The sequence below is a fragment of the Alligator mississippiensis genome, chromosome 5 (genome assembly GCF_030867095.1).
Source record: "Alligator mississippiensis isolate rAllMis1 chromosome 5, rAllMis1, whole genome shotgun sequence".
In the NCBI taxonomy this organism is placed as follows: domain Eukaryota; kingdom Metazoa; phylum Chordata; order Crocodylia; family Alligatoridae; genus Alligator; species Alligator mississippiensis.
Window position 1 is genome coordinate 25,886,550 of NC_081828.1, and position 1,153,433 is coordinate 27,039,982.

Consider the following 1,153,433-nt stretch of genomic DNA (forward strand, 5'->3'; position numbering starts at 1 on the left):
CTCTACAGAATGTGTGCTCTGCAGATCCATAGAATTTGGGCTTCAGACCTGCTCAGCCTCCAGATAACTGACAGTTTCTGGTTAAATAGCCTCTTACTAGAGCTTTGACTGCAGCTAAAATTTGAGGAGATTTTTGGAGTTATAAAGTTCCTGATTAAACCATTTTGCCTAAAGTAAAAAGAAAATTAAAAACAACATCTAATACTAAAACAAATCAGTTGCAAAATAGGTGTGAATTCATAAATATTAACACTGTCCCCTGTGTACAATCTCGATGTGCTTTGTAAGTCATACTTAATTTCTTGTTATGTATGACCTCTTAAAAGTCCCCAGAACTCTTCCAAGTGCAAGAAGTAGCACTAACTTGGGGTAAGCATGGGTTTATCTGCCCCTTGTTAAACCTTATGAAAGTAAGCTTTAGCTGCTGGATCCCACCAAGGCCAAGGAGTAGGAGTTTGAACACCAAAGATGAGGATAAACAATCATGGATAAACAACCTTGAAGACAGTCTTCAAGATCCTAACCAGGATCCCCTTACACAAGCAGCATCAAAGCCCACTGGGTGCATCTACACATGAGCCCGACTGCAGTTTTAACTGCTCAATCCTGGTGCCACATGGGACTCTAAGCAACAAGCTCATTGCTACTGTGCAGTAGCAGCAGTGTCAGAGTTCATGCCCACCAACACTGTGTAGCCATAGTGATGAGCTATGTCACCGTAGCTCATTGCTTTGGCAACAGAGTGTCTTATGTAGATGCACCCAGTAGCTTCCTAACAGTATTAATGATTATCAAAGAGTGCAAAGACAAATTCAGATCCCAACTCCCACTGAAAATAAAAGAAAGTTAGAGTGTGATTCCTTTGTTTGAAAACACCTTTCTCCCTTGAACTACACTAGTAGCCTTTCAATATTTTTTTTGTTATTTCTGCCTCTCCTTTTCCTGTGAACTGTGATCCTCTCAATCTCCTTTACAGCATCCTCTCTTTTTTAAACTGATGTCAGTATTTCACGTTTCCACTTCCTTCTGTCAACTTTTCTTCTCATTTCTTTGCCTGTCCATTCCATCCTTTCTCTACCACTGCCCTAATCCTAACATGTAAAACTCCTAATACCTCTGCCAGGAATGTAGATATTTATTATCCCCAATTTGATTAAAAAACAGAGGCCTGAAGAAAGTAAACGACTTCTCCAAGATCAGAAAAGAGCCATAACAAAGATGTTTACACAAGTTATAATTTATGATTCCAAGTCTTGTACCATAACCATTATGTTACTCTCCCTCCCCCATATTTGTGCCCAAAAAGCATAAATATCTGCTTGGACAGCTCTCTTATTGCAATTTTGAAACATCCAATCAAGTTTTTACTATGGCTTAAGCTATCAAATGATCTTTTTCCAGATGAACATCACAAAAGTGAATGTTAGTCTCCCAATAAGATTTGGCTAAAGGCAATGCCAAGTGATCAAAACTGAGATCCATTAGCAACCACACTGGGTTCTGCACAAAGGGGAGAGTCTTTTCTATGAGCTAAACTCTTTCAGGTCTTGTTCAGACATGAAGCCCAATCAGACAACAGCAGCATTTGGAATAATGCAATGCATTCCCAACACCATTTGCCACTGGTTGCGTACCCCTCAATTTGCAGGCACCCAAGCTTTCACAACTTAATTTAGCCTTTTTTCATTCTAACATTTTAAATCCAAGCTAGAAAAATTGTATCATCTATGCACAGCATGATGCCCCATTATACGTGAAATAAGCTTTACTGGTATTACAGAAATGACAAGTTCATTCTTGACTCTTATGTAGAAAGCATAATTCAGCCCTGTAAAGCTTATTGCATTCAGACAACCCAATAGCATATGTGAGCCTTATGTTATTCTGCCCTTTCACAACATTTACAAACTGATACATATCTCTTCAAGAGGATAAATGTTTTCCTAAGTCAAAAAAATGTCAGCTTTAGCTTGGACTGCATTAGCTCTTGAGTTCTTCAAATACATACCAAGTTAATGAAGACTAAACCATGGTGGGCTATGTTTTTTGATAAATATTGAAGTGCTCTTTGATCCTGATAACCCACAAATGTTCAGCATGAGTGAGTTTTCACGGTCAGCATGCAATGATTTTGATATTTGACTTAATCTGCAGCCCAGTGTGGTTTATTTTCCTTATCTGAATGGTATGCTTAGAACAAAAAAAGAAGGAGAAATTAAAAACAGCACAGGAGTGCTCAAAAAGCTTTCTTTCTTGCTTGCTTCCTTGTTTTCTTTCTTGCTTGCTTTCTTGCTCGAACTCTTCATCAATTGACCTGTAGCTTTCAGACACCTATATACACAAGTCTCTCTGATGTATGACAAACAAAGGTGTGTTGTGATGCCCCTTGCTGCGGTGGACAAATCTTTCCTAGTTCTGACAAAAGTTCACCTTTTCATTCACTCAAAAGCTGTATTAAACTGGGAATTAATAATAACAGTATTTTTCACTTATACCAGTGCTTATATAGCACCTTTTTATCCCAGGCTCTCAAAGCACTTTACAAACATTAATTAATTAAGTCTCACAACAGCCCTGTGAGGCAGGGAGCTATTAGGTGAAATAATTCCTTTCGGTGTCTTGCCTTTGCCATGGGGAAAAGAACCAGCATAAAAAGCTTATTTTGTGCCAGAAAAAATATGGCCTAGAAATAATGCTGGCATGATGGAAGTCTCATCACTGTGGGAAGCAAGTACTCAAAATCCTAATGCATTAGGAGAACAATGAGGACTGCCACAATACATGAGCTGGTGGAGATCAGGAAATGGGGAGCCGTTACAAGCTGAGCCCAATATCTTTGTAGGTATTTTTAATAGTAATAAAGAAAAAAAAGTGAGGGGTTGCCTACCTGGTAAATTTTAGAAAAGCATCCCCTTACAAATGGCAGTTAAGGCCATCTAGTAGGTAATTGAAAAGAATGAGAGTTGAAACATCTCTGGGCATAAAGAATTACCAACACAAGCTCAAGTTGTTTCCTGCAACTGATAAAGTTAGCAGTCACCAGGTTATTACGCAGACAAGCCAAACATGAAAGGGCACAAAGATAAAGGATGACGGATAAACATGCAGCCAAATGGTGTTTAAAAATGAGCACTAATGTTGCAGCAATGAGTTCAGAGACTGGAGTGTAAAAACTCAAAAATCATACAGTAAATCTTGATGGCTTCTTTATGGGTACAAAAAATTATCATTTTAAAGGGTATCTAGGAAAAAATAGACTTGTAGCTTGGAAAGAAAAATAATGCCATCTGAATTCAATGTTTAGCCAAGCGCTGTTTATCAGGGTTTCATTCTGTGCACTAAGAACATAAATGGTTTCTTTTTTCCTGGGGCCAGATTTGGATCACTAACTTGAGCTGGGCCTGAGGGAGAAACACAGCGTGTATGATGAGCTGATTAATTACCAGAAATCAAATGCCTTGCAGTCAGGAGCAACGTGCTTGAAAGAAAGCACTAGTACTATAAAAGTGGTGAATATCTACATGGATGCATGGCCAGGCAAGAACACCATGGGGATTAGGTTTCACTGTAGCCTGAAACAAAGGATTTAGGAATGATTGTTTATCCTTGACAGTGTGACCTGTGCCAATCTTTATTAACAAGGGCTTTCTGTATGTGACATTTAAAGTAACAGAACCCTCTTAAATCAACCTCAGGATTTTACCTTCTTAAAACATATCACTAGGATTTCAGCTGCTCTTCAGAAACCTAGGCAGTGATTCATAATTAAAGGTTAGGATATGTCTTATTTCAAGCCTTGTGTGCATAAATATAATCCTTTGAGTCTGTCTCTTAGGAAGAGCTCATTTAAAGTGAAGTGCAAATCTACTAGGAAGGCGTAAATGAAGGCAGACTTATATTAAATATTAGGAACACTATATTGCAGGCTTGAGCAGCTTGGAAGTTGTTGAAAATAATAGGCTAACATGAGATGAGATGGATCAGTTTGGTTAATTTTCTGTACTTCTCAAAATCATGAGCATATGCAGATGCCTAGTACTAGGTTGTGTTTTCTGTTCAGGGTTATTTTAGAATTACTTTCTAAGTCATAAAACTCAGTGAAATCCTACTCTCAGTTGGGATTTCTAATGTGTCATTTAATGCAGTCCTCCAAAACAGACAATCTGCTAGTTTGGGAGATAGCTTTTGTGGTTAATTTAATACAAAATCTCTATTGTTGGACTGTTTTAAGTGTTTTTCTTACTTTTGTCTATCGTTATTCTTTACACAACTTTTATCCTTTTATCTATCCTTATGCTTTATACAATTTGATTTCTACATCACACTCCTATTTAAATATATATTCATTTTTTTCCCCAATTCTCCATATATATGTAGAAAATACTTTCAAATATTTGTCTAGTAAATAGTTTCAAATAGATATAAATGTTTGGTGAGGTCATGCCAGGGTGGCTAATATGACTCAAAAACAGTAAATAAACCAAGGATTGTGCCCTACACTATGGACTCCTACGTAGGGATGATAAAGATACACATCGCTGAAAGGAATGTTTTCCTGAAGAAGACTGACAGGCCATGGCATTGTCTTCATATGCATTCATTTAAAACCAAACCAGTTTTTCTTCTTGTTGTCTTTTTTACCTTTTCCCTTTCTTGTGTTTTTGTGAGGGTTTTTTCCCCCTTTATACTTTAGGCAACAACATTTAAACGAGAGCATTTTGTCCAAACCCTGTCATTTCTCTCTCCTATAATTTCTTCAGATAGCAAACACCTAACCAAAGTGATTTCCAACACCTGACTGTCACAGCTACTGTTCTTGAATCCTCACGTCTACTGTAATAAACAACTACAGATTTTGTGCCCAGATAGATATTTTGAATGGCTGATTCTGAACACAAAGATGATTATACTGCAAGTCAGATGCAGGTGAGAACTATTGTTTGTTATGTCACTATTGGGTACAGGTGTTTTGCTGTCAGCAACAGCGGCCAACATGTTCCTTGACCGGAGCTGAGACTGGAGCAAACTGTATGAACTGTCCCCCCCACCTGGGAGTAAAGAAGCATGCAACTGAATGAATCTGGCAAGTATCACAGAAAGAAAGAAACTGAAGAACAATGGCAGACTTTGAATCCCATGCCATTGCACCCTGAATTCTGGAACTCAAAAGTCAAGTACAATCTGGGCTTTCATTATGATGAAACAAAGTAAAATATTGAAAAAATGCCTAGAAAAGTATTAATTGCATTGTGGTAGCTTCTAAAACTGTGCTGGTGTTTTCCAAATTTTAGCACTTGGAAGGGCTGAAACCAAATTGCAGGTTATTAATGGCATCCCCAGTAGTTACTGCACAGGTAAACGCATGACTGTGGAACCTGGGATGCCCATGTGTGCATCTGCAGATGGAAACAGGAATGGAAAGAAGGTCCCAGTGGTTAGAAGGGTCTACTACCTGGGCTCTTGCCAATGTCTCTGGAACAATCATAAGCTCTTTTTGGGGTACTAGACATTTGAGCTTGCTTCTTGAAAAGAGTGTTAGGTCTGTAGCATAGGTGGCAACACAGTGACAGCAGTATTGACCCTAATTCCATCAAATCACTTAATTTTTCAGCCTTATTTTTATTCAGTTTGTAAAGTAGTAATAGTAAAATAATGCACCATTAAAAGAGTTGTAAAATAGATGAGGAAGAGTACTGAAAGGAAATGGAATACTTCAAAACCAAAGAGAGAAAGAAGAAATAGAAAAGTGTAAGAGATGGATCATTTTATCTGTGTCTGCAATTAAGTGGACAAATCAAACTCAGACAGATGAGAACTCTGACTTAAAAAAACCCCCTTCAGATTAGCAAAAGTATTACTTCCACAGGTATAAAACAGAAGCCTGAGACAAAACCTGCACATTTTAATGCATTATCATGGTTGGCAAGTTACGTATAAGATTCATACAAACCTTAAAAAAATTGCGGAAAAAACCAAAAGAGCCTGATTAACTGGGAATAAAAAATCCCCTCATCCCTGCACTGAGATGCACTAACACAGAAATCTGGGTTTTTTTTCAAACACCAAATAAGAATTTTATACTAAAAGACCTTGGGCTGTGCAAGGAAACTAATATTCATATTTACCTCTGGATCACATAATACAGAGACACACTCTTAGATGCCATTTGCTGATACCAAGACCTGCGATACATAGATAAACAATAACGCTCACTATAGCCTAAATGGCCAAAGTCCTGGAGTAATGTTTATGAAACAGTTGAATTAATTTTTAAAGAAATTAAATGATTTGCTCTGAAAAGGAAAATGGGTTTTTAAAGCAAGTGCTTTCCACTTTTAAAAGTACTTATAAATCATAATCTTTTTTTTTCTTTTACCTATTATTTAAATGTAAATAATTAAGACTGCTAAATACCCATTTCAGCTGTCTGCTTTTCTTTTTGGTTACCTAAGCAGCTGTGGTGATGATGCCTCTCCATGGGAGTTTGATGATGGAGTGGATCTGACTTATGCCATTAATTACCGGACATGTGAGGATTGCTTTCAGCTCAGGCAACCCCTCCCAGCCGCCACCCACTCCTGGCTCTTCACCACCATCACCACTACTTATACTTTTTGGCAAGTTGCCCATTTCACAAAGTACTTTTGAGCCAGTCAGAAATGGTAGGATGATCATGGATACTGCTTCTGCTGCCACTTAGTTCTTGGGGAAATTCTTCAGGAGTAGCAATGAAATGAGACCTAGATCAACACCAAAATATTATTTAAATAGGGGAAATATGTAGTTGCCATAATAAATAAACATTGTTTCTCCCTTATCATTGTTGAATTGTCCTCCCAGACCAGACTACTGGCCTTCACTCCAGTTGCCTGTATCTGGGAGAAGTCACTACTGGCTGCTTTAGAAGAAACTGCCCTAACATAGGAATATTTTAAACAGTGGTCCCACAGGGAAAGTTTTAGTCTGCCCTTCAATAGTTAGAGATAGGAATGAGAAGGTTTAATAAGTTTTTAATCCTAGATGCTATCACTCTTGAAACTGCTATTGTACATATGAGTGACGTTTTTCCTAATCCTACTAAAATGCTTTTGGCAATGAGTTCCACTGTCAACTACTTCACTGTGTGGAAAAATATTTCCTTTCTTCAGTCTTGATTTTCATCTTTCATTTTCACTGAATGTCCCCTTGTTCTTGTATTATGAAAGACTGAATAGAAGATTCTGATGTATGTTGTATGTGTTATACATTTATTTTATATACCCTTATCAGGACCCTTCATATTTGTCTCTTCTCCAAAGTAAACAGTCCTATGCTTTTCAGGCTGTCCTCCTAGAAAAAAAATTCATGCCTCTATTTAAGTTCCTTGACTGTCTCCAGTTGCCCTCAGTTTCTGCTACATTTTTGTGGCTGTTGGGAGGACCAGAACAAAACCAAGCATTCTAGGGGAGGGAATACCACTGATTTATATAATTGCATTATAACCTTTGCCATATTATTATTCTTCCTTTATTGACTGCAATCATGGAGGAGCCACGGGACTGCACAAAAAACGTGACTTGTTATGAGCAGCCAAAAAGTTTCTTTATATTTTGTTGTTGTGACAGACATGCAATCTTCCTACTGTCTGTTCATTGCAGTTTGTCTTAAATATGCTGGAGTTTTCATTGCACTGACTCCATTCATCTCTTTCTAACACTGACTAATTTCAGATGAATAAAAAATTTGCTTTATGTGACTATTGAAGCAGAATTTGATATATGTCTGGCAATCTTTTCAGATACACAGACTCTTAGTTATTTAACTACTTGGGAGTATAAGATCCGGACAGACACACAGACATTCCAAAATTCAGCTGAGAAGTATGTTTCAGTAGCCATATTTTATGCACATATTTTGTCTTTTGGCTGCCTATTGCCATACCCATCTGTTAAAATGGCTCACTGCCTACACACAAATTGGCTGTCCCCCCTTCTATTATGACATGAGTGCCAAGCAATGGCAGCCTACAAAATAAAACAAGTGCCATCTCTTCTGCAGTAGGTCCTTATTGATGTCACTGCTGAAATACTGGCGTCTTAGGCTTCAAACTTGGTTATACCTGTTGACACTGACTTGCCAAATGCACACAATAGGGAGCTGGGGGGGGGGGGGTGAGCGGGGGAAGGAGCTTGAAACAAAAAGGTAGAATTCAAACCAAATAAGTCCTATGGTCCTGAGAAAATAGTCATGTAACTAGCAGGATATGTGTAACTGCTATAGAGGAGGAAACTCTAACTCAGGGGTTGCAACGTATGGCCTGCAGGCCAGATTCAGTCCATAGAGCCATTTGAACTGGCCCTGACATGGGGCTTCAGTGGCATTTGATAAAGGGTCTTCAGCAGCAGTCACTTTCTGTTCCACCATGTGGGAAACATGCCAGCTATGGGTGCTCTTCCTGCGCTGTTAAAGAGAAAGCAGTAGTGATGGCTGGATCCTAGAGCCCATTCATCTACCCATCTCTGACCTGAATTGAGTCACTCTGGCCCACAGCCTAAAAAGGTTGGCAACTGCTGCTCTAACTCAAGAATAAAGAAAGAAGTATGGGATTTTGTATCCCTGGCCCCTTTCTCCCCTCAGTTTGGAAGTAGTCTGATGCAGAGGGCAAAGATAAATTTGTCTTTCAGCCAACACTGTAGGCAGACTGAAATCAGAATCATCTGTGTTTTCCTTTAAAGCCAAATGGATGTACAGTGTACTCTGCAATCTTGAACCATGTTGGCTGGAGCTGCTATTATTGAAAGAGCTCCTTTTAACTAGCATGCCCTAAAAACTGAACTGAATAGGGCTTACCTGATCATTTCCTGTCCCTCAGGGCAATGTATAACAATGATAAGTCATCATGCCAGTATAGGAGGCAAGAAGTGCAACTGACCATCACGAAAACAATGATGACACATAAATCGCTGTCAAATGCACCAAGTAAAGCAATGGAAAAATAGAGAAAAAGAATATACACTACTGAGTTTTGTCATGTGGTGTTATTTATACTAAAAGTAAGTAAACTCTTTCAGAGAGAGATTTGATTTTCAGGTTGATTGTGTTCCACTGATATTTCTCAGAGCAGTTCTAAATAAAGCTTTAAATGGGTGGACCCAAACTGCACTGGCCTATGGGCAGCAAAACAGTAAGTAGGCAACCTCATACTTTGCTCTCCCTATGAATTTCAGTTGTAATTTTCTAATTTCCTTTGGCTACAAGTAGTATCAGAAAGTGTTAAGAGTCAGAAGTAGCTGCAAGCCAAGGTTTGAGGGTTTAAATTACCAAAACCTACTCCTATTTCTGTTAAATAAGTTTTTCCATATTGTTGTTTTACTGGAAAATTAAAATTAACTCCTAAACTTATGTCACTTACTGTTATTGTTGAAGCAGAAAGGTTTGTCAATATGAGGGATTTGTCTATATTTTTCCCCAGTACTAACACTATTGCTAGTCCTGTTTCTCTCTCTCATTTTTTCTTAACATTGTACCCTTTATCTCTGCACAAAGCCAGTGTAACTGATAGGATGTTCAGCAACCATGGGAGATCTATGTATGATGCTAGAGCTAGCCAAATTTTTCAAAATCTCAATGAAAATATTCTGAAACTGTTCTGAAATTGTTCAGGCAATGTTTCTGCTGTTCTACTGCCACCCTTACAGACTGGACCATATTTCAGTTTTTTAACCAAAAGTTCTGCATATTTATATGCATTTTTGTTTATTCCCATTGCTAACTATACTTGCTTGTGTATATTTCCCTAGGAACAAAATATATATTTCATATTTATTCTCTATTATTTCCTTTTTTATTGACACAGCTAGTGACCTTCTATCCTGTACAATCATTCCTAGGCAAAACCTGAAAATGCAGCAACTGGTTTCAAGTTATGTCAAGTGAGGCATTTAGAAATTGGGACTACTTTTGGCTACCACAGATATCATTTAAAACTCAACATTTGCTGCTCCTACTTCCAGACTGCAAAGCCTTGGAGAGTAGTTACTCACTCAAATAATCTCATTGGTTTCAATGGAACTATTTGCATGAGAAAATCCCCAGCAGAGAAAAGAGTCCACAATTTGGTGATTATATGCCCAATTTATGATACCATGGTAACTGCAGGTACCTGGAGAGGTGAATGCTGAGATTTTATGAGCATTTTTATATTCTTCCAGGTCGTTGTAAGACATGGCATTACCTATGAAGAGAAAACAGTCTTTCTTAGCAATAAGCTGAAAATCCTCCCTTTCTCAGGAGGTATAATAGGTGAAAAATCATGACAGTGTTAATTGTTATAATCTACTCAGTTCCCAACACATGCCTGATAAAATGAAACCATCCATTTACCATTTTAAAAACACAACAACTTCACAGCTCAGGGATTAAATGGGATCAAGACATTTTTGCCAGTAATCTGAAAGAAAAAAATAGATAGATAAGGGGCTGTTTATCCATTGTGGTTACAAATTACATAACCTAACACATGTTTTCTTAGACCTGTCTTCTTTGCCTACTTAAAGGCTGAGAGAACTTATGTCTTCCTAAGGGAACAATGGAACCTGTTGATGAACTGTAATTTGCTCTCAGGAAAGGCAAATGTATTAAAATGAGTGAGTGTTTCTCATGAATTTCACTTTCACTCTAAGTCAGTTTTCTTCTTCAGTGCCTTAAAGCTGACTCTTATTTCTTTTGTGGAGGGGAAGTCTCCCCTCAGCAGCATAAGTCACCTGGAAAAAATAGAAGTGATCCCTGCTTTTGGAAAAGAAAACAAGGAGCTTTTCTTCTGCAGGTCAGAAAATATATTCAACCACAAAAAGGGCAAATCTGCTTGCACTTTGGTCATGTACATACAAGACTTCATATATTTTTAATTAAGCTTAAACAGTTACCATGGAAATAGTTTCATCTATACATGGCTTATGAAACAAACTAATAGTACTATTCCTTGAATAGTATATTTTACAATTGAAGTGCTTCAATTATTTCTCCCAGCACCTCTGGTAAGTATTTATCCTCAGATTCTTTCTTCACCTTTCTATAATGGAAAGGGAAATTGAGGCATGGTTCTAAGTTAAGTGGCTATAGGAAAGTTGGTGTCAGAACCTGCATTAAAGCGAAAGAGGTTATGAGCCTCTGTAGAGCTCTGAGAACTCCCTAGACCAGAGGTTCATAAACAGTGGTCTCTAGAGATCACTGGCAGTTTTTGAAGAGCTGGCTGGTTATATAGAGTACTGGCTGTTCGTCCTTGTTCATCAGTGTTTATTTTATCCTCTAATATTATTTCTCTGTATAAACTATTGCTACAATCAATGGCAATTAAGCATGTGCTCAAAGTTAAGCACATACTTAATTGTTTTCTGAGTAGGGCTAAATTTAATCAAACATAAGCAGGAGATCAAGTACTTTGTAAGTAGCAATTGCTAATGAAATAGAGGTTATCTTACCATCCTAGGAAAAATTCTGAGGATCCCTGTACTAAACTATACCTTTCTTGCTGTCACAGTGCCATTCAGTATAAAAAAGTACTTGCAATTAGATTCCATTATGAATTATTTTCAGATATATGAAAGTGGCACATTTTGTTAACTTTATATATTTTTATCTTTTTTACAATTATTTTGCATCAGAAATTTTAAAAGGATACCAGTTGTAATCCTCATCTATCTTTGCGTGTTTCTCTCAATAATTGTACTTGCAGTCTCTAAAATGTTTCTCTTACGCATGTTTAAACATGCTCCTCTAATCATTCAGTGAATTTGTGTCATTATTGTTAGCAATGGTTTTCATGAGATGGTTTTTCCTTGCTATATTTTGATTCCACTGAATACAAGCATAACAAACATGTTTACTTTGCTACATTGCACCCAATACACCCCCCTTGCCCATTCATTCCAAGGATCAGTGATGTTCTGCCAATGTTTTAACAAGGGGTCCCCATAAAAATTTTTCCATCAGGCCATGATAAAACCTTGTTTAACTAGGGGTGCATGTGTCTTTATGCAGCATTGGCAAGGGACTGGCAATCTATTCATTCGTCAAGTCTACAGAAAAAATAGCTCTGGGACCAGCCGCCAGTACCCCCCTCCCCACCCCTTAATGCTCCATGACTGGCCACCGCTCCGGTTTCAAAAATCTGGAATTTTCACATTTCTGGCAGGTGCTCAGTCCCAAGCATGCCGGATTTATGAGGTAATACTGTATATTGTTAGTATAACACATGGGTGCCTAGGTAAATCAAAGTGGCTGGGGATTATCCCCTGATAGAAGGTTCTAAATGTATCCTCCCTTGGGGCACTTTTTGAAAAGTATCTTCTCTTTGGGGCAAATTGATTCATGCCAAATAACAACAGGCAATTACCTTTGATTAATAGCCATAGGGATACAGCATTTGTGGCCAGTGTGATTTAGCCTTACCTCAAAATAGTGAGGAGGAAGGCAGAGCACCAAATCTTCCCTTCAGCTTGATGACAGACTTTTAAGAAGTGGATTCTGGGTTTCCCATACTATCTCACCCAGCACCTCAGCATAGAGATTTCCTAAAAGCACCAGAATTCACCATCTCTGGATGTAGTTCAGACTCTGCATGGAGGTATAGTAGAATAAGTGAGTATAAATGGCAATTTACTGTAGTTGCTTATTATTTCTATTAAAATGACAACTACCGCATCCTAAAGAGGTCTCCATTGTGTGAAGTGTTGTATAAACATTCTGCAACCTGAAAAAGATGCCATTTAAATAGACAGAGAGAATAATATTATCCCAACTGTAGGGGCCTGAAGTAAGGCAGGATTAAGAGCATACTCAATCTCATAACACATCTAGAGTGCACCTTGGAGTATTACCTCCACACCCACTGTGGTCACCACTCTGGCTCCACAAATGTCTAGTTGGGAAACTAGGTAGGAAATCCCACTTGACAGGGCCTTTCCCCCTTGGTAAAAGATCCCGTGAATGATGACTGGGAGCCTAAAGAAATATACAGGCAGGTATAAGTGCTCTAAGAGCTGCTACACTTCCTCATTTCCGTGTGTGTGAAGCAGGAGCAGCTAGATCATGCGTGTTTGTAAGCGGTGCTCCTCATGGGTGCCATGGAAGCAGTATAGCTTGTTCTGGGAGCCGGTCAAGCTGGTCCAGAAGAGTGGTTCGGTAATGGGATCGTCAGGCAGGTGAGTGGATGGAGAAGGCCGAGACAGCGTATTTGGTAACAAGAATATTTTACTTACGCCTCTGATGACACTGGCATAGGTGGTGAACGATTGCTTGGTTACAGGTAACGGATAACAGGCAACTTGACAGAAAACATAACAGGTAACAGGTAACGTAACAGGTAGCGTAATAGGTAGCGTAACGTGATGAGTCGACTGTTCGTGAACGCAGAGAGCATGCAATGGGAACGGGGTATGTCTGGAAGGTCGACAACGGGGAGACGTTGGAGGGTGATCAGGCCACCAACTTGCCTCTGAGGTGTTCTCTGAGGTCTCCGACTTGGGCGGAAGTTGAACGAGCTTTTATACTGTGGGCTGATCAAATGAGGGACTGCCAAGTAAAGTGCCAGATAGTTGACATGGGGCACGCCCATATTTTGTGGTAACGTCAGTTACTCGGGGTGGGGTATGCTGCTCGCTCAATCTATTGTGACAGGAGCACTTAACTATTCAGAGGACTCGTGTATGACATGCCCCCTTGCTCATGGCACAATGGATACACGGTTTCGCTCAGACAACTACTTCATCCACGAACTCGTCAGTGTCGAGGGGTTCAGGCAAACGGGTATATACAAAAGCAGATAACTTTACAAAACAGTCTTTGATAACTTGTAAAACACAACATCCCATACAGACAACCACCGCAATTGTAACAAACGGCAATAATACAGTGATAAGGGGAGTTAACAAATGCATAAGCCAAGAAGACTTATCCCATCCTAGCCAACCAAAGATATTAGCCAACCACCCTTTTCCCAATCCGGAGATCTTATTTGTATCCGCTGCAATCTTTTTTATCATTTTGATTTGCTGTTCTAGTGGAATGGAGACGTTAGGGATACTAATGCAACAGTGAGTTGTAAACAGATTAAGGTATTGGCATAGCCCACCGTGGTGAAGTAGCATGGCGTCTAGGGCTAGCCGGTTTTGCATGGTCATGGTGGACATACTTTTAACTGCTGATTGAGTAAGCTAAAACCTTCCGAGGTAGAATTAGCTAGGCCTTCAACTTGTTCTGCTAATTCAGCTATAGCTATCCTTGCCTTAGCGATGCCTATTCCCCAGAAAAAATAACCTTCAACCGCCCATTGCTTTGTTTCGGCAATCTTTTCGGCCCGAGGGAGAGAACTCCAAACCGGGGCGTGGCGTATAGGGAGACGAAGCACGGTCAGGCTATCTGGGTGAGAAATATTAATGCTTAAGGGAGGACAGAGTAATACAGTAGCTAAGAAACAATTAACATTTGTTATCGTGGCTGGAAGGGTAGTATAGAGGCGCCTGTCTGAACAGGCCCATAGTAAACCAACCGGGGTGGGGGTGTTGATGTCAGTAAAACTTTGCTTCTTCCACCTGTTGGGAGCTAACTCGCTGGGTAGTTTAGTAGTGTGGGGCGGTCGGTCGTACCCATGACACCACTGGCTAAGGGTAGCAGCCCTCTGCACGGGATAAAAGAATGAGGACCGTTTTAATGGTTCAGAGATATTAATGGTCAGGATGGCATCCCACGTAACTAACGTGGCGCGGTGATTAAGGGCAGCGCCAATAACGGGGGTCTTAGTAGCTTTGGTTAGTGGCCCGGGCAGAAGTTTTAGGAACCACGGTGAATTGGACTTTTTCGGGTCCCACACTAAAGAATTATCGGGCCTGGCCCAGTGGACCCCACTAGGGTTAATTCCCCACGGAACCTCAGAACAGTTTATTAAAACCGGAGAGTCGTCTACTGGGTCACCCAAGAGACTTGCAACGGTTTTTGTGCAACTTGTGGTCGCCATACTCCTTATCGTTAGATTTTCAGCCCACATGTAATTGTGTTCTACGAGTGATTGCTGGTGCACCCGGGTATCCACAACCATATTATGGGGTTTGTCACTATTCCTGGCTATAAACCACTCACTAACATTAAAGGCATATACATAGGGGCTCAACACTGGACTGGTAACTGAAATAGGTAAGCATATGCACGCAGTTAGTCCATCCTCGGTTTTGGTTGCCTCAGCCCATGTAGACAGCATAGTTAGTACAGTGTTCGAGTCTTGGGCTGAAACACTCGTGGCATGGCAGATGAAGATTACCCCGAGTACCACCTGTATTCCTCTAGAAGGAAATCTCTTGTCTTCTCCCATCTTGTCGGAACGAAGGACTGGTCGTGAACGCAGGCGGACGTCCTGTAGAGCCGGGGTAGTTCCTTTTACTTCTCGTTGTCGTCGATTTCCTCACCTAAGAACCTGTGGGAGATAAGACTTATAACAGTATTTAGTTATCTGGAGCATTCTTTGGTGGGGTGCGCCGAGTTAACCAGTTATGGTGTGCTACAATGAGGGGGCGGTCGGGCTTTTCTTCTAATAAAACAGAATAAGTGTTTGGATATGGCTCGGATTTACAAATTATCCCCTTATGGACCGCTGGACGGGATTGACGAGGGTGGGGTATCGAGACCCACACTAACTCGTCAGGTTGGAACTTAGGTTCCCAGGGTAAGGGTTTTTTGGGGGCCGCCTCGTCCCATAGAGGTTTTGTAGTGTTTAGTGCGATGAGGACATCATGATTGTATTTAGTCCAATTTTTGTATGTCCCCCCTCCCCTGAGACGAAGTTGTTCTTTATATAAGCCGATATGCCTCTCCACAGCACCGTTGGATTGTGGGTGGTATGGCAAATGAAGGTGCCATGTAACGTGATGGAGGCAGGCAAATCTATCATGCGCGTTAGAGTTAAACAGGGGCCCTCCGTCCGATTGGATTTCATGAGGAGTTTTCCAGACTGCAAACGCCGTGGTCAATGCGGTGATGACGGCGGTCGCATTACTCTTTCGCAAAGGGACGACTAGTAACTGATGCGTTCCTAAATCGACGATGACTAGTCCCTTATTTGGCGATTTCGCCCCCGGTAGCGGTCCTAGTAGATCCACCTGCCACATCTTCCCAGGGGAAAAGTGTTCTGGGTTTAGTGCATCCGCGTGGTGATTGGTACGATGGCATTTCTCTTTCGCGCATGCCTCGCAACTCTTGGCGATTCGCCTCCAGTCGGCTTGGGAAGCATACGGACCCGATTCTTGAGCTTTCAATTTCCATCATCGACAGCTGGCTTGGGGTCCTGGGTGTCCCCATCATTCGTGGAGCCATACTAAAAATGGATCGGCTTTGGGTGATGCTCCTTGAACTGATACCGTTAGAACCACATTGTGCCTCAGAGGATCTTCTAGTAGCTTATCGATACTTGAATGCACTGGGTCGGTGTCAGACCTGTGCAAGCGCGTCTGCTTTACGAGCGGAGGGGTCGTGAAAGTAGAAGTCGCCTCCCTAATATCCTTCCAAACAGATTGACTTTCCGTCTCCGTTGCTGTGCCTGTCACGATCTTATAGATGTAAAGAGAATCAATCGCTATGACTGGAACGGGGAGTGTGCCATCGTGATGATCGAGGCAGTGTTGCACGGCCGCTTTGAATCCCAAGAGCTCACAAAGTTGAGGCGAGTCTTCTCCCGGGGTCGGATTGAACATTTCGGCATCATGGCAAGGCTTACAATAATACCCATAACCCCCCCCGTTCCGGGATGTTCCGTCCGACCCAATCCACACTGGAGCCGTAGTTCCGTATAGGACAGGTAGGTGGTCGTCAACTGGGTCAGGGGTGGGCATGGCGTCCTCATGTTTTCAACAATGCCAGTGATAATGGTGGTTAAGCACCAACGTATTCCACGTTTTGGGCTCCCCTTGGAAATGTGGATCAATTCTTTCTGGTTTCTTTGAAGGTATTAACGTTGCAAGAGGGGCTCAAAGGGTCCCGTGACCCGATGACAGTGGTTCGGCCAGCTGGCCTGCAAGAAGGGTCTTCGCTAAATGTCCGTAACGATTTTGTGCACCTTGCAAGGTTTTATGCGCAGTGAAGACGACCTCATCACGGCCATTATGCGCTGTGGCCCATACTTGGGTGGCGGCATATCCAAGGGTGACGACTAAAGGTTTGTTCAAATTAATAGCAGCAAGTGAGGTGTTTTTGATAGCTGTCAAGAGACGTTGGAGATGGTCGTCATCTCTTGCCGTCCATGCTGTGGATTTTCGGGTCTTCTCACGGAGCTGACGCTGTAACTTTGCAACGATGGGCAGGTGCAGAGGAGAGATGTAATGACGGTACCAGTTGAGGTGGCCCAGGAGTCATTGAAGTGATCTTCTGTCTGTTGGCAGATGGTGTATTAAGGGCTCCAAATCTGGGGGCCCACGTGTAGCATCACGTCTGGTGGTGCCGTTGAAGGTTGTACCCAGAAACGTGATATTCACGGTGGGATGTAAATGCGATTTTTCCGAGTTGACGGTCCATCCGTCCTTTTGAAGGTGGTTGACGAGACGAGTAGCAGTCTCTCTGACGACCGTGGTATTTCGACCCATGATAGCAATATCATCGACGTAGTTCCAAATCTTATACTCTTTGTTCCGTAGGTTATCATTCGTTGCCGCAAATGTCTCTAGTGTGCAATTCATAGCGCTGGTGGCTAATGACGGAGAATTACGATATCCCTGTGGGCAAACCATCCATTTATACATTATTGCCTCAACGCACATATTCAGCACTCCGTTGGGGTCGGTGAGTGGGATTGAGAAGAACATGTTCTTCAGGTCCAGTGTAACTCCGACCCACGGGTCTGCTTGGTACTGTGCCATCTCTAGCTTACATTGCGGTAGGGTTGACTGAGTGGGCTGTGCAAGTGGTTGACATCACTTATTAGCTTCACGGTAGTCCACAACCAGGCGGGCTTCACTGGGCCTGCCAGGCCTGGACACTCCCCACCCTGGAGACAGGTAGGTGCTGGCTGTAACCCGCGCGATACAACCCTGATTTTCAAGTCGTTGCAGGAGGCTGGTAAGCGATTTTCTTAAGGTACCTTTCATTGGAATAGGGCGGTATCGCCAGACAGAGGTGTTGCAGAGCTTGGGTTTGTGATGGTCAGATTCGGGTACGATAATTGGAAGTGCCTGCAGTACACGTTTTTTGAGGTCAAGCATTCTTAGCCCTGGGATGCCCAGAATGTTGATATATCCCAACACTGCTTCTAGTATATTGCCTTGGATCATAATTCGAACTTTGGGAGTCGTGGCAACGGTGTTGAGTCGTTGGACTTGGATCGTTTTTGACGTCAGCGTGTGTGGGGTGGTATTGGTAACAACGTTGACCTGGTACCCGGTGTCTAAAAGAAAAGATACTCGTCTCCGATCGTTCGGGTTCCTTGGATGTTGCACTATGAATTCAGCATAGGGACGGGGGTCGGCAGAGTCCGAATGGAGGGGGCCGCCGGCAGAGCCGCCGGCCGTTACTCATTTTTTGGCTTGTCCCTGAACTTGAATCCCATTGCGTCAGCTAGATGACGTTGGCCTTCATCCCCAAGGGCATGCAGCTGTTGCTTCGTGAGCTTTGTATGGTTAAGTAAGAACCCAAACATGGCTCTCTCCTCGGGCGTTCTCGACAGCAGCTGGCATGACTCTCGTTGAAAATGAAGTTCCGGACGTTTCGGCTTCGGGGTCTCGACTGGGTACGCCAAAGGTTGGGTGTTTGCATTGATAGGAGTTTCCTCGCTATGCTTCATGAGTGCCTGCAGTCGCAGGAGGTGACTTAAGAGGTTCCCTGCTGGTTGACCCGCCATTGGGTTAAGGAGGAGTCGGAGTGTGATAGCGTCTGTCCCTCCGTACACCTCTACACAGGCATCTATGGCCTCCAGAGTCATTGGAATTGCTCCAGGGTTTGGTAAGTGGTGATGAGCCCATCTTTGCTTGCGTTGGGCCTGCACCAGTCCTAGTGGATGTACCCTTGGATTCCATGAAAGGTACGATACTCCAATTATGGCCAAGAGAAGTTGTTCTGCACTGGCCTTCTGCGGGCGACCATCATGCCAGGCGTGGGATTTATGGGTCACTTGTCCCACCACAAGTGCCGGGAGTGGAATGGGCCAATGAGTGTTTTCCGTGATCACGTTCAGATCGGTGGCACGTCCTCCACTCCACACCGCTTGTCGGGTTAAGGCGCTTGCTTCTTCTGAGTCTAGTATGTCAGATCCGAATTCTACAATCAGTCGTCCCAGCCATATGGCTAGAGTTTCTTCAGGTTTCACTTTTGATTCCCGACAAAGTTCTTGTATCTCTGGTCGGGTGCACGTGCGATATGTAATGGTAGTGCGTGTGGTGCCTTGAGCATCTGAGACATGCTTTACTAATGCTATCGGGTGAGCTGTAGTCAGGGAGGGGCGTTCTGCGTCAGACGGGAGCACTGGATACAATTTTTCTCCCTCGTAAGGTGGCGGTTTCACTGCTGGCATTACATCATGAGGTGAAGCCAGGGACGGGGACATGGCTAGCCACTCCCCTTGGGCGGCTCCCATTTTTTTGTGCCCTTTTTCCTCCTTGGCGCCTTTTCCTGGGGGCGGGGCCGAGGGTGGTGATGCGGCCGACCATCCCCCTTGGGGTGGTTCTGCATTTTCGCGCCCTTTCTCATTTTCGCCAGCGCCATTTTCTAATGGCTGCTTGGAGCCCCCCACCACCTGCTCCAGTGACTCCATGCCCACTGTGTGCAACTGAGCCTCTAGGTTGGTGTTTTCCCATAGTAAACCCGTTACCACATGGAATAATGTGTTTATTATCTTTCCTTTATTCCATTTTGTCACCCCCCATTTTGCTGCTTGGCTGCCCTCAGTTTCTAGGCCTTCCCGGAGCTGGCCTAGAAGTTTGTGACCATGCGATCTGGGTGCTAGGGCCAGACAATTAAACCTGTCCGGCGGGGTGGGCTCCCCTCCTTCCCGCAGGAACCGCATGCAAAGGGCGAACTCCTGGGCAGGAGTTGGGCCTTCCACCTTCTTAGTCTTCACCTCCGCTAGGGACAGGGATGATACTGTGTCCACGGGCCTAAAGTGGATCCGGTTGCTGGCCATTACGCAGCTGAACGCCTCAGGGGACATGCTTACTTTCCACTCCTTCATGATCGGCCCTTCTCCCCTGACCGAGAAATAGCCTCCGAAGAGGTTCTCTCCTTCCCCTCCAGCTGCCCGATGGTAGGCGATATGCGCCCAAAGTTCCTCTGCGTTATCCACGCGGCGCCCCCCCCCCCCCATGTGCCATGGGCAGCACCTGATTAAATTCTTCTCCACCACATTGCCTTTTGATCCTGTTCGTGACGCCATGTTCTGGGTACCGGTCAAGCCGGTCCAGAAGAGCGGTTCGGTAATGGGATCGTCAGGCAGGCAAGTGGGTGGAGAAGGCCGAGACAGCGCATTTGGTAACAAGAATATTTTACTTACGCCTCTGATGACACTGGCGTAGGTGGTGAACGATTGCTTGGTTACAGGTAATGGATAACAGGCAACTTGACAGAAAACGTAACAGGTAACGTAACAGGTAGCGTAATAGGTAGCGTAACTTGACGAGTCGACAGTTCGTGAACGCAGTGAGCATGCAACGGGAACAGGGTACGTCTGGAAGGTCAACGACAGGGAGATGTTGGAGGGTGATCAGGCCACCAACTTGCCTCTGAGGTGTTCTCTGAGGTCTCCGACTTGGGCGGAAGTTGAACGAGCTTTTATACTGTGGGCTGATCAAATGAGGGGCTGCCAAGTAAGGTGCCGGATAGTTGACATGGGGCACGCCCATATTTTGTGGTAATGTCAGTTACTCAGGGTGGGGTATGCTGCTCGCTCAATCTATTGTGACAGGAGCACTTAACTATTCAGAGGACTCGTGTATGACATAGCTGTATTGTGAACAGCTTGCCTATGATAATACAGGAGGCGTGTGACAGAACTAGGACCTGAACCCAGTTCTTCTGAGTCTGTCTAATGCACTAGTCTTAAAATACCATTAAGGGAGATGCATTTCTCATTGCACTTTCCATTTTTTCTAACTCTGGCCCCATACCTCTTTCCTCATCTTCTGATAAAATACCCTTTCTGTAGTCTTTTTTATATGAAGACTCAGGATTTCAGAGGGTTTACTTTGTGAAATAAAAGTGTTTCATTTAAATAGTCAAAACACAGCCCAGAATTCTAAAAATTAATTCCTTTTGTTCCCAAACTAACATTCATCTTCTTGAGTACCTTATAATTACATCAACAGCGAACCCTGGGAACAGTAGCAATCTAATGATCAAGAGAGTTAAAAAATGAGCAGCACTTTGGGCAAATTGGTAAATTCTGCATCTTCTATCTCAATTTTAACTTTCTGAAGTTAGAATGGAGATAGGAAAAGTGACTGAAAGCCAAGACAAGAATAGGAAAGCCTACGTATTTAGGATATAGTATTATAGCTGTGTTTAAAATTCCTACAGCAGTCCAGAGTGCTAGCTACGGGATGTTTTCCCCAAAGTACCTAATGTAAGCATAAGCATGTTTCCATTTCGGTAGGTGTGAATAACTCAACTAATTCTCAGTGCCAAGAAAATGAAGCACTTTTTCCCATCACAACAATTGACGTAAGTCATCAACTCACTGTGTGGTGTGAGCAAGGTCTTCATTTTGCTGTCTTGGATAAACAGTATTAATGTGAAAGTGTGAGAGAGAAGTTTGGAACTTATGATCTCTTCTCATCCGAGAAAACCTTTATCCCTCTGTGTATGTAGTGAAAGAGAGTATCCAAAATGTTTCACAGGACAAGTTCCCTAAACATGTGAGCAAACATGAGAGTTTTCAGCAGATAATTCTTAACCTTGTCCATGTTCTGAAAAGATTTATTGTCCAGGAAGTGGAAGAGAGGGTGCAAGAAAGGGAGTGACTGTGGATGGCTCACAGCAAAGAAAATACTTTTAGTAGGCTGTGGAGCTTGTGGCTTTCTCTTCCCCTTGGGACATTGCAGACAGAGACAAACCACAAAGAAAACATGATCTAGCTCTTGATTATGCTGATGACAGAGGCTACAGTGAAGACACAGGTCAAAAGCAGGACTTTTTTTATGTGACAAGATCAGGTGAAATGGACTTACTGTTTGCAAACTTTTTTTATTAAGTTGGATGTTTCTGTGGGACTGAAACATTTAATCTGTAGCCAAGACTGCATAGAAGGGAGGTGGCTTTGTATTTTGTAAGAATAATGAAGCCATAGTATGGCAGCCAAATTTTGAAGAGGATTCTAAATGCTGTTTGGGGGAAAAGATTACTGAATGAATTACTAGGAGCTGTTTGTCACCTCCCAAAGCTCCTCTGCAGAAAGGAAGTACTGAATAGCTTTTCTAATCTTTTTTTCTTATCCTTTTCTTTCAGATCAAGTCAAGCAGAATATAGTTAAAGGCTTTATTTCCACTGAAATCTTCTGTGTGAAATTAGACCTTCTGAATCCAACCTTTCCCAGAAGACATTTTTTTTACAGTAAGTAATCAGTGTTTAATTACTTGACTTTTACATGGTACAACCTTTGAGACCTTTCTGACTTGCTGAGTATTCAAGGTGTATTGTTCAGAATGTTCAACAACTCTGCTTGCCTTGTTAACACTTGCAATACAGGGATGAGAAGGGGAAAAAAAACCTGACCGAGTTTAACCGAAACAAGAATACATTTGTTACATTTACTGAAGCTAGGGACTACGTGTATTGGAAAGGCACTCATGTTTTCACCTCCTGAATGGAACAAACACAATAAACACACACACAATTAGTTATATTAAAATTGCGCGAAAGTTGCTTTGCAGAGTTTTAGGCAAATATTTCCCTGGGTTTCACTCTGTGTGGGCTCACGCACATTCTCCACCCCCTGCCACCAACCCCTGGTTTTGCTGTGAGGTTTTGAATACAAGCAAACTTAAACTCTCACAGCAAAACCAATGAGTTTTACCTGGCTTGGTGTCAAAATTGAGGGAAGCTGCAGATATTGCATGATTTCAAAACACAGGAAAGTTTAACAAGTCTTATTGATCCCTACAAAAAAGCTAGGACCTCATGTTTAACTCTCTTATGCGGGTGTGAATGACAAGTCAACACGTCTGAATCTGACCTTACTTAGCGTAATTCTATTCTCATCAGCTAGGTTAGGCCTGTTTTGCATTTCTCATATGCATATTTCATCTTGAGAAAGGGGATTAACTATGAACACATAAGCATATGCATAAATGTTTGTAGACAGGGGCCCACTAAAGTATCAGGCTCCTAAAATACCCAGTGTAGGTGACAGTCATAAGGTTTCAGTTTTAAAGTGAATGTTTTCCCAGGTTTATGTGAAGTATAAATTATTTTTATACTAGATTTGACCTGGATTCTGAAATATCACATTGTTTGTATAATTACAACTGAAAATTTTCTCTTGAACAGAATGTCATATTCGTCTATTATATCTAATGAGGGAAAAGCATAACTCTTAACAGGCAACTTGTCAATGAAATAACTACTTTTGAAAATCCTTAAGAAGAACATTAATTATCTGATAGAGACCTGAGCTCAAATCTTGTCAAAACATAGATATTAATAACGGTAGGATTTCTGGGGAAAATAGTTATTTTCTAGTATCTTAGAATGACAGCACATACAAAACAAATGAAAGGGTTGTTTCAGTTCAAAGAGCCACAAAACTTTTCTCTCTGGAGGTTTGTTTTCATAAATCTCTGGAGAGAATATCCTGATTCTTTTTTTCCTACTCCACAGCAAAGCAAAAAAACCATTCTTGCTGCTTCACAAAGACAACACGCAGGTATAAACTGTGCAATGGTCATCCAATCAGATGAACCTTAAAACCAGATTTTAAAAAGCGCCTGTGTGATCATATGCTTATCCTAAACTTATTAGGATTAAGCAGTGATAAATTAGCTTATATAGAGAGAGAAATCCTGGCTCCATAGATCTCAGCAGCAAAACTCAAACCAGCTCAAACTCAAAGATTCAAACGAGCCAGAATTTCACCTAAGATGCAATGAAAATGCTGATTCTAAACTTGAACCAGACACAAACTAAAACCTTTCTTATTTTTTTGTCCTTTTCTAAACTGACTACATTCAACTCAGTTACAATACAAGAAAACCGAAATACTACTACTACTACTAATTACTATTATTATTGTTTATATAGTAGGGTTTCTAGATTATATACATACAATGCTGTTGAAATTCAGTGCTTAGGCTGGTGGCCTGGACAGAGAATGTGCAAATGTAATATCCATCAAACGCTCAGAAACTCCAGTAGTGAATTATTATGTAAAACCTTCTGGGACTGGTCAAAAATTCCTTAATATCTAAATAATTTCCTTGTAATAAGCCGGAAAATCTTTTCAAGATTTGCTTCACCCACTGAAGAAATTACCTACTCCTCCTCCTCCTTTCCCACCCAGAAGCAATATCTTCCAGGTTCCTTTGCTATCTGCTCATGATGGATAAGAGCAGGAGCAATTTAGCTACTCAAACAAGCCTGATTTGTGGTCTGAAAGCAGAAGTCATTAGCAAAATACTATTTGGCTAGTGGCAGCTCAAACACTGATATATGATTTTTCACTCATTTTAAGTCATTTCTGCACAATCCTCAGCTCTTTTTAAATGAATCTAGAAAGTTTCTTCAGCAAAATGGAAAGATTTGTGCATTTTTAATGGCAGATTATAAAACACTGTTTTTGCAGCTGTCTGATATTTTGTTGGTTAACACATTTTTTGTTTACTTTCTCTTCTATGGGCTCCAGCCCCTTTCAGACAAACAACTGCAAAAGACTAATGTATTTTTTTCAGTTTAGTCTGGTTTGGAGCTAGAAATAACTTTTGGAAGTAAACAACTGAGCTAATTATATATACAGTGGGGGTATTAAAAATGTAATATAGCCTGTTACTTGACCTCAAAATAAAAAAGCTGCGAAATGCTCTTGTAAAATTTGAGGTCAAACAAAATCCGTTTATTTGTTATAATATCATGGCCTTAATAACCAGAGGCAGCTTTGTTTCATTTCAGGGACTGGAGGGGAGTGAGGGAAGGAGAGTTGGGGAAAGCACTTTGACAAGTTTGCATTCCCATGATTCTCTCTTTTCCTGCACAGGAATGCCATCATGACTAATTATAATACCTTAGATGCTCTAGTTAAATGCTTATCAAATAAGACTATGTGCACTAAAAACAACTTTTCAAAACAATCATACTTTTATAATCATAACTGCCTTGCAGTACCCATAGCTGTAAATAGTGTGACTGCTTGGTCTCTCAGCTAGACATGCCATTATACTAGTACTTCCCAGTAGGCATAGGGAGTCAAATCCCAGTTGAATGCATCAAAAACTATGATGCTGTCATGTCATAGCAGTTATAAAGTGTTATGAGCTTGCTCCTGAATTCCTTGTGCACTTAACAACTTCCATTGATGCCAACAGATTATAGGGTGTGCAAGGATACCATTTAGTTATTTTAAAAGAATCAGTACTTACCTCCCAGCTCTGAAGATACTGTGGGTGGCCATTAAAGGATGGCACTAATAGCACAAGACTCAAAATGTAGGGAATCAAAATCTTTACAGCTGAAGACCATGGATCAGAAACTATTCCACCTATTGGGTGATTAAGTGGATGTAGGCACATACATGAGACCCTATTTTTCTGTTCAAGTCCCTGAACAACCTACTCTTGCATGTCTGCTCTTGCAATGCACCATCATCTCAGCCTGAAAACTAAGTCACAGAAAGCAACAAGAAGGAAGAGGACCTACCCACCTTTCGCAGTAATGGTTCAAAGAAACTTGTGCATAGGTTTTTCCTTCTTGTCTGTTCAATTCACCATTTACCATCTGTTTATCCCATTCAAAAGTGATTAGATCAAAAGGAGAGAGGGTCATTAAGTCCAAAATGTTCTACCTAATGTTTTGTAGATTTTGTGCAAGTTTTGGATCAGAATATATTTGTATAAGGACAGACTTTTAGAAAGGACTTGGAAGCACAGCCAAAAGGTTGAAGAAAGTTTTTGCTGAAGACTCCAGTCAACCACTTCTGCAAAAACAAGGAATTTCACATCCAGGGAAAGTACAGCCTAAAAGAAAAATGGATATTGATCAACCTCTGTAAAATGACTCCTTAATCAAAAGATATGCTTTATTGTTTCCAAAAAATCCCTTTCAGGTTAGAGAGATTTTTACCCCTAAAGAAAAAAGCCTTTGACTGCTGCTTCTCAAATATAAATACTTTCTAAGAGATAGATGTTGCTATTTTAAAATACACCTTGAGATTAAGTAGAATGGAATGTGAAAGTTATTAAGGAAAAAAAAGTCAATCTCAGAAAAAAAGCCTACCACAAATTTAACATTAATAACTTTTTTTCTACTTAATAATGAACCATTGTCTACTGATAAAAAGGAAAACAACTGATAGCACAACTGCATGCTGTGGCAAAGTGGCTCTCTGCCTACTGAAGTAGAAAAATAGAAATGGGGCTAAGAGTTTTCATATAGCCCCAAGTTAAGCATTCAGACCTGTCAGAGGACATATGCAGGGATTCCCTTGTCATTCCTCTTCAATGACTATTCCAGTCACCACTGAAGTCAGTGAAAGGCTTCACAGAAACTTCAGTAGTGTGCGTCAGATCAAGCCCAAGGCTTCAAAGCAATTAAACATAAGTAACTTTAAGAATGTAGCCCCATTAAAATCAATGGAATTATGTGCGTGCCCAAAATTATCTGTTTCAGTGAATTCAGGTTTCATCCAAAGGCAATGAAGTCAACTACAGTGGGGAAAGGACCTGGTCTACAGTGAAGGGGTGCACAGTCTCTAGGCATGAGGACTTCTAAGGACACTTTATCAAAGGAGGCTATTTACACTAATGCCCTGTGAAATGAAGGATCTCCTAAATTTTGTTTTCCCTTATGATAACCTTTATGATATAGTCTATTAATGAGGTAACTCTTTAAAGAAGCACTGAATTTCACTGGAGACATGCAATAATATTTTCTTCAAAAAAATAATACAGCATAAAGTAACAATTTGCAGTCCTGAAGAAAAGTTTTAAAGGAAAAACTGCCTTTAACTACAGATAAAACAGTAGAATAACAGGGCTTATTTGGGTAGATGATTCCTGATGTGGACAAATCACTCACAATTTACCAAGACAAGTCTCAGATTCTTATTAAAAGGTTTTCTGCATAATTTTTAACAGTGTAAAAATAGTTGAACATACCTTGCATGAAGAACCATTCAGGAGAAATATTAGTTTGATTCCTGTCAAAATCAGGTTTAAATGTAGAAAGGTGTCAAAATTATTCCCAAATATTATATTAGAAAACAGTGCCAAAATTAAGGCAGACTACATCAAACTTATGTCACCACTGTTTAATTTATGGCCACAAATTGGATATCAGATACCTGATGTCTGAATTAACAGCAAGTAACTGATCTAAGGAAAAAGTAGTTTCTCCTTCATACCTATCACATTGTATTATATCTCCTCTGTCTCATTACACTATGCAAAAAGAGCACTTGCTTGTGTTACATTGCAAACCCATTTAATTGACGTTATTCAATAGGACAGCTACAATTTAAGGAAAACCCGTGTTTTGAAAAATCAGACCTTACTACGCTGTTATTATACTAAGCAGGATAATAAAAAGAAATATCTCTTTCCTGTTACAATATGCTTTAGACTGGGAGTCAACAACATACAGCCCAGAGACCAGCTTCGATCAGCAGAGCTGCTGTATCTGACCTGCAGAGTAAGATGGCTTTGTCAGTTTTCAATGTCTGTGCCCAAATCAAGTGTGGACAATGAGAAGATGTGCCAGAGTCAGACATCTTCCAGCTGTACCCACATTGCCACTTCTTCCTGCTCTTCTGACTCCAGTTCAAAGAGGGTTGGGTGGCTTTCCCTCACCTGTGCTGGGACCACACAGCTGGGAACTGCTCCTGCACTGCCACCCTTTCTCCCAGCCTCCTGCTCCTCAGTGTGTCAGGGGTTTACCCTGCACCTAATCTGGTGCCAGGCAGTTGGGGGTTGCTGCCACTTGCTGCTCCTGTGCTGCTGCCACTTCTCTCCCCAACCAGCCCAGTCACTGGGAGTTGCCCTGGGTGGAGCAAAGAAGGGGAACTGGAGGGATCCCATGTCAGCACAAACAGTTTACAGATGCCTGGTCCCCATGCAGCTCTCCACCAGCTGGAAGCAGCACCTGTGCTTCTAGGGAGGTGCCTGGTGTCTGAGTGGGTGTGGAAAAGCCCCTTGCCGCTAATGCACCACTAAAGCCATCCAGTCCACATTGGACCAGAGCTGTGTTGTCCCGGCCATGGCTTGTTAAAGGTTGCTGGCTCTTTCTTTACACCATGCCGTGTGAGTTCTATTGCACAGAATTGGCTTTTACAGAGATTTTTCTCAAGGTGACCTGGGATCATATCCAGGTCTGTGATTATCAACCAGGATGCTGCAGCACCCTAGGGTGTCATAAGGTCTTTTTAAAGATGCTGTGCAAACACCTACACATGATTCACAACACAGAGGTTTCAAATAGAAATCCATGGCATCAAATACATCCTGACCTGTTGTGGTCTTTCAGTTCTATTATCTATTAAAATCTATTATTTTTCTACAGTCCAAAAAATAGGTGAAAACTTAAAGCTAGCATTTTCCAAAGGGTGCCTTGTGTCTAAAAATGTTAAAAACCACTGGTCTAGGTCCTGGACACTGTCCATGAGTGGAATGCTCCAACTAACAGCTTTCCTGCTTCAGGACTGTATTCTGTCATGAAGACATTGCATATTTTGGCTGTGTTGGGAGCTATGGTACTCGAGGAAAAGTTTAGGAAGCAGCAATACCTCCTTGAACTTTTGACCATATAGGAAAGTGCTTCTTATATCTACCTTAGAATGAAACAGTCTGTGCTGTCTTCTCCAGATGGCTTGATATGCTCATTAGTGCTAGGATAACCCAGCTTATTTTGGATTTCCTAGATCCCAACTCATTGGATTTCCCTAAATGAGCATACACATTACTATGCTCCATTACTATGCTGATACGCTGATAGTTTCTAGAATTGCTCTTCAGTCTGCTACAGAAACTATCCCAGTTCTGGGGCCTATGATATTCAGTAAAGGCTTATACAGTAAAGGCTTACCAAGCTATCTTACAGGTATTTGTGGGATTTCCTTCCCTTTTTACAATAACTAAGGCATCATCCTCTCTGCAGTTTCTTTCTATTTTTATCAGGCTATTCACCTAAAGTAGACCTCTTTCTATAGTAGACATCTCTAGGGGTTTGTGAGAGATGATATGCAAAGTGCCATAAGTGAATGTATAGTTAAAGTGCATTATTATCTGCGTGATGATGGATGCTGTTGCTTTATTTAGCTGTACTGGTGCTTGATTGATGCCTAATTATTAAGACTAATTAGACACTCACATAAACCAAATATTAGTTTGTTTAAACTAACATTTAGCTTATATGTCTTCCCAATTTTCACCTTAAAATAGAAGTATTCTGTCAATGATTTTACAGAAGTAGACAAGCATGAAATTAATTTTATGTAATAGTAACAGGTAAGCTTGCAGCTCACTAGCATTGACTGGAAATGTTAGTAAGGCTATAGGATCAGATGGTGAGGAACTCCTTCTTCACTTAGCAAATGTATTCACCACCGTCAATTACACATCCCAAAAAGTGCTGTTTTGTGTTTTCCCTCTCCCACCCTCCCTCTGTCCCTTTAATCAATCTCAAGGACCCAACCATGCTCTTGTCCCCTTTCAGTCTTTTCCTCCACCTCCTCCCAATCGAGTTTCAACAAGTCAACGCCATCCCTTACTTTAGGTCTCGATGATGCCCTAAAGAGAGGAAATAAAAAATTGCAACTCAGAATAAACACTGTCCCTGGTCTTCCTAGCAATTTAGAATATTAAGGTCTTCAGAGCATTAATTTTATTTGTCTGTGGACATACAGAGATCTCAACACAATAGGTTACTGACCCTCTCAGGAATTTTGGAGTAACCATGGCATTAATAAGCCATGGTAGTAAGAAATGACATTAGCTGAATCTACATGATATGCTGACTGCACAGTCATTTAGCGCAGTAACTATTCTTACTGCACAGTAGCGCTGATGAATATCTTTTTCGTGAAACTACTGCACAGTTCCACGGTGTGACAACTGTGACACAATGCTATTGCACAGTAGTATTAGGCTACTGCGCGTTCAGCGTCCTGTGTAGACATGGTCACTGTGTCTCACCACTTTCCTAATCTATAATATGAACACAATTTTACAGGGGTCACAAGAAACTAAATTTGCTACTAATCATAAAGTGGTTTGAGACCTTTAGATGGAAAGCGCTAGGTGCGTATGTGCATGACTGAAATATAGATTAGGGCTGTGCAAAGCTTCGGTCCCTGATTTGATTCAGTGGTGATTTGGTCTGATTCAGAGGCTGAATCTCCAAATCTGAATAAAATAAAGAGACCCTTTAATCTCTCCAAATAAAATTGGAATCCTCTGAATCGATCTGGAGAGATTCGGAAAGATTTGGCGATTGGGACATAGGCACAGCTTTAAATGTTTTTTTTACATACCTCAAGGTACCAGGCAGCTCATGAATGCTGTGATGGTGGGGCTGATGGAGCATCCCACAGCAGTGCAGGGGGCTCCCCAGCACTCTCGGCAGCAGACCCAGAAGTGGATCAAAAGCACTTCTGGTCCACTTCTGGGTCCACCGGGGAACAAGCAGGAGGGCCCCCCTGCACCCCCCTGGCTCAGTGACTGGTGCCTCCTGAGGTTGAAGGGATACCCGAGGTCCCCCCGCAGCTGATCACTGAGCCGGGGGGGGGGTGCAGGACAGCCCCCCTGCATGCTCCCCAGTGGACCTTGAAGAGGACCACTTCCAGGTTCACCGCTGAGCATGGGCCTCCCCTCCCCCCCACAGAATGCTCCATCTGACCCAGCATTGCAGCATTCATGAGCCATGCCTGGTACCTCAAGGTATATAGAAAAAAACATTTAAAGTTGTGTCTATGGCCGAATCGCTGATTCTCTGAATCAGCATTGAATCTTCAGATTTGGATTCAGCCCAGGTTCAGGCCAAATCTGAATCTAATAGGGCCCATTTTGCACACCCCTAATATAGATGTATATTGTATAGATGTATAGATGCATGTGTGTGTATATACTTAAATAGACATAGCTACTGATATATATTGATATGCAAGTGAGACACAGACTATATGTATATGTAGTATACTGTGAGAAGTGTTGTTGTTTTATTATTATATGGGAACACAATAAACATAAGGACTAGGTACAAATTTTAGGAGTATGGAATTATGCAGACTCAAAAAGAAATGTGGGTAACATTTATTTTACAATGTAAAAATAAGGATAAACAATCATAGGTACATTTATGCCTCCATTTGGAGTCTGAGCACAACAGTTGTGAATGCTCTAACATATATATTATTCCTGATATGCATGTTCGGAGGATCCCAGAATCACTTGAATCTGTCTTGAGCAGCAGTGATCCATTTTTTTCTCATAAGTACAAAGGGATAAGTTCCCAGAGTACAGGGCCTTGTGTGGCTAGCTGCTTTACATTGTGCCATTGCTATATGATTATTTTGACAGACTCAAGTGTGGCTGATTCAGATTTCTGCCCAAACTGTTCTCCTAGTCACTGTTGAAATCTGCATTACGTTAAAAGTGCCGCGCTGTTATTATATCTTTCTTCACAAGTCATTCTTTATTTATATGATTGTCTACTTGCATATATTCCAGTACAATTAGTCTAAGAATGTGTTCAGCAGGTTGAAAGCTTGATTATCTTTTCATGCCAATACATTTTTGCTATGACGTATTTCTCAGCATAGGAAAAACTGAAAAAGTATTAAGTATTAACTCAAGAATTATATGTAACCTACTGATGCTCTATGCCTCTGAGTCATGCTATTTAAATGGAAAATGACCACTTGTATGGGGCCACCTCTATTAAATATGCTACTATACAGGTTATGATATGGTTCCATGATTTCATTTTATTCCTTCCTGTCATAAAGATAAAGCAGAAGAATCTTTTCTTTTCTGCCTTTCAATGTAAATTACAGTTTTAAGTGGTGTAACTGTCATTTGAATATGCTAATTACATTACATTATTTTACAGACTATTAGACACGCCTATAAAAGACATCTCTTAAGTTCTGATCTCTCTGATTAACTTGTTCAGACTCAGTTAGACTTCTCCCTTACTTGCTTAACACTGGTAATTGGCATTCAGAGAGGTAGCAGAATGCACCTGCCATTCTGACCATTAGTGACCTTCACTGTGAATTAACTGCGAAACCCATGTCAGGCAGTTAATTGAATGAAGCTGTGAACTTGTAAGTGGTAACGGTTATGATTAGTGTATAACATGCCATAACAGCAATGATGTAATCTTGATCTCAAAAGACTTAGGCTTGAAGTCTTAGAGGTTTTTATATTCCAAATTAAAGAGGGGATAAGTGAAACAGAAAATGGGAAAAAAAATTCCTCTTCTCTTCTTTCCAAATGTTCAACAGATAAAAACATTTAATTGGGTTTGATGGGTTGATGAACTCTTTATTCTCATCAGTGTGCTTCATCTCTCTTTAAGGTAGGTTGATATATGTCAGCAACCCTTTGGTAGGCTTTCTTTTGGGTTTGAGGAGGTATTTGTCATTTGCAATTGGAAGTGAGAAGTCGAATTAAAATGACTGGCTTTCGTCATTGTGTCCAGAGAGTCAGGGAATGTGCATGTTTAGATGGGTGCGTGCTGAGCAAGGCATGTATGTGTGTACTGCCTTACAGGCAATTTTTTTTGTTAGATATTTTCATAGCAATTACAATAATAAGATTAGTGTTGCATAAGCTTCTCATGCTTTCTTTAGACATTACATTTTGTATACTAGTGACAAATATGAACTGAGCAGCCAGAAAAGGACGTTTGGTAAGGACGCTGTGAGATGGTATATCTAAGCACGCACTGTGTGAAAGAAGGAAGAGCTTTTGTAAACTGGATGGATCCTGCTGGGCTTTTAGCATTAGAGCCTGTAGATAAAAAGAAACTTGTCTTTTGTGAAATTTCCTTCTGACTCCATACCCTGTTTACATGCTTGTTAGAATATGACATCTTGCAAATAGTCCACGAGGCATGTTGCTGAACCAATAAATGAGAAAAATGAAGCTTTTCATAGCTGCTGTATCAGACCACTAACCAGCTTGCTCATGAACTGAAATTGAACATACGTCCAGAAATGCAAAGTAGTGATCCACAAAGTGCTGTCAGTCTAGTTTAAACACAATGCTGTTAAGGTTTCTGTGGTTCCCTAGTACAACTCTTACAAATTAAACGTATTTCCAGAATCCTCCGGTATACATTAATGGATTCTCTATGTAAATGATACACGATACTGATGAAGAATGGGAACCAGCTTAATGGAACTAAGATTAGGGCTTTGCACTGGTATAATAGTCTCCCTGTTAGAATGATCAGAGATCTGCATCACAACAAATATATTAACCTTGCTAGTACATCATCTAACTCAGCCCGATGTACTTCCAGTCTCTCATCAATAGATTTGAAAGCTGGATGCAATAGAAGTGAAGTTGTGGTAAGAAATTATTAAGGCTTCATCATGTGTCTCATGTGTGTACTTGGTATGAAAGCTATTGTGTGTGTATGCAAATATACATACATATATGTTTGTTTTGTGGGTGTATGTTTATATTCTTATATCCTTTATATAAATATGTGTGTATATATGAGAAAAAAGATATACTGATATAATGTATTTATAATGCATTGGATCCATGGCTAGGATTCCTAGGCACTACATTATATAAATACAAAATGAGAATAAGAATAATGAGATTTATCTTCATAAGTAATGAATGAATTAGTCCTTTGTGCATGTGTGACTCTCAAATAATTTTTGTAATCTGTCTTTATTTTTATTATAGCATCAGTTGTACCATTCAGGTTCAGATTGTGGTGCTTTTGCTTTTCAAAAGTTTTGTGATTTGGTTGCAACACATCTAAGGAAATATTTGTTTTACCTTTGCAAACACCTTCCTGTCCACTACTCATTTACACAAGTGTGATGCTTTCCTTCCTTCCCACAACTCAAACAGAGCTTTGTTGCTTGAGACTGAATCCTTGAGATTGACCCATTCATTTTAGGTTTAATGACATTTTTAGTTCGGGGTTGTCTTTTTTCAGTTAAGGTATGACTTTAACTATGTGCGCATACATCTGTTCCTTTCATCAAGGGTTTGTCCAAGATCATTTAGGGCCCAATCCTGAGAAGTGCCAAGTTTCCTCAAATAAGAAACTGAAGCTGAGAAGAATTAAAGTTACTGAGCTTCAAACAAGATCAGGCCTTCTGTATGCAGTAGCAGTTTTATCAATATCAGAAGAAGTAAAAACTAGAAAAAGAAAAGCTTTAATGAAAAAGGAACTGGCTTCTCAGGCAAATCACACATTTTAAGGAACTGTACAGCTCTCTGACTTGTGGGATTCAACTGAGCTCTTCAGAAAAACATGGCAGATACTTTTCCAATTTTGCAAAACTGCTCATAAATCATCCCATTTTGATTTACTTACATAGGTAAATATTTACAAATTCACAGTAAGAGTCCTTTCTCTTTGGACTTTCAGACAAAACATTCAGATCTGACTTAATAGTTTAATTCTCATGTACACATGATATACACTGGATATGGATATGTCTAGTTAGACATCCAGTTTTGTTGATTCATCTTATTTTTAATCATTTAAGGAAATAACCTTTAGTAGTAAATGCAAAGGGGTAGGTGACACAGTGGGTTAATACAAAGACCATTCACTGCTGCAAATTAAAATTAAAATTTTGATTATTTTGACAATACAAAACTTTTGCCTGTTTGGGACATAGTTTTCAGTTCAGTTCTAGAGGGATTCAAGATACTGATCCTGCTTCTCCTAGGAGCCGAGTTCATCGTATGAAGTTCTGCATTCCAGTGGCTGTAACTGGGATTGAGGGCACTCGGCACCTTGCAGGAGCTAGTGCTTTGAGAACAAGCTGGCATGTTGCATAGCAGGATTGAAGTGCACTAACTGACAGAGCTATTTGAATAAGTTTCCAGTGCACCTGACCATGCTGTTCCTGACTCTGGACTTTCCATCAGTCCCTCAACCTCATTAGCACCAAATTCATCCTCAAAAATAAATAAAAGCAGAGCATAATAGCACTGTTTATTAACTGTACACTAAAGTCCTGTCCAAGCCATATAGCATATCCTACCCTGTCTTCTCAATGCAGCAGCTTTAATATAAACATTTCAAATAGTTTTAGTGTGAATTGCATAGACATCTGCAAGGAAGGTATTTTCACACTGTCCTTTCACAAAGAGAGAGAGAAAAAAAAGCACTAAACATTAGGAGTGTGCAAAGCGGGCTGTATTTGATTTGGATTTGAATTCAGCCCAATTCAGGGGACAGTGATTTAATTTGTCGATTCAGATCATTGTCCAGATTCAATTCTGCCAAATCTGAAGATTCGATGCTGATTCAGAGATTCAGCAATTCAGTCATAGACACAGCTTTAAATCAATTTGGAGATATTTGGAGAGATTCAATGATTCAGCCATGGGCACAGCTTTAAATGTTTTTTTCTACATACGTTGAGGTACTAGGTGCAGTTTGTGAATGCTGAGATGGTGGGGTGGATGGGGCATCCCATGGGAGTGCAGGGGGCCCCCCGCATACTCAGCAGTGGACCCCCCCCCCTGTGACCCCTGACTCAGCAATCAGCCATGGGGGACTCTGGGTGTCCCCCCAGACCCAGGAGGCACCAGTCACCAAGCCAGGAGCCAGGGAGAGGGTCCCCCACATACTCTGCAGCAGACCTGAAAGTGGACTGGAAGGACTTCTGGTCCAATTCTGGGTCCAATGCTGAGCATGCTGGAGACATCTCCCTCCCCCTCCCCTGTGTGCTCCTGTGCAACACTCCATCTGCCCCATCATCTCAGCATTCACAAACTGCCTGATACCTTGAGGTATGTAGAAAAAACATTTAAAGATGTGACTATGCCCGAATAGTCGAATCTCTCCAAATACCTCCGAATTGATTCGGAGGGTTCTGATTCAATTTGGAATATTAAAGGGTCTCGGGATTCAATTCAGATTTAGAGATTTGGCCGCCAAATTGAGCTGAATCTCCACCAAATTGAATCAGTGACTGAAGCGTCACACAGCCCTACTAAACATCTCTTCCCCCACCCCTTCCAAAGAAAGTCTAGTTTACATATTTTCAAATCATTGAGGCCATTATCAGCTTGAAATCTATAGAATTAGACTTGCTTCCTACCCAAATGTGGTTAGTTTAAATATGAGATTTATTTCTCTCAGTTGATTGGTGAATTTGAGTGCTGAGAATATTGACAAGGAACGAGGATCCCTAAAAAAGAGTTTCAAGGCAACAAGCAATATCCTTGCCCAAATAAAAAAAAAAGAAACTGCTTGGAAAATAAAAAGAAAAAAATAGTTTAGTCTATTTTAATCTGGTTTTTATCATCATTATTACTGAACAAACAAAACAGATTGAATTTAATTTAAAAAATAAGTACAAGATCAATATGCACTAGGATTTCATCCATAATGGAAAGAATGAGACCCTCTCCTGCCTACTTCATACTAACACTCAAAAAGAGTATTTTGCCCTAGAAAAGAAGATCTCTTTTATGTAGACCACAATAATTTGCTATTGATTTTAGTTGAAAGGGGATTGTATAATAATGTATATAATCACTATAGGCAGCAAAATAAAATAGAAAAATAAGTATATTAAGACATAGCATAATCATAGCAGGGTGACATTTCCAAGCCAGTTACTTAAATAGGTAACTAGTATTTCACTATGTGTTTTCACCAATATATAAATAAACATTTTTTTTCCACAAGAGCTACCCATATGGGCAGAGAAGATCATTTAAGTTTCATGTTATTTTTTCAGTAGCTGGTGAAGCTGTACAAGTTTGTCCACTGATTGGCTCCACGTCTTCCACTGCATCACTGCATAACTGTTAGAATCAATTTAAATCAAATTACATGCATAAATCTAATTATCTGCTATTGTTTATAGAAGCAAGCCTTCAGGGATTTAACAGACGGGAAACAAAGTGTGAAGCAAAGCTTTGAAGTGGGTGGTTCTATTCCACTGCCCCTCAGCTTTCAGGTGTTCAAAAATACAGGAAAATAACATTATAAAAATGCAGTCTACTATAGGGCATGTGGCATGCACAGTAAATTATTAAAAAGGCATCAAAGTCCTGATTAGTTCTTTTTGCTTGTTTGTTTCCCATTACTAAAGCAAGCTTAAATTTTTAAGTTTTTTCAAATCTAATATCTTCATGGAAAAAAAAGATTCTGAAAAAAATTAACAAGAATAAAATATAACTTTAAATTCCATTAGTTTGACAGTTATTGTTTTTAAATCTTAGTTTGTCAATGGTTAGCCCTTTCATGGTGAAGACTACAATATGGTACCTCTTCATTCTTAGGGGGAAAAAATTGTTCATAAGCGTAATTTAAATGTCTGGTATAATTGGAGCATATTGGACATGGATCTTTCTCTCTCTGCCCTCCCCCTCTCAAGTATTGTAAATCTGGAATAATTCCATTCTAGGCAATATCAAATGGATATAAATTATATCAGAATCAAGCCCATATTTTACTGTATTATCCTGCTTTTACAAACTTTTTTATACATATGTTTCTCTTATGTTTGGGTTGCACTGATTAGATCGCTTTGCATGAATGAGACATATCCATTCTAGTTATGAGGCACAATGCCCATTAACCAATATAAAACATTTTCCACTCTTGCAATCCAATCTTACAAACCCAGAAGGGCAAGTGTCAGTTACAAAATCTTTACATTATCTGGGACAGAACATTAGAAGCTAGTAGATACAATTGCATTATTAGGCTGATAATGTAAACTAAACATTTTCAGACATTATTTTTAAAACCATTTAACATGTATACAGTCCTCCTCTTCATTCTCTCTGCAGTTCCATTTGTCCTGGAACACTACATCATGAACATTTTCATGAACTTTCCTCTAAATTGCCCTATTTGCTATTCACAGAATGTTTTATTATTTAACATCTTTCAACTTTTTTCTTCCCCTGTTGACTGTGGTATTATATTATAAATTACACTTCCCATAAACTGTACTATTCATCCCTTTCAGGAAAAGAATACTTAACACTAATACAGGAATCTTAAAAGGAGTGTTTTGTTTGCATTATTTTCTCATTTGTTACTGTTTAGAGCATAGAGTTGATACCTATTTTTAAGAAAGCAAAACAATAGACAGTCAGCTGTCCTGGATCTCATACCTATCTCTGGAGCTCTCTGATCTTTACTAGTAGTTTTGCTATGCTATAAACAAATTTCTATTGTTTTTAAATACTTAGGTAGTTGTTAACAAAAATGAAATAAGGAATAGCTCAAAAAAAATCTCTGTAATGCTCCTAGCCAGGCTTTATCTTTATGACACTAACGATAATCCCCTGTGTAATTAACTGTAGAGTGGTTATGCATGCAGTATGCAGTCCATGACAAGCCTCATAGAAAATACATCAGTATTAGCCACAGGTGAATTCGTTTAGAAAGATTAATGACTGCACCTGAATTTTAATGTCTGAAAAGGGATGGAACACTGAATCCTTAATTAAAAAGTTGAATGACTGGTATGGTTTGTTTAACATCACAAATTTCAACCAGAGATTTTTATATTCAAATGAAGTCTGCAAAGGAGAACTTTCCTTAGAAGGTGGTGAAGTAAGGGTGAGAAGGAAAAATGTTTTATGTGCTTTGCTTTATGTAAATCGATACATGGATGAGTTGCTTTGATATGGATCAAATGTGGCATAATTATGGCTCCTTTCTGTTTACAGTGAATGAGAGGCAAAGAATTCCTAAGGAGTGCCAGACAGTGCTAGACCAATATAAAGTTTGATGAGAAGAGTAGTAAAATTGACAAGTGATCTTATTCTTTCCTTAATGAGAGAGAGTTTCCTCTTCATTATTACATTACAAAGTTTTTTAATGAAGAAAAAGTAACCTTGAAAAACACTGTTGCAGTCTCATTCCCAGAAGGTGCTTAACTCACTTTTTTCAAAACTCTGCTTTCAATTACTAAGTTAGTTAAATGTTATTCAGAGATGTGTAATCATCAATACAAATAGTTTTCCAACAAATTTCTTGCATTTTTAAAATGTAAAAAAATGCAAAGTAAAATTTTGAGAGGAATAAATAATTTAAGTAGAGTTTTCATATCAAAATCCAGAAAAGCTAACATGATGACCATCTGTATTAAGAAGGTTCTTCTAACAGTATTGTTGCTAAATTGCCCAAAATGCATCTCCTAGCGATTGTTCTCAATTGGTCTTAATCATTGACATGAACTGAAACCCTGGCAAAGCTTGTTTAAACAGCATAATGGATCAAGTGTTTTCACAAGCAAGACTGGCGTATATTTACTGACCTGGAACAGAAACAGAAGGTCAGTTATTTTGCTGTTTTACTGCTAACAAATATGAGTCATACGAACTTTTTATTTTTAATGAGACCTCTTTTTAACTGTGCCAGAAGAAGGGAGCAAGTCTCTAAGTAAAAACAACAACACAAACAGTTCAATCACAGTTTGTCTTCCTAATAATCTAGTTGTATTTCCTGTATCTTAATTTTTCATCCCCTCAGAAAAAGAAAATCTACTGGAAAGTTATAAAAAGGAAATCAGAGCTCAAAGAAAGAGGGCAGGGATTTAGTTTTGGAAGCAACTGTGATCACTACTCTATAGCATAGTAAAGTAGATTTTGATGCTCCTAAGCTTCAGCCCAATGTTTGCTGTATTGCATTTACTTCCAAGCAGAAATAAAATGTGGTTTTATTTCTGACCACTTTCCAAGGGAACACAATTTTAATGAAATGTCATCCAAGAGAATTTGCAACATCCTGTAAAAGCTTCTTTCTGGACGGATGTGTGTTTGCATGTGTGTCCAAATACATCTACATTTAAAAAAAAAAAACATAATAAAAATACTGTAATATTTTTTCAGACTGAAAACAGTAAAAATAATATACTGCTTCCAATTCTCAGATCTATCAGATGCTTCAATATTGGACTGAGGAAGAATATGTTTAGTGAATTATCACCATCTAAATGCACCATGTGCTTGCTACTGCATATTTCCATGACTTGTGTTACACTGGGAGACAATTAGTTTCATATGGATTTTAATTGTAAATATTTACAAATTGTAAATATTTTTTTATGGAGTGTTTAATTCTCTGAAATCTAAGGATAAAGTTAAAATGGACATGTAAAATAATGCTAATTCCTTAACAATCCTTTACTTGATGAACTCCTGTAACCCATTTGACAAAGCCAATCTGGAGGAAACAGCTTTGAACAGGCAAAATAGTGGGTTTCTTAATGCCAATTAAAATCATTTGGAAAGGTGGTACTGAACTTGAAACAAGGATATACTGATTACCTGTAACATTGTAAGTCCTTGGCTTTCTACAGCTATTTACACAATATGCCAGTTGATTTGAGCAAACCCAATATCTTAGCAGTTCAGTCAGCTCAGGTGCTTAACTAAAAATATTATCTATCATGTTTAGACTTGATGAGTCTTTCCACTAACTTTGGGCATTGAGTCAGGCCCATAATGTACTAGGGAAACAGCACATGAAGAAGGTAATCATTGTTGCTGTAATTTTTATGAGGAAAGTTAATGCAAGAGCTGCAGCTTGGTCTATACTACAAAGTTTTGCCTGCTTAGCTAGCCATTTAGAGGTGTGACATGCCTGAGTCAACATAGCTATGCTGGGAAAAACCCCAGTGTAGAAACAGCTGTGACAGCAAAAGAGGGCTCCTGCCAGCTAAACTTTTCTTGCTGGGGACATGGTGCAGTTAGGCAAACAGGGGGGGAAAAAAGCCTTTTTTTGCCATTTGCCTCCACTAAGAGGGGCTCTGCTACCAAACCTGTCCCACAGCACCTATGGTGGCACCAGCCATGAAATGTAGACAGCTTCTAAGATGAGAAACCCAGAGTTCCTGGCTCCAGTACCAAGGTCAGACATTTCTCCATGATTTTGTTTGTTCATTGTTGTTTTTTTAATTCACTGGTCTGGAAATTAGGCTGAAAATCAACTTGCTGTTTTGGCTAGCTCAAAGATATAGCAATGAGAGAGTTGCTTTTCATAAACAATAGGAATCGCACAAACGTGAAAAAAAATGCTGAGCACTAAAGACAAGCTGTGTTTTGAGGAAAGTTTTGGTCAGTTCTTATTTCTCTTTTTCCAGTTTTATTTTCAACTGTGTATTTATTATACGTTCAGCTGAAAGCAACCCTAGCGTGAAAGTTTATTCTTTGGGTTGTTCATTGAAGATCCCTTCACAAGTCACACTTGCTGCGTTGTACTTTGTATGGTTTTGTACCTAGTAGAAAGGAAGGCCTCTAGGGCCACGTCCAGATGAGCGCAGCCATGGTGCTACATACTGCACGTTCAGAAGTTCTCTGTGCTGCAAAGGAGTGCTTCCCGTGTGTGCACTGCTTTTTTTTTTTTATGGGTTTTTTTTTGTTTGTTTGTTTGTTTTTGGGGGGGGTTGGGGTTTTGGGGGGGGTTTTGGGTGGATATCTAGGGGTAAAAAAAAAAAAATGGGGAAAAAAAGTGGGGCAGCGCACGCTGCTTAAAAGCAGAGTCAGGCTACCCAGAGCCACGCTGCAGCTACCAGCCAGGCTCCATGCAGCACAATCACTGCAGCTGCAGCACCGGAAGGCTCCCAGGACCCCAGGTAAGGCTCCCCAACCAGAAGGCTCCCCAACCCCACCCGGAGTAACTGGCCATGCGCCAAAGCATGCATGGCACAGGCATTGCCTGGGGAGTGGGGACAAGTAGCAGTGGTGCAAAGTGCACCGCCATTCCCTGTCTCCAAGGAACTGAATGTCCACACCATGTGTGGACATGGCCTAGGGTTTTGAATTTGTGAGGTCTAAAGTTTCTAGTGCTCTGTGCACATTTAACTTTGCATGAGCACTATCTGGCTTTATGTCATTGGAAATTCTCTTTTAGAATCAGCGTAATTTGAAAAGGGTATATTCTAGTGGACCAACTGCATAGACTAACTGTTAACTCTATCCCAGTTATACAGTTGGTCCACTAAAAAGATATCACCCTAGGAAATCCTTGCCTCTTGCACAATCTCTGGGCCATCACAGCTACAACATCACTCTAACACTATTATAATATGAAAAAAAATATTCTTAATGAAATCGTCCAGTGGTAGGTAAGACTCTAATTGTCCAATTAGAGTCTTACCTACTAGTTGGATACTTTCATCCTGTAAAGAACTTGTTCAGTGTTTCATAAATGTAACAAAAGTGATATGAGAGATGGGGGGGGGGGGGGGAGGTGACTAAGAGTTTGTATGCAGTTTGCATCAAGTCTAAAAACCTGAAAAGGTCTTGCAGGGTTGGTGTCCTTAAAGCAACAACGGCTGATAACCTCTTAATAGAAGACTGTAAGTCCCAAGGTACATTGTAAATCCCCACATCTGCAGTAATCTTAGCCTGTTTATCCGGAAGCCAGACACATGCAGTGCATTAGTGGATCAGATCTGAACCACTTTCCTTGCTGAATGAAGGAATATAATGCTTTCTGCCAGAAACTGATCTCAGCAGTATGTTTGGGCAGTGTTGAGTACAATACAAACTATTTTTTAGCACAGTTTAGAGTTGTAGTTATAGGTTGTAATATCTATAGGGGATTGTTGAAACAGTTATGTTTCTTGAGGTAATCACTTGAACAATATGTAGCATCATAGGAAGAAGTGTAGTCCCAGCTAAAAGCTATTTGAAAACAATGTAGCCCACAGGGCACCCTGAGATAAGCTGATTCTCTTTTCATTACTTCATCTTAACCATCCATTAAAGGCTAAGCAGTCCATTCGGTCCTTATTTAGGCCCTGTGGATCTTGAAGTTTCATGCTATATAAATGAAAAGCTACTACCTGGACCTGTCATTCAAATTGCAATTAGTTAAGGGTCTGCCTGCAGGAGTTTGGCGCATAAAGGAAATATGGAATCAAGGGAAGTAGAGGAAAAAGTAGGAACAAAAAAAGTACTTGGCCCATATGAGCATGTTACACACATTTTAATTTGTAAAATGTTCTGTAGTCTGGGGGGAGGAATGGGTACATAGGTTAACGCAGCCCCAAGGCAATTTTAACTTCCACAACCAGCTCTTACTCAGCAGATTGCCATCAGTATCACTGACCTTGGCAACAGTACAAGAATCAGATATCCATATAAATAAACTCTTCTACAATTTCTTCAATGTTTTAGGAATAAACACACACTACTTCAACATTTGGGATTTTTTCCCTTCAGTCTGCTTTATCCAGTCCCATTTGAGCATTGATTGTTTTCCCTCCAATTCTCCCGCTGTGTACTGTGCATTTAAATTTTCCAAGGCACCAATTCATTGAAGAGGAAAAAAACTGACACCGAATAACATCCAAGAAAGAACTAGCTTATGTTACCCCAAATTGTCATTTAAATTATACAAAAAATATAAGATCCAAGATACGTAATGGAGATTGAAACAGGTCCTGTATATTAGACTGACCTGTTGCTAAAATGTTAGCCTAAACTGTCTTTTCACTATATGACCATTGTTAGAAAAACTTTAATGACACTGGTATAAAACTACGATTTAGTGGCACATCTAATTGCTATATAAATTTAGTCCATACATGTGTCCGCACATATGATTACAATATAAATTTAGATACAATATCAATGTTTTGTTTTGAAGAAAAAAAATGTGTTTAAAACAACAATTTCTTAAGATACCCATAAAAGTGTCTGTATGAATATATGTATATAAATAAATTTAAGCTTATTTATATTACGGATAAGTAGCTGTGACTAGCACTTTGACATTATATTAAAGACTGTCTCAGTATCATTCTTATGCCAGACTGTTTGTATACTGTGTATCAGAGAAGCACATGGTAAGGTATTACTGAAAAAGAAATTATTCTTATAAATGGTGAGATTGAAGTAAGCATTGCCAGAATGAAAATGCAGTTCTTCTGAGATAAGTTACTCTTTAAGAACTTATACTCTAAGAAGTATTCTGAGTTTTTAAAGAGCTGCTACTGATTTAATATTTTTCTTCACAATATAATATATATGAAAAAAATCAAGTATAGCACTTATCAATAAGTCCTTTGTCATATATTTTAATGTGTATGCAGTGTACTTTGTGTACTGCAAAAAGGCATTACCATTTTCATTTTTAGTAAGAATTAAGACATATAGAAAATAAAAAAAATTCCTACAATAAGGTAAATGCCTCCAAAGCATTATATGTAAATACATGTATCTATATAGAGATAAACAGAGATCTAGATGGAAAGAAAAGATATATATTGTATATGCATAAATCCTGTTTTCAAGTAACTAAAATAGTTCTAAACTAACGCAGATGTCAAATGGTGCATAATTGTATGTTTTCTGTATCACACAGAGTTGGAGCTTTATATATTTCACATTTATCATTAATACAGGATTAAGCTGCTGAAGACTGATTAACAACGCTGCTTTTGTTTGTACTGTGTTAAGGTGAAACAGTCCAGTGACAACTGTATTATTTCTTGCCTTTTCAGCTGTCCACACTTGTGCAATAAGCTTAACATCCTGTCAGGTTTCATCATGTATCCTCTTTATTATCACATTTTGTGAATCTGTATAGTTGTAAATCAAATGATTTTTTTTTTTTTAAGTTGAATTCCTCATTGTGGTGAAGATACCATGGTTACAATGTCAATCAGGCATGGATAATCAAGTCCATAATAAGGGATCCCAGGTATGCTTGGTATCTGACTGGAAAATTAAAGTTTTAGAAGTTAATGCCACTGAGACAGTTGAGAAAAACAGCTGCTATGTAGGACCTGATAAGTTTTGTAAAACTCATGGGGAATGCACCAGGCTATATCTGTTACTTAAATATGCTGGTATATTTGATTCTTTCTCTCACACATATACATTTCTATTATCCATCAAAAAACTCCATTTTGGAACGTGCTACTAAAAGTGCAGAGCCACAGATTAGGGCTATCTAAAAAGAGCACCAAGTTTAGTGTCTGTATATTTGAGCAGAGGGTTGGACTATATGACCTCCTGAGGTGAGGTCCCTCCCAGCCCTAATTTTCTATGATCCCACGATTCGCTATCCCGCTGTGGTTGTAGACCTCGGATGTTTGCATTCTCAGCATTCTGAGCACTCCTGAAAAGTAGTTAGCAATGCAGTGCAGTCCCTGAGCTTGTCTTATGTTTGCTTTCATTAGTATGCAATAATACATTTTAATGTGATGGTTGTGTGAGCCAGCAAAAGTGTAAAATGCCTTTCTTGAGTATATTTTCATTTGAAATGCTGAACTAGCTATTTCTTCTTTGAAAGAACAATGAACCTGCTAGCTGTCAGCAGCTTAAGATTTAGATCTTAACTTTTCCCCTTTCATTGCTGTATATTGATCCCTTTTATCCTATTTTCTATTTGTTTGTTATTTGGTTCACTCTCTACGAGTAAGTTAATCTGTTTAGACTTTTATGTATACTCATGGCTGTGGTTTAGGTTTCTGTTTGTTTCTAAGGGGTAGCAGTTCAAGAGTTATGTATGTATCTACCACATGCAGGTGAATGTATTGTGCACGTATCTCAGAAAACACTGGGAATCCAGTAACTGGAACTTAGCTTGGTTTCTCTACACAGTTAGTATTTGGAGGGAGGGGGGCAAAGTACATTTCAGAAAATGACAAAAATGGATAAATGGTGTTCATATAATCAAAGTTTATCTATTTAATGGATATGGTACTGCTGGAACCAGCTCCTGTCATCTTTTGGCTTTTTCTATGACCACACTGATCAAAATCCAGTTCCTTACTGATCCTTTCTGCAGGGGGGTGGTTCTTTCTATCTCTGAGATGACTGATATACCCATCCACCTCATGTTACCTTAGAGTCTGAGAGACACTTTTTTCTCTCTGGCAGCAATTGAACATTTCCCCTGTTTTCATTCTATGAAGAAATTCTGGCTGTCTTAAATATAGCAAAGAGCAGGAAAGAAAGGGTTGTGGCAGGGAATTAAACAAGACAGACTGAGCAAACTGAGGGTATGTTTGTGCTGTGAGGATAGCATGCTTTAAGTAAGCTGTCCACCCAACGACTCCCACTTCAATGTGCCAAATCCAGAAATACGATGTTGAGGCCACTCCAGGGATAACCCACTGCAGGCCCTCTTATGAACTCAATCTCCTGTGTGCTTGGGAGAAAGATCACCCAGAGTGACCACACCAGCATATTTCCAGGTTTGAATCATGTCAGCAGGAGAAAGGTGGTTGGACATGTGTGGGAATAGCCCCATAGGAACATACTGCCACCACAGTATAGACATGCCCTGACAAACTGTTATCTTGGTGAAGTAAAACTTCCCACTGCTGCAGGTACTGATTGGAGTCTAGAGTAGATACAATACCAAAGGTTGTTCCCAGAGATGACCGTAGCAGGGTATGGGCCCGGGGCAATTCAGCCTGTGTGGGGCCCAGACACAGCTGGGGGGCAGGGGGCTGGAGCACGGCCAGATGCAAAGCCGACCTGGCTCCACAGGGTCCCACAAAGTGCAGTGCCCAGGGCAGTTGCCCAGATTTGCACCCCACTAGGGAAGGCCTTGATTGTTGCTGTTTCTCCATTAAATTTTCCCCAATGCTAATTGCTCTAGAAGACTTTTAGGACCTCATACTTAAAGTGCCATTTATTTAAACATATGGTAAAAATCTAATTAGTTAACGAAGTCCTGTTTCTATGGAGCATTTGCTTCCCTAAAAGGCCTAATTTGAGTCGCACTGAATTCAGAAGAGGGTACGTACATGTGCTATTTCAATTGATTGAATCACATTTATCTTCATAGAAATGCTGGGTGTATGCCTAAAAATGGTGCACACAGTGGAAACTCAATCCTCTTGTGATAAGGTTTAAGTCTAGATCAATCTGAGTTAGACAGTTTTAATGAATGCTCTGACAGTTTCTTTACCGGTAGAAGTACTCCACTGTCCTCTGGCATCCCAGTGGGTATTGCTCTACCTCCCTCCCCTCCAGAAAGGGACTGTCTATGACTCAGCTAGATGTCACTGCTCCAAAAAGGTACCTGCAGCACCCTATGAGGCACAAAGTTAGCACCTGTAGTCGTATGCATGGGGCTGCAGGTATCAGCTTGAAGTGCTGCACCAGGGGGCACCCCCCCCCCCCAGCACTTCAGATGTGGGAATGCAGGAACAAGCTTTAAAATGAGAAGGTGAGAAAACCACTAAACTCCATTCTTACCCCACCAACATGGACCAGCTGCCCAACCCCACCACATTCCTGGAGCCCTCCAATGCCCCCCCCCCCACCATGGACCTGATCCAACCCTTCCTATCCCCACCATTGCTGGAGCCCTCAACTCCCTTCTTCCCACACACCTCCAGACCCTATCTGAAGGGATGGTCCCTATCAGTGTGTTTGCCCATATCCAAAGATACACAAAGTTCTTGGGTCAGAGGCAATATATTTCTTAGACCAACTAAATAGTAATAAAAAAAAATCCTTTATTTGCAAGATTTTGGGCACATACACACTTCTTCAGGCTGAGGAGAATTCAAAGATTGCAGAAATCCTCCTAGGTAGAAAATAAATTCCATTTTGCACAGGGGAGGTAGAAGCTGGAAGTGTATTCCCTGGATATCTGAGAGTCCTTTTGTGAGAGTGTTGCTGTGTGATGTGCAGATTAGGCTGTCTTCTTCACTGGGGGTTCCTAATGTCAGAAGCAGCCAGGGAGGTGAAAACATCTTTCTTTCTTGTTTAGCAATGAAGTTTACTTTTCCAAACAGGTAAAATATGATATCTTGCATGTTTCAGGGATCTGTTTTGTAGCCATGTTGGTCTCAAACTGGTCTCAGACCAACAAAACAGATCCCTGCCCATATCCAGAGACTTTTTACTATCCTAAGTGAGCTTTGCTTCAAGTCCAGAGGGAAGGGACAAATGGAATATGAAACAGACCCTTTGTGGTCCATTGCAAGGCTGAGATCAGTGAACATTTACCAGCAGTAACTATTAAAGCCTAACCTACACTTCTTTTCATATGTAAGGTCTAGCTGCCACAAGATCTTTATTGTACTATAACTGAGAGAAATTTTGAGTAAAAAAAATCTTCTTACTCTCTCCCTCCCGTTCCAAAAAAACAGATTATATTTTTAAATAAGTAAGGGATTCCTGTACTGTTCGTCCAATTTTGGGGGGCAAGGATTAAAATCTTTAACAGTTTTAATTTGCCATATTTAAGTGTTATATACCAGCATGTACCACGTCTCACAAGGTACATTATTTCACAGTCAGGCATATCTTGCTCCTAGCACAAAAATTTTGCCTTTCTCAGGGTTGAAGAATTATGTTTGTCAACCAATGAATAGTGTCAAACCCCTTGCTCATATTTTGAATTCTGAGCTGCATATTTTATAACTGTTTTTCTGGCTTCAAAATTCTCAGCAGTTCATGCTTATATGATAGATATTATGGAAATGTCTTAATTATTAAGAGAGAGAAACTTTGATATAATCCTAGTCCAGCAAAATATGCAGCTCTGTTGAAAATTAAAACTCTTTATGAAATAAGAAATTCCACCTGAAATTCTTTTCAGACGAAAACTGGGGGGAAAGTTATGACATCAAAATGTCCTATTTTGAAATTGCGTCTATTTTGAAATGTTTAAAACATTTCCATATTGAAAAAAAAAGTCACATGAACATTTAAAATTCTCTAGGATGTTCAATTCTGAATATATATATTGACATACCCATCAATATATGTATTCAGAAATGACCATCCTAGACAATTTCAAGAAGTTCAGGTTTCATTCCCTTTATGTCTGAAGACTTATTTTGAAATTGCAAAATTCTTCTTTCCTCCAGACAAGGATAATCTTATTACCCTTGCCAAGGTATTTCTTGCAATGAAATGTATTAGGAGTTATATTTAAATACAAAAAAAGAGATATATGCATGCAGGCTAACACTCATTCACACTTTGAGCTGCTCAAATGTTGATCAGTTTTATTGCTAGCTTGAATTTGGAGCAGTTGCACCTGTAGGCTAAAAACCTTTCTTGGCATGTCTACACAAGACGCTTACTGTGCATTAGCCTAATAACATTGTGCAGTAGCATGGTGGTTAAAAACCATGCTAATAGCCTACTGAGCAGTGGTATTAGGCTAATGTGCAGTAACTTTAGTTACCATGCATGTATTAGTTAGTATTTCATTAAGCAAGTACTAAACTAAATACGCAGTAACTAAGGCTCATTAATAAATGTGTAGACTTGCCCTCTGACAGTCTACTACCTGCACATCTGTGACTTGTCACTAGAGAGCTGGTGAGCAGGAGCCTGACCAGAAGCTATAACTGTGCATTGCCAGTACAGGGCTAGTGAGCCAAGACCGTCTTCTACTCTGCTCTAGGTTAGAGGGGGTGGGGAAGGGGGGAGGTTGGTGCATGACATGGGTCGTGGGAGTGGAAACATGAAACTGGGAGGCAGAGAGTCAATGGGATAGGTAATGGAATGGGAGGTGGAAAGGAAATGGGGGTGAAGGAAGGGTAGTGCTATGAAGGAAGTCGGCCACTGCAGGATAAAATAAAAAGTTTAAAAAAAAAGAATTTTAAAAAAAGTAAAGATGAAGTAAATTAAAGAAGGCCACTGTCATAACCCAAAGGTCTGATTTTTTTTGTGTGTGCTTTGGCACTAAGAATTATCCTCGTGGGTTTACCGCTTCGTTGCACGGCGGAGTTCTGCTGCGCAGAGAACCCGCGTGCAGGGAAGTGTTCCCGCCACTTTGCAGCGATCTTTGCAGGGTGCATTTCCTTTGCAGCACAGAAATGCACGGTGCAAAGGTTTCCCGCTCGTCGTATGCAAATTTGCGCCCCGCAATTGGCTAGTGCTAAATTATTCACACGTGGCGGCTAGCGATTGGCCTGCTAGCCATATAAGAGGCTTGAGCAGTTTCCGCCCAAGCCGAAGAGGACTCTGCATCCATCTCGTGGGGACTCTGGGTGTGCGCGGCAGGGTAATAGAAACCCTGTGTGTCGCTCAGAGGGGTTTGGCGGCCTGATCCACCGCCCACCTCTTCCCGTCTTCGAACGGAGCCTACTATAAGACGTAACGACAAGTTTAATGCGCGCTTGTCCTGGACATCTGGAGTTTGTCTGCGTGGAGCCTAGCAACCTCCACGTGATTGTTTGTGTTCTGTCTGCGTGGAGCCTTGCAACCTCCACATGTGTTTGTGTTTTTTGTTGTAACCGCAACTCAAGCAAGTTCTCAGCCTACACCACGACCATCTCGGTGTAAGTAAAATAATCTTAAAATCAACCGTTACGTGTCTGTGCCTAATTCTAGCTCGGCGCCCGCCCTCTCCTATCCGGCCTGCCCGGGCTGCTGGCCACAGCCCGTGTGCAGAGCGACAAAGTGACCCAGGGTCAGACCCGGCACGCACAGCCACATGTTTTGATGAATTGGGATTTGGGTCTGTGGAATGCTGATTATGCTTCCTGGGGTGGCTGTGAGTGGTGAAAGAAGTCACTTTGGGGGGAGTTACTGCCCCTGCCTGGAAAGTAAGACCCAGTTCAGACACCCAATACATCCCCCTAACTTTTTCACCCCCAACTCAGCCCCCTTGACACCACTCTTGGGCCTGTCCATGCCCTGTGACCTGGTGAGCTGGCATGTGTTCTTGCAGGCTGTTTGCACAGGTTTGTACCCCTGGGGGTGGGAAGGTCACACTCCTGGGTGCAGGCGAGGAAGTTGGCTTGGTGCAGAACTGCCCCTGGGCAGTAGAGTTCAAGGGGTAGAAAGTTTATCCACACAGACCATGGCGGGAGGGGGTGGTAACTGTATCCTGGGAGACTAAAGGATTGCAACTTGAGCAGCGGGGAATAGCAACACATAAATGGAATTCAAGCTGGGTAACACTGATAAGAGATAAACCTGTCCTGGAGTGGTGTCACTTTAAGCTGCCTAAAGCATGCTTAAAACTAGATTCAGGTGTTAATGTATGGACAATCCAGGGGTTAAGAGCTGCAGGAACTGCCTAAAATTAATGTGAAACAAGGCCTTCGTGCTCTGTAACACTGCATCTCATTTTGGACTTAGACCTGGTAGCAGTTAGATCTTTATTTAGAAAACAGCATGAAAACAGATTACACCTTTTTCACTTCACTTGTAAAAGGAAATAAAATATATGGATGCAAATAGAGAGTTTCACATACATAGTTCCTGTCTTTGGACATATAAGCAAGTACTGAGCTGTGTTGCTCAGCTTGCTTCTCTAATATGCTTGTGCTGTTCTCTCTCTCACTCATCTCCCTTCAGTTGTTTTTAAACACTAGTATTCAGTAGCAAGACTGAGATTTCCACACCTTCGCAATGGTGACTTCAGAGTCAAAAATCCCTGCAAATGCTTGCTATTAATTCAAGAAGCATGGCCTAGCAAAACAGTGTAAGTCTTAGTTTTAATTTCCTCCAGCATGACACTTCCTTCAGAGCATACCGTGTTAAATTAATCCTACTTCTTTGGGGCTAAGATCCTGAAATTCACTAAGTACTCAGTGTGAAATTGTTTTTTGTGGGTCCTGATCCAATGGTCACTGAGATAACTGGGAATCTTTCCACTGACTTCATTGGGCTTTTAATTAGGGTCCATAAAGAGCTCTGCCACCTTGTGCACTAAGGGCGTATCTACATGTGATGCTATGTCGCCAAAGCGACGCACTACAGCAATGTAGCATCCACAGGTGTCTACACGTGACCAGCAGCTACCTCAACATAGTGGTGTGCTCCCCCATTATAATGTACCACAACAGCAAAGTAGCTGCTCAAAATAACTATGCACTACATGTACAGCACAGTACAGGCGGGTACTGCACCGTGCTTTAGTACTTGCAAAAGGAAGTACAGTTAAAGTGAAAGGTAAAGTATATTTGTCTTTTTCAGTCAAAAGTGCAACATACCTCTTTATTAATCCCATAGCTAGGGTCCCATTTTGCCACATAAATGCTGAATCAGTCCACTGATATCCAGTTACTCAACATTTAAATCAGTAAATGAAAGAATAATTTATAACATTGGGTGCAAAATGAAATCATTTGCTTTCACATAAAATATATTAATGCATTAGTACAGGAAGTCAGAGCTCCAAGAGACAAAGAGTTAATTAGTACGCAGCTGAATATATAAAACAAAATAAATTATCCAGGACGTATTGTGCCCATAGAAGTGGTGCCAAGTGTAACTATTTTGATAAGCTGTCATCTGGTGGTGTTCAGTGACTTGCAGAGCAGATATAGACTGGTGAAAGCCTCCCCTGAGTCTAACGCTGTTGATGCTGTATAACCTTAATTGAGATCTGATTCCAGACGGTTCTCCCACTTCTGCTGTTGGCAGTCACTTCTACCTGTGGGTGGACAAAATTCCAGATGTAGTAATTCAAAACTCTAGTCCACCCTCCCCAGCCTGATGTCCAATGGGAATGCTTAAAATTAAAACTCTTTGGAAAGATTAAAATGGAACTTGTCATCTCTTCTCAGGAAAAAAAAAATAAACTGTATAATTTTTTTAAAGCAAACAAGACCCAATGTGCTTGTGTGACAAATTGAATACCAGATGCACAGCACCAAAGCAAAGCATTTTAAAAATGAGAGCCAAACAAAACAGTCAGCTCTGTCTCTCTTTACCTCCACTGCTATTGAAACAGTCAATATGTGCATAACCAAACATGCATAGTACATCTGCAGTTGGAAGCCAACCATCTTTCTAATAATAATTAGAATACTAATACTAATTGTGAGAATTATGAATACTGTTAAGCTGTACATACCAAGAGTATGACTTAGCAAAAACTACATCCAGCTGCTGGGCTTCGCAGTCCCAGAATGACTGGGTTCAAGGGGCTTACACAATGTGAAAGCCAGACACATCCATTTTCTTTAATGGTTCTTAGATTGTAATTCCATCATGTGGTTCTGACGACATTAACTTCAAGGGGTTATGGTAAGAAGAATATTAATGTCACCAGAACCTCTCAATGGAATTATAATCTTCTGTGTACAGTTTAATGCTTCTTCCTTTATATATTCTAAAGCAAGGGGAAAATACCATTCTTGGGTTTTTTACCACTTTCTCCTCCTGTGCTGCCACTCTCATCACCTTATCCTGACTCCTGCTTACGCTACATCTTTCACTTTTACTAATACCTATAACTTGCTGCTTTGAAGCTGCTAGTTAGTCGTGTTTTCAATAGGACATGTCAGGTTTTTTTCCTCTCTCCTTTTTAATTTTGTTTTAAAAAAACACATTTAGAAGAGAAGATTTTCAAAGGCACAACATGGAATTAGGGGTTGTAGTGGCAAAGTGATAGGGCTTCAAATGCATGAGTTCAAAAGCTGCTCTGGACTCTTGCAAAAGTCTCACCTACTTGGCCAAGGTGTGAATGGGTAACTGGTCATTCAGGCTGAGGAGCCAAAGGCAGTTGGACATGAACGATCTGACCAGCGTCCCTTGTGTGCTGTCGGCTGAGAAAGTGCTGTGCCTTAACTACGCTAATCCAATCGGCTGTTAGGTTTGGACTTTCCAACCACTCTTGACTTTCAATAAAGATTCAACAGGCCTAACTGATTTGGGGAATTGCTACCTGAGAGTGACACATTGTCTGATTTACTTGGGCTTGTTTAAATGTATGGTAAATAATTAAAAACCAGTACCATTCCCAGTAATTTTTACTAAAAGAGGTCTGGCAGGAGTTTACAGTTTTAATTTTTGATTTACAATAAATTAGATGATTTTTTTTAAATGCTTTGATTATGGCTTCTCAATGTATCATAATTACTCACAATCAGTAAACAATATTCAGATTCCATACCTGTTTATATTATATCAATCCTATTTAGTTCATCCTGTGATTATAATACTATGCCCATATTGTGCCATCTATTTAAATGGCATTCTCCCTGAAGTTCCTTGGTGAATGCTTACTTAAAATGGCTGAGAAAATAAAGCCCACATTGAAAGTGACTTCAGTGGACCAGGTCTTGAACTGGTTCAGGTAAATTGGTTTACCTCTATTGGTAGTGTAAGTGCAATGTTATAGCAGGGGTAAGCAAATTATGGCCCACCACCCCAGCCTGATCCAGCCCACCAACAGATTTTATCCAGCCCATGGGTGGGCAGCCACCAACTAATTGGATCTGGCCTGTGGACAGCTGGTGGCTCTGGTGACCCTGTGGTGTTGGGTGGGTGGATGAGACTGCTTCTACCCAACATCATCAGCCCTTGATGCAGTAGCATCCACTGTGGACCCAGGTGGGGCTTCCACCACAGCAGGCAAGTGACAGCATCAGCTGTGGATGCAGTCAGTGGATTTAAAAGCCCCAGTGCAGAACTTTCTGACAGTGTCCACAGCTGACCCCATTACCCTTCCAGAGCAGTGGAAGCTCCTGCCCAGGGCCCTGACCCAGAACCTGCCAGCAGCATCAGCTATGGACCCAAACAGGAGCTTCTACCACAGTGGGTGGGCGTCAGCGTCAGCTGTGAGACCACTGACAGGTTCCACATCAGGCTCCAGAATCTGCCCACAGCTGATGTTGCCACCTGCCCACCATGACAGAAGTCCCTGTTTGGGTCCACAGCTGAGTTTTGGGTCTCCTGCTGAACTACAACTCCAGCTGGGTTCTGCACGGAGGGGGGAAGGGGGAGAGGAGAGATTAATATGGCCCTGAACAGGTCCCCAAAACTCATTTAGTGGCCCTCCAGCAAAAATAAATGCCTGCCCCTGTGTTATAGCCATGGTAGTCCAGAAGTTATGTGAGAGGCAAGGACTCCTTAGGGTGATATCTTTTATGGGACCAACTACGTAGTTGGGATAGAGTTAGACAAACTTTCACATGCAAAACATACTTCATCAGATCTTTACCTCCAATAGAATGTATTTACATCAGTAGAGGATCTAGCTCCCCCTACCTCCCCTTCCAGGATATGTCCAGTATATTTGTTTTTCTAGTAGTGGTCAGGCAGGCATTTATGGTTCCTCAATTAATTATGCTGTAGCATATTTACTACACACTTCTTGTGCTCTCTTTACCATTTGTGAAGTGAGTGTCATTTCTTTAAGTAGATGCCTTTTCTCCAGTGTTAACAAGAATACAGATTATCTTTTTACAATTCTGTCAAAACCAGAAGGATTGGGGGTAGGAAAATGGACTCTTTAATACTGAAGCCCTGTAGAAAAAAAGAAATTCGTGGTTTTCCATAAGTGAACTGCATGATTGAAGTTGGACAGTTACTTAGGTCTCATTATGTGTGGTTAGTTTGGCTAAGAATAGACACATTCAAAGACAGACATCAACGTCTTAAAAGGCACTCATGGGATAAACAACAGCTTCTTTCTTTAAGCCACTTAATTTTTTGCCATCAAATTAATATTTTATTATTCCTTGGAGCCTCTGACATGGTGTTTATGGTTTTAAGATGTAGAACAACACAATATCTACAAATATTAAATGGTGTCTTTCAAGACCATTGAGAGAAGGTGTTAGAACTACATGTTAAAGCATGTACATAACAACAGTAATTATCTATGGCAGTTACTATTAAAATTGTAAAGTGTATTTTAACAGAGTGCAGACAAAAGAAAAATATATAAATAAATAAAATTTCAAAATCACATCTCCCTAGTATTGGCTTCCAGCTTCATCCTAAAATATTGTATTCAAAGCTGTTGATTGAGTCTCCTGCTGGTAAACTCATATTTTATAGCTCAAACCATTCCATATTTCACACAAAAGACTTCATAAAGGAGACAGATTTATAATTTTCTGTCACTAATCTCAAGATTATCAATTATTTCTTTATAGAATTTTTTGCATCGCTTACTAAAATAGGTATTCATGGCTTTATAGACCTTTTCTTTTTCATCAGTCACTCAGAAATAAAAGATTTATGAAGTCAAATATTTTTATCTTGCTGTGATTCATAGAAACACTTTGGTTAAAATTTGTGATGCTTCAATCAAGTAATAGCTCACAGGAATGCACAAAACTCTCATCATTAGAATTTATATTTTTTAATAATCCTACATAGATTAAGCATTGGGATGGCATGAATACATAGACTAGGACATAGAGAGAGACTAATTTATAGAATTCAAAAAGGCCTTTTACAGATTAATTGAATATTCTGTTTAAAATTCTAGTTCTTTTCTTTTTTCTCCTTCATAATAAGACTACTATTAATACTGACCTATTCCAAGCAAAAGTTATATTAAAGGGAAAAAATAATAAATGTACGTCAATACTGAAAATTTTTATAATGGCCAGAGCATGTCAATAGCCAGTGTGTAGGATTACAGTTTTGACATAGTTGTAAAAATGTATCCACATTTAATGTTAATATAAATAGCTAGCCAAACAATTCAACACCTTTGCAGCACTTTACAAGTAGACTAATTAACAAAGGCATAACAATAATCATCCATAACATTCACTATATTAATATATATATATATATATATATATATATATATATATATATATATATATATATGTCTATATTAGTCATATTTTCTGAAAATTTCCTACTACTGCTAGCTTTGTTGCTATTACTAACTTTAGGAATCCATAATGTGATTGGGCCATTGCCTGGTGGAATCTTGTTTTGATAAGAGGTGCTCTTGACCTAATGAGCATATTTTTAAAAGTCCAATCCCAAGCCACCAAATGCTGCTAGGCCACTACTGATGAAGTTTATGATGGGTTTATACAGGTAATTCAAGGTAATGTATAAATGTATGTCCCTTTGTATAATGTGAAAGCAGATGCCTGGATACATCTTATGCGGATCAAATTGTTTCTAACACCTGAGGAATACATACAGACTTACACTGCTTAGGGTTCAGAACTATTTTCCAAAACAGAACTGACCAATCCATAACTGTTACCACTGAAAAACAAGATACTACAGTTTGAAAAAACAGTGGAGAACTGCCTGACTAGGTTTCTTGCAAAGTATTTCAGTAGGATGGCCCCATCAGAGCAAAGAGGAGTATGGTGGGTGTATCTACACATGCATATTAATGTGAAGCAATAAACTCCAGCGCTTTATACAGGACAGCACTTTTGCGCTAGAGTTTATTGCTCCAGGGCACCACATTTACATGTGTGCTCAAGACTGCAACACTTTGAACTGGGTCAGAGCAGCCTCGCCTGACAGAGAATGGGGAGGGAGGCCAGCATGCCAGCCTGAAGCTGCTCCGACCTGGCTCAGTGTGCTGCCGAGGAGCTGGCTGGGGTACAAGGGTGCTCCAGTGTGGGGCTAGCCAGCAGGCAACCCCCTCACTGAACCACCTTTGTATCCCAGTCAGCCGTATCAGTGTCTACATGTGCAGTGCTGCAGAGTCAAAAACTCCGCAGCAGTATAGTACTTCTATTTACAAGTACTATCCTGCTACGGAGTTAATTAGTTTCCTCCAGTCTAATAGGGCCACATGTATAGACCTTTACTACAGATGTTTAGACAAGACATTTACTACAGAACTAATTAGTTTACTCTGTAGGAAATATCTCATGTGGATTCACCTGGTTATTGGGCCAAAATCTGAGTTGAGACCAAGTGTAGCACAGTGATACAGGATATCAGAACAGAACAAAGTTGGCCAGTCATATTGGCAGAGAATAATGGTGTGAGCCAATACTGTTAGAATTTTAAAAAGAAGTGGGAAAAGATGTTTCCACTGAAAGAGAGAGGAATGAGACAAACCTCTTTAAAGAGAGAAGAGAGAATCAAGCCAGGTTCATTAGACTGAAGAGCAGTAAAGCAGTGGAGCGCAAGTGGGTGGAGGTGCTGTGGTAGCAGAACACCATCCTGGCCTCAGTAGTGCAGGCCATGGATGACTGCTGGGTGCTGGACACTGTTCTGGCCCTGGTGGTGACCTTCATGCTCCCCACTGGCTGGTCTCTGGCCCTAGTCCCACCTGATCCCTTGTAGCCACCTGCCATCCAGCAGCAGGCCCCAACCTGGGCCTGGGAGGAGGTCCTGCACTGCCTTCAGCAGTCAGGAGCCCCTACCCCAGACCCCACCCTAGGTCCAGCACCATCCTGCCCCCCCCACCTGGGCTCAGCCCCACCTCTCACCTCAATTCCATGCAGGCACAGAGCCAGAACTGCCTGCAGCAAGGTCAGGACTGCACTCTGGCCCTGCTGGCCTTGGACACCAGCTGCTGGAGAGGGAGCCACCCATGCCAGGGGAACACCAGCCACCATCGCCACTGGACATGTTCCCTACCCACCACACTTGCTACAGCATGTGCACCCATGGGGGAATGACCAAAGGCCAGGGTGCTAACCATCTGTTCCCAGGCTCTGTCCCCTAGCACCCTACCCCACAGCCCCCCACCCCAGCACAGCACACAAAGGACATTGTATAAAGTTTTCAGGGGGAGGAAGGTGTTCTACTGTTGGTGGGTAGGGTGGGTGGTGGAGGGGCTCTGTTTGTTGCGGGGAAAGGGAATGGGGGAATCTGGGAAGAGAAGGGAGCTCTGGTTGATATGAAGAGAATAAAAGCTTGTTGTTCTGAGACATGTGTGAGCATGGTGCTGGGAATGGGCAGAGGGGATAGGGGGGTTCTTGGGTGGTGGTGGTGCACTTGGGCTAGAATGGGGAGTGCTGGAGGAGGTGCTTAGCTAGTGCCTCCTGCATCTGGTGCCCTGGCCCCCACTGATGGGTGTGTGGCTGTCCTGAGGCTTTGGCAGGGGTGTGGGGGTGCTGCTGCCATGCAGGTAGTGCTCCTGCTGCCAGGCATCCTCTACACATGGCACCTCCTCTGCCCAGTCCTAGCAGAACTTCTTCTGGGCCTTACAGATGTTATGCAGCACAAAGGCCACAATGATGACCTGGGGGAGGTTGTTCTCGGTGAACTCAAGGTGGGTAATGAGGGTGCACCAACGTCCATTCAAATGGCTGTGTTACTTTAAATTTTAATTGCCAAATCATGAGCGAGACCTTATAAAGGGGGATAAGGCAAAATGCTGCTTTTCTTGATTACATGAATTAAAAATAGAGGTTTGGACACACTACTAATATAGACATATATCATGCACAAAACTTACACACAGGCACACAAACAAAACAACCATTCCATTTAGACATTATAGTTACCAGCAGCAGTTGTTCAGTAATACCACTGGGTGGCCAGCCCTGGCCTTATTGAGAGAAGATCCAGATAGCAGGTAGGGTGGTTATTATGAGAGAAAGATCCTGTAGATAACAACTTGGAGTGGGGTGAAACAGCAGTGTCTGTGCTCTGATGAAACAGCAGCTGAGAGAGAGACTCACCCAACTTGGCATTTTAAAAGTTCTCTTTTATAGGGGTTGGCATCCTTTGTTTTAGTGTTTTGGGGTTTTTCCATACCCAGCTTCTGTTTTTGCGGTTCTTTTTTTTTTGTTTGTTTGTTTGTTTGTATTCAGCTTATCTCATTCGGAGGTCAGTTTGGTCATCAAAGTTGGTATTTTAGCCTTGGAGTGTCTTTGCTGCCCATCTGGCAGGATGGGTGCATTCCTTCTCTTCGTTATCTTTTTTGTGCCCTAGGCCTGAAAGGGATTCTTCAGACATTTATTAATTAGTTTACTTACTAGTAACTTACGTTTGGCACCTTGTTGCTTACATAAACAGTTACATTTTTTTCCCCCCATCTCTATGTTATTTTCTTACCATTCACCCTTTTACACACACTTATACATAAAGGCTATGCAGAGTTTATTCACTTATGTCAAGGAGAAAGATACAAAATGGAGTTTTCAAGTTGCTCACAGGACAAGACTAACGTGGCTACATTGCACTATTATTACACTCTATATTAACATAAGATACATTACTTCGGTTTCTGCTACAGCTGAAGGCACACTCCACCAGGGCACAAGCCTGGCCCAGGCTTTGGTTAAAGTGTGCCTGGCAGGGGTCCAGGTGGCCAGTGTAGGGCTGCAGAAACCAGGGCAGAAGCAGGTAGGCAGGATCCTTGATGAGGAGAGATGGAACCACCACAGCACCCAGCTGCAGGTCTGGCACCCCTGCACAGAATGCCTAATCTCCACCAGGACCAGCAGGCTGGAGTTCCTGAAGATGAAGATGTCATGTGTGCTGCCCACCCAGCTGGCACTAACATGCTTGAAGGCCCCACAGTGGTCCACAATAGCCTGGAGCACCACAGACTAAAAGGCCTTCTGGCTGTAATAGGGATGGATCTCCATGAGGTGGGTAGGTGATGGGTCTCATCCAGGGCCCCAATGCACTGAGGGAATCCCACAACACAGAACCCCACCACCACTGCCACGGGGTCATGCACATGGATCGTGGTGTCCCTCAGCATGTCTTGGAGGGCCTCAAACATCTCCAGGATGGCCTCTCTGGTGGTGGCTGATGTACCACAGGCTGGCAGGCATGGCCAGCTTAAGCAAGGTGAGGGACAGGTGAGTGTCCATGGTGGAGTGTGGCCTCATGCCAGTGTCCTACCACTCCAGGTGTGGCTGGAGCTGCTCCAGGAGATCCTGGAAGGTAGCCCAAGTCATGCAGAAGGTCTCGTCATCTCAGGCAGACAAGGTTCCTTGGGTGAATTTGGTATCTATTATTCGACCAACCCAAATGGTTGGAGAATCATTATTAAGCAAGCTTTCAGGTTCAAAAACCCTTCATCAGGCTAAGGAAGCTTCAGCAGTTGGTGTGTGCTCTTCCTGGATGGAACGAAAAGTCCTCGTCATCTCGGGTATACTGGACAACATGCTGCCACAAGTTCTGGCTGGCCAGTGGTCCCAGAAGCAGCAGGGATGGACTCCCAGGAGGGCAATGGCAGCCCCAGTGGTGACATCATGGAGTCTGTCACCAGTGGCCCTGCTGGGTAAAAGGCATCAAGTGAGCAGCGGTGGCCCTGGGATGGCACATGGCAGCCTGGCAGATGGTCACTGTACTTGGAGGATCCAGGAGGTGAGAGATGGCCATGGGCCAGGTGGCAGTCAGCAAAGAGGTCCATCAGGATCACCACAGCAACCAGCAGGAGCCCACAGTGTTGGTCATTGCTGCCAGGGGCAGCGGCTGGAGCACTCATAGCATGGAGATGCAGAATGGACAAAGAGAGCACTATTATGTGCTGTCCCTGTGCTGGGAACACTGCTCCTGGGCATGGAAGTAGCTAGCCAGAACAGTGAGCAGGGCTGGCTTTTGAAGAGGGCTGCTGAAACCTGGAGCTCCCCCTAGTGGCAGCAGGAAAATGAGAAAAGATATAATCAAAGATCTTTCAAATAATTTTTCAGAGAGAAATACATTCAGCTAAGGCTTTCATTCTTTACAAAGTACAATGCAAATGACTGGGCTAGATTGGAGTAAATGTTCAGTAGCCAATGAATGGAGTCAAATAGGAAAGGTTTAATCTAATTTCTCAGTGTATCCTCAAGCAAAACATTTCCTTTTGATACCTAAAAAATCTTATGTTAGTGTGAAAGGAGGAGAATGCCTTCCTTTGAACAATGGTTTGTGAGTCTCTGAGTAGTTGATATCTGTATATTACTGGAGGAGTAATGAAAGGAAGATCAATGTACTTCCCTACTTGTGAAACAAAAGGAATGAATAATATCAGTTGAATAGAAATTACTGTGCATTAGTTGAAACGTCCCTCTTTGACCAACTGTTTCTCTTCTTCAGCTTGTTACCCCAGTGACCTTTGGATTAGAATATCCTGGAAAGGAGCGTCCCAGAGATGGCATAAGACTACATACAGATGTTCAAAAAGCCCAAAGTAGAATCAGTCAAACTTATGTGGGTTACTCTAACTGATATAGGTTAGTTCAGGAGCAAACTGAACATATGTTCACCCTCTGGTGGCAGGGGAGGACACAGGCTGCCTGCACTGGCCAAGACCAGCAGGTTGGGGGTGCTCCTGTATGTCTCCCAGCAGGTTCCCTGTGCTACCAGAGACTGCAAAGCACAGCCAAGCGCAGCTGAGTGGCCAAGCCACCCTTGATTGGCTGCTGGGCATGGCAAGACACCTCTCCCCCCATCCCCATCATCATAAACCACAGGCATTTGGCAACTGCAGGCAGGTAGCAGTGGCAACCATGCTTGCCTGTCCTTTGTAGCCCAGTCATGTTCCCTGGGCCTGCGCCCACTTAAGATGGCATGGGGGTCTCTGGGTGGGCTCCTGCACACCACCCCAGGGCTCCCCACACCCTGATGAGTGGACACAGCCTCAGGGAGAGCCTGACCAGGCTGCAGGGCATGGCTCAGCATGCATCCCCTCTCTCCTATGTCATCTTCAGTCACTATGCTGATTCAGCTCTGTGAGAGCCCAGGGGTAGGGCCAGCTAGGCACAAGGTGAGTGCAGGGAAAGTGCTAGCATGCCTTCCTACAAGTGGGGGCTATCAGGGAGCTGCAAAGGCACCTGGGATATCCATGTACAGCACCCTAACTTGAATCAATAGGGGATCTGGTATAGAAGTTTGATGAATGGGTTTAATCTAAATCTATTAAATTTGAGTGTATATGAACCCAAGTCTATCTTAGCCCTGGTTCCACCATTTTTAAACCAGTCTATGTACACTGAGCTTCTGTACTGTTATGGGATCAGACTGGTTTCCAAGCACTTATACTTGTAAAAGTCTGTAAAAGTCAGTAAAAGTCTATACTTGGCCTAAGACACAGAATAGGATTATCAAGTCACTAGCTGTTTAAAAACCTCTATTACTGTCTGCTGTGGCTGGTATATGTCATCTACACTCATGTAAGCCTAATGCCCAGTGCCATGTCTTACTGCTACAGAGCAAAATGCTGGAAGTTTGATGTTTGATTTTTCAAGGAAAAATAATTTGTCATTGCCAAATAACCCATTTTTATTTGTACATTTTTCACAGCAAAGTGTTACTTCATAAATATCTCTCAAGTTATAGGGTGGATGTGGTATATTTCCTCTTTCCTTGTTTTCTTCCTCCTTAGTTTGACCTTAATCCTCAACCTATTATTATAGAAATAATTGATTATTAGGTACTCCATAGTAAGTATATTCCACCTATAGTAAGTATAACTCTCTATCTGGGAACCACAGTGTGGGATGTTTCTCATGATAAAACTATTTGTAATCAGGGGAATTAGTTGTATTGTGTCTGAGAGCCATGCCACAACAGTGCTGCATTGCATGGAGTTAATTACTGGAGCAGGAAACCCTATAATAATACCCCATGCACCTGAAAGTGTTCTGGTTATATAATCAAAGTCCCTTCCACAATCTATTTTCCAGGCCAGGGTTTAGGAAGACCTTGTGTATTAGCACTAGACAGGTCAGGTTGTGTTTAGTTATTCTGGGAGCTGCAGTGCCAGAGGGAATTACAAGTTCTGTCTGTGTCCAGTAGCCTCAGTAAAAAAAAAATCCCATTTGTATTCAGTGCAACTTCCTCTTTATCTCAGGGGACATTACATTATAGACAAATTATTTTTAAGAAATGAGGGAAGTGTTGTTCAGCTATTCAAGTGTAGTTCTGGTCCATCTGTAAAAAAAAAAAAATTACCTATGAAATCATGGCCAATATTTTGAATAAATGTATACATGAAACGCTATAATGAAAAATACTAATCCATTACATAAACGTGTAAAACAATTAACGGCCAAGGAATCCCCCCAAAAAGAAAGAAAACATTTAGTTTAACACTTCTACAGGCAAACAAATAAAGTACAAAACATTGAGAGTTAAGGAAAAAACATGTTAATATGTAGAATGCCCGTATGGTATCTCAATTTAAATCTAACCTGAAAATTTTTCTATTTGCAAGGACTATTCAGATTTGGCTTCTTCCTCCTCCATTTTATAAAGGACTTTGAACTGCTTGATGTTAAAAAACAGTATATATATTGAAACTGAATTATGTTTCAGAGCAGATAAAGATATTGCAAATGCAAAAGAGAAAAAAAAACTTTTAAATGAGACACACTGTAAATGCAAACCACATTAATCCAAGAAGTTTTGTTTTTTAGTTCTGCCAAGGGAAGAGAGAAGTCAAGGAGGAAGTTTTAAAAAATACAAGCAGGGATATGAAACCAAATCACAGAGGACGGTACAATAGTTGAATAGCAAATGAAAGCACATACTGTCAGATGAGTCCAAGAGACCAGGCTCTAAGCCAGCAAATATGGTTGCAATATTAAAACAAGGGATGAAAATCATCAAGGAAATTATAGGCACATTAAATGTGTGCATGGGGGGAAAAAGTAAGTGACACAGAGGGACTCGTTGGATGAATGCATGAAGGGTTATATTTTATAGAGTGTACAAAATACTCCAAGTTTGGCACAGTTTATACAGGACAGTACTCAGGGCCATCCTGTATACTGAATGAAATCCTAGCTATACTGAAGGCAACGTGAGTTTTGCTATTGACTTCAGTGAAGCCAGGGTTCTCTCAATAAGGACAAGCATGTGTATTAGAGCTTGTAAACAATCTATCTTTCCTGAGTACTTATGACCCCATTTCTGCATGTCCCTCAATTGCCAATGCATCATCTTTACAAGATCCCTGTGAAGTAGAGAAGCACTATTATTTCCATTTTACTGCAAAGGAACTGAGGCATTATGACAGAAATGACTTCTGACAAGAAGGCTGTAGCAGACCAGGGAACTGAGCCTAGGTCTCCCGAGCACTGGCATAGTGCCCTAACCATCAAACAATTCTTCCTCTCCGTATCAGGGTTTTTCTCCAGAACATCTGTCCCGGATTCCAGCATTCTCTCCTTAAAGAGTTACTTCCACCTTGAAGACAGGGCTAATAAGCCAAAACTACTACAGTGATTCAGCAGGAATTAATCAGATTTTATAGTTAAAACCCTCCTCCTAGTGGGGATCAACAACAACCCCTGTCACCTTACTACAGTTATGATCGCCAAATTTATTTTTAATGTACACTGTTAGCAATTAATACAGTTTTTGATCATATGAATCATACAGTTTTTGTTACAATTCATACTGTTCCATTTCTGCATCAGTTAAGTAGCGCCATAAGAAAGGACAAGTCTTTGTAAGAATAAAATTTCCTTCAGAAATTTCTTCACTTCAGATTACCGTGCTGTCCTTGATGAGTTACAGATTAGCATTTTATATCTTAAAACCAGAAGGGCCAGATTGATATGAGTATTTTATATCAGTATGAACCTAATAATAACCCCTTTCCAATGTAATACAACAATACTTTCCGTTCTTGGCCTATATCTATTACATGGATTTATAAGAAAATATATACAAGTTAAAAAATATCTTTCCACAACAGTTTTCAAATATATGGTATAAAAATTACATGAAGTTCTATTGTGGTACAAAGATTTTATTAATGTTATATTGGCTGAAGTGGCTCTGGCTGAGTCATGAAAATAATATAGTCCATGTGTGCATGTGCAAATAACTTATCCTTGTGGTAGGTTCCCATCAGCATTTCAGCCTTTTGGCTAAGATCAAGCATTTTTGGCACCAAGAGGAGGGTGTCAGGGCTGGCTCTGGCCTTCCCAGTGCCAGCCTGGTACTGTAGTGCTGCCAGGCCCTGTGCCAGTTCCTGTGAAGGGAACACTTGCCTGTTTGCTTTTAAGGGCCAAAAAAAAAGGTTCTTGTCAGTATGTTTGCCCAATATGGGCTGTGTGTTTTATAGTCATGATCAATGTTGTCTACATTTAATCAGCTTCATAGTTGGTTTCCGTTACTGAACACATACAGCTTTTGGCAGCAGTTTCATGATAGATGATATATTTAATGAGGTGTCCTTGTTTGCAAATATAAGATGGGGGGCCTTTTTTCCCCATGTGGATTGGTGGGAGGACCTCATCTTGTATTTCAGTGAACATGGTACCCTTTTAAGTTCATATACGAATTTAGGAATTGCTTTGGTGTCATTACATACCCTAGCCCCATTCTTGATAGTAGGTACAGAAGAGCTAAAATTAGTTCTTGAGTTATAGATCTTTATACACTGTTACCCACTGATCTTTTCCAAAATTAGGTATTTTAATTTAAAACCTATATATTGAGGTACAAAATCTTTCATATGCTAGTTAAAGATTTTCAGCACAGCATTTTTAATGGATAATATCTATCTAATTATTCTGGATTTTCTTTGAGATAGCTGAAAGTAAGACATAATTTCCATACAGATGTTTGAAAGCCCATGAGATACTATATGTAGTTAAGGTACTATATCTGGATCCATAAAGGCTTGTGGGCACTTCACTTCTACTGAAATAAATGGGAATATGTGTAAATATGAGCTACTTTTACATTTGTTCATCTATGCCTAAAATGTTTTTGAAAAGGTTTATACATAAATCAGTAGATAAAATGATATTTACCTGGAAGTAAAACAAATTACACATAGAAAACAACAAGGTGCTGCATATGAATATAATTGCTATAAATAAATAGTCATTCAGACTGTTTTCAATAAGTCTAGGGGAGTTAGGTGCCCAATTCTCACTGAAAGACAGGCAGATTCCTAAGTTGCTTATGCTCTTTTGAAAATACTGATAAATTTCCCTATGTGCTAAAGCTGAAATATAGTAGAGAATTGACTAGATAAAAGAATCCATTTTTGTGGTAGAACATCAAGATATAAACCACAAAAACATTGAAAGCTTTCTTAAACACGAGTGTCTGTGAGAGATATAGACTAGCTGACAGAGGTGGTTTGTTTGTGCATTAAGGTCAATGCACCAAACAGGTTTATACCATATCATCACATCATAAGCTAAATCTTCTGAGAACAAGGCTTAGCTTTGATGAAGGGATCTTTCACACACATGCAGATGGGAATAAATCACTACAGAAATGCAAAAGCTTCCTTCACATATTAGTGCAGATACTTCATACATTGTAATTTAGGATAATACTGGAAAGTTTTTTAACCTCTTACATATAATGTAGGATGCAACACAAGAGATGATAAAGGAATCCAGAAAACATGGCAAGGATGTGAGCCCATAAGAGAAAGGACAATTATTTTGAAAGAAATAAATATGAATAATATTTCTTGCCACTGAAGTTTTAGCTGATACTTGTCTTTTGAACAGGCACCACCAGATTAATAACTTGAACTTTTTTCCTAGAAGATTTTTTTAATATTACTTAAGCATGTGTTTAAAAATATATATTTAGGCCCCAATCTTGAACACATTTATACACAAAGCTAACTTTTCCCTGTTGATTTCAATGAAAATATTCATAATAGTAAAGTTAAGCACTTGCATAAAGTTTGCTGGATTGGGTTCTTATTGAAACAGAAAGAATCATTGCAGCATCTGGTTAAAATTTACTTGCCAGTTTTCCTTAAATTTGATCAGCCTGGTGTCTTTTTCTAATAAACTGCTCACAAATGTTTGCTGTATTAAATGACAATTTTAAGGTCTAAACCATTTACAAAATAGAATCCATTTAAATCTTTTATTCTGGCCTTTGTGATTTAATAAAGTTTGTTTAGAGATCATCCTTGAAAGCCACATAAGAAACTTTGCACAATAAAGCCAGACCTACAAAAGTTATGCACATGGGGAATTTAAGTAAGTCTGTGTGTTCAGGGGTTTCTTTGCAAGCTTAAGTCCAAATTTTGCAAAGTTAAGAAACTCTGCCCAAATTGTGTTTCTTGTATTTCAAAACTGATTCCATTCTGCAGTCAACAAGCAATGCTTTTTTGTTGCAGAGTCACCCCAACCATTCAAGGTGTGGGCTGATAGGAATATTTTTCCTGAAGAACAAATACAAAAAGGGTGTTCAAATTTCAAGTAATTTTCTGTCTCATGGAAAAATCTGTGATTCTTGTTTTTCCATTCCAAAGGCAACACAAACAAGAATTTTCAAAATTATCAAATTCCAGCAAAAAAACACACTTTAGTTTGATTGAAATATTGTATATCATGTCAATATGTAACATTTATTTTAAATGTAATGCTTATATAATATAAAATAAAATAATTGAAACACAAATTAATTTTGAAATGGAAAACCCTAAGTGTTTCATTTGGCTAAGGAACATTTTGATCTTTTGGAATACTTCATTCCATTTTTTTTAATTGGTCATAACAGATGCATTTCCTTCAAAAGTTTTGTTTTTATCAATTCAGCATTTTCTGCCAAAAAATGTTCTAGCCGATAATTTCCAATCAGCTCTCTTTAAAATATTGAAGTAGTTCCCCTCATATTTTTATGTACTTACATATCAGATCAGTAGCATACATTGCTTTAAACATTATTTTCAGTTAATATCTTAGTGATATACACCTATCTCCACAAAAAAAAAAAAAAATCCTTAGCATTGATATGGTTCTACTGACTGGGAAGGCATTTTTCCTCACCATCAGATTGCTTGGAACAAGACAAAAATCCAGCAGGGATGCTCAGGAGTTGATGTTTAAAATGTGTCGGGTCTGTAAAAGGCACATGTCTATTATATTTCACAGGAGGTTATGTTCCCTAATAAACCAGAGTTAGAAATGAATGAGGGTTACCTACGACACCAGGGGAACAGACTAGAGACTCCTAATATCTTGTATTGGGAAGGAGATAACTTCCCTTTTCCCCCCAGCTCCTTATCTCTCTTACAGGACAGAGTAGAGAGGTTTTAGCAAGCAGCTGGGAACCAGCTGGGAAGAAATTCCACTAGGTGGAAACAATTTATGAAGGAATTATAACCTGCTTTGTGCCAGTTATTGCTGTAGTTCCCAGACAAGTTAAATTAATAAAATTATGGCCTAATTAAGTCATTTCATTATATTTTGTCTTTTCTTTTTCTGTGTGAACTGGCCAACCATGGCATGTCAGCATTAGCTGTAAACTCTTATTAATGAAATATTATTTGATTAATACAGTTCTGTGAGCTATATCTATCTGACAAATATATTTTACCATCTCCTTTTACACCAGAAAGAAAGTAGAGGAATCCAAGCAAAATGGAACGGTCTCCTAGCTTCTGACTTTTCCTAGAATGAGTTTTTTCTCCAATGACAGAGAAGCAAGGGGACAGAGGCACTGAATACTATATTAGTATTGTGTTGCCAACTCTCAGGTTTTGTCTCAAGTCTCACAACATTTGGAGATTTGCTTAAGGCTCCAGATCTTTTAGGCATGGGATTACATGAGAATCTCAGTATTCATATTTAAAACATTAAAAAAAAAAAGACATTTCTTGGTCCTATGGTTGGAGAGAAATGCTTGGAAACCAGGGCTGCCTATATACATGCTTGGAGGTAGAGGGGAGGTGTGTTTTAATTAGAAAGGTTCCTGGAAAGCAGCTCTAATTAAAACAGCTCACCACCATGTGTATTAAGCCCCCACCTCCACATTTCAAAATGGGCACAAGGGCACTTTAACTAAAGCTCACTTGACAAAATGTAAAGTGCCCCCGCAGCTGTTTTCAAACATGGGGAATATTGATACATGTGACGATGAGGAGAAGCTGGAGCGTTGTAATTGGAGCACGGGGCAGACTCCAGGCATCGATTCTGCTCTGATGAGCTGTGATTAGAATGCCAACGAGCATGTCTGTGGGCAACCCAGAACCCTAAAGACAAAGGCAAATCCAGAAGGCAAATGAAGAGGCTGTTACATTTCTTATTTTTAAAAGCTCATGTATATTATTTTTTAAACCTAATGATTTATTACACAATCTCTGTTTCAAGAGAGATCTGGCCCATTGGTTTTTAATGTATGATTTTTCAGAACAGGCAGTAGTGTACTTGACTGACCAATTCCAACCATGATGAGCAGGGATTTTAATGGCAAAAGCAACAGCAATTTGCAAGTGTAGTGAGCTCCCCTTGCAGAACACCAGTGCAAACAGCTATACTGTAGACACATTCCTACAACTGCTTGTTGTTCTTACTTGAATTAGTAGGACTGAGCACCTTAATTCATTCCTAAAATAATTTACTTAGCCTATCAATCAGAAAGCATTTATTCCAGCCCAAGCCAAGTGACAAGAAATATTGAGGTTATCTTGCTAACAAAGAAAACTCCCTTATAACTTGAAAGGTACCTTTTCTTTTTGTTGGACAAGGAAGCCAACATGTTTAAAATGTTCCATCCAAGCAGTTTAAAAGAGATTAAAGGTTCCAAGCTATTCACATGTTTGAAGTTTTTTTTGTATGGACCCTATGAAGAAAAGGCACCCACACACACAAAGCCTCTTTTAAACTCTTGTGCAGATGTCAGACATAATAACTAACCATGAACTTTCCAGAACATTAAGCAACATTATGTTAGCCTCTTCAAAATGGGTGAGGCAAACAGCTTGTTCCAACATCCTCCCACACATACAAACATAGTGACCTGGAGAGCTAGCAGAACATATAACAGCCTTGTAAAGGGCTTAACAACTTCCACACTCCCTATGTGCACCTGGTAGGCTCCTTCCTCTGCCCAAGCAATACACCTTTTCACTCTTTATGATGCTGAGCCTTGAAGGCATAATGCAGCCTGTAACGCAACAGAACAAGACAAACCACGTTAAAACAAAAGTTCTCTTCTGCTCCTGTGCCCTGCCTCCTAAGTGGGAGATAAGCGGGGTTAAATCATAAGAAGAAAATCAAATTAAACATTTGGTCTTGCTCCTCAGATGGCACCTTTATTACAAATGTTAAGTCCAGATTGATGTCTCCTAGCCCCTGAAAATAAAGGGTTGTACCAGAAACGATGACAGATGCTTACATTTACCAGCATTAACAGATGCCACTTTAATAAAGATAGCATCAGAATGAACCCCCTGGCTTGAATTTCATAAAGTTTGTTAAGGAAATATTTTGGAGAGTGAGGGAGAAACTATGTTTTAATGATGTTCACATGTTTCCCTGAAGAATGAAAGCTGATATGTGCGGGCATCGAAAGCATTACATGCTAATTTCATTAAAGTGGGGGAGGGTACTTATAAAAAGCACAAAAGTAAACGCTATTGACCCCACTGGCAAAAGGCCGAGAAGGAACCTGTGCTGGGAAGCTGAGACTTTTCGCCTTTCTGACAACAAAGTAGGTGATGGCTGTCTTGAAAATTTATAGTATCATTTTATTTATAGCAGATGTCCCCTTAAAGCAAACATTTTTGCTTTATGCTACACAAATCTTATGGATAATTGCAAACGTAATGTGGAGTTTCAGTCATGCTGCAGACATCCACAGTATTTTCTATAATGGATTATGAACAAAAAGAAGGGGAAAATGCCCTGATACTGATCTATGGCTGAAAGATAAAGGGATAATCAAAACAAGACTTCTGTCAATGCTTTTTAGAGATTTGTTTTAAGGAGAAAAGGTAAAAGTTGAAGCTGTGTATGGAGTCCACTAATTAAATCATCATTTATCCCCAAAGAGTCTTGCAGTTCGGATGAAAATGACCATATGCCGAAGTAAGCCTTAACTAGTAGTATACTTAGTTATGGCCATGGACCTAAACCCTGAGATTTCATTTGGGATATTTTTACTGTTGTTAATTTTAGGGAAACATTGTTCAAATCACTTGTTCTACCAAACTAAGTAAACCAAGCCCACACCCTCAATTCCATTTGCTCAGTTGAAACTGTGTGCTAAGTCTCTTGTCTCTTTAAAGTATGGTGACCTTGTTAGCTACACAGTCACTGCTAAACTACATTGTATAGGAATTTCAATCTCTCAAGTTTAGCAAAGAAATAAAGAGCAATTAAAGTAGAAAATAGATTCTGCCAGAAAAGTTTCAGTCATAAATATAACTGGATAAAAAGAAATAACCATTTCCTCCATCAGGCTTTTAATTTTCCATGTTACAGCCCATCCAGTTTCAAATATAGAGCCTGATTCTGCAAACCCCTTGTGAACAGAACTCCTGTTGATGAAATGTTTGCTTCTTTAATTGTTCCCCTAATTAGTGAAGTTCAAGATGGAGTACTTCATGAATTTTTGGAAACTGCAATACAAATGGATAAAACCAATACTTCTGTGGATTCGCTGTTCATTATGCATGGATTGTAACAATGCACATTTCAAAAAGAAAGTCATTAAAGTAATGCTGCTGTTCTGTTTTTGCAGGTCTTCGTGACAGTTTAAGCAATAAAATGGTTTAATCTCTCTGGATTGCAACAACACAAATCTGTGACAAAGACAGGAGATTGACAGAATTTGTAATAATATATTTTTACTTATGTCATAAATTTGTAATTTCAAGGACATGATTCTACAATGACCCCATTGCAACATTGTGTAGGCATTGTTCTACACTGATTTGCATTAATGTCTACAGAAGCATTTCCCTCACTAGGACTGCTTCAGAGAGGATGCTTGCTATTAAAATTCTGGTCACAGACGAGGGTTAAAATATCTCTAACCTTTACAAATGTATTATGTGGCACTACTGACTTAGCTTTTATTCCAGATAAAATCTATAACAAATTCTTTGTGTGACAGGAGAAGAACATGATTCTGTATTAAATTCAGATGATAGAGATGCATTCCTCTGCTTGTACTTTCAAAATGTTTTGGATATAATAACAATAGGATATGCTTTCTAGTCCATTACAGCTAGAAAACCTTAACATCTATTCAATTTGTGTTTGTCCTGATTTGCCTTGATAAGTTTTTTCTTAAACAGAAGAAGAGTCTATAGCAACAGTATTAAGAATTCAATTAATTTCCAATGTTGGTCACAACAGTCAGAAGACAAGAAATTCATTTGTTATGGCTGGCAACCTAAAATTAGCCAGTTGCAGTGGAAGTCTGGGTAGATACTGAATAGTTCGCTAAATTTATAGTCTTTTTGTACAGTTTTGTATATGAACATTATTATCATTTGCTTGTTCATCTTTGTTCTAGGAGGGTAGTCATTTGTTCCTTGCTTATGTTACACTAAATTAGGATTCCCAGTGGTCAGCTCAGGTGCACTGCCCAGTGCTTCCTATGAAATATATAGTTTTTATGTAATTCCTATACAGCCTAACATTGTGCAAGATGCTAAGGATAATTTGTGAGGTATAAAAGCATTAATTTTTAAGTTGGATACATAGGTTTAATCCTGAAACCAGGGAGAGAGAGAGTCTAGGGAGAGAGACAGAATGTCTTCATTCCTTGACAATGGATACCTGGAACACAGGAGTTACTAAGACTAGCTTCACAGGTAATCCACTTGGTTTGATGAGCAGCTAGGCTAGATATAAAGAAGGAAACAGCCTACTGATGTTGGCAAATATGTTACCAGAAAACAAAACATGGAGAGTCCTTCCCATCACTCACTAAGCTGGAGAATTGATTCAGAGATCAAGGCAGGTATATTCACCTCATATTAATCAGTTGGTACACCTGTGGGAACTAGCTAGCAGGGTGGCATGTCAAGAAGCTTGGCTGTCTTCAGTTTTCATACTCTGGGTAGTGCCTCTTGGGTGGAAATTTCACACTTTGAAGTAAGATAGTTCCTCAGTCATGGCTAGCGCCTATTTACTGTTAAGGGAAAATTAAGAGAAGGAGGTTTTATTGTTTTGGACAATTCTATAGTCAGTGCAACAAGATTTCCTGAATAGTAGGGTTGATCTTAAACCGAATAATATAGCCTGAGGCCCATAACATACTAGTACAGGTTCTAGTTTATTCTTACATAAAAAAAAATGTGTTGTGTTATATGGGCTGATGCACCATACTAACTGCACCCCCCCCCTTTTCAAAACTGTAAATCCACCCATGCTTATGACTAGTGGCAGCTGAATTCATATAACAACTGCTGTGAGATGAGTTCAGTATTTATTACATACTTGTCACAAACCAACAATATTTTGAAGTGTTCATGGGGTGTCATGAATGTTTTCTTGAGTTTGCTTTCTGATATGACACATATTGCCTCTCTATATGTAACAGCAAGCTGCATTTAGCCTTATCATTATTATGTCTGCATGAATTGTGGTATTTGATATGAATGTACTTTTTTGTTTCATGTTTTGGCCAGGACTGTTTAGTTAGGCAATGATTAACTTAATTTTCCTTCCCTATTTACACTTGAGAGAAGTAATCACTGAGAATTAACGTCTGACATTGGTATGTTTAATGCCCAGTCAAATAGATCCTTGTGGACATGGTGATGCAACTGAGACAGGTCAACCCAGACACTGATGAATCTACATTTTTAAAAGGAGAGACCTGTAGCAAGAAAAAACACCTGGCTATTCAGGTAAGGCCATATTTCACACCGGGGAAATTAAGTGAGAGATAATATTCATAGGATATGTATGAAAGGATGTAAATATATTGCAAATACTCCCTGGGTCATAACTGGATCAGGAAAGACTTGTGGTCTGCTAAACAGATACACCCTTGAAGGGAGGGAGAGAGGAGGGCAGGGAGTTGTATGTATAGTATGGGCTCCCTAAGACTCAAATGCATAATGAATGTAAATGACCAATGTAAGTAAGAAACCATACTTAAGCCTTGCCATAAGGACAAGGGTTCTTCCAAGGTGGGGGGGATGGAAATCTGTCATTTCTGAGCACATGACCAGACAAGTGTGTGGTTTCTTTACCTGGCAAAATCCCCTCCAAGAGCTGGCGAGACTTGGGGGATGTGGTAAATCTGGGGTGCCGTCAGTTAGGGAGGTGACTTCTGGAGCATCTCAGTCTGCTCTCAGTGGCCAAGCAGCAGACAGCAGAGAACAATTGGGGACTAAAGGATGCTCCTGAAGGTGTAACAATACCCCAGGTGTCTCTCTCAAAGGTGCATCTGACTGAATCCGGGGTCAAGGTGAGTCACATTGCTATATGCTTTCTGTTTCTTCCCTTTCTTCTGGATTACATGAATGGGTCAAAGGAGCTAGTGACTGCACGTACAGTAGTACAAGCACGCATTTGGGTCAGTGATGGGAGTATACTACCATATAGGAGTTTGCTGGTGAGCCTCAATAGTGTTGCAGCTCTGTCTTTACATCTCTTGAGTGCTTGCGAAGGGTAGGCTTACTCACAACCTTCTGGGTAGGCAGATTGAGCATCTTGGTTCCCCTCTGCAGGTTGCTACCAGCCTGACATGGCTAAAGCTGACTTATAGCTATAATGAAGATTGAATAGCAACAGATATGTAGATAGATTATAGAGAGGTGGGGCAAAAAATTATGGAGAGCAAGTCCTAGATTGGTGCACTGATTTGCTGCAGGGGATAGCATCTTGCTGCACAGGGTTTGCCCTGCCATAAAAGCAGTATGCAACTGGGAAAGAACAGAGCCCCTTAGTAACCCTCAGAAAATTGCCCTTCCAGCCCTCCATAGATATCTCTGCATAGCTATGTAAATGTAGACAGCAGATAAGTAGATATTTTGACATTAAGATATAGATGAATAGAAGTTAATGACTTTCAGAGGTGCTGAGAACCCACAGTTTCAATCAGACCTGATCCAAACCAATTAAAATCAGTGGGAGAAGCCCCATTTATGTCAGTGAAGGTTGAAAAATAGCCATTGACTTCACAAGAAGTTACAAATTCTCAATATCTCTGCAAATCAGGCCAACACTGTAGCCAAACATGATCTTTGTAAAATAAAGTATTTGATCTGTGATAAAAGTGCAATGTTTTCTGCAAGAACAGCAACTCTTAAGTCTCTGACAGGATGACAAAACCTTTTTGAAGCGAAACTTTTTCTGTTAACTTCATAGGTACTTCTGCCTGAACACTACAGCACTGAGCTCAAAATGGCTAAGAAGTGTCATCTAGACAGAAATATCTAATCCTGCTGGCAGAATTCTCACTGAATTTACCAGCAGTTCGATGTACAAATGGGTTACTGGAACAGATCCAAAATTTGGTTTTTGTCTTCTTGTCAAAATAATATAAAGTCTTACAGCTAGACCATGAAAGAATGAGGTGTGCAAGAACAGACCATTAGGCCCTTGCATATTTTTCAGGGGTTTTGTGTATAAAATGTAGATAATGACACTGACCTCCCTTGTAAAGCATAATGTTATCTTTGCTAATAAAAAAATAATTTCATTCAGGCATCAAGAGCCAGACCTAAAATTCATGAAGACTCCCACTGATTACCATGGACTTTGAATCCACTCCTGATGCTCCTTAAACCAATATCATGAAGAGATTAATAAACTAGAAATGATGCTAATGAAAATTAATGCAATTCTCACCAGAGAAGAAGCTTAAGTTTCTTACCAGAAAAGAATGACTCACTTTGTAAAAATGTAGGCCATGTTTGCTCACACTGTGCCTGTTTGTATGTGTATATATATGTGTGTATAAATAATACACAGAAATAAATACATAGGGATACAGATATAAATTTGTGGTGAAACAGAAGGAGAGAAAATTCAGCCAGCTTTAATCCTCTTTCTGGGGTTGCCCAATTCAGTTGAATCCAATTGGGCTAGTCCGAAATTATAGGGTAATAATGAAAAAGGTAAAAAGATATGTTAGAAATAATATTTTATATGATTTCAACCTCCACTTTTACTGGGGGCTGGTTTTTCTCTCTATATAACAACAACATTCCCTATTTTCATAGCAGTTTGCTGCCTGCTTCCTAGAGGCAGAACAAACAAAATACAATAGAATTGCTATCTACTTTTGGCAGAAAAATAATTATCTTTTAATGTAACAAGCATTATTTATTTTTCTACTTCATTTTCTGTAGCACATTTTTAGTAAGTCCAGTCTATCATTTTATCTACAAGGACAAATTCAGCCCTGGTATCAGTACATGAAATTGTATTGAAGTCAATAGAGTTGTCTTTTTTTGACATGTATTTTTTCCCACAGCCTCTCTGTCTCTCCTTTTGTCATATATAGTCATGTCAGTTTTATTCAAGATAAATAGACTCTCAGTATTAGCCAGATTCTGTGAGGTGCTGGGTGCCTTAAACTCTAAGTGACTTCAAAGGGCAAGCTCATCACCTCCTAAGATTTGGCTCTAGCTGCAGATTTTTTTAAATTCTCCATACTTACTCTAGGAAATGCTTTGAATAGTACAAATATTGAGGTTAGCAAACTGCCAAAGCCAGCTTTAGCAAATTTTGGATGGGTCTCTGAAACAGTTGTGCTGGGTTTGGTCTTGGTTTGGTTTTATGGCCCTCACCGTACCCCAGATGTAATCTTTTTTTTTCTTTTTTTTTTTTTTTGGTCAACACAGTTATGTCAACATACATGAGACTGGCATAAAGATTGTGGGGAGGACTAATGGGGTGATTCTTTGGACTAAATACCAAGACTTTCATGAAAGATAATGCTTATCCCTGCTTGTGCATGCACATGCTTACATGTGTATGTTGAAAAATAGGATTTTTATATCCTACCTGTCCTTCATCATTTTTAAATATCCCAAGCAAGATCAAGGGCTAAAAACATACCTTTGCAAGATCAAGGGCTAAAAACATACCTTTTCTTCCTTGTATGGAAACTGATAACCTCCTTCACATTTCTAAAGGAAAATCTGGGGAATGGGACTCTTCATTGTAGTTTTTTCTCGGGGAAGGTCTAAAGTTAGATTTTGCTCAGTGAAAATTTGTAAAATTTGCCAGCTATTGTATATAACTTAGCCCTATGTTGAAGTAAACTGACTGTGTGGATTTGCATTTCTCAAGCACCGGAAAAGGAGAATAATAGCAGTGGGATGCTCTAAGCTGTGCCAAGACTGGCAGAGCAAAATTCTGTTCTGCATTGCACCCTCCAGCCCTTTTTCCTCAATGTGACCTCTACACTGAGAAGGCACTCAGCTGTACTTCATTTGCTCCTATAGGCAGTTCCCTGAAATACTGCTTCAGACTCAATAAATCTGGCCCAGAGTATCCAAATGATCTTATATCTGTACTGCTGAAAGTATCTATTATTGAGAAGCACAGAATGAACATCACAGGCACGGATGGAAGTAATGTTTTGTCTCATGATCAGCCCCCTGAAAGCACTCTTCAGCCATGCCCCGATAGAAGTGCGCAGCTGCAGAGCACTTTAAATTTGCCTGATCGTGTGACAAATGAACCCTCATTAACAAGTGGAGCACCTTCCTTAACTTCTGTTAGTGCCAGCCCAGGGGCAGGGTTAAGATCATAAAGCCCAGCCCCACCCTGGGTGCTGTCTTCAGGATGGAAGTGGGGAAAGGAAGGGGAGGGAGCTTGGTCTGGGGTTTGCCTTGCCTACACTGGAGGGGGGAGGTGTGCAGATTGGAGGCCAACCAAGGTAGGGGGGACTCCAATCCACCCCCTTCCCCAGTACAGACTGGGCAAACAACAGACAGAGCTCCCTCCACTCTCTTCCCCCTCCCCACCCCGCATCCTAAAGACAGCACCAGAGTTGGGAGGAGCAGAGTGGGGCTAGAGGAAAGAAGCTGCAGACATGCCGGTGGCTCCAAAGTGGAGCTCAATTCTCCACCCCCACAGACACAGCAGAGAACATCTATTGGGTTGGCAGGGGGGAAGAGGGGTCCCTGAAATTCATGGTGCTTCCTGTGAAGCACCATGAGTTACAGTAGGGAGCTGCACATCTGTCAGCACCCAATGTTGCATTTCTTTTTCCAGGAGTTCACGAAGATGAACATCTGCACAAATCCTATCTGACATAGGTTTGTCCTGTCCTGCTTAGGAAAGTATATATATTAGAATAAATATTAATAGTGAAACAATGCAAGGGATATTGTAACCGGAGAATGATGAGGTAACTAAAAGTTAGGTATGCTTTATACCCTTCATGAAGAAATTTCTCTGCCTTACATAATACAGTGGGAAAGGCTAACCTTGCTGCTAAAATTCAATCTCAGATATCGCTTCTCTGCAAAAATAAATGTGATGAATTAAAAAGTAAGCGTTGCATCAGGAAATGTGAAGAATGTTTGAATTCCTGAGCAAACAGAAAACCCTAACCCAGAAAAAATCTTTCAATAATGGTTTACTGATTTGTTTGACCTTAAAGTTCTTCTTTGCAATGTTGTTGATTTCTGCCTATCAGCTCTCTGTTTTAAAATCTGCTTCTAAGCAGAGCATTTTGGCAATATGCAAAGTAGTTTTAATGAAAAAGGGCATCCTGAAGTCACTTTGGGGGCTGAAAGGTTTAATTTATGCAAGTGCTAATATTAGTATCTTTCCAAATTATTCCAATGGCTCCTGAAACAGGGAAGAGGACCTGATCTCTCCAAATGAGAAGTGAGAGAAATGGACATTTATGCTGCAGTTCTCTTCCTTCCCACTTAGTTAAGGGACATCTGTTTTTTTAACTAAAGAAAGAAGAAATGTATTTCATAGACTTCATAGATTACAGAGACATTAGGGCTGGAAGGGACCTCGGAAGATCACCATTTAGGAGAAGCTCAGAAGAAAACATCTAGTCAAAACTTTTAAAGTGAGAATTTCAAAACCAGCAGATTTAGACACTGCATTCCCATTATTTTTATGGTTAAGAGGCCTTCAAATTCCTGACAATCTCAAAGTCTTCTTCAGAGTTCCCCTTCAAAAATTGAGAGAAAAAGTAGGTACTGCAGGCACTTCAGTTTACCTCCTATTCTGTTTGCCTGCATGCAGATATATCAAATGATGGTCTTAAGAGGAAACAAGCAGAAAATGTCAGATACAGACGAATTCCAGAAAAAATACCAAAAGACTAGTGGGTAAGTTGGTCAGTGAGAAAGGTCTACCTGCCTTCCTTCAGAACCAGAGCCTAAGATGAAAGAGATGCTAAGCCATTACAAATCACCAACTAAGGATAAGTACAGACATTCAAAAAGTCCCTGGCGGAAGTGCCCCAGACCCCTCTCCCCACAGCTCCCCCACCTGGGCTGCACAGCAGTGCAGTGCAGCAAGGGCAGCTGCAGGGAGAGACCCCAGAGCCCTCCCCCTACAAGCTCCTCTCCCAGCCAGGCAGCAGCTCGCTCCTGCCTAGCCAGGGCTGCTGTGGGAGGAAGAGACCCCAGCAACAACCCCTCTCCTTGCAGCTCCCCTGTCCAGGCTATGCTGGGTACAGCCCAGTAGGGGCAGCTGCATTAAGAAAGACCCTGGAGCCCTTTCTCCGTAGCCCCTCCCCCTCAACTGGGCTGCAGGCTGCAGTGTGCTGCAGGGCCAGGACAGCTGCAGGGACAGAAACTCCCTTCCCCCACCTCTGCCACTGCCCTTGGCAAGGCTGTGTGCTGGGCTGGAATCAGAGGCTGTCACACACTAGGGTCAGTGACACCCAAGCGGGCAGGGCCAGCCCAGGTTTGGGCAGAGCAAATGAGCTCTGCTTGAGGATAGAGTGCAGCCCTGCACAACACTGCCTGGGAAGGCAGTAATTGCACTCAAAGTTAACCCTCAATGAGATCTGGCACAGACATTCAATAAAGTGCTCTAACAGAAAGTGCTTTAGGTTAGTACACATCCATCCAGGGTTAGCTCAGAGCATGATCCATCATTTTTAAGCACTCTCAAAGCCATGAACTGTTCAGTTACTTCCTTAGAGTGCTAAAGCATGACATGTAATGTCTGTACCCAGCCTAAGAGAAGAAAGAAAGAGCATCAGTGGCAGCTGCATGAGGAGAGAGACTGCACAGATATTCAGGCCCTTGGAACTAGAGGGTTTTTCTGAGGCATCTGGTTCTGCTTAAACTTTGAGAGGGATGATGAACAGAAACTGAGGTATGAGGACATTGCAGATTTAACTTAACTTTCCTGTGCTTGCTATGTACCTTTGGGAAATGGGGAATATATCTGGAAAGAGTAGTTTGAAGTCACGTTAATGAACCATTAGGCACATTTTAGGAGTGAAAAAGGTGCTGCAAGGGCCTGTCCTGTTGCCAAGGTTAGAAACAGAAGGTTGCTACCCTAAAAGAGCAATGAACTGCAGAGTTTCACTTGGAGAGAGATGAAGCCAAACCTGTCTCCTGAGGGCTTGCGCTCATGCAAAGGGATATAAGATATCTTTTACTCTGCATGGGAATGAGTAGAGAGAGGTAGTTAGCTGTTGTGTTAGTCTGAAATCAGGAAGAAGGCAGGATGGGGTAGTACCCTGGAGACTAACTACTTCAGAATAGCATAGAAATCCGGTTTAAAGTGGAGTGAGTTCCAGTTTGGAAAAAGAATAAGTAGATGCCTGCTATTTGAACACAGGAAGAGGAACAAAGGAAAAACTAGAGGACAGACTACAGGTGCAGTTCACCCTTGAGCCATCACAGCAATTAATGTGCATATAGTCAGAGGAAAGGGACCTATTTTTTTAGAAAACAAATAAAATGATGCCTTTGTCTTTATTATTTATTCACAGTTCTAAAGATAGTTACATTGGTAACTTTGAAAATGCAATACAATCTATTTGGTGTTTACAAATCCCCTGCCCTCATGGAGTCTAGGTAGATTTGATCTGTTTTAGTCTGCTGCTCCAAAAAATGATCTGATAAAGCCATACAAGTTGCCACATGGTAATATCAAGCTATACAATCTGATGTGTTTGGTCCAGTTTTAAGGAACTCACTATGAATTTCAATTTGAAATCTGGAATATGAGTAGATGGAATGTCTAAAATTAAGGATTTTTGAAATAGGTATATTAGTTACAAAACTGAATTTCACATAAAGCCAAACTGATTTTTTATTACTTAATATACATTTCATTAGGCATCTTTTAAACTCTTTTATTGATGAACTCATATATGTATGTACATATATTTTATCTCTCTCCATTGAAAATAGTAAAACACTAGGCACTTTATAAATGTAAAGTTATTTTGGTCAACAGAAACTACTACTGGCTCTTTGGGCTGGTTGAAAGAGAAAAACTAATCCAAATTTTAAAATTTAAAGTTCTTTTAAATGTAAAAAGCTCCACAACTAATCCCTTTGTTTTTAAAAAAAAGATTTTACACATTTTCTTCCCCTGACTTTTCTTAGTTTTCAAAAATATTATTGCAAATCATTTTGATAATGTTTCTGATGTTTTCAATAATGTTTGTGTAGATATATTTAAAAAATGCACAGAAGTTTTCATGAAGAGACAAGCCTTCCAAACATTTTTATTTTTCACGTGCAAATGTGAGGTTTTATACATGTTGTGGTGGCATATATATTTTTTTGCAAGACCAACCTATCCTACCTTCCCTTGACATGTGGCCATATACTTACCTTGACAATACAAGAAACAACTAATAGACTAAGAGAGAAAAAGAAATCTTGCAAGCCAGAAAAAAAATTAACATAACAACAATGTTGGTTATAATAGATTCTTGCAGAGATTTCTCCTTATTACTTACACTCTGAAGGGAGTTGTAGATTTGCTCATGGGGATTGCTGACAAGGAACAGAGGTGTCACAATGATTTAATTTCCTACCAACTAATTCTCCATGAGCTTGTGTGAAAACTACTGTTAGTTCTATTCTATTCCAAAGTTTATTGTGCTCATCATCACAGTAGAATCCAAGAGCTTTTACTAGTACATTAAGCAACATGAATGGCATCTGTCGCATGTTTCTTCTCTCATTCTCTCTCCAGCGGGAGAAGTAAGAGCAGTAAAATGTTTTGGGTGTGTTTGTTTTATGTATATATGGTTAACACTGCAAAAGTCAATGTCAAAAAATGTGCCTTGAACTGGGAGTAGGTGGTAGTGCATTATTGCATGGTCCTTAGCTCCTGGGAGAGTTCATTCTAGTCTCAGATCAGCCTGCAAGAAAGTTGCACCCTTACTGTAAAAGCCATTGTGCCAAAGAGTGAAGGTGTTAACTGGTTATTAAGCACAGTCTGGAGCTTTAGTCAATCTTTTAAATATCCTGGGAAAGTCATGCAAAAGACTAAGTTGCCATGTATATTGTTTGTTAACAATAATCGACGATCATGCTATTACAGTCTCTCAAAAATGCCAGAAAGCAGGGGACCCGATTCCAATTTCACTGCCTCATTAACCTTGCAAGTTTAACTCTACTGGGTCCAGTTTGTTGCCACCCTGTATTTTGGGTAGCTATTTCTATATGTGCAAGAAAAGTGCAACTTTTTTACTATTCTAATTTTGTAACATCTTATGCTAACTTTATGCTGGTGTAAATGGCTGCACAAAGAGTACAATGACAAATTAAAACCCTTAACTGTAGCTTTGTCCTTCCCCATTTACAATGGGAAGGGGTAATGGAACCAGGCCTCAGTTTTCCTGCCTGGTATTTTGATGTAATTTTTTGCAAAATACATTAAAATAAGAAAGAGGTTAGTGAAACCCTATTTGTTTAACTATATGTTTAGAGGATTTTTTATGAGGGACAAAATGCTGCTGTTTTGTGTAGCCCACCTATCAAAGCAGAATAGAAATGCTAATACCAGATTTAGATAATGAAGAATGTGCTTTTCACAGGACCAAGCTGAAATTTTCCCACTCGATAAACTGAAGCAAATCTTTATTTTATATTGAGAACAGTCTCCTTTTGGTAAGAGAAAATGACATTTTTCTGCCAGGTCCTTGAACTGTTTTACAAGCTTGTATTTCTCTGCTTGTAGCACCTAATACACCTTAAAATCACTGAGGGCCAGATCCTATCATCTTACCCTTAAGATTAAGTCTCAAAAATGCAACAAAGAGGGAGAAAATCCACCCACCTTTTGTATGAATGTTTTTCAGGGACACAACACAATGGCACCTAAGTCCACTTTGGTTCTAAATCCCTCATACCCTGGGTCATTCAAAATGCCCAGTGCAGCCTTGCTGCAGGTCCTATATTTATGCTGTCATTGGGAACTTGTAAAAGGAAAAAACCCTTCATAATAGGTACAGAGCAGAGGTGTAATGATGCAGCCACACACCTGGGGCAGTTGTAACTTCTGGTTGCCAATGTGCCACTGGTGTGATTGCATGACAACATCAAAAGCCATTTTTTGTGGCCTCGCCAAAGTCCATGCCAGGCCAGCTCCCGCATCATCCTGCCCTAGTTACATCACTGGTACAGAGGGTTAATTAATTATAACATTACATACATGTGACTAAAAACCTTGGGTGTTTATTTTATCAGTCACATTTCTTCTCTCACTTTCCTTCTATCTCCTTCCTTCTTTGTACCCTCTTTCAAAACACATTGTTCACTTTTACTAGACCATAATTCTGGATTTTCTTTAAATCTATTACTTCTGTTCTTTAACTAATGAGACTGAATGAAGCTCTTGCTTGACCATATCCTGTCTCAGTCTGGTAAAAAATGTGTTTTGCTTCTTTTTGAGCTGGGTTATTACCATTGAGCTGGCATTGAGCAATGTGTTGAGGCCATTTATATGCAGATAATCTGCTGTCCTCCTCCTTTCAGTAGAGGCCATAAATTAGCATTCAATTTTTGCTACGTTTTGTCAGTTTTTTAAATTCATTTCATATGTATTTACTCTCACATCAATCTCAGTTGTTCTCCAGTTTGTGCCATATTGTGGCAGTTTTTTAGCTATTCCTGATTATTTTCTCTTACGTTATGCCTTTATTAAAAGACTTAAATTCTTCTAACACTTCTTTGCTTAATGGAATTAAGTTCATTCCACATGCATTGCCTGTCTGTCTCAATGGGCCTTCTTTATACCACACTCTCTGGAGCTCTGATTTAAGTTCTCCCTTTTTTAAACAGAATTTGTCTTCCATTCTTTTACTGGACACACTTGGTATACCTTGAACAGTGTATTAGGAATAGTGAACACCAAATACTGAAGATACTGGTTTGATTGCCTTTAAAAAGTACAGTTTCATTTCTTTTGCTTTTCTCCCATGGTTGTGTATGTTCCAAAATCATATCCTTTGCCCTGTGTTTTTGTGGGAAGAATTGAGGGGTATAATGACCAATAGCTGAAACAGCAAAAATTTCAAAATGCAGATATGGCCAATTAGCCAAAACAGAAACTTTTGGTAGGAATTAAAGGGGTTTTTAATATTTTTGTCATGGGGCTAAGGAAACTTTAAAAGACTTTATTTGGTCATAGTACAGAATGGGGGTGGGGAGTGAGGAGGTAGAGTCTGGTATAATAAGGTTTTGGTGGGGTAAGACTGTTTTCCACCCAGCTCTAGTCTGGACCTCCCTTCACTAGTAGTCATAAAAGCTATCCTGCCTTCTACTTAACCCAGACAATGTATCTACATTAGTCAGAGTCAGTAGTTAGTTTTCCCTAGAGCGGCAGCCCTGTGCCCTTCTGTTAGAGCTGGCCACAACACGGGGTTTGTAATTGACTAGGATGTGGTTGTTGTTGGGTGAGGGGGCAGGGGTCCTGCTTTGCTTCTGAAATCTGTTTTCAATCCAGATTGGTCCAAACCATTTTTTTTTTTTTAATTTCCAGTGAAGCTCCCTGGCCCTGTGGCTGCTCAAAAGAAAGGAAAATGGCTCTTGTCACTTTTAATGCTACTATCAGCCACAAATTGGACAATAATATCAGTTACATTGAGTAGCTAAAGGAAGCTCCCATGATCCTCACCTCCAGAACAGACCTCTCAGGGGCTTACTCTGGCCTGGACAACTACAGCTTTTCTAGATCCACAGCTCTGGAGCAGCCTTGTGCTATGACGTTCCTTCCCCTTCCTTCCAGGTCAGCCGCTAGCTCCCCTCCGAAGTCCTTCCCTGAGAGAGCCCTGCCTTGGATTCAAGGATTCCAAGAAAACTTCTTCAGACCTGAGATATTTTACCAGCTCAAGAAACTAGCATGTTCCAATTAGTCCCTTTTTTGGCAAAATACTTTACTAGATCTGCCTCTATTCTCATCAAACTTTGATCCTTTCCAGAAAGACACCAAGTATCCTTTTACTTGCTATGATGTCTACAGGAAATCAGTCAGATATACATCTCTCCCTTAATCTTTCTTGTGGAAGTAATCAGCTTCCAGACCAGGCTGGATATGCTTCAAGAAGAAACTTTTGATATTTTTATTTCAGCTTTTGATATTTTTATTTCTGCAAACTTAATATGTATGAATATTTCTGAAAAGATTCTAGGGGCTGTTATTCTATTCAAGCCGGTTTTCTTATTACGTAGGTGGGTGAGGTTTAAACTTAATAATAAACTAATAATTATGTAAAAATAATGTTTAATAAGTATGTAATAATCATGTTTAATAATAAACTAATAAACTTAATAATAATCTAATAAATATGTGCACAATAATGACAAAATAAATCCTCTATATGCCTCTATAGATATTTGTCCTCTAAACCAACTTTGTTTTTCTCCTATAAGTTTGGCAACTTTGAGTCAATTTTGTGACTAGTCTTTCTGACATTTTCCTTTTTAGACATCCTAACCTTGGTGCTTTTTTATTTTACTAGACAACTTAATGTTTTTTTCAGTTGCAGAACAAGGACATTCAAATCAATTGTATTAAAATACCTTTTCCAATCTTTGCCCTTTTCTCTGAATTAACTGAACCTAAACCTGTTAGAATCATAGAAATTATAGTAAACTAGGGCTGGAAGGGACCCCTTGCTCAAGACAAGATCATCTCTGTCTGTGTTGTATGTCCTTTGTGGGTGAAGACCACATTCAGCGGGAGAAGGGAAGGGAAGAAGAGAGAAAAGAAGTGGGAAAGAAAAAGGGAAGGAGAAAAGAGAAAAGGAGAAAGAAGGAAAAGGAGAAAAAAGGGAAAGGGAAGAGAATGAAGGGGGCTGGAAGCTAGGTCACATAAGTATATAGGTGACTTATAAGTCCAATCTTTGCTTTGAACAACCTGCTGCAGCAGGGGCAGGAAAGTGATGAGGACTGGATATGGGAGGTTTTCATTCTCCTGGCTGCCCATTTCTTCATTGCTTCTGCTGTGCATTCCTGTTCAAAGGCCAATGCTCCATTTTGGATTTCGGACCTCCAGGATGGATGGTCACAAGCAATTTGCTCCCGCAACTCTGGGTCGATGCTGAAACTCTTTAGGGACCCCTTTAGGGTGTCCTTGTACCATTTCTTCCTTGTACCACAAAAGCGTACTATAGTTTGCCATAGAAGACTTCCTGTGGCAGGCGAGTGGCAGGCGTAAGGCAGGGTCGGAAGTATGATGGCTTTGTAAACCTTCTGATGATGTTTTGTCAACATTCTGATGCCTCTGCAGTCCCAGACTGACTTAGGGAGTCTGCCAAAGGCCATGCTAGCTTTCACGAATCTCACATTGACTTAATCATCAATGTGGACAGCACAGGAGAATATGCTGCTTAGATAGACAAACTTGTTGACCATCGACAGTTGTTGGCTTTTAACTGAGATGTGTGGTTCCCAGGGTGTTATGCCAGGTGCAGCTTGAAACTTCACTTCGGTCTTCATCAAACTTCTAGTGAGTCCAAAGTTGTCACAGGCTAACGAGTGTAGGTCCATGAATCGTTGCATGTCAGCCTATGAGCCTGCACATAACACACAATAATCAGCAAAGAGGAAATCATGAAGTGTGGCTGTCTGGACTTTGGAGCTCACTTGGAGCCTACACAGGTTGAAGATGTCTCCGTCAAAACGGTATCTGATCCTCATACCAAGGTCATCATCTTGGAAGGCGTCCAACAGCATAGCAGAGAATATCATGCTGAAGAGGGTAGGTGTGAGCACATAGCCCTTCTTGATGCCATTTGTGACCGAAAAGGAGTCAAAGCATTTGCCAATCACAAAGATGTGTGCCATCATGCCATTGTGGAACTGTCGAACCATATTGATGAATTTTTCAGGTCATCCGTAGTTCTTCATGATTTTCCAGAGGCCTTAGCAATTCACCATGTTGAAGGCTTTGGTTAGATCAAAGAATGCTAGGAGATGGTCAACATTCTGTTCCTGGCACTTTTCTTGAAGCTGCCAGGCTGCAAACACCATGTCAGTAGTTCTGCATCCTTTTCTGACTCTCAGGCAGTAGGTCATTTAGATGGTTGGTCAGCCAGTTGAGGAGGACTCTTGCCAGTACCTTTCCGGCAGTTGAAAGGAGGGAAATGTCTCTGTAGTTGTCACAGAGTTGGCGATTTCCCTTCTTCTTGTACAGATGGATGATGGAGGCATCCTTGAATTCTTGGAGGACTACTTCTTGTGACCACATACCGCAGAAGATCTCAGTTAGTTTCTCCATAAGGCTGTAACCACCTGATTTGTAGTCCTCCACTGGAATCATGTCAGCTCCAGGACCTTTGCCACTAGACATACTGTTGTATTTCTGTCTAAGCTGTGTTAAACAAATGTTTTTAACTTTAAAGATTACAAATATTCTGATAAATTCTTCTCTGGTTCCTCTAAGTGGATATAGTTTCCAAAATGTAATCACAACATTTCCACCTCAAAACTCTTACTATCCATTTTCCTTCTTCCTCATCCTTTCCTGCTCTGCAATCTCTGTTATTCCCAAGATCTGTTTTCCCTCTCCTTATGTTCATTTTTGATGGTCTTCATGGGACCAAACATGTCAGGTGTCACTACTACTGCTTTATCCAAATCTAGCACACTGTGCTTCTCATGTTAGATGTATATCAGAATCCATTGTGAGCTAGATCAGGGAAAATGCAATATACCTTCAGGCAGCACAGACAAAGCAGTGATTTTCAACCTTAGACTCAAGACATCACTCCATAACTTTTGTGAATTAAGTGGCACCCCTTTAAACAAATTAACATATTTTTATAATGCTTACCTGCTTGAAGAGGGCTGCACCTCCTCCTTCCTAGCCTATCAGGGCAAAGCCTAAGCTTCAGTGAGGGCATCTATACATGTGCTTTACTGCAGAGTTGACCAATTAGCTCTTCAGTAAAGCTTTATTCTCTATATGTGCAGCACTCTTAGGCTGGAGTAAACTAATTAACTCCACCATAGGACTGTGCTGCCCAACACAAGTACTATCACACAACACACATGGAGACACTGATGGAGCTGCCTGGGGCACAAGGGCCCTACAGTGCAGGGCTGCCTGCTGGCTAACCCCTCACTGTAGCATCCTCATGCCTCATCCAGCCCCTCCGCAGCACACTGAACCAGGGTGGGAGCAGCTCCAGGCTGGCAGGTTGACCCCCCCCAAGACCTTTGGCAGCTGAGGTTGTGCTGCCCTGGCTCAATGTGCTGAGGTCCTGGATGTGAATGTGTAAATGCTGCACCCAGGAGCAATAAACTCCAGCGCAAACTGTACCAGACTTTATTGCGTTGAATTAATAGTACATGCAGATGTACCCAGTGAGTATGGGATGAGGATTGGCTGGAAGGGAAGAGCCTTAACTCCTCACAAGAATCTGGATTATCTCACTTATCTCTTCATTCCTGTTGACACCCCTCAAAGCCATGGATGGCACTCTGGTTGAGAATCTCTGCTTTAAGGCATAAGATAAGCACTGTTAGACCTACTGAATCATAAAAGAGTCTTCAAATCTAGTGAAGATTCTGTAGGGGGTCAGAGAGAACAGAAAGGGCTAAAAAGGCTTCAATGAGTTTAAGGTTATATAATAATGGGATATAGGTCTGGAAGGGATGCCATAGATGAGCATGCGATTTCAGGAAGCCATGATATGAATCCCCTTCACAAGGTTAAATGTAGCTACATGTTTTGCCTTCCACTGTCTGATTAGAAGACTGTTCCAGAACTTCATTGCTTTGTTGGTTAGAAACCTTCTAATTAACAAGCTAACTTGATTTTGATAGTTTATAAAAATGTGTTCACATGCCAACTTTGTCCTTTAGCTTAAATAACTCTTTTCTTACTTCGGTGTTTACCTGATACATTATGAACAAGGGATTCTTTCAAGTTTCATTTGACTACACTAAACAAACCAAGTTCTTTATACCTTCTCTTTTAAGATTGGCTCTCCGTTCCTCTGATTAGCCAAAGAACCTTTGTCTGCACCTGGCCCAGTGTCAGTTCATCTTTCTTGATTATAGGTAACCAGAAATATGCACAATATTTCAGATGAAATTTTCCTAGAACCTTCTACAATGCTATTAATCCTTTCCTATCGCTGCTGAAACATCTTTGCTAATACGTACTAGAACTGCATTTGCCCTTTTCACAGCTGCATCACATAAGTAGCTCAGACCCCTCCTGTGATCAACTCACACACCCAGGCACTTTTCCTCCTTAGTCTTTTCTGTCTGATGAGTTTCTTGCTTAGAGAAGAAATTCTTTTTATTGGCCCCCAAATGACCTTGCATTTTCTACTGTTGAATTCCATCCTATTTCTATTACTTCAGGCCTCAAGGTCATCCACTTTTTCTATGTGATATCCCACTCTTCCTCTTTACTCCCAGCTTTGTGTTAGTAGCAAATTTCAGCAGCATACTCCTACTTCTGCTGTCAAGGTCATTAAAGAAATTGTTAAAGAAAATTGATCCCAAAACTGATCCCTGAAGAACTCTACTAGTAACCTCATTCTAGCCTAACACTTCCTCTGTGAACAATATCTGTTGCCATTTCTATTTATCTGGTTCTTTACCAATTTTACAATTCTCATTCTAATCCCCATCTCTTCCAGCTTAATTAATGGTTTCCCATATAGCAGCATATCCACCCTTCCCATTTCTGGAAAATTGGTTATCAAAGAAAGATAAGTCACAACTTATTTTTCATAAATCAATCCATGTGGCATTTGGCCCCTTTTTCCATTTACCTCTGTCTTAAATTATTCTTTTCTTCAAATTTTATTCTCAGGCCTGTCATATGTTTGAGTTCAGGTTATTGGGCCAATAGCTGCCTAGATCACATTGTTTCCTTTCTTAAATATATGGTCTTGCATTACTATCCTCTAGTCCCATAATAGTACCCCAACTCGATCACAGAGCTCTGATTTAATCTTCCAGTTTTGTCAGAATTCTGGAATGCAGATTATCTGGTCCTCCCACAACCTGAATGCATTAAGGTTTTTTGAGTTTTGCTTCTACCTTTACTGTAATAATCTGTGGTGATTTCCATATCTATGGAAATCATCCCATTCAATTATAGAAAAGTAGGTCTGGATGGGACATCACAAAGTCATTTAGTCCAGTCCCCTGATCAAGGCAGAATCACCCCTGTCTAAACCATCACAGCCAAGTGTCTATCCAACCCCTGCTCTTGAAAATTTCCAGGGATGGATATTCCATAGCTTCTCTATACAGCCTGTTCCCATGCTTGTCTGACACATTTATATTCAGAAAGTTTCTCCTAATCTCCAAGCTACAACAGAGGAAATTTAGGTTAATGTCATTGCCCCTAGTCTTATCACCTATGGCCACAGAGAAAATCCCATTTCTATCTCTATAATCACCCTTCATGTATTTGAAGACTTTCATCAGCTCTCACCTCCATCTTCTCTTCTCTAGACTTCTCTTTCAGCCTGTCTTTGTGCTTCCCAGGCCTTTAGTCATTTTGGAAGCAGTCCAGTGAATAGCACCCAATCTGCCCACATCCTATTGAAGTGAGGGGCACAACGCTGGACACAGTACTCCAAGTAGGTCTCACCAGTGCTGAACAGAGTGGAAGGATAACTTCTCTTGATTTTAAAGTGCTGCCCCTGTAATACAACCCAGCAACAAGAGCATATGGTTGGCTTATATTCAATTCATGTTATATTGTAACTCCCAGGTCCTTATCTACAGTATTGCAGCCTAGCCAGTTATTCCCCAATCTGTATTTGTACATGTAATTATTTCATTCCAAGTGCACTGGTCTGCACTTTGCACCTGTCCTTGTTGAATTTCATTTGGTTCATCTGTGGACAATTTCTCCATGGTATCCAGGTCATTTTCGATCCAAAACTTGCCCTCCAAACTATCTACATCTCAATCCACTTGTTGTCATCCATACATTTGCTATGCCTGTACTTGATCCCTTTGTCCAAATTATTAATGAAGATATTTAAAAATACCAGACTTAGGGCAGACCCCTAGGCAGCCCCATTTAATACTTCCTCCTAACTAGATATTGAGCCACTATTGGCTACTTGTTAAGACTGGTGATCCAATCAGTTATGTACCCACATTACTGTATTTTCATCTAGCCTGTATTTTCTTAGCTTGTTAATGAAACTGTCATAGGAGACAGCGTCAAAAGTGTTGCTAAAGTGAAGGTATATCACATCCACTGCTTTTCCCCCAGCCACAGACTCTTTCACTTTATCCTCAGCCTGAAAGAAATCAGGTTGGTCAGGCATGATTTGCTGTTGGTGAATCCAAGCTGGTTGTTCCTGATCACATTGTTCTCCTCTAGACACTTCAAAATAGGTTCCTTGAGGATCTGCCCCATGATCTTGCCAAGTATTGAGGTCAGACTGAATGGTCTGTAAAACCCTGGATCGTCTTCCTTTTCTTTAAAGATGGGCACTATATTTGCCCTTTTCCAATCATCCTGGACCTCACCTGACCTCCACATGTTCTCAAAGAGGATAGCTAACTGTTCTGAGAATACCTCAGTAATCCTTCAGTATCCTAGCTTGCCACACCAACTTGAAAGCATCTAGTTTATCTAAATAATTCCCAATCTGTTCTGCCACTGCTCTAGGCTGTTTGACTCATTCCCTATCTTTGTTTCCAACTGTGCTTGTCATCTGGTAGCTGCCCCTATCTGTAAAGACTAAAATTTAAAAAAAAAGACTTAAATATTTCAGCCTTCTCTTCATCTGTAACTTGGTTGCCATCTGCATTCAGTAAGGGACCTACAGGTTCTTAGGTCTTCTTACTCTTGCCATACTTGTAAAATCCCTATTTATTGCATTTTTATGTCCCTTGCCAGTTGCATCTAAAATTGTGCTTTGGTCTTCCTAATTTTCTCCCTGCAAGTTTCTCCCTGTGTGACACTCTTATACTCTTCCCTTTCAATCTGACCAAGTTTCTACTTCTTGTAGCATTCCCATCTGGCAGAAAGTTATCCCCATTACACCCCAAGAATTTGTCAGACCATGTATGTATTGCTTGTGCATTACAAGATGTGTTTCCCTCCCAGAAGATGTCCCAATAATTAAAGTTCCCCATAAGAACCAGGTCTTTTGATTTGGAAGTTTCTGACAGTTGTTTAGAGAACACATCATCCACCTCTTCCTCCTGATTTGGTGGCCTATAGCAGATGCCTACCGTGCTGCCCCCCTCTGCCCTGCTGTTCTCCCCTCTACCCCTTTACTCAGAGGCTTTCAGCAGGCTTATCACAGAATACATGTACTTCTTCTTTATATGCAAGGCAATAACTCTTCCTTTTTTCCCTTGCCTAACCTTCCTGAACCAGTTATAACTGTCGATGACCATACTCCAGTCATGTGAACTATCCCACCTCACCTCTAATCACAGTTACATCACATGGGTCAACATTGTTGTCTTTAAAGTGAAGTATTAATTTAGTTTTGATACCTAAACTGCATTTAATTTCTGTGCTGTCCTCACTGGATAGTAGATCTACTTCTTTTTTTGTTCTCTTTTTCTGTGTTTGACTGGAGAAGTATATGCCATTTATCTAATTAAGTTTTGCAAGTTTGAACTTGGCATGACTTTTGGCAATCATCACTTTATAAATATATTTCTTGACCTCTAATATATAGCTTTCTTTACTGACCAGTCATTTTTTCCTATCTGTCCTTATTGCAGTTTCTGGGATAGGTATTCATTCAGTTACATAAAGCCCTTTCCTGCATTTCTTTTCTTTCCTGATTTGCAGTGTATACACATTCAGATTTAGTACCTTTGGCTTGAAGAAATTCCAGGGCTCTGCCATAGTCTAGACCCAGAGCTCCTCAATCTTGCTGATTTCAGATTAGGTGTACTTCCACTAACTGTAATACCAAACTACTGTTTTTATTAATATTAGTACTTTCTTTTTTTCCTATCCATCCTTCTACTCACTGCAAGTCTTTTATGCATTGTCTTGCTCATGTATTTGAGTTCTTTCTTCCCCATGTATTGAAACCAAAGTGGATTTTACACAGATCTCTCCCAAATTCTCCCCTCATTTCTTAATCAGTCTTGCCAGCTCTGATCCAAGAAGGATATTTCCATATGTCCCAAAACTTTCTTTTTATCATTAGCTCTTGAGCCACCTGTTAATATTAACTACATGTCATTCCTTCTTATCTAAGAATCAGAAGAATAACACTTTAGGTCACTTGAACAGGGTGGGGTAGGAGGGCAATTCCCCCAGGCTGGTGCAGTCATCCATGACAGATCCCTATCTGCAGCATAATTAGTCCCCAGATGAAAAAAATGAATAGTGGATCATCACTGCATACGTCTTTAGTAAGCCCCTTCACAAACCCTACCTCCAAAAAAAAGATACAGCAGACAGAAAAAAGGTAAAGGAATGGGAGCAGTGATGATCAGGGGTCTGAAAGATCTCTGTCTGAGGCAAGACTAAATACTAGATCAAGACTTTTCAGCTTAACAAAGATGAACTGGGGACAGGGGAAATCATAGAGGTCTACAAAACCATGAATAGTGAGAAGAAAGTAAATAGGAATGAATAATTTGCTCACTTTCACCATACTAGAACTAGGGAATATGTAATGAAATTATTAGGTATCAGGTTTAAACCAAACAAATATAAGTTCTTTTTTACATGCATAATTAAGGTGTGGAACTCTGCTGCAAGATGTTGTGGAGGCAGTTAATTTAACTGAGTTCAAAAGTGAATTGGACAAATCCATAAAAGATCCATCAGTTGGTAGTAAAAAATGACAGCCTTCAAATTAAGACATACTAGGCCTCTGAATACTGGAAGCTATAGGTGGAGAGGGGTAGGGGTTGGATCATTCACAACATGCCATTTAAATACTCTCTTTCTTAGTATTTCACACTGCCACTATGAAAGACAGGATACAGGGCTTGATGCACCAATTTTCTGACCCAGTATGGCATTTCTTATGTTCTTATGGATTTTCTACTACTGTCACCATGTGGGGGGGGTTCAGCCTCACGTCCACACTGGGTATCATTACTTTTGTCAGACAACTCATCTTTCAATCTCTTTCTATAAGTACTGACTCTAGAATAATGTACAGTCAACAGATTCTCCATCAAGCCATCTTCATGGCCTCTGCAGTTCTTGAGGTCTACTACACAACTATCTCCAACATAGTTTTCTCCACCTTTAAAAGAAAAAAAAGAAAAACCTCCAAGGTTACTAATGTCCACGCAAACTCTTCTGCCTACTATCTGCTTTTCTGGCTTCTCTAGTCACCAGGCTTCTGTGGAACCAAATTCTTAAACTGATGTTGAAGTGAAGTAATGCCATTATAATCATGATTTGCACAAGATTTAAACACGTTCTGGGAGCAGAATTTGGTCCATGGTATTTTTCAAATCCTTCTATCAGAAGCACACTATCTCCACCCCTCTAACAAGGATTACTTGTGGAGGCTGGAAGTGTGAGTCACTTTTGGGAGGGTTATGAAAAGAGAATGGTCTTCATTCACCTCCTGAGTGGTCACAGATTAAGAATAAGTGGGAGGAGCAAGGAACAAAAAGAAGACAAGACATACCATATTTACTCAAATACAAGATGACCCTTAAAGGAAGATGACCCCCCAATATGAGTTTCTACATGCAAAAAATGTATACATTTATTATAGTTTTTCCATGTGTGGAACCTAATTGTTAGAGAATCACCTTAAATACAGCCCCTTCACTGCTGCAGGTGGTGGGTGAAGGGGTGATGAAGGGGACAGACAATGGGAGAGGCAGTAAAGGGGGGCAGACATGGAGGCAGTGTAGCAGGCAGTGAGAGAGGCAGGAAGCTTGCCTCCTGCTGCCTGCTCCCCTCCCCCATTGTGCCTGTCCTACCTGCAGCCTCAGCTTGCCCCAACCTGTTCTCTCTTGCCTTGCTCCGTACAAGCAGGCTCCATCCCTGCTGCAGCCTAAGGCATGGAGCATGGCTCCAGCCAGGCCCCATAGCAGCAGGAGCAGCAGCAGGGAACCAGTGCTGGAACAGCAATGCTGGCTCCACACCACTGCTATGAGGCTGGGCTGGAGTCATGCTTCAAGTTTCGGCTCCAGGCTGCGGCAAAGATAGATTCTGCCAGTGCAGAGCAAAGGTAAGGAGGAATGTGGTAGAGAGAGAGGGAGAAGCAGTGTGGGGAAGGGAGACTAGGGGCTTCAAGGGACGAGTGGCAGGGCATGCAGAGGCAGTAGGGGAGGGACAGGCAGGAGCTGCAGCTCTAGCTCCAACCGCAACCCCAGCCCTGGGCTGTTGCTGGAGCTGTCACTGCATCAGCTGCTCCCTACTTTCCTCATGCTGATTGTAATGTGAGGGGCTATTTCCCCTATGTTAAATGGGGGAGGGGGCACACACATCTTCTAACCAAGTAAATATGGTAATTGGGTAGTGAGCTTGACAGGAAGGGAAAGATAGGATTGAAAAATGGTGAGGGATGAATGACATCCAATTGGATATCACATGGACAACATTTATAGCCAGATTCTCAGTTGGTATAAATAGGCACAGCTTGAGGATTTGGCCCCCATAATGAAAATGTGACTGAATATTTTTGAGAGAACCAAATGCATTTTTAAAATCTGTCATTTGTTTATAGGGCATAGACACGTATTATAGTGTCACATAACATTTATTAGAAAATCCAAATATATCCCCCATTACTTGGTCCAGTATCTATATGATCATTTATCTACAGTGAGTTTTACTGTAAGTGTGATTAGTTCCAAGAAGCAATTTCTCATGGCTGGGTTAAGTGTAATACTTACCATATTTTCTGTACAGATATATGCAGCATCTAACAGTCCAGATCACAAGCAAATGCCCACATTCTATAAAGAAGACTCCATAGATGGGATCCCAGTGATCTCAAAAATCTTCCATTTCTAGTACAGATTCCTAATTTACCCAGCCTCTAATTGACTTCAGTGGGGCTCTTATTTGATTGATTCTTTTTTCCTGAAGCAGGCTAAAAATAGGGAATATGGGACTGAATGATATTTACTGTTCCTTTAGACCCTGAAATATTTTGTAACAACCCCAACAGTCATATTTTTATTCAACATTCAGCTGAATCACCTGAAATTGCAAATTTTGACTTCAAATCTCACCGAAAACTCTTTAACGATTTCAGTTGTCTTCCATTTCCAATTAGTTAAGCTGGATGCACATGATCACCTATTCTGTTTGCACTGAATGCTTCTTGATCTAGTTTATGGCCAACACCTATGCTTAATAGTTTGCAAATTTGGTAATCTAGTGCAGGGCAGGGAATTACATGAACTGCTTTGAAACAGAAAAGAAAGTTTAGTTTATGTTCCTCTTGGATTGGGTGAAGGTTCAAGAGGGTTCCTCACACTTCCCTAATCAGCATAAGTACTGCATTTAAATCAAATCAGGAAATTGTAACAGGTAAGGTTTGTGCTGTTCATGGTAATAAGGGAAAAAAATTGAAGTGGCTTCATGCAAATTGTTACAGGCTCTTCACATGTTTCTTATGTCTTGTTACATTTGGTTTGCATGCACAGCACTGATACTTTTGTCAATGACTCGATATATCAACATTTTGAATTCATCTTTTATTCATTCCTTTTAAAGTTATCTTCATACTCGGAAGCAGTATGTTTCTGGAGGCATAGTCAGAAAGCTTTGTCTTAATTTGTACAAACTATTCAGTTCAAACTCCTTCTGTGGTTAAAATTATTTAGAGTTTTACCATACTTCTGCTACATAGCTCATTAAAAATCATATGAAGCTTCCAAAATAGAATCCTGACTGCATGACAGTCCAAATTATTAAGTGATTATAGAAATCGGATCAAATAGATGATCAGAAGTTCGGTAGTGGGGGGGGATTCTGTTATTAGCTAGTCTATAATGACAGCATTTCTTATCTTACAACTGTGACATGAAGAGGGAGCTGTAGCTCTTCTGAGACACAGTTCTGCCTGAACCAGCGAACCCAGCCAAGCTCCCCGATCTCCTGTCTTCTTTCTCTTTCTCTCCTTCTGTCTCCTTCTCTTTCTCTTGTTCGCTCTCTCACTCACTCTTCCATTTTTTGCCACTGTGCCAGTTAATTTAAATGTATCTGTTCAAGTGGAGATAATCCATGCAAATCAGAGTCACTGGCTCCCAGTGCTTGATTCACAAAGAGAACTCAGCTTCAGGAGGTCACTCGTTCACAGCTGCTCCTCCCATTATATTTTTCCCTTATTGCAGAACTGCTGCATGTATACAGTGACTGAGAGGACTCAATTTACTGCAACTGCTGCCTGGTTTTACTTACAACTTTCTGTAAAGGGAGACTTACCTTCTGTCTGTCTTGTTAAGGTAGGAAGTCTGATTCTTCTAAAGACATGTAATACCTCCACTGTTTTCTCATTATCAGATGCCACTATAGTGATGCATATTGTTGTCAGCATTAGGTCCTAACAGGATAATGCCAGGTGCTTGATGCTTTTGTTACTTATATGTATAGGTGTAATTGTTTAAATGACTGTTGTTCTAATGCTTACTTAGCCAGTTTTTATCCTTTTTACAGTATCGGGCAAAGTCTTAATACAAAGTCTCTGATCGTCAGATGCAATCTTCAATCAAGTTTATTTTTTTAATGTTTTCTAATCTATGCGTAAGTTGATGTAGTGCTGTCTTCACCAAGTGCAAAAATTAATATTGTTAGGGATTTCTGGCCTTGAACTTTATTAGACTATTATCTCTGGAGCAGAACAAACTGTTGAAATGTTTTAAACAAAAAATAAAAAGGTCACCTTTTACTTTGTACTGTTGTAAACAAGGGAAACTGAAGGCCTTGCTGGAAATGGGCCTGTCAAATAAATTTAAGCCACAAGATAAACATATTGTTAATAGAATTGCCAGTGGTAGTGGAAGTAATGAAATGGAACCATTACAGTTATGTGTTAATATCTATTGTTTAGAAATGTTGGACATGCAATACTTGCTGCAAAAAAAGTGCAACAGAATCTCAAGAAACTAAGTGAGCATAATTCTTATAGAATGTGTTTAAAAAAAAAAAGAAAGAAAAAGAAAAAAAAGAAAATTTAGGCACTATTTAATTAGTCTCAAAGTGTATGAGGCAAGAAATATGAGACTGACGCATTTGAAAGTACACACTGATTTTATGAAGGAAGACAGTAACTCTGGCATTACTTCATATACATTTCTTAAGATGTGCTGGCAGAATATAGGGTTAAATCTGAAATGTGCCTTTATTAGGACAACTTTAGATATATTCACATACAGTAATATAAGAGAGACATGCAGTACAGAAATTACAGTAGTAGAATGTTTTGCACGCACCCTTGTCCCGCCATAAAAGTTGCTGTTCATTACCTAAAACAGCTGGAATTAGTAAATAACAATTTCTTTTCTTCCTCTCACTCCTTTTCAGTAGAGTTCCTATATAAATAGGACCTGATGAAATCACAGTAGACCGAAAGCTCTGAAACACAACAGAAATGAGATACAAATTTAGTAAAGCAAACTGGACAGAAAGAGGGGGACAGAAAAAAGCCTTCCTTACTTTCTTGAATAATATTGAAGATACAAATCTTCAGTTTCATCATTGGGGAATGGACACTTTTAGGCTTCAGAAAATGTATTTGCTACCCACATTATCTCAGTGCCTAAAATATGCATCTTTTCTCTTTGATATACAGTCTGCTTTTGTAAAAAATGTATTCTGATTTTGGAGCATAGTACAAACCAAGGGAGCCTTGTCATTGTTAGCATAAAGAAGACATCTACACAAGTATTACTGTGCAGAGGGCAATCTTTCTTTCTCTGGCATTTGTTAGGTTACTGTACATAGAATTTAGCAGATAAATATCTTCTGCTTCCTGGCATTTTAGTGATCCTATTGGTATGCAGACTGGTCTACTAGGATGGCAACTGGAAAAAGAAATATGTTTTATAGCAGTGTGTAATAAAAGCCCTTCACAATGATGTAAGTGGAGTCTGACCTTTCTTTCTTACCCGGTAATTAGAATTTCTATTAACTATTTCAAGTGCAGAGTTTTTTAAATAAATTGACATTACCTAGGAGGAAACAGCATGTATGTTTCAGCTATGTGTTCATAAACAATGAATTGTAGCAATACTTCCAGATAGAAACAAAGAAAGAAAGATTTCTTCATGCTACTTCCTGCACCTAAAGTGATTTTAATTTATAGAAAGAAAGGTGCTGTGCAAAACCATTCTGCTAAGGAACAAGAATATTTATACGATTATTATTATTATTATTATTTTAGTATTACCGCAAAAATGGGGGGGAGGTGTTGGGGAGAGAGGGAGACAGAATTATCATTAGGAAAACTAAACTTCAGAAAAGGCATATTGGGGATCTTTTATTTGACTGATTCTCTGGCCCAGGGTAAAGTTGGGGAAGTAAGGGTGATCCCTGTGGAGTTTGGTAATACAGTAAAATGAGATTAGATGAATCAATACTGGAGATATGACAAGGGGACGAAAGGGCCTTTCAGAGGAAGATTTTTTTTGTAAGTGGATTAAAAAAAACCCACTCTAGCAGACAGTTATTTCCTACTTCCTTTCTCTCTTCTACCAACTAACCAATGTTTTACACACATGGAAATATTTCTTGGTGAGTCATAATGATCTTTTCAGAGTTCCAAATGATATGAATGATTCTTTTAAATTCACTGAGCTTACATCATCATGATTTGTTGAATTGATTGGTTCCCTGAAATAAAGGAGATGAGAGTCAGTCTGACATATTATCTATGTCTCTGAATTTTTATTTGCAAGTCTCCCAGGAAGCTCTCCAAAGATCTCACCTTTATGTTAAACTTCAAGTTAGTCTGCTTAACAAAATTATTAGGGTCCTTCTACCCCTAGTTTCTGTTTTATACTGCCAATGGTTTCTTCCTTTTCATCTGTGAGCTTGCCATTGCTATAGTAACTCGCTCAAATGCCTCTCCAAGATAAGTTACATTTTACTCCATTTTAGTGCACCTTGAAGCAGAATCTATAGGATGCAGTAAACTGTGTAGCCATATATAATATAGTGCACTTACTCCCTTCAGACTCTTTTCTGCTAGTTTTACAGAGAACAGTTAAAAAGATAAATTATCATCTTAAAAGGATGCTGTATAGATTCTTAATAAATTCCATCCAACTTCTTAAGGGTCCAGTAGGTCATAGTCTTGAGCTGGTAGGTAAATTTACAGCACTGTGTCTTAAAAATATTTGAGGGGGAGGGAGGTGGTATTTGGGGAAATGAGGGACCGTATGATAGATCATTTAAGAAAATACAAATCTGTATAGATTGGTAAGAAAGAAACTGTCTACAAATTTATCAAGCGGTGAGATGCAATGGCTGATTTGCCATAGCTGCAGAAAAGAACACGTTGCCCAAGTTTTCTCATCAATTTCTCTTTGATTATATCATGCTCTCCTTTTAACAGTACCTTTCATTGCTTCCTACCCATGGATATACTGCTCTAGTATCATGTTCCAAACTTCAGGCCTCTTATTCATGATAAAAAATATTGCTACTGGAAGAAAATAGCTTACTTATACCTCAAGGGGTTAAAAGCTGAATCAGTTTTGTAATTGATGGACTTACCTACTGACAACCTTTGAAGCTCTTCTCTCTCCCTTTTTTGTCTAAAGAACAAGATTGACATTCCTTTTATAAGTTTGGAATTCTTCAGTGGGTGGAAGGTGCTTGGTAGTAACTGAAATTAACCTGAGGCTTTGTCTGCCTACCTTTCCTTGAAACTTCATTGAAGTTTTAGTAACAGTTAACATTTTTATGCAAACAACTGTTCTCATCAGAACACTGCATTCTTCTGTCATGTCATACCTTTCTTTGTAATTTTGGGGTATGTTTAGAGGTGGGCCCTTTATTCCCTTACATATCTATCTTTGTTTCAAGAAGTCTAAATGAAAATTTTCCCAGTTGAAATGCACCAAAGGAGAGACAGATAAAAGAAAATAAATGGAGTGGAAATGCATCTTTAAATGGTTAGCCTGAGAAACATTGAACATGGTTATCTGACATTATGTCAGAAAGTGTTATCTCTAGAGGAGAAATGAGCAAGAGCAGGTCCATATAGAAAAGTAATTGTTACTTTACTTCTGTCTGTTTATTTGGGTTAGCTTGAACTGTCTCCCACTTATTTTTTTTTTCTCCCAGTGTGAAAAGATCAACTATTACAAATGCAGCCAGTAGGAATTTGACTCAAAAGCTATGCTCATTTGACCTCTGGATACAAAATATCTAAGATAAACAAAAATCTGAACAGCTTCCCCACATAATCAAGTGCAGAAATATGCGGAACATAGGTCCATAGCAATTTAACAGTTTTAGAATAAAGATAAAAAAATTGGTACTACTGTTAGAATAGCATTTTCTTCCCCAGATTCTCTTCTAAATAGTGAACACTGGATTTGTCTTGAAAACAGTACCCAGTACATAAGATGAAAAACCCTTGGCCAAATTGTACATAGCTTTTCCTCAGTGAAATTTAAAATGGGTGGGAGCAGTGAATCAGCAAAGAGATGCTATTTTAGCAATGTAGCTTAATATTTCCATTTCCCAAAGATAAAAACAGACCAAAAAAACCCCCAAAAAACTATAGTAGCCACCTGAGAATTAGGAGTTGGTTTAATTTCTGTATGATGCTCCTAGTGACTTTTTCCCAAGAATACATTTGTCACTTGTGCATGTCATTCCTATCACTCTGCTGATGTTGCCACATTTAAAAAAAAAATCCTTTGAGAGTTAAATAAATATGCAGTGGTGTGGCTGAATTTCTAAAAACTATATTCTTCATGAGCTATTCTTTCAGCTTTTTTTCTCTTTGCTACCGGGATCATAATTGTAAAAGGGTGGAAAAAATAGAATGCACCCATTCTAAGACAGATGACTAAGAAAAGTTTTTAGGATCTGTATGTGGTGAAATTCACTGGTCTCAACAGACCAATAGACCCAATACTTAGACATTTAACTTGCCTTTATAGAGGAGCCTGTGGCTCAGAAACTACACTTCAGCTAAGGGGGACAACAACCAAAGGATTAATAGCTTGCTAAAGGGAATATAGCTGCTAAGTAGCCTACGCAATTTTCTATTATCTGACCTTTGCACTATGTTATGTTATGTGAGTTAGTGGACCAATAATAACAATGTAATGTTAACTATGACACCGTGACCTTGTACAATAAAAAGTATATTAAGAAAGAAAGAAATTTCAAAGTTGGCCCCAGCATTCCTGAGCTATTTTATGCTCTGTATCCTTCCAATGAAGAAAAGAGACTTACACAAAGAATTTAGATAATTTCTGAAAGAAGGAAAGCTTATTAAATCTTTCTTATTAGAACTCTCTTATCCTCACCAAGCCCCATTTTGGTCCCTGCAGAATAAGGAGGTTGTTTGTAAAGACAGCTCCAAAGAGGCGAGACCATGCATATGAAATTATTCCACATTCCCCTCATTGTATAGGACTGCTCTGCAGCCAATTTTTCATCTACTAGGCTTGCAGTAGCTTCTGCACTCACTATCCAAGTTGTTTAGACAGCTGGGATGTGTTAATCACAGATCAACCAGGTGTAAATTTACATCTCTGTCCCTTTCTGCCTCAGTCCAGTTCCAAAACTCCCTTCCACACTCTAGCACACAGAGGGTGCAACCCCTCTGTAGAGGATCTTCACATCCTGCCTCTGTCCAGGTACAACACAACTATCCCATTGCATAAGTAGAATTAGGAACATACATCCTTTGTACTTGTGACAAATCCTACAGTCCTTACTTTGTCTGCCCGAGTAGGCATTTCAGGATTTGACCCCTACAAATTAAGAACAATGTTTACAAAGTGGCCACTGATTTGGAGTATCTCTTTGTTTTTCAGGAGCCCATCTTGAGGCACCTAAGGACCAATTAACATGAGTGCCAAGCATTCACAACTCCAGTCAAGTCACTGAGAGCTGAACAGGCTTGGCACCTCAGAAAAGCAGGTTCCTAGCACTTTGCTCAGTTTGTTCTCCCAAAGTCAACAGCCATCTTTGACTGTAAATATCTGAATCAGAAAACTGACACAAACTCTTGAGACTGCTGTTACGTGCCTGGTCAGGCATGAGAGTAGACAGACACATGCACAGAGAACAGCATTGAGGTAATAACAGGGAGAAATCAAAGGCACTGCAACAATACTGGTTGCATGTATAAGGCATGTTTTATGGGTCTGCTCATTTGGTTTTAATTTCTTTTGAAATTACCGAATAGAGTCTGATAAACTAAACATAGCGGGGATTGGCTTGGACTCGACTCTTTATGTTGTTTATTGCGTGTGCTCTCCTGTCTTCTCACCCCGTCCCCAGTCAATCCCCCCCACACCACTACCACCAAAATCCATCATGAGTATGTCATAAAACCTATTTAATTTCCTATGAAAGATTATAGTAAGTGTGCTTTTAATGTAATGATGTCAGTGGTGGATGATAACATGTATTAGGCAGCACAAACTGCTGATTATCTGTCAGGATAAATCTGTTTATTTCAGAAATAGCAGTCTGACAACCCCCTGTTGTTAATCGTGAAAGTACATGCTAATGCCAGGTACTGTTTGGTAGGATTCTCGCAAAGGAATGTGTTCACTAGGCTCTTGCTTTGACATTCTTTACATCTAGTTTTGCAAATTTTTCATATTAAAAAAAAAAAAAAGCATCTGAGGTAGGAGACAAGCAGCTGATGTACCATTTAAGTTTGCAGCTATTCATAGGAAAGATGACTTGTGAAATGAGAGAGTGGATTATAGGATTATGCGGTAGTTCAGACTGTGCCTATAGCTGGGCTTGTCATTAGTGATTTCAATGCAGGCCCATTAGTATTAACCCAGGGAACTAAAGAAAAAGCACAAGGGAATGGAGAAAAGTTAGTTAGGTACTTCACCCTCCCACCAGAATCACTCTTTCTTTTCCAGTAGTCACTGCAGTTTCTAATTATATCACGGACTAAAAAGACTCTCTCCAGATGATGTACAAGGCATTCTGCTTTAATGAGAAGAATGTCAAACTGAACCAAACAGCACTTTTATTGTTGTGAATTTGACCCTGCTTTTGTGTTGCAAAAAATGAATATTATGTATCTGAAGTGAAATACAAATGAGCTATTGAAGCATAGTTTGCCAAACCTTAGGTGAAGAGGTATTTTGTCTGGCTTTATTGCATTTTGATCATTTCATGAATGCCATAAAATGCTGAATAGCATAATAAAAATTGATATTTATATTGACATTTCAGGATTCTAAATAGAAGCTCAGAAAATCTAAACAGTCTCCAGGCTTTCTGCAGCTGTTCCTCCAAAGCCATTCTTGTGCTGGCTAATTCATTTTCCCCCCTCCTCCTCCACACACCCTCAATTGGCCCTAATATAAACATCTCTCACTGAAGTAATTTCTCCCCATAATATTATGCGCATCTTCATCTTAATTCAGAATTTACATGTGTTTTGCATATTTTTGCATCAGTATGTCTGTTTTAAATTAGATAAAGGTCACTGTCATTCATAATCAAGAAGAAGGTGTATGAAAGGTCAGGATTCAATAAAAAAAAACTGATTAGATGTAGAGGTTTGTTCATGTGATTCAGTATATCATTGAATAAGTGGAAATCATGAGTCAACAAATTAACCTCAGTATAATGGGTTACTTGCTTCATTAGGATCAGAAATGAGATTCACTTATTTTTTGCAATATACTATTTGTTTGTCTCTGGGTAATAGGAGGAGATAGTGTTCCATTGGTTCTTACATCGCTAAGAGTTTTTATAATTTGTTTGGGTTTAAAATGTGTCATGAATGAAAATTCCTATGTTTAAAAAAAGAAAGCAAGACTTCAAATTCATTTTATATTAATATAAATATCAATTAGACTAATGTAACTTCCTGTAAAAAGATAAGCAAATTTTAAAGTTAGGATCTTTCTTTTTACACAGGTTTTAACTTGAACATTTAAGGAATGCTCAGTGAGTAATTCAGTTAAGAGCTGGTGTCAGGTGCAAATACAGATGTTTTCATTAACAAACAAGGATGAACTGGAGCAAGGATGAATTTATGGTTAGGGTAACTTCAGTACACATACTGGCTCTACAATAAACCTCCTGTGTGATCTTAAACAGGCTACTTCATCTTTCTCTCTGCCTCAGTCCCCATCTATGAAAAAGGAGAAATACTAATAGTTCTTTATCCCCTGGGGAGATGGATGTTTAATCCCCATGTAGGATTTTTGGAAAGGAAATTTCTTTGCTGGAAACTTTTGGAATTGCTTCAACGTATATTACAGCAAAAAAAAAAAAAAAATCAAATTGAAAAAGATTACAATTAAAATAGTTATACATGTCAAATATTTCAGACATTGTGTATTTCTTTAAGCTTTCTTCACGTCTGTGTAGAATAAATATCAGGTTACTACTAGTTCTTCTGTTTTTTGGGGCACTGTTCAGTGACTATTATACCCTAAGGATGAAAGAAAATTACACTTGCCTGTTAACAGTCAAAACTTAGACCCTATGGTTTTCAAATAAGTTGTAGTCAGTCTTTCTCCTGTAAATATATATTCTTGGGGTTGTTCATAATCAAAGCTGGAAGCATCACAATTTAAACCAATACTTTTGTGCTGCTCTCACACCTTATTCTTTCTGTTTTTATAGTTTCATAGTTTCATAGTAGCTAGGGTCAGGAGGGACCTGAACAGATCATCTAACCTGACCCCCTGCCACAGGCAGGAATGAATGCTGGGTTCACAAGACCCCAGACACGTGATCATCCAACTGCCTCTTGAATTTGCCCAAGGTAGGGGCGAGGACCACTTCCCTGGGAAGCTGGTTCCAGATGTTTGCCACCCTAACTGTAATATATTGCCTTCTGATCTCTAACCTAAATCTGTTCTCCATCAGCTTATTACCATTGTTTCTCGTGACCGCAGGTGGTGCTGGGGAGAAAAGGGCTCTGCCTATTTGCTGTTGATCCCCCCTGATGAGCTTGTAGGCAGCCACCAGGTCCCCCCTCAGCCTCCTCTTGCTGAGGCTGAACAGGTTCAGGTCCTTCAGTCTCTCCTCGTAGGGCCTGTCCTGCTGCCCTCTCACCAAGTGGGTGGCCCTCCTCTGAACCCTCTCCAGGCTGGCCACATCCTTTTTGAAGTGCAGCGCCCAGTACTGGATGCAGTACTCCAACTGCGGCCTGACCAAAGTCATATAGAGGGGGAATATTACCTCTCTGGACCAGCTAGAGATGCACCTTTGGATGCATGACAAGGTATGGCTGGCCTTGCTGGCTGTGGTCTGGCATTGGCAGCTCATGTTCATCTTGGAGTTAATAATGACTCCGAGATCCCTTTCCGCCTCTGTACTTTCAAGAGGGGAACTCCCCAGCCTGTATGTATGCTGTGGATTCTTTCTCCCAAGGTGCAGCACCCTGCATTTGTCTATGTTGAACCTCATCCTATTCTCATCTGCCCATTTTGTAGTGTGTCTAAATCTAGTTGCAGCCTCTCTCTCCCCTCAAGTGTGTCCACCTTGCCCCACATCTTAGTGTCATCAGCAAATTTGGACAGCGTGCTTTCCACCCCCTCGTCCAAGTTGCTGATGAAGATGTTAAACAGTGCGGGCCCGAGGACCAAGCCCTGGGGTACCCCACTGCTCACATCTCACCAGGTTGAGTACAGTCCGTCCACCACTACTCTCTGGGTGCACCCCATCAGCCAATTTTTTACCCATCCAACTGTGCAGGCATCAATGCTGCAGTCACTTAATTTATTGATGAGGATGGGGTGAGAGACAGTGTCAAAGGCCTTCTTAAAGTCTAGAAAGACTATGTCCACAGCGACACCATCATCCAAGGATTTAGTTACTTGGATGATGGAAAGTCAAGAAATTACACTGATCAACTATTAAGTTTTCTTACTTGGGATACCCTTGAAGTTTGTGGTGTAGTTCAGCTTATATGGTTGATTCAACATTTCCTTCTTCAGTTGTTTTTCAAGCACCTAGCATTAGATATAAGGTGCAATAAGGTGTTTTGATGACACCTTCTAAAATAAGATCACACCTGATGCTCCTGGATATTAAAAATACTGTGAATGTACTGAGAATCCTCTCCATTTAGCCAGCTTTGTGGAGAATTTCACTGTAGAAGGGACAGAAGTGGGATGGAGATGGAGGGACTTCCATTTCAATCCTTTCATCAGCTCTGCTGAAGGTATGTCTAAAGGATTTCCACAGGCTACTCCAGTTGTTAAGCTAGAGGAGCCCCAAATCAGTAACCACTCCATTGTCTGTGAGATGGGATAGTTCCTCTTGTCCATGCAGAAGGCTGAACAACCTGTTTGTAGTCATTTTTCACTCCATTGCCTATAGCAGAATACAAGGTAGTAGATTTAGCCCATTGCTTATGTCAGTGACTCCTAAGGATGAAGTGCAATATTAGTATTCTAAGGTGTGCAAATACTTAACATGATTCACAAGATAAGCCCAGAGAATTCAAAGAGGAATCCATAGTGTCAAAATGTTCTGGCCTGCTATGGTCTTTCTGAGTTCATTGCAGAAAAGAATAGCTCTTTTTTTATCCATAGTCCAAAAATGGGTGAAAGCTAGGAGCTGGTATTTTCGAAAGGGTGCCTTGTATCCAAAAGGTTGAGAACCACTGGCTTATGCACTTGGGATGCTTGAAAATAAAAGGCGTTAGAAGTAAGGAACCTGCTGGGTACTATTCCCAGCTCTGCTGCTGACTTGTATTGTGCCATTGAAAAAAGTCACTTATACCACATGTTTTAAATGTAAAGTTGTGAACTTAATTCCATGTGTAAAAACCTAAGTATGTTCCCTGCATTTAATATGTGCTGACACCTACAATTGAATATAACATCAGAGGAAGTTGTGATTGAAATTTGTAGTCCAGGAACTTATTTTGGTGCCTGAAATTTGATTCCAGGGCACATATACATGTTTCCAGTACCCAATCTATGATCATGTGACTTGCTTGTTTAAGCCATGTGATTGTAGATCAGGTATGGCATGTGCACTCATTCACTGGTGCTTGGAGCCCAAACTAAGTAAATTGGGGTGAGGGAAATGTGGGATCAGGGAGGAGGGGCTGGTGGGATGTGGAGGGCGGGGGGGGGGGGGGGGCTGTCAGGTCTGCTGTGAGGGTTGTCTGTCCAGAAGTAGAGGGGGTCAGGGGGCTAAAAACAGCCCAGTCACTGTTGGTGGGGGAGGGGGAGGAAAAGCACAGCTCCAGGGCTGGGGCAAGTAGATGGGTTTTCTGGGCCCTGAGGCTGTGCTCCAAATGTGTACAGATGTTCGTTAGATTGGGCTAATTCATTCCCAGTTTAACTTTATTCACATTCTCACGTGAACTACGTTAGATTGGGCTGGCAACTTTCAGCCCTAACCCTAGTTAGGTTAATGTAAGTGTAACATCTGCCCCCAGTTTTGAAAAGTGTTTTGCTGCTGCTATGATTTGTTTTGCCAGCACTTAGGAGCCCTTGTTATAAATTAAATCCCTATTGTACTTGGCACTGCACCACTGCAGGGGTGTCATGAAGATTCATCAAAGGTCTATTCTGTATTGATCTTTGAAAAATAAAATTTTGTAAAGGCTAGACATCATTATTTATATCATTATTATTTCTTAAAAATGAACCCCATTGATTGCAATATAGTCTGAAGAGCAAACATTAGTACTATGTGCAAACAACATACAGTATATGAGCCACAGGCATAATTTGAAAATAAAAAATACATATAACTTGCAGCAATTTAAACAATAATCCAAAATAACCATATTCACAACTACTAAACACTTCACAACCATATAGAGGAGAAAAGAGAAGTAAAGTAATCTATCCATAACAAACTTCAATCTTATATAAACTTCCATTATTCTCATACTACTTCTCATCCTTTATGGGATGTATTAACAACATGTAATAGGCCATTGTAGCCTGGACCTAAGTTTGTCTGTAAAGCTTAGGTTCTTCCCTTTACTTCCGATAGACTAAAAACTAAGCTGCTTACAAAAACCTTGTCAAAAGCATTTTCTGTCAGAGAATACAGTTCCATCAAACCTAAAATGTTTCACAAAGTTGTGTTGACTTCATGAAAATTTCATTTTGAAGGAAAACCAGGGTAAAAAGTGCTATGTTGACATTTCAGAAAGAAACTATTCCTTTTTGTTTATTTTTTATTTTGCATTAAAATATTATACAACACAAAATAAAGTGTCAAAACTAAAATAAAGTAGTTTGATTTTGTCAAAACATAACATCTTGATTGATTTTAAAAAGGAGCTTTTCTTGGATTTTTTCACATATTTTTGTTTCTGCTTTGTTTAAGATTAGAAATCTTACAAAGATTACAAAGCATAATTTTCATCCTCTGAACATCTCTATCAAGATCAACCTACCCAATGACTTTAGTGATGCTCTTTCAGTCTCATGCACCTCTTTTTAAAGTCTAGATGCAACGTAAATGCATTCAGTTAAACCAAACCTAATCTCTTAGGATGCTAATAGAAATGAAATTTGTTGTGTAGCTGGCCCCTGGAAAGTGCCCTAAAGCCATGCCCTGATAGAAGTGCATAACTGCAGAGTGCTTTAAAAGTGCCTGATCACAAAACAACTTAATCTTCATTTAATGAGTGTTCAAATGAAGGCGATCCAAAGTGGAGCACCTTCATTAACTTCTGTTTGTCCCTGCTCCTAGTGCTTTCTGCAAAACGAGAGGAGAGATGGGGAGTGGTGATGGGGAGGGAGCTCCAGGCTGGGGTTTTCCCAGCCAGTGCTGGGGTGATGGACTGCATCCCCCCACCTCAGATTGGAGCCCCTCACCCCCATCCTGCAGACAGCACTGGAGCTGGGGGAGGGACAAGGCTGGGGGGAGAGGTTGCAGACATGCAGCATCTCTCCGCTGGATTGGCTCTAAAGTAGAGCTTGATTCTTTCTCCCCCTCCCCCACCCCCACCCCAACCAGCCAATGAATGTCTGTTGGGTTGAGGGGGTCACTGTAACTCATGGCACTTTCTGTGACACTCCATGAGTTACATCAAGAAACTGCACATCTGTCAGCACCTTTAGATTCGTATACATAAAACTGAAATTATTTTCTGTATATTTCAATTTTTAGTTGTCACTGGCATTACAATTCTCATTTAGATGCAAGTATTTCACAGCACGTTCATATTAAAAGTGCAATTTTAATATATATATAAGTTTTAATAAGACAGCCTGTTAATATCAGGATACAACTGATTAATAACTTTCTTCAAACAGACCTTTATTTGGGCATCAGGAATAAGTGATTTGTCTCTTTGATAAATTTTCAGGTTAAACACAAATGTTGTTATTTGTCAAATACTAACTATTTTAAAGGGTGATTCTTCAGGATCTTTAACAGCTATACATTGATCTATGGGACTCAGATGTCATAGTACAATCCAGATATGTTCCAAGAATTCAAGTTTGAGCAAACTAGAGTACAAAAGAAGGAAATGCTTTAATTTACCTTAGGGATAGAGTATATTAAGCACAATAATGAGGATTTGCGCAACAAGCAGTGAGTCAAGGATATTATTTTCCTGCAAAGTAGATAATACAATAATCAATCTAGACAGCTACTGTATATCTTTCAATACTTAAGGCTTTAATAAAGGTAAGCTCCAAGAATTCTATTTAGACTTGCAGACCTTTACATCCTGAACCATCAAGAATAATCATAGATGCATTAAATCTACTTGGAGTAAACTGATTGATTTCTTAGTCATAAATCACAAACTCTCAGGATAAGTTGATTTTCAGATTTACCATTTCTAATTATTTTCTCTTTCCTCTTTGTATTAAAAGATATAGATCAATCAGGCACCTGTTCCCAAACTGTCAGTTTTTGCCAGTTAATACAAGTAAAAACTAAACTACATAGAAAAAATAAGTTATGTTTTATAAAAGATCTAGCACAAATGCTTGCATCATCTGACTACAAGAAGAAGTGCTAATTTCCTTTATCTTGAGGTCTCAGGTGACTTCATTAACAAACCAATATTTTCATACATAAAGCTCCATATGATTATAAACCCCAGACTGGATAGCTAAATAAAGTTTGCCCCAAAATGAAGAGAGGTATTCACTATTGAGAAAAAGGCCCCAGTACCCATATATTCTATGAAATCTGTAAAATCCATTCTTTGGAGAGTGCTCAAAGAGATCAAATGTGAGAATAAAGGTTCACAATCATAGCAGGTTTGCCCTAGAATAGTACTTTGGAAATGTGAAGTAGGAAAGAAAGGCAATCTGTGCCAGATACTGATTAAATTTCAGTCATCTATCCAAAGCAGTCCCTAGTTGCTTGTAAAATGCTCCATATAATTACAGTAACTACAGTTTTTAAAGCAATTTACACATTGGCCTTTATCTTGGGTCTCTCTTTGTGGGTGCATTTCTACTTTAAAATCAATATTTTTAAAATAAATTTTAATGAGATGTATTCATCTTTAGCTATGTGTGGACCCTTCAAAAAGTCAGTATCAAATATCTTCCCCTTCATTTCTCTTGGCATTTGAGAGAGCTTAGCTGTAATCAACTGTCATACCCTCTCCTTGTGAAGCCACGATTGTTCAGTGACTTCAGTGTAGTATGCCACTTAACTATATTTAAACTCTTAAGGAGTTAGGAATTGATACCAAATTAAACCACAAAACACAACTAGAATAAAGTAACATTAAGAACTGAGTTATGTCTGTTGCAAGTTATGCAGATGCATATGCCAGACTGCTGTGGCTCTTAATCTATGGGATCTCCGTATCCATCCTGTAAACCAGATTTCTGATAGCAGATGAGATGTCATTGGCCAAGCACCCGAGGGCTGATTCAGTACAATGATATTCCAGTGTTACCACAGTGTAACTCCAGTGGAGTTGTAGTGACATAAAATGGAGTAATGTATCCGTGAATCAGGCCCTTCAGAGTCAGTAAAAATTATCTCAGTGGAGGTACTTTAGCATAAAATGGAGTAACACAGTAGTGAATCAGGCAGTATGTGCAGAAAATAGAAGCCCACAATTGTGGGACTGCAGGTAGCTTTTGTTTGTTTTGCTCTGTTTGTTCAAGGTGCCTTTTCTAACTGCCAAGCACAGAAAAGCTCCTTAGTTATTCTGCATCTTATTGTTACCAAAGCTATTATCATAACTGGAGCTAATAGTATGAATCACGTTCATTTTTGTTTAGGAAAGATAGGGTCACTAGAGATAATCCAAAAGGCTGTTCCATAAGGGATTATTTTAGATGATGTTTTCCAAAACTGTCACATATCATAAAAAGGTCAAAGCACTTGTTAATGCTTGTGATTGATCCTCTGTCAAGTCATGATTGCGGTCACCAACAGGTTGTATTCTTTAAACAAAGCAATAGAAAATGCCGCATTCTCACTTGGCCAACCCAATTAGCTTTCTGGCATTGTATTCTCCTTCCATACATTCCTTCTCTTTCCATACACTCTTCTTGCAAATTAGTAGATATTCACTTAAATTAAAAAGAAATGGCAAGGTGCATACATACAAGAGATGTACCTGACAGAACACACCTGTCTTGCTAAATGTCATAGTCCCAACATGCTGCCCTCACTGTTTACTTGCAGTTCCCAGCTGGATTACATCCAGTTTAGAATCTGATCCTGAAAATGAGTCCAAGCATAGTGGAATGGAGTCTGCATGATGGTAACTATTAAATTGGTGCTATGAGCTTTCATAATTTGGCTTTTAAGTTGTAATACAGAAGAGCACTAAAGCACGTGTTTAAATTTTACCCATGAGGCCAATGGAACTTCTTACAATGGAAAGTTGGAGACATACTTAAATATTTTTGGATTACGGCATTATGTATAACTTCCCCATGAAAGAATGCATCTTTTTCTTCAGTTTATCTCTGAAATGTGGTTTCATTTTTATGAGTCCATCTAAATATTATTAATCTTATTTCTTCCCATCCATAAAAAATTAATTAGGGCAAAAAAAAAGGTTCTGCCATCCTTGTCTATCCTGGACCATGATTCCCATGTCCCCATGGTTGTTTAGTTCCACAGTTTTTCCCCCTTTGAGTAGTGTTCAGCAGAGGGATTCTAGGATTATACGACAGGACCAGCCCCAAAGGTAGCTGTAACATCCCCTAGTGGCTAAAATACCTGTCTCCCTCAGCTTTTCAGGGTAACTTCCTCCCACCTACCATGCTTTGATGGAATTTTATGGAATTGTAAGCTGTTCTCCAAAGTCCCTGAGTATATACCCCTGGTTACACAGGTGGCCTAACTGATTGGACCTTAATGGCCCTGTCTGTGCTCTCAGGCACTAACTTGCTTTAGACACAATTATTTTGGCCTCTAGGTGCCCCCATAGTTACGCCTGTACCTCATAGGTATCACGTAGTATTTTCCATTAAACTTCCCAGCCCCATTCATACTCTTTACCTTTTGGGTACTAATTCTTTATCTGAGCCTTGGCCTTCTTCCAGTCTGGGCCCCTTTTCCCTGGCTGGAGGCCTCAGCCCCACACTACTGTCTTGGGCATAACTGGAGCTCCTTAGCCTCAGCCCCAATGCAAACCTGCCTTATAAAAAGCTTAACACAGAGCACCTGCTTGGCATCCTGCTGCTTAGCCTCCAAACCTCCCGCATAGTCAGAATCTGGTCCTCCATTTATAAACATGAACCAAGATGCCAGGAAACTGCATCCAACTAAAAATCAAAATCTACCCAGGGTCACTATCCTCCCACTCTTCATACTCCCTCTTGGCTGCCTCCTCCTAGCCCTCTGGAGTATAGACCCTCTGCAAACCTATATCCTGCAGTCTATCTTCCCAGAACTCCTCTCCCTACAGAAAGCAAGGTCAGACTTCCTGCTCCCACTCAGGAGCTGAGCTTACATCCCTCTGGGTACCATCCTACTGGTCACATGGCTCCTTTACCAGGCACCAGTGTTTCCTTTACTCCAAATAAGCCTCCTGTTCCTACTGTCTCACTGTTATAAATCTTTCCCACTTTAAATGATGGGGCAGAGGCCCCCGTTACACATCCCTAATATTTAAATCTAACTATTTTTGGAAAAAAGAAAGGTTAACAAATCTTGACATATGTTATATGTTATTGATTTCATAGATGTTAGGGATGGAAGGGACCTCAAGACATCATCAAGTCCAGCCAGGGGCAGGAAGTCAGCTAGGGTCAAAGGATCCCAGCAAGATAAGCATCCAAATGCTTCTTAACCGAGTCCAGAATAGGTGCTTGTACCACCTCTGGAGGGAGTCTATTCTGGGCCTTAGGGGCTCAGACAGTAAAGAAACTTTTCCTTATGTCCAGCCTAAAATGGTCTTGGAGGAGTTTGTGACTGTTGGACCTTGCCATCCTTTGGGGTGCTGTGGTGAACAGATGTTCCCCCAGATCCTGATGCACACTCCTAATTTATTTATAGCCTGCCACCGGGTCACCCTTGAGCCTGTGGTTTTCCAGCCTAAATAGTCCCATGGCTCTCAGCCCCTCTTCATAAGGCCTATTTCCTTGCCCTCTGATCATGTGCATAGCTGTCCTCTGGACTCTCTCAAGATTCTCAACATCCTTCTTGAATTGTGGAGCCCAGAATTGGATTCAGTACTCCAGCTGTGGCCTTACCAAGGCCAAGTACAGCATGAGGATGACATCCTAAGATTTACTTGAGAAGCATCTATGGATGCAAGCCAGAGTTTGGTTTGCTTTACCAGCTGCCATTGGTGGCTCATGTTCATCTTGTGGTCACTCATGACCCCCAAGTCTCTTTCAGCCATGATTCTAGTGAGCATAGCACTGCTGAGCCTACAAGTGTGCTGCGAGGTTTTTTTCCCCAAGGTGGAGTACTTACATTTGTCAGTATTGAGTGTCATGGGTTTGTATCTGCCCACTTTTTCAGCCTATCCAAGTCGGCCTGGATCACCAGCCTATCCTCAGGTGTGGATGCTTTACCCCAAAGTTTGCTGTCATTGGCAAACTTGGCCAGTCCACTTCTGACACCAGTATCCACATCATTGATAAAGAAGTTAAAGAGAACAGGTCCAAGGATGGAACCTTGGGGGACACCACCTGTCACGTAGCTCCATGATGATTCACTTCCATCAACCACCACACTAAGTCTGGCCTCGGAACCAATTCCCCACCCACTGGAGTGTGATGTAGCCGAGGTCACAATTGGCCAATTTTTCCAAGAGTAGATTGTGGGACACCAGATCAAAGACTTTTTTAAAGTCCAGATATATGATGTCAGTCTCTTCTCCCTTGTCCAGGTGATATGTCACCTGGTCATAGAAGGAGATGAGATTGGTCAGGCAAGACCTATCTACAACAAACCCATGCTGGCTACCCTCAGGATGTTGCCATCAGCCAGCTTGTCAAGAATGGTCTCTTCCGTGATTTTTTTCTAGAATCTTTCCAGGGATTGAGGTCAAGCTGACTGGTCTGTAGTTCCCCAGATTTCCTTTCCTCCCTTTCTTGAAGATGGGTACCATATTGGCCTTCTTCCAATCTTCAGGTACTTCACCTGCGCACCAGGAGTTTTCAAAAATCTTTGCACACCAGAGTACTGAAGGAGTTGACAGGAGACATAGCCCAGCCACTGGCAATCTGTCAGGACCTGCTGACTTGAAGGAGTCCAGCCTCTCAAGGTGTTCCTTTACAACATCTACACCAATACTGAGTATAAATTCACCCTCACCCTGGCCATCCCACATCATGCTAGGCAGGGCGGTCCCTTTGGATTCATGAAAAACTGACACAAAGTACCCATTAAGCAGGTTAGCTTTTTTTCTGGGTGTCAGTTGTCCCATTTGGTTTAGCAGGGGTCCAATGTTACCCTTGCTTTTCTTCTGACTCCCTATGTATCTAAAAAAGGACTTTTTATTGTCCTTGATACGTGTAGCCAGATGGAGGTTGGTTGCAGCCTTGGCTTTCCTGGTTCATTATCTACAGGTATAGACTATTGCAAAGTAATCCTCCTTTGTGGTGATTCCTATCTTCCATCCTTTATAAGCCTCTCTTTTTTGGTGTAGGAGGTACACAAGTTCCCTGCTGAGCCAAGGGGTTCCTGTGCCTTTTTGCTACCTTTCCTCTGAAACGAGATGGACATCCCTTGTGCTTTCAGGATCACTCCCTTAAGAAGAAACCACTCCTCTTGGACTCCTCTCCCTGTCAAGTCATGGTCCCTTAGGGCCTTGACAACAATTGCATTTAATATCCAATATTTTTCTTAGGCATCTGTCTGAAAGACATGTAGACATCCATCTATAACTTCGGTGGTTTTCCAGATGTTATGCTCACATATTAAGTCACATTTGAGTTAAAGATCTATAGTTAGGTCTTTAAGGGCACTTTTACGTATGCTTCAGGCGTGGGGGACTCTAAGAGCTACTCTAATTAAAGCACTCAGAGCATCTCGTGTATCAGTGTCACCATACTTCAAAATGGCAGCAGAGGCAATTGAACTAAAGCTCGTTCAATGAGCTTTAGTTCAAGTACTCCCCAGTGCTATTTGGAAGTGCAGGGATGCTGATACGTGAGATGCAGGAGGCTGCTGGAGTGTGGTAATTGCCACACTCCAGCAGTCTGCAGCAGATTACCATGCTCCAGCAGATTAATCAAATCTGCTCCAACATGCTGTAATTATAGTACATTAGAGCAGACTCCATGTTTGTGTACAAGCACCCTAAATTTGTAGAATTTTTTCCAAAACTGACTTATAGCTGCTGTCCTGCCAGCTCAAGACATCATTTTCTTCTGGATGTCCTCATAGATTTGCACATTAGTACCAGCTATATGAATTGATTCATCTGTTGTTCTCATTTGCGTTCCAGTGTAATGCTTGAGTTGGGACTTGCTGCAGTTCTCATTAGATTGTTTTTTTCATAGCTAATTGTTGACCCCTCCTTTTTTTTTCAATGTTGGACAGCCTTTTGGCCTTTGCTTGGATTCTGGTGAGCTGTTACTTAGATCTATGTCATCAAAAAAATCAAAATCATCTAGTTTACTGTGGTTAAACCTAGTTGAGCCTGTGTTATCTCCTACATTTCATCTCAGAATGAAGTTAATGCCAATACCAAACCAGAGTTGAAAGTATTGTTATTAGTTAAACAATAAAAATAGTAGTTTTGTAGCATATGTATCAGCCTAAGGGAAACATTGTAACTAGAAGGTAAGGACATAGGTTTTCTTGCACTTAATTTTAGACATCCTACAAAACTCTGCCATTATATCCCCTACAGAAAGGACACCACAATATAAGATTTTTCAATATATTCCAACTGCTCAGCAGGAAACACATCCCTCTCTAAATGTATACATCTATAAAGAAGTATAAAAACATTCTCACACACTTTTAATAATGCTACACCCCCCCCCAACATAAACGTTTTAAAAGCCTCAATGGCTCATAAATACTAACGTCTCATGCAAACAAAACATGCATCTGTAAATAAATAACATCAATGACCACAAGGACCCTGTCACAAATATAAGCCCAATTGATGTGTATCACTCAACAGCAAGAGTTTCAGCTCATTGTGAGAAAAAAAAGTTAACATATCTTCTTAATGATATAGTTATAAATTATTCTTGGTAGAAAGAATTGGAAAGATTGTGACAGAATGTGTGTCCAGCAAATTGTACTCAACTTTGGTGCATTCAAATACAGTTTCAAACCACATCTTGTGTAAAGATTGCCAGAGTTTTTATCCAGATCCTCTGGAAAAAGGTAGCTTAATGCTAAATTTATTCTTTCCAATCAGCACAGCAGATACTTCTTTTCTCTCTCAGATAAGAAACTAGCACTTAGAGCCAAATTTGGACTTCAGTGCTGTGGTTTGTGTTTTTCCTTTACATTTCAAATTAGCCACAGAAATGTCAACAATAATATGTGACATCATTGACATGATAAAGAATTGATTACCCAGTGTTTCCTATTTTATTTTTGCTAATACTGTTTCCCTAGGAATAACTATTAGATTTATATAAATATAATATTTTCCCTTGCTAAAGTAAAATGCTATTTGACATTAACAAAAGGTCAGGTGTCATGCTGTAGACCACAATGAGTATTGCTTTAAAGGATTATTGAATTAAGAGGTACATATATTTGACAAAGTATAGAATTCAAATAGCTGCCATACTGGCTGTGCCCTTTTACATGCCATAGATTTATTGACATCTGGTAATTATAAAAAAAAGTTAAAACAGTTTGCATTGGATGGGCGCTATCAATTTAAAGCATAAAAATACCGAACTTAAGACTATGCCCATTTTCAACCTTTGGCTCTTATTTTGTACACACAAAATATACAGGCAAAAGTCAAACTGTACATTCCAGTTTGGGTTTGGTTCATTTGAGTGCTCACTTTTGTAGGTACACCTATGCTCACAAAAGTACTCCTAAAGAATCATCAGCTGGGTATTTTGCATACAGTAAGGAAAATCCTACAAGATGTTTTTTTCTTTGAATAAATATACTTATAATATGACTTGAGTGACAAATTAAAACAACTTTGATGGTAACATCATAAATATTGATGGTAACATCCACAAATTTGATGGTAATATCCTCTAAATATTTGTCCACACCACAAATATCTCACATTGTTCAGCATGATTGACTCTCCTTGGCTGGAGTACCAGGTGTTTTGAACTAAGCTATAATATTGCAAGCGCCAGCAGGTTTCATACTGGAAGGACAGATTAAACAAAAGGCAATTGCAGCATTGATAGGTCTGAATAATAATGCTTTGTAAGTGTAGCACCTTTTATCTGTATTTGCAGTTAGTAATACCAGAGCTATACAAAGAAATAGACTTACTGACTGGATATATCCCTGCAGCCAGCATTACAGCTGTTCAGTTCCACAGCTGAATCCCATATTGCCACAATCCCTAGGCAGGGGCAAAGTACAAGTATTTAAAGCTTTATATTATAAAATGAGTTAAGTTTTATTTTAAAAGAATAATGTAACATTCAAACTTGCTTTATTTTTTTAAATTCCTTCCTGTTATTACCAAGTATTAACTTAGATTATTACGCTGGGGAAGATTTAAGAAATCTCATTTTCATCTCACCATTTACATTTTACATTTAACACAATTCAGACAATAAGAATAGACCAGTGAGTTTCACGTTGAGAATTTCTAGATGTTGACTCAATGATGTACCTTTAAAATAATCTCCTGTATGTGTAAGACAGGAATTTGTGGTAAGGACGGCAGCTGTAAAATGGTTTTTCATTAGTTCAACATCTACAAACAATGCACCATGCGTATTTCATAAAGGTAAATCACATTTAGATGGATCCATAGTGCTGCTTTTCAATAACACCCAGGCCTGAATTGTGGTGCGGATCTAGCGCAGAGTGCAGAGCCATGCAGACCCAATGAGAGCTGCAGGAGACATTGCACCTAACTCAGGTGCCAAACCTATGTGAGAACAATTCAGACAATGCTGTCTGGAAAGTTAAAGAAATGATGGAATCATGGGCCTCCCCCATTCTTTCTAGTATCCTTTAAAAATATAATACCACCCCTTCCAATCTCTTCATGAGTCACACTGACCTATAACCTTTCCCCTCACATTTACATCTTCAAAACCTTACTACTAATCTCTTCTTAAAGATGTGCATTTTATTTATACAGAAACAGTTAACATTAAAACTAAAAATGATATAAATCTATAATATATGTGTGTGTGTGTGTATGTCATAGGCTGATTATGTGCAGTACAACAGGATGTGATGTGAGAATTGCGGTGACAGATAGATATAAGTCTCACTTCCATTGAACTGCAAAATAAATAATCACATATCATTCAAAGTCAGCACTCAATTTTCAAAGATGGGTGTCTTAACAATACTACCCTATCCTGCATTTGGTCTATGAAATCAACTCTTAGGCAAATAAAATAGTCATTTGAGTGACAAATTCAACATCTAAATGAGGTATTAAGATGTCAACCCCTGGAAAATTATGCATTGGCCTTTTGAATTTATGCCTAGATTCATGCTGGGTCATGTTAAAGAGCACTGAAGGCTCAACTTGGAATCAGCATCCAAAATGGTTCAGGTGCTGCTCTTAATTTTTTCAGTGTTTTTTGGTCTAGAAATCTCAAGAGATTGGATTTTCTCATTGAATTTTCAGTGTTTTATGGTCTCAACTGAGAATTGACAAAACTTCCCGTTTTACTGTGTATGTTTAATAATTTATGTTTTGATTTATAATCAGCTCACAAATAACTTTTCATTTTCACTTATAACTAAAATTCACAGCTTGACAAAATATACTGTAATAAAATCAGATACGCTGCTTTCACATCACCAGCACTTTAGTGCCATCCATACACTTCCATGCAGCCTTCTTCCTACCTCTACCAAAACCAAGTATTTTGTTCAAAACCAAAAATAAAGTGTAGAAATGCCCAGGGCTTTTTATTTTAAAAGCGTAACCCGGCTACATTGAGGTTCAAAGAAAAGTTTGTGTTGCACATGGGTTTGGGCAAACATCCAGCTCAGTACTTATTTTATCAACATCAATTGCCTCTAACTTAGCCAATATTGCCTGTTGTGGTTTTTTTGTTTTGGTTTGGTTTGGTTTAATTTTTTTTTATTTTATTTTTTTTGGATCTTGTCTTTTCTTTTCATGTCTTTCTCCAGGCATTTTGTCATTGACTTCAATGACAGCATTCTTATCTTCTTAGAACTGACCAAAAAGAGAATGATAAACATCAATAGAATGAAATGCATCTAGGTTTTTGTCTAAAGTGATAGGAGCAAGGGATTAAGATGAAGCTATTATTCTCTTCCTTAGCCCAGGCTTACTCATGAATCATTTAAAAAAATTGAAGAAGCAGTGGGAAGTAGAGATTTATGGAATATATGGAAATGTCATGGAAGAGAAGAGTTCCTTTTGTGGGTTTTTGTTCGTTCATTTCTTTTGTTTTGTTTGGTTTTGTTTCATGTGTTAAGGGGATTATTTTTAAGAAACACTGCCTGAAAACTCTCTCTTCATTATGAATACATCTTTATTAGTTATCCAGAGGTATGAAAATGCATTTGTAGAAATATCTTTTATTATCCAAGAGTAAATCATGATGATTCAAAATCATTAGAAAGGTATGCTATTGCTTGCATTATCATAGTACCTATCAGCTTTAAATATGTACCAGGAGTCTGTTGTGACACTGCCCACACAAATAGCAAAAAAGAGAGTTCCTGCCCAAAAGACCTTACAGTCTAAGTCAAAGGTATAAAGCAAGAAATAGATTCAGATACCATAGATGGAAATACAGAAAAACAGTAAGACAACACTAGTTAGCATTACAGGTATTGGTTACTGCACACCAAAAACGTAACAGTTGTAAAGTTGTGGTAGGCATTAGGGGTGTGCAAAAAAGGCCATATTCAATATGGATTTGGATTCGGCCCAAATCAGGGACAGTGATTCAGTTCGTTGATTAGGATCACTGTCCCAATTTGATTTGGTCGAATCTGAATCTGAAGATCCAATGCTGATTCGGAGAATCAGTAATTCAGCCATAGTCACAGCTTTTAAACGTATTTTCTACATACCTCCAAGTACCAGGCATGGCTCGTGAATGCTGTGATGGTGGGGTAGATGGAAAATCCCATAGGAGCGCAGGGGGGCCCTCCCGTATGCTCAGTGTCAATCTCCCCTGCACCCACCTGGCTCAGCAATCAGCCATATGATGTCCCCCCAGACCCAGAAGGCACCAGTCACCAAGCCTGGGGGCAGGGGGAAGTACTTCCATTTCACTTCCAGGTCTGCTGCTGAGTACACAGGGAGGCCCCCCAGTGCCCCACCATCTCAGCAATCATCTACTTCCGGGTCCGCCGCTGAGCACACGGGGGGGGCTAGTGCCCTCCAGCTCAGCAATCAGCTGAGCATGCAGGAGGGCTCCCTGGTGCTCCCCCAGCTCAGCAGTTGACCCCCCAGCTCAGCAATTGGCTACTGAATTGAGCCAAATCTCCACCAAATCGAATCACAGACCAAAGCTGTGCACAGCCCTTGTAGGCAAGGTAGAGTTTCAAAAAAGAATGTGAAGGGCAACAATGAAGAGTTTTCTCCAAGAAAACTCAGTGATGATACTCTTGGTTGTTCACTGCTTTTTCTAATAATGCAATCCTTTTTAGGTTATCTCCTGGCTTATTGAGTTAGCTGCATTCCAGTTAACTTTATTAATTAATTAATTAATTATAATTAAGTTACCTATTAATCCTGCCTTCAGAAAGTTATTGCACAAAAACTCATAATTGTTATTCTCACATTTTTTCTCTTCCTAATATATATCTGTTTTTTCTCTTCCTTTTCATTTTTTAATACCACCAATTACAACACCTCTGGCTTAGAAGGCATAAAGTATCTTTTTTTTTCCTCAAGTTGCACCAGATCTGGTCTGTAAAGCAAGCAAGCACAACGTGTTCCCTGGAGACAGAAAGCACCCTGCTCCCTCTGTGACAAGCCTTCAGGGCTAGAGGCTGGTGCTTAATAAATTGGGAGGATATTTTAAATGAAGAATTCTTTCTGCCACTTATAGATTTTCAAAATATGGTTCCAGCCTCACACAGAAGGCAGAGAGATGTAAATGTCAAAAGTTTATTTCTGTTTAAATGGGCTCATTATACCACACCAAGTAAATCTGTTTCCCTAAAGGCCTGTTTCCTTCACCATCATATCCTGTAAGCAGTTTCCTTATACCTGTCTAAGGAAACTAATCCTCTATTAAGCCATCTTTAAAGTGAACAAGGGCTAGAGCATCAGCAGTTTCTCTGAAATGAGATAAATCCAAACTTCCTTTTAAAGTTCAGGATAGCATTGGTGAAGGAGATTCTTCTTCAGCAAGACACTTGGCTATTCACTCCCTACTTCAACATGGTTATATGGCTTTTACTTAACTACCTCCCATATGGAGGTCAGAATGTGCCATTTATACACTGGTCAGTAGTGGAAACAGTTTGAAACAACTTCACTCAGGCTCTGGATCCTCTTGTTATAGCTGGAGGTGCAATAAAGAATTGCAGTTGCACCTGGGTCCTGTCTGGAAGTTGTAATTACAGCATGTCAGAGCAGACTCAATTAATTTGAGTCTGCTGGAGCATAGTAATTACCAAGCTCCAGCAGACTCCAGCGTCATGTGTATCAGCATCCTCATGCTGAAAAATGGCTGCAGGGATGCTTTAACTAAAGCTCATTTGATAAACTTTAGCTAAAGTACTCCCACTGCCATTTTTCAGTGTGGGAATGGTGATACACATGACACTCCAGGAGTTTCAAGTAAAGTAGCTCTCAGAACCACTCTAATTAAAACCCACCCCCCACACACCCACACATACACTCCCTGAGCATATGTATAAATGCCCATTATGATTATTTATTTAGACAGTATCAGGAATGTAGATAGCATCTACAAGCCTCCCAAAATCAGTAGTTCCTTCTGAGTTTGTTGTGTGGTCCAGCTGCTTTTCTGATGAGCCATGAATTTCTTTATATAAACTGAAAATACTTTATGCTGCACAGACTGAAACCAGAAAGCTTCAGAGCCTACCAGAGTATTTGAAGTAAAAGAAGACATACTTAAAGTGGCAGGAAGTTGAGATTAACATGACTTCAGAGGTGGAGGTGTTGAAGCAGAAAAGCTTAAGCACTAGAGTTTTGGTGGAAAAGAAATTGGACTTCCAAAGAGTCAGGTTCCAGATGACAGGTAGCTGGATGAATGTTAAATTGGCTGGTTGTGGAGTGTGTCTCACCAGCGGACTTTGGCAAGTTAAAGATAGGTAGTGCCATTTGGCAAGTCATTAAGGCAGTGATTCTGAACCAGGGTGCCATGGTACCCTTTGGTACCTTGTCTGCCTATGTACTTGGACCAACACAGCTACAACCTACACCCATGGTACCCTTTTGATCTTTTCAAGAGTGTCGCAGAGTGCAGTGCAATGTTAGCACCATTAGGTGTGCAAATATTATTTACTAAAGAAACCCAGAGTTTGGGCTGCTTGCAGACATTAAAAAATAACCAGAAGAAGCAGTGCGTTATTTTGACCTGGCTCTGCAGCATCTGTATAGATCAGGCATTTCAGCGGGGCTTTTTGGCACTTTTAGCTAAAGCTGATTCAATCACCTATTAGATAAAAACACCAAAAAAGCCCCCCTAAAGCACCCAATCTATACAGATAGACATTGGGTGAGCTGGGTCAAACTAAAATACTACCTCTTCGGGGCATGTGCTGGGCTCGGCATGGGAGCATGCCAAGTTTAAAGTAAAGCAATACTTTTTTAATTTTTTTTTTTAACATCTGCAAGCAGCCCATACTGTTAAAACACTCTGATCTGTTGTGGTCTTTCTGAATTCTGTCAAAGAAGAATTCCTCTTTTTTTCTGTAGTCAAAAAAAAGAGTGAAAACTAAGAATTGGCATGTCTCAGAGGGTGTCTTGAATCTAAAAAGGTTGAGAACCACTTCACTAAGGAAAGAAACCAACTGCTTCTCTTAGATAAGAGACACCTGCAGCTTGAGGTGCTACGTGGGACAAGCAAAGAAGAGGAAGACTTCACATAGCAGGGTAAACCATCATGGTAGGTATCTGAACAGTACCATTTAAGAATGGAAGTCTCTTAAAAAAGAGACCATGTTATTCTCTATGATCTCACAGCAATAAGCACATGTATGATGCTCAATAAACAATATTAATAAAACTTATCACAACAGATATTGAATATATTGCAAAGTTGAGGGAAATAGCTATTTAATAATACATCAAACTTTTCCTTTCATTGACGAAGACAGTAAATAAAGCAAGACTCATAAGTATTTAATATGAAGACTGACTAAACAGATATTATATTAACAAAGGCATTCACATTTTTAATTTTAGACATGAACTTTCTGGTGAGAATCATTTCAACTGCTGTGTGTACTGCTTCTTTCTAAGGTGATTATGCAGTATAAATTCAGCTTACCTTTGATAGTAAGTGATTTATTACAACAAAATTCATTTGAAAATGGCAGCCCTGCCAAAGTTCACCCCTCTTGAGGGATACCACTTGTGTAGCATATATTTTACATTTATTTTACAGAATCTCCTTATGCAGAGGAATTTTGCTGAGAGTCTCACTGAGAAATTTAAAATCTCACTTATACTTTTTAAAAACCCTTTAATTCAGATTGTCCCTGTGAGAAATTAAAAAAAAAAAATGTGCTGCTCCTAAGAGATGTGTAGCAGCAGCAATGGCAGAAGCAGCAGGTAAAATCTCCTAGTAGAACAACAGTGACTGGTGCTAGACAGGTAGAGATACTAGGAGCTGTAGGACACCCCTTGTAAAAAATAAATAAATAAATAAATAAAATAAAATAAAAAATAATTCAAACAGTTTTAGATAGGGTGTAAAGAAACTCAAGCATGAGCATATTGCCCCCAAATGCCCTTCCGGATGCAAATGTTCTGTTTATATGTTATTTATTGCAGTCTAGCTCTAGGTCTGAGCAGGTCAACTCCATCCAATCTCAGATCTGGCAACTGGTTTCCTTTCACAGTGTCAGGTTAAAATATACAATGTGTTAAGGCATTTTAAATGAGGCAATATAGATTATTTCAGCATTAGTTTGTGACTTAGCATATTTGTTTAAGCGAAGCAGGAAACCAAAAATTCTTTTATGCCACAGCATGAGCTACCTGGACTTTGGATCCAGGTACGTAAAAGTGAAATGATGTTGGTCACCCACTTTTTGCCCCCCTACCCCCACAGAGCAGAAGGCAAAGAAGGGCGGAGTCTTATTTCCACGTTTTCCCTGCTCACTAACCAGTACAGTTCATTGGGCACCAGGGTTGTCTCAATTTATTGCCTATACAGGCTAGCAACAAATTATAACTCCCAAAGCCCCATGAGCAAGGAGAAAGCAGGAGATGAATTATGACTCAACAGCATCTTGCAGTGAATCACAAGGCCTTTGGGGGCTTCTTTTGGATAGGTGCAGGTTACATGCCACTGTCAGCTCAGGGCTGTACCTGAGGACAAATTCTAGCCTGTAGAAATTAATTTGTGGTCTCAATTTTATATATAGTGTAACCTAATATATTGCAAAAGGATCAATGCCTATTATTAGGAGAAGTGTAATGTATGTGAGGCAAGGGAAATTTTTAAGGTCCTGAGAAAAATGCATTCATAAAATAGATTAATGGCAATTTTTCTTTTCTTAATGAACTCTTGAAATCTCTCTCTGAAATGTGAAATGTCACATCTTAACAATGGAAAGAAGAGTCTCTGACTGACTCAGTTTTACAGGCTATTTTAAGGTTATGACTGTACACAAGTGATAACAGTATACCAAATTATTTTTTTCTAAAAAACCTAATAGTTTAACATGGATCTACTTCTAAAATCTCTTCTACGTTTATTTTATTATCTTGCTCTTTAAATACAGGAAACCCTTGTTATTCGCTGTTTCGGCATTCACAGTTTCAAATATTCACAAATGCCGAACCCACATTTTAAATACACTTTAAACACTTACCGGAGCTCCTGGGAAGCTCTGTGCTTGCTGCCGCTGTGCTCGCTCCCACAGCTGCCACTGAAGCCATGCCACCCTGCCCCACAGCTGCCGGGGCCACTGCATTCATGAACGCAGTGCCTTATTTGTGGATTTTGCCATTCGCAGGAGATATGAGAACGTATCCCCCATGAATGGCGAGGGTCGCCTGTGCTTCACTATTTATTATGGGTTCTTTGAGAGCTGTAGAATTTAACACATAGGGCTAAATTTGTCTGTGATGTAACTCCACTAACTTCAGTGCAGTTTGAGAAGTCAACATAGCGCATTAATGTATTTTCTGGTGGTTTTGCACTGCATTTTAATCAGTGCCCTTTCATTTATAAAGTAATGAGTTTTAATATATATATATATTTATCCTTGAACCTATCTGAGTCATATTAATAGCACCTGTAAATAAACAAAACTCATACAATGGTTCTACTACCTGTTTAATATTTCAAATGACAAGTTGCAGACCACACTGAAAGTTATGTACTTCAGAAGATCTGATATATATATGTGTAACTTATGTTATCATAGTTTCATATTAATGTTAATGTATCTCATTTTAAGGTATCACATCTCGTTACAGAGCACAGAGGAAGGGCTATGCAGTGGACCTTTACTCCATGTTCAGAAAGTGCAGGGTAGAAGCAGAGAGGCCTGTCATAGTACCTGCTACAGTTATTCCACAGTTACAATGGCTTGTTATGAGAGAAGTTTTAGGTACTGTCCAGTTTACCTCTAGGCAGCGGACTATTTGGCCTATATACCACTTAAGTTCCAGTTTTGGAGCAATACATTGGATTTATGTTGGTCTTCTGCACAGGGTTAACCTTTGTGTTACACATTGGATTCAGTGGAACTGAGTAGCTTGTGGTCCCACGTGCTCACACTCTTGCTTCAGCCCAGGGTATAAGTCCCTTTCTCCATGCTGTTATATATTTCTATCTTTTAGAGAGCTACAAATACCTAAGCTGTTCATGACTAAGTAGTAGATTGGGAATTTATGCCACTATATATTCTTTCTTAAAGTCCCAGTGTATGGAGTGATGCAAGTATATAATTTCCGCTTTCAGATTTTTAAATAATGTCTCTAATCTTCCTTGAAAACACGAACAAATAAATCCTAGAAAGTGATTAAAAGCCTATATGATTTTTAAAACTCCATGATTTGGGGGTGAAGGGGACCCTGAAACATAATTCTTAAATACATGGGGTTGGCAATTATATTTCTGAGCCATCTTCCCTCTCACCTTTCTCAAGAAAAAAGGACAGCATTGACATGACCCTATTGTTCCTATTATTTCAGAAGAAATGCAGACACATTTCATGTTTCTGATGATTTGATGTTCTCTTTTTTGGTACAGTTTAAGACCTTAAGCATGCTGTCATTAAAGGCAATAGCAATGGGAAGGCTCTGGAATTCTGCCCTGAGCCTTGAAATGTCCAATTGCTGTTATGGAGATTTCATAGACAAATATATAAAAATCAAGTAATAAAAAAATAGAATAATCTACTGAGGAAAATGTTTACTCTTAAAGGACAAAAGGAAGCAGTTGTGGAGTGCCCTCCAGGGGCGTGTTTGATCAGGACCACTGTGGTCTTATTTGGTCTCTGAAAGTGTCCTCCAAAGCTATTTCAGATGTAGCTTCTGGATAGTTGGGGGGGGGGGGAGGGGCATAGCCCTGGTTTGAAGCCTCTTTTACATGTGCAGGTAAAGACATAATAGGACCTAATGCATGATCCATACAGTTGTGCTTCCTGCCATGCCACACATACATGGCAAGAGGCACAATTGTGGGATTGCACATTGAATCCTATTACGTCTTATTGCTGGTGCAGGGGGAGCCCAGCAATCCTGGCAATCCTGGGCTTCCCCCTGCACCAGCAAATAGATGACTCTCAGTCCTGGCTGTGCCCCACATACAGCTGGGACTGTGAGTCCCATCTGATGCAGGATTCAGTCCCAGTTGTGTTGGCGGGAGAGGTCCAGTGCTGAGAGACCTGTCAGCTGTGGGACTGTTATCACCCAGCCATGGGGAGCGTGGCAGGCACCTCATGGCTGGGAGATTGCAGTTGCTATGATCTCCCAGCTGCAGGGAGCATGGAGCCCCTTTGCAACTGGGAGATCACAGCCATATCCTACCATTGCTGGGATAATGGGGTACTAGGGCTGTCCGAAGCTTCAGTCACTGATTTGATTTGACAGAGATTTGACCCACTTCAGTGGCCAAATCTCCAAATCTGAATCAAATCAGGAGACCCTTTAATCTCTCCAAATTGAATTGGAACCCACCAAATCAATTCAGAAAGATTCAATGATTCGGCCATAGACACAGCTTTAAATATTTTTTTCTACATACTTCAAGGTACCAGGCAGCTCGTGAACACTGAGGTGCTGGGGTAGATAGAGCATCCCACAGGAGCATGGAGAACTCCCCAGCGCACTTGACAGCAGACCCGGAAGTGGACCAGAAGCACTTCTAGTCCACTTCTGGGTCTGCCAAGAAGTGTGCTGGGGGCCTCTCCCATGTCCCCCTGGCTTGGCAGCTGGTGCCTCCTGAGTCTGAGAGCACCCCCCATGGGTGATCACTGAGCCGGGGGGGGGGGGGGGAACCACAGGGGCCTCCCTGTGTACTTGGTGGCAGACCTGGAAGTGGACCGGAAGCACTTCCAGTCCACTTCTAGCTTTGCTGCCAAGCATGCAGGGGGGTCTCCCACACTCCTGTGGGACACTTCATCCACCCCACCATTGCAGCATTCACGAGCTGCGCCCGGTACCTTGAGGTATGTGGAAAAAACATTTAAAGCTGTATCTATGGCCAAATCGCTGATTTTCTAAATCAGCATTCAATCTTCAAATTTGGCCAAATCAAACTGGAGACAATGATCCAAATCAACTAATTGAATACTGTCCCTGATTTGGGCCAAATCTGAATCCGAATTAAATATGGCCCATTTCATGAACCCTATAGAGTACCTCAGTTGCCGGGCACTGAAGGGGGCTAAGAATCCCCTTGGCTGTGGGACACCCAGCCCCAGCTGGGCATGATCAGCTGACAGGGCTCCCAACTGGAAGGAGACCCTGCTACACGTGCAAAGTAAAGCTGTATAGCAACCAGCTATAAAGTTAGTATATGTTTTTGAGATCTAACTTTATAGTTGGTTGGACCTTTTAATGGTGTAATAGATGCGTTGTACGTGTACCTGGTCTCTGCTTAATTGTGCAATTGACTTGTCTATTGCTCAGTAGCTGTGGAGGGGACCTGAAAGTGTCCTTCTAAGCCTTTCAAGGCATGGCTTCTTCAAAGTGGAGAGGCATAGCCCAGACACCTTTCCACTCTGTGACCCTGGCCTTTTCGCTTTCTCACCTTCCCTGGTTATCACTGGCTCTGACTATAATATGATCTTCTGTTTGTTGTCATAAAAGTGTTTAAAAATTAGAATACATTGTAAAATGAAAGTCCAACCAAGCTTCTTATGTGTAATACTCAGGCACAGTAAACAATTATATTATATAAACCAACCATCTGAGTAGAAATGATAATTAAAGTAATGCACCAGCATGCTTCATTGATTTATGAATCTGTATAATGATTCCTGTTCAGACTAGCAGAAGCCATTCTGCATTCACTGTTTTTAGGGGACAGTGTACAGTTGTATAACCTTTCCCAACACAACAAAAGAAATAAATGCCCAAGCCATCAAAGAAAGGAAGAGAGGTGTGATAAACTTAACATCTAATTTTGATTTTCTTTATGTAAAAAGCTGTTCTTGTTTTCTACACTGTTCTGAAAATAGTGATAGAATCTGCTCTGACTGGAGTTCTATTTGAATGGCCAAAAATAAAGGAAGTCAGAGTTGGATTAAGGATAAATTGACCACAAATTCAGCCTAACTGGCAAAACAACAATCCCACACTCACAGCTTTATTTATGTTGCTGGCGGCAGCTAGGCTATGTCCACAAAGCACAATGCTGTGCCAGGTAGAGATACTAAGACTAGCTCTAAACATGCTATCTCAGACACCAGGCACAATATTCTGGTGCAGCATTAGTATGGCATTCTGCCTAGGCTAATATATCCTGCTTCTCAGCAGCCTCAGCAATGCATCATGCTAGAACACCTAATTATCACTCCCAGTACCTAAAATAGCTTACTGAAGCTTGCTTAGATATTTCTATATGGCACTTCACAGAGTCCCCAGGCAAGATCATGACCCCATTGGGTAAAGTGTACATATAATGCAGAGTAGGGCCACAGATAGGCATTACATTTGTGCTGAGAAAAATGCTTTTTTCTGAGCACAGAGAGCAAGTGTTTAGGTGCTTGAGTTGTCTGTGGTGGAAGAAACCTAGTGATTCCACCACAAAGTTCTAGCTCTTTCAAAGAGCAGCTTCCCCTTCCAAGAAGCTTCCTAGTGCCATGTGTAATGACTATATGCTTATACATGGGGTAGTAGAGGTCTCTAAAATCCCTAGTATCCCACAGTTCTAGCTCTCCGTCCCCTCTTCCAAGAAGGAGGAAGAGTAGCTGACGTCCTGGTCACCTGCCCAACAGTGAGTTGTCATGTACCCAATACTTCTGCCCCCCCTAGTCCCAGGTCAAGAGGAACCAGGCAGTAGGTCTGTGTGAAGCTTTGGGTACTGATTTGGTTTGAAGAAGATTCAGCCCAATTCAGTGGCCAAATCTCTGAATTGAATTGGGAGACCAATTAAAAGGTCCAAATCAATTTGAAGCGCTCTGAAACAATTCAGAAAAGATTCAGAGAGTTTCAGAGATTTGAGCAATCCCCACTTGCTGCTGCAGGGAGCTGGACCCGGACTCCATGCTGATAAGTAGGGGGCAGGGGAGGGGAGGCTGGAGAAGTGGGGAGAGAATCATGGGGGGGACCCGTGCCAGCCCAATCCCCTGCCTGCTCTGCCAGCCTCTCTGAACACCCGCCAACACCTGCCCACTCTCCCAGCCTCGTCTACAGCTCCCAGCTCTTTAAAAAAAAAAAAAAAGGCTCGCACTCATTGGATGCTGCAGTGGGCTCGGGGCTTCTGGGGGCTCATAGATGTTAGTTAGGGTCGGAAGGGACCTCAATAGATCATTGAGTCCGACCCCCTGCTTAGGCAGGAAAGAGTACTGGGTCTAGATGACCCCAGCTAGATGCCTATCTAACCTCCTCTTGAAGACCCCCAGGGTAGGGGAGAGCACCACCTCCCTTGGGAGCCCGTTCCAGACTTTGGCCATTCTAACTGTGAAGAAGTTCTTCCTAATGTCCAGTCTAAATCTGCTCTCTGCTAGCTTGTGGCCATTGTTTCCTGTAACCCCCAGGGGCACCTTGGTGAGTAAAGCCTCACCAATTCCCTTCTGTGCCCCCATGATGAGCTTATAGGCAGCCACAAGGTTGCCTCTCAACCTTCTCCTGTGGAGGCTGAAGAGGTGCAGGTGCCCTAGTCTCTCCTCATAGGGCTTGGCCTGCAAGTCCTTAACCATACGAGTGGCCCTTCTCTGGACCCTCTCCAGGTTATCCACATCCCTCTTGAAGTGTGGTGCCCAAAATTGCATGCAGTATTCCAGCTGCAGTCTGACCAGCACCCGATGGAGGGGAAGTATCACCTCCTTGGTTCTGTTCGTCATGCATCTGCTGATGCACGATAAAGTGCCATTAGGTTTTCTGATGACTTCATCACACTGACGACTCATGTTCATCTTGGAGTCCACTAGGACTCCAAGATCCCTTTCCACTTCCGAGCCACCCAGCAGGTCATTTCCCAGGCAGTAGGTGTGCTGGACATTTTTCCTCCCTAGGTGCAGCACTTTGCATTTCTCCTTGTTGAATTGCGTTCTGTTGTTTTCCACCCATATGTCCAACCTGTCCAGGTCTGCTTGTAGTTGTTCCCTGCCCTCTGGTGTGTCCACTTCTCCCCACAGTTTTGTGTCATCTGCAAACTTGGACAGAGTACACTTCACTGCTTCGTCCAAGTCGCTGATGAAGACATTGAAGGGTATCGGTCCAAGGACCGAGCCCTGCGGGACCCCACTGCCCACACCCTTCCAGGTCGATACCGACCCTTCCACTATGACTCTCTGGGTATGACCCTTTAGCCAGTTTGCCACCCACCGGACTGTGTAGTCATCCAAGTCACAGTCTCTTAACTTGTTCACCAGTATGGGGTGGGATACCATATCAAAGGCCTTCCTGAAGTCTAAGTATATGACGTCAACCCCTACTCCTGCGTCCAGGTGTTTTGTAACCTGGTCATAAAAAGAGACTAGATTAGTCAGGCATGATCTACCTGCTACGAACCTGTGCTGGTTTCCCCTCAGCATAATTTTTCCTGCCGGGCTCTCACAAATGTGAGCCTTGATAATTTTTTCAAAGACTTTGCCTAGGATGGAGGTGAGACTGACTGGCCTATAGTTGCCTGGGTCCTCCTTCCTCCCCTTCTTGAAAATGGGGACCACATTGGCCCTTTTCCAGTCCTCCGGGACCTGGCCCATGCGCCATGAGTGTTCAAATATTCCCGCCAGTGGCTGTGCAATGATGTCAGCCAGTGCCTTCAGTACCCTTGGATAGAGCTCATCCGGGCCTGCCGACATAAACGCATCCAGTTCCTCCAAGTGCCTCTGCACCATCTCAGGGTCTACACTTGGTAGTTTGGCGCTCATGGCAGAGCCCTCCATATAGCATGGGGCAGTGGGAGGCAGCAGGGATTGTCCCCTCCCCCCCCCCGGGGCCTGGCCAGAGCTGGTGAATATGGGGCTTTTTTTTTTTAAAGGGCCAGGAGCTGGGATGGTCGGGGCAGCCATGAGGTGGTGGGGCTGGGAGAGAAGGCAAGGCTCAGGGGACTCATGCCAGAGTCCCCTACACAGCATGGGGCAGTGTGGGGGCAGCAGGGATCACCCCCCACCCCCCAGCCTAGCAGCAGCCACTGAGTGCAGGGTTGTTGTTTTTTTAAAGAGCCAGAAGCTGGGGCCAGGCAGGGCAGCCATTGATGGGGCTGGGACAGTGGGCAGGGGATGGGGCCAATTCGGAGATCTGGGCAATTCAGCAGCAGCTGAATCTCTGAATCAGATTCAGCCAAATCGATTCAGGACAGTGATTTGAATCGCCAAATCAAATCACTGTCCCCCGAATTGGCTGAATCCAAAGCAAACTAGCTTCTTCGCACAATCCTACTAGGTAGGACCTAAGGACTGACCCATGCCCCATGCCATGGATCAGCCAATTGGTGGGACCACTGGCTGTGAGTCAGGGTGGGATCATATCCAAATCTTTAAAGACAAGGTCAGACTCTCTGAACAAATCAAGGTACCTACCTCCCTACCCTGTCCTGCAATCAGGGCTTCCTGCTTTACTGTTTCCCGACAATTCTGTGATGTGAATCATCCAGTCCCTCCTTCCAAATGCAGCTGTGAGTCTTGCCTAGACCCTGGTGTGCAAAGTAAACAACAGCATGAAATGTGTTAACAAAAGGCACAACTTGACGCATCATGCTAAAGTAGTTAAGGAGATGTCTGGTTTTTTAATTAGTTGTACAGCAAATGGTATGGTCTAAACTTTAAAGGGTATATTTCAGGCTTATCTGTGAATTACCTTGCTTTTGTTATTTTCTGTCACTGTCCTGTCCCCAATGTTTTTATTCGGTAAACTTCCTTGTTTGTTTTTCTGCAGAGTAAAGTTTTTGCGTACAAATTAAAATGCAGCTGGGAAAAGAGGAGAAAGATTGCTCCTGAAATGTGTTCAGTATGGTATTACAGCTACTAGAGATGCTGAGCATCATGAAACACATTTTTGTCTTGCTCTCTTCTCTTTCCTTTTACAATCCCCTTCAGCCCTCCAAACACAGAAAAAGAGAGAGGATTCCACCTTCATGCAACAGTCTGTACACTGTCAAATCAGTTGAATATTTTTACTTTAAGAATTTTGGATACATATATGCATTTTTTACATTGGAATATAAGTCAATATACAAGATCATATCTAGTGCTTTAGTTCTGTCCTGGGCTGATATCAGCCATTTCAAAGAAGTTAACATCTAAATAAGTAAATGTAGAAAAGGAAAAAACTCTTTCAATCTCAGTGTACCAAATGAATATGCTCTGTTAGAGCTCAGTTCTTAATTGTGATCTTTTTCCCTAAATCTAATGTTTGGACCTTCACTCCATGCATTGGCCTCCAAAAGTTAAAGTCATTTTCAGGATGACAGTTTGACACAAATATGCCATCTACATCTTGTCTTATTGCATTTTAGTTCATTCATTTAAGTTTTACAGTGACACACTGGGCTAAATGGATGCTATGGACTTCAGTGAAATAGTACTTCCTGTGTCTGTCTTGAATTTGTTCCATTAAATCAATTTTTGTTCAGGGCTCATTCTGCCATACAAGTTCAATTTGCTTAATAGGTGAATAGCAGTTCAGAAAAAGTGGCTAGCCGCTAGAGAAAGTTATGGTAGGTCAATACTATCATTATCTCAAATCATTTAAACTATTTCAGAATAAATATTATTTATTTTAAATAATGCCCTTATAATGATGTCAGATAGTACTACAGTTAAGGCGGAAGGAATAGGTAAGAAAAGTAATAATGTGATCCATGTTTGGATGTAACTTTCGGCAGGAGTAGCTTAAAGTTGTCATCTGGTTCTTTTACTGTGAAACAGTCTCAAATAATTTTGTAGCCCTTTCTTTCAAAGATGTAAGCACCTGCTCCGCTCTCTGCTTTGTGAGTAGTCTTACTGAAGTCACTGGGGCCAAATAACTTACCTAACCTGCATAGGTGTTTGAAGGATCAAAGTGGAACCACCAGAAATTGTACCACCATTATTAGTGCTAATTAACACCCTTTTGGTAGTATAGAGAGACACCAGGTATACATGGAGGATTTCTGTTCAAGTAATCTTTCTGTACCCGGAAAAATTCTAACATGACTGAAGCTCAATTTTAAATGCCCCAGAGTAATTTGGATCCAGGTTTTTGAATGAAAACATAGTTTTTTAATAAGTGTATGAGTCTGAAATTTAATCAAGTTGAGAGTCCAGGTTGTTTGTGTTGATTAGTGTAGCTGGTTTTGTTTTATTAATGACCTTTCCCTGTTTATCAAAATAAGTCCAAATTTTCAAGCACACATAATTTTGTGCATGGTTGGCTCAACTGAGCACATGCATGTGCACAAATTAGCTTGCACCCATACATTTGGGAAGAGTACATGCATCCCTGAATACATGTTAATCATAATGCAGGGAGTGGTGAACTCTGCCTGTTTCTTCCCCCGCATTGCCCAGCTACTTTCTTCAGAGATGGGATTGTTTGCATGCCCCTCACCTGCTAGAAAATGTGGGCTGTAATGTTTGTAGAGCAGTTAAGTTACCAAAAGAAGAAAAAAATTAGATATTTTTGCCAAGCCATTGCTAAAAACAGCTTAATTTTAACATATGACATTTTACAGGCAGTTAGCCTCATATAATGAGGAACAATGCAGCCTGATTCAGAGATCTCTTAGATGAGTGGCCCAATAAATGAAAATGGAATTTAGTGTAGACAATGTAAAATATTAAATCTGGAAGCAATGAACCAAAATACAGAATACCTATTAAACAGCACAGTCATGCAGCATACTGACAAAAAGAAGATTTGGGAGGTTATTGGAGAAGGAACATTCATGTTTTCAATATATGGCTGTACTGAGGCAAACATGCAGGGAAAAAAGGTCAGGAAGAGAAAATGTATTTGAAGTGAGATATTTTGACATAAGGCAACAGTTGGTGCCTAAACTTCATTAGTTCAGATATAACACAAGAAAGCATAGTTACTTGAAGAACACTCCTTTAAGGCAATCTTCCATCTCTACTTCCTTGTTTTGTGAAAAATTGGCTAAAGGAAGAGTGGCAGTAATATGATGCTGTACCAGCAGCAAATTATGAGATTCACTAGGTTGGTTCAGCTGTGTGGTGGGGCAGAGCTAACCCTCTGCCTATTTAATGCCCCTCTGAACCCATTTTTCCTTTCTAGAGAGTCAGGTGGTTGGTGAGGGAAATATAGAAAGCCACATTCTCGCCTCTCATATTTTTAGACCCAGGGTCCATAGCTGCCCATGAAGTCAAATAACGGGGATAACAATTTTACTTCCCTTGTGTAGACATACATTCTGTGTTACTGTACAGTCTCCAGGTGCATGGAGAGGTCTTGTGGTATTCCTGAAGGATAATTATTCCAGATTGCAGATGTAACCAATATTTAGGTAGGAAGAAGTTCCGCGTTTTAGATAACTGGGGACTTACTGTTTTTAGTACTGCACCTTGAAATTTCACTGGATTTGTATTGAATTGTAATAAACACTTTAAATAATATTTTGTGAGACATCACATTCTGTAATCTATTCTTTTTAACATTTACATTGTAGTATTGGTAATGCAACTTTAGGGTAGTAGTAAGCATGCTTACAAAAGAGATCCATGTCCCTTCCATATGTAAAATGTAGGATTGTTTTTTCTCATTTGTTTATCTTTCCTTCCTTTCTCCTTCCCTTTTTCTTTTTCTCCTGGCATTTCTTCTTTCCTCCTTGCCTCTGCTTTTCCCTTCTTTTTAGCCTTGTTGAATGCAAGTCTGAAGGAAATTTATTTTTGTCTCAGAGGATGCATCTTGTAGGAGGTACTGAACATGGTTAGGGTTGAATTTGATCTAATCTTAGCCCCTCTCAATAGCTTACTGAAGAAATGGCTTAGTTAAAGGAGATAGGCTCTCATCCAGCAAACCACTTAAGTCTGTGCTTAAGTGGTTTGATGGATTGGGGCTTTAGAGATTAATCTTGTGAATTGCTAATTGCCCTCACCTCTGTCTCTTGATATCTTCAAAGCAAGAGAAGATGCCTTTCTGGAAGATATACCTTAGTCAAACACAAATTATTGAGGTAGGTAAAATACGAAGGCCTGTGTTAGAAAAGGTTGATTTATATCAGTGGTTTTCAAACGGGTATGCATGTCCCTAGGAACATTACCAAAAGGTACATGCCTACATTTTAATAAACTCATTGAAGCTTCTGATCGGTCAGTATGTGGTAAGTAATAGCTTTGCCATATGTTGATATCACTGTTAATATTTCCTAAGGAAATCCGCTCCACGGATGCGTTTACACAAGCTACTAAATGCAGAGTAGACTAATTCTACTGTGCATTAGTGCATTGCAGCAAAAGCCTTGCTATTGCATTAATGTGTAGTAGATTTAATCAACTGAGCACTATGGTCACTAAAAAGGTGTGCACCAGTGCTACTAAGCAGTAGCACCAGTTACAGTGCACATTGAGTCAGTACTCCTTATTACAGGTACTAAACTTACTGTGCTGTAACTACAGCACATTAATATATGTGTAGATGAGGATGTGTAAGTCCTTTTATACTCAGTAGCAGACAGAGGTGCTCAGGATCTTACAGACTCTGACCCTCAGAATTTAAAATAGAATAAATATCATTCCATGCCTATGAAGGAAAAAAGATCAAGAAACTTTTATCTGAAGAAACAGGGCACCAAACATATGTCACATCTTTTCATAATGTTTATCTCCACTTGGTTTAACAACAGACATTGGGTTTTTTCCCCTTATTAATAAATCCCAATATTCATAGCTTTTATCTCTCAGCTATTTCAAATCATGTTGCGGCAAAAACCAACATGCAATTTTACAGTACAATTTCAGATATTTCCACCAAAAAGATTGTTTTAATCCTTCAAACTTGTTTTGACTTATGAAGTAGTAGGGAAAGTAAATGAGTGAGAGTTTCTGATGTGTATTTACTCAAGATCAAAATGATGAGTTACAGTTGTCCTTAAAGGGGCTTAGGGCCTTTTGCAATTATACCGGGGGGAAAAAGTCAGAGCATCATTAAATATACTATTATTATGCTGTATCTTTTCATATGATATTATGGCATGTCATTTTCATTATGTGACCTCCCCTGGAATAAATGGGGTTTTTGCACTGCTAATTTCAGTTGAATGTAGTATAGTGAGAATAATATGTGGTAATACTGCATAAAACAGTAAGAATAAAATGTTTACCAGAGCATTTTTGTGTGATTGGAGCTCTCTTTTGTGAGCAGATCTGGAGGTATTGTGGCTTCTCTGTGCATTAATTTTACTATGCATAGTCCTATTGAAATAAATGGGATCATCACACCATTGAGTTCAGTAAAATGTGTGTGGAAAACTTACATACAAATGAGACTAATATGAAAAGCAAATGAAAGTATTTTCAGCTGTTGAAATAGGTTGTCATGTATGCATCTCGAGCTGTAAAAATTTGACTGGCTTTTCTAGAAGGCTGGTTCCCAGATGGCTTGAAGCTCAATGATGATTTGATGAGTGTAGAACATGTACTTATAGCTCAAGGGGGGTGAGGGCGGGGGCGGGAGGGAATCCAAAACAAAAAGGATAAAGATGAGAGCACGGTAACAATTAAACCATTAGACCTACTCAACAAAGACTGAATTTTGATACTGAGGAGGGAAAAGCAAAGTATGTTGCATATGTAAAGTCCTGATGCTGTGACACTCAGCATTAAAAAAGCAACAAGCTGTTTTCTAGTGAAGTGAGCAGAGAAAAGGATAATGGTCTTATATGGAATCCTAGTCCCATCAAAATCAATATCACACTTTCATCCCTGATGATTAAACCAAGGAATTGAAGAGTCAGGAGCTCTGAAGTCTCTGACGAGCTTGGCTAGCTTCATTGTATGACCTCAGACAAGATACTTAAGACAAAATTTTCAAAACCTGTCATTACATGTATGTGCCTCCTTTTTTCAAGTGCACATAGAATCTGTATTAGCACCACTTTGATATTCACTTTCAAGGAATCTGTCAGGCTGAATATATTATTTGTGAAAGCACATTGCACTTCTGTTTAAGGATCCCAGAGTATTACTTTTATTTATGGACAGCCTCTGCCACAGTTATCCTTGTTCACACTGCAGAGAAGAAAGACATGGGTTTAAAACAGAAACATAAGAAGGAATACTGGGTGCATCGACCAGTACTCCACCTGGGATCCTGGGGCCAGCACACCTGAACGATTTTAAACAGCAACAGTGAATTTTGTTTTAAAGGTGATTTTTTCTTTTACATCTTTGTCCAGATTTGCTAGGCTATTGGGTATGTTGGCCTAGACTAAGCTCCTATCCCCTCACACTCCCCTAAATCTGATGCTTCTAGGGCTTTTAGTCAGGCACTTTGATTGTATTCCTTATCAAAATTGTGACCAGGTCTTATATGGAGGTACCCATGATTGGGAAGAGTATTTTGTGTCTTCTCTCCTCTCCCCCCCTCCAACCAATCATCCATGTGTGGGTATATGCTTTTTGTACTTTTTTGAAGGCCAGCCAGAATCAGGGTCTTACCAGTGTTTACCTAAGTAAAAACTTACAGATTGCACCCTGAAAACTCCAGAATGAAATAAAAAGATGCACCACATTTTTCAACAGAGTTAAAATAGGCTCAACATTTGTTAAACAAAATACAGTTAATGGTTCTAGGGAATCCATTCTTTGAATCAGATAAGTGGTGGCAAATTTGCTTTCCTATTACATAATCTCATTAGATACTAGTGTAATTCTCTTTTCAATGTGAATATCACTAATATACTAGTTAACTTGAATATATTTGGTGGAATAACAGGCTAGATGGAAAAAATGTTGATTTTTGGCAGCTGAAAGCTTTGGTTTCATTAGAACTGGCGTGTTAATAAAAAACCACAGACTTTTCTTATTTAAGATTATTGGAGCATATTTTTAAAGGGCCAACCTCCCCTTTTAGATTCAATTAGATGTCTGCTTTGGGAGTGAAATATAGTCATCCTTTTGGTGTCCACAATTAATTACAAGCAAAAAAGTCCCATTAGCTATATATAGTATTCAAGACACTTCAGATGTCTTATCATTTAGACTCTAGCTGACCTTAATTGATTTTTCTACACCATAGGGCACAAATATCTGCCATGTCTGTCATCACAGCAGTGTGTGCTCTTACCCACTGAAACATGAAAAGCTACTGTTTTCATGCCCATGGTTATATGTGTTCCAATTGTTTAATCAATATTTTATTAAAATATTAAGGTTTGTAATTAATCCTTTTTAGATACAGCATACTTTACAGTTGAAAACTCCAAAATGCTTTGAATAGTATTTGCATTTATCTAGTGTTGGAAGAGTTGATCCAGTTGTTAGGATACTTTTGAAGTGAAGTAGCTTTGATGATCCTAATGCTGCACTTTTTGTCATTTAAGCTTAACAAATGCATCTCCCTGGCAATAAGCCATGAAGTTGGAGAATCTAAATCCAACCACGTTTAGAACTAAGAATTCCTAGCCACTAGCATAAATGGGTTAATAGTTCTGTGTAAGAAAAATTTGTGCTGTATGTTGTCCATAAAATACCATATGATAGAATTATGGCTTGCATCATCAAGGAAAAATGAATAAATAACATAAAAATGTCAATAAAAAGCCACTTAGTCTGTAAGCACAGCAATATTTCTTATAAAACTACACAGTACATGTTTTTAAAGTGCCCAGAACTTTTGCAATATAAAATGTTGGCATGATGATTAATAATAACCAGCTACAGCAAATTTCGGCCAAAATCTGACACAGTCTTTAGCAGTCCCAAAATTACTATGGGTCCTACCTGCACAAAAGGAATGCTAATAGCATCTGTACTGTGCCTCGCAACAGCCTCTTCCCTGGTTCAGATTATTCCTGTCACAAGAATGAATACGGTGCAACATGCAAAGGATGAGTTAAGAGCCTTTCTTATCACAGAATTCCTGAGAGAACACTTGCAATAGCTTTCATCACTGGTATTCAGAAGGGTCTGAACCTGCGATGTTGAAGTTGTAAAACACAAGCTTCTATCCTTGAGCTAAAAGGACACTCCACAAGCTGGCAGCAGTAGTAAGCTGTTCTCCTTTATATAGCTAGCCATAGGGTAGGGAGACACAATATTCACTTGGCAAGCACAGTACATACTCTTTTCCCTGAGTTTGAGGGTGAAGAGTTGAGGTAAAGAGCTTGTGCCTCTTAGTCCTCATTCAGCAAAGTCCTCAAGCATGTGTGTAACTAAGGATCTGAGCAGTCTTGCTGAAGCCACTGCATAAAACATTGCTGAGCTTGCATGCTTAAAGTAATGCACACACTTAAGTACCCTGCTGCACTGGTGGCCCCTGGCAGATGTTATACTTAGGATGTGATTAACCAGTTAATCATGTCTGAAATAGTGATGCAGCCACGCATTTCGTGCAATTAATGATGTGATAGAATGGGGAATAAGCCACCAAATTATTCCACAAAATATGTGTAATAAGTTTGTGGCTGGTTTCCATCGTACCTTAAATTAAACATGTGGTCAGTATGCTGGGACCTCTCATCATGTGGTGGAACTCTCTCCTGTGCTGTGCCAGGGCTGAGACTGCCAATGAGCTATGCAAGGTCCCAGCCAGGGAACTGCACTGGAGTGTGGACCAAATTCTTCCGCCAGCTCCAGCGTAGTCCTGAGGCTGAGATTGCTGACTGGCAGTCCCAGCTGCAGGATAACACCAGAGCATTTCAAGACTCCTGTGTGGTCCCAGGGTTGGGACCACCAATCAGTTGATTAGCAGTCTTACCCCAGGAATGCACAGGTTTGCCAGGCACCCAGCTTTCTATTTGCCAGTGCAAGGGGAACCTGGGATCATGATCCCAGGCTCCCCCTGCACCAGCAAGTAGGATGTGATTAAGATCTGATCCCTGCTCCCAAAATTGTGCATCTTGCCATACACACGTGGCACAAAAGGAGGAACAATTTTTCGGACTGGAGATCAGATCCTATCATATCTTTAAATGAATGTCTGTCAGCAATCATTGTTTTAGCTTCTGAGGTCAGGTGCAGGTTTTCTTATTCATGATGCCCTGCCAGTGTCACTGACTTCTGAAATAATCTGTATTGTAAGTAACTCGTCACCTCACCAACTGATTTAGGATGAAGCATATGAGAATTTTTCTCCTTGCAGCATGTTGTTGGTCTTCACATTTCTTAGATGTTTGTGAACTTTTCTAGAACAGGAATTAAAATTTCACAGACAACAAGGGGACATTTAAAACAAAAAAAAAAAATTAGCAAGGTTAGCAGTTTGACAGACTAGGATACTAGACTGCTGCCTTGAAGGAAGCATTTCAAGTCCCAGCACTGCCATTGCTAGGCAAGATTTGTAATCTTTGTAGTGGTTTTCCTGATCCAAGTGTATAAGAGAAGGGTCATTCTTCAGAATAACTGCCCCTAAGGGCAGAATAGAATAATCTGAAAAAAATGACTTTATTGCAACTCAGCACAGTAGTCACCAGAATAACGGTTGACATTGTCAAGGCTGTGTATGTGGAAAATGCCAGTGATATAGATTCAGGTCTTGACTTCTGACGAGGAACTAATATGATAGTGTCTCTTTCTCTGCCAGAATTAACATACAGTCATTTCAGAATATATATACTGTATACAGAGAGAGATCACAAACTAAAATCAGTAAGAGAATAAATTAAATATAGGCTTTTGCCTTGACTGCATGTTCTAAAAACAAGATTAATTGCACTGCATCTTTCTAGGAATGCTGAAAGCCATAGTATAAAAATATCAGTTAAAAGTTCACAGTTAGCATTGTTTCTTCCTTTCTGAATAAAATGCTAAATTTAGGATTCCCTATAGAAAAGGCAAACCTCCGATAAAGTACCAGATACTTCAAAGTAACACTAGTATTTAGTTCACAATCAACTTTGAGATCATAATTTATTTACTCAGAGGTTGATTGCCATTGAGTTAGTTTTACAACTTATTCAGTAAATTAAAGGTTATAGCATGCTTTAAAGGGAGATATTAATGTATTCAAGTGAATCTATTTTTATTGTATTTATGTCATATGTTTGTATAAAGGTCATCTATACTGGGGAATCAAAATATCGTGCCTCCTCTCAAGTAAAATATAGCAGTTTTTGAAACTGGCAAATTATTCTATTACCTAAATCTTGTATCCATTTGGGATTAAACAGGAAATCCAATTTCTGACAAAGCATTCAAATGTATCATCTGTCTGAAAGAATACATGTATCGCTATTCTGGGACTAATGTTCTAACAGTTCTCCTCATGCTGACTAGATGAGCTTATTTTAAAGTGACTAGTTCATCTGAAAGGCCATATGCTCTGAGCATTTTTTTTTCCCAGAGAAGGACAGAGCCAACCTAAATCAATTTTCATTTCCTATAAAGATTAAGAAAACAAATTGTCGCAGAAAATGTGTAAATGAAAACCATATTAAATAAAATAAAGCATCACTGAGATGCATATAATTTACATGCAGCGTATATAATCTTACAGAAAGAACTAGGTCAGATTTCATGTTTGAATTACATATTCTTTTTTTTACTTTTTCTTCCCTCCACTCCTCCCTGCCAGGATCGTCAAGGTTTTTCATATTAGGGCATTGGTAATTGGACAGCAGCTTGTTCTGATTTCCAGAGCCTGTGGAAAGGCCTTGATAATTCTTCATGATGGGTGATGTCATTGGTTAGTCAGCTTCCGCTATACCCCATGTGCTATCAAGAAGTTCTTCTCTGTATTAGTTATACCTTCACCTGCCAAGAAAAGAAAATACATAGCTTCCTTGATTTTGCAGTAAAACAAAGTGATTTAGACACAATTTGAAGAAGGACAGCCAGAAACAACAAAAAAGGTTTAAACTTAATAACAGTTCCATATATTTATGTGCTCTTCTAAAATATATGACTTTAATTGATTTTTAATTTTTTTTCATGGAACACAATTTGAGGCAGTGGAAATTGTCCTTTGGCATCTTACCAGGATTTAATAGAAATAATATTCAATTTTATGAAGGCAAAAACTATTAAATTGGGGTTTTGTCCAGTTATTTTTGTGCCCTTCTGCAAATAGCCCCATGATCACTATTAAAGAAAAATAACCTTAATTTTATCTGAGGTAATATCTCTGTCTATTTTCTGTGAGACAGAGCCAAATAGGAAAACCATACATTAAAGCAATATTGAATACCAAAAAACCTGAAGTTACTGCTATCATTTTCACATAAAAATTTTATTGTGTTTGTAACTTACATTTGATGACTGAACATGTTTTCTTTTTCAAATTATATACCTAGTTGTTGAAGCCTTGATAGATAACAAGTTAAAATATATGTTTTCTTGGAAAATGTTGATCTGTAGTTTGCAACTGGAGCTGTTTAAGATTGATCTTTTCAACAATGTTGCTAGACAGAAGTCTTTGAATGATTCTAAATGACACTACCCATTTTATGGAAGTCTTTGCAGATCTTGCAAGGCTATTGTCTTTTATTAACTATGTTTTTTGCTCCTTGTGCTCTGCCTTCAAATTGTGTTTTCTTTGTGTTTTTAAATGTAAAGTCACTTTCTTTAAAACTAAAATGACTGTCACAATGTTCCAGTATTCTGTTCACTGAGCTAATTCTGGCACTAGGTTAGAACACAATAAAATAGAAATTCAGGAAAAATATTTAAAGCAACATAAAGGGAATTAAAAATTAACCGGCTCTAATCTCTCATGCATGGCCTATGTCCAAATCTACAAAAGCCACTACTGTATAAAAAGTTTTATGAAATGTTGCATAGAAGCTAGGTATCTACACATAAAATCTATACATTTTTATAAAATAGGATCTTGATCTGTATTTGTGAAGTCCCATTGACACTATGGTCTTTAAAGGTAAGCCTGTTAGGAGTTCCCAGCATGGGTACAACTGCTGCCCCTGCTCTGCCCCACCCTTGGAACCTGTCTCACAATTTTCAGATTAAAACTTCCTTTATTTGCTTTGATTTTGCTAAGAATGGTATTTATTCAAAATGGTGGGGGATTAAGAAAAGGGTTTTTTTTAAATAATATTCTTAGGTAAGGAAGGTGTCCTGGGTTGCAATGAAATGCTTATTTAACTATTACATCAATAACACGATGAACAGAGACACAACGAGCAGAACTGGAGCCCTGGACAAACCCTGCATGGCTAAGTACAGGCAGTCAAAAAGCATGAGGCTGAATTGATTTCAATCTTCACAGATTAGTCTAAACTGTGCAGATTGAACGGATAATCAACTGAACAGACATTCACTTTTGATTCTGGCAATGCAGCCACATGCCTGCAGTGGCCCAGGCCAGAAGCCAGGGGGCACTAGACCATGCTTCCCTGATAAGCTAGAGCAGACAGTTTGGGCCAAAGCTGCTCTACCCACCCAAGCGGGGGGCGGGGGGGGGGTGGCCTTAGAGGAGGTGCAATAAATCCTGGGATATTTGGGGGACTGTGAGTTAACTTGAATCTGGAAGGGATCTGGGACAGTAGTTTAATAACCTGATTGACCCTAAATCAGTTAAGTCTGATATCCATCCAGGTTTATTAAACTGGTTTCGGACACTTTAAAAGCAGGTGGTGTGCACTGAATTTCTGTTGTGTTACATATTTGAACTAGTTTCTGATCACTAATACCAGTTTATGTGTAATTTCTGTCCCTAGCCCAGGAGAGCGGGGTGGCGGGGGGGACAGACCACTTCTAAGAGCAAGGTGCCTACATAGGTTCAGAGAGCAGAGGCAGCAGTCTTACCCATGCTGGGATCTCCTAAACAGTCCCTGGCTGAGCTGCGGGTTCCACCACCTCATGCTCTGTCAATCCCAGCTCTTGCTCTTAAAGCAGCAGGAGAAGCAGCCAGGGACTGCTTTGGAGTTCCCAGCATGGGTCAGCTGCAGGGCTTCTCTTGCTCCCTTCAGAGGTGGTGCAATCACCTACCCTGGAAATCTTCAAGATGAGACTGAACAGTCACCTAGCTGGGGTCACCTGACCCCACTTGTCTTTCCTGCCTAGTGCAGGGGGCTGGACCCAATCACCTTGCAAGGTCCCTTCCAGTGCCTAACAACTATGACTCTATGAATTTATGCTACCTGGATGCAGACTCCGCAGGGGTGGAGGGCAATTCCAGTGCCCCTCCTAGCCTGATGCTCAGGGTGGGTGCCCCTTTCGCCCACTAATTACACTACTGACAATAAATTAAACTAAATATAATGTACTACTTTGACACAATCTAATCTCCATATATCTTTAACCTATTTCCTCCTGACCCTGCACTTCCTTGTAGTTTAATGGAGTACACACAAGATGGCACTATGTTGTGTTCATATTATATGAGTATCTTAGTCTTCAATAAAGATGGGTAAAACAGATTGGAAAACTTTGCCTCATGCCTGAAATGAGTTTTTCTCATACAATTTGAAATGTTCAACTAAATTTTTTATTTAACAAAAAAACAGCTTACCCTTTTCTTTTTTGTAGCATTTTTCACCTGGAGATGATAAATAATATATTTTATACCCATGTCATGCTTTATGGATGCAAACTGATGCTATATAAGGTGATCTAAAATGGTAACATAATCTGGCCAGATCATGAAATCTCCATAATTCTTCTATGAAAGACTCTTCTTGCAAGATTTTCAGCCTTATTTTTAGGCTGTATTGAAATGCCCTGTATTTTATGCATCAGTCAAATGCCTGAAAACTAGGTCATCTTGTATTTCTCAAGAACAGAATGCCACTTACGTATTCTGTCTTATCTACTTTCTATCCAATCTCTGGTATTTATAGGGTGTCAGTCATCCCAGTATCTACATAATACACCTTTTTATACAAGACTGAGGCAAAAAGTGTGGATCTGTGTCCATAAATCAATAAAATTAGAAAAGCTCTCCAAGGATTCAGATCCCTGATCAGTTTTGTAAGGCTAGCAAGGGCCAAAGTTATTTCTACTGAAACCAAGGACAAATCTTTCACTGACTTAATGGAGAGCAGGATCAGAGCCTAAACAGAAGGCAAAAAATGTCAAAAGTGTCCATTAATTTTAAAGAGACTTAGGGCTATATCCTTTCTACGTATCAGGTATTTAAGTATTAGTTTGGTGTCTAAGTGCAATCTTCTTCCACCCTCTGGGAGTCTCTGAAAAGCCATTAATGTACTTAATTCCATAAAATGCCTTCATCTTAGCCTTAAAACTCCATCACCAAAATGGAAAGAAGGGAGCCACCCATTGTTTGTGTCAAAAGCTTTCCAGGGATTTGAGCACTATAGAAAAGAATTGCACTTAGACACTTAGAAGCCCAATACATAGCATAAGATCTCTCCCTCAATGCCAACTGAATGAGGATAAAGCACAGTTTTCAGAGCTGCTATATTTTATGCAATCTATTAATTTATTTTCGAGTCTGTTGATACATAGCATGTCTAAATTCTGCCCTATGGTTTTAAAGAATGGATTCCTAAAGTCTGGCTCCTAAAGTTCTTCTAAGGGACCTAAACAGGTGACCAGGTATTCAGAAGTGTTAATTACTAAAGCTCTAATTAACCTTTTTGGAAATCTTGGGAACATCATTGCTTAGCACTGGATGTGCAAATCTTTCCACTCTTTTAGCTGAGCCAATTTTGATTTAGAAACCCAAGTTCAGGCTCCTGTTTTTGAAAATCTTAGCCAGGCCAGCTTTGTATACAAGTACCAGGAGTTAACAGATGCTTTCCAAATAGCAAGGCCCACAGCTTATATTTTCTTAGGGCTGCTAAGATGGTGGACCCCAGGCTCCTACTCAGCCACCAGTTTCTCTGCATCAATCCACTGCTTCTGCAGCTGGGGTCTTTGAGATCCCTCTTCCTTCCCTGGTTGTACTTCCTTTTCCTGCCCAGGGGGTGAGGCACTGCAATCTGTAACACTGAGAAAGCCCTTGGCCAAGCCCACAACTGGGGAGCCAAGGTGGGGTAATCCACATATACAGTGAAGGGGAAGGTCACCTGCATGCCTAGTGCAGAAGCTGCTGGCACACACAACATTATGTGGGGGGCAAAGAAACACCAGTACATGTAGTGAAGTGTCTTCTAGCATGCACAATAGAGGGACAGTGACCACACACAGTGCAACATAGAGAGGGTTTTTGGCCTGGGCACCCATGGCTCATGCTAATGAGGCCCTCACTGATACAGGCTCTGCAGCTTGTAGCCCCTGCTCATTTAGAAGTTGGACAGCCCTGAAATATAAAATAATACATTGCTACAACTAAATAAAATGATCTTGCCAATAGTTCCTTAAATGGCTAGAAAAGTATTTTCCATATGAAATATGTAGAAAAAAACTACACGTATCCCATCTGTCAAATGTTTTTGGGGGATTTTTTTTAGAAAACTACAGTGCAGTATTGTGGACTATTTCAGTGACTTTTTAAAACAAGTATTCAAATTTCAAGGAAAACAAATAAGCTGTTTCAATTCTTTTTAACTTTAAATTAGTCATATCCCATCACTGATTTCAAAATCTGAATAGCACCACTGTAAGCCAGCCTTCAGCTATGTACAAAATAGATTTCCTATTAAAATTGGGGGGGAAATATACAAGTCTTGCCAGTTAAAATGAGCTAAGTAATGTGTGATGCTGTTCTGTGTTTATGTAACTGTTAATGCCTTTTATGGATGTAGGCCTGCTAACTACAGGAAGCATGCACACACACACATGCTACTTTTGATTGTGTTTTACTTTTTAAATAGCAAAACATGGTGGGTTTGTATAACACCATAACACATAGCCACTCATTGCAAAATCCTTTAGCCCACTTCATAAGAAAATAACCACTCTTCATACCCTATAGTTAACCCAAAGGTAAATAAACCAGTCTGAATATTTCTGTGTATAAATTACAGTTAATTTTACCCAATAACTTAATGAACCAAAGAAATAAGCTTGATTTAGTGGCAGCACAGTAGCTGTACAACTAGAGAAAGGTGTGAATTTCTATCTAGCTCTATAAAAGATGGAGATAAAAATCTAAGCTCTGGCCAATAGCACTAAGCCACCTATCAATGAAATTTCTTCATGCTGACTTGAGCCTACATCTATGGTTTTGATTTTTGAGGCCTGGCAGTACAAATAAAGGTGCTGGGAAGATGGCTGAGTGAATATAAGGCTTTTGATTTGAGAACAAAGATTGTTCTAGACAAGTGGGATTCATATGTTTGGCTCTGTGTTTTCTTTAGCAAGGCCTAAAATGATTGGGTCTGAATATAATTGAGTTTTCATCTGCTATCCAATAATACTTTGCACCCCTAGGGTTCTTCTGCACATAAGACTCATCTATTTTCACCAACTTCCACTCACAAATGCCGGAAGACCAACTTAATGCTAACAAAGTATCTAGCTTGGCAGATAAACCCTCAAGGAGGCAGAAAGAATTATCTATATTAGAGTGGTATTTCAGAACTAATCCCACATTCTGAAAAGTGCCATATTTGGGTTTAGCAACCTCCATTAAATAAGCAAGATGTAAATTTGCAACAGAAGACTTATTCTACCCTGGCTGAAGGAACCCGTTATTTGAGAAACCTTGCTGAGCAATATTATGTGGATCTGTAGTAGGGCCTGGTTGTTCAAATCTAGTGGGGAAGAGATAGCAGCACCTTGTTTGATTTTTTTTTTTTAATTAGTTCTGCATTTTCACTTTGTAATACAAGTAAGAATGGAACCATACAGGGTCCTTAAGACCCTGTGGAGGGTTTGGGATTTCAGAGATTTAAGAAGTTAATTTTTGCTTGCATAGAATGATAGCTACATTTTATGTGAAGCTGAGTATCACCAAGTTTAGGTTAAAAGAATTATCCAGGTTTATTCACCCTAGATAAGCTTCTCAAAGGTTTGAACACTTCACTAAGATGTCTCTTATAGTTCCTCTTACGATGTCTGACAAATTATTATCATGTCTCTACTTGTGATCATGTATTGACTAAATGTGAAACCCATAAGATCACATGCTGCTTTCTGTTTGTTTGGCTGTCTGATAACATCAGGAAATGGGAGTAAATTTCAACTTTGTGAAATTTTCCAAGTGGGACTCCAGCTGTTTATTTTCCCTGCTGCCATTAGAAATCTTATGTTACAAGAAAGGAAAAGCACAGAAATAATGATGACCATGGACATAAGATGCACTTGGCCAGCCCAGCCGGCAGGGAGCCAGACTGCTGCCTGCCATCTAGTCACACAGTTTTGCACTTTCAGCACCCTCATGCCCCAGCCAACCCCTCAGCAGTCTAGCACCACCTCCCAGAGTGTGGTGCGGAACCCCCATGCCTCCAGCCCTGGTTCAAATCTGCTCCATCCTGGCTCAAATTGCTTCTGTCCAGGGCACACATGTAGATGATATACCCAGGAGTAGTTTACTCTGTCCCAAAATGCTCTGGAGTTTATTGCCTCAAATTAATTGCACATATCTATGCACCCGCTAAGTAGAGAAATCCATAGGGTTGGAATGTATCTATTATACTTGGGGTGCCTATACCTGAGCAGCAAGCCTGCTTCAATGCACTGTAATTACTTGATTAATCAAGTCTCCTGGAGCATGGTAATTGCTGTGTTCCAGCAGCTTCCAGCATCTCGTGTATCAGCATCCCTGTGCTTACAAATGGTGGTGGGGGAACTTTATATAAAGCTCATACAATGAGCTTTAGATAAAGCACCCCCACTGCCATTTTTAGGTGAGGAGACACTGATACACAAGATGCTCTGGGCACCTTAATTAGAGGGCACTCTAATTAAAGTGCCCCCCCTCCCCCCATGCTCCCAGTGAATGTGTATAAATGCCTATGTTGAAACATATTTACTATATTGGATATATTTATTAATAGACATAATTGGATTTCTATACAGAAATAACCAGTTTTGGTATATGTGTAAGTACATGCATGCCTCTATTATTTATGTGTATGTGTGTATTGTGTAAAATCAATTATTTTCATCACTCTTTTCTCTTTTTCACTGTATATTGCCCTAGAGATTTTTTGATTTCTCAGCATTATGAAAACAAACAGATGTACTATACAGAACCTTTGGGAGAGTTTGGGGAGTCAAATATTAAACAGACAAGGCAGTTCCCATAAAATGAAAGTCAAAAGTATAGATGATGAGAAAATTCTTGTAAAGAAGAACAAATCTGTGATTTAAGGCAGAACTCCAACACAACTGTATTTGATGTTTAAGGAGAATGTTTCCCTTTTTAAATATTCTCTCTTTTCTTTTTATACGCTATTGGCTGTTGTTGTCTCTATAAACAACCAGAAATAGAAGTGTAAAGATGTCAACATAAAATCTGCTTTCATGGTCTTTCTAACCTACATGGAAATAGAGAGTATTGGGAATTCCATGAACAGGAATTTTTCACATAGGATTCCAGTACAGTTGTGCAAGCACAAGTCTGGAAGTTCAAATAAAGTAAGGACTATAGATGATTGGAAGTGTATCTTTCAACGTTCACACAAGCAATTTGATTACTTGTGCCTATAGCATACTTCTCGAGTAGCTTAACAAAGGAGATTATGAAAAAGATACCCACTAACAGTTGCAATGCAGTGAGAGAAGAAAATGATAGCCTTCTCTTGTAGAAGTTATGCCCCACACTTATTGATCCAGCTTGAACCCATAAATCAGTTCAAGGCTCCCTCGTCTGCAACCTCCAGAATAAAATATAAAAGGCTGACTCTTGGAGTTAGTTCTAGTTTAGGTTTGTCAGTCTAGGCAAGTGGAGTGGGATCTTCAGAAACATTCTGGGATGAGGAGGTGTTGAATGAAAATAAACTAAATAAACCTTACTGTATGGTTCATTGAGAACACCAGGCTCTTCTGTCTGAACTCCAGCATTCTTGTCTGGACTCACTCCCTAGAATATGGCTTTCTATGAGATATTACTGTTTCCTACTATGTTGCAAAACACTCACGGAGGGAAAAAAAAATCATAGGGAGCAGCTATAAGTAGTTTTAAATGGGTTTTGATTAATGTAGACCACCCTATTGCTTGCTTGTTTGACATTTGGATATATGTTATTTGTTCCTGATGAGAGAAATCCTGACAAGAACTTACATGAATTGGTCTTAATATTAGTGAGTTACTTCCAAGAGACTTGTCTACCAGCATGTCTGATTAAGAATCAAGCAAACGCGTGTTCTCTTCTCCACATTTATCGCCTCACTAAAATACTGACAGCCAGTAAGTATAGGAGTAAAGTAAAAATGATCGCATTAGGGACAGAGAAAGGAGACCTGATTCAAACACATGAAAACTCAGATTTGTGGAATGTTTTCATGGCTGGAGGCTGCCCACCATTCCAAATCATTATCCTGCATATCAGGAAACAGGGGGAAACGGTGCAAGCAGATAGAAACTCTTTTTTTTTATTCTCTCGCTCAACGATTCTTGCACAACTTAATCTCATTGTTTTCATGTAAGGGTGAACACCCAAATTTAAACATAGCAGGGATGTATTCTCATGATGTCAGTAATAAAAGTATGTCTAAAGCAGCATGTGTACTCTGGAAAGTGAACCTACCACTAAAGCCAAGAAACACAGTCTGGCACAAATCTTATCACATGTCCAAGAAAACTTGATGATTTGCAGATAGAAGGTGTAGTGTAACAGCAGAGTGGGGGAAAGAGAATATGGGGGTTGGGTAGCTGTCTAGCTTTCAGCAAACGCCTGTAGTACAAGGCAATGCTGCCAGTGAGTATTAGACAGGGAGGGGCTGTAACAGGTAGAAATCCAGAAAGGAGCTGGTTTCTGTTTCACTCTGTTTAAGTATGATATCAGCACATTCCATTCCCAGTTGGTTTCTTGAGAGTGTGGCTCTGGCATAAGGCACAAAAAATAAAGGGAGAGGCAGTTTCCACAGATTAGCAAGCATTCAGATCACATTCAGAAAAATGTAAACCTGTTGTGTTTGTAATTGCTGCAATCTTTATCAGAAATGTTAGGTCTTCCTTGTGGTAGAAATACCCAACCCTGTTCATGAGAATTTTGTAGAAGCATCACTGGTGTAGTTTCAAAAGGCCTGGTGGAGTAAAACCTAAGTATTCCCAATTGCTTTTAAATCGGCTCAAACAATAAAATGCAAAGGGAAATAAAATATTTCTTAGTAACAGCATATTCCTAATGGACTTATTTTAAATCTAGTTGTCTTTTTCTTATTATGAGATGCATGGTCTACTAATAATCAGGAAAATCCTTTTGTTTTAATTTAAAGGGCTGTAATATTTCCCCTTGGTTTATTTATTGATCACATTTGGTGTACTAGGGGAAACATAGCATACAACTGAAAAAAAAAACCAACCCAAGCTGGCTTATTAGCAAACAAACATGCAAAGGGCCATTCCAACATGTTGAATTCCAGACTTTTACAGTGCATCAATTTCCGTCCAAAAATATGTAGAATTCTTTAAAAATAATTTCTGTAGATTTGCTGCTGAGATATTTTTGTTGGCCTCACATATGATATGCAGCCAAATCCAAGGATAGCTGTGTCAATAAAGGGTTGCGTGGGAGGAGGGAGAGGAAAGAACAGGGACCCAGCATACTGGGCCAAAACTTTCCCTCCAGACTAAGTTAAAGCAGTGTTCATCTAGTCCAGAGTCCTATTTCTGCTGGTGGCTCTCTACTTCTCTTTGGTTGTCCAGCATTTGGATACCTATTTCGACCAATCACAGCCAAAGTCATATTTATCTAGTCATAGTTTCATAGTAGTTAGGGGTAAGAAGGGACCTGAATAGATCATCTAGTCTAACCCCCTGCCACTGGTTGAAGCACACGCTGGGATCACATGACCCCAGACAGGTGTTCATCCATCCTCTTTTTGAATTTACCCAAGGTAGGAGTGTCAACCACTTCCCTAGGAAGTTGATTCCAGATCCTAGCTACCCTGACAGTGAAATAGTGCCTCCTAATCTCCAACCTGAACCTATTCTCTAGCAGCTTCTGGCCATTGTTCCTCATCACCGCAGGTGCTGCTGGGGAGAATAGGGCTCTTACTATTTGTTACTGATCTCCCCTAATGAGTTTGTAGGCAGCCACCAAATCCCCGCTCAGCCTCCGCTTGCTGAAGCTGAACAGGTTCAGGACCCTCAGCCTCTCCTCATAGGGCCTGCCCTGTTGCCCTCCAACCAAGCAGGTTGCCCTCCTCTGAACCCTGTCAAGGCAGGCCACATCCTTCTTAAAGTGCAGTGCCCAGAACTGGACACAGTACTCCAGTTGAGGCCGGACCAATGTCACGTAAAGAGGGAATATCACCTCTCTGGACCTGCTTGAGATGCATCTTTGGATGTACAACAAGGTGTGGTTGGCTTTGCTGGCTGCGGTCTGGCATTGGCGGCTCATGTTCATCTTGGAGTCAATAATGACTCCAAGATCCCTTTCTGCCTCTGTGCTCACAAGAGGGGAGCTCCCCAGCTTGTATGTGTGCTGTGGATTCCTTCTCCCCAGGTGCAGCACCCTGCATTTATCTACATTGAACCCCTTCCTATTACCATCCGCCCACCTCTGTAGTCTGTCTAATTGCAGTCTCTCTCTCCCTTCATGCATGCCTACCTCTCCCCACATCTTGGTGTCATCAGCAAACTTGTTCAACGTGTTTTCCACCCCCTCATCCAAGTCACTGGTGAAGATGTTGAACAGTGTAGGCCCCAGGACCGAGCCCTGGGAGACCCCACTGTTCACATCCTGCCAGGTTGAGTACGACCCGTCTACCACCACTGTCTGGGTGCGCCCCATCAGCCAATTTTTGACCCATCCAACTGTGTAGACATCACTGCCATAGTCACTCAGTTTATTAATGAGAATGGGGTGAGAGACAGTGTCAAAGGCCTTCTTAAAGTCCAGAAAGACTACATCCATGGCGACACCATCATCCAGGGATTTAGTTACCTGGTCATAAAAGGCCATCAGGTTGGTCAGGCAGGACCTGCCTTTGATGAATCCATGTTGATTTCCTCTGGGCATGATCTCACCTGCTGGCCCCCCACAGATGTGCTCCTTAATGATTTTTTCAAGGATTTTCCCCAAGACAGATGTGAGGCTTATAGGCCTATAGTTTCCTGGGTCCTCCTTCCTCCCTTTCTTATAGGTATCTTATAGATATTATATTGGTTGAAGATGACACAGGCATATTCTTTCCTCAGCCCTTGGCTACCACAGTGAAGTCATGTTTGTCCTCACCTTTATCATCTAGGTCTGAAATTATACTTCAGAAATATCTGGAGTTTTTCCAAAACAATACTTCAGGAAACAAAAGCAAAATGTTAATGAATGGTGTCCATCAAATGGAATCAACAGTGACAACTAGGAAAGTTTCAAATGCCAAACTAAAGCAGCGGAGCAGTGATCAACAAAATAATTTTGTTAATCTAACCAAAGCTGTATTATTGCTCCTTAATATTTTAGCTCAATACTGGGGAGCACATGATGAATGGCTGAGGAAGGACATTCTTATAACTCTGTTTTGGTCTGGAAATTAAGCCAAAATGAATTGGGCAGAAACATCCTTTGAAACCATGTCCCTTGCCCCCCTCCTTTTTCCCCTGAGTGCATTAATGATTACAAGATGTGGGATGAATATATCAAACAGTAACAAAGGCATGCCTCCCAAAAAGCAGAAGAATATGGGAATGCACCCAGAGGAAACATAAGTTAGCCAACAGGCTCTTAACATTAGAAAGTGCTATCTAACAAGGGACTGTAATACCACACATGTATCAAAGCCAAGGTTGGCCTCTGTGTTTTTATTCAGCTTTTTAAGGCACTCAATGGCTGTTTTCAAATTAACAGACAATTTTCTCATTTTCAAACCTTATGTTATAGTTCTTCAGCTTAAATCCTACCTTCCTTGCTGACCATAGAGGTCCCACTGATAGTCATCTGATCTGCGGTTTTTGAAGAGCACTTTATACCTCTAGATCTCAAAGCATGTTATAAACCTCTCTCCATTTTAGAAGCAGGGAAACTGAGGAACAGGAACAGAGCACTCAAGTGCCTTATGCAAAGTCAGTAGCAAAACCAGGTTTCTTGACACATAGTCCAGTGCTTCAGTACCAACCACTTCTGTGTGCCTGAGGAGCAGGATTTGGCCTTCTGTCTTTGCACTGCAACAATTTATTTCCAAAAAAGAAAGAAGAAAACTTACTTGTTTTCCAAAAATAGTAGAAATCTGTCTGCTGCACCTTGTTGTGTCTCTCCTTTGAGACATCTGGAAAAAAAAACATATTTACTGGTTGTTTCTTTGTACTATTAATTCTGTTGTGAATGTGCTTTTTTTGAATGTGGGTAAAGCCACAGTCTCTCCAGACTATGGTTTGGGGCTAAAACACCTCATCTTGCAGATCACAAGGAGCACAGCACTGGCCTGTCTTTTGTTCGCTATTGTACTTATATCCATGAACCCAGAGGATTGGAGGGGTTGTTTAATTATGTACATGATATTCTCCCCAATACATGAAGATGCTCAAGTCTATATTAAAGTCACAGTGCATCTTAAGCATTATGGAGCTGATTCTCTCCTGCCTTGCACTTTGTGTAGATACTTTCTGCTCTGCAAAATGAGCACACATTAGGATAGAAGGTCCCAAATTTGCTATTCCCTGTATTTTTCTCTTCTGATATAAAGGAACCATGCTAAGGACAAAATAGTTCCTGGCAACTTCTTTGCTCAGGGGGTGTTCCTCAGTGATGTTATCAGGGCAATCCTATTATCTTCTCCATCACAGAACCCAGATTTGGGTGTGTTGTGGAAGTGTGGCTGGCTGCATTATGGTTATTCTGGATCTGAGGAACAGCTCATAGGTAGATGAAGGAAGTATTTCTAATGTCAGTCTCAGGAACCATTCTAATTTGGGCTGAGACAGTTTATATGAAGGCCAAGAATACAGAAGCTCTAAGGGTATCTCTATGCTTTGCCTTTCAGGTTCATTTTGTACATATGTAAATGTCTAGGTTCAAGGAAACAGCAAATCAGACCCCGTATTTTGGTACCTATTGACTCACATATTGAACTGGCCTGGTAGTATATCTTTTATTTCCATACAAAAAAATTAGCTGATACCAAGGAGTCTTCATATGCAGCTTTTTTAACTGACTCATGGTTAACTACTTCTCTGTATAACATTTGCATGCAGTTCTATGATTTATTCTGTGGTTGTTCTAGAAACAAGCAAATGAACATTAAATACTGGTAAAAAAAATTACCATTATTAGTCCAGGTTCTGGAAAGTTGTCTTTTGTTATTACTGCCTCCAAAATGATTAGAGGCTGAATTCTTGTACAATCTATCAAATTATCCAAGGGCATTCTATGAATAGCAGCAAGCCAGTGCTAGCTTTGGTGAAGATATAAAGACAGCATATCAAAGTCAGCAGTAACTTTCAGTAATGTGTTCCAGGGTTAGCTAATGCAGATCACAGTATTCATCTATGTGATATGTCAAGCCACAACAAATTATGTTATAGATCATATATCCCCCTCAGCCAAAGAAAGATCCAGCAATGGGTTAGGTGTTTTTTTGACCACATAATCAAAGCTGAATGTGTATTTTTAGGAGGTTCTTGAATTTGCTATCATTTAATTTTGTATATCAGAAAATACTTCATAAGCAAGGGGTGTTATAAATTTGGTGTTTCCAATCCCAATTAGACATCCATTTTTTTCAAAGACATATTAATACAGGCAGATATAATGGCTTTCCCTGACCACTGAATTTTTCTTTATAAAATCTGCATTCATTATCCTCTAGCCTTTCTCTCTCTAAAAGAAAAGAAAAATCTTCTAATCATTTCTATTGGTCATACTCATTTGGCTGTTAGACATCTGCTATTAGCTTCCTTTCCACGTTTGGATAATGGAGATAAGATATAAAGGAACTAGGGCTGCAAAGATTTTATGTTAATTAAGTGTATAAACTAAGGTGTCAGCATAGGTAATCAGACCTGAGTATGTGCATGTATCCATGAAATCTCGGAATAAGAATTCATTAGGTGTTATTGCCACGTGTTAAACTGACCTGACTTAAGGGGAGGGGGGGGGGGGAGAGAGAGAGACATATTTAATAAACCATAGTTTTAAATTATTTTGGATGGCATCCTGGTCTTTCCCTTTTACAGTTGAGGTAGAGATCATCTAAATTAGTTTTAAGCAGAAAGAAGTCATGTACATTCCATGGTACATCAAAATGTTGTGGCACGATCTGGCTTTCATTTTTTTTCTAGCAGTCTAACCAATATACCAAGCTAAAAATCCTGACTCTGAGGCCAAATCTCCCAGTTGTAGCCAAGAGATTAGCTACTAGGCTTCAGAATTTGGATTCAGTGCAGCAGCAATGGGGAAATCTCTTCCTGAAGCCCTTGAAGTTGGTCCTCAAAATATGAGAAGAGTTTTCCACAAAAAATTGCTATGCAGTGTCTGTTCCAGGTTAGTAGCTATGAAAAACTACATGCTTCGCTTGCTTTTCCCCACAGATGGAAACTAGGCTGCTTACAGATATTTAACCCCCCCAAAAAATGGAGCTTTACCGTAAGAAGCAGCATGTTAGTTCAACCCAGTTCCTGAATATCTTAAAAGAGCCGGTTTCTCACTTGAGCTCCTTTCTCTTGCCCATCCTCAGATCAGAGACAGCAGGGCAGCTCTGCACCCTGAGAAGAGGGTGTGCAAGGGGCATCAGTGGCAGCTATTTCTGTGCCCCTTCCCCCAGAGGTCAGTGTTTGGGTCTGATGCTCTGAGTGCCCCCCCCTCTGACTGCCCACCACCCAGTTGTGCTACTGCCTCAAACACAAGAGCCCCTGATGTGTGCAAAGATCCCCTAACTGTTCAATGCAAGTATACTCTTTCCACTGAACTCTGGATAGTAAGGGTAGGATATCCCCAGGGGCACTGCCTCTACTTGAATTTTTGTGAAGTTCTGCTGATGCACTGGCAACACTGCAGAAAAATGCCAGCAGCCTGTTTACACGTGTTTCATGTTTGCCAGCAGTGCTGGGAGTATTTCACAAACTGACAGGGGCATAATAATAAGTCAGTCTACACTGGGCTTTGAACTGTGCTTCCAGTTCAAAACATTTGAAAGCATAGTTTGGCTCAACAGCATAAACAGGACCAAAATGATCTGGGGGAAAAAAAATTCAAAGCAAGCTTAGCACTTGTGTGTAAACTGAGTTCAAATGCCAATTTCAAACAAACTAAACCTGGTGTAGCCATGACCTAACAGTGAGCAAATCTTTCTAACTAGTACATAATAATACAAGCCTCGTGCAAAGCCTTCTTTGTAATTACAATTATGTGGCAATATTTTCTTCTTTGGTTTGTTGTTGTTTGGGGTGTTGCTGACCCACTAAAATAATTCCCTAAAATATGTTAATGTAAAGGAGCATATCATTTCCAAATGATATGATATGGGAATGGCATGTTAAGAATTGTAATAAACCTAATAAACTGCTCTGCTCAAGTGCCAGCTTTAAGAGGCAGATCCTTATTCAGGTAAAACTCCTTGTGGGGGCAGGACCTGCTCAGATATGACTAGAGAATACAGGGTACGAAAGACTGCAGAGGAAATATTTTAAGTATACCATATAAATAGCAGAGGCACAATGATTGAATACCCCCCTCCTTATTTTTTTTTTTTAAATGGGAGCAGAGCACAATTATTGCCGTAAGTTTATAGATGCTTCTGCAAGACCATAATATAGTATTAGATAATCTCAGTAACCTTTTTGCTCAAGGTTAACAGTTCACTGAGTTTTGTCTAGCAAGCGACATCAGTATTTGCTTTATTACACCTTGGGATGCCTTCTTCCTTTAGCTGAGGTAATTTCATAGATCAAGTGCTGACCGCAGTTGGTGCACTGCAATTTGTTTCCTGTTTGGATTCTTTAATATGTGGTCTATCGGTTGCCTGTTGTTATGGCCTTTTGCCTACTTGCACTCATGTGAATTAGCTAAGGAACAGCTCAAACAAAACCCTGCCACATGAGCAGCCTGTTTGTAACAACAGTGGGAGGATTTGGAGGGTCGGGGAATGAACTGAAAGAATCTTTGCCATTCCTTTGTACTCCGAAGAATTTTGAAATTCCAGTCAGTGAAGGAGCACATAAAACTAAATTATTCAGCTGCTCTGGAGAATAAATAGTGGCTGGAGCCTTGCCACCTTTTTTGGTTATGTAAATTAGGAATGATGCAGAAGAGCTATTTGATTCTTGCTTTATTTTTGCTTAATCAGTTGTCAACATGTTTATACAGTTCAGTCACTGTCACTTGTGATTGCTTTTGCCATGACTCTGCATTCATTGTGGAGTTTACCAACAGGCAAAGCATGTAAAGGAGGCTGTCTCTTTAAGAAGCATCGGCATGAGACAGGCAGCAACAACATTCCTCAAGACAGAGGAGTAGAAAAACAACTTGACTTACCGCGTCTTGTCAGGCTGATGGGGCAACAATTAAAACCAAAAAGGCTAACTCAAAATAAATCCATAATAATGGGTCAAATACAGCCAGGATTTATACTGGCTTCTACTGAGGGGCTGGATTCCGCTCTTGAGAAAAGGGGGCTAAATGGAGTAATCCTGATAGCAGTTTCAGCGTAGTTATTCAGAGTTTGCCCCAACCTAACTAAGATCAGAATCTGGCACACAGTCTCTGCTCCAGAGAATGGGTCATGGAGTAGGAGAAAATGGCTGTGAAATCCTTTAATTTGGGAAGCCACCAAGGACAAGATTGGGGGGTATTGGCCAAGAAGGGATGTGACCAGAGCAAATGGGGAGAAGTGTTTCTGTCCGCCAGAAAAATACTGCAGCCACTTCAACCACACTGGCAAGTGACTCAACTAAGAGTAGCAATGTTTGCCCTTTTTAGGGTCAATTAGAAAATAAGCTGTAAGGCTGGCACAGGGAGCTGTTTACATTACATTGCAGTTGTTCTAGTGAGTCTGGCCTATGAGCAATATGAATTTAAAACACTGTTTTGGAAATGTGTAATGCATGTGCTTAAAGGGTTAAAAGCTCTTTGGCCGCTGAGGCTAGGTACAGACATTCAAAAAGCCCAAGGAAGAATCAATCTAAGTTGCACAGTTTTCTGCAAGCAGCATAGTTTAGATGGGTAGCGAACAGATCACGCTTTCATCCTTTGCTTGAGGGATGCAAATCTTAGACCAGGTTCCACCATTTAAAACCAGTCTATGCGTGCCAAACTTCTGTTATAGATATAGACAGGTTTCCAATCACTTATACTGGTAAAAGTGTAATGTCTGTACCTGGCCTGAAAGAGGAAAGGTGCTCTACATAAGTGAAGAATTATTGGTGTTATTCAGCCCCAAATTATATCATAGTTTCTATTATGCCATTATGAGGTGACACCTGAGGAGGAAAAAGGGGCTTAGGGCTTTTTTCCCCCATTCTCCATGCTATGAAGTCAGAGCATCAGGTTGATGACACTCTTTTACTCTAGTTACTACTGGCCAATAATGAATTTATCTCATTGCATTATCTCCAAGGCAACACTCTGTCAGCCAGCTATGGAGGGAAATTGTTCAGCTGAGCACCCTCTGTCCCAACACCCATCCTGAAATCTGGAATATGCAAGCCAGCAATTCCCCTACTACTTTTCCCCCATGATTTGTTGTAATTGGGGGTTACATGCATAAAATGAGGGCAGATTTGCAATCAAAGCTTTTTCCATAGCATTGTGATTTCAGATTTAATGTACAGCACTAGGTATACTCTGCAGCATGCAGTGAAGAAGTGAATGGATAAAGTACAGGTCACATTAATTTTTGCTCATACCACATAATAAAAAGAATATTTACAAACATTAGGAATATTGCAGCATTGCAACACACAAAGCTTTTTGCTTTCAGTGATCATTGCCAAATGCCTTTGTCCACCTGTGGTATCTGTTGTTAAGCAACCCTTGTTTGTACATTCTTACAAGCTAACACTGAGCAATAATAGTTTTGGTCCTTCCAGTTAAAGGTGTGGTCCTAAGCATTAATCAGGACAAATAAATGAAATGAACATGCTGACCTCATTAAAAAATAAGCACTTCCCAACCTAATAGTACTGGAGTCTTCTTTAGGAGATAATCTGATAAGAAGCAGGCAAATATCAGTTCATGCAAACAGTGCGTAAATACTTTGCATTGATATAATTAAGGGTAAAATTCCTTTCTTGTGTTCTCACAGTAAGAGCCTTATTACACGTAAATTTTCGGCAGCCCCTGGAGCTCTTAACCCCTGGATTGTCCATACATTAACACCTGATATTAGTTTTAAGCACTTTTTAGGTGGCTTAAAGTTATGCCACTCCAGCCTAGGTTTATCTCTGATCTGTGTTATCCAGCTTGTATTATACTAATGTGTAGCCACTCTAGGCTACACATTAGTGTGAACGCCCCAACTTCCCCACTCCCCTGCTGGCCCTGATCAGCCCCACTGCCCAACCTGCCCTTCCCACATCCCTGCTTACTGCCCCGCCGTCCTCCCCTCCCCTGCCGTTTACTTGTGGCTGCCCATGCTCTCTCTCCTGAGGGAGCAGGCAGGGAAGGGTTAACCTGCCTGCTAGGGGTGAGCAAAGTGAGCCCTATTCAATTTGGATTTGGATTTGGCCCGAATCAGGGACAGTGATTTGATTCGTTGATTCGGATCACTGTTCTTGACTCAATTTGGCCGAATCCAAATCTGAAGATTCGATACTGATTCAGCCATAGACACAGCTTTAAATGTTTTTTCTACATACCTTGAGGTAGCAGGCATGGCTCATGATTGCTGTGATGCTGAGGTGCATAGAGCATCCCACAGGAGTGCACGGGGGGCCCTCCACATGCTCGGCAGTGAACCCAGAAGTGGACCAGAAGTACTTCCAGTCCCGGGTCTGCTGGGGAGCATGCTTGGTGATCGGCTGCAGGGAGACCCTGGGTGCCCCTCCAGACCCAGGAGGCACCAGTCACTGAACCAGGAAGGGTGCGGGGGGGGGGGCCCTTATGCTCTCTGGTAGACCTGGAAGTGGACCAGAAGTGCTTCTGGTCCACTTCTGGGTCTGCTTCTGAGCATGCTGGGGAGCCCTCCATGCTTCTTTGGACACTTCATGCACCCCAGCATTGCAACAGTCACAAGCCCCTGCTACTTAGAGATATGTAGAAAAAAACATTAAAGGTGTGTCTATGTCTGAACCTCTGAATCTTTCTGAATCTCTCTAAATTGATTTGGAGGGTTCCTATTCAATTCAGAGAGATTAAAGGGTCCTCTGAATTGATTTGGATTCGGAGATTCAGCCACTGAATTTGGCCGAATCTCTGCCGAATCAAATCAGGGACCAAAGTTTCACACAGTCCTACTGCCTGCCCAGCCACCACCACCACTGCTGCTGCCAGGCTCAGCCCAAAAAGTTACGCCTTCTCTGCCTGCTCCCCTAGGACAGACACTGTGGGCAGCCACAAATAAGTGGGAGGCTCATGGAGAGCACAGAGGATTGGGGGGGATTCCAACAGTGGGGTGGGGGGTAACCCTGATGGGCAGAGAGGGAGCCCTGAGGGTGGGGAGGAACCCCAGAACAGGAAGAGGGGGGATCCTTACCTTTCAGTCCTCCGTGCTCCTGCTGGCCTAAATGTGTAACTACTCTAACCTCAAGCTAGTAGTAACACTGATCAACATTTCAGCATCTCACAGTGTAACATTTAACAAGGCGCTAGGTTTTAATTATGGTATTAAAGAGCAGACAAGCTAACAGTTTTATTTATCGTACCATTGAAAAATATTTTTTGAAAAAGAAAAAAGTAAGCACCAATCCAGTGATTTTGCCAATTCTGGACTCCCAAATTTAATTCCTCATCACAGTAAAATAATGGAATGAGTAACCAGAATAAAGATCATTATATTTCAAGAGGACATAGGAAGCAAGAACTTTACTTAACATGGTTCTTTAAAGAATAGTTCTTGTCAGACAAGGTTGACTGTTTTGTCTGTTTGTTAGAATCATTATAGGATGTTAAAAATGGATTTTAGTAAAACACTGCATGTAGTCTCTCAAAAAGAACCCTGTCTTCATTAATTCAAATCAGCTTTAAAGTAAAAACTGATGTAGCTTGAAATCTGGCTGAAGGGAAGGAGAAGATGAAGATAAATACTGGAGTTAATTTGAGTTGAGTTGAAGAAAGTGTCTAGAAAGGGACTCCAAAGATGTATGATGGGTCTCATTATATTTAAATCTCTTCTGTGATCTGGAGGATAGAGTAATCAATATTTCTGTGACTTCACAGATTAGGCTAAACTGAAAGGTGCTGTGAATGCCAGAGGAATTGTACAGTAGAGCCTAAAAAGTTTTGAAACAAGAGCAGGAAATGAAAAATTGAAATACATCTGGGAAATCATAACCTAAGATAAAGATACTGACTAAGTTCAAGAAACCAGGAAATAATACTGTTGAAACAATTTTAGAGGTGCCAGTGAAAAACAAATGAGACGTGAGCATGCAATGAGTAATGGCAGCAAAAAAGGCGTCACAATGCAGTATAATTATTGTCCCTCTTTATGTGTCTATGATGCACCACACCCCACCTTTTTCTATCTATTGGAGATCTTCATCATCATCAGAAATACTTGCAAACTAAAAGCAGTATAGAAAAAATACAAGGAAGCAGGAGACAATATTAAGAGAATGGATATGAAAATAATTTTCAAATTCAAGGATACGTGAAAGAAGAATTAGTGAGGATAGGAGAGTAATGAAAGGAAATCAAGAAAAATAATATTTTTAAATGTTCCTGTAAATCCTCCTGATATTAAGAAATATCTTTTTGTGAAAGTCTCACAAGTCCAATTTGTGATTATGCCCAACAAAACAAAAGAACTGATGTTGAACCCAAATTCACATCCTCACAGTAGGTTTCCAAAGGTTTGTAGAGGAACTGAAGACAAAGGGCACTAAAGGATTTAACTTTTAGGCCCCTCCTGGGCTCGCTGCCAAATGTATGGGAGAAATGGGGTGCCTGTGAATAGAACCTACAGAGATCAGTGGGCTAGGTGAGAAACTTCTTCAGCTAACCAAAAGAGAATGCTACAAAGAAGAGGGTATCTTGCATCTCAGAAATTTTAAATGCCATTCTTGAACCCTCTTCTGAAACTCAGTGTGTAAGCCCTTTCTCTCAAAGAGTGAAGTTGAGCCCATTCTGGTTGTGTCTTACTTCCATCCAAAGAGCTCCATGGTTCAAGCACTTGATATGGGTTATCTGGTTCCTTGAAAAGTTGTCTGTAGGTACCTCAGTTGCCACCAGTCTTTAGGTCATCTAGTGTCAGACAGAAGCTGAATGAGAGCAATTTTAGACTTAGACAATTGAAGTGAGAGGTGGTGAGGACTTAAAAATTGAAATTCGTATTGTGGCTTGAGAACAAATAATCCCACTTGTAAAAAGTGAATACTTCAGGACTCAGAGGATGTCAAAGAGAAGGACAAGGAAGGGGAAGATGTCCCTATGGCAGAACCCTAAGCAACTATGCTCTTTAGTTCCCCCCTTAGAGTTGTTACTTACAAATGAGGTAAAAAGAAGAGACTTCCTGTGCAGAAGGGGAGCTTTAAATTTGAGCAGCTGATGGAGACCATTGGGAAGAACATAGCAGGTGCTAGAAACCTAGAACCCTTTTGGTAGGAAGACCTTGTAACCCAAACACATGGTATGGCCTTTGCTTGTTTGTTTTGCTTTCACATACTACCCTCCCCCTCCCGCATAAAGATGCAACTTACCATCTAACCTGGAGAAGCTCACAACAATTTAGCTGAGTTTATCCTGAAGCCTTAGCTGGCCCTACCAAGTTTTGGTCAGTGGTATGACATTTTGCTTATTTGTTCCTTTGCATAAGAGCCCAATGATCCAGCCAGTTTTCTATCCACCTTACAGTCCATTCATCCAAGCCTACTTCCTTAGCTTGCTTGCAGGAATATTGTAGGAGACCATATTATCTCATGTTATTATCTAAAGTGGCCAACTTTACTTGTAAACACTATGCATAAGTATTTAGGGAGCATTTTGTGACTGAGTTGCTCTTATGCAAAGGAACAAATAAGCAAAATATCATACTATTGACCAAAATTAGGATTGGAAGGAACCTTAGGAGGTCATCTAATCCAGACCTTCATACAGGGGCAGGCAAAGTCTAGCCCATGGGCCAGATCGGGCCCACAACAGACTCCATTTCCCACCAGTCCCTGCCCACATTGCTCCAGTCAGTTTCCATGGAGACACCAGGAACGGTGGGGCCAGGTTCTCCATAGAGATTGACTTGAGCAGCACTGAAAGGGCATGCAGCTGAGCAGGGAAGCTGCTCCAGGGCCAGGACTGGGATTTGGCAATGCTGACTCTGGGCCAGAGCTGGGGCACAGCTGCAATCTGCTGCCTGCACGCCCCAGAGAGGCGGCCCCAGAGAGGGGCGTGCAGGCAGCAGATCGCAGCCGTGCCCCAACTCCACCCCACACTGTTACCACTGCAAGATCCCAGCCCTGACCCCAGATTGGTTCCCCACCCAGCTTTGTGCCCTGCCAGTGCTACTTGGGCCTTAGCCCCATGCTGTCCCTGACCCAGCTGCTCCTGGAGTCTCCACTGAAACCAACTGGAGTGACATGGGTAGGGGCTGCTGGAAAGTGGAGTCTGGCCACAGGCCAGATCCACCATTTTTCCCGCCCTGCCTTAATATCTCAATGCCTCAATTTCTTTATTGATAAAATGGAATTAACAATGCCTAACTCATTTTGTCCTTATTTAAATCTATTAACATTTATAAATGGCTTAAATTTTTCAAATGGAAGATGGGTCTGGGGCTTAAGGAAATGAAAAAGTTATATTTAAGTATAAATAAGCATGGTGCATCATTGTTTCCTCTAATTTAGTCATATCATGCTTGCATTGTACTGGAAAAGCAGCTGACAATAAAAGTCTCCTGGTCCTTTGTGAATAAGATACAAACAAAGAAAACATCTTGGGTCTACTGTGGGCAGTCAAGGGATTAGCCATAATCATCACTAGGCAACAGTTGTTATTCTGTGGCCCTGTAATTGTAATGAAAGTTCATAATCCGCTTGTTTTCTTGCAAATCCTAATTTACAGATGTTGGTAGGAATGGGGGTAAATGTGGTCCCAGCATAATCTACTTTCTGTCACATCTCCAGTAGCACAAAAAATGAAAATAGAAGATTATTGCATTTGGAAAGGCTTTTTGATAAGTAAAATGGGTATCTAAAGGACCTGTTTGAAAAACATTTTTTATCCGTTTTCCGATCAACTTGTTAGCTAGTTATGTGGAAAACAAAATAAAGGCATTCCTGCAGCCTGGTTCTTGCTATTACACTACTAGGATTTTTGTCTATTTTTTTTCCTGTTGCCTTCCACCCTTGGAGCTGAAGTTTAAGTTGGCCCATCCTCTTTTCCCTAAATATGCATTCCAGACAGTAGAAATAGTTATTGAAAGAATGACCCAGCCCCCTGTTTGAGATGAAGTGAATTGTTTTCATCCACCAAAGTTTGAGAGCCATATTAATGCAACTAGTTCTGACTAGAAAGTCCTTACCCTGAATAATTATGTATTCTGTTCAGGACCCAATTGATGGGAAGTAAAACGTTTCTCTTCTTCATTTGCAGTGCTTAAGTGAAGAGCCAGATGAGTCCAATAGCTAAAGCTATAAAAGAAGCTCTCCTATGCCTTTGGTTGGAAGTTCAATATTATTGCATCCCTAATAGCAGCTGCTTCTGTTTGAACTCAGGGTTATGAAAGATGAACTACATTAAATGGTAAATCATTAAATATCAGCTGAGTAAAAGCACTGTGGTGCATTGGCCTGCTTAAATCACCAGCATCTGTCTTCTCACATGCAAAGAGTTGCTCTTTACAATCATGCAGTAAAACACTGACAGAAGGGCCAACTGTAAAGCCACACAAAAAACCTCAAATAATATCTTTTGGGTTTTCAACGAGTGAGTAACTGATGATCAGAAAATATCCAACTGGAAAAACAATTTTTCATTTAACACCCGTCTCCCTGCCTACTATAAAGTATTTAGAGATGGATAATCCCTTTTGTGTCCAATTCCTTTCCAATTGTGTGTTTGTCCTGTTTTAAAATCTGTTTAAATTATGTCTGCCTGATACCTTAGCTTTATTGTAAAGCCTCCATTTTCCTAGTTTCCTTTTGTTATTGATCCTGTTTTTATGTAGGGGAATGTGAAGATCATAGAGATAGTACCATATGCTGTTCCAAAATCAGAGCAGCTCATAAGGGGATGCTGATGGCCTGAGTAGAATCATTTAAAAAAATTAGACCTTATTCATCTGCATGAATTAGGCTCTATAAAATGCTAGATGCAGATTAGCACTGGAATGCTCCCTATTGTGTTGGCCTCACAGTAGTCAAACTGAGATCAGCTATGGCATGATAATCTTTTTTTCTTATATCTCGTGCTGTATGCATTTTGTACAGCTTTGCTTTTTTGTGGAGGGTGTCACTGCTTCCTCAGTGTTTATTCTATCACTTCTTTGTCATTCTGTATTGTTGTATGCTCAAAAAATGACATAATTGTAGGGCATTTTTAACTCAAGCATCTGTATCCTCTTCCTTATTAGAAGCCAAATAAACATGAAATGTCCATTCCCTGATACATTTAATATTTGTTTTAAAAAATTTTATGTACATAGAAGAAAAAAGGATTTGCTTTTACTGTGTTTACAGGGAAACCAATTGCCTTATGAGGTGACATATGTATAGATACCTTTTAGTTTTACTCTGTGATGTGCCATTATTTGTCCTAAGTGCTTAACAAGTTTTTGTCATGTTTTAATTAATCCATAACCCTATAAATGTTTCACTCATTAATATACATTCTTTCCAAGGAACCCTGTGTGGCTAAAGATCCATATGTGCTTTGCTAAACGCTACTTGTAGTAGTACTCTTTCCCTTAGTACAGAAATACAAAAACACTTCTGATGTCTTCTGTATGTCCTATAAATTTAAACTATGAAGTTGTTAGTTATTCCTTTATTTAAAAAAGAGAGAATTTCATAAGTCTTTCTTCTCTTACTCAGTATGCTAGCATAAGAACACCATATTTCACCACCTGACTCTCAGTACAAACATCTATGCTCTGAAGAACTATATATTTTTTTCTTTCTTTTACTTCATCTTATTCCCTTGAAGCCATTATGTTGAGTGGTTAATAAAACAAAATTATAAGATGAATAAAATTCACAAAATGCACGATGAGTGTTTACATGATGTGGAATGGGGTAACTGCTCTAAGGATCTGATCCAAAGAATATGAAAGAAATAGAAAGATGCAAAGGGCTTTGGTTCACTCATTAAATGCATATATTCCACAAAACGTACAAAACGTATCAAACAAAAGCACGCAATTTAGGAAAGGCAGAAATTCATGGGAATTGCTCACTGTACTCTTGGCTTGGGTATATTTTGAAAATAGGATCCACAGAATTTTTAAGCAGTAAGAAAGAAGATTAACCCTCTGCTGTATGGAGTCACCATTAGCATATTTTTCATTTCAAACACTGATCCACAGGGCTGCATACACTATTACATTCACTCTGAACCACGTATCTTTCCCATTGTTCACTCAGGTTCAAAGGATTATTAACTGATTAGAGCAGCTTAGTTGGACCCCTCTGACTGTCCTATGTCTGCAGTCAGGATGTTGTCTGATCATGCTGGCCATGAACAAAACCAGAAAAGCATAGAGCAGTCTATGTTTAAATGCCAGTATTAGGTACCCTTGTGGGTCTGAAGTGTACAGATGGAGAGGTTAGGAATGGAATATGCAATGAGCCACGCTCACAAACTATGAAACTACAATATTTGTATACTTGAAATAAAAATGGATTTTATCCTTATTTATCTTTTATGTGCTCATAGGTATTGAGCACAAAGCTAGACCATGATAAGTCTCTGCCCTAAAGATCTTACATTCCAAAACAGTTTGAGGATAGTGGAAAGAAAAATAGAATGCAAACTGTTCAAAATATATTGCCCCGTCTTCCTGTTCCCTTTCCCCATCATTGCCCTTGAATATGTGAGTAATGATGAAACAAACTGACAAGACTGTTCCAGTGTTTATTACTGCAACTTGTTCTGTTTCATATATTCTGTTGTAGCTAGAGGTGGTCACTGTTAGCAGGTAACACCCATATGCATATGTTATGTACAGTAGTTTTTGCTGAATGAAGTTCAGAGGGTCATCTTAAATATCTAGGACTGAGCTACTTGAAAAATGCTATCTCTACCTGTGCCCTGCCATAATGACTGAAACTAACTGGAGTACTCCTGCTCTTTCTTGTGACAAATCTGTAGGTTGAAGGTTGAGGCACTGGGAGTCCTCTGACTTTCTTCCTTAGCACAATGGAAGGCGTGTCTGTTCAGCCAGACATTTCCCAGGATGCTAGACAAAGACTATCGGCAAACGGATGCCGCTCTTAGGAAAGCAATCTATTTGATCGTCATTAGGAAAGGATTAACTTTGCAATTTTTTAATTTTAATTAAATACAATGTGTAAGTGACATGGTGATAGACACCATAAACTACTGATATAAATGAACAAATTTCATCTTAACTAATTACATTTCTAGACTGCAATATCATTATGGGAGATGCTGCACTGGAATCTGGTTCTTCTGGAAACTCATGGGAAAAATGCAGACTCCACCCCTGGTCAGAAACCTGTACCTGTTTTGTTCTGGGGGTTGGGTTTTTTTGGACAACTCTTGCTTAATCCTGATGATTACATACCTGAACTGTCTGCCCTTTTCTGTTCATCTCATTCCACATTTTCACTCTGTCAGAGCTAAGATGACTGGAAAGAAAAAGTGGGTAACATTAAATTTAGCAATCTATTTTATACAAGGTTCATAGGTAAGGACTATCCTAGTATTTTCATGCTGAAGAAAAGTATATTAGTTGGTAAGCACACAGGTTTGTTTCAGAGTAATGTCAGCCTCTTCCCTCATACAAACATCTTCCAAATCAGATTTAACCATATCAAAAATCCAATATGAATTAGTTTTAAAACCATAATTTAAAACACTAAGCAGCCTTCCCTCTCTGAAAGTCAAAAAGAAGCTGTATATTTTAAAGCGGTCTTTGTTTCTTTTTAAAGCAATTGAATTAATCAATTTATTTTCAAAGCTCTCCAGTTCCTCATAGTTTCCTAAAACTGGAGAGAAATTGCTGCTGTTTGTAAATTAAATCAATCTCTGAAGAGCCTTATAAGAATAAAATAGCTTATGGATGAAACGAGAATAAAAAAAAAGAAGAAAGAAAGAGGAGAAAGAGATCCAGCTACCAATTTATCAGTCTATCTGTTTTCTAACCTTATCTATCCATAATGGTTAAAAGTTTTAAAAGACAATAAATTTAAGTATTTTTATATTGCTTTTCATAAGGGCAGTTCAATTTATCTCTATTTCTTTGGAAGGATTACTATTGTCACTCTGCATTGTAGACTTCTGTGGTTGAAAGGAGTCTGTGGCATGACAGCATTTATGGAAGGCATGAGCTCAAATGTCACAAGAGCATCCAAAAAAGGATGAAGCATCACCCTGCCACTGCCATCTGTTGAGTGTTTCACAACAGATGTATCTCTTGACCAGAGCTGATACAGACAATCATGAGAGGCAGGGAGGAAGTGCCTAGCAGTCAGACACATGCACACAGGAAAATTCCACCTCCAACACTGCTTTTAATTGCACCATAATGATTTTTTAACAGACACTGTGGTATGTAGCTTAGACTCTGGGCTGATTAAAAGCAAACAATAAACCACAGCACAGCTGAAAAGCAATTGAAAATTCCTCTGTAGGAAGGTTTTGTCCTGGATAAATACTTGCTGCTACTTCTACCAGCTACTTTGCCCTAAAAATATTGCCAACTTCATAATAATAAGAGGGGAAAGTTCCCAAAATGTTGTGTCAACAATAGTTGATATTGACTGACTATTGTGGACAGGGGTTTTGAAAACAAACTTTCTCTAATAGAAAAGAGAAATCTTGGCTGTCTAATTTGACATATTTATAGTTTACAATATGCTTAAACTTTAATGCCAGCTTTGTCAGAGAGAGTCCCATTTTTTTCTGTTACCTCCTCCAGTGAATGGATGTATGTTTCCCCCAAAACTACCATCTGGTTTTATCATCTTGTACGCTGGGGCCTTCTCAGATGAGAAGGCAACAAAGTCAGATGATGCAATCAATGGCACAGGCAGTCAAGGAAGGGAGAGGTCAGAATCAAATTTGCACTTTGATTTGAAAGCAATTTTCAGTGCCCTTATCTAACTTCTGCCTACCCTCAGCCATGTCTCGTATCACACTTCAGCAAGGTGAGGTCTGTGTTACTACAACTCTAGGTTAACCAGCAGATGTTGCTGTACACTGATGAGGAGTCAATAAAAGGAGGCAAGTCCATCACCTCCATGAAGTTAACAACCCACCCAGCTCAGGAAGCAGGGAAACTCCCTATGTTATGTAGAAATCCAGGAAAATATGACCTCAGTGTAACCAATGCCCTGACATCAGCCTGTGTCTTCAGGCAATCTTACAGTATAGCTCTGAGATGAGCGAACTGCCCTATTAATGAGTTAATGGTGAAACCTTCTTCTCCCAGTGGAGCACAAGGACAACCTCCGTGTGTGTGTCAGATGAGAGAGTTCTCATTGCCACTATTCTATCATAGTTCAGTAAGGTTTTCCACAACATCCCTGAGAGATGCCCCAGCAGCCATGAATGAAGGGGCAGAGGAAAGGATGGCATTTTTCCAAAGCCACGGTAATGATGCACCTACAAGTCTCAGAAAGTTTTTGTGTAAGTGGTTCTTCCACTACCATCTCCAGCAAAGAGGTCACAGCAATCATAAATCTTTAAACCTTCCAGGACAGGACTATCTATCTGTGTTTGTACAGTGCCCAGCAGAATAGATCTCCAGTCCCAATTTGGAGCTTTTGGATGGTACTGGGATTTAATATAATTAAGAATAATATGTGAGGGTGCCCTGAGGGTCATGATTTGCCTTGGCAATACATCTTTCTACATATCTGGGCCACTGAGCTGACCCAAATCTTTTAATGCAACATTAACCTTAACTGCTAGTTGCCAGTAATGTCCCTATTTGAAACAGGAGTGTGCAGAAGTAAAAAACAAAACATATTTCCATATGATTTAGTTGGGCTGAGAAGCTATGGTGTTGGATTACACTGTGTCACAGAGAATTTATATAATTTTTAATGCATGGGTTAAAACAATGTGGATTTAAAATACCAGCTCTGCTGTTAGGTCAGTGGGAGGCTCTGGTTTACTGCTACATTAGCTTTTACTAAATTGTTTGGCATTTATATCTTTTTTTTATTTTACAAGTTTATTCTGAAAGAAGCTAGTGAAACAAAAGATAAGATTCCCCTCCCCCAGAAAGTCACTTTAGTGTTTTTCTTTTTTAACATGGCAAAGTGGCTATAAAATGTATGCTTGATTCTTAAATAAAACAGCATGCAAGAAGGGCAGGTATGGGAAGTGGGCCCCTCTCTAGACAGTTTATAGACCGCACAGGACTCAAACAGGAACAGAGAGGATGAATGTCGATTTTGTAAGGCTTTAAGCAGGGTGCTTCATTTTAACAGGGGATTTTTAATAAATGCAAATGTCTAAGACTAAGCCAAAGAGAATTGGTTATTGGGAATCAAGGAAACAAGTTGAAGTTTGCTTGCGGTATGATTCACTGAGAAGTGGGAGACTCTGGAACAGGCATTCAGATCCCTGTGAAACTTAACAAGGAACCCTATTGCCACGACGAAAAGAATAGGACACACCACATAATTCGACATCTGGGTCCGGGAAGGCCCCCAGTGTCGTGAGTACTATTGAAATTCAAAACCAACAAAGAAGTTGGGGGGGGTGGGGTGCGGAGGAGAGAATAAAGTAGCAGCAATTGTAATCACCGTCTTATGATTAAGGCTAGTTAAAAATGCAAAACTACTTTTCATTATACACATTAGAAGGAACTGGAAGAGGGGAAAGCAAAGGCCATGAGAATTAATTTTGTAACTTTTAAATCCCAGGTTTAAATTGAAGGAAATAGAATTGCAGTATATGGGGATTTTTCTAAGACTGTGATTTTGTGCTTTTTTTTCCCAAGGTAAGTGAATGTTAAGTACATTGAGATACTATTGCTTCATGCTTCCATGCTAATAAGGCGTGCTTCCCACAGTGTGTGACAGAAAGGATGAATACCATGCAGTGCTAATGGTTAATTTGTAGTGGCATGTGTGTTCCTTGAATGTTTGTGAAGTTTCCTGATTCACCATCACACAATTGAACCTCTCTCTTTCTTTCTTTCTCTCTTTTTTTTTAAGACATGGTGATATGTAATGAGATGAAGCACTGCTGACAGAGGCTTCTGAATGATACATTGTCCACCCCAACCTATTCACTTATTATTATTATTATTATTATTATACTTTGCTCTTTAAATTTGTTAATTTCTCACAATTTAGGGAGCAGAATGAATCCTCATCAAATATTTTCAGCATTGACCCTGATTTAAAATGTTAATTACTGTGGAATCTGTCACAGATAGCATCAAGCCACAGAGATGCTAATCTATGTCATGGATTTGAAACTCCTTTGGGAAGCATATATTTAGACTTACTGCTGAGTGAACATGACTGCTAGGATTATGGAGGCCATGGAGAGTGAAGAAAAGCAGTAATGCTCCTTCTGACTAGAAAGTAAACAATAGGGCGATTGTCTGCTTACACTTTGGGACTAAACAGCCCCACTGCTGAGACGCTCTAGGTGAAAAAAGCCGCTATCAGCAAGGAGTCTTGATGTTTTCTTCACGGAGCTATATGTTGTCAAGGATTCAGATGAGCCACCCTAGTGAGTGTACAGGAAGCAAAACAGGATATTCTTGTTTAGGCCCTGCTTTGTCTCATTATGCAACTCTTGAACTCTTGCATATTCCGAAATGAATAATACACCTCGGAAAAGAATTACAAACCGTCAAGGTATCTGGCTAGTCAGTGAGATGTTGTTATGAGGTGCACTCATGATAACATCAGCTTGGTTATGTTTGTATCAATCAATTTGCACAGATCCAGCCTTTGTGCTCCCTGACAGTGAAGATCTTGAAGTTATTTTCACCTAGTTTCACTTCCTGTTTTTCAGAGAGGATTAAAGCATCTCCAGGTTTGCCTTAAAAAGAGTCACTAAAATAGAGCTGGTCAAACCCCAAATGTTTTCTGGGAAAGCATTGAGGTTAGCTGACTGCTGACAATCTTGGGAATCATTCTGATGGAACCGTGCCTGGTTTCTACCAGCTCACTTTATGGCCTTATCTATGTCCTGCAGCTTCAGGCCCTCCCAGTCTCAGAGCCAGCAGCCCAGGGAGCCTTGCACATGGCTTCCTAGGACAGAAAACCTGGAAGCTCTGAGAGTCCCTCCTTGAACCCAGGGATCGCAGAATTTGAGCTTCTGGTGTTGTATCAGGCACTCTGGAGGTCTTAGGCACTGTTTCTGTTTGGGACCGTGGGCCACGATCCCCAAGTGGGTCACAATGTATGAAAGGGTCACAAACAAACTTTAAAAAATGGATCAACAAGCTTTAAAAATGGATTCTCCTTTCAAGGAGAAAAATGTGGGAAACTGCAAGTTTCCCCTTGCAGGCTGGCAGAGTTTCAGCCTGCAAGGGACTGTTTGGGCTGGGGGGAGTGGGAGGAGGGAGATCAAGTGCCACGTGCAGGAGCTCACGCACACATGCATGTGGCAGCCAGGCAGCATGGAGAGCAGCTCCTGCAGCTCTCTGCAGGTAAGTCTATGGGGCAAGGGGAAAGGCAGGGGCATAGATGGTGTGTCAGGGTCAGGGGAGCACAGGAAATACTGTCTGCCCCCCCACCTCCTCTCTGGGGTAGAGCCATGGCCTAACAGGAGTGGCAGTGGTGGCCATGCCATGGTGGTGGGGTAGAGTCACAACCCAGCACATGGGGGCAATAGGTTGGAAGTGAGGGGCACCAAAAGGGCCCAGGGAGTGGGAAGCTGTGGGTTGGGAGTGAAAGGCACCAGCAGGGCTAGAGGGCTGTTTTCTACTTAAACTATTTACTGGGTCAGGACTGGCCATCAACATTTACAAATGGGTCCTGGTACAAAAAAGGTTGAGAACCACTGTCCTGGGGAATTTGAGGGTTTCCATGGGTCCTGCCATGGGTGGCTGTGTGCGTGGGTATACATAAACAGCCAAGCATCCTCTTTATATTGAATTGTCTGTGTCAGTTCTGTTTCTGTAAAAAAAGAACAAATCACTTCTATTACTAGTGCTCTCTGCTTAATATGTTGAAGTCTGTCTGGTCCGGTGAATTCTGCTGAAATCGGTGAGACTACTCATCTTCTGAGTAAGGCAAACCAGATTGGACTGATGCAGATTTTATATCTATGTTTTGTTTTCCTGACATTTTTTTTTTCATTTTTCTTTAATTTGTCTGGAAAAGAACATTTGGCTGAGAAAGAGCTGGCTAATGCAATGCAATAGGCATACTTATATGTGCTGTGAAGACAGGATCTGCATCAGCTGCCATGAATTATACTACAAATACAGATTGCTGTTGCTACAGAAACTGGAATAAAATATCCCCCCAAAACTACATATGAATAATACTGGGGATAGAACAAAAGTAAAGAAACCCAAAATGATCTGAACACACTGACCCAAATTTTGCCCTCAGGAAGAATTAAACCAAGGCAACCCTACTAAAGTTAATGGGGTTGCAATACAGTAAATGAAGGGAGAATATGGCCAATTGTTTGTATCTTTCCCTGCTGTTCTTTAGTTTTCATGTCCATATGGTACCTAAAACCCTATCTCGATCTGTGACCCCAGCTATATGGAGCTGCACTGTATTGAAGAAAAGGAAAGGTCACCATTAGTTGTTAGCCTTGCCCCTCACCCTCTGCTTGTGTTAGTGCTACTTACCATTCAGTAAAGAGTTCACAATCTTACATATTTGCTTATGTTTTTATTTATTTCTGATTCAAAGAACAATTCCCTTTACATATAAATAGAGGGAACCAGTTTTATAGGAGTGACAGAGTAAATGTAACTACAAACCTTTTCTTTACCCATTTAGTAACCTTTCAAAAGCAGATTGAAGCAACAAACTTCTATTTTATTTCACTTAGAGTTTCAAATACAACAAGCAGTTCTAGCCACTACACAGCAAAACAAAATCCAGGGCCTCTGAAACATGCACTACATTTCTGTGGCACCCTGGGTGCAGACAGAAGGGACAATTTTGGCCCATTTTGGCCATGGAAAGCAGTCTATAGCTATGACCAAACCCAAGTGCATGTCCCTCCTTGCCTGAGGTATCAGATAAAGATGTTTCAAAATGGAGTGTCTTTTGTAACTTCTGTTTGCAGAGCTCCCAGAAGGGAGGGGGGAAAGTAGCCTGAGGGGTTTTCAGCCCCTGCCACAGGAGGGTGGGGCAGGTGTAGTGGAGGCCTCCTGAGGTGGGGGGGTGGGGGGCTCCAATTCACCCCCCAACCCTTCAGCTCCAACTAGGGAGCTCCAAAAATGAGCTGCCTTTGCTGCCTTTCCCCCCTCCCATTCTGAAAACAGCAAGCATTGGCCTGGCCTGGCCTGGCCTGGCCGTTGCTATGGGAATCTGGGTGCAGGCTCCCAGCCCATAGCTAGATTCCCCTCTGTCCTGGAGCCAACAGTGAACTTCTGTTTGGTCTGGGGTCACGTTGTAACTCAGAACGCTTTGCAAAAATTGTTCTGAGTTACAGTTGGGAGCTGCACTTCTGTCTGTATCCTGTAAGGCCAACAAGGATTTCTTGGGAGGGAGGATGGGGGAGGAGAGGGCAGAAGCTAGGGTGACAGCAAGTTGCTTTGAATCTGATTTTCATCTCTGCCTTTTTTTGCTCTAATGCTATAATGACCTTTTTGTTCCCTTTGCCTCCCTGCCCCCTTCCTCTGCTGTCTTTCTCTCTCCCAGATTTTATTGCTGCGTCCTTCTCCCTTTCACCCATGAATCAGACACTGAGAGTCAGCTAACTCCCCACCTACACGCTCTAACTCATGCCGGTTATTCTGCCAGTGTCATTAAATCTCTTTGTTTTAATGCAAGTCTTGTAACTTTGCATGCTTCTGCTCCTGGATTCATGTGATTGCATTAGAATTGGAGCTGGGGAAAGGGCACAATGTACATTTCTAAGCATCAGAGCTGCAGAAAAGAGAAAATAAAGGTTAAAAAGCAGGAGACAAACACAAACAATACTGTGAACTCCTTTAATCCACGGTCTTTAAAGCTGCAGTCTCATGGTTATTGGGGGGCCTTATCATTTTTGAATGCTTGGGATTGACTTCCTCTAGATTTCTGCAGTGAAGCACCCCCAAATGTTTTACATATGCACAACAGATGCTGAGGTGCTTTGGTCTTCAAGCATGGAAGGAAGCACTGGCGGTGAGGTCACACACAGTCTTTGCCAGACTGACTGCAGGTGCATAATGAGGAAGGTTTAATTGACAATCACTCAAGCATAGCAGCCTCAGAACTACTGTGGAAGTTAGAGCCAAGCAGATGCTAGTGGGAGTGTCAGGTACTGTTGGGATCGGAGGCCCTGGAAACAAGGGCTTGTAATGAAATCTTACAGCCATAACAGTTGGTAAGCCTACTCCCCCTCACATGCCCCTGGAGGTATAATGCATGCTACTGTCCAGTGTCTACCATCACCACTTCTTAGTAGAGTACTTATTTCTCACCGCAGGCAGCTTTGACTCTAGCCATCTTAAGTAAGTGTTACATCTTTAGTTACCCTCCCTTAGGTGAATAGATGAGACCCTTTCAAAATGGGTTAATCAGCATCATTAACTAGGTAACTGTTATCTAGCTGTAGGCAGTTGTTAGCAAGTTATTCTCAAAATATGGAAAGCTCACAATGTTTGTTTAACTGATTGAATATCTTATTGTCAGGCATCCTAGTGCCAGCAGAGTTCTTTGGAAACTTCAGAGAAGGGCCCACCTTGATTTGAATAATTAAACTTATGGCTGCATCATCACTGCAGAGTTAACTTGGACTCTCAGGTGTTGATCCTAGCCTCTTCTGATTTCTCTCCAGATACTACATTCTCTTTTCCTTCACTGCACTGTCCTAACTAAGGTTATGAGTCAAATATATGTGTGGGGGATGGGTGGAAAGGGGAAGGGAGTTGTCTTTTGGCCTGGTAAGCTATTCTTTGCAATGAGACTGCGGGCTAAATCACCTGAGTGCCAATAATCCTCTAGTACTTTTCTGAGATTCCCATTCCCCTCTGGGTACCCAGAATGACCGAGTTCTCTTACAATTCACTAGGAAAGAAATGGAAAATGGATCTGCTTACTAAAGCACAAAAAACCATTGGATTTGGTCCCAAAAGTCTTAGAAACACTTAAGAAGTGCAGTATTATGAGGACACTGTAAATCAGACCTTTTGAGTCTGGTGGGTCACACAGTCTAAACTATAACCTAAGTATTCAGACCAGATTAACAGCTATTTCCATCATAGTCCATGACTCCTCACAACCCTGACCAATGTAGCTATGTCAGGAAAAAGTCTGCACTGTAAACCTACCCACAGGCAGTCAGGTTCATTCCCTTTATCTTTGATGTCATAAAATTTATTAGTTCTTCATATACCCACTGAGTCTTGCAGGACAGAATATCTAATGTAAAAATCCAGACAAGCAAAAGAAGAAGAGACCCTACAAATATTCTAATTCCATAGATATCATTAAGCAACAAAGAGTATACAATCTTTTTCTTCAATTTACAAGTAAGTTTTAATTAAAATTTTACTTTTATTATCAAATTTCAATATTATTAACCCCAGGGGGTCAGATTTTGATACTTGCTAGGCAGACCTTCTTCACAACTGATCTCACTGCCTTCAATGGAGCCATTTGTGGTGTAAATTACCTACGTACTGGGAACATCTACATGTACATAAATGTACCACTGTTACTGCGCATTAAGTTTAGTACTATAATAACAGGTACTAATTCAATGTGCAGTAACCAATGCTACTGCACAGTAGCACTGGTGCATGGTCTTTTAGTGCTGCCAATGAGCACTAAACTAATTCTACTGTGAATTAGTGCATTAGCACAGCTTTTGCCACGACATACTAATGTGCAGTAGAATTAGTCTACTGCATATTTAGCATTTTGTGTAGACATGCCCACTATAAGTAAGAAGATCAACATCTGGTCCTATTACAGCAGGTAACATTGCAAGGAAAGTTTCATCTGATTTGTCTATGATAGATCTGCCTTGCTGCTAAATGCCTAGTCTGTTATTCAGTTTCTTTTTAGAGACTTTTGTTAAGACTTCCAAGGAGTCCTAAGAGGACAATTGAACCTTAATGTTTTGGTTTTGGGGTGTTTTTTTTTTTCCAGAAATAGAGAGAAATAATCAAGTTTCTGGCTCTCTGTTGTTCTTGATTTATTTTCTATTTGTCTTGCAAACATGTGCTCAGAAATATATATTTTTCTTTTTCTTTTTTTTTTTTTAAGAGTCATAGGGAGACAGGAAAGAGGAAGGCATGAGAAGGGAAATAGATATGGGCATTGGAGGAGAACTTCCAGATTAATCTTCAGATAAGGATTTCCCAAGCATATAGAGATATTATAATCAGTCCCTAAGGCGGAGAGAGTTATAGCTTCTTTTTCTGAAAGAACAGTTTTCCATCGAGAATGGCTGTTCAGAAAGGTTTAGTAACTAAAGGAATTCAATGGGTTCTCACAAGATGTTATGAAACTGAAACAATCTATTTTAAACCATAAAATTATTGGGCCATAGGCTGCATCTAGTGGTATAAAAGAGTCAAAACATGGATTAACTCTCTACCTGAGGATTCCCTTTCAGCTGGTGTAGCAATAAAGAGATTCCTATGTCTACCACCTACCTTGGGGGCATAGGTAGAAAAAGGAAGTATAACCAAAGCCCCTTCTGAATCTGGGTTATCTGAGTAGTTGGAAGGGTCATTAGCAACTGGACAACTTACTCAGTGATAAAGCCAGTCCCTATCCTGCCATGCCCTTTCCCAAAATATGGGAGCTTAAATTTGACTAAAACCTTTTGTTCTGTTCTTCTGCCTAGCCCTGCACTGAGTACAAATAAGGCAAACCTGGGAATCCTGGAACTTCAGATGTGTGTGGCAATGTTAAGGTGGTTAAAATAGCTGTAGAATTCACAGCCCTTCAAGTCAGTGGGATTTAAGTGTACTCAGGACCAAGCCCTTATTTAGTGCCATGCAATAACAAAATCTGGAGATTTTCTTAGGGAATGCTGTCTTAGGGGTGTTAGAGTATTGATTAGTATAACCGGGCTTGGCAGCCTTCTTTAGCTCTCTAGCCTAATCCAAAGTCCATTGAAGTAAACGGAAAGATTTCCTCTGACTTTTGTGAGCTTTGGCTAAATCTCCCTATGTCTACACTAACTGAATTTGTCTTTCTCAAGCACAGTCTCCCTGAATAATCCCTTTCTTGTGAGTAGATGTTCAGGCCTACTGCCTCCTCCCTGTCTGTTTTAGGATAGATGGGCAGTTCACTTCTCTCCAAGGTACCAAAAAGTGACTCTTCCTGTTCAGACTTTGTATAGGCAATATCAGGCCTCTTAAATAAAAGCAGGCTCCTGTAGAAGATAGAGAATCACCCACCAACTAAGTATTAAAGGGATATAAATAAACACACTATGAAAAGTGCAGCTAGCTAGGGTCAAAGCCTGGTTCTTATCTCAACCTATTGAATCTCAGCACCCCCACCACCCCCCCACACACACACATTCACTCAGCCTAGTGTTACACTGATCTTCAACCAGTGAACAAATTACCACATTTATGGTGAATATCAGAATCTGATTTGTTTGTCTAACCAATTACTTTATTACTATCCTCTACTCTTCTCCTTCTCTCCTTCTCAGCCAAGCATCTGATAGCTAGCATAAAGCATTCACTTCATTTCCAACCAGTTTGGCTCCTTAGCCCATGTGGGTATAATGTTCAAACAAAGAAAGTTATGTGTCTTCTTTCTTCCTCCCTTCTCACACCATTTTCCATAGCTTTTTAAGCCTGAATGCTAAGTTTTCATTAATTTGCTGTCTCTCTCATTCTCTAGCCCAGATATTGTTATAGGGATAATTTCAGAAGTAGTTATATGGCTAGCTTAATTTTTTCTAAATTTCAAGTATAAACTTCAGTTGCCTACTCCTACTTTACATGGCCATATATATGAGCTCTCCAAATATCTTACTGCCATTTTAAAATAAGCCTTTGAACCTTGTCTAAGGACTGAGTCCTTTAAATTTGACACACAAATTTTGAACATAAAAATTATCTGAAAGGACCAAAGGTCTACCATTAACACTTGGGCTCTACAAAGTGTCCTTCATCTCCAGTTGGCAGCCTAAGCGAATACCCTCATATAGAACCGTTTCCTGCCAATGTATTAATAAAAACTTTCCTCAAGGAACTGTGCTTTTTTTCCTGGAATACAGATTTAAAAATTAAAACTCTAAAGATATCTGCAGTGCACCATTCTAAGAAATACAGATTATCTCAGAGAGGAGATACTACACTGTTTCAATGAGAGATCTGTTTTATATGTCAAGTGTAGGATTTCATGAGACTAGAAATGGGCTAACATAGGAAAATGTAGGGTGACCAATAATTACTCTTTAGTTGTACTCATTAGTACAGCCATGTTTTCCATTCCTTCCAATCTAATTTGCTATTTCTTTTATTTAAGTTTGGGAATCTTATTTTTAACTTATAATTAGAAAATTACTTATTATTACTAAAAAATTACTTAACACTAATGAGCAAATGAAAATGCCCTTTCATAGATTTTGGGGGGGAAATGCCCAGGCATGGTCATGTGTTTTGTTTACCTCTCTTGGTCCATGAAAAGATTACTTACCAAGGTAGATTTTCTAATATTTAATTTTAAAGGCTTTCCACAAGATTAACAAAGAGAGTCAATCACAGAAGGCCTTTGGAATTGATTGCTTGGGTTGTGGTTCAGATGTGTGTCTTCTCCTCCCAGAGGAAGTCATGACTCAGGGGCTGAAAGCACTATTGGGCTTTTTTTTTTCTTTCTTTTTTAAACCTATTTTCCAATCTGCAAACTGTTTTGTGCATACGTAGTGAATATCTTATTGAAGTTTGTTCAACAATATATATTTTTTGCCTACTCCAGATAAGCAATAATGCTAACTAATGTCTGCTAGATTAGTTTGCTGGGTTTTTTTACTCCATATCCACAGGACAAGTAGTCACAAGAGAATACCAATGACCAATCAGTTTGTTGGCATTGTGAACAGTGCATCCATAAAAGGTTTCACAGGAGATGAGATAGATGTTTGCAACATCGAAAATCAGCAAGATTTGAAGAGGAAATGCTTATATCTTTATATTCTTTCTTACACTTTTTTTTCCATGTAGGTAGATTGCAACTGAAACAGGTCCCACTAATTTATGCTGGGGAGAGCTGATGTTTGCATTGTTAACTGATCTAATTACACAATTTTTTTTAAGAAAATGGGAAAATACACTAGAAAGTTTTCTAGTGTATTGATTACAAAAAGAGGGTAAAGTCTTTTCCACTCAGTCCTTTTAGAAAAGTTGCGGGTTGCATAAATGTATAAACACTGCTAGCTGATTATTTAACTGAATGGTCAGAATGGAGGGGCGATGAGAACTCTTATTTGCAGTGATTCTTCCCACTGTTCATCCCATAGAGTACATACAGACATTTAGGGAGATTAGGGGGAGGTTAAAGTTAAAAGGTTAGAGTTAAAATCAGCCACCTGATCAAAATCAGGATGGGAGGCAGGGTGTAGCAGGGAGACTTGGAGGAATCAGGGGGGTAAGCAGGGTCAGTGATAGGGGTTGGTGGGGTCCAGGAGGGTTTTGTAGGATCAGGAGGGTAAGCAGGGTCCACAGGGTCTGTGAGTTGTTGGTGGGATCTGGGAGCAGTTGGCAAGATCGGGGACAGACAGGGGTTGGCATGGTCCAAGGTAGGGCTTGGAGGAATGGAGGGCTTTTCCCCACCCAGGACCAGGGGCCCCTAACCCCACCCACCCCTAGGCAAACAACCCCCTCTCCCCAGTGAACCAACCTCCCCCTACCCACCTGCTCCTTCCCCTACCCCAATTTACTTCCTCAGCTCCCAGCACCAGCAAATGCTGGTAAAACCAGAACCAGGAATGGCTTGTGGGATGGGAATATGGGTTCAATAAGTAGACTATAACGTGGATAGAAAATTGGCTAGCACTTCAGGCTCAGAGGGTGGTCAATGGTTCAATGTCTAATTGGCAGTCGGTATCAAGTGGAGTGCCCTAAGGGTTGGTCCTGGGGCTGGTTTTGTTCAATTTTGTTCAATATATTGACCTGGAAAATGGCATAGAGTGCATCCTCAGCAAGCTTGTAGATGACACCAAGCTGGAGGGAGTAGCTGGTATTCTGGAGGATAGAGCTAGGATCAGAGAGACCTTGACAATTTAGAAGATTGAACTAAAATAAATCTCATGAAGTTCCGCAAGGAAAAAATGCAAAGCTCTATATTTAGGATGGAATAATCCCATGCACCAGCACAGGTTGGGGAGTGACTGGTTAACAGCAGCTCTGCAAAAAAGGACCTGGGGGTCATAGGTGACATGTAGGGGGGTCACTGGGGGGCACATGCCCCCCTGAGATTGTTCACTGCCATCTTCTCTGGGTGGTAGCTGCTTGCACCTCCCCCCCCCCACGCACACTACCAATGTGCACAAGCAGCGGCTGCAGGCAGTCCCTGCTCGCTGCCATGGTACCCACCCGAGTCACAGGAGGTACCAGTCATTCATGCTGGGGGTTACGATGGACAATAAGTTGAATATGAGCCAACAGCATGCCCTTGTTGCAAAGAAGGTTAACAGCATACTGGGATGCATTAGTAGGAGCGTTGCCAGCAGATCACAGAAAGTGGTTATTCCCCTCTGTTCAGCACTGGTGAGGCCACATCTGGAGTACTGTGGCCAGTTTTGGGCCCCCACTACAGAAACACTGGAGACAAACTGGAGACAGTCCAGTGGAAAGCAATGAGAATGGTTAGGTGGCTGGGGTACATGGGGTATGAGGAGAGGCTGAGGGAACTTGGCTCGTTTAGTCAGGGGAGGAGAAGACTGAGGGGGGATTTAATAGCAGCCTTCAACTACCTGAAGGGAGGTTTCAAAAAGGATGGAGCTAGGCTGTTCTGAGTGATGGCAAATGACACAACAAGAAGCAATGGTCTTTTTGGTCTCAAGCAATGGTCTTAAGTTGCAGCAAGGCAAGTTTAGGTTAGCTATTAGAAAATACTTTTTTACAAGGAGGGTAGTAAGACACTGGAACAGGTTAATCAGACAGGTTGTGGAATCTCCATCCTCGAAAGTTTTAAGACATGGATAGACAAAGTCTGGCCGGGATGATCTAGTTGAGGCTGGTCCTGCTTTGAGCAGGGGGTGGACTGGCTGACCTCCTGAGGTCCCTTCCAACCCTAATTTTGTATGATTCTATGGAGGGTTTGACAGGCTCGGGAGGGGACTGGCTGGTCAGGGCAGGGGGAGGGGATTGTTCAGCAGAGAGTGGGGCAAAGAGCTAAAAATAGCCTGGTGCTGGATGGGGTGGAGAGGAAGGGGAACAGCAGTCCTGGGGCTGGGGCTAGTGGCTGGGCTTTCTCAGCCCCAGGGCTGTGCTAGAAACCACACAGAATTTCAGTTAGATCAGTCTCACCAGACTTGATTGAAGACTGCCTTTCAGGTAGGGTTAAATTAGATCAGGTTGGCCATTTTTAGAATGATCTAACCTTCCTGAACTTCTGTACAGTTCACACAGATGGACCTTACTACTGACTTAAGTGTAAGGTACATAAATGGACAAACTAAGTTAGATAGTGTGAACATTTTAATGCAGTCTAACCTCCCCCTAACCTCCACAAATGTCTGTATTTACCCATAGAGTCAGTTATAAAATAAAATGAGGCACAACCTGTGCAACAAACAGCTTGGTCAGATTTTTCTAGCATTTTAGAGCATGTAAATGGTAATGTCAGACTTATATGTCTGAAGAAGCTCAGCCTAACTTGTAAAGAGTGGGGTGACTTGCTTTATTTATGGAAATTGTTTGTAGGAAGCAGGGTCAACTGGCACATCCATAAGGCTTCTGTAACTCCTGGGTAATTTTAAGACTGGGAAAGAGAGATGCATGCACCCACACATGTCTTGTAAAGGGATTTTTTCCCCTCTCTTCCTATCCCTCTGTGATTCTGCCCTCGTATAATAGAGGAGTTAGGAATGCATTATATGCTCAGCAGGTTGCAACATGCTGTTTCATCCATTCCAAAATGTTCCATAAAATACACTTAAAATGAGTCTCTTCCACTCTACAGACAGGTCATTACAACCCTAGCTTGAGATTTGTGTAACCTGGTTCAAGTCTGTGCTCTTTGTAATGCAGTGAGCCCTGGAGTGATAGATTCTAGTGCAAATCAGCCATGCTATAGGCTCATGCCAGAATCTCCAGGCTACATACCCACCTTTCCAAATCCAACCAGTACCAGAAATCATATTTTTTCTTGCTACCCCAGTTCCTTGTTTTTTGGAAGGCAGAATGTAGAAAAAAAATGATTTTTTTCCAGTCTCATGGCTAGAGTTGGCTTTCATGAAGACACTGTGCTAAAAGGTGACTGCCAGCTTCTCTGCCCCTTCCAGGAAGCAAGAAGGAGTACAGTTCAGTGTTAACCCTTTCACAGCTGCTCTTGAATTGGCAAGAGTTTTTGGCAATTTTTATTCCATAGCATGGGTATGGGGGGATACATAGTAATGTGGTCAGTGCCATATGCCCTCATTATGGGATAAAACTTGGCAAAAGAGGGTCTGAACTTGCAAGCAGCTGTGAAAATGTTAACACTGGATGGCAACCCATTCTGCTTTCTGGCAGGTACAGAGAAGCTGACAGTCATCTTGTAGCAAAAGGTCTTTATCTTTCTGTGCCCACATACAGTGAAGTTCTGGCCAAAAAAAATCAGCTTACTCATTTTAGTTATGCACCTCAATTGAAGGGCTAATTTTATTCAGGGGAAAGGCACATGTAGTATGCAAGTAAATACAGTACTTAGACACATTTTTTGGTTTTTGGCAAAAAAAAGCAAAAACAAATTTCAACACCTTAAAATTGCTTGGAAACAAAGTCTCATCTTCCCATCAGCTCTAATCACATGACTGCCTAAGAACCTGCACACGGGTCAGGATCCAGATTAGCTTCTGCAAGGGTGGCAAAGTCTGGCCTATGGGCTGGATCAGGCCCACAACAGACTCCATTTCCCAGCAGCAGCTCCTTCTGGCTCCCACTGCCCACTGCACCCACTGCCAGAAGTGGAAGCCACATGGGCAGGGCACACAGCTGGGTGGCTGAGATAGGATCAGGGCCAGAAATGAGATCTTGGCCAGATCCCAGGATCTTGAGACAGTGACAGCATGGGGCTGGAGCTGGGGCAGAGCCACAATCTCCTGCCACAGGCAGGGGCAGCGAATCACAGCTCTGCCCCAGCTCCAGCCCCATGCTGCCACCACTGCAAGATACTGGACCCTGCCTTGGACACAGTTCCCCTCCTAGCTATGCAGCCTGCCTGAACTATTCCTGGGCCATGGAGATCGTGGGAGCGCATGGCCATGACAGCATGGGGCAGAGGCCAGATCCACGGCTGAGGCTGAGCCCTGTGCAGTCATGGGCCCACCGCTCCTGGGGTCTCCGTGAAGACTGGCTAGGAGCCGCATGGGCAGGGGTTCCTGGGAAATGGAGTCCAGCTGCAGACCAGGGATCTACCATTTTTTCCATTTCTGTAAGGTCTTGATTTCAGTAGTAAAACCACCATCTAAATATCTTCATTTATCTGGGGCTTAGTGTCTCATGCAACAGAAGACTTGGATAGATCCAGGATAAGACCTTTGGTTGGTACAGTGAAGGTTATGTCTAGCTCTCTTGCTACACAAGTCAAGGCTTAATACATTCCCTAAATTCAAGTCAACTTGAAAGGTTTTTCTCTTTATTCAGAGTGGGATATTAAGAATTAATTATGGTAGAGGTTGTTTTATAGTAATACATGCAAATGCTTTTATATCTCCTTTCATATATAACATTATGAGATAAATGTAACATTTGCCTTTGTTCATAAAGACATCAGATTATGATGAAAGATTTGCAGTTTGCCTTCATTTTCACATTTTCTGTTCTTTTTCTGAGCAAAAACTGGAACATTAGGTGTAGCTGGAAGCACATTATGAGGTTTCATAGGGTATTTCATTTCTGAGTTTACCTTACCAGATCCCACCAGCTCTATTGAATCTAAATATTGAAATCACAGCCTCCAAAAATCCAGCCTGTGAATCTTTGGGTTGGATTTCTTTGTTCTTTTCATCTGTTCAAGTTGTTCTTTTTAAATTATTATTAAGTCAGTTAACTAAAACCCTATCAATTACTTGTTCCTATTTGCAATTTGATTCTGAGATTTTTTCCTCTTCAGATCAGCTCCAAACTTTAAGAAAAAAGTCAATAGAAAAATTCAAGAGAATTCTATTTCTCTTGAATTGCAGAGAAAGAGTTATATTGTACCCAATATAAAATAATCCCAGAAACATTTCTGTGTTCAGACCATCATATTTCATCATCCTGAGATAAGTCTCTCTTCTTCTCTGTAGTCTAAGAAGATGAGCTTTGTTGAGTTAAAGCTGAATTTTCCATTGTCTCAAACCATGTATGGTCATTTTTGTAAGTGTAAAGTAGGTGTAAAACATGCCCATGTCAGAATGGTAGTGCTTTGCTGTGATATAGGTGACTGCACAAGGGGCAGGACAAAAGACAAGCAGGCCCATGTTTTATGGAAAAAGAGGCACCACAATTTCCAGGACTATGAGGATAAACAAAAATGCATATTTTCCTTTCCCCAAGACCTTTTCAGTGTTCATCTAAAGAAGCTGAAATGGGCTACAGTGATTTCTAGAGCAGAACAATGACAGTTTAATCTTTACTATTTTGAAAAGATGCTGTTTGTAAGCCCCAGACATCCACACCTCAGTAGTGGTAGCTTTCAGTGCAGTGGTATTACAGAATAGACTTTATCTTCCCTTGGTCATAACTTCACCTTGTCATTATCTACTGTCTCTAACTGTAAAAGGATATACAGAAATATGCTGTATGTATTCTGGAATTTTAAAAAACATGTAAGAGAAACCATCCTCTCTGGGCCTATGAACTTAATACTGACATGACTCTTTTATGCATCCTGTTCGAGATAAAGCTACGTTCAAATGAGTAGTTCCCCTTCTGTTGTGTATATTTTAAAAACATAATTGTAATATGTTTTCTACCTTGAATCTATGAAAATGTGTTTTCTGACCTGATAAGCTTTGATCATTTAGCCTTTTTAATTAAAATGTTTGAAAGAGTACTGAAAGCTGTTTGACTCCCACTTTTCCTCCCACCCTCACACATGTAATTACAAAATAACCCATTTTTAAATAACTGACCATTGCCAACCTGAGCCAGAGGGCAGCATTTACCACATTATGATACAATGAAACTTACACTGCTGATGCGTCTCAGCTGCATTTCAACTCCTCTTTCACTGCACCGGTAAATGTGCTAGAAAATGAGTCACTCTCAGGACTGCCTAATACAGAAGCATTATTAAGAGTGATTAAGTAAATAAATGGCATTGCTGCTGCTGTTCAGTTGGAAACAAATTTCAATTCCAACTGCAAATATTCTCCTCCTTTACCTGAAACATACAGTGTTTATTTTTTAAAACTACGCTGCATACTCAGGAATAAGAATAATACCTAGTTCCAAGGATCACAAAGCACTTTGGAGCGGAAGTGCTCCATTTTACCTAACTCAAAGCAGAGACTGTGGAAGATTAAATCTTTTAGTCAAGGCCACAAGCACTTATCTGCACAGTGATGGTGGTGAGTGCAGCCTGGGTACACTTGAGAAAACCTTATCACTTGTGCCTACAAATAAGCTTCAAACCCAGAAGATGGTCAGTCTAACAGCCCTGGTCTCATTCCCAGCTAATGGTAGCTACTAGAGATGTGTTCAGAGTGGGTCCACCAGCATACTTACAGGCACCCTAAGGGTAGGCAAAGCATGGGCAGAGTATGCTTGAGAGTATTGAGACCTCTAACTGTCACTGCCATAGTATATAGACAACCCAGAGTAAACTGGTGGCAGAACGGAGATAGTTCAAGTGTTGTCTCTTTGACGTCTGTGCCTTGTCTATTGAGCTGCACTTATTTCTCTGGATGTCAGTTTCCTGAAATAAAGCTGGTTCACTATGCCCTTTTATTCTTTCTTTTTGGAAGATATTTAACTTAATAGGTCTCCAGTTTTGCACCACTTCGTAGCAAACACTACATTCTCCGGTTTGTTTGGTTGAGAATGCTTTGAATGTCCTGTTGCTCGTGACACATTTCCATTTTTCCCCCTAACTTGACTTTTTCTATTCAAAAACTGTTTTTGATCAGATCATGCATGCTTAAAACATTGTTTGAAAATATTTCTTTGCTGCCAAGTGGAAACTGCTTAAAGGTGAACATAGCTGTAGATGGTGGAGAGTTTGACAGCACTAGAGAGTTTTTAATCCAACCAATAGCTAAAATCATGTCAAATGTACCTGCAGCTAGCCGTTGGTCAACGCGTTTGAAATATAAATAACACCAAATATGTATTTCAGAAAATGTAACCAATCAACCAGAGACATGAAATGAGAGGCCAGAATCTTGCCTTAGCACACTGAAAGTCTGCTCCAATTAGAGGAGCAAATGCCACTTCAGGAATAAGAAATGAAAGAAAGCAAAGACTTACAGATCATAACAATGGATCTCTGGAAGGACCAGATGGCTGAACAATTCCCCCCAGCATCTTCCTTCAAGCTCCAGAGACAGCAACCTTCCTTCAAGATGAGGAAAAAGAATTTATTTTTATGCATAGTTACTTTGCAGTGGCTAACTATAATTTTCCTGATCAATCCAAGCAGGTGGCAGAAATAGTCTCTTCAAATAACTAATTACAGAAGATTGCAAATTGATTTTTTTTATTAACCCCCTCCTTCTGCCAGGTGGGGTTACACAGCTCTCCACCTGCTCTCAGCCCTCCACTCTGCTTCTGCAATCACTCAGCCATCTTCTTCTCCTTTTTTCCCTACACAGCCATTCTGGCATTCCTCAGGGTTCGCTAGCCAAGGAAGTGAAGTCCCCCCACATCTTTCCCTCTGTCAGATAAATATAAATTGAACTCTGGCTGCAGATGTGATTGCGCTTAGCTTGTGTATTATAAACTGTGTTAATGTTCCTTTGTTTCCACTTGAAATATACTAATAAACTCATTTTGTTTTCCTCAGGTGGCAAAATGCAGCTCTTGAGACATCTCCCTGCCTAAGCCAGAGGACTATGGGGTTTCATCTTGAGTAAGTGACTGATAAAATATTCTAAGTCATATTATGGGGCCTTCACTTTGCTTTCTTGCTCCTTCCTTGTATTCCCTCTTCAAAGCTTCTCTTGCCAAATAGGGATGGGCCTGGCATTCTCTGACTCCATCAGTGTCATTTCTTTATTAGCTGGAGCTCAATTATTTCTCTTTTTCAACTTACTGCAGTTCTTCCCCTTCAACCTAGCTTAGCTACTATAGGCTCCCTGACTCACATCCCCATACTGCGATGTGACATGCTACCATTAAGCATTTAAATGGAATCAAGGAGACAATATACAACATTGTACCCTTTACAAAAGAGCCACAAAGAAAAATAAAGTCCAAGTGCCATGCCAGCTGGAAAGATGTATGCCAACACCAGGTGGTGTGAAGAGTAAGTGTGAGGTGACTGCTGGCACCACTGTTACAGCAAGGGTAGCAATTAAAAATATGCTGCTTTTGAGAGGAGACCAGTGGAGTTTGGCATCTGGAGTCAAAGGGCTGAAAAGGGTGTCATGTGGGACTGAAAAGCTTTGCAGGGCTTCCTAATGAACCATTCCTTTCCTTCCAGTCTGACTTGGATGATCCAGCTTAGTTGGCTACTGTGCTTTATTCTCCAGGACTTGCCAACTGGTTATCTTTCTGCTTACATTATTTTTTCTGTACTTACCTTTTTTGACACATGAGATTACCCAGTTTCTATTAAGATTCTCTTTGTTGCTTTATTTGAAAGTCTCTCTCCACCATTCCTTCAGGTTTTTCACCAGCAGTCTAATTCAATGACCTTATTTCTAATACTATGTCTCTAACTTTATTCATGTGCACGAATCACATATGTAGATGTGCCCAGGGAGGGTACAAGGCTAATTTGTGGCATTTCTGCCAAAAATGTTGGCCTCCACTAGTTTGGGAAGTTAGGGTACTGAACTTTTTACTTTTAGTAAAGTCTGTCTCAAATCCAGCTAAAACAGTAGAGGCATGTCTGATAGCTATTCAGCACAGGTTTGGTGTTGAAATACGGACCACCACCAACATTGGTACCTTTCCTGGGTTGCTAGAGGTTTAGAACATCAAGATTTGATTTTGTTTTATTTTTATCCACACGCCCAAAATTCTTTAACATACTGCTTTAAAAAAAGAAGAAGTAGCTTCTATGTTTAGAGGTTTGTTTCTTGGTTTTTTTGTGGGTTTGTTAACAAATTGCATTAATAATAGAAAAAATGTTTTGTTGTTGCTACCCTGATCATGATTATCAAAAAATGCCTCCTCCTCACCCAAAATGTTCTGAAGAGTTTACATGTTCATTTTAGGTATGATATAACAGGACAATAGGGAGCAGGGTGTTTTTGAAAGGAGAAGAATTCAGGCTTCAATTGTATTTGTAACAATGTGATTTACGGTCTCTTTTCTAAATAGCGTGTATGCAAGCATGTTTCACTTGTTATGGTGTTTGAGACATCACACTTAATGCTAATGGTATTTCTGCAGACCAGAATGAAAAAAAACATTCCACGGACTAGCTCTCCCGCTAACTTCCCACTCCCTCCTAACATCCTTTGTCTGTTCTGATGGTCCATGGAGAGCCATATACAATTATGCTTTGCTAGTAAAACAAGATACAATAATATAATCCAATAGCACTGTCACTGAGATAAAGCATATGATAACTTATTATTTTATTTGATCAGCAGGGTGGCTTAGTACAGTGAGTTCCTTCTCCTACTTTGATTTGGCTTTTCTGGTTCCTGAAAGACACAACAAAGTAAAACATGGGAACTATTGCTATTCACCTTTTGAACAAATATTACAACAGTAATGTCAGATGACAGAAAGGATAGAGATTTTATGCACCATGTTACAAAGCTGTAATTCCACATAACTGTAATTGTACACTGGAACCCTAGCCCATTGAGAGATTATATAGAAATAGATATACTTGCACAGTTTAATAGAATACATTCAAATATCTGCCATCTTCCCCTAGTGCAATCATTGCTCTGGACATTGCCATTTTTATTATTTGCATTTCGGAAGTATCAGGGATCAGCGTCCCATTGATCTTGCCACTCTACTTTCACATACTGAGCCTTCCTGCTCAAAATAGAGTTAAATATTCTGGCTAGATTTCATCTTCTGGGGTATTACCAAGGAGTACAAGTACATTCAAGACATTTTCATGAGAAAAGTATCTGGTTCCCTATCTTAACCTCCTTCCAAGGAGACATTAATGCTATGCCATCAGAATATGTTGTCAGAATAATCAGAATGTTCTTCGGGAAGAAATTATAGACATTTCCAGTCTTGTCTGTGTATCCTGACTCTGCCACTAGAAGTTTTGGTGGCAGATGGTGGCTATCATCATGCAGTCGCATGCATATATCCATGTGCTTCTGGCAGCTCCATGTGGTTCCACTGTAGCAGCTATGCCACCAGAGTGTGAAATGTACTCTGGGAAAGCACCAGCTGCTGGATTGCAGCAGAAGCCTCACTTCACTCAGCATAAGTGATGTGATTCTGCTACCAGGGAAGAAATTTTTTTGAGTGTTCTCAAAGTTCTCCCCACACCACTTAAGCACTGCCTTTTAAAACTTGGTAGCATAGACTGAATGTGTACATATTTGTCCAGTGCTATTGCTTCCTTCCTTGTTTGAAGCAAAGGGAAAGCAAACAGAGATCTCCCCCGTGCCTTACTTTATCTCCTTGTGTGAACACATGCTCTGGTAGCTGGGGTTTAACACAGGCCAATGTATACAGTTTTTGAGGAAGCCCCTTGTTACAATATTCTCAAGCACTTTGCTTGGTAATAGGGAATTAAGTGAGAGAACAGATCCGGTTCTCAATACATTCTTTCCCAGAGGTGCTGTGAAAGGAATAATGTGAATTTCACAGGTAGGAATTTATTCAGCCACCTATTTCTGACACCCGAAAGGCAAAATACGACACAAAACATGTGTAGGCCCCTTTGGAGCCATGCATAGGAAAAAATTAATGCTAACTGAGAAATCTACACTAGGGCCCTTTGAATATTCATTACCAATTCAAAGGCAGCGTCTTGTATTTGGTGGTGGATATCATCTGACTGAGATCACTCACAGAACTCTCTTCACACATTGTAGTGGTATCCTTCAAAACATTTACAATACCAGCTCCTTCCCCTTCCCATCTCTCCTCCCACCCTTGAGTAAACAATGCTGGATGGGCTGCCTTTTTGAAGCCTTTAAAGATCAGCCTAACCACTGTTCTTTTGGGGGATCTCTTTGCCCTTCTGTAACCACTGAGAGGCTGCAAAAGCTCTAGTCCTGAGCCTATAATAGATGTAAATTGTACAGATGCAGATGAAGGAGAAGAATCTCTATTAGCCACTGAATGCAGTCTAAACACCACTGCTTCATTTATAGCAATGCCACCTAGGTATCTACACTTAAAAGGAACAACAAAGAGGTGTCAGAACAATCACAAGGCTGAAAAATGTAAACTGCAGTGACGACATTTGGTGGCATGTAAGAAATGATGCTGGCAAGAGGCCTGTTTTGGTTTTTGGATTTGTTGATTTTTGTTTTTTTAATATATCGAAGGCTGTTCTAATTCTCCTTGTTTTGTGCTACTGAATGCTTCGTTTGCCTTCAAAGCCTCAGGGGGTAAGGAGAGAGGAAAACAAATTAAGTAAAAACCATAATGACTAGTTAAAACTACACAAGGTGTGTCAGGACTCTATTGGCCTTTAAATAACATTTCTGTTATACAGGAAGCTAAAAAAATTCTCAAGGATATCACCAAAAATTGGTTGACTTACTAATAAGCCACCAGTGCCGCCACCAAGCTCTAATGCACAGCAACGGGGTAAACAGTATGTTTCATGCTTAACCTTAGGCACAGGACAAAAGGTAATTAGGCCAGATTCTCAGCTGATGTAAATCCCCCAAGAGTTTTAGCTGTATTTGTCAGATGATGGTCCAACTCCTTGTTTTGTTCTCTTTGGTTTGTTGTGCTGGCATAGGTGAGAGATTACAAAAAACCCCCTCAGAAGCCTATCTGTAAATCAACAGAGAGTTACTGATTAACAAAGAATACTAGCCTTGTGTTTAGCGTCCTGTTTAAAAGCACAATAAGCTGTGATTGTGAGTATGATTATCTGTGAGAGGTGCTACTTAGCAGCTGCAAATGTGAAAGCTATGTATATCTAGGAGAAACAAGGAAATAGGTGCATTATGACTGTTGTACCACAATGCAACTGCTAAAAGTAAGTGTCCTAATCCTGCTGAATAAAACTGAATAGCCCTAACAAGGAAAGCAATATGTATGGTTAAAAAGCAATATATGAAGAGTGTTTGCACGTATCTATACCACAGAAAAAGATTAAGGAGTTACGGCTCCTTGAGCTTACGAGGAAAAAATGATCTTGTGACTATAGTATAGGAATTGGCATTATCAGATCTCGTTTCCAAGCTAGCTCTTTCAGACTTCCCTGGTGATCTTCAGCATGCCACTTAATCATATTTTATTTGTATTACTGCAGAGGCTACAACTGAGACCAGTTCCTTAATGTGTGAATACTGTACGAGCACCAAGATAGGTCCCTTCCATGGAGCTATTGCTTTCTAAATAGACAAGTAGAAGGCAGGGCAGGCTAGCATGTTAAGGACTACCTGGTTCACAAGATCGTTTAAACTTTAATAAGTGGAAGCCTACTTTGTCAGATGCTATGAATGAACTTGCAGAGAGTAGGAGTATGAAATAGAAAGGAATAAAGTATTTTAATTACAAAGGAAACAGAAAGGGGGAAAAAAGGATAAGGGGATGGGCACTGCTGAGAGAGGCAAACGTAAATTGAAGATATCAAAAAGGGATAAACAAAGCAGTTAGCCCACTGAGGGACATAAGGGTTATAAAAGCTAGTCCAGGTAATGGGATATAAATCTAAAGTCTCTGCTGAGGCCACACTTTACACAGTCCACTCTTTGATCAGGGGAAGACACAAAGGATGTGCAGTGGAATGGTCAAATCTCCCTTTCAGATCCCTGGAGGAACAGCAGTCCGAAACTTTTTTTTAAGTCCTCAAAGCAAATAAAAAGCCACCCTCTTTCTCCCCCATGTTCAGCAGCACTTCCCTGCCCCTGCTAAAATCTCCTCCCCTGCACACCACTCCCACTGCACCAAGCTGATGAGGGGGCAGGGGGAACTCTAGAGTTGCTCCTGCCCTGCTGCGGTCAGGCCGCACAGGGGGCTGCCCCTTCCCACCCCGCAGATTTTTCCTGCCAGCCTAGGGGCAGGTGCAGTAGAGAAACCTGCCTGCTGCTGCTGTCCTCCTCTGAGGCTGGATTGCCACTCAGCCCAGCTGAAATAGGGCAAGAGAGACTCTGGAGCTCCCCTTGCACCTGTGTCAGCTGGGGACAGAGGCAGTGGTGGATGGGAGAGTGGGGAATGAAATGGAAGGGGAGGGGACACACCACTGATCACAGAGGGGAAGGTAGTGGGTGGCAAGATTGTGGGTGGGGTCAGAGCAGGTTTCTTACCTGATTCAGAGACTCCAGCTGCTGCTCCTGCACCATGATCTTCCCACCCCAGTTGGGGATGGGGCTGAAAACAGGATGTACAACTACATCTGTGGCACCAATCACTGTTCCTGCAAAATCTGTGCCTTAACAAAATCCTGGATCTGCCTATGTCTGCGGATGATTTCTTGTTGTTCTGCAATGTTGCATTCCTGCTGGTTGTTTAAGAACAGCTACTCTGAGGTTGCTGGAACGTCCAAGGAGGTTAAAGTGTTCTGCCATGGGCTTCTATGTCTTTCTAAACAGACACGATAGACAACCAGCATTAGGAGAAACAGAGATGTAATGTGACTTGCCATTGGCTCATACTGCAGGTAAAAAAGTAGAACCAGAAATAGAATCTGTGCCTCCTGGATCCCTACCCAGTGCCATATCTCCTGGACAACACTGCTTGTTACATGGCTCAGTGTCTCAGATTAGGCATAATGCTTACCTATCATGCAAAGTTATTGTGAGTTTTAATTTTACTGATATACTTTTAAGATCATTCCAATGGATATACCTTCATATATCACAAGTTCAAAGTGAAGGTGTTTGTTACATAGCAGATCTGAACTGAGCAGCTGTCTTTGTCTGCCTATACACATGCTTGTTCATGTTCTAATTAGAACACGTTCTATTTAGAACACTCCGGCATCACCTCACTGTCACATGTATTAAGCTCCCACGTGTTTTAAAATGGCCATGGGGGCAGCTATATACAATCCTCATTGAATGAGGTTTAGATAAAGCATCCCAGGGCCATTTTTAAACACATAGGCCTAGGCACCAACTCTGTGGGTGCTCCAGGGCTCAAGCACCAAATTTGCAGGTGCCAAGCACCCACGAGCCATGTCAAGCAAGCCAAATTGAAGTAATGTCCTGCCTTTTCTGGGCATGCACTGGGCTCAGCATGGGAATGCAAAAAAAAAAAAAAAAGAAAGAAAGAAAGCACCTACTAGCAAAAACCAAAGTCAGTGCCTATGCACATGGGGACTTAATACACATGACAGTGAGCCATTTTAATTATAGTGGCAGTCCAGGAACTGCTTCAATTAAAACACCTCCACCCCTGAGTGTGTATATGGGCAGCCTGAGATCGGTGCCTGTCAGGGAGGAGAATATTACCCTGGAAAGCAGGGAAATGACACAAGGAAATAGAGTAAAAGCTCTGTTATCCAGCATCCCCTGGGAATGGGGGATGCCGGATAACAAAATATGCTGGTTAATTGAGTGGGTCCGACTGCCGCTTCTTCCATTACATCCCTCCACCCCTCCCGCCCCTCCTGCAGCACCGCTGCCCCTCCCATGGGCCCTGCAAGCCCCATGGGACAGGGAGGCAGGTCCCACACAGCCCCACGCAGCTTGTTATGCCTCCAGGCCATGGGGGCTCGGCAGCACAGGCTGCTTTGCCCTAGGCCGTGGGGGCTTGGAGAAACTGGAAGTGCCGCAGTGGGCACTTCCGGTTTCACTTTTCCTTACAAGCCGGCATGCCGGTTAACAGAGCATGCTGGCCTGTAAGGTGCCGGTTACCAGAGAGTTTACTGTATTTGTTTTGGTTCTGGCTTTGTGTGTGATAATGCAGGGTAAGACCTTAAATGCTATAATATCACATACAATTGTGTCAAGTAGTAAACACAAATGAACTTGCGAAGTCATGCACTAGTTCAATTTTAGAAAGGAAAAACATCGCTTTGAAGGCAACTAAATCAATTCCTCGTTCAAATTAAATTTGGAGTATCCTGTGTAGCTCCAATACACAACTCCAATAACAATCAGCACTTAAGGTGCAGGCAAATAATGTTTCATTTAAAAGAAATTGAATGAGGATTACTGACAGAGAAAGTTTTTGATGCTGTTTTGTCATTAAAGTTAAATTATGGCATTATTGTCTTAATCCCATATGTCTCAATCTTCTCTCTCTCCCTCAGTCTCTCTCTCTAATGCACACAAAGCCCTGTGCATGGTTGGTCTTGTGTCTTCATCTCATTAAAACCTTGCCATGCAAATGTATCATAAGTGTTGCCTGAAGACTTCTGTCTCATGCAAAATTTAGCTTAAATTCTACTGGCATCAAATAATTTGTTATGCACAAACCTTCTGTTTGGTTTGCTGATATTCCTTCTTAGCCGGCTCTCATGGTGATTCATTATCTTGTGATATAGATTTCCAAGTATCATCTTTGTATTGATTTTTATATCTTTAATAACCACTCCACAGAAGATGGCTCCACTTGGTGTCATTGATCGCATCAAAAATTCAAGGCTTACAGAAATACTAGAGGGCTAATTGGTAGCAGAACATTTCAGACTTAATCTTAATGTAGTCTTAATCTTCTGCACTACACCTACCTGAAGATTCCCTCACTGAGGCTAAAGGGAAAACTTTAGTTTGCAACTGAAAATTACCTAGTGAGAGTAGGAAAGACCTCAAGAAACAGGACTGTGAACATGGAAAATTGAGATAATTTAGACATTAAAATCAACCATTTTACATGACATGCCTATTCCTCTCTTCCCAAATATCTTCCTTAGTTGAAAAGAAGCAATGTGTATTTCTCCCATTGCCATAAGTTGCTGGATAAAATTATGGGTCCAAGTGCATAGTCACCTGGTTAAATGACTTTAGTGGGTTGATAGGTAAGCTCATCTAAGGGAACTATATATCCCCATTCTTCTTTAGTATGTTTGTGATGATTGGAAATTATCTACATCAGCCACTCATAATTTTCAGAAACACAAATTTCAAGTATTGTTTGCTTGGGATTTCTGAGGTTCTTATTGCTCTGTTATCTGAGTGCCTTAATAAATTACTTCCTCTTAGTAGGCAGAGAAATATCACCCCAGTTGTTTCTGTGGTGAAAACTGAGGGGAAACAAAGGGCCAGGTTTTGAAGGTCTCATTCACCTTGGTGAGTGATTGGAACTCAGCATTTTCCTGCCTCTGCAAGACAACTTTTGCAAAGAACTAACACCAGATTGAAAAAGATGTTTACAATCTGGCCTGAAATTATTTGCCTTGTGTCAAATAGCAAGTCTGTGACAGAACCAGGAACAGAATCAAAGTCTCCTGAGTCCCAGCTTTGTATTTTACCATAGAACCTCCTTTTCTCTCTTTGGAACTGGATTCCTTTTAAAGAATCAGGCAATACTCCATGATTTTTATTGTGGACATAATGCACAAGTCAGGTGTGCAATACATGGCTGGTTTATAAACAAAACTAGAAGACGTATGCAGATGTGTGGCAGCATACGGACAGGATTTAGATGAGTGCATAGTTGCACCTGGAAATCAAATATAACCAAAGGAAAACCCCTCCTGTTTGCCTGCAGCAGCAACCTAATAGGGAGGGACTCTGGAAAGAAGTACCAGAGCAAACATGATCCAGATGTCTTCCTTGGAACTCCTCCTTTCCATCCACATAAAATCTTCCTCGATATTTTCTTCTAGCTATATTGTCATGTTGAGGGGAGAGGTGGGGGGTGTTAGGAAATGAACACAGAACAGAATAATGTTTGCAGAACAAAGCAAACAAGTTACCCATGAGCAGTAAAAGCTCAAGAGAGAACTTATTTGTTTTCTGTTCTGCAGAAAGGACTTTTATTATATTTCCAGTGTTTCTGTTTTTGAGAATTTTTTTTGGAAAACCATATGATCTTGCATCTTAGTTAAAACTGCTTTGGTAAAAGAAGGGGTTTTCTTTAAGTATACCTTATCATTTAGTAACTAAATATCCCCCCTTCTTTCCCCAATTTGTGCACCAGCCAATGTTTTGAGTGCTATGACATGTAGCTGTGATTCAAGGGAGGCGCAGTTGTGCTGCAGGATATGAAATCAATGGGAATTACATGTGTCCTGCAGCGGGGGAGTAGGGCCCTTGAGTTTTAATGAATAGCAAATAGTCATGGAAAATCCATGGGCCATATTCTTTCACTGCAGGATGCATTGAAGTCAATGAGAGCTACTCATCCTACTTATTCGTAGGAAAATTCAACCCCATAAGGTAAAGCTTCCTGTTCATTATTTACACTGTCTCTTGTTTATATATATATATATATATATATATATATATATATAGATATATATCTTGTAATGGGGCAGGTGTGTGTGTGTGTGTGTGTGTGTGTGTGTGTGTGTGTGTGTGTGTATACTATCCTCCTTTTTCATTTGGCTCTGTTTCTTTTTGTGGTGTCGACCTCAGAGTCAGCATTAGGCAGGGAGCTACCAGGAAAAAGGAGGAGGAGGAAACAGGAGTTAGGAAATGATATTTTAGTATAGTTTATAAGAAAGAACTTAGCGAAGAATGAGATACACTTTACTCCTCCAGAGATGTTCTGTGCTCAAATGGGGGTAGCATTCATGCTACTGATGTAATCTGATCTCAGTACTATACTATAGCACTATAAGGAATTAGAAATTGACAAATAAATATAAAAATTGCATTCACTGGGCTTTAAAAACTTTTCAAATGAATTGATTTTTAAGGCTGAGTTCCCAATTCAGATGAAAGCTCCCACCCAATGCAAAATTAAAATGCCTCCTTAACAAGCATGCTGTAAAGTTGGCTGAAAGAAACTGCTTTTTCTTTTCCTTCTCCCTGCCCCCCCTCCCCCCGCCCTTGGTACTTTGAAAGCAGAAAAGAATCTAAGAAATCTGGGCAGTCTATCAGTTTGCTATGGTTCATTTTAGCTAATCCAGACATCCAGCACAGCAGGGGGAAAACTGCTGTATCTAGTGAAACAAGAGCATGAATAATTAAAACTCTGTTATTAATGAACTTCCAGTCGTTATGTAAATGAAACTGATTTCAAGTCTAATTTGTCAGCCTGAATTCTTTTTCTGTTCTCCCTTTGTCTAGGACAAGAACTCATCATAATGGACTTGATAATAAAACACTGGCAGACATGCTGTGTGCAGTGCCCATCTGAGTTAGAGCTTTTAGCATGGTTAATTGATACAGTTACTGCAGGATAAGTCTATAAGGCATTTTGTATGGCTTTACGTTTTACAAGCAGCTCTTTTCTTTTGACAGTGCCAGCCATTCTTTGCACATTCCTCATTACCGTTTACCTTTACATGAGGGGTGGCTTGTAATTACTGGCTGGTAAATGGTTTCTTTTGCAATTTCTGTGTTGTTCAAAGACAGCAGAGTTCAGAAAGGTCCACTGGAAGGGAAGTGTGTCGCTATCCAACAATGACAAACAGCAGCCAAAAGAAAAATCTTGTCAAAGCACAAGGACACTAAGCGCCTGTTCCTTACCACATTGTCTTCCATTAGTTGTCAATCATCACACTGCCTACTACATATACCTTGACGGCAGTACAGAGTGCCTTATTATTCAGAAGGGGGAACTACTTCATAGTTAAAGGTGAAACTACTTTCCCATGTCAAGCCTGATAGTTAACTTCCCTTAACCAAAAAATGAAGGATTCCCCTGAAACATAACTTGCCGCATTTTATGCCAGCAGAGAATACCGTGAAAGTCTTGTCGGAAAAACACCAACATCTAATTTAAAAATTATACTATTGGTAAAAAAGTCTCTGTCTAGTGATATTTATTGAAATTTTTCCTAACATTCCTGGCTCATCATCATCAAATGGCTGGCAGACTTGGTTTGCTTGCTGCCCTAGCTAAGGTAAAACACCTAGCCATGGAGAACTGCCAGGACCTAATATAAAGATCCTGTAGTTGGACAGGTCTTCTGCCTTATGTGTGTGTCCTCTGCTAAGTGAGGTACAGAAGGAGTTAACTTAAAGGATCAGTGAAACAGGGACATGAAGAAAAATGGTAAAAGAGGAAGCCTTGTCTCTCTCTCCTTCCAGACTATGGAAGAAACAGTGTCAGCAATCTCCTGGGCAAAGACCCAATCTGGTATCAAGGGGGGACTGGGAAACTGGCCATCTCTCACACAAGAAATTTCATGAATTAAGGACTGTTTGTTTTATCCTCCAGCTGAAGCAGCTCATTCTTTGTTTGCCTTTTGATCTTTTTTTTTTTGTGCCAGGCAAAAAATAATAGCCTTCGTTCTGACTCCCTATGTTTTGCACCTGGGTGGTGAAATACTCTGTTCTGAAGAGCATGTGCCCTGAAGTGGCAAGACATAGTATCTGGTTTCCTTTCCCTTGTGCTTTCCCCTGAGCCATGCTTATACAAAGCTCTATTCATGTATACACAGTGTAACATTTAAAAATGTTTTATTAAGGTCATCTGCCCTGCTTCCAGTTTACTCCAGGTTAGGCTGCTATAGCCAGACTACTGAGTCAAAGGTGGGAGGCTTGGTATTCAGGTAGGAAAATGCTAACAAGCACACAAAGTAAGGGCTGGAGGTGAGAGGCGATTTTTGAGGTGAGGCACATACAGAAGTGGCATGCTTCTCAGACTTCAGTTTTGGGACAGTCAGGAGCAGAAAGCAGGGGAAAGTTGGAAGAGGCAGGATTTAATGAGACATAAAGGGGAAGAAGAGAGGTAGGCCAGAGGATAAGGAACACAGATATGAAGCATGGAAGGAAAACAGAAGCACAGTGAGCAGCTCAGGCAAGGTGGGAAAGGAAGATGGCTGAAGTGAGGTTGCAGTCAGTGACAGCAGGATGGAGAGAGTTCTTTTTTTTTCTTATAGTGAGGGAAAATAGAGAGAAACAGCTGGATTTTTTTTACTATTATTTCCAGTCATCAGCAAAACTGCTTTGGGGGCACCCAGATGGCTGCTGCCAACCACGCTGAATGCAGAGATTTGAAGCTGACTGCAAGGGGCACCCTCAGAATGACTTCACTTCATTTCCAGGTTTAGTATGTGCAGGTGGGACCACATAGACAGCATGTTCATGAGAGAAGCCCTTCTGGAAATGCTGGGACATGGCATAGACATATCTTATGGGCTTGGACACATTTTAGAACAAGCTAAAAGTACTAAACATGGTCTTATCTTTTCACAACTAGTATGCTGTACATCAGGGCTAAGTACACATAGTCAAAAAGCCCAAGGCTGAATTAATTTAATCTTCACAGGTTAGATCGAACCAATAAGCAAGTGAATAGACATTCACTTTTGATTCCAGAAATGCAGCCACATGCCCACAGCAGCCCAGACCAGAAGCCAAGAGGTGCTAAAGCCCTCCTCCTGGAGCAGACAGCTTGAATCTGGAGAGGATCTGGAACAGAAGTTCAATAAGCCAATTTAACCTAAATCAGTTAAGTCCGATACTACATCCACCCAGGTTTATCTTAAGCCAGTTTCAGCCATTTTGAAAGTGGTTTACGTGCACTGAACTTCTGTTGTGTTACAGATCTGAATCAGTTTCCAAATACTTATACCAGTTTATGTGTAATTTCCATCCTTGCCCCAAGGGGGGTGTCACACTTGTCTCCATCCACAGGCCAGGTCCAGCCTGTGAGGATTCTCACAGACCAGATCTGGACTGTAAGGAGCTTCCCATGCCAGATCCAGACCTGGTAGTGGTGCCAAATGAGCAACAGTGGTAGCACTGAGGCAATGAGCAAATGGCAACCCAGGGATTAACACAGCCATTACTCATCTTCTTGTAGCTGAAACACATGTCTATTGGGGCTCTTTAGCAGGCCCCACCACTCCCTTGCTCACCTCTCTGAACCCCCTTTCCCTTTTGGAGCTCTATGGACTGGGTAAAAAAGCTTTGTGGGCCACATCCAACACACAGACCATATCATTGACCTCCCTTTTATACATAACTAACAAGGGCATACATTAATTTGGAACAAACCTCTAGGCTGTCTGGAGGAGATCTCAGTGCTTCAGGGACTGTAAGGGACATAAGGGTCTATTAGGGTTTTCTGCCATAAATCAGGACTAGGACTTGCCTCCAGTTCGGCTTTAGGTAATTAGAAAATGTCACCAGTGTTATTTCCTGTATGCATAATGATAAGGCACAGCTGAAGAATGCTGTGCTGCTGCTATCAAAGGCAAAAGTGGTTTTAAAGGGAAATTCCTTCAGTAGTACCCTGAACTCAAAAGTACTTGATGCTTCGAGCTCTACACCAAAGAAGCTTACTGTGCTCAGGGCATCAGTTAATTCTCTGTGGGAGTACCAGTGGCTGAGAAATATCTATTAGACATATATTTTGGAGAATTTCTTTTAATGGCTGCTAGCCTGGCTTTATTATTGTCACAGTAATATGACCCCAAAGAGATTAGATACTTACAAGAACATTTTAAAGCTTGACTAATATAAATATAATATAAAACCTAATTTAGTTCTAAGACCAAGGTTAGAAAAAGGAAAAGGAAAAAAAAGAGGGGAAAATCTTGTGTTTTGGGAGGCAAGCTATATGTTATAGGAGGGCAGGTGTTTATGGAGTAGTTCATTGTAATTCAATGTAGCTAATATCCAGTTTATACTGTTATGAGTAATCATAGTGTACACAGACCTGTAGCAAAGGTTTACAGATTTCCTTTGGGTCACTAACTATTACTATAAAGATACCTGGCTTTTTTCTTTCTTTTTTGCCTTCTTTTATATCCAGCAACTAGAGGGACTTTGTTTAAGCATTTGTTACAGTTTAGGAAGGTTTCCTTTTGTCACTGTTAAAAAAAATATACACAGGAGGCTAGGTGGCACTGTGGATTAATGTATTTGAGGATTAATGTATGGGGGGGAGTTTGTATCAAAGTAAGCAAATCTCAAGTGTAAATTTGTTACTCCTCCTGAATCTATGTGATTTGGTGCAAGCTGTGTCCACTCAGAAGCTATGAATATTGAGTACTCAAAGTCCAGACTGAGGTGCGCCAATGAACTTTGCATTGTACCTTGCTAGAGCCTCCTCCTGTCTCTTATAAACACTGATCCTGGGAGGTATCAAGTGCCCTCAGTTCCTATTTAAAAGCAGGAAGTACTCAGCGTCTTGTATCTCAGAGTCTAAACCCTTCGGAAATCTAACCACTGGAAACAACAGAAACTTATTTGTGCAAAGCTGCATACAAAGAGATGCATATTGTAAACAGTTGCTTTGTGAAAATGTTACAGGGGTTTTTTGTTTTGTTTTGTTTTTTAAAGGTGGTCTTACCATTGCATAACAGCTAATCATAGCTCTGATTGTAATGATATCTAACCAAAACCAGATGAACCTATAAAACTTAGTTAACTAAGCAGAAATTTAAGCCAATTAAAATGTGCTGCTTCTTTGAGAAATAGGAAGTAAAATGCTTATAACCAATAGAAATCAATTATTGCACATTCTCAGCCTCCTCTAGTAAACTCCAGAGGTAATAATCACTATAGGGATTTCTAAAACTTAATTACTGTATATTGCTTAATTATAGTATATTAAGATCAAACATTCTTAAGTATTTAGGTAATACATAAAAACATAAAGTCTGCATTTAAGTACAAACAGTGCAACCTGCTGTAGGCTTGTTCAAAAATGTACTGTTAGGTTACAGTAGTTTGGATGTCAAGACTACTGAATTAGCCACCTTCCTTTTATAATACAAAACAGTTTCTGTGACCTGAGGCGACAGTGCTTTATGGTGCATGGTATGTACTCATCATCACTACTCCTTCTCTCTAGTAAACTTAACTGTTGTAGTGAAGGGGCACTGCTGTGATGTGGAGTATTAACTGTGAAATATCCTTTCATGAATACAATTAGTCAGATTTACAGAACCAACTTTGAAAAGAACTAAGTGCCTGTAAAAAGTGAACCAATTAGGAATTTAGAAGTCCTAACATTTGGCTAGATCTTTTTTCCCCTTAAAGTGGAAATAAATGCTGCTGCTTGTGCTGAAGGCAAGAGCCCTTGTCACAGCCAAGAGATTTCACAGCAGTTCAGTTGGAGCCTAGCTAATGAATATAAGTTACCTTGGTGGGTTTTAGCTGACTTTGAAATTAAAGTCTGAAACCTTTGGATGCAAGCAGAGCTAGACTGAAGCAAAATGGACTTAATAAACTCCATTGTGCAGTTAGATCCCTAGTGAGATTTCCTTCCCATCCATGACCAATTGGTATTATTTTTTTAGTGACTGGTACTTTTGTCTGCGAGACTGGGATTTCTGGGAGTGATTAGCACTTTTCATCAGTGATTGACAGGTTGTAAGGGCAATGAGACAATAGGAAGAATCATTAGGAATTCAAATGCAGGTTCTGTTTGCATGCTTTAGGATTGATCTGTATGGAAGTGAAGCCAGGGTATATGATTGTGAGTAGAAATGAGCCATAATTGTATTTATTTATATAAAATGAAAAAGAAAGTGGAAAAAGGATGGAATAAAAAGTGAATTCAAAGATTTGGTGAACAAGGATTCCTCCTAATATTTCATGTATTTCCTTAGGAGTTCTCTCCCTTCATCCAGCTGCTTGCACCATAGGTCTGAAAATCTATGACAATAAATGGAATAAGAAGTTGTGAAAAAGTGGTATCAAATTTTCAGGATTTGTAGTTCTTTTTTTCTCAGGCTGAAAATATAAATCACATATAAAACAGCAAAACTGATATTATTTTGCTAAGGAAACATATGTGTTGGTGCTATCATGAAACTTGCTGGAACTGTCTTCATTGCATCCAAACAAGAGACCTTAGGGAAACAATTATATTGAATGATTTCAGCATTGACCAGTAATTGATGGTTGGCCATAAATAATTAGAAAAGAGTGTTCTGTCAGTGGTGTAAATTATGTTAATATAGCAGCTCTGTCCCTAGATGCTGATGCTAAGAGTTCCTTATAAGTGATTTTTTTTAAATTCAAATATGAATTTAGCATACTATACGTGACAATTTAATCTTGTTTGGCATCAAGGATACTAAGATAATGCAGAATTATACACACCTAATCAAAGAAGGAAAAAATCAGATGAACGTCATTATTTTGGAGAGTTGGTTTAATGAGAGCTGACGTTTTCTGAAGGGTAGACTTTTCTTTTCTGAAACAACAATTAATCTGAACTGAGTTTCTGAAGCAAAAAGCAAACAGAACAAAACACGTTGCTGTGAAGAAAATTCCAAATGTGGAAGAGAGCATATTTCATATTTTATAAAGTGTTAATATTTATGTCATACTTTTTACACAGTACTCTTTACATAAAACAATCATTGCATCAGATTTTTATTCATATCTTGTGTGCTTCTCAGAGCAGGGGCTGCATTTCTGAATATGTTGTGGCTAACTTATGCCAAGTTTTCATCAGTCTAGCATTTTTCCCCTTTGAGTTGACATATATAAAAGTCTGCAACTCATACATTTAGCATTTTAATATACTCAGTTTATAATAGGTAAAATAATGCATCACAATAACTAACATAAACTGTCACTGAGCCCCAGTGCATTCCTGTCTGAAAGATGAGCGGAGAGTCGCGTGACTGGTCAGTCTTAAATTCCATTTCGTGCATTAGAGGATGAGGGGAGAAAGACATTAGACAATGCTTGAGGTAAACTACCATTTTTTTTTTAATTGTGATTATTCATATAGGTATTCAGAAATGCTCTTGAATTACTAAACTGTCAGCGTAACTTAGTCTGTGACATAATACCAAGAGAACCGCACATTGTATATCAGATGTCCATTTTAAATGCATACGGCTTTTAAACAGAGAGTGGGCTCTTGTGTTTCTTTTACAAGAAATAATACCTGTCATAAAGCTATCTAGCTGCAGGATATCAATGCAGTATAATTTTCTGACCATTCTTAGAAGGTTTTTTTTTGGGGGGGGGGGGGGTTTAAATACGATTTGTTAATAATAAAAATATCTTGCTATCTGTTTTTGGTCCCAAAGTACCCTATTACATTTTATGCAGGTTCTTCTTCCATGTTCACCACCATAGTAGTTGAATGCCTAAAGAATGTTATATACTATTATGCTACATGTGATGAAAATCTCTTCTTCATTATGGAAATGTACCAACATCTGGGCTTGAATGAATTTACAGTTTAACAGTAAAGCTACCTCACATTTTAGAAAAAGGAATGAGAAGGGGAAAATGCATCCTAACTGGAATAAAGGCAAAATTCCAGTGTAGAGAGTGCAGAATGAGGTCTTTTTTAATATTCTTCTGGTTCCTTCAAAATTTATTAAAGACCTCTGGTGAAATCTCCCTCTTGTCTCTAGCCAGTGGATATTGTAGTTTTAAGAAACTGATGCTTTCGCTTGCATGCAAGATTTTTGGGAGTCATTGACGCTTTTTATTATACTCCAGGAGCAATGAACATGGTATGCAACATGACCTACTGATGGGTGATATTGGTATTAGACCTCTGTGCTATTTGGGCTTCTCATCTGGGATGCTGCTAAGGCAGCCAGGCAAGGTCTCTGCAACCCTGGTGTTTCTGTTAAAGTCAGTGCCAGAAGACTGGTGCAGATGTTAAGATGATGCCAGGTCATGGTATAGCACACTGGTGTATGTAATGGGTGTTGGTTTCAACTCTGTACTTTCTCTGCATGCAGTCTTATTACTCAGACTTCATGACCTGGAATCAGCAAAGCTCTTAAGTATGTGATCAATGTCAAACATGTGTTTATATCCCACTGAAGTCATGCTTAAGTATTTTGCTGATTCTGGTCCTATGTAACGTAGTGAATGTTGGCTTATAGCATTTGTTCACTAGTTAAGGATGAACAGATGAGGTGGAAGTGGCTTGGGGGTGGGAAAGCACACACAGGCCCTTTGTTATAATTCTCCAGTTACACTGCTCTTCCGGTGTCCTGGGAACGGCTGCCCTACCAGCCTGGTACACCTGCTGTTACTGCATGAGCATTAGCTCCTGCTGTTTCTAGGAGTGAAATTCCCTGCCTGCGCTTGCCCATTAGCACCACTAAACATTTCTGCTTTCAGTCTAATTAAAATTAGACACTTACATAAAAATCTGCCATATAGCAGTTAGCATCAGTGCTTATTTTACAAACAAAGTTAACTGCAATCCAAAAGTCAACCTTTTCCTGGGAAATGAGAAACTTAGGCCCATTTCAAAATAGAGATATGAAATTATCTCCCATTGAACTGCAGTGTTTTTTCTTTTATATGGTTTATTCAAATCCCTGAGCTGTAAAGCTGCTCTTTGCTTATTGACACTTTGTATGTAAGGACCATTTTTCCTTGACTGAATTAGTATTAAAAAAACCAACAACCTGGCTCTTTCTGCAATAGGATTTAGACATTTTGATACAGCAAGGGAAGGGGAGGGAGCAAAGATATAAATGGATGTTATAAAATAGGGTATTTTTTTTTAATAAATCCAAGATAAACTGGACATATGGCGAGAGAGAAATGGTAACCTAACCAGATAGATACTTGGATTCACACTTCTTTTCCATGACTTGACAGTGCCCTGTGTTGGGAGATAAGAGCTGACTTATAAGGCTATGATTCTGTAGGGGCTATTTCGACAAGTTTCCACTCTGAGATTCTGTTCATCAACCTCTAATTAGCACCTCATCGCTTTCAGCTTTGTGTCACCCAGCTGGCTAGAGGAAGATGACACCTCCAGCTTGAACTGGGCTTTTTTCCATTTTCTTAGAGCTCATCAAGACATGTGGTGCTTTCTTAAAGTGCAGCTGGTGCTGGCACTTTCATTGTAAATTTAAATCGCTGTGTTTGGAAAAAGGTGATAAGAACAGTTTGTTTCATGTCCCTGGTGTTTAGCCTTAGGCAATTCCCAGCAAATATATTCAAGGCTCCTTCTGGTTTGATCTGCTACACTTTTTTGTATTATTATTATTCTAAATACAAAAAATATGACATGCACCCAAAAGAATGCCCTGCTCTGAGTACGAATTTGTTCCCACCACCCACTGGGGTTGAAAGTTAAAAAACAAAAAACAAAAAAACTTTAAGCTTAAAGTTAGCTGAAAAGCAAAAATGAGTCTGCATTTCTCTCCCCTCCCCCACTAGGACTTAAACGATAAAAAGATACTATTCTTATTTTTTTTCAATTCTTTCTCACTGATATAGGTTATAACATTCAAGGCTGTAAATGAAATATAGCTGAATGCAAAATAGCTATTTCACTTTGCCTACCCACTTATTACATTACTTGTGTAATAATAACAATACTTAATACTTATACAGCACCTTTCATACAAAGTTCTCAAGGCATTTATTTATTTTATTTCAGCTTATTACCTTTAAATTGCTTGGAGATGCGTTAAATTTGCAAGTTACTTTACAAAGCCAAATTTTAATCTTTTTTTTAATTACCTAGTTGAATGTATCTATTTATATTGTTAGAATTTGAGGCTCTAATGTAGGCACATTACATTTTCTCCCTTTTAGTTTATATACTAAAAATAACAAAGAGCAGGTTGCTGGAGAAATGGATGAGGAATCTACAATAATGTTCTATGCTTTATACTTATAAAATCCCAACTCTAATGCTTTCAACTCTGTTCCATTAAATACACACCTAGGGCTTCACAATACTAAGAGACATGGAATCAACCCAAACTGAGAAGATTCCAGCTCAAGAGAGCAACTGTTGCTTATCTACAAAGGAAAAATTGGACACTTTTCAAACCCACTATGTAAAATATTATTTTTGCTACAAGGCAGACATCAGAAATCACAGTAGTTGGTCCCCATCCCCATTTTTTCAATACTTTCTATTATCAAACTCTTGATGTCTCAATGGAAAAAGCAGTATAACCACTGGAAATAGGCCCAATATCAAAAAATCATATCATATTGGAATATTCTCATTGGGTCTGTCTGATTTAGTACTGTGCATTTTAACACAATTTAGTAGCATGACCACAACTGCTGCTGGACCAAAGACAATGACATCAAATTTCAAGGTCATTTTAAAATTGAGCTTACACAGTTAGTGCTTCAAAGCAGAGTTGCCCTCCTTTTTCTCCAGTGAGGAAAAAATGAAAGTGTTATATGAGCTTGATCCAACTTTTAGAAACTGAGCCAATACACTGGCTTAGAACTAATTTTACATTCTGACTAATAGTTCTGGTGGATATTTCCATATTTCTATTGCTATAGAAATTAAACACTAAATTTCTATATGTATGAAGAATTGCAACATATGTAGATAATGCCATGATTCTGTATTTATGATATTCCATTTTTCTATAAATATAGATGTTGGGTAATTATCAATAGAACTGCTCATTAAAATTCAAAATTAACAGAAAATGGCATCATTTTGTATGCAATATTTGAAAACCTAAAAATATCTGTCTCTAGCTATTCCAAAAAACATTCTGTAGATTCCTAGGGTCAAAAAAGCCTGTGCTGCAATGTAGCAGCACAGGGAATGCCTGCAAGTGCAGTGTGTGACACTGCAGGCAGGTCTGCGGTGCCATGTATAGCACATCCGTGCTCATCATGACCAAGGTGCCAAATCCTGCTGCCATTTAAGGTGAACATAGTGCTGTATCAGAAATGTTTTGTTTGTTACTATAGGTATGCTATGATTTTCATTCAAATACATTCCAGTCCAGGAGCAGGTATTGCAAAACTGATCACCCTCTTTTATTGAAACAGTACTGTAAATTATTGAGTATTGTAAACAAGTCCCTTTGGTGATTTCTTGTTGCTATGTAAAAATTCCTTTTAGCAAAGTAACTTTTTTGCACTACCCACTCTTTTTCCAAATCAGGTCTCTCCTCTTTTTTCACTTTCCCTTTCCTTTCTTCTTTAGCTGCCATGGCCTCCCACCTAGTATATGTGCATTCTTCATTCTGAATAATCTTTTATTGCTTCCCTACTAGTCTTCACCATTATACCATCACTCTTTTTGTGTGTTATAATAGTAAGGCAGGAGGCAGGGAAGATTTTGCACTTTACAGACTAAATCAGAAATGTTATAATAGTGCCAATCGCAGACCATGACTTCACTGCACTAGGTGCCGTGCAGACATGAAATGAAAAGAGACAATCCCAGTCCCAAATAGTTTACAACTCCTTCCGTGAGCTTTCCTTACTATCTTCACATTTTCCCCCCACCTTTGCTACTACATTGTCACCCTAGGCAAATTCCCACATTAACCCTCCCTCATGTTCAGTATGCAGTGACCACCATATCCTCCCTGATTGAGTGCCTATGATCAAGTCCCTAGCTGTCATCTCATCTCCTTTGCTTCTGTATTTCATTGTTTCTCTGTCACTGGTAACAAGCAGCACTACACCACGTTTATTCCCCCCAAATGTCTCTTGGAAATAGAAGATTACTTAGACCCATCGTGTTCTTAGAATTGGTGTTACTTTCACTTCACTCTCCCAGCAGCAGGTCAAAATGAAGGTACTTTATAACCTTTGTGGCTCTATAGATAGATATCTGAATAAAGCCATATTTCATTATTGTCACATATTTTGACTCACCATATGTAGTACACAGCAGTTAGTCCGTTTGAGGATAGCTAATACGTTGGATTGGACTGAAAGGACTGTGAGGATTGACAATTGGTGATAAATGAGAGCTTTACTATTAGGTACAGATGAGAGACACCTCCTGGTGAGGACCCAATTCTCCTCATAAAAGCAAGCAGGCATAGGATTGTAGCTTGGACTGTCTGATTGTGTTAGTTGCTAGGTGCTTGATACTGCCGTAGACCTTAAGGACTCAGCATGGAGAGTGACTGAGAGAAGTAGTTAGTTGTGTTTACTGTGTCAGCTATTGTCTTTGTCAAAAAGTGTCAATGCTTTCTTGCTTATTGATCAGTAGCGTTAGTAACAAATAATAATGAAATAGTGGTATGGGTATAAACAAGCATATGAATGAAATGGAAAAAAAAAGGGAAAAAAACCCTGATGATCCTGAAATAGATAACGTATGTGAGCCAAAACTCCATCTGATAAACAGATACATCTCTTTCTGTGTAATTCACCATTGCAATGATAACCCTACAATAAAAACAATATAAGTACAGATATAAAGGTATAAAACAACATATTGTCAGAAGCAATAAAAAAGATTTAGCCATGTGTAAACAGGATAGATCAGCAAGAGGCCAGGCATGGCAGTAGTTTATTATATACACCTACCTACTGAAAACCATATTGAGCGGAATATAAAAAAGGAAGAGATGTTAAATTTGCGTTGACTTTTTTATGACTGTTTCTTACATGGGATCTGATTTGGAAATTTCAGTCTAGAAGAAGGTTGGGTTCTGTGCATAGTTGTGTGTTTTAAAGCACAATTTAGCATGTATATAACTCCTAGTACAACAGTGTATTAAGAGTTCCAACTATTTATGCTGCTTTAAGAATGACTTGGATGTTTAATGTTGCATCGCTGCATGCTGCTGCAGTCCACAAGGAATGAACACAAAAAGATGTGGCTTTTGTTTCCTCTGTGCAAGGGAAAGCCACAGGGTAGCTGAGAAGTGCAGCCACTGGTTTGTACTAGCAACAGTAACCTCTCTAAAGCTGCTGCAGAGATATGAGATGAGGGCGAGACCCGCTGGCTTTCCTCTCCCATGCAGGAATCAGCAAAACTAGGTGGTTGGTAGAACGAGTATATGCTGCAAACCTTGCTATATGTCTTTTACAGCATGAGCTTGCTCGGAGCTCCAGTAGATCTGGGCTCCACCTACCAGCCCCATGCACTCAAACTCTTAGACACAACACCCCCCCCTCTCCACCCCCCAGTTATGGGATGGCTATAAAAACCATTAGGTTTTTAACCATACACATAAATGTGGGGTCCTTTGTATTAGCTTTCTAATCTATGAGCATTTCGTATTGACTTGGGTCCTATTTTCAATTTTTTTTGAGCTGAGATCCTTATGCTGTCAGTAGCCAGGGCTTTACAAAGAAACCCTAAATATTGTGAGACTCACAAGAAGATGAAAACTAACATCAGCCATTGTGGCCGAGCTGGACTAAATTCTACCTGCAGCCTCCACTGCAGTGCAGCCACTTTTACATCCCTTACCATAAGAAAAGCATCTTGATGTCACAGTCAAGTGTAGCCTATTCTGATTTTCTATATTTTCATAAATTTCAACAAAACTATGGAATTTACCATTTGTCATAGACAAATATTTTTTTAAATCACTAAGAAACATGAAATTTGCAGCTTGCATCCTTTTTCTAGCATACTAAGCAAGCCTGAAGGATAAATGTGACTGTCTTGAAAAAATGAATTGTTAGAATTTTAGCTTTAATTGCAAATTTCTTATATCTAGTGATTTTTTTTCAGTCAAACAGGCCAACAGTACTAACATTAGACTTTGATTGTGGAGAGTACTAGGATTTGGGGCACATTTTATCTAAATGCATTGATTTCAAGGCCAAAATGTCATTCAATGGCAAAACTCCCTCTGACTTCTGGGGCCAGGATATCACCAGTATGCTTATTGGCTAGGTTTTATTTCAGAAAGCTGGTAATACATCAGGGCCTGTTCCTCTATCCGTAGACAATATTGTGCCAGTTTTTTGCAACAGTTGTTAAAAAATGGGATGTTCTGCTTAAAAATCAATGGCATGACAGTTCCTGCATGTACACACTAACCTTCCTTTAACTGTTGAGTGCTTAGCTAAATTTCTGAAAATAAAGTCAGTATTCAATATTTATTTGCTGTTTGCATCTATTGTTTGAGAATAAAGGTAAGTGTTCTTAATTCTGGATCATTTTCTTTGTTTATTTCATAATGTGATTGCCTTACAAAGTAAAAACTAGTAGTAGTGGCTTAACTGTGACAGCAAAGCATTTCATGTGGGGTACAGGTTTGAAAATGAACTTCAACACAGACCTTGTAGACATCTGAACTCTATAAATCCACAGGTGTTTAAGTAGCCCTAAGGGCTAGGTCAGATAGCAGACTTGTTTCAGTATGACTTTACAAGGATTTAGTACTGTGTAAACAACACTTGCAAGATTTTCTCTTTACTGCTGAGTAAAACCAGTAGCAGGAAGAGCCACCTCTGAGTTTTGCACCATAAAAGGTATAGTACTTTCTTATTCCATAAACAATGCGTGCTAGACATTTCTAAGCAAAATGAAACCTAAAATTATGAGCAGCCTCCTTGGCACATTTGCCTTGGACAAAAAGATTTAAACCATAATGTTCTTTGAAAGAAAATGCAGGTCCCTTTTTGATTTGTTTGCATTTGTGTTGGGGAAAACATTCAAATCATTCTGGAAAACCTGGACTGTGTTTTTATAAGTGTTTGTGCAGACCAAGGCAATAGAGTTTGCATATCTGCAGGCACTAATAAGAGAATGCTGTTGTCAAAGACGAGGTAAACAGATGCGTTACTTTTTCAGTAAAATAGCCTGAAATTAGAAGCTTGTTCATACATACTCTTGCACAACAGCGGAATTTATGGTATAAACAAGAATACTACACTTAGTGCTGAAGACAGCTAATTGTACCAAAAAGTCTGTTGCTAGAAACAGTCAAGGATTTCACTCACTGCTTTGAGAAATATAAGATAGTAAATTACTCCCTAGCAGAACATTGTAAAACAGCTTGAACTGGGAAACTGGGTTCTGAGAAGATAAGTATGGAGCTGAAAGGAGGGAAGTAGTACTCAGAGAGGGAAAACAAGAATAACCAGAGCCTGATTGGAGTAATTAGGGACTGGGGAAGGAAATTGAAATCCTTAGGGAACTGTCAGTATCTGAGAAAAGAACTGAGAGAAACCCATTGAGGTTTATGAGAGGACAATTACTCCAAAGCTTAATTAACTCACATGCAAAGCTTGGTTAGGACTCCATCTTGTCCTTGTTTTTAGATTACTCTATGGTTTGATAAAGTACAAACTTTGTTATTATTTTAAAACTACCTGATTCATCTGTGCTCTTAACTGATAGGTGTAACAGCAGATGGTTAATGCAATGTATTTTCCTTCAGCACTGATTTCTGCACTTTTGCTTAATGCAGTCAGTGTGTTTTGTTTAAAATATTTCTTAAAGCATATGGGGCAGTGATGGGGATTTAAACCTTACCATTTCCTTTAGATAATTAAATAAGAGCTGAAGTTAGTTAACATTAGTATTTGCCATAAATGATATTTCTCACAGCAAATCTGGAGATGCACAAGAGAACGTTGCAGATATTGAGATGGCTCTATTTATGTGTAGGGGGAGGAGAAACTGGGACGTTTTTCATTACTACTATTATATCAAGCAGTTTTCCAATACTGACTTGCCCTTTTTATGTTCATTATCCGCAATGTTGGTTGAGATATATGACCTTATGTATAGACCCCTAATACCCATAATATACAAGGACCCTATTTTGGGAAAATGCATAGAAATACATACTGGAATGTTATGAAAAAAAAATTGCAACTAAAGGGTCTGTAAATTCATATAAATGAATTATGTGGAATAAACTGGAAAGTCACGATGGTGAAACTTTATATGAAATTACAGCACTCTAGTAATTTTCCTGTTTGTCAGAGAAACACCAACATGACAAAATATGCTGTGTCCGCGTTCTGAAAGACCCACCGCGCTCCCCTCCCCATATTATAATAAAAAGGAATTGCCATCTCCTCTGGAATAGATAGAAGCATATGTCTGGTTATTGTACTCAGGTATGTGCTAACATTTCTGTATTGAAATGGAGAATATCACTTAACTTGCTTCAATAAGTTATCAGGACTTTTTTTTTTTCTAATTTAGGGTGAAAATTGCCCTTGTACAAGAAGTACATGCCATTTAACACCCATTTATACGTATCAATTGATACTAAGGTTGCATTCAGGATTACATTTTTTTCAAAAGGTTCCTATTTTTTCTTTTATTTATCAGTTTATAATTTAACCTATGCTCATTTAAAAATATATAATTGCAGGCATACATATTCATATAATCGGGCAAGTATTCATTTCCAAATAAACCTAGAACTTTGTTCCTATCTGCCATTTTTCTTTCCTTTTCACGCTTTGATTTAAGTTAAATCTGTCTCTTTTCAAAATTGAATCACGCTCATTCACTTTAAATGAGATGCTCTATGTTCCTGTATCAGTCTATGTGAACAATCGCCTTGCATGCACGTCAACTAGATTCCAACTCTAGTTTCTTAAGTTTGGCAGAGGGGTTACCCAGCCATTGACCACAACCATAGTTTGATTTGTGTCCTTGCAGTCTTCAAACAATTTCACATTATACCTCATTCAAATAAAAGTAGATCCTTTCTGTCCCTTCCAGCCCTAAACTTCTGTGAATCTGTTTGAAGGGAAATGTAACCTTTACATTTTATTGATCACTGCCAACACTGCGTTTCTTTTTTTTTAAGTTAAAAAAAATAGAAATAAAATGTTAGCAATGCTTTAATAATTTGCCTGTATATATCGCTGGTTTTGTTGTATCGATAAGCAGAGTGAATTGTATCATAGTAATGTAGGCACAGTATTATAATTATGTTGCCCACTTTCAAAAACTGACTGCCTACAGATTCGTTTATCTGTAATGGTAATGACCAAGTAGTAAACTTACAGCTATAAATATTTTCTAAGTGTGACAGGGAATCTTTATGATTTTACTTTTCCTAATTTTTTCTTCAAAGAGACTCATGAAGCAAAGGTAGCTTAAATTTATTTAGTTCAGGTTTCCAATATTAAGTGCCAAGTAGGACTTTAAAAAAAATTCAAATTCTGGTTAAATGGGGATTGGGGAGTCTTTATTTTTCTCATGATTCTACACTGGCCCAGATCAAATGAGAGAAGAAATATAATTACAATAAAATAAAAAGCATGTTGGTTCAATAGGTGCAGTTCAGTCCCATGGTATTTCATCTGATCATAAAATCTTATTCTTTTTTATGAATTTTTTAGATAAATTTAAACACATAAATTTTTCAACCAACAAGTAAATTCAGCAAAATGGGATCAAATATTCAATAATGTTGCTTCCACATTCATCATTAAAGTTTAGCAAAATGGGGATTTCCTATTACATTTAAAGGCATCTTGATTTTTAGGGGTGGGGGGATTTTTCCTCCCTTACTCACAGACAGAATAAGAATGGCTTTGTACTTTGTACTAGTGCTTAAAGTCTAGCATATTGCATTGGCTAAGGTCAAATCTTTATCTTCAGCTCATCCTCTCCAATGCCTTTAACGGCTCGCACTCTTCTGTGTCGGCAAAGGTGCAGTGAGGAGAAACTGATACAAAGACTGAGAGAGGGCTGCTGGATATGATGATCAGGGCCAGATAAGTACCTAATATAGAGAAATAGAACATTGATAAGTGTGATATTTTAAGTATAGTTAAACTTTATCACTTCTGCAGCATAGTGGGCCAGCCCTTGGAGATCTCATGCAGAGGGTACTTTGCATTGCCCATGTGCTACAGTTAAACGACAGAAGTTGCTTTTGCAGTACAGATTTAGTATTTATTTCTGTGTCTGAATGTTGTTGGCATGCATGGATTTGCTGGCCACAGATTTTATATGGACACAGAAGAGGGTACTGTGAGCTAGTGCCAGTATTTTAACCGTAAGTGACATAAATGCTCCACTCCCTACTGGACTCCGTAGCAGCACCAACTGTGTTGTTTTCCCCTTGCAAAGCTGTTTTACTCTAGCTAAGATCTGGTCATCTTTGATTCATAAATGTCTTGCTTCAGTGGGTGGTCAGACCATTTATATAAAAGGAAAAGACTAAAATGGTCAAAGAATGTGGGGGCATGCTGAAAAGGAGATTAAAATTTGCCTACCACACGCTGAGCCAGAGTATTTAAAAATCCAGTTCTTCATGTGGTAAGTGGCTTTAACCACTGAATAAGCAGGCTGCATCACTTTCAGCTGTAACATTAAAACAACAAAGCACAGTTTTCCTGGAAGGAAAGAAACATGTAAGGACATATACATGCAACAAACAGAACATGAAGTTTACTAAACCAAGTAACTTAACACTGCCCTGTAGACTTTAACTGCATTTAACTTGACTAGCAAACCAAGGAAATGAAATGCAGCCATTGTTTCTATGAATACTTCTCGTCTATACTTCATTGGCTACCTGCCTATCTTTAATTTGGAGTTCTTAAGATTTTTATCTCATGAAATATTTAGAGAGAATTGTGCTTTTCTATTTTTAGTCCCGTTTCTCAGAAGTGTTCTATTTGTACAGTACATTAAAGGACAAATAGAGTTGAGACCAAGTCCAGGAGTTTATGAAGCCAGGACTCATTTTGGTGAAAAAGGACAGCCACAAAATCCAAATTGGGTTTTCTAAGCTTAAGAATCAGTAGTGAACAGAACAGGGTGTTTGAAAGACTGGTATATTTTTAAGGCCAAAAGGGACTATTCGACTAATCTAATCTGACCTCTAGAAAAACACTTGTACCCTGTAATTAATGCACTGTGCCCTATAACTTGTGGTTTGGTTCAGATCCATTTCTAATTAAAAATGAAGACAATTGCATTTTGTAGGTCCCTCTTCTTTGAATGCAGGCCTGTGCACTCTTACTTCCCCAAGTGATCTTTACACTCACACAAAAAAAGGCTTGTAGTTAATGGGGGGGTTGTTTTGTTTTTTTCTGGAGAGCGCGCTAAAGAGAGTGAAAGCAATTTTGAGAGTATTTGGCTCTGGTTAGCTAAAACCTAGTAGTAAGGCCATTACTATTTAGATCTTAGCTTTTGTTGTTCAGTGTGTAATAAAAATCAAAAGGCCAATCAATAAAGACCGCCAGAGATAGAGACTTAAAAAAGTAGACAGTAGGCAGAAGCATTACGGTTAGTGGTCACAACAGTGGAACTGCCAAAGTCTTTGTCTTCTCTGACAAGACAGTCAGCAAGTAGTAACTCTGCATTATGTTAGATCTCACCTATTTAAAAAGTAACTTGAATCATTTTATTGAATAGAGATGCTAATCTACTACTTGTCATTCTGAAGATTATCTCTGCCTTCCCCCCCCCCAAAAAAAATAAAAGTAATCTAACATTAAAAAAAAAACTTCTGAGTTACTTTATGGTACTATTTCACTTGAATATAATCTTTATTTTTTGTGTCTGATTAAGAAAAACATTAACAAAATGTCATAAAGAGTTTTGCCTTCCAAAAGTTTTTTTTTCCTAACATTTTGACAGTGTCTAATAACCTAATCTCCCCTCTCAATGAACGCCGCCTCTGCATTCATCTTCCGTTAACTATCTCGTCTTAGGATGTCAGAACCTTGTTGATTTTCATTCACTATTATGTAAAACTAGCTTCAGTCAATCAGCAATGTGGTTTTGAATCTGCCTTGTACACATAAGGCAGCATAGGATGTACAACATAGGATGTCGATTCCGTTTTAAAAGTACACTGTGCCCATTACCTTCCCAGTGGTACATACTGGGTAAACTAGCCAACTCTTGCTATATGAAGTAGGTACTTTAATTCGATACAACTGTTTAATTGGATTTTGATCTCTTGTTAAAACAAAAACACACAACTACCTTTCTCAACAATATACATTTACCACTGGAATTCACACAGGTAAATATACAGGATAGGAATATAAATGTACAGGAATATATAAAGGACAATATTTTCATGTATTAGATCATAATTTTTCTGTCAAATTTTCTTTCTTGTACTGGGGGGGAGGGAGTTTAGATTAACAATTCCCATTTTAAAAATGATTGTGCTTTATAAATTAGTTCCCTTTCTTGCCGCTTTTATACCCTGCACTCTAGATAATAAATGTGCTCACAAAAGGCATGTCTGAAATAATGAAGCTGTTAAGGAACATTGTAATTTTTTACTTTAATAAAATTAATCTGGTCCTGTAAACCATTGGAAAGCGAACTTGCTCTTAGAATGCATCACTGTACCATATTTGTGACACTGATAGATAACTATTAACTCCTTTTAAGCTTTAAAATGCTTTCGAATGCCAGAGTAAAGAATCTAAAACTGCAGATCTTATTCAAATGAATCAGGATAGAGCAGATGGTTGAAGAAGGCACACAAGCAAGAAGTAAATCTCCTGTTCTCCCTTTCTGATTGCTTTGCCCACAGAGGAATAACGATTCAAAGAAAATCAGTAATCATGGCGGATGTCATTAGCATATTCCCAATAAGGGAGCTTACATAAAAATTCCCAGAGAAAATGAATGGCTGTTGGTAGATCAATGTGCAAACAGCACACTTTCAGCTGCCTCCCAAAACAGGGATTTTCAGGACTTTGAGAAATGGAAGTTTGAAAAACTGAATAAAAAATTGCAGGGTTGCTTATGGAATGGGGGTGAGGGATATTTTATTAATTAACTAAAGCAGATACATTTGTCATTGTTGTCAGTTGTGATGCTTAATAGAATAGTCACAAAAAGTTCTATGCTTGCAAGTCTGCAGTAAAAATCAGGGAGGGCCCTTTGATAATGAGTATCTTGTTTTCTTTTATATAGAGGATTATGCAAGCTGCAGCAGAGCCCTGTGTTTTCTGATTGCATTATTGTGAATCCATGTGGTAAAATGTTTTTTTTTTTTCTTCTTTCTCTTAATTGCTGTACAGAAATCATTGAATCAACAACACATCAGTGACAAACTAAAGTGTTATTTGCAAAGTGTTGTGGAAAAATTATACATGTAGTTAATTTTTCCTGATCCACTTGAAGTAGCGGGCTAGACCAGGGACTGGCAACTTAAACAAGCCATGGGCCAGAACAACCCGGCTGTAGTCCACTGCAAGCTGGGTGGCTTCAGCAGCATGTCAGCAGTAGATGCTTTCCTTACACCCACTCTAGGGCTAGTCAGCTGGGAGTTGCACCCATGCCTCTGCCACTTCCCTCACTCCCACTGCTCCCTAGTGGTGTGGGTATGGTTTCCAGATGATGGGGAGCTGGGCCGGGACCAGATATCTGCACGCTGCACCCATGTTGTTGCCGATACTATCTTCTCCCTCTCCCTCTCCAACCTCCACTGCCATGCAAGCACAATTGGAAGCTCAGGGCAGCTGCCCACTGGATAGAAGCTGGAGGAGCTGAGAGGGGAGCAGCAGCAGCAGCAGAAATGTAGTTTACAGGTGCCCAGCCTCAGTGCAGCACCCACCAGCTGGAAGCTGACCTTTACCAGGGGGAGGGGATTGCACGGGTGCAGCTTCCAGGTATTTGGCCCCATCCCAAATGTGGGGAAAGCCCCCTGCTGCTGATGCGTCACCAGCCTACCTCGCCTGCATCGGGCAGGAGCCAGAAGGGTGGGAAGAAGTGGCAGTGGTGTGGGCACAGCTGGAAGCTGTTTGGCCCCAGCACAGTTCCTTGCTGCCTAGCCCTGACATGGATATGATAGCAGACACAGGCCTCCTGCAGCACAGGCTGGATCCAGTGGCTCCATGGCCAGACCCAGCCCACAGCGCATATGTTGCTGATGCCTGGGCTAAACCCTGAACCAATAGGAATGGGCTTGGCTTTATAGAATCCAGTCAAACGGTCTCCAACTTGCACCAGCTTGCAATCTGGCCCATCAGTTCCAGCCATTCTTCAAATTTTGGACAGCTGAACACAGTTTTGTTTTTCTGAGGGGCATGTGTAGGCAATATTAGAATTGCATGCTGTTGAGAATTGTATTGCCACCATTTATAAAACAGGTCTTTAATGATATATTCGATCTGGCATTCCTCTTCTGTCACTTTAATTCCATAGTGTAGACAAGGCCTGAGAGTGAATTTTCAGTGCTTTGGTCCATGGATTAGACAGTACCCATTGTTGTAAATGGAAAAAGCATGGCTAATTCCTTGTGCTCCAGGCTGAATATTTATCTGCTATAGGTTCCCAATACAACAACAGACCAACAGTCACTAAAATATGTACCACCACCTAGATGGATGATAAATCTCCTTGGTAAAGTAGCCGTGAGACATGATATTGACAGGTTTTGTTGTTATATAGAGAGGGTCTAGGTGAGGGTGACAACATCCCTGCAGATGCCATTATTGATTGTGCCAGCAGGAGGCAGATGGTTAAAAGACACAATAGGAACTGTTACAATAGTTTTAATTTTATTATTGAAACCCAAACTTTCAGTAGCTGTGGACAGATTGGCTTCATTTTTCATCCATGAAACATCTTCAACATTTTCTTTAAAAAATCTTTTAACTAGCATTGCGACCAATAACGCCTTTTATTTATACTAAGGTGGTAGAAACCATTAATAAAATGCCTGTCAGTGGTGCATCTCTCTATTCTCTTTAGCAAAAAAGGGAGAAATCATTAATTACAGTTTCTGTCACACACAAAAGACATGGTGATTGTTCTGGTCTGTTAGCACTTTAACAGCATGAATTCACCTAGTGGCCACCTATTCTACAGAATTTGAAAAGAGATGTGTCCTTATCCATCTCTACAAAACCTCCTAAACACATTGCATGTGTCTGCCAGGGCAACAAATGTGGTATTTTGGGTTGACACTGAAAAGGAAGATTATGAATATGGATAGGATGCAAATACTCCATCTATCTTAATCAGAATACAGGAATTCAAGCTGTTGTAGGAAAAAAGAAGCGGGGGGGGGGGGAATAAGAATTCCTATACAAAGAGTTAAGAGGGCCTGATCCTGCTTTCTCCACATTTGGAGTTTGGTCACTGACTTCACTGGCAGCAGGATTTGCCAGTAAGTTCAGAGTATTCTTTGCAGGATTGAGCCTTAGCCTCTAATGCTCAAAACAGTTACGAGCATTGATTTTAATGAGACTGCTTGCTCAAGTAAGGTTATGTACATACTTAAATGTCTGCAGGATTCTGGCCTTAGATAGAAGCAACACATTCCTTTTATTTATCTTTCACATGCTAAACATAAAACTGGATAGCTATATGTACATAAGTAGAGAAACCGGCTACATGTTGCAAAGTCCAAAGAAATGCATATGAAAGTGTAAGTAATAGCACTCTGTTGGGACAGGCAGTTTTTTATTATTTCAATTTATCTACTTGGAATAAGTCAACAAAAAGGTCTTAGTTTCTAGGCTTACCTCATCTCACTTCACCGTTTTCTTTCAAGTTTTATGGATGCATGCACTACATGGAAAATCAGAATAAGAATAGAATACAGAGGAGATTTCTTTAAAAAAAGGAAGGAAAGAAAAAGAAAAAATCTTTTTTTTCAGTTTAATTTATTTCTCACTTTAAACTGTGAGAATTCCATTTTTATAGTTCTGTGTTTTTGTTTTATGCTAACTAAATATTTTATGAGGCCCATACAGAGGGATTCCTCCCTCTCCCTTTTGAAAGAAGTCATCACTGAAATCTGGCAAATCATAAATCAAAATATGTTTTCATTGTGAGCATATGAGACTTTTTTTTCAGCCTTCAGATATGATAAAACAAAAAAGCAAATACAATACACTCCCACTCTCAGAAGGTAAACATATGTCTGTTAGAGGCTTCTCAACTGTGCCATTTATGAGTTTCAGTTCCAATATGTGTCTCATCAATTGTGAATGAAAGGCCCAAACTGTCTATTTGGGCCTTTATTTATTCTTTGACAATAAAGCTGGCATGAAAAGCTCTTGCTAGAGTAGAAATTATGAGCCAGATTGCCTATGATGTAATATCTGTGTAAAATCACAAACTGCAATATACCTTGATACTGTATTATAAATATAGAATGTGGTGGGCCTATCTCCATTTTTTCCTTCGTGTAGTCATTTATATGCAATTTGCCCTCAGCTTGCATAGGCTGTCTAGGGCAGTGTTTCTCAGCCTTTTGAGAGTCAAGATGCCCCTTGCTGACTCTGGGCATCCCTTGGACAATGCCAGCTCTAAGCTTTCTCTTGTTTCTTGACCACAGAAAAATAACAGAGTGATTCTTCTGTTGCAGAGAATTCAGAAAGATCACAACACAATGGTTTGGATAATATGGATTCCTGTTTGAAATCTCTGAGTTCAGCTTGTGAATCATGCATAGGTTTTTGTACATTTAACAGTGCAGATACTATACAGCACCCCACAGCACCTTTTTAAAGGGTTTTTTAAATCACTGGTCCAGGAGCAAGCCAATGAAAAATTAGGCAAAATCTGGTAAATGAGCATAGAAATAATTTATATCCTAGCACAATCATTTTTTTGTGCTTGGATCTCTATGGCCAAAAAGTAAATAACCAACAGAAATGTGGGGCTTTCAGTTTCTATTTACTTCTTATAGACAATCTATTCTATAAAGCAATGAAGTTAAAAGGCTGTATTTTGCTTAAATTTTCCAAATAGTATCCTTATAGTTAAGCAGTTAAATCCATTGGTAGGGTCAAATCCTCCACAACTAAAGTTTAATGAAAATTTTGATTTCAAAGGTATGAAGATCAGAACTGTAGGCATCTAAATCAGGCATCTGTCCTGATTTTCAGAGGGATTGAATGAGTCTCTTTGAAGTCAGTGGGAAATGCAGGAACCATCTGAGAGTATTTAGGAACCACTTAGTCAGGTGTCTAAATATTAATTTAATTTAATGTTTGTCATTAGTAACATTGAGGTAAATCCTTGAAGTCTTTAGTCTGAGAAAACTTTCATTGACATTGTAACAAGTTGACTTCAAGAAGAGTTTTGCCTTAGTATGCATGTCATTCAGGTCAATGAGTGATGCCATCTGAATGACTCCATTACCATGCAGATGTGGAACAAAGGTAGCAACCAAGCAAGCTATAAGCTATATACACCATTTTTTACAATCTTGTATATTTTTAAACCTCTGGTAAGTAAAAATTCTTATTACCAGTGATTTTAAAAAAGTCATGTCCTAGGAATCTGGCAAGTGTTCAGATCCATTTAATCTTTCATCAAGGTTTAATCAGAATAGTTTTATATCTCTTTTGTGCATTGTCAAGTGCCCACCACAATTTGTCTCCCCCATACTGGAATGACAGATTGAGTGAATAAGCAAAGAACTGGAACATTTGACTGTAATTGCAATGTCAGCACTGTTAACTATATTTATGAGAAGAAAGTTAACACTATGACATTAATAATTTCTTCAGATTACATATGTTTGCTTCACAAACAAGCAAGCTATTCTTTATAAATTGCGGGTGAATGGCATTTATCTGAAGGAAGACTACAAATCCCAGTACAGATTGTGTGTGTGTGAGATCCATCATTCAACTAAATTATATGGAATATCCAGTATGGACTCTTGTGATCATGCATGTGAATCATAGCATTTATGCTGCCTAAGGCACATGTATGCTAAGGAACAGGGTAGACCCAACTGGGATCTACACACACACACACACACTGACTTCATCTTATTCCCCCCCAAAAAATCTTTAAATATTTGTATTGAAGTAGGTTTTAGAAATCCAAGGTTTCTTGTCAAGAAGCTGAAAAAAAAATGGCTAGGAATATACAATAAAACAGGAAGGTCCAGGAAGTGTAATAATTTTCCCTAGCTGTACTTTAGTTCAGAAATAGCTTCAGGCAGATACATGAAGTCTTTTAGTTTGCCATGACTTTTTAAACCACTAGATGCTCACCTGCACTTTCAGTGATTTATGGCAGTGCACCAAATGCTCTGGATAATAAAGACAGTTTGTTACCCTCTAATTTTGGAGGGGTATAACACATGAAGCTTGTGCAGCAATCTCTTACCTATATATTTCATTCTATAAGGGGAAACAGTAAGGGAGAACATGACACGTATTAGAGAAGTAAATTACAATGTTATACTCCTTGGTCCAATAAACCATTGTTGGCTGTCATACTCCTGACTACTGAGGTATTGTTTTATACTACAACTTAATCAGTTGGGTCTACCCTGTTCTTTAGTGTACATATGCCTTAGGCAGCTAAATGCTATGATTCACATGCATGATCACATGAGTCCATACTGGATATTTCATACAATCTGCCACAGAAAATTTAATTGAACGGTGCGTCACATATCTCCCCAACTCCTTCAATTATGAGGCATAAAAAGAAAAAAAAATCATAACATTATCTGAAAATGATCAAACCAGCTTTGTCTTATTAAATATAGCTTATTTCCTAGTTTTGATCCTAGCAAAAGCTATGGGTGTATCCAGGGGTGAATCCAGGATTAGGCAGGGAAGGATGTGGAGCATCAACCCATACTGCACAGCTGGCTGCATCCTTGCTTCCATCCTCTTCCCCTCCCAACTGGTGGAGACAAACTGCCCCATGGGAGCCTCTGGGGACTTCTTAAAGTCACCAAAGCAACTGAGAATCCTCTCTGCTTCCCTCCATGCTCAAAGGCACATTTCTTCACCTCCCCTTTCCCTGTTCACTGCTTTTGCTATCTATGCTGTCAGCAGGTAGGGGAAGCTTCAGAGCCACTCCCGCCTGCTTCTGCTGTGCTGCACAGCTGGGCTCAGCTGTAATAGAGACTGCAGCAGTGGGTATGGACATGGGGTTGGGTTCCCCCAAACTACCTGGTTCCCCTGGGAGCAGGCAAGGGAGAAGGAAACCCCTTCCATCCCCCATCTCAGCTGCTTCTGCTGCTGTCCCAGCTGAGCCCAGCCTCCACCGACTGGCTGCAGTGGGCAAAAGGCTCTGAAACTCCCCCTGTCCTCCCACAGCAGGGAGAGGGCAGGCACAGACACATCGTGCAGATTAATACAAGGCTGCACAGGTGGTGTTGCCAGCAAGGATTTGGCTGTTTCAACCATGGTATGTTCCAAAAAGAAGGATTGCTAGGAAGAGATTGGATCCACCTGACAAAGAAAGGGAAGAGGATCTTTGCAGACAGGCTTGCTAACCTAGGGAGGAGGGCTTTAAACTTGGCTTGCAAGGGAATGGAGACCAAAGATAAGTGGCAGGTATGGAGGAAGCACAAGAAGAAGGTGACAATGGAGGAGGGCTCCTCATTCTTCCTGAGAAAATAGGGCAGTCGGCTAGTTACCTCAAGCATCTGTACATGAATACATGGAGCCTGGGAAACAAGCCAGAAGAATTGGAAGTCCTCGCGCAGTCAAGAAACTATGACATAACTGGAATAACAGAGAATTGGTAAGATAGCTCACATGACTGGCACACTGTCATGGATGGGTACAAACAGCTCAGGAGGGACAGGCGGGAGAGACGAGGAGGAGAAGTTGCACTGTACATAAAACAACTGTACGATTGCTCAGAACTCCAATATAAAACTGGAGATAGTCCTGCTGAAAGTTTCTGGGTTAAGGTCAGAGGAGAGAGCAACAAGGGTGATGTTGTGATGGGTATCCACTATAGACCACCAGACCAGGAGAATGAGGTAGATGAGGCTTTCTTCACACAACTAGTGGAAGTTTCCCACTCAGAGGCCCTGGTTCTCATGGGGGGCTTCAATCATCCTGACATCTGCTGGGAAGGCAATACAGTAGTGCAATCTAGGACGTTTTTGGAAAGTGTTGGGGACAACTTCCTGGTGCAAGTGTTGGAGAGAACAACTATGCTCTTCTTGGCTTGCTGTTCACAAACAGGGAAGAACTGGCTGGAGATGTAGAAGTGGAGGGCAATTTGGAGTAGGCTGATGACTCAGGGGTAATTGGTGGGGGCACAATTTCTGAGCAGGCCCAGGGGTGGGCCAAAACTCCCATAGCCACTCCTATACTTCTGTGCCACAGTTTAGTACCCTTCTCCCCTCCCCTCCAACATACCAGCGGCCTGTGCAGCAAAAAAACCGTCCCATCCTGAGCAGTGCCAAGTCGGAAGCCAATCTCAGGGTGGGGCACATGCCCCCCATACCCATCCTACCAGTCACCAATGGCCGATATGATTTCAGAGCTGCTGCCCATTATCTTTGAAAACTTGTGGCAATTGGAGGAGGTCCTGGACAATTGGAAAAGGGCAAATATAGTGCCTATCTTTAAAAAAAGGTAAGACAGAGGATCTAGGGAACTACAGACTGGTCAGTCTCACCTCAATCCCTGGAAAAATCATGCAGCAGGTCCTCAAGCAATCCATTTCTAAGCACTTGGAGTAAAAGAAAATGATCAGGAGCAGTCAGCATGGAGAAGGGCAAGGGCAAATCATTCCTGACCAACCTGACTGCCTTCTGTGATGACATGACTGGCTCTGTAGATGTGGAGAAAGCAGTGGACATACCTTTACTTTAGCAAGGCTTTTGATATGGTCTCCAACATCATTCTTGCAAGTGAGCCAAAGTAGTATGGGTCAGCTGAATGGACTGTAAGGTGGATAGAAAACTGGCTGGATCATCAGGCTCAATGAGTAGTCATCAATGGCTCAATGTCAATCAAGTGGAGTGCTTCAGGGGCCGGATCTGTAGCCTGTTTTCTTCAATATCTTAATTAGTAATCTGGAAGATGGGATGGGGGCACCCGCAGCAAGTTTGTGGATAACACCAAGATGGGGGGGGAGTAGTAGATACTCTTTAGGGGGTAGGGCTAGAATTCAGTGTGACCTACACAAACTGGAGGATTGGGCCAAAAGAAATCTCATGAAGTTCAACAAAGACAGGTGCAAGTCCTGCACTTAGGACTGAACAATACCATGTACTGCTCTGGGTTTGGGACCAACTGGTTAAGCAGCAGCTCTGCAGAAAAGGACCCGGGGGTTACATTGAACAATAAGCTGGATATGACCCAACAGTGTGCCCTTGTTGCCAAGAAGGCTAACATCATACTGGGCTACATTAGTAGAAGCATTGCAAGCAGATCAAGGGAAGTAATTATTCCCCTCTATTCTGCACTGGTGAAGCCACATCTGGTGGACTGTGTCCAGTTTGGGGTCACTACAGAAAGGATGTGGACAAGTTGGAGAGAGTCCAGTGGAGGGCAGTGAAAATAGTGAGAGGGCTGGGGCAAATGACGTATGAGGAGTGGCTGAGGGAACTGGGCTTATTTAGTCTGCAGAAGAGAAGACTGAGGGGGGATTTAAGAGCAGCCTTTAAGTAGCTGAAGAGTGGTTACAAAGGGAGACAGACTGTTCTCAATGGTGGCAGAAGACACAACAAGGAGCAATGGTCTCAAGTTGCAGCAAGGGAAGTTTAAATTGGATATTAGGAAAAACGTTTTCACTAGGAGGGTGGTGAAACACCGGAATGGATTACCTAGAGAGGTGGTGGAATCTCCATCCTTAGAGGTTGTTAATGCCTGTCTTGACAGTGCCCTGGCTGGGATGATCTAGTTGGTGATGGTCCTGCTTTGAGCAGGGGGTTGGATTAGATGGACCTCCTGGGCTCCCTTCCAACCCTAATTTTCTATGATTGTATGACCTTCCTCTGAGCACAGAGGGGAAGGTAGTGGTTCTCACCTGCTTTGAGGTCTTTAAAAAACTCCCACCATGCAGTCCAGTCCGAAAGCAGGGTGCAGGCACACCACTGTACCCCCTCTAAATCCATGCCTGAGTATATCAACTAAGCATTGACTTTCTGCACAGGGTAGAGAAATGCTGATTATTCAAATCCTTAACATTTTGTGAATCTACTGTTAATCATGCTCTAAAAATTAAGCAGTGTGTTGTGTCCCTATTGCCACTTATGTCAGTTAATATCTAGTGTAATGTTTGTTATTAAAAAATAGTAAAAGACTGATGATGCGTACATATCATCCTTCCAGGAATAAGCACACACTTTTTGTAGCACCTGCCGAAGGGCATGACTTGTCACATCTGCCATTATTTCCCGGACTGTTGTATATTGCAATTTATCAGAAAGTATGTGTAAAATAAAACAAATAGTAGAATTAGGATAGTGATAACATTATCCAATGCCATCCTATGCACTGGTGATTTCCATAAAGACTAAAAATGCTACAAGTTCCCCATCATTTCCTATCTGTGTTTTTTGTCAAGGAAACAACAATCTCACCCAATCCTATGGCAGAAGTTGCCTTCAGGCCCTCTAAATTAGTATGACTTGAGAATCATGGTAAGCTTTTGTGTTCATGCTTAGTCTTAACCTTTCCATTTCTGTCTCGGGCTCCCCTGACAGCTGCTGTACCCAGAAATTTCTTGAAGGTTTCTATAGCCATCTTTCAGTGTCACCTGCTATGTCCCTTCCCAAATGCTTGTCCATGTCCACAGATGGTGTTTTTGGGTTTGAAGCACAGAGAAATGATGCCAGAGAGGCAATATTTCTGGCTTCAAGATTTCCTAAGATTGGGTCAGCTGTGTTTTTATTTATCTTGCTTATGAAAATGAGTTTTGTAATACAACCCATGGACATTAACCAAATAAGAATACATACTTATGCATATACATTAGGCCTGTGAAAGTGACTAGTATTCGCTTTGGATTCGATTTCGGCCAATTCAGGGGACAGTGATTCGATTCAGTGATTCGAATCACTGTCTCGAATCGATTCGGCCAAATCTGATTTAGAGATTCAACCACCACTGAATTGACTGAATCTCCAAATCAAACAGGCCCCCATCCCCTGCCTGCTCTCCCAGCCTTGTCAATGGCTGCCCCAGCGTCCCAGGTCTTTAAAAAAAAAAAAAAGCCCCACACTCACTGGTTCCTGCCAGGTGGGAGGCAGGGGGGCAATCCCTGCTGTCCCTCACTGTCTTGCACTGTGTGGGGGGGCTCTGCCATGAGCCCCCAGAAGCCCTGATGACTGCTGCAGCAGCCGGTGAGGTTGGGACTTTTTTTTTTTTTTAAGAACCAAGAACTAGGGCCAGCTGGGGCCGCTATTGGCAGGACTGGGAGAGCGGGCAGGGGATGGGGACTCATGGTAAAGCCCCTCACACAGTGCAGGGCAGTGGGGGAAGTGGAGATCACCCCTCACCCACCTGGCAGCAGCCGGTGGGTGCGGGGTTGGGTTTTTTTGTTGGTTTTTTCAACCACCTCAATGTTAGGGCCAGGCGAGGCCCAGCCATTGGCATGGCTGGGAGAGTGGGCAGGGGCCAGGGGGCACTCAAGGCAGCTGGGAGAGCAGGCAGGGGATGGGGCCTGGCAGGGGTTCCTCCATGGCCCCCTGCCCCCTCCTCCAACTCCCACCCCCTACTTACCGGCACTGAATCCAGGTCCAGCTCCCTGAGGCAGTGAGTGGGGAATGTCTGAATCTCTGAAGCTCTCTGAATCTTTTCCAGATCAATTCAGAGAGCTGCAAATCAATTCAGACCTTTTTATTGGTCTCCCAGTTTGATTCAGAGGCCAAATCTCTGAATCAAGCCAAATCTCCAAATTGAATTAGCACCTGAAGCTTCGCACAGCCTACATATGTCTGTCAAATATACATATATATATATATACATATATACATATATGTATACACATGTGTGTATGTGTATGTGTGTATATATATATATATATTCTTATTTGCTTAATGTCCATGAGTCATATCACAAGATTCATTACAAGTGCATGCATGCACACACACACACACACACACACACACACACACACACACATATACACATATATTATAACCATTTGTACAAAGGACAGATTTCAAAGAAAGAAAACCTCAGTAATCTGAAAAAAAATTCCCTGAAATGATGGTTAGTTTCAGGATCAGTCTGCTCAGTTGCCAGAACACAAAATTTGCTTATAAGATGAACAAAAAGAAAAGTTCATACAATGGGTAAATCAAAAGAGGTTCACCCCAAGGGGCAGAACGGCTTACTGGATAAATCATCTATCATTTGCTTTCAGGACTGTGAACCATCTTCACCTGATTCTTTGCAGTGCAGCCAGCTGAGCCAACTTGAAATTTGACCACATGGCAAAAACAGTAAAAATGCTGCAGTATCTGGTACAATTGATGTGTTCAGGTGAGGGTCAGACTGAGTAAAGAAGGAATCATTTGTCACTAGTAAAAAGGTGTCCAACAGAAGTATAAAAAAAATATTTTTGGGGACAGTAATGGGGAATTCATGTTGTAGCTGCCTAATTTGTGGCTGTTTTATAAACAAACTGAGGGGGGGAGGGTGTGTGTGTGTGTGTGTGTGTGTGTGTGTGTGTGTAGAGGCTAAATTGACTTAAAGAATTGTTCAGCTTTCAAATAAGTATATACAAATAAGTATTTTTTCACCCAAGCAGTGAGTTCACTGACAGGACAGCGCAAGGAAGCTCACACTGAGAGATATTCTCCATTTCACCTGGCATATGGTAAATAGAGGGTTGCCTCATTTATTTTCCAGCTCTGTCACTGACATAACCTTTAGAAGGTGAAATATTCACCCAAAAATATGAACAAGAATTGCCATAGTAATTAGCATTAGGTCCTGATATTAACAACTTGGGGCCTCTCACATATGCCACTGAGTCCAGTGGAGTTATTCTGATTTAGCTGGCATAAAATAAGTCCTTTATAATTTGAAAAGCTTCCTGTTAATATGCCAGACCAATAGAAGAGTCTAGTGTACTTTCTGTACCTGAAATGTATGTTTTTCATCTACTAATGCTTTACACAATTGTTACGGTAAAATACTTTTTTTCCTTCCCCTGTCTTAGTGGAATAATTGTTATCCAAAGCTACATTTTGATTATGATACTTAAGAGTAGTGGTGGCATCCCTACCACTTTAATTTTTCCAAAATGATTAAATATGTAAAGAGCAGAAGACTGTAAACGTATAAATGAATCCAGGGTTGGTGAAGACAAATGCATCAAACTATCCAGACTCCCGTAATTTTAGCACACAACAAAACTGCATCTTTCCTAGTGCTTGTTGCCATTGTTTCATCCTGTGAGCACAATGTGTCCCCTCTTCACTTCAGGTGTATTGTCTCCCTTTCACAGGAAATCACTAAGAAGGAAAATGTAAGTGGCATGGCAAATGAAGATGCTGCCTGTACCTATAAGAGGGTGTAAGGATGCCTCCCAGTACATTTCTTTCAGTGCCATATTTGCCTTCATACAATTACTTTGACCTTCTGCCCTATTCAGATAACTGCTTTGTAACTGATATGGAATATATAGCCTTTTGACAGACAGTTTATATGAATTTACTCCAACCATCCTGCCTGCATGCATTGTATAGCAGCAGATAGCAGACAAGGAACTATGGTCTGTTTTTTTTAAATCAATCTATTTGCATATTGCTTGGAGGACTATTTAAGCAACAAAAGCCCTGTTTACCCAGAATCATGTAGAGAGAGTAGATTACAAACTGGCATATAGTTGGACTGACATGCTCTCTGTTCTAGTCTTGCTGATCCATTGAATTGTTGAACCAGCCTTTTTCTTACATGCAAACAGGGAGAACGTGTTCAGGCAGTACTGTCACCCCAGAATGGCATGCAGGGATTTAGAAAAGTGCAGGCATAGGACTGCCTTTTTAATCCCTGTTAGACTTTTTCTGCAGCACAGCGCATTCACGAGCAATGAGAAATTAGTCTGACTTTCACAGACTGGAGAGAGAAGTAAGATTTAAAGTTTGTTGGGGTTGTTGTAAGTTTGTTTATACTTTCCTTATGTTAATCTTCCCATTGGCAGTAAAAGCTTGGGTTAACCCTTGCCTTGACATGAACGGCAGCCCCTTGCAGTATGTTGGCAGTAAATGATTCTGTTGTCTCTGAGGTAACCAGCTAATGAACTAATGTTCGTGTTGGTAATGTTACGTTTTCCAGTAGTAGTATCCTTGTCTGGAGTGTTAATGATAATGTGAAGGCTGAATACACAATTGTAATTGTATTTTGTGAATATCTATCCATCAGCTAAAACAGATTAAAGTGTATCTCACAACTACTCCACTCAGATGAAAAAAATGCTGAAAAATGAATTTCTTATTAGAAACAGAAGTGTTAACCTGACAAACATACTCATTCACACTCTTCCTAGCTGGGATTTGTCAGTAATACATATGGTATTCATTTTTCTTTAAAACAAACCATAATAGAAGACAATTTTATATTCTAGGAATATAAATCTAGGGAAGATATGTATTTCTGATCCTATTGATTTAAAAAAAATGAAACTTCCAGCTGAAATGTCATGATTCGGTATAGGTTACAGTGACTGAAAAATAAGAGCTGCCAATGATCTGTCAGCCAGGGGTGGAGTTGTGTTTGTTTCATGTTGTCACTGTCAAGGTGTAGAAAGAATGAAAAATATACTTCTGTGTGTTTCATTTTTAGTACATTAGAGCACTTTGGCTTCTCCATTGTTAGTTTGCCTTTGTTCATGGCTGGCAGATATTTTAAGTCCATTTTTAAAATAGCTTCTTGCAGTGTTAAAAACTCTGTGGTTGTTTGTGTCTTATTGTATTTGGAAATGAAGCATTTCCAAAATAAGCAGTAAAATAAGTGAATAGTTTATATCTTAAGAGTTTAATCAGTGCCAACTTATAACCAGCTGCATTTGAGTAATTAAAAGAAAAATGAATCTTATCCAGTGAAGAATGCAGAGCTATACTTTGATCTTTGACCGATATCACATACTTTTTTTTATGGAAAAGAAGGCATTGAAAAAACATTATTAATTAATACTATGTCCAAGCCAAAGTTATATTCAATATTTTATTTTACTGACAGCCATTGTTGTTCCAACATTTTGAACATGAAATCAATCCTTCAAATGAATTACAGTAGCCAATCTCAACAGTGCTGGTTCCATGGGAATGTTAATCTTCCATTGAGCAAAGAGTAATGTCTTTATGTGGAGCCAGGGTAAAGGAGGAAAAGAAGGGGGGCAAGTAAGAGATGAGAGAGGATATGGGAGAGGATAGAAATCATTCCATTTAATGAAAAACAATGATTGCAGTTTGAGTTTTCTTTCCTGTTATGCTGGAACTCTGCAAACATATCCTTTGTAATAATTACAGCAGCCTTGCATGGTAAGTACTTCCCCACCAGAAATTAAAAAGAGAAACATGATGATAATGCTGCTTTTCTTTCAGTCAGAGTTAATTGTTTAACTTGATTATATTTTCCACTTGCTTCTTAAGTTCTGGCTTATTGTTTAATACTGTCAAAATAAGTGACAAACAAAGCCTGCTTCATGTCACTACTGTTTGGAATGTATTTTTAAATGACATTTTCTCTGGAAATCCTTGCTTTTGAAAAATATTTAGGATAAGGGCCAGATTCTCAAATAGTGTCAATTACCATAGGTTTTCATTATGCCTGGTGGCACTAGCTAAGGATGTGACCCTATACAGTATGCCCCCTATGCTTCCGAAGTATTGGTGGCACAGACTGCCATCTACAACCTGGCTGTAGCCTATATTCACTGATAAGAATTACATTGTTAATAACAACAGTGGAATCAAAGGGGAAATTTTCTATTATAGCATAGCATTTTCAACATCTGGAAGTATCCTGGCTTGGTGGGGTTTGGTTTTTTTTTTTCTTGTTGGGTTTGATTCCCACCATTTCTTTGTGTTATATGTTTCATAAATGAGGTGAAAAGCAAATAATGAGAGTATTTTTGTGGATAGGATTTCGGTGCAGGCTGTTCTTCCCTCTCTAAGAGATATATATGGGAGGATTTGTCTCACATATACATTCTGTAAGTGAAACAGAATCGTTAGCCTCCAGCACGCTCTCCGTGTTTAGTTCTCTCCTCTGGTTTGTAGTGCGATGTTCTACATCAATTAAAAACAGATGAGAGAATGGTTTAGTTGAAGAGTTTGTTTCCTTGTAATCAACTGTAAAGAGACCAAGGTCATGTAACAGATTTCTTTCTCTCTCTCACTTAGCCAAGACGACTATGTGAATGCAAATTGCTTTATTGGAGAAGGGAATTAAAATTATAAAAAGCTAGGCTTAAAGAAGTGCAAAATCAGGACTGTGTCGGAACAGGGACAATATAATTGTGGTATGGATTCCCATATGGGACTAAATTATCTAGATTTTAGTAATGTCAGCAGTTCTGTGTGGCTGCTGGAATGCGGCCAATGTGCCACATTTGCTTCATTTTTTAAGATGGTTCTGATTCTACACAACTTTAAATATGCAGAAAGCTAAATTTGCTGTAGGTGTCATAGTGGCACTTCTGTGATGCATAATTTTGCATTTTAATTTTAGTTAACTGTTAAACATAAAAGTACCCTGGAATGTGTCTTTTCCTTTTTCATAGTAAATGTATCATTATTTGGGTCTGGGTTATGATGTCTTAGAGGAAAAAAAAGCCTGCCTTCTTGTACAAGCACATATCAAGGTTGTCTTCCTTTACAGTGTATGCCATTCAGTAATACTATTTAGTTGCAACTCAATAAAGCTGATAGTTTTTCTGGGTAATTACCCACAGCCCCCTGCAGGACAAATTAGCATTCATGACCTGAATAATGCTTACTAGAAAGAGTTCAATGGAATTTACTTAATCAGAATCATTGCTTTCTCGTGGCTACACTGTTCTTTAACCTAGTCCCCATTGTCTGCTAATAGCAAAAATCCTTTCAGTGCCAGGTCCAGCTTGGCACCACATTTAAAAGGAGAAAAAAAATATTCTCCTCAAAAGTGTGTAATGCATTGTTAACGATCATGGACCATATTCTGCAGTTGTTACTCAGTCCTCACTTAGGTAAAACCCCTGTTGAAGTCACTGGGAGTTTTGCCAAATGAAGAACTATTGAATCTGACCATATGAAAAGAAATGTATATATTTTTCAGGCATTTCATAATTTATAGTGCTTAGTAATAGTGCTGTGCAAGACTCCTGAAGGGCTGTAAAAGGTGATTTTTCTTTTCTGGGGTTTTGAGAGGAAAGAAGGAAAGTCCCCATTTCCAGCCATGTTTTTGCTTTTTAATTATCTCTGAAGTTTTCCAATTGTGGAGAATAAAACTAGTGATTTGTGTCATGATTTGCTAATATTTAGCCTTTGCTATCAAAGTCTCTGCAACCATTCACGGTTAATGCAGCAAAAGTTGGTCCTGGTATCCTTCAGATACTCATTTAAGGTGAAGCAGAGAAGGTTTCCAGAAATATTAGCAGGGTTAAAAAAATAGTTCTGTGACAAGTTGCATGGAGTCGAGCTTTTATTTTAAACGAAGAAATTCTCTTTTCAGCGGCATGTGTCCTCTTCACTGCACTCAGAATGCTACTCACACAAACAATAAGACAGGGAATGAGCCAGTTTCTTACAAAACTCAGTGCTTTTGCTCCCAGTACTACTCTCCAGCAACTTTCAACAGCTTTTCATTCTTCCACCTGCTTCAAAACATGTGCAGATGCCATTTAAGTAACCACATTGCCAAAGCAAGTGTGCTAATAGTAGTGTGTAAAAAAAGAATGTGCCACTAGGTTGTGTGACACACAGGGCATTTGCCACACTGCCATAAAGCCACATGCACTGTGTGGTGGCCACAATCAGAGTTTTAGACACACTGGACATAAACTAAAAATATGGAATAAAGCAAGCTTTCACTCGTTCCGTTGCAAAGCAGATCACTGTAACTGCAGCCAGAGAGTGAGGTGCTGAAGGGAGAGAAATGCTTAACCTTTGGGTGGGGTGTTTTTTTCTTCTGTCCCCCAAATTCTGCAGCATAAAATAGCATCTCCTCGTGAATTTGTCAGTAGACAACTATATTCTACCTAATTTGCACATAAAAATGGGGAAGGTGAAGAGGCAAACTGAAAATTTGCTACAGCTTTCTCCAGCTTCTAACAAGAGCCTGCTAACCCTTTGTGTAATGTCAGTATTCCCTGTGATGTCATCTGGCCATCCAGGTGACTTCACATTGTTCAGACTGGCAGCAAGCAGCTAAACGAACAACGGTCCCTAGAATGTAATGGCACAGAATAAATGTCTTATGGAGACTTCTCTTGCGAGACCAGCTCCCCAGCATGCCACTCGTTCAGCTGGGCTCCTAGCTTTGTTTACTTAGTCCACTTCAACAGTGATGTGAAAGTGGCACAAAGTCAAGAGGACTGGGACATGCTAACACAATGCTGATATGAAACACTGGACTTAAACATACCTTGTTTGGAGGAAAATGAAACACACTTCTGTCCAAAACTGATGGTATGTTGTTTTTCAGGACATCCTGAGAGGCTAAGCTGCTCAGTCTTTGAATACTTAGTTCTTCTGAGTTCTGAGCTATCCATATGCTCTACAGGAATAAACTTCTCACTTAGAAGTTGTGTACGAAGACATAACTAGGAGCACATTTTTATGATGGAGTAATGGCCCTCGAAGTGAGGGTTGGCAGTAGGAATACTGGGATTGCTGGAAGAACCTTCACTACAGTAGCCTTAGTGAGCAGTGACACACAAAAGGGTTTTACCAGCCAACATAAATAGCACTCGTGCACCAAGAAAATAATTTTCAGTGTAAGGATCCCTCTGTCTCAGTCTATAGAAATCAAACTACTATAAAGCTCCAAATGGGAGTAAGTGAGCAATACGATGCATTGGACATAAATTATGTGGACTGTGTTAAGTAAAGTAAGACACATTGGGACCACATTCATCCTTGGCTGTACATCAGTAGAAGCCAGTCAGGGGTGGATTTGGCATAGTAGTTTTCATAATGGACCAGAAATACTAAACAGTGTTTCTTCTTGTGTTTATGCTACAGGAATGAATAAATAGTATCACAGCCAGTGCCATGTTGTATAATTCATAACTACAATTCTTCCAGCCCGAGGCCCAGATTTCTTGGTCTCTCTTGTTTCTGCTTTAATCGTATGTCATATCAGCAAGTTTTCTATTGGATCGGTCCTCTCTGATTCTGCATCCTTTCAACTAGAAGGTGGCCTGTCAGAATAGTGACACTAAGTATTTCCTCAAGCAGAGGCATCCTGTTCATCTACATTAGGTAAGATATGAATAGGTTTATTAGAAGGTGCATCAGAAAGTAACTTGGATAAAATAATATACTTATTCATTTAAAAGTGATTGTGATAGAAAGCTTAACAGTAGCCAAATTGACAAAGAAGTTGTAACCATAGAGGTAGAGTCCATCAAACATATATTGGCTTCTATTTGGCACATTTGAAATGAGACAGGCTTACTTGGAGGGGCCTGGGAACACCCCTGGATAGGAGCCAGCACCACTTCTGGGGGTCTTTAAGAGGAGGGTAGATGAACACCTTGCTGGGGTCATTTGACCCCAGTACTTTTTCCTGCCATGACAGGGGGTTGGACTTGATGATCTGCTCAGGTCCCTTCCAACCCTACCAACTATGAAACTATGAAACTATCTGACCACCAAGCTTCCAGCTGGAGTGAAGCTAAGCTACTGAATGGATGGTAAGCTGTTTGACCTCAGCCAACACCGAGCCAAAACCAAGACCACCCTGACCTCAACCATTGAGCTCCAGTGCGCTGATGATACTGTAGTGTGCGCTCACTTGGAAGCAGACCTTCAGGTAATTATCAACATCTTTACCAAGGCATATAAGAAAATGAGACTGACACTTAACATTCAGAAGACCAAGGTCTTTCACCAACAAGTTCCTAATGAACAGTCCCCAGCTCTGGTAATCCAGATCCAGAGTGAGACTCTGGAGAATGTTGAGTATTTCCGATACCTCAGATGTAGCATCACAGCAAGGAATATTAAGAAAAATGTTGGAGCGACAATGCAGCCTTACTTAACTCCCATTTTAACCTCAAAGGGATCTATATTAGATCCTTTATTCAGAACCAGGCAAAGAATGGTGACGATTTTTGGTGGGCATCCATACTTCAGAACAATCCTCCACAACACTTCTCGGCTGACAGAGTCAAAAGCTTTCATGAGGTCAAAGAAGGCCAAGTAGCCAAGAAAGGAATGTACTTTTGCCTCATTCATGTTCTCTCTGTTCTGTTTCAGAATGGCTCTCTTAGCCTTCCATCATTCCCCTCTGACGTTTGCTAACCTCAAACATTTAAAAAAAACTCATTCCTCCCCACTCCCCAAATCAAGATATTGTTCTAAAAATCATGAGGCTTAAAAATAATAAAGCTGATATTCTTTTGATTGGCTTTCTCTGTTTAGACCTTTATGGTTTATGTTGTCAAGCTCTTCTGTTCAACCATGGGAGCTGAGAAAGAGAGAGAGAGAGAAAATAAATGAAGGCTGCAGTTCTCACATAATCACTAGGCTCCAGGAACTGGCCTTTAAGAACAACATCAGATATCTCAAGACTCATTTAAAATTGCAAGAGTTGGCAACATAGGAAGGGTAGGTAAGGTCTGGGAAACATCAAATTCAAGCTCAAATTCATCTATTAAAATAAAGATTTTGTGAACAAACGAAAAGCTCCCAGTAGGAGGATTTACTATATCTAATATATCAGAATTATAAAAGCATTGGTGGAGTAACAAGTGATGATACTTTAGTGATTTCAAGCACGCTGTTCATTGATTTTTTTTTGGATTCATAAAAGGTGTTATTGACAGTGTTTTGTGTAAAAGAATTATAATTATTCCATAGATTTATGAGAGGAATGGGGAGTACTTCAGACAGTACCCAGCAATGTTTGTCTTTGTTATGTGGTCACAGTTACTTTGCTCAAGAACTGGTTGTTTGTTCTGTTTATAATTATTATATAGCACCCAGGCAGAAATTCTGAATACCCTGACAATAAAGTTGCACTAACAGTGGTAGCCATCCTGCACGCACCTTCCCTCTCTCTCTCTTGTGACTTCTGAATCAACATGCCAATACACCTCTCTGCTTGTCCTTTGTGGGTGTCAGAGCTGTGTTTAGGTTGTGCTCAAGTTGGTGGTGACAGTTTTCAATGTGGTCAACAAGACCACAATTATATATAACATAGATAAAAAGGAAAGAAGGAGAGGAGTGGAGGGGTTGTCAGGGGCTGGGGGCCTGTGTGGCTTGCCACCTGCATGCCCCAAATGAGCCTGGCACCACAACGTGCAGGGTCTGTAGCAGGGAGATGGAAGCATGGCTTTTCAGGCAGGGTTAGAAAAGCCACAGAGATCTTAGGGGAGGCCTAGGAACCACAAGCACCTCCCCACCTCCTCCATGCCCCAGCACCTGGCAACCCCTCCACTCCTCTCTGGAAGTCATGATGGTCTGAATATCTCTACCATCTACCATCTCCTGGGAACGTTGTGGCAGCAGTACAAATATGAGGCTGCTACTTAGACCCTTTAGCAGTGTATGTGCAGACAGTTCTGTCCAGGGACAATTGTGAACCAGTTCCTTATCAATGGCATTTTTGGAATGGTTCAGGTGTTATATCTGTCCACACTCTATGAATCTTTTCATAAGAGTGGAAGTGCATGTAAAATACATGTCAAGGATGCTAGGCCTCAGGGCCAGCCCACATGTTTTTGGGGCCCTTTGCAAGGTATAGTTTTGGGGGCCCCTAATCCATCAAAAAATCAAAATTGTGGTTAACTGCAGTATAAACTCACTGAAATAATAGTCTGGACTGAACTGCATGCACGTGGGCTCGGGGGGGCATGGGGCAAGCACGTGCTGGGGATGCCTGGGTTCCCTCCCCAGAGCTGGGGCCAGGGTCAGGGTGGGAGCAGAGCCAGGAACTCCTCCCCTGCTCAGCCAGGAAGGGGCCCCCTGCCTGAATTGAGCCCTTTAAACATGGCGCAGGCAGCAGGGGGTGAACAGGGCATGGTCTCTTGGCTGTGGGGCCCCCTGGGGCCACAGGTTCTTCAGGATAGGATGGGCTGGCCCTGCTAGGCCTTCAACGTCCAGGGATTCTTATTGGTAAAAATGATACATCAGAAGTTACTTAATCTGTGCTGCTTCTGTCTTTTGTATTTGAGTGCTTATTACAGAGCATGCCAGAATTAATCTATTTATCATTTTTAGGATAAATAAGAACTACTATTACTAATATCTTCAGACTATTTTGAATATTGAGCTAATGTGTAATTATGATAAGAAAGACACAATTATATTTTCATGCTTAATCATGAGAAGACTTAAATTTCCCCCCCTCTCTTTTCAATTTCATTGCACTCCATTACAATGTGCAACTAGTTTTCTGCTAGAAAATCCTATCTGACATCAATCTTCACACAACCTCTCTCCCCAACCCTGACACAAAAACCCTCCACCTCTAATAAGTTGCATGACTAGGGGTGGGGAAAGGGAGCACCAGAACCCAGATGTCCATTTAGTGGAGGCACCAGAATCAACAGCTGCTCTCAGGTAACATCTTCCAGTGCTTGTTCCCCCTAGCCAGAATTGTCAAATATTTGGGCACAACCCCCCTTTCCCTCCTGCCCCCCCCGAATCTCCAGACACAAAAATCACTGTAATTTCAAGTGAGAGGCAAGCATTTTTGTAGGTGATATATTTTATTAGAGCAACTGCATGGTTGGGACAGCCCTTAGACAAGCTTTCAGGTATAACACTACCTTTCTTTGGACCTCTGAAGGAAGCAGACGTGGCAGAGCTAAGTAGCAGATGGAAAAGAAGCTTGTGGAAAACTCCGTATGTAAATAAAGAGAGGAAATAAGAAATGCTCAGGTAGCCAACAGACAAAAGAGATGCAGTAGACATCTGATAATGGAAGAATAAGATCATTCAGGAGGGTTGTTATCACCTGTGAAGCACAGAGAATAGTATCAGGTAGATTATAATGAACCGTTAAGTCATTGTGTATGTTAAGTCCCTGGTTCTTAGTGTCCAATAGGCTAATTAATTTTTGTTCCCAAGCTTGCCTTGGGAAGGTGTTTTGTAGATTTCCTTTGAGCAAAAGAACTGCGAGGTTAGGGAGTATTTTTTTTCTGTGAAAAATGTTCTACCCGTGTTCTAGTTTCTCTGTCTTTTATCTTTTTTTCTTTTTTTGATGATCATTCATTTTAGTGCAAAGCATTTCTCTGATTTTACCCATGTAGTTTCTACAAGGGCAGTTGGTGTACTGGATGAGGTATACCACATTCCAGTATAGACATGTATGATCTACAAAGTCTGATGATTTTGTTGTGGGGAGTGTATATTGTTTTGGCAGTACAGATCAGTTGACAGGTCTTGCATTTATTGTTAAATTAGGGCTGGGACCCATTAGGTGTGTGTTGATCACAGGAATTTACTTCTGATGATGTGTTGGGCAAGGTTAGGGAATGGTTTAAAAGCCAGGAGGGTGTGTTGGGGCTGTGAGAGGAGGGGAAGGAATCAACCTCGGAATATTTTGTTCATAATTTGCTTGTTTTCCAGTATCGGTTGTAGTAGTTTGACCTTTCTTCATGGTTCAGGTGTGGGATGATAGGTGACAGCCAAGGGTCTGTGAGCAGTGGGGGTTTTCTTTTTGTATTGTAGTATGTCGCTACAGGGTATTTGGGTGGCTTTTTCAAACATTTGGTTTATTTCTCTGCTGGAGCATCCTTGCTGGGTAAAGGCAGTTTTGAGTTTGTGAGATGGATGTTACTAATATTCTCCACAGACCAGTCATGGTGGTATCTGAGGGCCTGAATGTTGATCACTGCTTTTTTGGTGTGTTTGGAATCTTTTTCTGTGGACATAAGTGTGGTGGTCCATGGTTTTTTCAGTATGTAGCATGGGGGAAGGCGCAAAATATAGCCCGCAGGTCCTTGACCAGTCCACAGCAGGTCCCTTGGTCCCACCAGGCCCAGGCACAGTCCAGCTGTGGTGCATCCTGCTTCCCCCTGGGCATGCAGTGGGGCTCAGGTGGCTCTGCAGCTGGACTGCCTTTCTCTCCAGCTGCTGCCTCAGCTGGGGCCAGCCCCCTGGTACCAGCAGGGACCTGCGCTGCACAGCCCCAACCCTGCGTGCCCTGCGTGCTCCAGGCTCGCCCACCCAGGCTCAGCAGTGATGGCTTGGGATAGAAGTTGTTGCTCAGCAAGGAAAGAAAAGCGGCCCCTCTCCCTCACCACCTCCAGGCTGTTCCTGCTGCAGCCACCTGGAGCCCGTGCCATGCTGGGCTGCCCTGCTTCAGGCTGCCCAGCAGGGCAGCAGTGGCAGCACACAGCAGATGCAGGGCAGCCTGGCATGGCTCAGGCTCCAGGCAGCTTCAGCAGAAATGGCCTGGTGGGGGGGGGGGTGCACTTTCCCCTGCACTGAGCAACAGCTTCTGTCCTGTGCCGCCACTGCTGAGCCTGGATGGGCAAGCCAAGAGCAGGTGCAGGGTGCGCAGGGTCAGGGCTGTGCCCAAGTTCTGGCTAATCTGCTTCTGCTGGGGTGATTCTGGAGCAGGGGCAGGGTAGGCTGGGGCTGCACACTGCTGGCAGTGGCAGGGAGGCACTGCAGGGTTTTTGGGCTCCAGGCAGTTGTGGGGTAGAGGTGAGTGGTAACCAGCTCAGGGGGGCATGTGCTGGGGGCTCCCATGCACACCCCACGATACGCGCAATCCCTCCCCTGCAAATCCCACAATTCTACCCTCCCCCACACACAATCACACAGTCCACAAACCCCACACACACTCACATGTCTCTGCAGGGAGCCCCGCTCACTGCTATGTGCACACACCCCACCACACACACACACCCCTACTACCCCCACACATCCCACCCCAGACATTCTCCCCCTCCACACACCTTAAGCCCCCCCATAAACCCCATACCCACCACATACATCCATACATCACCACAAATGCACCTCCCCAGAACCCCCAGGACCAACCCACCCACATCCACACACACCCCGCACCCTACATACATACATATCCACACACATATACCCACAGCCCCCCACAACCCCATACCCACCCACCCACTTTAATTCCTATATTTGATAAGCTCACAATGCCAGCCACTATCATCCATTTGCTAATTTTCAAACAATCTCCTTCATGCTTTCCCCCATGCTTCCCATTATGCTTGAGAGAAGGTCCTTGTCATTTTGTGGATAATTACCTAATTATCCTTCTTACAATCCTCCTTTAAAACAGTTCCTTGCCACAGTGCCTATAAAGCACTTGACAACACTAGGCCATTGCTGAATTGATAATACCAATGTCTATCAGGCTGATTAATATTGTTTTTTTGTTTCCTTGGACTCCCCCATATGACTCTCCCCTACAGAGTCTTTTGGCTATGTGTTCATACAGCATTTAGCACACAGGTAACCTGGTCTATGATGGGAACTGCTAGGCACTGCCACATTACAAATAATAATGAAGGCAGGGCAGAATGGTACCTTTAGAAATGGAATGGTTCAAAGAGATGTAATCTTTTGTAGGTAATAGTGTACTACGGCTGTGCGAAGCTTTGGTAGCCAATTTGATTCAGAGGAGATTTGGCCCAATTCAGCGGCTGAATTTCCAAATCTGCATGAAATCAGAAGACCAGTTAAAAAAGTCCAAATTTTTAGGTCCAAAGACCAATTAAAAGGTCAAAAGGAAGCCTCTGAATCAATTCAGAAAAGATTTGGTGCCGCTTTGGAGATTCAGCCATAGACTAAATAGGCAACAGTCCTCACCACACTGACACAGCTGCCTCTAGCTGGTAAGTCTGTTGTGGTGGGTGTAGGGGGGAGGGAAGGGGCATGGAGGGAGCAGATCAATGCCCCCATAGTGAGGGAGGGATTGAGGCTGGGGCTGGGACAAGCTGCCCAGCCGGGGTGGGGGAGGGGGAGGTGGGATGCGGGCATGGCAGCAGTGAGAGTGGGGGGCTCTGCCCTGCTGTCACTTGCCCCCTTACACCCGGAGCAAGCTGCACCTGCATTGCATGCCCCCCCCCCCCCACCCCAGCTGGACAAGCTGCAGCAAGGCATAGCCCCCACTCCCAGTGTTGCCATGCTCACATCCCAAGCCCCCCCCGCCCCCCTCCCTGGGTCCTGCACCCCCCTGCCCCAGCTGGGAAGCTTGTCCCAGCCCCAGTCCCAATCCCTCCCTTGCTGTGGGGGGCATTGATCTGCCTCCCATGCTCCTTCCCTCTCCCTTCCACCCACCACAGCAGACTTATCAGCTAGAGGCAGCTGTGTCCAGCACGGTAAGGACTGCTGCCTGTTTAGTCTATGGCTGAATCTCCGAAGCGGCGTTGAATCTTCAGATCCGATTCAGCTAAATCAAATTGGGACAGTGACTTGAATCTCTGAATTGAATTACTGTCCCTCTGAATCAGCTGAATCTGAATTCAAAGTGAATACTTGCTGCTTCACACAGGACTATAGTCCACCTATTCATAGCATCTGGCCAATTCATCTCTAAAGTGCCACCCTCCTCTGCCTTCTGCCTGACTTCAGATTAACCTGGCTAACTACCTCTCTTTACAAATAATACTGATAAAACTGATTCAGGGGAAGGATTGTAGTCTTACTTTCCACTTGTCTCCGCTCTGATGGCTGTGCTAAGGATGGACAGTTCCTATGCACAGGGAATACTGTTGCGATTGGTCTTTCCCACAAGTTTGTGGGGGCATCTTGGCTGCTCACATCTGCGAGAGCTGAGTTTCCTTTTACAACAGTTGTTTGCTTGCATTCTAGCCTAGAATATGAGATAGAGGAGAAAACTAAGGATAAAGATGGATATTTTCAAATACAGGGACCTGTATACAAATTCTTCTGTTCCTAGTAATGGCAATATTTTTTATTTGGTGTCATTCATGCTCTCTGAAGAGTGACTATATTTAATGTTACAGATGCAAGGTTTCCTCTAGTAATTAATTATCATTGTGTACAGAAGCAAAATTCCTCAACCTTTATCATTATTTACATGTTGGAGAAGGCTTAAAGACATTTTAAATGTGTTTTAGTAGAAACTAAAGCATTAGATTTACAGACAGACTGACATGCTATTATCTTTCTCTTTGAAGCAAATATTATACAGTGCAGAATGTTTTATATAATAGTCAAGTGCAGGCGTTTCATTAATAATTAAATATAGCTTTGCCATACTCAAAGTGTGCAGAAAACTATGACATTAGGAAGGTACCCTTCAGTGATGTTATTCTATAAGTTATATGGGTTTTTGTATTTTTATTTTGGTTTATATTTTCATTTTTGTAGATTATTGCCTGTGTTTATAGGATGTGAATGTGATAATTCCTTATCTCACATAAAAGCTAGATGCTAAGAATGATGTAATTTTGACCCCCTATCCCCAGGTAAAAGTAGCATGTAGTCACAGGGCACTACTTTTATGGTTGTCAGATACAATTTCCACCCCTTTCCTTTCCAGTGTGCATCCAACAAGATAATTAAGCCTCATGATATGAATATATCATGGTACATGTTAATTATAATATTGCCATGTTCTGATGTATATGTTTATGGGAGGGTATTGTGAGCTCTCGATGTTTTATACAGGAGATATATTTTAATATAAAGTAAAAGTTATATAGCATACTATAATGAAACTGAAGGAAGAAATACAGAAGTATTATTAAGGACCTTGAAAATAAAATGATTTGATTGTAGAAAAGATGGGATGTTATGTTTTATATCCATTTTAAGAAAAAAAAAAAACAGTGCACACTTTTAAGATGTGATTTCTTCAAGGAAGTACACATCATATTTTTGCAGACCAAAGTGTATGTACAAATACATGCTTCAAATATAATTATACATCAAAATTCTGTATAGGCATGCAAATAGTTTGCATATACTAGAACATACTGTTTTTAAAATTCTGTGGAATGTGCATGTATCTATATCTCTACATAGATATAGATATACATTAGGATATATAGTATGCTATGTAGAATCTTTTAAACTAGTTATCTGTTGCCTCTACTTTCAAGAGATAAATTACTAAAACAATTACATGAGTGTTAATAAACACATATATTGATTCACATATCCCAGAAATTAAACAATAAATTAATTTCAAATAAATTAAACAAGTCCATACACTGGCAGGTATTATTTTTAATCGCCGTATCTTGTCTTTTATGATCCATTGAAAAGTTTGTGTGTTCAAGTGCTCAATTAAAAGTATTAGTGACTACAGATATTGTAGCACAGGCCTGTACAAGCCAGCCTTTCACTTGTAAAGGGATAAGTTAGATGTCTGTGCAGGGTTTTTTCATCTCTAATTCCTAAAACTCTATGCAGCTGCTCTTCTCAAAAACATGAGGGTTGTGCGAAGAATTTTCAAGTAAGATGCTAGTATTTGAGCCATTTATTTAGACTTAGACAACATTAGCAGTGCTAGGATAGAACAAATGATAAGCTGTTATACTTTTCTGTGTATTTTTATACCATGTTTTTATTGTGTAAAGGTATATAAAAAAACCCAGCATAGCAGCACCCAGCAGCATCCCACACTCCAACATCATGACAACAGTACATACAGCACATAACATGAAGTAAAACAAGTCAGGCAGAGAGCAATTATTCCCCTTGGTCCTTGTGGTGAATCACGTTCGGTAAGCTCTGACCCGCTCTTCCTTTTGAGAGCAGTTCACTTGCATCTGTCCAGGTTAGTTAGAATACACCCTGTGGGAAGTGTTGTTTTACATAATCTTCACAATGGTAGATTACAGTAATATAGACTAACTGAATATAAACCTGTATAATATTGCACACTCTTGTGTAATGAAAAACACTTCCTGCAACTCAGAATATGAATAGAGAGACATATTTCTTTAAATAAAACTGTATCTGGAGAAGAGCCTGACCTTGACCTCCCCTTGTACCCACTATCCCACTATGCCATGGCTTTGATTGTTAGTTGTATGGAAGAAACACTTACACAAGAGGAGGCTGCTTTTGCTCTCTTTGATCCTGGGACAGTATGCACAAGGCCAGTACCACAAAATAACTTAAAACTTTTCTAAGTGTGTGTCTGTACTACAGTGGCCAAAATGCTCTGACTGTGACAGCAGAGCTGTGATGGCTAGATACCACAGCCTTTCCCAGTCTGATCCTTTTACCTGGTGGCAACAGCAACATTGGCAGTGGTGGCAGTACTCTGGTTGAGAACCACTGAAGTAAGCTAAGGCAGCGCAACAGTGGTTCTCAATTGGGGTGTCCCTAACATAAAGAAGTTATAGAAATGTGCTCTGATTCTAAAAGATTGAGGGCTGTTGGTCTAGACTTTACTTTGGTTTGCTTTTCTAAAAGTAAAATTCCTCCCTGAACCAAAGACAAAGACGAGTAAATGTATTTTTAGGTTATTATAAATATACACACCATGTATTTTATCAAGCTTAATTCGTAAGTCATTTACTGCATGGCTTGGTTTTGCTTTCTGTGCATTATTGGTCTATGTCTTTGTTCTCATTTTGCCGTGACATACTTTGCTTCACATCCCAGACCACTAGCCAAATAGAGCCAAGAAATTAAGTAAACTTGTGTCAAAAGTTCACAGAGGAAACCATTTGGAAGCTCTGCCTTTCACTTTGTCTATTTAGCCACAAAGAATACAAATAATTTTGACTTACTCCTAGTAAAGCTTGCTGTTGCATTAACTGTAGACAACTTTTCCCACTAGTTTAATTTGTTAAAAAAACTACCATGGTCCCTTGGACCTGGGTAATTAGCCAAGAACTTCCAAGGTTGTTTCCATTAGAATAAGAAATTGATTGTGTGAGTCAGGTATATTATTAATATAAATATTTTTTTAGAAAAAAATGTACAAAAAATCCTGATACTCTGTGCATGGTCTAAACAATAAACAGCAGACATTTTTGTTGCTTAGAAAGTGAGTCCTTCCAATGGATCACTTTTGTCCAAGAATCTTTATCTCTCTACTTTCTCTTCTTGTCATGCTTGCACTTATGATTTTGCTCTACTTCAACCCTGCACACCTTGCAATCAATATTCTAGCCCCACATTTTTAACCTGGGAAACTCCTCAATCCATATAGCTTTACTCTGACCTGCCTCAGTTGTACTACATCTAAGGACTTGGTTGCTCCTTTGTCTTGACACACCTATTGGTTTTCATAGATGTGTAATTTTACTTGGATCTGATACTGAACTAATGAAACCCATGAGCATCTTTTGGGATAGCACCATTCTCTTCTTTACATTCATACCCTGGACACCAAATTTCTGCATATTTGGGGGGAATTAAATAAATGTGATTTAAAATAATATTTGGCCAAATCCTTCTCCAGAAACACAGGTGTGAATCCAGAGTAACTCTACTGAAGAACATTAAGTTGTTTCAGATTTACTAAGTTTAGATGTAAGCATAGTTCAGGATATCTGAAGAATTATTCACATTACAGAAAATGTTAGGATCTGCAAGAAGGTACATCTTGTAGACCTGTGTAGAACTGTCTGGCTTTGTTTTCCCTTCCATTTTGAATTTCATTATGAAAGCTTCATGCCAATTTGGAGGACAAAAGTGTCATGTATTTAAGATTTAGTTCGATTTAATGAAGATTGAGCACATGGTATCAAGTGTGGTTTCTGATGGAAGAAGTTGGTAGAGCAGTGAATCTCAACCAGAGTGCTATGGTGCCCCCAGATCCTTTGAAGGGTGCCACAAGGTATAAGGAGAAGAGTGAGATGTGAGGAGATAAGAGCAGGCTCAAGCTTGTCCCTGCTGGGCCAGTCTCCTGATCCCTCTGCAAGGATGTAAGTACTATTAATATATAAATTAGATTTTGAAATTGGGTGCCACTCAATTCATAGAAGTTATGGAGGGGTGCCTTGAGTCCAAAATGGTACCATTGGGTACAGTGTATCAAGGAAATCATAGAATTAGTGGACAAGAAGTCTTGGAAAATGACAATCTAGAATGATTAATGTAGGAGGAGGTAATATAATCAGAGAAAGATTGTGAAAGCAGTCCTGGTGCTTGTGAAAGCAGTTTTGGGTGAAGGCCAGGTTAAAAGAATGAGTGAGGTTGGGAAGTCTATGGAATGGCAAATACAGGCAGTGATCAGCCATTTCATAGGAAGATGACATTTTGAGTTATATGGGCTAATAGCTGACAACAAGATCAAAAGAAGAAAAAAGCAGATTTTTACCAGACTGGTTTCTAAAATCTTCAGATCTGCTAGTGAAGTTACCACTCTGCGTACACTCCCATTGAAGTCACCACATTTCCTGAGTATTCAAGGAATGTGGAACAAGGCTCTTGGGTACCTATAGACATGCAGTGAGGCTGCTCTGATGTGCTGTAATTACAGTGCATTGAAGCAGACTCGATTCATTATCGCATTCCAGCCAGCTTCCATGTCTCATGTATCAGTGTCCCCATGCTTCAAAATGGCAGTGGGGGCCCTTTAACTAAAGCTTATCAAATGAGTTTTAGTTCAAGTGGCCCCACCACCATTCTGAAGCATGGGGACGCTGATACACGAGACACAGTGTTGTGTTAATTAGAGCTGCTCTTGGAGCCAAGCCCGCTCCTGGAGCATGTGTCGAAGTGCTCCTCGTTTTTCATTACAGATGAATTAACTTGGTTACCTCTAACTGCACCACAGTGTTGCCCCACTCAGTCAGGGACTCCAAACCCTTCTGCCTGTTTACAGTTATGTCTCTGATTTGTACATGCAATGGGTTTCATTGCGAGTACAGCCCAAAGTGCCCAAAGAGCAGCTGTTAGATGCATACTTGCCATTTGCTTACACAGTTCATCGATCTGCACATGCAAATTGCTGCAATTACACACAAATTAGCCATGCATTATAGAAGCTCTTCTCGTACATGCAGCAGCATGCAGGCAGATTAGAACAGTCTCACAGTGTAAAGTCTAAGAGCACAAATGAACCACATAGATCAGTAAGTAAACAACCTGGAAATGTTGAAGTATGTGAAGTCATTCCTTTGCTGTAGGTCAGAAATAACTTCATGCTGTTAATTATAGGTATTTATCATAGTTTATACGATTTTTGTGGGGCCTTGTCAGTGATCAAAGGTGGTTCTTGAACACTTGTCATCAAGTGAACTAATAATTGTAGGAATAGCTGATTTACTAAATCTAATATGCCATTAAATTGACTTATTTTCCCCTTTTCAGCTGTTAATGTTGTTGATAAAAGGGACAGTTCTCTTTTAGTAAAGCTGATTTGTTTCAGTCAAATAGAGTAATTATGTACACTTAGGTATACTATATGTATGCACATATTAACACATGAAAGCTATGTTACAATAACTTTAAAGGTCTGTCTTAACTTGGAAATAGACAGGAAGATTTGAATTAAGGTGAAATAGCCTGTGAAAACTTAATTTAAAAATAAATAACAAATAGAGAAAGAAGGAAGGCAGTGATGTCACTAACTTATTTATACTGTGCCAAGCTGAGCCTTTAGAATTATTATAAAAACATGAGCAGGGGATTTAATCCTTGTATACATTACATTTGAGAAGTGATGGCTGCTTTTATAAACTCCAGCAAAAACATAAAAAAACAAAACTGTGGATGGACTCTAACTGGAACAGTGCTATGGTCTTTGCTGCTTTAAGATTGTACTACAGGTGGAAACAATTTTTCCTGATTCTCTGAGTCCTAAAGTACTTTTGTACTAACCTTGCACCCTGGATTCAATCCACTTTCTTTGAATTTGCCTGCATTTTTCCTGGGAAAAACGTTTATGTAAAGAATGACCTCTTGCTGGGTCGCACAACTTGCTTGTGGTGTAGATGAGTGTGCCAGTTCAGAGCCCTCTGTTCAGTGTTGACTAAGACCTTGAAGAGTTCTTCAGTCCCACTAGGCCACAGAAGAGCCTATTGAGATTGTCAGCCTTTTTTCCTGCCAGGCCAGTTTTTTATTAGGCTGATAAACTCTTGAATTGTTGAAAAGCAGCTGCTCTGAGGAGGATTTAGCTGATTCTCATGGTGCTTCTGGGTGTGTGGGAGATATATTTATGTCTGGACTATGTAGGTCCCTTACACTGTTAGACCTAGGTGACCTCTTTTTCTAGTTCAAAAAGAGGCTGCTGGAATGCAATTAAGATGCAGTGTTACTTTTGTATAAAACCTTAGCAACCTAATCAATTACTCTTCTCTTTTTCTCCATCTTTGTGTTAGTTTCGCTACACCATCATATTTTTAACCCACTTGGAAGTTTTGTTTGTGCCATAATTTGGTTTTACCTTGTCAGTGCACATCTCAGAAAGTCTTATTAGAGCTCTTGCTTTAAAAAGGTAGATCGTCCTGCCTTCTAACCAAGAATTGTGTCGAGGTTCGAGCTATTAATTTTCACATATTGCTCAAGTAAGCAGAACTACGTGCATTTGATTTTTTTCTAATAATCTCAGATGTAGTTTTGTTGTAATGTAGTACACAATTCATATTGATTAACATGTCTGTAAGTGAGATATGCATTTTATAGACATGTATTCTAAAGTGAAGCATGAAATCGAACTGTAAATAATTGCATTTAAAAAAAATCCTGTGGTATTTTTTTTATATATTCTGCACTTGTGTAGCAAAATTTGTACCTATTGATACAAAGGTTTGATTAAAACTAAAAACAAATTTACATTTGTAGGAGTTGCAGCACTGTTGTTTTCAATTTGTTATATGCCTTTACCTGGCATGCTATTTCACCCTTCATGACACACATCAATACCTTCTTTATGTCTGGCTATTACCACTCATTTAAAAATCTATTTTACATGATTCTTCCAGCCAAAAATGGACCATAATGACACAGAATACAGCCTGTGCTTCATAAATTCTCTAGAAATCAATACTTTGGCTGGGAATTTGTCAGTCTCTCAAAGCCATGCATCATTAAACTTTACTATTATTACAGTGGACTCTGCTTCAAAGTTCACTACCTAGTTGATATTGGATGAACGCTTTTAAGCCAAGGAAAGGATACAAGATACAAAAGCTGCTTGTACTGACATATATTTATCTAGAGGATGTTTAAATTATGAAATATAAGTTACCTTATATGATTCAGCAGAATTATGGTTAAATATTACATGCAGATTTTAAATGATTGGCAAATGGCTGGGACACAAATCCATTTAGCTTCAAATAGGAGTTATTCTGCCCATAGTTCCTTATGTGTATGCTACTAGTGCTGAGAGAATACTGCTCACAAACATTCATTCAAATTTGGGGCCTGTATTTGACTCATTCAGCATTATTTGCTATTCAAGAATATTCATGTGAAGGGGCTTTTCTACACATACATATTTAGGAGGTGGCTGCTTTTTATACAAAATTGCATGCAATCATAAGCAAACAAGGGCACTTATGAACGAGCAAAAGTATTTGTTATTCACCATTCATCATTTGTTGTTCATTATTCTTTTGTTTGAAATGCTGCAGCCCTCCTCTCAAGGAGCAGAAAGAAAACTGTGGCCACTTACAGCATGGATAGCAAATAAGCAAACCAAATGGTTTATGAGCAATCTATAGGATGAGCACTGCTCATGCTCATCTATACTATTCAGACAGTAGCTGTGAACTACAAGTACACACACAACCCAGGAACTGCTAGCAAGAATGTTTTGAATAAAAGAAACACTATATTTGCAAAACATTATTTGCAATTATTATATTAAATGAGCTTTGCTCGCAGCCCACCTCATGTGCTCTTCTGGCCAGCTCCTGGCCCCAATATCAACAAGCATACCGTTAAAACATAGCCATGAGAAGGGGGAAATACTTCCAAATGGCCTTGCTACATTGATTTTGCAATGCTCAGTTTTTCATTAATGGTGAGTATGATTCAGCATCCTTGTTGCCTCCCAGTGCTATTCCACAGTGCTCCTGACTACACTTCAATTAACAGCCTTCACAGCTGAGAATTCTGGCTCTGTCACCTGTCAAGGTACTCGGTACCAGGTGTGTAGCAGCTCAAGAGTAAATGTGGTAATACTTGGTTGGTCCTAAATCTATGCTTCCCACACTCGCTCCTCTTAGAAGAGACCCAAGGGGCTCTTTTTGCCTCCTCAGTATCCCAACCCACAGAGCAGCACAGAAGCACATAGTGGTAACATGAACTTTAACAAGCTTTATAAGAATTTCTAAAATATGTGAACTTTTTTAATCCTGAGGGAAGTCACCTGCAAAAGATAAAGGACAAAATCAGTGGTTAGTTAGCAGGCACACACACAGGCACATGCCCCTAATGTACTTTACTGGGGGTTCCCACAGCTGCCTGTCTGCTGCATCAGCAGCATCTCTCTCACTCCCGAGATCAAAACAAGAGAAAACAGAAAAGGGTCATTAGTAAAGAGGCACAGGTGCAAACAGACATTATAAACCATAGACATTATGCACCTGCTCCAGGGAGCTTTGCTGGGAATTGAGACAGGTGCGACAATCCCCAGGCTTTGCAATGCTTGCAGGGATTGTTGTGTGTGGACACCACACTGTGTATATCAGAACAGGATAGTTAAGGTTGAGTTCACTGCATCTTTGCAGCATGGTCTGGTTCATTCACACCAGTGCAAAATAGAATAGTGTAGATCTCTAGTATAGCGGATCAGCCTATTTCTTTTGGCAAACGTTGTAATTGGGGAAATAACTTCACAGTGTTCAGTAAAATCAAAAAATGAGCTGTAACATAAAACGGGGGGGGGGGATTCTGAATGTCTCAAAACCATTTATAATGCTTTCTATTTTAAGAAGTCTGCTTACTGCTTTGATTTTCTTGGTAGTTTTACTTATTTTAAATTTATAATGTGAGACATCTAAAAGCAACAAAAATAGTTGTATAAATGGCTTGATTTAGGATTCTAGTTAAAGGTTACCAAGTCTCTTACACACATTCACTTCAGTTAGGGGTTTTCAGGTATCAAGTTCCCACTGCATACTTTTTCCAAGTAGGTTGGGTTACCAGATTACCCACCTGTATTTTGATAATATCTTGAAGGTATCTAGCAAGATCAGGCATTTCATTCCAGACATGTGCATTGTATGAGCATGTGAATATGTTATCAAATACAGGACTGCTGGAGTCAGTATTCCAATGATACAAAAAATAAAGATGTTTATTTTTAAATTTCTAAATGCCCCACAAAAAATTTAGTGTGTTTGTAGTGTACTTGATACATTTTTTCAACTCTGCCATATCATGTAGACAAAACCGATAGTCATGGTGAGGATTTCTCATCATGGAAAAGAATGTTCAATCCGTGCAACTGGAGCTCAGGGCTGCAAGTAAAATGGAACATGAGAAATTAGTGAAAAAGGGGAAGACAAGACAGTAAGGATGGCTTATGAAATAAGGGTGTGTGCAATATAGTTGATAGGGTATCCCTAGTGTGTTAGAGGAACTATTCAGCTTTTCATTAATACCAAGCAGTTCCTCTGGGACACAGACTATGCAGAGTTGCAAAGGTAAACATACTCTTTCGTGCACTGTCTCATTCAAAAACTCTCACAGCATTTCCAAGTCAAAGGGATACGTGGATACACAGATAATACAACTGCCATTTTGGCATTGTCTTATTTTATTTAAATCATACATAGGTGGTATTTTAGTCACAAAGAAAGACAAGATGCTGTCTGAGACAACTTACAATCTGATTGTACAGAACACACCATGATCAGAGACGCTATCAACACGTGTATTTTTGTGTGAAGAAAGCCAGCCTTAGTGGTATGACAACAAAAGAAGAGAACAAGAAATGTTCCCTGGAAAAGCTTTTTGAGTTTGATTTCTGTTCGCTTGCTTTGTTTAGTAAATCCTGGCATGGTCACGGAAAGGAGTGGCAATGGACAGCTCTCAGGCAGTGATTAGAAGAGAGCTAAATTAAAGAAAGTGATGAGAAAGAACCTGAAGGAAGAGAATGAGGTCACTGGGTACATTGCAGAAATGTGTAAAAGATTCTCCAGGTGGGGGAGGTAACGTGAAAGAAGGCATGAAATCATAAGGAGACAGAGCATGAAAAAGGGCTGAATTAGCAGAGTGAAGGGTGTATGTAAGGAAGCACTAAGAAAGAAGAGAAGTTGTAGGCGGGTTAGAATCATTATGATAATCCCTGATGGGGAGGATGAGAAATCTGAATGAGCTCCATTGTTTGCTCTTGTCAAATGGTGATTGTTTTATAGAAGCAGAAAGGTGTTTTTGTTTCCCAAGTGCTGATCACCTAGGTACATGCGAGGTGAAAAACCGCTCTACTTGTATGACTTACATAGGAACTTGAGAGACAGAATCCTTACTCGGGCAGCCAAGGGGCATTCGTTACTACATCCTGTGGGATGGAGCAATGGAAATGGTCAGCAACAACCTTCTCATTTTGCCAAATGTGGCATCCATTGAATCCACATTATATACTGCTGCACTCCACAACTTGTGTTCCTCCACTCAGTGTCTGTTTCTGAAAGTCTACTATGGTGAATCATGTATGGGGTGCAATCCTGGCCCTATTGAAATCAAAGACAATGCTCCTATTGACTTTCAAGCTAGGATTTCACCTAGGGTCACTGCTGGTTTGGTCCCTGTACATCAGCAAATCCTGTGTTTTAAAATGTGCATTTCTGCTAATGTGATGGTTCAGGCACAGCAGGCAGGCTGATGTACTACCCTCTGCCTATGATGTGTCTCATTTTCTGTCCTAGTGTCCATTACAACAAGTAAAAATGCAAGTAAACATGACCAAGCCAATTAGTGACCTTTTTCTGTCATTTTTATTCTCGTGCACAGGGTAGTAAAAGCAGCTCTGCTAATGTTGCTTTAGCTTTTTCAAGTTCAAAATTAGGATCAATTTTGTAACTATCTCAAATCTAGCAATCTGCTCTGCTGGTATTTGAAGAAACACACATTTTTCTAAATATATACATCCTACTTCAAGTGGGTTTACTCTTATGCAGAACAGAATAGGGGATAAGTTTTCTGTGAAATTTCTGTGTTAAATTATATAAAATGGTTTTAAAATTCCATAGCTATGATATAATTCTGTATTAAATTTTATAGGGTTTTTTTTTCTATAGACACCTATTTCTAATGTTGGTAGAACTCTGTTGTCATCTTTATTAAATACTACAGGAATTTTTTCACATAAAGATGTAGACATTCTTTCCTTTGATTTGAACTAAATACTCAAGACCCTTTCTCTTGCAGCCTTGTACAAGAGAAACTCCTATTGACATCCATGGGAGTTTGACTAGCATAAGGAATGCAGCAATATATAAATCCATGGTGCAGACTCATACAGTGTATAAATAATTTTTATTCTAAAACTCATTAAGGAGAAATGCTTGGGTGGAACACTTCCATCTCTAAATCCATAGTGCTTGAAGTCCCCCCCTCTTGCTTTTATCATCCTAGCAGAGTTCACCGATTACATATTTGACTTCAATTTACAAAAGCTTACCACTGGGGTAAAGGTAATATATTTGGTGTTTTGATATAATCTGTTTCATGAGCACTACTGTCAATATCTATAAACTTCTTTCAATACACCACACGAATGTTAACATTTTTCTTTGACTATTATTACCTTTAGAATAGCGTGGGTGTTTGTAAGGGGAGATGTTTTGGATGACTCATCTGTTACCACCCAGGGGACTGCAGATGCACTAGTCTTATTTTTATATTTATTGTAAAATTAAATGTTGACATAAGTTCTGAGGGATTTGCATGAATACAACAACGTCATTATTAAGCAGCTGGGATCCTTGCATTTTTCAAACCTAATGCCAGAAGAAAAAAAAAATGAAACTCGAGCTCATGTGATAGAGCATAATGAATAGTGCCTCTTGTTTTCTCAAGAAATTATTCTGTGCTCGAAAAATTATCAGCAGTGGTAATTTCACTGCTTCTTTCATTTAATACTTCTTGCATTATTCACATGAAGTCTGTAAAGTCATATAAAGTGCATGCTGATATCCTTTTTGCTATACCAGGTGCCAATTTTATTGCAGTATAAAAATGTATGCTATAAAGAGGCCCGTTTTCCCCCTCACACAAAACCAAGATAGTTTGTGTTGTTTCAGATAGCATTGACTATATTAAAACACCTGGTTGATCAAAAAGGGAAGAAACCACAGGTCATATTCAGCCCTGGGGTTATGCCAGTTTCTGCTGTCATGTCCCAGAATATAGGCAATGGAGCATCTGGTGAAAGGCACCAGCAATAGTTGCTCCACCTGGAGATTTACGATGATCTACTTTGAGTGACGTGTATGTTGCTTCACTTCCTCTCCCATGAACTATCTATCATCAGGGCTCTTATACAACACTATTGCCTACAAGCATAGCATGAGTGCCCCAGGTTATAGGGAGCTGCAGTGCAAGTTCCTCTTCCTGCCCTTCTTAAGGATGTGAATTTTTCCCAAGGCACAATAATTTCACTGATTTGAGCACAGGTGAATCAATCATTTTTGTGGTGTCTATGCTCAATACAGTACTTGTGCATGGGCATGGATGTTCACATATGTATATACATACAAGACCATGTACATGCATTGACCTAAATGCAGAAGTCATACTATGTGCCTTTTTATCTGACCTAGACTAAGTACAGATGTTACGCTTAATGTGTGTTAAGCATGCAGAAAGCACTTTAAAGCCGTAACAGTAAAGGCGTTCACAGCACTTAAAGCACTTTAAAAATGGTGGATTATGCTCTAAATTAACCCTCGATGAATGTAGCAGCAGACAAAGGACAGTTTTACATATGCTTGGGGGGGAGGGACTTTAATTATAGTGACTCCAAGAGTAGCTTTAATTAAGGCAGCCATAGTGTTTCATGTATCAGTGTTCCCATGCTTCAAATAGTGCCCCCACTACCATTTTGAAGAGGGGGGATGCTGATACATGAGACATGGAGGTTCCTGGAGGCTTGCTAATTAACACTCCAGCAGACTCAATAAATCAAGTCAGCTTTGATGCATTGTAATTACAGTGTGTTGAAGCAGCCTCCCCACACGTGTACAGGCACCCTAAAGTGCTTTAGTCTCCCCCCACCTGAGCCTCCTGACAGCTGCAGCCAACACACTGCTGCAGGAGATTCCTTGACCCAGCTTTTGGCCACTCTGGGAACTGGGGGTGGGTAGATGAAGTCTCCCCAGCTGAGCAGATCCCACCCAACCCTTCCCAACGCCCCAAGTCCTGACTCAGAAATCTGGGGGTGGCCTGCACAGCCCCCCACTCTAACTTGTAGCACTTTAAGTAGTTAGAGAGCCTCCACCAGGGGCTTTTTGAAGATCTATACTTAGCCCTAAAGAACTGTATGAAACTATCCCTTTATTCATTTTTTTCTACTGTTTGCCACTACAAAGTGTTGTTGATTATGTAGTGTTTAGTGCAGGTGCTTTTAAAGAGGCCCGCTGAACCAATCTCATGCATAAACTGGGACCATAAAGGGTCAGTACTACTGAGAAGTCAAAGACAGGTGCCACTAGCTAGCTCCATGCTGAACAATATGAAACACAAACTCTTCAGGCCTGTTCAGAACTGCTAGGCAGATTGATGTGAACAGCTGTTCAGAATTCTATATAACTCTTTTACTGTAGACATGCACCTTATTCTGTAAATGGTATGTATAGAGTATGGATAATAAATGGTTCTCCTTGTCATTAAGACTTGCTAAGATCAGTAGCCATACTTGTATGTTTCTGTAATGAAAGATTTGTCAAAGATTTACAGACAGGTTTGCTTCAAAGCTACATTCAAACTTTCAAAACCTACATTTCTTCTCAGCAGACTGAAGTGATGAAAGATGCCAAGTACCTATTCAAAAAGCTCAGCAGACTGACAGAGCAGAGTCTATTACATTTCTTTTTTTCTGGATATTTTGTCATTCTTTCTTTCCAACATGGTGTATCAGTGCCAACACTTAAAAGACAATGTCACTTCCACTCCCGTCCATGTTAAGGGAGTGTTCATACCTTCTCAGGAGAACTGCAGAGGTGTGAGGGGAAGGTTGGACAAGTGGATCTGTGCCACTTAACAGTCTGGTTTCCTTGAAACAACTTGCAATTTTGAAACATTTGAAAATGTGAAATCTGGAAATTTCAGTTTTCCAAAAAGTTGTTACCATTCCTTGATCAACTTTATTTTTCATAGCAATGATCATGTTTGGTGACTAGGACAGTGCTTGGTAGTACACAAAATCTTGTTCTTTCACTGACTGCTAAGTTAACAGGATCCTAATTTAAGTGAATCTATAGTCCTTATGTTGGCTCCCTGCTCAGGGCTAAATACATTCTCCTATAACACAAATGGGAATAGTATAACAAAAAACTATGGTGTGTGTGTGTGTGTGTGCGTGTGTGTGTGAATAAATATGAGTATATTTGCTAATGGAAACCAGATAGGCCAGATATTAATTAGTCTGCAAATCAATATCCTAACATGAACTGAAGTTAGTCATTGCTGTCATAGGAGTCACAGGGCAGGGTAGCACCTTAAAGACCAACTCTCTTTAATCAAAGTTACCAGAAGCAGTAATCAATTAAATGTTCCTTGCTTATGAGTGCTTCTGAATTTGAAAAAAATGTGTTCTTTATCACAAAGGTGTAATAATAAAAATAATAATACTTTACATTTAATGTGTCATTCATCAGAGGTTCTAAAACACCCTATAAACACTGATAAAGCCTATTAGATTACAGATAGTAAACTGAGCCACAGAAAAGATAATCCTGTGAATTTACATAGAATAAAGAGCAAGAAAAAGAATCTAAAGTTAAAGGCTAACATTTTCATAGGCACCTAGATGACTTCCAAATCCTAATGCTATTTTCAAAACCATCTAGGTCGCACAGGAAGCTAATTCACATTGGATATATCTACAAAGGCTTTTAAGCATGACTAAATTTATGCATCTTAAGCCGTTTTTGGCAGGTGTCCACACATGCAGGGACTTGGCATTGAAGTTAGTACACCTGGCACTGAAGTTAGTGTCAAGTCCCTGCAGCCCTGCCATGTTCCCCAAGTGGCTAGGTAGACCCGGCACTAAAGTTAGTGCCGGGCCATGTCTACACATGCATTAATGCACTTTAACTAATCAAGCCTAAATTTAATACCTGCATTTGCTACTGAGAAGTCAAAGACAGGTTCCACTAACTACCTGCATCAAATTTAGGCACAATTAGCCTAATTTTGCCCTTTTTAATGCATGTTAAGGGTGTGCACGTGTAGACATGTGCCCATAATGCACATTAAATTAGGCTAATGTGCAATAATGTGTCCCATGTAGATGCGCTCATTGATTGTCAATGGGATTCAGGCACTCCTGAAAACTCTGAAATTTTCAGACTTAGGTGCTTCGTGTTAGGCACCTAAATCTACAGACAGAAAAGTGATCTGCTTTCCAGTGTGTTGAAATTCCACAGCTTCCATTGAATTGACTGGAAGTTCAAAGAGCTCAGCATCCCCTCTCCCTTCCCCCCTCCCGCCAAAAAAAACAACAACCAAAAAAACAAAAAAAAAGCCATTTTTTATTTAAGCAATCAAATGTGGATTGTCATTAGGTCCTCAAGTTTGAACTTGACTGCTAGCTCAAGCAAGAGAGTGTACTTTCTCATCATTGTTATGGTTTAGTTTTTTGCAGCTTGACAATGTTTGCCGTATAAGGAGTTCCATAACATAACAAAAGTTACAGCTAGGTGGCATTTGAAATCATTGACATGGCATAGCAAACAAAATTAAATGTTCCTTTTTTAAAGTTTTAGTTTGTCCTCTGTAGGAAGAGAAGGAGAAGGATAATATTTACTGAACACTAAATAAAAAATAGAATTGTTCAAATAAAATCTTCATTTCTAGCTGAAGATTAAGAAGTTGCTAAATAAAATAATAAGCCCAGAGACACAAAGTATAAGAAAAATGCATATAGGGTTCTAAACAGTGCAGCCTTCTCTTTCTTACTGTACTTTGGGAAGGATTTTTTTACACCCAACCTCTATTTCTCCATGTTGCAGGTATAGCATAAGTGTCAGCAATTACAACCCTCCCTGCCCTGAACCCTTTCATGTTTCTCAGGAATGTGAGAATGTGCTGCAAGATGTGAAGAAGTAATTAATTCTTGACCCTTCTGCTGAGAGTGTGAACAAGATTGCAAATCATTTCAGTGGCGAAGCTGTGGTTTTTTTACCTTGTGGGCACTTATCCATTTGAAACTCAACTGACCACCAAATTCACTTCAGCTAAACCACCATATCAGCATTAGGTGCATTAAAAACTTTCAGATGTTTTAACACTGCTACAATCTACACCCCTCTAAATAGGATTCATTTTAACTATTGTTCCACATGTAAAAAAGCTTTGTATCCCATTACCAAAGCCCTTAGCCATTCTGTGCACCCATTCAATTCAATTTAAATTAAGCTTCTCACCTGTGATGTAAAATATAAGAGAAACATTTATGTTTACTTTTCTGTTTGTCTTTTACATAGTGATAGACTGGAAGAGTTTCAAAAGACTTGTATAAATTTTTAAAAATAGCATGTAGCCACTACCACGTCTGCTTAAACATCAGAAAATTCTACTCTGAGGTGTATTATTTCCTGATGTCACTGAAGAAAAGGCATAAAAAGGCAACTTTGCTGTTCTAACATATTTCTAATAACAAAGATCATTGTCTTTGAACTTTTTCAACTTCACTCAGTTCTCCTTTGCTAAAGTCATTAAAATGATTAGAACCTTGAGCAGGGTTACAGTGTTAAAATACTTGACTTTTTCCTTTCTCCAAACAGAACAGCCTGACTTTATATATAGCACATATCACATTAATCCACTCTAACTCGTCTATCAGTCTGACTTTCTTCAACAGATTCCCCCAAAACTGTGTTAAAAAACATAAATCACTGGATTAAACTTGTAGAGAATGATGAAAGCTCGATTCGTGTATATACATGTGGTGGTACAAATGGACCCTTTTATTATTTAACCTGAATGAAAGCAATAAATTTGAAACAGGTTTAACTGATGATATTGGTAATCCACAACAGATTTTGTAAATGTTGTTGAATGAACATTGGTTTTGTTGAGTAATCCCTTGGATTAAAGAAAGGACAGATAACTCAAACAGTCTGTGAAGCAGCAAAATAATATGATTCCTAAATTTGGCTCTAAGTGAGAATTAAACTGGCAATAGCAAATTTTAACTAGGAGTGAACTAGAATTTTTTTTTTTAAGTTTGCCATTTTGATCATGGTAAATTCTGTCTGGAATACTTCATTTTGACTAGTATTCTTGTAATATTGCATGGATATCTCTCTTGGTACATTGAGCAGGGGTATCTCCAAAAGCTCAATTTGTATCATTTAAATGAAGAATGCCAGAAAAAGAGTTTTAGGAAGACTTCATGGTTTCTTTCCTTCCTTGGATTGCATGTGACAGCATTTGAACTTATTTCAATTCTGTCATATATGTGGCCTTCTCATGGCAATTAAGTGAAAGCAGTAACTGGTTGCAGTAAAATATAGCATGCCTTTAGAGAAAATGAATTCCTTGGCAGGAAGGACTTCTGTGTAAGAATTGCTGGTCTGTCGTGAAAGATCAGCCCAGGAGTCATTGCTACACACTTTCCATCCTGTCTCCACGTATTAATGATATTATAAAGACTACATTGAGGACACTAATACAAATGTCCCATTAATAGGATTGAATATCAGGGTGATAAAAAGAAAAGTAAGAAATGATTCCCCAAATGTTTCATCAGCAGATGGTTGGAATAGCATAAGGGGGCAATTTTCTTTCCCTTACATGTCTTTTTTCTTTCACAAAAGGCTGTTTACTAGGGCTGTGTGAAGCTTCAGTAGCTGATTCAATTCAGAGGGAATTCAGCCTGATTTGGTGACTGAATCGCCAAATCCGAATTGAATCGGGAAACCAATTAAAAGCTCTGAATTGATTCAATGCATCCAAATCGATTCACAAAAGGCTTCCAGCTGGTAAGTCTGTTGGGGTCGGGGGAGGGGAGGAAGAAAGGGATGGGAGAGGTAGGGATTGGGGCTGGGGCAAGCTGTCCAGCCAGGGTGGGGAGGGCAGGTTATTTGGGGAGGGGACAGGAGGAGTGAGTTGGGAGTGTGGCAGCCCTTGGAGCAGAGGCCCTGCCCTGCTGCTGCTTGCCCAGCCAGGGTGGGGGGGAGGGGTGAGATGCAGGTGCGAGTCGCTCTGGGCAGAAGGGGGCAAGCAGAGCAAGGCATAGCCCCTGTTCCCAGCACTGCCGTGCCCGCACCCCGCACCCTCCTGTGCTGACTTGCAAGTGGCAGCAGGGGAAAGCCCCTGCTCCCAGTGCACAGCAGCACTGGGAGCAGGAGCTATACCTTGCTGCCACTTGCCCCCTTCCGCCCAGAGCAAGCCACACCCACATCGCCCCCCTCCCCACACACACACACACACACACACACACACACACTGGCTGGGTAAGCGGCAGCAGCACAGAATCCCTGCTCTAGGCACTGCCACACCGACATCAGCACTGGGAGTGGGGACTCTGCACTGTCATTGCTTGCCAGCCGGCATGGAAATGAGAGGGCATGGGATGCGGGTGCGGCAGCACTGGGAGCAGGGGCTATGCCTTGCTGCAACTTGTCCCCTTCTGCCTTGAGCCAGCCGTGCCTGCATTCCCCCCCACCCAGCTCCAGCTGGGCAAGTGGCAGCAGGGCAGAGCACCCACTCCAAGCACTGCTGCACCCACATCCCACATCTCCCCACCCCCTCCCCAAGTAACGCACACCCCCCACCCTGGCTGGACAGCTTATCCTAGCCCCAGCCTCAATCCCTCCCTCCCCCACGTCCCTTCCCTCCCTCCTCCCCCACCCCAACAGACTTACCAGCTGTTTAGTATATGGCTGAATCTCTGAAGTGGTGCAGAAGTGGCACCAAATCTTTTGGATCTGTTTTGGCTGAATTGAGTCTGAACAGTGGTACGAATCTCTGAATTGAATCACTGTCCTCCAAATCGGACGAATCCAAATCCAAGCCGAATACTTGCCACTTCACACAGGCCTACTATTCACGTACAAATATAACATGTTCACTTGCACTTAATTGGATTCATAACTTATGTTTCAGAGGGAAACAAAATCACAGGATCAAATGTTTCTCTTTTGAAGCTGTTCAGTAAGGTATTTAAATGCATCTCCCTGCATTAAAGCATCTGAGTAGTCTCACTGAAGACTCCCAATGTAGCATCAGTGAGGCTGGTGTAAGTGTGGAGTAACTCCACCAGTGGCAAAGAGGCTGCTCTGATTTTGTGTGAATGCCACTAGAGTAAAATTTGCCCCACTTTCTACAATTTCTCCTGCTGCGTACATTTTTATTCCTGTACCATGCAGTGCACATTAGGTATTTCTTTGTGACAATGCTAGTAACATTTTCTAATCACAAAATAATATTTACCATCCTCCCCCATGCAGTTTTGAGAACAGAGGGAGCTGCTGTAGTTCTGTGGAGGTCATGAACCTGCCTGATGAAGCACAGATGAATATAAAGTATTCTACAGAGCTTAACAGGCTTTATTAATGTGCAGATCCAATACACATTTTTATTTAAATTCAGCTAAAGGCTAAAGGACACTTTTTCAATTGTTATTTTGCATTTAGTTTTGTAAGATTAGTTTTGCGTGCTGCTGAAAAAGAAGTGCAGAGATATCCACAAATTACTTTCTGCTAATTATAGCAGCAGCACCTAATAGTGTGTTTAGAGTTTTATGGGAAGAATTGGCCAGCATTTCTATTAGTGCGTAATTTGGACAAACCCGTTCAGCTAAACTAAGAGCTACTTTCTGCCCCCAACCCAACCTTTGCCCTAAGTTTAGACTGACCCCAATTTATGGTTTTTATAACCAGTCTAAAATAATTCAGTTAGATCTTTTTATTCTTTTTTCTTTTAATTGTTCTACATCTCATTATCTAATGAATTTATATTCCTTAGCAAGAGTAAAATGCCAAAATATTACCACAAAAGGTACTATTTCCAAGATTCCCTCACTTAGGCATTTTGGGCTTATTTTCAGAAGTGATTTGGATCTAGTTTTTTTCAAAGGTTTTGTATTGCCCCAGCCCTATTTTCAAAAGTGACTTGGGCATTTTTTAGGATGAGATTTTGTTCACTTATGTAGGTGTTACATTAACAGACTGCTGGAGACATACTACAGTTCAGAATGGTGGCAGAAAACACTGATGACCACACCTACATGTTTGCTTCTTGTGGTAAGGCTCAGAGGGAAAACGGAGCGTTACTTCCTGCAAAAAAAAGTGAGATGCCCGCTCACTCGCTGACCCAGTCATCTGGCACATTCCTGCATGCCTTACGTCTGCATCAGATATCAGGACAAGCTGCCGTGAACTGGATGCAGCATTCCAAAGCCCTTTTTGTTTATTAGTGGAGGGAAGATGCATGAAGAGTATGGTGTCAGTAAGGACTAAGCAGTTGCTCCTTAATTACATAGGAGCTAGTAAGGATAGCAGGATTTTAGTCCTGCATCATCAACCAAGGTGGTCATTTTGTCCATCTGCTGACAAGTTTCAACATCCAGGTATGGGTCAGCTGCTGGGAGTTGTATACAAGCTTCTATAAGAGCTGATACCTCCTATATAAAAACCTTGGGTTCCTATGCACAAGCCTGGAGTGTGTCAGGGCAGACTGGATTAATCAGCATCCCCGTGCTTCAAAATGATGGTGGGGCACCGAATGAACTTTGAAGCACGGGGATGTTGATACCTGAGATAATCTGGGTGCTTTAATTAAAGCGCCTCTGAGAGAGTATGAATGAAACTTTTCTCTCTCAGAGCCACTCTAATTAAAGTGCCCTACCCTACTCCTGGAGCATGTGTAAAAATGCCCTTTGTGTCTGAGGAAGCTATTTTACAATGATGGAGGGAAGGACTTGGTTTATGCTTTCAGAATATCCCAATTCCTCAGAAGATACATTATTACAATCTAAGCCTTATTTTGCAACTGTTCTTTTAAGTGCTACACTTAAAAAAAACAAACCTCAGGCTGTTGCCTATGCCTTTGCAAGCAAAATCAGTGAATTAATATATAGCATCGTAAGGCTGCTAGGCCTTCAAGGAGTTATTTATCAAACCTACAACCCCAGTACATGGATGTTCTTCCATTGACTAGAATAGGACAAGTCATGCAAGAAAAGATTGTAAGATCAGGTGCATCATATATCCTGAAGTTAAAAATAAACATGTTAAGGAAAGAGTTAACCAAACAGGACAAATTTCAAGGTAAGTTAATGATCAACCACCTTGATGTTTTTTTCTTTAGGGAGCTTTAGGGTAGGTACAAACATTCAAAAAGACTGAGGTGGAATCAGTCTAAGTTACATAGTTTTCTGTAAGCAGTGTAGTTTAGATCGGTAGCAATCAGAAAACACATTCTCTATTTAGTTGGTGGGGGCAAATCTTAGGCCAGGTTTTGCTGTTTTTAAACCAGTCTATGTGTGCCAAACTTCTGTTCTGTTATCGATATAAACCAGTGTCCAATCACTTATACCAGTAAAAGTGTAATATCTGTACCTGGTCCTGATCTAATGCCCCTGTGTTTTATCCTGCAGCCCCTTGTGTGATCACTAGACCTCTTTACCACAGATAAGAAATGATACATTTATTGACTGCTGAGACACAGAGGTTTTTCACAATAGCTCAGTAAAAAGAAGCTATTTAGCACGTGTGGTCCTGTAATTGTGATGTATTGGGAAAACTCAGTGTTAAATGATCCTCCAACTAGTTCATATACACAGCAGTGTGTGGGATGGATGACTACAATGAGCACATTGGCCTGTGATATAAATTATGCAAAAATGCTGGTTGGCTCAGGTGCCAGATGGGTCAGATAGATTACACTTGATTAACCAGCTAGGTCAGGTGTCTTGGTACTGATCCATTATTGACTGTAATACTTTTACTACTAGTAAAAGAAGGTGAATTCACAGTTGAGCAGCAGTCTTAACTCACAGTGTCCTTGCTGTTGTCAGTTTAATTCAGACCTGTAGTAGTATATTACAGTGGATCATTGTATTTATGGCACAAAATACAGACAAGTGATATAGTTTATTGTTCATGAAATTAGACTATACTACTAGGGCTAAACTTGAGCTCTGTAATATGCAGCATTATAATGTATGGTAGCCCTTTCCCACTATGACCCAGGCGTTCAGAATGCTGATCCTGCAGACAGCCGGGGGGCGGGGGCGGGGGGGAGTGGAAATTTATTAAGTAGTGTCTCTTCCATTTTCCTCTCTACCAAGAAGTAGTGGTCTTTATGTGATCATGCCTGAACTCCATTTCTTGAATGACATTATTATTCTGGAGTTTACAGCTGGGAAGCTGCCTTTGGCATTCCATCCCATTTGCTTTCCTTGGCTCTCATTCAGTTGGGGAAGAGCCCATGAGGCACTCAAATATTGCAGAGATACTTTCCTTCCTAACAGCCTCTGATTGCAATATGTTGTAGCTGAACCGGACAACATCAAAGCCTCAGCTACTGGTGAGAGAGAACTGAGAACAGATTTCATGATGCTAGGTGTACCTGGCAGCCTTGGAAGAGCAGTGCCCCTCAGGAGATGGGTAAGATAAGGCTTTTGACTATCGTGGTAAATCATATCCTCCCCTCAGCAGCCATGGAATGGAACTAAAGTAGATTCTTGGAGTCTGCACAATGGCTAGCCATTCCCAAAGGACTAGAGGACCCCTTTCATATTGCTATGGAGAAGAGGGTTGAGGCCAGTGGATTCCTGGACCATTTCTCTTCACCTCCAGTGTAAAGAGCAGGAGTTCACATGCAGCAGAAACTGCTGTAGTCCTGAGGCTCCAGAACTTGTTGTGAAGAAGCATGAGGGAAACTCAACTGATCAGAAAACCTCTCTGGATCTAGCTTCTGTGTATTTCTTCAGGCCTACCATAACGTGAGTTAGAAGGGCTATGTATGAATGATTATTGTATTATCTGGTAGTATTATCTATTACTATTTAAAACTCCATCTTTTGTTTATCAGCCATAACCCCAAAATCAAGGGAAAATAGATGCAATCTAGGCCAGTACAACTTATCCGTAGTTCTTGCATACGCACAACTCCTAGTAAAGTCAGTGCACACAGAAGGAAGTTGTGATCTGAGAAGGCCTTCAGGATTTATTGAAATAGTCCCTGTTATCGCAGAACTCGGTGTCTGTTATGATGGTTTATTTCACCACTCCAGGGGGATCTTACATGCATGCAAGAAATATTTGCCCACACCTACAGACAGAATGCCTTCAGTAAAACAGAATGAAAATACACAGCAAGGCAATTCCTGTATTTATTAAGAAATCAAAACCAGTAACAATTAAATTCCAAACAAAGGAAGAACTGGAAACCATAAAAAACATCAGGGCAGTTTTTAAAGCGACCAAACTAAAATCAGTTCAGCATTTCTCTGCTGTATTTAAATACAAATGCACTTATTTTTAAAGTACCCTAACACTTAATTTTGCTTTCAGTTGTATTTTTTTATTTGAATTACATATGGTGCTGTGATAGGATGTTTCAGAAAATCATAAAGTGTTCCTGCTTGTAAAAGCAATGTCCTTTCTTGTTAATGCCAAGAATGCTTTTCCCCAAACACTCGTTCCCTGCTCAAGACACTGTAGCCGCTAATGAGGAAAACACTGCAAGTACCTCATTCAAATGTTTTCTTTTGTTTATCTACAGGGAGTTCACTCTGTAATAGTGAAGAATCCCTGAGTATCAATGAGTCTGAAAGTGCTCATATTCTGCCAAGAATAAAGTTGTAAAGCTTAGTGTGCCAACACTTTAAATTAATCTAAAATAATGCAGAAGGGACTTTGTCATCTTGGAAGGCTTTTTACAGACTCGTCACTATTGTCTCAATTAATAAGAGCATCGCTATCATTGACACGGCTTTCCTGCTCTATTGCCAATTACAGTTGCAATGGATGACATCCCTCTGAGGACATATGTCGGTGCTGATACAGAAGGTGATACCAGCACGGGGCAAAATATTTTTGTATCTAAAGCTTTATAGCATGTCACTGGTTTCCTATGTGGCTTGGCTTGCTGATAATTTCTTTCTTGAATTCTACTTCATGCCCAATGCTAATCAGTCCCTTTAGATGGCTCTTATGAAGTAGATAGCACATTAATTTGGCATACAAATTGAAAGAATACCTTTGATGGTGAAAAAGATTAAAATACCCATGCTTACATTTCAGTTTCATAAATAAAACATAAAAAATGTGGTACCCCTCCCCAGTGTCTTTATACACTCACAGAAATCTTCAGATTTTCCCTGTCGAATGGTCTTTAGAATCTGCATCCATCTCCAACTTAAATAAATAAATGCAATAGCCTGCCTGCCAAAATACTTTTTTATTATTATTTTCCCATCCACAGGCCCTTAGTCACAATTCTGGCCTAGGTTTTTTTCTCAAGAGATGTAGTTTAAGAGCTTTAAAAAATGCTATTTCCATGAAATATGCCATTTTAACATTTGTGTTTCTGTATGGCCAAGCTGTTCTGTTTTGTTATAAATATGTGCAATCACTAGATTGCCCAGGATTCCATTTTTACAGGGGATACTGCATCATTAAGTACTGAAAGAATATAATGTAACTATTCAAACTGCTTAAAATATTTCGTAACCATAAATTATTATCCAAAAATATTTTTTGAGTAGATAAAAAGAGTTGTCAATTCTGCATAGTGAATGCCTCATAAGGGGCTCATTTATGGTTGAAAACTGAATAAAAGCAGTAAATTAAGAACAGACGTAACCATAGAGAAGCTGTAATCCACTGCAGATTTCTTTGGTGAATGAAGTATTGTTGTGTGGATTTATTCTCCTTGCTTGTACAGTTAACCAGTCACATCTGTGGCCAAAGTGCTGTCTGTGCACACAGACAAGTTGGGTTCAGTAACCCCACAGAGGTAAGCACATGCTGGTTTACACTGTATTGATAAAGTAGAAAATAAACTGCACTGGCTGTTTGGTTGGGACATGCTATATTGAAGAGAAAAGATAGTACTGAAGCCAAACTCCTGTGAACTGGAGAAGTAAAAATGATAGGACATTTGAAAACTGGAAACAACAGCAGGGTTCTCTTCAGCCATATATTAATCAGACTTGTTTTGGGGCAGGTTACAATAGACTGTATCACTGACTTGCCAAATTAATGTTTGTACTTTCTAAATATGATAATGAATGGGAGCTGTTTGAGCTCTAGTGTTTGTGAAAGGAAAGCCACTTGTTATAAATATTCATTTGACAAAATGTAAATAGTTTTATAGGAGTGTAAACTGTTACAAGTTGTTTGATTCAGCACTCTTGTCTCTTCTGTATTGTTTGTCACCAATACACATAATGAACCAGCAAAGATGACATGTAGACTTGACAGTGAATCAGTTTAGCCTTATTGCTGTTTGTTTAACTTTGTGATTACACACCAATCAGATAACTGATCTTTTTTGTCTTGAACAAGCCCTAGGATGTTCCATATTTCCTATGTCTTTCTGTTGTTTTGGTGCTTGTTTTAGATCTTCAGCGTATCACATTTAAATTTTACATTTGAAGGATTGTATCTATTGTGAGATCTCAGCACCATCTTATTAACTCAGAACATTAAAAACAATCCTTTAAGTTTCTTTTCATTATTGAGCTCTTCTAATTATAAGTCATGCTCCCCAGACTACATTACTTTTCATTTCAAATAAGTAAGCCTTATTCTAACTCTCTTTGCAATATAATTTTAGAAAAAAAATATTACTTATGACAGGATACATTTTTTTAATATTTAAATGGTCATCTCATTGTCTAAGTCATTCAGAACTTCATCTATAAAGGCTTACTATATATTAAATCACATTAAGATTTATGCCTCCTCTTAACTCTAATTTTATATAAAATATAATAAATAATTATAATAATCTTAGTATTAAAAGCACATTGCCATCCCTGAGTATTTCAGAGGAAGACATCAAAGTCGTGTAACATTAATAGAGTTAGAATGAATGTGAATTGTAACAACCCTGTATATAAAATCTGTCCTCTGCTGTTAGTGTGTATGTGCACGTGTGTACACACATGAACATTAATATTATGTACAAATGCTCATATATAGGCTTTCTGAATTCTTTATTGGCTAATACTACTTCAGTTAGGTGTCAAGTAGAAGACTGGCAAATAAGCCTGGCAAAATCCTTGGTCCCTTTAAATTAGCCAGGAACTTTGAGGAAAGTGTTAATATTTGTTGTTTCACTTGATACCTAACACAAATTATCAGATTTAACATTTCCTTAACTATGGGAAAGGAGGTCATTGACTTCTATGAAGGGAGATGCATCCCTTTATATGCCAAGAATGAATTTATCCTGTTCTTTCTTGGTAGTTTTTCTGTTTGGTTCTGAAATGGCTTCCCTCATACATACTCCCTTGCATTCTGAGATTATCCTTCCTTATAAAACATACCATTTTCTTTATGGGGTGCAAGTAGAAATGATTTGCCTAATTTTTTTTTTCCAAAGATGGTTCCCTCATGACCTAGAGGAAGGTCATGGAGGATTTCACTTAATTGCACTTGAAGGCCTATTCCAGAGATTCCCACTGACTTCAGTTGGCTTTTGATCAGGTTTGTGGTGCGTCGCAGGAAAAAGGGATTTATAGTTTTTAATAAAAAAAAATTACATGGGTTTTTGTAATGTTGAAATTTCTGTGAAAATATAACTGTGAAATAGCAGCAGCAAATTGTTGTTTGGTGCTTTGGAAGATAATTTTGTGAAATGGATGCAGATTCATTTGGAGCTATCAAATGCAGATATGGGATTTGGGTTTTTTTGTCATTTTGTTTTTTCATTTTTGTAAAGGTTTTTTCCCCCCCCCCCCCCCCCCCCCAAGGAGGTCAACAGGACTTTTCTGAAGGGATTTAATTAAGGTTAGCAAGTAATTTTGTGTTCTGCAGCATGTTACGTGTTGTGAAAAGGTTAGGGATTCACTCACTGCAGCGCATCAAAAATGTAAAGGTGATAGGTGAAATTCTCTTTGTTGCAAGTGCTGAGAAATAATCATTTAAAAGGTCACTTGCACTCAAAAAAGAACATTTTATTTAATAAGTAACTTGTTTTGGGATATGCTGCATTTTTAAAGGTTAAAACAGAGTCTTACTGGCCATCAGTATCAGTGAGAAATAAATTACTGATTTATTTTTAAAAATAATAGCTTCTTAGATTTCTCACAAAATTCAAACTAATAACTTCCCTTGCAGTATATCATCAAATTGAAAGCCTGAACTGTTTGCAGTGTTTCACTGACTTATTTAAACATGGATCTAGAGAAGCTTTTAAATGCAAAATTATTTACTACCTCTATTGTTTGTGTTGTGCCACGATGATAGAACTTTGGCAATTTTAAGAGCAAACCTACAGGTTACATGATTTCTCTCCGTACATGGTGTGTTGTTTTGTGTACAAATAATTGTCCTTATAGAGAATGTCAATCATCTATATAAAAAAATCAATTTTTTTTTTAACTGGGTTGGTGGTGAAATGAATTATAGATCTGATATGTAGACAAAAGAGAATTATGGTAAAAGTGATAAATGTGAAAGTCCACCAACTCACAAAGGAGTCTGAAAAAAAAAAGAAACTGTTTATTTCATAAAATTCTCAGATTATTAAAAGATTTTTGCCCAGAGGGGTCAATGTGTAACAAAGAACATGTTGTGAATTTAATAGTTTATTCCCTTCTCTCTGAAGAGTGTTTCAAATTGGTATTAATTTTCTTCATTGCAGTCTTCATTCTAGTTATATAATTTTAAAATCTTTAAGCAACATGGAGGAAAGAAATCTTACTAAACTATTCAGTGCTTAATAAGATGTTATGGTTACTCGTTTCCCAGGTTGTATAGATCTCAAGGCTACAGAATGGTATTTTGTTAGTAATATTGAGCTTTAATACTGCTTTTGTTGAACCTTTATTTAGAAAGAATCCTAACTCTTTAAAAAATACTATTTCACTTAAACATTAACTTATTGGTAGCTTATAAACACTGAACATTATGCGTTTGGGGGGAAGATATGCAAGTGAAAAAGAAAATCCACATGCACATGTGCAGTTAGAAACATTTGTTTCAGGAGAATTTTGTCTCAAATAAAGTCATCTTCCTTAATTTGTCTTGCTTTCCATTTGAAAGAGGGCAAAATCTATTTCCTGGGCAATTTTGCACAGCAAAGATATTAATACTTTCGGGTTTAATTGTATCCTGTGTTTAAATACACTGTGGGTGAAACCCTAGACCTCTGCTTAATTGCTGTGAGAAAATAGCCTGATTTCTCTGAGATTAGGCACACGCTTATGTATACTTTGACCCAAGAGTGCCTCCTTCAGAATTAATCTTCTAAGGTAGTGGGATTTGCTTTTGTACGTGCAGTAGACCCATTCATGACAAACGGTGCCTAATAAACCAACTTCACCCGCCAGACCTCTCTTTTGCTGTCAGAGGTTTTCTTCAACTATTCATTTCACACATCCCTTGTCCAGTTGCTTATTAGCAAATAAACCTTAAAGCAAGCAATAGGAAAAAATTTAATGATTCCTTTTAATTAGAGAGGCTTAGGGTTTAAATAATGTGCAGCGGAAGTTGAAATGTAAAGAATTTCCATCTGAGCTGCTAGACAGAGAATATTTTAAGCCTGATCCAAACGTGCTGCCCTGTTAGAAGACAAACTTGTTCATATTTATTTAATTTTTTTCTTCAGCTGCTATATTTCATTTGATTCATCTCTTCCATAAAAGCACTTTTCTCCCAATCAGCTGTATCAGAATTGTTTCTATAAGATGTAACAAAAAGTTCTGGTTTTCAAATATTTATATTAGTCAAAGTTAGTTTTGTTTATATTTTTTGGCAATAGAACTTTTTCTTTAAAAATGAAGCACTTCAGCTTAACTAAACAAAATGTGTTGAAATGGACTGTCTTATAAACTTCTGCAAAGTAGACTTGGCAGTCAAAAGGAATAAGGCTGCAATCTGCAAAACTTTACTCAAATGAATAGTCTTTATTCTTGCAAATATCCTGTTAGTTGCAAAGAAATATTTTGTTTAGTGTTAGTCTTTGTAGCATCTGGCCCTCATGCACCAATCCTGCACATGGGCTTGCATGCACACGTGTGTGCGCACACGCACACAAACAAATTTTATTCATATGAATAATCCCATGGTAGTAAGTGATAATCATGACTAAGTCAAGTTATGCATGTGTAAATATTTTCAGGAACAAGGCTTAAAAATGGAAGATGCAGCAGTTAGATTCAGCTAATTAGGAGCTGATGAACTCAGCATTTCTCATTTTCAAAACTTTTGCAATGTTGCATTCTTCCCTGTATCTGTATTGTAAGTAGGGAAGTCAACATACATGGATTAGATTTACGACAGACCTGCAGTTTCTTTGCTGCTCATTATTTCTGCTATTGAAATGCTCCTGGTTTTGATGTAACATTGGGAAGAAATCCCAAACTAAGTGATTATTTTAATTAAAACTGTGGATTAAAAAATTATACAAATACAGTTGTTTGACTTTATTTAATTGATAGTTTTGCAAACAGAATTTTCTTCCTCCTAATTGTCACTTATTTGATTTGATTTGATTTTCCATGTTGTTTGCCTGTTATTTTCTAAAATATGTGATTAAAAACAGACTCAAATGAAAAGTTTTTTGTTTGTTTGTTTGGGTTGTTTTTTTTTTAAGTTTCTGTGGTAAACCCTCTAGCTATTGTTATGGCAGTAAGCTTTGGTTGGCTGATATTGAACTAGATGGTCTAGACTCTCATAAGGGAAATGCAGTCTTCATTAAATAAGCCTTTTAACAGCAAGCCAAGCTTGATTAAAATCATATACAGATGAAATCATTTCTTTAGAGTTCCTTTGTAGTTTTTGCATTTCCAATAATTCTTTTGGCTCAGTAATACTTAAGAGACAGCTGGGGTACTACTGAAGAGTCTGTTGTTCTTTCCAATTATTGCTCAGAAGTCAAAATACATAGTATAATTTCTGTTCAAATAATTACAAGTGTATTAATTTGATATACAAATGTGAGGAGGTTCAGGAAAAAGTAAACATTATGGAAGGCAGGAATTATGGCATGCTCTCTTACGTGGGATTCCACTGCTAAAAACCTTAAGGGGGAAAACTTTAAAAATAAACAGGAAGCTTTCTATGTGTTTTGCTCATGGTTATCCTAATTGGTCTGTCACAACAAAAGTGTCTGGCTAGGATCTTGAATTGCTTCATGTAACACTGGCTACTACTCTATCAGCTTCATTTATAATTTGTGCATGGTCTTTATGACACCTCAGCGTTCAGTGTTTGCATATGTAATACTTAAAGAAGCAAACTTTCAAGCCAAGACATCAGATTTTTTTTATACCACTTGTTATACCAAAACAAAGAGAACATTTAGAGCACTAAAATTTGCTGGAAACTATTGGTTATTTTTATGAGCAGGAGTTCATGTAGTCCTATTAAGCTTTAGCATTGATGTGCATTAGCAATATCTTCCTTCTATAATATAAATGTACTGGATGTAATGCTGACAAGTAGGTGGATGAGGAGCCCATTACAAATCATATTTTGCTCCAAAAAAGTGGGAAAACAACAATAATTACAATGTCAAATTCATTTCTGTGGTGATGTTAGAAGGAAGGTGACAGAAGGGAACCATTTCACCGTTTTCTTCCAACAGCAGGGCAGGATAGCAAACTGCGCTATTTAAGAGGACTCGCCATGATCTGCCAATTCGGAAGCACATACTGGTTACAACGGATCACCAGCATGTGATCTGTGGTAACCAGTACTACTACAATAGGATGTACACTGATCTTTTTCAGAGCACCAGGAATATCTGTTCTATCTTTTGCTCCTTATACATACACATGCCCATTCTGCCCACTATTACATAGTGCTCTGCACTGGTGAAATGGCCCATATACCATGGCATGACTAGCACCACTCCATTCCCTACCTTCCCCAGGAAAATCAGTTTCTTCTTATGAGGTTTTGCTCATGATGGTTCTATAATTTTATTTCACTTAAAGCTTTAAAACAGAATTAAGATTCTACCTGGGATGGTTCAGGAACAGCAAATCCTGCAACTGTACAGGCAGTTGTACCAGGTGAACCTTGGCATGACTTCCACGATTCTATTACCACATTATACTTTTTATAACGGTACATTTGTAGTGAATGTATATGTATAATTCCTATTATTCCCCTAATTTTCTCATTGATTGCTGATAATTTATATGGGACTGGATCTGCACTCAAAATTCCCACTGATGTCAGTGTGGTTTCCCTGGGTGAATTGGCTATGGGTCTTAATTAATCCTGAAAGAATCTGGATTCAGTTTGATTTGTCCTGAAAGCAATTTTTGTCACAGCTAGAAGGAATTAGAGATTCAATTTATAGAAGTTCCTATGCACTCTTCACGGGGACCAGAAATAATGCTGTGCTAATGTACTACTCCTGTGAATCCCAAGAGAATATGCTGAAGTCGTGAACAACCAGCGACAAGTCACAGTGGTATAGAGAGCTAGCTATGAATCAATGCAGTTCCATTCAGTAGACTGCACTTTCATGCATTCTTTCCTACCCCACAAATAAATAAGGACATGGGTTTGCATCTGCTAAGTCTATCTAATCTATAGACTCCCACTGTTTCTGTTACAGTATATGAATGCCATTTCTCAGGCACTGCTGTTCATGTTTACAGCCAAAACATTTTTCTGCTGTAACATTCAATAAAAATAAACAAATAAAATAGCAAAAGTGCTAAAAATATATTATGGTAAACTATCAGTGGCTACCTTCAGTGAAACCAATAGAGCAGCACTAGTTTCCACCACCTGAGGATTTGGTAAAAATGCCTGAAGAACTGTGTTTGCCAATAGATGGTGCACTCTAAATGGGTGTGAATTCCATGTTGCATGCATATGAAAATAATATGTTGTCTTATCAGAACTGATTTTGGAGGACTGGTTTAGCGAGGGACCAAACAGCCTGAGGGGGGAAGATGTCTGAACCAGGAAGATGTATCCTAAGGATACATCCTAGTTTTAAGCCTGCTTGGCTTTTTTCCTTAACGTTAGTATGCATTTCATAGTGAGATGAAGATTATTGACTACAAACTGAATTTCTCCCAAACCTGGAAGATGGATCATGATATATATTTCTATGTGTTTGCAACCATCCTATTTTAATAGGCAGTAAGGGTGCCTCCCAGTGTTTAGGTAGCCTGTCAGTGAGGTGCTGTAACACATGGCACATTACACAAAGCGCCATAAGTTAGAGCACCAATGAACCCAGCAGGTGTTGGGTGAGGAGGGCTCGAGCCTGCCTAGACCAGCCCTGGCCAATAGGCAGGGTGTTTCAGCAGCTCCCCAGGAGGCTGCCGAGCTGCCCCTCTCCCCAGCCCTACTTCCCACCTCAGCTCCAGTCATGGCAAAGCTGAGCTTCTGTGCTGACCCTGTCAAGAGGTTCAGATGTGGGGTGGGAGAAGGGAGTTCCCCCCGCTTCACAGTCTGTCCCCCCGCACCCAGGCTTTGCAGTGGCTGGAGCTGGAGTGGGGGAAGGGGAATGGAGCCCCCTTGTCTCACAGGTCCAGGGTCGGCTCCCCCCAAGACTCCAGCAGGGGTGTATCTTCATGCCCCACAGGAAGGAAATTCTCTGTTCTCTGTGATAGCCCCGGGGGTGGGGTGGGGCTGAGATGGTGCTTGCTGATACGAGCATCAGCTCAGCCCTGCAAAGGTGCATGGGATGTGAGTGGAATCACCTATACTTAAGGCTCGCAGGGAATCTGAACAGAAGTTCCCTAAGGTGCTCTGGTCTACAGTGCCCACAGATGATTTAATAAAAGTTCTTTTTTTTGTATGATTGGCTATTTTTAAACTGCTCTGCAGCCATGAATTTGATATGTCATGGCTGTACAGTGCTTCCAAGGGCTTCATCACACTAAAAACATAACTTATGTAAGTGCCCCAAGTGTACCTATGATGTAGCCCAGTGGTGCCCAACCTTTCCAGCCCATGGGCTGGATGAGCAGTCCCAGATCCATCTTCAGGTTGGAATCTGACTGTAGGCTTGATCTGGCATATGGTGCTGGCCCAGCTGGGGCCCAATCTAGCTGCATTGGAATGGTCCAGCCATGGTGGATACCCTGCATGTGGCAAGGGCTAGCCCTGGTCCAACCACATGAGAATAGCCCACCTGGGTCTGATCAGGTCCCAGGGGCAGCTGCATTGGGCCCCAGGTAGGCAGTTTCTATGTGGCTGAGCTGAACCCCAGCTAAGTCATTTCCATGTAGCAGCATCAGGTCCTGGCTTCACAGGCCAGATGTGGCCTATGGGCTAAATCTAGCCTCATGTGCTTTTACATAAAATCTTGTCATTTAGAATTTTTTAGAACTTTCTTATGGCATGTTCTTGTTTTAATGCTCTGAAAAAATGTTCATCTGTCAGCCTGATTCTTTCCTCATCAATAATGCAGTAGTCTCAAAAAAGAAGGTATGGTCTAAGGAGTCAGGCAATTTTGCACAGAAAATGTCGCTATAATCCAAAGAAAACATATTGAATAGGATCATTTCCTCATTGTCTTCCAATAAGAGTTATTACAAAATCTTTTTTTTAATTTCCTATAGAATTGCAATTCATTTAATTAATCAAATCTTAAGTAAGGAAATTTGTACCATTCAGATTGTAGTTAATACACCAAAAACAGCCCATTATAGGAATTTTCAAGCATCGCATAGTAGTGGATCTTTGGGTGAACAAGTAGGGATGAATAATAGGAACTTGATCCTCTGGGTAGAGGAAGACAGAATATTTAAAGAGGGGTGGATGTGGGAGCAACATGGTCATAATAAAGGTTAAGAAACATGAATTTATTAGCAAATGAGACATTGTAGTATGGTTTTCAGGAGGTTTTTGTAATCAAGATAGGATGAAAGCTTAAACAAGAGCTTTAGCTACAGAAACAAAATGAAAAAGACCCACATTTTTAATATTTTAAAGAAAGAAGGAGCAGGTATAGATATAGGTAAGATGTATAAAACAAGGGAGAGAGGAGGTTCAAAGTGGCTCTGTTGGTTATGGTTCTGAGTAACAAAGAGGGTGCCTGAACTATAAATAGGGACAGAGGTTTGGGTGAGGAAAAGATGTTTTAACTTTATCAATAATCACTTTTTCTATTTCTCTCATTTCACAACAACTCTTATTTGGAAGAAATTTTAAACTAGCAGGCTGGTGAACACTGGAGTGAAAGTAGAGGCTATCTAGCACCTGTTCTAGGTTTGAATTGGGACTGGCTCCCAGTCAGATTTACAGATTTATCATTTGGAGCTCCTTCTGAGGCTGTTCCTCAAACTACAGGTGTCAGTGTCAGGGCCGGATTAATGCATAGGCAAAGTAGACACATGCCTAGGGCCCTAAGTGAAGAAGGGACCAAGTTGTGCTCATTTTACATATAATTATTGAGTGAAAAAACTAGGGGCCCATGAATTTGTTTGCCTAGGCTAGGGCCTACAAAAGGGTTAATCCAGCCCTGGTCATTGTCGGGTGGGGATCTTACCCTTTTGTCTAAGTCAAATATTCTGTTTCATACTTGCCTTGAAACCTTCTTTTGTGTTAGTTATCATTTGTTTTGTAAGTACAACGTATTGTGCTGACTTATGTAACTAATACATAAAAACTCATCAGGCGCCCACAGAGGAGTGCACACATACGATACGTGGCACCACTGACCCATCTGTAGTGCCTCACACCACATGTGCCATACATGCAGGCTAGCGACAGCAGTTACATATAAACATATTTAAGTGATCAGAAACTGGTTTAAACCTGTAACAGAACATAAGTTCAGTGTACATAAATCAGTTTCAAAATGGCTGAAACTGGTTTAAGATAAACCTGGTTGAATGTAGTATCAGACTTAAGTGATTTAGGTCAAACTGGCTTATAAAACTTCTGTCCCAGACCCTTTCCTGGTTCACATTAAACCAGAGTCCCCCAGCATCCCAGCATGCATTTCAGCCCTGGGATGGGCTGTGCTGTGCTGTCTGCTCCAGAGAGCAGGGCTAGCCCCACCCCTCTTCTCCGTAACCAGAGCAATGAGGGCTGGCTCACTGTCCACCCCTTCCCCCCCCCGGCAAATCCCGCTGGGGTCTGAGGCCAGGGAGGAGGATTAAATTCACCTTCCCCTGAGTAAAAAGCTATTCTGCCCTGCTGGCTTACTTAGTGCTTGCTGCAGCTGTGAACTACAAATCCCAGAGGCACCTGGTAGCAAGACGAGGAAGTGATAAGCAACCCTACACAGTCCTGTTGCTTTGAGTCTGGACTTCAAATCTCAGAGACCTTGGGGGAAGCAGGAAGAGTAAGTGAACACACAGTCCATGTTGTGTTTATAGTTCTTCAGTTTATAGTTTTTCAGAGACAGAACTATTCATGTTCAAGCTTTTATGAATTCAGTGCCACTACCTTGCCCCCCTCCCACCTCCTCTCTCCTCCTAGGCAGAGTAGGGCTGGGGCCTGGCTAGCACCCCCTCTCCCACACACACACACACACACACACACACACACACTCCAGCAGGGAAGGGGGGGAAGTCCTGGAGGGCATTTTCTCTTCCCTCCCCTTTGGTGGTGGCTAGCCAGCATGCTCTAGGATCCCCTGGCTTCTGGCTTGAGCCACTGCAAGCATGTGGCTGCATTTCCTGAACCAAAACTGAATGTGTGTTCATTTGCTCATTGGTTCAATCTCTGCAGTTTACACTAACCTGCACAGACTCAATCAATTCAGCTGCGGGATTTTTGACTGTCTGTACTTAGCCACAGGTATTTCCTGTGCTGCTAATTTTCAGGCCCCCAGGAACCCAGATAGGCTGCTGGGGCCAACACATGCCATTCTCCAGAGCCATATGCCACATGCTAGAGCATTCCCTAGGGACAAGTAGCAGCGGCCACTGATGTTTGTCGCTGGGAAAATGCATGCCCATAGAGGCCCAACAACAGAGTCAGAGTCAGCTATAGGATTTGGCTCCTCCTATAGCATTGCCAGAACATAAAGGATGACTTTCTGAACTTGTGAAAAGCTGCTTCACATATGTCAGGATATGTAGTGGAAATTGGTTGTCAGCAAGTGGCTTTAAAAGCATGCTTAGTATAGAATCAGTGTGTCCCAAAATTATTGTTGTTATATTAATTTACACTAATTCTAAACAATGTTCTAGGCCATTTCCAACCTTGAAAAAAAATGTTCCTACCCTGAAGTGCTGACAACTCAGAAAAAGGTCTATGGATCTTCTAGTCCCTTCTGCAGCCAGTAGATTGTCTAATACTTCAGTAATCTAGTAAAAATTTAGGTAAACATTGTATTCACAGGGGCCTTCTAGCTGTATATAGATTAACTATAATGTGGCTGTTTACATCCATTTAAAGTGCATGTTCCATTATCTCCAACTTCACTTTCAATACAGCAGTTTATCTATAATAACATTTTTTTAAGTTCAAGCTTATAATTATATTTAGGTCTGAGATCCAAATAAAAGCATAAGCATGTATTTTGAACAGCAAACTGAAAGTATGAACAATGCATTATTTATCTGTAACATCTTAATTCTTGAAAAGTAGGAGTATCAAATTACCTGTTGAGAATAAATGCATTGAAACAACTTGTAATTACATGCCTGTTTTGTCTGCTTTTGGGCAAAGCCTTACCTTTTGCTGTTCCCTCTGAGTCTGATAAAATCAAATCAAGTGCCTTCCTGACCAAACAGAATTCAAATGTCCATGAAGGTAAAAGAAACAAATTAAGACACAGTCTGGGCATGTTGCTTCTACCATTTGTTTCAAGACAGTTGTTTACAATTATCATAATATTGTAAAGGTTACCGCCTGAATGCGGAAGAGAGGGGGTGGCTGCAAAAGTGATTCATGCCGGAGTAATGCGAATGCTAATGCACCTCCTTGGTAGGTGATCACTGCTTAGAGAGGGGCAAGGACAGTAAATACTTTCCTTTGAAGCCTTGCAAGGTTTAGCACAGTGATTTATAAACCACAATACATCCTGGCTGAAAAAATCATTAATTAAGTAGAATGGCTCATGATACCGCTTCTTGTTCTCTCTTTCTCTCCCTCTCTCTTTTTTTTTTTTTTTTTTTTACAGCTTTTTTATAGCTAAAGACAGAGTAATAAATTGCGTTGGATTTAATAATTTACAGAAGGCCCTGTTGTTATAATGTGAAAATATTAACTGTGATGTGGCTTTTAATTTGCTTGTTGTGTCAATAATGCTAACTATTGTTTCTTTTACGGATAAAAATAGCTTTGCCTATGACTGCACAAGTTTAGGAACCTAGTCCTTTTAACAGGCAAAGCTTCCACTGAAGTCAGTGAAAGTTTTGCAGGACTGAACTCTAAAGGATCCCCAGGTACCCTGGTTGAGAATTGCTGCCCTAGTCTTTGAAGGTTGCCACAGGGTGCCACATAATATTAGCCCTGTTAAGTGTGCAGATACAATTTACAACATAAACCCAGGGATTTCAAATGGAAATCTATGGTATTAAAATATTCTGACCTGCTCTGGTTTTCCTGACCTCTTTGCAACAGAAGAATTTCTCTGTTATTTTTCTGTAGTCAAAAAACAAGTGAAAACTAAGAGTCAACATTTTTCCGAGGGGTGCTCAAGTCTAAGGCGGGGTGCCTTGAGCCTATAAAGATTGAGAACTATTGAAGTAAGGCCAGCCACTCTTTTATCCTTAGATTATGTAAACCATTCTGGCCAGCGTAAAGGAGCCTTTGTGTGGATATAGGTAACATTTACATTTCACATCAGGGCCTCTTACTTTGCCAGAGAGATGTTAAAGCAAACTTAGAGCAAAAGAGAATTAAGCTTCCAATATCAAAATGTTTCTGTGGCTCCTGTACCCAACTATCAGTACTTTTAAAGGCCCTCTATTTTAAGGCCCTTCAAACATTGCCACCTCCAAGCAGAATGACCTAGATATACCATGCTGAAGGGAATAGAAGAGGGGATGGAGAGAATTAGTTGCTGACATTCTCAGGCATCAAGATTAGAACAATCCCCTTCAATTCCAATTTCCACATGATGGAGGAAAAGAGTATGAAGAGAAAAGCTGGGTAAACAAGCTGTACTTCAAAGCTTTTGCATTGAGGAGGGTAGTTGAATTTCCTCTGAGATGTCATCAATTTCATTTATGAATGGGATCACTACAATGGTCTCAATAAGTTTTGAAGGAGGATGTTTCACAAACATCTATTATTTTATAATAAAGGGAATAAAGCTTCTTGCTAACTATATTACATTAGGTTTTCTCCTGTAATTTCTCTGTGACGTGTCTGGTCTACTGTCTGTTATGATTAGATTTTACAGGCCTAGAGAACAATGCATGTTATCAGGAAAAAAAGAATCTGTTTAAGGGACAATATGGATGAATTAAACCCCTTCTTGGTCAGTGTTCTTAAGTGGTATACATTTACTCAGACTTCCAGATACTTTTAATCACTTAGATTTTAAAACTTTACCAAGTGGCATCCCATATCCCAGCCCCTTTATTAATGGCCAGTTGTAAATGACTTTAGCAAATGGAACACCATTTGTCACATTTTTAACAAGTGGTGCACTGTACTGTATTTCTAGCCCCACCACTTAATTTAAGCATTGAGATTTATAGCTTGTCATCATCTCCTCTATCTTTCTGTTCTTTCTTTGTGCCTTCTCAAGTGCTAAAACAGGTTGCTGTGGGGGAGGGGTTATGAGAAAAAGCAAAGACATTTCTAAGTAAACCCGTACTCAGAATAGTAAAAAATATCCATTCGGCTCTTCCAGGTTATATACTGGATCCTTTTAATGGCTTTTCTTTTAATTGTTTCGCCACATTTTTCATGAGTGGAGCATCCTATTTTATATTCTCTTGCAAAATATTCCCACCACAGTTCAACTGTAATCCATTAGTGTACACTGGGTTTGTTTACTCTTTTAAAACAAATGTAAAATCTTACATTTTCCAAACTATTTGGGTTGCTGGAGAGCAGCCTGCTGTGCTGCAAACCGAATTCCTTTATTTAAACTTGATACTAGACTTTTCTTCAGCATACTACCAAACTTTGTGCAACCAACAACTTTCACTAGTTAGTAGCCAGTTTCTCTGTCTAGATAATATAGATTATGTTATAGATTACAGAGTGCAGATGTGATTTATATACAGCACAGTAAAAGCAGAAGAGATCTTAAGAAGTGACCGCCAAAAGCTTCAGCTAAAGCTCCTCTGAATCAAACATCTGTTCTGTGTTTATATTCATTTATTTGTTTGTTTGTTTGCATAAGAGACCCAAGAATTTGGCCATGGGCTTTTGTCGCCTTTTCTCTTAGAGCTTGTACAGGAAATGGAGAATGAATAAGATGCCAAAAACATATTTGAAATATTTTTATACTTGGTATTATTCTACTGTTAGCAATCAACACAGTCCTGATCTCCAATGAAAGTAGTGAGATTGCTGGACTTTAAGGCCAGTGTTGTTCTTTTTTATTATAGCCTGATCATGAAATCCGAACACAAAGATTATTCTTACATTATTCTTACTGCAATATTTAGGTTTAATATTCCCATACTAAGAGGAGCTAGCCTGTTTATCTGATGCCTTACAGTCTGTGAAGTCTGTGAAGTCATTTCAACTTGTTTCTGGTAAAGTGGGTGTGTCTACATGTGCATTTGCTTCAGCACCAATATACTCATGAGTAAATTACTCATGAGTAAATGGTGCCAGGCAAGCATCTACTCATGCGCCCACTTCCCAGGCCCGTGAAATGGGCCCCTGCTGCTACTGGGGGGTTGCCCCAGGCAGGCTCCAGCTGCAGCTTCCAGCAGCCAGCAGCCCTTTTGAAAAGGCAGCCCTGCTCATTGTTTTCTGGCCAGTCACTTCAAGGAGAGTGCAGTACACGGCAGCACTCTCCTTGCCTCCTGTGCCATTCCGCACTATGGCTGCTCCAGCTCCTGCCCCTGACAGTGACAACCAGTGCCCTGGGCTCCTGCTAGCCAACCATGCTAGCCCTGCTAGCCAGCCAGGCTGACCACTGCCTGGCCCATAGTCATTTGGGCCCTCCTGGCTTTCCTGCATGCAGAGGCCACCTGCTAAGCCACCACGTGCCATCCCAGGGCCACTGCTGTGCACCTGCCACCTCAACCCCATCCACCTGGCCAGACCCCAGCAGGGTTGCCAAAAATAGGCTCCAGGATGCCACTGCTGGGGCTGCCATCACCCTCCTGGGCCTCCAGCCCACCACCTCTGGGCCCAACAGGCCAGCCATAACTGATAGCAGCACATCATCCAGCATACCTGGGATGATGAGCAGAGGCTGGAGGCCTAAAGGATAACCTAGGCCACCTTCCAGGATCTCCTATAGCAGCTCCAGCCACATCTGGTGCAGCAGGACACCGGCATGTGGCTGGGGCTCAGCATGGGACTGACAGTCATGCGGCTGAGGCAATGCCCTAGAACATATGCAGGCTCCGGGCAGACTACTGGAGATGTGCTGCAGGCAGGTGGAGCTGGGCCCAGGGGTCAGAAGCTGCCTGCAGCTGGGCCTATGGAGTTGCAGGACTTGCTGGAGCCTTCAGCAGCCTGCAACAGCCTGGAGCAGTCTGCACACCTGGATGGCATGGGCCTGGATGGCACAGCAGCTGTGCAACACTGCAATGCCAGGCAGTGACACCAGGGTGCGGGCAGGCTGGAGAGACTAGCCTGCAGCCTGCCCAGGGGGACACAGGGCTTTGAGTCACCTCAGGCTGCCTGCTGGTGTGCCCCAGGGCTCAAAATACCTGAGGCAGGAGATGCCATAGAAGCAGCCCAGCCCTGGAGTAGGAGAGGCTCCCAGCTGGCCATAGGCCAGCCCCCTTCTGGCAGGGCTGACCTGGGAGCAAATTTGCTCCAGGGTCATGTCTACATGTGCATTACTGCGCAGTAACTAATCATGAGTTAATTTTGACACCTGCATTTGCAGGTATCAAATTTATTCGCAATTAGGGGTTTTTACTGCACAGTAAGCATGTGCACGTGTAGACATGCACACTTACTGCATAGTAAACTATGCTACTGTACAGTTAAGCATCTCATGTAGATGCGGCCGCTGAGTACAAAGTATATGTATAATGTTACCCATTCCAATTTCTTCTCGCTTACATCAGTTGCAACATTTTGTACCCACTCTTTACACTTAGTGTGCACAAGAAGAAAATGACTCCAAAAGGAAGAATCGGGCACAATAATAATGTATTATGCCCATGTTCTTCCCACATGGGAAGGAGGGAGTTTCAGGGGCATTTGAAATACTGTGGCCTCAGAACAAACCCTAGGCAGCATTCCATGTATCACCCTGTATTTTCTACACTGAAACAGTTCTTAAACCCTTCTAATATTTATTCCTTGAAATCCTGTAGCTACAAGTTTAAGCAGGAGCTTGTCATGTGAAAATGTTATAAGAAGCTTTCTGAAATTCCAAATAAATAATATCATATGACTGTAACCTTTTCAAAGCAAAACATAGAAAAAATAAGGAAACTTTGAGATAGAATTATAGTCTTAGCTTTCTCATTTGAGAATGGTACAGGAGGGGGAAAATAAACACTATGCACCCATGCAGCAGTCTGTAGCCGCAGTCAAGACTAATGAGCTCTCCATATTTACCGTAAAATTGTACGAGTTGGAGTTGCACTAAAACAGCTCTTTGACATGAGCTTTCAGGTCAGTAAAGCAGGCAGAGTCCTAAAACAGTCTTACTTTCCCAAGGGTGTCTAAAGAATCCAGCTCCTAACCTGGGAAATGAGCCAAGAAAAGAGGTTGGGATAGGCAGTTGGTCATTGACCTACAGACATCTGACTAGGTCTCCTTTAAAGCTCTAGGATAAATTCCAAATACTCTTCTCAATTTATAGGTGCTAAGATATCAGCAGATCATTGCAGAAGACGTAATTAGTTCAGTTCTGAAAAAAGCAGGTGCAATCTCAATAAAGTCAATGGAGTTGCACCTGTGTACACCAAAGCTGAATTATGAACTAATAAGTCACCTTGTCCATCCCTTTAATTCAAGATTATTTCCTATAGCATATTCTCAAGTGCTTTACATTTCTCAGGTGACATGACTTCCATCACTTTGCTTTGAAAGTGATCCCTCTCTATGTGCAGTCCAAAATCACATTTGTTTGTTTTCCCACTGCTGTATCACATTGCAAACTCTTATTGAATTTGCCGTTCAACATCAACCCCAAGTCTTTTTTTCACATTAGTGCTTTCAAAACACTATCTTCCTCTCATTGTATATTTGTGTTTTGGATTATTTCCCCCAAAATGCCTTACTTTGTAATTTTCTATATTAAATCCAATTTTATTTAATTTCCTGCCTGTTATTTCTAACATCACTAGGCTTTCTCTGTATTATTTCTTTGTTCTCATTGGTGATTGCAAAACTTCCCAATTAACTAATATGTAATTAATGTGCATTTTTTTCCTTTCTTACAGACTATTAATAAAGATGTTAAAATCAGACCTAACACCAGTCTCTGAGACAACCCACTGGACACCTCTACTTATATCTAGATCTATCAATATGTACTTGGCATAATACCTCAGATCACCCTCCTGAGGTCTCCAGCTACCTGTATCTGTTATCTTTATATGCAGAAAATCTACTTTGATAAGATTTCTTCTTTTACCACTTTTTAATGTCTACATTCTTCTATTTATTATCCCTCAAATTTTATATGGGCATGCATTTTCAGGTACTGCACAGAGCAATACTGTCTGTATTATACTAGGAAGCACAACAAAAATGACAGCATTTTAGTCCTTCCCAGGGAAGAGTTCTGACTTTTACTTAATCACTGCATTTGCTCTACACAAGGTTAGCAGCAGGCTCTAATACCACAGTGATGTTTCTTAAGCAGTGTTTTTCCAATTTCCTACACAATTCTAAGAGCATAATCTAAGATATTCCCTCTGGATCTGCCTCCATACAGAAACATACTTCAATAGTAAGTCCTTTACCAGGATCATCATGAGCAAAATGAACAAAAAAAAATCTTTAGCAGTTAGTGACCCATCTTTACCCTTTAAATACTGTAGGATCAACATACTGGGGCATAACCTCATAGAGTTGTCATATCACTTTTACTCTGCTTTTATTTTAAAATGTTATGTAACTTTAAAAGCTCAACAACACCATATGTTGAATCTTCTCTCTAGATCTAGTTCTCTGGACTTTGGTAAAAAGGTTTTTTAGTGAGGAGGGATGCTTAATTATTAGCAATTTCCTGTGATAGTCTAGGACAGAGATGGCAAAGCAGGAAAATAAAAATGTCAGAAGTAAATTTTTAGCCAAGGAGAGGTTCCTCAATCTGTATTCAGTAGTTCAATCTGAACTTTCAGCCACCATTTATTGCTGTCCCCAGTCTGCTTCAATTTATTTCTAGCTCAGGCAACTTGTAGGATACTGTGACTGACTATTACAATAGGGATACCATTTTTTTTTCCTTCATGTAAAGTCACCTTCACGTTTTCTTTTTTTATCGTTCTGAGAAACCCTCTTATACGTTGTAAGAAAAGGGAATGTGACCATACTTTCATGATGTTTTTTTCCCCTGGTCTGAGGTTGGAGCAAAAGAACAAAATGGCTCTTTTTGTTCATTGTACCAGGAAATTCCTTCCTGAATCTATCAAGTGTGACTGTTCACCTAGCAAATAACTTGGACATATCCAGACATAAACATGGCATGAATAAAACATGTGGTGATGGTTTGATGGTTACATTTTAACAAAGAACAGTTTCTTTCTTACTATACTTACATAAGTAACCTCCCATGGTAATAACTCATAATTGTACCATTTTCACTTACAGAGTGACTAAATATAAATAGTAATTACATAGACTGTATTTATTGTGACAATGCATGAAGACAAGACTATAAATGTTGCTTATATACTAACTGATATCTCTAGTATAAAGGCAGAATTGCAGATGTGGAATAATACGTTTCAATTTATTGTTCTTTTTCCCTTTACTTTTGTGATGCTTTCATGCAGGCAGACATTTATTCTTTTATTTTATTTTATTAAAACATGGTTCTCTAACCAAAGCCACAAGCCTACTGGGAAGCAGAAACTGAAATATAAACTCTCATTGTCATGCCTAAAGGTTCTGAAGAATACAAATATAAAAGGCCAAGTATCATATAAAAGTTGTTACACTATTACTGACCACTATCATATGCCCAACACACATTAACTGTAACATCAGGGGTACCCAAAGGAATGAGAACTACTGTATCTAAAAATCCAACAAACTTTAATGCATCCAGAGTCCTCACATAGCAGCGCCTGCCTCCCCTACAGCTGTTGAAAGACAGCATTACCAACAGCAACAGCACAAACATTTTCTTTTGATTCTATTCTTCTAGCTTCTTTCTCAAATAAAACCCACCTGCAATATGGGTAGCTCTAGCCTGATACTATACATCTGGAGCTGGATAATGTCCTTTCCTATGTGTTTGGGGATGGGTGGGGAGGGGAAACAGAGCACTGAAGAACCTACAGGCTCCCCTGAGATGACACGTCACTCACAATATGGCACTGGAGAAGAGAAGCTTCATATTCTCTTTGATGCCAGTAGTATTTGCCTCTTTTAAATGAAGATTATTGGGGGAAAATGTGCACAAATACATTGAGAAGCCCTCATTTTGGTTTTGGGATTAGAAAGTTACAGAATAGAAAGAAGGTTAAAGAATTTCAGAAGTGCTTCTCCGGGTGATCAATTGCTTTTTAAGGCAGCTGGCCAGCCCCTGAAACTTATTTTAACCAAATGTGGCTTCTGCATATTACAATGATGTGCTTTCTTCTTTAATGGTTAACACAACCATTGGATGCTATGAGATCCCTTTTAAGGCTTCCATGCAATATTAGCACTGTTAAGTGTGCAAACACCTAGATAAAAATATATCTAGAGTTTTCAAATAGGACTCTCCAGTGTCAAAAAGAATCTAACCTGTTGTGGGCGTTCTGACTTCTTTGTAACAGAAGATTTGCTCTATTATGTTTCCATAGTTAGAAAAATGAGTGAAAGCTAAGAGCTGGCAGTTTCTGAAGGGTCCCTTGAGTCTAATGAGGGGTGCTTTAAGTCTAAAAAAAGGTTGAGAAGTACTGGGTTCAGTGACAATTCGTGACAATTGCATACAGGTGTATGCCAACATATTCACATATTGATTAATACATCTTTTTGGGGCTTTACCTGTTCTGTTTCCATGCACAATTAAAAGCAGTCTCTCTTTTCAAATAGGTCTTTTTGGCTTTTCTTTTTAAGTGTTCACCAAAATGTATAGTCAAACCATTATTAAAAGTAATTGAAATGATTATTAGACATTTTCATTTACTGAAATCCAAATTATGATAACCATTTCAATAATGTTTTTTAATATTTTCAGTAAAAAATAAAAACTTTTAAAGCATTAATTTCTGCACAGATTCTGATTAGATTTCAACAATGTCAGTGGTATGAAATATTCTCTCTGGAAAATATCAGTGAGTTCTACTGATGGATTGTCCTACTGGATAATGGAGAATAAACTTACTATCTCAATAAGAGACCAGTCACCTGTATAATACCAAATAGAAAATATTGATGATGCTCTTTTAGCACAGGTTTATAATCTTATTAAGAGTTGAATGCATTGTGTGCAAACCTCACACAGTACTTTTTTTACAAGAAAGCCTAAGGGCAGCACCTATACAAAATGTTCCGCTTCAGCCCTTTGATAATTTCACATTGAGAACTTCACCTAGGCCACTGTCCTTGTTCATAGATTATGTAATAGCTCATGTAAAAGTAGAGGTGAACTCCAAGGTAGCAGGAACCCAGTCCATTGAAAATGTTACTAATTAGCGTCAGCACCATGGAATCAATCAGAACTGAACTGTGAACCAAAAGAGAGATTGTGAGAATAAGGAGATGATATTAATGGTTGGTTTGTACCACATATTTGAATAAGGCAACTTTGGTGTGGCCTTCTTATGTTGAAGAGAGTTCATCCTGGAGATTTTGAAATTACAGATAATGATGACTAAGTACTATTGTGAAAGAAAAAGGTGTAGTCTCCTTTGTAGTGTCTAGGAAAGACTACTAGTCCAGAAAGATCCTAATTCTCTTACTTTTGTACTGGGCACTGTATGTGATTTCTAGTAGGGATAAAAGAACAGTGTTCTTTGGGATATACTGTCCATTACATGCCTCTAAAAGCTATCAGAATACAGTGAACAGATTTGATTTAAGACCGTTTCAACCCCCTTTACAAGATCTTGAATGCAGATTTGTGGCCATTTCTACACGAGATGCTACTGTGCAGTAGAATTGGGGGGGGGGGAGCACTAACTGTGACACAATGCTACTGTCTCTCTGGAGGCATGGCTACCTGGCAGCATGTGGTTCTGGCCAGAGCTGTACATGGTGAGAAGGGCTAGGGGCAGATATTACACATAGACTGGTTTAAGTGATCAGAAACTGGTTTAAACCTGTAACAGAACAGATGTTCAGTGCACATAAACTGGTCTGACAATGACTGAAACTGGTTTGAGATAAACCTGGTTGAAAATAATATCAAACAACTGATTTGGGTCAAACCAGTTTATGCAAAGTCTGTCCCTGACCACTTCCTGGTTTAAGTTAAACCAGACTTCCCTAGCATACCAGCATGCTCTCTGGGCTGGGCGGGGCTCTCTTCTCCACAGCAGAGCTGGTCCCTCCCCTCTGCTCCCTGGCTGGAGCTCCAGCAGAGACTGCAGGTGTCTGCCTGGCTTTCCCCTGCTCCCCCGCCTCCCCCTACCATTCCCCACTAAACAGGGATCCCCTCTCCCCTCTGCGTTACACAGACACCTCTCAGCATTAGCTAGCATACCACACTCTGGCTATGGTCTGTGCTGTGGGAGACTGGACAAAGGGAGATAGGAGGACAGGTTTAGGACTCTTTGGAGATAATCAACAGGTAATGGTAATGTTCCTCCTTCCTTGGAAAAAGCTGTTTAAGAAGAGCTTGAATTAATGAGAGATCCTTTTGTTCTGCTGATGGAGTGATAAATGCTAACAATTCCCTATGTAACTGCCTGCTGTGTAAGATGACCAGCAAGAGGGGGAGACCACTCCCTAATCAGAGCATCCTACTGGGGCCTGGCCATGCCCCCCATCAGCTCAGAACTATGGAAAGGGAGGAAGGGCTGCTGAAGTGCTCCCCAGCTTCTAGCCTGAGCCCTTACAGGCATGTGCCTGCATTTCTTCAGTCCAGAGGGGATGTCTGTTCAGGTACAAACTTAACCTACAGACTTAGACTACCTGCAAAGATTGAATCAATTCAGGCTCAGGCTTTTTGAATGTCTGTCCCAAGCAAAGGAGTGCAACCAGGCCATCCCACCTCTATTGCATGGGGCTCCCTGTGGTTCCTGGCACTTGTGCGCCACCAGGGGAAGCCCCGCACAATGGACCTGACTGCCTTCCATGCTTCCTGCCACCATGGAAGCAGGGGACAGGGCTCCCTGCCACTTCAGGCAGAGTTCTGGTAGCTGCAAGTGGTGGGGAAGGCAGTCGGGTCCATTTTGTGGGGCTTCCAATTCCCCTGGTGGTGCACAAGTCCTGGGAGCTACATATGTGCTGCAGGGCCCCCCACATGATAGAGATGGGCCAGTGTGGCTGCATTCCTTGCTCCCATGTGCACAGGCCATGAGCACCCTGAGGGCTCCCACCTGCTGCTGCTGCCAGTAACAGAGACTGTGTGCCATGAGGGGACTGTAGGAGGAGTTTCCCATACATCCCCATTTTCCCTCACACCAACACCCTGCCTACCCACGCGCCATGCTCCCGCCACCCCCCTGGGTATGGGTTCTGCATACCTGCCAGCCCCACTCCCATGATCCCTGCCCCCACTGAGCTATAGCTCCTGCCCCCACCACAGCTCCCCCTCTACCCCCACTCCCAGTGCAGCTCCCTCCACCCCCACAGGAGCAAGCGCTGCAGCAGGGAGACAAGAAGGAGGTGCTGGACATCACAGAAGCTGAGCAGGTCCCTTGGTGGCTGCAGGAGTGGCAGCAGTGTCCCTGCCCAGAAGCTGCATGCTGACTGGGCAAGGCCCTTCCATACACTATGGTGGGAGTGAGGCATGCAGGCTGGGTAGGGTACAATTAAGTGGTAGGCACGTGAGAGCTGGATGGAATTGCCTGGCAGGCTGAATCCGGCCCATGGGCTGTATTTTGCCTACCCCTGGTATAACATTATAAGTAGAGGTAGTTGAAAATGTTCAGTGAAAAATATGGTGGTGTCAACATGTTCGGTATTTCTGAAGTAATATTTGAAAACAAAGTGAAGTGTTGTTTTTAGCTGAAATTTTGTTTCAATTTTACATTTGGACTTAAAATATAATTTTAAGGTTGTTTTATAATGAAATGTCAATTAGCAATGAAAATTTTAATTTTGAATCAACATTTCAGAGAAGAAATGTTTCATTTTGAATCAATGTCTTGTTTCAGCTATAAATGTCAGTGGCTTTTTTTTTTGTTTTGATGTTTCCAAAATTGAATTTTAGGAAACTTTTCTTTCCATTAAATTTTCAATATATCCACTTTCCATCATGAGTCAGGACAAAAACTTATGTCAAATGTAGGAACTTGCTTCCTGGATACATTTCTGTTTGTTGAATAGCTCTGATCATAAATAGTATATTGGCTTAGAAAGAATGTAAATCGACAACAGATGAATAAAAAAATCCATAACTTTTTTTTTTTTTGTAATGAGCACCTAATTTTGGGGGCTGTGTTTGCATCGCAGAGTGATTGAAAGAATAGCAACAGTGGGCAGCTTCACAGATAGACAAATAGGTATGTCAGAGAAAAAGTAGAGTGGGCTTGACAAGACTCACCAAAGATAGCGTAAAGTCAAAGAACCTTACTAAAAATAGGAAGTCTCTTTGTCTTACATGTTTATATATTGGCCCTCTTTTCCAAGATGAGTTCTATATATGCCACTTTTGGCTCAGACAGGAATGGAAAAAGAAAGTTGGACTAAACAGGCTTTTAGTTAAATGGATTTTTCCCTTTTAGGGTTAATATGAAAAAATAGTTATTTTTTAAAACTGTCATTTCTGCCAAGTTGTCAATTTGCTATATGCTTTAAAGAATATGATAGCTATCAGGTGCATTTTACTTTATAGAAGATATCCACAAACCTGCCAAGACTGAGTCTTCAGAAGTGAGACTCATTTTGTTCTTTAGAAAAAGTCCAGTCTTAAGTTGTCTTACTTCTTCAAAAAAGACATTCCCAGTGTGGTTCAATAAGGTATTAAAATTTCATTCTTTCTTTCCTTGAAGGTTTCATTCTTCTAGGTGCTATTACCTCTGCAGTCTAAAAACACTTCAAGTGAAGCTAAACCCAAATAAACTCCCATTGTCTGTAATTGTCTTGGGAAACCTGTAATATGTAACAATAGCAGCATGAAATGCAAAGGATTTTTAGTGCCTGAGTTTACAAATTTTTGTTTAAAACTATCACAAAGAAGTTTCTAGAGGAAGTCAGTGTTTTGCTTTTTATCTGCTGAAGTTAAGTTAAAGCAATCCTTGAGGGCATTTACTTTTACATGTTTAAGATAATCATTAAAAATTTTGACAGCAACAGAAATCAAAGGTAGTTGTGTTTCACAGTAATAACATATTTATCTCACCAAGTTCAAGAAAGAAGCAGATGGGATGTATTTCCATTATTATTAAGCATTAGAGGTTGTTTAAAAAAAACTCTTGAATTTGCAGTGCAGTTACCTGAATCACAGATTGTATATTATTCCCTAGTCTCATTAGAGCTTTCAAGGAGAAAGTCATCCGTACTTCTACAAGCTACTAGTGTATCTGCCAATACAATTTATGGTGCAGGAGTGACCATTAACTCCTACTCCTTTGAAGCATATTTCCTCTTAGAGACCTTGACAAGTTAGACATAGGGCAAAAGCTTAGTTTATTGACTTGTGATTGAAGAAGATGAAAAGGTATTCAACAAAGAAACAGTAGCAAAAGTAAAGCTTGAATTACGTAACCTATAAGGTAATAAAGGGTGCCATAGCCTATCTATCGAATCTTAGCTATGGTTATACATTATTTATATTGCACTGGGCATATCTATAAGATGCTAACCACACAGTAGCCTACTAACACTACGTAGTAGCGTGCCGGGCAAACACTGTGTTAATATGGTACTGTAGGGCTATGCGAAACCCTATTATTTTGTTTCAGCTTCTGTTTCAATGTTTTGATGGGACAGTGTATTGTTTTGAGCTTCATTTCATTTTGAAGCACTGTTCCATTTTCTTTTCGTCGAAACGCTTTTGTTTCAATGTTGTTTTGATGTTTCATCCATAAGTTATAATGGGGAAGCACATAATTGCCTATAACGTTGTTATTTTTTGGCAGATTTAGATGAAAACAGCAGAGATGGTAGCCCCTTCTGAGGGCTTGAAGTCTACCAAGTTTCAAGGAGATAGGTGCAGGGGTTTCTGAGAAACTTCACCCCAAACTGCTGACAAGCAAAACTCATGTCACGTGTGTGTTAAGGCACAGTAGGGTGAAAACTGCAGGCATGGTAGCCCCTGATGAGGCCATGAAGCCTGCCAAGTTTCAAGGAGATAGGTACAGAAGTTTCTGGGAAACTGCACCTCGAGCTGCTGACAAACAAAACTTGTGATGTGTGAATCTGTGTGTGCGCCCTGACTGGTGCTGGGGCCTCTACATGACACGATAGTGTGCCCCATTGAGGTCTCCTCCTCCCCTACAGTCTCATCCTGGTCCACCACTTTAAATGACAACAGGTAATAACTTAGTGATCAGTACAGTAGCAGTAGCAGCATCTTAGGCAGCCAAACTGTCACAGTCAATATAAAAGCAGTCTTTCTCCCCTCTTCTGCCTCCCTCTCCTCACTTTCTGTTTCCCTGCAGGCAAGCCCAGCTTTAGCTTCAAAACTCAAACTTTTGAAAGGTTTCGACCGCCCTTGTTTGGTTTCAAGGCTGTTTCGAAGCCCTTTGTTATATTCAGTTACATGGCATCTGATTAGGCTATAGGAAGCCAGAATGATACATGGCAAGAAAACATGAAATGAGTCAAAACAGCATCAAAATGAAACAGGTGGCAAAATTTCACACAGCCGTACTGTGCAGTAGTATTAAGCTACTGCACAGTAAGCATCACTAAAAACCTGTACACACCAGCTTTACTTTGCATTGATTTAGTACTTGGTTAACTAAGTACTAAACTTAATGTGCAGTAACTATGGTGCATTAATAAATGTGTAGACACACCCACTTGCACCTAGAAACCATAGGCATGAAATACAGCCCATTTGGCCAGGGGCCAGACATAGAACAAAAATATTATTTCTGCCTTAGAGAGCTTTCCAAGTACTTCTTGATTACATTGTATATTGTATTGATGCTTTTTAAAAATATCAGTTACATTTATTGTATCTTAATTAATAAAAATCAAATGGAAAAATATATTAGCCTAATTATACTATAGGATAATTTGTTCTAAATCAACATTCAGCCATTCAAGCCTTTGATGACCTAGGGAAAGAGATTAGGGTTTGCAACAATCTGATGTTTATACTTGAAGGAACTTCCAGTATAGCAAATATAATACCTGTATTATAAATTCTTGTGTCTGTCTTAGTGAATTTGAGAATTTCCATTGAGATGTTATATCATTCTAATTCTGACAGAGATGCTGTCAGTCAAAAACCCCTGACCTGTAGATATGAAACAATGTTTTGAACTGTGGTGTGTGTGTGTGTGTGTGTGTGTGTGTGTGTGTGTGTGTGTTGGGGGGGAAGAGGTTAAGAGGCTTGTTTTTAGTTTAGTTTTGTTTTTATTGTTGATCATCAATCCATTGATAAAAATGCTGCACTGGAAAAATGAAACCATTTGAAATTACTGACTTAAGTTTAACCAAAGTTTAAAGGCTACTGGGAGGCACAACAGTAACTTTATGTTTCATTATTACTATGTTGTGTGCTCAAGATAGGAAATTAAATTAGTTTAATCTAATTAGTTTAATCTAATTAGTTTAATCAAAAGGAGTGATTTGCCCATCTCAGAACAGGTAACCACCTAGTTCTCTGAAATTAAATATAGTATCACAAGCCATGAAAGTGGCCTTCTGTATGGAGAAGACAACTCCTTTAGGTTCTCTTCAGAGATTCCTTAGGATCTTTTCCCCCACATTTAGCTTGTGGTGAATCCTCCAATCCTCCCCAAAGAGGTGGCAAAAAAACCAAACTCAAAAAGTTCCATACACATTTTGAAAGAGCTATTGTGATGGTTTGGCTCCAGGGAATCATATTCACTGGGGTTCAGAACACTGTTTTATTTCAAACCATGAACGGCGCATGTGCCTGGTAGCTGTGGGGGGCATGGCTGTGCTGGCGGTGGTGGGAGCACAGCAATGGGAGTCCAGTGGCAGTAAGCAAGGGAGCACCCGCAGACACCACCAGCACTGTTGGCGATGGGGGGTGAGTGGCGAGCACTGACCAGGGGTCAGCAACCACCCGCAGGCATCACCAGCAGTGTCAGCAGCAGCCAGGGATGATCATGGACTGCCCTTAGATGCTGCCAGCGGTGTCGGAGGTGGGGTGGCAAGTGGCAACTGCCCGTAGGCACCGCTGACAATGTCGGTGGCACCTTTTTGCAAGGGGTACACCGCCACACTCAGGGGTGCACATGCATCCATGGGCACCCCGTACGCATTGCCCCTGTTTCAAACCATGGGAACTAGTGGTGTTTAGGCACACATTGCCTCAAGTATTTCCAGAAATGGAAATGCCAAAAATAGGGGTTTCTCTAGAAAATGTTGGTCATTCGGTTTATAATGTTACAAGGTCAGTGACTTCCTGTTCACTGAAAAAGCATCATCAGAATGTGATATCAGTTACACTCCATTTATTTATTTATCTCTCTGGATTGGTTGCCATAAATTGTGTCAGAGTTACAAAGTACAGATATGCAGAGTAGCTTTTGTAAATGGTCCATGCCACTATCCGGTCCATCTCTCTTTTCCTGCCCTTCACCAGCCTTTTCATGATTAATGGATCAAGGATACTCAGGGAACATTTATATGGTACAAGGCACTTCTATGCAAAGATACCCTGAGCAAGGTACACTAAAGCTTGCTGTATTATAGCGGTAGTGTCCATGTGCTATAAACCCTTCTAATTACCCTGGTTACTTGCTTTAAAGTAGCACTTTATACAGCTGCTGGTTCTAGAGCTAGGATGCAGAGAGCTACCGCAGGGTATTTTTGCCTAGGGATGCTTTTCACCGTACACAAATATTCCTGAAGTCTTGAAGCCAAGGCCCTTGGCATTTGTCCCAGTCAACCATTGCTCCCCACCTCACTCTCTCTCTCTTAAGTACCTCAACTCCCCATGAGTGTGCTCTACCAATAGTTTGTATTGCTGTACCACCAGCAACATGGATCTGTAGTGCAGGTCCTGCATCCTGCCTGCCTGACCTGTCATGAAGAAGCATAGAGAGCATCCTTTTAACAAAGATCTATTAGTATTCAGTAGAAATTGCTGGACAGGGCAAGGCTTGATTTCCCATGTAGAATGAGAGGGATTTAAAGATGCTGGAAGTGTATGTATGCGTTGGTGCAAGTACCCATCTCTAACATTTTCTCTACTTTTTGCAGTCCCCCATTTTTTTTGGCATGTTTCCTGAGATGTGATTCAATTGCAAAGATGGAAAATACTGACAGTGCATAATTTAAATGAAAGAGAAGTGCTGTGCCACACTTTCATTAAAATTACAGAAAAATCTAAGCTGCATGGAGTGTAAGTGGGATCAGAATAGAGTCCAAAGTGCTATCATTACATCTTATCATTTTTTCCAAGCTCAATAAAGCAGATGTCCTGTATTTACAAAATAGCTTTAAAACTGTTGGTCGTAGGGGAAGGAACAATGCAAACAATTTAAGTGTTCCTCCTCCCTCCCCCCAGCCCCCAGCATCTCACAGTATATTTCTACATCCCTCAGTTCTGTTTTTCCTTACATGGATGGGCTGGCACTATATACCAAGGTTCCCCAATTCCTCAACTTCCTTTTAAAAATCTCTACTGAATTACAGTGAAATTTATTATTTATTATTTTATTTCATGGCTAGAGGAACCATTTCAGAAGCTGCCTGATTTTTTCCACAATATCTGAAATGACAGACAAAAAAATGGAAATTACATTTGCACAAATTCTGGAAAAAAATATGACTTGTTTGTCATCTCCTGCCCTTCCTTCTGCTTGCAGAGCTACAGAAAGCTGAGGTTAACAGGTATCTTTGCCTAGTTAGAAAATGTAAATAAACCAGTAAGGCCCTAGGAACCCACGTAACTACTCCTTAGGCAGTAAACAGGCACTGGTTTGCATGTTCCCTTCATTAAGCTAAACAAATTGGAACCCAAGGTCATCCAAAGGAGTTTTCACTCATTTCCACTAGCATTTATTACTCAGAAATGCTATGATGCCTGCAACTTAGAACCTGGACCACGTGGAATGTTTATATATGGTTAAAAAAAGGACAGACAATGTAAACCTTTACACCAGAATAACTTCACTCAATCTGGTTTTACCCCAGGAAAGAGTCAGAAGTAAAACTCCACTGGTGTAAATCACTATGGTGTAGGTGTTGTCTGTCCAGTTCCATCCTGGGGCAGTTGTTCCCTTGTTCTCTAATGGTGCAGCAGTGTAATAGCCACCTAATGTGCGCAGCTATCCCAACATAGCTTCATATTTGCCTGCTCCAGATCCTGGTGTCATTTAAATCAGTAGAAAACCAATGTAACTTACCCATGTGTAAATGTATCATCTGCCCAGACCATTATATTTAAGGACAAACTGTAATCCAAATTTCCAACTGCTTGTTTTTGGGGGTTTTTTTATGTTGAGCCAGATTCTCAAGTGACATGTAGGGGCTTTGTTTTATACTACAGACAGAATCTAACCAGAACTCCTTTATAATTATCTCCAGAAGGATGAGCAAAATAAGAGCATTAGTATTATAGAAGGAACATAATGGCTTCTAGGACTTCTTTTCTCCTTGTTAAGAACAGAGGGGAAGTACTTTGGCCTCACCATGGCTACCCTATGCCTCACCAAAATCCAGCTGCCAGTTCAGTCATATGAGGCCATTGGCAAACAGTATACAGACCAGCCATAGACATCCTTTATTTAGTCCAGACCATCAGCGCAGGATTTGAGAAGCCCAGAATTAACGGTACCAAACCATTGTCTTACCCTTTGTTCTATGCTTTATGCTGTATTTAGACCCACATCTCTATATCTTTTTGGAGTACTTTTTTCATGCTCTTACAACTTGGCTGTAACTTGTTATGTCGCATCATGTTTTCTTGCAATGCATCATTCTGGCTTCCAATAGCCTAATCGGATGCCATGTAACTGAATTTAACACAACAGAATGTATCAAAAAATATTTTTTCAAAATGTTTTAGTCTGCCAGCATGTTAGATAGTCAGCCATGAATCTACATTGAATGGGAAATAGAAAGCTGTATGTGTAATGAAATACTTCTGTTGTTTGTGAACTAGTAAGCAGATTTTGCCGTAGTAAAACACTTCCAATTTACAAACATTTGCTATAACTATTAGCATGCAAATGTTCTGTGTTCTCAACAGTCTCAGATTTTCAAGCCACTATTGTCTTCTGCCCTGCCAATGACCAAAGGCACCTGCTATTGTTCTCCTTTTCTAAAGTACTTCCAATCATTGATAGTTATGGGGTCAGTTTGGAATGCCATCAACTAGTAGAGGATGTCATTGTTATCTCTGCTATCTCTATTCTGTGTGGCAATATTTTGTTAAGCATTTTGATGAAGACAGTTCCAGCCCTAAACAACCTATAAACTAAAAGTTGTATGGGTAAACTATACAAATCAGGCATAGAATAACTTTGCAGTCCTAGGATCTCAGGGTTGAGTTGTCTACCCTTTCAAGGTACAGTACTTCACTAATATCCACTGTTTATGGTGCTCAGATACTACTCTCTTTCATGTACTTATTCTCCTAACTTCCCTGGGAGGTAGGTAAGTACTGTTCCTTCCATTCTGCAGGTGGGGAACTGAGGCACATAGGGTGCATCTCCACAAGTGTGCATGTGCAGTTTGCAGTGCCACAAACCCTTTTGCAGCACCACAAACCACACATGGTGCGCATGCAAACATTGTTGTGCTGCTAATTAACATTGTGGGGGAGGGGGGGGTTGACACTGGGAGATTCCAGCATCAAAAAAAATGCTGCAAAATAATGGCATGGCGCACACAGCAGCAGCAGGCTTCACCAGAAAGGGAGCTTGACCAGCCACAGCCATGCTCTGGCTACCAGCCAGCACTGAGCAGCCAGATCACCTGGGGAGGCCTGCAGGACCTGAGGTAAGGCTTCTAGGGCCAGCCTAGATGTTGGGCCCAGCCTGCCCTACCCCACCCAAGGCAATTGGCTGTGCACCAGAGCACGTGTGCAGGGGCATGCCCAGGAACAAATAGCAGTGACACAAATATGCACCAGTGCTGTTTGTCCCCTGGGAAATGCACATTTCCACTCATGAGTACATGCCCAGAGAGTCTAAATGAAGTGCTGAAAGTCATACAAGAAGTCTGTAGCATTGCTGTGTAATAAACCCAAGTTTTATGAGTCCCAAACTAGCATCTTTCCCTGTACCATCCTTCCCTTCCATTGTAAGTGTGGTTCAGTTACAATGTTAAAAGGAAGCATTTATTTTATGCATTGATTGACTTGAAGGTTTTTGTGGAAATACTGCATTTTGGAAGGATTTGAATGAAAGTAGAGTTGTTGTCTGGCACAGTAGGAAATGATGACTGTAGCAAACACTAAAGCAAAATGACCAAGCATTGTTCAGTGAAGCATTGTTCAAGTAACAATGAGAGACGGCACCAAGAGAAGGAGGGTTATGAGAGCCAAGGTGCAAAGATACTTATAATGTTGAAGAAGCTCGAGTTTGATTGGAAAGGAATGGGAAGCCAGTGAAATGATGTAAAGAAGCTTCGTGGTCCAATTACCAAGAGAAAATTATGGGTTTCAACAGCAGCTCTTTTCTTGGCAAGGAATAAAATGTGAAATGGGGAAACCAAAAGAGAAGGTTTCATTAGTGAAGGCAAATATGACTATGGCATTGACATGTGTTTCAATAGTGGATGGAAAAGAATAGATTTTGGAGATTTGTTTAAAAAGTGGGCAGACTTAATGACAGCCCAAATGTGAGAGGGAGAAGGAACATGATCTGAAATTTGAAAGATATGGGAGCTGAATGTGATCTGAAACCTGAATGGTAGGGACAGCAATGCTGTTTGCAACAGAAATGGACAAGAGGATTCCAGGCAAAGGTCAGACCAATTTCCTGTAATTTTCACATAAATTAATTATGGGGACAGATTTTTTTTCTTGCTATTTTTACATAACAATCCATCAACATATTAAAACAACCAATAATATAATCATATGTGTGGATGCACTTGCAGAAAAAACAGTGCCCCCTGGTCCTCCCCAGATTTTTATATAAGGTTTGCCACTGTGTAGTCAGCTTTGAAATGAAAGTCTGGCTCAGGCAGTGCTGCTGTATGCCGCTGTGTCTGCTAAAACACATTTATTTCCAGTGGCAAGCAATAAGAAAACTCCATGTGGCACTTCGATTACCCAAGGAAGCCAAATCACTAAAGAGATGCAACATCACAAATAAGTATTTGTAAAGGTTTGTCAACTCCAATGAAGTTATATTTTTGTAGACTCTGCTTTTTTCGCGCACCTCTGCAATTACTCACTCTACAAGAAAAGGATGATGCCGCTAAAATGATGAAACCTTAATATGACCTTTTCAGCAAGAGATAAAACATATTGATTGGTGACTGCTGAAGGACATCATTAAACTCCCAATCTTTGATTTCATTTCTTCTTTCTTTCCTTCCTTCTTTCTTTTTTTTTTTTTTTTGTATTTATTATTTGGTTGCCCAGCAGGCATCTCTGTACTGACTGACCCTGCCAGTTCAACTATTAAAGAATTTATCTCTCTGAGGAGGCCTGATGTAAACATGATAATCTGTTTGGCGGCCCTTATGATGGCCTATGAATAAAACATATGACAACACAGTTTGAGCTGAAGAGCTCGCTATCTGTTACCAAAGAGAATGTTTGGAAGCTCCCTGAAGACCCGGCCATTCTTAATCCCACAGGCCTACTACTTTATTCTCCAATCAGGCTAACCCACAAGAGGTGTGGCACTGGTTAACTATTTTTCCCTGTTTACAACTACTCTATAATGACTTATTAAGTTGGAACTAATACAGGGGATTGGGTTTTGAATTACATATCTATGATGAGAAAGAAGGGCTTTTCTGTAAAGCCTAGCTAGTGTATCTTGGGCGAGAGGAGGAAGAAAAACTGTTGATTTTTTTAGGGGAAAATCCTAAATTCTTTATTCTAAAATATGGAAATAACTGGTTCAGTCTATGTATAATAATGTGAGTGGGTGTACAGTAGCTGAATATGCAAAATTACTTGTTCAGATGTATTACATTTGTGCACTACATTAGGCAAGTGAACTTTTCCACCTAAATACCTGTTGAGATGAAGGAACTCTGATTCATGGCTGGAACCAAAAGCTTGGTAAATCAGACTCTTGGCAAGTCAAAGAAATAAAACTTGCTCCTGGTTCAGTTGGCTGTTTAAGGTGGTGAAGCCAGTGTGGAATTGTTTAACGTGACCTTTCCAGCACAAGAGAACTATTGTTTTTATATTTCAAGTTTCTTTTTAAAGCCTAGCCATTAAAAAAATGCTTATAATACACTTTTTTTCTGGAAATTTCTCCCTTTATGTACAAGCTTTGGCCATTAATCCTCTAATTATGTTCCTGTATATATTTAATTTTTGATCTTTTGTACAAGGAACCATAAAATGCAGATTTTATATAAAGGCTGTTTTATACTACTGCCTAACAGCTGCTATTGGCCAAACAACTTTCCAGGGACTGTCTCTTGTCCATCAACAGTTTTTCTTACAGCAGCCAGCAACGTACTGTGCAGAACACATTTTACATTGTAGCCACCATCCTGTTTTCTTGTTATCAGATGCATTTATGTCTTTGTGCATTAAAAGCAAACTTAGACCAAAGAGATTAAATGGTGCAATCTTTTTAAAAAATAATTTAAAGCATACTGCTAAACTGCTAAAAGTACAAACTTATTTTGAGTAATTTGTGCAACTTTCTAATTGAATGTCAAGGATACCTCTAATTTACAAAATGTGTAGCTATCTTTAATTTGGATCTTCTCACAGATTCTTGAAGTCTAATTTATTGCAGAGAAAATTTCTGGTGTTAAAATTGTCTAATTAGTATCTTAGATATAAGCCTCCTTGTTTAAATTTTGCTTTTTAAGAACAGACATTAACACATGCAGCCTTAGCCTCCAATGCTTCCTATTTTCATTTTCTCAAGATAAATGGTATGAAGGTGACTCTATCACTCTATTTTTCATTTCATTCTATCATTAGAATTTATTTATTCATTGGAACCAGGGAGGCTGAAGTTGACAAAATACTGATTTTATTGGTACAACTATCAATTACTGTATTTCCTGACATCTTTACAGAGCCCCCTCCTGTAGCCATTATTAATCCTGTACCCAAGCATAAGTCTAATTGCCTTCATTGGAAGTTCTGAAATTAGTGGAAGATATGCTTCAGTAACTAGTGTGTTAGACTTGTGGGATTTTTCCCTACAAAAAAATCAAATTCTGTTGTCACTGAAATCAAAGGTGGGTTTTCCATTGATTTCAATGGGATCTGGATTTGACCTTCAGGGCAGATCCTCAGCTAAAGTAAATTGACTATATGGCTATGACAGTTCATCCCAGCTGAGGATCTGCCATAGTCTTTAGCTGCATCACACCTTACCATCTTCAGATTTCAACACTAGGACTATAGCCTGTAGTGTCTTCTTTGTGGTCTGCTCCAGAAGGCAGACTATTGAGAATGTATTCAAGAAATAATAGGTCTGCTTAAATATGATATGAGGCCTGGAAAGGGATAGAAAAAAAGCATCTGCATCTTGCTTGACACCTGCCATGTTTTTTAAATCTGTGTGGTCTCTTTCAACTATGGAGAAAATCAGTGTTTTGTCAACTTCATAAGTTAAGTCCCTCTGTTTTCTAGTTTCAGCCAAAATCTTGTCTCTGACTCATATGTCAAAAGAATGGCAGTAATTCCCCCATTGCTGTGCTTGGCTGCCTTGGCTGCCTGTTTTGCTTTAAAAAAAAAAAAGTTGTTCATTGGTTTTATCCATTCTCCCTTTAGGATATTTTCACATGGGATTTGACAATGATTTGGTTGTAAAAGCACAGACTGTAGTAGTTTAAAATCTGCCACAATGAGCCTCTGACATGAGGCTAAGCATTTTCACGTACAAAGTTTGTGCTTAAATTTTGTACGTAGAATTCAGTCAGATACCAACCTGACTATATATAGCTCCAGCTATTCAACCTATGAAAAGAAATGAGATGGGCAGAGCATTCACCTTTCAGGTTTGTGACTGCAACCCTTGTGAGCACTCTTTCACCCTTTAAAAATGTATCCTCTTATATTTATTATAGCATGCCCAGGCTTATCTGTCTGATCTCAGTTATGGCAGGACACACTAACCTTACCTGAATGTGAATTCTAAGTAGTATATTGCCCTTTTGCCCTGTAGCTCATAGCGATGTCTGTGTGACATCTATGTATACAGCTCTATGGGAATATACTTGACTCCCCTTACCAGTGTCATAAGGCATAGGCCTGGGAAACCTAAACACCTGCAGCCAATAAAGACTACTTCTGTGAATCAGGAAACTAGTTTTTGGCTGAGAATCTTACTGAAAATTGAGTACTGTTGTATACTTTGAGAACAGCTTCATAGAAAGGAGAAAGTGAAAAGATCCTCCTACATTTATCTATTCATTTGACTCAGGGCTATCCAGCTTCTGGCTCCCCTGACCACACTCCACATGGACAGCACATTTCCCCAGGCAGCAAGCTGCATAGACTGCATACTGTGTATGTGTCCCCAGCTGCACTGTGCCAGCACCCCTGCATCCAGCACGCCACATTATGTTGGGACACTCCTTTGCCACCCTGCATAGTGGACACCCCTCTCCTCCCACTGTACAGTGCCAACAAACCCATACTCACTGCACCATGCAGGGTCCACCCAAGGCACCCAGTTGCAGGATCCATCAGCCCTGCCCCCAGGGTCATAGGCAGGCAGTGCAAAGTCAGAGAAGGGGAGTCTGGAAGTAACAGCAGCCAGGGCAGTGGGGCGAGTGGCAGAACTAGGAACCCAGGGACCACCATTTAACTTTTTGGGGCTGTATGTGGTCCATGAATCACCAGTTGGATGGTACTATAAAGTCAATTAGTAAGTAATAATTAGTATTTATAATAATAGTGTTTATGGATGATAAACATTCTTGCTCTTGCTCTTAGCATTATTATTGCAAGACTGAAAAATGAAATTTTAAAAATAATTTATATTAAGAAAATTTCAAGTGAAAAAAAACACAAATGGAGGTTTCATGCTTATCAGCACCCACTCTAAAAGAAATCATTCAGATCACTTATTGCTCGTATCTGCACCTCTCCCTTCTCCTGATTAATGTATTATCAGCAATGTTGTCTCATCTTTGTGTGAATTAACACAGCCTGCTTCAGTGATATTTTGAGGCACAGAAAAATTTCAGGATACATATTAAAGGCAAGGTAGGAGTACAAATTTAATGGAACAGAACAGTAGTGGGGTTTTTGATGAGATTTGAACAGCTGTCATCTTTGAAATTTCCCTTGCCAAATCATTTTTAACTCTGAATGTGCTTTTTCACAGCCTGGATGATGATGGTGCCACGCATCAAACTACTAATGTTAACTATGTACTGTTGCAGAGAGCTGACACTTATTTTAAAAGAACAGTCTAATGAGCCTTTCTGATTACATCAAGAAGATTAGTGCCGTGGTAATTGAACAGAATCCAGTTCAACTTTAAGAAAACAATAATGGTACAGAATAGCTGAGATATAAATTGGATAGCAAACATCTAGCCCTAAATTAATGCTATCAAGATAGGCTTCACAATGGCTAATGTAAAGGCACACCACACAGATGTTAAGCACTGAAGGGAAGTGTCATTCTTCTCCGGACTCTGAAACTGTGCTGTTCAGAGCAATATCATTTACAAAGAGACCAGCCAGGGCCAGCTACATGGCATAATGTGACAAAGAACATCCTAGTTTTTGGAGGCTAAATTCTGAACAAGGACTGTGCCTGCATCTTTGTTCAGGGATGCAATTGGAACAACTTGTGCCCTGGCTCTTCCCCATCCCTTCCCCATGCAGTATAGAACAAAGTGTAATAGCCACCCCCTGCCCCCGTTCTACATGCAATAGTTGTGTTCATTTCTCTTCTGCTGCTGTTAACTAACATTAAGAACTTGACTACAGATCTTAGGATCATTACCAGGCTCCCTCAATGATTGTATATGATCTGAATCTGAAATAGAAGCAGGCTTGTTAATAACAGGAAAAGTCAAAGGGATGGGGGCATTTTTCGGCCTCTCTGTATGTGGAGTACCTGATTCTGAAGCTACGTCATATATTTTATTATAGACACAGAGCTTCACTTTCTATCATTGAGATAGGTGGTTTAATGCAAACCTGGAGGAGTTCCTATTGCTTTACATAAATCATTCATGTCATGTGACCAGTATGAGTTTTTTCTTCCCCTCTCAGCACTGACAGCACCCTTTCAATTTCCTTGTTACTAGAGAAGAAGTAAAATTCTGTCTCTGGAGCTGTCTCAATAAATAACATATGAAAAAAAAATCCAAAACCAAAATCATAGGAAATTCTTCTAAAACCTGAGGAAAAAATCTTTCTTTGAAAAGTACACAGTAAATAGCAAATATATATATTTCCTAATTGAGACCATCTATTTAAGGAAACTTGAAATTTTTGTATAACCCCTACACACTTTGGTCTGTTTCCATGTGTAAAGCATTGATTAAGTTCTTCCTTTAAGTAGAGTTAAAAAGCATGTGGAAAAGCTTGAGAGAGTCCACAGGAGAACCACACGCATGAGCAGGAGAACAGGCCCTATGATGAAAGGCTGAGAGCTATGGGACTTTTCAGCCTGGAAAAGAGCAGGTTCAGGGGGGACCTGGTGGAAGCCTATAAGTCAGGGGCGGGCAATTATTTCAGGTGGAGGGCCACTTACTGAGCTTTGGCAAGCCATTGAGGGCTGCATGACAGGCAGCCAGGGGCAGATAAATATTTTCTATATTTTTTAGGGGCCCCGTGGGCCAGATAGAATGGCCTGGCGAGCCGCATCCGGCCCACGGGCCACATTTTGCCCACCCCTGCTATAAGTATATAAGGGGTGTGCATCAGGATCTAGGGGAACACCTGTTCACCAGAGCACCCCAAGGGATGACAAGGTCAAATGGTCACAAATTCCTCCAAGACCATTTCAGGCTGGACATAAGGAAAAACTTCTTTACTGTCCAAGCCCCCAAGACCTGGAATAGACTGCCTCCAGAGGTGGTGCAAGCATCTACTCTGGACTCCTTTAAGAAACATTTGGACATTTGTCTTGCTGGGATCCTTTGATCCCAGCTGACTTCCTGCCCCTGGGGCAAGGGGCTGGACTCAATGATCTTCCAAGGTCCCTTCCAGCCCTAATACCTATGAAATCTCTGTATCTATGATTACAGCTGTTGCATTAATAACTGCAACTTCCGGAGCACCTTATCATGCTAGAAAAACTTCTTTGCTCATGCACATACACTGTGATTGATGGAGCCACACTCCTGGAAACAGTATTTGGCAGTTAACAACTGCTATCAAGTCTCTTGAGGTGCACAGAAGCTTGCAGAATTGAATCTGCAGCCTTACTTTACTCAGAGGTGCAGCACCAAAACTGAAAGTCCCCATATTCTAAGTCACACAGGGGACCGACGCATTCTGCATCACACTTTTTAAAGGCTATTGCAGGATAATTCTTCCTTTGTTTGGGAGTGACTAGTGCAAAATCCACCAGGTACTTGGCAAAAGAACATCTCTCCTCATAATGTTACCATGTATCTGACCAACATCAGTAAAGTAATCAAAGAATTTTTCAAAGAGTCAATCAAAAAAAAAAGAGTAGTAGCAATACAAGCAATCATCAGAGCTTGACCAAGATGAAATTTTCCATTTGTTCTGTAAGGCAGAAATAGAAAAGGCACTGAATCAATGAAGCCAGGGGAAGCCTGTAGCTTTGACAACGTATCAACAGAGCTCTGACAACTCCTTGGGAAGAAAAGCCAATGCTAACTATCCATCTTCATTTCCCACATCATATATAAAAACACAATATTTGTGATATGATACAAAGTTAAGGTAATACTTATATCCAAGTCAAGCCATTCTCCAGCAATTGGTTGTAGCTACAAACGCATAGAATAGATGATCCTTCACTTACTATGCCTGTGGTAGAAAAGCTTTTGTGTAATGATCATGCAGACTTCCAACCAAATTGGTACATCTGTGATCAAGTATTAACAGTCCTAAAGTATACAGCAAGTGAGTCTTGAGAAAAAAATTGGATCAGTGCTTCTTGACCTTTAGAGGTGGCTATAAAGTCACCTATGATATCATTTGGGTTTATTTACACATAAATCAATATGAGGGATCAAAAGGCAGTCCAAACTTTTAACAGAACAGAAGTTTGGGCCACAGTGACTGGTTTAAAAATGGCAGAACCCAGTCTAAGTTAGGCCTGGATGGATGAAGTATCAGACTTAACTGGTTACGGTTAGACTACTCTATCGAACTTCTGCACCAGATCCCCTATTGATTCATATTAAATTGCTGTCTGCCAGCATCCCAGGGGCCTTTGTACCCCCCACTTCCCCCTCTGCACATGGAAGCAGGGAGTTTGGCTGGGTTGCTCTGGCTAAGGAGCTAGCTGGCCCCGTCCCTGGGTTGTCACAGAGCCAAGGCAACAAAGCCTGTTCTCCCCAGTCCTGCATCCTGCATTATATGATTTTCAGCCCTGGCTCCTGCCTGCCCCATGTCAGCCAATCCAGGCAGTGCCAGGGGGGATGGGGAATGGCATAGGCAGCAGAAGGGGGCAACTAACAGGGCTTAGCCCCCCTCCCCCCCCCCAAATGCGGGTCAGGTTGTCCAGACTGTGGAATAAACTCCCTCCAGAGGTGATGCAGACCCTGGAGGTTTTCAAAAGGAGACTGGACAGTCACCTTGCTGAGGTCACCTAACCCCAGTTGTCTTCATGCCTGGAGCTGGGGGGCTAGACCCGATGATCTGCAAGGTCCCTTCCAGTCCCAACAATCTATGAATCAATGTTTTTGTGGCACTAAAATGATGCTCAGGTAGATATTTTCAGGTAGCTCTGGGTCACAAAACTAGCATCCAGACATTCTAGAATGGGCTGCAGCAGGGCTTCATGCTTACATCAACCTCATTAAGGTGTTTGGTAGGACACCACCAATGACCTACCAAATGTCATCTCCAGGCAGAACACATATGCCTGTGATATGTGCTTGGCACCAAGGGATCATAATTTCCAAAAGATTGAAGAGAACCTGAATACCAACATGATTGTTATATATGACTACTAGAAGAAATGGACTGAAACCCAATAAGTCATCAAAGATCTTGTTAACATTTCATTTATACCCTGTCCAGAGCCAGCTTGAGATTACAATCTTTTTGAATAGTCAGTATGTGGGATACAATCCAAAACCAGCATATGTAAAATACCACCTTGCTAATGCAGCTTACAAGATCCTAACCAAACTGGTAAGATCTGCTTCTGAAGCCAGTATCCAAACATTACATCATTTGGGGACCTTTTATGCTACTCAGTTGGAGCATATTGTGGCCTGGTTTAATTAAGCTCTGTTCAGATCAGACTATTAGAAACACAGCTGAATCATAATACAAGAATTATCAGAGCTTCTCAAAATCTCTCCTTGCAATATATGTCCTCAGAATAGAGCCAATGAACTGATCACTAATATATAATAAATGCCACATTCAAGGATATATGGGATCCACTGGCTTCTGGCCAAAAAGTAAAAATCTTATTGCAACCTGAACAAGAAAACTGCACCATAATTAAGTCCTCATCAAGCCAGCTTCCAATGTTCAGATGTGGTGTGGCTACTGCGACATAATCATTCCTGTGATCTGTTGAGGATACTGAACAGATTTTGAATCACTGCTCTTTTCTGGAAGTCTTCTTAGACTGGATACTACTGGTTAAGAAGCCATTGAGTAGCTGAAGAGCGTTTAGCTGTTTTCTCTTAACTTTATGCTTTAAACATTGCTTTGATTCTTTTGCCTATACACAGTCACTATGAAGAAGTGTTGCTGTTTGTGCTAACCGGAGGTAGACCTGGAAGGGTCCTTGCATACTAAATATGACTAATTCCCAAGCTCTACTAGGGCTCCAGATGTTCCTGGGATAGAGGAACAAGAGTGGAGAGAAAGGTAGCTCTAGTCCCTTGTCGACTTCCCATTCTCGTGCTCTCAACACTTTGCCAGTTCACCAGATAAGAGTTGGAAAAATTCTTCTTTGCAAGTTTTTAGGTACAAATGCCCTTCATCACGCTGAGACACTTCCTCACCCTGACAAAGAGTGTTTGTACCCGAAAGCTTGCAGAGAAGAATGTTTCCAACTATTTTAGTTGGTCTAATAAAAGATATTGGATTTATCTAAAGAACCTCAGCTGAGGAGGAATTTGTGCCAAAGGGGCATTGCAAAATACCAAGTTACAAAAGGAAACCAAGGGCAAATCATCTTGTAATGAAAGGAGTCCTACTGTGGAATGAATGGAATGTTCAAAAAGGGAAGACTCTATTGATAATCTTGCTTGATCTGCATGTCAAAGGAAACATCCACCACATAGTTGGAAAAATGCTCTGATAAACAAAGAACCTGAGGCCGTGTCATTGTTCTCCTCTTCCATAGCTTTCAGGACAGGTATACTGAAAGCAGAATGCTTTCTAAAAAACTTCAGTTCACAGAAGGGACAACTGGAATAAATGTTATTGATTCTGCGAACAGAAACAGTGTGAAATTCATTAATTCATAACTGCAAAAATTGATCACTAAAAACAAACAAACTAGCCAATAGCATGTTAATTTCTTCTTCATTGACAAGCAAAATGAAACTATTTTATTCCAAGTACAACATCTCACCTGAAGAGCCACCTGCATATATCCTAGCTGCAGGGGGGGGGGGGGGTGTTTGTGTTGAGAAATATAAACAGGCAACAATGGAATTTTTGTCAGCTACCGGCATTACCAGCACACTTAACATGTATTCAGGATTACCTGACAAATAGCAAACAGCAAACAGCAGTTTGCAAAAGGTGTCTTGTTAGTAAAGAATTGTTCGTAAAACAAATACTATATATACTGTGAGTTTTATAGGGTTTTTGGTTCGTTTTTGTTTTTGTTTAGGTTTTTTTGGTATGATGAGTTGCAAGGGGTCTATTCTATAGAACAGTTAAGAAGCATATTTATTTTGTTGTTCAGCATTTTCATCATCTCCACTCACATTCATTAGTTCTTTTCCATTTCACACTGAAATTGTAGATAGATGTTAGTAAGACAGAACTTGGAGCAACTTTAAGGCAATTATTTTCAAGGAATGTAAGTGAGTGGTGGATTCCTATTTCTTACTTTATGGCAACTTAGTGGCTCAGGATCCCTGATTACATTTAAGTAAGCCAGGCCTGATCCTGATCCTAGCTCCGCTGGGTGCACCTACATGAGCTGCCCACTGCACAGTTGATAACCAAGTACTAAATGACTGCACAGCAACTGGTGTTACTGTGCAATATCATCCCAGCACAGTTGCCTAGTGATGCTTACTACACAGTAGCTCATTGCTACTGCTCAGTAGTTCATTACTACTGGGCAGTGGAGTCACGTCACAGTTCATGCCCAGTGGTGCTACTGTGCAGTAGTAACAAGCTACTGCGCAGTAAGCATCTTGTGTAGATATAGTTGCTCAATGGGAACTTTGCCCCTTGACTTCAAGAAGAGGGTTAGTGTTAACAATCATTTGTGTATTAATATTTGCCAATCACTGTGTTTACTGAAAGAATCCATAGCATATTGATTAATTGAAATATATACAAAAATGTGTCACATCTTTAGGTACAAGGATGAAATTCACCTCTGGGCAAAGAACCAGCAAAATGTCTTTGTGTCACTTAAGTTCCACTTAAGTTCTCCGGTATCTGACAGATATATAAAGCAAGTGTCTTTTTGCACTGAAGAAGGGAAATAATCTTAAGACAAATAGCTCATTTGCTATAGTTCAGCAGCAAACAGATTTGTCAGGATGTTTAACTGGAGCTGATAAATGTCATTAGGGAAAAAAGGTTTCATTCAAGAATGAATGTTTTAAGCTTGACACAGTAGACAGTCAGCTAATTTACAAATGTGTTACTCTGGTTCAAATGCCATAATCAATGTTAACAAAGAGACTTTCATTAGTAATAACAGGAAAAAAAACTTTACATTTGAGGTAGATTGACATAACATGTGATTACCTCTGCAGGGTTTTTTTTTCTTTTAGAATTTAAAAGAAACAGAAATCACCAGTTCAGAAATAAGGTGAATAATATTAATTCTTCTGCAAGTGGAAGGGCTAGGAAAAAGCTGACATACCAATACCACGTTTAGCTATTACCAGTTTTGTAAATTACAGTGCTGTGGGCTTCCAGGCTTGATGGCCTTTCCCAAGAAGTGAAGCTTTTGGTACACAAAACTACCAGACATAGTAGCACAAAGGTAAGCCACTGAGAAGTTGGAATGCTTAATTTGCATTCTAGCTTTTTGTAATGATGGCAGTATTCCCAGAGCTGGCACCATCAACATGCTGGCACCAATGCACAAGAGTCAACCAGGTGACACAATACTAGGCTACTATCTCAGTTCATTTTGGAGCCTGGATTTGGTTACATTAGTGATTCTCAACCAGGATAGTGTGAGTTCCTTTGAAGAGTGTTATGGGGTGCCGTGCAATTTAGCGCTGTTAGGTGTGCAAGCATCTACACAATTCACAAAATAAACCCTGGAATTTCAAGTAGGGATCCACCTTCTGATCTGAAATGGTTATTCTGAGCTCTTTGCAATAAAAACTCAGGAGATTAGACTTGCTTGTGTGATCTGAAATGCCTTCAGTCTTGGCAGGAATTTGGAAGTCTGTAGGCATGATCCTTTGTTCCCCCCAAAATGCTAAACAAAGATTGTACCTGCTACTTAGTTTAATGACAATAGCTCACCCATCCCTATAACACATGCAAGTTCTCAAGGTACCAGCTTCCACTGTCTCAAGCTTTTGTTACATTGATAGCCACATCAGAAATTCTCTTCTCTTGCAGGCAGAAATTTCCCCTGAGTTAAATTCACTCCTGCCAAAAAGCATACACAAGGCCCCATGCACCACTTAAGCCCTGTTTAAGACTCACGTTGAGGGCTTAAGTACAGCTTAACTGGTGTTCAGGGGCCAGTAGGGCCCTCTGCTCTGATTTTCACCCTCACTGAGTTTCAGTCTGATGCAAATAATATAAGACAGCAACACAAGTCTAGCACCATATGGCTCACACGTCTGTGCACAGCTCATTTAATATGAAGTTGCTGGGCTAAATCCAGACCTAATATCAGTGACTGCCGCTCCTATTGACTTGAGTGGAGCCACAATATCTCACACCATGTGTGCATTTGTCCTAGTATGTTAAAAAATCTTCAGATAATAAGAGGGGATTTTGAAGAAGCAGCATTTTCTTAGCTAAAACATGAACAGAAGATTTAAATTGAGGCTAAGGATATTTTGCTTTGGATATATTGTTTTCAATTGAACAAAAGCAAGCCAGAGAGACTTTAACCTAGTTAGGAGGAGGTTTGGGGCATTTTTTTAGTTATCAGTCATTAGATAGAGACAAAAACTCACAGTGGGAGACGTGTAAAATGGCTCTGGTGATCCTCAAGGGCATTTGTTCAGTCTTTTCATCAACAGAGCTGGTCTATATCGTAAGTCTTATTTATAAGGAGGCTTTCAGGCAATTTCACACTGCTTTTCTCTGATGCAGCCCAAAAAAACATGTAAACCCAAGGGATTAGTAGCGACTTAGAGGGAAAATAGTGTAAAGTTACACCATGAACTGAGCCAGTGCAGCTGGCTTGATGCACTGCTCCCTTGGGCTACTACAGTGAATGAAACTTATCTAAGTGCCCCAGTCCCCTCCCACACTGCTCGTGTACTAGATCTTTTGTCATATTGTGCACTAGAATTACTCAGTCTCAGGGGGCAGTCAAGTCTTTAATGGCCTGCAGTGTGGAGAGAAAGAAAAGTTCACTATCAAGGAACTGAAAGTTAAACCTCCTTTTTTGTCTTTATTGACAGTAACAATTAGCAGCATAGTAAACAAAATGTTTACTCAGGCAGTGCTAGTTGGTAACCTGTTTTGATTTAATTACTGACAGGCTATAATATCCTAACATGGAAAGTAAATGGTGATATTAACTGCCCATTGTGGGTCAATCTTGAGTTATGTAAAAAGAAATACCAATTACATTACTTCACAACTGGGCCAGACTAATAATTAATGGCACTGCAAATCAGCCAGTCTTATTTTGAAAGCATATTTTCTCATTAATTTAATTTCAGCTGCAAACCAGCTGCTCATAACCTGACCAAAACTTATTTATGTACTTTCATCTCACATCTACTACTTTAACTGACTCATGTCAATTAAACCCACATTTTACTAAACCACTGAATAAACAATTGCCGTCCTGTAAATATTAAAAAGAATACCCAGCCAAATGAAAATCTCAGCTCTGCCTTACAGGAATGAATTGTAATGTACAGCAACTTTATTTTTTAAATCAGAGTCTTCAAAACCCATCACCAATGGAAAAATAAAGGGAATGTATCTTACTCCCATTTGCAAAATGAAGTACTGATTTGTTACAGAGCTGCCGTGATTACAAGCGTATAGATGAGTTCAGCAGTTTTACATGTTTGAGTATCTGCCATTCACCTGTCCCTGTTGAGTTAAGATATAAGACCCAAAATAAAGAAATAGTTATTTAGGTCTTGCCCTTCCTCCTCCTGAAGTCCATTGCAAAATTCTCTTTGACTTCAGTGTTGACAAACTGGGCCCTTATGGTATGGTACCATAGTCCTGAACGGTCTAGATTCTGACTTCTTTGCCTGGTGTAAGTAGTGTTCATTTCAGCTGAAATATTTGCAGGATGTTTTTTGTGAGTAACGATGGTAAAATCTGAAAGATTTGCTTGAGAAGTAGTGCATGATTAGACTATCCCCTTTCTCACTGGAGTGTTATAAGGATTAATTTGTTAATGTCAGTGCAGCACTTTGAAGATATAATAAAGAAAATAAAGTTACTTTGGTGATGAGTGCCATAGAAGTGTCTATAAATGAATAAAGTGCCATCTAAGTGCTAAGTATTATTATGATTACTGCCTGCATTTGGGAAGAAGTGGTTAAATACAGTGGGATGTGGGTGTAAAATTACATTTTAAATGGATCTATTTTTGAGATTACTTATCAGCATGATTAGTGTGATAATAATTACATTTATCATTAATAATACATTTTTGAAAAGTTAGGCAAAAAAAGCTAACAAGTTTGATTTTTATTTTGCTAGAAATGCACAGCGCTTTCCAAAAGCAATCTGTGGAACTTGTCTCTGGAATGCAGCTGTGTAAGATTTCACTAACATCTTGCAGGTGGAGCCTAATTTTAGTTCAGCCTTGAGAAGGGGGAATTGTTTTCCCTCTGATACGCACAGCACCATAACAGCAGCAAAGCAGGTGGAGCCTTAGACAAGTACTTGTTTACTTCCCTGTTTAAAAAAAACAGATGATTCATATCGTTAATCATACAGTTTCTATTTGATTTTAACGAGTCTAACAAAATAGTCTGGAGCACATTTGACCTACTGTTGCTTAAATGTGGAACAAAACCAACGGAATGGAAAATGTTCAGAAAATGAGCATTGAATCCTAAATATAGTGGAGAGGGAGCTAGTAAATAATGGGAAAGAAAATTTAGCAGTACATCTGCTCAGCCACAAAAGAGCTCCAGAATCAGTCTCAGCAAACTCTCCACTAGCTCTCAGCAATCTCCCAGTTAGAAATCTGAAGTTAGGTTTTCATAGGACTTTGAGTGAGTATTACTTAAGTTTCTGGAAAGAGAACTGTACGATGAGCCAAAACCTAAACAGCATCTTCCTGTTGCTAGCTAGTACAGTTGGGAAACTAAATTGAATGTTATACATTTTAGTGATTACTAACACTAAGTAATCACTTAGCACTTAAGCCTACCAAAAAAAGGTTTAATCATTAAGACTGCTGATAGATGTGGGGAAAACAAACAAAACAAAGTAGCAATGTACCGGAAGAGAAAGCATGTTAGTTTGACCCGGCTCCACTGTATCTGTATAGATCAAGTGCTTCAGCGGGGCTTTTTGAATCAGCTATTAGATAAAAGTACCAAAAAGCCCCGCTGAAGTGTATGATCTATAACAGGGTTACCATATCTCCAGTATCAAAAAAGAGGGCACCTGTGTGGGGGAGGGGGGAGCAGGGGAGAGGAGGAAGAGTATATGATGGGGGGGGAAGTGATATGCCCATGCCCTGCCTTTGCCCCTCACTCCTAAGCCACAGTCCTCCCCCCCCCCCCCCCCCCCCAGTCCTGCTGGTGCCTCACTCCCAGCCCATAGCCCCCTGCCCCCACCACTAGCCCTACTGCCCACACAGTTTGCACGCACACACACACAGTCTCTTTCTCTGTGTCTCTCTGTGTCTCTTACCTGCATGATTCCCTGACAACCAATCAACCCCCACCCCCACTCCCAGACCCAAGCAGCCAAACCAAGTGCCGCGGAAAAGCAGAGGCAGAACAAAAACCCAGATATTTGCTCGCATTTTAAAAACCCACCCGGACAGAGGACAGGGGGCCAAAAAAGAGGACATGTCTGGGAAAACCCAGATGTAACAGACATTTGGGTGAGCTGGGTCAAGCTAATGTGATGCCTCTTCTGGGTGTGTGCTGTGCTCAGTGTGGAGGCATGCTGAACTTAAAGTAATGTACTGGGTTTATTTTTTCTATGTCTGTAAGCAGCCTGAGTGATTAACAGCTTGTAATATTGCTGTAATATTTCTTACTGAAGTATCATAGTTTGCATGGATTAGGGTTACCATACACCCAGGTTTTCTTTTTAGGTCCTCCCATCTCCATCCAGTCAATTTTTAAATTATCAAGAAATGCCTGGGATTTTGCTCTGCTTCTGCTTTCCTGGCACTTCCCAACTTGTCCCAGCAAGAGTTGGCTGGGGCTGGGAGGAGCAGGGGCCCTCTGTGGCCCTGTCAGCTGTAGGCAGGTAAGTCTGTGGGGGCAGGGGTTGCATAGCCAGGGCTGGGGACTGTGAGGGGGAGGCACATGCATGCATGTGTGTGTGCCTGCCAGCAGTTGGGGCTGTAGCAGAGCAGGGAGGCAGGGATGTGTCTGCCGTCCAGCAGGGGAAGGGGAGGTTCTTTTGGGGCAGCAGGGATGTGTGTGGGCAGCAGGGTTGTAGGGGCAGGGGGCTGCAGGTTGGGAATGAGGGGCACTAGCAGGGTTGGGGGGGGCGCTGCAGGTTGGGAGTGAGGAGCACCGGCAGAGTTGGGGAGTGGGCAGGAGCTGCAGTTCAGAAGTGAGGGGCACTGGCAGGGCGGTGGGGGCTGTGGCTTGGGAGTGAGGTCTACCAGGGGGATGGGGGACTGTGGGTCAGGAGTACAGGGCACAGGCAGGGCCAGGGGGCTGTGGGTCAGGAGTCAGGGGTATCAGCAGTGATGGGGGGGCTGCGGGTTGGGAGTGAGGGATAGCAGGAGAGCTGCAGGTGCTGTGACTCAGGAGTGAGGGACAGGGGCAGGGCATGGGCATATCACTGCTCCCCCATAATCATATATGTCCTCTCCCCTGACAGATGTCCTCTTTTTTGAAGCTGGAAGTATGGTAATCCTAGTATGGAGTATGTGCTATGGTATGTGCTTCATAGTGCAAACCCTCACTGACACAAATAGCAGTGGAGCCAGTGGGTTAGCTCTGTAACACTAGGCAACTGTGACCCATTTTTTCTCCAGTACATATATCCAGATATAAGACCTGCCTATTAATGAATAATGATCTATCTAGCTATCTATCTCTCTTATATGAAAAAAATATGTATATCACAGTTCTTGGACATTTTCATATCCCTGTTTGTACAGACCATCTCCTGTCCCATTTACAGTTGTACAGCATACCTGGAAAGGGTACATTTTAATAATGTTTTAATTATTTAGTAATACAGTTCATAAGCTAAACATAACCACAAGGCAAGCCAGCACTTACAAATCCATGGGAGACCATCAAATTGTCCACAGCATGGGTATTGGTAATCTATGATCCTGGAAAGCATGGCTTAGGGCTAATATTATGCCCTACTATTAGTTTTGTTGAAGGAAGCATAAAAGTAAGCATGTGTATAAGCATTTCCAGAATCAAGGCCAATATCTATTGGGAAGAATAACTGTATCTGTATGAAAGCTTGGGCCACCTGGCTGGGTATTACATTATCAGCGTAGGCAGAGCGCAGCTCTACATCTTTTTTCAGAACTTTCCAAAAGCACTGAATCGATGACTCTCCTGGACTTTGCAAAGAACTATTGTTTCAACTGTTGCTATTTTCAGGAGTCCTTCTGGGAGTTCATAGTTACAATCTTGTTCATTACCCATAAGTACATAGATTCAGCATTCCAAACACCTCTTTTAATGAGCTGTTAAAAGAGATGTCTCAATTTGTCTCTATCAACCAGAAGTATTCTTAAATAATTTCTAAAGAAATGTAAGCTGCTCCTGCACTGAGAATTAGGTGGTTAATTAAAGGTCTATATTCTGCGCTCTTTTCTTTTCCCTTTCTCTAACCAGATGTGGCATGTCTAATGTCTCCTGAAAAAAGGCAGTAGTTTACTTAATCAACAAGGTTATTGTCCATTTATTTCTTAATGACAGTGGTAATGACATAGCACCTTTCATGCTAAGATGTCAAAATGCTTTACAGATTTTCAACCTGCTGCCTCACTATAACAATGACAGAATCATTTGGGGTGGAGTAGACCCCTAGCTTCTCTTAAAGAAATATTTTCATTGGAATTTTTTATTTGATAGTAGCTTGGCTGTGAAGCTCAGGGAAGTGAAAAAGGCTGCTTTCAAGTGGCTTAGGTCTTGGCGCACCAAGGTCTCACAGAGGTCAGAGTTAGGCAACAGCTCAACTTTCCTGATAGGGGGGTTGTGTGGAATTCCACAGGATTCCAGTTTGACCTTCTCTTTGTTCAATGTGTGCAGGGGCCTGTGAGTAGGGTTAGCAAAAAGGCATGGATTGTAGCATCTTCTGTATATGGATGACACCCAGCTTTATGTTTCTATCTCTTCTGACTCGAATGACACAGAGAATATCTTTTCCAGCAATGTAGAGGAGGATAAGAATGAGTTGGCTGGGCTTGCAATTGATGACATGCTGCTTCAGGGGTATACCAAACAACCAGAAAAAACACAAGAATGTGCAAATATAAGCTCAGGACTTCAGAGGTTTTGCACCCCAAATCCTGTGTGAACTGTCCACAGCAGAATTGCACAGATCATAGAGGCAAGGGCCATTTTAACCACAGGTGCTAAATGTCTTCTCTTTAAATATATAGCACAGACAGATGTGAATGTAATCATAGCCGTTGCCATAAGATTGAGCTTTCACTTTCCCAAGACTGAATAAAGCAGGTAGCATGTTAATTCCCTTTAGTCTATTATTTGTTAAATCTGCCTTTTTCTGTCCTAGGAACAAAGTGGAGCCATATACCATACAGGAAAGAAAGATCAATTTCCCTTGTCTTTGACACAAGGGTACATTTGCAGTAGCAACATTAGTATCCATGTTTATTTATTATTACCCACTTATTTAAGGTGCTGGTATTGATATGGCTTAAACAGAGTTACTTTCATGTCCAAATAAACAGCAACTAAGGTATGTTCACATTTAGCATGAGACCCATTATTACTGGTCCAGTGCCAACAATTCAGTACCTTTCAGCAGTTCAGTACCATTCAGTACCAGCAACTGACAGAATACAAATAGTGATAGTGTAGCCAAATCCTTTAACTTTCCATATTCATCAAGAAAAAATAGGACTATGTAAACAGCTAAAAGGAAAGCTAACATTAGAATTAGGTTTCAAGGAAAGGGGGAAGTATTTTGAATCTGTACCTTAAATTCCCTGAAGTTAATAGGTATTTTGGGTCCTATTGGAATGCTTGGCTTCAATGAGCTTTTAAAGCAAAGACTGAACTGACAAAAGTATTTAAATATTGTTTAATAAAAAATGAAGTTTGATTTCTCTTCAGACATTTGATGGGCCTCATTTTATCTTCTTGCATTTCTGGTATTTTTAATTCTGTTAACCGCAACTACATCTCCCAGGACTTTCCAACACCATAACATTTTTTAAGCAATTTGTTCTTATCCTGGAGCACAAACTTCTGGGTCCTATTTAAAATAAATAAATAAAAGAGGCATCAGAGCAACCCAGATCATTTCAGAATTTATGCTCCTGGTCCACTCCTGTTAGGAAAGTTGTCTTTGTCTTCACTGGGGAAGTCGAATCAAGCCTTAAAACTGAGCTTCTATTGGTAATTCTATTGACATGAATAGGAACTTGGGGAGTTTCTCTCTTCATCAAGGGCAGCCTGTAGCTCCAGGGATATAAAATAATAAATCCTCTAGCAGCACTTTAGCTGTACAGCAGATGAAAAATTCTGTGGGAAATTTTGCAACTGCCGAATACTAAGGGGCTTGATTATATTACTCTTCTGTTTCCAGTGGCCATATAAGTTCAGATCGGAGACATATTTGTGAGATAAAAGATCATAATAATATCTTAATTTCTCAGAGGATGTCTTTACAAAAGAATTGTATGAGAAAGGACTTCTTTCAATGGAATTGTAAAACAAGAGCAGATGAATTTATTGTGAAAGAGCTGGGGACTTGCTGCTGCCCCAGAAGTCAGCATTTATGGATTTGTGCTGCAAAGAACTGTCTCCACTCCAATTCCACTCTATTTGATGAGGATTCCTGAAATCTTAATCAAATCTAACAGTCATCTCTTCTGCTCTGCTTGTCTGACTCCCTACACTTGAATTGCAAGAGCACTGCTTTTAAAAACAAAAAGCCATTTCAGAGAGGGAGAGAAAGAAAGAGAGCAGGAGAGTTTTTAAATTAACATTGAAATCATCAAAGACTAATTGTACGTTAGAATCAAACAAACACTTCTGTTGTTGTCGTTGGTGGGTTTTTGTGTTTTACAAGTTTTCTGTAACCCCTAATCAAACATGGGAGAGTATCCATTGAAACAATGTATGTAATTTGTTTACATTGTTAGTTGAGATAATTATAAAGCAAGCACAATGGAAATAACTGGTTTCTTACTTTTATATGGAAAGCAGTCTAAGAAAAAAACAACAACCAACCAGGCATTGTCAGCTGCTCTGTAAAATATTGCCTAATTTACAGTTGTTGCATATTAGCATTGCTAAGAATGCTAGGGACATAAAGTGTCATGTTGAATATAGGGTGATGACTTCATACTATGGCAAGTCTGGGGATATGACCAGTTTGCAGTCACAGAGAAATCAGCTTTAATTAATTTGAGTGCCAGCACTGTGTATAATTACACAGCATGAGAGTTTGCATGCAAATGCTGAAATGCTGATTGTTCAAATACTTGCACTTACTCATTAATACATTGGGACTAAGCAATGCTGGCATGTAAGTGGGGTATAGCACACACAGTGCCTACAGGCTAATTTGTATTTTACTATAGTTAGCAAACGGAATGTGGATGTTTCTGCTTTTCGAGTAATAAGCACAAAATATAAGTCATTCTCTTTGGTAACATACCTTCTTTTCCCCTCTCAGCCCCAATTAAAACAAAACGATCACCTATTATTTGGGGCATTATAAGCAGACCAGCAGGCTTTGGGCTTCCTGTATTTTACAACAATAGGAACAACTCAATCTTGTATTTGGATTTCACTTTTTTATGTACCAGTTCTTATCGCATGTTGTCAATTAGAGAAAAGAGCCCACAAAGAAATTTAATTTGATAGTAAAGGACATGCGTGAACATAGGATTTGCTGTGGCAAAACCAGCCTCCTATTCTAGTATTCTTTGTGTAACAATGGACAATGTCAAAGCAAGATATGTTTCTCTCTCCTCTGCCAAACTATTACCTAACTGCAATACTATACCTTGGGGGTTATTTTTTTCTGTCCTCAACTGGTTGTCAAACTTGTGCCCTGAGGCATGAAGACTGATAACCATAGTACCATAATTTTATCCTAGCTCATTTATCCAGAGATGTTTTTCTTAGCTGTATGTGACAAATACAGTTTTTAAGCATTTTGCCTCAGTAGCAGCAGTGAGTTTCGCTGGTTAATTATAGGTTGGATAATAGAGTAGTGCAGGTGTTAAAGGTACTGCTTGTTAATTTCATTGAGCATCCTTTTGTTCATAAACTGTATGAGGCAAAAAAACAAGAGGCTCTTTCTTTATTATTCATTAATTTATACATATCTGACACATCTGCTGTTATTTTTCCCTTTTCCAAACTAAAGTGTCCATTTTATTTTAATATCTCACCATATGGAAGCTTCCTTCATACCTTTAATCATGTTGTTGTCCATCCCTGGATCTTTTCCAAGTACATTTATAATTCAGAGAAAAAGGTTGGATACATTTATTCATCATACAATTTATTTTTATATACACACATACAGTGTATGAGGGGCTAATAGATTAAGTGTGTGTGTGTGTGTGTGTGTGTGTGTGTGTGTGTGTGCTGGTCATTTTTTTAAAGAATGTGTTTCATTTGCAAAATGTTACCATTTGTCAGGGTTATTTCCAGCCACACAGAAAAATGTTCCTTTGTGTATTTTGATTATTTAAAGCAATTTTGCTTCTCTAATGCATATGTGCATCCAGCACAGCATGTTCACTGCTTTGAATGAATATATGGGAATGCTGCTAATTTCCTCATGTACGTGTACAGCAGTACTTGTTATTGTCTAATGCACATGCAGGCCTATCATTCTCTGTGTTTCCTCCTTCACATTGTTTATTTAGAGGAGGTTATTTTTGTATATATATATTTGAACTATAATAGCTACTTTGGGTTACAGAATTGACTATTGACTGTATGAGCCAGATCCAATAAAGGACTAGGCTCCTAAAAGTTAGGTGCTACAATGCCATTTAGGAAACACTGGTCCCCAGAACGAAATCCAGATCCCTGTATTAGGCACTTAGGCTCCATATACAGGAAGGCTTCAGAATGGGAGCCAACACATCACACTGAGCAGGGCACATGCACAGAACGAGCTGCCTAGAAATTGTCAAAACACTGAGAAACACGGAGGTCAGTTGGGAGTCTTAAATCCTCCCTGGTTGGGCCTCTTCCTCAGTACTGCAGAGGAACATTCCTCTCTATTTAGGATCCATTGCATGGAATCCTCTCCTGAAGGTCGGCAGCCACAAATTTCCTTGCAAAGAACTAAGTAGAGTTCATCCTTTTCTTTTAAAACACTGCTTGAAGAGAAGGTAGTGGCCTCTCCTTTATGCAGTATTTTAGTGACAAGAGCATTCATCGTGAAGTAGAACTCAACAGGTTCAATTCTCTGCTTTAAGGGATTCTGGCCTATATTTCCCATGTCACAGGGGAAACCCTAGCCATGTGGCTGAAAAACAAATTATTGTTTTGACTGGGGATGCTTTACATCCCTCTTGTTGAAGCTATACAGAAGATAATTCACTGGGCCAGAGGGAGAGTAGGAGAGAGCATGACTGGGATCCAGTTCCAGTCCCCAAGACTGATTCTGTGTGCTACTCTAAAGGACAGAAACAGTCCTGGAGGATAACTCAGGCCTTCCTCACTAAGGAGAGTGCCTTACATAGGCCACAGAAAACAAAAGCAAGAGCATGATTCTGCCTGGTCCAGTGAACCCTGAATTCTGCCCAGTGGCACAGCTTGAATAAGAAAATAAAGAATGCCCCTGCCCCAAACAGCATAATGTGTCAAGCTCCTCAGGTGACTGAAATGGACGAATACCTAACTCCTGTATCCCAAATGGGGTTATGTACGAGCTGGACAATCAGCTGCTCAGCCCTGTCAGACCTGGGCAGTTCTGAGCATGTGATCCTAGGTACCGGGAAAGTTTCAAAGTCAAATAATGAGTCATATGGTGAGTTTAGGTGCATTCAAGCATAGGTTACCAGCTAAGCAGGGGTTTTCACGGGCATAATTTTGGACTTAGATGCCAAATGTGGGACTTGAATTGAATTTCTTCACGTAAATTCTTACTGGATCTCTGTATTATTTAGTGAAAGTATTAGAAGCCTGACTGAGATTGTGGCACATTAAGTATACAAATGATTGATGCTCTTGTGCAGGCTGGGAGCGGTCCGAGGCCCTCGGGGGCATGTGGCGGGCTGTGACCAGCAGCCCTGGCACGCGGGTCGGGGAATGCAGGCCGGTGGACTAGAATTAGGCACGGACGCGTAGCAGTTGATTAAAGATTATTTTACTTACACCGTAGATGGTCGCGGTGCAGGCAGGAAAACTTGCTTGAGTTGCAGTTACAGACAGGAAAGAAGAAAAGCGGACAAGAGTTCTAAACTTGCGAACTCTAGCCCAATCCAGCTGAAGGCTTTAAAAACGCAAGCCCGTCATGTCAACCGAAGAAAACAACTCAGAGAAGAGCTCTGGATACACTCACACGAAGTTTGCTAGGCTCCGTGGACCTTGCGCACAGGGAAGGGGTTCGTCGAGGGATCATTCGGCAACGGGGAGAGGCCAGAGGTTGATCAGATCCTTATAGCCTTCTTAAGGTACACGCTGGGTCCGTTAGGCTCCGCAGCACTTAGAGTTCTTCACGAGACGTGAAGTCCTCTTCCTCCAGATGGTTGTGGAGTCCTCCAACTTGGGCGGAAACTGCTCAAGCCTCTTATACAGCTAGCAAGCCAATCACTAGCCGCTACGTGGGAATAATTTAGAAACAGCCAATAGTGGGACACAAATTTGCATGCGGGTGGCGGGAACTTCTTTGCACCGGGGTTTTCTCTTTGCAACTGAGAAATGCAGCCTGCAAAGAAAGCTCCTCGTGGCGGGAAATAATTTAGCAGTGCCGAAGCACGCACACACAAAATCACACCCTTGGGTTGTGACAGCTCTGTGGAAAGTTTTGAAATGCTTGGTTGCAGGTCACCTGGAAGCCTTATGGCACTATCCTGCCCACAGGAGTAGGAGCAGTACAGTTCTGAGGCATGATACACAGACACAAAGGAATCATGTCTTCTGCTTGTGTTCCAAATGGGCTCAATATATAGTAGCATGAAGAAATATTGTACCAGCAGGATTGGGGAAAAAATTTCAGTAGATTGTATGTGTCCACCTGCCAAGCCCCTAAATATTGCAAGAATTCTGAGCTTGAATTTGAGCCTGCAAGATTTGGAATATTATAGCTCAGTCCAGGAAAACATGTAAACACTTGCTTAAGTATACACATGTAATAGTTTCATTGACTTTTGTAGGGTTATTTTTTTATTTTTGCGGGGGTATTTTAAGACTGTGCTTGATTTATTTGCTGAATTGTGCCAGAGCTGTCTGGAGAAGATTTTCTGGATGAGCCAAGGACAAGGCCAAGAGGTAGCAGTGGTGAGCTATGGTTGCTAAAAGAATCCAACTAGCTCCTGGGCTGTAATTACAATGGAACTTGTGCTTGTGCTATGAGCTTGGATTCAATCTTTGTCAAGTATGTGAGAGGAAGGATAATCAGGCACTGATAATGCAGATTGTTTACTAAATGCTTCATTAGTGCTAACATTGGTTTTGAACAAACATTTAAAAAAAAAACAAAAAAACTAAAGGTTTTCCAACCAGTTTTCCCAATATTTGCAGAATGTAGCAGGGATGGGAGAAATTCCATAGAATTTTGCAACATGTCCAGTAGATATCCAGACAGGCCTGTGTTGAATACATAATTGATAGCACAGCAAAAGTATACTTTCCTCATTCTGAAATACAAGTCAGGCACAAGACTATAAAGGAGAAAGGGGAAAACTTAGAAAACTATAATTCAGTATTAACATTTAATGGATGTGACATCTTCCTTGTTGTGAAATGTTATAAATCACTCATTGACAGAAAACAACAGAATATTTGAGTATTTGTATGGTTCTGAGGGAATGTTGAAACAACGACCAGCTGAAGACAGTTTTATATCCACATGACAAAGAGCTACTCCACTCTGATCATTTTCCAAACAAAGGCTCAGTTCTGTGGGTGTTTCTTAATCCTTTTTATTTGGTTATAATCTTGGTGTGAGGGAGGAGGGTTCTAACAAAAGCAGAATCTTTTATCATAATTTTTGCTCGTTGCCTATCTTTCATTTTCTAAAGGCTTTTTTCTTCATTTCAGTCTTTAGTATATTGCATTTCATTGAATCTGAATATAATGTTAAATGATCTGGCCACTTTCTTAGGATTTCATTCTGACAAGCTTGGTCCAGTTGAGATTTGCTGCTGTTGGGTTTACTTATGCTGAAAACTGTAGCCTCTCATCATTTCATGGGTTTCATAATTTGGACCAGTGAGAGTCCTTACTGATAAACTAATTAGCAGGCACAGACAGAAGAAGTGCAGCTCCCTGCTATAACTGAGAACACTTTGCAGGAAGCGTTCTGAGTTACAACAATCCACCGGACCAAACAGAAGTTCAGAGTTGGTTCCGGGGGGCAGGAAACTGCACCTGGGTTCTCCTGGCAACGGCACCTTCTCTCTCGCAGCCTGTTCTTGTTCTCAAAATGGGAGGGGGGAATGGGAGCAGAGAGAGCTCATTCTAGGGGGTCCCTAGAGGGTGGGGTGGGTGAACTGTAGCACCCCCCCCCGGGGGGGGGCTCCAATACAGCCATCCCTCCCTCCAGTTGGGGCTGAAAAACACTCAGACCAACCTCCCTCATCTTCCTTTCCCCCCTCCTATTCTGAAAACAACTCAAGACTGGGAGATGTCACAAACAAGAGTTACAATAGACACTCTGTTTTGAAACATCTTTGTCTGACTCCTCATGAAACAAGGGTTCAGATTTTCACCTCATTAGCCAATTTTGAAGTGGTCTGCAGCCATGCACTAGTGTTGTAGCTATAGACCACTTTCTGTGGCTAGATTGGCAAAAATTGGCACTTCTGTCTGTGCCCAGCGTTACTAAGAGTATCAGATTTTTGTTTATTTTAATGTCCTTTCTTTCAGAGTTAGTGACAACTTAATGTGAGAATAGCAAAGCTGATCTGTTTTCTTGATACCATTGCATGGTGATGTACTTATTTATTATTATTGTAACCCTTCTGCCAGGCACCAGTCAGCAGCAAGAAGGGCCAGGTTCATATTTCAGAGTACCCCATAAATTATACCAGTGGCTTGAGCCCCCACCCAGAAATACAGAAACACTAAAGTTGCTGTGGTGTCCCATATAAATAAAACTCCCTCCTCACAGGCAGGGTAAACACAAAAACCCAAATTTATTACAGAAAATAAAACCAAAAAAACCCAAAAGAACACACTTAATATAATTTTAAAACACTATTAACTAGAAAGCAAAGTCTTGGAGAGGCTTCACCCATGCCCAGACAGTCTAGGACTTGGGGCTCCCCAAAGGGATAACAGTGCAGGGAATCAATGAATTGGACAAGCCCCATCTGACCCCAGCACCCTTTCCTGCCCAGGGCAGGGGGTCGGACTCGATGATCTAATAGGTCCCTTCTGACCCTAAAATCTATGAAATCTATGAAAGGGTAGCTCTGGTGGCCTTCACCCCTATACTGCCCTTCAGCAATGAGCTGGAGAGGGGGGCCCACACCAGAGAGTCCGATGAGCTGCTCCTTGGGTTCACTGTGCTATGGGGAGCTGCTCAAGAGTGTGGGTCTTTCTGTGTTGCAAGGTACTTTTTTGCTCCTGGAAAAGTGGTAGAGTGCTGACCTCCACTTCTACATGGCAGCTTTGAGGGGTTAACTGTGGCTTTCATCAGCAAACCACACCCCACAATTCCTAGTCCTAATGCAAACTCTGCTGGGCAGAAAACTGCAAAAGAACTCAAAGGAAAGATCAGGCCTATCTTGGCTTGGGTCTGAAGTACAACTAGCACCCAGCCACACCACTTGGTTGGGGCATAAACTACAAAAGGGACAAAGGGAGACCCAGGCCTATCTCACTGGACCTGAACTGGGCAGCAAAAGCAAGGCAGGCCTATACTGCATTGAGGCCTGGATCAACAACAAGAAGTGCCAGGTGTCACCCTGGCTCAAACCATGCCAGGCTTCACCCTGACCCAAATCTGCCAGCCAAACATATGCCTGGTGTTCAGCTACACAGCTAGGCTGAACTGCAATAGCTTTGAAACAGACAAAAAGACTTAGGCCTATGGCTGCAGTCTGGACATCCCGTCTCAGCTATACCACTATGCTGAAACACTACAATTACAAAACATGTGGTCAGTAACTGCCAGGGCTCCATTCCTGGTCAGTCTGCTCCAGGGATTAACACCCCCCCCCCCCCTAGTATTATCCCACTCAAAAGAAAAACAGGGAAAGAGGGAGGAATTAGGGGTCTCAAACTCTGAGACAGACTTTCTCTCCCTGTACCTGAGGTTTTCCCTTTTACCTGAGGTGCTTTAGCTCACCTCTCCAGGGAAGGATGGGGAGGAGACTCCCCCAGGGGGAGCAGTTTTTCTGGCTCCCAATGTAGCTGTGCAGCTCTTAGCAGCCCCAGGAGAAAGAGAAAAAAAAACCTTAAATGAGTTGTTCTTATATACCTGGTGTGACATCACCTAAGCCTTGTCCAATTAGGGAGTGCCATGTTCCAGCCTCTCTCTTACTCAATCTGCCTGGAGAATTGTCTGCTTCCTCTGTCCAATGAGGCCAGAGGATTTTACATACTTTGCCCAGATACAGGCCCCAGCTTCCCACATGTAAAGCACATGGCCAGAGCAACAGGGGCCATCTTGCCCACATAAACGTGCGTGCGCGCGCACACACACACACACACACACACACACACACACACTACACAACAACCAAAAGCACACACTTTACCATACATAACCCAAGTGTGTGTGGGTGTTACATTGCTACTATTATTATGCAAGTTTGGTTAATGTTCCTGCAGAATCAAAATGTGCATGATTATAAACAAACAGGCCACTTGGAACTAGAAAAAATATAAATCCCATTTGTTCATAACTATTTATTTCTTTTTTTGTGTTTTTGTTTTAAAGAAGGCTATTATATTTATCCTTAAGTGATACAATATGGAGCTAGCTTTGAACAAAATCTTTCATGAAAGTCTAATATCTAAACAAAAGGAATAGTTGGTGCCCATATTTTACCACCTTGAACTTTTTAATGCTTTTCTTCACATAGCAACAGAACTTGTAAACTTCATTCATAAATTCACCATTCAGCCTCATAAATGATCATAATGAACCTTAACAGCTGGATGGCCACATGATTCAGGCTCCTTTATTGCTCAGAAATTGGCCTTTTCCTTGCGATATTTGGTGAAAAGTTAGCTGATTTCATGTTTTCATTGTATATATTTAAAAGGAACCCAATAGTGAATATTCCATGGAGATAAGTCTTACTGAAATAAATAAGACCCACTTTTCCAGAGGAAAATTCCCCTAATCCAATTGGATTTCTAATTCATTTAGACATAAACATTGTTGTGTTTTGTAATTTATTTCACTTCTAACCTTTTTCATAACCTTCCTATATTTGTAGATTTAGCCAATTGCTAATACAAATAATTGCTAGTGTCACACAGATGCATATAGATGCACACAGAGAATTTCAGTTGATACTGATAGCAGCTACACAGAAAGACTGAGGACGCTATAGATTTTCAACAGTGTAGGTTGCCTTCAATGTTACTGTGGAGCAGAGCTCTCATTGGCCTCCATGGGAACAGAACTGCTGCTCAGGTTATGGTCCATTATGGATGAAATTCACCCCTGCAAAGAGTGCTACCACAGGTTTAAAAGACTCATGGCATGGTGCTGACTTGCTACACAGGATGAATTTCAGTCAGTGCAAATAAAGGATCTTTCTAATATTCAATCTGATTCCACTGGAATCAAGGGCAAAATCATGGCCCTATTTGAATTTATTGTGAATCTTGCCAATTACTTCTAAGCAGAAGTGGACGTGTCTACACAAGATGCTATGTCGCCATTACTTGTTACTATGGCAACGTAGCATTGGTAGGCACGAACCTTGACGCTGATGCTATTGCACAGTACCAATGAGCTACTGTGCAGTAGTTTATTGCTACTATGTAGTAGTGTTAGAAATGACCTGTGTGGCATCAAGACTGCACAGTAATGTTGGGTAAGCAAGTATTAAATGACTGAACAATAACAACTGTGCGGTCCAGTGTGTGCCCAGTATAACAAAATGGCAAGGCCATCCAAGACAGTTGCCACATGCAGCAGCAGCAGTGACTTCCAGTTACCCCTGCCACTCAATGGCAATTGCACAGCTGTGGCAAAAGTCGACTGTTTTGCTCCCCATCCCTGTCCTTTCCCACAACAGTTGCCCCACAGTAGCTATGCCACTGCTTCTAGGGATCCTGGATTTTAAACATGGTGCTTTGACATCAAACAAGATCAGAGCCTGTGAGAATACTTTTGTGCCAAAAATTATGCTTTACAAATATTTATTTTTTTAGCAGTCAATGGATGACCCTAGAAAGTATGCAGAAATATCAAGGTACTTATCCATGGCTCAACCACGAGTTACTGGGTTCAATGAAGCTGTTAATGGTTGAAATTCCAAATATTGTGCAATTCAGATATGAGCAGATGATTGTCCCTTATGGCCTTAAAGTCTATACTCTTCTGATTTGAAGCAACAGCATAATTACAAAGGCATCTCTACCAGACAGTCATGTTGAGTTGTTGAGTTGAGTAATATTTTTTCCACAAATATTTGGCAATATTTTTGGCAAGTGTTGATATATTTCCTTCAAGCAAACACATGGCAAATGATTCAGCTTATTAGAGTCTAAACTGTGAAAAAGTCTTGATAGCTGATGTTCACACATCACTAATAACCTATAGAGTCACGGGCTTTTAGACAGTAGTATTAAAGCAAATTCCATGTGAGAGAGAGACATTGTACAAATACCAATCCTATTCATAGAAGGGACCAAATGTTAAAAAACATATTAAATCAGTGTTCTGCTTGCCCCTGTTCATTATTTTGCTGAGTTGGAAACCTTAGCAGTGTTTTGTATCCATTTCATTATCTCCAAAAGCAAGAATTGTAATGGAATTTACATAAAAATCCTGCTGGAGAGAAGAGACTTTCCTGCACAGTCAGCTGCCCCTCCTAATCCAATCTTCTCCAATGCAGTTGGCCTGGCAGTTGCCAAACTCAAACAGTGGGGATCTCTTTTGTTCAGAAAAGTATGAATCTGAGCTTTAAAATGAGCAGAAGTCATTTCTATTATCGAGGATGCCTCCTCTTGCTGAGTTTACATGAGCCATCCAGCAGGAGGTATTATTAAACAGCCTCAAAAATTACCCAAAAAATAATTATCTCAGTTTAACTAGGAAAAGGAACACAAGAGGCTTAAAGAAATGAGGATTTGAATTTTCATTATTGAGTAACCATGGGGCACTATACAGCAATTTGAATTTTGTTTTTAACCCTTTACATAAATAGGTTTCATAATTTTAATTAGTTTGAATTGCACTTTGTGGAAAGTGCAGCTGGAAAATTTTAAAAAAAATCTTTATTTCATTCACTGTTATTTTACTGGACTCGTATTAGTACTTATCAGAAAAGAGTGTTAGCATTGCATTAGATTTGCAAGATAATTCCAGGATATTCCTTTACTCCTGAGTTTGTCATAAAGACCATTTACTTCAGTGTGTAGAAATGAGATGCCGGTGTCCTTTGTAATGTCAGGTTGAAATTCAGTTTCCTAAAATCTTAAGAGTGGAGTAGTAGATTTTAGATAGTTTTTACTCAGACAGATGAAATCTGGAGAACACTCACAACCTGGATATAAATGGTTGAAGACAGTTGTGAGTTCAGGAGAGCAAGTTTAGCATAACATCACAATCAAATATACAAAAGGTAATTTAGCAGTAAATGTCTATGGCTCTTGCAGCAGGGAGACGTACATATGTTGATTTAGAAAGATTTGCCGATATCATCTATCATTTTATTAATAAAGCAAAAAGTAACTATGCATACCTTAAGGAAAGTATTTCTTGAAAATTAACTTCTGGATGGGGGAACTATTTCCCTCACCTGAAAATATCACTTTAAGATTCCTTCTTCTCTGTTTTCAAGGCTCCAGTCCCTTACTGTCTGCAATTTATCACAGGACACCTATCTTTTTGTTGTTCAGAACCCATGCTCTCCCTCTTTGTTCCCTTATTCTTGATCCTTAGATACCAGTGCCACCTTCCAACTTTTTGAATTCCTCTTCAAAATCACAGAATTATATAGAAGTAGGGGCGGAAGGGACCTAGAGAGGTCATCTAGTCCAACCCCCTACCTGAGGCAGGATCATCTGTATCCAAACCATTTTATACAAATCCATTTTCTAAACTCTTAGCAAAACTACATGGTCAATCTGACACAACACAAGATATAACACCCTAACCTGCCAGAAATTTGTTTATGATAATCTTTCAAGTATCTGAAGACTGCTATTATGTCTTTAGCACTTTTTCCACAAGCTAAACACTCCTAGGTCCCTCAACCTTTCCTCGTATGACTTGCTTTCCAAGCCCTTTATCATTCTTATCGCCTGCTTCTGGACCCTCTTTAACTCCTCTATGTCCTTTTAAAATGTGGGCCCCAAAACTTTACACACTACTCTAGATGCTACATGAAGCCTAGCCAGTGCTGAGTAGCAAAGCACTATCACCTTCCATGTCTTGCACCCAATGCATCTATTGATACAGCCCTAAAACCACATTCATCTTTTGTGTGGCTGCATCACATTGCAGACTCATATAGAGTCTGTGATCTACCAAGACTTCCAAATCCTTCACCATAGTGCTGCCACACAGCCAGGTGTCACCTATTTTATACTTTTGTTTTGGATTATTCTTCCAAAGGTGTAGTACCTTGCATTTGTCAGTATTGAACTTCATCCTGCTAGTTCCACCCAGCTTTCCAATTTGTTGAGATCCTTCTGAATGGCATTCCCATCCTTAAATATATTCACAATCCTTCCCAGTTTCATGTCACCTGCAAGCTTGCTCAAGATTTCTATGACAACTTCCAAATAATTTATAAATACATTGAACGGCACTGGGCCCAGGACAGACTCCTATCATTCTAACATTAATCCATTTAGAATTACCTTTTGCTTGTGGTTACTGAACCAAATCTGTCCACTTTATGGTAGTTTTGTCTGGCTCACATTTCTCCAATTTGTTTATGAGAAGGTCATGTGGGACCTTGTCAAAGGCTATACTGAAGTCCATATCCACTATATCTACAGCACTCTCTTCAACCACCCAAGTCAAAGGAGGAGATCAAGTTTATTTGACACAATTTGTTTTTATTAAATCCATGCTGGGTGCTTGTGATCAGCCTTTCCTCCCCTAGATACTTACAAGTGGACTTTAGAATATACTCCAGTAATTTCCCAGGTATCAAGGTGAGGCTAACCTGTCTGTAGTTGTGTTTTTTGAAGAGAGATACTAAATTGGCCCTTATCCAGTACTGGTACCTTGCCCATCTCCCATGACTTCATGAATATTATTGCCAAGGGTGCTGAGATCTCCTCTGCCAGTTCCTTCAGTACCCTGGTATGAAATTCATCAGGCCCTGCTGACTTGAATTCAACCATACCCATCAAAAACTTGTCTCTTTTGTTATCTCACCCCTCATCTTGTCCCCTTGCTCATCTAAATAATCCTTATTTTGTGTCTGGCTTTAGCTTAATTTTTTTGTGAAGACTGAGGCAAACTCAAACAGGCAAAGTAGCTGTTGAGTAGTCCACTTTATTTGCATCTTGTGCTACGAGTTCTCCCTAGCTAGTTAATAGTGAACCCATAGTTTCCTTGATCTTTCTTTTCTGACTAACATATTTATTGTTGTCTTCCTCTTGTTGTCTTTAACCTCCATCATACCTGCCCCCTTCCCCCCAAGTGCAGCTCATTCTTTATTTTTGTCTTTCTGATTTTATCCCTGCAAGTTCTTGCTGCTTCCTGGTAAACTTCTTTGATAACCTGCCCATTTTTCCATTGTCTGTATCATTTCCTTTTGCATTTGAGAGCTCCTTGTACAGCCTGTGCAACCACATTTGGTCTCCTGCTATTCTTCTTGTGCTTCTACCATGTTGGAAGACTTTCTTGTAATATTGTGCCCTCCCTGCCCTTTAGGGTGTCTTTATCTTTTGCCGTGATCCCTTAAAATGTGTTATTTAAATTAATTATTTGTAAACAATAAAAACAAAGAAAAAATAACTTGTAGTTAGCAGCTATACAAGCTCATAAAATATGTCACCTTAAGAGCTCTCATTTGGTCTATGTACATACTTTCAAATGACCTGGATTTGTTCTCCTGGTTGAAAAACTTACACAGAGATGCCTGAACAGACATTCAAAAGCTGAGCCCTTGGAGAGCAGAGAAATAGAAGTGTGCCCTGCAGGCTCCGTCAGACTGTCTGGTGACAGATGGTAGCGGTACACAGGACACCACTGATAGGCTGACCTAGACTTGTCAGGGTTCCTTGTATCTCCCTGCAGCACAACATGGGATTGTGAAGGGGGGATGTTCTGCTCCCTGCTTTGCTAGAACAGTAGAGTCCACTGACGTGCTAGCTCAGAGTGGCGAAACAGAAGTAAAGCACCCTGGGATGCTGTGCTGTGGCTTCTCTCAGAGGGTAAGATGTACAGACATTTGCATTTCCAGGTGAAAGTCTCCTGAGAGTGATTCAACCCTGGTTGTTACTAGGTTATTTCTCCCTTGGAGCAGCCATTTTTGCTCTGGGAGAAAAGTTCTGACCATCTGTACACTCCTGATTTCTCCTGGGAAAGCAGCAATTCTCCCAAGAAACTGAATGCCTGTACATGACCTTGGTTTCTATTAGTTTCTTCTAACCTCTACTGAAGGATCAGTAGTCTTGAGAACAAGAACTTAAGCACCTTTTGCTCTATTCCAAAATTCCAGTTGCCAACTGGTACAACTAGAAACTGAACTGAACTGAAAAGTTTCACCTGGAATTTCCAATACAAAAGAAAATGCTAGTTTTCAGTGTCTAACAACTGCAGAACTGGGTTCTTCATCAGTGCATTTAAAGGGAAAAATGAAAATCCAGATAAACTCAGACTACTCTGGACTTAACAGTAGCATTCCTGAGGAAACAATTTGCCCCCCTGATACCAGTATTGCCAACTCCCATGATCTGTGGTGTTGTTCTTGAAGTCTACACTATATATATAATGCTTTCTCTAGCTGGGTTTTTAAAATCTTCAAGGATGGAGCTTCCACCACCTCTCTGGTTAAAACTACATTACATTATTTACAGTTAGATGTGGGGAGAGCACCAGTACTCTGTTGCTCAAATGCTTTTAAAAATAGAAGTCGAGTCTGGCCCTGAGGGAACATGCAGGGCCTTTGTCCGCTAGCAGATGAGTTACTGGTCAATTCCTGGAGAAATATGGATGGAGCATTCAGCAGTTAGCACATGCCTGAGCCTCACTGAAAGCTGTTCATGAGGGCACAGTGCTATTGAACTGAGAAGTGACCAGAATGGCTGTAGATGTTCTGCAGTACCAAAGAATTCACACGATGGCCAACTGTAAAAGAGCACAGTCGTGAAAAGAATGAATGTTCGGGGGGATTAAAAAAAGTTCTACAAAAACTGGATCCAAATCAGCAGTATTTATGATTAGGCAAAGCTTGTCTCCAGGTTGATAGAAACACGCATAATTGGTTCCTGTATTGAAAAGTGTTTATCAGTATACTTTTAATATTTGTGACTCTCATCAGCCCCTGTAAAAGGGTGCAGCTCATTCAAGTCAGTGGATCTATGCTAATTTGCAGCAGCTGAGGGCAGGACTATTTGTTTTTGCAAGCCTGCAGGCACTCCCTTGTAGGAAAAGCAAACATTCATTGTTCTTCTCTAAGTCATACAAAAGTCAGTGCAGAAGGACCATAAAGTGTCTTTATCTCTTATTTTTCTTTTTACAGCTAGCATTATCTACTTAAGTGCCATTGAACACGTATGGTGGGATTTAATGCATCTGCTTCTGAATGTACCTGATAAATCCTGACACCCAGTTGATTGATAAGTAACATTTCCTTTAGCAAAAGGGATACATAGTTTTTGTTTCATACATTATTCATATACCATTAATTCACAATTCATAAGTTGAAAAATTACACAATGTACCTTGTTGTATGAGCAAATTAAATACACCTTTCCTCAGGAGTTACAGAGCTCAGAAGCCAGAAGCTGCCCTTGTTGAAATTCTACAACCAAACTAAAGGTGGTTTGGAGTGATTTCCCTGACTCTGATGAAGTTCATCCTTTCCCTGGATACTGCTATAGCATCCTTGCCAGAGATAACTTATCCCTAGGGCTCATAAAATATCTGAGAGTAAGGGAAATATTTGGCCTTTGGAATAGGCAAGGTTGTGTCAAGGATCAGATATTTGCAAAAATTATTCCCTAGTGTGGGTATCTTGGGACTCACCACATGAGTTTAAAACCTCTCCTATTTCCAAATGACACAAACTGAGCAGCGTGCTATATTGTCCATACATTCAGCACATTACTCAAGAACAATCTATAACTATCTTTAGCAAGTGCTTAATATGTTTGATCACAGAGTGAGGTTGTCTTCCTCCTTTGTAATGCTGGTGAGAGAGGATTTTATTTATGGGTGCAGGACTATGCACAGAACTCCTTTGTAAACCCTATTTTCAGAGAATACATGAGAGCTAAAGGGTTCATAAGTATTGTTTGAGCTCTCTAACTGTGCTGGCATTTTTAGTGTAAATGAGAAAGCAAATTAATGGATTCTTGAGTCCCCTGCCCAAATCCTGCCCCCCCCGCCCCCCCGAATTTAACACAGGTTAAAGGGGCACATTTTTGTGGGAGACCCATATGGAAATATTGGCAGCCAATCATCAGCTAGACTCCAATAGCAATTATTTTTAACTGTGCTGCTGCATCCAACAAATTTTAATGCTTTCTTGCAATGCTGTTTCCAAAAATAGCTCAAAAGATCAAAAAATGAACAAAGGCACCTATTTCTGTGCCACAGTTTAAGCATTTTCTGAGACAATCCATTATTAAATGTATTCTTCTGCACTAGGGTAAGAGATAACTGATGTACTAAGTAAGTGCATCTGAACCTTTGATAGTCCTTTCATCAATTTCAGCATACCTTTTATCACTCTTCCTCTGAAATGTGTTAAGTTTATATACCTTACTCCATGTTCTCTCCCAATTTAACTCCAGAGAAATATAAAAGGTTCTTAGGGGAGACCTGGTTTACTGGGTTTTTTTTACCCTGTCTCTTGGTATTTCAGGGTGTATTTCCCTCAAAAGACAGAAGGCTGTTTTTTTAATAGATATTTCCTCAGTCTTCCTCCCTCTGGGTGGCCATGCCCTAGGTGTTCAATCACTGGCTTGCGCAGGCAGGTAGGCAACATTCTTGGTCTGATTCAGGAAAAAAAGTATCACACTCTTCCTTTCAGAATCCAAGCACATTAATTGCACGATAGGTCTATGGTGTATTGGCTCAGGGAGGGTGGGATCTGTTATTGCTTACCTATGGCCTGCCATTAGCTATACCCTGATTGGCCTCATAAATATTGTTCAAATACCTTTATAAAACATTTTTCCTCTTGAATTATTTACCCAGTAAAACTGTGTTTAAGCATTGCAGCTGTGGTTTCAACAGGAGGCATTTTCTCCTGCTCTCAGCTCCTCCTGATTTATAAGAAAGCCAAGTAATTTGCCCAAGGTCACACATTCTTCAGTGGCTCAAGCATGATTACAACCAGGATGCTCCAAATCACAGTACTTTGCTCTTACCACGTAATCTTTTGGGCTCCCTTACTTCTGACAATATGCAAGTAGATTACATTGATTGTGAGAATTGTTGTAGACAAGAAAGAAAGCAGTATATCACATCTGTATAGCCTGGGGACTTGTGGCAGGTCAAGGCAGGCTTAGCAGCTGGTTATAGGTAATGCATCTTTTTACCAGCAAAGGTCAACTCAAAGTGAGATGTATATCAAAAGTACTTTCTGAGACATTGCTCTAGATCCCCTGGTTTTCCCATGTAAACAAGAATTTCAGTTGCTTGATCCTGCCTTCCTTGCAATTTGGGCATGTTTGGGATATGTATTCTCAGGGGTCTGGATAAGGCCATAGCTAGGTATCTGGTCTGTAAATACAGTTTGGGTTTTGTAAGTGAGTTTATATGGGATTTCATATTATATTTTCCTTATTGTATCTATGGTTAAATATACCTTTCAGGTTGCTATCATCATTAACAATAGTTATTCTTAAATGTTCCTAAATATTATTTTAGAAGCTCAGATGTTTTATTTTAATGACCAGGATGATGATAAGTGCAATGATTAAATAATACAACTCAAGTGTATGCCTGGCATCTTCTTAAAAATCCCAGAGCACTTCGCAAAAGTAGTAAAATAATAAATTAAAATAACAGCTGGGCTAATCATAAGCCAATTAAAAAAAGCCAAAGTCTTATTTTCTTAAGTAAACAATTTTAGCTTGTCCACTGTCTATAGAAAAATCATTCTACCAGTGTGGACTATAGACTAGTTAAGGCCAACAGCACCCATCTTAAGTAAACCCTCAGAACAGCTGCCAAAAAAGATTAGCAGAATAAAAGACACAGAGGAAAAGTAATCTAATCCATCCATAGTATAGGGTCATATATTGGTAGTGCCTTGTGTTAATTATGGCAGATACAGTTCTTTGGGTGAATCTGATATCTTTTATGTTAATTATAGTACCTTAAAATCTATTCAGTATTATATAAAGAGTCAGTGCAATGACCTGAGTAGGAATAAAGTATGAAAAGATGTCTTAATCTGCCTTTGTCCCTTGGTGGAGACAGTTTCAATCAGGGGAAAACAGTACATTTATTTATTAGAAAGTTTTTCAAAAAACCCTCTGCAGTGTGAGTTGTCTATGGACCAAACCAATTTGGTGTCTCCTGGGAAGAGATCACCATGTAATGTTGAAAGTTAATGAGATGAATACTGTTGATGTATTGATACGTAATGTCATATAATTATTAAAAGGACAAGTAGGGATAAGAAATAACACTAGGGGTTTTCACTGCTGACAGATCTCTTTCAAAGAAATACCTTAATACCACAGTGGGCTCAGGACAGATAAAATTATTATTGAAATATACCATACAATAAAGCATAATCCACATGTAGATAATATCCTCACTAAGAATTCTCTGGAACTATAGAAAAGTAGTATATGCGTTGTTCATAAGTAAATAGAAAAAGCCAAAAGGCAAATCATCAGTTTGAAAATGATTGATGGATTTGCTCAATCTGATGTCACAGAAACACTACCTCAATCTTGCCAGTGGTTTTATGACTCTGAGGAAATACATTTTGTAATGAGATTTTTTTTTTTCTTTCTTTCTAAAAGTCTGTCCAAGCCCTTTGGCTTGGCCGGAGCTCAATTCTATCTACAAGCACCTTTGCAAATGCTCTTGGTTTGGTACAAGGATGGTTTATTTTAGTTAAGCTTAAATTTATTTGAAACAGGTTTAAGTTAAACCAAAATTGGCCACTCCTAAACTAAGGGCGCCTATACACATGCAGAGAGGCTCACCGATATGCTGTAATTAATCGAGTTTGCTGGAATGTAGTAATTACCACACTCCAGCAGACTCCATTATCTTGTGTATTAGCATCCCCATGTTGTAAAATGGCAGTGGGGACACTTTTACTAAAGCACCCCCATGACCATTTTTCAATGTGGGGATACTGACACACAAGATGCTCCAGGCACTTTGACTAGAGCTTCCCCCTACACACACACACATACTCCTGGAGCACATGTATAAATGCCCTAAGTGCTCACATAAGGGTTTGCACCTTTTCTAATCTGACTAGTCTGAGTTGGTATATTCAGGAAGGAAGCAGAAAGGAATAGGATTAAGGACAGGATTGAGTGAAAGCATTAGATTGAGAGAAAGCATTAGAAAAAAAAGGAGGATAATGAAGAGACAATCTAGCAGAGTGGAGATGCTAAGAGTGCAAAAGAGAGGAGTCAAAAGAGGGAGCTGAACATAAAAAGAGGTTGAGAATGAGAATAACAGTGACAATTTGCTTCCTATCTATAATTTTATTTTCTTTATATTTATAATACTGGAAGGACGATAATACTTGATTCCCATTTGAGAATGTGAAACTATAGAAAGTAAAAATGATATTACTAATGTCAGAGAAGGGGATAGGAGGGGACATAAGTGGGCAGAAGAGGGAAGGTAGGAGGTAGAAAAGGGAAGGTAAGAGAACAGTTCAGAAAAAAGACACTGAAAAAAAAGAGAGCATATAATGCAGGCTGGTCATGAATGGGTGAGTAAAGGGAGAATGGGTAAATCTGTTCCTTTAATGAGTTCCTAAATAGGCCAGATTTCCAAGGGACAAACATTTTCCTTTATAATTTTAGAGCTGGCTGAAAGAATTCAAAATCCATTTTTATACTGTTGTTGCAACATTTATCATGGGTTGCCTACTTTTTTTTTCATACAGCTTTTCAAATTTCACACAGCTTTCATAAACCATGCTGAGATGCTACTGCACAGTACTATTAAGCTACTGCGCAGTAGCATCACTTAAAAGGCATTCACCAGTGCTACTGTGCAGTAACTTTAGTTACTGCATGTTTATTTAGTACTTCTTTATACAAGTATTAAATACAGGCAGTCCTCGACTTACAACGTTTCGAGTTGCAACGTTTTTCACTTACAACGTTTATAAATTGACACCCTGTTTCAACTTTCTGACATCAGTTTTGACTTTACAACACTTGATCTGATGTCAAACCATGCCAGCGAACATGTTCACCGCGTCACCCATCTCCCTGGAAAGCATCTGTTCAAACTTCCTTGGACACTTTCTTTAAGAAAGCAAACAAGACTCCAGAAGAACCTGCAGCCAAGACTCCTGAGACGACTCCAGCCAAGAACCCTTCAAAAAGTCCAACCAAGAGCCCTGCAAAACATCCAGCAAAGTCTCCTCAAATAAGTCCTTCCAAATCAATATGATTGCTATTTACAATATAAAAACATTAATATATCTATATTACTCATCTATAATTGATTGAGTACATAACTCTGGGTTATTTTTGGTAAAAATAGGGTATCGGGTCTTGGTTCAGGAACCAATCCCCCATTTATAACATTGTTTCCTATGGGAAAATTGGTTCCAAGTTACATTTCAACTGAAGACGTGGTTTTCAGGAACCAATTGTGTCATAAGTCTGAAGACTGCCTGTAAATAGCATCTTGTCTAGACACACCCAGTGTCACTTTAGAACTTGCAACACAAATATGTGTGTTTAGAAAGCAAGAACTTGTGCTCCCTCATCCTTGATGGAGAACAGGCCCAACTTCAATAAAACCTCTTTGTAAGATAGTTACATAATGCCAAGAAATGGGACTGGGTGTGAAGGAAATGCTTGCTGAAGCAATTTATATTGGCAGTACAATGGACTAAGGACTTTCTGGAAACTCCCTGCTTAATTGCTGGTTCTCAGGAGGAGCTTTACAACATTGTTACTAGTCTGAGAACCTGTATCTTTACGAGTGGGGACAGTGTACATAGACAGAACAGGTGTGTCAGATTGTTTTGTTGTCTTTGGATTTTTAAACAGAAGTATAAATGAGACCCTTTTACGTGTCAGATAAGCATATCTTTAGACCACATCTCTACTTCAGTGTGCAGTATGTGGAATTCTTACACTTTCATCAGTAGTATTCCAAGGACAAGCATATGCCATTTCTTCTTTGGGCTCTTTCTAATTTGGTGATCAGGAAGGGATTTATGATTTATGTTTTCTGCTAGATTAAGTCAAATTCTGGCCTATACACTCTAAAGTGTTTTGGGATCTTTCTAAACAAAAACTGCTCTATGACTGCAAATCATTATAAGTTTTCATATATAAATGTAAGTCACTGTATTATATCTATACTGACATGCATGTATGTATTAGATATGATCTCACTGTCCACTTACAAAAAGCAAAGACATATCTCAGGGTTACCATGTCATTGGAAAGATTTCATTGTTCTGAAATTATAGCCTTGAAAACATGATTTTTTTTAATATGAGAAAAACCTTGGAGAACTTACATAGCTTTAATCAAATGGATTTCAATATATTCTTAAAATAAAGTTAATAGTAGATGAGTGGCTTTCATCAGTACTGGCTGGGGACAATGGCTAAGCAGCAGCTCTGCAGAAAAGAACCTGGGAGTTACAATAGACAGTAAGCTATGAGCCAGCAAGTGTGCCCTTTTTGTGAAGAAGGCTAACAACATACTAGGCTGCATCGGTAGGAGTGTTGCCAGCAGATCAAGAGAAATTATTATCCCCCTCTATTCAGCACTGGTGAGGCCACATCTGGAGAAAGGACAAATTAGGGAAAGTCCAGCAGAGGGCAATGAAAATGGTTAGGGGGGTGGGGCACATGACTTATGAGGAAAGACTGAGGGAATTGGGCTTGTTTAGTCTGGAGAAGAGAAGACTGAGGGGGAATTTAATAGGAGCCTTCAAGTACCTGAAGGGTGGTTCCAGAGAGGATGGAGCTAGACTGTTCTCAGTGGTGGCAGATGACAGAACAAGGAGCAATGGTCTTAAGTTGCACCATGGGAAGTTTAGGTTAGATATTAGGAAGGATTTTCTCACTAAGAGGGTAGTAAAGCACTGGAACAGGTTACCCAGAGAGATTGTGGAATCTCCATCCTTGGAGATGTTTAAGACCCAGGTAAACAAAGCTTTGGCTGGGATGATCTAGTTGGGAATGAGCAGGGGGTTGGACTAGATCAGTGGCTCTCAACATTTTTTGTACCAGGATTCACTTGTTAAATATCAATAGCCAGTCCTGACCCAGTGCCCCTCACTCCTGAGTCACTGCCTCCCACCCCCAGGCCCTTTAAAGGAGAATCCATTTTTAAAGTTTGTTCACAACCCTTTTATATATTCTTGTGAACCACTTTTGGATTGAAAAACACTGGAATAGATGACCTCTGAGGTCCCTTCCAACCCTAACTTTCTATGATTCTATGTACATGAGAAAGGACAAAAAGATAATCCCTGTCCTGCACGGACTGGCCACATCCCTATAGTATGTGATAAAGAGAGTTCTTTCAAGGAAAGTGCTATTTCCTCTCCCATGTAATTGGGTGGGAAATGGGCAGGCAAGTGTGAATGGAATCTTGACCAGGGGAAGCACATTGTGTGCACCAACTTGCTGTCTTCCACTATCAAAATTCCACAAATGAATTACTAATATTTTGGAGAATTGAGAGAATCAAGGACCAAAACGCAACTTTTCTGAGTCACAATTCAATTGCTGGGTCCTGGATCCTGCCTTATATTCATGCTTAGTAATGTATTGAGAGTTGTGCCCGTACGCTTATTAGCTGTATCACAGTCCCATTATTCAACAATGATATCTTCATAATTTCATTACTAACAACAGCAAATGTGAAAAGAATCTAAAGATGTTGGTTTTGTAATATTATCATATGTGGTATTCACAAGAATGGAAAGGCTTGCTACATGCATTTACTGTAAACCCTAATCCTTCCATTAGCTTTGCCTGGGCATCAATCAGGTGGGTGCCTACCCTGGTCCAATTGCAAGATTGGGGACTAAATATTTACTTCAGCTGCCTAGACAAATCATAAATGCTTATCTGAGAGAAGTGCTAAGGGCAGCTTGAGAAATGTCAAATAAACAACTTAGTTTAACGTGACTTTGTACACACATTTAGTAAAAGATGTGAAACTGTAATCCTAATTAGCACGCAAAGTTGTTAAAGTTTCTCATACAGTACCTCAGCCAGACTGTGAATAAGTAAATTTGTACTTGGGTGGCATAATTAATAACTCAAGTTTTGATTTTTAACAAATTCTTCTGTGATTGTTTATAGCTTTATTGGTACCATTTTATTAAAACAGTGCCCACAATGATCTGGCAGCTTTCTGAACATGGAATATGAATGAGTCCCTGTTTGAACAGCTAGCACAGTTCAAAATAGTTTTTGAAGTATTCCAACTCATTTGTGCACTCACAATTATGATACATGGTTTTTTGCCAAGCATTTTGGGTGGCACAGCTATATTGATGGATGTGCTGAGTGATACAGTCATGGCAAATACCTCTTCTTTGCCCACAAAAAAACAACTGTAATGGAAAAGTTCAAATGTATGCAAAAGCCTGGTCACTGAAACATGAACAGTCATCACTTACAGTGTTCGCTATGTGAGCATTATCTTATGGGCAGCTGGGCACTTGCTAGAACAGGAGTGGGCAAAATGCGGCCCGGGGGCCAGATGCAGCCAGCCAAGCCATTCTATCTGGCCTGTGGGGCTCCTAAAAAATTTAGAAAATTAATATTTATCTGCCCCGGCTGCCTATCATGCGGCCCTCGATGGCTTGCCAAAAGTCAGTAATCGGCCCTCCGCTCAAAATAATTGCCCACCCCTGTGCTAGAAGGACTGAGCTCCCCAGTTTCCTAGTGGTGCACTTGATGAGTTAAGGGTTACTAAGCACTTCAACTGGCCTGAAAGAAGCAGGACATAGACCCAAAGCAAACTGCCACATCAGACGTATTGCAGCTGTTCCTTCTACAACTTTCCTTCTCTCCCATATGAAATCATTCAAACAAAGGATTAATTTGAGGGTGTGGGACAGAGAGAGAAAGCAGGGAAGAGGGATCTATGAAAAAGAATGATGATAATATTTGGAAAGCTAAAGTGATCATATCAATTGAAAAACAAATTTGTCCTTTAAGTCACACTAGGAGATACATTCCATTTCAGTAACTGTTTGTTTAATGTGTCAAAGAATATCATGGACGTGTCTCAGCTTTGGAGTTGTAATTTAAAGGGACATGTCAGCTTGGTTTTCATCTGAATGATAGATGTTGTTTGTAAAAGAGGCTAGATCAGTACCTAGCACTGATGGACATCCCATGAACTTTAATTTCAATTAAAAAAAACTTGTGCTAAAGAAATTGAATTCTCCCTTTCAGTTTTTACAAATACAAATATGTATAACCATGCAAGTTGCATAAGTGACCAATTGACCTGGTGATTCAAATCCACTTTGGAGTTTTACACCCTTTGCTATATATGTTTAAAAAGTAGCCTCATTTGACAAGGAGATCTCGTAAAGCTTTGAAGTGAATCATGAAAGGGTCATGAATCATGAGAGTCATCAATTGATTTTTTACCTAATATTTAAGAAAGAAAAATCAAAATCTTTCAAACACAGTGTTGTGATTTTTCTTCCAAAAATTCCTCTACCATGTAGAAAGGGTTTTCACCCCTCCCCCCCCCCACCCCATTGATGTTTTGAAGGGTCTTGTGGGAAGCCAGTGGGCACCACCAAATATGCTCAAGCTAACCTTTTCACTTCCTTTCTAAAGAAATTTACCCCAGTATAAAGCATCAGGCAGAGGCCTATGCACCACTAAAAATGTATTAATGACTTTGAAATAGGGCATTAGTAGCACACTGGCTTTGTGTTAGCCCTCTGCACTGCAGAGAGTCTCATTCTTTGTCTACTATTTGTTCATTTTCAGTTTCAGCTGCTTTCTCCAATAGACAACCTGCACCATTAACAAACCAGTGAGATTCACTACATGCAAAGTGCTGAAATGCAGTAACTAAACAAGCGAAAAATAGAGCAAAATAAAAAAGAAATTCTCTAATCTCCTTCAGTTATACTGATCTAACCATTTTTGGATGAGAATGTGACTTTCAAGTTCCAAGTGTCCTTTTAATGACTCAGTGAAATGTATTTTAGTTTCTAAGTGAAGCTGTTAAATTGTGAATATTTTTATCCTAGCTTTTCAAGTTACTTTTTAGTCTTATAAATTGAGTGCAGCATATTTAAATATAAGAGAGTAAGAACATGAGATATAATAGTATCAGACATTTTATAAGGATGTGTTTTGAATCACAGCTAAAGTATACACACACAAATACAGCTGTAGCTTCTCCTCATTGTTATGTAGTATTTTTTTCATAAAAGAAATGAGTGCAAGCTCCTGCTATTCTGAGTAAGGAAAGGGAATGTATGTATTTTATATATTAATCTTTATATTGCAGTGTTGTGATATGTAACATATTGACAGTTCTCAGTCTTAAATAGACCCCAAAGGGGTAGGCCTGGGGATCTATAAGATAAAAAAAATCAAAGAAGTGATGTCTTGACAGAATTATGTAACCTTCTCACACTGTCTCTGAACTTTTTTGAATCCTTGAGGTGACAGAAAGCTGGCAGGCTAAGTAGAAGAGCTGCTTGTGATGGCATGCCAAAGATATATGAATCTATTCAGTGTGATCAATGGCTGAATGCTCAACAGCCAAAGTCATTGATCACCATGATGACCCCAGTTGCTGCCAAATCCATCAGGTTTCTATGAAGGCTTAAAGAAGAGGGAGTGGAAGATAGGGAGGAGGAGGTACACTGGAAAGGGAGGAGAAAGAAAGAGGCACAAGCACTACTTGTAAAAGCTATTCAGGAAATTGCAAAGCCCATTATTATGTGTTGGGTACTTGATAACACTGAGATTTTGCTTTAAGGTGCATGGATGAATAAATGTTGAGAAATTCTATTATATACATAGCCTGGGATTTCCAAAGGAGCCTATCTTCCATGGAATTTCAATGATAATTGGACCCCTGACGTCTTTGAAAATCCCAGCCTTACTATACACATACCATGCACACACCCCCATTATTTTTCAAGGCTCTTTCAGCAAATTTGCCTTTCTATAAACATTGCATATAATAAATAAGACATCAGCCCACAGCACACTTCAAATATTGCCAAAAAAGCAACAGTAATATTGCAATAGGAGTATATTATGTGGACATGCAAAAATGGCGCAATTACTTTTTATTAAATGTGATCTGCTCATAAGCAGTAAGACAAAAATAATCAAACAATTGAATTGTTTCATTGACGGAACCAGTTTAGTGCATTTCTGTTTTAAAAAATGACTGTGACAATGGCAGACCAAGGCTCCATATCTCAGTAACTTCCATATTAGATTTTCACAGTTTTATTAATAAAAATCCAATTTATTGCTTTTAATTTCTGACCCTGCAAACACAACCTGGGCTCTTAAAGGGCCAGTCTAGGATTTTTCTGCCATATGTAGGTCCCATATTAATAAAGAGACTGCAGACCAGTATCTTTACACCTGAACAAATCTACTACCCTTCAGTAGGATTGTACAGTTGTAACCAAGGGCAGATTTTGAACATAACAAGACTGTGTCAATGGGATCATTGATATAATAGGTGATTTGCAACAAATAGAAAGCAGCTTGCTCAACTGGAGCTGTAACAAAAGCATTTTCCCTGAAGTAATCAGATGTGAATCTGAATACGTGCAAGGGGCTAGATCCTGAAGTAAGCCTTTCCATTGACTTCAGGAGGACTTAGATTTTGTCTAGAGAGCAGATACGCAGAAAAAAGGAACATTTTTACACAGGCAGTTTGAGAGGAGAAAAGCACTTTAAGCAGAATGTCTTTGATGCTATTGTTAATTTCAGATTAATATTGTCTCGCGGTGTTCTCTTCTGAGGGAAAGGCACATTCTTATATATAAGTTGTTTCCCTTTTTATATGGTAACAAATGATATCAGAATCTGGCTACTTGCTTCAAGTAGATTAGGTATAACAATTACATTACAAAAACAGAACTTTGAGCCAAAGCGTACATCAGCACAAAGTAGAATTAATTTATATTTTTACCAGTAGAAAGCCACATCTCTCCTTGATACACTACCTTTAATTCAGGCATCAATATTTCCTTTGTTTTCATTGTCAGTGTCTTTGAATTGGCCATTTCTTTTAGTTATTTAGCAGCTGGGCTATGCAAAAAAAAAATTCAATGAAAAAAAGTTTCCATATATACAAAATGAAAGGTCCTGACTTCCACTTTCTCTCACAAGTGCAAATCAGGAGTAACTCCAGGGACACAAATAAAACTACACCATTATAAAGTGGAGATAAATGAAGGCAAAATCATACCCTTATATCCTGAAATGATCCAGATTTTTTGAAAAATGTATCAATAAAGTGTTGTTGAAAGATGCCCACTTGCCAACCATTGGCCACCTGTCCACAGAACAAATGTAAATGTGTCAATGACCATAGAGGTTTCACTAGCGTGCAACCTTTCTGGCAGAAAGAGGTCATGGGAAATAAGAAGAGCTATGCTGTTCTGTGCACACTAGAACCCAATCTGGAAGCAGTGTAGGCACTTTATTGAAACATAAGTGCATTTTAGCTGCAGGGAGGTTAATTAGCTTGGGCACAGTTTTGCACAAATGTGACTATGTTATTTTTGGTTCAAAAGGTATCAGCTCAATGGGTTTCTATATGACAACACCTGGTGAAATAAGTTTATATCCTCTGTACTCTGTTAACAATTTGATGGGCTATCTAGCTTCCTCCTTCTCCATTGCTGATTACTTACTGTCACCTCTTCAGAATGCAAGTAATTATTTTATCTGCATGGCAATCTCTTTCAGCATAGCCAATGTGACTAGGTTAGGCTCAAGTGAAATAGTCTGTCCTTGAATGTAAAAGTTCTATCTGCTAGTCTGTACAAATACACCTTTAACATTTGGAGGTAAATTCTTTTGCAAGTATGTGGAACTTTATTTGCATGCCCAAATTTAGCATTAACACATACAAATGAATATCAGTAATATATATATTGTTGCCTGAATGACTAGTTAAAGGTTTGATTGCAATATCCAAGATATTGAATCACTGTGAGCAATGTGCATTCCTTGAATTCCTTTTGATCACTGTTTACATGTATTGTATTTACTTGAATCCAAAAAGACTTAACATTTCAGATGACCTTCCCCCCACTAATTAAAGATTCAATGCATAGAAAATATATGTTTATTATAATTTTCCATGTATAGAATCTAATTATTGGAAGCTCATCTTAAATTTGTCCTCAAAGACAGGCAGGCAGAGGAGAAGTCATTGGCCTGACTCCATCCTTTGCCCATTTTCTCCCAACCCTTTGTCCCCACTGCTGCCTGCTTCCTCATGCCTGTGTGCCTGGGTGCCTGCCCCCACTGTGGAGCCTGCCTCCTCACCCCCGGCACCTGTTCCCCACACCTTGACACCTGCCCCTCCACCACTTTCCTCCCATCTGCTTCTTATCAACTGCCTTTGACCATAGCCAAGCTGGAGCCCTGATGGAGGGTAAGCAGTGGCGGGGGCAAGGGGGAAGGGGAGGTGTCAAGGGGCAGCGCCTGCAACTCTGATTCTGACCCTGATCCCAAGTCAAGATTGGAGCCTGAACTGCAGCAATTGCCCCCCCACAACTGCCCATCTGTATTTGAATCCAAGACGAGGGGCTTCTCCCTTTGTCTTGGATTCAAGTAAATATGGTATTAACATTGGGTTTCCTCACTGAAATTTACTAGACCCTTACAAGTTAAGTTGAATTCTTGGCATTTACTGTTAGGAATACTATATCAGCATATGACTTTTAAAGAAAGAGAATCACATTTGAATTTCTTCATCAACTGGAATCTCAACTATTCTAACACTTCAGACTCCTTTGATTCTCCAGGATTCTGGATGGTGCTTGGATACTGAGCTGCCTCTCATTAGATATTTGGTCTCCAGTCTTTTACAGTTTCTGTGCTGTATTCTTTTTTTCTCATTCAGTCCTGCAGATTAGATTCTGAATAGCAATTCCCTCCATTTCTTGTCTTGAGGGTAGGCAAAAAAGAGTTTCACATATCTTTCTGCTTGGAGTTCACAGTACCTGATTTGAGCATTTCGCAAATCATTTCCTGCAGCATAAGTGGGAGAATAGGCAGTAGGCCCAAATTGCTCATGGAGACATGCAGTTGGAAAAACTTCTGCTGCTGACTTTTGTCTTGCCTGTAGGCATTTTTAAACAGTTTTTAGTTCAAGTGCACCTTTACCTCTTGTTTAATTTTAATTTGTCTAACAGCTTAATAATCCCTTTAAGGAGCATTGTACTATAGTAAAAGCATGTATAAATTCTCTCTATATAAAACCAAGCAGGAGCTCCTAAAATGTGCCTCCCAACCATTAAGTAGTCAGGTTCTATTCCCTGCTTCTCTTAAGGTTTAAGAAAGAGATAGCGTATGTTCACCATATGTGCAGAGCAGCAAAAATTGTAAAAAAATCTATTGGCTTGCCCTTGTAAACAGATTCTATAGAACTGAATAGGGGTTAGACTCTAGCTTCAAGAGGCACCTATAGAAATTCCTCTAATCCACATATAGAACCAGTAGAGAACTGCATTCAGAATTCGAGGCTCTAGTTTAAGCAAGCTATGATATGGCTATCATTCCCTTGTAAAGAGACACTCAGCTTAAAAATCACCCTTCTGTCTGCAAATATTTTTACTTACTGTTATTACAGGTAAGACCTAAGATTACTATGTGAATGATAGAAAAAAATACTTTGTAAATTTGGCAGCACTTTGTATATATCAGGTTCACTGATTTCTCTGTATAGCCTGTAGAGTTCTCCTATTTTTATACCAGTCTGATAGAGAAAGAAGAGAGCAAAAATATAAAGAAAAGAATACAAAATTATACCCTGGATTCTGTGAACTCTTATGCATGTACTTCACTTTACTTACTTGAGCAGTTTGAATTTATCACTGCTTTGAATTCAATGGGATTAAATAAATAAGTAACATTGAGCATATGAACAAAAGTTTTCAGAGTCAGGTCTAATTGTAAAACCACAACAATTTAATGAGTAGTTACTGAAACAACTTTGAAGACTTTTGAAAAATTTACTAGATTTCAGGTTGATGGTGTCCCTTAATTAATACAGGCACTTTCAATGGAAAAAAATTAATGAGGTTATGATTTTAATTTGTCTGCGCCATTAATCTAGATGTCCTCTTGACTTCTTCATAAATAGCTTCCCCTCTTCTTCTACTTTATAGGTACATGTTTCCCAGGCACTTTTTCCCCATTCATTTTATTTTAATTTTATTTTAATTTTACAATGATACTTGGAGATAGGAAGACAAGAGAGAAAATAATGTTTCATATGTTTTAGTAACTGAGTGAGGATATAGGAACATTGCAGGTATATGCAGTGATGACAAAGACCTTACCTTTGTCCTTTCCACATCTGTTTCTCCACCACTTGCCATCTTTCTCTTCTGACCATTTCCTTTCCCTACTTGCATCTTCATACCTTCCTTGAGCCCCAGCACAAGGAAACAAGTTTCTTCTTTCATTTGTATCATATTTTATTTACTAGTGCCTCTAGTTTTATATAGACTGTTCAGGTCAGGGAACCTGTTATTAGTTTGGCATAGTTCCCTAATTGTACAGGGTCATGAATACTTACAGTGCTATAAAAGTAATACCATAAAGATTATGGGCTAGATTCTTAGCTGGTGGAAATCAACATAGGTTTATTGAAATCATATGAATCACTTTTCATATGAATTCTTTAAGTGAAAAAACTTATATGGAAAACATTGTGATTATCTTTAACTGACATTGGAATTTTTTTCCAAAAAAAAAGGCATAAATGCTTTTTGCATTTCAATTTCACTAAAAGACTGCAAACTCTGAACTTTAAATGATCTTTGCTTTCCCCATAGCTTAAATGCTGTATAACTACTCTATTAAAACTTGTAAATATTCTTTAATAAATGTTGCAGGGAAAGTAGCTGCTTTGGCTCTTGAAGCCCTATCCTGCAAACTTTTTAAAACAGAAGTATATATATATAAATATATATATATATATTTATATATATATATGGGTTTCTTTGAAACATGAATAGCGCATATATATATATATATATATATATAATGTTTCGATAGTCATAAATATGTGTGTGTGTGTATATATATATAACTACAAATAGGCTACTTGTATGTTTAAGGATTATTCATGTGAGTAAAGTTTGAAGGATTTGCTTTGTTAGTTTAATTTTGGAAAACCATGCTATCAACATAGCAATTTGAATTACTTTCATTAATGAAGTACAAGGCATTGTCTAAAAAATTGTATGTGATGTCACAGTTGATTATAATTCAGCAGTTTACAGCTATGGGGGAAAAAACAAACCAAAACTTAAGAGGAACATGGAGTTCTGACTTCTATTGAAAAAAAAATCCACAAATATATATATATATATATATATATATTTTTTTTTTTAACAAGTCTGTAAAATATGTGTCACTAGAAATTAATGAGTGGAGTCCCTCTAATCTCTCACATCAATCTGTCCATCTTGAATATAAAATAATCAGTTATCTAGTAGATTTCTAATGTATCATTCACCATTGAAACTAAGCACTACTAGTTAGTTCTATCTAGTTCCGTCTACTCCCAGTTTACCTTGCGTTACACAGAATCATAAAAAATTAAGGTTGGAAGGGACCTCAGGAGGTCTAGTCCAATGTCTCTCACCCCATGTGTCGTGACCCAAAATTGGCTCTTGCAGGAATACATCAAAGGGTCGTAAACAAACTTTAAAAATGGATTCTCCTTTAAAAAAAAACATGGGGAAATTGTGGCTTCTCCCTTGCAGGCAATCAGAGTTTTAGCCTGCAAGGGAGCCCCCCATGCCTCACCTCCCCCCCCCCCCCCGCTAGCCCCCAAAAGTGGGGGCTGGGACCTGGGAGCAGGGGGTAGTGGGTTGGGAGTGAGGGGCACTGGGTCAGAATTGGCCCTCAATATTTACAAATGGGTCCTGGTACAAAAAAGATTGAGAACCCCTGATGTCCAATGCCCTGCTTAAAGCAGGACCATCCCAGCCAAAGCTTTTTCTAGTTGGGTCTTAAAAACCTCTAAGGACAGAGATTCCACCACCTCTCTGGGTAGCCTGTTCCAATGCTTTACTAACCCCCTAGTGAGAAAATTATTCCTAATATCTAACCTAAACTTCCCTTGCTGTAACTTGAGACCATTGCTCCTTGTTCTGACATCTGCCACCACTGAGAACAGTCTAGCTCCATCCTCTTTCGAACCCCCCTTCAGGTAGTTGAAGGCTGCTATTAAATACCCTCTCAGTTTGCAGGCATTCAACTCATAAATGTTTCTGCTTCTAAAATAGCAAAGCTTTCTATGATTAGAACTTACTAACTTCTACATGCATGATTAGGCTCCTGACACTATCTACCCCTCAAGATGTAGTCCCAGGTATAGATTTGTCACCCTAATTATTTTTACTGTAGCTTTTGTCCCTGATGTTTCGATTAGAGAATTTGAAGAGCTATGGCATACTCCAAGAAGTATCCAATTAAGAGATGAGTAATTAGGCAAAGAGGTTTTTTGGGAAGCAGTGGAAATGGAATGAACCATGTTGTCCAACTAATTGTTGTGTTTCTTGTTCTCCGTTCCTTTGCAGAAACCAGAGGACCTGCCTGTTAACTTGTTGGCTAGGGTTATTGAGAGCTTTGTATTGGGAGCTTGTATAAAAGGGAGTGGTGGGAGCAATAACATAAAATCAATAAAGTAGAAAAGAGTTAAAGTTTGCACACTTTTCATCTCTTGCGGAGTTTGTCATCAGGGTGCAAAAGTCTCTGGAAGTATTGTGTAGGTGGGTGGGTGGTCATGGGGAACCTAACTATTCATTCTTAAGAGATGTTATCAGATGCATCAGAGTTTGGCTGTAAATTTGACTACATTGCTGTGGTGCACAGAGAAATGAGTGAGGAAATATCTGATTAAAGTGTACATTGCTGCTGAGGCAACTGGATGTTGCCATAGCAATTGAGATGAAATGTGCAAGAAGTGAGATAATTAAATCTAACCCCTTTAGTAGTTTCGATAGTCAATGCACTGCCAATAGGAAAAGTTATCTACAGTGTTAAAGATAAAACACATTCCTCATGGAAGTACTCCTTGCTGGTATTTTGTTGATTCCTTTCTAAATACATTGCTGCAGGTACCTAATTTGAATGTTCTCTTTAATAATCAAATACAGTTTTGACCTTGGTCTGCAACTGCCTAGAACTTTTGCTGGCTTATTGTATCATGGGAACTGTCTACACAAAATATACAGAATGGGTTTTTCCCCCTGCTTTCTTTGCTTAGAGTACAGTAAAGCCAGAGCTGTCATGTCTTAGCTTACTATTCAATAATACCTAGAACGTGCTGCCCTCTTCAGGAGCTAGTGATTAAAAATAGTTGATTCTGCTTATTGATTCAGAAAGTGAAATGAGCAGGCAGGAACTACAACATCCAGTGAGTTTTTCCACTTTGTAATGTTCATGCTGAAAGACATAGGCCAGTTGCAAAATTAATAAAAAATAAAATCTGACATAAAAGAGCTTTCCTTATTGGTATACAAAGAACAAAGTTAAAACCTGAGGCTATCATGTTCATATCCTCTTATAGCATTTATTTTGCTGGTGAAAGTAGAAAACCCAGTAACAGCCTTCAACTGAGGTATTTTTAAAGAATAATAAATCATATTCTGAATATAGTCAGATGCTCTGAAATTAATAATCCTGCCTGTCTCATATTAACTGTCAAGCTTAATTACTTCTGTTCTTAGCCGGTATGCTCAGTTGAATCCAGTGAAACATTTAAACCCTGATACAGCAAAGCATGTAAACATGCTTCTGGCTTCAAATACATGAATACTTCAGTGGGTCACTCACATGTGTTAAATATGAATTTAAGTAGTTATTCAATTGGGGCCATGGACCTAATTCTGCAAGCTGGCCCATGGGGGAAGATACTTGCAAATAAGGACATAACCTTCAATCTCCATCATAAAATATTTGATCTGATTTTATGCAACTGCATATCTTTCAACAAACTCACACTGTAATGATGAATGTTGCTTTTCTCAAATATGTTTTGAAATTTCTTTGAAATCAATGGGAGTTCTGCTAATGTGTGTGTAATGGTTGAATTTTGAAGAGAAAAAATAGTTTCTAAAATGGCTCTACTCCTGGATTGTAAGGGGTTAAATGTCCTTCCTCAAGTATGGGAAGGACAGTAACTGTACAGCCTGAAAGGGAGATTTTCAAAGTAACAGTGGTAGTCCAGCATTGTGGAGATGTGAGGGGCAGGGAAACAAGGCTTGAATCTAGCTAAAAGAGAGGTAAGGATGTCTAGGAAGAAGGCTGGAGCAGAAAGAAGAACTGATGTGGCAAATTTCCTTTCCCTCTTTGGAACTTGGCTGCATTGAGACATGCATTTAGAGTTTGTGTAATACTTCCTGAAGTGAGATACTGCTGGCTGAGGGATGCCTTGTTATTCTGTCCTTCAGTAGCCAAATACAGAGGGAGATTCTATAAAACATATCACAGAAAGCACAGCGTAGAATATATTCAGGCCAGAAGTAGAGTGGGTAAAAGTGGCTTGAAGCCATCTTTGTGATGCTCAAATTTAAGGCTGGATAAGGGCCAGAATGGCTCAGCGTAAATTAGAGCAGCCTCTGGGGGTTGTTCCAATTTTCAGCAGCCTTACCCAGATTGCCTGTGTGCTGTGCTGCAACCTGGAGCAGCTTCGAATCTCTGCGGCACTAGGAACTTTAAAGGCTCCTTCTCTGCCCAAAGTAATCTCCCAACACTGAGGCTGCTCCTGTGCCAGGGGAATTCTCCTCCAGCTGGCACTCCCTCACCACACCTATATTTCATTCTGCAAGTGTATTTCACGCACTTCTCCTTAAGTGTATGAGGCCAGGGCTAGGGGGAAAGTAACATACCAGCTTTTAGATTGAATTGTTCCCTTTTCTGCAAAGGTTTTACGTTCCACCTACATATCAAAATCTGCTCTTGTGTGTGTGTGTGTGTGTGCGCGCGCACACCATAGCATCTGTGATTTTTTTTAAAGCCTTCCATTTCTAATTGTCAGACATATCTTTCAAAACTTAGTTTTATATTCTGTTCCCATGCTTCCCCTTTCTTGTACATTTAATATGTATTTTATTGCTGTTCTGTTTAAATAGATGAAAACATAGATTGTGTTTAATTACAAACCTAGTCGGTTTTTGGTATAAACTTTTATTCACCTGTCTGTAAAAGTAAGTACTATCATATCATGCCCTGCTTACTGTAGAGATCTTTAGTCTTCAAATTACTGCACTGAAAACAGTGGGAGTAAATTTCTACTTAATGGGAGGGAAGGCTGCAAAGTCTGGCTCTATTATCCTGCACGACTCTTGTTTTCAAACTTCAGTGTTCAGGATTTAGGGCACTGATCACAGATAGCTATATGAGACTCAAGCTCTGCCTGGGTAGATAATGACCAAAAAAGGGAAGTATCTGTAAGCTCAGTGGTAACTTTCTTTAAAGGAATTTGCAGGCTTAATTCAGTTTCTAGAGGAAAGAAAATAGCCATAATATTTGGAACAAGTGGGAATCTTACCAAAGACTAGAAAAAGGCCCTGGAAACAGAACAACCATTCCTTCTTTAATTCTCCATATATAAAAATAATTATTTCAATAAAAAATCTAAGAGAGATTATTTTTTAAACATGAAATTCGCAAGGAATTGAAATAAGTACAAGAAAAGCAAACAAATAACTTCTTTCACTTTGTTGAAAACAATCCTAACACACTATATCTCTGTGTAATAACCCTTTTGTCAGTTTTGTGCATCATGTTTTTAAGCCTTCCATAGAACAAGGTACTTTATCTGATCTGTCACTCTGTTACCACTGGTAAGGCAGTTTCGTTGTGTCAGTAGAAAGACTAGGAGTACCTCTCCTTTCCACTGAGAGTGAGTGAGTGAGTCATCTAGCATGTATTACTATGTAGAGTTGTACTGTAGAGCCACGCTACTGTAAAAATGACAGTAAGTCCAGGGGCTGGTTTTCAAAGGTACAAAGAGGATGCCAAGAACCTAGGTCCATATTTTCCAAATAGTGTGCTGACAAATACTAATACACATGCAATGCCAAACTGAATACATGTAATGCATACAGCTTTTTCAAAATCTGGTCCCTGATAAGTATATGTAATGTATGTTCAGAACTGCATTAAAATATTGATCTGTGTTTCAACCATAGATTCATTTTACTTTTGTTTTGCTGCTGATGCATTGTGTTTGACATTTAGAATCCCTGTGGATGAAGGAATAATAACTAATAACATTTTCTTTGCTTTCTAGGGTATTTATGGCACGATGATAAATTTCATCTTTCCCAGAATGGTAAGCAGAAAGCTATTTCTACATCTGATAATACTGAATTCAAAGAACAGAAAATAAATTGTTATAATAAAAGGTTGTCAATTTGCTTAAAAATAAATGTACAATCTGATAATTACAGTTTTATTACGGTTTTAACAGCTGTAAACATTTGAATATTCAAATTATGCAAGCCATCAAGAAAGTCCTACAGAACATTACATTTGCTTCTAAAGAATTATAAAAAATTACCATCACTGTTGGAAATATTCCTGAACCTGGAGCATTCAGTACTGTGTTTTTTCTGTATAATTTATACATGCCTACAGACATAAATATGATTTTATTTTATCAGTAGACAGAGTAAGTGTTTCTCTCTTTTTAGACTGAGAGAAGGTGGGTCCTATAGAATGTTTTACTATGTTGAATTGTATAAAAATTGATTTTTATTTATGTTTCACTAGGGCTTTGCTGCATCTGTGAATTTAGAATTGTACATTTTCCAAAAGTACACATCATTCCTTCTGTGAGTGCTACATGCTATCATGTTGTTTAAAAACATGGTTTCCATTGTTATCTCTTATTTCTATAACTGAAAAGCAATATTTATTTTACTCTTTGATCATGGCATCTTTACAATCAAATAAAAGAAAAAATTCATCACATTGTACATGTAAAGGTCATCCTAAAATAACATTTCTAAGCAAACTATACTGAATCCTTTGACTGTGTTGCTAGGGAAAGATGTTTTCCAACAGGTCTTGGGCATATTCTTTATAAAGGGATTTCTTTCCCATTCCATAAAAATGTATTTTGAAATCAGCATAAAGTCATTATGAAGTGGAACTACTGTTACAATGGAAAGAAATATTATTGGGAAAATATCCCATTTGTGCACATATTTAAACATGAATTGCACCTACTTATTAGTGTTACAGTTGAAAAAACGTTGCATCTAATCCCAGAAGGAATTCAAAATCTGTTTTTGAAAGGAGACTATTAAAAAAAATGAATGCATAAGACATACATAAACACAATGAAAGATATTAAATGAGTACCAAGATGGTTTTCTGCTGTCTTTGATACAAACAGAAATGTTCCTGGTGTTCAACAAAACCCAGAGCAAGACACAAGGCTTACAGTGAACTTTAAAAATGATGATAGGGGTTTCAATGCACAAGGCAAGGGAATTTTTCTTTGGAACCTTTTTTCCCTAGGAAAGTAAAAGCTGCAGGTGAAGTTGTTTGAAGAAAAAAGAAAACCAATAAACAAAAACTTGTTTGTAACCTATAGATCAAACCACTTGATAATACCAATGAATACTTTGCTTTGGTTATGTCTATAAGGGAATGTTTACCTGCATTCAAATAGTGGGTGTTTCAGAAGTATCAATGCTAATGAACCTTTTTTTTTGGGGGGGGGGGGGGAAGAGGGGGAGTTGTGATTAAAGAATCAAACAAAAAAAGTGGAACTAACAAATAAAAGAGAACAGTTTCAAGCAGACACTACATTTAACCTCCCTTATCCACAAACAAACAAAAAAAGCAACTTCTCAAGAAGAACTGAAGAGTTATTTTTAATCAAAAAAGATTAACTACATGACAGTTAAGTATGTTTGGGATTAAACCATCAAAGAGCCTGTCTCTTTTGTGTATATTTGCCTATTAGCAGTAGGTACTTGGCACAAGGATCATATGTAGACTGCAGCCACAGACAGACACTTTCAGTACATGCATACTTTTCTACAATATTCATTAAGCAATAATATTGTCAAAGGTAAATGTTTACTAGCAGCTTTAGTCTACTTAAAGCCATGTTAGCCTGAGGCTGAGCCTGTGAAGGCGGCTAGTGGGAAAGACAGGGAAGAGAAATGATGTTTCATTTAGGCTGACAAAAAATGTATTCAGCTAGTATCCTGGTTAGGGTCAATACAGATATAAGTTTGCATGTTAAATAAAATTATTATTATTGGTTCTGTGCCAAGAGCATGCTTTGCACTATACAGAACAGAGGGGACAAGGGCTCTGACCTGAAAGGGTTCTGTGTCTTATATAGACAAAATAATACATAAGTACACTGGGCAATTGGAGGGTGATGCATAGTGCAGTTTTTCTTTCTTTCTTTTTCTTGATAACATTTTGGGAGGAGTTAAAACTGTAACCATGTACCCATCCCTAAATGTGAGGTTTTGCAAATGATTTGCACATACAGGATTATGATGCAGGCTATGGATTAGCACTGTATAAACATTAAGTCAAACATAAATGTATTCCCATATTGGGTATCTTTTGTATAAAGTATGTGAAATTGAGCTTGCCAATAATATTTCCTTTAATACAACTAGATTTTTTTCCTTTGAAAAGGGTGATAAATGCCAGATATCCGAAGAAAATAAATTGTGGAATATAATTAATTTGTACTTTAAGAAAATATACTTTCCTTCTCATTCCTAACTCTAGCTGTGCTTAATGAATAAAAATTAAATGCACGTTACTATAAACAGCACAGCATCTAGTTTTCAATCAAAAGATCCTTTTCTCTCTATATGTTAATAAATTATTTGGTACCTCACATTATTGCTGACTACACACACAGAGTAACATTTCATAAAATATGCAACAATTTTCTCATTTAAACAGATTTTTTTAAATTCCATAAATGTTCTTAACCTGTAGAAAAACATAAAGTTTAGATTAAATTAGATTGGGGAAAAAAACTTAATAAATGAAGACTAGTGTTGCTATGATTTCTTCAAGAAGACAAAAATACAGTTCTCACTTCTCTCTCAATTAAAACCATGCAATTATTCTAGTTGATTATAGATCTCTTTTGGGATTCTGGTTTCATACAACTTTTTGGTTCATTTCACAGGAATAATATTCATCTTAATTAGCAAAAACAATTGATGGGCTTTTCTCTTTTTTACAAGAGGGAGTTCATTCAGTCTACTGATTATCAGCAGTAGATTACCCTGATAAATGAAAAGTTCTTGTCTTTTTTAAACAGCAACTGAATATGTTATCTGTCTTCAATCTTGTAGCTTCTTTGTTAGACATCACCTTGTTGAGACAAAATCGCTTCCTGATGAGTGGTTGACCTGATTTTTTGTCTGGCACCCTAACATTGCTGGGCATTATGCCAAGTTGGATTCTGTAACTATTTATGACCGTGCATTCAAGGTTCAACTATGCAAATCACAAGTATTAAACAAAGAGATGTAGCAGATTTGTTTTTGAAATGTATTACATAGCTCACAAGGTCAAAGCATTTGTTTTCTCCATTTAAAAATATAGTTTTGTCAGTAATGATCAGTAATGACTGAAGAGATCATCACCTTTTAACATTTTTATTTAAACTAAGTGAGGTAGACTATAAACATCTTTTTCCAATCCTGCTAGAAAAATAATCATATACAGTACAGCAAAAAGAAAGAGATATTGGCGGAAGTAAATATATACATATGTATACATATTATCTATATATGTAGGACAATGCATGTATATCTATGGGCTGAAGTAAATGTGTGTGTATGTATGCATGTATATGTATACACATACACATATCATCATCATCATCACCACTACCATCATATCTGCCTCATATCTTGTAGAGTGCCTAGCTTCAGCATATAAGACAACAATAAAAACAAAAAGACAGACACAAAAATGTCTTTAAGGGTGCAGTTCTAAGCCCACTCCCACCATGAAGCCCAGGTTTCAGAAAACAATATGAGGGAAGGCTCTGTAATGTGAGAGAAGGTCCTAGTCTACAGCCTGTGCAGTTCCACAACACTGTAGTGCTTGATTTTTCACTTTTAAGGCACAAATGGGACCTTAATTCTAGTAAAATCTTATCTAGGAAGTTATGGTCAACGGATCTACACTCAGGCCACAATTATTTCCCCCTTTCAACTCCAGCTAGTACCATCTTTATAAGGGAGTCCAGCTCTACTTCTTCTAAAGGGTACAAAAACGCCCTATGAAATACTTCTCCACCATGCAGTGAAACTGTGATAATTTCTTATTTTAGAACATTATTGAGGCTTCTGAATCTTAGGGGAATTGTACTATATTCAGTTTAGTTTCCTGAATACCACACCCATCTGCAGAGTATCTGAATGGCATACAGGAAAAAACTTAATATTATGCAATTGTGAAGGGAAGTAAAGGTAAAGAAACTCTTTGGGTTAAGACCTGCTTCTTAATATTTTGTTTGAAGAGTAACCAGCCTTGACCCTGACTCAGATCTGTAGACAGTACTGTAAATAGGCCACCAATCCTATTGTCTTCTGTAAACTTTTCTTAGGTTTGTCTATTCAAGTACAAAGAAACATATTTCTTTCTTCACAGCAAAAGACAAATCTAAAGACTATCTCATGGTGGTGATAATGATGATAAATGCAGTTTCCAGGTCTTAATGTAAGGGAGATTTTTTTCTTACTCCACAACTATGGCCTGCTAACAATTCTTTTACAACTTATGACACTTTTACTGACCACAATTCATTATAATTAAAAATTTGCCCTTTTAAATATGAAATAGTCAATATCACTGCCTATGAAAACATGTTAAAATTCTTAACGTATTCTGCTGATGAAGCCCAGTAACACTGAACTGTGACAACTTTATTCACTTCTGATTTTACTTATATTTGTGTGGTAGAAAACAGATGCATATACATGTGTTGTGGATGTTCTAGGCTTATCACAAAAGTGTAATAGAGAGATTGGAGTTTGTGGGGAACATTTTTCATACATGAGATGAACAACGTATAGAACATCAAAAATCAAAAGATGAGAAGGACACTTTTCTCATTAAAACCACATTATTTGAATCATTCTGAAAATATAACAATATATACTTTTTTCTGCATGACTTATCACATGTCTTTAAACAGCTTTAGCTTTTTTCTGTGTAGCACTGAAAATTTATGAGAATGAGCTGGTAGAACATAAGGTAATGAAGAAGCCCTTGAGGAAAAAGTTCAACTAAGGAGATAGAAATCACTAAAATAATTTTCAAATATTAAACAAAAGGGTATTCTCTATATTCAGCCTAGCAAAAAGAAGTCCCAGGGATTTCTTTGAAAGCTGCATCCAATTTAATCAGAACTGAATTTTATCTTGTATGTTTAAAAAACAAATGAAAACAAACAAAAAGATGGAAAGTGGCTGTCTATTTAAGGCATTTACAAGAGTGAAACAAATAAAAAAAAAAAGAAAGAAACTCCATTCATTCACATACCCACCATTTATAAAAATCTGACTATTTTGAACAGGCAGAAAAGATCACTTATACAGAAATAATCCTACTGAAGCAAAACTGTTAGTGGAAAATGCTAGAAATTTAAAAATATGTGGCAGAATGTTAATGCTGAACCACAGAACATGTTTTCAAAACACACACACACATATATATATATATGTGTGTGTGTGTGTGTGTCTCACATAAACAGTGTATTACACAGACAAATTTAATAAACTACTATACAAATAGCACTATTTATAACTGCTCAAGGCAGATGTAATTTCCATACTTGTAGGGCCATCTTTAAGAATCGGGTCCATGTTTATAAGCTCCAGGAAGAAGTGTGGGTGGGAACATATGCTTCACATATTACTAATCATGGGTAAAGACCGCTTATTTTATTGCCCATAAAATGGGGTTAATTAACAAAAAGACTGACATTTTAGTATACTCTGTTTCTTTATCCCGCATAAATAACTGTTTAAAAGAGGTGTAATACAATTTTTTAAAAATGCAGTTGTGGAAGGAAGGGAGGGGAAGGATTTCAGGTGATAATTCTAAAGCTCTAAAAAATTGAGATTATTTCAATTTCAGTTTTGTTCTGAATAAATATATTCTGACATGGTAAGATAGTGTACATCATAAAAGTCAATTTTGTGTGTTGAAGCAGAACAATGTCCTTCATCAAAGTTGATGGAATTATGGGAGAAGTGATGGGAGCATTTTGGTTGAGCATATAGCCAATTAAGATGAAGTAATTAGACAAAGTATGATTAGTCTGTCCTACCCAATATCCATTTTGAACAGATGAAGGACTCATTGACTTCAAGTAGGATATTTTTTTTTCTTACTAGAGAGCTGCAAGATTGAGACCATGGATGAAATCTTGGCTCCACTGAAGTCAATTGGAGTTCATCCAAAACTATTTCACCCCAGTGTCTTCCTAAGGGAAAGGGAACAGCGTGTAGGAAAAAACTACCTGGGAAATAGCAAAGGTACATGAGAGGCACAACTGGGGCAAGGAAAATTCTGAAAAGGGACTATAGAGATGTTTCACCAATATCATAGGCACTGGATTTGCACATCTAAGAACAGCCTGAGCCTAATTAGTACTATTCAAGCCTTGGAATTTACTCATAGTCTAATATCATTTCATCAGCCCATTTTGAAAGACATCTTTCTCAAAGAAATGAACAGAGTGCAATCTTAAGGTAATTCCCCAGTGTTGACTCTTGTCCACAGTCAAATCTAAATAAATTCAAGTTAAATTCAAAACAATAGCAATACAAATACTCAACATGTATGTCTTTCCTGGGAACCTAAATGGAAATGAATTCCTTTGAGCTGCACTCACTCTGAACGGAATTCAATTTAAAAAATCTGTCTGGATTCCATGCTGTGTAAAGCCTTCACAAATTTATTTTAAGGATTTCTGTTGTGTAGCCTAGACATAGTTTTGCTTTATTTTATTTTTTTTTGCATGAAATGGGTCTTCGTATTTAAAGGTTATTCTTAACTTAGCTCTGCTGCACTGTTTTCATATATAAGCCAAATGAGGACAACTCGTTATTAAAGAAGTCAGCAGGTGTTCTGTGCTCTGAAACATATTAAATAAAAAAACTCAACAGGATCATGTTGGCTGCAATCTCCAAAAAGAAATTAAATAATGAAGACAGCAGCTCTTCAACCGAGGCTACCTCTGCAGAAATAAAAGGTCTTGTCAAGATGGGAAGTTCTGCAACATTTTGTTCACTAGATTCCCCATTAGCAACAAATCCCCCAATAGGTAAACTGTAAGCAGCAGGTCACAGACATGAGCCATGTGGAAATCTAAATCCATGTCCAAACTTTAATTTGACTTATCTCTACTAGGACTGGAACAACAGGAATTGAACTTACTGTCCGCTACTTACTGTTGGGCATACAAGTTGGAACAGATTTGGCCTGGTTACCTCACTAAAGTTATTTGAAGTAACCTGCACATAAATTTCCATAAGCAATACCTAAAGAAGAAGAAAAGGCATTTCTTCACTTTTTTGGGTTATGCATATATTAATTTGGAGCTGCGCCAAACTGCATGTCCTTACCTTTTCCAGCCATAGTATGATTTAATGCAATTTCCATAGATCTTTCAGCTTGAATTTTACAGAAATAATTCTAAATTGTGTTTTTAAGGATACAAGACCAAATGTAAGCACAGTCTTGAACTTCCCACTGATTCTGAGTTGCTGAATAATCACACAACAAAAATGTCTTAGGAATGTGCTTTAATATAAGGAATCACGTAGAGCACTGTTTTTTCTTTATTAAAAATGTTGCTTTGCAGTGACAATTAATAAGAATCTCTAACTCTAAATTCTATCTTTGACTCTTTTCTGTCAAAGGTTGAATAATATGGAGCCAGATCTAATTCTTACTGAAGAAAATGGAAAGTTGACTTCAACAGGAGCAGAACTGATGCTATAAGACTTACTGGAAAATAAATTATGTTAAATGTATCCATAGTTACAAATGAACATCTTCAAAAAAGCATTTTCACAATGAAGTAAACAGTTTCTCAGTGATTTAATTATATTTAAAAACTTTTCCTAATATGAAAAACTATAAGCCTTTGCCTACCAGTATGTTTGCATCTTTTATCAAAACAATATTGTTCTGTAAGACCCATGCCACTTGTCATAAGAATCTGGTTTAACTTCCCCTTCCGGTGCCAGTTAGACTTGTATTGAATTAAAATAAATCTGACAACCTCCAAGATCAAATTCAATTCTTACTTTTAGATCTACAGTAGTTCTGTACTGGAGTTGTAGAGTTCTTATCTTTAATTGTGGGGTTTTTAAATCTCTAATTTTTTTTTAATTAATGAAACAGGCTCCTGAAACAGCTTTCTGAGCTATAGATGCTGTTAATCAGTAAGTTAGCATGTATTTACAAAACAATTAAATCTCCTTTTTGTTTAAAAAATCGTTTATAATCCAAAATGTATAACTTAGACTATTCCATTATTATGACTATCACAGAGATAAATGTTTGTAATAGTTAATGTTCATAAAACTAGGACTAAAGTCCAGGTTTTTCACTAATACATCTCTCTTTATTTTCACCTGTGAAAGGAGTCTAATTGATTTTGGTAGAACTAATTGCACCTTTACAGGAGAACATATGTATTTGCCAGACTAGGGCCTAAGTTTTTGTTAAGTCACAAGTGGGGAACAAAAAACATCCAGCTTCCAGATTTGTGATGTCATTATTCTTAGTACTGTAACAATGTTCCCCAAATCCAAAGTCATTCTTTCAGTTAAGAGGCAAATAACAATTTATCAGCATAATTTTCCAACAAGGCACAGCTGAAAGAAATCTCATCCAGATAAGTTACTGTACTTACTGATATGTTGCTGTAAGCATGGCATCCTTTATACAAGTAATTATGTCTTTAATAAAAAGAGTTTCCTGAAAGTTCAGTTACAGCAGCAAAACCAGTCTAATTAAAAGCAATTCAACTTCATTGAATGATGAAGATATATTTTGGTTATAACTTCTTTGGAACTTTCCAAAGCTTCTATCTAGTACTATGAAACAAAGATACAAACTGACTCTAACCTTTCCTTCTGCAGTTTCAAAAATGCAGTGCAGTAGGCCTTATTCCACTCTGTTACTCTCATCAAGCCAGTGAAATCAAATGGGGTGTACAGGTATAACCTGGAGTAGAATATGTAATATGTAAATTGTGTTATATTATACAAAGGTCTTGGTTCTTTAATCCCTGTTTAGGAAAAGCTTATTTTCAATCACAGAATGATTTATGGAAGTAGGATCAGGCAGTGTTCAGGATCATTCAGGCTCCAGATAAGTCTCCTGTGTCAAAGCATAAAATGTCTTCTGCTAGGTACCTAAGACCAATATATAATAAAAAATATTATACGCAAACAAACAACTTTTGAGATCTGTCTTCCACACAGACTTCTCTAGATATCTTTGTTTCCCTTTGTGCTTTACCAAAATGCTATCTTGTAATGTATAGGTTTGTGTGTGAACATGTATGGGATTAAATGTTTGTTCAAATGGTAATCCTCCCACTTATACACTATTATTAATAATGAAGCATTAAACATCTTCTCAGAGGTTAATGTAGATACAGATATATTGGAATATAATTATATACCCCTATATATAATACTTAGTTCTTATCTTCAAGGCATTTTACAGCTTTAACAGCCCAGTTCTGCACTCCTTGCATATCCATAACCCTTATTTTGGCTTTACTGAAAGCTCTGTGTATGAAAAGAATACAGACCACAGTCCTAAAAATAGTCTCATAATGTTCTTGTCAGGCAGATATTTATTTAAGTTGTAGTATTATTCCTCTACTATTAACCTTTTATTGATGTGAAAACTTAAATGGTAAATGACTTGCCTTAAGCCACCAAAGGAACTGATATCAGAAGCAGGATTAAAATTTAAAGAAAGTCTAACTCAGATCACACACATCTATTCACCTGATCCAAAACTCATTGTTGCCAGTGGAAAGTCTTCCATTGACTTCATGGGTGTATGGATCAGGCCCTTAATAATTATATTCACTGTACTTATGCCTACTAAGATTTAGATCCTCATTTGGTCTTGAAAAAAAATGTCTATATTCTGAAGTGTCCTACACATTTTATTTTCTAAATTAGGAGGAAAAACAACTATACTCCACATGATACTAACAGCTAGTATTACTGGGATTAACTGACTGATATGCTGTGCTTTCAGCTGCAATACTCATTCCAGTTTTCATTTCTGCCATGAGACACAGTAAATCCGTATCTCCAGATCTAAATTGCTATGAATCCACTGACCCTTTGTCCTGTAAAACTTTATGTATTAACATAGTTTAATAAGCTGAGAAATGCATTAGCTTTTTAAATAAATCTTTAAATTGGGTAGTTCTAAATCAGAAAGATGTTTTGGTCTCAGAAAATTGTGAGGGACTAGTATTTGTCTAACGAGACCTTAAGACCCTGGGAAGAATTTTAAGGATTTTTATTAAGCTCAGTATGCATTCTTCAGCTAGATTTGGGCATAGTTTCAGTATGACTCCAATACAACTCAATTAGTTTATTTTATAATTAAAAACAAGGAAATAGTACCAAAAATTATATAATATATTGTACTTGTGTTTATAACAGAAACATCCATAAAGGAAGAAATATGTTCTAACTCTTCTCATTACCCCAAAGGGAATTGCATCTTTAATCACACAAAGCACAACGGCTTTCTAATTTTGTTTAAAGTGTTTCAGTACTTACAAAAACCAGATCAGGTTATTGTAAATCTAGAGCAAATTAGAATCATTGGCCTCTGCTCAGCTATATTCAAGGGTACTATGTAAATCATAAATTTAATGGCATACTAAGACACACATCTGTTTCTATTTTGTAGAAGTTAATAATCTAACTCCAAAGTCTTTAAACATTACTTTCATTAACTGGAAAATTGAGAAAAAATAGAGACTGCTATAAGTCACAAGATGTTGCTGCACTACCAAGAAATTATTGATGAATTGCAAGTCTAGATAGTTCACCATCGTTCTCCAAGATATTTGTGCAATTGTCTGTTGCTTGACCTTACACTGCATTTTTCTTAGAAAAATGGTCCTTAAACAAACAGAGCTTCATTGTGAACTAGAGCCTGCACCTGCACATGGTACATTTTAGTCATTTTTAGTAAAAAAATGTCTTGCACAGTAGGGGTTAAAGGATGCCTATGTTCCTCTTAGTACTATATAGATCCTAGCATAATGGGATAAAAAATATTTGGCTTTCTTTTTACATAATTAACAATCTACCAATTCCAACATCTTTAAATCAATATTAATTTTGCAAATGATTTGCAGAAGATACTTTTGCAACCAGTACTGTGAAAAAAAATCTTCTGCATTAAAGATTGATTTCTGGCATAAGATTTATAAAAAAAAGATATCTCTTAGAAATGTATCTTCTAGAATATTCAGGATGCCATCTTTGAAGTTTTGGTCTTTACTGAACTTTGGGCTTTGTACATATGTACAGTTATCTTTTGTCAAAAAACCTCTACAGTTTGTGATATAATGCAAGCGCCGATCTTGCAGTATAACTCTGTAGAGTATTGGGGTCACACCTGTATGAAGCTGAAGTGGGCCAGTTTTCAACTACTGGTTATAAAAGATTTGTTATCCCAGAGAAAGCTTAAAATTCATAGCCAAGCAAGTGAACACGTGTATGTACTCTTCCTTTTAAATATTGACTTCTGTTGGGTTGCAAGTCAGTAGAACTTGGCCAACTAGTTTTATCATAGTAATAAAAGATTTGTGTCAAAATTTACTCTGATAATCTATTATCAAATGACAGATTTTAAGTGGTAATTTCCACTGTAAACCCAGAACACAGTTACAGTAAGAGGCAGTGTTCAGACATGTAAAAAATTAAGTTAAACACAAGTTCATGAAAATTATAATGGTAAAAAATGATATCCCAAGAAAGATTTGCTCTCTGAAAAAGATTCTTCCTAGAAAATATCAAGCCCTGGGAGACCACATCTAGCTCCAAAGTTTATGCCAAAATTGCCAACGTTACTAAATACTTTCTATGAAGCCTGGAATACATAGTCTGAATAGGTGTGTTGAATGAGCTGCTATTTGGGAGGAAGTGGGCATGTACTAAAAATATAGCTAACTGTTGAACTGACATTCATTTTATTGCTAAAAATGGCCACTAAGAAAGGTAACTGGGAAGAAAATGTCGATTTGAAGGAGTGTATCTGCATGTGTGGGGGACAGGAACAGAAAGCAGAAAGCCTCAACTGGAGGCTGGAATAGTAAAATGCAGCTCTGTGCTTGTACACCTCAGTGAGGTTCCACGAATGTGACATAAAAGCCTACAATTCCTATGTATATGGTGCCTACTGAAACTAATTCTTGAGTAGACAGACACCTCACTTTGCTTGTCAGACATGCAGTAAAATGGAGCTTAAGACTTGTCTTACTGATATGTTATGACAGAGTACTTTAATTTACTATGTTCAGTTTTAAAAAAGATCATATTTTGGTGCTGATTATTCAACAGACAGCAGCCACATCTCATAATAGATGAGACACAGTATCTTAATTAATTATTTAATGTATTTTAATATTTATAATTAGTAGTCAGTGGATGTTCCTCACAACAGTAGTGCAGTGTTAATACTAGTCTTTTCACTGCAGTGTTTTTAAAAATGCAGAACTGTACCTTCAATCAGAGTGGAGTAGCATATTTGTCAAAAATACTGAGGTGTGTCAGAGGTAAGTTCTCCTTTAAAAAAGGTGGAACATCTTTGATCCTTTTACTTTAATGATATTAAGCCCCCTGTGCTAGAGGTGTTTGTAATGTATAACAAATTAGTAGTGAAAGAGAGGTCTGTCTAGGTATTTTTTGTGAAACAAAATTACTATTATTATAGTTGTTAAGAGTTACATCTTGGTAGACTGACAGAAGCATGATAAATTGTGAACCTGGAAGACCTAATTTTGGGAGACAATTTGGATGTGATTGACTGCAAAACAGCAGTGGTGTGCATAGTATATGTGAGGGTGAGTGACTGGTTCCACAGACTCTGTGACCAGCACTCCACGATACATCTCTGGTATCTGCTCCAGAAGAAGCCAATCATGGATCTATCTGTGCTACAAGGCCAATAATCACCAAGAAGATCCTTGGTTCAAACCACAAAGTAAAATCAAACCAGGCATAGCCAGCCAACTGCTTTCTCTTGGGTGAGGTTTTTCCTAAATAAATTGGGACATCTCAGGAGCTGGCGGGAGTTAACTCTCTTGGTGCTTTGTCTAGATTAGTGGTTCTCAACTGTTTTTGTACCAGGACTCCTTTGGACACACCAATGGCCAATCCTGACCCAGTACCCCTCACTGCTGCCCGGTGCCCCCCACCCCCAGCCCCACAGTGTGTTGGGCAGGGGGTGGATGTGTGGGGCATGGTGGAGTTCGTGTGGGGCCCCAAGCAGCCCATCGCAGGCTGGAACTCTGCCAGGCTGCAAGGGAAAAGCCAGAGTTTCCCTCCTTTAAAGGAGAATCCATTCTTAAAGTTTGTTTGCAGCCCTTTCCTATTTTGTTGTGGCCCACAGGTTGAGAAATGCTGGTCTACATGACAACTGCTACTGGTTGGAAATTTTAAGGGAAAAAATAAACAAAAGCTGGAGAAAAAGAATTTTACCTTCAGTTTAATTCAGTTTTGTTCAGTCTAGTTTGGTTCAGTTTTGTCTGTTCTTTTCCATTCATGACTTCATATCATTCCTGTCACCATGGCCCAGATTTTTAAAGGTATTTAGGGTATTGCTTCACTCAGCATTACAAGGTAGATGCAAAAAAGAAACTGGCAGTCTACAGCCTAAAGTAGAATTTAGGTTCCTAATTCAAAATCGTACTTTTGAAAACCATGTTTTCATACTGCCTATTAGGCATGTGCAAAGCAGCTAGTATTTGCTTTGGCTTTAGATTCGGCCAATTCAAGGGACAGTGATTCAATTTAGTGATTCGAATCACTGCCACTGCCGAATCAGCCGAATCTCCAAATCTAACAGGCCACATCCCCTCCCCACTCTCCCGGCCCCGTCAATGGCTGCCCCACCTGGCCCCAGCTCCCAGCACTTAAAAAAAAAAAAAGAAAAAGAAAAAAAAAAAGTCCTGCACTCACTGGGTCCTGCTCGGTGGGGAGGTGATCCCCGCTGCCCCTCAGGGCCCCAAGCTGCATGGGGGGCTCTGCCCCAAGCCCCCAGAGGCCCTGATGGCTGCTGCAGCATCCAGTGAATGTGGGGCTTTTTTATTTTTTTTTTAAGTCTGGGATGCTGGGGCTGGGCGGGGCAGCCATTGACGAGGCTGGGAGAGTGGGTGGGGGTCAAGGGGTACTCAGGGGGCCTGGAGAAGCAGGCAGGGGATGGGGCCTGCTGGGGGTCCCCCCCATGGTCCCCTCCCTCCTCCTCCAGCTCTCCCTCCGGCCCCCTACTTGCCAGCACGGAGTCCAGGTCCAGCTCCCCACAGCAGCGAGCAGGGACTGCCTGAATCTCTGAATCTGTACAAAGCTCTCCAAATCTTTTCTGAATCAATTTGGAGAGTTTCTAATCAATTCAGACCTTTTTATTGGTCTCCTGATTTGATTCGGATTCAGAGATTCGGCTGCCGAATCAAGGCGAATCTCCTTCAATAGAATCAGCAACTGAAGCTTCACACAGTCCTACTGTCTGTCACTGATGGCACCTGTACTCCATAGATACATATCTTTTCAACATTAAGATACCTGTATTTCTATATCTGCAGGCACCCAGAACTATTTTGCTCTTGATAAGTTTGCCAGCTTCATTCTTATTGCTTGCTTAAGCCTGATCAAGACAAACAATCCAGGCATTCTCCCATCAAAGTCCCACAAAGAAGTCTTTGTAGCAGTCATGTTCTGAGAATGATAAACACACTATACAGGATAGGCCTTCTTACAAAACTTAGCCGGAAGTAACACTTTCTTTTAAAAGTTATTGATTTCCTGTTTTTATACAGTGGACAGTGGTTAGAGACAAACCCAACTAGCCCCTCTGAAGTTGTTCAAAAAACACATTTCTGCCTTCCCTGGAGAATGATTTTAACAGTTAACCAGACTGTAATCTGTTCTGAGGTATAGATATTCTATACCACACCCCTGAAGCTGTGCCATTGTGTTGAAAAGAATTCAATATTGATTAGGCCATGGAGAGTATGTAGTGATTAGGACACTCACCTGAAATGGGGGAGTTCTGGCTTCTGATCCCCTCCTTCAAAGATGCTTAATTATTTTTCCAGTTACTATTTGATTGTTTGCAGCATGTGGAGAAGAAGCAAAAATTTAGGACACTTTGTAAAATAAAGTTTATTTGCATATGAGATTAGAAGTGTTATTGAAGATCGCGCTCTTAAACTCAGAAGGCTAAATTCTGCCTAATTCCACATTGATTGTCCTTTTTTATGATGTTGGATCCTCAGCCTTGTCATGCTGAGCAAAGCAACACCTAAGTGCTTTTAAATAGCTAGGTGGCTAACACAGCTGCTATACAGAATCATAGAAATCACGGTTGGAAGAGACCTCAGGAGGTCATCTAGTCTAGCCCCCTACTCAAAGCAGAACCGTCCCCAGCTAGATCATCCCAGTCAGGTCTTTGTCTACCCAGGTCTTAAAAACCTCCTAAGATGGAGATTCCACAACCTCCCTGGGTACCCTGTTTCAGTGTTTTACTACCCTCCTCTTGAGAAAGTGTTTCCTAATATCAAACTTAAACTTCCCTTGCTGCAACTTGCTCGCTGTGTCATGTGCCACTACTAAGAAAAGTCTAGCTCAATCCTCTCTGGAACCACCCTTCAGGTAGTTGAAGGCTGGTATTAAATCCCCCCTCAGTCTTCTCTTCTCCAGACTAAATTAGCATAATTCCTTGTAAATCATGTGCCTCAGCCCCCTAACCATTTTCCTTGCCTTCCACTAGACTCTTCAATTTGCCCACATCCTTTCTGTAGTGGGGAGCCCAAAACTGGACACACTACTCCAGATGGGACATCACCAGTGCTGAATAGAGGGGAAGAATCACTTCTCTTGATCTGCTGGCCATGCTCCTACTAATGCAGCCCAGTATGCCATTAGCCTTTTTTTTGCAACAAGGGCAGGCACACTTGTTGGTTCATGCTCAGCTTATTGTCTGCTGTAACCACCAGATCCTTTTGTGCAGAGCTGCTGCTTAGCCAGTCAGTCCCCAGCCTGTACTGGTGCATGGAGCTGTTCCATCTTAAGTACAGGATTTTGTACTTCTCCTTATTGAACCTCATGAGATTTCTTTTGGTTCAATCCTCCAATTTGTCAAGGTCTCTCTGAAACCTGGCCCTACCCACCAGGTATCTACTATTCCCCACCAGCTTGGTGTCATCTGCAAACCTGCTGAAAATGCACTCCATCCCATCTTCCAGATGATTGGTGAAGATATTGAACAAAACTGACCCCAGGACCAAGCCCTGAAGCACTCCACTTGATATCAGCTGATAACCCTTTGAGTTACCTGTTTAATTTAAAATCTCTGCAGGTTGTCAATATCAGCTTTTTTTTTTCATAATCATGAATATTTTACTTCTACAGAAACTAAATAAGCCAGCAGACATGGGCTGGTTTGGTGGCTTAGCCCTCCTAAATATTTTCATATTACATACACAGCTATGGTCTTATTTTTAGCTAACATAATTTGTAGTAGCATGTTTAATTGGCCCAAATTTTGGGTCTAGCTCTGCTGCCAAATATGATCAAGTAAATATTGAAGAATTAGAGATGTTAATATTTCTATGGTTATCCAGTGCTTACCACTTCCAGTTACCAATTGGTGGTGCAACCAATTCTTCATAACCACCAGGAGGCAGGTCAGTGCCAGGGGTGGGCAATTATTTTGGGCACAGGGCCGCTTACTGAGTTTCGGAAAGCCATAGAGGGCCACATGACAGGCAGCCCAGGGCAGATTAATATTACATTTCTACATTTTTAGGGACTCCGCGGGCCAGATAGAATGGCCTGGCAGGCCGCATCCGGCCCCCGGCCTGCATTTTGTCCACCCCTGGTATATATAGTGCTTCACTGGTGTTCCAGTTTGGGATAAAGAGATTTAATGCAATCAAAGCAAATTATATAATGCAGGATGATGTTCATAAGTGGGAATATGAGAGAGAGCCTGTCACCTGCAACATAGATTTTTTTTTTAAATAGAGAGGAAACACCCCAACTCCTTGCCCCTGTCTTCTGGATCTATACCGGCATTATTGGAACACACTTTCTGAAATAACAACAGCCTGGATCCAGCCACTGGAGAGAGGGGAATTGGGATATACATAAATTCCCACTGGCTTCCATAAAAAGTCCATCCTGAAAAAGACCCATAAAATTAAGCTATCATGCCTTTTCTAGTTCAGCGTGAACCTAGAACTATTTGGAGTTCGGAATAAACTATTGCTCTTCTTTCCAAGATCATAATTCTATAGTAACACGCTTCTACATTACTTGTGTCCCCAAATTTTATTGCTTGGAGAGGAGAGAGACCTGCATGTTCTTTTCATCATGAACTTCCCACCATAAAAACCTACAACATATTCTTTGGTATCAGTCTTACAGACTGTTAGCCTCATAATCCTATAATAAATTAACATTAGAGCTACAAAAACTTTTCAGATACCTATATACATGCACTTATGCTGCATAATGTTGTTCCTTCTGAACAAAGTTGCTTCTAATATTATTTATTTTTAAATAATGTTAATTTCAGCCTAAGAAACGAGAAACAACAGCTTTGTTGAATAAAATGATCTTCATTTTCTTGGAGTTACTGAAATTAAAACCATGAGTTTCTACAGTTGGAAAAAAACATCCACAGTTAAAATGTTTGAAGCCCATCAATCTCCTTAACCACACAGCTAATGTGTTCCTTCTGTTTTCTTTGAATGAAATCACCATGAGTGGTTAGATGTTGATTTAACATAAAACAAATGGAAATGGGTGTTTCCTTAGTCATGTGTAGAATTTATTTTTAAAAACAATTAGCAAGTATTATGAGTAAGTCAATGATTTTGTAATTTCTTAATAATAATATAGATTATGAGTCGTTAAAATTGATTAGTGTAGTAAGCTGTATGTATAATGCAAATTCACACTGCATTTTACTTGACAGAAACAGCTGCAGAATTTTCTTATTTTATTAATGGATCCTATTTTTTTCCAGTGACATTCAACACAATTATATGGTTAAAAATTGGCAACTGTCAAGATATATTTCCGAAGTTTTAAGATAACTCATGTTTCTTATTGTGGGCTAAATCCTGTTCTCCTTATGTATATAAAGCTCTTTGATTAACCTACAGGAAAGGCAAGTAATATTTGGCCTATTTTGTCATTTAGTATTGTGTTGAAATTGGGAAGTCACTTATGATTTGTGACTTTTCTGTGTGCAAACTAAATTTTGTTTTAATGCTACACAAGAACTGGTGCCAATTTTAGACAGATTAATACACTACAGATATACAAGGCCTTCCAATAGTCTTTGCTTGTATTATGACTAATTACATGTTCATTGACATATTATTCACAGGAGTATGTGGAATGGGAAAAAGTCAGTTGCTAACATTAAAAATGCAATCACTTCTACATGTAAGAGAGACAAAAGTGGATGCATAAAATTTGTGTAAACTTTTTTCTTATGGGAAAATAATACTTGGGACAATACTGAACTATCAAGATATTTTAAGGCAGACAAGGTTCCTTGGGTGAATTTGATATCTTTTATTAGACCAACCCAAATGGTTGAAGAATAGTTATTAAGCAAGCTTTCGGGTTCAAAAACCCTTCGTCAGGCTAATGAAGCTGCAGCAGTTGCTGTGTGCTCTTCCTGGATGCACACAGCAACTGCTGCAGCTTCCTTAGCCTGACGAAGGGTTTTTGAACCCGAAAGCTTGCTTAATAACTATTCTCCAACCATTTGGGTTGGTCTAATAAAAGATATCAAATTCACCCAAGGAACCTTGTCTGCCTATATCCTTAGACCAACACGGCTACAACCTAAACCCCTGCAAGATATTTTAATGTTTTTTTAAAAATCTTTCATGAACAGCTGTACATACAGCACTGTTTTATGGTAGAAAACTCTAGTACAGTCACCACGATTGCAAGGCTATAACTGGCAGCATAATTTGACCCATTTTGTCTGATCTTTGTAATCATTTTGAAATGTACTCTCTCCAAGTGCACAGCTGAAAGTGAAATCTATTTCAAGTGTTGTCATTCACTCTTCCACCAGAAACAGTAAACAGCCTCCAATTCCTTGCGATTCATATCAATAAGCCATAAAAATTTGTTTTAGTTTTCAAGGGTCTTATTCTACAGGGCCACCATATCAATACGTTCCACTGATCTGGCAAGTATTGCATGCATAGCGAGCATACTAAAACATCACAAAGCCTAATATTAAAAGCATTGTGTTAGGGAAAGTATTTTTTTTAATGAAATTTTTTTTTTGTTGGGATTTAAATATTTCTTGCAGTATTTTCAAAATAGATATTTTGCCATATTGTGCGGGTCCATTATAATGATTATAAACAAAAGAGAATCAAGTCTATTTCCACTTTCTGGAGTTCATGTAGAATGAAATGCATGTATTTAGACAAGCTGAACAAAACACAAAAGGTGAAAAGCTTTAGTGGTGAAATTAAAATTATTGGTGAAATGAAAATAATGAAGGATATTATTAGTAGGCAGTTCATTTTAGGTATTATTTTTGTGTGACAGTTCTGTTATTTTTTTGTAATTTTACTTATACATAACACAATGTATTTCTATGTTGTAATCCACCAATTTCTTACTTGGAGATTTATTTACAAAAATTACCAGCTGTAATTTTAAGTGTACTTTTGATATACCCCATCATAAGCAGAAATATTATTTATAAAATAGCTCATTATAAATGTTAGCAACTATGCTTCAAGGACTGTGAGATCAGGCGCCTGCTCTTGCAAAAGATTTATTAGAAATCAGTGAGAGTTTTGCCTGTGTAAGAAGTGTAGGATGGAGTTCAAAATATGCTACGGTTATATATTTGTGTATGTTTGAAGACGTGTGTAGAGTTGTGTAAAGTAAAAATTAAACGCTGAATAATAATAATGTGCTCCCGTGGAGGCAATATGCCTTTCTGTCAGTTATTCTTATCATCTTAATCAGAACTTAATCAGAATTAAGAAACCCAAAATGGAAGCATGCGTTTCAAAACAAATGCTGAAAGGTCTCCATCGCATTTGTACCAGTTGTTACAGTTTTAGTAAGACTACACATTTCTGCATGTAGGAAAAAACTTAATTCCTCTATATTTTTAATGAAGTGGGGGTGGCATACCCAGACCTATAATTCAGTCTAGGTGGGTAAATCTTCACTGACTTCAGCAAATATTAGAGCCCAGCTCTCCTCAATTTTTACCCGGGTAAAACTGTTCTGAAGGCAGTTATTACTGTAGAAAATTATATCCCCCCCCCCTTCTATCCTTCTTATTATCTGTTTGAAAGCTGTTCCCATCATAAGCAGGGGAAGGCTGCCCATTACTCAGTTTCTCTCCTTTTTTATCTGCAGTTGAATTTAGTTTAGAAAAGCTAGGCTGTAAATATTAAATATACATTCAACATGTCAAATGATTTAACTGATAAACATGTGCATATTTAATATACTTATTTGTATGGACATTTGCTTCAGGTATTTAAAGATAACATTTTAATAAAGAAACAATATATGGGAAAACAGTGAACTAACTATACACAAAAGGCTTGCATATACACAAAATAAAATTAAATAAAGGAAACCTCCATCCTGTTAATTTCTTCCAGTTATAGTGAGCAGAACTTGACTAGGTTTTTACTTTCATGTATATCGTATGTACAAACATTTCAGGCAGAAATGTGGGCCTCAATCCCTTCTGTACTATGAGTTTGGCTTTCAGCCAGTTTGCAGACTTAAAGCAGCCTAACTGGCCACAGGAAGATCTGACTCCCCCCACAGTGTGCAGGGAATCCTTCGTTGGCATGCAGCCACCATAACTGCTCCTTTGCTGCTGGCTTCCTAGCCCTAGCACAAGGGAAAACCAGTGGAAAGTGGCCCTGATTAAGGCATCCCCAAGTCTAACTAAATCTTGTATGCCATTCATTGGTGTTTAACAAACAACCCTGAGCCAGCTCCACCAGTCTTGCCACCTTCTTTACAGACTGGAGAATTTGGCCTCTGATTTTCAGGATTAGATGACCTTTCAAGTATGCCCGACTGCTTAATTCATGTTCAAATGTGTGTGCATACATTTGTATGTAGACAAGTCAGAAATATGGTTACCACAACGAAAGCTTAGGCAGTTGAATAAAAGGTAAATTATTGCTGCTGACAACCCTATTTCTGAATACAGAGGCAATGATTCCTTCTTATGGTGTGGTATGTCCTATTTGAGCTGATTTGCCAGTATATTTGGGGCCTGTATGATGTAAAGGGGGACTCGGTGGTGGTGGAGGGCCAGGGGGGTGGCCTTGATGCCTGTGCTGCAGCAGGGAAGAGGAGGAATGGTTGCAGAAAGGGCAGTGATTGGGGCATATTTGTGCTACATCAACCCTTGGCTGTACTGTTGCTTCCGTGTGGCCTTGCAGACTGGCATTAATTTAGAGCATCCCGTAGCTTTTATAGCGCAGCACCAGAGAACAGACCTGATCATGGACCTGCAAATGTGAGCTGGAAGGTACCTTTGCCACGGCTATCTTGACTTTGGCTCTGTGCCACGGGGACATCCTGTTTCCTGTCCCTCCAGTTCTCGTTAATGAACAACCCCATTCTGATGCATGGGAGTGCTCTCTCTCTCACCCCAAGGATTTGGGTGTTTTAAAAATCTACATTTTGAAAGCCCAGCCCCCCTTCTTTGGGGTTGTGCAACCTCCCCTCCCCGCTTGCATCTGGAAGGGGAAAAAAAGGCACGCTACTGAAAGCACAGAAGCATGAGGCTGCACATCACATGGATGAAGTCAGTTCAGTAGCTTCCTCTAAATCAGCACTTCTCAACCCATGGGTTGTGACCCAAGGGCATTCATACACTTGCACTGGGAAGCGGGGTGCTTTAATTAGAGTGGCTCCAAGAACTGTTCTAATTAAAGCATCCAGAGTGTCATGTGTATCAGCATCCCTGTGCTGAAAAATGGTGGTGGAGGTGCTCTAACTACAGCTCGTTGAATGAGTTTTAGTTAAAATGCCCCTGCCACCATTTTTCAGCGCGGGGACCCTTGTGCACGTGATGCTGGAGTCTGCTGGGTAAGCACCATGCTCCAGCCATGCGCTGTCATCACAGTGAGTCAGAGCAGCCTCAATGTATGTGTACAGGGGCCCCAAAAGTGGATCTCAAGAATATATGAAAGAGTCACAGACAAACTTAAAAAATGGATCAGCAAACTTTAGAAATGGATTCTCCTTTAAAGGAGAAAAACATGGGAAACAGTGGCTTTTTCCTTGCAGGTTGGTGGAGTTCCAGCTTGCTTGGGCCCCATGCCCCCACCCCATGCACTGGGGGCAGTGTGTCATGGGTGAGGGACACTGGGTTGGGACTGGCCATCAATGCTTACAAATGAGTCCTGGTACTAAAAAGGTTGAGAACCCGTGCTGTAAATGGTTCTGCAGCACAGGTCCCCTGCCCGAAGGTGCTTTCCTGACCCTACCTCCTTGCTGTGGCTTGCTGCCTCCGACTGCTTGACATGGGTGACCCGGGAGGGGGGAGGAAATGTGCTCAGTGGGCAAGAGCAAAGCCATTTCAATGCAAGGAAATGAAGGAAACAGACCTCGAGAGCCCTGAAGGCATCGGGGAGCTTTCTTTTGCTTCCTTTGAGCCGCTCTGGGGCTCGGGACGCTCGGGCCGGGGTGGGGCGAGCAGGGCAGGCTTGTCTGCTGCTCAACTTTCGGCCCAAGAAGCGGGCGAGCTCTGCACCCAGGGCACGGTTCCGGCCCGGGCCCGGCGCAGCACAAAGGGGAGACTCGGAGGAAAGTTTCAGGGGCCTGAAGCTCGCTGCTGCCCCTGTGCAAGCGCGCGCTGGAAGCCGGCAGCCGGCACGGGGGAGCCGAGGAGACGCCTGCCGCTCTGCGGCGTCGCGCTCGGCTCCGGCTCCAGCCCCCGCCGAGGCCGGGCGAAGCTCAGCTCAGCTCAGCTCAGCTCCGCGGGCAGAGTCCATGGAGTCCCCATTGCCACCCCCCAAGAGCAGGGCAGCGGCAGCGGCTCAAACGGAGCGGAAAATGGGCAGCGGTGGCAGGGAGAGCCCCAGATTATCTGCTTCGCGTTTTGCATTTAGCTGCCTCTAATCTCCTTTTCTTTGCCTGAGCCCCCAGCCGGAGGGTAGGGGGGAGCGCCGGTGCGGCTCCCCGGGGGACAGTGTTGATACGATTAGCCGAGCCCGGGGGTGGAGATTGGAGGAGGCGGCGGCGGCGGCTGGAGGTGACTCCGGTTCAGCGCCGGTGGAGAGTCCGTGTCAGGACTTCGCCATCCCCAGCCACACGCCGAGAGGTGCATGAGCGAAAAAGGAGGCTGCGATACAATTCATTGGGATTTTTTCCCCCTCCGTGTGTATATTGCGTTGTTTCCCCCGCCGCCCTCCCCATTGCTGCGTGCGTGACTCGCCGGGCGCCGGGCTCCGGCCGCTCCCGGGGCAGCAGCGGCGGCGGCAGCTTGCAGGCGAGGAGGGGCCGGAGCGGGACCGTGCCAGAGGCCAGAGTGTCAGCCCGGGAGATGTGAGCGGCAGAGCCCGGAGAAGGGCGCTCCCCGGCGCTGCAGCCCAGCCCAGCCCGTGCCCGCTGCTCCCGGCGCCGGCGCCGTCCTTCCCCGGCTCGCAGCCGCTGCCTACAAAGGACTCGGCGGCGGCGGCTCCCCCCTTTCCTTCGTGCCGGCGCTGCTTGCGGGGAGGGGGGGGCGGCTATTGTACACCTCGGCTCCGGAGCGGAGCGCTGGAAACTGCAGGGAAATGTTGACTTAAGCCTCGGAAAGGCTCGCGGAGGAGGAGCAGCCGCCTCGTCCCAGCTCGGCGTGCCCGCGCCCAGGCCGGGGCAGCCCGCTGGGCAGAGCGCGTCCGGCCCGGCCCGGCGCGGCGCGGAGCGGAGCCCGGCACCGAGGTAAGGGCAGCACCGCGCGACGACGACCTGTTTGCTGCTCGCGCCGTGGAGCCATTGCCGGGGAGGAGGGGCGGGGGGGGAGCACCGCATGCCCCGGCCCCTGCACCGCCGCCTCGCGCCCGGGGCCGGCCTTGTCCCCGAGGACAGGACAGGACGGGACGGGACGGGACGGGAGGGGAGGCCTGCGGGCGGGCCGGCGGCGCAGGTGACCGCGAGATGCAGCGGGCGGCGGGGCGCGGAGGTGGGGGGGACCTCGGCCTGTGTAACTTTGCGTCCGAGCTGCGCTCTGCCGGGCCCGCCGGGGTGAGAGGCTCCTGCCAGGCGCCCCCTGAAAGGGGCCGGGCTGAGCAGCTCCTCCGAGGGGGCCCGGACGGCTGGAAGTCGCAGCAGGAGCCATATGGTTCCCGTTAGCACAGCAAAGCAGCCCTTTCTCTCCTCGGTCTCTGCTTTGCTCCGGCATTCTTTCCTGCGCACGGAGCCGCTCCGCCTTGCGCGCTCGCCCTCCCTCCTCCTCCTCCTCCTCCTCCCTCCTCCCCGGGCTCAGAGTAGTGCCTTGACGTGGTTAGTTCATTCATTTGCCTGCGTGTGTGTGAGTGTGTGTGTGTGTGTGTGAGTGTGTGTGTGGGTGCGCGGAACAGGCCCCGCCAAGTCTGATCTCTGCCGAACTCCAGTTGCACAACGAGGAAAGTTGCATCCGTTTAGTAAATAATTACCTGTTGCAGATTGATTATAACAACTCCTCCTCCGGCCTCCCGAAGAGCCAGATCAACCAGCTCTTAGCCAGAGACATGCAGAATGCTCCCCAGTTGTGGAATAAGGAGGGCTTTTGATTTGTACTTGTAGAAAGCTGGGGCCATCTGGAGACGGGAAACAAAGTAAGTGCAGCAGGGAGGGGGGTGGGGGCGCACCTCGACTGTTTGGGGCTCAGGAGTCACTGTCGTCTTGGGAGCCTGCCTCGGAGAGAGTGGGGTTTGGAGGCGGTTTGGCAGGAAGGACGTGGGTATCTGCTGGGGTTCAGGTGTGTCTTTCTTGCATAGAAATGTCCTGGTGCACGATGGAATTCAGCAGAACAAATGTGCCGTTGTTTGGTTTCTTCAGACACTCTGATTCCCTCCTTTTGTTACTTGCCACTAAAAGAGGTGCCATTTCACATCATTCTGCACAAATTGTTTGAATTAATGCAAGTGTGAATTCTTACCGTTTGAAGGGGGCGATTAGCATATCAAAGGTTTCTTAGCTCCAGCTCAATTGAGAAAACTTCAGCTTCTCTTCCATTTGCTTCCAAGCAGAGGCCCAAAGGGCAGTGGGAATTGTAAAGGGGTAAAATGGGGAGGTGGATTTGGGTTATGTTTCTGAACTTTTACTGTTTTGTAATTATGCGAGTGAAAAACATTGTCTGTTTGCTGCAGAGCCCTTGCAAGCGGTCAGACAATTATTTTCTATTGATTAATGGTTTGTTCCAAGAAAAAGTGTGACCTTTTATGACAGCCACTGTTGCATAGCTTCTGGTGTCCCCTGTCTGTTAGTGGGATTTAGAAAGCCTTTTCTACTGGACTCATGCTTTGGGTATGGCCTACACATTATTGCATTAGGGGGTCTGAATAGGAAAGAACTCCTAATTACCTCAGAAAACAAATGAAATCTTGAAATGAAAAACCTTTAAAATCCAAACCTTTGAAGCAAACATACTTTTGTCCCTAGACAAGGATAAAAGAAAACATTTCATATAGAATTTCTACCCCCCCCACACACATTCATTGCTCCACTCATATGTTTCAGTTTAATTTATATTCTGAGTAATGTGGGATATAAAAACTTGATGTGATCTGATTTAATGGGATATGTTTGGATTATTAAAAAACAAAGTTATGTTGCTGTTAGTATTTGTGCTGTAATACATATGCTTAAAATAGCAAGGACAGGCTGTGCCGGTCTTGTAGTAGAATATTTATCATCCAAGTTGGTTTACATGACTGTCATATTTACACAATTTTTGATTCATTGGATACTGTTGTTTTCCTGTGTTTGCAAAGAGATACGACTTGGTCTACCCTTTCATTATCTTTAAAAATCAATATTCATAATATGGGAAACCAAGGGCCAAGCAAAATGCAGTTATCCTTCAATAAGTTGGGCGCTTTTCCAGAGAGTAGATGGTTCTGGGGGAATGTATTCTGTTCTCTTATCTCTGGCAAAAAATAACTTTCCATCTCCCAAATCTCTTAGCTGAATAAAATATCTAGTTTACATAAAAAAAAATGAATTTCAGTGTTTCATAGGTACATTGGTTCTTTACATCAGTTAGTTTTCTCTTTGGTTTGTTGATCAAGAACTATTACTTTCATTTTAATAAAGAAACTGAACTTCATGGTAAAACAGTCTCAACACAAACTGTAGTCCATTTAATAATTTATTTAGACCATTCATATCCCCAAACAAAGAACATCTCAGTGTTTAGTAGACAGAAGAGTTTAGAGGTCCTACAATTGTGTTACTACTTTGAAGTAATTTTCAGCAGTTTATTTACCTAATGCCTTCAGCTGTCTAAAGCAGTATCTTGTGGTGGTATAAAAGGAACATATTGATGTAATTGCCATTATCACACTTAGGTTGCTGTTAACTAGTCTGCTTTGAATGCAGAGTGCTATAAAGAAAGTATTATTCTTTGGGCTATTAGGGATAATCTAAAAATTGTCTTTGAAAAGGTTGCACTTCAGTTTATATGATGGCAACCCCAAATTTAATGAATCTCTAACGGTATAAAATGCCGTGGAAAGAAGATTTTCAACATTCAGATGACAAAATTGGACCACTTAGAGAAGAAATTAATGTACTGCAGCAGCACTTCAGCTGCCATTTTCAATCACTGTGGGTTACTATGTGTTGGCAAGAGAAAAGGAACCTAGACATTCAGATAGCTTTGGGAGCTGCCATTTGGGGAAATCAGGATATTGAATCATGTGGGGTAGAACAAACCAATTACTTCAGGTTTTGACTTGAGAATTTCCAGTAAACCTTTTTTTCTGGCTTTTGGTTCCCCTGCTCATTAATAAGCCAACATCAAAGCAAGCAACCAAACTTCCAAATGTTATAAGAAACTAATGCAAAGATACAGATCTCCATGTAGTCTTGCAGATCTTAATTTAAGACAAGCAGTTGGAGTTTTTATTGCAGCAATTTTCACAATCAGCAGAGACATTAACACTAGGCTTCTGGGTGTTTCCTTCCTTAAAATGAGCAAGAGGAGAGCTTTAAAAACTGAAGTTTGCTTAGTAGTTAGTCCTTATTTGATCACTTCAGAAGCTTGCCCCATGTTTTATTTATTTCATTGCTTTTAATGCTTTAAATCAGGAGAAGGGGTACTCAGAAGTAATTTTTAGATTGGTAAGAAAATAATGAAAGTAAAAGAATGAAGGTGGCACAGTTTTAAAAGTTTATGTAGGGTTTTTTTAATTATTTTTAATAATACAAATACTAACATTTGATTTTGTTTCTAAACAAGTCTTCTATTAACATGAATTTTTGACTGTGGTTTAGGCATGCAGTTGGTACAATGAAAGGGGTACCCCACAAAAATCCTTGCCTTATACATATTTTCAAGACCATCGCGGTTACATCACTCCAACCATGGCTGTTTTTTTTAATTAAATAATTTCAAACAAAGGAATATTTAGTAGTAGGAACTGATTAATGTATTATAAATTATTTGACAGGTTTCAGTCTTTTTAGTTAAATATTTTAGAAAGATAATGCCATATTTGGGCAAACGTTGCAAATAAAACTTTAAAAAACATTTTTTATTTTATGAAGTCTAGCATAAGTTGGCAATTCTAACAGTGCATATCCAATATAGGTGCAGTACAGGGATATTTACATAATATTCTGTTTAGGGGAAAAAACAGAATTAGAAACAGATCATCATAGTATTTTGGCAAGCTTGACCTGAAAAGCTTATTGGATACTTGTATAATTATTTGTTAGTCATTGCTCCTATTACTTCCATTGAGTCTGTTCACTTTAGTTTAGAAAACAATATTGTTGATGTTTCATAAAACATATCTTGCTGAACTTAGTGTATTTCCTGATAAAGACACTTTTACCAATAAACACTAAAGATATTTTTATATTAAAAATGCAATATATTTTCCATGAGCTGTGGTATTTCCATTGGGAAGTATGCGGGTGACGGATGATACAAGAACCTGAAGTAGCAATTAATGATTTTACCAGGTGAAGTGCAAAAGAAGAAGTTAAACTGTCTGGCGTAAAATTGAAATCATATTCATGCATAGGTAGACAAGTAGTCAGTTATAAAGCAACATGCTTTAGAGCAAACAGTCCAATTACAATCAGTCACATAACATGTTAAAGAGTTGTTTTTTAGATATTTTTGGAAGACTGATATTGATTAAATTTATGATGTGAAAAAGTTTGGGATTGCAAGATATACAGCTTCTCAAGTATTTATGCATAGCTTTTAACCTTAAAGCTAATGTCCTGTCCCATTTCCCCCCCCCCTTCCCCCCCAAATCCTTCCATTTGTAATAACCAAAAGATCTGAACTGTCTTTGAATTGTAACTGGATGTCAGAATAACTAGTGGGGGGGTGTGGAGGGGGAACCGTTTTAAGACATTTTTTACTACTCTTAATAGCGATGTTCATATTTAAATAGTTTTGAAAGATAGATATATTTGCGTTCCAGCAAGATTTAAAGCAAGAGTAGTAGGATAGCGATAGTGTTGTGCATTAGAAAACATCACACATGGGAAAGAAATGTTTTTTTTTTCTTCGGTGAACATGCTACTTTCAATTTAAGCATCTTCACTAAAAAGATTAGTTCAAAATTGTCCCTCTTAAAGCCCTGTTCAATAACCATATTTTCTTAACATGCATACATTTTCATCCATAAGTGTATGAAATTTACAGGTTTCTAAAATTTGGGTTTGAAGTGTGTGTACTGCTTATTACTAGTGAGTTAAGTTATAAAAATGATGCAACTTAATGGCTATTAAAACCACAACACTCTTAAGATACAACTGATAATTTTAAACCAGTAATTGATTCTTAAAGAAAAGGGTCCTTGATCTGATTCTGAATTATAGCATTGCCCAGGTAATGACTCATTTTATTAAATTGAGTACTTTTATGAGACTTGGAAGGAATATATAATTTGCATATGTTATGATTTCTTTCGTTTTTGACTTTCATTGGGTATTATTGCTACTATTGAATTGACGCTAGCCTGTTATTTGCCAAAAATTATTTTGAAAAGCATAATAATCAAAACCATTGCATACTGACTGAAACAAACACAATGCTTAACACCTGCAGGTAAAGTGCAGCCTACAGCAAAATGCTATTGATTGCTTTTGTGGCACAAAGCAAGCTTAAATACAATTTGTTTAATTACAACAAAAAAAGTAGTTTTATGAAGTAATATACTTCATCTTTCTAGAAGATTTTATGTGTTGTGTGCTGGTAAGTAAAATCCCATCACAGTTGTATAAATTTGTTCAATTACCAGAGTAGCTAAGAGAAAAAAAAATCAATTTACACTGCAAAGCACCAGAAATGAGTTTACCTTGGTTAGTAGGAACTTGCCAGCAGTGTCTAAATTGGTTAATATTATCAAAAGTTTGCATATTTCTTGTACAGTGAGAAGAATATTGACTGTTCTGCACATGATCTGTTATTTGGTTATTTCTTTGAATGGTGTATTCATTTTTATTTTTATTCCTACAATAGAAGTTATAGATAAGTCAAAAGATCTAACAATAACTTTATGAAATAGATTAAATTAATACTATTTGCTAAAGAAATCATATTTTCTTTAGATAAGTGATCAAAACTATTTTTTTCCACTGTCTAGCTTGTTGTACTTGTAACGGACAAATGTAAATACCATGGCAGATATTTCAGACTGAAATAAAAAGAGATAAAATGTAATTACTTTTCAGAGTGGCCCTGGTTGTGTCCTTTTTCTCATCTGTATTATATTACCCAAAACCCCCTCCCTTTACTCATCTTCTCAGAATAAAATAGCCGCTGGTACTTTTTAGTACACAAATATTTTTCTCAATATTTAGTGACTCAAGTATTTATCTTTAGCCTTTTCATGTAAACTATATAATTTGAATTTTTGTACCTGCAATTCTAGTGGAAGCCAGGCTACCTTGTGCTTAACTGAACTCCTGCTGGACTATGCTTCTGCATTTTTCCTGATCAAATCACAACTTGCTTTGTTCAGTCACCAAACTAACTTTGCTACAAGGGCAGGCAAAACAAGTTACAATGAGTCAACCATCTGGCAGTCACAAAGTCAGCTCACTGGAACTTGTGAGAGAAACTGGTTGAAAAGAGAGGAGAAATGTCACTTTAAATAGAGATGTTTAAAACAGACTTCTGCTAAAGGGTAATATTTAGGTCTGTTTTAGCTGGATGTAATGTCTCCCTCTACAGAGCACAGCATTAATCACCGTCTGACAAGGGAACTTGCTAAAGAAAATGGGGCCTCTCTTGGTCTTGTCATTGATTTTTCTAATCTGTGAGGAGTACATTACAAACATTAACATTCACACAAAGGGATTAAGTCTCAATAGCTGTATTTCAGGGCTAAAAGCATCTACTTTCAAAGAAATCTGTTGAAAACCCAGAAGACTTCAGGGGCCCCTTATGTAGATGATGATTTAAAATATTCTATTTTAAATAATGTAGCTGTGAATTTTTTCTTGTCCTAGGGATTCTTATCTATGTACCATTTTATCATGTCAACATGGCAGAACCTAAGTCCATCTCTGCTCTGTTCGCTGACTCATAAGTTGCTCCAAAAAAAATGTTCTTTTTATTTTAACTGCATTTTTAAACAGGTGTAGCACCGACACATCTTTCCTTTGCTGATGTGGTGGTATGCGAAGGAAAGACATAATGCAAGGTGATTTTTATATCAAATGCTGTCTGATTCTTCTTAAGGTATATTTACATTTTATGTATTACTTAATATTATATAATTAACTCCAATGTTTAGTTAAATTACAAGGAGGGGTAGTAGTTTTTCTTAAGAGATTTGCATTTGGCTATCACAAGGACTAGTTTTTAAATCTTGACTTCAGATGCTGTACAAGGCATACTGTTTTGTTACTGGATTCAGGCATTATATCATCTGTAGTAAAGATGGGAAATGAACAAAGCTATTCCGTTATTTGTTTTTGGTTTTGTTTTAAAGGAAAGCACTACAGGATAACTAAACACCCAGTTTCTGTACAATCTGTAGAGATTTTTGAGTATAAAATTAGATCTTTGCATACATGTTTTTCAGCTCCTCTAGTATCAGTAATATGGTGTCAGAGCAAATTTACTTTTTGTAATCTGTGCTACCTATTTGGTTGCTTTTAGACATGATAACATCCTCAGGCTTTCATTTAGCCAGGTCTCCTCCTTTCTTTGAGCTGTACTTTGTGTCCTCTGTTAGTATTTTCATATCAATCAACACCTCAAACTGATTATTGCTCTGAATCCAGATGACAGAATAATCTAACACCCATTACTGTCAAAAATTGTTCCTGGCAGCTGGGGAGGGGGCAATTGACCTTGTTTTAGATTCTAATTCTTGCTTTGTTGTTGATGGAGCCTCGTGTGCATTGCAGTGGTCTTACTCTTGAAATTAGTGCTGCGGTGTTGAGGGGGAGATGGTATACTCTAAGAGGAACTTTAACATTTTATCTTTTTTACCAGTCTTTTACAATATTTGCTTGGCATCAAAAGGTAACGCATTATGGTATACCATGTCGTTAGTCTGTCTACCATTTTGAGCATCATTTCCATATCAGTTCTGTAGCAGTGGTCAGTATCAATTCTGAATAAAGAGAATTTTTTAAAAAAATGCAAGAAATAGTTTTGTTGATTTGCAGTTTTTTTTGGCAAATAAATGGCTTCAGTTTGTGTGTGAAAACATGATTGTACTGATTTGACTCAGATGTTGTCTTACTCATTTTACCATCTTATCAGTTAGAGCCAAACTTTTTTTTTTCCTGTTTGAACTGATTGAATAGAAAGCTGAGTTCAGAACATAAGGGATGACATGGCTCTTAGGTCTGAATAAATAAAATGGCTCCTAAAATATCGCTTCACAGGTATTTTGTATGGTAGGTTTTACATTTAAGCATTGGAAGATTGAAGGTATTGGTTTGTAGATGTGATATGGTCCATTTTAACTAAATTGCACCTTGTCTGGTAAGGGTGCTTCTTCTCTCATGTATACCAAAGTAAATCTGAAGCAAATGGTCTTGTTTTGAAATCAGTGAGTCTACAACGGTGTAAAATTGATGGGAGAGGAGAAGCTGGTCCTAATGTTCTGGTGCATTAGTAGCCAGCCGTGTTCAACTGAGAAAAGCGAAGAGTTGGGAATAGCTTAGTGAGGGAAGATGGGAGAGTGACAAGACAAAACTATTTGAGAGGGAAACAAAATGTCCTTTCTCCTTGCCCTTTCCCATGAACAGTAATCTCATACAGTCATTGACAAGATCATCTCTTCAAGTAGTTACTTTTTCCCCACTTTGCCCTACTAGGTCAGTCTTACCCATTTCAGGAGTTACATGATAGTACCTGGTAATTGCAAGCTGTGGATCTAGCTAATGACTTGCAGGAGAAAAGAGCTCAGCACCTGCCAGCCATTGTCCACAAGTGAATTCCCCAAATTTGCCTTATAGTTATCTGGTGTAAATGTTATACACTTACTAGAATATCATTTAAATGTGGTGTTTAAAAAAAATAATATTGTCTATAGTTTTTTTAATACAACCTGACATTGAAACCATTGCAGGTTATATTTTTAGTAGAAAGACAAATCCCTTTAGGACCAAATCTTTCAGTTTTTAATAACCCTTTAATAGTCCTCCTGCAGGAGTAAGGCAAGTAGGATTTGACACTTGAAAGAAAGATTCAACCACTCACTACAGAAAATAAATGAACATTACTGCCACCCTTATTTTCCCAGTTTTTTGAGACCTGAGGACTGGAGGCCAGGTAGGACAACTGTTTAATTTTTGTCTTCTAACCAATGGTTTTGTATAATGAAGCCCTAAGCCATTCTTGTTGAAGTGATTTTTATCAAGAAAGTTCGTGCTTTGTACATTATGAAGAACAAACTAAAGATTTTTCAAGAGGAAGAAGATGCCTGTTGGAAGTCGAGCAGTCTAGTCTGCCTGCAACTGAATGAAAACCGGATATGAAAAATGTACATTTTATCCAAATGGCTGTAAACTTAAATTTTTAACAGTAGCTACTCTGCCGTATTTGTGTTAAGCTTAATTGATTATAAACTGCAGGGGAAATATAACCCAAGGTGGTTTAGGGGCTTATCTTCAATAGTAAATAGAGACACAGTGCTGCGGTCTGTTTGTTTTTAGGTTAGGGAAATGTATCAGATAGGGTGGATGTGTCGTTTTGTTTTGGGTGATCTAATATTTCAGGTTGGCTCCCTGTAAGCGGGGCAATGTTTTTTCTTCCCCTGAAAGAATTTAGATGACTTCAAAAAGGATGCCTGTGTATCTTCATATGTAAAAGGTTAAAGCACCGTGCTAAATTTTTTTGAAGGACAGGAATAGGTGCAAGGAGCCAGTAGCAATTTTAAGGGTGTTGTTTGCAGTACTCTGCTTCAGAAAAGGCTATTTGGGGGGAATTTATTTAAAATGATGACTAGTTGTCTCTCTCTTTTTTGGTGCTGGCTATTACTAGCATTTTTCACATATTTTTGCTAGCTCTACTTATTACCTGCAGAGGGAGCTTGTATATGAGATAATCAGAGTAATCAAGACATTGAGGGCTGATATGTTTCCAGTAAATACAATTTCATTTCATTGAGTACTCTCTGTTACATTGAGGCAATACAGAAAAATGGTTGTAAGAAAGTTTGCTCAAGGGATTTTCCGTGACTAAACAATGAGAAAAATTTAGAAAGTCAAGCAACTAGCCTTTACACTAAAATTATTTCATATAGAAAGCCTGTTTATTTTCTTTATTTAAAACAAATATTGCAGGAAATGTATTTCTTCCATGGTGTGTGTACAGTCGGGCATTTTTGTTCTATACATAGTGGTCCCAAACAACTCTGGGAAGTGGAACACAATGAATCCATTAGTTGCATAAACTATCTCCTCTCTTCATACAAATATCCTGTGGGCATTAGGTAGATAATATAGTTATGTAAGGACTTCAGAAACTTTGTATGCAGTGTACAGTGTGCTAAACAGAAAGGAATAGTTAAATACTTAATATGTTTGTGTTAATGATAATGAGCTCTACATTGTGGATGTAAGGTTAACTCTTACATTTTACAAGAAAAATAAGGATTAATGAATTTATCAGTTTTACCTGCATTTAACCGACAAATGAGTGAGTGGAATGTAAACAAGACAACTAGCAGTAGTGTCCAAGATTAAGCTTTTTAGAAAATTGCTGACTGAAAAAATCAGTGAAACAGGAAATATTTGCGTTAAGCTTACTTTAAAATATGACTGTTTCAAGAAGCAGAATACTTGCATTTGAAACTTGTTTGTTTGTTTTTTAAATCTAGCAGAATGAACAAAATAATTCTGAAGTCTGCACTAACAAATTTGCTTTATAAGTTTGTGGGTGATGAAACTATTTGATCCTGCAAAAAGTTAAGACCTCTCTAGTGTAGAAAATAATTTATTTTTAATCCAGTGTAGCTTGCTGAGCAAGAAACATAATAGATGGTTTTAAAATAAATCCTGTGTTATTTAGTTCTGAAAATGGTGGCAGTTTTTTTTCATTTAAAATATTTTAGTAAGTTTGCAAGCTATTTTCAATGATAGTCTTATGCAGTAAAGCATTATGCATAGTTGCACGTTCCATAAAACAGAAACAGCACTCAATAACATGTTCATTTGTAATAAATTCTCCAGGAAAATTGGTTTGAGAGTGCATTTCTATTAGTTTATTACAGAGCCGTAAACTTAACATATATGTGCAACAGAAAGTAGTCTCATAGTCACATTTTGAGTTATTATTTTAAACACCCAGGAAGGGTTTACCATGTCTACAGCAGCACCATCTCTGTGCCGATTTATTATTTATACTGGCTAATCCTTGCTAATGTGAAAAGTCAGCTTGTTATTGTAACACCAAATGGCCCTCTAAGTAGGGAAACAGTTAAGTAGATCTCCTGTAATAGGTTGTTGTCTAATAAAGAGATTTATGGTATTGGCAAGGGCTATTGTATAGGTATTACCCTCTCACAGCATGATCATGTATTATCTTAACAACTCAGTGCCACATTTATGTTGAGCATTTTCATAACAGGGTAAGAATATTAGCCACAGCAATTACACTCCAATAGGATTATAATGGTAAGGCTTACAGAAAATATATAAATGCTGTCTTTTATAAAGATTTTGACAGGTACCGGGGTGGCAAAGTTGCATTCTTATTTGTTTGTGAAAATACTATTGTATAAACTGATGATGAAGAGGAAGAGGTTTCTTAAATTAATCTTACTGAGGAATAATAGGGAGGTGATGAACATAATCTTTTCTTGCACAGTGTTTTTTTTCCCTGTGAGGTAAGGATTGCTCAGAATTTCAGCCTAGTGAAGATTGTGCTATAAAATGCAATAAAAATCAGGAAGTGTGGGAATAATGCTGGTTGTGGGAGTAACATAGATTGGATTAAGTTCTACTCCTGGAGTTTTACATTTTTGAAGGTAAGACAATGTTTCTAAATGTTATATCAGAAGTTCTTTTTTATAAATCATACTTGCAGAAAAGAGTATTACTTTGTTTTAGCTTTAGTATGAAAAAGACCCCCTCTATACTTACGTTTTGTTAGGGTACGTCTGTGTGATGGCAAGTTAGTTATTTAGCTAGCACCCACCAGTTTTTCCAACTTGTTACAGGGTTAGATTGTATATTGAAATGCAACAACCATTACATGTTTAGCTTTTATTTATTTATTGTAACTGGCTATAGAAGTTATTTAAAAGAATAACAAAAATAAAAGACCATAATCTATAGCGTTTATATTATTTCTCCATACATGGATTTCTAGATTTCAAAACAAAAAAACCCTAAAACCGCTATACTCTTCTTCATAGAAAGAATAAGAGTAGGGAAACATTATCACACTTTTGAGAGGAAGCTATATGCCACACTTCATTCCATTTAATAAATTAATTATGTTATATTAAGATACTTCACATATTTTGTTCAGTCATTCCCCTGAAGTCCTCTACTATATTACCTGCATAAGAATAGAGAATTCAAAATGCTATAAATATAAATTTTACGTTGAGAGTTTGAAATGTAAATTAATGATAATAGAGCAAAGTCCTTAAGCATAGAAAGACCTCTATTTTCCTGAAACATATTTTAAGGAAGTAATTAGATCTTTCTACATTAAGGAAGGGTATGCATGGCTATTTTCATAGCTGAAAAGCCTTCCAACATTATATGTGTATATATTTGTGCATGAACACAGATGTTGTTGTTAAATGTGTAAGTGAATGAAATGAAATATTTGGCATTGGTTGTTGAGCTAGATAATTGTCAATATTTATATATTTTTTGAACTTCACAATTCATATTTCTGTCAAATGATTACAACTAAGTAGTGGAAAAATTATATGCAAGTTTCGACAAGATTTTCCTCCTTTTTTAGCATACACACGTGTAAACACACATGGTAGGAAATAATTAATGTGCAGTTCCCACTGTAGCTTAAACGTTGACATTCTTAGTGGATTATCACTTTTGTATCAAAGGGGGGTTAAAATTAATTATTGGAAGGATTCAAAGCTCAATTTTGTGTAAAAATTGTTTTGTCATTTGTGAGCTACATATATTGTCAGTAATTCCCATATCTCTTCTATTTATAACTTGAGCCAAAAGATCAAACAGCTATGTTTTCTTGGACCTTTATTATATAAAATGGGAATTAATACCTGAGAAATAACATTCACTTTTGAAGACACCTCAGTAAGTGTTTATGTTGACCTTTGAAACACAATAGTAATTTTATTTTAAGTAAAAAATAAAAAAAATACAAAAATACAAAAGGACAAATGGTATCCTCTGAACTGTGTAGTGCTCCCATTGTTTTAAGAGGGAGAGCAACTGTTTGCATTGTTGAGGACTGTATTTGGGCTATATGTATTTAACAAGAATGAAATGAAAAAGAAAAGCTTGTTTAAAATTTAAAACCTAAAATAAGTAGCGAGGGGAAAATATCAAGAGCCAGCCTAAAAAAAATGTCAGTTTTTTAACATAAAGATTGCATAGAAGTTCAAGATTTGAAAGGAAAGGCATCAGGAAGTAATAGGTTGAGTGTATTAACCTGTTCATTATTCACATACATAATTACAGTAAATAGAACTTTCTAGGGAATTTAGTACGATAATGATAGGTATGGTAAATTAAAATGTTTAGCTTCATTTGGGTCTTAATTGAATGCTGTCATTCTTACATTTTTTGTTTAGACATTTTCAAAATATTTGCACATAAATGTCAAAGAGAAGATGCAAAGATTTTTATTTTTGTTTTATTTATTTTTTGCACAAATCTTAAACTGACTTTAATGGCATTCTAATTATTTATAGCACAAAAATAAATAAAATAATTTTATTAGCAGTGTGCATAAAAATGAGGCTGTGCTGGCAGGTTCTTTAACTGCCTTTGGATGACGTTTGTGTGTAGTGAAGGGATTTAGGTTTTGAATTTCTGGGTTTTTCTTTGAGTCTTCAGAAGAGCAGAGTAGTTGTAACTAATAAAACTTTTGTATTCAGCAATCAGAATGTAAGTAATCAGCTGCTATTAGCTTATAAGAGAAAAATCTGCAGCAGAGAGTACATGAAAGCAGTAGAGCCTTTGAAATACACCTAAGAATGAAATTCTTCATTCTAACTGTCATCTGCACAAAATTCAAGTACTTCTACACATCAAGGTATTTTGTTAACATCTTTTGTAACATACTGCTTCTGGTGATAGTGATATTTACGTCACGTAAGCAAAGTAGTGATTATAAACGTTATAAATTATATGGTGAGATATAATCTGTAAATAATACAACAATTTATACAAAAATCAATGTGGTTTTTGTATTGTGCTTGATCAATAATCAACAGTAAATTGTGGCTATATTTGGAATATATTTTTTATCTGAATGCTTTTTGCCTGGCTTTGATTTGGGTTGCCTTCTGTTTGCTTGCCAAAATGCTGTAAAACTCCTATTCTTATAGCATTTACCTCACTAGATATGTATAAAAAAATCAGTATCTACATCTGAAGGCTTTTTTCCCCCCAAATAAGTGTTCATTTGAAAAAAAAGTTGCGTGTTCTACTGATACTAAAAGTAACTAATGGATCAAAATTTACAGTAAGCTGATTACGAGATACTATGAGAATACACTCATTTAAGTTTGTGTAGAAATTATTTTTTCACTATTTAACAGTTATTTTGGAAAAATTAAGAAAATGACATTTGTTACTAAATTAATTTTTTACTACAGTGAAGTTATTTGTAAGAGCTTCTCCTGACCAGTTTCACTGACTTACAGCTATTTGCCTGCTTATAACGTGTTTATTTAAAAAAAATAAGCCTTTTCCTGGATTATTACCATTTTTCATGTTGGTCTTGATTTTGAAAAAAGGAATACATTTTTACATACCACATACCTACTTAGCTCATACATAGCTGAGAAATTTTCAGGTATGTAAATTTATGATTCTAGTCTAATCATTAAAAAAAAAAAAAGAGAGCAACTGTTCAAGTGTATTGTTTGGGAGATATTGTCTTCAGAAACACCCAACTCATTTTGCAGATATGTCCGATAACACTGGAGTTTAGTTGTGATTCTTAAGTACTGAAAAGATTTCAACCAACTGTCTGACACTTGAAGAGGTCGTTTTGCTACTTGGATTATGAACTCAGTTCAGTGATATTTCATTCTGGGCACCGGCAAGTCAAATTTTTTTTTTTCTTGTTTTGCCTATATCAGAACATTTATTTTCTAATCCCGGTTTATGATTTAGAACTCTAAAGAGAGAGAGTTAAATATTAGACAATGTCTCAATATATTCAACATTGTGTATGTCACTTATCTGCTAGAAAGGCTTGATTCCTTTGATGGTGCGAATTTTAATTCGCGGCTAGATTCTTTCAGTTGTTTTATGATAAAAACAAAGGTATACGTACTCCTATTCTAGCTAATCATCAAGAACCAGAGGTAATCCAATCCATCATAAAGAAAAAAAATTGTGTGATGGTCACTATGAATCATTATGAGAAAACACTAGACTCTTAAGAGTGAACCGTCTCCAAATGAAGACGTTTGGTTTTGATGTTGGTTGTTTTTCTGTTGTTCACAGTCAAAAGTCAAAATCTCCATTTTAATGAAGACATTTCAAAGAACAGACAGGTTGAGAGAGACATTGTATTTTTTCTACATGCTCTTTCCTTTTAAGCATAGAATCCTTAGGCTATAAAATTAAAGAGTATTTTAGCTTTTATCTTTGATTTCTGTCTATTCAAGAAAATAAAGAGTTAACATTTAGAAATGGGTTTTAAATTACTGTAGTCCTCTGCTTTTTTACCCTTTCCTTCCTCCTCCCCCTTAGCTATCTGTTTTTGTTAATATTTTTCTTATACCTCTAAAAATTCTAGCATTTGGGAGTGAGTGAAAGTAACTTAACACAGGATGATTATGCTAGAGATGCGCCTTAATTAAATAAAAAACTTTATAATGTCTGAATGTAAACTAAATTCATTATGGAATTAAGGATTTACAAACAATAAATGCTTTATCCTGCACTTTCAAGAAAATTGTGGTTTACCACCTCTAACCCTGCAGTGATCTTTGACTACAAATTGGCCAGATTCCAAAGTATAGGGATGTTTCAGAGAGGACATGTATAGACACAGGGAGCTGGAGACCTTTTTGTACTACTACATTTACGTTAATCGCTAAACCCAGTTGTACAACTGGTATTTGGGGAATGGTAAATGTATAGATCAGGGGTTCTTGAACTGTGGTACATATACTTCTGGAGGTACGTATCTCTGGGGATACACGTGGGATAAATTTGTGTAATGGCAGATTTAATTTTCATTATGATTGGCAGTTAAGGGGTTAAAATATAAAACGTGTGGTGGCAGGGGTACACAGGCAGCTGATAAATCTGGAAGGAGGTACACAATAAAAGGTTCGGAAACCTCTGATATATAGGGTATTACGTAACTTCTTTCTGGGTTTTTTTTTATTTTTTGGGGGGGTATATTTTGTTGTGTTTATTTTGTAACAAGTGAGCTTTTTGGATATTAGTTAAATGAGTAGTAAATGCCAGAAAGAAAACATGTGAGCTAAAACTATAAAAATCAAAAAAGTGACATTTAAATAAAATCTCACACCTGAGGGCTACCTGGAATGGGCTTCTCAGCCTGCCACTTTATTGTCCTTTTTGTGAAAACTTATAGGTGTACCTAGGATTCCTGACTTGATTGCTCCTGACTGTCACGAGTTGTTGCTAAGAAGCAGTAACATCTGATGCTAGTGGAAATCATTTTGGATGTGCCAGATGCAAAGTAAATAGGATTTGGCCCTCCTAAACTGTCTGTCGTCTTATTGTCTTTCTCCTAGGTAGTAGGGTTGAGTAAGGAACCCCTAAGTCACAAGCTGCAGTATGTATCAATTTTATTACTTCAGTGGATATCCTATTTGTATACAAATGACTATACAACTAACTGCTGCTCCCTGAGCAATACCAGAATCCCTGATTTTTAGATTTTTTTTTCAGGGAACAAGAAAAGACTTAAACTCAGCTCCGTTACTCAAAAACGTCATATTTGCAAACGTTCTTGAAGGTTCTTGTAAAATTTTAATTGTTTTGCAGTGTTTGCTACATTCTTAAAAATTAATCATCTTGTTGAATAGTGTTTCCCAATCAACTTGAATTATTGATGCCTTGGTCCTTCATAGAAGGACAGTAGTACTTTTCTTCTCCATACAGTGGCATATTCTACCCCATTTTAATGAGCTACATCCCAGTATAACTAAAAAATATCATGATAAAATTTTAATAATTGTGGCTTATTTAATGGAGCTCAAAATGCAAGTATGTGGCAAGTATACTTTGTGCCAAAACTAGGCCTTAGGAAATCAGTGCTTTATGAAAATTAAAGTAATTAAGGTACATGCTGATTAGATGTTGGAGGGGACTGGATCCTATTGCCAGAACTGTCACTGATCGTTGCAAGACAAATACATTCTTAGAAAAGAAATGTAGTGTTTAACATTGTATTTACATTGTTGAAAAGATTGGTTTATCTACTTTGTTTTGGAATATGTTTTTATTCCTGGCTTTCATATTGTAGTTGAACTAAATACTTTCAAAACAGAATGAACAGAATGAAATACATTGATGGATTATGCATGAGTTCCTACTCATAAATGACTGGTTTTAATAATGTAATGTAATATGATATAACATAACACTTCTTTATTTGAAACTCTCACAGAAGTTTGCATAGATGGGCATATGTTATTAACCCAGTTTTACAGGTAATGAAACTGAATCACAAGGAGAATAAGTGGTTTTCCCAGCTTCGCAGTAACTTAGTGCCAGTATGAGGAAGAGGACCCAGGTCTCGCAGCTCAAATCCCATTTAACTAGACAATATGGACACTTTTTGTAGTTGTAGATAACAGTATTGCAGGAAAGCTTGACTATAATCCTTATGATTTCATTTTCACAATATTGTGTTCTTGGACTAGTAGTGTATTAGAGTTATTGTGGTTCACATCTTGGTTGTTGAAAACTAATACTATATTTATTTTAAACTGTATTTGACATTTACTGTATTCATCTCATGCTATAAATTTGTATTTGTAGAAAATCTGGGACATTATTTTTTTGTGGGGGAGGGTTGGTGAAAAGGCATCAGTTTGTCTCTTGACTAAAGGTTAACTTACTAAAATAGAACAGAGGCAGCTTTCAAGTGTATGTTGGCACATGGTAATGTCACAAGTGGTGTAGTGAAAGCTGACATAAAAAACTAGGCAAATTCCCTTAGTTGGTAGACTTAAGACTTATCAGACACATAATAGGCTTTGAAAATTCCTTTATTTTCTACTGACCCTCACCAACTCCTTCCCCCAACCCCTGAAAAAGACAAATCCCTCTCACCTCTTTCAGTAATCTATTAAAAACAAATTAGACATTTGTTATGATCAAATTGTTACGATCTCTGTTGCACGTTTGGATTCGATTTTGGAAAATAAATTGCCTGGAAAGTGAGCAGGAGTGTTGAAGCACTGTGGTGAACTTTAATGTATTTTTGGCACTGTAAAACCATCAGTTGCTTATAATTCATGTTTCTTTTCGTAATGTTTCCAAGTAAGTTTGTAAAGTAGGCATACATGTATACATGCATCTCATCCTAGCATCTTTTAATACTTACAGAGCTACTTAAATACAATTTAGCTCATGGATTATCTTGCATGTCTGTTGCTGTTTTAGACAATTCTCAAAGTAATCTGCAATTTCTGATGTGGTATGATCACCGTTTAAAAGTAAATATTTACAGTCACTGCAGTTTGTATTTGGTTTAGCAGAAGTGGTAACTGAACTGGCATGTTTGGCTCCAGAGTGGTAATTGTTGGTAAACTCCGACAGCAGTGCATTTGAGTAGTTTCTGCCTGTAGACTCTTTTGCTGTCTCTCCTCATCTGTGTCCTTCCCTTCCTTGTACTATTCAGCATTTCCTCTATTCCCTGTTGACTTGCGTTCCTGAGCCATCAGTTTTCACCTGTTTCCTTTGTCACGGCCGTATTTTGCACAGACTCCTGGACAGCTTCTCCACTCCTGATGCCCTCCTTCCATTGCACAGATCTTTGACAGAGGCTTGCTCTTTCTTCTGTCTCTCCCCCAGGCCATCCTACTTCCATCTGCTTTCTTTCCTTTCACGTGCTACCCAGGAGTTTTCCAGCTTCTGCTTTTGTACTGTCAGAGTGAAGGAGTGTCTTCTTCTAGCTTTCCATGTTTCTTTAGCTGCTTTTGTTGCCCCTACAATATGCTTCACATTTTTGGTGAGTAATTACTAGAGCTTTTGGATGAGCTTGATTATTTTATTTTGCATCTGATTTGTAAACTATTATAAAGGTGCCCAGAAGATTGAACATGGTTACTGTTGCATTTTACTGATATAAATTAAAAGAATAAGTATTTAACACATGGAAAATATGTGTGCATGTGTGTGAGAGAGAAAGCTGCAGACAGAGCAAGAGGCGCTGGGGTAGAGAGAAAGAGTTTATAAAGCAGGACAAGGTGGGGTAGAAATGTAGATATCCAAAGATTTGGATTAACTACAGAGTTTTAAAATTGGTAAATGAGAAACTTCCCTGAGTTCTGAGCTTTTTCCATACTTGCCAACCTCATACTTTTTTGCAAGGCAAGAACGGTTTCTCATCAATCTAATTTTCGCCCATTAACCTGTCATCTGCTCTGTCACCCTGATAGCAAAGTGACTAAATGCTTAAACCTCAATTTGAAAAAAATATATAAATGGTTGGATTTTAAAGAGAAGTATCTTTTGGTAACACAATCTCAATTTTCAACCTGACCTGCTATTGTCTTCCATTCAGTGTCTTTGCCATGCGGCAGATGTTAAAATTTGATTAAGACCTCATTGTGCTCTTTGCTGCCATAACAGAAGACTCCCATAAATTGCATTATATGAAACTGAATAATACAGGTTGATTTAAAGTATTAATAAAATCTAAGTTTGTACATTTCTTGCGAGGGGATTCAAGATTTTAATTTAGTGAAATGCCAGAACAGTTTTTTGTGTTCAGTTTGAGTGTTATGTGAGAATTCCATCTTACTAAATTAGGGCAGACGTATATATTACACCGTTTACAAACTCTAATGATTAAAATCTGTTAAATTTCATATTTAATATTCAGATGTCTTTGTGCAAAGGAGCCACTTAGATTTATTGTCAGTGTTGTTTGATTCCTGTATTAAAGTTGATTAAATTTCAAATGCTAATCTGAGCAACTGTGGAAGGTTGTGATCTGGATTTGAAAATAACCACCAGGCTACTGCAAAGAGAGTAAATCTTTAATAATAAGTAAGGCTAGCATATGACAAAGTGAGCATATGCTATGAGAGATCAGCATGCTCTGGATACAGATTAAGGCAGAATGCCAAAAGTTAAGTGACTCAAGCATCTGAGATGTGCCAGTACTTCTCAGCGTACCTCATCATCTGCTATTTGTCTTTAAAAAAAATAATAAAGAGTCTGTAATTTTATATCACTTCAAATTTTTCATTGTATATCTCCAATTACCTAGTTATTAATAATTTACCATTAATAAAATAATTTAAAAAATGGATATTTAAACTAATTAGAAAAATCTTTGGAGACTTTAAGTCACCATGGATCCTAATCTCCCCATCCTACTGAAAGCCACCACCCTGCAAGCCATTCCTATCTTCAAAGTTCACATAGGAAATTACAGGAGTAGAAACCAAAAGAAATCATCAGCTTGAGGGGAAAAAAGTGCTAAATTTACTTGTACCCTGTCTGCATGCCTTAAAGTTTATTCCCCTGTCTTTCCTCTCCCTTCCCCCATTGACTTCCCCCTCCCCCCCCACCTGTTGCCCCTTGGTAGCTGTGTGAACTACAAAGCCAGATATGGCAAACAGGTTCTGACCTGTTTAGTGTTTGTCAAATAGTAGCAAAACCTAGAACCTTTTGTGATGTTATTATTTTAGTTTTGTTTTTTACAACCATTTTACATTTTACAATTTACCTTTATAAAATTCTTCCTCTTATAAATGAATCTTGTCATGTATTTTGTAAACAGCATTTGTTAAAATTAAGCGCAATTTTCAAGGTCAGGCAGGAATAAGGAATGCAAAAGTCTGAAGGGATTAATACCTTGTAAAAATAAAATTAATCTAAATAAATGGCATGTTGGCTCACCTCCCTCATAATTCTTATATCTAGAGATTTAGATGCAAATTTAATTTTGATTCAAAGAAATAAATTTGTCCATCTCAGCTCATTTTATCCACATTAGGAAACCATTGCATGATTGGCAGCCTCCATTATTTAGCTGTCTAGAACAGAAAATGCTGGGGTTAAGTTGCATTGGCAGGACTGAGTATAGAAGTGTGTGCAGTATTGGCCAGCTATGTTCTTGGCTAAAACCAGTGTGTATGTCTCAATAGAGAAGAACTAAGATTTGTGAAATTCTTCCTTTTAAAACATATATAAAAATCCTAATTAAAATGTAATTTTTAGAATTGTGATTTTTCCAAAGAAGACTGTTATCTGACAGGAAAAAAAAATGGAAGCAGTAAATGAATGCAGATCAATAGCAAGATATGCTAGAGAAATTAACCCTTGGAAAGTAATTGGTAGCTTCAGCTTCTGAAAAGTATTTAACATGTAGATTTTTATAAAGAACTTTTAAAAAAAAATACTTTGCAGGAGTATATGTAGTTTATTTTTTCAAGCAGTTTGAAAGCTGCCCTGCAATAAAAAGGGCAATTTCAGATGGTATGTAATTTTGAAGTTGTTAGTTACCGTTGTTTTAATATACCTCATTGTTGTCATAAATTAAAGTCACCCATTGAACAATAAAGGTATAATTTATACCAAACCAGACTAGAAGCTTTTTTAGAAGACTAATAATTCAATAGAGACTGCTTTTATACATATTGGTATATAAAATGCTTATTAATGTTAGCAGATGTTGCACTTTAATCCCCTAGAATGGTTGTTTGGGACCAGCAGGAGATTTATTAAGCTTGAGTTGTGTGAAATTGTGTATGCATAAGCTGCTGTTTAGATTGTAAAAATGCCATTGAAAACTGCTAAAAGGTTCTAACTGTAATTGTCAGAGAGGTATTAGCTGTTCTAAAAGAAGTATATGTGTACTGTTGGTCCTTGTGTTGTAACCTCTTTATCATTTATCTTCTTGTATTAATGTCACTAAATTATTAATTCATGAACGGGGTTGGATAGGGTGAAGGCACTATTTAAATGTGTGGCAAATGTATCCTTATCGCTGGAGACATGAAAAGAGTCATTTTGTGTTATCTGTAAAATGGAAAGGACATTTTAAAATTTCATTTCCAGTAATCCACTTCACTTCCAGTAAAATACCTAGATTATTACTACCATAATATAATGCTCTTATTAAAATTGTGTAACTCCACTACTCTTTTCACTTGCAACTAATGTTGATAGACATATTCAGACTTCATTTGTTCTTAAAAGGGGCACATCTATCACTTCTGAATTACATTGTTGACTTTAAGTATTTGCAAATAATATTTTCACAAGTAGACAATATGTATTTTAAAATGGTAACATATTACTTGTCTCTCAATTCCAGGCCTTGAAGCTTTAGCCTTTTACATAGTTGAGAAGTTAGACCACAAAAAGCTTGGATAGAAAAAAATGGATTTCCAAGTCAGTGCGGTCATGTCCAGGCATAATTACCATAAATCAAAATATTTAAACTCTAAATATATTGGTGACACAAACTTGTGCTTTGTATTGATTTTTCTGTTCATGGAACTAGGGAGAAATTAGAGAACATTAGGGATTACTTTATTAACAGCTGCATCAGGTTTTGGAAGATGTGTTAAACTGAGGCTGGAGTATTTCCTGAATTGTATCTGTTGTAAGCAGAGATAAATTAATAGTCTAAGAATTCAAATCTACTTCTCTGTAGATTTCCAGAAAAGGTTTTAGAGAACACATTCAGATGTAGTAGTTTTAGCAACTCCGATGTTTAAGATTTATTTTACCGTGCCACCTTATCAAATAACTCCTTGTTTTACAGCGGTCTCTCTCATGTTTGTCTCAAATCCTCATTGTATGTGCTATGGCATTAGTCAAACTTTTGTGGTCCATAGTGTTGGCACTTAGTAGGAAATATTGGCACTTCATTTCCCTCCCCCTCTGAAGCGCTTAAATCTTTTAAAAATATTTGATTCTAGTACCCTTGCCAGAGGGGGAGAGCTTATAACACATAAAATGTAAGGGAGAACAAAAGTGTAAATTGAAATTATGCTACCTCATAGTGTAGCAACTGCTTTAGTTGATGTTTCTATTCAAAATCCTATTTTGGTTACTCTCAACTTTACACAAAGTGCATGTTTGCCAGGCTGATAACTTTCCAAAAATTATTTAGAAGGAAAAAATGAACATAAGTAGTTCTTGCTCAAACTGAGACTTATACCTGAAGAAGTATCTGGAAATAAAAGTTTGAAATTAGGCATAGGAATGGCCTTTGCCGAAAAGAGGAGTTTTGGGTATTCCCAGTAGGGCATTTTTACTTGGACTAAGTTATCACCTACTGACGTCATACTGTGGTTCTAAAGGGTCCATTTCATCCCTGCGCAGAGTGCCGGTACCAGACTAATGCATCATTGACATCTTACTTCCTTATACAGCTAAGCAAAGTCATTCTTTGCACGCCTACATGACTAATTATGCTGCGCACACGCACAAAAAAACTTAGATCCAGTTCTGCAGTAAGATGTGTACAGGCAACCCATGCAATTGCATGTAGAGCATTACAGCAGTTAATATGGGAGTGGTATGACTTATTGCAGCACCAGACTCTTAATGAGAAACAGACCTGTCACAACTCATTGTATATTGTACGAGAAGGGCATACATGATAACATATAAAATGTTCTCAGTCTCATAATTAGAAATTGTAGTGATGTATATGGACAAGGAACAGGGTTTAGGCTGTACGTGCAACTTTTAGCAGTGTCTTTTCCTGGCTTACCATTAATATTTAGTTAGTGTGCATGGATTGTTTTTACCAACCGGGAAAGGAAAAAAGAAAATGGACTGACTATGAAACAAAGGTGAGGTGAGAAAAAAAATGGAAAAAGAGCATGTGTGTGTCTTGGGTTTTTCTTTTAGTTAGCTTAATTGTTTGTAAGCTTTAAACCTTCTAACATGCAACACAGCAGCGGCATGAACTGGAATACCTGGAAGATTTGCTTTCTGGCAGTGAGTGACAGGAGGCATTACTTCCTCTTGCTAATATCCAGAGTGGAGCCCCTGAAGGGTTTTTTAGGTTCAGAGCAGCCTTATAACCGCAAGTCTGCTCTGTGGAATCTCTTGCTTACTCTGACGGTAATTTAAACATCCCATGCTATTGATTGTTTCTTTTAAAGGCAAGGCATTTGTCCTGACTAACATTTTTCTCCTCTCTTGTTCTTTCTTATTACTATTAGTGATAGTAATAGCATCATGGCTTCTGAGTGTATGCAGGATGCTGGTGAGTGTACAACAGCTTTCATGTTTGTCTGCCAAGAGGTGTTCCACTACCTTTTATATAATTAAATGACTTGTAAACTGTTTGGAGAAGATAATTTTATGGAAAGCTCCCTAAAAGTTTAGTTTCTTTAGTTTGGTTGTTTTTTTAGTTTCTCTACTAGTTTCTTTAGTTTGGTTGATTAATCTGTGGTCCTTTGGAGCACTTGGGTACTGCAACCATAGTAAGAAAGTGAGGATTTTTGGTCATAGTAATATTAATGGTGCTTTTAAAAGAAACAGCTTATGGAAGAAAGGGGGTGCTTGAAAAAAAAATAGATGCTGAAGGGCTGCATGTTTCAAAGTATAATTAAAAACACTTAATATAAAAATGGTCTCCTGTAAAATGTGGATTATTGTGATTCTTTGGTAAATATTAATATTTGAGGTCAGAATGAAAGATGAGTTTTTTAAAAATTTTGTAGGTGATCTCTCTTGTACCATCCATTTTCTACATTTAGTTACAGTGTTTTATGTTTACTTTCTAGCTCATCTGTTGTTTTTTCACCTAGATTACCTCATTGCTCCCAAGAAATCCTTTGGATAATTTTGATGATCTAATACATGATAGATCTTGAGTCATTATTATTTCATTTAGTGGTCATATGAATAGACCAAGAGGGAATCTGAATATTGATTCACTGAATGGCTAGTAACAGTGATTTATGAGTCAAGAATTTAGTGCAGTGAGCCAAACACAGAAGAGATTACATTTACGTGCCATCATTGATTTTGTTTCATATCTCGGTGCACAGTGATTAGGCCACGATCTCACAGATGTTAACATTAGAACCATATTCCTTCTTTAAGCATCAAGATATGGCACTAATTACATCTACTGTAATATGTATGTGTATTTATATAATATATTACAACTGGCTTTTTAAAAAGTATTATTTTTTCACTTATTTTTATAGTTGTTTCGTGAGTTAAGGAAATAACCAAAGATGATTTTCTGCCCTTATGGAACTGTGCTAAGAACTAGGGCTGTGTGAAGCTTCAGTAGCCAATTCAATTTGGAGGAGATTTGGCCCGATTTGGCAGCTGAATCTCCAAATCCGAATTGAATCGGAAGACCCGTTAAGAGTTCCAAATTGAATTGGAAGCCACCAAATCAATCTGGAGAAATTCAGGGCCGATTCAGCGATTTGGCCGTAGACTCTACAGGTTTCCCTCACATAAAGCGAGCCCACTTTATAATCTAACAAATAGGGATAGGTTCCCAAGGCGTTGAGGGAGGGAGTGAGGCTGGGACTAGGAAAGGGGCAGGGGGAGGGGTGCTGTTCTTGGGGCAGCATCATGTTTTGCCTGTGGCCCCCCCCCGGGCTCCATCTGCGCCCACTCACCGCAGGGCTGGGCAGAATGACAGCAAGCAGAGCCCCAGGCAGCACGGGATGCATTGCAGCACGCGGCGCAGTTTGTCTGTAGTCACCCTAGCCCCTGCTGCAGCAGCCCCGGGAATGACTGGCATGAGCTGCAATAAAAACTGTCAGTGGGCACAGGAGGGTGGGGGGCAGGGTGCACCCCAGCCTCATTTCCTCCCTCTCTCATCACCTGGGAGCATACCACTGTTAGGGCTGTCCAAAGCTTCGGTGGCTGAATCTCTGAATCTGAATTGGCTGAATTGAAGCGGGACAGTGATTCTAATCATCAGTTTCATAGATTTCATAGACATTAGGGCTGGAAGGGACCTCGGAAGATCATTGAGTCCAGCCCCTCGCCCCAGGGGCAAAAAGTCAGCAGGGTTCATAGGATCCCGGCAAGATAAAAATCCAAATTTCTCATAAAGGTGTTCAAAGTAGGTGCTTGAACCACCTCCGGTGACAGTCTATTACAGGCCTTGGAGGCTCAGACTTTAAAGAAGTTCTTCTTTATGTCCAGCCTGAAACGGTCCTGAAGGAGTTTGTGACCATTCAATCTTGTCATCCCGTGGGGGGCTCTGGTGAACAGACGTTCCCCCAGATCCTGATGCACATCCCTGATAAACTTATAGGTGGCCACCAGATCACCTCTGAGCCTGTGCTTTTCCAGGCTGGAGTCTCATGGCTCTCAGCCTGTCATAAGGTTTGTTTTCAAATCACTGTCCCTCCAATCGCCTGAATCCAAATTGAATACTTTCTGCTTTTTACAGTCCTAGTAAGAACTGTGAACAACATTGTGTATGTTGTATGCATTCTGTAGAAATTTTTCACCAACATAATGTATGGAAGGGCAAAATTAAGCTCTAATGTCATGTTTCAGAAAGCTGTGACAGTGGGTAGCACTTTTACATATTCATTCAACATTTATCCATGTGCAAATGCCTAAAAAAGAATCCACAGATACAGTGTGCTTCCAGCATCTGTATAGGCACATCAATACTTACTTACAGTGGAGGATCAGGTTAGTTAGAGCATGGTCAGCCCCTGACCCAGTTATAATGCAGTTACAGTGTTGGGGCCTCAAGATTATATTTAGCCTAATTACAAAATGTGGTCAAGATATGAGTTTTTGTCTGTTGTTTAAACTTTTGTTGGACTGTAGTTTTTTGCTCTTTGTTGGATATGTGGGTTCTAGCCTGATGTCATTTATTTCTGTGTCAGCTATGAAAGGCATGTATGAACCTCCCTTTTCTTTAATATGAGCACTTTTCTCTGGTCTTATGCCAAGTGAGGGAAGGTCATAAAGCATACCAACTATGTTAAAATTCTTGCTGTGAGCTATCTAAAGGATCACGTGACATCCATTCCTGAGGTATAGGCATGTTTGATCACAGTCCCAACTATTTTTTTTGTCTACCTCTACTTCAAACAGATTATTTGCTGTGAAAAACAACTAGTTGAGAAAAGAATTCGACCAAGTGGCATAATATCTTTCAGCAAAATGGGCCTTTGCAAAGCCTTGTCAAGACTGTCAGCAAACAGTTTACTGACTTACAGGACTACAGTGTCTCTTGTTGATATTAGACTAGTGTTTTTTTTCAGCTGAAAGGAATGATAGCTTTTTAAATAAATGGATTATTCTGAGGATTTCCCTTTTGTGAGATGTAAAAGCCTTTGAATTTTCTTTAGCTCTGATTGTTTCTTTGGTTTGTCATGTGGTTCCATGTTTTTTATAGCTGTTCATTATTTTCTTGTTTATTTTTGATGTTCATAAAATCTATCCTACATAGATTTGAAAATGAGAGCTATTTGTTTTGCACTTTCAGCAGCCTAGGACTCTTTAATGAAGAGAACGGCAAACAGCCTCAGACTGTGCCTCTGGTGTCCAAAGCGATCAGCATATTTAACATGCTCAGCATGACACTAAGATATTACAGCCGATAACAGTTGTAATTGACTTAAAGAATCTCTTCCCGTCTCCTGTTCTTCATGTACTAGGGATTTATCATTAGGGTACCAGCAAGATTCAGTGACACTCTGAGGCCAAAAATGTTAAAAAGACTTAAGCTTAACTATTTTAGTTTGAAGTGTAGTGACTTAGTGATGCCGTGTCAACTGAAATGAAATGGAGAAATAATATAATGAGTATGGGGCAGCCCTCATGATTCTGAGCATCTGAGAGAGGCAAAAAAGAGAAATACAAACTTGGCAAAAGGAGAATGCCTGGAGCTAAAAAAGCTTTTCTGATTAACACTAGCAAAGGTTTACTTTGCTGGCTTATTGAATGAAAACTCCCTAGAGTGTCCAGGCTTTATCCCGTTTTAACAAGAAGGGGCAAAGCTAGCCTGTCAGGAAAGGAACTCAGTATAGACTGTATATAAAAATCTGATAACACATAATGAGGCCAAGCCAAATAGGAACACTGATCAAAAATGAAAACCTTTTATATTTTTAAAATTAAATCCCATTTATATCCTGTGAATAACGGCAGACCTGTGAATAACGGAGATACCTATTGTTGGGCTAAATTGTAACGTTAAACTATTAAGTATTGTATTAAGCATTGCTACTTGCAAGGTGAGTAGATCCTGCTTTGTGAGGTTGTGCTGTAGCAATTAACAGAGGATCGAGGCCACAGGAGCTGATGTTTGTGATCTTTGCTTCAGGTTAGATTTAGGATACATGTATATTTACTCCACACTGTTTCAGGCTTTGCAAAAGCATTGATGTATCACTTCAGAGTGATAGAAATTAAGCTGAGTGCATAGAAATTACTTTTTTATTGTAAGACTGGGTGACCTTGGTCAGATCTTGTTCTTACTGTGCTGTTCCCTTCCCTAGAACTGCATTCCTTCTGTATTGCTCAGAGATGTTTGGTTTTTAGAAATCATTGTTCAAAGTGTTAATTAATGGGGATTGCTTAGTAAAGAACTCCAGTTAAGACTTTGGGGGGTGGGGATGTATCTTTTAGGTTGCAATGTTTTTAATGGAATATTAGTATTTGTTAACTAATTTTAGAGAAGATTTAGCCTTCCTTTTTTGTGTCCTTCTTCAGTTAACAAGTTTTTTAATTGGAAACCAATTATAGGTTGACCACTTACCATAGTATTTAAAGCAATTCCAGTTACAGGAGAGCTGCATATTATTTGTCTCCTAGTTTAACAAAGCCTTGCAAATAAAAAAAAGATTTGTTATACCTTATCTATCATTAATGTAAAACATTTTTCCATTTAAATCTCCTTCTTCTGGTTTAGGGGGTGTAGAGCTGTGTTGCTCTAAGGACACAGGCAGACAAGGTTCTTTGGGTGAATCTGATATCTTTTATTAGACCAACTTAAATAGCTGGAATAAAGTATTTAAGCAAGCTTTTGGGTTTAAAAACACTTCATCAGGCTGAGGAAGTTTCTGTAGTTGGTGTGTTATGGTTTAGGCATTTTCTGAATATTCAAGTGTACAGTATTCAGTAAGTGTAAATAAGTTACATATTGAAAACGATACCTACCTCTTGCATTGTAAGCAAAGTGTAAAACAGAGGCCGTTAGATCATAAAGAATATCAAGTCACATTCCAATATTTCACTAGTGAAGCTTAGAGGGAGTTTTCAGTAGGAGCAGTGCTTTAATTGGATTTTTACATGACATAATTATACGATATTTAACAGTCATTTTTCTAAAACTGTTAACCTTTTGACTGGAAAGATTATGGACACAAGGTTTTGGTGGAGACTAGGTAGTGTATTACATTCTGTAAATGTGTCTCCACTCATCCTTGCTTCCCCACACTTCTTGGGTATCTTATTATTTTTAGTTCATAGATTGAGTTACAAAAGGTGATGACAGTTGTATGCAGGCCGGTGTAGTGCATGTAACCCTAGTGCCTCTAGGATTCTGCTCCTAATCTTCGACTGTGCGGTGTATGACCTTGGTTAATTCATTTTGCCTTTTTGCATTTCACCCTATCCATCTGTAAAGCTGGTTTAATTCTTATTTGCCTTTATAGGGATACTGTGACTTAATTGCAGTATGTAAAGAGGTGGTTGATATATTTATCTGCAGAGTACTAGCTTTGATCAGTATTAGGAGTCTTGAAAGCTGTTCATCAACCCCCCCCAAAAAACAAACACCTTATTTGTATATAGCTCCTCTGCTCCCCAGTGTTTTAAGTGGTTGTAAAGCCTGATGGAACAGGAAAAGGGAGGAGAGAGAGAACTGTTTGGTATCTAGGACCTCTAAAAAAACCATTAGCGTTTGGCTCCAAGAAAATTTGTGGGTAGAGGCTCTAAAGCATAAGGCCTCTCAGACAAATGTTCACCTCCTGGCCTAGCAATTTCAGGATCCATATTTGAAGTGGTGTTTCTTGTCTCTGGGAAGCTACCGATCATCATTGATGGGGAGAGCTAACAACTGTAGTACATGTTTTGCAGGAGCAATGAAGCTAGGGTAGGAAGTTGCAGCAGTACAGAGGAGCAATGGAGAGATTTTTGGATATGCAGGGCTAGGACCAGAGATCTCAGAAATTACAAGTACCTTTGCTCTGCACATGTTTGAATGCTCAAATCCCTTTTACTGCTCCTGTTCTACCCTCCTTCAACAAAAAATATGCAAAGGCAACTTCACAAGGTGAACCTCTCGGTTTCCAGCTCAGGCTTTTCTGTGAGAGACCACAATATAGCTCAGAGGTAGGGATTTAAGTTACAGCTGAAGTTTTCCGGGCAGCTTTTGTTGCATTCTGAAATTCTAGCAGCCTTTTGCTCTAGGGAGTCTCTCTCCCCCACTCTCAGGCCTAAGCCGTCTGTGATCCAGAGAAAAGGTTTATTAAAGTCTGAGGGGAAACAAGTTATTTGCACAGGATAACCATTTGCTATGATCTACTTTTCTGTTTGCAAAGAGGTAACTTAATATGGCTTTTCCTGTCTTGTTTGTTTGTGTTTGGATTTTGTTGTTGTTGTGAGATTCTGATGACTGTCTCCCTATCTCTGGCAATTACATGGTCAGAAAGACAAGGCTGACAGCAACATTTATACCTACAAGTGTCCTTTGGCTCCAGCTTGTGTCTGGGGCAACATTTTTTTCAGGATTAGTTTTGCTGTGCTGTTGAACAGTCGATTCAGAATTGGAATGTTTTTAAATTTGAGCTGAATGTCTTTTATCAAGTATTTGGGCTTTCATTAAAACTTGCTAATTGAAAAGTTGCTGTTATTTTTTATTTAGAACAAAACGGCAATCTCCTGGATTAGTTTTCAAACTGCATTTGAATTATTCTCTGGCCTTTTGGAAACATTTTCTTGATAATTTGATAGTTACCTGATTAGTTCCCTTTGACATTCTTGGCAGCAGATCAAGTCAAATTTTATTTCACCCTACACTAGAACAGTATAAACATTTCTTTTTTTGCATCCTCAACTGGAGAATTGTTTTCTGTGGTATCCTAGAAACACCTTCAAACCATTTCCAAAACTATTATTGGACATTAGGATATATTAAATAAGCCTGTCTAATAACTCTCTCTATTTCACTCTTGTTATTTTTATCTTTGCCATTGCTTCCCCTATCTTGACAGCTGTTTCCTAGAAAGTGGTCATCAATCTCTAACAGTGCTCTGATTCTTTCCTTGTTCCTCACCAATAAGAACGTGCCGAGGTGAAGAGTGACAAAGTACAGAGTAAGGGAGACAGAAACTTCTGAAAATCTGTGCATTTAGCTAAGCAGTCCGTATTATGTTATGGAAATTTAAAAAAGCCATTAAAACTAAATCTCAGGAAGTCAGAATCCTCTGGACACCCTGGGAGCAATCAAAAGGGTGACTTAATTTCACTTGTAGCCATTATTGTGCCTCATCCAGTCTCTCAAATTATTTTAATTGCTTGTTCAAATCATATTGAGCAGTCTATAGTCTGTGAAATAGTTCAGGGATTTGCCTTTTGGGTCCAACGTGTAAAAAATAAATCTGAATTATCTTTGGGCTTTCTGTGGGACAGTCCCCAATTTTTTAGATAACTTTGTAGCAGTGCTTGGGTCTGTACGCAGCAGGAACTCCTTAGAAAGTATTGCAGCTGAAAATAAGATTGCTATGTGGATTTTAGATTTTTCAATATGTAGAAACCTCCCAGCTCAGGCTGAAGGACTCAGAGACGAAATATGACTCCTCTCTGTGTCTGCTTAAAGATACTCCTGCAGCAGCTGCGTATCACCACTAGATTAATTGATGATGGAACTTTCATCTTAGGTACTGGGGCTTGTGCCAGGCAGGAGCTACCCTGCGTTTGTCCTGCACTTTTCCATTGCAGAGGTACTCATAGCTGTTCTTTGTTGAAACATATTTGATGGTCCTACTGCTGTGCGTGAGGAATCGTTGTCAGCTTTATTTGCAAATTGCAGCGAAAGAGCCTTCTTTGCTGCAAGCTCAGAATTCTAGCTTTCCTTCATTTCCTTGTATGTGAGACTGCACAAATCTTGCATCCTCTAAGAGGTATGTGGGAAACATTCCAGCTGTGAAGTGGCATTGCCATTAATGCCACCTCCACAATAAAGCAGTATACTTGACTAGTAATATAATTTGTGTCATGCTTTAGTTTCATTATCTTCCTGTACTCGGAACCAATGCAAGTGTACAGGTCTTGTGGACGAGCAGCGGCAGTATTTTGCCGAGGGATGCACAGCTGTCTGCAAAACTCTGTCTGTTTCTGAAATGGAGAAAAATTGTACCAGTTCTACTGTTTGACAAAGCAGAATATTTATTAGTGCTGCTTTTCAGCAGCAACATCCAATTCATTTAATACAGACTATCTACAGAATTTGGAAGAAAACATTAATTTGATTAGTATTCTCAACCTATAAAGATTAGGGTTTTTTTTAAATAAAGTCTGAAATTTGCAGAAATTATTGGCATGTGGCTTTTATACTTGCTAGGGATAATTTTCCACTTCTCTTTAAAAATCAAATAAATAGATTATTTCAAGCCCTAAATATACCCAGATTCATTGCCTCCTGTAATGGCTTTGAGCTAAAACTGGCTCACTGCATTTCCACTGAGTAGTATCACAGTCATTAATAAGTATTTATATAGTGACTTTGAATCAGCGTCACTGTATCAAGGATCTCGTTCTTTGTCTTTTACAAACTTCTGACAATCCAGTCATTCACTACCCTTGGACAACTCGTGACTGGTTTCAAACAGACCATGACACGCTGGGTGCACTAGTTGACACCCTTTGATTGGCTTCAGTGATTTTGCTGCTTTCAGCTTCAGCTTCCTATGTACCTAGGAGAGAAGAGAAAGGACACGTGGTGTGTGGAGTTTTAGAAAATCAGCTCCCCAAGTTTGAAAATATGATCCTGTCTAACTGAGGAAACTCCACTGTTTGATCTATATTTAAGTGAAATTCTTCAGGTATACATTAGTACTCATATGTTCTGAGGTGTAGTTCTTCAACCCATTCATAATGGAATCTCAGCTACAGGTTCACCCCAGTATTTTTCTTCTTTAACTTTCTAACAAGGTTGATTGGAGCATTTTATAGCTTATGCAGTTAGCTATGAAAAAAAAGATGTATCTGGTATTCAGGTGGCTGGTCAAAGAAGGAAGGCTCTGTTCCACCATAAGTAAGCCTAATTCAGTAACACCAGCTTTGAGCTGGGCAAGTGTAATAGTCATTATGTATCACTGCAGATACATGCTAATAACGTGTATACAACTCTAAGTTTTTCACCTTGATCTTGTAATCAACAGAGCTGGTGCTTCTCCAGCAAATGGTTATTTTAATGGCGATGTTGCTGCTTTTGCTTTTTGTCCAAGGAGGCAGAATTATGTATAATATAAAAGATGGCACTACTATGGGCAACGGAGTAAAAGGGAGCCATGGCAAGAGAAGTCCCGCAGAGTTTTTCTTGCAAAATGTTTTTGTTGAGCTGTATCTTTTGCTGTACATGTATCTGGTTTTTTGGGTCTGTGTTGTGCAAGGTATAGTGTCGTTTAACTCTAATCTGTAAATTCATTTTCTTATCTTCAGAGTGTCTGCTCAAGCAGACAAATTACATTCACACTTTAAAATTCATTGCATTTTGTTTTGTTGGATTTGATCACTGACCTTGAGGTCTCAGATCCAACACACCTACCAGCTCTGTTTTTGTTAAGATTTTTTTTATTGACATCAACTAAAATTTCATATCCTATGTGCATGTTTTGTTTATTTCTATATTTGTTGTGTTTTTTAAATTTGAAAGTAAGTAGTTATTGATGGACTTTTTTCTCTCTTCCCCTCCCCTGACTCTTCTTTTCCAGGTATGAAGATCAGTGATGCAAACCACTGGCTTCGATGATGCTGGGCATTTATAACTGGATTCATTAAGGAATACAAAGAAAATACTTAAAGGGATCAATAATGGTGTCTTCTGGTTGCAGAATGCAAAGTTTTTGGTTTCTTCTCATAATTAGCTTCCTACAGTGTACAGAAGGTAAGTCATCTATTTATATTTCATGTGCATTTCAGATGAAACACCTACTCTGTTATTTTAATTTGCATGTTGCTTTTAGATTGCTCAGGAGTTTTAGGATACCTCCCTAACAGGAATCAATTAAGTGCGACCTGCCTCATTCTAAGTTAGCTGTGAGAGTCCAAATGATTTGTATAAAAACAAAACAGACATTAAAAATATTACATTTAATATATCATATGATGTAAGGATACCAAAATGCGGTGTTTAGACAATGGGAGTGATTTTTATTACTTTATTTTGATGGGTAAGTCTTCTCTCTAATACTGTCCTTGAGCACAAATAAATTACACATTACATAAACGATACCAGGTGATTTGAATATGTTCTAACAAAACTAAAAGCTGCAGTTGAAACGTCTATTTTACTCCTGTCTGCTGGCTTGATGGAAATAAAATTGCAAATATTTCATTAAAATCAGTGCTGTACATTTCAGACTTGTGCAAATGAAACTGAAAGGAACCCCATCTCCTTAAATTTTCTGCTTGTTTCCCTTTTCCATATGAAGCCTAATATAGCTCGAGTATGAACTGTTTTTTAAATTTTTATGTCATGTATTATCTGTTGTATAAGCAGTTTCATCCCCTCTGGTGTTCTGGGTGTTCTTTTACACAATAACACGGGAAAGGAACACTTTAAAAGAATAGGAAAGTATGCACGCACACACACGCACCGCCCCACTCCCGCCCATTCATTTTGAATGTTCATATATATATGTGTGTGTGTGTGTGTGTGTGTGTGTAGTACTAATAGTCACAGGGAAGTTTGGGCTAAGTGTAGCATCCAAAATACTTTAAATTTCGTTTAGGTTATTTGTAGTACACATTCTCCCTTTAATATCACTCATCCACTGAAGCAGATAACTCTGTCACTGAAAGATTTTAACGAGTGTTTTAGTGTAATTTGCAGTGCTTCTATAGATTGTGAGCTTATCACATAAGCAGTGTATGTAAGGATCTCTTAATGTAAAAATGCTCTGAATTTATAGGCCAACTCAGGAAAATTGAATATGGTTAAAAAAAATTCTCTCAAAACTATTGGAAGCTTAAACTATTTTATAAAAGTCCCTTAATTAAATATCTGTTTCTTTAAACATTTATTCTTCTCTAATGCTTGAGCCTGGGGCTTGATTGACAAGCACATTTTACTCAAATATATCAGTAATGTCCATGTAGATATCACGGCATACAAGAATTCTTGAAAGAGTATTCAAACATCTAGTTTTACCTGAATCAGCTTTAAACATCCCCCTGTTGAGAGGGAATATCTTGTTGAAAACAGACTCCCTGAACAGTACCCCTTACTCTTCTAGGGTTTTATTAGGTGCTAACTATTTGTATATATTTCCACGATGTCTTTGTTCTTGAGTGGAATCTTATTTTCATCGAAAAGCCAAACCTCTTTAGAGAAGAGAGGAAAATATTGTTCACCCCCTTAGCAAAATAAGGAGAGTAAAAGTTAACTTTGAGCATTTTGGATGCTGATATTTTTTTTAATATACAGCTAAACAGTTTGGATAATTATTGTTTAGTGCGAAAATTGATTTCCCTTGCCAGAATGGAGGAGCTAGTTTAGAAAAACAGTTAAAATACAGAAGTAGGAAGTAGGGCTTTCATTTTTTTTTCTATTTTATGTCTTTTCCACTTAAAGGTGCCCTATCACAGTTCTAAAATGTTGTTTTATGTTGTTGCTTTTAAAACATTCATTAAAATGTCTTTATTGGAGTTTAGAAATATATGGGAGGTAAAAATACAAAATGAGAGAGGAAAAGATGTATATGTAACAGTAATTTTTTTTGTTTTGTTTATTAATTTATAGAGGTAATGAGCAGTTTGTTGCAACAGGTATCTAATCTGCTTGGTTTGGGCAGGAAAAATTCAAATGAAAGCTTCCGTAGACTGAATTTTCACTGTTCACAGAAAGCTAATTTTCGTTTTCATTTGTAACATTTTAAATTCATTTTGTTCTGCCTGCCTTTTTCTTTCTTCTAGTAGCCAGTAGCAATCTTTTGATGCTTCAGTTCTGAATTCAGTTTCTTTAAAGTCCTATACCAGATTCACTTCAGCTGAAAGAAACAGAAGAAGAAATTGGGAGCAGCAGCTAACAGAATCCTACCAAAATAATTGTAAATTCTTAAAATAAATGAAATATCTCAGCTCTGTATTCTGAAAGTGAATATTAATAAGTTGGCTTCAAGCCACAGAAGCAAAATGAATACGGCATTATTAGACTTACACAAGATTGCATTGCCTTCTGCTTCAGTAATAAGAGATGCCAAGTGCAGCATGCTTTAATAGCACTTCATGCCTGGAAGTATAACCATGCACAAAGGCTAGAATAACAGGATCTAAGTTTTGCAAGAAATAGAAACATCTCTAACTCTCCTACTTGGAACCTAGTGACATAAGTTTGTTATAGAAATGTTTTGTCTAAGGAATTCATACAGTTTGTGGGGGCAAAAGACAGCTATCAAAATTCCTGATTGTAGCTGCACACTTTTGTCTGTTTAAGATGTGTTCTGGGGGGGAAACCAGTGGATCATTAGTCCACATAATGGTTTTTTTCCCCTATCAAGATAGAGACCTCATTGTTGTCCCAGTGACTTAATCCCCCAGGAGTTTAGTAACAAAAACTTTTTCATGAGAGGCTTCAGCCCTATTTGAAGTGTCACCTATTAAGTCAGGAATCACATCTAAAGTTAAGAGAAGTTTGGGGTTGGTGTTTTTTGCTATATCAGACTATAAGGGGTTTTGCTTTTTAAACAGTTCCCTCCCCCCTTCCCCCCCCCCCCCATAGGTAAAGAGTATTTGGAAAGGTCACGTACTAGTATCTGGAAGGAAAACTACAGACAGTGAGTATATGTTGCTGGAACACTGACCAATATTAGTTTGGTTTTGCTTTAGGGAACCCTTTAAGGGCATCATATGCTGCAGAAACTGTAAATAGATGTGTGAGAAACCATCAAGGGGACCAACAAAGAAATGGGAATGAGGAGGAAGTTAAGTTTATATATTTAAGTATTTATAATGACCTTTAAGGCTAATTGTTTACTTCCTTGTACACTACAAGTATCTTCTGTAAGCCAGAGACATTGCAAAGAAATCTCTTAAATTTAAAGAAGGAAAAAAAAAAAGCCCTTGAGAATAGTTGACCAATTGAGAGAAGCACAATATATGTTGTTTCCTAAATATATTTTTAATTGGGAAAATAGAAAGTGAATCTAGAATTCTTGCTTTTATATATGTATATATCAGAGCAAAATGGCATGGGCAGCCTCTGTGTGGCATGCTGCAGACTGGGGAGGGGGCAGGAAGAACAGGAACAGACCAGGCAAGAAGCAGAAAGCAGAGCAGCAGATCAGGCAGGGAGCATAGGATGGGAAACAGAGCACAACAGCAGATTGGGCAGAGTAGGGAATAGCACTACGGAGGGAGCTGGGCTGAATTTGTGGTGCAAAAAGTACAAAGAACGTCTAGTGTATTGCTCAGTATCTTCAGAGCCCTTTGAAGACAATGGAAGTTAAGGGCTTGGAGCACATCTCACGTGGTGCTCAACAGATTTTCAAAACCAGGACCCCAAAGAGTAATTCTACAAGCGGTTATACACATGAGTAAAAATCACACATCTATGTGTAGAAGTCTTAATTGGATTTGGCCAGTAATGTTAAAAAAAAAATATATATATATCCAGGTACCTCACTTCAACTGAGCACTTCACTAGCAAGGAAATAATTTTTCTGCTAAGTAGCTGATTTAAATTTTGATTTGTTCATTTCTATAAAGGTACCTGTGGAATAATATATTGGCAAATGAGAGAGTAAATTGAATTTCTCCAGGCTGAAGAATTAAATAATAGTGAAATATGTGTGAAACGCTACACTTGTTAGGCAACTTCTTGGTTTAGCTGAGAACTCAAAACTCTCCATATATAGAACAAGTAGTTTTAGGCTACCATTGATAGCAAGTCATCTCAGTTAAATAACTTTTTTTTCAGTCCCTGGACAGGTGATTTCTGGGAACTTTGCCTTTTCATAGAGTCCTAACAAGTAATTTCAGACATCTGAATGCTAGCACAGATTGACAGTAGTGACTAGTTTTGAAGTAGCAGCTCTTCAGCGAAATGGGGATAGATTTCAGGATAGATTACTTACCATAGTACATCTTATGGTTTCTTTAACAAATTATTTTTGTTAAATGATTAATGCAGATTATTTAGAGGAGAATAGGGTGAATGATAAAAACAGATGTTGATGGAAGCCCTCATTAATCTTTTCTTTTTGTCTCTGAATAGTGCGGTGCTGTTTATTTAGGAACATCTTTACTTTTTTCCTTAGAGAAATATAGAACCAACAGAGCTTTTAAAAAATAAATTGATATAAATAGTAAAAGCAAATTTCTATTTAAAGAAAAAAATATCACTTAAACTTTTCAAGTGTAGTTCTAGATTAAAAAGCCTGCCAGACTGTCTCTTAACCTCCCTGCATCTCCCAAAAAACCCAGGAGATTCTATAACAGGCATGCAGTAAATGTCTTTCCTTGCATTCCCTGTATGAGAGTCCTGGGGATCACATGTTATAAAATTAGATTTTTAGAAGAAGAACAGTATTTAAAAAATGTAGGAGAAGCAGATAGAAGAGAGACCAGTCTCATGGCCCCAGCTGACTTGGTTCCACTTTAAATACTGCACCAAACTTTGCTTAGAGGACTTTTATGCATGTATTATAAGACATCATTTGGACAGGAGAAATTTCTTCTTGTTATTTGCTAATATTTTATATTCTGCTTATTAAAGGGGAAACGTCTTAAGTTTCAGAGGCTCTCTGTATTCACAAGAACCGAACTCTGAAAATTGTCAAAAAATGTAGAAACAGTTTATTCCAGCTAAGGGCAGATGTTAGATTTCTAGAGCCCTCTAAACTATTGCTTCAATTTACCACTTTACACTGTGATAACCTTGTTCAGTCACAAAGGGAATAGCTATATAACCAGCCACTAGGATGAGGAGTGAATTGACTTATTACCTAGGACTAACCCAGGCTGACACTACTGGCCTGAAATCCTTTTTTGGTGCAGATTTGGCTGTATTTTAGATTAGGTGAAGACTATAGGGTACCTTTTCATAGTGGGGATTTGGCTACACATTAACTATGTAAGAATAATTGGCCTATCAGTGCTGAACCATGGTGCATAGTGTGTGTTCATATACCACTTATTTTATCTTTCTAGGATATGTGTTATACTAGATGCAAACATACACGTTTATTTGTTTATCATAGAGACATCTGTATAAAATTATTGTATATAGATGTCTATGAAAACAAATAATTGTGTATGTTTGCGTTTTAATTATTTTATTTCTATACTATATTGAAAGAACACAATTGTATCTAAGAATTATGGTACTTTATCAGTTTGTCAGTTAAAGCTTTATATGAAACTTATATAACCCAGTACAAAAAGAAATGTTTATGATCCTTAGAATTTGGAGTGAGACTCGTAATGCTTCTGAAATAGCGGATAACTGGTGACTTAGCATTAACATTTCTCTTTGCTTTTATGTGACTTATGATCAGAATATAAACAAAGCTCTTACATAGTATATTAAAAATAAATTTAATATACCTAAGGCCTGATTCTGCAAGCATACTTTAGTTTTACAGTTGCAAGTAGTTTATAATTGGGGTTCATGGACTTCTATTGAGTAAAAAGTTCTCTTATAAATATCTTTATTTTTTATCGATAGATATATTTTGTAATATGTATTACACCATTTACCTGCAAAATATATATCTTACTGAATTAGCATGAGTTAATATGCTTAAAATAACTCACTTGTGTTACTGTTATGTATGTTTCACATGAAACAATTTTCTTGTCCACTTGAAATATAGTTCCAAATCACTTTCCACATAGATCATGAAAATAACCCATTCACAGTAAAATCTGGTTTTGGCTTCATGTCAGCGCATGCTATTTTTTTAAGTCTACTGGATAGTGACCTATCTATCGGGTGGCACGTAGCTGATATAACAATCTTCCACCCAACAGAGGCACTTCAAAGTTGCCTTTAGCAGATTTATTAACACAGTATTTTCTTGTTAGTATGTAGTTAGTTGGAAAACATCTTTGATTGTTTCCTTATGATGATGATTAATTATTTGCATTATTATGCCTAGTAGTTTTGTTCATGGACAAGGGCTGTACTGTGCTATGGACTGCATGAGCATGAAACTAAAACATGGATAAGACTGACAGAGAACAAGGAACAATGAGACAATATATAAAATAGAGTTGTAGAAAGTCAAATATTGTTAATAATGAATGTATACTTCTTTAAATTCCTGACAGTCCTTGCAGTACATTTATTTTTTATAAAACCATCTTGCTGAATTCTGTTTTAACGTATCTAAAGTTAATAAAATTTCGCAATAAAATTCAAGCTGAAGCTATTCTCTCACCCTTATTCACCTTCTTAGGTAGCATATGTTTATCTACTGATAAATCTTAACAAGCTTGTCTTATGTAGGGATGTCTGCATTTACTTTTTGGTATGTTATGATACCTGTAAACATTGGATAGTCTCCAAATTGTTCAGCCTTCTTTGAAGCATGGCAAAATTTCCACACATTTAACACAAGGTAAAATTTGTGCCTACAGTTCTATAAGCAAATCTTGTTTAAATCTACAAACATATTAAGACAAATTTAAACAGAACAATTCTTGCTGACCTGTAGGAGCTGCACAGAGCCCCATGTTTCAAGACATCTCAAATTTTCTGCTGACCCAAAGGAAACCTGAACTACTCCACTAACTTTCAAAAACCAATTGTGCTAAAGCTTTTTGTGTTTCCATTATCTCTATCTCCTGGCTTTCTTTTGAAGAGTAAAGAAATAGACTTGTATAAATGTTAGTTCAGTTGGTGGATCCCTCTTTCAATAAATGGAGACAGTTCATCCATGTCCAAGTGACATTAAGACAATCTATTTAAGTGTGTGGGGTGAGGGAGTGGGGGAAGGAGGGGGAGAAATGTCTCTGTTCATTCCCAATGAGATTGTGCCAATTCAGATGGTTTGGAATTTTTTGCCATTCTTTTCTTTTCTTAAATGATGCTAGTAAGGCATTTAAGTGACGTTTTCTTGCTTGCTTTAGTAACGAACAAGAAAGACCTCCCTCTCCCCAGAAATGTTTGCATGGGAGAGTGGTTGAAAGCAAACTAAATTTTTGTCTTTGTTGCCTAAGCAACTCATACACAGGAGAAAGGGTTACGGTATCAAGACAGTTTTTCTGTAAGATCCTGAAGGCAAACTTTTTTTTTTTATGCTTCCCTGTAAATGGTTTGGATACTCCTTCAGAAGGTAGACATATGTCAGTGAGGTTCTGTACTAGCACAGGTTGTTATAAGTAATCTAAGGCACTATTTTGAGAAATTTTTCCTATTAATCTTGAATTCAGTTAATTCATTTAAAACTGAAGAGATTAATGGAAAGCTATCACTGAGAGCAGATTCTGCAGATGGTGTGTATGTGTGTGTGTGGGGGGGGGGGGTTGTGGATTTTTTTGGTGGTGGTCTGTTTTGTTTTGTTCCGTTTCCTATTACTTTTCTATTGTAAGCATCTTCCTAGCTAGCTTCAGTCTAACTAGTCTTTTACCCACTGATCCCGTTTGACTACTCTGCATGCAACTTGACCATCCTTCCCTCATGTTTTATATTATCATTTCCCATATTCACTGCATTGAGCCATCCCCGTTTTTGTCTCAAATAACGCTGATAGATTATCTTTACTATTTTGTTGACTTTTTACTTTTCTTTTGTGAAAAGATGTTTTTAAAATAAAGATACTTTTTAACCTGTACTATATTATTTAAATTCTACGTAGTAATTCTGTGTGGGAAAATGAGGTTTTGTGGCCATTTAGAACTGATTATGCATTTCAGTGGTTTCCAGATAAATATGCTCTCTATAAACAAAAAAAGAACAGTTTAGTGCTTATAGTTTTTGAGCTGCTTAATTTGTAACAGATGACGTTTTTTCTGCATGAAGACCAAAGACTGGAAAGGAAAGTATTAGAGGGGAAAATGGTGTTTTGTGATTATTAACCCTTAAGGTGTCTGTAACCCACAAAATATTACATATTAAAGACTTGGTGGAAGTTATTTGACTTGTGTATTCTGCATATACTGTAGCTTTAAACACTCAAATTCAAGTACTATTCAATAACCAATAACTTCAATTTTTCTCTATACGATTATAGTTGCTTTTCTATACATTTTGTAAAAAACCCCCAAATTAAAAAAAACCAAAACAACCCAACCCCCAACAAACTACCAACAACCCCCCCCCCCCCCAAGTGAGGTACCAGAAATGCTGCAACACTCAGGGAGGGGAGGAGGGAAAGGGGGGGGGGGAAGAAACAAGCAAAAACAAATGCCTCCCCCCTCCCACTACCCCCCCCACCCCAAAAAACCCAACCAAAACCCCTTAAATGTGCAGGATAAATGTTTAAAAATATACAGGTTATAAAACCCTCAAATACCTCCATACTGTAAATTTGCTGAAAAACTTTTATAGACATAAATGGCTTTGTTTTGCAGTAGAAGCAGTATACCTATGTAAGAAGATTATTCAGGAAATATACCTAGTTGCCAAGTGTTTTTGTTGACTACCTACACTTAATTCATTAATTATTCTGGAATTATTTCTCTATTAAATTGGTGCAGTTGTAGCCTCTTCTGGCAACAGTTACAGTTTCAGTACAAGACCTCATCTACAGCATGTTATTTTTCAGCTTTCGCTTTTTCTGTGTACATTTTTGAACAACAATTTTTCATTGCCACTTATTTATGACAGAAAGCTTGTTAATCCTTTGCTTTGTTTTGGAGTTTAAGCAAAGAGAGACATTCTGAATATTTACTTTCAGAAGCTTTCTTTTGTTGCATTGATGCCATTCATAACAGATTCAATTCAGCTAACTTTATTTACCATGAAGTTAGTCTAAGAGCTATTGTTCTGTTCTCCAAGCAGCCTTTTTTAATTGGCTGAAAGCAAAGGTACAGTGACAATAATGGGGAGAAGGCAGGACAGATTTGCACTTTATAGACTGACTCAGAGATGCGTAGCATAAGATTTCATAAGCACTTTCACAGATTCTGTGAAGAGATTGCAGGAAACAGAGTTACATAGGAAGCGGTGATTAGAGTACAAAAGGTAGGGAAAGGGAGAGAGGGAAGAATGAGGCGCTGCTGCAAGAGGGATGGCGAGTACGAGAAAAAAACCCAGTTAAGCAATAGAGGCACACAGGGGTTAAAAACTAAGCCAGGTAAGAATCTGGTTTTGGTTTAGACCGTACTTAACACAGTCCAGTCTATGGATGATTTCTTGTTCCACAGTTTCCCAACAACAACATTTAAAAAACTAACAGAGATAGTAGAACAAAAAAATCTTTCATAGACTAGATTATGTTAAGTACGATCTTAAACCGAGACTATGGATTCATCCATTATCTGGATTAGTTTCTATAACCTGTGTTCTTCAATGGGTTAACTGCTTTATTTTTTCTCTCTCCCACCCACCTTGTCTTTTGTGGCAGTGCCTCCTTCTTCCTTTGCCTTTCCTACACTTTGTGTTCTAATAGCTGCTTTCTATTTGGAAGCTCAGCTGTGCAGTCCCTTCACAGCTGCTGATGAAGTAAGCCCACTGGTTAAGAAAGCTTATGCTATGCATCTCTGATTTAGTCCTGTAAGGTGCAAATCTACCCTGCCTTCTGCCTAACTCCAGCGTAACATTGTTTACTGTCTGTCTGATAATGGGAAAAAATGATCAAGATCAAGACTTGATCAAGGTGTGGCTGACCTAGCAGGCCGTGGTGACATTCAGACTCTTGATCTAATTTCCATTTGGAATAAAGAATTAAATGGTGAAGAAAGAAGAGGTGCATTTAAAAGCATTCAGAGATGTTAAGCAACAATAAAACTCCGTAACCATTTAAATGACAGCACCTGACTATTTGAATTAACTTTGTGTTTGGCTTAATTTGGGGTCCTAATTATTCCTAACTTACGTGAGTAGATTTCAATTATAGTATACTGCTGGGATTTGTAGCTAAGGCAACAGAAGGAATCATTTTACATAAAGTACTTTTGTTCAACTGATTAGGCAGGTTAAAATGGAATGATAGAAAATTGAAACTCTGGTCTGATAAGGCCCAATGAATTGTTTCGAGTGGCACTATAAAACGGTCTGAGTAAAGGTTTTTTTCCCCCCTCCCTCTTGCTTTATCTTAAGATTTTTGCATCTTTAGAAAAGAAGAAACATATAACGTGTTTTGAACTTAAACGTAGTTTGTTTATTATTTCAAAATAAGGTTGGCTTCATAGCAAACCAGTAGATTATCGTGACTATTGACTCTGTGTCTACAGTCAAGGAACCTATTTACATTTCCATAATGCTTTAGATCAGGCCTCCCTAGGCACTTTTTCCAGAAGCTTGATGCAGAAAAGCTTTGGGCATATAACAATTTTTAACATTTTTAGGGCCACTGACAATTTGTGGCAAAACAGACTAATTGTATCTGTTTTGGACCTGTTATTTTATGGAATTTACAAATATAACTTTTTTTTTTAAAGCAAATGTTTGTTTAGGCATCTAATCCATAATTATGATAGATTATTTTGACTGCCTTATAAAATCACTTAAGTGAGATTTTTCCATTCTTCAAAGTTGCAGCTATGGCATATATGAGGTATCTGCTGCTTTAATTAGGATTTTTATTGCATGTTTTAATAGAAAGCACCTAAGATGTACTTTTGTCAAAGGAATTCTATAAATGTGTCCTATTCAAAGCTAAACCATTGTGAAAAGTTAGTTTTTGTTAATAAATGTCCTCCAGATGCTTGAAAAAAATCATGTCTCCAAACAAAGTCTGCAACATGGTTGAAGTACCTGCTTTTGATGATGATAACATCAATAGATTCAGGATGCTTGCTGTTTGCTTTTTCATTTCCAAGGCTGTTGTACTATCTTCACTCCTCTGCCTTCTGCCTCAATAATTGTGTACAGGCAGGGTATTGGAAATTACAAGGATTCTTACTCTGCTAACGCAAAAAAAAAGCAGCGTGGAACAGACAGCACAACATCCATGCCTGAAAACTAGAACTGATAGGTCTAATTTCAAGCCTGCCAACTTTGACTATGCCCATTGAATACATTTAGTGCATATGTACACTGGCTTCATAAGACTAGGGAGTCTGCATTGTCTGTGAATGCTTTCTTAATTGTAAAGCATAAAAATGTCTTAATTCCATGAGATCAGAGTAAGTCTCCAATTACATAGTATGCCAGCGCTTTAAAAATGATATGCTGTGTTTAAATAAGTTTTGTAATTAAATTTTAGTCTTCTAAAACCTAACATAGCTATTGTAATGGTAAGGAAATTTGTAACTAAGTTTAAACATCACTGAGAAGAAGTATAGTGATTTCGAAAGGTAGATAACAAGAGATGCTCCCAATACTGTGCCCCGCCCTCTTTTTCATGAAGTCCAATCCCCATGTGCTTAATAGATCACATCAGTTATTGACTCTCCTCTGATTCTAGTGTATGGTGCTTTTTAGTCAGCCAGGAAGTGATGGGAACTCAGAGATACGCACTGCCTCCTTCCCTGGTCATTCGTTCACTCTCCAGAATCAAATAGAACAGAACAGTGGTTTTCTCCACTGGGCTGACATGAAGAGGGTGGTCATCTTTAGAGAGTGTAAAAAAAAAAGTCATTAAAGCAATGATAATGATAAATTACAAAGCTTAATTTTTATGAAAGTTTGTTTATATCTGCAGATGTTGATGAAGTTGGAGAATATGTGTTTTTGGAGTTTTGGAGCTCATAAAACCATTGTGTACAAGATCATCCTTACCTGTAGAGAAATTAAGAGGTCATTGACCTGCATGGGGTACCTTCATCACAGGTCATAGCACGGGAGGGTGAGCAGTCTCTGCAAGGCTTCCTCTCCGACATATTTGTGCATGTGGGGCAAAAGGCTAACTTCATGGCAGCGCTGTAACTGAAATAATTTGTGCTAGGTCAGTAGGATCAGATAATTTCCAAAGGAAGAAGACCAGAGTCGCATTTGTGACCTGGGTTACAATCCTCTCCACCTGCTTCTGGACACGCTAGAGGTGATTTTACACATGCTCTGGGGATGGGCACTTTAATTAGAGTAGCATCCCCGTACTTCAGAATGGTGGCTGGGCTATTTAAACTAAAGCTTGTGGAACAAGCTTTTGTTAAAGTGCCCCTGCTGCCATTTTGAAGTATGGGGACACTGATACATGAGATGCAGAGGCTGGTTGGTGCACGCTAATTAGCACACTCCAGCAGACGCTATTAATCAAAGTCTGTTCCGACATGCTGTAATTAGTGTGTTGAAGCAGCTTTCGGCCATGTCTACAGGCACACTAGGTTTCTTTTTCCAACCTGGTCTCATGCAAGGGTTCTGAAATTCAAACATGAGACTTAATAGGTAGACAACCAACAGTAGCTCTAATGGTGTTAAGTATGACCATTTAAGTGCCTAGTATTATTTTACTTCTAACTGCTATAATGTGTCTTTTTATCTTTTATATTCTTGGTCTGTGGGTGGAGGGGACAGAATTTGAGAATATCACTGGTGGAAAAATATTGCTTCCCTTTCAGTTTCCTTTCCCTGACTTTGCAGAGGTACCTCCATAGGAGCTCTGCAGGGATCATGGACTCCTGGTGCAAGTGGGATAGGTATTAACTCCTCATTTCCTCTCAGAGATTACAAAACCTTGTGCTCTGAAAACATTTCCCGAGAGAATTCCTGAAGAAGCAGCCAATGTGGGATCTCTATGTAACATAGCCAGCAGATGTCAGAGGAGCAGATGTCAGTGTAGAGGGTCTCGAATTAAGTCAGGGGTGGGCAAAATGCGGTCCATGGGTTGGATGCGGCCCGCCAGGCCATTCTATCTGGCCCACAGGGCCCCTAAAATTTTAGAAAATTAATATTTATCTGCTCCTGGCTGCCTGTCATGCGGCCCTCGATGGCTTGCCAAAACTCAGTAAGCGTCCCTCCACCTGAAATAATTGCCCACCCCTGAATTAAGTGATTCTTCTGAGGCCTGTGGCCTTACCTTTCCTTTGACCCTTGTCCCATTTCATAAGGGACAAAGGAACTTTACTTACCTTACTTGTTACAAAATCATGATGAAAAAACAGCAGTTTCAGTTTTCTCTTAAAAAACAAAACAAACCTTCAGAATTCTGAGGGTGTTGTCAGATTCGAATGTACCTCAGATTTAAAACAGTCCAATTCCAAAGAGTTGGGAATGGGGATCATGCTTTAAAATTGTCTGGATCAATAAGATAGTACTTTTAAACAGAACCTTAATCCATTTGAGTTTACAGACAGCCATTTCAAGACACCACAATGTAATACATATATATGATGTCTAGTTGTAGCAGTTGTCGTCATTTAGAATTTGTCTTGAACAGTGGTCAGTATCAGATGCTTTATAAGAAAGTACAAAACCTATCAAAGTAAACATAAGTTTGACCTACTGTTCCCAATGTTAATTCTTGATGTTATCAGTTATTGATTTATGCAATGAAATGTGAGTATTTATGATTGCCTTAAAATATCTACTATCCAGTCAGTAATAAGTATTCTCATTATTGGAGAGCAGTTTTTTGTATCCTACTAAGCTCTTACCAATACTGTGGCAGAGAGTTCCATGGTTTGTTCATGCATTATGTAAAAATGTATTTACTTTTATCAGTTTTCAGTATTGTCTTTCAAGTATCATTTAACATCTCCATGTAATAAGAGTAAGTAAGAGCTTATCCTCTACTTACCATTTATTTAATCTATCTGTATTGAATTTCCTTTTTTCTTCTTTTCTCTAAATTAAAGAATTCTAATCTTTTCATTCTCATTTTACACAGAGGTTACATGAGAACTAATAATTTTAGTTGTCTATCTGTGGACTCTGTATTTCTTAAATAGGGTAACCAGAATTGATTCCAGTCTTTCAAGTATGGATTTTCTATCACTTTATATATAATTCTTACAGTATTTACATTTTTATTGTGTGTCCTATCACACTCTTTACCTTTTAATATTTTTTTGCTGCCACACAGGGAGTAGAAGTTCAGTCATTTTAAGTACTTTTCATGAGTAGTTATTTAACTTAGGATACAACAATTCACATAAATTATTCTTTCTAAGATGCATTACATTGGATTTGTCAACATTCAGTTTTTTACCCACATGATGCCCATTCACTCAGCTGTGTTGGGTCCATATGAATTTTCTTTATCATCTGTTCCCTTGACTACACTAAATAATTTCATATCGACAGTAAATTTGCCATCTTGCTGTTCGTATCCTCATTTCTAGATGATTAATAAACATACTGAACAATGCCAGTGTCTAGCAGATTCTTGCTTCTGTCCTCCCTCACATCCTTTGTCCATGTTTTAAATTACCTGGCACATACCAAACATCATTTGTGGTAAGGAAACCATTTATCTTCTTTGCATTGTCTTTCTTCTCCTTAATTACTCCCTTAACTCAGCAGGTCCATAATTTCTCTCGCAGGCTTCCTACTTTTGTTATACTTGAAGAATTTCTTATTATGTGACCACTGGAAAATGTTGTGGAAGAACACTGTGCCGGCTGTAGATATTGTATGGTTTGAGACCCCCTTCCCAGGGATTTCCACTCTACTAGTGGCGACAGGATGGAGCCTAGACTTCGTCACTCAGTCTGCCTACGTGATGTTATGTTCCTTGCCTGCCATGACTTTGATGTAATTTACAGGAGGCAGTTCCCCATAGGCAACCTCCTAGGTTCTTCACCCTGTCCTCTTTGTGGGGCTCCAAACGTTCCCTTTACTCCACCCTAACCACATCCGGTCTTCAACAGAGATGGCTGTTGCCAGGAGTCTCTGACTCTAATGGCACGTGTTCTTTATAGCCATCATGATAGGGCCAGCTGAAAAGATGGCTGCTGGTCCAGCTATGGTCTTGTACCCCCTGAGCCTCAGAGGCTGCCAATTAGATAGCTCAGCCCGTCAAGTATAGTCCTGGGCCCAATGCCCCCAAATCAGTCAAGAAGCCGTGAGTGACAGCCAGTGCTGGCTCACCACACTGGCATGAATCATGAACCTCTTCCCAATCTGGGATCCTCTAACAGTTGTATGTTTCACTTGCCCTAAATCTGCCATGCAAAGTCCCTTTGGCAGTCATGCAGGGCTTTTATCGCCCACCAGCTCTCGTTCCTAGGGTCTGGTCATAAACACCGAAGCCTCCTGTAGCCCCAGTTCTGTTACAGAGCATGGGGCCTGGGAGAAGGGTATAACTTGAGACTCTTCCCTTACTCCTGAGTCCAAGGGGTAAGTACCGACTCAGTACTCAGACCTTCTGTTTGGTCCACCTCCACCCAGGTTCCCTCTGATCTGCAATTAATCCTGCTGTCACTGGGTCAGCTGCATGTACTGGTCCCTGGCTCATCTTCTGCCAGTTGTCCCGGTTGTTGGATGGTGCTCCTCCAAGCACCCTGCTGCTTTGGCTGGGTGGGCTGCTTGGTTTCAGTCTCTGGCTGTCCCCTGCTTGTGTGCTGCCACCTGCTGCTGTTGCTGCTGCTGTGTCCTTCTCCAGGGCCAGAGGAGAAATACTGCTCAGGACATGCCCCACACCAATCCAGAGCTTTACTCTGCTCCGAAAATGCCGTGGCATGTCCAGCATGCTGCTCACGGAGTAGCTTGGTGCCGTGGTGAGTTTGGGAGGCTGACCATCCCTTTCTTTCTTACGGTCTCCCTCTCAAACATCTACATTGTGAGAGATTTTTCTATTACGTGATTTGAGGATATATACATATCATGCTGCATTGTGGTTACCTCTAAAGGTAGTTTATTACATATCCAGTCACTTAAAAAAAAAAAAAAAAAGCATCTGGTATAGTTGATTCCAAATTTTATTGCACATGATTGTAGTGAATATATCCCCGTGCATTAAATTACTGTCCTTGCTGTGGAAACCATGTATAGGAGTAACGATACCTATGTACATATTCTGCTCTCTGGAATATTTGGAAGGTTTGCAATTTTCTCTTAACTCAATTTTTTTTAATGAAAAAAAGCATGACCAATACATGTCCTGTGAGTAAAGAAGGTAGTTGCAGCTGGTCCAGAAGAGGAGGTCTGCTTTGTACATAAAAATTTCATGTCAGCATTTCAACACAGCATTCTTTTAGGGTATCCATGTTATCACTGAATGTGAAACTGTTTCACATTGACAGGCAGATGGAATGTTGTGCTGAATGTGTAAATTGGAATTATCGCATCTAGCATTTCCCTTTACCAGGTGCCAGCTTGCTGCTGCAGCTCTGCACTAATGTGGAAGGAGTGCCAGGAATAGTTTCATTTGCTAATTATCTCTTATCTCCAGTATATAGTTCTTGGGCAAACAGCTTGCCCAGGTGTTTTTAGGAACACCTATCAGGACAGTGCAAGTCTGCAGGTGCTCCTGTGGTGATAGGACACTAAACGGAACACTAAAGTTATCTGTATATATGTATATAAGGGGGTTTTATTTCTTTAGTAAATGCTATGTTTCTAGTTTCTAAAGTAGCAAAGAGAAACCTGCCAGTCTTTTCAAAGTAAGACTTCAGAAAAAATTTAAGAACATGATTATCTCAGCTCAAGTTTTCTTGAGAGGGAAAATATGTACATAGTGGTAAGAGCTGTGGAAAAAAAAATCAAGTTAAAATAAACAGAGCTATGATAGCATAGGGAAGCAAAGGAATCCAAGTTGTCTTTCCTTTTTCCAGGGTCTTGTTTTAAAGAGATTACATAATTTTAGTAATGCTTTGATCTGTCATTTATGAAAAAGGGCCTTCATTCTGAAATGCTTGCCTTACAAGGTCTTCTAGGGCTAGCGTTAATCACCAACAGAATATAACAGAATGGATAATATTTTAAAAAATCTTTAACAATTCATATTACAGTCTTTTGTTAAATATGATTATTTAAAATGGAGTGCTTTGAGCACACAACATTAAAAGCAGGCTTTATACTCATAATCCAATAATCCAAATAGCTGAGTTTCCCCTCCCTAGGCCAGCTAATTAATCAGATGGCCGCTAAAAAAACTAGGAATTTTCAATACATCTTGCCTTTATTCTGCATAACTGAGACCTCCATTCCTCCATAGTTTTTTGCTTTTTTACATTTCTCTTATGGGCTATATTTATCATTCTCACAGGAGCCCTAGAAGCTCTTTAAAGCAAGTGGTCCTTTTTGAACTTTTTCAGTTGGATGGCCCCAGTGAGATGTTATTGCATTATTGTACCATTCTTAGGCTGGCTGTATTTACCTCAGCTAAGTTGCCAGTTAATATTTTGTGGTATTAGCATTAAAAAATCCTCATAAGATTAGTTGCATATTTAGAAAAATAGGTGTCTGCTTCTTTCCCTTTGTATCATCAAGTTTTACGTATGGTCGTTAAATTCAGAACATGATTTTGGAATCTTAATGCAGAGAAATCACATTATACTTAGCATAGGCATTTATAAATGTGTAAATATATAGCCATTCAATATTTATGGAGTCTAACAAATGAATACTTTTTTTGTAAGTTGAAGACATTTCTGTGTAAAACCTTCTCATGTGTTTATATTATCTATAGTACATACGCATATTTGCAACATTCTTATAACATCTATTCATTATTTATTAAATGTTTTAAAACTATTTATAAATGTGCCCTTGATCTAAAGCATGACCGAAAAAAAATAAATTTTTCATGTAGATCTTTAAAAATATGCCTGTGGGCTGATGGAGAGGCTCCCGCTCCTGCTCCTGCTTCCGCTCTCTATTTTAGTACATTAGTGGAGGATGACAAGAAAGCTGTTATTCCATAAGAGGCAACAAGAATATGATATTCTTGGCATTAAAAAAGTGCAGTGGGGGCCAACCTTTTTGGCAGGAATGCCGCAATTTACCATCCTCCCTGAGTGCCAGTCCAATGATCTTCCCCAGCTCCATCTGTTGCTCTGCTTTCTGCTCCCAGCCCTGTGCTCCCAATTTGTTGCTCTGCTTTCTGCCCTGTGTTTTCTGCCCAGTCTGCTGTTTGGTTTTCTTCTCCATTTCCTTCCTGCCACTGTGTTCCCTGTCCCCTCCCCAGTTTGCCATACACACAGGCTGCTCGTACCCCTTGTGGCATGTGTGCTGTAGTCTGGCCACTCATAGTCTAATATAAATAATGTAATTTAGTGCATGCATTTAGGGCTAGCATTCAGCTTGAAATTTTTAGAGGTATTTAGTTACCTAATCTCCATTCCTGTGTATGAGAATTAGGGGTCTAAAATCCTTTAGTCAGATTGTTTCCTTGATTTTGCAATGCTTGTTTACAAGTTAGTGGGTAGCTGCTCTGACTTTGGCTTGACCTGGAGGATTAGTTGAATTTAGGTCAGACTTAGCTAACATGCTAATTAAGTTGACCAAAACACAACATTTTTTCCTATCCTAGAAAGAGGGTAATTGCAGCGGAAGCCTAGGCTATTGCTCAGTTAAATCAAGCTACAATGTGTTAACTTGCATCATCATTAGGAAAATAAAATAAGATTTAGGTCCAGTTAATTAGCATATTCTAGCTGTGCCCCATCTAAACTTGACTCCTTTAACTAATCAAGACTAATGCCTTTGAGTTTGTTACATTCTGTTACCAACTGTCCACTATCGACATTGTCAGTGACCAAGCTACTACAGTGATAACTAGGGAGAAATCTTGTTACCAAGTTAACTGAAAAGGTATTTGCAATATTCTTTCTGATTAAGCATTCCACTAATATCTTCTGCATATGTTTCTAAAGAGCCCTGCTCCTTTGAATCTAAAGAGCAGGGAATAAATTTCATAATAGAAGAGAAATGTTGCATATGATCATGTAGTCATTGCCTAAGTCTGATATTTGCAGAAGCCTAGCCTTAGAAAGACAGATGTGTGAACTGATGCCAACTGAGTTTTTTGAGTATGAAAACCTTTAAGAATTTCCAGGAAAGTTGTAGTTACTTCTGAAACTTGAAACAAGTTTGCAACAAAGTAAAACATAATACTACCTCCTATTAATAGCAGTGTATACATATTAGTATCTGCACAATATCATAAGGGATTAAGTGGCTATTCCTCATTTAACATTGGATAAACTTTGCTTTGAAATAAAATGTGTTCAATAAGCTTTAGTTCAAAGCTTCCCGCCACCATTTTTTCATTGTGGGGATGTGTTTAGGATGCTGATGCATGTGATGTGTAGGTGCTTTTAATTAGCACAGCTTACTAATTAAAGCACATGGCACCGCATCCTAAAACACATGTAAAAATGACCCTATAGTGTAAAAAGGAAAGGAGTTTAAATGTTGCCCAACCTAAAGCTTAAACAAATAAGTATACCAGAAAAATGAATGTTCTGGTTTGATATAATGGATTGGACCTCTCTCCTTCCTCCATTCTGTTTGTTTCCATGTTTATTTTGCTAGCAATGAATATTTTTATGAGTTTTTACTAATCTAAAGTAAAACTGACATGCTTATTAGGTAGCTGTAGCTAACTCCAACTTCCTAATGTTAATTTAAATCTCTTCCATCCTAAACCAAGGCACTATCTATGAGCATGCATATATTTATTCAGTGGTAAAATAAGGAAGAGGTTTAAACTAACTTTTGGAAGCTGTTCTGTGGTCTCTGAGAACAGAGAACTCTTTAAGAGAAAGAAAAAATAATTATCAATAATATGAATGTAAGCCTAAATATGTACACTCACATCCACTTGTATGGCAGAATTTTAAGGGTTATAATTGTTTCAATAGTGTAGCCACAGCACACTACCGGCCACCTGGCTTCCAGAATTTTGGTGCCATAAGACTTGACCTCTCTCTGATCTCTCCTTTTCACTGATCCTTTACAGTGGGTGTATCTACGTGTGTAGTCAGTGTGGCTGAATAAACTCTGGCAGTTTGCACTGGAGTTTATTGCTCCTGGGCGCACTGTAGCACGTTGAGCCAGGGTGACGCAGCCCTGGCTGGCAGAGGGCCCAGGGGGCTAGCCTGCCACCCAGAGCTGCTCCACCCCAGTTCAACATGCTGCGGGGGGCTGGCTGGGGCACGAGAGTGCTCCAGTACAGAGCTGGCCACTAGGCAGCTTCCTCCTCACTGTAGCACCCTTATGCCCTGGCCAGCCCCAGTCACTATCTACATGTGTGTTGTGGCACACTAAATAACTCTGCTGTAGGAACGTACTTGTGTCAGGCAGTACTACTATCTTACAGTGGAGTTAATTAGTTTACTGTGGCCTAAAAGCACCACACGTGTAGATTGTGATGTTTTACTGCTGAGTTCATTAGTCAGCTCTTCAGTAAAGTGCATGTGTATATGCCCCCAGGGAGGCCCAGATTTTTAAAATACTAAGGTGCTTAATAATATAGATAAAGTTTAATTTTCAAAATTGCCTGGATTCCTAACTACCTTTGGGCACCTGTCTACCTCTTAGAGGCTGAAAAATTGCCCCACAGAGCAAATAGCATTTGCAGTTCTCGCTCTGCTTCAGGTTACCTGTTAGATTAAGGTAAGTGGATAAATAAAAGTCAAGAAATGTCCCATAGAAATAAATTTACCTCAGGCCTCTGGAGCACTTACTTTGCACCAGTGGTCACTTGTTTAGGTCTCTCCTAGACCAGGCATAACAGGGTTTTCAGAGAATAAGGGTCTTGTGCCTGGTGACCAGGGTAGGTGTCAGACCCTTCAGTTCTATCCCCAGGCAAGGAAGGTTAATACCAGGGAAACTGGTCTTTTTATTTCCCAACAGTGAGTGAAAAATCAGATCTAGCCTTTTTTCATTTTTGTTCTTTCTGTGTCATAAGCTTGACTGAGACACAGATGGTTGCAAACACACTCAACAGGGTTTGATCATACAGGAGCAAACCTGCGAGTAAGGACAGTTAAAGCAGAGCTTATTTAACTATTCAGCTCCCAATTTCATGCCTGTGATGTAAAATGCCCTCTGTGTTCCTTTCTCTTTTTGTTTGCCCCCCTCTTTCCTCTCTTCCTGCTTTATCTAGTATGGGAGATTTTCCTGCCCAGCCTCTGTCATTGGATTACTGGTGACAAAAGTTTGATAATTCATTGGCTTGAGTTTGTGAGTCTTGAAAGTCTCCAAAAAGTCTAAGGACTTAACTTCCCTAACTCCAGGGGTCAAATTTTCTAAAAGAGGCAAAGTTTGTTTTCTCAGACGCATTCAGCAAAAGTGGTCCTGTACCATCTGAAAGTTCAGCTTGTTCTACTAAGGCTATGAAGGGATGGATAAAAGAGTTGTGGTCTTGTGGTTAATTGAAATACTTGGCTGGGACTCAAAAGATGACTGCTACAAATTTACATTTAACGTTAACTCTTTCATCCTCTTTGACTCTGTCAAATGGAGTTAATAAAACTTTTTTCCTATGCTTTTTCTGTTTTCTTTGAGATAGTAAGCTCTTTTGGTTAAGGACTTTTACTTACTATGTGCATATAAAATGTGTAGCACAATACATCTGTGAGTTCATTTGTAGATAGTTGTAGGTAATAAAAAAAAATTAACCTTCTGCTATCATATTAAAAAAAAAATAGCACTGTGTAAACTGTGTACCAGTTCTTGCTAGGACAGACAGAGGATTTATAGTACATAGCAATATGGAACAGCAGGCAGCTGCATTATGCACATGACTGCTGTTGGTATTTTGTTTTCTCCAGTTTGATACACAAGTTTAGAATAAAATACAAAGTATTTGCATTACAACTGTAAACAGAATACCTTTTAAAGTAATTATAGAAGAGCCTAATTAGCAGTGTACACATGCTGCTAATATATTTGCTTATAATATATCTACTTTGCATAGCACACAAATTAGCACCCTGAGTGCCACTCTGATCCCCTTTTCTTGCTCCATCTCTGCTGCTCTTTCTACTCCCAGCCCTGTGCAACCTGCCTAATCTGCTGCTCTGCTTTCTGCCCAATCTGCTGCTTTTATTAGAATTGCTAATACTTTTAAGCAGCTAAAAGTAGTGATACACATTTGAGTCCACCCTTATGGATCTCTGAATAAATGTTAGGTCCTTAGCAGTAATGATCTTGGGAAAGACCTTTGCACATTTTTTTTCTTACAGAGTTTCATTACTTTTTTCATAGGATGTAGTCATACATTCACTTGCAGCACTTGCAAAGCATTGAATGCTGTAGCTTGTTAACGTTACAGTGAATTACAGTTGGTACCGATAAGCCTTACCTGAATGGGAACACCTTTGAAACACCACAGTTGCACTTAACAGATATTAAACTGCTTGAATGTATGTTTTACTCATGTTTTAATCACGGTAAGCATTAAGTTGACACCATCATTAGACTGTAGTACAGCTGAGGTTCCTTATTTCTGAGTTGTCCACTTGCCCCAAGCTCTGTTTTCTTTGGCATGGTTCCCCATAATTTCAATAAGCATTCTGAGTTGGTGCCATTTGAGTGGCTAGACAAAATAAAGGAGAGTTCTCCATCAGAAGTTCTTATAGCTTGTCTCCTTTGGCAAATAGGCTTACCTTTCTGAAGCCTAGAATTGAGACCTTTATTTGTTTGCTGTTAGTCCCCTCTTTCCCATTTTTCTCTTTAATTTCCTTTTTTTATGAAATTCACTTTTAGTGGTGTACTTTGATTTACCTGACACGGGTGGAGAATGGGAAGGTTAACTCTTTTAATGTGGATGACACCTTTTTATGTTATTTCAGATCTTTTTATCTTGCTGCTGACTTCCTGCCCCTGGGGCAGGGGGCTGGACTCGATCTTCCAAGGTCCCTTCCAGCCCTAATGCCTGTGAAATCTGTGAGAGAAACTAAGTTGCTTTCTAGATGTTTTAGATCTGAGTTGCATATGAGTAAAATGTTGGGGCAAGGACTATATAACCTGTCATCTGCAAATCTACTTGCAGTATGCAAAAAAAAATGGTGTTTCAGTTTTCGGAGCTTTGAAGGATGCCAGCATCTCCTGTAGCAAAATGTGGAAATATTTAGTATTTGGTCCATTTCCTTATTGCTTATAATCAGTTCCTACTCCTAGGTGCTTACTCCTTTGATTTACCTTCCATACTGTATAGTACAGCACACTGACCACATCTGCTACTTAAAAATAGCAATATTTTTGCCTTCAAATCCTACTGGAAGGTTCAGGCTGAAGTTAATAAGGAGTGAAGTCCATGCATCTGAGGACAATAGTGGCCCCTTGGGACTACTTTGCAGCAGGGTCCTTATCATGGCATGCATGACATTCATAAAAAATATTTTCGTGTTAGACTACAAAAAAGCTAATGTGGACAAACTACATAAGGGGCTAATTTTTCTTTCCCATTAATTACCTTTTCTCATTCAGATTGTTTAAGTAATTAGTAAGAAAAAAACCATGCAGAAGCAGATATGTATCAAGAAAAGTAAAAAATAATTGACAGCATAGTGGCGAAAGGAAAGTTACAGAAATGCAGCACAATTTTAATTAAGGCATCAAGTTTTTTAAAAAAATTGCCATTTTTATTTTGACTTAAACGTCATTATATACACGCTCCCAGCATTTCAGTGGAGACATTTTTTTCTGAAGCAAAACACACACTTTATAAGTAGATAAGGTTGTTTGGGTGAATCTGATATCTTTTATTAGACCAACTGAAATAGTTGGAAAAATTTTTCTTAGCAAGCTTTTGGGTTTTGTCAGGCTGAGGAAGCATCTGCAGTTGGTGTGTGCTCTTCCTGGATGGAAGGAATACTAAAGAGGCCAGAGGCTGGTATGCGTGCAAGAAAGGCAGTCAGTGAAGATGTAAATTGAGGAGTCAGTGGGTAAGAGACAGGTGGGTGGGGGGAGAAGGGGGATGAATGTAGCAGGTAAATAGTGGAGAGGTACCTAGGGAGTCAGATGTCAGGCAGGTTATTATGCATCATAAATCCAATGTCTATATTGAGTGCATGATTTTTTTTTTGTATCCAGGAGGTTGATAAAGTGAAGTTCATAGGCTCATCTGTGAAAAGTGTTTTGTAAGTTCCCTTTGAGGATTAGAACTGAGAGATTGGGGAGAGAGTGGTTTTCGTGTGAAAAATGTTCCTCCACAGGTAATTGGGTATTCTTGTCTTTAATAGATTTCAGGTGTGTGTTCATTCTGGTGCACAGTTGTTGTTTGGTGTCTCCTTTGTATTTTCCGTCAGGGCATTTGGTGCATTGGATTGAGAAATGTTACAGGAGTGTAGGCTATAACCTGCACCCCTGTAGCATATAAGCAGAGTCTTTAACATAAAATGACTGCAGTACTGGCATCATCTTTCATCTTCCTTTCCTTCCTCATCCCACACCTACTCTTGCATTTTTCAAAAGGTCATGCCTGTTGAAGACATTCCTGTACAACAATGCCACTAATCATGCAACAAAATAGTGATGAAGAGAAAAATATCGAGTTGTTGTTCCTGTGATTTTACTAATAGAAATTGATACAAATTTGTACTCTTGTAAACACCTTTCATGCTCCACCTTTCATCTGTGGGTTTCTGAGCCTTTGACACAAGTTAAATTCTCCTAATACCCCATGAAGTGACGTGTCCTATGCGACTTCTGCAGTGTTATACAGTGGCTTTATTTCAAGATAAAGCTAAGGATACAATCTACTCCCCTATCTTCCTGAAAAAGAAATCTTTGTTTTTTTTTCCTTAAAGGAAAATCTCAAGTTGGATTTGACTTCACAATCCAGAGACATAGTCATGACCTATATCTGGAGAAGGCCTCTGCTAATAACTTTAAGGTTAATGATGATAAGCGATTTCAATGATAATAAGTGGGTTAATGCTCCTGGAGTAATTGCAATAGGTGGCAAGCTACTATAATGTTATTTCTTCTACTGTCCTACCTCTTAATCACTTTTACTATAACCCTACAAAACTGCTGACGGAATGTATAGATTAAAGTGATACTTTTACAAGAAGGATGAAGTGTTAGGCTAGTTTCACCCTGACATTTTGGGCAGCTGAGTTTTAATTATTTGACTAAAGTTGTTAATTCAGCTCAATAAAAGAGTAACCAGATGATAGATGTAGATGTCAAAATGCCACAGAGTTCCACATCTCTGATTAAAGGTGTTACTATGAAGTTAAACCCAGATTACGAGAACATCTTAAATTCTATTGATTCTGTCAGCCCTGCTTCTAATGATCAGCTTCAGCCTTTGAAAAAAAAAGGCTAAAAATGACATTGAACTCCCCAGCAGATTGGCTGGTTTCTGAGAGACTGTCCCTATGTCTGTCAGTCAAGAAAGGACTCTATGAAATAGGGATATAGTCCAGCTTGGCTGTCTTAAGTTTCATTTTGTTTATACATGCTTCACCCATCTTGGAACATTATATCAGAGCATGTGCTTTGTGGATGCAGTTGTCAAGTATTATTCCAGATAAACAGAAACCAAACTACATCATATCAGAGAGACCGTCCAAGAAAATCAAATACTGCTTTCTTTCAGTTAGCTCAACTTTCTCTCAGATGTAGCACAAAAGATACTTGGAACAGCAGACACAGTGCTTGGCATGTTCTGAGTAGTTGGAAATTTGTGAATACTCTGTATCTGTAATGTTCAACCTTTTGGTCCTACAGGCCAGATGAGTGGCATAGGGCCAGACTGTGAGCTGGATCTGGTCTCACATTGCCCCAGTCCAGCCTTGTGCCACCCCACATGCCCAATCCAGTGCATGCTATCTGACCTGCAGGGCTCCCCACAAGTTCAGAAATTTGGCAGCAGGGGAGCAGCAATTAGTGCTGCTACTGTTCCACCACTGCTAACTTTTCAGACTCATGGGGAGCCCAGTGGGCTGGATGACAGCTCTGCAGGCCACATTGGGCCTACAGGTCGGATATTGACTATTCTTGATTTATATGCATCTTTTGTTTAAGCCTGGTATGTTAGCTGCTGCTGCTTCCTATTCCATCACATCGGCATGATACTTTTTCCCCATAAAACAACAGATGATAATTATAGCATGTAGGTAACATAAATCTTAAGTTTTTGTATTTAATTCACATCAGATTTTGGAAATGAGGAGGATATGAGAAAAAGGTATTAAAAAGTGCTGCAGTATTAGGGTGGGAATGATACTAAAATGACTTGATTACACAAGCTGACTGAATCGTTTTTTTCCCCCTAGTGATGTTGTTCCAAAAATGCTTTTACAGTGGTGGAAAACTATTACCTATTTAAAATAAGTTAAAAAATACAATTGATTGATAATGCATGCACTAACTTCTTGAATTTGGAGTTAAAATTACAGTAAGTACAATGCAGGAGATCAAGCAGAAATCTGCACTTTTTAAGGCAGCAGTCTGGAATCTTTTAATCCTATGCCCAAAATAAAGGGTGGTGTTCAAAACAATTTATCTAATGGACTTTTAATGCTTTAGCTTTGTGCCTAGAAGAATAAGGTTTAGAAATCAGCATGTGATTGATTTTCTCATTTTACTTTTTTAATATAAATGCAGCAAAATCTTTAAGTAAATAGTATGTACTGTGACTTTGCTGTAGACACTAGTTTGCAAAATGTATACCTGAAAATGAGCTGTTTAAATAGAGAATTAAGACTCTTTTTTTTTTTTTTTTTTAAAGTAGCTGCTGGGAACGGGGAATAGTTTGAAAATAACATCTTGTAATCATGAATTAGAATGAATTATGTCACATAGCAGTAGAGACCATTTAGTATTTCAAAAACACAGCAGGGGACCTTTTTTTAAAGACATAATTAAAAACAACAGAAGATATAGGCTGTTATGGATCTTAAATTCCAGGCTTCAAGAATAATTTAAGTTCCTCTGAAATACCTTTCCCTCTTGTCATCTATCAGCATGTGTGTGATGTTTCCCTTTACTCAGTGTATTTGCATTAGTTAGATAGGAGAATGTCAATAGGTCATGAGTATGTTGGTCAATTTTCATAGCTTTTTGGTCAAATAGTGTTTAGTTAATTTTAGATTAAATGATTCCTTGGAGAGAACATTTGAATAGAAATCATAATATTCACTGCTGAGAAGTAAAAACGAAAGACTTTCTATTTTAGTTCATATGTAAAAGCCTTGCTATTTTAATTCATATGCAAATATTAGTGTAAATAATGAAGCTGTCTGACAGACTTAAGGGGCAGTACCTCTCTTACCACACTATCAAGTTGTATGTCATATGTTTTAAATCAGCTCTCGTCCGTTTTGGTCACTGGGAATCATGAATTAAAACAATTCTGCACATTGACATTTGGAGATAGATATATGAACCTTAGATTTAATTGTAATTCAACTGTTTTCAATAGTTACTGACCACAGTATGATGGGAGAACTACTGAAGTTTCTCTTCTAACTAAACAGTGAGGACTTCATGTATATTTTTTGAAAGGCAGAGGACAGAAAAAAGGAGAATTTCAGGGATGTAAAGCTTAAAATGCAACTAAAAATTGAAACTTCCATTTTTACTTAATTTAATATTTCTTTGCAATCATTATATCTGTCTTCTAAGTTCCAATGACATTCACTGTATAGATGTGGGTTAGGTATGCAGTGACACCAACCACTGGCATGTCTAAACAGGATATTGTCTAATACAGTTTGTAGCTTCATTCTCTGTACCATTAAATAAATAAAGCATTCAGTATGTGCATCAGTGCCATCAAGCATGAATACTCTGGTGGACTGGGAATTAAACACCAAGTGAGGGTCAGAAGCAACAAAGGCTGAATAACACTCAGCAAATGTATACATATTAGGTAAAGAATGTTGCCCCTGATGCAGAAGAAATTGAATAAGCACCTTACTACATCTAGATAGAGCATAAAGACTTCTTTTGTTTGCCTGAGCTGCCATCATTGACCCGAGTAGAATATTTCATTATTGAATGAGTAGAACAATAGCTTATTAGAGGTAAATGGAAATCTTTGGATTGTAAATTCCTTGGTGCCATTATATCATTAGGCCTATTTGTTATATTGCCTATAATACCATGCCTTTAGAGCATGCAGAAAAGTATAGTGATTATCAAATTTATAAGACAAACAACATTGATCTAATATAGTTTATAATATGTTCTTTTAACAATGTAAAAAGATAGGATGCTTTTGATAATATTTTAGAGATTCTTTTCTAAACCACATTATAGAGTGTTATGACTGTACAAACAACTATACATTTTAGAGTAATTGTTGTAGGTTCAATTTTTTCCAAATTTCCTCCTTTATGTTTATGAAAACAAACTTTCAAAATTCTGTTTTTTTTTCCCATACCCCCAAATACAGAAGAGTGTGTATAACTGATATTTCAAGAAAAATCCAGCGTTGTAGATTTTGGCTGACCAACCCAGGTGTCCTTGGTCTCTTAATTTTTGTGACCTAAGTTTCTTCTAGGAATTTCAGTTATGTTAATTTTGAATAGTACACAGAAGGATATTTTAAATTGATAAACACTGGGATGGGTTATTTTTCATGGCTTTTGTTTAGTCTTGTTATATAACATTGATAGGAAGAACAAGAAAGAGTAAGGGTGCCTTCAAATGAATGCTTTCTTATCTTTTCTTTGCTGACCTGAAGTATGAATTATCAGCCTTTCCCCCCATATGACGTAGGTTGTTTTATTTTGGCATTGCAAACAATTCCAGTGTAAGCAAGTAAAATGAAATGGCAACATCTGTATTATGACATTCTAGTTAAGACAGAAAAAAACGAAATGAAATAGGTGACTTTTTGGAAAATTGAACCAAGGAGCAATTGTTTCTTCGGATGAATAATACCAGGAATGCTGAAGCACTGATAGCTGCCTGTGTTCCCTTAAAACATTTTTTTTTGAGTTTTATATATGGAAATTAGGTTGCTCATAACTAATTCCCAGGGGATAGAGGAGTAATTCCCTGCACTTTAGAAGGAAAAAGTATTGTTATGACCAATTTTTCCAAGTCGGTTATTTCAAGGACACCTGGTTCTGGACAAAATAGTTCCCTGAACTGCCAACAAAGATAAGCTTTTGATTTCTCTCTGTATTACCTGGCACTTGAATGAAGAAAACTAAATAAAACTTAGTTTGTGCATAAGAGTAATAAAAATCATGACTGCACCATGCTTGTACAAGATCCTGTGCTCCTTCTTTCAGGGTTTGGTAATGTTTCTCTTGTTGCCTAGTGCAAAATCTGTCTTAAGTAGAAGTGTTCTTTGACTTTAGGCACTTTGGATCTAGCCCAAACAGGTTTTGTTTTAAGACCTGACCTTTGTAAACATTTAAGCATGGGCTTATTTTTATCCTTAGGAGTAGACCATATTGGTTTGTAATAAAGCGCATACTGATATATTTCAAAATGGTTGCTAAATTTTTAATTCTGCCCTTGAATCTTTTTATAGATAATCTAGCTACCTAGTTTTGCATTGTTTTGTTTTCTTAAAATAAATCTGCAATTTGAAAATTTGAATGATATATTAGAAATATCAAGGTATTTTTCAAGTGACAGATTTTAGGCTCAATTTTTCAGCTTATATTAACCAGTGACTTGAGTAAAAATACACTAAATTATATAACTTGAATATCTGGCTCCATTTTTTAGAAATAAAGTTTCTTTTTATGAGTCTTGTATAAGGGTCTGAAAAAAATGTCTAACTGAGTTTAGTCCATGAATTATATACATGTATTAAATGTTCATAGTTTCATAGTTGGTAGGGTCGGAAGGGACCTGAGCAGATCATCAAGTCCGACCTCCTGCCATGGCAGGAAAGAGTACTGAGGTCAAATGACCCCGGCTAGGTGATTATCAAGCCTCCTTTTGAAGACCCCCAGGGTAGAAGCGAGCACCACTTCCCTAGGAAGTCGGTTCCAGCTCCTAGCCACCCTGAACGTGAAGTACTGCCTCCTGATATCTAGCCTGAATCTACTCTCCATCAACTTATGGCCGTTGTTCCTTGTTACTCCTGGTAGTGATCAGGGGAACAGGGACTCTCCCATAGCCTGCTGGTCTCCCTTGGCCAGTTTATAGACGGCCACTAGATCCCCTCTCAGCCTTGTCTTGTGGAGGCTGAACAGGTTCAGGTCTCGTAGGCTGTCCTCATAGGGCCTGCCCTGCTACCCCCTGATCATGCGAGTGGCCCTCCTCTGAACCCTCTCAGTGCTGTCCACATCCTTCCTGAAGTGCGGTCCCCAGAACTGGATGCAGTACTCCAACTGCAGCCTGACCAATGTCACATAGAGAGGGAGGATCACCTCCTTGGACCTACTCGTGATGCATCTGTGGATACATGACAAGGTGCGGTTAGCCTTCCTGACTGCGTCCCCACATTTGTGGCCCATGTTCATCTCTGTGTTCACACTCATTTTTAAACATTGCTTGTATACATAGTGGCAATTATAGCTAAGGTATGTGTAGTTTTGGTTGCTATTTGGCTAATTTTAATGGTCTTTATTTGTAAATTCACTAACTCTGAGAAGTGAAAATGTTGATTTATTGACCTTTGAACATTCAGTGACAGTCTCATTGCCTGGGACTATAGTAGGATTGCATCTAGTCTCTTGAGAAAATTCATTAGCATGCTTGTATGGCAGGTTAATACAATTGCCAAAATCAGGATTCTGGGAAAGCAAAACAGGGTGTCAGGGCATAGTTATTAAGTGTAACCCTAAAACATGTCTCTCTTTTAATGTTATCTGGCTCTTTTGATGCCAAATCTGGCTCGTCCCAATGAACAGTATCACTGCTAAGGAGAAAGATGACAGTTTCCTCCATGTTCTGTTTCTTTTATGTAGTCCTTTAATGTTTCTTACAAGAGGCTAGAGAGCTTAATTCCCTCTGAGATCATCCCCAGAGAAAATCAGATGACCTGTTCAGTTTATTTTCAGCCCAATTATTAGATTGTTTGGAAATTGCTAGAGAAAGAGAGACCAGTCTAAATGCATATTGCTGGAATCATTAGTAGACTGAAAGCAAACATAAAACTGAGGAATAATCTAAAAATAATATTTTCTCATTTGTTGTGACAGGACACTATTTCTTACTGATATGGAGGGATTAATGCATATAACATATTCCTTTTGAGAGTGTAGTTGTTGGGTATTTCCCATCTTCAATTACAAGGGAATCCAATGTCTTTCTTGATTGGAATCGTGTGTTTTAAAATGCCATTAAACTCCTGAAAAGCGACTCTGAAATGGCTTTGTGTGTTCTGTACTTGCAGGTCAATAATAATAAACATTGTTCTATGTTCAGTTAAATTTATTTTAACTGCCAACTCTGAAAGCCCAATTTAGGATGAAAAGAGCTGCTCTTTTTGCTAGCCTTCCATTGTCTGAATAACCAGGAAAAATATATGAATGGATCTTCAAACCTACATGATCTGAACCTAAACGTTTTACTAGATTACTCAGACCACTTCATCTGTCACACCCAGTTTCTACATATGGTTGGCAGTTTGTAAACTGACAATTAAGATTTTGTCAAGTAAAAATTCTAACGAAAAGTTTATTGTACAGCTGTAACGAACATGTTCAACTTGTGCTTGTATAGCACAATTACTTTTTAGGCATCCTGTAATCTTTGCTGCATTATCCAGACAAGATTTCGACTTCTCTTTCAAGTACATCTTCATGATTAATTGGTCTATTAACTAGAAGGTGTATCATGGGACCAGGAGGGGAGTCTAGCACTGATGTTTTGGGATGTAGGTGATGTCATCCACAGGCCAAAAGAGCCACCCCAAGGACCCTCTCTTAGACATCCTGTCTGGTACCACATCATTGTAAGTGACAAGAAAATACTTTAGTTCTGAGAAAATAAATTGATGTCTTGCAAATCCATTAAAAGAAAGTTACTAATTTATGCTGTAGTTCTGGATTGAGTTAGCCAATACATAGAATGCTATTCCTATTGAGGAAATAGTAAATAAAACTTTAGATTAAGCTTTTCAAGTTTTTAATTTCTCTACCAATTTTCTCCCTCTGACAAACTTTGGTTTAAATTCTGCCTTCAATTACTGAATTCATTCAGGGGTTGCATGGGTTTAATTGAGGGCATACTTTTATCTCATTGTTATTTTTCCTTATGTTTTAGATGTAATTGAAATTAACATGGTTGCTTTTGTTTAACAATAGTAACAGCTTTAATTTAATGCCTGGTCATGCCAAAATATCTTCGTGAATCACTGATTAATATTGGCATGCCTCTAGAAATAGCAGCTGCAGAGTCTGCATAAATAATAATTCTTGGGTTTTCATTCTTCAAGTGTTAAAAAGAAATGGCATCCTTTAATATTTCTTAAGTTTTGGCATCGAGAATGGTAGACTCTTCCCTTCCCAAAGAAGAAACTTAGAATCCAAATGAACTGCCCTATCAAATTTACATTTATAAATAGTAGTGTGTCCAAATTCTGATCATGAAGAATGACAACTTCCTTTTTTAGATCATGTCCTATTTCAAAATATTTTTATGCTACAGATCATAGACTAAATGCCTAGTTATGAATTGCTGTGCACCTGAATCTCCAATTGACTTCACTCTTACTGAGTTCACTGAAAAGGCATGAAATTCTTTAAAGCTCACTTCACAAAGAGAGTAAAACTTTCAAATTCTGTATAAAGCTGGGGTTTTGGATTTGTGTCCGTCTTAGGGCTGAGGGATTCATAATACATATGCATACAATGCATTGGCCAGTAGATGTAGAATTTCCTAAATTTTAAGACCAGAATGTGCCATTGTTGTACTCTGTCCTGACTTTCTGCACAACACAAGTTACAAAAGTATTAATAGCTTCCTACTGCTACTCTAGATTTTCCATTTTAGACCCAAGGATTATATTTGTTCTCCTATTTGTTCTCCTGTTTATTTATCCCTTAACCAATATATGCATTATTTGTAAACAGTACCACATTCTGTTTTATATTTTCTTTGAGATCAGTGATAAAGATACGAAAAAGCACTAGGTCAGAGATGGGTCCTGTTAGTGCTACTGAAGACATGACTCTGAAAAGTGTATTTCTTCATTTATAATATTTAAAGGTATTTTTGTTAGTTTTAAAATTAATCTAATTGATATTACAATATGCTCATACTGAATTGTGTTATGTTTTAAATCAATATTATATTAAGTTGAACGCATTGCTGAAGTTTACACTAAGTTCGTCTGTCTGTCTGTCTAAATAAAATGCCTAACATAACAAAGTTGTGAACCATGTAAAAATATAAAGTATGGCAAAGGTATTGTATTTTTACATTTTAGTCATAGGATCCAGGAAGATAGCGATCATGTTGTACATGCCTTTGTCGCATTGTAATGCAACGTCATCACGATAAGAAGCATATAGGGAAGTCTGCAAAGAAATTTCTGTTCCTTCTGTCCCCGCATGGAACAGTTTAGAAAAAAAAAATGCATTTTGACTTTCTTTTGGTCCTTACCCAATAATGCCAGGACACAGAAGTTTCACTTCAGTATAAACTGCACAATTTTATTTAGCTATGGTTTACATAGTAACTTTTGCAGCTGTCAGAATACACAATTGTATAAAACTTGAACAGACACAAGTTCCAGTGTTTTCTCACCTTCTGTGAACCCTGAAGAAATGCAGCATTGCATTTTATAAACTAACCTGTTCTTGATCTTGTTGAACTGTAGAACAATAAAATATAAATAGTATTTTGGAATCAGAGTCAAAGAACAAATAGCTTTACACAGGCATACAACCTAGAGTGCTACATTAATTCACTCAGTCTATCCCTGACTGTTCCCTCCCGAGGTGTTCTGTACTTTTGTCTGTATTGTGCCAGCTGGTGAGGTATGCTAGTTGGGGTGAAGCTGGCACTCTGCCAAGCCATATCCCTTCCAAACATATTGAAGAGACTAAAACTTAGATTTAAAGTATTTAGTCGCTCAGAGCCAACTCTTCTAGGTTTTCTTTTTCCCATCCCTAGTGAGGTCCCCTTTGCTTTTTTTTGTTTAAAGATGTAAAAATCATGTGCTGTTACTCTGAGGTTTAAGAAAAGAAGTTATTAATCAGAACATGATGAGGAACAGAACTCCAGTTTTTCCTATTTCAGTACTACAATTAAAAAGACATTTCTGCCAAAGTAAAAATAATTTTAGGGAGGAAAGCCTAGATAATGGTTCTGTTGTAAAAGTTTTTGGCTTTTATACTGATTCCTGGCCTTGTACCAATTCCAGCCAAGTTTTTACTTTGAAGCCCTGTGATGCCTAGCTAGAAGCAAAGTTGAAAGATGAGCATCTAGAGCAAACGAAGAACTCAGTTATAGTTGCCTGGTTTTTGTATGAACAAATATTTTCTAGCAATCAACCCTTTTAATATCATAAAAAGTAAGGAACAGGTGAATTCTTGAAAGAACAATTTTCACATGTTTTGCAACATTAATACGGAAACATCACTGACTAGAGGCATACCTTAGGGGCCTAAACATTTACTAGCCTGTGAAGTGGAGTACAGACCCTGTGTTAGGCATCTATATTTACTATGCAGTGTATAGGGAGAGACAGACATTTCAGACTGGGACCCAAACTAGCCAGCATCCTGAGCAGGGAAATTTCACAGAGTTAACCATAGGAAGCTTATGAGCAGTACCATTATATATTTGAAGTCTTGTATTTTTCTAATTTTTAGGATTGCATATACTTGGGATTAACAGACCAGAATCTGTCTTAAAGATGGCCATCTACAACTAATCCTTCAAAGAACTGAATAGGAGTCGCCTCAGCTAGGGCAGAAATTACACATAACCTAGCATAGGTGGAATCCAGGATGAGTGGAATCCAGTTTAAATCTGTAACGCAAAAGAAGTTCAGTGCACATAAACCACTTTCAAAATGACCAAAACTGGTTTAACATAAACCTGGGTGAATGTAGTATCAGACTTAACTGATTTAGATTAAATTGGTTTGTTGAACTTCTATCCCAAATCCCCTCCAGATTCAAGTTAACTTGCTGTCTCCCAGCATCCCATGATGGTTTGCACCTTCCTGCACACCTTCCCCTCGCAGGCTGGGCAGGCTAGCATTGGTCTAAGCTGTCTGCTCTAGCACCTCTCAGCTTTTCACCTGCTTCGCTACAGGCATGTGGCTGCATTTCTGGAATCAAAAGTGGATGTCTGTTCAGTTGCTTATCAGTTCATTTTACACAGTTTAGACCAAACTGTGAAGATTTGAATTGATTTCAGCCTCAGGCTTTTTCACTGTATGTACTTAGCCCTTTTCTTCAAAGCATAGCTAGTGATGATACTGTCACCACCGTCAAACTTTTATGTAATAGCCTTTATGTCAGAGCACTCAATCAAACAGGCATACCTGGGTTCAATTCCTTCCTAAACCAAGAGTGGTTCAAGACAAGATCTTTCAAACCACAGGAGAGTGTATTAGCCACCAGCCAACCTATAGGCTTCTCTGAAAGGGTGTAATCTACCCATCTTGTAGATTGTAAATTGTACCACTGTGCAGCAAAACATTCAGGATTCCATGGAACAAAAAGAAAGCACATGAATGACCTTCACTTCTAGGCCTGTGGTTAAGAGCTCTCACTTTGGGGAGAAGTACTGGATTCTTATTACTAATCAAGCATTGGATAAAATAACACATTCCTCCAAATCCTAGTTTTATATGGCAGACTGTAGAGGTCTAATTGAGTGTCTGCAGAAGTCTGTCTTTCTGTCTCTCTGTCATGTACAAATCTACCCTGCTTTCTACCAGTCTATATATTGAACTAACATGATTGAAACATTAGGCCTGTCCTTTTCATTGTCCTGTTCCCAACTGCAGTCATTACTTCGTGCGCCAGATGAGAGCACAAGGAACCCTGAAAGAAGCTCTTATGGAATAACCTTACTTTAGGGAAGCTGTCTTCTAACACGAATCAGTTAGTTTTCTTGAAGCATGAAGACTTGCTGCTAGTCATTCAAGAAAAGGGAAATCCTGTAAACAGGTCACCTAGCTCCTTGTCACACCTCTGATCAAAAGACTGTAGTCTGAAGCTAAATTCCAGGCTAAAATAGATTAGTAACTACAGCCAAAATGTGTTTAAAATAAATGGCTTGTCAGCTGCCCCTAGGTTAAATCCTTGTCACGAAGAGCCCTGCAATAACTCGTATGGATTTATTATGCATTTCTGAGGAAATGTATTAATACCACAATGCATACAGTATACCAGGTTATCTTCAGTAAGGGTGAATGCAGAAAAAATTGACCCCCTTTCCCAAAGCTGGGAGATGAGAAGAGATACAGATTTTACTGTGAACTGTCGCATCCCACAGACACGTGTTTTGTGTTATTAAATCTACACTGCATGGGTAGGAAAGAAATATGGAGTACTTATATCTCCATCCTGGAACGCTGACAGAATTGATTAATTTATTTTTAGTTCCCACTAATTAAGGATGCATGTACTATTAAGAACCACACCTCCAAGGCTGTGGGTGGGCAAGTGGGAAGGAAATAGAATTTATTAATCTCTGTTTTGTCTTGACCACAGACCTACTTGCCCTCCATGGAAGTCCCCTAAAAAAGACCTGATCCCTAGAATGACATCTACCATATTTCTGTCAGCTGTAGGATAGGGAAAAATAGATTACATAGATTTAAAAATAAAAAAGATTATATTTTTATAATTTAAATTAGATTGTTATTTCAGTTGGATAATTTGAATATTAATACATAATTTTTGTGTTGTTCAGAAAGCATTGATTTGTCATTTAAATGTTTAAGGCCTAAACTCATTGCCATCTTTTGGAATAGTTTAAATTTAAAAATAATATCAGGCAGTACATATTTGCTGCTGAAATTTTAAAGAAAGCCAAACCACTGAAAGTCACTGGAAAAGTAGCTGGAATCAGAGTTATTTGATGCGCTAAACTAGCTTTTGACACCAAAAACCTTTTTCTGCATGTGCTGCAATGATGCTTTCTTCATGTCAGTTGATTTGGCTCAATGACACTGTCATCCAAAGCTGATAAACCAATGGGGAGTTGAAAAAACTTGGAAAACTACCCCTGCTTCCCATATATGAATAAAAATGTATAAGAGTACTAAACGTATTAATAAAGGTAGCCTTCCCTAAAATCTCTACTAATTCTAAAATTAGTGTTAAAGGGCACGGTGACTGTTCTAGAGAAGTTACTTCAGATAAAGCAGATATACATGAAAAATATAAGATTAAAAAATATATATATTACTTAGTGACATACAACTAATTAAAACAATTCTACTTGTATGCATTTTAATTGAATTCTAATTTCCTTCAAGTTAGAAAATTAGATACAGACCATGATTAAATACTAAAAATAATTTGGTAAAAAAATGCACCATGTAACAAAACAATAGAAATTAAGAATATGAATCAATTTATGGTAAGCTAGAAAACTGCTAAAAACAAATGCATTCTTCTTGTTAGTGTTAAAAAAAAAAAAAAAGAAGAAGGAAATTTAGTCTATGGCTACCTTTATTAATATGTTTTAATACGTACCACCCATTGAGAATCAACCTTTCGTTAGGGAAAGAATAACATCCCTCTCCCCCCTCTGTTAGGGAAAGAATGCCCCCCCCCCCAATCAAATATTTTAAATTAAGTACTCATTCAGGTAATCTAAGTCATGATCAGAATCAGCAATCCAAATCCCTTGGATTTAAATTAATACATATTGCTACCTTAGTAAGCCACGCTTACTAAGAGACTGCTATGTTCCAGAATTCCTTAGCTTTTGCTGCTGTTCTTTGTCTGGTCTGGCCTGGCCCATGTCTGTCACAAGTGTATTATTGTACTTTTCTCCCTGGGTGTGCCTGAAATGAAAGCAGGTATAAATGATCAGTAACAAGAGTTACGACATTATAGAAAGGAGAATACACTTACGTCAGGGGTGTCAAGCTCACCGGGGGCTCTGGACTAGATCCAGACTGCAGTGCTTCTTGCAGGCCAGATCTAATCTATGGCATGAGGGTTGCTGCAGTGGCCACAACAGCAGTGGTGGCAGCAGTGTGGGGTCTGGCGGCAGCAGCAGGAGCAAGAGCAATGCAGCGTCTGGTAGCAGTTCAGGGGAATTTTATTCTAGATGTATGCCAGTAAAAGAGGAAATTGGCTACTGTCACTTAAATGTATCATGATCATGATTGCATGATCATATTTGGAACAGGTTTAACCTTCATCTCTCATTGCTAACGTGTACGTTAAGATGACTAAATATATATTTTCTTCTTCCCTCACTTGTCCTATATAAACGGGGTCACTGTTGCAGATCTTGGCTCTCCACCGGCTTCAGTCATATGTATCTTCTTCTCAACTCCTCCTCTCTCATGTCCCTCCCCACTATATTTCTCCATGTCATCTCATAAATTTATAACATAAAACCTGTTTTTGCAATGTAGATTAAAATGAGCACCAAGCAAGCACTGTATTTATTCACGGTATATTCCAGCCTACAGAAAAAATACGAAAGTTAGGGCTCAGGGCCTGTTTTATAATTCAGGGTCTTTATTGAAAGTTGGATGTATTTTAAATCGTCTACTTATTTCAAAGATAGCATTGATAGACCACCTGCTGCTGACATGCAGTAAGGAAGATGGAAGGATATAAATGAGTATTAGTGATTTGCCTGCCTTTGAATACAAATAAGGCTGATAACCTCCTGTCCTGTTCTCCAATAGTGAACTCTACTAGAATGTGTTCAGCGTACCTTGTTGAAAAGTTAGGGCTGTCATGATAGGTTACCACTAGGCTGTTTTTGTTGTTTGATATTTGTTGACACTGGATAATTCAAATGTAGTTCAGTTGGAATATGCACTATTTAAGATATGTCACTAAATAAGTATTGTGTAAATGTTATTTGACAGTAAAGAAGTTGTTCTGATTGGAATTTGGAAAGACTGCTTTATCTGAACATAAATGACTATTGAGATAAGCTGGATTAGTTGAAACAAGAAAGAGCCTAAAATGCTGACTTTCCCGCGGTTGTAAACATAATCTTCCTCTTTCAGTATTCTGAGACTGCGGAGGGGGGACGCAAGGAAAATTTATTGAGAATTCCCTGCCAGTTTCTTCATTTTTCTATGAAAGGTCATAAAAATTGTGAATTACATGCATTGTTTTGTCAGATTTTGTCAAAGTTTGCAAAAATGTCAGTTGCTTGGCATTTTTACTTTTAATGAAGAGGCAATATGTTTTTGGTAAGTATCACGTATATTCCTTGAATATGCATATCTGACATTCTTCTAGTGGCTTGGAAAAAAAACTTTCGGACACAAGTGGCTGGGAGCAGGCTGATGAGAGAGAATAGAACAATTGGGAATATCCCTTTGGAATAGGACAGGTGGCAGCTATAGAAGGGCTTTAAGACTGATTTCCATTCATTGTTTTCATTGACCCTCCTTGAAAATCTTTCAGTTTCTTTTTTCTTAAGGTAGCACTCCTCCTTCTGCACTCATAAATTTTGAGAACACTACTCTGTGATTCATTCAGAGTTGAAAACTGCCACAAGCCGTCTCCTCCCATCATATCAGCCATTGCTTTGGATATTGGCCATTTGTTCCCTGTTCATTCCTGGCTTCAAAAGCAACAATTGGTGCAAAGGGATGGGGCATCCTAATGACAGATTTCACTCTCCTTGAGATCACAGGTCAAGATGAAAAATCAAAGATGGGGATGATTTCATAGCATCAGTAACTCCTCAGTGGCTTTGGATGCATATTGAGTCTACATTTTAATAACAGGGTATAAAACTAGATAGCTTGGAGCCGTGTATGTGTATATGTGTGTTTCCTATTCATTAAAAGAACAACTTGGACAATAACATTTTGCTTACGAGATGCTTTTTATTACTGGAGGACTAGTTCCTCTGCCTTTAAAATTGGCTTAAAATGGAAATAAACCCTCCCACAGAAACTGGCATAAACCTTTCAGATTTGTTTTTAGTATGTTTGTACAGTGTTTGTTATGGTTTCTGTTAGCTGGAATCACATTGTCTCATATTCTATTATGTTACTGGATGAACAATATAATATTAATCTGGGTTTGTTAATCCTGTTTTGTAATTAAATCCATCTTTTATATAACTTCCATACAGATTTGAATGAAAGGGGATTTATGGAAACATGACTGGCTTTTTATAAGATAGTTTTAGGATTATGAAATCAACACTAAAGAAAAAAGTTTGACTTGCTCACAGAGCAAAAGATTTTCTCTTTGTTATTCTTGCTTTGCTGGTACTATGAAAAAAAATAAGAGCATTCAAGCTGGGTTGCCTGTGGTTTAACTCTAATTCTATAGGCTGCATACTCTTTCTCCCCAAAATCCCCACAGCAAGTGACCTTGTCAAACAAAAGTGTGGAATAATGGGAGGCAGCCCAGGGACTGTGGCTCATTTACAAGCAGCTGTTTGCTACTGTCAGAACAAAGGCAAATCAAAGTTGCATTAACGGGGTATGACAGGCACAGTGAGCAACTCCCCAACAATGCTCATCCTCTAGTGTTACCCTGGTTTTAAAATTGGTTTGCCTGAAGGAGAAAGTAGGCATGAGGTCAAGACAGAAATATGTGTTTTTAAAGTCTTCTTAAACAGCATAACTTTTTCAACTGATTAGGTATTGATGAGAGACCATAAATGTGCATATTGGCAAAAAGGATATACATTATTTTCCATTTACAGAAGAATAAGAGCCTAGTAAAGAACCAATAATTATGCTTTTGCAATAAGATGCACTTCTGATATTGTCTGGCATGTGCCTTCTTTTTGACTGGCTGTATTTTACACAGCGAAAAACTGAAATGGATGCACATTATTAAATTTCTCAATGGCATATTTATAATAATTATTTTTTCTTCTTGGCCTCTGTAATTGAATGGTTAATATCTTGGACAATTACATTAATCAATTTTGCATCTTGGATAGTGGCATGGAGAATTGCTAAAGATGTAGTTAATGATATATCCTATCTCTCTACAGAGTTTCTACAGCTGAATTCAGTAGACTGAAGTGTTAGTCTGAAGTCAGGTAGAAGCATGGCAGCTATTAGAGACAAACTCGTTCAGAGGTGCGGAAGCTTTTGCAGGCAGTAGCATCATCAGATGCTATGAAGTCAGTAAAAGTCATACGTGGAATTCTGTTTTAAGGTATAGTCCATTGGCACCACGTGTTTGAGAGGGAATCAGAACGCTGATCATTGACAGACTAGGTTTATTACTGGAAGTGAAAGATGTCAGAAAGAATTGCTCCTATTTCCACTGAATAGCAAAATTGTGGTTGATGATGAGTAGTGTTTAAACACTATTTTATCATTTTTTTTTGTAATTTTATTTATGCATAATTTTAGCCTGTACAACCGAACCAGTACACTTTATTTATTTCCAGATGAAACCATTCTGACCAATTGATGTAACTTTTTAAGCAAAACTGATAAAGAGACTTTGGAAGAAAAGAAATTGAAGTGAAAAGGACAAGAGACTTATTTGGGACAAAGCTGTTTAAGAAGAAGACACAATAGGCAGAACATTTCTCAGTATTTATTATACTTTGTGTAATGTTTTAAAGGGTGAAGACAGAGTGACTTTAATAGTCCCATAAGTGCAGTATTCCCTGAGAAATACACTGCATAAAGTGTCTTATTGCTGTTATGAAATTTATAAATAAAAATAAAGGAAGCCATGAGACCAATTTATAGGGCAAATTGATGCGACTATCACATCGTTAATGGCTATTCAGAAAGATCAATTTGCGTCTAAAATCACTTCTGAATTAACTATTGGTAACAACCAAATACTACACTGCTAGTATGCAGTCCTATATATACCCTCAGTTACTGCTTTTTTAGGTAGAAATCACTTTATAAAATGCAGATCTTATCTAGTCAAATATCTTTTAAAAAAAAGTACCTATGATTGCTTTATTAATTTTTTTACTTTGCAATATATCTGCAGAGAAAAGTTAATGTGGTCTATAACTACATCTGATAACTTTTGTTTGTTCCAAATGTTTACTGCCCACTTCCCTCCTTATGTGACTAGTTTCATTTATATAATGGGGTTAAGCAAAAGTAACTGTTCACCAAAATGTTTAGTTTAGGCTGTATTTGTTTCTTTTCCAGACCTCGGGAAGAATACTTTGTTCCTGAAAAATTGTCTAACCTTCTTCCCAAATTTATAGTTGATCCTGTAAAATATATTACTAAACAAACCCTCCTTTTCTCACATTTCATGGACCATCATGTCTATGACACTGCAACAGTATAGAAAGTTGCTCAATTATTTTTATAATATAATCTAGTGCCAATCAGGAAGGGGTTTCATTGTTCTAGGTGCTATACCTTGACTGCGTATCCAGGAAAGAAGTCTTTTTCCTTCTGTAACATATAATCAGCAACTTTGAAATATCAAAAATCATAAGTCTAAAATAAATCTAGATCTGTCAATTGTTTCGATCATGATACTTTGCCCTGTATTCAAATTGTATTATACAGTTTGAAGTATAGAATAGAACTTGTTTTTATTTGTATACAAAATGCATTTGCATGTGGATTAACAGTCAAAAGAGCACAAGATTCATGTGAAGTTCAATTATGATCATTTCATTTAATTTCTGCTAATTCAGATGACTTGTTGTGTGGTCCATAATGTCCAGAAATACTCAGTTTTGTCTCATTATCTTTGTCGTTAGTAGATGTAACAATAATTAAAGAAATGGAGACTGCTTTGTGGTAAATCAATCTGCTACCCTCATGTTTGTTTCCCGAATTCCTTTCAGTTAATGGACTTATTCTTGCTGGAAGAGGAGGACATTTTGTTCATTACTTTACTTGAATAGTACTAACACACTAGCAGATGGTCACTTTCCAACTGGTTTGTCTTGAAAAAAGAAATTAAAATATTATAGTGCCAGGGAGAGTTGTTGTAATGTGTCCCTTTCAAATTAACAGGTCTTTTTTTCTACCATTTTATGATTATAAAATAGCTCAATGTCACATAAAAGGTTAAAAGCTAGAGTAAATGGCATCATGGGAAATTTGAAATAAATAGAGTCTCATATGGTTTATAGCCCTATACTTGAACACACAAGGAATATATTTCTTTCCTTGAAAAGACATTTTGTGAGTGCTTGCCATGTTAATATGCAGTGTGGTCACAGTAGATTTTATTTGAAGCAGTCTTAATTCACAACGTAACTTTTTTTGTTTTCTAAATCGCACTTAGTCAAGGCCACTTGGTGAAACACACAAAGAGCATATGAGAAAATTGTAAATGTTTTAGAGCAAATTCACTGAATCATTCTGGTTATGACTGACTGGTTTCTTTTGTATACTTATGTGGGAGTAATTGGGGACCCAAAATGAACATCTTCTTGAGTTTCTGAGATGAAACCTAGCAGGCACAATGGTATTTCATATCAGTAATAAACTAGATTTTTAGTGTAGTGTAAAAGGGTACTGTGTTCTAGTTCTAGCAACCCCTGTTGGACAAGACTTTAATCGACTTGGCAGTGGCTGCGATGACTTCTTTGGCCACAGGCTGAAGTATGGATTATTTATCACCCACACAGAGGGAGAATAAGATGTTGGGAGTGTCAGTAGCTGACTATGAGGTAACATCAGCTTATTCCTTAGGTGCTTTGAAAATGCTATAGTTGGTACAGTGTGGAGTGGACCTACGTGGAGTTGATTTTTCCAAGCAGGAATAGAGTGCATGCTAAGAACCAGAGGAGGCATTCAAATAAAGTTCAGAAATAACTTTAGAACTAAAGAATCCTTCTTCAGAAGGATTGCAGTTTGGTTTATTGTAAAATCGACATAAAGAAAGAAACTTTTTTTTGTTGTGTAGCAGTGGTACCATTATCAATGGTATGCAGTTATCCAAATAATGCCTGTTACCATTGTTATGTTTAATTTGATATTAAACACTTGTATTTGTTTGTTTTTTGCTTTGAATGGGGGATTACAAAATTATTTCTGATTCCATTGGAGCCGCTAGAAGTAGAGTTCAAAAAGAAACATGTCAATTATGCCTTCAGAATTCTTTCCTCAGTATAAAGTGCATTTAATTTTCATGAAGGGGAATACTGTTTATTGCTATTTGGGGGTTTGTTTGCAACAAGTGATTATCTCTTCCAAAACTCCTAATAAAAGGCCTGGTAGATGAGCTGCCAGTAAATTTAACATCTGAGCCCAGTCTGTCCCAGAGCGTCTTCAATTTTTGTTTTTGTTCTGTTTTCAGTAGTTGTTTTCATGAATTGTATGTAATTTGGAACAAAAAGGTGTTTTTATAACATTACTTCAGTTTCATAGGAAGAAAGCTATAGTGAACTGGGCAAAGATGATATAGCAGATATTACTTTACCAAAACTATCTGAGCTATTCTATTATCATTTTTAACTGGTTGTTTCTGCTTATTGTTATATGAGAGAGAGCGATTGCATTTCAGAAAATAGAAGTAGTAGAGAGATCCTGTATATTTTACTCTGAGGTTCATGTCAGTTAGAAGACAGACCTGTCTGCTTTGGTGAACACGGGTTATGAGGTTGTCTTATCAAATAATGTAATGGTGCCTTGCTAAAAACTCGGTGAATATTAGTAAAGGGTTAGATACAATTCAGGAAGTAAATTTTCAAATGTATAAGAAGTTTGAACACTTCTGCTCAGGATTGCAGAAACTAGTTGAAAAACCAAGAGCCTGCAAATGATAATTGATGGATACAAGGATATTCTAACAGAGAATATGATACTTAAAATTCTAAAGCATTGACAAATCAAATTGACCACCTGGAAAACAGTTCAGATTAAGAAGTACTAGGATAGAAGGGCTTCCTACCAAGAGGAGAAGATGAGAATTTTTTCACAGTGAATTTTGAAGGGCAGGGTATGAAACTCCCTGTATAGTGCATTATGTTACTGGGAAAGCCAATCAGATGACACCTAGTGTGATACTAATGGATTGTAAAACTTGGAAGAAGAGAAAAAAAAGAAGAAAGTTGAGTTAATATCTAAAATAAAGGAAAAGACACAAAAATAAAGAACATAAGATGTTCCACACTGTGTCAGACCAGTAGTTCATCTAGATCAGTATCCTCTTTCCAGCAGTGGCTAGAGAGAGAATTGAACTGGATAGATGTAGAGTGATCTATCCCTTATCCATTACCCTCCCTGGCATCTACAATTATTGGTTTAGAGATGCCAGAGGAGACATCTCCAATCATTAAGAATAAGAAATCTATACTATTTTTTCTAATTAGAATAAGATAGTGGGTAATGCTGTGCCATGCTAAGTTAGCTATAAAATTAAGGCAAAGACCGTTGCATCTTCTACCATTGATGCTAAGGCATGTACTGTAAAAGCATGCTTGAAAATGTTCTTTGGGTGACCTCTTATATTGTAAAGTTTGATTTGTCTTAATTTTGTGAAGTTTATGGGTGTTGAATTTTAGGGGTTCATCCAATGATGCAAATAATAGTACTTACAATTAACTATGATTTAATCATGGTCACTCATACTTCTTAAACAGGGAGGCTGAAGTTAAAGTTTTCTAATAGATGGGGAATTGTTCTTCCAATATAAGCAACAGTTGCTATGATGGGTGGGAGTCATTTGGATTGAGTTCTGTTTTGATGAAACAATCAGGTAAGACAGGAAGATAGTAAAGAGCAGCAGGTGTGGCAACTTTGGCACCCTTAGCAGTAGCTTCTAGTAGGTTTAATTAAAGAACTTCAGGCAAACATACTGTTTTAGTTTCAGCTGTTCTACAAACAAAGGTTAAAGATATAACCTGTCACACCAAGTCAGGACAGTGGGCAACCATGCAAGAGATGTGGAATCAGTTTGTTGAGTTCTGCTATCTACAACTGACTGGCATTTACTGGGATAACTTACTATGTTTTCTTTAGCCACACAATGTGGACGGGTTCCTTGTGAAGCCTGCTTTGGGACCAGCTTTTACTCCTCCTTATAATGTGCATGCCTCACTGGCTTACAGATCTGTTAATCAAAGTAACTCAATGTCCCTAGTATCAGTAATTGTGTTGGAATACTTACTGTACAGTACCAAAAAAATGTGTGCTTTGTGCCATATGTTATCTTTAGATAGTTGGCACAGCCAACAAACAAAATATCGCAGTTGGTAGAGCTAAATAAACAAGGAAGTGGACAAAAGGAAGTGGCTGTCAACATGTGGTTATATCACAGCATTTTGAAGGGGGGGTAATTTAATTATGACATTCTTTGTATAATGCCAATTTTTAAATGGAAATCAATAGATAAAAACTAAAATTACAGTAAAATAAGACATAACAATGTAATAATCTATTTGTTATCTGTAATTATATTATGGTAATGCCCAAATTCCATACCAAAACTGTATCCCACATATAGGCTTGTTGGTTTTTTTTTCCTCCGCTCCCCAAGCTTTTTGTCTCTCCCTTCAAATTTTTTGGTGGTTGGTCCTTAGGATTAGATTGAGGGAGAAGGGAGAGTTTGTTGTGGTGACAGAGGAGAGCATGAAAGGAGAAAGACATTGAAGGAACAGAAATTGAAAAGGAATAAGGAGTATGATAAGCAGAGGATAGTAAAGGGTTAGGGTTGATAACTGGTACGAGAGGAGACAACTTGGGTAAGAGAAGTACAAACAAATGGTATCAGTGCAGAAAGTGCAGAAGAGTCATAAGTATTTCATATGTGTGTGTGTGTGTGTGTGTATATATGTATGTATATATTCCCCCTCCAACCTTTCTCTCTCTCTCTCTCTCTCTCTGTATCTTTGATTCCTAGACAAGATCCTTTGTCCTCCCAAATATCCAGAATGGGTCCGGGGCAGGGACAGGCACTGCACAGGTGGGGTACGGGACAGCCGCAAGTGGTTTGTCTAGAGGGTGCAATGGGGAAGAGTTGTGGGGGGCAGCTCCCCACTGCTCTGCGCAATCCTGGGAAAGGCATGGGGGGCCTGTGACCCCTGGATCTACGTGCAGGGCAAGGGTGGGCTGCCTGCTGCAAGGCCAGGTGCTGCGCCAGCCTTTTCCTGGTGGGGAGGCTGGGCTGGGGCTACACTTGGGGTGGGTGGCAGTGGCGCTGGGAGGGCGTACTACGGCAAATTTTGGGGTGGATGTAGTCTACCCCATAGACCGTTCCCAGTGCTGCTGCTGCCCACTCCAACCTGGCCCAGCCCCCCTGCTGGGAAGAGGCTGGTGCAGCCCCTGGCCCACAGCGGGCAGTGCACCCCTGCCCTGTGCACAAATCTGGGGTGAACATGCCCCCCATGCCTCCCCCAGGGGTGCATACAGTGGCATGGAGCTGCCCTCTCTCCCTGTCCCCCCTGCACCCTCTGAACGAGCCACCTGCAGCTCCATCCCCCACCCTGTCTTGCCCTGGCTGGGCAGTGCCTGCCCCTGCCCTTGTCCTAACCCCACTCCCTCACCATGGGGGCCTTGATTTGCCCCTCCCCACGCTCCTTCTCTCCCACAGACTTACCTGCTGGATGCTACTCTCAAAGCTGCCAGGCTGGAGCCCTGGCTGTGCGTATGCTGCGGCTGTATGCATGCATGTGGAATGTATCAGTGACATTATCCACTGGCCAAAAAAAAGCCAGTTATTGATACTATCAATTTTCCTTTTATTGGTGCTGGTCTGATATGGACTGATATATTGGTGCATCTCTAGCAAGTAGTAGTATTGGAATTTCTTCTCTTTGGAAAGGTATGGTGCTTCCTCTGGAAGCTACTACAAAGAATCTTGGAACATGAGGACCTATATTTTTTCCAGACACAGGCACTTGGTGCTGCTGGAACTGCTGCTACTCCAGTTGGCCAATCCCAGTGATGTGTTGACTCTGTCTGAAGGAGAAGAACAGCCCAAGTTAGCTACTTATTCTGATACTTACTTACTTCCATAAAAAGTGACACTAATAGAGGAAAGAGAGAGAGCCTATACAACGAGCCTCCCAAATAACATGACATCAAGTTCAGTTTAACATCTATTGGGTTATGATACTACTTTCTGTGATGTATGTGCTTCACTTTTCCCACTCATCTTATTCATAATCATATATCAGACTTCCTTACTACTAACATCAAAGCTCACCCTCTTCTTCCAGGAGAAGTTGCTCAGAGACGCTGAGAAACTGAAGATTCCCAGGACTTGTGACAGGCCAAGATAACCAACAATAAATTAAGGAGAGCTTTCTAGTAAACACAGCTGCTGAGATCTTCCAAAGAACCATCAAGTAGTTCAGACCCATTTCTGATCTAAGGGTTGATAGGAATATACTGGAGCTTACTAGTTAATTACTGTCTACAGATAGAAAAGGGATGGCATTGAATGCAACGTTTGTGTGGTAGTATGGCCCTGTTCAGTCAAGCTCAATGCATGTTACATGATTGCCTGAGAGGAATAGAAAAGCTACTTTCTCAGTCTCTGACCAGAATGCATGATAAGGCTTGGTGTCAAAAAGGGCAAGATTGGGCTCACAGCAATTATGGCAGAGGCATAGTGGTTTCCTTGACAACCAGATTGAGGATTCTTTGTGATTTATTATTTACCACTTCAAACCCTCATTCTCTGATTTAATTAGGGAGAGGGATTTCCATAAGTCCCTTCCCTTCCAAATTTGAATACCCTAACACTATTGTTATGACTATTCTGCAACTATCCCAAATTGCTGTTGCTTTAAAACAGCTACAAATTAAGCTCAGCATTTAGCTATTGGAATTTCAGGCAGGTCACTCAGACAACAGTTAACTGAAATTCAGTGGATATTATGTTGGGTGATGACTTTGTTAATCTATACTTCCTAACAAAGATAATTGACATCTGTGGTCATTTTTTCTCTCCCCTAAGTTTTTTCAAAAGAAGTGAATTGCAACAAGTGACAGTTTTCAGTTTTCTGTAGATATTTAGGGGGAAATTTACTTTATTCAGTGGCAATTTCTTCCCTTGCTTGGGTGTTTCAGATTATTTTCTGTTTTGTAGAGTAGTAATGATTCTTCAGCCACCAATAAGAAGCGTGTATGGATATATATTTATTTTTTCTTTTGTCTCTTTGGTTTTTCATTAAGATGAATATATAAAGCCTCTTAGCATCTGAAAATAGACTTTCTGCTAAAAATCTAGCTAAATATTTATGGATTTCAGATTACTTCCTTTCAAATGTCTTTAGAAGCACGTTTCCTAAATGTATAAACTTTGGACCAACTTGTGACCTACTGTGAAATTTGAAAAAAAACCCCAAAGTATCTTAGATTAGATGTTTAAATGCTCACATTTATAAAGGCTGTATTTTTATTCTGATGTCATTAGGTCGGTATTGCTGTATGTCAGAGCTGAAACGGTCCTTCCAAGATTATTTTTTTAAGCTACTTTGTTGAGTTTCATATTGTTATTACATTTGTAGCATGAAATGTCTGCTGCATTTATTAAAATAAAATAAAACACAGCATACAGGGTCACTTGTTTTCCCTAACATGTTCCAATAGAGTAGTCTCCTGGAAAGAGCAGTAATGATTTAAATGGCTGGAAGATGCCCTGTGCTAGGCAGTTTAAGAGATGTATGATGTTTTTCAAATTAGTAGGAGGGATTTTAGGGCTTTGACTATGTTCATTTTGTGTGTACATCTTTCAGCCATATAACCTTGGATTATGATTTCATAACTTAAGCAAAGTACCATCTATGTCAACATTTAGATGGGAAAACTTATCTACAGGGGAGTGGTGTAATTATTTTAGCATGTGTGTATTTTTCCTGAGCCTTTTTAGTTAGCCTGAAGAATGCTGAGTTGGAGACTTTAATGGTCTGCATTTTACATCCTGTGTCAGTACTGAACCAATAGCCCATCAAGGTGTTAAGTGGCACAGGCTGCTGAAGATGCTTTCTTTTTAAATGAAATAGAAGATTGAAACTCATTAATGACCCCATTATATTTTTCATGAGAGGCAGTGTGTTGAATGTCTTGGCTAAATTCTTAAGTCTGTGCTGATTGAGGTCAATGGCATTGCTCCCATTGACAGGAGTGGTCTAGAATCAGGACCTAATTGGGATAATTAGATTCTGGTTACATAAAATTTGACTAGTATTTTCAAGTGGATAACATATTCCTAAATTTCTGCTCTAAACAATTATGCAGAGTTGGATCTCACCTCATTGGTGGCTGCAGTTCCTGAATGGAGAAAATAATTTTGAACATTATATTTGGTTTATAAAGTACTCTGGTATTCCTCTTGAGCTGTATCAAAATATAGATAATCGCTGATAAGAATAGGTCAATTTTGATTTTGGCAAATATTATTTCACATACAAAATTCATTATATTGCATATTAAATGATAATGCAGGCGATCTTTAGTGAAGCAGTGCTTGTTTTTTCCTTTAAAGACAAAGTAGGCTAATGTGAAAAATGAATACATTGTTTTAAGAAAGTGTCCATGTTACAAATAAATAGATTGACTTGAATAATGGATATATGGAAAAATCCCTATATGTATGTAAGTTCTTTAGTATTAAATAGAGCAAATGCTGCCTCCAATGTTAACACCTTATCCAAAACACTTACCAGTAAATTAAATGGTGCTCAGTTTAATATGTCTAGGAGGTGGAGCCAACTCTATCGGGATTTATAGTTCCAGGAAGGCAAGCTATTCCATACCTGATGATTAGATCACAAACCATCCCCTCTGACTTGCAAAAGCCATCCTACTGTTTGTAGACCTAAATAATGTATCATAAGAATGTAGTAATTTCAGTAGGAAAATGTCATTTAGTTGGAGCGGAAAAAAGTAGAGCCGTCAGATCTTTTTATACTTCAGAGCTGCCTCCTCCCGAGATATTTGCTTTATATATTTAGAGTAATGTTTTTCAAGACAAAATTGCAGGCAGGTCTGGCCAGACAGCATATGCAGTGTATATTAATATGTGAAGAAATTGCTTTATTTTTCAAGAATATTAATAGCGTGGTAATCTTTTACTTTCTTGTTAGTGAGATTCATACTTGCATTCATAACTACACCTACATTCCTACTGAATGCGCAGCTTTCCTAGCTCTTTTTTTTTTTTTTCTTTCCAGGATTGGTGCACTGCTTTAGAAGCATATTCTGTCAGGTGTTAGAGACATGATCCTTAAATGGAAACTATTAGCATATGCAAACATTTTCTTTCTCTTGGTGTGTCACAGTGTGCGCACGTTCTTATTGTTACTTTCTAATGTAAATAACATTAATTACAGAATGTCTATCACATGCATGCTTAAGGGAAAAACACATTTATGCCTTGGGGATTTGGAAGGAATATTTTTGGGATCCCTCCATTTTCAGTATCTCTCTCTTGAATGCTTCTACTTCCATCCACTCAACTTTTTCTCAATGTTGGGAGGAGTTCCTATATGTCTGAAGCACTCCTCACCTCTGCAATTAAATGCAAAGGAAAGGATGCAGTTATGGATAACAAACAGAACTTGAATTCAGGAGTTCTGGATTCAATCCCTAGATCAACCACAAACTTCCTGTTTGACTTGGGCAAGTCACTCAATCTTTTGGAAGTAGTCAGAATGGCCAGAACATGCGCCAGTAGTTTGTTAAAATCAGGGGTCAGGAAATGGAATGATACATGCTTCCTCTTTTTTACCTGAGAACCATTCCCTCTTCTGTGACACTCACCCCCTGCTGACCAGCACAGTGAAACATGAATTCAGCCTCAAACCAGACTCAGATTGTCACAGCACTTTAAATTGCACCTTTTTACTTACAAGCAATCAAAGTATTTTCACCTCTTCATGCAGTTTATCATTTAGGTGTATGTGCCATTTCTGCTTGTTTTCCCCCAGATATTTTCTTAGTGATAAATTGTTTAATAGAAAGTGGGGTCAGAAAAGACTGCTCAGTCTGGCAATAGGCATTTCCCAAGATTATTCACTACTCTTGTCTCATACTTGTTCTTGGGAATATCTGAAGTGACAGTGCGTTTGCCATGAAGTACATTTTTCAAATTGTTCTTCTTGTTCTAAAAAGGCACGACTGCTATATTCCTTCATATCAATTTGCTTTGTGGGATCTTGCCTCTTGATATTTACAAAGGTTCTTTGTCCTGTTCCTCCCCTTGACCAAGTCCGCTAGAAAAATTTTAGAGACTGGATTAAGTAAATAGAGGTATTGGTATACTATTTAAGAACTTACATGCAGTCTTTAAATCTTGTGTCCTGCTTTTGTAAAAACGAACCCCACATTTTTCATTATAAATTACATGTGTGACAGTATGTTCCACCCTTTCTCTGTATGGCATAAAAAGAACAGATAACACACAGAAATGCACATTGATACTTGACTCAGCCTGAAAATGGTTTTACATGTCTAGAATTAAAAAAAAGAATCAAATGTCCCTATGTAATTTTATACTAATGATCACAAACCTTATTTTGCATTATTTTTGTTCCCTAGGGTAATACATTTTTAGGGATAAGCTCATGTATAGTACTATGGATGAATTCTGGTTTTCAGTTATTTTTTGTGCATGCATAGTATCATAGTGCTTAGGGTTAGAAGGGACCTAAACAGATCATCAAGTCTGACCTCCTGCCCCGGTCATATCACCCCAGCCAAATATCTGTCCAGCCTCCTCTTGAAGACCCCCAAGGTAGGAGAGAGCACCACCTCACTTGGGAGCCCATTCCCGAGCCTGGCAGCCCCAACTGTAAAGTAATGTCTCCCGATGTCCAGCCTGATCTGTCTCTCTAACAATTTGTGGCCATTATTCCTAGTAACCCCGGGTGGTGCCTGGGGGAACAGAGCGTCCCCCAATTCCCACTGGTCCCCCCCCCGGTGAATTTGTAAATGGCCACTAGATCCCTTCTCAGCCTTCTCTTGTGGAGGCTGAATAGGTTCAGGCCCTTTAGTCCATCTTTGTAGTGCCTGCCCCGCTGCCCCTTGACCATGCAAGTGGCCCTCCTCTGGACCCTCTCAGTGCTAGCCACATCCCTCTTGAAGTGCAGCTCCCAGAACTGAATGCAGTACTCCAACTGTGGCATGACCAATGCCACATAGAGGGGAAAGATCACCTCCCTGGACCTGCTTGTGAAGCATCTGTAGATGCCCAACAATGTGTGGTTAACCTTACTGACCGCTTCCGTGCATTGGCAGCTCATGTTCATTCTGGAGTCAACAATGACTCCAAGATATCTAACCAGCTTATAGGTGTGTTATTGGTTCCTTCTCCATAGATGCAGTACCTTGTACTTATCTGCATTGAATTCTATCGTATTCTCATCCGCCCACCTCTGTAACCTGTCTAGATCTAGCTGGATTCTGTCCCTCCCCTCCGGCGTGCTCACCTCGCCCCACAACTTGGTGTCATCAGTGAATGTGGACAGCGTACATTACACACATCCAGATCGCTAATAAAGATAAACAGTACAGGCCCCAGGACTGAGCCCTGGGGGATTCCACTGCCCACATGCCTCCAGGTCGAAAACGACCTGTCCACTACTCTCTGGGTGGGACTATCTAGCCAATTTGCCATCCATCTGACTGTAGGCATCAATGCTGCAGTCACCTAGTTTTTTTAAAAGAATGTGGTAGGAAACCATGTCAAAGACCTGCTTAAAGTCCAGGAAGACGACATCTACCCCAACATCCTCGTCCAGGGACTTTGTGACCTGATCATTAAAAGAAACCAGGTTAGTTAGGCAGGACCTGCCTTCAATGAACCCATGTTGGTTGCCCCTGAGCGTTACCTCCCAGGCTGGGCCCTTGCAGATGTGCTCCTTGATAATTTTCTCAAAGGTCTTCCCAAGGACCGAGGTAAGACTGACTGGTCTGTAATTGCCGAGGTCCTCCTTTCTCCCCTTCATACAAGTAACATGCTGCAATTTAGAAATAGATGCTAATGCTGAACTTCCTTGTTTATAATAAAATCAATATAGAAAATATTTGCCATGAATTATAATATAAATTCAAAATAAGAAATGAACCCAGTGACAAGGTAAATGCAAACCATGGCTTGATACTACCTGCTTTTATCCATGCTGGGTAATGGATTACTTGTCAAAGGTTCTTGTAGAGTAAGGCTCTTCTTAAGTAGAACATGAGGATCAGTATACAATCCTTAAAGTTTATGGAAATTAAAAAAAATTGTCCATCTTAATAAAGCAGGTTATAACCCTTTGTCCAAGGCCAGTGTACATAGTAGGAATGAGGTGCTACTGGCCACCATCCCCTCAAGCAATATTATGATTTTTGGTATGGTGGGTTTATTATGCTGATGTCCATATTTCTAAGGACTCAGTGCAGCATTGTGTGTGTGTTTTCAACTTGAGGTTATTAGTCTTATTTTTTGTATACATTCATTTTCTTAATGATTTTTTTTAACATACAATCAACTTAGTAATGGATTTTAAATAATGCTTATGTAATATTTTTCTTTTCCTCTTTATGAATTCCCAGTTAGCAGATCTCTGCCAAACAAGGACTGGATGGGAGAACTTGAAATATGTGTGTTTAACAAGCAATCGTATTTTTAAAGCAAATAAAGAAAATTACCATATATTTCTATTCTACTACCAGCATCCTGTGTGGAGGGAAGTAATTCAGCAGGAAATCCTGTCAGCACAGAATTTATGAGACATAAACTCTTTGTGTGGCTTGCCTCAGAGGTTGTTCCTAATTTGGAAGTTTCTACTTCCTGATGGGTGGCATTCTCTGGGATAAACTCCAGGAAGACAACTGACAAAGACTTATTTGCTCTGAGAAGCTTTAAAGATACAGTGAGTTCCAGTAAAAAAGTAGAAAGGCTTAGGCATTCTCCTTTAGCAGGCAGAGAATAAAATGTATAGATGTAAAGAAAAAGAGAAGGGAGACCTGTCACCTGAGAACAGACATCAAGCTAGCAATCGGAAAGGGAGTATCATTAATAAATGAATGTAGCTTCATCCCAGGGATGATTTTAAATCTGGATTGCAGAGCTCTAGAAGCTCTCAGACGCACACAACTCCCATAGAAAGGAAAGGGAGAGGTCCGTGCATCTGAAAGTGAAATTTGGTGTTAAGTGAGGACCTTATACCATGTTCCTATTTGTGCAGTGATATCAAGCCTTTCATTTTCCATTCATGTGGTTTCCATCTGCCACACTTTGGTATTGCTCAAAAGTTGTCAGTGTTCAATTGCTTGTTTGGTGACGTTATTAAATGAATTAGAGGTTGTAACATGGTGACATTCTGAGTAAAGAAACCACCATTACAGATTAGTGTTAATTAGCACTGTTGTGGCAGTCTCAGCAGGGAAGTAAAGGATTAAATGGGCATGAAGACCAAAACTGTCTGTTTTCTTCTAATGTTGATTCTTCCAGAATGGAGTTGAGGTACGTTGGGGTAATGTAGGGAAACCTGCACAGCCACTTTTTGTGCTGTACTTGTTCTAGATGATTAAACTTTCAGCTTACAATTCTGTAAGTGTGTTTCTCTTTTATCCCTTGCTGTTTTAAAGAAGAAAACTTAAATCTGCTGCCCTGGGGAGCCAGATTTTGGCCCGTCTGAATCTGGGTCCAGACTGAGAATTTTAATGAGGTCACCACTCCAATTAACTATGTACTGGAGGGATTGGCACAGTTGTGGTAAAGAAATGTTCAGTTCAGGTTTTGCTAAACCACTCAACCAGGTGCACAAACCAGGTAGGCATCCAGTCTTGTTTTGTTTAATGTAACCTCTTGGGGTTGTTTTGAGGAACTGCAGCGACAATGAAGTTGTACAAGAAAGGCTTCAGTGAGATTGGAAATCAGACTTCAGTATTCATGTCAGAGGGTATGATTCAAAGAGACTTCTGGTGTTTATAAATTAGAATGTATTGTGTTGCATATTTGTATAGCCACTGCATAAGTATATAATTATATAAAAGTGCCAACTGGTCTAATTATGCTGTACACAGCCAAACTTGAAATGGACCAAAATTTCATAAAGATTTTAGACTTTAGTTTGAGAAAATCTGTCCTTGTGGAAATATTTTGAATATTTAAAAAAAAAAAAAAAAGAAGAAGAAGCTAGTAAATTCATAGTATTACTTTCAAGGAGACAAGGCTTCCAGAATTAGTCCAGACTGGAGATAATATGAGGTAAGGAGTCAGATGACCCAGTCCATCATAACCACTTGACCAGAGCTGCAAACCTGAACTCACAGCAGTAGTCTTCCCTTATTTGAGTAATTCATAGAAGTGGTAATACTGCTTAAATGACAGTGGGTATGGGTTTGAAGGATCGATCCCCAGATGAAGATTTTTGACTGCTTTGTTAATGTTCAAATAATGAATATGCAGTTGTAGCCAAATAATTTTTTGAAAATGAAATGTTAGATAATTTTTAATAGTAAAGGGAAAATATTAAGAATTACAGTAACTATTTATTTATATTAGTTAAAAATAAATTTTCATGGTACATATGATAGTAAAACAATAGATTTTAAAAAGGGATCTTTTCTTCCCATTTTTATCCAGATTGGAACAGTCAGTAGTCTACAGTGCCACTGATTTATACTTTATCAAGTGGATTTCAGTGAAATGAGAACTGAGCACTGTGAACTCCAGACCTTTGAGCAGTACCAGCAGCTCTTACTGTGCCAATGCAATCTTTTAATAGACATGCTTGCCAGAATGATTTTTTCCTTGGAAGCTAGAATTAGATAGCACACTTGTCATTTAAATTGCCTGTATCTTTGTTGTATTTGGTACTGAAAAAGCATGAACTGTTGGCCAATATTGGATAATTTAGAAGCTGCTTAACAAAATAACATGCTTGTCTGTATAAAGTATAGGCAGCGCTATGAGGGCAGAAAAGGGGATGCTCCTTAATGGTGTCCATGGCATTTACTGAGGAGCTGCAAGTTTTTGAGGGTTTTATGTAAAACTTTTCAAAAGTTTTTCTGAATCTGCACTATGAATTTCCAAAATTTTCAAACAACAATAGTAAATTCAACTGTTTGCAATCCCTCCCCATCTCAGTTCATTTACAAATTGGGTCAGGGGTTCAAAACACACACAGTGGCTTATACAGCTACTTTTTAAAGAATGCAGAATTAGAAATTATTCCTGTATATTCTGCCCTGTTTTGATTGGATAATAAAGTATTTCATTTCTTTAGAAATTACTGTTGAAATTTTGCCCAACATGCATCACTGCATCTTCTGGAGAACTAGAATCATGTTTCATGATTTGGTAAAATAAAAGAGAGAGTGAAAGAGACAACTGTAAACATTCTGCTTGGAAAGATGTGTTCTTTGCAAAAGATCTTTCCATAAGAGCTAAAATAACATAAGAAGTACCATTTCATCACTGACAGAGTTCTACATTTATGCCTGGTTTGATTTATTTTGTGTTTGCACTTCCTTTAGAGTATTCTTTTGCTTGAAATAATGTTATATTTCCAGGGTGACTGACTTGGTGCTTTAAGTTTTACCCCAAGATCTATGCTGCTCACAGTGGATACATACAAGCATTACATTTAGATTGAACTAACCAAGGTTAGGTTGATCTAAATCTCCTGGGATGCAAGTGTTCCCAGGGCTCAAGGCACCCTAAAAATGGCATTTTCAATCTAACAATAGTTCACCTTTGAGGTAAACTTAACTTCAGATTGCAAGGTCTGCTAAACTCTTCATCAATGATTAACCCAACCTAGTTGAATGCCTGCATGTGTTGACAGCATAGGCCTGGGGCTGAGAAAGCCCAGCTACTCACCACAGCCTGACATAGACTCATACCTCCCCAAAACTGACCACGATATTTCCTCCCTCCCAGGCAGCAACACCACCCTGAACCTACCATCTCCTCCTGGACCTGCCAGTCTCCAGACCTGCCAGTCATCCCTGATCCCACCAGCCAAATCGTGTCTGCCTCCCCCCCCCCCCCCAATCCCAAGTTACTTGCTTCAAACTGTCTATGCTTTTTTCTCAGCAGGCAGCAAATGCCTGCATGCACCTTTCCTGGTTTTAGTTTTAGGCAACTCAAACTAAGCTACCTAAACCTGAGTGAGGTACCACAAATGCTTGTTCTAACCCAATAAGATGGGCAGGCAAAAAATGGCATGCAGACTGAATCTAGCCCACCAGGCTATTCTATCCAGTCTGTGGGACCCTCGAAAATTTAGACAGTTATTACCTGATGAGGCACCAGAGGCAGGAGCCACTGGCTGAAGTATCAAGCAGCTTGGGCTCTGATTGCTATGTGACCAATCCCAATGCCAACCTGACCTGCTCCATCCCTTCCTGTCCCGTCATGCCTCCACCTCCCAGAAGCTTCTGCCCTGACAACCCTGTGGCTGTTCCCTAGCCCTCCCTCCATCCGATAGTGGTGAACCACCAGTGGTGGCCCCAGTCTGTGCAGCTCACAGGACTCTGGCTAGATTGCAAGGAACACCATGTGAAGGCACAGCCATCCCAGCCTGATGGCGTAGGACTTCCCATGGCTCCTGGCACTCTGGTGTGCTACTGGGCTGGGCTGGCTCTGTGCCGTGCTGTTTGGGTTCTGGCCATACAGATGGAACTGCTTTCTGTTTGGACAGGATGGGCCAGGCTGGTCCCATGCTCCACCACATGGGTCCCGGCCTTTCAGCTAGGATATGTGCACGACAGGGGAACCTCATTCTTTTGGACCAGGCTGGCCCTGTCTCACTCTGTGTGGGTCCCAGCCTTTAAGCCAGGAACTGCATGCCACAATCAGGACAGGCCACGCTGTGCAGGTCTTGGCCTTGCAGATGGGTCCTGGCTTTACAGCTGGGAACTGCATACTGCAGCCAGGATGGGGCAGGTGAGGCTGGCTCCCCACCTTCCATCACACCCCCAACATACACCTACAGCCCCCATACACACTCCCACTCCCCTACCATAATTTCACACAAACTCACACTCCTACCCCCACACCATACCCCCAAACACATCTACATCTTTTCACAGCCCCACACCATACCCACATCCACATACCCAATTCCCACTCATCCCCACCCCAGCCATACACCCCACACCCACACCCTTCTCCCCACCCTCCCCCACAGCCCACCCACACCTCACATCTACTCCCCAACCACCCCCCCACACACTCTGTTATCTCGCCCACATAATATGCAAGAGTAAGACTATTTTGAGCTATTATGCTATTGCCTCTAGATACTCCAAGCAAATGCACATAAATCAGGACAAAGATATATTTTTAAATAAAATTAAAATAAGTTATAGTAGATTGATTTTTTTTTTTTAGTATACGATTTGGGTTTTTTTCCATTTTCAAATGCTAAGCCTCTCTCCCAAAAGGAGTACTTCTGGTACAGGAGGAGGGACTTCCAGTGGCAAAGGTCAGGGGTTAGGAGGTGGGATTTCAGGTCCCAAGATGGCAACCTGGGGGTGGGGCATTGGTCAAGGGGTGGTGCTACCTTTGCAGGCCTCAACAGCTAACAAGAACTCATTAAGTGGCCTTCCCGCTGAAATAATTGCCCACCCCTGTGGTAAGAAATACTAAAGCTAGCCTGAACCAGTATACAATTTTAAAGGGGAAGGTTTAAATGTAGTGGTTTTCTGTTTTTTTTTTGCTTTGTCTCTCTCTTCCTATGCCAGACTTGGTGCACTTCAATACTTGAAGCTCAAAAGCACTATCTGGTAGTGGTTCTATAGCTGAATATTATTAGTTTATTTTTGTACTTTGACTAAGTTAGCTATTTCTTAAATGGAACTAAATAAACAACAAATACAATAGGATGGGAAATGAGGCAGAATGTGACCACTGCAGACTGCTATAAAATAGTTTTTAACTTAATGTTGATTATTTTAAATGTACTTTAGAAAAGCAGAGTATCTGAATTAGCTTTCTGCCATATGCTCTTCAGCTTTTCAGTAAATAGGTGCAGTTGGGGGGTATTCAATATAATGTTAAATATAAAGTTGCAAAAAGAAACATTCCCCCCACACCTATTTATTGAAAGTTGGTAGAAATCTAAGTAGATTTCTGCCATATGGGGGAAGGTATCTTTCTGCAACTTTATATTTTACATTGGAGGACTGGTAAAGCATAGGAAGTGCATACTACCATTAAAAATCCCCATTAGCTTCTTTCATGGATGATTTTTAGCCTTAGTTGAAATGCTAATGTTCATCTTACCACGGCAGTTTTGTTTATTGTTTCACATACAGTGAGTGCACTGAACTGAACTTTGAACAACTAAAACATGGTATAGACATATGTTTACCATGAAGTTGTTTATAAATTGAGTGTTCAGCGTGACAGAAACCATGTTCTTTTCCTCATTAAGTATTTTTCTCCTTTCCATTTAAGGAAAGAAAGCTGATTAACATATATAAACATAAATGAATCGGACACAGCATATGCTGCAGTTGGTAATAGGCTCTTGCTTGAGTTAATGTTTAAATTGTGCTTGAAGTCACAGCCCCAGTATGGTAAAGGTCCTTGACAATCAGCAAGCTCTGTGCTTTCTTGGACCTTAGACAGCATGAGCAGTGTCATCCATGACAGGGTCAGCCTTGAAGCAATTAGCAAAAACACAAGGAAAGTTGATTTTTCCTTTAAAAATGAAGTCTCACAGAATAGGTTTGTGCATAGTACTGTAAGGCTGTTTCTTCCTAAGCAGCAAAATGAACAGAGATTCGTTAGTAAAGCATAATCTTCAAAACATTAATGGCTGGAACCGTATCTGAGATATAAAATTGCTAGTGACAACAGTAATTATTGACAGAGTAGCATACTTCTGAAAAGCTTTGAAATGATGCAAAACCAGCAGTAGAATTCAGATGTTGGTCTTTCAGATTTTCATCCTGTAGCAGTGCATCTGCTTATCAGGAATTATCTCCTGAATGTGAATGCATTTCAGTCCTAAGTCACTGCACCTGTTGCCGAGAGGTATTTATTCCAATCACTTGCCTAAAGCATGGAGAGTTATTGCTTGACATTTTATAGCTCCAAAAAAAGTTATCTTTTCAAAATCATTTGTTCAGAGAGAAGAAAATGGAGCAAAACAGTTCATTTTACCCTAAGCACTGCTATTTGGCAGTATTCACATTTGCACAGCACAAAGCTGCAATATTGATTTCTTGCTCACAGGGCCTCCCACTAGTTCTTTCTTCGATTGTCAGGGTTGCAAGATGGATTGAATTACACTTTGGTTGTTGAAATGTTTTTTTTTTTTATTTTGTTGATAGAAAAATATTATAAATAAACCTTGGAATAAAGATCATAGCAGCCTGGCTGAAGGACTGCTAATTTATTGAATTTGCTTAATATTCTTTATGGTGATTGTGCTATAAAAACCCACAAAGGGACCATCCCATCTGACACATGCAGCATTGTTTAGCTCAGCTGTTTTCTGTTGTTGCAAAATAGCATCCTACGGCGCAACCTGAGGCATTATACTCTGTTGCTTATGAGGTGACCTAACCTTAGTCTAATATTTTGAGATGTCAGTCTAAATATAGAGTTCTGCACAGATGTGTGAAGAAAAGAAATGCAGGTCACAATGCAGTGATGATACTTAAAACAGTTGTCAGTTGCCTTAGATACCTAAATAAGTATTTCAGGGATCTAACCTGAGTACTTGCAGTATTCAGAGCTTTTCTTCTTTCAAGCACATGGAAATACAGGGTAATCATTCAGATTCTAAGATAACCATTCAATTTTTATTAGAGATATGGGCATATTTTCAGTACTATCTTTACAATGATAGAAAGTATCTTCTAACCTGCTGCTGCAAATACAGAGAGGCTTACTGCACTCTTAGCCACTTCAACCTACTTTAACCTCTCCAGGAAGAACACATCCATTGCCTTTCCACAAGCTGCCTTGAGGCCACAGGTACATTTCTGTACAAAATAGAATCAGCATTAACTAAACTCCTTTTGCACTCCAAGGGTGCACACAAACATAATACTTAGTTCATTTTAAGTGCAGTTTAAACGGCAAGCTTTCAGATGCACAAGCCACTTAATGATTTAAATCTCCTGGACCATTTCAAAACTATACCTGGATAATTGGGTATTTTTTTTAATAGTTCTCCTTGAACTAGTGTTGTGTGGACAATGAGCTTTCCGTGACTAATGTCTGGCTGATCCTCCAGGCATCCCACACTGCACCGCAACTCAGCCACCACCCCCTCAGCTCCAACTAGCATACAGCAACTCTGGTACAGAGCCAGAACTCTACTGCCCCAACCTATATTGCTAGCCCATGACCCAGTCCATGCAATTCCAGGCTGATTTGGGCGGGGGGGGGGGGGGTGTATTCTGGTAGGTAAAAAGCCTGGGCAGTTGCCACAAATGGAATGAAAATGACAAGCAGTTTGGGAGAAAGTTCTGTTTAAAAGTGATGGGGGCCTTGAGCAGCCTGTGGAATACCCAGCTCCTGGGAACTACGAAGAAGGCAGCTTTCTGACATGCGCACATACACGTGGGCAGCTGCAGTCAGGGTACTATCACACAGATTTCAGTACTGTAAAGTGCATGAATGGTTTCTCTTGAATTCAATTGCTCTTTATTGACTTCAGTGTTATTAAGAAAGGGGAATCAGAAAAGAGCAATTGTGGGTAATGTCTTTTTCTTCCTCCTCTTGTGCATTCAGCTGTTGAGAGCCTTCCTCCCTCGCTAGGGGAATACTATGAAAACTGGGGCACTCGCCACTGGGAAGCATGGCTGAACTGGGTATTCACTTCCACCCCTGGTGGTAGTTTGGGAGCACTGAAATGGTGATTATTCGTCTTAGGACCTTTGGCTTTGTTCATGCAGACCCCTCTGAGCTAGGAGCTGGTTTCCAGTTGGCAACATTCTTGGAACAGTTCAAATGTTAAGTCTGTCCACACCCCATTACTTCAGAGTTATAGATTTAGGAATAAGAGCCATAAGTAACATTATTGTTGGTCACTGTCTTGGCAGTAACCATCATTTGGAAGAAGTGCTATATACTTTTTTCCTAGGCGTGTGTATTGTTTTGCTCAGGCACTACTCCCTGCTTATTCACCCCCTCATGGGACCCATAGGAAATGGCCAGTTTTAGTGCCGTCATTGCTAATTTGTTGCAGGAAAGGACGGTATGTGAAGCTATAATAACAATTGCTTTGAATGAAAAGTATTATCTTTAATGTCACCAGCACAAAATAGAGTCTATCTTTTACTTTGGCCCATTGTGCCAAGATACTGCAAAGATCTAATATTCATGTTGTCATGCACCATATGTTCTGCCAAACAGAGGTACATGCATTGATTTCCAGAATGTTTAGAGCTGTAATATGGAATTGCTTCACTTTCGAGGGTTTCTTCTGCTTAGCAAATATTAAATTGTATTGTTTATGCGGAAAGTGACTTCACTCCTAGACTAACAATCTTAAAAAACTGTTCTTTTTTGAGTCCTTTCAGATTATTATCTCAGTACAGTAAAGTAGAAGCTTTAATCCACAGATTGCTGATGCAGTACAACATGAGTGGGGCCATTAATTGGGCCTAGAGGCCACATAGGGTGATTTAATGAGTTGTTCCAGGCTGGGTCTGTCCCCCTCCAATCCCCCCACACCTCTACTATAACAGCCTACCAAAACTCCCTGTGTGGGATGGGGCCGTGGGCGGGCAGGGAGCAGCGTTCAGGAGCGAGATGGGCAGGTGCGGCCAGGATCACGGGTTGACCCTTGCCCTGTGAGGGATGTGTGTTGGGGGGGCTGCCTGGGTGTTGGGTCCCAGGAGCCGGCTGGGGGTGAGGAGAGTGAGGAGAGGGCAGGGGGTGTGTGCAGAGCTTGCCCAGGCAGTGTGGCCCATGTCTGCCCCGTCCATGTGCTTGCCAGCCCAGTCCCAGTCCCTGCTCCAGCAAGTGGACACAGTTTACCAGCTGGGTTTCTCTCAGTGCGGCTGCAGCTGCCTCACTGCTGCTGCTTTGTCTCCAGTGGCAGCTCCTCTTCCTCCTGTTGCACCACTGTGGGCCAGGAGGAAGCTTCAGCTGGGCAGCTTCTGCCCCATCTGCCTTCCACTCACTCTGCCTGCCCATCCCAGGACAGCCGAGAGGCAGCTAGGAGCTGGAGCCCTGCATGCTGGGGCAGGCACCGTGTGGCTGAAGCTTTCTTTCAACCTGGAGCAGTGCAGCAGGGGAAATCAGTACTGGAGGTAAGGGAAGCTGAGCAGCATCCAGGCAGCCGCAGCCACACCAGGAGCAGCCCTTTTGGTAAGCTGTGCACACTGATGGAGGTTGGACCTGCAGGTACAGGCTGGAGCACCACATGGGCTGCTCCAGGCAGGGCTTGGCCCCATGAGAAGTGCCGTGGGGGCAGCCGCGGCCTGGATCCACTCAATTGGTGGGCGCCCCCTGTGGGCCGTATCCACTCAATTGGTGGGCTGGATACAGCCCACAAGCTATATTTTTCCTACCCCTGCACAACAAGAAGTCCTTGGTCCAGGCCACATAAGTCACTGAAGTCAGGATTACTTCCTCACCATCCATCTTGCAAGTTTTCTCATTCTCTGCAATCCTCTTGGTCTCTTTCATGGTCTCCTCTTCTGCCACATTAAAGTGAAGCTCATTTTCCTTGCCTCCAGAACACAGTAACTCTGTCCCCACTTGTCTTTTCTATTGACTTGGCCTTGTCTCTTCTCTGTCATTTTTTGTCTTCAGTTGTTGCTTCAATTACAGTACTCCAGCCCAGCAAAATTCTCCACAGCCATTTTTTGTGCTTTCTTTCCTTTTGTCATTATGTGCAGAGCATTCTTCAGGTGCTGGTCTGGAAGGCAGTGCCTTCTTTTTCAGATTCCTTCAGAAGACTTATTTCTGCTAATAAGAAACTGGGCTTGGGAACTTGTGACCATTCTATATAGATTCCCCTTCCTCCCCCTCGTCCCCACCAAGAGCCCAAAACAATGGTCTGGTGTATAGAATATGGTATTTTCCCCTACTTCCCCTTCGTCTGTCTTTGTTTGATCAGTAGCTTGTTATTATTATAATGTATTTATGAACATGACCTCTTTGATGCAGGAACTGTGCATTCGTTGTACTTGGTTAGAAAGTCTGTAGCATAAAGGTAGTTGCAGTAAACAAATAATGACAACATCAATCCTATTAATAAAGCATATCATATTTAAAATGTAGTATACCCAATAGTTTATATGCAATGCAGCATAAGCATGATAAATGTTTGAACCTAAATCTTTATGAACCTGTAGAGTCACTACTAGGGCTGTGCAAAGCTTCAGTCGCTGATTCGGTTTGGCAGAGATTTGGTGGCCAAATGCCCGAATTGAATCAGGAGACCCTTTAATCTCTCCAAATCAAATCAGAACCCTCCAAATCAATTTGGAAAGATTCAATGATTTGGACATAGGCACAACTTTAAATGGTTTTTTTTTCTACATACCTCAAGGTACCAGGTGGCCCATGAATGCTGAGGTGGCGGGACAGATGGAGCATCCCATAAGAGTGTGAGGGGGGTTGTAATGTAAAAAAAATATATAGCTGTGTCTGTGCCCAAGTCGCTGATTCTGCGTATCGAATATTCATGCTGTCGGTACAGTGATCTGAATCAACAAATCGAATCACTGTCCCCCATTTGGGCCAAATCCGAATTGAATACGACCCGTTTCGCACACCCACAGTCACTACTTGCATAACAGTTGTATGTTATTTCACATATTTTACTAATGGATGGGGAAGGAACGTGTTTTGGTTTTGAAATGAATATAGAGTACAAAGATGAATGAATACATCTTGAGTTCTCTAAACCTTCATTCAGTCTGCGCAAGAAACCTTAATATCATGTAGCTATAATAGTTTGAGTGAGTTGTTATTAGTACTACATTTTTTTCAAAAAGCATCTGTGTTATATAGCTGCGGTACTCCTGTAAATATAAACATATCTGCTGTTTTCAAGAAGTTGTTATTTAACATTATTACAGTATCTAACTATTCCACAGTTTGAAATGATTGTAGGTACAAATGTTTTGTCAGGGAGACATAATACCTGGTCTAAAAACTATTAAGTTGTGGATAGCAAGCTACAGTATACAGTGACAGCAACCTAGTGCAATATATTGGTTACATACAGAATTGATGATAAAGGACCAAGGGGTTCTTATTGAATTAGCTAGCCCTGTTTTGTGCCAAAACTATTGTACAGTGTTTCTAAAACCTTATAGGAGCATTTAGTTTTAGGAATTTTCAGACAGAAGAAAATTGGGGGAAAAAAGTAAGGATTTTCCTGTCTTCATTGTGGTTTGTAGGATTACATTGGATTTATCCTGAGTTTGTACAGGAGCCTTTGTGATGCATACTTGCAGTCCATTCTCATCACACTCGCACTTGATTATAACACTTCATTTTAGTCTGTGTTTTTAGTTTATGGCTGCTTACAGACATTGGGGGTGGGAGGAAGTTAACAGTGCTTTACTTTCAGCTCAGTATACCCAGAAGAGGCATCACCTTAGTTTGACCCTGCTCACTCAATGTCTGCATAGATCCTGTCCTGCAGCGGGGCTTTTTGGTGCTTTTATCTAATAGCTGATTCAGTACAAATGCTAGGAAGCTGGGCCCAAAAAACATTCTTCCTCTCCTGGTAAAGCACAGTTTTGTTTTGTTTTTTTCATGTTTGTCAGTGACCTATGTGCTCAGGTAGGCACAATAAAAGGGAGTTGAACAGATCACCTGTTAAGTGCCATTATATATGTTATATGTGGAAGCAAAATCTGTTATAGAGGCCACTTTGGGGATGTCTAACACCCATGAGAAAGAAGATGCTACTAATCAAAAAGTGATAGAAGTAAAGAGGACACTTTGTCTGGTTGTGATTCTAAGGTGGGGTGGGGTAGGAGCAGTGAGCTAGGTAGTGAGACTTACCTAATTTGGCTAAGGGAAGAAGTACTGAAGGATATCCTTTGCCTTTCTGAATCGATGACATCTCAGTATGACTGCAGGAAGACCCTGGCATCATACAAGATGCATGACACTTGGCAGAGCTATATTTTCCTTAATATGCAACATCAGTATCATTTCTAGCACTATAAATGCGAGTATTTTTAGCATAATGATCTAAGAAACTGCCATTCCATTTGAATTTAGGTATTTTTAAAATGAATTTTAGGCAAAATAACGTGATCTTGAGGTTGAACTCTATCCTCTGTTTCAGGGGTGTCACACTCATTTGGTCCTGCAGGCTGAATAAGTGGCATGGGACTGGTCCATGGGCCAGGTTGGGTCCACAGATTCCGCCCCCCCACCCCCTTCCTATTCCATACTTGATCCAGTATATGGAGACCTTGATCTGGGATCCATGCTGCACATGGTACTGCCCCAGCACAGTGTGTGCCCTTTCCCTGCAACCTGGGATCCAATCCAACAGCACCCACTCAATCTGCACCGCACATGGTGCCTGTACCAGGTTCCAGACCAGCTGGAATGGGCACCATGTGCTGTGTGGTCACCTGGACTTCTGGAGGGGGGCCGGCAGGGTTGGGGGGAGCACTGCATATAGCACAGATCGCAGAGCAGGGGGCTGGTAGACTCCAATCCAGGGGCTAGGGGCTGGGTGAAAATCCCCGGGTTGGACCTGGCTCTATCTTCGACGCCCTGCTGTATTTGGACAGCTCCTGATACCCTTTCACCTGGACCATCACAGTGCCATCTTTGTCACCATAAATACCTTGCCTGCCTCACAAAACCTTGCTCACAAAACCTGGCAGCTATATGAAGGGATTGTGAGAGGAATTTTTGGCTCCATCCCTTTGATTCTGCAATCATTTATTTGGAGTTTTCTGCAAGACTCCTATATCAGAGCAGTACCATGTTGATTGACACTGAGGAAACTCCTCCTCTTCAGCAGAAGAGTCTGGACATTTACCTTTCATAATGTTTTAAAATGGAATGTCATAATTAATGGAAAATGGCAGAAACCAGGAGAAGACCCTGCCATTGTGGGTGCCTCGTGCTGCTTCTGTCGTTTTCTTTTATGCCTGTTATTACTTATTTTGTGCGTTGTTCAGGATCTGCCCTTTCTAAACCAGTTCAGTATATGTTTAGTTCTTTGGAAAATGTTCTGCTCTTTTAAGGAGATTTTGCAGTTAGCCTATATGGTTTAGAATTGCAAACATTTTCTGTATATGCTTGAATATCTGTAGCATCCTTGTGTTATTCTTGTCTCCTTCACTGCAAGATAGGAAGTATAATATCAGTTCATATGTCCAAAAGTGTCTCCCTTTTCTCAAACTTGTTCTCATTGGGTTTTTTGTTTGTTTGTTTGTTTTTTAAGGTTTCAGCCGAGCAGCTTTACCATTTGGTTTAGTTAGGAGGGAACTGTCCTGTGAAGGCTACTCCATAGACCTTCGGTGTCCAGGAAGTGATGTCATTATGATAGAAAGTGCTAATTATGGAAGGACAGATGACAAGATTTGTGATGCTGACCCTTTCCAGATGGAGAACACAGAATGCTTCCTTCCAGATGCCTACAAAATTATGACACAAAGGTAAATATACATATGGTATTTCTAAGACGGCTTAATTTGATACATAATTAGTGAGCATATACATTTTAGAAATCATATAATGTACTTACTAATTTGCATTTTGTCTCATGGAAATAAAATGCAAGTATCTTTATTATTTTCATATAGTAGTACTGGAAAAAACGAAAACCTAGCTGCCAGAAAAAATGTTTAAACTTTTTTCTTGGTCTCTGACAGAAGTAAGAAAGCAGAAGGTGATTGCAAGGAGAATAAAACAATTCACTTATTTGAAGTTTCACTATATCCTTGTGTTTAAGACGTCAGACTGAACTAAAAAATATTCAAATGAATTCTACATCTTTAAACAGTTTTTAAATGTCTGTTCTAAGTTGTATTAATATAATCAATAACTTGAGTTCGTCTTCATCTACAAAAAACACTTGGTACAACTAACATTTTTTTAAAAAAGATTGTACAGTCAAGTAAGTTCTTATGTTGGGATATGGATAGGATCTTCTTAGAGGATAAAACTGCTTTCAGATGGTCTTACTTTGGAGTTATTCTTTTCACTCCAAGGTTTAATTAGTTCTTTGTTGAACCAGTAAAATAATTGTACAAAATAATCACAGAGGCTGGGTCTCCGTTTAGGATTTGTAGAAATTCTCCATCATAGGCCAAGCACTAGTAAAGGTCAGCCTGTGCTAGCATCTTTGGCAAATGTAATATAGATCAGTAACAGGTATTTTTTCCACACACGTATAAGTCTGTTAAGATGATAAATAGAGACTATCTGCAAAATGTCCTTTGGAGGGGGGCCTAATTAATTGGAGGGGGCCCTAATTAAACCACACACACGCATCTCAGTTTTTAGGGGGAAGGAGCTGAAAAAATTACTACAAAATATGACACTCTTCCAAAGATGTGTAATATGTACAATAATTTTTTTATGATTTTATTTTTACTATATTTTAAGTATATTTTTCTGGAACATAAAAACATAAAAAGATGCTTTTGTAATAACACAAAATAAAACCTAAGAACACATTTTCCAGTTTAGCATTTAATTTAGCATATACCTTTTATTTATTAAAAAAATCTTCCTTTTGGTAGCAATACAAGTTTACCAACACATGCCACTTTTCAGCAGTTAGCTTAAGAGGTTTTGTTTCTTTTTCTGCAATTTTATTTCAGTTACTTTCCACTATTGAACACAGCATCTGTCAGAGAGAGAAAGTTGGGGTAGAAATCTGGTTCTTCAATTTTAAATGATACAAGGAAAAATCAAGGAATTTAGTACTATGTTCCATTATATTTCAGCCTTTCTTTTTGTTCAGTGCTCATCATATACCAGTTATATTTGCGATTAGTAATGGAAAGACTCCATAGCTAATCACATCTATGTAATGGAAAGGTTCCATAACTGCTTTGAATTAGGTTTGAATTGTCTTTTTGTGGTTCTTGTTCATTGTTGTTAATTAGATCAATACAGAGTTCCACTGAGACTGAGACAGCAGCAGTGTCATCAGCCTCTAATCTGTCAAGTCCCTTTGAAACCACCTTCAATTGCTTTTGTAAATGTAGTACCTCTCTGTAGACTTTCTTGTTGTGTAAAATGCATGTTGTGTTTTGATCAAAGTCCTCCTCATCCTCAGTGCGAATATCAGGATTATCATAGTTGGATGTAAATATAAAGACACAGGCTTCCTGAAAGTGCCATCCAGCTGAAGCTGAGATCCTTCTTTTTCAGTCAGCACATTTTATGACTTCGGTGGTTGCAGAAGTATTTTTGAATTTCCGTGATCTGCAGAACTCTTAGATGTTTTTCTTTTTGCAGTGAGATTCAAAAATGGTTTTGAACACCCATGTGTCAGAGGTTTAGGAAATTTGAGCAGTGCTTGTCTTTTTTAGTCTTTTTGCTTCTATTTTTGTTATCCAAGGAAACAGCAAACACTACATTTTTTGTCCCTTTGTCTCGCATTTCCAGTATTTGGGAAATGTTTTATTGTACTTTTCTTTTTCAGATATAGAATTAATTATATTAAATAGGGAAGCATTTTTCCCTGCATCTCTCATTGTTTCCTTTAAAATTGCTCAATTCACACTACTGTTAGTGTAAAAGAAAGTTGCAACGTTCTGTTAATTATTTGCTGTTCTTGTTTTCCTTATAAATAATATCACAGTAATTTGTTTGCTTATTTATTTATTTGGATCTTGAAAACACACTGTTGGTGGTTCTCAGTGAAGTGTATTTTAGAGAATGATTGTGTTGTATGACAGGACCATAATGGCACCAGGAGTGTCTGAAATGCAATGCTGTGAGCCCTATCAGTGTTCACCTCTTCTACCTGAGAGAGAAGATTCTTAGTTTGTTGGTATATTTATGTAAGAAGGAAACCATTTTTATCAGTTTTTGAGAAGAACACAATTTTTTTTCTGTATCACAACTTAACAATTCCTGACAACATTTGCTTTATAGTTCAGGAGAATTATCTGTTTAACAGTGCTTGAGGTTAATTAGCCATTTATTTGTTGCCAACGCCTTCAACTTAAGGTGTGCAAAGTCATTAATTTGTAGACCAAGGTTTAGTAATTAGCAAGCATTAATCATGCATTTGCTGTATTGCTCAGCAGCTTTTGCATTTATTATCATTTCAATAAGAATAATAATAGCGAAATCAATACTATGAAGACTGGAAATTGAAAAAAAGATGACCTATCCAATTTTAATGTAGAAACATGTTATCAGAAGCCCTGATTAGGTTATAGAAGATTCTAGGGTTTAGCAAACTATCTGCTTCTCTTCTCCTACAGCACCTAGTCACAGTTGATACTACTAGATAATCATACCAACAACTGTCTTGTACTATTTTCTTTCTCTTCAAGACTACCTTAATACTTATTATTTTTTCTTTAATGTGCCTAGTTCTAGAGCACTGATGTAGTCATTACTTTGATTTTAACATTTTTAAGTATTTATAAAATTTTTACTTGTTGATAATCTTAACCTAAAGATTCTAATATAAAAGCTTTCACATCTTTGTTACATTCATGTAAAGCTTCATGACACAGGAGTTAAAATGTAGCTTAAAAAGGGAGTTATAACCCTTTGTCCTCAAACCCACAAGTTTCCATAATTTCTGGTATGAGATGGAAACATGGATGAAATTGTATTTCCCCAAACCCTGGCATTTATTTAGTTGTGTTAACTGGCAGGTGTAGGGCAATAATATTGTTAAAATACTTGATAGAAGAGGAACAATATATTTGACCAGCACTAGGGTCCAAGCCATATGGTGTTTTTTATGTGTAAAAACATCTGAGCACTTTGATACATATTAACTCTGCCCCCCAGGGACAAATTTACTATTTATACAGTTGTTTTTTCCGTACACTTTAAGAAATAAACTAACAAAGGGAAACACCAGACGTACAAAATGTCTGAAAACAAAAGCTCCAGTTTCTTGCTTGTGAAACAAGCTGAAGCTAGAAACTGTCACGAGACTTTGAAGTTAACATGACTGACTGCTATTGTATTCTGTAGACATATTAGTGCACTTGAAAAATACTTTTTTAAAAGTTACACTTGGAAGACAGTTTTTGTTCTAATTCAGTTTTAAGTAGAATAAAGACACTTTGCTTGAGTTACTTTCAGACTGCCTATTAGTTTTAAGATTTTCTGCTTGTAGTTTCAACTTCAAAGCCAAACTTTGCAGACATACTGAGAAACTGCATATCATCCCTACAGGTTTCTGTCAAGACAGGCACTGAAAGCTATATGACTCCTATTGCTGCCTTTAAGTTTTAATAACTTTCAGGTAATGAAACATTTTAAAATATTTGGAATCATACATTTTAGAAATTAGATATCCCATAACATTTCAATGGGCGTGGCAGTTAACAGCTATCGTTTTCTACTTCAGAGTATGGATAGGATTAAAAAAAAGCCAACTCCTTTGGTTTAGTAGTTGTTTCTGATAATGTGAAAGAGTATATGTCAATTTTTCCATTTATATTTAGAATAACTTTTGGATAATGGTAGATAAGAGTACTGGTCAATAAATACTTATAACAACAGCAGAAGTCTGTAATTTTAGTATAATGGAAATGGATCACTTGTTCTGTGTGTGTGTGTATCTCAAGGACCTTATGGCTTTCTTTAAAAGCTTAGATATTTTGCAGATAGAAATTTTGTATGCTCTAGTGATTATAAAAAAACAAAACAAAAAGCTCAGGAGTTCTGTGTTCAAGTCTTTACAGCTGACTTCCTCTGTATCATTAAATTATTTTGTACATTGGTTGAACTGCTAGCATGAAGTTAACTATTTGGATTTAAGAAATACCCTTTGCTGTACTGTAGCAATGAAAAGTAGTCTTTATGTAGATCCTATTCATACTTACTTTGTGGCCTCTTTTATATAATTGGACTTGTCTTTATAATGAACAGGAAGAAAAAAGGATTCAGTTAAGGAGATTGTCATGATCCATAGCTAAATATTCTCTATGCTTATTGTTTCCATCTTTTAAAAATACACATGCACAAACACAGTGCACCTTAGGAAGGGGTGCAAATATTTAATTCTTCTTCTTAAAATAATGTTTTAAAGTTTATATCTACTAATAAGTTTACTCAAGTAAATTTGTCACTGCCTTTTAAATATGTAATGGGACCTAAAACCAAAAAAATTAAGGGTAAAGATAAAAAAAGATGATAAACACTAACTAAAAATTGTTACATGTGTGAATTCATTTGCTTATTCTGAAAAATAATTCTTTCAAAAAGTATTCGGATTTCATTGACAAAATCTTGATCGTGCAATCAAATACAGCAGAACCTGGAAAATTATATAAATACCACTTAAAGTCTATTTTTTTGAGTGAGTGAGTGAAACCAAGACTCATCCTATTGCCTAGTCTTCAAAAACTTTGACTGTGGGTTAGTAGCCACAGCCATTTTTACATGTGCTCCGGGACATGGCACCAGGTGCTTTAATTAGCGAACCATGCTAATTAAAACACCCGTGTGTCACGTGTATCAGTTTCCCCACGCTGAAAAAATGGCAGTAGCGTGCTTTGAACTAAAGCTTATTGAACATGTTTTATTTCAAAGCACCCTATCGCCATTTTTTCAGCACAAGGTTGCACATGGGCACTGATACACGTGACGCAGTGGAGCATGTCAACTTCCGTGCTCCAGCAGACTCGATTACTTGAGGCTACTCTGATACATCAGGTTTCCAGTGTGTCGGAGCAGGTTCCCTGCACGTCTGTAGAAGCTCCATATGGCTGTAAACATGAGGGGCTAGGCAACAATGGAGCAAACCATATGAAAGGCGTGCTGCCACTGAAGCTGGGTCCTCCAAGTATTTTCTCATATTTGTGTGGAATTCTCCAAATGAATATGAATTATAAGAAATTTTGTATTGAAACACTTGTTTGGTTGCCCCACCTTGCTTAAATGTATGTAACACACAATCTGGCATCTATTATTTATCATTTTTATTATCAATATTACTGTAAAATTTAAGAGCCGAATCATGAAACAGCAGTGCATTGTGTTAGGCTCTGTAGAAACAGAACTTAAACTGTCCCTGCCTAGAGAGCTTATATTTCAAGTAATCATTTTCTTTTCCATGATGTATACTCTTTATCAGCAGTGTAAGATTGCTGCAAGTATATTGGGCTTGTTTAACAGTACTAAAATATATCTATAAAGACATGAACAGAGCCTCATAGGTTTGTTTGTCTGTTTATTCTAGAAAGCATGCAAGATGAAGCTGTATTAGATGACCTCATGAGGTCCCTTCCATCCCTACTTTCCTGTGATCCTAAGATCTAAGACGAGTTCAGAAGATCTAGTAAATCAAATTAGGGGCCTTTCACTTACAAAAACACCCTCTGAAAATGTTCTTCAAAGAGGAGGATGGGGCACAAAAAAGAGCTAAAGGTAGAATCCTTTAATATTGTTATTGTCTGCCTACCTTCAAGCATCTCAACCCACCTCTGGAGAATGGGGACATAAATTAAGCTTATGTCCAGTATGATAACAGAGGGGTCCCTGCTTAAAGTCCTTGGTACTAGGCACTGCGCTTACAGTGTAATACTTCAAACCTTGTGCCCATAACTTATCTTCAGCAGGCACATAAGTTGAGGGCCTGTGAAGTTTAAAAGACCCGTGTCCTGTTCCACAAACAGTCAGGTCTGAGAGCCTATCAATAAGGTGGCCATATGGGAAAATGTGAAATCCAGGACACTGCATTTGCTGCCACCCCCTCCCCTCCACACACACTTCTCCCAAGCCAGTGGTGCTGGTGAAGGAAGAGGCAGGGCTGGGGTGATGTGGTGCAGCTGTGGTATCTAGTCAGACAGCTAAGGGAGTCAGTGGCCAGTTAATAACCCATTGTTCTTTACTTCACAGGTGTTAACAATCATCTCACCTTTTCAACTGCTGTTCCACTAATCAAGCTAACCTATTTTAGGGATATTTTTCTTTCTGCTAGGGCTTCCTATTTAACAGCTCATGGCATACCACTTCCTTGTGGGACTGCACCCTGCACCAAGGATGCTTATTTTAATTTTCACTGTCCAGCTGGAACCAGCCTCCAAAATCCAGGACTGTCCCATGCAAACCAGCATGTATGGTCACTTACCTATCAAGTAGCTTCCGTAGTGCTTTCTTGTGAAGTGTCCTTCTTCCTTTTTTCTTAATCTCTACAAATATGTTGGGAAGTGGCCATTATTTTGCAGGCGTAGAAGATGGTGAGAGAAAACAAAAGAAAGAATGAACATCTTCATTCTTTCTCTAACAGTGAAGCCAATACAAAAAAATTAAATTTCATTTATTGAAAGAAAGCAAAACAAGTTACCCTTCTACTCAAAAGACACATCCTACAAGTGTTACATGTGCTCTTTGCTTGTCAAGTCTACAAAAGAAACATTGGCATGTCATATTATCTTCCTTAGAAGTGAAAATATGACTGGTTCTTTGTAATGAAAATGAATAAAGTAAACCTTTCACCAGACTCGGATGGAGTGTAAATAGCCCATCCCCGCTGATTAATCTCATCAGAGTGAAACGCTCTAGCGTCTTAAGCCCTGTCTGCATTAGTGGCAAGCAAAAACTGGTTTAGAAAACAGTTATAGCAGTGAGCACATTGCACACTACCTGCTGAGAACCATTTCAGAACGTCTCAACATAACTACATTTGACAGGGCTCAAACCTGATTCTGAGCCTTACTGTGCTTCAAAATTGCATTTGTTAATGTGGTTAAAACTATTATTATGGGCAAGGCTTTATCTCCTACCTACCTATTTTGTAGTGAAAGGTGTCTCACGGTAAGACTTGTAACCTGCTTTTTTCTATTTCTGTTCACTGGATACCTTGGTTATTTGCTGTCCTTTTCATGATCAAAAGTAACAGAGTAGTGGTGGTAGTTGGTTAACTACAGTTCCTGAATTCATGTATATGGTAGCTTCCATACTAAATGACTTGCATTTAATAAGAGATCTTGTTTTATTTTGGTATGTCATTGTTTTTAATTGGGACTTCTGATATGCCCTTGACAAACCCATATTGTACATGATCACCAGAACCAGATATTGTCAGCATTTTAGACATTGTTTAAAATCTGAATGACTTCTGCTCTTAAAGTGTCCTTCAGTTTAAACTGAATTTCTGGATGTAGCTCATTCTACCTGCCTATTTGTATTTTGCTTTTTTTCTATATACTAGTCAAAAGACTGAACCATGACTCAAATGTAGGAAAAAATACAGGCTTTATTCTCAATATATAATCCATTTTTTGATAAGGCTTCCCTTTCATAAATATTCTGTACCTTTGATTAAGCAGACCAAAACCATAATAGTCTACTGAATCTATTTTTTTTTATTAAAGGAAAAAGTTGTCACCCTCAGGAGATGGTAAAAACCTGACTTGATAGTGCTAATTTTCACTCTTTCATTCCTAATACAAAACAAGTTTGTGTGTGAAAGAAATATTTTTATTGGCATAATGAGTCAGAGTGCTCTGTCATAACATGAATAGTCTGAATACTAATGCTTTAGTTTGTGACGTACTCAACAGATATTTGAGGCGAACCAGCCATCAATGATATTTCTAATGACAGTGGCTTTCTGCAGAACCAGATTTTTAGATTAATCAATGTTCCTGTAACTGTTTTAAGTAATGGAGAGATTGTAACAAGAAAAGTTCTTAATATAAACTGCCACCTATTTGGAATAAGGAATTAATTTGACTTAAAAATCCAAGGGACATTATTATATTATTAAACTGCCTGTAGACTGACAGTTTAGTTTGTATTTTGAGACCTTAGCAACCCAGCATGCATTCCATATGCGAGTTTTACAAAACATGTATCATCTGTCCTATATATCATATTCCTTACCATATAGATTGACACAGTTTATTCAATGGCTTTATTTGATTTTTCAATAATATAAGTAAGAGCTTGGCTGAGATGTTCGCTATATCCTTAATACACTCAATTTAGAATTTCCCATTATCTTAGATAATTTCTATACCTTTTATTCACTTTGTCATTTTCTGATCTAGCCCTGAGATGTTTCCCTAGTTAATTTATAGTCTGGTATATATAATATAAAAATAGAATATGTTTATAAATAGCTAAGACAGTTTTGTAGACATAAACCATCACTTCAGGAGTTTTGAGACTGTTCATTTTACCTCCATGAACACTTTGTTATATTCACTAACAATACTAGTCAAAACAACCAAATTATCAGATAAGTTGATTTAGGACTTTTATACATCCCTTCACATAACCATTTATCTCAACCTTTGCTGAGGAGACCTTTATTAAGCTGTGATGACGGCTGAATATGAAATGTAACCAAGATTATTTTTTTATTCAAATATAATTTAAATATTCATCAAAGACGAGTTATGCTTGAAACTGACAGATACTATTAACATCAAAAAATATAATTAACTGCACTGGGTATCATGAAACAGAGTTAGCCAAATAGCCGAGAGGTCTAATTGCTCTAGAGTTTGAGAAGCAATAGTTTTATTTTATACTGTTACTGTGGAATTAATAGTAATGTAGTTTCCTGTGTGAGGCAATTAAAAGTTGACCGTTAAGGTTCATTGCTCTATAGGAGGTTTGTTGAATATCACTTAGTAAACAGGATTGACATGTAAAAGGTATGTTAAGATGGGTAGTGGTGGGAAGGTTATAGATCTTAAATTAGGAGAGATTAGTATGAATTAAGTGTATTTTAGTAGATTATGAGAACTTTTCAGTTGCATGAAATCAGGGGTAGCAATGGCATCAGCAACAAAGTTTTAAGTAGTAATAAAGCAAAGGAAATAAAGTGTAGAAAAATTACGACATTGAGTCTGTTTAGCTGTGGGGAAAAAAGAAAAGACTTCTCCCCCCACATCCCCTCCCACACACACCAAGGATTCAGAAATCAAAAAATGGCTACAGTGGGATGCAGAAAAGTACACATTTAACATTCTGGAAGTTTACTTCTGCCACAGAATAATCTCCTAGTTATAATAAAAAGAACCCTTTGACCTTGTGGCTCAATTAAGCTGTTTAGTTGAATGCAACAAGAAAACACTTTTTATTGAACTCCATAGATTTTGCATTTGCCCAAGCTCTATACAGTCTTAAAGTGGGTAGACATTCTAATGGCATTTTGACATTAATGAGGTTGCTGAAATGGAAAGGTTTAAGGGTCAAAGATACAACTAGCACAATGTTGCAGCACTTCTTTTCTCTCTAATAATGAAGTTGCAACTAATTGCTTAATAAATAGACCATGATTACTGAAAGACATAGATAATTCCCTTCTTCATACTTTATTTTTGACATAATATAGAACAATAATTAGCAATATATGTAACTACCAATTAAAAAGATTCTTTATGTAATCTAATTGCCATAAGCATACTAAATGAAATATAGATGGTGGTGCATTTTTAAAGTTAAAATATTAAAATCTGATTTTTTTTATTTTTATTTTTTTAGACTGATGTATACACTTTGCAATTTTAAAATTGTTAATATTAAAACAAAGCTGAAAAAGTCAGCTAGGATTTCACTTTTGTATAAAGATTGGCTGTCTGTGTCATACATTATTTAACATGCTTACCCTGTTTATATCAGTGACATAAGAGTGCATGCTAGTTTCTCAGAAGAGTACTGTCTTTGCTGCTTCACAGCACACTGCCTTGTATTCCCTGGCTTGCACATGGTGTTAGCAGATATTTAAAGCACTTCAGCCTAACATTTTATAGGTCATGATGAACTGAGCCTATAAAACAAGTTACTGCTATGAAGTTAATACAGTCTTAGAGTGTAACATAGACCGAATACTTTACCGAGTACTCAGTGTAATATTTTTAGCTTGCTATGGAAACAGCAATTGGGAGAAAATTCTTATATAAATTTTCAATGTCAAATCTGTTTTATAATACAATTAAGGTACAGAATTCTACACTTCAAATTTACTATCTTCAGTCATTTTTTTTTCAGGCTGTCACTAAAATAGGGCATTTACAGGAGCCCTTGAATTTTCAGTTTGTAATACACATATAAAATAAACTCTAGAAACCTTCAAAGAGAAGCCAGGATATCAAAAGCATTTCCTCAAGCAAACTATAGGGGAAACTGTATCTCTGACTTCTACTACGTGCAACACAAACCCTGTATCCCTGACCAAGCTCATTTAGCCTTAATACCTTGCAGTAACAGTTAATTAAAAACGTAGGTACATATGGTTTGCATAGGTACTATTGTTCTTACAGGTACAAAAACTTCCATATTACATTCTTAGTGACCGATCTTTAACTTTGCTGGTCTTTGCTTCCATTATAACTTCTTCCCTGCGATTTCTCAGTGAAGGGCAAGTGGTTTTGAAAATCTATTTAATCTAAGCACTAGGGAACTATTGTTTCAGCATAAATCAAACTGTGCTCCCCAACCCTAGGGCTTGTATGAGACCTGTTTCTATTTAACAATAACCAAGTTAAGCTCAGTTATTTTTTATTTAAGAGTAACAATAAATGGTTCATACCCATCAGCCTTCCAATGTTAACTTCATTTCTTATATGCAGTGCACTCAACTGTACTGTTATGCTTCCAAAGCTGTAGGTGTTTTCTCATCTAGAATGTAGCAGCACAGATACTGCCTTCAGAGTATTATTCTAGTGCCAGCTTCACAGATGGGTATAAAAAACCATCATTTACTTTGTATATTTAGCTTTCTTAGATAATTTCTCTGCCTTTGTGACTGAGATACAGCAAAAGGACACCTCCTGGAGTCGCATTTAAAAAAGAGCACTTTGGGTAATATGCTGTAGATGGAATACATATGAGTTAGTGTTCAGTTATCACGAATGCCATCAGCAATGCCTTGTTGCTTTCTTATCAGCCTCTTCCTGCTGTCAACCCAGTGCTTATTTCAATAGAAAAGGATTTGCATCAAATGTAATGCAGCATTATGTATAGCTAACATGGAGTTCTTAATTGTGCCAACACATGAGACTCCTACAGTGGTAGGCAGTTTGATAAAAAGGATTAGATTATGAATATTTTTGACATGATTTAAGATTAGTTCTGAGTTGACAGAGGTGATTCAGTGAATTTTCTCATACATTTCTTATGCAGGTGAGCCCACTTGACTTTTTATGTAAAAGCCATAGCACTCATATCTGCAAATGCAAAACAAGCAAACAAACAAAAGAAATCCACCCCACTTTATTAGGTTAAGGCATGACACACCAGGCTTCAGAAAAAACACAATTCAAATAAGTAATTTAATCCACAAACTGCAAATCCAAAAGAAAAAAAAAAAGCACCACTCTATTTCTTGAGTTAGAAGAGTAGAAAGATTGCTTTGCAGAGGAAGTGCTGTACCTGGAAGCCTTGTGAGCTTTCCAGATGATAATTAGATCCAGACATCACTATGGTTAATGAATAACAGTGCTTTTGTGACAGGCTTTCCTCCTTGAATAAAAGAAAGTTCTTGTAGTAGGGTCTCTGAAATACATTTTAATAGAAAATGATACCTCTGTTACCGAGTTGATTACAGACCCTACCAAGGGACAGCACTTCTGTCTCAAGCTTTAAACCACACTGGAAAAAAATCAGAAGATGAAATCAAAAGGCTGTAATTTTGCTATTAGTCATCAGTTCAACATGTATACCTTTTAAAGATACGAAATTAAAACCTAGCAAATGAAAACCTAATAAATACAAGAAAAAATGAAAGGGAGAGAAAATGTTAGTTATCGGGAGGCCTAAAAATTCAACTTTTGCTCTGTATTTTGCCTCTGGAGTTCTCTTGTGCTTCACAATTGAGTTACTGGCCATAACCCTGTGGAATCGACAGATACCTAGCACTGGTGCATGTTCTGTGTTGATGAAAATCATAACCAAAAAGGGATATTCCCAAGGGCAAGTTTATAAAAAACAATTTATTCTTTTTCACCCTGTAAAACTCATCTTGCATGCAGGTTCTTTTGCATTATTACAAACTCTAATCCTCTGAGTGGGTAATTAACGGACCAGAAAAGCCATTTGTGGAAAGGAAGAGCCATAAGGGTGAAAAATATTTCTCCGCTGAATGATCTTTAAGGAGTAAATAATTACAAGAGCGAGAGGTTTGGGATGACCAATCTAAATCTGAACATAATTAGGAAGAACACAGTCTGAAAATCGAAGCACTTGGCATGTGCAACAATTCTCATATCATAAGACTAATTAAATATTTAAAAGCCAAAAACCCCTCACTATTCAAAGAAAAATAACCTGCCACAAAAGGGTCTGTAACTTTGCAGATAATTAGCGAGGGTTAGGGGGGAAAAATCACAGATTGGCTCCAAGGTTCTGCAAGGTCATGTCTTATTATGCTGTATCTTTTATATGGTCTGGTAACAAGTTTCTTGCTAATTTAATCTAAGTAGGGCATCCCATAGCGATTTCCCATTTCCCTTGTTAAAATTGTGATTGTTTCTCTATGTGCAAACTGCAGTAGGTGAACATTTTTATAAATAATTGCTCCTAATTGATACAGGTCATAATATATATTTTGTTAATTATTCAAAAAGCAGTCTTGAAATTGGAGAAATATGCATGTGTAAAGAACAGCTAGACTTTTTTCTTTCTATTTGGAATGATGTTCTTCACTGCACATCGTAGTGAGACCTGATGACCTTTCACTTTCAACCTGGTCTCAGTGGCTTGCTCTGTAAATAAGTCTTACTTTCCTATTAAAGCTAAGCTACATTTATGTTGAATGTGCATTTCTGCAAACAAAAGAGTTGTGCTGAATTAATAAGACTCCGAGTGATTCCAGCCTAATTTGCATTAAACTGACCCAAAGGTCCAGTAAAAATGGAAGGAATTATCAAGGTTTCCACAATATCAGAATTTGTATTAACAAATCACCACTGTCATTTTAAAACTGCTTATTTTACTAATTAAAGTGGCTTTTCAGGCCATGTTAACTATATTTAAGAACTATGCAAATTAACATGAAGGATAAGACTGCATACTTTCAGTAATTTATGACACAATATATAACTCAGAATATCACATTAAAGCAACTAGGTAGCAGTCTTAAGTTATAAAACTTTTAACTACATTATGAAAATGCTAAATGCCAAGCCATGGATAAAATAAGAATTACAGTATTGCAAAAGTGATCTTAAAAGACTTTTTATCATCTTGTGCTCTTTACCTTTGGGTGTTAATTGCAGCACTGTGTCTAACTATGAAATACTCTGGTTGGGATTTTTCCTTAGGTTTGCTATATATTATAGTCTAGTGCTGTGCTTTGGAAAGACTAGACTATAAAGTGTTTAAATTAACATCAAAGGTTAATTTTTTCACCCAAAACCTGTGTAGCACCCAAAAATGGTGCTTCTTTTTATGAAAGTCCCAGTAATCATTAGTTAGAATATCTGTATGTTCACACCTAATTAGATGTTATGCTTCAAGAATCTGCTGATTTATACTAATAACTAAATGAAAGGTTTTTTAAAAAATAAAACTAGAGAAAAAAAAAATTCAGTGCCTATGGCTTAGGGTAAATGAGAATAATGTGTGTAAATTACTCAGATACCATGATGGTGAGTTATAAAAGCTTCATATGTACCTGTGTGTTAGTTCCATCTCGGTGGTAAAATGGCTTACTTGGGCAGTTTGCATAGTGAACGCCACAAAATGTGTTAACCAAGCTCTGCTAATACTGCTTAGTACACTAACCAAACACATAGCACCCTTATTCCCATGTTGTGTTCTTGCTGGCAAAAAATATAAAACCCCTGTAAATGTGTTTTCAGTTTAGTTTCCCCAACTGGAGCTGCTGCAGCAGTATTACCCAGTACATGGAAGGTTCCTTCTGTTTCACATTGTCATATTACTTTTCTCTTTTAAGAAAGAACAGTTTATTTTAAGAAATTATCTAATTCAAATAAAAGACATTTAAAGAAGCACAGTCTTACTTTAGCATTTGTCTTACTTTCTGTACTTTATGTGAGGATGTTTAAAGAATAAAAACATTCTTACAAATAGCACCAAAAATTACTATTAATAGGAGAGATTAAAGAGAAAAGAATACTTCTTTTGTTGTAATTGTATATCTGATTCTGTTAGTTATAGTTTCTTTATATCCACTGCATAGTCAGTTCATCAGTATCTCCTGTTGGTTTAGTTGGTCTTTCACACAGCAGTAATTATAGAAAAAAAAATTTCTGAAAAAAATCCAACTGTAAAGCCACAAAACTCAGTGAAATTATGGTCACATATAGCACCCAACCTACTTTTACCTTTTTTTTCTGACTCAGTTTCAAGTTGATTATTTCTCTGTAATAAGGGTATTAAAACCAACCAATAAACAAAATACTGAATAGGAATGAATGGTTACAAAAGAAGTATGTCTGAGAGCTTAGCTGTGAGTAATTAAGAATAGTTTAAAGTTCTCTCTTTCTAACAGTTGACTGCTTTGAACTTTGAGAACATGAATACTGAAAAGCAGCTGGGTCATAGCTGAATGCATTAAAAATTGTAATAAGGGTAAGGTTGAAAGCAAGAAAAATCAAGCTGTTTAATTACTTCAGTATACAAATCTAATATACTCCCATTGATATTGAATCAGATGGGATAATCCTATGAAGGAGATTGTGGATATTGTGCTTTTTCTTGTTGTATTTAAATATATTTAGAAGTAGACCCACTATTAACTCTTAATGGTTATAATCTTGAGAATCCCCCATGACCACAATGCAATAGGCAACAGGAATGACTTATTACTGCATATATATATTTGACGAATGGGAACATTACTATGGAACACCTTCTTTTGCCGTATTAATTACACAACATTTAGCTTCCTAATGTAATGTTTACTTAGTAATTAGTAAGACTCAACAAATCATGAATATTAATTTTTTTAAAGAAAATTACACTCATTTTTCTCAACCCAGTTGTGTCAGATTTGGGAGGAGGAGTCACTCGTCACAAAACACTTTCTTCCCATTAAAAAAAACAACCTTTCCTACCATAAAGAAAAGTATTTTTTCACTCTGAATGGTACTTCTGAGGCTGGTGCTTCAGGCTGGTCATCTTGACAAAGTGTGTTGTAAATTGTGAGACCAGCAATGTGATCCGCAAACCAATTTCTAGCCTTCCATAATTGTTCGACAGTCACAGAAAAATCTCTAATATTTAAACAAAATGCTTATGGCCAAATTCTGTTCTCATATGTTCATGCATCTCCCCATTTTTTCTTTCGATTATTAAAACTGACATCAAAGCAGAACTAAATCTGGTTTCCCTTTGAGCTAGTAAAATGGGGGCAATTTTCCTTTAAAGTACTCCCCCTGTAATATCTGGCTTGCAAAGGAAAGAATCCTATAGGCAGCAATAGGCAAATTCCTAGTGTGGGATTCTTTAGTGTTAAAAAATGTTTATTAAGTTGCGTTTCTGTCTGAGAGTGGACTTAGTATTGCAGACAGGGGGAAATGTTCACTCTTCCTGCTTGTGGTAACTGTTCCAGTATTACTTTTTCTGTAGCAACATGGATGTTGCAACAATGAGAGGACAAGCCTCCCCAGATTGAAGGCTAATACTTTTTGTTCTTAATGCTGATTTTCGTAACTTTTTTCCTACCTGGATGTTTTTGTCAGGCTCGGATCACTGAATAGGTTTCATTTCTAGCACCTGTAATGTTTTTCTGAAGTGACGACATATGAATCCCTTACATTTATTTATAAAACATCTGTTTTTCCATCATCCAGTTGTATTAATACATATTTTTTAAAAAGCTCTAATCTCTGGGTTCTTCTTACTTTACATGGGGGTTATCTGTAACTTCCCAAGATTAAATTTAAACCTAGTACTGAAAACACTTTTAACAGATGTTGGCTCCCCATTATATAATATCTGTAGATGCATTGAGAGAGTTAGCAGAGCAAATATGCATGGGAAATGTGACTACATCCAATCCGTCAACTGCAGCACTCCATTTTTGGCAGTTTTATGGCATTCCTGATCAGATGTTTCAGTATTTTTTTTTTCATTTGCACTACTGCTGCAATGCAACGTGTTTGCTTCGGCCATGACGTATTCCATCTGCCTCCCCCATATCCATCACCTTAGGCAGTTGAGGAAGGGGATAAGCAGGAGCACCAGTGCTGTACCTCTGCACCTTCTTATTTACCACAAGTCATGCTTAGATGGGCTGCTGCAGGCATAAGAACATAAGAAATGCCATTTGCTGAATCAAACCACTCTTTGTAATTACCCATAACATTTTGTTTGCCTTTTTGATGACTGTTGAGCACTGAGCTGATGTTTTTAGCAAACTATCCACAATGACTCCTAGATCTTTCCTGTGTGGTAACAGCTAATGTAGAGCCCATCATAGTGTAGGTATAATTTGGGTTGTTTCTGCCCAGGAGCATCATGCTTCAATTATCTACATTGAATTTCATCTGCTATTTAGTTGCCCATTTGCTCAGTCATGCCTTGGTCCTTACAATACAGTAATAGAATCATAGAAAATTAGGGCTGGAAGGGACCTCAGAAGGTCATCTAGTCCTACCCCCTGCTCTAATCAGGACTGTCCTAACCAAGGCTTTGTCTAGTTGTGTCTTAGAATCTCCATCTTGGGAGGTTTTTACCACCTCTCTGGGTAGCCTGCTGCAGTGCTTTATTACTCTCTGTGAGATAATTTTTCCTCATATCTAACTTAAACTTCCCTTGCTGCAACTTGAGACTATTACTTGTTGTGTTATCTGCCACCACTGAAAACAGTCTAGCTCCATCCTCTTTGGAACCACCCTTCAGGTAGCTGAAGGCTGTTATTAAATCCCCTATCAGTTTTCTCTTCTTCAGACTAAATAAGCATAGTTCCCTCAGCCGCTCCTCGTAAGTCACGTGCCGCAGCCCCCTAACCATTTTTGTTGCCCTCTGCTAGACTCTCTCCTATTTATCCACATTGCTTCTGTAGTGGGGGGCCCAAAACTGGACACAATACTCCAGGTATGGCCGCACCAGTACTGAATAGAGGGGAATAATCACTTCCCCTGATCTGCTGGCAATGCTTTTGCTAATGCAGCCGAGTACACCACTAACCTTATTTCCAACCAAGGCACACCGTGGCTCATATTTAGCTAATAGTCCACTGTAACCCCCAAGTCCTTTTCTGCAGAGCTGCTGCTTAGCTAGTCAGTTCCCAGCCTGTACAGGTACATTAAATTGTTCTGTCCTAAGTGCAGGACTCTGCATGTGTCCTTGTTGAACCTCATGAGATTTCCTTTGGCCCAATCATGCAGTTTGTCTAGGTCACTCTGAATCCTAGTCCTACCCTCCAGAGTATCTTCTACTTCAGCTTGGTGTCATCTACAGACGTGCTGAAGGCGCACTCCATCCCATCTCCCAGGTCATTCATGAAGATATTGAACAAAACCAGCTTCAGAACCGATGCCTGCAGTACTCTACTTCATACTGGCTGCCAACTAGACATTGGGCCATTGATTACTACCTTTTGAGCCCAATGATCCAGCCAGTTTTGTATCCACCTTACAGTCCATTTATCCAACCCCTACTTCATTAACTTACTTGCAAGAATGTTGTAGGTGACTGTACCAAAAGCCTTACTAAACTCAAGGTATATCATGTCCATTGCGCTTCCTGCATCCACAAAGCCAGTCATCTCATTATACAAGGCAGTCAGGTAGGCCTGATTTGCCCGTGGTGAATCCATACCGACTGTTCCTAATCACCAAGTGCTTAGAAGTAGATTTCTTGAGGACCTGCTTCATGACTTTTCCAGAGACTGAGGTGAGGCTGACTTGTCTGTAGTTCCTTGTAGTTCCTTCTTCCCTTTCTTAAAGATGGGTACTATATTTGCCCTTTCACAATTGTCTGGGACCTCTCCTGATCACCACGAGTTTTCAAAGATGATGGCCAGTGGCTCTGCAGTCAAGTTGGCCAATTCCCTCAGCACTCTCAGGTGCATCCTATCTAGCCCCATAAACATGAACACATCCAGCTTTTCTAGTCTCTAACCTGTTCTTTCACCACTGTTGGCTGATAACCTTGTCCTCAAACTGTGCTGCTAGGTGCAATAATCTGAGAGCTGACCTTGACTGTGAAAACAGAGATGGAAAAGATATTTAGTACTTCAGCCTTTTCTGTATCCAGTTTGAATAATTTTGTGTCATTGGCAATTTTGGCCATCTCACTATTCACCCTCTTTTCCAGATCCTTTATGAATCTGTTAAACAGCACTGGTCCCAACACAGATCCCTGGGGGACCCCACTGTTTACTTCTTTCTGACCTGAAAACTGACTGTACTCATGCTTTGCTTTCTACCTTTAAACCAGTTTCTAATCCACAGGTGGACATTCCCTATAATCTTTCAACTACCTAATTTGGTTAAGAGCCTCTGATGGGGGACCTTGTCAAAGGCTTTCTGGAAGTCCAAATATATTATGTCAACTGGATCAGCCTGATTCATCTACTTATTGAGACCCTCAGTGTATTCTAGTAGGTTGGAGAGGGATGATTTCCCTCTGACAAAGTCATGTTGATTCCTCACAAGCAAGACATGCTGACCAATTTTTTTTCTTTTCTCACTGTTTCTACCAGTTTTCTAGGACCCAAAGTTAAGGCTTTTACTGGCCTGTAGTTCCCTGCATCCCCTTTTAGAGCCTTTTTAAAAATATTGGGGTCACGCTGGCAACCCTCCAACCCTCTGGTACTGAGGTTGCTTTTAGTGGGTACATCTGCATGTGCCCCTGACTACACAGTTGTTACAATTGGAAGTACTAAATGCCTGCACAGTAGGCCTGTGCAAGTAGGGAAGTATTCAATTCAGATTCAAATTTGGCACATGCAGGGGACAGTGATTCGATTTGGAGATTCAGATCACTGTCCTGAATCCATTTGGCCAAATGAGCTTCAGAAGATTCAGCGCTGATTCAGAGAGATTCGGTGATTCGGATCAGGCAGGGAAAGGCAGGCATAGCTGGGTATCTGCAGGTTCTCCCGTGGCTTCTCCAGCTGTGCCTGCCTCTCCCTGGGCGGGGGGAGCTGCAGGAGAAGCCCCCATGGCTGCTCTGCCCAGCCTCATCCCCCGCCTAGCCCCAGCCTTCTGGCACTTAAAAAAAAAAAAATAAAAATTTAAAGTTCCCTGCAGTCATGTGCTGAAGCAGGGGCTGTGGAGGCTCTGGGGCCATGTGGCAGAACCACCCCCACACAGGTCCCTATCCCCAATTTCCCTGCCACTGATGAATGCCCTGCCCATCCCCAGCATCCTGGAATTTAAAAAAGAAAAAAAAAGTCCCGTACTCACCAGCTCTGGCAGCAGCGATTGAGGCCTCTGAGGGCTCATGGCAGAGCCCCCCTGTGCAGTGGGGGGCAGTGGGGATCACCCCCCTCACCTGGTACCCACACGTCAGCTGCCCCATGGCGCGGGTGCAGTGTGGCTTGGCAGGGCGCCGTGCTGTCTGGGAGCTGGGGCTGAGTGGTGTTCAGCTCTGACTGATGGGTAGAGCCGCCCCAGGTTCCAGACAGCACATGGCACCCTGCCGAGCCACATTGTACCTGCACCATGGGGCAGCTGTTGTGTGGGTGCCCTCCACTGCCCTGTGCTGCACAGGGGGGCTCTGTCACGAGCCCTCAATTGCTGCTGCCAGATCCGGTAAGTGCAGGGGGTTTTTTTTCTTTAAAGTGCCGGAGGCTGGGGCTGGACAGGGCAGCCATGGGGGCTTCTCCTGCTGCTCCTCTGGCTGTCCCTGCCTCTGCCCTGGCAAGGGGAGCTGTGGAGGCTATGCCCTGCTGCTGTTTGCCCAGCCAGCGTGAGGGGGCACGATGCAGGAACGGCTCGCTCTGGGCGGCAGCAGGGTATAGCTCCTGCTCGCAGTGCTGCTGCACCTGCATCAGCACTGGGTGTGGGGGCTCTGCCCTGCCACCGCTTGCCAGCTGCTGCAGATGCAGGCATGGCAGCACTGGAAGTGGGGGCTGTGCCCTGAAGCTGCTTGCTCCCTTCCATCCTGAAGTGAGCCATGCCTGCATCCCCCCGTCCCGTCTTGGCTGGGCAAGTAGAAGCAGGGCTGAGCACCCGCTTCCAGTGCTACCATGCCCACGTCCTGTGCCCCCTGCCTCCTCCCTAAGTGACACACCCCACTGCCCTGGCTGGACAGCTAGTCCCAGCCCCAATCCCTCCCCAAGCCCATACCCTTTCCCTCCCTCTCCCCCAACCCCAAGAGACTCACGAGCTGGAGGCAGCTCTGTCAGCTGCCTGTTTACTCTATGACTGAATCTCCAAATCGGCCGAAGCTTTTCTGAATCAATTCAGATGCTTCGAATTGATTTGGAGCTTTCACTTGGTCTCCCAGTTCAATTCGGATTCAGAGATTCAGTCCTCGAATTGGGCTGTATCTCCTCCAAATCGAATCAGCTACCAAAGCTTTGCACAGCCCTACAGCACAGTAACTACCATTACTGCACAGTCTCAGTGGCGTATGGGTCATTTCAGACTCTACTGCGCAGTAGCAATGAGCTACTGCATAGTAGCATCATTGTCATGGTTTGTGCCTGCTGACACTACGTCGCTGTAGCATCTTGTGTAGACATGCCCATTGATAGGTTGCACACTACAGTTAAGAATTTGGCAATTTCCAGTCTGAGTTCCTTCAGGACCCTAGGGTGAATGCCGTCAGGTCCTGGTGATTTGCTATTGTTTCGTTTATCAGTTTCCTCTACTACCTTATCTGTTGAAACCTATTGGGCAAGTCACCATTCAAGATGGAACTGTTTAAAATATTTTATCTATTTTCCATTAGTTGGATACATGGAGTAATCAGAATTCCAAAACATTTTACAAATCAGTTTGTTCTTTCACTATTTGTAAGCAATCTGTACTGCCTGTACAGTGCTGTTCTCTGTTTACGATTTAGTTTACTGTTTACTAATGTCTATTTTTTACATGTTTATCTATGAAGAGTTATGTTCAGAAAAATCTACAGGATTAGAAATATACAAACAAAAATATATAGAGAACCTCTGTAGCTGGACATGAACCTTTATCTTCTTTGACATGACTTTGGCTTTTATAGTGTATTATACTTGGAAGATGATTTATGCTCATAACAAAAGGTTTTAGAAGGCTAAATTGCTAAATGGTATTATTTAGTGTATGTTTCAACTGTGTAAAACAGCAACAAAGCTAAGAAACATCTAAGGGGAACTTTAAATATAACCACCTTCCTCATTCAATCTGTTTGTGCCATCTAATGTTAAAGTAGTTTCAATATCTAGCTCTCAGAATTTCAGTATTACTTCAGCTTCCTGGTCCTGTCATGATATACTGAGCTTTTCATTTTAATGCTGGAGTATTTGTTCAAGTCCGTAGATTTTGCATTTTTAATCTTCCTTAGAACAGTGGTGAATAATGGCCCCTGGCAGGAGATAATGAAATTTTCTTAATTTATATTTTCAAGCAGAAGCCTCAATTGAAAATGGCATCCTATGGCCTGGAGACATAGCTCTAGTGCAAGTTTCAGGGGAGCTGTAATAATAATGCAGTGCCAGCGGTGACGGGGAATGATAGGACAGTGAAGAAGTAATTTAAGGAAGAAAAGAGAATGTACCAAAGCTTTATTGTAGCATATCTAATGATCTGCTGGAGATTCCCAATGGCTTTTGGAGCATGACAGGAGAAACTAATGTTATCTTACCAAAACAGAAGCCCCTGCTTAATCAGCAGAACAAGACTATTGATTAAAACACCTTACACAATAGATTACACATGGAATCTCATCTCCATACTTTGGACTTGGTAAAGTGTAATAATGAGCATAAGATAATCAAAAGAAGAGCAAAAGCAATTTGTTGGGAATTGTACAAGTCAAGATTAGAGTTGGAATGCAGACAAATTAGTATGGGAAATGCATTTGTCCTTAAAGCCAAATGCATGCAACTATATATGCAGTACAGGTATGACAGTGTAGTGGGTACAAGATACTTGCTACAGTTGTGACGCCACTTACTTTATCTTCAATTTTCTCTTGGTTCATTCATCTCGTATGCAAAGGGGTCATTCCTACATTTGCACCGTCATCTTCCTGAGGTGAAAGAAGTTCAAATATTGCACTGAAGTTGATCATTTAACTCTGTGTTCAGTTTGACATTACTGGGGGTAACATCGCTGCATTCTAAAACTTTAATCTTTGTTTATTCATACTAAAATGATGGAGAAAGATAGTGTTAGAGGGCACAGTAAGTTATTACTTTTACAATATAGCAGCTAATTGCACTTATATTTTGTTTTGCAAAACTTTGTTAATATAAGCAACTAGTTTGTCATTGTTTCAGTGCTGCAATTACTCTCTTCCTAACTAGGCTTTCTAATTTAATACATATACTAGTTTTTATAAATCAACTATTACTGCATTTATATAGACTGTTTTACAAATCAGGTTTATTTCCTTGTAAGCGACAAATTCATTGTATCACAAGTCTTTGTAAATATAATCTCTGTAGGCTAAAATTAATTGCCTTTATATGTATGCGTGTGTGTGTGTATGTATATAGATGGGCATGTGTGTATATATGTGTGTGTGTGTGTGTGTGTGTGTATATATATATATATATATATATGTGGGAAGGAATGGGGTTTTGGGGTTTTCTAAATGGTTTTTCTTCTGAATTCATATCTCAGCAAAATAAAAGTGATTATTTAAGAACTCATCCTGAATTATTGATAAAGCATTCTAGTTTTTCATACATGCAAATTAATAAACTAAGGCCTGAGTCTGAGAGGTGACATCAGTGGAAATTGCAGATGACTTATACTTCTAGGATCAGACTCTTAAGAGTCCATTTTGTGGACATTGCTTTTGTTTTTAGAAATTTTAGACAATACTAGTGTATACTTACCTTAATAAAAACAATCCATTAAGGTAGGCACCTATGCCCCAGCGGATAGGGGTGGGGAGGGATGAGGGGGTGGCTGCCATCTTGTGTGTAACTGGAGCTAGGTGGAACAGCCCTCGCTGAGACTACTGCTGCCCTTTGTGCTGCCCTGCCAACCAGCGCCTCCCCTCCCTGCCCCAGGCAGGCTGCTTGTCATGTGGTCGTGCCTCCCCTGCCCTCTGCCCCCCACTGTTAGTGGTGAGGGGCAGAACTGCATGAATGGCAGCTCTCTTGGCCAGTCAGCAGCAAGGAGTAGAGCCACCTGAAGGGCACCTCTCTCTATCAATCAGCAGTATAGTTGGGGGCCTTGCCACAGAAAGTCACAAATTGTATGCCTACCTCCTTGATATTGGTAGGTCCCTATAAATTACACAATTTTAAGAGGTTCTTCAGACCTGATGAAGGATACCGTGTGCCCAAAAGCTTGTCTAAAATCTCTCTCAGCTGTGTCTCTTGCGTGTTTCCTGGACCATCATTGCAGCAAGATCACATCAACACTGCCTTGTTTTTAGGAATCACTAGTACGTGTCCATTTTATCTGAACTAATCTCTTTCCTTTTTCCTTAAATAGCTGGCCAGATAAGTTTTCCACATTTTAAGGGTTTTGTTACTGGTGATAACTGATAAGACTCAGATCTATCAGGAGAGAAAATAAAGGAAAGATAAATAGTATTATTTCAAATAAAAACAAGATTCTACATCTTCCAGTGGATTTGAATATATCTACTCACTCCCTTGATATTGCTTTTGTAAGATCTTCTTTTTCCTAGCTAAACAATCTCTTTCAGTCCGTCTTGGGCTTTTCCACTCAATTTGTGTATGGGTTTTATTGTGACCAGTCAGTATATCTATCTTCTAATTGTCCACAATGCTGATCAGTTAAGTGTAAAATTAAATTTTAATACAGGCTCATAGTGATGGAAATCTTGGTATGAACTTATCCATTATCTGAAGTCTGATTTTAAAAGTGATGTTTTCACTAAAGCAAGATTTTAATTCATTTAATCGAACAAAGAATAGTAAAAATAAATACATAAATAACTACAATTTTATTTTAGAGGTGTTCTCATTGGTTCATTTAGGAATGATTTTGTGTGGCATACTGTAATCTGAGTAGGAGCAAGCTATCACAGATTTTGTACCGCATTCCCTTATTCTGCCCCTACAACCCGTTGCATAGCTTATTACAGAATAGACAACCTTAAGCTGCAAGTGGTGCATGGAGGGCAAAAGGCAGCTGCATTCTATGTTTTCAGAGCCATAAAAAATGTTTTTTCCCTCCATAGTCTTATGTGCAGAATCTCACATCAGTATGAGTCAGGGGCCAGGGAAGATTAAAAATGACTTTGGATAAACCACTCATTGCAGTTTATTTTCTCCAGAATGTTTGTTGAAGCTTGTGAATGATACTTCTTTGGGAAGTACTGTTATTCTGAGCAGCTGTGATTTAGTTTTCTGTTCTTTTCACATACTATACCACACAACATCAATAGCATAGCTGCTGTATGAGTTACCTGCACTTACATTTTGGTGAAGGGGGTAGTGATAAGGGCTAGGAGCAAACATTCAAAAAGCCCAAGCCTGAATCGATTCAATCTTTGCAGGTTAGTCTAACCTGCATAGATTGAACCAATTCGCAGCGTGAACAGACATTCACTGTTGATTCGGAAAATACAGGCACATGCCTATATTTTTATGAGGTTTATGCAGTGACTTATGGTAGAAACTGAGGGATGCTAGAGCAAGCCCTCACTTCCTTTTAGCTTGGGGGGGTGGGGTGTGCGGGCAGGCCTGAGTGTGATTGGGTAGGATTTTAAACCCCCACCCTGGCCTGCAGGGCTGCTAGGCTGTTCAGATGGGGGGGGGGGGAGAGGAAGCATGGCCAGACCCCAGCTCCTGGCTGGCACCAGGCAGCGAGAGCAGGGGCATGACCAGATTCACATGGGGGAGAGCCCTGCCCAACGCAGCAGCTCCTTGACAGCTCAGCCCGGCCTGGATGCAGGGAGCTGGAAGCAATCCAGGTGCACACCTCCTGTGGCCCCAGCCCAAGACCCAGCTCCAGCTGGGAAGGGCATGCCTCAGCCAGGGCAGAGCGGGGCCAGCTGCAGGTGCTCTGAAGGCGGGCATGGAGGGACTGGCCTGGGCTGCGGGGGGAAAAGTCCTTCCCAGCCAGTTGCAGCTCTCTGACAGCCCTGCCCAGCCTGGGCATGGGGAGCTGGGAATAATCTGGTTGCACAGATCTCATGGCCTCAGCCCGAGCTGCAGCCAGCTGGAAAGGGCCCTCCCGTGTGGCCCAGCCCAGGTCAGCCCCACCATCCATCCAGCCTGGAGTGGGAACCAGAGCTCTATGCCCTGGGCAGAAGCTGCAAGGCTGAAGCTTCCTGCCCACCCACTTAATGCACTGTAGCAGAGGCAGCAGCAGCAGCTGGACACAGGTAGAATAGCCCCCTGGCCCTGGCCAGCATGCATTGATGGACAGGGAGCATGGCAGCAACTGTGGGCACATGAGCCCCACAGGCAGCTGTCAAGCTCTGGGGCTGCCAGTGCCTCCAAGATGGCTTGGGAAGCCACGGGCACATCTCATATGACCAGTCTGGCTGCCAGGACACCTGCCTGTAGTTGCTGCCTGGCCAGCCACCACCTGTGCACTCTGGGTTGGGTTGTTATGGAGCTGCAACTGGCTGGGAAGGACCCCACCCCTGGGCCGGCCCCCCTTATCAGCCTGCCTCAGCTGGGGCTGAGCAGGGTTAGCATGTAGGGGCTGGCCTGGGCCACGGAGTCAGGGCCCTTCCCAGCCACCTGCAGCTCCATGACAGCCTGGCTTGGCCTGGGTGTGAGCAGCTGGGAGCAGTCCAGTTGCACAGTTCCTGTGATCCCAGCTTGAGCTGCAGCTGACTAGTAAGGGCCCTGCCCCTGTGGCCCAGCCTGAACCAACCCCTCTGTGCCTATCCTTAGCAGCACCAGCAGGTCAGCCCCGCTTAGCCCCCCAGCCTCTGTCCCCCAACCCCGCCTCTGCTGCAGGTGAGGCAGGCAGATGGTGGGGCCATGCTGGCCAGCCAGCTCTGGCCATGCCCCACCCCTGCCTCTGTAGCTGAGACGGGGGAGTGACCCTGACAGGGGCCAGGCAGACCCTTGCTGAGGTCCCTGGGGGAAGAGGGGAGGGAGGGAATGAAAGGGGGAATAAACCCCCTCCCTGCCAACTTAGCCTTAGGGGGCCATGCTGTGCCAGTGTCTGGCCATGCCCGCGTCCCTGCTCAGTTAGCAGAGGGGCAGGGCCAGCCCTGCTGTCTGAAACAGACAGCACAGCACAGCACAGGGCTGAAAAGCATGCTGGGATGCTGGGGGACTCTGGTTTAACTTAAACCAGGAAGGGGTCTGGGACAGAAGTTCCATAAACAAGTTTGACCCAAATCATTAAGTCTGATGCTACATTCAACCACTTTTAACTTAAATCAGTTTTGGCCAGTTTGAAACTGATTTATGTGCACTAAACTTATGTTTTGTTACAGGTTTAAACCAGTTTTCTGATCACTTAAACTAGTTTATTGTGCAACTTCTGTCCCTAGTGAAGGGGAGCATTGAGATGGAGATTAAAGATAGACCCCTCTTATCAATCCTTATGTTGTTCCTATGGTTTAGCATGCAAAAAAACCTGGACATCTCCTGCTTCTCTTGACAGTCTTAATAGCAAATGTTTAGTGGCTCTATAGAAACCTAATTAGTAAAGTTAGTAAGGTCCTTGTTTGAGAATTTATATGACAAGGAGAATATATATTGTTCATTCAGTCCTGATAGATCTACTCTACTATTTGTAAAACAGTGGTTCTTAACTGCAATAAGAACCTGCCATAACTGCTGCCATCGGGTGAAGTTGTCCCATGCACCTCTGTTTTCAGGAGATATTGCCAGAGGAAGCTGACTAGCAGCTGCTGCAGAAAGGCACATTTGTATGCTTTACATTATTTAGGCAGCTGCACTGTTTCTTCTGTAGCTTTTCCTGCTTTGGTTCCAATGTGCCTCCTGAAAAGGCGCACAGGACAGTTTCACCCTGTGGCAGTGGCAGCCTGGAAATAAATGCCATTGCCATTAGGTAGAGCTATGCCATATTGCTCCATTTTTTAGGATGCACGTTAGAGTTGAACCAAGAAGAATGTGCCTGCCTGCATAATGAAATGCTGCTGCTGCTGCAGCTGCTAATCAGTTCTGTTCCCACTTGACTTCTTAAAACTAAGGCATGTGGGACAGTTCTACCTACCCATGTGCCTGTGTTTCTAGGAGACACCATGCAAGGTCAGACCAGGACTGACTACAGCAAGAGCACATACTCCTGCCACAGCTGCTTCTCAATCTGGTTTTGCAGGAGTGTGACACAGTTCCACCTGACTGGTGGCGATGGTAGTGGGGTGAGTCTGGTAGAATTATAATGACCTATTCTACTGCTAACATTGTTACTTAAAATTGCCAATAGCTCAAATTAGGAGTGAGACCTAATAAAGGGGGATAAGGCAAAACGCCGTGTTTATTGGTGACATGAAGCAGATGCATAAGCTTGGACACACCACTCATACAAACAGACGCACATAAGCATACGTACAAACAGACATAGACAGACATACAAACAGAACTGCTCCAGTAAGATGTTATAGTTACCAGCAGATGTTACTCAATATTAGCACTGGATGGCTGGGTCCAGGCTTATTGAGGATGATAGGAGCGGGGGTATACAGGCATGCATGCCTGTGCTCCATGATGTTGCAGAGAATGGATTCCGCCTCTTGTCTTGTCTGCATCTCACTTTTATAGGGATTTCAAGTCTTTGTTCAGCATTGGGATTTTTCCATGCTCAGTCTTTAATTAGAGGTTGTTTCTTCTAGTTATCTCAATTTGAGGTCATTCCAGTGCATCTCCGATGAGGTCATTCAAGTAAAGTTGGTATCTTTGTTGGTATCTTTGCCTTGAAGCATTGCGTGCATCTCCGAGTTGGTATTTCAATCATTGTGTAGTTCAAATGGAAGGATATGCAAATTTTTTTCTTCTTACTATCTTCTTTGCACCTGATTACGGACGAGTTCTTCAGCCATCCATTAATTAGCTTAATTAGTTTACTGTCTGGTAACTTATACATTGGTGCTTTGTTGCTTACACAATCAATTAAATCTTTTGTTTTCATGAAAATAGTTACCATTTTTTCACCATTTACCCTCTCACACAGACACTCATGTACACAGGGCATACAAAGTTCATCTACTCATATCAAGCAGGGAACAAGCACAAAATGGAGTTTTAGTTCTTCGTACAGTCATAGAGGTTGATCAATTCAATACTATTATCATTTAAACATAATAACTAATATGCAAAAATTCATACTACAGCATATGAATTAATAATAGGTTTGTAATGTATAGATTATAATATGCATAATCTATCTAAATTACATTTTTAATGGTGTGCTGCTAAATTCTGAGTATTTTTGGAGGGGTGCCTTGAGTCTAAAAAGAGTAAGAACCACTGCTACAGAAGAAATGGGGAGAGTTATCAGTTATAGTTATAGCTGATCTTTTATGAGGTAGCATGAATTGAAGAACAGAGTGATCTTGCATCTCTTGGCAATGGGCAGCTGTAAAATCCATTGGTAGCAAGATGTATTACCTTAACTTGAGATCCAGTATTCAGAAGTGTGGGAAGTGGTGGTAAGAGGAAACTTAATATATGACTGGAGTCAAAGGCTAGACTATTATTTAACTTTGGGCTTCTTTTATTCAGTTTGCTGACAAACAGAACTCACCAATGAAATCAGCCAAACTCTCTTTCTTTTAGTCACCAATGTTTTTCTAACCATTTATTTTCACTTCTCTGTTTCTTTTTGCTTCTTTGTAGGAGACTTACAGTGTTTATTAAGTTTCATGCGCTCTGTTGCAACTGTGTGAGGTTAATATAAATTTAAATTTAATATTATTTTTGTATTTCGTATACCTGAGTAATCTGAAATTGATGCCAATTTTAACGTTTGCTATTTTGTGTACAAGGCATTGTAAACTCAGTGGTTTCTGGCTATTGCAGATATTTGCACAAAATTTGTTCTCATATCACAATTCAGTGGTTTTCAAAAGATCTCTTCACTTAATGAAATAGAGATTTTCTTGCACAGTATTTTAGTTTGAATATATTTCAGCTGATCCATCATTTTTAACTGCTTTTCTTATTTCTTCAAAAGGTCTCTCTTTACCTCTTCCTGTAATCCAACAGAGGCATGGCCATACTTGTCTTGGGATGTTTAACAATACAGAAATTTAAGTGTGAAGTTTAATGTTCTTTGTCTGCAGTAACCTTCAAACCAAAACCATGTCTTCCTTTTGGTAGAGGAAGCAAAGCTTTTCTGAGATATGCACACATTGAGCAGTACATACATCTTTAAAAAGCAAGAGAATGAGTTATGGTATGAGCAAAGCCTTGTCAAAACCATTCATTTTTGTTATTACACATTATTTTAAAATGTAAACTTATACCAAAACACTCTGCCATAGGGAGTCATATAAAGCCAATATTTATTTGGGGTGGTTTCTTCAATCAAAAAAGGTGAGTTAACTTTAGAAATAAGCAAAATGTAAGTTAAAAACACCATATTTCCTTGTGTGCAACATGTACCTCTTTGCTAACAAACTTTTGCTGGTAACTGGAATGTGCCACTTACAAGCAAAATCTTGGTAAAGTGTGCACATGTTCCATAAGGAGTAGAACAGTGAGCAGGGTTAGCTTCCTTGTTGCTGCTACTCAGTTACTAAGTCAAGGAAAGATAATTTTTTCTTACACACCTTGTTTTTGACACGCAGAATTATTTTAATTCAGGACACATTGCATTCCAGGTAAATAAGGTATGGATTGACCAATGTATGAAGAAAATCAGCACCATATTGTACTACATTAGCATAAACTTGCAACTTAAAATTTCCTTTAAATTACCCTTATTTTCCCCTCTACAGGTGCAACAACCGAACACAGTGTATAGTAGTTACTGGGTCAGATGTTTTCCCTGATCCCTGTCCTGGAACATACAAATATCTTGAAGTCCAATATGAATGTGTTCCTTACAGTAAGTATACAATTTTTGATCTTGTTCACTTTCCCTAGCCTTCACAGTTAGTGCTGGAGCAGTATTACATGCTAAAGAAGCATATGTTTATGGCCTACAGAACCATTATGCATGCAAAGCACTTACAGACTAGGGCCTCCAATTAGCTTCACGAAGTGTGGAAGGAAGCCATAGTGTGATGCTGGCCAAGTGTCTGTCTGTGTTCTTAAGTGTTTGGCTTTTAAGGCTACTGTTTTTCCAGAAAACAAACTTGAATTAGCTATTCAATAGGCCAGATAGAAATTTGTACTTTTGCCCAATACCAGTTGCTGACAAATTGGTTTGGCTTACAGTTTTCTAAAGAGGATTTGACTTCAGTTTTAATCATGATTTACTTGAAAGGCTACCTGCTGTTGTGGTTACTTTTGGTACATGGCAGAACCCACCACTAAGGTATCAGAGGTGAATGCCTGAATTATTAGATTTTGTAAGAAACTGTTGTGCTGTCATGCTTGAGGGCACAAGTAGATGTGGGTTCAAAATTAATAATTTATCAGTAAACTAAATCATAAAACAAATGTATAGGAGAAAGAATAAGAAATAGATATAACATTTATTATAAACAGAAAATTTGTTTAGTGACTTGAAATGATCTTTTAAAACATACTTTTAAAATTAACTGTGTTTGAGTAATCAGTAGCTTCTGGCTACTTCAGCAGTTTTGCTTAGTATGTTTCTAATGCCAGAATTCACTACTTTTTACAATTGTATCATAATTATTTTAGTGCAGTAATGAATATATTCTTTTTTAATTGAAACATATCTGGTTTTTTTTTAAATTTGTGTTTATTCAGATTTTTAAAACTGTTTTAGGTCATTCTTTGCAGTGGCTTCTCCTTCCTGTGATTCAGCAGAAAAAATGGCTATGCTCGCAATGGGAAATTTGGCAATACAGTTATTGTTGTCTAACCCTAAAACCAAAATCACACTTCCTTTTCACACGGGAGACAGCCAAATCTGAGATGTAAAAATGCTCAAGTAGCAGTACACTTCAAAATAGTAATTGTGTGAGTTCTGGCATAAGCAAAGTCGGTACAAAACTGTCCGTACTGGTTATTGCACACACTTTTATAATGGAAACTTCTTAAATCAAAATGCTTCTTCATAGTGCTTCACTATTTTAGCTGTACTGAGTATCAGTTAAAGGCCAAACACAGATCATCTTTTCTTTTCATCTCCGCTCTGTATTCCTGTGTCATTGTGAACTGGGTGCTTTGGAGATTTTTTTTTTTCCTATGCCATTTGTAGGATTGGAAGCCTACTGCATACACTGATCCTTAGTACTCTCCCTCATGTGTGTAGTAGTGGTGGCTTGTTATAACCATTTTTCTTGTGCCACTTTTGAGGAGTGACATCCAGATCTAACCTAAATTATTTTGTTTCATAAACGGCACTTTTACTTTAGCATTATTTCTGTTCCCAAAAAGCCCAGAAAAAAGGGCAATGCATCTTATTCCAAAGCATGAGATCAGACAAATGCCAAGAGGTTACTTGTCCATGGAGCCAGTTCCGGTAGGCTAGTCCATAGAGAAAGTATTATGCAAATATTATTTTCAAACATTAAAATAATTTTCTGTGCTGTTTTAGGAAGACAAGTATGGATATATTCTACTCATTGGGTATTCGTATCTACAGGAACTTTTTCTTTTTCAGTTATCAGAAGTATAGAGCCACAGCGCGGCCTGACCTGTAACATGTAGTATTCTACTTGAAAATGATTGCTATTGTTTTGTTTTTTAGTGATAATTCCATTGACATACCCCTCGAATTATCCTGTGCTAGTATAATTCAAGTCTTTGGACATCTTTTGTATTTTCAAGTAAAGTTTAGAAAGTTGTAACTGCAGGATGTACAGAGGTGACACCAAGAGTCATTACAGAGTTGTCATAGGAATTATCTCCAGTTACTGACAATTCTCAAAACTTATGGCAAAGCAGTTTGACAAATATTTCCATTTATCCAAACCTCACATTATCTTAGTATTCCAGTTTCCCCCTACCCCACAAAACGTAACCTTATGTTCTTCCAACTCAATGTTCTCTGTTACACATTTCAGCTTGGAGAGCAATGAGCTTTGGGAGACTGTGTTCCCTCTCTGTCTGGCCATCTGAAACACCTAAAATCACAAGATTTGCAAATAGCAGTTAGCCCAACATGAGAACTTCATTAAAGGATTTCAGAAAGTTGGGCTAAAGGGGAGATGTTTGACTGATTCAAACATTTTCAAACCAAACAGTTCAGATTCCAGTTCTCACTTTTCTGAATTGGTCCCTCCCTTCCTCTAATTATTACAATTTTGGAAAACTTACTTCAAATCATGGTGACTGCTTTTTGCCCATGAGGCAGTAAAAAATAGTACTAGTAGTACGGGTTTCATGGGAAAAGGTATGAGCTCTCACATATCAGATTTAACGTGTCACCCTTGTACAACATGTAGTATATTAGCTTTTCTATGTCTTTCTGGCCTCCATAAATACATAGCTGCCTTTCAGATCATGCATATTGATTGGGCGTCCTGGGTTCTGTATTCATGGCCCTCATAAAGAAATCCTCAGTGAGAAGCTTCTTTGTTTGCATCTCAAAATTCAGATCTATTGCTGACATTTTTCTAATCCTCTTCAATAAAAATATTTGTTTGTATGCTCAGCTGAATCACCATTAAAAATGGAATTCCCGACAAATCTGATATGCATTTCTTTGTCCTAAAATAAGAAGGTTATTGATTAAATTTCAAAGAAATTGAAATGCCCTACTTGACATTTCTCTCAATTATGCTGCACAATGCATGTTGATACTTTGAATAACTGAAGTCAGCCCTTTTAGGATTAATAAGCACATCAGAAGAACCGCTTTCTAAATCTGTACATGAAATTTTATTTTAAGCCTTTTTTGGACTCAAGAATTCAATGGAATCCATTTTAAAAGTCTCTCTCTCTCTCTCTCTCTCTCTCTCTCTCTCTATTGATTGGACTTTGAAGCATTTGTTTATTTCAATTAGCCCATCTGTCCCTGAAAAACGTATAGCTGTACACAAATGTACTCAGAGCAGACATGCCACTAATGATTTTTGTTATCCCTGTCTTTTTGCCCCTGTCCTACTATTACTAATTCTAAGCAGGTACAATATTTCTCTTTGCTGAGGAATAAGCTCATGCATAATAGTTCACAGACAGAATCATCTGAAAGTCATTAACACTGAGTTGTGGAGACATAAGAATTCTGTTCTGTTTACTCAGATAACTCCAGAATTGCAAATTGCAGGAAGAGAAGTATGTTATCTGAAAATGTATAAATGAGCAATGTTTAGGAAAACTACCATCCATTTTGAGAACATTAGTAAAAAAAAGTTCTTGAATCATCCCTTAAAGAAACATTAGATGGATCATCCAGTGCCATTCTAAGAAAATAATCATATGTAATTTTGTTAAATGAAACTGGAAACCCAGAATATTTTTTGGAACAACAAATACCTTTCATGGATAATACCATAATGCCAAAGTTGTAATAGCTGTACAAATAGTTTTGATACATGTCCTTTGTATCAACAGATGCTGTTACAAAGAATAGTGCAACTGGCATTATCCAGATCATTTTATGAAACTGACAGACATACTTTTTCAAAGCCCACTAACAATGTGGACTACTTTATATGAGTAGTAATTATTGAGAAGCTATTTACTAGCTGGACTTTGGTTGTATAACACCCTCCATGTAACTGTAATCTATTCCTTGAAGCATCTTTGGAAAATAATTGTTTTAGTAATTTAATTCTGCTAATCAGGTTTGTTTTAGAAAGGCATTTTCCTGTTTTGATGTGTGTCTGGTGGGGATGGGTACTTATTTTAAATGCTTGGTCTGATTGTCTTTGCATACTAGCTTGCTGTTTCGGGCTTAATCGATGATGCTGAAGAATATCTGATGTTAACTTTTTCTTCTCTTTTCCTCTTCCTTACTGTGCTTTTGCTTCTTTCTTCTAGATGTTTTCGCTTGTTCCTCCTAGTCTGATTTTGCAGTTCTAGACCGAGAAGTTACAGTATTTTTCAAGATTAACATGCCAGGGGGAGGGGAGGAGAGAATGGGGAGACAACCTAAGGAAGCTAAAGAAAATGAGCAACTTCCCCTACAAGAAAAAACTAAAAACAAACCCCAAAGGATTAATTGCGGGGAGGGGTTTATAAGCGCACACATTTATTTATATATTCTGTTTAATTAATATGTATATATTTACAAACACACACGCATACACACACACTATATTAATACAGCATTAAAAAACAACTTGATAGGATTTATGCTGTGAATTTGGGAAGGAGAAGAATATGTATATCATGCATTAGTAAAGTCATTCATTATTTATTCAGGCTCACTAAGTGAAACTACATGCCAACATATCTGTATTGCCTCCTTAATCTACTAAAATGATTGATCCATGTTCACTTATGTAACCTTAGAATCTTTCTCCTGCTAGGTTTTCCTGTTGTCTGTTTCTCTTTATCCAATATAGTGCAGTTCTTATTCTCCCTATATTTAGCGTCTGTTGCTAATTTAATCCTAGATTAATAGTCAATTTATGTTAATCTTCTTTCTTTTTTCCTTGCACTTTTTTATTTTTCTTCGATGCTTAAAATAGAAGTGGAGCAAAAAGGTAAATAACGTATACAGTCCAAACCCCAGCTCCTTGTTATGTGCCTTATGGATGTTAACCTCTTCCCTTCCCCTCCCCACAACACTCTGATATAATGATAATCAGCAGGATCTCATAAGTACACCTCATAAAGAAGTCGACTGTTTGCAATAAAGTGACTTGGCTGCTTAAAATAGGTGGTGGGGTATAGTGTCTGAAATACTTGGGTTGGACGGGAGACTCCCTTGCTTTCTCTTTCTCCCTCTCTCCGTCTCTCTTTCCCTCTCTTTTTCTCACCCTTGGGTACTCTCTTGTTAATAAACTGTCATTTTGCCTGGCTTCCAGAACCCTCTCCATAGCATGCCATGGTTACAGGGTTTCCTGGTCTGTTTCATTCATTGCTTTGGTTGTGTTTTGTTTTCTCTGCTCCTAATTGCTTTCTCTATATACCTGATGATTTGTTTTGTTTCTTTATTTTTTAATTGAGGCACCTCCTTTTTCAGCCTCGCCACTTCTTAAAGTTCTAAACAAGTTGATGTGATTTTTTTTTTTTTTGGACTGAAATGACCTAGCACACTGCTGCACACCAGTTAAAAGCTCTGGAGCGTAAATCCTGTATTCACTAAAAGTCAAAGATGAAAATGGAAGAGTAGCTCTACATTTTCAGTTGTACGTGTATGCCATTGAGCCTTGGTCTGTACTAGTGAAAGCAGTTTCCATCCACTTTTTATACTGGTACAGCAAGAACATGGTAACTTTAAGAAAAGTGGATGATAAAGGTAATAATTGTACTAATTATAAAATAAGGTGTAATCCAGTGCCAGTTAAGTTGATGTTTTCTTCCTGACACAACCATTATGATTTACCTAGCATTTTTTGATTGCATGAATGTTTTAATTTGACATAATTCTTGTCTTACTTCTCTCTGTGACTGTTAGTTTTTGTTTGCCCGGGGACGTTGAAAGCAATTGTGGATTCACCGTATTTATATGAAGCTGAACAAAAGGCAGGTGCTTGGTGCAAAGATCCTCTCCAGGCTGCAGATAAAATATACTTCATGCCATGGACTCCATATCGCACTGATACTTTGATAGAATATGCTTCTTTAGAGGACTTCCAAAACGGACGCCAACAGACAACATATAAACTTCCAAATCGAGTGGATGGTACTGGATTTGTGGTATATGATGGTGCTGTCTTTTTTAACAAAGAAAGAACCAGGAACATAGTAAAGTTTGACTTGAGGACTAGAATCAAGAGTGGAGAGGCCATTATCAATTATGCCAACTACCATGACACTTCTCCATACAGATGGGGAGGCAAAACTGATATTGATTTGGCAGTTGATGAAAATGGTTTATGGGTAATTTATGCTACGGAACAGAACAATGGAATGATAGTCATTAGCCAACTGAATCCGTATACACTTCGTTTTGAAGCAACATGGGAAACCACATATGACAAAAGGGCTGCATCCAATGCCTTTATGATCTGTGGAGTCCTCTATGTAGTTCGATCAGTATATCAAGACAACGAAAGTGAAACAGGCAAGAACACAATTGATTACATTTACAACACCAGATTAAGCAGAGGAGAATATGCAGATGTTTCTTTCCCCAACCAGTACCAGTATATTGCTGCAGTGGATTACAATCCAAGAGATAACCAGCTTTACGTGTGGAACAACAACTTCATTCTACGATATTCTCTAGAGTTTGGCCCACCTGATCCTGCCCAAGGTAAGAATCTGCTTTCATTTCTGCAAGCTGTTTATATTTTCCTTAATATAGGAAAATGGTTTTGTTTTTAGAATAGACTTTGACAGAAAGAAGGATTTCTTTGCTAATCAGTACTCTTAGCAATACTACCACATGTTGTTGTGACACAAATTTGAAGTGCCTTCAAGTCACTAGAGAATTATTTTGTTTGGTTGAAATGCTTGTATTGGTATCATCTGTCCTCCAGGAGTTTAGTTACCACTGGTCAGTTTAGATTTCCACAGCTAAAATAAGGCATAGTTCATTCATTTTGAGGCAAAGCCAGTTAGCATTTGTGCTCTTTTACCTGACTTTCGAATTGATTACAATGTACATGCAGACCTTTTAACTTCTTGGCGCCAGCAGTTGAGAGAGATGTGTGCTAGGAAGTCCCAGAGGGCTGAATGGGGTTAATGTGCAATGCCAGGCATAAATATTCTGAAGTTTTGCAATCCTGCTTTCCCTATCTCCAGTACTTGCTTAGACAAGATTATCCAACTTCTTTCTAGAAGATTAGGACATTGTCGAAGTACATATTAGTTTCCATGGGTAAGTCTGAAACAATTGCCGTTCTGTTTATTTGAACTGAACATAACTACCCACAACACTGTGCATTAGCTGCCTTTGGGGACTTAGATCTTCTAAGAAAGGACTTCCAACAGGCACAAACCTCATGTTAACACCTATAGGGAGAGTAAATTAAGAAATTTTCTGTGTGGAACATTTTGGCAAAAGGAAAAAGGAAGAATATTGACAAGCTGCTTTATCACCAAAAGTGAGTACTAAATTTTTCTCATGTCATTGGTGCCTACATTTAGTAACACATTTTTCCACATTGTAAAGGATTTTGCTATGAGCTTCTCTCTTCAAAAGTTATACTGATAAAATCAGTGGTGCATATTCCCTAGTAGCAGTATAAAGGTGTTTTATTCTGGTATAGAGATTTCTGGCCAAGAAAGGTAGTAAGCTAAACTGGCATAAGATACCTTTCTACCGGTATAACTGCATAACACACCAGGGGTAGGACCAGTATAACTGTTGTCATAGGACATCAGACCCTTACTTAATATAGTTATACCTGTACAAAAACTGTGTAGACTAGATCCATGAGATATTTAAAAATATTTAAAATGAAACTTTCATTACTTTTTAAATAAAGATGACTGTCACAAACCTAACTGTGGGCAGAGGAAGGGGGTAGACCCTGAGTTTTCCCCCTGTGTGCTACTACAAAGAAACAAACTGAGGTTGCCCTGGGATAGCTCCTTACCCCAGCAACCCTCAACTCCATTGCTCTTATACCAGAGCCCGCAGATGCAGTGAGGGAATCTCTTCCAGCCCCAGATGACGATCCTGTGGGGTTTTCATAGAATTTTTTATAGATCCTCCTCTCTGTGGAGAGGTCTACCTGAAATATTACTTACCTAGAAAATACGCTTTCCACATGCAATAAGTAGGAGCCAAACTAAAAGATATATTTTATAGGATAAAAGGGTTGCAAATGCAAAACTGACAATAGATCTGCAGACAGAAAAGCAAAACAAAAAAAAAAATTCCTTGCCCTTTCATCTAGCTACATCTTGGCCTTCGAGAGAGTCTTGAGAGCAGCACCAGAAATCACCCTTTCTGTGGACTTCTGTTGGTCCTGACCACTGCCAGCCCACAGCTAACTGCTTAACTCTCTTTCCAAACAGCATCCCCCACCCCTAAAAGCGTTCTCGAAAGTTCTGGTCTGCCTGAGGTACCTGGCATCCCTTTGTCTAGGTGGGCCATTCCTTTCAAATGCCTTTGCTAGCCCTGAAGCTCAAGGTTTTAGTCCTGCAGGCCAAATGAATAGTGCAGGGCCAGTCCATGGACTGGATTGGGCCCCCTGCCACCTCCACATTGCCCTGTGAGCCAGGATCAGGCTCCTGGATCTTGTTCCAGCCCTGTGCCATCTTAAGCACCTGATCTAGCCTGCAGGGCCACAGCCCGCAAGACTCCTCACAGGCTCATGAGGAGCCCTGTGGACTGATTGACATGGTGCCAGGGGCCAGATCTGGCTCCTGGATTGGGGTTTGAGCACCCCTGCTCTAGAGATCTTGTCCTAGAGCAGAGCTTTCCAAACTTTTCATGTTGGTGACACACTTTTTAGACATGTATCATTTTGCAACACAGTAATTCAGTTCTGGGGGAGGGGCCAAGGGAAGCAGACGCGAGTAAGGGAGCTCCGCGGTGCCCTTCCGCAAAATTTTCCGCATTTCGCGCGACACACCTACACACTGCCGCCGACACACTAATGTGTTGCGGCACACAGTTTGGAAAGCTCTGCCCTAGAGTCACAGTAACAAGAGAGATTTAGTCATTCCACACACTCCCTTCCCTTGGCTAAACTGTATCCAAAACTATAAAGTTATTTACAGATAGCTCAACATAATCTATATGGTGATAACAGGAACATAAATAGATACAGGATAACATTGGGTTTCCAATGAGACCACACATCCATATCATTACAACAAAATACAAGAAAACATTCATGACATGCCACAAACACCCCAGGGTTCATGACAGTGATTACACCTGGATGCTGCAGGATGTTTAAAAATGGGTGAAGCACCTAGAAAACAGAGGCACTAGTTCTAAGAAGCTTTTGGTGTTGTGAGGATTGCCCTAGAATCTCAGGGTTGGAATCCTTGTTTGAAAGTTGAGGGAGGCAGAAACTAAACTTTAACTTGCTGAATAAGTGAGTAAAGTAAAGCAGGAATGGAAAGAATATGGAAGCCTTGTTTGGATTCCTTTGCTAACTCCTTCCTTCCTCAGATGGAAGATCAAGTCATTATGAACATATCTAGAGAAGTTTTTTTTAGAGTGGTTTCAGTGTTTCTTTGTAACTACACCATCATAATACACAGTTTATTGGAGAACCCATGACTGTGTTTTGATGTTGATGTTATTACTACAGATATTGCTTAAAGACCTAGTTCTGAGTGTGTTTGTAATAGGTACATACACACAAGTATTTTCCATTTTTAAACCTGTTTATGTTATATAGTGTATCAGAACTCAGAATCAAATTGAAATGTAATACCCTTGCAGTCTAAGCCAACTACTGGTAATTAAAAGAAAGAGTAAACTGAAGGAGAGAATCTGCTTAATAGGACAGTCCTTGAGATACAGTACTATGAATAGGGGTCTACCTAAATCGAGGAGGCAGGCAACAGATTGTGTGGGCAGATCACGGGTCCTGCTGCCATTCTTGTGTGTTTATCATGACAGGCCCCCCTCATGCCTCTGATTGGCTGGGGGGCCACAGTGGTCCCACTCCTCTCTGCTGATTGGTTGAGAGGGCTATCCATCATTTGGCCACTCCCCTCGCTGCTGATTGGAGGGGGGTGGGACCACATGACAAGCAGCCCTCTCAGCCAATAGCTGCAGCAGCCATGAGGACTGCAGGGAGCCTGCATTTTATTTTTAGTAAGCCACCCCTGTTCCCCCCATGGATTTCACAGACATCTCCCGATTTTTTATTTTATTTTATTTTATTTTATTTTATTTTTTGTAATTTCTACAATATCACAATATGAGTAAGTCCCTAATATGAAATCTTAAAGAGCTTAGGAGGAAACCATTAAACCCACACTTTATTTATATAAAATGCTCATGTCACTATAGTGTCAGCATAAAATATTAACTATATATATAAATATACAGATATAATTAAATTATATATATATAATATGACCATGAGGTTTTTTGTTTTTGTTTTTTGGAGTGGGATCTTGGTGTCTGCATCTGTAAAACATCTTTTGTATTTATCTGTATGCTGGAGAATTTGATCAGTGGACCATTGCTTTAATAATTGGTTTATAGCATTGGTTTAATTGACAGATCGTTTTTGTTTGTTTGTGTTGCTCTGTTTTAGTTTTTTGATTACAGAAGATTGTTTATTAACCGTCTATTCCAGTGGTTTTCAACCTGTGGTCCACGGACCCCTGGGAGTCCTCAGACTGTTTAGGGGATCTGCAAAAAATGATTATGATCAATCCAAAGTATTTGAATGCCCATACTTACAATTTAAAGGGGTCTGCACCTCCATTCGAAAAATTTTAGGGGTCCGACAATGAAGAAAGGTTGAAAACCTGATCTATTTATAAAGGTGGGCATTAGGATAATGTTTCCAGGCACATTATTTTTGCTGTCTTGTGCCAAGATATCCTAATATCAGGTATTTAATGATGTCATAGGGTCAGTGCCAGATGTGCATGGCAGAATACTCGATTTTAGGGATCGAGGATAAAATTCCTCAGATCCCATTGCTTGTCCCAGGACCTTTAAAACAACTCAGCTAACAAGTTTAAAGACAGCAGGGCCCATATGGAAACCTCAGGATCTTGTGGCTGTGAACAAACACTGACTATATACAGATGTTTGTTTCTACTGATAAGAGTTTCTCCAAAATTCTTATATAAAATTATCCTGGGAGCTAGAGTGAATGTATGGTCCAGCTTCCTGGCTAAATAGCTATACAGGTGAGCACTCCAGGCAGGGAGCACCAGATGGTTGCTTCCTGCCCACCCTACCCCCCACCTCTGATGAAGCCTGTACTCCATAGGCAGTTCCCATGTTTTAAATCAGTGCTTCTTAACCCATGGATCATGACCCAAAAGTGGGTTGCAAGAATATTTGAAAGGGTTGTGAGCAAGTTCTAGAAAAATGTGGGAAAGCATGGGTTTCCCCTTGTAAGCTGGAAGGCTGCCAGCCTGCAAGGAGCTGCTTAGAGCAATTTGGAGGCAATGGGCACATGTGCCTGTGTGCATGCACACATACGTGGCTGGCACGCAGTCAGGCAGGTTCATGAGAGCAGCCTAGCAGCTGGATGCAAGTAGGTGTATGGGGAGTAGGGTTTGGAGGTCTAAGGCTTGGGGACTGTCCGGGCGTGTGCATGTGGGTTGGTGTGAAGGGGATGGGTATGTGAGGCTGGGTGGGGGGGAAGGCACCTGCCCCTCCAGCAGGTGCCAGGGCTGGTGCTTGTACTCACAAAGGTGTGGCAGCTGGGAGATGCTGCTTGTGGGGGCGGGAGGGGCCATAACCAGGCTGCATGGTGTGGCATGGGAGCCTGGGCGGGGGGACGGACGGACGGTGGGTTGGGAGTGAGGGATACTGACAGGGACGGGGGGCTCTGGGTCAGGAGTGAGGGGGAATATCATTGGTATGGGGGGCAGGAGTGGAGCACCAGCAGGGTTGAGGGGGAGCTGTATTTTGGGGTTGGGGGCATTTTGGGATTGCCTGTAATTTGGGATTGAGTGAGAGGTAGTGGCAGGGCTGGGGGTGGGGTGGGGCAGGGGACTGTGGCTTGGGAGTGAGGGTCACTGGCAGAGCCAGGGGCTGTAGGTCCTGAGTGAGGGGCACTGGCAAGGCTCGGGGGGGATGGGGGGTAGGGGACTGTGGCCTGGGAGTGAGGGGCACCTTCAAGGCCAGAGGGTTGTGGGTGAGGAGTGAGGGGCAATAGCAGGGCCTGGTAGGGCAGGGGACTGTGAGGGCTATGGTAGGGGTACTGGCGGGGACAGAGGGCTATGGGTCCTGAGTGAGGGGCACCAGCGGGGCCAGGCTATGGGTCAGGACAGGCCATCAATGTTTGTAAGTGGGTCCTGGTACCAAAAAGGTTGAGAACCACTGTTTAAATCACCCCCTAGATGGGCTACACACAGGGAGATATGAAGCCAGAGGCATAGGGAGATGGGGCCAGAGGTATCTTCACCAACCCAGGAGAGCAGAGGACTGAGGATACTTGGTGTGTCTCTCTATCCAAGAGAAGCAGCATACAGACATTCAGGTTATATCAGGGACATGTTCCTTCTTTGTAACTACTGTCACTCTTGCAGAAAAGCCATTTCCTTCCACAAGAAGTTCTTTGAATATCTGTACTCTCTCCTTTTTTCTCCCACTACAAATGGAACATCTATATGTGACTGTTGCCTTTGTAGTGCTATGTATGCCCTTACAGAAAGTGAGCATACATATGTTCCGTGTATCAGTAGAGCTACAAAGATGGTGGATTCACCACAACAAAAGTTCCTGTTTCAAGCAGGAACTTCTTTTTAGTGCTGTGTTCTGTAGTGCCACATGTAATGTGTAGACAGTTACATCTAGCACTATAGGGGGTCTTTTGGTCTAAAAAGGAGTCTGGGACTCCTGTTACTTTAAGGGAAAGATTGCAGCAGAAAGAGCCCCAGGTAGTTGAACAGGAGGTAGCTGCAATAGGGAAGGTGCAATAAACTACCCATTAAGGGTGAAGGGACACACATGCAGTTAGTCAAAAGAACACCTGACTGGAAGAGGAGGAGCCCAGGGGATATAAATCTGGCTAAGAAGCCCGAAGAATATACAAGGGAGTAACTGGCAACTGAGTGACATTTGCAAAGCAAAAGGCCACGATTAAAGTACCTAAGGCATAAATAGGGGCCATTAGGGTCATAGGTGCCGACCACTGGCTCAGTGCCAGCTAGGCATTGTGAGCCGAAGTCCACTGGGGTGAAGAGAGACACTTGTGGAGAATAGAGTAGTGCAGAGTTAATGAGCCATGGACCCAGAGACCTGAGGGGTCCATTAGGTTGGTAAAGGACACTGAGAGCTCTCCAGGACTCAGAGGTAGCTTCCCATTGAATAAGAAAGGAACATCAAGACATGGCAGGAAAATAAACAAGGGAGGTTAACACAGAACTGGGAGTGCAGGCAGGATTAGGGTGGGCCTAGGCAGCATCACAGCTGTCCCAGTCCCCCAGAATCCCATAGTGCTTTGCTTACACTCCCCTCTCAGTGGGAGGAAGGAATAGTGACTGGCTCCCTGCCAGCTGCCAGGGAAACAGAGCTGCAGGTCTGTTCCCTACAACGGCTATTACAGAGCCACTCTTCCCCCAGCTTTTCTGGGGGACCTTGCTGCTGCCACCCCATGGCAAGCAGCTAATAACCTTTTCCCATACACTGTTAGCAGAGGAAAGGGTTGTTGGTCAGCGATTGTACTGACAAGGTCCCCTGGTGCCAGAGACAGCAAAAGAGCAGCCCTTTATCACCTGCTACCTGGAGTGCATATATTGGTAGCAGCTTTGCAGTGCTCCAGTCAGGGGTCTATGTGACTGTGTTCACCCCTGTAGTGGTCTATATTTGTACCTCTAGCAATGAACATATAGATTCATAGATGCTAGGGTCAGAAGGGACCTCAATAGATCATTGAGTCTGACCCCCTGCATAGGCAGGAAAGAGTGCTGGGTCTAGATGACCCCAGCTAGATGCATATGCAACCTCCTCTTGAAGACCCCCAGGGTAGGGGAGAGCACCACCTCCCTTGGGAGCCCGTTCCAGACCTTGGCCACTCGAACTGTGAAGAAGTTCTTCCTAATGTCTAGTCTAAATCTGCTCTCTTCTAGCTTGTGGCCATTATTTCTTGTAACCCCCGGGGGCGCCTTGGTGAATAAATACTCACCAATTCCCTTCTGTGCCCCCGTGATGAACTTATAGGCAGCCACAAGGTCGCCTCTCAACCTTCTCTTGCGGAGGCTGAAGAGGTCCAGGTGCCCCCGTCTCTCCTCATAGGGCTTGCCCTGCAAGCCCTTAACCATACGAGTGGCTCTTGTCTGGACCCTCTCCACTGTCCATGGCCTGTGTCACTTCTTGTAATGGAGGCAGTAGGGGTCCAATTACTTGTATCTTCCATCTATCAGCCCATCTTGACTGTATCAGCTTTTGGGTATATCATAACTTCTGCCTCCTGAATGTTTTAAAGGCTGAAGTCTTTCCTGGGGCATCTTTGTCGCATCTGACTCAGACTTCTAACTCAAATATTCAGATTGTTTACCTTAGGAGCAATCTTGGACTTGTTCTTGACCTTGAATTTGTTTTTTTTTCCCTTTCGAGCAGTTCCCTTACCTTCATACTGCCTACTGCAATCTTTAAAATATTAGCAAAATTTACTCTACTTTCAGCTGAACCCTTTGTCCATGTATTAATTACTTTAAGGTATTGCAGTTACCTATTTTGCCCTTTTCTTCAGTCCCCGTTTCCTAAAGCTTTTGGAAATTCATAATGCTGTGACTAAATTACTCTTCTACACTAAGAAAAGTTGGTCTAATAAAAGATATCAGATTAACCCAAAGAACCTTGTCTTCTACACTAAGAAATGGGTTCATTTTACGTTAGCCTTTTCTCTCTTTCACAGATCTCTGCCATGATTTCATCCTTTGTGTGTCATTTGAGAATTACATTTTGAGATGGACAATTACGTAAATAGAAGGCGTTTTAGGACTGAGTGAAAACATGCTATAAAAAACAGACCCCCTAAATTATGCATAAGTGATATATTTTGACTTAAACCCCCCACCCCAAACACTTTCAAGCCAAAGTTTGTTCTTTAGAAGCCTGAAAAGCCCAGTGGAGCAAATATCCAAAGAATGCAAGATGGCAAAAGAAATTTCAAGAAAAATAAACCTCTTTTTGTGAAGGGTGGAATATATCTTGAAACTGATTTGTTATTACATGATTTTTTTGATTTGTTTTTAGAGATTTTTGTTTTTTGGAGCAGAGGTCTTTTAACAAAGCAAAAACCTATCCTTCTGAGGGGGCTCCCTCCCTATCCAAGGGGGTAGGTGAGTAACCCACAAGTCACACGCCAGATAAAATCCAATGACTCACTTTTATTTCAAGACAGTGAAAATTAACAACACATATTTGATACAGTCTTCTAACCAGCTCAAGAACAGCAAGTGCGTTGGGTTGGAGGAAAGGCACTCCAAACCCTTTTCCCTTATAGTTACCCGATAGGTCTCGGGAACCCCACCCAGTGTCCTGGGTGGTGAGACCACCTCCTTTATCGGGTCCTCAGCCTTGTCCTCCCTGAAGTAGTTCCGCCCAAGGCTTTGTTCTTAGAGCCTTTATACCTTCCCGTCTCCCATCTCCCGAGGCCCGCCAATCACACCATGCCTCTAGCCTTATCACCTTTTATGGGTTAGAGCAAGCTTCATCCACATGCTGCAAAGCGAGAGGTCGCTTTGGGCCTTGCTGTAGTTCCCCTTTTTATGGCCATTATTTCTGGTACTTTCCAGAACACTTAGTTGCTCAAAGCATTTCTTTTTTTCTCCATTTCGGCTGATCAGCAGATAAATTAGGTCATTGTCTCATGGCCTCCGGGTTCCGCAAAGCTGACCCCTGCTCCAGGTTGCCAGCTTGGCCTCCTCCCAGAGGCCTCTTCGAGATGGGCCTTACACCTTCCCTTTGATGTTTTCCTTAAAGATTTAGGGGAAGACAATCTTTGTGCATTACAGTTTGCCATATCTGTACAAAATTTGACTGGAAGGTCATCCTCCTTATTTGCCGCATGTTAACTGGTGTTATATTTTATTGGATCACTGCAGGGTACAGTGGTGCCATGAATGTGGACTGAAGGCAAACCCTGGTAGTACCATCACCCATGCCTTCAGAGAGTTGGAATTTGACACAAGTACATTTTTGTAACTTCATGAATCTTCCGTGGTGCTATGCAGAAAGCTGTTAAAGATTAGCTCTCTACCAATATCTTAAGGGATTTGTACACATGCTTGTGCCACCGCACCGGACTCTTTTACAAGTGCCTGGTGCTGTGGTGCATGCAGTTGTATAAGTGGTGAACTGAGCATCAGTGCTGAGAAAATGTCTATGGCATTCTTTTGAACTAAATCACATCAAAGGTGTTTTAGTTTAAAAGTGCACCGCTGCCATTTTCTGTGTGCTGATGTATATTTCACCTCTTACACAACTGCACGTGAAGCACTGCAGGGCGCGTCAGCTCGCATGCGGAGCAGACTCAATCAAGTCTGCTCCAACCTGCTGGATCTCTGGCATGTGGGATGAAAAGGTATATGTATAAATGCCCTTAAATATGCCCTTGCTGTAGATTGATGTTAAAGGTGGTGGTGGAGGAAAAGATAAGATAACGAAAGCAAATAAACAAATTTCCCAATTATAATTTTGCTAATTTATTAAAACCTTTGTTTCCATGCTCAGATATAAATTTAGAGTACAGTTTTGCTAACTCCAGGTTTCTAGCTAAGCAGGATCAGTCTAGGGTTAATACTTGGCTGGGAGGTCTCTAAAGAGGACATAGCTATTGCAGGAAGAACTGGTGATTTCTGTCTTTTATATCAAAGGGGTGAAATCTCTGAGAAGAGATGTAAAACCCAAGTTCCTTATGTACTCCCTGTGGTTATTTTGAGTTGGAAGGCACTTTTCTGGGAAAAGGAAGTATTAACTCAGTGCTCTAGCCTGCTGCCTATTTCTCTAAACATTTCAAAATGGTCTGACTTAGTAGCCAGCCTAAAGCCCATTTTCAAAGAGTTATTTTTTTTAATATCCTGATTCACAAAGATTCAGATAGGCTTAGTGGAATTTTCAAAAGTAGCTATGTACCTAACTCATTGGTTTCAATAGGAGTTAGGCATGTGGTGGGTTTTGAAAATTTAACTAGGTTTTTTTATCTTTAGGTACCTTAATAATTACATTAAAAAAACTGACACTTAAGAACCCAAGTCTCAGCAAAAGTCAGTTGGGGTTAACACTGGTGGTGTGGACACTGGGACAAATGGCTGGAAGTCCAAAAGCCAAGAGTTCAAGGCCAGAGCAGAAGTACTCACTGTGCAGCCATGTCAGATTCCAGTGCATCTCTGAATTCTACTGAATATTTTGTCACATAGACACAAGAAAGGGAAGTGGGGCCAAGGATCAGATTTTTAAAGGTTTTTGGTACCTACCAATTTAGATAGGAACTTAGCAAAGTCTTCAAAATTAGTCGCCTCTATCTTGCATTACATAGGCATCTCAGTGCAATTAGTTGCATAGGGCCAGATTCAATTTTAAAGGTATGTATTTATCAGTGTCTGCCCCCACTGATATCATTGAAAATCTGGTCCTTACTAGCTAAATACTCCCCTGAAGTTTCATCTGGAAAAAAAAAATTATTTACTTCCTGTTCTAACTGTAAGTTATTTTTATAGTGCAGTCTTTCACCATCAGTGATGGAAGAAATGATCTGTTTGCATAACTGTTTCAATTAAGCCAATTTACCATCTACACATTACTTCCTTCCTTTTTGTTCACTTCTTTACTTGTTTGTGCATTGCTTTTAGGCTGAACATACACACACATGTACATTAAAAAATACTGGAAGACGTTTTTCTTCTCTTAGGCCAGGTACAGACATTACACTTTTACCGGTATAAGCAAACAGAAACCAGTCTATACTCATGGTTTAAAAATGGCAGAACTCAATCTAAGATTTGCCCCCCTTCTCCCTCCCTTCTCTCTCCAGGGCAAATGTGTGTCTACCTATCTAAACTACACTGCTTACCAAAAACTGTGTAACTTAGATTGATTCCACCTCAGGCTTTTTGAATGTCTGTGCCTAGTCTTAATGCCTTTGCATTGAAGCCCAGTCAAAAATTCAGTCCAAACAAAATCTAATTTTGTTACTGCTTTTGTTTTACTGCATGAGGCAAATTACATACTGTTTGAGCCTCTGGGCCCCATTCCTGTCAATGAGAATGAGAGGCCAATAATAATCATTCCCATTCCCACTGTCTAGTATTTTTTACAGCACCATGAAAGCAAGCCAGCATATGCCATCACCCAAAACTTTCACAATATGAAAAGCTGGAGTGATAGTGGTTATCAAATAACTGTTTGCATCACAGGGGAATGACCTGATCAGTGTAATCCTCCCTAATTCATTAAAACGGTTTGCTTCCTAAATGCTAGATATACTTGAAAAGGACATTCTTTGGCTACGCTATTCTTTCAGTCTTTTGGAAAGTAGTTTCCTCCACTTCCAAATTTAGATTCTTGTGACAAATACTTTCAGATGTGGAATTCCCCATTTATGTCTTGCACTTAGATCAAGACCAAATATCATACAAATAGAAATCTCTTTTTAACATTTTATTTTTGTTTTTAATTTTAAATCATAAATGCTTTTTGTTTGCATTTCTTGTTACTGTACTAACATTTGCAGATCATCTTTAAAACGGAAGTAAGTGCGCTTCAGAAGTCATTTTAATGGGTAGCATTGAAAGCCATCCTTAGCTAAGGTGGCACAATAGCAGCAGTTTAGCTGCACTCAAAACACAATATGAAATTATCTGTTCTTAAAATTGTCACCTCACTGCTCAACTTCAGACAGCTGTTATGAGCTCTTTTACTGATGTTTGGCTCTTGAGATAAGGACAGCCTAAATGTTATAGGAAGAGAATGCTAATTGCAATATTGTTAATACAGATTTCAGTGATTAAATATGTACTAATTAGCAAAATGTGTCATGGGATGTATAGGATTATAGTAATAAGTGGTTCTCCCCAGCTTCATTCTCCTCTGCTCAATCCCCAGGACCTGATTCAGCATCAGTTACTTGACACTTCTGCAAGTGACTGTGATGCTTTTGACAAATGTTAATTGAGAAAGCACTGAAAGCCTGGCTGCACTGTAATCAAAAGAAAATTACAGAGGTTTCACAAGATGTCAGGCAAGTGCTTACAGAAAAGATAGACAAGTTTGAATAGGTTTTTTTGCAGCAGCAGCTGGCTAGACAAGAAGTTCAACAGGATTATGCAGGCAGTACTCAAACATTCAATAAATTAGACTGAAAATAAGACATGACCTGAAAAAGTTTCTTATTTAAGATGAAGAATAAAGACAGAAAGATCACATTTGCATATATTGTTAAGAGAATTAGTTTGCTCTTTTAAGAACTTATAACTGTAAATAAATCCTGGATCAGGGCAATAATACTTCAGTCAATGCATTTTTACTGTCTGTAATGTTTATCCTTAAAGATTTAATTGAACAACGTGTAAAGGGAATAAATAGTGCAAAGTATTCTCCAAATGGTTGAAAAACATTTAAAGCTCTTATCCAAAATATTTTTTTTTTAAATAAACTTTTTTTTAAGACTCTCGAGAGAGTGTGATACCTCTTTTCTTCTTTGTGTTTGTGGTTTAGTTAATTTTTTTTTCAAGAAAATATGTTTTTGAGACGTCAGCATACCCCATGGACGTCAGAGACAAAAATCCCCTTGGTAGCCTAAGAGTAAGTCTCTGGGACATAATTAAGAACAGCTTTAAAACAGAAACATGTCAGATCCATTAGTTTCTAGTTTGTCTGTTAGAAGATGAGGTAACTATTTGCCCTGAGTTTGTAGTTTCCCAGGGCGGGGAACTGTCTGAGCTTTTTCTGTACAGCTCCACACACACCCATGGACATGTAGGTGTACTAAATGCTGGCCCTTCAGCTGCCTGTATGGCTACACTGTTGCTCAAGCAGTGTCTAAAGATGAATAGAAATCAAAGCATCTTTATTTATTTTATATTGGTTACATTCATTATTTCCATGAATATCTTTTCTATATAGGTCAGTAGAATGAACAGCTGTGATTCTGAATCAGAAATTATTTGGCCTAAACCGCTGTTGTCTTGACATAGAAAATTAAGTTATATATTTGCCACTGGCATGAATTAGTTGTTTTTTCTTACCTGCTTCATCAAAAAAAAATGGAGCCTAAGATGTTCAAGCACTAAAACAACACATGTATGCTAGGCTTTTCTTCTGTTTGGATCTAATCAGGCGTGGTAGAAATCTTTCAAGCAAGAATGACTGCTGGATGGGAAGATGTTACAGTAATTATTTTCCTGCAAGGTGTATAGTGGGTGACTTGAAGTTTGTTGTTGTTTTAATGGCCTAGTTATTTACATTCCACAATGCTTTGTTGTTTACATCATGCCAATTTAAATTATTCTATCATGCCGTTCTTTCTCTGAGATTATCAGAATTTGGTTAGTTGTTTCATGCATATTTTCAAGTACTGATAATTCACTACTAGTGCCTCTTGGCTTTTTGAAACATAACTATGAATTTGTATTGTATAGATAGTTGTAATGAGAATGTGCTGAAACCAACATATTAGTTTGAGATAGACAATGAGGATGAGAGAAGATTTATACTGAGATCAAGAAATGGAGACACAAGAGTATTATGTAAAATTGCAAAAATAACTTTTTCTACACTTTCTTCTATAATTTTAAGAACTTTATTATTACTGTCATTTTCAATCTACAGTGCCTACCACAGCAGTGACAATAACTTCTTCAGCAGAGCTATACAAAACTACAGTATCAACCACAAGCACCACTTCACAGAAAGGTCCCACAAGTACAACTTTATCTGGGGGAACAAAGGAAGGAAGCAGAGGACCAAAGCCACCACCAGCAGTTTCCACAACCAAAATTCCTCCTGTGACAAGTTTTTTCCCTTTGCCAGAGAGATTCTGTGAGTCTGCTGAGGCCAGGGGGATTAGCTGGCCTCAGACCCAAAGAGGAATGATGGTTGAACGCCCTTGCCCCAAAGGAACTCGAGGTATTGCCCTAAAAACATATCTTGATTCAAATAAATGCTTCAAAAGTGACATGCAGCTCTTTTTTTGAGAATTATTTTTAATCGCAAGCTGTTTTGTGATTTTTGTTACTCGAAAAATGTTGTGCCTTGAGGTTCAGGTTTTAATCTGTAAAAAAAGTATTTGAGTTTAGGCACAAATTACCTTGTGTACACTTATTGAGAATCCAGGTCATATTTTAGGTCTTTGTTTTAGGACTGTAGTGAAACAGGCTTACAGCTGCCTTTCTCATTATGAGTTCTTCTCTGGATAACTTCCAGGTAAAAACCAATGGGCTTTTTTTGTTTGTTTGCTGTAAAAGTCTGATAACTTACACTGACTTTTCTGTCGCCGTTTGTAATCTACATTATTTTTCCTCCATTGTCAGTTATTGTCAACAGCTTCCACTCTGTTATTCAAAATTTAGCATGGAGCAGGGATGCATCATAGCTGGTTTTTTGAATGCATTCAGAAAAATGGTTTCAATTTCCCTGTTGTTTTCTACATCTGTTGTAGGAACGGCCTCGTATCTCTGCATGGTTTCCACTGGAACATGGAACCCTAAGGGCCCTGATCTTAGCAACTGTACCTCACACTGGGTAAATCAGCTGGCTCAGAAGGTTGGTTGGAACCTTTTAATATGATATACACTGGTGATTAAGGGTTTTAACTCGGAACATAAATAATTCAGCTTTGTATGTTGAAACCATCTTTATTACTCTTTGTTCGTTTTAAGAGCTGGAAGAATTATGCATGCTTTGTCTGTAAAGCATTTACTAAAAGTTAGATTCACATGTGTTCCTTGGTAAACTGTTTTATAAATTAAGCTCTTTTAATGAGTCCAGGCTTACTTAATTTCATTGCTATTTAATTCAAGATAGCTTTTTTGATGTTCAAAAGACAAAATGTACATTCTCTTAATAAATCAAATATTATGAACTGCATACCAAAATATGCAATAGGCAAGCAGATGTTTAGCTTGCAGAAAATTATGATACAATAAACTAGATTTCTACAAAAGTGCATTAATAGCAGAATATGATTAGAGCACAGTTCCTCTTTTTTTGTGTTCCCCTCCCTAATGAGCTTTACTGAGTTTATGGGAAAACTAAATAATTCACTGTCAATACCAAGCTACTTGACTTTCAAATGCCTCAAGCGCTGGTATGAGCAAATAGATTTCTTAGTGTCTGATAATAGCAGTAAAATAAAAGTGAAGATGAAATGGAAGATCTGGTCCAAAATTACCAATCTGATTTCTGCTTTTGATGGCTGTTAAGAACTGCTTTTGTGTGTCATGGATCTAAGAACCTTTAATCTTCTGAGATAAAGAGAAAGTTATTGGTCTCAATTAGTTGCAGATTTCAATGTATGTGCAAATGGTTATTTCACCACAACAAAGGTATGCAGGGAATTGGAATTAGGAGCCGCAAGCAGAACAAGGGATCCTGCTGAGATAATATAAATTGTCATTTCAGATCAGAAGTGGAGAAAATGCTGCTAGTCTTGCCAATGAGCTGGCTAAACACACCAAAGGACCAGTCTTTGCTGGTGATGTGAGTTCATCAGTGAGGCTGATGGAACAGTTGGTGGACATTCTTGATGCTCAACTGCAAGAACTGAGGCCTAGTGAAAAGGACTCTGCTGGACGGAGTTATAACAAGGTACCCACTTTAACATCCCTCCAGTAGTTAGGATAACACTTCCCCTGTGGGTTATGTTTTTCCTTTCAGAAACATTGCTACCAAATCTATACTTTTTTCCAGAATGCTCAAATGTCCTGACAGCATGACAAATAAAGGGTGTAGGGGGAAAAAAACAACACATCCACAATAATCTGTCAATTATATTAATTTAGTGACAGGACACAATATTCAGCAGCTGACTGAGGCAAAATATATTTGTACCTTTTATTAAAATATATTCTTAATTTGGGAGAAAGGGGGCAATACTTTTCTCTCAAGAGTAACGAGAATTTAAAAAGCTTGTTCTGCAACAATTTTAGCCCTGTTCATATGCTAAGGTCAATGGTGCCATAAAGTATGTTGCAGGATTAGAAAGTTTAATAGCTTATTTTAGATGTCAGTTCATGTAAGTAATGATAATTGGGGATATTACACATCCATCAAGTTATTACTATCAACAAATAGTAAATCAGATAAAAATAGATGTTGGATTTTGAATTATTAAAAATAGGGTTATTCTAGTTTTTTCTGGATGCTGAGCTTCATGACATGACTTGCCTCTTCCTCCCCTTTGTATGGAGTGAGTCATTACTGTACAAATTAAGGGATTTTTTTTGCCCAGTCTGTTATGGAAGGACTATACCATTTTCACACCATCCATCCCTGTAGCTGTGACATTTTAGCCTTTGCAAAGATGAGTTTTATTCAAAACTCCTAGTAATGGTGATCAACAAATCTATTCCAGAAACTGCGGATATGCCCACAGAGGCATAGTCTCACCTCAAGCATTGCACAGAATTTATACTAGTGCAGCAAATGTAGGTTTAGTCTGTGTTATGGCTGGAAAGCCATGTGCTCCATAATTTTGCAGAGCCCAATGGAAATTCATTGGGCTAACATTAGACAAGACATCCAGATTCTTTATAATGCAAATTTAGGATTTGACACACCAGCCTAATTTTTGGATATTTCTGTAGCTTTCCAGAATGTGTCTAACTTCTGATTTTCTTTTTTCTTACTAAAAAGCTCCAAAAACGAGAGAAGACATGCAGGGCTTACCTTAAGGTATCTCTCCTGTGCTGTCACCCTGCTTTCTCCCTGCTTCAGCAACCTGCCACGCTTTATCATCTTGCTGCATGATCCTATGTATTTCAGTCTTTGATAAATGTGTATTGTGCCCCATATCAACTGTACAAATGTTGGCTTTGCACAGGTATAAAACTCTCAGAATAAGCAAATATCAAAGTTTACAACTTTTTTTCTCTTCCACTTGTCCAAAAGTACAAGAACAGCATTGGGCGTTATCTGAATTGGAGATAACCCTTCTCTTTCCTTGTGTTACTCTCTGGGGAAAAACAAATCTGGCAATCTAACAGAAAGGGCATCATGTTGGTAGTTTCTTGTATCAAAGACTGCTTAGCCATAATGTATGTGCATGAAAAAAATCACATTATACAGCCTGTTTTGTTCTTTCTGTGGTTCACTCTTAATGTCAGTAAGACATTATTTTTTCCAAAGATTCATTTAAGAGTCATTACAAAGACCAAATATGGCAACGTCAGGATGAACTGCAAATAAAATAAAAGTGCTCCTAAATTTTTTCCAGTGCAATATGTGCCAAGTGTCCCATTAACCATGCTACAAGGAGGCATATAGCACATTGTTACCTAATTTTTAATTTCTTTTAGATCTTCATGTATCAGTCTGTGTGACGCCCAGTCCCCAGTCTGTAATCCCATGCCAATGATGTCACTGCCACCAAGCAGTCCTGTTAGCAGAAGAAATTGGCCTAAGCTAGATCATGTAAGTGGCTTTTAAAAATTATATTGCACGGTTTTTCAAAGTTTCTTTTTTAATCTTCCTAGCTTTTGCTTACAAGAATAATACAACTTTGAAACACCGCACAACATAATAAAAATAAAATACACTTACCTAACAGTTGTCCCTGAATACAGGATGGTTTCACATTCCAGTCTCAAGTCCAGTACATTCTTGTGTAAAAACATAGGAACCACCTGGTCTCAGCAAGATTTTGCAAGATCTGAAAAGAAAAAGGGAGTTGGGAGAGTCATATGTTAAATAATAATTTTCTAATTGTTCCTTTTAGCCTGGTTAATAGAGAGCATGGCAGATATTGTTGGAGTGGATTGAAATGTCATAGTTCTATTTGCAAGTCACCTTTTAAGATAAAAGTTAATGTTTGAACTGTAGTACTGTAATTGGTGTGTTGTCCAAGACTCATGTCACTGGGACAGGTATAGTTTTCTTTTTTCCCCCCCTCCCTGTTTTTGGCAGAGAGATGAGTGCCGCAAAAATGTTATTACATGGCTGATCATTGTGATTCCACTGGAGAAATACAAAGAGTTAGATTATACTGTAATAAATAAGGAATGCCTCAAGTTAATGACTGCATATAATCAAAACTGTATATAGATGCACAAGAAACTGTAGCACGACCTTAATTTCTGACTGGTGTCATTTTCAGTAGGTCTCAAATGAGCTTCCCTGTTCAGATAAGACTAATAAACCTCTTGAAATTACAAATCAAAAGCTGACTTACACTATGCAAATGAAGCAAGTTCCCACTTTGTGACAGAGGATTCATTTGTACCTCAGATTAGAGGCTCCAATCTGTATTTCTTGGTGACTAATGAATCTGGCCTCTGCAGACCAATTTCTGTTCCACTCTAGTTAATGGCTGCAGCAGTATCAGTGTGAGCATTTTGACTATTCTGTCTCCCATTAGAGACGAAAAAAAGGCTTTAATGCCACTTCGAAGTATCTTCCACCTGCCAGGAAGGTCGTGATGGCTCACAATGCAGACAGAAAGAGGATATTAAGATGGATTAGGCTAATTAATCTTGCTCTGACAATAGCCTCAACCAACTTTTCATATTCATTCATGTGCACAGAGTGTAGTATTCCAAACCAACATCTTTTTGTTTGTATAATGTGTTCTGTTTCCATTCCCAGTGCTTTTAAATTGATCAAACAAATTATAGATATAGATATATATCTATATATCTATATCTATATATATATATGCTTAATGACACATTATGACTAGGTAAATGGGACAGAGTAAACATGGTGATTCAGCAATGCATGGCATATTCAATGCACAGCTACATTATGCATTAATGTAAGAGCCTGCCTTCAATTGATTAACTGATTACTGTGATTGATTGGTTTATTTTGTAAAGGGAATATATGATGTCTCTGAATTCCTTTCCCCTTTTATTTACTGATATTTTATATGCAACTTAATGAACCCTAATATGTGATGATAGAGCAGTCACAATGCAGACTTTTAAAGTGGCAACTTTGCTCAGTTTTGTCATTTTGCCTTCAGTGATAACAGGGACAGTCAGTGGACATCTTGTTTGCTCTATTGATTTCCTTTGTTAACTGACCCTTGTGCAGGAATGGGAGTTAGTAATCTTTTTAAGTATCTGTGAACAGGTACGGAAACAGGAGGGGGAGTGAGAGTGAAGCACGCTAATTTATAACCACTGAGGCATCTTCATTTCATGCCTCTTGTAATAAAGAAGACAGTTTATCTTAGACAGCAACTCATATTACTGTAGCTGCATGCATTCATTGTGTTAAATTTCCAGAGTAGGATTATTGACTAAACTTGCCAGTTTTGGTGTTAGTGTGTTTTAAAGGGGAATTATGTATATTGACATCAACTTTGAAATTAAGGCCACAGGCAAAACCAATGGCATTGGTTCTTACATTTTTTAGCACATTAATAATACTGTCTTTATATCTGACTAGAGACAAGCCAGATATGCATATTTGCTAGTTACAAACAGCACACTGCTGGTGGCTAGTGCAAATCTATGAGTGCTAATTCAACAGAGTTGGAAATATTTTCTTGTTGAAAATAGTTTTCCGGTGCCATTAAATCACAGTAAATCATTTTGACAGTTAAGTATTACAATTGTCACCAGATAATGTTGGAAATTCTCCCCAGCTGCCTAGGGCAGTCAGGCCTAATGATAGTTTTCTAATGAATGCAGGCGATTGTTGACACAGTGGACAACCTGCTCAGGCCTGAAGCTCTGGAATCCTGGAAAGATATGAATTCTTCAGAACAAGCACACGCTGCAACAATGTTACTTGATACACTAGAAGAAGGGGCTTTTGTCTTGGCTGACAATTTCGTAGACCCAACTAGAGTCTCAATGCCCACAGAAAATATTGGTAAGTGAATTTTTCTTCAAGTACAGTTTCAAGCACTGTACAGCTTGAAACAACAACAATTCAGCCAAATAGTCACATACACTTAGAAAGCTATGGCAGCACCTGGTGGTACAGCTTCCCATGTTGAAAAGCAAATTCTTATAAGTGGTGATGTTTTCTTAATTAGTTTTAAAACCCTGCTGCTTCTGTAGCATAATTAATGCAGTGTAAAAAGTAAAGTAGTTTTTGTTGCAAAGTTGATTTACAATTGAAAAATCATTAGCAGAACGTATGGATATGAAGAGTGCTTAAATGCCAGGGTATGGATTTTCTGAAGTAACTGAAATGCTTGGTGCAGAGCTCTGGAAATGCTTTCCCATTATATATAATCTGCTCCTAATGAATTTAAATTACTTTTTGCAATGTGTTCTGCCAGTTAAATATTTTAGGCACATAGAACATGGACCAAACGTTTATATTAAACACAACTGCCTTCAGGTGAAAATGTACTCAGAGAACTACATCCCCCATAATGCAGAATAGCTATGCTCCAGAGATTGCAAAATAGCTGAAGAGACTTGGAGCATAATTTAGAATTTAAATAGTGGCACTGAAATGAAAGGATTCAGTATGAAGGATGTACAAACACAGGTGTATATCCTTGTTATGGCTGAGACCACTGCTGTGTGTAAGAGTTAATGTGTCTCTGCACTGAGGGTGCACTGAGGAGTCAAGCCTCAGTGAGATATTTTTGAAAGCATATAGATCTGAGTGGTATTTATTGGCCCAAAGGCTTTGGGATGGAATGGCAGATTTGGGAATGAGGACATTACTATAATATTCCAGGACCAGGATTTTGCTGGTATGGCAGATAAGGAAGAAGTGGAGGACTCGAGATTAGCTTTGTCTTTGTTTATATACAAATGTGTAATACTTTAAACTTCCATCTTCTCCTTTCAAAGAGTGTCCTGGTCATATATTATGCAATGTAATATTGGTGCAAACTGTTCACTTCTATTTTCACGTATCCAAATTTATGTTATGGATACCCAAACATTATTAAATTTTATATCATGGTTTTTTCTTCTAACATAAAACTATCACTTTTTTATGGCTGCCATTAACAAATAATTACACTAATTGCCCTTTGGGGAATGTTTGGGGAGATTTGTCCCCTTTTTAGTAAATTTTTCTTGTGAAAAAATTTGGAGAATTTCCACCAAAATTAAACATTAATGAAGATGTTAATTTTACAGTCTGTTACTTAAACTACAAATGAAAAGGTGTTTTACTTTTAGTTTTTCTTCCAAAAGCAGCAAAAATGTACCTCTCCAAATGTGCCTGCATTTCATTCATAAGGGAAGAGCTTCCTATAAAATAGATTGGGCTTTATTGAGAATCTCATCTCATTCACATTTCATTTTGCAAACACTGACATATATGAACAGTTCCATTTAGTTCAGTAAGACTGTATGTGTCAGTGCTCATGAGATGCTGCCTTCAAATCATAATTAATAATATATTATGGATGTCAAGAGTATTGATGTCAATCAGAGCCTAACCGACCAGCCCTTCAAACACAGATTGAAACTAAGTGTTTTGCAGAAAAAAAGTTAAAGTCTTAACTCAAGAAAGGCTTGTAGTAGACCCCCATTCTTTTAATTTCTTTGATCTTTTTTGCTCGTTTAAAAACATTCCTGAAAGTTCCTAAAACTCTCATTCTCTTGACTGAGCTAGAATTTCACATGTTTATTGGTCTCAGTAGTCAAATACATAGTTTCTGTAATAAAGCACCTGCCAGATTTTAACTTCTTTTGTTTGTTTGCCATTGTGAACATTTTTGTTCATTATTAACAATATGGAAGAAAATAAATTAAAACCATTATTAAATAAAATATGTATCTTGGGAATAAATGCCAGGTTTAATACAAATATGAAGTTATTTGCTAAGTAAGTTGTTATGACCTGGGTAATTTTATGGATCAAAGAGATTGCAGTGTTGCTTGGTTATCTTGTAAAACTTACAAGCCACACTATATTAAATTTAGTTAAATAACTGCCATTTGAGTCTTCCCTTTAAAATACATTCAGTAGAAGATGATAATGTCATTCAGTAATCCTTTAGATATAATCAGAAAAACTATATTTGAGGCCCTTGATATAGAAATACTTATTTGTCTAAATATTCATTTTTGGATAGTCTTGATGTTGCAAAATCCACGTTAAAAATTGTGTGAAAAAATAACAATCAATGCAGTAGAGGCACTCGAGGTTCCAAAAATTATGCATTTATTCAATCTAAACTTTTATAGTACTTTTAAGGCATTTCTTTTTGTCCAGCATTTAAACAAAGTTTGAAGTCGTGTTTTCACAATTAAAATGTTGTCACTTTGGTACCTAACACTAGGTTTGATTAAAGTTTAAAGCAACTAAGTCTGGGTAGTTGAAACGTGCCAGCACACATCTGTCTTATAGAGACAAACAAGGACAGCCGAATAAGGACATTTCAGAAAATTATCAACTGACACATTGCAGTCTGACCAAAAAACGTTTTCTACATTTTTATCTTCTCCTCTCCCTTGTTCTCACTAGTTCTGGAAGTTGCTATGCTCAGTACAGAAGGCCAGGTACAGGACTTGAAGTTTCCTCAGGGCAGTAAAGGAGGCAATTCAATCCAGCTCTCCTCAAGCACTATAAAACAGAACAGCAGGAACGGTGAGTCTTGGGAATGTGAACAGTATGACTCCTTTAAACTGTAAACCCATATTTAAAGCTATAATAACTTAAACTTTTCATTTCAGAGCATATTAATCCATCCCTTAGCAAAAGTAAAAATACTGTTCAGTGGTTCTTTCTTTACACAGTGTGCATGAAGCATTTTCATCTGGAATCCGAATCCTGCAAATGCTTTTCTATTTCCTAATGCTTTATTTTTCATTTTGACAGAATATGAAACATGCATTGTATTCTTCAGCTACAATTCCATGACACGATAATGTAGGTTGTTTGGTTTTGTTTTAAATAGGGTTAGCAAAATTGGTTTTCATCATTTACAAAAGCTTGGGACGGTTCCTCAGTACTGAAAATGCTACCATAAAGCTGGGCAGTGACTTTATCGGTCGAAATAGCACCATTGCAGTGAACTCACACGTCATTGCAGCCTCCATCAACAAAGAGTCCAGTCGTGTGTACCTGACTCATCCTGTGCATTTTACCCTGGAACACATTGATGTGAGTTATGCTAATGAATTAATGGGAAGGTCATAAAATCAGCAAGAGAGAAGAAAATGCAAGACGGGGTGCGGGGGAGGTTCTTCTTTCCATTAGAATTTTAAATGTTGGACTAGGTCAGAGACACAAGTTTATTTAAGTCTATGAACATAAAATTAAATGAGCCTGGTTCAGTGATTATTAGAACTTAAGTGTATTCTTAATGAAAGCTAATTCAGTAATCAACATGAAAATGTAAATGACTCTAATTTGTTTCTAAGTGAAAATTAACTCTTACCTTAGCAGCAGGATAGAAAATATCAACTGTTATGACTCTTGCCTGTTTAATGTAGCAAAATTAAATGACACAGAGGGTATTTACTTTAATTCAGGACCATCTTTTGAAAACCTTTCCAAATTATTTAAATAGATTTAATCAGCAGAGTACAAAATGTGGCTTCTCTGGCCTGCCATGCCTTAAAGTTTACAGACCATCTTCCTTGTCTTTTGCTAAGTCAATTTGTTTATTTCCTCATGTAATACCTGCTGACTGAGTTGGGTCCCCCTGTTTTCATGCAGAGAGTTGGTTTCTCAGACCACCAAGACTACCCTGGAGAAACATTTGGATGGGTTTTTGTCTGCCTTTGCTGCTTTCCTTTCAGCTAGACCTTGAGGAGACCACTCTTTCCCAAATATGGTTACATTTAAATTTGGCCAGACCAAAATTGAGACTAGAAAATTGATAATATTTTTCAGTGCTCAACTACAGGTGAAACCCCTTCAGAATAAATTTACAATTCTAATTTTGCAGAAAGAAAAAGTGGCTACAGTGCACCATCAGTGCATAAAATCACAAGATGGAAATTGTAATGGTTTCAAATTGGGTGTACAGTAATTGAGACTACACTTTAGACTGTTTCGGACTATAAAGTCCCTTTTAAACTAGATATCTGCTGTGTACAACATTGTCCACAATTTTGCTGATGAAAAACTTTATAGTCCGAAACATGCTAAGTTTAATCTAAATTACCGTTTACACATATTAAACAATTGTTATTGCCATCTAAAAGAGTAAAATACTAATTTTATCCTTTTATCTCTCAGCCTGACAATTATTTCAATGCAAATTGCTCCTTCTGGAATTATTCGGAGAGGACTATGATGGGATATTGGTCCACTCAGGGCTGCAAACTGGTTGACACAAATAAAACTCATACAACATGTGCTTGTAGCCACCTAACCAACTTTGCAATCCTTATGGCTCATCGGGAAGTTGTTGTAAGTAATGCTGTTTCTAGTCGATAATAGGTAACTGTTGAATTTTTGGAAAAATGTAAACATTTGGATGGATCAGTTGCAGAGTGTTAGAAGCTTCCAAAAGCAGCCTTCTTTATTTGTCATCTTTCTACCTCTTCCTAGAGCTGATCAGGAAAAAAGAAAAGGGGGCGGGGGGGAGTCTCAAAATATTAAAGCTAGGGACTGAAATTACACATAAACCAATGTAAGTGATCGGAAACCAGTTCAAATCTGTAACACAACAGAAGTTCAGTGTACATAAACCACTTTCAAAATGGCTGAAAGTGATTTAAGTTAAACTTGGATGGATGTAGTATCAGATTTAACTGCTTTATTTTAATCAGTTTATTGAACTTCTGTCCCAGATCCCCTTCAGATTCAAGTTAACTCACAGTCCCCAAACTTTGCACCTCCCCCCCAAATACTCCCCTTCAGGGTGGGCGGGCTAGTTTTGGCTTAAGCTGTCTCCTCCAACATTTTCTAACGCCCCCTGGCTTCTGGCCTGGGCCACTGCAGGCATATTGCTGCATTTCTGGAATCAAAAGTGAATGTTTGTTCACCTGCTTATCAGTTCAAGCTACGTAGCTTAGACTAACCTGCAAAGATTAAATCAATTTAGTCTCGGGCTTTTTAACTGTCTGTACTTAGCCTGGAAAGGAGGAGGACCAGATCCTCTTTTACCTATTTAGACATGAAAGTAAACTTAGGCACCTATATGTGATCCTATTAGACCCTGCCCAAGGCCCTGAAAAACAAAAGCAGTGAGCAGTCCTCCTCCTGCTCTACTTTTTGTACCTTAGCCTTTAGGCCAAGATGGCAATGTGTTACAAAGTAGACACATTAACATTTTTTCAGTAACTTGAGCAGAATGGGATAGGATGACCCTTTGACTAAAATTCTTACTAGGAGGAACAGAATCTAACCCAAACTGTTTATAAAATCTTGTTTATTGGCATTTTATGATGAGAGGGTAGGCTTTACGCTTCCTCAGCTCAACTTTCACTCCTTCAAAAAATTGAGACTGTTAGAGACTGTTCCCAGGTACAGCTGGATAGTAATTGTGGAGGAATCTATTCTACCAACTTGTTTAGAGGCCCAACTACCAGCCTCTGTGGCTGTGGCAAGGCACAAAGTGCCTCTTAACTGGGTTCCTAGTGCTGGAAAAATACTCCCCACTCCTGCTGGGCACACAAACAGTTAGGCAGAGCAGGCAGTTTGGAATTGACCCCAAGCAACTCAGAACAGATTTGAGTTTCTGTTAAAAATCTCTAAATCTTGTTCTGACTATTTTGTCCATCAGTAATCCTCCTAAGCTTCCAAGTATTCCCCGTATGCCATTACAGGTCTGCAGGAAAGGACTGAGAAAATCTTTTATTGACTATCATAAATTTAAAAAATCTCCTTTGTGTTTGCATACATACCCAGCAATCCATTCAAAATACAATGTCTCCTTTGTATAGACTGTTCTTCAAGCTTTCAGTGCATAGTAGAGAAAGTAAAAATATTATCTGACCTAGCTCAAATATCCATCTCAGTGTACTCAAACTTACCCTTCTTTACTCCTGCCCTAAGCTTGTTTTCTGATAAGCCTGACATAAGATTGATAAATTACTTAGCACCTATTTTTTCCCTGTCACTTATAAAATAAACTAGCAATTTGCTACCTGCTACCTATGAAAACAGTCTTCTGTTTGCCCTGATAAATGGCTATATTAATTTTCTTCCTTCTTGATTGTTTCTAGTACAAAGATGGAGTACATGAGTTACTTCTCACTGTCATCACCTGGGTGGGAATTGTCATCTCCCTTGTCTGCCTGGCCATCTGCATCTTCACGTTCTGTTTCTTCCGTGGCCTACAAAGTGACCGTAATACTATTCACAAGAACCTTTGTATCAACCTATTCATTGCAGAGTTTATTTTTCTAATAGGCATCGATAAGACAGAATACAAGGTAAGTCTTCTGTCTGCATATTGATCTTGTTCTCTGAAATGACTATTTGAAATGGATGTGATTTTAACATGATACCACTGCCAAGCTTTCAACTTACTGTATTTAACTGACACAGCAAGGCTGAGTTAAAAGCTTTAGGAAAGATTAAGATAGACATGCTCACAAAAAATATTTACATGCATCTGAAATACCATTATGGCCTCTGTTCCCCACTTTACTAAAGTAGTGTTTTTTTCAATTAAGAAGCATGAGTTGTTAATAAAGGTAGCTGATTTAAATGGAACTGCTCAGAGCGGTGTTGAAATTAAATGTCGATGTACCAGAAACACTTGAATTTTTTACTCTGAAGACCTGTATGTGTGTTGCATGCTAGTTTTTGAAGCTTCTGTGAAATTCAGCCCATCACTCAGAGCTCAGTGAATGGCTTGAAATTTAATAATTTGGAAATTCATCCAGTTTTCAGCTAGACAAGAGTGAATCAAATTTGCTACTGATATGACAGCAGAACTTCCTAAAATAGTAGGGGCAGTGATATTTGATATTAAAGCCGATAGAAAATTCTGACGGATGCTTGAGAATTTTAAACAGAAGATATAAATAATACATCTAGAACCAACTGTTCTTTATCTTCATGTTCCAAATCATCTACAATATAAGTCTTGCAGTATGGTGTTAACATCTGAGATTCAAAATTAAGGGTTTTCTTTTTGCACTGGATTGTTCATATCATTAAGGAATGTTAAGAAGGTTTTCCTGCCCATATCTTAACACATACAGTGTGACTGAGGATGCTTTCTTCAGCTCCTGTGGACATAATACTTTACTAACATTTGTGAATATCTGGGGTGTGTTTTCTAGTAGTGAAAACTAGCCTGGACTTCTGAAGGGGATATGTGGTGAATTGTATTTTGGTGTCCTACCTTCTGAATACATTTCTGTGCTGTTTAATTTGCAGTGCATCACATTAGGTAGGAAAGCGAGGATTTGGTATTTTGCATTTTCATATTTCTCTTTCTTTGCAGATTGCATGTCCGATATTTGCAGGCCTCTTACACTTTTTCTTCCTGGCAGCATTTGCCTGGATGTGCCTAGAAGGAGTACAGCTCTATCTTATGTTAGTAGAAGTATTTGAAAGTGAATATTCTAGGAAGAAGTACTATTATGTTGCTGGCTACCTCTTTCCTGCCACAGTAGTTGGTGTCTCAGCAGCTATTGACTATAAGAGCTATGGAACAGAGAAAGCGTAAGTAATTGCAAGTGACCTGAGTGTTTTTCAAGTGAATAATTTTTTAAAGCCTGTTAGCTGTCAGAGGGTCTCTGACAGACTAAAATAGCATCTGAAAGCTTTATTGGTAAGAGAATGGCAATGCCGTGCACAAATTACAATCAAGTCTTTTGTAATTCTCTAGGTTCAGAGAATTTGTACTCTGGAGAGGCAGATTCTAAATTATGGTCTTTCTTTTAACACAAAAGATTGACCTGAAACAAATTGAAAAAGTAAATAACTTTTTGGCCTCAAATGGATATTAAGCAAAATTTCTTCTTAACTTAAAATATCTGACAGGCTTAACCACCCAGTTTTAAGCTAAGGCTTCATTAGATCCCTTTGTTCAGTGGCCCTCTAGCTAACTCTTATTCTGAATTATGACAGTACAGTATTCCAACCCATATGTTTTACTTTGATAATATTTTATCAGGAGGGTAAAGTGGGATTAAAATTAGCCAATGCCTTTTATTTATAAACATACAGATATGTATAGAATGTGATAGAAGGTAGACATAGAATGTTTCTGAGGATTTGAATTGCTGGAGGCATGAATTTGCCTTCCAATGGTGTTTACTTTGTCCTTTGATGAAATTAGTTACAGTATGGGAGGATACTGTTGACAGTAAGAAAGCTGCTCGATTTTGCTGCTGATGATAGACAAATAAAAGGGATTCAACAGGGAGCTGGGGTATATGAAAAACGAATCACTAAGTGAAGTCAACCCTGATAAGTTTATGCATCATTCAGTCTAATATCATATGTGTTTTTTTCCTAGTATTCAACTCCCAATTGGGGCATTTTATTTATATCAGACTGTTTTGTAGCAAAACATGACATCTGAACATTTTCTATCTTGCATTCCTCAGGGATAAGCACTTTGCATACGATATGAAGTTAAAGCAAATTTTGGAGATTACACAGAAAGCCGTGAAAAATAAAGCATTTGTTGATGCTAGGGTTCATCAGACTATAGCAAAAGTTTTGACTAAACCTAAAAGAGAGAAAGAGTTACTTTGTAACCACATTAGTTATTCTTGATGCTATATGGTATATAGAAAGAAAAACTGAGTAGATGGTGAACAGCTATGTTAAACAGTGCACAGCAAAGTGGCCCTAGGTTAGGGGGAAAATGCCCATGATGAGAATGTTGTTGTTCAGTGTGGCCTCATTACTCATTTTGAAAGACCTGTTCAAGGATTGTTTGTTTTTTTTCCAGTTTTCATTTGTACAACTAAAAAGTTAATATAATCATTCACCTCTCTTTTTTCATCACAGTTGCTGGCTCCACATAGATAACTGTTTTATCTGGAGTTTCATTGGGCCAGTTACCTTCATTATTCTGGTAAGAATGCTTTTCCTTATCTGGATTTTTTTGTTCTTTTTTGCCTCTTTTTAAGGTCGTATTATGGGGGCTGACCAACATCAGTCATTACAACCCCTGTTCTCAGAGGTTTGCGTGAAAATTCTAATAACACATTTTTAATGTTAACAGGGGATTTAAAATGTTTAGAAATCTCGAAGTAAAAAGTAGTATTGACCAGTCATTAATGTTCAGAGCCAAGCTTAGTTTTAATACAATAACTTTTTTCCTAATGGTTTTAATACTCAAGGTCATATTGATATGGCAGTCATATGACAAATCAATTCCATACTAAATACAGATTTGCAAGGGAGCCATTATTACTCTTTTGTATTGTCACTGTTGCTCATGTTAAAAAAAATATATAAGTGTTTTCCCAACAGAATGGTATGTCCCAAATAGACATTCTACACAGTTTGAAAAATAATTCAGTCTAATAATTTCTGCATACATGTGCATATGTTTATGTGTATGCATATTTGATTGTGTAATTATAAATATTTATCTGTATGTATGCTCATGCATGTGTGTGTAGAAATAAGGGACCAGCTGTGTCACCACATCTGATCCCCAACAATTCCAGGCAACAGTGCAATAGCCTTTATGTTCACCGTACTCCCTATCCACACACACTCCCATGCACTGCAACTCATTAAATAGCTTTATACACCCTCTAAAAAGCTTAAGACTCTTTGTAGTTTTTAAGGCTTTTGGTCTTTTGTACTATGTGCCACAAGAAGACAGAGAAACAAGGAGCTCAGGGGCACTGCCAGTGCCTTACATTTTTGCAAGGTCAGGGGATTTGTTAAGAGAAAATATATACCCAGATGATGCTATGAAATGGAAGACAAACATGCCTACAGGGGAAGGCAAAAAAACCTATCCTGAATGGTCCCTGCCAAATTGACCTCAGGGAAAATTCCATTGTAATCTAAAACCTAGTGATTAGTTTGAACTTGGGCATATGAGCAAGACCCAGCAGCCAGGTCTCTGTGAGGTGTCTCAATACTGTTAGGAACACAAGTATACCTCATCCAGTCTTCAATTTCTAGGTGGGACCAATCTCTGAAGAAAGTGGACAGAACTTAAAAAATAGTTGTCAAAGTTGGAGGGAAATTTTTTCCAGACCCATACAAGTGATGAGTAGAAAAATGGAAATAATTAATCCAATATAAGATATATGTGGTGGGAAAAGCACCATAAGCATATTGAGAGTTGAAGAGGGAAGGGTGAACAGACCAGAGAACTTTGATCGTGGAATTGTCACAACTGGCCAGCCTGACCTGTCTTAGACGTGCATGGTATAATATTTCCTGTAGTCTAAACTAAAGTGCATCCTTGAAAAGACATATAGCTTGCTTTAAGGTTTCTGTTTTATGGTAAGTCTACAATCCCTATGGCAAATACCACAAGGAAACTGCAACCTCTCTCTGTCACAAGGAAACTTCATCTCACCTTAAGACCATTTTTTTTGGTTTAAGCGCCTGCCACCAGATCCAGCCATGTACTGTCATGATGGTCAAGAACTTGACTTTACCACAAAACTTATCACATACAAGCAATCACATGTGGCAATAACATCTACTTGCAGCTTCTCCTTGGGGACAACCACAGATCAAGCACTTGAAGTCTTACACCACAAAACTTTAATTTCCATCTTCAGGATCATTTCTGTCCTGTCATAAACTCCATTCCATGAACCTAAAAAGCTTAGTTCTGAAATAAATTAGTTTTCTTGACTCTCCTCTCCCCTATCTTCTTTGAAAGGCTGTTCCAGAGCTTCACAGAAGTGAACATGTTTTTATGTAAATAATAATTAGAGTATTTTGTACCCAACAGAAAGTTATGATTCATTCCATTTCTAATTGGTTAGGTACATACTTTATTTGTATGGTTATTTGTATAACCATGATTAAAAATCTAGTGGTTAACTTACACATCCATTGTATATTTCCAGTATCATTCCAGCCTTCATAATAAATATATCTGGAATATGCTAGGTCAGGGATTGGCAGCATACAGCCCATGGACTGCATCTGGTCAGTGGAGCCGCTGGATGCAGCCCATGGAGTCAAAGGACACTGCCTGTGCACATGCTGGGACTGAGCAGGAAGAAGCTGTTCTGGGGACAAGTAACTTCTAGCTGCACTTGTGCCACCACTGCTTTGCCCCACCCACCCACACATGCATGCACGCATGCTTATCAAGGCTGCAGGATAGGCACAGCTTCCAGCCAGTGGGGAGCTATGGTGAGGCCAGGGAGCTTCCAGCTGCTGGTGTGCCACAACTAGGGAGCAGAGGGCTTGGAGAACCATTGGCAGTGCAGGTACAACTCCCAGCTGCCTGGCTATGGCATGGGCACAGGAGAAGCCCACTGCTGCTGACATGCTACTGAAGCCACCTGGCCTGCATCAGCCCAGAGCCAGGTTGTCCCAGCCCATGTCTTGAAAAAGTTCCTGTCTACTGTTCTAGGAGACTATTTTATAACATAATTTGGAAGAACAGAGTTGCTTTGACTAGTATTTTTAGATACCCCTAAGGTAATTAAATACCTAGAACGAAGATTTGTAGAATGCAATAGTTTTGACAAAAATTAGGAGAAGCCCAAACTTTCATATAATATCTGACATGGTTTTCTCAATATCAAGCTTCATATTCTCTCATTTTTTTCAGCCTCCAAGACAGACTGTGAGCCCTAATTTCCAGCTTCCTAATTTTTACTGATTTATACACAAAACATTGCATTATATAGTCACGTTTTTGTAGCTTATACATTTATATTTTCCAGAAAGTGAAAATAAATTGGTTCTTTCTGATTTTATAAATTACAGTGCAAGAGAGAGCAGAATATTTGATATGTGATTACTCTGTTGTCAAGATACTACGCTGAGGTATCGCTAACCATATTCTAGCAGTTCTATTCTAGCAGCTTTGTTTTTCTTAGAAGTTTTCCTTAAATAGCTTACTTTTTTCCCAACTAGTTGGTGGTCTTTACAGTGAACGAGTGGATGTTTCAGTTTATATAGTCTCAAAGATATAAGAGTATCTTATGTGAAACTTCCTTTCTTCAAATGTCACAGTTTATGTATGTGTACCTATACATAATATATATATGTGTGCATATATATATACATAGAATGAGATAGGAGATTATATTCTCCCTGAGATATGGGGAATGTTGTTAAGACCACTAAAGTCTTATTTTAAATTAGCATATTGCCCATCAAGAATGATAGGGGGCTGGCGGGGATGGGCCCATTTCCCTCCCCGCTGTGGCAGGTGCAACCCCATTTTCTCTGCCCCATGTTGCGGCAGCCCCTATCCCATATTCTCCCTCCCCCACCCCCCCCAGCGGGCCCAATCCCAGGAGTGGGGAAGATTGCCCCTCCATTGCCCTCAGCCAGCACCCTGTGCTGCCATCTCCAGGGAGTGGGGAGGGGAGAGGGGGGCACTCGGCTGCTGTGATGGTGGTGCGCTGCTGTGTCCTGTTCAAAATGCTCTTGGTACACTCTGATTGGCTGCTGAGACAACCAAACAGAGTGTGAATAAACTGTTACAGACAGACAGACAGACTTTTTTTTACATATAGAATGGGTTAACCTATTTAACCCATTTAAAATAAAGGAAATACCTTCTATTTTAGAATTTAATGCAAAGCTAAGCCTTCACCTGTATTTAAAAGGATGGCAGATCATATTGTTACAAGAGCTGAAGTTATGTACATGATTGCTCTGATTGTAAAAGGGGAGCTGTTTGAAGTTTTGAGTCATACAGTTCAACTAGTTAGTGCTTTAGGGTCTCCTTTTTTAACTTTATGTATCGTGAGCACTTGCTAGGTCACTTCTTTCTCTCTCTCTTTTAAATAACATTTCACTTGGGAGGCTTTGGGCATTGCTGAGGGCATTTTTGTTTCTTCATAACCAGGTCAGTATGAGAAGAGAGGTGAAGGACATTTAATCATATTGACCATGTACAGACAGAGTCCACTATTATTTACCGGCCATGACATTATTATCCTCCAGCAAATCATTTAGGCTGAGAAGTGAAAGGCCTTTGGGAGCAGTATTCCCAACTTCAAAAATATGAAACAGCAGGTAGCAATCACAGCGCAGTTCCTGGGAGTAATTCTTTTCTAGCAATTGCTTTGCCCTCTAATCGTCCCAACTGAGAGAGGGGGTGAGTAAGGGAGGGAGAGAGAGAAAGAAGGGAAAGTGTGAGCAGTGTAATGGCTGAAAAATAATCTGTGTGCAACAAAGAAAAAAAGCCATATTTGTAGAACTGTGTATCCATTACAAAAGGCATGCAAGAGTTTCGCATTTTTAGTCTCTTGAACATCTGTAACTAGTTCAAATTTTTTTAAGATGTTTATTTTAGTTGTGCTAATAATGAAATAATATGTATTCTTGACAATACTGTTCTCTGATTTATAATTTCCCTGAGGTTAAATCCAGATGCATTAAAGTCTGTACCCAGTTTAATGCAATATGGGGTACAGAAAGCAGCTATGAAGGAAGATTGTCTTCTGAGGAAGACACAAAACTTTCAGCTTCACTATATCCATAGACTGTCATGCCTATGGGCACCAGGGTTATTATATCTATGAGAAAAGAGCATGTAAGTAATGAGCGGTGGGAAACCATTAGTATGCCTGAAATGGTTTAATGAAAGCTTGGATCATGACACGTCAGGAGCTGTTCTTATCATTTGGACAGCTCCATCTGCATCTTTAATAATTAATTCAGTTCAGTAAGAGTTCAGCTTGCACACACATTTAGAAGCCTTCTTCAGAGAACACCTCTCTGGCTGCCAGTCCCAGAGAGAAATAGGCTTCTGCATGGCTAAGAGCAAAGATCTGGAGATACAAGAGCAGTTTTAGAGCTGCATTTGCCAGGTAACAAAAGCTCCAGGGAGTTCAAAAAGGGTCAGAACATGTGCAGTTCAGCTAGGTTACTTCAGAGTGGTGTTTCTGTTCTTCTGTCTTATCATATCCATGTCAGCACTGCAGGCTGTGTGGAATGAATTTTAAGCTGTTAAGCTCAGGCGGACGTGATTCAGTTGAGCAGGTTGATGGCTATAAAACAAACACTATACTCCCATAATCTGTGGTCAGAAAAGCCTGAATATTTTGACTTTGTAACTTCACGTTCATCCATACCATTAAAATAGGTGAAATTGCTTAGACTTTAGCTCAGCCAGGATGGATGGTGCTAATAAATTAGCCTAGCAAAGGTTATTTAAACACAAGTTCTGAAGATGTTATATTTAATTAGCATAGGAAAAATGTATCCTCATTTTACTTATGGCAGCCAGTGCGTGTTATTTCACTAATGTATTGTCTGAGTTTATAGGTAGAAATCTGTACATATACAGGCATATGCCTGTTCAACATACATAGAAATGAATATAAATATTTCATATCTATATCTATTATGTTTATATATAGATACCTCATATGAAGTGCAAATAATAGGCTGCACTATATTGGTTATATAATTTACCTTCCCTCACCCATTTATCCATCTTCCCCTGGATTCATTCCAACTTCTGAGGTATCGTTATAGCTTAAAACCACTATTTCCTTTTGATTAACCTTATGGAAACATACTTTACCCCAGATAATATAGGTCTGAGGGGCAGGGCAGGCACTATTCAGTTTTGGTCTCTTTTCACTAGTGCCTCTTGATTCTGCAGGGCTAGAAACAGAATTCATATGAATTTGGTAAAAAATTCCCAGTCAGCATTGAACTTCCCTATTGCCCTGGAAAGTTCCCAGATGTTAGTACTTAAAACAGTAACATTTGTATTTTAAAAGGCATTGTTGTGTGGGTTATATATATATATATATATATATATATATATATATATATGCTCATGTTGTCTAGTATCCTGTCTCTCACAATGACTAATTTAAAATACTTCAGTGGAAGGTGAAGGAGGTCTCATAGTGGACAATTATATCAGTAAAGTTTCTCGCTAAGTTTTGATGGGTCATTATTTGAAGTAGTTACAAACTATAAACCTATTTAATGTAACTGTAAATTTTCTGATTTTTCCATATAAAGTCAACGTTTTCAAACCTTGGTGCCTAGGTACCTACATCCATTTTTAAATCCTAACTAGAAATGCTAAGCCCCCTTACATGTCATTAACTTTAATTAGAGCTGAGTTTATGCAACATTGAGTTTTCTGATCATATACGTGTGTGTATGTGTGTATGTGTGTATGTTTGTGTGCACGTGCGTGGAATAAGAGATGAGGTAGACATGCGAATTTTAGCTTAGCATTAGAGTTTGTGGCCAAATCCGGGTTAGGGTTTGGCTGCTGATTTAAGGAATGCAAAATGTCATGAGATTTTGACCAAAATGTTTGGAGCCTTTGTGAATTCGACTGTTCAGTTAGAAAAAGATAAATGTACAGTTTTCTACTGGGGTCTTTACAGGAAATAGCAGCTCTCATGGATAGTAATGAGGATCAAATCACTAAAATCTAACAGTATTCCTTGAGCCTCACTATCAACCAAATGCTTTGCACATTGGAGCTCATTGAAAGATATTTTTTTTAAATCTATTGAGCAGATGCATACTACTTAATAACTTTACTGGTTTTGACCATATTTATAACTTTATTGGCATTTATTGAAGGAAGACAAAAACTAAAAGGTAAAACTACAAAAGTCTAGCTTGCTATATTTTCTTTGGGGGTGGTGGGGGAAGAGGTGGTTCATTTTATGTCTTGAATTGATTTCTAGCTCTTAAAGAATAAACAGATGGTTCTGGTCTTCCTGAGGAAGAAGGAAAGTTTTGTGATGCAAAAAAGGAAGATGTAGCATCAGCTCCACTGGCTGAACTGGCTTGCTGCTAGAGGGAGGCCCAAAAGTACATATACAAGATCTGTCTTGCTATTTGATGGACATCTGTAGATTTTACGCTTTGGAACACTGTGAAAATTGTTAAATTTTATATTAGGTGTTATCTTTAATTGAGAAAATTCAGTATTTAAGTTGCCTCTGCTTCAGTGAATTTCTATAAATGTTAAGTGCAGTTGTTACAAATTAGTGGAAAAGAAGCAAAATGTCTAGTTCTTTCATGCATATATATTTTTCCCAATAAAGATATCCTACAGTAGGAGGAGGGGAGTTATTTTGCAGTAACTTCTGCTCTTACTACTGTCTGTTTTATGTAATAAAATGGCAGAATCCCCCTTTTTTAACTTATGCATACATCCAAAGCTGCTAAACTTTAAAACAACATTTTTTCATGACTAGAGATGAGTAAGGTAAAAGCAAATAAATGCATCTTCCCAAAAGTCATCTGTGCCACTAACAGTTTTTTGAACTGGACAAATAATTTTCTAATAGTTTTAAAATACATATATAGTGTCAAAATCTTTGAATACCTTGTAATATTTTTTAGATGGCAAACCAGTGTTCTTTGGTTGCTGATACCATTTTTAGTGATGAGAATGAGTAGTATGTGCTCTGTTGTCATAGTTACTTTGTCTTGAAGTACAGTATTTTTTCTTTTAAAGGTTCTTTTCTACCTTGATAAATCACTCACTCATTCTCATATTAGGGAACTTTTAAATTCTGTTGTATATATTTTAATGAATATTGAAAAAATTGTTTGTTCCCAATCCCACAAATAAGAGTCCTGTATTTACGCTAAGCTCTATTCACTTGCTTGGCATGGTCTCAGAGGCCTGTTTCCTTGGATATCATTGCAGGGTTAGAACCTCACTATAAATACAGGCTTGTTTTCCAAATTTTAGATGCCAAACCAGCAACTGTATGTCTTGTACACACAGAATCAGAGGGCAAAATCCTGTCATTCCATGAGGCAGGTATTTTGGAGGTAAACCAATCCTCCTGTACGCATCTGGTCCAAGAAGCATCTTACTAGCATAATGCAAGATACTTCAGGGTAGGTTGCTGGGGCAAACTGTGTTCCAGCTGTGCATTATAATGCTCTAGTGCACTCCCCCTTAGCAGGAGCTGCAGCTGACAAGCTAGAGGGGCATGGGTATTCCTCTTAGTTGACAAACTATGTACCGTATTTACCCGAATCCAAGGCAACTTTGAATTTAAGATGACCCCCAATAATTAAATTCTAGACATGGAAAATTAAGAATTTGTTTTAATTTTCCATGTCTAGAATTTAGTTAATGTAGGTCAAATTTGCCTTCTCTCCCTCCCTCCCCCCCCCCGGGAAAGCAGTGGCTGGGAGACAGATAGCCTGCCCCATGCCACTTCTCCCCACTCCTCCTACCCATTCCCCAGTAGCCCTCAATCTACTTATGTGTTGGAGCAGCTCCTCCTTTGCCCCCTGTGGGAGCCTGAGCCTATGGCTCAATATGGTCAAAAGCAAATACTGTTCCTGGTATACAAGAGCCATAGGATGCTGTTGTTTGGAAGGCTTACATAGGGTTTAAAATGGCTCAGAAGTGGAGACAGCTGTGGGAGCCTCCCTGCCCAGTATCTTCCCCTGCTCTTGCCTCTTGTCCCTTTCTGGTCCCTCCCGCCGCCACCCGGCTTACCTTTGCAGCTTCTTTGGTTCTGTCTTTGCTGGGGGCACAGAGTACCTGGCCCAGCCAAGCACTAGCAGTGGCTCTGGCTCCAGCCTCTAGCCTTCCCCACACTTCCCCTGCTCTGTGCTTCCCTTATGCCACGCCCTATTCTCTCACTCCCTCTGCTTGATGCATCCCTTCCCACACACCCTCTGCACTACATGCCCTCTTCCCCATGCTCCCACTACATTACGCCCTCTGTTTCCTGACACGCCACACATCCTTCCTGTGCCGCATGAGCAATATTGGCCCCATCCAGGGCCACAGCAGCTGTATGAGGGGGAAAACTTCATCTTAGAGTTGAGTAAATATGATATCTTTGTGCAGCATAGCCCAGCACAGGGTTAGTGCTTTTATAAACTCTATAATATTATTATAACAGCTACCAAAATATTCCAGAAATGTGTACACAAAGCATGAGAGTCTGGGAGATGCAGATCAAGATAGAATTCCTGGTTTGTTTCTTATGCAAAGGATGGAAAGAAGTTATCATTCCCAGAACCACACAAAAGAATGACACATTTGTCCCATAACAGGAGGGCCAAAATATTTACATTTGCTCAAATGCATTATTTCTTAAACAGCCTGGTGGTGGGTAAAGAAGTATGTAAGTCAATCATCCAAGTCACAAGCCAATCGTAATTCATTACATTTAAAAACAAAGAAAATCATGCTTCCCTCTTTCATGCTTACCTTTACCTTTTGGAGTCAAGAGTTCTTTGTGAACATTTGAAAGGTGCATACAAATTAATAAATTATATAGGTTCATCAGTCTTGTCTGTCTGTCTGCGCACGCTCTCTCTCTCTCTCTCCTAGTCAGTAAGGAGATGTTGAGACAATGTTTGGCTTTGAGTAAGGCATGGTCAGCCTGAAAAAGTTGACAAACTTTAAACTAATGTTGGAATTTTTATTTTGTAATAATTCACACTACCGTCTTATCTTTACTGGAGTATTAGCAATGATGGTGATTCTTACCCTCTTTTCTAATAATGTAGTTTTGTTTTTTCCTTAATCACTCCCATTGGTAGCAACTGTTTTCCTAATATACAGCCTAAACGTTTTCTCTTATGGCATCAAGACTTCTCACTTGCCATTTTTACAAACTGATAATTTCATCTCTTTCTTTTAGACTGTATCTTGGAGTTGTATATTGTCTTCCAAAATCTTTCCTTACCTGTTAACATCTTCATCTACCACAGAGTTCTGGGGGATGTATCTCATGTGGGTGCAGGTCCTCTATTAGTATGGAGAACAGTAGTATAGATTCAGTTCCCATAGCCACTTGTAATTTAAACACGTTTGGACAAGAGGCAGAATATGACAACAGCCTTGCAGCAGAACTGCCCCAGTGTTCACCACAGTAGGAAATATCCCCACGGAGCTCTGGTGTGTAAACCCTCTTATATCTACACCTCACCTCCACTTGTCTCCATCTGTTTTGTTCTCTGGTCCTTTTATACACCATAGTTCCCATGATACTTTCTCATAGTGTTTAAAAGTTGTCCAACTGGCAGGAGCAGATGCTGTATTATCTACATAATGGGTATATCCTGAGTCCTGACACTACAAGCTTCCCTTAAACTTCCTCTGCAGTGAATTTATCCCAACTTTGAAGTAATACCTCTCCTGGTTACAAAACAAATCTGTTTAGTATCTTTGCCTGTCTTGTAAGAATGCCAACCATACTATCAGTTACAAATGTGATATTTATCAAATGCACTAAGGGCTGGTCTGAAACCAACAACTCTTTTCACATGGGCTTTAATAGAAAACACAAAGTGCTTGAGTCCAGATCCTCCAAAGTATTCAGGCTCCTAACTCGCATTGAACTTGAGTTGGAGGAAATGGGAGTTAAGTGCCTTAATACTTTGAAGACCTGGTCCTTTGTGTCTAAGTATGAAAACCATGAATCTTACCACTCCTTAGCTTCCACCCTGCAATACACATGAATAGATATTTAAGACAGCACAAATAACTTGAAGTTTGCTAAACAAAAAAGCAGATGGAGACACTAGGATATGCCACACAATAGAGTGTATCAGGCTGTTTCTGTTACTAGTATTGTTTCAGCTGCATTAACACAAGTTGTAAAAAATTGTTTCCCAGACAAGTGAAGGGCTTGTGAGGGCAGAAATAAACAACAGCAAGTGAAAAGGGGAAGAGAGAATGATATGGAGGGGGAGAGCAGGAAGAAAAGCGGTAGTAGGAAAGTCTGACAATGGGGAGCAAAGCAGCTGGAGCAGGTTGATGAGCTAGGAGAGTGGGTCAGGTGGTATTAATGAGTTAGTCTGATAGTAAATAGCAAAGCACACACTCTAAATTGAAAACGGTTAAGTTTCAGGAGTTGAGTTAAATATTGCAAATTCAGGCTGTATGCATTAATGACTTCTGGTTAAGTTAGACCTTGAGTTAAATGAAGTCTTGAAAATGTTGCTCCTTCGCTGTATTTCGTTGGAGGTGAAAGAGTCCGAATACCATTGCTAACCCCCAGTATATACTTGAAAATAAACCATGATTTTTTTGTTGTTGTTTAGTCTGTAACATCCTCATTACTCAACCTGTTACTTGAAGTAGTTTAATTTCATTCTTATCTGTTTTGACAGCTGAATCTTATCTTCTTGGTGATCACATTGTGCAAAATGGTGAAGCACTCAAACACTTTGAAACCAGACTCTAGCAGGTTGGAAAACATTAAGTAAGTGCTTTGTGTTCAAGTATGAGAACTATGATTATTTTCTGATTGCTGAACTGATTGAAAGCTACTCTCCATTAGGAACACATGCCATTGTCTCCCAGCAACTGCAGATGTCAATTAGAAGCAAACAGTACCAATCCTGCCTTCGTCACATTGTTGCCATAATGTCCCAGAATTGGTCAAAAATAGATATTTTCAGCTTGGATCTGTTGCCAAGACATTGTTTCATGGAAATGCCATAGCAATGTGGTAATTTCATTTGCATTTGCAATGCAGTTCAAAATGATGTTCCTGTTTGCATGGTTGATATGATTATATTAAGTTTGTTTTGTTAAATGACTTTTTGATTTAGGGATTCTGAGCAGTTTCCACTTGTAATCCTGTTCTCTCAAGAGAATTGACTCTATTACTATTGTTAACTTGAAGATTATCTGTTGTTTTCATGCTAATTTAACAAATGTTTATTTTATCTTGGTGCTGTACTGCAGTATCCCTTTTGAAGAGTAATGCAAATGTGACATAATTAACAAGAATGTGACACCTGTTGCTTCTGTATATACTCTTTCAGTGCATTCTGTATAGTGCTATATCTAACTGAAGGCTTTTGCTATCAACTCTTTGAAGGGATGGTGCAGCTTAGAACATCAAGAGTTGGTTGTGAAAGGGTCTTACAGGCTTGCTTTGAATGTTGAAAATGGCAAAGGCAGATTTATAGTAAGGTTAACATTGCAAACTAGATGCTATAGATAGGCCAGTATCAGCTTCATTGCATGTTGCATGATAAGAGAGAGAGAGAGCTAATCTTTAGCATCTCTCTCTTTTCTTCCTTTTCCTCTTTCTGTCTTCTCATCCACACCAGTAATTACCGGGTTTGTGATGGCTACTATAATACGGACTTACCTGGGTAAGATAGAACCCTATCTTAACAAATTTTTAGCATGATTTTTTTTTTTAACTTTACAAACTCGGTCAATATTGTGGATTGCCCTTAATTTTAATTAAGTCGTTTTGGAAATATCTATTTTGCTAAAGTATTTTTAACTATTATATGCCTTTATAATTTTTAATTGCTTGCCTCTGCATTTTGAATTTCCTAATTTTGACTAATTTTTATATAAAATACAAAAATGCTTTCTTATTAATTTCTGTTTCAATTCTGTCTAATAATTTTTGTTTCTCTTTTCTGCTTATAATGCTTTCTAGCTATGAAGATAATAAGCCATTTATCAAGTAAGATCATTAGTTAGATGTGGAATGCACTGACTAAAACCCCCTTCCCCTTCATTCTGTGATGTTCTCTACAATTCCTTTTTCCTTAAACTATTCATGATGGAATCTCTTTTAAAGACTTTATTTTGTAGAGATATATCCATATTTTTGTCACATTTCAGCAGGCTTCTTCATGTGGAAGTTGGATCATCTAGCTTCAGCTTAGCTGAGTTTATCACAGTGTTAAAGCTTTAGGTTCAAGGCTTTTAATCTGCCGTTTAACCTTTGTGTATTTGTGTTACATTATTTGGTGTCACACAGAAGCACCACTAAAAATATAGGACTCAGCAGTTAAGCTAGAATTATCAATCTCCTTTGTAAAAATATAGATAAAGCAATGGAGTAGCAGGGGCTTGAGCTACACCTTTGCATTTCAAAATAGTTTTGACATCTTGTGCAGTTCTTGAGTAAGAAAAAGGTCATATCTACTGTTGCCGTTTTCCCTGGAGACTAAAAGTACCAAATGGAATTGTTCTTTCTTTAATAGATGAAAGGTTAAAGCCAAGGAATTTTTGCATTTGAATGTGAACCTAGTAAAAGTCAACTGCAGCAACTGAAATGTTAATATTGGAGTTGACGATATACATTTTTATCAGCACTGTTACTAAAATTAATTTTCTTTTACAGGTCCTGGGTCCTGGGTGCATTTGCTCTCCTATGTCTTCTTGGCCTAACATGGTCATTTGGCCTGCTGTTTATCAATGAGGGGACTGTTGTGATGACATATCTCTTCACAGTATTTAATGCTTTCCAGGGAATGTTTATTTTCATCTTTCATTGTGCCCTTCAAAAGAAAGTAAGTGACTGAAAACACATGCACATGTTTTGTGCCTCTTCTAAAAGTAGTAAATATGTTTCTGAAAAGAAATATCAGATGGGAAAAAGTGGCAGAGAGTACAATTTCAAAAGTAGTAGCATTTTGTAGTGTTTAGAAGAGGAGACAGAGAGGCAGAAGTAATGGTTTCTTTTTGCAACCAGTGACTTGCTGTGTGCCCTTAGGCTAGTCATTTAGCTACTCTGTGTTTCAGGCAATTTTAAAATGGGTATATTTATAACAAAGGGATGTGGCAGGGCTTAATTAATATTTCTTATGGCACATTCAGAGCCTTTCTTGAAAAATTATTATAGATGTCCAAGAGTAGAAAAATAGCATAAATTTTACATGTACAAACTTTTCATGGCTTTTGTTCTTTGGATTTGGCGGGGGGGGGGGAGGGATGTTGTTTGTTTGGCTTTTTTTAAAACCTTCTGAAGGTTAGGATTAATTTTTCACAAAACAATTATGGCATCAATAGTGACAAGCATCCAAGGATTTACAATAGCACTCTCAACTTCGATAGGGATCATTTTTAGGGTTGAAAAACTAACTCTCTTCTCTGTCTCCCCACACCCTGTGCTCACTCTTGCACATTCTCCTCTCTTTCTCTCTCTCCCTTCGCCCGCCCCCTCCCCCAGAAAATAAGGTCATTAATAGATAGTATCTAAAGGGGGGCAGCTTTTCCAAAATTAATACTATATTGTTGCTTCTTAAAAATAATTAGTTCCCAAAGACTGAGATTGGTTTACTCAAACATTTAATTTAACCCACTGACCCCAAAGTACATTCAGAACCTTGACCTACAGGTTGAAAGGCTGAACATGCTCCTGCCGATTGCCCGGGCCAACCATTTTTATAATTGTTACTAACGTACATGTGCATCAAAAGTTGGTGCTTTAGGGAAGGGGTGCCCAACCTCTGTCCCGCAGACCAGATCTGGCCCACAAGGCCATGTTATCTGGCACATGGATCTTCCCTACAGGTCTGAAAATTTGGCAGTGAGGGAGAGGTGGTAGCATTAATTGCAGCTCTCCAATACCAAATATCCAGACCTAGTTGGAGCCCCCTGGGTCAGATGATGTAGCCCTGAATGCTGGATCATGGCTGTGGTGTGGTGGTGCGGGGCTAGTGCATGGCCAGTTCTAATATGCAGAATCAGTCTTGCGTGTGACTGAATCTGGTGTGATGCAGCACATGGCAGGATCCAGCACGTGGCACCATGTTGGTTCCAGCATGCAGGGTTGAGCTGGCAAGCATCTGGATCCAGCACATGAGATCAGGCTGCACATGGTGTTGGGCTGGCAAACATGGCCAGGCCAACACACTGGACTGTACCCCTGGACCAACCCCATGCACCAGATCTAGCCCATGAACTGGTCCTGCACCACTCATTTGGCCTACAGGGCCAAAAAGGTTGAACATCACTGCTTTAGGGAATTAAAAATGGCATCAGCACCAAAAAGCCGACAGCGTACATCAGAGTATCGTAGCGTATTAAGATAACAAATATGGAGTAAGAAAGGAGAGGGAGATGGAGTAAAGCAGATGATTTTTCTTGGCTTTTCTAAATTTTCTAATTTTGAAATATTTTAGATAATATGCAATAAATACCTAGCCAAAAGATAGCGTAGCCAATTAACATCGTAGAATGTGTAGTCATTAGATCCCATGTATACCTTCCTCACAGGAAACTTAAATAGCTAAAATTTATTAAATGGTTTGAGATATTTGGATGAATATTCTGAATTTGATTTATACAACTTTTTTTTTTGTTTGTTTGGTTTTTTTTTACAAATTGTTACAGTATGTTTTGGGAAAGGACCTAGAGTGAGAGAAAATATTGCTAAGTTGGGTATATTCAGAAGAAGGAAAACCCTAGTCAGAAATGAGGTTGGATACAGGAAAAGGAAGACAAAATCAAAGTGTAGGAAAGATGCAAATGTTTTTCTAGATTAGGGTATTTTAAGATGTCAGCCTTTTTACCATTTAAAACCAGGGACTGCTTCTTTATTTTTTATTTCCTATTACAATTGTGCATTGTTTTAATATTAAGTAGAGTCAGCAAAAAAAAATATTAAAGTACCAGTCAGGTGTGAAAAACCTTAACTTTCAGCAAGCAGATTTATACCTGAAAGAATGCTAAAGCTGCCATTTAAGGTTTCAGAGTTTCAGTGCCTTTCACTAGCTATCATCCAGTCTCTGTCTGCATAGCTAATGCAGTCTTTTTATTCTGTTATTACTAGTTGGTCACTAAATTGAACAGAGAAATAGAATTGTGAAAGTGAAAACTATTATGTTTCCAGTCCTGACAAGATGATAGTGCTGTTACTTCCATCAGTTTCAAACAAGCTATAATTTAGAAATAATGACAGTTGAATGTGCAGTACTGACAGATAATGTACATTCACAGCAATATAGGTATTAGGCAAAACTGGCCCTGGAGGGTGGTATTTGGGTAAAAATATAGTTTTGATTGCTATTGTTCCTTTTATATAGTGTTTCAGAGCATTTAATATCCATTAATGTACAAAAATACATTTTCCTTGGGTATTACACCATTTAATGGTATATAACTTTACATTTTTAAGAACTTAACCATTATGTGTTACCACAGATGTGTTTTTATTTTTGTATATGCATTGTCTGTAGTTACAGGTGGGTTCATTTAAAATATAAGCCATATACCTTTCTTTTACAAAATATGTAAGTTGTCATCTCTATATAAAATTCCAGAATAGACTAAAAATTGTATTTTAAGTTGCATCCTACTCATGCTTTTATAGAAAATAGGTAGAAATATGTATTTTATGAATAAATGAGTTGGGGCTTTAAAAACAAACTATGTGCTACACAAAAAATAACCCCTTCTCCTCTCACATGTACATTATTGGGTCCTTTATATTCTGTGTGAATGTTTAGCTTTTCACACACATTATTCCTCTCGCATACATTCATAATGTAGATAAAATCCTCAGAAAAAATATCAGAAAATGCTTATTTGATCTGAGGAAACCCAGGTTCCATTTTCAACAGGAACTTAGAAGACTTAAGTCTTAATGATTTTGAAAACAAACTTAGGAAGCGTGTTCAAATAGACTTTGGAAATGGGAGTTGAACACTTCGGAAAATTTTACCCACCACATCTTTTACTGGTTCATACATTGCTGCTATATTGTGTATGCTATAGGACTAACTGATTACCTTCCTTGGAAATAGAAAGCAGCTGTTTTTTGGACACATTAAAGGGAATGAGATGTTCCCTAATGACTTTTATATTAAAAAAACACATCTAGTTATAAAGCTAAAATAGTTGTTTATTTGGAAAATGAAAGTAACTGAAACCTTCCATTAGTTTTAATTAATTTTTATTTTAAAACAAGTGAAGCTGCAGGGTTCAAACATCCGAGTTCTGCCAACCTTCTTAGCAACAAATTTTAAATGTTATGTTCCAACTTAAGTTCTCATAAATTAACTCATGGCCCAGATTTCAAAATTCACATCTTGTCACTGAAACATAACAGTAGGAGATCTACTGATGTAGTTGGTCCCTCTTCATAGATTTGATCCATTTTATTTGTCAGGATCATACATCACTGAAGGAGGTGTGGGTATCTTAATTATCAGCAGCTTGCATTGGATATGGTAAGATTTGTATAAAAGTGTGTTAGTTTCAGTTTAGGACCCATTGGTTTTCAGGAAGGTGGTAAATTATATGGTTAGCATTCATGCATGTGAATGCCACTCACATCACCATGTCCATTATTCAAGGATAGGAAGACAGGCCTCTGCACCAAAAACAAATGCAAGAAAACCTAGAGGAAGTGAGGGATTTGGGGGAGGGAATTCTTGCATCCTAATATTTTACTTATTCCTGTGTGAAAACAGGCATAGTATTACAAAGGGTTTACATACAGAACTATGTAAAGATGTGCAGCAGCTTGATTTTCATCTGTTTCTTTTATTGTGACTCTATAAAATAATTTATTTAAAATTTATTAAGAGGTGGTGAATGGCAAATAAGCTTCATTTAATAATAGTGCACACCTGAAAAATGTCTGCCATTTTTTTTTTAGATAGTGGTCAGGATTTCAGTACACATGAACTGGAAACTGTTTCTTTGCTTGAGAAATATTTGAAATGCAAGATTACTTCCTTTTCCCAATGGAAATATTATCAGCTATACGTATATAGATATACCTATATATCTATATTTTAAATTCCCAAATGTGTGTCTACAGGTACGTAAGGAATATGGCAAGTGCTTTCGGCATTCCTACTGCTGTGGTGGACTGCCAACTGAGAGCCCCCACAGTTCAGTGAAGGCATCAACAACAAGAACTAGTGCTCGCTATTCCTCTGGCACTCAGGTAACAAATACTTGACAGCATCTTTTAATTAACCTTATTTATAAAAAGCCTTCTGAGATGTGTTCCATTCATATGCACTAATTGTCTTCTCATAACTATCTAAATGGCAAGTACAGGCTTTTATATGGTAGGATTGATTTCTTTCTTTTTAAACTTTTCCTCAAGGTTTGTTTTCAGTTTGTTCCTATGCAAACTTCATCTTTTTTTGTTATCAGGGAGCTGGTTTGTGGCAAGGTACCATTGTGTTTTATCTAACTGGATTTTACTAGATTAGACTTTTTATAAAAAAAAAAGGAGCCATAGATTCACTTTGAACCAAAGACATTATTTAGTGGAAAGTCAGAAACTATGTGAATACGTCACATGATGGCACTGAACGAGAAAAAAAGGCTTTTTGCAACTTAAAACACCATGTTTATTTTTCCCTGCTTGCATTAACAGAGTCGTATAAGAAGGATGTGGAACGACACTGTGAGAAAACAATCGGAATCTTCCTTTATCTCAGGTGACATCAACAGCACTTCAACACTTAATCAAGGTCAGTCACTGGGAACATTTCAATTTTAGAAGACTTAGATTTATAGCATTTGACAGATAAGAGTTGGGAAAAAAAATGTGTTAGGAAAAAAACCTGGAACAAATGTTCTCTAAAAGTATAGTTTTAAAGTCTTCCACAAGCACATTTTAAAAACTTGTTCATTCAACCTGCCCGCTTGCTATAGAAGTTGACTTTCTCCATTCATGGGAAGTGTATTTAAATAAGTTTCATCAATAATTTAGCTTAAAAGCAAGAACATAATTTTAAACCTTTCCTAACCTTTATAGGTTAAATCTCAACTAGAAATACCACTGCAGTACCATTTTAGTGCTTATATGAGACTATGATTTTTAGACTCAGAAATTTTCCCAGTGAAATCAAGTTGACACCATATCTATGCAAAAGACACCTGTAAAAGTTTTTTTTGTTTTTGTTTGTTTATTTTTGCAGGGGCGGGGAGGAGAGGGGAGGGAGTTCTCTCTCTTCCAGTGAATATGTTATACTTTTTGTAACTGGTATCGTGAGGGCATTATCATGTGTGGCCCCAAAAAATCACAGCCATGCCATCTGGATTTACTCTTCTGGAAGGGAAAATTTGATTAACTCTTTAATTCAATTGTGAATTATGTAACGCATGTACTTAGCAGTCCAAAGGCCTCAGACTCGTATCCATACCCAGTCAAGATGGAGGGCCATTCCAGCTTCAGTCATCTCATGATCCTGTTCCACATTTTCTCACAGAGGGATTGGGCTCATTCACAGAATGAGTACTGTCCTGTACTACAGCTAAATCCAAAAGGCTGTCACCCTGCCTATTCTAATCCAAACTTAACTTTTTCCCAGCTGCTTAACCAAGTTGCGATAAAAGGGTATAGGAACTGGAGCTGCCTGCTGTAGGCTTCGACTAAATCAGCAAAATTAGAAAAAGGAAGGTAGCAAAACTTATTGTTGTTGCCCAGTATAGTGGCTGCTGTCTTCTAGCTAAAACATTGAAGAACCCTGACTAACATAGAACCAGAGTACCTTTCATTCAATAGCTAAATACTGGTCCTGACCTGAAAATAGGAAAGGGGAAGGCAAAAGTCAAAATGAAACACAAAACAAAACAAATTTGGGTTCCTGCTCAGGGTGAATTTACTTCCCATTCTCAAATATGAAAGTTACTAACCCCAGTGAAATGTCCTTTCATTCTGAATCTTGAAATCAACTCTGAACTTGGGTGAACTTCAGTTTACTCATTGCTAGGTAGGAAGAAGAGGAGTTTCCTGCTGCTCTAGCCTGCTCATTTAAATATCTTGATGAGGTCAGCCAAGCCTGTCTGACTCTAACCTGCATTACAGTCCTATCAATCCTCAGGCTTGCTCTGTGTATGTGGTTATACTTTGCTTTCTGCACATCCTTTCATAGCATCTTACAAAGTGAACTTGGGTTCATAAAGACTTGTATTCTCTCTCTCTCTCTCTCTCTATATATAATTTAGTTAGTCTATAAAGGTGCACATCTACCCTGCCTTCTTTAGCTAACTCACAGCAGAGTTCAGACCTCATACCATACCACTATGCCACAGATTCAAGACTTTTCAAGGAAGTATCATGACCAGCCGATCATCTTTCAGTTGAGCCACGCAGCCAAGCTCGTAAAAATAGGGATCTCCATTGTTTCACAGTGACGCAAATCTAAACAAGTGCTTTTTTAATGAACATCTGATGAAATAGGCTGTCTATTGTCAGCATCAGACAAAGGAGGAGGTGTTGCCTATGAAAGTTCATGCCTCTCTGAACCCATTAGTCCCTAATATGCTATCCTGCCCTACCTTTTGCCTTTAAAAAAAACTTTTAGGATAATGTTAAGACAAAAATGTGGTTGGTAAAAGAAAAAATATAGATCTGCCAATAATACATGTATTAGAGTCCTTTAAATTAAAATTAGAATGGAAATGCATTTGCTTTAGTGTTTCTCATTATGTCTAGATTGCAACAAAAAAATGGTAAAAATCCATCTAATTGTTAACTAAATGAAATTACTGTCAAATAAGATTAGCATAATCTGTCAGTAAAAGAACTCCCTGAACTCCATGAATTTCTGCTACCTAGGCTAAAATATCTCTAGCAGGGTAAAGGCATTAATATTTAAATATCTTCTGTTATTGCCTGAACAAGATCCTAATAAATTTAAATACTATGTGAAAATTTAGATGGTTCTCTAGTTCTCTTCCAACATATCATGCATTCAGGGAACTCTGGTCCTGAGCCTGTGCACTGAAACACAGTATGTCATATGTTGACTATTACCTTAATGGGTTGTTTAAAGCTATGTGTTCAATCAGTGGTTTAAGTCTAATTTATCTTCAGTTTTCTGACTTGTCTTCCCTTTTAATTATTAGGAGTCTTACAGATTAACTGTTTTATAAACATTTAGTGCATAGTAAAATTATTCTGAAACATTGTCTAACAATTAATAAGTGTTGGTGCACAAGTTTAAAACTGAGAAATATTTGTTCTATCGTGTAACTTTTCACTTTTGCTTGTTGAGATACTTGTGTTAAAAATAATTCAGCATTCAAAACTTTGTTTAAAACCTGGCAGATAATTGTGCAGCATGAATTTGTTTGACCTTAAAGAATATATGAATGGTTTGATTTCTTAAGCAAAACATTTTGTTTTCCTCTCAGCATGTGTGCTTTTGCATATACTAAGACAGGCTTGTTGCAGTGTGTCATCCGCTGTTTCTGTTTAAAGGAGTTACTCCCTTCCCTTTTCCCTCTGCTTTTAGTAAACTTAGCCATAACCCAGATGGCTTCATAAGCTCTAAATTAATATAATTTGGATTTCTCAGTTCTAGACCACCGTGTTTTAAGGTTATTGTTTTTAAGCTATAATATCTTGAACTAGAACCGTGATCTCTTTGCATTTAATTGCTATTTTTGTTTAACAGTGGTTTTGCATAAATTAGTAAATGTCATTCTCAGCAGGTGTTTACTTTAGGGATTTGAACAGCACCTGTGAATTACAGAAATTTAACTATATTTTCCCACTTCTCCAAATTAGTAGCTCAAATACATTCAGAAGTTTTTACCCAAATTATATTTGACAAGGTGTACATGACTCATGATGAATAAAAAAAAGACTTTGTAGAAATTGCTGGGATAAAAATTAAGGAACTGACAACTTTTTTTCTGTTTCTTTGCTTTAGGAATGACTGGCAATTACCTACTAACAAACCCTCTTCTTCGACCACATGGCACTAACAACCCCTATAACACATTGCTCGCTGAAACAGTTGTATGTAATGCCCCTTCAGCTCCCGTGTTTAACTCACCAGGTGTGCTTACACTTACTGAATAAACTTGCATTTCTTTTGCTCTAAGTCCTTTCTTCTCTCTAAATAGAAAATCAAGTTGCATTATCCTTGTCCTGCATTCTTAATTTCTGTCAGTTTAAGAAATACTAGTGTTGCCAATGTTAGGCTTGTAAAACTGCACTATATTATAGTAATGCCTTTGCTGTAATAGTATTTACCAATAATTATCCATGTTTTTAACACAGGTGGCATAAATCTTAATATACTATTACAGGACTGACACCACATGGTCCGAGAGCCCATCTTCAAGATATAAATCACTTAGAGGTATCATGTCTATGCAATATAAGGTTCAGTTGACTCTAAAGCTTGCTGAGAAGAAAAAAGTGCTAATGGAGCTGATTAGATAATAAAGCGTGCAAGGCATCTTGACACCTTTGAATATCCTGGTGTAGAAAATTGCATCCAGCTTTAAATAAAGCCAAACTATAGTATAGTGCAGCTTTATGTTAGCTTATTTCTTCAGGAAAATCTTGAGGTTATAATTAAGACAGTTTAGTTCTGTAAGACTAAAGGGTGTCATCACTAATTTAACTTTTTGTGATATTATCCAATTGCTTTTCTTAACTAGAGTAGTTCATAAATTAATATTAATCTAGTATTTACAGTTTTAATGAGTCATCAGGTATTACTTCTAGTATAACTGAAATTCTATCTGTTTGAAAACCTTTGACAAAGTAGAGATCATAAAACCTTGTTTCCATTTTTTTATTTAAATTTCTTTTTAAAATGAACTGTAGTTTCTATTTTCATTCTCTTGTTTTCTTACTTTCCTTATGCTTTCCTCTAGCAACCTACAGAGAGACAAGTATGGGAGTAAAACTTAACTTTGCCTATCAAATGTAAATTTTTTCAGCATGATTTTTAATGGGCACAATTAAAACATAACTAGCGGTCATGAAGTAGACTCAGCGGGCAAGTGGTTCACAATTTGCAAATGAAATGTTTTCATATTCAAACAGTATTTGTATACTGCTTTTGGAAAAGAACATGACGTCTGTAGCAAATCCAATCGGTATTAGAAGATGTACAATGCTGAAATAATTTGCTATTTAAAACCAAAGCAATGTCAAGCAGTAATGCTTAATAATTTACTTTTATATTTCTACATTCCCACAGTAATCTTGCTACAGGCCATGGAAAGACTTCAAGTGAATTACCTGATCACGGGCAACAAAACTTGCCTCTTCAACTCAAATATATACCAGTCTATTTAACCCTGCAGTATATCATAGAAAACTCATTTTGAATTATCACATATGTTTTGGTATCTGCTGAGCAGAGGAAAGAGAATTAAAATTATAGAAATCACTTTCATGAGGGAAATGAATGCCAGCATGTGGTCCATGTGTTGCCTATTATTATAAATGCCATATGTTCTGTGTGGCTAAAACCTCTGCAAGAAAGATCTTGGAACATGTATGAAATTACAAAACTACAAAGTTGTTTAATCAAAGCTTAAAGAGGCCTTTCAAACAACCATCATTACTTTGTCTAATTTGGGACACATGGAGAGCTTGAATAGCACAATACAAAATTACTTGCAAATTTTGAAATGGAGAATTCCATTAAAAAAATCAGTATGTTGTTATCAAAAAATGTTTCAGGACAAAAATGTATCCCTTTCCTTTAAAAGGACAAAAAGGGTTTGTTTTTTTTCCCAGAAGAAATTTGAATTTTCTAAGATAAGCTGCAGCTTTAAATCTGGAACAGAAATAAAACAGAAAATCTATAACCCTTGGAAACAATTTTTTTATCCTATACTCCTCCAAGCCTTGCATATAATGCAGCAGCCTCACAGTGGTCAGTTTCATTTCAATAGCATCACTCTTCATTCTTTCTTTATTTCCAGACATATCTGTAGATAAAGTGATTTTCTAGGAATCCACTAACAAATAATCTAACTTTCCATGGTACAGACTGTTCAGTTTCTTTCAAAACTTTCTCTCTTTCTTTGCCTGGGAAGCACTGTGATGTCATAGTTTACATGTCTTTGTGTCTATAGAAATTAAATTTCTTTATTACAAAAAAGAGCTTGTCATCATAAGATTCCAGGTTTTTTTCCCTAAACTTCTTTTCATATCTCCAACAGATCTACCCAATCTGTCATTCCTCCAGCAGCTTTAAGATGTCAGCCATGGCTGATTTTCTCCTCCCATTCCATAGCTAATATTTATTCTTTGGTTTAATTTCTGTGACCCATACTTACAGAAATTCCTAACATTTCTGCATTTGACCTCCATGTCCACAGTGTCTGTGGGCCTAACTCTTAATTGACTATGCTGGTTCATTCAGTGCTGTCACTGTGACTGATGCAGACTGCAGGGCTGCAGGCGAACTTTGACCTTTAGAAGCCTGAGGCCATTGTTGGCAGACAGAATATTAGTGCAAAAAATTACGTTAAGTGGGAAAAAAGCTGTTATTGCTTAGTAATCTAATTTGCTGAACCCTTGCTCTGACTAAGTTGCTGAGAAGCTTAGTAATTCTTCATCATGTTACAATAAATCATTTTACTTTCTTTTATATATCAGCTACTCTTAGGCCAGATAGCCTGAGCAGACAGACATGATGTGAGTTGTCCAAAGTGAGTCATTCCACCTGCTGTCTATCGTGTTGTTGGATGGTGCTTGTGGGCCCCGCTCCCTTTAGTGTGAAAGATGGCTGTCCTTGTTTAACATAAATTCTTTGTATTTGTCCATTTTTTCATTCTTTTCTTTACTTCATCTCCAGAAAAAAAGGAAAATGTTAGAAACGTTGTTAAAGTAGTTGCTTGCCAGTTATGTGGGTTTATGTTATACATTTACCTTCAGTTATGTATGTGATCTAATTCCTTTTTAATTTAGTGTCGTTTAGGACAAATTCTGTTAATTTTATTTTTCTAAACCATGGTGTTGTACTTTAAAATGTAAATGTTTTTACAAATAAATTGCTTTGCATTACATATGCAAGGGCATGGAGTGAATAGTTTCTTGTGGAAGAGTCATAAAACTGACCTTAAATAATGAAATCAGAATTCCACTGTTCTCCCCCAAATTTCTAAATTGATGTGCCACTCAAGCCCACAGGAAAAAAAAGTATTATTTTGAAATACATCTTTCCTATATAAGGTGTGCAACCATTTACAGTTGGGAATGTTCAATAACCATAATGTTTCTCAAGCCTTACTTCCAAGTACAACTTTGTCCTGAACTACATTAAAGAGTTTTGTACAAAAAGAAGAAGAATTGGCCAAAGGGTGCCAGGCAGTAACCCAGACTGTCCCTTTTCTGTTTCAGGACATTCACTGAACAATGCCAGGGATACAAGTGCCATGGATACTCTACCGCTAAATGGTAATTTCAACAACAGCTACTCACTGCGCAATGGAGACTATAATGACAGTGTGCAAGTTGTAGACTGTGGACTAAGTCTGAATGATACTGCTTTTGAAAAAATGATCATTTCAGAATTAGTGCACAACAATCTGCGGGGCAGCAGCAAGAACCACAACCTAGAGCGCACGCTATCAGCCAAAGCTGTGATAGGCGGGAGCAGCAGTGAAGATGATGCCATTGTGGCAGATGCTTCATCTTTGATGCACAGTGACAACCCAGGACTAGAGCTTCACCATAAGGAGCTTGAGGCACCACTTATTCCTCAACGGACTCACTCCCTTCTGTACCAGCCACAGAAGAAAGTGAAGACCGAAGGAACTGACAGCTATGTCTCACAGCTGACAGCTGAGGCTGAAGACCACCTACAGTCCCCCAACAGAGACTCTCTTTACACAAGCATGCCCAATCTTAGAGACTCTCCTTACCCAGAGAGCAGCCCTGATGTTGAAGAAGATCTCTCTCCCTCCAGGAGGAGCGAGAATGAGGACATTTACTACAAAAGCATGCCAAATCTTGGAGCTGGCCATCAGCTTCAGATGTACTATCAAATCAGCAGGGGTAATAGCGATGGCTATATAATTCCCATTAACAAGGAAGGATGTATTCCTGAAGGGGATGTTAGAGAAGGACAAATGCAACTAGTGACAAGCCTTTAATAGTGTAGCAAAGAAATATTAAAGGCCACATACAAGTATTAAAAAGACTTAATTGGCCCCATGCAGGCTCCCTCATATCTGCTCGAAGAGACAATTCTGTTCACCCTGTGGTTCTCCGATGTAGAGGGGATGATGGACCTTGCAGTTCTGTGAATTTTTATAAAACAAAAACTTTGTATATACACAGAGTATACTAAAATGAATTATTTGTTACAAAGAAAAGAGATACCAACAAGGTATTTTAAGATTATCTTCTGCTGCTGAATTTAAGGAAATTGTGAAACAAAGAAAAAACTTCCCAGCCATTTTACTGCAGCAGTTTGTGAACTAAATTTGTAAATATGGCTGCACCATTTTTTTTGTAGGCCTGCATTGTATTATATACAAGACGTAGGCTCTAAAATCCTGTGGGACAAATTTACTGTACCTTACTATTCCTGACAAGACTTGCAAAAGCAGGAGAGAGATTCTGCATCAGTTTGCAGTTCACTGCAAATCTTTTCCATTAAGGCAAAGATTGAAAACATGTCTAACCACTAGCAATCAAGCCACAGGCCTTATTTCATATATTTCCTCAACTGTACAATGAACTGTTCTCATGAAAAATGGCTAAAGAAATTATATTTTGTTCTATTGCTAGGGTAAAATAAATACATTTGTGTCCAACTGAAATATAATTGTCATTAAAATAATTTTAAAGAGTTTGAAGAAAATATTGTGAAAAGCTCTTGGTTGCACATGTTATAAGCTGTTTTTATTACACTATGTTCATAGTACTATAGTATGTTTAAAATGCAAGTTCTACCCATTTTCACTTATTTTTCACTGTAAACAGTGTTCTGCTTTGACAAGTTAGTTTTTATTCTTACGTTTAAATTTTTTATTGCCAAAAGAACATAACACCGGGGGAGAAATTTTTCTTAGAAGCCAATTATGCCAAGCCTTGCACAAATTTGGTAAAATCTAGCTAAGATTGTAAATCAGTTCCCTGTTCATTCTTTAATCAGGGTTGAGTTGGGAGGGGAAAAGGGGACACTGGACACTTCTCACAAACTTTCTGGTGAACAAAGGTGCCTCTCCTTTTTAAAAAATAAAATTAAACATGAATAGTACTCTTCCATATTCCTTCTGCCTATATTTAGTAATTAATTTATTTTATGATAAAGATCTAATGAAATGTAAATTGTTTCTGCAAAATTCTGCTTTTTTTTTCATCCCTTTGTGTAAACTGTTAATAATGAGCCCATCACTAATATCCAATGTAAAATTTAACACCTGTTTGACAGTAAATAAATGTGAATTTTTTCCAAATAGGTAAAATGTGCATTATTATGTATGAAATGGAATTAGCACTAAACTTCCTTTGACCCAAGTGTATTTGTTTTGTTTAAATTGCTCCCTAATATTTCATTATTTAAATTTTAAAAATACAATAGAATCTGTATGTCTGTTTCTACTGAATAGAGGTCATCATTGCTGTTTAGCATTCTAGTCGCAATCATATATGATCAAAATCAGATACATGAGCTCCATTAGGAAATTGTAATATACTCTCATACATTTACATAACAGATTTTATTTTTTAAGTAGGAATCTGTACTAAAATTAAAAATTGTGGTAAGCTCTACAGTCCTATTTTGGGCAATGGTAATTAGATGTTTTTAAATAGTAAGGAAGATGTATTTTTGCAGTGAAAAAAATTTTAAGTTGCATTTCTATAGCAGTGTATTTAAAATGCTGTTCAAACAATCACAGCACCATTTGAATATTAGGAGCTCAATTTTTACCCATTTGGGAAGCTGAGGTATGGAACTGATGGCCCTGCTGAAGACGCAATCAACAAGTCCATTGTGAAGTTGGGATTTGGAATTCTAAACTTTCCTATTTCCCAGACTTCTCTTCCTTCCTGTAGATCAGTTGCTTATGGTGTGAGGATGCAGAGTATAGTTTTTTTTCTGTATATATAAACTATGTACTGATTAGCCCTGATTATCTAAATAGCTCAGAGAATTTTTTGGAAAATTAAAATGGCAAATAAATAAAAGGACAGTTCAAGGAAATATTTCTGAATTTTGAATCATCCAAACTCCAGAAAATCAGAGTTCAGATAGCTAGACCTCATCTGCATTGTAACTAGGATGTTCAAAGATAAGCAACAGCTGCAAACTAAAGGAAAAGACATATAAACATGTCGTCCAATTGGTAGAGCCTGCCAACAGGTTCCTTAATACTGTCACCTTTGCAATGTATTCCTTTCAGGTAAGTGGGCTTTTCATCAGAGGCTGACTTCTATTTACTGTAAGTGCTTCAAAGTCTGGAAGCTGAACTGTTATGAAATTAGAATTTGTCCTGAGCCAGGAATAACATTAGATTTTTTGGGATCAAAATGATTTCTCAGTATCGTGTTGCAAACTTGGAAATTTATTTATTAACTTCTTGTGAGGATAGTCAGGCTTTATGGATTTGAAAATTTCTGTGTGCAAATATGTACTTGGTATATAAACTACAAATTAACTTAAGGTAGAATCTAGCAACCTTTTATAACCCTCAGTTTTGTGTGTAATCCAATTGAAGGCAGTGAGATTATTTGGTTGAATAGGATTTATAGTATTGTGCACTCAAATTACATGGAAAGTTAAAATGGCAAACATCTATAAAACTAGGGCTTTAACTGAAAAAGAATATCCACATACAAGGATAACAGAACAAATTAAGCTTAAGAGCACAGCTCTTTTTGCCTAGATATCCTAGAGAGAATTGATGTTTTTATTGCCTTTTTTCAGTGGATGGACTGCAGTCTTCCTGCCTTATAACTTTGCTAATGAATGTCCTGTTCTTAACAAATAGCTAACAAAAAAATAAAAAGTCATTGTTGGGCTAAATTCTCTATGGGTGTCATGCCTCAAAAGAATGCCTCTGTGTAATTACATGGCTGATGCTTGTTTGGTCTTGCTTCACATCTCATGCCCTATTGTCATACCATCTTGCATGTGAGCCCATATCTCACAGTTGAAACAGAGTTGGATGGAAGAATTCAATGAAAGAACTCTGCCAGAAGCAGCATTCAGGATTCAAGAAGTAGTTTTTCCTCAGAATCGGTACTAATTCTCTTGTGGGTACACTTCTCTGGAAGGTGCCATTTTTCAGCTGAGCTAGCTGTAAATATGGTTACAGTCATTAAATATTTGCAGGCATTGGTGGTATTAACTTCAGTGCCTTAGTTCAACTTGCCTTGAGTAATTTCATTCTATATGAATTCCTTCCAAACCTTTCAATGAGATGCTCTGAAAGTGAATGTTTATGTAATAATACTTTGTAATGTTAAACAGCTGATACATTACAGCAGTAGGTAACATAAGCCTCACTGTGACTATCTGTGTAAATTCAATCCTGATGAAAGTAGATGTAATTTTACTTATATCGCCAGATTGGCCTATGGTTTGCGAATGTTATGAATGGTCAAATCTTGAATTCCTTTGAGATCAAAGAAGATATAGAAAGACTGGAAAGAAATAAAGGTATTAATAAAACACATTAATTCAGCAATTTATATAGGCAGTAAAAGGTGTATAAAATCTTTTCTGCAAGTCAGCAACAAAATCTGTATCTGATGGTATATTTTACATTTTAAAACACATGAGAAAATGAGAAAATTTTTACAAGTCTCCAAAAGGGATGCTTCACATTAAATTATGTCATTAATCATAAAAATAAATCAGTAAAAAATAATTTTAATGTGAAGACAGTGTTTTTTTTTTTTTAAGAATGGCATCAAGAAGTTTGCAAAATGGTACTGAAGTGTAAGGATACCTCCATTACCACATGCACCTTCATGATCAATAGTCCAAAGTAGCTGTATGATGCTTCCACATCAGTATGTTCTTTCATCTATATTTTATTCATATTTTTTGGAAATGATTTCAAAATTGTGCCACTTTGACTTGAAATTGTTGAACCTACTTTTTTCCCCCCAATCTTTTGGTAAAACTACCTTCTGGCATAAAGCCAAGGTTTATAAACTCAATGTGAAGTTTAATTGCACAGTTGGATTTTTAAAACTATGAAACCCTATACATAGTTATAAAAAGCAAATTTCATTGTGCTTTCAGAATGGCCAGATCTAGTGCCCTGTTAATACTGCTGCCAAGGGCAGTAAAATACTTGATTTTGTATTCTCTTGGCTGGTTCTATATAAGGCAACTGCCCTTGAAAAATTCTAGAGAAGGAATAATGTGGAAAGGAGGCAGTGGAATTCTGTAGTTCAAATGATTTGCCTAAAGGTGCTTGGGACAAAACCAGTGAAAAACAGCATTTATAGCATGAGCTCTTTGAGAACTTGTTAGTTCTTGCTGTTAATGCAGGGCCTGTGCTGAGCAATACCATCCCACTAAGTAAGCAGTTTCTACATAGGTGCCCTAAGAATACATGATGTCCTTCATTTAATCTGGAGGTGTGCATATAAATAGGGGAAGGATGCTGGAATGCTGCATCTTGGTCACCATTATATAGTTTCATGGCATATTTGCCTAGGTGATAGCTTAGAATTGTATTTTTTTTAAATGTTAATATTAACTGATTCCCAACAGGATTAAAATCTAACAGTATGCTAGGCAAGAGAGCAAGTAGATGGAAATAGACATGGAATAGAGATGGAGTACTCCCATGTGGGGTGGAGGTGGGGATTTATTAACTTAGCTGAATATCTTGAGTTGTGAAGGTCATTTCAGCCAGTAGGGCTGTGCAAAGCTTCAGTCCCTGATTCGATTCGGCAGAGTTTTGGCCCGATTTGATGGCCAAATCTCCAAATCCCAATCGGGTCAGAGGACCCTTTAGTCTTTCCAAATCAAATCGGAACCCTCTGAATCAATTCAGAAAGATTTGGTAATTCGGACATAGACCCGGTTTTAAATGTGTTATCTACATACCTCAAGGTACCAGGCAGCTCATGAATACTGAGATGGTGGGATGGATGGAGTGTCCCACAGGAACATGGGGTGCTCCCCAGCGTGCTTGGCAGCAGACCCAGAAGCGGACCAGGAGCACTTCTGGGTCTTCTGGGAAGCACGTGATTCCCCACCGCAGCATCTGTCCAGTTCAGTGACTGGTGCCTCCTGGAACTGAGGGGGACACCCAGTGTCCCTCTGTGGCTGATCACCAGGGTGGGGAGGGGGGAGCCCTACGCACTCAGCAGCGGATCCAGAAGTGGACAGAGTACTTCTGGTCCGCATCCAGGTTTGCCTCTGAGCACGTGGGGGACGCTCCCTGCACTCCTGTGGGACACTCCATCCGTCCTACCATTGTAGCATTCACAAGCTGCGCCTGGTACCGTAAGGTATGTCAAAAAAACATTTAAAACTGTGTCTATGGCCAAAATGATGATTTTTTTCAGAATCAGCATCAAATCTTCAGATTTGGATTTAGCTAAATCAAATCGGGGACAGTGATCCGAATCAACAAATTGAATCACTGTCCCAATTCAGGCCAAATCCAAATTGCATAGGGCCTGTTTCACACACCCATGTCAGTCAGTGTACTCCAACTAGGCTCTGGATTACAGATTCACCAAGGGCAGGGCTTCATGCTCTAGAAAGGATTCTTAGTGCTGAGGGGTTTTGTTTCTCTTCCAAAAACCTATATACCCACAGGATATATTCTGAGTGGTATTTCATTCCTGTCTAAAAGCATTATTAGTTTCTCTTTACTATATTATGTCACCATTAATCTTAAATTTTTCTCATCAGAAATTACTGGCCTGTGAAACAGATCACCATGGCCTTGCACCATGATATAGCCTGAATGGTTATAAATAGAAAGGTTGCAAAACTGCATGAGGCCAATACCCAGTGGCAAAAATGTGAAGACTTGACACACAAAATATATCAGCTGCAACCCAATCACCAGTGCAGGATCGATGACTGTAGAAGAATGAGTAGTTGTGGAGATGCTTCCCACCAGGGAGCTCTAGTCAAGTAAATTATCTTCTAAAATTATTTCTATAGTTTCTGAAAATTCTTCAGGTTCCTAGTACACCATGTGTTATATTAACAGCCTGGGTGAAGGCTGCATATGGTTTAGTTGTTGCACCGGCACTTCTCTGAGTGCCCCCACAATCTTGGGTGGGGTGGGGAACCAGCTGGTGCCCCCCACTGCCTGGCCAACAAGGGCCAATCTCGGGGGTGGGCATGTGCCCTGCTAAATGCATTGCCTATATCCTGCAAACACTGCCAGCGGCAATCGGCGACTGCCCACAGACCCTGCCAGCAGTGGTGGCAGTGGCCAATCTCCAGGGGGCACGGCCAACTAAGTGCATCCCCTATGCATCACCAATGTTTAAGGCTCCATGTTGGAATCCCATTAAGTACTTAGGAAGACAATTCATATAAGCACAACTTCTGTCTTGCAGCGTGGAAGGCATAGCTGAAGTAACTTGTTGCTGTTCTCATGGATCATAAAAAGTATTTCTTTTCTTTTTCTTTTCTGTTATTTATTTACTTATTTATTCATTTTATTTATTTGCTGCTATTGAGTTGTTTGCCTCCATGATCTGTTCTGACCAGGGTGTTGATGTAGATGTATTCTTGAGACCCCCTTCAGCCCTATGTATAAATATCATTAATGCTATTTTAGATATATAATATATATTTCTGATATTATAAAAGGTAGAGCTGTGTGAAGCTTTGGTTGCCGATTCAATTTGGAAGACATTCGATGGCCAAATCTTCGAATCTAAATCAAATCAGAAGACCCATTAATCTCTCCGAATCGAATCAGAAGCCTCCAATTCGATCTGGAGAGATTCAATGATCTGGCCATAGACACAGCTTTATATGTTTTTTCTATGTACCTCAAGGTATCAGGTGCAGCTCGTGAATGCTGACATGGTGGGGCGGATGAAGCATCCCAAGGGAGCACGGGGGGGGGGAGGCGGGGGGGGGAAGGGTCCTCCATGCATTTGGCGGCAGACCCAGAAGTGGACCAGAAGTACTTCAAGTCCACTTCTGGGTCCACCCCAGAGCACATGAGGGTCTCCCCCCCGCCCCCCAGCTTGACGACTGGTGCCTCCTGGGTCTGGGGGGGTACCTGGGGTCTCCCCGCAGCCAATCGCCAAGCCCCCTCTCTCCTGCTCTGCTTCCTCCCAACTCCTATTATTACTGTCTATTCTAAACTGTTGCAAAATCTATTCTTTTAATTTGTTCACCCTTAAGTGCCTGCCCTTACCTCTAATCATCTTGTTGCTGATCCTCAATGCTCCCTTTTCTAAATAATTTAGACAGTAGGCATGTCTACACGGGCCGCTCTGGCGCCATTGTTTCTGCTGTCATTTAATACTTCCTTTGGGAAGTACTAAAAAACAGCATAGTAACAGCTGGTACTGCGTATACACATGGTTATGGTACTGCGTATACACATGGTTATTTTTAGGCAGTATACGTCACTGTAGCGATGCTCTAAAATGGGTGTGTGCACCACTATGGCGACATAGCTGTGGTGTCATGGTTTTTCCCCGTGGATGCTATGTTGTCATAATGCATTTCTGCAGCAACATAGCATCATGGGTAGATGTGCCCAGTGACTACAGAATTGTGGCCATTATTTACACAGCATTATATTTTTGGTATTATTTTCTAGCCCTATTTTTGCACATCCTAATACTTGGTTTACTTATTCTGCACATAAACAGAAGTTGTCATTGAGAGAACCATAGCAGTTATAGTTACAGTTAAGTGATTACAGTTAATTTAAAACCTCACAATTAATATATTTCCAATTATTTCCCTGAACACGTCAACCTTGCATTTAATCTGTCATCATGCCTATTCATCTGCTTTGTTAATCCAGGTCATTCATAATGTTCCCTAGTTCTGCTTAACAAACATCATTCTATGTTAATAACAAATGTTGCTCCCTCAGTGTTCATCCCTGCTCCTGATAGCATTTAACTATTGAACAATGCTGGCCTTAGTACAGAGCTTAGGACACTGCACTGTTAATCTTTTGACATGACAAAAAATCGGCCATATAATCCTGCTCTGGTGGCTGCTTTTTAGACTGTTTCTAATGTATGATAGTACTTTACTTCTCACCTCATGAATACTTACTTTCTTTAACAGCCTATTCTGAGGAATTTTAAAAGGCTTTTATTTTTTGAAAGTCCAAATAAATGACATCAACTATTTTCCCCTGAGGAACTGTGTTATTGACACACTCAAAAGAATTTTAGTATATTGAAGAGGCACAATTTTCTTTTCCTACACACCTACACATCTGTCATCAAATTTCTGCATGTAGATTTCTATTTCTGGGAATGCCCACAACTGCCTGAGTCTAGCTCCAGCCCACATACCTATCTAGCCTATAAGGTTCAATCTAGTATGCCTTCTGAGAGCACAGCTACTAAAATGTCTTCAAAAGTAAGGGGAAGAGGGGTTATACCCACCCACATTTTTTACCCAGCAAATCGCTCATTAGGACTTTCATCCTGCATATAGAAATCCTAGACTCTTTGCCTCCTTTAGCATAAGGGGATTCAAGACCACAGTTATCTTACAGGAGAATATCTTCTAGGCTACGAGCTAGGAGCAGGGTGCTTTATTGACTTATAGACTGTCAGTTTTGTCTGCAAAATTAAACCTCTCCTATCTCAAAATCATTACACAACCTTTCATTCTGTTGCACTGGATTTACAGATTTTGTTAGAAACTTCATAAATAAGGTGGACTTTATAGAAGAAATTGAAATTCGGTAGAATGCATCTGCAGTCTGAAGCACATGCCCTCCACCTCTTCCCCCAGTTATGATGACTGGTGGTAGTATGTAGGGAAGGGTTATAAATAACCTATTTTTAAGGCTAAATAGTCCATCCAAATTGTGAATATGGAGCTGTAAAATAATTCATGATGACTTGTATATCTTTCTGGGAACACACAACCAAGCACACTCATCAGTAAACATAACTTCATGAACAAATTCCTCATGTACCTTGTTTTTGCTTGCGGCAGCTGAATGTCTGGATTAAACGGTTTTCAGACAGTCCTGAATCTAATCTGAATACCTATTTAAAAAAAGTACAGAAAAGCAACTAGCAGCTCAGTAGCAAACAAGGCAATACATAATGAGGGTGCATAGACCCAGCCCTGTTTTACACCATTTATTACTGAATATGGATTGAAGATATTCCTGTCTTCCATCACTCTTGCCATTATCCCATCATGAAATTGTCAGAGCTGCCAGTCAAGTTTCCATAACCTTTTTTCACTGACAGTTTCAAATACCATTATGAATTAAAGTAGAATCAATGTTCTGGGTTTTGCATTTCTCTTATTTGTGCCATGAAGCAGAGTCCATGTGTGTCAGTCTTTTACCTTCTTTGAAACTACATTGGCAAACATTTCTCCACTACTTGATCTGTAAAGTGGTTGATTGCAATTGTTGCAAGAATCTTACCAGCAACCACTGGTAAGGAGATTTTTTGCTGATTGTGCAGCATGGAACAACGACCCTTGTTATGGACAGTTTGAATGTTTTTATTTTATTGGGGAGATCACTTCCTGAAAGCACATCTCAAAAAGCTTTGTGAGACTTTGGAGTAAGTTAATATAAGAACATAAGTGCCATACTGGGTCCAACTGATGGTCCACCTGGGCAGTATCCTATCTCTGACATTGGCAGGAGCACTTGCTTTAAAATAGGGGTGGACAAAGTCCAGCCCATGGCAGACTCTATTTCCCAGGAGCTGCTACCCACATTGCTGCAGCCAGTTTCTGTGGAGACCCCAGGAGTGGTGGGACAGTGACAGAGCGGGGCCAGGGTTTCCATGGAGACCAGCCCCAACAGCGCTGGCAGGGCATGCAGGTGAGCAGGGAGCTGCTCCAGGCCTGGGAACTTTCAGTGGTGACAGCATGATCCAGAGCTAGGGCAGAACTGCATTCCACTGCCTGCACACCCCAGGCAGGGGTGTGCAGGCAATGGATTGTGACTCTGCCCTGGCTCCAGACCATGCTGTCATTGCCACAGAATCCCAGCTCCAGAGCAGCTCCCTGCCCAGCCACACCCTGCCAGTGCTGCTGGGGCCAGTCTCCATGGAACCCCTGGGCCTGCTCTGTCATTGCCTTGTTGGATGAGAATGAGTGGGAAATCTGAGAGTTGATTGACCACAAGCACAAAGGCTTTTGTACTTGGCAGAACAACGTCAACTCCAAACAAAAGAAATTGAATTTCCAACAATCCAAGGCAGAGGTCCAAAGGAGGACCCACAATATGAAGAACAGATGGTGGGAAGACAAGGTGAAGGAGATTCAACATCTCACTGACATCCATGATATATGTTGTTTTTATGGATGCCACGAAAGCCATCTATGGACCAAGAATGAAACCTAAGGATGGAGGAGACATGATCAAGGAAAGAGGAGCCATTAATGCCCATTAGACGGAGCATTTTGAAGACTTTCTCTATTGAGAATGTTGTTAATTCCACCCCACAACAACCAGTTGAGATGATCTCAGAGTCCCTCCAACCCTTGAGGTGAGAAAAGCCATCAAGCAGATGAAGAATGATAGGGCATCTGGAGCTGAATCCCTGCTGAAAACTTCAAGCACAGGGAGAGGAGCTCACATTACAGCTCCATGTCCTCATCCTAAGGATTTGGAATGGTGAGGAAATCCCAGGTATCCTCAGTGATGCCATGATTGTGATAATCTTTAAGAAAGGAGACAAGTGCAACTGTGGAAATTTACAGAGGGATTGCCTTGCTGTCCACCACAGGAAAGATCATATTTAGAACCCTCATGAACTGCCTCCTACTTGCTAAAGAGCTCTTCCCAGAATCTCAGTGTATGTTTAGGGCATCAAGAGGCACAATTGATTATCTTCAGCTCCAGAAAAAAATGCCAGGAACAATATAAATTTCTCTATATGACCTCTTCAAGCTCATAAAAGCCTTTGACTTTGTCAACTGAGAAGCACTGTGGAAGATCCTTCTGAAGTACAGATGCCCACTGTAATTCATCATCTTTCTTTGCGTGCTCCAGGATGGTATCTGAGTGGTGGTTGTCAATAATGTATCTATCACAGATCCCTCTGAGGTTATGATGAGACTTAAGCAAGGTTGTATCATTGCTCCAACACTCTTCTTAATATTCCGTACTGTGATGCTATATCTGACCACCAACAAGCTTCCAGTCAGAGTGGATCTAGCCTACCAAATGGATGGTAAACTGTTTAATCTCAGCTGACTCTGCGCCAAAACCAAGACCACCCTGACCTCAATCATCAAGGTCAGTATGCTGTTGTTTCTGTGATTGCTCACATGGAAACAGACCTTCAGGCAATTGTCAACATCTTTACGAGGGCATAGAAGAAAATGGGACTGACACTTAACATTCAGAAGACTAAGATCCTTCATCAACAAGCTCCTAACGAGCAGTCCCCAGTTCTAGTAATTCAGATTCATAGTGAGACTCTGGAAAATGTTGGATATTTCCTGTACCTTGGAAGCCTTCTGTCACAGAAGGCTGACATCAATAAAGAAATGCAACATTGCCTCAGATGTGTAAGTGCAAAACAGGTGTTCAAAGACTGTGACATCAGATCTGAAACCAACCTCATGATTTATCAAGCAGTTGTGATCCCCACCTTACTGTACAGAGCTAGCATGGATAATGTACTGGAGATAACTCAAGTCACTGGGAAAGTACCATGAATGCTGCCTGAAAAAGCTCCTTCAAATCTAGTGGGAAAATAAACGCACCAGCATTAGTGGCCTCTTGCAAACAAACACCACAAGTATTGAGGCAATGATTATCCAACATCAGCTTCGCTGAGCCAGCCATGTCATCTGGATGTCCAATTCCAGAAGCAAGTTTTATTGTCCCAGCTCAATTAAAGGCATGTAACATTGACATCAACTCAGGAGAAACTATTGCCCAAGACCGTCCCAAATGAAGGAAGAGTCTGCTGAAAGGATCTCGGTATTTTGAAACCTATGATGACAATAACAGGAGATGGAAAAGTAGGAACGGCAGAATCAGCATATTGTGAACAAAATTAAGGATCTGGGCTACCCACCCTGCGCAGAATCATGTACCCAAGTTGCAACAGAGTCTGTTGATCCTGCATTGACCTCGTCAGCTGTTCTTGGCTCCATAGACAGGATGATCATGGAAGCCAATCATCCTCAACTGTGAGGGATTGCCAAAGACCTAAACTGACCTTCCTCTGCTGGGCAAATTTCACTTAATGCTGTCATGTTGATTCTAACTCTGGCCAATTCAGCCAATTCAATTCTTAATTCTGATATGAATACCATCCATATGTGTTTCTACATTCAAAGAGGTACGTTTAGTTTTCTTATTATTACAACAGCTGTAATGGAATAACTATTAATTGTGATAGCCTGACCAGGGTGAGTGTGAAGCAAACAATGTATTGGATACTTTTTCTAGACTCTTCTCATACCATGGGTGAGTAGTTAAATAATTTAAAGGGTGGTTTTCTCACTCAGGGGCTCCCAAACTCCATTTTAATGGAATGAAGACTGGCTATATACACTGAACTGTCTGCATATAAGTTTGCAGATTCCAGTGTATCCATGTCTGCTGTTTTGCAACTTGCCTATTGCCATCAACCTTAGAAAAGTATTGATTTGGTAAGGTAAGGTGAAATAAAATGCATTTGCACATGAACTGGAGAAGCTCAAGGCAATAATTACCATGAAATTGGATATGCAGCTTTCTCCCATAACCTAACATCAAGCATACTCTAAATGTGGCTTGGTGAAGGAGAAGGTAGCTATAGACAAAGCACTTGTCTATATTCTGTAACTTACAGCTTACAGGCTTATTACTCAATATGTGGAGAACTTATAACAAGATATATGGAGGCCTCTGAAGCTTTAGTTTGTTTTTTTAGAAACACAAAAAGTAAAGAAATAGTGGCAGAGAGTGATGGAGAGTTGAAGGGGCACAGCGACCTTGAAGGGTATATGAATGAGAGAGTGTGGAGTGATTTTTTTTTTTTCATATCGTCTTTCCAGCTTTCCTTCCCCTCCTACACTGCTCAACTTCCCCATACATAAGCATGGAAAGCTTCACCCAGGTCCATCTGCCTGTAAAATTTGGCAATTTACTCCAATTATTTTATGAAATATTTCTGTTCCTTCAACCTCATTAACCCATGTTTTCAGTGCTTCTGTGTCTGTGTGTGGAATATAGTCTCACAATATTGTCATGGAAATTTACCAAGCCAGGCACAAATGTTATTTTCGAAGAATAGTGGATTTAACCTCAACTCCCATTAAAAATAAATCATAGTTCCTAATGAAAGGAAAGATGGTCCAGTGGTTCCATCCCTGCTTTACCACAGACAATCTAACTCTGGGCCAGTTACTTAAGGCCTGTTTTGTTGTTTTTTTTTAGTGAGTTAGGCACTGACATACCTTTAAAATTCTGCCCTTCAGTCTCTGTGCCTTTCATTTAGCATCTATTAAATATGCTTTCTTATCTCAAAGAGATGTTGTGAGGTATTCTGGTACTATGGTATAATGTAGGTCATAGGGCACGTATAAATAAAGATATCACAATCTGGCTCAAGGAAAGTTATGTAGCTGGTGCCCCTCGTAATTTTTTTTAATTCACACATCTGCCACGTCACCATGATAATAAAAGAACAATTTTTTAATTTATCCATTAAAAGAGGAGTAGGTAGGTACAATTCTGCAGTGCTGACTCAAAGAAACTCAAATCATAATCATGGGTCAATCCCACAAGGTACTGTGCATTCACAAATGTAATTTGTGCACCGCTGCAGGATTCAATCGTTGTGAAGTCAAGGAATGTCTGAAGATTTTTCTTACAGATTTCTGTAAAAATTGGTAGCCACTGCTTGAAATAAATTTTTACTTTCGGGATTGCTTGGTCTGTCTATATCAAGGTAGAGAAAATACTGATAGTTACAGAATATTCTAATTACATGACTTCTTGATTATTGTTCTATGGTTTGATGGATGTTGTGTTTAAGGTAATTTCAGATCATAACTTTCAGACTTTTTATGAAATTGTAAATCAAGTATGATTTATTTGCAGTTTTTTTTAATGCCTGCTCCCTCTAGCTTTTAATTTTAATTAGCACCTGTTACCTGTTCACATTGATGAGGGTATTAATTGTCACTACAGCACAGATGCATCAGTTTAATTTGTACTGCCACTTTGACTTTGTATTTCAAACCTCACAACCCTTTCAGCTGCAAAATATGGAACACTGTACAAATTACATTCTATTGTGATACTGAACTCCAGCTACTGAACACTAATAGTTTGATTTTTTTTTTTTAACTTTTCATCCTTGGGAAAATCTATTATTGGGCATTTAAAAAATAAATAGTCCATTAGGAGATAAATATCTGCCTGAAAGGGTTTTTCTGCCATCCAGGTTTCTTTCTTATTACCATAGATTTTCCCAAAGCATCATTGTTTCTTGAATAATTCTTAATCTAAACATTTGTATAATAAAGTAATATGAGTCACATTAAATACACTAAAACTAGTTTCTCGGGGGAAAAAAGTCACTTCAGATGCAAGGATCCCTTCTCTAGGATCCAAAGGAACTTTAAAGCTAATCAACTTTATAGCAGCTATAAAAAAAAATTGAATATTTTTCCACAGATTTAAAACTATGAAGACTATGACAAGATCTTGAAAATTTAGTTAATATAATCTGTTTTAACCATTTCAAATTTCGTACTCCACATTCAGAAATGACTTCATTGCCCATTGAGTAAGTTACCTACTGACTTCATATGGTATTTGGTCAAGACTGTTACCTTAAAATATAACACATTCTTAGAATGCAGTTGGGAACATTACATTTTGCCTATTTTATGAAGTTCAAGTATCTTGAGTTTTACCAAAATTAGTAGAAAACATTTACTCGAAGTGCTTTCATGTGGTAGAATGACAAATCAGAATAATTAGGTTCTACATGCAATTGTTATGCTCCACAAAAGCTTGGAAAGTACTGTGGGCGTGTATGCTCAGGAAAGCACTAGTTAGTTCTAAATTCATAACCCATTTGATGGACGGCTTTTCCAAATCAACAATTGCTTTAGCGATTTCATACTATTTCCATTTTGCTCTTGTTTTTTTCACAATCATAACTCATTGCTGTTTCATAACATATGAAGTAGAAGGCCCCTACTCCTCTCACAAGGGTTTAATAGCACAAGTAGTAATACAGTTCCATATTACTAAATTTCATTACTCTTGCAGAAATATACTAGCTTACTACAAACCATCTTAAATATTCAAAGCTTAACTACATTTATTGTTTGTTTACTTAGACACTAATTTAAAAATCTCAGTAATATACAATGGGGTCTTCCAGTCGCTGGTTCAAATTAGCAAGGTTCCAAGAGGCTGCCAATTTAATATTCAGTTAGCTCTATTTTCTTCCATTAAAAACATTAAGTCCTTTGTTCAGTATGTGATATGCACAGAGAGAGAATAAATGTGAAATAGATATAATTTTGTAATTCAGCAAAACAAAACACTTACCAAGTCATGCTTTCAAGAGCTACATTTACTGTGTTACAAAAAATAAAGGCAGTTCTTAGGGCGGTCTGCACATGAATCAGTATACACACAGCATGTGTGATTCATAGAAACACATCAGCAGGGGGACATGGTTAAGAAGATACCAGTTAGCAAAGATTAAAATAAATATCTGTTTTTATCCAAGTTATATACTCAATTTGTTGAATCAAAGGGTTATTTCTATGAGCAGATCTATGATTCTCCTACTTGAAGTGAACTCAGCCACAGAAGAGAACATGAAACCAGAGCACCACTTGCTAGCTACACTTCTACTGAGTGAGTTATGATGATGTTTAAGTGGAAGTGCTAGCTCTATTTTTCCTTTTTTTGTTGCAGCTCAAGAGTTATTCTCTAATGTCACAAGCTGAGAGCTTGGTTTTCCTCCAATACAGAAAGAAGAGATGATATAAAATATCACCCAGCATTCACCATGATCAGCTCTCATTGTTCTCTGCTGAGAACTACAGAAAAAGGTACAGAAGATTATATTTTGAGCTAATGGAAATGGGTAGTGTGCCAATGAAATGATGCTGCTTTACATCAGCTCAGAATCTGATCCATTATCCTAGTCTGCCAGAATTCTGAGTACCACAAGTAGCAAGATTTACCCAAATTAGCCACTAGGGGCACCTATACATGAGCAGCGAGGCTGATCCAACATGCTATAATTACAGCGCATCAGAGAAGACTTGGTTAATTGAGTCTGTTGGAGTGTGATAATTACTGCACTCTAGCAGACTCCAGCACCTCATGTACCAGTATCCCCCCACTTAAAAATGGCAGCGAGGGCACTTTAAAGTTTGTCAAATGAGCTTTAGTTAGTTAAAGCGCCCCTGCCGCCATTTTTTAATGTGGGAATGCTGATACATGAGATGCTTTAAGAGCCGCTCTAATTAAAGCACCCCTCCACCCCTTCCCGAGCATGTGTATAAACGCTCTACAAGTTGAAGTAAGTTTTAGGATTGAATTTAGTTCTGCTTGAAGGGAAAATGTTGAAAATACCACTCTTTGTAGGGCATTAATAGAGCATCTGAAGTACATGTTGGAAGATTCAAAACCATTATGTTGCTCATGCACCTGCCCCATGTAACTTTGATCTTCTTATTGTTACCTTTGATCTACCTTTCATTTGTGATGGATTCACTGTCCCTTTCACTTGATCATAAGCTCCTTGGGGCAAAGATCTTGCCCAATGCTGCATTTGTACTTCATTACACATTCTTTACTGGGATACTATTGTGATAAGAACTAGGACTGTGCAAAATGGCGGCGTTCTGTTTCAACCAATGTTTCAACGTTTTGATGGAACAGTGTTTCGTTTCTAATTTTGTTTCCATTCAAAACAGCTGTTCTATTTTGTTCGGTTGAAACAGGGTTGAAATGGCGAAACTGTGTCGACGTTTCACCCATAGGATATAATGGAGAAGGACAAAACAGCATATAACTTTCTCATTTCTAGCCTGATGTGGTTGTAACCTGCAGGAATGGTAGCCCCTTCTGAGGGCATGAAGCCTGCCAAGTTTCAAGGAGATAGGTGCAGCAGGGCCTGGGGCCCTGCACCTCTAGCTGCTGTTAGGAATTTGAGGTAGTTTCCCCGAACACCCTGAACCTATCTCTTTGACAGCTGGCAGACTTTGTGGCCTCAGCAGGGGCTAGCAGGCCTGCAGCTTTCACCCTGCTGCGCCTTAACACACACACTGTCACCCATGTCACGAGTTTTGCTTGTTTGCAGCTTGAGGTGCAGTTTCCCCCAAACCCCTGCACCCATCTCCTTGAAACTTGGCAGGCTTTCTGGCCTCTGCAGGGGCTAGCAGGCCTGCAGTTTTGACTCCACTGTGGCTTAACATGTATACGTGACATGAGTTTTGCTTTCAGGATTTTGGGGTGCAGTTTCCCTGACCCTCTACACCTATCTCCTTGAAACTTGGTAGGCTTTATACCCTCTGAATGGGTTACCACTCCTGCACATTTCATCCAAATCAGGCTAGAAATAACAAAGTTATAGGCTGTTCTGTCCTTCCCATTATAGCCTATGGGCGAAACGTTTAAACACCGTCAAAACGGTGAAATGTTTCGACTTGCCTCATTTTGTTTTGAGGCTGCTTCAACTGTATCTGTTCCATTTTGATTTTGCTGTTTTGACCTCAAAACAGGTTGAAACAGCTTCGAAACAAAACTGGCAGCAAAATTTTGCGCAGCCCTAATAAGAATGCTAATAAAAACATCATTTCATCTCAGAGACTTGGCGCTGTGACTGTTGAGCAGATCAGATGAACTGAAGTCCTCTCAAAGGAGGTTTAGCAGCTAATCAGAGGTCACTTTAGTTAATGTTGGGACTTCAGGGATTTCTATGGACTTCCAGTCAGATGTTTAAAGGCATGTCATTGCCATAAGGATAATTCTGAACACTTTTTCTGGCTTCTGCACATTCACAAGGTTCAACACCTCACTGGCCTGAGACGTTATTGTCCAAGAATTTGTGATGGAAGTATACCTGGACTCTCAAAAGGCAGCAGTAATCCATCAAAATGAGAAACCTTGGAAAAGATGCATCAAAAGGTAAAAGTTGTTAGTAGTCTAGGTGGAAAATGTTGTCGTATTTACAAAGTAGCACACAAAGGGAGCTACCCCATTATAGCCCAGGTATTGGGCAAAGACCGTGGTGAATACAAAGTCTACCCAAAAAAGTCTGTTCATGTTGATGTAAATTTTGAGGAATTCTTTTGAACTCTATATAGATGCTTTAGATTTGCACCAGCATAAATGAAAAGAGAATGGGACTTACACTATGATGATGTTTAGTCATTGCTACTTATCATTGTTCTTCCCTCTGTTTCATCAGCTTATCACAAAACTTAATGTGATAAATTTAATGTGGTAAATTTAATACTCATTGCTTAATCACTTTTCTCTCAACAGGTAAAGAATAATAAAACAGTTGGAGAAAAATGACAAAATTTAGCACAATTTTCCCTTAGGAAAAAGCTGACTCACACTTTTTTATTTATGGGCATTCACCTTTTTCAGGTGACCTTACAAGTGGAGGAGCCCAATGTCATTAGTCTAGCTAATGGAACAAGCAGACACCCAACTATTCCAAGTCCAGCGCTCAGCCAGGGTTAAGGGTGGGAGGTACAGCAGTAGCTACAATAGCACAGGCAACAAGAAGGAAAGAGTATATGCAAAATTGCCTTTGTTTTTGTTCTGTAATCAGCCCCATGCTACTGTTGACCAGACTACAACTCCTGGGCTGGAGGCTTGGCTCCAGTGAAATCAATGACAAAAGTCCTACTGAACAAGGATACTAGGATTTCACCTCTGTACCTCTGAAAACATCTTTGTTTTTAAGGCATATATCTGAGAATAAGACTGATAGCAGAAAAGACTCCCATTCTCCAAAAGACTTTCTAATCAGAAAGAAATGCTTTGTTTCTATTCACCACTTGTAACCTCGTTCCTGCATGTTTCACCCCCAATAAGTGCTATTTCATGATGGCCAGTGTACACTGTTTTTCCATGTGTGAGATCAATACCTGTCTAAAAGTATTTATTCACCATAAAGGGCTCTGTTCCCTTTCTTTGTCACCCCTGAACTTCTGTTCTGCTCTTGAATTACTTGCTTGTTACCACAAGTTCTTCTTCTTTTACTTCCTGACTATTGCTTGTCTCTAGTGAGATATTTTTGCACTGCCATTTGTTATATAGAGCACAGCACATTTGCTTTCTGCTTGTCCAGTCAAAGGGTCCTTCCAGGACCAAAACTGCAGCTCAGTTTTAAAGTGTTCCCTACAAACATGCATTTCATCTTCTATTCTTCTCCAACAGCAACAGAAAAAGAGACAAGATGCTGGTGATCTAAAAGGGGACACAAAGGACTTATTGGGAAGCGGGGAAGAGGCAGGGGAGAAGAGGAGGAGGGGTTGCACTTTATGTAAAAAAGTCATATGATTTCTCAGTGCATAGTAGATGAGGCTTTCTTCAAACAGCTTGCAGAGAAGTTTCCCAATCACAGGCCCTGGTTCTTATGGGGGATTTCAATCACCCTGACATCTGCTGGGAGGGCAATACAGCAGTGCGCAGGCAATCTAGGAAGTTTTGAAGAGTACTGGGGACAACTTTCCGGTGCAAGTGCTGGAGTGGCCAACTAGGGGCCATGCACTTCTTGACTTGGTGCTAACAAACAGGGAAGAATTGGCGGGGAATGTAGTAGTGGGTGGCAACTTGGGCAGCAGTGACCACAAGCAAGGTTCCCTCTAAGGTGTGCGCATGTGCAGCCGTGCACAAAAAAAAAATCTTGCCGCGCATTAACTTTGTAATGCTGCGCACCCACCCAGAGAGGAGCTGGGCTGTGGCTTCCTAGAAACCCAGAGCACAGCAGAAGCACTGGGCTAGTTACCACTCGTCTGTGCTCCACTCCTCACCACGCCGACATCCCCGTGGGGAGAGAGAGTGGCACAGGGCAGGCAGCGGCTCCACCCCGAGGCAAGGCAGGGGTGGGGACAGGGCCTGGGGCTGAGGCAGGCTCCACTGGCTCCGGGGAACTGCTCCGCTCCTCAGCTCCTTCGGATGAGTTTCGCCCCCAGCCCCAACACCACGTGCCTCCTTGCTGCCTGGTCTGCCCAGTGGCAAGATGCACAAGGCTTTACAGAGTATATTAAATGATGTGATCTATGTCTGTCACATGAAATCCATTCTCTTTTGCATGCTCTCCTCAGGTGGAGAATTATATACAAACTTTTTTGTTTTGATAGGGTTTTTTATATTTTAATTTTTTTAAATAAAATATATAATATATATAGTTTAGTATTTCAAGAATCTTTTCTCCCAAATAATGTTGTAAGAATAATTTGTTCAGTGCACCAAAAAGGGGAGGCGAGACCAATTAGCTCACGGACCATAGCGGCACGCTCATGGATCGCTAAGCCTTAGAGGGAACATTGACCATGAGATGGTTGAGTTCAGGATCCTGAAGAAAGGAAGGATGGAGAGCAGCAGAGTAAGGACCCTGGACTTCAGAAAAGTAGGCTTTGACTCACTCAGGGAACTCATGGGCAGGATCCCTGGGAAGCCAAACTGAGGGAAAGAGGAGTCCAGGAGAACTGGTTGTACTTTAAGGAAGCCTTACCGAGAATGCAGGAACAAACCATCCCAATGTACAGGAAGACTAGCAAGTATTGCAAAAGACCAGCTTGGCTTAGCAGGAAACTCTTCAGTAAACTAAATCACAAAATGGCAGTTTATAAGTGGAAACTTGCAGAGATAACTAGGGAAGAATATAAGAGAATTGCTTGGGCATCTAGGGATGAAGTCGGGAAGGCCAAAGCGCAGTTGGAGTTGCAGCTAGCAAGAGATGTGAACGGTAACAAGATGGGTTTCTATAAGTATGTTGGTAGCAAGAGGGAGATTGGGAAAGTGTGGGTCCCTTACTGAATGGGGGAGGCAACCTTGTGACAGAGAATGAGGAAAAGGCTGAAGTGCTCAATGCCTTTTTTGCTTCTGGCTTCACAGGCAAGAGCAGCTTCCAGACTACTGCACTGGGCAGCACAATTTGGAGAGCAGGTCAGCAGCTCTGTGGTGAAAGAACAGGTTAGGGGCTACTTAGAAAAGCTGGATTTGTACAAGTCCATGGGGCCAGATGGGATGCACCTAAGGGTGCTGAGGGAGTTGGCGGATGAGATTGCAGAGCCATTAGCTTTCATCCTTGAAAACTCAAGGCAATCAGGAGAGGTCCCAGTTAATTGGAAAAGGACAAACATAGTTTCTGTATTTATGAAACGAGGGAAAAAAGAGGATCCAGGGAACTACAGACAAGTCAGCTTCACCTTAGTCCCTGGAAAATTCACGGAGCAGATCCTTAAGGAATCCATTTGTAAACACTTAGAGGAGAAAAAGGTGATTAGGAACAGTCGGCATGGATTCACCAGGGACAAGTCATGCCTGACCAACCTGATTGCCTTCTATGACAAGGTGACTGGATGCGGGGAGACTGGTGGATATGGTGTACCTTGATTTTAGCAAGGCTTTTGATATGGTCTTGCACAACATTCTCACAGGCAAGCTAAGGAAGTATGGGTTGAATGAATTGATATAAGGGGGATAGAAAATTAGCTGGAGCATTGGGCTCAGAGAGTGGTAATCAATGGCTCAGTGTCTAGTTGGCAGCTGGTATCAAGTGGAGTGCCCCAGGGGTAGGTCCTGGGGCCAGTTTTGTTCAATGTCTTCATCAATGACTTGGAAGATGACATAGAGTGCACCCTCAGCAAGTTTGCGATGACACCAAGCTGGGGGGAGTAGTAGATACGCTGGAGCGTAGGGTTAAGATTCCAAGGGATTTAGACGAATTGGAGTACTGGGCCAAAAGAAATCTCATGAGGTTCAACAAGGACAAGTGCAAAGTCCTGCATTTAGGATGGAACAACCCCGTGCACCAGTACAGGCTGGGGCCTGAGTGGTTGGGCAGCAGCTCTGCAGAAAAGGACCTGGGGGTTACAGTGGTCAATAAACTGAATATAAGCCAGCAGTGTGGCCTTGTTGCTGAGAAGGCTAACAGCATACTGGGCTGCATTGGTAGGTGTGTTGCCAGTAGGTCAAGGGAAGTGATTATTCCCCTCTATTCAGCGCTGGTGAGGCCACATCTGGAGTACTGTGTTCAGTTTTTCCCCTCCCCGCCACTACAAAAAGGATGTGGACAAATTGGAGGGAGTCTAGCGGAGGATCACAAAATGGTGAGGGAGCTGGGGGACATGACTTAAGGAAAGACTGAGGGAACTAGGATTATTTAGTCTAGAAAAGAGGAGACTGAGAGGAGACTTAATAGCAGTTTTCAGCTACCTGAAAGGGGTGGGGGGTGGGGGTTGAAAAAGGATGGAGGTGGACTGTTCTCAGTGTTGGCAGATGACAGAACAAGGAGCAATGGTGTCAAGCTGCAGCAAGGGAAGCTCAGGTTAGATATTAGGAAGAATTTTCTTACTAGAAGGGTAGTCAAACACTGGAACAGGTTACCCAGAAAAGTGGTGGAAGCTCCATCCTTGGAGGTTTTCAAAACCCAGCTAAACAAAGCCTTGGCTGGGATGATCTAGTTGAGGATGGTCCTACTTTGAGCAGGGGGTTGGACTACATGACCTCCTGAGGACCCTTCCAACTCTAACTTTCTATTATTCTGTAACAGAGACTTGAATAACAAGGAATAGAAGCAGAGGAGAAGTGCAGGTGAAATTTATATAAGCTAGTCCACATGTTAATGTTTCAGAAGTCACTGAACTATATTGCTATTAATACATTAAATCTCTATTCACCAATCAACCATCTATACTCTGATAGCAAAGGTTAAAATAACCAATAAAATCAGAAATGAAGCAACTTTTAGACAGAGGACAATGTTTAATCAAAGTTGTAGGAATCTTTTATAATCTGTGTGGGTTGTATGTTAGAAACTGTGCAGTCAGAAGACCCAGATCCTCTTCCTGAGTTGGCCACTGCCCTGCTTTTTGACTCTGGGTAAGTTACTTAAACTCTGTGTTTCAGTTTATTTGTCCAGAAAGTAGTCAGATCAACAACCTCTGTAGCAGAGACTTTAACCTCACTCTCCCACAACACTGCCCCTACCATTTGGCTGTACACTTGACTATACAGTCACACTGTCTCTCTTTTTCTGCCCCATTGAATACTTAATTAGTTATATAAAGTGCAATAGCTACTACAAGTTACATTGAGAATGCCCCTCACATCGAGAATGCTCTGTGTGCTTTCCTCCTAGGTGTCAGGAGAGCGCACAGACCACCAGGATATTGTACATTTTGGGACAGAATTGTCTTTGGAGCTTCTTCTCTCTCAAGTACTTTGGGCAAAACAGGAACATCAGGTGGGGGGTGGGAGAAGAGGTCACATGGGTATGTGCCTCTGAGCATCAAGGGGAAAGGTGGGAGGTTAACGTGCAGTCGGGACTTTAAAAAGTCCCTGGAAGCTCCTGCAGTACATTCCAGTCCAAAAGGGGGGTGCAGCTGCACCTCTGTACTTGCCCCTATCGTCTAGAGGGCGTTTAAGCCCACTTTCAGAAGACTGCCATAAAAACCAGGCTATTGGCAGGGCCCTGATGGGGGCTCTCTCCACTCCTTCTGAAGCTAAGCCACTTTGGAGCCAGAGAGTAAATAAGAGGAAACATGAATTTGCAGCCTCTTAATAAGGGCCCTGAATGGGGAGAGAGGGATTCTGGTTCTTGCACTCAATACTGTTCATGCATTTTATCCAATAATGCTTTGTTGCAAAATGCACAGGAATTTATGCTCGAGTGAAAGGCTTTAAGGCCCAGTTCTGCTCTGCTGAAGTCAGTGACAAAACTCAGGGAACAGAATGAAACCCTAGGACTTTTGTGTAGCTTATCTCATTTCAGCAGAAAAAGGAAATTTGCTCTGCCCTTTCACTAATAGAAGTTCTGCCCCCAAGTGTGGCCTTGCCTTGTTTTGAATCCCATAAAGCATGATCTTTACCTATGCTGTGACTATATCCTTATGTTTCAAATATGCCTAGTTGCTTTCTGATGCCATCAGCCTCTTCTTTGCTCCACCTTTGTGGAAAGGTAACATCATTAGCAGCATGGATTTTGACATGAGGCATATGACTTCAGGAACAGAAATCCAAAATGATTCTCTCACTTTGTCAGTATAGCTGAAATATTAAGAATAATCATTTTAAAAAAGGACAGCACTTTAGCATGCTTCTGAACTTGACATAAAATGGGAACTTTGACAGTTCTCTCTCACATAATGAAATGCATTAATTAATTCACTTTTTGCAGATTTCTAGTGGCAGTTACCCTTTTCAGCCCTAGCAGCTATTCAGATTGCAGTAATTATGAAGAGTGTGTGGCACACAATGTATGATCAGAAGTATATAATATACTTGAAGTGTAAAATGCTATGACAATAAAACCAGAAGAATAAATGTATTGTTTAGTTATTGGTACAAGTGATGCATTTAGAGCAGCTTCCAAAAACTGCTATTAAATAGCTCTGCCTCTGAATGAATGCCTATATGTAATGACACAAAAATAACATAATTTCTTGTAATTTGGAGCATGCTAAATTATTTATCATTCATTAAGCCATATGCAATATTAAAGTTTTTGGGGGGGGAGTGGAAACACATTTTTAACCGCAAATGTATTGTGGTACATCAGATTATTCTCATCATAATAGGATACTTTTAGTAGGGGGTCTGATAATGAAAACCTCTCTCATACTGTGTAATGAATAAAGACACTCTAGTTTTATAGTAAAGGTGTAAAAAAAGAAATCAGCTGTCATTTTATGTAGCTTTACTGGATGCCGGGAATGATAGTGTGCTAATAATTGTTCAGGGTATTGTCTTTGGTCTCACAAAGTCTTGCACTGTCTCAGGTTAGACCATTGTTTGGCATGAGAACTGCAGAGAGATGGGGAACATGTAAAATTAATAAATAAACCAAGAGGTAAACATAGAAATAGATATCATCTTTTGTGTCTGAATGACACACCTTATACCTGGTCTTTATATTTATCCCATATGTGTATCTCACTGGTACCAGGAGAACTGGTTGAGGTGCCTTCCACACTGCCTATAGCTGTTGGCCCTATTTGCATTTCATAACAGTCTCCTCTGGTTCTTCTGTGGCTAAATTTCTTTTTCAGTTTATTCTTATTTGGAAATTGCTTATTTTTTAGAGTAACTAATTTTCCATGTACAAAAAGTAAACTTATCCTGTGGAGTTTTGATGTTTATTATGCTAATGAGGTTGATAATTTTCAAAACTGCTTCTCATTTGCCTACATCCTCTCCCATTGAAGTCCATTGAGACTTTTATACTCCAGGGGCTAACACCAAGCAGTTCTGCAGGTCTCCCCCCAGTATTTCGTGATACACTCATCCTCTGCGAGTTCCTTTTCATTTCTGTCATCCTGCTTTCTTCAGAGTTGTACACTTCTCTAAAGTGTGGTTGGCCAGACCATGGTCTTCCCACATTACTAACTTAGTAAGGTACACTGTTTAGTAACATTATATAGAGTGCTATTTAGTCAAACTAAATTTTATGGAACAAGTAGTTAGAAAACCAATGGGGATTGATTTTAAGTTGTACCCACGAGCCAGGTACAGACATTATACTTTTACTGGTGTAAATGATTGTAAATTGGTCTTTACACATAACAGAATAGAAATTTGGCCCATACAGACTGGTTTAAAAATGGCGCAACCCAGTCTAAGATTTGACCCTCTCCACTAAAGGGCGACTGCATGTTCTATTTGCTACTGATCTAAACTATGCCCCTTACAGAAAACCCTAAGTAACTTAGATCGATTCTAGCTGCCCCAGGCCCTTCCCCTGCCATCTGCCTGGAGGCTCACATGCAGCTGTCACCATAGAGCTCTGTGCAGCTATTTGCAGGCTGCTGGCTGGATGAAGCCCAGGCTGCTTGCAGCATGGCTTGCAGCCTCCCAGCCACCTGCTGCAAGCAGCCCAGGCTCCGTGGTTGGCATCCGCTGCCCAGAGCCTGGGCTGACTGTGGTGAGCTGAGCAAAGTGGCCTTGCATGCTGTGCTCTCGCACACGTGCTGGGGGTTGCCAAACCCTGGGTTAGACTGAAACAAATTTTCTCATATTTCAAACTGGTTTAGTGTGAAATCCTCCAATTGACACCAACAAGACTTCTTATGGAGTAGAAAGAAAATGTATTAAATGCTGGGACTAAGTGTAGTTATAGTGACAGCATCACTTGATGAGATTCCTTCTACTTTACATCAGAGAGGAATTGTCATACAGGTGAATGGTATAATGCCAGTTCTTCCAGTGCACCTCCTTCTTTACATTCAACCTCTTTTTTCACTTCAGTCTGGATCCTTTTATGAGACATGACTATCAAACTTAGTACGAGTTTGGCTGTGTGGTATTGTAATAGGGGTAAGGCCTATATCCAGGACTAAGGGTAAATCAGCCTACCTTGTCACTTGTGAGTTAAGAGAAAATTGAACCAGAGAGTTCATGCCTTAATCCACAGTAACATCTCTAGTTTTTAGAAAAAAATGTATTACATCTATAGACAACACATGGAGACAAAATTCAAGGCCTCTAGCACCTAAGGGCAATGCTAATATTAGTATTCTGTAGGCTACAAGTAGCTTTGTCCATATAATTTCAAGGTGACTGCATTTTTTTATGTAGCATATGCCTAACACCCTGGGTACAATAACTATTACCATGTAATTTGTCTTTGATTTTCATGGGTAATTAATTGATAAATGGCAGCTAACTTCTTCTTAGATGTTATATAAGCTCCTTATTAAAACATATAATTCAATAAAGATCAGGATCATACAAATCACAATGAAGGACAGAGTTTCAGTTTATTCATTTTCATACACTGAATTTTGAAGCACTTGGTAGCAAAACATGGTTCACTGCTTTCCCTTATGATGGGTCATCTGCTCTCAGAAAAAAACCTGACACTGTTCTTTTCATAAAGTAGCTTCAAATTAAATTGAGGAAAGGACAGAAATCCTGGAGGCCTACCCTCTGGCTAAGGTTATTCTCTGTGGTTGCAACTTGGAACCTTATGTAAGGAAAGACAAATTAGCACACTGAACATATAAACAGAAAAATCGATAAAACAGAAAGAGCCTGCCACCGGAAAATAAAGATTAAATGAAAGAGAGGGAAGGATGACAATGGATATACTAAAACTGCCAAACAAAGAAAATGCATTGGATTGTTTTGGCTAAATTGGGTCAGAATTTTAATGGTTCATAAAACTGTGAGCACAAGTACTCTTTCAGTGATAGATTTAAATTCAAAGGTAATGACACTGAAGGAGAGATTTAGAATAAGTCCAGACTGCAATGCTAAAGGAAACAAAAAGCAGGCAAAAATCTTTATTACAGATCACTTTGTAAATTAATAACAAAATAAACCCAGCCACACATTTCATAAAAATAGTGCCTTCATCAAAATTGAGCCAGCAAAACAGAAACTCTTGTTCTCTCCTGTGAATCTTGGTTCAAGCTCAGAACTGGATATGGGATTGCCTAGGAATATTTACTTATTTGTGATATAATCATATTGTTATGAATGGAGCTTTCAGAACAGCTGCATGAAATGCTGAAAGCTTATACAGATTTTAAAATTACACCTGTGAGTGAGAGCTTCAAAGAAATGTTATATATACAGTGCTAAAGTGCACACGGTTTGCTAGAATTACATTCCTGGAACCTTTAATCATTTAAAAATTATAAAATGTTTCACTGCAAATATTTTGGAAAATCTAATGCTTTCCTATTTGTGGAATAGTATCAGTCTACAAGTGGGTTTAAATTTGTCCTTGCTCTAGTATAACTTTACTTTAGTGACCTTCTGGACAGACTGAAAAAAGTAGCTTTTTGACTGAGTTTTTGGCAAAGTCTGAATTTACAGAATCAGATTTTTAAAGATATTTTGGTGCCTAAATTCCTTTAAAAGTCTGGCCCATACTTCCTATGACAATGAAGCCATGGAAGAAGTCTCTGTAGGTGGTTCCTGTTCGAATTGTTATTTTAATGCTGCTGGGATCTGGTACTTCTAATTGTGTGTTAGGGCAGGTTGGACCAGATCCCTAAAGGTACTTAGTCACCTAACTGTTTTGAAATCACCTTATATGGATGTTATTAGCATGATTCAAAGCCAAGATGTGCAAATAAAATAAATACATAAGGCCAATGATGATGATTGCTTTATTCATAGTGTAAAACCACCTTTTTTAGTTCAAGCATAAGTTTTATACAGTTTTCTTTGCCAAAGAAAATATCTTTCAAGCCACAATATTTTTTTCTTAAATAACAACTAAACCCAAATGAGCTGTGCCCAAGTAAGTTCTATTTACATTTTTCTTTTACTTCAAAGCCTCGTTTTGCTCCTATTCATTTCCCTTCATTGCAAACTCATATACTTGTCCAGATTGGTATTGCGATTCAAATTCAGTTTTATTAGATCTTCCCACTACATGGTGTATACAGGTTATACTGTACTTACTCAAATCCAAGATGAGGTCCACCCCTTCAGTCCACAAGGGGGGAAAAAGCCACATTTTAAATTTGATTGCCAGCTTGGGGCAGGTGGTGGCTCAGCTCTGACTTCAGCTTCCAGGCCCAGGGTGTGGCCTGGATAGTGTGGGGGAGACCACAGGGTGGGGGTGGGGGCATGCAGGGGAGACCCACACTTTGGGGGAGCATGGCAGGCACTGCTCACCCTGCCCCTTCCCCTCTCCCCCCCCCCCCCCCTTGCAGCCTGCAGCCCTCTCCAGATTACCTTCTGCTCTGGCTTTGGACTTGACTGGGCCAGGGCCCCTGCTGCTGCTGACTGCCCCAGAGTCATAGCAGTGCTGCAGCAGAAGGTAAGTGGCAGGGGGTGGAGGGTGCAAGGGGTTAGGGAAGCAAAGAGTGGGGGGCAGAGGGTGGGGCAGCACGGATGGGGGGTTTTGGTTGGGCACAGGTAGCAAAAGCAGATGGGGGTTGTAGGCAGGGAGTAGGGTGGCAGGCATTGGCATGAAGGGCAAGTGCCAGGGGGACTGGCATGAGGAGATGGGTGTCAGAGGTCAGGCACAGGCATGGGAGGGAAAGGGGCATGGGGCAGGCAGCAGGGGTCAAGTGCAGGCATGGGAGGCAGGTAGCAGGGGGACATGTAGTAGGGGGCAGGCACTGGGGGGTCAAGGGGCAGAGGGGGCAGGGTGGGGAGGTCTGGCTTATCTTCCCCTGCCACAATTTTTCCCATCACAGTAGTGCAGGGGACAAATTTAAGACAACCCTCTAATAATTAGATTCTATACATGGGAAAATGATAACATGTATACATTTCCATGTATACAATCTAATTATTGGAGTGTTGTCTTAACTTCAAAGTCATCTTAGATTTTGGTAAATTTGGTAATTCAATCTAAACTTGCATGATATAATTTAGGAGGATCTATTTAGGCATTTGGGTTAAAGATCACTCTGTCCTGAAAACCTCACACAACCAGATATCATGTTTCTCCATCCACTTCTAGAAGGAGACATGTAGTTCTGCTTTTGTTTACTCCATGTAATTATGGGTATTTTTACTCATTGGAACAACTTATCCAGAGACAGGACCATTCACAACTTAGTCTAGTCAATTTCACTGATGATATAATGAATTCCCTTCTTGCCTTCCACACAGAGATCAAAGTTTGTGGGTGAGATTCATCCAAGGAGAAGGGTTGGAGCAGCATACAGAGCCCTGTATCTGTCTGGAGGAAGATTCTCCAGGACAAAGGCTTCTAGTAACCTCTTTACAAGCTCCAGTTTAGTGGTCAGTTGCTCAGAGGGATGGATGTTCTGGAGCTACAACTCTCAGCATTGGGTCCCAACCAATGCTGCCACTCATAGAGCAGTCCCCAGAAGATACAGCAGCCCCCAGAGCAGACCAAGAGTGGGAGGGTACACCCAAGATATAATTCACAGAAGGCCCTACTTACCCTGGGCTAGGGTTCCAGAGGCATAGCACCAACTCTCACCTTGTAATAAGAGTAACAACATCCCCATCCCAAAATAGGGAAAACAGTTGTTATGACATACTCTTCCCCTTCCCACTAAAACCAGAAGCCTATTGCATTTTCAAATCTGTGAGCTCAGAACTTGATCCTGGAAACATTCATGCAAGTGCTTAACATTAAATGTGTGTGTGTGTGTATTCCCATTAAATTTAACATAAAAGTCAAGCATTTAAGTCTTTGTCTGGATCAAGGCTTTGTTATTGCTATAGCGATGCACAGGAGTAAGTGATAATGTTGTTTCCAGAACTGTTGCTCAGATTTTTCAAAATACCATGATTTCTTCCATATATTTGACTTTGTTAGGGTTTCAACTTTTTTTTTTTTTGCTTTTATCACTGCGCCATTCTAATAAGAAGCTTAGCAGACATAATTGATATGTCATTACAACCTTGCCTGCATCTTACAGAATTGTGTTGTCTGGAAATCAAATAATACATTATCTGTCTGCTTAGCTAAATGGTGAGCAAAGAGATAATCAGACAATTCTCTTTATGTTTGTATTTAATTCTGTGCTTTAAATTGGCAATCTTGTAAATTACAGGTCCTAAGCATTGTATTAACTGCATATTTATTTTTAAAGGCATAAAATACTTACTGTACATTGAATAAATGCCATTGGATTATTGAAAGCATTTTAAATCTGAACATCAATACAAAAGTTGATGTTATATGTATAAATATGAATATCATATATAGACCCTTTGAAAGTATCACCTAAGTTGAGTAGGTGCCCAGCTTCCATTGCAAGTCAATAGGAGATTCGCAACTTGAAAATTTCTAGCCACAGTTGTTAAACCTTGATGCATATGTTCAGATCGTAGGGCTTGGAACTTGCTTATACTGCCTCCATGTTTACACATCCCACACACACAGTGTGCCAAATCCCAGACAAAAGGCAGCATAGCCATCTTAGTACAGCCCGGAGTGCTTGCCCCAGCACTGCCATCAGGATGCCTGTCTCATCCTGGTACATGCTGGGTGCGTCTACATATGCAATTAATGTAACTGAATATACTCTGGCTCAATTTGAGCAGGAGTATACTAATCCTGACATCACCTTCTACATGTGAGTTGCTGGATATCCCTTGTATCTGATGGCGCTATCTGGCAGTACAGTAAATTAATCTAGTGCACCCTAATTGCTGTGCACATGTAGAAAGTAATTCTTTACTGTGCAGAAAATGTCTGCTGCTCAGTAAAGCATCTGAGGTAGACACTTCTGCTGAGTGCCATTCCATATCCACTACCAGGGATCTGGGTTTTCTGTTCTCACAGAAAAACAGAGTAAAACACGGATTTCCCTCTTTACCAGAGGAAAATGTGGATGTCTCATTTTAACCCATGGATTTAGCAGTTTTGCAAAGAACTCTCTGCAGGCTGGCAGAGAGCAGGAGGAAGGTGGTCAGGCAGGGGGAGCCATGAGTGTATATATGTACATGGCTGCCAGGCAGCCTGGAGAGCAGTGCCTGCAGGTAAGTGGTGGGGAGGATTGAGGCCCCATAGGTAGGAAGTTGGGTGGGGCTGGGGCTATAGCCCAGCCAGGTGGTGCATGGGGCTTGGAGCCCAGGGCCACAATGGACAGCTGCAGGGCCCCAGTGGGGAGCAGAACAGGGCCCCAAGTGGCTTGTCTGGGGAACGGGTTATTGGGCCAGCTCCCCACTGCTGTGCACACTCCTGGGGGGCAGGGGACACCCCTGCCCCCCAGACGGTTGCATGGAGCAGAACATGAACAACTGGTGTCTCTTGCGACTAGGGGGGACACCCTCCACATGCCCCTCTGTACCCCACTACATGTCGCCTATGGGGCAGGAGCAGGCTGCCTACTGGCCTTTTGCAGCCACTGGCCTTTTGCAGCCAGTGGCTGTGACCCAGCACTGCAGGACAGAGTGGGGCCATGCAGGAAAACTGCTTGCTGCTTTGAGCTCTGTGCTGCTTTGGCAATACATCCTCTGTGTGCACAGCAGCAGTGGGGGCAGCAGTGTGGGGTTTTGCCCCTCACTGCTGTGCATGCAGGGGATGCATTGCCAGGACAGCATAGGGCTTGCAGCAGCAAGCAGCTTTCCTGTGTGACCCCACTCTGTCTTGCAGCACTAGGTCACACCTGCTGGCTGAAAAGGGCAGCAGGGAGGGAACCCAAGCCCCCAGTGGGCAGCCTGCACCTGCCTCATGTACAGATCTGAGGGACATGGGTCCCCCTTTCTCTCCTGGAGTGCATACAGTGACAGGGAGTTGGCCCCACCCTGCCTGAGCCTACAGCAGGCAGCAGTTTGGGGGGAGCCAGGCTCCATGCGCCGCTCCACTGCACCAGCTGCCACCTCTTGCTGAGGGCAGGAGGCCATGGACCTGGGTCCCTGGCCCCGTAGCCCTGGCTGCTGGGGGCTGTCTTCAGCAGGGCTGGGGTGGGTGGCAGGGGCTGTGGGTAGGGGTGAGGGACACCAGCAGGACTGTGGGGGTTGTGGGGGATGAGGGTCATGAGCAGGGCCAGGAGGGGCTGTGTTGGGGGAGTGAGGGGCACCAGCAGAGCTTGGGGCTGTGGTGGGGGAGTAAGAAGCATGAGCAGGGCCAGGGAATTGTGGGGGAGGGGGGTGTGAGGGGCACCAGCAGGGCTGGGGAGGCTGTGGGGGGCTTTTCATTTTAATCACAGATTTTGGGGTTTTTATCAGAGAATTTGCAATGTATCAGGGAAAACCAGGATCTCTGACAGTGCACACCAAATTTCAGAAATGAGGCTAAGTGGGAGTAAGTGGGCAGAACTCAAAGGTGTTCTAGGCTATGGGACTGTGTTTGGGTAGATATGCCTTTATTAAGTCTGCAGAGTAATAACTACGTGCAACAGTTATATATTGCATACCAATGTACTAAAGTTCGTTAAGAGTGTAATGAATTAATATTCAGTTGCAAACTTGTGAAACCTCACTGGCTTATTGTCAGTAATACATGATCATGTAAGCTGCACAGATTTGATCCGGTTTATGTCAACATAAAGATTTTGTAAAGCTTTAATACCATAGTTAAATCCAAAATCAAGGGTTAGATTCAGAATAGTCCCAAAACTCAACCCCAAAGAGCTTGGATCTGTACCTGGTAAGTAAAAGGGAAGGCATGCTATAGTACACCTGTTTACCTGAATCCAAGAGGACTCTGAATATAAGGCAGTGCCCCCCAATAATTATATTCTATGCATGGAAAAATTATATATTTGCAGAATCTAATAATTGAAGAGTCATTTTGAATTATTTCCCCTCCACTGCTGCCTCAGAGAAAGCAGTGTCAGGGGTCAGGTGATGGGGGGGTAGGCAGTGCAGTGGGTAGGAGGATGGCAGGTGGTAGAGAGGTGGTAGAGGGTAAGGCAGTGTGGGGGCAGGTGGTAGGAGGGGCAGTGAAGGGCAGCTTTAGGTCCCACTTCTCCCCATCAGCCTCCTCCACAGCCTTGAGCCCCCTGCACTCCCTTCCCATTGTTTTCCCCCAGCCTCCTCTCACCTTTCCTGTGGCTCTGGTAGGATTCATTCTGGCTCTAGCCTGGGACATGGAGCATGTGTTTGCTCTGGCTATAGCCTGGTCCCACTGCAGTAGCATCAGCTTGAGGCAGGTCCTGGAGCTACTGCTGTTACCGGGCTGGGCTGTGCCAGAGCAAACACATGCTCCATGCCCTAGGTTGGAGAGAGGATAGAGCCTACTGGAGCTGGATTAAGGGTAAACACTGGGGAGCAGAGGCTGTGGAATAGGGGAGGGGGGCACGGGGAAGAGGCAGTGTGGTTCCAGAGACTGCAGCAGGGCGCTGGCAGGGGAGCAGAAGATGCAGGGTGGGGGGCAGAAGCAGTGCGGGGTCAGGCAGTCCAAAGCTCTAGTGAGGTAGGGCGCCCAAGGCTGCATGGAGGTGTCAGATAGAGGCGGTGGGTTGGGGATGAAGCAGCTATGGCTCTGGTCCCAACCCGGGTTCATGGCTGGAGCCAAAACCACTGTAGCTGTTTGCCCTCCCTCCTGCCTCATACTTGAATCCAAGACCAGAGGCATGTTAAATGGGGGGAAAACCTTGTTTTGGATTTGAGTAAATATGGTAGATTGTTGCAGGGGCTAGTTGTAAAGGAGTTACTCCTGATTTATGCTGGTGTGTTTCAATGCCAACCTTGGCTCTAAACATGTTATGAAAAGGTAATGGTAACAGAGGCTTATTTGAGACATTTTGAACTATGACATAAAGGTAGAGACTATTTATCGTGACGTGTCACTTTGAGCTCAGAAAGACCATGCCCCTCACCAGATTTCTGTTCTGCCCAGGGGCCACCCTGTCCTGTGAAGTTATCTAAAACAGCCTGTAAACTGTTGGAGCTAGTTTAGTTGCTGTAGTTGTACTGCTTCTTTAATGGGTGCATTAACAGGTACTTCAGTACACAGCGAAGGAGGAAGAAATTGCCCAGCATTTAGAAATGCAAAACTCTAGAACGTTTAGTTCAGAAATGATACCTTTTATTAGACCAACTAAGAAATCACAAAAACACTCCCTGGATTTAGAACACTTTGCAGGAGTTTTTTCTTTCATTAACTTTTGCCCTCTACCTTCAAATGCAGACATGCCCCATTATTCCAAATGTCTCTTTCCTTCCTTAGTAGAACAAATCAGCTTGGCTGGATTGCAGGTGAATAGTCATGCCCTGGAATATGATTAGACCAGGAGTATTGGCTGGTAATGTAACCCCACTTCCTTTTATTTTTAGCTGTCCAGAGTGAACATACAGAATGCTTTAGATGAGGAGAAAGGAACAATCTACCATACCCACTCATTCCCATACTCAGGGATTCTTAAGGACTGGGTTGGCTCCAGAAAACCTGGCATTCAGTTTCCTTCATATGTCTAAGCACTTCTGGGTGCTCACTTGCTACTGAAAGCTGCCCTGCACTGTAGACAGTGGAGTTGCCACAGCTGGCTTGCTGTACATCAGGCAAGACATTTTTCTCTGAGCAAGCCTGGCAGGGGGATGTTGTCAACTCTCATGAGTCTCAGGACGGTACTTTTCTTAAAGCCCAAGCTACCAGTGTGTCATTAGGATCTCAGCTTTCATGTTTTAAAAGGATGTTTCGGCTATTATGACTGTGGAAAAAAAGCAGGAAAACAAGACCTGAATGCAACTTACAGATTCAAAAATCTGATTTTAAGCTATTGTCAGGGTCATGATTACCTTAGTCATGATTTTGGGGGATTTCAGACTGACGGCATATCCTGAGTTTCTTTTATTTTGTCTACCTCTCCCAATCCTGGAGGTCTGGTAGGTGAGGATAGTAGGAAGAAGAAGAAGGAGCATATTTTATGAAGTAAATAAGAGAAGGGACTGTTAAATTCTATTGCAATCTGTGGCTAGCATCTTGTGCAGGTAAGAAGTTTCAAGGGAATAGGTAGTGAAAATGGTTATGTAAAATGGCCAGAGACTTGACCCTGGTGTACAATTAAATGTCATATCTGCTAAAGCTACTAAAATAAGTTTCTACTAGTTTGTACTTCATTTCGTCCCTCAGCATCAATACATCTTGAGAAGAATAAGCTGGACTATATTTTACTTCATAACATTGACAGACATATTGACTATATGTCAAATATAAGGGTTAATTCTGTTGTCAGATATACATGTATAACCCCCCCCCCCCCCCCCCCCCCCCCCCGGATGGGGATAGAATTACTAAGGAGAACTTTGACTTGGAGACTTCCAACAGGAAACCAGTTTGATTTTAAAAATTTATTTTCAGCGCTGGTCATTAGAATAACAGGAGTGGATGGACTCAGGCCAGGAGTCCAATAGATTGCCATGGGGTCAGACATTAAAGAATGACATGAATAAGAGCAGTGGTCTGAGTTCTTCATCCCCGATTCTCCTCTGAGTTTTGTATGGATGGATTTTACTGAGGGTTCATTCATTTCAGTCAGACCCTTATATTATACATAAACTGAACTAAGTATCACACCACCTCTTCATATGATTCTGTGCCTCATGGCACTTTATAAATCTTAATAATTTGTCAAAATCATCTCTGGTATAAATCAACTGAAATGAATGGAGTTGCCCCAGGGGTAACTGTGCCTTATTATATACTGCCTTGTGGAGTTAGTTAATTTAACTTATATTTTGGGAATCTATTTAAAGAACAGAAGGTAACATTCAACTCTTACTTCTACAGATTTCCAAATGACTTGGATGATGTCAACCTATCAACAGCTGAGTGACATTCTGGTGGCAGAATGCTATGATCTCTTTTAAGAAAGTTATTATTTACTGTGCATTAATTTTTATGTAATTTGTAGTCTTAGCAATGCATAATGCAATGCATAATGGGTGAAATTCACCCTATATTGAGAGTTGGCATAAGTCCTAGACAAAATGCAAGTCCCCTTCAGCACAATAGGGCAGAAGTAGGGTTTAAGGTGTGCATAAACCTTGTACAGGCTCCTTGCACAGGATTCAAGTCACCATTTGTTCTCATCTTTGCTGTAATTTTGCTCCACCTCTCTCATGGCTTATATGATTATTCAATATATTTTTATATATTTAAACTGGCTGGCTAGCTGTTACTAAAAGTGGAAATGTAACTTATGGAGAAAAAATAAGAACCTAAACCTGCCCTTGCAAAATCCTGGATGTGGTTATTTATTTACTAGCAGTTTCAGAAAGATGTTTCTTACAGTTTATTTAAGACATCCACTCAGTAGTCTCTAGTGTCAGACTTCTTTCACTGCTGTGTTGATGCTTGGTTGTGCCTTAAAGTTTCAGTTTTTGATGCAGCCTGAAACAGGAACTTTGATGATTGAGAGTGCTGAAGGCACAAACTAAATAAAAAGTTTATCAGTAAATGCTCACTGTAGAATACCATGGCTACCCTCTTAAGTTAAGCTTTCTCATGCACTCTTCACTTAACCCTTTCTTTACTTCAAGTTTTTTTCATGACATTAATTTTCATGAGAAAGAAGTATGGGGCAGATTCCCCAATAGTATTTGCATCTTGGTTCCTCTGAAGCCAACAGAACTATACCAGTGAGGATGAAGCCTTCACACTTTCATAGGATATGTTGTGGCAGAGGGGTAAAATAAAGAATTTAAGGGGAAAACATTGTTGCAATAAAAATGTTACTGGGAGTTTTCTTCCTATATTTAGTTCAAAGTTGTTGTGATTAACAAAGCAACAGGTTATTTTTTTCCTTCATTCTCCAATTAATAAAAAGAAAAGCTGCCATTTCATCATTTCACTATCTGAGGGCAGCCAAGGTTTGAATCATTTTACACTATTTCTGTGTTAGAAATACTGGCAGAAGTAAATGGCCAATTTCATCACAGAGCATGCAGAGATCAACCTGTATCTTGCACCACGTTCAGCGTATACCATCAAGAGTTACTAAATATGTAAAAAAAAAAAAAAAAAAATCCCAAATGCATCTTAAGTTAAAAAATCTCGGATTTTTGAGGTTTCTCACACTTTTTGAAGGAAAAGGTTGCAGCCAGACAGAAGGGGAAATAACCAGGAGTCCTATCTTTTGAAGACTCTAGTGGGCACGCTGTTGGTTTGATCCTGCAACTGCAGCTAATCACTTTAACCCTCATCTAGCAAAAAACATATACTTGCATATGTTCTCCAAATGACTGCAGGGAGATTATGCATGCACTAAAAATAAAGAATGTGCATACGTGTTTTTCTTGGATTGCTGCCAGAGTGCTCACAACCCTGAAGAATTTAGTCCGAAGACTGTAACAGCCACCACACTCACGTTAAAGGGATGTCTTCCTAGCATGGCTTGCTGTTCTTCTGCATTCACTTAAGGGCAGTGGAGAACTACTACAAGCCCTTGCTTGTCTTCATTGCTAAAAAAGCTGTATTTTTTTACCTCAAGGTAACTAATATGCTTGAGCTATCCCCAGGTAAAAGCACACTGAAGACAAGCACTTTAGTTTTACTGTGAGGTGAGGTCAGCACCACAAGCCTTTCTCTTCCCTCAACCTGCCTGAGGTTGACCTCATCTAGTTTACCTCACAGTAAAACTAAAGTACTTGTCTTCAGCGTGTTTTTACCTTAGGAAAGCTCACACATATTACTTACCTCGAGGTAAAGAATAAAAATAAAACACCGCTTCTTTTTTTTTCCAGCAGTGAAGACAAGGCTGGTGAGAGAGAATTGTTGCAGAAGAGTGCAGTGCCAGTGCTGAATGCCAGCCTAAGGAGACAAGCTGGTTAGCACTTGCATGGTTTCTTTACTCTCCCTGTTCTCTGAGATACACTGTGTAAGGATCATAGAGCAAGTAGATATTACAAATCAAGCAGCTCCAACAATATGGTGCCTATGAATTTCAAGTAAAAAGAATGATCTCCTTCCTGGATTTCCTTCTCCTTGTGGAGAATTTGTGGTGACACAATGAAAGGGGCGGATATAGAAGCATTAGTTTTGTCTGTAGCATTGGTCTTGCTATGGAGAATGAAAAAGACAGCAAAGCTCTCTTTAAGACTTGATCTAAATCCCAGTACTGTAAATTGTCTGTAACAACTGCAGGCAAGCCAAGCCCTCTCCCACATTAAACACACGCATAATATATGGCCAAAGCAGTCAAACATCTGTGTACAAGATGTGTATAATCCTACACAGAACTGCAGATTCATCATCATCAGACATTGATATTACAGGTACCGTATGACATTAATTTTACCAACAATCTATGAAGGGTTTAATTTCATAGTTCATTTTTTTAATGTAGGTTAGTCCAAGGAGTCAAGGGGGGCAGGGGGGTGGGGGGAGAGAGAAGAACTATATAAAAGGGGTAGGAAAAAGTTGTATGCCTTTAAACTCTCCCTTTAAAGTCACTTCCTCTATGCTTGTATTCACCTGTTGCCAAGGGCAAAGTCCTGTGCTAAGTAGCATGTTCCAGCCTTCAGCTGGAAAAGTGAACCAGGAAGACAGGGAACCTGAATGCCAGAGAAGCAAACATGCTGCCCACTAGGGCTGTGAGAAGCTTCGGTTGCTGATTTGATTCAGAATAGATTCAGCCTGATTCGGCAGCCGAATCTCCAAATCTGAATCAAATCTGGAGATCCATTAATCTCTTCAAATCGAATCAGAAGACTCTGATTTGATTAGGAGAGATTTGATGATTCGGACATAGACACATCTTTATGGTTTTTCTACATACCTCAAGGTACCAGGCAGCTCATGAATTTTGGTATGCTGGGACAGATGGAGCATCCCACGGGAGTGTGGGGGCTCCGCAGTGCACTCAGAAGCAGACCCGGAAGTGGACCAGAAGCATGTCCAGTCCACTTCTGGGTCTGCTGCAGAGTACGCGGGGGGCCCCTGCCCCCAGTCCGGCGACTGGTGCCTCCTGGGTCTGGGGGGACACTCCACTTTGCACACCCCTACTGCCCACACACAAATATGACAATAAGACCTTTATATCCTGGTGGGAGGTGTATGGATCTGGGCATTCAGGAGTAAACAGATGCTACATTACTCCTTACACCTCACAAGAGGCAGGTGGTAAGTGAGTGAAGCCTTTGTTCTGCAGGGTGGTTTGGTCAGCTCATTTGGCACAACATTGGTCTGGGTAGAAACAAGCTATAGGTTATGCCTGGGGTCTCCCCAAAACAAGGATAGAAGCTAAAGGTCAATTGTGACACAGGCAATGGGCATATAAGATGGGAAATCCATGAAAAGGTAAGGTGCTGTAAGTGAAAATAGTCATAAGCACATGACACAACCGCTAGAAGAAGTATAACTCTACCCTAGTAGTGGTTAATTTACTCCTGGACAAATCAGGACTAACTTTTTCATGTTTTTAAATACAAGGGGTTACCTTTTGTTTGTATGTGACCCTCCCCCTTCCCAAATTTAGCCCACTAGTCTAGTCTACCACTTGCCTTCCACACTGCTTTGGGCCCACAGACCAGTTTACTCTGTTTACTTTTCTGACTTCTCTTTCTCTGGGGTTATAGTGACTGGATGTCATCTCCTTGGAAGCCCAGCCCTTTTATCATCCTTTTAAGGACTTTGGTATCATGGAGAATTCCTGCTGCTTGATGCAGAAGTTCTGGACTTCCTGGGGAAAAAGAAACATCCAGCAAATACTCAGGCAGAATTAAATGAACTCAGATGTCTAGAAATCATAGCAACTCAGAGAGCAGCAAGCAGCCACCAGCAGTGCCATTCCAAGGCCAAGGATCTAAACTATAGCTGTATGAAGTCAAGGGACCAACTGCTTCTCAGATAGTGGCCATGTCTCTCAGCTCCCTATGACAAGGACCTGGACCAGATCTTGTCAGGGAATGCCAGTGGTCAATAGTAGCAAGGACTACACAGTTGAAGTCCCAGAGAACCAGGACTTCTTTGCCAGCCAAGAGTCTGGGCATTTTCCCAAAGATCCTCAGTCTCCTGCTCTTGACATAATCCTGATCAGCAACAAGGGCGCAGATGATAAGGGTAAGTGTGCATGCTTTTTGGATTAGCTGTTTGTGCATGTCAACCTGTGATTAGCCAGTGTTTATGTTGCTGTTGTGTCTAGGGGCCATCATCATGGACAGATGACTGAATGCTCCTTGGGCTGCTGTCTTGACTTGCAAAAAAAGTAGCAGCTAAGCCTTATATGCAGAGTCCACCCTTCTCCCCACCCTGACTACTGCCTGGCTCAGGCATGAAACCCCAGTAGCTTCACGTATGAATTTGGTGCAATTGTTTACTACAGCAATGTACCCTTAGAGTTATTAGCAGAGGCAAAAGAGCAGAAAGCACCATTTTTCTGAAAAAATGCAGGTGAACAGATGTACCATATTTTCTCACATAAAACACATGCCTTTGCCCCAAAAATCAGCTGCTGGAAACTTGAGTGTGCATTATACACAAGAATTATGGAAAGAACAGTTTCTGCCACTTATCAGGAAAAAGAAAAAGTAAAATCTGCAGTGATCTACAGGAGCAAAATAATGATCAGATTTGGCTCCCTGGCTGCAGCTACTTAGTGCCTTAGTTCAAGGAAAGATTCTTTTTCTTCATTCTGACTTTCAAAACCAATGTGCATATTTTATTCTGGGGCATGCTGTATGCAAGAAAATAGAATAAACTGTAATCAGTGGATATGTGTCATTTCCCATCTCCTCTGTGCTACCAACATGCACAGACCTGGTTGATGCTAGCTTTGCTCAGGAAACTGAGGACTTGCAGTGAATGGTATACTCACCAGTGAGAAAATAGATGTAATGTGGGATCTAGTAATGGCTACCTGTGTAACAAGTTACGGAAATCAAAATGGGAAGTATGCACACTACTGCACTTACTATTTGAATGGCACAGTCTCCTACAAAGAGTTGGCCAAGTGACTTTGAGGATTTTTTCAAAGCTGATCTATAGAAGCTAAATTGTAGGCATCATTCTCCAACTGTTAGGGAGATTGCACAATATTGGACTGTGGGATACTAATTCCCCTACTTTTGGATAGGACTGGGCTTGCCAAGTATTTGCCATGTTCTTTTTATATATATATCAACTGAACATTGCCTGATTGTCTGTGCGTGGCTGCCACAATGCAATTTGCTTCAGGTTTATGCCTCAAGGTTTGTCTCTCTTGGCTTAGCTGTTTGTGTCCATAGCCTCAGAGGGTTATACTTCATTCTCTTCTGAGAGCTGTACCTAAAAAAATAATAATAAAAGAACAGAGGTACATAAAACAGTGGATAGAAAGAAAGACAGCAGCAATGAATATACATCCAACACTATGAAGCCATCACTGGAGGGAGAAGTGCCATAAGAAATAGATCAGACCCATAGTGTGAGAGACAGGCAAATCATTATTAAGGAGAAGTTTTGAATCAGGGTGCTGCCAGTAAAGAGGGAAAGTACCTTCACCCCATGGTTCACCCTCTGAGATTTCTGTCCCTGGGCTATAATTCAAAATACAATTTATTTGTGTTGATCCCTTCTGCCCACTCTGGTGTTTACAGTAACAAAGTGAGGGGCACGACAAGACTCTCACTGGGGTTGTAGAGAGGCAGCAGCAAGGCGCCAGACTTCCATGCGTAGACCCTGAGATGGTGCAGAGTCACTTGGAAGAACTGGATGCCTTTAAGTCGGCAGGCCCGGATGAGCTCCATCCGAAGGTGCTGAAGGCACTGGCCGACATCATTGCAGAGCCACTGGTGGGAATATTTGAACGCTTGTGGCGCATGGGCCAAGTCCCGGAGGACTGGAAAAGGGCCAACGTGGTCCCCATTTTCAAAAAGGGGAGGAAGGAGGACCCGGGCAACTATAGGCCAGTCAGTCTCACCTCCATCCTTGGCAAAGCCTTTGAAAAAATTATCAAGGCTCACATTTGTGAGAGCCCGGCAGGACAAATTATGCTGAGGAGAAATCAGCATGGGTTCGTGGCAGGCAGATCGTGCCTGACCAATCTAGTTTCTTTTTATGACCAGGTTACACAACGCCTGGACACAGGAGGAGGGGTTAATGTCGTATACTTAGACTTCAGGAAGGCCTTCGATACAGTATCCCACCCCATACTGGTGAATAAGTTAAGAGGCTGTGACTTGGATGACTACACGGTCCGGTGGGTGGCGAATTGGCTGGAGGGTCGCACCCAGAGAGTTGTGGTGGATGAGTCGGTTTCGACCTGGAAGGGTGTGGGCAGTGGGGTCCCGCAGGGCTCGGTCCTTGGACCGATACTCTTTACTGTCTTCATCAGTGACTTGGACGAGGGAGTCAAATGTACTCTGTCCAAGTTTGCAGATGACACAAAGCTATGGGGAGAGGTGGACATGCTGGAGGGCAGGGAACAGCTGCAAGCAGATCTGGATAGGTTGGACAAGTGGGCAGAAAACAACAGAATGCAGTTCAACAAGGAGAAATGCAAAGTGCTGCACCTAGGGAGGAAAAATGTCCAGCACACCTACTGCCTAGGAAATGACCTGCTGGGTGGCACAGAAGTGGAAAGGGATCTTGGAGTCCTAGTGGACTCCAAGATGAACATGAGTCGGCAGTGTGACGAAGCCATCAAAAAAGCCAATGGCACTTTATCGTGCATCAGCAGATGCATGACGAATAGGTCCAAGGAGGTGATACTTGCCCTCTATTGGGCGCTGGTCAGACCGCAGTTGGAGTACTGCGTGCAATTCTGGGCGCCGCAGTTCAAGAGGGATGCGGATAACCTGGAGAGGGTCCAGAGAAGGGCCACTCGTATGGTTAAGGGCCTGCAGACCAAGCCCTACGAGGAGAGACTAGAGAAACAGGATCTTTTCAGCCTCCGCAAGAGAAGGTTGAGAGGCGATCTTGTGGCCGCCTATAAGTTCATCACAGGGGCACAGAAGGGAATTGGTGAGGATTTATTCACCAAGGCGCCCCCGGGGGTTACAAGAAATAATGGCCACAAGCTAGCAGAGAGCAGATTTAGATTGGACATTAGGAAGAACTTCTTCACATTTCGAGTAGCCAGGGTCTGGAACGGGCTCCCAAGGGAGGTGGTGCTCTCCCCTACCCTGGGGGTCTTCAAGAGGAGGTTTGATGAGCATCTAGCTGGGGTCATCTAGACCCAGCATTCTTTCCTGCTTATGCAGGGGGTCGGACTTGATGATCTATTGAGGTCCGTTCCGACCCTAACATCTATGAATCTATGAATGAAAACTCTTCAAAGTCCAGGGAAAAGATTGATGCTGTAGAAAAAAGAGAATGGGTAAGTTTAGAGCTGAGCGTAGATGGAAGCTGCATTAGCCATGTTTCATTTTATCTCTAATTTTTACATAGTTAACTATCTTGTTAGTAACAAGTGCAACAACAAAAAATGCATAGGCAGGGCCTCATCTTCAGTATTTCCTGTATTTTACGTTTTTGAAAAATCTGTATTAAAAATAATGTGAAGGATCCCTGCTGGCTTACAGTATGATGCAAAGTCAATGTTTAGATATTGGCTCAAAAATCTGCTTTCTTTCTGCAAACATCGCTCCTCAAACTTTTACATGAGATTATTCACAGCAATCAAGTATAGAAGTGGAATGAGCATGCTCAGTGAAAATGTGGGTATTCACAGAAAGCATATAGCAGCCTTTAGCTACACAAGACCTTTGTCACCTTCCTGCTACCACAGTGCTTTTCCTCATACTTGTAGGTTTTTATCACCATGGTAAATATATAAAAGTTTTCTTTTCATAGAAAAAATTAAATTTTATACAAAAGGTCGGTCTTGCTAAAACCTCTTTTTTCCCTTCATTTTTACTCATTCAGCATTTGAATGGAAGAATATCAGGTCGATTACTGCATTGTGCTGTGTCAGTGAAAGAGAAACATTCCTCCTTCCCTAAGACAATGTCTGGCATTCAGTCACCCTCCCTAAGCATTCGGTCTTACATGTCATCAGTTTATGGATAAAGTACTCCTAATTACACACTTCTCTTCAAGACAAAAAAAACCCCCTTGCTGTATAATTTTGGCTCTCAAAATGCAGCATTTCATGTCCTGATTTGATTTTTTTTTTTTTTTTTTTGTTGAGGAATTTAAGAAGTAAGTCTGACTAATCTTTGAGTAAATTAGTTTACAAAAAGTGAGCCCTCTTATTCCCCCATACTTACAAATAACTTAAGCAAAGACAAAATAACTTGTATTGTAATTAATATTTTAATTTACCAAGAAAGGAGCTAAATAGCGATTAAACCCCTTTATACCTTCTCCTTCCCCCTGATAATAATGAAGCTAGGCAATTTCAAGACAAGCAGTGCAGCCAGGAGTTTAATGTCGTTGATTAAGAACATGTTTCCATAGTGGCCATTATGGCTCTCTTTAAAAGAGGAAAACAGAACTCAGGCTTATTTCGTTTTAGAGCTACAGGGTTTCTTATGCCTCCATAAGATGACAAGAAAATGTTTAGGGATAATTAAAGGCAATTAGGCTCATCAAGGCTCATTTCTGGTCTAGCTCCACTTCTTCTCCCCACAATGCCTGCTAATTGCTGCTTCAACAACCCAAGTATTTTTTTGCTTCCACAAACGTGACTATTTGGTCATTACCAGCATTTGACAGCATGAATAAGGGACTCCTGATTAGTTCTTTTTTTTAAAAACAAAAGAGTTATACTTCACATGCTATTGAAGTTGATAATAATAATAAAGAAATAATAAATTAACACTGAATTTCTGTAGTACCTTCCATGAATGGATCTCAAAGCTCTTTGCACACATTAGTGAATTAACCCTCACAACACTTCTCCATGTTGGGTATCATTATTTCTGTTTTACAGAGTACTATGTATGGTCACAGAAAGGATAGGAGGCAAGTTTAATGTAACAAAGCCAAGAACAGAGATACTGGGTTATGATACTGGTTCTTGATCAATACATAGAATACAGAGATGATATTGAGACTCATGAATATATCTTCTATATATAGTTTCCTATATTGTATCTATTTTTATTCAGCAAGGACCAGATTGTTAAAGATATTTAGCTGCTTAGATTTCAGAAAGGCCCTGGGGAAATCAGTGGGAGCCAGGCACCTAGAGCTAGATCTATAAAAAGGATTAGGGAGCTGTATGTTGCACAGAGCTAACAGAGAGCTGCACACAGGCTAATCTCAGCAGGGCAATGCTCACTTTAGGCACCTAAATTTAAAACTGTGAACTTCAAAATCCTTGCTCAGTTTCCACCTAAAAACCCTAGGACCTTAAATATCTGCATATGGACAAGCCCAAAATTGCCTAGTTCTTAATAATTCTGAGCACCTTGGTGCCTAATTCATGTCTAAACCCCATCAGGATTCGCACGTAAGGCCTTCATCCATCCGGCAGATTCATTGGGTGCTCTCAGTGAAGCCAACCAGATATGGTTTCACACAAAACATGTCAGAGAAGAGAGAGTGTTGCTTTTGCTTTCCACAAGACAGTGCAATAGCTCAGCTGTTTGAGCAATCATCTTTCTTTCAGAATGGGATCTGGCCACCATCTTTCACAGCCATCTTTCTTAACCTTTGGACTGGCTATTTCAATGTGCTCTACACGGTATTGCTTGCAAGGACCATGTGGAAGTTGCAGCTAGTGCAGCACACAATGGCCTACTTTCTGATGCAGTGGGTCACCAGGAACACATTGTTTTAGTGCTCCAGAGTCTGTACTGACTTCTAAGGGCATTCTGGGTGCAGTGCAAGGTGCTGCTTTGGATCTATAAAGTTCTTGATCGTCTAGGCCTAAGAGAGTACCTAAAAGACACAGCTATACGACCCCTTTCTCCCTTCTGTCTCACCTCAATCCTTGAGATTAGCCAAGACCTACTTCTTTCAAATATGTTCTGTGCACTAAGTCTGCTTGGCAAAAAACATGTGTGACGTCATTCATGGTAGTCACCCTACAGCTCTGGAGTTCCCTTCTCTTTGTGGTCCATCAGAGCCTGAGCCAGGTTATCTTTCATAAGCATTGTAAAGGCCATGGGATTAAGTTTGGAGGCATTAACTGTATAGTTTTTTATATAAGATTTTATTTTGATATTGGCATCTGTCTTTATTTTTATCTTTTTTTTTTTTTTTTTTAGTGTAAACCACCTTGAAGCTCTTTTGGGGGAGGGCAACATATACATCTAATAAGCAAATAAATAAATACTATGGGAAATGTTGGTTCAATTTCCTCTTCTGCAAGCCTATACAAACTCAAATCTCCCACCGGTCAGAAGAGTGCCCTAATTGTGGCAGAATGCCATCTCTGTCTCTCCCCAAACTCTGCTATCAGGCGGGTGACCAATCTGACAATTTGGTTACCATGGTCACTGCCAGGCCAATACACTGTTTACCAAGAAACTGTTTGAAGGTTTTAAAAAGCATTGAATGTTTGCACTCAGGGCAATTACACTTCCAAGAGTGTGTTTTCTGAAGTGGTCTAATGGATAGGGCAATGAACTTTGAGGGGGAGGGGAGTTAAGTTTATCTCACAGTCCTTTAGTTGCATGCAAGTTGTTGAAATGTAGTAACACTTAAATTTGAAATTGGGGTAAGTTTCCCTTGATTTTAAGTGGAGCTGGATTGGGTCTTTGTACTGTACTGTTTATTTATAAGGTACATCTCTAGTTTGTCCTCATTTTGTTTCCTTGCAATGCAGTAGAGAAATTGCCTGAGCTGTGTAATCATTAAGAGCAGTTACAAGTATGCAAAAATTCTATGGTCTGGGGTAAGGGGGAGAGAGAAGACAGCACATTCTTCATTGAATGAAGCCAACCAAGGCTTATCAGGTGAAGCTGCTGAGCTCTATACACTTGTAAAAAAAAAAAAAAAGAATAGGAGCCAGTTATGCATGTGGGTGTAAATCAGAAAGCCAAATCTTGCCTCAAATATTTTAATAGCACTCAACTTTCTTACTCCATCTGAAGGCTGTTTTGGGGGAAAAAATAACAAAAATGTAAACTGTATTTCTGGTTTCCATTACCTACAATCCATAATATCTACTCTCTCCATCTTGGATTCCCCAAAGTGTTTTCAGATGCATCTGATGCAGTATGTACTAACACACAGACATATTTTGTAATGTCCTGATGCAAATAGTGTCTTGTTCAAACCAAGTTTGTGTCTGTCTGAGACTTAGGTTAGTTCTCAGCTCTGAACTTGCTCAGTTCATTTAGGCAATACTTTCAAACAGAGAAGGGATAAAGTCTTAAATATGAAATTTCAATTTCAGTGAGTAGGGGAATGTTTTCATTAGAGCTGGATCTGAATCTAGCAAATTGGTTTGGTTCCAACACTAGAATAGTTCTGTTTATATCTGTTCTTAAAGGGTTACAGCCCTGGGTGATGGAAAATAATGAGAGGAGATGATCTCTGCTTATCTCTGTTTCATACCTTTTTTGTAATATCCTTCCTTTTTTAAATGAATTCATAATAATGCAAAACAACCACTTGACAGTATGTTGCCTTGTGTCTCTTAAATTGTGACATGTATACATATATTGAAATCTCCTCAAAACAGGGACTTTGTGCAGTGTCAGTTAAGGGATGGGGAAAGAAAAAGTAAAAGTGAAAAAAAATCATTGATTAAAAAAAATATTGTTGTCCTGGTTTTTGTCCTGATTTACATGTGTTTGTGTAGTGTGCATAGAGGTGATTGTATATAATAGCTTAAAATTAAGTCTTACTCTTGTATAATGTGTGTGTGGGGGTGGGTACAGGTTTGTGGGTATGTGAGAAAGGGTGTGTGTGTGGGGTGGATAGGTGTGGGGGTGTGGGGTGACAGCATGTGGGTATGTGTGTGGATATGTGGGGTGTTGGTGGGTATGAGGCTTGTGGGGAATGTGTGTGGGGGGAAGGGTGACTCAGGTGTGTGAGGAGGTGTGGGTGTGGGGGTCTATGTGCATTGCAGTGCAAAGGGGGTGTGGGTGCATTTGTGCGCGCGCGCACACACACACACACACACACACACACACACACACACAGATTCCCTCCCTACACCCCCCCACCCCAAGGTACCAGTGCTGCCTCATGCTCCCATGGTCCAGTGATGCAGCTAGGAGCCACGTGGTGCTGGAGCAGTGTGGGAAATGACTGGGGGTGGGGTAGGGTAGGGCAAGGCTGCTGGGTCCTGCTGGCTCCCCCTAGGTCCTACTGCCCCTAGCTCCTGTCATCTTTGACAGGCAGCCAGGAGCAAATAAACATCAATTAACTAAAATTTTTAGGTGCCTTGTGGCCTAGATAGAATGGCCTGATGGGCTGGATGTTGCTCGCAGGTCATATTTTGCCCACTCCTGGAATGGGGGGTTGTGGTTAGGGAAGACACTGAATCTCCAAGCCAGGACAAGCTGCCATACAACTCTAGAACCTTCAGGACCCATGTGGGGGCTGGCCAGCCACCTCCTTGTTTTGGGGATTAGGACCCTTTAATTTCACAGCCTGGACTGAGTGTGTGGCATTGCCAGAATCACAGGGCATCTGTGGAAAGCCCCAGGGAATTTTGAGATTACTTGAGCAGGTGAAGCAGCAGTAGTGGTCCCAAGCCTCTGAAGTGTGTGAGAGAGAGAGCTATGTGCACACAACTGCACATTTGTGCATCCATTGCTGCTTTCATCCATCCATCCATCCATCCATCCATCCATCCATCCATCCATCCATCCATCCATCTACCCACCCTTCCAGCCTTCAACCCACCCCGTTGCAGCCAGACCATCAGTCACCCACGGACACTGAGACCCCAGTCAGCACTGCTACAGACCATGGATGAACCTGGCCCATCCACCACCACTAGCCAAACCCAGGCACAGAACTGGCGCTACAGGGAAATAAAGGATCTTGTCACCATCTGGGGTGAGGAGGACATCCAGTATCAGCTCCAGATAGGGCATCAAATCAGAGATGTCTTGAAGTGCATCGCCCAGCAGATGCAGGTAAAGGGTCACAACAGAAACTGGGAGCAGTGCCTTGCCAAGACCATGTTGATGCGAAGACATTATTATCACATGCTTTATTTCTATTAAGTGGTCTGGGAGTTGGAAGCAGATCATGCTGATCTACCAGGACCTATCCCATATCCTCAGCAAGAACAGGGCAGATACCACCCCAATGTCCATGGGATCAGGGATGTTCCAGAAGAGTGGCTTGCAGAGATCATGCTGGAGGAGGAGGAGGTGGAGCAAGGCCCTGTGATACCATTCCATAAACAGATACCATGGCTGCTCCATATCAAGTCATCTCACATGTCTCTGTGCCCCTCCCAGAAAAATGGAGCATGTACCAGCCTCTCCAGTACTAGCTCAGTGGCTGCTGTGCTGGCATAATCCTCAGGACCCATGGCCAGTTTTTCTGGCACTTCTCTTGAGTCAGGCCATGTGCATGGGTGCTATGCAACCCATGATGGTAAGATTCACCCCAGTTGTACTACCATGATGGGGACCCAGGCTCCAGGGGAAATGCAGAGCCCCCCGGGAGGGAGGAGGCAGCTGAGGAAGCCAACTGTTCCACTGCAGTCACAGCTCTCTCTCAGAGGGTTGGGGCTGGAAGGCAGGGTCCAGGAATGCTGGGGCATAAGGGGAGGGTGAATCACCTGCTTTCCCCCACCCCTGTCCTCCCCAGCTGAAGCATGAAGCCCTGTTAACATGCTGGTTCCTCTCCCCCTGAGTTCTTGGACACTTAACAGAGCATGTCCCATTCAGTGGGATCCTAAATCTGCCTAGTTCACATGCCCTTGCCATTTCTGTCAGGACCGTGTTGAGTTTCATGGGAAATTTGAACCTAAGCACAGATACCCTAAGCACTTCCACATAAACAGGTTCTCCACCTCCAAGGTGCTTATAGAAAGGCATTGATGGCCTTTATTGAGCTAAGCAGGCAAAAGGTTTTCAGACAGGAACCCCAGGTCAAGGACTGGAGATATCATGCAGCTTATCTGACAACTATTGTAGGAATGAGAAAAATTCCTCCTTGTCAAAAAGCCCCCAGATCTTTCTCTCTCCCTGCCACTCCTAGAAAGGGACACATGTGATGGAAGGATTCCCATGTGGGAAGTGTAATCAAAGACACTTGGTTCTTGCTGCCAGGCTGACTCCTGGGTTGCACATTTGGAGAGGCTGGCAAGCAGCCCAACAGCACTTTGCCCCCTCCCTTCTGATCCAGTGCATGGGTGAGGTCCAATGAGTGCTGGCTGATTCAGATTTTCCTGGCACAGGCTATACTGTCCCCTTAGGGAAACCCCCATCTCCGCTTCCACAATCGTGGGCCCATCCCTGTCCTGGACCTACCCCTTCAACCTCCCCCCCTCTCCTGCAAGCTAAGCAACCCCTCCCCTTCTCTGCAGGCTGTGCATGTGTGTGAGGAAGGCCAGCTTACAGTGGCTTGCTTGGTGAGTCCAGGATGAATGGCTGAAGATCTGCTGAGTGAATGAAAGTTGTGTATATAATGCATTGGCAAAATGAAGAAGAAATATTACAAGCTCCAGTTGCAGCCTCTGAGCCTAGGCCATGCACGGTGGACTCCTGTCACCAGAGGCTGTTAGACCAGCACGGCCAATGTATCAGGCCATGTATGGGGGAAATGGACAGGCCAAGGGGTGTTTATACCCAGGCTGCTGAGTTGCATGACTGGGGGTTCCCAATGGCCACCTGCTGTCTGGAGAAGAGCTGAAAGAGTCACAACCTCAGCATAAGAGTTAATGCACATGGTCCTGGACCACTGCTGATCATCCTGTAGGCTGGGGCCCCCAAGCAGGTCCAGGTCAGTCCTGAAGGGGCACATGAGCACTCAGAACAGTCCAGAAAACGCTTGTTCTGACCAGCCAGGTTGCTGGGCTACCTTCTGGCAGCAGACCTGGTAGCCCCAGCTCATCTACCACCCCCCTCAAAAGGGAGGCCTAGTTGGAGAACTCTTCTTCCACTCCTGGCCTGGGTCCCACTGCAGGGAAGTGGGGCAGCCTCTGCAGTGATAGGCAGTCCCTTGGCTGGGTCAGCTGCATGACATGAGTCCCAGGTGTTTGCAATGTCCATAGGTCCATGGTTCTTGAAGGGTAAAACGTGACCTCAGGGATGAGGGACCGTGGGTCCAGTGTGGGAGGTCCAGCAGTCTTTGGTGCTCTCTCTCAGGCAGATATTGGCTCCAGGATCATACAGCTGTCCAGCTCTTAAATGGGGAAGTCCTCAGTAGGGCTGTGTGAAGCTTCGGTCACTGATTTGATTCAGCCTAATTTGGTGGCTGAACCTCTGAATCTGAATCAAATCAGAGGACCCTTTAATGTCTCTGAATCAAATCGGAACCTTCCGAATCAATTTGGAGAGATTCAGAAAGATTCAGTGATTTGGACATAGACACAGTTTTAAATGTTTTTTTCTACATACCTCTAGGTAGCAGGTGGCTTGTGAGTGCTGCAATGGTAGGGCTCATGGAGTGTCCCACAGGAGTGCGGGGGAGGGGGAGGTCCCCAACACACTCACTGGCAGACCCACCAAGTCTAGCATTCACTGCCAAGCATGTGCGGGGTCCCCCCACATTCCAGTGGGATGCCTCCATCTGCCCCAGCATCACATCATTCATGAGCCACACTGGTACCTTGAGGTATGTAGAAAAATCATTTAAAGCTGTCTGTCTGAATTGCTGATTCTCTGAATCAGTATTGAATCTTTAGATTTGGATTTGGCCGAATTGAATCAGGGACAGTGATCTGAATCAACAAATCCAATCACTGTCCCCAATTCAGGCTGAATTTGAATTGAATAGGGCCTGCTTCTCACACCCCTAGTACAGTGTTGACTCTGGACCCCTGAAAATAGGGGACCTGGTCAAAAGCCCCCTATGCCATGCCTCCTCTCCAGGGTTTCATGATTGTTGAGTTCAGACCCATTGCTCCTGACCCCAACCCCCCTTCTAGGTTCTATTGTCTGTTCTCAATGCCCCTCACCCCCACCCCACTGCTACCAAAGTTTTGCTGTCTTGTGTGAATTGACAGGTAGGGAGTAGCTGGGACATGGGTAATGTTCCACAGGTTTTCTTTATTAAATGCAGGGAAATTTTGGCAACTGCAACATTTTGGTGTGTGCCCCTGGGGTTGGGGTGGGGAAGGGGGACAGTGCCCAGGCATCCTGGGTTGTGAGCAGCAGTGCCCATGATGCAGGGCCAGAGGAGCCTGTGGCAGGTGACCCATGTTGGGGCATAGACACTCAAAGCCATTGGGTCCTATTCATTTGGGGAGGTTTCCCAGTTCACACAATTGAGGCGGCAGTTGGCCAGGGCTTCATAGATCTGGACAGCCTGTGGTGGTGCAGGTAGGGCTACATGCATTGGCAGTAGACTTGCCTTTTTCCCTATGCCTGTGCTCTGTGTGCTTGTGGTGCCAGTCCCGGTCCATAGATGAAATGCTCCTTCCAGTGGTCCAGCTGCCCCCCAAGAGGCCTAATGAGCAGGAAAAGGTAGGCCAGGCCCCCAGATGAGGGTGGGGACTGTGGGGGCGATGTCACCAATAATGAAATTGGGGGCCCTGGGAGCATACTGCCTGCTCTCCATAAGCCTGGGGAATAGGGAGTTGCTCAAGAGGTGGGCATTGTCCTCATTGGTCATGTGAAAGTTGGTGACCCAGTTGTGCCCTGGATGCCTGGGTTGTGTGTGTGTGTGTATGTGTGTCTGTCCAGGATGCCTGGGGTGTGTGTGTGTGTGTGTGTGTGTGTCCATCCGTCCAGGATTCCTGGGGTGTGTGTGTGTGTGTGTGTGTGTGTGTGTGTGTGTCCATCCGTCCAGGATGCCTGGGGGGTGTGTGTGTGTGTGTGTGTCCATCCGTCCAGGATGCCTGGTGTGTGTGTGTGTGTGTGTGTGTGTGTGTGTGTGTGTGTGTCCATCCATCCAGGATGCCTGGGGGGGTGTACATGTGTGTGTACGCGCATGTGCGCGTACACACTCACACAGAGAACCCAGGTGTCTGAGACGGAGCACACACACACACACACACACACACAAAACCCAGGCATCTGACGCACACACACTTGATGGGCGCAGGGCATGCTGAGTGGATGTGGGGGTGGCTTGTGGCCATGACAGCGCATGTCATACCATGATGAGCCACTGCAGCATCAGGTCCAGGTGGGCCCACCAGCTAATCAGAGATGGCTCAGCCATTTGTCTCTGCCTGGAGTCTTTGGCAGCCTGTGGAGCATGCTGGAAAGCATGCGAGAGCCCTCTCTACCTGCTTCGCTCAGGTCATACAGGCAGGCTTCTATCCTCCCTCCCCCTGAACAAGGGCTAACTTGTGTTTTGCTTCTCCTGACTTAAATGAGGGCACTTAGAGTAAAGCTCAAAAGTTAAAGCACTTCTTGTATGGGCTTCCTAAACACCTTTACTTACCCAATAGGTCTGAGAGAACCTCAATAAACCATAGGTAAGACCAGTATATACAATATACACATTTATACAAGAACCTGGCCAAGACTATTTCTCTTCTGTGGTACATTACATCATGGGAGTTGTAATTTGGCTCTGTTCCTTCCTACAGACCAACCTCTTTCCTCATGATTCAGTATTTACGTAACCCTGGGCATGAAGCTACCCACATCCTCCTCTGAATAGTGGAATCCTGGGGTACCTGGTAGCTGGTGGACCTGCTCAGCTCCCTGGGTAGCTGCTATAGGGTCCCCGAGCAGAGAGCCTCCCCTGACAATCAACACAACCTTGCAGACCATTATAAAACTGTTTACAGAATGTAATTATTTACAAGATAACATATACCTAATTCAATAGAACAAACAATGTTACAAGACATAACCCGGTAATGGTGACTTAATGCTTAATGCTTCTCTGATACACCAGGTGAAGGCATACAAATTGCCCACACTAAACAAGGAACCAAAAAATAAATAAATTGATACACCAACTAATAAACCACTTATTTAAACAGTCTATAACTTAGTGTATGCTCAAGGGTAACTGTAAGGACCCTGTGTACACTGCCCCTCAGCTTGGTTTTTCAGGGAGCAGGGCTGCTTCTGTGTTCCTCCTACAAGGAGCCACGAGTGGTCCCTGCTGTTGGCATCCCTTGTATGTGCTCCAGGGGTCTCAGTGCAGCAAGCAGTAGCTCCTCCCCTGCAAGACAGCTTATTCCTGCCCAGACCCTCACCCTCTTGCACAGAAGGGAGCGATGTCTGGGCTGCAGGCTATAGCAGTTCCCCCTGCCCAGCACCCCTCACACCACCTGACAAATGCAGCCCCCTCCCTGGGCCTGCCTGCCCCTGGGGCTTCTGGTAGGCTGGAGCAGTCCCCTGCCCCCTCTAGCCCAGTGCTCCCCCGGGACACTCAGTCTGCCCCTCCCCGGTGCCTTCATGGAGCAAACCAGAGCAGTCTGCCACTGGTCCTGCATCCCCCTCCCCTCCTGCACTCACTCATGCCACACAGGGGCTGGTAGGAGGGTCTTCCCAGGCTCAGAGTTTCCTGACAGGCAGCTCCCCTTTTGTGCCTGCCTGGTCAGGGCTCCAAAATAGGGAACCGATGGAAGAGAGGACACGGTGTTTCTCTCTCCGGTGCACCCTCTAGCTCCTACTGCTGCAGGGCTCCAACAGGGGCTTGCCGAGGGATGGCCTTGGTGAGGTCCTTTTCCTGGCCTCCGGCCTGTCTCTCCCCCTCTCTCTCTCCCCTTTGTTCTCCTCCCTGGGGAAAAAACTGCTCACCCTTTTTCACAAGCCCTCTCAGCCAATCTCAGGCCAGGACTCTTCCCAGGCTTTTGCTAATGTTGTTCATCTCATTCAAAACCCTGCTGGGTTACATCACTTCTCCCACTTCAAAGCGGGCTGCCTCCAAAGCAGCTTCACTGGCCCTCAGGGCAAACCATGTCCCCCACTCTCTCTCCACACACTGACCCTCTGCAGGGCAGCCCTTCCTATCCCTTCAGGTAGGCACAGTTTTAATGCTGCTACATTTATTTCTCTTTGACTGAGCAGTTGGGGAAAGCATAAAGAATCATAGTTTTTTCAAATTAATGTGTGTGACAAAAATATAGCATCATATCTACTGCTATCATAAATATGTAACTATTATCTATAATGTCCTGGTAAAAATCTGCTTTCTGGTATGAGTGTTTTCCCCCAACTTTTTTTTCTTTTTGCAATTCAAAGGGATAGTTGCAGGAATGGTCAAAGAACACACCTGAAGTTGTAGGGGTAAATGATACCAACAAGGGTAGCTTTTCTCTCTCTCTCTCTCTCTCTCTCTCTTTCTTTCCCTCCTCACCCCTATATATGTATAATTTCTATTACTTAGTGCTCTATTTATATCTCATTTATGGAGTTCTGTGCCATATATTTCTGCAGTGTTCTCAGCAAGAAGAGTTTCTTTTTCTTTGCAGGAATTTCCAATTTCAAGTCATAGCATTTGATCATGAACATTGATTTTTGTCAAAGTATTAGTTCTGTAGAATGACAGCCCTTAATTATCTGGTTACCTGTTACTTTTAAACTGTGGCAACATACACCTCTTATAAATCATCAATCCCAGGCTCAATGACTGTAAAATGATCCAGAGATCTGCATATGCCATATAGTTTACTGTGTTCTTTGCAAATTCATTCAGTGCTCATTGAAAGAATTGTGTTACTTTGCTCTGTGTCCAAAGAGTCCATTGCAGTAGCTTTACTGCCCCTTCCCCTGGTTGCCTTGAGCACTGACTTTGTGTGGGGAGCCCCAAAATTGCTGCCCCTGCATCTGGTGGCTGCGTGTGCTGTTGCCATCAGTACAACAGGCATCACTGCCCCATGCACTGCTGTTGTTCAGGGGGCAGAGATGCACTGTTATTCTTCTGGTTCATTGTGATTCTCCCTCCTGTGAGGCTGAAGTGACTAAATTATTTGAGCATCTTGATTATTTGTTTATTTTTGTAAAACTGAAAAAGCTTCAGATTGTTTTACTAGTTGCATAGTTACATAGCAGGTTTCTTTTTCACAGTTTGTTCTAACATCCAGAGAGAGAGCAAAGGGAGATAATGTGGAAAGCCCCTCTTCTGCAAAAAGCTTATAACCCAGCGTGGAGCTTGGGGCATTTACAGATCTGGGTACTAATACATAGTCCTGTTTTATGAAGGGACAAGGTAACTGCCAGTATCCCATGAGTACTCCCGAGAATAGTTACTAAATGTCATAAGTCCCAGTACTTTCTTTCCTGGGGACAGGAATCCACCATTTTACTACCTCTGGATAGAGGCTGTGCAGGAGTTCAATTCCGAGCATTTTGTAACTCCTACAGTCTGAAATCATCAAGTCATACTATAAAAAGCTAAAGTCTTTCCTCCACTTTTAGCTTTGCCCTTCAACACAGGGTGGAAAAAGATAAGAGTAAAACAGGTAAGAAGTAAATCACTGAAAAGACTGATAAGAAATATTTTGCAATTATTCTGCAAAGAGTTTCTGCTGCGTCTAACAAATGTTTGAAAATACTAATAGGAATTTAATAGCCCTTAATGATAAACTTGGGTAATTCACTGTGAGAGCAAGTAAGATATAAACAGTTATTTCCACAACAGAATTACAATGGCTTGGTGATTAGCCATGCTAGTCACCAGTATCAGAAAATCTATTCTGTGACAAAGTGGGAAACGGGAAAACAACAAATTCATTTTAATAGCTCATATTTAAGGCTGCCCTTATCTCTCCGGGGGTTAGATCCAATGATAATTATCACGTTGGGTCACCTATAGTCTCAAAGGCACTGTTCCTTTAGGAGGTAATAAGTTAAAACACCTCCCTCTGTTAATAGGTGAAACAAGATCAGTTAAGAAGGCCAATAGCTTGGTTTCTAAATATCTAGGATCCTATAGAAAAAATCTTATAAAAGTACTGGATTTTGGGTGATGGACCAAAGATCCATTCTTCAAAAGCATTTTAATTTGAATTTCAAAAGCATTTTTATTTTCTCTAATTGATCACAACAATTCTGAAGCCATAACTGCTTCTGACCTCCAGGGAGTTTCTAAAGGCAAGCAGCTCGTCTCTTGAGGTAACTCGCTTAAAAATATAAATGGCCTCTTTGGTGCAGGAAGGTATAATTTAAACCTCTCTCCAGGGTATATGGTGCTATTTGGCTGAAGCATTTGAACACAGAACTTTGTGATTCTCCCCACATAGTCGGGCCAGAAGCCACCGACTTTAGCTGGTGTGTACAAGCACTGCTTACATTAATCGATCTTTACTGAAGGCTTTTGAAATAGACTCTGAAAGACAGTCTTGGGTGTGATTAACTCATTTCTCTCCTAACCCAAAATTAACTCTCTACAGAGGTCCAAGTCCTGGCTAATTGTTCAGGAACCTGAACATAATTAAATAGCTAAATGTGAATGAACAGTGTAAAAAATTAAATTGTAGAACTCTCTGCACCTGCACATACATTCAGATGCATCAGTTTGTTCCCAAGGTCATAGACATCAACTTTGTCATACAATAGCTTTGTAGTGCAAAAGTCTTGGTTTGTAAATGTGGATCCTTAAAAGCTGAAAAACAGGCTTCTGTCTGAATTCTGGAGAAAATAGATTGTTTTTGAGGGCCTGAATTCCACAATGCATTTTGCATAGCCGAAGAACAGGGGAAGTGGCTAGTCACCTTCATGGAATTGCTTAGTTTACAAATTATCTGAGGACATCAATAACTTTCAGCCTCTCCACTCCCCTCTTCCTTTATCTCTTTCCTGATTCTTCCTTCCCTGATCACACTCTCTCAGAACTCCAGCACCCTTAACTCTCTGGCTTTTCTTCTTGACCACACATTCTAGTTTTTGATTATTTAAGCTGTAGTTTTTTTCTTTCTCTCTGCCACCCTCTCATTCTTGTAAAATATCCATGTTACTGAGTTATTAGCAGTTTTGGCTGAGTCCGCTGCAATTGCATCAGCTGCATCTTTAATTTTCTGTTTTTTTTCCTAACTTCCCAGGGTCAGAAACATACTAAATATATTATATACCTAACCCAGTGAAGGCTGAGAGCTTGTGAGTTTTGAAGATAGAGGTCAATTCAGTAGAGACTGGGAGAACCAGCAGCAGAGAAGGAAGTCCTGTGGCAAGAATACCATTTGTATGCTTTCCGATGTTGTTCATTGTAAAATTACAAAACACTTTCTTGGATTTCCTTAATAAAAGTGATGCTATAGTTTGTTAAACAGAAAAAAATGACAGAAACAGAGATCAATATAATAATCGTACCAGTTTATTGACTTGCATACTTGTCTTTGTCTTCTAGACGGCGGCTTTCAGTCTCAGCACAGCTCCACCTCCTAGTTAATGTAATGCAGGTATAAGCTGGGACTTCAGATACAAAATATGTCATATTTTCTTTGCTCTTGGTCACTTCCAGCCAGTAGGAGCACAGAAAGACTGCCAATTTATATGTGCACAGGGCACCCCTCCTATATGCAGAAGCATTTCCATTTTAATTTTTAGCAAAACTGGCCACTATCAATTATTATCTTTCAGCAAAACCTCTGCCTTGCAAAGACTATGATCCAAGTTCAGGACCAGTTATATGCTGCCAAGTTCCTCCATTGTCATAAACGCTCCCTATCAGGGCTAGTAAGTGATGACTAGAAAATGGTATTTAGAGATTTGGTTTTGGGAATTGACTTATAGGTAAAGTAGATGTGCATTAGAATAATGGTCCAGGACAACAGCAAGGGTTAACTGATTTCTAAAAAGCCTGCCTGTGACAAAGTTTTTTCAAGGCCCTCTGTGTCTGCAACAGGCAAGCAGTGAGCAAACACTCAGACTGGAAAATTGAAGGCATATTCCACACTGTTCCATAACATGAGATAAGGTGGCCTTAGGTCATAGTGTCCAATTGCAGAGCCCTTGAGATTTCTAGTTTTGGGGAACAGATGAAATTAGGAAGAAGACTGGTAAAGCCAAATTAGGATGTGTGCATGTGATGGGATTATGAAATGGGAATATGCTGACAGGACAGAACATCAACAATATGACTACTACAGAGGGACCAATCAGTGATGCCCATGGATGAAGAGTCATCGGAAGGGGAAAAGAATACAAAAGAAAGGATTTCAGAGCAGCAAAGTGTCCTCAAGAGGGGAACCCGAGGCCACTATGGACAGAGGAGCACACTACCAGCCCATCTCACCCACCGTACTGGTGGGGGGTGGGGAGGGGAGGGCCTTGGCCTCTGACCTCCAGGCTGCTGACATCTGACATTCAAGAGAGAACCTCAGGGTGAATCTCTTATACTGGCCAGACGTACCTTGACTCTGATGGCAACTCTTGGTCTGGTAGTTATAGAATTGTTTGCATTATTCTTGTCTGCTATCACTATGTATCAACAAAATTAACCTATTATCAAATGGAAAGGCTGTGCTTGGTCTGAGGGTTTTGGGTCTGCCCAGAACAAGGTATCTGGCTCAAATCCAGTGCAAACAGTAAGAACTGGGTTTAATTATAAATTTCATTTGTAAATGACATTTACAAAGTTTTCACAAACCAGTAGTGCCAGCAGTTTACAATCGTAAAATAAGTCCTTGGATAAAGTTCTCTTTAAATGAATGGCATCATTATTTTCTCCTCTGTGCCATTTCTCACACCTGTTCAGAAGAGAATACCTGATCACATTTAACTTACTTGCAGTTTTTTCTCTCTCTCATCTACACAATGTTATATAGGGTCAAGGTGGTGTTTGAAAAACTACTTAGCTGAGCTTTTCTGATTTTGTTTGAGCAGGGAGGGAAGAGGTGAGGTGGAGGAGGGAAGTTATTACTAATTTCTTTAGCTAAGTGTAATTAGACTGGGGATGGAGATCACATTCCAACATGGTTACCTCTTTTGTTCTTTATAATGTTTGAAAAATCCTCATGCCATGCCTGATGCACAGCAGCAAATAATCAGTTTAATTCTCTTACTCTTAAAACAATATGAAGGCTGCTGTCTCCTCCCTCGAAAGTGACTGTGTAAATTTCAGCCACTTTGCTAAAGGCAACGCCATCTCTAGCAAACCACTCATCTTATTTTGAGACAGATTTGCAAAATCAACAGGAATTTACTATCTGAAGTTCTGACACAGGACGTGTCAGATGCACTACAGACCTAATGCAAAGCTGGTATTGAACAAGGCCATACTTTGCCCTCACCAACACCATTTATGACTTAAACATTAACTTCTGCCAGCTTTTATTTTAAACATTCTAGCATGGGATTGTATGCATTTTGACTAACAATTTTGTTTGCAAACAACAAATGATGTACTGTTGCTCCTGGTGTTAACACATCTTTTGCTGTGCTCATTATTCAAACCAGGGGTTAATTTGAGCTCTTTTTTAAATGATTTTTGCAAGTCCTCAATTACAATTTAGAGCAGTCCATTCAACAAGCTGAAACAAACAAGGGCATGAGTTGTGCCATACTTTCTCCAGGAATGTTTCTCTGCCAAAGAGGCACTCAGTGAAATCTCAGCAAGGTTAGGTCTCCTTTTCTCCAGTGGTTTTTTCTGGTGTTGGAACAATATAAGACAGGCAGAATTGGGCCAAAGGCCTAGCTTATAGTCTTTGAAGCTACACTGCAATTTACTTTGTAATAAAAGGAAGTGCTTTCAAAAATGAAATTCAGAGAATAGAATTTGTTGGGGTGGATTTTCCACAACTAATCAATTCACAGATAACTAGCATAACATGCCAGACTTCCATATTTTTAGTTACTAAAGTAAAATACTAAAGTACCATGCTTATTTTGAGTCAAAGACTGTCATTTAACAGGAGTCTTGTAACCTTCCCCAAGAATTGCTAAAACATTCAAATATCAGATATCAATTTGCAGATATCCTGTGAATTCATACGCCAAAGGAAATTCTGCTTCTCTCTGAAGTGCCAGTTGAAGTTAATGGGACTATTCAAAAAGAAGGGTTTGTCCTGGTGGATCTGTCTGAAAGATCAGGGCTACAATATTTGCAGTCTTTTTTTCTAGCTTAGCACATTTTTTCTTTGAGTTGGTTAAGGTTTTTGATGTGGAAGCTACAGGCCTCTTAATCCTATAAGGCACTTTATGTGAGATGTTGTGTCATAACTGGACCTCCAATTGAGGCATCACATATGAGAAATAATTCTCACTTGTGAACAAAATGTACAAGCACTATAGAAGGATTTAGTAATTTCTTGAGCTGCTCAAATATCCTGTTAAATTTTTCAGTTCAAACCAAAGCACTATCCATTTTAACAGCTGTGTCATGGAGTATATTACTGTAAACAAGTTCAGTAGAAACTTTGCTTAATAATTAATCAGGGCTAAATAAGGATTTCAGTTCTTTGATTATCTGAGGTACTGTCACTTTGGGCAGTGCTCAGCTTTGATCAGGGAACACAAACAGATGAATACAGACGAGGGGAGGATTTAAGTAGCAAACCACATGACTTTATTAATTTAACTCTGAGACAGTGTATTCTGCTTCCAACCTCCACACTCTCAAACCAGGAATTGTGACGATTCCAATGCAAGGTCATGGGGCTCTATACATAATGCACTAACTTGAGATAGACACTTCTCAGCCTACCTATAGGGTTTTTTTCATTTCTATTTTTTTCAACTGCAACTTTTGGCATCAGTCAAATATTGCTAATTTGGAAACAACATTGGAGTTATACATAGGGTATAGCTATTAAGGCTGTGCAAAGTTTCAGTCCCTGATTTGATCTGGCAGAGATTCAGCCTCATTCAGTGGCTGAATCTCTGAATTGAATCAGAGGACCCTTTAATCTCTCTGTATTGATTCAGAACCCTCGAAGTACTTCCGGTCCACTTCCGGGTTTGCTGCCGAGCATGCTGGAGAGCCCCCTGTGCTTACGTGGGATGCTCCATATGCCCCGGCATCACAGTGATCACAAGCTGTGCTGCTACCTCAGGGTATGTAGAAAAAAACTTTTAAAGCTGTACCTGTGTCTGAATCACTGATTTGCTGAATCAGCATCGAGTCTTCAAATTCGGATTCAGCCAAATCAAACCAGCGGCAGTGATCCGAATCAACAGATTGAATCACTGTCCCTGATTCCGGCCAAATCCAAATCAAATAGGGCCTGTTTCGCACACCCCTAATGACTACATAACAGTACCTTGCAGAAATACCTGTTAGTTAGGGTACCGGGAGTAGGATGTTAACATGGTGCTCTGCCTTGGCAAATATGCTTAGCAGCTCAAGCAGAATACCATGCTAATGTGGCTAGCCTGCTTCTGATACTCAAGATAACTCTTTAAAAGATAGTTTGCTTATTTCTACCCTCCTCTGTACTTTGCTGTAGTTCACTTTATAGACCTTTTACTTTTACCAAACCCATCAAAGGGAGCCAACGTCTCATTCTATTTTTCCCATAACATTTCTGTACCATTTTATCCTAGATCAATTTAAACATGACCTAGTTTCATCAACATCTTCTGAATAAAATTATAAATAGTAAACTGGATAGGACCTGTGTTTATTCACCACTATTTTGACTACTAGGTTAAAATTTAGATTGCAAATTTCTTATGGGCTCTCATGAATGCTTATGTTATTGGGATTGCTCGTGTGAATAACAGCTCACTAGTGGGGATGTTAGGTCCCCAGTTTGGTTCTAATATTTTAACCTTGAAAGTAATAAGCAGTTGTTTGGAATAATTATCCATTTATGTAGTATTTGAGTTTAGACCAGATTTACAGCTTGTATTCATAGCCTGATGTTAATTTCTGCTGTTAAAATGTAATGAGTTGTATTAAATGAGCTATGTAGCTTTGGGGTAAATTTGAGAGCTAACTTTAAAGAAGGTGAGAGATAAGTTAATAAAAGTTGTTGTATTGTAAGTTCTGTTACATAAACTAATTCCTTTTTGTGAATCTTAATTTTATATTTAATAAGAATTATAATTTTATAATTCTTATTAAATCTAAACTCCAGCCCATCTATTTTAGATACTTCATATGTACTAAAATGGAGAGGGAAGGTAAAAAGTAAATATTCTTTAATATAATGTACAACTGTAGGAGCTAATTTAATATAATTTACAGTGAGACAAACTAAAGAGTTTAGATTATCTCCCAGTCTTTAATGGAACCCAGATTGTATTCGTAAATCAATTTAATATTGAAAGTTAAAGTTACACATAAACCATGTTTTGCAAATACATATGCATGTATGCAAGGGCATGTATGTGGTAGCAGAAAAAGAAGAGTTTATTCCACATGCATGCTAAGCCAAATTTTGATACCTAGAATGAACACAACCTTGTCCTGGAAGACTTTGCTGGGTGTGTCTACATTAGCAACCACTGTGCATGAATAAACTCCAGAGCTTATTGCTTCAGAGTTTATTCCCAAGAGTGCTGTTTGGAAGCAATAAGCACAATAAGCTCTGAAGTGTATTCATGGGCAGCATGTTGAGCTGGTTCAGAGCAGCCCCAGCTGGCAGAAGGTCTGAGAAGTCAGCCTGCCAGCCTGAGGCTGCTTCCCCGGGCTCAATGTGCTATAGAGGGGCTGGCTGGGGCACAAGGGTGCTTCAGCACAGGGCTAGCCACCAGGCAGCCCCAGACTGACGTCCCCTTGTGTCCCAGCCAGCTGGGGCAGCATCTACACTTGTGCTACTGCAGTTTTTTATTTTGTAGCAGAATAGTACTTGTATTTACATGTACTATCCTGTAGAGGACTAAATTAGTTTACTGTGGCCTAATAGGGATGCATATCTAGATGCTGAGACATTTACTACACAGCTAATTAGTCAACTGTGCAGTAAATGTTTCATGTAGATGTGCCCACTGGCATAATTTGGACTCTTGAAAAGGTATACTGCTCTTTACTGTTCCTGTGTAAAGGTACCAAAACTTTGTCTTGAATTGTCACTGTACCCTAATTGGTAGATAATAATGAAGACACAAATATGATCAATCTAAATGTAGTTACTTCTTCAAATTATAATTTTAAGGGCATTAAAAATTAAATTAAATTGTAATGCAGTTCCCTTTAGAAAACTTAGGGAAAAAATAAGAAAAAAATTGTAGGGCAAAGTTTTGCAAGCCATAGAGGGAAGTTTAGCACCTACAGAAATTCAGGCTGCTACAAAAGTCCCAGATGTGGAGGCCAGCTCAATTCTTTGTGTTGCTTTTTGCTCTTCAGGTTCATGAAGCATGGAAGCTTTCAGCAAACATAATTAAAGGAACACTTAAAGTGGCTATTTAGGGTACTCCAAACTTTTCTAAGTCAAGTCTGAAATGTCTAATGAACTGCTGAATATTAGGATGCTCCCAGCAAAGTGGGGTAGTGGTGATTGTAGAGATGTGAATGAGTGAGAAGACAGCAAAAGTCAGAATGAAAGGATTTTATTCATATGGAAGAGTAGTGATTTGTGCATGTAAATACAGTAATGCCCAGGGGACTGATTACATGTAAGGAGCCAAGGAGGAGAGTGAGTGGTGTTACAGGTGAGATGGCCGAGTGAGGTTGTCAAGGGGTAGTAGTCTTTTTATACGACAAGGATATTTCATATTGCAACTGAACCTTCTTTTGTTTATCATCCCAAACACTTGACTATTTTTGGTTCTTTGCCAGCTGAACCCTTGGTGCTTGTACTACTTCCCAATTAATTATGCTCATTAATCCTTCTTATCTGGTCCCTTGAGCTTTTATGTTCCCCAGTTGTTGTTGTTTTGGCCCATCAAATGGTTCCCCTACCTATACAGGGTGCTCAGAATTCCCAGCTCCACCGCTCTGGTGTCATGCATCCTCCACCAGTCTCTAGCTGCTATTTCTATCTTTTGTTCTTAGCAACCAGCTTGACACAAGTTCTGTGTTGCTCTGGTAGGTTGCTGAGGAACCCTTGGACCATTAGTTGTAAAGGGATAATTTTTTGTTGAACTCAATGTATATCATCCAGCATTTGATCAGGTACAGTGGGGACCTGCCTTATTGCCAGGCACAAAACAAATTCAGTAGGGCTGTGTGAGGCTTCATTGGATTCGGTGGAGTTTTGGCCCGATTTGGTGGCCAAATCTCTGAATCCAAATCAAATCAGTAGACCCTTTAATGTCTCCAAATCAAATTGGAGCCCTCCTAATCAATTCAGAGAGATTGGGAAAGGTTTAGCGATTCAGACATAGATGCAGCTTTAAATGTTTTTTCTACATATCTCAGGGTACCAGACTCAGATGCTGGGGCAAGTGGAGCATCCCACAGGAGCACAGGGGGCTCCCCAGCATGCTCAGCAGCAGACTCGGAAGTCTGACCAGAAGCACTTTTAGGTCTGCTGGGAGCATGCGGGGGGGGGGGGGCTGTGCCCCCCCAGCTTGGCAACTGGTGCTTTCTGGGTCTGGGGGGAGCACCCAGGGTTCCCCAGTGGAGGTCTGGGGGGGAGGGCACCAAGGGTCCCCCTGTAGCCAATTGCTGAACCAGAGGTCCGGGGGGGCCCCCACCATGTGCTCCCTGGTGGACCTGGAAGTGGATTGGAAGTACTTCCAGTCCATTTCCAGGTTCACCACTGAGCATGCGGTGGGGGAGGAGGGGACCCACACTCCTGTGGGATGCTCCATGTGCCCCAGCATCGCAGCTTTCATAAGCCGTGCCTGGTACCTTGAGGTATGTAGAAAAAACAAATTAAAATTGTGTCTATGGCCGAATCGCTGATTCTCCAAATTAGCATTGAGTCTTCAGTTTCACATTCAGCCAAATTGAATCACTGTCCCCGATCCAGGCTGAATACAAATCCAAATTGATGGCCCATTTTACACCCCCTTAAAATTAAGCTCTGTACTCAGAGTGGTAAGCTCACCAAGTACCACTCTGATTCTCCTCCCCTGCTCAATCTGCTTTCTGTCTTATGTACCACTGTGCTGCCTGTCCATTCCCTGAGCTGCCATGTGCCGCATACAGAGGCTACCCATGCCACTTATAGTATGGATGCTGCAAGTGGCCACTCCTATGGCAGACAACCTAAAAAAATTGTCCATGCCAGCTCATCATGCACACCATCACCACAAAGCCTCTTAAGAAACAAAACCAAAAAGATCTTGCAATGGGTTGCAGTTAAAATGGAGAGAAGAATCTTATGATGGAGTAGTTACAATTTGTAAACAAAACAGAGAATTCAGTGTTACTTTTCCCTGCATTTTCTTTTTTTTTTCTGTACAATAAAAAAAATATGGGTCTTGTATGTCCTGTTCCATCTCCTGCAAACATCTCTAAGGACAGAGTATCCAATCAGACACTACAAAAATCTTCAGCAAACAGAAATGTCCTTAGCTTAGATTTAAAACCATGGAGTTATCCAGTATTTCAGATCTTTGCCAGGAATTTATTCCACAGTCACAACCTGTAATGAGTCAGAGGTCAGAGGCTACTGTGCTACTCTCTCCTCCAAATGGAACAGAAAATGTACTGGAGTTCACTTACTGCCAATTGCAAGGCTGAGCATTGTTTTGTAATAGGGCGTGAAAGGTTAAAATAACACAGGAAACTTGACTGGAGGACCACAGTATAGGTCCAAGTGGACCCTGAAATAAGTAATTACTTTGCTGCATTCACTCTGCCTTCGTCCTCTCTTTCATGTCTTTCTGGGCTTAATTATAAATTATCCCCCATTCCACTCTATCACTATTTTAGTTTTTCCTTGTACCAGTGAAGTGGCACAAAAGGAAGTGCTGGTACTGAACTCCTGCTGTAAAAACAGTGCCGATACTCGGTGTCTGTGAGCTTCTGATCACTTTGAGCACTGGAGCTAGTGACATTACAAAGCTTGTTAACTTAAAATCTTCTTTGTTTTACATTTTTTGCAATACATTTTACAGAAACCTACCCCAGGGAGCAAAGGGCCAGTTGCTTCTTTATTACATTTTAGAAGAGCCACATTATTAGCGTTCCAGTCTATATATTATGAAATTAAGTGGATACCCTTGGGGTTAATTCCTTGTTGTAATTGTAATGAAAAGAAACAATTTCTAACCCTCCATTTAAGATCTATAACTATTAAAATCCACTAGTCTTAGTGACTCCTGGGGCCAGTGCAGTACTTCTGTGTATATGAAAAAGGGCACTCCTACAGTGTCCAATATCAGTAATTTATAAAAATAACAGTCTCCAAGTGGGAAAACTAACAAATGAGTTTTCCATTGAGCCCCTCCCTGCTGTTTACCATGTCGTGTTAGAGTTATCAACTGTGTAAAATTATATGCATATTGAAATTATGGAGCTGGGTTCCAGGATTTTGTTTTGCCTGGAGGAAGAAGGGTGCAAACATGATGATTAAACAAAAGGAAAAATTCAGCGAATACAGACAGACACAATATACTTCGGCAAAAAAAAAGTTGAAAATGAAAAACCTCCCCATGGTAAACACTTCCATTTGCCTCAACAAATTTTAAGTGACAGGAAACACTGTTTTGGTAATCAAAGGGACCTCATCAATTTATAACTCACACTGTCATTTCAAAATGTGTTATCTGCTGTCATTCCAAGTAAGACTTCAGATTATTTTAGCTGAGAGAATTAAACAAACAAACAAAAAAAAGAATACAAGCATGTACTTTCAGCACTTTTACATTGTGCACCTGCCTGCACTTTGGATGAAATCTTGCCTTGCTGGATCTTTGCCACTGCTTTGAGGATTTCCTTCTCCATGTGTAGTGTATTTCTTCTGTGTAGTCAGTTTCCTCTTGTGTTTTTCTGACTCTTTCATAGTGCAAAAAAGAGAGGGAAAAGAATTTTTACAAACAAGAGAAAATGTGTTGGTAAAACCACAATACTTAGCAGGAGAGATAGAAGCAGGTACAGTATCTGAACCTGCTATTAACTCATTTTTACAAAATGACTAGGCTTCAATTTGACAACAGCTCTTTAACATGCTGTCATTCATTTTGTTACTGGTAAAATAAAATATGCATCAGTGGGTAGTGACTTCTAATTTAATATAATTAATAAGACCATTATATCTATTAAGCCAACAATTGTACAAGTATATTATCATCCAACACAGCATAAATCTCAATTTGGCACAAACATTCATGCACAATAGACATATTAAATTGATAGGAGGGGGCATTTTAAGCCATTCTAGTGCTACTTTGTTGGGGGCGGGGGGAAAGACTTGAAGATGTTTAGCAGGGTCATTATCTTTTTAATGTGTATATTTGCTTAATTGTAGCTGATATGATTTTAGCTCTTTTCATACTTTTCCTTTTCCTCATCATATTCCTCACCATAACCTAACTATGGTTATTTAGTCTGGAGGCTTAGGGGCAGACATTACACATAAACTGGTTTAAGTGATCAGAAACTGGAGTAACAGAACAGATGTTCAGTGCACATAAACCAGTTTGAGAATGGCTGAAACCAGATTGAGATAAACCTGGTTGAATGTAGTATCAGACTTACCTGATTTGGATGAAACTGGTTTTTGCAAAGTCTGTCTCGGATCCCTTGCTGGTTTAAATTAAACCAGAGTCCCTCGGCATTCCAGCATGATCTCTGGGCTGAGCGGGGCTCTCTGCTCCACAGCAGAGCTGGCCCCTCCCCTCTGCTCTGGCTGCAACTCTGGCAGTCTGTGCAGGCATCTGCTTGGCTTTTGCTCCCCCCTCCCTCTGCTCCCTTCACTCCCCATTCTCTGTTAAGCAGGCATTCCCCACTCCCTCACAGATGCCTCTCAGCATTAGCTAGCAGACTACATGCTGGCTCCCTCTGAGCTGTGGCACACTGGACAAAGGCAGAATCAACAGGGAGCTGGTAATGTCCCTCTGTTGTTTTCTTAATGGAGTGATAAACACTGAGTTAGGGGTGATAAACATTTCCTGCTGGCATGGACAGGAGGGGGGATACCCTACACTAATCCTGCTGGGGCCTGGCCATGCCTCCTCTTAGCTCAGCCCTGTGGAAGGGAAGGGAGGGCTGCTCTACCATCACCCTCCTCCCCTGACTTCTAACATGAGCCACTGCAGGCATGTGCCTGCATTTCTGGGATGTCTGTCTGGTTACAAAATTGATTTAGTTTAGCCAGGTTAGACTAACCTGCAAAGATTGAATCAATTGAGGCTCAGACTTTTTGAGTGTCTATCCTTAGCTGAGAAGAGAAGGCTGAGGTGGGATTTCATAACAGTCTTTAAATACCTGAAGGACAAGTACTGAGAAGATGGAGATGGGCTTTTCTCCAGGACTATAGGGGACAGGACTAGGAGCAATGGCTTCAAGCTTCAGCAGTGGAAACTTTCTGGCTATGAGGGTGGTCAAGCATTGGACTAAGCTACCTAAAGAAATGATAGGATCTTCATTCTTGGAAGTTTTTAAAAGCAGGTTATACAGACACTTGCCTGGGTCAGTTTAGTCAGGGAAGATCCTGCCTTGAGCAGGAGGTTGAATTTGATGCCTTTGTAAGGTTCGTTTTAGATCTACTTTCCTATGATCCTATATTGAGCCACTTCAGAAGAAAGTATCTGTATGCCGGGCAGAACAGTATGAACTAAGAAATAATGATAAAATAATGGAAAAATATCATATGTTTCCCTCATTAAATATGATGGACATGCTATTTAGAGAAAGATTTAAATGGTTTTGGTTACTTTTTAGTGGAAGGCAGTGAGGCGAAAGCATCATGCTGCATGTTACTAATTATTTAAGCCTGGGTTTAATGTGAGATGAACATAGTCCTTACTGTTGATTCAAGCAAGGTATTTGTTAATATTTGCAAGCAATCTCAAAGAATGTTCTTGCAAAGTCCTTATTTCTCTGCTGCTCACACAGCATTTACAAAACTGGCCACTTAAAGCTTGTGAGTCATACCAGCCAATGAAATTGATAATGGGATAATTGAGCTTCTATTTCAAGCAGATTTAGATTGCAAGCTCTAAGGGACCAAGACTTTCTTTCCTTGCCTGCTTTTAAAGGGTCATAAAAACCTGTGGTGCAAAGTAATAGCAAACCTTAGAAATATTGATGAATGATAAACTCTTTCTTTTTTAGTTGGCCTTGAGTAGTTTGCTAAATTGGTGGGTCTGCTGTTTCAGAATTACTGGTACTAGAGGGCACATGTTAAAAAAAGCAGGTTTGTTGGTTGTCTGACCAGAAGGGACAAACTGAATGAGCCTGAAGAAAGTATGAATGAGTACAGTGAATTCTTTCAAGTCCAGTTTCTGGAGAACATTGAAATGAACATTGGTATGTGCAGTAAAGCCAGCAGAATTTCAACCTTTCCATAATACTGTGGTACCATTTATGAAACTAAAGAGAGGTATGGTTAATTGAAGACAGTAAATTTAACACCTTTCATGAACATTAAAGCCTCTGTAATGATGAAACGTCTCACCAGAGAGCGCACGACTGTTCCTGGTAAGTGAAGTGCTTTCTAACATTGATTGTACAGATGCCAGAAAGGACTTCCCTTTATTGGGACTGATGGCTAATTATCCAAAATCAAATGTGGATTGGATGACTGCTGTTCAAATGACTCAGCTGTGTTTTGATGGTAAGAACCTGCAGTATCATAATGGAAATCATTAAAAAGTTAAAAAGGGGCTTCCATCCTTTGAACTTTTGATCATTTCTTCCCCGTAACTCTGAATGACATACAAATAAAATGGATGGGCTCAATAAGAACCCTGTTTATCAATCTATGCCTTTTCTGAAAGTATTTCATTTTAAGCCTGCACATCAGCCTTATTAATTTCAAAATGAAGCATGTACTTCAGTGCAGTTTTGAACAAGAATAGATTCAAGCTTGTGCTTAGATGCTTGTTGAATTGGGGCAAAGTAACATATGTATCTTAGGGCTTTTAAACTATTTTTTGTGTTTATGCTGTGGAATAGCTACATCATTCTAGCATCAGGACCAGTGTGTGCAATGGGTATTATCAAAGTGATGACAAATCCTATAGATTAATATTAAACCCAAATAATTCTTGAGGAAGTTACTTGTTATAATATTGCTATGGAAGGCTGGTGAAGTAACACATTAGTGATCCTTAAATGAGTATAAAAGGTAACAGAAAAAGTGGGACCATGGAGAAGCTATGCATTTGGGACACATCTGTGAATCTTGTTAATTGCATTGGTGATTTTTGTGAGTACTATTTTTACAAGTATCCAAGAATAATTGCAAAGAGTACATCTTAAAAAGTTTAAAGATAAATATAATACATAAACAGAAGCTGATATCTTGGCCAAATTACAACTTGGTTAGTTGGGAACCAATCAAAATATTTCAACAAATTTCAAGCATATATGGTATTTCTGACCTCTGTCTCCAAATTGTTGATAAAAAGTATAAAATGTTATCTCATTTCACTCCTGGTGTGACTTCATTTCAGTAATCCATAAATAGGAAGTTGTATATAGATGTGATGGGCTAGCTGGCAGTGACCTAGCCCAGGGGTTTTGAAAGGGCAAAAGATGATTGGAGGACTTGGGATTCCCTTTCCTCACCAACCAGGCCCAGAGATTCACCCCTCATGTCCCCTGATTGGCCCTTTGGGTCACCTGGAGGGGGATAAAAGGGGCAGCACGGCTGACTCAGAAAGAGACCAGCGAGGGACTATGAGGAAGGAGCTTCAAAGAGCTGGCAAGAGCTGAGCCAGTGGGGCAGAAGCAGTTGCCCCAGAAGAGCCTGAAGGAGCAGGACCTGCCGGCAGCAGTTGGACCCTCAGCAGCACAGCGTGTGGCCAGCAGGAGAGGCTTCCTAGTGGGCTCCAGGATCCCCTACAAGAGGCTGCGGCCAGCAGGAGGATCTGAGCAGCGACCTGAGGGGGTCCCAGCTTGGCTTCCAGCTCCTCCAATCAGAGGCCAGGCAGCTTGATGTGAGGCCAGGGCTCCAGGATGGTCAAGATCCCTAGCAGTTTGGAGCAGTACCAGCATTGGTGGGTGTGTGGCATTGTTCTTGCCTTCCATATGGGAGATCAGAGTTCAAGTCCTTGCTTTGGTGACTTGGGGTGAGTGAGCTAACAATGAGGAATTCCTCTTGCAGTAGATAGGAGCCCATTGTGTTTTCTCCCCCTCCAGGTGACCCAGATCCTATATTTCTTTGTCCTTTGACAGTTTGTATTTTGTGCCTTTTTATATTTCCCCAACCAGTATTGTTTGCTCTGCTGTTTGTGTTTTGTGTTTTGTATTTTGTTAACCCTGTCTTTTGCCAATGATTGTAAGTGTCTAACCTTTGTTGAATCCTGCCCCTTGGGGTATTGTGGTGTCCACTATACCCCCCTGATTATGCCTGTTATGTTCCCTCATTAAAAGGTATATGGTTAAGTCCCCAGTGGTGGTCTGGCTCTGCTCTACAGGGGGAGGAGAATCCCTACACCTCCCACAGCACTTGTGCACCTGCTTTGATCCCTTCAATTGGAGAGGGGGTACCTTTTGGAGTACCGCCCGGGTTACATAGACTAAATCTTTTTTCTGAGATTTGGAAAGCAACTTCAACCCAAAGAATGGCATGAATTCTGCTAAGTGAATATTAACTAGTCAAAAAGGGACAGTTGATTAAAAGTATTACTCATGTTAAATATTATTTATCAAAATAGTTGCAAAATCCATTTGCAAAACTCAGCATCATTTACAGATCATTACAACCAGAAGAGAAAGAACAAAATATGTCAGATAACTTATCCACAATGAATAATTTTGCAAACTCTGAATAATGATCTGTATATATAATTATCAATATTGCTTTTCTACCAAGCCAAAAGGAATAGCAAACTAGAAAAAGACATCTAAAGCAAAGAGAAATATTAGAGAATTCATATACAAAAAGCAGACAAGCATATATTTTCACTGGTTTTACTACATAAATTCATTAGTTAATATAGACAAGTAGACATTTATTTAATACTGAGAAAGTCAAACATAAACAGCTATATCCTTGTCCTACCCAGCATGGCAAGCCTTAGCATCTTGAGCCCTAATTCCTGCCTGAACCCAAACCTAAACTGAAAAAGAACAGCCATGAACTGAACTGCCATGGTTTCATAACAGTTTATCCTATATCATTGTTCTTTGAGCTGTAGGAGTTGGAAACTTCACCCTAGCCACAACTTTAACCTTAGCCAAAGCAGCCCTACAAACCCAAAATAAATTGAGCCTGCTGAGGCCTCCCAGCCACAAGTCTAAACTTAGCCTAAAATGCCCCCTAACCCTAGTTCTTCAATCTCTAGTAGTTCTAATCCTAATCTTAATCCTAACTTTAGCCCTAGAAGGCAGGGTTAACTACAGACTAATTCAGATAAGTGCATCCTGAGCCCTAGAGCCAACTAACCATAACTCAGAATGGTTTCACCAGCAATGGCATAAATTCTATGGAAAGCATTGCTATTGGCAGATAAGATCCACCTGACAAAGAATGGAAAGAATCCCTCTGAGCATTGTCTGGTTAGCTTGGTAAGGAAAGGTTTACATGGAAATAATCTCTTTCCCAGTTTGAAGGGAAGAGACTGGGAAACGAAGCCTAATAATCCTTGAGAAGGGCTTGAGAGCCACAGAAAAGCCCAAAAAGCTTCAAGAGAAAAGTAAGTAGGTCATAATGCAGAGAACCTGTGTTGCATGCATGACAATAAAAAGAATATGGGGAACAAACAGGACTGTCCAATAAACTATGACTTAATTGGTATTAAAGAAACTTGGTGGGATGACTGCCATGACTGGAATATTAGCACTGAGGTGTATACCCTTTTGGATCAACAGGTTAGGAAAAAAGGAGGTGGTACTGCAGTATATGTATGTTGAAAAATGATGGGTCCAGGTCTAGGAGGAAGAAAGCAGCAAAAATGAGTGTATCCTTAAAAATAAAGTGTGAAAAGAACAGCAGTGATCTTGTGGTAGGGGCTGGAAGCTAGAAAAAAGAGGTGGACAAGGCACTCTATAGGGAGATAACAAGATTATCCAAAAATTATAGGATGGAGCCGCTGAAGATTTTAACTTTCTATCTTTCTATCTATCTTTTCTATCTTTAACTATCTGCTGGAAGAAAAATAAAGCAAATTATAAAACAGTCAGCACATTTCTAATGTATGGATGACAAGTTTTTGTTTGTCTGTTCTGATGAATAAGGACAAATTTGTTGAGAGCATGAAGGTGATTGTAAGTTTGGAAGCAGCATTCATGATATGATGGAATTAAAAATTCTAAGAAAGGCGTAGCAGAATTGAGATTCTGGACTTCAAAAGGGCAGCTTTCAACTGACTCAGAGTTGCTTAGGTCACATGCATTGACAGACTGAAGGACCTTAGCTAAGCATGCTAAGAAATAGCAAGAACTTGCAAGGACAAAATCAGGAAAACAAAAGTAAAAAATGAGTTATACTTGATGAGGGAAGTTAAAGATGACAAGAAGGGATTCTATAAATACTTTGGACAGAAAAGAGATGAAATTCTATAGATCCACTGCTTAACAGCCAAGGTGAGCTATTAGCAGAAGATGCAGTGAAGGCTAAACTGTTCAATGGCTGATCACATGCAATAGGATGGGTTTGTTACAAATGATGGCAAACTAACTCTTAATTTCCATTGACAAAGTGATTAGGCAGATGAAGGTAATGCAGTGGGCATAGTATATTTGTACTTCAGTACGGATTTTGATAAAATCCCACATGACATTCTCATAAGTAAACCAGGGAAATGTGGCTAGATACAAATACTCTAAGGTGGATACTTAATTGGCTCAATTACTGCAAATGAAGTGTAATTATAAATCAATCAAAATCAGAATGATGGGTGAGGGTTTTTTTATGATTTTTTTTATTGGACCATCTGTGCAGTTGGGAAGAGAGGTTTGACAAACTTATGGGAACATGTTGTCCTTCCTCAGGTGTCCTGGCAGGTTTCAAGGGGTCTGTCTTGGGTCCAGTGTTGTCTGACACGTTTATCAATTATTTGGATACCAGAAGTGATCATGTTTGTAAATGACAAAACTAGGAAGTATTGTGGATATTTTGGAAGGTAGGAGGAGCATTCAAAAGGATTTTGATAGATTGGAGAGATGGGCTAGAGACAATCGAATGAAGCTGAGTTCAGACAAATGTAAAGGAAAGAATAACCAAATGCACAAATACAGAATGGGAGAAGACTGGCTTGGCAGTAGGCGGGAGCTTTTGGTGGATTTAAAAATCAACTTGAGTCAGCAATATGATGCTGTCACAAAAAGGTAATAATGGGCTGCAGCAAGAGAAGTATTAGGTTTAAGACAGGGGAGATGACAATACCACTACTCAGCACTTCCTAGCTTTATCTACAGTCCTGCATGCAGTTCTGGGCCCCTCATTTTAAGGAGGATAAGAGAAGTTGGAGAGGGTCCAGCAGTGATCAACAAAGTTGGTAAAAGAGTTGGGAGGAAAACCGAATGAGGAAAGACTGACAGAACTAGGTATGATTAGCCTAAAGAAAAGGAGATTAAATTTTCATGCATCATGAAAACATGATAACAGTTTTCAGATATTTGAAAAGCTAATATAAAGAAGAGGGAGAATAACTGTGGCAGAGAGCAACACATGAAGCAATAGCTTTAAATTGCAGGAAAGGAGATTTAAAGTAGATCTCAGGAAAAACTTCCCTGCTGTTAGAAAAGAAAATCTGTGGAACAGACTAGTCAGGAAAGTTGTAGGTTCTTCTTCACTGGATGTTTTCAAGAGGAGGCTGGATAAGCATTTAATAGGGATGATTTAGAAACAGAATTCTTGCATTTATGCACTAGTGTGGGACAAGATGGTCTAAGAGGTCCCTTACAAATCTATGATTCTATGCATCTGTAAATGTGTCCACATAAATTGGCCCATTACATTTAATATTGACTAATTAGTCATGTAAATTATATGCTTACTATAGGTTCAAAGCCTATATTGTTAGTTTTTTCAGATGACTGAAGAGGAGATTAGGTGAAATGAAGGCTTCAGCGATGGTGCTACCCGAGAGGGTTTTGGCTTCCTTGACCACAGCACACACTTCAGAGACAGAGGTCTTCTGGGAAGGGATGGTATCACCTATGAACAGTTAATGTGAAAGAACAAGTAAAGAGGCTGGATATCTATAAGTCAGCAGGACCGGATGAATTCTATTCGAGAGTGCTGAACGAACTAGCCGAAGTCATTGCAGGACTGCTGGTGAACCTCTTTAAGAATTCATGGCACTCAGAAGAGGTCCCAGAAGACTGGAGGAGGGGCAATGTTGTGCTTATATTCAAGAAGGGGAGGAGAGAGGGCCCAGGGAACTACAGGCCAATCAGCCTAACCTCAATCCCAGGAGAAATCCTTGAAAAATTCCTCAAGAAGTCTATATGTGATAAGCATGTACAAGGCAAAATTCTGAGCGACATCCTGTCCCCCCAGGGTTTGGTGCTTGTCCAAGTGCTTTTTAACATCTTCATCAATGATCTGGATGTGGGGGTGAAAAGTGCACAGGCAAAGTTTGCCAATGACACCAAGCTGTGGGGAAGTGTGGCCACACATTAGGGTAGGCTGGTGATCCAGAAGGACCTAGACCAATTAGTTAGATGGGCAAACCAGAACCAGATGCTGTTCAACACTGAGAAGTATAAAGTGCTCCATCTGGGAAGGAAAAATCTGCAACAAACTTACAGGTTCGGTGGTGCTATGCTAGCTAGAACCATGTCCAAAAGGGACCTGGGGGTCATAAATGACCATAAAATGAATATGAGCCATTGGTGTTATGCTGCTGTTAGCAGAGCAAACAATATGCTGGCATGCATCAACCGATGCATCTCAAGCAAAACTAAGGAAGTTATTCTCCTGCTGTACTCAGCATTGGTGAGGCTGCAGCTGGAGTACAGCATCCAGGTCTGGGTGCCACATTTCAAGAAGGATGTGGAGAAGTTTAAAAGAGTCCAGAGAAGAGCCATTCATATGATTACAGACCTAGAGAGCAAGCCATACAAGGAAAGGCTGACAGATATGGGACTGCTGAGTCTAGAAAAGAGATGACTTTGGGGGGATTTGGTGGCAGCTTACAAATATATCAGGGTCAAGGCGAACAACTATTCACCAAAGTGCCCCATGGGAAAACCAGAAGCAATGGTCATAAACTCCTAGAATAATGTTTCAGACTGGATATAAGGAAAAACTTCTTCACGGTTTGTATAACCAGACTCTGGAATTAGACTCCCAGCAGGGGTGGTGCAGGCACCTACCCTGGAGATCTTCAAAAGAAGACTGCATACAAACCTTGCTGGGGTTATTTGACTCCAGTAGTCTTTCCTGCCCAGACCAGGGGGGCTGGACCCAATGATCTCACGAGGTCCCTTCTAGCCTCAAACTTCTGTGAACCTATGAGATACACTCTGTTTTACAATCCTTGTGTACTCATGCACAGTTTCTAATAAATCTCTAACTTCAGTTGACTGTTGTGGATATTTATATTTTTCTGGCTTGTTATATTTAACAAATAAAATCAACGTTCTGGCATAGATGAACAAGGGCTGTTTTACTGTTTGGCCTTCTCATGGGTGCTGCCAAAATGCTCATGGATAATAGAAAACACAATTACTTCCTTATGCAAAAAAGCATAGGTTTAGATTCAGACAGTGCATTCATAAGCTTAAAATTCTACCACTGAAGTGAGGCTATTGAAGGTTTTTAGGTATCCCTTCCATTGTTTAGATGTCAGTAAGCAAATCTACATGTCCAAATGCTCCGGAGTGGGTTTACTCTAAAGTGATTACTCTAGAGTAAGCCCACCCAGGGCAGGCATGTACACATGTGGGGAAGCAAAACCAGATTTTCTGTTCATGGCAACAGACTGCTCCTGCCCCCACCAGCCTTTCACTTGCCTCTTGCAGCAGCCAGGGGGAGTTCTAGGCTCCCCCTGGGTACTAGCCCAGGGGCTGTCAGGAGCACTGGGCCAGGAGACAGCTGGCTCCTGGCAGGGGCTGAGAGATTGGTTCCTGCCCCCAGGAGCTACTAGTGGCTAGGGCGGGCTCCACCACCAGAGCCTGGGTGGGAACAGTGTACTTCTGCCCCAGCAGTAGTGAGCTCCTGGCCCCAGATCCCCAATCAGGGGCAGGAGGCTTGGAAAGAGCTGCAGGGGAGGGGCAGGTCCTGGCTGCCTGCCCCGATCCACTAGTAGGGCAACTAGCAGTGAGCCCCCAGCAGGGTAGAGAACCCCTCCCAGCTGAGGGGTCACTGCTAGCTACCCCACCAGCAGATTGGGGCAGAAAGCTGGGACCTGCACCTCCCCTGCAGCTCTTTCCAAGCCCTGTGCCTCGATTGTCCAATTGGAGCATGGAACTGGGCCCTTCCCCCGTCTGAAACAGTTCCTAGCCAGCCCTGGGCTGTGCAGGGAAGTCATCATGTACAGGCCAGGGCCCAAAATGAGACAGTTTCCAGCCACGTCCAGGCTGCAAATGCAAACTTCCCCGTGCAGCCTGGGGCCGGCCGGGAACTGCCTCAGTCAGGGGCAGGTCCCAGCCAGCTCCAGGCTGGACAGGGAGCTCCCAGCCCCTGCTCCATGATTACTTGTTACCAGACCCTGCTCTGCAGTTGCGGAGTTGGGGCTGGGAGATGATTGTTCTGAGATCATGGAGCTGGGGCTGGGAACAATCATGTCCCAGCCCCCTCTTTGTGACCACCGAGCGGGTGCTGGGAGCTCTCTGCTGCAGAGGCAGGGGGACAATGGCCCCTCCTGGGCTCTGGCTCCCAGGGGCAGGAAGCAATTTTCTGCCCCCTGCTGCCTGATTCAACAGGAGCAAATTTTCTCCTAGTTAGCCATCTACATGTGCTGTACTGTGCAGTAATTACTCCCAAGTAAATCTGCTACTTGTATTTACAGATAGGAAATGTACTCAATATTAGAGCAAATTACTGCACAGTAAACATCTTCACATATAGCAGTGACACTAACAGTGCAGTAATTTGCTTTAATCTCCTATAAAGTGTCTCGTGTAGATGCATCCAGCGTACAGTGAATGCAAGTTGTTATACTAATCCCAATTGCTTCATTTTCAGGTCATGTTTCCCCATCTGTTTGCATACACCTGTTGTCTCTCATCTTTTCTTTACGATTGCATTTACTTGGAGTGAGAGCCATCTTTTCATTCTGCCGTGTATATGCTGCATAGCACCACTGGAATCTCTAATTCTAGGTACTACTATTACATACACACACACACATGTGCGTGCATGTGTATGTGTATTTATAATAGAAGATATAAAATAAGATGAGGAATAAGGGACTAGATTAAGAAATGGGACTCAGGGCATGAAGAAGTGTTATATAACACTCTAAGTATCTTACGAGTACTATAAAAAGTGAATGATCAGATATAGCACTATAAATCATCCAAACTATACATAAATAACCTTGGATGAAACGGGGATAACTCCAAGGCATCTTACTTTACATTTTTCCAGCCCACCAGTGTATAACAGGGAGATGGTCATCTTAGCATCATCTCAAAGGGCTTTGCTGCAGCACCCAACCCTCCATTTATTAACTCCTCTCCAACACTCCCAACACTACTGCTCTGAACTTTTAAAAGCTAGTTGTGAAAAGGAGCTCAGCAACTCCTGCTGGTTTACCATACCACAAATGTAGCTTGTTGAGAGTAGTGCCAGCTCTCTTAATCACTCATTTACACACCACATGACTGATGTGTAATGGTGAATGTCTGGTTCTACAAAACACTCGAACAACTGGAGGTGATAGTCTGGCAATCGCAGAAAGCTGAGTCCAGAAGCTATCAGTGAATTATTCAAAGAACTTTACAATATAGACTTATAGCTTAGAGGCACCTGAGTTCACTTTACATGATCTAGCTCAGGTTCCAGATACAGCTAGCCAAAGTGCTATAGAGCACAGTGCAGGTTATTTTACCACCACTGTCAGGAAGCAGGCTAAATTAGCTTATCAGAGTGCCATACTTCTGCAGCTAGATTTATCACAAGTCTCAAAATTAGCTTGGGTATCTGTATAATTCGCTGCAACCCACAGGGAAAGCTCAGACACTAAGTCTGAAATCAACTCCACCTTTAGACAAGTAACTAAGAAGGACTTAATTATCCATGTAGCCCCTTAGGGAGATGTTACATCCTATTCCTCCTCCACCCTGTGAAGGCATTCTTGCATAACTTGCATAACCCTGTGAAGGCATTAGCATAACTTGCTAGTATTAGGGGACAGATAGCAATAGCTCTCCCACGATTTAGCCTGATAGACTAGTGAGGATGTCACTTACCCAGCAAGTGAAAAGTCAAATTCTGTTATTTCTTTTTGCAGCAAACTATTTGAACTTATATTTACTAGTTCCCAGCCAAGCACCCTAATCACTAGGTCACTAGCTGGCTATTGCTTACAGCAGAGCTCTTCAACTTGTAAACAGGTCAAATGCCCTGTGGGCTGCACCAGTGGAAGCCACACACTCACAGACCACACTAGAGTGAGCCATGACCACCCTGGGACACATGCCATGCAGATGCCCCCCAGCTCCCTGATGCATCATGTGGGTGCTTTCCGTCACTGCTGGTTCTGCAGCATGAGCTCCAGGCTCATCCTTAGCACCATTAGTCACACACTCTGCACTGCCCTGCCCCCGGGATAGGGGCAGACAGTCAAAGCTGAAGGAGAGAGAGAGAGCCTGGAGATCATTATAGCTGAAGTGGTGGGGGCAGTGACAATCCAATGGGAGCCCAGGGGCTACAACTTAACCACTTGCAGGCTGCACATGGCCTGTGGACCACCCTAGCTTACAGTATTCTCTAGTCCTCTGTTAAAATTGGTCCACTGGATACCCAGGAGTATATATGTGGAGCCAGGAGGAGTGGCAACCAGAGACTATCTAGCCACCTAGCATGGAGGTATATTTGGGTCTAAAGCTATAGGTGCTATATTTACTAGGGCTGTGCGAAGCTTCGATCCCTGATTCGATTCGGCCCGACTGGGTGGCGGAATCTCTGAATCCAAATCGAATCAGAGGACCCTTTAATCTCTCTGAATCAAATCGGAACCCTCTGAATCGAATCAGAAAGATTCAGAGATTCAGACATAGACACAGCTTTAAATGTTTTTTCTACTTACCTCTAGGTAGCAGGGGCTCATGAGTGCTGTGATGCTGAGGCGCTACAGAAGCATGGGGGGCTCCCCAGCGTGCTCATCAGAAGACCCAGAAGTGGACCAGAAGCACATCCAGCCCACTTCTGGGTCTGCTGATAAGCACGCTGGAGAGCCCCCCGAGCACGTGGAGGGCCACCCCACCGCACTCCATCTGCCCCAGCATTGCAGCGATCATGAGCTGCACCTCGTACCTCAAGGTATGTAGAAAAAACTTTTAAAGCTGTGTCTATGGCCGGATCGCTGATTCTTTGAATCAGCATTGAACCTTCAGATTTGATTTCAGATTAATCGAATTGGGGACAGTGATCTGAATCAATGAATCGAATCACTTTCCCTGATTCAGGCCAAATCTGAATCCAAATCGAATAGGGCCCGCTTCGCACACCCCTAATATTTCCCTATAAAGCAACAGGTGTACTATAGCCTGACTTTATTACAGACTTAGAAACACCATCATCCACTAAAATGCTATTCAGAAATAATACTTTAAAAAAAAAAGTGAACAACACAGCCAGAATGGAAAGAACACACACAACAGAGTGGAAATAACTGGAATCTTGCACATCAGCTATACGGCCTGCCAGCAATCACTGGGTACCTAAATGCATAGGGAGCACAAGTAGCTGAAAATATGAAACATAAAAGTACGACTGATGATAATCCATCTCAGAGAGCATAGGGATACCCAGTTCCTGGTAGCATATTTTTGCATTAGAGAAAGAAAACCCAACAAACAAAAAATCCAGGGTAGCTTGGTGTTTAATAGTGATGGGGCTGGTGAGGAGGAACACAATGCCCTGGATCCTGCTTTGCTGCAGTGGAGGAAAAGGGACCTTTGGATCTCCCTATAATGCAGAGAAGCAACTCCAAGGGACTGTCTGATTGCATTAAATTGTATTTGTCACAGGAAGGGGACTGGAGGCTGAGAGCAGAGATGGTGCTATACAGCTCATTGCTCCTTTCACCCACCACTCTTATCCATGCACAGACAGAACATATTCTTCAAGTATTCTGTTTAGAAAGTGCATTGGTCTGAATTTCCTTAGAAAGTATAAACATTCAGAGTGTATCTTATCCTGCTTTGTTCTCCTGTATATATTAAAGGCAGATGTCATGGAGTCAAAGAACATAATTACTGTTTTCTCACAGGTTAAAAAAAAAATCCCTCCTTTTCTATTCCTGGCATTCCTACAGCAGAACATTTGGATGCCTGCTACAGACCCCTTGGAAATGCTGCTATTCCGTTCATAAAGAAAAGGGGAACCCTTTTAAAAAGGCATGTTTTAGCTTCTAACAGGACACATAGCTCTGAACATAGCTCATTTTAATTGTTGAGAAGCCAACAAATATGACAAGTGTCTTTTTTTTTTTAAACTGGGACTGAAGATTTTTCATTTTAGTCCTTGAGAAGCAAGTAACAGTCATGATGTCAGTTGTTCCATGGAGGTGATTTCAGTGTTGAACCAGACCTTTAAGCTCAGAGCACGATAAATTCATACCATTTTACAGTTAATCATGGCTAAACTAGAAATTCCCTAAAAAAAATAGTGCAAAAACAACTTCCCCTCAAAAAAGGCATATCCCATATAAAGCTACAAATGATTGAAATCAAAGGGATGTCTTCCCTCTGCAGGTTCATATTGTACTTATGACAGTCAAAATTTAGGCAAGATTAAGATCTTTTTCTCCTGCCTTATGCTTGTCAGTCATGTCCTAAGCAAGTTCTTTCAGATATTATGAACCTATGTGCCAAGTCTTTTTTTTATTTTTCCAAGGAAATAAATGGTGAATGTCTTCTTAGTTCTGCCTCAGAAATTTTGAGTGAGGGCAACGAAACCCTGTTCAGTTTTAATGGCAACAGCTTTAAAGGAACTGTTGAGACAATAGCTACATCCCACTTCACACAGATTTGCTCTTTTACCCACATAAACTCATGAAAATGCTATCCAGAAGTTGGCCTATAAGCCATTCCTAGAAGACCATCTCACACGAACAGGATTCCATTGCATGCAGTAAGAGCCTGGCTACACGAACACATTGCTATGAGGGAAGCTACGGTGTAATCTTACATTGAATTAGCTTCTCCGCAATTATTTCCTGCAGTATATGTGAAGAATCATTTCCCACTGCAAGTGAGGGGCAAGCTTGTTTGTGTAGCCATACCCTAAGAGAGGAGGGCATGGGGAAAAGAAGGGATATTGTTTGAGAAATCCCCAAGATTTACAAAATACAATTCACTAAGGGTGTATGGAGTTTTGTCACCCCATTTACACCCTAGATATATTAGTAGCTGGGGGAAAATGGACTAGCAGAATCTAGGCCAAGGCATCTGTGGCCCAGATAAGAAAATAAAATTATATGCAATGCTGTGCCATGATAAATGATGTCTCAGAGAAGGACACCATATATTTTAAAGAATATGAAGTTATGTCCATATAAAGAACAAATGCCATCAGAAAAAAAGTCTTAATAAGACCAAGAACCATTTCAGAGACATAAGTCAAGAAAAGTGGATGGGGGGGGTATGTAATGAATGTCTTTGAGATGTTAGTGCAGTAAGAGTGACTCTTTCAATGTTAGGCAGACAAGGTTCCTTGGGTGAATTTGATATCTTTTATTAGACCAACCCAAATAGTTGGAGAATAGTTATTAAGCAAGCTTTCGGGTTCAAAAACCCTTCGTCAGGCTAAGGAAGCTTCAGCAGTTGGTGTGTGCTCTTCCTGGATGGAATGAAAAGTAAAGAAGCCAGAGGCTGGGCTGGGGAGTCAGTTGCCAGGCAGATTATAATGTGTCAAAATGTTATTTTTATAATGTGTTTCAATGTTAATTCTCTTTAACCATGGGGTGTCCTTCATTAAAGCATTTTAAGTTTGCCTTTGCAAAGAGATGCCACTTCAGGTGGATCACCGGTGTGTTCCCCATGCATTTCCTATATTCTGTTGTTACCTTATAGACGTCATACTTCTGGGGGTTATGTGCTAGGATTAGGTACAGAAGAGATTTTTTCCTTCTTTTCAAAAAAGTAGATTTCCATTAATTTTCAGTAAAGTGTTGTCTTACATTTGAATTTCTCAATACAATATTATCTGAGAGGCGGGGAAGGGAAAAGAGGGCAAAGCTTCCATGAAGTACTCATGTTTGTATCCAAGAAACCAATGCTTACTGCAATATTAATTTTCTTTCATAACCCAAGATAAATCTCTGTAGTTGACTGTAGTTCAAATGGTTTAAGGTACGGAACTGGCAATGAGTCAGTTATAGGGTGGTTCCTCAAAATTAAAAGATACACTGTTTGGGTTTTCTAATTCTGCATGGCAGTATTTTGCCCCAGGATACACTTTTCTCACTCCCATGAGAGCTATTTACCATGACTATTGAGGGAAAAAGAATCATGATATTATTGGGGGAGGGGGTGTATAAGGGAAATAAATCTGACAGAGTGATAGAGATGAACTGCTGAATAATTCCATGGTTCATAGATTTCAGCAAGAAATTTGATTAGCAAATACATTTTTTTCATTAAATTAATTTTGGTCATTTAAGGCCAGAAGCTGAATTTTTGCCTAGGTTTTTTTTTGCCACAGAGAGGAAGCTGGGGATAAATAACTACTGATTTCTCCTGCTGCAGTGAGTTGGAAGATGGAACCAGTGCCACCAGTAGTACTAATCACCCCGGAAGGGATGGAGGTGTGTCCTGACAGTGAAGCCTTTCCATATCAGGTAGTAATTCATCGTCATCACGGTGTAGTGTACCCTGTACTGTGATGATTGAGCAACTGCTTTGCCAGCCCCCACAGAGATATTCCTTCATAGCATCATAAAAAATTAGGGTTGGAAGGGACCTCAGGTGGTTTTCTAGTCCAATCTCCTGCTCAAATAAGCCGAGTTCCCTCAGGATTTCCTTGTAAGTCATGTACCCCAGCTCCCTAACCATTTTTGTTGCCCTTTGCTGGACTCTTTCCAATTTGTCCACATCCCTTCTTTAGTGTGTGTGTGTGTGGGGGGGGGGGGGGGGGCATGAAAACTGGATACAGTTCTCCAGATGTGGCCTTACTAGTGCTGAATAGAGTGGGAGAATCACTTCCCTTGATCTGCTGGCAATGCTCCTACAAATGCAGCCTAGTATGCTGCTAGCCTTCTTCACAAGGACATATTGTTGGCTGATATCTGGATTATTGTCCACTGTAACCCCCAGGTCCTTTTCTGCCGAGCTGCTGCTCAGCCAGTCGGTTCCCAGACTGTACTGGTGCATGAGATTGTTCCATCCTAAGTGCAGGACTTTGCACTTCTTATTGAACCTCATGAGATTTCTTTTGGTCCAGTCCTTCAATTTGTCTAGGTCTCTGAATCCTAGTCCTACCTTTCAGTGCATCTACTATTCCACCAACTCGGTGTCAACTGCAAACTTGCAACCATTCCATCTTCCAGATCGTTTATGAAGATATTAAACAGAACTGAATCCTGGGGCTATCTATTAGATACCAGCTGTCAACTAGATGTAACACCCACAAACACACTTGAGTTGTATATTATGGTGTGTGTGTGTATATGTGTGTGTTTTTTATGTGGGCAAGATGGCCTTTGTGTTTTGGCCATGTGCTCAGCATATGGCAAGCTGGGGACTGTATCTGGGGAAAATATGTAAAATCCTCCGGTCTCATTGACCTGGGGAAGTGGAGAATTCTTCAGGCCAATTAGTTGGGAGAGGAGTTGGAGTGTGGTACTTCCTGACTGGACAAGGCCAAGGTGATGTCATGCAAAGGGGTATAAAGTAAGCTAGGCTGGTTTGCTGGGGGAGAAGCTGCTAGGGACTCCTGAAAAGTGGAGTCTCCTCCAAAGGAGAAGGAGTTTGCAGATAGCAAAAAGGGAAACTCAGGTAAAGGGGAGAGAGAGGGAGAATTGTCCCAGTGCTTGGGAACTCCTATCTCCTCCTTTTCTTCCCACTTTTCTAAGGTTTGAGGCATTAATACCAGGGAGGAGGGTATTGGTTATTAGAGTTGGCTGGCCAGGAATTAGGCCTGGCAGTTTAAATGGGGTTGAAACCTGGGAGTTCCTAATCCTGCCAGTTTTGGGCCGGGTTGAAGTTTACAACTTTCTGCTCCCAGTAGAGCTTTGACTCCGAACTACCTGCAGTCCAGGCCTAGAGGGTAGGCCTGGTCTTTCCCCTTGTTTCTTTTGATGGTGCTTTGCTCTAGTCAAGCTGTGTGGTTGGGCCAGCTGTAGCCATTAATCAACCTGGCTTCTTTTGGAGTCTTTCCTGCAGTTTTGTTTTAGCAGGCCATATCATCCAGCCAGAAGTCTAGAGCTGCAGTCACTCCCCACACACACATATAGCCTTTCTGTGGGAGCAAAGATTGGCATGCTACCATTCGTCCAAGAGCAACAAGGGGCCCCTTGCACCACAGAAGGACCCACACTCTTTAGCAGATTCCCCCTGTGTAACGCTATGTATAGACTACAGCTTGTAGTTAGTAATGTTTTAAATTGCATTTGGTGTTTTCCTCTGTTTTCTGTAATAAATCTGTCTTTTATGTTTACACTGCTTGCAAGAAGGGGGTTTTTGTTTATGTGAGACACCCTAGTAATTCATTTAGTGTTTCCCAGGGGGTCTGGGTGTGGGCTTGAGCCAAGGTAAAATATATGTAGTACCCTAAAATTGAATCCAGCCCTTGTTTCTGCTAACCAGTTCCCAGCAGAAGGGTTACATAGATATTGGGTCATTGCTTACTACCCTTTGAGCCCAATGATACAGCCAGTTTTCTATCCACTGTATAGTCCATTCATCCAACCTGAACTTCCTTAACTTGCCTGCTAGAATGTTGTGGAAACCATATCAAAAGCCCTGCTGAAGTCAAGGTATATCACATCCACCCACAACCGCAGAGTCAGTCATCTCATCATATAAAGCAATGAGGTTGGTCAGGCTTGACTTGCCCTTGGTGAATCCACGCTGACTGTTCTTGATCACCTTCTTCTTCTCCAAGTGCTTAGAAATAGATTCCTTGAGGACCTCCTCCATGATCTTTCAAGGGCTTGAAGTGAGGCTGACCAGTCTGTAGTTCCCTGGATCCTCCTTCTTCACTTTCTTAAAGACGGCACTATATTTGCCCATTTCCAATTGTCCACGACCTTTACCAATCACAATGAGTTTCCAAAGATAATGGCCAGTGGCTCAGCAATTATGTCAGCCAACTTCCTTAGGACCCTGAGGTGCATTGCATTTGGCCACATGGACTTGTGCACATCCAGTTTTTCTAAATAGTCACAACCTGTTCTTTTACCACTGTTGAATGCTCACCTTCTCCCCAAACCACACTGCCAGGTGCAGTAGTTGGGGAGCTGATCTTGCCTGTGAAGACTGAAGTAAAAAAGGCAATGAATTACATTTCTGTACCTAGGTTACATCCCCCATCTAGTAAGGGACCCACACTTTCCCTGATCTTCCACTTGTTGCTATCATACTTGTAGAAACCCTTCTTGTTACCCTTCATGTCCCTTGCTAGCTGCAACTCCAACTGTGCATTGGCCTTCCTGATTTCATCTCTGCATGACCAAGCAATACACTTGAACTCCTTCCTAGTTGTTTGTCTAAGTTTCCACTTCTTGTAAGCTTCCTTTTTGTGGTTTACTTCACTGAAGACTTCCCTGCTAAGCTATGCTGGTCTCTGCCATACTTGCTAGTTTTTTTGCACGTTGGATGGTTTGTTTCTGTGCCCTCAGTCAGGTTTCTTTAAAATACAACCAGCTCCCCTGGACTCCCTCCGACTCAGATAGGCCTCCTAGGGGGATCCTGCCCATCCTGAGTGAATTTAAGTCTGCTTTTCTGAAGCCCAGGATCCTTGCTCTATTGCTCTCCTTTCTTCCTTTACTCAGGATCCTGAACTCAGTCATCCCATGGTCACTGCTGCCCAAGTTGCCAGCCACTTCTACATTCCCCCAAATTCTTCCCTGTTTGTGAGCAACAGGTCAAGAAGAACATGGCCCCTACTTGTCCTCTCCAACACTTGAATCAGGTAGTTGTCCCCGACACTCTCCCAAACTTCCTGGACTGCATATGCAATTTTGAGAGAGACAGAGGTCTTTTTAAAATGTTGTTAGCTTTGTGTGCATCTATACCCCTACTCCTTATACACCTGCATCTTTAAAAGGCTTAATCCTTAATGACTAGGGATCTACTGAATTCATGGCAGAAGTGGGATGCGCTGTGCCGCCTTTAATGGTGCAGGTTCCCTCACACACCCTTCCACCACTGATTGGTGGAGGGGCTACGCTTTCAGCTCACTCCTGATCATCAGGAAGGTGAAAACTCTAGTTTTAAATATGGTGCCATTTTTGCCTCCCACTGCTGATTGGCTGAGGGGCCCCAGTGGCCCCAATGTTTATTGCTGACTGGCAAGGAGGCAAAAACCATGCCATATTTAAAACTGTGGTTTTTGCTTCCCTGCTAATCAGGAAGAAGTGGTGGGCCCCCTCTGCCAATCAGTGGTGGTTGAGGGAAGGGGCATGTGGGGGAACCTGAAGGAGCCCCATTATGCCTTCAGATCTGCCAAATGATTTGGGTATTCAAAGATCTGCAGTACCTTGGAATTAGTGAATATTAGCATCCTGCACTCCATTAATGATATTGGAAGCCATTTCTTGGCTGATGCTTTGATTTCCAAATCATTTAATTAACCACACCCCAAGCCATTAATCCAAATGTTCAGAGGGCCCCGTAAGCTGTGAGGGCATTGTGCTAATAGAACCTCAATCCAAACCATTCCAGCCTTGGTTTACTCAAAGAAAAACAGTCCTCTTGAATCTCTCCCCAGTTGTGTCAAGTGTTCCAAAAGCAAAAAATGTATTCCCTCCTCTCCAAGCATCCTATTTTAGTTTATCTAGGTTTTTTTAAGGGACCCATTATCTCAGACCCTCTTTTTTATTAGTCCTGCATATTAGTACTGCCTTTAAAAAGTAATAGGACTAAACTATATAATCTCATGATGGTTTGGACTTGAGTGTCTCTGGGAGTAATGGACTGGTGAAATTTTGTGTTTTCTTAAACTACAAGGCATTTTGACTGCAAGCAGTCTATTTCTTTTAAAATACTTCTGTATTTCTTGTTCATGTATTTGAGGCCTAGTCCGTTACTAGAAGTAGATTTTTTCCCACGTGTGAATTTAAGCCCCGTTTTTTATTTAACAGTCCATGGTTTCTTTGCTCAGGCTACAAATGACAGTGACATTTGTGATATGGATAACTTTCCACTGAAACCTAGGCTAACAGCTAACAGCAAGACATTTTATATACTGTAGACCCATCAGATTGTGCTTCCAACAAAGACTGGACAGAAGCCTGTGACCTAGAGGTGAAAGGTTCTGTAACTCAAACTATTCTTAGCATTCAGCCCACTGTAGGTTACTGTTTAGACATTGCCAAATTAACTTCTATTAGGAGAATTTCAGTTGACATGACTATTTGAAAGACCATCAGAAGATGACACTTAGAAGAATCTGTCTTTGGGTCAGAGGAGAGACCTTGCTTACTGTGGCTTCTGAGTCTGCTAGCTTTTTCCTGAGTAATGGAGTGTTGAAATCTGATTACCGAGGCTGTGCTACAAAAATGAAAGGTAAAGAGAAAGATTAAAGAAGTTTAAAGTAGAGTTCAGATATATCTTTACTATCTTTCCCAGCACACTGACACAGGGATTAAATACAGTTTCACAGAAAAATGAAAAAAAGTATTTTAATAGAGTCTAGTCTGAATTAGGTAACATAAGGATTGTTATCTGTACACTTTAAAGAAGCACATTCTGTCACGGAACAGGACAGCCCTTGCAGTCAAATGTTGCGTAATGTCGTTTCTAAAAGTGTCTGTTTATTTCTGATCAGACTTACAAGTGATTTTTGATTCTTCGGTGAGACATGTATTTAATTTCCGCGTCCTTGTGCTGTCGTGTCTCTCCCTTGAATCTCACCTTTAAACTACCCTGCTTCAGAAACTATACATTCTCTGTACCCCCTTCATAAACTTTTACAATGCTGGATAAATTAATCTACTTTACAACAAAATTATAGCTATGCAATCCAATAGGGGAAGCAATGTGGTCTAGTCTACAAGGCACAGGGCTAGGAGTCAGGGCAGGGATACACACAAATAACTGTGGGGCAAAGGACAGCTGGGCTTTACTAAAAATCAGCTGCTCTCTGGTGACTGCTCAATTGTGCTGTTCATGAAAGCTAACTTCCAGCAGTGTAGCTTTCTTTATCTATGGGTAGGCTAATACATATTAAATTTGTGGCCCCTTATACAATGGTACCTATGCCTAGGAAAAGGAAGCTCTAGTCCCATTTTGGCCTTCCTACAAGTCCTTCGTCAGGTCATTTCCCCTGTTTTGTGCCTTGGCTTCCCACCTGTAACATGAGATACCATATCTGAAAAATGCTTTGAGTCCTATGGGTGAATAACGCTTGGACAAGTTACAGCATGGACCAGACTGTGCTTTTTTCCTTTGTGGTAAGTATGGAAGGCACAAGAAAGCGCAGTTATGTTGGGGGTAGTGCAGTTCTCCATGGCAGCCCCAGTATAAACTGGAATCTTAATAGAACAATTGAATTCTCTTGTGATGTTTTTCCCTTAAAGGAACTTACCCCTCTCTCACACATGGGGATAATTCCTATCTTTTATCATGATTTAGCAATTAAATACATTTTAGTAAATAGTGTGAGAGAGAGAGAGAGAGAGAGCTGAGGAGGATAAACAAGAGAGAAGAACAGGAGAAAGGGTGGCCATTTTGCTTTCAAATTTAAAATTCAAAAGATTAGGGTAAATCATATGCACTTAACTGGCACTTGCTTTTCTATTTAATTAAGACCAGAAAGACACTTTAAGACATAGTGCTCTAACGGTGCTTGGTAGGGAAAAAAAAGTCCCCCAAGTGTCTGCTGTGAAGAGCCCCTGGGTGACTCTTTAAGTAATGCACTTTTTGAACACTTCATCTTACTAGTGTCTTTTCAGTGCTTAATTAGCATAATTTGACACAATTATAGATATAAACACTTGGTACCAGGAGAGTCAAAAAAGTGATGCTCTCCATCAGTTTATGCCTGAAACACAAAGCTGTAGCGTGACACTTGAAGAAGTGCTCCGAGCTGTACCACACTATTAATAACATTCCAAGTGTGTTTTCTCTTGCAGCTATGTCAAAGGTGTGACACTGCAATTCCTCTCCAAAGAATTGTAACCTTGCTGTATCCCCATTTGATTATTAGATAATAATTTGAATGAGAATATTTAAATACATGTCAATATCTAGACAATCCAGTTACCCTGTAGGAATAAAGTTTTTAAAAAATATGGGGGTGGGGGGCAGGTGAGAAAGGAAGGGAATAAATCATTGGCCAATATAAGTTTTATAGACTCATAAATTTTATGGATTTTTTACAAGATGTTGTCTTGTTATAGCTCTTTGTTTAATATTTCAGCAATAGGGTCTAAAAGAACATGAAAAGAAACAGAAAGAAGAAATTGTTGCTTCCTAAGTATGATCCATATAAATTCTTTACATGCCCACCATGAATTTCACCCAAAGAAAATAAACTGTAAAAAAATATACACAGCTAAAGTTGCAGTTCTCTGGTGTATATAGTTTAGTTTCCTATTTGCTTCTTAACCAGCTGAAACACATCTACAGTTCTTGAAGGAGCTGTGGGGAAAGTCACAGAAACAATTAAAAACAAATTCTTTTGTTACTCACTATTAGGTTTTCTTAAGATGTGTCAACAGTGTTTTGGCTGGAACTTGTCCTGAACAAACCAAATAGTTTAGGACTAGACTATTCCTGGCCCTATGGGAGGTTTTCTATGAAAGAGGGTAAAAGAAGTATTCCATTTTCTAAATAGGGAACAGGATGAGAAAGGAAGATAAAGATTGCTAAAAAGACCACCTTCTAGAACACAGGATCGAGAAAGATCAGGGATCTGGGGAACAGATTGTACTTACATAGCTTACATCGGAATAATCATACCTGGAGCTCTTCCTGGAAATGTGACACTGCACTGTGGGTCAAATTGTAATAGGCGTGACATGGACATGGTCATAATTGATTCTGGAGTACTACCTGTTAATTGAGTTATTTTCAGGATCTTATTTTAAAAGTTTCTTCTGTTCAAAGACAAAAGACAGTGAAGACAGTGCATTTGGGTATTGGGTCTAAGAATCATAGAATCATTGAAAATTATGGTTAGAAAGGATGTCAGGAGGCCATCTAGTCCAACCTCCTACTCAAAGCAAGACCATCCCCAACTAGATCGTGCAAGCCAAGACTTTGTCTAGCTGAATCTTAAAAAACTCCAAGAATGGAGATTCCACAATCTCCTGGGTAACCTGCTCCAGTGCTTTACTACCCTCCTAGTGAGAAAGTTCTTCCTAATATCTAACTTAAACTTCCCTTGCTGCAACTTGAGACCATTGCTCCTTCTTATATCATCTGTTACCACTGAGAACGGTTCAGCTTGATCCTCTTTGGAACCACCCTTCAGGTAGTTGAAGGCTGCTATTAAATCCACCCATAGTCTTCTCTTTTCCAGGCTAAATAGGTCCAGTTCCCTCAGCCTCTCCTCATAAGTCATATGCCCCAGCCCCCTAACCATTTCTGTTGTCCTCCACTAGACTCTCTCCAATTTATCTACATCCTTTCTGTACTGGGGGGCCCCAAACTAGACACAATACTCCAGATGTGGCCTCAGCAGTGCTTCAATAGAAGGGAATAATCACTTCCCTTGATCTGCTAGCAATGCTTGTAGATTTAATAGATTACATGGGCATGAGGGTTGGACGGGACCTTGTGACATCATTGGGTCCAGCCCCCTGCCCATAGGGCAGGAAGTCAGTTGGGGTCAGATCATCCCAGTAAGATAAGCATCCAAGTGATTCTTAAAGGTATCCAGAGCAGGTGCTTGCACCACTTCTGTGGGGAGTCTATTCCAGGTTCTGGAGACTTGGATGGTACAGATTTTCCTTATGTCCAGTCTAAAACAGTCTTCCAGCAGTTTGTGATCATTAGACCTTGTCTTCCTTTGGCTTGCATTTACTGATGCATCTCAATCAAGGCCCAAGAAGTCATCCTCCCACTTTACTCAGCCTTAGTGAGGCTACAGCTAGAGTACTGCATCAAATTCTGGGCTCTACACTTTAGAAAGGATGTGGATAAGCTTGAGAGAGTCCAGAGAAGAGCCACACACATGATTAAAGGTCAAGAGAACAGGCCTTATGAGGAGAGGCTGAGAGGCATGAGACTTTTCAGCCTGGAGAGGCTCAGGGGTGACTTGGTGGCAGCATATAAGTATATAAGGGATGTGCATCAGGAATTAGGAGAATGTCTGTTCACCAGGGCACCAGATTTTTATTTGCTTTGCCAGCTGCAGCATCGCATTGGTGGCTAATGTTCATTTTGTGGTCAATTATGACCCCCAAGTCTCTTCCAGTCACGGTGCTAGTGAGTGCAGCACTGCTGAGCCTATAAGTATGATGTGGGTTTTTTTTCCCCTAGGTGGAGCACCTTGCATTTCTCTGTGTTAAATGTCATCAGGTTTTGGTCCGCTTACCTTGCAAGCCTGTCCAGGTCGGCCTGAATTGCCAGCCTATCCTCTAGCATGACCACACTTCCCCATTATTTGGTGTTGTCTGTGAACCTAGCTAGTCTGCTTCTGACACCTGAATCCAGGTAATTTATGAATATGTTAAAGCATACTGGTCCGAGTACTGAGCCCTGGGGATGCCACTGGTCACCAAGTTGATTCAGTTCCATCAACTATCACTCTCTGGGTCCAGCCACAGAGCCAGTTCCCTAGCCATCAGACTGTAAGGTTGCCAAGGCCACAGTACTCCAATTTTACCATGAGCACATCATGGGAGACCAAGTCAAAAGCTTTTTTGAAATTTAAATACATATGAAATCAACCTCTTCTCCTTTGTTCAGGTGATGTATCACCTGGTCATAGAAGGAAATGAAGCTGGTCAGGCAAGACCTATCTGCAATGAAACCATGTTGGCTATCCCTCAAAATGTTGCCTTCTGTTAGCCTGTTGTTGATGGTTTCTTTGATTTTTTCCAAGATCTTTCCAGGGATTGAGATCAAACTGATTGGCCTGGATCTTCCTTTCTTCAAGATATGCACCACATTGACCCTCTTCCAATCTTTAGGAACCTCTCCTGAGCGCCATGAGTTCTCAAACATCCTCACCATTGGTTGTGCTATGATGTCAGCCAACTCTTTTAGCACTCTTGGGTACATTCCATCTGAGCCAGATGACTTGTGGGTGCCAAGCCTCTCAAGCTGGTCCCTCACAAGATCTTCACCAATTATAGGTATATGATTGCCCTTACCCTGCTTGTCCTGTGTCCCATCAGGCAGGGTGATCCCCTTGGGCTGGTGGAAAACTGACACAAAGTAATTGTTGAGGAGATTAGCTTTCTCCTGGGTGTCAGTTGTCAGGTGCCCCAGTTGGTCCAACAAGGGTCTGACATTGCCCTTGTTTTTTTTCCGACTTCCCACATAATTGAAGGACTTTTTATTATCTTTGATTCCTGTAGCCAGTTTGCGTTTGGTTTCAGCCTAAGCTTTTCTGGTCCACTCCCTACACGTGTGGGTCAATGCTGCAAAATCCTCCTTAGTGGTAGTTCCTGACTTCCATCCCTGATAAGCTTTTCTTTTCAGATTCAGAAGGTCTATATGTTCCCTAATGGGCAAAGGGGGTCTCCCACTTAGCTCCTGCATTAGATCCTACTAATGCTGTCCAGTATGCTGTTAGCCTTCTTCACAACAAGGACACGCTCTTGCCTCAACAAGGGCATACTGTTGGCTCAACAATGTAGTCTTATCACTACACGTGTGTGTGTGTGTGTGTGTGTGCGCGCGTGTGTGTGTGTGTGTACGTATATACAATCTTCTGCCCACAACATATTGCAGTAAAAGTGCTAACATAGGCAGCTCCAGAGTGCAAATACCTCCAGCCTTGTCTTATTTTCTTTTAACTTGCTGTATATGCTTATACCCTTACTTACATTGAATACTATCCTTGAGCTTTGTGAAACTACTCTTGTAAAAACATCATTAAGTATCACTAAGGATATATAAATCAGCCCAGGTAAAAACTACCCGCTTTTTTCTTTTTGTATTATACCACATACTTTTCCCCCACAGCAAATACTTTTCATAAATAACATTTATATACATTTTAACTTTGTTTTTAATTATTCATTTTTATGTAATTCCAGAAGTTCTAGTCAGAATTCATACTAAGTGCATTGTACTAGGTATACTAAAACATACAGAGACTGCCCTGTCCCTTGAAATAAGATGTAACAAATGAGCCAAAAATCTTGTCTTCTCTCTCCCTTTGTGTTCTCACTTTCACTTGATACGTATTTAGATAAATCTGGGATTGTGGTTTTCAAAGTGATTCAGTCACAGAAATCCTCTCTCTCTCTCTTTCTGACCCAAGGAGTTAAAATGCACTACAAATACTGAAATCAAAACTGCACTGGAAAAAATTCTGACTTGATATTTTTGTTGCAAGTACAAAAATACTGTAAGTGTGAGAGTCAAGACTGTAGGAAGCTAGATTATAAATTAATTTATTGTCTAAATGCTGTGTGATTTTCATGTTTCTTTTAGAAGAAAAAAGGTGGACATACTCAGAATAATACAGTAGCTTTTCATATCTGAATTAGTTTCACTAAATTCAAACCTCAGGTATGATATGGTTCTGTTAACAGTTTGTGCTCTTTTGTCATTACAAGCCCAAGTAAAGTAAATGGAAATACTCACTCACATTAATGATTCTTGGATCAGGCCCCATGTTAGTTGTAAAACTGTTGGGGAGGGAGGAGAACAAAGCAAAAATATAGTGAGGGTGAAACATTCAAGGCATAAATGACTTTCATTAGGAGTTAAGCAACTACGAACCTCTGAAAAGCTCTCTTTAAAACAATTCTTCCATTCATCATATCAAGTGTTTGTAAATATTTTCAGACAAGGCATAATTACTCGGTTTAAAGTATGATCAGTACCTCTTGCAATTAAATCAATAGATTGCAGCTGCTAAAACACTGAATTTCCATTGCCAAGCCATTACTCTCAGGTTCATGTGCTGACTCTAGCAGTGGTCCAGTAAAAAAGATACAGATATCTTAAAAAAAAAAGCAAATCAATATGAATAAAAGGAAAATGAAGCTAGTGGGAATCATGGATCCTTTCTGAAGATCAGATCTTATTTAGAAGCATACCTACAGAGATTGTGAAACTGTGACATCTCCCTCCGTGCCTCGATTTCACTGTCTTCTAAGCTGCATTGCAGTGTGGCACTTAAGCATGTACTTAAAACCAAGTGAAGAAATTGGGACTTAAGCAGTTAAGCAGCAGCGTAAAGTTATATACATGCTTAAGTGATTTGCTGTGCTAACTTGCATTGCTAAATCAGGCCTTAGATCATTTAAGATAAAAATTGCTCCCAAAATTGAAATTTTATTTGAAATATCCCTTAACAAAAAGATGTATATTGTCCTCCTCTTCCAATTACATTTATGACTAATACGAAAAGAACAACAGCTAAACATTGGTAATTTTTCAGGAGTGCAGGATAGTCACGTATTTCCTGTGCATATGGCTACAATTTGTTTCAGTGTCTTGACCCATGTTTCTTCACATATAATGTCCTTACATTCAGAGTCCCCTGTTGCTCACAAGTAGTGCATGGTTATTGTCTGTTTCATTAAATCACTAAATCTGGCCTAATTCCACTGAGCTGTGCCATGTGCAACTCCCCAAACTTCTTGATGTTGCTGGGGAAGACTGTGAGGCTGAGATCCAGTAAAAGATGGAGGAGGAATAACAGTACCTTACTCCAGGACTGCGACACAGGACACCCCTACTTATCTGCCATGTAACCTCAGTTGACAGCTCCTTCTTTGATTTTAATCTTCCTCAGGCATCTAGAGTTTTCCCATTATGCCTACCTAGAACTGCTCTCAGGGCACAGACAGAAGTGACAATTTTCACTTCATCTATAGCCGTGACCAAACACAAAGGCCCTTAGTTTAATTGAGTGATGAAGGTATGGGTAGTGATGAAAGTATTCTAAAGGAAAAGAATTTAAACTGAAATGCATTTATTTCTGTCCAAACCTTGCTACCAAAATTCTGTTTTCCAAAAGGTGTATAAAATCCCATGGTGGAACAACTGACCTAGATAATGAATAGCTGTTACTAGTCAACTGATTTTACTTCAAGGCTTTTGGCATTGAGATTTTGTCCAAAATATGTAACACAGGGTACCATTTGTATTTCACATACACTATAATGACATTTGTCTTAACAAAAGAAAGAGTCCTTTCCCCATTTTTAGACTCTCTGAATCCATTTATCAGGACTTTTAAATCATTCCCTTCCCCAGATATTAAGCATTCTGCATTGTCTAACATATCAGAGTGCCATGTTGTGCTAAAAATCGCATCTTGTTCTTTCCAGTTGTTTGTAGCTCTAGACAGAAGATAATCTTTTCTTTATAAAAAGCTTTTGTTGAAATGATAAATATTATTAATAAATTAAATACATAAATGAAGCTAGTAAGATGACAACTGTAACAGTCAGCATGCCAAATGCAAAGGGAGAGTAACTGAATGATGTCATAATATGGCCTTACTTTTCCTTCTCTGAATGTAAATATCTTCACATACAAGCAAAATCACCTGATGACGCCAGTCATTTGATTTAACTAGGTGCCTTTATCAATCAGGCAAATCAGTAAAGTTTTATAAAATTAGAATGAAATAAGTATAGTGGAAAGTGCTGGGCCACTGCAGTAATAGGTAATACTATTAGTTCCACCTACACTCTCCTAACAGTAACACTTTTGGGGGAAAAGCAGAATTGCTCACCATATGTCTCCATTTTGTGTCTGCAAGGAATGAAGGGAGTCAGAGAGGCACAATTTTGTTGGGTTTTCCCACGCTCCGTAAGAAGGGTAATACCATCCTGTTGCTGCAAAAGAAGATAGGTAGTTCTCTTGTCTTCAGCAGAGCAATCTGCACCATATCTAGGTCTGGAGCAGTCTGTCCTGCCATCTAGTTTTCTTCTTTCAAATGATGAAATCCTACTTAGTTTTATGTTAGCTGAATAAATAATTATTCTGTTTCTTTATAACTAAGGTTCCAACTTGTTGAAAGGCTACATGATTGATTTGTACATAAGGGATCAATTTTCAGGTCATTCCTTTATATTATTTTTAGCTCTACAACAACAGCTTGTTCCTCCATTATGAAAAATTGCCAATCCAATCATCTCTCTATTTTGTTCTCATAGCTTTGGAATTTAACTTTTGTGACTTGCATTAGATCATATTTTCATCAACATTAAAAGATTACCTAGTGACTGTGTTTCTTCACCAGTGATATGCCTTGTGTTATTTTTTCTTTTCTTTCTGCAAAAGAGTGATTATTGTTAGTTGCTTAGACAAGTTTTTTATTTCTGTGGGAGACTGTAAGGGCACTGTTGTCTACAGAGTGACTGGTACAAAACCTCAATAGGAGAAAATAAATATGGAAATATTCATTCCTAATGTGGAAATATTCTTCCAATGACTCCTCTGACTCTTAAACATGGTAGATAAGGGCATTAGGGAGGAACAGAGAGAAAGCATTGTTCTCCCCAATTACTGCTTCCAAGAAAAGTTTTCCATGGGGATTCTGAAAGATTTTTGCTGAGTAATGTGGAAGGAAGTAGGATGTGGATTGCGTATGCAGAGACTGCTAGGCATTTGTACCCTACCTATCCCAATGAAGCCCTCATTCAAGGCTGGAGTTCCTAGACACTCCTACAGTACAAATAATAATGAATAGTAATACTATGACATTCTACACACCAAAACCAAATGAGACTTGAGATACTAGCTCTTTCAATATTAGTTGTGCTACCAAAATCACAGAGAAATCTCCTCTACTATATAGAGCCCCATGGAGTCCAGGATGGAGGACTGTGGCTCCTGCATGACTGACTCCCCAACACCATTGAAGCTGAAGAGGACACATTTTTGCAGACCCTGGAGGTTTCCTGCCTGCATAGGAAATGCCTTTGAAGATCCTGTGAGATTTCTCTGAACTCTGATCTCTCTGGGCCATTTTAATGAAACTTAAGGAATTCCTTGTTCCATACATCAGATTAGTTCATTTAGGCTGCAAGAGGAACTCTAAAATCTAATCGATTGCAAAGAAACTGTATATAAAGACCACTTAAAAATATTTGTCTGGGTTTTTTGTTGCTATTTTGTTTTTTTATTACTGGTGATGGGTTTTGTTGTTGGGTTGGGTTTTTTTATATTGTTTTTGGGGGGCTTTTGCTATCCTTAGTTTAATGCATGAATGTTGGCCGTGGGTGGAAGAAAGAATTTGGGTGAGGTAGCTTGTTGCTTCCAATCTTATTAAAAACCTCTCAGATGCCGATCTGGTGAGTCTGTCTTACATCAGAAGTATAAAAGAGCAGCTCTGTATCCTGGGTAGGGGTGGTGCATGGGGCAGCAGCAACTTCTAAGATGTGGTGGGGACAGCAATGGCTGAGCAATACTGGCAGTGGCAGCACAGCTAGCTGCCAGCTGTGGAGGAAGCTATTTTTGTATCCCTTCCTTCACACTTCAAAGGCAACGTATGGGGCCTTTACTGTGTTGCCCACCCCCCATGCCTTCTCAGTTACATGACTGGTTTACAAACTCTGTCGCAGGAGGGAATTTTCATTCAGGTCAGAATGGCAAGGGCTATTTTTCCTTGTAAGTCATGATCTTTACCCATGGCATGTTGGAGAGTTTTACTTGAAATAGAGTGTTTTGTGGCTTTGGAGTGTGAGAGGAGTTTGACTAGATGTTTTGGTGGATACAGTATAATGGAGTAGTTCATATTACAGAGGATAAAATAACTGAGAAAAATAAGCAAAAATTATGGATTGCCATTCATTCCTCAGAATCATTATTTGAATGCCCCAAATCATGCAGAAGCTCTTACTCAATGCATGTTTACTTGATCTTTGAAAAAGTTGTAAGAGGTCCTCTAGTCCCTCCAAAACCATAGTTAAATCTACCTCCAGTATTTCAGGAGGAATTTGGATCAGGAGGAATAAACCCAGAGTAGGAGCTAGAACATCAAGAACATCCATCATATACTGTCTTTACTTGAATCTAAGATGAGGTTTTTGTCCTCTCAATTAGCATGAGGGGGAAGCCCCTTGTCTTAGATTCACATACAAAGCAGAGGGGGAAGGGACAAGCAGCTGCTGCAGCTCTGACTCTGGCCATGAGTCCGGGTTGCGGCCTGTGTCAGACCCACAACAGCCTCGTGCTCCCCTCCCCCCACTCCATTTGTCCTCTGTAGCTTCTGCCCCCCCTGCCCTCCTACTCTTACTGTCAGGCACCGCTAAGCTCAGGGTGGATTCTCTTCCAGACACAGGGTACATAGAAACTCCATTCCCTGCCCAGCCAATAAGCAGTACCAACACTGTTGCATGGCCCCCCACTTAGCAATGCTGACAGAGATTGTGGGGAGTGGGAGGGAAGAGGCAGAGGCTGTGGGGAGCTGGGGGTAGGGAGTGCTGGTGCTGGAGGGCAGGAAAGCTGTAAGGGGAAGAAGTAGGGGGGCAGAGGGCAATGGGGCCACCTTATGTCTTCCAGACACTACTTTCTCTGCTGTAGTAGTGGGGGAAGAGGGGGAATTTAAGACAGATCTCCAATGATTAGGTTCTATACCTGGAATATTATAACACATGTATAGATTTTCCATAGATTGAAACTAATTATTGCAGAGGTATCTTAAATTCAGAGTTGACTTAGATTCACGTAAATACAGTAGTGCCTTTCTGGGTCCACTGCCGAGCACGTGGGGGACCCTCCCCCCATGACTGCTGCTCAACGATCGGCTGGGGGGGACCCCAGGTGCCTCCCCCCACGACCACTGCTCAGCGATCAACCGGGGGGGACTGCAGGTGACCCCCCGGGCCCAGGAGGAGCCAGTCACTGGGACAGGGGGGTCCCCTGTGTGCTCTGCAACAGACCTGGAAGTGGTCCAGAAGTACTTCTGGTCCACTTCCAGGTCCACCACTGAGCACGTGGGGGACCCTCCCATGCTTCCATGGGACACCATCCACCCCACCATCTCAGCATTCATAAGCCATGCCTGGTATCTTGAGGTACGTTGAAAAAACATATAAAGCTGTGTTTATGGCCAAGTCATCGACTCTCTCCAAATCAATTCAGAGGCTTCCGATTCAATTCAGAGACATTAAAGGATCTCCTGATTCAATTTGGATTTGGAGATTTGGCCACCAAATCATGCTAAATCTCCAAATCGAATCATCGACTGAAGCTTTGCACAGCCCTACTAAGGATCAAGTACATAGTTAATCATTTTACCAAACTAGGGCCAGAATCAAGCTCTGTATGATTGCTTCAGAACTAAATCAGAGTCGATGGGAATTCTGTTCCACTAGAATCTTAGGATTTGCTTCACTGGTAACATGAATGTCTTGTGCATTACACTCTGGGAGGCAGAATCTAAATCCGCAGTCTCCCAGTTTCTGGTGTTTCTCTTTATCTAAAAAGTTCCCTGAAAAATATATATGTATCTGTATCTCAAATGATAAGCAACTTCTCCCAATTAAACTAAATGATTACCTCAAGCAAGTGTTATCCTATCTAACTACTAAACGAATTAAATACAAATGCAACCATTTTCATCTACTGAGCACATAGTACCAGTTAGATTCATTTTCTTTTAAAAAAGTGGAGGCTCAGTAGTTCATCACAATAACCTTCACCTCTAGCCACCTGGGTTAAAATTCTTCTAGTTTGCAAGAAGAAATGACAGTAGAAATATTTGTTTGCCATACAATTTGGTGTGAATGGCACTCTTCATGTAGGACTGCAGCAGTTGGCATTGTGCAAATCAAGATTGATGCAACAAGCTTACAGCAGTGTAAAGAAAGGTCTAGCCATTGCTCTCAGTTTCTCATTTTCATGAGCAATACATTAAAAAATGTCTAGGCCTAGCAGCAGGGTAGAATTAGAATTGCATCCAGTATATGAACCTTCCTCATAAGAGATGTTTTGGATAATGGTTATTATTCCTACAAGAATAAGGATAAATTAATTTTTCAAAAGATCATTTATCCATTCCACCCTTCTTTAATGTATCTCTGTGAAATTAATTTTGCAAATGAATTCTTAATAATCATATATATGGAAAAGCAGGGCTCACCTCTTAATTTTTTAAAGAATTACATACCTAGAGCTCAGACCCATTATATCACATGTAGCCATTTTAAAAAGAATCAATTCCCATCTCCAAATTAATGAGATGTGCCCCACAAGAAAAATGATCAAAGTATCTTAAACTCAGGCCATGAGCATGGATTTCTTGTGTGCTGCAAAACAGTTGGTATCCTGTGATCACATAGCTACACAATAGCTATAGCACATAAGAACAAAAAGCCTTGTTATATTATAAAAACATCAACACTTATATCAAACAATTGAATTAGTCTTCATAGGTATAATAATTAATACATGTAAACAGTTGAACAAAAGATCAAAACAACCTAATTAAATGCCAGACAGTAATAGCCATATCCTCACTTATGATAAATTGCAAATGACAGAGAAATGGGCTTAAAAGCATGTAAGCAAGGCTCACAGTAGGAAACATTCTTTGTTTTTATTAATTATTGGGTTAGCTAAACGGCATTTATTGAAGAAAATCTGAGATCATTTAATGGCAAAGCAAAAGGTCACAATACCCTCTGGAGAGGCAAGGAAAAAAAGGGAAATTATCTAGTACTAATTTGAGTTGCTTTGGCATAGGTTTGAAAAGTGCTAGTAGTTGTAAACATTTTATTTTTAAAGAAATTTTGAGAAACTGAAGGAAAAGGAGCAAATGATAAAGAGCCCATTAAAAGTTGAAAAATTCATTTCAGCTGAAGGTAAAACTTGGAAAAAATTTGAAAAAGTCAGATGTGTAAATTAAAGCTGCTATGGTGAGCTGTAATTTATACAGTTGACACTTACACAGCAAATAACACAAGGGCTCCTTGTCCTGGCCAGACTTCTAGCGTAATATTTACTAAAAATGAAATGTTCTGGAACTCTTTTTCTAATGTCCCGGGTGCAAATACACTTTCCTTTAAAATTTCAACATGGGTTCTTAACTTTTTGAATAAATTTAGCATGAGGTCAAAATGACCTAACAATATTGCAGACAGCCAATTCAGAGAGTCTGTCAATGTACCTCCGTCCTGATCTCTAACATTCTGGACTACCATTCTATATCTTCTTAGAGCACAACCTATCATGTTAGGCTGTGTTATTTTTTCTGTAATAAATGCACTCATTTCTGCTACGCCAAACTCAACATTTGGTTGAATACCATAAACATTTAAGACTGACAGATCTCCCAGTGTATAAATTATAGTACTCCTCAGCATATAACAATAGTGTAACTGGGGAGGGGGAAGAGGGGCTAAGCAGGGCACCAGCCCTGGGTGCTGACTTGGGAGAAGGAGGAAGGGCAAAAATAGCAGCTGCTATTGCAGCTGGCCTGGCCCTAATTCCAGAAGTGGTGACTCAGGCACTGCCTCTGCCCCATATGCTGCTGTTGCCCATGTTATAAAACTGCCCAGGTATGCTTCTGGTTCTCAACATGTTTCATCAAAGGTAGAAGGCAGTAAATTGAAAGGGATGTACAAATAGTTAAGGGATGCATCTACACGTGTGCTTAAATGTGTATTAGCATATTTTAATAAGCATTGAGTATCACTAAAATGTGCTATTTAGTTAATGCACATTCAAATAGGCTAATGCACATTAAGGATCACTAAAAAAGCCATGCTCCTTAATTAATGAGCATTAAGATAGGCTAATGCACATTTTCCTAGTACCTCACAATAGCCTACTATACACGTGTGGATCCTACTCCAATGTGCTGGGAATCTAATGTGTTGGAGCGGACTTGATTAATTGAGTCTGCTGGAGCATGGAAATTGATGCTCTCTGGCAGCCTTCCATGTCATGTATAGCAGCATTGCTGTACGACCCCACACTGAAAAAATGGTGGCGCTGCATTTTGAAATAAAAGACGTTTGATGACCTTTAATTCAAAGCACCCTGCCACCATTTTTTCAGTGCAGGGATAGGCAGTGACGCTGATGCACCTGAAACATGGGCACTTGTAATTAGCACAGCTCACTATTAAAGCACCTGGCACGGTGTTCCCCAGCACATGTAAGAATGCCAAATGGAGGTATTAGATTTAATGGGCATTAACTAAAGTGTGTTAATATGCAGGTAGATGCACCCAAGGAAAATGTATTTTTTGTCAAAAAGGTGAAAGATCCCTCCTTTGCTGAGGAAACATGCTGAGGAGAAGGAGATTGGAAGCAGTAAGTTAGTTAATGAGGCAGAAATGGCAAGGGTTTTTTTTTTTCCTCCCAATAGTAGAAGACTATTTTGAAATAAGCAGAGAAAAAAATCCAGTGGTTGGAATGGCCAGCTCCTGCGGTGATGCAAGTAATAGGACAGTGAGATGAGAGATCACAATTGATGTAACGCTGTTTAATATAGCCATTGACAAGAACTATCAATTTAATAATAAAATCATTTAATAAATTCATGTTAAGAAATACATACAAATAATGTATTATTAAAGTTAGCTTTTATCAAGAGCTACCACAACAGTGTCTGAGACACCACAATGCTTTCACTGCTCCTAGAATAGAAAATAGTTGTGGAAGCTGCAGTAAGGTATGTTAGTAAATTTTGACTTTTAATGATCAAGGATGAATAATGTATGTATATACGGGTATATATGTGTATATATTTATGTGTGTGTGTGTGTGTGTGTGTGTGCGTGTGTGTGTGTACACACATATCTGGATGGGTCCCTGCTGTACCTGCCCCAGCCCCAGACTGGGTCCATCAGCCAGATCCAGCCCATGGAAGCACTGAGCATTGCCCATCCAGCCCTCTGGACATAAAGGTTGAACACCACTGTTCTAAGCACTTTGGCAACACATTTAAGGCTTCATGCATCTCCTCTCTCTATATATAATGAATCAGCAATGTATTATGGCCGACATTTTGCCCTGCAGTATGACCATGTTATAACGCCAGTAGATAATGGGGCAGACCCTTGGGTCCTGTAAATTGTCAGAGTTCCATCAATGTTTACAAAGATATAACATTTTAGCTCAACTGAGGACCTGTCTGTTTCTATGGCTCAAAGTTGGCATAGGTATCCAAAGGAGGTTCATCACAGTGCACACGTACCCTCTGTGGCATTCAGTGGTATTGCAATCTCTATCTCATATCTCGACCTGCCACTTTTTAGCTGTAGACAGTGTGGCAGGGAGAAAAGGGATATTGTCAATGTTTTATTGAACCCTAGATGATAGATAGGGATGCATATGTAACTCCCTTGGGATCACTGGCAGCTATTACAGCCCACTACAAAACAGGCTCTGGATGGGGCAAGCCTGGAGCTTCTGTGACAGATAATCTGGGTCAGGCATATAAGTGTTTCATTATATGAATCTTAAATTTTCATGATATTTGTTACACATTGGCCACACTAGACTACAATCTGCTTCAGCTGCACCTATTCCATTACACAGAAGAGATGTTGCATGAAGCCTTAAATGTGTTGCCAAAGTGCTTAGAACAGTGGTGTTCAACCTTTTTGTCCAGAGGGCTGGAAGGGCAATGTTCAGTCCCTCCACAGGCTGAATCCAACTGGTGGATCCAATCTGGGGCTGGGGCAGGTACAGCAGGGATCCATCCAGGTGCATGGAGGGGGGCGGAGGGCAGCCTTGCTCTAATCCAGCTATATGGGGGAAGGGGGTTTGGTCCAACTCCAACCTGGTGGGGGAGGGGGTGTTGCCTGACCTGAAACCAGCATACAGGGGATGGGGCATAAACTGGCTCTGCAGGGCGAAGGTGTCATGGCCTGGCCTGAACCTGACTATGCACAGAGAAGGGGGTGTGACCCAGACCCATGGGGGGTGGGTTGGCCCCAAACCAGCTCTGTAAGGGGAGGAGGCATGGCCCGGCATTGTTCTAGCTGTACAGGGGGAAGGTTGCGTCTCTACTGCATGGGGCTAGGGATTTTGGCAGCAGGGAGGGTTAGCAGTATTAACTACCACTGCTTCCCCGCCGCCAAATTTCCCAACCCTTTGGGAGCCCTGTGGCCAGATTCCAGGGCTCCATGGGTCACATTTGGCTTAGAACAATGGTTCTTAACCTTCTTATATTCAAGGCACCTCTCAAAAAATGCCATGTCTTAGCTTTCACCATTTTTTTTTTTACTGCAGAAAAATAATAGAGCAGCTCTTCTGTTGCAGAGAAGTCAGAAAGACCATGCAGGTCAGATTGTTTTTGACACGATAAAATCCTATTTGAAGTCTCTTGTTTATTTTGTAAAAATGTGTAGTGTTGACGCATCATGTGCAAACATCTTTATCATGTGTAGATGTTTTCATATTTAACAGTGTTAATGTTGTGCAGCACCCCATGGCACCTTTAAAAGGAAGGATCTTGTTGAAAACTGCTAGTTTAGAATGTTTAATAAGTTGTGGACTTAGGTTAAAATGCATTTATAGGGGAGGGAACTGCTTAGAGATTTTTTGACTACTTACTTCACAGCTGAACACTCCATTCCATGGCTGTGTGCCTTCTGACAGGTTGGTGACTAAATACACTTGCATGGCATTGTGCAAATAGGTTAAATATAACTTAATGATCAGTTTGATTCTTTTGGCACCAGCATCATAGTGACAAATCTGGTACAAACTAAAACAGAACAGATATCTGATTCGCTCACACCCAGTGTTCAGCTTACACAACTGTTTACCTAATCAATAATTTAGTTCATTAATTTGTTAATTTTTTAAACTTCCAAATTGATGCTAAAATAGTTATTAATAAAACTGAACTAATTTATTATGACTTCTTTTTACAAACCTTTCTCATTATTGTATTTTAGGACATATTTATAATTATTTTCTTGCATATTATACTTGTATAAAAACAATTAATGTCTTATATTTTTGGTCACTTATGTTAATAAATACAATATGCAGGGTAATTAAATACATTCCAATGCGATTTCTGCTTTCTCCTAGTAAGTGACAGGTACAAAAAGCTTCAAAGGGAATGCCTCCTACTTATCACCTCCAACTTCAATTTTATAGACTCTGGAACGCAGCTTTGCAACATGTATTTTTCTTTGATATGGTATGTAGCAAATTTTATGTAATATTAAGATATATCTAAATGTTATTTATTGTGGATTTTGTCTTGCACTGAATGTATGGTAGGAGTTTTTAATTGTGAAATGTAGGTGAAGCTACAGTAGTATTTAATGACCAACCAAGAGGAGTATCTTCTCAGGAAGTACAGAACCACTACCTTCTTAAGGAATATGAAGATGTTCTTTTGGGATTTCAAAGAGAAATACCAATAGATTCAAGACCTTGCAGAGCACTTGATTTAGCAAGGCCACAGATATTAGGCCCCTAGTCTCTTATAATCTGTTTTCCCCTTTTCTTCAAGGAGAAAAACTTAAGTTTTAAATCTACCCAAGAATATTTTAGAAATGTTCTTATTGCAACTACAGTAATTTATTTATTGGCAAACAAAAAATCTTTATTCTTTTAGCAAATTAATTCAATTAAATATGATGAAATGATTTTAGGGAGAACATATGGAATTGGAAAATGTTTTCATTATTTCTAAACTTATGTTTCCATTTAAAGTTGGAAAACTTTGTTTATTCTTTAACTACTTAAGATAGTACAAATATTTTTGTGATGCTATTTTCCAATTGTCTTGTGACTAAACAGAAAAGGTTTAATGTCATACCTGTGTAATATTATTGCTCTGTAAATACTAAGATGTTTTTTATACCAGTGTGAAATCAAATGACATTACAATACAGGTGTAAGAAGTCATATATATTGTTTATATTAATTAGGGGTTGTACTTAAGCAACTTTCTTATCAAGCTCAGAAAAATAATAACTATGGGCATTTTTACACAGGCTCTGGGAGCAGGGAGGGAGGAGGAGGGGCGAGGGGAGGCACTTTAATTAGAGAGGCTCTAAGAACCGCTTTAATTAAAGCACGCAGAGCATCTTGTGTATCAGTGTCCCTGCACTTCAAAATGGTGGTGGGGTGCTTCATCTAAAACTCATCAGATAAGCTTTAGATAAAGAGCTCCCACTGCCATTTTGAAGTGCTGATACATAAGATACTGGCTGGCTAGAGCGCAGTAATTACAACACTCCAGCAGACTTGAGTAATTGAGTCTGCTCCGACGTGCTATAATTACTGAAGCAGCCTCCAGGCTTGTGTACAGGCACCCTACTTGTACAAGGCTTGTTGAGAAGAAGAGACTATGCCATGTTTGATGATTACTGAAGTTGAAAGACTTTTTTGGGGGGTATTTTAAAAAGTAAATTACTTTGATAGAAAAAAAAATAGAAAAAAAATAGAAGTGTTTGGACTCATTTGAACAGGTTTCTAACTCTTATTTTGTACCCTTGTGGTAAGAAACAAATATATCAGAAAATGAAATAAAAGAAAAAGTTAAGACTCTAAAGACTAGCCTCTGTTCTACACTGTTCTAGTCCCTGCAAATCCATTAATGCACCAACTTTTATAACACATGATCATGTTAACATTAAGCAGGTTACCAAGTAACCAAGCGGGAGGGGCGTGCACGTTTTGTTTTAACAGTTTTGCTGGTACTTGAGCAGGTTAGAAAAAGATCACATGTGGGCGCATATTGGTGAAACATGATCTGTCTGTAATTTTATATATACTCTGATTTTTCCCCTTAACAAAGACAGAGTTAATATAATAATTAAGCCAAAAAAAAAAAGATTTACAATCCTGTTGCATATGTATAAACATTGTCGCATGCTGGAATGATACCAGAACCTTTCAGAAAGGTGTTGAGTCAGTGAAAGGGTGACAGCAAGTAGTATTTGGAACCTGCCAATCCCTTAAAAGAGTATTATCTTCTACCTTCAGGTATTTTATGCTAGAAGTCTATAAATCTCTCTCTGACTGCAATATTAACTTTGCACTTTCATTGCAACACTTTCATCTCGCCTCTTGCAAACAAATAAACAGCAGCAAAAGACAAAGAGCAAAGAAGCAACAATACAGCATCAAGAAGCAACATCTTAGTCCGGTACTACTTCTGTGACAACAAAAATAAGATATCAGAATGATTGGTGAATGATATTTGGAAAAGATATGCCTATGCAGTGGCCTTAATATCTTGTGCAGTGGTCCACACATGGTGTGGACGTTTGGTTCCCTGGGGACAACTAGCAGTGGCGCACCTGCTTCTGTTGCTACTTGTCCTCTGGGAACGCCCATGCCACGCATGATCTGACATGAGGTAGGTTACTTGGGGAGGCTGGGGCAAGCAACGTGTTGGCTCCAGCAGTCTTACCTGGGTTTCTGGGGGACTCCTGGGGCTGCAGCAGTGACGGCTCTGCCTCGCAGAACCTGGCTGGCAGCTGAAGCGCAGTTCCAGGAGGCCCAGCTCCACTTTTGGGTGGCATGCTCTGCTCATTTGTGCATTGTTCTGCTTTTTTTCCCCTGTAGGTTTTTTTGACCCCTGGATAACACTTGCAGCACAGAGAACAATTGAACATGTGGTATATGGCCCTGCAGCTGTGTCTGCGGCGCCATATACCACACAACTGTGCTCATCTGGAACCGGCCAATGAGTTCTCATTATTAGTTCACAAATTCTCTTACACCCTGGATCGTCTAGATTCTCTAGTTCTTGAGATAAAAGAAAACTTGATATGCACGGAGAAATAATTCCTAATAGTCATTACTTCATTTGACTTAAAATGGTTTGTTAAGTGATATGACAGATTTAAAAATATATATAATTCATTTGGGAAACTCTTGAATTACTTTTTAAAAATAACTGAGTTAAATACCCTCTTCAGGTCATAAGACTTGGTTAAGATCATTATCTCTGTCCATTGATAGTCTGGCTAAGTTGTCTATGATATACCAAGTAGGATTCACTGATCAAATTAATGTCTATTGTTCATCCATAATACGTTTCAGGAACATATGTGGACTGTTACGGGACTTTTTAGTAACAAGGGAACTAATATATTTTTGTCTTATCTTACCTAGCTAAAACTGTCCCCTTTCCCAAAGTTGGAACTGTTCTTAGAAGTGTCATATATTTGAAATCCACAGAGGAACAGACAGGAGGGATGGCGGCTGAAGTAACTTGTTGTTTACAGCTTGCTTATTTTTTTGTTTTGTTTTGTTTCCCCCTTTTTTATTTTCCTTTATCCAGAAATATATTTACTAAATGTGAGTATTTTGCTTGTCCTAGATCATTGTTTCCCAACCTTATCCAGCCCAAGGCACATTTACATTAATAAAAATTTTCCATGGCACACCTGTTAAGGCCTTCCCCATCCTCATACCTATTGTAGTTCATTGCCATGGCAAAACTCCACAGCACACCTGTTCATTTCTGACGGCACACTTTTGTTCCATGGCACACTGGTTAGAAAACACTGTCCTAGACCGTGGTATTTTCAAGGGCATGTTAAGAAATTTATGTGACTAACACTGGCTCAGAACTCTGGAGTGGCAATAGGGGAGACAATTATGATTTGTTCTATCATTTCTCATGAAATTCTGGAGATAAAGTGACCCGACATTCAAACCCTGAAAACATCTTTTTTTACCCACATTTTATTCAGTATATTTACACTGAATAGCCTACTCTTCACAAGGAGCATACTAATGCTGGAATATCTTTTGTACATTTTAGATACCTATTAAGAGAAATGATTCCAATAAGTAGAATAATAAGATTTCTAAGACACTTTTCACCATTTACTAGCCACCTTTTATTGTAAACCTAATATTTAATGGTATTAATAATGCTCAAGTTAGGATTTAAAGATTAAATAAGGGATACAAAAAGACTGCTAAGTTTAAAACACCATTTAATTTTTGTAGAAGTATGCAAATCAAATCTGGGGTAAAGCCCAGGAGAAAACTTTATTTAAACATGTTTGAATTTCTCTTTAGTTCTATTTAACCCTCAGGTTTTTTTCCCTGATAGCTTTTGCCCTAATGCCTGCTGTGTAGAGAACAATGGGAAAGCCACCAAAGCTCCCTAAACTACATCACTGACTCTTCCTAAGTCATTATCTTGCAGCCACCATAAGTAGCATGAAAGGTCTGATTTCTACTACTCCCAATGGGGATCCAATGCAAAGTGTTCAGCATGATGCCTTGTGCAGAGAAATCAAGATCTAGAAGCTACATCAGCGCATATCTAAATTCCATCCATGGACTTCCAGGCTAAAATGAAAACATTCTCAGGATCGTTAGTGCTATGATTCCATTTCTTGTTCTAGGACCAGCGGGGCAGTAAAATTGTAGTGATCTGGTCTTTTCTGGTGTTACCTGGCCAATGAATGTCAGAAGGAAAACAAAAATCCTGATAAACTCAGAGCTTTATTTGGGTGGCAAATTATATTTCAGAACTGCAACTGTGATATTAATTTTTCTATACATTTTCAAACAAATGTATCTCTACATATTATATACATATATTTGACATAGTGTAATTTATTAGCATTCTAAGAGAAGCTGTCTACCTTGACTAAAATAGCCAGGTTTTAAATGTCAAGAACCCCAGGACAGATTAAAAAAAAAATCATATCATAATAAGTGTAAGCCAGTAAGCTGCCTTAGAAATACTTTATTATTAAGCTTGCATTTTTCCAAGAAAGCCCAGAGCTCAATTTGGATTCTGGTATTACAAGCCTCACACAGTTTTAGCTATAACATTTGTTAACATCTAGTCATACATTGTTTGAATAGAAATCAGCAAATCATATACATATAAAGAAAGAGAATGCAGTGGAAAGAATGATTCATTAACCTTTTCCCTGCCTTCAGTGCTTGTGAATAGTGATCTCCAGGGACAAAGACTGTCATGTCCTACACATGCATGAATAAATACATATTGATTTTAGAGCATGTGTTATCACTGCTCTTCTGCCAGTCTTCTGCGCTTGCAGCAGAGGGTGATCATAAATACTACTTCACAGTGATGCTGTTTGCACCTGTGGCTGTTATGCACATTTGCTTTTTGGCTTAGAATATAAAACTTCCATCACATTCAATTATCAATGCCACAACCTGCAACAATATTTGTAATTAGTAAATGTGTTATAGATTGATTCAGTGTTCACGGGGAGGTAGTAGACCTCATAGATAAGGATGCACAGTGACATGAGGAACCGAGAATGAATATCACAGAGTTCAAGGCTCAGCTTTGGAACATTTTATCCAATAATTATTTGCTCCTGTCTCTTTCCTTTTCCCATGGAAACTAATTGCAAGACTAGAATCTGGAGGAGAGGAAAGCAGGGAAATCCTCAGATGTCAAGGGAAGGCAAAGCTACAAAGGGAGGAGGAAGAGGAAAGGGACTAGAACAGGGTAAAAGAAACCAAAGCAAATTACAAACGACAGTGTTCTCAGACACCATTAATGTGTGGCAGTCACAGGCATTTTTCCATTTGGCTGTTGGTAGCTGTATAATGAATCCAAGTGATCAGTGCCAGTGATGACAAAATGTTGAGAAGGCGCACACACAAACATATTCATGAATCAGTGAAATAACTCTTTTGGAAGTTTTAACGAATTTAATAGGGCTAATTAAATTGAGATTTTTTTTCCAGCATCTTTTACAACTTTATGTTTCAGGTAAATTAGCCCATATGCAGTGCTGAAATACATCCTCTAACACTGATATTTATATCAATTAAACAAATATATTGGATATCTCACCTTCATTACTTGTCATCATTTTAAGATGCCTTTGCTGTAATTAAACTTCCCTGGAAAGAGGTGAATACTGCAAGTGAGCATTTTTATTCTGAATAAATGGTTCATTTGAAGTGACTGAACCATGGGCTCAAAAATACTCCTTGCAAACTGAAATGTTTTTATATGATTAGATATACTTAAAATATATAGGAATTCAATGTATTGCAGTGTATAATATCTACAACGTGGATGTTAAACAGCTCTTCATGCACAATCTGTCATGCATGTGGCCCTATATAAATTTTATATATACATGTAACTGAAGCAAACAGTACTCTGAGCATGCATTAGAAAATCGAAGTCTGTTACATTTGATTTAAAAGTTGTCAAACTTTCCACGTCCTATATGGAGAGGATATTCCACAAATACAGACTGTCTTGTACCACCAATAGGAAAAAATAAATTGAAAAGAGTTATTAGATCACTCATAACCATATGAAATACGATTTTTCTACTAATTTTAGTACATAATCAGAAGCTAGCTCATAAAAGTCATATGTGCTTGTTAACAGAAATAAATAACCAATGAATCTAACAGAAGACAAATTATTTCATTTCTCATTTAGTCTAAGGCCTTGATTCTGCAAAGATTTATGTAGGTGCTTAACTTTATGTGCATGAACAGTTCCATGTATAAAATCAGTACATGGAATTAAGTGGGACTATTCATATGTATAGCTGTTGTAGGATCAGGACCTAAATAGTACTTGCTCAGATGACTAGAGAGCTACTCCGTACATTTGAAATGGATGCTCAGGCACCCTTCATCATGTTGAGTAGAATTTAATCAAGTAATCCCAATGAGTATGACTAAATGAGACTACTTGTATGAATAAGTGCTATACAACATGAGTAAAGATGGGAGAATTGGGCCCTTAGGGAGCACAATTTATGGTTGATCAACCTGAAGGCATAATGCAGCAACATTAATGAGAAAACTGAAAAACCCTTGGGGAAAAAAATCAAAGAGATGTTTCTTTAATTAAAAAAAAATGTTAAAATCTTTAGTCATTATTATAATCAAATTATTTTCATGCATTGTTTGGGAGACTTAACCAAGCCAAGCTTGAAGGTATCATAGACCAAATAAGACTAAGAGTCTTTTTAAAAGCTAAAATGTGGGATGTTAAAAGCACATTGCACAGGCCTAAGTTTACAGAATGAAATGTGTCTTATTTACTAAACATTGTTTTTGCTTGGTTCCAATCTTGTGGCAGCCAAAGAGATTATCTTGTTGATTCACCTATAAAATGTCAGCAAAGCCAGCTAAATGAGTTTAGTTTTAATAACTCCACCTCCCATGCACCTACACTGCCCCAGTAAACACTAAGTAGTAGGAAGCCTTCAGCTACATGTCCTATTACCTGTGTTAGGAAGATGATGCTCCATGATGGTAGGAAATATACTGTATGCTTTGGGGGTAGGTACAGACACTCAAAAAGTCCAAGGCAGAATTGATTCGTTACTTCGTTTTTTTGTAAGCAGCGTAGTTTAGATTGGTATTGAACAGAACGCATATTTGCCTTTTGGGAGGGAAATCTTAGACCAGGGTCTGCCATTTTAAAAATAGTCTATGCATGTCAAATGTCTATTCTGTTATGGGTATAGACCAGTTTCTGATCACTTATACCGGTAAAAGGGTAATGTCTGTACCTGGCCTAGGAGTACAAAACGCAGTTGAGTGGGGATTGCAGAAACAACAGTTTGTGAACATTTGCTCTGAATTCTGAATGACGGTTCAGTGTACTCCTGGTTGTCCCGCTTAGTTTCTATGTAAACATTCACATGAATGGGTTTGGTCAGAGAAATGTGTGGGTACATAACTCAGGAATAAGAGTATTTGCTTATTTGGTTTTGCTGCTTCTAGTTTATTAGTCTGTTTCTCCTATTTAGAAAAGCCATTACAATATAGGAGGAAACTTCTCCTTGGACTGCAATGACCAATCACATACCATGCAGAAAGTAAACTGTTCATGAATAACATATAAGCTGCCATGTGTAGTAAACTATTTGGTGAATATCTGTGGAAAACATATATACGTTAAAAAATCTGAATTGTGAATGACTGATAACAGAAAACAGGCTACATTCAGTGGAAGATTTATTCACAGTGAATAATTTGATCAGCTCTCTGGTGCACTGACATTGACTCAAGGGAGGAAATGTATACAGGGGCTGATTGACAGGGCTAAGACAGCAGATTGCTTCTAAAGTAAAAACAAGCTAAAATCAGCCCTGATGCAACTTCACTGCCTTCAGTGTAATTGTATCCGCTTGCGCCAGGGATCAAATTGATTCATGGTGGCCTGCATAACAGGTCCAAGTGAAGAATAAGCATACCACCTCCACACAGGGCAAGCTTTGGTCTGTCAGAAACCAGCCAATAAATATCGCTAGAGAGATTGAATATTTGTCTGGGTAACAAGAATATCCAGAATTAAGTTCTTTCTAACATAAATTTTGGAAGCAGATTGTCCCACATCTGCCTACTGCTGGGTTTCTTGCATTTACTCTGCAACAACTTTGCTGGGCATCCCTGGAGACAAGGATTGGAGGACCACCATCTGCTTCAGTAAAGCCATTCAGATATCCTGCTTTTAGGCCTGTGCTTCTGGATAATGAACGGCATTGTTTTTCAATCCTGAGCTTTCCTGAGTCTGAGTTAAATCAGAATATCTCGTTGGGATATATAAGGGCAGGACTGAACAGAGCGTACTAGGCAAAGCAGGATTCCATTTAGTTCAAGTCAAGAGATTCCTTTTGACTGTCTGACTGGCAAACGTTCAGTCAATAGGAAATAAGGGACAGACTCCCGTGGCTTTGATGATAAGCCTGGAGATAAGGAGTCGACTCCAGAATCTTTATGAAGGCTGCAAGTCCCAGGTAGTGTAGGACCCTAAAAACTTTAACTGCTCCCAAAAGAAACATCATTTTCAAGTTAAGAGTCAGAGTGAAAAAGGAAGTCCCACATGGAATGAATCATTTTTATAACATGTCTTTTTTAATTTGAAGTAAGATTTGTGATAACAATGTTAATGCCAGGGCTTTTAAGTGACAGAATAATATTCTAACACATTCTTTTAAATTGTCTCCAAAAAGGCTCCTTTGTTAGGCCTAGTTTAGGCCACCTTAAAGCTCCTTTCAATCAAAGTACAGCTTCTCATTAAGGGAAAAATGATTATTAACATCCTCATTTTGCTTCCTCTCGTGAATTATTTGCATTCAAAAATGTGCACGGCATTAGTTTCAGGGTAAATGCAAATATGACAGCGGGATTTCTCACCAAGCTCCTTTTTATTATTAGCTCTTTTTATGCTCTCCATTTATTATTCCCTCATCATTTTTCACATTGTATTAAAATGTTACAATTCCTAAAATAATAATATTTTCTTTCATTTGGTAATTGTCTCAGCCCAGTCTACAAAAGTCTCCATCACAGAGACTACCATCTATAATTTGGAACAGTTTATAATGATTGTTCATCTTTGCTTAGGGGAGTCTTGGGAATTAGCTATCATGGTTGCTGAATCCTTTCTCTCCCACAGAGTACGTGATTATTGTAGGTGAAGTTCATATGACAGGTGGAGAGGGCAGGAATATTGGCAAAGCTTACACTGTGACTGCCTGTGGTAGGCTTGCAGCCTGTGGTTTGAAGATAAATTAAGATTTTTCTCGGCTTTTTAAGCAACATCTGTCCCATATTCTTCTTAAAGACAAATCCTCAGATCGACTCTCTAACATTTAGAAATTATTTTTAATAAAACCCTTCAAAATAAACTATCCAATTTACTCACCTTCCTGCCTGTTAGAGATGAATGATCTTGGAGGCAATCAATTAGTCAAAATATAGCGTGCTCAGTTTGAACAAAATCAAGTTACCAGTGGCATACTTTCTGCCAGGGTCTTATTTGATAAACTGATTACAATTACTTCTTTTTTCCCTGGTCATATTAAAAAAAAATGGAAATACATCTGACTAATAAACGAAAACTAATAAAATCATTTGATCATCCTGATTCACTGCACTTCATTGTGCCAAGCTTCCCTGTTGACTCTCAAATTGTTATTGTCAAACTCTTAGGCATTTATTACACTCAGGGATGACTTACAGGTCCCTTTTCCTTATCCCCTAGTTGCTGTCCATCATTACAACATCTCTATCCTAACTGCAGGGAGGTAGTATCAAGACCATTATGATACCACCTAGTGACTGACATAGTTTGGTTTCAGAACAATATAGCCAACAGTGAAGGAATTCGATAGGCATTATTGTGACTTGTTCTGATAAGATTATTAATAGCATCAAATTTGGAAGTATGTTTAGGAAAAGAGTCATATATTTATACCTTCTTCAAAATCTAATTATTTATGTATATGCTCACTTACCAGTATGATTTTAAATATCACCTCTGGTTTTGGTTTGCTAAATCTAGTTTAGCTCTGAAACACAGGGCTGGCAGAGACCCCAAGAGTCTGCCCAGATGCAGGATGTGCTATTCCAAAACTGTCTCAGATAGCTGCCTATTCTGCCTCTCCCTGAAAACCTCTAAAGAAGGAGAGAGACCAGCTTCAAAGGAGAGAAACATGTAGAAGAAGAGTAATTTCTGTCAAGGTATAGGACGGTGTAAGTTAAAAGCAGGTCAATTTGTATTTCTCACTTATATCATATTAATGTCTTATTCCATCTCCCTTTCATGAATTTATATGACCATATTACACTCACACACTAAATGGATGGAAGTAGATCTATGCAAGTTTGAATGGAAGGACCTTTTATGCTGTCTCTGATTCTGGCCCCAAATGTTAAAAGTTTCTGAAATACTGACAAGTTAAATCTCTGCAATGTTCTGTGGAAAGTTTTGGTCTGATCATCCCAGACCTTAGCATCTCTGCCAACCCTGCAGCCCCAGAAACTGGCACAAGAAAGAAGGGGGAGTTCCCACATTAATATGGAGAATCATAGGGGTTAGGGTCACAAGGCAATGGCCCAAAGGGAGGGAACAAGTAAAAGGTAAAGAAGCATCAACAGTCTGGTAACATACACTCAGCACCTTAATTTTCCCCCATACCTCCAGAGGTGTCTGCAAATGAGCCTTTAGTCCCTAGAGTGCTCAGCAGCAGCCTGCAGCTTCCCCCAGGTCTGAGTCCAGCTCCTTCAGTCCACAGTCCTGGGTGACTGAGCCAGTGAGATCTCCAGCTCCTCTGTGCACTCCTTCACATAGGGCTGATCAGGTTCCACATGCACACTGCTCTCTCTTCCCTTTACTCCAGTCCAAGTTTCCCTTGTCCCCTAGCCCCTGGGTGCAACTACATGTCTGCTTTACTGCAGAGGAGACTAATTAGCTTCACAGTAAAGTGTCACCGTCTACACATGCACCAGGATTAGGTCATAGTAAATTAACTCCATGGTAAGATAGCAATGTTGGGCACAGTACTATCTTATGGGGGAGTCATTTATTGTGCTGGAAATGAATATGTAGATGCTGACCAGGGTCGCAGTTGCACTTAGTCAGCCCAGCCAATTGGGGGCCTGCTTTGCCACGGCTCAAATTGCTGCTGTGTTGGGCGCACATGTAGAAACTGCACCTGGGAGCAGTTTACACTGACTAAAACCACTTCAGAGTTCATTGCATTGCATTAATCGCACATGTAGATGCCCCCCATAGGGGTTTTGGGGAGTTGTGGTCCAAATTAACAGACATCACAGCTCAGCAGACTGCCTGCTGGTTCTTCCTGCTGTGACACACATTACATTCACATTACACAGTGTCTGGAAGTACTGCAAAGTGACCAAGTTGAAAGGAATTTCAGTATTGCTTATATTACTCAGTGCTGACCTGCCTAATTAATTTAAGAGCAGTGAGAATGCACCTCAAAAGATGGTGGCTGTCATGTGAAGCCTAGAATGGAAGAGTATTAAGGGGAAAAGAAATAAAGGGTGAGAGTTTCAGGGGTCAGATGAGATAACAAAAGACACCAAAAACTTGGCTCCCAGTCTTATGTGACAAATGTTTTCCACATTAACATGCATATTTCTAAAGTCTGTAACATAGAAATCAAGTCCACTACAAGAGGTTTAGCATTTTTCTCCCCCAAATTCTTCAAAAATTATGCTCCTCTTTTCTTTGAAAATAATTCCCCTTATTTCCTACCTTATTGCCTTACTATCTTCCTAAACGTATATGGTAGGAAATACCTTCCTTGTTACTTGTATGGCTATAAGGATGTTTATAAATTAATAGTGACTGCATCATTTAGGTTATAGTTGGTTCACCTACATTTCCCTCATCTGTCACCCATGGATAATTACTGTGATAATTTATACTGAGAAAAGAAATATTGTCTGATAGCACACTGAGTTTATCCTCTATTCTTTTCAAAAGATCCTTGGGAGTCCTTAACCTTCCATCTGGATAAGTTGTAGAGATAGTTAAAATGAATTTAGTTTATTTATGCCCATTTAACACTGCACTGCTCAGTTAATTATGGACTTCAGGTTTCAGCACAAGAGTAAGTCTAAGATATAAAATCATCACCTGCTGGCTGAAAGGAACAGCCATGCAACATGATTGGGATGAATATTTAGATATCTTATTCTTCTTGGAGAAAGGGAGAATACTTGTTTTGGAATGTAGAGAAACCTTTTATTTATCTTGGTAACTGGTGGTGCACCTATAATTTTCTTCACAGTGTACAGGTCTCCTGGACACTCCTCCAGCAATTAGTCCAGATACACAGGAGAGCTGCAAACAGAAAATTTGAACTGCTGTTAAAATTAGGCAAAGGTGCACTTTTCAAGGAGTTTTTAAAGCACCAGGAAACATGTTTAATGGAAAATATTCTCCCCTCACCTCTCCCAGCCCAAACCATATCTGGAATCTTGTTGTTTCCAGAATGAAGATTTGCTATTCTGTTGCTTCAGGATCTAATCTGTCCTGTTAAAAGAAACCTGTCTTCCTTGTTAGCAAGTAGGTCCACAGTTAACATAGTTTTATTACATTTCAGGCAAGTGGCCCTTAAAAACATGGCTCTGTCTCATACATCATTTCCTATGACAGAAGTTTGCATGACCCTGTGGATAAGAGACAAGTAATTACTGCTTACATCACTTTATGGCAAACTCAGGTCTGTTCTTACCTTTTCCAAAGAATAGCTTTCATGACCTTGGTCAAGTCATTTTATCTTTCCTTCCACCCCATCATTTGTCATCTCTGCTCAGATTGTAAGGTACTTGGGGCAGGGTCTGTCTTTTAGTATGAGATGGTATACCCCAAGTCAACTGTTCTTTGTGTCCTCAGCGGACAGGGCAAGATGCAATAGGTTTATATTAAAACAAAGAAGATCTATGTTAGATATTAAGAAGAACTTTTTAACTATGTAGTCATTAATCAGTGCAATAGATTACCTGTAGAGCCTGCAGAAGCTATATTATTAGGAGTTTTGAAATGTAGATTATACAAACCTTTGTTTTAGATGGGAATGATTTTGCTTAGAGCTGGGTTTGAACTACATGACTGCCTGTGGTCCCTTCAAGCCCTATTTACTATGATTCTTTCTAAATGATGTATTCATCTGTGTTAGGACATCCAGGCATCACTTTAATACAAACAACAACAAGCACCAAAAGGTACACCATTACTACATCACAGTGAAACAGGTAAAAAGATGTGCCACAATGGGAAGAAAAGAATTGGAGCTGGAGCTGACAGTACATCACTTTAGATTAACCAACGCTTTCAGACACTTTCCTTTCCCTCCTTCTTTCGGGCCTGATCTTTTGCATTTGCTCAGAATTTCTGTTGGTTTTTAGTTGCATAAACATGTTTTCCTTGGCCATATTTCTCAAAGTAGCAAATTTTGCACAGCTTCAGGCAGGAGTAGCAGCATGACCCCTGACTCAGCTTGGCTGATGTAATAGTCTTCACAAAGCTGGTAGGAATGAGAAATGTATAGTGGTGGTCATTAATTTTCTCTGGTATGATTTTACCTTTCTCATTATGTTCAAGAGCTTTGTTCCAGACTAGTAGCCTATGGCAGTAGGCTGGGGAGAATGCACTTCAGTGAGATATAGCTCATAAAAAAGTGTGACAAATTGCAATGCCAGGGTTGTCTTGGTTGCTTGTGATGTACTGAAATTAAATCCCAGCCCAGACAATAAGGACAGTGACAATGGTATGCTATTTGTAATAGGGCCCCTTACAAAGCCCACAATGAGAAAGCCAAAAGAAGCCCAAACACACCCATAAGTTCATACAACAAAAACAACCCTTTCAAGGGGAAAAAATCCAAACCGTTTTTAAACTATACAGGGCTGCTCTAATTTATTTATTTTTGCATTTGTTACCTGTCCCAAGCTGATGCCTGAGATACCTGCTCAGCAAAGAGAAAATCAATCCTTTGCTCCTCAAATAAAGCATGGAACTCTACCAAAATGAACACAGAAAATCCATATGAAATGTTTGGTGGGAGAAAAAAATCTGACCTGCTATCTCTATACCAGAAGTTAAATCGTATACTGCATGAATTAAAATTCACTCTCCCCCTCCTTTGAACTGCAAGAACTTTCCATTTTACTTGCCACAGATAATTGGAAATGTCTCTCAGAGTATTGGAGCATCTGAGTTGGGAGTCAGATCCTCACCTTTTTAGTTTTAGGCTACCTTCCCACCCATGGGAACATGTCTGAATAGACGAGAGTAGCATTTTTTTTATTAGCTATTGATTAATTATTTCTATGGGGAGCTGTACAAGTATTGCCAGAGCGTAAGCCTTTCTGATGCATACCTAAGGTGGGCATGACATCTTAAGGATAGGGCTACACAATGTTAGGGTGCAACCGCGTATCCATTCCTGATCTGGTGACAGGTTGCTTCTCAGCATAATGCCATCCCTCTCATCTCTGCCTTTTTTCCAAGATTAATTATAGTTTTACATCATCAAGGTTTGTTTAGACTTTTTATGGCCATTTTCTGATACTACTTCACACAAGGGAGCACCAGGTCTCAAAGGGTAGAGGTGGAGAAGGAAATGCATCAATGAGATATATAATTGAAGGCTGGAGCCATACTAAGATGTGCAGTGCCTCCTATTCCTTCATAATTACTCTCTGTGTCTAGAAGTTACCAAACATTAAACAAAATCTTGTTCTAGAAGATACTATTTCGGTACTGGCTAGACACAATGTAAAGATGCCTGTTAAAGGTTTACTTCTGGGAGGCTTTCATGGAACCTGTGTTGGCCTCTTTTTTTTCTCTGCCAGAAAAGAAATACAGGAATGGCTGCAGTTGTGCTAATGGATTCCTTTCGGGTATTAATGATCTTAATAAGTGCCTAAGAAGCCTTTGCTATAAAAGAATGAATAATTACAACAATGAACTTCAGATTCTATTTTTCAGAAGGAAGATTCAAGGAGACACTGCAACAAAATCCAAAGGATAATAAAATAAGTATTCAGGATCAGATGGTGGGCGATAAAGATGGGATCAAGGCCCAGCACATAAGATTCAGTGTAATGTGGGGCTAAAAAGGTAGTTTTATGGCATCTTCATGTCCTCTAGATTGTGAGTTTCTGCAAGGGCTCAAATGATTCTCAGCACCAGAAGGCACTCTAACTTATGACAACTCTCTGAAGGCTGTTCCTGAACTGCACAGTAGCAAAAAACCACAGCCATGTTCAAGCCTACATATACTGTCTATCCATACCTCACTTTCCATTCTTTTCTTTCCACCTCCAATTCAGTCCTCTGTTCAGTGCAGGGAAACTTATACCATCACTATAGGTGCTTTAAAGTGCAGTAGCCCATTTTACTACACATTTGTGTCATGTAAAAAACTGCAATTATGATAATGCGCAGTAAAATAGGCTACTGTGAACTGTGTCACTTAAAAAGTGTGTGCTTTTAGTACTAAACGTTATGACAGCCTAATGTTCATTAGGGGTATGGAGCATCCCATGGCAGCAGACCCAGTACTTCTGGTCCACTTCTGGGTCTGCCACTGAGCACGCGGGGGACCCCCACCTCCGAGGCCTCCCAGCTCACCAATCAGCCACGTGGGAAATCCCAGGCACCCCCCAGACTTAAGAGGTACCAGCTGCCAACCTGGGGGGTGGCAGGGTCCCCCGCATGCTCAGCAGTGGACCCAGAAGTGGACTGGAAGTACTTCTGGTCCACTTCTGGGTTTGCTGCCAAGTGTGTGGGGGACCAACTGCCCCACGCTCCCATTTTGACACTCCATTTGCCCCACCATCTTTCATGAGCCATGCCTAGTACCTTGAGGTACGTAGAAAAAACATATAAAGCTGTATCTATGGCTCAATCATCGACTCTCTCCAGATTGATCCAGAGGCTTCTGATTTGATTTGAAAAGATTAAAGGGTCTCCTGATTCCATTTGGATTCAGAGATTCAGCCACTGAATCGGGCCAAATCTCCTCTGAATTGAATTAGTGACTGAAGCTTTACACAGTCCTAATGCTCACTTATTTAGTTCCTTACATTGGAGGTACTAAACTTAATGAGCATTAGGAAAAGCGCATTAATACACATGTAGACGTGCAACATGCTTTCATAGTCAGGGCTCCCCTGGCTCTTTGCAGCAGCTCCTGCCATTTCTCAATAAGGTGCCAGTAAACAGGCTTGGTTGGGATCCACAGCTGTCCTCTGCATTCTCTTAAGATTAGCTCTAACGGGAAGAAGACAGCTTCCAGTGAGCTGCTGAGAGCACCACTGGCAATTGATGGGACACATAGCACCTTACAGAACTGAGTTCTTTGAAAACAGTCTTTTTCATTCTCATTTTCTTACATGTTGGCTTTTAGGTGACATTGTGGGAGATCTGATGAATATACATGATTAAATTTAGTATTGAGTAATTGACTACCAACACAGTCACAAAGCATCCACATAATCAAGTTTGGTGGATGCTACTTGTACAGCCATATTTGCCACCCTATCCTTGCCTTTAATCCACAGGTGGAACCAAATTAAACAATATACGCAAGATTAAGGGCTTGCCTACAAGACACTGGGTGTATGCCATGGCTGGGATGCTACCAGGCAAGACTCACTCATCTGCTCCTACTCATTGGGCACATCTACATGAGATGTTACGGTGCTGTAGAAACATGTTATGGCGACATAGCAGCAGCAGGCACAAACCATGATTCCACAGCTATGCTGCCATAGCAATGTGGTCCCTTGCTATAGTGCATTGCTATGGTGATGTAGAAGCTAAAAATAACTGTGTGCCACAAAAAGGAAATACTAAATGATGGTGCAGTAACAATGGTGCCATGGGGGCATGTGTAGATGCACCCAAACTGTCATAGTTCCATCAGGCTGCTCCAGGGCATCCGGCTGTAGCCACTGTCAAGAGCTCAGTCTCTGGTGTGCTTGAGAGTGGCTGCTTGAGATGAGGTCAGTATATTTCCATATTTGGGGAATGTGAAAAGTAATAAATGGGCAGAGCTTGCTAGGGAACTTCCTAGCTACAGCACACAGCGATCCTAATATAAATACACCTTAAAAGAGCTTTCTTGTTTCCTGAATTCTGGCCAGGCACAGCAAAACCCACAAAGTTTGCCTAGATACTCCTAAATAAGCTCATTTGTTAGCTGCTTTCATATTAATATCCTTATCAGTACCAAATTTTACTTAGTAGTACTCCATATTAATTTTAGTAGCTAGTTCAATGACTCAGCTTTCTAGGGGAGCTATCTCCTGCTTTCTTTCCTTTAAAAAATGGGACCAATTATTTGTGCTTATGAGAGCAATGGGAACAGAAGTGCACTGAAAACAAAAAATATGAAATTATCAACAGGCAAATTATAGAGCAGCTCCAACTCAGTAAATGTTTCCTCTAACTAGTCTGCCATTGGCCCCCTTCTTGAATTGGACAGGTTGTTTACTTGAATGAATGGCATAGTGGGCAAAGACTTTTCTAAAGACCTATTCAGAAACCACCCTACTGAAAATGCCAACTAAGCTCACTTTGATGGGGAGCTTTGCTTACATGGACTAGCTGATTACAAAACTAAAGCACTGCTCATGCAAAGGCTTAACAAGCATGCGAATAACTTCAAGAAGGCTATTCACATACATAAAATTACTCATTTATGTCTTTGAAGCATTAGTCCTTCAGCTGAGACTTTAGTATTCATTGGACTAGGAGGAAAACTGGTTAAAATGAAATCACAGTCCTAGATTTGAGAGGTGGTTTCTATAGTATTTTTTGTTCTAGTTTCATCCTTTGGAACAGAGCTGTGAAAGTCAGAGCTTGTTTATCTCATTTCATTGTCTACCATGTAGATCTGAGTTGAAATCCAAATTCAGTTATATACTATATACCTAGGTGGTAAAAATAATTCATATAGACTATACATTAAAGTACAGAAATAATTTTGTAGAATTGGATGTAGGAAATTAAGAGGATAATGCTGTCAGGTACCTGAATCACAGTGTGTAGTCAATGATGTTACCTTGCTGCTGTTGCTAAGGCATCTTTCTTTATTAGTTATACTATTTGTATGTGGATGAATTCATAAGGCAAATATCTTTTGCACTTAGCAAAATGAAATGTAAGAATCATTAGGGTGTAGGTGGAAAGGTATTTCTTGGAAGAGAGGGAGAGTTCAGTGGAACAGTTGTTCCAACACTTATTAAAACTTTCCAAAATGAAATTTTATCTCGTGTCCCTAATTACTGTACCACACTTCTTGTATCCTGACAGATAAAACCTGTTTAAAATTCTTGAGGAGACTGAAGAGAAATGGCATATCCAGCCCAAAGCACCTTCCGCCACATCTCTGACAACATTCAGCTCAAGGCACTCTGACCCTTCAGCTGATTATCTGTGACTTGACAGTGCTGTCTACAAAAAATGCCAGAAAATTAGCACTTCTGAATGCCTGTTTTGCATTCTTCAAGTACATTATTAGAATTCTTTTGTCAAAAGAGGCATGCTACATCATTGTATTCATAATAAATGCTCTTTGATTTGTGTGACTTTGTGTTTGTAATACACCCAAACGAAGATCTCATTTGTTCTGCTGGCACCAGCTAATCTGTACAAAGACTTTTTTTTTTCCCCTGCAAAAACTGCCTTTCTGAGCCCAGAGATTGGGTTAGCTAAAAGCTTCACATTCATTATCTTTAAGGTACCATGTTAATGAAAGGATTTTAATCATTGACATTGCTATGTGAATTATTATTACACAAACCCCTGCTGTTGAGTTAGACAAAATTAACCCAGTGTAAGGGGCATTAAAAAAAATCTCAGCTAATTAGTAAGCTAACAGGAACAAAGAGAATGTATAAGAAAGATGTTGAGTGGAAGACACTTAGGTAAAAGCTGTAACTTCCATTCCAAACATTGATCTTTCTGTATGGAAATCTTTTCTGTCTGTCTGATTCGTTCCATTAGACTTGAACATTTTTATGTTTTGTAATTAGTTTTCTAAGACACAATGTCTCTCTTTTCTCAAACTGTGGAAATCCAAAGGCTCATAATAGAAAATGGGAGGTTTTAAAATGCCTTTAAATTATTTCCCCAGTGATCTATATCAGAGACATAAGGTAATTCTCTGGATTATTCTAGGAAATTATTTCTATCCTTCCCTCCACCCTTTTCAACGAATTGCAGAATAATCTAACTAATCTAGCCAGGTTCCATTGGAGGAATCCCTTTATTTTAATGGACAGACACTGTTGTCCAGGTTGCAATTACATATGGAACAGACAAAGGAAGCCCTGAGTTTAAATCACTGCACGGCTTGTCTTCTCTGCTCCTAGTCATGCTGGCTTCCAATGGGCAATGTATCACTGTGCTGATGTAAGAGCCAAGGAGGAGACAATCAAACCCCAGAGAAGTATTCATGCTGGGTTCCATTTGTTTCTAATTGCTCTTGGTAAGTTATAGTTTGAGATAAAACTACCAAAATGGAATAAACAGAAAATAATAATTAAGTCTGTTTCTCTTTTTGAGCCTGACAAAGGCTTTTAAATTTTTTTTAAAAATGGGCTGCTTCTTGTGTTCAGGGTTCTATTTTTCCCCTTGAATTGCTGTCTCTCTTTTGTTCATATCAGGCTTTTCTCTGTGATAAATAAGATTCAAAATATTTGTTGTTATTTTTTTCCAAGCCATCATTTGGTTTGTGTTGTAAATGTGGAACAACAATCATCTAGTCCTCTTGTGTGCCAGTAATTTAGTATTTCAATAATCTCTGATTGTTGAAAGGTTTAAAACAAATCAACGTTTCCAGCAGTTTCCATTTCTGGGGAAGGAAGGCGGAGGGGGAGGAACTGCATGAATATGACGTTTACAGTGTACACTGTCATCTTTTTATTTATTTATTTATTTATAATCCTCACAAGGGAGGAAAAATACAGGGTGATAGTTGAACAAACGCGAAACATAGGGCTTACTTCAATAAGATGTAAGCCAACTCCGGCGTATGTAGTCGTTGTTACTGCCATGCTTCATGCTTTAATTCTGCTTTTTTACTCTTTTGATTTGAATTCTAGTAACTAAGAGAAATGAACAGCATCCACCATCCATCCAACCATTAACAGTAACATATTTCTCTTATGTGACAAGGAGAGGATCTCAAAATGCTTGGCAACCATTGACTAAGCAGCATACCAGCTCCAAGAAATATATGTCGTGCAAGGTTGATAGATTTAAAAAATGAGGGCCAGAGAGTTTAAGGCCCAAGCTGAGATTCTTATGACGCACTTAAATCATATTTAGCTGCCTAAATAAAAAGGCCTGATTTTCAGTCAACTAAATCCATCAACTTGATTGGGAAAAATGAAGTTTCTTGGCTTCAGTAGGAGTTGTGACTGTTAAGAATCTTTGAACAATCACAACATTTTTGGTCAGCTGTCTAATGTGGCTTTGGTGTCCACATTTTCATAAGACAAATGTTGGCAAAAACACTTGCCCAAATTCCAGCCGTGACAAATGCAGGAATGGAAAGGACCCAAGGGTCCTGGTGCTCTGTCCATTGCACTAAACCGTTAGTCTGGGATTTTTACCTCATTTTCAATATCTTTCACTCAAGGGCTATATATAAAATGAATGAGATGCAGTTTGTTTCATATTCTTTTGGGGAGAAGCTTTTTAGAGAAGGTGGAAGAGCCACACAAAAAGCTGACTTCAGATTGTATCTTAACAAACAAGGCGGTTCTGGTGACAGTGTAGCAAAGATACTGTATCAGCCAGGCCAGAATGCATCCACAGATCTCCCAGAATATGAAGCTTCAGAGTTCACAGCTGATTCACCAGGCTAATTGAAAACTGCTGGCAACCATACAAGGCTGCTTTCATGCTTCTGCTCTCTCTGGAGCCCCTTGGCTTCTTCCATCTTGATAACCAAACTCTTTAAAGGGGTGCTACATAATGAATGCCCATGTGATTTCCTCACAGTGGTGTGTCCAACTCCCCCAGTCAATGTCTTTCCTGTAAGACCATTCAGTCTTGGGCAACAGTAAATCTGTCTAAAAATTATGAATGTGCAGCTGTGGATTAAACCCCTTGATTAATCATACATAACAACATACTCTTCCCTTTCAGCTCTAGATTATAGTGTCATAGACCTTTGCTACTAGTCATCCTCCCTAGCCACTTCATGTGGATTCTGCCACCCTTTCTACTAAATTGGTCAGCCTGCTGCTGACCTCTTGTGAATTCTGCTTTGTGAGATGGTATGGATAATTTTAGCTGTACTAGCCCCTTATTTTCTATAAAAACAGTCAATATGACATACTTGACAAAGCACGAATAGGAGTGAAAGGGAGATTTCATGAAGGGAAAGGAGCTTTTTGCTTTCCCATTGCGAGAAATTAACCTCTCACTTGTGCACAGTAAATCTCTATTGTGAGAAAATTAACCTCTTGGATGTACATGCAAAATATCCATTTTATATCATGCACTTATTGCCTGATGCAACTTTTATACATATATAGAAATATATATAAGCACATAAGCATGCATACATACACCTGCAAGTTTTTGTATATACCCATATGAACAGCTTGAGAAAATTTATTTCAACACTAGGGAAAAATTTCCTCTCTAATCCACTGTGTGTATTTCTGTTTCATATTCTGTGCTGGTTTCTTGCACAGATCTCCTACTGATGTCAATGAAAATTTCATACAGGCAATAAGAGCATGATATACAATAGAGATTTGCTTTGCACATTTGAGAGGTTAATTTTGCCCTTCATGAGCATAGTTTAAATTAGTCAGTAAAATTAAAAAAAGTAAAGCTGTTCCTAAGAACATTTCTCCCTCACATTTGAACAAATATAGCATGGCACCTAAAAACATATTTGTGCACATGCATGCATACTCACACACACACACTTCTAGCAGGCATTATAATCTGATTCCACAAACCACTTAGGCATCTGCTTAAAGTTAAGCATGCCCTTAAATGCTTTGATGGAGAGGGATGGAATTACTTTATTTTACAGATGCATAATGAATATTTTCAAGGATAACGGAAAAAAGCAGGCCTATTTTATTGTGCTTTGCTAAGCCATATATATATTATCTAAACAAGTTTCTGAATTTTCATCTTTCCTCTGTTGAACTGTAAAGCAGTTATCAGACCCCATTGCGAGCACTATGGAAAAACACAGGCCAGCTGACAAATTAGTAGTATTTGGTGCTAATATTACTAATTCAGCATTTGAAAGGGCTGCTCGCTGGGGAAAAATAACATGTTCTATAAGTCATAGGAGAAACCGGGGAGATAGTTAATGGGTGTTGGCTGCAATGCACATATTGTGCACAATACTGTTCACATTGCAGCTGACTGACTGCCAATAGATGTGGAAGTAATTGTCAACAAGATTTATTGTACTTCACATTTACACAGTTAGAGAGGAAAGGGTGAAAGAGTTCTGTGAAGTTCAGTGCCGACATCTACTGAACCATAGCAACACGCACTGATTATCACTAATGCATGCTGTTGAAAGAATTTTGCATCTTTTGAGGCCTTAAAAGTCATTCTTCTTGTCAGTAGCAAAATCCCCCACAATCCTCAGTAATTTCTTCGGAGATCAATATTCTGAGCTCAGGCTTTAGTTCTCAGCCAGCAAGCTAGCAAGTTTTCAGTAGACAAACTGGACGTGGAAACCAGAATTTTTTTAGTAAGAAAATTAGGAGAAGAATCTTAGATGATTAAAAAGTAACTACTGCTAAGAGGCCTTTATGTAAAACCAAGGGAACTAACTTAAAAACTAATTTCCAGGAAAAAATGAGGGACTGTATCATTTAAAAATTGATGGCTTCAGTTCACCAGTTTGTGGGTATATATTAGTAATATAAGTGCATCAATATCCATGGGAATGAATTTCAAGAATGTTCTGGGTAGCTTCTGTTCCCATAATTTCTGCATCTTCTGAGTATGAACCCTATTTTGCTAAGGCAAAACTTTTTGATTCAAATATGAATTTAGGAATATTCTAGTTTATATGGATCCATTGGCACAGGTCTGATCAGACTCTCTGTCTCAAAATTTAGCTGAACTCAGTTTTCAGGTTTTAATGTGTAAAACACGCACAGTTCTACCATACCCTTAATTGATGCTGGGCATCAATGTGATATCAAGCTGATTCTTTCAAGAAAAGCCTCTGTGAGGAAGTTCTAATGTGGCAGGCTATAAATTTGAAGATCCAGTTAGTTTTGTTTGATATTGCTGCAATCAAAGCTAAATCTATAGGGGCAAACAACATACTTATATATCCACTCACTCTTAATTTCACTTAATTATCGCATTTGTGACACAAACTTATCATTGGCTTGTCCTGATGAGCGTGCACATGTGGTTTGTGGCGCTTCGAAGCAGTTTGTGGATGTTTATCAAAACAATAAAAGTGTGTGTGTTTAAGGGGTGATGGTCAAAGAGAATGCAATCTATTACAGGCTAATAAAAATGAAGTTCTCAAAAGATCATCTTTTCCTTGAATTTCAGTTGGCATTTCTAGGGATGGGTGCACCTGTTCAGAAAATTATCTCTGTAATGAAGGACATCTGGATAAAGGACAAAAGAAAAGTATCAGTAAATGCAGTAAAGAGGACAGATAAGAGGAGTTAGGTCCAATTTAAATGACAACTGCTGTGAGTTGTCTTAACAACTGTTAGGAAATAAGCATAGTGGACAAGGAGTCTATTTATTTAAATTATATTTACACAACAATAGAGTCTTGACAAGGAAACTGTATGAATTTATTTCCTGTCGACAAACAAGCTTAGTATGTGAGCCCATTTAGATTTTTCTTTCTGAATAGAATTACACATGTGTAAATATTTGGTCCTATTTTATGGTTATGTAGAAGACATGCAGGAAGGGAAGTGGCAAATAGTTCATTTTAGTCAGCCTGATAATAAACTGGAATCTAGAAACAAAATACTATGCTACACTGAAAAATAACAGATGTGAAATATGAAAGGTCTCCAAGCCCTACCTTTCTGTTTCTGGAATACTTTAAGCAGAGAAAGAAATGGAGCATGCAATGAACTAGGTACTATACAGGAGGAAGTATATTGAAGAGGTAGATAACAGATTAAATAGTGAGGGCTATAAAGGGCTATTAACTTATCTTACCTATTGCTATTAGTACCATAACATCAATATTACAATCTCTTATAGTTGATTGCAAACAATATATTGTACTGCTAATGAGAAAATCAAAACAATTTGAACAAATTACTTGGTAGTTGGCCAAAGAGTATTTCCAGATACAGTAGGGAATAAGGTCAATACACAGCCCTGTGATGACAATGAATTATGCCTCTATTGCTGCATGTTACTGGTGATTAGAGTTAATATCTAAAAATATTTTCCATCTTGTCTTTTTGCTTGTATCTATTTTAGGACTTCCTATATTTCTCCATATTATCTAGCCATTTTATAGGGCTCTTTACACATTCCTTTTGCATGTTTTCCATAGTCTAATACATTTGTTGAATACAAAAAAGTCACGAATCCAGTATTGCCAAACACACCGTGTCAAAAATCAAGAGACAAAAGCTTAAAAATCAAGAGATTTGGTATGTAAATCATTAGATACTATTTTTGAAATATAAACCAATATAGATATATTGACCACTGGTTTATAAATCCCATTAGGCACTTAACTTTTAATAGATCAGAGAATTATACAAAAACTATATTACTACAACCGATAATGCTTTAGAAAAAAAATTAAAAATTCCTACCTGTTGTTACAATTGGGACAACATCTGTTAGACTGTTATGCATTTAGCACTTCCCAGACACACAGACACAGACAGCACTCAGCAGGTAAGTCTGTGGAAGGGAAGGGGCAGGGGTAGAAGGAAGGGATGGGGGGACAGATCGAGGCCCCCACAGTGAGGGAGGGAGTGGGGCAGGGGCTCGGGTGAATGGGGCCCCAGGCCTGGGGTGGGTCATGCAGCAAAGCCACAGGTGGCTCATTCAGATGGGGTAGGCATGGCTCCCTGCTGCTGCGCACATCCCCAGGGGAGGCATGCGGGAGCATGTACCCTCCAGATTTGTGTGCAGGGCAGAGGGAGGATGCCCGCTGCAGTCTGGGGCTCTGTGCTCTGCTGCCTTTACCCTTGGAGCCGCGTGATGCCATAGAATCATAGAAAGAAGGACCTGTAAGATCATCAAGTCTAGTCCTCTGCCATGGGCAGGAGGCAAATGGGTTCAAACAAGCTCAGTGAGGTATTTGTCCAGCCTCTTTTTAAAGACTGCCAACGATAGCGACTGCACCACCTTTGCTGGAAGCGTGTTCCAGATTCTAGTTACTCATATGAAAAATAAGTTTTTCCTTCTGTCCCGTTGAAACTTCCACCACTAGCTTGTGTCCATTGGTCCATGTCTTCCCCAAGGGGAGGGAAAGGGAGGAGGGGGGTGCTTTTCTGAAAAGTTGTTCTCCTAGATACTGGTGTTCTCCCTTGATGTATTTATAGGCAGCTATCAAGTCACCTCTCAGCCTTTTGCTCAGGTTGAACAAACCCAGATCCCAAAGTCTCCCCTCATAGGTCCTGTCCCCCAGGACCTTGATCATGTGGGTGGGCCTTTTCTGCACCCTTTCAAGCTTGTTCACATCCTTCATAAAGTGAGGTGCCCAGAACTGGACACAGTACTCCACTTGTGGCCTCACCAACTCTGAATAGAGGGGGAGAAGCACCTCTCTGGATCTGTTGGTGACATCTGCTGATGCACACCAGAGTTCTATTTGCTCTGTTGGTGACTTTGTCATGCTGGTGGCTCATATTCATCCTCTGGTCAATTGACACAGCTAGGTCCCTTTCAGATGCAGTGCCAGCCAGTGGAGCATCATCCACTGTTGGAGTACTGCGTGCAATTCTGGGCGCCGCACTTCAAGAAGGATGCGGATAACCTGGAGAGGGTACAGCGAAGGGCAACTCGTATGGTCAAGGGCCTGCAGACCAAGCCCTACGAGGAGAGACTAGTGAAACTGGACCTTTTCAGCCTCCGCAAGAGAAGGTTGAGAGGCGACCTAGTGGCTGCCTATAAGTTCATCACGGGGGCACAGAAGGGAATTGGTGAGGATTTATTCACCAAGGCGCCCCCGGGGGTTACAAGAAACAATGGCCACAAGCTAGCAGAGAGCAGATTTAGACTGGACATTAGGAAGAACTTCTTCACAGTTCGAGTGGCCAAGGTCTGGAACGGGCTCCCAAGGGAGGTGGTGCTCTCCCCTACCCTGGGGGTCTTCAAGAGGAGGTTAGACGAGTATCTAGCTGGGGTCGTTTAGACCCAACACTCTTTCCTGCTTATGCAGGGGGTCGGACTTGATGATCTATTGAGGTCCCTTCCGACCCTAACATCTATGAATCTATGAATCTATGAATCCATTGTATAAATTATAGAGGGTTCTTCCTACCAAGATGAAGGACCCGGCATTTGTCCCTGTTGAACCTCATATGGTTTTGTTCAGCCCATAGGACCAGCCTGTCAAGGTCTTCCTGTATCCTTGACCTGTCCTCTGATGTGCCCACTTGTCCCCGCAGCTTGGTATCATCTGCAAACTTAATCATTGTGCTTTTCATTCCCTCATCTAGGTAATTAATAAAGATGCTAAAGAGAATGGGCCTAAGCACTGGTCCCTGGGGTACACTACTGGAGACAGCCTTCTAGGCTAAGGCCATCCCATCAATTACGACTTATTGGGATTGGTCCCTGAACCAGTTCCCAACCCACCTCACTGTAGCCTGGTCTGGGTCAGTACTCTTGAACTTAACTGAGAGGATTTCATGAGAAACAGTATCAAAGGCCTTGTTCAAATCTAGGTAGGTATCTAGGCCTTGTTCAAATCACTTCCTGTCCCATGTCCAGGTGGTTAGTTACCTGGTCATAAAAAGATACCAGGTTTGTTAGGCATGGCCTTCCCTCTACAAACCATGCTGGTTGCTACCCCACCAGATGCAAGCTTGTGGTCGATGAACTTCTTGACAATTTTTTCAAAAATCTTTCCTAGGACCACAGTCAGACTGACTGGTCTATAGTTGGCAGAGTTGTCCCTCTTTCCTTTCTTAAAGATGGGAAACATGTTCACCTTTTTCCAGTCATTAGGGACAACTCCTGAGTTCCACATCTCCTCAAACAGCCCCACCAGAGGCACCACTATGAGCTCGGCCCTCTTTCTCAGCACTCTTGGGTGAAGGTTGTCTGGACCAGCCAACTTGAAAATGTTCAAATGATGTAAGAGGGTCTTCACCTGTTCTGGACTGATTTTATGAGGACCACTTTCATTGCTGTATTTCCTGTGCCCCTGATCTGGTGACTAGTTCTCACCTGGTTTCAGGAAAACTGTTGCAAAGTAATTGTTGTGCCTCCTGTTGCCAGACAAGCAGGGGATGCACCCTGTGGCCACAGTGCAGCATGTAGCTCCTGGGGTAAAGGCAGCAGGGCAAAGAGCCCCACCCCCCATCGGGCAGCCCATCTCTGCCCCACACACAAATCCAGGGGGCACATGCTCCCCATGTCTTCCCCCAGGGGTGTGTGCAGCAGCAGGGAGTCGCACCCTCCCCACCCCTGTGCCTCTGGGTGAACCACACATGGCTCTGTTGCATAACTGTTCACCCCAACCCCTACCCTGTTCCCCCCCTCACCATGGGGGCCTTATTCTGGCCCCCCTTCCCTCTCTTCCCACCCCTTCCCTTCCACAGTCTTACCTGCTGAGTGCTGCTCTACAAGCACTAGAAGAAAAAATCCTGAGATTATGAATCAAACTTAGTTTTACTTAGACATCGCTACTCTCACGATAATTTTGTGACAGTTGGCATTACTGCATGAAATTTAAGTGAAAAGTGGAGAAAGGGAATACTACATTGAAAACATAGGTATTCATTATATCACTTTGGTAGTAAGTTGTGTACTTACCCTAAGATCAGATCTGGCCAATCAAAACTCATAAACAGAGGCTAGAAAAATATGGACAAATGCATTATGGCACAAAGAATACACTTTGTTGGGTGTAACACATCACCCACTGTCCTGTCCATTGATGTGGGACAATGGGTGATGTGTTCCCTGCTTATGGAGATGCACCACAGATATTGCAGGGCCATGTATTTGTAAGCAAGCAAACCCTGGATTTCCTTACTTACAAAGAAGTGCTTTGGAGATTCCCAGGGCATGTCTCTGTAAGAGAGGAAGGCTGGGCAGGCACTTCTGGGGCTTCAGAGCCTGACAGATTGGAAAGCTGGGCTGAAGCTAATAGGATGAAGTTCAGTGCTGACAAATGAAGGGTGCAACACCTCAGGAAAAAGAATAAAAAATACAAATACAAAATGTGTACCACCTTGCTGGATGGCAGCACAACAAAGAAGGATCAGGAGTCTTGGCAGATCAAAGACTCAAATTGAGTCTGCAGTGTGATAAAACTGTATGAAAAGCATATGCAGTTTTAAGATTCATTAATAGAAGCATTAGGTGCAAGATACAGCACATGGTAGTTTCTCAGCACTGGTAGAGGCATCATATGAAGTATTATGTGCAGTTTTGGGCTCCACATTTTAAAAAGGCTGTGGAGAAGTAAGAGAGTATCCAGAAGCAGGTGACAAAAATGATAAAGGACTGGGAAAGCAAGTCATTTGAAGAGAGGCTGAAGGAACTCAGCATGTTCAGCTTGCAGAAATGGAGCTTAAGAGGGCAAATGATTGCAGTCTTCAAACTTGAAAGGTTAACATGAGGAAGAGAGAAAAGAAACACCTTTTCTCTTCTGTTGCAGAAAGTAGGATGCAGACCAATGTTCTGAAGTTGCAGCAAAGTAGGTTTAGACTGGATAACAGGAAAAACTGTCAGAAAGGTGAGGCAGTAGAATAGATGCCTAGGGAAGTTGTGGACTCTGCATCACTGGAGGGTGGACAGAAACTGTTTGGTGATGATCTAGGCATAACTTTGCCTGTGTTCTACTCTATTTCTAGGCTTTTGGGTTTGCTGGATGTGTCTGGGGCTTTTTTTAAGCCTTCCTCAGTGGCACTGGGTATTGACTGCAGCCAAGACTACAGATTTTGACTGGGTTGTGCCGATGTTTCTGCTGGGACTTAAACTTGGAGGCTCCTGCCCTTCTGCTCTGAGTCAGATTGATCACCATATTTGGGATCAAGAAGGAATTTTACCTTCTGGTCAGATTGGTATGGACTGTGGGGATTTTTGCCTTCTGTAGAGGGGGGACATAAAATCTCTTGGGTGGATATTAACAATCTTTACAGCAGCAGGATGTAGCCACTGTGGTTCCCATGCTTTACCTGTAGCAGGTTAGTATATTATGTCTTGTGTTGTGTCAGGGTTGACTGTGTAGTTTTGCTAACAGGTTAGATAATGGATTTATATGGGATAGTTTGGCTAGGTAGGGGGTTGGATTATATGACCTAAAGAGGTAAATTCAGCCCTACTACTCTGATTCTATGATCCTGTGCAGGAATTGAGAGGTGCATAGGATTATGCCCCTTAAGCCCCAGGAGCAACTGCCTGGGGGGTTGAAGAGCATTTACTGTTGTGCCATAAAGCCAACAGATGTCTGTCATGATGAAGTGGTAGAAACTATTGCTACCTTCTGTCACAGCCACAAAATTGGGCATTTGTGATGTGACAAACAGTATAGGCACCTTTTTGCTTACCTTTGTGCTGCTGAAAGAACTGGTAAGGCAGTGCAAAAGCAACATCTGTTTGCACCCACAGCTCAGATAACAGTGCTAGGGATTTGGTTGGTGTCCATTTCTACAGTACCTAAATCCTTCCTGTTACTGAAAAGTGTAATTTTCCCCAGGGTGGTAGGGAGGAGGAGGGGAGGGCAGGAAGCAGACAACTAGGCCCTTAATTTACAAGGAAATATAGTTTCCTCACTTCTTCTATTAGCTAATGACTGTTTTCCCTTTATGTCTCTTCTTCACTCCAGAACTAAAGTCTAAATCTGCTTTTAGATTAAACTGTGTCTACCCTGTATTCTTGTTTTGGCTCCTTGCCACTTATGACAACACATTTTCCTTTGTCCACACCACTTCTGGCACTTTCCGTTAATTTCTTTTAGTTCTTTTACTGTTTCTGTTAGGAAGAAAAAAGGGTGGGAAGGACCCCCAACTCCAGCTAATCCCAAGCAGGGAAAGAAACAGCAGCCCTCTGTTGCAATAGTATCAAGATCTGTGTCTGCACAGAGACTCATTTTGAATAGGTTGTCTGTTCAACCTAATGGAAGTCCTTTTCAATTTTATTTTATCCATTAGAAAGTTCTTATATGACCCTAGCAAACATCTCTGGGATAAGAGACTTGTCCCAAATCCTTTCTTTCCAAGTGGAACAAAATGCACTATTTGTATATTAATGCTATAAAATTACTGTCATTTATATAATGAATGCATGGAGGTTAATATATGGAATCATAGGTTTTCCAATATCAATGTGGTCCCCTTTACATATTTATGATCTATATGTATATAGTATATAACAATATTTGAGACAATATCCATTTACATTAAACACAAGTGTTCTTTTCACATGGGCTAAGAGCTTCACTTTCCAAATTTTAACAAGAACAGGAACTCCTCTTTCAGTATTGCCTACACTGTCCCTCCCCAATGTCATGTAGAAACTATATACCCACAGGCACAGGATAACACCTTATAGTCGTAACAGATCACAGAATTAGCATGAATTGTAGAAACTTTGAGTTTTAAGGAATCATTGGCGGCCAGTCGCATATCTGTGCCAGCTGGGATGACAGTGCTTATACAGCTCTGAGTGACTCAGAAGATAAAGTAGGGATAAAGCTGAGAATTAAAAGGGAACATTTCTGAAAGAATGAGGACAGAAGAGCCAGGTAAATGCTGAATTGCAGATGCCCAGAGGAGCTCCTCTTTGGCTCTTCACTCAAGCAATTCTGTGGGATATATATGAAATGAATGAAAACTTGTTATATAACAAGATGCTCAGTGTGGCAATGTTAACTTTGGTGGTAAGTTGTGCACTTATCCTATCAGAGGGCAGCAAAAATCCCACAGATCAGATCTGGCCAATCAGAACTCATAAACAGAGGCTAGAAAAATATGGACAAATGCATTATGGCACAAAGAATACACTTCGGAAGAATACTTTGGTTGTTTTGAATCACAGTGGGTTGTGCCAACTCCTTGTCTTTGGAATCAGATCAGTTCTTAAACCCTACACTTCCCTTGACTTTTCATCAACACAAATACTTGGATGAAACACAAAATCAGTTTCTACTTGGCTTTGCACTGAACTGGTACAACTGTGAGATACTTTTTCAAATGCAGGGACACATTCTCCTCTGTGCAAAGGTTCACATTATGAACACTTCTAGTGCAAAGAACCAATATCCAGATTGGTACAACTACTAAATATGAAAATGCCCTGATTCATTAGGAAAATCACCATCAAAGTGTCATACCCAAGTGCCCAAGCAATAAGGTAAAAAATCTTGCTTTGGAACACCAGTGGAAAAGTAACAAAAGGGGAATGAGAATGGCTGTCGCAAAAGAGACTGATATATCAGACTATTAAGGATACAGTGGGCATGTCTACACTTACGCATTAGGGCTACGTGAAACTTCAGTCCTTGATTCGATTCGGTGGAGATTCGGCCCGATTCGGTGGCTGAATATCCAAATTGAATTAGGAGACCCTTTAATCTCTCTGAATCGATTTGGAGCCCTCCGAATCAATTCAGAGAGATTCGGAAAGATTCCATGATTCGGACATAAACACAATTTTAAATGTTTTTTTCTACATACCTCAAGGTAGCAGGTGGTTTGTTAATGCTGAGATGCTGGGGCAGATGGAGAGTCCCACAGGAGTGCGGGGGGCTCCTCAATGTGCTCAGCAGCAGACCTGGAAGTGGACCAGAAGCACTTCTGATCCACTTCCGGGTCCACCCCCGTGGCTTGGTGACTGGTGCCTCCTGGGTTTGGGGGGGCACCTGGGGTCCCCCTGAGGCTGATCACTGAGCTGGGGGTGGCACCAGCATACTCCCCAGTGGATGTGGTCCACTTCTGAGATCCCCACTAAGCACATGGGGGGCCCCCCTGTGCTCCTGAGGGATGCTCCATCCACCTCACCATCACAGAATTTACCAGCCACGCCTGGCACCTCAAGGTATGTAGAAAAAAACATTTAAAGCTGTGTCTATGGCTGAATTGCTGCTTCTCTGAATCAACATCAAATCTTCAGATTTCAGATTTGGCTGAACTGAATCAGGGACAGTGATCTAAATCAATGAATCGAATCACTGTCCCCAATTTGGGCTGAATCTGAATCCGAATCGAATATGGCCTGTTTCTCACACCCCCTAATACACATTTACTGTGCAGTAACTGAAAGTACTGTGTAGTACAGAAATGCTTCTATACATGCACACCCATACTGCACAGTAAATACGGCAATTTACACAGCCTTGAGCATAAATTTGATATCTGCATCATGCAGGTATCAAATCTACACCTGATTAGTTACTGCACAGCAATGCATGTGTAGATGCCTTACTGTGCAGTAACATTGTGTGTGTGGACTGACTTATGACTAATTTTATTCCCAAGTCAGTCCACATACAGCGTTAATGCACTTTAATACCTGCATGTGTAGATGATGGCTTATTCCCACTTACTGCGCAATAATTTACCATGCAGTAAATTTAAGCCAGCATAAATGCATGTGTAGACATGCCCAGTCAGTACCAGTTGCCTTGAATATAAGGATGCAATATTCACCAGTTGCAGTGACTATAAGGGGGTAGCCAATTCAGGAGCTGTAAGTGACCGAAAAGTCATATAATAAATACATTTTGATTTTATAGGCTTACATGTGACACTTCTATCATTTCAAGCCTGCACATCAGGGGCTATAATTTAAGGGGTATACTAATTATAATTGAGCACTACAGCATCTTTAAAGTATCGGTTTACTTATGGCATTGTGTTGTACTGTTTGGAGAGCTTACAAAGACAACATCTTTAACAGTAGTGGTAAGTAAGATATCCTCTACTGAATTTCTCTTAAAGCCACTAAGCTGAAAGAGTAATATTGCAGATGAAACCTCCAAAAATCAGGAAGACTTTTGTTTCCTTGTTTGCTGTACAAAAGGAAAAAGTTAAAAACTCATTGAGGTAGAGAAGCATAATCTGGTGACTGATGCACACACTTATCCAGTGCCCTGCTTTGCTTTCTTTCGAGCATGTCTAAGGCACTCAGCTGTCTGACTTCAGTCCCCTCTGCTCACCTTCCCTTTCCGTGTGTCAGTAAAAACCTAGTACAGATAAATTAAGGCAGTTCAGAGCGTGTCCGTTGGTTTCATCATCTCCTCAGTTACCAGGCATAGGACAGATTACAATTTCACAGATGCTAGGAGAGGAGATATTATAGCAAAGCAGTAGTGCCACTATAGATAAGGTTAAGATGGCACTTCCATTACAAACACCTATTTTCAGTGGCTTATAACTTCAGGATACAAACTCCTCTCAGGCTAAAACTTGGCATGTTTGGGCTCAGCTTGGTAATGGCTTTCCCTGTCCCCTCATAGAGTTTTGATTAGCTGTTTGAGATATGAGAACACAAACAGATATCTGTCTGCTGGTTTCAAATAGCATTGAAATGCTTTTGTTTCATGAAACCAAGATTAGCAGTTGGAATGTTCTTTCTGAGGATCAATATTTGCTTGTAATTTGGAACAACAAAATAATTTTTAAACTAACAAAGTTCACATCTTTATTTCCAAATGACTTTCTGATTGAATGTAGGTAAGTATGCAAAGGGCAAAATTCTACTCTCAGCTGATCTAGTATAAATTCAAAGAAATATATAAAAGCGATGTCATTGAATGCTGACTTTGGCCAAAAAATACTTAGTGTCAGTTAACTGAATTGACTGAAAAAGATCGGTATCACTGGAGGTTCATTCATAGCCATCATTTAAAATTCAACATTTGCTATTTTCCTATAAAGAAAATATCATTATTCCACCTTGGCTTTTAGTGAGAACAGGAGACTAAAACTTTTCTATGTTATACAAAATGTCTATATACTCTTTACTATGCCATGGCAGGTACTGATTAGTTTCACTGTTTGACAAGAATATATATTTCTTCATATTACCAGTCTTTACATTTCTATGTAATTCTAGTCAAAATATTAATGGAACATAAGGGATTTAGGACTTAATTTTTTTTTGGGGGGGGGGGGGTTCTAGTTGATCACAAGTTTTATGTGTATAAACTTAGTCATACTTTTCCAGAAATAAGAGTCACACATTATATAATCTGCAAATGCAAAACCAGTTTGCATGAACTTGTGGATGCCTGGGTCTGAAAAGTAGGGAAAATAAGGGAACTTCCTGATAAGCATGTCCCTCAAGAAGCTGGTAGCCTCACTCTTCCAGTCTCCACTCACCTGCTTAGCCTTTCCTTAGAATGGAGACATTCTAGACTTTGCCAAATTGCCTCCCCAGTTTGGCTTAGGCTGCTATTTCCTGGTTGCTTTGGTACATAGAGGAGGGAATTAGACCGTGGAGCATGGGGATGTGATATGGAGTATGCGGGCCTGGGAATACCAAAGAAAAGGAATTTCTTTTAGTGTAGTTAAGTGTATTGCAACAACCTCCCCCAAGAATCCTCATCCAAACCCTCCTGAAAGCATCCATAGGTTTGATAATTCATCCAATAGGATCCCCAGTTAGCCCAAAGGAATGTACTGGCACTACGACCAATTCCTAAATCATAAGTAATCTTTAAGTAAGCCGTCCTTCTGAATGTTAATGCCCCATTGTTTTAGACTGAACTGGGTCTGGATCACACCTCACAGACTCAGAGGAAAATTCTGAGAAACATATTCTGGTGAAGTTGTTATCAAAGAAGAAGCTTCACATTAATAAGAATATAATGTTAATGCTATATTGACAAAGTACCATGTAAATATGGTATAATAACCCTCTTAATTAAATAGACTTAATTTAGCAAACAAGTGGCAACAAACCTCTGTGTGGGCACACCGAGAAAGAAGCAAAAAACCTTCTCTCTCTCTTGCGTGTTTTCCATGAAAAGGCCAGTCACACTGGAAGTCTCTAGAGTTTCCAAATCATAGGAAGTGTTCTTTGCTTGTGGAAGTTCATGGAGTCAAAGGTACTTAATAAAGAAATAGCAATTAACCATGTAAGGGGGTGGAGAATGTATGCTGTTCCCTCTCTGAATGGATGTTTCAGCAGACATGTTTCCTTTGCATGCCAAGAAGGGTTTGGAGTATGTGTTCAACAGCACCAGAAGACTGCCCAGTGCTCCACTCTCACAGCACAGCCCTGCATCACTCCCTACTTCAGGCTATGAGGAAAATCACAAGTGGAGCCCATAACACTGCTGGTGAGCTATTTGTGCCCAATAGCAACTTATATACCTAACAAAGGAAAAAAAAATCACTGTTATACATCACGCAAGTCTCATTATTTTAATGAGGTATTTATTCTAATTGTCTAATTATTTTGATTCAGACCTTATTATTAAAACCTGTTTTTCATTATAATCTTTAATGAAGGATGTAATGAACCTACGATGTACAGTATGTTTTTAGCTGTTTTCTTCCCTGTGCAAATACTTTGCATGCTATCCCTTTTTTTAATGTATATTTTCAGTAATTGTCCAGCGGCTCATCTATCTGTCTACCTACCTAGCTGACATATTCCCCTTCATTGTAGTACCAAATATTTTAAAATAGAAAAAAAATCCAAAGAAACAATAATGAGGCATTGATGTTTAAAAAATAAAGATCATCTTCTATTCTAATCTGTATTAGCACATTTTCCTGACAATCACATGCACCAACACACTTCCTGAATCTTTTGTTATCACGAGTGATATGTATCTTTTGTGTAATTGTTAATAGGTTAAAAGAATACTGTGTCATTCAAAGCCTATTTTTAAATATTCAGGATGGCTTGAGAAGTCATGCTGCTGCAAGGAAGCTAGGGGAAAAAGAAAGGAACGAAGAGAAAAGGGAATATCATGATCCGAAGAAGGAGCATGAAAAATGCAAAACGACTGATCAGAAATGACATTATATTACTCCTATTTTGTTCCAAATAATTTTATTTATTGGAAAACACATTTTGCAATACTATATTACAATAAAAAAGGGCAGCTCATGATGTTTCATTTCATTTCAGAAATAAATTCTTCATTTTAATTTGTTAAAAGTATCTAATAAAAATCCTGCCACTCTTTTCTGTACTTGTGAAATCTACATGGCATGTGCATTCTGCAGGATATTTGGCTGTAATGAGAATGAAACAGAATGGAAAACCAAGAACATCACAATGCTGTTATGTAAATTGAGTCTCCCTGAAGACTACCGAGGCTTTGTATTTCTATCATTTTTAAATGGAAGTCACTTAGATGCTGCAGCTATGGACACAGGGACAAAACAGGTAGATGGACACACTTGACACTTTTGCCCTAAAGAGCACTCTGACTCTAAACTCTGATTACTCCAAACTCAAAAAGATACAGTTGAAACAGAATAGGTTCAGAGGTAGACAGTGGCTGCATCTACATGAGATGCTTACTGCACAGTAACTAATTATTACTGTGCAGTGGCATTGCTGGGCACAAACCATGATGCAACACCACTGCACAGTAGTAATGAGCTACTGCACAGTGAGCAACACTAGGCCACCATGCTGGGACACTACTGTGCAGTAGTGCCGGTTACTGTGCAGTCATTTAGTATTTGGTTATGCATCCTAGGATACACATTACACTTAGACCACACTAAGGACACTTACAATACAAGTGTCCACATGTTAAATTTCATTAACTTGTGTTAAATACCCTCTGAGCATCTCAAAGTTATGCCACTTCAGGAGAGAGTTACTTCTGAGCCATGCTACCTGGTTTGTGTTAGGGTAACTTCAGTCTGATCCACAGAGAAAAAGGGCATGTCCAAATGATCATGAATGTGCAGTATGCAGTGCCACACATGCCGGTGTTCCCCATGCTGCTAATTTGCAGCACAGCGGAGGGGGGGGGGGGGGGGGAGAGGGGTTGGACACCGTGTGATCCGGTGTCAAAAACCCCCTTGCATCTTAAAAAAGTGGGATGGCACATGGTCCAGGTGCTGACCCCAGCATCCCATACCCCATCCAGGGCAACATTCTGTGCACTACAGCACATGTGCACGGGTGTTTCCCAGCAACAAACAGCAGCTCTTTGTCCCCACGGAAATACATGTTTCCGCTCATGGGGATACGCAAAATGAGCAATTTGTAATCCTCCAGCATCCTAGTATACATTGTTCCTAGCTCCCTCATCTTTAATGTGCAACTGCTTACAGCACATTTTAACTTTAACACCACTTACTACTCCACAGAGTTAGCATGGTCTAAGTGTAACATGTAACTTTACCCTATTATAACATAGCCTAAGACTACTAAAGAGATCACTTTTTATCCAATCCATATTCAAAGTTACCTGTTTACTAGGATTGTAAAAAAAGGATGAGATATTTTATAGGTAATGAGAACACACAAAGTTACATTACACAGACTAAAAAATGTATAAAGGATATAAGCAAATCATTATTTTATTATGCTTCAAGGCATAAACCAACCATTAAGTAGAGTTTAGAAGGATATTTCTACAATGGGCTATTTATTCCATACTTCTCTGCTATGGGGTTTCTTGAATTTTACTTTTAAATGCCTGGTACTAGCCACTTTTAGGTTGAGTACAGACAGTCACAAAGCCTGAGGCTGAAATGATTCAGTCTTTGCAGGTTAGTCTAAATTGCAGAGATTAAACAGAGAAACAATTGGACACACATTTGCTTTTGATTTAGGAAAGGCAGCCATATACCTGCAGTGGCTCAGGCCAGAAGTCAGGGCGCACTAAAGCATGGCTCTCTGGCACATAGTCAGCATAGGTGGTGTGTTCATTTCCTCTTCCTGCTGTCCCCGAGGTCTTTGGGATTTGCAGTCCAGAATTACAGCAGCAGGAATCTGCAGGATTACTCATCACTTCCTCTTCCTGCTTCCAGGTGCCTCTGGGATTTGTAGTCTATAGTTCCAGCCAGCTGTAAGTTTTTAGCAGGGCAGGGCAACTCTGTACTTGGGGGAAGGAAAGTTTAACCTGCTTCCCTGACCACTGACCCTAGGCAGGTTTTGCCAGGGGGGTGGGGATCAATCCCACATCCTCCTTTTCTACCCCAGCCCTTCTCTGCTGCAGCAGACAGCACAGCCCAGCCTAGCCCAGGGTTGGAAAGCATGCTGGTGGACTGTGATTTAACTTGAACCAGGAAGGAGTCTGGGACAGAAGTTTTATAAACTGGTTTGACCCAGATCAGTTAAGTCTGATACTACATTCAATCAGGTTTATTTTAAACCAGTTTCAGCCATTTTGAAACTGTTTTATGTGCCCTGGACTTCTGTTCTATTATAGTTTCTGATGTCTTAAACCAGTTTATATGTAACTTCTGTCCCTAGCCCTCAGGTTACGAGAGCAATTCAGTATAGTAGTTTTTATGTTCCCAACTGCAGATCTTTAAAAATAAATCTTTCCAATGGATGCCGTAATCAGAAAATATTTCCAAAGCTATGTAAGTCATACCTTGATTCTGACTTAAAACTGGTGAAAACCAGAAGTAACTCCACTAAAATCAAGAGGATTACAAGGGTTAGAAAAAGAAAGTATAAGCAAATCTGTCCCTGAAATCTCTGAAAAGCCCCCTCTATCTTGAAAAGCCTTGTTTTACCAGTGAATAGATTTATTTATTATGTCTCAGCCAGAGGAATATAGGTTATAGGAGAAGTATTCCTTGAAGAGATGCAGATTTTTTTTCTCTTTGTATAAAGGATTGGCAATGGTCCAGTGAGACTGTGAAAATACTTTCAAATTAGGCATGGGCTGGTGATAATTGTTAATGATTGAATGTCAATGGGTGAGAGAGGAAAAATCCATGTAATGGCAAATGATGGTATGTAAAAGTGCCAGTTATGCTGACATAGTGTTCACTCTATCAGACTTTATAAATGAAGGGCAAATTAAATTAGGCTAAGTATATGGTTATTTAATAATAGTCAACAAAATATTTCTTTGCTGTATAGCAAATAAGGTTTGTATTTAACCATAGATTAGTGCATTCCAATTTTAATACCAATGCAGTTTGTTTTTATAGTAGGATCTAAACAGCACTTTATGTTGACACTTCTATTGCGTATTTAATGAACTCATATCAAATATGCATGGCAAATAAATACTATGTTCCATGTAAACCTTTTTCACATGCTCCTTATCTTTTCAAGTAACTAAGTTGTGCTTCCAAATACATTTGTTCTCATAAAAATGCATATCACTGGAATGTAACTAAATCTTATTTCAATTTTTTTCCAGACAAGAAAAGGAAATCTAGATCATTATAAATAATCTAGATCATATATATAAATACTGCTCTACTCCTTTTTAAAAAATGCAGTCCTGAACTGTACTTCTGCTTCTCTCTAAGCAGTCAGTCTGCTGAGAAAGTACCCTTCTGACAGAACAGATTAAGGCTATCTAAAACTCCTTAATCTACTGTCCATACAGAACAGCACTGTGACATTGCACATGATGCAACCAATAAAAATCAGGGCTGGCAGAGGAACCTAACAATGTTCCTCAGCCTGCATATCTAAATGATCCTTTGTGCTCTGCAAGAATAGAGATGCATTTCGTTTGAAGGCAGCTGGATGGTTCTAAATATAGGGGGTGCATTTTCAGCATAGTATATAACTTCCTTGTAGAAAGGGTTTGCCACTTGTGTTTTTGTGCATTGTAACCAGAGTTTATCCTATTTGGTATTTTGGGGGCATGCTGAAATGTCAGTGTAGACTTTTGTGCAATAGGAACCCAAAATCTCTCTATAGGAAAAGAAAAAACACATACAGTGAGTTGCACTGTATCAAGAATAAATGAATAAATCTCACTGCTACATATATCCTCTTGGATACTTGCAAATAAACATCAGACTGTGAATATTGTTCTAAGTGCCATTTAAACAGATTTGTTATAGAACATTGATTTGCTATTTTGTTGTCCCAGAATGTCATGAAGTTTGGCTTAAATAGATAGAAAACCATCAGTTCCTTTTCTGTGTACACATATTAATAGAGAGATAGAGAGAGAGAAAGTAATTACGTATAATTATTTATTATAAAAAACAAGAACTTCTATTCAGTCTACGGCTTTCACAGAAACTTTGTATGATCCACAAGGGTTTTCCCAATAATTATTTTTTAAGAAAGGAAATGCAATCACTTTATTTATATTTGGTATCATCAAGCCTAGGAATAACAAATAACAGATTCTTTAGCTCAATGGACTTTGAAATGAATGCATATTTCCGCCCATCTTCAGCTTCGGGTATTTTGTAAAGGAGCTTTAACGCTAGTCTGCCTAGTAATTCACTATGGGACGTCTTTATATACCACTGACAGTAATACGACTCATTTTGGGTGATTAACTTAACCCCCAGTATTGCAAGTGCTTCGCTACATTAGCATATCTTTCAAGAAATAGTTGCAGTGTGAGAAAATTGCCTGTAGGATTATTTGCAACTAGAAACCTGTGAAATGTAAAATAAAATTGAAGACTATAAAGTAAAACATCAAAGCTACCTAAAATATTAATAGCCAGTACTCCAAAAAGTAATTTAGAAGATTGCATGAGGTAGTGAAAATTACTAATTTAAAAACAGATAGGGTTGGGAAAATAAAGGTAGGAGTTTAGAACAAACAATAGATAATACAAATTCATTGTGTACGTGATACAAAAAGAATGAAAGTGTTACAGGCAGCTTTATCGCTGAAAAGGCCTGGGTCCAAAATGTATGATTAGTCTGACAACTAGATCTGTACAAAATATGAAGGTAAAGCTGCTTTATTTTATATTGATGCTTCAGAAGAAAAAACCAAAACTCTTTGGTAATCTAATTTTTGTGCATTTCCCATCTGATTAAAACATATACAATATTTGCTATGAAAAGACTTGAAGGCCACTGCTCCTTCCCTCCCTCAAAATCATATTTTTACCTGATCTGTCATGGACAAAGTATACAGTATTGGAAATTCAGAAAGTTGTGTGTGGGAAACTCCCAGTTTCAAGGCTGTTTCCTTTTTGATATAGGCAGACAAGGTTCTTTGGGTAAATCTGATATATTTTATTAGACCAACTCAAATAGTTGGAAAAAATTCTTCTTTGCAAGTTTTTAGGCACAAACACTCTTTGTCAGGCTGAGGAAGCATCTGTAGTTGGTGTGTGCTCTTCCTAGATGGGATGAATAGTAAAGAAGCCAGAGGCTGGTATGCATGCAAGAAAGCCAGTCACTCAATGTAACAATTTTATATGCATTTTTGCTTTTAATAAATTTCAGAACAAAAAATAACTTTAGATAAATCACAAAGACTGAGGCAATACAGAAAAATTTTAGTTAGTCTTGAATCAAGTCCCACTCAGCCTGGTACAGGACTTCAGTGGGAGCAACCACATATCTACATGCTTGAAGTTGGGTACATGTTCCAGTGTCTGGGTGAACTGGAGTTTGAGAGGCTCATAATGTCTGCCTAAAGTACTAACACTACATCAAGAATCATGAATGTGGAAGACATTAAGCAATGTATGTCAGACTTCATGTCTGCACAGTTCAGAATGAGATCAGCCCAAACGTGGCCATAGGCAACCGCATATATCCAAAGCTTACCAGAAATTTAGAGTATTTATCCATATATCTGCCCTAAGATCCTTATATCTGTGGACATCTACTGATGTCCACAGCTCCCAAATAGCCATTCTACCAGCTAGGAATGGTGAGTACAGGAAGACTATGTCCACGTCCCTTTCTCATTACCCTGTGGTGATTCTGGGTCAAACTTTCAGTAAGAAGCTGTAACGGCTGTAGCTCCAAATGAGCTGTTTTACATTTGAAAGTATCTGCTGTGTTGCTGCTAGGGCTGTGAAATCTTGCTTATTCTACCGTTGGTTCTGGGTTAGAGTTCACTGATGGGAGATGTCCTATATGGATGGCATTCCTGGAACAGCTGTCCACATGTGGGAACATTCCCTTAAACAGGTGAACAGTGCCTGGACTTGACATTAGTCTGAGAGGGGCCATGCCCCAGCACAAAACTGTCTACTTGACAAGTCATTAGGAAAATGCTTTAGAGAACAACCCTGCATTGACAGGCAAGGAGTCTGATCAGAGGGACCTTTTCTATTTCCGATTGTCCTGATCCCATTTTTCCATAAGCACTTGGTTGTTACATAAAGAGAAAAATGTTGAAAATGTTTTGGTACTTACAAATACAAATGTATTTTTTTCCCTAGCTGACTGTCATAGGGGGAAAATAGAAACTTGCTCAACTTTAATATCCAAAATTAATTTATATAATTCTTGCAAGCTGATGCTCATTTTGGCTTAAAATATGTCTTAGCATCTTATTCATATTCTTTCTTGATAACATGTCCTCTCTCATCTTGAGCATTCTTCCTTATGCAATGGCAGTTTGTGAATCAGTGCCTAAATATGTAACAGGCATATCCATGTAATTTAAGACAAATAGAGTATAGAAATAGAGCTTTCATTGCACCCCACTGTTACATTTCAAATTAAGGAAAAACATCTTTTTCAAACTACCTGTATATGGGAGGACTAGAGAAAACCGGAATAGCAAATAACACTTTCAGATGCCATGCAGTAAATAGGATATTTGAATGATTTTCATTAAATAAAACATCTGCCTTTTTCTTCAAGTTGCACTAAACTAGGTATAGAGTAAATAGTTTTCTGGTTCATATAAAATGGCTCACTTGTTTTTTATAACTTTGCAAGTATGTGGCCTGGCTCATCACCAGTTTGTCCTAGTTGCTTTGCATTCCTCCTAAGGAAGAAGGCATCTTCTAAAGTGGCTTAGCGGGGACCTTAAGGATTCTTATGTATATCTGCATATATATATATATACACATACATATACATATGCACATGCACACACACTCAAAGACAGGAACATGCACAAAGAGTGCAAGCTCTCACAAGCTATTCAGACGTTATGTAAGAACACTGTTAGGAGATGACTGTTGACATAACACTGCAAATCATTCCCCCTTCCCTTCACAAAAGGAACTGGAAGAAAGCAGACACAGCCAGGGTGTGCTGATACCTTAGTGATTTCCAGCTGCAAGTATGGCCTTTTTCAGGCCTAATTCAGAGCAGCCTTAAGTTGATTCAGAGACTAAACTGATATGTTTGTGAAATGTGCAAGTGGATTACAGCCCCCTTACTCTTCTGTTCTGCTGAGGGGATTTCAACTTTAGCAGAGGATCTAGCCATGGAAAAGTGATGCTTTTGTCCTCCGGAATTGACCATAAGAATGGGATTATTCTTCACAGTAAGGAGCTGGACCCACTCAGGTTTCCTAACTGCTGCTTAGGGCACTTCCCTGTATACATTCCTTCCTGTTTGCTTCTTTGTGCACTGAATTATTGTTTGAAGCATGGACTTTCACACATGGTGAATTCATGTGAAGAAAAGTGACCTTTAGAAGGAAATCCATAATTGTTACTCACCATGTCCAAAAGCAAAAAACCCTATCCCAGGAGAGAAAAAAAGATCAGGGTTGACAACATGAGGTGTAAACAAGTATTTGCATAGGCAGGTCTGTGGGGGGATACGGCTGATCTTGGTGGGGGGGAGCTAGTGGGGGTTGGCAGATCCACGGGGCTGGTGGTGGGGGTGGTGGGGAGGGGGCTGATGGTTCTGTGCTGCTGGGAGGAAGGGTATTGCCCAGTGGAAGAAAAGGTGTGTGTGGGGGTGGAGGAGCTAAAAATAGTGCAGTCAGGGTTGGGAATAGTGCAGCCCCAGGACTGGGGCACGTGGATGGGCTTTCCCAGCCCCTGGCCTCTGCTACATACAGAGATTGAGTTAACCTTTTCCTAGATTGGGTGAACCTGATCTCGATCTAAGTTAGTGCACTTACTCAGGTGCACTTCAATCAGACACACCATTTTGCCCAATGTAAACCCTCTGAACACCGGAGCGTTTAGGCTGACCTAACCCTGGGAAATCATGTTAGACAATGTTTGAACATTCTTAATAAAGTAGCAGTTATTTTGGGGTGTTCTAACATGCAAGGGGCTTCAGAGAAGACATACATATGTGCAAAGACATGAGGACTGATCCTCAGACGGTGTACACCAGTGAATAGAGGGCTGCTAACATATACTAGCTGAGACTCAAATCTACTCTAAAATGGAAGAAAATGTTTTTCTTATTCATTTTTACAGTTGGGATCTGCTCCTCAGTATAGTGCCCCCCCCCCCCCCCAGGTGCATAATGTCATGCCAGAGACAAGGGGAATGGGTAGAAGTGGCACATCAACTTTGTGGTTCCATGATCCTTAGGCTGGTGGCCAGATAAGTGCTAGGACAATTTAGAATGGCCTCATAAAGGTCTCTAGAGCATAATAGTATCACCTTTCCCTTGAAACAAAGCACTAGAGGCAAGGTCAGAGATCTGGCCCTACAACTTTCTAATGCAGCTGTATAGGCTAATATGTTCTTCACTCTTTGTGGCATGAATTAATTTTCAGAAATAATGAGCAACCTACTAATATCAGTGGGAGAAATAGGTATTTTTGAAACTCAGGCAATTTCTGTTTTAAACATGTGTAATAGTTATATTAATACTTCAAGCTTTTTAACTGAACCTTGGCAGCAAAAATAAACTGGTATTTTAGGAGCTCATTTTCATATGTTATTTTCTTTGTGGACTTCTTTGTTCCTGAGAAATGATCGCTTAACTGTGTAACTGTAAGAAAGGTTCATTACTGAAATGCATGAGATTTTAAGTAAAAATTTCTAGTCCTTTGCCTTTTTTGTCATTGTTAATAACAGATTTACAAATCTTGAAGTGTGTTTGTCAAAAGAAATTACAACACCAAATATTTCTTTTGGTACAAAAACACCCTGTAAAAAAGATTATTTTCATAAATAGCTATGCTTAGCTTCAATTTGGATGTCTGTGTGCAATTTCTAAAGATGCTTTTTAGATAAATCTAATTTCTTTGAAAGATTTTATAATATAACTGTGAGTATGTTGTTTAGGAAATAATGAATGGATTTCATTTGTAATGAATTAGCTAACTGGGAGTCAGGGTGGGGGGGAATCAGGTGTAGTGCATGTATTAATGGGTACTGTGCCTTTTGCTGAGTTGATCTTAAGTGAGTAAAACTATTTGAATTATAAACTTGTGCAATCTGTAGCTATGCAGGGAGCCAATTCTGAAGGGACCCCAGTCTTAGGGAAAAAATGTGAATCTCCCCTAGAACTGTAGGTAATAGCATTATACTCACATTTCCATAATCATGCCAGGATTGCTATTTTGTTCATTTCAGGGTGTTTGGGGAGATTCATAATGGCAGCACCTGCAAAACTAGAATATTCTCTTATCTGGTAAAAAATGTGTTCTTAACCAGTTCACCAGAGCTTGAGGGTCCCCAACACACATATACTTTCTCACTTTGCAAACCTTCCTTGGCAGAAGCTATGGGATTTACATGCTGAAATCTAAAAACTTCAGGGGGTTGATTTTCACAATCGCAGGAGGTCAGGACCATGCACAAATAATACCTTTGCTCATGCCTAATTTGTACATACAATTACCATGATTGAGTGAGCTAATTGTTTATTTGCACATACAATTACCTAGAAAATTAATGACCCTGAGGGACTGATATGTTTCATATTTCTATTTAGTGATGTCCAGTACAGATAGACAAGATTTGTCCTTCTGAAATGACAGCATAAAATGTCCCAGAGAGGATATATCAGATATTAAGCTAAAGCTATAGTTGATCTGGAAAATGCTTTTTCTCCTTTCCCATTTGACATAGCTATCATTAAAACGATTTCCCATTTTTCCTTGTACTAGTAATTAATTTGATTAAATTGGCTGCACCATCTCTGACTGCAAAACAGGCACCTGCTTTTTCCCCCCTGTGTTATCTGTGTCTAGGTAAATCACCTTTTTAGCATAAACTTATTTTTTAAAAGGCTTTACTATATATTTAGAGCTGGACCATGACTAAAGTTGAATTGTAAAGGATATAGAAGACAACTGAGGTTCAGCAGCATAACCAATTCTGGATAGATCTCTTAAGGGTAAATCAATCCATCTTCTCCATGACTGTAAAAAGCTCCTGAGCAGACCTGTGCCTGATCATGTGAAGTAATGATAGAGCACAGTCATACCCCCCGTACCACATGAAGTTCCTTCCTGCATTAGCTAGCTGTGGAATCACACATAGAGGGCTGCTAGGGCTTAGGCAGGCCTGATGCTACATTGCTACATGGAGTACCAACCGAGGTAATAATCACAATTCAGCTCAGGAGTTTGAGGGCCTTGTTACACATTCAGTTTAGGGAGCTCCTGCTGCTCTTAACCCATGGATGGTCCATACGTTAACACATGAATCTGGTTTTAAGCACACGTTAGGCAGCTTAAAGTTATGCCACTCCAGGACAGGCTTATCTCTGATCTGTGTTGCTCAGTTCATGTTTCATTAATGTGTGGCCACTCCCCACAGATGAACTGCCCAAGTTGCAGTCCTCCAGCAGTCCCCTACCCCACCCTTCTTTTCTGTGTGGACAAATTTTCCACTCTCTGAACCCTACTGCCCAGGGGGCAGTTCCACCACCAAGCCAGCTCCCCCTCCCACCTTAGGGGTGTTACCTTCCCAACCCCAGGGGTACAAACAGCCTGCAGAGCACATGCCAGCTATCCAGGTCACAGGGCCAGGAGGAGACCAGAAGCAGGGTATAGAACGGTGGGGGGGAACAAGGTAGGGGACTAGATTGGGTCCCAATGAGCTGTGGCTTCCTTCTTGGGGCAGGGGTATTAACTCCCCACAAAGTGCCTTCCCTCCTGACTTCCACTTCCCAGCTACTCTGAGAAGCAGAAACAGCAACTCCCACAGCCCAATCCCAAATCCCATTTTATTAAAGCATGAGATCTCCTTTAATTTACTTCTTCTTTATCTCTTTTTAATGTATTTGTTTTACTTATTTTTATTTTATCCTTCAGTGGCTGGCTGACTTAATTTCACCACCCTTCTACCTCCCAGCTTCATACTCCCACTCCCCCTCCTTCACAACCCATCTCTCACACCCCCAACCTAGACCAGGGGTATAGAACTGGCTCACCAGCCCTGTAGTGGCAACTTACAGCTGTAGCTCCTAGTCAGGCCCCTGCTCACCAGCCCTCTACTGGCAAGTCAGTGAGGTGGGAAACAGTCAGAGAAAGTTTCTAGCCCTAAGGTGCGACTGCTACAAATTCAAGCTAACACTAACTGGGTGTGTCTACATGTGAAAGTAATGCAACACAATAAACTATGGTACATATTGTGCTGGAGTTTATTGCTCCCAGGTGGCATGTTTCTACATGCCCCTGGGACTGCATAATGTTGATCCGGGTTGGAGCAGTCCCAGCTGGTAGAGGTGCCAGGGGGGGCCCCCACCTGGCTCAATGTGTTTTGGAGGGTCTGGCTGAGGCATGAGTGTGCCCCAGTGTGGGGCTAGCCGGTAGACAGCCCCACTAAGCACCCTCATGCCCCAGCAAACCCCATTAGTGTCTATACATGCATCACTGCACACTAAAGAACACCACCACAGGATAGTACTTGTGTTTACAAGTACTAATCTACAATGGAGTTAATTAGTTTACTGTGGCCTAATAGGGCCACACATGTAGAAACTGAGACTTCACTGCAGAACTGATTAGGCAGTTCCATAGTAAACGTCTCATGTAGATGGAGCCACACTGATCAACATTTGAGCATGAGCAGCATATAGTGCAAGGTGTAACAAGGCTGTGGGTAAATATTTAATCCTTCTACTCTTATACCTAGCATCTGATATGGCTGCAGAAGTTGGGCTTGGGATTCAGTCCTTAAGAAGGTGATGCAGAAATGTTTGGAATAAAAACTTCTAAAAACGCACTAAACTCATCATTGCTCAACGGTTTAAAGAGAAGGGGGGCATGGAAAAGACAGGCTTTAAAAGCTGTTTTTCTATCACTGCATTTTACTGAGGGAAAAACATTCTTACCATTAGTTTAATGGATACATAATGTTCCTCAACACTGGAATTATAAAGGAGTAATTTATTGTGTTTATAGACTTCATCCTCATTTGTACTGAAAGGTATAAAATCTTATACATTTTCTTTAAAGAGACTGTGGTTGGGACACTTACCTATCCTGCTATTTGCTCTTATTTATTATTATTACATATTTTATTCTGTGCTTTCTGAGAAAATAAATGGCATAAAGCTAACTCATTATACAGAATCTCATAAAGGTTTGCATATTTCTTGGAAATAATGGTTACTGCTAAGTTGGGTGCTGACAAGCACATTTTTTTAATTATTAGTAGTATGTACACAGCAAGTATAGTAGGTAGTACAACGGATATTGCTATTCGAGTTGCGGTAGTCTTCTCTATATCAGAATCTCACTGTGTCATTTTGTCTATAAACGATATGGTCTGATTAGGACAGACTCTTTGTTTCATCTGACACCTTGGCAGGCTAATGGTTTCATCAGGGCATCAATTTGTTCCACTTTTCTTTCTGCAGCTCTTTGTGAGTGACATAGCCAAAGGAACATACCTCTTTAAAATGTCATTCTGCTTAACTCCTCCTCTGCAATTACATTTGCATGCATAATACATCATAACAAATTGGATATTGCAAAGAAGCACAACAGAAATTATGTTTGCTTGTGGCATAAGATGGAAGCTGATGTAACGGGGGGGGAGGGTTGAAAGAGGGATAAAGAAACCTAATGAATTAAAACCACTTATAGAAAACAGCAGCTGCATTCTGTCTTCTCAGGGTTTATTTTTTAAGCTTATAGATCAATTGAAGAGGAAAAAATAAATGAAAAAGAAAATATAAAACTAAATTAGACACTACCACAATTGGTAAATGTTTTAGAAAAATTAAACAGTCTGTTGCTCTCAAAAAAAGGCTTTTCTTCTGGCTTTACACGTTTCAAATATCATACTTCAAGGAATTGTTTTTTGTCTAATCAAAAGGTGAAAAATCATACATTGTATCAAAAAAAAATTAACCTGTATCCCCATGGAACAAGTAACTGCCTATTTCTTTGATGGATAACTTTCTCTCCCTATTCTACCACCCATCTGATAGTCTTTGAAATCTGTAAGTCCAGCAGCCTTTAGCTGGCTGGCTGTCTTTCTCGGAGGATTTAAATTCCAGGGTTCCTATAATTTAGCTGTAATGTTACATATTCTTTATGTTACTCTCTATAGCGTGCAAGGCAACCTCAGAGTATATGGGCTTTAAGATGGTCATTAAATCAGCTGACTGCTTCTGAGTGCTCAGGAAAAGTTAATGGGTATTTGGTAGAAAAGTCAGTGGGTACTGGCATTAAAGCCTTCTGTGGTAAAAGACTTTGGCTGAAGAACAGGAACACTTGGTAAAGCACACTGAAATTAGCCCCATAGTTTAGGGTTAGTCTGAGATTCAAACCTGGCTGCTTGTTCTCAAGAAACCTTTACGTTGTTTTTTCCAGAGTTTTCCTAAGGATAGAGGTGAGACTAACTGGCCTATAGTTTCCCAGTTCCTCCCTCCTCCCCTTCTTGAAAATAGACTAGAGCACCATGAGTGCTCGAACACCCAGGCCAGCGGTTCTGCTATGACACTGGCCAATTCCTCCAGCACCTTTGGATGAAGTTCATCCGGGCCTGCTGATTTGAACACATCCAGCCCCTCCAAGCGCCCCTAAGTCTGCACTAACAGTTGGTAAACTGGTGTCCCTCCTGTGTCTGTCTGTGATCTAATTGGGAGATTTGTCTTGGTCTGTGTCTAGGAATACAGATGCAAAGAACTCATTGAAGAGCTCAGCTTTGTCCCTCTCTGTCACCAATTGCCCTAGTTTGTCCTGTACGGGTCCTATGCTACTCTCTGCCTTCCTTTTGCTCCCTATATACCCAAAAAAGGACTTTTTGTTGTCCTTAATTTTTGTCACCAGCCTAAATTCTAATCCTGCTTTGTCCTTCCTAATTCTCTGCAAGTGTGAGCCAGGGAGGTATATTCCTCCTTCGTAGCTAACCCCCTGTTTCCACAGCTTGTATACCTCATTCTTTGCCCTTAGGCTTTCCTGGACTTACCTGTTCAGCCAAGAGGGTTTCTTGGACCCTTTGCCCCCTTTTATGCACAATGGGATTGTCTCCTTCCATGCCCATAGGATTGCTCCCTTGAGGAACGACCACCCTTCCTGGACCCCCATTTCACTAATGCTCTTGAGCTTTAACGCCTCACTAACTAATCTCCTGAGCACACTGAAGTTAGCCTTTCTGAAGTCTAGCACTTCAGCCCTGCTGGTTAGTTTACCCACCCTTCGCCAGATAGTGAATTCAATCAATTGACGGTCAGTATCCCCTAGGTTACCTTGTACCTGTAGATTCCCCACCAGGTCATCCCCTGCAGCTAACACCAAGTCAAGCAAGGCATTCCCCCTAGTGGGATCGTATACCCCCTACGTTAGGTGGAGGTCCTGTATGCAGGTTAAGAACTTATGTGAGCAGTTAGATTTGGCTGACTGCTCCTCCCAGCAGATGTCAGGGTAGTTTAGGTCACCCATGACAACCATATCTCTTGACCATATGGCCTCTAAGAGCTGTCTGGAGAATTCCAAGTCTATCTCATCCACCTGGTGTGAAGGTCTATAGTAGATCCCCACTACCAAGTCCCTTTCCTTCCGACCCCCTTGTGTCCTATCCCACAGAACAGTATCCCTCAGTTTGGCCCTCCTCTGATCCCATCTTGAATATAGAGGATGCATATTGTTACTTAACATAGAGAGCAACACTCCCACCCCCTTATTCTCCACTGTATCCCATTTGTACAACCTGTAACCCTCAATGCCTACTGCCCAATTGTGAGCAGGGTCCCACCAGTTTTTAGTTAGTCCAACCAGGTTAAAGTTGTTGCTTGCAAGCAGGAGTGCAAGTTTCTCCTGCTTGTTCCCTATGCTTATTGCATTAGTGTAGAGTGGTTTAGGTGGGTGGTTCTCAATCTTTTTAGAATCAAGGCATTCCTCCATAGCTTTTCTATGTTCAGCAGCACCCCCATTTCAAAAATCAATGTATTTATTATAGGACATGAAAAATAATATATATGTTTTCTATATATACAACAAACTGTTCTTTTATTTCAGCTGTAGATGTAGCCATAGAGACATCCCCTGCCTTGGTGTCCTGTAAGAGCAGAGGGCAGTGGGCATTTCCTTCACCCAACCTACTCTGGGTCTCACAGGTTTGACCTTGGGGGTCTCATAGGGTTCTTGAAAGATAGGGAGATAGCATGGCTAATCTGGAGACAGTTTTGGCACAGCTGAGCACAGAGCTGAGCAAGAGAGGAAATGGGGGCAGTAATATATCCTCAGCAAGTCCCTGCTGCTTTAGTTTCCAGAGCTAATGCTAGCTGCTCCTTGTCTCCCAGGCAGCCAGCCCAGCTAGCATTTGAGGGCACAGATCACACCAGTCAGGGGCCTGATTCTCAGCTAAGCTGGAGTCTGGTGGAGTGCTGCTTTATCCCAGATGAGCCCAGCAGAGGCAGGGGCAGAGGTGGCACTTACTGCAGTGTATGCTGTTGTACTTCCCAGAGATGTGACTAGTAAGGTTGGCACTCTGGATCAATGTTTCCCAAAGCTGATGGTACTCTTTTACCTCCTATAAGTCACCTCCATGTGCTTGAAAGTGCAGGTGACCCACTGGAGATACAAGAATGCCCACCAGGTTTGGGAAATGCTGTCCCAGGGTACAAACCCAGGCAGAAGGGCCTGAGAAGTGCCCTCTCTAAGTCAGTGCCTGGGGCTTGTGCCCCTCCTTGGTGACCCCTAGATATACTACTACAACCTCCTCCCTTCAGTGTGGGCAGCAGCGGAGCACCTGTTGCTGTTGCAGCCACATCCCCGTCTGGCTCTCTACACACCTACTGGAAACAGAAACTTACAGGGCAGTTTCACCTGGCTGAGGTGGAGCAGGGCACCAGTGCCAAGGTACCTTTGAAAGTTAGGGATAGACATTCAAAAAGCCTGAGCCTGAATTGATTCAATCTTTGCAGGTTAGTCTAATCTGCTAGGCTGAATCCGTTTGTAATGGCACAGACATCCCCTCTAGATTGAAAAAATGCAGGCACATGACAGCAGTGGCTCAGGCTAGAAGCTGGGGGAGTGCTAGAGCAGCGCTCCCTGCCCTTCCACAGTGCTGAGCTGAGGGGGAGCATGGCCAGGCCCCTTGCAGGATGCTCTAATTAGGGAGGGGACCCCCTCTTGCTGGTCAGTGAGGGAGCCAGCAGGGATTTAGTCACACAGAAAGGAGCATTTATCACCTCATCAGACAAATAGAAGGATCTCTCATTAGTTCAAGCTCTTCTTAAACAACTTGTTCCAAAGAAGGAACAGAGGGACATTACCAGCTATCTGTTGATTAGCTCCAAAGAGCCCTAAGTAGCACAGTCCTGTCTGCCTTTGTCCTGCCTGCCATAGCATCGACCATAGCCAGCATGTGGTTTGCCAGCTAATGCTGAGAGGTGTCTGTGTAAGGCAGAGGGGACGGGGGAATCCCTGCTTCAGCAGGGAGTGGGGAGGAGGGGGAGGGGAGCAGAAGGAAGCCAGGTAGATGCTCTGTACGTGCAGTCTCTGCTGGAGGTGCAGCCAAGGAGCAGAGGGGAGGGGCCAGCCCAGCTCCCTGGAGCATGGAGCCCTGCCCAGCCCAGAGTGTATGCTGGGATGCTAGTGGACTCTGATTTAACTTACACCAGGAAGGAGTCTGTGACAGACATTGCATAAACTGATTGGACCCAAATTGGTTAAGTCTGATACTATATTCAACCAGGTTTATCTCAAACCAGTTTCAGCCATTTTCAAACTGGTTTATATGCACTGAACATCTGTTCTAGTACAGGTTTAAACCAGTCTCTGATCACTTAAACCGGTTTGTGTGTAATGTCTGTCCGTAACCAAAAGGATCTTACAACATCCTGGGGTGCAATGGCACCCCAGTTGAGAACTACTGGTTTAGACAGATGTAAAAAGAAAGAAAGAAAGAATTTGTGTGGAAGCCTCACTTAAACTAAAGACTCTGTATTTCACTGCCAACCATCACTGTGGTGATGAAAGATAACTTCAGAGCAATTGCAAGGGCTCTGTTTGTAATGTTTTTATAATACAAGCCAGAAGGGGCTGAAGTGTGAAATGATGAACATCTCTAAGATTGCATGTAGGCTTGAAAGACTCTATTCTAAGAGCTAGACTATTCTCAGTGGTGGCAGACAAAAGAGAAAGGAGCAGTGGTCTCGGGTTGTAGCAGGGAAGTTTAGATTAGATATTAGGAAAAACTGTCTCCTGAGGTGGGTAGAAAAGCACTGGAACAGGCTACCCAGAGAGGTTATGGACCCTCCATCCTTAGAGGTTTTTAAGGCCCAGCTAGAGAAGGCCTTGGATAGGATGATCTAGTTGGGGATGTTCTGCTCTGAGCAGGGGGTTGGACTAAATGACCTTCTGAGGTCCCTTCAGATTCCCTATGCACAAAAATGTATTCAGAGTCAAGCTGGCAGGTAGATTTGATTAGAACCAGGTAGGGTAGAGACAGAGAGAACTAAGCCGTGGGACACAAGAAGTCCTTCTATAGAAAGCCAAGCTTTGTCTGGGTTTAATTTATTGAGACTATTATCTGAGTTATAAACATTAAGATGGTGGCATGTTTGGCTCTATGCTGCATGGTGTCTATATATGCAGTCTACAGTGGTGTGAGAAATGCATATACTTATACAGTCCCGCTCATATTGGTAACCATTTACAAGCAATGCTCCTAATTTATGCCATACATGCAGTTGAAACAAACCACTTGAATTTCCCTGTAAGCAAAAATGCAGTATCTTTGGAGAATGATTAAAGAGCATCCTCTCAGTACACTTCTGTAGTTTAGTATCTTCCTGTCACTCGTCTTTGTTGCAGTAAAATTGCATTTTCTATAATAATCCTTGGTTTGCACATGTATTGTAATACTAATTATATGACTGTATTGTTACCCAGATAATTGCAGAACTTGTCAACTGAATTCTCATTTATGTTTAAGCATGAGTCTGTTCGTAGTTTTTTTGAACATGGATAAAAAATGTGTTTTGCACACTGCAGGCCATTTCATGTATGTGTATTTGTTAGTTTATTAAGTATTAATAATTATTATTCTGAAGCCTTCCATTATTCTCCACTTTGTTTACAATGAAGTGTTTTATGAGTCTATGCCACTGTATTTATTCACATTGTGCCTATACCTTTTCTTTCAAAATTCGGGTAAATATCTTAAGTGGGAAAGCTGATTTTTCTTCACAGGGAGGAATATTAGGCTGCCACTTGTCTCTGGACCCAGCAAACAGAAGGAGTGGAGTCCTTTGTTAAGCCTTTCACAGCTGTAGGTTTTGTCTGAGCACTGTAGCTTGTGCCTGAAGGCTACAGTGAGCTGACTCGGGGCAAGTGAGCTGCTAAATGCAGTCTGTAGTATCTTGATAAGGCTTGGGGTATGAAAACAGCACTTTATTATTTACAGAAACCTATGCAAAGAACTATTTACAGTAAAGAAGTAAATCTTGCTACTGTCCTTGCACAGGTCTGGGGCCTACACTTGTTGCTGTCCTGCTATACCAAGAAGTTCCTGATGTTTACCTAGGCTGTTTACTGGGATGCCACACTTCCTGGCCACTCTGTACAGGAAACCCTTGGTATTTGTGGGTTCAGCATTTGCAGTTTCAAATATTCATGAATGCTGAACCTGCATTTTAAATATACTTTAAACACTTACCGGAGCTCCTTGGGAGCTTTGTGCTTGCTGCCACCAAGTTCCCGCTGCTGCTGTTGGGCTCCTGCTGTTGCCGCCGGATCTGTGCCCCCTTAACCCCCCCCCCCCGCCCGCCACTGGGGGCGCTGCATTCATGAACGCAATGCCCTATTCATGAATTTTGCTATTCATAGATTCATAGATTCATAGATGCTAGGGTAGGAAGGGACCTAAATAGATCATCGAGTCCGACCCTCTGCATGGCAAGAAAGAGTGCTGGGTTTAGATGACCCCAGCTAGATGCTCATCTAATCTCCAGGGTTAAAGACCCCCAGGGTAGGGGAGAGCACCACCTCCCTTGGGAGCCCGTTCCAGACCTTGGCCACTTGAACTGTGAAGAAGTTCTTCCTAACGTCCAGTCTAAACCTGCTCTCTGCTAGCTTATGGCCATTATTTCTTGTAACCCCCAGGGGCGCCTTGATGAGTAAAGCCTCACCAATTCCCTTCTGTGCCCCCATGATGAACTTATAGGCAGCCACAATCGCTTCTCAGCCTTCTCTTGCGGAGGCTGAAGAGGTCCAGGTGCCCTAGTCTCTCCTCATAGGGCTTGGCCTGCAAGCCTTTAACCATATATGTGGCCCTTCTCTGGACCTTCTCCAGGTTATCCACATCCCTCTTGAAGTGCGGCGCCCAAAACTGCACGCAGTACTCCAACTGCGGTCTGACCAGCGCCCGATAGAGGGGAAGTATCACCTCCTTGGTTCTGTTCGTCATGCATCTGCTGATGCATGATAAAGTGCCATTAGCTTTCCTGATGACTTCGTCACGCTGACGACTCATGTTCATCTTGGAGTCCACTAGGACTCCAAGATCCCTTTCCGCTTCCATGTCTCCAAGCAGGTCATTTCCTAGGCAGTAGGTGTGCTGGACATTTTTCCTCCCTAGGTGCAGCACTTTGCATTTCTCCTTGTTGAATTGCATTCTGTTGTTTTCCGCCCATATGTCCAACCTGTCCAGGTCTGCTTGTAGTTGTTCCCTGCCTTCCGGTGTGTCCACTTCTCTCCACAGTTTTGTGTCATCTGCAAACTTGGACACAGTACACTTCACTCCCTCGTCCAAGTTGCTGATGAAGACATTGAAGAGTATCGGTCCAAGGACCGAGCCCTACGGGACCCCACTGTTCACACCCCTCCAGGTTGATACCGATCCATCCACTATGACTGTGTAGTCATCTAAGTCACAGCCTCTTAACTTGTTGACCAGTATGGGGTGGGATACTGTATTGAAGGCCTGCCTTCCTATTTGCGGGGATCATGGGAACGTATCGCCTGTGAATGATGAGGGTCACCTGTATTTCCAGAAGGAGTTACTCTAAGTCACATAGCTGACCACAACTCTGGAATTCTCTTTTCCTACATTCTACTCTCCAAAAGCAAGGTGCATGCCTCATTGGGGGCATGTAATATGTGTGAAAACATGGTATAATATATAACATGAGAGAAAACAAGGTATAATATGTAATATGTGAGAAAACGTGGCATTGCTTTTCAGGAGCGATGGGATTTAACTAATTTAAAAACTTCAGTGCTCAAAACTACTGTTTGGTTCTAATTGCAAGATGAAGGTCCAGATTTGAACTCTGGACAAGTTCTGATCCTCTGGGCTGGAATCTAGGGTGAGGTTTGGTTCCATCTTCTCCTACTTTTGGAATAACACAACTCATTTTATACAACTCTTTCTACTCACAAGAATGAAATCTACTCCTATGCAGAGGGTTAACAAAAGGCCCATGTTCCACTCACAGAATAAGGGTCTTGTCTTTGGCCTTCACAGGAGCAGGATTTTCACCTCTAAATGGGTGAGTCAATGTACACCAAGTAGTAGGTTTTTTCATTTCCATTACTAGTCAAGACAAATTTGGTTTGATTCTTAACATTCTGAAAATCCAATGTTACAGTTCTCTTTTACTTCAGAAAGCTACACTGACCAGTCTCTCTTCTTTGTCCAAGCTGAGCAGTGTGCTAACCATGAAGTGGCGGCTCTGGTGACAAAGAGTAAATTTGTACTTTGAAAATTCCTTCAGGTTTAATAATTTAAGATGTTAACATCAATACAACTTTTAGCTTCTCTCATTCCTTGGAGACTCAGACCAGCAGAGACTCCCTATTCCTGAAGAAGGGTGACTGCACCCAAAAGCTTGCTAAGAACTTTTTTCCAACTACTCAGTTGATCTAATAAAAGATATCACATCTGCAAACATCAATACAAGAAATTTAACTAAATATTTGTATCAATTTTAGCTCTATAGGCTTCTAAGCACAAGCAGTAAGGATCTGCCACTGAAATCAAAAGCAGCTTTGCAATTGATTTCAATGGGCCAAGATTGGGCTAATGAGTTTCTGAGAGAGAAACATCTATCCACTGCTTTTGAGTACCAAGCAAGAGCATCAAACACAACTTTTAATAACAGAAGAAACACCACACTTAATGCCTATATTAAACCTGCATGTAATGGTACTCCCATTAGGCTGCAAAAATGCCTTAATGAATTATATGGACACAGGCCTCTGCAACCAGGGTAAAGCAGCACATTCCTACTCAAACAGGCAGGACTCTGAGTGACTCTGACAAAACCCACTCTGAATTCATCAGTTCTAGCCATCGACTGCATGGTATCAAAAGTTTTGTTCCTCGGCAAGCTCACGTAGAAGCTAGCCAAAGATGAACTACAAATTCAAATAACTTAAGATAATATTTGAAATCTAGTACAATCTGGACTGAAACCAAGACATGAAACTGAAACCACGGAAGTGACACTGAAGGATGACCTGTCAGTCAGATTCTCATCCTCCTGACCCTCTCTGCAACATTTCACCCTGTTGATCATAAGAGGCAGCTGCATGACTTCAGCAGAGTTCATGCCTTATTTGTGGAGGGGAACACTCACTGAATAATGATGAGTGATAAGAAATGGCACCTCCCCCACCAGACTTATGGAATCACACAAGTATCAATTCTTTCAGCTCCTTTTCAACATTTATACCCAGCCATGAGGTGAAATGGTCAAATGATATGCCCTCAAGTGCTAGCGAAGCAGCATATAACACATATCTTGACCTTGCCTTTTCTAAAACATCACCAAAAAACTCAGAGCAAAAAAAAAAAACCCCAACAACCCTACCAAAACAAAATGTTCCACGAACTTCTCCCCCTTGGGAAAACGTGCAAAAACAATTTGTGCACTAGAAGTGAGAGTGTTTTGTTCAGTAAGTTAATGGAAGGCATTTAGTTACTGTAGTAATGAGTGCAGTAGAAGAACTTGTATAAAACAGAGGGTAAGGCTACATGACCAGTAATTCATTTTTTCGGACCTCCAGTGTCTTGTTGCCCTACCTGTTAGAGATCATGCTTGTGTGACATAATTTCTGCAAAAGGCAGGGTTTCTGGTCATTTAAAAATACATGAGGAAATGTATAGCTCATAAAGAAAGTGGGTTCTCTGTACAGTGACAAAAATATTACTGTTGTTTAATGGCTGTTTGTTTGGTTGTCTATGTAAAAAGGGTTGGTGATCTCAGTCTAGGAGAGGGCCGATCTTCACACTGGTGACAATTTCATCAAAAGCATCAAGTGGCACAGAAATCAAACTACTCTCTCCCTTGAAGTGCTTTCATCTGTAAGGGATGAGGAAAATAGGAGAGTTAGGGAAAAGCTTCCACTGCTGCTGCCTTTACTGCACCTGTTCTATAGCTAAACACAGCATTGTAGTCGCCAGGGTTACAATCCAGCACCTTTCAAAAGCCCTAAATCAACTCCCAAAGAAAAAGATTCATGTTGTAACTGAAATCCTTGAGGAAGCAATGCCAACTCTATGAATGATGAGTATTCTGCTTGCCATGTTGAAGTTGTTTGTCCTGTTGTGCATATCCATAAATTAAGCAGCTGTTATTTTTTTTTTCAATTAAGCAGCCCTTACAATACACAATAGTTTATTCAGATGTGTATCTAATGTCTACCCTCACTAAACAAAAGAGTAGATTCAGGCTCTTAAACAAGGAGTTGATTCTAGCACATTTGTAAAAAAGCTGTTGAGTCAAGTTCTGTAAGGATTTACACTGGGAAAATCTCCAGACCAATAAAAAAACAAGCACAAGAGTGTCCAGGCTCCACACTTGATGGCAAAACTCCCTCTCAATCCTCTGTGCTATTGCAGAGGATAGTAAAAGCTTCTGTATAATTAAAAATCCCTGTATTTGTTCTTTGCTACATTTATCCTCCAGGCCACATGAGCTGCTCAGTCAAGAATACCCATTTATCAGAAAGGGGCCAAAAATGATTTAATTATTTACTAGTTTTAATCTTGAGCGACTGGACACAAACTCCTCCAGGATTATTAAGAATTGAAGGTTGTAGCATGTTACTGATGAGGAGACTTTTCCCCAAACATACAATAAAGCTTTTGATTTCATTGCTCATGTTCGAATTTGGTCTTAAGACTCTGAACAGCTGGATTTCATCTCTCCTTAGTAGTTTAATATTGTTACATCTAGCACCATATTAGGTGGATTAAACTGGACAATGACCAGTTCGAGGCATTTCAAAGGTAAGAACAAGAATCCAACCTAGACAGCTATAAAGTAACTGTCCACACATATGTTTCTTTCTGACTCACAGCTTACTTGCCAATATTATATATCCCATTTAGACTAACTGTAGTTGTTTTCCTTACCCTACACACACTTCACCTCTTTTTGGGGAATCTTGTCAAGATCTTGCACTCAGTAATATCCTGAAGCAAATAGTTTCACCGGTGAATTGTGTTAGGTGTGCAACCCATTTTTATTCATTTTATCTTCCATTTTATGCATTTTGAAGCTGTTGTTTTCTGGCACCATTGGATGCCCTGTTTCTACACACCATCAAAACACACACAGGAATATTCAGTTGATTTTTCCATGTCTAGATTCTATAATCTGGCTGAGTCCTGTGTGCGCAAAACACCATATGTTTTGGAGGTAGGAACAAATGACTCTTGGCACCAGTGAGCATCTAATAATGGTGGAGAAGCAGTTTAGAGCAAGCAAGCAGGAAAGAGAATAAAGAGACCTGCAAGCAGGAAAGTCCTATCTGCAGCTGCCTCACTCCTGCATACTGGTAGCCTGTAGGAGATGTCATAAGAATTCTCCCATGGCAGGATTTGCCAGCTTTGTGCTGAAAGACTGGTACGAATAGAGAATATGACTCCTAATCTTTTCAGGCCCTCCCCATAAAAAGACCTTCAATGCATCTAATCTCCTCCATTAATTCACTTGGGAGCCATTCACTTTCCAATCAATATTCCTGGAGTCGTAATAGTGAACAGTCTGAACTAATAACTTTTAGTGTTATTTTCTAAACAATTTTTTCCTATTCTATTTTTTCTAACATTCTTTGCCACTTCAATATTCACTGGCTCAATATTTTTATGCAGCTATCCACTGTGATGTGTGGGACATTTTCCTTGGTGGCTACACTTAATGTAGAGTACAGCAGAGAGTGCAAATAGTTCAAATTAGGCCTCTGATTTCAAGTATGATCTTGGTGGCGTGATAATTTGAGCATTTTAAGTATCCTTTCCTTGAATGAGTATCTGCTTTAGGCATCTCATAGTTCTTTAAGAGAATCAGCCTTTCTAGAGATGTTAAAAGATTCTCATAGCAGCAAAGCCAGTGAAAAAATCCCTTTAACCGTATTTGCAAAAAGCAGAACATTTTATATTTTCACCCCAGTTTTTCAGATAGTGGTGATTTTGTAGATGGAAACTTTCTTTTCTGTCCATAAACCTTCTCTCCTGCTGAGCAGAAATGAAATTTGGAGAAGGGAGAAAGGAAAAGAAAAGAAAAACCTCAGGAGATTTCAGACATTTGTTTAAGGAGGTTTGATTGAGGCTGCTGGCAGCATTGGTAGTTGCTGGGAACAACTCAATCCTGGTATAACTGTAGGCCGTTAGATGGAATTTTACTTAGGAGACAGCATTCTTGTGTTTCTCCTGGAAGCATTCTCTCTCCTCTGGATTAGGGAGAGCAGAGCAGATGTACTTTTATAAAGCAGGGAAGAAGAGAAGGGAAGAATCCCTATGAGCCATACCCAATAGCTTCTATAAAGAATACAGGACACAGACTCACAGAAGAAATTTAGTTGGGACTATATAAATATAAATCTCCTCCTCCAAGGTCTTAGTATCTGCTTTGGCTGCTTAGTGGAAGATAAAGAAGCATGGCAATAAACGTCAAACACTTGCCTAAGATCACCATGAGGAGAGAGATTGGTTTGGCCATTTTGCTGTCAAGTTTGCATGTTTTGTATTTTTGCAGTTTGCATGTTGCACTTTCAATTCAAATGTTTCTTTGGTCCATTAGCACATTACAAAGACATTTGGCATCTAAGTTCCAATATGTCACCTCAAAGCCCTAGTCACTTACTGGTCACAAAGCTGAAAAGAGGCCACAAATAAATGTCTATAAATAGGAAAGTTTCAAAAGATAGCAGAGGCATGCACTGTCCTTACTGTCTAAAGAAAACAATACTTTTAGTGCATTGTTCCAAAATAACCATAAGAGTTGGAAACAATGGAAGCACTTTTGCAAAGGAAGCAAAGACTGTATGATTCAAGGAGGTCCTCGAGAACAAATGAAGCAAAATGTCAAGTAATTTAATAATTGATTTTTCTTTTCCTGAGGCCACATCGTTTTTGTTTGAAAATGTTTATCAGAAAAATCTGTTGCTTGTGAAAGTATGATTTCTCCTGTCTCTCTGCCAGAATCCTGGGACTGTTTAAACAAACCCTTAAGAATCAATTCTCCTGCTTCAGGACTCCAATTAGCTTCAGAAGGAGTTACCTTCAGGTCAGCTGATAATCACCGTTCTGGGTGCTCTTTCTCTGCCCTCATGTTCATCCATTGCTGCTTGGCACCACATTCCTCTTTTCAACCTGGTTATCCTAAAATTCCCTGATGTTCCAGTTGTAGCCCAGGGAGCACTCTAATGGTTTGAACTGTGCATGATTACTGTTGGCACCTCAGAGTTATATCACGCCTGGGAGTACTGCTACATTAATATTTTTGATGTAAACCACAACACAAAATCTATGTAGCCCAGAAGCTGAATATAGTAACAAATAACATTATGTTTGTGGCTGTCAGCTCGTGGCACTAGTGAGCACGAATACAAAACAAACAAATCCAGTATACCTGGATTTTCAGGAGAGAGCATAGGTCTGTGTATAAGGTACCATCCTAGAGAAATGTGTGGTGAAGCAGAATTTCAAAAGTGATTTGTTTTGTATTCATGCTCACTAGAGCCGTGAGCTGACAGCCAAAAACATAGATGTTCTTTGTTCAAAGTAGAACAGTAAGCTCAGTTAACAGAGTTTGATGATATTTCCAAATAAATGCAACTAGGGTTAATTGAAGTCTGTGTTAATTAGCAATGTTAATATAAAAATCAATTGAAGCGTCTTGCCTTGAAAGTTGTAGGACATCCTGGGTGAGTCCAGAACGGGAAATGTAGAAGTAAACATACAGACATGTATAAACCACCAGGAGTGTTTCTGCCTCTGTAACAACTTTGAGATTCTCCTCGCTGTTACATGACGTGGTAAATTCCCTCACGTGGGACCCTAGTATAAGTACAGTTGATCAGAACCCAGCAACAATGCAGCATGTTGCCCAGGCTATGCTGTGTTTTTTGGCACATGAACAAAAGGAAATAGTTTCCAGTGTTAACCATTTTAACTACCTGAACCTCATTTCAGTCCAAAATTCGATTTGCTTTTTAAAACAGTTTATCTATAATGTTTTTATATAGCTAATTTACCACACAGTCACTGCTCCTTCTATATTGCATCCTCTGCAAAACACCCCTTTCTTTCCTCACAAAGATAGAAAAGTAACATAGATTCTTATGAATGTTTAACGTTTGCAATGTAGCGTTCCAAAGTTGCTTGAAACTCTTTTCCTGTTACTGCATTTACTCAATTATAAGACAAGGTTCCTCCCCATTCAACATGGGGAAAAAAGCCCCTTGCCTTATGCCAGTGGTTTTCAACCATTTTTCATTTCTAGACCCCTAAAACATTTTGAATGGAGGTGTGGACCCCTTTGAATTGTCAGTGTGGGTATTCGCATACTTTTGATCAATTGTAGTCTTCTTTCATGGACTCCTTAAACATAGTTCGCAGACTCCCAGGGGCCCATGGACCACTGGTTGAAAATTACTGCCTTATACAATTAAGCAAGAGGTGAGGAGGGAAGAGGGAAGAGGCAGGACAGGCAGCTGCTGCAGCTCTGGCTGGAGCTGAAGACACAGCTGCCTCCTCCCCCCGGCTGCCTCTGCACACACCACCACTCCTCCCCACAGCCCCCAGTCTCCCCTCCCCACTGCTTCTCCCTCTCTCCCCCTGCTGCACTCCTGTACCTGGAGAACAGACATGAGATGAGACAGTAAGGAGGCACATAGGGCAGGTGGTGGGGACAGTAATGGGGCAGGTAGTCGGGGGTGGTAGGGAACAAGTAGTAGAGGACAGGGGGTAGGGGCAGGCTGTGTGGAGGTGGTGAGGCAAGTGGGGGGAGAGACTTAGTGGGGACACAGGAGGCTGCAGGGAGCAGAGGGAGCATGGAAGGGGAAGGACGGGGGGCAAGGGAAGAGGGAATCAGGACAGCCTGAGGCTGTGGGGAGGGAGGCTGGCACAATGGGGCAAACCACCTACCTCTCTCATTGCACACATTTCCTGTCTCCTACTGCCTGCCCCACTTCCTTCCCCATTACTGCCTCCCATCACCCGCACTACCACATGCCCCGTTACTTCCTTCTTCACTGTCTGTCCCCCATCACCTACTCCATTACTACCCCCCTCATCACCTCTCCTCCCACCTGCAGTAGTGGGGGATGAATTTAAGAAGATCCTCCAATAATTAGATCCTATACATGGAAAATTATAATAAATTTATAAATGTTCTGTGTATAGAATGTAATTATTGGGGGGGGGGTGTCTTACATTCAGGATCATCTTGTAGTCAGGTAAATATGCTAATACTTTTGGGAGGAAAGCTGATCAAGAAGATGGTTATGTGCTATTTATTATTTATTCCTTCTGTCTGACTGTAAAAAGTGCTTCACCTAGAAGAGTGTCTACATTCAAATGTATTACTTTATTCTTGCCACGCTCCTCTACAATACTTCAGGTATTTTGACAGTCTTTTCACAAGCCCATTCTGTTTTCTAAAGAACAGACAGAACTCTTCCACCACATGCTGATTCTGAAATACAAAGAGTCAAATTCTCATTTCAGTAAAAAGGATATCTATTTGGAGTATTTCCATTAACTGCATGGTGCTATTCCAAATGTACATCAGTTTAATTGTGGTCAGAACTTGATACAGAATCCTCCACCCTTGGCAAGGCTGTATTTGAATATGGAAACTATGTACAGAACTGGGTGGGGGTGGGGAGAGTCCATTTTTTTCAGGTACTTAAAACATGAAAGATATTCTAAATATGGTGTTGCCTGACAAATTATTGCTGAGAATAAATTCTTTGTAGAGCACTTCTCATTTTATTCAGAATGCTGTAATCTTTTTCTCCTCCTACAATGCATACTAAGGAAAGCCCCTATTGTAAAATTTAGTAGGGAACAATGGCTACCACCCCCAGGCATACTCTGTGTAATATAATAGGAGTCAGTGGTTAAATTCATTCTGAAAGTCTGTTACAAACAATGTGTAATGAGTGTCTAAAAATGCAGGCTGCAGTGCAGTCCCTAAGGCCATGGAGTCTGAACTACCATCTCACCCAGAAGATAAGGTTTCTGAAGATTAGGACCAGTGAGGGAAGCTCAGAACTACTATTATCTCAGGAATTAATTCTCAGGTTACTGACTTCAGTCCCTTCACAAACATTAAAATTCATTGTATATGTATTTTAAATGACAGTCACGAGAGAGAGAGAGAGAGAGAGAGAGAAAACAGGGAAGTGATATTTCTGATGTCAACAGAACATCGTGTTTGAATTACTGCATTACATAGAGCTACTGCAGCTCCTGAAACCACGGTAATATTAGTTCATGAGCAAAAAAAAATGATCAGGAATAAATGGAGGCCAACCTAAATCAAGGCCAATTGATTAGGGACTGAAATCTGTACAAAGTAGAGAAAGATATGTAGCAATTGCTCCTAAAAGTACATTACAAATATGTCTTTGTTTTGTAGATTTAACGCAGGATGTTTTCGATGTTGCAGAAAATTTATTTTGTGCTTTAAAATGCACTTGGCATTTCTACCAGGAACAACAAACCTTTGTCTAGGCTCAATAAAAAATCTTTCACATTAATAGAGGCAGAGTAAAAAGCTGGAACAGATACTGTTGGAATCATGGTGGAATCAGCAGTGGTAGAGGCAGAGTCAGAAGTGGTAGCAGGTTCAACATTAGGCTCTGCATCTTCTCCTGCTGAATAGAACCAACAGAAGCAGTCATCCAGGTTCATTTGCTTTTCTGGATCTAGTAATAATGCTCTTTTCTCATTTAAGCTATTTCCCGTCCAATTAACCCCCTTTGCAAAATGGATGGTTTAATCTGCTATGCTTCCTATACACATACTTGGGGGGGGGGCGGGAAGGGTTGATTAAAGGGGTTGCTGGGGAGCTGGTCTAATTAAAACACTGCAATGTCATATGTATTAGGCCCCTGCAAACTTAAAAATGGTATGGGATGTTTTAACTAAAGCTCATTCAATGAGCTATAGTTAAAGTGCCCCCACGGCCATTTTGAAATGTGGGAGGGCTTAATACACATGATGCTGCAGTGATGCTAGAGCATTTTAATTAGAATGCATCGGAGCATGTGTATAGGCAGCCCTAGTTTATTTCCAACAGTTATTCTACTGAACTGCAAAAGGTGTTTAAACTATTTGAGAATATTACTAAATAAATGCCCTGTAACTGGAGTTACTGCACAGCAGTGCAGGCAAACATCTTTTAGGTTACACTACTGCACAGTAGCTTAATAATACTGTGCAGTACCATATTAGCACTGTCCATGCTGTGACACGCTACTGTGAATTTCTTGGCTATTGCACAGTCAGTGGCTCATGTAGATGTGCCCACTGAGAGTCAGCGGATCTGCCATAACTGTTCTGTGTGTCTGGTGAATCATCTAGTAAGTTGAAACTAAATTGAATAAAATTGCTAAATTACCAAGGTTTATTTTGTACTTCCTATGGGCTGCAGCAGATATTCAGAACAGTTACTGCAGATCAGCTGAAATACAGTAAGTCCTCTCTTCTTTTAGCTGGGTATAATCTGTTTGCCTTTACATGCCCTTGGACTGCTTTAAAATGGGAGAAGGGCCAAGCATCAGGGTAACAACAGAGTTCCTGACATCCTCCCCATTATAACTGTAGGCAGTAGATACAAAGTTAAGCTAAAGACTCAACTCATAGGCTCTGATTTTCTACAGATTGCTCCTTATATAGTCTGTCATGCTGGCATTGTAACTGGTGCATACACTAACACATGAAAACTAGACGGCAGGTAGGTAAAGGTTTGAAGGGAGACTTGATAGATATGTGGAAGCTTGTGTGAGAGAAATTGCATGGTGGTATAGGGCTCCTGTCCTTGCTGATGGTGCATGGCAGGTTCTGGTGTCAGAGCCTGAAGCTAAAAAAATTAACTGTGAGATAAGATACAGCAGGGGGAGGTTGAGCGTTGCTGAGGTTTTTGCCATGTGGGATGCATTTGTCAGTTTGGAGTCCTGAGGTAAATGTGAGGTGTTTTCAAGAAACTGATTACTTCAGACAGTAGGAAATTCTATGGCTTGTATGTGCAGATAAGTTAGGTCAGGCTGGGTATCTACACTTGAATTTACTCCAGCCTAGATCTACTGTGCAGTAGCTTACTGCACAGTAAGGGTTTTTGCGTAGGCATCTATGCATGCAGGGATTAGGTAGCAGATTTTCTCCCAGTTCCCTGCAGCCCAGCAATGTGCCCCTGTGGCTACTGAGGGAGCTTGAGGTTCCCCCTGGGTGCTAGTCCAGAGGCTGATAGGGAGCACCAGGCCAGGAGGCAGCTGTCTCTTGGCCCCCGGGGCACTGCCTGCTGCTAGGGCAGGGATGATCAGGGACATGGGGCTTGAAAAGATCTTCAGGGGAGGCGCAAGTCCCAGCCCCCTGCCATGATCTGCTGGTGGGGCAGCTAGCAGCTAGCTCACTACTAGCTGCCCCACTGGGAGATTGAGATAGGGAGCTGGGACCTGCCCTAGCCTGCAGTTCTTTCTAAGCCCCCTGCCTCCATCACCTGATCAGGCCACAAGGCTGGGACCTGCCCCTGACCGTGACAGCTCCTGGGACCTGCCCCTGACCGTGACACAGGGGAGTTTGCATGTGCAGTCCGGAACTGGCTGGAGACTGCCTGAAACAGGAAAGTCCCCAGCCACCTCTAGGCTGTGCATGCTTCCCCACACAGCCTGGGGCTGGCTAGGAACTGTCCTGGTCAGTGGCAGGTTCCAGCTAGCTCCAGGCTGAGGGAACTGTCCCCATGGAGGGAGCTCCCAGCACTTGCTCTGCACTTGCAATTACAATCATGAAGAGGGGGATGGTGAGCTTGTTCTCTGCCCAGCTCCGTGAGTGCAGACCTGTGGGGGAAACAGGCAGAGGAGCTTTTTCCCACCCCCATCTCCATGCTTGTGGAGTTGGGTAGGGGGGAACAAGCTCCCCAGCTTGTTTCCACCTCCCTCCCACAACAGCTCCACACTTGCAGAGCTGGGTGGGGAACAAGCTTCCCAGCCCCCACCAGCAGGGAACTCCCAGCACTGGCTCCATGATGGCAGAGACACTGCTGGGAGATGCTTATCTCCCAACCTGAGAGATGACCATGACCCGCTGTCATGGGGCTTAGGTTGGAAGACTCTTATAAGCATCTCCCAGCAGCATCTTCCAGCAGTGGCTGAGAGCATGTCCTGCTGCTGGGACATAAGGGTCTCCCAGCATCTCCTCCATGATCACAATCTGGGAGCAGGGGGCTTGAAGCTCCCCGGTGCCAAGGCAAGGGAACATAGTCCCTTCCTCCCCCCTCCCCCACCTCCCAGGCTCCCATGGCAGAGCCCTCCGCAGCAGGAGGCAGCTCCCAGGGGCAGCTAGCTATCTCCTGCCCCCTGGTGGATGGCTGCCTGGTAACAGATTTGGCTTCTGGGCAGCAGTCTACATGAATATTATGGCACCATTACTAAAGCCAAGTAAATTTGCTACTTGGATTTTCAGGTAGCAAATTTACTCAGGATTAGGGAAATTTACATGAAGTAAGCATGTACACATGTAGATCCACATGCTTACTTCACAGTAAACTATGCTAATTTGTCATTAAGCATCTCATGTAGATGTGCTCACTTGGTAGTTGTTATAGATCAGGTTCCTTCTTCTCTTCATGCCCTCCAAAGTAGGTAAGAACCCTTTCCACCACCACTTTTGCCACCCTGTCCCCTATGTGCTTAGTAGCACATCCCCTCCCCTACTCTCCCATTCCCCTCCTCACTATCTCTACCTATGCTTCTGGACATAGGAAGACCCACCTGTTATTGCCATTGTCCCAGCTACTCCTACTGTGCTCCACCAGGGGATGCAAGGAGTGGGCTTGGCTGGGGACAATGACAGCAGCAGGTAGGTTTCCATTCCTGGGCTCGACCCAGCAAGGAGAAGGAACCCACCTGCTCCTGCCACTGCTACCGTCCCTGGCTGAACCCAGCTCCCCATACAGCCTGGCCAGGGGTGGCTCTGGAACATGCAGAAGGAGGCAGGGATGGCATGCTGAGAGGGATAGAGTTCTTACCTGCTTTGGGACTTGAAAAAGTCACCAGCAGCCACTCCTTCAGTGTGGTCTGAAAGGGGGGCACACATAAAACAGTGTACATACTCTGGATCTTGTTCTGTGCCATTGGCAGAACCTGAGGCTTTGGTGGTGCCTTGGTCCTTTCTTCTCTTTTTGTGCCACACTGTAATTTTGAGCTTCTGGTCTTTTGTACTAATGCTTTTGAAGTTTATTATAGAGCAGTGAAGAGGGATTTGTGGCTTGTGGTATTTGGAAAGTCAGCATGGATTTCTTTGTAGATTCTTCTAGGCTTAAGGTTTATTACATTGTTGTATATGATTGCAGGGGAATAGACTCTAGGATACAGGTGCTCCATCTTATATACCTGTTATACTCACTCTGCACTAATACAAATGCCTACATGTAGTGCAGGATAAAGAAGAATCTGGGCCACATACTGCAGGGATATTATCAATGATTTAGATGACTCTCATAACCAGTCACATGAACTTACTTTATCTTCCTCAACCTTCCTAACGTAAAGCCTGCAGTGAACACCAAAATGCCTGGAGCAGCATTCCTAGCCCAGATTCCCATTGATAATTGAATGCTGTTTTAGACATAAACTGCTTCAACAGGCAGACTGTTAAAGAGGCAGAGTAAACAACAATTACTCATTTTTGTTAGCAAGTTGCCTTCTCTTCCAGAGTAAAGGTACTATATCACAGTGAACAAATCAATACTATCAGTACAGAATATTTTATTGGGGGTATGCATCAGGAGAGGATGTCTATAGTCCATAACTTTTAAAACCTAACCTCCAGAAATATTTATTATGAAGCAACCATCTTAGATAGATATTTTAAACTATTAAACACCCTCAATATTATATTCAAAACCAAACATGTCAGACAAGCTTAGACAGTAATATTACCACCTAGCTCATGTAAAGAAGACATTCACTTCTGTCCTTATACCTCTCTCACACAGATGACCATATAGTAGAATATGTTTATTAGGGGTGTGTGAAGCTGTCCCTATTTGATTCAGATTTGGCCCAAATCAGGGACAGTGATTTTATTAGTTCATTTGGATTACTGTCTCTGATTTGATTAGGCCAAATCCGAATCTGAAGATTCGATGCTGATTTGGAGAATCAGTGATTCGGATACAGACTCAGCTTTGAATGTTTTTTCTATATACCTTGAAGTAGCAGCCATGGCTCATGATTGCTGCACGTGGAGCATCCGACAGGAGTGGGGGGGCAGGGGAGGGCTTCCATGTGCTCAGTGGTGAACCCAGAAGTGGACCAGAAGTACTTCCAGTCCACTTCTGGGTCTGCTGGGGAGTGCACTGAGGGCCCCCTCTGTGCCCCCCTGGCTCAGCGATTGGCTGTGGGGGGGGGGGGCCCAGGTGCACCCCCAGACCCAGGAGGCACAAGTTGCCAAGTTGGAGAGGGGCAGAAGGGCCCCCCCCGTGTGCTCCCTGGTGGTCCTGGAAGTGGACCAGAAGTGGTTCTGGTCCACTTCTGGGTCTGTTGCTGAGCATGCTGGGGAGCCCCCCATGCTCCTGTGGAACGCTCTAGCATTGCAGCACTCATGAGCCCCTGCTACCTAGAGGTATATATAAAAAACATTTAAAGCTGTGTCTATGTCTGAAACTCTGAATCTTTCTGAATCTCTCTAAATCGATTCGGAGGGTTCCAAATTGATTCAGGGACATTAAAAGGTCTCCTGATTCAATTCAGATTCAGAGATTTGGCCACCTATTTGGGCCAAATCTCTGCCAAATTGAATCAGGAACCAAAACTTTGCACAGCCCTAATGTTTATATCATGATACATAATTTATCTGCCATCTACAGAACTAATAAGAAACTGGTAACATTTATTCACCAATAATTTGTTCAACAGCTGATGGAACACAAGAACTGAAAAATTCTTTGCAGACCTCAAAGTATGCTCAGGGGACTTGTATGCTATTTTGGCCTTTTTGAACTGGACCCTGCCCCATGCTACAGCACTTAGATGTTATAAAGCTGTCCTAATGAAGTATCTGAGGCTTCCCTCAGCCTGAAGTGTGACTGGGACAGATATAGAACTTTTGTTATTAGTCCAGTCATTCAAATCTGCTCCTGACTGGTCATTTCAAAAGTTACTGCTAACTAATAGCTCTTTGGTAGTCATTGGGAAGAAGATATTAGCAAGTAAGCTGGGGTCGGCAATGGTGGATTTCTGTTTCTAGCTCTGCCGCAGGCTTCCCTGTATGGCTTCAGGTAAGTAATTTTCTGTTTGCGTAGCACCTAGCAAAATGGGTCCTGGTCCATGTGTTAGGCTCTTATGTGCTACAGTAATGCAAAAAACAAAAACAACACCCCCCTCACCACATTAATAAGCTTCTCTCTCTCTCAACCATAAGAATACCATCTTTAAAATTGGCATAACAACCCTTTGTTTTCTTAAATGAGTGTTATAAAATTAAGCTCATTAATGTATCTACTGCTTCTTTCTGACCTAAGGACTGTCATTAACAACCCTAAGTCCCATCCAGTAATTCCTACCTAGGCACTGCAAATACCAACAGTTAGGTAGAGTATGTGACTCAGGAGCAGCTATGAGGGCCTTGGAAAGGCATGGCCAGCCCCCAGAGCTCCAGGGGAATCTGATATTGACCTTGATGAGAGTGTTGCGCTCATGTCCACTCCAAACTGCCTGGGGCCATTCTTGAGCTATCCACTCTGCCTAATTGCTTGTCTATGATGCGGGAGGGGCTTTATTTGTCAGTGGTCACCCCAGGGTCATGAGTGAGGCCATGTAAACATGCCTTGTGAAACACACACACCATATAGCAAATTCCATAGAAATACCTATAAACGTATAAACATGGCATATTTATCTGTATCTATACAATCCTGTATTAAGTTTGTGTTCTCAGCACACTACCTAGCAGACAAGTGTCTTTGTCACAACATCCACTACCACAATTTTCATTCTTGCCAGGAGGGCTAGGATTTTGTAAAGGATGTAATATTGAAGGTTCAACAAGAAGCTATTCCAACATGGTGGGAAGATCAGAAGAACTGCAGGAGACAAATGTGGCAACATAAGGAGCTTTTCAACTACCTCATTATCAAAAGAAAAACATACAGTCAACAGAAAGAAGGGCAAGCAAGAAAATATACCAAAGAACAGCAAGAACTTGAAGAGACAAAATCAGGAAAGCAAAAACAAAAAACGAGATACAACTGGCAAGGAATGTTAAAGACAACAACATGGGGTTCTATAAATATGTCAGACAGAATAAGAGCGAGGTAACTGTTCAATACTACTCAATAGTGGGACTGAGCTAATGGAAAAGGCAGATCTGCTCAATGACAAACAACTTTAACTCAGTCTTCACACTAACCCCCTCACCTCAAAAAACAGCTCTCTCCACCATAACCTTCTGGTTACCAAATTTCACAAAAACAAAAAGGATAAGGATGGTAGATCATGATAAGAATCTCCAAGTTTTTGACAAATTTGAATGAACTCATATGAGCAGAGCCTGACTAAATTCATCTCAGAGTGCTGAAGGAACTACCTACATTTTTCTTAGGAGCATCAGCAATATATTTGCAAACTCATAGATTGTACGTGAGGTTCAAGAGGCTAATACAGTGTCCACCTTTAAAAAGAAGAAAAGGAGGAGTGGGAGAATTATACTAATCAGCCTGACTGAAATACCTGGGAAATTATTAGAACAAATTATTTTAAATAAGTAAATTTGTGATAACCTGGAGGAAGAAGGAGTGGTCATTACCAGTATGCCGACTTGTTAAGAAGAAACCCTTTTTTTGGTGGATCTAAATAGATATGGAAATAGAGTGCAAGGGATATGATATAGTTGGGCTTGGGAAGGCTTTTGATACAGTCCCACCTGACATACACATAGATAAACAGGAGAAATGTGAGCTAGATAGGGCTTAAAAGCAAACCATTCAAGGAACAGTTAAAGGAGCTAGGTACATTTAGTTTGGAGAAAGGAGATTATGGCAATCTTGTAAATATTTGAAAACTGCCAGCATGTCCCCTCTTTCAACCAGATAGAGAAAAAGCTGTTTGTCCCTGCCAGAGAGGGCAAGATATGAAACAATGAATTAAAATTTCAGCACAGCAGATTTAGACTGAATTTCAGGAAAACAAAAATCTAAGCAGAAGAACAATAGGATAATGGAATCAGCTGCCTAGAGAAATGGTGAGGTATGAAATCTTACTCACTGGGGTTAAGTACAGCCAGTCAAAAAGCCTGAGGCTGAATCAATTCAATCTTCACAGGTTAGTCTAAATTGCATACATTGAACCGATAAGCAACTGAACAGACATTCAGTTTTGATTTCAGAAATGCAACCATATGCCTCATTGGCCCAGGCCAGAAGCCAAGGGGTGCTAGAGTATGCCTCCCTGCTCTGCTGGAGCAGACAGCTTGGGCCAAAGCTAGCCTGCCCAAGGCTAGCCCAAACCCTGTGAAGGGGGTGTTTTCAGAGGAGGTGCAAAGCATCCTGTGATGCTGGGAGACTGAGAGTTAACTTGAATCTGGAGGGGATCTGGAGCAGGAGCTCAATACATTGATTTAACCGTAATCAATTAAATCCGATACTAAATCCATCCAGGTTTATTTTAAATCAGTTTTGACCATTTTGAAAGTGGTTTATGTGCACTGAATTTCTGTTGTGTTATAGATTTGAACCGGTTTCTGATCACTTACACCAGTTTATGTGTAATTTCTGGGAGACTGGATAAACCCCAAAGTCCCTTCCAACCCTATGAATGTATGAGCCTTTGAAAAGAAGACAAGAACCAAATGTGCAGAGACTGGGTTTTTAATTCTAAAATGTAATCTATAACTAACTTTAAGACAAGTTTTTGGGTGACAGCATAGTTACTTATGTCTAAACGCTGGTGCTGTCCAAACTAGCTTTCTTTTTGGTGATAAGTAAAGGACATTATTTCAAATACTGTCACTTTAGCACTCTTTAAAGGGACAAAGAAAATTATTTAAAATTTAAGATTAAAAGAATTTAAATTTATGTTAAAAAAGCTAGGTTTCTAAAATACATGAAAATACTATGGCAGATTTCATTTAGCTCCATAACATACATTTATCTATCTAGATATCTATTTATCTATCTAATGTATGTGTTTATACACAATACATAAATGCTATGCAAAAAGTATATAGTAGCAGATGCCTTATACAGATTAAATGTTATTTTTATATGTCTCTGAAGTCTGTGTTTCATATTAATACAATGGATTGTCAGATTTTTCCATTGTTCCACTTCAAAGCATGCAATTATATTGCCTTAATTGGAAGCACTGATGTGTTTTCACCAAGGATGTTTATTTGTATTCTGACTACTGAGATATAAATATGGGACCATTTACTATTTTTAGTTTTCTGCTTACATGAATTTTGTTCTCTGCATTTTATCTTTACAAACAATCACACTGAGTTTATTTCCAATGCAAGAACTATGAAATTAAACTTGCATCATCTAAATTTTTTTCTCTCATTGGGATCTCTGATATAATGATCAATTTCATATAGTTAAGGAACTTGATAGCACTGCAAAATGTTTCAGGGATACAACGCCACAGTTTTCATACTTGTGAACTGCAATGGAATCCAACGAGTTAGGAATTCATACAACAATGCTTTAGCATCCATTAATCCAAAGGACACTTATAAAGTTTGTGTGTCACTTGTTATCAGTCTGGTCAGCATGGATATCCAGAAGAACTTTCTACAGATTCAGCATTAGTGAAAATACAGCCTTATCTGAAACATCCTGAACTTTTAGAATGAGAATCTAATCCTTCTCACAGGATTTTCACTTAGAAAACATTCTCACCTCATCATACAATATCTATATCAAATTACATTAATCCCTGTCTAATCCACAATGAAAATACATTACTTTGCCTTAAACTTTGTTTACTGTATTACAATTCTGTTTATCCACATATATTTAGGTGTCTGTACATGCCTTGATAGTACATACGCACTCAACTCCAGTTAATGTCCATGTGAGTTGCATTTATTTATGAAATTGAGCAGTTGGTTTCATTTTCATCAAATAAGAATATGCTGTCCAAGGATGATTTCCTCCTCAGATAATCAGTTATTTACTGAAAACTTGTTGTTAGAAAAAACTTGAAGATTACTTGTCTGGTCAATGTGTGATGAAATTCTCATTTAATTATAGTTTTGCTGCATAAAAGGGTACATCTTAGGGTTGCCTATGACTCTTCTGTTATGAAATATGTGTATTATTAAGTGTTTATATTTACTTGGTTTATTGGTCTCTTAGTGATTTACATCTGAAGCTGCATAAACCTACGAGACTGCTCTTGAACCATGATTCCTAACATGAATCTAAAAAACGGACATGAAGCTCTGCCTTGTAGCCCTATATAATTACAACTGTTCATATCCAGCTTATCTAGTTTGACCTTTTGGAGTTAGCTGGTAATTTTTATCAGTATTCAGCTCACTATCAAAAAATGGTTTGGCTCTGGATCTTGACCTCACAGGATGCACTCTCATGTCTAAAGACAAAGTGGCATTTGTCTATGGGATGTTTAGAAAGTGTTCATAGTTACAGTACTAGCATTGAACTGGCAAGTGAAGGCTTACATAGATGAAATGATCTGCGGCCTTCCTGAGCATGCAGGATATTAGAGGGCACAAACATTAATCATGCACAGCTAGATGTTCCCTTCTGGTCTGAGGCACAGATAGAAACAAAGGAGCTGGAAAATAGGAGGAAAAGATCCAAAACCTAAAGAAAAAAGGAGCAAAAAGGGAAATACACGGTTCTTCAAGATTCTGCATCTACAGATAGAAATCTTTCTGGAAGTATCTGAGGCTCAGTGATTTTGGGGAGGCAGTGGAGTATGGGTCAAAATTGTGTGGTTTTTCTCAGAAATCAGCAGATTTGTAACCAGACATCCAGAGCAATCAAAATGTATGGGAAATGTACAGCTTCTGCCCCCATTCCAAATGAAGTGGAGCTGGAGCTATTGGCTGCCTGGCTCCAAGAGTGAGTTTCTGGGATCCTGGAGTAGCATAGCAAAGAGTTGAATCTCTTAGTGCATCCTCTGAGAACAGCTGAGATTAGGGTTTCCTTCCCAGAGAATGTTCCCTAGCCCAGCTCCTGGATTTGGGATAAAATGCATGAAGTAAGTAAATACCCCTTTTGAATATAATCTGTATGTTGCATACAGCCTAAATTGCTGTTAAAGCTACAGATCCACAGCAACATTACTAAAAAGTTGACTTTGGTAATATGGAACTAAATCTAAGGATTCCCCTCTTAATAGCAGTCTCTTCCCCTTTAGCTTAATTTTATATATATGGGAAAGTTGGATTTTTTTTTAAACAAATGATGCTGAACCAACAGCTGGGGATTTTTCTAATGAGAAGTTGATAAATGTGTTACATTTCCCTTCCTTTGAATTCATCAGCCTGTCACTGAAATACTTTCTGAAAAAGGGGATAACATCTCTGTGACAGAAAACCTATGCAGTGGAATGACTGGCCTACGGGAGGAGCCGCCAAACTGCTTATGCTATCTTTGTGGCCAAAAACTGAGATGATGGATGGGTTTAGGGAGAGCTGACTAGGCCTATAAACAATCATATAATAATATTAGTTAGTAGCACCTAGGGCCCCTCTTATGAACAAAAACCCAGGTGTTGCAAAAATAGAAAGTACTGTTCTTGCTTCTAAAAGTATACAAACCACACAAATGAAATCAGGCAAAATGTAGGGAGAAGGGAGAGAGCAAGGGAGACATGGTGACCATGATGATGATGAGAAGTCTGAACCTATTTATTACTTCTTTATTTTTACTATTAATTAATTCCTAGAACAAAGGTTCTTCAGCAGTGGTGGTTGGGATGTTGTACAGGAGGCAGGAGGATAAATATGAGCAAGTGAGTAAATTAAAGGAATTATGGGAGATGCTCAGAGAATGGAGACAGTCTTGTAACGGGCAGGTGAGCACAGCTGCTCCAAACTATGTCAGCTTCTCCACTGTAAAATCTTTGTGAGGGCAAAGCATTGTAGTTTTACCACTACATAATCTAAGTGAGGCTGGAGGGTGGGACTGGGAGTTGGGACAGGGAAGGGATAGAGCTGAACTTGTCTAGTTACCTTTTGGTGGCAATAATTATAGATGCCATGTCTCCCTTAGTTTTTTACAGTGGAACACCTACCAAATATTAGTTATCTCAATGTAACATCCTTTTTCCCCCAGACATTTTTGGGACAGGAACCTTAGAGTGAAATGACACGCTACACTTTGGCCATGCTAAACCTGTGCAATGTTGCGTGCTATTAAGGTTAGAACACGCTGTGAGCAGTCTCACATTAAAAGTTAATATTGTTTCTTGCTCTGACTTGAAACTAGAGAGGTGGTAAGCAGGAAAGTAGCTCAGAGCCAGAACACCTGGGCTAAGTACAGATATTCAAAAAGCTCTGGGTGAAAGTGCTCTAACTTATTGCTCTTTACACAAAGCATAATAAGTTAGATCACAAGCAAACTGAACAGAAGTTCACTCTTCAGTGAGAAGTGGGGCTCGCAGCATACCCACAGAGGCCACTGGGAGTGCTTATTTATGAGGCTGCCAGAGCAGCTACTCTCCCCAGCCCCAGCCCCCTACCATTACCACTTGCTGGGTGGGGAGGGATGGGGAGGGTAATGGAGTACCCAGCTGCAAGGCCACCCCATAACATGCAGGCTTGGATCTAGGGGGAGCAGGCCAGGTCTGCATGGGCTCTCTCCCTCACTAGCTTCATGACACCTGCAGTGTGCTGCTGCATGGCCTGGGCTGCTGTGGGAGGAGACATCCTGGAGCCCTTCCCCCACAGCCCTCCTCCTGACCAAGCAGCAGGATGCTGCAATGCAGCTGGAGCAGCTGCTGGGAGAGAGAGCCTGGACTCCTTCCACTGCAGCCCTTCCCCTCACCAGGCTGTGGCACACTGCAGGGCTGGGGTGAGTGAGGAGATAGAAATCCCCTTTTCCTCATCCCACCCCCACTCCACCAGGCTGCATGTGGGGCTGAGATCAGAGGCTGCCACTGACTCAACACAGGAGCTCTGCCCAAGGCTGGAGCACAGCCCAGACAACACTGCCTGGGATGGCATCAATCACACTCTAAGTTAACCCTCGATGAGATCTGGCACAGAGGTTCGATAAAGCATGCTAACAGAAAGTGCTTTCGGTTAGTACGCATCCATCCAGGGTTAACTTAAAGCAGGTTTCACCATATTTAAAGTGCTTTATGTGCCATGAACATCTGTTCTGTTACTGCTGTAAAGCATGTTCTGTGCACTTAAAGCACATTAAGTGTAACATCTGTACTCACCCCTCAGCTCTATCTTTGCTCTGGGTGGTGGAGGGAGGGCTGAGTGTCGTGTGTCCTCAGGTGCTGGAGGACTGCAACTTGCTTATTTTTCCCCTGTGAAGGAGACTGAGGTTACCCTAACATGAGTTGGGTAACCTGGCCCAGAGTTAACCCTCACCTAAAGTGCCATAACTTTGCAATATTCAGAGGGCACTTAGCATGAGTTAATGAGATTTAATGTACAGATGCTCATATTTTAAGTGCCCTTAGGATGGTCTAAGTGTTACATGCATCTTAACCCCTAGTGGTCTTCTTATACTAGTCCTGTATTAGACTGGATTTACTTTTAGCTAACTTCAATTTACGTGAGATAAGCTATGTCCCCACTAGAATGATGATTAGTCTCTAGAGATAAAGTGTAAGCCAATTAAAGAGCTAGTATGGGTCAGAAACTAGGAGGCTGTTTCTAAAAAGATTTTTCATCTTTTTTCTTTGTATTAATTTTATTAGCATAGTTCTGACATATGTTACAAAAACAAAATGGAAATACCACAACAGCACTAGACCACGATCTCACCCCTTTTACCCTTTATAAAAGCTTGGGAATATTGACATACCCTGTGGAACAGGTTGAGCACAGAAAACTTACTAGGAACCTGGGTTCTAAAGTACACTTCTATATATTTAAAAAAGAGAAAAACTAAATTCAGAGGTTTTGGGATTAGAATAAGACACCCACTGGTCTGGATAAGTATGTGATACCTGTCTCCGTTTCTTTTATTTATAGATCCTTTTCTGTAAACCAAACAAAGTCCAATTCATGTTGGTTTATGTGAGCAGAGCGCTCCCAATTCTAAACAAAATAAGGGCCAGATTCTATTCCATCTTGTTCAAGTCCTTAAAATCTATTAATGTGTCTACTTTGTAGCAACTGGGTGCATCTACATATGCAGCAATTGAGGAGTTGACTAATTAGCACCATTGTAAAGCATCACTATCTACACTTGCTCTGGTATTAGGGCAGAGTATATTAATTATCTTTGCCATAATAGAGTACTGTCAGGGATACTACTGTCTTATGGTGGATTAAGTAACTGTGCTGAAATGTATGTGTAGACACTGACAGGGGCATGAGGGCGCTAAAGTATGGGGGCTACCTGCTGCCTAGCCACATGGCTTTGCAGGTTCTGTACCCTTGTGCCCCAGGCTGTCCCTCTACCACCTGACACCACCACCAGAGCCTGGAGCTGACCCCCCCATGGCCTGTGCCAGCTCAGGGCTGCTCCACCTTGGCTTAAACTGTTGTGGTCTTGGGTGCATGTGTAGACACTGTGCCCAAGGGCAGTTAACTCTGGCACAAACTGTTCCAGAGTTTACTGCCTCACATTAATTTCACATGTAGATGCACCAACGGTGTCACAAAAGAACTGTTAAGAGGAGGAGCACCATCCAACTTCTGCATTAACAATTATCAGGAACGTGAGCGGGGTGGAACAGAATCTTGAATAGGTTAGTCCACTTACCTGCTTAAAGCTGGGAGTAGAATCTGGTCCTAAAAGTTGCTTTATTTTGAATTAAATCCAAAAGATTCTCCATGGCACAAGTAACAAAGGTCTTTAAGCCTCCCTTTAATGATAGAACACCTCTTTATGTAGTGCAAACCCCATAAGGTTTACTGAATGGTTCTTGTGCCAAATGTGAAAAGAGATGTTGGGAGTAAAGGTTTTAGAAGGAGCCATAGTAAATGAGTTTCTCAGCAATAAATAAAAACTGAGGATACAGAATAGATTTTCATTTTATTATTGTTGAACTAATTGTAAATTGATTACAATCTAAGACTGCTTTATAAAAAAAACCCCAAACCCTGTGATTTTTACCTCTTGTATATTTTTCATAACAAACCCAAATGGACTTGACAGTTGCTAATGTTTTATGTATAAGAAATCCTGCTAGCACAAGAGTCAATAGGTGATTTGTCATTGATCCCAGTGGAACCAGGATCTGGTCCATGTTCTAGTTTAACAGGTTAAAGATATTAACCTTGAAAAATATTCATTTCCTGAAAATTTCTCTCAAGCCATAATGTAGATATAATAGCAAGCTTACCAGCAACCATTTATTATCTCATTTTCATTTAGTGATTTGACTAACCATTTTTTTTTATTTGAAAGTGCACCATAAAGACATCTTTTACAGAATTTTTTTTTCTTTCCCCACCTAAAGATTCTCAGAAGATTTTTTTTTTAATATTACACAGTCAAATAACATTTTATACTCTGTGCATCTCATTTTCATAAAGAAAATTTATAAATCATACATTTATTAGCCAATATTGTTCTATTTTAAAATTACCATTAAATTACATATGTTTGGTAACTCCCTTTGAAGTAAATGAGTAACATTTATTCTCAATAAAGCTTTCATTTTAACTAGGCACATTAGATATCATTAGTACAAATTCATTATAAATTACACTCCAGATTTCATACAGGGTTTATTTACCCAGTACATTTTATATTTGAAAGTTAACTAAGATAATACTAATATTAGTTTTAATAAATGCCCTGCAGTTACCTAGATTTTCATATGAAATGATTATATTTCTTTCTTCACAATGCAAAATCATATAATCTAGTAGTTGTAAACTAAACCTGGATTAACATTTCTATATTTTCATTTTATTGATGCATGTAAATTCATAAGTGTTACTTAAAATAAAATACTGCAAGCTACTGTATTGTGTCATTAATTAGGCTAAAAGGCACCTGAATTCTTAATAGTCATCTAAGTCAACTTAATATTGTTTTAGATGATCCTTATTTAAAACGTAATTTCCACTTAATTTATCTCTCTCAGCTTCACATGATATTGATAAGAACGCCACACATACTACTTAGGTAAATTTATGGGATGACTCATTTGTCTTGCAATGACTGTGGCATGGATTAATGTAACAATAGGAGCTGCTATGGCTCTGGAGAGTTCAAGACATTATGAATGAAATACAGGTCATTTGTTCCTATTCAAATTAGGTCTAGTTTGCTGGAGATTATATGTACCATATTTGGCTTAATCTCAAACACCACATATGTGGCATGTTATTCCAGGGTTGTACAATTGGGAGCCTGTTGGGTGCATGCACCCTGGGAGGGAGCAAATTGTAACCTCCAGGCTCCCAAACAGTTGCTGCTTCCCCCATTGCTCTAGCTGCAGTGGCAGCTAGGAACTAAAGGCTCCCTACCTCTCTGGCTTCCTCTTCCTGCCCCGGCAGGTGGTGCAGTGCAGCACAGCCTTCATTGCCAGGAGACCGCACAACTCTGAGTGCCTGAATGGTATGGTGCAGGATGGAAGCTTGCTGCTGGGAAGCTAAGGGTGAGTTTGCATACCTAGGCATGTAGTGCAGCAGAAGGGAATGGGGAGCAGCAGCAGGGAGGCACAGCACATGGTGCAGCAGGGGAGGGCAGGCACATGGAAGCATGGCTCATCTAGGGCTATGGAGAGCAGCAGCTGGAGGAGTTCCCTGTGCACAGTGTAATAGCAGGGGTGCCTAGGTTCAGGGTGCAGCAGCAAGAGTGGAGCACCCAGGCACAGAGTATAGTGGAGGGGGCATATGGCCCCTTCTGGTGCTGCCCCTACTAATATGGCCTCCAGTCACTTAGAAGCTACACAGCCCTGTTGGATGTATCCAATGGAAATAATGAGCAAGACATAGAAGACAAAATCCCCAATTCTTCAATAATAAGCATGTAACTTGGTATGGCCACCAAGGTACTCTCGCCTTCTTGCAGGAATGAGGACAAGGTGGGCATTGTAAGTGTTAAGCATTCCGTGTGCATGTTGTCCATTGTGCGTAATCTATGGGCATGCTTGAAGACACTGTCTCCATCCCCAGGCATACAAGTAGGACTCTTAGTCTATTCTTTTCAGTGCGGAGCATTCTTACTTTCTTCTGCTTTCATGTAGCTACTTTTCTCATTTGGGCTACAACACAACAACTTTACACACTTGCTGTGCATTGTACAAGGCTTGACAAGATCAACAGTATCTAATGATTTGTTGACTGCTGCCAAACCTCCATGTAGTGATGCTATACCATGACTTTTCAGTCCCTGCCTCTGTGGGTGCTAGAACTGTTTGCTAGGAATAGCCAAAGACTGAATTTCCCAGGCCTGCAGCCAAATTATGGTAACTAGAAGGGGTGTTGACCAGAGGGAAAGGGCTTTTCAATGAGGCATTTGGAACCTAAATATTTTGGTCCTAAGTAACCAAAATACACACATAAAAGGAAGAAATATAAATGAGAACAACTGACAAGAATTCCCTGTCAGAAAGATTTACAATAGTTCACCATACAAAGGTCAGACATGAATAATATCATTGAAGCAATAATGACAATAAAATGTATGTGCAACATGACCCTTGTAATTGAGCGAAGAAAATAAATGACAAAGCCAATGAGGGAGAAACTGCATTTGTGATTGCTTGAGATGTTAATTTTTAATGTTTCAGGTTTTTGTTACATTAAAGGTATCTTCCCTTCTTGTTTTTCCTAGACACAACAAGCAGCGGACAATGTTCAGGTGGCTGAAGAAACTTGAATCCCAACTGTGTTTTTGTCTAGGAAAATGCAGTGTGAAAGAGATGAGAGAAATATGTTCTAAAGTACTTTTACTTCGGTTTTTTCAAATCCTAAGTTTAAATGGCAATATTCAGACATATTCACCCCGTTTATAAGGTTGTCTTATTCTCTTTTAACATGGAAGAAAAAATATGACAAATCTATCTCAAATAAAAAGATAACAAGAGCTGACTTTCAGAAGAGCTGAGTATCCATACCTACCACTAAAGTCAGTAAGAGCTGTAGGTGGTTCAGTATCTCTGAAAAAATCAATCTAACAACTTCACTAACCTCTTTTGTATATTCAGGAAAATAATCATGCCTACTTTATTAAATAGGAACCTCAGATGGGTTAAAATATTACTAATTTTGATATGGAAACAAAGTAGAAATAGAAAACAGCCTTTGTCAATCATGCCATTAGGAAATTGTAAAAAGACCATCTCAGCTGTCAAAGCCATAATCCCCCTAACTAACACTAGGGGGGGATTCTAACACTAACAGATTCTGTAGCCTATCCACGTATAGTGAAAGCAAATTCTTATGAACATTGAAGTGTGCTCTCTCTCTCTTCAGATTTTGGGTTATATTTTGAATGCCCTGTTCACCAGGGTTGGTTCATGTAAACCTGTTCCCCACTATAAAGAAAAGCTTGTATCTATCTAGCAGTGGCAAGCAGCATTCATGCATGGCCCTGCTCTGCCCTGCAGTGCCAGGTCACACATGCTGGGTTGTGGAGCCCCCAGGGGAAGAAGGGAAGGAGCATGCGAGCACAGTGGGCAGTGGGCAGCCCTCACCCCATGCACAGATCTGCGTGGCACGGGTCCCTGTGCCCCCCAGGAGTGTGTGCCATGGCAGGGATCTGGTCCCCTCACCCAAGCCCACAGGAAGCACACAGCAGGCAGTTGGGGTGGGGGGTGGGGGAGCTGGACTCCACTCCACTGCAGCAGCTGCCACTTCCTGCCAGGGGCAAGGGGATGCAGACCTGGGTTCCTGGCCCCATAGCCCTGGCAGCTGGGGGGCCCCTCCAGCCAGGCTGGGGGAGCAGGAGCTTTGGGTGGGGGGTGAGGGACACAAGCAGGGATGTGGGGGCTTTGGGGGGAGTGAGGGGCACCAGCAGGGCTGGTGGAGTTGTGGGGAGAGGGGAGTGAGGGGAACCAGCAGGGCCAGGGGGTCTATGGTGGGGCCTTTCATTTTAGTGATAGATTTTGGGGGGGGTTATCAGAGAATTTGTGATTTTTTTACCAAGGAAAACCAGGACCCTTGGTCATTGGAGCTCTCTACTTTATACAGATGAGTAGTAAAGTTTATACAACCACAATAAAAATGACCCCCTTAGTCTGGGGAGCCTATTTAACTACAAACTTGGTATCATTCATGAGCCAGTTACATTATGCCAGTGGTCCTGCTGATTTCACAGGGAACATTCCCACGAGTAAAGCAATCGCAATATATCCATTACTTTGGTGGCATGTCCAATTTTCCTTTATATCATATGAAAGAATTAGAATGCCCAGGTTTATACTTTTACACCTCTATCCAGGTGCTGATTCAGCCCCCTATATTTTCTCTAAGTGCCTAACAATTTGTAGGGGTGTAGGTTGTAGCCGTGTTGATCTAAGGACATAGGCAGACAAGGTTCCTTGGGTTCAACCCGAAAGCTTGCTTAATAACTATTCTCCAACCATTTGGGTTGGTCTAATAAAAGATATCAGATTCACCCAAGGAACCTTGTTTAACAATTTGTAATGAGTTAATCCTCCCAAAACAGTAGCCACAGGGACAGTGCTATCAGACAGGGAGCTAAAGCCCAAAAGAAACTATGGACATAAGCAGACTTCACCAAATGAAGCAGATCAGCTGTGTGCTGGCACAGCCCATCTGCTTCACTGGAAGAAATAGATATTGTCCAGTGTCCCACAGGGTAAGAACGCTGTTGCTCCAGGGAGAGGCTGGGGCCTGATCCTGCAGGGGAACACTTGGGGAATCTCAATTTTCCCTGGGGAATCCCTGAGTGCTCCTTTGCTAGTGGGGAGCCCTGGTGTTTCCCCATTTGTAGGTACAACTCAAGATGAATTCCCTCAATGTGTATTGACAAACAGGAAAACCTGGGTTTCACATTTGCAGAGATGTGCACCTGGGGAATTCCAAATGGGAGAACTCAGGCAGGTGCTCCAGGGGGGCCAGGGACCTGATCCTGCAAGTCCCGCCCCCCCCCCCAAGAATTCTTACTCCCAGGGGAAAGAGAGAGCACAGGATCTGGCCCATGAAGCCCCAGAAGCACCTTCCTTGGGTGGCTGAAGAGTGCAGGCAACTCCAGGCTGTCCAAGCTCTCTGCCTTGAAGAAAACAGTAGTTAGTCACAAAATAGCAGCACAAATTCATGGACACAAATTCGGGGCATTTGTGGAGTGAAAATGGACCTTGATATCTCTTTGCTTGGCCTTTGTGCCTCCATTAAAAATGTATGGTGACACAAAGGCAACATCTGTTTACATCCGACATGACTTATCTGCAAAGTTTGGTCTTCCATGTCCTATGGTAGTACCGTAATGATTGGTTTATTCCTTTCTCTGATGTGCCAACATACTGGCTGGATCTAAATTTATTTTTGGTGCAAGTCTGGGAACTTCATTGTGCTTGCACCAAGTTAAAATTTGGTCCCAACTGTTCCAACTGTTGATTTCACTATCTACCTAATGGTACTGTTCAACCATTTCCCTTTTAACAATTCATATAGTGATAAGTCACCCCTATAGTGTTACACATTTAAAAGACAGGGGTAATATATACATGTGCATTTATGCTGGCTTAAATTTACTGTGCAGTAAGTGGAAATAGGCAGGCATCTACACTTGCAGGCAACCTGGGACTAACTTTAGTCCCAGGTCAGAGCAGCCTGCCATTGGGCCCCTCTGGCCACTGGGGGGAGCTCCATCCTCCAGTCACAAGGCTTCCAGCACTTGGCAGCCATACTGAGGCTAAAGGCAGCTGCCAGTACTTGGTAGCCATCTTAGAAGCTTGCCCCCACCCTCTGGTACCTGGCCAGCCCCTTCCTGTCTGGGAGCTGTGTGTCCAGTGCAGGGACAGCACAGGGAAGATCCCTCCTTGCTAACCCTGCTTCCGTACACCACGGCTGCCCCTGCCGCTACCTCTACCAACAATGAACGGTGCCTCATGCTCCTGCTGGCCATGGTGCTGGCCCCAGAAGACTCCCACCACCCAAGCCCCAGGACAGCTGTGCACCTGCCAGCTGGACCCAAGGCACTGGCAAAAGGAGGCCCTGGGTGGCCCCCTCCTCCTGCACTCCCTGCTCCAGTCTGCCTGCCCCACTGACCACACATGCCCCCAACCCCCTGCCTATCCCCAGTCCCACTCCAGGACATGTACATGGGTGATACAAAACAGCTTTATTTCCTGAGCAACCCCCATCCCCATTCCTCCCCATTCAACAAACAGAGCTCCCCCTCCCCCCTCCACCAACAGTGTCCCTCCACCACCCTCTCCATCCACCCACAGTAAAATATCCATGTCCCAAACTGAAAACTATGTTTAACTGTCCAACCCGCTCCCCGAGTCCTGGCATGGGGGACTGAGGGGTGGGACTGTCTAGGGCACAGAGCCTGGCTGTAGGTGGCCAGCACTTCCACCCTGAACAGGTTCCCTGTGGTCCGGGGGCTGTGGGCTCCTGTTGCAGTGCAGACAGCTGGTGTTGCTGCAGGGCAGGAGGCACCCCTCCTGGCCACCCGAGTCCAGGACCAGGAAGGCTTGTGAACCCTAGTAGGGCCATGCCTGGTACCCCTGGCTCCTCAGCTGCTGGAGTGAGAGATGGGAGGTGGGAGGGCTGGGGCAAGGGTCAGGCCAGGGGCTCCTGCAAGTGGGAGGTACCAAAGGATTTCCTCCCGGATCCTGGGAGGGGGCTTCAGTTGGGTGGCGGGCAGAAGCAAGGGGGCCAGGTGCTAGTGGGCATGACGGTGCCCACCAGGCCCAGCATGGTGTCCAGGGCCTGGCAGTCAGCCTCTGTGGCCACCACTGCCCAGACCTGGCTCTCAACCTGCCCCTTGAGGAGCATGATGCGATGCTTCTCAGGGCATTCATCTGGCCCCAGTCCTCCTGCATCACTTGCTGGAACACCTCCTGGGCGATGTCCTCCACCCACCATACCAGCTTGTGCTCCTCCCATGCCTGGTCCTGCACCTGGTCCTACACCTCCCACTTCTCAGCTATGGCCAGAAGCTGCTGGAGCAGGTTGTGGTCGGTCGTGGCCACTCACTATGTGCACAAGTCCTTGACCTTTATTCTGCACTGCTGCACAAGCTGGGAGTGGCATCTCTCCTGTATTCCACCCAACAGGGCCTCATAAACATGGGCAGTTGAGCACCCACCCTGTGCAAACTGCCAACTGCACCTCCTCCTGGGTCCAGTTGGAGCCCTGGGTGCTCAGTTTAGGCATGCACATGTGGGCTGGGCTGGGCCTCGTCAGGATGAATGGGAAGAATGGGGAGACCATGGTGGTGGTGCCCTCTGCACTGGCTCTCTGGGCCCCCACACAGCTACCCCTGTGTGTCTGGCCCTGAACAGCATTCAGGAGCGCTCAGCCAGGGCCAGGGCCAGGGCCAGGGCCAGGGCCTGGAAGCCACATGGAAGAAGCAAGTGTGCCATACCACATTCACATAGCTGCAAAGATAGAAGACAGTTCTGGGAGTGCGCAGGATCATGGAGCTGGTGCTGCCCTCCTGCCACAGCCAGCCAGGAACGAGCACTGGGGAGCTCTGAGGGCTGGGCAGGGGGAGCAGCAGGCTGCAGTCCTTTACAGCATTCACCTAGGCCAATGAGCAGTTCTGACTGGTGGACTGCTAGTGGGCAGTCTGGGTCCTGTCCAGGGGACACACAGGGTTAACAGTCCCCCAAACTCCTGTGCAGTGTGCCCCAAGGCACAAAATGGAGGCAGGATTTTATACAGTGCAGCTGGGGGCTGCCAGAGAGCAGCCCAACCCTGGGGAAGGGGACAGGGACAGCCAAGGGGCCCTGGAGCTGGGCTCTGGCCAGCCCCTTAGCGGCTGGGCAGACCCAGCAGTAAGGCGTCTATACGTGCATTACTGCATAATAACTAATCGGGAATAAATTTAATACCTGCCTGATGCAGGTATCAAATTTATGCTCAAGTTGGCATAAATTGCCATATTTACTGTGTAGTATGGGTGTGCATGCGTAGATGAACGCCTGTACTGCACAGAAATTTCGATTACTGCACCTGTACTGCACAGGATGTCTCTTACTGTATAGATTTATAGTCAGACAGGAGAGCAGTGTTTGCCCTAAAAGAACTGGACAAACTTTGGATACACTAAGGAAGATAGGAGAGAAGTCTGCAGATTCCCTGAGCAATGTTGATTTCTTCACCACAAGGGTCCACTGCATGTCATCATGAAGGTGATGGACAGAGCAAGCTGATGGGAGTAGGTCAGAGGATCAGATGGTATATGGACGCACGTCATCATCACTGTAGGAAGAAGTACGAAGGACAGGCTTTTGAAATGTTGGGCCTACTACAGCAGCTCTTCAAGGTTTGAACAGAAAGTTTCCTTTCTCCCTTATGCGCTCACAAAGCAAACCACACTACAGCATTAAGAAACAGTAAAGTCAAAATAGTGCTGTTTCATCTTGTATGGAATATGAGCATCCATACATAGCTAAAATATAGGTTAATGGGAATTTCCAGAAAGAATGTCAGTGAACAACCATTGTTACTTCCTATTAAATCTATTATGCTTATATGTTATTTAGTGGACACTGTCATTTAATTAGCTTTCGCACACATCTCCAAAGTTGGCAGAGGTTAATTTTCAAGATGGCTTCTCATTCATAACTACTAAATGTTACCTTGCTAAATAAACAGCTGTGTTTTTACAAAAATCACTCTGCTTATATATTATTTAGAACCTCAGACATTTTAAAGTATTTATTTTTAAAGGCAATGAGAGAGACCCAAGCATGAGACTTTATAAAATTCAACTTGGCTAATGTGAAGTGCCTGGATAACTTTAACCTCATTGTTGCATATTAACTTTATACATGTTATAAAATGCAACTAAGAAAACAATGTAAAAATACTGTAAGATAAAGTAAAAACAATGCATAATTAATGCCATAATAAAAGAGCAATATGAGTGGAAAACTGTAATGGAACTAAATACAGCACTGTGAAATGCAGCCCATAAATGTGCATAAAATATGCATAAAGGTGCAACTGCTCTCAGCCTGGTCACACAGAGGAGAATTTCATGAAGTGACTAATGGTTTGCTTGTTCCTACCCACAGTGTAGAAGAGTAGTAAGGCAGGGTGGGGTATTTTATTTGTCACTTGGGCTACTGGTATTGCCTGAGAGAAATGTACATCAACACACAGAACTGGCCCAGCCCTGGAAAGGTGGGAGGGAGAGCATGCTGATAAACGTAATGGAAGACTAGAAGTATTGCAGTCAGTAGAGTAAGGGAATGTTCTATTTTATTATAATTTATTTACACCATGGTGTATAATGGTATATCATTTATACCATAGTAGTACCTAAGTACTCTAATCAGGGACTGATGCCTCATTTTGACAGGCACTCTATGCTTTTTTTTTAAGTGCCACCACCTGATCTTGTATAACAACAGTCCTAGCCAAATGCTTTACAAGGAAATAAGCAAGTAATATGTTGTGGTATTTTCTTTCTCTACTCTGATCCCAGGATAGTTTAGGATAATTGGTGCTAATACTGAGTGCTTCCCTTCCCAAGCTATCAACAGCATTAGTAAAGAACAAATCATATTTTAAATGATGGTCCTGGGCTGCTCCACTAAATTAGGGAATAGGGACATGTAGCATCCTCAATACGTACTGGACTCGCCACTGAGGACCTTGAAAATTTTACAGAAAGATCACCATTAGGAACTGATCTTACAGGCCACGTGGATTTCCATATTCTCATACAATTACCATGTAAGTGGAAAGGAAACACAAAATTGTATCAGAACAACTCTCAATTTTAACTCTAAAGCACCAATTCTAAAGCACCATGGCAAGGATTATTAGTTGACACCACACGGAGATGAATAAGGTACTTTATGCATTTCAATGCTGTTGATACAGTGCAAGACAATGCAAGACAAAGGCCGATGGATACTGAGAAAAGAGGAATTAGACAGGGAGACCTTCTTGAATATAATAAAAATAAGGTGGTTTTTTTCACTGATGAATGTACCATGCAAATTTTCTCATTGCTTTATGAACATACTGAAGAATTCCATTAAATAATTAAAACAATAATCCAAGAGACGTAAGAACCTAGATTAGTTATAATAAGCTAGGGAAAACCAGTCTGGCTTTGGTTGGGGTAAATTATGCCTCTGAAGTCTATGTTTTTTTTTATATAGTTAACAAAGTAGTGGCTAAAGGAGAAACAATAATATGATATATTTAGATTTTCAAAATGCTTTTGATAAAGTCCCTTACAACGAACTGTTAGCGGAATTTAGTAACCACAGGGTGAGAGGTAAATTCCTGTCAGTGATTAAAAGCTGGTTAATAGGCAAGAAGCAACGAGTAGAAATAAATAGCCCATTCTCAGTATAGAAAAGATTAATAGTGGGATACCCGGGGGACCAGCAGTAAGACCAATGCTGTTTAATACAGTTATTTATGAGTAGAAATGGGACCAAACCAAATTCCCAGCCCTGTATATCTTTATCCATTAAAAGGTTTGAAATCAGAATCTGTATCCTGAATTTTGTGGCTCAGGAGAATTGTTAATGGAAGAGTGACTGAATTTCATTAATGACTGAAATTTAGTGATGACTACATTATTTTGGATACACAGGATTAGGGAAGATTGCATGAAACTTCAGAAGTATATAATAAAAATGGGATAGAAAACACAATATTAGCTGAAGAGTTTTATCCCAGAATGTCTGTGTTTTACTGCAATGGCTGGAATGATTTCTATATATTTTGTAAAGTGGCTTTTATCTTTCAGATTGATATTTATTAGGGTAAAAGCTTTAATATTGTTGCCCCTCCTTGACCCATTAATTAAAGTTCAGAACCTTACCATTTACTTACTAGGAAACCTTGATGGTGATGTCTTTGATATAATCCTCTTTATTTACGAACAATGTACAAAGTCCTGTTTCCTTAACAGAGGGGAAATGAAACCACACAAGAGTTTCTTTGCTCATACATCCAAACCACTTTCAGCAAGCATTTGACCCAAAAGTTCCTTCTCAACGTTTTTCAGGGCCATACTACCAACGAACCTGTTGCTTAGCCTGAAACTTCATTTTGTCTTCTCTTTTTGCTTCTCTGGTCTTGTTTTGTCTCCCAGGCCCACCAACCTTCATAATGAAGTACCTAGCAAAAACCATGCATTCACATATACCTTGTATGAGCACTTGTGTGGAGGAGTGAGGTGTATGTGTTGGGAGTGGAGATCACTATTGTTTCAGTAGAGCATAATGGCATCTTTAAATTTCTCCTTAATGAAAGATGGCTATTATAACCACCATGTTAACAAAGCTTAACCAACTCATGGCTAAATATTATAAATAAAGTATTACAAAACTATTTTTAGTTACTTGATCATAGATGTATTCATTCTGTTTAATGTCTCTGTGTGCATGTGATTTCTGCATTTTAGAGTTTACTGTAACTTTTGTCCACTGGCAGTTTAAATTCAAGTCTTGCATTCAGACAAAGCAGCTTCCCTTTCTATTTTGTCCTTTCACTTTCAGATACAGCATAGAAGAGTCAACTCTATGATCTATTATTAAAAATTAGTCCTTTTTTCTCTGCTGATTATGCCTGAGGTGAGAAGCAAGATATATCTCAGGTGAAGGCATATGTGATCAGTTAGTTGTCTGGTAGGTCTTATTCAGATTCATTGCTAAGAGTTAACTACATGTATGATATATTGAAAGTTATTTCTATAGATTTAGATCACAACATTTCTGCTACTAATTCTATATACATATATAAAGGGCTTAGTCTGTCTGTCTGTCCATAAGCTCTTGGAGCACTCTGACTGGTTGACTCTGCAGCCAATCACAATGCTTCCTGAAACAACCAATCAGAGTGCTTTGCACAGACAGAGTGCTCCACACAGAGTGCTCTTGGAGTGCCGCCATGATAGAGGGAACGGAGCGGGGGGGCCAGGCCCCTCACTCTGTCCCCTCCATCCCTGCCATTATGGCAGTGCTCTGCCATCCCACCTTGTCCCCGCCGTTCCCTCCAGTCCTGGAGGTGGAAGCAGTACAGGGTGCTGGCAGAGGGGGATTGGAGGGTATGGCAGGGCAAGCTTCTTCCCCCTTGCTATTCCTGGGAGGCGGTGGCAGTGCAGAGTGGTGGGTGTAAGCACTCCATCCCCACCCTCCCTTCCCTCCCCCCCATCATTCTTGACGGGCAATTTGCTAGTGGAATCATAAGGGCCAATGTCCTCCTTCACAGTTGTAGAGAGCACTTTGATAGCAAGATTGGTATAGCTGTTTAATTAAACAAAGTTATTTGGGGGGGGGGGGCAAGGAGCTGGATATAAGGGTCATGGAGGGAAGAAAGGATATGTTCCTTTATCTTGACCAGAGTATGGCTCTGCTTTTGTGGACATTGGTTAGGTAGTCCTTTCTTTGCCTTTTTGGTACAGAAACAAATTATATAACCGCCCACTGAAACAACTCCTTTCATTCACATGGAAGCATCTTCACAATTCTGTGAAATCTTCCTTGCCACATTCCTCCAGTGTTTGCTGAGCTAAAGATTAGCCCCAAAAGTGACTAGTTTTGTGTCTCTTTAAGTGAAGGTCTAAAGAACTGTTTTACTTATACTGCAAGTAAAAACTGTACATGGCTGTTGAGAATGAATCTGAATCCAAGAAGCTATCCTCCAAGCTGTAGAGAAGACCTGCTCTGCAAAGAGCAATAGTTCACCAGAAAATGGAAGTAAATCAACAGAAAGCATTAAGCTTTGAACTGAATGGCAAAAGAATAAATTAACTGTGAAAAGGTTGTCATTCATTTCAATGTGCACTTGGGCATTCCCAGTAAAATAGATGGAAGGAGTCACTTGTTGCTCTACAAATCATCAGCTGGACAAAACAGAATTGGCTTGGTTAATTTAACGTATACAAAATTACTGTGTGCATTATAGATTCATAGATTCCTAGAGGTTAGGGTCAGAAGGGACCTCAATAGATCATCGAGTCCGACCCCCTGCATAGGCAGGAAAGAGTGTTGGGTCTAGATGACCCCAGCTAGATGCATATCCAACCTCCTCTTGAAGACCCCCAGGGTAGGGGAGAGCACCACCTCCCTTGGGAGCCCGTTCCAGACCTTGGCCACTCTAACTGTGAAGAAGTTCTTCCTAATGTCCAGTCTAAATCTGCTCTCTGCTAGCTTATGGCCATTATTTCTTGTAACTCCCAGGGGCGCCTTGGTGAATAAAACCTCACCAATTCCCTTCTGTGCCCCCGTGATGAACTTATAGGCAGCCACAAGGTCACCTCTCAACCTTCTCTTGCCGAGGTTGAAAAGGTCCAGGTTCTCTAGTCTCTCCTCATAGGGCTTGGTCTGCAAGCCCTAACCAGATGAGTGGCCCTTCTCTGGACTCTCTCCAGGTTATTAGAACCTTCTTACTCAGAAGACCAGTTCCCTGCATATTTTATGTCATTAAAATAATCTCTGCTCACTTCCTTTTTTAACTGAATTTTTATTCCTGTTAACCCTGCAGATCCAGTACCAAAGGGAGTTTATGGGGTGGGTTATACACTATTTTCTCACACCTAACTTGCACTTTTTCTTCAAAACAACTGGTGGAAATTGGTGTGTGGTATATGAGAAAAATAGGGATCTCCACAGGTCCATATTTTTGGTGCTGAAGAAAGGTTGGCAACATAAATTGCCACAATTCTGGGAGCCAGGCAATTAACTTTGCCACTGTTCCTGTCACCAAATTTGTGGACTCATGAGGAGCCCTACCTGGGTGACACAGCCTCACATGATCGATCCATGACTGATCCTGCACATGGCCCTGGACCTGAGCCTGGCTCTTCAGATTGGGCCAGTCATGGGGAAAATCCATGGCTGGTCCCAGAGTATGACCCCAGACTTGTCATCCCAGATTGGGCTGCGGCCTCAGACCTACCATGCTGGATTGGGCCTGGGCCATGGCCCCAGACCCACTGTGCTGGATTAGGCCTGGAATTGGTCCGCAGGACCCATCTGGTACACAGGGCTGGCAGCAGGCTCAGGAGCAGGCTTGGCTCCCTTGATGCTGCTACTCAAACACTTACTCAAAGTAAATCTTTTCTTCTGCATGCTGCCTTTTCAAAAAGAGGGTATGTGCTATATTCAGGGCCAGGTTATGGCCAGAAAGGATTTTTTTCCCTCTTGAAACACAATTGGTCCCCAATGTACACACATATATATATATGTATACATACATGTATGTATGAATGTGGTCTGATTGCTTTCCTTTCCTGCTTTTCTCTGAAACCTAAGATACTGGCCACAGCTGAAGCCAGAATACTACATGAAATAGACCAGTGCTCTGAGATGTTATAGAGAAACCTGTTTCTTAGATCCTGGGTTGGGGGGCCTTGCACATATGCTGAGGCACATCCTGCTCATTCAACTTGGTACTGAGAAAGAACTGATCCCAGGTAGGATTAGTAGGCACAGTAGGAAGTTTACTTGTCATCTGCCAGATGGGACATAGTTCTTTTAGGATCAACCATCTCCTCAATTCTATTAGATTCTTAGCCATTATAGTGGTCTCAGGTAATTTTGACACATCAATCTTTTCTATTCATGCCTTGGCTTGAAAAAGATTAGTTTCCTAAGGAATTAAATGCTATTAGTCCAAAGTCATTGTGCTCCACTAGTGAAATTTAGTGGCTTTTGATATACAGGTGGTCAGCTTAGATGATATACTGGTGGTCAGACTAAAGTAAAAGGTTTTCCCTTAAACTCTATGAAAAATTCACAATTAAAAAAAAAAATCCAATAAATTTATCACAAATACAGCAAGGCCAAAGAGAGGCCACAATGGCAACAAGGGCAGAATCTGAAGACAACATGGTTGGCACAGCTGTGGCAGAAGGCCACCTCTGTTTCTCCCCCAAAACTCTGCTCTGTGACAATTTGGTTAACATGGGCCCTGCAGATGGCAGAAATACTAACTCTTTAGGTACACTGAGTTGGATACATTCCTGAGGGAGGGGGGGAAACCTGCTCCCTCTGCCTATGTGACTGGCAACACATACCTGGGTGAGGGGCTTGGGCTCCCTTTTGTTCTAGAGACCCTTCCAGTCTGCCCGGCAACCAGTGATGCATTTCAAATTGGTTGGCAGGCAGCCAACAGGTGCTGACCTCCATTGGACCAGGTAAATGAGGTCATAAGGGCTATATAAGTTAAGGACTGCCCAGGAGGAGAGGGAGTAGCCATGATGAAAACTCAGAGAGAAGATCTGGACCATCTGAAACTTGCTTTCTCTGGAAACTCATGATCAATGAACTGCCAGCCTCCAGAGGGAATCTCCACCTGCCTCTGGATGATACTTGTGAGTAAGCTACTAGAGATCTAACTAGATATAAAGCTTGTAGTAACTCAGATGTGTGATCAAAGGCTACCCCAGCTACCCTGTTTGCTCTATGGGATTTCTCTGATACTGTTCAACCCTGTACCCTATTCCAGACCTACTCCTTGTAATCAATAAAGTTCTCCCTTGTACCTAGCATGGGAGACTTATTGGGAGTGGGTCTAGATTATGCCTTGGGATCCCCTTGGTTCGGCTAACTGAGGGAGACCACTGTTTGTGCTTCAGACTGATGGAAGCACCCCAAGTTCTTGAACTGGGTTGAGTACCCTCAAGGACTACTAGGCCTGTGTTTCCGAGGAGGCACAGTGCCAGGATCAGACCAGACCCTGGCTGGTCGGCACTACCTCCTTGCTAACGGGTGTGCTCCAGGAAGGGGGTTGGCTAGAGGTGAGGCATCCCCTAGGAGGCACTCAGAGCCTGGAAGGTGGTCGGGCACAGTGAGGTGGGTGGCTAAGCACAGGAGCACCCCCTACTGGCCCACCACAACAGCTATCAATAAGAGCAAAAGGATGCATTCCGAACCCAAAGTGGGATACACAGGCTGGCAGGGGGGAAAAAAAAAGAATTTTTACTTGTAAGCAGACAGCAATGGATCAAAAATAATTATCATACAATATCATGCTGTTGCAGTCACTTTGGAAAGTCAATTCATGCTTTAGAGATTTGGAACCAGAATATGCCCCATGGTACAAGGAAGAAATAATATTGCCCTAAGTTTGAAATTGAAGATTCCTGTAAAGTACATCTAGTGTCTCGGGAGCTCCTGCTCCAACTATTAAAATACAAAGAGACCACATTTATCCCTCATTCGGGACCAACCAAACCTAACAACAAGCAGAACTGCATCCATTCTGAAAAAATATCCTTTGCACTTTCCTGATTCTGACTTGAGAAATCTATCAATTTCCTTCTGTTGTGGGTTCATTTAGTACAAATGAAACCGGTAATTGAATTCTGTTTAAATAATTATTAATGTCCCTTCTTTAATTGCACACTACCATGCTTACTCAAATCTAAGTTGACCAATAATTAGAGTCTATATATAGAAAATGTATAAATTTGTTATAATTTTCCAAGTATAGAATCTAATTATTGGAGGGTTGTTTTGAATTTATCCCCCCCCCCCCCCTTACAGCAGGGAAAGCAGTGGTTGGGGGAGATGGGGGTCAGGCAGCCTTCTTGCTCTCTGCCCCCCCCCCCCTGCTTCCTCCTGCAGCCTTCCTACCCCCTGACACCTGAAGCCCCCCCAACCTTTACTGTCAGGCACTGCTTGGGCTCTGTTCCCTCCTGGAGCACAGCACATGGAAACTCAACCCATGCCAGGCCATGCAGCAGTGTCAGCACTGCTGTTGGGCTAGGCAGGGGACAGAGTTTCCATGAACTCTGTGCCCAGGAGGGAACCCAGCCTGAATCAGAGCCAAGCTGTGCATGACATTAAAGGGAGGGGTTGGGGAGGCAGCAAAGGCAGGGGGGCAGAAGTCCAGAGAGGAAGAGAAGGGAGAGGGGGAAGGAGGTTACTGTGGGTCTGGCTCTGGCCCCAACCTAGGATCAGGGCCAAAATCAAATCCACAGCAGCTTCCTGCCCCTCCTCTGCTTTGTATGTGAATCTGATACTGGAGGGAAAAATCTGGTCTTAGATTTGAGTAAATATCTCCTGTTTTACCTGAAAGAAAGAGGCTATTTTATTCCAGAACTATATAAAAAGTTAACCACAATAGAGCATTACTAAATGGAACTCTCTTGAGACAAAACATTAAGCTTTGACTGTGTGTAATAGTGGTCAAAGCTGCAAGGAAATGAGACTACAACCTTGAGCACTTTGATTGGTTCTTTCATGGACTGTATTAAAAATAGCAGTTGTGAGACAGGCCAAACCGTTAAGAATGAGGAGTAGCTCTATATAGTTATTGATTGGTTTATATGAGAACTACTAGATAGCAAAATTCTTCCCTCTCTTCGCCCCCACCACTATTTATACTGTTATTATAGTAAACCCTCTTGAATGTCATGGCTGCATGTAGAGCTGCCTAAGGTCTCTTACTAATTGTGAGTCGCTCACATGGATCTCATGTAGGGATGACATTACTTCTAAAGGGAGATGAGTGTGGTAAAAGACAAAGAGTCAAGCTCTCTCTTTACATTCTAATTTTTCTGTGCATTTTAAATGACTACTTAGATCAATTGATGCTTTCATCTATTATTAAGGACTTAATGGACCCTCTTCTCTCTGTTGAGTATGCTTAAGGTAAGACGCAGGATATTCTCAGTAGAAGGTGTGTTACTCAACAGCTCTCATTCATTAAAGATTTACTGATAAAAGAAACTTGACAGCACATTATATGATGTATTTTAATGTACTCTGTTCAAGTTTCTAATTCATACAGCCGGTGTTTAGAACTGGCATATATTCATTTTACCTCATGGTTTGAGGTTAAATTTTCAAGCTGTGCTCATTCTTACCCCCTTGACTTCTTCTCTTCTCTGGAATTGATACCTATTTCCATCTAACCTAAAACCTGCTGAAAGCTCTACTGTACAAGCATTAATCTCTATAAAAAGAGATTTGATGGTTCGGACTAGATAAGTAGCCTATAGTTTTGTTGTTTTTTCAGACCTCTTGCCCTGCAAATGTGGGCAGGAAACTAGCAGAAACAGATAATAGGTTTATATTTGTCATTTTCCTTGGAAATGTCATAAACAGGACCTTTGTTGTGAAGTTTTGGTAGGTCTGCCTCTGGGTCTTTTAGGTCAAAACAAGTTAGGTTTGGGTCTGTGGATAATTTATCTTAGGTCCTATCCACATTTTACTCAGGTGAAGCACTCAGTTGTACTGAGAGTTTGCTTGAGAAAAGTTTGAATAACAGGGACCCAAAACAAGGCCTTTTGCCTGTACTGTCTTTCCCAGCCCAGCACTGTCAACTCATATCAAGTCTTGCAACATTTGTTATTTTTTTCTTAAAGGCAACTGGTGAATTTGTGTGATTAGGCATGAATATCATTTTTTTTTTTCCCTTTAAAGTTTCTAGCTCAAATTTTCAGAGTGAAAAAAAGCAATCCACAGATTCCCTTCAGGCTCAGAAAAGCAGGCCAACCCTTATTTCTCATAAATATATCTCATGATTGTTAAGGCTTTTTGAGTCATGACTCATGAATTTAGAACACTTGGGGCTGACAGAACTGGTATCATTTACATTTCACCTAGTACTTAGGATAATCACATCACATCATAGAGAGTTGTGTAATGTTCTCTAAACGTAATTAATCCTATGGATTACCACAATAATATAAACACACAACAATGGAGTGCAGACTAGAAGGAGTTTTATCTCTCTCCTCTCTCTTTCACCTTTCTTCCTCCTCCACAGAACCACAGAAGTTTAGGACTGGAAGGGACCTCGTGAGATCACCAGGTCCAGCCCCCCTGCTCTGGGCAGGAAAGACTGCTGGGTTCAAATAACCCCAGCAAGGTACGTGTCCAGTCTCCTTTTGTAGATCTCCAGGGTAGGTGCCTGCAGCACCCACACTGGGAGCCTATTCCAGAGTCTGGGCACATGAACCATGAAGTTTTTCCTTATATGCAGTCTGAAACCTTCTTCTAGCAGTTTATGACCATTGCTTCCGGTTTTCCTCTGTCGCACTTTGGAGAATAGTTTTCGCCTAGCCCCTGATATATTTGTATGCTGCCACCAAATCCCTCCAAATTCTTCTCTTTTCTAGGCTGAACAGTTCCATATCTGTCAGCCTTTCCATGTATGGCTTGCTCTTCAGGCCTCTAATCATATCAGTGGCTCTTCTCTGGACACTCTTAAGCTTCTCCACATCCTTCTTTATGGTTCAGAGAAGCATAAAGAGCCACCTCATCCCTTCAAATGGCCTTCCATCTCCAGGAGTTCAAATTGCAGTCACAGATACATAGATTCATAGATGTTAGGGCTGGAAAGGACCTTGAAGATCATCAAGTCCAGCCCCCTGCCCCAGGGGCAGGAAGTCAGGTAGAGTCAAAGGATCCTAGCAAGAAAAGCATCCAAACATTTCTTGAATGAGTCCAGAGTAGGTGCCTGCACCACTTCTGGAGGGAGTCTATTCCAGGACTTGGGGACTCAGACAGTAAAGAAATTTTTTCTTATGTCCAGCCTAAAACAATCTTGGAGGAGTTTGTGACAGTTGGTCCTTGTTTTTCCTTGGGGCGCTCTGGTGAACATTCTCCCAGATCCTGATGTACACCCCTTATAATCCTGATGTACACCCCTTATAGGCAGCCACCAGGTCCCCCCTGTGCCTGTGCTTTTCCAGGCTGAAGAGTCCCATGGCTCTCAGCCTTTTATCATACGGTCTATTCTCTTGCCCTATGATCATGCACGTGGCTCTCCTCTGGACTCTCTGAAGCATCTTGACATCCTTCCTGAATTGCAGAGCCCAGAATTGGATGCAGTACTCCAGCTGCAGCCTCACCAAGGCCGAATACAGTGGGAGGATGACATCCTGAGATTTACTTGAGAAGCATCTATGGATGCAAGCCAGAATTTTGTTTGCTTTACCAGCTGCGACATGCACTGGTGGCTCATGTTCATCTTGTGGTCAGTCATGACCCCAACTCACTTTCAGCAGTGGTGATAGCAAGCATAGCACTGCTGAGCCTATAAGTATGATGTAGGCTTCTTTTCCTGAGGTGGAGTACCTTACATCTATCAGTATTGAACGTCATCAGGTTTGTATCCACCCACTTACTAAGTTTATCCAAGTCAGCCTGGATCACTAGCCTGTCCTCAGGCATGGACACTATACCCCAAAATTAAGTGCTATCAGCGAACTTAGCCAGTGTGCTTCTGAAGCTATTGCTCCCTCCTCAGTAGCAATGAAACCCATAAAGCATGATTTCCCTCAAACCAACCAGCAGGCCCCACACCAACTAACAGGGCTGCCCAGATTGGAGAAAAGTACACACTACCCTGTTAGACCCTGACTCCATGCAGTGTCCAATGACTAGGGGGACGAAGGTCCAATTACTCATGGATCCTGCTACCCATTAGCCAGAGCAGACAGGGAGCAAACACCAGCACACATTGCTTGCAACAGCTTTATTCAGAATGGAGACAGCTTCGGGCTTGCTCCCTCACAGACCCTCAGTCTATGAACACGGGGAGCAGCCCTGAACAATAGTTTTTTCCACATTTATACACTTTGGTTCATGTTTTTTAATAGTTATTTCACCCTCACTCCTCCTTTGTTCTCTTCCCATTTCAAGCTCCACCCCTGTTTACTGGTTGCTTCATTAGCATGGAATTACCTATGCATTTTATTTATTTGCATGTCTTTTTGCTATGAGCACATGTCTAAGACCTTGACTCCTTTTCTTCAGTCAGTGGGCAGACTTTGACCAAAACTTGGAAGTTTCTGGAGGCTTCTTCACCAATTACTTCTTCACCTTTTTGCATATGTTCATCTCGGATTCTGTTACCAATTACGTGTTGTTTTTCACACTCCAGTTAGTTTTTCTGTCTCATGTTGTGCCATCTTCCACATTCCTAAAATGGCACCTCATTCACAGCATACAGACTCACACAGATTCACTTGCTGCTTTTTCCTCAGAAAATGGTTAACACAATTAAGATGGTTACCTAGCATAAGCAAATGGCTGGCTTAGCTATCATTCTGCCTTGTGGTCAGCAGCTCTGCTAGGCCACAGGTTAAAGCCTTTATTCAGCTGCAAATCCAGTGCTCCCCAAGATCCAAATATTGTCACCCTAACATACCCCTGCATCCTTGGGGTGCTAATAGCAAGCAAGCTGTACAAGCACATCAGGCAGCTTGGAATAATACTCCTTACTTAAGTCATAATGTCTTCTAGAACATCTGCTGGGCTGCTGCAACTCTTTATAGTCCTCAAATCCAGGCATTAACTAACTGCCACAATCTGTTCCATAATGTATAGCTAATCAATATTATATATAAGAACAACAAAAGCCTATGAAGCAGAACCCATTTTTCTTGCCAAAAAATGTGAAACGGGTACCAGTGTTGCCCATGTGATTTATTGTTATTCTGTATCTTTAAGATAATACAAGTACATTGTGGTGTTCTCCTTGATAGCACATTTTTTTCCTGAACAGTTGAGTATAGAGAAAACAGGCTCATAAAGCTTGCTTAAACTGTCAGTGCATAAGTTACTGCCAATGTTGCCTTGGGGCTGCATTAACTTATACACCTAATTTTTCTTCTTATTTTGTTTTTTCTTAATTAATAGGTTTTCTAACTTGTAAACATTTAGCATCTCCTTGTTTAGTTGACACAGTCTCCTTTTGGGGTTTCCCCCATGGATATGATAGGAAAACAGATTGATGAGTTATAATTTGATGAAGGTAGTTACGGTAGCTGCAACAGAGAAATAGAATATTTGCAAAATGCCAGAGGTGAAGGAATAGGATACACATGATTAAAGTTGCCATAAAATCAAAGCTGTCAAAGCAACAGTAGCAGTAAAAGAGAAATATTCAGGCAATGTCAGTTTCTCCAAACTTCCACTGGTGCCATGAAGCATATTACTGAGGCAAGTCCATTAGGAGTATAGCGGGGGGGGGGGGGTTAACCATTGACTATGAAAACATGGGATGAACTATAAAGATTGCCTGCTCTAGGAATTGCAATCAAGACATCTGAAACTTCATAATACTAGTGCACTTACTATAGTTTATACAAGAAGCTCATGAAAGAAACATGTATGGCCTTGAGACGAGGACTGAGCGAATTAAATGTGGAAAAAGGACCTAAGGGATATATTACAAAGTCTCAGGATAGCTGAGTCTGAGGAACAGTAGGAGGAGGCTGGAAATAATAACTGCAGAAGTGGATATGTTATTTTGATATTCATTAATATAAACATGTTGAAGCCATCTGTAGTGTACCTGTGGCCTCTGAACCATAAAGAAAACAAGGTGAAGGGAATCCTAGCCTACAATGTCGGAAGTAAACAACAATTTTTGTATGATTTTGCATGTCTTTTTTGTGGAATGTCTCAAGACACTTTGAATGAGACTTAGTTTCAGAAGACTTCCAATATGTTCCAAAAATTAGGCTCTTTGAGATGTTTCAATCTGGGTAGCAGAAGATTAAAAAAAATGTAGCCACCAGTGTTGCCTGTCAAACCAGGTGATACAGGAAACCACTGCAATGCTTTATTTTAATTTGGTAATCACCACTCTGGAGACTGGGGCTTATAGCTCTATTCATGACAAAGAGCTTTTATAACAAGGAAAAAAATCCGACAACATATTTGCCCCTCTCCTTCCCTTCCTTGGGATTTTGTCTGACCATATTTATTAAATATTGAAGACAAAGATTTTCCTGTATCACAACCCACCTCTTCTTAAACAGAAATCAGAAGTATCAGAGTTAGTGCTGTGGTAGGTGGGAATTACCTCACTAGTTCTGTCAGGTTACTAGTTAAACTATAGGATGACCATATGTCCTGGATTGACCAGGACAGTCCCAGATTTTGGAGGCCAATCTTGGCCTGCCAGTGAAAAGAAGCATCCTGGGTGCAGAGTGCAGAGGCAGAGCTGGAGGAGCTGTGAAATAGGAAGTCCTGATGCCTAATTCCAAATAATTCCACTGAAAATCTGGACACCTGCATCTTTTAGGCAGTTTTGAACTTCTATATTAAAACCCTGACTTTGCATGAGAACTGTGAAAAGTTTTTTGCTCACATTTACAATGTTAATGTTGAACCTATTTATTTTGTTCATGGAGAAAACACCAGTGGCATTTTCTCACACAATGCACAATAATTTTGATGCAGAAGTGCTTGTTGCCTACAGTCGTTCAAAAGATCAAGCCTGCTCCTTTATTTCTTCTCATTCTTCTTTATCATCTCCTCATTACATATCCTTGACACTAACAGTCAGATTTAGAGGCTGAAATGATTTTTCTCTTATTTTGATGTAGTCTTATGTTTCTTGTCATCTGCTGAAAATCTGCCTTTTTTGTTTTCATTTTCCCTTGGGGCTTTAGAAGACACGGTGAGATCTTCATCAAAATCAGGGACAGGTACTTTTGCAAAAGAACTTCAATAGCTGTGTGATGTCAAACAGGTGGTTATTATTCATCTTCAGTGTTCAAGTTCATTGCAACATCATACAATAGAGCACAATGATATGAGCCAGGAAATTGAATGAAACTATACCTATATAAACTGATTTTAACAGGGATTTTCAAAAATAGAAAACAAAAACAAGTGGTTTGGTCTTAGTTCCCATGATGCTACTAGGCACCAGGTTTGGTTTCTAGTTTCTGGTTTTCTGCCTCTAGCTTCTAAGTAGAACATTCTCAAATATTGTATAACAAAGCTTGAACTCACCTGGTGTCAAGTTTTGTGACAAAATATGCTCTCTGAGGTTTACAGAGAATTTGAGAAGACTTTAATAATTTTTTTCCCAACTTTATTTCCTGCTATATCTATTTAAGGAAAGGATTTATGACAACCCAAAGACAAGCTAAAATGGATTGCTTTTAACATAGTGTCGTTTTGATTTTGAGCTCACACAAACCTAAAAAACTAAAAATACTTTATTTATCCAAATCCAAGATGATTTTGAATTTAAAACGGCCCTCCAATAATTAGATTCTATACATGTAAAATGCTATATTTGTTACAGTTTTACATGTATAAAATCTAATTATTGGAGTTATCTCCCCACAGCTATGGCAGGAAAAGCAGCAGTGGGGGTGAGGAGTCAGACACTTGTCCCTTACCACCCCCCCCCCCATGCCTGCCCCCTTGCACTTGTTTCCCACCTTCTTGTCCCATGTCCCCACTCCATGCCTGGGCCAGCCTCCCCGCTCCCTGTACCCACCCCAGTGCCTTCCCACCTCTCTGCTCCCCCCCGCCACTTAACTTTTCAGCAGTTCTGGGGCAGTCAGTGGCAATAGCAGTGGCAGTGGCAGCAGCAGCCCCACCCTGTGATGTGGCCCCAGCCCTAGCCATACAGGAGGACTAGCAGCAGCTCAGGGCTGGGCAGGGTGGGCTCCAGAGTTGAAGATAAGGGGGGGGGGGAACAACGTGTCTGGTAGAGGCAGGAAGCAGGGGGGTAAGGCTATACAGTCTTCCCCATGTGCTCCTTTCACTGCATAGTCTCCCCTGCACCCCTCCCTGCACTGTGTGGTCTTTTCTGCATGTCCCCCACCCCCACTGCATGGTCTCCCTTGCATTCTTGCTATAAGCTCCCTCCCCAGCCACATGAGCTATCCTGGCCCAGGATGGCTGGCGGTTCAGCTCTGGCTTCAGTTGTAAGCCTAGGCTAGAACTGGCCAAAGGCCAAAGCCAGAATTGATCTGCTGTCTGCCCCACATCGGTACTTGAATCAAAGATGAGGCTTCCCCCACAACCCTTTTTTTCACCTCACTAGAATTCAAGTAAATGTAGTAACAAAAAAGTTCAAACCAATGTGATCTGAATCAAATAACACAATAAATAGTTCCTTTTGAACTTAATCTATAGATTGTTCCATAGTTTTAGCTCAAATAAAATCTCAATGTGAAAAATATTTTTTCTTTCTAAACTGTAAAGACCACTACCTAGACATACATCCAGCACAAGTGTTTAATATTTTTACATTTCCTTCCTCTATTTAGCATCCAGTAATATCAGCGGGATCTAAGGATATTTCTCATGAGGAAAAAATAACACAGGTCTTTACAAGCAGTGAAATCTCTATAAAGAAGATTGGAGTTTAGTTGCAGAAAAATTATACCACAGGATACTAGCTTCTGGTAGCATTAAAAATTATGACACCCATTATCTACCAAAACAAGGAGGAGATATTTCTAAGATGAGAACATAAGCTACACATGGAGTTACATAAAACACATAAAATTGGAAAGTCACCCAGTAATTTTAACATAACACACTATCTTAAGTATGATGAAAAACTGTTATCAAAGACTACGATATGTATTCCACAAAAGCAGAGCAGTGTTTATAATCTGGGATTTAATGTTCCTTTTTGAACAGTATCATTTTCTTAAGTGTATAGTGCTTATAAACAACCATATTGTCAGGGTCCTCCATAGATTCCTGACTCCTATCACATTTTAATCTCCTACCTCTTCCATGTGATGTTTTCATTGAAACAAAAACTCTGAACAGGAATAAACATTATTTTCTGTATTTTGGAGATAGCTTGCACGCATCTTTCAACCGTGCCCTATTTTTGTAACAACTTCAGATGACGTTGAAATCTTGTACTATAGGGGCCAGTATGAAATGCTATCTTAAATAAAAATTTGAGGAACACTGGAATGGAGCTAGTATGCTTTCCCTGGATTTCAGCCTTACCTTGGTAGATTTTCTTTATCTCCTAATATGGAAACAACTTCCCCAAAGTAAATATCCCATGATATCAACCAGTTCTTTCCCCCAACTTTCCTCTGTCAAAGAGCCTCTAGCAAAGACAAGCACATGAGACAAGTGAAGATACCTGGAGTTCTCCACTCCTCTGACGGTACTCTCTTGAGACTGAATGCAGACAGAATTAAAGCAAACCAGAGTTACTGTTTAGAAATAGTACTTCTGAAGTGAAAGGTGATTTTTTTTTCAGGTCTTCTACTTTTATTTTCATACATGCCTCTGGTTTAAAGCCATTTGTGCATAGAAGTTAAGTACTGCTACAGCAGAAATATTTTAAACTTTTGGCATGTAAATGAAATATTCTTTGCATGAAGTCATCCTAAAGGCCTCAGAGTAGAGAAGTTATGGGTCATTTTTTCCTTTCAAGTAAATGTAATTTACCTGTTCTTAAAATTAATAGTAATTTGTTTTCATTGTATTTTTTCCAATTATGTTTTCTCCTTTGCACTTCCTGGATCCATTTGGAAGTGAGGCAGAACGTATACAATCCTGAAAAAGTCAGGTTCTCATGATTTAAAGATCAGTCACAAGCATACTGTTGGTGATAAAATCTGCTAAACAATTATTGCAGCTCCCATTAAGTTATAAATGGTAAGGTGATGTTTCTAAATGTAATGAACTTCTGAACATTTGGAGGTTGATTGTTATTAAGATTATTTCAGGCTAGAAATCTTTTAGGGTGAGCTTTCTTTTCACTAGCCTGAGGTTTTGGACAAGTGTCCACAATATGAAGTACACTCCTCACACCAACAAAACAGTTTTATACTCAAACTAAATATACTAGTCTTAGACCAGAACTTCTGATCTGTATGAAGAGCAAGAACAGTTATCTTTGTATGAATTCCTCCTTTCCCTACCGAGGGTGTGGAGACTCATGTTGTACTGGAAGAATATTTTTCCTATACTAAAATATTGTAAAACTCCCTTCTGTGAAGTTGGGGATTCTTTCTTAGATAGACAGCCAGACTATTACAGATGATACCATGGAAATATTACTGTTCTACACAAAGCTACAAATGGTAAGTCCTCTGAAAGGCTAGTGTTTAATAATGTGGATCCTCAATAATAGCATCTGTGGTAGTTAGGCTAAATAAGAAAATGTTAACATAGCTGTTCACATTAAACCCACCAAAGCTTTTACATGTTATGCACAAAAGTATACGTCATCTTACATTCATGGAAGGTTTTTATTTATTTATTTTAGGAAGCATGATATAAACGTGCTGCTTGCTACAGAAAAGCAGGAGGGTGGGATAGGGGTGACTGTATACTGTATCTGAGCTCTCCCGACCCCTCCAGGCCATAACAAAACAATGTTAGAGTTACTCTAATTTATTACAGCTCATAATGGCCCATGATGCTGAGCAATACAAATAACTGATTTTTCTGTTGGGCAATTGAAATGGAAAAATATCAGCTTGGACTGGACCATTTTTTTTTAATTATTATTACTGATGTTCCTGTTGAACAAAACCCAAAACAGAACCCCTAAACATTTATTTTGTTTGAAATGTAATGTTTCATGCACTTTAAAGCGGAGACAAAGGGCTAGATTCAGCAAGCTAGAGATGCTGTTCCCCTTTTACTACATAGCTCACTGTCTAAAACTTGCTTCTTCTGCTTCATACGTAAACAGCCTAACTGTTATGAGCAGGCAAGGTTCTTTGACTAGATGTGATATCTTCTGTGATATCAGCTGGTCTAATAAAAGACATCATATCTACTCAAAAAACCTTGCCTGTCTATGTCCTTAGACCAACACAGCTACAACCAAAACCCCAGCTAACTATTATGATACTAGAGAGTCTAAGGCACTCTGCCTCAATAACTTGAAATATGTTTTACAAAGTGCAAACAGGGGGCATCCAGGAAAAGCTGCTTCACAAAAAATGCTCTTGTCCTGGTGTTTAGGGGAACTTGGGATATCAAGCTAGGAAATTTTTAAGTTGCTGTGGCCAATACAGGCAGGGTGGAATAGAAGTTAGGCCTTCCATTTCCCTAACCACTAGATGGTAGAGAATTTGGAGGTGCATCTATCTCATACATGTATCAACAGCAGAAGCTGGGAGCTGGCTTACAGCGGGACATTTTCTTGGAATGCAGATTCGCTTTCCCTGAGAATAAGGGACCTGAATCATGGCCTCCAGGGCTAATCCCTGGGCTACTCAGTAAAAGGGGGATGATGAGCTACTGCTCAATGCTCACTGAAAAAAACAAATCAATCTGTTCTACCCCATTCTGATGTGAGCACAGTGTGCCCACATTCAGGGGTGACTGGTGCTTCCTGAGTCTGGGGAAGCACAATTTGTGGGTGGGCCTGGGGGAGGGCCAAAAGCCCCAAATCCACTCCTATACTTCTGTGCTGTGGCTTAGTGCCCCTCCCCCCCCCCCCCAACATCTCTGGCCTGCATAGCAAAATCCTGCCCTGTTCTGAGCAGTGCTGAGTCAAGGGACAATCTTGGGGGGGGGGGGGCATGTGCCCCCCATTCCTCTCCTATCAGTTGCCTGTGGCCATATTCCCCCACATGAGAGTTAGGAAGGATAGGTGTGCAGTTTACCTCTAATCAGGGCAATTCTTATTCACCTATTCAGGGTCAGTTTTATGGCTCCCTTGCACCATTGCCTTAGCACAAAAAGGCTGTAGGCTAGAAACTTGGGCACAACATAGGCTGGAAACTCACTCTAACTCTTTCGAGTTCATAACTGCACAAAATGAGATATGGTTCTCAAAAGCACACTGATCTCCACAGAGTTGGTGTCTTTTCCTAAAGATAGGACCAAATAATTGAATGTAAAACTGCATTGCTGCACAGTGTCTAGATTTATATAACACAGGGGTCTTTAAGGAAATTTAAGTGTTGACAGATAAGATGGAATGCTTTATGTTTTTAATGTTTCTCTTGCCTTATTAAATGAGATTTGTAGTGCCTCTGTTTAATGTGCATGTTTGTAAAGAAAACTACCTTATCAAAAATTTAAAATTAGGTTTATTTTTAAAAACGCTACAAGAAAATAATGTTAAATAAACATGAACCAATGTTACCTAAAGTATTTCAAAGTTATAAGAGGCCCAGTGGTTTTCCTGTCTATTATTTTCTGTATTTGTAATAGAACTTGTTTGAAATGCAATTAATGAGAGAAGTTTGAAAGGAAAGCTTGACAATTCTCTTCAATGGAAATATATATTGTTATTATACCGGTCTGAGGATGTCATGATTTTTCCTCTGGGGCTCAGAATTGCACTTTAATACCTTGATAGATCATAGATGTTAGGTTATTATAAAATGTTGACAGATAAGGCTGTGATTTGTGAAGGCTCCATATGAATTTTCCCTTTAATTTCTGTTAACATTTGACAGAGCTTCATGACATTAGAACCACAAAGTTCATTGAAATTCAGCACTGCTTGAGTATCTTGCATACATTTCTCATTTATAGATAACGGTTGTACATCTCCTGACACAAAGATTCAAAATGAATTTCTCATCAAAAGTATAGGAAATGTACAGTGTTTTGTTTCATAATAAAACTGAATGCGCCAAAAGGGCCTCTGTGTTGGGAAATAATTTCAGTTGGGCAAAGGGGAATATTTTTAATTGATACTGCAAAGGAAAATATCATCTTTCCTGTATTTGATATAGCTTTGTCAAAACATCAAAAAGTAAATAATAATGACTGAGATTGCCCCAAGGTGGTATGTCAGCAGCAGCGTTCCTGAAAAAATATTATTAAAATCATAAATGGGCCATAAAGAATAACAGCTTTTGGAGTTTTTGCATTTATTTTTACAATAAAATATGTTGGAGTATTGCGATCTACTGATCAATATTAATCCAAGCTCAGCTTTCATAATGAACTTCTATAACTGACATTTTTATTTATTTTTGGTTGAATTTAGTACCTTTTCATTCTGTTTGGCATCCTTAGAATTTGGGGTACTAGTCTTACCTTGCTGGTTAGGCTGAAATATTGCTCAGTGCTGCTTAGAAATCAGTAATTTGCTGGAAATAGAGAGGTACCTTGCAAATAGGACACTTTGGAGGGCCCCTGAAGAGGAAGGCAGCACAAACCAAAAAAGCAGCATTCTCCCCCTTAACAAATCAGTTGAGACGATGAAGCACTGAAAGTTAAAGATCCCTTGATACTTTCTGGAATGGGTAGTGGATAACCCAGATGTCTCACCAAACATTCCTTCTGCCCCAGTAAAACAGTTTTTAACATCCAACCTTTTGTGAGAGCTATTGCTATGGTTATAATGGTTGCTCTGTTTGTCTCCCTTGTGAATGCTCTAAAAATAAAATAGTATGAAATATTCTAGCTAAAAAAAAAAAAAAAAATCTGTCATCAGGCTTCACCTTGTAGACCTTACTCCCACAAAACCCCCATTGACTTCAATGCAGAATTCAGTCTTAACAGCATCATCATAATTTCATATAACAGCTGTATCATCTTTACAACTTTATTTCTAGTTAATTATCACCTAGATGTAGTTGAAGGTGAGAACCCCATTTTCACTTTGCTAGGTGGGATGAAGTTAATCCAGACTCATCAGCCACTTTATACATGAAGACATTACACAGCTGGTATTCAGATCACAGCATAAAGTATTTAGCAGAAATGTTTGTCAAATTTGATTTATTTAGTTTTATTCAGATTTACAACTGAAGGCTTTTAACTGATGTGCGAATCCTAGAGAGACATCTTTAAATGTCTTCTTGGTATTTGAGCGCTTGCTCTAATATTCAATTCTGACTTAGAAAAATCTTGACTGAAGTACATTGGGGTTTCTGTATGGCCAGTTATTTATTTTTATTTTTTTTTACTAGATGGGTGTGTCATTACCTCCCATGTACTGTGAACTTTATTTGTAATTCCAGCTTCTTTATTTTCCATTATCTTCCTAAACATGAATTCAGGTTCAGAGTCAGGCACAGAAGTAGTAATGGGTAATGTATATCCAATAACCTTCACCATGAGTCATCAATAAAAACTGAATCTGGGATCCCAAATACCAGAAATCCAGGTCTTTCCCTTCCAAGTTAAAGGAGTGACTACACTAAGTCATTATATAGTCACCCTCTATTTAAATTAGCAACTAGCTGGTGATATATAGCCAAAATGCTACAGGTATGTATAAAAATTGTGTAGAGGAGTAAATACCTGAAATTTTGGATATTATCTGACTTGATCCTCCAACCTTTTAGGTCCAACCCATATTACTTAAAATAATGTCATTTTTTACTACATACAAACATGTCTACTAATAGAATTTCAAACTCGTAATTTTATTTATATCACAACTCACAATTTTATTTACATCACAGCTATACTTCTTCTTTCACTAATGCCAGCCTCCAGTAACTCTCAGGTCTTAACTCAAGGAGAGTGCTGTAAATGGACATAATGGAACAGTTCTCTCCATGGCAAATGTTCATCTCTATAAAGCAGATAGCTTTGTTTTCTCTAGCTTCATCATGAAGTACTCCAGGGAGACAAATATCCAGCTCCTGGATTTTCTCAGTAGAATAACAAACATTCAGCATAAATCAGCCCAGACTCATATAAACATGTCCACAATCAACTGGAGGATCCTCTGGATGAGCATCAGAGGGGTAAGAAAAATGGTTCATTCACTATGGCAGCATGAGCTCATACAATTCTTACAGCTCCATCTCTGGATAATCCATTTCAGGAAGAAGAATATTGTTCAGAAGGGCATGCCCCCATCTTGCTAGATGAAGACAACATCTTAAAAGTGAAAGCTAGGACCCTGGAATTCAAAACATATTGTCTGCTATTACTGAGAATTAGTTTAAGATGTCTATGTGGATGTAACAGGTCAAATTCACCCCTTGTGTAATTCCATTGTTCCTACTTCTTCACCACTGAATGAGAAAGGGGCCCAATAAAGCCTGAGAGAGGCCATAGTCTGGGGCCCAAGTAAAAACAGTGACATCACAAGAAGACAAATGAGGTAGTTTTACACTTGATAGACAAATGTGGGAACTGTGGTCCAACAGAATGCATAGAAAAATGTATATTAAACTGGGTTCTCTAACTACTGAATAGATTTCTGTAGGAATCATTCAATAACCCCACAGAATTAAACAAAGATCATGTGACTTCTAGAGAATGATATGGACTTGTTTAAAAGCTTGTAGGGAAAGATTACCCTACTAAAGATACCCTACTAAATCCCACAGGACTTTTGAAAGTCTGTACCAAGAATCCCTTCAATTAAAATTATTTTAAAAGAAAATGTGGCAGGCTGGCTGGTGGGCTTGCTGGCAGCCCGGAGTGTTAGCTTGATTCCAAAGGGCTCAGCTCCATTGGTGGAAACAGATTTGTCCTTCCATGACAATCAGGCAAACGGAGGAGGAAGGCAGCCTTACCTTGACCCAGGGGCGAGGTGAAAGAGAGGACCTGAGAGGGAAATAACCCTTTTGGGCTTCCTCATTGGTCTATTCCCAATCTGGGGCAGAGCCTCCAGAGGGAATAAAAGTCCATGTGCTGAGCACACGGGTGGCTTCAATGAGGGACGATGAAGACAAGGGCTGTAAAAGAGCTGGCAGAGCTGACCAGCAGGGTGGAGCCATTGTCCCAGAAGTGCCCTGAAGATGCCTCCAGTGAAGGAGAAGCAGTGAGCGGTTGCATCCCAGTCACTGTGGGAAGAACATGGTGACAATGCACAGGACAGTGCATGGAGGGTCTGGAAGACGGACATGACCTTGGGGGCTGCATGAAGCAGAGCAGGTCCCCAACCCTGCATGAGGCAGGAGCCCAGTCCCTTTGGTGCACTGAGCAGAGCGCAGGGCTTGGTGAGCTGAAGGGGTGCCTTGACTGCATGAGGCAGCATGGATCCCCAGCCCTGCACAAGGCAGGAGCCCTTGGTGCACAGGTCGGTGCATAGGGCTGGCGGCACTGTGTGGGCCGTGGCAGCTGCACAAGGCAGCATGGGTCCCCAGTCTTGCACAAGGAGGAGCCCTCAGTGCATAGTCAGTGTTCAGGGCTGGTGAGGGTCTGGACAGTAGACGGGACCTCAATGGTTGCATGAAGCAGCCTGGGTTCCCAACCCTGAGAGTAGCAGGGATACCATGGTACACGGATCAGTGCATTGAGCCAAGGCAGAGCTGAAGGGACTCTGCGGCTGCACGAGGCAGAGTGGGCATGCATCCCTGTGGGAGGCAGAGACCAGTAGGCCCTAGTAGCTGCACAAGGCACCTGAGACCTTTCCACTGTGAGCAGTAGCTGGGTGAAGTCATGGGTCCCCAGTAAGGTGGGAGTTTTGACCAGCCGACCCAGAGAGAGACGAGCGAAATTCCACCAGAGACCCAAGGAGCCGTGAGTGCCCACGTAGGGGATCAGGGTCCCCATGAAGAGAGAGATAAAGGTCTCCACAAGGGAGGAGTGCCCCCAGTATTCAGGGGAGGTTTGTGTCCCCAGAGTCCAGCCAGTCCAGGGGGCTAGGGGTGATTAGCATAGTCCCTTAGGGGGTCACCTGTTTTCCCCTTGGTATTACTCCTCCATGCAGGGTGATTACCATACCATTGTTGATTTGGGATTGTAACTGTTAAGGTTTATGTAAATAGTTAAGGTTGCCCTGGGTCCCTATGTATGTATGTGGGGTGGGCCGTAAACTGTATCTTTTACTGTGAAGTTATTTCATTCAATATGGCATTGTAAGATGTTCATGCATTGCCTTGTTCTGTCTATTGATTGTTGAGCTGCTGAAATGCTGTAGAGTGTCTTGTGATTATCACTTTGGATTCAAGAGGTTGCTATGCCCGGTTGTGGGTTTGTACTGCTGTAACATTAGTCATGTATGCTTTAACCCTTGTTTATTTATTGTTGAGTTGTATTTAGTGAATCACTGCTTAACCTGGTGCCACTCTTATTTGTTCCCTTGCCTGCGGCCCATGAGACCCTAACAAAAAGAGCCCTAGGAGCCCAGGCTTACTTCAGTAAAGCACCTCTTTTTGTTATATCCATTTATTCCTGCCCATGTATATGAGTAACAAGACTTACCTGCCTTAGGTGGTATAAATTTGTATGTAGTTCTAGGATATAGCTGTGTGTAAGCTTGATAAGTTCTACAGATCCTGTAAATAAAGTTCTGTAAATAGTTCAATTTTACTGAGTGACCACAGTCTCTGCTCTGCTCTGTGAGGGAGGGAGGGAGGATGACGAATTGGCCTAGGCCAAGCAGCTACACTCTCATGGCACACACACCCCAAACATACCTTCAATTGAAGAGGGGGTACCAACTGAGGACCACTCGGGTTACACAAATATTTAGTGTAGAAATATGAAATAATAGAACACAAGTGGTACCTTTCAGGCAATGAGAGAAAGAAGAATGATATGTGTAAGATAACAACTGGCATCCAATCATAGCCAGCTAACCAATAAAACCACTAGATACATAAAACCATAAAAGAAAACTATACAAATAGAAACAACTTATGACATTGATCCATAGCACCACTGCAATAAAAGGAACCTTTGTCTGAGTGACACTTCAGGACTTGTAATAAAAATTAGAAGCTCAATACCACAATCTCAGGCTACATCAATCTTTGCTCAAAATGACTGTTTGTGTTTTCAAATCATAACCATGCAACTCACACTACAGTAAAAGATACATATGGGTTCTCCCCACCCTTTTTCAGTTAAATTCATCCTTGAAATTAATCCTAGATCTGATTTTCTAAGGCGTACAGGGGGAATTGCTAGGATTTTCCCCTAAAGCGCTCAAAGAGATGATGTCACACCCACTCTGAATTAAGATATCTGGACATTGTACTCTCTCTAGACTTCAATAATGTTGCTCCAAAAGTCAATCAAAACAGAACTGCAAACACCAAAAGGGGCTTCCATCCCCACTAACTCAAGTTCTCCCCAGCTCATACCATAGGTTGTTAGGAACCTAGCTAAAGTATCTCAGCTGGCTCTAGATCATCTGCTGTCAGATAGTAAGTGATGTTTTAGAAGAGAGTATTTCCTCAGAAATTTTCCTCTTCCGCTTTCCTCTAATAGTACCTGGGCCTTCCTTCTGCACTATGCTGTTTTTTCTCCTCAGTCTCTCTTCTACTCCCACATTCCTTTGCTTACCCCCAGCACCTTTCTTCCCTGCTTCTTCGGTTTCCTGTTTTTTCTTCCAACACATAGATCACAGAGGGAAGCATGGATTCAGTTCAGTTAGAAACAGCAAGAAAGTATGCCTGTAATTACCAGAAATAGCCTCATTTCACCTGCAAAGACTACAGAACTGGTAATCATTTTAATTGAGGAGTGCCTAAAAGACTTAGGCCATTTTTAGTAAACTCCAAAGTCACAGATGGGGAGTCTTGAGAAAGAAGTTTACTTCTTAAAATTAATTTCAGAACGTTCAGGGTCCCCTTCTGTTCTCTTGACTCAGATAAGCTGATATCTTCAACTATTCCTCAATCTACTAGCACATACTTTACTGCTGATGTTTCTTGTGCAATACCAATTTTCCTTATCCCATCCAGAAAAAAACACAAATCATATGAGTCTTTTGAAGGTGATAACTCTCAATAAATTTAAAAACAAATCACAGAATAAATACCAGTAGGTGTTCAGTTCATTATAATAACAAACCACCTCATATTCAAAGAAAAATAAAATGAATTCTTGATCTTGTCCTCCCTTATTCTTTTTAGGTAGAATATTTACCTTAATTCTTTTAAATTCCATCTTCTCTATGGACTAACTTTACTTTCACAAATATTCTGAGAATTCTTTCATGTGGGAAAGCCTTTTGCTTGCTATGCTTGCTACTGCTGGTTTATTCTCCCCTTTCCTCCCTAGAGAATTTTATACTATAGTCGGGATTTTTTTTACACTTTTTGTCTTCTACCTTGTTATATTCTTTCTAAGATTTTGCCTAAGATTTACTTTTCTTTCTTATCCATGTCTTTTCATCCAACTTCAAGCCTAAAATGAATGGGCTGAAGCTGAATTTAAGAGTTGCAGGGAAAAAAGGAAGGAACAGTACAGTTCCAAAAGGCACAAGAGAAGAAGAGTAGTTCACAGTCATTCAGCTCTTGGCACTGCCACAGCCTTTCTGTGTAACCTCTGGCAAGTCATGGGGACAGGTTTTAGATATTTAAGTCCAAACCTGTGACCCATACCCCCTCATTCAACTGTTGCTTAGCACTGGTGCCTATGGGCATTTCCTTGTTTGAAATTCTTGAGGTGCCTAAAGTTGCTCTTCTGATCATATAGAGAGGTATCTCTGTCTTGGCAGGTCTGAGCAACTGCATCTGACTAGCTAGGCCTAACCCCATTCAGGATCCAAAATTAAGCTATTTCTCTACATAAAGCAATCAGTAAAATGCAAAGTAACTGTTTTGGAAACAGCTCTTGGAGCCTAGGTCAGCCCAGTCCCAATGGAAAGATTTAACACTAGGCTACAGGTATGTTCCCTCTTGCCAAGTGAATTTTAAATTAATTTCTGAACTCAAGAGGGGATTGTCCATCCATCTGTCCATCCTCCCAGAATATCCTAGAGTCTCCTAGTTAGGGCACACACCTGGGAGGTGGGAAATTTAGTTCTGAATTCCCTCAGGCTGAGAAGAGAAGAAAGCACAATGCTCTTATACCCTGGGCAAGTGTTTTGTATAAAGTAAGATATAGTTTTTGGATCCTGATCATGGGGCTTGAGGTTGGTGCAGTGGCTCAGACCTTCCAAGACTGAAATACTTCTCTTTATGACCAGCAGTACTATGTTAGGCACCTCAAGGTAATGAACTCACTAGCACCAGGGATTCTGGTTTTCCCTGATAAAAAAAATTGCAAATTCTCTAATAAACCCCCCCAAATCCATGATTAAAATTAAAGGAACCCCACAGTCCCCTCCCCCGCTCATGCCCCTCACTTCCCCAAAGCTCCTCCCACCCTGCTTATGCCCCTCACTCCCCGCACAACAGCCCCCCAGCCCAACAGGTGCCCCTCACTGGTGGCTGGTGCCTCACAGTTCCCCAGCCCTGCTGGTAACCCTCACCCCCACCCAGAGCTCCTGCTACCCCAGCCCCGCTGGAGGGGGCCCCCAGGTGCCAGGGCTATGGGGCCAGGAACCCAGGTCTGCATCCCACCACCTTCAACAGAAGGCAGCAGCTGCTGCAGCAGAAGGAGCATGGAGCCGGCTCTCCCACTGCTGTTGCCTGCTGCGGACTTCGGCGGGGGCAGGGCTAGCTCCTGGTGGCAGTGCGCACTCCTGGGGGGCAGGGGGACCCGCACCTCCCAAATCTGCATGGGGGTGGGGGCAGGGCAGGTGTGCACTGTGTGTGGTTTCCCTGAAGGGCTGATAGCACACTGCTCTGGGTCCACGCGCCACCAGCCGGGCAGGCACTCCTGCAGGAAGCTGGCTGGGGGCTGAGGGAGTGGGGAGGTGTTGGGGAAAGCTCCACATGGTGCGTCTGCCTGGCCAGTGGTGCACGGACATGGAGTGGCATGGTATTGGCCCTTCAGGGAAGCTGCACAGGAAAGCGCGGAGCTTGCTTGGGCCAATACTACACCGCCCTGGGTCCACATACCACTGGCCAGTTGGGCACTCCATATGGGGCTTTTCCCAACACCTCCTTGCTCTCTAAGCCCCCAGCCAGCTTCCCGCCTGGCCGGCAGCATGTGGACCCAAAGTGGCGCAGTATTGGCCCGAGCGGGCTGCGTGGTTTCCTCTGCAGGTTCCCTGAAGGACTGATAGCATGCCGCTCTGGGTCCACACACAGCCAGCTCAGCAGGCACTCCTGCAGGAAGCTGGCCGGGGGCTCAGGGAGTGGGGAGGTGTTGGGGAAAGCTGCACATGGAGTGCCTGCTCGGCCGGCATCACGTGGACCCAGGGCAGCACGGTATTGGCCCAAGCAGGCTCCGCGCCTCTATGTGTGGCTTCCCTGAAGGGCCGATAGGGAATGGGGAGCTTGTGCCCTACAGATCTGTATGTGGGGTGGGGGAGCATGCAGGCTGCCTGCTATGGGCTCGGGGATCCCTTCCCTGCTGCCCTCTCCACAAGGGCAGGGCCTCTGTGGCCCAGTAGAGGGTACCCAGCATGGCAGGACAGAGTGGGGCAGGGAGCCCTGTGGCACCATGGTGAGATGCATCCTACCCACCCAGCAGAAGTAGGTGTGGTAGTGTGTTGTACCCCCTGCTGCTGCTGGGTGGGCAGGAGACACCTTGGCAAGGCAGCATGGGGCTCCTGGTGGTAGCACTGAGCCTCCCCACCCCACTCTGCCCGGCTGCACTGGGTCCCATCTGCTAGGCTGCAGAGGCCTGTGGGCATAGGGCAGCAGGGTGGGGAGCCCTGAGCCTGCAGCAGGCAGCACAAATCCACCACCGCCCCTCCAGCCTTGCCACCCCTGTGGGAGGAGGTTCCGGGCTCCAGGCTTCGTTTGGGCCACAGCAGCTTCCACCTCCCATGGCCAGCAGTTGGGGCTCAGGCACTGCTGACCCAGATCCCTGGCTTCATAGCCCTGGCAGCTGGGGGTCCCCTCTAGCAGGGCTGTGGCAGTTGTGTGTGGCGAGTGAGGGGCACTGGCAGGGCCATGGGGCTGTGAGTAGGGAACTAGGGGCACTGGCAGGGTCAGAGGGCTGTAGGTTGGGAGTGAAGGGCAATGGTATAGGCAGGGCATTGGCATATTAGGGCTGCTCAGCACCACAAAGCTGTGGGTGGGGGACCAGCTGCAGCTGGATATGCATCCTGGTGAGTGAAGGGGGCAGGGATAGCTCTGATTTTCCATGATAAAAAACCCCAAATCAAACACCAACATTTATAGGTATGTAGAATTGATTTTATTATTATAGTGATTGGGGTACTGGTAGGCTTCCAAATTGCTTTAAAATTGTAAATATATCAAGAAAATATTATGTTCAATTGATACCTATATAGATATAGTTACATTTTATTTTAAACATGGAAAAACACAGATTTGGAGTTTTTAAATCAGAGAATCTGTGATTTTAAAACACAGAAAACCAGGATCACCTTATGCCATTGGACACCTCAAAGAAGGAGGTGCCTATAGGTACTTCCAGGGTTACGGTGCAGCTGAGGGTTTTCAGATCAGTTTTGTATGGGTCTAAAACCTGCCCATGTGACTTGCCAGAGGTCACAGAGAGGCAACTCCTTGTAGCTGTGAGTACACCTGAGAGTGTTTCTCACACTAGCATAGGCTCCTCTAAGCTAAGTGTGTGGCCTATAGGTGGGTCCATACTCAGTGTGCTGCCTGTTTTGGATCCCACTGTGACATGCCAAAAGGCATACCTATCTTGGCCCAGTATGACACCAGAAAGCACCATCTGGAGACATGTTTTTCTTTTTCTGTGGGCACTAGCTATGAACCTGGAAGTAGGACAGTTAGCTCAATGCAGTTTTATATGCATGCCAATAATCACTGCCTTTCAGGGGTGTACTCAGGACTTATTGGGATACCCTATACTGGGGCTTTTATTGTATAGGGACACAGAGCCTGTTTCAGGATTCTGGATTTGACTCTGTCAACCACATTTGGAGGTGACACTCTCCAAAAATTAGGCATCTAAAATTAAATATCGCAACTTATAAGATCTCTTTTGGATGTTGCCTTTATTCACTATGTACCCTATATGTCATCCTTTCCACAGCACCCTCAGGAATAAACACACCCTTTCACTTACTTTTGCTCTACATGTCCCAATTCTAGAAATGAGGTAATGAAGCTGCTCTCAGGCTACTCTTCCCACCTCCTTCCCAATATCTCCCAGCTCTCTCCTATGCTGAAGACAGAGATCTTAAAAACAACAACAGGGGACACCTTCGTGGTCTCATCTCTGGGACTAGTCCATGAACAGAGCATGCTTCAGAGTAGTGTAGGAGCACAGCAGAAGCAGTACAGACATACTGCCTATGCCTCAAATCTCTATCTACAGAATAAGGAAAGAGTACTTCCTTATTTAACAGGGGTGTTGTGGTGACAGATATGTTAAAACATAGTGGGTGCTCAAATAAGGTGATGGGAGTCTATATAAATAACCCAGATATCAATCTTCAACGAAGTCAAAAGAACTTATCAAAATAACTTAATCAAAACTAAAGACTGCTCCCAAGTCTAGATCCCATTTCCTGAATTTTGGGAGTATCCAAAATTCAGTCCCTCATGCAAACTCTCCAATTTGCCATTTAATTTAGCATTGAACCAAAACAAAGGCTATAGTCTGGATCATGTCCTGAACGATCAAATTTGAAATTTCAAACTGCATTCCGTTGTTTAGTTCCATGCCTGCACCAAACCTTTTGAAACTTGCCTATCTCTAGTTATCAAGTGCATTTCCCAATTTTCTATTTGTGTTCAAATATGAATACATTTTGCTGGAGGTTTGTCATAACAAAATGCAGCTGTCAGAATTTTCCTTACCAAGAAAGGTCACAAAGCAAAATATTTGCATGAATATTAAATTCCTTATCATGTGAAATGGGGAGAAAAGTCTTTGCTAATACTACGTCCTTAGGAAACACTGAAATGGTGAGAAATTCATGTAAGAAAATTTATTTAACTATTTGATAATATGTAAGCAATAGTTTAAGGCCTCATATTTCACCATAATAGTTTAGGTAGAGGTAAATTGCAACACATCCATGGAGCTTTGCTCGGCAGTACACAGATCTGGGCAACAAAGATTACAACGTTTTGCTGGTGTTTAAAAAAGAACAACTTCAGTCAGTTCCTCATTAGAGACAACTAGCCAAGCTATACCCTTTGTAGTGGCTTCATGATCAGAGTCTTAGAAGGTATTTGAATGCAATTCTGTGCACTTTAGAAGTATGCACAATTTTTGTATTCTAAGTCAAAACATCTCATCCAGGGAGACAGAAAAAGTAACCTGTTGTGCACTAGCCCGTCAGAGGTTCAAGAGATGATAAACAATCTTTTACAGCAAGCTTTGTATCTGTGAACATTTCGGTAGTCTGGTTTCTATTTGCTTTTCTTTGGTTGCATCTACATGAGACACTTTACTGCAGAGCTCACTAATTAGTTCCCCAGTAAAGCATTACCATTTACATATGCAGCGCTATTAGGCTGCAGTAAACTAACTCTGCTGCAAGATAGTACTGCCCAACATAGGATAGTACTGCCCAACACAAGTACTATCCTACAGTGGAGTAGTTACAAGTGGTGAAATGTGTAGACAGTGACAGGGCTGGCTGGAGCATGAGGATGCTACAGTACAGGGGCTACCTGCCACCTAGCCCCATGCTGTAGCACCCTTTTGCTCTAGCTAGTCCCTCTACAGCACACTGAACCGGAGGGAGCAGCTCTACGCTGGTAGGCTGACCCCCGCCCCCAGTGGTGACACATAGGGGGTGCACTCCCTGTCAGCCAGCACCCCTGGGCAGGGGGCGGGGGGGCAGATGAGAGTGCTGGTCCCCCACCCTGAGAGCACTGGCCAGGGAGTGGGGGCTCTCCCGGAAGTGTCAGCAGCAAACCAGGAAGTGCCAATGATGTGCTGCTGCCACTTGTGGGCCGGTGTGATTGGCCATGGAGGAACCCCCTCCCCACCCCCGTCAGTGGGATCGGCCTAGGGAAGACTCCCCCTGTCAATGACTGGCCACTGGGATCATGACACTTATGGTGCCCCCTAACTCAGAAGGCAACAATTCTTCACCAGCTGGAGCTCTGCTGCCCTGGTTCAACGTGCTGCAATCTCGGACACTCATGTAAACACTGCAGCTGGGAGCAATAAGCTCCAGTATGAACTATGCCGGAGTTTATTGTCTCATATTAATATCACATGTAGACATGTCCTCTGCCTCTCTTTATTTTAACAAGCGTTCACAGACTCTCCAATTGTATTTTATTTGTCCCAGAAAGCAGAAGAGGTAGTAACCCCTTCAAACTAAGAATGTTTAGGTATCATCTGAATGAAAAGACATCATTGGCTGGAAAGAACATAACCAAATGTTACACAACACACAGAAACTTAAGAATACAATTGGCAGCAACTCATCAAACTTGAATAAAATAATTTAATATTAGAGCACAGCAAATCAATCTCAGCCAGCCATTTATTCAACAAACTTAGATTTTTCCCTGCTTGCATAATCTCTGGCAACAGACCTTGTTTTTGAAAAATTATTCATATTTTCTCAATGAATTTTTGATTTTCATCTTTTTACTATGTGTATAAATCCAAAAAAGCTTACTAAGAGTTTTCAATATTTGAGATGCAAAGTCATGAGTGGTCAAAAGTCAAGTAGTATCATTTCTGTTTCCTGACTGAATTTGTATAATTTTTGTAACTTGGAAGAGAGCTTCAAGAAACCACTCATCTGTCAGAGAGAGGGTGGAGGGTTGGGAGATACAGATAAGCAGGTTTACGGAATTTTACATAATATTAAACCTTGCCCTTTTGGGCAATATAGATTTTGCTTCAGGCATCATAAGTTAGGCTATCGTTAAATATGCTGGCAAGGGGCAGGGTTCACATTAATTTTCCTTCAAGTTTCCCAGAAGCAACTGTATAGGGTCACAGTTGTGAAGTTTATAGGCAGATCTTCATTTGGATCATTTAATTACTTATGTGGTAGGCCTGTAGAGAGAAGTTTTGGAAACCCTGTATTTCTTCTCTACTTAGAATGGCCCATCCCATTTAAAATACACCACACACATGGCATAGAATTTTCTTTCTTCAGCACAAACTAACTGAGTAGGGGTAACAGATATGAGGATGTGAAAGATTTTTGTCTGGCTTGTTTAACTGATTCTTTGCCAAGCCTCTAAGGGAATCTGTCTTTCTGGCACACAACTCAGTGTCTCATCCAAAAAAAAATCAATTCCAGTGTATCTAAGCTTACATATAAATTTAAAATCCATGTTTAACGAACATTTTCTACAGAGGGGCCTTGATCATTATGCAGTCTTTTGCAAGGATGACACTGGAGGGGTGGCAGACAGCCAATCTTTTACCTGTGGTGGTGAAACCCATGAGCCTCATATTATCTCTGTTAGAACTTGACTATTTGCTCCAGTGCATCTGATTGCCAGTTTCTTTTTGCCCCATTATGGCCAACATAAACAATTTCCTTAATTGCAAAACTGAGTGACAGAAATAACATACACATACGCTGACAACATTTATGTTAAAATCTAAATCTTTTAGCAATCTGTTGTCAGTGCAAGTATAATACCCGTCAGCATAAAGCATTGGCTATGCAGAATCAAAACCCAGAGCTCTTCAGTCCCATCCTTTCTGTAAAGCAAACAGTAAGAGGAATCTTGAGCTCAGTATTGATCCACAAGGCTAGGGGCAGAAATTACACCTAAACCGATATAAGTGATTGGAAACCAGTTCAAATTTGTAGCACAACAAAAGTTCAGTGCATATAAACTGCTTTCAAAACAGCCAAGACCAGTTTAAGATAAACCTGGATGGAGGTAGTATCAGGCTTAACTGATTTAGATTAAATCGGTTTATTGAACTTCTGTCCTAGATTCCCTCCAGATTCAAGTTAACTTACAGTCCTCCAGTATCCCAGGATGCTTTGCACCTCCTCCATAAGCCCCATCTTGCAGGCTAGGCATGGCCAAAGCTGTCTGCTCCAGCTGAGCAGGGAAGCATGTCCTAGCACCCTGCCAGCTTCTGGCCTGGGCCACTGCAGGCATGTGGCTGCATTTGTGGAATCAAAGGTAAATCTCTGTTTACTTGCTTATCAATTCAATCTATGCAGCTTAGACTAACCTGCAAAGATTAAATTGATTCAGCCTTGGGCTTTTTGACTGCCTGTACTTAGCCCAGGAGTAAGGGTGAGAGAAATACAGCCTGGGGGCAGGATCTGGCCTGCCAACTGATTGTATCTGAGCCATAGATTGGCAACCGCAAAGTCATAGGATCTGGCCCGTAGGGAGCTGGTGGTTCCGGTTGCTGCATCATGCTGAGTTGGCAGGTATGTCCCAGCCCCGTCCACAACTTACACCAGCTCCTGCCCCGCATGTTAGAAGCAGTGTTGGGTGCATGCTGTCATCAGCTGTGAACTGTGCCTGCAGGTTCCTGCTGGGGACTGGGGTGACTGCCTGGGACTGCAGCTGACGTGTTGATGCAGCAGTATCACCTATGGACCTGGGAAGATGCCCCGATTCCCAAGGGGAAGCTGCCATCTGTGTCTACAACTGATGCAAGCACCCACCCAGTACTGCTTGTAGCACATGAGCTGGTGTCAGCTGTGGAGCTATGCTGTAAGTGTGGGATGGTTGCAGGGGGCAAGGGAGAGGGGGGAAATGGGAGGGAATGGAAACAGAGAGGCAGCCTTGCCTATGATGAGCAGCCAGGCAAAAGCAGGACTTGGCAGCAGGTACACTTGCCGCTTCTGGAGCCTTTCTGGCTGCAGCTACCCAGAGCCGGCACTGGGACTGTCCTGGGGCTCCTCCCTGGTGCCACCACCCTACTCCACCTTGAGGCTGCCCTGGACCCTCAGGGTGGTGGCAGAAGTGGGAGTGGGGAGGAGGCCCAGGGCAGCCCTGATGTGGAATCTGGGCTGCAGCCAGAAGAGCCCCATAAGCAGCAAAAGCACCTGCTGCTGGGTCCTGTTTTTGCCTGGCGCCCACCCCCTCCCAAACATCCTGCACCTAAAGTATGGTCCTGCAGCTTACACTAGCTCCTGGCCCACATGGCAGAAGCAATGCTGCATCAGCTACAGATGGAGGTGGCAGCTTCCCCGTGGGGATCAGGGCATCAGGGCTTCCCCTCCTTGGGGAAGAAGGCTCAGCTGGAGGCTGAAGCTGCTGCCTCAGGCCTCCCACAGACCCAGCCCACATAGGAAGGTTTGGGGAGCTGTTGCAGTGGGAAGTGGTGGGGAGGGAGCCAATGACTTGGCCAAAACTCCCTATATGGCCCGCGGGACCAAATAATTGCCCATCCCTGTCCAAGAGTGTAACTCCCAAATGAGAAGCTGAAAATTCATCTCCAATGGACATTTTCAGCCCTAGGTTTGATGACTCCATACCATGCACCAAAAAAGAACCTAGCTTCCAGCCTTTTGCAAGAAGGTAAATTAAGATTGTATATAATAATATTGACTCAAACACAGCTCTTAGATCTCCCTTCACTGACTGCTAAATGGCATCGTGCTCACCTGCTGAAGTCACCTGCTCTCTGGAAACAGTGCACCCAGTGTCAGGCCCTCTCCAACCATTCGATTGTTTAGAGAAACTGTTATTTAACATACAGCTTGCACAAAGGCTGATTTCAAAATTTAGGCTTAGAAGCATGTAGAATAATCCTTCTCTCTCCTCTAGGGAGAATGAATCTAAAATAGTCTGCTAACTGGGATGATAAATCAGCATTTAAATTAGAGCAAAAACCAGCATACACCGTATGTAATTTGATTAAACAGAAATCTAAGTAATCAGTGTTAACAAGGGTCCACTTTGATAAACAGAGAAATGTTAAACAAACTCTTCACAATTAAAAATGTGGCCAGACTGCCTGTCGCTGTGCTCACTGTGATGAGGGTGGTCTGTGCTGAAATGGTTGCAGTGGTAGCTGGCAGCTACCCAAGGCATTGGAAGGGACACACTTCTCTCCTTACTCAGGTACTTATCAGTGCCTCCAGCAGGGAGCCCGATTCCACAGAACACCAAAGGAGGGTTCCCAACTGCACCCAGTGACAAGATAGCTGGTGGCTAGTCACTGTATCTAAATTACAAATCCACTTGCATGAAACAGAGCCTACCCAATGCCAGAAAACAGACAAAGCCTACACAAAGTCAGCCCTCAGAAGGGATAAAGCAGCTCCTAGAGGAGAAATAGTGATTAAATAAAGTCCAGCAAATGATGCCAATAAACAAGTTTTCAATTACCACACGACACCCAGACAGCCAAAAAAAAGTGGCTGCTAAAAGCTGTAATCACACAGCTCAGTACTGCCCACTTCAAAAAGTACAGAAACATATAATATATTTTGGCTGGAAAAGAACACATAGAGCAGACTATTTAAGAAAATTGCAACCTGCTACACAAACAAGCTTGAGTGCTTTTTGTGTAAAAGAGAGGGGCTGCTTTTTAGAGCCTATTTCTTACCTCAGCTGAATTATATCTCCAGATCACACAACAGTTATCTATTTGCATCCTTTTTTTTTTTGACACCATTACTTCCTCCTGTCCTTGACCCTATGTCAAACTAACTATTGCTGGGGAGTGGCAATGATGTTAAATTTTCCATGAATATTTGCTCATGTTTATAAATTAATTTACTCAAGCCATATTAACACTCTGCATGTGTTTGCTTTGTGAAAACATTTGTGCATTTGAGTTTTCCCCGCATGAATGTTTACTAAGGTGAACTCCAAACTTAGAGGCATAGGTATAAATACTGAAAAGGGGCATTTTGAATTTAAATGAGATAGGAAATCTAAATTTGCATGAGATAAAAATGTTTTAGTTATCCAAACAAGGATCAGAAACAATACTTACAATCTACCTGACCAGTCGTTACTAACCAGAGCAGCACAAGTAATAAGCATCTAATATTTACATAAAACTGTTGAAGTTTAAAATATTTTGTCCAAAAAGTCAAATAATTTTAAATAATGAGTAAGTTCAAGAATAATGTACTCTATTCATGGATAGTTTAAGAATAAAAAAACCCACATTTCTTGGATTCATTATTTGTTTTGAATTGGTCACTGAACTCTAACGGTAGGCTAATAATAGAGGTTTTCACCATTAGGTCGAAGATGTAAAGTGATGCCTAATGAAATGGTGATCAAAATCACTGACACCTGATGATTGTTATATGGGTTAGATGAAATGAGCTACCCAGGTTCAATCCAGATCTTGGTAAAGATGTTTATAGCATACAAATGTTGCCTTTGTTAGCAGAAAGAGTAAGGACTGTCTTTAAATCAGGCCTGATCAGCGGAAGAAGCTACTTCAGCAATATCATCTTCCTGCAGGAGTAATACCCATTATGAGCATCAGGTTCAAGTCTGGCCTTGGGGTTTAAGTCAGGGTCATCTCCTGAGATGGAATTATAGTTCAACGGTTAAGGATTTTGTTACCATCTCTTATTTGTCAGACAATGAAGCAGCAAGGCTTTTTGAGGCCAACCCCTGCAGCAATTGCTACTGCGTGGTTCAGCAGTGACACTAATGCTGATCCTGGAAGGATGACTTAACAGAAAAAAAACGACTCTCCAAAGACTAGCTTAAGCATGGCTAAATAGACAGTCCACCATTAGCTGTAAACTGAATAGCACTCTGCTGTTTGCCTTCCACCTGACAATAAGGATATACAGGTATAATGAATGGGCTCACAGCTGTTTTGCTAAGATGGATATATAATTTTTCTACTACTAGTGTAATGAAGTCACAGTCACCAAAAGGTAAAGAGAATTACCTAGCAGGACTTGAATTGAGGGGTCTAAACCTGATTCTGTCACACTGCAAGGGGTGTTGAAAGGAGTAGTGCTGCTTGCTGTCCATGTAAAGCATTATAAATGTCACTATTTGTTCAGATAAAAACCTGTAAGCATGGTAATTAAATACTTCAGGTCTTCTTTACAAAATATTGAATTTTATAAGGATTCAGTAGTTAGTAGATATCCTTTTACTGGGATGTGCCTTAGTCATTGGTAGATTTCAAGGCATTCAGCTGGATTAAGCAACATCCAAATTTACCTAAATTGTTTCCTTATCTTCCCATTCTCTTCACTGTACTGCATAGAGCCCCTTGCCAATTATCCTCTCCTGATACATTCCATTGAGCCTCCCCACAACTAGCCTCTTCTGTGTGACGCTAATGAGATTTCCTTCACTCTGCAATAGACAGCGTCTCCCTCAATCCAACCTTTTCCATTAATTCTTTGCCGTTTCTACAGCCAATATAGATTTTACTCCATTCTCCTGTTCCTCCACGCTCATGATCTCCTATTGACTTTCTTCCTCTTCATGACTCTCAACTATCTTTGAAGACCCTCAATACTGGGCACAACCACCCTGGGATCTTCTTTCCTAGACCCTAACTGCCACGAATATAATTAAATAAATGTGCTACCCTCTTCTCATAAGAAAATGCAGGCCTTAAAATAGATATTGTTTTCAAAATCTTTCTGGCATGGTACAGGCAGAAGTTTGTTTACAAACAGCTATCCTATTCTGATTTTCTTCCAACTCCCACACACTTTGTTGAAGTTCAGAAGCAAAAGCAAATATCAGTCTAAAATATGCATGTCTCTCTCCAGGGTGCTTGTGCCAGCTCCCAAACACTGAGTCAAACTTTGCAGAAGTTTGGGAAGATCAAATCTAATTATGGATCTGAACTTGACTGGTCAGGATAATCAGTGTTTTAATGCTTCAAATGCAGGAAGTTAAAGCAGTGAATAATTCTTACTTTCTATTCATTCTCTCATGCAACAGTAGGCTAATAGTAAATTTCACATTATTGGATTTACTTTCTTACTAATTTATCACACTGGGAGAAAAACTGTATATTGGCTGAACGCATTAAATAAACAGTACATCAAATTTGACTTTGAATCCAAGAAAAGGTTTTTCCTCACCCCAAACATAGGGAAAAAAGCCCCTTGTCTTAGATTTGAGAACAAGGTGTGGGGAAGGGGGGAGCAAGTGGCTGCTGCAGCTCCACTACTGACCCAGGATTAGGATTAGAGATGCAACTGCTGCTTGCCCCTGTCTGCTCTCCCATCCACAGCCTTTAAGTCTAAGAACAGACATTACCATTGGAAATGCGTAGGGGGAGCACACGGATGCATTTGCACCCCCTGCAAAAAGCACCGCCGACACAGGCAGGGGGAGGCTCTGTTCCATGCTGGGGAGAACTCCTCCCCCTCCCCTTCCTCCCCACAGAGGGGCAGTGGGATTGAGATGGGCAGGGTGTGGGTGTGTGGGATGTGAGGAAGGTTGGGAGGTGTAGGGACCCACACTCTCCCCTCATGGTATGCATCCCCTGCTTCCTGGCAGAAGCAGCAAGGGGGGAGGTCAGGGTGCTTGTGCCTGGTACAGGTGCAACTCCAGCAAGTGCTGTGCAGGGGGAGGGAGTGGAGCCTGCCTTATCCCTCTAGCTCTGCTTCCTGAGCCTGAGCCTGCAGCTCCAGCCCTGTACTGGAGCCAGCTGCTTACCCCACCCCAGTTATGCAGGTCCTGGCAATGTGCCAGGAGTGAAGGGAGCCCTATCTCCTGTTTTTCCACAGTGTCCAGTGTGGGGCTTCCCCCGTATGAGTGTGGAGCTGCAGGCTGTGCAGCACGGAGCCATGGGGATAGAAGCAGCTCTGGCTGCCTCTATCGAGGCTCCACACCATGCCTGCAGCTCCACATTCCCAGAGAGGAAGCCCTGCACATGACACTGCAGAGAAGCAGGGGGCAGGGCTCCCTCCACTCCCAACAGAGTGCCGGGATTTGCATAGTGGGGAGCGGGGGGAGCAGCTGGCTCCAGTGCAGGGCTGGAGCTGCAGGCTTAGGTTCAGGGAGCAGAGCTAGAGGGATAAGGCAAGCTCCATTCCCTCCCTCCGTGAAGCACTAGCCAGAGCCATGCCTGTGCTGGGCATGAGCACCCTAGTCTCCCTGCCTGCTGCTGCCAGGCAGTGGGGGCTGCACACCATGGGGACAATGTGTGGGAGTCCCTGCACCCCACACCCTCCCTCACACCCACACCCTACCCAGCTGAACACAACTCTTCTGCTGCACCTTTGGGGGAAGAAGGAGGAGGGGAAGAATTTCCCCCAGCATGGAACAGAGCCTTCCTCTGCCCTGGGGGAGGAGGAGTGAGGGGAAGAGTCCCTCTGGGGCCAGGCAGCCTCACAGAACTCCCCTCCCCACCCCACCACAGGGGGGTAGAAGGGGGGAGAAGAGATCCTTCAGCACTGAACAGGGCCCTCATCCCAGCCCTGCAGTAGTGGGGGAGAAGGAGGAGGGGGAAGAGTTCCCCTCTGGGGCTGGGCAGCCCCGTGTGCCCGGATTGCTACTGGGTGTCAGGGAGGCACTGGAGCAGGCCTGCTGGCGTCCGGCCATGCCCTTGCTTCTCAGCTCAGCTTTCCTGTGGAAGGGAGGGCTGCTCTAGCACCCCTGGGCTTCTGGCTTGAGCCACTGCAGGCATGTGCCGAACGTCTATCCTGGTTCACTCTCTGCAGGTTAGACTAACCTGCAAATATTGAGTCAATTCAGGCACAGGCTTTTTGAATGTTTGCCGTTAGCCTAACAGCCATAACAGCAGTTGCAGGAGCAACAGGGCCAGAGGCAGTGGGGGCGGGGGCAGGCAGCAGGGCGGCAGCAGCAGAGTAGAGGCAGGTGAGGGAGCAAGGGGCAGGGGTCAGACTGCTTGATTTCCCCCTCAGCACCTGCCCACCTACTTCTTCTCCTACCACCTGACCCCTACTGCCTGCCCCCACCTGCCCCACACTTGTCCCTCTCCTGTCTCTCCCACCGCCTATCCCCCCTAAAACCTGCCCCCCACTACCTGCACCCCTACTTTCTCCCCCACTGTCTGTCCCCCTTCCACTGTTTTTCTCACTGCAGCGGTGGGGGGAAGAAAAATTTAAGATGATCCTCCAATAATTATACTGTATACATAGAAAATGTTAACACATTTAAAAAAATTGTTATAATTTAGTTTTCTTGGATTTGGATAGAGTGATCATTTTCACTTTAGCAGAGACTATTATTAAGGCAAGATTATGAAAATCTTTCATTCAGTTTCTTCAGATGGAATCATTTTCTTGGCTTTCTGTCCGAACAGTCCTTCTAATTCCCATTTACATTTTTAATTCTGATTTGTTGCTGAGCATCAGGATCAATTGAAGGATTTATGTATAAAACAAGAAGCCAGTGATAGTGTTACCTACTAAATTTGTGGAACAAGACAGAGTGATTTTATTTTGACAGGGTGACTTTATTCAGAAGGGTGACTTTTGAGATATGAATTAGTAACCAAAGTCTTATTTTCATTCCTACTGAGCTGGAGTCAATGATAAAACTTGTCATGTTTGGTACTGACTGCCAGCCCTCTCTGGCAGTCTCAAAGTCACCAGGACCTGAATGACTGCAGAAAATGAACTATCCTCTCATCCTAGAAAAGTTGTCCCACTTAGTCTGTATTAAAGGGGGGCAGGTTACCATACTACAGATGTGAATTTTTTGTGCTTATACCACATTGGTGTTGCTTAAAGGAGTCCAATTTTGTGAGTGACAGTTTTCACCAACATCTCAGTCACTTGAAATAAAATACACTCAAACATTTGCTTTGTCTGAAACTGATTTGAACTTCTTCAATCTGAACACTGGGCTGAAATCTCACAGATCAATTTTTTATAGAACTTCCATTTCTATCTAAGGGAAAATGCATAGTGCTACAAGATGACTCAATATATCTTCACTAAACTTTTTCAGATCACTTGACCAGGAAGGGTCAAGCTTTGGGTCGAGGGCTTGGGTTGGTTCTTCTATTATTGAAATTGATCTGCACATCCTTACTCTTCTAGGGACTTAAGGGCTTTAACATCAATCTATATTGCATGTGAAATACTACACTGATGCAGTATTTTGTCATTCAGGTAATCAACAAATTACATTTGAAAGGGCTACACTGGATTAATTAATGGGTTAATTCAAACTCCATCTGCTATCCCTTGAACTATCTAGATGTTAAAGCGGTGGATTTAAACATGATAAAACTCAAAGCATCTGCCAAACGTCTTAATAACTGATAAGTGAACAGTTTTACTTATCTTTTCTTTTCAACACTTGGTACATATAAACACACAAAAAATTAATGAATAGTTCATTGTGTTTTGTTTTGTTGTTACTCGCTTAGAAGATGCTATCCTTCTACACTATCATAGCAGAAATCAGCTATGAAAGATAGTGCGGGTATATATCTTGATCAAATCAGTATCTTAGGTACAGAATCTGAGTTTCTGTTATAATTTCTGTGTAAAACAACTGCAAACCCAATTTACTAACCCTGGAAAGATCCCCTTTGTTTCAGGAAGTCATCCCTTCTTCCTGGGCACTTATGGAGGAAGAGTGGCCAGTGTGCCTCTATGTTAAACTGATCCCTCACTGTTAGAATGGGTATTTCCACCATGTCGAACTACTGAGAGATAAAGTCAGCATTCAGGAGGATGAGACCAATGGAGAATAAAAAATTACATAAAGCAATATTTTTTTATCCACACTGATTTTGGGCTCATATAGCTCAAATAAACCAGACAACCAGATCCTTACAGTTGAACATATACCACATCTTCTCACATGCTTCAGACATGCTTCTCACATGCTTCAGTAAGGTAAAGTGGGATGGGTGAGTGGGACATCAGCCCAGGTGCCAATTTAACAGGGCTGCCAGAACTGCACACCCAAAGAGACCATACCACAGAAGCAGACAGAGCCCTACAGAGTTGCTCTTGCAGCAGCTGCCAGGTATCCACACACTGCAATGCTGCTGTAGAGGCCAAAGCCAGAGCAGGCAGACCATGCTGAGTCTGCAACAGCAGAAGTCGGGGACTGTTTCTGAGTCCATGACATAGGTAATAGGGCTGTGCGAAGCTTCAGGTGCTGATTCAATTCAAAGGAGATTCGGCCCAATTCGGTGCCTGAGTCTCCAAATCCAAATTGAATCAGGAGACCAACTAAAAGGTCTGAATCAATTCAAAGCTCTCTGAATCTATTCAGCAAAGATTCAGAGAGCTTTGGCGATTTGGGCAGTCCCCGCACGCTGCAGCAGGGAGCTGGACCCGAACTCCATGCTGGTAAGTGGGGAGGGGGAGGCTGGAGGAGGGGGGAGGGGACAATGGGGGACCCCTGCCAGGCCCCATTCCCTGCCTGCTCCCCCACCCCCCTGAGCACCCCCTGACCCCGACCCACTCTCCCAGCCTCCCATGGCTGGCCTGCTCAGCCCAGCTCCTGGCCCTTAAAAAAAAAAAAAGAAACAAAAAGCTCCCAATCACTGGCTGCTGCAGCAGCCTAAGGGTTTCTGGGGGCTCACAGCAGAGCCCCTCATGCAGTGGGGATTGCCGCCCCACCACCGCCTGGAAGGATCTGGTGAGTTGGGGCTTTTTTTTGGTTTTTCTAAAGGACTGGGAGCTGGGGTCAGCAGGACAGCTATGTGAGGGGGGCTGGGAGAGTGAGGAGGCCTGGGGGGCTCATGGCAGAACCTCCCATGCAGCATGGGGCAGTGGGGAGCGGTAGGGATTGCCCTACAATGGTTTTCCCTCCAAATCTGAAACTCTTTATAGTATACCAGGCAGGGCTGACTGAAGGTGTAACAGCTCATTAACCCTATGTTTACAGAATGGAGGTTGTAGTTATCATCACAGAATTTTTAATACATTCACTTTGTTGTGTTTTACTGTGGATATGTCCAAAGGCACACATATGAGAAACAGCATTGTGTGTCAACCTGTAAGTACAAAATTAGAGATCAGATTCAGGACTCTATCTGAAGGTTTTTACTATAAGGCACTTGCTACGAGATCTGAAACTATGAGAAATCTGAGTTCTATGCCCTGTAATTAATGTATTAAAAGCAAAAATCATTTTATGGTCAGATTCTTTAGATACTGTTAATAACAAAAATTGGAACTAGATTTTGGGTGGATAATTCACAACTGGAGGTGTCTCAGATTGGCCACTTTTGAAAACTTGACCCATAATTAGGTAACAATATAGGAACTGTACCAATTTGAGAATTGGGCCCTGATTGTACGTACAGAAAACTTGGAAATCTGACCTTGTGCTCTTTAGAGAATCTGGTTTCATATGCTTTACTGCACGGTCCATGAATAGAATATAGAGTTCATTATCAAGGGCTATGCATTGCATTGTGGGAAATCTGGTTTGCAATTCTATTTTCTATGAGGAGGGCACAAGCTGTAAAGAAATTAGGAAATAATTACAAGGGAGGGAAGCTGCCACCAATGAGAAAAGAACACTGATGAAAGGGCAAATCTGTAAGAGCATCTTTTGAAAAGAAGATGGGTAAAAGACATGAGTAACTTAGGGTTAGTGGAAGCTGTATGACCAACATTTTCATGCCAGATAACTCGTCTGCTTACTGTAAACAGCACTTTGTTTTACAGGTGCAATATTTTTTGCTGTGAGAAACAGCTTTACCTGTTACGTACAATTATACTTAAGCTCACTATGAAAAATTCTGCATTCTTTTCCACTCTGTAGGGAATAAATCTTAATAAAATTATTATTCTAATTTTTAGGTTATTGAAATCTTGCCTTTTCTGCTCTAAAGTGATACTTATAATCACTTTCATACACGTGATAACCTGGGAATATGGTTGCTCACATGCTTATGCTTTCTTCTGCTTATTTAACTAAATGAATCAGTTGAACCAATTAAGTAAATCTTTAGGAAATCACTGCTTTGTCAGCCAGTGACAGGTACTAAAAAAGTGTCAGAACAGATGACACTTCTTTAGCCATAAAACCATAATTATCACCTCCAGTTTTATTTAAATATATTTATATCTTTTATTTTACTTCGAACATTTTAACATATTATTCTATAGTATGTTTTGAAAGTGTTAGTTATCATGATTTGTGTCTTGTGATAGGAGCTTTTAATTGCAAGCTGTAAATGCATGGTTGGTTGTAAATCTAGAAACCATTTGAGTGAAAGGCAAACATTCAACAAGAGTGTCGTCTCAAAGAACAAACCAGGTCTTCATTTTACAACACAGCAGTCTGGTACAGACATGATTTTATCACTAGAAAACAAACTTTTCAAAATATTTATGGTTTAGAAAAGAATATGGCTGTGTTTTTTCAATATATTCCAAAGTAAAATTAAGCATTGGTTTGATTATCAGAGTTGTAAATGAATTCACTCGAGTGGACTGTTTACCCTTTTCTTTGCAAAACCTTTAGTTATTGAAACTGACTTTTTATAAATGTTCTAACTTCTTCAAAAATCAATGCTTAGGGGTTGAAACGTTTTACAACAGAGATAGGTTACATCTAAATTTTGTTTCCCCTAGAAAGTAAGAATATTTGCTGCCTTAAATGTTTTCCTTTAGCTTGCTTTGAGACGTTTACTTGTAAAAATGACTGTTTGATTCAAATGGAATTATGAGATAACTTTATATATAAAGTTTATATATACTTTATATATAAAAATGGATTGCTACGACTCAATCTGTTTTAACCTATTACTAATAAAAGAAACCATTTGAATATAAATTAATATTAAACTGAAAGATTAGTTAGTTAGCTGACAATGCTTAACCAGCTCCTTACCAAACTCAGGAAGGCAAAAAGAACTTGTCCAGAGATTAAGAAGAAAAGACAAGACCATCTTAAATTTAAGGTATCCACTTAAATTTAAATATTCCCTTTCAAAAACTTTAATGCAAAATAAAAAAAGAATCCATAACAATACAGGAAAATTTAAATAAAACCCTATTTTAAGAGCCAAATGATGAGTATGCAAAAAATAGTTTTTGGACTAATTCAAAAAGGGAATTGTAATTCCTATTAAGCCTTGATGCATCTAGATGGATCTCTCTGAAAACAGACCAAATGAAAGGAAGAGATATAATTCTTAAGATATCCTGTGAGGTTCCTTCCCCAAAGATAGGCATATTATAACCCTAAGGTTGAAAACAAACAAGCCTACTGCATATCCACTGGCAGACTGTATATTCCAAGACTCTTTCATGAAGATATTGAGTCAATGAGAGATGACAGTGACAGACACTGAATCCAGCCTGCCTCCCAAGCTTCTATCTTTAGTGAGACTAAAGAACAAGATGGATTTGGTTTTATTACTATTTGCCTTCTTACATTGCTTGTTCATTTTACTATACTCTCCAGTGTGGTACATATCTGTAAGCAACAAACACCAGTAGCACCTAGATCACTAAGGTCCCCTCTACAGGTTCCAGGTATTTGTACAAAGAATGGCACTTAGGCCACCCCTGCTGCCCCTCATCAGCTCCTCTCCATGGTCTAATTATAATGTGTTATTTCACCCTTATAATAAAGAACTGCTTCTGCAATATGACTACCTCACAAAGATTTTAGCACTGTTACTAAAATGGATTTTGTAAAAGTACAGCCAAGAGCTTAGGTTTACCTTTTTCATAACATTATTTCAATGGAGTATTCAAATGGCATGGCAAATAAAACACTTAGAACATTGCTCCTGTTAAACCCCAGATTATTTGGACTGTATACTGGACAGCAGAAATCAGCTAACCTTGGTAACTGGAGGGACATGGTTGGGATTAATTAAACTTTGTGGCACTTAACATGTCTTATCAAAACCACTCCTTGTATGGCCCTTTAGGGTTAGTTAAGTTTATATACTCCTGACCATTTATTAACTGATAGGTCATCTATAACAAACTGAGCAGGATTTCCCAACCCTTAAATAGAATTCCTTATAAATGGATTTACTTTTCTATGGTAGATTACTGATTTGCTGAATACACTTTCATCAGATTTTACATAGAAAAGTGTGCCATACCCAGAAAGACCTTTACATTATTGTCTGTTGAAAGCTCTCAACAGACATACAAAACAACCTATTCCTGGAGTTACTATTGCTTACTGCCTGATTGTGTTCTATTTTCTTTTCCTTAGTAATAAAGTATTTGTGGTTAAAACTTGTGGTACCCCCTAAGGCTTGTTAAGAACAGTGGGAGTTGTATCATTGAATTATCATTAAGGGATAGAGTCATTAAGATTTGTCCATTCTTTGTTTATGCAGACTATGCACTGGTATTTTTTTTTAATTACATGGAACTCAACACCTCTAAAACATCCATCTTCCGGCATTTCTCACTTGGTAATTGCATTGGATTATGGTCAGTGCAAATAAAATTGCACTATTTCTTGAGATATATTTCCACATTTCCTTTGGCAGAACAGTAGAGCAGCAGTGGGCTATGAGATATTTCTTGTTCCAAACCTAAGTTTGATTTTTAGATGTGTTATTACTGCACAGGAAACAGGGAAAAACTGTTTCTGCTTAGAGTTTTTGTATATTACACTTATATCATTTTTCCATTCAGGAAGGAAATTGATTTTCCTCACCCTCCTCTTAGCATGTAAACTTGTCAATTCACCTATTGCTAGAGAATACATAGTAGCATCACATGGGTAATGCAGTTGGTTTTCATGGTATCTATGTTTTAGATTCATGCCTTCCCAAGCTGTAGAATGAAGACAATCTGTTTGAAGATAGTGCAGGTCTTCCAAAAATGGACAGTATTTTATGAATTATTTTCATCAGAGACATGTAAAAAATTTCCAGACAGTTCACAAGTAGTAATTCAGGTAGTTCAGCACTTAGTTTTTGATTACCTTGTATAGTAAATTTTTGCTGGGTGCTTTATACATAAGGGGATCATCACTAGGGAAACTATGCCCTTGGTGCCCATATGCATTTAGCAAGTTTGTCTTGCTTTTGTGTCTGGCTCTGAAAAGCAATATCTCAGGGAATAACACAGTCAAAATGACTAAAAAAAACTAACCAATTTAATTTTCTTTTAGATTTTTGTTTAGGTAGAGCTTGTGAGTTTGTGTCAAATTATAAATGTTCACAAAGGCAGGATCGCTGAGCATTTTCTGATTATGCTCCACATGTGCAATAGGTTTGTTATGTGCTATCAGTTTCATTTCTGATCTACTATCAGCTATTTTAATTGTTCTCTCCCTAGGCAGAGAGGATGTCAGAAAGTGCGCTGCTGCTTTCTTTAAAAAAGCCCCACTAAGCCCCATTCCTTTCCTTCTCTCTACAAACTCCATAATCTGGAAATCTATGCCACAAAGCAATTTTCATTTACTTTTGTAAGACATTTATTGCTAGATACTATTTAGGCCAATGGCTTATTGTCATTTCCGTGAAAAGCCTGGACAAATAATTTGGAGCATAAATGATTGCGACAATTACAATTCAATTTCATTTCCTTCTACTGGATCACTCATAGTTGCAGATTTGATGGCATAGGTACTATTAAGGCTAAACAAGCCACAGACTGAAGGGTACCTTGTAATTTAGGGCTGGATCCAAAACAGATCCACAAAGCAAGACAAAGATTGTAGAGTCCTCTGTTTAGGAAATTCACCTGGAGGGAGGAAGACCTAGATTCCAAGTGCTGTCCCAATAAATATTTCTGTCTTTTATAATAAGGATTTAGTAGATCAGTGACTGGAACTGGGTTTCCCCTTGCTGGTTAGCATGCTGTTTATTATGCTAAAAAATCCTGCTTTCTATCCCATTCTCTGACCTAAGAGTAAGCAGTTTAAGTAAAGTGGAACAGCTTCAGCAGTAGGAATGAAAACATCCTCTTCCAGAAACATCCTTTTGGCTGCTGCATACAGCCTACTCCTTAGGACTGCAGGACATGGGTTCAAATCCCTTTGGGAAGAGGCGGAAATTAAACCCAGGTCTTCCACACCCTGGGTAAGTGCTTTAACTACTGATCCTTTGTGTAAAAGGTGGGGCATATGCACCTCCTCCTTTATCTGTCTCATGAATGAAAGGGCAAAGCTCTCAATTTTTAAAGAAACAGACACCTAAGACTAGGAGAGTGTTCAGGGATCTGACTCTTAATCAGATGTGATCCAGAATAGGCATAGGTTTTAGGAGTAAGATTTAAGGCACTCCACTGTCATTGACATTTCTTGCACAGCTTCCTACTCAGTATGTAGGCTTTTGCAAATCCCATTCAGGATCCTAACTCTTCCTTGCAGCAAACCTAGGCAGCTAACTTCCATGTTACAAATTCCACTAGGCAGTTAGTGGCCAAAAAGTTAGTTCTGAAGTGCTGACTGTTGCAACACACAAGTTCCTTCTCCAGATCTACCTCTTAGATCTTGGTGTCCTGTACTTGGCATGGGAAACGAATCTAAAATGGTTATCTCACCTCATCATCCAGAACTGACAAAACACTCTCAACATCCAAACCCACCTCTTTCCTGAGATATGACTCAACAGAATACTGAAAAAATGACAGCATAGCATGCAGTTCAGACTAAGCTTTGTATCCGAGCACTGTAGTCTCTAAATTTTTTTTATTGGTTCCCCTCTACTCAAAGAGAGGCTTCCCATTTCTATAAAGTGATTAGAGCTAAAGGGACCAACTTTCAAAAAGTAAAGTTACTCGAACTGTCAGGACCCTCTTCAAAGCTCATTGAAGTCAATGAGAGACTTTCAGCACACTTTGGATGAGGCCATTAATCTGCCCATCTTTAGCACAGGAATGCAAGGTGTTTCATTAAATAGGTCCTTCATTCTTAGACTCATCAAATTTATCATCCTATTCAATAAATACATAGCAACTACAATTCTAGGAACAACACTAAAAACAACCAATCAGCACAAGCAACAAAAAAACCCGTTATTTGTGTCTCACAGAACAGTTCTAAATGGCAAAGAAAAAATAAACGCACTTTCTGCCTCTAAATCACAAACAAAAATTAAGCAGTCTTTGACACACGCATCCCCAGTGTGTCTGGTGACAACAGTTGACAAAGCACGTGTGCCATTAATGCCCAGAATAAAGTAGTGAATTTCTGTTGCTGGATTCACTGGCATTAATGCCCCTCAAGGAGTTTGTCTAGCAAAGCAAGTTGTCACTGCAGCCTCTGAATGTCCCTCTCAGAGGAATCACATCACTTCACTTTCAGAATATAATACAAACAAAACAAAGCATTGAGCACGACACAGAAAGAAAACAAGGAACCCTTAAAACACACACAAAGCTGTAGTGTTCTGTTCACGGGGCTTGAACAGAAAAGAGATCAAATTCAATACAAGCACTGATGGTGCAGATGCTTAATAAAAGGCAAGGGAAGGAAACATACCTCAAGGAACATGCATGTGGTCATCTTAATAGGAAAGTATATTTAGTCTACTAGCCTAGGGAGAAATGGAACCAGTCATATAGAAAAATGCGTATCTTCCCACAAAACAAATTTTAGCTGGTAAAACCCATTTGAAGGATATGTATTAAAATGTTCAACAAAGCTGATTTGTGTCTCTGGGTATAAGCATTATATTGGGCCCACAGCTGCAAGGAATTGTTTATCAGACAAGATTCTTGCAGACCTTTTACTATAGTGATACTAGCAAGTGCCTCTATAATACTTAACATATAAAAGAAATTATAATGATATCCTTAAGATTAGCATACAAGTAATAGTGCTATATAAAAGCTCATATAAACAAAATGTATGGCTACAATAACCATATTAAAACAACTATGGTTCTCTTTTAAATAACCATATAAACCATGCTTGGAGGATATTATGCTATTTACTGATTAAGCACAAGAAAAAGCCTATTGCACTCATTTGGAATTCTAAAAGGGACTGATTCCAGTTTGTGTCTTTACTATAGGAATGTCATGTCTAATTCATAATAAGGACCCCAGACAGGGGGCTGTACAATTTTCAATAAAATTAATGTGAAGATAAGAGGCAGCTCATCCTTTGATGGTACAAAACCAAAACACAACAGCTCCTTTTATGTAGATACTGGCAATTCTGTTTTTCACAAGCAGTACACAGAAGTGCTGCACATAACCAGAGAACATAACCAATGCATATCGCTCACTTACTGAATACTCAGAATGAACTGGACTGGATTCTCCTTTCACCTGCACAATAGGGATCACCAGTAAATCCTTTGAATTAAAAGCTACACCAGTGGACAACTAATGTGTGGAAGAGAAATATCAGGCAGGTATCTCAGTGGGGCTTGGGAAACCAGATATAAGAGACTGAATTTGTTCTGGATAAGCACTCATAAGGGACTGGATCTAAACCATCAGAACATTTTGCCTCTGCAAAATGTGGACATAACCTTGCTATCTTGTGACATTTTGATACCTCCTATCAGTTCAGCACTTACATTTCCCATTTAGAACCTGAAGTGCATGGTAAGGTAAAACAATTGGAAAAATCTTATTTCTGAGATGTAAAATAGCTCAGGTGAGGAAATACCTTCCTGTAGGGCTTGACACCAACCCCATGTAGCTCTGTTGGAAGGAATATGAGGGAGAGTGGAGCCAGATGGCTATTGTATTGTTGCTTTATGCTAGGGACAGACATTACACATAAACTGGTTTAAGTGATCAGAAACTGGTTTAAACTGTAACAGAACAGATGTTCAGTGCATATAAACCAGTTTGAAAATGGATGAAACTGGTTTGAGATAAACCTGGTTGAATGTAGTATCAGACTTAACTGATTTGGGTCAAACTGGTTTATTTAACGTCGGTCACAGACCCCTTGCTGGTTTAAGATAAACCAAACACCCCCAGTATCCTGGCATGCTCTCTGGGCTGGATGGGGCTCTCTGCTTCACAGCAGGGCTGGCCCCTCCCCTCTGCTCCCTGGCTGTAGATCCAGCAGAATGTCACTCTTGTTTTCTTAATGGGGTGATAAACAGTGAGTTAGGGGTGATAAACATTGTGTTATCAATTCCCTGCTGGGCTGGTCAGGAAGGGGGGAAACCCCTCCCTAACCAGAGCATCCTGCTGGGGCCTGGCCATGCCCCCCTCAGCTCAGCACTGTGGAAGGAAGGGAGGGCTGCTCTAGCACCCCCAAGCTTCTAGCCTGAGCCAGTGCAACCATGTGCCTACATTTCTGGGATGTCTCTACAGTTACAAACTGGTTTAGCCAGGTTAGACTAACCTGCAAAGATTGAATCAATTCAGGCTTTTTGAATGTCTTTCCCTAACCTTACTGTTTCCCTTGGCTCAAAAGCTGCTCCAGATTACACTGGATATTAGACAGGTATATCCCTGGCTTAACATAATTTACAGACTTCTTACCCTATTCTAATTCTCTATTCCTGCACACAGTACTGAGGTAGTGCAGCAGATAACTGGGAAGAACAGAACCAATAAAAAGAATACTCATCGTTCCCCATTTGCTATGGGCAGACAACATACTGCTGATGTTTTGATGATTATCTTCTAATGCATGAGCCATCCTCTAACCTACTCTGCTCAGTCATTTTCATTGTACGCTAAATTCTGTTTACTATGTCAGACCCTCAATTTTATCAGAGTCACTTAACGCAATTTTCCAGAGCAACAGCATTAGCTCAGCTGCTTCATGTTGTCTCTGGTGCCTTGTAGTTCGATTTATGGGAGGTAATAAAGACATGTTGGAACGTGCCTCCTTCCCTTGAGTGTGATCCTGATCCAAACCCAAGGGCAGAATCTGAGCCTGACCCCTTAAGAATAGATGATTCATACAGGGCACATAGCTGGGATGCTCAGAGTTCATTTCTATTAACTGAAAAGCAATTTTCACCAACAAATGCTGAGTTCCATTATAGAGATTTGCAAAGTGCCTGAAAAGGAAACATTCTTTGTCAATTCACCTCCCCACTTCTCAAAAAATGAAAAAGAAAAAAAAACCCCATACAGATAAACCCAAAACAACACATTGACAAATCAAATGTGTCAGTACTAATGTGTGAATCTTTGGCACACATCTATTTAGCAACTATATCAGCTTTACCCAATCAACCACCATCATATCATATGTTGCATTAACCCAGAAACTGTTTTACCCTGAGAAGAAAAATAAATAGTGAAATCAAAGGTAAATATATGATAAATGGTAAAATAAAAATAAAATTAGCGGTCTTGTCATGTGCATGGATACCAAATGCATTTACTATTTATTCCTCTGTTTTAAGAACATGTCTACTTAACAATAACGGTGGGCTTGACCTTTAATAGAACTGTCATTATTTATGTCAATGTCTTTACCATAGCCTTGCTTAAAACTACTTCATTAAGAGCTAACCATTGCTGAACTCTAGAAATCCCTGTGCAGGGCAACTTCAAGTTCAGTTAGTGACTGGGAGCTCCTGTACAGGACTGTGTCATCAGCATAAAAATGAATGCTGCACTCAGTATGCTGACTTGTCAGTTCATTTATAGAGACTGTAAATAACAATGGACCAAGGATGGATCCCGGAGGTACTTCTATAATGACATCCATTAAATCTGACATGACACTATTTAATAACACAAGTTGCATGTGCCCTCTTAAGTAGCTAGCACACCAATTAATTACAGATGATTCCATACCTAAGCCACTCAATTTATCCTGTAAAGGAAAATAATTTACCAAATAGATAACAGCAACATATTTAAAGGGACAACATACATAGTCCCCCTGAAAACATTTCTCACTTAATCCACAGTGTTTAAAATCATCTATCTAATATTCTTACCTCGAATTAGTCAGAACTACTGTTCTGGTACCAGTTTGATTCAGCTTATTAACCAAAGATAACATAGTTTAGTGATTCAAGTTTAGTCAAAACTGGGTGTGACCGTCAATGGAATCACAGGGTATGTACAGACATTACATTTAGATCAACCTAACACTGATTAGATCTACATACTTGTCTCTAGTGGGTTATGGAATAGAGAAAATCCCACACAATTTACTGATTCGTTTGATGCACTGGGGAAATTTTTAGTTACTTGCACGATTTCACAATGATTGCACACTTAATTCATACAACACAATTTTATTTTAAAATTCTTTGCTACACATATAACACTGCTTAGCTTTAAGAAATACCACAAACATTAAGAACACAATAACTACATATATCAGAAACAATGCTCCGAATGCACTTCCTTCCCAAACAATGCTATAAGAATTAGTATTACAAAAACAACTGCAATTACAACTAAAAGTTAAATTTGAATCAATACTGTTATTTTTCATAATATACTTACAATCCTAGAATTCTGAGAAGCCAAACACCTAAATACTGTTTCATTCCTCAGTAGTACAATTTAATGGGTTGGCCTCAGTAGTTCAGTTCAATGGGCTCGCCTCAGCAGTATGGTTCAATGGGCTGGCCTCAATACTGATAGGACTAAGTCCCCTTCCTTCAGTCCCCCTCGGGCGCTCCACGGCTTTAGCGTGAACTAAGAGATTCGTGTTCACGGAGAGGGTGGTTCAGGTGATCAGTCTGATCCGGCCTACACTTGCGATTCTTCCTTCGTTGTTCTGCAAGTGAGGTTACCTCCAAAATGGGACAGTAGGTTACGGTTTTTATTGAGTGAGTTGCCGTCTTGGGCCCCTCCTACCCAAACCTGTCACTACTCCCAAATTTGGGCTCGGATCTTTCTTAACAGATTCTTTTGCTTGGTAATCAGTTTCTTTTGTTGATCATTTAATTACTTTGGGGAATTTCCTTTCTTTCCAATCTTTCAAAGGCTCCTAGGGTTTGATTTCTCGGAATGTGGGATGTTTGCTTAAGGGTCATTTTTATGTTAACTTTGTTAAAGGCCTCTAAAGATAAAATTCAAGAGTTAAGACTTTGACCAAAGTCAGGACCTTCCGCACGTAGACCAAAACAATGGCCTAGATAAGAAGATAAATCTTGTCTTCTTCCTAAACTGGCTAATGGGCAACTATTACAAACATTCAAAATATTACATTCAATATGACAATACTCAATCTTGCAGGCATTCAGAGGTATTAATCACCCCAAAATACTGTTCCTGATCTAAATTAGTTCACCTCAGGAGCTGTATTAACTTAGATCAAAATTGGGTTAACCTGATCTAGGAAAGGGTTAACCTGATCTCCCAAATGTTTATACATGGGTTTGCAATGCAGACCCAGGGCTCAAGCCCAATCACTTGCCTCAGCCCTGGGGCTATACTACTCCATCCCATGATGCTGATTGGGCTATTTTGAGACCCCTGACCAGGAAAACCCCTATCCTGTGGACCCACCAACCCCCTGTCCTACAGACTTGCCAGCCCTCCCTGATCCCATCAGCCTTCCCCTGGACCTGTCATGCTTCCTCCACTTCTCCCCACCCCCCCAACCAAATATGGACCAGATAGCCCCACCCTCCAATTCTGCCCACCCCTTTCCCCACCTTGGGATAATTTTATAGGGCTTCCAACACTGCTCCCAGTCTCTGTTTAGGCAACTTAAAGTAAGCTGTCTAAACATAGACTAGGAGTGATGAATGGCTGTATGCACCCACAATGACTCTGCCATTGAGTTTTCATTTAGACATGAACTTCAGCCAGAGCTTCCCACAGGTACTACACCACCTGCACTGACTTGTCCAAGGTTACAGAGCAATCTTGTTTATGTTACACAAGTTTAGCCAAAAGTTACCACAGGTGGTATCACGGGTTACACTGACAATTCTCCAGCATAAGCAAAGCTATGATGCAATTTGGGGCAAATCATTTCACTGCTCTATACCCCTGTTTCTCAACTGTGTAAAATAGAGAAAATACTCAGAAACATTCCAATCAATGGAGCTAAAGAGGCACAAGCTATTACCAGTATGACAAATAGAACAGGTTAAAGCTTGAAATATCAATCAATTAATTGTCACAGCCAGTACCATCCCATTGTGCACAATCTTCTGCTAGGGATACTTGGTAGGAGCTAACAGGATAGGAACATAATTACTAATAGCAGTGTTCAAACTGCAGCTTTTCAGAATGTTATACACAGCTTTTGTAGATCAACTAGTCTGCACAAAGCAACATTTTTTTTGCCTGAATCTCAGTAACTTTGGTTGAAACATAGATTACCAGACTGCTCCCTGAGCCAGGACAGAAGGGCCAATGGGCAAGGGAAGAAAGGGCCAGTGAGCAGGGGAGAGAGAAAGGAGATATTAGGGCTCCTAATAGCAGTCAGAAAGTGAGAGAGAAATACCTTTCAAGGTATTTGGGGGGTGTTAAAGGTCAGAAATAAAGTGTGAGAGAGATACTTTTCAGCCACCCTGTCTCAGCCACTAGCCAGATGATGTTAGGATGCTCCTCCTTACTAATAATGAGGAAACATGAAGAAATGGGGAAAGCAAGATGTTCTATTGTGATATTGTTTTAGGACAGTGCAACAGAGTGTGATGACATTGTGACATTGAAGATTTGCATATGCTTCTCCCATTATGAGAGAATACAAAGGGAGGAGGGAAAGAAGGGAGGAGCAAAACTAGATATGACAGATTATTGTCTCATCATTTAGTTCATAGTTTCATAGTTGGTAGGGTCAGAAGGGGCCTGAGTAGGCCATCAACTCTGACCCCCTGCCATGGGCAGGAAAGAATGCTGAGGTCAAACGTCCCTGGCAAGGTGATTGTCTAGCCTCCTTTTGAAGACCCCCAGAATAGAAGCGAGCACTACTTCCCTTGGAAGTTTGTTCCAGATCCTAGCTGCCCTGACCATGAAATAGTGCTTCCTGATGTCTAGCCTAAACCTACTCTCAGTCAACTTATGGCCGTTATTCCTAGTTACACCTGACAGTGCTCGGGGGAACAGGGTCTCTCCCGTTCCCTGCTGGTCCTCCTTGGTAAGTTTATAGATGACCACCAGATCCCTTCAGCCTTGTCTTGTGGAGGCTGAGCACGTTCAGGTCCTGTAGTCTCTCCTCTTAGGGCTTGCCCTGCTGCCTCCTGATCATGCGAGTGGCCCTCCTTTGGACCCTCTCGATGCTGTCCACATCCATCCTGAAATGCGGCACCCAGAACTGGATGCAGTACTCCAACTGCAGCCTGACCAATGTCACATAGAGGGGGAGGATCACCTCCTTGGACCTGCTCGTGATGCATCTGTGGATGCATGACAAGGTGTGGTTAGCCTTACTGACCGCATCCTCACATTGGTGGCCCATGTTCATCTTGGAATCAATAATGACTCCAAGATCCTTTTCTGCCTCTGTGCTGATGAGAAGGGAGTTCCCCACCCTGTAGGTATGCTGCTGGTTCTTCCTCCCTAGGTGCAGCACCTTGCACTTCTCAGTATTGAACCCCATCCTATTCTCATCCACCCACCCCTGTAACCTGTCCCGATCTAGTTGTAGCCTGTCCCTCCCTTCTAGTGTGCCCACCTCTCCCCACATCTTAGTGTCATCTGTGAATTTGAACAAGGTGCTTTTCACCCCCTTGTCCAAGATGTTGAACAGTGCGGGCCCGAGGACTGAGCCCTGGGGAACCCCACTGCCCACATCCCTCCAGGTCGAAAATGTCCTATCCACCACTACTCTCTGGGTGTGGCCCTCCAGCCAATTTGTGACCCATCTGACTGTGTAGGCATTGACGCCACAGTTGCCTATTTTTTTTTAATGAGAATGGGGTGAGACACAGTGCCAAAGGCCTTCCTAAAGTCCAGAAAGACTACGTCTACCGTGACACCTGCATCCAAGGATTTTGTGACCTGGTCATAGAAGGCCACCAGGTTGGTCTGACAGGACCTGCCTCTAATGATCCCATGTTGGTTGCCCCTAAGTATAATCTTCCCTGCTGGTCCCTCACAGATGTGCTCCTGGATAATTTTCTTGAAGAGCTTCTCCAGGACCGAGGTAAGACTAACGGGCCTATATTTTCCTGGGTCCTCCTTCCTCCCGTTTTTGAAAATTGGGACCACATTGGCCCTTTTCCAGTCCTCTGGCACCTCACTAGAGCACTACAAGTGCTTGTAAAGCCGTGCCAGGCATCCTGCAATGACCTCTGCCAATTCCCTTCCACACACTGGGGTGGAGATCATCTGGACCTGATGATTTGAACACAACCAGTCCCACCAGAAGTTCCCTGACTAGGTCCTCTCTAACCCTGGACCTGGCTGTGCCTCTCCTGAGTCTGTCCAGAATCCCAGTGGGAGGGATGTCCTGGTCCCTGCTCAGAAAAATGGAGGCAAAGAATTTGTTAAAGAGGTCAGGTTTATTGTCTGGTGTGACCACCAGATTTCCAAGCATGTCCTGCAGAGCCCCATATTACCCGGTGCCTTCTTGTTACTCCCTATATATTTAAAAAAGGACTTTTTGTTATCTTTGATCTGGGTCACTAGTCCCAGTTCTGTCTCTGCCTTAGCCTTCCTAACAGGTCCCCCACAGTCTCAAGCAATGGAGGTATAATCCTCCTTGGTGATGGCCCCTCCTTTCCATTGGGTGTACACCTCCTTTTTAGCTTTCAAACATTCCTGAATGTTTTTGGTGAGGGCTTTTGAGCACTCTTGCTCCCTTTGATTTGTGTTCAGACTGTCACCCTTTGGGCACTGAGTATCATCTTCTTAAGGAACGACCACTCATCTTGGACTCCCAACTCCCCTCCCCTCTGGGACCTCAGTGCCTCCCCGCTTAAGCATTTCCCCTGGTGGGACTGTGCACCTTCTGGGTTAGGTGGAGGTCCTGGATCTCAGCTAGGAACCTACGTGAGCAGTCAGACCTGGCTGACTGCTTCTCCCAGCAGATGTCGGGTAGTTTAGGTCACCCATGATGACCGCGTCCCTTGACATTTCACTTCCATAAAATGCCACGGTGATAGGCAGACACAACAATGATACATATACAAGGACTAGACTAGATCAGATGGAGCAGATGGAAAGAGAAAACAACTTATATACACTTTTCTAATGCAACCTTTCCAGTACACTGTTTTGTGTGTGAGAATTTCCATTGTTCAGAGTTAGGAATGCCTTTATACTCTTGCTTCCTGATGGACAGTCCACTAGCTGCATGTTACTAAATGAAATGAAAGAAAAAAACAATGAGGGCCCCATATGGTATTTAACACTTTCAGAAAGTTACTGAGTGCTGTCATCTCCTACTGACATCCCAGTGAAATCCATGCATCTTGAAATACCAGACTTTCAGAGCTATTATATATATGACCAGCTTTCTGATTTCTTTTTACTTCTCTTTTAGGGGTTGTTTCTGAGACCACTCTGATGAGGAAACAGACCATGAAAGGTGTGACAGTTTCTACTGAAAGACATGGACTTTTGTCAGTGCAGAGGGGAAACTCTCATAATCTTGACTTGTGCTATGTGACCGGAGCTAGAAAGTAAAAAGTTCCATTTTCTACCAGCTTTCCTACCTGTCACATCTTATTGTATGCCATACTTGGCATTTCAAAACTGCATATTTCATGATATCTTTAAAAATTTCAGCTGACAAACAAACAACAAAGTTAAATCTACTATATTTATAATTTAGGACAAAGTTTGAGTTGACATTGTTATATTGCAGGATGATTTGTGCTGCATTTTGTTATGTTTTCAAATGTTTCTTCAATAGTAAGTTGCATCTAATTGGGCAATTTGCATACACGTCATGCCTGTCACCCCGCTACTTCTGGCACTTACTCAGGGAGTGACTATAAAAAGAGCGTGCAGGTTATGCCTTCATTGTAATTTATGTCTCAGCCACACTGTTACAGCTTGCATTTACATGAAGACACTCAAGAAAGGTAAGGTGAATCCATAAAAGTTATAAAGTCAATGTGTGTGCACAAGTTAAAGCTTGTTAAGTTAACCTAAGGCCACCTAACTCATAAATGAGAGCATTCACACAGAGGTTGAACATGCTCACATTGCCTTCACATTTTTAGTTGATTTATCTTACATTTTCTGAATGCTCACCATGTAGACATAGCTTTACTCTTGGGCTGTATTCCATTTTCTCTCTCCTTCCTTAGAACAAGTGAAAAGATAGGCATTATCCTTTCTGCAGATGTCTCTCTTAAATGTCCACATGTCTAATATTGTAAGAGCTCTCTCAGAGGAATTATTCCCATGTGAAGTACCTGTACTCTTTTCTACTGATACTTTTTCTACAGATGTGGCAGATTGTACTGCTGTTTTCTTTTCTATTTAAAAAAGGAAAACAACCTGATACATTAACTTCTTTTCAATATGTCGGTAGCAAAGCACATGTGCGATTCCACCACCATTTTCTCTCCCTCCTGTATTGCTGTTTGCAGCAGATGTTTTTTCTGGTCTTTGTTTCTTTTTGTTTCTACCAGGACATATTTATCTTGTCTTGTTCAAGTGTCTAATCTGTCTCCTTTACCCATTTTGTCATATGGTCATGTGTCCAGAAATGTACGTCATCGGCTTGGCTGTCATTATAAATAGATGATTATATTGTTACTTGTATTGGGGTAGCGCCAACAGATATTGACCAGAACTCTGCACAGTAGAAAGGATTCACAGAAAAAGGTCTATGCGTATGTTTAGCATCTTATGCAGTGCTTTTTGCACTTAATCTTTGCTGCAGTAGCTCTGTTCTTATAACTTCTCAATACCGGGCTTTACTTTGCTTTGTTCAGCTTGCTGAAGACAGGCTTTGCTTAGTGCAGAGGGCCTATTCCCGATTCCAGGGAGATTAACCAGATGATAAATCTACCAATAGGAGAATTTGAGGGATACATGGCACACTGGGATAACGTGAGAATTGTTGTTACCTTATCTTCTGCTCCTAAAGCATTTTCTTTGAGAGACACTTTGTGAAATTGCAGTACAGTGCATCGAGCCTTACATTTTTGCTTGTCCTGCAGGGGATTTCCTGTCCTGTTGGGTGAATTCTGCTTAACAACATTGAATTCCTGGAACAGAACAATTCCTTCCTGTGGGAATTTTAAGGCTTCAAGACGGTTTATTATATTTTAACTGGTGGTTTCCCATATAGCTTTATATATATTAGTTTTAATGCCACAGAAACCCTTTCTTCCTTTTTAAAAAAAAATTATTATTATTATACTTTTCTTTCTACATTCCCTTCAGTTTACTTTTACCCTGCCCACAGACAAGAAAATTTTTCTATGTTTGCTATTTAATACATAAATCAAATGCACTGCATCCCTCAAGCTTCACAGAGGTGTTTTGTTTTGTTTTGCAAATTGTATTACCGGTTCCTTTCTTCAAATGCTATGATATAAACTCCCCCTTGCCTAACTTTCTCCAGTGCAACAGGAACATTTCTTGAGAAAGCTAAAGCAACCTGAACCTCCTACTTACAGTACATTATACACACTCCAGGAGACTTTTCCTAACCTAAGATTTATTTTTGGCCCCAACAATACAGACATAATAGCTCTACAAAAATAAATATGTTTATGCTTGTTCTATTTCTATAAAATTCTCCTCTATACCAAAATAGGAATCAAAAGTATTTTAATGTTCAACATATTTTCATTAAGTCTCGGCATTAGAGTACAAATCAGCTCTGCTCAAAGAAACCTTTGTACCAGAGAGCTGGTCACAAAGGAGATATATGGTAGGTTTAAGTTTCAGTCTGTTCTGCCTAATACCCATGGTACAGCAGAGGCCCATATGAGCCTGAACTTGGCCCTAGTTGAATATGGAAGGAAGAGGGGCACAGAGGAAAGGAAATATGATGAAAGCAGATTTCTCCCAATTCCTATAGTTCTGCACTCGGGGTGTGCAAAGTGGGCAGTATTTGATTCAGATTCAGCAGACAGTGATTCAATTAACTGATTTGGATCACTGTCCCGATTCAATTTGGCTAAATCTGAAGATTTGATTTTGATTCAGAGAATCAATGATTCAGTCTTAGGCAGCTTTATATGTTTTTTCTATGTACCTTAAAGTACCATTTGTGGCTCATGAACACTGAGATGGTGAGGTGGATGGAGCATCCCATGGGTGCATGGGGGAGTCTTCCTGTGTGCTCAGCAGTGGACCCAAAAGTGGACTAGAAGTACTTGTGGTCTACTTCCGGATCCACCATCGAGCACACGGAGACCCTCCCACGCTCCATCCACCCCATCTCAGCATTCACAAGCTGTTACCTTGAGCTATGTAGAAAAACCAAACCAAACCAAACCATATAAAGCCGTATCTATGGCACAATCATCAAGTCTCTCTGAATCAATTCAGAGGGTTTGGATTTGATTTGGAGAGATTAAAGGGTCTCCCAATTTGATTTGGATTCAGAGATTCGGCCACCAAATTGAAAACAGCAATTGAAGCTTTGCACAGCCCTATTCTGCACCTTTATATCAGCCCATAGGAGCCAGTAGAGAAAAGATATACATGAGGGCAGTTTTCAGGGTTGTTCCAACCTACTTAAGGGACCAAGCTGATGCCCATCGGCCCCTGAATATTATCCATAAGATAACAAGTACTGTCAAAATCCTACATTTTGTTGTTAATTCAACAGGGCAGATATAGCATCTGTATAAAGAAATATTTATTAAAAACAGAAAATGTTTATGATTGAGCTATAATAAAACAAATTGAAAGGAGCCATTGTTTTTTCTAGTTCCATTACTGTTAATCCAAAATAACTGCAACAGCAAGTGAAGTTATTTTTGGATTTACAACAATTTAACAAAGGAAAATAATTTGACTTAAAATGCTTTGTGTGCCCTTAGAATTCTCTATGGTGAAATAATCCATGTTACTATTTGCTTATGGTTATATTCACACATATTCTGAAACTAGTAATTTCTATTTGCAACATGACTCAAGGACAATATAGATATTCATCAGGCAATAAGGATTTATATTACTTGATCAAATAGTTTTGAATTTAAGAACAAAACAATTAAATTCTGCTTGGGAATTGAACCAAAGTTGTAGGTCTAAAAAATTCAGAAGACATTTACTCTGTATATAAACCTTATATGCTGTACATAACTGAAAAGAAAATCTTTCTGCTAATATCTGTTAAATGCTCTTTGGAATCAAGCATGTGTACAATGGGCAACATCTAGTGTAGTTTGTGTGCGGGCCGGGAGCGGTCCGAGGGCCTCGGGGGCGCACGGCGGGCTGTGGCCAGCAGCCCTGGCATGCAGGTCGGGGAGTGCAGGCCGGCGGACTAGAATTAGGCACGGACGCGTAGCAGTTGATTAAAGATTATTTTACTTACACCGTAGATGGTCGCGGTGCAGGCAGGAAAACTTGCTTGAGTTGCAGTTACAGACAGGAAACAAAACAAAACTCGAACCTGCAGGGCACGAGAGTACGTCGCAAGGGGTTTTCGGTGACGGGAAAATGCAAGACATGAGGGTACGTTGCAAGGGGTTTTCTGCGACGGGAAGATAAATCTGCAGGACTCGAACCCAGACAGAGCTCTGGATACACTCACAAGAAGTTTGCTAGGCTCCGTGGAACTTGCATGCAGGGAAGGGGTTTGTCGAGGGATCGTTCGGCGACGGGGAGAGGCCAGAGGTTGATCAGACCCCTATAGCCTTCTTAAGGTACGCGCTGGGTTCGACAGGCTCCGCAGCGCTTAGAGTTCTTCACAAGACGTGAAGCCCTCCTCCTCCAGATGGTTGTGGAGTCCTCCCTTGCGAGGTTCTCCTCGGAGTTCTCCAACTTGGGCGGAAACTGCTCAAGCCTCTTATACGGCTAGCAAGCCAATCGCTAGCCGCCACGTGGGAATAATTTAGAAACAGCCAATAGTGGGGAACAAATTTGCATGCGGGTGGCAGGAACTCCTTTGCACTGGGGTCTTCTCTTTGCAACTGAGAAATGTACCCTGCAAAGAAAGCTCCTCATGGCGGGAAATAATTTAGCAGTGCCGAAGCGCGCACACACAAAATCACACCCTTGGGTTGTGACATCCCCCCTTGCTGAAGGCACAGCTGAATTATACCACATGCTTGTCACTCGGGTGATCGAGAGCTCTTACCACGGGTCGCTGAACTAAACGGGTAAACACAAAATTTGCTAACATAAGAAGTTCGTCCTCTAGGGATCGAATCAAATAATAACTAACACAAATACATACACACATAATCAGATTCATAACAAAGAACTGCACGATCAGGGCTTCAGTGGGTGTCATGGCAAAGTCGCACGTCAGGCCCTCACTTCTTCTGATGATGTTATCCTTCTTGGGGCTTCTCTCTGACATGCACTCTGAATTCCAGATCTGTGAACAAAACTCTCAAAAAATAAGTTAACATATAACAAAATATTTACAAAGTTTCCATGGAACTACACTATCGTTTCCAAAACATATAATAGAAGTGTTTGTTACTTTAAACTACCCTCTCTTGCACACTCAACTAGATGAAATCGTCGAGGAGCCGTTGTCTAATTCTTCTAGATAATGGAAACCTAACTCATAGGCCAGTTGCCATTGGCCTGCGTCCCCTAAAATCCGAAGTTGCCGCTCATTGAGTCCAGAACGCTGTAGGAGAAATCCAAATATGAATCGCTCCTCTGGTGTTCTCTGTGGCAATGATGGAAGATCGGATTCACGATGTCTTGCGCCTTGAGTCTCGGTCGAGTGTCGACGTTCCCGATCACTGGATAATCTTGGCTCCATCAGGGTATGCAGTCATGACAACTGACGAAGGAGGTTACTCACAGGTTGGTTTACCATTGGGTTGAGCAGAATCCGGAGGACGACGATGTTCTTTCGCCCATAAACCTCAAGACAACTATCTATGCTGTGAATGGTTACTGGAACGGTTCCAGGATCTCGTAGATGACGGTGAGGCCATGGTCTTATTCGCTGGAGTGATGTCAGTCCCAGTGCACATGCTCTGGGGTTCCAGGCACAGTACGAGACTCCGATGATCGCTAGCATAAGTTGTTCTGCGCCGGTATGTTCTGGCCGTCCGTCATGCCATGCGTGGGCTTTCTGACTGATCAGTCCTGCAACAAGTGCTGGCAGTGGAATAGGCCAGTGAACGTTAAACACCACCATGTCGATATCAGTGACATGTCCTCTACTCCACGAAGCTTGTCTGACTAAGAAGCTTGCTTCTTCCTGGTTTAGCAGGTCGGATCCAAGTTCCACGACCAAATGTCCCAACCATACAGCTAGAGTTTCTTCAGGTTGGATTCTCGACTCTCTGCACAAATCCTGTAGTTCAGTTCTGGTGCGAGCATAGTAGGCAGTAGCAACTCAGCTGGTTGTTGCTACAGGCTGAACTACTGCTGCGGGAGTCATTGCTGCTGTTATTACTTCAGGCAGGAGGGGCGGATGCATTCCTCCGCTCGATTCTCCCTTCCGTCGGCATGAAGGCGTGGTCGCCGGAAGCGATGCTGCGTCAGTGGGCGGGGTCACCGTAAGCGACGCTGCGTCGGTGGGCGGAATTGTTGGCTGAACTCTCGCGGGTTCCTCCAAAGCTCCACCCTTCTCTTCCAGTTCTTCCACGCGGTCTCCCTCTTGCTCGGCGCCATCTTGTCGTGGTGTTTCAGGATTCTCTTTCGCAGCCGCTTCTTTGACCGCTTGAATGGCCATACGCAGCTGGGCTTTCAAACTTAAATTCTTCTGCATTAAATCGGTTACAGTGCGAAAAGTTGCAGTTAACACTCCCCCCTTGTCGTATTGTGGGGCCACCCTCTCATCCGCTGCGCGTTCCTCCATCTCCAGATCTTCGCGGAGCTCGGATGGAAGCTCATGACCCCTTAATCTAGACGCCAGCATAAAGGGGGTGAACCGGTCGATAGGCACCAGTTCTTCACTCTCCCGAGCACATCTTAGGCAACGGGCACACTCCCAGGTGAGGGCCGGGTTTACTGCGCCTGCCGGGTTGACTCTGGCAAGGGACACAGTGTCGAGGGGCCTGAACAGGACCCGCTCATCACTCATTATACACCCGAATGCCGCGGGGTGCAGATACACTTCCCTCTCTCTTGGGGCTCCGTCTTCGGAAGCTCCCTCTTCTCCCTTCAGCTAAAGACGTCCGCTGATAAACCTCTCACCCGTTCCGCCTGCCTGGTGGTAAGCGATATGTGCCTCCAGTTCCATAAAGTTTTCCACTTGGCGTTTTCCACTGCGCCAAGGGCAGTTCTTAACTAATTCTAGCTCCAGCGTGCCTTTCTCTGATCCCATCCTCGTCGCCATGTGCGGGCCGGGAGCGGTCCAAGGCCCTCGGGGGCGCGCGGCGGGCTCTGGCCAGCAGCCCTGGCACGCGGGTCGGGGAATGCAGGCCAGCGGACTAGAATTAGGCACAGACGCTTAGCGGTTGATTAAAGATTATTTTACTTACACCGTAGATGGTCGCGGTGCAGGCAGGAAAACTTGCTTGAGTTGCAGTTACAGACAGGAAACAAAACAAAACTCGAACCTGCAGGGCACGAGAGTACGTTGCAAGGGGTTTTCGGTGACAGGAAAATGCAAGACATGAGGGTAGGTCGCAAGGGGTTTTCGGCGACGGGAAGATAAACCTGCAGGACTCGAACCCGGACAGAGCTCTGGATACACTCACAAGAAGTTTGCTAGGCTCCATGGAACTTGCGCGCAGGGAAGGGGTTCGTCGAGGGATCGTTCGGCGACGGGGAGAGGCCAGAGGTTGATCAGACCCCTATAGCCTTCTTAAGGTACGCGCTGGGTTTGATAGGCTCCACAGCGCTTAGAGTTCTTCACAAGATGTGAAGCCCTCCTCCTCCAGATGGTTGTGGAGTCCTCCCTTGCGAGGTTCTCCTCGGAGTTCTCCAACTTGGGCGGAAACTGCTCAAGCCTCTTATACGGCTAGCAAGCCAATCGCTAGCTGCCACGTGGGAATAATTTAGAAACAGCCAATAGTGGGGAACAAATTTGCATGCGGGTGGCAGGAACTCCTTTGCACCAGGGTTTTCTCTTTGCAACTGAGAAATGTACCCTGTAAAGAAAGCTCCTTGTGGCGGGAAATAATTTAGCAGTGCCGAAGCGCACACACACAAAATCACACCCTTGGGTTGTGACAGTTTGTTGGGGGGGGGGGTTTAATATTTTGTTTGCTTCATTTTAAGCAAGAAAGTTCATAAAAGATCTTAATAGAGACAGAAACTGGAGTATAGCAATCTTATAATGCAAGTTAAGCAGAAAGGTAATACAAAGTAATCCAAACCACCTTGTTGTAGGATAATAAACATTTGGATTGTAATGAGGAGATGAACTCAATGATCTAATACTTTTTTCCATCTGTAACCTCTTTTATTCTAATAAATGTGATCATTTTAATTAAATGCTACAAGTGATGGCAGAATATAACACTTCAAAACCAAAGACACAGTTTTCAACATATGGCATAAAGTTTTATATGTGCTCCAGACCTAAAGAAAAAAAGAAGTGTTTTATTTAATATTCAAGGTTGTAAGACATTTTTATTGCTATGTAAAATTTCAGAAATATTTCTGAACTATGGAAACTTTTTAAGTTAACAACTGAGGTTCTGGATCCACTTCAAACTAGCAAAAATAATGTTCAAATAATACTCAAAGTTTAGATCTCTCTGCAGGCTGGAAAAAGTCTCTTTGAGGAACTCACTTTGAAGACAAAAATCACATATAAATTAACAAAACAATGTGCAAAACCAGCTGATGAGTGTTCACTGGATCCTGTGAAGTGAATTGGTCTCAGTCTATAACATTTAGTTAGTGCTCAGGAGTCATATTAGTAGAGAAACCACAGCACTTAATTAACTATACACATATGTAGCCCTTTCCAAGTTGGCTCAGGTTTCTGGAAACATCTAGGTCACATGCTGGACATGGTTACAGGCTTAACACATGCATTAACGTAGATGAGTGCACATGAACTTTACTTCATCTCCTTTGCATACTCACTCCTATATAATTATTAATTTGATCTCTTGGTAACTGGATCTTTACAGAGGCCAGGTCCTAGGTTGCAGGCCAGGTCTAAATAGCAAAAAGCATGTCACATTTGGCATCTTGTTAGTATCTTCAACTGAAAGGTCAGACTGAGACATGTACAAGAAGTGAAAGAGTCTGAAGTATATTGCTTTGTCCCCCTCCATTCTTTATCTTGTTTATGGATAAACAACATAACTAAAATAGTTATGACTGTTATCGTGGCAACTTTAACATAGGCATCACTAAAGGCCCAGTTCTGTAATGATTGAAGTATTCAACCAAGGTACCCAAACTTTGCAACTCCAGTAAGAGTCAGTGGGAGTATGGCTCAACACTTTGTACAACCAAATAAAAAATTCTCATTAAAAGAATGTTGTTACCTGGTAAAACATTTCTATTGTAAAAATGAAGTTTATGGTATTTCTTCTCCTGCTAGGCCAAAATGTCATATAAGCATACCAAAAGCATTAACTATAGAAACCTTTAGGATTTGATCTGAAGCCCTTCAAGTCAATGGTAAGATTTTCCATGATTTCAAAATATTCCTAGGCAAAGAATCTTGACTTCACTGAGTTATCTCAGTTTGATACCAATATAACTTGGAAGAAAAAATAGCCTTTCAAGTCTGGTGTGTGTGTGTGTGTGTGTGTGTGTGCGCGCGCGTGCGCATGTGTACACACACACACACACACACACACACACACACGTAATACCCTCAATATTAATCTCAAACTGCTGGAAGTGTTAAGGTCTGATAAGCACTAGAGGTCTATAAATCTAAGATAGAATCCATGTCCACTTTATAGCATGGAGCAGAACTTTGGGGTGCTGACCCTATAGTCAACCCCAAAACTGGAAAGATTTCTAACTACTTTTTAAAGCAGCTTTCATCTCTGCCTAATTCTATGACCTGGAGGAGGAAGGGAAGAGAAGCTGACACACTCTGAAATCTGACTGATAAATGTGAGCACCTTAGCTCAATAAAAAAACTAAACACACTCTAGAGTACTGGACAAAAATTAGTGTGAAGTTAGCGTGTTGTTACACATTAACTTAAATATGTGTTATGGGCCCTTAAAACAGGAGGGCATGTCCAGACATGCGTGGACATTTGGTTCCCCAGGGATAAGTAGCAGTGGCGCACCTTGTGCCACTGCTTCTTGTCCTCAGGGAATGCCTGTGCCACGTGCACTTTGGTATGTAGCAAGTTACCCCAGATGGCATAGGGGAGGCTAGGGCCAGCACTGTGCTGGCCCCAGCATCCTTACCAGGTGTCCTGGGGGATTCTTGGAGCTGCAGCCACAGCAATCCCGCCAGGCAGAGCTTGGCCAGCAGCTGCAGCATGGCTCCAAGTGGCCCAGCTCCACTTTTTAGCAGCACATGCTGCCTGAGCACGCACTGTTTTTGTTTCTTTTTTTTGGGGGGGGGGGGATTGACCCCTGGATATCCAGGGATTAGGAAAAATTAAAAAAATAGAAAAACCAAACCAAACCAAACCAGATGATTGGAAGATAGCCAATGTGGTCCCCATCTTTAAGAAAGGGAGGAGGGAGGACCCGGGCAACTATAGGCCCGTCAGTCTTACCTCAATCCTGGGGAAACTCTTTGAGAAGATCATCAAGGAGTACATCTGTGATGGGCCAGCATTGGGGATGATGCTCAAGGGCAACCAGCACGGTTTCATTAGGGACAGGTCATGTCAGACTAACCTGATTGCCTTTTACAATCAGGTCACAAAAGCATTGGATGCAGGTGTCGCCGTGGATGTAGTCTTTCTGGACTTCAGCAAGGCCTTTGACACTGTCTTCCACCCCATCCTCATTAAAAAACTAGGCGACTGTGGCATCGATGCCTACACGGTCAGATGGATTGCCAATTGGCTGAAGGGTTGTACTCAGAGGGTGGTGGTGGACGGCTCATATTCGACCTGGGGGGAAGTGGGCAGTGGAGTCCCCCAGGGCTCGGTCCTTGGGCCCGCACTGTTCAATTTCTATATCAGCGATTTGGACGATGGGGTGAAAAGCAACCTGTTCAAATTTGCTGATGATACCAAAATTTGGGGTGAGGTGGGCATGCTAGTAGGGAGGGAAAGACTGCAGAAAGACCTGGATAGGTTGCAAGGGTGGGCTAACAAAAACAGGATGCGTTTCAATATGGACGCAGGGTGCTGCACTTGGGCAGTAGTAACCAGCAGCACACTTATAAGATGGGAAACTCCCTTCTTGAGGCCACGGAGGCAGAAAGGGATCTTGGAGTTATTATTGACTCCAAGATGAACATGGGCCGACAATATGAGGTCACAGTCGCCAGGGCTAACTGGACCCTATCGTGCATCCACAGGTGCATCTCAAGTAGGGCCAAGGATGTGATCCTCCCCCTCTACGTGACATTCTCTACTCCAACACAAGTTGTTGGAGAGTAGGTTTAGATTAGACATCCATAGGAACTGCTTCACAGTTAGGGCGGCTAGGATCTGGAACCAACTTCCAAGGGAAGTGGTGCTGGCTCCTACCCTGGGAGTCTTTAAGAAGTGGCTCAATGCCTACCTGGCTGGGGTCACTTGAGCCCAGTTTCCCTCCTGCCTAGGCAGGGGGTCGGACTTGAAGATCTAGAAGGTCCCTTCCGACCCTACTTCTATGATTCTATGATTCAAACCAAACCAAATTTAAAAAACCCCCACACCCCACAGAAGAAAAAAAAGACTGGAGGAGCACACCCTTGGGCAGCATGCTCTTGCAGCAGGGAGATGGCCGGAGCACAAGGGTGCTGAAGGTGTGAAGCCACGTGGCTAGATAGTAGGCAGGAATCTGGCCCCCTGCTGGCTGGGCTGACCAGGCATAATTTATGCTCCCAGTCGGTGTCTACACTTGCATTTAAATTACAGCCAATTACTCCACCATAATATACTGTCCCCAACAGTACTGTCTTATTTTACAGTGGTGTTAATTAATTTACTGCAGCCTAATAGTGTTACCTATGTAGATAGTGATGTTTTACTCCACAGCTAATTAGTCTACTCTGCAGTTAAGTGCATGTGTAGACACAACCACTGAGTGCTTGGTACTTTTCTTTGTTAGGCTCTTAGGACTTGCCTTCCAGTAGTGCCCTGAGTACCTCCTGTGAAGTGCTGAATCCTTCTGACCACCTTACAAGATTCACTCAGCAACCACAGTATGGAAAAACAACTTGTCAGTAATTGCACAAGCATCATATGGATTTCTAGAACAGTGGAAATTGGAGGCAGTTGCTCACAAACCTTGCTGGGCAAAAGTAAAAAGGAATGCACTTTTGTATGAAAAGTTCTAGGCAAGTCCCCTGGTAGAACATATGCAGTGGTTTAGTCACATGTGTGAATCAGTTTTGCATTTTCTTAGAAAACAAAGAACGCAATGTAGATCAGTACCTGGATTTACCCCATTCGCTCTGGAGGAAGTAGAAAGGCAATTGGTATCAGGTTTAAAGCAGACTGAAAGCCAGTTTGTGTAACAACAGTAGGGAACTGAAATCTTTTGTTACTGGTAGCATACACAGTCATGAACAGTAACATCTTATTGCCAGGTTGGCCTATCTACCCTACAAACAAATTATTGTATAGTATACAGGATGTCTGGAGGCAAAGCAGTATTTTCTTTTCCTTGACCTGTCTTTTCTCATTTTCTCTCAATTACCATATTTTCCATATTGTTTCCTGCAGCATTTACAGCTTACATTTTGAACTGTGGATCAAACACTTAAAAAGCATATTTTCCCCCAGGTTTTAATGTTTCTCACTCATTTTCTCTTTCTTTATTTCCAGACAACTATTTCAAAGCTATTGTTGGTGAGTAAGTAATAATAAAAGGTAGCAGGCAACTGACCTCCTGTATATTTCTGGAAAAGTAATTAGTGAGATACCCAAGAGACATGAAGACATGGGTGATATATTACTACTTGTAGCTGGTTTAGAAAGGCATATATTACAACACCCACACAGCCATAATCAACTTATATATTTTAATGCAGAAACAGTGTAACAATATTAGATGGAAATGTGCTTTTTAAGCAACATATTTATGTTTTCTTGGACAGACAGTATACCTTTAGAACATTCATTATTACAGTCCTGATGCCAAAAAGACAACTGATGGGGGAGGCAGATATAATCAGCTAGTCTTCAACACTCCTTATTTCATCCAACAACTGATAATGGACTTGGGGCTAGGATTTTGCAATAGAAAAAACAATGTAAACTAGGCACACTCATTTTTCATCTTCCCCCTTGGGGAATCCTGGCTTGTCATCATCACTGCATACATTCACCCTGCTTAAGTGAGACCTAGATACCATCTTCAGAGCAATATTCTAGCTAGAACAGAAGTATGATCTCCTAGTAATGATTTCAACCAGGATACCACATTTCCTTTCATAATGCTAAAACAGAAGTTTAACTAGCCTTAAAATCACGTTCAAATATGTTTCCATATGGACATGCACATATATGCATATACAATGCACATGTTTACTGATATACATTCATATGCAGTAAAAGCAGCGTTAACCAGCTTTCTACTATCGGGACTACTGCATTAACTGGAATTTCCAGCCAGCCAGCTGGATGCGGGTTGGAGGGGAAAGCTCACACGTGGAATCTGCTGCTGCTGCCACCCACCACCCTGCTCTGTCACCACTCCGTATGCAGTCCTCAGCAGCTTTCCTATTTTTCTCAGGCTTGTCAGGGTCTCAGTTAGTCCTGCAACAGCCATCATGCAACAAGGATCTTTTCCCTGCAAGACCAGACTGCCTGGCCTGGCTTGGGACCTGGCTTTATATACCTCCCAGCCCCTGCCCTCTTCTGGTCAGGTGACTCTCCGGGCTGGCTGCAGCTGCTTCCTGATTTAACTTACTGACTTGACTCTGGGGTAGCTTATTGCTGCTTGTCATTGCTGCAGTAGTATCTTGTTCCCCATGCAGGGCTCCAGGCTATTGTACTATTGCATAGCAGCTAGCTCTGCAGTAGGTACACAAAACAGGTAAAATTCCTGGGGACGTGCTCTCTAGCAACTTATTATAAGTTGCCTTCCCCTCCTGAGGCTTTCTGAGTTGCTTTGCTCTGTCACTCTTGCTCTTTCCTAGTTGCTTGCTCATCCTGAGACCCTGGTTTTTCAGTCCCTGGGGAACCCTCTGTCCTTGATCCTCCATAACTATTTTGTGGCCCTGACTCAACGGCTAGCATCCAGTTCAGTTCTGAGAGGAGGACTTTATCTCTTGTTGGGAAGGACAAGTGCAGTAGTGACACATAGGGGGTGCATGGGGGTGCATGTGCAACCCCTGACTGGCCCCTGACTGGTCACGCTCACCGCTTAAGCAATGGACAGGGGGGGTCCATTGGCATAAGTACCAGTGCCCCCCCTCTGCAAGTGCCGGCCAGGGAGTGGAGAGCCACAGCACTCCCAGAAGCAGCTGCAGCCACTTCCGTAATTGGCCACAGCAATCAGCTAAGGGCCCTCCACCCCTGTCCAGTGAGATTGGCCATGGGGGAACCCTGCTTTGGTCACTGACTGGTCCCTGGGGGAGCATGTGCTCCTCCTGATTAAGGCAGCACCAATCACCCATGAACAAGTGCAATTCAGAATTGCAACCAGCAAAACAGACACCTCATCGTCAACAAAGGCATTTACTGGAGCAAAGCCAGAAGTACTCTGCCCCTCCAAAAGTTTAAGCAGCCTAGCTCAGTCCCCAGTCTAGCTCAAATAGTCCTGAGCACCCCAAAGTTATTCAGTTTTTCCCTTTCCATTCTCTCCAGCATTTGAGGCCCCAGAGCTCTTCTACTAATCTCTGTCTTCAGATTGTATAGCCAAGGGATGGCATCTTTTCAGGCTGCTCTGCCCATTGTCATGCTTATTTCTTTCTCCCTTGGAAGCCTCCTTGGTATTACTTGCAATCTACTTTCACTGAAGTATCAGAAAAGCTATTCAAGTCTGTATAGGTAAGGCTGGCCAGCAACTTTGGCTTCACTGTCATTTTAACCAATTCTTCTGCTCCACCTCACCCCGCTCCCCCACTTCCCCTGCAACCCTTGTATAAGTTACCTGGGAGGGGAGTGGGGATGGGACTGAAGCACACCACATTATTTCAACATGAATATAGTTAACACAGAAATACCACAAGAAAACCCATACTATGTCACACTATATTAGATAGATTAAAAGATAGTGACTACAGTGTAGAGACATACTTTCAGTCTCATGGCTGTGGCCCTGTTCTTCACTACAATGATGCGTGCTAACCTTGATGCGTGCTAACCTAACATTGATGAGTGCTAACCTAACATTACTCAAATATTCAAATGTGTGTGCACAACACTTCACCTGAAAGTTTCATTCACATTTAATGTAAGTATGCAAATTCCTCCATCTGTATGTACAATTAATCTGTTTACATGCATACCTACAAATGCATGCAACCCTTATAAACCAAAATTGATGAATCTGTACAGTCTCATTTCAAAGTACATTCACATTATATATACAACTGTGTATGTTTGTATTTGGACAAAGCCAATTTTCATTTCACCAATATTTCAATGAAATAATCCCTTCTTTCCACCTATGAAACCTGTTTTTTTAAACCCACAAAAACTCAAAGTAAAAACAATTATTTTACTTTTTGCATAAAGCTGTAAAATGTGATTTCCTCATGTTTCATAACATGTTTTCTTTGTTGTCAAGCTGCTCATTTAAATTTCTATAAACCAAATTTACTACTTGGATATATGCATGGCTTTTGTTGATGCCAAATTGGTACCCTTTAGGTACATCTATGAGGAGAACCTAGCATCTTTTTTCAAAAGTGTAGTACTAAGTGTTCCTGAAAGTAGGTACATGGAGGTGGATTCTCAGCTAGTATAAACCTCTATAATTCTTATGGGTCTGGAATTTTAATCATCTGTAGAAAGGACCTTAAGAGCCGGAAACTAAAGGTGCTCCAGAAGCAGCAAGTGCTATTAATTATAAATAATGTTTACATGATCCTCAGCCACAAATTGTGAATGTCAGATGTTTTATCCCTATCTCTAATTAACCAGCTTATTATTATTATTCTGCATGTTCCATTTACCTAAGTCAATTTTCACTTTATTTTAATAATATTATCTCTATCCAGTATGGTTACTGTAACTCATATTGAGTAAATCAATTAAATGGTCTACTCATAAACCCAGGTACTAAACAGACAGAATGGCAGTAATATTAGGTCATGAGTTCTGCCTGAGTATGGACTGGAAAAAAAAGTGTTTTTGAGTCACAGAGGGCACATCTACTAATCTAATGTGAAGTAAAGCATCAGCATCTACAAGTGCGCAGCAATTACTGCACAGTAGATTAGTCTAATCACCATTTTCTAGTACCTGTAGATACATTCAGAAACTGGTTTAAACTTGTAATAGAACAGATGTCCAGTGCACATAAACTAGTTTGAAAATGGCTGAAACCAGTTTGAGATAAACCTGGTTGAATTTAGTATCAGACTTAACTGATTTGGCTCAAACTGGTTTATGCAATGTCTGTTCTAGACCCCTTGCTGGTTTAAATTAAATCAAACTCCCCAAGCATCCCATCATGCTCTCTGGGCTGGGTGGGGTTGTCTGCTCCACAGCAGGGCTGCTGCCTCCCCTCTACTCCCTGGCTGCAGCTCCAGCACAGACTTCAGGCTGCTCCTCTCCTCCCCCTCACCACCCCACTGCTAAGCAGGAACTCCCCCCTCTCCTCTTGCTGAGGAGGTGCCTATGTATTAGCTAGGAGACCACATGATGGCTATGGTCCATGCTGAATCAACAAGTAGAATCAACAGGTAGCTGGTAATGTCCCTGTGTTGTTTTCTTAATGGGGTGATAAACACTGAGTTAGGGGTGACAAACATTGTGATCAATTCCCTGTTAAGCTAATCAAAGCATCCTGCTGCGGTCTGGCTATGCCCCCACCCCCTCAGCTCATTGACATGGAAGGGATGGGAGGGCTGTTCTAGTGCCCCCCAGCTTCTGAGCCACTGCAGGTATGTGCCTGCATGTCTGGGATGTCTGTGCAGCTACAAACCAGTTCAGCCTAGCCAGGTTAGACTGACCTGCAAAGATTGAATCAATTCAGGCTCAGGCTTTTTGAATTTCTGTCCCTAGCCTATGTAGCTGGGAGGCAGCTGCCTGGCAGCTGGGACAGCAATTCCTGTTCCATAGAGATCAGGACAGGTCCCGAGCTGTACGGGGCTAGCAGGCAGTTGCCCATGAGCCAGGATATCTCCCCCCTCCCCCCACTGTGCACAGATTGAGGCTGCCCCCAGAGCCAGAACAGCTAGGATCTGGCACCTGGGGGAGCCTGGAGCTCCCTCTGGCTGCTGCAGGGGGGCAGAGCAGGGCAGGAGCACCCTTGGAATGGGCTGTTCCTGTCAGGCACAATTTGGTCCCAACACAGGTGCACATGTGTATATATGCACCCAGGAACACTTTAATGAGCCTGAATTTGCTGCAGAGAAAATGCAGGTGCATTATTGCATGTGCAAATGTACCCAAATTTCCCCAAGCTCTGTGTTGTGCAAGGTGTGGCAGAGGGCATGTTTATCCCAGCCCCTCATCCCAAGCAACTAGATCTATTTGCTGATTGGCAGAAGAAGTGGATAATTCTGCTTTTTTCATACTCCTCATTATATTCATTTCCTTTCCTACTCCTCACTATATTCTACTTCCCCACTCAGTTGTGTGACATAGTAGCAGCTCTGCTGAAACTATTCTTTCCATAGCCCACAGACTCCCATTGTGAAAACCCTCTGCACAGCTGTTCAGGGAAGTGGACCTGGAGGCTTACATCCCCCAATGCACCCACAGAGTTCTATATGACACTCTCAGAGGAGAGACTTTGGGGGTTGGCCCGCTGTCAATTTTTTTTTTATTTAATGATATTAAAAGATCCTGAAATCTAACAATAGCACGAAGAATTTAGACCTAGTTAACAATGTTAATCTTGTTTTTATGAATCCAAGCTGCCTTTGCACTGATAAATTATGCACTGCTAAATAGATTGCAATAGTATCTCTTAGCAATGTTTCCATGACTGAAACCAAGCTTACTAGTCAGTCTTTCCCCAGATCTTTCCTGGTTTCTGTCTCAAATGTGGGAATTACTTTCATACCCTCTAGTTCTTCAGTACTAATTCATCTTCAATGAGGTCTCAGAAATATTCACCAAAGACCGTACTCTTTCCCTTGCTATTTACTTCAGAGTTCTGGAATGTAATGCATTTAAGCCTGATGCTCTGTCAAAGTTAATAGACCTAATTGCCTAATTATCTGCTCTAGTATGATGGTAAAACCTTTTAACATTTGACTTTTCCCAAAGGAGAGTGTATTGCAGTCTCTGGAATGTTGCCTTCCCCTTCATTTGGGAATACTTAGGTAAAGAATTCATTTTGCTCTCAGCTAAATGAACCTCACACTGTCCCTCAATAGCCATACTGTCTTGCTGGTTCCCTGCTTGCTTCATGTCCATAAACAGAGGTATATAAAAGGCAGATTCACTAGTATGTTCTGCTTACCTGATCCTTCTTTCACTTGCAGCAGTGTAAACCAAGGAATGATTCCACTGAACTCAGTGGGTGCATCCACATGAGTGCACGTGTGTGGTATGAGGTGCCACACACTGCACATGCAAGCATTCCCTATGCTTCTAATTTGCAGTTCAGGGGGAGTTTTTGACACTGGGAGATCCTCGTGTCAAAAAACACTGTGCCTAAAAAAATAGGGCGGTGCATATGGAAGCAGTGCATGCCACCCAAAACTGGCAGCCTGGCTGGCCGGAGCTATGTTACAGGTGCCGGCCAGGCTCCCTGCTGCAGGATTGCCATGGCTGCAGACCCAGAGGTCTGCACGGCACCAAGTAAGGCTGCTGAAGCCAGCCCAGGTGCTGACCCCAGCTTCTCCTACCCCACTTGGGGCAACGTGCTGCATGCCAGAGCACACACACATAGGTGTTCCCAGGGACATGTAGCAGTGGCACATATTGTGCCACTGCTGTTTGTCGCCAGGGAAATGCATGTTACTGCTTGTGGAGATATGTCTGGTAGGGCTATTTTTCTAGAAACTAATGCAAGTCAGAAGAGAATCTGACCATTCCCTGCCCACTCCCCTTCCCCCTCTCATTTATCCTGTATAGTCCACTGACAGGCAACAATTGGTGTAATAGACACTTGGCTGCTTGAAGGCACACGAAAGAGTGTTTGCCCCAGGCTTGGACAAACAGAATGATGTCAGAGGAACCTGAGCACAACTCTGGAGAATAGCTTCTCTTCTGACTTGCCCCTGATAGTTACCTATGCCACAGCACAATGAGTGTGAAGTGGATGTAAAATGTTAACAGTGTACATCGTGTGTAGATGAAATGAGCGGCGTGTGTGCATGACACTTTCAAGCAGGCTAAATGCTTTTGCACTGTTTTAAAGGTGTCAGTGTTTGCATGTCTTGGCAGTGTATTGCGTAGTAATTGCAGCTACCGTAGGAAATTTGGCAGCGTAATTCACCTTAAATGCATAGCAAATAGAACTCCTTAGAGGAGTTTTAGTTTGCTGCTCCTACAGCTGTGGAGTGAAGCACTGGGCTCCGTGCAGCTTCACAACTGCAGGAAGCCCTGCAGGCAACCTGACAGCAGCCCGGGAAAACAGACTGTACCCAAGAAAAGCGGTGAGCCTGATCTCCCTCCCCCCACACCCCCCTGGAATCTGCCTGCCTGCCCGCCTGAGCTGCATGGGGACCCGCTTCCCTCTGTAGCTGCGGTGCCCCCCAGGACCACTCGAGCTAGGTGCCTGTGGGCAGGTACCACTGGGGGGGGGGGGGCACAGCTGGTACAGAGGGAAGCACCAGACCCCGCTCCTCTCACAGTTTCTTTTTCATCAGCCCAGGGACCACTCTGCCTGCCAGCAGTTCTCCCTCCCTTCCCCACTGGAGAGGCAGGTAAGTCAGTGGGGTGTGTGCATGACACGTGCATTTAATCAGCCATAAATTGAAGCAGTGATTTTGAAAACCCACTGCTTCAATTTAGGGTTCCCGTTTCATCTACACATATCTGAAAATACCACTTTGCACTGGCTTGGGTCTTTTTGCTGGAGATGAAGAATGATGCTTCACTCCCCAATAATTTAGGAGCATACATGTATCTTTGGCATAGTCACGAGTCAAAATTTCACATACTATATTTACCCAAATCCAAGATGATTCTGAATTTAAGATGATCCCCCAATACTTACATTCTAGACATGGAAAATTTACAAATTTGTTATAATTTTCCATGTTTGGAATCTAATTTTTGGAGGAACATCTTAAATCTGCCCCTCCCCACTACTGCCTCCAGCTCCACCCCAGCACACAGCAGCAGCGGCAACTTCAGCCCAGGCCCCAGAGGCAAGGTCAGAGCTGCTACTGCCACAGCTGCTGCCAGTATCACAAGGGCCTGAGGCAACATGTACTCCTTGTTTCTTGTTCCCTGGCTGGAAGGGGGTCTCCAGCAGGAGCCAGATATGTAAGGATAAATGGCAGCAGGGAGCAAAGGTGTGTCTGGGGGGGAAAGGGGCAGAGAGGCTGAAGGGGACAGGTGGCAGGGGTGCAGTAATCTTGGAGTCAGAGCCACAGAAGCTGTCTCTCCTGCCCTGTACTCTAATCTTAAGATGGGCTTATTTTTTCACCATTTTCCCCCTCATGTTACAGACTGTGAAGTTCAGATCTGAACTTCACAGCTTGTACCTATCTCAATGAAGGATTACACCAAAAATCTTTTCATATGAGCATGTTTGAAAACGGAGGAGCTTTGGCATCCTGGTATTAAAACTGCAGACTGAGACCATCTGCAGGCAATATTAGAATGTACTGCTTTATGTCATATTTCTCCCTTTAAATGCCCTGACCAAAAGAAACACAGAAAGTTTCTGCCTGTGTTTCTGCCCAGGACTTCTAAGTTAAAGGGTTTGCCCTCCTCCTTTTCCAATTTTATTTCAAATCTATGGTTAGGCTTACACTTCGGACTGCAGTGCAGTGACAGATATTCAAACTGGCTATAGACAAGATGGTTTTGGTAGCAGAAGCAGCCTACCCACAGTGATCCCAACTCTGCATTGGCTAGTTAACCTGGCTTCTCAGCAGGGTAACTTAGTTTGTATAGGACTATATGTAGTCACAGCTAAACTACTAGTGGTACCTGAGTTAACTCATTTAAAGGTTGCTTGGGTATCTTTGAATTACACTGCAGTCTGCATGTAAACATTATTTCTAGGAACACTGCAATCACCAATATCCAGATTGTTCCTCTTCTGTTCTTATTTATTTTTTATATTTTGTGTGTGACATCATCATTACAATTCTCCTTTCCTTATTCCTGAAGTTTCAGATTGAACTAAGAAGCTCCTCCATACTGGCTTTGCTTCAAAGTCTCCTTCCCATTATTCTGAGAGTCTGATTCTCCACTGTCTTATACATTGCAGAGTAATTAAAAATTGTGTAGTGAACATAGAAGTCTACCAAACCGAAGCCCATTTTATATGCCTATTGCAATAAGTATGGGAAGTAGGATCAGCTCCTATCTCTGCTTCTAGCACCTTTATCTACTGGATAACAGAATATCCCTGTCCTCTTAATTTGGGAGTAGAGCAGCATGGATGTTTATTTCAAGCAATGTTACAGTCAGAGACCTGAAGGAGGCAGTCTTTCAGAGAAATACTAAGGATGAAATTATGGACCCACTTCAAGATTGCACCACATGCCTTGTTGTTGGAGTATGCTGGGGCACTGGGGCAGATAATCTGAGCTTTTGCACAGTGTATACGCTGAGCAGTGGCCTGACTTGCCTTCACTTCACCAGGTCGGATCTCTCTTGCCCACGGTAGTAACTCCACATAACCAGCAAGGTACGGCAACTATTCACACATGGATCACTTTTTTTGGGCTGGTAGAGAAATAACCTTGTGGAGGGCATTCTTTCAGAAGTGGCTAAATCTGCTGATGACACAGAGCTGAGAAGCAGTAAATACAGAGGAACAGAGCAAACAAAGTCATAATGATTTGGATAGAATTAGGCTTATGGGATGTTAAGTAGTTTATGCAGTTCCATGTAAAGAAGTAAAAGGTAATGAGACTAGGGACCAAAAATAATCATAGAGACTAAAGTCTAAATTAAAGCACATCACAGAATAGAGACCAGGAAAAGGAAGTGGGAATAAGAATGTGGAAAATATTTAAAACTAACATGTACAATATTTGGCAGCAGTAAAGAGGCAAACAAAGGTTTTGGGGCAGGAAATTGGACAGGGTAGAAGGAAAGGAATAAAGAGAGAATTATAATTTATCAATAGAAGGCATTCTGGCACCACATAAAAGGCCATATGTGGGATATTGTGCGCAATTCCAATCACCACATTATACAGCTGAAAGGATGTTGCTGAGTTTAAAAAATGCAATAGATGGGCATCAAAATGTCTCTCAGTTTGTGAGGATAAGTTATTCACTATGAAGAATGATTAGCCAGCTTCAGCATTTGCAGCTTTTTAAAAAGATGATTTACAAATAATCACTGAGTCATATTTCATCCTGAAAGGAAGGGCAGGGATTGATGACAGCCTGATATTGAATTAAGGGAAAAATGTTAAATTAGATATTAGGAAACACAGTCAGTTCAATTAAGCAACAAAATACTCTGCCAAGACAGACTGCTGCTTGGGTGCTCAAAAGCAAGCCAGATTAATTTAGAGCCTGATCCTGCAATCTATACCATTAACTGCAGGGAAAATTTTCCCTGAGTAAGAAATCTAGAATTACAAACCCTTTAGATTTTCAGAAAGCTGAACAAAGTTGAACTGCACAATTTTCAGTGACATAAGGAAGTGCCAGGTGGTTAAGAACCCTGTACAAGTTATTAGAACTAAAACTATAATGGGTTACCGCACCAGTGAAGTACAGCACTTTTCCACGTGCTCAGTTTTATCCATGGTGGGTGCATCTACACATGCAATCAGCACATAGCAATAAACTCCAGCACATTTCACGCTGGAGTTCATTTCTCCTGGGTGCAGTGTTTACATATACACCCTGAACTGTGTCACAACCCAAAGGTGTGATTTTTGTTTTTGTGTGTGCTTTGGCACCACTGAATTATTTTCCCGCTGTTTTGAAGCTTTCTTTGCAGGGTGCATTTCTTCTTTGCAGCACAGAAATGCACGGTGCAAAGAGTTCCTGCCATTTGTATTAAAATTCGAGCCCCATTATTGACTAGTGTTAAAATATTCCCACGTGGCGGCTAGCGATTGGCTTGCTAGCCGTATAAGAGGCTTGAGTGGTTTCCGCCCAAGTTGGAGAACTCCGAGGAGAACCCTGCAAGGGGGGACTCCACGAACATCAGGAGAACTTTGAGCATGCTGCAGAGTTGACCTGCGGCTGCTGATCGATAGACTGATCACCTATCGATTCTTCTTCCCGTCGCCGAGCACAATCCTCGATGTATCCCTCTTCCCTGCACGCAAAAAGGATCCACGGAGCCTCGACAACTCCGTGTGAGTGAGAGTTTTTGTCCGAGTCCTCAAACTGGGGATTTAAGCGGAGCTTTGCCTGGGAAACTGTCCAGCCTACACCGCGACCATCTACGGTGTAAGTAAACAATCTTGAATCAACCATTACGCATCTGTGCCTAATTCTAGCGTGTCGCCTGCTTTCTCTGACCCAGCGTGTCCGGGCTGCTGGCCACAGCCCGCGGCACGAAAAAAGGGCCCCGGATCGCTCCTGGCCCACACAAACTGCAGCATAGTCAGTTGCAGCAGAGCAGCCCTGGGCTGGCCTGGGCCCAGGGTACCAGCCAGCCAGCCAGCCAGCCCAAGTCTGCTCCACCCTAGCTCAATGTGCTGTGGAGGAGCTGGCTGGGGCACAAGGGTGCTACAGTGCAAGGCGAGCCCCAGCCAGCCCTAGTCACCAGCTATACATGCTTTTTGGTGCAAGTAACTACTCTGTTGTAGGATAATACTTATCCTGGATTGTACTATCCTACCACGGAGTTAATTAATTTACTACACATTAATACGGATGCATTTCGAGATGGTAACACTCTACTGAACAGCTAATTACTCAGCTCCACAGTAAAGCACACATGTAGATGCTCCCATTGAGTATTTCCACTGACCTTTGTGGAACTACCCACATAGCCAAGCATGTGCTTAATAGATTTTGCAGTCCAGGGCCTAAGTACACTGGTCAAATTTGCACTTGTTGTGGTGTATGGGCTATAAAACTGCCAGTGGCTTCCAACTCTCTCATACTTGATTTCATTTCAACAAAATGGTTTGAGCCCCAATCCTACACATGCATGTATGTGTCCATGTACACAAGCTTTAGTGAGTTACTTCCATGCATTTGCCTTACTCTTTGCATAATTACAGCCTGGGCCTTGAGGCAGGGTTTCCAACCATCCATAAATTTGCACTCCCTTGCCATCATGTGAAAAAAGGTCCATAAAAAGTGTGCAGTAAAAAAAAAAAATCTTGGGTTAGCAGTTCTGCTTTGAGGCCATATTTTAAAGGTATTTAGGACCTCTGTGATACAGATAGATGCTTGGTAGAATTTCCCCTTTGTGGTCAATAAGAATTATATACCCAAAGTCTAGAAAATCCTGGTAGGCATTTATCTGTTTCATTAATTATCTAAAGACCTTTAAAAAGTATAGACGTTACAGACTAAAATAATTTGAAAAAAAAGAAGAAATTATGATCTGAGATGTGGCATACAACATAGCCTGAACCAGCCTGTTATAGTGCACTGTAATATTCTACAAGAGAAGATCAAAAAATGTACAACATCCTAATTGTATACCTTCTAATTTTCATTCTTAGTAATGGCAAACAAAATAATTCATCAAAACTATTTAGATGACACCAATGCAGTCTTCAGGAATTGAAAAACTGACAGAAATGTATTATAAAAAAGTGGCATTAATGAAATAAAAGTTGACATATGTGCTTTTCCATTAAGATCTTGCATGGCCCTATTATAAAACAGATGTTTCACTTGCATTATATCTGTAAAGTAAACAACTTGAAAGAAAAACCACATCGCTCAATGTAAAGGTATTTTCTGACCTTAGCTGGGCAGAAAAGGCTAATAAGTCATATAGCATACATTAAGCAGTTTACACACAAACATTTTGAAATGATATAGGATACCAACAAGTAAAATGAATGTGCTGTGGGGTTTGACAAACATTGTCCCTCAGTCATGTCTCTCTCAAAACCTATAAGACTCCCTGAAGGAGAAGTGGATAAAAAAAAAGAAACAGTTTGTCCTTTAGAAATTATCACCTAGCAGATATACTAAGAGAAATATAAAATACAGAGAGGGTGAAAAGCGGCAAGAAAAAATAATGACAAAAGAACTGTTGAAATCAAGTAAATAAAAGGGGGAGGGGAACAGCAGACTTAAACCTGAGCTAAAATACATGCGGGATATAAAAAGAAAAAGGGAATCAAATAAAAAGACACAAATGAAAGGGAACAGAATGTCTAGAGAGATGGAGGGTAGCCTGGGGGAAGCCTAGAGAAAAAGAGTTACAAGAAAGTGTAACAAGAAAGGGGGAAAGAGGGAAACAGAAGACAGGGAACAATGAAAAAGTAAAGAATGCATGAGAGCCAGAAGGCCAGCAATGGGGAGGGAAGATTTTACCTAATTAAATATTTACTGTTTGTGGAACAGTCTCTCACTTATGGTGATTCCTCTAGAAACAAGAAAAGTGCTCTATGACAGTATCATAGGAATAAGAGTCAAAATCTCTTTACATGCTTTTAGTTCTCAATATATATGTTCATATGTTTAGCATTACAGAGAGCTCTACTCCTACACAGGACTCTAAAGTCCTATTGGTATGCTGCTAAAAGATCTACAGCTCACAGGGTGTGTCTACATGAGGTGTTAAAAGCCTAGTAGACTAATTCTGCTGTGCGTTAGTGAATCACAGAGAAAGCTGTGCTAATGCACTGTAGAATTGGTTTATTGCACATTAGCGTCACGTAACAGACGTGCACCTGCACTACTGTGCAGTAGCACCGATTATAGAGCATTAAGTTAGTACCTGTTATTATGGGCACTAAAGTTAATGTGCTATAATTATGGCACATTAGTGCATCTGTAGATGTGACTACAAAGATATCAACTGGACTTATGGGTCCTTAGCAGTTTGGAGAATCAGGACCTAATGAGTAGAAAAAGTGATTTTTAGTTTTATTTTCTGAGTTCTCTCAAAACCTACACTTTTATTCCCTTATGTCTTCTTGTTTCTGATCTCAGAACTGTGTATAACTGTACAAAGATATTGGAACCACATTGAATAACAGGCTGGAGACAAACTCAGAGAAATCTCTCCAGCTAGCAGAGGATGCAAGGAACAGGTTTGACTGCTGCTGCTCCATCATGCTACTTTTCAACAGATTACCACCTTTCCATTAATAAATTCCTCTCTGGTATTTCCTGTGAGTGAGGGGTTTTTTTTTATTTTTTTATGAAATCTTTAATTGGACCAACTGTATAGTTGGGATAGATGTTAGACAAGTCTTTCCAGCACAATGTGCCGTGGTCCATTTCCTGAACCCTCACAGCTACAATAGCATTTCAATATTTCCTAGTCCAAAAAAGCACCCACTGCGGTTACAGCCATATTATACTCTGGTAAAGCATTTCACACATTTTCCTCTCTGTCTGTTTCCCCAGTATGCTTACTGTATCAGGGAATGTCTTTTAAATGCATCTGTATAGGTTCTAGTGCAAATGAATTCCCAGGTGGTATTAAGTGGGGTTCCCCAGGGGCCTGTCCCAGGTATGGTATTATTTAACATCTTCATTAATGATTTGATAATGGAATTAAATGAATGCATAGCAAATTTGTGGATGACACCAAGTTGGGTAGAGTTACAGACACTGTGGAGGGTAGGACTACAATCCAAAAAGACCTGGATAGACAGGAAGTATGGTTCATAATCAACCAGATGAAATTCAACAAAACAAGGACAAATAAAAACTTTTGCACTTGGGACAAAATAATTGTATTCACAAATACTGACTGAGGAATGGCTGACTAGACTCATTATGACAGAGGACCTGGGGGTTACAGTTGAATACAAGCCAATGGTGTACTCTTGTTGCAAAAAAAAGCTACCAGCATCATGGGTTGTATTTAAAGGAGTATCACTTGCAAATCAAGGGAAGTTATTATTCCACTCTAGTCAGCACTGGTAAATCCTCATCTGGACTACTGCGTCCAGTGTTGGGTCCCACACTTCAAGAAGGATGTGAACAGAATGAAAAGAGTCCAATGGAAAGTGACAAAAATGATTAGAGGACTGGGAAGCATGATTTATGAAGACAGGCTGAGACAACTGGGGTTATTTAATCTGGAAACGTGAAGACTAAGTGGGGATTTGATGCTTCTTCAAATACCTGAAGTGTGATTACTGAGAAGATAGAGATAGACTATTCTCCCTGGATGTAGGGGACAGGACTAGGAGCAATGGACTCAAGCTGCAGCAGAGGAAGTTTAGACTGGAGATTAAGAGAAGCTTTCTGAATATGAGGGTGGTCAAGCATTGGAACAGGCTATCTACAGAAGTTGTGGAATCTCCATTCCTGGACACTTTTTAAGAGCAGGTTGGACAGACAGGGCATTTTTACATATGTAAGCACCTCTGTGCAGGGAACTTTGAAAAGCCTGAAAAGCACCCAACACTGTGATACTTGCAGTTGTATAAACTGTGAAATGCATGTCAGAAAATGGTAGTGGCACACTTTTGAACTAAAACATATAGAAGGTACTTTAGCTCAAAAGTGCACCACTGCCATTTTCTGTGTGCTGACATGCATTTCGCCACTTATAGAACTGCATGCAATGCAGTGCAGTGCACATCAGTTTGGGTGCGGAGCAGACTTGATTAAACGCTCCGAAATGATTAATCACTTCGAGCTGCTTTGAAGCGGCGGATCTCCGGCATGATGTAGGACAAAAAAAATATGTGTATAAATGCCCTTACCTGGCTGGAATTCTTTAGTCATGGATGATCCTGCCCTCAGCAAGAGACGGACTAGATGACCCTGTGAGGTCCCATCCACCCTTCTTTCCTATAACAGTGTTTCTGATCTTAGCCAGGGATTCCTTCCATGTTGCATGGTTTTTTATTGGAGATGTGTTGGTCTAAAGACCTAGGCAAACAAGGTAGTACCCTTCTTCAGGCATAGGGAGACTCCGCTGTTGTTCTATGATGTCCAAGGAATGAAAGAAGCTAAAAGTGTGACAGGAGGTTGGTGAGAATGTAAATAGGTGGAAATTAGGAAAACAAAGGGTAGAGAAGGAGGGGAGGGGTGGAAAGGGGGTGGAAAATGTAAATGGTAAGTTCAAGTAGGTAGCTGGTGTATCAAATGTCAGGCAGGTTGTAATATGTCATAAATCCAATGTCTATATTGAGTCCATGATTTTTTTGTATCCAGCAGATGTATGAAGTGAACAGAACCATCACCATTCCTAGATCTTGCACCTGCACCTCCAGAAATTTTATACATTTCATCCAGTGCACAAAATGCCCAGATAGAAAATATGTAAGAGAAACCAAACAACAACTAACTGCATACCAGAATGAATGCACACCAAAAATCCATCAAACACAAAAATATCCAATTACCTGTGGGTGCACACTTCTCACAAGACAAACACCTTCTCTGACCACTCAGTTCTAATCCTGAAAGGGAACTTACAAAACACCTTTCATAAATAAGCCTATAAACTTCATAAATCCACTGGATACAAAAATCATGGACTCAATATAGACATTGGATTTATGACTCATTACAACTTGCCTGATATCTGATTCACCAGGTACCCATCTGAACTTACCATTTACATTTCTCCACCTTTTCTCTCCTCCCCTCCTTCTCTACCCTTTGTTTTCCTAATTTTCAGCTATTTACTTTTTAACAAACTGCCTCTTTTCTACCTTGGAGAACTCATCACTACAGCAGAGACTCTCTTGCTTACCTTTGCATTAGGGTTGTTTGAAATGTTGCTGGCTGTTTCATTTTGAGGCTGTTTCAACTTGTTTCAAGCTCGAAACAGCAAAATTGAAACAAAATGAAAGGCTTCAAAACAGCCTTGAAATGAAATGAGGGCAGTCAAAACATTTTGACTTGCTTGCTGGACTTGTTTGTAGCTAAAGAGAAACTAAGGAGAGGGAGGGGGAAGCAGGGGGAAGGACTGCTCTGATATTGACTGTGTAGCTGGCCAGTGACTGTGATCCTTCCCTGAGGTCCCTTCCAATCCCAGTGCTCTGGGGGAGGGATGGAAAAACAGCATAAAAAGCGTTGTTTGAACTGAACTTTCTCTCCCCTGCACCTATCTTCTTGAAGTTTGGCAGGCTTCATGGCCTCAGCAGGGGCTATCATGCCTGCAGTTTTTACCTCATTGCATCTTAACACACACACGTGACATGAGTTTTGCTTGTCAGCATCCTGAGGTGCACTTTCCCAGAAACCCCTGTACCTATCTCCTTGAAACTCATCAGGCTTCATGGCCTCAGAAGGGGCTACCATCCTTGAAAGCTTCATCCAAATCAGGCAAGAAATTACAAAGTTATGGGTAGTTTTGTTCTTCCCCATTAGAGCCTAAGGGTAAAATGTTGAAACAGCGCCAAAACAGTGAAACAGCTTTGATGAAATGAAATGGAACAGTGCTTTGAAATGAAACAAAACTTGAAATGAAACACTGCCCCATCAAAATGGCAAAATGGAAGTCAAAACAAAATGGTGCTGTTTCACACAGCTCTACTTTGCAATCCTTCACCCAGTTTATCCCCCTGGTTTCCCCCCTCCCCTCCCTTCTCTACCCATTGTTTTCCTAATTTCCACCTATTTACATTCTCACTGACCTCCTGTCACACTTTTAGCTTCTTTATTCCTTGGACATCTAAGAAAAACAGTGGAGTCTCCCTATGCCTGAAGAAAGGTACTTGTGCCTGAAAGCTTGCAAAGAACTGTTTCAACTACTCAGTCGGCCTAATAAAAGATATCATATCTACCCAAAGAACCTTGCCTGCCAGGGATTCCTGGAATTCATGCAGTAACATGAGTAACAACAATGTGCTCTTACTTGTTTGAAGGATTGAAGCTAGACTGGGAAATATTTGAGAACACATAGACACCAAGAGTGATGGAAAAAATGTTTAGGAATTGGCTTCTAATGTTGACAAGTTTTTCAATTTTCAGTGTTAGATAAGTAAGATCTAATTTTAAGAGCTGCTGATCACAAGCTATATAGGAAACATTTCTTCTGTATATATATATATATATTTATTTTTTTCCATTTTCACATTAGGATGAACCTGAGATGAATCAAAGATTTTCATGAAAATCCAGGGAATCCCAAGAACAAGCCCTAGTATAGAAAATGGCAAAATGGCCAGGGACCTGTACCTATGTCTCCAATGAATGCTTCCACATAAATCTCTCTCACCTCAGAGTTTGGATAAGAAATTCCTTTCTGGGGCAGACAAATCTTTTCCAAGAAGAGTTTCAGCAAAATATAATTGATGAATCAATACTTTTTAATGAAAAAATGAAAAATCCTGATCAGCTATATTGCTAACTGCCTGCTACACCATGTTTTTTTTTTTACTTTTATGGGCAATTACGAGAGTTCAGCATCTCTTAGAATCAGGCCATAGAAAACATATTGAGAAGAATAAATGTACTGGGAACAATAAACACTTAAGTGACCACCAAGAGGTGGACAAACTATGAGTCAGTCCTCAGTTCATTGCAAGCATAGCATTATCTGGCAAACCAGAACCAGTAGAGGTATTAGGACTAGTAGAGTTCCTGATTTGCCAGAAAGAAAACCTAGCAACTTTTCTAGAATGAAAAATTGTAAAGTTCTCAGTGTTTGTGTCACACTTGTTGTTTCCTTAGAAACTAGACAGCTAACATGAGTTGAGATAACCTTCCTGCTAAATTCATTCAATGTTACTGTATGTGTGGGGAGGAGAGGAGATGTGTGTTTTAGATGCATATATCAGCTGCCATCTTGACCACATTATTAAGATCCCACTGCTTCCCCCCCATGTGGCATTTTTCAGAATGACAAGACAATGTTATCTAATACTAACTGAATTGAACTTTTGTGTCAGTCCTGAAGGCTCCTTTTTATAGGGTACGGTAATTAAAGGGCAGCTCTTGTGTTTGGTTCAGGCACCACTCCTGAGAAGGCTGCTTGAAAGAAAATGTGTTCCAGGCTGCATAATTTAAAAAATGAAATTCAAATAGTTATGGAAATCTGGAGTTCATGCATCTACAGGAATTCATTGCTATCCAAAATTATTATTTCAAAAATACTTAATAAAGGGAGCAGAGCATTATAGGTGCCCGTGTTCTTTTCTCAAAAACCCATTTAACTCATTCTAACATGTTCTTTTTCTAATGCATCAGACATTTCCTTCAATGTAATTACTCCTGTTAGAAAGAGAAGCTGGAGTTGGGTTCTCCCCTCTATCCTGCTTTCTGTAGCTATAAATTTCTGATCTATCTATTTCTGATAAACCTTTAAATGGTTTATTAAATAAGCCATTTAATAAATAAGCTGGAAAATTGTTCTTGTTGGTTTTAAGGCAACACTTCATGGAGTTCCTAAGCAGCAACATGAATCTTCACAGCACGGTATCCCCCATGCTCCTTCTCCAAAGACCTTGCGCTCAGAGTTTTTAAGATTTGCTAGACAGACATTGTGACAGGGAGAGGATATTTTAAAGAAGAACATACTCTTATCTGACAAGACCTCTCAAATGTGAATGGCCAATGTCACATGAAGATGAAAGAGTGAATAGCGTGTTTGACGGCGGATGTTCTGTTTATTACATGGAAGACTCCTCCTCCTCTGGGACTTCACAAGCTGAAAATGCAGCTTCTCTGTAGTAAGTTTCACTCGGGTACCTCCATTAAAATTCTGCACACCACAAGATTCTCCTCTTAACTTCATGATTGTCACAGTAAGAAGTGATGCAATATTTGCATAAACAAGGCTTAAGTTACTTAGATGTAAATGATATTGGCCACATTGTGTGTCATCTTCATCTTCTGTTGGTTTAATATAAACATTTCCAGCTAATGCATGGAAAGATTTCCAAAAAAAGAAAATTAGAAATAAATTCAATTTCTTGAATTCAATCTGAAAATGTATATATTTTTTGGCTTGACTTCCTACATGAAATAAGCCATATCATTTGACCCCATAATTCCTACATTGGAAGCATGTGAGCCATCAGCAATGACCTGGAAAATTGTGAACATTCTATAAATATGCAGGACAACTGCAAATACTCAAGCACTCACAGGCCAACTGTGAGTGCTAACGGTGACATTATTCGACAGGCATAATAGGCTGACGTGGCTTCATCTATAATAATGCCATTTAGAACCTATGAGGAGAATGTTAAGGCAAATAAGGCTACTTTAAAATTAACCTTATAAGGGTGTAGGGCAGCATCTATGCTTCATAAGCATAATGTTGGCAGGAGAGACACAGCTCTTGATGGTGGATACAGGGCTGTTAGGACGTTTAGCCTTAGAAAGCAACTCACCTAACAGAATGAAAACTTCAATTTCAAATCAAGGCTGTCAGACCTGGAGCGCTGACCTATAAAGCATGTCCAGTAGATATGCTTCTATGAACTGATGGCCCACGTCAAGTGTATTTCCATGACCCTGAATAGGGAATGACAAGAAAGAACAAGAAGCATTTGTGCATCAGTGGGAATATGCAGATTACTGTAGGTTCATCTGATTCTTATTTCCAATAAAGTCATTTTAGACAATGTTACTCACAAAAAATGTCGTCAACATAAAAATATATAAATGCAATCTTATTTATGGTTACTTTACACTGCCAAAGCTTTCCCAGTTGTCTTAGTGTAAATGAGAATCAATATTTTTAGGATGAATTTACATTTGAGGTAAATAGTACATTCCACCCTGTTTTTCTGGAGGGCTTGCGTTGCTTACAGTTTTCTTGGTCAACATGTTTCAATTTTAATTGTGCTCCTATACAAATCATTTGCTTCAACTGAACTAGCCTAACTCATTTGATGGCACAACAGGATTTAATGTGGACCTCCTTTTATTTTTCAATTTCTTTCAAAAGCTACAATTTCTATAGTTAAACAGATTGGTTTCTGCAAGGTATATATTACAAATGAACTCAACCTGAAATATACATTATAAAACTGCAAGAACAAAAATTACACATCACACATGCAGCTTTGCTCTCTATATTGTTGCTATATAAGGATAAAAATGGGAAAGGATCATACAAATATTAAGTAGTCTAAGTGCAGGTAATTTCTGGTTTTTATCTGTCACCCCGAAAAAGGATTCATGGCTGCAATTTAGCCTATGATATTTTTTCATAACTACTGTATCTTCTTGTTGATTTGCATTTTTAATATCCTACAAATTCTTCAAATGCCTATTATATAAATGAGTTGATGGAAATATTTGTACAAAATAACTGTTAACAGCAAGAGCTCTTAGACATGGGTAACACTTTACTAAAAAAAAAAAGGCGCTGAGGTAGCTCAGACTTTTTGTTCTCTCAGAAAGCAGCAGTCTTTATTCTGATGTTGGTCCCTTTCTGGCCCTAATTAAAGGAGGCAGTGCTGTAAAGTGTCTTTCTACTTTGTGCACATACATTCACTGATGTTTGCATGTTTAACAGTAGTTTATGGTTTAACAGCAAGACACACTGGATTAGAACATGCATAAGGTTCCAGATATCAAAGTTAGCTTTAGTTTGACTTTGTGAGATTCTAAAAGCAGCTGTGCTTTGTTGCACTTGCTTAGATCCCAATAGTGATTTAGTTCTGAGGATTATATATTTGTCTCTTATGTGTCAAAAGTCTTATCCCTAGTGACTTTACAACTCTGTTTTTGTATTTAATGTAAAAGCATGATAGCTTCACATTGATGATTGTCAGCAGTTGCTATTTATCATCTGTCAAAAGTTTTCCTCATGGGAAGACAGAAAATCAAATGGATTATGGCTGTTTTTTTAGTTGCTTAAAGGAATCTTACATGACACAAGGCTAAAAAGAACGGTAAAACTGCTCCTGACAACTAAGTTAGCATTCACAGCAATATGTGATTTTATGTACATAACAGAAGAACTGTCAATCATCTTGACAAAGAAGCATATTTGAAAATGCTATGTCAGTTCACCCCTCTGACCTTGAGGTTGCAAGACCACCTGGTAAATAGTTACATATTTCTAAAATTATTTGTAATACTCTCAAGAACAATTCTCTGTAAAATTAAACAAAACAAAATAATGTAGGATTATTAGTACATATGAAAAAAAAAGATATCAAACCAATAAAATTATGGGCTACTCATTCTATAGTCTGTCAACTTTCAGTCAAGATTTTTAGGTTAAATAAGGGAAAAGGAAGTAAAAAGAAAGAATGCCATGAAAAGATGAATGAAGTCACTCCGACAATTTTTTTTCTGCATCAGGAACAGCTCTCTGTGGTTATAAGGAAATCAATTTCTTGATATTGTGATGAAACACAAATTGAACTGTGTTTTATTGAAGTTATTGCATCTAATAAGGCTGGAGAAGGAGTTAATAGGAATGTACTTCTTTATATTAACTTAACTCCTACACATATATATATAGTAACTACATAGGATCATACATGGAATTTAAGGCATACATAAAAGCACCACCCACGATTTTTGTGATACTTTTAATCTATTAATCTATAGTAAAATGAGTCAAGCAGGAAAGAATTATCTAATCTTACCACACTTCTGTTGTACCTTCTTTTTCTTTTCCCTTATTTAACACTTTGAAACTGTGTCAATATGTATCCAGAAACATTAGATAAAAATTAAATGAAATGTACTCTGTTTTGGTGACACTACTCAAACTGTGAGTTAGGTAGAACTGTGAGTTACTTTAAGACTTTCAATTGCAAAGAGCAGTCAAGGGCTCTTAAGAGAGTTGTGATAGGTGAAGCTCATAAGATTTGAGCCTACAGAATTTTTCAGGTGACTGCACTGTGAAAAGTTGGTCTCTTCTTTCAGCCTGCAATCTGGAAATGATCATGGATTTTATTCATGCCAAAATCCTGTGAAAAAAGCTGATTTATTGATAGTTTATTTGGAATCCAAACTGGAAAATGTAGATTTTGGGTCCAGCTTCCTTCATGCCTTATTACCTGGTTCAGCTTTGGGATTCCTTTTTTTTTTTTCAGAACAACCCAAGTTCAAAGGGCTGAGAATCCGATAGATGATTTTGTCCCACCTCTAATTTCAGCACATTCTCCTAGACAGATTAAGGAAAATTCTGTGAAGCAATGGGGATATAAATGACATAAAATAGAATAAAAGATTTAAAATACAGTCTTTTTAGTTCCATCTTATATTGTGAGATAGAGAAGCCAGCTTTATTTCAACCTTTATGGTCATGTGGAGATTATTGGTCAAAGTGAAGAGAATATAAAGCTTCAGTTATAGAGCTATTTCTGAAAAACTTGAAGCTTAGATCTGGGTTTCCACCTTCTTTGAAGCTTATTATGAAAAACTGCTCTATGACAAATGTCCAGATAATGATATACTGTAACAATGCCTTGGTTTCCAAGACTTGCCTTATAGACTTGTGCTGTACTATACCACCATAGGCATTATGCTTTTTAAATGTTATACATCCGTCTAGAGGTGCTAAAAATGACAAAGGCAAAATAGTGCAATAAATTTGAATTTGAATATGAAAAAGTGCCATACAATATATGTGGCCAATGAAGATTATTGCCACAATTAGGATACTGGGCCAAATATGGTCTGTAAGTCAATGGACTTATGCCTACATGGAATGTGTTTCCCTCTGTTTCAAGGTTCCCTGACAGATAGTATTTTAAAGTAGTGATTTGGAGCTATGATAGATAGTTCCTAGTGTAGGAATTGGACATAGTAGGCCTAACACACTGCTGACTTTTAGGAGGTTGCCTGGAGTTTGAGCCAATGGAGAAAAAAATCAGTATCTTCATTTTCAGGATTTTTGTTTGCTTGTTTGTTTTTCTTTTTTTTGTGAATGATTATTTGAGGCAAATCTGGAATCTAATGCATCAAAAAAGAGAAAAAACCCCACAGATTGTCAGATGTTTAGCAGATCTTATATTTACTTTTATTCATGTGCAGGGAGGCAGTTAGGAAAGCCAAAGCAACTAGGGAGCTGAGGCTGGCAACAGAAATTAAAGACAACAAAAAGTCTGTTGGTTTTTGGTTTTTTTTTGTTTTTGTTTTTGTTTTTTTTTGTTTGTTTGTTTGTTTTTTGGTACGGAGGTAGTAAAAGGAAGGTGCAGGGCAGCATAGGACCCCTACTGAACAAGCAGGAGCAATTAGTGACAGACAGCGGGGACAAAGCTGAGCTCTTCAATGAGTTTTTTGCCTCGGAGTTGCTGAACAAGGGACAAGACAAGTCTCCTAATGGGTTCTTAGATGAGCATCAGAGGGACACTTGGATAGACTAGATGTGTTTAAGTCAGCAGGCCCGGATGAGCTGCATCCAAGGGTACTGACCGGTGTCATAGCAGAACCACTGGCACAGCTGTTTGAGTGCTTGTGGTGCTCAGGTCAGGTCCTGGAGGGCTGGAAAAGGGCCAATGTGGTCTCTATTTTCAAGAAGGGGAGGAAGGAGGATCTGAGTAATTATAAGCCAGTCACTCTCACCTTTATCCCTGGAAAAGTCTTTGAAAAAATTATTAAGGATTATATTTGTGCGAGTGCAGTGAGAAAAATAATGCAGCAGAGCAACCAGCATGGATTCATAGCAGGTAGATTATGCCTGACTAATCTGGTTTCTTTTTATGACCGGGTCACAAAACACTTAGACACAGGAGTAGAGGTGCACGTCATTTACTTGGATTTTAGGAAGGCCTTCAATATAGTATCTCATCCCATTCTCATAAATAAATTAAGAGGCTGTGACTTAGATGATTACACAGTTTGGTGGGTGGAAAACTGGGGGTCGCATCCAGAGAGTGGTTGTGGATGAGCTGGTATCAACCTGGAAGGATGTGGACAGTGGAGTCCCGCACAGCTTGGTCCTTGGACCTATACTCTTCAATGTCTTCATCAGTGACTTGGATGTGGGTGTGAAGTGCACTCTGACCAAGTTAGCAGATAATACTAAATTGTGGGGTGAAGTGAACACAACAGAGGGTAGAGAAAAATTGCAGGCAGACCCGGACAGCTTGGAAAAGTGGGCAGTACACAATACGATGCAGTTCAACAAGGACAAACGCACAGTGCTGCACCTAGGGCATAAGAATAGCCAGTACATCTACTGGCTAGGAAGTGACCCTCTCAGCATTACAGAAGTGGAAAGGGATCTTGGAGCCATAGTGGACTCCAACATGAACATGAGTCATCAGTGTGACGAAATCATCAGAAAAGCTAATGGCACTTTATCTGCCGATGCATGACAAATAGATCCAAGGAGCTGATACTTCCCCTCTATGTGGCATTGGTCAGACCACACTTGGACTACTGTGTCCAGTTTTGGGTGCTGTACTTTAAGAAGGATGTCGATAACCTTGAGAGTGTCCAGAGGATGGCCACTCGTATGGTTAAGGGTTTGCAGGCCAAGCCCTATGAGGAGAGACTAAGGGACCTGGATCTTTTCAGCCTCTACAAGAGAAGGCTGAGAGGTGATCTTGTGACCACCTACAAATTCATTAGGGGGATGCAGCAAGGGATTGGTGATGCTCTGTCAGCAAGGGATTGGTGATGCTCTGTTCACCAGGGCATCGCTTGGGGTAAGAAGGAAGAATGGTCACAAATTGACGGAAAGCAGATTTAGGCTAGATAGCAGGAAAAACTTCTTCGTGGTAATGGCGGCCAAATTTTGGAATGGGTTTCCAATGGAACTGGTGCTGTTCCCTACCTTGGGGGTCTTTAAGAGAAGGCTGGAAAGGCATCTGGCTTGGATCATCTGACCCCAGCACTCTTTCCTGACCAGGCAGGGGGTCAGACTCGATGATCAGTTGAGGTCCCTTTCAACCCTAGCATCTCTGAATCTATTATCTGTCATCCTGTCCATGTGGGTATTAGCATGCATGTGTGCACACATGCCCCAAGAGTTTCTATTCCCTGGGATTTTGAAATAAGGGTAAACTGGAACTGCCACAAATCAGGCTGCACCTGTATAATTATATCTGTGCTAAGAGATTTGCATTGGTGCCTAAACTCCCAGTATAGAGGTCTGTACTAGTAAAATTCATAAATTGAATTCAGAGGTCTATATTATAGGTTAAACCGTCAATACCAAGAGTCACTATGTTCAAATCCAGTTGAGCATAGTTACCTAGTTCAACTTATGTGCTTCCATTTTGCAAGGTGTGATAGGATTGGATTTGTTGCAAGACAAAAGGCAGTGTCTGTGAAAGTGAATCTGTGGGAATTAATCCATTAGGAAAGCTACCCTTGGGCAATTAGCCTTTTCAAGCTGTTTTTCATTCAAGCTCAGTTCTCTTTAATGAGTGCTAATGGCCACTTGGATCAATATCTGCAGCAGAAAGCATTACTGTTACTTTCTTGGTAGTGACCGCTGCAGAAGGGACAATTTCAAGTTTCTCTGAGTAGCATAAGAATTCCAGCCAGCCACTGCTTGACAGTGAAACATGGAGAAGCAGGATGAACATAAACACTCATGGATCTTTCTCCTGATGATAGCCCTTCCTAATTTGATGACAGCCCTGTGACTGATATTGTCAATATCCATGACACAAGCCACTTCTCCCTATTTGTCAAACTACAGCTGAGCAGCAGCAAATGATTGAGAACACAAATTTTATCGAGAAGATATACTCAGCAAAAAGGACATCCAAAGAATCTAACAGTGCTAGATAAAGTAACACAAGCAAGTCCTTGTCCTTGGATCTCTTGAGCATATTAATAAACAGTTTTATTTCCTTAATGGTAAGATACTGACAATACTCTCATCCCCTTGCTCTACCTGTTGCAAATTAAAAGGGTGTTTTTTGATGTTTAAGGCACTATACCTGGTCTGTGAGAATTGTTCTGGGTTGAGAGTGTGTCCACTGGATTGTGCGCCAAATAGTGAAAAAGAAGAAAAAGCCCAGTAAAACACCCTGGACCAGCAAGAATAAAGCCAAAGTCAATGAAAGAAAAGCACAATTTTCTTACTCAGTGTCAGCCTCCTTCTGCTGACCCTGTAAGGCTTCTGTTTCTTTTATTTGACCTCCACAATAATCAAAAAACAACTGCTTAGAACAGCATTTCTGAACCCATGGATCGCGACCCAAAACTGGGTCACAAGAATATACGAAAGGGTCATAAACAATTACAGGAAAATGTGGAAAATCATAGATTTTTTCCTGTAAAGGAGAAAAACCATGGGAAACTGTGGGTTTCCCTTTGCAGGCTGGCAGGAGGCTAGCTACTTAAACTATTTACTGGGTTGGGACTGGCCATCAATATTTACAAATGGGTCATGGTACAAAAAAGGTTGAGAACCACTGTATAGAAGAAGAGAGGATTCAAAGTCCAAGATTATTCAACCAGCCGTGTTTGGTCAGAAAAGGAGAAGTAATCTAAACCTCAACAGAGTCCCCAAGGCTTGCATCTGAGCTACACCAGGTATTAGTCTAGCACAATGGTTCTCAACCTCTCTCATACCAGGACCCATTTGCCAAGATCGATGGCTTGTTCTAACTCTCATCCCCCTGGCTCTGCTGGTGCCTGACCCACAGACCCTTCCCCCCTGGGCCATGCTGGGGCCCCCACTTTGGACCTGTAGTCCCTCTGGCACCCCAGCCCTGCCAGAGGAGGCTCCTAGCTTTACCAATCCCATTTGGGCTGGAGTGCAAGCAGCAAGTGCTGCCCCTGTCCCACCCCCCACCCCCGAATAATGAGTACTGGCCCCATGCTGCCGGGACAGGCACACGGCTTCCTGCCACAAAAGACTGCTCCCACCCCCGCTCCTTTCCCTAACACCAGCAGGCATGGGCACACACACATACACACAAACCCTTCCTCCCAGCTCTCTGTACAGTCCCCTGGACCTCCAATCCCTGTTCCCCATACACTTACCTGCATCCAGAAGCTGGGGCTGCTTCCACGACCTGGCCTCGCTGTGTGCTGGCCACATGCATCTGCATGCACAGATGCATGTGCATCCACTGCCTCTAATCGCCCTAAGTAGCCCCTTGCAGGCTGGAATGCTGCCATCCTGGAAAGGGAAACCCATGCTCTCGTGTGTTTTTCTGGGACTTGCTTGTGACCCTTTCAAATATTCTTGCAACCTACTTTTGAGTCACAATCCACCAGCTGAGAAATACTAGTCTAGCACCAAGCTCTCACCGGTGTTTACATTACCATCAGTTCTCATGCCAATATCAATGTACCCAAGTGTCCCCATGCCCAGGATCAACCCTACAGCAGTGGTTCCTAACCTTTTTAGACCTGAGGCACCCTTCACTGGACTCAGGGCACCCCTACATATCTTCTCTAAATAGAGTGGCACCCAAATTCAAAAACTAATTTTTATATTACAATGCTTACCTCCTTGCAGAGTCTGAGCAGTAGGTGTGGGGGTTATCCAGGAAGGGGCAGGCCTGAGCCTGTGCTTATCTGCTTAATTTATTACCTTATACCTCACTTATCTCCTCACACCTTGCAGCACCCCACAGTGCCCTAGAACCCTGGTTGAGAATCACTACCCTATACCATTCATCACAGCTAACTGTCCATAACTCTCCACAAAGGGGCAACTGTAATCTTGCTAGCTAAGAAGCTACTTATAACCTCACTTATTCTTAATTTTTACTCATGTCTGCTTATGCAGGACATCCACTCTGTATCCCCTCTGGACTCAAAATGCTTATATCCTTTTGCCATTACAATCTCACAATTAGAAAGGCTCCCATTAAAAATCTTTATGAAAGGCAGCCTTCAAGTCAGAACTTCCTTACCTTCTCTTTGGTGTCCTGAAGAGATCCCTGTTTGGCTTCTACCAGAATCCTTAAGGAAGGACCTTTGGGAAGATTAATCTGCTGCTATCTTACCCTCCCTGGCCCCTATTCTGTCCCTCTCACAGGGCGCAGCCCCCCTGCACAGCTCACAGACTGCCCCCCCCCACAGCTACAGCCCCCCCCCAGGGATCACAGCCTCCCAAAGGGGTTACAGCCCCCCCAAAGGTGTTAGAGCCCCCCCAATGGGGCCACATGGCTCTGGCAGGGGCTACCACACCCCCCTGCAGGGCCCACATGCCCCACACCTGCTGGCTTCCCCCAGCCCCCCAGATTGCTGCCCCACCTGGTCCCATCCCCCGATGGCTCCTGCAGCCCACCCCAATGGCTGCCCCACCCCCTTCTTGCACCCCCAGACCCCCAATGGCTGCCTTCCCCCCCACCCAGCCCCAGCCTCCTGGCACTTAAATTTTTTTTTTTAAAAAGCTGTACAGTCACAGGCAGTAGCAGGGGCTGTGGGGGCTCTGGGGACTCATAGCAGAGCCCCCCTGTGCAGCATGGGGCAGCAAAGGGCAGTGGGTCTCCTTGATTGCCCCCCACCCAGCCCCACCCCGATGCTCCCCCGCCTGGCCTCAGCAGTCTGGGACTCCAAAAAAAAAAAAGCCCCACACTCACCAGCAGCTGCAGCTGCTGTGGGGGTCACTGGGGCCTCATGGCAGAGCCCCCCCTCATGCAGCATGGGGCAGCGGGAGCCAGTGGGGCCTGGCCCTAGCCCCTCCTGCCTGGCACCCACACTGCCACTGCTGCATCACATAGATGTGGGTGGGGTCAGTAGGGTACCACACAGCTCTGTGCACTGTTGGACAGCTGGGGCCTCTGAGCCTGTCACCCCATGCTGCATGGACGCAGTGACCCCGATGGCAGCTGCTACTGCCAGTGAGTGCAGGCTTTTTTCTTTTTAATTGCCAGGATGCTGGGGCCAGGTAGGCAGCAATCAGGGGGGCTTGGGGGCCAGGCAGGGGATGAGTTCAGGTGGGGCACCCATTGGGGAGCTCAGGGGGCAGGCAGCAGATGGGGCCAAGTGGGGAAGCAGGAGGGGAATGGGTCCAGGTAGGGCAGTGATCCAGGGGGCTGGGGGAGCAAGCGGGGATGGCAGGGTGGTCCTCCATGGTCCCCTCTCCAGCCCCTCCATCCCCTACTTACCAGCAGGAGCCTGGGTCCAGCTCCCTGCAGCTGGCACACTGTCTGCCTTTCTTCAGCACCAGGGTGAGTGCCAGCCATAGAGATGCTTTGGCTGGCTACTAGAACATCTCTGTGGAGGACCACGCCTACAGTTGCCTCAAGGTACGGTCCAGGACTGTGTCCTAATCCACTTTTTCCCTGCGGTTTCTTCTGACCCCTGGATATCCAGGGGTCTAAATGTTGCCCCCGCGCTGCAAATGTGTAGTGTAGAGAACATGCCTCTTGCAGCATCTCAAAGGGCTCTGAGATGCTGCAGACACACGTGAGTGCTCATGTGGATGTGCCCAATCACTCCCAAAAACTACATGAAGACAGGAAAAAATTAGACCATTTGAGTCCTCTATCTCTGAATACTTTTAAGAGTGAGTGACTAGTATATACCAGAGGGAGAATGCTTGAAGGTGATGGATATTGAAAAGCATTCCCACATTTTGATTCAGCAGCTGGATCTCAATGCAGATCCCAAGCACTTGTAAGGGTCAGGTAGCAACCCAAGCCTGAAGTCCAAATGATTCTGAATTCAAATATTGCAGCCTTACCCCGTCTCTATTTACCTTTATTAGTGAAGTGAAATTTGAAGTGCCAAGTAAAAGCAACATTTTTAATGTATTTGCTTGTAGAGAGAAAGAAAAAATGACAGGGAGTTTTAGCAGATATGGTAGCAACTTCAGGGAGCAAAATTATCTTTCCTTGGAAATTAAACATACAACCATTTTAAGTTCTACAAATATTTTAACACATATAGGTTCTCCATGTTCAGAGGGTTTTTTACAATAATAACAACATCTTCTTACTGTCCCAGCTTTTGTAGTATGTTCACACACTTTACGACTATTCAGTTTAGGAGAGTGAGAATAGACTTCAGTGCTTCATTCAAGATAATTCTTTTCTTTCCCATTTCCTTTACAGTCTGCCCACTTCAGTGACTACCAGTATAACAGGATAGTCTTCCAGCCTTTGTCAAAAATTGTTTGCAATATTGTTTTGAATAGAAGACACTGTTAGTAACAAGTAATTGTTCCTCCTCCAACCAGTCCCTTAAATACCCTTCAGGTGTGCTTTGTCTCACAGCCTTGTTAGTTATTCTGTTGGCACTTGTACCGCATGGACAGTCTGCTCGTGTAATCTAACCTTGTCAGCTGTTTCTGATTACAGCAGCCATGAAACAATTATCAGGCCATGTCTTCTTTATAGGTTTCAGTAACTGGTGTCATGGGATTAACAAATCCCAAAATCTTTATTTCATTCATTCATACACTTGAGATTTCTTTCAGGGCAGCACCTTATAGTCTTGCAAGTCACTTCTGAACAATAAGAATGGTGATTTTGGAGAGCCAATAATGATTACATCTAATGAACTTGGTGCAAAGTAGATTGGCAAATCTTGTTTCCATATATTTCTAATCACAACAAGGCAGGCACCAAGAAAAAAATCCTTTACATTTCTGCTACTTTGATTCAGATTTCCACATCTTACTTTTCTTATCTGTCCACTCCCCACAATTTAATTTCTAGGCTGGCTAAGAAAACCAAAGAACCTGTCTCTCAGCTTAGATGCAGCCGAAACCCAAGGATCTGAATCCCAGTCATCAAATTTCTAGCACAATGAGGACAAAATTCTTCAAGAACAGTTTTCAGTATTTTGTTGTTTTTGGAAATGAAATTCAGTTTGCTTTGATTTTACCCTAACCACAACCTAGGTAAAGTCTTCCAAATACTTTCACATTCTTAATTTTAACTGCATGCATTAGCATTCACAGGACTGAACCCAAAATTTTAATTTGATTTCTGCCTACTGGGTTTATTTTCACTAATGATACTTTAGTTATAAATTGTAACTGTAGTAAAAATAGATTGCAACGAATACTTTATCTGATATATTTATATAATATTTAGATTTATTCTGATTGTAGGATATCCATGGCCCATAGACTTCTTGAGTCAGGTAGAGGTCATCCACGCACGAGAGGAAGCTCTGCGACCGCTCAGATTTTGCCCCAGCCCCCTCACCATTTTCATTGCCCTCTGCTGGACTCTGTAATTTGTCCACATCCTTTCTGTAGTGGGGGGCCCAAAACTGAACACAGTATTCCAGATGTGGCCTCACAAGTGCTCAGTAGAAGGGAATAACCACTTCCCTTGACCAGCTGGCAACACTCCTACAAATGCAGCCCAGTATGCTGCTAGCTTTCTTCACAAGGCCATACTGTTGGCTCATATCCAGCTTATTGGCCACTGTAACCCCCAGGTCCTTTTCCACAGAGCTGCTGCCCAACCAGTCAATCCCCAGCCTGTACTGGTGCATGGGATTGCTCTGTCCTACATTCAGGACTTTGTACTTGTCCTTGTTGAACCTCGTGAGATTTCTTTTGAATCAGTCCTCCAATTCTGGTCACTCTGAATCCTAGCCCTACCCTTCAGCATATCTACGACTCTGCCCAGCTTGGTGTCATCTGCAAACTTGCTGAGGGTGCACTCTATGCCATCTTCCAGGTTGTTGATGAAGACACTGAACAAAATAGGCTCCAGGACCAACCCCTAGGGCACTCCACTTGATGCCGGCTGCCAACTAGACACTAAGCCATTGATTATCACCCTTTGAGCCTATCCTCTGCTCTGAAGTGGCACGTTTTTACACTACCTTTTGTTACGGCCACTGATGTGGCATTATAAAGGGCAGGGACTCCTATTTTCTCACCATTTCTGCTACCATAAACATTTTTATGGTGGCTAAAATGCAATATCAGGTAATATCTGTTTCTATCCTAAAGGAATGGAGGAGGGCTGCCAAACAGGAACAAAAAAGAGATGGTATCAGAAGTAATTATTTTCTCTGCAAGGTTTTTTTCACTTTTATGGTCTGATCACCAGGGATCCTGGTTTTCTCTGATTTAAAAAAATATCTCCAATTTTTGCTTTAAAAAAGTAACCCCAAACCACGTTTTTCCACGATTGAAACAAAACACCACTATATATATATCTGTATGTTAGTGGTGTTTCATTTAAATTATGGAAAAATGTGGATCTGGGGTTACTTTTCTTTTTAACTGAAAATAGGAGATTTTTTTTTTTTTTTTATCAGTTCCCTGCTGATCACAAACAGTTCTCTGTAGATGTTCACTCTAGTAGAGAGTAGCCTTAAAAACTGCCTAAACTTCATACAGGTACCAATAAAGCAATTAATTAAAAGCCACAGTAATGTGCAGGGCCTGGTACATACTCTTTGAGTATTCAAGTGATCTCACTCTATTCAAGCTGTGTCATTTAACTGTGCTTAATCATCCAAATCATATGATACAGTTACTGAACTCTCATTATGCTCGAAATATTTGTTCAGTCACCCAGACATTCTCATGGATGAACTTAAAACTAGTCTTTTGTGAGTACACCAAATCATAGCATTGAATTTTATTTTCTGCAAATGGTTGTACCAGTAAAACTCAACTACTAAAATGCTTGTGGAATACAAACACAGATTATATGAGCATGGCCAAAGAAAGCTCATCTAAAAATATGAGTTATGAGATTCATGGACATGTTTTACAGTGTACACCCAGCTCTACTTTAGGTACGCTTCAACATGTACATAGATTTACATATATGACCATAATAGGTGATGAATAGGACACACAGAAGTAGAGGGCAAAGGGATCATGACAGGTAGCCATGAACAATACAATAGGTTTTAAGTCGACCAGGACATTTTTTTTAAAGGCTTTTCAGGCACTGTCTCTATCTGGCCTTTCCTAGCCTTTATTTATTTTAGGTACAAGTTACTCAAAGGTTTGTAATGAACAGCAGAGAGTCCTCAATAAGATCAGAGCACTCTAAAGATTGAAAAGAATAGGGTTAATAGGTCATTAGTCAGTCATTGTTTCAGAAAGCTATGTTTAAAAAGTACAGTAAGCTAAAGGCTAAGAGAAAATATGAAAAATTATGCTGTTGAACCAAATACTTCTGAGTCTAGGCAGAAATTCTGATCTTACCACCACCTATGAAATCTTATTACTTGAGAAAAACTGTAGAAGTATAGTGGAGAACCAGTTATTCTCCAATAATGCTCCCACTGTACACACAATTAGCATCTGATATTACTATGTTGTGTTCAGTGTGGCCAGTGGGTTACATAATGGCTGTTTAAACCTCACCTTGATTTAAGCTGGATTCTCACTATAATACATTCTTTGCTATTAATTTTTAACTTTAATGTTCCTGAAAATTTTTCATTTCTTTGTTTGCGAGTTCTCTCTGTTTTTAGTTGTTTTTCTTCTAATTTAATACAAATACAGATAAGATAAGTGTAAAGTAAGTATTTTACTACTTCAACAATCCATTTTGGTGGTATAATTTATTAGGACCAGTAGGGAATTTAATTTATGGATCAAGTACAGCAAGTATTTAACTAAACCCAGGAGAGTCCCGAACACTATAATACTAATCCCATGATAAATACTTTAATCCGCTTTTCAGCACATTCTTAAAATAGAGCTTTATGTTTCTTTTTTTAAAATGTATAATTTTATCATTCATTTCTCCTGTGAATAACTTTCCATTGATGAATTACCAAAAAGCATATTTTTAAAGAAAAATCGATAATTATGAAGACAGACAACTTTCAAAATACAATTTAAGGGGTTACTGATTTGTTGCAAAATCTGTTATTTAATCCTTGTTTTATGTAATTGGAGTAAAAATATACACCGGGGATTATTACTTGTTTGCATTTTAAAGTTCCCATGTGTATTAACTAAATATAACATGATCATGTCAGAGGTATCTAATAAAATCTTTATTAATGTCAGCCTGCCAAATGCAGCCTCTATTTAATGCCTGAAAGTCTACCAGCTTACCACAGCCTTTCTTTATACACTCATTCTATAAGAAAGCAAAAAAGGAGAAAATAACAAACATAAATTAGGTTCAGCATGTGCGTACATGAGATAGTGATTTAGTGCTACCTCAAGGAACAAATGGGCCACGTATTGCATAAATTGATGATGGCCATTTATCTAATGGAGAAATCCTCTATGGTCATTTTAGGGGAAACTGGATTGCATTAAAGCAATATTTGAAATTTAAAAAGAGACCAGAAAGTGTTTTATTTTCAGTGGCTTTTTATAATACTTATGACAAAGGCACAAAAGCCTGACAAATGGCTTGCTATTAGAATGAGTTAGATACAAACTTAAGGTCATTGTTTTTAGAGAGTTTCTCCTCCTAACTAAATTGCTGTAGCATAAAACATGCCCCAAACACCATCCATAAAGCTCAGTCTTACATTGTATTATATTGTGATCTTTTGACTTTACACATGCACATATTTAATTTATGCTTTGTGGCTCAAAAGGTGCAGTGTATCATCAAGGTCATCTGAAAGGCCTTTAACTCAGTGTGCTCTTTGCAATAAATTTAAAAAATCCCAATGGCATAACCGGCACTGCTTTTTATACATAATGAAAGGACTTGTGTATTTCAATATGCACTATTCTGTGCTCTATACAATTTACATAAATAAAACTTGTGCTAAAAGAACACTGTTATGTTTGGAAAGGCAAGCACCCAAGTTAGGAACGGCCAGAATTAACCTTAATTCATCCCCTTTCCATTATGCATTATGCACCATTCTAAATTAAACCTGGCCATTCAGGGCACATAAACGGTGTAGCTCACCTAATAAGCAGTTCTAACATTTTGTTTAAGAACATAGGTAGCACCATATTGGGTCAGATCAGTGCCCCAGCCAACCCAGCACCACGTCTCTGATAGTGGCAGAAGTAGCAGCTTTAGAAGGAGAACACATGGACATAGCTGGAATAATCCACCCCCCATCCTAGCATCTACTAACATCACTCTAGGGATGTCAGAACCATCCCTGACTGTTCTGTTTAATAGCTATGAATGGGCCTGTCATACATGAATTTATACTATTTCTCAAAGTAAGGCTCTACACCTTATTTACTGTACATGATTCAAACCTTGCTCTGAAGATGGAATTATTAATTTCCTCATGGACTCTTCCGTGGTTTTCTTTATTTCAACATCTGTACACTCCACAAACATTAATTAATCTAGCTTCAGATAGCATCCCCAGAATGTGAGGTTGACTGCAATTTTATAGGCAGGAAACTGAGGAACAGACACACTGAACTAAGACATTTCTTTTAATTTTGGGCGCCTGGTCTGTAATGCCTGCTTCTCAGACAATTTAGCATTTTACAACATAATATCATTATTTTTTTAGGAGAACTTGTATTTGATCACAGCTGAAATAGTGTTTAGCAAATCCACAAATTAGAATCAAGGGGCGCATTTACATGAGACTTTTACAGTGCAGTTGACAAATTAGTTACGCAGTAAATGTCTCAGCATCTACACGTGCAGCCCTATTAGGCTGGAGTAAACTGATTTACTCTGCAACAGGATAGTAGTTGTAAATACAAGTACTATCTTGCTGCAGAATAAAAGACACTGCAGCAGCACACATGTAAATGCTTCCCGGGTGGCTGGGGCATGGAGGTGCTTCAGTATGGGGGCTGTCTGCTGGGTAGCTCTGTGCTTAAGCAACCTCATACCCTGCCAGCCCCTCCACAGCATGTTGAGCCATGTCAGAGTAGCCCTGGGCTGGCAGGCTGGAGGGCTGGCAGGCTGACCCACCTAGGTCCCTTGCCAGCAAGGGCTGCTCCACCTGTGCTCTATGTGCTATGCCTGAATACACTGTGGAGCTTATTGCTCTGGAGTTAACTGCTGCTGGGTGTGCCTTTTAAACATGTACCTGGGAGCAATTAAGCCTGGAGCAATAAGCTCTGCAGTTTATTCAGGTACAATAACTGTACATGTAGACATGCTTCATGTGTCTTATGGTAGACACCCAACAAATCAGGTTATACAGTTTTTCCTTTGGAGATCCTCCAAGCTTCTTATTCAAGTTCCAGTTTGCTTCCAGTCCTCCAGTCTCACAATTCCAACTCTTTATCCTTCTGCATTCTAGTCAGGTTGTTTCTTTCCTTATCCATGCCATCTGGGTCTCTGAAGCAGGAGTACTGAGAGCACAAAAGACATTCTCTTTGTTCTCATATCCTATGGTTGGCACACAACAGTCCCTGGCATCCAAATGAACCAATTACACAGAAAATCCAACTCAGCCCCTGCATTCCCCACTTGGAGACAGGTTAGTAGCCAGATTGTTTAGAACTTTAGCTGCCCAACTCTCCTGATGACGTAAGAATTGGGCATTGACATGTTTTAGCAAAAACTGTAAATAAATTACTACTACTTTTGCATTTACAGAGCTTTATAGTGTGGTCAAATGCGTATGGACATTCATTGGGACAGCAGACATCTCTGATTCCATGACCCACCCTGTTAAACAAAGTCCCTGCTCTGAAGCATTGAGAACCTACAGCTTTCCAATAGGATTTTGTTAATATAGGCAAAGTAATATATTTTCTTTTAACTTTATTAAAAACAGCTGAACCATTTTTGCTGAAATCTTCTAAAAATTCAGCCTGCATGGATAATCTTAGCTTGAATAATTACTGTTTAACAAACATCTAAGCCACTGAAAAATAGGCTCTTATGAAAGAAATGTTAGGAAACCTTGGCTATAGGTATTATTACCAGCTTCATCTATACCAAAAGCAAGGCAGAGATACAGAGAATCATGTTATTAGTCTCTTAATGAAACCATCACTGTCCCTTTCCATGGCATGATTCTGAGTTACTGAGCTATCCTCATGATATCTATTCTACCTAAACTCAAGAGCTGTGTAAAGTAACTATCACTTTCTTTGAGGAAAAGTCATGCCTCTGAAAGCTAGTCAAATTCTCCCTGGGTGCCAGTTTAATAATGGATAAAGGAGTAGTGAGTATATAATAAGGGAAAGTCAGGCAGGCACTGTAGGCTAGTGGCAAGCAAGAAATTTCCCATCATATAATTCTTATTTGGAATGTTTTATCCATTCCCATAATATGTTATCTATATGTTATTCATAGTTGTTACTGAACTTCTACATGAGAAATTTAGGAGTGATCTATAAAATAGGTTCAGGTATGTAAGGGCGTGTGTAGATGAAATGGGGGCCCTAAATTGAACTGGTGGGTTTTTAAAAACACCGCTACAATTTAGGGCCCTTTAAACCTCTGTGTTGTGCATACACCCACTTATCTGCCTCTCTGGTGGCAGGGAGGAGAGGGCAAGCTGCTGGTGGATGGAGCAGTCCTTGGGCTGTGGGGGGGCTGGTGCCCCCCCCACCAAGTGGCACCCGCCTGCAGGAACCCAGCTTGGGTGGTCCTGGGGGGCACCACAGCCGTGGAGAGAAGCACTGGGTCCCCACACAGGCTCAGGCAGGCAGTAGGGATGTGTGAAGTGGGCCTTATTCAATTCAGATTCAGCCCAAATCAGGGACAGTGATTTGGTTCAGTGATTCAGATCACTGTCCCTGATTCAATTTGGCTGAATCTGAAGGTTCAATGCCAGTTCGGAGAATCGGCAATTCAGACATAGTCACAGCTTTAAAAGTTTTTTCTACAACCTTGAAGTACTAGGCATGGCTCGTGATTGCTGGGATGTTGGGGCACACGGAACATTCCACAGGAGTGCGGGGGGGGGGGGGCCTTCCACATGCTCAGCAGTGAACCCAGAAGTGGACTGGAAGTGCTTCTGATCCACTTCTGGGTCTTCAGGGGAAATGTGCTGGCGCCCCCACGGACCCCTCCCCTGGTCAGCAATCAGCCATGGGGGGGAACCTGGGTGCCCCCCCCAGACCCAGGAGGCACCAGTCATCAAGCTGGGGGGAATGGGGGGGGCTCCCAGAATGCTCCCCAGCAGACCTGGAAGTGGACCAGAAATGCTTCCAAGTGCACTGGGGACCACGCCCCCCCCCATGCTTCTATGGGAGACTTCATGCACCCGAGGATTGCAGCACTCATGAGCCCCTGCTATCTAGAGGTATGTAGAAAAAAACATTTAAAGCTGTCTCTATGTCTGAATTGCCAAATCTTTCCAAATCTCTCCAAATTGATTTGGAGGGTTCCAATTCAGCTACTGAATCAGGCTGGATCTCTGCTGAATCAAATCAGGCACCAAAGTTTCACATAGCCCTAGCAGGCAGGCTGTGGGGGGTGGTGGGGGGGAAGAAGTTCAGGCTCACTGCTTTTTTTTTTTGCCTACCCACAGGCATCCGGCTCAGGTCGTCCTGGGGGCCACCGCAGCTGTGGAGGGAAGCGGGTCCCCATGCAGCTCAGGCAGGCAGGCAGGCAGGCAGACTCCAGAGGGTTGGAGGGGAGGGAGTTCAGGCTCACTGCTTTTCTTGGGCAGAGCCTGTCTTCCCAGGCTGCTAACAGTCTGTCTATAGGGCTTCCTGCAGAGCCGCTGAGCTGCATGGAGCCCAATGTTTTGCTCTGTGGCTGGCAGAGCAGCAAACTAAAACTCCTTGTAGGAGATTTAGTTTGCTGTGCCCCAAGTCATTTAAGCTGCATTACGCCACTGATTTTGCCACAGCAGCTGTAATTAAATGCGCAATATGCCACCAAGGTGTGCAAACACCAACACCATTAAAGCAGTGGAAAATCATTTAGCCCACTTTAAAGTGTCATGCACACATTTATTCTACACATGGCCTAAGAGGACACCCAGGAAGAGAGATCTAACAGAAAGATCTGAAATTTTGTCTGCAGTAGGCCCAATTTAGTCTTAATCCCCTATGCCATATTTTATGGCCAAAAATATCTTTATACCTTCAAAATACTACCACTTACTTACTGCTATGTTACTACCCAAAAAGTCATGCATATGAATGACCAGAGAATACTATTCCATGAATAGTGAATTGCTATACACTGAACATTTTCTGATACAGCATCAGGTCATTAGAGCAATTATACTGAAAATGTTGGAAAGATACAACTGCTTTGGTCATGGTTAATGTTATCAGTTTCCTGAGGTGTGGTATTTATGACAGTAACAGTCTCAGCATGCAAGTTAGAACTGGATCCAGGCAGTTCCGACTTAAATATCTATTTCCCTAGTTTTGTTTATATTTTCTAAAAGCAGAACATATTTGTGGTAAATTAGTATTTTTGGCCATTTGCACTCCTTTTATGAGAACTCTGACCTGCTTCTGTCACAAATATATCCCATCATGTAGAGTATCAATCCCATCATGTAGAGTAAAGTGTCTTCATAGATAGGCAGAATGCTGTTCTTATGTCATGTGATTTTCAAACTGATATAAAAATGGACAGAATATAAAAAAAAAAATCAAATCAAACTTACAAAACAAAGCTGAAAGTCACTCAATACCTGTTCAGAGTTTTATATACAAGTTAAGTCACACAAACTTCAATTAACAATTTAGGTGACATACAAAATATTGCTAAGATGATGAATTTCACTTCAAATAAATTATAAATGAATGAACTCTGTTATTTGAACTCTTATTTTATGAGTAGGCCTAGACTAGCATAAAGAACAAAAAGCCAAACTATGCATTTTCTTTTGTTTTGGGGGGAGCGGAAGCAGAGCATCAGAGAACTATCAAGACAATGTTAACACATGGGGAACAGACAAAAGCGACAATTTTCACCCAATCTGACAACAGAAAGCAGTCTATCGCCATGACCTAACACAAGTGCATGGCTGCAGACTGTTTAAAAGTGGCTTATTGTGTGAAAATCTGAACCCTTGTTGCATGAGGGGTCAGATAAAGATATTTCAAAACAGAGCATCTTCTGTAACTTGTGTCTATGCTGCCTGCCAGCATGTTGCTATTTCCAGAATGGGAGTGGGGGTGGGGAAAGGGTTTGGAGGGAGTTCAGTCTGGGGGTTTTCCAGCCCTCACTGGAGCATGGGTGGGTGCATTGGATCCTCCACCCCCCCTAGCGCTGGCTAGGGAATCCCTATAACAAGCTCCCTTTGCTGCCTTTCCCTCCTCCCATTCTGAAAACTTTGCCATCTTGCATGTAGGAGGAGTCATTGTTATGGGAAGCTGGCTGCAGGCTTGCAGCCAGCAGCTAGATTTGCCTCCCCCCTGAAATCAACAGTGAACTTCTGTTTGGTCTGGGAAATCATTATAACTCTGAATGCTTCCTGCAAAGCGTTCTCAGTTACAGCATGGAGCTGCACTTCTGTCTGTACCCCAGGTTAGATCTTACACTAAAAAAGGTGTTGGCATTTTGATTATTGCATGATGTGCAGAAAAAACCCACATGTTCCAATAGTATTTCATTGAGATGAAATTAAATATGCATGAAGATAATGGATCAAGGATTTGCATTTTTCAACACAGAAAATCTTAATTTACTAAATGGGAGATATTTAAAATATATGAGGAACTCACTTCATTTAGAATCCCCTTGGCCCTTCCTCTACGAAATTCCAGTAATGAACTGCCAACATTTTTAAAGGACCTCTCAGTTAAATCCACCAACTCATTTAACCTATGAGAAAGTCCAGGTCCCAGGGTGTAAAAGGACTAAGGGAAACAAAAACAGATTCTCAGCTACATAAAAATGCTTTCCACAGCTACAACCAAGGAGGGATACAACACCACTGGGAGAACAACTTTTATCAAATGCCATCTGTTTTCTGGAACTGTACAGACTTTGTTCTTGAAAAATATACTAAGTGTTTTGACAATAAAGCATTCTCTTCAACTCATGTAACTTGAAGGATGTATGTGTATAGTGTGTATGTGCACATGTAAGATTCAGAAATAGAAGGAGAGAGCAAGAGAACTTTTTGGGCCATAGTTCTGAGGATTCCCCTTCTCAGAAACTTACACAAAATGCAATGTACATGTGCTATTTGGTAAAACCAGGTATATTCAAAAGCATCTACTCTTTAGTCTTTCAGGAAGGAATGAATTTTATGATATTCAGGAAAGGCATGACTTTTCTCTCCAGGGTCAGGCATGTCACCACAAGTCACTTTTCCACTTGGTGACAAAACACAAGCAAAAAATTGTTAAACCATGGAAATCTTTACCCACCCTATCACTGTATAGTGGCAATGCATTCCACTGGTGCCTAAAAGCTCAAGCTGGGTTTTTGGAATTGAAACCAAGTTATTTCAGTTCCTGTATAGAATATATTCCATGTACCTACTCACTCAGAGCAACAATGTTGTTATTAAATCTGTCTGTCTATATTCGCCCTTGGCTGCCTCCACTATCTTTGTCCATTCCTATCAGTTGTGTGCCTTCATTTTCTAGTCATCACATTTCATTGCTGTAGATCTGACACTACATCATCTAGCCATCTTTGTCTTTGTCATCTTGGCAGCCTTTTCCCCTTTTGGTATCCTGAGCTGTACTTCCTTTTGTGTCTGGATCACTTCCATTCTTTCATTGTACTCTCATTTCCCATGTCAGGGCTGGATCTCCATACAGCTGATATACTTAATTATTGGTTCTTAGATGTCATTCTTGTGTTATGGGATCACACTGTCCACCAAAAAATTTCCATAAAAATCTTCCTTTCAGAATGATCTAGTAATACTTTGTTTGTGAGAAAATCCAGGTTTGACTGCTGTAGGTTATACATGGCCCAATTATTAAAGCAATATCTGCAATAATTCACTCCAATTTGAAATTATGTTGGTTTGTTTTAGCTGGCCAGCAATTTCTTTTTTCCTGTAGAGCATGTTTAGAGTTTGTTTTGTTGTCTCTGATTCATGAGATTTTCAGGGGAAAAAATATTTGGGAATTTGCTTTTTTTTCCCCCCACTTCAAAAATGTTAGCCAAAAAATATTTGATTAAAGGATTAAACCAATTTGGTTTTACAGGTGAGTTGTTTATAAACTATCTAATATTAGCAATGAGAATATTCTTTCAAGATAAAATATATCTAGGAATCTAAGTTATACAAACTGTATAGCCAATATCCTGAACCATTAATCTGCATATTAATATAAATTATGCAGCTAAACAAGCAAGGGGAAAAGGTTATATATAAGAATCTTTATCTGTATGTGAAGCTGCCAAATTCCATTTCACTCTAAATGTGTCATCTGAACTTCAGCCCCAGCCCTCATGGCTAATTGTTGTTAGGTACTTGTTTAAAGACTAGAAATGAAACTAGAAAAATACACATTGTGTTATTTTTTTAAAATCCTTTTTCATCTCAGCACCAAGTTCTGCAATTCCTCTCCATACAGAACTCCTTTTTGAGTTCAATAGCAATTCTTTGGGGCAAAGAATTCTTTGGTACGTGTTTTATTCATACAGAACATAGAATGATAGCATCACATTGGAGGCAATTGTTCCATCAGTACCATGCAACAATATACAAAGGCATGGGATTTCAAATGTAATATCTAATTCCATCAGTTAAAACTTATAAAGCATATTTTATAATTAAACTATGAAATTACTTTTATAAAACACTATTTTTCACTGGTCATTGATATCTTGAAAATTAAAACCTGACCCTGCAGTACCTAGAAGGCAAGGATCTCATAGGAATTTGGCTTGATTACGGACAGGGGGGTATAATTTAATTAACCATAATTTCACCCATCAGAAAAAAAAAAAAAAGTGGTGGGGTAGGAACAGTAGCTAGTTTTGAAATAAAATGTATTTTTTGCTTCTGTTGTAAAGATGGTTATTGATGGGTGGAAGTGTGGATATGGGAGCTTCAGAGAAAATAATAAATTAATGAGATAATGAAAATTTAAGATTATAAACTCCTAAAACAAAGTTTTGAGAACAAATCCAAACCAATGGGGTGATGTGTATCCACCTGTATCAGTAAACATATGAACACTGCAAAAAATGCATAAACAATTTAGCAGTGTGAGACCATGTACTGCTGATTATGAGGTCAGAAGGAAAAAATGAAATCTTTCATTTCACCTTCTGCATAAACCCAGGCCATAAAACTTCTCTGAATTAGTTCATATTTAGAAAAAAACCCACAAGCCCTGATGAATTGTGCTAACAGTTGTCCTCAGTGTTATCATGCGTGCCTTATTCTGAGTCTAGCTTTGGTGTCCAACTACTGAGTCTGGTAGACTGAAAGGACTGTTGTTACCAATTTTCTATTTCCTAAAGGGGCATGTTTTGATTCCTCATCTCACTCTGGCTTTATATTAGTGAAACTGTGATTAAATGTGGAGTTATTTCTGCAGTAGCTGTGGTATAACAAGCAGAAGAATCTGGTGCTGTGCGTCCACATTTTTTTTCCATTTTGTATCACATTAGCATAGCTAGAATGTTTTAAAGAATGTATAGAACATACCTAAGAGCACGGGTGGGAAATTATTTGGGGGGAAGGGCCACTTACCAAGTTTTGGTAAGCCATTGAGGGCTGCATGGGTGCCCCACCCCCGATCACCATCTTGGGACTAGAAGTCCCACCCCTAATCCCCTCCCTTTGCTCCCTGAAATTACTTCTTTTAGCAAGGGGTTTTGCTTTGTCTGAACAAGAAAAATACCAAATTATATCCTAAAAATTAAACATATACTACAACATTCATTAATTTCATTTAAAACATATTTTTGTCCTGATTTACATGTGTTTGTGTAGTGTACATAGAAGTGATAGTATAATAGCTTAAAATTAAGTCTTACTCTTGTATATTGTGGGAGGGTGGGTATAGGTGTGTGGGTATGTTGAACGTGGGGGAGAGTATGTGTGTGGGGGGGGATTTGTCAGGGGGTGGATAGGTGTGAGGGGCTGTATGTAGGGAAAGTGTGGCTGGGAAGGGTTGTGGCTTGGGTGGAGGGGGAGGATTTGTCCACAGCCTGCCCTACTCCTGCTGTGTCAGGCAGAGCACTTGCCAGCACTCTTGCAAGCCCAGGCTCTGCACTCCTGCCACTCCTGGCCCCGGGCACTGGCGTGGGCCCTGCACTCCTGCACACTGCCACTTGTCCCTTGTCTGCCACTGCTGCCTTTCTGCCGCTTTCCCATTCCCCCCCTCCTCACCCCCAGCCACTCTGGCACCATGTCCCAGCTGCTCCTATGGTCCCGGCACTGCATCTGGGAACCACATGGTGCCAGAGCACAGCAAGGTGGGGGGAGGCAAGTGAGGAAATGGTCATGGCAGGCAGAGGGAAGGAGCAGCAAGCAGGCACATAGTGCAACAACAGCTGGGAGGGAGCGGGGCAGCAGGAGTGTGGGGCCCAGGGGCTGTATGGAGTCAGGCTGCACTGCTCAAGCAGGGATAGGAGGGAGCCAGGCCAGTTCCATAGAGCTTCTGGCAGCCTGGCTCTATATTTCTGACCCTGCTTTGGGCCTTGCTGGTGCTGGCCGCATGGCACCAGCATGCTCCCTCCCAGCTGTCACTGTGCTCCATACACCCACTTATTGTCCCTTTCCCCCCACCTACCACAGCCATTTCTCCACTTGCCCCCTGCCCACCAGCCAGCCAGTCTCTGGCAGCACATGGTTCCCAGCTGCAGCACCAGGACCATAGGAACCAGCCCGGTCCAGCCCTGAGGACTGGAATGATTACCCATGGTCCTCCCCTGCCTCCCTCCCTCCCCCCTCCTTCTCATCTGCACTTCCCTCAGCGTGGGGAGGCAGGAATAGCCCCAGGTCAGAAGCTTCCAGAATCTCCTGCTAGCCAGAGGCTTCCAGTTGGGGCTTGGGGGAGCTGGAGGTGGGGCTGGGCCATGCTGTACTTGCTGCTGCAGCTGTTTAGTTCTGCTGCTAACTCTCCCTGTGTCCTACTGCCCCTGGCTCCTGTCATCTTTGACAGACAGCCAGGGGCAGATAAATATTAATTTTCTAATTTTTTTTTGTGGGGGGGGGGGCCCATGGGCCAGATAGAATGGCCTGGTGGGCCGGATTCAGCCCATGGGCCGGATTCAGCCCATGGGCCATATTTTGCCTGCCCCTGCTTAAGAGCAACCAAGAGTATGATAACTGATAGGAGCAGACAACTGTCTATGATGCAGTAGAAGGACAAACTATTGCAATGGAAGCAAATTATGAATGTTCTATGTGCTGAAAAGAACCTTCCAGAATGTATTTCATTTAGTGAGCTTGAAAAGTCATCAACCAGCCATATTCAGTAATCTTTACTGCTCTTGCCATGTAAACTTTTACTGGTACAGCAATCCCTAAATTTGGTATACTATGTAAAATATTTATTAAAACTTTCCTTTTCATACTTAGCATAGGAAAACCTTCAATTCTGTTAATTGCTTGCAAATGGCAAATACTAGCATTTCAATGTCTTTGTCACCTTCAGATTGTGCTGCTGTGTTTTTTCACCCTGAGGCTGTTCTAGTTTGCACCTAGAGCATTTGTACAGGTAGCATACAAACCACCTCTGTTCAATCCCCCAGCCCTCTTTGAACCATGCACCCTGCTGACCTGAGGATTGGGCAAAGACAGTTTATTACATGGTTTATGGAATGATAACATTTCCATTTATGTCAGGAGACACCCCTAAAGAATAGTGAATGGTCCCTGAAATCACCCCTGCTCATTCTCTGCTTCCTTTTGTCTTATTAGTATGTATGCAACCACTCAATGTATTCAGTGACATATAAAATAATAGGTCAGAAACCTTGATTAAAAAAAATAACCAATACACTAAAGATTTTACATTGAATATTGGAACAAACATCCTGAGTGTACATCTTAAATAAAGATCCTTCAAATGGCCACTTTGAAAAATCAAGAGACAAGCTTACTATTCAGATAGGAGATTTATGTCAAAATGACAATTTAATGCCCATTTTTACATTTATACAGTTGCAGGAAATATATAACCATCCTGAATATTATAGAAAGCAATATAATAAACTAAGATCATTTTGGTCTAAAATGACTAATTAATATACCTTTCTGGGCTGCCCTCATTTGCAACATCATTTTCTAAAGTCACCATTACCTCACATAGATGTACATTTTATAATACTGTGGAGGGCATGATGTTTCCAAAGTATATTTTAAATCATTTAGAAATTAAACTGGAAGATCATCAAGACCAGCGTTTTCACTACAGAATGGAAAAGGATACTGATTACAACTCAAAAAACCCACCAAGGATTCTAAATTGAAATACTTATGTATTAAAAATAACATAGCATTTGTCTTGGAGTGGTAAAGTTGAAGGAAATTAATGGATAGTGGGGAAGTATAAAGAAACAATAATTATATTGAACATATATTAATAATATTGTGTTCTAATCCATTATTTAGACTTTTATGGAGGTTGACACAATATAGTAGATCAAACATTCACTAGAACAGTAATTTGCCACTAGGTTACCATGGCACCCTAGAGTATCTTGAAGTCCTTTCAAGGGTGCCACTTGAGCGCACAGCAGCTATTGTCACCCTAGAACTCTTGCAATATGACATAGATAACTCTGGTTTCAGTGACACCGTATGTGCAGATGAAGGCCAACTGAGGGAGGAGGGGGGTAGCTACATGTCCTTCTGGAAAGGGAAGGCAAATACATGGGGTTGGTTTTGCCATTAGGAACCAGATTGTCAGGTGAATGACTGAATTCCCTGTTGGCATTAACGAATACCTCATGATTCTCCACTTTTGAATGATTAACAAGGCTAGGGACAGAAGTTACACATACACTTGTTAAAGTGATCAGAAACTGGTTTAAACAACTGACAGAACCAAAGCTCAGTGCACATAAACCAGTTTCAAAATGGCTAAAACTGATTTAAGATAAACCTGATTGAGTGTAGGATTAGGCTTAACTGATTTGGGTCAAACCAGTTTATGCAACTTTTTTCCCCAGACTCCTTCCTTTGAGTGGTAAAGGCCTATGTAGCAGAGTCACTGCATAGGATGGAGGCAGTCATCTTGTCATGAAGGAGTCTTAGGACAGTAAATAAAATTAAACTTCCTGGTTTAAGTTAAAATCAGAGTCCACCAGCATCCTAACATTTTGCCACCCTGGGCTGGGCTGGGCTGTCTACTCCAGAGAGCACGGCTGACCCTGCCCCTCTGTTCCCTAGCTGGAGCAGTGGAGGGCTGGCTAACAAGGTTGAGGGGGGGGCAAGCCCAGCTAGGTATGCAGCCCAGTCTGCAGTGGGGAGGGGACTACCCCCTCCAGGCAAACCCCAACTGGGGTCTGGGGCTAAGGAGGGGGACTAAACACCCCTTCCCCTGCTCAAACATACTGCTGGCTGCAGCTGTGGACTACAAATCCCAAAGGCACCTGAAAGCAGGAAGAGGAAGTGATGAGCAACTCTACAGAGTCTTGTTGCTATAAGTCTGGACTGCAAATACCAGAGACCTTGAGGCTGCAGGAAGGGGAAGTGAACACACAGCCAGAGAGCCGTGCTCTAGTATCCCCTGGATTCTGGCCTGAGCCACTGCCGGCATATGGCTAAATTTCCTGAATTAAAAGGTAAATGTCTGTTCACTTCTGTTTCAATGTAATCTGTGCATCATTTAGATTAACCTGCAAAGACTGAATCAATGCAACCTCAGGCTTTTTGACTGTCTGTATTTAGCCCAATTCATTTGTTACTGTCATCAGTGCACCTGCCCCAACATTTGATGCTGAGGAGGAACAGAAAGAACCGTTTTATGTTGGCCTTGATGAAATCCTGGCTACCATCCTGAAAGAGGACAAGTTCATCCTCCTGGAGATTTCAATGCAAGATTTGGCCGGGACTTTAACATGTGGAGGGGCACCACTGGGAACTCACCAGTCATAGGATTGAAAATGATAACACTTGTGTTGAAGAAGATTGGCAAGCTCTAAAAGGAGACCATGCATGAGGCTTGCATGCAATCAATTAGCTTTATCACCCAAATGCTGGGAAGAGAAGGCACAAGAAATCCAGCCATTTGTTGACAATCATGACACGCAGAGCTTCTTCAGTGCAATCAAAGCTGTATATGGACCAAATTCTTGTTGACTCACCCTTCTTAGATCTGAAGATGGCAGTACACTCCTCAAAGACAACGAGTCCATCAAAAACTGCTATAAGGAGTACTACCAAAAGCTCCTGAATTGAGAATGGACTATGACTGATGAAACTAATGAGTCCATCCCACAGCATCCAGTATGGGAAGCACTTGCCATTCCACCAACTTCTGAAGAAGTCCACCAAGTGCTAAGATAAATGAAAAATAACAAAGTGTCTGGCTCTGATGACATACCCGCTGAGGTCTTCAAATTTCTTGGGGAACCTATGAGAAACAAGCTCCACACACAGTTTCTTAAAATCTGGAACACTGAGGAGATTCCTGCTGACCTAAGGAATGCCATTTTCATCATTTTTAAAAAGGGAAATAACTCTGACTGTGGAAATGATCAGGGTATCATCCTCCTTTCCATCACTGGGAAGGTTCTTGTTCAAATTCTGCCTAACCAACTTCTCCCTCTTGCTGAGGAAATCCTTCCTGAGTCTCCATGTGGCTTCAGATCATTGAGAGGCACTATGAACATGATTTTTGCAGCCTGGCAGATCCAGGAAAAATGCCAAAAACACCACCAGAAACTGTATATAGTCTTTATCAATTTGACCAAAGCCTTCAACTCTGTTAACCATGAGGCTCTATGGAAGATCTTATCAAAGTTTGCCTGCCCAGGGAAATGTATTACTGCTTCATGACCAGATGACTGCCTCCATCCTATGCAGTGGCTCTGCTACAAAGACCTTTACCATTTGAAGTGGTATCAAGCAGGGCTGTGTGACTGCACCAATTTTGTTTTCCGTCCTTCTTGCAGTCACCAAGATGCTCATCTGTGACTGTCTGCCACATGGTATTAGCATCAAGTACAGGATGGATGGAAACTTTTTCAATTTTTCCCACCTCTGTGCCAAAGCCATAGCTACATCAGCCTCAATTGTAGAACTTGAGTATGCCGATGATCGTGCTATCATTGCACATACTGAGGAGGACCTACAAATGACCCTAACTGCTTCTCTCAAGCATACCCATGCCTGGAACTGACCCTTACCATCAGAAAAACAAAACTGCTTCACCAGCCTGCTCTGGGCCAATTAACTTCCCCAGCCAAGATCCTCATTGATGGACAAAAGCTGGAAAATGAATACTTTGCATACCTTGGCAGTCATCTCTCAGGCCAACACTGACAAGGAGATCCAGTATAAGATTTGATGTGCCAGCTCTGCCTTCAGAAGCCTGTATAATTATATGTTCAATGATCACAACATCAGGACCAAAACAAAGCTCCTATTGTATAAGGCTATGATAATCCCAATTCTTCTCTATGGTTGTGAAGTTTGGGTGACCTACAGGGGCCACCTGAAAAGCCTGGAACCCCTTCACTGGAACTACCTCCAGAAGATCCTTGACATAAAGTAGGAGAATAGTCACACAAATGCCAATGTCTTTACTGATGCTAACCAGGATAGAAGCATTGATTATTCAACCTCAGCTGTGGTGGACAGGGCATTCTGTATGCATGCCTAATGTATATTTACCAAAACAACTGCTATACTTCCAACTCAGCTAAGATCAAAGGACATACATGGGCCAGAGAAAACACTTAAAGAACACCCTCAAGGCAAATATTAAGAAGTGTGGCATTGACACTACGAATTGGGAAAAACCCAGGACAGGGCTACGTGGTAACACCTTGTGAGAGAAGGTACACTGTACTTTGAGGATTTGCCCTGGAGGAAGAAAGGTGACTGAAATGGAAGAAAAGGAAAGAAGACTGAGCAATCTATGTTTCAACCATCTTTTTAACCACCACCTGTGGCATTGGCCAGAGAGTCTGTGGCTCTAGGACTGGTCTTCTTGGTCATCAAGAGACTCATCTAGAACCCTATACTTGACCCATGGAAGTGATGATAGTTGACTGAGAGATTGCTGCCACTGCCACCACCTCCAAGAGCACCCCAAAGTCCTTTCAAAGGTGCCCCTGGGTGCCAAGCAAAGTTAGCACTGTTACGTGTGAAAACATGATTCACAAGATAAACCTAGAGGTTACCTGTACATGTGCAGTGAGGCTGCAGCACATTGGAGCAGACTTGATTAATTGAGTCTGCTGGAGTGTGCTAATTACCGCACTCCAGCATCTCAAGCATCAGTGTCCTTGCGCTGAAAAAAGGTACATGGGTACTTGTACAGTGAGCTTTAGTTAAATGCCTCTGCTGCCATTTTTCAGTGGCCCTCAAACCACTTTCATTAAAGCACCCTCCCCACCCACTCCCAGAGTATGTGTGGTATAAACACCCATAGTTTTCAAATAGGAATTCATAGTATGATGAGCATTCTGATCTGTTTTGATCTAAGTTCCTTGCAACACAAAAAAAAAAAATTAAAAAAAAAAAATCACTCTATTATTTTTCTATAGTAAATAAATTAGTGAAAACTAAGACTTGACACTTTGAGGGGTGCCTTGAATATAACATGAGGTGCCGTGAATCTAAAAGGATGAGAACCATGGCCCTAGACAGAAAAGTGATTGAACAGAAGTCTTCTTACTGATGTCATGTAAAGTTGGATTAGATCAACACTGAAATAGGGTATGCACAAACCTGTCCTACTTGCACCACGATGGAGAATTCACAATTATACGTGCATGTGTTTTAATTAATTGTTCCAAAGACATTTCTTCCACCATAAGTTTGCACGAATATTTCGGTAGGAGTTTTAATTATTTTTATTCATTATTCTTGTTAACTTTATTTTGACCAACCTCTATCAGCTGAGTCTTTGCAATGACCCAGACTGTAGCTGTGGCAAAGCACACACCATGTCACATATTGCTAATGACTGCCAATGACTAAGTTCAGCGGTGGACTACAGGAACTGCACATGGCCACTGAGGATGCTTTACATGGCCCAGCAATTACACACATGCTGGCTGACTGACTGTTAACTTTATGAGTATGTGTCAACAAATCAGTGTCTGTCGATACAAAAAAGCATGTTTCCTAATCATAGAACAGAAACCAAAACAAGTTTCTTATTTGCCATACAACAAAGCTCAAGGAGCATATTCAGACTGTAGAATATTCAAGTAAGTACTTGCTGTGAGCAGTTTATGAATATTCTATAGGATTCAATATATTCAAAAAGCTATTTCCAGAACAATTATGAATAACAAACGTATCAATGACACTAGGTTTGTTCATGGACAATTTGCTAGCGGAAGGAGCCATATGCAAGACATAAATTGCTTAAAGGATATAGCATGACATATTCAAACATGGAAGAAAATACAATAGTTTGCAACAGTTTGCCTTGAATCATGCAATTTTGCAGAAAATATCTACCACAACTTTCCTAAGTATTTTTCTTTATCATATTTATCAATAGATACTGATTTAATGTATGATAAAAGTGTTGTTTTGTATTCCCTATGCATTATAAACTATTACTGTTGGCTATTAAATTAGGTTTTTCTGTCTTTCAAGTAACTCACAGATTACTTGAAATAAATTATATGTTGATGCAATTCTTATAATTGATTGCTTTTACTGTTGTCTTTTCATCCGTTATTTGTATATTTGTCCTGTTATGAACATATTTTAAAAAGAATAAAATTAACTTAATGGCACTAAACAGTTTTCTGTCTCTTTTCTCACTAGGTGCAATCACTCAGGAATATTAAGATTGTGTTTTTGTGCCACTGACCAAGATGTTCCTATCCTTGGAGAGAAATTTGCATTACAAGGGCTCCAAAGTATGTAAAAGGTTAAATAACAATCAGTCATCTCCAGTGCCAAGTCTAATACTAGAAAGCAAGAAATGTAATTACAATAGCTATACCTTCAGATCTGACATGAAATGTCATAAAATAGAAGCGGTAATCAAAAACTGTAGTTACTAGGAGTGGACTAGTCCAAGTGTGGCAAAATGTAAGTTAATGTATCTTCCAATAAGTCTCATATGTCTAAAGTTAGAGGATCTCCTTTAAAAAAGAAAAATCAGCAGGTGCTCAATTTATAAAACTGAGAAGGGGTTATGTGAATCAAACATTTAACAAGGTTCAGTATTTCTTGATGTGAGAAATTTATCAGAGAAGAATTTGCAATTAGCTGGGTTAAAGAAAAGAATATATAGTACTTTTGACCTCTTGCATTCTACAAGTAACCAAATTACATCCATCATAAGGGAAGCCAATAGCTGCAAACATCCCTTGAATGAATAAAGAACAACATGAAAAGGAAACAAAGAAGTATTAGCACCTTCTGAAAGTTTCATTTTATGGGTTGATTTGATTTTGATTTCCAAGATCTTATACTTAAGAGAACAGCAGAAATACAAGCACAGAGCTTTTAGGAGATCCTGAGCAAACTGAAGAAAAGAGGGCTGCCTGTCTTCCAAATGATGGGTTTAAAGCACTGCCCTTTGTGCTGACAAAGTTGGTTAAAGTTGTTCTCTTTGTTGCTTGTAGTCTGGAGTTAGCCAAAATAATATGGAACTATTTTGTCCTCCAACCACTTTTGTACTGACCATGGAGTTCAATTTAAGACAAATAGGCTGGATATTACAACAAATCTTAAAACTATTTTACTAGGGAAGTGAGAAAGTTGCATATGAACCAAGAATTTTTGGTTCAGGAAATGTCACTTGTCTCTTGCAGCTATTTGCATGTGCACCCAACATTATTTTGCTCTTGTTCATAGGTGGAGAAAACAAGCATGTACAAAGGAGCTTCACATTAACCCAAGTCAGGGGCTTAAGATAAAAGGGCACACTAAGAGAGGCCATGGGTATTAATCTAATCCTTTCTTTTCCTAAAGGAATGTGGTGGTAAATCTTGAGTGGTCTTAGTATGATGTCTTCCGCCCAAGGCATCATCCTCACAATAGTCTGACTCCATTAAAAATCAGAAAATGATGGTGTACTTCCTTTTCTAGGAAGCTTTTTATATCACTGGCAGATTGGCTTTTGGCTTTAAGAGGTTAGTTCTGTACCTCTGAACAAGAATGAGAATGCAGTTTTACTTCAGTGTGTAAATATTTCCTCAAGCAAAGCAAACAAGACAACTTCTAGATGACTAAGCAATCATTATAGTGGATTGGGCAGGATAAAAGGGCACTTAGATTTGCTTTAAATTTTTGTACTCTACTCAATATTGGGTAGAGTATCAATATTGATTTGTATTGGCTACATTAAATCAGGCAGAATTTTTCATGAAATTGTTGGAAAGAGAATATTTGCGTCAGAGCTGTGTAGCTGGAATGACAATGCTGTTTTAGAGGGGCTTTGTTTCTGTAGCCTGTCTTGCAAAGACAAAAGGTGTGGAATCAGTTAATGGTGATACAGTTTACAGGAATATAACACTTTTTAAAGTAGTCATGATAGGACACACCTTACCTATTCATTATATAACTTTATCTTCTTTTCTCAAATAATAAATATTTGTAGTTTCATATTCCTAGGGTCTTCTGAGCAAACAGTTTTGAGGTGGGAAGAAATACCTCTAAATTTGATCAGCGGATTTGAATGAACACAGTCATTTTTATCTACTTGTTTTAAACAAAACCTCTTCATCATCAGCTGCTCCTGCACTTTACTACTGCTAATGGCACTTGGTAGAAGCATTACATCTGTTTTCAGCGTCAGAATGTTTTAATTTGCACATTTTTATAAAAGAGTCCATTTGGCTATTTTAAAACACTGCTTTCTTGACTGTGGATTTTTTCTGTGGTTCACTATTTCCAAAAGACTTTAAAAGTTAACAAACTGAAAAAAAAATCAATGCGAGGCAGATCGTTTTGATTTTTTAAATGGAAACATTGTAGTTACAAATATTTAATAATCTGCACTGTTCATACATAGGAGCTTTGTATATACTTTAATGTGCATATGCATATTATTAGCACAATGGCTCTATGCTCACAAAACTCATCTTGACAGATAATAATAATTGCTGAATATAATTGATAATAGCACTTCTTGAAAGTGACCAAGCATTTAATAGTTTCTCTTTCTTCCACTTGCTTTAATTCTAAAGAAACATGATGATTTTAAACATTGGGTATGACAAGTTCCAGTTAAATAATTCAGTTATTATTAAGCATGGATTGAAACAATGGAGTTGCCACGTGTTACGGCATCAGAAGTACAGTAAGCTACTTAACAGCATCGGTAGATATGGCATGTGTGAATATGGATTGATACAATGCCTTGTGATGGGTTCACAGACACACTACTTAGCAATAGTTTCAAAGGAGTTCACCTGTACCTATGCTGTCTTTAAATTCTGGAGATCTCTGGTGAAACATTTGAATGGTACAATTTGTTTAAATGTAATTATCCAATATGCTTTGGCTACAGAGACACTTGCATAGCTTAAATAAATACTCTAATGCTATGTTACAAAACTGACATCCGTGAATATATTCACTATAAGGGGATGCCATCACTTGCATGAAGCCAGCAGAGGGGCTGTATGTGAATCCCTACTCCCTGCTATATACCTTATTCACCAGGGACTATCACAGATGGGAGAGAACCTGGGTGTAGAGCTGCACTACCCTTCACTATGCTTGCTTTGGGAGTCCCTTACATGGGATGATCTTCAAATGAACAGCAAGGCCAACTTTGTTCTTGCTTTTTCCCCAGTTGGAATGGTATAAATCAAATGGAAGTGGCCAAGACTGAGGTGGAACATTTCTGAACTGAATCCAGGTTCAGGTGGGACATTTCTGAACTGAAAGGACAGTACAAACTCTCTGGGACTTCTACAAACTCTCCATGAACTCTGGGAAATGCAAATCTCTACCAGTTCCCACAGTCTCCTTACTCTAATACATTCAAAAGCCCCATTCCTGTTCACAGGTTGTACTGGAGTTTTTGTGACCTTTTACCTTTTCCCACTGTCCCTTTTTATCTATCTTCAATGTATAGTCATACAGTTCCACTCACATGAGGGTTAGGGTATCAGCCATCATGCACGGGACTCCATGTTTCACACTTACCTTGAATATACATACATCTAATTATTGATCTCCAGAGAATTTTAAATGAGAGATAGACACCATTGTCTTTCTGATTTTGCTTTTGTTTTATATTTGGTGTTCATATTTCTTACAAACTCATAGATCTGGAATGATTATTTATTTAGGCCCACAGTATGCAACTTCATGGATTCTAGTGTAAATTATTTGGATTAATTTATTTTAACAACAGAACAGAACAATATATTATGACTTTAACCCCTCCTCTTCTATGTCATCTGTTTGAATAAATTATTTAAGAAAAAAAATATAGAATCAAAGACCTATTTACTAAAGGCTTTCTGATTTGTACAACTTTAAAGTAATGACACAGAAACATAACCCCTCATCTCTGCCTTACATTCATTCATAGGACTTATCTTGACAGATAATAATAATTAAAGATATAATTGATAATAATACTTACAGAAGGTGACCAAGCATTTAATAGTCTGTCTTTAATTCTGCAGAAACACGATATGTATCATAGATCACAAATGTTCAATATGGCAAGCTCAAAATTTTATAATTCAATTAACATTAACCATAATTTATGACAAAATGATGTTTCAGTTGAATTGCTATTAAGTGCCCCTACCTAGCTCTTTGAAAAGAGGACAATATACATTGATTCCACTACAAGGAATACATTTCAATAAAACAACAGGTCTCCAATAAACAGCTATAATTATTAGAAAGCAGTATTTTCTTATCACAGTTACTGTCTGCAAGCATCCTGTGCTTTTTTATGGGCTTATACTAGGAACCAACTGCAGAAAACAAAATATGATTATGCCATAATAGCAAACATGCTTCTCCAAAGGTCCTGGACATTTTGATTGTGACAACCAGCAACAATATGCAGATCATCCTAAAAGTACCTTGTGTGCTGATCTGAGAATACAACAGAATACATACAGCTAGATCCTAAAAGGCTCAAAGTCCTCTCCAGTCCTATGTCCTCTCATACTTCAAAGAAATGCAAGGACAGTATGTCAGTTTGGATCCCCTGGAATTCAGTCATGCCCATGCAATGAGCTGTACAGTATTGTGAAGAGTTTCTACTTCATCTTTTTTAGGTTTTTGGATTTTGTCAAGTCAAATGCATCTCCCAGTACTGATCAAATATTCATCAAGTGTTGGGGAAATTTTCTTTGCAAGTGAGTAGGGGATTTAGAGCAAGCCTGTACTCTCAATAGAACTACATTGGAAACCATTAAGCTACACTCATCCTCTGTGAGATTATATCTTTGTCCTTTAGCCATCTTTCATGATTTTTTTTCCTTCTCACTGTGCTGATCTTGATCAGAATCAAGCTGACTTTAGCATCAGAACCCCTACTGACCTGAATCGGAGAAGAAAGAACATGGAGCATATGTAGAGCATCAACAGGGCTGAAAGGGTAATGCAGAAGTGGAGCTTCTGCACACTGTAGCACAGGAAATGTTATTACTAGAACTGTAGAACAGGGCTGCTTAACTTCTAAAGGCCTAGGGATATCACACAGTACAGGCTGCATGAATAAGGGTCTGCACTAGCATTGGCCATGGGTTCCCCAAGCTGTATACCCCTGGCTACCATCCCACCACCCCAATCTGCAGTGTGCTGCAATATGCCACCTCACTGCTCAGTCCTTGGGTTGGTGCAGAAAGTGGAAGCAGGAAGAGGCAGAGAGAGCTTAGAGACCCTGATGCGGCCACAGAAGATGAGCGGGGGGGAGGGGGAGAGGGGCAGTAGTGGCCAGGTGGGAGCCACAGATTAACACTTCATGGGCCATGTGTCCAGTTGGATAGTCTTGCAAAGATGATATGCTCAGCACTGTACAAAGCAAAAGGAAATACAGCTTCTGCCTCAGTAAGTTATAAGAGCAGAAACACAATTATAGTGTAATACCTCTCCCTGGGTGTATCTACATGAGCAATTAATGTGATGATATAAACTCCAGTACAGTTGCACTGGAGCCAGCTGCTCCTCAGTGCAGCCTTTACATGTGTACCCAGGACTGCAGAAGTTAAAGCCGGGGCAGAGCAGCTCTGAGCTGGTAGGGTCTCCATGGGGTCAGTCCTGGGCTCTGCGTGGCAGTATCGGGCAGCAGAGGGACTGGCTGGGGCATCCTCATGCTCCAGCCAGCCCATTACAGTCTATGTATGCATTTAATCTCACATAAGTACTTCACAGTAAGACAGTACAGTCTATGACAGTACTATCTTATGGCAGACTTAATTAAACTACTGCATCCTAATACTAGAGCACATGTAGATTGTGATGCTTTACTGCAGAGCTAATTAAACTACTCTGCAGTAAAGCGCATGTGTAGATGCGCCCTGTGTGAAGCTTAACATTAACCGTTATTCTTCAAGGCTGGTCTAATATCCTTTATGATACAATGGCTATAGGAATTTTTATAGTCTTTCCTCTTTATTAAATAGCACCGGTAGAAGACTTAGTAGTACCTAGGAAAAATAATATTTTAGAATTAAAGTTCTTCAACTTCATAAAAAATAAAAAAGTGACCCATCCCATGTTCTGATTACTAGACTATATTTCAGTTTCACTATTTAATAAAAATGGACTTCACAGTACCACAAAAAAATGCATCAAATATAATAAAAAATACTAAAGGGGGCAGGAGAATTAAAGTAGTTTTGATAGGTTGGAAAATATTTTAAATAAGTTAAGTCTTAAATAAGAACTAGTGTGTTGGGCATCTACCGGGTTTTGTTTCATTACTGTTTGTGGCAAGAAGGAAAGGAGAAAGTCATGGCCACCTTGCTGCTTATGGGCATTTATACATGTGCTCTGGGAGTTGCAGTGGGGAGGCACTTTTATTACAGCGGCTTCAAGAGCCACTCTTATAATGCCCAGAACGTCTCATGTATTAGCATCCCCACACTGAAAAATGGCAGCAGGAGAACTTTAGCTAGAGCTTGTCAAATGAGTGCCAGGCACCATTTTTCAGTGCAGGAATGCTAATACATGAAATGCTAGAGTCCACTAAAGCGTGGTAATTACCACACTGTAATTACAGTGCTTTGGACCAGCCTTGCTACATGTGTATAGATGCCCTATGTGCTTATGTGGGAGCACAAGGAGACACAGGGTAGATGTTTGACCATGACAGTCAATCTGGTGTCAGATGCATGAAACACATGCAGTGGGACCACAGTAAAGTATATTTAAAGAACCACTAATAGTGCATTTAAATTTCACTCTTATATTGTCGGTAGAGGTTAAGTGACTTCTGCTTTGCCAATTTATCGAACTGTTTCCCCTCACCTCTCCAATGTGATTTTAGTCTAATCCAGACAGAATTGAATCTAGTTCAAACTAGATTACATTGAAGCTAGTTAACCCTCAAACTCGGGGGGCCCAACAAAAAGGTCAGTGGTCAAATTTTCATTTGCTTCTCAAAGTTCATTTTTTCTTTGTATCACTGCATCCTATTGCATGTTTTCTAAGATGCTGAGAAAAAGGAGGTCCCATCTTGAATCCTTAAGCTCACAGAAAATGGCATATAAAAACCAGCCCTCCCACTTCAGCAGCTGGAAATGACTATTTTATGGCTTTTTCTTCTACTGCAGGCCTAGGGTGTGAGATAACAGGTTGAGAAAGGGACTGTACTGGTGAGCTTTTCCACGGAACACTGTAACTATGGGTGGTGTCACATGTTCAACTTAACACTTACTGGGCATGTCCCCAAGAGCATGCACATGTGTTTCCCAAAGGAAAAATAGCAGTGGCACATATTTGTATTGCTGCTACTTGTCCCTGGGTATGCCCCTGTACATACGCTGTGGTGCACGACAGATTGCCGTGGGTGGGGTAGGGGAGGCTGGACCAGCACCTGAACTGGCCCCAGCAGTCTTACCAGGTGTCCTGGGGGCCTCCTGGGGCTGCAGCAGCTGTAATAAGGGCACTCAGAGCCTGGCCAGCAGCCAGAGTGTAGCTCTGGCTAGCCAGACTCTGTTTTTGGGTGGTATACACTGCTGCCACTTGTGCCACCTTTTTTTTTGGTGCTTTTTTTGGGTTTTTTAGACACAAGTCTTTTCCAGTATTTAATTTTGCCCCCATGCTGCAAATAAACAGTACAATGAACAGGTTAACATGCGCCATCTGTGTTTTGTGGTGTCTCAATAGGCTTTGAGGCACCACAAACTGAAGGTTCTCACTTGTGGAGATGTGGCTACTAAATGCAGTTAAAACACAAGCAGACAAATGTGTTAAGTGCCCTCATGCCCAACATTACAAAGTTGTTCCCTTTCTGATAAGTGTTATCTCCTAAACATGTACTTACTTTGGGTGCAGACAGAACTGACAATTTTCTCATGATGTAGCCACAAAAAGGGGTCTATAGCTGTGACCAAACACAAGTGCCTGACCGCAGACCACTTAAAAATCGGTGATTGGGTGGGTGAATTCTAGAATCATAGAAAGTGAGGGTTGGAAGGAACCCCAGGAAGTCATCTAGTCCAACCCCCTGCTCAAAGCAGGGCCATCCTCAAGCAGATCATTCCACCCAGGGCTGTCGAGCCAGGCCTTAAAAACCATTGCATGAGGGGGTCATATGAAGATGTTTCAAAACAGATCATCTTCTGTAGCTTCTGTCTGCACTGTCTCCCAGCCTCAAGCTATTTTCAGAATGGGAGGAGGGAAAAGAGTGGAGGGAGTTCAGTCTGGTGGGGGGTTTCAGCATCTTCTGGCCAGGGAACCCCTAAAGCTAGTCCTATGCTCCCTTTCCTCCCTCCCATTTTGAAACAGGGACAGGCTGGGAAGGAGTAGGGTCCATTGTTAGGGGAAACTGGCTGCAGGCTGGCAGTCAGCAGCTAGATTCCCCTCCCCTCCTGGAACCAACAGTGAACTTCTGTTTGGTCCGGCAGCTTGCTATGACTCAGAACACTGCCTGAAAAGTGTTCCTAGTTACAGCGGGGAGCAGCACATCTGTCTGCACCCTTTATAGGTCACTGCATGCCAGTGATTTTCAGCCTTTGCAAGTGAACATGTGACAAGGCCCTGTGTTACTTGTTTGTTCACTATTCATTTTGAAGTACCTGCTTAAATTTGTAATATCTTATAGTGTCTACTTTGTCTGGAGTTTAGCCCTTTTAGCTTAAAACAACAGGACATCTTCCCCAGTACTGGCTGACAGTAAGTTTCTGGGCAGAGTGCTAGGTGCTGGTATTGAACGTCCTAGCCTCTGAAGTTATAGGAAAGATCCTCACCATCTCCCTACTCTTATACTGCTTCAGTTGTGATAACTGAAGACATTGAGCTGGATCCCTTTCAATACAAACAGAATAAAAAGGAGGCTGCTGACAGAGCATCCTCTGTCATACTAATCAGCTAACAGCATCCTTCTAGTCAAATAAAGAACAGACTTGGAAGTAATCAGGTTATGAGGTGTTTCTTCCCCCCCCCCCCCAACTTTATCTGGAGACCCAAATAGTTGCCATTTTTGCTACTGTTTAAGGTCAGACCTGCTACCCCAAACATTAACAGCCAAGGACTGTCCTTTTCAAACTTCCTTAGAGGCTCCAACTTCCCCCCAAAGCCAGGCACTAGCTGTGTGGTTTCGCACTGCGCACTGCTCCTCCCCCTCCAGGCTGAGATGTTCTCAGCCTCAGCCAGGCAAGGAAAGAAAATTCCTGAGGTCACTTCCAAACCTAATCTCTTGTAAGGGAGAGTCTGTAACTATCTGCTGAGCCTTTGTGCTGACCCAGAAACTGCAAATGTCTTCATTTCTTTTTAGATAAAGGAACTTTTATTCTCTCTCGCAAGCTCTTTAGGAAAAAAAAAGGCAAACCAACATCTTTTCAGGCAGCATTTTTCTTCCTCTGTGCACTGTCCTTTGTAATCTACCTTGACTCTCTGCCAATACATGACTTTTTTTGTACTTTGTGCCTTTTAATCACCTAAGAAATCTGACTGTCCATCCCCTAGGATCACAAACTACACCTCCTTTATCTATTGCTCCAGGGAGGAGGAACAGCAAACCACTTCCCCGTGTTGGCTCCTGCCCCAACAATATAGCTTCCTTTGCTCCCAATTCTCTTTTGTGTGATATCTTCATTCTCAAGCATAATTTTCAGTAGGATTCTTGTGCACAGCCAGGCACACACGTACAGTTGGGATGCTGCTGCCTTCATTTATATTTTAAAACACAGGGCTTGGATAATGTATATGAAAGCAGCTATCCAGTACACCTCCTTTATTTGGTCAATGGTTCTATTTCCTTAATAACCACAATGCATATCATGTATTTTTCCTTTTCCGACAACACCCCTGTCTCATTCTGTTCTGCATTTCCAGCCCTGTAAAAATTGTTGAATCCAAATTTCCCAAAGTGATTGGAAATTACGTTATTTTAAAAAGGGATTAAAATAACGAGCATTATAAATTGCAAGCTCTTTAAATGAGGAGTTTAAACTGCTCATACTGTGACAATGGCTGTGTTATTTGTGGATTACAGTAATGTGTTCTATTTCTACATACCCCTAAAAACACTCACAGGCTGCAATTATAATAGTACAAGCAGTGTAGCTGATCGAGGGCTTTTGTTGAAGCTCTTCAAAGACATCCACATTGTTATTTGCCTACTGACCACTTATTGTGTTTCATGGTTTTGCTTCCCTGGTACATAAAGTTTGGGTCATGTAGGACTTGTGAGAGGGAAAGATTGGTTGTTGCCCTGTGTGTCAGAACAGCTGAGGTTGGCAGGACTGAATCTGCTGAATGTAGAAAGATCGTTATACTTTGGTGAAAATCTCGTTACTGAAATTCTCTTCTGTTCCATTTATACCACCATTTATCATCAGGGCAAGATCCAAAATCTCTCTCGACTCCAAGCACTTTTAAAAAAGCTAAAATGTTAACCTTATCACACGATTTGGGGATTGGATTCTTTTAAAAATGCACTGACCACCACAAGATTCATTATTTTACAACAGCACAAGACTCTCAATAAAATCTTGAGCACTGTCAACACTATCTTTGCATGGTACAGGGTCTGTCTTCAGTATTTATAACATGTTTATTATTGTAGTACCTAGGAGGAGCTTACATTATTTATGGTCTACAGAAGAGATATACAAAGACATTTTTAGTTTTAGTTTCCTTTTTGTTTTGCTGTCTGGTAACTTTGTGATTTATTTGGCCAATGCTGAAAAATACTGCCTTACTGATAATGTATTAAGGCACTCAGGTGCCCAAAGAAGTATTATAACTTACCACAGCTCTCATGTTAAAAGAAAGGATGGTCTTTGTGTTTAGCTCACAGGACTGGGAGTCTCTTCCCAACTGTCCTACAGACTTGTTATGTGACCTTGATGATCTGAGGCTACTCTGTGGTATTTATAATTCCAGATTTCATCTGTTAATGGGGTGTGATGATATTTCCTACCTTAGAGGTTTAATTTGTTAGTGTTTGTAAGGTGATGAATGCCAGAGAAAAGCCCATAAATAAAACATACCTGACCACTAATTAAGTATGCTTTTAGAATGCCCTTCTTGTTGTTGGTCAGTCCTCCTACCTGAACGCTACAATACCTACAATGGCACAATTACCACCACTCCTCTTGCCTGGTAAGTAAATGGAAATAAAGTCAGGTTTTTTGCTTCTGTTTCAGAGTATGAACCTCATTAAAAATGTTTTAAAGGAAGAATGTGCTCCCTTTGGCAAAAGATTGGTATCTTTTGAAGATAAATTAAATTCTGATTTAGTTTGTATCAGACAAAAAGGTCTCCCATGACAGACCACACATGGAGTCCTAATATTTTGACTCACTTTGCAACACCAAATGCTGGCTCTTCAGGAAAGCCCTTGTCCAAATTCAGGTGCTAGTGGTCAGCAAAGCAGGTATCTGAAAAAAGAATTACCCCTTCATTATATAACCAAGATCTTGATAAAAAGTTCACCATATCATGAGACCACATTAATAGCCATATACTACAAATAGAATTCCCACAAAAGACATGGAAGCAGAGAGAGCCTAACTACACAAAAATAATTAAAGAAAAACATCTGTAAACTCCTTTATCACCTTATCAGTTTTACCAGAAATCAAAAGCGTCTTTTAGTTTTTGCTGTGGCAGCAATCACTGAGTGAAAAAAAAACAAACCATATTCCACTCAGCACTCAGAAGCAAGAAGGGCATAGGCACTTGTACAAAAATGTCTTCCTGGGAGAGTTTGCAAACACACACATGCACCCTTTTCAATGGAGTGGTAGCAATCTAGGCCAGATGGGAAAAGAAGCAGCTCTTAAGTGCCAGTGCAAAGCAATAATCTTCAAATGAATCTGATGTGACAGAGGTATGGTGTAAACTACTTAAAAGTCAGAAGGCCAAGATTGGGAGTCAAGCAAAGTTAAAAACAAAATCAGTGAGAGAGAGAGAGTGAAGGTCAGAGAGTGGAACAAAGATGAAAGGCAGAGGAAAAACATCTGCAAGCCATCTAAATGCTGACAGGGTGGAAAAGTGCTCCATTGCTCTCTCTTATGAAGAGCCGATCCCCCTACTTGTTACAAATAAGGGATCAGCTCTTCATAAAAGATAGACATTTGTCACGTGATCGGCCCCTGGGAAGCACCGTATGCTATGCCCTGACCGAAGTGCACATGTGCAGAGTGCTTAAAAAAAGTGCCTAATCACACAACAAATAAACCCTCATTACATGAGGGTTCTGATGAAGGTGCTCCAAAGCAGAGCACCTTCATTAACTTCTGTCTGACTAGGCCTGGGTTGATGCTCAGCCCTGCTCCAGTGTTGTCTGCGTAATGGGAGGGAGAGAAGAGAGGGGACAGAGCTCTGGGTTGGGGTTTGCCCAGCTTGTGTTGGAGGGGGCAAGTGGATTGGAGCCCCCTACCTCCAGCACAGGGTAGGCAAACCCCAACCTCTCACTGGATGAAGAACTTAATGTTCACATCAGAAAGGCTGCCACCACCTTCAGCAGACTAACTAAAAGAGCATGGACATCTCAAAGCTTACCATCAAGACCAAAATGCTACTGTACAAAGCTGCAGGGGTGTAGGTTGTAGCCATATTGGTCTAAGGACATAGGCAGACAAGGTTCCTTGGGCGAATTTGATATCTTTTATTAGACCAACCCAAATAGTTGGAGAATAGTTATTAAGCAAGCTTTTGAGTTCAAAAACCCTTTGTCAGGCTAAGGAAGTTTCAGCAGTTGGAAGAGCACACACCGACTGCTGAAACTTCCTTAGCCTGACGAAGGGTTTTTGAACTTGAAAGCTTCCTTAATAACTATTGTCCAACTATTTGGGTTGGTCTAATAAAAGATATCAAATTCGCCCAAGGAACTTTGTCTGCCTACTGTACAAAGCTTGCATACTCAGCACTCTTATGTATGGTGGGGAAACATGGACAATGTATGCACATCAAACCAAAAGGTTTAAAAAGCTTAAAAAGGTAAAGGTTAAACACCTGCACTGTTTACACTGCATACTCAACATCAAATGGCAAGATAAAATTACCAACACAGAGGTTCTTCAAAGGGCAAATTTACCAAGTGTAACAGTCCTACTCAGACAGAGATGACTGTGCTGGCTAGACCACCTGAGCAGATTGGAAGATGGACATATCCAAGGATATGCTATAGGGGGAACTATCAGAAAGAACAGCAACAACAGGACACTCCAAGCTTTGCTATAAAGACACATGAAAGTGAGATATGAAGGCATTTGGAATTGATCCTGGACAATAGGAAACCTTGGCAAGCGATCAGAGCAAGTAGCATCATCGTCTCCACCACAGCATTAAAGTCCATGACAGGAATTGGCTCCAACAGCTTGAAGAGAAAAGAATCCATAGGAAGCAAGCAGTTCCTAAATCACCCAACTGTGACACATACGTTTGCAACCACTGCCACATATCATGTAAATCTTGGATTGGACTATTCAGTCACATGAGACACTGCAAACCAGCTATATCATAGACTGCAATATCCACTGTCTCCCAAGATGGAAAGATGCCAACAAGTACTTAGCCCATCGGGGGCGGGAGAGGGAGGTGGGATTCTGACACCCCTCCTTGCTTGTTGCCTGCATTAAGTGCCCTTCTTATCTGCCACCAGCTATGCTGCTGCTATGCTCCATACACTCATAAAAGGGGATGGAGTAAAGTTACTTCCTCCCTGACTCAACATAATGTTTAGAAGCCCTGTTAAAGATTCAAGTCATGTAAGAGATTATCTGGGATCTAAAAAATCTCAGTCTCAGATCCTTTTGGGAGACATGGCCACCCTGCCCTTCCACAAGAAAGGAAAGGACTAGTCCCTCCAAGAGCAGCCTCAGTCTCCTCCATCAAACTCCAGGGATGGGGAGGGTCAGAGAGACACTGCACAGTTCCAGGCATAAGTGAAGAGTTCCTGCACTGCAGCTGCTAAACATGGTTAACTAAGCTTTTACAATGGGCAGAAATGTGAGTAAATCAGAGGAAGCCATTTCTAGTCTAGTGGTGTTTTCAATCTGTGTCAATAATTTCATACTTTTTATCACAGACAACACATCAATTATGTATATGAAGTGGTTATAATTGTCTGTGTATAGGTCCTGCCTAAGGGAAGTTTAATACTAGCTCCAAACCACTGCAAATTCAATTGCTGTGGCACAAATTAATGGTCAATACTAATAATGTGAAGTTTATGAGATTTGGCTCCAAGACAAAGACTGTTACAAACAATATTTCAACTATTAGTGCACGTATTTATGTGTGCTTCTGGTGATCTTTAATAAACGTAAATAGGATTGTAATGAGCAATTCTATGTGCTGATGATTCCTTGCTTGGGAAAAAAGGATTTTTCTAGCATTATTTAGCAAAGGGCATGTAAAGAACTTTTATTACAAATTCATATATTTTAATTTAATATCCTAGTCATTTCAAATCACACTGAGCTGAAACTAGTTGAATATACCAAAAGATTTCTACTGCCATAGAAACTGTACTTGATAGTCAGATTCAAACTGGTTTCCCCCTCAAGCTGTAGACAAAAGAAAAAAAAAAAAACTAGAAGAACTACTAAATATGCTCACGTTTTGATTTCTTAATCCTAGTAACATCTCATTCCCTTCAATGGGGAACTCAGCAACTTGACAATGAACTCTGAAGAATGCAAGCATGTTCTGCAGACCTCATACTGATAACATTACCACATTAATACTGGAGAAACGGAATCCCTCAAAGAAAGAGTTACAACCAATCGATGTGATTCTAAGGTAGTGGGAATTATGAGTGTTACCAATTGCAACCATGGTGAGAGTTATGAAAGAGAGAAAGGTAATGTTTCAAATGAATTTACTGAACCATGACATCAAGTGAATGCAGTTGTCTTCACAAGACTGGGAGTGAGTAGCATTGCTAATAGTTGGGGTAGGTTGCATATTAAACTTATACTCTAAGCTTTTGCTTTCATTTGCTCAAAGTTTTCCAAAATTTTCATGTACAGGTTTCCCTCACTTTATGCTGTACATGTATTCCTGGAAAAGGGCACTTAACTCAAATTTGCATAAAGGGAACCCACTTTACAATGTAACAAATAGGGATATGTTCCAAGACCTCGACTGTACTGACCCCCAGACCCATTTCTACTACTTTTACAAGACAATTTTGGTATTCACCAACAGCAGACAGACAGTACACACAAGCACCGAGGGCAGTGTCATAATGGAGATGGCAACTATAGGAACATGGTGCAGATAAGCAAGGAGCACAGATCCAAACCAGAGACTATATTTTGGTGCACATCACTCCCACAATGCACCACACAAAGCTGCTGACTGCGGGCTTCCACCACACTGATCTCATAACAGTGAATTTACCTCGCATAAAACAACATTTTGGTATAAAAAGGGTCATTGCATAAGATTGAATTCACACATACAGAACCCACATAAAGCAAGGGAAACCTGTATTGGGCTGAAAATTATTTCTTCCTAGAAGATAATAAAACACCGTCAGTAAAGTTAGTTGAGTCAGAAAACCTGCTTTTTAAAACAATTCTAATAATAAAATGGCTGCAGTGGAAAAATGAAAATCAGTCCCATAACCTGTTCAATAGAAGTGATTGGATTTGACTGAAACTGACTTATGGGAGTCAGATGGTGGGCATACAAAAGACGCTGTGTGTAGTCTTTCCAGCCATGCTCATAAAGTGCAAAGGTCAAGGATGCTGAACTGCAGATGCATCTATAATTAATTTAGCAGTGCAGGTGCTTACTCTGACACAGACATATCCAAGGTTAGCCTCTGCCTAACTGAACAGTATAGATGTACAGTAGTATGGCAAAACTTTCTAGGAATATCCCTTTTCTGGCGAACCTATGATGTCTGCAATAGGAAGAAGATAAACTACTCTCCTGAATATTTTAGGAGGTCCACAGAAAAGAAATTCAGCATAATGAGCTGGTTTTCTTTACTACACAAGAATGTAAGATGAAGATAGGGTTGTTGGTTGTAGCCATGTTGGTCTAAGGGTATAGGCAGACAAGGATCTTTGGGTAGATGTGATATTTTTTATTCGACCAACTAAATAGTTGGAAAAATTGTTCTTTGCAAGCTTTCAGGCACAAACACCCTTCTTCAGGCATAAGGAGAGGCTGTTGGTGTTTTGTGCTCTCCTGGATAGAATAGAAACCAATATACAAAGTGCAGGTCTGTGAAAATATAAATACATGGAAGTGAAGATTTGAGGGAATGGGAGACAATAGGAGAGAGACAGGTGTGGGGTGGGGAAAGGAGGAATGTAAAACTGGTGATAGAATGTAAAAGACAGACAGGTTGCCTAGGGTTATCAGAAGTTAGACAGATTATATCCAATGTCAGTTTAGTCCATGATTTTGTATCTAGTAGGTTGATGAAGTAAAGTTCCTAGGCTCAGCTATGAAAGGTGTTTTGCGAATTCCCTTTGAGGATTAGAACTGAGAGATTGGCGAGAGAGTGATTGTTTTGTGAGAAGTGTGCACCCAGAGGTTCATAGATTCATAGACTGTAGAGTTGGAAGGGACCAAAATGGATCTGCCTGCCCCTGGCAGGAAAGAGGACCAAGGTCAGATGACCCCAGCCAGGTGACTATCTAGCCTCCTCTTGAAGACCTCCAAGCTAGATGATAACACCACCCCTCTTGGAAGCCCATTCCAGATCCTGGCCACCCTTACTGTGAAAAGTGTCTTCCTAATATCTAACCTAAATCTACTCTCAGCTAGTTTACACCCATTATTCCTAGTCACTCCCTGGGGCGACTTAGTAAACAGCACTTCCTCTATTCCCCATTGACCTTCCCTAATAAATTTATAGGCGGCCACAAGATCTCCCCTCAGCCGTCTCTTATGAAGGCTGAAGAGATTCAGCTCTCTTAACTTCCCCCCCGTAGGGTCTATCACAAAGGCCACTAATTATGCAAGTGGCCCTCCTCTAGACCCTCTCCAGATTCCCCGCATCCCTCTTGAAGTGCGGCACCCAAAACTGGACACAGTACTCCAACTGTGGCCTGACCAGTGCCGCATAGAGGGGGAGCATCACCTCCTTTGATCTATTAGTCATGCACCTGTTAATGCACGACAAGGTGCGATTGGCCTCGTTGATGGCCTCATTACACTGTCGACTCATGTTCATCTTGGAGTCAATTATGACTCCAAGATCCCTCTCTGCCTCCGAGCTGCTGAGAAGGACACTCCTTAACCTATAGGTGTGCTGGGGGTTCCTCCTTCCCAGGTGGAGTACCTTACATTTATCTTTATTAAATTGCATCCTATTTCTCTCTGCCCATTGATCCAACCTGTCCAGGTCAGCCTGAATCTGCTCCCTGCCCTCTGGTGTACTAACTTTGCCCCATAACTTGGTATCATCAGCGAACTTGGAGAGGGTGCTCTCCACGCCCTTGTCCAAATCGCTGATGAAGAAATTGAATAATATCGGTCCGAGGACAGAACCCTGCGGGACCCCACTGCCCACCTCCTTCCAGGCCAAGAAAGAACCATCCACCACCACTCTCTGGGTGCGGTCCCTAAGCCAGTTGACCACCCACCTGACCATGTAGGCATCCACTCCACAGTCTGCTAGCTTCCCAATGAGGATAGGGTGCGAAACTATGTCGAAGGCCTTCTTAAAGTCCAGGAAGATGACATCAGCCTCAGCTCCCACATCCAGGCAGTGTATGACCTGGTCATAGAAGGCTACAAGGTTTGTCAGGCAGGATCTACCTGTGACAAACCCATGCTGGTTTCCCCTCAGAATCATTTCCCCTGCTGGGCCTGCACAAATGTGTTCTTTGATTATTTTCTCTAGCATTTTCCCAGGAATAGAGGTAAGACTGACTGGTCTAAAGTTACCTGGCTCATCCCTTCTCCCTTTCTTGAAAATGGGCACCACATTGGCCCTTCTCCAGTCCTCAGGGACCTGGCCGGAGGACCATGAGTGCTTGAACAGCTGTGCCAGCAACTCAGCTATGACACTGGCCAATTCTTTCAGCAGCAGGTAATTGGGTATTTTTGTCTTTGGTAGATTTTTGGTGTGCTTTCATTCTGTTGCACAGTTGTTGTTTGTCTTCTCCCACATATTTTCCATGAGGGCATTTAACTCACTGGATGAGATATATTACATTTCTGGAGGTGCAGCTGTAAGATCCAGGAATGGTGATGGTTCTGTTGTAGGGAATACTTATTATGGGAGTGGTGGAGATGTGTTGGCAGGTTTTACATTTTTAGTCCTGGCACGGTCTGGATCCATTCAGTATGCTTTGGGCCACAGGAAGTTTTCTTCTGGTGATGAAGTTAGCAAGGTTCGGTACTTGTTTAAAGACTAGGATGGGTGGTTCTGGAAAGATCTCTTTGAGAACTGGCTCTTCTTATAGTATGGGCTGCAACTGTTTAAGGACTTTCTGTATGGCTTCCAGGGAAGAATGCTATGTCATAATCAATGCTGTGCAATTTGTGGAGATTTTCTTTTTGTACTGCAGCAATTCACATGGTACCCAGGTGGCTCTTTTAAAAGGATGATCTATCTCTCTGGAGGAGTGTCCTTATTGGGTGAAAGCCCTTTTGGGATTTGAGAGATGATGATCCCAGGTGTTCTCCTCAGTGCAAATTTGGTGGTATCAGAGGGCTTGGCTGTACATTACAGCTTTCTTGGTGTGTTTAGGGTGATTGCCAGTTCTGTGCAGATGTGTATGTTGGTCCATGGGTATATGTATATTCCATTCTTGGTCCATTCTTGTATATGGTGGTTTGTATTTCATCATTCTGGATATTAATCATAGCATCTAAAAAGGAAATGTTGGTGTTGGAGTATTCAAGAGATATTCTGATGGAGGGGTGATGATTATTGAATTTTTGATGGAAATCAGAGACTGCAGGTTTTCAGTCCAAATGATGAAGCTGTTATCTATCTATCCATCTATCTAGATAGATCGATCGATCTTAGGTAAAGCAATGGGTTTGATGATGCAGTTCTTGAGGAATTCTTCTTCCAGGTGGGCCATGTAGAAGTTGGCATATTTGGGGGACATTTTGGTGCCCATAGCTGTGCCCATGATCTGGAGGAAGTGTTGGTTATTGAAACTATTGTCTCCCATTCCCTCAGATCCTCACTGGCATGCATTCGCATTTTCACAGACCTGCATTTTGCATATTGGTTTCTGTTCTACTCAGGAGAGCACACAAACACCAATAGACTCCCCCTATGCCTGAAGAAGGGTGTTTGTGCCCCAAAGCTTGCAAAGAACATTTTTTCTAACTATTTAGTTAATCTAATAAAAGATATCACATTTACCCAAAGAACCTTGTCTACCTAAAATGAACATAGATATTTCTGTCTTCTGTAAAGCTTGTTGTGTATCTACTGATGTTAAAGCTAGGAGTTCTTTAACCCAGAGGTTCCCAACCCCCAGGCTGTGGCCTGGTGCTGGTCTGCAGGAGGGTTGGCTGGCAGACTGGAAGTAACCACGGACCGGCAAAGCGTGGACAGGCAAACTGCGTACTGCAAGCAACCGGCAGTATACTCACTATAAAGAAAGGGTTGGGTGCCAGTTCGCAGTGTGTTGGTCACTTGCAGTCTGCAGTTTACCAGTCGATGCTTTGCCAGTCCCCAATCTAAAAAGGTTGGGAACCCCTGCTTTAACCTATTTTACTTGTACCCACCAATACAGTAGAAGGAATGGCTCCTACACTGAGGTTTCATCCAAAATGAACAGCAAGACCTGACATTTCTGTCTTCAGATTTTATAAATATAAAAAAAAGAGAGCATCTATACAGAGCCTTAGGTGCCTCCAACAAAAATTACAAGGAAAAAAACAGTAATTAGCAGCTGACCCTATATCATCTTCCTCCATTGTACACACCTAACCCACATCAACAGCTTCTTTTCGCCTTTATGACCTTCTCCTTGTGCCTTTTCCTCATGTTCACACTAGTGACATACAACTCTTCCCCAAGTGACTTAAACGTGTTGGAAGAGAGACACATAGGAAAGAGGATTTGGTTCACTCAATTAATTTCACAAGCTCGACAAGTTCTTTAACAGCAGTTTAATAGGAGTTAAAAAGGCATGATATTCCCTTTGCCACTGAAGTTGTTGTTCTTTGTTTTGGTTAAAAGCAGTTCATCTTCAAATAAAAACATGTGAAAAATTCATGTGGCCAACATATCTTCCACTGTATTACAAGGCTCTACACACTTTACCTTATGTACTTGAGCTACAGTTGCTGGATATTTGGGATAATTCTTATTCAGAAGGTTTCCTACCCAAAAATGTTTGTTGTGCTATGGTATTTGTAAATCCTTTTGCACTTGCCTGCATACTTAAATTTACATGTGCAACACTTGCATGCAGGAAATTGCTAGTCAGCCTGATATGTGAAGCAGTTTATAGTACTAAATAACACTGTCCCTTTCACATTTTAAATTAGCTGTTAAAATAGGTAAGCAAGTGACCACAGAACTAATCAAGGGAAGAGGAGAAATCTGCAACAAGGTAGTCCAGCAATCACAGGAGTCCTGGTGACATGCCAGGTACTGACTGGTCAGAGTCTCTCACAGTTTCTCACTATGCTATAATCCTACTATACTCTTAGTATGCCATGACTGTTCAGAACATCTCACTGACGGGGGAGTCCTGTTCCCCTTCCCCCTCTTTAGTTTCTGAGAATGAAAAAAAAAAGTGGGAGTAACTAAAAGAACTGAAGGGGGGGAAATCTATTAAGTGTACTTCTCAGCTTTCTGTACAACCATATGGTTTATAGACCTTCCATTGTCATACTGTGCTACCACTCTTGAACACGAAGCAGTTCACCCAGAATCTTGCTATTGACAACGACCAACACTATATGCTGCAGTGTAAGGTCCCCAAACATTCTGATTACTGAATGAATGTCTTCTAATGTTTGTGTTTTCCCATCCTCATCCTTAAGTACACTTATGCATAGATATTTATACTGCCCTTTCCCCATTCAGTGTAACCAAGGAAGTCCTATGATCAACCTAATTGCTGAAAACTTCTAAGGAATACTGTTAGCTCTTAGACTCAATTATTTCATGTGGCAGTATGCTACATGGACTAGTTATTCATTGTGAAAAGAGAAAAAAAAGTAGCTTTTTATTATTTTTAAATTGCTGGCATTTTAATTTCAATGAATGTTCCTCTTTTCTGGTAATGCAAGAGAGAGTATATAGGAACCTCTAGTTTACCTACTCTGTATGGGTCATGCAGTCATTTTGTGTATACTTCACCTCGTTTCCTTTTATTAATCTACTTTCTAAATTAAACAGTTTCAGTCTTTTCAGTTCTTCCAAAACTGAAGCTGTTTGTACTCTGAATTATTTTGAACTCCTACTATTTCTGTGTCTCTCTACCATTACACAAAAAGTTTTTCTCATCCCTATAGACTTTAGGTCCATATCTAGAAGCTAAAAAACTAGTTCGATTTTCTGAAGTACTGAAAACTGACATCAGCTTGGAAAGCAATAAAAGGCTCTGACGTTGACCAAAGCTTCTACTGACCCATGACTCCAGCCTCACAACAAGTAATTTCACTCCAGTATTCACCAAAGCCCCTTTACACAAAAAAAATATTGTGGGTGGGCAGCATATAGGTGCTGGCTTCCAAGAGCTCACTTTTTTGCAAACACTATAAAGCAAAATGTACTGGATATCTGCCATGGCATTGATGGAAAACATTTCTATACTTAACAGGTTTCATTTAAAACATAGCTGCAGGTGCTCAGAACCGCTCATAATGGAGTCACCGAGCTGGGTGTGTAATAAGGTGTATAACCTTATGGGTGTATTGATTTTTGGCCCTATTTTGAATAACATCAGCTGTTTTGATTCTCCCAAATATTATAGTAGAAATAGAAAAGGTCCAGAGGAGTGCAACTGGGATATGAAGAAGTTTTAGCATGAGGAAGAGACTAAGTGGGCTAGGACTTTTCAGCTTAGAGAAAAGAAGACTAATGGGGATATAACAGGGCTCTGGGAAAGAAAAAAAAAAAAATCAAGAATGGCAAGGAAAAAGTAAAAAGGGATTTAGTATTTGGCATCTCTCACTATATTAGAACCAGGGGACATAATGAAGTTATTAGAAAGTAGTTTAAAACAAATAAAAGGGAGTTTTTTTTCACACCATGTATAATTAACTTGTGGAACTCATTGCCACAAGTTATTGTAGAGGTTAATAATTAAACTAGATTCAAGAGAGGATTAGACACATCCATGCAGAATAAGTTCATTGGTGAATGTTAAACTTGATAGTTAAGAATTTAACCTATAAATTAGGACATCCTTGGCCACTAAATACTGGAAACTGTAAGTGAAAAAAAGGAAAGGGACAGGCTAATCTGGACAGGCCCTGCATAAATACTTTATTTACTCAAATCCAAGACAAAGTTTCCCCCCCCCAATTAGCATGAGAGTGGGGGGAAGCCTTGTCTTGGATTAAACTATTGACCAGGGCTGAAACTGGAGTTAAGCTGTCTCCTACCCTGCTGGAATGGCTCCTCTGATGAGAAAGAGGGCACACCATTGTGGGGAACATGGGGGAGACTGTGGGATGTGTAGGGGGGAAACCTGCAGCCTGCCCCCCACCCCTTGCCTTCCCATGCCTGTGCCTGATACCCTGTTCCCCCCCATCCTTTACCTTTTGCTCTAGCTATGGTCCCTCCAGACTAACTGGAAGCTGGGAGCCAGGCAGAAGTATGGAGAGGCAGGCAGCAGCAGGGCATGTGGAAGAGCGGGTACAGGCACTGGTGGGGAGCAGACACAGGCATGAAAGGACAAGGGGTAGGATACGGCCCTTTGCCCCCTGCTGCTTTCCCCACCACTGGGGGGAGGGGAGAGTGGAGGTGGGGGAAAAGCAGTGGTGAATTTTAGACCTTCCACTAATCAGATTCTATACATGGAAAAGTATAGCAAAATTTATAAAATTCCACGTATAGAAGCTAATTAGTGGGGGGGTCACCTTAAATTCAAAATCATCTTGGATTCAGATAAATACCATGCTCTCCCATTTAGCATTTGCTTGTTACTACTGAGATGCAGGAGACATGGCTATATGGATCCGTAGTCTGACCCAGTACAGCATTTCTTATGTTCTTATGGAAATGTCAATGTTTTTCTTCATGTTTTCTGTCTACTGTTCCTTTGGGCCTTTTTCACATTGAAATACAGAAGATTTGTTTGGTAAGTTATTGTCTCCAGGGACTGAAGTATGTATCCAAAGGAAGATGTGCATTTGAATTGGCAGAAGTTAACAGAAGGTCAGGTACAGGTAATGTTTCTTTTTCAAGCTCTGGTATTACATTCATTGGCAAATCAATTCTAATAAAAGGTAGGGTTTTGAAGTTTATTGAGTTGATTCTTTTATGCTGAAGTAGGGAGTCCTCATACCCTACGCCCAACATGGTCTTTTAAATTCTACTTTAAAATTCATAGTTAGAAATAAATTACTCAAAGCAACTGTTTGGATGCAAGTATTTGCATGTGAGTTATAACATTAAATGACACCCACACATAGGCATGTTTTCAGGAGCTGAGTTTATTTCAAGAAAGGATTTCATGAGACTGTTTCCAAAAACAGAGAGCAAGTTGTTAGGACTGAATTAGCAGGCTTTTCAGAAAAGATGTGACTATAGACAGAATAGAGGGATTTTTGGGTTTGTTTTTTTAATGTCATCAAGGTATGACATTTTGTAGAAACTACTCATTTCTGTTTTAAATCAGTCCATATGACTTATCTCCTCTTTTTCAGGTCATATTGACTTATATATGATTGCTTATTATTTCTAACCAAATCAGGAATTCATAATACTGCAAATCAGGCTACAATGGCTACAGATATAAAAATAAAAATGTCTAGATATTTAGATCTGGTTACTTGGATTTCAAAGCAGATGCATATACAGTGACACATACTCCTGACCAGAGCCAGGCAAATCTGACAAAGTGAATAACCGATTCATAAACATTTAACAAGCAATTTAAATATTAGTTCCTGATTTCAAATTGTTCACTTAATACTTCATGCAAACAAGTTTTGTTTTAGGAGCTCCTTATTCCCCTCCTGTACAATAGCTTCTAATATTAGCTATTCATTATTTGTGATGTGTGGTAAGAAGTCATGTGATATTGTTTTTGGTTTCTGATTGGGTGACTTAAAATGTATAAAGAGGAAGAAGAAAGACAATGGTATTACAGACACTCCCCAGGTAAACTTTGTATTAATATTTATGAGAGCCATGCATTCTGCCAACATTTTGGGGGGGAGGGAAGGGGGGGGGGGCAGAAAAAAAAAAAAAATCACTCCTATCACTGTTCTTAAAAAAAAAAAAAAAAAAAAAAAAAAAAAATTGAAAAGAGCTGTGAATAACAGATCAACAGTAAATTTTAACACTAATACTTAGACTACTATCAATAGGTATCAAACTTAGCACTTTTAACTATATGGGATCATTCAGACCTTTCTTAGAACTATCTGCAGACTCAAGTTTATGTTGTTCAGTGTTGTTTGTAACTAGAAATACTAATATTTTAAAAAATTAAAGCAGCTTCTGAAGCATGATTTTTAAAACAGGGAACATTTCTGCATCACATTCTGCTGAATACATTGAACTTTGCCCATGGGCAACTGGTGCCTCCTGACCTGGATCCCCCAGCTGCTGATTGCCAAGCCAGCCATGAAACCGGAAGTACACTTGTACCAACACTTCTGGTTTTGCAGCCATATTTTATATTCATACTATATTTTCTTTTTTACTGTGTCTAGCATGGTGGGATTCCAGGGGGCTCTGCAACCATGGTGGGATTCCTCTGGGGGCTCTGCAACCATACCCTGCTCCACCCCCAAGGCAACATCCCTTCTCTTCTGCCATGCCTTGATGGAAATATTATTATTATTATTATTAATAATAATAATAATACTACATAGGGAGGCAGCCCACAGGCCTTTGCATGGTCCCAGTCCAGCTGGACCCCCACTGGCCTCTACTGCCCCCTGCTCTCTGGTTGACTGTGCCCTACAGGGCACCTACAGCCTTAAGGGCTAATTGCATGGCTCCAATTCTTGCCTATACCACTCCCCGAGCCTCATAGGAGTTACCATAATGTTGCTCCCTCTGTTGGGGCCTCAACATCCTTAGCCTCTGCCCTTTTAATCTAGCTATGGCTTCTAGACTGGGCCCACTATATCAGACCTGACTTTGAGACACTAGCTCTGGTTCATCACTTCTGGTCACCAGGCCCCAGTCCCTTATCTGGCTGTACCCCTCTTGGGATCCAGGCCCCCGGACCCTGTCTGGCTCTATGGCCTCACACTTTGCCCCTCTCTGGCCTCAACAGCTGCTTGTACCTTGAGCCTGCCCCTGCCAGGGCTCAAGGTGATCGGGTGCCCCACGGGCATCAATGGGACCTCCATATACCACCCTGTATAGTCCCAACCGAAACCAGTTGTGTAACTGTAACATAAAAGTAAGCCCCTGGGCTATAACAAACAGCAACAGTGGCAGCAGCCCCCTGCCCTTTTAAGAGGCCAAACCTTCCCCCACCCCAAATGCTGGCATACCTCTCAGCCTGAGCTCCTTGTGAGCTCCATGGGCCTCACTGTTCCTGCAGGCAGCAAAACAGTCAGTCTAGTGTCCCTGGGTAGCTTTCTTGGGCAGGCACTCCTAACCCTGAAGCTGGCAGGACTCAACTACACTACCAGCCCAAGCTTCAGGCTTATATGCTGCCAGGGCCCTGCCCACTTCCAGTCAGCAGGCTGCCTGCAGGTGCCTGCTAGTTACCTCATTTGCCCTGTTACTCCAGCAATCAGTAGCTGCTGCACCCTGCCTAATCTATAGTGCTCCCTGGCTGGGTTGCTTTTATCTTAACAGAGCAGGGAGCCCTGGGCTCTCTATTACACTGTGTATAATATATGAATAAGCTATTTATTTAGACAGAACAAATATATATATCCCCTGCCACACTCTTCTTGAATCATGTGGGTTGTGGGTAGACACCTAATTTCAGATACCATAAATTGAAATACATTTACCAATTAGCATCAACATGTATGCAAAAGGCAAGGATGTCTTAATATCATAAACAGTTGGTCCAATAAAAGATATCATCCTAAAAATCCTGCATAATTCCTGAATCATCACAGCTATAATGCCACGCTAACACTGCTATGAACATATAATACTTCAAGAGACTATGGAAATTGTGGTGGAAATTGTCCACCACTAGAAATGATTCTGGGAGAGAAAGCAATACAAGCATACAGCCTTTCCCTACTCCTTGTGCCGTCCCAGACCAAAGTGGTCATGGTCTTGGAAAAGCATGGGCTTCTCCAGTCCTCCCATTTCCAGGGGACTGGAGCAGTTGAGTAAAGCCTTGGCCCTCTTTTCACACTGGGAACTGCAGTGTGTAAGGAGCCATTGGGGAGCTGTTGGCAGCTGCTCCTCTCTACCCCTCCCAGTTTACAGGATGGGCAGGAGCAGCAGGCCTCTTCATCTTTTCCAGACAGCAGAGACATCGGTCTCTGGAAGGCACAGGAGCCTTTCCCTGCAGCTCCACTCTTCCTAGTCCCTGGGAGGAGTTAAGTTACAGGAAAGTATACAAGCTTTCATTCTTCTGAGAGAAACTCTGGTCTGGGAGAAGCATTGTGAATGCATGTACACTTGTGGCTTCTATCAGGAGAGCAGTGATTGCCCAGTAGCAATGAAACAGCTACATGTAGCCACTGATTACTAGCTACAGAGCCTCAACTATTACAGTAAAACACCCTAAAAATCATGGTCCCAGTATCTAGAAGTGCTGATCCACCATAGGCAAATTGCTGTTTATAGGAGCTGCAGGGGTTCAAACTCTGTTTCTTTACCTTTCCTTTCAGTGCCACTTTTATCAACAGGCATCTGACAATCACACAGAAGGAAACAAAACTTATTTGGCAAGAAAGCAGTGCCTCAGACATCTGTGTATATTTTATTGGAGTTCCTGTCATCAGCTCCAGTGTGTATGACATTATAATTTGTCCTATGGAAATCATAATACCAAACTGTCAGACTATACCAGTTTACAAAAAACCATCTGCTGATCAAGTTTGGTTGTCCTTAAAAGTTCACAAAAGTGAGAGGAACAAGGAAGGCATTGTCACTTATTGTACATGTGCCCATTCATGCTTTCAATTTCATGGCAGTGTAGCTCAGTTGCTACGCGGTTAATAACCCCTCCTCAATTGAAGGGATGTTAGCAGAGTGTAAGCATACTGTGGGATCGTGACCACCTACGTTTAAGTCAGCTCACCTCCTTTTCCTACAGCGAAGAACAAAGAGCGGGTACACCCAAAGATATTTAACTATCGACAGGTTTAATTGCACAGTACAATGTCCATAAACATATAGAAACACACACACACACACACGATGGCAATCTCAGCTGGGTATGGTGGACTAAGGCATTATATCCACACAGGACTTGACCCTCTTTAGCCTCCCCATTGGTGTACAGCCCCTACCCTCACAGGGTCCTCCAGGCTGCCAGCAAGGGAACACCCAGCAGTAAAACACAGGTTAAACAATATGTCAATACATACAACCTGGCAGGGATGAAACAATAGTGTAAACATATATAAGTGAAATTACGTTATTAGGATTCAATGCATAAAGATAACAAATACCATAAAAGCAAATATTAAATAAGGGGATGCCCTCGCAGGGGCTCTCAAGCACTAAACCCTTAGCAGGCTAAGTGAGACAGCTCATAACTACTTCACAATACAACAACAGGTACGCAAGTTTACAGCAAAGGCCTCAACAATATAAAGAACAAAAACAATAACAATGGTATAGCAATGATGCCCAACGGAAGGAGTGATACCAGAGGAAAAGAGCAAGCTACCATATCAACACACTATCTCCCTCATCAAGGCCACATGCCTAGCCTGACCCAGTGACAACAAAACCAGGGCCAGGAGGAGCCTCCTCCCCTGTGGAAATCCTCATCTCCTCTCCTCCTTGGGACTGCAACCCCTTTTTTTGGGTCAGTCATGGCTCCCCGCAATTGGGAAGGCTTGGCTCACCTCTCTCTCTCTGGGGTGGCTGCAGAGGCTCCCCCTGACCTGGCCGGAGTGATTGCTCTGTCCTGCAGCCACTTGCTGCAAGAAGGCCTGAACTGCCTCATGCAGCTATCTGGCCAGTCAGCCCTCCTTCCTGGTCCTGTGCACCACCCTGTGCACTGAAGGGGTGCCTGCCTTGTGCAGGGTTGGAGACCCCAGCTGCCTCGTGCAGCCACAAGGTTCCTTCAGCTCAGCTCTCCAGCCCTGTGCACTGATCCATGCACCAAGGGCTCCTGCCTCATGCAGGGATGGGAAACCATGCTGCCTCATGCAGCTGCAGGGTCCCTTCATCTCAGCTCTCCAGCCCTATGCACCAATCCATGTACTGAGGGCTCCTGCCTCGTGCAAGGTTGGGGACCCGTGCTGCCTTGTGCAGCCACCAAGGTCCCTTCAGCTCTCCAGCCCTGTGCACCAATCTATGCACTGAGGTCTCCTGCCTCATGCAGTCACTGAGGTCCTGTCCATTCTCCAGACCCTATGTGTACTGACCCATGCACCAACATCATGGCTCTCTCCACGGTGGGTCTGGGACGCAGCCTCCTGCTGCTTCCTGCTTGGCGAAGGCACCTTCAGGGTGCTTCTGGGGCAACTGCTCCGCCCCACTGGCCAGTTCTACCAGCTCTTCTGCTGCCTGTTTTCGTCATCCCTTATCAAAGCCACCCATGTGCTGGGCATGCAGGCTTTTATTCCTCTGGAGGCTCCAGCCCCAGATTGGGAACAGACTAACGGAAAAGCCTGAGGGGTTAGTTCCCCCTCAAGTCCTCCTCTTTACCTCACCCCTAGATCAGGGCAGGGCTAACCTCTCTCCTACCTTCTTCTGACTGGTGGGGAAAGGGAATGCCCCACCAATCAGCCTGAGCCATCTGGCTCAAGCCATCAAGCTGGGCTGCCGCCAACAAGCCGGCCGCAACAGGAAGACCTAAAACCACATAAAAAATCTATGGAGTAAGGAGGAGATTTATATATATGTCAATGGCTATATTGTATTGAAAAGCTCTGAGTCAAATCTTGCAGTCCTAACTTTAGCAGAATTTCATTTGAATTCAAAAGTAATTTTGGGTGAAGAAGGTACCTATAATCAGGCATCCTTCATTCTTCAGTTCCATCTTCTAAATACAGAACCCTAATTAATACTAATTCATCCTAATTCTTTAAAAAAAAAAAAAAGTTCAATTTTTGCTCCTCCCTTTCCTATTTGTGGAATTTCACTGTTACCCTAATGTCTTGCCCAGTTTTACAGATTCAGATTAAAGAAATACTTCAGAATGTTGGGGCAGGAAAAGAAAACATTTGGGGGAAAAATACTCCCAGTGCACCACAAGATGACTAGACTCTGAAGCACCTTCATGCTGATTTCAACCAAGTGTATCAGCATGCAAATGCCGGGCCCACACAGGAATGTTTGGTGATGAATGTCAGCACAGCAGCAGCAGTCTTTCTGTGAGACAGAAGCATAATGGGTGAGCTGCAGGAGCTCACAAGTTTGGAGCAGCCTGTTAGAATTCAGAGCTATGGTGAACATCTCACTGCAATTGTTTTGAACAGCTGCACCCCAACAGTAAAAACCTATGCATTGTGTGTTTTGACAAAAGCTTTCCATTCCCTATCAAACTATAACATTAAATAGCCCATAAGATTCTTCAATATATTCTATACGTGGCTTTTGTTACAAGAAATATTTGTAAACTCATCTGTTAAAGTAACTCTTTAGAAGTGTTCTGATGGAAGCGGATTAATCAATGGATTCTGTTCGTGACTCCATCATTGATTCATTGTGCTGCCTTTGTGCTATTCACTACCTTTATTCACAATTCATTTTGCCCAACTGCAAAATGGGAATGCCATATTTAGCTGAATCCAAGATGACTTTGAATTTAAGACAACCTCTCAGTAATTAGATTCTATACATGAACAATTAGAAATTAGAATCTAATTACTGGTGGATTACCTTAAATTCATCCTCCTTGCCCCCCAGTGCTTTAGTAGGGAAAGCAGGTGCAGGCAGGCAAGTGGTGGGATGGAGGAAGGGGATATATGATAAGCAGGCTAGCAATGTGGGAGGCAGGTAATCTGACCTCCAGCACCTGCCCTCCAGTACTTGGCTCCCCACCATTTGCTCCCCACATCTTGTCTCCCAACTTGTCCCTCCCACCACTTTTCCCTCCTGCTGCTGCTGTCCCCAGCTGATCGAAGCATAAAAGGTGCACCAGAACTGCTCCTGCCTTGCACTGAAGTGAGCAGCTGTGAGCAGCCTGGCCTGGTCAGGGTTAGCAGCAATGATATGCAGGTTCCTTCTTCTGGTTTCTGCTTGAATCCCCTGGCCCCATCTCCCTCACTCGCAGGGAGCAGAGGCTGAAAGGAAGGCTCTGTACACTACTCCTGCTGGCCCTAACTGAGCCAAGCTACTTGGCACAGCTGTTCCCTGCACCATGGGGCAGGAATTGCTCTAGTTGCCCTTGTGCCTGTGTTGGCTCAGACTCAGGCTGCTCCAGCTGGCAGCTGTAGGAAGAGGCTAAGCAGAGGACCTGGCTTGGCTGGGCACAGTAGCAGTTGTGTGCAGATTCTTCCATCTAATGTCTGTTCCCTGCCAGCAAGGGAGATGCAGGGAGGGCAGCTGGGCAGGGAGCAGATGTTAGAAGGAGACATCTGTGTGACACTGATGCTGTCCAGCCAAACTGAGCTCCCAGCACAGCCACTCTTCATTGTTCCCAGCTGGAGTGGTCTGATACTCGATTCTAAGATGCTCCCCCCCACCCCCCCTCCCATTTTGAATGAGGAAAAAAATGCATCTTAGAATTGAGTAAATACTGTAAATATTTACTTTTGAAAAGCATTTTCAGCTTATTTACATATGTCACTGACATAGTCAGAGATATTCAATGGAAACTGCATGGTTTTGTGAACATCCTCCCTGAATATTCTAACAGTAAACAAACCAAAACAAAATTAAACAGACCCAGAAAGACTTGTGTTCCAGCATGTGCTGACGATGGCTCTCCTTCCTTTACTGGAAATGGTGGTTATGTTTCAGGAGCTTATGTAGTGTTCTCTCTATTTTTATTTATAGATTCATAGATGCTAGGGGTGGAAGGGACCTCAATGCCCTGCCTAGGCTGGAAAGAGAGCTGGGGTCAGATGACCCAGGCTAGATGCCTATCCAGCCTTCTCTTTAAGACTCCCAAGGTAGGGGAGAGCACCACCTCCCTTGGAAGCTTATTCCAAATTTTGGCCACCCTTACCATGAAGGAGTTTTTCCTACTATCTAACCTAAATCTGCTCTCTGTCAGTTTGTGACCAAGAGGTGCCCTGATGACCAGTGCATCTCTGATCCCTTGCTACGTTCCCCTAATTAATTTGTAGGCAGCCACAAGATCACCTCTCAGCCTTCTCTTGCAGAGGCTGAAGAGGTCCAGGTCCCTCAGTCTCTCCTCATAGGGCTTGGCCTGCAAGCCCTTAACCATGTGAGTGGCCCTCCTCTCGAGTCTATCAACATCCTTCTTGAAGTACGGCACCCAAAACTAGACGCAGTACTCCAAGTGTGGTCTGACCAATGCCGCATAGAGGGGAAGTATCACCTCCTTGGTTCTATTTGTCATGCATTTGCTGATGCATGATAAAGTGCAGTTAGTTTTGCTGATGATTCCATCACACTGACGACTCATGTTCATCTTGGAGTTCACTATGACTCCGAGATCCCTTTCCACTTCTGTACTGCTGAGAGGGTCACTTCCTAGCCAGTAGGTGTGCTGAATATTTTTGTGCCCTAGGTAGAGCACTCCACATTTGTCCTTGTTGTACTGCATCCTATTGTGTACTGCCCACTTTTCTAACCTGTTCAGGTCTGCTTGCAATCACTCCCTACCCTCTGGAGTGTGCACTTTACCCCACAATTTAGTATTGTCCACAAGCTTGGACAGAGTACACTTCATACCCACATCCAAGTCACTGATGAAGATATTGAAGAGTACAGGTCGAAAGACCAAACCCTGCAGGACCCCACTATCTACATCCTTCCAGGTTGATACTGACCCATCTACTACCACTCTCTGGGTGCAACCGCTAAGCCAATTTGCCACCCACTGGACTGTGTAAACATCTATGTCACAGCCCATTTATTTATGAGAATGGGATGAGATACCATATTGAAGGCCTTGCTAAAATCCAAGAAAACGACATCTACCTCTACTCTTGCATCTAAGCATTTTGTGACTCTGTCATAAAATGAAACCAGATTGGTCAGGCATGATCTGCCCGCTACGAATCCATGCTGGTTGCCCTGCTGCATTATTTTTCCCACTGGACTCCCACAGATATAGTCCTTCATAATCTTTTCAAAGACCTTTCCAAGGATGGAGGTGAGACTGACTGGCCTATAATTACTCAGATCCTCCTTCCTCCCCTTCTTGAAAATAGGGACCACACTGGCCCTTTTCCAGTCCTCCAGGACCTGGCCCAAGTACCGCAAGCATTCAAACAGCTGTCTTTGTTTTGTCTTATGCCTCATCAATATGTACAGACATATAGTGCTTCACATAACAGCATGCCCCCAAATATAATAGGTACCTTGTTTTTGAAAGGCAGAATGAAGACAAAGAAAGATTCTTCCAGAGTTATTGCTGCATAGAGCAGGGACAGAACCTGATCTTCTGCTGACTCTCCATCCCTTTCCTCCTCAACTAAAGCTGAATCCCTGGCTGCTCCTCAAGACTGGTCTCTGTGGGTGGATCTATCTTTTGAAAAGATCTAAACAGTCTTCAAGACTGTGAAACAGGAGAGACCAGGAGCAATGTTGCCTCTAAGGAGCAGCGGTCCATAAGCACGCCACCTCAGTTCGTGAGCACGTTGCCTCGGTCCGACGTGGGACACTTTCTGAAGGGGGCTGAGGGCTGGGGACCAGAGGCCAGGGGCTGGGGCCAGGGGCCAGAGGCTGCAGCCAGAAGCCAGGGGCTGGGGCCAGGGGCTGGAGCAGGGGGCCAGTGGCTGGAGGCTGGGGCTGAGGGCCGGGGGCTTGGGCCTGGGGCTGGGCCAGGGGCCAGGGGCTTGGGCCAGGGGCCAGAGGCTGCAGCCAGAAGCCAGGGTCTGGGGCCAGGGGCTGGAGCCAGGGGTCAGTGGCTGGAGGCTGGGGCCAGGGGCCGGGGGCTTGGGCCAAGGGCTGGAGCTGGGGGCCAGGGACTGGGAGCCAGGGGTCAGGGGCCAGAGTCTGGAGCTGGGATACAGGGGCCAGGGCTGGAGCTGGAGGCTGGTGGCTAGAGGCTGGAGCCAGGAGTTGGGAGCTGGGATCCAGGGGCTGGGGCCAGGGGCCAGGGGCTGGAGCTGGAACCTGGCATGGGCTCCCCGGCTCCAGGGAAGTGCTCCACTCCCTCACATCAGGGCCAGCCCTGACGCCATGTGCCTCCTCGCTCCTTGAGGTGATGCGGGGGAGCGGAGCGGTGTCCCAGAGCCGGCGGAGGCTTACTGGGGCAGGCAGCAGCTCCTCCCTGAGGTGAGGCAAGGCAGGGATGGAGGCTCGGGTGGGGGGGCTGGCATGGGCTCTGCCAGCTCCAGGGAAGTGCTCCAGTCCCCAGCCCTGATGAGGGGGAGCAGAGCACTTCCCCAGAGCACTTCCCTGGAGCCAGCAGAGCCCGCGGCAGGCTCCTGCCCCAGCCTCTCCCGGTGTGCGGCCTTGAAAAGGCTGTGCTCGGCCACACTTTTAGTTGTGTGCAGCAGTGCACATGTGCACCTTAGAGGGAACCTTGACCAAGATCAGCTAGAAGACTGGTTAGCTTGATAAGTGGAACAACAAGACCATTAAAAGGGAGAGATGATTGTTAATGTCTAAAGTGAAAAACAATGAGCCATTAAATGAATTGGCTCGCTGTGCTGCCTGAATAGCAGTGTTGTATTGTGGAATAGAAGCCAAGGGGGCGTTCTTTTATCCTGGGAAGAAAATCAGCTTTCACACTTTAAATATGCACCCCAAATTTGGGGGGCTGATTCTGGAGGGGAAAGATGCATGTTATATGTGAGAAAATATGGTTGTATGGACATCTCCTAGTACTTTCCTTAAGGGACATGGCTATCTTGTTACACGGGGTTTGTATCTTCCTTCTTTCTGCTGATATGAAACATCTGGGTTCCAATTTGTGGGTTATCCCCCAAACCGTTTACATTAGATACAGCACTCTACATGATTCTAATCATGCTGTTCTGCTTTCTTTATCTCTCTTTTTGTCCCCTTTCCATTGCCCAGATTTTCTCTGATTCCTTTAGAATCAAAAGTCTCTGTTCTGGTCCTGTGCTATTATCCTCTTTGTTTTATACTCTATGGTCTCCAAGGTACTGTCTACCATAGCTGCCTGAACCTATAAACTTAAATCTATTCTCACACACATCCCTTATTGGCTCCCTCATGCTTTGCCAGTCTTATTTTCAGTCTCTCTTTCTGACGCTTTCCCAGTTATATTCAAACATGTTACTTCTCATATCCAAAAGAGGTTGACCTGTCTCCAAGCCCTTGAGCAGGCTATCTGTTCCCACTACCTTTTCATCTTCCCTTCCAATTGTTTCCTTGGTCTCCTCCAGTCTGACTTCTGCCCTCTCTACCTTCCTGAAACTGCCACATCATAAAAGTTATTAGTGGCTGCAACCTTTCTAAGTCTTTCCTTCATTCTCAAACCTCTCAATTGTACTTTTTACCTTTGATATTGTCAGTCATTCATATATTTTTAAAACCTTCCTCAGATTTGCATGATTCATTTGAATTTTATTCTAATTTTCCTATAGAGTCTATACCATACCTAAGTACCCCTTTTCCTAGCAGGTGGAAGATGCCAGTATTAACTATAGGGTAAGGAGTTGAGGAAAAAACATCCAAACACATCCTTTGCTGCTGCTTATGTATAAAACTATCATGACTCAGCACCTATTTCTAGCTTGGTGCATTTTGAAATAGCTTCCTCTTACCCATTTTGTATAGATGCTACACAGGTAAAAGCACATATTACTTTTACAAATCACCATATTTAGCTAATTTCATACAAATGTGTTTGGCTTACTGCTGTTTAATTTTCACTGCTGAAGTATATTAGGTTCCCTTGAAAAGTAGAAGTTACTGAATTCCTCTGTTTTTCTAATTCAGAGATGGGCAATTATTTGGGCTGGAGAGTCACCTAAGGATTTTTGGTGAGCTCTTGAGGGCTAGGGCACAGGTGCTGACCCAGCCTTGGCCCCGCAACATGGCTGTTTACATTGCCCCATGAGCAGGGGAAGGAGGGGAGGGGAGAGATGCCAATTGATCCTATTCAACTCCAGGACCATCCACCTTGCACCCACCACCAGGGGTGCTGGATGGAGTCTTCATGGAGACCAGCCCAGCACTCCTTTAGACAGGAGCCAGGCAGATTGGATGGGGCTGCAAGCAGAAGGGGAGCAGCTTCCAGGAGCAGGATGGGTGGCCGGGGCTGGGATTGTGCGGCAGTGACAGTGTAGGCCAAGGGCCTGGGGCAGAGCTGTGATCCACTCCTTGCATGATCCTGCAAAAGGTACTGGTTCTGCAGGCAGAGATGTGCAGGAAATGGATCACGGCTCTGCCCCAAGCCCTGACCCTGCACTGTCACTGCTTTGCAATCCTGGCCCTGCCCGCCTGTCCTGCTTCTGGACACCACTCACCATTTGCCCATGGACTCCTCCCATCCACCTGGCCAAGCCTGGCCAAGTGTGCCCTGCCCATGGGGGTCCCAGGCTAGTCTCCAAGGAGACCCTGCTCACCAGCTTGCTCCATCTGGTGCCCTTGGCAGTGAGTAACATATTTTGCGCACCCCTGTGCTAGATAGTGATTCATTCAATATCCAGATTAGGAAAATGTTATTTTGTTGTGGTTACCTAACTATTGTGTGTATCAAACTACTTCTTATTTAGCAATGCTGGTATTTGCATTAATTCTTCTAGGGTCCAATTTGTGCTTGAGACATTCCTGATAGAATTTGGAGGCAGTAATTTGCAACTGCTATTATTTTTATCATATCTGAAAAGTTTCCAAATTAATATGATCAAGGTGTTATCAACCATCATCGCAATCTTATTACCTGTGAATACCTTTCTTATCATATAGTATTTCCTCCTCATCTCTATTGTCTTTACTGTTGTGGATATCTAACATGGTCCTATTATAGTCCTTTAATCCTTTTTTCTATAAAATCTGTTTTAAGTGCTTCATTACTTTTTAAAGATAGTTCTAGTGCTAACCCTCTTCACTTTCTTTTATTGGAAAAGCCACAGCTTCCTCCTCATTTCAATTTTATATTTTGTGGATCATTTTGAAAGACTGTAATATGACATAATCTCCATCTTGGATGAACCTCTCACTTTCAGGCACACAGTACAGTTTCAACATTTTTTATCCCATTATTCCTGGAAATCAGATCTAACAACCAAAATAGTGTTGTTCTCCTGCTATTAGTGATTCACTTAGTACATTTTGAATCATATTTATGTAACAATACAAAAGCAAAATGGAATAGTTCACTAATTTACCAAGCTTTTACAGAAAAAAAAAATTTCAACTTTCACACAGCATTTAATGTAGCATTTCTGAAAAGGAGTACTATGTGCCCCCCAACCCCTCACCCCTCTCTGGCCCCTGTCACAACTGGTGCTTAACTATTTTTCTGCATCTTCCAGGTATGCCCTTGTTTTTTAGTTTTTTAGATACTACTTCAAAAATTAATCAATAATGTAGTAATACTGATGTTTTACAATAACTATGCTGTTGTTAATTAGCAACCCAAATTGCTGCTGCATTAGTATTAGTATTGTAACGTGCCTAGAATATAGTAAAAATTGTCAATATGATGTTCATTTTTAGACACAAAGGAAAAGCTTTAATTTATGAACCAGGTTTTTTCCTTAAAATTTAAATAATTTAAAAAACCTTCTCTGATATGTGATTGTAATACCCACCTTACACCCATTGTCTGCAATGAAGGTCTGGGAAACTGAAGCACACTTAAGAGATTTAAGCAAAAACAAAAACAAAATCAAAATCCTTATGCACCATGAATATTGATTTTAATGTTCAAGTAAAGCACTGAGATGATGCAAGATTAGAAGAATGCACATTTAATAATGAGGAAGTGACTCAGTCAGTCCACCGGCTGTGCAAACTTAATAAATATCATTTGGGGTTAAATAGTAGGTGCTCAGTAATACTGCTAAGTTATTGAGAGGCTTCATTCTGAGCTGGCAATAATCAGCTTTGTCTGACCCTCAATATCAGAGGGCTGAAACTGATATCCTCAAGTAAACAGATGCTTTTAGTACATTTCTGGAAGTGAGTTCATTACAGAGCAGTTCTCCCCAAACTTTTTCTACAGTTCGAATACCATTTTAATAAAGAGATGGAGACGTTTTTTCCCATCTATATTAGAAGGATCATCTTCCTTCCCATTCACAATCATGTGATGTACCTTTAGCAACCATAGCAATTGCTTACATGGAAAATCTGTTTGGTTTAATATATGTTTTTAGGTTGTTTGAGTGCAACTGAACAAGCAAACTATAGGAAAGAGATTGCACTGTGCTATCAGTAAGCCATGAATCATCAAGTAACTGTTCTGGATAGCTGTCTGTTGCCCGGCAAGTAGGTACAAACCACCTGAACCAAACTTAATTTCTCCCAAATGTTGAAGTGTGGGGAGACAGGGAGAATGAATGTTTATAAAAATGTGTTATTTCATTTAGTAAGAAAGAATGCAAACCATTATGGATATGACAGAAATGTTACAATATTCAGATGGAAACAAATTCAAATCTCAATCCTTCCCCACTCCTAATTTCCACCACACCTCTTTGTCCATTCATGCAAGAAGTCAACCTGCATTCATGACATTTTTTCCTTACCCTCCTGATGGCTGTGTTCCACAAAGTAAGGCTTTGTGAAGCTTTGGTTGCTGATTCGATCTGGCGGAGATTCAAACCGATTCAGTGGCTGAATCTCCAAGTCCTAATTGAATTAGGAGACCCTTTAATCTCTTTGAATCAAATCAGAAACCTCTGAATCGATTTTGAGAGATTCAATGATTTGGATATAGACACAGATTTAAACGTTTTTTCTACATACCTCAAGGTACCAGGCGGCTTGTGAATGCTGAGATGGTGGGCGGATGGAGCATCCCATGGGAGAGTGGGGGGGTGGTCTTCAGTGCACTCTGTGGTGGACCCACAAGTGGACCAGAAGCATTCCGGTCCATTTCCAGGTCCACTGCAGAGCTCATGGGGGACTGACTCTCCGCCCCCCATTTTGGTAACTGTTGCCTCCTGGGTCTGGGGGGGCACCCCGGGTCCCTCCATGGCTGATTGCCAAGCCAGAGGGATTGGGGGGGGGGGGCTTCACACACTTGGTGGTGGACCCAGAAGTGAACCAGAAGTACTTTTGGTCCACTTTGGGGTCTGCCGCTGATCACACGGGCCACCCCCCATGCTCCTGTGGGATGCTCCATCTGCCCCACCATCTCGGCATTCACAACCCACACCTGGTACCTTGAGGTATGTAGAAAAAGCATTTAAAGCTATGTCTATGGCTGAATCACTGATTCTCAGATTCAGCATTGAATCTTTGGATTCAGCCAAATCGAATTGGGGCAGTGATCCAAATCAACAAATTGAATCACTGTCCCCCAAATCGGGCCAAATCCAAATCAAATACAGCCTGCTTCACACACCCTTAACACATAGGGCCTTCTAGGTCAAAACAATTGATCCAATTACCTTAGAACCTGGCTTTTCTTGCTCCTGCCATTCTTGCATAGCTGCCAGGATTCACAGTCCTCATTAGATTGGTACATGGGCAGATCTAGGATTTTGAAAAGAGGTGTAGTAGCTACAGATCTAGGATTTTGGATGATGTGGTGTACTATCACATAGCACTAAATAAATTTTTCTCCATATAAAAAAACGCTAGTCTATGTATACATATGCTAGGGACCTAGGGTTATATTATTCAGTTTAAGGTTCAAGCAAAAAGAAATATAACTGAGTTTGGGATCCAGGAGGGGAAGGATGGAGGGCTGACTGCCAGTTATAGGGTGGGGTAGGTATCTCCTGCCAGGGCAGTATAACCCACAAGGACAGCCCAGCCTGAAGAAGGAGAACATTGGGAACCTGAAAGCCATGGGGAGGCCAGCACAACAGAACAGGTAAGGAACAAGAAGGTAAGAAACAATGGGCCCCATGGGACTGGGAGCAGGGGGGCAGCAAAGGCGCCAGTCGCAGGGCTCAAGTGCCTATATACTAATGCTAGGAGCATGGGGAACAAGCAGGATGAACTAGCGCTCCTGCTTGCACTAAACACCTATGACTTAGTGGGGCTAACAGAGACCTGGTGGGATTCATCCCATGACTGGGCGGTACATATTGAGGGCTATAGATTGTACAGAAAGGACAGGTCGGGGAAGAAAGGGGGGGGGTTGCACTTTATGTCAGTGAGCAATATACATCAACCCTCATCAAGACAGAATCCGAGGCTGAGGAAGTAGAAGGATTGTGGGTTAGGCTACATGGGGGGCAAGGAGAAAGGGATTTGGTGGTAGGGGTCTGCTACAGACCCCCACACCAAGGGGAAGAAATAGATGCGGGGCTCCTGAGGCAACTCTCGGAGACCATAAAAGCTAAAGAGGCGGTAGTCATGGGGGACCTAAACTACCCGGACATCTGCTGGGAGACGCAGACAGCAAGGTCCCATCGCTCACGCAGGTTTCTAACTTGTGTACAGGACCTCCACCTGACACAGGAGGTGTATGGTCCCACTAGGGGGAATGCCATACTGGATCTGGTATTGGCAACGGGAGATGACATGATAGGGGACCTCCAAATCGGTAGCTATCTGGGAGACAGTGATCACCTTATGATAGAATTCAACATAAGACGGCGAGTGGGTAAGGTAACTAGTAGGGTGAAAGTGCTAGACTTTAGGAAAGCTGATCTCATTGCACTCAGGCGATTAGTCAAGGAAGCACTGCAGAGTAGGAGTTTTGATGGGATGGGTGCCCAAGAAGGGTGGCTGTGCCTAAAGGAAACGATCCTTTGGGCACAAAGCAAGACGATCCCCGAGCGAGGCAAAAGAGGGAAAGGGGCCAGGAGGCTTCCATGGCTGACCAGAGAAATCCAGGGCAGCCTAAGGGCCAAAAGGGGAGCACATAAAAAGTGGAAACAGGGTGAGATCACTAAAGATGAATATACCTCCTCTGCTCGTGCTTGTAGGGAGGCAGTTAGGCGGGCCAAAGCTACCATGGAGCTGAGGATGGCAACCCAAGTAAAGGACAACAAGAAATTGTTTTTTAGATACATAGGGAGTAAAAGGAAGGCCCAGGGAGGAATAGGACCCTTGCTAAATGGGCAGAAGCAATTGGTGACAGATAGAGGGGACAAGGCTGAACTCCTCAACGAGTTCTTTGCCTCAGTGTTCCTAAGCGAGGGGCACGACAAGTCTCTCACTGGGGTTGTAGAGAGCCAGCAGCAAGGCGCCAGACTTCCATGCGTAGATCCTGAGGTGGTGCAGAGTCACTTGGAAGAACTGGATGCCTTTAAGTCGGCAGGCCCGGATGGGCTCCATCCCAGGGTGCTGAAGGCACTGGCCGACGTCATTGCAGAGCCACTGGCAGGAATATTCGAATGCTCGTGGCACACAGGCCAAGTCCCGGAGGACTGGAAAAGGGCTAACGTGGTCCCCATTTTCAAAAAGGGGAGGAAGGAGGACCCGGGCAACTATAGGCCGGTCAGTCTCACCTCCATCCTTGGTAAAGTATTTGAAAAAATTATCAAGGCTCACATTTGTGAGAGCCCGGCAGGGCAAATTATGCTGAGGGGAAACCAGCATGGGTTTGTGGGGGCAGATCGTGCCTGACCAACCTAGTCTCTTTCTATGACCAGGTTACGAAACGCCTGGACACAGGAGGAGGGGTGGATGTCGTATACCTGGACTTCAGGAAGGCCTTCGATACGGTATCCCACCCCATACTGGTGAACAAGTTAAGAGGCTGTGATGTGGATGACTGCACAGTCCGGTGGGTGGCGAATTGGCTAGAGGGTCGCACCCAAAGAGTCGTGGTAGATGGGTCGGTCTCGACCTGGAAGGGTGTGGGCAGTGGGGTCCCGCAGGGTTCGGTCCTTGGACCGATACTCTTTAATGTCTTCATCAGCGACTTGGACGTGGGAGTGAAATGTACTCTGTCCAAGTTTGCAGATGACACAAAGCTATGGGGAGAAGTGGACACACCGGAGGGCAGGGAACAGCTGCGGGCAGACCTGGATAGGCTGGACAAGTGGGCAGAAAACAATAGGATGCAGTTCAACAAGGAGAAATGCAAAGTGCTGCACCTAGGGAGGAAAAATGTCCAGCACATCTACAGCCTAGAGAATGACCTGCTGGGTGGCACGGAGGTGGAAAGGGATCTTGGAGTCCTAGTGGACTCCAAGTTGAACATGAGCCGGCAGTGTGACGAAGCCATCAGAAAAGCCAATGGCACTTTATCGTGCATCAGCAGATGCATGACAAATAGGTCCAGGGAGGTGATACTTCCCCTCTATAGGGCGTTGGTCAGACCGCAGTTGGAGTACTGCGTGCAATTCTGGGCGCCACACTTCAAGAAGGATGCGGATAACCTGGAGAGGGTACAGCGAAGGGCAACTCGTATGGTCAAGGGCCTGCAGACCAAGCCGTACGAGGAGAGACTAGAGAAACTGGACCTTTTCAGCCTCCGCAAGAGAAGGTTGAGAGGCGACCTTGTGGCTGCCTATAAGTTCATCACGGGGGCACAGAAGGGAATTGGTGAGGATTTATTCACCAAGGCGCCCCCGAGGGTTACAAGAAACAATGGCCACAAGCTAGCAGAGAGCAGATTCAGACTGGACATTAGGAAGAACTTCTTCACAGTTCGAGTGGCCAAGGTCTGGAACGGGCTCCCAAGGGAGGTGGTGCTCTCCCCTACCCTGGGGGTCTTCAAGAGGAGGTTAGACGAGTATCTAGCTGGGGTCATTTAGCACTCTTTCCTGCTTATGCAGGGGGTCGGACTTGATGATCTATTGAGGTCCCTTCCGACCCTAACATCTATGAATCTATGAATCTATGAATCTATGAAACTGTTACCCTCAGCCTGTTACCCCCAGACAGAATGCTCCCTGCACCCCAGCGTGTAGGTCCCCACCATTGCTCTGAAGTGCCACTCACTACCCTTTATGCATTGCCCCTGCCACTTCAATGTCCCCTGGCTACTCTCTGTCCTAGTTATCCCACATATTCCCCATTCTTGTCCCCACCCCATCATGCTCCAAGCCCTATTAGACTCCAGCATCCCCACTTATGCCCTACTGAGTCCTACCCTGCCCTTATTCTGCTCCCATGAACCTACTGAGCCCTGCACAGATTCATTCCCTGACCCCACTCCAAGCCTGTTGCTATACAAGAATCTCTTACATCCACCTGCCACACATCTACCATCACAACACCCACTGTAATCCAGACTGTTGCACCAGGACTGCATAGTGGAGACTCTGTGGTGTAACGAATGGAGGTGAACATTAACAGTAAACAAGTTCCTTATCACAGATCTTACAGCCTACCTACCTGGCTTCAACCTGCCATGCCATCAGTGGGCCTTGCTCAATAGGTTCTAAACAGGGCAAGGTCTGTGTGCAGCCAACCTCCACTGTTGGGATCTTCGCAAAAATCCAGACTGTAGTTGTAGCATAACACATACCATATTGCATATTGCTGATGACTGTCCACTGACTCGGTTCAGTGGTAGACTACAGGAACTGCACACGGCCACTGAGGAGGCTATCGCATGGCTTGGAAATTACCCACATGCTAACTGACTGACACCCCACTGAGTCCTCCCCCTGCCCTTCTGAGCACCCCAACTGCTCCACAGTCCCCTTTACATGCCTTTACTCCTCCACCCACAATATCACTTGTTCTCATCCCCCCTCATGGCCTACTTCACAGCCAACCATGCCCACAGTCCCAAGCCCTGCCTGCCCCTCACCCCCTGCTTACCCAAACCCCTCTATGCTCACAGCCTCTGGGAACCCCTTTCCTTCAGCACCCCTTCGAGACCATTCTTCCTGCTCCTCACAAGCCCCCAACCATGGGACAGATAGGGGCAGGGCTCTAACTGCTCCTCCACTACTTCTCTCTCCCTCACAGCACCCTCATAGTTGACAACCATTGTCCTCCACCCTCAACATGCACCCTCCCATGCCCTGATTGCATCATTGGTTTGAATCCCATAGGAACAAAGTTTCCTAGATAGCAGCACACCTTTATTGAATATGCTGAGTGGATGAGAAGAGAAACATAACCACAAGCAGATAACAGACAGGGTAATTGTAGAAGAAAGGCTAGTTTGATTATTGGAACATCAAGGGTTGTAAATACCTAGGGAATTAAGAGATTAGCAGGAATCAAGTAGCTAATAATGAGCCATGAAGTCAATTGACTCCCTCAGCTCTGCTTGAATAGAAAATTGGCTGTCCTTCTGGGCAGGTTATTTTAAACTTTGAGTGGAGCAGAAACCAAAATGGGATGCAACTGAACCCCCCTGGATCTTCCCCACTGGTGGATTTTCCATTCCTGAGAAGCTCCCTCTCATACTTTCAAATAAGGTAGGGATACTTACCTAAAGTGCCATTTCCTGATACCACAGCAAATATGGAGCTATTACTGCAGAACTGGGACACAAAGGCATGTTCTTTCACATTGATCATATGCTTATCTTGCCTCTAAATTTAGTTTCTTTTACCCTTTCCATTTTGAAAGCACTTCTAAATGCACTATAATGTTATAATTGTGGCACAATGATACTGCCTCCATCTCCCCAGTGGAATCAAGACAGCATGTCTGTGCTTTAACTCTATACACTTTGTCTGAAAATTATAAAGCATTTGGTGAGGAACATGTCAATACATCAGAATTTGAACACTTCACTTTTTAGAGCAGAGGAACACTTGGGTATAATGTTTCAGAATAAAAAATAAAGCACTCGGGTATATCTCACTTATGTGTCAGTGGTCTAATTTCAACACCAGCATATGACACTTCTCAGTGTAAAACACTTGGTTATATCTCACTTAAACTTCAGTGCTTAAAACATGAAAACTATGGTACCTCTCAGTATGGGGCATTAGTCCTTGAAAACTGCACATTCTCCAAATGAAAGTAAAGGAAGGTTCAGATAGTGATCTAACGCTGTACTTCACCATGTAAAACACTTAAAAACACACTTGGCAATGCACTGTAAGAAGAGAACATTCATACAAACCTGAGTGTATACAGCATGTTTGCTTTCTTGATGACTGACATCTTGTTGGCACTTCAATTCTGCTGTAACTATTTATATGACTTACTCCTGACTTTAGCATCTGAGCACCTCACAGTAATTTTCCATTTATCTCTTGCAAGATAAATAGGGAAGTGATATTAGGTAGGGAAGCGCTATTATCACCAGTTTACTTAATTGAGACTAAGGACTAAGGACCAGATTGAAACTTCAAGGGCATATCTACACATGATGCTACATTGGCATAGCAACGCACTATGATGATGAAGTGTCCATGGGCCCCTACATGTTACCAGCAGCTACTTTGCCATAGCAATCCACTCCTCCTGGTATAGCACACTGCTTCAGTGTAGTAGCTGCTAAAAATAACCATGCAACAGGTTGTTACTGCACCATCATTTAGTACTTCCAAAAGGACCTCAGCAGTGCCAAAAGGAAGTACTAAATCACAGTGCAGTAACAATGTCACCATACTGACACATGTAGATGTGCCCTAAGATACTGCAGTGTGATGCTGTAGCCAGGAAGGCAAATAATATTCTGGCATGCATCAATTGATGCATCTCCAGCAAAACTAAGGAGATGATTCTTCTGCTCTACTCAGCACTGCTGAGATCACAGCTGGAGTACTGCATCCAGTTCTAGGCACCACACTTTAACAAGGACGTGAACAAGCTTGAGAGAGTCCAAAGAAGAGCCACCTGTATGATCAGAGTCTTAAAAGGCAAACCATCTAGTCTTAAAAGGCAAGCCATATGAGGAAAGGCTGAGGGATCTGTGACTCTTCAGCCCCAGGCAAAGAAGACTGAGAGGGAACCTGGTAGCAGCTTACCGCTACACTAAGGAAGTACATCAAGGGCTTAGTGAGCAGCTGTTCACTAGGGCACCTTTGGTGAAAACCAGGAGTAATGACCACAAATTCCTGGAAGATCAATTCAAGCTCAACATTATGAAAAAGTTCTGCATATTTAGGGTGTCCAGACTGTGGAATAAGCTCCGTCCAGAAGTGGTGCCATCACCTACCCTGGAAATCTTCAAGAGGAGTCTAGACAGTCACCACGCAGGGATCACCTGACCCTCAGTTATCTTTCATGCTTGGTTCAGGGGACTGGATCCGATGATCTTCTGAGGTCTCTTCCAGCCTTACAATCTAAGAATATATGAATCTATAATAGGACTAACTTAAGTTGAAGCACATGAGTCACAAAAAATAATCCAGACCAATCCAGAATGAAACATAAAGGTGTAATTTTGGCTTTAAAAGATCTCTAAATACCTAGAGTTGGGCTATTGAGCATGCTCAGAGTTATAAAGATTGGCTGCCTAGGGACATCATCCAAATCAGTAGTGGAGGTGCCTCCCTAGGCACACCAAAAAAATGTTAAGTACAGATGAAGTTCATTACCAAACACAGCTCCCAGAAAGGGAGGACAAGCTGGCCAATACCATAGTGGTTAAAAAGCTTCCCCCAAGAAATAGAAGGCCTGGTCTCTAGGCCCTCTTCACTTATAACTACCATTTCCCACTTCCCAAGAGAATGCCTCAACTACCAAGAGACAAGGAGGGTGCATGAAAAGGAACCCTCCCTCCCCTTAAATCTGTCCACAGGACAAGCACATGTACAAAATTCACATACCCAGAAGGAGAGCAAACAGGACATGCATGACCGTAGCTCAGTGATGCGGGCATTCCCTTAGGTTCTTGGTTCTGGTCCCTACTGGCACAGCTATATCTACTTTTTCATCTACATTTATTATTCTAATATAAAATATATAAAACAACCTTGATAAACAATACCAGAACCCAGAATTCTCCCCACCCAGAGGGGTGTCCATTTGCATGGAGCTACAGAGTTTGGGAATCTTCTTGTCTTGCTCCTAGGGTGATTTACACATTTCCCATTCAGTGTCTATGATGTACTACCCTCTGAAAACACAATAAAACAAAATAATAGCATATATCACCCTACTTCAATTATCCTATTTTCCCACCAGAATAATTCCACTGCCATCCATGCAAACATTCCCAATTTGTACTGCCAGAAAGCATGCATGTATTTGATTGTCATCCTAAACGGTGATACTTTTTTATAAAATGGGAACCATATCCAAAGTACACTGAGTCAGCACTTACCAACAGATCCCGTATCACATTATCCAGAAGAACTTATCTCTGTTATTGGTATATGTCCATATATTTGTATTCTAGATAATTGTTCTGTTACACTATTTTTTGGAAGGAGAAACAATTTCATACATCTATATATAGCCTGAAACAACCACAGTTAAATAGAAAAAATAGTACTAGCCCTCACATTTTAAAAATAAATCTAAAAGTAAACTATTTTACCAGTAAAAAGATATGTGAAACAGCATCGACCATAAAGACAGGATGCACTTCCCTTTTGCATAAAGAGGGCTAGTATCAGTGTCTGACATTTTAAGAGACCAGATCTTAGACAACTCTGGTGAAGAACTAAAGGAAAGTCATTCCCAAGAGAATGCCTCAACTACCAAGAGACAGGGAGGTGCATGAAAAGGAACCCCCCCTCCCCTTAAATCTGTACACGGGACAAGCACATGTACAAAATTCACATGCCCAGAAGGAGAGCAAACAGGACATGCATGACCGTAGCTCAGTGATGAGGGCAATCCAGGATTTGGTAAAGATGGATGTGGATGCAGTGGTGTCTGCAGTCATTTCTGCCCCCACGCTCAGCTTCCTCCCTGCCCCACAGAAATGGGTACACCATGGCTATTGGGAGCAATAGCCAGTGGCATTTTTTAAGTCTCCCCCTCTCCTGACTGCTGATCCCACTGTCCCTGCTGTCCCTAGGTGTCTCACAGGTGGGGGAAGCCCCAGACCCACTCCTGCCTCACTCTAGTTAAGCTGTATGAGAAGCTGGGTTGAGTAGGTGACAGTGGCAGTGTTAGGTGGATTTCCCTACCCTGCTCCTGTTCCCAGGCTGATGGAGAACACCCTGGGGAGATGGGGCAGGGAGAAGGAATCTGCCGGCCGCCACCACTGCTGTTGCTGTCTCAGGCTGAACCTGGCTGCCTGCACAACTTGGCTGGAGGGGGGTATGAGCATCTTTGGTGATCCCTTTGCACAGACAGTGGGAATAGGGGCAGGGGAACAGAGAAACAAGAGGGGGAGGGGAACACAGACGAGAAGGAGGAGAGGGATTCTTACCTGATTCAGCAACTTAAAAAAAACCATGGCTGCTGTTGCTGCAGTATGGTCTGAAAGGAGGGTGCGACCATGCCACTGCACTTCCTTTGGATCTGCCCCTGGATTAGGGCTCTTCATTTCAGTGACTGAACTGAATGCCCAGACCCCCCAAAACCACCCCATTCATTTCAGGTTGACTGTAAAATGAAACATTAAATTTGGTTTGGGGCCTCTTTACTCCTTCTACCTTCTCTCCTTTTTCAAATTTATCAGTTTCAAAATGAAAACTTACTCCAGCTGTACTACTTTAAAATAATAAGTTAAAATGTTCCAGAGATGATGTTCTGTCATTTGGAAACTGCATTTTTCAGTGGATGTTACTCACTGAAGGAATTACTCAAGGTGTTACTCACTGTCTTAGCCTAACAACAATATTGCCATTCTTTGTTTTCCAACAAAGCTATGTACCCATTTAAAAACTGGATTATTGCCTCTGAAATAAACTTGATTTATCAATTAAATAATGTTTTTCAGTCAACTTGACTCAAACACTAACTTTTTAAATATATGTACAATAACATACTTTGTACGGTAAGCATGATTTTCTTCTGAAACTGGATACTGATTGCATAAATGGGCAGTTCAGCATATGCATACTTAAAAACCCAGTTCACATTTGTAATCATAATAATCACAGATGCAAATTAAGGTCCTGATCAGGCAAGTACATGAACACAAGACTAACTTTATATTTGTAAATAATGTCCTTGGCTGAATTGATCAGTCAACAAGAAATAAATGCAACTGGCTTGTTGCTGCTATTACAACTTTCCTGTTATAACACCTTTGCGCCCACTGAATAGCCACTTCACTTCATTAGTCCCCCTTCACTGGAACTTCATTAGTAATCCTTCACTGGAACTACCTAGGTGTTTCAGCATCAGGCATCAGCATAGAGTCAGGCTTTAAGTAACATTGCTTGCCTAAACCACCTTGTTAAAGACATCTTACATGAAAAAAATTAGAAACAATAAGATGATAGCTGAACGAGATTGATCCATTTTATATTTTTGTTTGTTTTGGTTTATTTTAGGAGGATAGTTCACCAGAGGCCCTGTATGTGAAATGCAAAAATAATCCTGGGAGCAAGACAGGAAGCAAGATAAGACAATATTGCTCACAGCCTTTTCACCACTCATCTTCTACTCTGCCCTTAGCCTGACATAGCCGGGTCTGGAGCATTATCACAAGTATAAGTCAGGACAAGATGATTTGGGCTCATGGAAGCCAAGTGATGATATACTCCTTCAGTAAGATGGAGCTATATTCTAATAAAACTGACCTGAATGGATGCTTGGAGTGCTCTCTGGAGAGAAACTACATATGCTCAAGACTTGTCATAGAGAAATGCTGAGCAGATCCTGCTGGGTTACGGAAATTAAAACCTTCTTGAGACAGAAGAATGAAATTCTGTTAACGCTGGTTAGTAGGAGGAGATAGTATAGGATCTTCCTACTGGTGCAGTCATTTCATTTATATCTTCTCCCACATTTATTGCTGATTGCAGTTTTCTTTCTTGTCTTTGATATTGCTGGCTTTATAATATCTGCCTCTGCATTTTGTTAAGTCTTTCTACAAGTGAAGACAACACTGCCCAGGCAAATTACTCAGGCTCAGACGGGGTCTGCATCTTGATCTGGCATTTTTCCAAAGCAATTAGCCTTGTATTTTTTCCCCCTTTCTCTAACTCTCAGAAAAAGTAAATAAGCCCCTTAATTTCATCACTATAAGGTTTCCTTGATATCCTAAATTCACATCCCTGTTTCTTAAATATGAGCCAGCTCTTCATTATTCTATGAACAGGACACTATGAATTGTCATGTTAGAGCAGACCAGTAGTCCATATAATCTAATGGTTTGTGTCAAATTGAGATAGTGACCAAATGCTTAAGGAAGGGGAAAAAAAAAAAAAGAACAAAAAGTAAGAAACACCACTTTTGCTTACAGCAAAAGTTTATTTTTAATACCAGGTACTTAGTAGTTTATTTTGGTTCAGCTTTCAGTTTATACATGAAGGGCTTGTCTACGTGTGCCATTAACAGGAAGCAATAAACTGTGGGGCTTATTTCTCTGTAGTGTGTTGCTCCCAGGAAACTCCGGGGGATGCAGTTTACACGTGGGCCTGGAGCACAGCGTATTGAGCCAAGTTGCAGCATCCCCAGCTGGCAGGGGACCCAAGGGTTAGCTTGCCAGCCCAGGGCTGCTCCAACTAGGCTCAATGTGCTGGGGCTGCATGGGGCATGAGGGTGCTTCAGTATGAGGCTAGTTGTCAGGCAGCCCCCACACTGAAGTACCCACCTCTCCCCGCCAGCCATGTCACCATCTACACGTGTGCTCCTGTACATGGAAAAACTCTGTAGCAAGGTAGGATTTGTATTTACAAGTCCTACCTACCCTGCTGTGGAGTTTATTAGTTTTGTGCGCCCTAATAGGGGTGCATGGGTAGATGCTGAGACATTTACTGCAGTTAATTAGATAACTGTGCAGTAAACATCTCATGTAGACATGCCCAAAGAGTCAAATTCTCCATCTCAATAGAGTAACATGATGCAAATGCAAGCCAGGGAGAAATTTAGACCTCTGTCTTCAAAAGTTTGGACTACCTACTCTTTCCTTTTTGTATAACTTCCCAATCAGCTGTAACACAAAATACACCAAAGCCTTAGAATTCACACTGGGCACTAACAAATGTGAAGCTCCCTGCTGTAACTTATGGTGCTTTGCAGGAAACACCATGAGATACATTGCCCCCCCACCACAACAGACATTCACTGCTGAGTCCAGGGAGTTGGGAAATCAAGTGTCAGTTTGGAGTGGCTGCATATCTGCAAATGCTCTCCCCTAGCTCTGCCAGTCTCTGTTCCCAGCTCTAGTGCTGTCTTCAGAATGGGGAGGGGGCACAGGAGGGAGCAGAGGGAGCTTGGTCTAGGGTTTGCCCAGCCTGCATTGGAGGATTGGGTGGATGGATGTGAGCCCTCCCACCACAGTGGGGCTCCAATCTATGCAACCCCACCCTCCAGTGAGGTTGGGCAAACCCCAGACCAAGCTCCCTCCCCTCATTTCTACCCCTCCCATTCTGAAGACAGCACTGGGAGCAGGCCTGAGCTGTTTCATCCCAGCCCTGCTCACAGTGCACACTGACAGACATTAATAAAGTCATTCCACTTTGGAGCACCTTCATCTGAACCCTCAAGTAATGAGGGTTCAGACTGTCATGCAATTGGACATTTTGAATGTGCTCTGCAGTCATGTATGTCTGTTGGCTATAGAGTGCTTCAGGAGCCTAATCACATGATAAACCATTACTTTTGTCAATGCCCACTCTTTAAAGGACACCAGTGAGCCAATAGAGACAGTAAGAATTACTAAAGCTCTGAGGCAGGATCAGAACTGGGCCAAATTATCTGGCAGCAGTTCTGAAGTTGGCACCAATGCAACATATGTTACACACTGTCCATAAACAATGTCTAGGCAAACATACTGTTGGTTGCAATGCTGTACAAAACAGAAAAATCCTCTAGGCAATTGCAGAAATTCCCTAGTTGAAAATGAAAACAAAACCAAAAGGCAAATTCTGACATAAAAATAATATTAAGCATCATGGAAATATTTCAAAATTCCATGAACTTTAACAGAAAAAATTGAGAAACAACAAAGTTTCATGTTACTCAAAATGTGTCAGTTACTTATGATGTTCAGACCCTGCCTTGATAAATTCACAAACCAATATTAACAGTTCACTGAACTCTGAATTGCAAGAAACAAATAACTTACTGAATTACACTTTGTTTACCCTTTTCTTCCTCGACAGCTTCATTTTTTTCCCAGTAAAGCTCAGATTCTGTATATAAATATCTAACCATTCTATAATAATATTACATATTTGTATGCTTTGCATAGTATTTCTGAAAGCATTTTTAAAACAAGTTTGAGAAAGAACCATAAGGAAGAACTATATCGTTAATGATGACCTGTCCACTGGGAACAACAATGAGACCTCCTAATATACTACTGCCACTGAACTGAAGTGAGAGTGATAATCACTATTTTGAACTTCCTTGAGTACAATGACAGCAGTGGTGCAAAATGCTTATGCATTTTCCAACAAGGAGAAACAGAAGGAAATTCTTGATATCCTCTGCTCCAGTGACTTTCAGGAAAGCCAGGTATGCTTTGACTCGTAAATGAAAAGATAACTTTAAATAACTAAATATTTAATATAGTAAAGATTTTTTTGAGTTCAAACTGTTTCCCCACCACCACCCAAGAACACATCTGCAAAGCAGTCTATAGGTTTATTGAAAAATGCATGATAAAAAGAAGCCTAGAAGTTCTATGTAGGTGGCATAAGAAAGAGGATGAGCATGGTCTACTTGTGAAGATAAATTGATTGAAAACATATTTTTGTACACATCAAGAGTTTAGAGATGCAGTGCTGCAGTTCAGAAGTTGCACCACAGAATCTGAGCAGAAGATGAAACAGCTGATGGGTTAGTTACTGCATGTCAATTATTTTTATAAATGTAAGCAACACATTTTTATTTGTCAAAAGCTGTTACAGGTGGTTCTAAAGTATGTAACACCTCTAGCTATGCAAACGAAAAGGTAAATGTCGTAGAGGCAAAGAGGTACAGCAAACAGCAGAGACGGTCTGTCAGTGCAACTGTACACATGAACGTGATTTTGTATTGCCATACCTGTGTAAAGCGAGTTCAAATACTGCCGTTCCACTGTAGTAGCATTTTAGCACTACTGTGTACAGGTGTGAATAACTACACAAGGTTCAGGCCAGTGGAAAAGAATCAGTCACACTATATTATTCACAAATCACTTTAAGATAAAGTAAATAACTATTCTAAATAACCATCACTACTTTGCATCCATATTCCTTGAGTTGAAGAATACTGTCAAACTAAGGTAAGAAATGTATCAACTGTAAAAAGCTACTGCTACGGTAGATCCCTTAAAATATTTTAAGGGATCTTATAATAGAACTAACCGTATATGATATGCAATTGACTGACCTTGTACTTCAGGAAAAAAATTATCCTACTACTTACAGTCATTCTGCCACCAATAAGCGTTTTGCAGTTCTTGGAGCTGACTTGCACATAACACTTTTTATATTAAATTTAGCTTGGAGTATTATTACTTTGAAAGTAATCCAAATATTATGTTTCTACTGAAAGACCTAAATGAGGCAAAAGTCAGCTGTGAATAGAATTCAAAGCAATAACTGTGAAAAACATTCCTTTTGGCCATAGCCACATAGGCCATTGTTTCAAATCAAACAGAGGAAAACATCAAAGCATTCACTATCTGAAAGAATGAAGCCATCAACCTGATCAATTTGATAAAAAGTACAAAACCACAAATATCTTAGAAAAATAGAAAATACTCAATTATCTGAGAGTCACATTAAGCTTTTAAAAGACTGCTTATGATGTCTTTATTGGAAAATTTTGAATGACTAAGTTAATACTGCATAAAATTGAAATAGATCATTTGTCTAATGGCATTGTTCCATGCTGTTTAGGACTAGCCAAAGAGTGAATCAGGAGTCCAGAAATGTTAAACAGTTACATTATTGAACAAATGCATAGAAAATGCGTTTTCCTTACTTAAAAAGGATGATAAAAATTTAGTGTTGATTATTTAACAGTAAATAGAAACAGTAGACCAGGTAGAACAGAATCATAGATACCATGTTAGTTCCTTTAAACCTGAAGGAAAAACAATCCTAAATATTTAAAAAAGATGTATGTCTAATAAAAATGGAGAGTTATATAGTAAATCTGTTTACTGTTTATTGGGGATTGACAATCTGGAAGGAACCCTTTGGTTCTAGAACTAGCTTGCCTCCAGATTAGGTCATTTGCTTGAAAACTGATATTGGCACTTGACATTACCACCTGGTTTGCCTTGAGAAAGGGGCTCCTACTTCTTCACAGCCATCACACACTATAATGAAATATCCTACTAACAAATACAGCCCTCTGGTGCAAGGAAAATTTAGAAAAAAACCCAGTGAGCCAGAACTAAAATGATCAGGATTCAGTTTGCAGCTACTCTACAAACAGCTAGGGTGACCTTGGAGAAGTAGCTGGATCACTCTGCTGTTAAATGGGAATAATGCTATTTTTTCCCCCATCATTTGTTCATTTCATTTGCTTTTTTTGTTTGCTTTGAGTGTAAGACCAGGGATTGTCCTTTTACCAGGTTAAATGAACAGTGTTAAAGGGAAGTGTGTCCCAAATCTTAGGTGAGAAGGGGGAGAATAGATCGAGTGAGCATGACTGCTGTATTCTGGCAAGTACTCACTGGCTGTGTCTACACATTCATTAATGCACAGTAGTTACTACACAATATGTTTAGTACTTGAATAACCAATTACTAAATCAATGTGCAGTAACTTGTGCACAGCTTTTTAGTGATGCTAACTGTGCAATAGTCTAATACTACTGCACAATAGTGTAATAGCACAGGTTTTGCCCTACACGCTACTGGGCAGGAAAATTAGGCAACTGCACAGTTAGCATCTCATGTAGACAAACCCACTGTGATATAGATAAAACTTAAAAACTATCAGGATCAGGGGCATAAGCAGCACCACCAAATTGAATGTGCTGCCATGTTTGTATGCTACAAAGTTAGCTGGAGTTGTGGACTGGGTGTTTAGACATTTTATATAAAGCCCAATCCTACAAGACACAGGGTGCGTCTACACAAGACATTTAATGTGGAGCTGCCAAATTAGCTCCACAGTAAAGTCTCTGCATCTATATGTGCATCCCTATTAGGTCGCAGGAAATTAACTCAGGCACAGGTTAGTACTTGCAAATAAAAGTACTGTCCTGTGGGGGAGTTCTTTACTTGTCAGCAATGCATGGTTAGACGCTGACAGGGTGGCTAGGGTACAAAGGTGATTCAGTGCAGAGGCTGCCTGCCAGCCAGCCAGCCCCACACTGGAGCACCCTCACGCTCCAGCCAGCCCTTCTGCAGCACGTTGAGTTGGGTCAAAGTAGCCACAGGCTGGCAGACTATGCTCCAACCCAGCTCAACATGCTGTGGTCCCAGTCGCATGTGAAGACACAGTGCCCAGGAGCAATAAACTGCAGCACAATATATACTACAGTTTATTCCTTTGAATTAATAACATGTGTAGGTGTGCCTATAGAGTGCTTTATGAGAGATGTTCCAAGCCCTCTGAAGGCATTTTATCACTTAAAGGATGAATACAGGAGTTGAATACAGTCAGCTTTTCACAGGATGCCTCCAGGACCTAAAATGAGCGTGTATAGGTTTATTTTGTGTGCACATGAATATGCATCTAGAAATGTTTATTAGATGGCTAGGTACCATATAGTTTAATTCATTAAAACTATGGCCAGGTGGTCAACGATTATTCATTTTTATTTCCTGCTTTAAACAGAAAGTGAAACTGCTATCTCTCAGATACCTGAGCATCAGGAGTCAGGAACATTTTGTAGTGGAAAGGGGCCACTTTAATGAAGCTTGGCTCCAAGTTCAGGCCACTTCCAACCTGACCCATGCTGTCATCACCTGGGCTCAAGCTGTAGCGGCAACTGCTGTCTCCCAGCAGAGTGCCACCAGTACTACTTCTCCCTACCACCAAAGTGAAGCCCTCACCACGGAAACAGATTGGATTAAATGGCTCCATGTTCTGAATCCAGCTCATAGGCAATAGGTTGCCAACCCCAGCCCTTCACTATAGCTGTTGACAAGGGTGATCACTATCTACCGATATATTTTTAACTGCCATGTGTATGTACTGTAGCTCTGAAAAGAAAAGCTTGTACGTATAACTATATTTCAAAATATACACTACCAAACTTTTATACAAGTTTTCCCAAATAAAATTACAAGCAAGTTCACGCAATGGCTTGTAGAACCATTTTTTAATTTCACTTCATCCCATGTTGATCAAAGAAATCCCCTCTCTTCAAGGATTGCTATGAAACTAATTCTGATGTTTAATTTTCCAGCTGCTTTTCCACCTTCTCATAATCTGGTGGCTATGATGAGTTACCTGTGCTCTTATCTAGTTACTAATAAATTTAGCTTCAAAAGCCTGTTAAATCAGTTAAAGTATTGCCTTAGGATTACTTTCTTGATCCTTTGATTACTGATTTTTTCCCTCCTGAGATGTCATTTAGGCATAAGTCTATTACAAACTAAAATCTGGATCCTGAATTGTGCAGGATAATTGCCTGCATATCTGGTACTATGCTTTTAAAGAGCACTGTTCTCGCTGGCATTTCTTGCTCATCATCGTATGCAAACCCCGCAAGTCCTACACTTAACTGCTTTGATTCAGAAAGCATTCATAGGGTAAGTATTTGGAAGCATCTTCTGTTTTACATAAACCTTCATCTTCACATAGGGCTGCCCTGTGGTTTCATCTCTGCCCCACTTACACAAGAAATACATAAATGCAAGAGAAACTTGTGGTTGTCTTGAACAGAAACCACTGTACATCACAGCTTATCACCCTTAGAATATGTTCTAATACAAACAGGTATTCATGTCTTAAGGAAATATGGGATGGAGAATTTATTGAACACGTTCACAAAGACTAGGCCCCATCTTTTTAGTTGTCTGTCTCAGCAGTCTGTTCTGGCGGGTGTGAATATAAACGAGGTGGTACACTTTTTGCTTTGAATATTTCACCAATTGATTCTCCCTGGCTGAATTCCCAGAGTCTATGAGTATCATAGTCCCCTAATGAAGGCTTCATAGCATTCTTTTGAACTGATTCCTGCCAATATCAAAGTAGCACAGCAGAAACAAAAATGCTACTGTGATGTTAGAAATCACAATTGTTAACTTTGAAAAGAATCCTTGGTATGCAGGTTAGAACAACACCATGCAGTTCAAGGAGGAGAATGATAAATCCATGGCAAACCTGGAAACAAACGAAATGGCCATTAGAGAATACAACCCTTTATGCCTTTGGTCCTACTTAGATAGAAGAGCATGATTTTAAATACAAGAATGTTGTATTCATTATTTAAAACCATTTGTTCCATGCAGAGAGCAGGCCTGAGAAATGGCAAAGCAATGATGAGAAAGGTAGTTATAAGTCAGGCTGTTATTTCACCAAATGAAGTTAGAGGAGCTGAATGGCTGCTGTATCTCCAGTCAAGCTGTGCTAAATAAAAATATCAGATCCTCAGGAAGAAAGAAATATTTTACATTGTTGTCTAGACCAACTGCTGAAAGTCACAGCATAATTCAGTAAAATATAAAGCTTGCTCATGGTTGCTTAGACTTTCTATTTTAATAGTGTCTGTTTTACATGTAATCAAAATATTGTAAATGCAAACAACTATGGTGAGAGAAATTGCCAGAGGAGGGTCAATTTTGACTGGCAACACTGCCCAATTATTGTTTCATACCAAGTTTTGATTTGAAAAATTCCAATCCATATCCAGAGTTCAAATGCCCCTATACTCTGGGGTAACTGAAGTAGAGCACATTGCAGAGCAATGGGGTAACTGAAGTACAGCACACTGCGGAGCAAAGACAAGCAATGAAATTTGGATCTGAACATGTGCTGAACATTGCAGCTCTCCTTCTTACACATAGTTCGGGAGCATTCTGATCAGTTTTGCTTCAAGCCCATCTCAAGTGTTTTAGGCTAAAATAACTTTGCTTATTAAAGTTTGCAGTTGTCCTGATTATTCTAATACAAACCAAATGGCATTTAATTTTGAAGAAATTGCTTTGGACATGCAATCTGAAAAGGCAAGAAATGGAACAGACTTCCTTTATGCAGTGTTTGGGATGTGGTTAAATTATTTAGGATGTTCAACAGGGTAGTGCAAATTTAAATCCTATGAGCAAAGCTAAACAAGCAATGTTAGGTAGCTTAGTCACTCAATCTTTTGGTGTTCAGTCTGTTGGGTCTGTGCTGTGAAATGGCTCCTGTGGCTTTCATGTGGAAAATGAGAATGTTCTTTAAGGGCTGATGTGGGAATAAGGAAGTAAATACAAGAAAACTCTTACAAGCTCTTAATATTAACTGCACTAAGTAAGTGTAACTAACTGCATTAAGTTATTGATTTACCAGGGCTTGACCAAACAGTAGTGTTTTTTACCCTTTTTTGGGGAAAAGTCAAAAAGTGCAAGGAAGTTAAATGAGTCAACTGTTAACTGGGTGACTAATAAATGAGGCTGATTATTTTTTCCAATCTTCTCTGTGAACTATCGAAGAAGAAATTTCTAGTGTCCTAAATTTGACTAGGACTCATTGACCCTACTGATCATATTATTAAATTTGAGGGGAAAAATAATTTCCTTGAAGATGCTATAATTCTAGATCAGGCCATTCATTTAACATTAAAAAAAATGATAATGGAGAAAGAAACAATTTAACAAGATATTTGTTAAAGAAAATCTGAACCATGTAAAGAAATCAAAGATTTTCATCTGACAATTCATCACCATAAAGAATGAGGAAGTGTTTTACCATATGAACTAATTTGGAATAAAATAATATGGCTTTATGTGTGCTGGACTATGCCAGTATCTTTAAGACGGAGAATAAATTGCAGACTTTTACTTGAGTAACATTTGGGTATATTCAATTCTCCATTAAAACTTATTGTTGATGTGGTCTTGTACAAAGAGTGGCATGAAAGGAAGTTCTACGTGTGTTGGTCCCATTGGAGCCACAGCATCAATTCTAGTTGGTGATTAAACTTGCCAACCATTTTAAAGGCAGAACAGTAGATGTATATGGACGTTTTAAGGCTTTTAAGCGTAAATCCCAGTTGTAAACTTTGGCAAATTTGAATTCTGATTACCTTTCTCATCCCCAATTAACAGAAAATCAGGTTATGTGCACATACTGTAAAATTGTGGAAAGCATCTTGTTTCCCAGCACAACAGAATCAATTAACCTATTATATGTTATCTTCCAAGACACAACAGAGATTCCAGTTGGAGAAGTTGCATAAAGAAGAAAAATACCTCTCCTGCATCCCCACCCCACAAATTCACAGCAGCTTTGGTGACAAAAGAACCATGGGCTAAAAGACTTCATCTGCATGAAACGTTTGCCTGGTTTAGGTCACTCTCTCAGCTCTAAATATAAGTCAAAGACTAGAAGCATTTATACACATACTCCAGGGTGTAGAGGGGGGGCACTTTACTTACAGTGGCTCTAAGAGCTGCTCTAATTAAAGCACCTGAAGCATCACATGTAAACAGCAACCCTGCACTGAAAAATGACAGCGGGGGCACTTTAACTAAAGCTCATCAAATGAGCTTTAGTTAAAGTGCCCCCACCACCATTTTTCAGTGCAGGGATGCTGATACACAAAATAATGGGAGTCTGCTGGAGGACAGTAATTGAAGCACGTCAGAGCAGCCTCGCTGCTCATGTATAGGTGCCCTAGGTTAGCCAGTGGTTTTTATAATCTATAAACATTTCAGAACTCTAGGCTGAAATTTGGTTTCATAATAATAACAGTTGAGTACAATACCATGCAACAAATGTGACAATTTTCCTGGCACATCACCTGATGTTAGCATATTTACTCAAATATAGTTTCATAGTTTCTAGGGTTGGAAAGGACCTGAACAGATCATCAAGTGCAAGCCCCTGCCCTGGGCAGGAACAAGTGCTGGGATCATAATAGGATCACCTCCATTGACCTGCTTGTGATGCATCTGTAGATTCATGACAAGGTGCAGTTAGACTTACTGACCACTTCCTTGCATTGGCAGCTCATGTCCATCCTGGAGTCAACAATGATTCCAAGATCCCTTTCAGCCACTGTGTTGACAAGAAGGGTGTTCCCCAGCCTATAGGTATGTTGCAGGTTCCTTCTCCCTAGATGCAGCACCTTGCACTTGTCTGCGTTGAATTCCATTCTATTCTCATCCACCCACCTCTGTAACCTGTCTAGTTCTAGTTGGATTGTGTCCCTCCCCTCCAGTGTACCCACTTTTCCCCACATCTTTGTGTCATCAGCAACTTTGGACAGCATGCTTTCCACACCCACCTCCAAGTCACTGATAAAGATGCTGACTAGCACTGGCCCAAGGACCAAGCCCTGGGGAATTCCACTGCCCTCCTGGTCAAAAATGACCCATCCATCGCCACTCTCTGGGTGCAACCATCAAGCCAATTTGCCACCCATCTGACTGTGTAGACATCAATGCCACAGTCAGTCACCTAGTTTTTTTTTATGAGCATGGGGTGAGAAGCAGTGTCAAAGGCCTTCTTCAAGTCCAGGTAGACAACATCCACTTCAACGCCCATGTCCAAGGAGTTTGTGACCTGGTCATAAAAGGAAACAAGTTTAGTCAGGCAGGATCTTCCCAAAATGAACCTGTATTGGTTGCCCATGAGAATTACGGCCCATGCTGAGCCCCTGCAGATGTGTTTCTTGATAATTTTCTCAAAGGTCTTCCCAAGGACCGGGGTGAGACTAACTGGCTTATAGTTACCCGGGTCCTCCTTTCTCCCCTTCTTGTAAATGGGGACCACACTGGCCCTTTTCCAGTCCTCTGAGACCTGGCCAGAGCACCACAAGCACTCATACAGCCATGCCAGGGGCCCTGCTATGAACTCCGTCAATTCCTTCAGTACCCTTGAATGAAGAGCATCCAGACCTGCTGATATAAACACATCCAGCCCCTCCAGAAGTTCCCTAAATAGATCATTCCTGACCCTAGGCATGGCATTGTGTCCCCTGAGCCTGTCTGTAATCCTAGTGTAGCCCAGTCCCTGCTCAGAAATATAGAGGCAAAGAATTCATTGAAGATATCAGCTTTTTCCTTTGCTGCAATCACCAGATTGCCAGGCCTGTCCTGTAGGGCCCCCACATTACCTGGTGCCTTCTTCTTACTCCCTATGTATTTGAAAAAGGACTTTTTGTTATCCGTAATTGTGGTCGCCAGCCCTAGTTCCGTCTCTGCCTTGGCCTTCCTAACCGCCTCCCTGCAATCATAAGCAACGGAGGTGTAATCCTCCTTGGTGATAGCCCCTTGCTTCCACTGATTGTATGCCACCTTTTTTTCCCCTTAGGCATCCCTGGATGCTTTTACTGAGCCAAGGTGGCTTTTGAGCACTCTTGCCTGCTTTGGTTCACGTTGGGACTGACTCTCTCCAAGCTGGGAGCATCATCTCCTTAAGGAACAACTACCTGTCTTGGACTCCCATCTCACTGAGGCTCCGAGTCCCCAGTGTCTCTCTTACTAATCTCCTTAGCTCATTGAAGTTGGCTATCCTGAAGTCAAGGACTTTTGCCTTACTGCTTGCTTTTAACACCCTGCGCCAGATAGTAAATTCCAGTAGACAATTGTTACCAGATTTGCCTGTCACTTTGGGTTGTGCTCATCTGTTAGGGGTACGTTTCTGGGGTCTCTGTAATTCTATCAATGTGCTGCTTGTGTTACTTGCGTTTCTATATGGGGCTGTATCTCTCCCTTCTGCAAGTCCTCACCCCCAATGGAGCTATCTTGCAGGACTCATTTTCAATGGGGCTGGGTTCCTCCAACCACCAAATCAGTCAAACATATATACGCACATATACACACAGATTAACAAGACATGCCTTTGCCAGTCCAGGTTATTTAGCACTGACAGACTAACACCCTCATATGCCTTGAACTCAGTTCATTAGGGCAACAACAAAATGAAGTCAGATACAAGCACACAGGTTAACAGAGTGCATCTGAGTCAGGCTGGACTATTCAGCATTGATAGGCTGACACCGTCATGTGCCTTGAACTCAGTTCATCCCTTATTTCAGCAGGACAATAATAAATGCACTTAGACATACATACACACCCACTAGCAGAGTATGCCTGAGCAGGCTGGGTCTGATTAGCACTTTCAGCTGATACCCTCATGCACCTCAAAACTCAACATGTCCCAACCTCTTGTCACAATGGTCCTAGTAGTAACCCCCTTGATGAGCAGACCCCACTGTAGTTTTGGGCATTACAGGAATCTTTGGCTCATGTAAAAGAAGCATTGCTACAGAGCAAATGGGGAGGTCAAGGGGAAGAAAAAGTAAGTGAGGTTCAGAAAGACAGTATCTGCCACCACTGAGAACAGTCTAGCTCCATCGTTTTTGGAAGCACCCTTCAGGTACCTCTTCTCCACATACTAAATGAGCCCAATTCCTTCAGCCTACCCTCAGAAGTTATGTGCCTCAGCCCCCTAATCATTTTTGTTGTCCTCTGCTGGACTGTCTCCAATTTGTTCACATCCTTTATGTAGTGGGGGGTCCCAAAACTGGACACAGTACTCCAGACTTTACAGTCAGAGGTGCCAGGCTCTGGAATGGGCTCCCAAGTGAGGTGATGTTCTCCCCTACCTTGGGAGTTTTCAAGAGGAGGCTGGACAGATATTTGGCTGGAGTGATATGATTTGACTGGGATGATATGACCACGGCACCTGTTCCTGCCCGGGGCAGGGGGTTGGACCTGATGATCTGTTTAGGTCCCTTCTGACCCTAAGCACTATACAACTATGAAACTATAGCAACCAGCTTGACCATAAAAGCTATTTATTGCCAGGTATATGAACTTATGTTGATACCAGTAATAATAGCCATACAAGAGTGACAAATAAACAGTTACAATATTACCTAGTTTCAATTAGGTTTTGGGGGAAATCTAGCTCCAGTTTGATTAGCGAAAATCTGGTTTAGAAAGCTGTGCCTGGAGTAAGAGAATAAAAATCAGGTTCCTGGAGGCAGAGAGAGAGAGAGTTGGGGTCTCACCACATAGCAAAGCTTGAGCCAGTTGAGGTTCCCAGGTGTTTGTTGGAGCTTGCAGACAGGCAGAGTTCTGAGCATGACCCGTGAAGGGATTCCAGGCAGAAAAAGAGTGGAACTGGTGCAGCTTTTTGGATCCAAGCACCAGGACAGAAACTTGAGCTTGGGTAGAGGGTTTTGTAGGGAACTAACAATGGCTCAAGGGAGAACAGTAGGTTTGTTTAAGGGTAATCAATGACTTATCTGCTGTATAATAGGAACTGCTCACTCCTGGCTATGGGTGGCATTACTCTGAGGGAGCTCACAATACAGATAGATAGATTCAGTGTTTTGGATACCAATAAAGGAGTCATTACTAGAATTGGTCTGATAAATGCTGAGCTGATTGTGTGTAGATGTGGGTTGATTAGCATTTGGAGCAAGGATTCCCCATCATGCAGTGCTCCCCTGCTTTTCTGATCCCAGAATTCAGTGCGGTCCTTGCCTTGGAATCTCTGTTCTTCATCCTGAAATGCTAATGAAGGTGCATGCCTGTCCCATCTCCCATTTAAGTGAGTTGTCATCCAGTTCCAATCCTGATGCAAATGAGACAAGGGGGGTTGCTTCACTCCTATCCACTTTATCTGGAGAGGTTTAGGTGCATCTCCCACTGCATCTTCCTTGTCTTTTGTAGGTTCTTCCTCTAATCAGTTCTTGTTCAGGCAGAGGTGGGGAGTGGGAGAGTTCTTTGTGAGTCAGACAGGCTGTGTACTGTGCCAAGGTTCCCCAAGAACACAGAGATGAGAGGTAACCCAATGGTCACTAATGCCTAGGTAGTCGAGCACCCGCAGATTCCTCACTAGGTCATCACCTGTGGCAAGGACCAAGTCCAGCAAGGCATTTCCTCTAGTGGGATTGTGTACCTCCTGGGTTAGGTGGAGGTCCTACATGCAGGCTTAAAACCTACATGATCATTCAGACCTGGCTGACTGATCCTCCCAGATGTCTGGGTAGTTTAGGCCACCCATGGCAACCACTTCCCTTGTCCTTACAGCCTCTGTGAGCTGACCTGAAAATTCCAGGTCCAGCTCATCCCCCTGGTGAGGTGGTCTGTAGTAGATGCCAACTATTAAGTACCTTTCCCCATGACCCCCTTGCATTCTAACCCAGAGCGTCTCAGTTTGCCCCTCTTTTGAACCCATCCTGATCATTGAGGATGTGTACTGCTCTTTAACATAGAGCGCTACAGTAACCCTAACCCCCTCCTTTTTTTCCCCTACTTTATCCCATCTATAAAACCTATAGCCCTTGATGTCTACTGCTCAGTCATAGGTAGAATCCCACCAGGTTTCTGTAAGCCCAACTAGGTCCAGGTTTTTGCTAGCTAGCAGGAGGGTGAGTTCCTCCTGCTTATTCCCCATACTTCTAGTATTTGTGTAGAAGCAATTGAGGCCTTCTATGGGTGTTCATGTATCCCTCTTGTTCCCAAGCTGCCTAGGCCCTTGTCACTTACCTGGGTTGTTCCTGCTCACGTCACCTGGCTTGACGTCAAAGTGTCCTCCTGTACCTCTGCATCCCCATCCCCCAATGAACCTAGTTTAAAGCTTGCCATACAAGATCAACCAAGCTGGAAGAGAAGACATGCTTACCTTTCAGGGAGAGATGTAGCCCGTCCCACCCTAGCATGTCACCTGTGCAGAAGTGTGGGTCATGGTCAAAGAATCTGAAGCCCACCTGGTAATACCAGCACTGAAGCTGCCAGTTGACCTCTCCAATGCAGGCTTCATGGCACTGTCTCCATTTGCTCACTGGAAGAACAGATGAGAAAACCACCTGTGCTCCCGTCACCCTAAGCTTGGTCCCCAGAGCCTTGTAGTCTCTCATGACATGGTCCAGACTACTCCTGGCCACGTCATTAGTGCCTATATGAATGAGGACCAAGGTGTAGTGATCAGAGGGCTGGATGAGATCTGGGATCATCACCATGATGTCCCAAATCCAAGCTCCAGGCAGGCAGCAAACCTCATGTGCCATGGGATCCAGACAACAGATGAGTCCCTCTGTTCCTCTCAGCAGGGAGTCACCCACAATGATGACATGGTATCTCTTCTTCTGCTTACCTGGCCAGCCCTCAGCTCACTCAATGATGATGGCAAGCTCCTCCAGTGCACTTTCCCCCCATCACACGCTCCTCCAGTGCAGCCAGAGCCTCATATTTGTTCCCCAAATGCACCAGGGGGCTGTTTCTATGGGGAGAGGTATGGCCCCTTAGGTGACCGTCCTCCACTCACCAGCATCTGCTTCAGGGCATTCCATCACAGCTTCTCTGCCAGGCTTATAAGACAGGGCTTTTCCTCCAAATCAACATGGGGGGGAGGGGAGGAGCCCCTCACCTTATATTCATACAGAAAGAAAACTTCCTTAAATACATTGTCTTTCATTAAACTGCTGCAAAAAGAAGTGTGATCAGTAATGGAAACTCTGAGCATTTCATAAATACATGGACCACATGGGGCACCAGGCCTGGACATACTGCAACACCAGGCTAGCACCAGACAGGCCAGAGCCAACCCTCCCTCTTGGTGCCAAAAATACTGCAAGGTTAGGTTAGTACAACCCATTTGACAATATATGGTAGTATTGTGCTTCATCCTACTCAGTGAAGACTTTTTTTTTCAAGTCATGGTGAGTCACTAAATTCAATACATTTTGGCTCTCTCTTTACTCCCACAGCTGAGCTGCACCCTTCTTTCCCATGTCCAATGAGTCCTCTTTTTTAACTGGCCTTAAATATTTGGCAAACATCACTGAACAAAGCCCCAAACAGCTTACCCAGAATCCCTCTGTTTTCCCCTCTCTCAGACTGTCATATATGATTACTGCAACCCTGCCTGCCATGAGATCATACTGGACCAGTATCATCTACATATACATTTTTGGAGGATCCCAGGACTCTGACCAGAACACCCAGTTAGAGTCATGAGTGGTGAGGGTGGGGGGCATAATTTGCACATGGATCTTTTGTGGAGGGTATCTGGAATAAACTCATATAGTGAGCAGTACTGCACTGTTGGGTCATCATGAATTTAAATGCTGTTGTCTCTGCTGGTGCCCAGCCCAATGAACTAGATAGTAAATCATGAGCCTTTTGGCTTTGGACTGTCATGCATAGGGGAAACACCATGTATCTGGGTCCAAAAAAGGCAGTTTTCCTCAAGCCCTCCCAGGGATAACTGTTCCTCTGGTGTGGTTTAGTATCCACCGAGGTGTTGGAGCTTAATGCCCATTTTATGAAAATGGGAAGCTCCTCCCTAGCTTGTTTCTGTGGCCATATGGCTGAGGGCAGGCAAAACTTGGAGGCACCTTAACCCCAAGCCTCTGGACTTGGGCCTGTATGTAGAATGCCTGTCAAAAGACTTTGAAAATACCTGAAGACCATGGTGGGGTGGAGGATGTTTGCTGGTTGTAGGGCCACTTACAGTTCTGGACTGACTCATGGATTTGGACTTCATTTGGCTTGGAACATGAAAAATTTCTTTAAAAAAAAACAAACAGTGGGCATGTCCACGTGAGGACCTTTACTATACCATTGAGTAATTAACTGCACAGTAAATTTCTCAGCAACTACAGGTGCAGCCCTACTAAGGTATACAAAACTAAATCTCTGCAGCACAGCAGTATTTGCAAATACAAGTACTACCCTGCTGTAAAGTATTTGTGTGTGCAGCAGTGCATATGTAGACGCTGCCAGAGCTGACTGGGGTAGGAGAGTGCTTCAGTGCAAGACCTGCCTACCAGCTAGCCCAACACTAAAGCACCTTTGTGTCCCAATCAGTCCTTCTGCAGCACACTGAGCCCAGTTTGAGCACCCCTGGGGGGGAAGGCTAACTCCCTGGGCACTCTACCAGCTGGGATTGCTGCAACCCAGATCAATGTGCTGCAGTCCAGGCACACATGTAAGCCATGCTCCTGGGAGATTTCTGGGAGCACTAAACTATGGATCAATAAGCTCCACAGTTTATGACTGTGTGGAGCCCAGGCGGTACTCCAAGAGGTACCCCCTCTCCAGTTGAAGGAATAAAAGCAGGTACACAAGCACTGTGGGAGGTATAGGGACTCTCCTCCCCCTATAGAGCAGAGCCAGACCACCAATAGGGACTTAACCATATATCTTTCAATGAGAGAATAGTACTGGAAACATAACCAGTATAAACCAGGGGGTATAGGGGACAATACAATGCCCCGAGGGGGCAGGATTCAGCAAAGGTTAGACACTTACAATCATAGACATATTCATCCAGTTGACAAAAGACAGGGTTAACCAAAATGTAAAACACAAACATCAGAACAAACAATACTGGTTGGTGAAATATAAAAGGCACAAAATACAAAAATGTCAAATAACAAGGAATATAGGGCCTAGGTACCTGGAGGGGGAGAAGGGGGGAAAACACAACGACCCCTTTTCCACTCCCTGTTACTTTACTCACCCCAAGTCACCCCAGGTGGGACTATGAACTCCAATCTCCCACAAGGTAGAACCTCTACCACACAGCCACCAGTGCTGGTACTATGTCAAGCTGTTAGCGGTCTTGACGTTCCCAGAGGCCCTGCCTTATGTCAAGCTGCCTGGCCTCTTACTGAAGGAGCTGGAAGCAGATCTGGGAACCTCTCAGGTTGCTGCTCAGATCCTTGCTGGAGCAGGAGAGCCTTTCCTGCTGGCCGCAGCCTCTCGTAGGGGATCCTGGAGCCCAGCAGGGAGCCTCTCCTGCCGGCCGCATGCCGCGCTGCTGAGAGTCCAACTGCTGCCTGCAGGTCCCACTCCTTCAGGTGATTCTGGGGCAAGTGCTCCCACCCCACTGGCCCAGCTCTTTGAAGTTCCTTCCTTGTAGTCCCTTGCTGGTCTCCCCTGAGTCAGCTGCACTGCCCCTTTTATCTCCCTCCAGGTGACCCAAGGGGCTAATCAGGGGACATGAAGGGTGAGTCTCTGGGGCCTGATTGGTGAGGAAAGGGAACCACAAGTCCTCCAATCATCTTTTACCCTTTCAAAACCCCTGAGCTAAGTCACTGCCATCCAGCCCATCACATGTGCATTAATTGTATGTGTAGATACACCCAGTTTGAACTACATATAAGCAAGTATGGAAGTGATGCTTAAAAGTGTGTTTATGGAGCATCTGTGCTAAAACTTGCAGTTGTTTCAAAAGAGGTAAATTGCATCAGTTCTGGATGAATTAAGTCTATGGGTGCCTCAAGTAATTTCCCTATATGCAAATGGCTACAGGTATGTTTATTGCTAGGTCAGTAGGCATGCCTACATGAGACATTTACTGCACAGTTGACAAATTAGCTAAGCAGTAAACATCTTGATATATACATATGCACTCCTATTAGGCTGGAGTAAACTAATTTACTCTACAGCAGTACATGTGTAGATCCTGGAGGGGCTAACTGCCTGATGATTATCCCCAAGCTGAAGCACCCTTGTGCCCCAGCCAGCCCCTCCACACAGGGGTTGGGGGGAGAGCAGCCCCAGGCTCGCAGGCTGACCCCCAGGCTCCCCTGACAGCTGTGGCTGCTCCACCCTGGCTCCAAATGCTGCACATCAATAACCTATGTAGCTTATTGCTCCAGAGTTAATTGTTTTCCAGCACACCTTCAAATAGCATAACCAGGAGCAATTAACTCCAGAGCAATAAGCTCCACAGTTTATGCAGGTGTCATAATTGCATATGTAGATGTACCCAGTGTTTTCAACTTTGCTTCTTGTTTCTATGTTCTCAGGGAGAGCACGGTCTGACTGTAATGAGGAGAGAAGGGGCTTCAGGGGAAAAAAGTGGGGGAGAGGGGGAGACTGTGGGAAAGGGGGCTACCTGACCCTCCAGATTTATTTTCCCTGCAGTAGCAGTGGGAAGGGGACAAATTCAAGGCAAACCTTCAATAATCAGATTCTATACCTGGAAAATTAAAACAAATTTATAAATTTTCCATATATAAGGATCTAATTACTGGGGAGGATACCTTATATTCAAGTAAATACAGTACATCTATTTTTTTTTATTTTAATCAACCAGAACTTTCATTGAGAGTCTGAATGCTAACTAAATCATGGCAAAGTCTGCCCAACCCACCCAAAGTTTTGAGTTGGTTGAGACTAGGCAAATCTAGTCACTCTGTTAGATTCCTGTCCTTTTTTTCCTATGTGCAGCAGATCAATCGAGAGAACACTTTATCAGTAACATAAGTACAATTTGAATGGGTTTATCAGCATAGATTCTAAAGTACATTCACATGGTCAAGCACTTTTCCTCACTCTTTATGGTGATAAACTCTCAGACATAGATATCTATTTTTTTGTATAAAGTATATGAGATAATCCCTTCTTTTTAAACACTGATATTCTAGCCCAAATTCAAACTCTGCTGATTTTGTCCAAGCCAATTCATTTAGATTTATGTTTTTAACACTGGCCACTGCTATTACAGCTACCTCACACACATACATGCATATCAAAATGATTTTTAGGGAGCAGAATAAGTGAACCACAGGATATGCTACCACAGGATATTCTTTCCTCCCTTTCTCCCTCCATGTAGGCAGGTCTGTGAGTGGGGGGAAAAGCAGAAAAATGCATATAAGACCTTGAGGTACCTGAAAAAACTGTGCAAGATGAGGTGCCATTTCCCATACCCCACCCCCCACAGCACACCCACCCCACCTCCAAAAGGATATAGAAAAGGTATAGAATATGGCAACAAAGAAAATCAATACTGTTGAGAGGCATCTGTACAAGGAGAGACTAAATAGGTTAGAACAGGGGTGGGCAATTCTTTTGGGCAGAGGGCCACTTACTGAGTTTTGGCAAGCCATCAAGGGCCATATGACAGGCAGTCCAGGCCAGATAAATATTATTTTTTTAATTTTTTCAGGGGTCCCGTGGGCCAGATAAAATGGCCTGGCAGGCTGCATCTGGCCCCTGGGCCACATTTTGCCCACCCCTGGGTTAGAACATGGGTTTTCAACCAGCATGCCAAAGCATCCTGAGGTTATGAGATCCTTTTGAGGGTGCTGTGGGGTGTGAGGAGATAAGCACACACTCTTCTCCACTCAGCCCTTAGGCAAGGAGATAAGCACAGGCTCCTGTCTGCCTGGTTCTAGTGTAAGGAGGTACAGTGGAGTTGCATCTTACGTGCATTTAACTTGTGTGAATTGAACTATACGTGGGGTGGGAGGAGGGGCAGGGCCTGGGTTTGCACATGGCGCTGCCGCTTACCTGGAGGCCCATTATGGCAGTGACGGCCACTGCCTCCAAAACCTCCCACTGTTGCCATGGAGCCATGCCTGGAGCTGTGTGGCTGGCCGCCGGGCAGCAGCGGCAGCGTGGTGGTGGCTGGGCGGCACGCAGCCATCCCCATCACCACCCCGTGCTGCACCGCTGCTGCCAGCCACACAGCACTAAGCATGGCACAGCGTGCAAACTCAAGACCCGCCCCCCCCTTCCACCCCGTGTATAGTCGCTGATTTTCACCTTATGCAATTTTCACCTTACGCACTGACTTCAAAACCTAACCCCCGCATAAGATGTGACTCCACTGTAAACTCATATTTGTCCTGGCAAGCCTCTTTATAAGGAGCTAGGTGCAAACAGAAATGCAGCTCCCCAGTGTAACTGCAAATGCTTTTCAGGAACAGTCCCCTGGATTGTTCACTGCTGGTTCTGGGGGGAGGAGAATCTAGCTGCTGGCTGTAGCCTGCAGCCAGTTGCCCCTAGCAATGGCCCCTCCTCCCTGAGAGGCTGCATAACTTTCAGAATGGGAGGGGGGGAAAGGGAGTGGAGGCAGTTTGGTCTGAGGGGTTTTCAGCCCCTGCTAGAAGATGGAGTGGGTACATTGGAACCCCCTCCCACACCTTGGGGGGGGCTCCAATCCACCCGCCCCACCCTCCAGTGCGGGCTGAAAAAACCCATCTGACGCAGGAGGTACATGGTCCCACTAGGGGGAATGCCTTACTGGACCTGGTATTGGCATGGGGGATGACATGGTAGGAGACCTACAGATCGGTGGTCACCTGGGGGACAGTGATCACCAAATAATAGAATTCACCATAAGACATTGAGTGGGTAAGGTAACTAGTAGGGTGAAAGTGCTAGACTTTAGGAAAGCTGATTTCAATGAACTCAGGCGTTTAGTCAGGGACACACTGCAGAGTAAGAGTTAAAAGAGTTGGGAGCCCAGGAAGGGTGGCTGTGCCTTAAGGAAATGATCCTTCAGGCACAGAGGGAGATGATCCCGATGCGGGGAAAAAGGGGGAAAAGGGCCAAGAGGCTTCCTTGGCTGACCAGAGAAATCCAGAGCAGTCTACGGGCTAAAAGGGGGGCATATTAAAAGTGGAAACGGTGAGAGATTACTAAAGAGGAGTATACCTCTTCTGCTCGCGCCTGTAGGGAGGCAGTTAGACAGGCCAAAGCTACCATGGAGCTGAGGATGGCATCCCAAGTTAAGGATAACAAAAAAATTGTTCTTTAGATATATAGGGAGTAAAAGGAAGGCCCAGGGTGGAATAGGACCTCTACTAAATGGGCATAAGCAATTGGTGACGGACAGGAGGGACAAGGCTGAACTCCTCAACAAGTTCTTTGCCTCAGTGTTCCTAAGCGAGGGACAAGACAAGGCTCTCCCTGGGATTGTAGAGAGGCAGCAGCAGGACACCAGACTACCAAGCGTAGACCCTGAGATGGTGCAGAGGCACTTGGAGGAACTGGATGCGATTAAGTCAGCAGGCCCGGATGAGCTTCATCCGAGGGTACTGAAGGCACTGGCTGACATCACTGCGCAGCCACTGGAGAGAATATTTGAACGCTCGTGGCGCACGGGCCAGGTCCTGGAGGACTGGAAAAGGACCAATGTGGTCTCCATTTTCAAGAAGGGGAGGAAGGAGGACCCAGGCAACTATAGGCCAGTCAGTCTCACCTCCATCCTAGGCAAAGTCTTTGAAAAATTATCAAGGCTCACATTTGCGAGAGCCCGGCAGGAAAAATTATGCTGAGGGGAAACCAGCACGGGTTCGTGGCAGGCAGATCATGCCTGACTAATCTAGTCTCTTTTTATGACCAGGTTACAAAACACCTGGACGCAGGAGTAGGGGTTGACATCATTTACTTAGACTTCAGGAGGGCCTTCAATATGGTATCCCACCCCATACTGGTGAACAAGTTAAGAGGCTGTGACTTGGATGACTACACAGTCCGGTGGGTGGCGAATTGGGTAGAGGGTCGCACCCAGAGAGTCTTAGTGGATAAGTTGGTATCAACCTGGAAGGGAGTGGGCAGTGGGGTCCCGCAGGGCTCGGTCCTTGGACCGATACTCTTCAATGTCTTCATCAGTGACTTGAATGAGGGAGTGAAGTGTACTCTGTCCAAGTTTGTGGCTGACACAAAACTGTGGGGAGAAGTGGACACACCGGAGGGCAGGGAACAACTACAAGCAGACCTGGACAGGTTGGACATATGGGCAGAAAACAACAGAATGCAGTTCAACAAGGAGAAATGAAAAGTGCTGCACCTAGGGAGGAAAAATGTCCAGCATACCTACTGCCTAGGAAATGCCTAGGAAATGACCTTGGAAGCACAGAAGCAGAAAGGGATCTTGGAGTCCTAGTGGACTCCAAGATGAACATGAGTTGTCAGTGTGACAAAGTCATCAGAAAAGCTAATGGCACTTCATCGTGCATCAGCAGACGCATGACGAACAAATCCAAGGAGGTGATACTTCCCCTCTATCGGGCGCTGGTCAGACCGCAGTTGGAATACTGTGTGCAATTTTGGGCGCCACACTTCAAGAGGGATGTGGATAACCTGGAGAGGGTCCAGAGAAGGGCCACTCGTATGGTTAAGGACTTGCAGGCCAAGCCCTATGAGGAGAGACTGGAGCACCTGGACCTCTTCAGCCTCCGCAAGAGAAGGTTGAGAGGTGACCTTGTGGCTGCCTATAAGTTCATCACAGGGGCACAGAAGGGAATTGGTGAGGTTTTATTCACCAAGGCGCCCCTGGGGGTTACAAGAAATAATGGCTATAAGCTAGCAGAGAGCAGATTTAGATTGGACATTAGGAAGAACTTCTTCACAGTTAGAGTGGCCAAGGTCTGGAACGGGCTCCCAAGGGAGGTGGTGCTCTCCCCTACCCTGGGGGTCTTCAAGACAAGGTTAGATAGGCATCTAGCTGGGGTCATCTAGACCCAGCACTCTTTCCTGCCTATGCAGGGGGTCGGACTCAATGATCTATTGAGGTCCCTTCCGACCCTAACATCTATGAATCTATGAATCTATGAACCCCAGACTGAACTCCCCCACCCCCCTTTCCCACCTCCCATTCTGAAAACAGCTTGAGGCTGGCAGGCAGTACAGACAGACATTACAGAAGATGCAGTGTTTTGAAATGTCTCCATCTGACCCCTCATACAATGAAAGGTCAGATTTTCACCCCATCAGTTATTTTTGAAGCTGTCCACAGCTATGCACTTGTGTTTGGTCATGGTTACAGACTGCTTTCTGTGGCTAGATCAGGCAAAAATTGTCATTTCCATCTTTACCCTAAGTGCTTGCTCCTTCCCTCTTCCCCTTCCACTCTTCCACTGCATGAGGCGGTAAGCACAGGCTTGTCCGTACCCACCTGCAGTGGAAAGTAAATTGGGACTTACCACCTCTCGCTATACTAAAACTAGGAGACAAATAATGAAATTATTAGGAGTGGCTTTAAAACAAACAAAAGGGGGCTTTTTCCACATTGTGCATAGTAAGCTTGTGGAACTCATTGCTACAGAAAGTTTTAAAGGCTGACAATTTAGTCAGGTTCAAAATGGAATTAGATAAATTCATGCGGGATAGTCCCACTGGTAAGTATTAAATGTGATAGTCGGAACCTTCAATTTTGCTGTCTTTTTAGAAGCTGAATGGGAAGCTAAAAGCTGAAGGGGAGGAGAGGCAGGAGACAAATTGGTCTCGATAGGCCTTGCATAAATATTTTTTCCCTTAGTATCTACATTTCAGTGGAGAAGACAGCTCATTTGCAAAAAGCTACAAAAGGTAGTGGCATGGAAGGAACTTTTGGAATTACTAGTGCTAGTGATAGAGGTTCCAGGGGGAAGGGGCATGGAATTGGTGTTGTGAGAATGTATAATGTGTATTTCCTCCCAAAGACATTAGTTAGGACTGGAAATAACTACAGCACCTTCTCTAGGACTCATATGGGTTGCTGAGGGGAAAGAATTCAGGATTTTTCTCCTTGTAAATTCTTAACAGGGAGTTAGGACAGTAATGTAGATCTCAAATACAAGACAAACTTTCCTTGCATGGTCCCACTATATCTCAAAAACAAGTATTGACACCACTCTAACAATTAGAAACATCTAAATTAAGTGTAGACCATTTTTCTATGGCAAGGGTGTGTTGGACATGTCATTGTGGCTTCCCCGTTGTCTGTTTTTGAGAGTATTCAAGCCATGCAAGTGTTCTTTAATTGACTAAATCTAACTTTTTAGGGGTCATTCAAGTTTGAAAGTTGTAGTTTTATATTTTTGTTTCTCTAACATTTCTTATCTTCTGCCAAGTTAAGACAAAAACTAATTGCCAAAAATATAACAAATATTTATTGTTGTCATATCCAACTTTACAGTGACAAACCTGTTACTTAAGGAAGTCTATATACTAAACTAGCTTCCGCTCATGAAAAATAGGAACATGATAAACATCCACATTAAAGTGATGTGACTTCAGTGTGCAAAGTCAAAAAGTTTTAGCGACAGTAAACTACTAGGAATGTGATTATCGCTGAGATGTAGAGCAAATGTGACCTGACATTTGGACCTACAGTTGCAGGGACAGAGAAAAGGAAAGGGAGTCATTAACAGCTGTTTGAGAGAAAGAATAATAATGTCTATGTTGATTAGTACTAATTATAATTCCAGGCAAAAAGAAATCCACATCAAGAGGACTTCTGGTTTGCATGCTTTTGCAATCAAATGTCGGCAAACAGCAGAGTTAATGTCACATGTGCAACATTAACCTAGTCCTCATTAAAGTTTCCTATTCTCTATTAATATTAGAGCCAGTTTAATAGTCTTAGTATTACTTTTTCATATTTTATTCAAATACTTCTTATCTCCACAGCACTATGGATGATTGAGTAGCATTATATAAAATATGATTTATTAAATGATAATATTTAACAGGTACTTTATTAAATAACTTTTAAAGTACTTTACATCTTGGTTTAATTAAATGTAGTCAATTACATGATCAAAGGCTATTTTTTTAAACCTGGTAAACAGACCTTTTCCCAGTTGCTGATGCACACCCCTTATGCACTTATAGGTTGCCACCAAGTCACCCCTGAGCCTAAACTTCTCTAGGCTGAAGAGTCTCATAGCTTTCAGCCTCTCTTCATAAGCCCTGCTTTCTTGTCCTCTGATCATGCATGTGGCTCTCCTCTGGACTTTTTCATGCTTCTCCACATCCTTTCTGAATTGTGGAGCCCAGAACTGGATACAGTATTACAGCTGTGGCCTCAGCAAGGCTGAGTAAAGTGGGAGGATGACTTCCCGGATCTTGTTTGAGATGCATTGGTAGATGCAAGCCAGAGTTTTATTTGCTTTGCCAACTGTGGTATCACATTGGTGGCTCATGTTCATTTGGTGGTCAATCATGACCCCCAAGTCTCTTTCAGTCGTGGTGCTAGTGAAAGTAGCACTGCTGAGCCAATAAGTATGATGCGGATTTTTCCTCCCAAGGTGGAGCACCTTGCATTTCTCCATGTTGAATGCCATCAGGTTTTCATCCACCCACCTTGTGAGCCTGTTGAGGTTGGACTGGATCCCTATAGTTTGACATGGTCAGTGAACTTAGCCAGCCCACTCTGACACCAGCATCCAGATCATTAATAAATACATTAAAGAGTACAGGTCCAGGAATGGAGCCCTAGGGAATGCCACTGGTCACCATGTGCCTTGTTGATTCGGTTCCATCATATATTGTTCTCTGGGTCTGACCATAGATTCAGTTCCCCAGCCATCAGACCATAACGATCTTGAGGCTGCAGTTCCCCAGTTTTGCCATGAGGACATCATGGGACACCAGGTCAAAGGCTTTTTTGAAGTCCAAATATATGATATCAACCCCTTGTCCTTTGTCCAAGTGATGTCACCTGGTCATAGAAGGAAATGAGATTGGTCAGGCAAGACCTACCCACAATGAAGCCATGTTGGCTATCTCTCAAAATGTTGCCCTTCATTAGCCTGATTTTTATGGTTTCTTTGATGATTTTTTCCAAGATCTTTCCAGGGGTTGAGGTCAAACTGATTGGCCTGCAATTCCCTGGATCTTCCTTCCTCCCTTTCTTAAAGATAGGCACCACACTGGCCCTCTTTCAATCTTCAGGTACCTTGCCCAAGTGCCACAAGTTCTTGAATATCCTCGTCAATAGCCATGCTATGATGTCAGCAAGTTCCTTTAGCACTCTTGGGTGGCATTCCATCCAGGCCAGCTGACTTGTGGATGTCCACTCTTTCAACATGTTCCCTCACAAGGTCTACACCAATGATAGGCGTATGTTTGCCCTTACCCTGGTAATCCTGCATCTTGTCAGGCAGGGCAATCTCTTTGGGCTGGTGCAAGACTGATGCAAAGTAATCATTAAGGAGACTGGCTTTTTCTTGAGTGTTGGTTATCAGCTGCCCCATTCAATTTAGCGGTTGCTCTGTTTTGTTTTGTTTTGTTTTATTTTTTTACTCCCCATGTATCTGAAGAAGGACTTTTTATTGTCCTTGATTCATGTAGCCAGCGACCACTCAACATGGACTCCCCTCCCTGTCACATCAGGGCCTGTCAGGGCCTCAACAACTAAGCTCCTGAGCTTGTGAAAGTCAGATTTCCTAAAGTCAAGGACTTCTGCATTGCTGACTGACTTGCCAGCTTTGCGATGGATAGTGAAAGTGATCAACTCATGGTCACAGTCTCCCAGGTTCCCTTCAATTCTTAGGTCGCTGACTAGTTCATCCCCTTTGGCCAGTACCAGATCCAGCAGTGCTTTACCTCTTACCAGCCTATAAACTTCTTATTGTCGGAAACTACAACAGAAATTTCCCAAAGATGTTAGCTGAGGTTGAAATAACTAGAGAGCCTTCTCTAGGACTTATATGTGTTCCTAAGTGGAAAGAATGTGGGACCTTTCTCTTTCAGAACTTCTAACAGTGAGTTAGGACTAGTATATAAATCTCTCAGTCTTCTGCCTCAGATACGAGGTAGGTATGGCCCTGCTATATCTCCAAAACAACCACTCTATTAACACCACTCTGACAGCTATAAATGGACTGCAGAAAGTACTGTATGGGATGGGGGGGGGGGGATAAAATCCACATTGGCAAATTTAAATCATGCATTTTAATACAATGGTCTCTTTTACATGCTTAGTTTCTTCTATGGGACTGTTCACAGTACATCAAGGTAAACACATGCTTAGGCCTCTGATGCATCAGAGTTTAGTCAGAGTCCATCTGTTTTACAGTTCTTTTCAGCTAAGTTTGATGAGGGGGGTTTCAGTTGAACAGAGAAAATAAGACTGGAGTTTGAAGTTCCACATACAGTACACCAGCTTCCTAAGCTTTGGTTATCAGTTGAATATAAAGTTAACGGCTTTGCTCATACACACTGTCAGAATTTCTTGGGCTCAATTCTCTGCTGGAGTAAATGAACAGAGCACTGCTGATTTACCATAGCCCAGGATCCAGACCACCAGTAGCAGATGAAGTAATTTCTACAAAACTAACTTAGCTGTGAACTTGGGTGACTCCACTATGTCAGAACACTGCAGAACTTCAAATAAGGTTGTATACTTGCTTTATTAACCCCCCAAAGAAAACCTATCCCCTATCCCACATAACAATAGGAAAAATGAAAATGTAAGCAAAAAGATTAAAGTTTTAGCAGTTATTTTGACCTAGAAAGAATAGGTTAAATCTGAAACCGCTATGTAACCTTTATTACAGCATTTGATTTTCTTCTGCTATAAAAATCTCTCTTTGCTCTCACTTTGACATTCCTCCATCAGCATCATCTGACTCTCAAACCTTTTCCATTGTTGAGCAAAGAGGGGGCTTTGTAGGAATGAAATCAGTCACACAGGTGGTATCACCTATGGCAGAAAACTTTAATAATCATTGGCCTAGGTCCTTTAACATTTTATGTTGTTAAGGGAGAAAGAAGGAAAAGCACTCCAGCAGAGTTCCAGTAGGAAAACTCTTATCTTAGGCTAGCAAAAAGCACTAACATTATGCTTTTTAGGTTTACTTATGATGGATGGCACCTGAGTTACACTGATCACAGCACTGGTAGCAGCATGATTTTCCCTAGCTCAGGTGTGGCTGCTCTACAAGAAATTGTAGAGCATGTGGGACTTAAGTCCTGTCAGAGCACCTATGGTCAACTTCCTTCCTTTTGATTTTCTCCTTTTCCATTATGCTTGACCTTTCTGAGTATGAGCTCTGGTATAATGTATTAGCCTATGGCAGAGGGCTGGTGAGGTGAGATTTCATTCAGAAAGATAACACGCGCCCGGGAGGAGGGCGGGGGGGCAGGGCAGGTATTCTTTTAAAAAGAAAAATATGAAAGTATTGGCCAATTTGGGTAGCTTGCTCTTGAAGTGCTTATGTATGAAGCTAGGAAATGATTTTAGTCACAATTCTTACCAGATAGAACATCCAAGCAAAACATGTTACTCTTTTATTAATATATTTTGTATTAATGTCATGAAGGATAAAATTAATTTGTTACCACCGACATGATTACATGAAAGCCAGACATTGGCAAAATATACCCAGTCCTGGACTTTATTAACTCTAGAGCAATAAAATAAAAATACTAGATTCAAAATTGTTTTGATCTCTTGGTAATTTGAGGGAAAACATAGGAATAATCTAAAAGCTCAAAAATGCTAATCTGCATCTAGGATATCTTTTGAAAATGCTGTAATTTATCAGAAGAGGAGGGAAAAGTGGTGCTCATAGTAATGCTTGTGTCTCCCTCTTCTTTATTATGCTGACAGTTTCCTTCTAATATGAACCTGGAACAGACAACAGAAATCTACAAAAGGCATTTAAATACTCTTTGAGGCAGAATGTTTAAAACTGTGTGAGATTTGGTGACAAAATGCTATGCTCTGCCTTTTATCAGCAGTAAAATCAGTAGCAAATGTACAACTCACACTGAAATACAAAGAACAGAATTATGTGAATGATACTTAGAGTAAGATGATGAGATATAGTGTTTCTGAACATTGCCTGATCATTTCCTACACTGTACTTGCAGTATTTCCAGAGTCCAGGGGGTTTGGAGCTACAGAAATAAAACAGGAAGGACTGATTTTTTTTAACTGATAATCTCATGCAAACCATAATCCCCTTCAGGAAAGGACCTGGATTTATTTGGGTGAACAAAACAGGGCCCTGCTTACCAGATTTTGCATTTCTGCTAAATAGCGTTTTTCAGTTCCTGCATTTATATATAATAATACCTACTGCTTTGAGTAACTTAGCTACATTGACCGAATTAAAAAATACATGGATGCAAGACAATCAAAAACACATAATTAACTGTAAAGGAAGGTAAAGGCATGAGATAATTTATATTGATTCAAGTAACAGATGACCCAGCATCCCCATCTGACCCAGCATCCCAAGATAACAGGTACATTCCCAAGATAACAGGTACAGACTCATTCGGTGTGATAGAGACAGATTATCTAAGCCACAATTAGCCTATTTATCGGAGTGTCTGTATGTATGTAGCTTGCAAAACCCCTTGTGACCTTACCATTTCTAAGTGGAGTTTGCTAAGTAAAATACCTGTATGAAAAAGAAAAGTAGTTGTATGTTCAGATTTAATGGTACTTGCCTCAGCAGAAGTAAAAAGGTCACTTGATTTGCTGTAAAACCATAATGCAGCTACAGAAAAAAAAGTTTAAAGTATTATGCTTTCTGCACATAAAGAACAATGATTTATTTTCCGACTTTCACATTTTAGATTAAGTGGGAAAACAGAACAAGTGAGAACAAAGAAAGTTCTTTTCCCAGGCAGTACTAAGCTGTATCTGAACTGAACACAAAAACTAACAAAGCACATACATCCATGCATACAACCCGGAAGAAATACACGATACATATAGAGAATTGAGCCATATGCCATTTTAAAATCCAGATTGGGGCCATTATAATTAAATGGCTTCTTTCATAAACTGTTAAATTGTTGGGCAACGTCTGTCCATTTCTTATGAGATTAAACTACAGGTATGTCTACATTGATATTTAGGTCTACCCTGAAGTCAGCATTAAACAGTCTGAAACACGTAAGTTTCCACGCTTGTATTTTATCTTGTAGTCCATGCCACAGGTCTCCATCATGTGCTGTTCATTTGTAAAGCAGAGAGAGTCCTTCTAGGGATCCTTGTGAATACTTGTCTCTTCTTCTAACCTTGTCTCTATGGGAAAATGCAGAAGGCATGGAAGTCAGGAGAAGACACTTACGGGAATGCTTGCTGCTGGCAGAACACAGGCTAGAGGCACTATCATAGGTGTTGGAATTAGGAGTTTGGTTAAAGGGATAGTTGGTGGGTCTAGTCCTGAAGGCACCCTAATGTAAGTACCACTAGGCAAGTCTACACAAGATGTTTACTGCACAGTTGACTAACTAGCTGCACAGAAAATGTCTTGGCATCTACACATGAACCCCTATTAGGCTGGAGTAAACTAATTTACTTTGCAGCAGTATAGGACAACTAAAAAACTGTGCAGCAATGCACATGTAGACACTGCCTGCCTGACTGGGGCACAAGCATACTTGAGTGCAGGGGCTGCCTGCCAGCTAGCCCTTCACTGAAACACCATCGTGCCCCAGCCAGCCCCTCTGCAGCACACTAAGCCAAGGAAAGTAGCCCTAGGCTGGTAGGCTGACCCCTGTCAGCCAGGGCTGCTCTGACCAGCTCCATGTGCTGCACAAAAACAAACTGCGGAGCTTATTGCTTTGGAGTTAATTGCTTCTGAGCGCATGTTCAAATGGCATGCCCAGGAGCATATAAATTCCAAAGCAATAAAGCCCAGAGTTTATTCATGTGCAGTAATTGCACATGTTGACGCTTCCATTGTCAACATACTCAAAGACACTGGTTACAGCTGATACTACCTGGAACTCTTGTCAGTCTCAACAAACACCTCTGTCTGGTGAACCCCTGGGAAGCACACTAATCCTCTCTGTCTCCATCCAACATCTTTCAATCCCTAACAGTCAAGAGTATTTTGAAAATGCATGAGGCTTTTAATCTGATATGCCAGTTTCTGCCCTTTGTTTGTAAGCATAAAGATGGGATGGGAAAAATTCTAACCCATCCTGAATGTAACTATTCAGATATGATGTGATAGTTCCACCCCAAAGAGTTTACAACATAATGATCCTGTTCCTATTCCTGCAAATTTTCTGAACTGGATAAACTTTTGCAGGACCAGGGCCTTAAAAAGGCATGATGCGACAAACATGATTTGTAATGAGATAACTGAAAAAAGTCAAAGAGCCAAAGGTACAAATTTGAAGTCTACTAGAGCTAGAATTGAGGCTAAGCCTATACTGCTTCTTGCTTAGAGACTTAGATCGGGGTGGGCAAAATCTGTCCTATGGGCTGGATCCAGCCCACAGTGGACTCCATTTCACAGCAACCCCGGCAGTGACAGCTCCTTCTGGCTGCCATTGCTGGACCCAGCCCCACTACCCAGGCACTCCAGTCTGTCTGCCCTATGCCCACCACCAGGGGCAAGAGCCAGGCAGGGTGCACAGCTGGGCAGCTGGAATGAGGCAGCAGCTGAGAGCAAGATGAGTGAGAGGGCCTGGGAAACCCCAGGACCTTGGGGTGGTGACAGTGTGGGGCCAGGGAAGAACCACAATCTACTGCATGCATGCCCCTGCAACAAGCATTGTTTCCACGATCAGGGGTATGCAGGGAGAGGACTGCAGCTCTGCCCTGGCCCTGGCCCTGGCCCTGGCCCCAGCCCCGTAGAGAAGACCCTGGGATCATGGGACCATGACAACATGGGACTGAGGCCAGAGCTGGGGCTGGGACCAGGGCACAGCCATGGTTCTGTGGGCAGGGGCATATGGGGAATCACTCTGCCCCAGACCTACATTGTAATGGCCCCATGCTGTTCTGGTGTAGCCAAAAGCCAGGCCATGCAGTGTTGTTCTGCAGCCACTGACTACAGCTGTCAAGTGGCAGGGGAAGGCAGACAGAGGGAGCCTCTCTGCCACATGGACCCAGCCGGGGCCTCCCCAAGACCCAACCCAGCAATCAGGGGGGATGGGAACTCATGGTAGGGAGGCTCCCTCCTCCCCCCCTAACTCAAGCCTCTTGACAGCTGCAGCCAGCAGCTACACAAGAGACTACTCAGCATGGCTTTTGGCCATGCCAGGAACTGGATGGGGGTGGGGGAAAGGAGCCTCCATACCATGTGCCCCACCCAGATTGCTGGGTTGGGTGCTGGAACAGATCTGTGTAGCAAGGGGCCTCCGCCCCCCTTGCCCCACCCTCTTGACAGCTACAGCCAGCAGCTGCAGCATGAGACTGCTGTCTGGCCCAACTTTTCACCAAGACAGGAACTGGGGGTAGGAGAACAGAGCTCCCCTCCTGCCTGGACCTAGCCTGCACCCCACACCCAGAACCCAGCCCAGAAGTCTGAGGGGAGGGGAGAGTGATGCAGCTCAGAGGATCCCTTCCCCCACCCCCAGTTCCTGGCCCAGCCAAAAGCCAGACCAGGCAGTCTTATGCTGCAGTTACTGGCTGCATCTGTCAAGAAGCTGAGGTGAGGAGAGAGGGAGCCCCCACGCTGCATGGACCCAGCTGAACCCTCCCACAAGACCTGATCCAGCAATCTTGGAGGATCCCACATGCCAGGGGGAATCTCTTCCCAGCCCCCCCTCCAACCTCAGCCCCTTGACAGCTGCAGCACAAGACTGCCTGGCCCAGCTTTTGGCCATGCTGGGAACTGGGGTTGGGGGCGGGGGGGCAGGGAATTAGCCCCCCTACTGCATAGACCCAGCCTGCCCTCCCATCTGACCCAGTAACCTGGGGATGGCACATGGCACTGGGGTTCTCCCTCTACTCTCCACCACCAGCTGCTGCTGATAGACCAGGGGGGCTGGGCTTGGGAGAGGGGCTGCTCCAGAAGCCTTCTGGGAGCACCCCCCGCCCCACCTGCTAGCTTTGGCCAGCATGAACAGACTCCAAGACTGCCCTACTGAACAGCAAACATTTGTTGGTTCACTCCTGCTCTAACTTATATCACTTTAAGTAAAGCATGACAGAACACTGCCACCAGGGGTTGCAAGAGTGGCCCCTAAATTCTTTGGCTTGACTGATCAAAAATTTAATTTGCAATGAAGGGACCACTATAGCAATCAGCATCCCTGCCAGCATCAATTCATCTTCACTGAGAAATCCTTTTTAGTTGCATAGTGGTCTGCTTAGTAATGAGGAAAGATGAAGATGAGTGGCTTGTATAGAAAAGTGAAAGTTCACTTGATAAAAGTTGACTTGACCTGAAGCTCTCTAGCTAGAGTGACAGCAATTAAAGGGCACCTTAAACAATTATACAGTAGTGCCTGACCTGTACTGGAAGAGCTAATAGAGCTTACCTGACCTAAACCATTTATTAATTTTACTTTTGGATTGATATTTGGATGGTGAAGGAAGGTTAATTAGGCAGTCAGACAGTAGTTTGAGTTTAGCTGTTTCTGTGCTACAGTTGGCCTCTTAATAAGAACTAACACATTGTTTGGCATGCCTAGTCCTCAAAATTCTGAACCATTGCAAGGAGAAAACTGCTAATGTATCATCCATTGCATTGAGTTGTTATACAATACACACTATGCAAAGAATGTTCAATAAAAGATTAATCCTGAAAGGTCCTAATCAGGCAGCTCCCTGTGAAACGTATGCAAACATTGCATGCTCTGTAGGCCTGTGCAAAGCAGGTAGTATTTGCTTCAGATTCGGATTCAGCTAATTCGGGGGACAGTGATTCAATTCAGTGATTTGAATTACTGTCCTGAATCAATTCAGCCGAATCTGATTTGGAGATTTGGCTGCTGCCAAATCAGCTCAATCTCTGAATCACACAGGCCCCATCCCACACCCGCTGTCCCCGCCCCAGCAATGGCTGGTCCACCTGCCCAAGCTCCCAGCTCTTTGGGAAAAAAAAGCCCCCACTCATCCGGTGCTGCCAGGCATGGGGCAATCCCCGCTGTCCCTCACTAGCCCATGCTAAATGGGGGGCTCTGCCATGAGCACCCCAACGCCCCTTGCTTTCCCAGCCCCACCATGGCTACCCATCCTGATCCACTGCGGGGTCAGGCAAGGCAGATGTATTAGAGCCCCTTCAAGGTGGGGGGCTCCAATTCACCAACCCCAACCTCTAGCCCTGGCTAGGGAACCCCTAGAATGAGCTCCCTCTGTCACCTTTCCCCTTTCCCATTCTGAAAACTTTGCCATCTCCCTAGGAGCAGAGGCCATTGCTAGGGGAACCTGACTACAGGCTCCCAGCTAGATTCCCCTCCCCCCTGGAACCAGCAGTGAACTTCTGTTTGTTCCAGGATATTGTTGTAACTCAGAACGCTTCCTGCAAAGTGTTCTAAGTTACAGCGGGGAGTTGCATGTTTGTCTGCACTTCATGTTGTTTTCTCAAAATTCCCCCCTTTCAGAGATTTCTCATTAAGTCCTCCAGGCTTGGCCATTCTTTAAAATGCAATATTTTATTTGTGTATTTGTTAACATTAAAGTCCAGTCGCAATGTTCTCATTAATATGATCTAGGAAGGTATTGCCATTTTTGAAACCCAACACAGCTAATCACATTGAACAGTCTCCATTGTTTGTAGTTTCTTTCTGACTTTGTTTGCCTGACAAATTCACTGTTTTAGTATAGATCTTACATTTCTTCTCAGGTCAAAAGGATAATTTTGTACCTTCAAAGTAATTTTTAAATTTCACAGAAAGATATTGAAAAGGAATTAAAAAAATATTTTGCATTAGCTTAAACCTCTAGAGCCTTGATTCATGATGAAATTGCATCTGTTTCCACCGCTGCCTCATTGTTCATCTCCTTTCTGGATTTGTTTATTCACTTGGTGCAAGCTGTGCATTCTACCAGGTTGTCTGTAAATGCCAGTACAAAGAAATTGGAATCCCTGCTTGGATTCCTTAAATGTTACCACTGCAGTAACAAAAACAACAACTACTAAAGTGTTGCACCTTTTTTGACCGGTTATAAATCTTTTCAACATTGCTCTAGCATGAAAACCTTTAAAACAACAAATGTCTAAATCTATATGGCTCTCCAGAGCACTGTGATTTTTGGTGTCACTTGAAAGCATTACGGGTCCTAGGAGTTGCCTGTCACTCTAGGATGAAGAATGCTTCTTCTTCCCCATCACTCAATTTCCTTACCATCAACATTCATGTTTCTAGATTCTCCATTCTCATCAGCAAGACAGTCCTGAACATGATGTGGTTGAAGCAGTTTGTGCTCTGGCTATTGTTACATTGCTTTTCAAAGCCTATTCAGTCTTTGACTACATAGTCACAGAGTAAAACAGTGCCATGTAATCTTGAGCTAAAACATGGTGCTAAACATGGAGCTAAAACATTCTGTCCATGCTAGTATAGTCTGCTTGTCACTGAACTAAGGCAGCTATATTGTTTTTAATACCCAAGTTAGCTTGGATCTCTCTACATAGTACTGTGCTGTGCCCTATATTAATTTAATCCTAAACGGGATTCTCACTGACTAGGAAATGTTTTGGGGTTCTTTGTTACCTGTATCTTTAAAATGGTGGCCACATTTTCAAAACATGCTTACAAATCATGCTGCTTCCAGTTCTTCAAACACACTTGTTTGTGCCCAAAAGGCACAATTATAGGCCTAGTTTTGTGATCTGTGCACAATGAACTTTGCAAACACAAGTCAGCTTGTAGAAAAACAACAGAACTGCCTATTTTTTAGTCTGGAGCAAGGCCCATTTGAAAACTTGGCTCCATGTGTTGTAAAGGAGGAGTCATGCCCTGTAATATGTTAAACAGTGGATAATTTTACTGTTTCTAAAACAGTCAGTTGTCTTTGACAGAATAACTTAAAAACTGACCCTGAAAAAATCTAATGAAAGTTTTACCTAGCTCGGAGGTGTCAAAGATACAGCCTGTGGGTTGGGTCTGGCCTGTAGAGCCCTACTGTCTGGCCCACAGTGCTGTCTGTGGGTTTTAGGCTGGCCCATGCTGGCCTCAGCCCTACATGCTGCAGGCACTGTGTCGAGACCACCTGGTACAGGCTGCACACAGCATGGAAGCTGGAGCCAGTGCATGCTGCATACGGCACCCAGGGCCAGTCTGGGAGACATACTGCATGCAACACCTGCACCGTACCAGCCCCACATACTGGATCTGGGGCCAGCCAGTTCAGGCCCACAGATTTACCCTGTGTGTCAGAGACAGAATGTAGGTCCAGTCCAGCAGGAGCTCCGCATGCAGTGTATACTCCAGACTGGCTCCACACATTATGTGCAGTGCGGGCCCTAGATTAGCTTTCCATACTGCATACTTTGTGCAGGGCTAGGGCTGGCACATGCTGCATACAGTGCATAAGGCAAGAGCCAGTATACATGCTGCAAGCACCATGCAGGGTAGTCTCAGACATATGCTGCATTCAGTTACCCACACCAGACTGGCTCTGCATATTGGCTCTGCCATATGGGACTAGTATGTAGGCCTGATCTGGCTCACAGACTAGCTCCATGATCCTCATCCAGCCTGTGGATCTGGATGAGTTTAATACCCCGACCTAGATTTACAAATATAAGGAAAAAAAATTGGACATTTCTTTTTTTCTGTTAGACACTTTGGCTGGGATTTCAGAAAAAAAAACAGCAATTTACTCTCCTATTCCTGGATCCAAACCCTATAATTCTCTCCCCCTACCTTTTCTTTAGTTTGTTTTGCTTTGTTTTTGATTTGATTTGATTTGATTTTTACCGTTTTAAGAACAATGTAGCCTCTATCCAGGTAATACAGTAGTAGTCAGTTAGTACTGTGGCAAGGATACTGGAAAGAAACAGTTCAAGCTGTCAGTCACCTCTTTAGCTAGGTACAGACAGTCAAAAAGCCCAAGGCAGAATCAGTCCAATCTTCTCAGGTTTCTCTAAGCTGTGTAGATTGGCCAAATAACAAAAATGGAACTCATGTCCACGCTTCAGTTGGGGAAGACAGGCAGATGCCTGCACTGGCCCAGGCCAAAAGGTGTTCCTGTTCACCTAGCCTGCTGGCCATTGCCAAGTCCAGCTGAGTGGGGGCCATCCCTGATTGGCTGCCCAGCACATGCCTCTAATGCCTTGGTGTGAAGGGGGGGTGAAGAGCCCCCAGTCCTGGCCCCAGCCCTCCAAGATGGGGTATTCCCAGCTGGGGGGAGGCCCATGCCAAGGTGGCGGGGGGGGGGGGGGCTTCCCACCCCACTCCAGGCTCTCTCTGAGCTGGAGTCTGCCCTGAGAGTCTCTGCCTCTGACCTGCAAGGGGGAAGGGGTCCTCCACCCTGGTCCCAACCCCCCCTGAGCTGGGGTCTACTGAGCTGGGTTTCCCCACCCTGGCCTGGCTGCTTAGCCCAGCCCCCTGAGAGTCGCAGCCTCTGACCCCTGGTGGCAGAAGGACCCCCTGCCCCTGTCCTGGCCCCCCTGAGCTAGGGTCTGACTAGCTCTGCGGGAACTCAGGGTGGGAGAATGGCCACACAACTAGCTCTGGGGCAGACCCCAACTCAGGGCGGGGGCTAGGGCTGAGGCAGGGGGGCTTCATTCTCCCACATCCCCCTTGCTGCTCCACTGGGCTGACAGATACAGGCAGGACACAGGCTGGGAAGCAGAGGCTTTGCTGCCACAGCTCTGTGACAGCCCAGGGGTGGAACCAGCCCAGCTGAGCTTGGCCAGAACAGAGGAGCACTGGTGGAGGCTAGTCCACCTGCCTGCCCACCCATCCTCTGAGAGGAGGTTAGCAGGGGCCACAAAGCATTCTGGGATGCTGGGGGACTACGACCTGATTAGAGTTGGGAGGGGATCTGGAACAGAATTTTGATATATTGCTGTAACCAAAACTGATTAAATCTGATGCTACATCCATCCAGGTCTATCTTAAACCATGTTCTGCCATTTTGAAACTGGCCTATGTGCACTGAACTTCTGTTCCGTTACAGATTTAGACTGGTTTCTGATTACTTAGACCAGTTTATGTGTAATTTCTGTCCCTAGCCTTAGAGTCTAGGCCTTTGTGGCTAAATTTGTTTTAGAAGCACATAGAATTAAACATCACAGTGTTTCAGAACATTTATCAGACTCCTTCAAAGTTAATGTACCAACATTACTATTTTGTGCTGCAAAATGCATTAGAGACAAGATCTATCATTAACTTTATATGCAATCCACAGTCCATTCGCTAGATGCTTTGCCCTTCAATTTTGCAGTATTTAATATTTTAGCACCAGGATACATAACTTTGCATTAATCCTTATTAAACTCAATTTGCATTTTTCTGTTTTATTCTTCAGGGACAAGAGTAGCATCTCTAGCAGAGTTTGCCATAACAACATTTTTTTAAAGTAAGATTAGCATTGGAAGGAGCTCTTAGTTAACTCATGTCCTGAAAACCAATGTCTGATTTCAGAAGACACTCATGATTCCTATTACCTTTAGAGGATTAAAATAAAAGTAAACAGGAAGAATAAAGTTTCATGGACATCATGCAAAATTTTCAGTGCTGTGCACAACAGATGAGATTAGATTAGATCACACTTCACAGATCTATTAGTAATAAGGGGAGTTGAGAGTCTAGCCCAGAACTCACAAAGTTGAAACCCCACTCTGCTTTCCTTTGATTTTTACAGTTCCAACTTTCTCTAACTCTTCTAAAATACACTTGATTATATTGTTTCACAATTCCCTGAATAACAATATTAAATCCGCTGCCAAAGTTTACAGCACTGCAAAGTACTTATCTTATTCAGAAGTCTATAAAAAGATTTGATTGCACTGCAGATATCATAAATTCATTGGGTAGCTGATATGAGAGTGAAATGAACAACTTTTAAATAATTATTAGATCCTTGGGATGTATGTTCCTTATGATACACCATATGGTACAAATACTTATTTTTAATATAATAGGTTAGAATGAGGTACCGGTGATTAAGGTAAATACCACTAAACACTAAAGATGAGCTCAAGTCTGTGGAGCTCAATTTTTGAACATCTCAAAATTCAGGGGATTTGGGTCTTGATTTCTACTAAGAATCATTAATACAATAATAATTATTGTATAATGATAACTTGAGGGTACACATTTCTTAGTATATATTGCTACTTCTACTAATTCCTTTTTAATGAATACTAAAGAACAAGTATATATTCAAATAGTGTTAAAGATGAAGACTAATAACAATAAAGACAAAGAAAAGAATCTTTCTTGATTACAACTCAAGTAGCCCTCTGACAGGTGAACCTAGAGAAGTGGGTAAAGCTAAAATATAAAAGGTTAAAGGCTTACTAGAAGTGTCAACTGCATTGAGGAAACTCGGGTTCTTTTGTTGTCCACAGTTTCATTTTAAATTTCTTTGCTGGATAGCACCCCACTTCCCTTCCCCCGCCCAGTATAAAAGCACTCACAGTGTGATTACCTAAGTTAACGTAACTACCCTCCAAAACATTTTTACTCCCTGTAACATCAATAAAAGTTGCCATTTATCCAGTTTCCTGGAGACAAAGATTTTAAGTTTCTGATCTCTCAGTCTCCGATTGTCATCACCTCCGTTCTGTTTAATTATTTGCCAGACAAATTTCAGAACAGGACAGCATTTTGTGCACCTACAATTCTTCCTGCTCTGTAATGGTGCGCTAATGTTCTTATCCCTCAGGTTTGCAAGCACCTTATTTGTGTCAAACACAATGTTCTTTTTTATTAAAAGACAATCTGCAAAACAAATACTCTGCATAATAAACCTGGCAACAAGGTTTCATTACAGTGCTGATGCAGTGTGTGTTTTGTTTTGTTTTTTTTAAGATTGGCTTAATGCATTAAAAACATTCTCCAAACAAGAACTACAGTCTTAGGCAAGACCCTGGAAACCAGATGAAGTAATGAATTTGCAGCTGGCTGAGCTATTCATTCAGTAGCTTGGTCCAGCTGCAGTTGCTATTTTTTTCTTGTGCGGGTTTGGCCATGGAGTACAACAAAAGAGGCCTTGATATTAGAAGGAAAGCCATGAAAATGTGTGTATACATACTTTAATAACATGGAATGTCTATAGCAAAAATTTAAAGTAACTCGCACCCCTGTGGACAGTCATTACAGTTTGTGTGCAAACTAAATACAAAATACTGTATTAATACAGGTTACACATGCCTGTCAAAAGTCCCATAAACTTAGGCAATGCCAAAACCAAGTTTCCAACAGCATTATTACCTTGACTTCTTTTCATATAGTATATATTTTAAGACTTACAATTAGAGACATGGACAGGGGAATGGAAATGTTATAATCACTTCATTTTAGAAACCTCTAGAATGATCTAAAAAAGCTTTTCTACAAATTATAGTCATGCTATTGAACTCTTGTAATGCAAGATATTAGGGGTAGAAATAAGTGGCTTATACTATAGGACAGAGAGACCAAGACAGCTTTCCTGCCCTGTAAAAAAGTACGCTGCCTTATGGTGATCATGGGATATTGGACTTTCAACCTGTCACATTTCCCAGGGAGAGTATTGTCTATCCTGAACCAAAGAACCATATTAGATGTTAGCAAGATTTTTTTTAAAGGCTATGAGGTGACAAGTGAGGAAAGAAAGAAGTTGTGGCATCTTGGGTTCAACAGAATAGCCTAAAACTTGCTCAGAGTCTAAGAGTGCTAGAAAGAGGATTTATTATGAATTATCTCTGGAAATGACTATATGATTGTGTTCTGAATATGCTTCATAACTTCTTTCTTTACCTATAAAGCCGGGTTCCCCTTATTACAATGTGGCTAAATGGTACAAGAGAAAGAAGGAAAATAGTATACATATTACAATTAAGAAATTTTAGAAACTTAAAATATTTTTTGATAATTCAGTAGTGGAGCAACTTTAATCCAGAGACAGCTGAAGTCAACTAGTGTACAACTGTTCCCAGTCATATAATGTTAAGTCACTACATCCTCACCCTGCATATTTTGTGGTAGACAAAACCACCAGGAGAAAGCAATATATCCTGGAACCACTGATGAAAAGAAGGACCCCTTATTTCTGCCACATCCCCACCCAGCTCAAAGATTCCCAAGGCCCCATTTGAAATAATGTCAACAGTCCAGGTCCTAATCAATGGAGATTAGGAGGATCACCATAGCCTTTAAGGCCAGAAGGTACCATTATGATTTCCTAGTTAATATAGATCATTAATTTCTGTGTCCAGGCAACTTAACCAGGATCAGACATGATTCTAGTCATAATCTATTTATATCATATATTTACCAGAGAGAGAGTCATTACAGGATGTTTTGCTATGATAAAAACTTTTAATTTTTTCTGGTTTGAGATGATTGCATTACTCATGACAAACCCACAAATGTGTCTGCACAGGTTATTCCAAACTGGCACTTTATATTAAAAACATGTGAAAGTTGTCCAAAATCAAACCACTGAAAATACCACGGGGGTTATATTTTCTGCCAGGCACTTTAGTTGTAAGAAGTCTGATTTTATAGAGCTCCAGTGAAGCCATAAAACCCTTTAAAATATTTTTACACAAAGTTATGTCATTTTTAAAAGTTTACTCCCTATGGGTATGTACAGGCATTATATTTAGATAGACTTACCAGGGTTAGGTCAATCTAAATGTCCAGTCATTCAGGTATTAAGCAGGCTTGAATTGTACAAAAAATGGTGCATCCAGTCTAAGTTAGTTCACCCAAGCTGCTGCATAAACTTAGATCAAGATCAGGTTAACCTAATCTAAGAAAGGGCTAACCTGATCTTGTGAGCGCCTGTACATGTGCCCAGTGAAGCCCCAGGTCTCAGAAAGTCCAGCATCTTGCCACAGCCTTGGAATAGCACTATTGCACCCCCCAACTCTATTTTTAGCCCCCTGACAACCCCCCCCCCCACAACTGGGCAACCCCGTCCCACCCCCGTGGGCCTGCCAGCCTCCTTCTCCTGATCCTGCCAACCCTGTCCCCCATGGACATACTAGCTCCTCCACCCCTTCCCCCACCATGAGTTACTTGCACAAGTTTTCCTGCATGGCTCCTGGGAATAGCAAACAGCTGCAAGTGCTGCTCCTAGTCTATGTTTATGTGACTTAAAGTAAGTTGTAGACATGTGCAGTGAATGACTGCATGAACCCTTAGTAGCTTCCAAGGTGGGAAGGAGGAGCCTTGATACAGTGGGAAGCTGGGAATAATTGCTTCCATTTGCACAAAGCTCCCTTCCCTTTTGTAGCCCTGCACAATCATGTGTTCTTAGCATTTGAAGTCATGACATTTTTCTGTCTAGAAAAACTGTTCTTTCCCTATCCCAGGAAGGTGTAATGTCCATTAAAATCCCACCTCCAATGGGAGGAGAAGGAAGCACTTCTCTGGAAGTTTGATTTTAAATAAAAAGTGGCAGCTGTGTGAATCTGTTCATAGGTTTGAGATGTCAGAGTAAGCCCTGAGGGACAAGAATTAATAGATAGAGGGCAAGTGAAGCAGTCAAAGGTGGTAATAAATTAATCTATCACATGGCTGCACAATTTATCACATGCTTTTCATTTCATCACATTTATCACTACCACATATGTGCTTGTGTACACAGAGCACCTACCATCACATACACTGGGCCCAATCCTGCTCTTGTTGAAATCAATGATAAACTGCCATGGTTCAAACTCACTGTGTCTAATTTTCAAAGTCTTGAATGGATTGCAAATGTGTTTTGGCTGTTTTTCTGGGATGAGAAGTTGTGTGATCCATGCCAGATGAAAGTGTTGATATTTTAAACCATAGAAAAAACAGTCAATTAGCTACTGGCTATAATGATAATAGTAGGTATGCTATAATAACATATTTATTAAAATCACCAAGTTACATGAGGCTGCAATTAAAGAGAGGCAAGAAAATTCAAAAGTTAACCTCTTTCATGGTTAACCCCTAGACCACGTCTGGATTTCGAATCCCACATGATATTGAAGCCAGGCCTTTAATATGCATATTTCTGAATATACTCCATAAAGATATTGTCACACATTATCTTACTCTGAAAATCTGTATAAAAAAGAGAAATGCATTCTTAAAAAACAAACAAAACAACCAAAACTGTATGTTTGTTAATGTAAAAAAAAAAGATTATATGGCTGGATAAAAATACTGAATGAGGGAGATGCTATAGTTTTCCCTGTGTAAGAAGTTCAGACTGCTCTAACACAAACTGTTATATTCACTTATGGCTACAGTAATAAGCAGCTGCTAATATGTAAATTCATTGTGCTGGCTACTCCATACGTGCCCATGTAAACTTCCTACCCTCAGTAAAAATGGGAAAATTTACCTCACATTTACCATGGGGCAAGAGTTTACATACAGGAAATAAGCACAGAGTAAATTATGCACTGGGCTTCACACCCCAGGTTATTTGTTCACGTAAGTAAACCTTAATATTCTGGTCAGCCAGTGTAACCATCTGATATTTTAAATAAGCAAATACTGGCAAGGACACTTTAGTCTGGTGCAAGACTGGAGATATATTAGCTCACTGCCAGCTCTGTAAAAATCAACTCTTGCCTTCTCCTCAATACTTGCAAGGTCCAACCTCCATGATCCCCCTGGAGAATAAATGGTGGTCTTTAGACTGGCAAAACATTTGCATTTGTTTCTATGCTGAATCCTAGCATGAATCAAGAAGCCTACATAAACTGATTGGAGTGGAACCACAGCCAGATGGTAACACTAAGAAGAAGAGAAGGGATTTCAGCTGGCAGTTGTTGTCATCAAAACACCGCAAAATGACAATAGGGAAAATTGTTGGATGGGAGATTGTTTTTCACTGGTGTTTGAAAATTGAACGTGGCCAATATAAGCCTCCTAAAGTGCAGCTGACTTATTTCACTGCACTTGCTATATTCCATTCCCTTAGCAAAGTGTTGATACAACCAATTTAGAAGTTTACATTTATTCAGAAATTATCTTCTGTTTCACATAGTGGACACCAGCAAAATCCAAAATAAATGTTCTTGTATTGTAATATTTGTGGTACTTTTCTCACAGTATAAAGATTACCTAAAATGCCGGGGTTAATACAAGCACAACAGCATAGTCAATATTGTTCTTTCTAAAGCCCCCGGCTGTATTCTCCTTAAATAAATACAATTACAGAATCATTTTCATTCTAGGGGAACTGTCCAGATTGGCTCTCCTTCACAATGCAGAAGTCAGTGGGAACTGTCCAAGTGACAGATCTCTGCAGTAAGTGTGATTTTAAAACTGCCTATTTCTTCATCTCCTCATTAGCTTCCCAAAATTTTTAACTGTAACTTAAATTTCTCCCTAAATGCCCTAGATCATCCTGGTTGCCTTTCTCTGTACCTTTTCTAATTCTACTACATCCCTTTTGAGGTGTGGGGACCAGTACTACACACAATACTCAAGATGTAGATGCACCATAGATTTGTATAATGACAAGTTGATGCTCTCCATTTTGTTTTCAGTTCCATTCTTAATGATGCCTAACATTTTATAGGCTTTTTTGGTTGCCACTACACATTGAGCTGACATTTGTAAAGAACTATCTACAATGACTCCCAGGTCACTTTCCTGAGCCATGACAGCTAGTTCAGAACCCAGCACTGAAAATGTTCAACAGTACTGGACCACTGGGTAGAGTTATGTATTTTCTAGGAAGGACGGGAATATCTACAATGCTCATTTTGAATCAGTAGGTGTGTCTACACATGCCCCTATGGCACCATTGTTACTGCACCATCATTTAGTACTTCCTTTTTTGAAATACTAAATGATGGCGCAGTAACAGCCTCTACTGCACCATGCGGGTGGTGCATGGTTATTTTTAGCCCCTACGTCGCCATAGCAATGTGCTATACTGAGGGAGTGTGTTGCTATAGCAACATAGTGGCAGCCTCATGGTTTTTGCCTGAGGATGCTATGTCGCCATAGCATGTTGCTATGGTGATGTAGCATAATGTGTAGACACACCCAGAATGGCACAGGATTGGAATGGCAACATTACTGCATGGTACTCACTAGTAGGGTTTTGAGCTGCTGGATCAACATATGAATTTAAATTCCTCAAGATAAAATAGAAATCAGAAGGAAGAAGGTCAAGTTAGAATATGGTTGAGTGTACATTTTAAGTGCTTAAGAAAAGGAGGGGGTTGTTTTTTGGGAGTGCAGCTGGTTAAATTTGAAGTGGTTTTGTCACACATGTATGGTCAGAGAATGATACAACTTTTTCATCTGTAGCAGCTTACATTAGTATCCTTGGATATTGATATACCTTTTACATCTCTCTATAACCCTAGAGGGATATTTCTACAGGCTATGAGACTATAAGTCTGCTTAACTTCTACTGTACTGTTACTGTCTTCATCTGAAGCAGACAAAAATAAATAGGAGCTGTATGGTTGCCTCTATTCATATAGTCACTCTGGTTATACTGTTTATCCTTCAGTGTGTCTTCGACTATATAATAGTTAAAGATTTCTTGCTAATTGTCCATGCAATCTTGACAGTGCTGGGCTACACGTGAAGCAGATTGCAGCTCTGCCCCAGACCCTGTGCTGTCACCACCCCATGATACGGAACCTGGCCCCACTCGTCCTACTCCCAGATGCCACTCCACACCTACTTGCAACCTCATCCCATTTGTCCAGCTGAGCACACACTTCCTGTGGGAGTCCCAGGCTGGTTTCCACCTGCCTGCTCTGACCAGTGCCCTTCAACCAGTCTAGTAATCTACCACTTAGGGAGTTCTGGTGGGCTGTTGTGGGAGGAGGAGGGGGAAGGGGATGGTGGTGCTGACCCAGCTGGCAACAACTCATCAAAACTCCTGAAGTAGCCCCCCAGCACAAATAATTGCCCACCAGAGATATCAAGTTTACTCTGTACTTCTGCTACTGTTGGAGACATGGTACTGAGCTAGATGGACCACTAGTCAGGACCTGGACAAAACCAGTATGGCACTTCTTATGTTCTTATGTTAGCAATTTGGATGAAGAGATTGAGTGAATGCTTAGGAAATTACACCAAGTTGGGTAGAGTTGCAGACACTTTGGAAGGTAAGACTAGAATCCAAGGTGACAAAGATAAACTGGAGAAGTGGTCCAAAATCAATTAGATGAAGTTCAACATGGACAAATGCTAAATCCTGCACTTAGGTTAGTGTGGAAGCAAAAATCACCTTGCCCACTCGAGGGAGACTCCAGGGGCCTGAAATAAGGGCCCTGAAGATTATAAGGAAAGCTGGAGCGGGTGCTCTGGGCACAACTACTCACCGCAAGACAGACCAGAAGGAAAAGAACAGGACACGGGAAGATCAAAAGCACCCCAATTCATTAATTCCTGTCATTTCCAGTTAGCTGGGTGTGGGACAAAAAGCAGTTAAATGCCGCACCAGCAACAACCGGAAAGGGGAAGGAGAGTAAGAAAGAAAGACAGAGACACGGAAAGAAAACTAGAGAGAGTTGTGAGAAGAAACAAAGACAGAGACTATGCCCTGGGAGGGGTAAAAGGAGGAGGGTAGGAAACTCCCTCCTTTTGAGACTCAGAGGAGTCTCCATACTTACCCTAATGGGGCACAAGAAGAAATGGACGGTGGGATCCAGCGAAGCAATGGTTGTTTCGGCCTGGGAACCTGCATGACCAGAAAACTACTATCCGTGAGTGGCTGTAGGGCAAGACAGGGGACCTGGACGAAACCAGGAACTCATGGTTCTGTCACCAGCCAAAACTTAATAATAAGAATAAGATAAGTCTACGACAACTAAGGAAATAGGCAGTCAGTAGCACCCGGGGTTCATAAGAAAAGATAGAACTGAGCATTGGAAAACAAAATCCTACTTCAGCCAAAGGTCAGCATCCATTAAGAACGGCAAGCCTCCCTCTTTTCTTTCCCTCTTTACATCAAAGTCATGGCAGGAGAGATGGGGTGGATGTGCTGAGTAAAAACCTTAATAAAGAGACTTACTGTGACCTTAAATCTAACACACTTCAAATCCGGACAGCTACGTGAGCTAATAACCTAACTGAGTTAACCACTCCACTTACAGTCAGGATAATTGCATACACAAATAGGGTGTGTCCAGATGAGCATGTATGTGCATTTCCCCAGAGACACATAGCAGTGGCATACAGTTATGCCATTGCTACTTGTCCCTGGGGAATGCCCTGCATGCACACTCTGGAATGCAGCAAATTACCCCAGGTGGGGTAGGGGAGGCTGAGGCTAACACCTGGGCTGGCCCTAGCAGCCTTGCCTGGGCTAAGTACAGCCAATCAAAAGCCTGAGGCTGAATCAATTCAGTCTTTGCAGGTTAGTCTAAGATGCACAGATTAAATTGAAACAGAAGTGAACAGACATTTACCTTTGATTCAGGAACTGCAGCAGCATGCCTGCAGTGGCTCAGACCAGAAGCTGGGGAGCACTAGAGCATGGCTCTCTGGCTGTGTGTTCACTTCCTCTTCCTGCTGCCCCCAAGGTCTCTGGAATTTACAGTCCAAAATCTCAGCAGCAGGACTCCGCAGGGTTGCTCATCACTTCCTCTTCCTGTTTCCAGGTGACTCTGGGATTTATAGTCCACATTCACAGCCAGCAGTAAGTTTGAGTGGAGTAAGGGGTATTTAACACCCCCTCCCTGACCACAGACCCCAGCTGGAGTTTTCCTGGGGGGCATAGTACCTCCGCTGTAGACTGGGCTGCATCCCCAGATGGGCTTGTCCCCCACCCCTTTGTCAGCCAGCCCTTACTGCTCCAGCTAGGGAACAGAGGAACAGAGTGAGCCCTGATCTCAGGAGCAGATAGCAAAGCCCAGCCAAGGGCTGGAAAGCATGCTGGGATACTGGGGGACTGCGATTTAACTTGAACCAGGAAGGGGTCTGGGACAGAAATTTCATAAACCGGTTTGAGACAAATCAGTTAAGTCTGATACTACATTCAACTAGGTTTATCTGGAACCAGTTTCAGCCATTTTGAAATGGGTTTATGTGCACTAAGCTTCTGTTCTGTTACAGGTTTAAACCAGTTTATATGTACCTTCTGTCCCTAGCCCTGGAGTCCTGGGAGCTTCCTGGGGCTCCAGCAGTGGCAATCCAGACTACGGTTTCAAGTGGCATGTGCTGCAGTCACATGTACAATCCAGCTTTTTTTTCCTGTAGTTTTTTAGATACCGGGATTTCCTGGTATCTAATTTTGCTGCCGCACTGCAAATATGTAGCATTGTGAATGGATCCATCATGTGTGTTTCATGGTTCCTCAAAAGGCTTTGAGGTGCCACAAACCACATGTTCCCACTCATGTGGACATAGCCATACAGGCTAGAGAATGACTCACTAGGCTTCAGTACTGAAAAGAAGGACCTGGGGGTTACGGTGAATATGAAACTCAATATGAGCCAAAAGTACAGTTTTGTTACAAAAAATGTCAAAAGCATACTAGGTTTATTAACAGGAGTCAACCTTGCAAATCAAGGGAAGTAATCCTTCTGCTCTGTTTGGCACTGGTGAGGACTTACCTTGTGTATCACATCCAGTTTTGGACCCAACCCTCCAAGAAAGATGTGGACAAATCAGAAAGTAACAAAAATAACTGGAGGTCCAAGAAACATGACTTAGGAGGAAAAGCTGAAACAACTATTACTGTTTAGTCTAGAAAGAAAGAAGACTGAGGAGAGATTTGATACCAATCTTCATATACCTGGAGGGCAATTAATAAAGAGAATGGAGATAGCCTTTTCTCTGTGGCTGTAGGTTGGTGATTCGGAGATACTTTCTGAATATGAGGGCGATCAAGCATTGGAACAGGTTACCCTGAGAAGTTGTGGAATTCCATCCCTGGAAATTTTCAAGAGCAGGTTAGAAAGACATTTGGTTGGGATGGATAAGTCAAGGATGATTCTGCCCTGAGCAGAGGTCTGGGCAAGATGGTCTCATGTGGTTCCTTCCAGCTCTACTTTCCCATGATCTTATCCAAAACTAACAGTAACACAGCAGTGTGGGAACTCTTTCTGTACAAATACACATTGGGGCAAACAAGCTGTTTATATACCTCTATTGCTGCATTCTGATTTGTGTGTTAAGAAAATGCCATAACCATATTTTCAGTTTCCATAGCATTGTGGGCAAACCCAAGATTGTGCAGAGTGGAGTGTGGTGCACACCCCCTTCAGCTGTGTGGTGCATGCACAGTGGGGTATCAAAACTCACCGGCATGTTGGCACAGCTTCTGATGGAGCTCCCCAAGTGCCACAAGCTCTGAGCTCATCAGCTGATCAGCATGAGCTCTGTCCAGAACCCGTGCTTTCACACTGCTCCAGAGCCCAGGGGGTGAACCACGACTAACGCTGGCTGTCCTCATGCCTCCCTCTCCTTGACTTACCACTCCCTCCCTCCCTCCCCGCTAAATTCAGCAGAAGGAGAAACAAGAGGCAGAGTGGCAGCAGCAGCAGCACTCATCCCTGGACTCTGAAACTGTGAAAGCTGAGACACTAGCCACAGCCCATGCTGGTCAGCTGGTGGGCTCAGACTTCTAGAAGGAGCTACACTAATATGTCAGTGACCTCATAGAGCTCACTGCATATGTGCCACACAGCTGAAGAAGAAGGTGAATGGGCATGCTCCCCTGGATCTACTTCTGCATAGTATGAAACCAAAACTAACCAACAGAAATTCAATGTGCTTTGGTAAAAAAAACGTTCTCTTCTAAACGTACTCAAGAACTGTGTTTTAATGATGTCAGGAGACCACCATGTTGAAACTAGATCTCCCAAGATGATCAGAATTATAGCATAGATAAGGCTTATTCCACCTAAGTTCACTCAGTGAATACAAATCCTTCAAAGTTAGGGATGATTTAAGTTCACTCTGTGAGTTAAACTTGGATTGGAACATTTTATCTACTTAATATAACAAAGGATGGAAAATGTCAACTCACAAGCAGTTAAGTGCTTCACAAAGACAAGACTTGAAAACTTGCATGCATATTTTTGTCTACTAGACCGGCATTATACAAGGAAGGCTGCCTTTTTATATCTTTGCCTCTCACACTGGCATCTTTGACCATCACTTTTACCATTGTCTGACACTTTAGCAATCTCACTACTAATAGCATCAGCAGGAGATGCAGGTTTAGAAGAAGAAATAGTTTTGGATCCATTTGCAAAGAATACGAGTCATTTAAGTTTCTGTACATTCTAGTTTGTTCTATACTTAGCCATAATGTCAATAGCACCATTGTAATTCTGTTCTGAATGCATCTTTATTAGGAGACAGCCGAGATACTTAATGGTTGTGAGTCTTGAAGCTAGGTCATATTTTGTGTTCTAATAATCACTTCATCTTCCTTTGGCACTTTCTTCTTAAACAGAAAGCCAAAAAGTCAGTAGTTTCCTCTGCAAGAAACCTAAAAGCAAAAGAGTTGTTGCAGCAGGCATACATTTTCCTTGCAAAGCAACAGTGACTTTGACGTCCCCTCCATTTGAGGGAGGATGAGCTAAACAATCTCTTAAGGTCTTTGTATACTCAAACAACAAAAAATATGCTGTACACCATAACACTGCAAGCCCAGGAGGACCATTAGCAGCAGGGACCAAACCTGGGACCCACTGGATCTTAAAATTCAAGATTGTTAGCTATAGCTATTAAAGAATCATTAGTTTCTAATCTGTAGCTTGATGACCAGGAGAGAGGGGGCAAAGCATCACACTGAAGTGGCAGGGATTATACCAAGAAAGTTAACAGTTGTAGTAATGGGGCCATTATGCTTTGAGTTTTAGGTTCAGGACTGGCATACAATTATTCCCCCAACCCTTAAAATTAAAATATAAAAACATTTTTAAAACAGGCATTACAGACCGTTTAAAATGTATCCAGTGCTTACTAGTGAAGGTTATATTTATACTACTGTATACTTCTTAAAAAGGCATACAACAGGTATTTCCTCCTATGATGAGAGAAATAGCTTATGAAACCAATGCCATTAGAGTAAAAGAATATTTCCCCAAATATTTCATGCCTACCAGCATACAAGACCACTGCCATTTGCCATTCAGCCTATTATGATAAACATGGATTACTTTGTACTATATATTTTTATAACATTTAGTAGGCATCAGATTATTACTGAAAATAGCTATCACATATGCTTAGACTATACCTAACACAAATTCATACCAAGGTTTTTCTTGTCTCTTTTTTCCCATAGCTAAATTTTCTGCAAGTATTCTAAAGATTCTTAACAGGATGTTCTGGTACTATAATCATTATTACTAGACTGAACAGACTGGACTTGTAATATTTATCCAACGTCAATTAATTATCTATTTGACTTGATATATGTCTGTTATAATGAAATATGATGAAACAACCACCTCAAGAAGAGTTTACAGTTATAATAATTTGTTATTCATATCTAAGCCTGTTGATCATATAAGTCCTTATAGTGTGATGTCCCCCCCAGGACCTTACCAAAAACAAAAACAAAATAATTAACATGATAAATCCCATTGTCAGGCACCTGGTACAAACAAAAAGAGAAGTTAAATTCACACACTAGGTGGGAATGAGTCACTGCCATGACTAAGAGAAATAGGATTATTTTAGTCAAGTACACTTTTTCTCAAATTTCAGGACAGTGACTCATTCATGAATCTGACAAAATGCTCCATACCTTAAGGAAAGACTGCCTGTTTTTATCTGAAGGTCACGGGTGATCAGTAATTGACATGAACAAAATGCAGGAGTGGGAGAAACATTTCTTGTCCAGAAGAGAAAAAGAAAAATCATGCTAATTTGGCATATTAAAAAAAAAGAGAGAGTTTTTTTCTTCAGAAAGTTATTGGTGCCTTGCTATTAGCAGACTCCTTCTTTTTTCAGGTGGAGAAAATACCAAATAATTTTGGTAGACCGAGTTCCATATATGCAAGTCTACAGACTTAAAGGCAATTATTTTTTATCCGAATCATTTCTAACCAAATTAGACTACCCTCATTCCTGATGGCCAACAATATTTCATGGACAGCTGGAATCTCTTTCAGCTCAGGTAAACAGGAACTCTGATACTCTGACTGACCAGCCTAAATATAACAGGGATGCCAGTTCTGCAGACAGTCATCTCAAAGGACTTGAAACATTATTAATTTCTCTTTCAATGAAAAGTCAATATTCTCAAATTCCTAGTACTTAGGAGTGACAGGTCTATTCAGACTAGCTACTGTGAAAAATAATGAGCATTCAGAACATGATTTTAGCTCAGAATGAAAAAACAGAACTCAATAAAGATGTACACATTTTTAAGCTAAGGTAGGACACAAATCTGGATGGTAAATCATTCAAAACCTTGTACCACATCTACTTGAATAACAACCTGAATACTCATTTAATATGCATATTAAATGGAAACATATAAAGGCTGTTTTTGGAAGATTTTGTGGAAATTTCCTTAGTTTTCATATTACAGTTTTCAAAAGATAATAGTGTATTGCTGAGCATTTTTTCCTTCAGAGAAGACCTGAATTAGAAGTGAAAAAGCCATAGAAAAGGGTTCTGTCATTACACATTGTTGCCCGAAGCACTTCCTATAAAATTCCTGTGACTCTTCATTTGATGCCTGGGTTTTCGACATGGATTCAGTTCCTTGCTTTCCCACATCCCACCACCTGTGACCTTGAGCAAGTTGGTTTTTTTCTGTCTCAGTACTTCATACGTAGGGACCTACTGAAACTGAAGAAGCAGACAAGTGATTTTGCGGGCCAACTGTGGCACTCACTGACACTTGAGTGGTTTTTCAAGCAAAGCTCCCCCACACCACTGATTGGCTGAGGGGCACTAGCAACAGCCCCTACCCTCACTGCAGATTGGCCAAGAATGCTGCCCTTTCAGGTGGCCTTGGTGCTGATTGGCCAAGAGGGCTACAGTTCGTGTGGTTCCACCCCTTGCTGCTGGTCAGCATAGAGGAGTGGGGCCACACAATGGGAAGCACTCTCAGCCAATCAGTGGTAGAGGAAGGAAAGGGTGGCCACCATCTTAGCTCTTTTTTGTGTGCCAGTGGCCATGAGGACTGCCCACTGGGGAGCCAGAAATTTATTTTCAGTCATTTTTTTTTCTGTCAAAAATATTACTAGCACTTTATTTTGTCTGTCTGGTCTACTTGGATTATAAAGCCTGAGGACTGCTCCTTACTATGTGTTTGTGCAGTGCCTAACCACAGTGTTGCCCCAATCTCAGAGAGATCTCTCATTACTCTGTGCTACCACAATAAAAGCAAGGAAATAAATAAAAAAAAGTAGATCACACTTCATTCACTCAATTACCACAAATGGCTGAGGCCTACAATACATTACATAGTACAATGCACTGCTGTACACAAAACTAATCCTTGTTATCTCCTATACTGTCTGCATAAAGAAGCAAACTTTCTTTTTGACACTAATAATTACATTAGGGCCTGACCCCTGCACATCTTACTCACGTGAGCAGATCTACTCACATAGGGCACCTATACACATGCAGCAAGGCTGCTCTGACGTGCTGTAATTACAGTGTGTCAGAGCAGACTCTATTGAGTCTGCTGGAGCATGGTAATTACTGCAGTCTAGCAGACTCCAGCATCACATGACATGAATCAGCGTCCCCGCACTGAAAAATGACAGTGTGGGCACTTTAACTAAAGTTTGTTCAATGAGCTTTAGTTAATGTGACCTCAACATTTCATTGTAGGAATGTTGACACACATGACACTCTGAGAGCTGCTCTAATTAAAGTGCCACTCTTCCACTCCTGGAGCATGTGTATAAACACCCATATGGCCTGATCCAAAGTCCAGAAAAAAAAATTACTGAGTGAACTGAAAGAATTCCATGACTTTAGTGAGCTTCACAACAACTCCATGGACAGACCTATTCAAATCACTAAGACTGGTCACATGAGAACAACTACTTACATACATGAAGGTTTCATCTACTATCCCAGGAACCATATTAATCTGTGCACTGTTTTCAATGACCTCTCCATTCTTTCAACTAAAACCAGTGAGAAGGGAGGCAAAGTTGCTTCTATGAACTTCTGCCCAAATTAACTTCATATCAAGTGCCAAAACTAAGATTAAGGGTAGGGCATCTGACAAATGAAATGTATTTCAGTTCCAGCCAGAGCATTTGACGAAGTGAACTGTTGTCTATGAAAGCTTATGTCTTTCTGAACAAGTCAGTGTATTTACTGGCATTGGCTGCAATGTCAATAAATACACTAGGGGTAGAATCAGCTTGCTGCTCCTGCCGAGCACAGCCAACGCCAGCACCAAAGGCACAGCCCTAGAAAACCTGGCAGCCATGGTGCCTCCTGCCACCACCCAGACCAGCTCGCTGCTTGAACTCCAAGGGGCCTGATCCTTTTTTTCCCTGGAGCCTGCCTCCCTGCTCCACCCCGACCTGGGTACTGACTGAAAAGGATCAGTCCCTTTGGAGCTCAGGTGGTACCCAGCTGTCCAGCCAGCTTGCCAGGGTATAGGGGCAACACTGAAGAAAAAAAAAAAATCAGGTCCCTCACACCTTAGCTGGTCAGGTGCTGCCTGAGCTCTGAGGGGCCCGATCCTTTTTTTGTCCAGGGCCCACCCCATGCAAGCACCCAGACCAGCTCACTGCTCCTGCCAGTGGTGGTGCGGGGAAGACAAGCTACAGAGAAAAAGGTCAGGCCCCTCAAAGCTCAGGCAGTGCCCAGCCAATGGTGGTACTGGGCGGGTGGGGGAAGAGGATCAAACTCCAGAGGGGCACGATCCTTTTCTCTCTGTAGCTTGCCACCCTGCGCCACCAGCAGTGGGAGTAGCAAACCAGTCTGGGAGGTGGTGGGAGGCACCGCAGCTGCTAGGCACTCCAAGGCTGCACTCTGCCCCATGTCCCCAAGGGCAAGGTGCCATGCCTGGCCTCACTGTGCCCTAGCATTCCCACTCACCCACTGCATCCTAGGATGCTGGAGGACTTCATCTTGGGCAGAAGAGCTGTGAGAAGTAGCCACATCTTAATGGAACAGAAGCAAAATTAGGTGGATTAGAGATAATCCTGCCCTGGATTGGCATAACTTTAAGTGAATAATAAGTGCTTTGAGCCATTTAAGAGGTTTTAATGTGCTGCCAATCTAGGGGTTAAGAGCTCCAAAAGCCACCTAAAACTACCATGTAATAAGGCCCTAAACCTTTCATTTAAGCTGCCTGAACTTCAGTCAGGATCACCATGTGCAAGTGTTCATTGCTTGTGAGGAGGAGGTGTGCAGACAGCTGGAGGCAAGTAAATCAGGAAGGAGGAGAAAAGGGGTTTGGCAGGGGCTGGAGGGCTTAGGGCAGGGGATGCAGGGAACAGCTCCATCAGAATCAGGGGGTAAAAACATCATAGCCCAGAGGCAGTGGAAAGTGGGTGGGCTTTCCTAGCCCCAGGGTTGTGTTGGAGACGGATGCAAGGATTTGTTAGGTGGAGTTAAATTATTTCAGGTCAAGTTAACCCATACCAATCCGATAAGAAAGAACTTTGTATTGGGTGTGCTATTTTGAGGGTAACCTAAGCCCTGTGAATGCTCGAACACCCAGGCATTTAGATTGCTCTGAGGCTTAAGCTCAGTTAGGGCGATCTAAATGTAATGCTTGTACACACCCTAAGTTTCTGTTTTACTTGAAAAAGAAGCTACTGATATCTTACAACTATTCCTATAACCAAAGAACTTTGAAAAGTTTCAGATTAAATTTGTAAATATAGGGAATGAAGATAACTACATACTGCAAGCCAAATTTAATTCTCAGACATACATACCCTCCTCTCACTGAAGTTGAATATGTAGACCTGGGAACAGATTTGGATTTACAGTGTGTATAAGGTAAAAACCAAAAAAGGAACTAAGCAAGCCTCCTCAAAAATTTCAGAGCATATTTTCTGCTGTATGATAAGTTCACACTTTTATTTCTCATGCAATAATTTTAAATATATGTTATAAAAAAATAACTGTTGTATGCCATGGACAGTATATCTGCAATGTAGTTGTCACTTTGTAGTATTGTCACCTTTTGCAGAAATTAATCAAATGAAAAAGAAAGGTGCATCTCAGAGCAAAGTCAATAGGAAAAGAAGAAAAAACCTGGACCTCTACTTGAAAGAATACAGTGGCCTGATAGAACATGCAGCATGTATGTTTGAATGTACCAGATCAATTTTCACCAATGAAATGATATTGGAAACTGTGGGGTTTTTTTTCCAGTTCCTTGTGCAATTAACAGGTGAAAGTTTTATGTAAGTGGAACTGGCTCTACCATTAAGGTTAGAAGACTTGTTTAATTACAGATGTGATCACTGAGTCCAGAACATTTTGGGAACCACACTTCAGCTGTTCTAATATTTCATTATCCAACCGATCATCTGAAGCATTGTGGAGTGAACTGAAAAATGATATTAATATAGGATATACTAGTATCCCCATATTTATTACAATATTTCAAGAGTGAGTTCATTCTGCCAGGCAATATTCAAGTGATATCATTTTCAGTATCATTTTGCAGGGGCAGAACTTCTTGTACAGGAATTAATTAAGATGTCACCTTGGGACAGTCATTTGTAGTGTACTTGCAGTTTTGTCAGACAAACTAGGTACTTAGCACACCTCCATTTTTAAAGTTTGAGAAAGAGAATATCTTTTAGCATTCCTTAAGAAGAGTGTCAAGATTTTCTAGTTATTTCCTGGAAGGCAAGGGTTCAGTGACAAAGCAGTTAATGTGTTTCACTACGTATCCAAAGGCATGGAGTTCAAACCAGGTGGGCTTGAAACAAATCTTTGTCCTTCAATTCTTAAAAGAGAAGCATGTGCCTAATATGCTGAATTTGCCCAATTCTACAAGCTGGTGATTGAATCACACTCCTTTTCTGTGCTGTTCACTCCTACAACTCCTCAAGTTACTGACAAGATGCTTGAGATGCATGATATTTTTAAAAGGCAAAAATGCCATTTTTGTGTAACTTTCACGAGAAACTGCGATGTTCACATTACTTGTATAAAACTACCTGAAAATGCTAGTTATGCACTTTAAAAGTGACAACCATTTAGAGTCTGTCAGTCAGGGAGGAAATTGTTACCTTTTTATGTGTAGAACTGCAATTAAATTGTGCTTCTCATGTTATCAGATGAAAAGCTGAACATCCCTAGGCCACAACTTTAGGCACAGAGTTCCAGAGTCAAAATCTGTAAATGCAAAGAAATTCCACTGAATAGATGTTTTTTTGAATTCTCAGTTACTGGGAGAGAAAATTTGATCTCTAGATGCTGAATTATATCCAAGCTCCTTTTGACATAATTCAAGATCTTTTAACAACTGTAATTTCATTATGAAGCAAAATGAAAATTGTGTCCAAAAGAGATGTTATTTTATAATGGAATAGATTTCTTAATAGCATCTAATGCTCAGCAATGAACTAACTATGCATTATGCTTTATTACATACATTTTCCCCCAAAATGTTGATGCTGTGTGTCTTTTGTTTATATGTCCTGCAGCAAACTAACTTCCTAAAATGAAATCAAATCCAGTTGCATTATAGATAAGGTTGCTAAAATTCCAGTTCATTCCCAGTTGATATTAAAGATGTTGTTTTTCACTAAGTAAGCACCTGGGGAAATTACATTTCCTGAGTTTCAGGTCTCTCACACAATTGCCAAGTGATATAGTAAGAATAAGAAGCAAGTAGTTTGATCTTATAACAATACATTTAAAGAAATATTAAGGGTTGAATTTTCACCATGAAAAACAGAAAAATGAGACTGACATTTTTTTGCTAATGAGAGCAGAATCTGTGCACCTATAAGTAGTTCCCTAGACAACAGAGTGAAAATGTGCCCAAACATATTTTTGTTATTTTAATGCTTTAAAATAGCCAGTAAACTATGGTTTTATCTTTCTGAATTGTATCTGCAACATCTTTAACATACTAATTAGATACTGTATCTCAAGACTCTAAAATATGTCATTAATTCAGCTTATCAAAAAGAAAAGAAAAGAAAAGCTTTATTCTGATAACCACCATAGAAAAGCAAGGTAAGATATAATACCTCACACACAAACAAAAATAATCTGTGGCCCAGATTCTGCTGCCTGATACACATGAAAGTTTCCTCTGTTTTATTCTGATGTTGCTTGTAAGGTTTTGGAGAAAGAGCTGCTCTTTTTTAGAGTTTATTTTAACTCACACTATTCTTGAAGTATATTTTGATTCAAGGTATTCATATAAATGTTTACGCATTTTATCATGGTGGTGCACACAATATGCATTATTTTAAAGGAAGATTTTGTTTTCCCTTGATTCCCTTTACTAATCTCTTGTTGATTTGAGCTTTCTAATGAAATAGAAAAGCAAACCAAGTTGCCCTAGATGTGCATTTCTCATCCTATGGGGTTCAACCCAAACGTGTGTCACAAGAATATTTCAAAGGATTGCAAGCAAGTGCCATAAAAATTTGCCAAAGTGTGGGTTTCCTTTTGCAGGCTGGAGGCATTCCAGCCAGCAAGGGGCTGCTTGGGGCATGGCCAGCACACAGCCAGGCAGGATCATGGGAGCAGCCCCAGCAGCCAGATGAAGGTAAGTATATAGGTAGCAGGAGTTGGAGAGCCAGGGCTTGAGGACTGTTGGTCCAGTTGGTCTGCGTGGAGAAGAAATCATAGCAACCACATCAACTTCTTCAAAATGGGTGATTCGGAAAATACACATTACTCTGGATAAGTACCACATATTGTAACATGGATATTCCCAAACTGGTTTTAAATGAGCAGTCTAGCTACAGAAGCAAAGATCCATGCAGACTAATTTACCCTGCCAGGAAACAAGGTAAATGGTTTAACACCACACTCTGTGCCACCATAGCCAGATTACCTCTAGAACCTGAACTAAGATGTGGGGAGAAGTGGGCCTGCTAGAAGGGAGGAATAGGCTGCAATCAGACCTAGACAGGTTACAGAGGTGGGTGGATGAGAACAGGATGGGTTTCAACACTGACAAGTGCAAGGTACTGCACCTGGGGAGGAAGAACCAGCAGCATACCTACAGGCTGGGGAACTCCCTCCTCATCAGTGCAGAGGCAGAAAAGGATCTTGGAGTCATTATTGATGCCTAAATGAACATGGGTTGACCGTGTGAGGAAGTGGTCAGGAAGGCCAACCATACCTTGTCATGCATCCACAGATGCTTCTCAGACAGGTCCAAGGAGGTGATCCTCCCCCTCTATGCGACACTGGTCAGGCCACAGTTGGAGTACTGCGTCCAGTTCTAGGCTCCACACTTCAGGAGGAATGTGGACAACATGGAGAGAGTCCAGAGGAGGGCTACTCACATGGTCAGGAAGCAGCAGGGCAGGCCCTATGAGGAGAGGTTAAGGGACCTGAACCTGTTCAGCCTCCACAAGAGAAGGCTGAGGGGGGATCTAGTGGCCATTTACAAACTAGTCAGGGGGGACCAACAGGCATTGGGGGAGTCCCTGCTCCCCCGAACACTCCCAGGAGTGACAAGAAATAATGGTCACAAGCTGGCAGAGCGTAGATTTAGGCTAGATATCAGGAAGCGCTACTTCACTGTCAGGGTGGCTAGGATCTGGAATCAACTTCCAAGAGAAGTGGTGCTGGCTCCTACCCTGATGGTCTTTAAGAGGAGGCTGGATGAACACCTCACCAGGGTCGTTTGACCCCGGTACTCTTTCCTGCCATGGCAGGGGGTCAGACTTGATGATCTGCTCAGGTCCCTTCCAACCCTACCAACTATGAAACTATGAAACTAGCTCAGTTGCCTGTACATTACACTCCATTCCTAATTTACATTTACCTTTAACAAGTACACACCTTAAACTGAGCTATTGGAGTGGATAAATGATGAATAAAGGATATCATACAACTCATGAGCTGTTAGCAAGCAGTAGTACTTCAGAGGTACATACAGACCTTCAAAAAAACTAGGGGGAGCTTAGATCCAGTTAAAAATGGCCACCAGATCTAAGTAATTTGGGAGGGGGGCTACAGGGTTGGGGGTTAGTGGGATGTGGGGGCGGGGGGCTTAGAAGAATTGGGAGGGCTAGCAGTTTCCAAGGAAGAGTTGGTGGGGTCCAAGTAGGTTTGATGGGATTGTGGGGTAGCAGAGTCTATGGGGGAGAACTGGGGAGGCAAACGGAGCCAGCAGGGGTTCATGGGGACTGGGGCTAGCAGGGTCTACAGGAGGGGATTGGTGGGGATCGGGGCAAGTCAGGTCTGTGGTGGGGCTAGTGGGGTGTTGGGGAGTTGGTGGGGTCCAGGAGTGTTTGGCAGTATTGTAGGGCAAGCAGGGTCCATGAGAGGGTTGCAGGGAGATAAGCGGGGAATCAAAGAACCAAGTGGGATCTAGGAGGGTTTGGCAGGATCACGGGAGCTAGTGGGGTCTGTGGGGGCCTTGGTGGGATTAAGGAGGACTAGAGGTGTCCATGGGCGGTTGGCAAGTTCAGAAAGGCTCTCTGATCCCGTCAAACCCTCAGACACCCCAATGCCAGCAAACTGCCCCTGATCCCATAAAACTCTCTGAGGGCCAGCTTTACTGGCATTTATCTGTTTCAAGAAACTGACTGAAGTAACCTGGGTAGGGGGCAAGAGGGGTAGGGGGCAGGAATATTGGGAGAGCTGGTGGTTCCAAGGGGGGGGGTACCAGGATGGGGGGCTCTCCTGCCCAGGACCAGGGGCTATTGTTAGTCCCCCAAACCCAAGCCTGACAATAAAAACTCTCCCTGGTGAACCAACCCCATACCATCCTGTCTGCCCTTCCATCCACCCCAACTTAATTCCTCAGCTTCCAGCATCAGGAAATGCCAGTAAAACTGGTGCTGGGAACAGCTTGCATGATGGGGGTTGTCAGGCTGAAGGGGGGCTGGCTTGTCCACAAGGGGATGGATATCCATCTGGGGATGGTGCAAGGGACTGGGGGGCTAAAAATAACCTAGTGCCACTGGGTGGAGGGTAGGAAAAATGGGAAATGTGCAGCCCCAGGGCTGGGGCCAGCAGCTGGGCTTTCCCAGCCCTGGCGCTATGCAGGGAACTGTAGAGAAGTTCATAGATACATAGATTTTATAGACATTTTGGGGCTGGAAGGGACCTCATGAGATCATTGAAGCAGGAAGCAGATCACAATATAAGCAGGAAGTCAGCTAGGATCAAGTGACCCCAGCAAGAAATATATCAACGTTTTTTTAGAGTCCAAAGTAGGTGTTTGCACTACCTCTGGGGGGAGTTTGTTTCAGACTCTGGACACTTGCACCATAAAGAACTTTTTTCTTATGTCTAGTCTAAATTGGTCTTCCTGGAGTTTATGGCCATTAGACCTTGTTATCCCTTGGGGAGCTCTAGTGAACAGTTGTTCTCCCAGGTCCTGATGTACACCTCATATAATTGTGGGCTGCCACCAAGTCCCCCCTGAGCCTTTTCTTTTCCAGACTAAAGAGTCCCATGTTCCTCAGCCTCTCCTTGTACAGCCTGCCCTCCGGGCCTTAGATCATATGAGTGGCTCTCCTCTGGACTCTCTCAAGCTTCTTCACATCCCTCCTGAAGTGGGGGGCCCAATACTGGACACAATACTTCTGCTGTGGTCTCACCAGAGCTGAGTAAAATGGGAGGATGACTTTCCTGGTCTTGCTTGAGATGCATTGGTGAATGCACATCAGAGTTTGGTTTGCTTTGCCAGCCACAGCATCACATTGGTGGCTCATATTTATCTTGTGGTCAATCAAGACCCCCAAGTCCCTTTCAGTTATGGTGCTAGTGAACATAGGACTACTGAGCCTGTAAGTATGTTGAAGGTTCTTCCTACCAAGGTACAGCATCTTACACTTCTTTACACTGAAGGCCATCAGCTTTTGGTCGGTCCACCTTGAGAGTGTGTCCAAGTCGGCCTGTATCCTGAACCTGTCCTGCGGTGTGACCACTCTCCCCCATAATTTGTTATCATCCATGAATTTTGCCAGTTTGCATCTGACTCCTGAATCCAGATCATTAATGAAGATGTTAAAGAGTATCAATCCAAGTACCAAGCCCTGAGGGGCTCCACTGGTCACCCTGTACCATGTTGATTTGCTCCGGTTACCTCGGACTCTTTAGGTCCGACCCCATAGCCAGTTACCTAGCCATCAGACCATAAGATGATCAAGGCCACAGTTCCCCAGCTTAACCATGAGGACATCATGAGGAACTAGGTCAAAGACTTTCTTGAAATCTAGATATATGACAGCCACTTCATCTTCCTTGCCCAGGGCACATGTTACCTGGTCATAGAAAGACATGAGGTTGGTCAGGCAAAACCAGCCAGTGACAAAGCCATGTTGGCTGGCATTCAGATGCTTACCTTTCACTAGTCTGGTATTGATGGATCCCTTGACAATATTTCCAGGATTTTTCCAGGGACAGACATCAGATTGATTGGTCTATAATTCCCCAGGTTATCCCTTTTCCCTTTCTTGAAGATGGGGACCACATTGGCTCTTCTCCCGTCTTCTAGGACCTCATCTGAGTGCCATGAATTTTCAAATATCTCTGCCAAAGGGGATGCAATGATGTCTACCAGCTCCTTTAAGACTCTTGGCTGCATAATGTCTGGGCCTGTGGACTTGTGAATAACAAGTTTCTCAAGGTGTTCCCTCACCTGATCCACATCAATTTTGGGCCCATCACCCACTCCCAGGATGGTTTATGTCCTTTCTGGTAGTGTGATCCTCCTGGGAGGGTGAAAAACCAATTTATGAGGTCCAACAGTTTGTTGTTCAGCCAAGGGGGCTTCCTTGCCCACTAACTGCATTTCTTGCAAGATAGAATGGCTTTCCCCTGTGCTTCTAGGATTATGTTTTTGAGAGATGACCATTCCTTGTGTACTACCTTTTCTAGGGGGGTATGGCCTCTAATTGCCTGACTGACCAATTCTCTGAGTTTGCAAAAGTCAGTCTTCCCAAAGTTAAGGACTTCTGTTGTACTGAGGGGTTTGCCTGCGCTTTGGTGAACTAAGAAGGTGACCAATTCATTGTTCCTGTCACCAAGCTTCCCCACGATCCTCAGATCACTCACTAGGTCCTCCCCTTTGGCCAGGACCAGATCAAGCAATGCCTCTCTCCTAGTTAGCCCATAGATCCCCTGCATTAGGTAGAGGTCATCAATACAAGTGAGAAAGCTATGCGACGTGTCAGATTTGGCCATGCGCTCATCCCAAGAGATGTCATGGAAGTTGAAGTCCCCCATGATAATCATGCATTGGGAGCACGCAGCCTCAACCAGTTCCCTATTGAATTCCCAATCTAGTTCTTCCTCTTGGTGAGGAGGTCTATAGTAGACTCCTACAAGTATGTCACCCTCCCCATGTTCTCCCTGTATTTTGACCCAGAGGGTATCAAGACACCCTTCCTGAATAGAAAACTCAATCTGCAGGGAAGTGAACTGATCTTTGACATAGAGAGCAACACCCCCACACCTCTTCCCCACACATTCTTTCCTATACAAGGTGTAACCCTTCAAAGCAACAGAACAATAATAGGTAGAGTCCCACCAGGTCTCGATTATCCCTACAAGGTCAGTCATTTTCACATAGAAGAAGGGCCAGTTCCTCATGCTTGTTTCCCAAGCTCCTGGCTTTCATGTACAGACAGTTAAGTCTGTCATGAGAACCCCAATACTTCCTTATGTGGTAAAGCAAGATCCTTCTTTGGGCTATCACCAGAGAAGGTTCCCTTAGGCTGCCCAAGTTATTGGTAATGCAGCTCGCATGACCTGGGCTAGAACTGTTGTAGTAGTCTGGCTACTACTGTGCAGACCCTTGGCTACAGCTCAGTGTCTGGAGCCTCGTTCCCTTCTGCTCGCCCTCCTGGCAAACTCCCACACTAACTTGCACACTGGACTGAGAAGCATGCCTGTTTGTGCGGCCTGTTTATGCTGCTCCAGTCACGTGGCACCCTGGGGGGCTGGGCGAAGTAGGAGCCAGGGCAGGGCGAGACCATCCTCAGCTCCTCTCAGTTGCTTCCCTGCAGCTATGCTACTCCCCTCCCACCATGGGCCCCGCTTACCTCTGGCTCTGCTGTGGGTTAGTTGAGGGTCTGTCATGGTTGCTGAGGGTTACTGGGGGTCCTCAGGGTGTGGAGGCATGACAGGCTTGTTAGGGGCTAAAAGGGACCTCATGAGATCATCAGGTCCAGCACCCTTGCACTTGGGCAGGAAAGACTGCCAGGGTCATATGACCCCAGGAAGGTGCATGTTAAGTCATTTTTTTAAGATCTCCAGGTTAGGTGATTGTACCACCTCTGGGGGGAATTTGTTCCAGACCCTAGGACTCAAATCATGAAGAAGTTTCTCCTTATGTCCAATCTGAAGCAATCTTCAAGCAGTTTGCGTGCATTGTTTCTTGTCTTCCCTTGGAGTTCCTTGGTGAACAGATGCTCCCCCAGGCCCCGATGTATGCCCCTTATATACTTATAAGCTGCCACCAAGTCCCCTCTAAGTTTTCTTTTCTCCAGGCTGAACAGTCCCATGTCCTTCAGCCTCTCCTCGTATGACCTGCTCTCCAGACCTCTAATCATGCATGTGGCCCTCCTTTGGACTCTAATCAGTTAGATCAGTCTTGCCAGATCTGACTCTGAGGTAGGGTTAAATTAGATTGGGTTTGTCATTTTTAGACCAATCTAACCTTCTGGAACTTCTGTATAATTCACACTTAGATTGACCTAATTAGAAATCTATGTGTAAGGTCTGCACCTGAACAAACTAAGCTAGATAGAGTTGCCCTTTTTAATGCAATATAACCTCCCCAAACATCTGTACCAGAACAGAGAAAGGTCATCGACAAAGTGCCATAAAGTTCAGTGCTTGGGAAGCTCCTATTAATTTTATTTACCTGTGACCTGGAAGAATGAATATACAATGAACCGATTACATTTTCTTATGACACAAAGGTGACAAAGGCCCATCTAATCCAGACTGAGTCAATTAAATTGAGATCAGATGATGGACATTTGGTGCACAAAAATAGAAAGGCAGATATTTTAGTTTGCAGACCTCACTGTGACTAAAACTTCACACGGCTATACACTAAAATTCTAAATAGGAATAAAATCATACTAATGTAAATAAATAGACAATCACAGGAGCTACAATTGCACATTATAAAGGAATCTACTTTGTGGTCCTGCACTGACTTGTCCACATAGTTATGTTATGTTATGTTATGTTATGTTATGTTATGTTATGTTATGTTATGTTATGAACTATGGGCACTTTGTATAGCATCTGTCTATAATGAACCTGGAGCCATATTGTGTTTGCCACTGTGCAAAGATCCTGTGGACACTGGAGATTACATTCTATGCAAATCATGTTACTTGTCTTATTTTTACAAAGCATGGCACAAACATAAGGACAAGCAGACTGGCACTGGGCCTCAAGGATATCAATTATTGAAAAGGATAGGAGAAATTCATCCTGTATTCTGCAGTGAAGAAAGTGTTTTGACACATAAAGATAGTGTAACTATAGGAAATAAAGATCATAGGGGCTACAAGACTATTTCATCTATTGAAATTATCTGAATAAGGGGCCATAGATACAAATAATTCTAGAGACTAGAATGTATAGAGGATTCAAAGCTATATAGTCTATTGAAATCACCTGAATAAAAGGGCACAGATATAAGTAAATAAAGAAGTAGGCAATAAAGAAATGAATAGGTGGAAGAACTTCTTTACACAAAGGTTGGTTCATAAAAGGTATAAAAGTATAAAATGAAGAGTTTTGAATGTTATATGAAGAAAATACCTCAAGTGTTTTTAACAGTTCTGAATATCCAAAGCTCAAGGTGAAAATAGTTCTATCAACAGTCATCTTTGGCAGTTTTTTGACCTATAAAAAAAGTTCCACTGTAAATTACACAAATCTAAAAGGAGACAAAAAACCATAGACAAAATAAGAAGTAGGCTTTTATCCATCCTTGGTTTAACTCCATCTAACTCAATGGAATTATGGGTCATGCGCAATCCTGATGTATTATTTACTGCAAAACTGTGCTAAAGCATGGATTATTCCCTTACAATGCATGCCCACTAGGGTCAACAGGGGTCATAGTGCCTATTACATACACTGAACAACAAAAAGAGCACAGCATCCAATTAATATAATGAGAATTCCAGAGGTAGTTTAAAGCTTGATCTTTATAAATTTGAAGCAGCATGTTCAGTTTAGACAGATTAATTAAAACAGCCAGGTACATGTTGTTATCATATTGAATTTACATCTTTTTATATTAAGGTTGCATTAGCTTGATAAAATGAGGTATTAATCCCGAGAGGTGCTAATTAAATGTGAATAAATGCCATACTGAACTTTTCAATAGAACTCAATAGGACATATTATACAAAATAAAAAGGTTGTCAGTCAATCACAACATAAATCTCTTCTTTTTACTGATAAATGCTAAGAATCCAGCTTTGTTTGGTCAGATATTTTAGTTTCAGTATGTAAAATAACAAGGACCAGTCATTTTGATGCATTAATATGTGTGCAAAAGGCACAATTGTGTGCATTTGTAAGAGATTCAGTTTTTTCCAAGACCATAGTAGTCACAAAATAATACCTAATGGTATGTGCATCTGGCAGCACACATTTGTGCACCCAGTTACATTAGCAACCCAGTATTGACTGTGTACGGAGATTAATTTTTTCAGAAAATCTTCAGAGACAGTGGGTAATTCCAGATACATCTTTCCAGCTTTTAGTGAAAGTATGCATTCCTTCAGTACTATAAGATGCAGAGATTCATTTCTGTATGGCTAATATTGTCACAACATAAAGATATATTATATTTATGCATTAATTTGTATGTTGCACTCTATTCAAATTTCTCCGGACACAAAGGATTTTCAGAAACACAATGCCAACCACCATGATACACATTAACAAAAAAGTGAATAGCTACTGAATATCCAACATAATTCGCATCTTTATTCAGAAGTGGTCTATTGACTTAATTAAGGTCAGATTCACAGAGAGTAAGGCTATCTGACTCTGGCATTTAAATTCTTGGTAAGTGTCACATGCTTATTTCACTGCATGCAGCATAGACAGTCACACAAATACATATTTTACTTTTGGGATGCATTTAGTGCCCATGGAAATAAAGGACTGACAGCTCTAGCTGGAGCCAAGCATAATGCAGACAAGCGCTGTGCAAGCTTCCTCACACAGGTCTGCCAATGAATCACAATCTTGACCTGTAGCCCTTCTGCTATTCCAGTTCTTGGCCTTTCTTTTGGATAGAGGCTGCCAAGCATGTTGAACTGAGCCAAACTGTGCAATGTGAACAAATATCCATTGGGCACTAGGATGTACTTGCACCACATTCAATATTATTTCTGGTTTAGTAATGGTTACAGCCATCAGAGTCTATACAATCCTGTTTGGCAAGCCAGTTCTCTCCCTCTAATTTAAACTAAAAAGGGCCCTCCAAAATTTCATGCCTAGGAGGAGGTTAGTTAAAAGTATTGTTTACTACACCAGTTTGTTTACAGATGCCTGTTCGTGTTCGACTGTTACCTCCAGCTGATCCTCCTGTTTGGAAGTTCTCCCGAGAGATTCGTACATTAAGTGAGAGCTGATTTTGGAAGATTTTTTGGAAAGGATTGGATGCAGCAGCGTATCACAAAATACAGATTTCATTTAGACCAAAGGGGTTCTGCATAGGCTCGTCAATTTAAAAGTTGTTTGCTTGGCTGCTTCCACTTTGCTGGTCCTTTTCTTTGAGACGCTCCCTCTCAAGAGCTGCCTAGAAACAGGGCAAAAAAAAAGAATACTTTAAAACTGACTGGTCTAAAAAGTCTTAGTGCTCCAAAGGAAATTGCTGTATTTTTAAACCGGGACTTAATGCTGAGGGTTCCTGCAACCTAATCTACCTCAATAAAGATCTCTCAATGAATTCTCTTGAGTCCAAAAGCATTGACTATACGCAAGCAGGTTCCCTCAGAACGGGTAGCTTGGGCATGTAGGCTGTATATAGCACTGGAGTGAGCACAGAACCAACTCCAAGTTATAGAGGTATGACTTTGTTAAGTTAAAATAAAACATTTAAAATGTTTAAACATTTAAATAATTCACTTAATTTGAATTAAGTCCCAAAATTAGTTTTCTCTGCATTTCTGTTGCAGGACTTAAATTGAAGTTTCAAGGATACAGAGAGGTTCAAATAGAATCCTCTCATCTCTCATTAATATATAAGCCCTTTGGGGAAAAGAAATTTGGATTGCAATCTTGTGGTAATACGTCACAAATGTCCCAGTATGTTGCAGACTCAGCCAAGTTATAAATACTGTGTCCCAGTCTATACTAGAAAATGCAAAAGCTTATAAAATACTTGGGCTTAGAAAAAACCCAGCAAGTTTGTCTTCAGTTATTCAGTAAAAGTTCTCTTAATCTTAGATTTTATGTGAAAAAAAATGCATTTTTTCTCTACTCATACAACATATTATAGCACCAACGCACTATTCCCTTCCCAGTTTGCTCTTGGAATGGTACCTCCTTTTACAAAGGACAGCTAGTGCAAGCACAATCTGGTCATTGGTTCCAACAGTCGTTTACATGCTATAATACCATTCAGTGCTATGGTTTCACTTTTTCGTGCCATGGGTTCCTGGACCATTGAACCAATCTTGGCTATTTGCAGTAAAAATGAAATTAAAGGTTACATTTGTCAGCATTGCTATGATTGATAACTGGATAAGCAGAGTTTAACTGTGTTTTGCAGGCTGCAAGGGTACTTTACATTTTAAATGACTGACATAAATACACTATCTTTAAATATAATAATAATATTTAGGGAAGAAAAGCAGGAGAGGTACATATTTCATATCTAGCTATCTAGCTAGCTAGCTAGCTAGCTATCTACTGATAGATAGATAGATAGATAGATAGATAGATAGATAGATAGATAGATAGATAGATAGATTTATATATATATATATATATATATATATACATATATATACATATATATATATGTATATGCTTAAGGCAGCTTGAATTTTTGAAAGGTAACCTAAGCATATTTCAATTTCACACCATAATATTTTGCAATTGCTTTATTATTTTGCTCAATGCAATCATTTAAGATATGAAGTACTATAGCAAAACTTGCAGGGGTTTAACTTGACACTTCATACATTTCATAGGCATTAGGGCGGAAAGAGATCTCACAAGACTATCAGACCCAGTCCCCTGCCCAAGGGGCAGGAAGTCAGCTGGGGTCAAATGATTGTTTGACACCATTGGACCTTGTCTTCCCTTGAGGTGCCCTGGTGAACGGATGTTCTCCCAGTTCCTGATGCACACCCCTTATGTACTTATAAGCTGCCACCAAGTCACCCCTGAGCCTACGCTTTTCAGGGCTGAAGAGTCCCTCAGCCTCTCCTCATAAAGCCTGCTCTCTTGTCCTCTGATCATGTGTGTAGCTCTCCTCTGGACTCTCTCAAGCTTCTCCACATCCTTTCAAAACTACGGATTCCAGAATTGGACACAGTGCTCCAGCTGCAGCCTCACCAAGGCCGAGTAAAGCTGGAGGATGACTTTTGGGTTTTGGGTCTTGCTTCAGATGTATTGTAGATGCAAGCCAGAGTTTTATTTGCTTTGCCAGCTGTGGCATCACATTGGTGGCTTATGTTCATCTGTGGTCAATCATAACCTCCAAATCTCTTTCGGTCACTGTGCTAGCAAGTGTAACATTGCTGAGCCTATAAGTATGATGCAGATTTTTTATCCCAAGGTGGAGCACCTTGCATTTCTCTGTGTTGAATGCCATCAGGTTTTTATCTACCCACCTTGCAAGCCTATCAAGGTTGGCTTGGATCACCAGCCTATCCTCTAGTGTGAACGCACTTCCCCATAGTTTGGTGTCATCAGTGAACTTAGCCAGTCTGCTTCTGGCACTAGCATCCAGATCATTTATAAATATGTTAAAATGTACAGGTCTGAAAATGGAAGCCTGGGGGACGCCACTGGTCACTGATTGAGGTCAGACTGATTGACCTGTCATTCCCTGGATCTTCCTTCCTCCCTTTATTGAAGTTAGGCACTACATTGGACCTCTTCCAATCTTCAGGTACCTTGCCTGAGCGCCACGAGTTTTCAAATATCCTCACCAATGACTGTGCTATGATGTCAGCCAGTTCCTTTAGCACTCTTGGGTGCATTCCATCTGGGCCAGCTGATTTGTGGGTGTCCAGCCTCTCAAGGTGTTCCCTCACCAGATCTACACCAATGATGAGTGCATGTTCACTCCTACCCTGGTAGATCTGCATCTTGTCAGGCAAGGTGATCCCCATGGGCTTGTGGAAGACCGAAGAAAAGTAGTTATTAAGGAGATTGGCTTTTTCCTGGGTGTCGGTTACCAGCTGCCTCATTTGGCAAGGGTCTAATGTTGTCCTTGGTTTGTTTTTTTTCTAACATCACATATCTTAAAGACTTTTTATTGTCTTTGATTCCTGTAGTCAGTTTGAGTTCAGTTTTAGCCTTGGCTTTCCTAGGTCACTCCCTACAGGTGTGGGCCAGTGCTGAATCCTCCTCCTTAGTGGTGTTTCCTGACTTCCATCCTTTATAAGCTTCTCTTTTTAAGGAGAGGAGGTCCATGAATTCCCTGTTGAGCCAAGGGGGTCGTCCAGCCCTTTTGCTACCTTTCCCATGGGCTGGAATGGACTTCCCCTGTGCTTCAAGAATCTTATCTATAAGGAGCAACTACACATCATGGACTCCCCTCCCTGTCAGATCATGGCATCTCAGAGCCTCAACAACTAGCCTCCTAAGCTTATGAAAGTTAGCTTTCCTAAAGTCAGCTTTGCGATGGATAGAGAAAGTGATCATCTCATGGTCACTGTCTCCTAGCTTCCCTTGGATTCTCAGGTCACTTACAACATCCTCCCCTATGGCCAGTACCAAGTCTAGCAGTGCCTTACCACTTGTCAGCCCACAGACTTCTTGAGACAAGTAGAGCTCATCAATGCATGTCAGGAAGCTTTGCAACTAATCAGATTTGGCTGAATACTCTTCCCTTGAGATGTCAGGATAGTCACCCAAGACAACCATGCGCCAAGAGTGTGCAGCCTCTGGCAGTTCCCTAGTGAATTCATGGTCAAGCTCTTGCTCCTGATTAGAAAGTCTGTAGTAGACACCTACTGTTATATCCCCTTCACCATGTTCCCCCCATATTCTAACCCAGAGGGTCTCAAGTCACCATCCTTGGGTGCCAATCTCCAGTTGAAGGGAAGTGTACTGCTCTTTCACATAAAGAGCTACACCCCCACCCTTTCTTGCAACATGATCCATGTTGCCATCCATATAGCCATATAGCCATATAGCCATCTATATCTGTGGTCCAGTCATAGGTGGAGTCTCAGCAGGTCTCCATTATCCCTATTTTGTCATAGTCATTTCTGCTTAGCAGAAGGGCCAGTTCCTCCTGTTTGTTACCCAGGCTCCTGGCATTTGTATACAGGCAAATGATCCTGCCATTTGAAGCCTGAGGCTGCTCTGCGCTCCTAAAACTGTCCAATCCCTGGGCTAGGAGGATGCTTTGTGCAGTCTAACCTGCTGATCTTATGGTTGATGCTTGGTAGGCTTACACTTCTGGTTATCCACCCATCCCCCAGTGAACTTAGTTTAAAGCCTGGTTGAGCAGGTCAGCCATTTTGGCCAAGAAGAGCTTCTTCCCCATTGGAGTGAGGTGGAGGCCAACCCTTTCTAGGAAACTGCTGCCTCTCTCTCTGAAGCGTGGACCCTCTGAAGCCTTCACAACAGCACCAGTGCCTCAGTCTTCTGTTTACTTCCTCAATTCATCTCTCCCTCATATGCCCATAATTCATAACCGGAAGGATTGAGGAGAAAGCTACCTGTGCCCTCAACCCTCTGAGCCCCGCTCCCAAAGTCCTGTAGTCATTCATAACTAGATTTCCCCCTGCCATGTCATTCATGCCCACATGGAGAAGGAGCATGGGATGGTGGTCAGAAAGCCAGATACATTTTTGGATCCTCTCAGCAACATTTTGGATATGGGCCTCTGGGAGGCAGCAGGGCTAAGGCATGAGTTGTCGACTGGAGGTACTGTACCCCCAGAGGTACTTGGAAAGGTGCAAGGAGGTACACATGGGCAGGCAGGGATGGAGTGCCACCACCCACCACCCCACAGTGCTGCGTCCGGGCCGCGGAGGGTGAGGGCAGCTCACCCTCCCCATGAGGGCCATACAGGTGCTGCCCAGCCAGCCAGATATGGGAGGGTAGAGCTCGCACACAGCGGTTGCTGCCACCATCAACCACCCCGCACTGCAGCATGCTGCTTCCCCATGGCTGGTCACGCATTCAGTTGCTGACAGGCAACATGTGATTGGTCAGGTGCGAGGCCCCTCAGCAGCCTGAAGAGTCACATGTGCAACTGGCCATGTGATGTGCAACCACCACCAGCACCCACTGCCCCATACCACCACCACCACCATGTGCAAGCTCTGCCCCCCACCCCCCTTCCTGACTCTGCATCTCAGTGTATACCAGAAGAGGTACACTCCTTAAAAAAGGTTGAAAACCCCTGGGCTAAGGGGTCAGGGTGGCATATCTCTCCTCTGACCCTCTCAAGAGGGAGTCTCCCATGATGATCACTCTGTGTTTCTTCTTAGGGGTGGTTGCTGGATGTCCATCTTCCTCAGGTGCAGGAGCTGGTGGCTCTGCTGTCTCTACTGGTGCTGCAAGGGGTTTGTGCCTATTGTGAAGATCCAGGGGGGTGTTGACCCTGGTGCAGTGTGCCTTGGGGCTGGTGATGACCTTCATCCAAGTGATCCCTGGCTAGACATTAGGGGAGCTCCTCTTGTCCACACTTGTCCTGCCAGCCAGCCTTGATCTTCTCTCTTCCTTCTTCAGGTGAAGAGCCTGGCAGTAAAAGTTGATCTCCTCTTCACCATTCCTGATGGCACGCAGCCTCTGCACCACAGCCTGGAGCTCCCATATCCAGCACTCCAAAGACTCCAATGTGGAGCAAACCTCACAAGGGGAGGTGTCATTGCTTCTGATCCCATGTGCCTGCAGTCATGCCAGGCAGCCCCCACAGCTAAGAGCCAGTGTGGAGGCTGAGTGGAGGCTGGAAACATGGGTTCTGACTGGGTAGAGGCCTCAGAGGTATGGGGGGGTGGGGGACAAGCCACAGAGGAGATCGTCAGGGTGCAGCGTGTCACCACCATGGTACAGATAGTAGTCCAAGCTACTGCTGTGATGACCCTTCTTTTCAGGCTTGCCTCCTACAGCCTCGTGCCCCTACTGCTCGCACTCCTGCAGCTTCCTAGCACCCACCCACCATGGGCCCCACTTACCACCTGGCTGCACTAGGGGTCTGAATTGGGGTCCACTGGGTGTCTGTAGGGGGTCCTAGGCTCACAGGGGTGTGACAGGCTTTTGCCCATGCATCTTGCACTGGAGCTGGACTTACACTGTGGCTTCTGCTGTTGACAGGCCCTTTTAAAAGCTATGCATGTATAGTGGGCCCACTGCCAGCACCGTGCCACTCTCAACAGCTGGAGGTCCCTGTCCCACTGGAGAAGGGGGCAGGTAAGTGCCTCCCCTTCCCCTAGTCCTTCACTGTCACGCATACCGGGCGGAGCCGGTTGTGTGACTCCCTGGAGCAGTCTGTGGGGCTGGGCCAAGTAGGAGGTGGGGGGGGCATGGCCCTCCTTGGCTCTTCTCAGTTGCCTCCCACAGCTGCCTGGCACCCATCCACCACCGGCCCTGCCTACCTCCCAGCTGCACTGGGGGTCTGGGCTGCAGTCTGTTGGGTGTACACTGGAAGTTCTGGGGGTCCTAAGCTCACAGGGCACAATGGGCTTCCACCTGTGCATCTCTCACCAGAGCCAGACCTACATTGCCACCATTAGACACTTAAATGTCTAATGCTGTAGTCCTACCCCTAATTAGAAATTACCTATAAGCTGGTGCTATTTATAATAGCTATAAATTCAAATATAAGAAAAATGCAACATAGCCACCTGTAAGCAACATCCAGGTTTCAACTGAATTTTAAAATGTGCCATAAAATGACACATTTTTCTTTAAAAGTTAAAGGCAAAACGGTGTAAAATTCCACATTGGCTCTTTGATTTTACTTGATGGAAATCCACAAAATCAAGGTAATGAGAAGTTAGGCCACTTAACTCAACTTGGGAGCTTCTACCAATAATGGAGCACTGGAATGATCCTAGGGTAGTCAAGGCCACAGGTACTCTTCATAACATACATTAGTTGCAGCAACAATGAATGTGTATGTAGGTGGAGGAATACAGAAGATGTGCTTAAGAGCCTTCGCAAAGAACTCCAAATTACTTACCCCTTTCATAACCACTGTCCTATTAAAAACAGCCAGTGATCTCTTTTCAAACTTTGCAAAAAGTCCCATTTAACTCCTACTTTGAAATTGTATTTATTCCACCTTTTCATACAGCATGCATGTTTATAAATATTTTTCCAATGCTTTTAAAATTACGGCTTACCCTATTTAGATTTCAGACTTTGTACCGATGCTAAATAGGTCAGCTCAAATAGGACACCACAGGATGTACAGTAGCACATAACACAGGTGGCTCCTGGCCTTTAAACTTCATCGGTCAGTTAGCTTCTGCACAAATATCATGTTGCTTTCCTACAGGAAATAATTCTTTTGAAATACAAACGTCTTTCTAGTTCCGTTTTGTATTCTTTATTAGGTGAGAACAATTTTTGTATTATATACGTTGGCAACTTTAGTGACAGATTTAATTTCTGGTTATCATGGATGCAATAGTGAATAAATCTCTCAACTGACAAATGCTGTTATATGTTTATATCTGTTGCTAAAATGGGGTACATTTCCCGTTCAGCTGTTCATTGGCCATTCAACTTTAATTGGCCAATTTCTAGCTTGTTACCAGTTGACTATTTTCCCTAGAATAGAGAAATCTCCTGACAGTCAAATGCCTCTTTCCTTCAGTATCTTTGTAGGAAAAAAATGCATTTATGAAACTTAAAAACATTGCTATAACATCTTACACACAGATATTGACCCACAAAAAGAACAATCTCCTGTGGTTACCCACTCTGCTTCTACTTTGAATTGCCAAGGAATTCACAAAGCAATAAAAAACAAGTATCCTGACAAGCAAACAAGTGCTTTATCTCATTGTAATCCCATAAATAAATGCACACCTTTAAAAATCCACAACACTGTTTGGAGATCTAAAATCAAAACATGAAAGCAAGAGTTAAGAGTTACTCATGTGGCAACATTCAGCAGAATGGAAACTAAGGGGTGCTCTTTGCTCATTCTGAATTTAATATGAAACAATTTTTTAAATTATCTAACATTTTTCTAAAATGCTTCGTTAAAAAAAAAGATTGCTACAAGGGTGTTCTGAAATTCTGCAAAGTCAAAAGCAGTGAAAAATGTATGTTTGCCACAAAAGAGATGAAATAGAAAAAGATTTAATTTTTAATCCACTGCCAAAATCTATCTGACAAACACTTGGCCTTTGGCCAGTCACAGTTGAGGCTGACATGAAGATTTGTCAAACTGGGTTAATGTTACTACTACTGTAAACTGTGTATGAATCATATTCTTGATTTTGGGAGGCTGGCAAAGAGGCAGGGGAAAGTTCCTGTTACTGATGCTGGTATTTTGGATTCTAGCTGTGATTCCCTGAATAATTTCTTTGCAAGACAAAGTGGATGTACCCAAGACATTATTGAAACAGAGAGTTTCTAAAAGTTAGTTGACTAATCACAGCAAGTAGTAACTATTCAGTGAAATTAGATTAATTACATGTTTTCATAAGATGTTCTGAAACATCACAAGGTGTCAGACTGATCATTTTTAGTTATTTTAAGGTTGGTGTCGCTCTCCACATTTTTGGTTCATGTCCTCATGAACTCTTCCTGAACATTTTGTATATCTCCATTTGGCAGCACCACTGCATACAACATACCCAATGAGCTATTTCATAATTTTATAGCAAATGTTGAAGTATGAATGTTTGGTGAGTTTTTATTACAGCATCATAGTTGCCTAGGGCTACAAAGGAGAAGCTGGGTTATCAAGTCCCATGCTCTGCTATCGCAAGCCACTACATCATGTTTGTAAACTAATCAAGCTCCATTTTAAAAATAGTTTGGCTTCCTGTGGCTCCCATCACTCTCATAAGGCTGTTCCAGAATGTTACTCCTCTAATAGCTAGAAACCTACTTCTAATATTCAGCCCAGATTGGTTCCTGGCCACTATATACTCATTTGCTCTTGTGCCAACATTGTTCTTTAGCTTTAATAACCATTTTCTATAAATACATCACAGAGAAAAACACAAGGAAAAGAGAACAATCATATCAACTCTCAGCCTTCATTTTCTTAGCTAATCAAGCCAATCTCTTCACATCTCCTCTTATGACATACAACTTTGATTTCCCTCCTCATCCCAGTCAGCCTTCTCTGCACCTGTTCCAGTTTGAATTCAGCTTTCTTGAATGTGGGTGATCAGAACTGTGTGCAGTAATCCAGAGGAATCTCACTAATGTCTGGTTCAATGGCATTAATATTAACATTAAAAATACCTCAATTTTCAGTGAGAGTGAGTTACTGGTGGGTAGAGAGCGGTACATGATCCCCAACAATGGAACTGAAAGAGCCAGATAAATAACCCTAATCTAGTCAGTCTAGAGCTGGGGATTTTATAACAGTCTTCAAACACCTAAGGCAGCATTTCCAACTTCAGACCGTGACTCAAATGAGGGTTGCAGGGGCAATGCCAGCGGTGCCGCACACAAAGGACAAGCTGTGCCTAGTGCCGGGAGCTCCCCCACCCCTGCCGTCACACTCCACTCCCAGCAGCGGGTTGTAACAAAAAAAGGCTGGAGACCGCTGACCTAATGGAAGGAGGATGGAGATAGCTTTTTCTTTGCTAGCTGTAGGGGACAGGATGAGAAGCAATGAACTCAAGCTGCAACAAAGGAATTTTGGTTGAAGATTTGGAGGCATTTTCTGACTCTGAGGGTAGTCAAGTATTGGAACAGGCTACCTAGAGAAGTTGTGGATCTTCCATCCCTGGAAATTTTCAAGAGCAGGTTGGACAGACACTTGGCAGAGGCAGTTTAGTCATGGATGATCGTCTTGAGCAGGGGGCTGGACTAGATGATCTCATAAGGTCTCTTCTAACCCTACCTTCCTATGATCCTATGAATTTTATCCCCTCATTCCCATTTGTCAAAAAGTGCCCAAATTAGTTAGCCTTTAGGATGTTTTTGTGAAGCATACTGTTTTTCCCCCTGGGCTCTGAGGAGTGAAGATAGTCTGAAGGATAGTTATTGGGAGGAGAAAGATATCATTTCCATTTTTTTTTCTCTTAATTGTAGGAGCAAGCAACAGAAATGTTATAACAAAACAAGGAAAAGAGGACTTTTTGGACTTGGCTGCTGTGAGAACCAGTGGAAGACTGAATCAGAGAGGAAACTGAAGCAGAGGTAGGGGGAGATGTGCTACAAACTTTACTACAGAATCCATTTGCTAGGCCTCATCTCGGACCCTACCTCTGCTTCAGTTTCCTCTCCGATTCAGTCTTTCACCAGTTCTCACAGCAGCCAAGTCCAAAAAGTCCTCTTTTCCACAGTTAATAAATACAAACTCTCACACCTCTCCTAAACTCAACTTCAGCCCTCCTGCATTCTAATCAGTCACATTACGTCCTCCCATCATTATTAAGGTCCTCCAGGGATAACTAACTAGTCTTCTTCCCAGGGTATGTTTTCCATCTGACTCACCCCAGGGCTCTTGGTTGAGCACTGACTCCCAGATCAACCTGACTTCAATCCATCAAATCTTTTTCAGGCTGCTTTTATTTTCTGGTCAGGCCCACTATTAGTCACCCATCCCTTTATCACTCATCTCCTCCATTATTCTATACCTTCAAGTATGAAGTATTTGGGTATCTCAGTTTACAGTTTCAAAGCTGTTGTACAGAGACAACTGTCATTCAGTTTGTCAAATTTATATTTTCACTTTCAATGGCTATTTCCCTAATCCTGCAATCAGATGTCCAGCGATAGAGCACTGTACTTGTGGAGGCACCACTGGAATTAGATGTTTCTTAGAGCTAATCAAAAGTTCTCCAATTGAGCATTTTTCTGTCATAAAATATTCAGAGCTGAGAGAGACTAATGTGAAGTAAGATCCAGTCACACACAGGTCAGTTTTTCAACCCTAGCAGGATGCTAGGGAACCTGGAATGTCATGCTTCATCCACCGGCAGGTCATGGGCTGGCCGGGAGGCCAAGATACCAGCCCAGACATCCTGATTCCTGACCTCTGACACTCCACTCAGCTAGGAGACCCAGTGCCTGTGGGCTTCCAGCTCCCCTTCAACTCACCAAAGGGAGGTTCAGTTAAAAAATTACCAAAATAAGTGTCAATTATTGCAAAAATGTTCTGATTCTGTTTGGAAAGAGATTCTTCTCCAAACTGGTGTGGGGAGAGGGGAAGAGCAAAAAAAGGGTTGGGAGGCTCAACTGAGCAGTCCTTTGGAGTACCACATGCACCTCAAATTCTTTGTTCTCCTTTCATAAAAATATTTGAGAGATTTATTGCAGCATTTTTTTACAACATTACCCTGGATAAAGAGCAGATCAGAAAAGGAGAAGTGAGTAAACAATAACTGAAATATGCAAACCAAAAAATGAAAATAAGTACCTGGTTCTGTTAAGATTTTCAAATACAAGTTCCAGTTCTTACATATTTGAGGAGTCCTACTGAAACTGATTGATTTTTGCAGATGGAGAGGAAACGACATACAACAGGACGGGTTTGCAGATCAGTGAAAGATGTGCTTTGAATTGTGATCACAGTGAAAGAACTGAGCATTTTCACATCTGGAAACTCGTTGCTGTAAAACAGAGGCTTTGGGAAAGTTTGGTTGTGGTTCGTTAATCTTTTAACTCTTCAACTGAAACTTGTTTCATTAAAGTGAGGGATGCCTGTTGGAGATCTGCCTTTATAATCTTTTGTTACTACTTCAGAGTTGGAGATCTGTTTTACGTGTAGGCTTTCTGTAGTGAAGGTTTATTGTATTTACTGAACCATATGCTTTCCTGCAGCATGCTTGGAATTTATGATGACATTGTTTTGGTTTAAGCTGACAACTACAGCATGCTTCAAGTTGGTTGATTCTCATTCAAAATTAGTCTCTATTATGCAGAGATTCTAAGAATTTTTCAAGCAATTAGTCTTTTAGTTTTGGCAATAGGTTGCTGCAGAAATTTCCCTTCATAACCAAATTGACAAAATGCTTTGCAAAGGTAAAAAAAAAAATCCCTTTGAGACAAATTCATTACTTTACCCAGAATCCTGTATCAAAATCTTTGTCTACTGAAAGCTTTTTCTGCTAATAGAAAATTCAGAACTGCTCCCAAATATCAGTTGCTGCTGAACTAAATCTCCAATATGAAACATGGCACTAGGACAGTTCCACTGAATGCTAGGTGTGTTGGGGGAATGTTCTAGAGCAGCATTTCAATTAAGGGGCATGCAAGACTATCCAGAGAGAAGCAGACAAGCCTCTCCATTACTCTCTAGAGGGTCATTAAAAAAAAGAAGTTCTCACTGTCTTGGTAAGGGGAAAAAACCTTGAAAATGTGACCTAACTGGAATAGATGCAGCAGTGTCTGCCTGAATTTGTAGCTGAAACTATACCCTTGTGGTATATGTTGTCCTATTTTTTCAGTAGGTTTTCATTCAGATGCCAACATCTCTCACACTTTATTACAACATATAGGAAATACGTATCATATTTTAGATTATTGTATTATTTGTTTCTAGTTCCTGTTCACTTCAGCATTTCTTCTTATAGGTGGGATAGGAGTAATGGTAAAGGAGGATACCTCCCAGTCACTATCCAGTGTACATGTTCAAGCAGGCCAGAAGCTTCACAATAGAACTATCAGTGCTCATTATCCTAGGAAAAACCACCCAAAGTGCTAACCATATCTCAGAAGAGACGACAAATTATCATCATATATAACAGTGTTAAATAGAGTACAATTTCATTTCAGCACAACTCTAAAATATGGGAAGCTTATTAATAATCCATGATGGGACTCAAGTGAGGCAGAGAGGCACAACTAGTTTTATCTTTTTGAAGAAGTTCAGATTTGAAAAATTTGGGAAACAATGGCTTGGGGCAGAGTTTCCTAAGGTGTGGGGATGGGTAAGTAAGCAGACACTAGGTCTGGAACATCTACATTGTCTGAAATCACAACTTCAAAACTTAGTGGTGCTGACATAGTTCGATGTCTTTTCAAGATCAAACAGTTTGCCCCATGTCTGAGAATCCTCCGATACCACCTTAAAACACATTCACATGCCCTCTTCCTTGGCTGCACCTGGATATTAAAAATTCCACAGACCTTTTTGAAAAGAGTAAAGATTTTTCCAGATGTTCTTCACTGCTTCCTCCTTGTCATGCTGTGCACTGATTTTTGCAACAATTTCTGGTCCAGAGGGTGGCATTTCAGTGATGCTGCATAATACAGTGTAAATACACACACACACACACACACACACACAGAGTCATCCTTTAATTTAATTTCTTTTGCCTAAGCTAACAATACCTCACAACTTTTATATTTTGTATAAGAGCTATTGCAAATATGGAGGTAACCTTAATGAGTTTGCAAAGCACTTTAAATAAGTCAGGATGAATGGGGAAGTTGTTATTAAAGCCACTTTAAAATGGTATTGTCTTGTCTCATTTCTTTCTTGCTTTTCAGACTTGCCATGCGTATTAGTAGCTAAAGATGTAATTTCTCAAAGAAGCACCTTGAATTTGTGCCTGTTTTCTATATAACATCTGATCATCTTATACACAATAAGAGGAAAAGACAAATAACAGTAACTGATTATTTTGCACCTATTTAACTTCCTATGACACCTTTTTCTCCATTTCAAATCCTGTGCCCATTAACAACCAAGTGTAAAGAAGACTTCTATTCCACCATGGAGAATCCTTAACACCAGCAGACTCTCCCAATGCCTGAAGAAGGGTGTTTGTACCCAAAAGCTTGCAAACAACAATTTTTCCAACTATTTAGTTGCTGTAATAAAAGATATCACATTTACCCAAAGAACCTTGCCTGCCAAGTGTAAAGAAGTGCACACAAGAAGCCATCAGCAGTGTTTGTGAAGGACATAGCCATATATGTAACAATGAAGGCATACTGCATGCCAGTTGGTCAACCCTGGTTTTCTCCGATTAAAAAAAATCCCCAATTTTCAGATTTACTTTTTTTTTGTCATAGAAAAATCAGAGCTGCCCCTACCCCTTTCATTCACCAGGATGTGTGGCACTGAGCAGCACTGATATGCCAGTGCCCTGCCCCTACCCTTGACCTTCACAATCAATGCACAGCCCCCCCACTCCCCTCTCCAGTCCCCTCACTCCTGACCCGCAGCCCCTGCATGCCCCCATTAGCTCCCTCCCAGCTGCAGTAATGTCCCAGCACCAGGACGTGAGTCCAGCTCCTGCTGTCCCACCCACTGCTTTGTGGCTCTGAGCAGTGCCAGCCCTTGCTGTTCTGCTCCCTGCCCCATGCTGTCCCTGGGAAGCCCTCAACTGGGGATCAGAGACTGACCTGGGCCCTTCCTACCAGCCCGGCCTCCCCCTGCACAGGCTGCTCTAAGGGGGCAGGAGGGCTCTAAGCCTGGCTCTGGTGGCCTCTCCTACCCAGAGCACTCTCCCACCCCCGGTCCCCATGTCTCTCTCACACATCCCTGCTACCACCTCCAACCCTCCCCCCAGCCCATCACACTCCCCAAGTGGCTCCTGGGACCAGGATCCCGCCCAGCCTGGGGCTGCTTGTCTCAGCACTGGTGTAGGCACAGGTAGGGCTGCAGTGTGGCAGTTGTCCCTGTAGCCACAGCTCCCACCAGCAGGTCCTGTCCCATCCCATGTGGCTGGCTGGGCATGCATGGTGTGAGATTTGTGGGGGGATGTGGGTCTTGGGAGGAAGGGATGTGGGTGATGGCTTTGTGGGGGTAGTTTAGAGGTGTGGGGTTTGTGGGTGGATTGTGGGGAGGTTGGGTGTGGGGGACTGTGTGAGGGTGGGTCCCCCACCCCGGGTCCCCCACCCCCCAAAAGACACAGCCCCCCCCCACAAAGCACACTGACGGCCCTCCCCTGCATGGCACACAGCCCCCTCTCACTCCTCACAGGGCACATATGCCCCCCTGCTGCAGCAGTGGCTATCAAGGCACTCAGGGCCCTCCTGGCACAGCTCCCCCTATGGCACAGGGCAGTGTGGCATGGCCCGGGCTGCCTGACACCTGTACCACATCATGTGCACCCAGCCAGGCCTGGCCCAGCCTGGCCTGGTGTGGGGCCGTGCACTTTTGAGCAGCGTCAGGCTGCTCAGGCTATCACCTGGGGCCTGGTGCTGCTTGCAGGGATTATGTGTCATGCTGGGCCAGGTCCTGCCTCCATGGAACCGGCCTGGCCTGACACCATGCAGGACCCATGCACACTGGACCTGGCTCGGTATAACACATGGTCCCTTCAAGTGGGGCCAGGCCCTGGGTGACAGCCCGAGCAGCCTGGTGCTGCCTGAAGGTACATAGCCCTGCAGTGGGCTGGGCCAGGTCCATGCAATTTGGCACTGCCAGTGTCAGGTGCCAGGCTGCCCGGGCTGTGCCTCACTGCCCCACGCTGCAGGGGGAAGGGGGGGAGCTGTGCCAGGAGGGCCCTGAGTGCTCTGATGGCCACTGATGCTGCGGGTGGGCTGTGGGCCATGCGGGGGACCCACCCCTCCCAAGCATCACCCCCCTCACACACAGTCCCACACACCCACACAGCCCCCACTCCAGTTCCTCCACCCACCCCCAGTCCCTGCTTACCTTAGACAGAGCTCAGTCCAGGTCATGCTGAAGCCTGCATCACTCTTTGCCCCACATGGGGAGGCAGCATGCTGCAGCACCAGGACAAGGGGCAGCCATAGAGATGTTCTGGCCAGCTACCAGAGCATCTCTTTGGAAGACCCCAGCCTCTGGTTGCCTCAGGACAGTCCTGGACCATACCCTGCTCTACTTTTTTACTACAGGTTTTTGTTTTGATTTGTTATATACTTGGATTTCCAAGTATCAAATTTTGAGCCCACGCTGCAAATATGCAGTGTGAGGAATGCTTCCCCCCCCAGAGCACCTCCTGTGGCATCTCAAACTGCTTTGAGATGCTGCAAGAGGCATGTGCATGGTTGCCTGGACCTGTCCTGTGGGTCTGGAGGTTGTATTTGAATGAGAGAGGCACAAACAGAAAAATAATTTTCATTTGCTTTTTGCTACTGTAAATATTTGGGTAAATTCCATGGTAAGTGGTAAAATGCCACAAAAGTATATTTTTCTTCTATTCTGGAAGCAACATGTTTCCTGTATTAATATATAAAAATGCTGAGCAAGTTGTTCTTTACTGAAAACATACTCACTAAATTTCAACTAGTCATTTACTTTTTCCTTTTAAATAAGAACATGTATGAAACAGAAGGTGATGTTGTACTAACACCCTTACTTCTTTGCAAATTCCTTTACGGATGTTGTGGCAATAAAGAATCCTTCTGATTTTAGTCTCTGGAATTTTCATATGTTGAACAGCTGGACATTGCTGTGTCAGACACAGATGACACAACAAAACCAATAGATAGCCCTCAGTTATATCCAAATATCGCTTCTTTATGGCTTTTATGTTTTTCATTAATTTAACTGCTTTGATCATCTTCTGATCAATAACACTAAAGCAGAAACTTCACCAATCATGACTGTCATATTCCACCAATGTCTGGTGTTGGTTAATGTTTTTACTCATGCTGACCAGATCAGAGCTGGTAGCATCTCTTTAATTAAAGTAATGGCTTTCAATTCAGATAGTTGCTTGAACTTTAAGTTTGCCCCTGTATAGACATTTAAGGAATTATTTCATTGGATAATGCTATGGAAAACAACTCATTTGCAGTATTCCCTTAACAGCCGAGGGAGCAAGTGGGTTGGATTTACCACTATGTTATCCCAGTTTTACAGTAGAGTAACTACACTGATGTCAAGGGTGTTGTATTAACAAAAACAGGCAATGGTCAATCAGGCCCAACTGTGCTAATGCCTCATTACTAGTTTTCTACTTTTGTGATGTTGAGCAAGATGCAATTTTCTCAAGATGCTTTCTACAAGTTTACTCTCAATTGCCGTAATTCCCACATATTAATTTGAGCTTTTCCATTGAAATAAGGTAATCTAGGGGCTGGCAAAATTTTCTGGCTAGGATAGGGGAGGGGGTCAGAATGACCCAGCTCAGGTTGGAGGTGGGCAGACTGGGCCACTTCTTCCCACTACTCAGCTACAGTGTAGTATGGTGAAACTCCACCTCCACCAGATCCCAGGCTGCCCAGCTGTGGTATGACACCAGCAGAGCTCCCCTTCTCCTAGAGCTCTGAGTGGCTGACTGCAGTGTGGCATAGGGAAAGACCACTGCCACTGAATGTTGTAAAAGCCATGGCTTCACAGGCCAGATTCAAAGGCTTTGTGAGCTGGATCTAAGCCAAAGGGACATAGGTTCCCAATCCCCGGAGTAACCAATCCATTATTTTCTAATTGCATAAAGTTATACAGGGGTTGCACCTACAAAGTTATGGTAGGATATTTCTTTTAAGAGAGGCAGACTCATAATTTCTCATCATATCCTTGTGCTTATAACTTCAACCAGTCTTTCATAATATCTCCATCCCATCCCAGGTTCTCTGTAGAGCAATGTTTCAGCAATTCCTCATGTTATTCATATTTGCTAGTCTAAATCCACTCCAGTCCTTTTGAAGCAGGCCTCTCAATATTTGTATGATTTTGAATGTGTAAGGTATGGTTTTTACTATAACAAGATGTTATCTATGCCAAATAAATACTTTGTCATGTCAGGTCTGTGGCTTTGGAATTCTCGCTATAATCTGAATTTCTCTTCCTGTCTCTAATCCATCTTTGGAGCCAATCAAGCCTAAATATATTATACTACATTGGTTTGATACTTTGAACTGGATTTTGTCTTTATTAAATCTGACTTGCCTCCCTGACTCTGTTCATCACTTCCTCAGGATTCAGTCACTTTCAGCAGTACTCTTTGCAGCTATCTGTAATTTGGATAATAAAAAATGACTTGCACACCTTCTACACCAGTGAACGGTTTTAACACTTCTTCCTACTTTATCAAACTTCAGAGATAAACTGATCCCAAATGGCATTCCCGTAACAGTATCACACAATGACTTGTGGCAGGTGTATAACTATGTGTTCTCTTCATCCACTTCCACATGCCAGTACCCATTTTGCTCATCAAGCAGCATACATATGGAGTTTTCTTCCCATTCCATTATTTTACTACATCTGGATAGATTATGCAATTGTCTCGGTATATACTTTTGTTCAAGTTATTATGATCAAAAGACATTCCTTGTTTAGTGAGACTTTTCATCCTTTTGAACAGGGTTCAATCCTGACCCAAAGCATTGAATCAATACCAATTCTAAAGTCTTACTGAATCTTTTGCATCACCTCTTGTGAAGTCCCCCAGCTCAGAACTCAAGCAGACCAATTCCTCACAAAATCTGAACAAGTCAAAGAACCAGGCAGCATGAATACAACTATATACCTTAGCTGATTAAATTTAATACTTTCTCTTGCAAGGAAGTTTATTTCTATGATTCATTTCTGCTCAACTGGTGAAGCTGCATGCTTCCCAAATCCTCTAGTCAACACAGTATTAAAGAAAAAAGGAAACCTTCCTACACATAAAATAATAATAAAAAGCTTCAATTTCCTTAAAAGATGTATACTCTGAATAAACTCTGACAGAGAGGAATTCCAAAGGCATTCAAGCCACATCTACATGGCAAACTTACTACAGCAGCACCCTCAAATACATGGCATATTTTTAGACTGGAAAAAGAAAAAAAAATGTCCGAGAGATGGGAACTACATGAACTATGGAACAACTCATGCTTCATAGTAATCCACAAATTTATCAACGATTACAATATTCCAATAAGCACCCTTCTTGACTTCAAGAACTCCTGTGTCACTGAATCAATCATCGAGTGAACCAAAGACTAGACTTCCTAAACTCTATACAATTTCATCTCATAGTTTAGATTTTTTTCCTTTCATTTAAACATATGTATTTAGTCTTCCCCAAATTTACCTGATCTTTTGCTCTCTAAAGGTTTTCTCTGCAGTTATGTTTAACAGTTATCCTAGACATACTGTATTGCAGCTATATTGAACTTTATACAGAGCAAAAGATTCTTGAACAAATTGTTTGGAGGGAGAGGGAAGGGAAACTCTACAGAATTTATTCTGCCACCTTTCTACATTAAGCCTTATGATCCGTTAAATCATTTGGAACATGGATTCAGCCCATGACTGATATCAGTGAATAGGGAATGGGATTCCCCCAATCAACAGAATAACCAGGGGTAATCCAGAAGCTTCATTTTTTGCACAGATGATAGCACAATCTATTTTCAGAACCTTTAGAGAGGAAGCCAAACCCTGTGCAATAGAAATAGTGTAATTCTATTAGTCCCATTTGGCTGGGTGGTGATTGTTGTCCTACAACTATAACTTTCAGCAAATGTTACAGCACAGTAGTAGACTGCACATTAACAGAGTCAAATTCAGCACCCAGTTCACAAGGGACTTTTCTAGGAAAATTACTTTTAATTAGAAAGGAAATATAGTGGCTAGGATGGGGATTGATAGCCAGGACTCTTGGGTTCTATTTACAGCTCTGCTAATGACTCACTATGCAAACATGGGCTCATATTGTATATGCCTGTATGGAGGAAGACAGCACTGTGTTGTGACGAGATGTATCCCTAGGCGTGCTACCTCTAACAGTATAGCTGCATGAGTACAGTGGTACACACTTACCCATAAGTTCTGCTCTCATCAAAGCTTACCAATATGCAAGCAGCACCACATGATAGATGCATGACTTCCAGTTCAGAAGCTAGAGGATGTAAAGCGTAAAGACAGGGTGTTGCCTTTGCCCCACAGACATGTAGGAAGAACTGAATGAGGAAACAAAGAGCCTCCTTAAATTACATTCTGCAGCAACAATCATGAAAGAGAGAAATTTGAATAAGCAGGGTGCTTCTTTCCTTAGGGTGTGATGTAGTCTAAGGAGGTCAAAGGAAGAATGAGGGCTTAAATACACGTAAAGAAACATTGTTTGCTGATTTAGCCCAAATTGTCCATAGCTACAAAGGACTGGTTCATTTATATGATATTGCCTTATACTACGCAGTCCCATACAGTTTGAAACTTAGAGCATTCCTTCTTCTCATTTCAATTTTCAGTGCATATTGCAGAAACTCTAGTTTTGATCCTGGCCACTTCTTAGCTACTGTAATCTTCTCTTCTCTCTAGTTCCTCTCAGCATCAGCTTTCCTCACTCCACACTATATGGAGCAGTGCTTCTGAAGCCCTTCTCCTCTCCTACCATTCCAGCCATGTACTTCTTCCATATAAATGCTTTCATAAAGCTTCTCTTGCTTTAATGTTTGGTTTTTTTTATTTTCTAAACATCTCACTATTTTACCCTTTATACAGCCCTGCTCTATTTTCTACCTAAAGCTTCTACTACAACTTATTGCCCCCCCACTGAATGTCTTCAATTTCTTGCTTTAAACTTCTCTTTCATACCTAGATTCATACCTCTTCCTGTTTCCCTGAAATGACTCTAACCAAGCTCTGCTTGGAATGGGGCAATCTCCACTCCTTTACTGAAGTTACGCATAAAGAGGAATGCAAGGTTCATGGGGCCAGTGTGTGGAAGAAAGAGGGAACATGACTAATTCTGTAGCTCAGTGATAAGTCTACTCAATACTGTTCTAGGTTCTCTTCTCTTCTCTGCATAAGGGATGACTCATGCATTTTACATTAAAATTTAATTGGATAAAATATAATGCATGAAAAGTGTTAGCCATGCCCCTTGTTAGCCAAATCTGTGATTTGTACAGTTGAGGGAAAATGTTGACACAAAAAATACGAGCCCTGAGAATCCCCACGTAGCAAACCAATTTAAAAAGAAACCTATAGATAAAAAATATTATGAACTGATATTTTTTCCTTCAGTGAGAGGCTGTAGTTAATGTATTATAGTATAATTTATTTCTATTTTCTATACTGTAGCAAAACATCATGGAAAAGATAGTGCTATTCAGTGTTTTATGGTGTACTAGTGAATGGAAAATGTGCCAGATTTCATGGAATTGGAGAAACAAGACACTGTAAAATCCAAAAAATCTGATATAGTGACAACATCTTGTTTCCAATTTTTCTTGAAGCAAAACAAAGCAAAACACCAGTGGCTTGCACCCAACCACATAATTATGACAGTGACAGTGCTGCTAAGTAATAAAGAAACTTCCTGCTTATCTACCATTTGCTCAGTTCAATTCTCCTATAAATGAAAATATTTTTAAAAAAATCAACTTTTTAACCCATTTGTTCTGAAAAAGAGTTGCATGCAAAGACCAACAACAAAATAGACCCCTAAGTAAGGTAATTTTACACATACTATAGAAGATTTATATCAAATATTTCACTGCCGTTCAATATAATTCTAGCTGTCTGATGTGGTTTCCTATGGCTGTTTGCTTGGCCTAGCAACTTGTTGTGTTGCTACTTGAGTCGAATGCTGACTCTGGAACTTTTGCATTTTCAAAGTTCTTTCTGGTCTTGTAGAAGTGACCCCTTGTCACTTTCAGCTCATCAAACGCTCTTTCCTATGACATCCAAAAAGACAGTTTATCACTTTGAAAGCACTAATCATAAAGTGTTGCCTTGTGGCAGCCCTTTTATCTTTGAATGCTATTGTTCCATTTTCTTTCCACTGTTCTGAGCAGCTCTGTAAGTAGAGTCCAATTCTGAGTTCAAGTGCTGTTTACGTGCAGTGCAACATTTGCCTTCCGTTTTCTTAATTCATTCATCAGTTCATGACCACTTCAAAATGTGATGGTCATTTTCAACTTGAGTTTCCATCTGTGACTGCTGCACTGCATTTAATCTAAATAGCTTTATAGGCATTCCAGTTGCTAGCTTCTGTTATTTCGCCAGCTTTGTGCTGACAAAGGCATTATGTTTCTTAAGTAACATTTTACCTACAATTTTCTTTTAAATAAAGTTCAAAACATTTGCATTAAGGAGACTTCTCAAACCCTCTAAACAAGCTTCCAACCTTTACCATTTCTTGGCATCCCAATCTCCCTGTTTGCAGTCAGGCTTGGATTCACTCTCTCAACAATTTAATACCCTTAGACTGTCTGCCAGCTTTTCAGTCATTTCAAAGATTATGGGCTACAGCCTGAGCTGGTGTAGATTGCACTGCTTCATCAAATAGCACTAAGCTAACAGCAGAGGCATAGCGGTGCAACTCTATGCCTGGGGCAGCCACGTGGCAGCAGGAGTAATGCCGACTCCTGCCATGCCAGCTGCAGCAATTGAATCAGCTGCTGCTGTAGCAATGGCTACTTTTGAGGCCTCTGGGGCTCCAGCCTCAGTCATCTTCCCTCAGTTATACTACTGGTTAATGGAGCAGTGCCAACTGACTCCAGTTAGGAACCTGTTCTGAATGGTGGGACTCACATGTATAACCACCCTAAATCCCAGAACAACTATTTTGAAAAATAATGGACATTGTTGATCAGTGTATTCCTCATTTTGGAAACTGAAATTGTAAGCATGGCTGTCTAGTATAGAGTGAAACATCCTTTCAAAGGTGTAGAAGCAGCTGAAGCAATGTTCTGGAAGTTGAGGACCTAGGTGCAGAAGCCTGAAAATACCAGCCTGACCTAAGAATGGACAAAAGTCAGAAAGTGACAAATACTGTGCCAAGTAGGATGAACTAGGAGGTGCAAAACAAACTTTTAGGATGCCTATGAAAATCAAACTACCAAATGTCTGTCTCACTGAAAAATAGTCTGCATTTTCTTGCAAGTTCTTCATGACTATTTTTAAAAAAAGATAAAAAGTCTTATAGCAGTTCAGATCTGAAACTGACTTGAATCTGACTGACAAGTGCCTACAAGCCCAAAATGGAATTAACTCTGCATTCTCTTCCTACACACTTAACACAGAGGCTTATTACTATGAACAAATACTGATGCAGTAAGGGTTGCTTCAAGATTCCTAATTATAACTTACAAGTTCCTTCATGAAAACTTTGCATTTCTACATACCATGTAACATTCAGAGAAATAGTAAATTGCTACATGGACAAAGAAAAAAAATATTTAAATATACACAAAGAAATAACACATTTAACTGATAAGTGTTTTCAAGTTTCACAGTATAAACAATCTTAATAAAAAATGAATCCAGACATAAATAGCCTGTCTTCTCTGATATTACTTTTACACTGACAGGACTCAGCAGTTACTCCTACTTTGCAATAATGCACAAATGGAGAGGATTAGTCCCCAAGACTTTGATGAAGCCATTATGACTGCGTGAAGAAGGATATGGCTCTTGACTGTTGATTAGTGACTTTTCCAGCAGATAAGGTGTCTATGCTGAAAGTCAGGAGAGGCTGGATTGTTTCGGGCTCTTTTAACTTTTGTAATGTTCTGTGTAGTTGTAATAGCCTCTCTCAGCTATTTTGCTGGTATGCAATTTTAATATCTTTCTCTGCTCTGACAAGGTCAGGTCTACTTTCTCTTGTAGGCAGGCTCAACCCATTACTAATTGCTTTGATTATCGGTTTTGTAACCTCTAATTCCCTGTGACCTTTTCCAAGCCCATTTTCAATTTAATGAGTCTAGCTAGTAAAGTTTACACTGGCCTTTTGATGAGAATTGCCAGTATGCCCGGACAAATTAAGCATTCCATATAGTATTTTGCCTGCTGACCGAGTAAGGCTGCAGAAGTAATACTGTATTACCTTTCTTTTAAACTATGCCACTTATTTATACCTAATAGAATTTTTTAAGTTCATTTTGCTAAACTGTCTTCCGTCTGTTCTTTTGGTCCCCAGAAAACCAAGAATTAAGCTATACAGAGACTCTATTCTAGCAACATGGACATACCATGTCATACCAGAATGTAATCTTTTGATTGGTTTTTTTTTATGTATTTGATTAGTGTACTTTTTCCAACAATTTTACTGGTAAAGGTAGTATACCAGATCCAGCAGTCAAGTTACATATTCCATTAGAATACTCTTGGTTATATCAATATTCTGCTTCATCAGAAGTAGCCTCTAATTTTTTGTACCATGGTAAAAATCTTTAAAGTTCTTTTTATTTTACTTCAAGGGTGAGTTCAAAGGTTACTAAAGTAAAAGCATTTTGACTATGGCTAATAGTTTGTAAAACTGTACTTGTGCCTTTGTGATTGCTAGCATTACTTTTACTTTGCTATTTACTTTACTGCTGATGTTAGGCTTTGTTGGAGGTTGAACATGATGACTAAGGCTAAGTGAATATGGCACAAAAACATTCACACTTTTAGTCACAGTGAACTATAGATGAAGAATGTTTCACCAGAATGAAGTCCCAGGTGCAAAGTTAAGACTCAAATGAAATGGGATGTAATACCATTAAGAATTCTGCTTCTAACACATTTTTACCAATTATAATTAGTTTTTGGTCATAGTCCTTTACCATTTCCCCCTACACTGTCTGTAGTAGGCTTCTTTCTCCTATCTTTTTTTTATGGTAATCTCAGCCCTTTTAGTCTTTTTGTACAAATATGGTGCGTCTACATGAGTCACTTTATTGTGAAGTAGCGTAGTTTACTTTTCAGTAAGCATGTGCATCTACACATGCACATGCTTACTGCACAGTAAACCTCACTAAGTGCAAGTAAATTTGCTACCTGCAAATGCAAGTAGCAAATTTACTTGTGATTACTAACTGTGCAGTAGCGCTTATGTAGAGTTCTGACTGGGAGCAAATCTGATCCTGGTCAGCCAGCCACCAGAGGGTGGGAGATTGGTCCCTGTACCTGGGAGCTGTTTGGTGGTGGAGCCTGGGTGGGGGCTATTTCCCACTGCCCTGGCAGCAGGGCAGGGCTCCAAGTGGGGGCTGGGAGATCCTTATCCTTATCTCCCAGCCCCCAGTTTGCCATTGTGATCGAGGAGCAGGGGGCTGGGATCTCCTTATCTCCCAGTGCCAGCTCCACAACAGTGGTGCAACCACGGGGCTAGTGCTAGGAGCTCCCTGCTGTTGGGGATGGGGAGATCAGGATTTCCCAGCACTGGCCCCACAACCACAGAGCTGGTGCTGGGAGATGAGGATCTCCCAGTGCTGGCCCCACAACCATGGAGTTGGTGCTGGGAGCTCCCTAATGATGGGGGCTGGGGGGCCTGTTCCCCACCCAGCTCCACAATCATGGAGCTGAGCAGGAAACAGGCTCTCCAGTCCCTGCCCCACAATTGCAGAGTGGGGGCTGGGAACTGCCCCAGTTTGGGGCAGGTCCCATACCTATGCCCCAATTGGGGCATGGGACTTGGAAAGAGCTGCAGGGATAGGGCAGGCTCTAGCCCCCTGCCCTGATCTGCTGGTGGAGCAGCTAGCAGCGAGCTTGCTACTAGCTGCTCCACTGGCAGATCAGGGCAGGGGGCTGGGACCTGTCCCTCCCCTGAAACTCTTTCCAAGTCTTCTGCCCCAATAAGAAAGCTGAGGCTGTGAGCTCCCTGCTGCTGGGGCAGGGGAACATTGACCCTACCATGGCAGCAGGCAATCTGCCAGGGGCAAGGAGCAAAGTACCAGCCCTGGCCCTGGGCTAGCACCCACAGAGGGCCTAGGGCTGCCCCTGGCGGTGGCAGGGACCCATTGCAAGGCTCCAGGAAGTGAAAGCAGTCTGCTGCCATGTGGCAATGCCTGCCTGGGAGTGTTTACTCACAAGTAATTTACTCATGAGTAAACACTCCTGGATGTAATGCATGTGTAGACATACCCATAACATAGGAGTGCTCTCTTCCTTTCAAGAGTGTTCAAGCAGGAATCTTGTGAACGAACATATTTGAAAACCTGTTTGCATAGAAGTTCAAGACAATAAATTTTTGAGTGACCCGTGATACTGTATAGAGTCCCTTTAAGGATCTAGAAAGGCAGCTAGCTCTGTTGGCAATAAGAGAGGGTGGGGTGAGGAAGGTTGAAATCCAACTTCTGGCCAGATTCTGGACAAACTTCTGGTTGCAGCCAGGAGCATTTAAAAAGCTGAGAAAGAAGGGAGAGCTGAAGGAGACTGAAGAACCTCTGAAGTCTGAATGGAAAGGGTAGGGTTATTGTCTTCTGATCTCCTTTACTGAAAGCTCTGGGCAGGGAGGCCCAACTGTTTTATATTAAAAGAGGACTCCAAATAAACAACCTCCTGTTTGTACCATGAAAGAAGTATGGCTGTGACTCTCACTAATGCTGCTGGCAGAAGGTACAACTAGCTGACATGTCCATCTTGACATATCTAAAATATCTTGGACTGAGAAGGGGGGGGGGGGAAGAGAGAGAGAGAGAGAGAGAGAGAGAGAGAGAGAGGAGGGAGTAGTACTAGGCGATCCATACTTCAAGAAAAATCTGGGAAACAGGGCCAAAACCCAGGTCTCTCTCTTCCTAGGTAACCACTGGACTACAGTGCCCTGTCCCCATAAATCTGAAATGTTTTTCTTGTACAGTGGAATGGTTTAGGTTCAACAGGTGAGGGGTAACAGTGCCTCCAGCAGGAATAACCTAAAACCTCATGGCTAGGGTACTGTCTTGGGAAACAGCTGTGATTTTGAACCCTTTCAGGCGGAGGAGGGTTCAAACTCCCTCCCTGCCTGACTCCCTCCCTGCCCCTCAGCCACTTTCTGGAAAAGGCTATTATGTAAAAATTCACCATCTACCTCTCCTGCCCCCCATATATTTAAAAAAAAATAAGTTGCCACATTTTCTGGGCAGCTCACTTCTGTCAGTGTCTGTTATATGTCCTCTAAAAATTACTACTGAGCTGGGCCCATCAGGGGACTTAGTTGGAAAAAGAATTGTTTCCTGGATACTGATGAGACTTCAGTATGAGGTAGGCTCCAGACTGTTCAGACTTGAGATGTTTTTGCCATGAGCAGAGATACAGCTCTAGGAACCTACAGAACTTTAAGATAAAAATATGGTGCCAACAGAGCTTAAAGCACCTCAAGTGCTAGATGCAGATTAGCTGGGGAGGGAGGATTGGAATGGATTTAATTTTGATTTAGGCCTAGGCAGATGACACATCTGCAGCAGTGTAACTAATCTCAACACCTTTACAATGCAAATTACAGAGTATCATGCAGTCATCCTACAATAGCTCTGCATTGTGTTCCTACAATGTGCAGTAGAGGGAAGGTTGCTTCGAGCAACTAACCTCCCCAGGATGGAAGGAGGCAGATGACTTCTACAGCTGTGTAGCTTACACTAGTGCAGTTGTATCAGTTCTTTAAGAGGTTATTCTTTCCAAGCATGAGCAAAGGGGTCTGTTTCTTTTTAAATCAGGATAAAAGTTGACAACCCATTTGTACCCAACGTAGTCTGCTCAGTTCTTTGAGACACTTAAGACCACGCTACAGCAATTCTCAACCTTTGTAGAATCAAGGTACCTCTCAGAAAATGTCAGTGCTTTAGCTGTCACTTGTTTTTGGTTACAAAAAAAAAAAAAAGTAAAGGAATTCTTCAGTTGCAACAATCTCAGAAAGATCACAACAGGTCAGAGTGTTTTTGACATGATAGATGTCTGTTTGAAATCTTTGGATTTATCATGTGAATTGTGTGTAGGAATGTATGCATTTTGGAATGCTAATTTCACACAGCAGCCCATTGCATCCTTAAAAGGATCGTATTGCACCCCTGTGCTCCCTGGTTGAGAAACACTACCTTTACTAGATCTAGCCATCATGAAGAGCCAATAGATTAAAACGTGTCTGCTTAGAATTCTCATTGAATAATTCAAATAATGAATACATTTATAAAATTTAAGACTGCTCATGGGTAATCACAATAATTAAGGGCTAAATTGAATGGATTATTAACTATAAACTGTTCTAGTGAAGGTATAGCTAATCTGTTTAGAAGTATTGATAACATAGTACTTTGTCTGGTGTCATATTATACCCATCTCCCTCTTGCCTTGTCACATACACATGAAGCAGCAACTTAGTTATATTTACTTACACAGCTTTCTAAAGTTATAGTACCAAATTAGTTGACTCTATGCGACACTGGTTAGGCTGCAGTTGGAGTACTGCGTCCAGTTCTGGGTGCTTCACTTCAGGAGGGATGTGGACAGCATGGAGAGGGTCCAGAGGAGGGCCACTCGCATGATCAGGGGGCAGCAGGGCAGGCCCTACGTGGAGAGGCTAAAGGACCTGAACCTGCTCAGCCTCCACAAGAGAAGGCTGAGGGGAGATCTAGTGGCCATTTACAAACTAGTCAGAAGGGACCAGCAGGCATTGGGAGACTCCCTGTTCCCCCGAGCACTCTCAGGAGCGCCAAGAAATAACGGTTACAAGCTGGCAGCTGGAAGATTCAGGCTAGATGTCAGGAGGCGCTACTTCACAGTCAGGGCGGCTAGGATCTGGAACCAATTTCCAAGAGAAGTGGTGTTGGGTCCTACCCTAGGGGTCTTTAAAAGGAGGCTGGATGAACACTTGGCCAGGGTCATTTGACCCCAGTACTGTCTCCTGCCATGGCAGGGGTCGGACTTGATGATCTGCTCAGGTCCCTTCTGATCCTACCAACTATGAAACTATGATTCTAACAGGACATTCATTATTTGTTAGAATTACTAAAATAATTGCAACTATAAAATGCTTTCAGACTGTTAACTACAGCCCGATTCAGCAGCTTTCAGTTACTCCAACAGAAATAAGGAGTAAATATACTGAAACCATTGATCTTAGCACAAAAACTGGTTTAGATGAAAGTGTGCATTCCAAGACCCACATTAATAAATGACTATAGTATTAAGCAAGTGTGTCAGTTTTCTCATTTTTAATTAAGCAATTAGTTTGGAATCTTTATATCTGAAAAGAAAGTTCAATTAGGTTAAAAAAATAACAATTCCAACAGGAAAATAGTTGGCAGTGAAGTCTGGATGCTTTTCTCCCCAAGTCTGCTCACATGACAGATAATAGGGGGTTGACAGAAGAGTTGATAAGACAACAGAAGTATAACAACAGATTCCTTTTAATTAACAGCATTGCATCTCAGACAAGCAAAGGAACACAAGACAAAGACCATTGCTGCTCTCAGACTTTGGCATGAAGGACAACATTGGGTATAGGTGTTGATTTATTTGGGAAAATAATTCTTTGTTTGCCTTCAGGAAAGGCCAATTTGTATGTCTTTCTATTAGATGGCATACATTTTAAGAAGTGTGGACAGCCTACTTTTTTAATACCTCTAAACAAATACTTCAAGTACTGTAAGTGGCAGCTGATTTAGGATACATGCAGACATGGCATTTAGATCAACCTAACTAGGGTTAGGCCAATCTAAATGCCCGTCTCTGCAGCTGTTCAGAGGGTTTAAATCAGGAAAAAAATGGTGAGCCCAATCTAAATTAGTTCACCCAAGTTAGTGAAGTAACTTAGATTAGGAACAGGTTAACCCAATCCAGTGAACATCTGCACATGTTTGGAGCGCAGCTTCAGGTCTAGGAAAGCCCAGCTACTTTACCCCAGCCCACCCTGGAGCTGCATTCTTCCTTCTCCTTCCTACCCCCTCCCCCAACCTGACTGCACTTTTTTTGCTCCTCAATCCCCCCAATCCCAAATAAATAACTTCCCTCTGCAGATGCCTAACACCCCTCTCCAGACCTGCCAATCTTCCTTCCCCTCACCCTGAATTACTTGCACTGTGTTCCCTGCATAGCTCCCAGCACCAGCAAACATGGTACATCTATGATCACATGGTTTAAATTAAGCTATATGATTGTACAGCAGGAATGGTGAGCATGTGTACACTTACTTACTTTGTGACTTAACAAAACAGAAAATAGTCTAAACCATAATACATCCAGTCCTGATTTTTCTAATTATCCTATTCTAGAGATGTTTCTACCCCATTACCATTTACGTAGCAATAAGGCATATAAGCACTCTTGAATATCTGGCCTTGAGCACTTTCTGGTAGCATATACAAGCAACTTAAGTAACACCTCTGCACATCTGGTTTAAAACCATTCATGAGAGAGAGAAAGACAGACAGATGTATAAGCTATTGTTGTTATAATTTATTTTAATATCAGCACCATCCAGAAGTCACAAAGATCAGCATTCTGTTACAATGGGTTTTTTGCAAACAACTGAAAAAAAGAAAATAATTTGTTCTCAGAAAGCAAACGATGTATGTATTTCTTTTTCTTAATTCACAGTACTGCCAAACCCAAGTCTTAAAAATGGATGAGTCAAGCTACACAAGGAGTCAAGGAATTCGCTTAAAAATAAAATTTTAAAAGATTCTTTTATTTGGATTTATGCTTTTTTCCTTCAACTTTGAGATGCACTCTAGGCGGATGTTTAATTTCCCTTATTGTGGTAAGTGTCCCTGTGAACCCCAGGGTAGCCAAACATGTCCTCTTTTTTGTCCCCCTGTGCTGCATCTGGGCAGGTTTTTTAAATGCAGGCAAAATGTCCAGGATTTTCTCCCCCAGTTCATTTTCAACATAGCCACCGCTACGTAGAGCTACAGTTCCCAGAATGTATAGTGTGGCATGTGCGCAGTTGGGAGCTGAGTTCATAATTAGAATCCAAGTTTTCAGTTTATCACAGAAAAACGTGGAAGAGGCACTACCACTACATTTGTCTGAGGGCATATGCAGACACAGACTGCCAGGCAGGGTCTGGGAGCTGCCATGGGCAAGCACCTGGATATAGGTAAGCTGAAAGGTAGGGGTTTTGAACTGTCCAGAGCCCCCAGACTGGCCAGGCTGTGCATGTGTTCATCTGTGTGTGTGGCACGGGGTTCTGGGGCTGCAGCAGGGCACAGGGGTTGAAGGGAGGGGGCAGTGGGGAGCTGCACAGCCTAGCTAGTGGGGGGAGACTGCCCAGGGTGGAGGTTGCATAGGCATCCTCCTTTCCCACCCTCCAGGCTGTGCGATGGTTGGACTTGCTCCACCACCAGCAGCCGGAACCAGAACTGTTCCTGCAGCTGCCGCGCTCACTTCAGCCAAGATGGGACAGAGGCGGCTGTGTGGAGAAGCACCAGCAGAGCCCAGAGAGGAAAGGGGAATTTGGATTGGGACTGTCCCCGGACAAGTGTCCTCTTTTTCGGAACTGGAAATATGGTAACCCTATTCCCACTTGCAGGAAGCAACCCCAGAAATGCAGCAGAGAAGCTACTTTGAAGCTCCAGTATGTCCTTCTGTGGTCACTTGAAAACTTTGTCTCTAATAGTTCTGAGAGGAGTCACAGAGTTGTGCCCCTGAGTGTCTTGATCCCCAGGTTTTTGAGTTTGGCACATGAGAACAGAAGTGGGTACCTCCAGCAATGCCAATGACACAGTATAAATGCATCCTTTGTGACCACAAAGGCAAATAAAAATCCTCCTTTTTAATAAAATTCTCTTGTAATTATTTGTCTTTAGGTGCACAAAATTTTTTAACATCAACTAGAGTTGAAAGTCATGAAAAGAATGGGCACTATTGGACCCCTTACCAACTATGGGCTTGAGCCATCATGTAATTAATCTACAAACTTCAATTTTTAAAGGCACCCACTATTACATCAAATACAAAAAAAGTTGATGTTTATATTCCTATAAACTTAGGTAGAATAAAGGTTAAAATTTATGCTGAGTCTTCAGCTACTTAATTACAAGTTAGACTGAGCTCCCACAGAAGTCAAGAAGAAAGAAGTCATCAACTTTTTAATTTATGTTTTTTAATTGAGTCGTCATGGTTTTGTGCAGTCTAATCTGTTTTATGTTAGTATGTGCTATAGTGCTTAAGAGTCTTTTCCAGGTAAGGGCAATATTTTCCTCACTTATTGAGGGACTGTCATAGTGCATTGTTAATCATGATAAGAATGTATTTCCAAAGGCAGATTATAATTTGGAACAAAAGGCCATCTGATCTATAAGAATACAAAATATCCCAGTTTTGAGAGGTAAAAAGTGTGTCAAGTGGTGACTTGCTGTGCACTAGAAGGAAAGTGCAAACAGAGATATTTGTACCAATCCTACAGAAAAAGCAAATCATAGGATTGCTACCACAGAGAGAGGACAGAGAAAGTTTAAGCCATCTGGCATCAACTGTAGCTAAGGGAAATCCAGCATTAACTGGATCTGCAAGAAAAATCTTCAGAAGACCTAAGTGTAATTAAATATTTTTTTACAGAGAGAGAGAGAGAGAGAGAGAGAGAGGTAACCTAAATGGCATTACTTATCAATGGATGTGCAAAGTGCTTCATAAAGGGAACATACAGACATTCAGGGAGGTTAATGGGAGGTCAGATCAAATTTAAAATGGCCACCTGATCTAAGATAAGTCAGGATGGGGGAGATAGAGTGGGGAGGGCTTGAGGAAATAGGGGGACAGACGGGGATCAGGGGGATTGTGGTGCAGGCAGGGTCTGTCAGGGGATGGGGAGAAGGTGAGATCTGTGGATGTGCTTAGAAGGATTAAAGGGCTAGCAGAATCTATGGGGGGGTTGGCGAGGTCCAGGAGGGTTTGGTGGGATCAGGGGGGCTAGTAGGGAGGTGTGGGTTATAGGGGCACTCTCTCTTCCCCATGACCATGGACTACTTTTAGGCCCCTGACCCCCTCACCCGCAGACAAGAGACCTGCCTTGGCAAACCTGCTCACTCTTCCCCCACCCTGACTTATTCCCATTGGCTCATGGCACCGGTGAACGCTGGTAAAACTGGCACCGAGAGTGAATTGCAGGGGGGAGTTGTTCATTTGGGGGAGGAGCTATGGGCCGGGGGCCAAAAATAGCCAAGTGCCAGGGAGGCAGGTAGGAAAAGTGCAGCCCCAGGATCAGGGCCTATGGCTAGGCTTTCCCAGCCCTGAGGCTGCTCTGGGAAATGTACAGAAGTTCAGTTAGATCTGTTTCACTAGGCCCAATCTAAGTTAGGCTACCTGGGATGTAGGGTATTCTTAGATCAGGTCGGCCATCTCTAGACTGATGTAACTGTCCTGAACTTCTGTGTTGCACTCAGATCCCTGGTTAGGTCAATCTAAGTGCAAGGTCTGTATCTCTAGGACTAAGTTAAATTGGGTGGCCATTTTTAATACAATCTTAGCTCCTCCTACCCTCCCCGAACAGCTGTACCTAGCCAAAGGTAGACATTTATAGATGAGGAAATTTATAGCTGGGAAACAGAGGTAGGGTATGAAAAATGCCTCCCCCTAAGCAAAACAGAAACAGCTAAGCACAGAAACCAAGCCTAATTCCAACGCCCTATCTGCTATAACAGAATGTCTCACTGAAACAAAAAAAGTGAGCAAGCACCTTTGTCTTTTCTGGTTCTGAAGTTATTCACTCAGCCCTATGTTGAGGCAATAACATGACTGCATAACATACTGAAGGCTCATCTGCCTCACTGGCAAAGTTACCAACACAGTGATTTTGCCCTGAAGGGGCTAGAAATATTTGACATCAACAACTCGATCTGCTGGGATTGTGACAGCAGGTCTATATCTTTTTAGTGTAGTGTATCAAATAGAAGAAGATGTGAAAAGTAACATGGGACAAATGTTTTGACCTTGCTGTGTTATGCTGTAGCGATGAGATACTACAAGTGTTATTTTCCTTTCTTACAGTTGCTAGAAGCAATGTCTTCTCCCATCCTTAGACACTCACATGGCTAGCCCCTATTCTTGTACAAGTTCTGTTACATATTAGCTGAGAAAAGTGGTAGTTTTATCTGGTTGGTTTTATCCATAAATTCAGTCTATTTTTTAGATAACTGGACATGTTACTTAACTCCTGGCAACACCTCTGGCTAATATAGAGTACACATTTCATTTTAGATAAGGGATTTTCAAACTTAAAAAAATGCTTCTGTGTGTTTTTGTCCATCAAAAATAACTATTATTCAGCAAGTAGATGAAGGTACAGTAATTGCTATGGGAAAATGACTGGCACTTTACTCTCAGTAATTCTCATATAGTCTTTTTAATATTAGGCAGTCAGTTCTGATAGTACATAACTTTGTGTGTCAGGAAGTAAATATGACTTAAAGATGAACTTCCCTTTCTAGTACTGTTAATAACAAACAAGGTTTGTCATACCACAGAGATGGAAGGTTACAGAAACACTCTACATTCTTAGTATAAAACCTTTCTTCCGAGTGCATCCTTTTTCTTTCTTCTTCTCAACAAAGCAGTCAGAATCCTATATATTTGGCTAATGTAGAAAAGTTACAGTGTAATCTAAGAAGCACTAGGATGGGAAAGAAGGTAAGGTAAGAGACCAGACACTTTCAGGCAGTTGGGTTAATGAAATAAAGTTGTATTTTAAGATTATGCCTTAATGCCTTACTTAATATTTAGAAGGGACTTTAATACATTCACAAAGATAAGAGATTGATAATAATAATACTAGTGTTGTCTAAAAGCTTTTTAATTAGAATTAATTAATATACAAGGATGTTATAATGTACACTTTAGTAATTGTGCATAGTCTTTACCAAAAAAAGAAGCAAGCATTATTAAAGTATTCAAGTTTTCTTTGGTACCTAGAAGGGATGCTTTTGTACCTGTGTCAGAATAAATTTTGCCTTTAACTGTTGAGTATGGCATGAGCAGTCAGAAGACAAGAAGAGTGTTATAAAGCATGGGGGAGGATACTTGTTCTCATGTATCTCCTTGGGAAGTATGCTATTTTCATAATTCTTTTTCAACCAAGTTTATCACACATGGAAACATGGTTATGTAATTGAATAAAACTTAATGCAATAAGCTTTGAAACTTTAATCCATTAATGGAAGAGCAAGGAAAAAGACTTTGTTTTAATATTTCAGTACGACTTCGAGGATGATATTAAAAGATGAAACTGAAACCAAAAATGGAGAACAAACTTGAATATTAATAGAAGAATAGGAGCCAGAAATTATTTTCTGAATAAAAGCACAAAGGCAAATTTGTTATTCTCCACAACAAGTTATTTATTAATCAACTATTTTTTTGTTAAAGTGTTTACAAGTTCTGAAAACTACATCTTTTTTTTTAAAACTAAAATTCAGTATCTGTCAAAGAAAATCTGAGAAAAAGACATTATCCATCATTTGCTTTTCTGCTTTTCTTCAAAAAAGAACAAAAACAGTCATCCAACCAGGAAACAGAAACATGGCAAGAAAAGCAACTAATTATACACCATGACTAGCAAACAGTCAAAGCAAACTGTCTATATGCAACCTGCATACTGAAAGTGGTTTGCCCATGTTGTTTGGTAAATACTTCAAAACAACAAACGTAAGTTGGTAAGACAGACATGCATGTAAAAATTAGTGGAGTTTGCTTAAATTAAGAGTTGCAGATGTTGACCCTTAAATTTGTACCTGACAACCTGCCCTGTTTCAGGGGAGAAGAATTTCATCTTCTCTCTATTACTCAAGTGAGAATTTGAGTAACTCACGTGGGGATTTTCCCTTCCAACAAGTTCAAGATTCTGTTTTCTTACTTGACAGCATAAGAAGATATGCTATTTTTCTTCTATTTATTTCTAAAAGGAAAGAGCCATTCTTACAATCTACCCTGTTTGTAGGTTGACAGATTTTATTTACATCTTGCTTCTCTTCATCTGAGGTCTCATACTGAGGGTCCTTTGAGGAAGTTAAGTACCCCAAAGCACTACCTCTTTCAGTGTTTTGTTGAATTTGAATTAAGATTCCCTGTAGTAAGTTGCAAAATTGCTCAAAATTGACTCTAGGCATCCTAAGAACCCTAAAGCTTCTAAGGGACTTGTTTAAACCTAAAAACTGAATATCTCCTGAAGGAAAACTACATGTCAGATTTATATTATGTGTTATTGTGCTTTTCGTTCTAATTGGATTTGAAGCCAAAAATGCTGTTGTTTTGCAAATGTTCCCAAAGTATTATTTTGTTGTTATTAGTTTCAGAGAAAAAACAAACAAACAGAATAATGAATTATGTTATTAGAACAACAGTAATTCTGGCAATTTTTCCATCCATTATCTATATTATTTACTTACTCGGGTTTAGGTCACACCTTTTTACTTTATTCTAGTGCTAATGCTCTGTGACAAGTTAAATTTTATATAGATTAAATAAATTAGTTCAACAGAATGTCATTGTCCTCATTTTCAAAGTTTCAGCTTAATGTCAATAATTAGTTTAAACTGTCCTTAACTACCCAAACATGGAAGTCTCCTAGGTTTGTGACATAACCAGCACAGCTCCTGTATCTTTTATCATTTGAATTGTTAACTTCTGGCTAAAGTATCCCAACCTCAATAAACAAACAACTACCTAATCCCCTATATAAAGCCACTGTCTAAATATCAATAGAGGTATTTTGCAAATTTCCAGCCCAAGCGGAATGCTTTGTTGTTGCATTTTACATTGAGGACGGAGGTGCTTAATATCTAATATTATATATTATAACTAATATTATATATAATGTACATGTGGTTATTGCAAACAGCTAATATAGATGTGAATATTAACATAAATATAGGGATGCATGGCTCTAGTTGGCAAAAAGATAGGCATCATTGCCAATGGAGCTTTACCCCCCTAGATTTAGATGCAGTTATTTTCAGTATTTAGTTATGCCCTTAGACTGAAACTTTGACAACTGGGACACGCTATTAATCTGTTTATATGCTCAATTACACATTTAAATGTTGCACTCATATCCAAGTGTTTTGCAACTGTGATTGGTACCAGTTTTGCTACTGCTGGGATGACAGTGTAACAGTTACTCTATGTTTATCCTTTGCAGCAAAATACTTTGTTTCTTCTGATTTTTCTAAGTTTACACAAAAGGGCTGTAGCGAAGGTGAAAGGAGCACTAAATTGATTGAAGCTTCTTTAATTAAAACAGTGCATGTATAATGTGGTACAGATATCATCCTACTAATTTAAATGTAAGAAGTATTTGATAAACAAGATCAAGCAGCAGACAATAGTAGTGTGCATAGCTACATCCTCGAGGCCATGTAGCAGGTTCATGACATTGTCTGGTATACTTGACTTGAAGACCTCAGGTAAATCACTCGCAACTAATGCTGCCACTCACACACACAGTTCCTTTGTTCAGTCTGAAAAAATTGACCCTGACAAATAATCCAAATTATCCAACCACTTGGCTGCACAGTGATACAAAGGAAGCAAAAATACTTCTGAAATGTCTGAGCCTCTGAAATCCAGCAGATCAGAAGACACCTACACGATTCACAGTTATAGCCATTCTCTGAAAGATTTTCAACACAAGCCTTTCATAAAGTTGATATGTTGCATGGCCCTAATTCAGTAAAGCAGTCAAGCATGTGAACAGATCTTTTAAAGTTGATGGGCTGACTTTTTGGGTTAAAATTGGTTAGACTTAGATAGGGAAAGGGCAGTTAAGGATTTTGGCTCTCAGACTGACCCAACCTTGATATACATACCAGTTTTTGCAAATTGTGATGATGGGCTATGTACCTTAGGGATCATGAACCAGCTGTGAACTTTTGTAATAGAGAAGATTCCCAAACTCTCTCCTCCCTGACCTAGCTCCTCTAGAATAGGTGGAACCTGGCTTCCCTGAAGCTAGATTTCTCAGTCTTCTGCAAAAAACAGCTTCGCTCAGATGGTGAGACATTCTCAAAATGTCTGAAACAGCAGCAGAGAAGCTAGCCCAAAAAGTACTGACATGCTTACATGTTTGGCTGGATGTATGTCTGCACCACTATGTGGTAAAACTCAACACTTCAATATACTGTAATGAGTAATGTGTATAACAGCACATGGAACCATGCTTCAGTGTACAGATCTTGATGACCCAGGATACTGGTTTTCTCTGTTTAAAAAAATTGATAATTCTCTGATTAAAAAAACTAAAATCTGCATTTTCCTGCAATGAAAGTGATACATATATATCATTTGAGCACAATGTTTTATTGCTTTGAAATGGTAAATCTATCAGTCTGGAAGCCTACCAGTTCCTCAATCATTAAAATAAAATAAATTCTAAATACCAATATATTTTGGCTTTTGATTTTTATTTTTTTTTACTCGGAAAAATCAGAGCTCCTCCTGCCCCCTTCACTCACCAGGATGTGGGTCCAGCTGTGGTTGTCCCCCACCTCTACTGCCTTGTGGCACTGAGCAGCCCTGACACTCCCTGTCCATGCTATTGCCCTTCACTCCCAAGCCACAGGCCCTGACAGCCCTGCCAGTGCCCCTGACTCCCAATACATAAGCCCCCTGGCCCTGCTGGTGCCCCTCACTCCACACCCACAGCCCCCTGTCCCCTCCAGTGGCCTTCATTTAGGACCCACAGCCTCCCAGCCCCGTCAGTGCCCCTCACTCCCAACCCACAACCCTCATGGCTGCTCTGGCCAGAGCGCAGACCCCAGCTTCCCCAGGGGCAACACGGCTGGAGAGGCGCTCATGGTAAGTGGGGAGATGTAGACTGATGGCTGCAGTGGGGGCTCCCTGCTAGTGCTCACATTCCTGGGGGATGTATGGGGGCATATGCATCCCAGCTTTATACTTGGAGTGAGGGCTCCCAGCCTGCTGTTCTCCCACTGGGGCCTCCGGGGCCCAGGAGGTGAGACCTGGTGTGGGAGAACAGAGTGGGGCATGAAGACTGGGTGCCACTGCTGGGAGCCTTGTGCTGCCATGGTGAGGTGCTCCCCACCCACCAAGCAGCATTGGGGAGCACAGCTCCATGCTGCTCTCCTCACAGGATGCACCTTGCCATGGCAGTGTGGGACTTCCGGTGGCAGCACTGAGCCTCCCTCCCCCACTCTGCCACTCTGGGTCCTGCCCACTGGGCTGCAGAGGCTCTGACAGGATGGCAGCATGCAAAAATCTGGGGGGTATATATCCTCCATGCCAACCCCAGGACTGCGTGCAGTGGTGAGAAGGCAGTTCCCCACTCTCCCGCCATCCCCTATACAGGCTGCACATGGTTCTGTCCCACTCCTCAGCCAGGACCTGTGGCCACACATTCCAGCCCCAGTCCCAGACCCCATGTCCCAGGCCCATGCACCATCCAAGTTGGGCAGCACCCCCAGCCCAAGCCCTGCCCAACTCTCTCCCTCACTATGGGGGCCTCAATCCCCACCTGCATCCCAGACTGACCTGCAGGGAGCTGCCAGAGCTGCTCTCCACACTGCCTAGCTGCCATGTGCATGCGTACGCGTACACCTGCATGTGGTCCCTCTTGTCTGATCACCCTCCACCCACTCCTCCCAGCCCCTTGCAAGCTAGAACTCTGTCAGCCTGCACAGGGAAACCTGCCTTTTCCTGTGCCTTTTCTCCTTTATGTGCATTTTCTCCTTAAAATGAGAAAATCCATATTTTTCCATGGCAAACGAAAAACCCAGATCCCTTGTGATGATAGTTCTGTTCATTTGAATTACAAGTCCCAGAAACCCTCTAGGGCTGGAAGGCTGGGGGGAGGGTGGGGATGGGAAGGCAGGTGAGTGAAAAGGTGGCAGTATTTGCAACCCCCATGCATGGAGACCAGTCATCCCTACAATGGAGAAGCACACAGTGGAGCTTGGGATCCCACTGGCTTGGTCAACTAGAATCGTGTGGACTGAAGAAGCTGGACTCAGACTGGCGGAGGCAACTATAGGTTGTTACTGTTTGAATACTCTGGGACTAAAGGCTGGTTTGGGAACACCTCTGGAGGCACAGGGAGAAAACTAAGTTACTGTGTGCATATTACCACAGTTGTTCATGTTCCTTCATCTTTTACCTGTTCCTTCCATTTAGCCTGCTGCCTTATGACCCTAACCCCTAGGATTAGCTATATAGAAGTGGGGTCTTCCCCCTGTTTTTTGTGCCAGTTTCTGGGGCTGGAGCTTAGCACAATATAACAAAAGCATAGCAAACCCCCACAGGGGCAAGAGAGGGAGCTTATTTTTGTAAATCAGATATTAAAATACAGTTTATTGAAAATTAAATTCTACTTTGTCAAGGCTTACATAAGTTGTATGTCACAGGAAACAGACGGCCTTTAACACAGTGACCTTTTCCGAGAAATAGAGACTGCTGTAAATAAGTTCAAATAAAATGTAGCATGTGTATTAAAGTTTTTTTATTTACACACAGAAATCCGGTCTACTGATGTCTACCACACACACATCATTCTTATCCACACAAATATAGACATCCAGAAGGCAATGTATTCTGTATTCACTTGCATATTACCCCCAAACAGGCAAATAGTAGAAATTAGATACTAGTAAGTTTTAAGCACATGTCACATGTAATGAACCCATACTGGAAGAACATAGAAAAATATCATATAGATCAGTGTTTCTCAACCCATAGGTTGCAACCCAAAAGTGAGTCACAAGAACATATGCAAGCGTCATGAACAAATTTAAGAAATGGATTCTTCTTTAAATGGAAAAAAAGATGAGAAACAATGACTTTTCCCCTGCAGGCTGGCACAGGTCCAGCCTGGAAAGAGCTGCTTGGGGCACCCCCCTGCCCCACACACTGGGGGGCTGGAGCTTGGGGGCAGAGGGGCAGCAGGTCAGGAGTGAGGGGCACTGGGTGGGGACTGGCCAGTGTTTACAAATGGGTCCTGGTACAAAAAGGTTGAGAACCACTGATATAAATCAAACTAGTGATTTATATATTTTAACTGTAATCCAATAATCAAACTACAGCAGTAACTTCACAGTTTGTATGTCAGAAGAATGCAACATATACCATGTATATGCAAGCCAATAGATTTCATGTATGAAACAGCAAACTTGTCATAGGACCCTATGTATTGCACCAATAAGTAAATCCACCACAAACCATAAAAAGAATTTTCACCCCTTCAGTTTATGTGTATCCTGCGTTCAGAGCTACTATGTTTGAAACACACAAAAGACTTAGCAAATAAATCTCTTCATGACAGGAACCAGGTTTTTATGCAGTTGACTAAATATAGTTAATATTTGAATTTTGCCTGACTTGGCACTTGATACAAATGCTTGTTCATTTCACATAATGACCAGGAAACTTAGCTGTTTCCTTGTCCGTTTCCAAAGCATAATTATTCATGATGTCATTTGTCCTTAAAGTACAAAAGGAGCTTTTTAATCTAGAAACAAAATACAATAGACAAAAGGAAGTTTATATATTTTTCATCACAGGTTAGGAACAGGACATTGTTCTTTATTATGACTCATAGCCAGGAATTCATATCTAAACTCTTGTGAAAATGTACATTTGACTCATCTCCTTTCTCAAGATGCAGTCCAAAAAAGTACTCTGCAGACAAAGTTTCGAGCCAGGAGTCAGCTTCACACTTAACAAGAAAACATGTAAGATGAACTATTAAGGACTATACCAATTTCAATGTTTCAAGAAGCAGTCTAATTAACAGTTTTTGAGCAGTATTTATAGTAGTTCCTCTCAAAGTCTGAAAACCACAGTTGTAACTACAAAGGTACAACACTGAACAGAACCAAAACTACACTGATGCACTCCCAACATATTTCAAGTAGACCTATTCAACCTACCTACAAAAATAGGCCATCTGCCCGTGCTTACATGCTTCAAGTTAGTGCATGTCAGTGTATATGGGACTCAGGACACAGGGTCCAGCTAGAAGTAAAGCAAAGATCAGAGAGGGCAGTATGTCAACAGTTTACAAAAGAAAAGAGAGAGATGCTTCTGTGGTTTTTCAAAGTCCTTCAACACAAAGCAAAGGAAACAAAACAATGCTTCCTTGCCCACAATACAAAACTATCCTACCCACAGAAATAGCAGATGCAAAATTGATTACATTTTTCTAGTTTCTGTGTCCAACCTCATTTATTTATTTTTTCCCCCAGAGCTTCAAAGGGCAGCAGGAACCTGACCTTGTATCCTGTGGTATTCTTTCCCTGAGGCAGAGGTGGCCAACTTGCAGCACGGGTGGCACAAGTGGCACCTGCCAAGTTGGAGAGGGGACAGTCACTAGTGGCAGATAGAGCAGAGCAGCAGATCAGGTAAGAGAAAGTGACCCAAGTAACACTCAGAAGTGATATGGGACTAATTTGCAGCACACCTGTCAAAAAGGCTGGGTTCCCGCTGCCTTAGGGTGTGAACACAATCTGGGCTGTTTAGATTGGGTTGGCCCAAGAACACAGAACTGACCAAAAAATGTAAAGTTAACAAAACAAAAAAAACAACAACAAAAATTAGACCTAGCCATTGTTTGGGTACAGAATAATACTGACGCTATCAACAGTTTCACTTTGTTTGTGCCACATAAGGCAGGGCCTAAGTTATCCTGCAGCCCCATTCTAGCTACCCAAGTGTGGCCAGTAATAAATCCTGTGCTCCCTGTGCTGACATGTCTCACTGAAGGCAGATAGATTACAATCTAGTGCGGAACAAGTCCCTGAGCTGCTCAAACCCTAGGCTTTTCATGGCTATTAGTGTAAAGGGGACTGAACAAATAAGGTTTGCCATTGAATTTCCCCCTTCTAGAAACTGTAGTTTAGGGACTCCTTTTCTCCTTTCCTTTGCCCAAATTTGGGCTGGCTCGAATATCTGCCAGCTCCAGCTTGTAGCTGGTAAATGGTTGAATATCAGACTTGCTTCTCATTCTACAACTGACAAGATTTTGAGAGATCTCCTTTGTGAAGTCAGGGGCTTCAGGTCAGTTAGGCTCACAAGCTGAAAGGCACACAGATTTTTTTAGGTTTTTGTTTTGCTTACCCTTCAGAGAGCAAGTGCCATGGACCACGAGGAAGCTGTGCATCCTTCAACTGCTGGAAGTTGACTACGACACTCCCTAAAACATTTTAAAGTGTTAGTCTGTGTGCATACACAAATGCAGATTGTTCTGGTGGCATGACTGGTTGTCCAGTTGTGTCAATCAAGATCTCTGACCAGTAAACTTTCTTTTCTCTGCTCCATTCTCCACTTGGTGCCCTGCACACAACCTGGCTGAGCACATCGCTTTTCCTAATCATCATCTCTGTGATGTGATATGGGGCTGTTTGTCACAAATGCCTAAATGGTAAAAGGGCAATACCAGTACCTAGAAGTCCCAGTTTAGAAGCAAGCTCCTTTGTGGTAGGTACTGCATGCAACTATGATTAAGGGAAGATAGCCCTCAGCCCTCCCCCTTTCCACTAGTTATAATTTAATGTAATAACAGAGACCAGAATAGCACATGCAGAGAAGGACAGTAAGCTATAAGTAAAACAGGATAGGGAGACAAGAGTTAAAGCAAAGGAGAAGGAATGACTGGGAGAGGAAGTGGAAGCAGATGAGCCCTGTCTGAGGTGGTGATCAGAAGGAGAATCCACAGGGCAGCAGTGGGAGGACTGGCAGCAAGGAGGCAAAACACAGAGAGGAAGGAAAGGGACTTTTATCTGCAAAAAGTTCAGAAATATGTACTAATCTCAATAGGGATGTAAAACATTAAACGATTAATCATTTCTTTAACCCAAAAGTGCAGTGATAACTGGTAATCTTACTGGTTATTCTTTAGCTCAGGGGGGGCACAGTTGGGGTGAGGGGAGAGGCAGAGAGGGAAGCCACACAGTGCCCCAGCAGAAATCAGAAGGCAGACAGGAGGGGAAAGGACAAGGTGGACTACTACCTATAGCCTAAGAGGAAAACAGCAAGCAGCCTAATGATCGTAAAGTGTATAAGTTACCTTAGCTGCTGATTCATAGGTGCTCTCTCCCTCCCAGGGTAGGGGTTCAGGTGGGCTGTGTATCTGGCTGGGCTTGCTTGCTTCCTCTCCCCTCCCCACAGTCAAAGGGCCCAGGAGCTGGGAGTGGCTCCCGGCAGTAGCTATGTGGGAGCTGCTTTGTTGTCAGTTAATTGTTTAACCAATATAATTGGAGGAGGTTAAATGAATATTGTAAATGATATTTAAATCCCTAAAGCTCACTCCCTAATAGGACAAAAAGTTCTCATTTTTTGTCTTCTTGCCTGGAAAGCATATGTCGTTAATACTGCCCTATCACTTAAAGAAGAAGCAGAAGAAAGGTTAGTAGTTCTGCAAGCTACAACAAATGTAGATCTACACAAAACATGGCAAAGACAAATAATATCATTTTTCCCCCTTACTTTCTTTTGCAATTGGAAGGTTTCTCTTGGCCACACCACAATCACTGGGATGTACCAGCAGATATTTCATAAGGGAATGCATGATGACCCTTCCCTTTCCCCCTCACAAATTTGGGCTGCTATTCAACCCCTTCCAAGAATAGGCAGAACCCACTGAGTTATCTGGGTATCTAAAAAGCACTGTGCTCCCTCTGGCTCATTGTTTTGCAAGTCAAAACCTACAAGTTTCACTCTTACCCCCTTCTGTTCAATAGGAGATAGGCATAAGTAGTGGCTGCAGAATTTGGCCACAAAAGCATTTACCCATCACCCAAAGAAATCATTAAATGGAGTTGGACAAAGCTAACTAGCTTGTAGGAGGTCTCCCAAACCTCAAGAATTTGAGTCTCTGCTTCATTTTCATTACCACAGTGTAATCTGATACAGTGAAATTCTGTTTCTTGTGAAATATAAACCTTGACCCCTAAATAGCCTGTGATTGACAAGTTTTATATATAAAACTTCCACAGTCCTACCATGTTAGAGGGGAAAATAAGACACTACAATTTAACTGTACTGGTGAATTGGTCAATCATTTCAAAACCCCTACTTGTAGGCCTTCTCTTATAAAGGCTTTCCATACCAGTGCCTATTCCTAATTAATCCAGAGACTAATTTTTATAATCTCTGCCTATGTTTAGTTAAAGAGGCAGCTGTGTCATGAACTTTTCTCTGTGAATGGTAGCTACCAATAAGTAAAAGTCAAACCAATTGATTAAAAATGCCAACTAGTGAGTCTATACAATGTGGTTACAAAGTGGCCCAAACAGTTTTCTTGTGCACTTTGTTAGGTCTAATTGTATTGAAGCACACTGTAATGCACTGTTAATCTAAAACAGCAGAGTGAATGGAGTTCTTCACATAAAGTGCAGTCAGGTAAATGATTTCAAACATGCTTTGAGTCCCAGAAAAGTACAGCAAAGACAGAGAAAGCTTACAAATTACTGACAAAATGAAAAGCAATGAATAGCAATCAGTGTATCAGGTTGGAGACTCAAAGGCTTGATCATAAATATTACCCACACCTCCAGCAAAATGCTTGCAAATTTACTGTCATCTGCTCAGGAAAGTAAGTTTTTCACATGCTGGTGTGGTCATCTCTGTGTTAGCCTGAGTTCTTGTGATACTATTCCTGACCACTAATCCTTGGGACCCCCCCTCCCCCACCCCAACTCTTCATACCCAGAAAAATCACACATGCACTCCTGTATGAGATTACTTCCCATTATTGCAGTTCCACCACTACCTGCCTGTGACATTCAGTGTTTCTTAAGAGGCCTCTTCACAGACTGGGAAGGCAGAAAAAAGTAGAGCTGAAGTGTGGCTTCCTAAGAAATGAGTGGAAGGAAGAAAATAGTTAGTAAATTCAAATTTCACTTGTGATACTGAAAAGCTTAAAGTCAAAGCCTAATTTTAGGTGCTCAGCCCACAGTGGTATGTACCACCTCTTTTAGATGCCATGGGAAAATGTTAGGAGCCTCAGAACGGTAACAGCAAGAATGCTAAGTGGGAGATGCTGCCTACGCTGCCAAAACATTAAACAGGAAAGGTATGTCTAAACGTTTTTTGAGCTAAAGGGAGCAAAATTGTCATCCTAGTGGTATGGACACTCACCTAAGAGGTCTGATCCCTGTAACCAAGACTTTCCATATTTCATTTAATGACTGTTCAATGTAAAATATGTAAACAATCCACGGGGCAGGGATCAGCGTGCTCAGACAGTCTACCCTCAGTCTGGCAAATGTTCACATGACTAGGTTCAAAAGTCACGCACTTCCTCTCTCTCATAAGAAGCAATGATATAATACTAGACAAACAGTACTCATAGCATAGTACCAGCATAACCTTTGCCAAATTTTGTACAGATCATGGCAAAGGAGAGCTTTAAGGAAGGATCTGAAGATAATGAGGTACCTTTGCAGGTGTTTATGGGGCTCTTAAGTGTTATGGGGCAACACTGAAGAAAGCAGGAAATTTCTTGTTGAAATATCTAACAAGTTGGCGATGAAGCCTGGCATCATTGGCCAAGGGATAGCAGGAGTCAACATCCTAAGTAGTGAATGAGAGATGACAGGTCAGGCAGGTGTAGGGTGTGAAGGGCTTTGAAAGGGAAGACAAACAGCTTATATTGGATATGAATGATAGACAGGAGAGTGGTGCATAGCAATCAAGAACAGAAATAATAGGGTAGTCTCTGGAGAATATTTTAGCCATGTTGAGCTTGAGCAGACAGATGTATATGAGGGGATGGTAGAGATAGATTAAGATTTTAGTTTGGACAGGAGTTAGGTTTGTATTAAAAAGGTAGCTCTGAGTCATCAGCACAGGGATGTTGTCTGTGGAAGAGATTACTCCGCTCCTTTTAAAGGAGCTAACCCTGAAAAATTATCAGCTGGAAGCATGGCCTATAGGAGAAAGTCTCCCTATTCTTCCCTGCTTACATATCTGCTCAGAGGCTGGCCCAAAAACAGAAGATTTGTAAGGTCTTTGAGTGTAAAATGTAAGTTCTTTGTTTAGGAGCTGCCCTTATTTAATAGCCACCCCTTTACCATACAAGCTAGGGGAAGTAATTAAATTTAATTGAAGGAGCACTCATTTTGAAGTCACCCTCAACTTAAAGCCACAGGGGAAGTAATTAAATTTAATAGAACCACAAATTCTATGCAAAGATATGCTGTACCCTAGTTAATTATTTGTGGTTTTGAGGTTTCTTAGGTGACTGTTACTTCTACATCCACACTTCCCTTGTCATCCTTGCATTCTCTTGGACACTTTTTGATGAAATAGCATATGTGGATATCACCTTTGTGGTGATTCTGAAAACCTCTGCCAAGAAACAAGACCAGTCAGCTTGGCCCCACTCTGCATGTACCACATGCTGAAAAAATGTTAGAGCAGTGCCACACACACCTAGCACCCTTCTCAGATCATGCCTGAGACTGGGAACACCAAAAAGCTAAAACATGAGATTTTTTTGGTCAGTAGTAGGAGATTTGATGGGAAGAGAGGCCCTTTTCTGGGCAGCAGTCTTGGGAGAACTGCAGAAAAGCACAGTGCAGCAAGGACTCGCTGAAGTGACTTTTGGAGCTTCAGCGGCTGCAAAAATGATGTTAATAATGAAGTTAAAGCTCTTTTCATCATCATTCAATCTTAACTTCTAAAAAAAGAAAAGCAAATGTCCTCTTCTGATTTTACTTGTCCCATGATATCGACCTCCACTTTCTAGTTGTTAGATTTGCAATAAACAGCTTCTCCCACGCTGCCTTTCACACTTCCTGTCAGCATCAGCAAAGCTCTCAGGCTATTTCCCTCAAATACTCCTATAAACATCTGACAAAGGATAGGCCAGCCATTGGCGTGTTGAGACCGCCACCTATCATGTTGCATAAATTTCATTGTTCTTTTATAAGCCCCCTCGTGTCCATATACTTAAATGTGTTATATCTAGCCTTAGACATGACTGTAAGATGTTTCAGACAGGTATTGTCCTGTTGTTCTGGGTTTTTTGTTTGTTTGCTTGCTTGTTTTTTTACACAGGGATCCTGCTGGACAACTGAGGCTCCTGGGAGATATACAAAGGTGAATAATGATGATAATGATGACGGGGAGGATGATTAGGATGATGATGTCCTACTCTACACCTTGTCAGAAGAGCTGGCTGGTGGTGGATTTCATAGATTTTAGATTTCACAGACATTAGGGCTGGAAGGGGCCTTGAAGATTGTCAAGTCTAGCCCCCTGCCCCAAGGGCAGGAAGTCAGCTAGGGTCAAAGGATCCCATCAAGATAAGCATCCAATCGTTTCTTGAATAAGTCCAGAGTAGGTGCCTGCACCACTTCTGGAGGGAGTCTATTCCAGGCCTTGGGGGCTTGGACAGTAAAGAATTTTTTTCCTTATGTCCAGCCTAAAATGGTCATGGAGGAGTTTATGGCTGTTGGTCCTTGTTATCCCTTGGGGTGCTCTGGTGAACCAATATTCCCCCAGATCCTGATGTACACCCCTTATGTACTGTGAGAGGGGCAGTGGAAGCCCCTCTAAGGGGTCACAGCCCTGTACCCCATGCACCCTGGAACTCGCCTTAGGGATCCCGGAGAGCAGCAGCCTGGAGGAAACGTGGGCAGCAGCCCCATGGTTCTGGAGCTGCCTGCAGCTGAGGATCGGTGGGGGAAGGGAGCGGAGCCTCCAGAAACTGTGGGCTGCACAAATGGCAGTCGGAAAAGCAGCTGGGGGGCAAACCGCAGGGGAAGAAGACACTGACCCAGAGACACTGGGGAAGAAAGAAGAAGATGCCCACCCAGAGCCGCTGGGGAAGGAGGAGGACGACGCTGACCTAGAGATGCTGCTGGAGGAAGAGGAAAGCACTGATCCAGGGACTCTGGTGGAGGGAAGAACAGACAGTGACCCAGACATGCAGGTGGCCAGAAGCAGGATTCCCCAGCTGCAGGCAAGAGGAGGGAAGCTGAGGGCCCTGGCACAGGAGGCAGGAGGCACCACCAGGAGCAGGTACCCCACATGGGGGCATGACGGGGGGGCACGAGCAACCCTGCATGGGAACCACACACTCTTCCAAGCCTGGGAAGACCAGGAATGACTCCAGGTTGGCTGGGGGCCAGGGCCAGCCAAATTGAGAGGCCGGGCCAGGGTGAGGCACAGTGGCAGTGCACCCCCATAGCCATGCAGGGCACTGGGACACGTGGGTCCCTTATTCACTCCTTTAAGTTTCTCCTTTATTTTGGACTCTGAAAGGGAAACTGGGAGGCAAGATCCCAGGGGATACCCTCCAGTGAAAATCTGGGTGTTGAGTTTTGTTGAAAGCTCTAGCTGGCCTGAGACTGGGCCTGCCCAGAAACACTGGTCGGCCTGAAGCCAAGGAACCTGCTACAGTGAAGGGCAGGCTGACCGGGACAGCCCGACCCAGATCAGGGGCAGGCAAGCCAAGTGAAGAGGAAGAGTCATCCAAAGCGGACACCAATATCCTAGCTGTGGATGTGGTAAGGGTGGGATAAAGGGGAGGTTTGGAGCCCAATGAAGCAAGAGCAGGGACTGAGGCATCTTTATTCTCGGGTTGGAGGAGCCACCTGATGGGAACTGCCTCCCCAATTAGAACATCAAAGCCACAGCATGAAAGTAAGAGCACCACCCATACCACCCAGGTGGCATCTGAGCTCAAACCCCACCCTGATGTCACTTGGGGGCAAGGCGCCTGGTAAGAGAAAGCTGAAGCTGTATAACACCTTCAAGCGACATGTACTTATAGGCAGCCACCAGATTCCCCCTGGGTCTGCTCTTTTCCAGGCTGAAGAGTCCTATGGCTCTCAGCATAAGGCATATTCTCTTGCCCTCTGATCATGTGTGTGGCTCTCCTCTGGACTCTCTCAAGCTTCTTGACCTACTTCTTGAATTGCGGAGCCCAGAACTGGATGCAGTACTCCAGCTGCAGCCTCGCCAAGGCCGAGTACAGCAGGAGGACGACATCCTGAAATTTACTTGAGAAGCATCTATGGATGCAAGCCAGAGTTTTGTTTGCTTTACCAGCTGTGACATTACATTGTTGGCTCATGTTCATCTTGTGGTCAATCAGGACTCCCAAATCTCTTTCAGCTGTGGTGCTAGTGAGCGTAACACTGCCGAGCCTATTTGTTTTGGAAACAGAGCCCCAGATGACAGGATTGCCATTCCAGCATGTGCTAGCAGAAAACCCTAGGGAGATTCTGGCTGAGTTAACTAGAAAGGGGCTGGAGGACCATATCTGCAACATGAACCCTCTGCATCCCCCACCTAATAAAAGCAACTTGTTTCAACCAGGCCAGAACTTTTCTATCTAACATTCACTTTTGCCAACTCAGGATCCAGTTCAGCAAAGTACTTGCATATACACATGGATTTAAACATGTGACTTCTCATGTACTTGCTGAGTCAGGGCCACAAAGCCCAATGTAGTCTAGAGGGTCACAATGATGGACAGAGGCACAATGTCCTCTCTGCCAAGGAGGCCTCTAAGTGCTCAATAAAGAAAAAAATGTAGGCAGTGACTCAACTCAGCAGTGTCCAGCAGCTTATAGTGCATTTAATGGAAGCTAAAACTGACAATTCCCAGGACAGCACTTTGAAAGTCATTCACCCTGGAGTGGAGAGGACAAGAAGAAGCTATGTGTGATCTTCTGCATGCTAAGCAAGATAAAACTGCCCTCCTGCAACATACACTTTTTTCAGACACGATAGTGCACAAAATGAATTTGTTCTGCACAACTTGGAGTTTAACATTCCTCTAGCCACTGTCCATGTCCTAATTCAGCCATGACAAAAATTGCACTTACCATCCCACTTTTCATGTACTAGTATCTCAATTTATATAAACCATAGTACAGTAATATAAAAAACATAGCTGTAGCTACACCTTTCCCCCCACATTACCTTACATTGAAAAGCGCCAATACAGTAAAATGAATGCAGCAACCTTAGCAAAACATGATGGGAAGTAAAGGAGAATCCCTAACTGTACCCATCGGCTTTGGTGCACAAACCCCATCTTCAGTGTGCACTGCAATCCAATCTTGGCTCTTCCAGACCAAGTGGAGAAGCAAATTTCCAGGGTCCCTCACAGTTAAAGTTTTGCTAGTGGTTCAATTTCTTTTAACTGAGGTATCTCTCTAATTCAGGAGGAACTAAACTAATTTGACTGACTAAACTCATATTGTGATGCAAAGTATTCTAAATGCTTCCATTACTTCACCAAGAGTCACAGGCATCAACTCATGAGAAATCATGGTTTTCACACCTTCCACAAATCATTGGCATACATGATAGCAGACAGTGCAAATCTGTCCCATTTTCTTTGCAAAGTAAATGTTATCTTTATTACAAGGAGAACTCATTCCAGCCATTGATTGAAGATGGATGGGATTATCCACACTGTCTACTACCCAGAACAAGTCTGCTGATTGAGATTTAGCAGCTAGTAGAGCAGAAGTAACAGGTTTTTTCTCTGCTTCCTACACAACTTTTTTTATAAACTCTCTTATGATGCTTTCACTTAAATTAAGCATAAAACTTCCATCTGAGATGAGGTGAGGTCACTTTGCACTGAGGTCCTCTGTAAACTGTAATGATTTTTGAGGAGAAAGTAGTAAAGTAAGGAGGAAGGTGTGTAGAAGACACTACATTGATAGGCAAGGGGAAAAGATTAATGCACACTACTACCAATCCATTGATCACAATGGTCTACTAGAAGAAATATAGTCTTTTTTAGGAATCCTTCTAAAATGCTTGTTTCCATTCTCCTTCAAGGACAGGCTGCCTGAAATGACAACCAACCTGTCTGGAAAGTCAACAATCCCCTCACTGACTGCCATAATATATGCGTTTTGTAAGGGAAAACTGACCCCTAAGAGTGGCATTTACTAGACAATGGAGTAAATTCAGATAGTTATTACTTTCTGAACCTAACACCCATAAAATTCCTATTGAAATGATTCTAAATTACATTACCATAGGAACTTATGGGAAAAAGAGACTTGCTGACCTTTGGAATAAGCTACAAACTGCCTATAATTGCCACTACTTCCATCTATGCAAGCACATCACTGCCACCCTTGCTGCAGCATACCATAACCCCTTCATAAATCGTGCTTGCTGTGGCCTTTTAGGTACAGATGCTCTAGTTGTTAGATGTCCCCAAAGATATTAGTAGTAAAATAGCTAAATATATAAATAGATACTTAAGTACTCCTAGAAAGAATGTGCTCTGCATAGAGAACTGTCATTACATCTTTTGCATTCATGATTTTGCCTACTCACTGTAGATAAGCAAAAATGCCAGTTTTTTCTCTAAGAATGCTTTACTCATGCAGTTAAATATATATGTGCAGCAAAAACATATATTTAGGTACAAGTGAACTTGCCAAGCAAGTCAAAGTAGGCTGTTAGAATACTATGACATAACATTAACTTCCTGTAGAACTGTAAAGATTTTTGGCTTGATCTAAGCCCCCTAAAAGTCAATGGAAAAAGATCCAGGGGGAAAAAAAAAAAAAGCCACGTTTTACAATCTTTTGTATACGCCAATTGCTAATGCATCCATATCCATATAATACTGCCATAAAATAATGAGCATTTCTTGATGTGCATCCCCAGCATTCCTATTTGTTGTGATTTCTTCATTCAGGTTATATCCTATAGGTTCCAGTTTCGCTTGAATCCATTTTCTGAAGAGATCTTCTAATGTATATCGTTTTTCTGATTAAGTCAAATATTATATTCTGTACCGGTAAATTACATATTTTATATCAACATTTTGCTCTTTTAGCTTAAAAAATTACTTCTGAGTTTAAAATGACGCTGTACCTCATGAAAAGCAGAGACCACTCGGTTCCTAATATTTTAAAGATAACAGCTGGCCCACATTCCTTCTTGGGATATAAGTAGGGATATTTGAATTGGCATTCAGGGTTCTATCATCTTTAGCTACTCCAACTGCTGGATCCTCCCTGCTTTAGATGCCCACCCACTTTGGTCTGGGTGCTGATATTGTCCCTACTGTTTCAGGAACCTGTAGTCGCAACTAGAATACTTCTGTCTGTCATTCTATTTTCTGATTCTCTTCAACATGCAGAGGAAAGAAGAAATGTCAAGAAAGACCCCACAACATGTTCAGGACTGTTACATATGAACTTTACATGATAAGTGCGGAGGGGACTTTGATTCAATAACTGGACTTTACAGCCATACTCGCAGATGTTCAATAAGCTGATGTCCCACTTGGTACAAATACATTGTCTTGCAAGATACCTATCATATCTATATCTAGACATTAGATTTGTATAAGATGGTTTGGATAGGGATGATCCTGCCTCATACTGGAGGCTGGACTAGATGACCTCTGGAGGTCCCTTCCAGCCTCACTTTTCTATGAGTCTACGCTTCCATGATCAGGGTGTACATTATAAGTGTCTGTATATGATTTATAGACTTAGAGAGAAACTATGTGTTTTTTCGCTTTTGTTGACACAAGTTATAATTTAAATACTATTTATTTTTCCTTTTATATAAAAAAAAATACACAAATTTGTCACTTGATTGACTGTAGTGCCAGCTGTTGCAATCTCAGTGGAAGTATAAGAGCCCCTGCCTAAGGTGCATTGAAGGGTGCCAACCCCCATCGCAACTCAGCTCATCCTGAAAAGTACCACAGTCTGAAGTGAAAGCTGCAATTTAAAATTCTCCCAGAGACCCATTATTTGCAAAACATTGACACAAACAAACAGTAACAGCTCTGGTCCTCCCCATCAATGCACACTTAGGGAGCTTTTCATTCACAGAGCCCTGCATGCTCAATAACTCTGTGCACTAAAAATCCTTATCCGGTTTGGGATAAAGATGAGTTCCTTTGCATGTGCACTGGCTTTTCTTAGGAGATAAAGAAGTCTTTTTCTATATAATTCCAAGGTGTTGTCAATCCAGGGTGGCTAGAAACACTTCCAGAAGAAAAAACAGAGTTGGTAATCAATGTTAATGTTAAGAATTAAAACAGGTAATCAAAGCAGCCCCTTTATTTGAAAAAAAAAATACGATACAAAAACCTGAGGATGAGTTCAAGAGTAAATTTTTTTCACCCAAGATTCTTTACCCAATTCCCTGCCAAAGACTTGTTTATAATTGAACAGAAAACCCTTGGCATAAGAGATTTACAGAATAATCACAAATACAAGTTCTACCACAATAGCGCTTGTGGGCTCTGCTGTAATATTCTTGAGCTCAAGCTGTGCATTTCGGCTTATAATATGCTTTGTTTTTTTTAATAAACTATGCAACCCATTAAGAATGGAGAGAGAGTCTGCTTAGTTGGTCATATGTAGCTGAAATGTCAGCAATTCTCCTCATTCTTTCCTTTGGAGAAGGAAAGATTGGTGTCAAGGAGTCTCTCCTGAGTTTCAGAAAATAATTCCAGAAGCTGGGGTAGGGTAGGAATGGAACAATGGAGTGGCAGATTGGATTGTTTTGGACAAGGCAAGAAAGCAGTCGCTGGCAATGAATATGGAGTGATAATTGTGGCAGAGTACTGTTTGTGCCTGCCACTTTAAGGGCCAGAAGACAGCAGCCAGCAGGTGCCTGATTAGGGCAGCCACTTTAGATTCAGGGCTGCCCATACAAACAAGGCATTTTACTGCTAGGAGCAGGCAACAACATCGCCTGGCTGCAGGTATCATCTGGAGGTAAGGGAGGAGCTGTAGGGGATGGTAAGGAGGCTCCTGGTCCTGGGTATGACCTAAAACTACACCCTGCTGGGAGTGGGTGGCCTGGTGGGGCTCTCAGTAGTGCGGGAGCCCCCAGGAAATGCCAGGCCAGTTACCACCCTGGTGAAAGGCGGGTCAGGGCACCTTAACTCCAGCTCCCACAACCGAGTGGGTCTGGAAGGTGGACCTGAGTGAGAGTGTGTGGCCATAGACTCACACCTGTCTGGACATCCCCTTACTAGTCAATGCTGGGGCCAGGACCAGAAGGGTCAAAGGGCCAGGGGCTCACTACGAGGAATGCCTAAGAGCTGAAGACTTGGGGTTCTGACTGGCCTGGAGGTAGGCCAGGGCTAGTAGCCATAGGTCCTGGGGGTACCACACCCATAAGGGGGAAGCCGTTCAGGGAGCTATGCTGCCCAGGTTGAAGGCGGAATAGGCTGCCTGAAAAGAGGACTCCAGGTGGGGTTCAACTAGTAGGGTTCTGGGGCCCAGTGTGGGGCCAGTGATATTGACAATATCTGGATGCCATCTGTGAAGCTTGGGCTGTGGTGTAAGGGTGGAACGGAGCTGCAGATAGCTCTCCCTGGCATCGGGGCAAGAAATGGGCAGCCTCCCGCTTTATTAAGATCAATTAAATAATTAAAACAAGGCGTAGCGGGTGAGAAGGCAGGCGGTTAGCCCAGAAACAGGTGGGCAGGCCACTGTGAAGTTGGCCCCGAGAAGAGCCCCTTTTACAACACCCATCCATGCTTTAGAGAGCATCAGATAAGTGTTTGAGATGTGTGGAAAACTGAGTGGCTCAAACAGGGTATATAATGCAGTGAACTTTACATCTTCAAAGCATTTTGGAAATATTAACTAATGAACCCTCAAAATAATGCACCCTAGAGAAGTATTATTTTTCCTATTATGCATAGAAGACACTGAGGTTTGTTGAAGGCCACACCTAGATGCAGCAATGGACTTGATACTAGCATAATTAAAGCTTCTTTTTTTTCCCCAACTAGTGATAATTTCAAGATTTCAATTTTTGTTTCCAGTTCTCATCAGAATTAAACCAACAGCCTTGCTCTACCTTAAACTGGGAGCCACACAAATGTTGACTGGTATTAGTGCTAGCTTGACTTCGGATTGGTTACCCTTCAGCAGGGTAGGTTACCACTGGTAGGTTTAGCAGGGATTGATTATCATTCTTACCATAGCTTTCAGCAGGGGCCTGAGGACTAAAAGATAAGAATCTCCCCCTCCTATTCCAGGCTTCCCTCCTTCCCCCCTCTACACCCCAGGGCTAACCCCCTGCCCCTCGGGCTTCTTCCCTGCCTCCCCTCCCCCGGGACTCCCCACTGCCCTCCTGCTTAGTTGTGGCTGCCTGTGCTGTCTGTCCCAGGTGAGCCGACAGGGAAGGGTTAACCTGGCTGCCACTGCTATAATTCTCTGGGCTGAGCCCGGGCCAGAAAGCAGGAGAAGCAGTGGCTGACCAGCCAGGTTAACCCTTCCCTGCTTCCTCCCTGGGCCAGACAGGAGTGGCAGCCACAAGTAAACTGGGGGGTGGGCAGTGAGCTGGGATCTGGGGTGCTGGGGAGGGCAGGCAAGGGGGTAGTAGGCTTGTTCCAGGCCAGCAGGAGAGTGGGGATAGATGGGGTGTTTACACTAAGGTGTAGCCCAGGGGTTGTCAACTGGGGGTACGTACACCCCCAGGGGTACTTGAGAAGGCCCTAGGGGTAGACAGGGACAGAGAGCTGCCATACAACATCCTGAGCTGCTGCCATGCACCCATCTTGCGTGTGGCAGCTGCTGCCATTCCATGTCTGGCCATGCACTGCCACCCCACCCCCTGCACCGCATCCAGCCACTGAGGGTACACTCATCGAAAAAGTTTGAAAACCCTGATGTAGCCTAAAGCGGCTGCACCTTAATGCAACTCAAGCTAGGTAACACATATCAGAGTTAATGTAACTTTGGGCAGCAAAACGAGTGCTTAAAATTAATTTCAGGTGTTAGTATGCCTACAATTGAAAGGTTAAGAGCTCCAGGAGTGGCCCCAAATTACCTTGAAACAAAGCCCCAAGATCTATGTTATCTGTGACAGGGGGGCCTCCCAGGGCCGAACTCGGTGGCCCGCCCGCCTGTCACCGTGACAGCAGGCCTACTCAGGGCCGAGCTCTTCATGGCCCGCCCACCTGTCTCTGGGCAACCGCCCGCTCATCTCACCCGCCACGCCTTTGATGATAATGAGTTCAATTATGATGATAATTAAGCGGGAGGCTGCCCTTCGCCTGCCCCGATGCCCAGGGGCGCTCTGCGGCTCCGACCTCCCCTAATACCGCAGCCCAAGCCTCGCAGATGGCATCATGGTGTTCAACAGCTCACCGGCCCCCGCACTGGGCCCCAGAATCTTCTACGCAACCCCACTATGGTCTTCCCTACTGAGGCGGCCACTCTGCCGTCATCTGGGCTACCTCACCCCCCCGAAGCCTTGTTCCCTTCTCGGGTGTGGTTCCCCTGGAGCCTTCGGCTACCTAGCCCTGGCCCACCTCAAGGCCAGTCGGGACCCCAGGCCCCCGGCTCTTGGGCATCCCTTGCGGTGGGCCCCCGGCCCTTTTGACCCTCACTGGTCCTGGCCCCAGCATGGGCCAGTCGAGGGGACTCTCCCCTTCGGGCTGGGTCTCTCTAGCCACTCACTAACACTGGGCCTCACTGTGCCACTACTCCCTTCCTCCTAGGAGCAACAGCGGCACCTCGCCCACATCACTCCTACTCTCGGGGTCCGCCCTCTCTGGGCCCCTCACAAACCCTGGCCCTCTCGGCCCTTCTCCAACTCAGGGGTCACCCACCCGGTGGTGGTGGGAGCTAGGGGTTAAGGCGCCCCGACCCGCCTTTCACCGGGGTGATCACTGGCCTGGCATTTCCTGGGGGCTCCCGCGCCACTGGGAGCCCCACCAGACCACCCACTCCTGGCAAGGTGCAGTTTCAGGTCATACCCAGGACCAGGAGCCTCCTACCATCCCCTTGCAGCTCCTCCTTACCTCCAGGTCGTACACAGCAGCCCTAAGGCCAGGCGATGTTGCTGCCTGACCTCCTGCAGCCAAACTGCCTGGTTTATATAGGCCCCAAAATGGCTGCCCTAATCAGGCACCTGGAGGCTGCCAGCTCCCGGCCCTTAAAGTGGCAGGAGCACCCTGTGATCCGCCACACTCCTCCCCTCCTTAAATCACTGCCCCCTCTCTGGGGCCTCTCATCACCGCTCCCTCACACTGGGGCTCCGCATATTCGAGCCTCCGGTCTTATAGGCTCCACGCACTACCGTCCTGCTCTCTCCCTTCCCGAAGCTATCTTCCCCTCTCGGGTGTGGTTCTCCCCAGAACCTTCAGCCTCTTGCCCTGGCCCACCTCAAGGCCAGTCGGGACCCCAGGCCCCCGGCTCTTGGGCGTCCCTCGCGGTGGGCCCCTGGCCCTTTTGACCATCTTGGTCCTGGCCCCAGCATGGGCCAGTCGAGGGGACTCTCCCCTTCGGGCTGCTACCACAGGACCCTGCCCCCTTGAGGCCTATCATTGTGCTGGCCTTACCGGGCTCGATGTACCACCCCTCTCGGGCTCCTCATCGGTGGCCCCCTTCCCACCGGGGCCTCTCACTACCACCCCCTCGCACCGGGGCTACGCAACCCACTGGTTGCAAGTGGCAGGAGCACCCTGTGCTCCGCCACATTATCAGTAGCCATCTTAAATAGGACATAATCATAGAAGATTTAGAATCATAGAAAATTAGGGCTGGAAGGGACCTCAGGAGGTCATCTTGTCTAACCCACTGCTTAAAGCAGCACCCTCCCCAACTATCTCAACCAAGCCAAAGCTTTGTCTATCCAGGTCTTAAAAACATCCAAGGATGGAGATTCTACAATTTGTTTGGGTAACCTCTGGGAAAAGTGTAATGCATACTTTATTCGGTTCCCCTTTATTCTTTCTTTTTTTTACTTTTTTTAATTATGTGAATCTTTTCCTAACTCTTCCTAAGACTTGTACATAAAAACAGCTTTTGAGTTTATAAGCAGATTTGACATTAAACAAAAATAAATTCTTGCTGTATTATAGGATTCTAAATTTAAGCAAAAAAGGAAGAAAAAACTTGAAGATGTAAGATGTTTTCCAGACTAAACATCTGTTCTTCCCAATTTCACAGCAGAAGAAATTGCATTCTGATATCTGGACTGAATAGTAAAAAGTTAGATCACATTACATCATTTGATAGATCTGAGATTTGTGGGGAGGATTGATTTTTATATATATATATATATAGTTTTATTTTTACTTTTCTCATGTTTAACACAGTCTTTTCATTCCAAAATTTGTAAAGGCCATTTGTACTTGAGGAATTGATAGAATAAGATTTCTGTCCAAAAATCAGGTAAGCAATGAGCAACAGAAGCACAGGTTTCCTCACTCTACCCAAAGTTAGTCCCAACTCTTTTCTGTTTACCAAGATGAATGTTTTATCTTCAGTCCTATTAATTCTGTGGGCCTCTACCAAGAATGTCAGCTTCATCAGTAGAAATCAGACTGAGATCACAAATGCATCCTACAAAAGCTGCTAAACACTCACTACACGGACATGGTTTTTGGTCATAATCAACTTAGGCAGAATTTGAACTACTGGATTTGGGTCTTAAATAGCTCTTCACTCACATTACTACATTTTAACTTTCCAAGACTACTGCAGATATTTCACATATCTATAAATACCCCAACTTCTTATCTTATCAGTCATACTTTATGTACTCCTGCATGAACTTTCCAATAATAGTGGAGAATCTGGAACATAATAAGCACAGAATCGGAAAATTAGTTATTCAGGTTCAGTGGCCACCCATAGACAACTTGCACCATGGGAGAATCTGGCTTTTTTCCCTTACATTAGTAATTCTCCGTACCATGAGCCAATTCTAGCTGTTCCAGGCAAATTTGAGAATGAGTAAAAATCATGGAAATAAACCAAATACATGATGGCAAACTACAATGCAATAAAAGAAACAGAAAACTCCTACAGAGCCAGAACAGTGCAGCCAAAGCCAAACTAACAACTAGCAATAGATACACTGTGGCAGTTGCAGCTGCAGCACAACCCAACTGTGAACAAGTGTTAGCAAGCTTATGGCATCAGTCTCATGACCAGTGACAGCAAGAAAAGAAGTTGTTCCATATCCATCCATCCACCATTAGATGCATCTCACACTACTGATTCCTTTCTCTTGGTGTTCGCTTTCCCATCTACTTATATTCCAGCTGTGCATTTACCACTCAATTTCTGAAAATGTTAAACTATAACAATGTTTCATTGCTAAAGCAACACGCAGCAGTTATGAATCCTACAGCCCAGAGAATCACGCAGCAGAAAAAAAAAAAAAAATGGTCACCCTGGATTACCAGTAAATGCTTCATTTGCAAGGTTAGAAACACTTTGGAAGATGGCAAATGAAAGTTTGCAGTTTTCTGCCTCTGTTCACTCTTTCTCCATTTTGAATAAGGTCAAGCTCCTGAAAATCAAGAGCTCAGCACAATTAATTTTTGCTGTACAAAAACATTTTTTTGCTAACATAAAATACACTGTAGAAATAAATACTTCTTCACTATTAGCTTTGATAAGGCTTCCCCCTAAGACTGAAATAAAAGCGTTTACTTTTTAAATAAACAAAAGTAAAGATTTTCTGTCTTTTTTTGGTAACCCATATGCAGCACTGTCTTAAAAATAGATCAATTTATTGTACCTTAAATTGTTTTTTGTTACCTAATGGATTTTACACAATATATTTAACATTTGTGTTGTGCTGGAGAAGTAGAGTAAATATTAATCTCTTCAACCAATTAATTTACCCACAACAGTCAGCCTTTGGTAAATGGGACTCTGTATACTGTTGCAATGCTATGTCCAATGACATGGTACCATCAGAAACCTGTATAGGGTAAACATGCCAGTAGTGATAGAGATTTATGTTGAGGTTTCTCTGAGTGAATGAGGAAAAACAGACTTGGTACTTCTTCCTTGTAGCTTGCACATAAAAATGTCAGATGTTTAAGGCCAAAAAGAAAGAGAAGGCAAGATGATAACTTGCAGTAAAATTAAGTCCAAGGAATTTGGGGACTGAAAGGAAATTGATTGTATAATCAATCCAGAAATCTAGGTATACATATGGCCTTGATACTCTAAATGTCTCATTTATTAGTACATCTAGCCTTATAAGTCACTAATTCACAGAAAGGTCAAGTTCACATAGGAGGTACATGACAGAGCCAAGATCAGAAGCCAGAAGTCCTGGGGCCCTACCCAATGTCTTAATCACAAGACCTACTTATTGGTTTGCTACTGTGGCAATTGTACATAGAATAAAATACAGATCCAGCTTTGAGATATGAATCATGTATGTCCCAGGAGTTTGGGAAGCTGGAGTGTTCCTATGAGATGTTGTTTTTAGCCATTTCTGTTTGGTGTACACTCCCAAAAGTGTGTGTGGGGGGGGGGGGGGCAGGGGGGGTGACTGTGTAACAACTGGGCATCCCAAGGCCAGTCTCAAACATAGGCCCACCCACTTGTCTTCAGGTTAACCATCTGCCTACTTCTCATGCCACACCTTGATATTACTCATTACTGGATGTTTATCAGGTGGGAGGCTGCCCGTTACCTGCCCTGGTGACAAGGGCCTATACACAACTCCGACCTTCCCTAATCATGTCCCATGCCTCTCAGATGTTTTGTGGCCTAACACCCAACCTTAACAAGTTTTTTTAATATAAACTCACGGCCCCCCAGCTGGGCTCCCACACTGGGCTCCCAGCCCCATCTCTGGGCTGCAAGCCCCATCTCCAGGCTCCAAGCCTCTCACCAGCTCTAAGCCCCATCCTCGGGCTCCAAGCTCCGTCCCTGGGCTCCAAGCCTCTCACTGGGCCCTAGGCCCCTCATACCAGGCTCCAAGCCCCTCAAATCAGGACTAGAGCTCCAAGCCCTGTGCCATTACACTCATTACATTATTAGCCTAATCTCTTCACCTGGGAGCTCCTCTGTTTGGTTCCCAAGGCTCAGGGCCCCACCTCCCTGGAACCTTATTCCCAGCTTCTTAATGCAACCTCAGGCTGCAGTATAAGCTTAGGTGTTGCCATTGGTCCCTCCACATGGTCTGGGACCTGCCTCAGTGCTCACAGTGAGCTTGGGCTCCCCCTGTCCACATCACACTACCCACCAGGGATGTGGGGGCTGGGATTATCAGGCACCCCTACCCACCTTTCACTGGGGAGGTGACTGGCCTGGCATGGACAGTCCCACCAAGCCATCATTCCCTGGCAGGGTGCAGTTTCTGGTCATGCCCAGGACCAGGAGCCTCTTGCCATCCACAATAGCTCCTCCCTTACCTCTGAGTTGTGCTGAGCAGCATCGCAGCCAGTAGTGTTTCTCTGACTCCTAGCAGCAGCCTGATGCCCTGTTGTTCAGGACCCAGCCCTTATATACAACAGATGGGTCCTGTTCCCCAATCAGGCAACCCTGCCTAATTGGGGCTGTGAGCAGCTGCAGACTGCCTTGCTGAACAGACTGTTTGTTCACCTGGCTCTCTTAAAAATATGGCCCAGGCTTTCTTTGCAATGAAAGTTCTTGTCTTCCCACTTTCTACCATTATCATGGCTAGGTCTGTGAATTTTTGCTTAACTGCCAATTGTTCTCCTTCCAGATGGTGATCTCCCAGCTATGCACTTCACTGTATGTGGTACAGTGGTAAGGAAAGTTGTACATGATAAAGAAGACAGAAACGTTCCTGATAGTAATTGATGTAACCTGGGAAGCAAGTATGGCATTTTGAAGGGAAATGGTCCTGCAAATGTCCTCTACAATTCCATTGCTTCAGAGAAATAATGTTCATTTCACTAATACGCAACACAATTAGAAGCACAAGTACTTAGACTAGCATGTGCAATTCAACTGAAGACTCAAAGATACAAGCAACATTGAGCCAAAGTGATAACAAAATGTGCCAAATGTTTATGTTTTCCAAATTGTCACTGCTTTTCTTGCACATGTATGTTCATTCAGTACGTGAATACATAAACTGAAGACATAGATCTCTTTTTAAAAAAATACACTTTATTTTCATAGCAGGAAACAAAGGATTCTGGAAGAATATTCTGTTGCCATGAATTAATTGCTTTTACAAATTGCCATCATTTGAAGAGAATTATGGACTAGAAGACAAAGGGTGCCATCATTTTAAGAGAATTATGGACTAGAAGACATCCTCTATACATGCATTTGATCCAGGATCAGTTTACTTGGGTGTAAACTTCTGAAGATTTAGTGCTCTCAGGCAGGCATCTACACATGCAGACTAGGCAGCAGATTTGCTGCTCTTAGAACCAAACTTCCTTCAGCCCTGCAATGGGCCCGTGTCACCACTGGGGGGAGCTACAGGCTCCAGCTGCAGCTGCCAGCAGCCAGCAGCCATCTTCAAAAGCCAGCCCCGCTCACTGCTGTCTAACCAGCCACTTCGCTGCCCAGAAGCAATGTGCCCAGTGAAGGGGCAGCATGTGGCAGCAGCTCCAGGGACCTTATGGAGCAGCTCCAGCCATACCTGGAGTGACAGGACACCAGCACGTGGCCATCCCTCCCTGTGGACATCCAGCTAGCCCTTGCCCTGCTCTATCTGACCATGCCTGACAGCTCTGGAATGGGCAAGGCCATCACAGGGGAGGCCATCCTGGGGGTATGCAGCGCCCTCCAGGGTGTGTTGGGGGACAACATGTTCTATATGCATGACCCTTTGGTGGTGGTAGTGGGGTCCTGTGATCTGGGCTTTCCCCAGTGCATTGGGGCCCTCAATGGGACCCGCATCCCCATCACCTGCCTGCCCCATGAAGACCACCCCTATTACAGCCAAAGGGGCTTTCACTCTGTGGTGCTCCAAGCTATTGTGGAGCTATTATGTCTTTCATGCACATGAGCATGAGATGGGTGGGCAGCACCCACAATGCCTGCATGTTATAACAGCCATTTCATACCAGGGGTGCCAGGCCTGTAGCTGGGTGCCATAGCTGTAGTGCCCCTCCTCACTGGGGACCCTGCCTACCCACTCCTGCCTTGGCTTATGTGGCCCTACACTGGCCATCTGGGCCCCTGCCAGGCCCACTTTAACAGCTGCCTGAGCCAGACCCATGCACTAGTGGAGTGCACCTTTGGTCGTCTCAAGGAATGCTGGTGATCCCTCAAGTTCACCAAGGACAACCTTCCCCAGGTCATCGTCACAGCCTGCAAACTTCATACCATCTGTAAGGCCTGGGGGGAGCTATTCCATGCAGTCTGGAGGATGCCTAGAAGTGGGAGCACCACCTGTAGTGGCAGTGGTGGGCCCCCCCTGCCAGAGACCTCAGGCAAGCCCCACACCTGCCAGTGGGGGCCAGGGTACCAGGAGGCCCTGGCCAACCACTTCCTCCAGCACTCCCACTCTAGCCCTCCTGCACTGTTGCCCATGCTCCCCCCACACCCGCCTGCCCCCAGCACCATGTTCACTGCAGAAGAGCAAGCTTTTAATCCCTTCACATCAAACAGAGCCCCCTCTCCACTGCTCACTCAACAAACAGATCCCCTCCACCACCTAACCCCGCTACCAACAATAAAAATATTCCTTGTGAAAACTATTTACGGTGCCCTTTATGGGCTGTCCTGGGGTAGGAGGCCATGGGGTGGGGATGCCAGGGGGCAGAGCCTAGTGCCAGATGGCCAGCACTCTAGTCTATGGCCATTCTCTTGTGGATGTGGATGCTGCAGCAACTGTAGCAGTCTGGGGCCTTGCCCAGAGGCAATGACAGCTGCTATTCCCCGTTGTGTGGGAAGCTCCCCAACCTGGCAACTGGTGGCCAAAGCCAGCATGCGGTCCTGGCCCCAGTGCAGGCAGGTCTGGGTCCATGCCCACGTGGAGACCAGGTTAGCGGTGGGACTAGGCCATGCGGGGGGGGAGGAGCAGGTGGTGCTGGCCCAGGGTGGGGTCCAGAGCAGGACCTCCTCCCAGGCCCAGGTGGGGGCCTTCTGTGGGCAATGGGAAGCTGCGAGGGGCAGGCAGGGCTAGGGTTGGGAGCCAGGCAGTGAGTGGCATGAACATGACTGCCAGGAGCAAAATGGCCCAGCACCTAGCGGTCATCATCTGTGGCCTGAACTGCCCAGGTCAGGATGGCATTCTGCTCCCTCAGCAGGCCCAGACACTCATGCTCCAGGGCCAGAAGCTGTGCCTGGAATTCCTGGTCTGCCCAGTCCTGCATGTCGTCACGAGTGACATCCTCTGCCCACCAAGTCTGTGAGTCCTCTAGCCAGTCCTCTGGTGCCACCACCAGCTGCTGCAGAAGGATGAAATGCAGTTCTATGTCATCCTCTGGCAGAGCCGTCTGCAGGGCCCCGGCTGTAGGCTGTGGTGACCCTGAGACCTCATCCTGGCTGCCAAAAGTGGCCTTTCTCCTGCATTCAAATGCAGGACCTGCAGAAACATGACACAGAAGCTGTGCAAGAGAGTTTGCAATGTTTCTCTGATTACACCTTGTGCGGGCCGGGAGCGATCCGGGCCCTTTTTTGCGCCGCGCAGGCTGTGGCCAGCAGCCCGGGCACGCTGGGTCAGAGAAAGCAGGTGACACGCTAGAATTAGGCACGGACGTGTAATGGTTGATTCAAGATTGTTTACTTACACCGTAGATGGTCACGGTGTAGGCTGGACAGTTTCCCAGGCAAAGCTCCGCTTAAATCCCCAGTTTGAGGACTCAGACTGTACTCGGATCACTCCCACGGAGTTGTCGAGGCTCCATGGATCCTTTTGCGCTCAGGGAAGAGGGATACATCGAGGATTGCGCTTGGTGATGGGGAGAGGCTAGAGGCTGATCAGACCCCTGTTGCCTTCTTTGAATACGCTGGGTCCAATAGGCTCCGCAGCGCTTAGAGATCTTCACAAAACGTGAAGTCTCTTCCTCCTGATGTTCGTGGAGTCCTCCCTTGCGGGGTTCTCCTCGGAGTTCTCCAACTTGGGCGGAAACCACCCAAGCCTCTTATACGGCTAGCAAGCCAATCTCTAGCCACCACATGGGAATATTTTAACACAAGCCAATAATGGGGCTCGAATTTTAATACAAATGGCGGGAACTCCTTGCAACGTGCATTTCTATGCTGCAAAGAAGAACTGCACCCTGCAAAGAAAGCTTCAAACGGCGGGAAAATAATTCAGTGGTGCCGAAGCACACACAAACAAAAATCACACCCTTGGGTTGTGACATCCCCCCTTGCTGAAGGCACAGCTGAATTATGCTGTACTCTTATTACTCGAGTGATGCAGAGTTCTGTCACGAGTCGTCAAACAAACAAACAAACACAAAACTTGTCAATCAACATAAACGTTCGTTCTCCTGGGATCAAATCAAACAATAACCAACACAAATACACACACATAATCAGATTTATAACCAAAACTGCGCTATCAGGGCTTCAGTGGACGTTATGGCGAAGTTGCGCATCAGGCCCTCACTTCTCGGTGATGTTATCCTTCTCGGGGCTTCTCTTCACCACGCACTCTGAATTCCGGATCTGTAAACAAAAAACTCTCAAAAAAAAAATAAGTTAACGCATTTTAACATATTTACAGAATTTTCATGGAACTTTACTGTTCTTTCTATATGGTACAAGTGGTTGCTACTCTAAACTATCCTCTCTTATAGACTCAACTAGATGAAATCGTTGAGGAGCCGTCGTCTAACTCTTCTAGATAATGGAAACCTAACTCATAGGCCAGTTGCCATTGGCCTGCGTCTCCTAAAATCTGAGGTTGCCGCGTATTGAGTCCAGAACGCTGTAGGAGAAATCCAAACATGTATCGCTCTTCTGGTGTTCTCTGTGCCAATGGTGGAAGATCAGATTCGTGGTGTCTTGAGCCTTGAGTCTCGGTCGGGTGTCGACGGTCCCGATCAATAGATAATCTTGGCTCCATCAGGATACGCAGTCGTGACAACTGACGAAGGAGATTGCTTACAGGTTGGTTCACAATTGGGTTGAGCAGAATCTGGAGAATGACAATGTTCTTTCACCCATAAACCTCAAGACAACTATCTAGGCTGTGAACGGTTACTGGAATGGTTCCAGGGTCTTGTAGATGACGGTGAGGCCATAGTCTTATTTGCTGGAGTGATGTCAGTCCCAGTGCACATGCTCTGGGGTTCCAGGCACAGTACGAGACTCCGATGATCGCTAGCATGAGATGTTCTGCGCCGGTATGTTCTGGCCGTCCTTCATGCCATACGTGGGCTTTCTGACCGATCAGTCCTGCAACAAGCGCTGGCAGTGGAATAGGCCAGTGAACGTTGACCGCTATCATGTCGATGTCAGTGGCATGTCCTCTACTCCACGAAGCTTGTCTAACTAAGAAGCTTGCTTCTTCCTGGTTCAGCAGGTCGGATCCAAGTTCCATGACCAAACATCCCAACCATACAGCTAGAGTTTCTTCAGGTTGGATTCTTGATTCTCTACATAAATCCTGTAGTTCAGTTCTGGTGCGAGCATAGTAGGCAGTAACAATTCGGTTAGTCGTTGTTGTTACAGGCTGAACTGCTGCTGCGGGAGTCACAGCTGTTGTTACTGCTTCAGGCAGGAGGGGCGGATGCACTCCTCTGCTCGATTCTCCCTTTCATCGGCAAGAAGGCATGGTTGTCAAAGGCAGCGCTGCGTCGCTGGGCGGGGTTGCCGGAGACGACGCTGCGTCGATGGGCAGAGTCGCTGGCCGAACTCTCGAGGGTTCCTCCAAAGCTCCACCCTTCTTTTCCGGTTCTTCCACACGGTCTCCCTCTTGCTCGGCGCCATTTTGAGCTGGCGTTTCAGGATCCCTTCTCTCAGCTGCTTCTTTGACCACTTGGACAGCCATACGCAGCTGGGCCTTCAAACTTAAATTCTTATTCATTAAATCAGTAATTGTATGGAATGTTGCACTCAATTCTCCCCCCTTGTCGTACTGTAGGGCCACCCTCTCATCTGCGGCGCATTCCTCCGTCTCCAGATCTTCGCGGAGCTCAGATGGAAGCTCGCGACCCCTTAATCTAGACGCCACCATGTAAGGGGAAAACCGGCCGATTGGCACCGGTTCTTCACTCTCCCGAGCATATCGTAGGCAACGGGCACACTCCCGGGTGAGGGTCGGGTTCACTGCGCCCGCCGGGTTGACTCTGGCGAGGGACACAGTGTCGAGGGGCCTGAACAGGACCCGCTCGTCGCTCATCATACACCCGAATGCCGTGGGGTGCAAATACACTTCCCTCTCTCTCGGGGCTCCGTCTTCGGAAGCTCCCTCTTCTTCCCTTCAGTGAAAGGCGTCCGCTGATACATCTCTCACCCGTTCTGACCACCTGGTGGTAAGCGATATGCGCCTCCAGCACCATAAAGCTTTTCACTTGGCGTTTTTTACCGTGCCAAGGGCAGTTCTTAACTAATTACCTCTAGCTCTAGGATGCCGTCTTCTGATCCCATCCTCATCGCCATGTGCGGGCCGGGAGCGATCCGGGCCCTTTTTAGCGCCGCGTGAGCTGTGGCCAGCAGCCCGGGCATGCTGGGTTGGAGAAAGCGGGTGACACGCTAGAATTAGGCACGGACGCGTAATGGTTGATTCAAGATTGTTTACTTACACCGTAGGTGGTTGCGGTGTAGGCTGGACAGTTTCCCAGGCAAAGCTCCGCTTAAATCCCCAGTTTGAGGACTCGGACTGTACTCGGATCACTCCCACGGAGTTGTCGAGGCTCCATGGATCCTTTTGCGCGCAGGGAAGAGGGATACATTGAGGATTGCGCTCGGTGATGGGGACAGGCTAGAGGCTGATCAGACCCCTGTTGCCTTCTTTGAATACGCTGGGTCCAATAGGCTCCGCAGCGCTTAGAGATCTTCACAAAACGTGAAGTCTCCTCCTCCTGATGTTCGTGGAGTCCTCCCTTGCGGGGTTCTCCTCGGAGTTCTCCAACTTGGGCGGAAACCACCCAAGCCTCTTATACGGCTAGCAAGCCAATCGCTAGCCGCCACGTGGGAATATTTTAACACAAGCCAATAATGGGGCTCGAATTTTAATACAAATGGCGGGAACTCCTTGCAACATGCATTTCTATGCTGCAAAGAAGAAATGCACCCTGCAAAGAAAGCTTCAAACGGCGGGAAAATAATTCAGTGGTGCCAAAGCACACACAAACAAAAATCACACCCTCGGGTTGTGACACGCCTCACATGATTGGAACATAGCCATAGAGGGCTACACCCTGCACTGAAGGGACTGAGTAGGGGAGAAAGGTGGAGGTGTTGTTCTCTATGTGAGAGAGCAGTACACCTCCTTGGATGCCAATATTGGCTCCAAAGAAGAGAGGCTCAGAGTGGACCTGGGCAACTATAGGCCAATTAGCCTAACTTCTATCCCAAGGAAAATTGTGGAAAAATTCATCAAGGAGTCTATGTGCAATACACTTTTAGAAAGTAGTATTCTGAATGACAGTCAGCATGGCTTCATTGCGGGCAGGTCTTGTCTTACCAACATCTTCTCCTCCTATGACCAGGTAACTCACCACCTGGATAAGAGAGAGGAGGTAGACATTGCATACCTAGACTTCCAAAAGGCCTTTGATCTAGTATCCCATGATGTTCTCAGGAGAAAATTGGAGGATTGAGGGCTTAACTGCTCAACAGTTAGGTGGGTAGGAAGCTAAACCCAGAGAGTTCTAATGAAAGGATCTGTGTCGTCCTGGCGAGAAGTGGCCAGTGGTATCCCTCAGGGGTCTGTGCTTGGTCCAGTGCTTTTCAACATCTTTATCAATGATTTGGATGTTGGGGTGAAGAGCTCCCTAGCCAAGTTTGTGGACAACACCAAGTTATGGGGCCTGGCTCAGTGGCACCGAACTCACTAGCACCATGACTGAAAGGGACCTAAGGGTAATAATAGACCTTAGTATGAACATGAGCCATCAGCGCGATGCTGTAGCCAGCATGGCAAACAATACTCTGGCATGCATCAACCAATGCATCTCAAGCAAAACCAAGGAAGTGATTCTTCCACTTTATTCACCGCTGGTGAGACCACAGCTGGAATACTGCATCCAGTTCTGGGCACCACACTTCAACAAGGATGTGGAAAAGTCTAAAAAAGAGAAGGCTGAGAGGGTACTTGGTAGCAGCTTACTGCTATATTAGGGGAATATTTCAAGGGCCCGTGTTGCTGTAGACAGCACAGTTGTGGCCTGGGTCCCAAGCCACAAGGATGGCATCCAGTTGCCGCATGAAGGGCATGGACTTATGGGCACCGCTGGACCAAGTGTGTCCTCAAGGCCTTGACTTTTACGTAGCACTGCTGTGCTGACCTGTTGTGCCTGCTCTCCTGCATCCAGCCTTTACAGCACCTCATAGATATGGATGTAAGAGCTCCCACCCTACTTCAACTGGCTTTGTACCTCTGCCTCACCCCACAGTGCCACAATGTCACCAGTCTCCTCCTTGGACCAGTTGGAGCCACAAGTGGAGGGCACAGGCATGGACGTGGGCAATGGCACGGGCATGAGCATGGGCATGAACAAGGCATCCAGGATCCCACACCGGCCCTTCTGGTGCTGTTAGGCCTGGGCAAATGTCTGCAGTGCCCAGCACAGGTGCACAGCATGGGACTGGAAGCCATGTGGCAGAAGCAATGCCCCACAGCACCTGCAGGCTCAGGGCAGGCTGTTGACAGTGAGCTGCAGGCAGATGGGGCTGGCCCTGCCGGCCAGAAGCTGCCTGTAACTGGGCCTGATGGCTGACAGGCCTGGACGGAGGCCGCAACACCCTGCTGGCCTTGATGGCATGGTTCTGGCAGCTGCGTGGCACTGCAATGCCAGGCAGTGGTGCTGGGGTACAGGCAAGCTGGCACAGCTAGGCTGCGGCCTGCCCAGGGATACACAGGGGCCTGGAGTGACCTTAGGCTTCTTGCATGTGGGTCCCAGGGCTCAGAATGCCAGCAGGCTTTTAAAGCCTGAGGCAGGGGCTGCCATAGATGCAGCCCAGCCCTGGGGAAGGAATGGCTCCTAGCCTGGAGCTCTGGGGCTAGCCTGAGGCTGGCTCTGTAGTGGCAAGGCAGACCTGGGAGCAAACTTGCTGCACATTTAGGTGTCTCATATAGACACGCCCAAAAACTAGGCTACTGTGAGTTTGTTCTGAAATTGCAAAAGCTTACTGCCACTCTTTGCTTGTGTATACGTGTATGTCCACATGGGTGCACATGTGCATGAATGCAGTACACATGCCCCCATGCACACAAATGTGTGTGAACTTGTAAATCTGCTGACAAAGTTTTGCTCTTCAGAAGAACTGCTTTAAAAACAGTTATGTTCAGGTGTACTCTGATTTTATTGGTTCTGTGATATAATGCTGTGTCAGCTGTGTTCTGTTTCATAAAATGATACGAAGTTTTATATGAAGCTATGTTCACCCCATAGTGGTGGTACCACAATACCTGATTAAAATAAAATATATTTTCAAGTGAAGTAAGTGTACCAATTTTAGTCTTTAAACAGTTTTGCAGGGAAATCCGTAGTATATTTCAACCAGGCAAAAAAGAATCTAATATCTTTCCTGCTGAGAGGCTTTAAAGAATATGCTATTTTTTAAAACAAAATGCAGGTTTCAAGGTGATTAATCTTAGAATTATTTTTATCTAACTGGATGCATATACCACGTAATAAATATGATATATATATATAGAGAGAGAGAGAGAGAGCATATGTTTTGCATCACTTATATGAGATTGTATGCAGATCCATATAAATTAATACAAAAATTACACCTTTTACATATAGAATCAGTCAACATGCATGTATAGCATATTGAAAGTAAAAAAGAGATTGTGGAACAGATTCTCTTATCTCTGAAATTGTTTATTTTGGGGGGATAAAAACAGGCCAAATTTTTCAATACCAGCCTCCCAATTTATGATTACAGGTGCAGTTTCTACACACAAACCTGGGACTGAGATGGAGCCCCTTTGAAAATTTGCCCATTGGTATTCAAGCATAGCTAGATATTGTGTCTCACCATTGACACTAAATACTATAAAACCCTGAAGGGCCCAGCTTCAAACATTAGAAAATTTACACTCACCATTTTCTTTTCCTCAGTAGTTCCAATTATCTCATTAATATTTGTTTCCATGCTACAGAGAATATACTTTGAAACATCTGTTTGTTGAACTGGGTTTCACTGAATCACAATTGGCCACTAATAGCTGCAACAAAGAAAATTATGAGAAGATTGTTTCTAAAGCACAAATGTTTGCTGTTGCTGTTTTCCAGCAGCGAATATGCTTTTGGAAAAAAGAAATAAACATTAAGAAGGGAAGCACTGTGGTCTCCCCGCTGTCTGAATCACATATTCTGTGAATGGGAGCATCATTTTGTTACTGTGTAGCTAAACAACTGCTTAAGTGATCGATAAAGACCATTATCTTAAATCATAGCATGAATTCCCAATATCATACATAAAATCAATAAAACACACAAAGAATAGGACTAAAAATTTCCACTAAAACATAGCCTGCTGCTTTGGAAAATAATATTTAGTAGGTTGGATTTTTTTGTTTTACTAATTATGAGCTCAGTGGCAGTTTATTCTGCAGTAAATCTGCTGGTGTGAGATTAAACCTGTTATTGAACAGAGTTTTGAATCTACTGCAAGGCACTCATCACTGCTGGAGAGTGAACATTGCTGTTATCTCATTTAAAAGTTGGCCAGCAAAGCAGCCCATTTGTTTAAAATGCAATTAAGCTGGTGTCTTGAAGAGAAATTAGCAAGGAGTACTTCATTCTGGAGGCATAAGAGGTCTGTTCATAGACGCATTAATCCTGTGATTTGGGACATCATTGCGATTTGGGACTGTGTTCCGAAAGGATGCACGATACACATAAGCACAAAAGAGCAAAGCTGTTCAGCAAGATGGGTCAGCACTATTCATGAGCACTCAGGATTATCTTCACTCTTTCATATACATGTTGTGTGCGCTAGTTATGGAAATAAAAAATGTTTAATGAAGACCACTGCTCCTGAATTAAATAAAAACAGTGGGCATTTGGTACCTTATGGATCACAAATCTATATATATCCACAGTGCATAGAAGAAGCAGGTCCATACTGTTTTGTAATGTATACTGAAATTATTCCAAATAAATACTAAGCAAATATTCCACTGTTATTTAGATTTCTGAAATGGGCTAATCAATACTCTCCTAGTAAATGTAAAATGTGCTTACTGCAATAATTAAATCAAGTTGCTGCGATGCTGCTTTCGCTTTAGAATGGCATGAACAAATACACATAGAAAAAATTAAGTTGACAAAGAAGGAACTTGGGGGTTTTGTTTGCCTACAGTTCCCCAAGCAGTAAATTGGGGTATTTGGACATTATAGATGATTTTAAATGGTCGGTCTCTTACAAATATGCAAGATGGGATAATAAAGGACATTCTCCATTCTGATATACTTCTATTATAGTCAATTCGGAAGTTCTTTGTTCAGGCAAAACAGTAGTGTTGTACTAGGTCCCAAGGAAGAAGTTTAGGCCTTGTGACTTCTCAGCACCTCTGGTCTACAATACATCTAAAGAAACATAATCATGAATTCTCAAATACACTGTGTATTGTACACTGGCAAGAAAGATCAGAAAGCAGAAAGCTAAAATTCCAGTGTGGAGTTAGAGAAAATACCAGCTATGTATCATTGATTTAAGTAATGTGGCAAGAAACTCCTACTCTGACAAATGAGTAAATAGAGGCATGCATTTTTAAATACATACGTAACTGTATGTACATTTTTGCACAGAAAAGGCTTAGGTGAACAAATACTTGGGTCTCAATTCAGTGTTTGTACCTGTACACTGATTTTTTGTGAGCATAGAGGATTGATACAGGACCCTGTGGGAGAAGTTGGCAAATGATGTGGGATGCCATCCTTGTAGCTCCCCAATTTTGGGAACAGCAGAGGCTTGTTTTAGCCATTGTCTCAGCTCAGAGCAGCTTCAGGATTGTGCTAAATTGTGCTTAGCTGCCCATAGGCCTCAGGGGCTGTTCCAGCAGCTGGGACTCACAGTATCACAGCAGCACTTTAGCCACTTGCCTTTCCTTTCACCACGAAGGGACTGAAGGGTGGCAACTGGGGAGAGCTGAGCATTAGTGTACAGCTGTCTCTACCCTCTGTGTCTTATAGAGATATTCCCATATGAAAAAAAAATCCTTAAATGGACAGAAGATCTGTTTTGTGCTATGCAGCTGAGCAAAGATAAGTTAACAAGGCATAGGATTTGACTCTTGCTGAGTACTTATTCTTTAAATTGTTGTAGCTTCAGAAGTCCCTAACACAGCTTTTTTAGCATTTTTGTTTGAGACAGTAGTAGTGCGATGCTCACATTTGCTACTTCTGTGGACATTCTCTCCAAAGCCAGATTGTAACAGGACAGCATTACGTTGATAGTATATCACAGAGTTTATTTTTGCAAAGGAAAGTACAAAAATGATGTGATTAAACTAAGGACATGGGATTTATCCCCCACCCCTCTTTTATTTTATACTGGTCTCTGTTATAGAACTTGCAACCAGGTCTTTCAGTATCTGAAGTGCACCTGGATTTTAAATCATTTGCAAACTCCATTGTTCAATGACTGCCAGTGAGATGGAGATTTTAAATATTTTTAAAAAATGAAAAACAAGTGGATGTTTTGCAAAAAAATAGTGTAATTGTGTTATTTTTAATAAATAATAATAATAATCTGGCTACTAAGCCAGTGTTTTAAATTTTATGTAAAAGTAAAAACTAAAACTCAGCTGTGCTATGATTTCTTTGGATCCTAAAATTTCCTGTGACAGATTAAATTAGGACTTTTAATTTCAGCACTGATGCCTTTGAACTAAATGATGTTGATGCTGAAGCCACCCTCGGTAGAGAAAAAGTAAATACTCTTTAAAGAACTAGACTTTACTTACTTCCTGTCCGTCACAATCAACTAATGCCTGACTGTAAGTTGACGGAGAGTCTAGCTTTTAAAACCTCAGGTTTTTCTGTACTGAGAGGAGCTCCCAGGGGGATACTTCAAAGATTTCAAAAGGTAGGAGAGTCTGTAGAGGAGGCTGTGGCATCTCCTCGCTATGCAACATCTATGGATGCCACTACCAGCAGAGAGACCTGAAATTTTAAACACTAGACTTGAATTCTACTTACAGGCAGAAACTAGTCTATAGTGGCAGCAAGGAAGTAAGTGGAATTAAAGCCTAGTCTGTGAAAACAACTGTTTTTTTCTCTGCCAAGGGCGCCTTCAGCCCCAGCTGCATTTAGTTCAAAGACAAAGGAGTCTGCAGCTGGGGCTCAAATTGAAAATGCTACTTTCAAATGACACTGGAGGTTTTAGGTCCCCAAGGTTTTTTATTCATTTAAATGAATAAATAAGTAATAACAAAACAGAAAAGAAAAATATTTGACTTTTTTTTTCTCTCTGCCACTATTTCCTTAGGCATATTGATTCAGGGACCCTGAGATGACAAACAAGTTCCAATAATATCCGAACAGACTGGAACCTTCATTAGCTAATCAGATCACTCCCTTTTTGGATTTCATAATATATTGCTACTACTGAATTCTATAATCTTTCATTTTCAATGCAATTAATGTAACCATGCTTCTAACAGTTTAGAGATGATTTCTTACTAGCAAACTGCTACGTAGTGATACGATTCTTGTTTCTGACTTGACTCTCAAACAGCCAACAGAAATCAGAGTTTGAAGTTAATTTCTTTTTAATTATCTTTTCTTTCTTTTTAATTATCTTTTGATCACAGATAAGAGGAACAAATTACAAGTGTTTTTTTCATTATCTGTAGAACCTGATGATGTCTGCATGTCTAGTATAACATGTTGGTAATGCTTATTGTTTCTACAAGATGTGTTGCCAAGATTTTGGAAAGAAAATAATATATTTTACAATAAGATAAAGTGACTTAAAAATGCAGCCATCTGATGAGGCAAATTCTACCTTTAGAATGCCGGGTGCATTTTTTTATTAGAGATGAGTCAACCAGCACTTATTTTCAGCCAACAGGTAATCTCAAATCCATCCTTTATTTCCCCCTCCTACAGACAAGCACCATGCAAGAATACTATAGTTCATTCTTCAAAAGTAACACCATAGAAAGAAATCTATTCTCACAACCATAGAAACCAGATATAGGGGGAAAACTCATGAGGTCTCCTAAATTCACAACCAAGTCAGTGCAGGATAACTCCCCATGGAACATTTTCTGCTGTTTTGTCCAGTCTGTCTAATGTGCCAAGCAATTTGGCTTCCACCACTAGCTCTGGGAGACTATTCCACAATCTAATAGATCTCACTGTCAGGAAATGTTTCTATATTGCCAAGTCATTCCCATGAGTGCCACTTTTAGTTGAGGGAGGGGAACCAGTTCTGGCAAATGTACAGTTGCTCCTATGGTATTTTCAGTTAGTGGGTGCAAGTAGCCAAACACCATCTGGTACCCAGCTGGTATGGGATATTTAGAGGCACCTAAAATCTTTCCAACCCTTTCTGGCTCATCTTTGCTTTTGGAATCAGCTTCTTAATCATTTTTAATCACTGTATTGTTTTGCTATCTGGAAAATTCTTTTGTATGTATACAGTTATTGGAAGGAAGAATTTAATTATAGTTCAGAGCCTATGATTATGAACAAAGCAGTGAGGCAGGGTTTTTTTTCCCTCCACTTCAGTTTAATTATCTTTAACACGTTTTAATTGTGTATCTTTTTTCAGTTTATGGCATGCAAACTGTCTCATGAGATAAACAAATCTTTGAAAGTGGGGCAAGTGCAGTGTCCACACTTCTACAGAAACAGGAGCAACAATAGATCATGAAAGAGAAAGACTCTCCCTGCAGTTTTTGAGAGTTATATTTAGGGAATTCAAAAGGTGTATTTAGAAGAGGCTTTGTATAACAATCTACTTTAGGTGGCAAATTCTTTAGTTCTATTGAGCCACAAGGAAAAAGTAGACAAGTTAGATAATATAGCACCTTTTAAGCAGACAATGGATAATGACTCCCCTATTAAAGGTCCAGATGTTACAGTTCTTACTGAGACATGGCACCCAGTAAGTATTTTTCTCAAGGCTCAATATATCATTGAAGTTGTTTAGTCTGAAGTACATTGTTGCAACTATAACAATCAACCTGTCCTTAATGAGTTTAATCCCAAGTCCATTTTAAATCTTTCCACTGACAGCAACAGGTTTTGGATTAGATACAATATGTGGCTAAATACTTCCAATATACCAAGTTAAACTAACATTACAAGATAGGAAGAAAAGGGATCTATTTCTGGTCTCACTACACCAGCGTAACTCTCCAATGAAATCAATGGAGTGACAAATGGTTTGCAAGCAGAATCAAGCTCCCTGTATCTGTGACCAAAGTCACTGGAAGTTCTGCATTGAGAAAAAGCACATTCTCCATTACCATAGGGTATACAAGCAGAGAGGCACACAGCAGAGTACTGAAAATGAGAAATGTTTAACACTGTGCCCCATAACACACAGCGAACCTGACCTGTTCTGTACTATCTTTAACTATCACATTTCATTGTATTTATAGAAACAAACAGTGAAGGCAAAAGCAAGACCAACCACTAACGACAGAACAACAAAGCAGCACAGGAGAGAAATGGAGCCATGAGAAGAAGACAAAGAACACTGTCCATAAGAGCACATGCATTTTTTTCTGAAGATGATAAATAATAACAATGCTCACATGGAAATAAATAATGTAAACATGATAAAAACCCTCTTTCCCTAAACTATAACACAGTTTGATCCAAAACATTTGCTTGGTTTTCTTTTTTCATTCCAATTTGTCAGCTCAGCAGCAACAATAGAGCCAAACACATGAAGTCTCTCCACTTATTCAGTTTCTGTGATCTAATATTTATCAAGTCTTTGACCATGAGTCTTTAACTTGTAGCTGCAGCAGCCAGGATTTCTGGATGGTACTAGCCAGAGACAAGGCTGCTTGGTTTGTAGTATCAGATGAGATTGTTTGCATTCAGACCAAAAAGGCAATAGATATCAAAGATAATACCAGCTACAAAATTTTGATCCAAGTCTGGATTTTTGAGTGCCAACAAATTTGGCTACATAAAGATCCAGGATTTTATGTGGATTAGTACAAGCAAGAACGTAGTTTGCAGATCTAGATTTGGATTTTACACATGCCCCCTAATCAGGGGCTTCTAAAGGAATTATAGGGGGAACATATGCTCAGCATAGATGGAAGCTTTGGAGAATTTAGCTGCTACACTCTAATATTTCTCTATTTAGCTTATTGAAACTAAGATTTGTTTTCAGTCACTATTAATGGAAAAAATCTTGGTGAATTTTCATAGGAAAGACAGTAAGAACATCTCTGACACTCAGGTAACTTCCCTGCATTCTGTTTAGTGGCCTGCTTCATAGAATGGAAGTGCTACTGCTTCCCCAAAAAATCTTCCCAATATTTTTTTTTAATGGTCAGGAGATATAGAGAAAGTATGAGGGAGACATCTTGGTATGGAAAATTTTAGCCTGAACAGCTTACAGTTTGCAAAAGTTATCTGCAAACAAAAACAGGGTCCTTTAACAGGCAACCTTCTCTATGGGCAATGCTACCAGCTGAGCCTTTAATAAAACTGAAAAGGAAAGAGACAAAAAAAATTCAAAGAGAATGAAGCTGACAGACAAAGGAAAACACTGTCTTCTACCCAAGAACCATAGAATCATAGAAAATTAAGGTTGGAAGGGACCTCAGAAGGTCATCGAGTCCAATCCCTGCTCAAAGCAGGACCATCCCCAAATAGATCATCCCAGCCAGGGCTTTGTCTAGCGAGGCCTTAAAAACCTCCAAGGATGGAGATTCCACCACCTGTCTGGGTAACCTCTTCCAGTGTTTTACTAACCCCCCTAGTGAGAAAATTCTTCCTATATCTAACCTAAACTTCCCTTGTTGCAACTTGAGACAGTTCAATCCCGTTTCAGTCTTCTCTTCTTTAAACTAAATAAGCCCAGTTCCCTCAGCTTCTCCTCATAAGTCATGTGCCCAAGCCCCCAAACCATTTTTGTTTCCCTCTACTGGGCTCTCTCCAATTTGTTTATATCCTTCCTGAAGTGAGGGGCACAAAACTGAACACAGTACTCTAGATGTGGCCTCACCAGTGCTGAATAGAGGGGAATAATCACTTCCCTTGACCTGCTGGCAACACTCCTACCAATGCAGCCCAGTATGCAGTTAGCCTTCTTTGCAACAAGGGCACACTGTTGGCTCAGCTTATTGTCCACTGTAACCCCAGGTTCTTTTCTGCAGAGCTGCTGCCAGTCATCCCCCAACCTGTATTGGTGCATGGGATTGTTCTGCAGGACTTTGCACTTGTCCTTGCTGAACCTCATGATTTTTCTTTTGGCCCAGTCTTCCAATTTGTCCAGGTCACGCTGAATCCTAGTCCTACCCTCCAGCATATCTACTACTCCCTGAAGAATGTTGCACTCATCAGTGGGAGAAAAGATCGTTTGCCTCCAACCACATATAACTGATTATCAAATAGCAGTTATAAGGCCCACTGGCAGCTGCCACTTTTAGTGTTGTCATGAGACAGCTTTCCTCTCCCCTGAAGTACATTATAGTTTAAAAATTAGTCATATTGGTGACAGAAGTTAGCAATAAAACAAAATTAGTTAAAGTTGCCCATCATTTTCATAGGCAGGCAAAACACACAGTACCTGATGGTCTAATGGATATGTGACAGATGACTGCTCAACTGATTTCATCTCCTCATTCATTTCTATTACAAACCACAGACCTTGTCACTCCATAGCAACTCCTGCCAAGCACAGCAGCAGTTAAATGAAAGAAATACTTGTTCATCCTCCTGGCTGTAGGAAGACATTAAGGTACTCAAACACTACAGTGATGAAGGTGGTGTGAATGCATGCATGGATAGCTCAGACTGAACTGACTACTAGATGTAGATGAGATGTGAGAGAGTTTCGGAAATGAAAAGGAGAAACACTAAGAGTAAAGAAGTATACCCTTTACAATATTGGGAATTCTTTCCTATCCTTCAACACCACCATTAACAGTTTTTTTACCCTAGAAGTAGAATCCCAAATCTCAACATTACTCAACATGGGAAGAGTTAAAAGATGGATCTGAACTGCGTATCTTACAATCCTAGCCCTGTCTCTTACCCTACCTCTACTGGTGTTTTCCTTTTTCAGGACATTTTCTCTTGGCCTACAGGCTTTCTTTGTTGTGAATGCGTACGGTGCTGTGCTGGTAGTTGTGTTTCACACTGAATGAGAAATGAAGTTAACCAAGTGATTTGCATGTCTAATTTATTAAGTAAACACACTAAAGGTGTGTTTCTGCCACACGCATTTAAGTATCTTTCGGCAACATGGACACATTCAGAAAATTTGTGAATTACTGCACACTGTCATTCATTTGTACATACACTTAAGCATCAATTTCCCATGCAGTGTCAGGATTAGAACAGAGAGACTTCTACCCTTCATGTTTGTACCTGCTTCCTATAGAATCAGAACTTGTGGTAGAGGTGATATCCTTTATTAGACCAACCAGATTTTTGCAAAAAAAATTCTTTAATTGTAAGCTTTCAGGCACAAGCACTCTTCTTCAAGCATAGGAGAAAAGACTGTAGAAGTTCTCCCAGGTAAAAGTTCTTGGGATTGTAAAAGTTCTTCCTATAGAATCAGAACTTGTGGTAGAGGTGATATCTTTTATTAGACCAACCAAATTTTTGCAAAAAAAATTCTTTAATTATAAGCTTTCAGGCACAAGCACTCTTCTTCAAGATGTAGTCATATTTCCTTCATATTTGCTTTCTATAAAGTGATGCATAAGTTTCAGCAAGATTTTTTTCATAAAACTATACTGGTGTGGCTGTGTCTATATGAGATGCTGACTGCACAGTCATTTAGTGCTTGTTTATACAAGTTACTGCACAGTAATGCAATAGCACTGATGAACAGCTTTTTTGTGATACTGACTGCACAGTACCCTGAGACTCCTGTGCAATAGCGTTGTATCATGATGTAGTGGTAGGATGCTCCCTCAGGGGCTGGAAGTGCCAGGGGCAGACCCCAATGCTCCCAGAGAGGGGAACAGGGACCCTGGCACCACCATAAATTTACCTAGGAGGTAGTTTGGGGTGGAGAGAGAACCGTGCATGTCGGCGTTGCATTGGCTCTTCAAGTGGCTATCTATTAAGCTGGGTGACAGCCAGCTATTTATGTCAGGTGGAACCACCAACATGGGAGATTCAAGTGCCTGGCTGGAAGCCAGGCTCAGGGCAGAAGCCAGCTGGTGGGATGCTGGGCTGGCTGAGGCCCAGGACACCAGCAGGAGTGAGCCCTCTGACTCTGCCCCATGGCGAATGGGCAAGAGCAGCAGTTGGGTGCTGGCCAGGACACTGCATACTTCAGTCCCAGGGCACAAAAGGCTCATGGCCGGTGCTTCTCCATAGGAAACATGTCTGGCTTTGTCCACCCCGGCTCTGATGCATCCATCTGTGGCCACAGGGCCAGCATAGGTATCAGGGGTGGACCCAAGAGGAAGAGAAGCAGGCAGCCTGAATTCCCAAACCTGCACTCCACCCATAGTCAAGGAGGCGGAGGCCCCTTGGGGCAACAGATGGGCCTTAGCCTATAATTGGTGTGGCACCATGAAGATTCACGTGGTTGGTAAGTGGACTGGGTGTTGGGGGGGCGGAGCCCCAAGAACATCCATGGCAAACCTGTAAGTATCCCTGTCTTTGGGCCTGGGGGAAGGAACACCACTGAACCCCTCCTTATACAATTACATCAAGTTGTGGGAGGTGAGTCGGGAGCTCAGACCATGGAGCGAGAGTATACTCACAAGCACCAGTTGGGGATGCCACACATGGTTTCTGCTACATGACACTACTGCACCGTAGTCTTGGGTCACTGCACAGTCAGCGTCTCATGTAGACACAGCTAGCGTCATCATTTTTAACCTTTGTGCAAAGAAACAAACTTAGCAATAAGTCCATTTCTTTTTTCCCACTTTCAAACATTATACAACCAACCCCCACTTAACACTGTTTCACTTAGCGCTATTTTGCTATAACATTCTTTTGAAATGGATACCTGATTTCACTTAGCGCTCAGCGAGTTTCATTATAACACTTGTGGTCGCCATCTTGGGTCATTAAAAACAATTGTGGTTGCCATCTTGGGTCATCAAATACTTTCAGTTTCACTTAACACTCATTTCACTTAACACTCGGTTTTTCAGGAATGAATTAAGAGCACTAAGCAGGGGTTACCTGTATACAAAATTCATCAGATAGGCCAATTTTGCAGCTAACCATGAAAAATTGAAGTTCTGCGTCTGTGCCTTGACCAGTCCTTTTGCTAGTCATAAACCCTGAACAAACAAATTTTATACTGTTCAGAAACTTTGCTTTAACCTCCAATATCCATAACCATATATTATCCACTCTATTCAAAGAAATATAACAGCTTTAATAGCCTTCTTAGATGCAGACAATGTTTTTGATGAGTAAAAACAGTTCTATCTATTCATGGTCCTTGAGAAACTTTATCTACAGTGGAAGAGACTTATACTAAATGGAGACTTATACTAAATGACTCCATACATTGTACTGGTTGCCTAAGGCATAAGCTTTACTAATGGATTGCTTCTTGACCCATTTCCACTTAACATGGAGGCAAGCCAGGGATTTATGCACTCTCTATCCACTGTTAGTTTTGGAGCCCCTGAACTATGTTTCAGTAGAAATGCTCACACTATCATTCACCAGGGTAAAAAATAAAAGCTACTGTTTTGTTTACAAAGCAACATATATAGCTAAATATCTGTTAGTCTCTCCAATATAAACCTCTATTTGGGTGTTTATTATTCAGTCATTAGAATTTATGCTGGACCAGAATGTGTCAATCAAGCCAAATCTTCAGCCCATTTATTTATCAAATTTAAAAACTCATCTAGGTTTTTCTAAATTGACAGCATAAGAGGGAGGAAAAAAGAAATCAGGGATTTGATACTATTTATACTTAAAGTTTCATTTAGCAAATTAAAATCTGTCCATCAGCCACTGTTACAGATGCTGGTATCAATTTTCTCAAAACCAAGTCAAATGCAGTGGGCCACATTCATGCTGAGTATAACTCCATCTGTGCCTTAAGATTATGCTTTAAATATGCTTTTTATTATATATTTGTTATTATGTTGCAAATGGAACTGTTTCAGCTCCTTTTTGTTTGCTAACATCTCATTATTACTAACTACATTTTTAATGTCATAACTTTGCATATTTCTCTACAAAGATTTAGGAAAAAATAATCCTGTTCTTCAGAGTTTAAATTGCACAAATCTAATATGAGCTTCTGTTAGAGAAGAACACCAGTAAAAATAAAAGCCAGGACAACTTGTATGTTATTACACTACAGTCATATCACATATATTATAATATTTAATGCGCTGAAACAGAAATATGGCAAAGCAAGAAGGGAGGTGGAAGAAAGCAAGTAAGAGCACTGAATAGTTTTATGAGAAGAAAGAAGCAAGGAAGTTTGATTGAGGAAACTTAGGTTAAAAGGAGAAAGTTACTACTGCAGAAATAGGGAACAGCATAAAAAGGGAAGGTCAGAATGGAGAGAAGACACAAAAGGGAAGAACAAGACTGCTATTTCATAAAGAAACAGCTCATTCTATGAGACATCATTCATGCAGAGGTAAGGGATTTGGATTTTGAATGGGCAGAGACCATCCATTGGAAGGAAAACTAGCTTTACTAATAGTGGGGAGCTTCATGCTGCCATATATACATTGGATGCAGGCCACTAATGTGTAGTAATATCAAGCAGAAACATTAAGCACTGGATTCTGTTAGACCTATTGGGAATCTGAGGGGATTTAAGTGCCTAAGTGTGGTTCTATTCAATTCTGTTCAAGTGTTCAAGTTCCTGAAAATCCATTAATGCATCTACTTTTGTAACATACCACCATATTACCCTTACGTTTGAGTAATAAAAAGCAGTGATGAGGAGGAAGAGGTACTACCCACCTTCTGCATTCACAGTTTTTCAAGGACTCAAGAAGAGCAGAATAGGATCACATTTTGTATATGTGAAATTTGGGGAAGTCGTTACAAATCAGCATGAGGATGATGCTGAGCACCACATTTCCAATATGTTGTTACAGCACCAGTTCTCACTCATACAAAAAGACAAGAGACTTGGCTGTTTGAAGATATGACATGGAGAGTGTCAGGCCCGAACCTTGCTTTACAGTACAGACTCCTCATTGTTGAGGTTTAGCATTGAGCATTACACCACATTCTCTTGGATGTTCTGAAATGCTGAGTGCCATAACTGTCCAGAAATGATATTTATCCATTTGAAATAGTGCAGCTATTTTATTTCATTGTAGACCTTTCCACAGTCCTCTAGATATCTTTGATCTCCAAGTTAAGCTATTATGCTCTATTTTTTCTTTTAGGAGCAACTAGGAATGCAACCTATCTTCTGACCTTCATTGATAAGGTTTTGGAAAATAAACCTAAGCATGGGACAAGGGTCCATATTGCGATATACCTAAACTTTACAGTGTTTAAAAAACAGCCAACATTTCTTATTCCTTTCTGGGATGTAGCTACCTTCAATGATAACTAAGGATCTGCAGCTAGAGCAGAAAAGGGAGCTTTGCTTGCTTACTAGGATTGGCTTTTAGAGCCTCATTCAAATACAGTACTCCAGTGTTTCCCAACCTTTTGCAGCCCAAGGCACATTTAGATCAATAAAAATGTTCCACCGCACATCTGTTAAGGCATTCCCCATCCTCATAACTATTGTAGCTCATTGTAGCTCATTGCCATGGCAAAATTCTGCGGCACACCTGTTCATTTCTGATGACACACTTTTGTGCCACGGCACAATGTAGGGAAACATTGCGCTATCCTTCTGTTGTATTCCCGGTGTAATGTGAGGTACTACTGTCACTCTTTAAAGTCTTACAAGTTATAGGGCCAGATACTAAAGAAACTGTCTTATCTCTTCTGCAATCTCATGACATTTAAGATTGGCCAGTCCCTATCTTTAAAAAACAGGAAACTTGACAGAGCCATTCTGGTTCAGGACCCACAATTCTAGATTCTGACTAGGTTGATCTAGAATATGACATGTGCCATAGCTTGAAAGGATGAGTCCTAGATGTATGTATATATTTGATTTATGACCCACCATTGAACTTTAAAAAAATCTTATCTTGCTAATTTTACATAGTTCCTTTTTAATTTGTCTATGGGCACCTACTGCTAATTCCACCAGGGGATTTCAGCATCACAACATTGAGCACATTGCTGCCTATTAGTACTTGTCTGTACTAGTTAGGCAGCAGACCTCAGCGTGAATGGGACTGAATGTACTTTACCTTCCGGAGCCTTCCGAACTGACTCCAGAACTGTCATTTTTCCTATGAAGCTGCTCCAGTCTTGTCCCTAGAAGCAACTCTGAGAGTAGGCAGTGAGGATGAATCTAGGGCTACTTCACCAGATAATTTTCAGTTCTGAATGTGACAGTGGACTAAGGTGGAGTGTCCATGGTCCTGTGACATGGTATGGACAAGCCACAGAGTCGTCAGGGCTCAGTTAAGTGGCCAGGCTTCCTATACAACACACACATGAGTTAAGTGCCTAAGAAGAGTATTCATAAAACCTAAATGAAGAAGTATCCAGATCAGAGAGTCAGTTAGAAATGTTGAAAAGGGGGTTATCGCTAAAGCTATACACCTCTCAGACCTAACTCAAGATTGCTTGGAGTTATCTTCAATCCACTTGTGATTCCTAACTGTGGCCCCTTTCCAGAGGCTCAGGCCTTTTTCATGAAAAAGAAAGGAGGTGGTGGTACCTCTTTGATATCCAAATTTTTACTAGTTAGAACATTTACCTAGTATGTGGGAAAACAGTTCCACATTGTTCCTCTGCCTGTTTTGCAGCAGTACTTGAATCTATGTCTCCCACCATTAATACAAGAGCTTTAAAACATCAGTCAATAGAGTATTCTGTCTGAATACACAGACTCCAGCACCATGTGTATCAGTATCCCCACACTGAAAAATGTCAGAGGAGGCACTTGTTCAATGAACTTTAGTTAAAGTGGCCCTGTTGCCATTTTTCAGCACGGGGATGCTGATGCACATGACTTTCCAGGCGCTTTAATTAGAGCAGCTCCTAAGTGCCGTCTGAGTTCATACAGTTTTGCACCTGTCCTCTTGCATAAACTTTGGCAATTTAGGGAATTTAGGTGCCTCCTGGAATCAGCAGCAGCTGAACAGGGATTTTGAGGTTATCACTGGTGCCTAAATGTTGAACTTAGACACTTAAAGCAAAATTAGACCTATATCTCTTGTGAATGTAGTTATAATGATGGTATTTTAGGCACTAAAATTAATTTAAAGGGTCTACAAGAAGTGGTGAGTCAAAAAATGCCATTATAAATAGCCCAAAACATATACAGGATAAATATATACATAAAACAATGTCTTCAAAGTAACTGTTAATATCTAATATGCAAAAAAGCACAAATTATATTTTAAAATATCTGAACTCGTGTACAGTGCATCCTCTGTAACAGAAAAATTCAACGTGTTCTTTTCTTTAAAAGGCACACACACACAATTACATTCCTAAAACTATCTTGAAAATTTCAAAACATTATTTTAGCTCAGCTTTGTGAGATATTCTTTTGAAAAGCAAGAAAAATGTCTATAGTAGAAGTTAGACTGTTTATGGCATAAATAAAAGCATTACTAGGTGAGTCTCAAAGATACCTTAGAATTTCCTCACTAGCTGTATTTTTAAGCCAGCTTCTTCATGATATTGTTTTACGTGTGCATGTATGTATATGTGCATGTATTTGGAAATTAAGAGATGGTTTTAACAGTGATACCAGCGTATATTTTCCAAACTTAATCTATACTACTATAATTTCTCTGCCTATAAAAAATATCTTAATTCAGAATTCCCTGCCCACCTGTCCTGATTTTGGCCTCTGTATCAAAACCTGCATTTGAATTACCCTAAATAGTCTCACATATCTTAGAATATGTGCATTTCTTTCATTACATGATTTCTATAAAATGCCTATCAAACTCCTTTTTAAGAGAATTGGCAAGTTTTTGTTTCAATAGCAGATTGTAATTCCATTTTGTCTCTTTCTGTTTTTAGGGGGTTAGGTGTAGGAGGAGGACAGACTAAGCCTAATTAAAATGGCAATCTTCCAATGGCTTCTTTTCCAGTGAGGGAGCAAGGACATCTGTAAAGGATAAAGATATCAGGGATTCTGACAAATTTGTTTCCTATTTATGTATATACAGCAAAATAAATACACAGATTGCTGTTGCCTAATCTACTATCTGGACTTCAAGTCAGTTTGCTTTTCCCTTAACACTGGGCCTCAACACTGAGTCTGTCAAGAATGAATCTCATCTCAGAAACTGAAGAGAGTATCTTTAAACAAGATGAAAGAAATATTTATCATGTGTCCTGAAATACTTCCCAGTACCATTAGGTTAGGGGTGTCAAAGTTATCTGGCTGGTACAGGCCAGAGGAGTAGTGCTGGGCTGGTCCACACCAGGGCTCGGATGAAAGAAACTTGGCCTCCCCAGTGCCTAACTACATCTATGAGAACAAGCCGGGGTGCTGGGCTTGTTCTGACAGTGCTGTTGAGGCTGTAGTGTTGCAGCTTTTGCCAGCTTGGCTGCTAAGTACACAGGCAAGAGCAGCACCTCTGGAGGACCAGCAACACCATGGGAAAAAGCCCAGCATCCTTGCTGCTTATCTGCAGCCATGAGAACAAGCCAAGGTGCTGCCGGTGTTCCAGCGCTGCACATCTTGCTCAGGCACTAGGCTGTCACTGGGGAAAGGTCCCCAATAAAGCCTGTGGGCCAGATGACCTGGGCCTGTGTGTAAGATCTGGCCTGTGGGCTATATGTCTGACACCCCTGAATTAAAATTATGGTGAGATTTGGAAAAAAAATAGTTGGGGTGTCAGAAGATACATAACAAAATGGCCATTCATTTTTAAATTAATTTAATTTCTCATTGGGTATTTATAAAGAACTGTAAGTAACATAATGAATTTGATTCCTGTCTTGTCATATGGTTGAGTGACCAGCAGTCCAGAGTTTATCTAATGGTCATTAGGATTAAGGATGAACAAATACTTATTTCAGGGTCAGTCAAATACCGTTGCTTTGGTGGGATTTGGTGGCTTCAGATAAGCAGCAAAGACCTCTGAAGTATACTTTATTGCTGGGTTTTCTCTTTTATGTGAATTACTTTTTAGCAAAGACCTCTAGTTTTCAGTTTCACAAAGATTTGTTTTTCTTACATCAGATAAAAATTCCTTTAACTTTTTAATTTTTGGTGGAAAATTTGCTGGGGACAATTTCCTCGAAAGCCAAAATTTCATACTAAAAAGTATTATTGAACAAGCAGATTGAGACCATAGTTTGTTTTTCCACAGGTTACATGTTCCACCTGTCATGAAGTGGAAGATTAACAGACATAAAACTCAAAAAGGGTACTAAACACAGCAGTGGGAAAAGAGTCTTTCTGCATTGCGTGTAGTTATGCCCCCAGCTAGTTAAATTTCAGGCTGACATGCAGATAATGAGTGCTTCTTGAGTGTAGCTATGTTCCTTTTCTTGTGGGTGATGGATCCCATCTGGAAACTGTCCCATGAGTATGGGAAACCTTGTCACTCGTTCTTTCTGTGCTGCAACGAGAAGCTTAATATTGCAGTAGACAAAAATATCTCTACCTGACATTTTGTGTTGTCTGATAGCTTTGGACACATATTTAACAGTTAAGAACAAGCTGACACCTTCTATACCAAATTTCAAACTGATTCACTTTTCCATGGATGAAATATTACATTTTGAAAACAGGAGGTTATAAATGAAAATGTTGCTAAATCCTCACCAATAAGAGTACTACCACTGTTTAACTGATAAAACATAAGCAATCAATTGTAAAATGGAGTGTGAGTAGAGACAAGCCAAAGAAGAAAGGACAGGAGTGTCTCCAGGACCTGGGGAGAGGCAGGGTGGAGATGAGGGGGCAGGAAGGGAAAAAAATCACTGACAGAGCTGGAGACAAAGGCACATGATGAGGAAAAGGACCCAGAATAAAATCATGGCCTTAGCGAAGTCAAATCTCTCACTGATTTCACTTCGACCACCAGGATTTCATTTCAGGGCATCAAAGGGAAAATGGCCATGAAAAATGAACATAAGGACGAAGGAACTGCACTAGGGCAACAGCTCCTGGGGAGAAGTGACAAGAGAGGAGTGGAGTTGAAAGTCCTTCCCCAAACCTTATTCTGTTTGAAAACAGGGGAGTGAACATCTACCAGTCAATGGGTGCTGTGAGCCCCACAGCATTGCCATTTCTAAAGTGTTGACAGTACGTACAAAGTACTTGACTGAACTGAGAATAGCTTTTCCTTTCCCGATGCTGTTGATTTAGGATGTCATCTGTCCTCAAAAGAAATCCTTATAGTTTTCTGGGAGAAAAAATAATATTAAACAGAACATCATTGGGCGACATTGTTTTAGTTCTAACAGAATGAAAAATTCCTCAATTCTAACTATTGCTTTAATATTCTTTTACTTCAGTTCTCAACATCAAAGCAAAATACCCCCTTCCCTTCAACAAACCATTAAAATGGCAACAGAGAACTTCATAAACAGGCTGCATAACAAGTCTTCCCTGCTGCTGCATGCCATGGAATTGGCATCCAAACCCCTTGACAAGCTACATTTTAATGAGATTGAGAAGAAAAGAAATGTTCTGTCTCAACCTTTCCCATTATGATATATGAATTAATCTCTTGAGTTATCCTATCTTCAGCTATCTCTGCACAGATGACACCTCATCATATACCCACTGCAACACTTCCTCCATCTTCAACCATTGAACTCCTATACTTCCTCCACTTCCATATACCTGCTCCAAAACCAGCCCTGAATCTGATGGGAAGCCTTCCCCATAAGCAGTCTCAGCTGCTTCAAAGGACATTTTACAATGCTAAACCAGTCCAACCAGGGAATGAAGAAGATTTGAGTGACAGGAGGTAATGAAGAGGGAAGCAGGACTGGAGAACTAGGGATTTTGTGAAAGGATAAGTGATGAAGGATGGGGAAAAGCTTGCAGATGAAAGAATTAAAGCACAGCTCAGAGCTGTACTGCAGCTGTCCAAGTGGAAAGCAGCTGGAATTTCTTGATTTTGATATCCTGGCTCTGATCTGGATACCAGATTACATCCTCAGAAAGCCCCACTTCAACAAAATTGTTAGAGACTACAGAGAAAAAAAACGTACCTTCAGCATGTGCTTCCACAAGTATGATAATCCAGCTGGTATTCAAGCACAGAATGGAGATTTTTTTTTTAAGTCCTGTGTACCTTGGTGGCCATAAGAAAGTGGCTCTAGTTCACAAAAGTGAAGGAAATTCATTAGAAACCCTTAAAATTCAGCCAAAAAAAAAAAAAGCTAGGTGTTCTCAAATTTCAGCACAATAAACTGTAAGGGCCTTGTTGCACCTTACACTGTAAGCTCCCCAAATGTTGCTAGGTGACATGCTAGCTCCAGTTTGGAGCAGTAACACTTTCAGGCCAGCAGGGGGAAAGGTAAGAATACCCTCCCTATTGTAGGCTTCCTGCCTACTCCCTGGGGCTTCCCTGGTTTCCCCTTGCCACTGGGGCTCCCCTTGCAAAACCTCTCTTCCTTGTGGCTACACATGCTATCTGCCCCAGGGGAGCAGCCGGGGAAGGGTTAACCTGCCTGGTCAGCTGCTGCTGCCAGGCTGCGGCTCTTTTCCAGGCTGAGCTTGGCCCAGAGAGCAGAAGTGGCAATGGTTGGGTAGGCAGGTTAAGCCTTCCCTGTGAGCTTCCCAAGGACAGACAGTACAGGCAGCAACATGTAGGTGTGAGGAAGGCAGGGGGGCAGTGAACAGTGATGCAGGGTGCTGGGGAGGGTGGAAAGGGGCAGTGGGCCCAATCTAGACCAGCAGGGGAGAGGAGGTCAGTGGGGTGTTCACACTAATGCATAGCCTAGAGTGGCTAGCGTAACACAAGTTGGATAACACAGATGAGAGATACTCCTGCCTTTGAGTGGTGTAACTCTAAGATGCCTAACGAGCACTTAAAAATAGTTGTAGGTGTTAATGTGTAAACAATTCAAGTATTAAGAGCTCCAGGAGATGCCCCAAATTACCATGTAATGAGGCCCTAACAAAAAGAACAGAACGCTAACAAAGAACTTCCTGGTGGGCACTAATGGAGGATCTGACATTTGCTGTCAGTTTCATTAAATCAACTATAATGAGACTGAGAGAAAAGAAAGATTCTATTTGAAATAATTTATATTTGCAATGTTTGTTCAGGGATGCTATAATTTCATGACCCAGAAAAAGCAACATGAAATAGTCCCCAATTCAAAACCAACGGAATCAGACTGAGAATCAGGCAGTTCAGCTAAGAATGATGGGCTCTGCCATGTGATATACTTGCTATTTTAAGGCTTCATACAAAGGGATCTCCAAGTATTCAGGAAAGATATTCAGGAAAACTTTGTTTAGCTTTCTCCCCTTGAAAATCTCTTCCCCTGTTTTAAGATCAGAGATGGGGATTAATCTCACTACAGGAAAAAAATATTAGAGAAATGAGAATATAGGTTTTGTAAAAAGCCAACAGTACAGTGCAGTTCCACTATTATTGTTTAAGGTAATAAAAACATTTGGTTTTACAAGTGTATAAATAAAGCAGTAAATACAATGGGAAAATATGCCTCCATTTCAAGGAATTCCTTGAAACTAAATGGACTACTGCAATGGGAAACCAGAAAGAACAGATGCAAAAAGAACAGAAAATGAGAATTGTGATGGTGAATTGAAGCATCTACAATATTCCAAAACAAATACATATATAGTAAAGGAAGCAAATGTGAGGTTTTTATTTAAAATCTAATACGAATAAATTATTATTTACATAGTATAAGTTCACAGTTTCAAAATTCAGAAACAAGAAAGTTACTCCTTAAAAGGTTTCATAGGGTCAAAATGTTGACTTGTTTCATTTTATAGTTGGGGAGCAGTGAAGGTGACTCTGCTGACATTGGCAAATGCTTATGCTTTTTAGCCACAGAGCACCATGGTTACCAAGAAGGAATCAAACTCATAAAAGATCATTTGTAAAAGAATACAGGCATGGTTCTGTTTCACAGCATATCCATTCTATCAAAATACAGAGAGGGAAATTATTTATGGTTGTTTGAAAAAGAATAAATAATTAATTGCGTTAAAACCAAAGAAAATGTGGCAAGAGCTGGGCTAGATGCAACTACAAAATAGGCTCCAAAGGAAAATAGTAGACTTCCTGTATGTTAAGGTAAACAACTTCTGAGAAATAACTAGAGAATTTACTGTGAAGGAGCAGGTAGATGACCGAAAGGACCTAATAAGAAGGGGAGAGGATAAAGAAAAAGGAGAGAGGATAGAGAAAGAAGATTAAATGCAGCTCCCCCCCACCCCTCCTTTTCTCTCTGCCTCGCATATGTAACTGTCTCCCACAGCTCAGTATTCCCTATGGGAGCACCAACTCCTGTTACAGTCTGTTAGACACTGCTTCTGAGTGCTTTGTGCCTGATTCTACAACCATTAAAGACAAAATTCCCATTGGCTTTAGAGGAGCAGCAAAAGGCCCTAAAGGCTAGTCAGGCACTGTAGTACCTAAGGGCCTTGTTACATGGTACTTTTGGGTGGGTCCTGGGGCTCTTAACCCCTGGATTGTCCTCACATTAACACCTGAAACATTTTAAGTATTCATTAGGCACATAGGCAACACATAGGGGGTGCACAGCAGTGCATATGCACCCCTGAGAGCACTGGTGCCCCTCCCAAAGAAGTGCCACTGGCACTTCCAGGTGCACTGCTGGCACTTCAGTGGTCAGTGTCTGGCTACAGGAGGACCCCCCCCCCCCCCCACTGCCAACGCTGCCACGGTCACCTGTGGACAGTCCCCACTCAGCCTGCCCTCATCATCAGTGCCTGCGTTGCCGCCTGCAGGCAGTTGCCGTGCCCCTCCCCCCCCCCCACCTCAGGAGGCATGCATCACCTATGATTAGGCATCTGAAAGTTGCACAACTTCGGGGCAGGATTAGCTCTGATCTGTGTTACCCAGCTTGTGTTACATTAAGATGTGGCCACTCTAGGATGCACCTTAATGTAAACACCCCACCTGACCCCCCTCCTCTGGCTAGCCTGAATCAGGCCCACTAATCCCCGTGCTCTCCCTAGCACCCCGATCCCTGTGCACTGCCCCCCTTCTCCCCCCCCCCCCCGCTGCCCCAGCAGCAGTGGTGGCCAGGCAGGCAGAATAACCCTCCCTTGCCTGCTTCCCATGACATAAGGGTAAAGTGTGGGGAGATCCTGGGAGGGAAAGTGGGGAAGCCCAGAATAGGGGAGTGAGTCTTACCTTTCAGTCTTCTAGCTTCTGCTAGCCTGAAATGGACTGCTACAAACTGGAGATAGCCCCAGCCTTCTGCCTATGAACTGCACAAATATTGATTGGTATTGATGCTAACAGGGCTTAGCTCCCTGAAACATGAGGCAGCAGGTAGGGACACAAGGCAGCCTGGTTGCAGGCTCCAGGCAACTGCATCAGGGGTGGGGAGGGGCATGCATGCAGTGATGAGGGAGGGAGTGGGGATGGGGCTGGGGTTGGGGTTGGAGTAGGGGCAAGCACTGCATAGTTGAGGAGGGGCATGGGACAAAGCTTCAAGCAGCTCATCCAGAGGCAGCAGCTCCTGCTCCTACGCGCATCCCAGGAAGGCATGGGAAAATGTGCCCATGGATCTGTGCATGGGGCAGGGCAGGCTGCCACTGCATGCTGTGACCAGGGCTGCACCAGGCTCTTCCCAGCGGGGGCAAGGCCAGGCTGTGCTTGGGGCAGGAGGCAGTGGTACTGGGAGGGAGGGGCTACAGCCACCCCAAAATTCACTATAGTGCATGCCACCCCTCCTCCTAGTGCTGCCACTGCCCACCCCATGCGTAGCACAGCCCAATGCCCATGCCCCCCACCCCACCCCCCGGGAAGAGCCCAGCACAGCCCCTGACCCCAGCCTGCAGTGGCAGCCTGCCCTCACCCCACACACAGATCCATGAGCACACACCCCCATGCGGTGGGCATTTGGGGATACACCGTATATAGAAAAGACAGGACAGAAAGGAAAGGTGCGGGGTTTGCTCTCTATGTCAAGGAGCACCTCACATCATCAAGGATTAGCTTCGTGTTAGAGGAGGGTTGAGCAGAGACATTATGGGTCAAACTACAAGGGAGGCATGGTGAAAAGGACCTTACGGTGGGTGTCTACTACAGACCACCCAACCAGGGGGATGAGCTGGACCAGGACTTTTCCAGTCAGCTTATGGAGGCGGTTAGGTCAAGGGATGTTATTATCATGGATGACCTAAACTACCCAGACATTTGCTGGGAGGAGCAGACAGCCAGGTCTGACCGCTCGCGTAGGTTCCTGGCTGTATTACAGGACCTTCACCTTATCCTGGAAGTGCACAGCCCCACTAGAGGTAATGCCTTGCTGGACCTGTTCCTGGCCATGGGGGATGACCTAGTGAGGGGACTTCAGGTCCTTGACCACCTGGGCAATAGCAATCATTACCTGCTGGATTTCACTATCCAATGCAGGGCGTCAAGGGCTTACACCAAGGCTAAAGCCCTTGACTTCAGAAAGGCCAACTTCAATGAGCTTAGGAGACTAGTGGGGGAGGCAGTGAGGGCCCAGAAGGTAGAGGAGATGGGAGTCCACGAGGGATGGTCCTACCTTAAGGGGGAGATCCTCCAGGCCCAAAGGATAACAGTCCCTGAGAGAAGCAAGGTGGGTAAGAGTGCTCAGAAACTCTCTTGGCTCAATAAGGGCATTCAGGAATGCCTGAGGACTAAAAGGGGAGCATACAGCCATTGGAAGGGAGGAGCTATCACCAAGGAGGAGTACTCCTCCTCGGCCTGTGAGTGTAGGTGGGCTTTTAGGAAGGCCAAGGTAGAGATGGAACTCAGGCTAGCATTCAGGATTAAGGAAAAAGTCCTTTTTCAAGTACATAGGGAGCAAGGAAAGGGCACCAGGGAATGCAGGGCCCCTGCAAGATGCAAACGGTAATCTTGTGGCTACACCAGACAAGAAAGCTGATATTTTTAACAGTTTATTTGCCTCTGTTTTCTTGAACAGGGACCGGGATATCCGCTCTGTCAGGCCTTCAGTCAGTGCAGATGTAGTTAGGAATCTTCTGGAAGGGCTAGACATTTTTAAATCTGCAGGTCCAGATGCCCTCCACCCAAGGGTGTTGAGGGAGCTGGCAGGGGTCATCGTGGAGCCCTTGGCCCGGCTGTATGAGCATTTGTGGTCATCTGGCCAGGTGCCAGGGGATTGAAAACTGGCTAATGTGGTCCCAATTTTTAAGAAAGAGAGGAAGGAGGACCCAAGTAACTATAGGCCTGTAAGCCTCACCTTGGTGCTTGGGAAGATCTTGGAGAGAATCATCAAGGAGCACATCTGTGAGGGGCCAGCAGGGGCGATCATGCTCAGGGGCAATCAGCATGGGTTCATCAAAGGCAGGTCCTGCCTGACCAACCTGATTGCCTTTTATGACCAAGTAACTAAATCCTTGGATGATGGTGTCGCTGTGGACATAGTCTTTCTAGACTTTAAGAAGGCCTTTGACACTGTCTCTCACCCCATTCTCATCAATAAACTAAGCAACTGTGGCATTGATGCCTACACAGTTGGATGGGTAAAAAATTGGCTGATGGGGCGAACCCAGAGAGTAGTGGTGGACGAGTTGTACTCAACCTGGTGAGATGTGAGCAGTGGGGTACCCCAGGGCTCGGTCCTCCGGCCCGCACTATTTAACATCTTCATCAGCGACTTGGACGAGGGGGTGGAAAGCATGCCGTCCAAGTTTGCTGATGACACTAAGATGTGGGGTGAGGTGGACACACTTGAAGGGAGAGAGAGGCTGCAACTAGATTTAGACAGACTGCAAAAGTGGGCAGATGAGAATAGGATGGGTTTTAATGTAGACAAATGCAGGGTGCTGCACCTTGGGAGAAGGAATCCACAGCATACATACAGGCTGGGGATTTCCCTTTTTGAAAACACAGAGGTGGAAAGGGATCTTGGAGTCATTATTGACTCCAAGATGAACATGAGCTGCCAATGCCAGACCACAGCCAGCAAGGCCAGCCATACCTTGTCATGCATCCAAAGGTGCATCTCAAGCCAGTCCAGAGAGGTAATACTCCCCCTCTATGCGGCTTTGGTCAGACCGCAGTTGGAGTACTGTGTCCAGTACTGGGCGCCACACTTCAAAAGGGATGTGGCCAGTCTGGAGAGGGTTCAGAGGAGGGCTACCCACTTGGTGAGAGGGTAGCAGGACAGGCCCTATGAGGAAAGACTGTGGGACCTGAACCTGTTCAGCCTCAGCAAGAGGAAGCTGAGGGGGGACCTGGTGACTGCCTACAAACTCATCAGGGAAGATCAACAGCAAATGTATGTTACACCATAAGCTGCATCATACGTAGAGGGAGAAAAAAATGGGAGGGGGGCACTGCTGAGCATGCGCAGACCCCCCCCCCCCCCACACACACACACAGGTAAATCTGTGAGGGAAGGGGTGGGGGGAGGGGAAAGGGCCATGGGAGGGGGTGAAGATTGAGGCCCCAGCAGTGATGGAGGGAGCGGGGTGGCAGGAGCAGAGGCTGGGGTGAGTAGCCCCCCCCCCCCCCCACCAGGCTGGGTGGTGGGACAAGCTTACGGTGTAACATATAACAAAACCCTAACTTATAGGCACCTGACCCCATGAACAGAATTAAACCTTATGTTAGGTACTTAGGCTCCATGATGGTACACAGGGAGTATTAATGGTATCTGAAACAGCTAGAAGACTAGCAAGTGGTTACCTAAAGTCAGCCTTCTTAGGACTGAACTACCAAGACACAACTAAAGGGAAGACACTGAGCAGGAAAGTCATTAATCCCCCCCCCCCCCCCCCGTCCCTCCTTGATCTTATTGCAGGGAGGTTTCATAGTTTCATAGTAGCTAGGGTCAGGAGGGACCTGAACAGATCATCTAGCCTGACCCCCTGCCACAGGCAGGAATGAATGCTAGGTTCACAAGACCCCAGACAGGGTACATCTACATGTGCTATTAGCATGGAACAATATGTATTCCTAGGACCACAACACGTTGAGCTGGGTTGCAACAGCCACAAATGGCAGGGAGTCTAGGGGATTAGTCTGCCAGCCCAGAACAGCTCCAATCTGGCTCAACATGCTGCAGAGGGGCTGGTTGGGGCACAAGGTGCTCCAGTGTGGAGCTAGCCAGCAGTCAGCCCCTCACTGAAGCAGCCTTGCGCTGCAGCTAGCCCCATCAGCATATGCACTAAATAACTCCACCATAGGATCGTACTTGTATTTACATGTACTAATCTGCAGCAGAGTTAATTAGTTTCCTGCACTCCTGAGGGCTAGAGACAGACATTAAAAAAGCCTGAGCCTGAATTGATTAAATCTTTGTCGGTTACTCTAACCTGGTTAGGCTAAATCAGTTTTGTAACCAGACAGAGAACCCAGAAATGCAGGTACATGCCTTCAGTGGCTCAGGCTAGAAGCCAAGGGGCACTAGAGCAGCCCTCCCTTTCTTCTACAGCATGAAGCTGAGGGGGCCATGGCCAGGCTCCCACAGGAGCTCTGATTAGCTCAGCAGGTAATTGATAACAGTCTTTAGCACCCAATTAAGAAAAAAGAGGGACATTACCAGCTACCTTTTGATTTTACCTGTTGGTTCAGCAGGGACCGTAGCCAGCATGTGGTCTGCTAGCTAATACACAGACATCTCTCAACAAGACAGAGGGGAGAGAAGAATTCCTGCTTAGCCGGGAGTGGTGATGGGAGAGGGGAAGCAGCCCGCAGCTGGTGCTAAAGCTGCAGCCAGAGCAGAAGGGAGGGGTAGCCCTGCTATGGAGCAGAGAGCCCTGCCCAGCCCAGAGAGCATGCCGGGATGCTGGGGGTGTCTGGTTTATCTTAAACCAGCAAGGGGTCTGGGACAGACATTGCATAAACTGGTTTGAGCCAAATCAGTTAAGTCTGATACTACATTCAACCAGGTTTATCTCAGACTGGTTTCAGCCATTCTCAGACTGATTTACGTGCACTGGACATCTGTTATGTTACAGGTTTAAACCAGTTTCTGATCACTTAAACCAGTTTATGTTCATCTTTTTTGGATTCACAATCCTAAACATCTACTAATAAAAGTCAATCTGTTCTTAGCCCCCTACCCCCTTCTCCTGGGCTTAGTTAGCTAACATTATATCTCCTGTAACCTAATTGCGTTCCCCTCCTCATCCCCATCCCTCTAATGTTAGTCCCTCACTTGGGCACTATATATTTCCCTACCAGCTTTGTCATCTTTTTTGGATTCACAGTCCTAAACATCTACTAATAAAAGTCAATCTGTCCCTAGCCTAAGGAGTTAATTAGTTGAGTAGATGTTGAGACTTTACTGTGGAGCTAATCAGGCAGCTCCACAGTAAATGTCTTGGGTAGATGCACCCAGTGACCACCAGAGGAGGAAGCAGGTGTGATGCCACTCCTTTTTTGTATAAGCTTAATGAGTAGAGCACTCATTCCAGTAATGGGAAACCCAGGTGCAATTCCCCTTTCCTCCTTATGGGTTAAAACTCACATCTCCCACATACCAGAATATTGCCCTAACCTCCAGGCTACAGGCTATTCAGAGTGGAGGCGGTTACCACCACTTCTAAAAGCTGTGCTGTTGTGCAGAAAACTCAAGGTTCACTAGGCTACAGAGAGAGCACAAGGAGTACAACTTTGCAAACTGGCATTTCACCTGGGACAGACAATCATGAATTCTGTTACCTGATCCCAGGTCTATTTCTCTATTTATACAATAACTGTTTAATGTAACAGTTATTGAGAAAAAATACATAAATGGTTCCAGCAGTAGGGACCAGAATGGATGTCTCTTTATATTTAAATGAATAGTGCTTTCTATTTTGAAGGGCTGTTAGATATAATGTAACTGTGACAAAAAGGAGGGTAAGAAAATTTAGTCAGGCACTTTTCTTATTTTGCACTATTCTTAGCATCCCTTGGTCTATGCCTTTATTAACTCACTTTCCAGTTTTCCATCATCCATACCATTCTGCTTTTGTTGTTTTGAGCTCTGAAGTTCAGTATTAGATGAAAAGAGAGGTAGCATTTAATGTCCAAGGTTAGTGTAGGATAGAAATTTCTTGCAAAAGGGAAAAGAAAGAGAGAGAGAGAAACAAATCCTCATGATTCAGGCAAGAAGACTTTGAAAAAGTCCTTTTCTTCCCTTTTCTTTTTCTTTCTTTCTATCATATCGAAACATACGTATCCAGTTCATATAAAAGTATACAGTTTGGGTCCAATTCTATTCCACTTCTATCAGACATTGGAATGACACGAATATACAATCATTCTGAAGGCAGAACTAATGTGTTTATAGTTTCACACAAACTTGTATTTTCTATGTTTCCTGTTTAGTTTCTATAATTCTTTTATGAAACTTTTTAGAATGCATAGATTTTTATTTCTTAAGTCACCTATTTGACTTTTTTCACAAATTAAAAGACATGGCTGGCTTTTCTAAAATGTATTTGCAATCATCAACCTGCTAGTATAGAAAATTGTTTAACAATGAATAGTTTTGAAGTAGCCAAAAAGCTCAAACATACACACAAAGAATCTCTACTCATGAAAATGTGATGTCAATTTTTTCATATTTCCTGCAATCTGCACACATTTTGTCTAATTATTTTTGGAAGTACATCTGTTTAGACACCTGCAGAATTACTGCAAGCTGTCATTTTGATTCCTGAAAGATTATTTAAAATTTAGATTTGGCACCTGTCAAAAAAAATCTACTATTGGATATTATAACACAGCAGAAATACAAATTTCAACCAATCAAATAGAATGACAGACAATGCTCTCAAACTGGAACTTTATCTCAGGACCACAAAGAAAAATAAAAGCACTTCAAATTAACATCTTTCTAACATGGTATAACATGGTAGATGTTATTCTGATTAGTCCATGCAAAATTGATTATACCACATAAATTGTAAACACTGACAATACGAGTTTTTTTCTCAAAGTAGTGTCAAAAACTTTCACACTGGTCCCAATAATATGAGTTTCAGTTACAGGCCCTGTTTGACAGACTAGGACACAGAAAGCTGTCAACCCAAGAGTAGACTGAAGATGATTGTTAAGGGGATTTGGTACTCCGTGTATTTTGCCTAATAGGGGAGCCTGTGCTCAGCATTTCCTGAAGCAAAAGAAGACAGATGAAATCTCTGGGCACTTCATTGCTGCTGCCTCTCAAAGATTTCCTGTCAAAATGGGCCTATAAGGGAAGAAAGGTTTTCAATAACATTTTTTTTTTTACCTGGCAGGATTTCCAGTCTTGCTATGAAAGAGTTTGAAGGCACTGTCTTTGTAAAAACACTGCTGCCAAACTACCAGATCTAGTTGTGTTTAAAAATAAAAAAGCAATATGACTCGCATTACCATAACGTATACTGTAAAACCAGTTTTGATTGACACTTTATCCATATTTTATATAGCACTTTTTTTTTCTTTGTCAAATGGAGCAAGTGACCTTGATGTTAGTGTGCTTTGCAACTTAAACAGGGAAAGCATACTTGTTGTCAACTACTTTAGGGATACATTTTCAATAGAGTGCATAGGGAATAAGGAGCGCAACTCCCGTTATTGCTATTGGGAGTAATACACATAATTCCCTGCTCACCTCACTGAAACATTACCCTTTTATGTCAGCCTTTCCAGAGGGCTGCACCTACGTAAATGTTAGTTGCATAGGATTAAAGGTGACAGTGAAAATGGTTGTTCTTTGCAGTATCAGTTCCAAAAAAATATGTACCAAATTGGAAATCCAAAATACCCCATGGCATTGAATCTTGGGCATGGGGCATCAGAGAATTGGCTGCGTTAGAAAGAACTGCACATATGTGAGAGTTGCAGCCAGCGAGTGAAGTTTAAGAATGGCTTCTTTAAATTAACTTCTTTTTTTTTTTGGTGCTAAAACTGCTTGTTATATAAACGTATCAGGAATCGAAACATGCTCTGGGATAAAAAAAAGAAAGAAGCCCCCCCAACCATTGCCTAGTTTTGGAATTTGAATATAACTAATGTGACGTATGTGAAAAATTTAGATGGCTGTTTTTCATTACACAATATACAGGGTCAGTAAGCAAGAAGACATGGGGAGGAAAGGCTGCCAAATACTGGAAAGAGCAACTTTAATTGTTAATTGCTGGCATAAAATGGAAAAAGGCTAAGATTTTAGCTGCAGGTTAAAAGACAGGAAAGGAGGGAAATCTATGAGGCAGAAGGCAGGGTGTCAGTTTTCCATGTAGCTGGAACAGTAGAAGTTAAGGATTTACTTCCAAGTGAGGATACTTTGGAGGGCAACTATCATAAAGGATGACTAAAAGGAGAGGAGCTGGTACTCAAAACAGCAATTGATATCAAGGAAGTTAGCAGTTTCCAGTGTGATTGTGAATACCATGTTAAGTGTCAGAACACATTTGATTTATTTTATTTTTTCCAGAGTTTATGGAAAAGATGGGAAAACTGGGAAGGTCTTTCAGGACAGAAATGATATGTTTGCATATCTAGGCAACATTCTGAACAGGCTGAATTATGAATGCAGTTGACTTTGAAAGACCCTAGAGGACTCAAGATGGGCAGCAACAAATGTATGAACAAGCAGTTCAGCAGACTGAGTGTCAAAATTCAATAATGGTAGATGCCTACATGGTGCAGAGGTGACAAAAAGCTGATTTGCAAAGTAAACCATTGTGCAATATGAAGGGAATATTGAGGATAGTTATGTAACCCTAGAGCTAATTGGTTATGGGAAAAAAAATCAGAATTAAGATAAAATATGAGTAAGCCAGAACACCACTAGAAGGTCCATCTCACACAAGAAATACAAGAACAAATTCAGAGACAGTTAATAAAGAACTAGATAAAAATACTACATAACTTCATAGGGAGAAGACCTATACTAAAGTGGTACAAGGGATATTACAAAACAGTAAAAATAGAAAATTCAGAGTTAAAAATGCTATGAGTTACAAGATATCTTTGTTTTTCCCTGTTCAACCAAAAAAAAACAACAACCAACCAAACAGTACCAGCCAAACCAAACCAAAAAATATGCACACACACGATAGATAGATCTAGATATATACTTTATATACATACAAACTAGGATACTGAGCTTTGGGGGTACAGCCAAGATTCACACACCTTAAACTAAAGTTGTTTTGGAATAGTTTTCAATCTTCACGTCTAAACATGTATATATACTTTGAATATAACCCTGTCTGAGTATGAATTGATAGAAATATTGTAAAATATTTAAATTGCATTATAAAGAATGGTAAACCTTCAAGTGGTAGCTTCTCAAGTGGTATCTCAGGAGCTGAGCTACCAGCTTAATTCTTACAGCAACAAATCTTTCAGGAAAACCTCCTGTATTTCACCATGAGGGAGTCCCAATCTCAGGCACAAGAAGTTTGCCAGCTAGGAAATTCTGGGTGAGACGAGTCCAGTATGGGAGAGGAGAAGAAAGGATTAACTTTATAGAAATACCTCAGATGTTCTCTCCTTTCCAGGGCCTCCATGGAAATGTTTTCTTTCTATAGATAAATGTCTTGGGATGATACTGTCTACATCCCCACCACTCTCACTGGTTTCAAATTTTGAATGAGAAAGGGGGAATAAGACCAGGGTTCCCTCTGCTGGACTACTAGACTCCCTAGAAGGAGATGCTATTGAAGGAATGGAGGCAGAGGAAGATCCAGAGGGGATGGGATGATGCAACTGCACCCATTCCGCTTCCCCTCCCCACATTTGGGTGCGCACCACAGGCTCAGTGAGCTGTCAGAGCTTCATGGCAGGTCGATGCTGTGTCTGCCTGGATTACCTACTTTCGAGACGATCTGAAGCCTGCTGGTTTTTGTTTTTCCCCTACCTCCCCGCCCCCCACCCCCCAACAATTCAGCAGCAGCAGGGGAAAGGAGAGTACAAGTGGCTGTGCAAGTGGCAAAGGCAGCAGCAGCTTTCACAGAGTCCAGTGGTTGTGTGCTACCACTTTTGTTGTCCCCTCCTTTCCTCTGTGGCTGAATTCAGGGGGAAAGGAGATAGGAGAGAAGAGAAGAGCAAAGAGCAACAGGCTGTGAGCTGCTTGAAAGCAGGGGCTTACATCAGATCCCATGCCAGTGAGCTCATAGAGTTCATAACACATGCAGAGCTCCAGCAGAGCTGCACTGACATGCCAGTGAGCTCTGACAGTGTGCTGGCATCCAGGATCACAGCAAGGGGATGTGGCTGCAATGAGCTCTCTTTACTGAGCATGTGCCTCACAGCTAAAGGCAGTGTGGCCACATCCCTGTCACTTTGCTCCTGGCACCCATGGATAAAAGGTGTGTGTCTGAGATGCAGAAAGTGTCACCTACCAATTCTTCTGCCAGCCACCTTCAAACATAGCCTGAAGTGGGCAAGGAGAAAAGGAAGTTGTTTTGAAGCTGGTTGACATCAGTTCTGATCTTCCAGCACTTTGCCAGGGTTCTTCTTGTAATTTGATGCTGAGAAGACCCAGGGTGATGTGCCACAAAAAGTTAGGTTGTAGGATCAGGATCTGAAGACATGGGAGGATGTTTCTTTTCATGAAACAGAAACAGTGGATTCAAGAGAAAAGTAAGAAATTCCCTACCCAGTTCTCCCTTTCCTCCCAATCCTGTATCATGACTACTCAAAATTCACCAGAAAAAAAATGATGTTAAAACTTTTAAGTTAATGCATTTCTCTGGCTCCCCAAAACATTCTTTTGAAGAAGGTTTGAATTAACAAATAAAATCAAGGACAAACCTTTGCCTGTGGGCAGGGCAATAAGGCCTCTGTTCTTCAAATACGTTATACTAAAAAAATGTAAAAAAAAACAAACAAAAAAAAGCATGGCTTGCTGTCGATATCACGATCTTATATAAACTGTTATATGGAAGTGGAGACTCCACTGTGGTTCAACTTTAAGAACAATATTAAAATAGTCACCGAAATCAAATGATACCCAGTAGTCCCTTTCTAAAATTAACATCTTTGGGAGATGGAGACTGTAGCCTCAGAGTTCAATCTACCTTCACTATGTCTGTAAGTATGTGAATCACAACCAATTTTATACTTTAATAAACATTACCCTCTCTGGGACTGACATTATCCTGGGGAGCTCTCACAATTAACACTTTCTCTAGTTAACAACATTCTTCTTTCACAAGCTATTATCATCATCCCATTACCTTCAATTAAACATATTCCCACAGATAGACAGATAATCCTCTCCACTTTCTACATCTATCATGAGATTCAGCAAAGTTCACATAAAACCCACCACCCACCACACCATGGATGGGCGAAATGCAGCCTGCGGCCCAGATACAGCCCACCAAGTGATTCTGTCTGACCCGTGGTGGGTCTCTCAGCCCTGCCTGCCCAAGCATAGGGGACAGCCTGGGCTGTGGCGCTTGCAGCAGGTCCCACAGCCCCTGGGCATGGAAGTGCTCCCTGTGCAGCCTGCTGTATTCCTCTGTGCAGCTCATGGGCACACTGGGAGCTGTAGTCCATGAGGCCCAGCAGCACAGCAGAGGTGGTGCAGCAGTTGGACTCAGCTGCTGGCACAGCGGTGGCTCACTCTCACCCTTACAATCTGTCTGGTTGACTCTGATGAACTCTGATTTTGAATTGATCAAGGCTGGAGGACTCATGATCGGGGGAGAGATTTGATTTAGGTTGACAGTTGGATGGACTCTCATGAATTGTTATGAATTGATGGAAGTGAATGTGTTTGAATTGATTAATGCTACAGCCTCTTCCTATGATTTGATGGATCCATGAGCTATAATGAGTTGGTCCCAGGCTAGGACCATTGTGAGAAGGGGCACAAATGGATATGGGTGTGTAAACGCACCTATCTGCCCCCAGATATTGTTTGACTACTGGTGATATGACTGGTTGGTGCTAGAGTAAGACCCTGAAGTGTACCATCTCTTTGGATATGGTAAGGGTGGGATGTAAGGGAAGTAAAAGCCCCACGAAGAAGACCTACTCTGGGTGGGCAAAGAAAGTTGTCATGTGGCCTGCACCCACCTCCAAAAAAATATAAAGGAACACCAAGGCGTGGCTGGCAAGAGATGGGTTTCCCTAGCCAAGTGCTTGCAGAACTTTCCTACTATCCTCATGACTCAGTTCAACAAGGCTTTAGGACATTGGGGACCACACTCAACAAAGTGCTCAAGGAATCCATTTCTAAGGACTTGGAAGTGAAGGTGATTAGGAAGAGTCAGCATGGATTCACCAAGGACAAGTCATGCCTGACCAACCTGATGGCCTTCTATGATGAGATGACTGGCTCTGTGGATGCAGGGAGACCAGTGGATGTGGTTTGCCTTGACTTTAACAAGGCTTTTGATAGGGTCACCCACAACATTCTCGTATGCAAGGTAAGGAAGTATGAGTTGGATGAATGGACTGTAAGGTGGATAAAAAACTGACACCAAGCTGGGGGGAGTAGTAGATATGCTGGAGGGTAGAGCTGACATTCAGAGAGACCTAAACAAATTGGAGGATTGGAAAAAAGCAATCTCATGAGGTTCAAGAAGGAAAAGTGCAAAGTCCTGCACTTGGGATGGAACAATTCCATGTCCTAGTACAGGCTGGGGGCTGACCAACTAAACAGCAGCTCTGCAGAAAAGGACCTCTGGGTTACAGGGAACAATAAACTGAATATGAGCCAGCAGTGTTCTGTTGTTCTAAAGAAGGCTAACAGCATACTAGGCTGCATTAGTAGGAACACTGCTAGCAGATCAAGGGAAGTAATTATTCCCTTCTATTTTATCACTGGTGAGGCCACATCTTGAGTTCTATGTCCAGTTTTGGGCCCCCCACTACAGAAAGGGTGTGGACAAATTGGAGAGAGTCCAGTCCAGCAGAGGCCAATGAAAATTGTTAGGGGGCTGGGGCACATGACTTATGAGAAAAGGCTGAGGGAAATATGCTTATTTAGTCTGGAGAAGAGATGACTGAGGAAGGATTTAAATACCTTCAAATACCTGAAGGGTGGTTCCAAAGAGAATGAAACTAGACTGTTCTCAGTGTTGGCACATAACATAAGGAGTAATGGTCACAAGTTGGAGCACGGGAAGTTTAGGTTAAATACTGGAAAAAACTTCCTCACTAGGACAGTAGTAAACCACTGGAATAGGTTACCCAGACTGGTTGTAGAATCTCCATCTCTGGAGGTTTTTAAGTTTTGGTTAGAGTAGACAAAGCCTTGACTGGGATGATATAACTGGGGATGGCCCAACTTTGAGCAGGGGGTGGTCTATATGATGTCTTGAAATCCCTTCCAACCCTAACTTTCTATGATTCTACACCCTTGATTGGCAAACACAACCACTACCACAGTGAGGGGCAGCAGGTGCTGCCAACATGTTTAAAGTTGTCTGTGGCAAGCAGAAGGAACACACATTAATATCCATGATTTCAGCAGAGCTGTAAAAGTCAATACAGTTACAATATTGCATTTACAGCATAAGTTTGGATGGAAAACAAAAAGGATTCAGGTAAAATAAGGTTGTGCTTACTTGATGTTTTTCATTTGGCAAACACATTACAGTGTCAGTTCCAGGAGAGTGGAACTAATGGATATGAGTTATGCTCCTGTCCCTACCAGTGACTTATTTAGGCAAGTCATTAAATTTTCCTGAGCCTCAGTTTCTCCATATGTAAAATAAAAATGATCAGCTTTGTAAAGCGCTTTGTTACCTGCTGATGATTTCATATGAATATTTAAATGATTCATAATTTTTATTACTCAAGCACCTAGAAACCCCCTGTGGATGGGAACCCCATTGTGCCGGGCACAATACAAACCCAGAACACAGTGATACTACCTGGCCCCAAAAATGTATGATCTAAGAGAAAGCAGATGTTTACAATAAACAGACAGTGGAGCCCAGGAAAGCAATAACAGTCAAACACCCCCAAATGTGATATGAAATGTATTATAGAAATGAAGACACAGCTCTTGTCCTAAACAGCATGCACTCTGAAGTAAGATGTAAGAGTCTGAATGCCTGCTTGCTTTCACAAGATATATTCAAACATCTTGATGCTCCTGTTATTTTTGTTTTGTTTGTAACTGTTAAGTATTATTATTTTATGGTTTGCTTTCCTTATTTCCTTGTCTTTGCCTGAGAATCAGAGATATCAAAAGAGTGCTGCTGGGAACAAAATGAGTGAATTTGTGATCCAAAAAACAATCAGACTGCTTTCAAAGTGAGGTTCTGCAAAAATGAGAAAAGATGAGAGTGTGAAGCTTTAGGAGCTTTCTTAGTAAAAGTTGATTTTATTTAAAATAGTAGTGAGGTTGTAGCATACAGTTTGAACCAAATATTAATCATGCACTACCACCATCAGTTTTATTTTGCATTTTCAACCTGAATTAGTTTTTTCCTTTTGCCTGAATCTGTGAGCAGTGCTGAAGTCCAGTATGTGTGACCTCAACTCAGAATTATGGACACAATTATGCTGGAAATGATCTGTCACAAGTAACAAACCAACTTTGCATAAACAACTAATATTTTATTGACCATCAATAATGGACAAGGTTGTAAAGAGGAAAAAAGAAAAAATAGTTGGGGCCTGAGTGAGGCAGTACCACCTTACATTGACACATTTGGCATTTTTTTTTTATTTGAACAATAAAATAAAATTTAAAAAGTGGAGAGACTGCTTTTGTGCCTGCAGGTAATATTTTTTTGGACATACAGAGCTCTAGACAAAGGAATAATATTAAGCAGTAGCTTTCATCAGGGTTTAAATGCCCACATCAACAGTCGGATTATGGAAGAGAGAAGCAGCGAAAACAATGGTTGAAGTAGAATTAGTTGAGTCGGCCATTTCAAGCCAACGTTGGCAGAGGCTGCTGCTGTCCTAATCAAATTCTCTAGGTTATTGTAGATTCTTGCATTCAACACAACAGAACTGAATTTTCTGCTTAATGCTATAAAGCAACACTGAATAAATACAAATAGTTTAATCTTCCTCTGCAGTCACATCCTCCCACACTGGTGAGTGTAATTAGGAAAATGCTACATTGCATGTCTTGAATAGCGAATGTAGCTGATTGTTAATCATTATATTTACATAGTTTATATGAAAAATATTTAAATTCCCAAATGCTCTAACTTTTTTTTTTACTATACCATTAATACTTGAACAATGTCTGAATATATAATACTGTATCTTATTGATTCTTTTCCTTGTGTGAAAATTGTTGGACAACAAAATCCCCAGTGCAACAAACTTTTGAGTGAGAAAAAAGGAATACTCTTTGATGAATATAACAAATTGGAAAAGGGAGTGAACACATACTTTTAAACTGACACAAAAGTGCATTCATATAAACAAAGGATAAACTATAATATATTAAAATATATTGGGGAAAATATCTTTTAAGAAGCCTATTTTGAAGAATGTATCATGAAATATGTTTTATCTGTATTTTACATTAAAGTAATAATAATTTCCTACAAAAACACATTAGATAGAAGATTTATGCAGAGCTAAAAAATCTCATTTGGCAAACAGTAACTGCTTTGTACCTTTTTTATGAACAATGGCATAAACAGATATACTTCACATATAGTTTGATGATTTACAAAAAAATCTGAGAACATTCTTCATTTTTAACAAAATCAAGCACTTAAGAGTGCTTAATAGTTAATAATGTAAGAAGTAATTTGTCCTCACTAATGATGTCAATGGTAAAAATTGTATAGTGGTAATTTGTATGTGTGGATTTTCCCACAAAATTTATAAAAGACTAAAAGATGAGAGAGGGATAAAGAAGCATACTTGTGAGATAAAGTAGATCCTCAAACTATTTCAGAATAGTGATTACTTTGCAAATAATTGCCAAGATCATTATGATAAACATTTTGGGACAACTCATTTTCTGGGTACCTGGCAGGGCGACCCCTTTAGGGGCAGAGTTTTTAGAGCACAGCCAGCAGAGCAAGGGTTAAAGGACAGTCCTGTAGGCAGTAGGGCTACGCAAAGCTTCAGTCCCTGATTCGATTTGGCAGAGATTCAGTCAGATATGGTGGCTGAATCTCCAAATCTGAATCAAATCAGGAGACCCTTTAATCTCTTCGAATTGAATCGGAACCCTCCGAATCAATTTGGAAAGATTCAGAAAGATACAATGATTCGGACATACACACAACTCTATATATTTTTTCTACATACCTCAAAGTACCAGGCAGCTCATGAATGCTGCAATGCTGTGGTAGATGGAGCATCCCACAAGAGCATGGGGGGCTCCCCAGCATGCTCAGCAGCAAATCCGGAAGTGGATCAGAAGCACTTCCGGTCCACTTCCACGTCCACCTGGGAGTGCACCAGGGGGCCCCCGGTACCCCTCTGGATCAGTGACTGGTGCCTCCTGGGTCTGGGGGGGCACCTAGGGTGATCACTGAGCCAGGGGAGTGTGGTGGGGGGCCCCAGCATGCTCAGCAGCAGACCCAGAAGTCAATCAGAAGTACTTCCAGTCCACTTCTGGGTTGGCCGCCAAGCACACGAGGGGCACCCCCATGCTCCTGTGGGATGCTCCATCCTCCCCAGCATCACAGCAGTCACAAGTCACACCTGGTACTTCAAGGTATGTAGAAAAAACATTTAAAGCTGTTTCTATGGCTGAATTGCTGATTCTCTGAATCAGCATTGAATGTTCAGATTCAGATTCGGCAGAATTGAATCGGGGAAAGTGATCCAGATCAACTAATTGAATCGCTGTCCCTGATTTGGACCAAATCCAAATTGAATACAGCCCATTTCGCACACCCCTAATAGGCAGTTATGCTAAAACCCCAACAAAAAGGGAAAAGAGAGGCCTAGAGGTGCTGGGACAAGGGTCCTACCTAATTGGAGGTTTGAAATCTGTGAGACATGAGGCATGGTGTAGGAAAGGTTTAGAGATGTGCAATTAGCCCTTAAGTTGAGAGCGCCACACCTCCAGGCGCTTCTTGCAGCAACACCACGAGATGTGGTGGGTGAGTGAAGGGAAGACTGTTCCCAGAGTGAGCAAGGAAAAGGGGGCTTTATGGAGCATCCAGGGGCTTGTGATGGCACCCTGTTACAGTACCCAATATGAGATACTGACGTTGAGAAACTGATGGTTCTGGACTCCATGAAAATTAGGTTATTTTGGAATGGGTAGGAACCAAGCTGAGAACCAATAAACAAAGGCACCCCAATTTACTAATCCCTTTAGAAATAATGACCTGTAAAAAATGCTTGATTCTGATTAAAACAATGTCCCTGGTGGGAATGAGAATGATACAGTTGTTGCATTTAATATATCTATATCTATATCAACAGCATTATAAGCTCTAAGGAATGAAAATCATGAGATTTGTTTAAAAATCATGGGAATTTGAAGGAAGGACGAAAGAAACCTAACTATTGGACCTCTTTATTTTGCCCTTTGTTTTGGGGGGTGTTATAAAATGCACTTTCTCCACCTTTTTTTTCCCCCCACAACCTTGAGGGCTAGAATCTTGCTTCTCAAAAAAGCAACAGATGCAATTCTCACTTATTTATGTGACTATAATGTAGGGCTATAAGCAAAAAGCAGGCAGTTGCCAGGAGTAAGGGCCAGGGACAACTGGGGTACCAGATACACTGGGGGCATGGGAAGGCACTAAAATAACACAGCTGCACTGCCAAGCCTGGCTGCCACTGCCACCACTGGCAACGCAGTTAATGATGCTACCTGATGCACCGCTGCTCCTCACTGTGCTCAAGCATCCAGCCAGGCTTTTGGGATCAGGGCTCCCAGTACAGAGATGGAAGCACATTGTCTTAGTTTCATTGAAGGAGGAGGTGGGAATAACAATTTACTTTTTGTGAAAGAAATAAAGTTTGGTGCTGCTGAAGACGTGAAATTCATGATCAGTGAGAGACTCATTTCCCTCAGAGGGATCCTCAAGCAGGGGGACCTACACAAGCTATGGGAACAAGTGGCTGTCAGGGGCTGGGAGAGGGCAAGCTAGAGAGCATGGCCAACAGGCACCTCTTCCAAAATTGTGAAAAGGCAAGATCTCTGCATTGATTAAAAAGCAACTATAGCAAAGGCAAAATCTTACTTACAATAAATATTCAAAAATTAGTAGTACTTTTTGCCACAAACACATTGGGGGCAAGCAGGGGAAGGTCAGAGAACAGAAGACAGACTAAAATCATGATTTAATCTTTTAGTAAAATGCCATGGCTTTTATGCTAAATGCATAATGTTGGAAATATCTGAATCCTGATTTTTTGAACTCCCGAGGAACAAAACTTTAGCCAGAGAAAAGCTATATTTAAATATATATGTATGTATGTATGTACGTATGTATGTGTGTATATATATATCAGTGACCAAAGTGAATGAGGAATCCATGTTCCTGCACACATAGCAGGTGGACATACCCCTGCAGGCTTGCCAAATGCCCAGCATTTCACACAACACATTCACAAGGCCCTGCTGTCTCTCATTCCCATAGCCTTCCTGTAACGTTATGCATCCAGCCGAGCTGCAGTGAAGAAGAATGATTTACCCTACAGTTACTCATTCCCAGCACTGGAGATCCTGGAGCAGCTGCTAAACTGATAGCCAAGTTGTGTCTCCCCTCCACCTCCTTACTGCATGTCTAGCTAGATAGTGCAGGAAGGGGAAGCAGCCCTATACTAAACAACAGGGAAGAAAAAGATATCAGCTGTAGCCAAAAATGACACAAGCTGAAGGATTTCCCTCCAAAAAGGTACTTTCCTCATCCCAACTGCTGCTGAAAGGTTGCCTTAAATCTCTATTCTTTCTGCTCTAATCCTTCCTTGCTCCAGACCACCTGGAAACCAATGTGATAATTACAATGTTACCACTAGCCCCATACTACACCACTTTGGCTCTAGGTTCTTCTAGCTCTGGCTCTTCTGTCCCCTGGTAAATCCAGAGTCTACTACTGTCTCTCAACCTTCAAGAGCCTCATCCACAGTGCTTCTCTAGATCTTTTCTAGACCTGTTATCCAGTCCCTCCAGCCCCTCACATCACCAGATCCATGAAACTCCCAATATTACATTATGACAGCAGTCCGTATAATAACTAAGGGGGAAAGGAGATGACTGGGGCAGCAACTCAGCTCCAACTCAGAGGGGAGGAAGCACAAAAATACTTGTAGATGCCACCACAGGTGTCAGCCAGTTATGATGCTGCCACCAGCAAATAGGCAACCAGTGGTGCCCAGCACACAGAGTCACCCTGTTACAACTGTGACAGCAGTATGAGCAGAACTGTGCTCCAGAAAATAAACTTTCATTTACAGAAAATGTTGCTATGTGGAAATATCCAAGTAAAGTCTCAGTGAGCAGTATAGTCATGTTAGCAGTGCTCCATCTGGGCTGGTTCATCCTGTTTCGCATGGCTGGCTTGGGTATCTGTACATGGCACTACACAGTGCTATGTAGACATGCCCACAGTTGAGAAAGAATTGAAAAGAGTAATCTGGGCAGTTTTGTGTTTATAACTATTGTCTGTTGGGTGTGACACCACATTTGAGATGACACCATTTCAGTGACATCACTATTAACTATTTCAGTGCTGACTGCTTCAACAAAATGCCTAGGTAGTTTATCCCATAATGCAGACAAAAAAGATAGCACTTTGTTGTTATTTTTATATTTCATTCAATAACTCCTTTCAATTAATGAATTATCTATATCAGGGTGGCCAACCTGCAACATGCATGCCACAAGTGGTGTGAGCAGACTGTGTATGTGGCACGTGGCAGATTTAGGAGGAGGCAGGGAGCTGAAGCAAAGCAACAGATTGGGCAAGGGAAGGGGATGAAAGTGGCACTTGGAGAGGGCATAGAGCTTAGCTTGTGGCATGCCCACCAGAAACATTGGCAGTCACTGATCAGTATTTTCTTCAGAACTTTCTCCACACTGCCCCAGAATTAAAGGATGATGCAACAAAAGTTTCATCCCTCTTGCTACAAATTGAACTGAGCATTGTACACAAAGAAAAGAAAAGAAAAGAAAAGAAAAGAAAAGAAAAGAAAAGAAAAGAAACAACTACTAAGAACTCTGGGTAGGAGGGAACACTTACAGAAAAGCAATTTTTTAAGTATGGTAAGTACAAGCGACAGGCGTGTCTCTTCTAGACACAGTGTACACACTACAAAATATTACTGCTAGATACGGAAGGGGACACAAATCTTCATGTTTTCAGCTTGTATTCTTTTCATCACTAGTAGGAACTTTCACCACTTACATCAGTAAACAATTATTTTCTCCAATAACTACAGAAAAAATATTTTACATTTATTAAATGGAACACACAGAGACACACTAGGAGCATCTGGAAGACAAATATCAGTTACAACTCTGATTCTTAACTTTCAAACAAGCAAATATGTTTGCACATTCTATTTTAATTTTGCAGTTACGAAAAAAACTATGGATACTCCTCATCCATGTGGGCACAAATGACATGGCTCAGAGCAATCCTGGCCAGGTCTTGAGTGCTACAGGACTCTGGGGACTGGGCTCAGAGGACTGGGGGCACAGGTAGTTTTCTCTTTGATCCTTCAGTTACAGGTCATGGCCACAGGAGGGAGAGACATATTGAAAAAGTAAACTGAAGACTGCAATGTTGATGCCATCGCAAAGGCTTTGGCTTCTTCAATCACAGTCCACACTTCAGAGGGGCAGCAGTTGGTTGGGAAGGAATAGCCTCCACCTCACTCTGATGGGAAAGAAAGTCTTCTCGGCCAGAATGGCTGACCTGCTTGACAGCGATTTAAACTAAGATCGCTGGGGGATGGATGGACAATTACTAGTGCAAGCCCTGGAAGTGACAACCACAGAATCAGCAGGTCAGGTAACACAAAGGAACTCATTCCAACCCAACCCAAGGATGGGACTCTTCTTAGAGGACAGGGATGTCCAGAGCTTTCAATGGCAGGCTTAGCTGCCTGTACACAAATGCCAGGAGCATGGGGAACAAACAGGAGGGACTAGCCTCTCTGCTAAGCAAAAATGAATACGATCTCATAAGGATAATGGAGACCTGGTGGGACTCCACCTATGACTGGACCCGAGGTATTGGTGGCTATATCTTGTACAGGAGGGATCATGTTGCAAGGAAGGGTGGAGGTGTAGTTCTCTATGTGAAGAAGCAGTATTCCCTACAAGCAGAGATTGGCACCCAACGAGGGTGGCTTGAGACCCTCTGAGTTGGAATATGGGGAGAATGTGGTGAAGGGGATATAATTGTAGGAGTCTGTTACAGACCTCCTAACCAGGAGGAAGAGTTTTACTACAAATTCACTTTGGAACTGGCAGAGCCTGCATGCTCTCAGTGCAAGGTTGTCATGGGAGACTTCAACCTCCCTGACATCTCATGCAAAGAGCATTCAGCCAAATCTGATCGGTTGTGAAGCTTCCTCACTTGCATTGATGAGTTCTGTTTGACTCAAGAAGTCTACAAGCCAACAAGAAGTAAGGCACGGCTGGATCTGGTACTGGCCAAAGGAGATGATCTAGTCAGTGACTTTAGGATCAAAGGGAAGCTTGGTGATACTGATCATGAGCAGCATTCTCTCTAAGCTGTGCAGCGTATGTGGCTATGCAGGCACACTCATGCTGCATTTCCAGATGCACCTGCACAGCTGTGCATGCTGCGCAGCTTAAAGGTTGATCATTTTCTGTATCCATCACAAACTGTAAAATCAGTCAGCAATGCAGAAACCCTCAACTGTAAGAAAGCTGACTTTCACAAGCTCAGGAGGTTGGTTGTTGAGGCCCTGAGAGACCATGATCTGACAGGGAGGGGAATCCATGATGAGTGGTCGCTCCTTAAAGATGTGATCCTAAAAGCACAAAGGAAGTCTATTCAGGCCCATAGGAAAGGTAGCAAAAGGGCTGGGAGACCCTCTTGGCTCAACAGGGAACTCATGGGCCTCTTGAATCTGAAAAGAAAATCTTATAAGGGATAGAAGTTGGACCACTAAAGAGGATTATGCACCTATAGGGAGCGAACCAAAAAAGTCAAGGCTGCAACTGAACTCAAACTGGCTACAGGAATCAAGGACAATAAATACTTGAATTAAGTCCTTCTTCAAATATGTGAGAAGTTGAAAAATAAAACAAGGGCAATATCAGACCCTTGCTGAACCAAATGTGGCAGCTGACATCCGATACCCAGGAAAAAGCTAATCTCTTTAACGATTACTTTGCATCTGTTTACCACCAGCCCAAGGGGATCACCCTGCCTGACAGGATGCAGGACTACCAGGGTAAGGGCAATCATACATCTATAATTGGTGAAGATCTTGTGAGGGAACAGCTTGAGAGGCTGGACTTCCACAAGTCGGCTGGCCTGGATACAATGCACTCAAGAGTGCTAAAAGAGTTGGTTGACATCATAGCATGATCAATGGTGAGGATATTTGAGAACTCGTAGCTCTCAGGAGAGGTTCCTGAAGATTGGAAGAGGGCCAATGTGGTGCCTATCTTCAAGAAAGGAAGGAAAGAAGATCCAGGGACCTATAGGCCAATCAGTTTGATCTCAATCCCTGGAAAGATCTTGGCAAAAAAATCAAAGAAACCATGAACAACAGGCTAACAGAAGGCAACATTCTAAGAGATAGCCAATATGGCTTTGTTGTGGGTAGGTCTTGCCTGACCAGCCTCATTTCCTCTTATGACCAGATGATGCATCACCTGGACAAAGGGGAAGAGGTTGATGTCATATATTTAGATTTGAAAAAAGCCTTTGACTTGGTCTCCCATGATGTCCTCATGGTAAATTGGGGAACTGTGGCCTCAACAACCTTATGGTCCAGTGTCTGGGCAACTGGTTCCATGGTCGGACCCAAAGAGTGATAGTCGATGGAACTGAGTCAACATGGCACGTGGTAACCAGTGGCATCCCCCAGGGCTCAGTACTTGGATCAATACTCTTTAATATATTCATAAATTATCTGGATTCAGGTGGCAGAAGTGGACTGGCTAAATTTACAAACAACACTAAATTATGGGGAAGTGTGGTCACTCTAGAGGATAGTCTGGTGATTCAGGCCACCCTGGACAGGCTCTCAAGGTGGGCAGATCAACACGGAGAAATGCAAGGTGCTTACATCATACTTATAGGCTCGGCAGTTCTACACGTGCTAGAACCATGACCAAAAGAGACTTGTGGGTCATGATCAACCACAAGATGAACATGAGTCACCAATGCAATGCCACAGCTGGCAAAGCTAATAAAACTCTGGCTTGCATCTAACAATGCGTCTCAAGCAAGATGGGAGAAGTCATCCTCCCACTTTACTCAGCCTTGGTGAGGCTGCAGCTGGAGTACTGCATCAAATTCTGGGCTCCACACTTTAGAAGGAATGTGGAGAAGCTTGAAAGAGTCCAGAGAAGAGCAACGTGCATGCTTAGAGGTCTGGAGAACAGGCTTTATGAGGAGAGGCTGAGAGGCATGGGACTCTTCAGCCTGCAGAAGTGAAGGCTTGGGGTGACTTGGTGGCAGCCTGTACATATATAAGGGTTATGCATCAGGAACTGGGAGAAGGTCTGTTCACCAGGGCAGCCCAAGGAAAGACAAGGTCTAATGGTCATAAACTGCTGCAAGACCATTTTAGACTGGACATAAGGAAAAGGTCTGAGTCTCCAGAGTCATGAATACACTCCCCCCAGAAGTGATGCAAGCACCTATTCTGGATACGTTTAAGAAATGCTTGAATACTTATCTTGCCTGGGTCATCTGACACCAGCTAACTTCCTTCCCCTTGGGCAGGAGGCTGGACCTGATGATCTCACAAGGTCCCTTCCAGTCCTGATGTCTAAGTCTATGAAATCTATGAAGTATAAAATGTTATTGAATAATTTGTTGTACAGAAATCTCTCTCTCTCACATACTTACCACATGGTCCTGCTTCAGCGTTAGAGACAGATTAGCCACTAAACTATAAACAGCTCCTGAATGCTGATGAACTACTTACCAGGTCAACACATCAAACAGCTGAGGAACACAAATTTCAAACTTGGACACGTTAATAGCACATTTGAACACTCAAATGTGTATTTAAATATGTAAGATGAACACTTACATTTCTGAACTCCTGCATGAATGCCCACATACATAGCACAGATACTCACTTTTAAAATCTCTGTAATATAATTCTGTTAATGTTGTTTTCAAGACCACTAAATCATCTCTTCCTAAGGCCTTCAGATGGCCTTTAAAAGCTTCCCTACGATCAGAGCTACCTCCATTTTCCCAAAGCTGTTAATCCAATCTTTACTTTTATGGCTGTTATACCTCATAATTATGGGGAACAATGGATCAATGTCCATGTCTAGGTCTCCATCAATACATGGTACCTGCTAGGGAAACTGGTGATCCAACAAGCAGACTGATAACATTAGAGAATCTTGGTCACGCAGCCACTGCCAACCTTGATGCACTGCCACTGTGTGACTTTCAAGCTGTTGACCTAGTATTTTGAATTCTGCAGCTCAGTCTTAAGGGTTTGTTAGCTGCTAAACATAGTTTCACTATTGTTCTTACCTATTAAGATGATATTGATATCATCTGCTTGAGTCAAAGGTTTTAACCTGCTTGGCCATTTCCCACATTCCAAGTAAAGTTGTGCCATTTATAGTCATTCTGCTATCATGGATGTCACTGTGCTGTCATCTACCAGCTCCTGTGATATCACAGGTTGGTAGTCTCCAGAACACAAATAGGTACAAGACTCTCAGTGTGTAATGGTAAGATCGAGTCCTGCTGAGTCTGGGTGGCTGATTTTAAGTTATCATGCTAGTTGGGATTACTCAGAGGTATAAATGAGGTGCAAATGGAGATCAACAGGTAGAATATGCATCTAAAAATAACTTGACCTCAGCCACTAAATGTGGCACCTATTATTTGCTCAGATGGGCACAAAAATAATCACCACACTCATGGTGTCATGAGTTTTCCTTCTCTCAAAAAGAGTTCTCAGTGAAAGTAAGATACAAAACTTTTATTGAGAGCACTCAATATGACAGTATACTGGTTAGTGTCATAAGCTATATTTGTTAAACAACAATTTTGACAAGAACCTTACCTCTGTTGGGAAGTCTGATAAACACATACCAGTTAAGTCCATTATGTTCAGATACCTCAGACATGTCAGAAGCTTCAGGTTTACCCCAACATTTGCCATTATGGAAGCAACATTAGCCCTCTTTTGTAACCCCTCATGCTTGCCCATTTTTTGTCATGGTCATTGTGACTTTCTGCCTAATGATACTCACTGTATTTTAACAATCTAGAACAACTGTTTATAATTGTGTAAGCAGCGACTAAACATGCTTTCCCAATATGTTGGCCATTTTCCATTAGTTACCTTTCCAAGAGCACCTTGTTCTGGTGCCACAGCAGTTGTGGGATGCTCAGAGCCCTTTAGTGCTGTGAAATGAGGTTAGTTCTCCAGAGAGACGCTATCTACTAGGGCTGTGTGAAGCGTCAGTCCCTGATTCAATTTGGTGGAGATTTGACCCGATTCGGTGGATGAATCTCCGAATCTGAATCAAATCAAAGGACCCTTTAATAATAATGGTCATTTTAAAGGTGCATGTTTATAGCGTCCCATGGGTCTGTTACTAATATATACCACTGACTCTGCCTTGACTCATAGGCCGTGTTCAGATGAGCATGGTCCTGTGGTATGTGGCACCACAGACACATCCCTAGAGCAACATACTGCACATTCAACTGTTCTCCACATTGCAAGGTAGCAGGGCAGTTTTGTTGTTGTTGTTGCTGTTGTTTTGCAAAAACCCCATGCAAAAAAAAGAGCAGCACACATGGGGCCAGTATGCACAGCCCAAAATTAGAGGTTGGCTGGCCGGAGCCATACTCCAGCTGCCAGTCAGACTCTGAACAGCAGGATACATGGTGCTGCAGCCCCAGGAGGCCTCCAGGACCCCAGATAAGGCTGCTGGGGCCAGCCCAGTGCTGACACCAGCTTTCCCTACCCCACCCGGGGTAGCCTGCCACACACCAGATGCTGCGTGACACAAGCATTCCTCAAGGACAAGTAGCAGTGGCACAAGGTGTGCTGCTGTTTCTTGTGCCTGGGGAAACAAATGTCCACACTCACGTGGATGTGGCCATAATGTGTTATACTACTACAATAGTATGATTTGGTGATCCTGACTCACTTGATTACATCACCAGAAGCTGTCAGATAAGTCTGCTTAGACAAAGCAACTGAAAAACGGCACTTCACCTGATGTAGCAGGAAGTGCTGGATACTTAATCTTCCATTTTGAAGTGGGCAACTACATCAGTCATTTGCACCAAAGCAGGTTGCTACTAACCATGGTCGAAAAGGCTCCACTTGAGTTAAGTGACAAGTTCACACAAATGGCAGCATTTCTGCCACAAAGAGTCATCTTGGAACTAATCAGAACCATTCACATGGTTAGAAATGGACAAAATGCTGAAGTGAATAAAATTTAATGCTTCCCCTACACACAAAAATCTTTCTTCACAGTTCCCGAAACAACTTGATCTGTCTATTCATTCTTAGCTCGTCTACTTCTTCATTTGGGTTATAACAGGAAAAGCATCCAAAAATGTTAGTACTTTGCTCAAGCCAAAAAAGACCCATACAATGAGAAACTAGCAGCTGACATTACTGATATCTGCATGCTTCAAAGTACTAGAGCATCTCTAGCATGAAGGAATATGCCTGGGTTTTAGCAAGGTCTTGTACTGATTGCTTATCCACAAACAGCTTGAAAAAGGAGCTGAATTTCAGAACTTGAAAGGCACTACCATAAAGTTTGGCACATCGGTCTTCTGGTCAAATTGTCTGAAATGTTACCAAGATGGTTCGTAGGTGATAGAGAATGGCATCTTTATGACAAATGTTTTACAGCACATGTTGGAAATGAAACATAGATATGGAGATGACAAATCAATAGCTTTCAATAGGGCTCTATGCTGCAATCCACATTATTCAACCTGTATATCAGTGATCTGCCATCTAACTGTTCACAAAAGCTCATTTAAGTAGACAACATCTGCTTCAGTACCAACCTCAGTCATCCTCTGACCTAGATATCAGATTAGATGTCAACATGGCCAAGAGGGCTGAATGCTTCAGCGGGTAGTGTCTAAAACTGCGTGCGGTTGAATCAGTGACAAGTGCACAATGTTTCTGCTTCCTGGTGGACTAAATATCATTTTAAATGGCAGTGGCTGAAACATGAGTTGCATCCAGTTTATCCTTTTGTGAGACTAGACTGTACTTTAACCTTCCATAACATATAAAGGAAACTGCTGCCAAAGTTAAAATATACAGTAACCTCCCAAGTAAACTTGCTGACTCAACATGGGGTGTATATGCTCACATGTCCTAAACATCTTCATTCCCCATCTGCAAAATACTGTGCACAAATCCGGTGTTGTTTGTGAGACACAAAGCTTGTAGATGTACAACTGCATGCAATCACATGCATCATATCAGAAACATTGCAGCCTTCCACACTACTGCATTTGTTGATGCTAAGCAACATGGTTCTATGTCCATCATTAGGACCCAGCTTTTAACTCCTAGGACAAGACCCATTGAAATCTGTTACTATATATGAATCTTCAACCCAGTTGCAGACCATTGCCATCAAGACAACCTGTATGGTCCAACAAGACATACTAGGACAGACTACAACCACACTTACCTTCAACAATGACAACAAAAAGTTAGATCCTTACTGGATTCACCTCTCCCTACCATCTACAGGTTCTAGCCTGGCTATGATCAGTGTAAAAACAAACTTAATGGGTGGGACCAATGTGATAAACTGGGCTGTGGCTGAAAATAAGTTGAACTGATGAAGTACATTGTTGACAAGAGCTCTTGTCAGCAGTGTATTAAGACTCAACAGCAGCTTGTCTATAAAACGTACTGCCAAAGAAGTAGCTATTTCTTATATTTACAAGGCACTCACTAGAGACTCTAACACTACTTTTAATTTTATAAAACCTTTATTTGAAATAAAAGAGAGAGGATTTTTAATTAAATCATAGTTTACTTGTAAACACACACATTTTTGAGCCCATCAAATATATCAGTCTATGCCTGAGGTGTAGGTTAAGATTCACTGATAAGGGGTAAAGTTCAGGGCAACATACTGTGTAATACATAGAACGTTACTGTAGCAAACTGTGCTTTGGGGATGCTGAAAGCATTTCATAGCACAAATTTGTGAACTGACCCCTTTAAAGCTTTAAAAGACAAATGTTTCAATAATTAGAGTATTCTTGCAGTGAGCTTATTAGAACTAAGAGATTTGAAAACAAGTCTAAATAGGCATGTTTTGTCCTATGATACCTCCCACAAATAGAGAGTACATGACAAGTCAGTGCCTCATGCAAAATCAATTACATTTTAGTTCAGGATCCTCAGCCACTGAAACAGGATATTATTTTATGTCCTGAAAAATACCTTGTTTCAGTTTCTAGGGAAACCAGTAGCAAAACTAAGTTTACAATGATGCATCCTCAAGAAATTGACTACAATGTCAGTCTCAGGGGTATCATTACAAAGTGCTATTTGCATTTAAATTTCTATAACCCTTAAGCAACTGGATTGTTTGTTTATAAGCATGGTTATAATGTATCAGGTATCTGGGTGCTGCCATTCTTCCCCAACATGGGTTAGCAATATATTGGTATTTAATTGCTTAGAAAGCAAGCTTTCTAATCTGATATGTTTGTGAAATTTATTTTAGAATTTCCTTTTCTCCATATGCAGTGAGACTTCTGTTCAAGCCTCAGTTCATAATGTCTACTTCATTAATGAATGTCTCTGATTTTGTTTCATATATAGTAGCAAACAGACTAAGTCATGTTGCTGTGTGTTACAAATAATAAGATTCTACAAGAGTAACACACATATTTTGCACACAAGGTTTTGGGAATTGGACCAGTCAGTCTGGTTGCATTTTCCTAGGGGAAGTCAAGGAAAACCCCAGATTTTTCTTGACAGACACTTGCCTCTTTCGTCAAAAAGAAACAACAAATATTCTGATGAGTTACTGATGCCTTTATAGTTGAAAACTCTCCTGACAAACTACTTCACTGACCAAAGTTGACAAGGCCCTGACATCCTGCTTCTGCTTTCAGGATATATAGAACTGTTATAAAAACTGTTCATACTAGATACAATCATTTAAAAAAAAAAGATTCAAGGCCTATATTTTTCCTCAACATTTATTTATAAACTATCATAAGACCCTTCCCACTGACTTCCCTTTCTTCCTTAAGGTCTTACACTTTTAATTTTGTGTATATTTTTCATAAAAAATAATTTACAAGTTCTAAATTTGCTATATTTAGAGAAACAGAACCTATCAACAGGATGAAAAGAGCTCCTGCCAAACAAATTACATTACAACAGTCATATTCATCCAAAGAAACACAGAACCTGAATAGAAGAGGTGAGATTCCTGGTCTGACTTTCAGTCAGCAGTTGCAGCCTTCCATAATAAAACAAATTTAATTAAGTAACAGCCTAACCTTGACAGGTTTCACCATTGATTTAGATCAGAAATTTATTTTAGCAAAATAATTGAGAGCCATTTTCCTCTTATGCATTTCTATTTTAGCCTCTACGCCCCTCTCTTCAACTTTCTGTATCAACGTGCATGATAAATTCATTGCTTCTGCAAAGTACAAAATTATAGATTCAAGAGAATGGAAGAATTCTTCTGGGTATCTGTAAAGACAAGTATGCTGCCAGCTGATTTTCTGTAAGGTTTCCTGTACATTTCATCAATATGCCTTGAGCCTGACCTGGAGGATCCCCTTCAACTGATGGAAGAAAGTAATTAACTCTCTCTGCTCATTACAACCTGTGCAATCTCATGAGCAAAGATTGCCCTTTGAGCCAAACAGCTTGGTGGTTTTATGGCAATGACTTCGGTAATGTAGGGTTAATAATCAGAGTCAGGCAGTATGCTTCTCTCATGGGACTCGACACTCACTGAAGTACTACAATCACCAAACTCATTTGGTAGACGACTGGTTTAAAACTAGTGTGTGGGAGGCAGATGGGTTTTTGATTCATCAGATCAGTCTTCTAGCCCTCTTGTTTTCCTGTGTTCACGTTCCCTGTGTTCAGACTCCATACTTAGGATGCTCATAAAGAATATCTGCTGTTGCAGATATTGCCTGTAAATATGCATATAACAAAGCTCAAATTCAGCAGCATTTTGAGCAATAAAGGCATGGGGGTATATGCAAGTTTTAAACTGCCAAACAAGATCCTGGGGTTCACAGAATCTGGACCTGGATTTTGTAGCTGATCCACATGACTGGATTTGAACCCTCCAGATTCATGTGTGTAAAGGTGTGATATTGAAATGTTACAGCACATGACCATCTCTACCCCAAACATGCAGCAAATGGGTTACCTGAAGAGATGCAAAGTGCCCAAACCTGTAACTATGCAGATGCAAAGACCACACACTTACTCAGTAGGTTCCTGATTATAAAACCTCTGTTGTGGCTTCCATCTGCAACAAAAGTTGGGAGAGCATCAGGTGTATGATCTAGAGCAGTGTCTCCAACCTTTTTAAGTAGATCACCTTTGGCATTTAAAAGCAACCCAAGATCTACTGTGTGCTGCCAAAGCAGGTAAGCGTATTGGGTAGGGAGGTGGGGGACAGATCAAGGCAGAGGGAGAAAAAATGATTTGCGGGGGTGTCACCCCAGCAGGTAAGTCCCACCCGGCCAGGACCCCACTCAACTTACCCCTGATCCTGCCTCTGCGGCACTGTCCCTCACCATGGAGGCCACGATTTAGCCCCTGTGCCTTCCCTCCCCCATGACTTGACCTGCTGGGCTGAGGTGCTTGCATGCATGCATACGGGCACTCAGCCCCCCACCCCAGATTGACTCCAAGAGGCTCTGAGACATATCACAAGAGGCTCTGTGTGTTTCTCTCACAAGAAAGAAGGAATACCATGCTGATTCAGGCATTAGCCATGTCATCTCTTTCATGATTAACAGAATCCCTAGGGGACTTAGTTTAGGTCTGTAAAGGCAAGTAAAAAAGGAATATATTTGAAATAGTCTTATTTTAACTACTTCATTTCTGAATTCTTTTCAGCCCTGAAGAAAATTAAAAAGTGTGATAGTGGCAACTTGGGTAGGAACAGATAGTGGAACAGATGTAATTAAATAGAAACAGGAAATGGAGAACTAGAGGGGGAGAATTAGCTTGAAAGGGATTCTGTTAAGACAACTTGTTGGCTTGTGTTGAGGAATGACATCTACCTTATGTAGGCCTAGTGAGCGGTACAGCCCACAGTAAGATGAAGTTAAGAACTCTGATGAACCAAAGACTGAACAACTGCCTTCCCAAAATAAATATATCTAGATACCAAACTGAAAGAGCCTACACTAGCCTGTCACTAGCAAAACGTGCTAGTGACAAGATATCTGTGGAAAGATAGACCCATCCCTTGAAAAACAAGTCCACCATACCACTTCTGAAACACCATACTATTAAGGTCTGTGACTTCACTTATCTGCCAACACATTTTCTTTATCTGCAAAGTGAGGATGCACTAACTAACCTATGTGACCCATGGAGTAATCAGTTCCTGCTGGGAGGGGCCAGCCTGCTTTACTGAAGCAGAACTTTTTTCAAATGTTATCCATCAGCCTGGTATACCACAACCAAACACAGTGACTTTTCCAACCAAAATGCCATAAGTTAATATTATTCTTATATGAAAAGTAGGTAGTACCATGTAGTATTATGCACCCTTTTACTTTCTTTCAAATGCTTTGGTAGGTCTACCATATTACCCTGTATGAAAAAGTAAAAAAGAAATATGATCTTAAAGTTGGATTTCCGGCTATGTCACTTCTCCCAGTATCAATGCACATGCTCAAGGATTTATGAAGAATGGCTGAGAGTCAAAACTTGACACTAAAACATGACATGCAGGGAGTGCAGTTTTGAGAGAGTAAAATAGTAACTTTTTTTAAAGCCCTAAAATATAATGTGTGGAAAATTTATTACCATACTGTAACTAAGATTGGTATAAATTAACATGACAACATAACAAGTATTTACAATTAATATAAAAGGCTAAATGTGCAGTAATTTGCCAAGTCTGATGCTTTAATTTCAGGATAGAATGTGTATTTTATAACATCAAACTATGGTCTATACAATACTCACATTTTAAAATCAATAGATTATTCAAATTAAATAGCTTTTTAGGGACATTTTGCAAGTTATTGGTTTATAATATGAATCAGACAGTTTGCCTTTAAAAGAAGAAGATTTAAGACTAAGGCATAATTTCGTGTAAGAAAAACATAATTCTTTACAACAGTAATTATATCAGTATACTATAAGCTAATATTTTCTAGTGCAGAAGAGGCATATTTTAATTTTAGAAATAAATTTCAATTGATAAATTTAAAATTACCTGAAAATAGTCCATTATATTATTGTCTGAAAGTTTGCTAAATTTCACACACACGCACACAAGGGATCTGTCCATGGAATAAGAAAAAAGGAAAATGAGGCATAAAGAAAAAAGAAAGAGGTTGATACCCCAAACTTTATTTAGAAAAATGTTGGGCATATGACTAAAAGTGAGAAATTTCACAGCTAAGGGTGAAATGTGCCATATGTCCACCAAAGCTTGGACACAATCAGAGCATGCTTTAGCTATGTTTGGAATGATCCCTGTGATGCCTAGATATTAAAGAATGTATGGTACACTTCCTTTAGTGCATATAATTTTGGATCAGGATTATTATTTGAAAGAAACATTTGTATACTGTAAGTGTTGAGACAATTGGGCCCTACACTTAACATATATTCATTTTACTGCCCTGAGAATACAATGTCAGACATGCTATGGTCTGTACCAATATAGTACTGAGCACTCTGTAAGAAATGCTCAGCTAATGCAACTCCCAGTCAGTTAAATGGGAGTTGAAGTTCTTCTCTGTCTCCCAGGACCAGGAAAAGGCATAAGTGGTAGAGTTTGCACCCCGGCAGGACTCCCCTCAACAGCCTCAGCCCTCTGCCTATGGGTGATGCTGCTACTCAGGGAAAGGTGTTGCAATAGCCAGAAGCTATGGGACATGGTAGCTGCCACTGATTCCTATTCTGATCACTGTTTTAAGATGCTGAATGTGTCAAAGAAAAAATGGCTTCAGGGACAGGTGAGAGAAATAACCCACTGGTTTCTGGCCCCCTGCTATGGTGGAAGAATGAGGCTGATGACTGATCTCCTACCCCTGTTCCCCATGGCTGAAGCTTTGAGCCCACCTGTCTCCATTTCAGTGCCCACCCCACCTCTCTAGTCAGCTCCTGCAGCTTCTGCCTGCTCACTCACTTTTAGCTACACTACTGGGATCAGATTTTCAGTTAGGATAGGAACTAAAGGCCATGTATGCCCTTAATTTCTCTGTGAAACTCACATTGACTTTATTGGATATGAATATCTAGGAGATGATGTTTGACAGTTGGGAACTCTCTAGGCACACTGCTAGGAACTCTCTAGGCACACAAATGAACACTGCTTTCATTTGCCTACGTAATCATGAAACAGGAACAAACTCAGACCTTAAAACTGTTGTATAATGAGTGGGAGTGGATTGGGCATCAATTCAGAGTTCTTCCATGCTGTATAGGACACAGATTTCATTACATCACAAAAGAAACCTTGACTACTGAGCTTCAGCATACAACCAGGCTTAAGCTACCTCTGTACCCTTGTCATTTCAATTTTTCACACTTTTTTCTGTATGTGTTTTATATGTCAATAAAGCCTTATCTCTCTGGCCCACTGAAACGGGATAATTCTCTGTAACAAAACATAGCCAAATGAAAAGGAACATTCCAGAAGATAAAGGTAACTGCTATAGGAGCTGAATCCCACAGGATATGCAAGGGCAGCTGATAGTTTACTGCCAGATACCATAAACCACCAGAATAGATATTAGATAGGGGAACCTAGACATTAGATAGGTGCTTTCGTGCTATGACAATGGATTTTCTCATCCCTAAGGAAAGAGGGAGGGAAGGAGGGAGAGAGGAATAGAGAGAGAGAGAGAGAGAGAGAGACTGCATAAGAGAAAGGAAAAGAAGGGTGGAATGCATATGACACATGTAGAGGAGTCATCTTAAAAGCCAAAATATTTTGTTAAATGAAGAAGTCTGTCCATTAAAAATAGTTCTGGCATCCTATAATCACTAAAAGGCAGTGAACCAAATTCAGAGTTAATGTAATATGATGTAAGATAGCTACAGCTGTCTTGATAAAAATGTGAAGGTTGGTGCAATAAGAGCAATTAATAGAAGAGTATCATTTAGGCTGAGCGCAAACATTCAGGGGGGTTGGGGAAAGTTAGAGTGAGTTAAAATGGGCCACCCAATCTAAGTCAGGATGGGGGAGCCTAGGGAGGGTAGAAGGAATCAGGTGATCTGTGGGGGATCAGGGAACAGGGGGATAGATGGGGTATGTGGGGGAGATCAGAGGGGCAGACAGGGTTTTTAGGGGGGGGATCAAGGAGGCAGGTGGTGTCTGTGGGGGGTTGCTGAGGTCTGGGAGGGTTTAGCAGGATCGGCGGTTCATACAGTCCACAGGGAGGTTTGGGGGGATGAGGGGGTCTCTTTTCTACCCCCCCCGAACCATGGGCTATTTTTAGCCCCCAAATCCTTTCCAGCCCAGACAAACAACACTCTCCAGTGAACCATCCCCATCCTCTCTGCCTCCCCCTCCCCACCGAGGTCTTGTTTCCTCAGCTCTCAGGATTGACAAACATTGATAAAACTGGAATTGGGAGTGGCTTGAGGGAAACAGGGTTTGGTGCCTGGAGTAGGGGGCTGGCTATTCTGTGAGCGAGGGTTGTCCATCTGGGGATGGGGCGAGGAGCTGAGGGATCTAAAAATGGCCCTGTGCTAGAGGGATAGGTAGGAAAAGCACAGCCTCAGGCCTGAGGCTAGTGGCTGGGTTTTCTGAAAACAGCGAGCACTGGCAAAGAGCTGTGGCCATTGCTATGTGAACCTGGGTGCAGGCTCCCAGCCACAGCTAGATTCCCCAGACCCTGGAACCAACATGAACTTCTGTTTGGTCTGGGGTAACACTGTAACTCAGATGCTTTACAGAAATCATTCTGAGTTAGAGCTGGGAGCTGCACTTCTGTCTGCACCCTCAGACTACCTCAGAGGTAGGGTTAACATAGATAATATTGGCCATTTTTAGACCAGTCTAATCTTCCTGGAACTTCTGTACAGTTCATGCTTAGATTGACCTAACTAGGGATCAAAGGGCACTGTCACTCTGTCGTGCGATTGGCTCCCTGAAGCACTTTACAGCTGTGCCCTTGCAGAACAGCACAGCTGCAGAGTATTTTAAAAGGGTTCAATCCTGTGACAATCTGAAACCATCACTACTGTCTTCAGAATGGGAAGTGGGGAGTGGAGGGAGTTTCATCTGGGGTTTGCCCAGTCAGCACTGGAGGGTGGGGTGGGTGGATTGGAGCCTTGTGGGGGGCTCCAATCCACCTGCCCCACCTTCCAGCACTGGCTGGACAAAACTCCAGACTGACTCCCTCCACTCCTTTCCCCTACTTCATTCCGAAGACAGCACCAGGGCTGGGAAAGGGGAGGGGAGGGGAGGGGTGGGGCTAGGGCAGAGTGGCTGGAGACTTACAGTCACTCCAAACTGCACTCAATCCCCCAACCCCCAGGAGCCAACAGCAAATGTCTATTGGGTCTGGGGGAACACTGTAACTCATGACGCTTCCTGAGTTGCATCACGCTTCCTGTGAACCATGAGTTAGAGTAGGGAGCTACACGTCTGTCTGTACCTAAAGGTCCGTACCTGGGAGAACTATGTTAAATCAGGTGGCCAATTTTAATGTGGCATAACCTACCCAAACATGGGTATGCACCCTTAAAGGAAAAAAAAGACAGAGGGAGAAGCTAAGAAACACAACAACTGGAAAATATATTTTAAAATGATAATTTATGAATTGCCATATAACTGCCCATTGCATATTTAAAGTTGGGGTTTATGAGATCTGAAAAGAGACAGGGAGGGCCTGAGATGGAAGTATCTAGAGCACCAGTTTTAGATAGTAGAAGCCAAAAACTTTTATGGCCAGAAAAGGCAACACTGCAGGAAGGTGCTAAATGAACAGAGGATGAGAATGAGAGGAAAGGGAAGGTCACTGGTGTAGGCTGGAACAAGACTACAGGCTGTCAAATAAATGCAAAATGAGACCCCCCCCCCCCCCCCCGAGTACTCACTACAGTTCCCTATTTGCATTTCATAGCAGATACACCCACTGGATATATCACATCGCTAGCACTTCACTGAGTAAAAGGGAAGGAAAGCCACTACACAGAAAGAAAATAACCCACAGTACAGGGAGGAAGATCATTTTATTTCTCACTTTTCATCCTCTTCTCTTTCTGTGGCTGGACTGGGATAAACCCTGTCCCTGTAACAGCAATAACACTGACTGCTGATGATCGCTTCTTTAGCTACAACACTTCTTTAAGGTTTCCTTTTACCAGTTTTCTTACAGCTGGTTGGTTGTTTAATGCAGCCACCCCCTGTGCAAAATTCAAGTTCAGAACTGCAAAACAAAATTGTTAAAAAGGTTTTTAAATTACTCCCTAACAATGAGATAATCATTCTAGAGAATTGATGTAATCATTACAAGCAATCAGTTCTAGCCAAAGATGGAATTAAAGTAGTTCTGGAAAGAGAAAGATAGTGCTGAAGCTGGCATCCTGTTAAGAATTTACAAAAGGAAAAATGCCTACATATTTAGCATGCACTTTTTCCACATCCTAATTGGACAGGAGGATGGAGATAACTCATAACCTATTGTTCTTGTGAGCCAGTGGTGTAAAGAGAAAAGGGAATTGTTAACAAGCTAATATTAGTCCAGTAACCTGACTAGATCATTTTATTTCTATCAGTTGGAAGGATGTCACAATCTCTCTTGTAGCAAATTTGCTCTTCCCTTTGCCACAAAGATTAGCCACAACCTGTGATGCTAGTTCTTTGCTGGAAGGAATGGCACAGGAGCTTCACTGCTGTGTTATTATCTAGGATCTATTATGTTTTACATTTTTCAAAAATCTTTAAGCTAGATCTTTGACATTCAACTGCCTATAAAGACATACACCACCTGATGAGAAGCTTTGATGTGCATTTTGAGGATTAAATAATCTAGATGGAAGGCAATGTATTTCCAGCCAAGAAGAAAACTATGGAGGAAATTTTGCCTCCTGCCGTTTAGCACTGCTGGCAGTCAATACCTTTTAGCTTACCCTCTAAATTTGATTTCATACATATTTACAGACTATTTTTCCTCTTACTACTAATTCTTTTGAGACCAAATTAAGAACAAAGATAGCAGGAACAGGCTTCATCAAATAAAAATGTAAATACACTGCATCTCATTTCTAGATGAAGAAAGTTTATTTAAATATTTTTCTCAAATGGAATATCTTTGCTGTATCATTATGACTTGCATCTGAAAAAGTAATAGCCTAACAAGTCAGAGTAACCCATTGAGGTTTAAATTTATGCATTCTGATAATATAGTCTAGGTTTAAATTTTTTGCATCTTCAGACAGTGAAAACTTATTGATAATATTCCACATTCCTTTATCATGACAAATGTTACCATACTACAGAACAAGTAAATGTATAAATGTATTAAAAAGGATACTATCTGGTAATTCAAGGGTAAAATTTGACCTACATTAATATTTCTCTAATCTCATGGGGAAAGTTTTCTTGATAATTGCCCCCCCTAATGACACTCTTCTGGTGCAGAAAATTAAAAATAATCCCACACTTGTAATTTAGAACCTACAATATCACAAGCTGTGCTGCAGTAGAGGGTACACAAATTAACAACAAACCCTATGCTCAGAGTTATGAAGACATCAGTGAAGCTGAATATTCAAAGTAGTAACTAAAGAAAATAAAACAATGTCAGCTTATCTATGCATTCTGTAGCATACAGAAAAATCATTGCAAGAAGAAAAGAGAATAGGAAAATATTTTCTTCCAATTTGTAAAAGCAAAATATAAAACCCAAAACCAGAAAGAAAATTATTTAAAAAAGATATAACCATCCATGTTAACTGATCCGGGGAATCTAAAATGTCAGTATGATGGGCAGTAATTCTGTCCTTTGCTTCTGTGGGGCACTTTTCTTTCCCAGGGCCTGGGGGAAAGGCTCTGTCTGGGCTCTGGGACCAAATTACTGCAGGAATTTCAGAATGATGCTACAGCTAGCTTGTTGTGCAACAACCTAATTCCACAGCATGCTTCTCTGCAGATCAGATATGGGCTCAGTCACTTTATGCCAGCTAATAAATACTTAGCACAAATTTGGAGGAACTTTAAAACAACTTTCTGCCTTCCTTGACATGGACTATCAGGCCAATCCCCAGCATGGATCAGACCTCCAAAAATATCCTGCTAGCCAGATGGCTAGCTTCCAGAATATACCAGCTGTGCCTACTTTGCCAGCAGCTTGTTTCAGGCTACTTGACAATTCTCTAGCTAAGGGAAATCCTCCAATGGCCATATGGACTAGAATGCAAAGTAGCCACAATGCAATGGGGAAATGAGTTTAAAATGTCCAGAGTTAACACTGTATGAAATATCCTTAACTTCTACAGGATTTTACCTGTAGATTCTACTACACAGTTATATATCAAGGAAACAAGCAGCACAATGTTTCTGTAGGGCCTGCAGGAACCTGAAGAAAGACTGTGGTGCAAAAAAGAGACTTAAGAATAAGAATCCTCAGTGGACCAACAGGTTCTCTAGATTTCAGCACTCCTCTGCATTGCCTAAATCTCTTCTTCCAAGAGAATTCATTCATTGAGCTAACTCCTTCTGAAAGCTTCCTGGGCTAGGGATAGAAATTACACATAAACCAATGTCAGTGATCAGAAACTGGTTCAAATCTGTAACACAACAGAAGTTCATTGCACATAAACCACTTTCAAAATGGCCAAAACCAATTTAAGATAAACCTGGATGGATGTAGTATCTGACTTAACTGATTTAGGTTAAATCTGTTTATTGAACTTCTGTCTGAGATCCCCTCCAGATTCAAGTTAACTCACAGTCCCAGGAACATCCCAGGATACTCTGCATCTCCTCACAAACCCCTCTGGGCAGAGTGGATGGGTTAGCCTTAGTCCAAGCTGTGTGCTCCAGTTGAGCAGGGAGGCATGCTGTAGTGCTCCCCCTCCCCCCCCCCCCATTCTGATCTGAGCCATTTCCAGAATTAAAAGTGAATGTCTGTTCACTTGCATATCAGTTCAATCTGCACAGTTTCAACTAACCTGCAAAGATTGAATCAGTTCAGCCTCAGGCTTTTTGACTGCCTGTGCTTAGCCTGAAGTCTCTTTTCCTGCAGATCTTTTTAATTCAGGAACCTAATGTGGCCTGCTGCCTTGAATCATTTTCTTTTCACGAAGCTGAATTACAGTTCAGCTATTTGTGAATTATCTATACGTGCAAGCTCAATATTAAACTGAAATATGTCTTGTTATATATATTCTTTGTTGATTGCTTATATTTTTGCTTTGCAGATTGAGATCAGATCTCCTTGAAAGTAGAACAAATATGATAACCCATTTTTGCCAAAATCATGCAGAAAGGAAGAAATTAATCTTTTATAAGTAGTAGGTACAGTTTGAAACAGTGTCCACCAAGAGTTATGACAAGTTGATCACTGATATTATGCAGGTTAATAAGGAAACTAAATACGAACTTATTTTTCCAAACTCTTACTACATACATTAGTAAAATTGATGTTTTTTTATTTGTGTATATAAGAATACACAAAACAATAATCATAGGACTCCACTGTGCTGCTCCTATTAGTATATTCAGGTTCATTCATTTCAAAGGGCCTGTTCTGGTAACTACTGCATAATCAAACCCAAATGATCTTATTTCAAAGTTATGCCCCTTCTGCCATTCATATTACACATTGCCTTAGACTTTGCTTCTACTTCAGGTAAAGCCTTCACACAGACTGTGATGTTGGAGATCTCCATTTCTACAGGTAAACTTCTATAGCCCAATTCACTGATGTCCATTTTTCACTCAACCTGTGCTGGTGCAAATGATCACATAGGCTGTAGGACAACTGTGAAATAGGCCTCTGAAATGTGATTCTCCTGAGTTTACTTGGTAATTCTTACATAGACAGTTTAACACTCTCTAACACAAATCTGCTGAATTTCACAAGAACACAAACATTAGTAGCACACACGTCTTCAGGAAATGTTCATAATGTTCCAGGAAGACTGAGAATGTAATGTTTATTGCAGCCTCTGAGTATAGATTGTCACAGACACAAATACACTTTCCATCACCCTTCAAAGGTTTATGGAGCACTGATAATAAGCTTAATTTAGAAAGGGAGGGGGGAAATGGTGTTTTGATGATGAAATAAGAAGATAGAAAGATTTAAGACTGACCTTTAAAAGAAAATATTTCATGCTAAATGTTTTTTTTAAAGGTC

General features: G+C 41.0%; 1 protein-coding gene and 3 long non-coding RNA genes across 13 annotated transcripts; 2 read left to right on the forward strand and 2 right to left on the reverse strand.

The window, feature by feature from the left end:
• Nucleotides 1-40,912: 40,912 nt before the first annotated feature.
• On the forward strand, nt 40,913-86,531 carry LOC132250753 (uncharacterized). Its single transcript, XR_009462355.1, has 3 exons — nt 40,913-41,232; nt 74,357-74,472; nt 85,523-86,531. It is a non-coding gene; the product is annotated as an uncharacterized LOC132250753 (long non-coding RNA).
• An 11,492-nt stretch (nt 86,532-98,023) lies between these two features.
• On the forward strand, nt 98,024-583,636 carry ADGRL2 (adhesion G protein-coupled receptor L2). 10 transcript variants are annotated; one of them, XM_019489074.2, is made up of 25 exons: nt 98,024-98,379; nt 193,035-193,100; nt 363,676-363,717; nt 421,648-421,820; nt 490,128-490,341; nt 520,778-520,887; nt 526,489-527,289; nt 541,417-541,713; nt 542,246-542,349; nt 543,208-543,393; nt 544,441-544,479; nt 547,440-547,623; nt 550,195-550,317; nt 550,628-550,833; nt 551,917-552,090; nt 553,851-554,060; nt 555,083-555,303; nt 556,603-556,669; nt 567,853-567,944; nt 569,841-570,009; nt 574,269-574,397; nt 574,839-574,935; nt 578,128-578,256; nt 580,827-580,879; nt 581,571-581,661. In XM_019489074.2, the coding sequence occupies exons 4-24, from the start codon at nt 421,748-421,750 to the stop codon at nt 580,862-580,864; spliced, it is 3,663 nt and encodes a 1,220-aa protein (XP_019344619.1). In that variant the 5' UTR covers nt 98,024-98,379; nt 193,035-193,100; nt 363,676-363,717; nt 421,648-421,747; the 3' UTR covers nt 580,865-580,879; nt 581,571-581,661. The 10 variants fall into 10 exon arrangements, with proteins under 10 accessions (XP_019344619.1, XP_019344620.1, XP_059583976.1 ...); XM_019489075.2 differs by lacking the exons at nt 578,128-578,256; nt 580,827-580,879 and adding an exon at nt 578,481-578,562 and having other exon boundaries at nt 98,025-98,379; nt 581,571-581,659; XM_019489068.2 differs by lacking the exon at nt 580,827-580,879 and having other exon boundaries at nt 98,027-98,379; nt 581,571-583,636.
• Nucleotides 256,878-286,864, reverse strand: LOC109283565 (uncharacterized). Its single transcript, XR_002090768.2, has 4 exons — nt 286,646-286,864; nt 260,128-260,187; nt 258,840-259,144; nt 256,878-258,051 (listed from the first exon to the last, which is right to left on the reverse strand). It is a non-coding gene; the product is annotated as an uncharacterized LOC109283565 (long non-coding RNA).
• A 434,070-nt stretch (nt 583,637-1,017,706) lies between the features above and the next one.
• LOC102572489 (uncharacterized) lies at nt 1,017,707-1,063,836 on the reverse strand. Its single transcript, XR_002090754.2, has 3 exons — nt 1,063,712-1,063,836; nt 1,062,763-1,062,838; nt 1,017,707-1,020,630 (listed from the first exon to the last, which is right to left on the reverse strand). It is a non-coding gene; the product is annotated as an uncharacterized LOC102572489 (long non-coding RNA).
• Nucleotides 1,063,837-1,153,433: the final 89,597 nt, after the last annotated feature.

Bases quoted from the DNA above. Each gene is read 5' to 3' on its own strand.
- ADGRL2 (XM_019489068.2), top strand. From the start codon at position 421,748: ATGGTGTCTTCTGGTTGCAGAATGCAAAGTTTTTGGTTTCTTCTCATA. The intron at 527,290-541,416 runs GTAAGAATCTGC...TTCAATCTACAG, and splicing joins CCCACCTGATCCTGCCCAAG to TGCCTACCACAGCAGTGACA. The intron at 554,061-555,082 runs GTAAGTCTTCTG...CTTTCTTTGCAG, and splicing joins TCGATAAGACAGAATACAAG to ATTGCATGTCCGATATTTGC.